This window comes from Neopsephotus bourkii, unplaced genomic scaffold (assembly GCF_033783945.1).
Source record: "Neopsephotus bourkii isolate Nb327-2 ecotype Australia unplaced genomic scaffold, CSIRO-AGI_Nbou_v1 NB_1637, whole genome shotgun sequence".
In the NCBI taxonomy this organism is placed as follows: Eukaryota; Metazoa; Chordata; class Aves; order Psittaciformes; family Psittacidae; genus Neopsephotus; species Neopsephotus bourkii.
In genome coordinates, this window is record NW_026902112.1 from 5,981 (window position 1) to 1,015,942 (window position 1,009,962).

The following is a 1,009,962-nucleotide window of genomic DNA, read 5'->3' on the forward strand; positions in this document are numbered from 1 at the left end:
GATAAGAATGTTCACAGCAGATGCCCTGACCCACCATGGGCATCACTGCTTAGGGCTCTGCGGCTGGTTGACTTAACTTTGTGTCAGTGACCTCTGTAGAAGGCATTTAATCTGTGTCTGTGTAGCTGCCTAGAGGGGTGCCCGATGGCTGGTCCATTTCCTGTCTGGGGTTGCAGCTGAAATGGCAGAAGGAAGGACAAGAAATGGAATCAGCCACCCTTGATGACATGGGCAAGCTATGCAAATGGCTCTGCAGGCTGGCTGACTTTACTTTCTGTCAATGTACTTTCTAGCTAGGCGTTTAAACTGCCTCTCTGTAGCTGAATAGAGGGGTGCCCGATGGTTGGTCCATTTCCTGTCTGGGTTTGCAGCTGAAATAGCAGAAGGAAGGACAAGAAATGGCATCAGCCACCCTTGATGACATGGGCAAGACCTGCCCGAGGCTCTGCAGGCTGGCTGACTTAACTTTGTGTCAGTGTCCTTTGCAGAAGGCAATTAACTCTGTCGGTGTAGGTGTGTAGAAGGGTGCTTGATGGTTGGTCCATATCCTGTCTGTGGTTGCAGCTGAAATGGCAGAAGGAAGAACAAGAAGGGACATCAGCCACCCTTGTTCTCATGAGGAACATCTTCCCAGAGCTCTGCCAGGCTCAGTGCCTTAACTTTGTGTCAGGGTCCTCTCTAGAAGGAAGTGACTGGTTGACTGAGTTGAGGAGGACAGGAGTGCACCATTTTCTAGGAAATTCCCTGTCAGAGTGTCCCCTGTTAAAGAGATGGTAAGTATATACACAACAGACACCCTGACTCAGCATGGGCATCATTGCTTATGGCTCTGCGGCTGGATGACTTAACTTTGTGTCAGTGACCTTTGTAGAAGCCATTTAATCTGTGTCTGTGTAGCTGCATAAAGGGGTGCACGATTGTTGGTCCTTTCCGTGTCTGAACTTGCATCTGAAATGGCAGAAGGAAGGACGAGAAATGGCATCAGCTGCCCTTGTTCACACAGGCAACCCCTGCCCAGTGCTTTGCATGCTCTATGAGTTAAGTTTATGTCAGTGTTCATTGTAGAATGAATCAAATATCTTTCTATGTAGCTGCATAGGGGATTGCCCCATGCTGTTTCATTATCATTGTCTGGGCCTGCATCTGCAAAAGACAGAATAAGAAACTATGCCATACGCATCAGATGTCCCCATGAAGAAGCCCTGCCCAGTTCTGTTTATGTGTTTAGAGGTTTGCTCTGTGTTTCGTCTATTCTATTTCAGGACTTGCAGCTGAAATGGCAGATGGGCAAGGGAAAGCATCAGCCACCCTTGTTCACATGGGGAACCCCAGCCCAGGGCTCTGCCAGGCTCGATGACTTAACTTTGTGTCAGTTTCCTTATGGAACGTAGCAAATCTCTCTGCATGAGTGGCTGAGGACCTGAGCACACCAAGATCTGATCCTGTCCCGTTTTGTGCCTGTGACTGCAAAACTCAAGGTAAGTGCAGAGCAGCCACCACTGCTCACCGCACGCAACCCTTGTGCAGCACCCTGCCAGGCCCAAAGACTTAACTCTGTGTCCTTGCAGCAGGAGGCGAGTGTCTGGTTGTGTGGCCAGGGTCAGGAGTTTGCCTTGTTCCGATTCTGTCCTTGTGTGAGCTTCTGGCTCTGGAAGTGAAAGGAGGAGCAGCCACCATCTGCTGTGCATGGGGCAGCCGCTGCCTCCCTTCCCCTGGCCCAGCAGCCCGGTCCTCCTCTCCCTGCCTTCCTCCTGCCCTCTCAGCTCAGCCCTGGCTCAAGTGACTGCTCACCTCCAGGCTGGTGTGGCCCTTGTCACCACACAGCCATTTACATACCAGTTCTGGAACCTGGGCTACTAACCCCTGTGGAATGGGATGGCCACACCAACATTCCATTCATTGTGACACAGTCACCACCAACATTCTATCAGCTATCATGGCCACACCTTCACTGGGGCCCTCTCCTGCCAGGGGTAAAAGACTATCACTGTGGCCTTGTTATACTCAGTGGGATGGACAAACCCCACAATTCAGGCCCATAAAGAAAACAGCCAACAGAGAGCCGACTGTCACTCCTCTCTGTGCTGGAACACAGCCTGTTGATCTGGGCTCTCACTGTCCTGTTCCACCTCAGTTCCCCTTGGCCTCCCCCTTGCTGTCAGGGCTGGGGCAGAGCAAAATGGAGCTCAGCATGAGAGTGCAGACAAATTAATATGATGTCTAAACGCCAAGAAGCAATTCAAGTGTTTGCCATACTGACCTAGTGCTGCCTGGGCTGTCTTACAGCCCAGTATTCTTTGGATATGAAGGATGGTTGCAAAGAGGATGAATGACCTGGAAAAATACACTAAATGCTTATTTTAATTACAGTAGTAAAACGTAGAATTCTGCTGTCTCCATGCATGAACAGTTTGCTCACACCTGGCTGCACAGAGCGTGGTTCTGGGGTCTGGATTTTGTCACTGCAGGTGCTGCGAGGAGACTCACATGGGCTGTAGCTACTACACCAGGACAGGTCAGGGCTGGTGGAAACACAGCACTGCACTGGTCTGCTCTGCTCGGGGTCTCAGGCACAGTGGAGACCTCCTAGTGACAGTGAGGATTTATCTGTTTGTTAGGAACACTACAGATTAGAATCATAGAATAGCTAGGGTTGGAAAGGACCTTAAGATCATCAAGTTCCAACCCCTCTGCCATGGGCAGGGACACCTCGCTCTAAACCATACCACCCAAGGCCTTGTCCAACCTGGCCTTAAACACTGCCAGGGATGGAGCATTCACAACCTCCTTGGGCAACCCATTCCAGTGCCTCACCACCCTAACAGGAAAGAATTTCCTCCTTATATCCAATCTAATTTCCCCTGTTTAAGTTTTAACCCGTTACCCCTTGTCCTACCACTACAGTCTCTAATGAAGAGTCCATCCCCAGCATCCCTATATGCCCCCTTCAGATACTGGAAGGCTGCTATGAGGTCTCCACGCAGCCTTCTCTTCTCCAGGCTGAATGGCCCCAACTTTCTCAGCGGATATTCATACGGGAGGTGCTCCAGTCCCCTGATCATCCTCGTGGTCCTCCTCTGGACTTGTTCCAACAGATCCATGTCCTTTTTATGTTGAGGACACCAGAACTGCACACAATACTCCAAGTGAGGTCTCACGAGAGCAGAATAAAGGGACAGGATCACCTCCTTTGACCTGCTGGTCACGCTCCTTTTGATGCAGCCCAGGGTACAGTTGGCTTTCTGGGCTGCAAGCGCACACTGCTGGCTCATGTTCATTTTCTCATCGACTAGCACCCCCAAGTCCTTCTCCACAGGGCTGCTAATTAATTAATGTGCTCCAAGTTCGGTCTCCGGTGCACTTCAGATATCATGAGATGTCTGGCCTAATCGCAAGAGGCCACTTCAGAGACCTCTCATACACAGATCCTGTGTCAGACACATCAGCTCTATGGCTGGGAGGAAGCCAAGTGGATGAGGGAAGTTAAGTCTGGAAAAGGTGGTGAAGGGGTGGCTTTAGTTTTTGTCTTTTGTCTATTTAAACTGGAAATAAGTTTTCCCAAATGAAGCCTGTTTTGCCCATGACAGAAACTTGTAAGGGATCTCCCTCTATTTGTCTCTGTGGAGGAGCTTTTTCATCCTGTTTCTGTCCTGGAGGAGTAATTGAGTGGCTGGTGGATAAATCGCAGCCACCCAAGGTTAACCTGCCTCAGTAGGTTTTGTACTGTAGTAATGCAGTTTGGAGTGTGTGTACTGCAGATACAAGGGGTGAGTGGTGGTCATTTTAGCTTATGAAATCTTCCGGTTTATTGTTCTCAGATGGTTAGTGTTTCTAACCTTCTAGAAATTATAACATATATAATCCTGTTTGCTTCCATAGAATAGCTCATGTGTATAAAGCTGCTCAAGATGACTTTATAATCACTCACCTTTGTTTTTATCTTTGGCAATCATCCTTATCTACAGTCATCTAAAGATCTAACTCTCACCTTGCTTACTCATGAGACTAGGATAAGATATCAAAGAAAATACTGCTACAACTCTTCATGATCAAACTGTGGTAAGACTCAGAGATTAATTTTTCCAGGAAAACTTTTATCAGAAGGAGCAGACTGATGCACTTGATTAGACTTGGGACTAAGAACCAGAGCTGATGTTAGCTTTCTTGAACATAACTGAGCAGTCCTTCAGCCTAGTTTGTAAAAGGACACATGAACTATCTCTGTAAATATCACTCAATGTGCAGTTGTACTGTATGCTGAAGAAATGGCACCTAGGTGTGGGTTTTTTTGTTGGTTTTTTTTTTTTTTTGGTCCCTTTGTGTTTAATAAGTGATGCCATATTCTTAAAAGACAAATTAAGAAATTCCTGGTTGTAATCAGGTGAAATTCATGTGGTTGCCCACTTCAGACTGGAAATCCTCAAGCAGAACAACATCAAGCTCTCCTAAGCATTTGCTGCTGTTATTAATGTAGATATAGCTTGGAATTCCTGAATCAGGTAGCATACCAAACTTGGCAAGGACACCAAAGTTACTGAAAGGTGAACTTTTAACCCATGTCTACTTTTCAGTTGCCATCTTCTTAAAATCTCCAGTCCCTAAAAGCAATGATAGACAAGAATCCCCTGTTCTTCAGAAGAGTGATTAAATCCCATACTGATCATTAGATACATTTTCCCCAAGCACTTCAGATTTTAATCTTCACGTTATTCTCTCAGGGAGCATCTCTACTTTATAAACAATACAGGAAGTGTAAAGGGTAAAGAAGACATGGTGTTACTGAAGAATCAAAATTAAACAGCATTGGCAAATTGAAAATTGTGAAGCAGCAATGGTATTTACAGGAGAAATTTGAAGCCATTTATCCAAATGCTGAATATCAGCTCCATTCATTTACCACTGAACCAAATGTTTCGAATTATAAATTAAGATTATGGTCTCTTAAGTGTCGTCTTTGATACGAAAATGTCGAAAACAGTTAATCCGTAATTGCTACTTAAAATAACAGCTAATAAGTTGGTAAGATAGCAAAAGACAGGCCAAATTCTATTAAACCTTTTCTTGAAATTTAAGACTTTTATCCTGGGATGTTAGAAAAATCTGTATGATGAGTGGTGCTATGCACAAGCACATTTGTTTTTTTCATTTGCTCTAGGAAATGTATTAATTACTTAAATTTAGGGTGACTATTCATATTGCTGAGTTTCAGAGATTTCAGGCTGTGGGATCATCATTCAGTCCAATTCACTTCTCAGTCCTGTCTCCATGACTGACTAGTCTCCAATATCTGCAACCTCACACTATGACTGTGCGTGCCTCGCAGCCTGGCTTCACCTCCATTATCTGTGTTAGGGAAAGAGAAATGAGGTCTGCATCTCAGAGCCTCCTCCCACCAGGAAACAGCAACATTAGCAAAGTGTGCACTGGCTTCTGGGAAGTGTTCTCAAGTCCCAAAATTTCAATGTAGTTTTAAGCTCCGTGCATAGGAAAAAGAATAGAGTGGCGCCTTCAGTGCTGTTCTATATTGATTTTGGAAGACTCCAGGACTTTCCATTACCTTTGACAGGGGCAGAAGAAGCCAGGAGGGAGCAGAGACAGAGCACGTGACCTGAATGAGCCATCCTATTACTAGTTAATTACTAATTGCTAGTATTAACTACTATTTCATACTACAGCATGCTGTGCTCAGTATATAAAACGGTAGGTTAAGAAGAAGGAACAAATCAGGTCAGGCTAGGTATGGTAAGAAGGTGGGAGCAATTGACTTGTGCATCACTTGTGCTTACTGTTTTTTTTTTCCTTTTCCTCTTTGGTTTTATATCTCTCTCCTTGTTATTCATCTTATTATTAGAAGTATTGTATTGTACTGTAGTTATTAAACTGTCCATATCTCAAACTGCAGGGTTTGCATTCTTTTGATTCTCCTCCCCACCCTGCCCTGGAGGGGGGAAAAGGAGAATGAGTGAAGGGCTACATGGTGCTAAGTTACCAACTGAGTTTAAAGCATAACAAGGAGTCATAGAACACTTCAGATTTTCAGTTTCAAGTCTGTCACTGCAGTTTAAATGAAGGTGGTATCATTAGGTGATCTGTTATGTTTTCTTGCATATCACATACAATACCCCATTGCATCTTTGATCTTTGTCCTTGTGGAAGGCATTTAATCTCTGGCAGTGTGGTGAAGGAGAAGAGTGCGCCATTGTCTGGTCCTGTCCTGGTCTGGGCCTGCAATTGTAAAAGGCAGGACAACAACCTAAGCAGCAGCAACAGTTGCTCACATGGGTAACCCCTGCTCACGGCTCTGCAGGTCTCAGTGACTTAACTTTGTTTCAGCGAACTCCATAGAAGGAAGTGACCACTGGCTGTGTGGATGAGGACAGGAGTGCACGATGGTCTGATCCATTCCCTGTAGGGGCTGCAGCTGTTAAAGAGAGGATAAAAATGTAGAGAGCAGACACCCTGGCTCACCATGGGCAGCACTGCCCAGGACTCTGCCAGCCTCAGTAACTTAACTTTGTGTCAGTGTCTTAGTAGAAGAGATTTAATATGTGTTGCACCGCTGAGGATAGGAGTGTGCCATGGTTGGTTTGTTCTATGTCAGGGTTTCACCTGAAATGTCAGAAGCAGAAGAAATGGCATCAGCCACCCTTGATGACATGGCAAGCCCTGGCCAGGGCTCTGCAGGCTGGCTGACTTAACTTTGTGTTAGTGTCCTTTGTAGAAGCCACTTAAACTCTGTTAGTGTAGCTGTGTAGAGGGGTGCACAATGGTTGGTCTATTCCCTGTCTGGACTTGCAGCTGAAATGGCAGAAGGAAGGACAAGAAATGTCCCATACAACATCTTTCTAATTCCTCATGGCACCTTCAGTGCTTCCTCACAGTATTCAATAGCTGCTTAAATTTTTGAAGGTAGTATGTATTTCAGATGGAGAGGTAGCACCTAGATCCTGCTGCAGCTCAGTACTGCATCTGCTCCTTCACTGTGTGAGCTAGTGGCTCAGGTGTATTCCACCATCATGGAACCCAACATTTTGCTTTCTTTTCCACTAGGAAATAAATGGCTTGAAAGTCCAGTATGGAAGAGAGTTTTCTTGTTGATGTTCTATGTTATTCTGCAGGCTCTTCAGTGGTGTTATAGTTAGTTCCTACACTTCTAACACACTTGAGATCTGCTTTTACATGCAGAATTTGAATTTCATTGAGTTTCTTATAGTAAGAGTTATGGCTGAACTTTGAACCATACCAGGATTAAAGATTCTCACAGCAGCACGTGGAGAAGACAGTCCCATAGCGCAGCTGTCATTTCCTGGTCTGCTTTGAAAGAAGCAGTGTGAATGAAAGATTTGTTCTAAATAGGAAAAGATTGTTTTTCAACAAACTGTTTGTATAAGTCCACACAGCCTCTCACTGAATTGCTAGAAAATCTCATTTCTATAGCCATACCCATTTTAATGAACTTCTCTGTTAATTATTCAATTATTCATTGTGCTGTTCAAAAAACCCCAGCATAACAATGATTTAACACAGCACTACAGCAATTAGCACTCACAAAACAACAAAGAAACACCTAAGTACTCAAAGAGAGATCAAAATAGGAAATCAAAAGTAACTCATTACAAAAGTAAATCATTGCAATAACACCGGTTCTTACAGTAGCGATCACAATGTTTTGGTGGTTTTGACTCCTTTCCTTTTATACCTAAAAAGAAGCTACAGAACACACTCCATTTTCAGAAATATAGCAGTTAAGAATTTTAAAGCCTTTTTGGTTTTCTGTTGACAAGTAGGAGCTGCTGCTGATTTACTGCAGCTCTTGTCTAGTCTAACTCTGCTCACTTCAGTAAGTCTGGAGTTGAAAAAGGAACCATACCTTGGCAGTTACACCTGTAGGTAGTTTAGTTGTCACTCTGAAAACTCAATCTAACTCACCTTACCTTCATATCGCCCAAGCAGCTGCAGATGGCTTGCTTTCCATCTGAATGGTTTTGCAATGTTTGTTTAGTTTTTCTCAGTACTTGCTGTTTGATTGTTTGTTTTTTTTCTTGGTGTTACATTACATTACTACCTGATAGCACAGGGGATTTTGACTACTTTTGAGGGTATTGGTGCCAGGGACATTCTTAAGCATGCTTATTAGACCTCAAAGAGTGCTAATTTTCTCGAACAAAGGGAGTGGTTGAACTTTCATTAGTTTATTTCCCAACTGCTTTAATTTTCTGATACCATTTAGTATAATTATGTTTGGTTTTAATACATAAGTGTGGAAAATAATGTACATGAGGAAACAAACAACACAAAAGCTGTCATAAAAGCATAAAAGAGCAGCTGATAAGGAAAACAGCAATGCATTATTGTTTTTAGCAGCAATGGAACACAAAAAGAGCTGACATATTGTGATGATAACAACTTTAATTAATGATGTATAGAAGGTCAAGTATAAATGAGAAAGTGAAGATCTGTTAATAGAAAACATGTGCTGGTGTACTAAAATTAGAAGTTTTGAAACGGGCAAGACAAAAGCAGAGAACTCTGATGAAATGTTTGATTGGAAATACATTCGGTGAGATTCTTTTCTCTCCCGAGTGGAAAATGAAGCATACTTGCTAAAGAGGACAAAAGGGAAATTTGGTGTATTGAGTCTAAATTACCAGTGTGAAATATGAGTCCACTTTATTTCTTCCTCATTCGTGTATGACAGTCATCTTTAGGGCAGAGTTCTAAACATGTTTGTTTAGCCTAACAGTTTGAATCAATAGCCATGTGGGAGTGTCTTTTCAGTGGGGATTTAGTGGTCATGAAAGCAAATGTTCTGTTTCACAGCCATTAATTCTACTACTTTTGCAGCTGTGCCTAATAAAGTCCAACTGGGAATGAAATTCCTTAGCAGATACAGTAGCGCAGTTCTTCAGGGCTGGAATTCCAAGTAATTTACCTGCAAAACATTTCCCCACAGCCTGAACTGGGATGTAGTGTTAGCTGATCAGCCCCGTCTCCAGTATGGCAAAGACACTTTTAAGAGCAGAGTAGAGGGGCAGGATCAACTCCTTCGACCTGCTGGTCACGCTCCTTTTGATGCAGCCCAGGATACGGTTGACTTTCTGGGCTGTGAGCGCACACTGAAGCTGGCTCATGTTCATTTTCTCATCTACCAACACCCCCAAGTCCTTCTCCACAGCCCTGCTCTGAATCTCTTCTCTGCCCAACCTGTAGCTGTGCCTGGGATTGCTCCGACCCAGGTGTAGGATCTTGCACTTGGCATGGTTAAACTTCATGAGGTTGGTGTCAGTCCACCTCACAAGTGTGTCAAGGTCCGTCTGGATGGCATTCCTTCCCTCCAGCGTATCAACCGAACCACACAGCTTGGTGTCATTGGCAAACTTGCTGAGGGTGCACTCAATCCCACTGTCCATGTCAGTGACAAAGATGTTGAACAAGACCGGTCCCAACACCAATCCCTGAGGGACACCACTCGTTACTGGTCTGCAGCTGGACATTGAGCCATTGACCACAACTCTTTGTGTGCGGCCATCCAGCCAGTTCTTTACCCACTGAATGGTCCATCTATCAAATTGATGTCTCTCCAATTTAGAGACAAGGATGTCTTGTGGGTCGAATGAATGAGCTAGATGGAAAAAGAGGTACCTCTAAGAAGGTGATTCATCCTTTACTCAAGTAAGTGTTTTGGTGAAATCAGTTACTCTAAGAAAGCAGAATTGCCTGACAGTGAGGTACTTCACTAGAAATGTTCCATTTGGCTGTGCTAGGATATGTCTTGTCTAATATTTAGCTATTTAAGCATTATCTAATGTAAGCTAATCATCTAGGCTTCTTGGACTGAGAAGCATATCCAGTGTACGTACTAAAGTTGATGCCTGTTAGAGGTAGCATGAATCACTATGCAGATACAGCTTGTTCTATGTGCTACCGAAGGAATCAACAGAGTTAGCTTCAGCTGGATTTTGGACTTTTTCAGCTAAAATACAACATAGATGCAACTTTTAGCCATGTAAAATCTGTGTGTCTGGTTTAAATGTGGACACTGTTTTCACTTAGTCTATCTTCACCACTTAGTTTAGGTAACTTCTGGTCACTTACTGTTGAAAGAAACACAGAAAAGTCTTTCTTCCTGTGTTTATCTGGGATAGAGTGGCAACATTAAAAAAATGAAGTCAAAATAGCTGCTTTTAAATTTCACATTACCTTTTGTGTTGAGGTATTCCAATAATGGTTCTGCCAGTATTTCCTACTGCGATCTCTTATATTTAGAAATATACAACTCCATCCACAATAAAAGAATAGAACTTGGCCCTCTAGAGGGTGACATTTTTTCCATGTGAGATAATTAAACAGATCCACATGGACAGTAAAATCCCTTCTGTTTGAGAACTGTTTCGAGAAGACATTTTATATCTCTTCCATTCAAAAAATGTTTTGTTTGTTTTACTGCATTGCAAATGGCTGTAATGACTGTAGTAGTTTAAGTTTCATTTTAATAAAAGACAGAAAAAATCCTTAAAAAACACAGAGAACTTAGCAACTCTGTTCAAAAGTGAAGGCAGACAGAATCACTGATATCGTACCTCCCTTAAAGCAGTATAATCACAGTCATTTACTGTCCCAGAGCCTGTTAAATATGGCAAGGACATTACAGAAGACAAAGCCATAATTGTGACTGCAAAATTACGAAGATTTCTAGCCATCAGTCTCTGGAAAAGAAGAAAATGCAAAAGTAGCTTTACATGGTATAAGGATTGTAATGTGCTGCCGTGCTTTAAACTGGAACAGTTTGATGGAACAGCTCCCAGACCTTTCCACTGGTTCCAGCATGCTCCTGAATTCTCTTCCAGTTTCAGCTGCAGTCTTTTATTCGTGCTTTCGGTTGTGAATCCTGCTTTTGCAATAAAACTTCTGTCATGCTTACAACTCTCGCTGAGTTCTGATCCCTTGTTTATGAGCCACTGCTTTCCTGGTAGTTTTCACCCAGTGTACTTTTTTGCACATACAGTAGGCTGTTCTGCTTTTCCTCTTTTATAATAATTACCACACTTATAAAGAAAGCAGCAAAAATGCATTAGAGCTGACAGATCTCACATAACATCACTGCCACTTGACACTGTAAGGAGGACAAATCACATCTTCTGGTCTGTGAAGAGTCTGCCAAGTCCAAGCTGCCTGTTCTGAGGCAAATTTGTTTAGCACAGTTGAGGAAAAATGATTGCCTGCACTGAAGTGATTGCTGTTTTCACTTTCTTTTTTTGTGATTCCAATATCTGTAGCTTTTTTGCCTTGGTCTACTTCTTTGCCTCGGTCTTCACTGGCAAAGGCTCTGACCGCACCACCCAAGAGTTGGAAGGTAGATGCAGGGACTGTGAGAATGAAGACCTTGGGCTCACTGTAGGAGAGGATCTGGCTCTAGATCATCTTAAAACCTAAACATTCACAAGTCCATGGGTCCTGATGAAATCCATCCACGGGTCCTGAAGGAGCTGGCGAATGAAGCTGCTAAGCCTCTGGGCATCATATTTGAAAAATCATGGCAGTCAGGAGAAGTTCCCGATGATTGGAAAAAGGGAAATATAACCCCCATTTTCAAGAAGGGGAAAATGGATGACCCAGGGAATTACAGACCAGTCAGTCTCACCTCTGTGCCTGGCAAAATCTTGGAGCAGATTCTCCTGGAAGGCATGCTAAGGCACATGAAAAACAGCAAGGTGCTTGGTGACAGCCAGCATGGCTTCACTAAGGGGAAATCCTGCCTGACCAATCTGGTGGCCTTCTATGATGGCGCTACAGAGATGATGGACAGGGTTAGAGCAGTTGATGTCATCTACCTGGACTTGTGCAAAGTGATAGACACTGTCCCACACAACATCCTTGTCTCTAAATTAGAGAGACACCAATTTGATAGGTAGAACACTCGGTGGATAAAGAACTCGCTGGCTGGCTGTCTGCACACAAAGAGTTGTGGTCAATGGCTCAATGTCCAGCTGGAGACCAGTAATGAGGGGTGTCACTCAGGGATTGGTGTTGGGACCGGTCCTGTTCAACATCTTTGTCGGTGACATGGACAGTGGGATTGAGTGTGCCCTCAGCAAGTTTGCCAATGACACCAAGCTGTGTGGTTCGGTTGGTATGCTGGAGGGAAGGAATGCCATCCAGAGGGACCTTGACATGCTTGTGAGGTAGGCTGATGCCAATCTCATGAAGTTTAACCATGCCAAGTGCAAGGTCCTATACCTGGGTCGGAGCAATCCCAGGCACAGCTACAGGTTGGGCAGAGAAGAGATTCAGAGCAGCCCTGCGGAGAAGGACTTGGGGGTGTTGGTCAGTGAGCCGGCTTCAGTGTGAGCTCACAGCCCAGAAAGTGAATCGTATCCTAGGCTGCATCAAAAGGAGTGTGACCAGCAGGTTGAAGGAGGTGATCCTGCCCCTCTACTCTGCTCTCATGAGACCTCATCTGCAGTATTTTGTGCAGTTCTGGTGTCCTGAACATAAAAAGGACATGGAACTGTTGGAACAAGTCCAGAGAAGGGCCACGAGGATGATCAGGGGACGCACCTCCTGTATGAAAATAGGCTGAGAAAGTTGGGTCTGTTCAGCCTGGAGAAGAGAAGGCTGCGTGGAGACCTCATAGCAGCCTTCCAGTATCTGAAGGGGGGCTTATAGGGATGCGGGGGATGGACTCTTCATTAGGGACTGTAGTGACAGGACAAGGGGTAATGGGTTCAAACTAAACTTCAGGGGAAGTTTAGATAGGATATAAGGAAGAAGTTCTTTCCTGTAAGGGTGGTGAGGCACTGGAGTGGGTTGCCCAGGGAGGTTGTGAATGCTCCATCACTGGTGGTGTTCAAGGCCAGGTTGGACAAAGCCTTGGGTGATATGGTTTAGAGCGAGGTGTCCCTGCCCATGGCAGGGGGGTTGGAACTCGATGATCTTAAGGTCCTTTCCAACCCTAACTATTCTATGATTCTATGACAAAGCACTACTAAGAGAGAAGGGCAGTGTCTATCAGAGGACAGCCCAGAATCAAAACAGACCAATTAGCACTGTCCCTATGTGCTGCCTAGGCTCATGCTTGCTCCCTGGCTGTTCCTGAAGCCAAGACTTGCACTGGAAGCTATGGTGTTTCTTCAGTGTTACACCTTATCTGGGGACCTTCCTATAGGAGCTGGAGAATGGAAGTATTGTCAGCGCCTTTCTTACAGGAGCTAGGCCTCTTCTTAAAACCAAATGATATTCAAGACATCACTATAGGCTAGTTTGGGTCCTTTTAAGACAAAAGGTTAGAGTTAGTGCCAAAAGAGAGCTCTTACAGTTTCGCACTAATACTGGGACAACAACTGCCCTGCCTGGTGGGAAGGAATCAGTGTGCTGAGTATCTTCTTCATCAGGTGAAACACACATATGACCATAGGGTTTTCAGCCTATGTTCTGTCATTTTACTTTCTAGAAGCCCTTCATTTTAAGGGCTGAATGAAAGGCTTTCCAGAGCAACTCCAGTGTTCTGAGTTCATTCCAGCACAAGTCCAAATGGAGTTGTATTGCTGAAATACAGCTGTGGCTGCTGCCAAAACTTGCACTCCTGAGGGCTATATAAAAATCTTAACTGGGGGTCTGGGAGTGGAGGTGGGAGTTTGCTGTGAGAGACACTGACTCTCATTGTACTTCTGATTCAGGCATGGGGAGATTTACATCTGTGTCAAGACACAGTTTCCATGAACTCTTTTACTTTTAGATTCTAAAAGCACTCCATGAGGCACAGATAAACATAATCTTCCTTGACAGGATGTGAAGCTGAAGCCCAAAAAGCTGTAACTTGCTGTGATGCAGGTCCCATTTGTAGCAACGCAAATCCTGATAACGTGCATTTCCATTACATCCCACTTACCTGTTTCTACCAGGTGAAGCCCATCATGACAAATATATTTTATGAAAAACTGAAGGAAAGTACCTTCCTATGGATTTGCATCTGGTGGGGCTGCCTGATGTCTAAGATGAACTTCTGCTTGTGCTTTTTTCTCTGTCACCCTGCTTTTTGTGAAGCATTTGACAAAATTGTATATTTTTGAGACTGTTTTCCCTTTGCCAGCTGCTGTGATTGCACTGGTCTCTTTTTCTTAGTAAATCAGACTAAAATAGCTCTACAGCTGATTTTGCCTTTTCAAGCAAATTATCCAGATACATTAAAAGCAACAGCAACAAAATATTCTGTAGCAGTTCCTTCACTCAGTGAGCACAGTTGGGCCTCAGAAGAGGTGCCAAGATTGCTTAACGTACCTAACAGTAGAACACAGCACACTTCATGAGGCATAACTCAGAGAGTCAAATCTTGCTCCCGGTGTAAACCACAGACAAATATTGAGCTTTGAGAATGAAACTGACCCATAACTTCTCTGTCTATCTGTATATTTCTTCTGTCAGGGCTCTTTACATTTACTTCTTTGTGTAATAGTGGAAACTGGAGTGGGTGGAAGCGAAAAAACAGCAGGATTGGCTATTCTTTTTCTAACAGAAAATTAATTGGGAGGGACTGGAGAATCTCTGCTCTTCTCTCTGAGGAATTTCATCACTGATTTGTCCTATGGGACAGCTGCATCTGGTTCAGTTTAGCTGTATCTGTCTTCAGTATCGACCCTTCATCCAGTTTCACATGTCTGCTGGAGCTCTGCCTTTTCTCCCTTGCTTGCATCTTGCCATTTTTCTTTCTCCTACTATTCTTATTTCATTGTAAGCTTGTTTGCTTTACGGAAACCCCTGTGAATCATTCCGAGATCTGTTGTCAGGAAGTATGCTAGCTACAGTCATGCTGGCTTGATTTCTGTGGTGGTTTAATGCTACTTGCAGTAGCTATACAGTACAATCTAACCCTGACACTGATCAAAAGCAAAAGAGAGCCAGTAGATGGCACCATTTATTATGTTATAGAAGATTCATAACCAAAGCATGGAGGGTTTCCCCCCCTTAAACCTGGCTTTCTGTGAAACATAAATCAACTCTCCATTTTTAGGGATGTTACTTACAAGCTTAGTAGAGACCTCACTTTATATCCTCTCCCAGAGCTTCCTGGGAAGGTTTCAGTGGCAATGCCTTAAATGGAAGAACATTTTAGAAACAATAATGGAACTAGAGGTCAATAGGATACAGCCCAAGGGAGCTTTCTTCTGTTTTGCTCTTAAAACATACCCCGTTGCTGCTTTACTTTCTTGATTCTATTAAACAACAGATTTGCTTTGAGGCACATCTCCAAACCCAATAACTTCAGAAAAGATTCAGGCAGTGGTCAATTACAAACATGGTTTAGCTCTTCTGTAATAATGAATAGTAGTATTTTCTTACAACATATACCAGCTGTTATCTAGGGCTCTCCGAGGGCTTCAGAACACTAATGAAGTGTATCTCACAACACCTCTGCCAGATAAGGAATATTAATTCCCTAGGACTTCCATTGACCCCAGTGGGTGCTTTTGTGGTTCTGTGTGTCTGAGAAAGAGATACTTGTGTGAGTAAAGAATAGAGAACCAGGAGTAAACAGTGTAATGTATTTAATGCCATTACAAGCCTTTATGTTTTCCTGAAAGAAAGTAGTTTTGCCTTTCAGGAGTTGGCAAAAGCAACTGCAACATTTTTGGTAGGGGATCAGATTGCTTTGTAGGTAGCTACAAGTTTCCAAGTGGTAGTGCCTGCACAGTATGTGCTTCTAAGACAGATTTACTGACTTCAGCATCATTTACTATTAAAGGTTAAAAGCAGTTGCTCTTTCTAATCTCCTGCAGCACAGCCAATGTAATTTTAATACTGTGTGCTATAAGAGAGGAAAGAAAAGCAATGCTGAAACATTTAACAGGATATATTTTTCCATTTTTATTTTAAGTTATGAAAACTGGCTGCAAAAAGCTAGTAAGTGTTTCCAGTCAATGATAGTTTCCTGGCATCAAAAGGTTTAGTAATTGAAACAAAATATCCAGGAAAAAAAAAAAATAAAAAAAATCAACCCAAAGCCCACAACAAACCTCCACTCCCCCACCCCCCCCCGCAAAAAAACCCACAACAAAAAAACCCAACCAAAAACAACACCCAAAACCAAACAAAAAACCACAAAACCAACCTCCAAGAGGAGAGGACAAATTAAAAGAGAACAACTTGGAGTTTCTATATTTATCTGTGTGTCGTGTGTAACTGCTTCACTGGGCTGTCAATTTTAATTGGACTGCAACCCACTATAGCTGGGTTCACACTGGTTCAATTAAAAAATCCTGTTGCTACTTTTTCTCCCCATTGCCCATAAATAGGAGTATCGTAGGAGTAATAACGTTAACCTCAGTGTTCTGGCAGAATGCCAGCCCAGGTAATTATATTCTGCCTATGGAAATTTCAGTTGCCATTTCAGCTGAATGCATTAGCCTTCATTTTCCACTCCTGATCATCGTACTATATAGCACTGCTGCATGTTGCTAAAGAGCTACCCCCAGATATGGCTGCATTTTAGTGATCACTGAACTAAGGAAAAGAATCAGGATCTCCCCTCCTAGTAAAATTCTAGACTATTTGCGAAGTGCAATGGTGGGGGTGAGAGTTGCTTGAATTAGGGTTTACTTGGTGAAAATATGCATGGAAAGTATGGATGGACTGTATAGATACGTAATGGCTTGTAGCACCTTTGCACAGTAATGTGGTTATGACAAAGAACAGCGGCAGGATTTTGTAGTCTCACTCAGCAAGATCTTCACAAGCAAGGTAGATCAGGTGGAGTCTTTGATTTATAAAGTAAAATAACTTGGGAAAAATAGTCCTTTAACAGCCTATCTGATAGGTTGAACAAGGACTACTCATCATCTAAGGCAAAAAGAAGAGGGACACTGCTGAAAAAGTGGTGATAGTGCCCTTAGGAAAGAGTGGCTGGAAATGGTGACTTAGTATACCATTTTCTGCATAGCTGTCATTAGGAATGGTTTAAAATAAAGATACACACCCCTCTCCCCCAAAAAACACTCCCTACCCCCCAAAAAAAATACACCTAGTCTTCTGGAATAGGTTCTTCCAGCATGTTTACTTTTGTCTGTTTTGAAAACTGACTATGGTGTTGTTGGAAAATGAGACATTTGTCTACAAAAGAATCAGTAGCAGCTTAATGCAGCATTTATTGACATTGACATGAGAAAGGTTGAGCAACCCTGTGCTTTCAGTGCTCCCCCCCTGGCCTCCAGAATGGGCCAATAATATATGGATAGCCCATGTCACAGTTAAGAACAGGGATAATACTTGCTTTGTGTGACTTCTAAATAAAAATGAAACATGTTACAAAATGAACAGAATAATGATAAAGTACAATGGGCATTCAGGAAATCAGCAGCAAAACGACCATCTAATGGTCAAACCACCAACCTTCTCTTTCAAAAGCTCTGTGAAGCCAGGGAGGTATGTGTTGACTCAAATGGCAGAGAGATAGATACCTACTTCTCACAGGCTTTTGATGATGATTTGGCACCTACCTGTCAGTTATGCCTTGGGGACATCTCAGCTTACAAATATTACTGGCTTTTGCTTCGTTAAGGTGGAAGCAGAAACTGCATTCTAGAATTTATCATCCTGCTATTTAGCTTTTATTATCCACACTACTTCTATCTGGTTTTCTGAGCATATGTAGTGTTGCCTCGTAAACTGTCTTCAGGTTTTCTCTTTCGGGAATACAAAGACCTCATGCAGCAGACTCTTCCTGATCTAAGTACGAGTGATTATTTTGATGACCCTACTTGCGTTAACTGGAGTTTCAGTGCAACCGGCACGCCACATGGCACAGAATCACCTGTGTGACCAAGGATGAGAGGTTTGCACCAAGTCTTCCACTTCCGGAATGTGATGGTTTAAAATTCACCCAGATTTTATTTTTCAGATAAAAACACAATTGTTTTAATTTTCTGATGGTAATTGGAAGATGAAAAAACAGTTTCAGGCCTGGTGACAGTTCTCAGGACTGACAGCATTAGCTTATGTATCCAATCATACAGTAATGATGCAGTCCGTTGGCATACACGGGGAGCTGTCAGGTCTGTAGCAATCCAATTAAGTTACATGGTTCCTAAAGCTAGGTGATTTGAGGAAGCTTAAAACAGAGTTAACACTGTGCTGGCTCAATGGCTGTGTCAATTATCTGGTTGGATGTGCTTGTATCTCTGACTGCTGAAGCATGTAGGCTTCTTTTTTTTTCCTTTTTTCCCTAGAGCAAGACTATGGAGAACCCATTTAATAGTTAATTATTACCTAGCTTTATTATTATTTATGAAATGAGAATCTTTGTATATATTTGAAGGAGATGGTCATGCCACTTGGGGAAACAAAACAAAACAAAACAAAACACAAGAATTAATTGGTTGCATAATGTGTTTTTTAGGCTTTTTGCTGAAACTGAAATATTAAAATTCATTTATAGTAGCTGAAGTGGTATTAATTTGTGTGGAGGTCGCTGTTTGACCTTTGCTGTGGGAAGACTATGGTTCTTGTCAAAATCTTTTCATTCTAACCTTTAGTTTTGGGTATCTGACGGTGTTTCTGTTTGTGCTCTTCCTATAATCTTTGTCTCTGAAACACACAAGACAGAAAAGGAAAGCAGCTCTGTGGCATAGCTATCTTTTTTCACAACTTCTCCCTACGTGGCAAGTTAATCAAAAGCCCTGTGTGAAGTCCCCTCTGAACACAGCCTTCCAGCTTTTCAAGGTGTCCAAGGGCTTTCAGGTAACCCTCTCATGGTCTTAATGCAGGTTCCTCACAGGTGCACATACTTCACTCTGTTTAGTAATTTGTACAAGGAGCTTTGTGGAAGATACCTTGCTTCTCAGAACTCTGCTTCTTTTTAACCAGAGGGGCTGTCCATCAACCTAAGGTAATCTAGCTCCCCCTTAACAAAAAGCACCTGGCCACCTTCATCTTATCTGGCAATTAGAGTCAATGTCCAGTCCTCCATCAATAGCCTGCTGCCAGTAGTGAGAAGGAGAATCACAGCTATGATAAAAGGATCAATGATAAAATTCAAACTGATTTCACTGGGGACACAATTTCAGCCCAGATACCTAGATCTAAGAAATAACCAGCTTGATCTCACGTGCCTCTTCAGTGAAGGAAGCAGGAGAACTGGCTGCTTCTGTAGAGGGTTAAAGATGGTGCAGCTTGTCAAGTGTTTTGTTTCAGGAAAGGCGAATTGCAGGAATGAAGGAAAATTTATGAAATAAAGCCAAAGAGGGAGGAACAGTGCAGCTTCACATCCACATTGGAGATCCTTGAGCCCAACCCAGCTCTGCAAAGGTTCCTCAGAATTTAGCACTACCAGAACTGATAAAACTATTTAATTCTTATACTGTGTAATGAAGAACACATCCTGCTAAGTGCAGTGGTAGCTGAGTCTGGCCATCTGTGAAGAGTTTGTCAATATTGGTGGTTGTTTTTTGCAATGACTTTTAAAAAGTTGAGCCATAGATAGGTGCTTGCTCAGTTGCTCCATCCACCTTTTTGATATCAAGGTATTTGTGGAAACATATTGATATATGTCTTCCTAGCATTCTGTTTGCAGGCCAGCAAAGCTGACCCATGAAGACAGATGTGCACATGTCTTCCAGCATCAAAATGATATTCTCAGTACGAATTCAAGTCTTGGGCTGCGAACTTGAGCACACCATTGTATGTAGAAGGCAAGGGTTGAAAACAAAATCAACAAAACTGGCCCATCTGCAGTCACTGGCAAAACTCCCAAGAGAAAGCCAGGAGGAAAAAGGGAATCAGGAGAATTTTCAAATGCAGTTTCCCCTTTTATTATGTTTCTAATCCCATTTTCTTGGCTTCTTTTTTCTTCCTTCATTGCTGTCCCCAGCATGTACATTCTCGAGGCTTTATAATGCTTCATCTTAAGGGGGAACCTGAAGAGTGTATTTTGCCTGCTAACAAACAACCTGAATATTTTTAATCACCAAAGCCAATCAGAGGCAGGGGATTACAGTCGATGGAGGACTGAAATTTGCATATTAACAGCACAGTTATTGAAGCTGCCTCGTACTTAGTGCAAACCATGCCCTCCGATTTGCTGGTGCCGGCTGCCAGCCAATGCACATGAGGGATTCAAAGGTCAGATATATTCTTTCATTATTTTTTTTAAAGACAGAACCATACATTGCTAATATAAACCACATGGTGAAGCCCGTGTGCAGGAAGGCAAGAAAGCACAGAGACCCTGCTTGGTGCCGGCTCTCTAGCAGCATGGCCACTGTGCCCCCTCATTGGCTCCGATGGGTCTACCCCTGCATAATGTATCATATTGTGTATATTAATATTTCAGCTTTACAGTTCTGTTTCCATTAGGGGAAGACTGCCTGTGAGCCTCTTAGTGGATAAATAGGAATTTACAGCTTTCAAAAATTCTCTTAAAGCTTGCAGGATCCACAGAAGAAGGAATTACACATGACTATTTCTGAAGCTTTAAAAGGTCCGGAGGGCCTAATTGTGCTCTCAGATGTGTCTGTGCAGCTCTTACTGAAGTCTTGGGGTATAATGCATAGTTATGTGACAGCTAAAATGAGTGCTTTTTAAAATTAAACAAAATAATCCTTCAGTTATTAAAAAATCAGACTATAAAGTCTTCAGGGTCAAGCCAGCAACTTCCCAAGAGCTATTCAGAATGTGACAATGTGAGGCCTTGGCTGGAACCAGGCACTGTACCAACCTAGGAATAGCAGATGAATCCTGAAAGTGTTAGGGAAAATCACACAAAGAGGGCAACATCTTCTACTACAGATCTGTGCATGTGTGTGTATGTGCACGCACTGCTTCAGGCAGTGGGAGGTAAAGAGGGAGCAATCCAAAACTGTCATAATGAAATAGCCTTATCAAGTGTTCTCATGCCTCTGTTAGTTACATTAAACAAGGCTGACACTGGCAGAGACATTTTCTTTTACCTCTGTTTTATACTGAGCAAGGCTTATGCAACAGTCAAGAGAAGCGTGTGGTGGTGTATGTGTGTGTCAGTGTTTCCGAGCACAATTGCATTCAGTGTCAGGAGAAAGATAAAGATGTAAATTTAATACAAATAAGGGAAATATATTCAGATACTGGAGTTTGTGTGATTTTTTTTAAGCAGTCCTTGATTTCACAAGCTGGTTTACACTACATATGAAGGATGAGTTGTGCATGAATTTCCTTGCAAGTTTTCTCTGTGCTTTCCAAAAAGGTGTACACTTAAGAATGAACAGGCTTAAGGCCTGTGCTTGAGAAGACTGAACAGATGTGTTTTACTGTCAAAAATATAGAAAAGGATGCCCAAGTTATAATCATGTCTTACTTTCATCAGGTCTGCCTCAACAGAAACACTACAGCAACTTTTCCTTTATTCAGCTATCTGTATGACCATTAAAAAGAGAAGGGATGACCAGTCAGGGAATCAGCAATCCACATGTGCATAGCTGGGCCAAGAGCAGCTTCTGCTCCTCAGCAAAGGTAGTTAACACTTACCTAAGCCATCCTGTCTTTCATCTTCCACGCGTGTGTTTGTGTTACTCAGTGAAATTTGTGTCAGTTTTATTTGTTGTCACTTCTCAAACTGAAGCTGTGACACTAACCCTGCCAGCCAAGGGAGAAAAGCTACATACAGGCAACACAAGCCAGTATTGTTTAAATCAGATGAGCCCAGCGGTGTGGAAATTGCTTTTGTTGCATAAGTGTGCTTGCTGGTAAACCCAAACAAAGGTGCTGGTTGAGCATATGTAATTAGCCCAGTACCTGTGGATGTAATTCAGTACTGCTTTGGCAAAAAAGTACTGTGAAAAAAGAGAAGCAGGAGATTTTTCTATCAGATTTTCTTCCTACCACTAGAAATCATAGCTGCCGTGTGCAATATTCAGTATCTGATGTTAGTTTCCACCTTTCAGCCTCAGCCACTTTTCACTTACCAACTAATCGTCACCTAGAAGTGCGCTGAAACGTATTATAAATGGGCATATAAAGGCTCTCTCCAGCACTAAATCACAACCATCTCTCCAGAGGAAAGGGACTGCTTACAGCAGCTCTGCATGGTAATTCAGGCCAGGAGAAGAACAGGCTTTTCCCTTTCAAATAGCAGGAAGAGTTCAGATTAGCAAGCACCTTCTGCAGAAGGGAGCAGAGATGCAGCCACAAAAGCCTTTGCTAACTCCCTGCTCTGACAAGGTGTTCGACCGCATCTATAGCAGTAGCACGTGGCTTTGGGGAAGCACTTGTTGCCACCAGGCCCCTGGGCCCAGCACTTTATTCTGGAAAGGGCTGTCCTTGGCCACCTGCCCCATAGCTTTGAGGACAAAAGGTGAAGTCCCCTGCTCTTGCCACACTTGAGAGGTATCTCCTGCCTAGGAAATGAATAGAGAAAGAAATGAGACCTGCAACAGCAAGATCTTGCCCTGAAGGGTGATGATTTTAAGACAGGGCTAACTGGGGCGTGGGAGCTTTTGCAGATAAGACACGCAACTACTTCTCAAGGGAGAGTTTCCAGAGGAAGCACCAATCCCATCGGATGCGGTGTAGCTCCCAAAGCTACGCTGGGCGCTGAGAACAGCGGTCGGGTGTATTTGAGGGGCGGCCTCCGGCAAGAGTCGCGTCAGGATGCTCTGCCGGGAGTCCCGCCTGGCGCACTCCCGGCTCCAGGGTGTCCCGACCCCCCTCCCCGTCCTCCACCGTCCCCGCGTGGCTCTGCGGGACCGCTCCTGGCTGCTCACCACCGACTCTCCCACCCCACAAGCGGAGCAGGGCGCACTGCCCCTGGCACCCAGCGGGGCTTCACCCCGCTTCTTGCGGCCCCACGGCCGCCCCAGAGGCGGCACTCGGGACCCCCTCGGCGGGGCCGCTGTCCCCGGGATGCCGTGAGGCCCCCCGCCTGCTCCTGCCGCCGGGCTGAGCGCCGTACGCTCCCCGCCCTCCTCACCGCCCCTCTCCCCCTTCCTCCTCCCTCCTCCTCCTCCGGGAGCAGTGCCTCCCCTGCACACCTGCCTTGCCATTTGTCGGCGGCTTTGCTAGGAGGGGAGAATTTTCCCTCGGTCCCTAGCAGCATCCCTCCCCGGCACACTCACTCACACACACACCGATCGAGGCACCGCGCTGCCTGTGCATCGGCGGCCGCCGCCACCCCGGCCCCCCGCACCCCGGCTCCGCGCTGTCCCCGCCGCCGCGGGGCGTCCTCCGCCTGCTGCAGCGCCGCCGGACCCGGCAGCAGCCGGAGGGGGGCGGCGGCGGCGGCTGCTCCCGCTGGTCGGCGGCCCCGCACCGGCAGCCGGTAGGTACGGCGGTCCCGCGGCGGCTGCCCGCCGCGGGCGGCTCCCGGCCGGGAAAGGCCGGGCTGGCACTGCGGAGGGAGAGAGGCGCGGAGGGAGGGAGGGAGGGAAGAAGGAAGGGGAGGGAGGCTGGAGCCAGCCGAGACGCACTGCCCCAGCCCCGCCGGCGGCGCCCGCCTCGCCCGGCTTCGGCTGTGCTCTCCGGCCGCCGCGGGGCCGAGCCCAGTCCCGGCCGCCACCAGGGCACCGGCTGTCCCCGGTGAGTCAGAAAGTTTGCTCTCCTGGGCGGCCGGGTTGTGTTGTTGTTTGGGGTCCGCCTGTTTAGGGTGGGTTTTATTCTCCCATTCCCGCTAGCGGGCTATTTATTTATTTCTTTAGACCGCCCCCCCGCCCCCTTTTTATGGTTATTGTTTTAATTGCTGTTGTTGCTGCAGCTGGCGGACGGGGCTTTGCGCCCGCCGCTGCCCCGCCGCATCGGGCAGCCCCCCCTAGGGCACCCGCGCAGCGCACCCCAGGCAGCCGGGGGCTTCCTCCCACTTGCGAACCCAGTTCCCCACCGAGAGTTCGGTGGGTCCCTGGCAGCGCCGCTGCAGTTTGCCCAACAGTTTCTGATGGCAGCTCGGGAGGCGGCTGTCCCATCCCTCTCCTCCTCTTCCTCCCCGCTCCCTGAGCGAGGGCTTTAAACCAGGGTTCAGCGGAGCTGGAGGTGGTAGGACCTCGGTGTGCCGCGGTGAGGAACAGTGGAACCGCTGGGCACCGGTTGGTAGCTGGAAGTGGTGGTGTTGTGGGTTACCTGCTGTGGAATAGCCGTGTCCTGCCTTGGCGAGGGCTGGGATTGCTTGTGGGTCGTGTCCATCTCTCCGTGCTTTGATCTAGAATCGCTAGGAGTAGCTTGCTGTTGTCTGGGGTGGAAGAAGCTCTCTCGCCTTTTACTCTTTTGTTCTTCAATTCTAAGTGTGGTTTTGGTGAGGGCTCCTGGTTTCTGAGAGGAAGGATAGAGGCTGAATGAATCCATCCCTGGGCAAGAGAGACAAGAAGCTTTCAGGTCCTTCCCAGGAATTGTGTATTTTCTGTTGTGTGTTATTAGTTCCTTTTTTTAATCACTGGAAGTTCTGCTCTAATGTGTCAAAAGCTTTGATGTCCTTTGCAATGTACCTCTTCTTTTCTTTCCCCTCACATTTAAAATGGAGTGATAAAATGCATAGACATTAACAAATAAGTTGAAAAGACTTTGAAATAGTGCATGTTGTGCATGGTGTGAAATTGTAGATATACATAAAAGAGTAGCAAATATTCTGCAGGTTTTATTTAAAAAGCTTTTTCTCTATGGCTTTGTTCTGAACTCTCTTCATCTCTCTCTCAGCTTTTTAGTATGATGGTGTTTTTGTTGTTGAGGTCTCGTGTTGTGTTGTGAGGATGCTTTGACAGGTATCCACATTAGCCTGGTTTTAATGATCTTTTAATCTTTTGCTTTACAAAGACTTGCCACTGTAAAAATACATGAAATTTACTATTGTGGCTTTTAAAGATCTCTTTTCCTGATGCTTTTATTTGTTTATCTATTTATTTATTTATGTTACAACTGAAGGAGGGGGGAAGAGGAGGGGAGTAGGGAATTGTCTCCAACTCTTCTCTCTGTCCAAATGTGTAGAACATATATGAATGCATAAAGAAATTAAGGCACTGAAACAACCCTGATCTGAATTCCAAGAACAAAAATGATTCCAGTGTGTGTGCTTTCCCGCACCAAGCACTCTGCAGCATGTGGTATTTGCAGAACTTGCGGTGCACAGTAGCTCTCAAGCAGTAGGAGGACGTTTTGTATCCTCAGGAGCAAAAGAGTCTTTGACAAGTTGGCAAAACTATAGACACAGTTGAGGAACGTTGATACACGTGTGAATGTATGTGTATATAAATATCACCAGCCTGCTTAAGTTCCCTTTTCCTCATTATAGTTTGTCTTCCTTAACCTGGAATATATCCATCCTTTCCCCTGAATTTTGAGATGTTTTTTTTTGCCATTCCTCTCTGTATGCATGTGCTTTGATGCTAGTTTTAATCTCTCTGTAAAACAGAAAATAATCCAGTAATAGATTTAGAAGACTCTATTGCCAGGCAAACCAGGTGATAGATCATGAAATCAGACAATAGTATTTTGTTTCCTAGCAACCCCCTACTGCAAACAGAAAACAAAACGATGGTGGATGCTTCCACATCATGATAGCTATGTGTCAAACCTCCACACTAATTGTGCAGTGAAATTTGCTTCTATTTGTTTCAGCTGCTATAGTAGTAGTCTCCTTTTGTGAGAAAGGGATTTGCTGGGGTAAATGCAGTTAAACGGTTAACATTTCATTCTGCTCTCTTAGCTTTCTACCGGTGTCTGTTAGAATGAAGTGGGCACGATATTTAAGTAGTAACTGTAGATTTTTTTTTCCCAGTGAGAGTGATTTGAAATACCCTGTTCTTATTGCTGGACTATTTCTAAATCTGTGCTATTACAGACCCTTGAAAACCAGATTTCTCATCTCCAGTACCCAGAATGCAGTATCTGTTTGGACTTTCATCCTCTAGTTTTGTGTTTAAACTACATTAGTTAGAATGTATTGAAAGAAACATCTTTTGCCTCTCACAGGAACAGGAAATAAATCCTATGGGCTGCTTTGCTGTGTTTACGTTCTTGGCACCCAGTTCACCCCTTCAAAGGGCTAGAGCTATCACAGTGCAGCAGGATTGGCTCCTAAGGCATGATCTTTCTAAAAAGTGCTTTTGATAATGCAGTAATTCCCTTAGTTAAAGTGTCTGAGCATTGAAATGGCATCTCAACCCTGGACCAATCTCAGATGCACTTTGTGCACTGCCATCTATCTGGAAAACAAAATCGGTGCACACAGTGCAAGCTGTGGATCTAACCTGGTATCGGTGCTTACTGCCCAGCAGGTTTCATCCTTCCTGCCGGTGTTAGTGCTTAGAGTCTGCTGGGGATGCTGAACAGCAGTGGGGAAAGGAGGTGTGTAGGCACAGATGAGTAGCTGTATCTACAGTGCAGCAAAGGAGTTTCTATACTTTTGTCTCTTTGCCACCTTTCCTCCCTCTATAGGAGAAAGTGGCAAAAAGTTGTTCACCGAGTTTTACCTACAATTCTTTGCTATCCAGTTACCATCTGCACCAGCCATCACACTGCAAATAAAACCAGTGATAATTTTCCTGTTAGTTACACTGGTGAATCAGTAAAAATTAAGGTATTATTTCCACCTGGGAAACTATAATATCACAAGAAAAATTTTTGGGGGGGATGGCAGCAAACATATATGCATTATTAAAGAACAGCGTTTGTGCTAGGTGTGGGAACAGCATTCTCTGAGCAACCTTGGGGTTCATAGCATTATTTAACAGAACCAATACACAGTCGCATACAATTCATTTATATTGCCTATAGGTATTTTTCTGGTTCATCTCAAGTACTGAGGTACAAAAGTATTCCAAGAAATGCCACTTCAATAAGAAAGGTGGAAGTGGAATAGTTGGAGTATTATAATTCTGAGAAATATCAGTGGGCAGCTACGTTTTGTCTGTGTTTGAAATCACACATTTTAGGGCCATAGCATGTGTGGTTGGTTTAGTTCAGAACATGTTAATTGAATTTTGGAAGCCTTTATGGATGGAGAGGAAGTAATCATTTTCCAATTTTTCTTCTCCATTTCTTTCTCAGATGGCACTCCTTCCAAACCTTGAATCTCACAGTTAGGTAGCCCGCAGATTAAGCTTGGTATGGCTGCCTAATTGCAGGCCCCATTTAGCCTCTGTTGTGTTTACCAGGCAGCAGAATGAGGGAAGGCAAAGAAGACAAAAAGTAGAAACAAGGGGGAGAAAAAGATTGTGTAGTATTCTGCATGTAAACAATGGAGCACATTTGGAAATGATTTTAAATACTCTCCATGAAATTCCCATTATGCCAACTGCATTTGAGGCTGGCGGTGAATGTAAAATCTTACATCTGCTGCCATGTGGGTTGGCTGCTGATGGAAATAGTCAACCCATGACTAAAACAAAAGGCTGGTACCCTCTTCCCCCTAAAAACCCATCTTTCGTGGAACAGTGTGTGAAGCCCATTGCATTTAAAGGCATTTGGTTGATAGGAAATGGGCAGCTTTGTTCTCACCATTTAATGATGGTTGTGGCTAATGAGCTACCTGGGAATGTGCTCAGTATCTTGCTGGGATACATACGCTTTTTCAGATTTTGCTTTTAAAATATGTTTTTGAAGGAGGGTACTGCAATAACAAGAAAATGGAGTTACTTAGTGCATGTTTCAATTCTATAGTCTTAACGATTACCGTACAGTTGCATATTTACTTAGATATTTATTTCCTTTTCTTATTTCAAGAAAGGAACAAAAGCATGATGTCAGCTTTGGACTGTCTTGAAGCTTCATTTTTAAATCCTGCAACATAAAAGCACTGAGCTGTCAATTCTTGCCAAATATGGAAAATAAACCATCCAAGTGATTACAGAAACTGAGGATTTGCTTCAGCAAAACACTGACTTGCATGCCTAACTTCTTGGGGGTTTTTGTTTGTTTTTGTATATATGCTTAGTCTCATCTCTGCTTGCTGAGATCAACTGGATTTAAGCATGTGGTTAAAGTTAGGCATGTAATCAAATGCTCTGTTGAATAGGGGGCTTAAACAAAACCTATAACCTTTGAAACTAATGTCTTGGCTTTGGAGTAAACAACTTCAGGAGACTTCATACAAGATAGTAGAGAGAAGGGAACAAATCTGAAGAAAAAGCAAGTTCACAGGGCAAGGGCTCTTAAATTGGGAACTTACTGACAGGTAATAGCAGTGCTGGAAGGGATCTAGAATTAAGACCCATCAGGAAGTAATATATGAGTCTGCAGTATGAATTGATTACAGAACAGCACAGTTTGTGCTTGAGCTGCCGAGAAAAAGGTACCATGTCTGTGAACAGAGAGGTGGGTTTCTTGCTTTATACACACGAGCACATCTGAAGACTGAACGTTGTAGCAGGAAGGTATTGGCAATTTGAGTGAAGCTCAAAAAAGAGTAACAAAATAACTTGGTGTTTGGAGGAACTAGCTTGAGGGGAAATATTAAAAAATAGACATATTTCTAGTCTGGCACTGAATATGTGGAGATAGGTAAACTATATGTAGATATTTGAAATGTATGTTAGTCAAAGGAATCTAGGTGTTTCTTGGTGCATTACGTGAGAGAATAATAAGTGAATAATTTAGCTAGAACTAAATGGTGAAATCGAGGAAATGAAAGCTTAAGATGAATTCTGGGCAGAAAGTTGTATTGGTGTCTGTGTTAGTCCAGGTGTAGTGAGAGCCCCCTATGCCTCTTCAGATCTTTAAAATAAGAGTATGCAAGTCACTAGCAAATGACTGGAGGAGGCAATTCTGTGTTTTCAAGGGGAGAGTACAAGATCCATCAGCCTTTTTTTTGTGTCTATGTTTTGGTTAGTTTCAGCTGAAGGTTGTAAGAGAAACTAGGTCGGATACTCGGCCAACTATACTTGACTTGATTTTTATTAAATTGCAATGTTCATACTTTGGCCAAGTGGTTTCCAGTGCCAAGACAGTTGGGTTTCACACTTTTATAAACGCATGACTAGGAACAGGGTCATCGTGTGGGCTCAGGTTATGTCGATGCTGGGATGTTGGATGTGAAAGCATCTGCTACAGTAGAGTTTTTTAGTAAACAGCTCTGGTTTATTAATTTGTTTTCCCTTTTGAAAACAATGAGCATGGCTGATGGTGTAAAGGGGACAGAGGTGACAGCTTCTTGTTTGTTGACAGTTTCCGCAACATTTTGTTTGATTGTCTAAGGAAGCTGACTGCCATCAGGTAGCAATGCTGGATAGCAGGTACAACTGCTTCCTTCCCGTGCCCCCATCATGATGCCCTGATATCACACCAGCTGTCCTCTGTGATTTGGCTAGTTTGTGTGCAGTGGAAGTCCAGATGACAACTGCCATCAGTGATGTGTTTTCTGGGAGAGGCTTAGAGAGGAGGAGAGACATATGAGCGATCTTTCTTAGGGTTCTTTGCTTTAAATGTTTTTGTCATCCATGTAGACTGAGAGAAGACTTAGCCAGGAGGGGTGTAGGTTTAAGGTGTAGTAGTTTTATTGATGAACCCCTGCCTTGAATGGTATTATTACACTGGTTTCTGGCAATTCATTTTATGTGAAGCAGTTATTCAGAAAAAAAAAAATTGTTGTGCAGACTGATATCATCAGGGAATGTTTTCCAAGAGCCATGCCAATTGTAGAGGAGGAGGTGGATTTTCCTTTGCCATGATTTGTGGATACCTGAGAGACAATTGTTTAAACAAGGCCTATTTTGGTAATCATAAGGTAAAAACAGGTGACTCAGAGTAACCCTTCCTTGTGTGATAATGATTAAAACAGTGCTCTTGCAGGAGTATGACATACAAGGGAAATCTGATCTGGGGTAGAGCTGGCTGGTAAGATCAACTTTTGGTTTAAGTACTTGATGGCGCAAGAAAGCGGTGTTTTGAAAGTTGTGGAAGCCAGGTTTAGGTCTTCTGTGCACAGAATAAGGCAGAAAAAGTTGGTCTGTCTATTGAAAAGCAGTACACACCCAATACACCCCAGGTGACTGCTTAAAAACAAATCCTCTGACAAGTAAGCCAGGTTCAGCCCTTGTGTTTGTCTCCATGGGGTGGTTGACAGTATTGGTGATGGAGGTCTGAGAAGGAGACTGAATGAAGCTGGAAGAAGGTTTGGTGTTTTTTTTCTTAGGGAGAACATCAGGATTAAGATGAAAGTTCCTGCTAATGCATTGCTGATGTTTGAGGGACTTGTTTTTGATGGGTGGATAATTTGTTGATGGATGGATAAGGTAGGTAACAGGAACCTTTACAATTGGGTGGCTCAAGTGTGGTAGTTGCTGGTAATAAAATGGGGTAGATTGGTTTAATTAGGTTTTCTTGTGTATGTTAATAACACTCTTCTGTGTAAGTATGTCTAAGATCAGTCTTTTTGGATGTAATGTTTGTCGCTGACATGGACAGTGGGATTGAGTGCGCCCTCAGCAAGTTTGCCAATGACACCAAGCTGTGTGGTTCGGTTGATACGCTGGAGGGAAGGAATGCCATCCAGAGGGACCCTGACACGCTTGCGAGGTGGGCTGATGCCAACCTCATGAAGTTTAACCATGCCAAGTGCAAGATCCTACACCTGGGTCGGAGCAATCCCAGGCACAGCTACAGGTTGGGCAGAGAAGAGATTCAGAGCAGGGTTGTGGAGAAGGACTTGGGGGTGTTGGTCGATGAGAAAATGAACATGAGCCTGCTTCAGTGTGCATTCACAGCCCAGAAAGCCAACCGTATCCTAGGCTGCATCAAAAGGAGCGTGACTAGCAGGTCGAAGGAGGTGATCCTGCCCCTCTACTCTGCTCTCATGAGACCTCATCTGCAGTATTTTGTGCAGTTCTGGTGTCCTCAACATAAAAAGGACATGGATCTGTTGGAACAAGTCCAGAGAAGGGCCACGAGGATGATCAGGGGACTGGAGCACCTCCCATATGAAGATAGGCTGAGAAAGTTGGGTCTGTTCGGCCTGGAGAAGAGAAGGCTGTGTGGAGACCTCATATCAGCCTTCCAGTATCTGAAGAGGGCCTATAGGGATGGTGGGAAGGGACTCTTCATTAGGGACTGTAATGATAGGACAAGGGGTAATGGGTTAAAACTTAAACAGGGGAAATTTAGATTGGATATAAGGAGGAAATTCTTTCCTGTTAGGGTGGTGAGGCACTGGAATAGGTTGCCCAGGGAGGTTGTGAATGCTCCATCCCTGGCAGTGTTCAAGGCCAGGCTGGATGAGGCCTTGGGTAATAAGGTTTAGAGCAAGGTGTCCTTGCCCATGGCAGGGTGGTTGGAACTTGATGATCTTAAGGTCCTTTCCAACCCTAACTATTCTAAGATTCTGTGAATCTATAATGTGTAAATTTAAGATTGTTATTCTGATGCCTTTGCAGGGAGAAGCCAGGTCAACAACAATCTTAATTACAACTTGTTTCTGTTAATAGATCTTTATTTTTAGAATTAAGTTAAATGAGGCTTAAAAGCATTTTTATACAGGTACTTTTAACATAGTGTTAGCATTTAGAATGTAGGGTTTTATAGACTAGATCTCATTAATCCATGATGAGGAACAGTTCCTTCATGGACAGAATGGATAACATACAACTAGTTTGGTATGATGGGTTGGCTTTATGTATAATTTTAGAGGGGCCTGTGTCCTACACACAGTGTAAAAATGCTTCAGGACATAACAGCTGTGCCTGGGGTAGAATGCAGTGAAGGTTTAACAGTATTTTTTACAACTCTGTTTAGACTCACCCATTCTTGTTAGGAAGCACTCTTTCAGGGAAGCAAGAAAGAAATGAAATAGAAGTAGCTGATAAAGGTGTGGGGTGGATTTAGGGAGGTGGAATGCTATGACCAGAATGAAAGCATGCTCTTAGAATGGGTACTGGTACTTTGCCCTTATAAGAAGTATTTCAGCAATGACAGATAAGTTTGCTTCATCTGAAAGAAGCAGATTGCTTCCTAATATTTTGCTGGTCAGACATTCTGTGAAATTGTGTTATATCCTAATTCAGTGGCTTCTCTGCATATAGAATAAGAGCTTGCTATTTTCTACCAAGAGAAGCAATTCCCCCTCATTCGGCAGTGGTAGAGGCCTGTGGTTTGGTGGCAAAGATCCATGGATTAATCTTTTCTGATCACTTATGATGGATGCTGGCATTACTTCAACACTGTCTCAGAAGAAAGAGTTTCAGAAAAGCACTTTCTGAACAAGTGATCCACTTAGTTTATTGAGAGTTTTCCTTGAAGGTGTGACCTTTGCTTAGCAGTGAAATCTGTGGGGATCACAGCCCAGGGTAATGCAGTTATAGATGCATCAAAAAATTGTGTTAATGGTCCTCTGCTGGCAAATAGGGATGTTGGGCACCTGGATGAGATGAGCACAAGTACATTGTGCAGAATTACTAGCTATAAATGGGTGGTCTATTCATGCATGTTAACGCCTCTTCTGAACGTGCACATCTGGCTTCCACCATCTGTAAACAGAGGTGTTGGTGGCAGGCTGTTACGTGTGAAAGCTGAAGAATTAAAGGTCCTGGGAAGTGCGTTTGATTTAGAATCTTCTTTATGTTGGCTTTCCCTTAGCTAACCTAAAATGACAATCTCTTAAGTTAATCTCATTGTAGAAATGAAGGCACCCTTGGCCATTTGTTTTGGTTCAAGGTTATTCATATCTTAACAGTAAGAGAAAATATTTATGTCATTTATTTAAGTCATTTATGGTGATGACTCTCTTTCTGCAGTGTCACCTCCCATTTTGTATGAACCAGATAGCCATTACCATTTTATTTTGTTGTCAGCCTGTGAGAGAGCATGCATTTTCAGTTCCTAGAGAGAGCTGGGCTGAACTTGAGCTGATACACTTGAGGTGAAAGCCTTGGTGTACTGTTGCCAATCTACTTAGCTATCCAGTTTCTTGCCAATTGTGTAAGGCTAATACTATTACAGAAAAAACATGTGAAACCAGGTGCGGTGCGTATGTCATTAGTTGGGTCTTGCAGTTTTATTTTTCATGATGTGGTTGTTTAACTTCTGTATCATCTTGCAGAAGGTATGTAATGTGTAGTTTATATTGTTTCCTTTGCAAAATAGAAGGCAGCTGTAACTTCAGCCCAGGAAGGTAACTGTTGACATTTTTTAAGTAAAAGAGAAAAGCTGAAAAATGGGCATTTCTATTCAAGTTTATTGGAAAATATTAAGGGAGATTATGTAACTGCATAAAGTGTCTAGGGAAAAGGAAAGAGAAGGCTCAATAATGAAAGAACAGAGTAGCTGCTTAATGTAATCCTCTCTCCATGGATAGCAATGAGAAGGAAGAGCGTGGAGAACTGCAGGCTTTATTTGTTCAAATCTGGAAGTAGGCAGCACATCTGGCAGGACAGCTTCGTACAAGGCCAGTTTCACAACTAGGTTTACCTTTTCTGTAATAACAAAGTTGATTCTGTTTGGTACCACACACTACAAATAAAATAGAAATGATAAAAGTAATAATTTTCAGGCTCATCTCACCCATGAATAAAGGGAGTAGTGTGACGTGAATCAGTCAACCCACTGGGATCAAACTGTTCTTCTGTACCTAGACTATAAATGTTGCACGAGTAGCTAGACAGAAAAGACTAGTGGTCATCTTGAAATCATGCAGAAAAAATCTGTTTCTCTTGGTTCTTCCATGTCAGGCAGGCTGCCAGGTGAAACTCAATGTTGAATTCAAAGCAGAAGATTGAATTTGATAATCCTGAAGATGAGATGCTTTGACAACCCTGTCATCATTAAACTATAGCTGTGATGATCACTGAAGTCACTGTTCTAAGTTGCTTCAGTGGCTTCAGCATTATTTTGTGCTAGAGAAATCAGTTTGTCTTTGTTATCAGGGAGGACACAGAGTATTAGCCGCTCCTGTCTTAAACACTAGGAAAATGATGGCTACAGACTTGGTAAGAAACTTCTTTTCATGTTGGCATTGCTGTCAGCATAACACAAAGTGAACAATATAGAATGAGATGTGTAAGCCTGAGGTAAGCTTGTGTGTACTGCCCTTTTAAAGACATTTAAATTTACTAGTTTGCTGTTAAATGGGTAAAGGAAAAGGGAAATGCAGAACTAAAACCACTTCTATTAAAGCAAGGTGGTTCAGTGAATATGTAAAGTGTTCAGGGAGTGGCTCTAAGCATCCATTCAAGGACAAATACAGATTTTTGTAACACTCTCAGCTGTGTCTCTAAGGGATGCCATGGGATGATTGTACAATGAGGAGGTATTCTGTAAGTGCCTGAGGAGCAAGTGTAGTAGAGGCAGGAGAAAACTGAAATGAGAACTTCTGAAGTAGGTTTGTACTGGTGTAATTAGGAGTTGGCTGGAAGAAAGAGTATTTATGCTTCCTTCTTTCGGTTACTCTTGGACATCCTGTGAGTAAGATACTTCTCTATTTTTTGCCTCTACTCTGTGATCCTCAATAATGCCAGTTTACCTAAACTGAAGTTGAATGTGTATTTTGTAAAAAAAATTTGTATAGGAAGATACTCCCCAGAGAATCAGTAATCTTAGGAAGGCAACTGATGATGGCTTCAGAAGGATTTTGGCCAGCTACAGCCTGATGACTGGAAAATTTCCATGATCACATGGAAATTTTCTTCCTCTAACTTGCAAATAAATAACACCAAATATTTGAAAAAAATATTGAAGGAGGCCTCAGCAGCTGTAGAAACTGAATGGCAAGATTAATGCTTTGGATGGAGATGAAGACCAGGAAGAACTCTGACATGGGTGAAAAAAAATCTGCAGTGTCCTCAGTGAGTAGAATAAAAGTAATAGGCTGAATATGTTGCAAGAAAAAACAAGTTTAGGAAAAGTTTTCTAATGGTAGGGATTCAGAGGGGTCCTAGAATGGAATGAATGAACACTGTGGGCCTTTGCCAGTTGAAGTCTTCAAGAGCGTGGTAGAGTTAACTGTGTTGTCTTTAAAGGATGCAGCTGATGCTGTTGCATAGCTGTTTCCAGCTGTATTTGCCTGTGATTCTCACAAAGCCTTACAGTGAGTGGGATGAAAGGAAGTGGGACAGTCAGAAGAAGCATGGTTTCATAACTTAAGCTGAAATACGGATGATCGGTCTGTTTGTGTCAGAACAGTGGAATATCTAGCAGACAGATTACAGGAGACACTGGCAGTTAAACATGAATGTTTCAGACTTAAAAATATTTTCTTCCCTGCCCAGCTCAATATGGAGCATTTTGCCATGTTGAAATGTTAGTTAGGCTTGAAACATTTTGATAAATTCACTTTTTCATGCCTGAATCCTTGCTAACACAACTTGAGGTTCAGCCTTGGATAGTGCAAAAGCATCATAAAGGTAGAGAGAAAATGTCTTCAGAAAGCTTATGTAGACATGTCCCAGGTTGTTAAAAGCACAACTGAAAATGCGCTAAAAGAATGGTAGACAAGGCAGTTTGGAGACTTGTGATTCAGCTATGACATTTGTTTTTTGGTGTATTTTATTTAGAGTTGCATGCTTGCAGTTTTGGACCATGTTGGAGGAATACTCCTGTTACAAAATTAATTCACTAGTCTGTGGTTTGTTTTAGCTAGCAAAAGCTTTATAGACTCTTGCAGTATTTCCAGTGTCTCTTTGGTCAGTGGAAGAAAGCTGCCTGCATTTTGGCAAGTGTGTGGGGAAAAGACGGAGGGTCCATTAGACCCCAGGTTCTGCTTTTCTGCAGATGTTCACTCCCTAGCTAGTAGCCAAAGTAGCATGTAGACCAATAAAAATAACATAATATGTTAAGAGTACCAGAATGTGAGCTCTTTTGGCAGAGAATTTTGAACTCTCCTAGAAAACTAATTGGTTCCTCTGTATTATGTGTTGATAGTGGTTGCATCCTTTTTACATGAGTAATGAGTCAAATATTCTGTCAAGATGGATGGGGCCATATTCTGATCTCCAGTTATTTAAATTTTAAGTAATTCAAGAGATACTTATGATTTACATTACAATAACAAATTAAAATCTGGTTCTTATTTGTGGGATTTAAATATGGTTATAAAAGGGATATTCATCTTTGTTTTCTACATGTGTATCAACTTACCTAATTAATCCAATACTGTCTTCATTCTGGAGGAGGCTGTTTAACTTGGATTTTGTTGTCGAATACCATACAGACAAGCTTGTATGGTGGTAATATTAAATAATGATAGAGTTACCCAAATAAACAGTTCTATCATTAACTTGAATTACAGTGTAACTCCAGTTGTTTTCAGTAGAGAAAGACCACATTGCTGAAAGGAAGAAAGCACACTATTTTTGCAGTCACTATGCAATTAACTCATATAACCTCTATACTTGTCATGCTTTGTATAAGATCCAGGGTGACCAATTGTAGGTCACTTCTGTAAGAACAAAGATCCTGGGGACTGAGAGAGTTTATTAAGATAATACTGTGGTGTGATGATCAACTGTCACAGCAGCTGCCAATGAAGGCATGTCTGTGTTTACTGTATACTGCAGTAAATAAGAGTTGCCTGAGTTGGGGTGTTTTGAATACTGGAAGAAAAAATACTCTAAAGAATGAGTAGAATAACCAGATAAATGGTGGTGATTGTGTGAGCTTGGAGCCAGCATGTTCTCTGCAGGTTCTGCTTTGGTGGTGATTGCTCTGTGGATCTTCTGATGCAAAGTTGAGTACCTACCATTCAAACCATGGAGCATTTCATTTTTCTCTATTATTCAGCCACTTATTTTCATGAAAATGAAGGGACTCTGCTCTCTGTCAGTTTTGGATGCTCTTGACCAATGTCACCCAAAGTTATTGAAAAGAAGGAAAGAGAAACAAATGAAGATACAGACAGAGCATTGTTTAAGCTTCGTTCTCAGAAAATAGGGCTAAAACACATTTTGTGCAGACGTTTCTCTTTCAGATAGAAAAACAAAAGAAGCTGAATTGAATTTTTTCATCCATGTCAAGGAGTACAAAGTGTGTTGTCACTTGCTTGTGCCTCAGTGTATTTGTCATTGGGAAGCCCACAGCAATGTGCTTTCTAATGGTCTATGAAAAATGGACATAAAATCTGTTTAAAACAAAATAAACTTGTTGCTTTTATCTGTTAAAGCAAAATGAAGCTGCTATGGTTTGTAAACTGCTTGTTGCCCTTAGAGTGTGTATAATGGGAAGTCCGGTGCATCGCAACTGACCACAGTAAGAGAAGCAAGTTCTTCCTCACAATGCCTCTTTAAACATTTTCTGTCTAAGTTTTTCTTCTAAAAAAAATCTTTGATAATATACAGTTAAGTTTGAAAGAGTGCTATTTCAGCTTTACAAGAGCATCACATCTTTCTTTCTGAAGCACAAAGAAAACTCCAGGCTTAAGATTCAGTTTTGCAAACCCTTCCCCCCTTCTTCAAACATTCATATGGAAATACACCATTAACTGAAATTCCCTAGCAACCTTAGCAGCCTAGAAGGGATCCAAACCCCAGCAATACTTCATTCTCAAGAGAATTTGTTCTGTCTATTGTTTATATTTATTATATTCTAATAAGCAATTTGAGAAATTCTTTTCAGGGTCTTTCTCTCAGCTGCAATGGTTGGTTTGTTGTAATGGTGCAATATTCAGTGGTGGAAAGGAGAACCCAAAGCTTCTTTCTTACCGTGTATCTCTGGAAATCCTTCAGAAAATCCACTCTATTTCATGGTGATTCTTTTGCTAATTGCTTTAACAGCCCTTCTTTTTTTTTTTTTTTTAATTTTGATTAATTAGTCATTGGCAGCTGATAGAAGAATAATTAGTACTTTATAACAAGATAAATGGTTTGATAACTCTTCTTAATGGGAGAACTCATAATTTCAGCTACATGGTGGCAATAGTATGTGCTACTATGTGTAGTACCATGGTGTTTTTTATGCCTTTTAATTCTTTTACATAGTAAAGACTAGTCATCCTAAAAAATCCAGAGCCGCTGCCATGGTATGCAATGTCGCAGGTGTTTAAGTGCAGAAAATCATTCGGGTGCTGCTTTAGCTCAGCCTTAATCCCATGGGAGCTTAGAAGTTCTGGAAAATAGTCCCACTGCTTGACAGAGATAGGACTGAGCCCTGAGCCATCAGCGTTGAATGAAACTTTGTTAGCCAGTGAGGTGAATTTCACTTGCTTTCCTTCCAGCTCGGGTTTCTAAAATAATTTCTGGGGAGGAATGTGGAGTTGTGGTAGTTTGTAGGGTTGCATTTTATTTATCTATCCATCTATTTGTCTACCTACATGTGTACCGACATACCTATGTACCTATTTATCATTTTAAACAGCTTCTCTTCTTTCATTTTGATAACCCTCTTATCTCTTTCTCTTTGTATCTGTCTGTCCCATGACTTTTTACTGTGATCTCCATTTCTTTTGTATTTTGAACTTCCTGTTTTCTGTTTAATGCAGTGTTCTCTTTATTACTTTCCTTTTCTTTGCTCCCTTCATCCTTTCTATTTACTTTTCCCACGTTTTTCTATTATGAGACTCTGTCATAAGGAACCTAATTAATTTATTTCTACAGGGATTAGAATGTAGACCTTATTTTTTTGTTACTATTTTTCTTTAATTTTATATTTGAGATTTAACACAGGTACTCTCTCTCTGGAATACCTTTTCATCTCCTCTAACTTCTTTTTTTTGTGTGCAAGTGACAGAAATATGCCTGTGTCATGCAAAGTAAAGATGGGGAGTGGATGTAGCCCATCAATGCTGTATGGTCACACTCAATTTCTTCTTGTTCTAAGGCTTAGAAACTTAAGCTTCTCTCTCAGGATCAGGACTGGGGTAGGCTGTCCTGTCACTTGAGTTTCTTGATCTCGAAAACATTTTCTCATATATACATATATCTTCATTTTGCTCCTCAAATTATAGAAGATCAGTAGTATAGGAGGCTGCCTGCGCCCATGTAATGGTTATGTACAGCTGTCAGAGTTTTCATGCTCTTCCTTTACGAAAGGTGCTTGCTTTTATGTAGGGATCCTTACTCTGAGGCAGTTGTTCCACAGGAAAGAATATTTGTACCATACGGGACTTTTAATCATCTTTTTATGTGGTTAAGTCAATTTGAGAAATGTGGTTATGTATCGTTAAGGTCCATAATCTTAAATGTTCGAAAACCACACTTAAATGTCTTCAGTATCAAAATTTGAGTGCGAAAGAGATAGTACTATTGAAAAGCTAAATGAGTGGTGAGTCAAAGTAATTAAGGGAAAGTAAATAATCTCTAAGGTTCTCATTCCCCATGAAACTAATTTCATATCTTACCCTTCATGTATTTAAAAATAGTTCCCTGCTAATTCAAGATGCTTGTGTACTATGTGTGTGAAGAGCACTTCAGTCCTATTGAAAGGATGGCAGATTAAGGAGCTATTTTCAAAGGGGTAATTTTTACTTTTTTTTTTTTAATTTTAAGAGACACATTCATTTGTGCAATCTAAGTGAACAAATCTTGCTGGAAAAACAGCTTGAGGTGCATGCAAGGCAGCAGGTGATCAGCCAATAATTTTATGATGGCTTATGACTAGAAAGCCTTTGTTTTGGTCTTTAAAGGCATACGAACAGCAGTACTTTCTCAACAAAAGTGGGCTTTTTTCCAGTCTAGTAAGGCCTTAAATGTTCTGCTATACGTGCTTTCCTGTTTTATCTCCAAAAGATCTGTGTTGTCTTTGTAATTCTATTATTTGGAATACAGATTATTTTATTTTTCTTCTTAAACTAATAAATTTTTTTGGAAGGTGGATGGAATGTATTAGAAGAACTAGACTGATCTGGAGCTGAAGATCTGCTGTGCATGAGTCTGATGGTGGTCTGATGGGAGAGTGACAAGATTGCACTGTCAACTCCATCAGGATCTTGAGTAGTTATCTTAAGACGGATAATATATGTTCATGACATGTCTCCAGGTTTCTGTGCCGAAGAAATGTCAGTTCTTCTTATGTGTACATCTTGCCCTTTAACTCCTGAGATTTTCTATTGCCCAAAGAGGTGTATTGCATACATAGGTTTGTTTTTCTTACTCTTGGAGATGCAGGTAATGAAATGAGGTGTCAAGGCTGAAATAGCAAACGAACACTGGTTCATATGCATGGCTTGCATGAAGAGTGATAGCGTGCTAAAATGTGCGTGGGGACTGCACAGGCTTGCTCCTGTGCCTGCATTAGGAGCTTTCACAATATATGAAGTGCAGCCCCTTGGGCTCCGAATTGCCTGCTTCAGGTGTCTGAGTTATCTGCTGAGAGTACAGAAACCCTAGAATTACAAGGTTAAGTCACAGTGAAGTTACATGTCTAAAGTAGACAGTCTGGATGTATCCCCTCTGCATCAGATAATGATGCTGTATATTACTTATTAAATAAGGATGCTAACCTGTTTGATAGTGAATTCAGAAGAGCTGAAGATGGTATTTTTTTCCAGATCTGCAGCCTTTCAAGACAAGCTGTTTTTCTAATGCAAGTTAACAGAGGCTTTCCGGTTTATTAATTACAGATCCTCATGCAAGTTTAGAAGGACTGGAACTTAGTGCTTATGTCCTGCTGTCATCTTCATGCTGCCTGAGATCAATGAGGAGTTCAATGCAGAAGAAGTCAATGCTTGGGCAGAGCCATGCAGATATGGTGAAAGAAAATAAAACCATTAGTATTCTCAATAGTGTAAACGTAAGAGAGAATTCTATGACCTGTTATCTGTAGCAGGAAAGCTGCTTTTTATTAATCAATCAAGAAAATGTTAAAAATAATTGGGAAAATGACTTGAGGGAGGGAAAAACAGAGTTAAGGAATATTAGTAGGAAGCTGATACTGTTTGTGAAATAAGACTATTCTTAAAGCTTTCATATGCTTTATGTAGTGTATAGAAAAATGTAATTCCTTTTTTCCTCCTGAGAGAAGCCATGATTTTATCTCAGTAATTGAAAAGTTGCTTCTTAACTAAACTTACATGAACCTCTTTTAAATCAGTTGTTATCTTTCAGTGAATTTCTCAATAAATGTTGCTGCCTGCGCTTAGATGGCATGATTCTATATAGAAAATAAGGCTGAACACATCCTATTTATGATTCAAAGCACAGCATTTCTAGCCTAATTATGGTGGCATTTGGCAGTGATGCTTTAGTTAAAGGTGCTTGTTGGTGTTTATATTATAAATTGTGTCTGCTTGAATGGCTTAATTCATACCGGGCAGAAGTCTGGCTAGCTATCTCCTTAGTAATTTCTTTTCCTTTTATTAAGAATCCTTAAGTGAAGGAAACAGTTTTGAGGTCAGAACTTCTTTGATCACATCTGTTTGTCTATCATTTATTTATATATATATATATAAAGTTATCCTTTTCCTTCATTTCAAAACTTTCTTTTGTTGTGAAACATGAGTGATTGCTGTTCAGTGACTTGCATCACTCTCAGCACTTTGGGTTGCTCAGAGAAAGCCATGACAGTGAAAAGAGGGAAAGAAAACACAAGAACATATGAAATTGTCTACATTGAGCAATCTGTGTGCGATGCTACCTATGAGCAGAGATGATTTCAGTCACCTCAGTTACCACAACTGGGCAATATTAATTTAGGGACTTCTTCCTTACTATGGATGTTGCCAAGTGAATTCCTCACAGTTCTACAAACACTGAGCAGTCCCTCTAGACATCAGGCAGTAGTGGTATCTGTCACACTTGCATTAATACACTAAACTATTCTGTTATTTCCCACTGCATAATGACCAGTGCTAGATCCAGTTTTATCTATTCGACATTTTTGGAAGACATGGAAAAGGAAAAAAATGGATCCAACTGGACTCAACTAGCAAGTAGGCAGTTCCCTCAAAAAAAAAACAAAAAAACCACAAAAATCCAAACCAGTGAGTTTTATAGAAATACTGATAAAGGTGGGATTTTCTAAACCATGTCCTTTTAGGAGTTCTCTCTTTTTTTTGTTTAGGCAAAGGGCCCCATCTGAAGTCTGTTGAACTTAATGAGAGTTTTCTGAGTCACCTTCTAATGTCTGTTTAAGGTTGTAGAGGCTCCCAAAGTGGTAATGCTGAGAGGTGTAATTGGCCCTATAAATCTTAGTGGATCATTAATTCTAAATCTCAATAATGTTAAGACCAGGATGCATGTAGCTGAAGCAGAGTGATGAGCATAGTTGCAAGATTTATGCAAGCATTTTCTTGCTTTGGTTTGCTCAGTAGTAGAAATTATTTGTAGTTTTGGCTTGGAAGCTTGCTTTTTATCTTAACATAAGTTTGCACGTATCACCTGTGTGTTTCTGGAAATATATAAAAGCATCTTTTTGAGGAAGATGGATGGGTTTTTTTTAATTTTTTTTGCCTATCAAGAGGTAATAGAACGTGTCTTGGCATCATTTAACTATAAAAACAGCTTTCAAAACTTTACTGCGCCTAACACATTTGCTCCTAATAATCATAGAATGGTTCGGGTTGGAAGGGACCTTAAAGATCATCCAGTTCCAAACCCCCTGCCATGGGCAGGGGCACCTTCTGCTTGACCAGGTTAGTCAAAGTCCCATCCAACCTGGCCTTGAACACTGCCAACGACAGCGTAGCCACGACTTCTCTGGGCAACCTGTGCCAGTGCCTCACCACTCTCATAGTGAAGAAGATGACAGCTCAAATTTTAAAGCACATATGTAAGTTTTTATTTGGCCCATGACAATGGGATCCTGAAGTTTGTAGTGTCTGTAGCTGTCATGCAGGTATACCTCAAAAAGGAATAACCATATTAGGGTGCATTATGAATCCATCATCATGTCTGCATGTACTCTGTGAGATTTGCCAGCTAATGAAATCCTTGCCATTATTTACCATTATCCTCATTATTTTACTTTTCACTGTGTTCCTTTGGGGAGGGAGGTAGGAAAAAGGCATGACTTGCCTCAGTGAGAACTTTTGTGTTGCTTCCCTCAGTTGGAAATTATCATCCCTCTTTCGTGGTATGAGGTGGGAGTGTTTGTTGCTATACAAGTGTATAAGCAAGGAGTCAAAAAAGAAAGTTAACCAATGGAGTGGCATTGGTTTATGACTTTTGCATTATGTCAGTTAACTGTCAGCCATGTGTTCAATCCATCTTAAAGTCTCCTTTGATCTTTCCCATTGAACAAATTTTACCCTGCTGTGCTTCAGTACCCTGCGAGGGATTGTTCAAGGAGATGACCTTTGCATCATACCTCCAGGGCTCCCAAATAACCGCAGTGTATCCCAGCATAAACAGAACACTGTGAGGAAACAGTTAAGATGAAAGAATACACAACCACACAAAGAGTGATCAAATTCAGAACAGCTGTGAAGCTGCTTGAAGACAAACCTGTGCTCCTGTAAGAGGACAGGTCTGGCCTGGTTGCAGAAGTTGTTGGTCAAGGAGCCCTCAGCCGATCTGAGGGTCACATCAAATATTCCCAAATAAAAGGTTCTAAAATGTTCACCATACATACCGAAGCAGAACAGATCTGCAGTTTTCAAGATGGGTAGTGTTTAATTTCATGTGATAGAGTTCCTTCTGCCATTTTTTGATGTAAATCAGAGTACAGCCCCAGGTTCTTGATTATATAGCGTTTTCCTGGCAAAGAAACTTGCCTGTGGATAGTAGAGCTCTCTTTATTTAGCTTTACTGTTTAGTTTATGAAGCCTTCTTGGTGGTTTTTTCTTTTGTTATGCCACATAAATTATTTTTTTTTTAAAGTTAAAAATATGGTAGTGTTTGAGTTAGTGTTGGAAAGTGTCCTTCCTTTTTCTACTTTCATTTCAGAAATAACAGGATCAAGATAAGAACATTCGCAGGATCAACACACTCCTCTGGGTTGTCATTACAGTGACAGAAAAGAGATGTATAGTGAAACTTCACTTCTGTGTGCTGTATGTGGTGTCATTCCCTTAAATGATATGAACAGGAGAATTATCCCAGTGGATGTCTGTTATGATCCTTCTCTCTGGAAAGGTTGTTGATAACTGCTGTTTATCGTTTTGGAGAGGATTTGTTCAAATATATCTTGAGTATTCATTTTCCATAGATTTGTGTCTAGGGGACACAAAAGTGACAACAAGAAGCGTGCATGGTAGAAAATAAGTTTGCACAGAAGCAGTTTTCAGTAGAACTGAAAGAAAGAAAGAAGGAGAAAAGTCCTTTCTAATTATTTTTTTTACAACTTCAGCTCTTTATTTCCTGTCTCAAACCCTCCATTTTCGCCTCTCTGCCATCCCCCCCCCCTTCCTGGTTATGGACAAAAGTTGCTTTCACTTAGTGAAAGCTGAGAAAAGCTCAGGAGCATTCATAAGAGCTCTGAAGTCCAAATATTTTCCTCTGTGTGTAGCAAAGTACTAATTTTTTTTTTCTATTTAATTTTTTTGTTGTCAAATTTCAGCTGTTTTGACTACATCTTCAATGTTCTTTGCATCAAAAATGTTGGTCTTCCATTTTGCAAGCTCTTAGGAAAACACATCTGAGGGGAGAAAAAAATGTACAGTTTATATCTTCAGACTGCTGCTTTATTGAGATAAGAATATAATTCTGAGTAAGGTTTGATTTCCGATCTTATTTGCTTGGCTGCACAAACTTGTATGTCATATACATATCACAGAGGATATTATTGTGCTTTGGTGCATTTTCTTCCCAGAAAGAAGTGTAGATCTTACTGTGGCATCTGACAGGAATTTTAGACCAGTTTAGAGCAAGAGGTAAAAAAAATACCTCATGAAGAACAGCATACTTGCCTTAATTTTATATGTTATCGTATTTCTGTGTAATGCCATTGGCACTGTAGACAAGAAATTTGAAAATGGAATTTGGTTTCTTAATTTGGGGGATTTAGTAAGGACTGAAGGAAAGGCAGGCTTTGGTTGTGTTTTATTTCAAGGTTAGATCAAAACTACAGAATTCTGAGTGAGATGGAATCTTTTTCCATACAGAGAAGGAGGAAATCTGGTGATCTAATTACTGGATCACCCCTGCTGATAAGTGCCTAGGTTCTGCATTAGTTTAGCCATTTACTCAATACAACTTCATCTGGGGTAGAAAAACCCAAGAATGAATCTTCTGTTACAAGAAAGCAAGTTTTGTTGATGCTAACTCACTGTCCTGTTCATACAATTACATGCCATGAACACAAGCCTTTTTCATTTTGGAGTTGCTAATTTCTGAGTTCACCAATGGACTTGCTTGATTTTTCAAAAACACCTTGAGCAAGGGGTGAGAGTTGGCTTGGAAACTGTTGTATTTATGGAATCTCAGCATTCAGTTTATGAATTCTGGTTCAGTTGCTTTATCATGCAATGCCTCAGGCAATATGCTGTTGGGGCCCAGAGCAGGAGTGATAGATGACCATTAGCCTTGATGATGTCCACTGAAGTGGCAACAACTAGTGCTGGAGTCTTAGGAAAAGAGGCTTTGGCCAAATTACACTGCAGGGAAAGCAGTGGGAACATTCAGTATATTTTCCAGAAGCAGAACAAAGAAAGTTTATAAACAAGACCCTGGGGAACTTGCAGAATTTCAGGAAGCTAGGCTGACTTCTGCAGGAAAGAAGTTTGCTTTGCTTGACTGCCTAGCCTTAGGAGGAAGGAAATGCCCTGTGTGAGTGATAGGGCAAAGTGATGAGATTCACATACATGAAGAAAAAATAATCCCATATTCCTTTTAGGTTCCAGTGTAAACATGCTTTAGGAAAGGGAAGCAGAGAAATATAAGTACGTAAGGTAAATCTGTGTTAGCTCTGAACGATAAAGCCTGAGTGGTTGTAGGAACGCATTCGTGGGAAAGACTTATGATTTAACTAGTATGGGATTCTTTAGTATCTTTGCATGCCCAGATAACATTTCTTTGAAAAGACAAAGGATGGGAGGACTGTCCAAAAAGCATGTGTCACACGGCTCAGGTAAAGAGCAAACACTTCCTGCTAAAGGCTGCCTGGGGACACGCTGGCTGAATCTGTTGGGACTTGAATAAATTCAATTTACTGAATGTCTAACTGGGTAATCCTTCCTGAGCTTTATGAAAATGTGTGAAAATATGCTGTCCAATTCAGATTAATTTCCACAGAAAAAGCTAGGGCATTTTACTGCAAATCGTGTCTTGAATGATACAAATTGAATACCAGGTTGGAAGGGACCTCAAGGATTATCTGGTTCAACCTGTCTTGGCAAAAGCAGTCTAGACAAGATGTCCCAGCACCCTGTCCAGCTGAATCTAGAAAGTGTCCAACACTGGGGAATCTACCACTTCTCAGAGGAGATTATGCTGACGGCTGATCGTTCTCATTGTGAAAAATCTTCTTGAATTTCCCTGGAAGTAACTTGTGCCCATTACGCCATATCTTTTCCATGTGACTCCTTGTAAAAAGGGAGTCTCCATCTTCTTTGTAGCCACCGTTTAAATACAGAAACATGGTGATAAGGTCTCCCTTGAGCCTTCTTTTTTTAAGGCTGAGCAAATTCAGTTCTCTCAGCCTCTCCACATTATGGCAGGCTTCCCAGTTCTTGGATCACTTCAGGACCCTCTCCAGCCTGTCCACATCTTTTTTTGTATAGTAGGGACCAAACCACCAAATATTCCAGGTGTGGCCTGACAAACACTGAGTGGGACAGTAGCTTCTTTATCTCTATTGGTAGTACCCTTGTTGATGTAACCCAGCATCCTGTTGGCTTTCTTTGCTGCAGCTGCATGCTATTCACTCATATTGAGCCCCCAGGCCCCTTTCCCCAGAGCTGCTCCCCTGCTCTGTTGATCACGGCTTGTGCTGCACTCCTGTATTGTTTACCCTGGTGCAAGACTTTACACTTGTCCTGTTGAAATTCAAAAGGTTCTTGTTAGACTAGTCTTTCAATCTATCCAGATCTTCCTGCAGGGTAGCTCTTCCTTCTGAAGTGTTCGCTTCCTAACTCAGTTTGGTATTGTTGGCAAAGTTTCTCAGGGTGCACTTGATACTGTCTTCCAGATTATTTATCATGATAGTGTTTGACCCAGTATTGATCCCTGTGGATGCAACTAGTGATGGGTCACTAGCTGGAAAATGAGCAATTCATCACCACCACCCCGTGGGTGTAGCTATTCAGCCAGTTACCTACCCACTGCACAGACCACTTGTCTAGACCATAACACATCCATTTCTCTAGGAGGAGGCTGTAGGAAACCACACTGAAGGCCTTGGAGAAATCCAGGTGGATAATGTCCAAAGCTATTCTTCAAATCAAGAACTAGATAGAAGGATAGTTGTGTTTGTCATACACTAAATGTAGATCTGGAACAAATGGTCTGCAGACCCTTTTAGTTCCTGCCCTGACTCAGAGATCTGAAATCCTTTCTCAAGTATGCGTTTGCCAACAAGTAGGGCTTCCATTGTGTAAAACCCGTCAATCATGTGCTTGTGTATCTGCATCTAGACTGCCATTCTGTGGAATCAGAGGAGGTAACAAAAGAGGCAGTGTATTTACTGAGAGTGTCCGTGTGTGGGGATGTCATGATAGACTTCATATTTTGCTTGTTTGTTTTTTTTTTATTGTTTTTTTCTGTCATATGTGTCAGTCTCTTAGATGTCTACTATACTGCATGACCAAAATGGTTGTGTCCTAGATACTCTTAATGCCTCTGATGTTGCTGAGAAAATGAGGAAGTAGATTGTATCTTGGGAAAAAGTAGCCTGAATTCATCCTCAGTAACTTCTAAAGTGTTTAACAAGGCCGTCTATTCTAGAAACATGTCACCCAACTTTCCTTTCAATGAAGAGTGGCAGATACCTTTATAGGTCTATATCTGTAGGTGCAGATTTTGGTCTTTCCTTTCAATGAAGAGTGGCAGATACCTTTATAGGTCTATATCTGTAGGTGCAGATTTTGGTCTTAGTGTGGCTGACATCTTCTAAAGATAGCTACTTCTCTGCATCGACTAGACAAAGAGTGTAGGAAGATTGCGTACTCAGTTCAGGTCCTTCATCTGGGAACAACATTTAGTTACAATCTGTCTTTGATAGCGTGCGATTTGTGAACAGCACCTTCTGTCCTGCCTTTCTTCACCAACTCTATACTGTTGTGCAGTAACTTAAAATAGATGGGCTACCTATATAACTGAGATAGCTAATGATCAATCTTCAGCTGTGTTGACAAAAGGAATAGGTTGGGGTCTAGAATAAATGCTGACCAGCCAGCACATATTGCAAGTAGCATGAAAGCAAAGGGAGAGCTCTAATGAATTCATACTTTCTGACAATCTTTGAAGGTACAGAGCAGAGAAGACGGCTGAGACCTGAGCAGTGAAGTGACTACTTCACTGTGAGGTTGATAGGCAACTTTGGAGAATGATTTTAAGGGCTGAAGAAAGATATGCTCATGTTCAGGTGTTTTAGTGGAAGAGATGACAACTCCATTTTGAGAAAGAGTAGAGAAAGACATTGTCAGTGATTTGTTTCAGTCCAAAGAGGTAACTTACTTTTTGAATGCATTCAGAGATGCACTTTAATAAATGGAATACATGGAAAAAAAAGTGGTACCTTTGCTGGATGTTTAGGTAAGAATTTGTGTATAACTCTACAGAGAGATCAGTACTGTTCATATGTTTCATACTGTGGCAAATTGGAATTTTTTAAAAGATCTCATTAGCAACTTTATTATAAGTTAAGCAAATTACACTTTTGATCATTTAACTACTAATATTTTATTAAAGAACATTATTCACCAACTATAAATGCACTGGGCAGTACTCATATGTGATTAACAATTAATTCATGTAATCACTGCGTAAAACACAGAATAAGCATTACTTTAATGCCTCTAGTTCCCTGAGCATAATGCCATTGGTTTGTGATCACATGAGCACATGCCTTCCATGCTTCTTGCCTACCTTTCTGCTCCTCCTGAGTAATATCAGGTATGGGAACTGGAAACTGGTTAACTAGAAGTTAGTAGTATTCATAGGGCCCAGTGTCTCTGGGCAACTTCCATGAGAGAGACTTAAGTAGCTTATGTCCACAGGTTCAGATTCTCTGGTAGTCATTCCTCTAAAGTGTCTGCCCTCCTTTGTCTTTGCTAGCAGGTGTTAGTTCAACTCGATTATTTCTGAGTAATTTAAGAGTTCATTGGAGAAAACCACAAGGAAAAATAAATGGGTCAGAAACCAAACACTGCCGGTCCAGAACTCTGATAAATGTTAGGCAGCTAGGAGGTAAGTATTGGTTTAACTATTTTAATTTAAGGAGCAGAAAATTGCCTCTGGGATACATGGAGTCATGTAACAGTTCTGGTTGGAAGGGACCTTCGAAGGTCATCTAGTCCAACCACCCTTCAATGAGAAGGGATATCTTCAACTAGATCAGGTTGCCCAGAACCACATCCAGTCCGGCCTTGAATGTCTCCAGGGATGGTGCATCCACCACCTCTCTGGGCAACCTGTGCCAGTATTTTACTACCCTCACTGTAAAAACTTTCTTCCTCACATCCTGCCTGAATCTCCCCTATTTTAGCTTAGTACATCTTACACTAATATTTAGGAATGACTTTGAAGGCTACTCTTGCACAACTGGAGATGAGCAAGCACTTCTACTATGTACAGTTTCTGCTGTTCTAGTTGCAGGCAGAACAGGACCTTTCTGGAAATTGGACTTATCTTTTCACTGGCCTGGGGGAAGTGTAGATGTGTAAAGGCCAGGTTGGACAGAGCCTTGGATGACATGGTTCAGTGTGAGGTGTCCCTGCCCATGGCAGGTGGGTTGGAACTTGACAATCTTAAGGTCCTTTCCAATGCTAACTATTCTATGACTCTAAAGAGGCATTATGCTGCTGATGCTGTCAGCCTGCTCCATGCTCAGGGGCAGCTCACTGGGGTGTGAGTTGCAGGACTCGGGAGGACAGGGGTGCCCTGAGGTCAGAGAGCTGCCATGATCAGACTCGGACTGTGCCTGAGCATGTAACATCTATAAAGAGTTTACTCTTAACTTCAAGCAGATTATTCTCTAACTGCTTCATCTGCATATTTTTCTTTGTTTGATTTGTGGCAGAGACATATTATTGGTGTAGTCCTGCATAGCAATTCTGGTGCGTTGTTAAGTTGCAGAATTGGAAAAATCCATAAGAATCAATATTAAAAAATGAAATATTAAACTCTGTTCCAAACGAAAATGAATTTGAGAGAGCTTTTTCCTGTTTTCTGCTCTTGTAAATCTCTTTGTATAGAAGCCACTATTTTTCAACAGCTGGGGTTTGTAATATTTTGATCATTTGTAGATGGCAGGATGCTGCCTGGCTGTGATGAGTATCCCAGGATGCTGACACACCTCATTTCTGTGTCTCTTCAGCAACAGAGAGTTGAGTGGTTTCAAGGGGGGGCTTTGTTTCATTGGGGGCCTTTTCTACAACTAGAATTATATGAGTGAAAACTAGCATCATGCATTCTTAATACCATCGTGGCAGTAGAAAGGTTATGCATTATTGGTATTCTAGCTAGCTCACTGTATTTTTGAGTGCTTTTATTAGGTCTGAAAACTTTAACGTGCTTGTTTCAGTCTGTGTTCTGAGCATCCCACATCCATTATATACCATGGAGGAAGGCTATTAAGCTTAGCTTAGCTCCCAGTATCATTTCCATATTACAATAACTAACTTTTGGGCTGAGGGCACTTCTGAGAACTAATCTGGGATGTGTTTACTTTGGCTGCAGGAACTGAAATGCTTTAAAGGGGAAAAAAATAATTAAAAGCTCCCCAAATGTTCCTGCAGCTTTGCTTTCTTCTCTTATTATGCTAATCTGATTGTTTTTAATGTGAGGGCTTCTTTTGCCCTGGGCCCTATGTGCTTTGCAGTGTCATAAAAGGTATGCAACTCTACAGCTAAGTAATGCTGACTGCCTTGTAACTTTGAAAATACGAGGTTCTCAGTTGAAATACTGCACTGTGTATGAATGCATCCTTTTTTTTCTCTTACCTTCCTGAAATGAAGGAAATCACCACATTTAATGTCTATGAGGTCTTACTGAGATGTCTAACAAAGGCTAAGTGAGCAGCAGCTTAGAAAGCACTAAGATCTACTTTCATGTTCAGTTTTTTTTCATTTTTTGAAAGAGAATTTCTTACATGTCTTGTTGGTTATTGCCATCACTTAGTTAACAGGTAGACTGATGTACCATTCAAATTAATTGTGCTGTCTCTACTTTCTGATACAAAGAGATGAAGTTTCTTGCTTCTATGTTAATTAAGTTCACACCTGTGTGCAGTGCAACCACAGAGGCTGTTCTTGCCTATTTTCTGGACTTCTCTTGGAAAAGACCATGCTGATATTCATGCCGATTCAAGGAGTAATGCAGATCTCTCCTTCAGTGTGCTTGTACAATTCTTGTAAGGGTACCTAGAATTACAGTTAAGAATCTCTCTTTCTGCTCCTCAGTTCCTTCAGAGAATGCCAGTGGGTAATAACTGACCTTCAGGCTTCGTAGTGAGTGGTTCAGGCAAGTAGGTTTCTTTTCACAACCATGTACATTTAATGTATGGACAAATGTGAAGGAGAGTGCAGCCTGGGGATTCATTGATGCTGTGATGCTGATGATATGCAGGCCTGCAGCCTTCGTGCTGGACCCAGCTGGTAATATCCTAATGCTTGGCTGGGGCCTGGGCTTGGATGAAAGGGAGCTGGCTGTAGCTCGGGCCAGATAATTTGGAGATGCTAATGGCTCATTTGTTAAAACAAGTAGAAGGCTTGGCAAAGAGAGAGGGAGTTTCTTTCTCTCTTGTCTCATCCATCCTCTCCACAGTTCACACAGAGGGTATTCATTTTGTATGTGCTTTTTGGAGTCCTCATGAACACTGGTCACAAATGCCCATTTCCATTGTTTTTTGTGATTGCAAATGTTTTTTCTTGAAGATGGATCTTACTGTCGTTGTACGTATTTCCATTTGGTGCAGTCTGGCTTGTTGCAGTGGCTTGCCCATGACTGTATCTTTGCAAACCACTTAAGAAGAGAGAAAGAAATGTCAGCTGTTGTAGACTATTGACTGCCAGTTACTGATTTGGGCTGGCTGGCATGAGCACATGTGTGTCTGTGGTTTAAAGTGAGCTCTAGATTTCTTTTCTCTGCTGGCTTAGATTCAAGGGGCTTAACATAGAATATTGTAGCTTTACTTGTGTTTTATGGCTGGAGTTCAGACTGCAGCTTCCTCACGTTCATTCATAACAGATGAGGTTTGTCTATACATATATCTTCAGCATGTTAGTCTAGACGGTGTGTACACAAGGCTATCCTTTAGGACCATGCTTTCTGTTCCCTATACTGAGACCATCATGCATGGATCATGTTTCCCCACCAAGAGGTAAGTTACAGAAGGAGGTGAACTTTCAAATTATGAGATTGTGGCTTCTGTTACGGCAAAGAAGGTTATCTCATGTTGCTTCTTAAAGGGGGGAATCCTGTACTCTGATATTCTGTCTGTCTTCCATAGAAGTGCCCCAGCTCAACAGCTTGAGGTTGGGTACTTTAAGCTGCTTTATCAGGGTCATCAACACTACTGCTGTGTGAAGACAATTTCTTGTATGGTAATCAGATCCTAATTCTCTACTAGCTACAGACGAATTTTACAGCATGCAATACAAAGGTGATTTTTTAATATATATATGAAAAGTATAATGCATATGTTTTTACTTGCCCCATATCCTCTATCTCCAATATGGAGACATACGGCTGCATGTTTTACAAGCTGTATCTTCCATTGTCAGCCATAAATAGAAAACATTGTGGAAGTGATAGTGGGATGGATCAGTGTGGTTAGGTCTGCATTTGGGTGGTGCAGGTGAAATACTGCCAGGTAATGAAGAAAGGGTATTTGTAGCCACTATCTACAAGTGAGGTGTCCAAGTGTAGAGTTATGAATTTGAACACCCACCAAGAGGCACGGGATCTCATTAAAAGAGCCACAAACTTATCCAGATCTGTTAATGGGCATATTTTAACTATCTTGGATTCAGCCCAGAATGAACACTTCTGAATACAAGAAAATAAGTAGGAAACGGACCTTGAAGTGGGCTTTCAGGCTTGTGTACACGGTATACTTCCATTAGTATTTATTGTTTTAGTAGAAGACTATTTGATACTTACTTTATATTTCAACAGATCTGTAGTCAACTGCAATTAGAATATTGGGATTTTAATGAAGTTTTTCTTTTAAATTAACAGAAACTGCTGTGTTGTGTGTGGTTTTAGTCACTCAGTAGGGATGGTAAAATCCCTTTGATATAACTTCAGATTAGATACTAAGAAGAAATTCTTTACTATGAGGGTGGTGAGGCGCTGGCACAGGTTGCCCAGAGAAGCTGTGGCTGTGCCATCCCTGGAAGTGTTCAAGGCCAGGTTGGATGGGGCTTGGAGCAATCTCGTCTAATTTACTTGACTAGGAAGGTGTTGCTACCCATGGCACTGGGGGGTGGAACTAGATGATTTTTTTAATGTCCCTTCCAAACCAAACCACTCTATGATTCTATGATTTAGGTGTTTGCTATTTCATATGTCCTTAAGTGATCTGTTTTATTTTAATTATTTATATAATTTCATAGTGGTGAATTTGTCCTTGTTCCAGTTCTGGGTTTGTCATTCCACCTAGCACTTTTCCTGGGAAGTCAGAACATTAAATAAGTGTAGAAAGGATTTTCTGTACATCAGTTTTGATTATGCTGAAAGCAGTGCAGAGTTTAGATCTATGAACACATAGACAGATATTTTAAACATGGAGCCAACTCTGCTAAACCTGATGAGTCTGTTTTCAGAGTTAGAGGAATGAATAGGAGTTTCTAATAGTGCAGTAAGTGCACTATTAGTTCGGTTTAGGTTTGCCTCACATGTCTATGAAATTCATTATTTCCAGACTGTGGTTTACTAAAGCAGAGGTGTATATTCTTTTAAGTGAACTAATAGAAAAAAAGTTAGAGGGAAGCAAGGTCTTCCAGCTGGACAAAACTGGCTGTTTGAAAGGTGCAGTCCATTTCACAGCTGATGCCCCTTCTATCCACAGTTGACAGCAACAGAAGAACAACAAAATCTAGCTGCTTAAATCTGATGGTTCATCTGTAATGATCAGCTTTTTTTGGTTAGTAAATCACACTACCTATTGAGAGGTTTTAGTACATGATACTATATTTTAATAGCTATCTGATGTAACTCTTATAATATTGTCCATTAAACTTTCTTACTAATTACTGAAGATTTTCTTCTGAGAAGGTGATTCCCCACCCCATCTCCTTTTGTCCATAGGGAAGCTTTATTAATTTCAATAGAGAATTACTGGTGATGTTGCTTCCTTTTTACAAAGGCATCAGAGCTCCTTTTAGTAGGATCTGTGGGGGGGGGGGTGTGGGAAAGACCACACTTGAAGCAGGAAGAGAAAGAAAATAACAAAGCCAACTGCTGTGCATTGCCCAGGACATACAAACAGTCCCCAGTAATATCTGCAAAAGCAACATTTTCTACATATTGTCATGAAATTTGGGCATTTTTATTGGTTTCACTGTTTTTTCACACAACTGAAAAACAGCTTATCAAGGATTTTTTTTCTTTTGCACTGTAATTCTGTATTCATGCAGGTAAGAAATCTATTTCTTGTGAGAAATCTCTCTTACTGGAGAAGTGAAAATGGTGCATCTGGAATTGCATACTTACGTTAGCATCATATTAGCCACACTGAGCAGAGCAGAGGCTTTGTACTCACTGCTAAAACTTTAAGAACTTTTCTTGTCCGGGGAACTGCCAAGAATTTAAAGTATTTTCTAAGGCAGCACTGGTAAAGATCAGTATGTTGTTAGCACTGTGAAAGCACTAAAGATGCAATGGTCCCTAAGCACCATTAAACAGAGGACAAGATATTTGTGTCACCAAAAAGCCTATGGTTCCTCTGGCTCCACTTTAGAGAGCAGAGAGACCCTGATACCCCAGCGGGAACACAGTACAGCAGCATGGTAAAAGGCACTTCTGCAAGTAAAGCTCTCGGACATGAAGATGCAGCAGGAGTGTATGGAGAGATCTACAAAATCTGTTTTAAATACCCAGTGGCAGCTGACTTTTTGCATAGAAAGAAACAAGAGTTTTTCATTGTTGTTGTTTTTCTGGGGCTCTCTACTTTTCTCAGCCTCTATGTTCTCCAAATGACATTTGTCTGTACCAGGCAATTTCGTCACAGTGACAACCATTCCCTTGCAAAGTTTAGATCCTCTCCATGAAAGACCCATCACAACTTCCTCTTTTAATCTCATTATGCATCCCAACCCTCTCTCTGCTGAGAAAACTGTCCCTCCTATTTCACAAGGTCAGACTAATGGTACCACAGTTGCCTACTTTTTCCTTGAAAGAAGTATGATAATGTTCAAAATTATATTTAAAACTATAATTTTGAATCATTAAGTAAAGGGAAAAAGCAAATTCAATTATCTGACAATATTTTGTGGAGGACATTTTCTAGAATTAGATGTTTTTTAAAAGATACACTGAGATAATAAAGTGTATTGTTAAGCAGTAATCATACTTCTGGCATAAATCCAGCATGAATGTTGCAAGGCGCAGAATCCTTCTCCAAGCAACTTGTATAGACCATCGATATTTTCATAATCTCTGAGAAAATAAATCAGCAGATACATATCTGGTCTGTTTGGTAAATTCTTTGAACAAGTTCCTTGTTCTTGGTATCATGTACTGCCTAATGACTGCCATAAGGATGGGGCTTATAAGGATGCTGGGGATGGACTCTTCATTAGGGAGTGTAATGATAGGACAAGGGATAATGGATTAAAACTTAAACACGGGAAGTTTAGATTGGATACAAGGAAGAAGTTCTTTACTGTGAGGGTGGTGAGGTACTGGAATGGGTCGCCAGGGAAGTTGTGAATGCTCCATCCCTGGCAGTGCTCAAGGCCAGGTTGGATGAGGACTTGGGTGACATGGTTTAATGTGAGGTGTCCCTGCCCATGGCAGGGGGATTGGAACTAGATGATCTTAAGGTCCTTTCCAACCCTAACTATTCTATGATTCTATAAAATAAAACCATGCAACTTATCAGCCTACTGGTCTGTCACTAACAATTTAGGATTAAAACAGACTGTAAAGAAAGGTGAAGTAGGGTATGTTTTAGGATGATCTCCAAGTGTATGCAACACTGAGAACAAAGTGATGATTCTTCCACTGTTTAGAAAAGCAGTGCTTTATCAGTGCTACCACAATATTGGCAGCAGTACAGCAGCTGTTTGCCCTTTTCCACAGCCTTTACACTTAACATCCAGAGCACACAGGGGAGGGAACATTATCAACTGTAAAATGTGTGACATATCGCTGGGACAAGTGGAGAAGTTCCAACAATTAAATCTTTAGTGGCCTCTTGGTGGTATTACAGGAGGAGCCTTCCTGGATCTAAATTCATCTGTAAAGACAGAGAAAGGGAAAGTTGCAGTGCCCAAACGCTAACCCAGCTGCTCTCACTGCCCCTACTCAGCAGGACAGGGTGAGAAAATAAGATGGAAAACCTCACGGGTTGAGGTAAAGGCAGTTTAATGAAGAAAAGCAAAAGCTGCATGCAGAAGCAAAGCAGAAAGATGTGTTCCCAACTTCTCATCAGCAGGCAATGTCCATCCACTTGGGGGGGAAGCAGAACACATAACGGCTGCTTCAGAAGACATGCCTTAATAATAAGTGCTCCTGCTCCTCCTCCTTTCTCTTAGTTTTATTGCTGAGCAAATTGCATGGTATGGGGTATCCCCTACATCAGCTGGGGTCAGCAGTCCTGGCTGTGTCCGCTCCCCAGCCTGCTAGCCTTTGGTAGGTGTTGGAGAGAGAGTTCTTGTACTGTGTGCGTGTTGCTGAGCAGCAGGCAACACATGGGTGGGCTATCAACACAAGTGCAAAGCACAGCACTGTCAGGGCTGCCATGAGTAGAGTTAATTCCACCTCAATACGGAAAAGAAAGAAAACATTCCATGAAGTGGCAAAAGGACAGAGGAACTGTCTTTGCAGAGACAGAGAAGAGCAGGGAGAGTACAAATAGGCGTCCGCGTACAGAAGCAGCTCTTGCAGTTGTGCAGAGAAGGACAGAACTGATGGTGTGCATGTGAGTGTGATCCAGCACTGGTATAGCCGTGTCCTGCAGTCTCTACAAAGCAATTATCATAAGAAGTCAATGACTGTTCAAGGTTTACAGCAGATGTGTAATACTTTCAACATTTGATGCTCAGATCTAGTAATGGTTGACTTCTGACAGTACTGTTCACTACCCTAAGGAAAAAATATCAGTCAAAAATCCTATACTTACAGATGCTCGTGATCAAAGAGCAGTCACGAACAGCATTTTAAAGTGTGACACCCTATATATGTGTGATAAAGTTTGAACTATCCTGTGATGTGGTTAGTTAGTACAGGAGAAATCTGCACATACTTACTTGTGCAATAAGTGGTTTTATTACTCATGCTGTTTCTTCAGGGAGTTATTTTGTACTAAAGTGCCACAGTTTTACAAAATGACCCATCAACTTATAATAAAATGCCCTTTTAGTAAGTTACTACTGAAGAGATGTACACAGAAAGGAGTGAAAATCTACCAGGCTTCATAACACAAGTTTTCATTTCCGTTCTTTCAGTCTGTTGCAAAGTTTCTAGACAGGGCATCCATAACAGGGCCTTGATAATTTGCTTAGGAAGCTGCCTTTGCTGTATTTAACATTTTGTGTGTGTGCGCGGTATCTTATTTTTCTATATCCTACTTCATTAATGAGGTTGAAAAATGCTGCTATAGTGAATTAGTTATGGGTCAGCAGCTGCTAATTTTACAAGGCTGCACCATTTCCTTCTCAGCTTTTCAGACAAGCTCATATCTCATTCTGTGGCTGCTCAGGGTAGATGTGAATGTCAAGTAGAATCCAGAACGGTTGTTTTTTTCCTTGTATCCAAAAAAGCCTAGCCAATGGTTCCACTAAAATTTGGAGAAATAATTAATTTTTCTAAAAGTGAAGGGCTGTATGTATAGCTGTACTGATAAAAGGGTAACAGTTGTGAGGGATTGTGGGGGTTTTTGGGTGGGTTTTTTTGTTTGCTTGTTTTTATTTGTGGGGTTTTTTCTTTGTTGTTTCTTTTTGGGGGGTTGGTGGTTGTTGGTTTTTGGTTTGTTCATTTTTTTTTTGTTTTGTTTTGGCTTTGGTTTGGTTTTGTTTAGTTTTTTGAGAAAAAAAAAAATATATCTTAGAGCTCGTGAATGTGTCCAGCCTATGTGAGTATGAGAGAACATGGTGTGGTTCTCAACTTGAGAAACTTCTCTTTATGAGTAGTAATAATGGTGTTGGTCACAAGAAGCATCTCATGGCACACCAGTGACCTCAGGAGTTGCACCCCCCCGTCCTCTCCGCACCAATTCTGTAGTCACCTAAAACTTTTGGCATTCTGTGGCTGGTGACAGTGATGTTTTCTTTACTGCAAATCATCTCTTCAGGAGAACAGTTCCAGCACCAGGATGTGTAGCTTCTGACCAGGCCTGACTCTTAGAGGTGAGAGTAGAAAGCTTTTAGAGGAATAATTTGTCCCTACTGAAAAAGTTTTTCTTCCCTCCCACCCCAGTTTTGAGGTAAATCTGCACAGGTACCTAGAAACAGTTATTTTTAGTGTGTCGCTCATCTCCATTGTTTAACACCAGCCTTCCAAATTAATGTTGGCCTCAATATACAGCTGCCGAGGTACAAGTGAAATGGAACCTGTTTCTCAATGGTCAGGTTAAGTTTTCTCCACCTGGAAGCAACAGTTTCCTGGAAGAAACTGTGCCAGGAAAAGTTCATCTCGTCCTCTTCATGTATTTGTTTGTCTAGAGGAGGTAGGAAACCTTGTGGCTTCTGCCACAGCTGTGTGACTTGTTGCAAATGTAATGTGTTAGTGACTGGAAGGGGAGGTGAACGTAGTATTTCCTCCACATTGGTTTGCGTAAGTTTGAAAATGCTGCAATGACCCACAAAGAAAAAGCTGTCCGTGAAATGTTAGGAAAGAATCTGGGGAATTACCTGGTTAACCAATGTGGTTCATAGCTGCGAGTTCAGTGGAAAGTTGGTGCAAGCCAGATGTGTGGATCCACCTATTCAAAAACGTTTCTTTTACCTCAGCTAGAGCAAGAGTAGTGATGAGGGGAGAGCAAGCCCAGCAGACATTGGCTGTAGAGAAACCCATGAAGCTGGCCAGGTTCTCGCTTCTGGCCTCTAGAACCTGAGATTTCTGGGACTTGTCTACATACTACCTTACAAAAGATACAAAGGCTAGGGCCTTTGTAATGAAGAGTCAGGAGGAAATGTGTCTATGTAAGCAGAGGATTGGGATTTTTAAATGGGTTTGGTTAGTTTTCATTGAAGACCAAAGCTTAGACATGCTTTTCTGGGGAGTCAAAGGATTGATAAGGTCATGTTTCTGCTTTTATTCATGGGTTTGTTATGACTTGGAGTTCAGTTCAGAAAACATGCAGGTGAATTGCTAGTTCTGGACACTCTCAGTGATATACCTCAGGTTGCAAATGAACTGAACTATATTCAATAAGGTCCTATTAGACATTTTAGTAATTTTTTTTAAAACATTCAATCTTTTGGCTTCAATGAACTTCACATGAAGTGGCACTTTTGAAAGCTTTTCAGGCAGCATCAGACTATTTTCATGATGCCTCAAGAGATGTGGGTTTATCAAAGAGCTTGGATAGAGCAACCTGATGCTTCTGTGGTTCATTGAGCTGGCAGGAGTGTGAGCAAGAGCATAGGCACAGGGAATTCCAGTCTGCCACAAAAATTTCCTCCTGCTTAGGGGGGTGATTTCCTCATTCCTCAGTGGTAGCCTTTCTGTCCCTTTTTATAGGAAGAGGTACTTTGTACTGAAACAGTCCTGTGCTGGAGAATCTGGAGTCATGAGGGTTCCAAATCCAAATTGTTAGGTCCCTAATTTCTACTGAGTAGATGTGCATGTCTTCCAGAAATCTGCTCCAAAATACATCCAACTTTTCATGTTCTCTTGTCTGTACATCTATCTGTTGTGAATATGCTCAATATTAATTAAAAGTCCCTAAATCCACAGTTGAATCCAACCAAACACTTTAGGTGGTTTGGTTTGGTTTGTTTCAATTGTACTATGGGGTTTTTCTCTTGTTTACTTTTATTCTGTTCTCCAAAAACTATAGCCAGAAAAAGTAGTTACAGCCGGCGTTGCAGCTTTGGCTAAACTCAGAAAAGCAAAGCAGGAGTTCAGGCTGAAAGCTGGATCTTATAATTAACTATTCACCTCACTTTGTTGTTGATTACATTAGTGTCCAAGAAAATGTGCGATCTTATATATTACGCATGCTATAGTCCTTAGGCATAACAGGGTTAGTCGAGGACAGAGTGTCAGATGCAGTATTTGTCATTGCCCTTCCCTTGCCTAGTTGCAGACTTGTGTTGAACTATTAATAGTTGAATGTAGGTTTTTCTCTTAGTGATTTTTATTTTTATTTTTTAATTTCGTGGCATGCTTTTTTTTCCCCTGCCATCTTCAGTAGCAGAAATGTTTCCTGCTAAATGCAGTTTGTCTCCAGTTTTGATTCTTCTTTAAAGAAAACAGCATGTTAAAGTGAATGGTACAGATGCAACTATTTGCTTCTCTTTTGTGAATGCTGGTAATGTGTGTTATTAATTACGCTGGGATTGTATGGTAAAAATCTCTTTTTTATTTTCTGTTCAGTAACTCTACCTTCTGTTGTGTAACTGTTCCATAAAGGTCATCTTTTTACCAGACAATAATCTTAAATGTCATGCTTTCCAATATGTTTAACCACTTCATATCTAGATATATACTTGGTGGAGCAGAGCACTTTGCTAAATGAGTTTTGGAGACTGGAAAAGTAATTTAATTCAGAGGAAACTGAATTTCAGTATTTTTCCTATGTCTGTAGCTTGCTACTTTGATATCATCAGCCAATTTTGAGAATACATATAGTTGATCTCTGTTTTCTGTTTATAAATGTGACTGATGTACTTTGTACCAAAAAACAGCCCTTAACCCAGTGGCAATGATTTAACAAAAAGAAACACTATGTCTGAAAGCCGTTTGCCTTCTGGCATTCTCTTGGGATTCCAATAAAACGGAGGGAAGTGAAACAACTACCTGCATGTTTGAGTAGGTCTGTAAATGCTCAGGATGCATGTGTCTGACCAGAGGCACTTATATGTGGTGGTTGTGTATTTTTGGAACAGTGTTTTGAATATTTCATAGTAGTTGATTTGGGCATACATGTGTTAGGTGTAGACATGCTGTGCACACTATGGCAGAGAGTGACCTGTAACCTCTAAAACATTAAAGGCTTTTAGTCCAGGATTTAGCTTAGTATTTCAAATACTGTTGCTCTGTGCTGTGTGTTCTTGAGGGAGAACACAAACCTGACAGCCTTTTGTTCCTATTCTCATTCTTTTCCATTATTATTCCAATTTCTTTGTTTTTTTCCTTAGATGCTTGGCATTTTGTTTTCTCCTTCCCCCTTCTCATATATGGAATAGCTGTTTAGAAGGGACTAAAAAGGGGAGACAGGAAGGCTTCTTAGTACCTCAGAGGAGGAGTTTACTTCATGAAGCGAAGAGTTAACCTGTCTTACACAGCCAATTAAGTGTATTCTTCCTTTTATTATGCATGTATGTCCTTGTGCAGTTAAATGTAATTTATGTCGGTAGCGTAAATCAGTCATGCTTAGTGACCTGGGCTCAGACTGTGACATGTTCAGTGCAGCCTGAAAATGAGAAAAAAACGACCTACATCTATACACAGGTGTAAGACAGAATTGTTAAAGCTGAGGCTGTAAGGTGAAGTTAAAGATCATATTGTCTGCTTGCCATTTCCAAGGGGATAAAAGTCAGCTCTGGTAACTCTTACAAGGTCCTTGACCAGTCATTAGACTGCTTGCCTTAAGAAAGACCTTCCAAGTGGGCAATTAATGAGATTTAGTCTGGTTAAGAATGTTTTAAAATTAGTCGTGTATGAAATAATGATATAAATTTCTTTTGCCTCCCTGCAGTTTCCACTGGTTCATAAGTGGTGAATCACTGATGGTCTATGTTTGAGCTGGGACTGAGCTTATCTGACATGATACTAAATACAGAGATAATTTTGCACTTTCTGAGGTTTGAAAGTGTGTTGCCATCTTTAAAAGATACATGCTCAAGTGTAAAGTAAGAGTACGCTTTAAATCTATTAGGATATTTTTTGGAGATTACATATATATGTAGCCGCAAAAATGTATCTAGATATGTAGGTATATGTGTAAAGTATATGTATTTTATAAAATACTGCAGTCTGGGTAGTACATACTTTCCTTGCTCTGGCCTGAGTTTCAGTTTTGTGTCTTTTCATGTCACCAAGAAAAATATTTGGTTGACTTTGAGAAGAGCAGCCACAAAAACATTCTCTTCTTTTGACACTATTATCATCTGGTTGCTTCTCGGTGTCTTAAACATACTAATCCTCATTTCCTTATTCATACGTATGAAATCTCATAGACTACCAATAGTCATGATGCTAATGCCAGTAAAGTCTCAAGATGTGAATCGTGAATGAAGGACCTTTCTTTGTGTGGACACAAAACTGCAATGTATGTAAGCCATTTAGGAAAGCAACCAGAGTGTGAGGTAAGAAGTAACAGATGGCTATGGACAGATTGGAGGAGTACAAGGGAATGATGAGACAATATTGACCAGCATGATAAACAGTAGTTTTCACAGTTACCACAGCGAGAAAAAAAGTATTTTGGAGGCATCTTGACAAAGCATATTTTAGTGGAGTCTGCTTGGACTTGGACACTGTTTAGTTAGTAGGCAGTGGAAGCTGGCATTGTTGGAAGAGCTGAGATCATCATAAAAAGTGAGAAAACATATCAGGTGTGAGATGATCAGTAAAGAACCTTAAAAGTGAGAACAAATTATATTGGATGTGCCAAAGGCAAAGATGAGCAACATGGTTAAAGTGAATTACAAAAGAAAACAACCTTTGCAAACAGGCGTGTGTCAACTATAGAGAGGAGGATGCCTGTAATGATGGATCTGATGAGAGCTTTGGCCAGGAACACAGGCTGTGTGAATGGATAGGAGAAGCTATATAATAGAGAGGTTATGTAGAACAAATCCGCTGAACTGACACATAATTGGGATTTGAAAGTCTATCTGAATTGAAAATATCATCCATGTTATGGTTTGCATGACAGGCAGGACAGTGATGTTGTCCAGAGTGATTAGAAAAGGATGTGGAGAGCTGAGACAGGGGAAGAAATTGCCTGCTTTTTTTTACTCATTCTGATCTGAATCAGGGGAGGAAGAGGGAGAAGGACTGCAAGGGGGATGTTAGCAATAGAGGAAGACGGTTAATGGGGACAGAAGAAAGCAAGCCAAGAGCAGAAGTGGCAGATTTATGGTTTATCCACTGGGAACCTCTGTTTGCTGATGTTGTGCAGAGATAAAGCATGGATGGAAGGAGTTTAAGGACAGAGTTGCTTTAGGTTCCTCACAGGAATCTGGTGGAAAAGGATGAGGTGACTTGAAATTTGGCATTTGTTGATTGAGAGGATTTTCAGGATAAAATACCCATGAAGCTTTCATTGATATTTTATCATGTATCTACAACACAAGACCATAGGATATAGTATATTTGGGATAATTTTCAAAGACAGCTGACTTTATTGCCAAAACCATTTGGATTGGGGCAACTTTTAAAAGACTGCTGAAAACTGATTTGGAGTATCATGGGCTGTAGGGAGCAATGATGACTCTGTCAGGAGATTACAAACTTGTTGGGTGCTGCATTTTAGGTAAGAATAGGCTCTTTCTGAAGACAACCATAGGAACCAAATAAAATGATATTCATCCTGTAATGCAGTTAACCATAAATCAGAATTTTTGAGTAGATCATGCTGGTAGCTGAGTAAATATGTTTTTTAGAGGTGTTGAATAATTGTTCTTTCCTCTCTTGAATGCCGATTTCTACAATACAGACTTTGAAAACAAGGGCAAGGACCACAACCTCCCCTGGGATTTCAGCCATATTCAGGAAGGCAAGGAGTAAATTAGAATTTTTGGATTTCACTGATCTCTAGGATCTAGATTGTCAGTTTGTGTAAATTGGCACAAAGCTGTTGAAACGAGGAGTGCAGAAGAACTGACAATGTACATTAAAAAGCGTGTTTGGAGCAGAATGCATGTTAAAAACCAAACCAAGTATTGTTTCAAGTTGCTCAGAGAATTTCTTTTGTTGTCTGAGACTTAAATATAAGAATTGTGTGTGTGTGTGCATAAAGTCCCAAGTGACTTCTGAAAACAAGTAAGTAGAATAATAACTTAAGGCTCAATATTAGCCATTTGTTGTAGTCCCAGACTTGAGTATGGCTAGACTAAGGATGTAAATTCTGTTCAGTACTCTAATTCATAAAATGGCACCTCAGTCTGTTGAGAAAATCTCAAGTAATGTCTTCAGTGATGCTTTTAAAGAATTTTTGTCAATAAATAAGAACAAAAGCATAAAACTTCTGAAAAAAACCCACCAAACCCTGAATCCCAAATAGAATTTATGCCAAATCTTAGTCATTGGTGGAAGATAAAATTACTATTTTGAGTTATTGAGTTGAAAAAAACCCACATCTTTTGATAAAGAATATGAGTCCATATTCTTTATGCATCTATTTTTTTTTTTTTTTTTATAACTTCCGCTTTAATGGTACACTGGTGAATGTAGTATAATTTTTAATTAAAAAGGTTGAATAACTGAAGTCTTTGAGTCAGAAGGGTTATGCAGAGACTTTTATTTTGTTCCATGTATTTGTTTTATCTCATTTTCTTTGTACACGGGATTTTGAATTATTAGTGATTGCTGTGAAGGATCAGACCCTGCTCAGTACTGCAGAGAAGTACCAAAGGGCTCTTTGAGTATGGTCTGAAGGAGAGCTCTTATAGTCTGCAGGGGACCATCAGTGGGCTAAAGCTGGCACTTCAGGCTTTCTGCCAGACACCTCCCTCAGCCTGACTAACCTGACAAGGAGGTATCTCCAGGTGGCTTAACACCCTGTTTTACCTTCTCTCTGCTCCATTGACTGAACTCACCTGCAGTGCAGCCAAAATGATTCAATCCTATATTCAGAGATTAGGCAATATATAAAAAAAAGGAAACAAAGAGAAAAAAGTAATTAAAAAAAAAAAAAAACAACCACAAAATGGAAAGAAAGGAGAGCTTAAAATCCACGGACATTGCTGGCAAAGACTGAGTTTCCCCATAGCTTCCTAGTTAGTGCTAATCGTCAGGGACCTCTGGAGGCTTGTAGTCAAATTTCCTGCTAAAAGCAGGACAATTACTGACACTGCTTTAGGTCAGCCAGGCTTTCACTGATGTACATTGATAAGATGGTTTCATACACTGGAGCATCGTGCAGTCAAGGAACTTTTTCACAGGAAACACAGCTCCCCTTTCTGTCTTTCCTTCTCAAACAGCCTGCATTCATGAAAATGCTTTGGTCATGTGCATTACCCCAGATCTGTGATTTTGATCATGCCATAGCTCTGCTATCACACACAGACTTCCACTTCTGCCTGGTTTTTGCTCAAGCTCTGTGCAGTGGTGTACAGCTGTTTGAGAAGTCTGAATGCCTTCTGTTTCCTGACCTCCTCCAGCATGTATTTCTCCTTTACCTGCAATTCTTCCTTATTTACTTCTGTATTCAGATACCATCCTCTCATGAACCTAGCTTAAAGCTTTCTCCACTTGGTAGCAAGCCTGTTTGTGAAGATATTCTTCCTGTATCATGTGAAGTCTGTCTCCTTCTCTTTGTTCTCAGGACTTTTTAGCATTTACCAGGATCTTCACCTGAGATGATCTAGTAACTCCTGTTTGAAAACATAGGACTGGAAAAGGCGGAAGGAACTACGCTGAGCAGTTGGTTGAGATTGAGATGTTACTTTATGTTTTCACTACCAGACATTACCCTTATGATAAGGCAGTGAAATTCACCTGAGCACAGTCACCTCCTGCTGTGTTCTTAGTGCATGAGTTTCATCAAATTGCAAGGACTTAGGCAGAGGTGTTCAGAAGTTAATGAGCTGAATTAATTCTAAGAAAACTGAAAATAAAGTCTCAACTATATATAGATAGAGAGATACGTATGGAAACGTATATAGCTGTCAGAGAGACCATTCCTGGGGAGGAAAAAGAGTTAATGAGGCATTTCAGTGTCTTTATATGGAGCTGTAGAAATTTCAGCCATTTAACTTCAGCAGGAATATCCTGGAGCGTTTGAAGTGCAGTGAATAATTTAAAATAAATAAGGTCAATGAAGAAGGCCCTGTTTGCCATTCTGAAATGTAAATACTGAAGAGCCTTTACAGTTTTTGCTCATACAGAAAAAAAAAAGAGAGTACATGATTAGGTCCTGCATTTTATGAACAGTTGGGGTGAGGACAAGTGAAGTTATCTCTACACTCTGTTTGATCTACATCTTTCAGCATGTGGTCATCTGTCTTTGTTATGTGGAAATTTAACTGATTATTTTTTTCAAGCATTCTTGAATTGCATCCAAGAGGGTTTATGAAGACCACATGAGATTTGTTAGGATGCTTTCCTCAGAAGCAGTCTGTGTAAAATATGGCATCTTTTAAAAACATTATTAAAGCTGTTCTTTCCTGTTCCAGCATTACCCTTGGCTTTAAGAATAGGTAAAATTTTTATGGTGACATTTGCATTCTCTAGTATTAAATAGATGAGTTTGTTGCTAAATAAAAAGTTACAGTTTTACTTCAGCGCAGGTATTTGGCAAAATCAGCAACTCTGGCTAGTTGGATTGAATTCCTTTCCAAAATTTTTATTTCCCATGAAAGCACAGTGTGGACATCTGCAGTAAAATTTAAAGTACATGTAGTGGATATCACAGAAAAGATAATTTGCCAGTATTTTCTTTTTGTAAGTCTATTAGTAATCATGAAAAAGCTCAGACATACTTTGTCTTTTGACAGATTTTGTTGATCAATGAGGGTGAGACAGAGGGACCACAGGAGTATGGTTTTGGCCAGTCCTCATTTCATTTGTCCTCTACCTTGCAGGAAGTCATAAGGGAGCTTGGTGGAGCTCTACCTATCTCCTTTGTTGTTACTGATGGTTCTGGAGGTCTCTGTTTGGACACCAAGAAGACATCCTGTGTGGAAATGTGGTGGTCACTGTGTGTCTGCCACGAGTTCTAGCCCTTATGAGTCGATCTGACACCTCCCATATGAAGATCGGCTGAGAAAGTTGGGGCTGTTAAGCCTGGAGAGGAGAAGGCTGCGTGGAGACCTCATAGCAGCCTTCAAGTACCTGAAGGGGGCCTATAGGGATGCTGGGGATGGACTCTTCATTAAGGACTGTAGTGATAGGACAAGGGGTAATGGGTTAAAACTTAAGCAGGGGAAGTTTAGATTGGATATAAGGAGGAAATTCTTTCCTGTGAGGGTGGTGAGGCAGTGCAATAGGTTGTCCAGGGAGGTTGTGAATGCTCCATCCCTGGCAGTGTTCAAGGCCAGGTTGGATGAGGCCTTGGGTGATATGGTTTAGAGCGAGGTGTCCCTGCCCATGGCAGGGGGGTTGGAGCTTGATGGTCTTGAGGTCCTTTCCAACCCTAACTATTCTATGATTCTATGATTCTATGTTCCTCTGTTAACTGGCCCTGGAAATCATGCAACATCATTGGCACACATGATTGTGCGCCTGACCCAGGGATCAGTAATTGAATTCGGCCATCTCCTGGGTTATCCTGATATCCCAAGCCAGGATCAGTTATGTTGTGGCAGATCTTGGGTTTGTTCTTGAAAACCTTCTACTCCTTGCCCTGTTCTTACTGAAAGTAAAAATCTTCCTTGCTGCAATTTGAATGCATCACATATTACCCTGTCTTTCATGGATGCCTCCTCCTATTTTTAGCAGCCAGTTTGGTATATAGCAACTTACAGAGCTCCTTCTTGGTGTCCCTTTTCATGCACTAAACAATCCTCATTCTGTCCATGTTTCCTCAGAGGTTATGTTTTCTAGCAGTCTGTCTCTGCAGTGGTTCTGCATCTTTCTTGGAGTGTGATGCCCCAAACTGAACAGAAGACAGCTCTGTTTAGAGAGGATTATTTCACATGTTTCTCTGTCTATATGCCATAATTTGTTACGGTGTTTTATATTTATGCAACAGTAAGATACATATTCTCTACTTGAGATCCTACCCTGCAGAAATGCAACTGAAGAAGTGGTTCCTCCTGCATTTATAAAGTTCATCATTTATATAGTTCATCATACAATTAATTAATCAAGATACACAAATATCTTGCATGTGTTCCTACTGACTGACTCCTATACTGCTCTCAAACTGTAGATCAGATCCAGTTTCAGGTTATAACCATTTGAATGGAGGTGCCTAAATGTGCACTGTTTGTTAGCTGGGTCACTAAATTGCCAATCTAGTCAATGGAGCCTTGCCAATTGGACCTGTCTTACTGAGGGTCAATTGAAGAGTCTCATTGAAGTCCGCAAACACCAGTGACTCTATTGACTTGTCCTCCATTAACTGTAAAAATAATTTGTATACAACCTGGACCTGAATCTCATTCCACCTCTCCAATTTACCCATATAATTTTGAATTCTAATCCAGCCTTCAAAGACGCTTGCAGACTCTTAGAGCTCTGTATTGTCTGTGAACTTCATAAACATACATTCTATTCCACTGTTGAAGCCGTTGATATAAATATTGAATGACATTGGGCCTCAAACACAACCCTGCGGAACCCTATGGAACATGCTGCTCATTTGTGGTTGCGATTGTTTTCTGAGTGTTTCTTCAACTAGACAGCACCCATGTTAGTACTTTAATAATTTATTTAAGCCTGCTGTTGGAAAATGCTTTGCTGTTTTGTGGTTTTGCATCCTCAGGATTATGAACTCTGTTACTTTTCAATGACATTAGAACAGCCGTCCTGTTCCCCTCCTCCCTTTACTAGCTGCTCTCTATAACTTCTATATCAAAAGCTGACTTAAGTTTATTCTGAATTTTTGCTGAACAAAATGTCCTGATGTATTTCTTTCTCAACTACTCCCAGATGTGGGAGTAGTTAAAATACATGTTATTCCAGTCCTGTACTCTGGATGATTCTACCAGTTGTTTCAAAAACTCTTTTTGCCCTAATTTTCCCTGGCTTGGTGGTTCGCTAGATCCCCACCATGGGAGTATCCCTGCTTTTTTCATTTCTAACTTTGTAATCATTGCATGGAAGTTTCCCTAAGATATTAATTTCCTTATGGCTTGGAACTACATCAATTGTATATATTCTTGATGCACAATGCAGTATCCTTTTCATACTGCCAGTTATTTTGAAAGAGCAGTACCTCTTTATATTCATATTTTAGACACATGGGTTATCCAAGTTTTTGTTACTCCAATTAAATAGTGTTTTCTTTAGATAGTTGGCATCTTCGGTTTGCTTCCAATACTATACTGCAGGCACATAGAACTTCAGTAGATTCATTTACCATTCTTTCTTTATGTTCTTCTTGATTAGTTTATTTCAAGTAGCTTTTAGACCCTTCTTTAGATCATTTCTCTTAATACAGCCACACAGGCTTTTGTTATTTCTCTCTGGCCCACACCAATCCTGACTTAAAGTGTTTTTCAGTTAACGTAATAGAGAATATGTAAAGATGCTTTTCTCTTTTTCACAAGAGAAGCTCCACTCCCATCCGTTTGCTTACACAGCACTTGCTAAGGAAGCCAAAATTCCTCAGCATCTTCTAAAATAGAAAAATGTCTCATCAGAAACAGCAAGAGAGAAAAGCCTTTTTGTTTATAGACCTAGCAAGTTCTTTCACTGCTGCTGCACTGGTGGTGCTGACAGTGGTAGCTGTAACAGCAAGCTGGCATCATCCACTGTGTTTCTGCTCCTTAGTGCTCCTAACCTTGAGCCTGTTTGTGCTGGACATGAGACTTTCCCAGCCACTTTGTGTATTGCACAGGAGTGGAATGCTGTCTTTCAGATTTTGCTGTAAAAACTTACTTCTTTGATCTTTCAGTTCCATTTCAGCACATACAATTTCTGTCAGCACTTGTAAGAGCACAAATAACAGCCCTGAAACTCTTAACCCAGGCTCCTTGTGCTCAAACTGGTTTCCTCATCAGGGGTGTAGAAATTAGCTATGCTTTGATGTGGCAGACTGAGAATTGCGTCTCATTTTAGAATTTGATGATACCAGGGCTTCATAAATATAAGATGTGATGTTACAGCTAGGATACTTGATCTCCAAGTATTTATTTTCCATTCAAATAAATTCATTTTACTTTGTTCTGATGAGGTCACAGTGCCAGACTTTAGGTTTGCTTGATCTTATGAGAAGTGGGTGTTGTGCTAAAGAAATTCCACTGCATTGGGAGGGTTTGAACCTTGTGGTTTTGGCAGCTGTGACTTTTGGCTTGCCAGCAGACGTGTGGGAAATACCAGGGTATCTATTGTGAGCAGCAGTGAAATAGTTAACAATGCTGACACTTAGAACAGCTGGAGTTACTTCTCTGATGTTACTGTCTAAAGAGAGGAGCAGGGTCTTGAGCATGGACCTCCCTGATGGCAAGGTGGGACCACAGCCAAGACACATAGCATTCAGGCCCTTTGTATACAGTCAAGTTACTTTAGATGGAGGATATTTCTTGAAAGCCAGGTAAATCAGAAGTGAAATTGTAAACTATGGGCAAATATCTATTTCATGTGTTTTTCTAGACATGATGCCCAAGCAGTTTTAAACTGCTTTAATCTTCTTTCTTATATATATATAAAGTCCTGCCCTTTAGGTAATTTATAACACTACAAGTTTTAGCTCCAAAAGCTCCATCTCAGTCTTGGGTGTTACCCATTTTTTGGGTGTCTCAAGTTGTGAAATTGTATCATTTTTCCCTTTGAATTGCTTAGCTCAGCAGTGGTAGGGAGAGATGTGCAAAGTGGGGGCCTTTCCCACTCCATGGCTCAAAGGGCCTGTGTGTGCTTATGACACATCTAATCAAATCGAATTAGTGGGAGGATGCACACTGTAGTTTTGATTCCTATTAATAAGAGCCTGAAGAATGACTTTCCTGCATGATCTCTGGTGTTCACTATGTTATTTAAAGACCTAGTGTCATGTATGTATGCCATAGAGGTGCATTTCTATTGTATTAAGTGCAGAAAGATATTAGCAGCAGTAAACTGTTGTATTTATACATTTTTTTTCTTTTTTTTTCTTCAGTGATAAAAAAGAGATACCTCCAAAGATCGGGCTCTTTGAACGATTTTTTTTTTCCTATAAGTTTATTTTTTTCTGCTCACAGAACCATAGCATCAGAACTCTTCTAGGCTGGAGTGGATCTCTGGAGGTCATCTGGTCCAACCACTGCTCAAAGCAGGACAAACTAGGTCAAGCTGCTCAAAGCATTGTCCAGTTGGATTTTGAGCATCTCCAAGGATCAGATCCCAACTTCTGTTGCTACACATTCCACTCTGACTGTCCTCATGGCATATTTCCCCCTGTTGGGTTCAGAGAACGTCCCTTATTGTACCTTGTATTTGTTGCCTTTTATGTTATCACTGTTCACCTTTGGAAGGAGTTTGGCTTGCTTCTCTATACTCTCCAGTTAAGTAGTTACAGACAGTAGTAAAATCTCTCCTTAGCGCTCTCTTCTTAAATATGTAAAAAAAAAAAAAAAAAGAAAAAGAATTCCTCAGCCTCATCTTGTATGCCATTCTCTAGAAATTCATTTGTTTATGGGACAAATGTATGCTCTAATGCAACTTAAGAATTATATTTTATTTTGAAAAGTGCAAAAGAAATCCTCCAATGTATACTTTGGGAGATAGTCCTTTGTGAGATAGTTTGGTTGGGAACTGTTGTGCGCACTTTTTTGTTTGTGCATAGCATATATGTTATTGTATGGTTTTGAAGTTTGTCTGGATTACTGTACGTGGAGCTTCATAATTAATTCTACAGGAATTTTCAATCTTTTTTTTTTTTTTTAGAAAAAAACCCCATAAAAATACTATCAGATGGAAACCTACAGTAATATGTTATATCCACCTATATATCTTCAACAGCATGACGTAAGAGAAGGAAAATAGCACTGTCCTTGAAGTTTTCTCTCACTAAAAGTATGTCATCACCTGTTGATTTCTGTTCAGCCTGGAAGACACGATCCTTAACCAGATTCCTCTGAGAGCTAATCAGAGTCAGCCTTACTGTTGGGAATAGCAGTGAGAAATTGTTGTGCTCCTTGGCAACTCTTGCCCAGCTCTGGATCATTTGTTGTCAACAGAAAGACTGAATTCTGCCTCCACCAAACCTGACTGATAGTGGGCAGGAGACCATGCCACATAGCATCACAGGTTAGGAGGCTACTGGCTAAGGTGCATAGTCAAGGAATATGGAGAATCTGCTGTCCAAACTTAGCCCCTTTGGCACTCAGGTGTGCATATTTAAATTAGAGAGACTTTAAATTTCACTTTGGACATGGATGCTATTGTTTTCTATGTGCAGGTACCAGAACCTTTAGGCTGTCTTCTGGTAAGGCCTTGTAAACTAATGGCTTGTCAGAGAAGACAGTAATTGTGCTGTCCTTGAAGCCCTTGGTTTTGGCACAGAGTTTATTACTTATATATGAAAAAGCCAGGAGTTAACACACAAACTCGCAGTTCCCTGATCTTAGCAGATGGCCTACTCCAGAGACCTTTTTCTCCTGTTCTTTCTGAGTTCCTGGAAAAGGATATTCCTCTTAATTCTACCCTGGTCTTTGACTGGTCTGTTTTTCCTCTTGAGCCCCAGACCAAGCCAGGTACAGAATACACATGCTTCTCGGGAGATACTAAGTGGTAGGTTGTATCCAAACTGTGGGCTGGATACAATCTACCACTGGATCACAGTGGATCACAGCTGTTTCAGAGATGCAGTAACAGAGAGACTAGTAACGGAGAGACTAGTAACGGAGAGACTAGTAACGGAGTTCTCCGCTTTCTTAACTAGGAGATATCTTGGTATCACATTTGCTGATTTCTTCAGGAAGAACTGCTTATTCACAAATTATGTTGAACGTTTTTCTTCTTCTCCTACTTGGAAGGAAATTTGTGTGTACTAGCTACTCTTTTAGCTCTCCCTAAAAAGGATATTTCTAATACAGAATTTCTAATTTCTACTAAAAAGTATTTCTAATCCTCTCCTGAGTTCTTAAACTTTGCTGGAGACTATACCCTGCCTTGGTATCCAGTGTAAATCCTTTCAATGTGAAAATTTTGGATCCTTTTACATCAAAATTTAAATATGTCTTTGGTAAGATGCCTGTTTCCTACATATCAGGTCAAACAAACATTTGCGGATTTACAGCAAATGTTATCTTTTTAGTGATATGTAATGAGATTTTAACTATAGCTATCATTTTCAGAGTCCTGATACGCAACCATATGGGAATATATTAAAACCTGTGTATATGACCCCTCTTTCTGAGCTCATTCTTTCCCACTTGCTTGCTGTAGCCCACAGTTTTATGTTTCTATCACTGAATGCTGCAAAACTCATGCTTTCTAAGAACTGTATAAATACCCATCTCCCAGAGCCTTTGTCTATCTTTGCTGTTTTCCTTTCCCTTGACAATGAACCATCTTTCTGAACATCATCTTTACAAATTGCCACTTTTATAATCCTGCCTTGTTTTACCTAGTTTTACATTCTCCTTCACTTCGATGGCAGTCGCAGCAAAGGATCTCAGCAGCATGCTTCGTGAGGCCCCCTCTTCAGGATGTGCCATGAAGGACAGGCACATTGGCAATTGGGCATGGGGAGTACAGCAGATTCGAGCTGTTGGAAGACAGGAACTTCTGAAGTGGCCTCTTTGCTTACTGAAGAGCCCTGTCATGGTGCCCTGCCTGAGAGCAGACGAGGAGTACTGCTGAAACTACAGACTGAAACTGCCATAGCTTATCTCCAAACTCTTCTCAGTTGCTCTGTTTTTCATGCCTCCAGCCCAGCTGTAAAGCAATAATTAACCTGAGCCTTTTAATTTTTCCCCAGTTGGCTTTGAATTAGCTCTGTTGTCATGTTGTGTGGAGTAATCCTTCAGGCATCTGTGGGGTACACTACCATTTAAATTGTGCATGGGCGCATGGGTATTTACTGTTTGGTCAGTATTTATTTTACTATTATAGTATTCATTATTTTGGGGATTTCATGTTTGTGGAGGAGCCATAATAGGGGGCCTTATTGTCTTAGATACTGCACACACAGCAGATAAAAAGCAAAATCCCTGCTCTGTCTGTGCTGCAGGGAAGTCCAAAGCTCTTTAACAGCACTCGTGGCTAAACCTCCTAATGTGAAACAGAATGTCAAATTAGTTTGAGGAATTTTCAGATCAAAATCCTGTTGATTACAGAGCTTTGTTTTTTGAATAGACTGTTGCTTGTTTAGGTATATTGGAATGGTATTGTTTGCAGCTGGTTCAAGTATAGACAGCTCTTTTCAAGGCAAGAAAATGTGGGATTTCTTGTAAATGGCATTCTTAAAATAGTTGGTTATAGGAAAGAGTCAAAGAGAAGACAGGATCTTTATTTCAGCTGATTAAATCTTTCTCACTGGCTCTCGTAAATCTCATATTAGTATCAAAACAGTGGCACATGTGGGGTTTTTGGTTTTTTTTAAATCACAGGTGTCTTTGTGCTCTGTTTAATAGAGTCTAAAACTGATGTTTTATTAGTGTTGTGCAGTAATATGGTCCATAACTATAGAGCCTATTAAACACTTCATAAATTCTTCAGGGAAACTTCATTCAGATGTTGCACTGTGTTTTTATAAGTTATAACCCTCTGGAAATTGGCTTATTATCAGTTTTCCATCAAAGTAAAGTGTTCCAGGAAAGTGGAGGATGACCTAATGTGATCTAGATCGAAAGCATCAGTGAAACTTGATGATTATCCATGTTTTCATACTGTATGCGTTACCAGTGGATTCTTGTCAAAACGCATTTAGGTTGATGAAAGGCAAGCCAGAAAGACGTACCTAGAAATTAAGGTTCCTGCTTGCATCACTGTAATAATAAAAATTTTAAAAGTGAAGCTGTAACCCTCATATTTATTTGTGAATTGAGTGGCAGAAACCCCAGCACAGGACAGGATAATATGGATATGGTAAACTTTAAATATTCAGAACATGAACTTGCGTCTTTGCATTTGTAAAATGATGGTATGAAAATCTAGTAGAGTACAAAAACTAATCTAGCAGTGTGCCAAAGTAATTAAAGCAAAGTAAATAATCTCCTGTGTTCTTATTCCCCACAGAAATTGTTTAGTATTTTATCTTTCCAAACTAGTTTTCTGCTAATTCATGATGTCTTTGTAAGACTCTCCTTATACAGCCAGTGCTGTTGTTTTCCATGGTGTGGGAATATCTCTCCTCCTGTCTTGGGGGGGGGAACACATACGTACTGCCCACATTCCAAAAAAAAAAAAAAGATGTTTTTTCTATAGAGTGGAAATGCTTATTTACTTAGTGGAAGGACTTTGATTGCCTCAAGTGTATATGGTATATGACACTTTCTAATGTTTTGGTGCTGTGGTGTGTTCTGTTGCTGGAAACCAGGGACCTGTGCTGATCTTGTTTTGGTACAAGTTAGACCTAGCTCTGTTGAAGTAAGGAAGGCATAAGGCTGTTGTGAAGCAGATCAGATTATCTGTCTTTGAGATGTCCCTAAATATTAGACCCCAATGACCTTTGGCTCTTACAGTTCCCTATTACTGCAGCCAAGAAACACGAGAGGTGGAGTAAGACATAAATTATGTTAAAATCATCCAGTATTCTTACATAGGAGAGCATATTTCCTTACGTATATCCTGAAGCACAGTTTTAACTGGGGAAAATAAGTAAAGTACAGGTTGGTGATGTGGTGCAGTGGTGTGACCTGGAACTTTTCCTTTTTGGTGCTGATTAAAAGAATGTACTGTTGTGTGTAGACAATGTAAATGACATAAGACTGCAAAAGCAGATGCTGGGCAACTGTCAATCTTTTTTGGCCAACGCACCCCCCCTCACCCCCCCACCGCCCCGCCATCATTTGTCTGTTTCTAAACAAAAGATCTTTCTGAGACTGCCATGACAATATTTCTGTCTGGGTTTTCTGTCTGTGTCACAGCTACTGTGAGAGGATCATGACCACGGCAGTTTGCAGGGAATGGCCAGTTCTATTGCACCACTTTATTTCCAAATAAAGGTTAGTTTGTCCGTAGAATCATAGAATAGTTAGGGCAGGAAAGGACCTTAAGATCATCAAGTTCCAACCCCCCTGCCATGGGCAGGGACACCTCGCTCTAAACCATATCACCCAAGGCCTCGTCCAACCTGGCCTTGAATCACACCTTTCTTGGAAACTTCTATATGTAATGGGGAGGCTGAATCCAGCATCCCAGTCAAGATGAGACTGCAGCAGCTCCCATGTCCTGGTGTCCAAACAACAGCAATGGTGGGGGCTGTATTCCTACAGTGATGTGCCAATAGGCACACATGGAGACACATGCAGCTTATATATGACAAGGCACACAGATCAACAGGTGCACTTAGTACTCATGCAAACATGAGCACCAGCAATGACCATATAGAATGGTTTGGATTGGAAGGGACCTTAAAGATCATCCAGTTCTACCCCGCCTGCCATAGGCAGGGACACCTTCCACCAGACCAGGTTGCTGAAAGCCCCATTGCACATGCTTCTCTTCTTGCTGGCTGCTCAGGATTAAGACCTATTAGTGGGGATATATAAGATATATGTGTGTGCAATATGGATCTCTCCAGCAGCTGGGCTTAAACTGTTCCTCTACCCAGCATCCGGCCCTAGATATCCAGTTGCTGATGGTTCTGGCACCTGGACATAGGAGACACCAAAGGCAGTTACTCAGAGCCCCCAGCCCCTGCACACTGGAAAGGGCCCCTTGTCCTGTGGGAAAGTGGTGTTTAATGAGGAGACAGGACAGACTGTGCTGATCAAGGCAGGGCATGGCCAGACAAGTACGATGACAAGCCTGTTCACATGCAACCTGCCTCTTTTATCCCCTTATCCCTCTGCTTTCTCACGGTTGTTCTCCATATCACCTTGATCTCTCCTTCTCCCTACTTTTAATTCCTCCTTAGACATTGAGGTCTTACACAATCCCCAAATGCCCTTCCCCTGCATCTCACAGTGTGCCCCATGCTCCCAGACTGTGACCACTGACAAGCTGTGGGGTGATCCAGATACCTTCTCCAATGTCCTGACCTGGTTCCCAAGGCTAAGGCTCCCTTGGGGGGTCTGGCTTGTGTCTTCCAGGGGTTACTCGGGCTCCCCAAGCTTCTACGGTGCCTCTGGGCTCCCTATGTGCTGCAGATGCATTGACTCCAATGATGGGCTCCAATGGGGGGAGAAGGAGAGGAGACAAATTTGGGTCCCCACCACCAAATTCCCCATGCTTCTTCAGGTGCGTGCAGGGTGGTTTTTTATCATAGAACCAGGTAGCTAGACAGAGAAAGTTCAATGGAGCAGCTTTTTTTTAATGTTTCTTGACATTAACAGCTCCATTTCTCAATTAGAATGGAAAACAGATTATGTGTGTCCACAGAGTGACACTGTGCTTTTGCCCAGTAACTGTAAAGTAGATTGGAAAGGTTACAATAAATAGTATTTCAGTTTAATTATTCCTAGAAGACCATAGTGACTCATTGCAGGGATTTTTGTTGTTATTGTTCCTACAGCTAGTGAGCAACGTTTAGAAGACTTTATATATTTATAGAGGGACAGATTTGGATTACATGGCTCTGTTTTTCTCAATTACACTTTCTGTAAACATACAAAAAAATGCTGTTCATGTTTCTTTAGTAGCATTTGCATGTACTTGTTTTGGTTTCAGTAAGTACTGCAAGCTTAAGCCTGCCTATAAAACAGCTTCCATCTTCACATGCTATCTCTGACAGAAACTGCATTCTGAGATGAGATCTACAGATGATGATATTTGTAGAAAATAGTGAATTTGCTTAGATAATGTTGATGCTTTCATAGGGTCAGTAATAAAGATCTGGCAGAGCTAACAGAAGCAGTTCAGGAGGTAAAAAGCAGAAGTGTTTAGTGTTAACTTTAGTTTTATTTTTGCTAGTTAGGCCATACTCGTTTCCTCCAAGGAAAACAGGGCTGATTATTTTTGCTAATTAGAAATACATCACTGGTCTGAATCACATCTGTAATTAGTAGAAAGATTTTAAGTAGATGTTGGATATTTTTTTGGCACATGATTTGCATTCTTAATTTACTCTATATGCACACGTATGTGTATTTACAGATTTAATGAACAAAAGGAACAGCCAGTTGTCAGTCAAAGCGATCAGTTAAAGGTGCTTCATAGGCTGGCATTGCTGTTCCTTCTGCTTGGGGCTAAATTTGCTGCTTCTGGACAGCTTGAGTTTGTTACTGTAAAGTAAATGGGGTGGGGAAACCAGAAAATAAGCCCGCACTTTGCTCCTGTCATCCACTCAGTCTGGTAATTCACTCCATGAAGTGCTGGTGAAAATAAAACTCCTTAAGTTTGCTCAGTTGGTTTCTGAGACAAATAAAAAAATGCTGAAGGTAGGGAATGATTTTGAGGGAAGGTTTGCAGCAAAGCAGGCCTGGAAGATGGAAGAGCTGGGCTGGAATCCGCTTGTGCTCCCCTGCTGTGTCCAAACCAAACGACTGAATAGGTACAAATGTAGATGGCAGGATAAAAATGGAAACTATTCAAACCAAAAGCAATTAACTTGTATACAGATGGCTTTCTGGCATTCACAGCTGTATAGATTTTGGTAGTTTACTTTTTTAGATGTGCCATGGAAGGTTAAAGCCTCTATATGTCTATCTCCAGCTGTTCTTGCACGTAAAATAGATAAGGAAATGAAGCCAAGTGAGCATTGTGTATAGCGCCAGACTTGCTTGCGGAGATAGGCATCTCAAATATTAGTGCAACATCCTGTCCTGTCAAATGGCCCTTGTATTGGCCTTTTATGAGAAGAAATTACATATTTTGCATCAAAGGAGTCACTGCAATTTCATAAAAATGAAATAAGGGGAACTGCTATTTATATGTCATATCTGTAGGGTAAAGCCTGGGGCTGAGAATCCTGAGCAGAAGTGGAGGATTGCTGAAAGTACGAAACACATGAGCTCCTTAAGCAGCATCCATATATGCTGGAAACTGTATCTCTGGAAACCCTAGGATTTAAACTGCTTCACATAGAAAAAAGTGTGTTGTTCATGTGCCATGATCCTTTACACTGCAAAGCAACTTCTCAAAACACTCGTTTTTCCATGCTTTAAATTACCAAAACCATTTTCTGTTAACATGAATTGATTTGCATTTTCATATAGAACATAATAAATACTGGGTTGGGTTAGTGGAAACCTGCATTCTTATCTTGAATTTTGTCAGCCTTTTAAAAATCAATTAAAAAAAAAGTGCTTTAAATATCTTGTTGAAATGGTCAAACTGTTCAGAGCAGGCTTCCCAAAACTGGGGTTGTAGGTGTGTTTCTGAATATTGCAGGCTGGTACAAGGCCACCATTGCAATAACCAGCCTTGTGCATGTGTATTGGCCATGAGTTGTCACCACTAATAGAGAAACTGCTCAAGAGAAACAGTTACAGCCCTGGTGTTTATCTGTCTGAATTCTGTTTCTCAGTTTCTTTCTGATGACACTGTTAACTGGAATGATTTGTGTGTAGTATCAGGATTTTCTGTTTGGTTCCTAGTTGGCTTGTAGACCACTGGAGTGCCTCTCAGAGGTCCTCAGTCTTTCCTTATCACGTTGTGTTAGTGGTATGGGTCTGTGTATGGATTGCTTTTAGTTTCTGCCTGCTCCTGCTGTGTTTCTACAGTGGTGTCTGCAGTTGTAGGAGCCATGTGCTTTATCTTCCTGCTTACTTCTTACAGAGTTCCCTTTTAGCAAGTAGATACCTGGGAAGCGGTGTCAAGAGCCCAGCCTGTGTTCTGCTGTGAAAGGTGGGACCTAGTCTTTCAGAGAGGAATTTTCTATGGGAAATGAAGGATTCCATCCCACCATTTCTAGGTCAATATTGCACCTGTTTACTTATCACTAATAAGACTTCTCTATTTAATGTTCTCTGGGTTGTGTTTCTCCCTTGATCCACTTGAAGTGCTTTCTCATGGTTAATGATCTGAATTTGCCAAGCACACTGACTCATTTCGGTGCTGTTTTTCATTATGTAAGCTATTAATGGGTCACTGCTCAGATGCTGGAAAATCTGTTTCAGGCTAATAACGAGGTGCACAAGTGCCTCTCCATGGTATATTTGCTACTTGTGCACACGTGCTCTGGCTTGGTAGTTGGTAGAAAATCCCATGGCAATATGGGATGCAGCATCTATGCCATTAGCAGTCAATTCCTAATCAGCCTTTCATTTACACATACAACACTTCACTTTTTCTAGGATTTTTGCACTATATGACTGAAGGAGGGTGAGAGGAAACACGCTGATGTGCAGAGGAAGGTGTTGATAAGTAAGGAAGTAAATTCTTTCCAAGAGAATCAGCATTCTTGCAGTAGAGGAGGTAATAAAGCACAATAAAGAACTGTCTTGGAGCTGCATATGAAAATCTGGCTCTCTGACATAGAATATTTTCCCTGAAAGTCAGTAAAAAGGCTGTTCAGGATTGTGAATTTATGAAGATAATTCAGAAGAGAAGCAGTTGGACACAGAAAAGCCTTGAAGAAGACATGAAGGAAGTTATTTTATGTCCCAAGTTTTGACACCTCAAAATTACACCGTTACAGCAGACAGTAATTACTAGAGAAGCAGGTCCTCCTGTTGCCTTTCTTTGTTAGATAATGTCCTTTTGCTTACAGATGGTTGCCTTCACATGCACACAGAAAATTTTAGTGTTTTCTTCAGTGTACAGACAAATTGTTTGAGAATGGATGATTGAAAATTAGAAATGGGTCCAAGCTTGGATTTTATTTCTGAACTTCACCCATTTTCAAGGAGGAGAAAAGAGGATCATATTTCCTGTATGTGGCAGAACATCTAGAAGAAAATAGTTCACGGTTTCCTCTTTTTATACACTGTTTCAAACAAAAAACCCTGAAAAACCCCACCATTCACACCTTATTCATTTTAGAGGGAGGTCTAAATTACGTTTCTCCTAATAAGGAGAATCCTAGGAGGAGCTTTCATCTGTTCAGAGATTCACAACCCAACTTTTAGAGTTTAGGATCTTCAATGTCAATAGCTTTCCTTATAAGGGAGAAAATTAAAAAGACAATCTTTGGATGTGCTTGCACAGGAAAGAAGTATTACAGTTAATGCAAGGTTGGATGTCTGAAAAATCTTTTTAAGCATAAAGCAGTGCAGAGACAGTTTCCCTGAAAGAAAAAAGGGACACTGGAGGATTTCACAGAACTATAGAATGGTTTGGGTTGGAAGGGACCTTCAAGATCATCTAGTTCCAACCCTTCTGCAAAGTGTACGAGCACCTTCCACTAGACAAGGTTGGTCTAAGCACCATCCAACCTGGCCTTGAACATTGCCAGGGGTGGGGCAGTCACAGCTTCTCTGGGCAACCCATGCCAGTGTCTAAACACCCTCATAGTGAAGAATTTCTTCCCAATGTCCAGTGTAAATCTACCCTCTTTCAGTTTAAATCCATTCCACCTTTTCCTATCCCTAAATGCCCTTGTAAAAAGTCCCTCTCCAGGTTTCTTGTAGGCTCTCTTTAGGTACTACAAGAAGCTGCTCTAAGATCTCTGTGGAGCCTTCTGTTCTCCAGGCTGAACAAGCCCAACTCTCTCAGCCTGTCTTCATAAGAGATTGTGTTGTTGTGTTTGTTATGTAAGAGATAATTGCATGGTAGAGACAGAAAGCAGGTTTCGTTCAGGATCGAGAGGACAGGATGAATGATGTTAGTGAAAAGCTGACTGATGGAAGCAGGAGTTTTTCTATGACACCACTCACATATTCTCAACCCCAGGAATCATTGTATGGGCCTCTGAGTTACTTGATGGGTAGATCAATACTTTTTCATGCTGAATTTGTATGGAGAGTCTGCTGTGCCACTGTGGAGGAGGCATGAATCCAGATCTGATCCTGCAGATTTCACTTTGGTGCCTGCTCTCCTCATGCAGCGAAGAGGACAGCTTCAGAGAATGTTTTAGCCCAGCTATGTTTTTCATTGCTTTTAAGCGTTACCTATCTCTCCCCACACTGTATGGAACTGAGATACAGCAAGATCTTGGATTTACTCCATGCACCCCTAGGTCTTTAACTGGCCATCTCAGTCAGGAATCCAGTTGTCAGAAGCTCCTTGTTTTTCTCCAATGAATATAGGGGCAACCTAGGCAAGGGGTGGATGGCAGTGCAGATACCTCTCTCTTTTTCTTGATATACAGGAAACCTTGTGATTAATCGGTGATACTATGACAGCTGGGATTGTTCTGTTTATTTTAGTTCTTGTTCTAAGAATAAAACTGCTTGAATGGCTGTGTTAATAAATAGGATCCCAAGTAGAGGCATGTGTTTTGCAGAATATTTTGTTATCTGCTGTGGCTTCTCCACATCCTCCTTTTATGACTAAGTCAAACCCACAGTCTGCTAAATGTCTGTCAGTATAAAAACCCACCTGCCAGACTCAGTGCCATTAATCATTTCCCTATTTTGTTTATTTCAGTTAACATCCCTAAGCATCATCTAGCAGGTCCTGACAAGATCTTGTCGGGTAGATTCTGGGTCCTGATTTCTCTGTGATAACTACTAGTGTTGTGTTGGTGTCCATAGGTAGTATGGCAGCATCCCAAGAAGTTTTCTATGGCATTGACAGAGCTTGAGATTGCTTTGAGCCCCTTTTGTAGCAGATGCAGACTTCTTACAAGGATTTAACTCTGCAGGGATCTGGGGCTTGTAAGTCATGCATTCATAATGACACCTTGAACTCAGGTACTGCGCAAAGCCAAAGAAGACGTGCCCTCACTTGAAGCCTAGCAATCAAGACAACAGCGTAGACATTGCCTCGTGATATCATATTATCAATTAACCACCTGTCAGGGATTTTCTCTGACTCGGAGATGCAGTGGTTGGCTGGCTGCTGCTTTCTGGGTAGTCCCTCATAATATGGTCCTATGTCCTCCATCTTAGGTAAAATCTAATCCTTGACATTGCAAACAATTTGTGTTCATTCTCATTATGTGATGCATGTCTGTGAGATGAGTCAGCCACACAACTCATCATGACCAAAACAGCTGAAATTATACAGAAGATACTGATTTAGTCACTGTTACTGTTTTTTCTAATATATGGGAAGTCAACCATATGTTAATTATTTTTCTTAAGGACAGCTCCATTAACATTTAAACTGGTGTTACTAGTGGCAAGAAAAAATCTCTTCCAGTCATGTGAAAATACTATGTATACAGCAGACCTCATGATCCTATGCTTGGGATGTAAATCCTTCAAAAGCTGGTGTACCAGAATGTGCCTTGCTTTCTTAAGTAAAAGATGGGGCTCTTTAGTCTTTGTATTTACAGTTAGTCATGATTAGTTACATGTATTTTGAATTTCACAGTTTGTGGACAACTGGTTTCCCTTTAGCCAAACCCATAGAGAAATCTAATGCAGGAGGACCCTAACGTGACTGTGGTGAGGATGGTGGTTAAAGAACATAGGCCTTCAATTTGGATGAAGTTGTGGGATATGTGCCTCTATACCCACGTTTTCTGAATTATGAAACCTGTACAATGCTTTCAGCATTTACTCCTTTGTGCTTTAGGGTTGTTTAAGATGAAAAATCCAACCCACCTGAGATCTAAAGGAAAACTGGAAAGATTTTTTTTCTTCAAATGTTGAATGGGTTCATGTGCAGAAAGGGAGTATTATCTGATTGGGATAATTTTAAAATATTATATGCCTGCACTGCATGAATAAATGTGACACTTTGAGGCTTAATTGGGTAATGCAATTGCACTCACAGACACTTCAACATTGTGGCAACAATTAATGCACGTAAACTTGCTAGATTTTTGTGTGTAGTTACAGTACACTTAAGAATCTCATTTGTAATGAATTAGTCTCCTTTTCATCTAATTCAGAATGCAAATTTTTATATCTTTTTGTAAGTGTTTCTCATTTTGAAAAGCCCTGTAATTGTTACATTTGCTCAGCATGATGTTACACAGTGGAGGGGGAGCCCAGGAGCAGTTTGGCTTTGCAAGAATCTGAGTGTGTCACCTGCTAGACACAAAATGCCTTAATCCCTAAAAACTCTTGGGACATACTGAAAAGATGTATGAATTCTTTCTAAAGATTATTATTCCCTTGTACTCTGTTTTGCCCCCCTGATCCCCAGAACTCAAAAACCATCCAAACAAATCCTTGCAAGAGTCTTTACTATGCGCCTGAAAGCAAAACAAGAGGGATACCATTGATAGCCGCCTAAGCTTAAAAGTCAGGCCCTCAAATTAAAACATTGTAAAAATAAGGGAAGTTTTTTTTTCTTCCACTCTTCATGCATTTTAATTTCCCTCAACTTCTCTCACTTGTGAATGTGAGGGTGTGGGAAATAATTTGATGATGAAAAGTGAACATTTTATTCAGAATCTTCTCTGCTTTCTTCAGCTGAAGATTTCCTTTTGCTTACCCTAAAACAAGGCAGTTGTGGTTTCCTAAAAGTGAGCACATTGCATCAATCACCCCAAAACCTTCAGGTACCTAATGCTGAGTGTTATAGTGCATAATACCAAACTAGAGCAAAATTATTCTTAATAGAGAAAACTGTGACCTGCAGTGAAAGACAGCCTGAAATGAAGGGACTGAAAAGAGGTCTGACCCCCTGTAGACGATCTCCATGGGATAGTCTTTTCCTTTAGTCATTCTTTATAGCCTGCAGCTCTCAAATTTAACCACAGATGCTATGAAATTCTCACTGGAAGATCTCCATGAGCAAAGCCCTTTTCTTTCTGCCACCTCTGGAGCCTTGCTGTGGGTTTGCTCCCCACTTCCTGCTGCAGGAATGGCTGTCTCTCTCTCCCTTTCCTACCCACACTTGGGAAACTCCCCATATCTGAACATTCTCCATCATTAAATCATCCCTCTTTCCAGATATTTCCTGCAGTACCAAATTATGTGGTCTTCATGGCTGCTGCCCAGCCACACATCTTCTAACAGAGCAAAGCAAAATTGGACAAAGAAATCAAGTAGTTACTCTGCTGTAAAGCTGTGAAGGTATTTTCATGGCATAGCACCTTTTCTATGTTGACAGTCCTGCTGACTACTGGAAAAAGCCATCCTTCAAGCTGAGCTTTATGTAGTCTTTACGTGAGATTAGTTTTCAATGATTGATTCTCACCCATTTAGTTAGAACAGAAATAGAATATTTATTCTCCTTTTTTTTTTTTTTCCTTAATACTTTCAACATTGTAAGTAATTGAAAAATTACAGCAAGGTTAGCTTTTGGTCACAGTATCCTCATTAGAAATAGCTGAGTTAAGTATAATACAACCAATTTCCTAGTGATAATTTCCTAAATCTTATTAAAAAATATAAAAAATATTCCTTCTACTTCTTTCATGATCTGCCCTTCTGTGTGGGACTTGGAAAATGCTTTATTCAACTTTTCCATTCCTCTATCTCATCATACCCTGGACTTGGTATTTGTGTTTTGTTTTTCCTTTGCTTAGACAACAAGCCGAAAAGAAGCCCAAGGGAAGCAGCAGAGATTTTGTGGCTGAGTTTGCATACAGAGCTCTGCCCAGGTTGCCCAGAAAGCTGCAGGGTACAAGGAACTCCTCACATATTTAGGGTTTTCTGGTAGGCAGTGTCTTCTGCCTCATGGTCATTCTGGAGATGATAAAATGCTGCTTCATATGGGCCCCTTCCCCATCTGCTCCGTTTCCCCTCCTGTTGTGTACCTCCAACTCTGCGGTATGTAGACCTTCCTGTTGGACCCCAGTGCCTTCCTGCTGATTATCTGCTATCTTTTATGGCATCTCAAGCTACTCTTTGAACACTGTCCCACAGCAGTGTCCAATCCCTGTGAACTGTAATGCGGCAGCCAGTTTTTCTCTCCACACGTGTTCAGACCAATTAAAAGCAGTGGGTTGCTTCCGCTAATGCAACCTCAGTTTCAGGTGCAGGTAGACTGCAGGGGCACAGCTGCCATTTTATTGCCTTACTGATATCACCAGGAGTGGGAATTAGCAGCTGTATCGGTTAAAGGGTAACTCATATTTTATGTCTCGTCTTAAGAAAGCAGGAAAAATCTCAAATGTATAAGCATTTTAGAAGGATTGTGTGTGGTAAAATTCTAATACTTGCCTTTTCTTAGTTCCTTTGACAAAGGGAAAAAAGGTAGAAAAATAGTAATTTGGGTTCTGATTTGAAAAGTTCTTTGGAAAAGGGGAAGAAATCAAGGTGAAATTGTGTGAATAATTCAGAATCAGTGGTGTAAGGTGTGAGCTGTTGATCACTGTTCTGTTATGCAGATGCAGGTTTCCATTAATATTTCTTTTTTTGAAAAACACAAATCCTGTCTCTGTTGTTGTATGCTTAATTGAGCACTTGAGGCAGAAAAACCCCAACAAACTGCAACAAAACCCAAACCCCCTAAGGCAAACCACCCCAAAACCCCTATGGCATGCAGATCTATTCTTCAGATGATGATAATGTTCTTCTAAAATATTTTTTAGAGAAGCTGTCCCTGCTATATTTCCCAAATACATTCCTTGAAATATCAGACCTGTCCGTGATGTGGATACAAGAGGTTTGGTCAGCATTACAGAGTGCAACCGCTATGGGAAAAGCAGAGTTGCGGTGGGTTGTAGAAAGCTAATGTTACACTTGAAAGCACTTTCTCCAGAAAATATTTTTGTATTTATATACATATATGTAGTGTTAAGACCATTTTGTATTCTCTGGAGAAGGGAAACCAAATCCACAGTTAAATCAAATAGTCTTTCTTTAAGAAGACTTCTGTTAACTTGTGGCTTAAGCATAACAGAAAACAGACAGTATGTTAACACAGACTCTCAACAAGATATTTTAGCTATAAAATGTCAAAGCCTCTTCAAAACTGAAGAGTAAACTATTGCAAAGCTTTAAACATGTGTATCATAGCTTTAGAAAAACATTGTTACTGTATTCCTTGTAGATCACCAGGTGGCAAGATTATTTCCGTGTGCCTACAGGCTATTCATTTTTTGTGTTTTGTTTAACACCAGTTGGCATTTGAGATCAAGAAAGCTTAAACCAATTATGAGTAGCTGGTGCAGCAAAAATCATGATTGATACATTCACAACACAGGGTCAATTCTTCTGGTAATGTTATTTTATTAAGGAGTGGAGCAAGAGGGAGAAGAGGACATCAGGCATATGACTTTGTAGTACCAAATTAACCCAGTACTCTGACACATACAGATGTTTCCTCCCTCGGTGCAATCAGTACAAGGCACACTGATTGCAGCATGCAGACCTCGAAGAAGAGACAGCTGTGCTGTTGTTGCTAAGCCTATTTCCCTCTTCCCTTTGGGTTATTGGCTTATTTTATGCAGTGGAATGATAGGAATTTAAAAATGAAAAAGTGCTGTTGAGTCATCTAGTCCATCTTGCAGCTAATGCAGGATTGTTCTCTGCAGATCTTTGCCCAGTTGGCTTTAGATGTGATTGGACTTCAGCCAGTTTCCTCTGGAAGGTTATTCTATAATAGAATACACTTCATTATTAGGATTTTTTCCCTGTCAGCCTTAATTTTACCTTGCTCAGTATAATCACATTACTCTTAGCTATAGTTTCCTGAAAATCCCTATTAAAAAAAAATCCTTAGTGTGTGTATCCTTCCAGAGCTTTTAGATAATTATCAGATTTAGTTTTCAATAATGGCTTTAGTCAAGCTATGCATATTTAGTTATTTTAATATTTTCTCATAAATTCGTGTTCCTGATGACTTTTATTGCTGCTATTATTGAGCCAAATCTCAAATTCTTCTATTTAAAATTCAACAAGAAAATGCTGGACTGGAAAAAGACTTAAAGACTAGAACATGGTGCCATTGAAAACCCATCCTTTGAACTCCTGTTTGTGACTTCAGATCTGTCTAAATGTTAGCTCTCCTGAGGCAGACTTCAGCAGTAAGATTTGTCTCAGCTACCCTGAGTTACCTACTGCATAATTGCCTGCATCAAAGCTATTCTTCCTAGATTCCTTTTACAGTCATTGGACCCTGTAGTTGGGTGCAGTTTGTCTAAGATGTTTTAGATATCCACATTAGGATAGGAAGAGTTGAGCCCTAGGGGCAAATACTTGTCCATCTCAGGTCTTTGTTGTGGGCCTCAGACTTCCTTGGGTATTTAATTATAGGGTCTGTGGATGTTCAGACATCATGATTCAAGAAGTGAGAAATCTCACTGCTGTCCATGGCGTTACAACCACAGCTTGGAGACAGCACCATGGTGTTCTGGCACTCAGAGATGCTTGATGCATTGTGTGTCCTGACACCATTCCAAACATATTTGAATGGCAATGAATTCAATACAGAACTGTGATGGTGTCATGGTTTTGACTGGGGTAGAGTTAATGATGGCTCTTACATGACAGAAGCCTACTGCTAACTTCTGCTCTATCAGGTATTTGTTCTCCACTCACAACTTAGTGCTCACAGTCCCCACTGCAGCCCTAGGCAGATGCTGCTCAGATGCAGTTCTTGCCTCTTTGCTAGCTATAGGTTATAGTTTGCTCTCCATGCAGGTATTTTCTGATTTATTCCTGATTTATACTGGAGTAACTAGGAAAAGATATCAGCATCTGCCTTTTCATCATTAGTAAAAAATAAGTAAGTTTTCCCAGTGGATGGTTATCTTCTGTCAGACTTTGTGACAAAATATGCTGAACCTCCATTCCCTATAATTTGTGTATAATATCCAGGAAAACACTTTGTTCTAAATACCTTTGAAGGGCAAACATCAGGGAGGGAGGAGAGCTGTTGAAATTGAAGGATAATACCAGCACAAGATAATATGTTTATTAATTAGTCCTGAATGAATTTAGACTGAAAATTAAAAGAATTTTTTCAAACATCCCAAGAGGTCAAGTTCTGGAATAAACTCCAAGTGCATTACTTGAGCAGAAAACCAAAATATCTGGAACACAGAATTTGGTAATTTTAGGGAAGTTTTTGTGAGAATGCATAAAAGCATTTACGGAGGTTAATTAAAAATAATTAAACATGCAATATGAAGTCATAGTGTTCCCAAAGGGGCTAGAAAGACAAATGTCCACTGCTCATGTGTTTGCTAACAGATGCCAGAAAATCCCAATCTGGGGTTAGTGTAAGAAACACCTTGCTCCTTCCAGACCCTTGGGTTTGAGGATGTCAGCTGCCTTCACCAAAACCACTGGGACATGGGTCTGGGTCCTTTACTGGTGCTGTTAGGAAGTGGCGTGCATGTGTCTGTGTAACAGATAGCATGTGGTTGGTCCTCCTGAAGAAAGCAAGATCAGAAAACTAGACAAGACCCAGTTTGTCCTTCTGAGTAGTATATTCTTGCAATAATACAGCACAAGCACTGTACCCAGGCTTTTCCCAGCTGAAGCCTGTGCTGAAACCTTGCCAGACAGCAAGGTTCCACTCCTAATACACAGTAACTGAAACAAAATGCAGCTATCCTCATCATTCATACAGACACACAATCCCTGGAGACTACAGGCCTACCACAGCCTACCATGCTTCATCTTGACTCTAGCACACAGAGTACAGAGTTGTCTGTTGGACAGTTAACTTTGAAACATCACCATAGTGAAAACAAGAAGGACTTAGAGGAGTGTGACTTGTGCAGGTATTTTTAGCTCCCTTTCCTTAAAATTGCTCGGCTTTCTTAATCCTGTTTTATCATCACTGTGGTGAATTCATTCTGCCACTAGCCTGTCTGCTAATAATCCTTATCTTGATAAGATTTTCCTCATTATATCTGGCTCTTCAGGGAATGGCATCTTGGTGCTTGTCCTCCACTTTTAGCAGGAGATATGACTGACTGATTAAAAAGACTTCCTAGACTCCTCTCAAGCTGTTTGATCCTGCTTCTCTTCACAGCTCCAGCTTCCATATTTGCTTCTGAGACAAGAGGGAACATTTGCCTTACTTTCAGTTAATGCTAAAAATAATGTGAGCAAACACCTGTGGATTGCAGCTAGCCCCCACTACAAAGAGTGATCATTTCAAGGAGGACATGATGGACCTCTTGTTTCTTCTGTGGATCTTTTTGAGTCACCTGTTATTTCTGAGACTGGATGTTACTGATGGCTAGTTCTAAATGATTCCTCCTTTTATGTAGGAATGAGGAAAAATGATCGTTCGATATTGCAGTGATACATGTTATTTAAGGGACTTCCAGGACAACTAAATATCATGGCCATGCTGAACTGAACTTACCCATGTTGTCCTCATAGATCTTACTTGTAAAAAAACCTGATCTGTATTCAACTTACTGGAACCCCTTTTTATATTCTTTGTGATTATTTGAACAGGGTTTTCCCAACAGTTGTCACTGTACTTAAAGAGAAGGATTAGAGATTTATTGCATCTATTGCATTCAGTTGCTTACTCATTTACTGGGATTAAATAGTGCAGCTTAGTGCTTCTTCCTTACTTTTAAAAGAAAAGGAAAAAAAATAATCTATTTCCTTATGGAATTTCTATTCTAACCTCTAGACTTCAATGATGACAACACATTTCTGTGTATCCCAGACCTCTGTAGAGATGCAGCAAGATAGTGTAGGCTGCGCGTTGTGAAACTCTTCACCTTCAGAAGTGCTTGTCGCATTGAAGTTGCTCAATACCTTGTACTTTCACGGAAATATTTCAAGTTGGGAGTCTTTGCACTTTGGACATTACTTTTGAGACAGACTTAAAAGCATTAAGTCCCTTCTGTCATATTCCCACACCTCAGGGGAAGAGGGCATTTTCAGCTCTCATTTGGTAGGAAAAGGTCTGTATTTGTACAGACCTCCCCATTTTTCTTTGTTTAACAGGGAACATGGGTTTGTACTAGCTTGCCAAAAAGCTAATAAAAGGTAGAATTTCACTTTCTGGTCTATTTCACTCTCAGTTCAGGGTAGTCCCAGAGCTGTTTGCTGTTATTGATTATGCTGCTGTCCAGTATAGGTTACTTTGTCCTTAACAGAGGTAGGTGAATACCCTCTCTGTAATGGGTGGCAATAATTTGTCAGAGCAGGGACTAGGGACTAGTAAGCTTGGGGAAGAGTGGCTGGAAAGCTGTTCAGTAGAAAAGGACCTGGGGGTGCTGACTGATGCAGCTGAATGTGAGCCAGCTTGTGTCTAAGCACCCAACAGGGACAAGGGCATCCTGGCTTGTATCCGCAATAGTGTGGTCAGCAGGACCAGGGCAGTGATTATGCCCCCGTACTTGGCACTGGTGAGGCTGCAGCTTGAATCCTGTGTTCAGTTCTGGGCCTCTCACTACAAGAGGGGCATTGAGGTGCTGGAGCTGGTCCAGAGGTCAACAAAGCTGGTGAAGGGTCTGCAGCACAAGTGTGATGAGGAATGGCTGAGGGACCTGGGGTGTTTGGTCTGGAGAAGAGAAGGCTCAGGAAGGACCTTATTGCTCTCTACAACTACCTGAAAGGAGGTTGTAGTGAGATGGGGGTTGCCCTCTTTTCCCGAGTAACAAGTGATAGGATAAGAGGTAGCAGCCTCAAGTTGCACCAGGGGAGGTTTAGATTGGGTATTAGGAACAATTTCTTCACAGAGAGGTTAATCAGGCATTGGAACAGACTGACCAGAGCAGTGGTGAAGTCACCGTCAGTGGAAGGCTCTTAGTAACATGGTTTAGTGGTGGTCTTGGCAGTCCTGGGGTTGGACTTTATGATCTTAAGTGTTTTCCAACCTAGCTGATTCTGTGATTCTGTGTGGGACTGGGGAAACCGTCTCTGCTTCCTGCCTATTTTATTAAAGCAATGCTCCCTGACTTTAAACACTTATGACCCTAATAGAAAAAAAACCAAAGTAACAAGTTAAAAAAATGTTTTATTACATTATTGTGTAGCACACTCCATTTCACACAGTGTGACTGTAATTTTGTTGATGCTGTTGTGCAGGTTAATGTACTTTCTGAAGCTGTTTTGTTAGACTAACAGAATTCATAGAATCATAGAATGGTTTGCGTTGGAAAAGACCTTAAGATCATCTGGTTCGAACTGCCTGCCATGGTCAGGGATGCCTTCCACTAAACCATGTCACCCAAGGCTCTGTCCAGCCTGGCCTTGAACGCTGCCAGGGATGGAGCATTTACAGCTTCTTTGGGCAATCTGTTTCAGTGTCTCACCACCCTCACAGTAATGAACTTCCTCCTTATATCCAACCTGACCATTCCCTGTTGAAGTTTAAACCCTTTACCCCAAGCCTCTTTTTAACCCTGAAATCTATTAGATGTTGCATCTTAAAGCATCTGTAAGAAGATTGACTCCCAAGAATAATTTCCTCCCTATTTCAGAGAACAGTTAGAATGTTTAATTTTACTTAGGATAATTAGTATAATTTCATATGGGCTTAGGAGATAAAAGAGAAGGTGTGTAATGGAGCTTCCGCAATTTGCCTTATTAGCTATATCGACTGTGAATCTGTTGGCCTGGATGTACAGTCAAAAATGGAGATATTTTTCTGTACTTGTAGATTTATGTTAAAAAGAACTGGTTTAAAATAGGCATGATAACGATGGAACCTGAATTACTTTGAGAAATAAGGTATAATAAAGAAAGGCTTATTGTGTTCATTTATTCCCAGATTTCAGTCTTTGACTGAATGCAAAGCTGAAGAACCCACCATCTTGCAAATTTGAAAAAATGAGAATAGCCTGCTTTGTTAAATATTGTTAACTAGCATCTAAAAGTGATACAGCATGCTAAAGATATGACACCTTAATTTTCAGAGACACAAACCCAGTTCCAGGAAAATACTATGCACACTCGCTCTAATGTATATTCATTTGCAGATATTCGGTGTAACAGAACTTACATAGAGATTTTACAAGTTAATGCCTTTAAAGTAAGGAAGATCACAATACATTTCTGACATAGTGTTTCAACCTGAACTCTTATTTAACAGTTTAGTTAATTCTTCATGAGAAACTGCAGTCCCATGATGCAGAGATTTGAGAATCCTGCAGCAAGTACTGCCCAACTTTGTCATTTTGCCTAAGGCACTGAGCAAAACTTGTGTTTAGCTTTGACAATAACAGCAATTACTTCTGTAGTAACGTGGAATATGCAATGGGTGATATAAAATAGGAGCTGAAACTGTTTATCTATTAGACTACTACACTGGGGATTCTTCTTCTAGCATAATGTAACCAAGATCCACCCAAGAAAGTGTTACTTAGGAAGTGTTTGTTTTCCTTTTACAGTCCCAGCATGAGAGTTCTTTTGATTTCCTATGAAAACTTGAATTCTGTAGCATAGGACGGACACCCTCTAGCTGGAGAGTTGTAGGCCTAATAAATGGCATGTAAAAGAAGTGACAAACTGCACCTCAGACCTTGTCCACCACAGACTCCAGAGAAATATGACTGAAGGGAAGATGAAGTCAGTTTGTTTCTATATCCATAGTCTATGGATGACTGACAGGCCGAAGGTGTAAGGTGGTCAAAAATTATCAAGGATCAGTTTTATATTAGTACATATGATGGTGTAACAATTTTTTTAAAGGGTGAGTGACACCTCTACTGAAAAACAGAGTTCAGAAACAGTGATATAATCCCTCTGAGTCCTGAGGCATCACTAGCTGTACCTAGGCTCCTCTGAGAAGGAGAAAACAAGTTTTTAAAAGGGAATAATCATGCTATTTCACAGTCCTCTTTCTCTTTCCCATCTGCCGAGCCCAAATAGTAAAGCCAAGATCCAGAAACTCTGCATCTTCTAGTTTCTGATGTGCTTACTATGCCATGTTCTTTTCTATGTGTTTTTTTTTCTGAGTAAAAAATTAGAGAAGTTTTATTTATTTTCCCATAAATTCATAAAGGGTGATTGTGGGATTTAGGTTCTTTGACAAAACACTGAAAATACATTTTTTTTTTATTTAAGTAATTTGGTAGAAAGAAAGTTCAGTTGTCAGGGGAAAAATGCTATAGAAAATGTTGGGGTTTTTTAATCAAAAGTCATTTTAGCTCATAAGCTATTCTGTCCTTATCTTGATGAAAAGCAGATGGTCAGATCTCTAGATCAATAATGTTGAAAACAGCAATAGCAGCGATCATCCTGGCTGCATGTTGTTTTGTGATGTGCTTTCATATCTAAGCAGTTCCTTATTCTGTAAGTATCAGTCTGACTTGCACTCAGCCTTCAACACCACATCGAGCAATAACGAAAAAAATAAGGGCTGTTTAAATGCAGCAAGGCTTGGAAATCACAATTTTTTAAAATTGCCAGCATGTCAAAACATTGAAGGAAAATATTGAAGTGTACCACTGTGCTTCCAGTTTGTCTGTTGCTGAATGCTTTTTCTATTGAATAATCACATCTTCTAGGGTCTAAAGTGGTGGTTCATTGTACATAATGCATTGCTGTCATGCCACAAGGCATTTAAAAAAAAAAAAAAAAAGAGTTTGAAATTATCTGGAGGAAACCAAATCACTTTATTTCAAAGACAAATTAGATTGATCTATCTTACCATTCTCTGTAGATTTCATAAGCATATTACTTGTTGAAGTGGTATCAGGCATTTTATATATTATAGCAATTTGCATGCGTTCATTAAGCTGTGCTTTATAAAGCTTTCTGACAGGGGCATTTGATGAATCCTTTCGTGGATTACGTTCTTTCTTTACGCAGAGCAATCTGTTAAATCATGCCTTTGTCCTTGAGTTTGTCAGAATCAGTAAATGAAGCAGATGTTAATAACTGTGGGAGGGTTTGGGGTTTTTTTGGTGTTTGCAGAATATGGGATAACTGTGAAGGGCATGATTTGTAAAGCGACAGCTGGTGTTATTAAAGATAGAAAGTGTGCTACAAGTAAAAACTTTCCCTGGCATCTTTTAGCAATTCCTTAAGGGTTTTTGGAACAGTCAGATGGGTGGCCATTTCTAAAATAAACACATCTAATGCGATGCGCAGCAAATCATGTGCTTATACTTACATACGATTGTTCTTATCTTTGGGTGCAAACGTTCTGTCACAGAGCTATCTCAGCCATGCAGTAATTCATAATGTTTCTCTATAAATATGTCATAAGCAATTCTCAGGTCAACAGTCCCTTGAGACTTGTCTTTGAGCAACATCATTTCATGCGTTACCGCATTAGTAGATTTTTACACCCGGTTGATATTTTGGAGGTTACCTTTATGACACAAGTTTTGCTGGACTTCAGTTCAGTCCCTGGAATCTGCTACCTGTTGTGAAGGTCGCTTGGCTGATGTTACAGGTGGGGAACATCGTACATTTAGGTGGTAAACGTGCCTCAAGAGATGGGTGGTAACTCCGCTCAAGGTGTGGTAACAGTCAACTTCAAGGAGGGCCTGTAGGATCCTTGCAGGTGAAGATAAAACAGGCAGCCAGAGATGGGGAGGATAAGAGGGGCGAGCATAGTCTAGAGAATGCCTCAAGAGGGGCAGTGGAGGTGGAGGTGCTGATCTCCACTCTGGTGACTGGCAACAGGACAACAAGGAAATTGAGTGCACCAGGGGAAGTTCTGATTGGACATTAGGAAAAAGTTCTTCACTGGGATGGTGATTGGTCACTGGAGCAAGCTTCCCTTAAACGGTTTAGTTTTAGGTAGTCCTGCAAGGAGAGGGAATTGGACTTTATAATCCTTATGGCTCCCTTCCAACTTGAGATATTCTGTGATTCTATGTGGAAAAGGTGTTACAAGGCTAACTGATGAAGAAAGATGTACAGAAAAAAATGGAGGACATTACTGTAGAAAATAAAGGGTAAACTTTGGCCAACCTCTGATCTTGCAGATTTTTATGGATATTACCTCGTAAATAGCTTCCACTCCTTTTACAGGTAATATTTGACTAATTTTCACATTAACTTCAGTTTCATTGCCTTTGTGATTTCTCTATGCCTTATTGGGAAAATCTCTTGGGGAATTGAGTAGGAGGTGCAAAGGGCAGAGATGTAGCGGTGTTATTCATACCTCTTATGGAATCTGAACTTTGAGCCTGCTTGTCTGTAGTTGTCCTCAATAGCAGAAATGGCAACAACTGGCAGCACCGACGTAAATCCGTAGGGGCTGTTGTACGGTGGCATTATACTGCTACCTGAGTGAAGAGCCTGTTTGTGAAGGTACCTCACATAGATGAGAGTTTACCCAAGACTCAGGTCACTGAAGAACATCAAAACAACCAACAGGTGAATCAGGCTGCTAACATTGAAGTGGCTTAGGTGGATCTGGATTGACAACATAAGGGTGAATTATTTATAGCTCGGGTGGCTGTATGGAGCCTCTTATGACAAGCCATAAACATTGCTGAACGTGGCAAGATGGACATCATCAGATCCCAGTGGATGTGGTGAACAAAGCAAGGAATACGTGTCCACTAACTACTGAAAAGGCAACACAAGCTTTCTTAGGCATTGGTGGTGTAGTGGTGAGCATAGCTGCCTTTCAAGCAGTTGATGGGGTGGGGTGATTGCATCTTGGGGACAGGCTGGACCTCAGTCAGTGGGTGGTGAGCAACTGTATTGTGTGTCACTTGTCCATCTGGGGGTTTATCTCTCTCTCTCTTTTTGTTGTCTTCCTTCTCATTATTATTATTATTACTATTTTTATTATTGATATTATTATTGAATTTAATTTCAGTTATTAAACTGTTCTTATCTCCTGCTCAAATAGGAGATAAGAAACTTATCAAACTGTTCAAAACCCCATGGGTTTTGCCTTTTTTTCTGATTCTCCTCCCCATCCACGGGGCGGTGGTGGGGTGAGCGTGAGCAGGCAGCTGCGAGATACTTAGTTGCCTGCTGAGGTTAAACAATGACAGTCCAGGATAAATAATCCTAGAGGTTGTCATGTTTATAGGGATTGTCGGAAAATATATAGAGAAGACCAGTGAGGGATTTCTGTAGTTGTTGTTCTTGCACATGAAAGTAGGCAGCAGCTACAAATCAACGAACTGGTGCTTTTGTGAGAATTGGCAGAATCTTTCATGCAGTTGCTGCATAAACATTTCTACTGCTTCTGTTTCTCAGAGCGAGCCTTATCTTTCTGTCTGATTATCTTGCCAAAAATGAGCAATGAAATAATTATCCATGCAGATATTTACATTTTGTCTCTGTTTGAAAATTACCAGCTCACAGAAGGGAACAGAGGGAGTGTAGGACTCCTTTGGTGGGCCAAGACTTTGGAGAAGAACATGCTTGCTCTTCAGCTGGAGTACATGCGTGCTTCCAGCCAGGTGACCATTGATGCAAAGTGGATATAGGCTGTTCTGTAAGTGATTTGTCTTAATTATCCTGGGGTGATTCACTTTGCCTACACTGGAAATCATGTGGTGGGCACCAATAATGCAGCTGCAGGCAAAAGCTCAGGCAAAGCTCTGGAGAAAGGAAAAAGCCAATTATTTTTTTTAGAGTTGTGGCTGTATGGAAGCACTGTGTGAAACAGTTTTTACTGCTGCAGAGTTCAGAAATGCTAATGATGCTACTGGACTTCTCAACAGAGCATGTACTCATGATGGTGAAGCTAATGTGGTCGCCTAAGAAATCATTGTCCAAAACAAAGATCGGTCCAAGTGCATTTAGATTCATGAACTATTTTTTTCATCTCTTTCTTCCCCTTTATGTCTTTCTTTGGTCCACAGAGCCAGTTTCTTTCTCCTGATGCATCCTCTCCCTCCTTTTTGCTTTCTTAAGCAGGTTAGACTTATCAAGTGCATAGCACTTAGGGTCACTGTAAGGGAATCACCATGAAAATTTACAGAGACTCTGAGACTAATGATGATTAGATGTTATACATGTGCTTACAAAAATGTACACCTAGAATATCACACCTGTAGCAGAACTGGCATTTTGAGCATTTTTAGACAATAAAGAGGTAATGTGCATAAAAATATCCATGATTTTTCATGTAGTTTCTGTATTCATACAGTGGTCTTGCTGAAAACTAAAGGCAGAATATTGCTTAAATATACATAGGGATGCTTGTGGTTTCCTAAGTCATTCATATTTTCTGTTATGCCGCTGGAAGTTTGCATATTTAATATGTTGGGTTTGTTCTTTCATTAGAAATAGTTGTAGCAAAATTGCTGATTGAAAATTTGGTGTGTTTTCAGAGTTTTCTGCTATTGAACTTGCATGTAGAAGCTGACTAAGAATCTATGCAATACAATATATCTTAAATTTAATACCCTATAAATTATCCTGCCATTATTGCTATTACCCACAACATTTCCGAGGTGATGCAAACCTTCAGAAGGACTATCTCATAAACTCATTTTAAAATAGCAGTTTTTCACTGGAGATTTTTTCTTTTATATGCTTGCGCCATATACTTTTAGTGACTTTTACAAATATATATTATCTCCTTTTCAGATCTTGGACTCTGAACTTGGCGTAATTCTTGGTTATATGTTTCTTGAAACTTGGAGAGTATCTGCAACAAATAGGTATGTGTAATGGATACATTCATGCTTTATATTGGATGATTTAGAGTGTGTGTGAGTTTTGTTGACAGTTTAATGCTGAACTTCTTAAAGCTCTTGATAAATCGCATCTGCCATGAATGGGACAGTATGATAGATCTTTGCAGGCTGAATTTTCAGTAGAACATGTGGTATTTGTATGGCAGAAGCTGGGGAAGTGTATGATGCTCATAGTTACTCAGAGAGAAATGTGTGGTCAAACTTAAAAATTAAGGTTCAGACTGAACAAAAAAAGTGAGTCTCCATGAACAAGTAAGAAGTGTTGAAGGTAAAATCAGTGAGTCAGAAAAAATAGATGTACTCTTGATCCCCTCAGTACTTCACTTCAGGCTGTGTTGTAACTGACTTTTCATCTGTTTTCCTTGGTTTTCTTTGCATCTGTTAAAGGTAGTGAAAGTATGAATGTGACTAAATACTGGGAGAATATGGCCATAAAAGTCAAAATCTTGGTTACGCTGAAGTTCCTGGAAATTTTCTCAAGTATTTCAGTGAAGCTAATATCTCACTTGGAACATTTACAGAAAATATTCAGGCAATTTCATAAAAACATTCTTGCATATAACAAAGCAATTTCTATGTGATTTCTTTTTTAAAAGTCAGGTCACACTTTATGATGCTTGAAACTCTGCTGAGCTCCTAGCAGTTAAGAAAGAACAAGGAGGTGTTATTTCGGAAGAGTTTATAGACCTAGTCATTTTTTTCAGTCTCAGCACTAAAGAGGAAGAGGTTTCTTTGAATATTTGTATGTAACAGTTGAACTTACCTTGATCTGTATGAAATATTTTTAATGTGGGATAGGTTGAATTCTTCTTATGAATAATATCCAGGACCAGTTTTTTGTGTATGACATGGTTTAAGTCCAGCCAGCAACCCAGAGCCACGCAGCTGCTCGCTCACTCCCTACTCCTTCCTCCCCCTGCTCCCAGAGTGATGGGGATGAGAATCGGAAGAATGTAACTCCCACGGGTTGAGATAAGAACAGTTCAGTAACTAAGGTATAACACAAACCACTTCTGCTGCCACCAATAATAATAATGATAAGGGAAATAACAGGGGAAGAGAATACAACCGCTCACCACCCACTGACGGAAACCCAGCCTGACCCGAGCAGAGGTCTAGGCCTTCTGGATAACTGCCCCCAGTTTATATAGAGGGCACAATGTGCTGTAGTATGGAATACCTCTTTGGTCAGTTTCGGTCAGGTGTCCTGTCTCTGCTTCCTCCCGCTTCCCCTCCTCCCTGGCAGAGCATAAGACTCAGAAAGTCCTTGGTCAGAGTAAACATTACTGAGCAGCAACTAAAGACATCGGTGTTATCAGCACTGTTCCCAGGGTGAAAGTCAAAAACACAGCACTGCACCAGCTACTAAGAAGGAGAAAAATGACTGCTACTGCTGAACCCAGGCCAGTGTAGAGGACCCCTCCACAAAAATGGGTTTTCACAGTAAGTTGCTGGTTCTGTAAGAATCAGAATGTAAAATGTTCTCATAGTGTGCTTTTCCCATAGGTCCCAAGACCTACAAGTCTGTTTGGCAGACCTGTTTGGCAAAATAAGAGCCAATTGTCTCCGTTTTATGTAGGCGTCAGGTACCTGTCTGAAGCACTTAATGTGTAATTGTCCTACTTCTGGATCTCCTGGATGTTCAGACCCATGTTCTAGCCTGTCAAAGGATCCTATGTCTAATGGTGTGTTCAGAGTGTGTACAAAAGATCTCAACATTGTTTCTGATGAATAAATTTCCTTAATATTTCTCGTATCTATTGATGTCCCTTCTCTCATTTTCATCCATTCCCTTTTGTGGAGAATTTGTTCAGTCTCGTTTGTTCTGCTTTATTTTCTGCTTTGTTCCTTTGTTTTGATTTCCTGTATTTTTTGCCTTTTCCTCTTCTTTTTAATTCATTTGCGGTCTCTGGAGATTGGCAGCAGTGGGATCTTACACAAGGAGGAGCTTCAGGAAAAAAAAACATAGCAGAATGAGCTTCCCTTTTACTGCCTCTCTAGAGAGCATGCTGTAAAAGGCAACTTGCTGTCATTCCTGTAAATTTTCTTTTGCAGCCAGCTCTGCTGGGTGTCCCCTTTGTGCCCTGTAACATCTGTGTTGCAGCTTATGTCTGAACCCAATTGGAGAAAAAATGTGTGAAGCTGCTTCTTATTTTGAGCAGGAAGCTGCTGCTATTAGTAGGGCACGTGGCCTTGCTTCACCTGTGTGACTTCTAATCCCCATCTGGGAGCAAACCAGCCTCTCCCTTCCCACCACCTGTGCCCTTGTCCGTGGGGTAGCAGGTTTCCCTGCTTTCCTCAAGACACTGCCCATGCCTGTCAGTTGTCAGCATTCATTTTCTCCCTGATTTTTTCCCAAGATGTCATGCATAAAGGAAGAAAGGAGTAAGCACTGTACTACTTTGATGGCATATCTTACTCCATTGCTCATGGAAACTTCTCCCTGCATGCATACAGTCATTCAGGCACCACCCAGTAGCACCACCCTTCTGCATACGGAAGAAATCTTCAAGCCCTGAAATACTGAGGCTCAAGGAATGCTGGAGCAGAAAAGGAAGCCCCATTCCCCAGGCTGAGCACAGGGTTCCAGGAAAAGGTGACAGTATTTCTGTGCTGGTTTTGGACACAGTACAAGACAGCTCATTGAGCATGAATTGTGAACTTAACCTCAGACTTGCTTTAACCAACTTATTACTTTGAAAGAAAAAAAAGAAGGGGATGAAGAAAAACAAGAGGCAGCACTGCCCTGATTGCAGAAGTGCCATCCCACATGAGTGTGCTCAGCACCATTTGATAAGCGTAGGTGATGAGCTGCAGTCTTTGAGGCATATGGGTGCCTCCAAGAGAAGACCCAAATCTGTTGTGTCAGGTTGGCTTCGGCTTATGCTCCAAGGGTTGTTGTGATGAGCCTGGAAGATGTGGAAACTTTTGTGGAAGATCAGGCATAATAGCAGAGAATGACTGTAACTCTGGGGGGAGCGAGCTGGAGGATTTGAGGTCAGAGTAAATAGGCAGCCATCAGCTGGGAAAGGAGCACAGCTGATTTAGCAAAAGCATGCACCAAATTCAACATGGGTTGAAGGACTCAGAAATAACAGATCTTCCCAGCTTACAGCTGAAATGGCTACTGGGTAACCTTGTTTTCCTTCCCTTCCAGTAAATGAGATCCCTTCTGGCAGAAAGGTGCATGATGTTCAGAGCTTTCCATGCCAGGCTAGAAAGCATTATCCCATTTCTTTCCAAAACTAGCCATCAAGCCAGTCCCAATGCACCCTAGATGCCTCTGCATGCATAAAATTCTGTACAGGCCGTGGTCTGCCTTTGTGTATGCACTTGTTATGGAGAGAAGGGTTGGTCTGGCTGATTGTACGATTGCAAGTACTAAACAGCTAAAATTTCTAAAGAAGTAATCTGGTCCTCTTTAAGTGTTGGCGGCCAGATATCTGTCTTCCATCTGTGGCAGCCTATGCCAAACAGCAGAACTGCAATGTTTGTGTTCTGAAACATCAGGGAAATAAGTGGCACGATCCAAATTTGTGTTGTTTTTTTTTTTTTTTTAATACATGCAAATCTGAAACATCAAACATAGAAAATAAAGTTGAATTGTGACAAACAGGCAGAAGCTGGGGAGTTCAGCTTTAAGGATTGCATCTCCTCCATCCACAGGGCAAAGCTTCTGCACAGGACCCTTCAGCAGTGCTGTATGGGCATCACTGTTAACAGTGGGCAGTGGACATGTGAGGGGGGGTGGGTGACAGTACCCTGGCTGTCCCATGTAGCTGAGTCACTCAAAGTGTTGCATGGCCTGACATAGTGGGGAGGAGGGTGGTTGGTAGTCTTGCAGGTGTGTATGGCTCACAAGACCCCTCCAGAAATGCTGGCTGTTTTCCTCCTCTTACAACCAGAAAGGTTGTATACCATGGGAGACTGTGCCAGGTTTGAATGGCTGTTTCCTCAAACAGCTCCTTGCTGGAGTACTTGAGCAAAGGAGCTCTGTTCGGAGGAGAGGCGAATGTGGGCTCTAACCACTGTTTGCTCCTCAGGGCCATGGCCTGCAGGGAAGAGAGTCAGAACAGCCTTGAATCTGCTCCAGCAAATAAACTGGGATTGTAACACCCCTCAGCCAGCCCTGAGCCAGCAGTTACATGCAGATGTTTTGTCTATTCTTGTTCTTAATTGAGGCTTCATCCAAAAGGGACTGTGTTGCTTTTGGTGAGCTTTGGATCAGTCCCATGGAGCATCTGGGAAATAAAGCAGGACTGTGCTTCAGCCAGTAGTGACTGGGCAGTAGCAATTTGGTTTGGTTAGAGAAAGTGTCAGCTTTTAGCAGCTCCCTGTTCATTTTTAATTTGCTTCTTCATCTACACACTGTGTTGTATTTAGTAATGTGCGTCTCTGCTGTGCCATCCCTGCTGTTTATCAAGGTTATGCAAAGAAGTTACACATTAAAACTATTTCCCTTTTCTGAATTGGCTTGGTGTTGTCACTGTTTGTCTCCCTTTCAAGTGCTAGAAAATGCATGTTTACAATAGGTGATTACAAGGATGCCACTTTGGTACCTGTGAGCAGTGTCTTCTTATTCACTGGAATGGTCGTAGCTGAGTCACGCTGCTACACATGCTGTATGTTCCTGAGCAACACACGGTGTTATTAACTGAGGATGTCAACAATGTGTTACTCGACTGTCAGACTCAAAACACTAATAAGGAGCTTCGGAATAGTCTTGTTTAAGAACGGTTGCTGTTTATGATGATAATTCTGAACACAAATTTAATTACAAATGCAGACAGTCTTTCTGCTTGAACGGATTAATGACTTCTGAGTATTTAAAAAAGTGGTAGTCCCCTTATAATGTGTTTTATTCACCTTAAGGTATTCACCTAGCAGGCTGTCACCTGCAAGATTAATTCCTGTAGACCTCCTGAACCTCCACTGCAGAGTTGCTGCCTGTCACTATATACCATGCATGGAAGGTGGTAAATGTCTGAGTGGGTTTTTTAATATGAACGCTCAAGAAACTAGTGCCAACAGTGGAGAAGTGGGTATGATCTGCTGTTGATTCTGCTATGCTTTTTCACTGTGTTTGCTTGAGGAAAATATTTCTGGAGAGGCAGGTGCACACTCGTGTGGTGCATTCTGTATAGGCACTAATCAGCCTTCTGCTTCCTGTCCGCATGCATCCTGGTGATGCTATTCACTGCACAGCGATTAGGTCTCTAATCTTACCCATATATAAAGTGTGTGGTAGCCAAATGTAGCAACATGGGAACGAAGTATCATTATTTTGTCAAGACAAGATGCCCAACATAGAGTATCATAAATTGATCCCAGGAGGACAGACCTAGAATATAAACTGTAGTGGTTTGAATATATGCATGCTATAATTGTATTAAACGCTTTGCAGCAATTTGTATTGTATTACAGCTGACAAAGTGTTTTACCTCCTAGTAACGAAATAATGTAAATAGTGTTGCTATTTTTCTTTTCCATATTTATAATTACATTAATTGCTTTGCATATTATTAACAAACAGTTAAGTGTCAGAGCCCAAGCTGTGGCTGCCAGTAATCCACAAGAAACTTGTTTGTATATTCAAAGTATGAAACTGAAGAGTAATGCCCTTTTTTGCAAGCTCATAGATTCACATCTTACATTTTACATAGAAAAGCTCCTTGTCTTACCTAAATATTGTCATGTTCAATATCAAAACTTGTGCTAAAAGAACATCTTTTGGAAATGAAGAGAAACTTTGTTCAAAGAGATCAGAAGACATCCGACGAAAAATAAATGAATAGCTCACATTAGCTAGGAGTTGTGACTTCTTTCCAAATAATGCTAAGCTTTGAAAAAGACGTTTCCTGCCTTTGAAAATAGCATTTTTCAGAAGCCAAAGCTGGAAGATCCACGTGCAGTACAGTTTTTTCGTTTCGTAATGTAATTTAACTGGGACAACAGAATGTCACAAGGAAGTATTCTAGGATTGTCTAAATTTTTCAAGCAGGAGCTGTTTTTCTGGAAAGCTTCCAGAGAAATAATCTGTCTGCATTGGTGTCTTGCAGACTTGAGCATTTTTCTTCTTAGGGACAAAGCAAGTTGAGATTTCAGCATAAATGTGGCTAAAACTTCGGTTAAAGAAAGCCTCCTCTTCAGCTTTCTTGTTTGTTTTTGCTATTAATTTTTGTTTTCTTTGTCATTCTGATGCTTTATTTGTGTGGACCTCCTTGCTGGAGGCCAGCATTTAATCCACCTGATGCTTTTGAAAGTTTGCAAAATGCTGGTATTTGTCAGGGCTGCAGAGTGAAGAATCAGTTCCAACTTAATATTGCAGATGTACACTGAACTATCTGGGGAAGAGCAAAGGTTGATTAAATTCACAGAATAAGGTGATTCAGAGTTTTCTAAATATGTCACTCAACCTAAAATTAACTCAATTATTTACCAGTCACACACATGCTAATGAAACCTGACAATCTCAATCGACCTGCTGTGATGAACCTCACTGTCACCTAATATTATTTCTTCTGTATTTTCCCCAGAAAAGAATAGTCATAGTAGCATTTATCACATGCAAAGCAAAAGAGTTTGGAGATTTTATTCTTTTATGATACCTGAAATTCCAGGTCTCTAGTAAATTAATTACATTTAATCAGCAAGGCTGTAAAAGAGGCACTTGTTTTTTGTTAATAGTCTCCTAAGTTTAATCCCCCAGAAATTTCACATGTGATAGTGATGAAAGTGGCTGCATCTAAGTTAGCATCTATGATTCTATTTAAGAAATAAAGTTGAGGTTCTCTTTTAAACCAAATGTGACAAAATTATAATGCTTTAAGACATTAAGGTAATATATGAAATATGATTTATTATTATTTCTAAATAAATAAAGTTAGAATCTCCTTGGAATGGTATTTTTAGCTGTGTTTTACAAGTAAGTATAAGATATATGTAAGAAATTTGTAAGTTAGCAAAAATCCTACTTTCCTGATCTTTATCTACTTTCCTGATCTACTTTCCTGATAAATACAGAAATATATCTACTTTCCTGATAAATACAGAAATATATTATTTTTATGAAAGCGTGGTTATCCTGCATTTTTACTTGAGTTACAGGTAAATCTTCAAAAGGCTGCCTCTGGATTATGAAATGGTATCACTCTTTCCATTTCCAAGGTTTTTCCTCCAAAGCTTTTTAGAATCCTGGATGAAAATCAGCATTGATCCATAAAATGGACACAACTGTAGCATTGATATCGGTAGGGCAGAACAGCTGAAAAGATTTCTGGCCTAGAGTTATTTTCTGTCCAGAAAATTGAGGTAGATATTATATATATATGTATATATAACATAATTGAAGCTGCTGGGCAATGACAGGCTATTTGTGGACAGCTGTGTGTCCAGCCTTTTTGGCTGGCATGGTTAAGTGGCTAATTAAATGGACAAGTCAGGTCTCAGCATGCCCTTAGGGAGAAGACTGCCGTGCCTCAGCTTCTCATGAAAGTTTTGGCAGAGATGGGTTTGAAGCTGTAGCAATCTCATTGTGAGGTGTGGTGCTGGGTACAGGATGGGCTTGCTAGAACCCATTTTACTGGATTTTGGTGACAGCCAGCATGGCTTCACTAAGGGGAAATCCTGCCTGACAAATTTGGTGGCCTTTTATGATGGGGCTACAGAACTGATGGACAGCGGTAGAGCAGTTGATGTCATCTACCTGGACTTGTGTAAAGCGTTCCACACTGTCCCACATGACATTCTTGTCTCTAAATTGGAGAGACGTCAATTTGATGAATGGACCACTCGGTGGATAAACAACTGGCTGGATGGCCGCACACAAAGAGTTGTGGTCAATGGCTCAATGTCCAGCTGGAGACCAGTAAGGAGTGGTGTCCCTCAGGGATCGGTGTTGGGACCGGTCTTGTTTAACATCTTCGTCGCTGACATGGACAGTGGGATTGAGTGCACCCTCAGCAAGTCTGCCGATGACACCAAGCTGTGTGGTTCGGTTGATACGCTGGAGGGAAGGAATGCCATCCAGAGGGACCTTGACACGCTTGTGAGGTGGGCTGATGCCAACCTCATGAAGTTTAACCATGCCAAGTGCAAGGTCCTACAGCTGGGTCGGAGCAATCCCAGGCACAGCTACAGGCTGGGCAAAGAAGATATTCAGAGCAGCCATGCAGAGAAGGACTTGTGGGTGTTAGTTGATGAGAAAATGAGCATGAGCCGTCAGTATGTGCTTGCAGCCCAGAAAGTCAACCGTATCCTAGGCTGCATCAAAAGGAGTGTGACCAGCAGGTCAAAGGAGGTGATCCTGCCCCTTTATTCTGCTCTTGTGAGACCTCACTTGGAGTACTGTGTGCAGTTCTGGTGTCCTCAGCATAAAAAGGACATGGATCTGTTGGAACAAGTCCAGAGGAGGGCCACGAGAATGATCAGGGGGCTGGAGCACCTCCCATATGAAGATAGGCTGAGAAAGTTGGGGCAGTTCAGCCTGGAGAAGAGAAGGCTGCGTGGAGACCTCATAGTATCTGAAGGGGGCCTATAGGGATGCTGGGATGGACTCTTCATTAGGGACTGTAGTGATGGGACAAGGGGTAATGGGTTAAAACTTGAACAGAGGAAGTTTAGATTGGATATAAGGAGGAAATTCTTTCCTGTTAGGGTGGTGAGGCACTGGAGTGGGTTGTCCAGGGAGGTTGTGAATGCTCCATCCCTGGCAGTGTTCAAGGCCAGGTTGGATGAGGCCTTGGGTGATATGTTTTAGAGCGAGGTGTCCCTGCCCATGGCAGGGTGGTTGGAACTTGATGATCTTAAGGTCCTTTCCAACCCTAACTATTCTATGATTCTATGATTTTACTTAGTGTCTTCCACCCAGAGTAACATAAAAAGTTTAAAAACCTCTGCAGTTTTGAAAACTGGAATGAAGTCATCACATTCAATTGAGTTTCTTTCCAGGTTGTTCAGAATTGTTACTGAATTTGTTTAGAGAGTTGGCTGGCTGATTTTAATTTCCATGATTTTCTTATGTGAGTCATTCAGTGATATCAGTTATGGTGATCGAACAGTTGTTTCTGTAGTGACAAAATGCATTGGTACAAGCATCCTTGTATGAATCAGGTAAGGGAATAAAAAGTTTGTTTCCAAAAGTAAACCAGAAATATTGGGTAAAGTTTTTAAGGAGAATGGCTTGTAAATGTTAAAAAAAATTTTAATATAGCTGAGTCTTCAATACATCCAAAGATGGCAGCATGGCTATTTTCACAGTGAAGCCCAAAGGGATCTGTCCACATCTTGTAAGAGCAGCCATCAGGAGAACACTTAAAATAAGAGAAGTAACTCCATAGTAAGAGTGAATGAATTAAACTGCAGTTAGAAAAATAAAGCTTCTTGCTCATCTTCTAAACTATGTCAACCAGCATCACAGATCACTGTGATTAATGTCTATCTCCTTAATAAGTTACACCTTAAAAGGATATTGAATACTTCTGTTATGTGACAGATACAGTTCTGATTGTATAATAGCACGAGTCTTTATCTCGACCACTGAAGATGATGGAGCTGCATCAGGCTTATGTAAATGCAGGTGAAATCTGACTTGCATTCAGTATATGTAGCAAGGAACATACATCCAAAGTAAGGAGGCCCCAAATGATATCGTTGTATAGTATACTGTATCATCATGGATTTAAATACTATTTGGGGTACATGCTAATAATGCCAAAAAGACCCTTGGTGTGTACAGTGACAGGAAGAATTAATTCCACTCCCGTCATGACAACTCTCAGTGGGAATATTGTGCCTTGCCTGGGCTCAGACATTATTTCCAATAAGTATGGAAATAATGGCTCACAGTGCTGCAAAGTGTTAGGAGATCTCAAGGGAAATCTCATCAGATTATGTGATAGGTTTGAAATTAATCCATGTCCCCACTGTATTTACACAATATACAGTTGTCTCTCTGATGGCTTATAAGGAAAGGTAAATGCTGCCATCCTAAATCAGCAAGGGGACTTGCTGCAGTATGTTCTCTTGGAGGCTAGATTTCTTTCTGAATCGATACAGGCAACTCAGAAAATGGTTATATAACTTTCTTACACTGCAGACTTATTGTTGTCTGGTCTGTAATCTCATTATGCCACATCATCATCTTTCTTGCAGTTCTGGCCTCTGGTCCAGCAGACATTAATTTTTACATTATCCATTTGAAAAATCTGAAAGGGTAAAAATTGTTGAGGACTTCTTGCTTCTAGTGTGGATATGACCCAGCTATAGATCCATCCATCTGTCATTCCTAGATTGCTCTTTGGTGCAGGTTTGTCTACAGCACTGTTCCCACCTCTTTGCAGGCTGGTTTGGGATTGTGCCATGCTTTGCCTGGTTAGGTGTGCAGAGCTGGTCGTGTTAGGCCAAAACCTGTCTTCTCACCATCTTTCCCCAAGGAGCAAGGGATTATCACCCATGGAAGAATGTGAACTTCTGCAGAGTTGTAAAGCAGTGAATATCTCAAGAAGCATATGAAAAACTTGCCAGCCCACGGGTTTGGTTTCTCGAATCCTGTGTGTTCTGGAGGGCATAAGCTAAAAGCTCAATTATGAATCCTGTAAGATTTTAAGCATGCAGGAAAGATGTTCTCTGGTCAAGAAGTCTTAAAAGGACTGGAAAAGGAATGGTTTTCTTTAGTTATCTGCTTTTAGCCTTAAGTTTGAATACCAACACCAAGTAGTTTTAGAGACCCAGGGCAAAAGGGAAGTTAGGACCATCTGAGGTGCAAGGGCTGCTAGCCTGGACTAGACCTTTACTTCTTTAAAGGAAAGTGTCTTTCTGTTTTGCTTTCTTGGACATGGAAATAAAACAGAGGTGACACCATGCATATCTGCAGCTTCTCCTCTCACTGATCTAGCTTCATTTGTATCTGGCTTCCATGTTTAGCTCCCAGTCTTCCCTGGGGCTTCCTTCCCATTGTTAAGGCTATCCTTTCTCCAAAAGGCATTGTCCTTAGAATCATAGAATAGTTAGGGTTGGAAAGTGCCTTAAGATCATCTAGCTTCATTCCCCCCACCATGGGCAGGGACAAATTGTCTTTGTTCTTTTGTAAATTCTTTCTCTTCCTTGAAGATGCAGCAATGCAGTGAAGAACCTCTAGGATTCTTTCTGTTGACTTTTCTTCTTCCATGGTAGGTTGCCTAAAGAGAGTCTTCCAGTTTTTTTTTTTTTTTCCTTATTGTCTGTGCTTGATTTTACACTTAAGAGAACCCGTCTTTCCTTTTCCTTCTAGTAGCCACTAGCTGTGGCAGGCAACGGGTTAATCATTCCAACTGCTTTCTATCTTTCTGCAGATTTGTTGGGGTCAGGGAAACATTTGGTTCATTGGCTTTGATTTGCTATAAGCTCTAGTTCTACTTAGACCTTCTTTTTTCCTCCTCCATTTTGATAGACTGTTGAGCAAGTGTATCAGCAGTCACATCTGACACAAGTGTCAAAACATATTAGATTCCTGGCTCCCTTTAATTAATCACACAGAAGAGAAAACAAGAGAAAACCCACGTATTAATTTATTTCCTTTAATATTAATGCTTCCAGATTCCAATCGTCTTTATCAGCTTTTAAAAACCATCTGACCATGTATTAGAATCTTGTACATTTTATCTGATGGGTACAAATACAACCAGCTTTTTTTTTCTGCATCTTGTTATTCATGGTAGCTGAATTTTATATCTCACTTGTAATTACATTTTTCCCTTATATGCATTAAGGGAGGAGAAAGGACTATATAGCTCTTTATTCTTCTTTACCTTGCTAAGCCAAAGCAGTTAGAATGGGGCATGCACCATCCAAAGAGCCGTGCACTAAATTCTGATCGACCAGTCACCAAGATGACCAAAAAGGAGGCATAGATTGGGGATATGACTGCTGCTGACAGCACAAATACAAGACAGTGAGGTTGCAGCAGGAATATCTGAGGAATCATTATAACTAGTAATGATGTATGAGATGGAAAGAAAACAGGTTGTTTCAGAAGCAACACTGGCTTTGTACGTGGAAGTCTAGACAAAACCAGTTATTTATCAACTGAACTGGTTTTCAGTAGAATTGTTTGGGCTTTTTTAACTTTATATAGTGTCAAATTAATAATTTAAGTACATCTCTTCATGCTTTCTGAAGCACTGAAAAGTATGAACCTGAATAGTGTATGGTACATGAAATTGCATTTAGCATAAAGGTATTTATCTATTTATCATATGGAAGGAAAATTAATAGTCTTCTTTGTGCACCAGAACTTTTATACAGAATGTTTTCTGAAATTTCATTATGTAGAAGTCCTGTGGAAGCTATGCTGTTAAGAACATTTTTGTTTTCATGTACTGTAATGTGTATTTGTTCAAAGAAAGAAATGCTTATCTGTTGAAAAGATAGCAGTGATAAATTACTTCAGCTTTCATGCTTACCTACTGTTTTCCATTTGGTATTAAATTCCTGGTTGAATCCCAGAGGTAGATAGATTGGAATTCAGAAAGTTACTTTGATGCCTTTTTTAGCCAACCCCCATGACCTGACGATAAAAAGAAAATTTAGTCATCTAAAGCACCATCCTTCTTGTATAGTTTAAATCCCACTAGATACTGAAAGGGTTGCAATTTTTACCATTTTCTGTGAACTGTATTAATTTTCAGAGGATGTACAAGACCTCTACCTTTACTGTCAAAACAACCGCACTTTAGATATCAACAGTTTAACTATCTGTTGAATCTAAATAGCATGCAAATTGAGCTTCCCATACTCATCCTGCCTCATTATGGGTAATGTTGCATATGCTCTGTTAATCCTTTTGAAAAATTATTGACTCCTGAATAACTTTCTTTTAGAACTATGAATCATATCTTTATGGTTTGATGTTTGGGTTTGTTTTTTTTTTTTTTGTGTCATTGACTTTTGAGTTCAAAGGTCTGGTTTATTTCTTATCAGAAAACAAATTTCTTTCTATGCTTAACATGAAGTATTCTGGGCTTGTGTGTTCCATTTTAATGGCGATTTATCACTCTCCTCCTCACTGAATACGTGATTCTTATGCAATGTACAATGGAAGCATACAAAAAACAGAAGAGAAACAAAACAGTTAAAACAGCTAAAAGGCAACATGCTGTAAATTAGCTGTATTAGCATATTTGAATGTGTAAGAAAAAGTAATTGGGGACTCTTCCCTCATATGCTAATCTTTACCCTGCATCAGTTGACAGAATAATTGTTATTTACAAAATAGCAGCATTGGCCTTCAAATAGGAGATGCTGTATATCCCAGCTGACTCTTGAGGTCTTCATCTACATTTAGCTGGTCTATATTGGCTGCCTGCTGAAGACTGTAGACGTCTGCTTGTGGGGAGGTGTAGTTTCACAAACTGCTTTAAGAGGAGAATTCCTGACTTGGGACAAAAGAACATGTGGACTTGACCAAGCACTTAACATCAACATGTGCCAGTTTCTGTCTAATTATAATGAAAGGAACCTGAGCAGACTCGGTTTGGTCTGGACAGTAATACTTTATCTGATAAGGCCAACCCAGTGTGTCCAGAGATTCCTGCCTGCTAATTGTCCTTTTGATAGGCCAAGATTTCTCCAGAGCACTTTTGCACCGTTAGTTCTGTTGCTGCTCTTCCTTTTGTACTGCCTTCTCATATGACAGAGGCCCTCTTCCCTCACTGCTGCTCAAAACATTTGGAGTCTTGTGTTTTGGTATGGAAGCACACTGGCCTATTAACTAAAACCCAGAGTTCAAGTGTTTGGACATTCGTTCCTCACTCTACCACCAAAACATCCTCTGACTTTGCACTGGGTGATGATGATACTGGCCTGCATTCTGGTTTCCTTGTCTCTTAAATAGGAGCACTGATGACGGTTGCTCATGTACTAGAATAGAATAGTTCAGTTGTAAGGCACCTACAGTGGTCTTCTAATCCAACTGCTCGACCACTTCAGGGTTGAAATGTAGTTGCTGTGCTATGTGGGCTGAGATACAAGACATCTTTTGTAAGGTAGAATTCTGAAAAGCTTAATAAACTACTCATTATTAAAAATATTTTTAGCATCATTAATATTATCAGCTCTGGATTCCAACTTGGTCTTCTGCATTCCTAAAGGGATTGGTTTTAGTGTAAAATCCTACCAGGAAAGGTACACTTTTAAATAATGAAAGTCAAGGACATTTAATATCTTGCAGAGCTGGCTCTACAGGAAAGGGAATATTACTGTTACTTCAGGGCCATCAGAATTCAAGCCCTTCCTGCATGGAAGAGCTGCCTGACAAAATGATATTGAAAATGCTACTTCACATTAGAAGTAGCAGGAAAAAAATCAATCCCAGAACGGTATTATCTGTGTGTAGCCAGTAGTTTAACAGGGAGCTCTTCCAGATATAGTCCTACTCCTTTGGATAAAAAAATCCTTTTTCTGGAGTACATTAACCTGCAGAGTGGGAGAAACAGGGAAGCCATTAATATGATTACCCATTTAAACTCAAATGCTTTCTCCTAAAACTAACAAAGAATAGAAGTAGTTCTCCTTTAGCAAACAAATGCCTGTTAAGGGCACTTTGCTGGATGCATTTGTGCTGTTCTGTAATCTTGGTGGTCTGCACAAATGGGCACAATCCCCAGAAAAATTACAGTAGGCATAAGTTAATTAAACAAGGAACTACACTGGTGTGTTGGTGGGAGACCACGCAGCTCACCTCCTACTGATTATGTGCTTGACTTTGTGAATTATTTCCCAATCCTGCAGTCCTTCCCTTTGGTAAGGGCAGGGTTTTGGTGGTGGGAGTTAGAATTAGTGGGATTTTGCCAGGAAATACCCTCTTAGTTAACAGAGCCAGGCTACTGCAGTTCTTTCTTCCCAAAGGAAATATATGTGTTTGTGTATATATATTTGATTTTATTGATAATGTTTAGACTGTGTAATCTGAAATGTGAGCAGAGAGGACAAACTATTTTGTGGAATCTGAGGGCATCCTTTTTCTGGAAAATACTTTTGAAATTATCTCTTGTATAATTTGAGTAGAATTTGATCCATTCTGTAGATAAAAGGGGTTGCTGTTTACAGATATTTTGATGAAACATAGACACTGTCATGTCTAGGTAGTATGATAGATTTCTTTATAATCAAAGCCTGTTAGAGGAAAGTAAATAGCCTCAAATCTTTTCCTTCCTTGTTTCCTTGCTTCTTCCTTCCTTACTTCCTCCCTCCCTCTCTCTCCCTCCCTTCCTTTCTCCCTCTCTCCTTTCTTCTCTCTCCCTCTCCTTTTTTTTCCTCTGTAGTGCCTCAGTTTTGACAATGAGTTCTTGCAGGAATCTTTGGTGACCCTTCACACGTAACACTGCTCAGTGTGAAATTTTATTACAATAAAATCATCAGTGGAAAACAAGAAATCAATCTGGCCAGATAGTTATTACCATGTTTCAAAAAGGTAAAAACCAATGGAGACTAGAGTTTCAGTGGACTGATAATGTGTCACAGCAGAGCAGTCTCTTCCCCTTGCAAATCCTTGTCTGAGATGGTCACAAGGAAACAAAATACTCTGCCATCAGGCTCTTGCCCTCCTCCTATCCCACCCCTGAAGCAGCATGTTTACTGTTAGTAGCCACCTGCTTCCCTTCAAATCCTTTTCATGCAAAACATGGTTGTTTCAGAGTAGTCATTGTATATTTGGAAGTGGCAAAGCAATTCTCCAAGTCCCACTGATTATATTGAAAGCAACCCTCCTGTATGCCATTTCTGCTGCTTGGAAAGCTGGTGGCTGCTTGGCAAGCTAAAGAAGAAGCTTCTTTCCAATAATAGTGTTTTTCTTTTATCCTGGAGTGTAGTATTATTTTTCTAGTAGTGTGATTAGAAAAGAAAATATATACAAAGCTAAAGAAATATTCCACTATATTTATAATATAATATTATGATGGGCATTAAATAAAGTCATTAAAGTGCTTGAGTTAGTTCAAGTATTTTGGGGGCTTTTAAAAGGAAATAATTATTGCACAGAAAGTCTCGCCTGAATAGCAATTATTTGATTAAAAGAATACTGGCCCAGGTCTTGTGCTTGGCTTTCTAAAGCCTTAACCATGCAATCATTTTTTTATTGCCATTGTTGAACATGGATGGATTTAAATAAGGTTTCTCCCACGTAGGTTCTTTAGTGATACATTTAAGGAAGAGAGCACAAGCGAATTGAAATGAAATCCCGAACCCTCAGCTCGGCAAGAGGGTGGGACGGGGTGTGAAAAGAACCCTGGAGCTGTCAGAAATGGCAGGAGTAACATTACACAGCAAGGAGACCAGAGAGCTGGAGTCTTTCTGAGGATGGAAAAATAACATTCTTTCTCTCAAGAGCCCTTTGCTTTGACTGGATGTGGTCCCCATTCTCTTTGAATCTATTGCTGCCTATAACAATACTTCCAAATGCAATTGGCACCCATTCTATCTGCCCACAGGCAGTTATAGAAAGCAAGCTGGGTATCTAGGGTTTCTTAGACCCACCCTACCTCAGAAATACAATTTCTTAAATGTGCATAAGGAGAACAGAAAAATCAAATGGAAAAATCATGCAAAAATCTTTGTGAAACTTGAAACAACTTGTACTCTGCCCATTGTGATCTGAAGTAATGAGCTGGAAAGACATATTGCATTGCTTCAGATCTCGAGAAGGAGTAGATAAGTGCCAGAGGTTGACCCCGTAAGACGCTGGGCAAAGTTTCATGCTGCTGGAAACATTCTGGTTTTGGAAAGTGAATAGTATCGGATTGTTTAAAACATGGTCCCTGCTGATATGGTGGGAGGTTAGAAAATGGCTAAAACTCTCAAATGAAATATAGCTGAAAGTAAGTTTTAAATAAGAAGAATCCTGTCTGCAGAAGCCTGTGTGCTGTACAACTCCATCTGCCAAGAATGGAACAAGCAGGAACTCAACAGATAAATAGCAACAAACTCAGCTTTTCTAGAGGTGACGGAAATGTGCTCAGAGCCCTTGGTGAGTCTGGGTGTGTTAGCCACGTCTTTCTCTTCCAAAGAAGTCCAGAAATACTTGATGTGTCCTTAATAGTCTGGAGTGACTCGGCAAGAGCTGTCACTGAGTATTTATTTGAAATGTAGTTCCAGGGAAGTATGAAGCAGATGCTCATATAATCTCAACACTACAGAAAGATTAAAAAAATAATAAATAATAAAAAGCAAACAGAGGTGCAATTATTTACCTCAAGGCGTCTGTTTTTAGCAGGTTCAAAGAAAACAGATGTGTTTCTTGTCTAGTGCTGTTGGAAACTTTGCAGGGTTTATATAGGAAGTATTCTATTTGTCAACGAATAAATATCTTTAAATGGTTCTAAATGCCAGTGGGCTTTTTAACAGAATTCTGGAGAAACACCACAATGGTCTATTCCTGTTAACGTAACTGATACTGTCTGACAAGCTGCCGCTGTAGCTCTCTGTTATTAGTGTTTTGGCATATATTTGTATCCATTCACTTCTGTATTTTGCATGTCCTAAAAGGATGTTGCAAGGTTTTTTGTCTGGAACAGAAATATGTGAAATTACTTTTTCTGTTTTAAGGGTTTTTTTGTTTTGTTTTGTTTTGTTGTTTTGTTTGTTTTGTTTTTTTCCAGTAGCATTATGGAAATGAAGCAGGTTGTGTGGATGGGAGGAAGAAAGTGTTGGTTTGAGTTTCTTTCTGGTTGTCAGGATGGAGACGTTTGAATAGACATGAGAAAACTCAGTTCTATAGGAGCATGCCTGAATACATCAGAGAAAGGCATGTTGTACTTTTAGTTCCACATCTACTCTCAAAAACAGCCAAATAAAATTAGTTACATTTGTTTGGATTTTGTTGGGGTTTTTTTGTTTGTTTGTTCGGGTTTTGTTGTTGTTGTTGGTGGTGGTGGTTTTTTTTTTTTTTTTTATAATAAATATATATTTCAGAAAAAAAAGTAAAGTAAAAATTTAAAGGACTGTGCCTGCCCATCGTCAGTGGATAGCTCCATAAACAGGAAAAGATACAAAAGCAAAAATAACATTGAGTATTGTAAATTCTGTAGGAATTTCGCCACCACATAAGAAAAGGTCTGCATAAAATCAATACACTTATGCAATTTAGCTTTAGCTGTTAGGAATTTTACTGAGTGCACTCACTTTGTAGATCTTATAGGTTAGTATAAACTATTTCTGTTGCACACTTTGAACGAGGCCAGGAGCTTTGACATGACTTGAGATGATGTCGAACAAAAACAGGGTTTCCAGCAGAGAATTCCCATTGCTCGGTTGCCTTGGACATCAGGCAAAAAGGTCTTGCTGGTTGTTATTAGATTACCCCTACACTGAGTTATTTTTCATCCAGACACTGACTTAGTGGGAAATGGGTATGCCTGTTTGAGGATAAGATTTCACCTAAGTTTGCTTCTTGGTCAGATTTGCATACTGACATCTTATTTGGGAACTCTGAACTATCTCTGTCTGAAAAAAATGCTGAGCAATCCGTGTTAGTAATTTCTGTTTCAAACCCCCACCTTTCTTTGCTGATCTGTTCTGTTTGTGTACGGCTGTCAGTGGGCTCTCTAGTCAACTCCAGTGTCTCAGGAGAAGGAAGCTGGTGTGGCAGGGAGGGTATGGGACTGTGCTTTAGCCTTTTCAATAGCATGAAGGAGGGAATGAGTTAGTAAATGATGTTCAGATGCAGCAGTTGTTTCCTAGTCATCACCATTATGCTGTAAATGAAGAGCAGGAAGAAAGAGAGAGAAAAAGGTCACTCAGGGAAAAAGAAACCAAAGGGATAGGTAGAAAAGCATAGTATGGAGCAAGGCAGGGGAAGCAGGTGGAACGAGTTTGCCGAGAGCTGGAGAAAAAGACCAGAGGAACTGTGGTAAAGCACCTGCCAGGCACTGTGTGTAAACAAGCTTTGCACTTAAAGGCAGCTTTCTCCAGGCTAGAAATTACATTTGCCTGGTCTGGGGATCTCCAGGTAGCAACAAAGATGCAAGGCAAAGGCTTCAGCTTAGCTGTTGAGGGATCCTAAAAAAGTATTTTGGATGCTGTCATGCTGATATTTGTTTACTTTAACAGCTGTGATCAGCCAGGAAAGACAGATTAAGGTAACGCAGTAATGTCTCTATGCTGCAGATGCACCTTTGTTCACTCCTTCTTTCCTCCCCATTGTCCAAAGGCTTTTCTCCTCCGCTGCTCCTATCAGATAAGGGTCCCTGACTAAATGTGTAGCAAGCAAGGCTCGTTGAAGGAGATTCTTGACCAGACTTTAATCCAGCTTCAGATTTGTGCATGAAAATGTAATAGTTTGTCACCTTTATTCAGGTAAACAGATAAAATTGTGGGCAGCTAACAACCTTCATTTGTATGCTGAAAGTCAGAGGGAAGTTAGGCAGCTAAGTAACTGCACATTTCCTTGTCTGAGGCAGGTTACTTAGAAGGACGTAATCATCATGCATACGGTTTTCCACTGGCAACTTTACCTGATACTGGCAGGTAAATCATGGAGCAGGGTATGGTGCTGTCCTCTAGCTTTGATACTTGTAACTGTAGCACTTCTTCAGCAATCATCCAGTCTAACCCATGCAGGACTTTCATTGTAGCTTTTAAAAGTAACTAAGGGGTTTGAAATAACCGTGGTGTATATAAGAGCAAGCAATAAAGCGCATGTGGAGGAGGCTTCATTAAGATTGCTTGACCTATGAGCAAAATAAAAAGGAGGACAGGACACGCTTTCCTAGTGATTTATTTCCTATGCCCATGAATCATGGTTTTTTTCCTCTGTTATTGTGATTACATTTTTTTCCTCAGCACTGCTCACCCTACCATTATGGGTAGAAAATGTAAAGGGATTGTGATATTTTCTCAGCAGTGATGAAAGGAACAGGACACTTCAAGGACGTGCTATAAAAGTTGTTAGGACTGTAAGATGCTGTAACTTCTTCTGTAACTACAGAAATTACTGTGTATGGTCTGTGTTGGCTTAATGTGAGACATGCTAAAGGATGCCAGCTATACCATAAGCGATATTGATCTTGCATATTTACCTTTTAACTTATCAATTATATTAACTTCCTTTTTTCCGCAGCATTTGTGGGTGAGTACACTTTTGGGGCTGTAAACCCCATGGGAAGGAGCCAGGCAGTTCACAACACAGAGGGTTGTTTAAAAAATAACTATGCATTTCAGTGTATTGTGCCCAACGGGCTAATTGGAAGAGAAAAAAAATCAAGACACAAAACTTTGTGATTTTTAAAGTGCTTTCAAAATGTTAAGGAGCATTTGCAAAGTAGAGTAAGTTAAATATAGTTTAACACGGATTGATGTGGGTTGGCTTTTTCCCTATTTTTGGTAGAGAGGAAGGGAAGGGAAAGCAGGAGGCATTGGGTGCTCTGCAGTCAGCGAGAAGCCCTAGGATTGGAAACCACAAAATGAAAAACAGCAGATGTGAAACAGTGGCTTCTCTGACTTCCTTCATATCAGCACAAATGTAAAACTTAATAACATCATTTAAAACTCCTCTTTTGGGGCCATTGAAGAACATGGAAGAAATTAGTACTAGTCTGAAAAACCCCACAAGAACACATTTGTCCTTGGTATGATGTTTCTCCATATTGCTTTATGGATTCTATTTATCCAGACAAATTATTCCCCAGACCTAAAGCAACACTTCTGGCTTCATACAAGGTTACTATTACTATGCAAGATCATAATGTGGATGTGCCTTTGTCACAAAAGACAAATGTTCCTTGGGCAATAGAGCTGTCTGGTGACTGAAGGGAAGCATGGAAACTCACACAATACACCAAACTTCAAGTTGTAGTTCCCTTCAAAAATAATAATTTTAATCCAATTATGCTAGCAGGTCAGAGAATCAGTGGGGTTTCCTCCTGATGGTATTGTGTGAAATGGTATTTGAGCTATGCAGCTGAATAACTAGCGAGGATTTAATTATGACAGTTACTGGTGTTTTTCAGAACATCAAAGACCTGACCAGCAGATTATGCAGCAAATACATTACATGAAGTAGAAGTTGATCACAATTTTCTGGATATTTGGGGGTTTTGTGCCAAATGAGAGTGTAATCATTGAATAACTTCTACAGGTGTAGAAGTGTGTTACAGGTGTTGTTTTGGTTTGTTCCCTTCTCCCCCATGTAATTACCTTTATCTGCTAGAATATGAATTTTCCCTTAATAGAAGCTGTGGAGAAGGACCATGAACTTGTAATAGCTCAGTACACTTAACATCATACTGCCAAGCGTGTGGTTTGGCACACAGAATGGCTAAAGGTAGATTGGTTTGTCTTAAAATTGATGTTCTTTAACTCATGCAACATGAGAAGTATTTTTCTTCAAAAGGAGTTTAGGCAGTAAAAGTGGCACAAATCTTCTCAAGCTGTGGAAGAATGGCAGAAAACACAGGCTATCAACAGAGGTTATCGACAGAGCAAATGCTTGTGATTCACAGGTGGGCTGAAGGTTATTCTTTTCCATTTTGTTAAATTATCCTATTTTTTTGTAGTGGTGTTTTATTAATTGTAAGAACCTTATGAAATTTTTACATATGAGCTGCATTGTGAGGTCTCAGCTCTCCTGAAGACAGCAACTACAGTGGATCTAGTTTGTGAGAAGTCAAGGTAGACAGTGTAGAACACTTATCACATGTACCAGCGTTCTGCTTTTCCATGATATGATAACACTATAAACACCAACCACCTCCAAAACTGGTCAAATTCCTATGCTAAAGCTGGGGGGTGGGCATAACAGACCAGGGAAATTATGGCAGTGGAGTTGTTTGGTGTCTCTCTACTGCACAGCAGCTTTTCAGCCGTGAAGGGGTGAAACATCATTGATATCAATGGAATTGTTCCCCTTTATAGCAGCAGCAGTGTTAGTTATGTGGCATGAATGTGCCACGGGACTTGAGACCTGTGGCAGATTTCTGAGAGAGTGTTTAACCAAGAGTAGTTTTGTTTAGGTCTTCCATGAAAACAAAACACAAAACCAAGAGGGATCACTGGGGAGAACAAGCTTGCGATGTTTAGAGCAGTGTATTTCCTAATAACAGTGCTGACTATGGTAATAGATATTCCTCTGTTTTCTGCCACATGTAGTTCAGATTGAAAGCAGTACGCAAGAGTGAAAGCATCCCTTTTTACAGTAGCAGTGTTTGAAGAATTTCTTCTGGGAAGAGCACTGAACTGATAGATAACTGCTGAGGTCCTTTTGACCCAACAGTCTTTTCCAGTTCCATAAAGCTGACACCAGTTTAGGGGCCTTTGCTGGGATGCTACATCAGTTGTATGAGAAAAGGAAGTGGGTCATTCCAGACATGAAATTTCATGGAAACATGTTTTGTCAGCATTAAGACATTTGAAGACCCATCTGCTGAGGGTGTGTCTGCTTCTTCTGCCATGACATCTGTTTGGAGGGAGGTGTAAAATTCCCCTTGTGATTCATGCCAGTGCTACAGAGCTGGGAAACTCCTGCTCCTTCTCTTATGTTTGGTGTCTCACCCTTAAGTGGAAGAACTGTGGTTTGCTAAGGGTTCTAGTAGAAAAGAGACTTAAACAAAAATGAGGGGAATCAAATGATAATTTATCATATTGTAGATGGTGTGAAATTTGGCTCTTAATTGTGGCACTATTAAAATGTCTAAAAAAGGTTTATTTCTTATGACACCATAGAAAAGATTGTTGTGATGCATCTTTTCCAAAATGGTATAATGATTAAGAAAGTGGAAGGCAAAACGAAGGAGTTTGCTTCAGAATCGTGGATACTGTGCATAGATATTATAGATTAGAATGCTTCAAACTGATCTGTTTGTATTCTAAAAAGATGAATAGGCAGATGTTGATCATGGCTGCCAGATAGGAAGGAAGATTTTCAAACATTAAATGTAATATTGAACTTGCTGCATTAAATGGGTTATATTTTGGCTAAGTAATTTATCTGTTAGTTGTGATCTCTAAGCTTAGTTACTTTTTTTTTTTTCTTTAAATACTCCAAAAAAATGAAATCCTACATTTGTAATCCTAGTGGGCAGAGGAGCAGGTCTTATGGTGGTGTCCTAACACTTCAAAATGCTTCCACATCTGTGCATTTTGAGGTGAATGCTGCTGTAAAATCCAGGTCACTTCAGTTGCACTGAAGCTGAAACACAGTCTCAGAGGGTTTTTTTTTGTAATACTGAGTAATGTGTTTGGCTCTGGGGCCCCCAGTATAAGAAGGATGTGGACCTGTTTGAGCAAGTCCACAAAGATGATCAGAGGGCTGGAGCACATTTCCTGTGAAGATAGGCTAAGAGAGCTGGACCTTGAGAAGAGAAGGCTCCAGGGATACCTTATAGCAGTCTTCTAGTACCTAAAGGGGGCCTACAAGAAATCTGGAGAGGGATTATTTTTTGTAAGGGAAAGTAGTCATATAACAAGGGGGAATGGCTTTAAACTGAAAGAGGTACTTTTAGATTAGACATTAAGAAGAAGTTTATTACTGTGAGAGTGGTGGGACACTGTCACAGGCTGCCCAGAGAAGCTGTGATTTGTGGCTGTCTCATCCCTGTCAGCGTTCAAGGCCAGGTTGGATGGGGCTTAGAGCAACCTGGTGTAGTGGAAGGTTTCCCTGCCATGGCAGAGGGTTTGAAACTGGATGAACTTTAAGATTCCTTCCAATCCAAACCATTCTATCATACTGTGATGAATCTGTGATCTATGCCCACTAAGTTACAAAACTTGTTTTCCTCAAGACAGGTTTGTTTAGCATGGATGCAGTCTTACAGTAAAATGTCAAAATGGTGTTTTTCGTAGTGTGGATCTGCCTTCGTCTTAAATTTTGCAGGTTAGATAATGGGCAGATGAGGCTCAGGACAACCGCTGAGCAGATAAACATATCCTTAAAAGCGATCTATTTTGTGCAATTAGAGAAAACAGAGTCTGTTTGGAATAATCTAACTAAACTACCAAATATTCAACTTCCATTTATTTTCAGTTGTCTGTAAAGGTAAGGAGATTAGTGTTTCCTACAGAGGAATCACAGTGCTGTCTGCCTTTTAAATTGTTGCAGGATATACAGTTGGCTAGGCACATCTCTGTGGCTGAAATGAGGGAACTGTCTCTCGTTTGTTTTCTCCAGTCAAGCATAAGTCTCTAATTTTAAGGACATTCTACCCTTGGCTTAGATTTGTTTATTTTGTGCTTATAGGCCCAATTTTATATCCATTTTAATGAGCTATTTATGCAATTGCAGTGTTTTTAATATATGTTTAGGTTCTATGCAACTCTAAGGCAATGATGCATGAAGGGTGTGTGAATTAATTATAGAATCACAGAATCACAGAATGGTTTGGGTTGGAAGGGACCTTAAAGACCATCTAGTTCCAAACCCCCTGCTATAAGTGAGGACACCAACCACTAGACGACGTTGCTCCAAGCCCATCTAGCCTGGCCTCAAACACTGCCAGGGATGGGGCAGCCACAGCTTTTCTGGGCAACCTTTCCAGTGCTTCACGACCCTCACAGTAACAGATTTCTTCCTAAAACCTACCTCTTTCAGTTTAAAGCCATTCCCCCTTGTCATATGACTACTTTCCCTTGTAAAAAGTCCCTCTCCAAATTTCTTGTAGGCCCCTTTAGGTACTGGAAAGCTACTAAAGGGTGTCCTCTTTACCAACAGTTCAAGCTACTGTTTCTTTCCTCGGGGCTGACTGATTTTACTGGCCCTGATGCATCCTGCACCAGCCTGGTGCATGAATGGTCTTAATTATGCTGTGGTTGTGAGCGTGGGATGAAGTTCAGGGATGGAGGAATGGCAGGAACCAGCATTTCATCCTGTATGCCATCTGCAGGATAATTGTTCTGTACTTAGCTCACTCCATATGGGTAAAGTGAAGTAGAATGGTACTAAGACTCAAGCCAGCATCTCTAATCAGCTCAATAGTCAGATTCTTCCATGGCCATAACTGGCCAGCCTGAGAAACTTTGCAAGTATTTGAAAAGTGTTGCAAACAAACACAGATCCCAGAAACCGAGAAGCATCTCTTGTAGGGAGCATGATCCATGGATGTTAGCTGGGCAGAAGACTTTTCAGATGCTTTTTTTTTCCTGTAGCTTTTCTAATCCTGTCATGGATTAGAAAAGATTTGCATGGGACAGTTTGGTGACCTGAGCCTTGCCACAACACAAGGTATGACAAGGCCTTTTGATGTTCTTTATGTGTGCCTATGTCCTGGACACTCGTAAGGAGCTTCATAATTCATCTCTAGACATATCTTGACTATAATAAGAGGAATAATTAAAATTAAATAGCAATTTGATTTTCTGACCATCTGGGATCCAGGCTGAGAGATGAGATACAGTACAGACCCTAAAGCTCTTAGTGAGGTAAGCTTTCTTACTCTTTTTTTTGTAATTAATTTATATGGTTCTTAAATTATTTTTAAATGAGTTCATGCTCAAAACAGCTTTGAAAATCTGTGTCTTGCTGGTGGGATGTGACTGCTGTTTCTAATGCTGTGTCTCAGTCTGATTCCCAGCTGTAAAAACTGAACCTCTGTATCAGTTGGGTGCAACCTCAGCACAGCGGCAAAATGGAAATAGTTGGAAGCTTTTCTAAACACCTGTCATGGTTTAACTGCAGTCAGTAACTCAGATCCATGCAGCCTGCTTGCTCACTCCCCCCTCTTCCTCCCCCCCTGCTCCCAGAGGGACATGGAGGAGAATCGAAAGAATGCAACTCCCAGGGGTTGAGATAAGAACAGTCCAGTAACTAAGGTACAACACAAACCACTGCTGCTGCCACCCATAATAATAACGATAAGGGAAATAACAAAGGAAGAGAATACAATACCACTCCTCAATACCCAACCCGACCGAGCAGTGAACCAGCCCTTCCCTCTGGGTAACTCTCGGTTACATCCTGGGCATGACATACTGTGGTATGGAATACCTCTTTGGTTAGCCTGGGTCAGGTGTCCTGCCTCTGCTCCCTCCCGGCTTCCCCTCCTCCCTGGCAGAGCATGAGACTCAGAAAGTCCTTGGTCAGACTAAATATTTGAGCAGCAACTACAAACATCGGTGTTATCACCACTGTTCCCAGGGTGAAAGTCAAAACCACAGCACTGCACCTGCTACTAAGAAGGAGAAAAATGACTGCTACTGCTGAACCCAGGACAACACCATTAAGAGAAAGCCTTTTCTAATATATGGATTCTTGAAAGAAAAGAAATCAGGGGGGGAAAGGATATCACATGTGCTTTATTAGCATAAATGTGAGATCACTGTGTTACTTGCTGGAGAAGAGGATGCTGAGAAGCACTGAGTGTATGAAGTTAAAGCTGATGAAAGTGTAACACACAGTAGTGCTTTATGCACTTAAAAACCCTTTTTAACAGGGTTTTCTTTCCCCTGTTAGAATAGCCTGGAAAGATTGAATTGGGTTTTATTCCATTACGGCGACAGACTACATACTGAGATATAAAGGAGGAACTGGAGGAGTGGCAGAGCCAGAGCAGTTAGTTCTGGGCTTACCTTTGTGCTTGTACATCCCAAGTGCAGCAGCAAAGGAAAGAGGACTCACAACTGCACTGATCTTTCCCAACCTGAAGCAGTGTCTCCATGGCAGGGTGCTGCCATTCCCAGGCTCATTAGACTTGTTAAGAGACAGAGCTAATGCTGTGAAGTGTAGTGGTACACCAATGCAAATGAGTGGGGCCCAAGTTAAGCCAGTATGGCACTGTTCCCTCGCCGCTCGTTTGGAGTTGGGAGAGGTTATGCTAAAGCTGTGTATCAACACCAAGGTGGTTGATTAATCTCATGTCTACTTAGCTGCAGAAAGGCTCTGGTATGGTGGAGTTAGACTTCCAAAAGCCTGTATAGGACTGTCAAGAATGGATTCCGGTTAGCAGGAAGGAGGAGGGGGAACCCATCCAGATGCCAGATGCTGGGTTCAGCAGAAAAGGAAAGGGAAAAAGGATGACTGTTTCCCCAAAGGAATTATAATCCTTTTAAGTTAGCAGTGAATCTGGGGCAAGTGAGAAACTGTCTTATCTAAGGATGGACATAGGTTTTTGGCCAGGTGAGTAGTTTAATACTGACTATGCCATTTTTATTTCATTAAAATCCTTTGTCTTTAATGCATGAGGAGTAGAAGAAAGACATCCTGAGATTTTTCTTTTTGTAGCTGGCATCACAAAGCACAAAATCAGCTCTGGGCAGCCCAGCTATTAGCAGTGTTGTCCCATGCTTTGCTCCAGCAGTGAAATTTGAAGAGCTGATGCTGCCCCAGGTTGCCAGCCAATCTCTGATTTTGGCTTCTGGCTAACCCTTTTAGAGGGCAGCCAGCTGATGTCTGCACAATGCTGTCAGCTTCAGGGCCTGTTGGTCAGATGGCTTATACCTTTTAGTATCAAAAAGCCTGTGTCGCTAGCAAGATTTAGGACTAAAGCAGCCAAAAGGCACTTTTTTCAGGACCACCAAAAGGTGCATTTTTCTACCAGGGGCTCCCATTATTTATTTTTCCTTTTTGCTATTGCTCTATGCCTGACAGACACTTTCAGTCCTCACTTGAAGATTCACAGTGTGGAGGGCAGCCTGGGGTTAACCTGAGCAATTCTGCCACATGTCCTTCAGACCTGGGTTTACCAGCCTGACCTCAGCTGTTAGCATTTGCTGCTGAGAATTATCAGGCCCAAGAATAAGTATCATCACTAAAAGTCAGTTCAGAGGCTTGCATTTCAGTCCCTCTTTAGCAATTGTCTCTTAAATTGGCTGTGGATCTTGTAGGAACCATCTGAGGTACCCTGGGAAGCTTTATCAGATGAGGGATACCAAGATGCCAGTGGGAATTGCCACCAAGGGTTTCCGTACCAGCTTCTCAGCCCTTTTCAGCTCATTCCCAGGCCGTGAACCAGGAAAGTTCCTGCTCAGTTCAAGCATGCCAGGGTGTGATTCCCAGATATGTTAGCTGTGTCCAGGGGATGCCTCATGGTAAGAGAACAACTGTACAGCTAAGTACAGCTGAGAAGAGTGCTGGGAGAGTGGGAGGATAGGGACCAGCAGGACTAGACGGTTTAACTGTGAGTCACTGAAGCCTTTCCCTTCTCCCTCACCTGGGCAGTCAGACAGTCCCTTCCACTTGTATCTAAGGACCTTCTCTTCAGCACTTAATTTGCACCTCTTTGGAGTCCCACCAGACCCAGGAGAAATAAATAAATACATACATCCATACATGAATAAAAAAATCCTAGTAAATGAAACAAACCAAAATCACCAGCAAAAAAACAGAATCAGTGGTAAGAAGGAGGAGTGCTTGGTTGTAAGTGGGTCACATATAGCAGAAGCTGCAAATTTTTGCTCCATAACTAATCATTTCCACCCCTTGGTGCTGTTCACAATAGAGGAGCTCCACTGATTTGGTGCTCAAACAAGAGAACAGATGACATCCTGAAACAGTTTTCTACCACCTTGTGAAGGACTGGGACAATCTCTTAGCTGAGAGTTTCAGAATAACTGGTTTTGTTGCATAGGACCTTTAACGCCTTGAAGAGCTAAGAACAAGACTGCTTCAGTCCAAATTGCCTTGCAGCTGTATAAGGAGGACAGCACATTTGTACATTGCCTACGTGAACAGAATGGAAATGTCGAAAGTGCACCTCCAGAAGGCACCTACATACATGGGGGCACTGTTCCTTCTTTGCTCCAAGTTGGAAGTCTTTTGGGACAGTTAGGGACTGACTGAGGATATCACCTTGCGATAAGAGGAAGGGGGGAATTAGCATCCCAAGAATACCAATTTATTGTAGCAGTGGTGTATGGATGCTGCCCTCGAGCCGTTGGAGTAGAGCATGACAGAGACAAATTCTGCCAAGGGGGAAGTCTGCCTACTCCTCAGCCCTCCTGTGTGACCACTCACTCCCGTACTATTCTCCTTGCAAACCTTCATTTCTAATGGCTTTTCTTTCATGCTCTGCCTCACTCTGTTGGTTACTTAGTCTGAACTTCACTTTCAGCAGCATTAAAACACTTAAACCACTGCCCTCCTTCCCATCTCTTTGGTCCTACTTTACTTAATCTAGTGTTACTCCTCACCTTTCCCATATGTTCCCAGGGGAGCACGAATTGCTGCAAAATGCCATCACAATATACATAAGTCGTATCAGACTGGATGTGAGGAAGATGTTTTTTTACAGTGAGGATGATAAAATGCTGGCACAGGTTGACCAGAGAGGTGGTGGATGCATCATCCCTGGAAACATTCAAGGCCGGACTGTATGTGGTTCTGGGCAACCTGATCTAGTTGAAGATGTTCGTACTCATCGCAGGGGGGTTGGAACTAGGTGACCTTTGAAGGTTCCTTCCAACCCAAACTATTCTGTGATTCTATAATTCTATGTGGATGTAGTGGCTTTAATTAACTGTCTAATCTTGTGACTATTGTCCTCTCTTCCCTTTCTTTCTCCCTTAGGCTTTGCTGTTTACTCTCACTCTTTAACTTACGCATAGGATTAAATCCCTTGTGACAGAGGATTGTCTTTTGCTTGTTTCATGTGCCTATCTGTTTTAAGCATTACCTTACTGGTAATTCTGAAAGTACAAAGCACAGAGTAGTTTCTGTACCCAAACTGTCCAGTACTGAGATCCTATAGCAGGTTATTGGAAAAGTTTATCTTATTCCTGTGAGTGAAACAACAGATCTTAACAGGAAATGAAATGACTAATAGCAACTGGCTTGTGCTGCTTCTGTGACAGGCCAGCTTGTTGAGAGTGGTTTGTTGACTGATAAGATAAGGGAATGGAAAAGAGATGTTGAGAGGCCGTTTCATTGAAAGTTAAACAAATCTCTTGCGCTGTAGAATGGTTGATGTCCTGCCCTAATACTTCAATTTTATTATTAACCAGAAAACCAAAATAAAATCAAAGTTCCCAAGACACAACAAAACAAAGCGAAAGTTCCCAAGGCACAACAAACCAAAACAGGCTAAATAAAAATATGCTCAAAGACATGCATAATGTATTAACTGCATTTTGCTTAATTTGTAAAGAGCAAAAGAGAACAAATAACCAGTGTTTTGGCCCCTTATGGGTCTTTCTCAGGGACACACTGAGCTGTTCAGTGGGGAAAAAAAAATTTAAATACATTTTTTTCATAAGAGTTTTTCAGGCTGTCCTACATATTAACTGTTACGTGGTCTTGGGTTTATTTGAAGCAGGACATTTCCATCTCTCTGACTAATTGGAGGAAATTAATGCCACAAATAAAGTAACCAATTTAAACTTGCAAGCCTGTTGCTAGCCACATTTCCTTGTTTATGAAAGTGGGTGCTACTGAGCTGTACAGAAGAATTAACATGCATGTAGGCTGCTGGGATTTGACTGTTAAACATAGTTTCTGTGATGTGCTCCTCAAAATTGCAAGTAATGATTTAGAAGCTTTTTTTTTTCATCCTATCTTAGTCATAAATCCTGTTACAATGCAAGTCTGAGTAAAGTAGATTTAAAGTTTGTATTTTAAAATCAAGTGGGGTTTTTTTGATTGTTCTTTGTTCCTTTCTTTTTCTTTTCTTTGAGGGGGAGTATTCTGCAGATGCTTTAGAAATTAGAGCCTTATTTCCAGTGCAGAAACAACCATTCTGGCCCAAGTCTCCTTAGCCTGACTCCTATCCACATTGCTGTGTGGTCCACACCCAGCTGTCTGCTGCTTTGTGCCAGAGCTTGCTAATGCAGCCATCACTTGGAAACTTGTAGGAAATATCATCAAAAGATGTCCTAAACAGAATAGCATGCATTTTCTAAAGGGATTTCATATCCTCTTCTGTGCTTAAAGCACTATATATATGCTGTGGTGCTATTGGTGGACAGAAACTGGTGGTTTTAGCAGCTGATTTTAAAGGTGGCAGATACCAGGCAAACAAAACAATCCAGATTTCTTTCCTATTCTAATTCTCACTGGATGTACACCTGAATATCTAAAGAAACAGTATGTATTTCAAACCTGTACCTGAAATGACCTTTGCAGAAATCCAGATGCATGTTTTTGCAGACTTCTAATCAGTCAGCTATGTGTAGGGATTTCTTTTGTTGAGCTAATTCTCAAAATAGGCTCAGGCTTTCTCTGTGATCTGGAAATCCCTTTCTACTTTTTTTAACAGGTTCTATATTCAAAAGCTTAAAAACCTGAATTCAAGTATTTCACTCTAACTGGAAATCATGTACATGTATTTGAGAGAAAAGTCCCACTTTTAGGCACAGGAGCTATATGTTTATGTTCAAAGCATGGCCTTAATTCACACGGCCATAGTTGCCTGAGTGCAGACACTTTATAATTTTAGTGTTTGTGCAAGCATAAGTGCTTTAAGACTCTGTTTCAATGCAGTATTATTGCTGCTCTTTAGTGTTCAGTGGGTACAGGCTGGTTTTGCAAAAATTCCCCATATGTAAGGCTGTCGAGATGCAAGAAGATGCCATTAAGATTCTCCGTAGGAAGACACCTCCTGATATATGATTACTGGCTTGTTTATTTTTATTTCATTCAGTTTTTTCTTTGCTGAAAGGTTTTTGCCAGTAGTTGCAGGCTTCAAAATCAGTGGTAACATGGCAAAGGCAGATCCCAAATCGTACCAGATCCTAATTCTACTTTTGTTGCTTAAAATCTCTGTCAGGCTGATTTCTGCCTGAAGAGCAGCTTGCTAAACTGGAAGCAAGCAGGCTGGTGGTGCGGTAGGGAAGCTGTTTGGAAAAATGATGGCCCTTCCATCAAGGGCATCTGCCTGCTTGTTACTGCAGTGGTATGGAGTTGCAGAATCCCTCAGGTGTCCTCACTGATTCTTGCTGATAGATAGCCAGAAAACCTCCTCTCATTGCCAGCAGAACCTGTTGTATGCCAACAGTGGCATGGTGAGACACTCACGTATCCCCTCCAGGCTTAATTATGTGACATGAGACTGGGAGTGAAAGCGGAGGTCAGCAAGAAGCTCCAGCAAATCTCCATCCCAACAATTTATCTAGGAAAAAAATAGCCTTTGGGAACCCCACAAGCACTGCTCATTCCTCTACTCTGTAGTACCAAAAAAAAAAGAAAAAAAAAAAAAGAATGTATTTCCAAGTCATGGCTTTGCTTTTCTCTGAATATCCTAAGACAGTGTTTTTCAGCCTTAGTTGTGCTGTTAACCTCTTCCAACCACAAAAATTACTTTGTGGCCCCAGTCCCATCAGGTTGCTTTAAATAAATACAAACATGTCAAGTGCTTCTACACCTGCTAGAAGCAGTTTGCAACTGTTTTTAAAGTCGTCGACCTTGATTTTAGAGAAGGCAGTTAGAATCATAGAATCATGGAATAGTTAGGGTTGGAAAGGACCTTAGGATCATCAAGTTCCAACCCCCCTGCCATGGGCAGTGACACCTTGCTCTAAACCGTATCACCCAAGGCCTCGTCCAACCTGGCTTTGAACATTGCCAGGGATGGAGCATTCACAACCTCCTTGGGCAACCTATTCCAGTGCCTCACCACCCTAACAGGAAAGAATCTCCTCCTTATATCCAATCTTAACTTCCCCTGTTTAAGTTTTAACCCGTTACCCCTTGTCCTATCACTACAGTCCCTAATGAAGAGTCCCTCCCCAGCATCCTTAAAAGGCCCCCTTCAGATACTGGAAGGCTGCTATGAGGTCTCCACGCAGCCTTCTCTTCTCCAGGCTGAACAGCCCCAACTTTCTCAGTTCAGTCCAAATGATGGTCTGACACCATCAGTGCATAAATTTTGATGGGTCAAGGACAAGAATTTATCATAAGTACACCTTTATAAGAAACCAGTATCAAAAGAAATCAGAATAAGCCTTTTGCAAGAGATGGCAAAGGTAAAGCAAAGTACAAAAAAAAAAAACAAAGAGTAAGTTTGTATAACTCATTAATGTCTGACATTTTAATGCCTTCCTTCCAGGAAAAGGGAAGAAGTGGGCGATGTTTCTGATCTAAAGGGACTTGTTGAAAGTCTTGTCCACAGAGTAAATCCATGTTGGCAGAAAAGTATCCATGACAGAGGTTTACTCATCTGAATAATATTTTAAATATTAACTAGAATTTGTATTTCATGTGCAGATTTCTCAAATCATTGCACTGATCTTGAACTTTTGCCAGCTGATCCAGTACTTTGAGCACTATTCCTGAGATAAAAGCCTCCTTCATTCTCGTTCTTTTCCTCTGTTAAAAAATAGGAAGAAACCCAAGTTTTGCTTTCCATTGCTTCTTATGATAAACTCTGGGTATGAACTCAAATTATGCTGCTGTTTCCACCATACAAGACTTACGTTAATGCAAAGTTGCATTTCTGTTAGTTGAGCCAGCATTTGCAGGCTTGATAAAAGCATTCTCTTCGAGGCTGTTGTTTTCTCTAGACTTACTGCAGACTTCATGGTGTTATTTCTAAAATGCTGAGGCAGCTACTCACAGAGGTGGTAGACGCATCACAATTTTTCCTCCCACATGCATGTGACACTTCCTTTCTGGTATCACTTGGACATTTTTCCCTCCTGTTGTCAGTGGTCTCATATGTAGGTATATGGAGTATTGTGTACTGGAGATGAAGCTTTGCAGGAGAATGAATGTTTTATTTGCAGAATACCATTGGTCTGGATAGAAGATACAGATATGTAATTTCTTGACAAAGACTGAATGGATTCCAGTCTTATTCTTCCCCTCTCCTCCCCTGCAGTCAATTGGTTTATACCACTTTTGGCCCATCTTATGGTCATCTCATGTTGGTGTTATACACCATTTAATCACACTACACTGATATTAGGAAAATCTGTGTTTTCATGATACAGTTCCTTATTATACTATAATGGGCACATTACTGCTGGTTTTATTCATTAGGATCAGAAGTAATTTAAGCTCAGTTGTAGCTGCTTCATACTAATATTCAAGTAGCTATGTGCTCTGAAATATTATGGTGTTCTCTAACTTTCTCCCCTCATTTCTGTGCCATCTCACTCAACTGACTGGTCTGTCTTCACTGTGTGCCTGCTACTGCTCTGGGCTCAGATGGCCAACTCTCACCTCCTTATTTCAGTGCTAGTCCACACATAGCAAAAAATCTGTCTATTTTGCTCACAATTGGGCACACGTTTCTAGGGCATTTTGTTCTAGCACTGTGCTCTGCAGTCTCCTGGATGCTTTCAGCTGGACCTAGCTTGGCTAGAGAAGTGATTATTGCCCTCCATTCAGCACACATGGGACCACATCTGAAGTACTGTGTCTGGTTTTGGGGTCCCCAGTTCAAGAAAGGCATGGGCATACTTGTGCAATTACCCTGGAGGGCCACCAAGATGCACAGAAAGCTGGAACAGAGGATGTACAAAAAGAAGTGGAGAGATCTGGGATTGTTAAGATGGAAAGAAGGTCATTGGAGGATTTTACTGCTGTCTATGACTACCTAATGGGTCAGACTCTTATTAAAGGTGCATGGTGACAGGAGAAGGAGCAACAGACACCATTTGGAACATAGGAAATTCTGCTTATGTATATTTGGGGGAAAAGAATTCATCATGGGTATGATCAAACGCTGGTACAAATTGTCCAGAGAGGATGTAAGATCGCCATCCTCACAGATAATGAAAACTTGACTGGAGAAGACCCTGAGCAACCTGCTTTGAGCATCAGGTTGGACCAGATGACCCCCAAGGGTCCCGTCCAATGTAAATTATTCTATAACAGCCTTATCCTCAGAGGGAAAGACTAGATTATATGGATGGGAAGTTCTGGGAATCAGTCTCCAGAGAAATAGAACTTGGGGTGAATAGAATCATAGAGCAGCCAAGGTAGAAAGAGACCTTGAAAGACTATCTACTTAAGTTTTCATGAAAGGGAGCCTGGATGAGGCTATCTAGCACCTTGTCCAATTGCATCTTGAAAACCTTCAGTGATGGAGACTTTTACCACCTCCCTGGGGTGCTGCTGTTCCAGTGGCTGATTGTTCTAACTGTAAAAAAATTGTTTCTTATGAAATTGCTACTGGTGCAACTTGTACCTGTTGCCCTTTGTCTTTTCCATGTGGCTCCTCATGAAGCAAGAACCTCCATCCTCTTTTATCCACCCTTTAAGTACTGCAATACAGTGATGAGGGCCCCCTGAGCCTTCATTTCTCCAGGGTGAAGATTCACAATGGCTAAATAAAATTCCCCTCCAGATTTTCATAAACACTGTCACTGAAAGGGAGGAGAGCAAGATGGCTTTCAGGAAGGTGAAGGACAAGAACCAAGCCAGTTCTTCTAGTTTTGGAGGACTTGGAGAGGAATTGGGCACAGGATACCACTGTTCACCTGTGGTTTGTCCAGGACGCAGGTAATAAACAAATGAGTTGGAGCACTGGCTCAGTCCCCTACGTGGGGCAGTAAGCAGGATCTTGAACAAGGCACTCACACCTAGGCAGGGCTCCTGGACTTCCTTTGCTCCATGCCCACCTGCCTGTCTGCCTTCAGTCTCGGGGAACACCCAGGCTGCTGGCAGCACAGCAAGGAGGCTGGTTGGTATCATTGCATTAGCCTTTAGTAAAGGCTGTTAGCATTGTGTGCTGTGACATGTACCTGGTATTTATTGCTTTTTCCCTGGGTTGCATGTTACCATCTTAGATGGATGTGAGCCAGTTTCCAAATCCTGCCCTTCTTCTTTCCCTTCTGCTTGTTCAAAATACAGCTGTATTCAGCAACTATAAAAGTGCTGACCTACAGAGCCCATGACAGCCAGCTGCAGTCCCTTGCCCCCTACTTTCTGGTTTCCCTTGCTCATTTTTCAGTTGAAGCAGTTCCACTCTTTCTGATGCTCAAAATGGGAACTGTGCTTCTCAGTGCAGAAACTTGCTGCCCCTGCCATCAGTCATGCAGGGAGTTCACATGCCAGCTGCACCAGGTTAGGTAAAGAATGACTTGCACAATAGAAGAGTGTAGTGAGAGCCAGCTAGTCCATAATTCAGTTTTCAAGTCTGTAACAGGTTTTGCTCAAGCAAATAATTAATTCAATTCACCATTTCGCATTTGTTATGAGCAGTAATCTCAGTAAGCCGCTGTTCAGCAGCATAAATCCTAGGAAGTCCTTATTTCTAAGTATAAATCTGACTGTGGCATCTTCTGATCAGTAGAACAGGTCTTTTGCTGTCTGCTCAGATGTCCTTCATGTCACAGCTGCCTGGGGAAGAATAAACAAAGCGTTAGACTGCCCATGTGGATATTAACCGTCACCTCCTTTCCTCATGCAGCAAACTGTCCCTAAATTGCTGTTCATTGATATCTTCACCCCATGGCCTCCTTCCCGCAACAGGTCCCTGGGTAGAGGAGTCACAGAGCAGTCAAACATGCAGAGGAATACCAATCCAGATTGCCCTCTGCAGTAAACGTAAGGCTGACTTCTACCGTCGAGGTGCTGGAGGAGCTGGAGAGGAGATACTAACTCCCAGATTCTGTGCTCTGAAAGTCAGTAGGAGAAGTAGAGGAAAAGAGACCCATGATGTGCAGAAATGGAAACAGGCTCTGTATCTGGCACTGTAGAATTGAGGATGAAAAAGACATATTTTTTGCAGTGAAAAACTGAACAATAAACAGCATCTGTATTTTCTTTGCCTTTTGGCTATCACACATGAAAGGTCCAGACCCATCAGGACACCACCATATGTGAATGCTGGCATGGCTTAATTACGTGACACAGAATTACTGGGAGTGAAAGTCTTAATTTTGAGAGCTTTTAATTTCCCCCTTTACATATTGTAAGGCATCATCTGCTGCTTTTAAAATGTACTGTAAGCTTGTATAACAAAAGCTACATTAAGTTAATCAGCCTCTTCAGATCAGTAGGTTATGGCAGTGAATCTGCCTGTTCATGAAAGCACAACTTCCTCAGCTTTAGAAACTCATGAAAGCACCAAATCACTCAAAACAAACCCACACAGAAATCACCTTCCCTTCCCACTTTTGCCCTGCTGTGGGAAAAACCTTTCACTATCCCCAATTTCTCCCTAGAGTGAAATCACATCCACCATCCAATGCAAAATTAGTACAGGTATATAGAGCATGTTGAGCAAACACTGACGCATCCCCAGCGGTGAATTTACATTCCCTCCCCCCCCCATTCTGTTTAAAATTAATAAAGGAAGACAGAGCACACAAAACTGACACAGGAGAGTATAAGGCCCCACACGTAAAGCCCACCAAGGCTGGGCACTGTGAAGGAGCTGCTGTGCTGGAATAAGCAGCTCTAAGCATTAGGCAAAGCACATGTTGGAAATGATGGTTACCTTTCTTGGCCAGCCTCAGGAGGGCTCCCTGGCACAAATCCACCTGGCAGCGTGCCTGGTGGATTTGTCACTTGGGAGTGAGCATTGCTTGCATTATTTGTTGTGTTCTTTTGCCATTCCCTCCTCCTGCAGGTGATATGCAGGATAAAAGATGCCGTTACTATCAGAGGCTTGCTCAGCTGCTCTCGCCTTCCGCTTGCCTTATGCCCTTCCTCTCCCAAAGGCACACTCAGCTGTCATTGGCATGCAGTTATGGGACTGTAGAAATGTTCTGTGATCTGAATAGCCAGCCAAAGGCTTCATTGGCTGTGGTGGTGGACCAGGGACTGCTGGAGCAAGGGAATGCAGGTGCTATGAGTGTCCATGGCATTAGTCCACTTCTGCAAACTGCTGTGGTTTAGTATAGAAAATAGATGACAGTGACCAAATATTGCCTTAGCTAAATCTACATGAACAGTTACGTTCTGTCAGGTACACCTTTACGAAATGGGAGGTCTGGCATGGAGGTCAAGTACCAGGAAGATGGGCTCTAGCAGTTGTCCTACTGCAATTAAACTTAATCCTTTATACTCAAAGTGATCAGTAACCTGTTCTTGACCGGTACACGCTGCATCTGTATCCTTCAGGGCCATCCAGACCTCCTCCACAAGTGCAAGCCATTGATCTGGCTGCAGGAACTTCACACAACCGATTGGGAGCAGTTGGAAACTGTCAGTTTTCAAAATTATTATGGCTGCACATTTCTGGAGAGATCAGAGTTGTCTTGTATTGTGTGCTGGCTTCAGGTTAAGCTGTTTGCTATCTCTCTGATGTTGTGCAGACACCGCTGGTTACCCCCAGGTTTGCAGTACTAGCTTCTCCCACCAGTTAATGTGTATTTTATGAGCCCAGAGATGATGCTGCGGAGAGTGGAGCTGTGCCAAGAAGAGTTGTTCCTGCTTGTCTTCGTCCTTATATTTGTTTGTTTGTTTTTTTTTGTGCTTGCAGTAGCTGAAGCAGGGCGAATGCTGTGGTTGTGGCAAGAAAAAGCAGCCCAAACTGCTGTGTATCATGATGGCTGGTGTGCAAATTTACAACTGCCTGGGAGCAATGTGTCAACCACGTGCCTTAGGCTCCTCGTATACCAACTTGCTTCTGAGAGAAAAAGCAGTTCTCTGTGATGTTCTGTTAGAGGTCTCAAAGGGTATTGGCTGCCCTGAAAGTGGCATCTATTTAGAGATTGGCTTGCAAAGAATCCAGAGATTTTTCATATTTGATCCCCCAAGTGGGATCAAATCCATCATCCTTGTATCCTGTGAGACAGATCCACAGCATCCTCCACCTGGCAGCACCTCAGTGGGTGCTAAACCACAAATTTCAGAGCCATATTTTGTAAGCAATGCCTTATACCTAGCTTACAGGTGAACTTTTCATTCAGATGAGGTGTTTGTGTGTTAGGTGGGATGAAGCTGTACCAACAAAACATCTTCCTTCTAAGAAAATCCCTTCCTGTAGGCAAGTCTTTAGTCATCTTTGTAACCTTTGTCATCCTCGCCTCCCTGGGGAATCTTCTCTGTGACCTTTGCTATTCTACCAAGCGTCTCATAAATTATTATTCTTTTAAATGGCACTTAGCCTGTCGTAGTGGCTGCTAGCCTTGAAGATTTGCAGTCCACCCTGTAATTTTGAGAGGAAAAAAAAATGGTTGTGACAGAAGAAATATTGTACTTCACGATAAAACTACTTTTGTGTTTCATTTTCCACTCAAGTCATTCATATCCCTGTCACTAACCTCATTCAGGTCAAGGGCTTGAGGCAGAGAACGGGCATAATATTTTTGGTCAGACTGATACATCTGAATATTACAAACAACTGTAATTTTGAAATTGAAATGAGTGTTGTGTTAAATCCTCAGGCAAATAATATTAAGCCATAATATATTACTGAAGTTTGCATTTCTTTTGGCAATTCAGACCAAGGCGCTTTTGGCTGGTTATTCCAGACGTTAATGAATCTGCTCACACAAAGGGAGCTGCTCCTTACGGCTGCAGATTGGATCCCAGATTCTGAGAACTTCATAGGAAATTCTGTGGGCCAAGTAGTTGAAATAATAAAGAAAAAAATAATCAGGCACACATTAAATGTAAAGCATGGAAGAAAGCATCTGCAGCACTCAGTGGACGTCTGGGTAACATACTTGCAGTGCTGTTTTGCCAGCTTACATCTGGAGTGGTTGATCAAAAGAGAACAGATGCTAGTGTGAAATAGGGCGTCATAGCAGCAGGGCATCAGAACAGAGGCATTTTCCTTTTTTCTTTTTTTCTTGTAGTAATACCTATTCCTTTTTATACACACCAATTATGAAAATGGTAGCCAAGTCTGAAATGTGAATGCATGCATTACAACAAGCCAATACTCTTAAAGGGCATCAAGGCAAAAACTAGCCTGACTAGGAAGCTTCAGAGAAGCAGTCCTTTTGCAGTACATGCTGACTATCCTGTAACAGACATAGTGACTATTTTTTAAGATTATGATTTTCTTTCCCTTGCTTTGTTTTTGTATTTTAGTAGAGATGTTACTGAATGCCTTCTTGGTGGCAAATGCCCAGAAGCGGAGATGCTAATTCAGGGGAGTTTCATCAGTCATTTCAAAGCAGAGGTCACATAGATAAGAAAAATGAACAGTACACAGTATGTGAAGCAGTGACATTCAACGAGTCCTTGTCACTAGCAGCCATTAGCATGCAAGCCTACTGTTATATTTCAGTGCTTTATGTGCTTTTCTTGACCAGGCAGGGAGCCTTTGGAGCACTGTAGCAGTTAATACCATACAAGTTATTGTTTCTTTCTTGAATGCCTTATATTTTTAGTACCATTTAGATGCTTCTCTGCCCCCTTGTGCTTCTAAAATTTTAAAGAGAACCAAAGAATGCATAATTTATATGCATCCCAGAGGTAATGGAGTGACTCAATGATATCTGTGAAGGGGATGATTTTAAATTTCATGTCTTATGCAAGAGGTGATTTTTATATGAAAATTGCAAAATTGGCCTCGGGGATAGCCAGATAATTATCCTTACAACAACGGGTGTGGATTCCAAGGGGATTATAGCAGAAAGCTTTATTTTCTTGTGTATCATCATCCCTTGTGTATCATGGTTGTCATAGTCGAAAACATAGCAACTGATAGATCTCGGGGAATATAACTCCTATTTTGACTTAGAATAGCACATGCAGGAGGTGTGAAAAGACAGGTTTGCTCTGACTCTGTTGAAGAATTCTTGCAAGACGTGAGGCATTTGTTTACTGCTGAAATTCCTTCCTTCAGTTAAAGGAGAAAACAACTGTTTACCACTGTTGGGCAGAACCCATCAGTACATGCTTTGTCACACAGCACAGTTCCACTAGACTGTTTCTGCTTTCATTTACCAAAAGCCTAGAAGTGCCATGGCTAGAAATAAATGTCTGCTTCTTTGATATGCTATATGTTTGAAAATGCACTTTAAGGTCTGTATTAGAGACAGTTCAAAGGGAATATAAATTGGTGCAGTATTCTCTCTTTCTTCTTTTCTTTTTAAACCAGTCCCACATATTCATTGCATTTTTATCATGACTGTTTTCAATAACATGTCTTTAAAAACAACTTACCATTTTGTATTTTACGGAACTTGGATTTTATTATACTTAAGTAATTGTTATGATCTTGTTGCTTCAGTAGTTTAAAATGTTTAACATCCTCTAAAGCAGTTCTATGCTGACTTTTAGCATTGTGTATCCAAGGAGACAGCTGATCTTATTTTCTTGTCTGTTGGAAATTCTTTAGTTTTAATTATTCTGTTCACTTCTTGCAGGACTGGCCATGAGAATTTGCAACATTCCTTTGGAAATACCATGATGGGGCTGCTGAGAAGTCAGCTTCCTTCGTACAGGTCTGTAAACTCTATTGCATTCTGACTATTTCCTGTCTCCACTTGTTATCTTTCTTATCTCGAATGCTTGCAAGCCAAATTAAAATCTAATTCTATTCTGGAGCAAGAGTTGTGGAAAATTATTTTTGTTTCTTACAAAATGTTTAGGACATAACTCCATTCTGTTATATAAATGTAGAGTAACCCATTTGTCTTTCCTTTGAAGTGAATTATTGCAGTTTATAGAGTTGAACTGCAGAAAGGAATTGGGCCTGTAAGTCATTTTCACCTCACCACTATGTCTTTCAGTGTGTCTTGAAATTGCATTACCCTAAAAGGTCCAGCAATCAATTGCGCCCACCCAGGTTGCTAACATGTGAGCGGCTATCCCACAGCTATAGCTGTGGATGTCTCAAGAAGCGCGCTTAGCAAAGGGTCAACAGAATTAACTGGGGCTTCTGGGTCAGGAGGAGCTCAGGTTCATGGAAAGTTTAAGAAAATGAAATAAAAAAAAAGGTTGGTATTTAAGAGACTGTAAAAAGACCAGAATAATAATGGCTTGACTTCTGTAGTGTCAGCACGGCAAGGAGTGGTGAGGAGCCTGTAGCTAATGCTGTGCCCTTGTCAACCAGAACGATAGTGTTACAAGCACTGTGGCCCACAATAACAATGATTTAAAGGGTAGAAAACACTCCCCTGCATTTCAATATGTTTTTCTATGCAGCTGTGTAATAGAGAAAAATTTGATTTCTCATTGCTTTCAAAGGTAGGACTGAACAGCATTTTTATAGAAATCTCAGAAAAAACAGTGGGAATCAACTTTTCCATCTAGGTGGTCATACCCTCCTCTCAGAGCACACTCAGGGTCTGTGGGAGTTGTATATGGCCCTAAATAATAATTCTCAAGAACATTCATGTTTGGAATATATTTCATTCGCTTGGTTTACCTGAGAGCACTTTTGGTATTATTGCTTTCGGTTTTGCCTCTGTAGTCACTTACTATTCCATTAGTCTGTAGGAATTCTGTAGGTATTCTGCAGGAAAAGCTTCTTGTAAATCTTAAACAAAAAGAAAATCAGGTGGATTTAGGGGATGAGAGGTAGCCAAAACAGCTTTTAATCTGTCCTTGGAAATTATGATTTGGTAATACTTTTTAAAGGTAACCCAGATCCAGAATGCTTTAGAAGAAACTTGAACCTAGATGTAAACTTCACAAAGGCTACAGCTCCCTTAATGAGCAAAAGTCCTAGATCAGACTGCAATACTGTAGATACAGATCTGATTGATGCCTTGGGCCTGTGTGGAGTGAAAGCTCTGTGTTCAAAAATAAGTAGCTTTTCAGAGTAATTGCACAACTGTTGAGTGATCTGTGTCATGCTAAAGCTTTGACTGCACTCTTTCTTTCTTTAATGATGATATTCCTGAGGGCAAAATTTGTGGTTTTCTTTGGCAGGGGGGAGAAAGAAGTGCAAACACTGAAAGACATTTAGTATAAGGGAGAAAACTTGTTGCATGTTGGCATTTGGGTTGTAAATCCTTTACTAGCAGCAGCAGCTTCATAAAATCTTGTTTTCCAGAACTGTCTTTGAGTGTTGTTTGAATCATGGCTTACCAAAGACTTCCAAGAGATGCTGCAGATTTGCTGAAGCAAAGTATGGTTGGGCCTGTGTGCTAATGAATTCGATACAAATACAATCAACAGTTCCTCAAAAAAAAGCTTAGGCAAGTCATTTGTCTAAAACATGTTTTACAAGTTGCCTTGTTCACAAGTCTGATTACTGAAGAATAATGGCTTTGTGATACACATACAAACTTGTATTGTGTTGTTTAAAATGACGATAAATATGAAATTAATTTGATATATGTACATGTTAGATATATGTATACTAAGTGGCATAAAGTAGTTTGGGTACGCCTCTGCTGTGCCTTCGTTATAATGCAGAAGCAAAGGAAAGCCAATTAAATTAAAAGGCAAGACATTTCTACTGAAAAGGAGATAGAAGGTGTAATTTCCCTCTGGGAAATATTGCCCCAAGATATTATCAAAAGCTATTGCATTGAACCTTTGCAAGAAATAGATATTTACATCAATAAGAATGCCATCACAGTTATATTTTTCATATTACACAGTTATAAAGCAATTACACAGCTTACACTGAAGGCTGAACTCACTGGTTGAGTGAAGCTTCTTCTGCATCCATGTAGGTATCCCTTGTACCACTTCTATGTAGCATCTGGTGGTGACATTGAAGGAAACAGGATACTGATCTAGCCAAATAATTAGTTTAATCCAGGTCAGGTTTTTTCCCTTTATCCCATGTTTTTCACTGCAAATTTCATGCATTTTTTCTCCTCCTCTTGCACAGTTCTTGTTTTTGTAGTCTCTCTTTTATGTCCTGCCTACAATCCCTCACACATTCACCAGAGAAGCCTCCTTTCCTCTGACATCTCTGTTACTTGTTCTTGCTTTATTCATTTATTGGTGGTTTTTCTTGAATTTTTCTTTTGGGGTCACTAAATGATGTATCCTTCCAAACACCTCTTGGGGTCTCCTCAAACCTGTGCTCTTGGCACCCCTATGATGAAACACCTGCCTTTGTTTTAGGGGTAGCAGAGAAAATCAAAATCAGTTAAAACAGCTCATGGCTTCAGCTTTGGATGGGAGTCCCCCATCTGCAGGGGCTTCGCTGTGTGCCCTGTCCTCCTTTTACAGCCTCCTGGGCACATGGTCAGCCCAGGTCTCAGTCCTAGGTGGGTTTTGGTGCAGGAAGTGCTACTCCAGTGTCTTGCTGCTTCTTCAGTAGTGAAAACCCAACTGTCAAAATACCAGTCTGTCAAAAGTCATGGTGGGGGAGGGAGAAAGGAGAGGAAGAGCCTAGGGAGAGCACTTTTCCATGAGAGCATGTAAGCATGGCAACAATACCTTTGATCTCTACCAGAGCTGCATATGGACCTGGAGAGCCCTGCTGCTGCTGTATTAGATACACATGCCTGCCTTAATGCCACACTGCCAGAGAGGCCAAGCCCTGAATGCCACCGGGCTTTGCTGAGCCCACCAGAGGCTGTGAAGGCAATGAAGTAGCTGCTTGCACGCAATGCATGGAGTTTGTCGAAGAGGAAGTGGGGAGAGCTGATGTGTAAACCAGAACCACGAGGAAGCATCTTATCTTTGTGCACCCTATATGCAAACTACCTGACTATGAAAAAGCTGAAAAAAAAGGGGATGCTACTACCTGGAAATGTGCCATGTGTGTATTTGATGCATATATTTGAGTTATTGAACAGGTGGAAACCAAATAGCCTGGTAGTGGAGAAAATCTATAAGCTAGATGCTCAAAGGATATGTGGCAGAATAAAAAGGGAGGGTGGGGGAAGTAAATCTCACAGATCTTCGGAAGGACAGTTGAATTTTATTACAATGGAAATTAAAACAAAACTGAGTTTGTAAAGACTGTTGTGTCCAAATAATGGCTGTTCAAACTAATATAAACACATACATGTATTTCTTATTTTCAAATGATGGTTCAGAGGGTCTGTGACTGTAGAACTCTGTATTTTATTGCCCACAGCAACACAAGGAGCAAGTGATTGTTAGAAAAAATAAAATTACAATTTGCTCACCTGAGTAAGAGCTGTGGCCAGAGCAGTTCTGCAAGTGACTGAAATTAATACGAACACTGGGAAAATGAACCAACCAACCTAGCCAGCACTCATACTTCCATCTGGCTTTTAAGTTTTGAGTAGTTTACAAGGAATTCTTGTAGTTTACAAGGAATCTTTGTTGCTGACACGGACAGTAGGATTGAGTGCGCCCTCAGCAACTTTGCCAATGACACCAAGCTGTGTGGTTCGGTTGATATGCTGGAGGGAAGGAATGCCATCCAGAGGGACCTTGACACACTTGTGAGGTGGGCTGATGCCAACCTCATGAAGTTTAACCATGGCAAGTGCAAGGTCCTACACCTGGGTCGAAGCAATCCCAGGCACAGCTACAGGCTGGGCAGAGAAGGGATTCAGAGCAGCCCTGTGGAGAAGGACTTGGGGGTGTTGGTCGATGAGAAAATGAACATGAGCTGGCTTCAGTGTGTGCTTGCAGCCTAGAAAGCCAACCATATCCTGGGCTGCATCAAAAGGAGCGTGACCAGCAGGTCAAAGGAGGTGATCCTAGCTCTCTGTTCTGCTCTCGTGAGACCTCACTTGGAGTATTGTGTACAGTTCTAGTGTCCTCAACACAAAAAGGACATGGAACTGTTGGAACAAGTCCAGAGGAGGGCCACGAGGCTGATCAGAGGACTGGAGCACCTCCTGTATGAAGATAGGCTGAGAAAGTTGGGGCTGTTCAGCCTGGAGAAGAGAAGGCTGCGTGGAGAACCCATAGCAGCTTTCCAGTATCTGAAGGGGGCCTTTTAGGGATGCTGGGGAGGGACTCTTCATTAGGGACTGTAGTGATAGGACAAGGGGTAATGGGTTAAAACTTAAACACGGGAAGTTTAGATAGGATATAAGGAAGAAGTTCTTCACTATAAGGGTGGTGAGGCACTGGAATGGGTTGCCCAGGGAAGCTATGTATGATCCATCCCTGGCAGTGTTCAAGGCCAGGTTGAACAGAGCCTTGGGTGACATGGTTTAGTGTGAGGTGTCCCTGCCCATGGCAGGGGGCTTGGAACTTGATGATCTTAAGGTCCTTTCTAACCCTGACTATTCTATGATTCTGCAATTCCTAGAAATGGTGGTAAGTTCTTCCTTTGCTGGAGGAACACCCCAGAAGCATCCTTAAATACCTGCCTGCTGTTTAATCATAGCTATTTCCCAGAAATATCATAGAATCATAGAATGGTTCAAGAGTAAGGCTCATCAGTGCCCATCATCTTCTGGTCCAAAGTGGCAGTTAGATGATGATCTTTGCTGATCTCAACTTGTGGAGCATTATGTAAAAAAAAAAAAAAGAAAAAGAAAAAAGTGCAGATCTTTATTGTCCATAGGCAAGAGCACCTTAGGGACACCAGAGATAATTTGGGTCATTTGACTGTGTTACCTACAAAAGAGTAAAGATGTCTCGGTAATCTGTGAGAGATATTTATCTAATCTTACAGTGAGGAAGATTTCAGTGTTCACCACATGTAGTCTCTTCTAGAGCTCCACAGCTTTATTTACTCCATAGGAAACCATTTGGTGTCTTATTTATAGTGAAGATAGAGAATAGTTGAACATAAGTTCCTTTCTGATGATCTGTCAAATATTAGAAATTCCAATGACTTTACACTGTAGTTGTTTTCATTTGTTTATCTATTTTTCAGAATAAACATTTGCAGATCCTATAGGTCACATTCCAAAACTGTTTTTTCTGTCATCTTCCCATGTACCTGCATCCCTCATGTATTGTTGATTCAAGTGCCAGCATTAAGAAGCTGAATATGGTCAATAAGACTTTCAGATGGATACAAAATATATAAAATAACCCCAGAATTTAGAAGCTCAGTAATGAATTATGAAGATCTATCCTTAATTAAAATTACTCTGATCCATATTTTACCTCAGCTTTGTCTAAGTGGAATCACTGCTCGTGTCTTCTCTCTCTTCAATCTTTTAAACTCTTCTCAGTGTGATAGTAGGTAATGAATGACATTGGAGAGACAGTAAGTATGCAACTTATTGTCCAGCATATGGATAATGACACATCTTGCACCTTTTTATTGCCCACATTCTGGCTACACAGAGATATCTGAAGTATAGATGAGGTGAAATGGTGACTGTATCACATTTCAGAAACAATAATTGTCCATTCAGGTCCCTTTAAAAGAAGGACATTAAAGAACTGCTAAGTTTTCTACCGCTAAGGTCCTCAGAAGAGTCAGTCACAGATCATGAATAATAATAATAGAAGAGGGAGGACAGCTGCTTGACTGAACATCATCAGTATTGACACCTTCCAGGAGGAGTAATCAGTAATCCCCTTGACCAAAACAGGTGTGTCAACAAGATAAAAGTAATAAGCTATAGCTGCAGCAAGAGTCTGCTTGCAATAGACAGAAAGATATGAATTGATTTCAGTTCTGAAAGGCAGTTAAAACACATTCTCCAGTGAGAGAAAGAGAAATCCACTGTCACTGCTACTGTCCAAGTCTCCAGAAACAGCAGTGAAAATTACAGAGCTTGTTACTTAAAAAACCCAAGGAGTGTTCAGATGGCAAAGTGCCAGCCAAAATGAACAGTTATAAAAAAAAATTCCTTTATTTTTTCTACCACAATGCAGCGCAATGTTGGCAAGTTTACGTCCTTTCTCCCATGCTTTTTAGCTAAAGTATGCAGAAAGGGTACCGGTTCAAATAGTAATCATAATGGACTGGTTTTTGATTTGTGTACCTGAGAGAGAATCATAGAACTGTAGAATCGTTTAGGTTGGAAAGGACCTTTAAGATCATCAAGTCCAACTGTTAACACTGCCAAGTCCACCACTAAACCATGTCCCTAAGCATCACATCTACATGTCTTTTAAGTATCTCCAGCGATGGTCACTCTAACCACTTCTCAGGGCAACCTGTTCCAATGCTTGACAGCCCTTTCAGTGAAGAAATCTTTCCTAATATCCAGCCTAAACCTCCCCTGACTCTGCTTGAGGCCATCAGTTCTTGTTCTATCACTTGTTACTCGGGAAAAGAGACCAAGCCCCACCTCACTTCCTTATAGGTAGTTGTAGAGAGCAGTAAGATCTCCCCTGGGCCTCCTTTTCTCCAGGCTAAACACCCCCAGTTCCCTCAGCCTTCCTCATAACGCTTGTGCTCCAGACCCTTTACTAGATTTGTTGCCCATCTCTAGACTCACTCTAGCACCTCAATATCTCTCTTGTGGTGAGGGGTCCAAAACTAAACATAACATTTGAGATGCAGCCTCGTCAGCGCAGTACAAGGGGATGATCACTGCCCTGGCCCTGCTCGCCACATTGTTTCTGAATGCTGGTGAGTTTGATCTTGCAACAAATATATTCACAATGCTATCTATCACCTTCAGAAGCTGCCGGTAAAAAGTCTTTGACACCAGTTTCATTTGGGAGCAACCTTTATTCACCATCAGAACTCAAACCTGAGCAAATTTCAATCAATTGCATAAGTAATAGTAAGGGAAAGACTTCATTTTGATAATATTTCAGCCTTCTTTCTATTCTGAAGTGTAGCACCCTTAGACGTTGAGAGTCCTAAGATATACTGCTCCAGAATGATTTGGATTTCTAGGGTCAATTATCGTTTCAGAAAAAGGATAATATAGAGAAATTTATTATTAGATGCCACAAGTGAAAAAAGAAAACAACACCAAAAGCAAAACTGAAATGAAACCACATCAACATTAATATGAGTTGGTTGACTCTATAGAAAAAATGTTCCAAGAATGGCTGTAGTCAGCCATTGAGGAAATAGTGTGTTCCTACTTAATGTCATCAATCCCACATCTGGGCAAAAAAAGCCCACAACAACTCCCCAAAAACCCCCAATGAATATTGTGTTCAAGAGCCTTTATAAGAATCAGAGGAAATCTTGACCGAGCAGTTTGCTCAAATAGCAAAAATGAAAGTAGAAAGATGAAAGAATATTTTGGGTCAAGCCACTCTTTAATTTCGAGCTTTCAGAATACTATTAAAAATTAAGCAGGGAAAAGGTAATACATACTATTGCCCCAAATATCCTGGAACTCAAAAAATTATTCTCCAGCTAACTTGCCAGGTTTTCTTTTTCCCTAGAATCATAGAAGATTAGCAAATAGCTTGAAGGCCTTGCAGCTGCATCAGCTGTACTGACACTCTTCCCATCAGAGCTGTGGCTGACCCGTTTCTAAGGGCCTCCACTGGTGGAGATTCTCTGAGCAATTCATTCCAAGGCCAAATTTTCCTTATTGCCTTTTTTCTTTTCTTAACGTGAAAGTTACTTCTGCCCTGTTCTGTTCTCTTACTTCTGTCCTACCCACAGTGAACAAGAATAAGTTATTCCCTTTTTCCTTGCAACAATCTCTAATATTCTCAGGGTCTTTGTCATGTTTCTTCAAATCTTGTCTTCTTTAAATTAAACAACAATTTATTCCATCACTTTTTGTTGTATTTTGTAGAGTACTCATTTTCAGTAAGTCACATCCTCCTTACAATGTGGCATCCAACACTACATCTAAGGTTATGGTTGAATTCTTCCCACTGTGAAGCAATAAACAAGAATTCTGTCATGTGTCTCGTAGGTAGCATTGTCCTTTAGATTTCCAATTTCACATTCATACATATGTGACAGTGAGTCTGTTGGAGTTTGTGATCCACTGGGTAACCTCAGATCTTTCTTAGCAAGACTAAACCTACTTGGCTATTTCCTACTGAGTGTTTTCTGACTTGACTGTTTCTGACCTGACCTCTCAAAGAGATAACTGCCATGAGCACTAAGATTCCCTCAGTCAGTTATCTACATATTTTAGGGTGAAATTCATAATTTCAATTTGAAAAATTTTAACTTATCTCAGTTTTCTCTGATCTACTTTTTCTTATTATGACCAGAATTTCTGGTCATTTGTCTTCAGTGTTAGCTATCCTGGCTTTTTGATCACAGCTGATCCTTCAAACAGCTTCCCTCCCACTGAGTAGCACAACTCTTCTTACTATTGCTAATAGTGGTATTCTTAATGTTACACTTAGTTGTTTTCTTTGGAATGTGTTCTACTTTTACATCCCCTTACTAAAAGTACGTTGCAATGTTACACAGACTAGAGGAAGGGCTTTGAAAGACCACTTACAATTTTTATAATATGGGACTCCGCAGAGGCACTAGATTTACAAGAGCAATTGAAGACAGTTATAGCAGTACTTGACAGGTAGCACACAGATGTCCCTATACTTATAATCTCAGTGGAAACCTGACTCGATCTAATTAATAACAAGGAAGCAGCACCAAAGAGAATAAAGAAAAACGTAGAAAAGGATCTTCAAAGTAAAGGTCATATGTTAAATTCGGGAGAAAGCTCAGTCTGAAAGACTTATCTTGTTAATAAAATTGACTGACATTATGTGTTTTGCTTAGAGAAGACTTAATTTCTTCATTATGCTGTTCTTTGAAAAACACCAATTCACTTATGCATTTAATCACAATGCTCTGTTTTAATTTAACTCAATGAAAACATACCAAGTGTTCTTATATTCGATTCTTCTGTCTTCAAACAGCCTTTTTACTATTTTAAGGTGACAAATAAACAAGAGAAGAGAAAGGAGGTGATTACAGAATAATAAGTTAAAGACATAGCATCTTCTGCATTGAGCTCTAATGCTATTGTCAAATATTCCTTTGTTTTGTTGGAGTTGTTTTGGTGTGTGTGAGCTATTCAGGAACATCTCTGAGATCCTGGCTAATGTTCTACAGACCAGTTGCTGACAGGTTCTCATGGCTTTCACACGAGTGAGATCTATCAAACGCACTATCTGGTTGCAATGAAGTGTAGATACACGAGAGCTGGTTGTCCTCTTGTTCTGGGGCATGGAGCATTTTGAACCTCCGATCTTTCTGTAGTCCCTCCAGGAGTATTCCCTTCTAATGCTAGAGACCTTTGCCTCCAGACTGTATAATGGTCAGTCCCGCAATCCTTCCTCCATTAATGCATCTTTGATTTTTCCATCTCTGTAGGTTTAAGTGAGTGAAGATTCCTGTTGGGAAGATTGTCTCTGTCAAGAGCCATACACCCAGTAGGCAGCTTGCAGTGCCATAGGACAGGCTTTCAGAAAAAAAGTCAGTGTTTGATAGCCAAATGCAACATGCTGTTTTAAGGTTTTAAGTTATAATAAGAACCCCACAAGTCTGCATGTGTGTCCTTAATGACAGCATTTTGTTTGCTTCTTTGAAGACATTTCACTGCACATGCTGAGCATTTACTGGACTGCTGCCAGTCTCACCACTGAATGTATGATGTGCTTAAAACTATGAAGCCTAAATCAAATCTGGACTGTGCTCTGCAATCCCAGCCTTCCCCCAGTGTATGGTCAGGCTACAGACTTTTTGGCTGGCACTCCCAATCGGGAGCTGTAGCTCAGGAGCCTATGGCTTTTGGTCAAGGGTCAGTTTCTCACTCCCTTAGCTCCCCTTCCATACTCCCTCCTGCAAAATTTCCCCAGAAGTTTGAAGTGCTCAGTTTATGCTTATTGACCAGGATTCAGGTGCTCAGTGAGAGTCCATAGACCTACAGATAACAGCTTACTTCAACACAGTTCGGGTAGGAGTCGCCTCTGCAGATTTTCCAAGCCAACCAGAAGCTTTGTAGCACAGTTAGCGTGATGCTGAGTACAAACTCATAAATTACCATGACTGACAGTGTTTATTAGCTGTGACTCAGTGCAGTTAGCTTGGCCTCAGCACTGCTAGTAACTTTGTGCCTTCCAGTTGTCTCCTCCCCTGAGCAGAACAATCCTGGTTTTGGTCAGCATGGGTTGACCAGGCAGGTGTCAACACCCAGACTGTGCAGGCGCATATTGTGGTAGGCTTTGCCAAGCACTTAAAACACAATAGATCACTGGAAAAATTTGCACTGTGAGTAGTGGAGAAGCCTCTCTTCATGTATTAGTCCCCTAGTTCCCTATCCTCTAAAACTCCCATCTCAGTTTTCTGGCTCCCCCTCATGTCCCTGCAGGCAACGGCAGCCCGTGCTGCAGAGGCACATCCATGCCAGCCGGAAGATCTGCCCACACCTTCCCAATGGCCTTTCCCAGGTAGAGGTCAAGCTGGCTGCTCTGCCTTGCCTTCCTCTCCGTAGGCAGCAATTTGTGTGCTGCTTCACTGTCTGGCTGCTGGTTTTCATTAAACTTCTAGTAATGGAATGACATCTTGTGATTTCTCTCCAACTTTTAGTCTGGCTTGAAAGAGGGTTCAAATTTGCTACTGCCCCAGCTCTGCCAGTGAAGGTGTAATAGATGAACAGGCAGAGGTTCAGTTAAAAATAACCAGAGATAATGAAAATTGTACCTTCTCTTTGCTCTTGGGCTGCATTTTTATATTATTTTGATACTATATTATACAGATCTGATCTTGGAGCATACTGCCTTCAAGCTCTCATTTCCACACTCATCATGAGAGGTTACACTCTCTTCGGCTAGGCTGAGTGGCTCAGCAACTTCTTTCTAAATTGGATCTGAGAAATGATTCATGTTAAAAGAGCCTTTTTAATTCTTTTTTTTTTTTTTTTAATGTGTGGTTTTGGGCAAGGCCAGGCAAATGCTTGAAATGAGACAACTGAAGGGATGTGGTGGAAGAGGGAATGGGGTCAGGAGCAAGGCCCTGGTGTACTCACCAACATCTAGGGCTTTGTATCCCTCACTGCAGTGCTGTTATGAAAGAGGTAAATTTCTGCTCCCTAGTCCCTTACATGTTTTATCTCCACAGTTTGGTAGCTTATTGGACCTTGTCCCAGGAGAAAAACTGCCCTATCAGCCCCAAATTAAACAATAAAAAAGTGAATGTGTAAACCATTGGAAACATTTTAACTAAAAAATTGGGAATTTCTCATGTCCTTTATGTCACTCTGTATTTCTGGCAGTGCAGCTTTCTTGGTTGCATCATTGGTGTTCATATTCCTTGGGCATTATGGGAAATGGCCAAAAAACTTGCCCTTTCAAGAGGTGAGAGAAAGAACAAAACAATTTGATCTCAATAAAGTTTAACTGTGCCATGGCCTGTAGCTGAGCCAGCTACTTTAGGTATCAAAAATATAAGAAAATAATTGGGGAATTTGAGTTTGGATGTAGGAAATCACTAGTATAATGAAGAACATAAGTCCCATTGCCCTCATATTTATTTTGTTTTCCTTGGTGGAAAGAGTTGACTGATGTGACTAGAGCATTTTGTACCTGGGATTATTACCAGCTTTTTAATGAAGGAAGTCTGAGTACTTTGGCTAAATTGCCATGCTCTAAGTCATCCCTGCTCCCCACTCCAACTGAGACAGATTATAGATAGGACAGGGTTTGAAATGACTCTCATTTTCAAAGCATGGTTTTGTGAAGGAGCAAAGAGCAGTTACTGCTTTAAGAGAATCTGTCACCTTGTCCTCTAGAAGAAAGGCAACAACAATCTTTTCCAATAATGGACCTGTTATCTCCCTCCTGGAATTTATCAGGCAAGGAACATATTGATCCAATTTGCAGGTTGCAGCCTGTAGTTCTCTAAACATGCCCAAACCCCTAGCACATGATGATGGCCAGGACTTACTTTGCATTTAGTTTGCAGAAGTGTATCTCCCCCTTCTTTCTCCCTTGTGGGCTGCTGTTCTCTTTACAATCCAAGCATCCTAAAGTGGAAAAAAAATTCCTCACTTTCAACTAATTCATTTTAACTCTGTTCTTTATGAAATTTTCTTACGATATTTTTCCTCTGTGGTCTCTCACCAGCTGTGAATTTGGAGCAAAAAATAGTGCATGCAAGTATTTATATCCAAGAAAAACATGCTTAACTGGAGTTAAAAAAAAATCTAGAAACTTTATTCATTATTTATAAATTGTTGTCATTTTTTAATATTCCTTTTGGAGCCAGTATTTTTGTTTGCATGGAGGTGGCACTTCCCTTTTAATCTCTGGATCTGCTTTTTAAGATTGCTTTTCAAGATAACTGACACCTTATCCTTCTCAGAAGATCACGTTGTAATGATTCACTTGCTTTACCTGTCATTATGAAATAAAAATGAATGTTAAAACATTCGTTTTCTGATCGATTCAGAGTGAGAAAGAGAAATCTTCCTTGTTTGTTAGAAATCATTTATAGAGGCTACTATAGCAACAAAATTAGTGACAAATAAGGAGGTTGTTAATTAATTGTTCAGGCTGACTAGAATAAGAAAATCCTGAGTCTTTGCTGAATCCATTTACTGCCATCCCAATAGCACTTGGTTATTTGTTTGAAGAGTTTGTGCATCTTTTTACTGTACTGGAACAAAAAAAAAATAAAAAAAGAGAGTTTTTATGATAGTAGAATTAAAAGGGTGCACGGGCTCCATTAGCATTACCCCTGTGATCCCATTGGGCATGATCACTGAAGTTTGGGTTGTGCTCTCAATGATCCCCTCTGCTGCTGATAATTTGATGAATAGAGCGGTTAATGCCTTTAGGGTGTTAAGGACATAAACAAAGAGGAATAGACCCCGCCTCCAGTGGCTTATACTCTACAAAGCTGATACATGCCAAGCAAAAAGTAAAGGGTGTTTCCAATTGCTTTTCAAAATAGTCATGGGTTGCTAGCAGAGATATTATGTTGATATGTGTTAGTGGGCATGCGATGAGGGGAAGAATACATATTCTCCCTGGGAAGAGACGAAGAACCCTTGGGAGGTCTATAGGCAGTTAAGTATATAAACTATAGCAGTTTCCTTCCTACTAAAGTTGGCGTATTATGCTCTGTAAAGCAGGATTGATATGTTTTCTGCAACAGAAGTACCAGCCAACAAATCGATTCAAGGTGTAACTTATGGAGAGACTGATCCACTTTACTTTTTAGAATAAATTACAGTTTGAGAAAATACATCTAGAGAGAGAGTTCAGAGCATGAAACACTGGGGCATTGTTCAATTTTATGTATGCATTAAAGTCAAAGATGCAGACATATGGTGGAAACCTATATGACCGACATGTGATAAGGTCAATTACTGCATGGCCAAAACTCTTGCCTTTACAGAGAAAATTTTGACAGGTGGGTAAGATCTCTGGCAGCCCAGAGTGGAGAGAGGAGCTATCACATAGCAACAGGATGCTCCTTCTCCTTTCCTCTTCAGGCATTGCTTGCTTTCTTGAGATGTCAGCTTTCCAGCCATATGACAGTTGACCTTCTAAAGTATCAGCTACATGGAATTAAAAGTGTATGAGAACCAAAGAACCACTTTGGCTTCCACACTGAAATTCCTTCAACAATTGACTTTTCTTTACAAAGTCAGCTGTTGCTTCATCTGATTAAATTAGGAACAAGTTTCCAAGGCTGTGACAGGTATCAAAAGTAGTGATTAAACAACTGAGAAACATTTGCTTTTTTGTAATAACTCTTCAGTAAAGAGTTAAATCCAGACTATTCAAACAAAAGAATTAGAGTACTGGCTACAACAGTACAACAGTATATTACATTTTTCCTCTGGTGGGAATTCATGCAGTTATTGCTCTAGTGGCTCTTTCCCCAATACATTTAATCATTTCTCTATTGGGTTGAAAGTTAACACTATAAACCAAAAGTGTCCTGTGCATTGGTATTTCCAAGAAAGTTAGTGGTGGCTGCTCACAAGCTGTACACTAGTGTGCTCCATAGCAACATGTAGGTTTGCAACACCATATGAAATGGCTTGGCATGCCTTATCTTCTTCTCACAGTTATATATGTACATCAGGAGGGTTACCTACTGGGCAGGACAAGTTCATGATCATGGTCCCTCAATCCTTACTTGGACAGAACTCCAATTAACTCTACTAAGAGCTACCTTCTTGGTCATGTGGCTGTCCTGGGTTCAGCATTAGCGATCATTTTTCTCCTTCTTGGTAGCTGGTGCAGTGCTGTGTTTTGACTTTCGGCCTGGGAACAGAGCTGATAACAATGATGTTTTGATCTGGCCAAGGACTTTGTGAGGCTCATGCTCTGCCAGGGAGGAGGGGAAGCCGGGAGGAAGCAGAGACAGGACACCTGACCCAGGCTAACCAAAGAGGTATTCCATACCACAGCACGTCATGCCCAGGATGTAACTGAGAGTTACCCAGAAGGGCTGGTAGACTGTGGGGTTGGAGTAGGTATCAGTTGGTGCTTGGTCGGGCTAAGGGGGGCAAGTTATTGGTGAGCTGGTGGTGAGATGTTGTATTCTTTTCACTTGTTATTTGCCTTATCATTATTATCATTGGTGGTAGCAGTAGTGATTTGTGTTATACCTTAGTTACTGGACTGTTCTTATCTCAACCCGTGGGAGTTTCATTCTTTTCGATTCTCCTCTCTGTCCCTCCGGGAGTAGGGGGAGGGCAAGAAGTGGGGGGAGTGAGTGAACAAGCTGTCTGGCTGGGTTTAAACCATGACAGTGGCCAAGAAAGCTATATGGCTACTTATAATGATAGCTGTGTTGGGCAAACAGTGATATGCAGTGTCTGCTGAGAGGAGTTTCCTTGCTTGAAAGCAGCCATTAGAATATTTCTTCCCTTCCCGTACTCCAATGTTTACAAATTTCACTTTTTCTTAGCTAGCAGAGGTGAAGAGTACGAAAAATCCTCAGTGTAAATAACAGCAAGGGGATTCTTTTCACTGCAGTAGTAAAGATACCACAGGCCATCCTGGTTTTCAGGTGCTCTTCTGTTTCTGCCTCCTATGATATCTACACCAAACATAGTGTCATCAGTCAGCTATGTCGCGGTGGGTTCATACATATTTACCAATTTGCAAATTACGCATGTGGAGCTCTTAGCATAGCTGTTTCTTTGTCTTTCTGCTTTTCTTCCTTCACTGATGATTTAAAATGCTTACATGCCTAGCATCAGAGGGCTGTATTCTATGCTTGCTGCTTGCCTTTGTACACCAATTAGGTCTTTGTAATTTAAATTATGTTTTATTTGCTGATTTGGAAGCATCCTTGTTGGTAGAATGAGGTTTTCTTCATCCTGCAACTGTTCTTTGATATAATGATTTATTAAGGTACTAGGAGAAATATTGATCCTGCTAATAGCTTCTGCCTTGCCACAGAATGCCTTACATTTTACTTACTGAAAGGGCCATATTCCTTTTCTCATCATCTGATTGACCATAAATGCTTTGGCCTTTCCCCAGCAATTACCACACTTACCAAAACAGTGGGTAAAAGTCAAGTATTTATAGACTAATTAGAGAAGTCAGAATGTCCAAATGTGTACTTTACATAGTACAAAAAGCTATTGGACAGGGACTTTGAAAATAGGGAGTGGTTTCATACTGTTCAAAAACAAATTAACAAATTCAGAGGAGTTATGTATATATTATCGATTAAGAATGTCTTTCTGGGAATTACTATGTGGAGTTATGTGCTGGGCCTGTGATTTATTAATGACATTTATGCTTACATTTCATTGGTATTTTCCACTCTGCTCTTCCTTGTCTATCCTAACCTCCACTTCCTTGAGAAAGCTGTCTAATATCTATACCTGAAAGGTAGTGGTGAAGGCATTAATTTTGTAACCCATTTGGAGTTGATTCCTTTTGCAGTTTTTGTTATCAACCTTGGCAAGTGAATTATTCCTAAGGTAGCAACAAATGAGGAAAGGGAATAAGGGACAGTTGCAGCATGGAAAATGCAGGACACAGTCTTGTTCACCAAAATGAAGCCTGGACATTGGAGATGGACATGACCTGATCACCTGGAGACCAGGTCACTGCTGTTTCCAATGAGCTGTTTCAGATTGTGGACACAGCATCACAGAAAACAGTTTCCTCTACTTTATCCTGTCTTCATTTCCCTGCCTGTAATTCTGGCACAAATACTCTGATTGAGGAATGGCAAACCTGAGTCATTTACTTAAGGCTAATTTAAAGGAAATTCTTCTTTCTAAGATTTGGGGACTCATTGTTTCAAAGTATTGTTTGATCAATATTTTGACTGCCTGGATTCAGATAAGGTTGGGACATCCATAGATTTATGTGCCAGAGTTATAACAGTTAGTGAAGACACGTTAGTAGAGGTATGTTAATTTTTATGCTTCACAGTTGCAGCTAATTTCTGGCTATTTAGGGGTCAGAAAGACTTTGCCTGTGTATGAAAAATTATAAAAAGTTGTTTGGGGTTTGGTTTTTTTTGTAGTCCTTTGAGAGTTTTCCTCCAGCAAAGACTGTTGAAGACAGAACATGGAGCAAATTTTGCTGCTGTTCACAAATGTCCCTTGTTTCTGTGGAATCACAAAGCCCCTGAACTCTGGCCTGAAAGCATGGAGTATCAAAGTATTGATGTTGTATTGCATTGAGATCTGTATCTCTAAATATGCAAGTGTGTTCAAAATTTGGTTTTAGTTAACATTTAGTAGTTTGGGTTTTTTTTATTTTGTTCAGTGTAAGCACTGTTACTAAGGAAGCTGTCACATAGGTGAGATAACTTTTGTCACCTGCATGTGGGCTAGTCACCCTCCATAGTCAATGAAGACAAGCAGGCATTTCTAGGACGGGAATCATCTCAGCTTTAAATAGACATGTGGAATAAATCAGTTTTATTGCACCCTAAAAGTGTTTTCATCTGTAAACAGTGAAAGGAGATGGGAATGACTACCTCAGAGGGAGGTATCCACAGTTCAGTGACATGAACCTGTGGTGACGTGATACATAGGAAGAATTTCCCTAAGTCACCAAAGGAGAAAACTTATTGCTGAGAAAGCCTAGATAGCATGTTCAGATTCAATCCCAGTGGTTTAGATTGTCTAAGTTAGCTGAGGTCTACCCTATATGTCCGATGTGCTGCATTACTCCAGATCTGGAACTGGTTTGAGTGTAGGAGATGGGGCTCTTATGGATGTAAATCTGTACAGCCCTATTAATGCCAGTGAGCTCTCCAAACTACATCAGTGCAAGATCTGGTCCTCAGAAAGGTAATTCTGTATCTGAATTACAGTAGCAGTAAACAGTTAAACAATATGAAGCACCGGTTTGCTTTGTTCCAGCTACAGTAACTTGTAACTGTGATGGGAGGACCAAGGGGAAGGAGGAATCCCCTTTGCAGTACCTGCAAATGGATACCTTGTACCTAGGGCATGGCGGCTCCTCTTGTGTTTAAATCGTGATGGCCCATATGCAGGGAACAAGAAGGACTCTGTTCAGCTTCAGAAGAGAAGGCTCCACAGAGACATTAGAGCAGCCTTCCAATACCTAAAAGTGGCCTACAAGTGTGGAGAGCATGTAGTTCCAGGACAAGGCAGAATGGCTTTAAGCTAAAAGAGGATAGATTTATATTAGACATTAGGAAGAAGTTCTTCACTGTGAGGGTGGCGAGGCACTGGAACAGATTGTCTGGAGAAGCTCTGGATGCCCCATTCCTGGATGTGTTCAAGGCTAGGCTGGATGGGGCTTTAGGTAACCTGGTCTGGTGGAAGGTGTCCTTGCCCATGGAAGGGGGCTTGAAACTAGATAATCTCTTTAAGGTCCATTCCGACCCAAATCATTCTATGATTCTGTGATTCTATGACCCCATTCCATGGCCAGCATTGTCAATAGATACCCTTAAGTAATTTCTCTACAGCAACATAGCTTCGTCTCCAAATGTTAATTAATAATTGATTTTGTTATGTATGTAGAGGACTCTCTATAATTCAATTCTCCATATTTATGTCTCATAAATGACTCTGCCTTGTCAGATTTTATGGTGAAATAGTAGACCTAAAATTAACATAATGTAACAACCAAATCACATATATAGCCTTGATCTACAAACACTTTTGCCCATGAATAATTTTAGTTATTACAACTGAACTCGCAGGGATTCACATATGCTTTTGCGGGATGAGAGCCACAATGTTTATTGGATTAATTTTTTCATACACTACATGTGTTCAAATGAAACCAATTTATCTGTCACATATCTAGGCGATTCTCAGCATATATCATATAATTAATTTTTTTAAAGTTTGTTTCTAGTGAATCAGAGTCCTGGCTAATATTTCCAGTAGATATTTAGATAAAAACTAATCCAAGTTCATGTTATGAGATAGAATCTTAGTCTATATGTGTCTATGTGTGAATGTGTATTACCTTATTTAGCACATACTGTTATATATGTAAGCAATTAAAGATATCTACACATAGATGGGCATATACACATAGATATGCATTCATATATACGTAAGTGCAAGTAAAACTCTCTCCATATATACATGTTGCATTTATAGATATACACATTTTATGCACTTGAAAATACAGACAATTGTTTTATTACTAAATAAACTGAGATATACCCACACTAGTGTAACTCAAACCCATCTATCTTCACATTCCAATAAACAATCTGATTCTATTTATGGAGTTTAAAATAGATCATTCCCCTTATGGGGCCCAGTGTGCTGTGTAACCCTGTAAAGAAGGAAACTCATAAGATTCAGTTTAATGCTCATCCTGTCTCAGTGTGGACAAATGTCATCTGCCTTGTGTCTGCGTATTGTGAGACTGAAAAAATGTTGCAGTTTGTAATGACATTGTGCTTATATATTACTTCACTGAGAAGAGGGAATGAAGGGAAGGTAGGAACCTTGCTGATAGCCTTTCTATTTAAAAATAGAAAATAAAAAGTTATCTATATTTTTGTATTTAAATGGAACAATAAGGAAATATACTGAGCTTGCTCTAAGGATTTTGCTTAATGATATACAAATAATCACTCCAATTGCAGTGTTTGAAATGAGTGTGGTTTATGATCTGATGTCTAAAGATCATTAACCAACATCTGCTATTTTCTGGAAACAGTGATGAAAAAAGCCCCAGATATAAACTCCTTCAGTTTAAATTGCCCTTTTTATATGCTGTAAGTAATGGGGAGAGAACATTAGGGAAGTCTGGAGGTGCTGCTCGCATTTGGATAAAATGAGATTGTTCTCTGTCATTCAGAATTGACCTGGAGAGATTACTTGGTTTCCCTTGTAAAGGAAAAAGTGGTTGTTATGCTTACTTCTTTTATTTTAGATGGACTCAGGCAGCCGTGAAGGCTTTTAGTCAGGACTTAGTACATTTGGCCTGCGGGGCTCGCAGCACTGGCTTTAATGCATTGCTTACTAACCCTAATCCCTGGTAGCATGGGCCTTAGGGTGCTCAGCATTCCCACATGGAGCTGATTTCTGATAGCCAAGCTTGAGTGATGGTGTACCTCAGTTCACCAGATGCCCTGTTCACATTGGAGCACAGTACTGCTAGATGTAAATAAAGCTATCCAGGCGTGGCCCCTGCAGGAGAAATTTTGGGCTTGAGAGGTGCTGGTGTGTGGTCGTGTTATTTGTCTAGTATTAGTGTAGGAGTTAGGATAAATTGGATGTGTACTGTTGTGCTTATAGACCAAGCTCATAATGTATAAACACCCAGTCTTCCAACCTCTGCTTGTAAGGTATCTTTATATTCACAGGCTTTTCCAATAAGCTTGTCATGCTGCTTGTAAAAGGAAGGCTTTTAAGATGGATCCCTTAGAAAAGACGACTGTAGATAGAAGTGCCTCAGTGCACTTTTCATTAGGGATAAAATTTTCAAAGCAAGAGCATCCTGTTGATCTCTGTTTTGCCATTGTTGGCTTACATGTTCCTTCTTTTGTGTGAACCACATGCAAACATCTCTGCCAGAGGCCTTAGATTTCAGGGTTGTTCTGAATTCAAGGTCAACCACTTAAAAATGAGATTAAGCAAAGGTGATGACATTATACTGAGTGACCTGTTTCAATAAAATTTACGGTTTTAAAAACAAACATACAAGGTGGCACTTAAATTGTTGTAGTGGCAAAGAGCTACCATTCCTGTCTGCAGGGCAAAATATGATCTCTGCACAACATCACCCCCCAGTAAATGAAAGCAGTTTGTGGTAGTTGGTTCCTCAGTGAAACAGCCAAAGGCTTTTTATTACTGTGGGGCAAGAGCATAATTCGAGCTGGTACAACAGCAGCAGATACACAGCTGATTCTCACCCTAAGGTTTCTCTAATGAGGTTTATTTATGTCATTTCTCTCTGCATGATCACCAGTCATTTAATACTGTCATTCAGGAGTATATATGTGTTTAGGGTTTTTGCAGAGATGCTGATAACATGTAAACGGGTTAGTGGAGCTCAGCAGCATTTGGTTGCATTTTTCAGTTCATTGTTTTGACATGCATTCCCTTGCAAGTGGTTTAACCCTTGGTGTACTCCAGTTCTGTAAAATGAGACAAAAAAAAAAATCACTATCCACCAAACAGAACTTAACCCAGGCATGAATTTATAAGTGTTAGGGAGCTCAGGAATCATGGGTGATGTCACTAAAGATACTGAAAACAGTCTAAATGATACTAATATTCATTTAAAAAAAGCCCACAACCCTTTCCAAACTTTTATTTTAAGAAGTGTAGTATAGGTAAAAGCAATCTTTTAGTTTTATTAAGCTAGACTTGTAATTTGTCAGCCCTCAGAGTAATATACTTCCTTTTGGATATAATAGAAAATGTCCCTGCTTACATCAGACTGGCCTCAATTGTCATTTTCTTATAGGCAATTGAGAAATCTGCCTTCTTTTTCCTGTGATTCAACATCCTGCAATCCAAGGAGAAAAAGTGTTTTCAGAAAGGGAGATGACAGTTCCTTTAAGTTTATGTTAACATTATCACACCAACTGAAAAGGTCAGGAAATTCAAGATTGTCTGTAATGTTACAGGCTGTAATGCTGGCTTAGGTGAGTTATCCAGCCTATGAAAGGTGACGGGCTTGTGCTGTCTTAGCACGTACAGCTTTTGAGCTATATATTTAACCATTTTTGGTTAATGAGTATGCTAAAAATTCATTTTTGCACATCTTGGGAAATGTCAACTTGAACATAGAGGAAGATGAAGACGGGAGTTTTCCTGGTGAGCTTCTCTGCTCCCGAACTAGCTGGACAGACAGGGCCAAATAGACATGTCCAGATCACAGTCCTGGACCAACCTTTGTGAATCTGTTGTCTTTCCCAAAGAGTTGGCTCTTTAATTGGCCATTGTTCTTCTGGCGTAGCAGGACTAGATTAATTTCTCAATTAAAGGACTACAGAGCTATGAGTTGTAATACTGCTCAGGAAGAAAAAAAAAAAAAAAACCCAGAAGGAATAAATTAACGATGCTTCTAACCTGACATACATAACCTCGGTCACTGCACCATGTCATGCATGAAAGTTGTGTTTTGCTAACAAACTGGGAAAGCAGCTTTGAGTTTGTAGATGACATTGGAAACCATTCTTGTGTGGTTTGTTGGTTTGTTTTGGTTTTTATTTTGTTTTCTTCTTTCTGAGGTTCTTATTTTGGATCCACTTATAAGTCACCAATACCATAAGCAAGATATTTTGTTATTACATTGAAGGAAGAGAAGTGCCCTTGGCCTGTGGTCACATTGGCCAAGATTTTATTGGGGAATTTTAAATCCCCTAACCATGGAGGTTCGTAAATTGAAATGTAGACGCAACCTTGAAATGTACAGTATCAGCACTCTTGGCTGTGATAAGTATGAGCCATAAAATAAACCTGTGCTCTGAACCAGATTGAATCAAGCATCATTGCTGAAGCTCCTTTGCTATTTTTCTGTGTTTCTCTTCTCAGCATCTGGTTCTACAGATCACTTTTCTCCATTTCAAGGTTGTATTTTTTTCTGAGGCTGGGGTTAAGGAATTGTCACATCCCAAGGGGAATCTTTGTTTTATTTTTTAATCTGTCTTGCTGTAGCTTTATTTCTACAGCAAGTGGTTTCAGTAATCCATACTGATGAGCTGTCTGCTTTCCAGGTAGGGTTGACAGGTAGATTTATGAACCAGGAGAAGATAATCTGCTTCCACAAGGGGTCACTGGTACCAGTGCACATAGCAACTCGTTTCTGCCATGCTTCTGTAAAGGGCAGGTTTAGACAAGCCTCTCATCAAAAGGAGTAAAAAAAGAAAAAGGTGTTCTTACTCTTCAGAAGCTACCTACAAAGAAAAGGGGCAAAACAGATAAATGAGAAATTTTTAAGAACTTCTTTCCTTTCATTAGTCAGATAGCCAGATGTCAGAAGTTGGTTGTGACAACCCTGTGTGAGTTGGGACTTCATCGCTCTTTGCTGATGTGGGATGCTTGTCTAACATCGCTTCAGAGTCTGTGTTTTAATGGCCATGAGGATTGCCAGACCTACAGACAGCATAACCGTAAATTGTTAATTCATCCGTATGGTTGAATCCACATGAGTATTTAACATAATTTTTCCTGAGGTCCACAAGCCTGCCTGCCCATTGTGAAAAGAAGTTACCACAGGGTGTAATTTTAGGACACTTCTCTCCTGGTTTCTTTGTGAGCAGGAGGCAAAGTTTCCCGTTGTCAAGGGGCATATCTCCCTTTTAATTTTTCAGTCTGCCTGAAAATCACCTTTGGAGAGAGGCAACTACATTAACATTAACAGGAATTAATGGAGCCCTTTCTGTAGGCATGGTTCTGCCCAGAGTTCTGGTGTTATAATCGTGACATTTCACAGGCTTATTATTTCTGTGTTCCTAGAGCTGTATTTTGAAGCTGGTTGTCTCAGAGTGCATGTAGCTCCCCAACACACTCAAAAATACCAGAAGTTTTTTTGTCTTGCTTTGGCATCCTGTCTGTGCACAGCTCCCAGTCCCCCAAGGATAAACAGAGGAAAGCTTTTCTCTGCTATCTGGTGATAATTTTCTAAAGGTCAGTGTTGTCATATCTTTTACAGGAAATCCTACCTGTCAACGGCTGCCTAAAATGGCTAGAAGATATTTCTTTGCATTTCACTTGCAGTGGGGCTTTCCATGTGCTGCACCACCCAAGCCTTTTTTGCATTCAGATATGCTTTATGCTATTTTATTTAATTTTTTAAGCAATGTTCTGCCTCTACAAAAAATCATCATGTCTCTTGTTCCTTCCTGCCATTCATGACAGGTCCAGGATCCCTGGAATGTATGGCATAGATTCCCAACATAATGCTGTAAGTGCTGATGGGCTCCCCCCCGCTCTTTTCTTTTTTCTGGAAGAAGAACAAATTTTAAGATTCATGCGAGGTGAGGAGACTGTAACTCCCTATGGTGTTGTTTTATCTCTTAACATTTAAAGGTGACTTTTAGAACAGGGCAGTGTGAGAAATGAGTTACTCATCAGAAAATTCTCATTGCTGTCAGTTTGACATGTATTTACCAGGTTCCAAAAGGACTTTGTCTCCTCCTGTATCCTCATTCTGCACTGTTCAGAGGTGGGGACAGTCTTGTACTGCCTGACATAATCACAGCTGCCCAGTCCTCTTGGCCAGATGGGAGCCTCATTCACCTCTCAATTTTCTAGAAACAGATGTTTTCCTCAGAGGAAAGAAAAAAGAGATGGAAAAACATAGCAGCTGTCATCAAATTTCCATTGTGGAAAGATCTGTCTAATCCAGGGTGGAATTTCTGGTCACTGCCCATGAGTAAATGCGTGTCCTGGGAGCTCTGGCTAATTCATACTTAGGTACATGGTACTCACCTGAGTAGGTTGCAATTTCAACCTGTCAGGTTGCAGATTTCAATGAAAACTTCTCTACAAAAATCTTCAACAACTGAAACTGGTATTTTCACCCCACTGCAGATTCCTTTTGTTCTCTTCTAGTTAGCAGGCTTTTGTAGGCTGTGAGTAAGTCTTGCCCAGCTGTAATCATGTGCCAGCGTTTGGGCTAAAAGAAGAAAGAAAATTAAAAAAAAAAAAAAGAAAGATTTTATTTTTTTAATTTGGATTAAATAAACATTTATCTCCTTGAGCTGGTCAGAGAGAAATTAAGTTTTATTCTTCTGATCTACTAATTGCATGTACAGGCAAGACCATTTAAGATTTTCCTGCATGCTTTATCATTAAAGAATGGATTATGTCTGAATTAAATTACTGTATTTCCATCAAAGGTCTCAGTGGGTCATGGTAGTTGGCAAGATTTATAGGCTAAAGAGAAGAAGGTCAGTGGTTAAGAAATATATTTTTCTGCTGGGGGAGTTGCCCTTCTCTGAGAATCTGAATTGCTCTTTTTCTCATTCTTAGCATCTCTTTGCACTCTTGCACTGCATGGACATTAATTCTAAACTCCTGTAGTTTCTTGTCAGTTCTTACCCTTTCAACCACCAAGAAACAGTGTCAAGTGCCTGCTTTCTAAGTCCCTGCCTTAGAAAAGGGAAGGGAGTGTAAGAGATCATGATGGCAATGCTTAATTTTCCAGGATGAGATCTATTCTTAGTCCTTTTCTGTCTACAGAGGAGGGGCTTTGTGTTTGCTGGCGGTGACTACAGACACAATTGCTTTCTTGCTGCTATAACTACAATAACTGTCTTCTTCCTCTTTTTCTGGCTATGTAAAAAAGGAGATGAGATTGGAAAAGTGAGAAAAAACTTGACAAAAAAATTGTTCTTGAACATGAGATTCACAGGGAGAAGAGACAGTAGATGTCACCTTCAGGTCAGCAGCACGGAACAGTGATTTAAGAATGAGGGAATAACTCTATTATTGTTTTTAGAAGTGACAGACAACTTTGGCTATCCGGTTGTTTTTTTCTACCCTATCATAAGAGGTCTTTTCCTAAATTTTTATCTCATTATTAGAAAATATGTGTAATTACAACACAATCCAAAATGCTTCATTAAACCCAGAAAATTATAGGTGTCAGATTACCTTATCCCTTTCTCCAGGTAGAGAAAAAGAGTGCAAAAGAGAAAAAAATGCAGACACATGAAATGCAACTGGCCACTTAACAAAAATTAAATACATAAATACCTAAATTTCTGCTGATTTCTAATCAACTATCTGTTTAGGCAGCACAACAAAGGAAAAGCAGGAAATCATAAGCACCGTTTGAGACTTGCTTCTCTAAGCCATATTAGTTTTGTTATTACCGTAATTAACACATTCTCTAATAGAACTGAATACACCAGAGATAGCTTCAGGTTCTGGGCTTTGGGACAAATGACTTCTCTGTTTGAAAGCAAGCAAAAAGGCAGAGGTTTCTCCTGCAGTCTCAGGGGCATCAGCATTCCCAGTGACTGGGCGAGGAGCTTTTGCAGGTCTGGAGCAGAGCCAAGGTTTTACGAGAGGAGCTGCACATCCCTCCCTCAGTGCAGTCCTGACCTATTCTACTGCACAGCAGTCCAGGAGATACAGAGTGGGTTTATATGTCAGCAACACAGATGCAGTAGTCACCTAAGGGGACATAATAATAATGAAATCACATGCACCAAGTGAACAGACAAACCTTACTTTACCAGGACTCAGCAGACCTTTAGGAGGTCCTACCAGCCTCTCCCCACCTGCGTGCAATTTGCCCTTGAGGCTCATCGATTTTCCAGCCTGGCAGTTTCTGTGTGTGCAGAAAAATCCCAGTGAGACTTCGGTGACTTGCACAGTTCCATCAGATTTTACTGAATAGTTATTTACAGAGAGAGTGAATGGCTGCCAAACAATTTGTAATGTGTGTTGCTGTAAAGCAGAAGATAAGACGGCATTTCCTATCATAATCTATTAACTCAGGCATGTGCAATCTTGCTGTGATTTTTCCTAGTGCATGAAGAAATTTGTGGGAGAGGATGGGGAGATGGCTGAGAACACTGTTCTGGCCTTGAATTTGCAGCTATATATTTATTGAAATTAGGTTCTTCCTTGAATGCTGTTTTTCCATGTGAGCAGTTACTGTGACAGGGAACAGGCAAGGCAGAAAGCTGCATGACTGTGAGTGGGCCATGAAAGGTTCTCTGTTGTTACCCTGTCCACATCTTTGGGAATCCTGTTGGTGGGAAGTCTCTGGATCCCAGATATCTGCCTGCCCAGGCTGAACCTTACGGAACTATCTGGAGAGGGGAAAGGGAAGGTATTTTTGTAGAATCACAGGAACTGACACATAATTTAGGTGCTCTTGAATTCTGTATTGGCTGTAAAAATAGCTGAGAAAAAAAAGGTGAAGCAAGTCAGAAAGGAACTAAGAAATTTCCTGCTGGATTTCATCAGAAACCCTGGAGGAATGAGGTTTTATGTATTTCTGTTTCAAAATTCATCAATTTTGTTTCAAAATTTCACAGTCTTATTCTTTAATATATACAGAGTCACAAAATCACAGGAGGGTGGAGACTGGAACCATCAAGGAGATCATCTAGTCCAGCCCCATTACTCAAAGCACAGCCACAAGCAGTTAGGTTTAGAATACCTCCAAGGATGGAGACTCTGTAAACCTCTCTGGGTAAACTATGCCAGTATTCAGCCACCTGTACAGTAATAAGGTTGGTTTTAGGTTTTTTCCTGTATTTTAGTCTGTGCTCTTTGCCTCTTGTACTCTTCCTGGGTGCCACTGAGAGGAGTCTGGCTCCATTTTCTTTACCTGCCTCAGATATATATACAGATGGATAGGATCCCTCGACACTATTTTTCTCCAGGCTGAAAAGTCCAGCTCTCTGAGGCTTTCCTCACAAGCTAGATGCTCCAGTCCCTTCATCATTTTTATGGCCCTTCTCTGGACCCAGTCCAGTAAGTTCATGTCTCTTTTGCCCCAGGGATTAGACATGGTCAGATACACTAAATATACAACAGTTGGACACTTCAGACTTACCTGTCCCAGGACTTTCTTAATCTTTTCATCCTAGTTCTGAATGGTGGAGGTTTACATTGACCTGTGCAAAGTGGTATAGAGAGCTCAGACTTGTAATAATTGACATGGGAAGGCACTTGAGGCCCAGTCCAATGCCTCAGTCAAAGCAGGGCCAGCCTCTTAAGTTAGTACAGGTCCTTCAGGCTGATATCCCATTGCATTCCGAAACACTCCCAGGATGGTGATTCCACAGCCTTTTCAGGCCCTTGTGCCAATGCTGCATTACTCTTATCAGAGAGGAAATTTTCTATGTGTCCAGCTGGTATTTCCCTTGGTACAAGTCATGATTGCTGGCTTTTGCTCTTTCACTGTGGACCCCAAGAAGGGTCTAGCTTCACTCTTGCTCTAACCCAGCTCCTGCAACCTCTCATTGTGAGCCATGCACTCCACCCTGTACTCTCATAGTTACTTTCCACTGGATTACTCCAATTTGCCAATAACTTTCTCTTACTGGGAGGCTTAAAGCTGGACACGTCAACCATGATATGGCCTTACAAGGGCCAAATGGAGGTCAATGACCACTTCCCTTGGTCTGAGAGCTGACCCACTTAATGCTGAGCCACACAATTTGTGCTGGAGTACACTGTATCATCCAGTATGTATTGCTTGGAATTCACTAGCGTTAATGTTTATTGTTTTATTATGATACCTTAGTTTAGGTCTCTCTAAGTTTCTCACAAATCTCCCAGATGATAAATGTAAGTTATCCACAACTTTCATTGTCTTGCAGTCCTCACCACACACATGCTTTCCTGTTCCATTGTATATTTATGGAATATCATAAGACAAGAGGAAATCTCAAAAGAACTGTTTTGTTTTGTTTTTCAAGATGGAAGCTAGCAATTAAACACTATTCTTTTTATTCTGTCTCCTGCCTATTTTTAATCTATGACATTATGCTTCAGTCATCCATGGCTGGTTAGTTTCTCCATTGTATTACAACTCATAAGAAATCTGTCGGAGGTTGTCGGCTGCCTTATTGTAAGATATCAGAGGGAAGGAAAAGATGCTGGAGATCCTGCAGAAACAGAGAATGAAAAGTTGGTAACCACCTCAAAGACCTCAAAAAGAGATCTGTGTTGAGACTAAATGTGAGTCACCATATCTCAGCCTGTGCCTGGTTGCTTTGGGAAGAGACTTCATGTGGTATTTCTGGAAGTGTCTGATGTCATGGCATCTCCTTTCGTGCAACAGTAGCCTTAACAAAGCATATCATAGCCACTTGAGCCCACCTGCAGCATAACTGCTGGCAAGTCATCTTTTGGCAAGAAGGTACTTCTGAAGAGAGGTTCAGGGACTGCAACAAAATAGTATTACAGTTCTACAGATACTTTCTCACAAATGTGCAGAGTCGCAAGAGACACTGCAAAGACACCTAATTGCAAAGCTGTCAAGTGATGAATGAAAGCAGGGACTATGGACTGTTCAGGTTTACAAGCTGACGTTTTGATGACGAATAAAATGGGCAATAAGGTGGAGAAGTCCTTGAAAGTGAAGGCCAGTTGATTGATACGACAGAGAAAAGGAGCTAGGAAGATGAGCAAAAAGAAAGTGTGAGGCTACAGAATGATCTCTGCAGCAGCACTGTGGATCGATACACCATGAGGGCAGGGCTGAGTTTGTCAGTGACCAGGAAAAAGGATGTTGCAGTAATTGAGACACGAGGTGATAAGAGCCTAGATAAGTATATAATAGCATGGCTTGCAGTGAAAGGTGCATCTGAGAGATGTTAATTGGAAGGAATATGCAAAATGCTAGGTACGTCTGTGGAGCAGGCAGGTTTCCTATGGATCAGCCTGCAGAAGGTTCACTCTGGACTGCTCAGCAAACTGAAGCAGTGAAGTTGTGGTGACATGGGCTTTGATGTGGGCTACCTGTACTCAAAAGGGCTGTCATGACTTCAGATGTTGACACTACTGGATTTCACTACTCCCTTTGCTTGTGCTCCACATCTCGGGGTGGGAGGGGTGTGGGGGAAGGGGGGTGGAGGAAATTTCTAAAACTCTTAAGAAATTGTTCCTATCTTTAGTTGGTTTTTTTTTTTTTTTCTCTTTGGGCTCTTTGGCCCATGTGCACATGATTAGATGGAGTTTCCAGTTCACAGGGTTTGGCAGATTCTCAGATCTCGTTGATTCCTGTACATTCCCTTTCTTTGTTTTGAACTGTAGTCCCTAGCACTGGTAAATATTGAAGAAAACTGAAAACTTAGGGATGTTTTCAAGCTCTGGAAGAAGACAGAATTTGGCCAGTTGAAGAACTGTGTGCAGGAAATTAAAAAGCAAAATCCAAACAACTTCATCTCCCCAAGGCAAATAGTAAAATCAACCAAATATACTTCCAATGGTGGAAAAACTGATCACAGTTCTGTAGGATGTTAGAGCAGGAGGCAGAGGGGAAGGAGCACAGTATAATGTAGTCACCGTTTCCCAGTAGCTGTAATTTAGCTCCAAGTCTTTCCAAGTCGCTTATCTCATTAAAATCTGTCACATGCCCTTTCCTGGGGCCAATTTGTTGCATTTTCATATGAGTGGCGTGGTGCTTTGTGGGGAGGCAAAAGCCTACCTGCATTGGAAGCATGAGCGCTGCAAACGACTTTAAGTCATTTGGCTTCAAGGTGTGCAGGGCTGAGCTTTACTCACCACGCCAGCTGAAATCCTGGTGGATCTCTCCTCTGACAGGGAAAAGCTGCATCTGTAAAGGAACAAGTGCTGCCTTAGAACAACAGAACATAAATACGGCCCTGGGGTTAATATTTGTTTTTGTTTATAGTGGCACAGGAGTGATTTTATATTCTTTGGCACATACACGACACACCTGCTAAAGATGAGGATTTTTACAAAGGTAGAAACTTCAGACGTCTGAATCAAGCAGTGGATTACTCATAGGGAAAAATCACCGTTCAGAAATTCTTTATAACATCTGCTGTGGATTATTTTTCAAAGAAGTCTGGAAACTTTGAATTAACCTTGGTACTTTAAGTACAGTTTCTAGGGAGCCATAATAAAGCTTGTGCTCTAATACCTTTCAAAGTGAGCAAGTAGGAAAAGAATCAGTGGGAGCAGAGGGATGCAGTAGCATGAGAAATGTCACTTGTGACATTTAAATTCAAATTAATCTGCTGTGACACTGTAATATTTGTTGGTGACTTAGGGAGAGGATGTTTGCAGTGGTGGGTGGGATCACAGATGTCATCTGGTTTTAAGGCTAGTGCCTTGGATGAGCCATTTTCCCTTTTCATGATGCTGACATAGAGCTTTTTACTGAAGCAGAGAAATCCTTGTAATAGATACTTTGTCAGGCTCTTTGCTTTAGTCCAGTGTGGGTAATGCAGTGCATACTTTGCATTAACGTTCAGCAACATGTTAAAATCTTATGCAGGGAAGTTCCCTCTAATGTGAGATGATAACCAGATCCCCCGTCTGTTCAGTTCTTTAACCACGATTTCTTTCCCTGGTACAAGCACATATCAGTGGAAACGAGGTGGAGGACACCAAATAATTTTTCTCATAAATGCTTACCAGAGTGTCTATCCTATAAGAAACATACAATTAAAGCAATTTCTAATCCCTGAGCCATGGAATTTCATGAATATGATGAAATTGCATCAACCACCAGGGTCATGCAATTTCAGCTGATAACATAGATAGATTACAGTGAAATTCATATGCAGCCAATGCAGAGCTTTCTGCTTTAAAAGCAGAGACCCCAACTCTTTTTGGGGGTAGTGTTTTAGGGAGAAGGTTTTTGGTGTTTCTGTTTCAGGATATTGTTTCTACATTTCTTTTTTACATTTCTCTTTTGCCCTACAGTTCTGAAACTTTGGCAATAGATGCAGACTTCACTCTCAACCTTGACATTTTAATTTTTTATAGGTAAGACTCAGCAGCATTTGATTTTGCCCTAAGTCTTAAAGAAAAAAAAAAAAAAAAAGAAAAAAAGGAAATCCAAACCAAATACAGGATGAAGTCTGATAAATTCTTTGCAATGTATCATTCCAAATGTAAGAGTCAGATGTCACCAAGTGGGATTATTTGTCTTAAACTCTGGCAGCTTTACATGTCAGGGAAAAAATTAAATTTCATTCTGCTAGACTTGTCCTATGCCATTTCATTTAGCAAGCTAGCAAAAACAAGTATATATGGTTGGTCTACACATGCACATGTTTTGATGACTAGATTATGTCATTTATTTGCTATGCTACTCTTGGTAAAATGTGTATTTGTTTTACAGCTTTTGATATTTTGGTTGGGTTTGATATTTTGTTAGCAAGAAAGAATGGAAAGAGTGGGTAAAGCTCTTAGGTAAAGCACATCATCCGCAGTCCACTTGGGAACTGATGTGCTGTCTGCTTGGAGTTGCTCTGGGGAATTAATTGCTGTCTGCTGGAACTGAGCCCAAAAGTGTCTTTTAAATTACACCAGTGTATTGCCTGTCCTCTGTTAGCTGGATTCCCAACAGGGCATGGCGTGCTGGGTCCATCCCACTGTACCTCAGACACCAGCATTTTGGAAATCTCCCCAGTGCCTCAGTGCAGGGCAGTCTTTCCTAAAGGTATCTGATCCCTATTGCATTATATTTGTGCCTGTAGTTAGTGTAAAGAAGCCAGAAATGGAGTAAGAATCTGGTATAGGTCTCTTCTGAGAAAAACAAATAGTTTTTCACACGTCTTCCCCTTTGCCCACGTGGGGGATCTTTGGGGGATCTTCTGTAAGGATAGAAAGCTAACTTCTCAGAGGAATTGAACTCACTTAAAAATAGTGAACTCGGTGCCAATACTCTGAATAAAGGTGACAGCATGTCTCTAGCTAAGGGAAGCATTTTCCAAGCTGAAGGAAACAAGTATAAACATTGAAAGCCAAGCATGACTTAAAACAAAACTAAACAAAGAACACCTGCAAAAGCCAGAAGACTGCCAGATTGCAGAGTCCTTATCTTTTGAGTCCATGCTTATGACCCAGAAAAATATGATAAATTATACTGAAGAATATAAAGCCCAGAAACTTCTTATTAATAATAACCATGGGCTTTTATCTATTGGAATAGGTAGCAGCATCATAGATTTCCTAAATACCCAGGTCTTGAACTGGTTTAATACCTTGGTAAACAAAGTCTGAAGCCTGTACTCCATACTTTCAAAACAGAGTTGAAAATAATGGGTAAAATGGTAAGTGTGTTAACAAGGGCCCTAAACTCTGTTAACAAGGGCCATTTAGTCCCAGATAGGCATATTAAAACCCTGCAGGGCAAGAAAATAGGGCTGGCAGAGTGGGAACCCTTCCTGTTGTTTGGAAATCTGTTATATTTCGATGCAATATTTTTGAATTGATGAAAAGGTGAAGGGCAATTGCTGCAGGAAAAGCCAGTTATCATCATGTCTGGGCAATACAGGGGGTACCCTAAATGTCCAGGCTTGCAGAATTGCAGCTTCTACATGCCAGACCCATTTGGAGCCAGGACCATGCTGTTATGCTCTGATTCTTGTCGTGGCTTTCAAAAATTACATTCAGCAAGTTCTGCTCCCCACTGCCATCTCCTCTTCCAGACAAAATCCTGTCGGTGTGGGTACATAGGATATATCAATCAGTGGGACTTTCAAAGAAGGAATTGGCCATTATGCAGCTCATTGCATAGTGCCTGAATGCGAATGCAGACAGGGATCCTGCTGACAAGCTTGAATAACACAACGTAGGACTTAGAAAGGTCTGGATCTTTTTAGTTTTACTAACTGGTTTTCCCCAAAATGCTGAGAGCAGGAGTGTGACTGAAGGTACACAGCTTATTGTAGTGAGTACAAAGGCCGTGTTCTCCAGAAATGATTCATGGCCAGGGAGGAAAACCAAGAGAGCTATATTTACCTCCTTGCTGACATGACAGAGCATGGATGGGAGAGTTGAATGTGAAACGATTGTAAGGATCAAAGTGCCATCCCTGCCTGAAATCACCCCAGGCAGTGTGAACAGTTGCAGTTGCATCTCCAGCATATTCCAGAGCAGAGGCATCATTCTTGCTGGTGCCAGGCAGGGATTGAGCTAATCCTAATGTCTCTTGTGCCTCTGCTCTCTGTCTTCAGTCAGGTTTCATCTGTGTTGCCCCTGCTGAGGTGCTGCCCACAAACCCACAGCTCTGCTTGTGGTCTTACCTCCTCTAGGACTCCAACCACAATCCCAAATGTCCCTGAGGCATTGTTCTGGATGAAGAAGTTGATACAGTTTTGTCCCCTTTTCAGGCAGTTTGTATTTTTGGTAAGATTCCTTTTCTTTTAGCTTCTTTTTATTTATTTTTTTTTTTTGCATTTATTTTCACCCTCTTTTGTGTCCCTCATTCATGCCTAAGCTGAAGAAGCCACATTATATCTGAGTTCTACTCTGCAAAGCATGGATTTGAAATTAGCAGCATGAGTTAGTCCATTCCCAGTTTATTAAAAACTGTTTTTCTGGGACTGATAAGGAAACCAATTAAAAACTATGAAGTCTATTTTCATAATAATGCTAAATGGGGCACTTCATAAATTGAAGATTCACCATGCACAAAAAGTGATTTATTGGAGTTTATTAAAATGAGTCCAGTATTCTTTAAAGAGTGAATTAGTTACTTTTTTCCTCTTGTTTTGAAATTTGTCCTGAATTCCTACTCCTCATTCAAACAAACTTCCTGCAAACAGCCAGGAGGCAGTTCAACAGCTGTTCCGTGGACAGAAAGCGATGTGATATTTGCTTGAGGACACAGCAGAAGAGGGTGAATTATATGCAGTGAACAAATAATTTATTAGGTTGACCCTATTTCTGCTTTGTCATTTATCTGTGAACAGATCCCAATTTCATCAGTGCTGTTTGTTTTTCAAAATTGGACACATGAAAACATAAATAAAAAATGCAACTGGTGAATTTCTCATGAACTTTGATCACTTATACTACCACTTACACAACATATTCAAAGCTTACTGGTCTTGCTCTTTTAATTTGGTATGTGATACTGGTTTCAGTATCCTAGCTGAATAAGATTTAGTGACTTCTGGAATGATGTGCCAAAATCAAAATGTATTTTCTATAAGACTTCTGCAGAGTCATTTTTAGAATTCCAGCCACAGAATTAATTTTTAAAGATGTGGGGAATGGACTGGAAAGAAATTAATAAAACAGTAAAAATAAGTTTATTTACTTGCTTTCAGACAAATGTGTGGAGGAACTTGGTTAATCTGACAATTTCTATGAGGGATTTACTCATCTTAGTCAGCAGATATGATCACAAGTGTAATGATTGTGCTTTATAGCAGTTTTAAAGTTAAAAACAAGAGACTTTTATTGATACTGTCTGTAAACAGTGTTCTACTTTTCACTCATGTCTAAATGCCATGTACATATTAAGTGCCTATTCTCCTAGCAATAAACATAGTTTAGTAAAATTTATATTTTAATGTGCATGGAAGTAAATCAGCAGAAGATTGGGTGAACTGAAATGTGCAAACTTTGCTAACCGAAGGAACCAAATTACCGAAATGCACAACGGTTACCTGCTTCATTAGGAAGCATAAGTACAGAGGATTTTTGTGGAAAAAAGTGATGGGAAGCAATTGGCTAGAGAATGATTGCAAGAGATAGTCTCTGTACTAATTGGATTGTTCAGGATGTACACAAAATCTGATTTACCAATTATTTGTAGTTTTTGTAAATGATAATATTATGGCAATTAAAGGATGAATCATTTTTACATGATGTTGCTATATTAACTTAAAGTAATCAGCTGGGTTTAATTCAGGTCTAAGAAGAAACATTTACGTAAAAAAGCTACCTTTCAGGTCTCATTTCTTTGCCTGTGCTCCAAGCGCCTATCCTTTTGTCTGCTAGATATTGTGGGTTCTCATGCTCAGACTGCAAATCCTGAGGGTGTTCATATAAACAGATGTTCCTCATATCCTGTCTGGCTTATTTTTTTCCCCGTTCTTTATAGAAGTCGTAATTCTACTGTATGTAGTGCTGTAGACATTTTCATGGTAGAAAGCCACAGTGTCTTTCATAAATGCCATTTCCCATGATGGACCAAAGAGCGTGCGGATCCCACAGAGACAGATGTTCATTGAGACTATCTGAGCAGCAGGAGAAGGAAATAAGTATGTGAGATGCTGAGGCAGAGCTTCATGTGGGGAGGATGTAGTTAACCTTAGGGAGAAGCAGACTAAAATGTAAAAACAAACTTATTAAGAGATTCTACCCAGTAGGTTGGAGAGAAAAGTGAAATTCTCTTCTGTAAAGGTCTTTTTCTTGTTTTACCCTGTGCTTCATCTATTTCACTTTCAGTTTGCTAAGATTTCCTCTGCACACAGAGCAATTATTTCTCTCATGTCTACATGACTGATTGGGGTGGGGGGTTAGCTGAATCAGAGTCTTCTCCTTGGCTTCAAACCCCTGAGGGTCTGTCATTCAGGCTAGCACTGAAGTGCTATGTTTGTTAGCTGGGGGAGAAAGGGTCTAAGGCTCCAAATCAAAAGATCTCTTATACTGAACAGGAATTACAGAACTCTGTCCTTGGAAATGGGCTGAGGATTGATGGCTTTTTGGAGGTTTTTCTTCTTTACTCTTGCAGCAGGTGGAGGAATGATGGATTTTGTTTTAATCCAGCCCTGTAGGATGAGAGAAAATGAACCTATGTTGAACTGGATGCAGGGAAAAAAAATATTAAAAAAGCCCCTGAGTTTGCTACAAATAGATAAAATGTTTCTCACAGTTTGCAAAAATTACAGTGAAAAATGAACTGAGACATGGAGACAGCATGGTTTTTGTTTATAAATATTTGCATTTCATGCCGAGAATTCCTTCAGCTGTATACATTCATTTAAAAATATCTGAAGATTAGAAAATCCGACTCTGACAAAGTAAATTCGATGGATTAAATGTTACCAGAATTTAATTCTTGACACAGGACAGAGTGGAAGTGCCCACTGGGCAGCTGTTCATGCGGGTGTCCATGCTGTTCTTGAGCCCAATGCCCTCTAAAACTGTGCTCACGAGCTGATACTGCGTTTTGCAAACCACTCATTAACACCTTCATCACCCTGGATAGATAAGCCATTCAGGGGTCTAAACTGGCTGCAGGTTGTTTTTACAAGTCATTTTATTGTAGCAATTCAAAGTTCTGAAATAGAGCAGGGAAAAAAGAAGGGTGGGGTGTGTTAAAATAAAAGCATTAGCACTTTTTAACTTTTCTGAACTATTGACTAAAACCCATGTTCTGATCTTCAGTCATGTGTCTTCACCCACTTTTCATACATTCTCTCTTTCCTTCATCCTTCTCTTCTTTCCCTACCAAGCCCCACGAGGCTTGGAGGTTCTCCTTCCTTCTGCCTTCTCCTCCCAGCTTATATCTATTTTGCACCTTGTCCTTCTAATGTTCTTCTCCTAAACATTAGATATCTGCTCAAGTGTTGTTAATAGGACACTACAGATACTATGCAGTATAGCTTATAATATATCCAGTGCTTTACATTGTATCTCAAAAATGCTTGCAGGTAGCTGTTAAAATCCTTCAATTATCTGCTGAAACTAAGCTCTTTGGAACATTAATTTTTTCTTCCATCCCAAACACTTGTTGGTTTCCATATCTTACCTCCACTGAAATAGATGTCAATGCTGCCACTTGGTTTCAATGAAGAGATATCTGATTACCTGCCTGTTTTCCAATATGCCCAGAGGTCACAGCAGAAGGCATTTTTCAGAAAGGTTCATATTCCAGCCCGCATCCCAAGCATGCACCTGGGGGTTTCAAAAGGATGTAGCAAAGAAGGTTAAGCTATCCAGAAATCCTCGCTATAAATATTGATGAGGGAGCTGTGGGGAACTCTGCTGTGTTGAAAGATGTTACTTACATGTTGAAAATGCAATGAGGAAGGAACTAAGCTCTTTTGAAAACACATGTTTGTGGGTGATGAGCACCTGAGAACATGATACTGAGTAGTGAAATGCTTTATCAGTATTGTGATGGGCATGAAGCCTCCATGGACAGGAATAAGTACAGAGTGGAGGTACCTTTGTTCCTCCGTGGTTTATTTTGGAGGGTTTCCAGTCATTTTAACAAGCTCACCATCTCCCACATCTCTTGGTCTGCACTGAAAAATCTCTGTGCTTCAGCAAGATCAAGCCATTAGGGCCACAGCTGTTCAGTAGCATAGGGAACCTGCTGAGAATCCTTTGCTGCTGTCTCAAGGAGCATTATCTACAGTTGAATATTAAAATTCTTGTGTTGTGTGAGAGTTTGTCTTAACACTGTTGAATTACATCTTCAGCCTGAACTACAAACATGTACTGCACTCAGTATAACGCCCTTGACTGTGTTGAGCAGCTTATCTTTATTTTTTCTCTTGAAAATGTTTTGTTAGCAGAGTTGCTTACTTCTCAGAGTTCAGCAACACCAGGCAAGCAAGCCAGTATGCACATTTCTGGAGGAATAGTCATCCTCATTTATACTTCTTAGACCTAAAGGGTTTGGTGGCCACTGACGTAGTTCTGCAACAGCCATCTGGAACGGGCAGGTACTGTTATCCCAGTTTCTTGAGTAAGGAACTAGAAAAATAGTGAAATTCAAGTGACTTTCCAAGGCATAGACTTTCCAGGGCACTGTTTTGTCTGCCCGGTAATGTCTGTCTCGCAGACAATTTTCGTTTAAAATTACAGTACAAATTTTGGGGTTTGATGTATCTTGAATTTTGCTATGACTTTGTGTATATAATGGATTTTAAGCTATCTCTCTTTTAAAATTTGCTACTCCTGACATGTAGAGCTTCGCTGCATAGGTGGTGGAGATGGAAAACGCAGTGCCAATGAGCTCTTTCCCCACTAAGCATCACACCTGTAGGCCATCCTCTCTATCCTTATCCTGCCTGGGAGCAGATGATGCCAGTAAAAAGAATGGACCTGTCCAGGGAAAGGACACAAGTCCAGCATGGCTCTGGTGAGGAAGAGGAGGACATGGACATATTCCCAAAGGTTTTAGTAAGGCAAAAAAGTGATCATGATCTTCTCCACTTCTGGCTACTCTGTTGTTTCACAGTAGCCACACACGCTTGTGCAGCAGTTTCATCCAAAATGTATCATAGAATCATAGAATGGTTTGGATTGGAAGAGACCTTAAAGACATCTAGTTCCAACCCCCTGCTATGGGCAGAGACACCTTCCACTAGACCAGGTTGCTCAAAGCCCTGTCCAACATGGCCTTGAATGGTTACAGTGGACATTTAAGGAGATACTGGCTTTTCTCCCATTTTTTTGGCACCTCCAAAGTGAAACCAACTATTTTCTCCATTTTAGACAAAATTTCAGAAAATACCCTACACAGATAAATATCAAAGATTAGACTCTTTTGAATAATTTTCAGTAATCTGCAGATTTGTGTCACACAGTGGCTGTTAAAGTCTGCATTTAAAACATTTCTTCAGAGAATGCTTTCAGGCTGCAATACAGTTAAATGCTAACTAAAAATCAAGAACATTTCAAATATCTACTTCAGAAACTTAATTATATCATGGTTCAAAATTCATAGGCTTCGGTATCTATAAGAATGCTACTTAATTTCCCGCAAATGCTGTTGGACTTCAGTTCCAATCAGCTGGAATATTTTTATGCATAATCATGTGGTGCTCAGTGCCCATAATTAACAATTGTGTGTCAATTTGTCAAGCACCATAAAAGACAAATGGGAATGCAAACTGTATTTTAATTTTTCTGTGGGTCAGCAAATATTTTTCATTTTAAATCCCATTTTCCAGAGGACTTCCTGAGATTACTTTGGCATTATAGTAATTTGAAAACAAACAGTAGCCAGTTTGCAATTACATTCATTCCTGACTTGAAACTATTCTGGATACTGTAATGCTGTTTAACTTACGCAAATAAGATTTCTAAATAAAGAGCAAGTCCAGAGGAGGGCCATGAGGATAATAAGGGGGCCGGAGCACCTCCCATATGAGACAGCCTGAGAAAATTTGGCTGTTCAGCCTGGAGAGGAGAGGCTGTGTGGAGACCTCATATCAGCCTTCCAGTATCTGAAGGGAGACTACAAGCAGGCCAGAGAGGGATTCTTCATCAGGGACTGTAGTAATAGGACAAGGGGTAATGGGTTCGAACTTCAACAGGGGAGATTCAGGTTAGATATAAGCAAGAAATTCTTTACTGTATGAGTAAACACTGTCACAGGTTGCCCAGAGAACCTGTGGATGCCCCATCCCTGGCATGTGGTCAAGGCCAGGTTGAACAGGGCCTTGAGCATCCTGGTGTAGTGGAAGGTGTCCCTGCCCATGGAAGGGGTGTTGGAACTGGATGGTCTTTAAGAGCCTTTCCAACTCAAGCCATTCTATGATTCTATAGGCTGTCAGAAATATTTGGCAGATGGCTAAATCATCCTTTTTGGTTTGGGGTAGGTGCTAATCTGGTGAGCCGCCTCTGCTCCCAGTTTGCCGTGTGGGGCATTGTGAGGTGCTCAGCTCCTTGGAAGGTCATGACCTGCTCTGTTTATCTCATTGCAGCAGGTCTTTCTTTTTCTCTCTTCTCTTTTGTTTCTCAATTCATTCCCAGTGCTGATAACTATATATGTGAATGCACAATGAGATCATTGCATTAATTTCTGTGTACCTTGACATTAAATCACAATCAGGCATCCAAAGAAGGATAATTAAAAAAAAAAACAAACAAAATTAATCGATGGTTCTAGCAATCAGTTACGTATTCCCTGCTAGTGTAGTAAAGCTCTTGTCATCACCTCAGTTTTCTTCACAAGGTGAAAAATCCTGCCTTACCCTGTTCTGTATAGCAAGAATCAGACTTCAATAGGGGTAAGTATTGAATGGGTTAAGTCTAATACACTTCAGTCATATGTACATGTGATTGATAGAATATATGAAGGCTCTACAGGCCACTGGATTTCTATCTGTTGGATCTGTCCATCTCAATACATATCTGTGGTTTCTGTGAGGAACAGCAGAAATTAGAAATGTGCTGCATTCATTTTGTACACCCCTCATCTTTTACAGTCAGAAATCCCAGTACAGAAATGCTGGTTTAGAAGAGGGTAGTTTTTCCTTATTTATAATGAATAATATTCCTATAGGACCTATGCACAGAACAAATGCAAACCAAAAAAACCCAACCAAAACCAAAACCAAAACCAAGCAAACCCTGAAAATGACGAAACCGTGATAGTTCATGCATTTTCTGCTAATGGGGTTTCACTGGTTGTTCCATAAAGCTTCCAGTTACCTCTGTTGAAATTGCTGAACACAAGGCACAATACCAGGAGATAGAGGCTGACGATTCTGATTCCACAGATGGGACTAGTATCTCGCTAATCCCGGCTGGTGACCCTGTATAACTACTTTTGTATGACTGTAGAGCAAAGAAAGTATGGAAGAACATATTTTAGTGGAAAAAAATATGGAAATTCTTTTGGCTATTCAACTGCCTTGAAAGTGGGCTGTCTGAACTGAATTTAAGTCATAACAACTGGAGAGCAAGGGATCAGTGTGGCTAACTTGGGAAGCTGGGATTTGTTTGTGGAGTTCCTGTGGTACATTTAAATTTTATGTATGATTTGTAATGTATATATTTTTGCATAAATATTGAATGTCACCTCTGTATTATAAATACCAGTTGTGTGTTCATGACAGAGCACTGACCACAATAGCTTTCAAGAGGCAAGGTAGTCAGTGTAGTACTACATTTGAGATTTAAACAATTTTTTCTTGAAAACTTTGTTTGGAGCATCCCCCACTGCCCCTGTAACCACATATTTTATGCTTCTGGTGACAGATCCATGGATTTGAGGCAGGTCTTAGGACAACTGTGCAGCTGCAGAGATTGAAAATAAGCTTGAGAGTCTACTAGTTCAAAGTCAGGCCAGGGTGGTAGCAGTGAAGTGCCATGAACATCTGACAGGAGGTCAGATGACCAGATACAGGTCTAATTCCAGCTCATACCAAAAGTGACTTCATCGTATAAAACACAAATAGCAGTTATCAACAATCCTGTGCGACTGTATGTTTTTCTTCCTGTGTTTAGAAAAGAAAATTCTCTGACTTTGTCCTTGGCCAAGATTTAGGGAAGGACATTAAAAACTAGGGCTTAGCATCTTCGCTTAGCAGGAAGACAAAAAAAGAACAGATTTGGGATACAAGACTTGAACCATGCCTTGGTGCGCGGAGTTCAGGGACATATATTTTCTTCATACAGGCATCATTTTACAAGTGTTCAAGGCCTTTTCATTCTACTTTTCCCATTGGAAGGCTGAATCCAAACCCAATTAATGGCTAGGAATTCTATTTGCATTCCTAGCCTAAATATATTCATGAACAACCTTTATCCATTTGTTTTGTGACACTATTACCTTTTATCTTGAATAGTTCTTTATTAATAATTGAGTATTAATAAATATTTAATAGAGAGCAAATATATCCTCCATTACCTTTCCCCTTAGCTGTTCCTCTTCATTTTACTAGACTAAACAATCTAAGCTCCTCTAATTTCCCTTTAAAAATAATGAAAAAAAGCTCTCTCCAAACTGATTTTTGCAGCCTTTTTCTACACCTGGTCCATTTTCATTTAGTGATAACTATGGCCAAACTCCTGCTTGCAAAATGCATATGTCTCATAAGCTCTTGCAATGTGTCTCTTTTGCTGATTATTCAGTGTTAGTGCTGCTGCCCAAAACGCAAGTGAAGTGTCTTGCCGGCACGACAAGGGAAGAAAATTGAATAAATAGGCACAGGATCAATGTATAATGTTCTGTGTAGTGCTCCTAGTATGAAACAGCAGTTTCCAGCTCTGGTGTGCATTCCATTGTGCCTGCAGAATCTCCTGACCAAGGATGCAGGAACAAGGTAGGACATGGTATTTCAGCAGAGAGATGTAAAATGGAAGGGAAGGAGGGAGACTGATGAGGTTGAAGCAATAGTTTTAGAGAGGATGTAGAGTGCAAAATGTGAAGGTGAGAGAGATGCATCCTTTAGGCTCTGAATGTTTTGCAGTGGGCTCATAGACCACTGATTAGATGAAATACTGATGCACATAGTCTGGAGGCCAGCTGTCCTGCTAGCTTTAGCACCCTATGATGTGCCTATGTGGCAGACTGCAGTAACACCTGAGCTGTGTGAACACACTAACCGTGGTGCTGAGAGGTTGTTTTAATGTGATATTCCACCTGGGTGGATTAGCCCTTCTCACATAGCCAGCCTGCTTCCAGTACCAGGGCTGGCTGCTATGGTCAGCCTGACCTTGGATATCACAGGCAAGCATTAGAGGCTTAGATGATGGGTGTATAAACAACAGAATAATCTCCCAGAGTCTTGAATGTTTGTCAGGTACGTAAATATATCAGATTACTTTACTTAAATTATCCTTATGGGGATCATTTATGCAGCAGTTTTATAACTAGTTTCTGCATAAAATATAGTCGTGGTACTCAGGTTATCTTTTATATAGTCAAACATTTTCTTGTTTGCATGCTAATCTAAACTCTTCATCACTGAATAACTTCAGCAGCTGTAGTGTGGTTTTCTTATGGTGATTTGCTTTGGAAAAGAAAATTAATGTGTCTGCTCTTCTCAATCATAAATTCAGTCTCCTGCTTCTTTGTTATAATTCTTTTGATGTGAACAAAACTCCAAATCCGTTTTTTGTGAAATTTAAATACCAAGTATATTTAAGAAATTCATGTGCTAACAATGAATCCTCTGCAACTGGATGCTTAGGAAAAGCTGGGGCGATGTATATATTTAAAGACTTTTTTGATTTTTCACACTTTACTTTTGATTGTGCCTGAGATATCATTTGCAGCTTCAAAATAAGTACAAGATTTGCTGTTCCAAAGTGGTAAAGTGATAAATTTAGACTTGTAGTTTACTTTTTTCAGGGGCCTCTTTTCAATGTCTCATAGAAAATTATAGCCCTAGTAGAGTTCTTGGGTGACACAGGAGCCTGGTTGACACAGCATTTCTAGTATGGTGGAATATGTTCAGGATGCTTAAACTTTTTATGCCATGATGACTGCCCTCACAGTCTGCTTCTGGGCAGTGTAATACTTATTTATAGACTGACTACAGAAGTGTTACTATGCTTCAGCTCTCACTTTGGGGTACAAAGCAATTAGATCACTGACATGTCACTGCAAGCATTTGTTTGGGCCCAAACCATTTATTTGCGTCTAGTCGATGGTAGGAGGGATGTTGAAGGTAAAATAATGATAATTTCCTTATCCAGGCTACAGCAAGCAGGCCAGGTGCCTTCCCTTGCAGAGGTTGAGCCCTGGCCATAAGGAAGTGACTTACTGTGGCACGAGACATCTTTGGGGCCCAAAGCTGCTGCTGCAGCAGCATTTATGGTCTAGTAGAAGTCCAAGAACCAAGCCAGGACAGAGTATCAACTGAGTGTGGGATTGGAGTATCCCACAGGTAAATATAAAACTTGTATTTAGGAATTAACAAGTCTGAGTCTAATGCTGGCCATGACTTGATCTTTTCTCATGGTTGATCAAGGTCTAAGCTCTAGTTGTTAATGTCACTTGTGTGATGATACATGTAATCTTCGACAGCTGACAAAGCTACTGAGGCACATTATTGTGTTGCACCCATCACGCCACTTCAGAGCTACTTTCTATAATCTAACTGCACCTCTGATTTGTTTTCTTTTTCTATCTTTTCCTCTTCTTTTTCTTTTTTCTTTTTTTTTCTTCCTGTAAAGCTTTGCATTCCAGAGAAAAAAAATTGAAAGTCTCTGCTGTAGCGATGCCTGGAATGATAATTAGATCAAATGAATAATGCACATTTATACTCATAGTCTGAAGTGTCCTACTTTATGTGATGGATTAATCACCTTTTCCTTGTGAGTTATGTCATCACTTCCAAAATAATAGCTTAGTTTACATAGAGCAGCTGAAGCCATAGACAGCTGCCTTATTAACTGCTTGTTCATAGCAACATTACGGAACTAGAATTTTAGTTAGTGCTAATGATTAAAGAAGGTAGGGGAAAAAAAACACACGAGGTCCCAGTTTACTTCAAATAACTACTTTCATCAAGATGCGGTCATCATTTTTTGATTATGTTTTGCTGGTTTCTGTATGGGTCTTGTTGAATAAAGTAATCATGTTCACGGTTAATCAGGATGTATATGATTCCCCCTCAAAAGTAGGGAAGCCAAATAGTGGCAGATGCAGATCTGATTTCAGCTGTGTCCTGTATTTAAAGAAAAAACAGCTGGGAGCAATAGTTATTATCATTAGTGACATCCAGCCAACATATGCAGTCTTTTGGACTCCATTATAAATATGACAAAATCACAGTTCACAAAACACAGGGACCAAATGTTTTTAACAGTAACTCATCCCTGGCACCAAATATCAATGTTTTATTTGAAGCTGTAAATAAAAACATTACAAAACTGGGTAATTTTAGATTAGTCTGATTAAAATGTGGATTTTAAGGGGTGAAGGAAAAACGTGACTCTTCCAAACTGTTCCCAAATTCACCTTTGATAGAAGAAAGGAAAAGGGAAAGACCCAAAACAGGGAAACATTCGTAAAGAATATATATAAAAAAAAAAGGGGGGGGGGGGAAGGGTAACTACTATAAATGATTTTTTTTTTTTTAAGGATTTGGTTTTGTTCTCTGAGGCATGATAAATATTGTCCAAAACGCAAAATGTGCAATTCTGTGAGACAGACTCAAAACACTACAATCAAATCCTCCAGCCTGCTGAGAATGTTCAGCCTACCATAATTTAGTTTGTCGTTAATAACTAACATGCTTTACTGACATATTTTTTTCTGCCATGTATATGAAATTTTAATCGAATTGATCTTAGCATACTAAAAGCATGATCATTTGCTAGGAAATTTCATTTGGAAAGAATGAATGCATTGAAAAATTACAATTCTGAATGCTGAAAGACAATTTACTCTTGCAGAAATGTATTTTCTGTGACTTTCACTGTTTTCCATCATCTGCATGTAGGGCTGTGATGTGTAAATTCTTTTCACAGCACAGAATTTAAGTTCTAAATCTAAGTCTCCAATATCATGTTCCAGAGTAAACAAAACAAAAACAAAAAATCAAATTTCTGTTGAGCCAACCTGTTTTTCTCTTTTTTTTTTTTTTTTTTTTTTCTGGTTAGGGTTAACTTTTGACTTTTTGTTTAGTGGACTAGTCCCATTGACTAGTGACTCAAAGGCTAATAGAAACACAGGAGCAGCCACACTGGGCCAGATCAAAAGTCAGTCTAACTCAATACCCTGTCTTCAGCTCTGCAATTAATGCCTGGGAAAGACTACAAGAAGCAGGCAGGCAGGTATGGTTATTTCCAAAAAAATACTCTGTATTTCCACACTTCATTGCTCAAAGGCTAGATGAGCCAGACCTGATTGTCTCTGGCAGGTTATCATTCCTGTGACTTAGTCCAGTCAGTTTTTCAGTCCATGTAAACTTCAAGCAGTCACAGCTTCCCATGGCAAAAACTTCCATGGAACTTATCAATGTGTTGTATAAAGAACCACATTTTTTTGCTAGCTCTGAATCCACTACATACTCGTTTCATGCAATATACCCCAGTTCTCTGTATCTTCAGAGTGAACAGTTAGTTGTTTCTTTCCACCCTCTGCATTTCTCTAATGATTCTGTGAATGTCTGTCACATTCTATCCTCAGCCATGACTTTCCCACGCTGAAAATCTCTCTGCCTAGTTATTTTCACCTGGGGACTGTACCATGCCTTTGAATGTGCTTGCCTATTGGTCTATTCAATTTGACCATGTCTTTTTAGGGTGGAGAAAGCAGAAGATAAGACAATAAGATTGAAAATTTTACAATGAGAGAATGATATTTCTGTTTGTTTTATTTTCCTTTCCTAATAATTTGATTTACTTTCATGAGCACTGAGCTGAGCTGTTCTTAGGGCTGACTATTATGACTGAGATCTCTTTTGTGCCTAATAATAGTCTACCCAGAATTCATCACCCCATCTACAAAATCATGATTGTTTGCTTTTTCTATACATCCAACACTCTAAATTTATCTGTCTTCATTTCTACTTGTTATTTTATTGCTTGTTCCCTGAGCCTCATAGAGTGCACCTGTATTGGTGGTGCAGGAGCCGGAGCATGCTTTTGAAGCAAACCTCCAGGTTATCTGCACTTACTGTCCATTTGTACACATTGAAGATGATCTGAGAGCCCATAGCCCATAGACTTGATTCTGTCAGATGTAATAAAACTGAAAGATAAGCTCCAGAATTTCAACTTCACTGCCCTGTCCCCAGACATTCAATTGATGGAAGCAGACTGGAATGAGTCCAAATTTAAAAAAATAAATAAATAAGTCCTGAAATGTGGATCATGTGTGGTCTTCAGCAGCAACTGCTTCACTGTACAGATCTGCTCCTATTGAGCCTTCCTTCTTTCTAGTTTTGACATGACTTTAACTCCTATTGGAGTACTTAACCAGTTGCCCTCGTCTTTACTCTCCAGAGCAAATTAGTGTCATCTGCAAGCTTTGCAACCATGCTGGTTACTGCCTTTCAACTTCATTAAATAAATATGTTCTGTATCTGGGGTTGCCACATTGCTCCCCTCCTAACGTCATTGGTGACCTCTCCTCATCGTGAAAACTGGTATGTACCTTCTGTCTCCTTTCTTTAAGTCAAACTTGAAGCATTTTGAGGACTTAAATCTTTGCCTGTAGGTGTTTGGATTTTTTGAAATCCTTTGCCCAAGACGCTTTGCTGAATACCTGACTATATTAGCTGAATTTGCCATGTCCATAGGCACAATAGCTCCTTCAAGGACTGCCAGTGCAACAGTGAGGTATGACTTCATCTTTACAAAAACTGTGTTGACTCTTAATTTTTGTCCATATGCCAACTAAATGAATTCTCTTTTGTAGTCTTTATCATCTTGTCATTTTGGATAGATAGTTCCCAAGATCCCTTGTCAAATCCTTTGGAAAAATGGCCTTATATTTTGCACAGTTCAGTCCTTTGGTACCGGAGTGGTCTTTAGCACAGACTTATGTGCTGCTATTAATAGTTTAATTATCTTTCATTGCCTTTTGAACTCATGGTTGAATACCAGATTCCAGCTGCTGATTTTTCTGTTTGCTCCATAATATCTTTTACTAGCATGTTGTCTGGGGACAGATCCTTTGTGTTGTTTGAAAATTTCCACCATAGGAGCTTCCTGATATTTCTCCACAGTGAATGGAGGTGAATAAGATGTGCATTAGTTTTTCTGCTCTTCTGAATGTTCCTTTTGCACCCTATTTGTCTGTTGCCCTGTCATCTGAGAATTATTTTCTGTTCATGTGTTTCCACTTCTCTGGCAACTAGAACATGCAATTTTTCTTCAGTTATCAAAGCAAATGGCAGAAGACATTCAGTTGTTAATTTCTGGGAGATGTCTTCAGCACGTTGGACGTGATCCTCAGCTTCAGCCATCAAGCACAGTGCAGCAGAGAATATCTGGTAGAAAAGTGGGATTTTTCATTCCCCATGTCCCATTGTGTGGCAGCATTCATCTTCTGGCTCACATTAGAGCAGCAGGAAGGTTGTAATGAGGTAGGTATTGGTCTGTTCTCCCAAGTAACAAGTGATAGAACAAGAGGTAACAGCCTCAAGCTGCACCAGGGGAGGTTTAGATTGGATATTAGGAAAAATTTCTTCACCAAAAAGGTGCTCAGGCATTGGAACAGGCTGCACAGAGAAGTGGTGGAGTCACTGTCCCTGGAAGAGTTCAAAAACTGTAGGTCAGGCCCTTAGTGACATTGTTTACTGGTAGACTTGGCGGTCCTGGGGTAATGGTTGGATTTGATGATCTTAAAGGTCTTTTCCAACCTAGTTGATTCTGTCATTCTATAATTCTATGAAGCTGGTGTAGTTAATATAGATTGTATCACTAACCTTATGATGACAGCAGTGATTATGATATAAAACCTTTTCAGCTTGCAGGATTATCACATTTCTCAGTACTCTGTTTTTCCATTTCAATAGGCAAAATTTCACTTATTGGAGTATTTGATCGGGGATCTGAAGAAACCAATTTTCTGCTCTTTTTGAGATGGAAACTAATCTTGCTGGACTTCTATTTAAGAACTCTTGACAATGCTTATATTTTATTTTAGGAAATTGTTTTCATTACTTCAGTCTGCTCAACCAAAAACCTCCAGGCACTTTATTTGACTTTAGGTACACAGAGTAGGATAAACACATAAACGGATGGTGTGTAATGATTTACAATTAATTTAATCTTTTGCAGTTTCATGTCTAGTTTTTGCCATCTATCAGAGCTCGGATAGAACCCTTGGATAGAAGTAGCCATGGTGGAGGAGTAAAAAAAAGGAAAGTGCTCTAGTCATCCCTCTATGAAACAGGGGTCTGAGAACTCCTTTTCCCAAGAAACTTATGATTACTGCAAAACTGTAACTGGCCTCACATAACAGGACCTGTGATGCAGTGCTCCTTGGTGTCCAGTCTGTTAAAGTCTTTTAACTAGTGATGTGACATCCACCTTGAGATTAGAGACAATCTGATGTCTTTCAGGGAGATACTTTTTGAATGCTTAACAGAAAATAAACCTCGTATTGTTATTATATTGAGTAATAGCCTCTCTTTTGTTAAATGATGAACGTGCTTCACAACCGCAATCTTCTTTGCAGTTGTTCTGCCAAAACTCCTAATAAATTAAATCCTTATTGTTAGGCATATTTATGACACATTTTGCTTCATCCCTGAGCTTCATGCCTTTTTTTCAGAACAGTTATGGAACTAACATAATTCTGTTACATATTTATAAATCTTAAATATTATTAACTTTGAATCACAGAATTAAGTGCTAACCCTAATTATTCTTTTATGGTGAGAATGGAATAAGCATTTGTGCATTTAATTTACAAGATAATATCTGATGCGGAGGGTAACAAACAGCCAGCTATTCTCAAATTGAGTGCCAGAAGATGACTTTTAAACCAGAGCCTGTGCTGCAAACACAATGCTGCAATGCTTGGACAGAATTCAGAGGACGTGTGCTTCAAGGGGATCACAGACATGCTGTCAGTGGGCAGGAGGCATGCTACCCCTGCATCTCTCTCACTGTACAAACAGGGTTTGGCACCTGCTATTCTCTGTGATCTTCTTGTAGATATTAATAGAGTGGCTGAGACAGGACTCCACTGAGCCACTGACCGTTTCGAGTAGCTACCACACATAGGGTGTCGATGAGAGAGACCTTGTCTGCTTACTCCCTGCTTGCATTAGCGGTAGCTCTAGTTCAGTATAGATTGTGGAAACTGAGTGTGCCTGCTTTTCTCCCCTCTCAATTCCCAGCAGGGTGCTCAAGCACAGCCTCTGGGGCACACCTGTCCTATCTGCTGTTAGCATGGGACAGGTGTTAGCACAGGATTTGTCCATTGATTTAGCAGTTCCTGGCACAGATGCCCAGGAACATTCTAGAGACAACTGCATATCAAAATCCATTTGCAGACTGGTGGTTACTTCTCACCATTAGCATTCAGAAGCCCACAGTGCTCCTGAGCTGGCAGTTGTTAAACACAGTACTATTAACTGGATGCTCTACCAAGATTAAATATCTGTGTGTCGTGGTTTAAACCCAGCCGGTAATTCAGTACCACACAGCCGTTCACTCACTCCCTCCCCTTCTTCCCCTGGCTCCTGGAGGGATGGGGAGGGGAATCAAAGAATGTAACTCCCATGGATTGAGATAAGAACATTCCAGCAACTAAGGTTATAACACAAACCACTACTGCTACCACCAATAATAATAATGATAAGGGAAATAACAAGGGAAGAGAATACAACCACTCAGCACTTGCCAACCGATACCCAGCCCAACTCGAGCAGTGATCTAACCCTTCCGGGTAACTGCCCCCAGTTTATATAGTGGGCATGACATGCTGTGGTATGGAATACCTCTTGGGCTAGTTTGGGTCAGGTGTCCTGTCTCTGCTTCCTCCCGGCTTCCCCTCCTCCCTGGCAGAGCATGAGACTCAGAAAGTTCTTGGTCAGAATAAACATTACTGAGCAGCAACTAAAAACATCGGTGTTATCAGCGTTATTCCCAGGCTGAAAGTCAAAAACACAGCACTGCACCAGCTACTAAGAAGGAGAAAAAATGACTGCTATTGCTGAACCCAGGACACTGTAGTTTTCCTGTTCTTTTAAGAAGGCAAGTCTGTGGCAGTGTCACTCAACCTGAAAGCAGCTGATGCTGGTTTTCTGCAGAAATGAGCCTGGAATATGACTCTTGGTCTGGCACTGCCAGAATTAGAGCAGAGAAAGACTAAGAACCAGCAAATCAGTAAAACATCAGATGTGAAATCAAGATTGTGGAGATACAAAAGTCTCTAAATGAGACAACAATTTAGATATGACTGTGGGGTTTAGATATTAGCAACTTCGTTTCCTTTCACAGGAGGCTTTATCTTCAGCCCTGGATTCCCTTGGCACACTGGTTGATGTTTTTTGCAATCAGACTGAAGCTGAAGTTTCTCTTTCTAGGAACTTGAAGGGATCTGTGTCCTATATGAACACTGCTACTGCCATAGAGCAGCATACATCATGTAAACATATTTATGTTGCTATTTTAAAAGACCTTACATGGTCAAATAACAAATTCATGTGATCTGCTGATGAGTAGTTTGCATATAGTTGTGAGTCTATCATGTACTGAAAAGCATATAAAAGGTGAAAGCAACAGTAAATCAAAGAACATTTGTATTCCATTAGACAAGGGGACAGTTCAAAACCTACAAAAACTGAAACAATGTAATCTCAGACCCTCCAGATGCAGACCTACTTAGCCGCATGATGGCTAAGTATAAATTTTATACTAAATATTAGTATAAAATTTACTTCTTTTTTTTTCAAATTTTTTGCAATAATTTTTTCCTTCCCCAAATTTTCCCCTCTCTTCTGCTCTGTTATTTCTCTTTTCTTGCCTAATTAAGCCATTCAGAAAAAAAAAAAAAACAAAACAAAAAACAAACAAAAACAAACCCATGGCTTTTTTTTTTTCTTTTAAGTATTTGGAGCAGAATTCTTGAGTTCATACTGCTCATTCTTCAGTCACTCTATTCTGACTCAGAGAGGATTAGTGTGATTCATGTTAACACAGTGCTCGAAAATATTACTGGGAAGGGAAAGAGAAGTTTCAGTTGTATTAGAGCATTATAATATTGCCTTCACACTGCACCTTTGGAAAAATAATATATTTCTAACAACATTGCATGGAAACTCAGCTGGAGTTGATTGTATAGCAGTATGTATGTCATGTTAGATCTAAATTTAATCTGACTGTAGTCAAAGAAAAGCAGGTGCAGCATTAACCATAGAAGTTGGATATAAACAATTAAGGTAGCCACTTCACTGGGACAATCTTTAACAAAATACTTATTTCCTATTATTTTCAGATTGTTACGTTGTCCTAAGGGGCTGATGGCAAATGTTCAGGCCATTTTGATGAGGGTTTCTGAGTGATATCAGTTTTCATTAGAGGCATTAATATTGAAGGAAAGGGTCATGGATTGGTCATGGTTCATTCGATGTGCCTGTCTCACTCAGCAACAACCAGAAAACGTCCAGTAATTTTCTGGTTTTATGCTCCTTTTAACGTTTTAATATTTCAGATGGGTAAAGTGCAAGTTAATCATGTTTATGCATTAATAAAAGGTACATAAAGCGTTTCAGTTATTCAGTTGAATGAAATGATTTCAGAGATGCGGTAATAACCTTAAGTGATGTTTTGAATACACTTCATACAAATTAGGTCCATTAAACGGGACGAAAGTGATGTTTTGTAGGCAACCGCTACTAATTGGCATGTTGGCTAATTCCTGCAGCTACTTGGAGCACATGCTGGTAGCACACCTTGATTTTCCAAATTTTTCCATACCGTGTGCCTTGTGTTATGCATAGCAGATCTCCTCCAATTTTCCCCTCCCAGATAAAGCCTCCATAGATTAGAAAAAAAATATATTTTCAAAACCCCAAGGATCGTTCAGCCTCTTTCTGAGTAGGGGGGTTTTCTTGCCTAAATGGATTTCCAGCCAGATTCCATCAGATGTCCAGAGATGAGAGATATCTCCACCCATTGCAGTTCCTATTCATCTCTATGCAGAGCAGTTTTCAAACTTACAGGTGATGGGTGTGTGTGTGTGTGTGTGTGTGTGTGTGTGTGTGTGTGAATCTGACCACAGTGATTCTTTCTGCCCTTTTATCATGCCTCTGCTCATTCAACAGAGGAAAGAATATATTAACCTGTCTTTTGTCATTTGGATCAGAATGACACACATTGAACAATCAACTACTCACTCAGGCATTGCATCCAGAAATAAAACAGGCAGAAAAATAATAAAATGGAAAAGGCTAGTTCAGAGGAAGAGCTCTTTAATTCTATGTTGCATTTTGAAATGTGCCTTTGTGGAAAATTAAAGGCATAAACTGTTCAAATAATGTAAACTGATCTAGGTCTGACATAGCAGTCTTCTTCCCACGAATTAGTGCTAAACCCCATTGTCGTGGTTTAAACCCAGCCAGACAGCTCGTTCACTCACTCCCCCCCTTTCCTCCCTCTTTCTTCACCACCACCACCACCACCACCCCCACCCCCCCCCCACACACACACTCCTGGAGGGATGGGGAGGAGAATCAAAAAAATGTAACTCCCACCAGTTGACATAAGAACAGTCCAGTAACTAAGCTATAACACAAACCACTGCTGCTGCCACAGATTATAATAATGATAAGGGAAAATAACAAGGCAAGAGAATATGATACCACCCACTGAAACGAGCCAAAACCCAAAAAACCCCGTGTCCTTCTGGGTAACCCCCAGTTACCTCCCCGGGCATGACGTGCTGTGGTATGGAATACCTCTTTGGCTAGCCTGGGTCAGGTGTCCTGTCTCTGCTTCCTCCCGGCTTGCCCTCCTCCCTGGCAGAGCATGAGGCTCACAAAGTCCTTGGTCAGAGTAAACATTACTGATCAGCAAGTAAAAACATCAGTGTTATCAGCACTGTTCCCAGGTTGAAAGTCAAAATGCAGCACTGCGCCAGCTACAAAGAAGGAGGAAAATTGAATGCTACTGCTAAACCCAAGACACCCATCTATAGTAAATAATACTGCAGTCTGTAGTAAATATTTGAACTCTTCTTCTTCATCTTATTTTTACTCAATAAATGATGATTGCATTAAGTAAATATTTGCAGCTATCTGAAGGGGGCCTATAGGGATGCTGGGGAGGGACTCTTCATTAGGGACTGTAGTGAGAGGACAAGGGGTAATGGGTTAAAACTTAAACAGGGGAAGTTTAGATTAAATATAAGGAGGAAATTCTTTCCTGTTAGGGTGGTGAGGCACTGGAATAGGTTGCCCAGGGAGGTTGTGAATGCTCCATCCCTGGTAGCGTTCAAGGCCAGGCTGGATGAGATCTTGGGTGATATGGTTCAGAGCAAGGTGTCCCTACCCATGGCAGAGGGGTTGGAACTTGATGATCTTAAGGTCCTTTCCAACCCTACCTATTCTATGATTCTATGATCCTATGATACCTGTTTTGGCTTCTTTCCCCCACTTGTGGCTTTGAGCACACTACAAAAAGACTCAAAGCTGCGTTTGTCTCTCCCATGTTTTCCACTTTCTTCTATGTAAATATGCAGTTGAAATTTCCTGTTGTATATTTCTGAGTTTTGCAGTAAAAAGGCCATTTAAAATCCAGTCTGTGCAGCTTAGCAGAGGATAAAGGAAATGAACAAGAGCAGTCTATAGCATTGGTATAGATGTGGTTGCACATCAGAACAGGATATTGTACTTTGCAGGTCAGATTTTCTGCATTTCTCTCATAAGCAGATCTTAGGGTAAAGAAAAATAAAAAAATCTAGTGACAAGAGATCTTAATATGCTGGAATCTTAGATAGTCATTAAAGGGTCAGTTGTCAAACAGTGTTTTGAGAGGTGAGAAGTGCTTTGGCTCTCATTAAGTTTCGATGCAGAACACATTGCAGAATTGAACACACAAATAACATTCTGTTTGGCATGTACATCTTTAGTGTGTCCCTATTGTAGGTAGAAAAAAACCCACCTTCCTTCATTTTATAAGCTTCAGGCATAGGGGGAATAAATATGTACTTGAAAGCTCAGTACAAAAGATCAGAAACTTTCTTTTAAATGTAAAAATGATGTTCCTTTTTGTCAGTGGAAGGTAACAAAGCTTACATACATAGTCACTGTTTTCTCTAATTCTAGACTAGCAGCAGCACCATACTATTTTAGCCTGCACCCTCAACAATATTTCTTGTTCTCTAAAAGGTATTTTCAATCTCTAGTGAGAACTCTTTTTGTTCCTAAACAAAGCCCTGAAAAGGTCACATTGGAAATTTGAGTTCCAGGTAATTCAAACGTAAACCTAAGTTAAAAAATGATGTGTCTGCAGCTTGCCAAGTGCTATTAGAATCTACAGTGTTAGTTTAGATTCAAGTCGAATAGAACGGTATCCACTGGGAAATTATGCTTTCCTGAGGAGCATGTATGGATTTTTTCTTCCTGTATACCTTTCCTATAAATATTATGATAGCAAGATTCTGTTTCCCATGAATTCTTTATTTAGGTTAAGTATTATGTGTGAACTCTGATTTCATGGTTTAATCCTGATCAAAGTAGTTGATTTTTTAGTGTATCTGGTAGAGAATTGTATTAAAACATACAGGAGACACATGAAGGTCCTCATAAACATAGTTTGCAATACCACAAGTCAAGTTATATAGTAAGGAAAAAAAAAGAAAATATTTGAAACTTCAGCAGAGGGAGAATTTTGTTTTTACCTTTCCATGGTATAAATCCATGGTGTTCTCTGCCACTATGTGTGTAGACTAGCCCTGAACAGAAAAAGGCTTTCTTCTACTTCTCTGCTTCCTTTCCATTATACATCTAATATCTGATACAAATATAAATATTCAGTACCTATGTTTAAATCAGAATAGTTGTAGGTCAGAATAGGGTGGGATGAGAATTTTGACTGCTCATGCCCCATAGAAAAGCTCTAGAATAAGAAGCAATGGCTCACTCCTTGCTATTTACTTACTAATGGCCCAAATCCATTTTAGTCTAAGCCTACTTTGTGAGGGTACAGAACTCTCTCTATTTCTAGGTAGAAGTGCATTAGCTAGATGTGATTATCTTTTTGAAAGATTAAGCCTCGTGTTCTTTCTTGTGTTTGTGAAGTCCAGTAAGTACAAATTCAGTTGTAAGAGACTTTGATCAGCGCTGCTTTCTCTACTTTTGTGGAACACGTGGGTGTGTAACACTTCATAGGCTGTGCTTCATCCTAGTCTTTGGAAGTTTGTTGCCCATCCTGCAGTCTGACAGCCCTTTGTTTCTGAACAAAGTGGAAGCTAACTAATAACACTGAAAAGTATGTCCATGACTGACATTAGTTGTGGGTTTGGGAGGCTTTGAGTTTTGGTCCAGGTGGAAGGGCTTCATGTGCCTACTACTATGCATCTGAAAATGCAGGCATTCATAGTATGAATGAAATCCTTCTCCTGTATATTTTGCACTTCAAGCGAAAGGTGAACATGGAAAGAGTTAAAACTAATAGAAAAGAACGGAGGATGCATGTTTCTAAGCACCACTTAAAAGACCATTCTTCTCTGAAAAGTGTTGGTAAATACAACACTGTTTGACTCAGGAAATCTAATCCCATAGTATATTTAGTACGCCATCTTCAAATGCTAACAATAAAAAATAAAGGGGTTTTCTCCCTTGTATTTTATTTGTGTTAGCATAGCAGAGTCAACATTGCTAAACGTGAGCTCTCTATTCCTTTTCAACTGTCAACAGAGTAGTTCTGCGCATTCTGTTTACAAAGCCAAAATCATCCTCCAGTGGAAAGGACACGAGGTGGCAAATTGGACTTAACACAATTACTGTTTACTTCAGAACTAGCCAGAAGTTTTTCAACCAATCTAGAAAATGCCAGTTTGGTGAACTGGAAATATTTCATCTGGAACACATAGGGTTTGATAATCTTTAGGAGCAGTCCAGCTGAGGACTGTTCTGTCCTGGTTTGTGGCTATAGTGCCATGATCTATAGCAGGATTTCCACATTTGCTGGCCAAGAAGTGCAGAATCAAGGAGCTCAGAAATGTGTCATAATTTCTGACCCCATTACAGAGATATGGAGGCCAAGCAAACCCTACTGTGTTCCAAAGGATTTGAACACACGTGTGATTATGTTAAGAGTGTGTTTAAAGGAGAATGATACAATGAGTATGTCTGAGAGCAACACATGGGACTCATCCAGTAAATTAAACATTTTTCTAGAAATCTTACTAGTTCTGTTGCCATGGACTTATCTGAGAGTTAAACAACAAAGATGCAGAACTTGGCATACCGAGTATGAAGCACCCTATCCCTGAGAAACAAGAAAGAGAGGAAGATTTTTGTGTAATTTCCTAAGCTGCTGAATTGACATGTTCAGTTAAAGTCCACACAAGGTAATCCTATTGATACTATTTAAAGAATGGTTTTTTGCTATCAAATAAGGAAGCAAAACAAAAGTGTCAGAGTATGCAGAAATGCAATGAAGAGAGCCAAGGCCCATTTGGAACTGTGTTTGCCAAGGATGTCAAGGACAACAAGAAGGGGTTCTTCAAACAGATCAATAATAGGAGGAAAAGCAGGGAAAACATGGGTTCGCTACTGAATAGAGCAGGGACTCTGGTGACAGAGGACGCAGGGAAGGTGGAGATACTAAATGCCTGATACTGAATGTGATTCTTTGTCCACAGGAGTTCATACTTCTTCTTCCTCTCCTGATAATGCTAAATTTCATCCATAGCAGGCACCTGAAGATTTCTAGGGGCAAGCAATGAGAGAGGAGTCCATTTTCAAGACACAGCTACACAAATTCGTGGATTGTCCTGGGATGTTGTCCTAACAAAAACATTGCACATGCAACCATTAGTACCAAAAGCATAAAATTGGTTTTTAACCCAGCCTGTGTTAATGGAGGTGAATAAAGGCATTATTCAAGAGGAAATAAGATCAATAAAAAAAGAGACATTGGAAATGGAGCCCATTGGCAGGAAAAACATTTCCCTGGAATCTGCAGATAAAGATATTGAACCACCATTAATGGTAAAATATGATTTTATTAATTGGCATACCCTGTCAAAACCCATTGAAAACTTTCCGGAGCACGGAGAGAAGAGTTCATGTCCCCTGTTGCAAAGATTTGTAGCTAGAACATCCTTGTGGGCATCCTGGAATGAAGCAGCACAGTCCTAGGCTTGAGCAACATGCATTGCCATGCACAGATCATTTTGACTTTACTCCTCTGAAACCCCTAAAGAAGTACAACTGGCAATTTCTGGCCTTCCAAATTGTCCAGTGCTAAGCAACTTATGCATCTTAGTGCAGCCATCAGGTTTCTGGGGGTGTATATACACCCTCTCTCTTTCAGAAACAGTATACACCAGAATCTCATCAAGAGCAAAAGTCATTTTTACAGGGCAGCAGACCTCGTGTTGTCATCTGTTCCCTGTGGCTTCAACGCATCAGATTTGACAGCTCATCTAAATGCAAAGATGAGTTATGCCATTTTATATTTGTCTCTTTCCCAACCTGTATTGACCTTTTACTCTGAATGTCAAGTCTTTCATGAGAATACATGTGTCATCATGTGTTGGTGTTTCTTGTTCTTAGGCTTTCCAGGCACCTGGATATTTCGCAACAAGTCTCAAACCTGTCTTAATACACAGGTAAATATTGCAACTGAAAAACATAACACAAAGTGGCTTTCTTCATGAGTCAAAACACTGTGAGCTGGAGCATCAAGGAGAAAATTTGATAAGGTTTCAGGCTGCTTAAGAGTTTCTTCCAGAAATATGCCTCTTGGTAACAAATTGATTGAAGTAGTCGAGTTGTAGTCGAGTTGTTCCATTTATCTATTACTGTGCTACTGCATGAAAGAGAGAAGTGAAGTGGGGCCCAACTGCAGTGCCGACACAATTTAAATAGTGTTTTTAGCAAGGATTTACTGCTGGGGAAATCCAAGCTCTAGTGTGTATATATGTATATGCACGTGTGTGCATCCACAGACATGCAGAAGACTGCCTTTTTTTGCAGAGCTGGCACAGTTTTTTCACCATGTGGGACACCCGTGTCTGTGGCCTCAGCCTAATCCTGCACTGTGCTGGAGCTGAATGATACTAGGATATTTTAATGGATGGCTTGATTAGTCCAGCCTTGTGCACCACCAGTTTAAAAACACAGGAGCATGAAGGACACCACTGCTGTGGCCTGAGACCTCCAGCACAGCAACCAAGGAATTACTCACACAATATTTCTTTAGGAACTGCAGCCTCTGCACAAGGAATTAACTACCTTTTACTGTCAGCTGTGTTATGGAAATTAATTTTCTCACATTTTACATCTTGCCTCCATGCTTTTCCATTACTGTTGTGAAGAACTGCAGTCCTCCTCAACTGTAGCCTAAGAGTGTATTAGCAAAAGAGCAAATACAGAACACAATGCTGGGATGAATTTTATATTTCAGCTGTTTTTCAGAAGGAACCTGTAAACCAGATAAATTTAGTCTGCAAACAAAGAAACTATAAAGCAGTCACAGATGTTTCTTTTTAAGCACAGTGTAAATAAGACTACTCATAAAACTTTTATGGACTGCGTCTGTACCTTTTTCCTGCAATGTTATAGAGAAAAAATAATAACTCCGATCATCAAATAAAACAAATAATTTTGCCCTACTTTCATGGTGAAGGAGATAAATTCTGAGTGTAACTCTTATGTTCCCTATATTTGCATTAGTATACAACTTCTGGTAACCTGTAAAAATAAATGTTGACTTTTACATCACCAGTGAATAGTTAGACTAGTCTCATAGAACAGACGAAACTCTTGACCGTACAGTCACCATCACACATGTAGTGATTGTAGTCACGTTTTCAGGGATAACAGAACATCCACTTCTTTCTCTTATAAGCATCGTTTATGTAGGTGCATCATATCTACCTTGCCATAACTTTGCACAATGAAACCTTATGGTACTCAGATTTATATTTCACCTGAGGGGCTAACATTTTTAAGGTTTTGAAGGATTACAGCCTTTATAATGAAAGATTTTACAGATTCTCATTGAACCTTTTGTAGTTAAGGCACTGACAGTGGTTAGATTAGGAATTTAACATCTGGAAATTTGTAAGAATAATTTATATAAATGTAACAGAGTATCAATTACTTGAAGTTACTGCTTCAAATGCTGCAATGTCTTGCACAGAAGTGGTTTCTAAGTGAATACAAGTTGCATACTTACATGAAAATTAAAAATAATAACAAATTGGAAAAAGCTGTTTTCTACAATTTGGTGGGGGTGTCTTTAGAAAATAAAGACAAAAGCTTTAGTTGGTAATGTAGTTGTGTTTAGTACCTGATTCATCTTCTCCAGCTGAGCAGCAGATTTGCTGTGGACTAAAATGAAAGATATTTTATCAGAAAATTTAGACCAGCTCCAGTTTGCTAGACCTCTTTCACTTCTTGCCTGGACAAGGACTTCTGCCATAAAGAGAATTTAAGAAAGCACAATAAGTATATGAAATAAAGTCACATTAGTTATGCTAGCACCCACTAGATGTATTCATGTAAGTCATACACATTTTTCAGACTATCCTTCATGGCAGCTAATTTGCAGAGGTCATGCAACAGGAGAAGCCTTGAGGATGCTCTTCATCAGAAACAAAGGAGCATCTCTTTTCAGTTTTGCATTGTACAGTGTTCTCTGTTTGAAATGATAAGGCTCAGTAAAAGTACAGTGCACTAAGTGGTATGTGGAAAGCTGCTTTGTAAGTTTGGCCTTAATTGGCCCACCTGTAAGCTCTCTCAGCAGATAACAGTGACTGAAGAAAGAAGCAAGAGACCTTCTTTATTTAGAGGGTAAAGTGAAATAATGAGAATATGTAGAGTTTGCATGTCCTTGGAAGTTTAATAAAATTGAGATAATGCAAAGTCAGAACAGCTTGGTCCTTCAAAAAGGAGAAACTAATATTTATCTGCAAAGCTCTATCTCACTTTTGAGCTTTCTTTTGATAATATGCAGTCCTGGTTTGTTTCTTTTTGTTGAGTGGGATTTTTGTTTTTGCATGTGTAGACAATTTACATCTCAGGATCCCCAATCTTTACTAATACAGAAGTTGTGATGACAATTCAATCACTCAGGAAGGTATTGAAAAAATAAAGTATTTATCAACATTTCATTCCCTAGGTTACACAAACCTCTTCATGGTATACAGAAAATAATAGAATGTTCAAAGGATTAGGTTTAAGAAAAAAAAAAAGCTAAAAAATAAATTATAGTAGAAAAAGAAATTATTATTATGGAAATTATAGGTGTGTATTAATAATAATTACACTGGAAATTTCCTGGGCATACTCCCATGCTTAATTTCTTATTTTTGGCATTGAGTTAATTGGGGGTTTACATTTATATCCCCTTTCTTTTTTCTTGGCTTCCTGTCTTTCTTTTCTACCCCCTTGAGAAGCAGAAAAAGCTATTAATGCTCTAATGATGCTTTTGTGGTACTAAACCACATTCAAAGCACCTTTAAAGCTGTTCGTAAATACCCCAACCTTGCAGAATCACTTTAACAGTTTGTTCTTATCTGTGTATCTGTCAAAGTAGGTGGTCATGGAGGCTTATCTGTGCATGTTCAATATCCTAAATCTGTCTAAGATAAGGACAAGAAGGAAAAACTACTAGAAAATTGTAAGGTGTATGAAAACGTTAAAACCCTGAGACAAATGTACTTCTGTGTAAACCCATTTAATTTCAGTGATTTTGGCCTCTGTATTTGAAAGGGTAAGTGACAGGTGGGTTTCATTTTGCCTGCATTTGGACCCCTCCAATGCAGAGGTCTACAACAGCAGTACTTGCCTGATGTTCTTGGCATAGCTAGAGGAGTGAAATGGGCATGTCTAAAATAGATCACATGAACTGCCAAAACCCTCTCTTGTGCCTATACGAAGTGCAGATGAGTACCTGTAATGTAAATATCTGTTTTTCCAATGTCCAGTGCTCAGCAAGGTGAACCACAGTCTGTCCTACAGATAGTGATTAGCAAAGCACATTAAGCAATAGGAGAGGTGTTAAGTGCTGCTCAGATACAAAATTCCTGCTTTAAAAAAAACACCACTGTCAGATCAGACACAGCAGAAAAGAGTGGAAAAAAGGCAAGGTTTTATCCCTCTTTCACAGAAATAGATACATGGTTAAGAGAGGTTAAACCAGTTTCAGTCATCTGGAAATTAACCATCCCTGAGGTTAATGGGAGGGCTGGAACGCTGAAATTCCCAGCACGTCTGTCCCAGTTGAGCTTTACCAAATACATTGACCTATTTTTGGTGTCCAGGCTGGGATATTGATTTTTCAGGGCATTTTTGATATTTTAGAGTACAGGACATTTTCATAGCATTCTATATGTTCCAGATACAATGGATGATGGTTTCAATCTGCAGCTGTGCACCTGCCAGGTCACCCTAAACTCAAAATGAAATTGTTTGGTTTGCATAGCTCATCCAGTACCCCAGAGATAATTTATAATCTGCAAAATACAGAAACTGGCTCTACCTACTGAAATCCCACTGCTTCTACATATGGTCTTTTTGTTGTAGTTCCCCAAATACCTTTGGTCTTCTGCAGCTAACTAGCTGTCCTAACTAGAGTCCTGGAGGAAATAATGTTCTCACTTTGAAGCCTAAACCTAGTCAATAAAAATAGCCTATAGTAAACTGCTGAGTGCAGCAGACATTAACATATAATCCTGTGCATGTTCTGTATCATAATTATAGATGTTCTAATAAAACATGCCTACATTGGGGTATTGCTTAACTCCTGGGAGCCTGAGTTAAGGCTCTTTTAGTGTATCATCTTTTAAAATGCAAACTACAAAAAGCTGTTTTACATGTTACTGCTCACAGGCTAACCTTAGGTTGAAATGTTTGGATTCCTAGTTTGTACCTCTTGCACTTGAGTTAGTGGAGCAACTGAGTTAGTGGAGCAGCTGATGGTAATAATAAGCTGTCTGCCCTCTATGGAGACCAGACATTAAAGGAGGGCTGATAGTGATTTTCCTTGTGGATTTCAGACTTATTTTGTAAAAACAGAAAAAATATTGGAGGTCAAGCTCTCTAGGATCAATTCCAGGCTTTGAAGAGAGATATGTAACCGTTACTTACAGTCTCATTTATCTTTTATACCTTCCAAGCTGATGGTTATTCTGCCACTCAAACATTTTCACCCCAACCTCTATCCTTTTTTCCATCTTTTCTTTTCTTTTCTTTTCTTTTCTTTTCTTTTCTTTTCTTTTCTTTTCTTTTCTTTTCTTTTCTTTTCTTTTCTTTTCTTTTCTTTTCTTTCTTTTCTTTTCTTTTCTTTTCTTTTCTTTTCTTTCCTTTCCTTTCCTTTCCTTTCCTTTCCTTTCCTTTCCTTTCCTTTCCTTTCCTTTCCTTTCCTTTCCTTTCCTTTCCTTTCCTTTCCTTTCCTTTCCTTTCCTTTCCTTTCCTTTCCTTTCCTTTCCTTTCCTTTCCTTTCCTTTCCTTTCCTTTCCTTTCCTTTCCTTTCCTTTCCTTTCCTTTCCTTTCCTTTCCTTTCCTTTCCTTTCCTTTCCTTTCCTTTTTTTTACTTTTTTTTTAAATTATTTCTCCTTTCTGTGCCTGTCCTCTTCTTACATCTTTTATTAGCTTTGGCCCCTCTTCCATCCACTATTTACTTCTCTGCAATCAGAATGAGTAGGTTTAGTCTACCCTGTTTGGGTCATCTGAAACTTAGACATTGAATTTGAGCTAGTTTCTTAGAGCTTCCTCTATATTCTCTGGAGAGTAGGAAGCCTTTCTGGAGGCAGCTCATGCCATCATCAGATACACAGCTAAGATCAGTCAGATCTGAAATATGCATCTAAGATCAGATAGCCTTCAAGTGCCTCTTGTTTCTACTGACTGTAAAGAGTCAATTCAGATTTAAATGTCTCCTTTTTTATGAAGCAAAAGCTAGGATATGTGAATCCTCTCTAGAGCTTCCTTTTCTCCTACGGCAACGGGACATCAGTGCAGGGAAAAGACTGAGCACATACATATAGATCCTTCGTAGTGTTGGAGGCGGTGCCCATGATCAGCAGGAGCAGTCCTGGGCTAAGGTGAGTTTAATATGTGAAGATACAGTTGGAGGACTGGAGCTTTATGGGCTAGGGCACACTCAAGTGCAGACCTCATCTATGGAGACTTTGGTGCTATTGAAAGTCTGTGCGTGTGAATTCTCTGCCAAGGACATGCAAAGAACATTTCTCAGATGCTGCTCTTTGCAGACAGATTTGAATATACTCTAACAAACATAGCAAATGCAGTCTTGCTTAACCCTGCTCAATATTCATGTTTTTCTGGAGACAGTGGAACATTTTACCAAAAGAATATGCAGAAAAAAATAAATCTCTGTCAGTGCTGTTTTCAGAAACAACTCGATTGTTTAGATGAACTTGCACAAGTTGATCTTAATTCTTGATCTGCTGAGAGCAGGGTGATGGGAGAGGATAGGAAAGGGAGAACAGTTTGAGGCAGATACTTTACATGGAAAACTTCAGCCTTCATGGCATGTGAAGTTCTAAACTACAATTACAGTTCTACAACATTATTAAATCTTAATGCATGTCACTAGAGTGATTAAGTTGAATGTTTAATTATAGGTTTCTTTCATTGCAATTCAAGGTGTAAGAATGCAATCTCTATTTTCAAATGGGGATGTTTTTATCTGTATAACCAGCCCACTGTCATAATTTACTTTCTGCGTGTTCTTCATATCTTGATGTATTGGAAGTTTTTTCTGAACAGAAGCAAGCAGAAATATCAGGCTTTTCAACCTGCTTCCATTTTCAATCCAGCCTGCTTTGCTCTTACAGTACCAAATCTTCTGGGAGTCTACATGCCATGGACTATAAAAGGTATCAATAGCAACAGGAGTGGAAGGGTACTGTAATGCAATTGCTTAGGATCTGGAGATTCATTATGGAGACAACGGATGTTCTGAAGTCTTGCTCTTTTGGATATATTTTGTCTCTCCCTAACAAATCACCACTTCCAGAGTGAATTTTCTTTTTATTTATTTGCTTATTTATTTACTTTAAAAAGTAACTGAGCAAAAAGTACTGCACCTCCACAAGTGGTAGAATATCAGAAGTGGCAAAAAAAAAAAGGCTGCTGACAAATAATTTAAGAAATAATAATAGAAGATTAAATGTTTTACATACATTCTCATTTTAGTCTCTGATTTAAAGCTTGATGACCACACACTTGGACTGCATTCCCAACAAGTATCAAGGAGGCATATTTCTCCTTGTGTACATGAAATAAGGCGTGTTTGTATAGCTGTAAATCCTGGATTTGCAGAGTACTTTGGTTCTCATAATAGAGAAATAAATATTAGTTTTATGCTAGATAATTTTAACAGCATTTGAAAAATAGGACATAATAAAACATAAACATAATATTTAAAAATATAGGCATGTATTTTCTTTACTTGCAGGTATATATTTCACCTCTGTGCACAGTGAGAGCTTGCTAAGGAAAAGCACATTTGCAACATAACTTGCCTGCAATCATTAATTTCTTTCTACTTTTTAAACTATTCCTTTTAAATGACTGTAAAGTAATCTTACCAGAAAAATGTTTGTGTCTCATTGTTTTTGGCACTGTGTCGTATTAAGATGTTTTTCGTTGTCTATTCTCATTTTTCAATTCATATGGATATATGAGCACCATAACTAATTGCCCAAAGCACTATTCCCTGCCTTCTGCAGGTGTTTAACTTGCAGATTTCCACACTGAAGTTTATGAGAGTTGCAAGTAATAGGCACCCCTTGAAGATCATACTACTAAGTTTTTATTTTAGAAATTTAGATCAGTTATTTCCAGTAACTAATGCATCTGTGAATATGCACCAGATCACACGTTAATGGTATAAGCACTGTTAGTATGAATTGATCACACCAGATCACACATTAATGGTATAAGCACTGTTAGTATGAGCTGACAAAAAAATCCTGAACAACAAAACAGAGTTACTGTAGAAATAATTTGAGTCTCAGAAGGCTGTAAAGAGTCCTTGTATGACCGTTCAGATGTAGACCTTTGTAATTCCATGCATTACATGCAATTCCTCGTGTGCTTGTACCACTTGTCATAACAAAATAACACATTTCAAAATCAGCCCTTCTGTTACAATAGAAGTATCAAATAAAGCTCAATACAGCTTAGAGAAAAAGTGTAACAGTTAAATGCTGTTATTTTGCATACACTCAGAAAGGTCTATTCTCAGAGCTTTTTCTCCTAATGCTTGGAAAAATTGTTACTGAAGTAATTTTTGTGATAACCTGAGCCCCAGAAGCACGTTGGAGATCCTGAATATCTGAGCATTTTTATTCATTTCGGTATAGCTGTGCTCCAATTTATTCCAACCTTGGCATGGGTTGCAAAAACACTCCTGCCAACCCTGACCAAACCACCTAATCCAGTCCAACCTAGCCAGAAAGATTAATCCTCCATGTGACACTGAAAAACAAGTCAACAGTAGCCATCTTCTTAGATGCCTGGCTTTTTCAAAAGGCATGGCCACCAGCTCTTTCAAAGTACTCCACATGTATGAAGATAGGCTGAGAAAGTTGGGGCTGTTCAGCCTGGAGAAGAGAAGGCTGCGTGGAGACCTCATAGCCTTCCAGTATCTGAAGGGGGCATATAGGAATGCTGGGGAGGGACTCTTCATTAGGGACTGTAGTGAAAGGACAAGGAGTAATGGGTTAAAACTTAAACAGGGGAAGTTTAGATTGGATACAAGGAGGAAATTATTTCCTGTTAGGGTGGTGAGGCACTGGAATAGGTTGCCCAGGGAGGTTGTGAATGCTCCATCCCTGGCAGTGTTCAAGGCCAGGTTGGACGAGGCCTTGGGTGATATGGTTTAGAGCGAGGTGTCCCTGCCCATGGCAGGGGGGTTGGAACTTGATGATCTTAAGGTCCTTTCCAACCCTAACTATTCTGTGATTCTATGATTTCTGTACCGAGAGACAATTCTTACTCTTAAGGTCATCAACTAAATATTTCACTACGAACCACCAGAGAATCCACTTAGAGATGCAAACATCTTTTGTGCAAGGTGTTTTCCTTTAACCACATGTGTCTGTCCTTTTAGCCATCAGACCTGTCCCAGAATCTCACAGAACTTCGTATGTGCTTCCTTCCTTCCTTCCTTCCTTCCTTCCTTCCTTCCTTCCTTCCTTCCTTCCTTCCTTCCTTCCTCCCTCCCTCCCTCCCTCCCTCCCTCCCTCCCTTCCTTCCCCTGCACTATAGAATCAAACAGATAGGCAGATTTTAATGACCACAGGTGTCTGGTGGTCGTTGTAGGTCCTCAATGCTTCTAGAACCCTCTCTAGTATCATATTTTCATCCTGATGACATCCAGTTTGGCACATACCCATCCATCTACTTAAATGCAAACACAGCTGCACTTGGGTACTTTTTCCACAGCTGCAGCCAGAATTAATATACTTTCTTAAAAGCCATCCTTACAAAAGGCTCCAGATTTCAGGCCTTGTAGGCAGATGAGCTCTGGTAGGTCTAATTTGCAGCACTTTAAGACCTTGCAATGTTGAATTTTTGTTTGGTAATACAATAATAATTCTCTGAGGTCACTGCCCTTTAAGTGAAGAGTAGCAGAAGAGGGATATGCTTATACCTGTGAAGTCTCAACACAGAGGTTGGCATTTTAGCTTGTACCAACAGAAGATGTGGTTGTGTGATATTATGGGTAGAATGGGTATTGAGTAAATGGAATATAGGCACATGTTCCCTTCTGCTACTTCTACTACAGAGCCAGGCAGGAAGAAAGGACAGTTAACAGCAGTAATATATGGAATCACCCTACCTTTTGCATAAAAGAGGTGTAGGTATGAATATCTATCTGTGTTTCAAATGCCAACCAGTAAAATAACATATCTTATGAGAGGGCCTTTCCCTGTTTCTCTAGAGTCACATCTAATCCACTTCAGTCTCTACAGTAAATTCGAGGTTTTTATTCTTACAGAGTGCCCATGAGGAGAGGAGAAACAAGAGAGGAGACCGGATTGTCTTTCTTTTCCTATAATAGCAACAAAGCCATTTATTACATTTAAATCATTATCACTTATGCAGAAGTCTGCACAGCTGTCAAAGAGACTAGAGGTTTTGAAATCAGCAGGGTAGCAGAAGTATAAATAGTGGCCTGATTTTGTTTGCCAGTCCTTTAATGCTACTAAAGATGCAGATAGATAAATGTCCATCTCCTTTTCAGATCCCACTGTGATTACACAGAGCCGGGAATTAATCCTTTTGCTCCATTTCTTTTTTTTTTTTTTTTTTTTTTTGCATTTAGCATGACACAGTTTATGTCAAGCCACTGGTAGACAGCAGGAGTGAGCCTAAATATAGATGTTAAAGTGTTCCTTTTTAGTACTAAGAATGGGTTGAAACTGGGTTTGTCAGTGCAGATTAGCAAACCAATGGCTGAAATGCTGAGTCTTTTTTCTCCAGTGTCATCACTCTGATGCACCTTTACAATCTTTGCATTGTTGAAGGACTGTATGTTTAAAAGTGTGCTAAAAGATGCTTTCAATCTCTTTTGGAGAACAGGGATAACTTTGGAAAGCTTCCCATACAAAAAGAACTGTAAATATTGCTTTAAAAACCAAGAAGGTTTCCTAAGTCGAACTCTTTATTTTTAACTGAGTTTGCCTTCAGAATACCCCAGGTGATTTGACCGTGCAGTTCTATGGATTTATCACTTGCCAAGTTTCATATTTTTAAATATCAAAGCCCTTTTTTTGAAGACCACTAACAAGCATAAAAAATGTCCTTTACACTGTTAACCAAAGAAAAATGACCCAGATTTAATTTGTTTCAAGAATTTATTTGTGGTGAGAATATATTCCCAGACTGAACTGTTCTTTGGCAAATGTAGCTTACAGTGAGAGTCTGCAGGCCAAATTCTGAAACCACTGGAAAAGAGGGCTTGTTAGAGGAAAACCTGGCATTACCTTTGCCTGCCTACATGTCTGTGGGCATTGTAATGATGTTCACTAGTTCACTGCATTCAAAATCAATGTATTTGCTTAGTAGATCCATCATTTTATGAAAGGCTTAAAAATTCTTCATTAAACTCACTTTATGCCTTCCCAAATCTATATTTTTTATTGATAGTGAAAATAAGATAGAGTCATTGGAGGCAGGCAATAAAACCTATATGCATAGGGCAGTTTACTTACTGTTTATGCTAAAAGAATGCACAATTGCTACAGTTTTGATGAACTACCCAGGCCCTATTTATATAGTGGATTTTTTATCCTGCGGTATTCGTACAGTATTTCACTGAATGCTTCTTATCTGAACCCTGGGGTACTCTATAATTCTTGAATCCAAGAGTAGAGGCTTGTCAGACATAAAATAGGAAATGTAGAACGTGAGGTTTTGAGGAGGATTTCAGGTTATTTTGAAAAATATATCATAGCTAATAACAAGAAATGCTGCTCTAGGGTAAAGAAAAAATTTAAGGAGTGAGAAGTGAAGATATTCTTTAAAAGAGGTTTTAGCTAGGGTAGGAGAAAAAGAACATGTGCAAAATGAAGTCAGCAATATGCTTGTGAATAATGAGGGAGTTGCATTTGGGGAATGGATGTTAAGAAATGTATATTTCAGTGAGGATGGATGAAGAGAGGCAACAGGAATCAAACTGAATAATGGAAATCAGACGATCGGGTTTGCAATATCTGTGTGGGAGTGCAGTACTCAATATCTGAGTGTCTTCCTGTAAGTCTTATCCTATGACTAAGGATAGGAAAAGAGTAGAGGGAGTGCAGCAAAATGTTGGAAAAGAAGGATATCAAGTGCATATTCAGAGCTTTTTAACCTAGTACTTATTCAACTCTGAGTAGGACATTTGAACTGTAGTGATGATGGGGTGTGAGCTTCAGGATGAATTTTGAGGGATGAGGATTTCTTTTTCTATGGTTAGATTTTTTATTCATGTGCAACTTGATGGAAACCATGTGGCTGTTATGGCTCAGAGATTGTGTCTGTGTACTTGTGAAAGTGCCCTCTTTTACAGAGCTTTGAAAAGAAATGACAAATAGACTACATATATCATGACTGTGAATCTGATGTATTTGACGGACCTTGTGAAATTGCACCTCAGAATACCTGTTTGTTATGTGAATGCTCTAGAAAAGAGTGTGATAAAAGCCCCGCTTCATCCCTCCCTGGGTGGGATAAGGAGAAGAATCAAAATAATCTAAAATGCCTGGGTTGAAATAGGAACAGTTTAATAACTAAAATAAAGTGCAATATAATATTAATACGGAGAATAGCAAGGAGAGAGATATAAAACTAAAGGGTGAAAGAAAAAAAACCTATAAGCAACAGTTTTGCTCACCGCTCGCTGATCAATACCCAGCCCAGCCCAAGCACTGATCAGTCCCTCCTGGGTGACTCCCCCAGTTTGTATACTGGGCACGATGTGCTGTGGTATGGAATACCCCTTTGGCTAGTTTGGGTCAGGTGTCCTATCTCCCTCCCAGCTTCTTGTGCCCCTTCTCACTGGCAGAGATGAGAGACTGAAAAGTCCTTGATCAGGGTAAGCACTACTTAGCAACAACTAGAACATTAGTGTGTTATCAGCATAATTCTCAGACTAAAGCCAAAACACAGCACTGTACAGCTGCTAGGAAGAAAATTAACTCTATCTCAGTCAAACTCGGGACGCTGGCTCACAGTCAACCAGTCCCACAGGTCCCACAGGTTCTTTTCTGCAAAGCCACTTCCCAGCTACTCGTGGCATCAGCATGCAATGGGGATTGGCGTTATTCCTCCCCAGGGGCAGGACTTGACATCTTCCTTAGTGGAAATGCATGGGGTACCTGCCAGTCCATTTCTCCAGCCTGTTCAGGTCTTTCTAGATGAAAGACCAACCATCTGGTGTACTAGCCCTCTGTATCCTCTGCAAACTTGCTAAAAGTGTGCCATCATCCAGATCATTCATGAAGATGCTGAACAGTATTGGCCCCAGTACCAACCCCTGCAGTTCACCACAAGTGACCAGCCTCCAGCTGGACTTTGTGCCACTGATCACAGCCCTCTAGGCCCAGCCATTCAGGTAATTTTCAGGCCACAAAATCTGTCTAACCTGTGTTCTCAGCATCCTTAGAAATCCTATGCAAAGTTTCTCACAGTGGCTCAAGCTTTCCCTGCGCATGTGATGGTATGCAAAATCATGAGGAAGTTTGTCTGGTTTACCTCAAGAGATTGTCCAAGGTCACGCAAGAAATTCTTGATGAGCTACAGGATAAAACCGGTTTTCATATATTTTAGATGTTAAATTAAATACCCTGTGTTTCCTACCTTTACTGGCCAACATTATAATGTTGACCTGTATCTGCACAGACTTTTGTCACAGTCCCTTTTTTCCCACTGTATTTTAATTATATGTATGATTTTTAATAACCCTTTGTATTTTTCCATTCTGGGTACTGGAAAGGACAGAAAATGTAACCCGTGAGAACATCCTTCTGACAGCTGCATCATCACAAGTGTGTTTTCATTGAAAACACCACTTCTAAAGGAAATAGAAATAAACAGACTTGAGGAAATTCTGCTTGTCTGCTGCAAACATTCTTACTACTTCTGTTAAAAGCCTCGCCTGATGAGGAGTTGTCTGAAACAGATTGAGCACAACCTTGCTAAGAAAAGGTGGTGTATGGGGAGGGAGTGTAGAAGTGGGCACAGCTCCATAGGTAGTACAAATGCACATGTTCATGCACAATAGAGGCACAGCATTTGGTTGCATTTTTTGGCTTCTGAAAGCATGTGTAATTGCATAGCCATAACATACTCTGAATACAGGACTGATCATTTGTATTTTAGATTACCTTCAAAGTGGTGAAACCTTTCTTCTCTAAACCTGACGGATGCTTACTGCCTGTAGTGCTAGTTTTTTTTCCAGTGTGACTCCCAAGCATGTAACATGCTTTGTCCTAAGAGATATTGTGAGCACCCTGCTTGCCTTGGGAGTCATGACTCTCACAATAAGATTCAGTAAGTTCCCTTTAAAAATAGATACTCTTCAATCTTTCCTGCTTGGGACTCAATTCTGATGTCCCAGAGGACACAAAGAATTTATTTATTTATTTATTTTATCAGTACTTTAAAGGGGAGCGCAGCAACCCTGAAAAATTCACATTGTTTTATATATATATATGTGTGTGTGTGTGTGTATCTCTACCGTTTATTTTTTTAGAGTTTAGTCCCTTTAGAAACTTTAGAAAGTTTTCATCTTTCTTGGGCCCCTCTTCCCTCCAGGGCTTTATTGTATGGTACTCTACCAAGCAGAAACCTGAAGAGACCAAAGTCTCCTTTCCTGTTGTCCAGGGTAGTGAGCTTTCTGTGTACCCTTCTCACTGCCCTAAGGATTTTGAGCTCCACCATTTTATGGTTGCTGCAGCCAGCACTGTGCTTGAGCTTCACATTTGCCAGCCCCTCCCTGTTGATTAAAACAAAGTCCAGCATAGTATCTCTCCCCTTTTTTTCCTCTATCACTTGGAGAAGGAATTTATCATGAACACATTCTAGGAACCTCCTAGATTGCTTATGCCCTGCTGTGTTGTCCCTCCAACAGATACTGGGATGGTTGAAATCCCGCATGAGGACCAGGGCTTGTGAATACAAGGCAGCTCCTATCTGTCTATACAGGGCCTCAGCCACTTGGTCTTCCTGGTCAGGTGGCCTATAGCAGACCCCCCACTATAATGCCACCTGTCCCTGCCCTCTGTTTAATCCTGACCCATAAGCTCTCAGTTGGCTCCTCATCCATACCCAGGTGCAGCTCCATGCACTCCAGCTGGTCATTGATGTAGACAGCGACACCCCCTCCTGTCTCCTCTGCCTGTCCTTCCTAAAGAGCCTGTATACTTCCATTCCAGTGCTCCAGTCATAGGAGCCATCACACCACATCTCAGTGATGCCATTAATATAATAAGTCCTGCAGGCACGTACATGTCTCTAACTCCTCTTGTTTATTTCCCGTGCTACATGTGTTTGCAAAAAGGCAATTAAGCTGGGCTCCCCTGAAAGCAGACTTACTGGCTGGAGTGGCTGGAATTACTTCCTACTGTTGTTCAAGTGCTCAGACCAAAGAGGTCTGTTGAGCACTACCATCACATATTAGTTGAGTCATTTTACTTTTACAGCTCACCTTAACATTTTCAGGTAGAGGGCCTGATGTTGGTGCTTCTGTCATGACTCATGTCCTCCATACTGCAGCTGCTGAAGACAATCCTTACAGATAGGCAGCCAAGTACCTCTGTTTTCCACATCTCCGAGTTAACGGAGCTTCCAGTTAAAACTGTTTTTCACCAGTGAGTGCTTGGAGGTTTCCTAACAGGAGATTCTTAGAAGGGGAGAGCTTTAGACAAAATAAATGAGAACTATAGTGTTATTCTTTTAGTGTGCAGTTGTCTGAAGTGATTGTCAATAGAAATAGTTGTATACATTTGTCTTCATTAATCATTTCAAGGTGTTGCTTTTTGATGCAGCCAGCCCTAGCAGTTCACAGGCATTTTAATTTTCCAATTATTGTACCTGTGGCTCAGAACAGATACTGATTAGTTTCACATTTTGCTCTGTGGGCAGCTTAATGTTCTTGTCACCTTACATTGAGTTTTAAATGTGGAGAGTGTAAAAGAATGTCAGATGTGCTCCCAAGTCTTCTGGGTCAGGCTCCACAAATTATGATGTGTACAGGTGCTGTACTGATAGGTTTCTGAAAGATGGATGAAAGAACAAGTATAATTTTAGGATCCTATCACGAAAGTAACAATTCCTTTTCTAAAGGAAGTGTGAGTGATTTTGTGTTGTCTTCTTTTTCACACAAATTTTTAGCTGGAGATTAAGGTGGTGCTGCTGGCTGCTGTAACAGCAGTACAAAAGGAAGTTATGATAGCAGCAAGGCAAGAGCAATGCTTTTCAATATTTGCACACAATTACCTGACCTTTTCAAGCTGTAGTAGTGAAAGCGAAGGAGAAAATATGTTTTGAAAGCCCTAAACACAAAGATTAATTTTTTAACAAATAGAAATGTTGCCTGTCTCCTCTTTATCAATTGTGTACCAGCTATGACTCATCCGTGCATGCTTTTTTTTCTTCCATGGAAGAAATCCCCTCCAAAACACAAAACCACGATGAACATCTGCTGTCTAGGTATTCATTAGTTCTGTCTGCTCTGCTTTTGGCTAATTGCCTGGGAGTGAAGTTGAATCGTTTATGGGGACTTAACCTAGTGCCAGTTATAGCAGTAAAGATTGTGTAACGTTCTGATAAAACCCAGGAAATGTCAAACATGTAGCCTCCCAAACATAAAGTTTGTTTACTGGTTTCTCCTGCACTTTGTTTGCTACAATATTGCCTGCACAACTGATAACAGAAAATGTATTTAATAACTACTCAGTGCTAATGTGCTGTAGTATGCATGACTGACTAATTTAATTTATCTCTGATTAAGCCTATTATGTTTGAGATCACTTTACAGAAGAGACTTTTTTTGCCAGCTGTAAGCTTATTTGAATTGTAATATAAGTTAATAATGTGTGAAATAACTACTGGTGCCTGCTTCTAAATGTTAATTTTACCAAATGACTTCCTGAGTTAGTGCGTACACAGCTCGTCCATTGCAATGTAGTTAGGATGGTGTTTGGACATAGGATTGTGTAGGTAAAAAGACAAGTGCATGCTAAAGGGTTAAATGGCTGTTATTTCTGCTGAGAAAAAGCGAAGGAATAGAGTCATAGGTCAGTCAGGGGTGGCACACAGTCTATATGTTGACAGCATTAGCTAAGAAGCCCTCATGATGTTTTCCATCTTGAACTGTTTGTTTCCTACATGGTGTAAAAAGGAATAGGGACTACTTGGGAAAACATAGAGAGGAATGCATGAAACAAAAAAATCTGACAAAGGCAAACCTGAGTACATTTAAATAGGAAAATAGCCATTTGGGTGGAATTCTAGATTTTTTCAGACTGAGATTAGAGCTGGAAAGAAGTGGGAAGAAAAATGAAACAAAACAAACCCCAAACAATGAAAACCTGAGAGATGTTGTGGAGGGAGGGAGGGGAGTTAACTCTGTCAAGGAAAACTAAACTTTTTTCCCTATGGAAAAGGATGTCTGTGTCCTGTTTCCCCTTCACTCTCTTCAGTGGTCTAACTGTTAAAGTAGGCATGTGTCTAATGGAGAGGTAAGCCAAGGTTTTTGTGTGTATAAGCCATATCCCAGGGCTATTGATCACTGGCAAACAAGACTTTGCAATGTCTGTGCTTTAGCCATTTATTTCTCTGAGAGGCTGCAGAGTGCTAGCAATTGTTGGTTTGAGTAAGCTCTGTGTTCATCAATTGTGTTTTTTTTATGAAAAAAACCCCTTAATTGTACATATTCTTGCTTTAATAAGTGTGGATTTTAAATCTGCTGAGAAAATTTGGGTGGAGGGAATGAAGTCTTTCACCTTGTTTAAAGAAGCAAGTGTGATAGTCTGCTCTAGTCTATGAGATTATATATAATCAGACACATAAATTATGTGTACTTTGCATTTAAATGTACACAACTCCAACTGAAATAAAAGGAAGTCAGTACTTTTCTCCGTCAGATTAACGTATCCATTCAAATTAGAAAATACATAGGATACTGTACTTACTGTGTCAGACTGAGCTGTCAAAACAATGTCACTTGCCTGGCATGGAAAGAAGAGTAGGCTCCACATAATTTCTCTTTATGTCATTCTGCTCCACCCTCCAAACATTCTGGCATATGATAACATGTGGGATGTCAAGCATTATTGTTCACATTTTGTCATGCTATCTCCTGTAGATCAGTTATCAGCAAGCTGAGCAGCACAGCAGATCTGACTTTCAGGTCTATCTTCACAGCGTGTCAAATGCTCGCTGGCGGGACAAGAGTTTGGTAGGTCCACCACCGACTGTCAGGTTGCATGCACATTTGCAGCTGAATGAAGGATGATTGTATTATGCAGAATAAACTTCCAGTGGTATGTGATTTAAAAAAATGCTGAATGTGATACACAGAGATCTGAAAAAGTGGTGCTGTATCTAATTTAGAGATAGCCGCTCCTTCCCTGCATGCTAGCACGGGCTCTGGAACAGCCAGTTGTGCTCTTGCCAGCTGGTCCTGGATCGGTACAGCTCACGCCTGGAGATGGGATGTTACTAGGGAGGACTTTCTGCTTTGAGTCTCACTGGCCTGAGACAGCTCAGGATTGCTCCAGGTGTGAAGGCTTCTTCTAGATACTCTACCTTTTGCCCGAGTAGCTATGGGTAGGGAGGTTATTTAGTTTGTTTCCTTCTATAAAGAGCAGGATTCTTTTAGAAATGATAAGCTAACACTTTTTCCTTTTTTTTTTTTCAATATCTTGGTGAGAGTAGCAGTCTAAGCTTCCTGACAGAGAGGCCAACTGTAATTCAATTTATTGACCAGTCAGTGCAGAAATTTTTTCCTATTTCTACGAATCATACAGACTTAGTGACAGGTAAGTTGAATTTGATGCTTTGTATTTCCTTTCTGTAAGAGAGAAATTGTGAAGAATAATTAAAGACTGTAAAATATATGATTATAACTAATCTAATTTCAGTGACTTCTACAGCTGTGGGGTAGTCTCCTAGGTGCTTTGAAGTCTATGAATTATAAATGTATTGTGCTATTATCCACAAGAATGATTTTTCTGCAAAGTAAATGGTTAATCTCTCTCTATTCAAGTACTTTATGTGCAAGGCTCTTGAAATTTTCTGCAGCCCAGTTCAATACAGAAATCGTCAGTGGGTCAGGAAATTGCAGTGCTTTACAGAGAATCAGGTGAAGACTAGGGCTGCCTTCTCTCTGTCCTCTTTCATCTGTGTTTTCCCCCTAATAGCTAAATGGAGATTGATCATTTAGCAGAAAAAAAAACACCACTAGGAGCAATGAAGCGTAACTTAGTACAGTACCAAAAGCTGCTTAGGTGTCGTATCAGACTCAGCTTACTCTTAAGCAAAGGTTAGTAAGGATAACTTATGTACAAGGTTGTAAATCTGCTTAGTGGTCTGTGACTCTTATGAACAAATAATGCTTCCTAAATACAGCGTTTGGACATGGTGAGAGTCACCTTTTTTGAATGACTGATAAATAGGAGCCAGATGATTTCAGCTGGGAAAGAAAATAATGTTCAGCATCCTAAAATATAGGATGCCAAAAGATAACTCATCTTACATGTTTGTTAGCTGAGTTGTAGTCTATCTAAATGTAGATATATGTTGCAAAAGCTCATTATAACCATGAGCAACACCCCGTAAAGTATTTGTTGCTATGAAACTTACTTTCTCCCAACAATGAGTTTCACCTTTTCCTAAGAAAAACTTCAGCAAACAAATGATGGCATTATACACCCAAATATTCCCTCCAAAAATACTTTTTTGAAAGTTTACCTTTTTTTTTGTCTTTATTACTTTGATATTGTTATAGCTCCTTAGTTTACTATGGAATATGTACAACAAATACATAAAAGCAGTCTGAGAGGAAATATGCAAAATCTCCTTTTACTCTGCTACGTCTAAAAGCTCTGAACTTCATGAAGATCTAAGGTTTAATAAAAACCAGCTTGTTTTCTTCCATGCATTATTTACACTTTACTTGTTGATCCTAAAAACGGAAACCCAAAGGTGTCCAAGGGATTCAGCACATATAAAAACTTTTTAGAAATAAAAAGTGTCTAGAAGACACCGTACTACATCAAATGGGATTTCTTTTTTTTTTTTTTTTAGCTTTGTAATTAATCACTTAAACTTCTTTATTGTTTTAATCTACTTACAGCTAAATGAAAAGGGTACTGTAATGTTGAGGCTGGAACACAAAACAATTGGTAAGGATAAGACTACATGGGGGTTTCTTTACTTCTTTTTCAAAGTCTGATGGTTGTTTTCTCCCTTTTTGAAATTGGTTTAAGTTCCAGGATGGTTTTTGCTTTGACCAAATCCATTTGGATATTTCTGTGGTCTTGTTCAGGAAATCCCTGTCATCAGTGAAGCTTGTTTAGGCAAGATTAACAATAGCTTTATGGCATGAAACCTGATAGCAAGCACTCTGTTTTTTTCTTTGGGATTGATGAAGGGCTCATAGGGCTGTGCAGAACACAGCCATCCTATTTACCTTTTACAAAAACTGACATCGTTTTAGCTTTCTTCCACTGTTCTAGAATTTCTCTAGTAGGCTGTGATTAATTGAAAATCAGTGTTGGTGGTTCAAAACCTCCTAAGCCAGCTTTTTATGCAAAAGTGCTGATACAGCTTCTGTTTAATACACTTCTAAGCTACCAACAAAGAAAGTATTTGTCGTAACTGAGCATGAATTAAAACATCAAAGATCTTAGGTAAACTGCACCCGTGTATCATGGCAGGGGTATCACTGCAGGTATCCTGGGTGAAGGACAGCAATGGAGGGATTTCAGGCATCTCCTAAGAATGACACCTATATGACTTCTCTGTAGAGTTATTTCAGGTTCACTTATCACAGAGAAGGAAAGCTCAACCTAAGGAAACACTGTATAGGGCAATAATAAATGTTGACCATCAAAACAACACTTGAAAATCCAAATGGTCCAGCACAAAAGTAGAATAAAGAAGTGCATTGGCAGAGAGATACATTTGGTGTGGAAGGGTAAACTCCAGAGAAGCTTCTTCTCACCCCCAAAGACAGAACTGATCTATTTATTGAGCATGTTGGGCTTTCCTACATTATTATTGTCATTTCTGTCACTTTTGTCCAGAAAGGGACCTGTGTCATTGCTGAGATTCCTATTCTGCTTTCCGTGCTTAGAAAGTTGTTATTGTCCTTTAGTTTGCATAATATTGATTTTTTTTCTTTTTCTCTTTCTTCTATCATTTTTTTTTCTTAATCACCTAATGTATGTTAATTGCAATCCATTTTCCTTTGGTCCCCGGTGTAGATTATTTTTATAGCTCTTTTTACTTCAGTAAGCCAGTGTGAAAATTCAAGCAAATACTCCTTTTTTTCTCATTCTTAATGGGTTTTTTTAGACTCCAGTAAAATGTTTTTAAATAGGTCCCAGCTTTCATCTTTTTCCCAAATAAACTATTTCTCCCAGCTGAATTTGCTCATAATTGTTCTCAGGATTGCAAAATGGATCCTTTTAAGGCACAGGTATATTTGTTTTCGTGTTATACTGTTTGTGAATAAGAAACATAATGAGCAAATGGTGTCATTCATAAAGAAGCAACTGCTAATTTTTAGTTCTCTAGTGAATTTTATGTTACCTTTCAAGATTAAGTATAATACAAAATTCCTGCAAGCAAAAAAAAACCCAATTCTGGCTGAGTTCAAAAAACATCCTTACGTAGAATTTTTGGTTTTATTTTTCTTATTTATTTCAAGGCAGCACAAAGCCTCCAAGCATATGCTATTGAAATTGAAGTTCTCCATGGTAATTCGGATTTCTCTGCTACACAGGATAAACAGATGCTTAATCCCTCATCAGCATTTTCTTCAGTGTATTTGTGGTGGTGTGGGACAGATATCACCCTTTTTATCTTGCACAGCCTTACTTCCAAAATGACCCAGGCTCCTTCCACCTCACCAGGACAGGCTGTGGGAAGACTTGGCTGTTTCTGTCCATCAAACATCTCTCCATGCTGAGGGCTGTGTCTGCAGCCTGGCTTTATTGCTCAGTCAGCCTGGGGAAATCAAAGATTTCACTGGATTGTGTAAAACCACTTAATTCAAGAGGTAGATACATTTGGTATTTTTCAGTCCAGCCTTCCAGAAAGTGTTAGGCTGATAAAGTGCTGGCCTTACCGAGGGGAAGAAAGAGATGAGTAAAAAGTCTTTCTTTTACAGTTATATGGGATAATATGGGAAATACGGGATATCTCCACTCCTTCCTGTTACAAGGCTGCTCTGCAGGGCCAGGGAACCAACGGGTGGCAAAACAGATGCTGAGCTGTTGAGGAGAGAAGCATGGATCAAGCAGGACTGAAATGACTGCTGATCATTCCTGAGGGATTATTGCTTCTCATTATATCAGTAACATAAAAGTAAGGCTCCAGGTTACCAAGGCAGTGCTTGCTGATATGAAACATGGCATCAACTTTTTCTGCACATAGTGGGCCTAAAAAGACTATAATCTGAATTTAGTATGCTTTTCACTTGGATTTTGCACTAGGTCCAAATGAAAATTGTGTAAGAATGTCTTTTAATGTCATTTCCAAGATGATAAAAGACCCTTAGTACAGCCGTCCAGATCCCGAAGTACAGAAAGCTATTAGGTATGTTATTATTTTAAATTTAATCTGCTCAGATGTTCCTGAAACGCTCTGTCTGTAATGCCTTTGTATTAATCATAATAAATATTTCATCCTTTTTGGAGAGGGCATGCTGACGTAATGTCTAAGTGAAAGAGGCAACTTGCCTCAGCTATGTTATGATGCTTGCTAGACTTAAAATGAATATCAAGAAGTTCTAACAGAGATGTTGTGCAGATAATAAAGGCAGAAAAAATTGATAAAGGTACAAAATAATAACAATATGCAGCTATTTGCTTGCTTGCTCTTTTTTAGTTTACAGAAAACAGAGCTCACTTGTAGTGCAGCCTTACAAATTCAGTAGGTGCAGCAGTCCCTGTTACAAAAGCCATGGAGCAGGGGGAAGGAAGAGCCAAGAGCCAAAAAGTGTGGTAAAGGTTTCAAAAGCAGATACTTGTGTGATTCTGTGATATTTGTTGACCTCTTGTATTTTTGTTTTCTATGCTGCTCTGTATAGAATGGTCAAAGTTAACAGGACTAAGTCAGTAGCTCCATGCCTGTGCCTGGCCTCTGAAGAAAAGGGAAGTCCATGTGCTATGGAAATTGAAGCACTGGCCTGAGGGATGTGAACATCTCCTGTATAGCCACTGCTCATATGATGGCAAGTATGAGCTTGGGTGTGCAGCTCATTTCTAGTTTCCATGTGCAACCAACAGGGTCTATCTTAGGTTTTGTCAACGTGCTCACATTGCAGTGAGAAGAACTACCTTGGTTAAAACTGTACTATGATGAGGCATCTTCACAATGGTAGGTGTCATGTAGGGCCGTGCACATCATTTAGCTATTGCCCTCCAAAATACCCAGATCAAACTTCCCCACTATAGCACAGATAGGCCTGTGTTCAAAGCTTGACAAAGACTTTGGTTCAGCCTTCAGTATTGATGTTTAAGGCTCTAGCATGCATCACCCTTCTGTAAAATTACTGAGCAGTTCCCAAAATACGTGTCCTGGCTCCCTTTTTAGAGCCAGGCAGACTGCGACTGGCATGCACACCTAAATAATTAATGGCTGTTTATCCAGGTACTAACAATACTGTGTGGTTTGTTTTTTAATTGCAGCCTGCAAAGTGTGTTTCCTGCCTTGCTTCTTGGCTGAGAGTAGAGTGTGGTCAGAACAAGACAGCCAGAGAAATGCATATCTTAGAGTGCCAAATAGATTAAAACAGAGTGGGGCTCTTTCTCCTGGCAGCTGAAAGCCACTCACATTGTGCTCACATGGGCACACACACATTGTGTCCATGTCCAGAAACTATGAGCATGCTCACTTCTCATTATTAGCTGTCATTTGAAGGAGAAAATGAGCAAGATTGCTCAATATCTGGTGAAAGATTGCTGAATGCAAGACAGACAAACCCTACCAGAGTTATAGGGTAAGAAGGTGCAAATTTAATGTGTAGTGTTGGTTGTGAGAGCATTTTGTACATCTGGTTCCGTTCATGGGCTGGCTCCATATGTGAAGGGAAGCGTTGGCTATTGTTGTTTGGTCTCTGTCTTATTTTAGCTTCACATTACTCAATGTCTGATTATGTTGGACAATATTCACCATTGCTCTTGAGAACATTTTGGACAGCAGTGAAAAAATGCCAAGGTTTATGTCCATATCATTCTATCAGTGCTTAGGAAACCTGTGAGAGTGAGCCAAGGCAGGCACTGGATTCTTTGCAGAAGGAGGGGTGCCAGCTTATAATAAATAAATTGAGAGATAAATCAATTTGTCTGCCCTCCTCTCTCCCACCTTGACTACCTATGTAACAAGCAGATGGACTGGAAGTCCTCAAACCCCTTAAGTGATGGCCCTGAGTCTGAAAAATTAGAAGAGGGAAAAAGAAACCTACTTTGTTGCCATAGTCAGTGGGATGCCATGGAGGAATCACATTTGCAGACAGATTAATTAATAAATGTGGAGAAGATAGCTCCTGCTAGCAGGGTTTGGGTGCAACTTCCTGACAAGAACTCCTCTGGTGGCAGGATGAGAATTTGCAGATCCTATGAATTTTGGCACGTGTTAGAGCTGAGAGCATTACTGGGCATGCTGTTCAGCAAAGCAGGATTTCTGTCCATGTTTTCTTTTCAAGTTTATCCAGCCTGTTTTGCAGCTGTAATAACTTGTGGCACAATACAGGCCAAAAGTTGGTGTGGCAATATACATGTATATATATATATATATATATACACACATAGATGTATGTCATGCTTACTATCTGAAATACTGAGGTGTTGCTTTGAGAAGAATGGGTACTTGAATTCTGTCTGGATTGTTACTTTGAACCAAAAAAAAACCAGACAGAATATTTGGCACATAAGGAATTCTTATACTTCATTTCATTGTAATGTTTTCAATGGAGCCAAAATTCTGTAACTATCCCAAATCCATACGGTGTCTTCAATGCTGCACACAGTCTTTTAATCTCAGGCTTATCTGGAAGAAGTAGCTCCATTAACCAAACTGGAGGTGATTCAGGAATACTGATTTTTTCACTGAGGTTAATATTACCTTATAATAAAACCTATTCTTTATGGATTCACTTACTTAGGGCAATACTGCTCGCATGTATTAGATGATACTAAAATCTTCACAAATGTTTTTGTAAGTAACTAAAATTACTGTGACATTTATGGTATTCCCTTTCCTTAGATTAGGGAATAAAGCAGTTACTTAAATTACCTTCACAGCAAAACTATAAAGGATTTACCTTGAAAAAAAGTTTTTCAAGGATTTACCTTGAAAAAACCCATGAAAACACAAACTGCCATTTCGGGTAGTGTGACTGTATTCTGATATCTTCCATAACCTGTGCATGTCACACTGCAAAGACTTGCAAATTGAATGTGGAGCAGAGGAGCTTTGCAGAGGCAGTGGGGCTGGGGAGTAAGTGCAAGAGGCCATAGCAGGCTGTTAGTGGGTGCCTGAGGCTTTTCCTTTCCTCCCCTCCCCCCCCCCCCCTCCCCCAACCCTAAAATCCCTCTTCCTCTGCATCCTCCTGTCTTTAGGATATCAGTCTCTGAACTCACATCCCCTGGAGCTTGCAGACCTATTTTGTCGCCGTCCAGCATTTTATTTTTACTACAGGTCATGAAAGACAGCCTGTCCTCTCCATTCTTCTCCAAAGATGCTGCCTTACCTTCTTGGTCATCCCAATGAGGAAGAGGGGAAAAGATTTATAAAAAGGAAATCTAGAGAGACCTGCTAGAGGGGAAGCTGCAGTTGTTGACAGAATTGTGCGTGAAGGTGGCAGCTACTGAAATACAAAGTGATGCCCATCCTTTTCTACCACCTTTGCTGTGCTCAGAGGTAGGGTGAGACTACTTAGCTTACAGTGGCCCATCCTCACTTTTTCAGGCACTGAAAATGCTTTTTGGGCATTGATAAAGTAGGCAAGGGGCATCCCTGGAACTCTGCCTTAAGAACACTGTCTGAATCTCAGGAAATAATTTGGTTCATGGTAGACGCATTGACTCTATCCTGGTTCTTCCAATCTTTTCTTCTACTGTCCTTATGGATTGATGAGGAGTTTAACAAAAAAAATGAAAGAAAGAAAACTTACCTCTGGTACCTAACTCAGTAGCTGAACAAAATAGTGCAAAAGTACTGGAATAGGAGTTGAGTAAAAATGTCCATGTGGTAACTATTCTGAGTATAGCTGCTCTTCCGTGACAACTCCTTTGAATTATTTCCATGTGGAACAGAGCAGCTCTGACAGCAGCTTTTTTGTTTTTAGAGGAAGGCAATTTCCCTCACATATGACTTGTCATCTGCTAACTGTGGGTGTGTAAATATAGCTGAAATTTGGAAATAGTGCTGATCTGGCAGAGGTTTAGGCAGTTATTATTTGTGGCTGAATGGATGAGGTTTACCCAGCTCAGTTTGATGGTAAACATTGCAGGGCAGGTGCATTACCCAAGCTTGTGTTTGTGCAGCGCCATGGTACTATTATATCGATTTCAATAACGCAGTTGTTCTTGAAACAGCTCTGAAAGTGGTGAATAAAGCACGTAATTTATATAATAGCTGTAACAATAGTCAGAAGCACCTCACTTTAATTTTACTTCAGTCTCATTGACCCTTTCTCCTCCCTTTGTTTTTACAGTTGTGTCCTCCCTCTCTCATCATTCTTACATCTCATTTGGGATTTCTCCTCCTCACACTCCATCTTTCAGCTGAACTCCCACAGGACATGGGATCCTCCCTCCATACCTCTGGTATGGGTGACCTCGTTTGTTTGGAAAGCCTCTGCTCTAATCTCTGCACTTTTAACTCACAAATTTATTTCTTATTGCTTATTTTGTCTCATGTAATTTATTGCAATGGTTCTGGTTTGCATCCTCTCTCTGGTAAGTAACTTTTCTGAGCATACTCCTTGCTCTAACTTACCTTGGCATGCTCTAGGTATGTCACTTTGTAATTTCTCTTTACACAAAGGGCAGGGGGTCTGTTACAGGCCAGTTACTAGGTCAGCTTTCCCATAAAGCTAGTTGTTTCAAAGAAAATGTAAGTCCATGAAGCCTTAACTAAGAAAGGTCTTAAGAGCTTTTAAAGGGCTAAGGATATGTCTTTCACTGGAAGCTTACCAAAGATGCAAGTACCATAATTGTATTTCTCTTCATTCTGACAGCTTCCTCTTTCAGTGGAAGCCCTCTTCCTGAGAAATCATATTAAAATTTTTCTTCCTTACTTTCAAGGTCTTATCTACCTTTGGATCTGGATTTGTATGAGATCTCATCCACAAAATCCAGAAAAGAGTGCTAGAGAGCACAATGTGCCTTTTCCATTGCAATTTCCGTGTTTCAAGTGCCAGACCCTCTGGCTCCTAAAATTCAAATAAATCTCCTTTTTATTCCTTCCTTGTATCTAAATGTATCAAAATTACAGAAGAACTGCCTTGTTTTTACAGGAGACCTTCAAATCTTTTTATTAGTCAGATTTTTACTCCAACAGAGTGTTGCAGAATATACAATACAGGGGTAAAGGTTGGACTTGATGATCTTAAAAATCTTTTCCAACCTAGTTGATTCTATGATTCCAATGTGCAGCAAACTCAAGGAATAATTAGTAAAAGAAATGGAGAAATCAGCAGAAGATAACTTCCTGCTTCAATAGTAGCTTTAGTTTGTGTCTAATATAATCTATACAACAGAGGATTGCCTTTATTTGTGCCATGTCTTTGCTGCATACAGGAGCAGGCTTGTATTGAAACTTCAAGTTAGCAATTTAGCTTGAGTACTCTGAAAGCTGGAAATTTTGTATGTGTTCGCATTTCTTGCAGATGTCTGTCACACAGCAAATGTTGCTGGATGGCTGCCCTCAAAACACTAGGAATAAAAAAAAAGATCCTTAAAAAAGTGAACCACTAATGACTTAGAGCCACTTCATATCTAATAGCTAGTGAGTGCACTTCTTGCTTCAAGGGAATGGGAACAATGAAACACTGCTTGGTGACGGAAGGTTTTGTGTTGTCTTTGAAGAAATACTTGCAAATACCCTATTTAGTGGCTGACTTTTTAAAAAAGCAGTCAAATCACTATGTGATGATGACAGAAGTGATCACATTATTCTGAGTTTGACTCAAAACATGTATTGCATTGGTCATAAAATAAGTTATTCAGAAAATATGTTCTAATACGCTCTGCTGGGTTTCACTGTCTCCAGGGAGCTTCATTCTGTGGCTTTATCAGCTTTCCTTAAATCCACAGAATATATGATTCTCAATTTCACTGTCCTATTAGTTCATGCTTCTGTTAGGTAAGTGAATCAATTTCTGGATCCGATGGGTGTATAAACATCTTTTTCCTTACAGTCACAAGGGAAATCATTAAATGTCCAAAGAATGAAGGTACAAAGTGGTATAGATGAATTCCAGTGCTGAAAGATGGAAGTTAAGACATATTTAAACATTAAAACTTTGATAGAAATTCAGTGATCAGTGTTTTGCCAGAAGTGTGACAATGTGCTCTTTCCCACTTACCAGGTACTTGCACACAGTGTACTTTTGTCACTGAGTGCAGTAAACAGGAAAGAAGAAAAGACTTAAAAAATTAAATCTAAAGATATCCACTCCTCCTGTAGAACAGATAGGTATAATGTACCATTTCGTTTTAACCCAAATAATGTGTCAGGACATTCAGATACTTATTTCTGAAGCCATACATGTATAACCTCTGATATAATAAGAACTGAGAAACTTAAATTCCAGTTATGAATTTTGATGAAAAAAATCTTGAAACAGAAAACAGAGATACTTAAACTAAACAACTCTGCAATATAATTAGTATTTCCCCTCCTCCTGCCTTTCTTATTGTTTGTTCAAGTACACATGTAGAATAAGGACGTGATGAAAAGCCCTTTGAAAGAGATGATAATCTGTCAGCTAGCTTGGATAGTGTTTGGATATCACCTGTATGTTTTGTCTTTATAATGACCACTTCAGAGATTTCTAGAGTGTTGATGGAGCACATGAAATAGAGGACAAAACTAAGACAACTGAATCTGTTTGACCTTAGGAAAAGAATTTTGAGGAAAGGTATCAATGTTGTCTTCAGGATCGAAATGTTATCTTCAGCTGTCTAATGGGGATATAAGGAAGATGACACCAGACATTTCTTGTAAGGGGGAAATGATAGGGTAATAGACGCAAGTTGCAACTTTGGAAATCCCAGCTGGATATTAGGAAAATAAAAAAAATCACAGCAATGTAAGCAAGCGTTGGAGCAGAAAGTCTGAACTCTCCATTCTTGGAGGTATTAAAACCTGACAGTCTTGAGCAATCAGATCTAAGTTGGCCATGCTTAGAGCAAGGGTTTGCACCAAATGACAGGGAAAGGTGCCCTCCAGCCTGTGTTATTCTGTGGTTCTTTGCTTCTGTAAATTCTGTTCTTTTTATATAGTTTGCTGGTTTCATCTACCTCTTAAATAAATCTCAGACGTCCTCTGTGTTTTCAGAAACTACCGGATTTGCTCTCATTTGCTTACACAGATGAAAAATGGAAAGGTTGTTAAAGAAAGGATTCAGTGAACTGCAAAATCATGTACTTTTCTCTGGAGCCATGCATTTTATACATTTGGTTTACAATACCAGGTAGAAAATATGTGTTGAGAGCTTACTGCTTTTACAAGCTATCTATATCCATAGATAATATATATCATAGAATCACAGGGTGGTTTGGATTGGAAGAAAAGATCATCCAGTTCCAACTCCCTTGCCATGGGCAGGGACACCTTCCCCTAGACCAGGTTGCTCAAAGCCCTGTCCAGTCTGGCCGTGAACACTTCCAGGGATGGGGCATCCACAGCTTCTCTGGGGAACCTGTGCCAGCGCCTCAACATCCTCACAGTACCGAATTTATTCCTCATATCTAATCTAAATCTATGCTGTTTCAGTTTAAAGCCGTTCCCCCTTGTTCTATCCCTAAATGCCCTTGCAAAAAGTCCCTCTCCAGATTTCTTGTAGGTGCCCTTTAGGTACTGCAAGATAATCTAAGGTCTCCCCTGAGCCTTCTTTTCTCCAGGCTGAACAAGCCCAACTTTCTCAGCCTGTCTTCGTAGGAGAGTGCTCCTATGTGTTATATGTATATGTTTTCTTCTCTCTCTTTAGTTTGGTTTTTGTTTGGTTTTCTTTTGTTTTCCTGTAAATGAGCAAAGCATATAAAAGCAGTCTACTTTTTTTGTAATACCAAAACATGCTTGCATTCACTCCGAAAATAAGTCTAATAAATGTTATTATTGCCACAGACAGATCTGCTTTTCCATATAAATATAAGCATCTCTTTTTGCTTGTTCTATTAATCTGCATTTTAGTGGAAGTATGTCTTTCGCACAGTGCACTTTTGCAATACCTTTGCCACAGAAGATTTTCTTTGGTATTTAGTAGAGGCAAGACTTTTAAAAACTCATTTGTCAAAACCTGACAACTAAAACTGATAACTGTTTGATATATAACAATGTTTTAAATAATTTTCCATTTGAATATCCCAGATCTGCTTTTGCAAATTAAGAAGTTATATATTTCTATTTGAAATATTTTTTGAACATTAAGCTAAAGAATTTCGAAACTTTTAAAACAAATTCAAAATGAAATATCTTATGAACTGAAATTCTCTTTGCCGTTCAACAAAACATTTTAATATTATGGTCAATAAATTTGGCCCAGTTTAGGCTGGTTAAGCAAACCTTGCATGTCAGAATTACTTGTAGCATGGGGTAATGATCAGGTAAAGCAAAAGCCACACACACAAGCAAAGCAAACCAGGAAATTCATTCACCACTTCCCATGGTCAGGCAGGTGTTCAGCCATCTCCAGGAAAGCAGGGCTTCATCATGTGTAACAGGTACTTGGGAAGACAAACACCATCACCCCGAATGTCCCCCCTTCCTTCTTCTTCCCCAAGTTTTTATATTGAACATGATGCCATACGGTGTGGAACACCCCTTTGGTCAGTTAGGGTCAGCTGTTCCCAGTTGTCTCCTCTCCCAAATCCTTGTGCACCCCACAGCCTACTCGCTGGTGGGGTGGCATCAGGAGCAGAAAAGGCCTTAGCTCTGTGTGAGCACTGCTCAGCAACAACAGAAACATCACTGTGTTATCAAAACTTTTCAGCACGAATCCGAAACATAACCCCAAACTAGTTACTGTGCAGAAAATAAACTGTATCCCAGCCAAAACCAGCACAATGCTCTTCAATAGATATGTTCTATAGTAAAAGTCCAGAAACAGGACAAACATGTCTGATGAAGATTAAAAAGAAAAAGCTGAAACGTCTTTAATTCTGTAGATTTGACTGGATTGCGATTATGAGAGACACTCCAGTAATACTGCTTTTTGATGTCAAACAAACTGGGAAGTCAGTGATGATCAAAAGCATTAAACTGTGAAGGAAGTCTACATTTTTTTCTAAGGCTAGTTGCATTTGAATAAATGTTTGTGTGCTTCTCTGAAAGCAGAGTAGAAACTAGCACAGAGCTAGAACAGTTTAACATAAGTAGTGTACATTATTATTTCTGCCTACTACTCCATCCTGTGATTATTGTTGAAATATCTGTTTTTATAACTAGTAAATTTTTTTATTATTTATGTTAATTTTTTTATTATTATTATTTAGGACAGGCCTTGCACAGTTCCACTTTCCTGGGGAGAAGGAAAAAAAAATAATCTTGTGAAAACTGAAGTTTCTTGCAAGAAATGTGCACAGTAAAGGCCAGATGGACTTCTCAGTATTATTGTCTTAGCCAGCAAGGGCTATTTATCAGTACCATATACACATAATTCTAAACTTATAAAAGACAATGAAATAATTGTAAACAGACTAGTTCAGTTTCATGCTTTCCTTTTGAACGTTGGCTTTCTTGGCTACTGAATAAGGCTTTTAAGAAATAAAGCTTTGGCTTCACAAAACAAAATGTTTTGCTTAGTTTAACTGTAAGCAGCCAAGAGTGTAATTTTGGAGAGACTGTAGCAATTTGTCTTCTTCCATTAAGCCTTTCTGAAGCCTTTTCATGACAAAATCGTTGATGTTTCGCACACAGAGTTTACTCTTGGAAAAGGAGTGCTTTAGATTGTATTTTATTTTCAATATCTTTTCCTCTGCCTGCTTGTTGAGCAAAACCAGGTAACATTAATCATTTTGTTTAAAAATGTCTAATACACTAAGTATCTATATGCTTTCATCAATAATTAGCCATTGCTTAAATTGCATTGTTCTCAAGATCTTGCAGGTTATGTCAGGTGACAATTTGCACTCATTCATCATTAAGGATATAAGGGATTTCCAAAAGAAGTCTATTTAGGTCCCCTTTGAAATATTTTTCCCTCGTATTATTGAATATCAAACTTCAGAAGGGATGCACATAGAAGCATATGCTATGTTTGTTTAAATAATGTTCATATATAGGTATGCTTTCTGAAGAGGCTGGGATTATCCAAAAGTCAGTGGAGAACACCTTTACATGTGAAGCGCAGACACAAAATAGTACCTAGGAAAAAAAGTCTAATTTAACACACATAGCTGGGAAATTACTACTGCCCAGAGTGTTGAGTTATCTCATAATGCAGAGCTAAGCCTTATAGAAATGTCTGAAGAGCACTCAGACGCACAATCAAGATAAATATCTCACTTCTATCCATGGCTTCCTTGTCAGGCTGTCCTCCTTTCCCTTTTCTTTCTGCTATTTTAGAAGAAACATCTGCTTTCTAGAGAAGGGGGGAGGTTCAGCAACAGTGAGTGTGGGATTTCCCCCCTTTTTTTGTATTTACAAACTCTGGATCTGGTAATCATCTCTATATTGTCTGGTTATTGCTTTTCTGTATAGCCAGATTGTTTCCACTGCTTGTTTGCTAGCTGCATTGAAGGATGGCAGCACGTCCTCAGCACACACCTCCTTAGCACACTCATGCTTTAGGATTACCCTCCCAAGACCACATGTATATAATATATTAACATGATTTCTATCACATGCCATGGGTTTCCTTCTGGTATGATGATCTGGATGACTTCCAGCACCGTGGCTTTCAGGAGTAAGACAGTTACTGCTTTGTCATTCTGAGGCCACAGTTTCCCTGGGTTGAGTGGCCACTGTACCATTAGGAGCACTTAGCACACCTTGACTTGTTAGAGATGAATGCTTTGCAATGAGAAATTATGCTGCCAGACAGCAAATTAGTAATTGATGTAAGATGGAGTGTTATAGATTGTAATTGTGCTAGCAAGATATGAGATGATGCTTAAAGCATAATTTTAACAGGATTTAATTAAGTGGAACAATAGATTAACCACCACTATCCTAACTAAACACATATGGAAGAATTGCAAAATATAAATACTTATTACTGCTAAGTTGCCTCTGCTGTCAGCAGCTGACTTGGAGATGGAATGATTGACTTGGAGCTGACTTAAAATTGTTTAACTTACAAACTGAATTTTGAATCTTTTAAAGTTGTTCTACCTTAATGCAGGCAGGGAAAGGCAACTCGTCTGCTCAGTGCTGCATGGTTCACTGGGTGGAGAGAAGATGACATATTTTATCCGGTCACTGAGATATCATTGTGACATTTCACCCTGTGTGTAGCAATTAAAGCAAAGTGAATCATTTACTCAACAAATTCAGCCTCTTGTTCTTCTAGTGGAAGTATTATTATCTCTAGTTTATATTTGTTTGAATTGCCTGATGGCAAATTTCTCTCATCACCTCAGTTGCTGACAAAATGCAATTAGGTATCCTTGTGTATGATGCTAGCTAAAGAAGTGCAGGGAGACAGTTCCTTCACTGGTTTGTTTAATTACCTTTGCGTGCTGGCTCCAAACGATTTTGGAAGCCCAGCCTCCCTTACTTTGTCAAGCTGTGCAAATCTCGTATCAATTACACCTCCTATTCTGGAAGCAGATCATGTAGCATATAAGCTTTGAATTTGTTTTGCATGACTATTTGTAGGAAGCAAACATAAAAGGAGCTTGTGTTCAGCCACAATACATTCATTGTTAATTTGAAATAAATGTTTATAACTTTTTTTTTTCTATTTGCCTGACACTACTAGCAATTAATTGGGTATTTGGCTAATTCTGCCCAGTATATGCCTGGTCAGAATTTTTCTGTCCTTCCATTTCCAATAGATTTCTTACATGCTATTTTATCCTTAATGCCTTTATAGCTTGTTTATTGGAAACAGGGTTTTAATTATTTTTCAACACTATTGGAGACCTGATTTAATGAGCAATTGTTAGATATGGTAGGGAGACACATTCACCTGATTAATGTGATAGCTAACTGAGCAACAAAATTGCCTCATGAAGCAGCAGCTGTACACAGAGTTGAAGCAGTTACGAAAGTTTGAGGGAATGTGAGAGGAATATTTGAAGAAAGATAATCTTAAATAGGGTACCAAAGCAAGATGAAGGCTAAGTATAAATATACAGTGTTAGCTTGCTGGTTAATTGGTTGGTTGGTCTGTTAGTTGCAAGTAAATGCACATGCTTGTACTTATTAGGAGACAGTTTATGTAGTCTTGACTGAAAGATACTGTGTTGGACTGATGTGATATTCAAGAACTGCACATAAAAGAGAATGGGTCCTTCAGGTGTGTGTTGGAGATGAAACTGTGCTGCAGCCAGTGTGTTAGTTGTGTGCAGGGTTGGTGTCGAGAATCAGTGCTAATGTGTACTCTTGGAAACAGATCCATCCTTTCCTTCCTCAGAGAGAAGAAGGAAAGAGAGAAAGATTTTGTCACTCTTTAGTTGGCATAGCTCACACTGGGGTATTTCTTGTGTTACTGACTTGCTCCTACCAGTAGCACTTATATTCTCAGTTTGCAGTCAGCTTAAAGGGTCAGACTAGGATGATCACCACAGGATTTTAGTACAAGATACTTCCACTCATGCATTTGGATGGCATCTTCCCTCCTCTTTGCAAGAGGCATTTGCAAAGGGAGGTGTGCAGTGGGGGCCCAGTAGAAACTCATGACTAGATCACCAGGTTTCATTCCTGAAGAGGGCTGTGGCATATGTGGAGTGAAGAACTACGAGATTAGTGAAGACATGGTGCAATGATGCCAGAAAGTGGCACAGCAGCAGAAACAACTAGAAGAGAGGAGCTGAAGAGTGAATGCTAGAGGAAACACAGCTCACCTGGTTTCTCTCATGTAGCTTCCAATGTTGCTGATATCTTCTCACAAGACTGAAAATACAGAATATTTCAAGGTCATGGCATGGTGTAAACCATCCCACTCACAAAATTACTGGACCACTTATGGCCCAACACAACTTCTCTGTTTTCAGCTCAGTAGCTTTGTGTTCCTGCTGTCACGTGCATCAGTGAGGGCAGGAGCTTTTCTCTCCAAAAGGGAAAGGTGAGCTGGCTTTTTGTATGGGATGTTGTATTTTTGTTCACATGCTTTTAACCAGATGAGAGCTGTACAGAGCACACAGAACTTGGGCTGGGAAATGAATTGGCTTTCTGTGCCATATGAACACTTTGGGAGCACTGAGCAGGGAGATGACTGACAAGATACTTTGCCAAGATAAAGCTAAGTGAAGCTGGGCAGCACACATTACTGGAATTTATGAGATCTTGAAGAAATTGGAGAAAAATAAGTAAGCAATTAATTTACACCTGTTTGGAAAATGAAATGCTCTTTTGAGTGATGAGCACCCTGCACCACCTTCACTGGTTCGACTCGTCTCCGTTGTGACAAGTAACTTGGGCAGTTCTCTGCAAAGTGTTTTTAATTCCTTGCTTCAGTTACATGATGGACATATAAATTACTTTTAATTATTCTTTGAATGCTTATTTCAAAGCCATGAGCGATGCTGATCTAATGGTTGGAGAATCAGAGCAGAATTCAGCAGATCTGGATTTGTCTCAAATTACTGTCATACCTTTGCTTTAGCAAATCTTTAACAGGTAACTTTTTTTTTTTGTCTGCATCGCATTTTCTTGCCTGCAAAAACAAAATAATGATCTCTATGTTCCAGCCATGCTGTCCTGCCTTACCAATTTAGCTGTAGGATTTCTGTGGCTGTATGTGTTCGTTCCTTGGGTCAGCGGTGCTTCAGTCCTTATGGCCCCTATCAGCCCTCTGTTTAAAAAGCTTTTGTCCTGTCTGGCTTTGAAGGAAAGTCCCCAGTGATATTGGGATTTGGGCTGTACTAGCTTTTGTTATCTTTCATATAGCGCCTTCCTCAGACCTATTTTGTAGAGGACCCGCAGTACTTGGTGGCTGTGCAGGACAGTTCAGAACATTGCAGATCACTTAGTGGAAGCCTAAGACCTGCCCAGTGCAACAGACCAACTGAGCACATGCTTAATCTCTGCCTCTTCAACAAATGCTTTAAACATAAACATGCTCCTGAGTGTTTTACTATAGATGGGTGAGCTCCAAAATGTGTTGCTATGCTTTGCTAGATAAGGATCAGTATTTCTCTCTGAAAGAAATCATTACAGGACAGACACATTAGCACTGCCTGCATTTTTAGGTAAGAGACTTTGCTATCTGTGTGGCAGCCAAGGTAGACAAAGCCAGAAAATATTTTTTAAAATTGCTTCCTGATGTGTAAATATAGATTATTTAGTGTGCTCATTTGCACCTGTATTATAGACTAATGCTATCAAGCTATCAAGGCAACCACTGATGGTAACATCGTGTCCTTTATTGTTCAAAACCACTGAAACTCATCTGTTGAAGGATATACTGAATTGTTGAATTCAAGGTGGTTTTTTTTTATTTTCCTTATGTAAAATTTAAAAAGCACATCAAGATAAGAGATTTGAAGTGCTATAGGTTATGCGTTCCAATGCAGAGTTCTCCTGTTTTTTAAGAAGAGCCTCAAATACTTTAAGAAATTGCTGACTTTAAAAAAAGTACATTAGAAAACTAATATATTACTTTGTTGCCTTTAAATTCTTGGGGAGTTTGATGTAATTTAGCAGCTGGCCACTTATGTATGATTGCAACTTGTCATAAAGCTAATGCTGTGCAGCTGATAAACAGCAACAGAAAAAAATGGGTGATGCAAGTATATGCAGTCAAGGCATTCCAGCCTTCATGTATCAACTCTTGTATAAGTCACATATGGAAAACTACCAAGCTTGGACTTTGAAAATGCCCAAGACAGTATAGCCTATGAACCAAATGCAGCAGCCAAAGTTTGTAAAAGCAACTGTCTAATACACATACACATACATACCTATCTACATATATGCATAATACATATATGTATTTATACATTGTACACTGTGTATTGAGACCTGATACAGAAGTATGAAAGGCAAAAGTGTTGTACACTTGCCTTCTGGAAAACTGTCTGCATCAACCGCTGAGCCCTCTTCCCTCACCACTGTCCTCAAAATTACCAGTTATGTTTGCAAAGCTCATCCCTTCACCAGCATCTTTCTGAAGCAAATATTTGTCATGATTTCCTTCTTTGTAACCAGACCCATTTTCCTAATTTACTTGACACAGAGTCAGTCCTCTGCAGTTCCTGAAAGGGATTCAAATCCCTCCCTACCATCTTTGTCCTTTGTAATTTTTCCAGGTGCACACTTTGCAACTTTTTCAACAAAGTGATTTTTTTTATTTTCTTCCCAGGACCTAGGTATGAACAATCCTGGTAGGAGACAAAAGAAATGTGTTTCCCAAATGCTGCTTCCTCTTTCCTTGGATATGGGAAAGCATTTGGTTGAAATGGGAGAACCAACTGAATAGGGTCCACCAGTCCCACACGCCTCCTGTCTGGGGACGTGGGCTGTGTTACTGGCTCAGGGGCATGGGTTTAGAGGAGCCTTTTGTTGAAATATTGGCAGCACATCACTGGACTCGCTGTTGTTGCAGATGGAATGCTTAGCCGAACAGATGGATTCTTAGCTTTCTAAAAGAAAGGGAAGGTACTTGATGTACCACGATGGGAAAGGAGGGGGTTATTCCAGGCATACGAAAAGGCAGGAAAGAAGGCACGCTCTGTGCTTTTTGGTGCACTTGGAGCCTAGTAATCTCTCTCTGGCAAACTTGGGGAAGCACAAGCACAGTGCTCTGTGAGAGGGCCAAGGGACTGTAGTAGACGTGGAGGAAGTAATTTGCACAGAAGCAGTAAAAATGAAGGCAGAGTCTAGAAAAAGCCTGCTCTCCTCTGCATGTAGCTAAGTATTACATGCTAAGGATGGGGAGGTGCTCCTGCTCGGGATCAGAGGTGCACCCTACTAAGGCATAGGAGAGCACAGGACTATCTATAGTTCCAGCATAGTTGGAACAGGGAACCAGTTAATATTTTAAGGTCTGTTGTGTTGTGAAAGAGGCTAGAGAGGAATGTTAACTGCTACTGTGAATGGAATCCCCATTTTCCAGCAGTGTATTCATCAGTTTCGAACCATGGTGGAGCAGCTTGTACAATGGCATCATTCGGATACCATATCGCTTCTTGCCTTGCTCCTTCTTTTACTTTCTTCCTCCCCTCCTTGCCTCCCCATCTGGTTCATACCTCAATTCCATCTCAACTGTTAGGGTAGGATCCATTCTGTGCAGCGCCCAAGAGTCTAACTCAAAATGATGTTATCTGAATCCAGTATTTACTGCTAAAATCTTCAGGCAGTTGCCAAGTGGATAATGATAGGGAGGCATGAACTGAAAGGAGCGATCATATTTTGGTGTGGTGTGTTCACTTACTCCAACTTTTTAGTCACTTTACATACAGATACAGACTTAGCAGAAATATTATACTTTACTGTGGTACAATTAGGATATGATGACAATGGACTTTAGTCTTTACCTCTTAGCTTGATCAGGCAATTTCAACACCTATTGATTGCAGATGTTAAAACTGTTTAGCAACAGTAAGGATGCCAAAGGCCTTGGAAGTCCAGATTTTCTGAGGAAAAAATGAATGTGATAAAGGACAAAAATGTCAAGGTTCTTTCAAAGTGTGATTCACTCTGAAAACAGCTATGCAAAAATGCCAGTTTCTTAAATAATGGCTCGGGCTTTTATTCATACTCAAAGTTGTGTCTGCAGAAACAGAAAGTCTTTTCCCTGAAAAATAAAGTGAACTGGATTATGGGCCCACTTGTGCATCAGCTGTGCTCCATTTTGCAGGACTGAATTCTCAGTGAGTTTCTGAGATAAAATAAACAAGGAATCCCATCATTGAACTTTAGTATGAACATTTTTCAGAGCGTTGTGTCTGGATCTCTGCCAAGTTTCAGCTCAATAATAAATTAATTCCAACCCACACAAAAGAGAAAGGTGAAAAAAATCCACACCACCAACTTCTACAAGACAAAAACACTGGGTATTTTTTATGGGGATACAAGTGGTCAAGAATAATTTATTGGAAAAAATAGTTATCTAAAGAGAGTGGGTTCTTCTCTCTAATTGGAAACAAAAACATTTTGCAGCTTTACTAAGCACAACATAGGAGGAGCATCAGCATTTTGCATCAGCATCACCAACCAGGTTAAATCAAATATGAAGTTAAGATGTTGCTTTGCTCTTGTTTAATTTCTCCTTATACCAGTAGTGCAACCCAGCCCACTTTCCTCTCTCTGTAGCAAAATCTAATCTGGCTGCCACAGGACCTGTGAAATTTCATGGAGGTGATGAGCCAGGGTCTGCTTTCTGCATTGTATGTCTGGCTTTATTTAATCTCTAGTAACCCTCAGATAATAAATATTTCATATGTTGGACAGGTGAAAGGTTTCATTCAACTGCAGATCTGCTTCCAAGGCAACCGATTCCTGTCATTTGAACAGTTTAAACACGTCAAAAACAAAGCTTTCTGTCTGGTTTTCTCCTCTATGATTTTGCAGTAAAGCATTATCCATCCCTCTTCTGTCCCTCCTACAAGCAGATACAGAAAAGCTGATAGCATTAACAAGTAATTCTAAACAATTTATAACCTAAATGTATTTTCTTTTCCAGTCTAGATGGAATGAAAAATGCCTTTTCATTTTACAAGCACAGAGTAAATACCTAGAGATATGAAACTGCCCAGGTTAGCATCTATAAATACTCTGTATGCAAAAAATGTATGCAACCACAGTACTACATTATGCTTTACAATATGTTTCTCCATTATGATGAGTGTTTCCTCAGTACCATTGTCCAGTAATTCTATTACAGAGTTGTTGGGCTTTTTTTTTTTTGAGGGGGGCCAGTACCCCAATTCTTTCTCTGAGAAAAGTTCAGAGAGGATTGTTAACAAAACACCAGCCTTACCTGATTTCTGCCAATGTCAGTGCTTGTGACAGATCTGGAAAATGTCTGCTGTATCCTTTACCACTTGCAGCTGATGAAGCTCTTCTAAAGTATAGCTTTGCTCGTTCTTGCTCTGCGCATTTCCAAGCATAATGGGCAGCTGCTCTGCCTCATCCTCTCAAGCCCTGCCTGTGTTTAGACTTTCTGACTTGTGCTGTGCGTCGTGACCCAGCTCCAGACCAATGTCTGCATTCACTGCTGAAGTCTTCAACAAGCACTTCTCTTTCCTGCCTGATATGTCAAATGTGAATAAAGGGGAAATTATTAGAAAGGTGGTGTAATTTTGGTAGACGGGCCCCCAGTCCCCAAGCAAAGTGATTTTCTGCAATCTCAGACCAAGCTCAGAGACATTTTTGCTTGCATCTGACCTGCATGGAGATTCTCTTAATGCAATTGTGGCAGAATGGTGGCATTTCTCCAGGAGGCAAACAGCTTTCTTGGGAAACAAGATGGAGAATAGATCTTGGGGTGTGATTGAGGAATTGTAGATATTGTGATGGAGATCCATGCATCTCTCTGTCCTCTCTTTCTTCTTACTGTACAGATGCTTTCCAGTGGTGCTGTTTCTGAGGACTAGGAGAACGTTCTAGATCCTTTCAGAAAGACTGGCATGACAAGCACAACCGCTCTTTTGGGTTTAGGGGCACGATGAAAAGTGGGTACAGTTAGTGACAGGTATCTTTGTGCCTGATAGCTCTGTGGCTGATCCCCCTCTTAGAAATTTTCAACTTTTTTTGACCATGCAGCCCTCTTCCTTCTATTTCCAGATGTATAGATTTTAGCCAGCAGGTCTCTGGTTAACCCCTCCTCTCTGTTGTTTTGTTCCTGCCACTCTGCAGACACACCACTGAGCGTTAAGTGTGTGAACTCAAAGACGCTCCCTCTCTCCCCTACAGTCTTAATAGCAGACAGTCACAAGGCAGGTTTCTCCAGGCAGGTTTATTTCTACCTAAGAAATACAGGCTTCAGGAGTATGCCCTTTCTCTCACCCTGTTCAGATTACATTAAAAGCATCCACTTCAAGAAACTACAACTGTGTTTATTTGAGCTTTGAATTTAGAAATAGTGGAGGGATCCCTGCCACGGCACGCTTGAACCGTGAAACCCAGGTCAGTTCCATTTTTTGGTTTTCTTGTACTGGCACAGCGCTGCAGCAGTTTGAGCTTCCAGGTCTCTGTGGAAGCAATACTTCTTTTAACATGCAGAAAACATAATGTTTGATTTTATAACCTTACCTTTTGGGTGTTGTTTGGGTGTTTTTTTTGTACTACTAAACCAAAATGTCAGGGTGTCATGTCAGTAAAACACAATGCGTTCACACAGGATCATGCTGACAGGCTCGAAAACTATATGCTGTCTTTTAAACATACAGGAACAGCTCAGATTTTTCTTCCTGCCCACCAGGCTGTCCCTCGACTTGAGGGGACAGCTGTGCTCAATCTGCCTTTTGCTCTGTCACTGTGACTGCCAGCTATCACACTATATAACGTGCTCTTGGGCTATGGGAGAATAACAAGATTCAATCACTGTTCACTGAGGCTGACTTTGTGACTCAAAGGCCACTGACTTAATAGCCCCTTAGTTTTGTCAGTGAATCAATGCCTTCTCTCTCTTCCAGCCTTCTATGGTATTAGGGATTTTGTGGGTTTCTCATATTGCTTATAGAGAAAGGTGCTGGGTGGCTAATGCACTGTCTGGAGCTAAGGGGTGTTACTGTTGTTGCTTGGGGTACTTCTTGAGAACGCTGTTTTTGTTAATAAGTCTATTTGTTAATAAGTCTACTTATTAATATGTCTCAGGCTCCAAATTTCACCCAAACTGAGTCTGCATTTCCGAAATTCCATGTGTGTAGTCTTCTACTGTAAGATAGATTTGGACAGGGACAATCAAGCTAGAAAGATTTGGCTAGAAAGATGTTTGTTCCTTCCAAGGTATGTTGGACGACTCTATCCTGCCTAACCAATTTGGTGGCCTTCTATGATGGGGCTACAGAACTGATGGACAGGGGCAGAGCAGTTGTCATCTACCTGGATTTGTGTAAAGCATTTGACACTGTGCCACACGACATCCTTGTCTCTAAATTGGAGAGACATTAATTTGATGGATGGACCACTCAGTGGATAAAGAAGTGGCTGGATGGCTGCACACAAAGAGTTGTGGTCAATGGCTCAATGTCCAGCTGGAGACCAGTAGCGAGTGGTGTCCCTCAGGGATAGGTGTTGGGACCGGTGTTGTTTAACATCTTCATTGCTGACATGGACAGTGGGATTGAGTGCGCCCTCAGCAAGTTTGCCGATGACACCAAGCTGTGTGGTTCGGTTGGTACGTGGGAGGGAAGGAATGCCATCCAGAGGGACCTTGACACGCTTGTGAGGTGGGCTGATGCCAACCTCATGAAGTTTAACCATGCCAAGTGCAAGGTCCTACACCTGGGTCAGAGCAATCCCAGGCACAGCTACAGGCTGGACAGAGGAGAGATTCAGAGCAGCCCTGCGGAGAAGGACTTGGGCATGCTGGTCAATGAGAAAATGAACATGAGTCTGCTTCAGTGTGCGCTCACAGCCCAGAAAGCCAACCGTATCCTGGGCTGCATCAAAAGGAGTGTGACCAGCAGGTCAAAGGAGGTGATCCTGCCCCTTTATTCTGCTCTCCTGAGACCTCACTTGGAGTATTGTGTGCAGTTCTGGTGTCCTCAGCATAAAAAGGACATGGAACTGTTGGAACAAGTCCAGAGAAGGGGCACGAGGCTGATCAGGGGACTGGAGCACCTCCCATATGAAGATAGGCTGAGAAAGTTGGGGCTGTTCAGCCTGGAGAAGAGAAGGCTACGTGGAGACCTCATAGCAGCCTTCCAGTATCTAAAGGGGGCCTATAGGGAGGCTGGGGAGGGACTCTTCATTAGGGACTGTAGTGATAGGAGAAGGGGTAATGGGTGAAAACTTAAACAGGGGAAGTTTAGATTGGATATAAGGAGGAAATTCTTTCCTGTGAGGGTGGTGAGGCACTGGAATAGGTTGCCCAGGGAGGTTGTGAATGCTCCATCCCTGGCAGTGTTCAAGGCCAGGCTGGACGAGGTCTTGGGTGATATGGTTTAGAGCGAAGTGTCCCTGCCCATGGCAGGGGGGTTGGAACTTGACGATCTGAAGGTCCTTTCCAACCCTAACTATTCTATGATTCTATGATTCTATTTGAAGGCACAAGACTGTCTGCTTATTGGGAAAACATCTGGAGACAGCAATGCTTTGTGCAAGGAAATATGTTGACGTTTGGTGTGGATCTGGCTTCCGTTTAATTTTTGTCTCCTTATCCCCAGTGGTTGAATGCTGTGATGTTGCTACAGTGCTGTTGAAACATTCCTCTCAGTGAAAGTTAAGCTGTTGTCATTTTATTATCTTTCATACAATGGGTGAAGAATAATGTGGAATGTACCCAAACATGGGCTTTTCATCACCAGGAAACCTGCCGTTAGAGCCATTGTCCCCTTCAGTCACCAAATAAAGAGTCTGGAAAGCAAATACTGTGTTCAGCCCCAAGTCTTCTTCAGTTTCTCTGCTGTACATTGAGTTACTCTGTTCCCCTTCTTTTCAACTGTTCTTCGTGCATTTGATCCATGTCTAACTATTTTAGGCTGAGTCTGCAACAGCTGAACAGGATACATGTAACACTCTGTGATCTTCCTGGGGCATGAGAATTTTTATGAAGAGATAAATATCTTTTTTAAGTATTATGTTTATTGAAGACAATGGGGAGATAAGGTTTGAGTGACTGAAAATTTTGTAACTGCACCATTAATGTTTAATTACTATTGGCAGCCAAGAAGTGCCTTTCTGGATTAACCAGACACTGCTCCAGGGATATGCATAGGTGGCAGAAAGTGATAAAGCTGGTGAAACCACACCTCTGGGAACATGTAATGGGATCTTTCCTGTGATATGCAAATTACACTGCCAAGTTGCTGTATAAACAATTCATGGGAAAAGTAGTAAGAGGTAGTTAAATAGCTGGATCACATATCAAAGATAAAATCCATCACTGGAGATGGAAAAAATGCATTAAAAAAAGGTGGGTTTGCTTTTAAAAATAAATAAATAATAATAAAAAATCTTTGCCCAAAGCATGTAGTTGCACTGAAGAGTAAATAGCAAATGATTTATCACAGTTGTTGCAGTTCAGAGTAAATGAGCACTTAGGAAAACACTGTGCAGAGTTTGTGAAAAACAAGGCTTTTTCTAGTACAAGCAATCTAGCCAATAATGCTTTTTTTTTAAATCCACCTTTTCCTAACTGAGAAAAAAGATTACTTCACAAATGGTAATTTGGTTACTTTTTGGGCAGAAGACATGCACTGCTTTCTTCTCAGTGATAAAACCAGTCCTGCCATTTCTATTCCAAGCATGAGCAATGATCTCAGGCAGCCCAGCAAAACATGTCTCAGGGTCATGTACAGCCACAGATCAATGAGTGTGAGCAAACTGTATTTACACCAGCAGAAGCTGAGCTCATGGCTTTGGTCTGGGTTTCCACTTTTTATATTTTATACTGTATGAGGAAAGGATTCCAGCTAATAGCACTCCTCCAGTAAATCACAGATTACTCTTTCACAAATGGTATCGAAGCCCTCATTGACACTGTGTCTAACTGCACAGAGGTCAATCCCTGTTGCACTTGTTTTCCCTAAGCCTTTTCCTCTATTTCTGCTCATTTAGGATCTGATGTGGCTTAGCTGAAGCCAAGTGAGAAGCCTCTGATTAACTTCAGTGGGAGCTGTATCATGCTCTAAAGTCCTAAGGGGCCAGCAGCAGAAAATTAAGGAAGACAGCAGGGAATATTGAAGCATCACAAGGCAAGGCAAATATTTTTGCTCTGTGACTTTCTTTTGTTTTGTTATGTAATAGGAATGATGCTCTACACTGAGTTGTACAGTCATAATAAATAGATCCTGCATTCAACAAACGCATCAGATTCTGTTCTATGTTTAATCACCCACAAAAACTGTGTCAGATGCTCTTCCACCAGGAACAATATTTCCTAATTAACTGTAATTAAGGTATATTATAACAACAGGATGTGAAACTAGCTGGATCTGTCTCTTGACATTTCAAATTTGGGTATTTTTTTTCTGCCAAGTCTCTTAATATGCTTCAATTAATGATAACAGAGGCCAAGCCATTCTCAGTGATGGATCTGCATACATGAATCTTAGTCCCACTGAGATGGAGCATGACTTTTCCCACCATTAAAGTCCCCTCAGAAAGATGGACCCCAATTAAGCTGAATTTGCTGTCCTAGATGTTGATTACTAGGAAGCTAAGGTTCTTCAGAGGACCTGTAATGATTTGTGACAGGTATAGTATTTCTTTCCATTCACTGAGAAACCACATGAAACTTTTATTCATGCACTATTCAAACAAACAAATGCTTGAGTACCCAAAGAAAGGTTTTGATTATCATCTAGAAAATTAGTGCTTCTCCTCTGAGTTGCGGCAGATATCAAGTCTTCACCAACTGATAAGCATTTGGAGAGCTAATCAGTAGTAAAGCTTAGGTATAGTCTTTGTATAGATAGCTTAATAATTAAAATTTTTTAAACTATTCCTGAATAAAAGGAAATTGCCAACTTAAAAGAGAGAATTTCCTAGCTCAGGCATTTCTGCCTGTGTAATTAAACTGAATACACTGCTTCTTTGCCCCAAGCCACAGTTGTCCTAAAGAAGATATCAGCATTGAATTTCTACCAAGGCTGGAATCTTGTTTGTACCCTGAAATATGGACTATCACAACAGAGTGCTGCAACTCCATCTGGCAATTCCTTCCAAAGTTGGTGATGCTTCACTGTGTGCTGGTGATGCTTCACTGTGTGTCAGTGATGCACTTTGCAGTGTCACCAACTCATGGGACTTGGGGAGGAGTTTACTGTTTCACATATGAGCACAGATGAAACTGGGTTTCTGCAGTGTTTAGTATGGCATAGGTATCTGCTTGAGGTGATCTATTAGATGTCCTAAAGCATATGCAATCAGAAGGTCTTGTGTAAAACACTGTGGAAGAAAAGATGAAAAGCATCTCTCCCATGCTATTCCACTGAGCAGCTCTATTATGGTCAGGACTTACGTGATCTATATCTGTGTCTATATATGTCTATACTATATCTGTGTCTGCACAGTAGAATCGTGCTCCTGGGATTTTATTTTTTCCCCCCATTTATTTTTAGCTATCTCAGTTCCCTGTAACTTCCTAAAGAAAATATTTCATCGATTTATTTGAATTGTGTTCCCAAGCACAATTGTGTTCCCAAGTAAATCACTTACCTGGCTTGATTACAAACTTTTAGTTTTCTTTTAAGATACCAGTAAACAATTTTTTTAAAGTCTCATATTTTATTTGCATCTTAAGTGCCCATACTCGTTTGATCACATGCAGGAAATATTTTTGTACACTGCTGCTATGCATGACTAAGAAAGGGGCTGTAGATAGAACAAGATGAGCTACAGGCTGTAATTTACACCTGACAGAGTGTGAATTCCATTGCAAGTCCTTTTAAAGGAAACTTGCTATTTTCTCCACACTCAGATAGACAGTGGTTCCATAAGAAATTGTAATCATTTTCCTTTTTTGTTTGTTTTACTCTGCTTTGGTTTTGATTTTTGCTAGGAAAAAGAATATTCCTCAACGTAATGCAATGCTGTGTTATCTCTAGGCCCAGGTCATGGTCCTGTGATGCTGGACATACCCCATAAGCAGGGAACAGCCTGACTAGGCAAGATTAATAAAGTGTGGGATAAAGAAAGGATTACACCATTTCATGGGTGGGGGATCAAGGCACAGACAGTTTAACCTAGTTGCCTGATGTCTATTGCAAAACTGTATGAGAATCAGGAATCTCCTGGATCCCTGGCCATCTGCTTTTGCATTTCCAGAGAACTGAAGACTCCTTATTTGTTTTGGCTGGACTGTGATTTTGGATAGTTTGGAAGACAGTTGGAGATGGAAAGGGTCTATTAGTCTTCCCTACTGAAAGAAATATTAGAAGGCAATTAAAAGAATAATAAATGGGACCAATTCAAACTGCTCCACTTGCTGCTGCTCTGAGCTTCAGGCAAGAAGGTACATAGAGGTCATTTAACCTGACCACTAGTGTCACCCAGGCACTCCTAAATTAAACCATATATTTTAGACAGAAATGCACCGGTCTCACAAAGCATTTTCTATTCAGACTGTAAATTCAAGGGACAGGGCTTTGTTCTCTACATGTGTCTGCATTGCACCTCCTGTAGTATCACCTGGATGAACAAGGGCAGTTCATCTTCCTGTCAGCTTAATCCCTTGCATCATCACAATTATTTTGATTAATTTGATACCTTGGAGCTTAAGAAACAAAGAAACCATTAACAACAAGAGCAGAGATGGGACCAAAGAGGTATGGACACTGACCCTGAAAGCCTGTTCTTCCTCCTGTGTGCCAGAAGAGCTCTGTGCTGCTGTAGGGAGGGTACTGAGTGGTGGCCATCAGGCTACCCTGGGGGAGGCTTGGAGAACCTGCTGCGCCCAAGTGCCCTTTACATGGGCTATGTCCTCTGCACATTCAAAGGTTGAAGTCAAGATTTAGCCCCAGGAGAGCATGGTACAGAAGTTTGCTGGATGAAAATATAAACAAGTCAAAAGCCATCAGTTACCATATTCATAGCTACAGGCCAAATGCTTTATTCATAATGTTACAGTGAGAAAGTATTAACATTGCATTTGTTTAAAAAGTAACTAGAAGGCCATTTGTGACCCTTATAATACACATGTGAAGCAGTACTCTGCTGGTTTACACTGGTTGCATTCTGCTTTATATTTTCCAGAGGGCCAATTTGCAAGGATTTTTATTGCAGTAACAATTGCTGTTTATGGACATAAGTAACTAATTTACCAATGTTTCACATAGTGTCCTCATGCCTTCTGGTTCACAGTTAAAGATTCTGCAAATTTTTTGGTCTTGTTGTTGACTTTGGGTTGTTTCTGATTGTATCTTGAAGCCTGGAAATACTATATTACAGTAAAGTAAATACATTATTCTTGTTATTGCCCTTGTTATTAGAAAATTCTTATATAGTACTGTAAATTGACATTGTACTTTACCAACATAGATAAAGGCAAATTCTCTGCCCTCAAGAGCTTGTAATTCAAATAAGTCAAGACAAATAAACATGCAACACTTCGTAAAATGGTGGGTGAAATGACTATTAACTATGCGAAAGGGGGGAGGGCCTGCATGAGTAGAGGGGCATGCTGTCTTCATCACTGTTCTGAGTTTTACATCACAGTAGCATCTTAAGAGTCTCAAAAGGGACAAAAGCCTGGCTACACAAGGTGCTATGCAGAAGCCTGGTGGGAGGGTGGCCTTGCCCCTGGACCCCAACAACATCTCTCTCTCGCTGACATTCCTGGCCTGGGGGCTCCTGGCTAAAGCCAGCATCAGTCCAATTACAGCACAGAGAGTGCCAGGTCTCTAGTACGTTTTAGCCCTGCCTGGGGGAAAATCTACATGATTTCCTGCCCTGAAGAAGTGCAGTTTAAATTGAAGAAGGCAAATGCAGATACAAAAGGCATTTCAGGGAAAAGGGAAGGGGAGGCTTGTTGTCCTGGTAAAGGTACAGCAGGCCCATCTGGAGAGATTAAGGGCTTATTATCCTCACCCTTATCTGCACTTCAAGCCTCCTCTGCCCTGACTCCCTGGCAGATAGTTATGAGGAAGAAACCTCAAAATCATTTTTGTTACCTGCACAGCATACAGCTGATGCACAGTAACTGGTATTCTCCTTATCTGACCTTGTGTTAAATATGGCTTGCTTCTCCCTCAATGGAAAAGCAGGTGTCCAAGTGTCCTGTGAAGGAGATCACACCCACAGAATATGTGATGTTCCTAAGTTTGCAGTCCTGCAGTAACTTAGCTATCCCATACACAACAGTTCCTAAGTTTGCAGTCCTGCAGTAACTTAGCTATCCCATACACAACTGTTCAGAAAACATACAAAATTCCTGGCTCTGCTTAGCAATTTAGTTCAACCTCTGCTGAAAGCTGATGGGTATGACGGAGCAGAGAGAATACAGAAACTCTGCTCCATCATGTGGGTTGTGGGAAAACATCTTTGCTCCCCTTATTTACCCACAGCAAGCAACCTGGGAAAAGGGAAAGGACAGAGGGAAATTTCCTATAGCTGTCTTCACTTAATCAAAATAAGATGCTGCCCCCAAACATGGCGTAAAAGGATAAAGAGAGGCAGTAGCATCTTGGACTAGGCTGATGAGCAGAAATAGGGGACTGTGGTAGCTGAGAGGGGTGTGTGATCTACGCTGATCTTTAAAGTGGAAGCTACAAGGAGCAAGGGAGTTAAGTGTCTGGTAAAGAGAAGGAACTGAGGAGATGGGATTTATTTGGAAGTAGGAAGAAAAGGTCCAGGATGAATTACCTCTTTAGAGACCAGAAAGATGTAGGGCATCACAGTTGTAGGAAATGTGTTTGAGTGGGAGCTCCCGTTGTCAAACACTAATAGTCATATGTTGATATATTCACTGAGGACAGGCAGGGAAAAAAAGAACCAGAAGGCAAATTATCTCTCCAAATATCCGTATGTATCTATATTTGGGGACATTCTTATGAGCTATTGCAAGCTGACTCATGATTTCTGTTCTCCTGAGGTTCGCTGTGCTGAAGTTATCAGGCAGGCAAAGGACAGGAGTGGGAGCTGAGTCCCTCTGACTGAGTGTCTCATTGGGATTCATACGGCATGCAGGTTGCTGAGTGGTGGTTGCATTCCCAAGGCACAATTTACTCAGCCCAGTTCATGTCATCCCATGCGTGTCTAACAAAACAGATGCCCATATCCAGAACTGCTGTGTAGAATTCTAGTCAGAGAAGTGAGATGTGTACTTCCAAGGTGTGTTTCATTGCCTAGTAGATGTAGGTGTCTGAAACAGGCTGTCAAAGTATCTGGTCCTCTCCATTTGCAATGAGGGCAGCAGGAAAACTCAGGCATAAATATCTGCATTGGCTGAAGTTAGGTGAAATGAATCCCTTCCTCCCCTAAGAAAACAGCACAAACGATACTGTCTTGGCTGTGATGAGATATTTGGATGAGGAAATGGCCCATGGCAGATTAAGGCAAGAATTGTGCCTCCATTGTAAAGGGAAGTGTGGAGTCAATGGATGGAAATTAAAAAAACCCAAAAGCAAGCAAACAAAGAAAAGCAAGGAAAAGTATTGGGAGGTAAACGGAGAAGAATAGGAGATATACTAAGAGGAATACAAGTAATACAAGATAAATGAGAGCAGGAAGGACACTACTAATTTAGAGCTTGTAGCTGGAGAAAAGATCCTGAGTGTGATGTGCTAAGAGGGGATGGCAGTTTTTGGAGTAAGGATAGATGTAAGTTGATAGAAGAGATAGCGAGTTTTTCTCTTAAGCAGAATTCATCACCAGAAACCTGGAATTAAAACAAACAGAACACGCCTAAACCTCTTTTTCTAGAATTTCACTTAGCACTTGTCACTGGGAGAATACTTGATGGTCTTGCATAAAATTTTGATCAATATGATTTCAGATCGCTTCAGTACTCTGCAAAAAAAGGGCTCTGCAGATTACCCAAGCACTTAACCAAGGACACTTAAATGTCACCTCTTGTCACAATTTGGTCGAATGATAAAAGCATGTTTAAAAAATATGAAAATAGTTTGATCGACAAGGATTCTTTTTCCCCCATGAATCTCTGCCGAAAAAGACAGGCTGCATTAACTCCAGGAGTTCAATTATACAGGCTTTGAAGGAGAAGAAAAATGATAATGAATACATTTTAGAAACTTCTAAAAAAATTCTTAAAATAGATTTTCCATACATAATGCTACCACGTGATACTTAACTGTCTCCTGGTCTTCTGGGGCTAGAAGAGAGCAGCCTTTGTTCATTTGGAAATCCAATAACAAGGCTCACCTGCTTCTGATGGACTGTATGATACTGTCCCCAGGGCTCTGCCACAGACAAGGCTTTCCCATCACTCCATTCTTACAGGAGATGGCATGGGAGTGATTTCACTTTGGGTTAGCCAAGAAACTAAAATGCTCTTTCTGGAAGTGTGTCCCAGCTTGCTTTGGTCTCTATTTTTTTTTTTTCCCCTTGAAAAGAACCCCAACCAACCAACCAACCAACCCTTTATATTGTATCTGCTTGAAATAACTGTAGTAAACATGAGGTAAGGACACTGTATGGTAGAGTGGGAGAAGGTATTTGTTAAGTGTGGTGCATTTTTATATTTTTTTCTCAGGTCCAACTGAATAAGCAATAGCATAGATAGACAACTTAAAATGACTGGTATGTTATGGCACTAAGAAAGCATTCCAGCACATCTCACTTAAGTATTCAGCCTTTAAGTGAAGTTGTTGAAGTGTGTTTGCTCAAGACTTGCTTTGGGTGCTTTCTCTGTTGTCTGAAATACATTGGTGTGGGAGGATGTCCTGTATCTAAAGTGGTTGGTGGCCTTTAGCAGAAAACAGTGTGTTAAAAGGCCTATCATAAAAATGCTGCTGTAAGCAATGAAAAGATTTCAGAAGCAATTTTTTGTTGTTGAATATAAATTCTTGGAATGCAGAAACTTAAAGGATTGGACTAATTCAGTCAGTAAACCACTGTCCTCTTAAATGGAAAGCAAGTGATTCACAATTACAAGCCATCTTGGCAGAGTGAATAACAGAGATGAAATCATCAATTCACAACAACATTTTGTGTTCAAGGAATAATCAGACCTGTTTTTATCAAGACTGTGCTGCCTTGCTAGCCTGAAAAGTTGGTTTTTCATTTTTTTTTCCTCTTCCAGATGATTTTGGAACTGCATATGCTTTTTCAGTAACTAAGCTGAACTTCTATAATGCTTTCCTTAATGTGCCTCCAGATTCTGTTATTTATAGACTTCAGCATATTCAGGCTGCAGCTGCTAAAGTACACACAAAAGAAAAAGCGCATTTGTAACCTGTTAAGTGTTTGCTCTGAGATGCCAGTAAAGTTTGGGATTTAGCATGAAATATGAGTAGGTGACCTTTCAAGGAGCATCGTAAGAGAACACCCCTTTATCTTGAAGACCTTTGTTTTATTTTTTCTCATTGTTGAAATCTTCCAGTGTTCTGCTTTCCAAGGGAAATCTGGCCTTTGTGTGTACTGTGTGTTATCTTCAAGAAGTGCTGGGGCAGAGGATTTAAGTAATGCAGCATCTCAAATGAGCAGTTCTTCCAGGAAATGTGTTTTGTGTAAATCGGTTTTGTTAAATTTAGGGGAGAACTGTAAATATATTGTGATCCTTTTCAAAGTTTTCTTAGTCCTGTCAGTATGGCCATGATTTATGCATCAACTGTTTTTCAGTGAAAATTGGTGGAATGGGTACTGTGCAACTATGCAAAAACCTACATATTCAGTGTACACAGTGAAAAGTGAAATCTCTTAATGCTGCAGCATATGTTTTATGAGTTTATAAGAAAACAGTTTTTTAATGGCATAATCTTGAGTGAGACAAGGTGTTATAATTCATTCATAAGACCAAAAAATCAGAAGATCATGTAAATGTACACATACCCAGAGGCTCAAAGAGTAGGACCCTGCTTATTTTCACTAGCTTCTGCCTAATATAGGTGTTTTCTTAAGGACTGTGCCAGTTGCTGCAGAGTCAATATTTGCTTTAAAAGACCTCTTGTAAAAGGAACATGTGACAGACAAAACCAGGTAAACAGGGTGACTCCTTGGAGGCCCTGGAAAGCAACTGGCCTCTATTTAGTAGAGCTGTAGAGGGCTGAAGCATGCATTAGGTACCTAAGTTAGGATCCCATCACAGAAAATAAGTAACTCTAAAAATAATGGTCTGGTGCCTCATAATTTTTTTTTAATTTAATTAGTAAATGTCATTTTGCAGATGTTGTGAGAAATGTCTGTTTTCCTTCAATGTCTTTTGAATTTCAGAATTTAGGTGAGTTTTTCTAGGTGTTAACATACATGGTCATGCAAAAATATGAGACAACGCCTCTTCGTGAAATTAAGATATACTGCACATGCAATATAATTGATAAAAGCCATCTTCAGAGTCACATTGTAGATGTTCTATTTTTCTCATGTGTTCCAGGTAGAATGGCTACGGCACAAAAGTATCTTGTTCGTTGTAGCTACTCCCAGTCCTCTTCTTTATCATAAGATGGTCAGAAGTGGATAGTGACTGACAGCAAGTCCTTATCTATCCTTTCTTTTTTTACTTCTTTACTGGGAATCCTGTCTGTAGGACACTGGGAGGAACCAGTACAAAATGCTTGATACACTTTAGGAGACAGCTGGAGCTACCCTGGTAAATGACCTGTACTTTGGCAGGTCAGTTGGAGTGTGACCAACCTAATGACCGGTGCCCTATGAATCACAGGGCACAGTGACACTTTGCACATGCCGTTCTTTTAAGAGCTGGAAAACTCACCTAGATGTTACAGTTCAAAAGATACCACATCGCTCCTTCCCGTCTGCGTTGTCTCAAGAACAGTCGACATTTAACGTCTTTGCAACTTGTAGTCTCAGGTTTTATAAGATTGGTGGCATCAGTCTTTTCCTTGAAGGATTTAGTGGTCACTAAAGTTAGACAAAGAGGTGAAATGACTGAAGGTCACCCAGCAGGTCAGTGTCAAAGTTGGGTGGAGATCCTCCTCTTTGCATTGTGGGGCTGGCTGCTGAAAGAGGCCCTCCACAGAGACTCGTTACACTGGTTTGTTTAATCAGCTTCGCTCCATGTCATAATTCATTGTCTGTGGTGTTATGGATATCTAAAGGGTAGGATTTTAACTTAGCAATCTGCTATGTTATTGAATTAGTTTTATGTTGTGTTAATTTCTTTGTCTCATGGCATTCATTGCCTGTGATAATTGATGCACAATATATAACCAACTTCTGAAGTCGTTTGGGTAACTGCATTTAATTGCCTGGTATAAAATATGTGTACTAAGTACAATCTGCTGTGACTGCTGACTGAGAAGTGCTCATTGGTATGGACTTGAGAGTGCTTTATCTTCCTGACAACCTGTCTGAGGAAAGTCTAAATGTCTCCCACAATCTGCCATTCGAGGGCTGGTACTTGCATTATGTCTGAAAAAGAGAGACCACTAAAAGCGTTACATGGAATCGTTTTACAGAGTGTTTGGCATTGAAATTTTGTTAATCAGAAGCTCTCAAGTAAGGAAGTTTGTATTAACATCCCTGCTTCTCCCAAACTTCAAGGAATTGGAGTACCCAGAAGACTTTACACATTTTCTCCTGTAAGTCAGGCTTATGGCTTTATTTGCTTCGGAAGTTACTCCCCTGGAGTAAAGCTACTACCATGCACAAATGTTTATAAACACGGATTTCTTTTACATATATCTTCAGGTCTTTAATGCCTGGAGGAGTACCTAATAAATCAGGAATGCTTTCTAAAGGTGTGATGTCAGTGAAATGGTGTTGATTAATGTCTGCTCAGGACACACAAGATCTCTGCATAAACTTACACTTTCTTGCCTGTTTAACCAGTATCACAGTAATTTGTTTTATTTTTAAGAAAAAGAATCTTTGCTAGTAGATGTATTTCTCATCAAACAGAGCACTTTGCTTTTTATACAACCTAGCGAGTGAGTTTATTTGTTTCGCTGGCTTGTTTTGTTTCCAATGTCATGAAGGCTATAATAGTGCTATACAGAGAATTGCTGAAATTTGCTCGAAGCTGATTTTACCTTAAGCATTAATGAAACCTTCACCATCTGAATGTTCAAAAGTTTTTAAACAAAAGCTAATGTTTGTGTCTAAATCAGGTGTGAAATGCCTGTGAGATTACTTTAACTGTATTATGTTGCTCTGTGTTAATGTAACCAGCAAGTTGTCAGTAGAAGGGATGTTCGCAATTAGTATTTTTCTTTTTAAGAGAACTAGTTTTCTACAGGCTGTACCATTAGTTCTTCTTCCTACAGCTTACTGCAAATTATTCAGTGTTCATAGGTGCATTTATGCTTGCTATTCAGCTCTCTTCCACTGACAAGCTGGCCTGAGGCAGTTCTAGGTTAGATACAACTAATTCCACTTTAGGCTCCTCACATGCCCCTGGTCCAGCCTGCACTGCATCCAGGTCCTGCTGGTAAAACCGTAGACTTGATGGCCAGAGAGAAGGCAAAGTGCACAAAGCCAGCATGGGCTGTGAGAGTATGTTTCAAGCAAAGACTTTCATGGCATGTTAGGCAGAGCTGGTGGCAGAGTACAACAGGAGTTTCACCAATTAACCCTCTGATTCTTCTTTATTTCATACTCACAGTGTTATGTTCTTCCTCCCCTACAAGGACTTTGATATACTTCAATGAATTATCCACAGGTATTCATTAAAGTGTGAAATATGTGGATGACCTGGTAAAAGGCAAACACAAAAAAAGCCACCTGTTAATTCCCAGTAGGCTGAGGTGCATTTGTCTAACTCAGTGTCTGATTCTTTATGGACCAGTTTCCATTTCTGGCAGAGCTCATGCAACTGCACGGTGGGTTTGGAGGAAAAATAGTGTAGAGTTTGGCAGCAGACCTTGTCACCTAGGGCACACTTCACAAGGAAGTAAAACAAGGGGACAGAGGGAGTGGCAGAGAGAGTCTGATACCCATTTCTAGACATTATTCTAATGATCCAGGTCTGTCTGAGATGCCTTTACCCCAAAACCATAGGTCAGCACCTCCGTCCTCCCCAGTAGTCAGGGTGATGCATTATGCAGACAAGCAAGTAGCACACAGAAAGGTATGAAGAGGCATTTCATCACTCTTGGCTTTCAGACACACCTTCTTACATCAAGGCCTCCAGGCTGTTGGTCACAGGAAGAAGTGAACCACTCTCATCTGGGCTATTCAGCATATATGTGTAAATCAAGATTGGTTTGGGAATGGCTCATAAAAAGCAAGGGGGGCTGTACTGTGTTAGAAATAACTTACTGACAAGGAGTAATTCAGCCAGCTCTAACCTTGAAATAGATGTTTGTGGTCAGAAGTTTATAGCCTGAGTGGAAAGAGCTAAGTGCAAGTTTAAGGAGATGAACAGGAGACACACAGTTTTTAAAAACTTGACATAAATCTTGTATGGCTTGCCTTATGTTAGTCACATTCCCTGCAGAGGATTTTAATTCAGTGGTTTTTTTGGTGTTTATAGAAGTTATTTAAAAGCTAATTTTATGATAAAATTATTTTATGTTATTTTTAATGAATAGTGGAGATCAAATAAGAATTGGAATTTCAAATTCAGTATTAAGAGTTGATAAATACTGACTTTTAAATAAGCCCACTGTAGATTTGAACAAAATGCTTTTTAACCTAGCATACTGGTTATTTGAAAATTGCAGCGTACTAAAAAATGAGCAGCAGTGTCTGATCGTGACTCTTCCCTCATTTTCACAGCTATTGATGTGGTCATGTTCCTATGAAGTGATCTGTACAGTATCAGGAAATTATAATATAAAACTTTCTGGCTTGTACTTTATGCACATCACGTGAAAAAAAAAGAAGAGTGTAGGAGGCACTAAGCTAAAATATAGCATAATCATGTTAATTGTGTCTTTTCTAAAGACAAATTCTTAGGGCTTGCATGTTGGCAACCTCTTCAGGTCTTTCAAGTACTTTATTAAAGACATCACAAATATCTTAGGGCTGAACCAGTAACTGAGGTGCGCCTGCACAGCATTAATGACCTCCCCGGTACTTGTAAGCATATGGTCTGTTGTTGACCACTAGTACCAAACAGACCCCTGGACCAGCCAAAAAATAACGCAGCCCACCTTCACCCGCAGTCACATATAACTAATGCACAAAGAATAACATGGGCATGTATTTGTGGTCATCAAAACCCCAGTGTTTTCTCCCTCTGCTATGAGTTCTGGGAGCTCACAGCCTTTGCTCATGCCCCTTGCCCATTCAGTCATTCAGCCTCCTTTCTGACCAGTGATGTGCTGATGTTGTTAGCTTCACAAACAACAGTAACAGCAAGAAGTTATCATTATGTAAAATTCATGGTATGACAGATACCTGATCAAAGCAGTGTGCTTTTCCTAGAAGCAAATATTCCACCTTTGCTTTGAGCTAACTAACCTTTGTGAGCCAAAGTTATAGTGTTACTTAAGGAGCAGGCATCTTCCTGAGCTTTGTTAGGTTTTCTTACTTTTCCATGTCTCTTCAGGCTCCATTCTGTAAGCCATTGCAGTGTATTTTTTTTTCCCTATTCATCTCAGAACAGGAGACTATTTCCTTGAAACTTGCAACATCAGTTAATTGTGAACAGTGAAAAAAACCCACCATATTCATCCCTTAATATGTTCTTTCAGCTGAGGCCTTCAAGCCAAGGAGGCTGTGTGGCTACTGATAAGACCTGATTTGTGAAGGGCTTTTCAGCAGTCTGACAGGTTCATACATGACACTCTTTGTTCAGCAGGCAAAGTAGAGCACTCTCTGAAACACCTTTACGGCAGTCACTAAATGCATACAAGGAGGCTGGGGCAGGTGATCCAGAGGGAGTGGGCAGAAGCAGTGTTGCTTGACATGAAAAGCACATGGTCCCGAAAGCTAAACATAGCCTGGGCTGCATCCAAGGGAGTGTGACCAGCAGGTCAAGGGAGAGATTCTCCCCCTTTGCTCTCATGAGACCCCACCTGCAGTGCTGCATTCAGCTCTGATTCACCCTCAACATAAGAAGGATGTGGACCTGTTGGTATGAGTCCAGAGAAGGCCACAAAGATGATCAGAGGGCTGGAGCATCTCTTCTGTGGAAAGAAGCTGAGTTGGGCTTGTTCAGCCTGGTGAAGAGAAGGCTCTGGGAAGACCTTAGAGCAGCTTCCAGTGCCTAAAAAGGACCTACAAGAAATCTGGTGAGGGACTTTTTACAAGAGCATTTAGTAGTGACAGGACAAGGGATACTTTAAGTGGACAGATGGGAGTTTCGTATGATACATGGAACTAGGTGATCCTTAAGATTTCTTCCAACTCAAACCCTTCTATGATTTTATGATTCTGAAAGTGGTCTGTTTTTTTGCAACTATGTTCTGACTGAAGCACTTGATAGTTGATTTCATCTTTTCTCTTTCAGAGCCGAATGAGCTGTGTGTGGGCCCTGAGTTTAGTGGTATCGCAAGCCAAGATGCTGCTAATACAGTAGTTAATTATTCCTAGCTGAAGAAGTCAAACAGGAGCAAAAGGAACTGGGGAAAAACAATGGCTGCAGGTAAATATCTCAGGTCTTCAAAGGTCATAAGAAAATAGCTGGAAAGAGCTGATTTCAGCTGTGAGTGGGGAGGGGTGAAACAAAAATGTGTGATCACACCTTGAGTTTGGGGATTCAGTATTGGAAAAATACCATTTCTTAGCTATCCAACCCACTCTTCCTTGCACAACCCAGGGAAATCCATGCCATATTCATAATTCTCTTTTGGTTTTAGACAAAACACCTTGATATTTCTCAAAGTGAATAGATTTGTTTTGACCTCTTTTTAGTTAAGGGCTAATGTATTCTTAAATATTTTACAAAACAACACGCCTTTAGGAAAATCGTGTAACCAGGGGAAACTCTTTTCTTGGATTCTCCTGACAGTTTTCTGGCAAGTTGTCACAGATTATATACAACTAAATCATATCGGAGGGTTTCAGGGCAATTCATTCCAGTTGGGAGGGGCATCAGAAACTCTCCAGTCCAACCTCCTGCTCAAAGCAAGGCCAGCCATAGAGCCAACCCAGTTGCTTACAGCTTTATCAAGTTGAGTCTAGGAAGCTGCCAGAGGTGGCAGCTCCACAGCCTGTTCCACTACTTGGCTGCCTTCATGGTGAAAAGTTTTCCATATAACCAGCCCAAATCACTCGTTTCATTTTATGTCTTTTGAATGTTTCCAATGTCTTTATGTTTTGCTATACAATAGCAAGCACTATTATTAGTGGCCTAAAAGGTGAATCATAATTAAGAAAAAACCCCAAAATAAGCAGTGGTTTTGATAGCTCATTTTCAGTTAAAGTTTTGGTTAAAGATCCTGACGTGTTGACCTTTCTACTTACAGTGTGCTTCTTTTCTTGCAGCAGCTGATGGTTTAGGAAGTATAGCTATAGATACTACACAACTTAACATGTCAGTCACTGATCCGACAGCTTGGGCTACAGCTATGAATAACCTAGGGATGGTTCCAGTAGGACTAGCTGGACAGCAGCTTGTGACAGGTAAGATTTTTCTTTTTTAAAGAGATTTCTCGTGCCATCTATGAATTCTTTGAGTCCTTTTATAAATATATGGAATGATTTCTGAGGTTATTATATTTTTATATTCTGAAAACATCACCTGTGATTAATATTGCATACCATGTATTAGTCTCTTATTATAGTAGGTATATAATCCGTATTATATTTTAACCTTGTGGAAAAGCCAAAACTCCTCGGGGAAATTAAACAAGTAAACCATTGATCCTTATGCTGGGTCAAGATCAGAAGGCAGGTCACGTAAGGGAAGCATTTGTTTCTGTTTCTCTGTTCAAGCAGGATGTCTTGAGGTTCTGCCAAGGAATACCCTGGGCTGGGAGCTCTTGACTGGAGAAAGATTTTGAATTTATGTTAATTGGGCAGAAAAACACAAAGCCTGTTCAATCCGTATGCTCGGTTGATACTAGTGAGGTGAAGCTTTCCTATCAGGTGTGTGTTTATTTACTTTCTGCCTGACTCCATGAATTGAATTCAAAGAGGTTGTTTTTGTTTGATTTTGTTATTTCACTTCCCAAACATAGTTGGGGAAAGTGTTACAGGGGATTGGTTATTCTAACGACAATAAAAACAACATTTTGAAACAAGCAGTGTTTCACAGACAAGCCTGGACATATCAGATGTCGTTGTCAACAGCAGAGGCCCAGTTAATTGGGATTAATAAACCTTCATTCCTCCTGTGAGGTAAAGAAAAAATACTTCTATATGGGTGGGTGGCCTGCAGACACAAGCCACGTGCCAAGCCTATGACAGATCTCCTCTGGAAGCTGCATTGCCACTTCAGTTTAAGAAGAGCTGTGCAACACATGGATCAGAGCAGCATCCTGTCACGTCTGTGCCTGTCCATGTAGTCATGGATGCAGCGAGGCAGGTCACGATGTAAATCACCCTGCCTGCCTCACCAGGGATGTGTGACACTTAATTTTGGCCAAATATGTCCTCATCTGACACTGGGAACTGAGTGGAGCTGTGCCAGATCACAGCTGATGGTCTGGCTCTGAATTACCTGTTTTACAGGCGGGTAAACTAAGCTGCAAGAAAGCTCATTTATAATGAATCAGTCTCAAACGGAGTTTAGCTGGTGGAGGCTGTGAACTGATTCTTAGTCTCTGGCTTTAACCCCACACTCCTGATTAAAAGAAACAAGCAAAGCCACACACTCCTCAGGAGCCAGTTCTGTTCAGTGTTATCAATTACCTGGATGCAGGAGTTGAGTCCACACTAAGTTTGTTGATGATACTAAATTAGGAGGACCAGTTGATTACCTTGAGGGTAGAGGTCTATTGTAGAGATCTGGATAGAATAGATCCGTGGGCAGTCACCGACCATATAGTGTTTAACTAGGACAAATGCCAAATTCTGGTGTATTCCTGGATGTATGTGTAGACTGGGGGTAAAAGAGGCTGGAGTGCAGCCCAACAGAAAGGTGTCAGGTGTTTTTGGTTTACGGGAAGCTCAAAAAGAGACAGCAATGGTGATGAAAGGACTAGAGAACAAGGATTAAGAAGTCAAGCTGAGAAAAGGAGGCTGAGAGGAGACATTGCTGTCTACAACTTCCTCATGAGAGTGTGTGGAAAGAGCAGTGCTGATCTGTTCTCTTTGGTGTTCAATGATACAATGTGAAGGAATAGCTTAATCCTTTGACAGAGGATGTTCAGATTGGTTATTAAGAAAAAGTTCTTCAATATGAGGGTGGCCAGGAATTGGAACACACTCCTTCGGTCATTGTATGTTGGTGTTCAAGAAGCTTTTGGACAGCGCTCTTTGATATATGGTTTAACTTTTAGGTTGTCCTGTGTGGGTCAGATTTGGACTTCGTGATTGTTGTGGGTCCTTTCCAGCTCAGGACGTTTTATGGTTCTAAGTGCTGGTGGTGAAAAAGCTTTTTCCCTTTTTCTGGTGGGCCTTTGCCTGCAGGTGTTTCACTCAACCTGAATGTGATTACCTCCAAACCTGAAAATAGCCCCATCAGTCAAAATCAGCTACTGCTGCTTTCATTTAAAAGCATCTCGATTGCATATCCTCTGGAGGTTTACCCAGCTTTTTGGCTTTCTCTCTTCCTCTGTCTCTCCAGTTTCCATGTAAATCGTGTCCTCAGGTGTGCTATGCAATCCCTACATGGCACCCTCATTTCATGTGCAGTGCTTTTCTCCAGCTCCCTACTGTAATTTCCATAAGTATGTGTATCACGTATTGTAGGAGTGTTGTACAAGTCAGTTTGTATTTGTTCAGCATTTTCTATGTATGAAAGGTGCCATAAGTAATAAATATTAATTACTGAAGTGCTGTCTGATTTCTCTATGGGTGCAGAACTTCTTTTCTTTCCTTTTGCTTTCCTTTGTTTGAGACTCTTGTATTTTCAAAGTAAATAGGTGCTTTGACACATCATTATGTTTCCTCATGATTCATAGGTTTTTGACACGTTTTCTTCATGGTAAATCCATAGTGGCAAAACCACAACTTACCATGAAAAACATTTGCTATAATATATTTACTGTATCTGCATTCAGTGAGTGTTTGCATCACTATGTCTGACCGAATACCTAGCCCTTAGCCCTTTCTGACTTTCATTTTTTTGCTATTAATCTTAGTAATGAACTCATCTTTGTCAGCAGTCACGTATTACTTTTGCTACTGTCATCTGTGACATTTCTCAGAGATGAAAATGACACATCTACATCCCAATGCTAACTTCATGTCTGTCTTTAAAAACTTACTTTATTCTTTCTTTCCTGCCTTGATGGCAGGTAGGAAAGCAGTAAGTAGTTTAGATTAATCTTGGAGAGTGTGATCTTTCCTGGATATTTTTACGTAACCTGCCATAGTCTGAAATTTGGTGTATGGTATTCATCTATATCCTGACATATCTCTTAGTTCTCTGACCTTACAGTTTCCAAAGGATTTATCCATTCACAGCTTTTCCTTCACAAAACTAACCAGTTCCTTTTTCCTAAACTGTGTTTTCATTCTTGTAGGTATAGAGACCGTACAATCTGTTAAGTCTTTTTAAAGGTTTTTGGTGGTGTTTTTTTTTTTTTTTTTGCCAACTGTTGTTAACTTTGCTGCTGTGTAACGTGCTGGGATGCCTGCCTTGTAACAGTTATGCTCCCCACTTTGCAATCTGTGAAGGTCTTGCCTAGCCTGAGAGTTTGTTAAAATGACAGTTAAAGCTTCTGCAACATCTGGCCAACGCTCTTCTCACAGCCTGGGATGTAGGCTGACTGGTCTTGGTAACTAATCAATTTTAAGCACTGCTAACCTTTTAATACCAGTTTAGATGATATCTGCACTCAATTTAATTCCTTATCTCCCAGTGTTGTAGAACTGGATTTTTGATCTGGGCAAATGTCAGAGCCTTTAATTTGTAAAGATGTATTCTTGTAAATAGTTGTATATTATCTCTTCTGTTTCTACATATATTTACTTACATTTACTCTTATTTATAAAGCTTACCTTTTTCCATAATATTTGGCTACTGCATAACATATACACTAGTATATTCATTTATACATTATATATACATAATTCATACAATAAACTGTACTTTAATAATGCAATAGTTAAAGTGTTAAAGATTGATGTGAAATAGTTATGGCTGAAAAGCATTTTCATTCTAAACCTCACCTTTCAACAGATTGTAATATTTATAATTTTTTCCCCAAAATTGCCCTTTGAGCTGAATTTTCTCATGGTTGGTCTCAGTTCAAAGTTAAAAATAATGCTGGAAAGGTTGGAGTATATCTGTTTTGTTATGTTTTAGGACTAGCAGAAAAACTCGGTGACCTCAGGCCGACTAAGAATGTTTTATTTTGCTTTTGCATTGGTACTTTTTAAATGCAATTTTGGCATTTCTGAATTTAGTGTTCTTACTTCATTTGTTTCAGCAAATGGCAGGTCACCTGCCTTCTAAAGGAAGAAATCCTGCCAGGAAAGTTATTTATGTCCCTGGTTCAGTTTAGTTCTTATTTCACTAATGAACCATTGCCCTAAAAAACATGAAGCAATCTTGAGATAGTTTCCTCCATGAATTAGATGAACTAAACGTTTGTTAGTCAAAAATGGTATATGTCAAAAGTTCCCCAGTACAAATGAACACGAAGAGTGGTAAGTGGTAATTCTTTCAGACTTAGTTAATCTCGTACCCAATGCTGCATACTTGTGCTCTTAAAGGGAAAAATAACAAACCACAAGGGCAGACAACCATTAAAGTTATAGATCTGCCTAGATGTCAAGGATACGCCTGAAAACTCATGCCTTCGGCTTATTTACAGGACTGTTTTCAAGGCATACTTTTCCATGGGAGTCTGGCCAACAGGCCTCAACCTCAGGACATTAAAATTTTCAGTGGTCCCTTGTCTTGTTTCTGCTGAAGTTAGACTTCGACCAGTTGTACAAAATCCTAGTGAAATCAGAGACTAGGAAGGTTTGAAGCCTAGCATCTTGCTTACCAAAATGTATAAAAAAAGGTAACACCATTTTTATGACCTCAAATATGTATTTCTTAGACACTGGAGGCTGTGAAATATTAGACACTTACATCAAACTTTCTGTTTTTCCATTTGTCTTTGCTTTCCCCACACACGTGTCTTTTGACCTGGTTTCAGTGGAACATAGGAGCTGTCAGTTCCAAGCAAGTCACCTCACTCAGGACTGTGCTTTTGGCAGTGTTGAGTATTAGATACTTCACAGGGAGAGATGTACAAGGCAAATCAGTGCTGAAATGCTTCCCCCTCTGATGGGCTTTCCTCTTGATCATTAATATATAGAATAGGGTTCCCCAGACTAGAGCTTGTATTTCCTAACCAAGTCATAACTCAGCAAAACTTCACTTCAGGAAGCAGCCCCTGCAACAGTAAGTGTTGCAATTCTGAATCCCCACACTTACTGAGAACAGAAAAAAAAGGGAAAATTTCCATCCAGTGATTCGGAGAAAACTCCAGGAACAAACTTGCCAACAAAGTTTTCAAGCTGACAAGGAGGTATTCTTTATTGCTGCGCCGGGAGACACAGGGGATAGCTCTTCCTAATGTGTGTCCCCGTATTGCTATACAAGCCATCCTTACATAGTCCCTGGGCATACGTACATATTCATGAGGCTACACAGAATCATAGAATCATAGAATAGTTAGGGTTGGAAAGGACCTTAAGATCATCAAGTTCCAATCCCCCTGCCATGGGCAGGGACACCTCACACTAAACCATGTCACCCAAGGCCTCGTCCAACCTGGTCTTGAACACTGCCAGGGATGGAGCGTTCACAACCTCCTTGGGCAACCCATTCCAGTGCCTCACCACCCTAACAGGAAAGAATTTCCTCCTTATATCCAATCTAAACTTCCCGTGTTTAAGTTTTAACCCATTACCCCTTGTCCTATCACTACATATGGATTACATCGTTTTCCAGAGAGTTCCCCGCATGTGTACAGAATTGTGGTGGTGGTCTCTGAGGGTTGTTTACTTCTTCCAACAGTCTTCATCACTTCTGGCAGCCTTTGAAGGACTCTCAGTAGATGCTCATACCAGTTTAATTGTTTCGTTAGCACCAGAGACATAATAATCCGCCTGTCCTCCTATTTATCAGTTAGCTTAACTGTAGCCTATCCTGGACACCTGCCGTTCCCAGATACTCCTTGTCCCTGTGTCCTGTTCTTCTAGACTGTTTTTCTTAAAACTATGCCAACTATAATGATTTATCTTGTGAGAATTCTCAGTATGTTCTCTAGCTGTACTCTATTTTTTTCTCTATGTATCATGCACCTCAATAATTTTCCGTTGCTACTGTTACAAAGCCATCAAACTTAATATTACTTAAAACTGATTCTAAAGGTTTTTATATATTCTGTTTTGTGATTTTGTGCCCCCTTGCCTCACTAGAGACTCCTAAATCCCAAGGCACAAGGTTAAATATCCCTTCCAGAAGTTTATTAGCTCAAGACCTCCACATATTTGAAGACATAATATTCAAACTCTTTCTTTCTTCAGAATGAATACAGTAACTAAAAGCTATTATTAGATTCAGATTTCAGTTAGTCTCAGGCATTTTTTCCATGTGATGGGCATATCAGTGGGAAAACTCTTACTCCAGTATCTCAAGATGTCACCGATTCCTACACAGAGGAGAAGACCTAGGAACTGTTTAAGAAGAATCAAGGGTGTGCTGAAACTTAAGAATTCTCTCACCATTCAGCCTTGGCTATGGAGAAGTCCTTTAATCTTCAGTGGTTTTTTACTATAAAATAGATGACGCATGCTTTATGAATTATTATTCACTGCAGACAATCATATGCTGACTAAATTGCAAACATATCCCTCATTGTTCTTGTTGTGTACTATTTTTGTAACGTTAATGAAGAAAAATCAAATAAACCAGGAAATCAAGGTATATTTGATTACATTCAGCAGTCACACACACACACCCCCAGCAGAAAAAGTCTGTGCAATAAGCAGTGCTGAAGTCTTTAAGTCAGCTGGCTAGAACACTCTGAGAACTCTCGTGTGTACACTTCTGTGCCCTCTCCATTACTGGAGGCTTGGAGCCACTGGTAGCCATCTGGCAGTCTCATTTCATTTTACCCATGCTATCCCATTACCTGTTAAAGCTTCCTTTTTCTACACTTCATTGCTTAGCCACTGAACCAATGTGCCAATGTGCACATAACTTGAATTGTCCAAGACATGCCTAACAAAACACAGCTTCCTTTTCTGTAATTAATACTGACCTCCTGCTAATTGATTGCAGGGTCTTTCCACTGAAAAGTTTTAAAGTGAGACACTTGTATTATGACCAGTAGTCAGTTTTTAAAGGAAAAAATTCTTCAGCATCCATAATTCGTGACTAAAATTTGGAACATTCCAGATGTAAGCTTTGAAATGCATAGGCAGCTGGTGAACACACGCCACGCACTCTTGTTCCTCTCTCCCTGTAAGGTGCAGACCACAAGTAGCTGTTGGCAGAGTTCATCAGGCCAGTGCCACAGTAGCATACAGAATGTTTACTCTTGTTCTGAATGAAAAGTCTTAATAAAATCTGCAGCTTTCTATAGGTTTTGCAAACCCCTTGAGGTTACAAGGTACCTTCAAAAAGGCATCTTCTCAGCTGTTACAGCTTCCCAACCTGTTTTCACAGTATGTTGGAGATTGGAAGGGACCTCAAAAGATCATCTAGTCCAATCCCCCTGCCGGAGCAGGAACACCTAGATAAGGTTACACAGGAACGTGTCCAGGTGGGCTTTGAATGTCTCCAAAGAAGGAGATTCCACAACCTCCCTGGGCAGCCTGTTCCAGTGTTCCGTCACCCTCACTGAGAAGAAGTTTCTTCTCAGGTTTAAGTGGAACCTCTTGTGTTCCAATTTATACCCATTTCCCCTTGTCCTTTCATTGTTTGCCACTGAGAAGAGCTTGGCTCCATCCTCGTGACACTCCCCCTTTATATATTTATATACACTAATAAGGTCACCCCTCAATCTCCTCTTCTCCAAACTATAGAGACCCAGCTCCCTCAGCCTCTCCTCATAAGGGAGATGCTCCACTCCCTTAATCATCTTAGTTGCCCTGCGCTGGACTCTCTCCAGCAGGTCCCTGTCCTTCTTAAACTGAGGGGCCCAGAACTGGACACAATATTCCAGATGAGGTCTCACCAGGGCTGAGTAGAGGGGAAGGAGAACCTCTCTCGACCTACTAACCACCCCCCTAATGTTTTACACATTGTGTTTTGTTGAGAAGCCAGCCTGTGGAGCTAGAGAAATGTAATAAGGCATATTCGAAAGAAAATGATATAATTTTCCTAATTTTATTCTAGTTCCTTCCTCCTTTATTTTTATAGTCTCCACTACAGAAACAACTGCATTTTAGTCAAGAGGAAAAGCTTTACCATTTAAATTACCTGAATGAGCAATCAAAATAATTAAAGACATGGGAAACATACTCTAAAGGATGAGTGTCAAGCCTGTACCCAGGTAAAATGATGTATTTTTGTTATTGAGACACAAGAAAGCAGCAAAAGTGGAAGAGAATAGGTTCTGTGGGAATCCCAGTATGTAGAGCCACTGGGAACATCTCTGAAGTATTATATATTAGTGTAACAACTAGGTTTTTTCATTGACCTGAAAAGCGCCTGCAGAGTTAATCACACTTTCTATCATGTGAGTGTTACTCAAGGAGACTTCACACCAGGGAACATTAAAGTGCTAGGAACAAATACAGCTTATAACAGAAAAAGGAGATAGATTTGACGGCCAGAGGAAATGTGTCAGAAACTCTAAGTGCCTTTGACACATTATAGGGTTAAGTGTGCCTCTTAGGTCATTCAAGTACCTCCTCTATATTAGACCTTAATTGAGGCCAAGGATGAAGATAATGACTAAAATCTGCTTAGAGCTTAAAGATAAATAGTACTTTTAACATGGTATGAGGGGCTGAATGTGCCAAAAAAGCAAGACTCAGAGGTGAACGGGGGTGCATAAAGGGAATTACTAAGTGCAAAGCTTGTGTTGTATTGTGCAAAGCTTGCATTGTATGTGAAGTGGAGGCTTTTTTGGAAATATGGCATCTCTTTCTCTCTGATGTTATATTTTTGTCCAGGACAGTTAGCAGTTTAGGAAAACAGACTGATTACTATTTGTGTAACTCTTCTCAATATTCTGAATATGCTGGAATAAATTTCTGATGGAATCTATATTGTTTGGATGATTTGGGAATTTTGCTTTGTTATTTAATCACTGGATGTTGTTAATTATACAACCAATAATCTGTTTAGCATGTTGTTATTTAAAGTTAAAGTAACATAAGGAAGTATTTTATTTTTGCAAAACCTTTTCCATCTTTCATCTCATTTTGGAAAGCCTTGATTCCCACTATTTTTCATGCATTTTTTTGTTCTAGACAAGAAAGTTTGTGAGTAATTATGAGCATCCCACTGCATAAAGTAAGCCAAGAGGCTGCTGGGAGCCATTTGATACTAACTGTTCACTTTTGCTGGAGCACAGTTTATCTGCAGTGCTTTCCCTTCACACATCAATCCCCATCCAAAGATCTCAGGTTCTTTGGCTGACACAGGAAATCCAGAGTAATCGCTATGTGATATACAGTTTGCTGATGGGAAAATTGAGTTACTATGGATAGAAATCAACAGAAAGAGAAAATTGACCATTTTAACTAATCAAAGACAAGTTATAAATACCAGGTTATACATTTTTATGGGGAAAAAAAAGGTTTGCTAATGGCAGATATTTGAAAGCTGAGCATAGTCATGGTGTCTAGGTGGCAAGGTGAAGGTGGTGTTACCTGAAGCCCTTAAGGCAAAGCTGTTTACAGGTTGTGTAGATGGTCTGCAGGAGATAGGCACAGCAGTCCCAAGAGGACTCTTAACTCGGTCCACGTGCAGAGTGTGCTCAGGATAGCGCAGTGATCAAGCATCGCCAGAGGGACTCTTAGAGCAAGACTTCCCTGGGAGGGGAAGACTTGAATATAAATTTATCCCTAGGCAGCCGTCCCAAATCAAGGGCTATAAAACTTTTGTTCTTCCCTAGTCAGCCTCTCTATTTGCTTGCATGGGCTAAATTGATGCATAGAGCTTGGCCCTTAGAGAGCAAAAGAAGCTTGGTTTCTACATTTTACCTTGGGATGAAGGGTATAAGCATGGTTTTCTTTCTGCCACCTGTCCTTCAAATGCCCTTTGCTTGTTGCGTGAGAATTAGGTCTCACAAAGTGCATAAAGATGCACATCCAGATAGATCACTGCAGGAGTCTGGGAAATATCAGCTGAGGCAATCAGTGTGGAAAAATGCCTTTTGATGGTCATCATTGAAGAAGAAAGTTGGGCTTCAGCAAGCCTAATCCCTGGGCATGTGAGGGAGCTTGTAACATAATACTTAGCTAATGTTGACTTCGGTAAGATAAACAGTAGATTTACTGCACCTTCCCATGCTCTGCTGGTGACAAGTGACATCACCAGCTCTGAGTAATGTCTCTGTAACAGAAAGCAGCTGGTCACTGGAGTAGTTCTATCTGTGGACATGGAGGTGAAAAATGGTTAAACTTAATACATACAAAATGCTCTAATACTCTGCAGTATGTATTTTGATTGTGTTCTGCCCAAATATTAAAAACACCCTTTTACTGTGGCTTCAGAATTTTAGTAGGTCTATTCATGTAACAAGGGCAACTTTATCTGCCTTTCCTATGTGTGCATGTTTCTTATTTGGATATTTTTTCTTTAAGAAATGGTTCTCTTCACCATAGATGATTTTCCTTTATAAGTTATCTCCTTCTCCTGACCACAATGCCTACATTATTTCATAATTATTTGTTATTTCTATTCAGGAAAGACTTAGAGAGCTCTGGTAAATTTAACACTGCCTGAACACAATGCCAGTCCAAATTGCACATGCTATGTTTTATTTCACTTAGACAAACCAGGTAGGTAAGGGACTGGATGGAAACAATGGGATAATACTGATTGGCATGAAAAGCAACAGTGATTATGGAACTGCCTATCTATTGTGTAGCTGTTTTTATAGGTAGGTTGGCACACAAGTAATATAGTGGTAAGTGGAAAAGCGGTTTAACTCTTTTTATCTGGTATTCTGAGTCAGATAGGCAAACTTCATTGTGGACATTAGGAACAGGCAGACAATTCCTACCTGCTCATCCCCTTTGACTATGTTGCTGTGTTTTTTAGAGAAGGATTGGGAAAACGGATCGGAAAGAGCTTTGCTAGCATTTAGAGCAGACAGCACCATGGGGGAAGGCAGAGATGTGCCTATTGTATGCTTTACGTTTTTTGTAAAGATCTGGCAGCACAAGATGTGTTTCAGAAGAGACTCAGACCAGACTGTCCAGACTGCAGCGGATGGGGAGGACAAGTTGTGTGCTTCTCCAGCAATTTTTCTTCTTTATGATACAATTGTATTTCAAACAGTTCATTTCACTAGAGGTAAATGTGGAATATTATGCCCAATTGCAGTGTTAAGTTTTATGCTATTTTGAGCTACATCTCTCAAATCTATTTAACTCTCCTGTTGGAAGCCTCCTGTTTCAGGACTTGATCTATACTTGGACTTTCATGACTAAACCCTTTTCAGAATAACCATTGAAACCTTCTTTTCTGGGGCCTTTTGATAAACAATTTTGGCACTTCAAGCATACTTTGTAGAAGTATTTTTGAGACACTGTATAATGTCTACAACTTTAACTGCTAGACTAGCCTGTACCATAAAATAATTAGATATTCCTTAAAAATAACAATAAGCTCACAAGTTTTAAGAGGACAGGAAAGAGAAAAGTGACCAAATTTTATTTTCTTCTAGTTCCATGATATTTACGGTTCCATGATATTTGGCTTATGCGCAAACACTGCTGTCCTTTAATGTAATAAATGCTGTAGCATCCTATTCTTTTTCACTGTGCTTCTAATACTTTTGTAATCCCCTAGAGACTTAAAAAAGTGTCATGGGTTTTGAAAGGAGAGAGCTCAGATGCTGCACCTGGATTTCAGGATTATATGCTGGTAGCAGGGAGTGGGAATCTGCAGCAGAGAAGCTCCAAGAGTAGCTGATTTAATAAATAACTTACTATAAATATTGTGGGGCTCCTTTATGTTGTTAGCTAGAATTCGGTATATGAAAAATATTCAAATGCAAGTTCATTCTTGCTATTCACCAGCCTCTGTAAAGTAAAATATCTCTTCCAGTTCTTCCTACATATGTTGCCATTTAACTTTGTGTCCTTTTGTTCTCATCTGTCTAATTACCTCGAGTAGATAATCAAGCTTGATTTTATAGAAAACCATAGCTGGTTCAGGCTTGTCATGACTGATTTATTGACTCCCAAGACTGAGGACTTTCAGCCTCAAGACTAAGATCATTTCTGGCTGCCATTCAAGGTGTTAATTCTGAGCTTTCTGGAGCGTATTTCCTATGTTTTCCTTTCAAAAAGAGCAAACAGCCCTCATTTCTTTTAGCTTTTGGTGGTGACTGAGTGGAATTTAAGATGGAATTAAAATAAAACAAACCCAAACCATCCAATGCAGAAAGTCTTGCATGTAATCATTGTGAGAAAGTTTATGCTCTCGAGGGCAAGTAGACTATTTTAAACAAATGGAAGTGTCTAGCAGTGGGCCTCAAAAGGGAACATACATCTCCATGAAGGATCGCAAGCTATACTCCCTTGTAACAAACTGTTTCAGCACCACCTGATGGGGTGGCATATGCGTCTGCAAGTGTGCATATCTTAGAAATGTAAAGGTGCAGTGCTAAGAAAACAAAATTATGATAGCTAATAACTCATATACACCATTTGGTGTCCCTTAGGGACTGCCTCTCTCAGTGTTTTACCTAAGCATTTGACCTCCTCGGGGACATGAGAGCTAAGCATCTTTTCAACTATTCATGCAGGGATTTCTCGGTGAAGGGCTTTTTAACTGCAGTTTCCTTAACAGGCAGTTGTGTTCCTACCTCCCTGTCTCCTCTTTCCCCTGATTTCTAGTTTTCCATCAACAGAGTCAGCATAGATGCAAGTGCAATCTCTGTAATGGAAAAAATATCTACTAACGGGCATCTCCTAGCTACCTCAAGTAGTAACAGAGGAATCCCATTATTTTAGGGATCATGTAACAGAAACATTATCGCATGTCTTCATATTCTAGCCAGTGTTAGTGTATATTGTAATTCGCTTTTCTGATTGCTAGCAGGAATCAGGTTATTTGTCTTATCCCAACTCAATTATTTCCCATTTTCTGATGCAGAATGGCATCAGACCTCTCTGGGCCACGTTGCATAGGAGCCACATCTCACTAGACTTGATTACATGAACTGTTATTTGTTGCACTTCCAAGATTTGTTTCATCTGTAGCCTTAAGATACTGTATTTAATGCCCCATTCACATATGTATATAGTAATCATGAACTAAAGAAGTCCTCCAGAGGACTTCTTTTTATTGCTTACCATGCTTTTATGATCGAAATATGACAATGTGTGTGTCATAGTTTTCTTTTACGGTTGTGTTATAGATTGGAAATACCAAGAAAGTCCATGTTGCTTGATGGCTGCATATAAATAGAGTTTACAGGTTTGCAAGTACTGCCTGCTCTGCAAACTCATTTGGGGATTTAAAGGGTAACAAACATGTTTTAGCCCTTGCATCAATAAAATATGGTAGTGAAATGTTACTGGCCTAATATTGTGGTTGGAGCCTTGATTGTCCCCCCTGGAGCTCCAGAGATGAACACAGAGTAGAGAGTGATCCTGGGGTTAGGCAGGAAGAGCCCCTCTATCAATAATACAGACCGGAATAGGACCCAGTTTCCCTCTTCCACTTGTATGAGCCTGCAAAGCCAGCAGGAATAAGAGGTTGTAAATTTTTTTTTCCTTGTGTTAGTAAAATAAAGAAAAATGAACCTGAGCATAAAATACCAGGCTTCATCTGTCTTTTAGATTAGAAAGCACAGAAAACAAACAAACAGAAAAAGTCTTTTCCATCACATGTAATTACCCTCCTCATTTAATTCCCAGGCCCACTCACAGCATGTGCTGCCCTGACATCAGAGTCTGTGTGTGAATAACAAATAAAGCTTTGCGTGTGCAAAGGGGAGAAGAGGCAGGATCACAGTGGGCTCCTCAATATACGTTTGCTCACAGAGCAAGCAAACGAGTGCTGTGCGTTTCTAAGAGCAGGCTGTACACTTGCATGCCTTCTGCAAGAGGTAGATTTGTGGGTAAAAGTTATATTGCTTTTTGGAGCAACTCATGTAGCTGGAAAAATACCCTCTGATGGTCTGAGGCAACCACGGTACTAAAACTTTAATTATAGCACACAGTAGAAAAGGCAAATTCAAAGGAAGGAGTACTTTTGCAGCACATTATAATTTTCTTCCCCTTATTAATCTTTTCATCTGCCACACGCTTACCTATCTATTCCTTTACAGAATAACCAGCATGTCACTGCTTCCCTATTAATATTCCCTTCTCTTTTTAAAGGTGCCAACCATCTTTTTTTGTCTACCTGACTTAACATATGTAATTAGACTCAAAGGATGTGCTCTTTGCTTGTGTTTAGCTTGGAAATTCACTGCTTCTTTCCTGACTATACTGCTCCATAAACCTTGTCTTGCTTATGACTTTAGACTTACAGCAATACTATTACAAATGTGTGACATTATTCTTAAAGTAGCCCTCCAAATCCAGACCCACGGGATAATAGTCGATTTATGGCTGTAAGGAAAAGATCTCTTGTGTTAGAGGGGTACTCTTCGTCTAAGGGCAAAACAACAATTTGAGTGAACTTTTATACATAGAAGATTTTTTTATTTCTTTATTCTTGTTCTGTACCTCTTAGCCATTAATCTCTTCTACGGAAACTTGTCAAATACTTTTGGAAACTGAAAAAAATATGCTGCTTCTATACTTACTTCTTGTTTATAACAGCAATGTCTTAAAAAAGCATCAGTGTTTCTTCCTGTGCTCTCTATCTCCTAAATCCCTTTTGCCTCCTTCCAAATGGACTATCATTCCATTCCGGTCTGACACATTTTTCATCTTGTCCCTTTTGCACCAGTTTTCTAGTCAATGGCTTTTGTGAAGTTTTATGTGATGAAACTCTTCAATGTTTTAAGCATGTCTCAACATCCTATCCTTGTCAGGAAATGTGGCTGTTGCTTGTATGCATAGCCACTGAAAAATGTAACAGTTTTTTTCTAATGTGACTTAAGCAAAACAAGACTGTTTTAAGTCACTTCTCTGGTTCAGAGTAAATTTTCCATCAAACCTGAGTTCAATAAGTAATTCCTTTTAGTTGTTCTTGAGGTACTGCATTAATTTACCAGTAGCTTCTTTATAGCAAGGAAGTATGTGCAAGGTTCTGCCTCCCTGTTACTAGATGTGCAACAAGAGAGCCAAAGAAAGGAGTGTGTGTCAGTAGTTTTCTGTCATACCTTCTGGAAAGAGATAGGAATCTCCTATGAGGGATGCAGAGATTATTGTGGGTGGGCTTAATCACTCTGTCCAACTTTTCCATGGGCCATATGAGGAGGTGAAAAGGCAACCGTCTGAAGTGGTTAGATGTTCTGGTGTGGGTGATGTGAGTATCTCTGAATCTCCAGTGAGGTTCTGGGTTGGCATTATCTTAATTTCAGCTGAAGGTGGATTTCTACAATAAAGCTGGTATTTTTTTTTCCTCAGTGAACAAAGAAATTCCTCACAAAAAACCCTCATCATTCCCTGATATTAGATTAGACCAGGGATGAAAGTAGACTTGCTTCAGAATTAGAATTGAATTACAGAAAGGTTTCCTGGATTGTGTCATCTCAGAATTGTCACGTTGTTGCAAAAGAGTGAGGGGGAAAAAAAAAAGAAAAAAGATAAAAAATTGATTTTCCTGGGATTTGCCTTGCTTTGTAGATTTTAGATGATATCAGCTTTTGAATAGGAATGTTGCCGTGGCATTTAGGCCCTTGAAAGCTGTTGTGTTCAGGGGAAACTGCTGAAACTGTGCAAAGAAACAGATGGAGGTGGGTAGAGGACGGGTGAGGTTCCTCTCTCCCAGGAGCTCCTGCAGGACCTGTGTGATGAAGCTATAGGGAACAGGTATGGGGGTGTGGGAGAAAGCTGGGCTACCAAATCCATTCCAGGGTGGCTGCTGAGAAGTTGTCAAGAAGGTTTACTTTGAAAGGCTGTCATGAGAGTGAGCCTCATGCTTTCTCGTGCAGCTTGTGGGAGAAGCAACTTTTGGGTTCCAGATCTGATATTTTGTGTATTTTGTTAATTAAGCAGTTAGAAATGATTACACATTACATGTTAGCAGTGCTGTAAAATGAATGTTTTATGTGCAGGGATGAGCTGAACGTGATTTTAGACATACGCTCTGATGCCATTTCTCCACTAATTACATTTACAGTTTAGAGCTATCTGTAGGTAGAAGAGCTTACTATGCTGATATTTACTGACAGAAAAACTTTTCAAATCACCTTCCCAGCCAGATGTTCATAAGCAAGGGCATGACAGTTGGTCCATAAATCAAGTCAAGCATTTAATCATTGTTCTCTTAGGTGACTCTTGTGTTTAAGCCTGTTTAGCTAAACACGTACATTTACTTAAGATGAACTGTAAAAATAACATCTGGAAATCTTTTTCTCTGAAAGAAAATGCCAAAGGGTCTTACACAAGGATCAAGCACATTTTATAAACTATGGCTGGGTTTTTGGAATTCAAGCTGAATAAATGTGCTGTCAGCTTTTGAGGGGATCAAGGGCCAGTATTATTTAAATGTCCTTTTTACTTGCATGGCGCTCTGCAGGGAATGTGCTCTCACCAGTGTGTTCTTACATTTCTCATTCTATAATGAGTCTCTGTTTTCATCCTTGCCACCTGGGACCCTGGCACCGTCCTGCTAGTAGCACTAGAGTCACACTGGTGGAACTGGATGCAAAGTGCAGTCCAAAATATTTATTTTAGAATATTCTACTCTGCAGTAGACTGCCTTCAAAGGGGAATGTCAAAGAAGGAGTTGCAGGGTGGTTTACATTTTTATCTTTGCTTATAACAGTCATCTCTCTTTTATCCCTCTTTTTCCTTTTGAAGGTATGTAAGATTATGAGATTCTTTCTCCACTGAAGAGTCCACTCACCCACCCCCATTTTCTTAGAAAACCATGCTAATAAGCTGTGGTTTGCTCACCTTCTGAATCACTATTACAATGCATTTTAGCTTTACTGAGTATCAGTTTGGTCACTTTGCTTTTTCATATTCAGTTCACAACATGAAGGAGAATTCTGATGAAATTTAACAAGCCCTAGGGAAAAAGATTCAGACAAGTGCAGTCAGATTTATAAAGTGGCAGATAAAGTGGGAAAGGCTTTGCATTATTTCTGCCACATTGGGTGTTTTTTGATGGATGGGCTATATCTCATCTGTGACTTGGTATGATGTCTTTTCATGTTTTGAGGGGTACCAAGACCATGGCTGTTCATGATAACACAAAACCTATAAGCTGAAAATGCTGGAAAAGGTGAGTGCAAAATTAATACACATGAATTTCTGGTCTAGGACCATAGTTCTTTTGTGATTTAGTTCTCAAGAACACAACCTGTTTCATAATGTGAGACTGGAATTTAATCTGTGAAACCTGACTGTTTTGAGAATTCTACAAGGCAGCATGGAGCTGTTTTAATGCTTAACTGACAACAAAACATAAAGATGCTGGCCATAATTCCACCTGAAGTGGTATACTTTCCCGTGAAGCTTGGATACATACGTTCTTGATTTAAATACCTGGACCTACAGTAAGTTGTGTGAAACATAAATCTTCACAATGCTTGAACCCACAGACTAAAGGAGCCAGTTGGAAACTTCCAAACAGCAAATTTATCGGTTGGGGTTTAAGTATGTGTGCTAGACTTAGAAAGAACCTTTCCTAACCTGGTCCTTCTGTCACATTTTAGCAGTGCAAAGAAGCTATAAAGCTGCCTAAAAGTGAAAGGCTGAAAATTCACTGGCATGGCAAAGGTGGTTGAGAGCCAGTATTCCATCCCTGAAGACATTCACGGCCAGGGTGGATGTCGTTCTGGGCAACCTGACTTAGTTGAAGATGTCCCTGCTCATTGCAAAGGGGTTGGATTAGATGATCCTTTCCAACCCAAACTATTCTGTGATTGCGCACAGCAGGGCAGCAGAGCATGTGGCCCATTCACAGCCTTTGTTAAGTACACTAGTCCCACAAAACTCAAAACTCTCGTGAGGCCAGTTCAGCACAAATCAAAGGACAAAGCAGTCACTGGCAGTCCCTGATGCTAAAGGCCTTTTCTCTAAGATCCCCTGCATACAGCTGTAGAACATTTGAGAACATTGCCCTCACAGCTAAACAAGTTCAGATGGTGTTACAAAAGAAATTCACAAAAAAGACCCAAATCTGCTGGCTCCCGTGAATTTATCACCCCAAGCTGCGTGGGCCACATCAACATTTTAAGCTATCTGCCTCATGCCAACCAAGCTGATGGCACCATCAGTCACCATCCCATCTCTCCCACCAACAGCCCCTCAAATGCTCTTTCCTGTGCTTACTGTAGAGCAATATGGTTTGCTGACTGCTCCTGATGGAGAGATGGGCAAGGGAGGGTAGATGATGTGATCAGCTCTGCCCTGTTCTCTCTTTGGTGTTGGGGTACCTGCATAAAGCTGCCTGAACCTGCCTTCACCCACCTGGTCCTCACTTACTGCTTGAAAAGCTTGTTTTCTGCCCCCCTGATGAAACTGATTTTGGGTGGTGAGCTAGCAGCTGGTTCAGAGTGCACTAGATGCATCATGGTAATGATGTATCCTATTGCAGATTAAAGTCTGAAAAGTTTGATTCCCTTCAAAACTCTTGTGGAGTAGAGATGTTTCAAATGAAATATCCAGCAAATGAAAAATGCTGAAATGTCAGAACTTTGCAAACCTCTCCTAGGATCAGCATAAAAGATGCCTTTCCCCATAAATGAGGAGAGAGACAGTAATAGCAAAACTTGGGAAAAATCTGCTTGCTGGCTCTGTTGCTCTCTGTGTTCAGTTGCTGGAAAAAATCACAGGCAGAACATGTGTGGTAAGACCCAATTAGCTGCTCCAGACCTGACAAGTTTTAGGAGAATCAAGCTGCTCAGACAATGTTCTGATTTAACCACTCTGATACTCTGATCTCTGCAAGTGTCACAAGGTTAGATTCGTCCTTGCTGGTGAAGCTGGAAACTTTGCAGACTGAAGGCAAAAAGAGGACAGAAGTAGAAGGTAACTTTGAATTTCAAGTTATAAAAAACTGGAACAAATCGTTTCAAATATTGACAATAGCTGGAATCTTTCTGCTTTAACTCTTTCCTGGTTGCCAAGCGGAGGCGCAAACATAATCCAACGCGTTCATGGAAGATGTAATCCTTTGTGATTTCAGCTATTAAGCCAAAAATAGATCTATTTTTCAGAGTGTTAGTGAATATTCTTTTATTGAAAGGCATAATTTGCCTGAATTGTCAGGTAGAATTTAAAGAAAATGGGAAATATCACTGCTACAATGTGAAGGCTTTTCACCTCTGAAACCTTACATCCTCCCTCCAAAGTCTGGAGGGACTAAACTGCCAAGACAGAACATGAATTTTGTACCATAGAAAGAACACATATTTTTCTCTGGCTGAGTATGTCCAGCAGTTGAATTGCTAGGACTAAAATTTTCCAGAGTATTCCAGCCTCAGGCAGATATTCGACATGTAAAATTTCAGTCCAAACTGTTCATGATTGGCAAAGCTAAAAGCAACTGACAACAGCATGTTGTAATGGAAAGTGTCAGATGATTTTAATAATAGATGACCTTAGCATCCCTGCCTCCTGTTTTATCATTTTGAACAATTTTGTTGCCTAAGTCTGTGGTGTATTTGTGTGCGTGGTACTGTCTGCATTTCTTTATTTATATTTATACTGATAAGGTCTTCCTTCAGTTAAGTTTTACATAACATGGAGTTTCATGGGAGTAATTGCTTGTTGCAATTAAGAAGAGTTTCCACATACCTGTTCTTCATTTGCAATCTCCTTATTTATTTCACTAAATGCTTTCCAGTTTTGTACCATGGAGCAGAGTCCACAGAACCTCTCCACCTACCCCCTCCGTAAAATTCATGAGCTTTATAATGCTCCTACATAACTTCCTCTCCTCCCCAGTGAGCAGTCTGATGCTTTTTCAGCAGTGATTCCTATGTGCTACTTTATAATGTTTCTGGTGATACTCATTGTCCTATTTTTGCTGTGCTCTTATATTCCTTGGGGAGGATGGGGTGACTAATTCAGAACATGGTATACCAGGTGAGAGTCTGGCTTTTCTAAGAGGCTTACAGTATTTTTTCCCATGCTTTTTCCTCTTGTCTCTTACTTAGGCTAACCTTTAATTGGCTTCCCTGGCCCCTTCAGTGCATTGCCATCTGCCAGATCTTTACTGCATGAGCCATTCAACCGATCTTCTGAAAAGAGCCTCAACTGGGATTTGTTCTAGCCCATAAACTTTACAAAGAAACACATTTTCCCTAAAAAATGTATACAGAGTCAATATAATTTGAAACAAAATCTGTCTGACACAGCTTTAATTTGAAAAAAAAACAACCCAACCTTTCTTGAAATAATGTCTCTTCTGTTCATAGTGTTTATAAACCTGCATCTTGCTTAAAGAATTGTCAGAGTCACAGGTAGAGTGTTCTGATAATAAGTTGTAAATACCAAAAAGGCTAATTTCTTTTCTGAATGATGGAGCTGGTTCCGTGTGTGAGTGTGTGTGAAATTGCTATGCCTGTAGTTCACTGCTCTGAAATATTAGCAGGTGAACCTTTGATGAAGGCTGCCAGAAATTACAGATTAAATTTTCAAGCTGCAAGAATTTTAAGTTACAAGTTTTGCACACAACCACTAATATGATCTAAATTAAAATACAAAGATACAAAGCCTGGATTCTTCCTTAATTGGGATACAAGGTGAACTAATTCTGTGTGCACAGTGTCACATTCTGCTTCCTGAAGTATGCTGCTCATTTATAAAGACTCCTGATTTCTTTTCAAACAAAATCTTTTCCCTGTTAAACTGGATAATGAAATATGACATTGTCAGGGTGTCATCAAGATTGCTGTTTTTTAAGGAAAAATATAACCCTTATTTTTTTCCCCATGTTGACAGACAGCCAAGAGCAATGCCTATATTTTAAACTATTTTAGAGGTACAGATATACAGGTGTTCTTGGAGAGATTCCTTCTTCCTCCTGAACGTATTTATCATCTTTTAGTCCCTTTTTTTGGTAAAGGACATGATAAGAGGTTTGTGTTTGTTAGGAAATAAAAGCTATGTCATAATGACCCCCTTGACAAGACTCAAGAGCTTTATATGAATGTTCTAAGATTATTTTCTTTTCTGTTTGATTTGGAAGTTTTTTTTTTTACCCATCTTATTTTCACTTCTTTTCTTGAAGACTTTAGGCAGTGCTGTGATTGGGCCAGCTAATGGCTGTCCAGAGAGCCCCAGCTGTTTGATATTTGGCACAGTGTTCTCCACATGCTCTGTGTTGGTTTATTATTAGTTGAGACATGCATTTCCCCTTGCTATAAGAGACAGGGGAGATGTAAGGAGTCACTGGGGGCCACAAGCATTAACCTAGTTCTGTGCACAGGTCCCAGAGTAACTTAAAAGAACCTCAGGAATATTTAACCCATGCCAGCTGGCTGCCCCTGGGCTATTTGCCAAATCAAGGTTTATTAGTCCGCACCGTTCCATTGATAATGGCTCCAGCACTGAGGCCCCGGGGAGGGAGGCCTGCGAAGCAGCTGGCTACTCTGGCATCTCTAGATGCTGCTGACCTTCCTTGTACTAGAAATAAGCCCAGATGGCAGAGAGAAGGGTTTTCTGCTCTGTGGGAGATGCAAAAGAAATGGAAATGAACTGAAAAAGCTAGTCATAATGTTATAATTATTGTACTTATACTGGAAACTTTATGTTTGTGACCCAGATGTCAAAGGATGCACAAGTGTCTGTTGAAAGTCTGAAATAACAGCTTTCAGACATATGGACTACTGTTACTTACCTTTCTGTGATACACACTCTCCTAACACTTTGTTAATGTCAATCCTTTTCTAAACTGGTCAATGGAATAATTACTGTTCTTATATAGTGTGTTGAAGAAGGGGAATTGTTTTATTACGAAGTTAGGGGTATCCCATTTGGGATTTATCTACCAGCCATGAAGAGCACTCCAGTTAGTACCATTGCTAGCCATTTGCCCATTATGTACGGCTGCCTAAAACAGGCACTTCAGAGAGCTGGGAGGGCCCTTGTGCTTATATCATCAGGATTTGAAAACAATCAACCAGATTTGTAGATGCAAGAGGAAGTTGAAACATTATCTTGAATTGCAGCCAACGCATCAGGAAATTTTCAAACCCTGTGAAATTTGAGAAGGGGGTGACATGGTTTAGTGTGAGGTGTCCCTGCCCATGGTGGGGGGGGGAACTAGATGATCTTAAGGTCCTTTCCAACCCTAACTATTCTATGATTCTATGGTCAAAGGAAGCCTTAACCTAATGAAGAGATGTTTCAGAAGCTATCATTATAGATGCTTTTACCTCAAGCACAATATTATATTCATGAACTTGCCAGCTGCAGATGAAGACAATGCTAACACATGGAAGCTTATAGCTTATATTTATTGATTATTTTCTATTGATTTGTTTGTATTGGAGAGTATGGATCAAACCCCCAGGTATAACAATGGAAAGAGAAATGGTTGCCTCAGTACTTTGGCTCAATTCCATGGTCATTTTTGCCATTGTTCCTCTTATGAATGTAGGGAGAATCGTGCTTTGGATGGTACTTTCCATTCTCTTGGTTTATCTGACTTTCATCCCATACTACTTTAGGTAAAATGGTTATTTTGTAAGCCACTTGCTGTGTCTGATTTTACATCTTTTGTCATCTATGGCCGTGCACAAGCTCTCTCATTACCACAGCGCATTCTTCTTCTGCATATGATTACCCAAACTTCAGGCCGTATCTGGCTGAGACTCCTGTGAACTCACAAACCTTTCTGGTTTGAATGGAGAGATGCTGCTCATGTCCTGAGCCTGCCATTAGCTAAGATACCTGCTTTTGTAAAGCAGCTTAGTGGTTTCTCATGAACCTGAAGAGCTCTAGTAACTAACTCGTTGTATTTGCAGTGAGAGCTAAGCACACAGGAATGCTTTAGGTTTGCTGAGGTGCTGGGTGGCTTTTAAAGACAAAATCTAACAAAACAGCTTTATCATAGTGCATTGGAGTTTAATTAAGACAGCTATTTTTATGGACACTCAGGAGCATTACTTGCTGCTATTAACTCTGGTTCCTTTTCAGATCATGTTTGATGTAGCATAGTATTTCTCAAGATAGGATTTTTAGTTAATTCTTAACCAATAAACAGTTTATTAATTCACCAAGTACCGCTTTATTACTTACTCAGCAGTTAGTTCATCAAATTCAAATCCAACAGGTGTTCTGTCCATGCACAGAGCATTCAAATAGTGTCCTACAAGTTACTGCCATAAACTGAGTGGAGGTCACACAGTTCTAGTAGACAATAATGCAAAATAGCAAGTTTTCTTACTACATTAATTTACAGGCAGCAAATCTTTACTACATCTAGTATACTTATCCTGCTTCCAATACTCTGTGAAGTAAATATAAAATAGTTTTAAGAATTTGGACTGTGCTACTTAAATGGTTTTACATGAAAGAATCTAGGAAAATAATACAAGGAGCTATTATTTAACATTATAGTTTAGGTCTGTCTTATGCCTGTTTGCTCAGGCTTTTAAAAGGGAATCATGCACATAGAGCAACTCGGTTAAGAGTTTGAAATATCATCACTCAGGATTATCCAGCTGATTTCACAGGACAACTTTCTGTCATCTCCAGTAATGACACCAAGAGAAATACATCGCATGCAATAAAGCTCATTGGTTTTTGCATCCAAAAATAAACCTAAAGGAGGCAGAGAACTCCCCCTGGCTTAGGAAGCCCCTGAGCTGCAGAGTTTTTGAGACTGGGAGATCATTATATAGTGATTTCACTTCAGGATTGTCCTGTTCTGGTACTGAACAAAATTTGCAGTTAGAGGCAGATTTCTGGGCTAGAGGGCTGGAAGGATCTTTCAGTATAGCAAAGCCCAGTTTTTCTTATGTTTCTGCAAGAACTTGCCCATGCAGGTGATACGACTTTCTGGACTGTACAGCTTCTTTCCAGTTTTGGCAAGGCCGTTATTACGCCTGTGACCTTGGCAAGGCAAGGAGAGTGTTTGTATGCATTCCACAGATTGAAGGATCCACAGGGTAACTCCAGTTTAATAGCCACAACCTCTTTCACAATGCATGAGAAAAATTGGTCCCTTTTGTTTTCATTTGGGAAATGTTTGAGGGAATGTCTGAATTTTATTCCCTTCTCCCCCCATTTTCTCTGAGGTCACATTAATATCAAGAAGATGGTATTTTACCATCTTTTACACATTGAGGCTTTTTATGTTTCATCTACGACAAGGGTTGTATTTCAGTATTAGCCTAGCTTGCAAAATGATTTTTTTCCTATTTCTCCAGCTTCTTTCCAGTATTCATTTACATCTTAAGAGCTTATATCCTCCAATAACCTTTTTTTTTTTATTATTTTTCTGTCTGTTCAAATGCCTCTCAAATTTCTGGAAAACAGCACTTCTGCAGATAGCAAGCACATAAAAATTTATTAACAGTTCCTAGGACATATGACCAAGTTTTATTTATTTCTTTTCTCATCTTCTAGAGCTTTAAGGTGAAAGATGATCTTGTTTCTAAGGAACATAGCAAAGGCTTACTTTAGGAAGAGGTTCATTAAGCAACACTGAACAGCTTCCAATGGAGGGAGCTTAGAGAGACTACTTCATTTGGCTCACCAATGATGAGTCCAAAACTAGAGGAATCAAATGAAGAAGTACAAAACTGGAGAGGGTTGTCCCAGTCAGTGTGTCGTGTGTGTACAAAAACTTTTGAAAGTCAGGAAATAACAGCTGTGCACATTTTACATTGTATAAGCAATGTATTATGTTGCATTTTGCATGTGGTTCAGTCCTGTATTTTTAAAAACCAGCTTTTCAGCTATTAACTGAGGATCAGGTGGCAGTGTGCAGAATATGCAGTCTTGTTATTCTCTTCACAATGAACTTGTGAGTGACCCCATATGAAGAAGTGATTTATTCATGAGGAGATGGAAGAAGCCCATTATTCCTGTTGCAGGGCATGGTTCTTAAGTAACAGGGACTTTGGGAAGGTCAGGACTCTGGACATCATTAGGTGCTATAAATTCATGAAACCTTCAAAATCCAGGCACTGGTCAAAACAGCCTGTGGACAAAGCATGGACCTGTGACACAGAAGTTCCAAGCAATAATGTCTGTTCAGCTTTCCCTCTCCTTCCTCTCCTGTACATTTCTCTTGATTTTGCTCTTTAACTTTTTCCTTCTTTCCCGTTTTTCTGCTTTTTTCCCCTGTCAGTTTTCACCTCCGTCAGTTTTCGCCGCAATGGCAATGGGGTTTTACACATGGAAGAGCAGCTGATTGTGGATGGAGACTAAGATTAGTCAATTTTTTCTAACTTAGCTTCTTACACATGCAGCTGTCAGATGTGAAAAACTGATAAGCTGTCATCGGACTCTCTCAACATCAAGTCCTGAGTTGTCAGGCTTGCCTGACAGGCACTTCTTTGCAGAGCTGTTCTAAGGGGAAACTAAATAGATTTACCATGGGCAGGTAGTGTCTGAGAGCCCTTTGAGGTCAAAATGGCACTGATGGCTATCCCTAAGCAGAAAGAGTAATAGAAATAACATTACAGTGATATTGTAGATTCTTTACACAACAACATTGAAGCTACATCTTGGAAGGAGAGTGGCATCTACTGTGGTAACAGTTTGTATTATTATTATTTGCTATTCTCTCCTATTATTTGCATTGCATTAGAAGCTCTAAACAAGATTGAGGTCCTGTTGTGCCGAGCAGTGCAGCTATAAAGAATGAACCAAGAGTGATTCACCCCATGATTTGCTTGTAAAAAGGTGTTTTCCTTTAATTTAGTCTTTGTCATGTATATCGCTCTAAATAAAGTGTTTGTTGTGTGATCTTGTGAGCAAGGATCAAGAGGAGGACAGATCTGCTTTTAGCTCTTTCAGCTACAGCATAGCCAGCTCTGAGGAACAGCATCTAAGGTTTTGGGATTGTGTGCTGTGAACTATGTGCACACACAGATCTTTCTTTAAAAAGGCAAAAGTACAGTAATACAGCCCTAAAGCTTTGTTAGTGATACAGGTCTCAAAGAGGTAATTTTCAAGTGGCAAGTGTTTTGATTATGCTACAAGAACCTTGTTTATGAAGTGGGTCTGGCAGACACTGTAGTGTTCATATAAATTATTACTCAGTTTATTATTAATTTAAACATTCATTGAGATTCCCCCTCACCTCCTGTTTTTGTCAAAATTTCCTTAGAGACTTGTTTTTGCTACAGTCCAGGCTCTATTTCACAGAATATAGCTCTCGCTGAATGGTATTAAGAGGGATCCCTGGCCAACTGAGAAAGCTGGTGATGAAGGAGATGATTTCCTGCCCCTCCTTCATTCACTCCCTTCCACTCCTCCAAATATAAAAACATATGCAGGAACACAGACACACACACACACACACACACATGCATGTTGATGCTACGTGCCTTACTCCTGTTGTGCAGCAGTCCTGTGCCCACACGGAACTTCATCAGTTGGGTTCGCACAGTGCTTATTTAAAGGCATCTGCCCATGTCTTTAACATTTAGTTCTTAAAAAATTCAGGGCTGGATAAGCACCTTACAAAGACATCTCTGCCCTTGCAGTTACCTTCTCAGGATTTTAAAAGGGGCCTCAGTCAGAGGTTCTATAACCATATTCCTTTGTAGCAGCTCTGCAGAGACAAAGATCACATGACAAACAGATGGTGAAATAAAAAAGCAGAAATAAAATCTGTAGTTGTGTGGATAAGGTGAATAAGGAACAGCTTTCACGATTTCTCAGGATGAAGGAACTAGAAGATATGCTTGGAACTGCCAAATACCTTGTTTTGCCAAAGCAAAGGAAGCATGTTTTCCCACTCTGTTACTACCCAGATACCAGCACACTGTGAAAGCCAGAGATATAAACAGGTTCCAACAGGTTCAAAATATAAATAGGTGCAGAGTAGGTTTTAGTGAAAAAGTATGAATCAAGTCATGTGGAATAGGTGACTCCTAGAAAGGATCGTTCATCTGTGATCTCTGCCACAGGCAATATGTAATCACGCAATGTATACAAGCTAAAAATAGTTTGGTCTTTACCTGCCTATTTTTTAATCTGATGCCCTGGGAATCACTGGCCACTATCACATGGTCCTTGCTCCGGGGCAGGATGATAGTGGTTATGCTGATCAAATGGAAGAGCTGTCAGACTTCCTCCCTGTCTTTTTTTTTTTAATTGGAATGTGTCTGGAGATTTACCATATAATCCAGCATCTATTTTGGAAACAGAGAAGTCTAGAAGTTTAATGACTTCTGAATGTCCATCTCAAACTGGACAAGGAGATGTACTGGAAGATGCTGGTGGCTGACACACTACTCTGTTCCAAGGTCTGGCTCTTTGAGGTTGTTAACAGTGCTCCACAACAGGGCCCCTGCTCTGGATCAACACCAAATTAAATTGGCGCATCTCCTTGGAACATCAGTGATTTGGTGCCCTACTGCCGCTCCCACTTCTGTCTTTTATTTTTTTTCCAGTGAGGAAGGCTTGTTACATTGAGAGAAGCCCTTTAATACTGACCAAATGAGTCATTTTCACCAAAAGCTTCCTGAAGCCCAAAAGTTGGTAAGATTTGAATGACCAGGGAAACCAGTGATCCCGCTTTGATCTGTAGCTTCCAGCTGAATATTTGTTCTTCACTGCTGATACGGAAAAAAGGAGACCAACATGCGCATAAACACGCTGGCAGACAATACAGTTTTGAGAGAGAATTTCAGATAAAAATGCAATGTGCTTTTACAATAAAGCCCTTTTTCATATTCTAATAAGGAACTTCCTTAATTTCTGAGAAAAAAAAACACACAACACTAACTACCCTTTCTCTGCTACTGCCAAGTAATACTTATAAATATATGTATGTATTTCTGTATATATATGTATTTGTTTTAAGGGAGTCAGTGCATTAGATTCGCCTTTTTTCAGGAAAGCTTGAGGCTCAACCTTTAGAAATCAACTCTATCTTAAGTCTCAAAATACTCAGCGACAGTATCTCAGAAGTACGTGATCAAATCTCTAGTCTCAAGAAGTTTTTCTTTTTTCCTCCACAGAAAACAAAGTTTAAGGAACATCTTACTACAATTGCTACTGTCTCTGTCCTAATCCTTGCAGTTCATGTTGGTAGGCAACTCTGTTCCTGGAACCAGATCTTGTTTTATCTTATAACTTTAGCAAAAAGTAGACATTTTTTTTTTTTTTTAGGTGTAAAATTATGACTCAGCAAATTCTGACTCAGCAGAGAGATTGGACTAGGTGACCTTTGAAGGTCGCTTCCAACCCAAACTAGTCCGTGATTCTGTGGCAAACCTTTCCTTTTTTCTTTTTTCTTTTTTTTTTTTTTGATTTTTTTGTTTTGTTTTGTTTTGGGGGTTTGATTTTTTTGTTTGTTTGTCTGGGGGGTTTTGGGGGTTTGTTGTTGTTGTTGTTGTTTTGTTAGCTGTTTTGCTCTCAGACCATTGTTTTGAGCACTCACAATCTCTCTTTGTGTTCAGCCAGCAGGTCTGAGCCACATGGCTAACAATGTTCATGGTGGAAATCATCCATGTGTGTGAGTAGGGGCACACAAACAAATCTGTGTTTGCACACATGGGTGTTCTTATGCATTCAACAGAAACACAATTTGGCAGCTGTCATAAAACACCACAGGACCAATTGGCAGTTACCGGCAAAACAAATTACATATCCAAAGTCTGAGACTTATAGAAGGGATTATACCCTTAAAAAATAATATTGAGCAGATATATGAGCTGTGGTAAGGGCTGGTGGAAATGCGGCGTTAACTTAATATTGGTGGTGGAGTGCAATCCCCCAAAGCAGTGTTGGCAGAAGTATGCATCCACTTTATTTGGGCAGAGCAATAACATGACAAAACCGAAAGGTGATTCAAACAGCAGCTGTTCCCAAAGAAGGAAAGAAGGATGCTTCTCAAAAATTGTGTGGCTCTTTTTATGGATGACAAAGTTGTTCCTGCACCCCCAAAACAGAAACTAATAAAAACAACTCTTTTATACTACATATTGTGTTCGAATATAGTTATCCTTAAAAGGATTTTATTGTTCTATTTTTCCACACTCAAAGATTTAACGTGAAATGTATTGTTCTTCTTATATTCTACTTGAAAGAAAAAGGAGCTTTAAAAACTACTCCAAGCATTTAAGAAGATTTTTCTTCTTGCCTCTCTGACTGCCAATTCCAGATATTTGTTCTTCAGTGGTTTTCATTGTTCTCCACCGTGCCAATTTCTACTTATATGAAAGAAGAATTAACTAGTTTTGCCAAATTTATGCAGAACATGGACTTGAAATGTTGATGTTCAGTGCTTTTGCTTTCTTGTATAAATGTATGAATTTTTAAGGCTTATGTGTATCCACAGGGACTTTAACTTGAACGACATGTGCTTTTCAGTTCTTAAAGTTCTTTATCATCTCTGATTACTTTCTATTTTAATGATTTCATTTAGTAATTATTTATTAAAATTTTTCAAATGTAAACTTTCTCTCTTCTGCCAAGTTGGTTTTTATAATTCCAAGAGATCATAAACCCTTACCTAGCTGCATAAATGTATGACTAGATCCCTTCAAAAATAATGCTGTGATCACTGAAAGTATAAAATATTACTGTTTAACTCAGCAGATATGTACTATATGAATTTAATATATCTATGTGTTTAGTATAGCGTTTTCATGTTTACTATATATTAATAATCTATATACAAATGGATCTGTTAAAAAGAATGTGCGGGATGGGTTGATTCCAATTTTTTGTAATCCTGCATAACTCAGTCAGTGTCTTTGATTCTGAAGACAAACAAATTTACCAGTAAGTTCAACAGAAGTTGTCTCCAGCTCTAACTCTGGTGTCCTGGTCCTGCTCCAAATAGGCATTATGCCAGGACGTGGAGCAGACTGCAGTGGTGGTACTGATGGATGATTGTCCCCTGTCCCCAGACAACAGTTATATATCTAACTTCTATTATTGCACCACTGGGTAGCTTTAATATAGTTAAACTTGGGACTTTTCTGGATCCTATCACAGATGTGGCAAATTTATTGACTTTGCATTACAGTGACTTTATCAGCTCCCTTTTCTCTGCACCTCAGAGTCCAGAACAGTATTTCCTTTGGACACTGTATCTGTAGGCTCTCTTCTTGGTTTGTCAGCAACATGCAGGTGGCATGCATCAGCTTCTCTGTAGATGCAAGCACCACCAATCTCTTCAGGGATCTGAACAAGATCTTCACTGTTCAGAAATCCAGCTGAATTTTTTATCATTGCAATGCATAGTAATGGTTTCTAGTACTCAGAGAATAATTTTCATTTCCACGATGCTCTACAAATGGTACCTGTGAATTCTCTCAGTGCTCACGTGATGCAAGAAAGCATTTCATTCTCAGATTAACACACTGGGAAACTGAAGCAACTTAATCAAGAGAATGGAGAAAGTAAACCTGTCCTGTTTAAAAGTTGTTTATACCTTCAGTAGTCTTATTACTGACAATAGCAGGTCAATTAGCAGGGTTTGGATTAGTGCCTGCAAGATATGGAATTAATCCAGGAATTATTGACTGAATCCTCTTCAAGATACCTAAACAGAGTCATCTTTTGGAGGCATGGAGTCCTGGCACACCTAGAAGGACATTGCATGAGTGTTGACCCTCAGCACTCTACTCGTGCTCTTGTGGATTGATTCCAGTTGTAAAACAAAATAATGGCAAGGTCATGTTCTTAACACAAGCAGTCACTTATAAAGTCACGTTTCTTTGGATGTGCCAGCAATAAGTGGCAAATAATTTTCTTCCCCTTAAACCACAAACCTGCTTTGATTGGCATACAACCTTGTATTGGTTCCACCTCCTAGCTTCTTTCAAGGCCATGTTCTTGGTGTTTGTGGACATGATTTCATTGTTGTCACCCTTAGTTTTGTTGTTCTCTCCATCTACACCACTGCCAAATGAATATTCAGGAAACTATAGCTTATTTGAACCTTCTATCTTTGTTTTGGGTGAGAGCCTGTGTCTGTGATTTAGGCAGAGTTTAATGTTTCAGTTCACTGCTCCTGTAGAGATATTAAAATTATCTAGTAGTTGTTTTAAAAAGAACAGCAATGGTTAAATACAACTTGCAGCAGTCACCAGATGACTATGTTCATCCTTGACTGTCACATGGGCCTGAAAGAGATTTGGCCTTCTGTCCATTTTTTTGTAGATTTCCACTTGTTCCATCCTTGCCCCAGGACGTTTTCTGCCTATTATGGATATTGGATTTAATAGGAAATTTCATATCTGGCTAGGACTGTAGCTGATCCTACATTTGTCCAAAGGGAGGAGTGAGATGCCTCCCTTGGCATCTCTCTAGTGCCAGTTTTCCCTGATCCCTGGGGAGGACTGGGATGACACAGTGAGTTGAGTTCTATTGTGGTGATGCAGGGCTCTGCAGGCTGTGTTAGCAGCTAGTAGTAATAATGGACTTCCACCCACAGCAGGAGAGTGCTGCACAGAATGGCCCACTGTGTCTGTCAGAAGTCTGACTTTTAAAAATGAGATCAAGCAAATAAGCATAGCCTAAAGACTTTTTAGAATTGTATGTTGCCCTTTCACCTCTGACTTTATCTTTCAGCCTTTGCTAACCATGAATATTTAATATGGCCACCACTGCATCTTGTGGAATAAATGACAGGCTCTGAGTTTCAAAGATTAATCTGAAAAGCAATGCATATACATCAATACTGGAAAAAAATCATCACACCCAGAGCAAATCCTTTTTCATAAGCCCACTTATTAAAAAAAGTAATGTAATATCATGAGTTTTCATTAATACTAGTCTTCAATAAGCCTAAAGCAAATCCTTGCTTGCTGTGCGCTTGCTACGCTTGTTGTACAGAACTGCCTGAAAGTGATGAAGGCTCAGTCGGTGTGTGGAGAGCAGGGAGCGTGCGGCAGAGATAGATACAAGCTCTATTTGAGTAGAGGTTCTCAATCCTCAGTTGTCTTTCCTGAAAAAGATGATTATGGATGTTTTACAGGAATAATAATGCTAATTTTCAGCCCTCACAGAGTGCTTTGCACCTGCAAAATCCTATAAAAATGTGAGCTGGTCCTTGCCAGTAACTGACTATTATTGCACCTGTTTTGCGAATGCAGAAGGGAGGAAAGGTCAGTGGACCCAGGGTCACATAGGTTTTATGCAGCGGATTTAGAACAAAGGAACAGGCCTCTCTGGTCACATTGATCATGCTGCCATGCAGCAAATGTAGCTCAAATTTAATAATATATATATATATTTATTCCTAGAAAAGAAGTCTTTTCCTCTTTGCTTCTTCAAAATAAACATGCTCCCAAGCTACCAAACCCCACGTTTACATGTATCATTAAATGCTTTCCAGTTGCTAGCCAGAAAACTCAGCAGAAAACCTGTAGAACACCAAAGTAACTCTTCTTTTAAATAATTGATGATGCCAAATAGCAGCAGTGTTATGCCAACAAAGAAATCGGTCTCTCAAAATATTTTATTTATTATGCCTCAAGAAACCCAAAGTCTTGTTTTTAACGAAAGCGATTTTCAGAAGTTGGCTCTCAGTTAATCTGGAACATCTGCTTATTACAATTCTTGGTGTTAGAGCACTGGTGCTCCCTAGTAAATTTTTCAGCTTTAAATAATACCTATGGAAGTCTTGGCAGAGAGATGAGGAAGGAGAGAGTAGCATTTGCCAAATGTGCATTTTACTTTATAGGGCTGTAGCACTATATTTTAATAATACATGTGTGGAAGAGAATCTACTAATCCGATTAAATAAGAGGACAAGGAGGAATTAATTCCAAGGTTCAAAAAGTCCCCATTCTATTCAGCTGAAATTTTATATTGCAGGGTAAAATGGTTAGAAGTCTTGGCTAACTACACTGCTATAAAACAGCCAGAAACAGATCTTTCTCTGCACTGTTCATAAATCAAGGTCACTTATGTGAGAAGGCTATGTTGTGATAAATTTGCCTGACAATTAGATGAGGAGGGCATATCAATGTTAAATTATATTCTTTATACACTCTGATCAGAAGGTGATGATGTAAACACCATGGTAGCATTATGAAACAGAAAATTACATTCCAGATAATAACAGATATTCATGGTGCATGGTTTTGCACTTTAATGTGCTGTGTTTTACTTAGTCATATTAGTATTTCAATTTTGTAGCATTCTCTTCTTTGCATGTAGTTGGGTATTTTTCACTAAAAATGCACCTGCCTCTCCTTTTCTCCTCCCTGTTTCTCTGACTTTTCTTTTTTCAATTTTTCCTTTTCCTTTTTTTTTCTTTTTTTTTGATGCTGGGTAAAAAAAAGCCTAAAGCAAAACAGTTCAAGAAAATGTTAACAAGTAGTTTTAAGATTTATAAGCCAGGATTTTATGTTATATATTTACAGATTCGATCTGCGTACCAGGCTTTGATCCAAGCCTTAGCATGATGACTGGAATCACTCCGATTAACCCAATGATACCAGGCATGGGGTTAGTGCCGCCGCCACCACCAACAGATGTGCCTGTAGTCAAAGAAATAATTCACTGCAAAAGCTGCACTCTCTTCCCTCCAAACCCAAGTAAGTAGGTATGATGAAAGAATGACATTTTCTTAAATGCATTGCATGAAATATTTTATAAATAAGAAAAAATACACATATTTAATAGAATGCAGGCAAGTATGGTGTTTCCTTTTAAGGTCTACTCTGTGTGCAAAGCGTGGTATGGTATTACCATATTTACTCATCTCTGTGAGGTCATGTTAAAAAAACCTACGCACTTTGTACAACAAAGAAAAATAAGTACATAAGCAAAGCTAACAGAGCCTGAAGATCTAGCTTCTCATAGTAAAAATCAGTCTTTCCTGTAGATCAGAATATCACAAAAATATAACAGTTATATAACACTTATCATCTCCTATCTCACTGTGAGCTCCCCTTCACATGCCCGCAGTGAGATGGAACCAGTCTGGGCTCGTGTTCCTGTACATAGTACCTTGCACCCAAATGCTGGCTAGCTGTGGTCACTCCCTGGGAGAGGTGGAGAGAAAGAGGGTCTATGGCTACTTTTTTGCCATTTTTGGGAGCACCTTAGCAGGTAAGTTTCTTCTCCTCTCTAAAAGCAGAGACCAGACTTCCTTTTGCACCTTCTGGGACTCTTCCCACTGAGCCACCTGCTAAAGCACAAAGCCTAATTTTGTGCATGTTAGTCCCAGGAGTTTAGTTTCAGGGACATCAGACCAGCGCTTTCACTATCACCACGAAGACAAAAGAGAAAATTAAGCAAATAGTCTGCTACTCTGGATTTGCAGTGTACCCAGATCATGCTTTAATTAAACTGTGTGTGAGATTATGTATATATACATATATGTATGTTTTAAAGTTTTAAACTCCATTTACTGTGTTAAAGGGCCAAAAACAACGTCATATCAATCATATTCCTTCTTAGAAAGTTACTTTTAGAGGAATACTCAAGTCATCTACATATAAACAAGTGTTATGACAGAATATATATTTTATACAGCCTTCAAAATTTAATAGTTTTCTGATTTAAGTTTGTATTTATTTTCTCTACATACACACATAAAAATAACATTTCTTGCCACTCCACCTCATGAGTACTTGTAAACAGTGAGGTTATCCTTCCTGTGTGCTGGCATCCACTCTATTATCTGGCAACAAGACAAAACAGATAACCAGCAGAGCATTTTCATCATGCTGTCACTTCATCGTGTTTCCCACTTTGTTTTTCTGTTTGCTGTGCTCCTGCACTCTGAGACAGAAATGAAATTATGCTAAGAAAAGAGAAAGGTGTCCAGCCCAAGTGCCTGGAATTTGCCCATCATGAGCTTGCTTGCAGAGGGTCCACACAAGTGATGGGTGGAAGCCAAGGACAGAATCATAGAATCATAGAATGGTTTGGATTGCAAGGGACCATAAAGATCACCCAGTTCAAACCCGCCTATCATGGACAGAGACACCTTTCCCTAGACCAGGTTACTCAAAGCCCCGTCCAACCTGGCCTTGAACACTGCCAGGGATGGAGCGTCCACAACTTCTCTAAGTTAAGTTCAGGCTTTGAATGTACTACATCAGTGCTTGAGATCTGTGCTCAGAGTCAAATCAGAAGCTCCCCTGCTTTGAAACTGAATATTTTATATGTTTTGTGTGGCAGTGCAGGGAAAGGAAGGATCCTTTTAGACCTTGCTGTGGAGAACAGCCCACAGTGGCAGGAATTGATCTGCAAAATGCCACCTAAAATTTGAAAAGGTTTAGATTCAAGTAATCAATTCTGGACAATCTCTGCAATAGTCAATAATTTTGCTTCTTCCCCTCTCCCACCTACATGCTATGTCAAATAAATGTTGCGGCCCAGAACTGATTAGGGGAATTAATAGAACCAATGGATCAAAAGAGAAATTTTGTATTCCGATATGATTTCTGTTTTGACTTAGATCTTCCACCACCTTCAACAAGAGAGAGACCTCCTGGGTGTAAAACAGTGTTTGTTGGAGGATTACCAGAAAACGCGACGGAGGAAATTATTCAGGAAGTCTTTGAGCAGTGTGGAGACATAACAGCAATTCGGAAAAGCAAGAAGAATTTTTGTCACATTCGTTTTGCAGAGGAGTTCATGGTTGATAAAGCCATTTACCTTTCTGGTACTTCACATTCTTTAATGGATTTTCCTTGCTTCTCATTTGTATTTTGTGGTGCTAATGTTTGCTTATTTTCCTAGCTTTTATCTCAGCAAGTCTTTCTTCAGCTCAGTGGCTGTAGCTTGGAGTGGCAAGGGGCAATTCTGTATTTTGATATGTCTGCCAAGACTTGTGTGTGATTTTGTATGTTGCTTACCCGGGAGCAATATCCTGCCGTCCCACAACATTGCAGCAGATCCTGACATTCACTATAGAACAATCTTCTTTTCGATTTACACAGGCTTATATAGTTTTGCTCACAGGTTGTGGAAAGAGGAGGGCAGTAGGCCAGGAACACTGCTGTTTTCCAGTGCCAATTTCTGTGATAGACTGGCAATTTCATTGGCGTATTTTTATAGATTTGCAGTGCAATCTGCATGCATGTATTCCACTGCTGCATGGGTTAGATTCTGAGCCCCATGTTTAGGCTATGTCTGTTTCCTCCTAGGACAATGATGCCATAGAAATTCAGTAGTAAAATTTCAGAATCTATTTTCCAACAAAGGAACAGACAAAAATGAAAAAAAACCCAAAACAAAACAAACAAACAAACAAAACACCACAAAAAAACCCCCAACCTCTAACTCACAAGGAAAAAAAGAAAGAAGAAGAAAAACGAAAAAGTAATTCTGCTTTCACTTATCAGGCTTGTGAGACTGTCAGTGTCCTCTTACAGGTTACAGGTTCCCTCCTGTGAGGACTGGCTTCCTAACTGAGCCCTTCTTCACCTTTCTGAAGACATGTTTGTCTTCACAGGCTAGTTCATCTTTCTGGATCCTGAGAAGACCCACAAATGTTGCTTTGCCCCACAAGTGAAAGGTATTCTTACATAAACAAGGGCCAGGAACTGCTCCTTGGCCAAGACAAAGACTGGCTTACAGGCACCCACCCTGTGTAGAGTGACCTTGAAGGGACTCATTGGAACCATCCAAAATGGAGCTTGGGAGGCAACTGATGCTTAGAAAACCCTTGTTTGAGCTTCCACCCTGACCATCTTCTGTCTAGCTGTAAGGGCATAACCTCAGTGTCCTCTAGGTGTACATAGGAAGCTTAAGCAGCTAGGAACAAGTGGCCTCTCAAATCACCATCAATTACATTCTAAAATGAAGGGAAGGAAGAAAAGGAAACATCTGAACTTTTGAAATATGTGGTCAGGAGAAACCTAATTCCTTTGTTTCACAAAGGTTTTGGGGTTTGGGTTTGTGGGACTTTTTTTCCCTAACTTGGCTGCTTGCTTTAAATGTCTCTTTGAAGAGCTACAGAAAATTGTGAGGTTTATGAGATCTATATAAAAAGTTCTTTAAAATATTGCTGTATTTTCAGGTTTCTCCTAGATCTTCATTCTACCCTGTTTCTTCCTTTTTTTTTTTTCAATTTTCACTTCATTTCTTCTTCAATCCTCCTTCTCTCTTCCCAGTTCCCATCCTTCCTGGTCATTTGTTTATTCACATTACATCCATAACACTATAGTTCACTGGGACAGATTACAGGAATTGCAGTAGTAAGAAGCAGCAGCATGTTTCCCAGCTTCCAACTTCTGTTTAAGGGGCCCCATCTCCAGATGAGATGAAGAGGGACACAGCAGACTAAGTAGGAGCTGGTATTACTGTAATGATAAAACAGTGTCAAAAAAGAGAGCAAGGAAAAGCTCGGAAACCTACAGGCTGCTACCAGGAGCCAGAGCCAGTGTCCTTCTAGATCAGATTCCTGCTTCTTGGCAGCTGACTTTGCTTCACTCCAAGTCAAGTTTCATCTTACTTTTATATGCCTTAAATCCTGGAGGACCAGATTTGATGATTAGAGATAGGAAATTCCCTGTGCTGCCATCTGTCCTCATTCATAGCACACTAGAGTGTGCTTTCAGAATAAGGGAAATGAGCAGAAATGGAGGTGGCAGATTCCCTTTCTCATCCTTCCTCATCCTGAATTTTCTGCAGTTAATTTTCAAGTTCTTGATCCATCCTTCCCTCTTCCGTTTCCTTTCATCACAGTTGCACTTCTCTCTACGCTTCCTCTTACCATCTGCTCTGCAGCTTCCCTCCCCGTCTGCCTTTTCCTCCACACTTTCTTCTGGAGTGTTGTACTTAGTATCTCTGACCAGCGGAAATGATGGGACAAAGAAAAGCAGGGACATGGCTGCAGCCAAGTTTCACATCTTTTTGCCACCAGCACTGAACTCTGCAGATGAAACTGACTGTCCTGCACCCCTGCAGAGCAGGGAGATCTGACACTAGGCAGGGGCATGTTTTATTTGTACTGAAATACTGCGTGTCTTTAATCAATCTTTGTTCCATTCTCAGCCGTAATGTATTCTGAAGTGATGGGGATAAAGCATATTGTTAAAGCTTTCTCTTTTCTATGTAAAAGACAAGAGATGTACAAACAGAATGTGGTTAATACAGTATGCATGTTATATTAGGGCAAAGTCCTGCCTTTGATATCTGTAATATAATGATAATTTTGTCTACCTAATCAGTTTTATCTGTCTACCCCATCTAATCTCATCAAACCTTGCATTTATCCTGTGCTTATCATCAGAATAGTGCCAGTGATTACAAAATTCACCAAGTGGTTTAATCACTGATTTTTTCAATGCCCAAGTCAATTTGTGTGAAAAGCATACTGGCACATAGGTAGAAGACTATGATAAAAGAATTTACTTAAGGAAGGGCAGATTTCATTTAGCCCTGAAAGTTAAATTTTGATCTCCTGAAAAAAAGGCTTTCTAAAATTGACGTACCAGCCTCTGAGAAAGTTCTTTGTCCAAACTATATGTACTTTACTCTTGTGGCTGAAAATTCAGTATCTCCTGGTAATATTGATGGCCCTGGACCTGAAAATAGGGGACAAAGAGGTGGCTTGAGACAGACTCATTTATATCCCAAAAGCCTGTGTACGCGTTTTTCCTGTGCTGGTATCTTCCCCTATGCGTTTCCATTTAGTACCATGTACTTGTTTTATTTTGTTCTCGCTGATCATCATCAACACTCTGATCTAGATCCCCAGTTAGAGAGCAACTATTGACCGATCCCCAGTCTAGCAACACTCAAAGGTAAGTCAAGCCACAGAGTTTTGACTAGACCTGTGGTATGGAAATACTGTATTTGATTTTTTTCCTGTTGCAGCTGCTTTAAAGTGAGGATCTTGGCAAGTTCCCAGGGTCTTTTCCTCTGCCATTGTGTGCAAAACTGAAATTAAAAATGACAAGCCAGGCACACAGTTCATGCTAGCTGCAATCCTGAGCAAAGAGATGTGGAAAACGTGAGGGCAGTTCATTGCCTATGCATGAAGGGGAGGCAATGGCAGGTGGCTCTCTCATACATTTCCATACCCTCAAACATAAATAAGGAGACATGGTATTGGAAAAGAGCAAACCTCCCAGCTGCCCCACAGCTCAAAGTTGCCAACCCAGATGAATGCCTGAGGATCCCATATAGCAAATGTGACCTGCCAGTTGTGCACTCCTTGCTACCTGGCATACTCCTGTATAACAACCTGTTGAGGAGTCTGCTCTTCACTAGCCAGGCCATTGTCCCTATGCTTTTGTTAAGGGAAAGATGCCAAGCCCTGAGCAACCTGACATTACTTTGGAATTGACCCTGCTCTGAGGGGGGAGACTGAACTACGTGATGACCAAGGTCCCTTCTGACCTAAGTTATTCTAAGTTTATTTGCGGGTGGAAACTACCTGGTTGGCTGATGACCTTCAGCTTTAAAAGTTAAGCAAGCAGTAAGATTTTTTCAGTATCTTTCATGAGCAGTTTCAAGAATCTGTTAATTTGGAGTCACTTAAACTGGTTAGCTAAAGGGAACCATTTGTCAAGTGCTACACAGGGTATTGGGTTTTGAACTGCAGTTTGCAGCTTCTTCCCATTATTGCCATTTACTTCAAAGATGAGGGCCACTTTGATAAAACTGAGCTTTGCTGGTGCACACACAGCCTGTAGATGCACGGTCCATTTCATTAGTTCTTTATTCAGATGAAGTGTATCTTTGTGGTCCACAAGAGTCTTGCATCCTCCAATGTTCCTTGCTGTGTCCATGCCAGCATGCTCCTGCCCACAGAGGCAAAAGTGCTGGGGAGAGGAAGAGAGATTGTGTCTTCCTGGAAAGTACAGCCCAGCTGGGAGATCTAATTTTAGGTTCATGAGACCTGGCACCTTGGCAGTGTCCTTTTACTTTGCTGATAATGCTGTTTTGGCACAGAGCAATCACTATTTGAGGAATGCAGCTGGCGAGTCAGACTGGCAGGGAGGGGAGTAACATTTGTCACCCTTTAACATCTGTTATCAGGGTAGCTGTACTACTGACCCCTTTTGGATGACCCCTTCATGCTTACACCTCAGTGGATAAAACATAATTACTCCTCATTAGTTTAAGGCCCAGCTTTGAAAGGTCACCCACACTCTTCTGTCTCACTATAGTGTATCTGTAGCTCTTCCTTTCAACACCTTGTGACTAGAGCTAAGTATATGACCACAAACAGCATTCTGAGGGGGGAAGAGTAGTGTTTACTCCTCCAAGCAAAAGAAAGCAGAGTAAATAAGGGGGCTTTAAAATAGCAGACTATATTTGCCCCTATTGCAATATTCAGTCTACTTCATCCCAAGCTCATGAACCTTGGAGACCAGATTTCGTAGGTTCCATGGAAGTTTTTTATGCCTTCAGGCTTTGAAGGATCTCTTAAATCCTTAGGTCGAGTTTTTCATATGGGTTTGGGCTCATTGCTGTAAAATGAAAGTCATACCTCTTCCTCACTAACAGGCTACATAGATGAAATCCACAAGACGTTTGAAAGGAAAATGTCAAATCAGAAGGCACTCACATTATGTTTTTTTTGGAGGATCACTACATACATAAATATTCAATGTCTGGAGTTATTTTCTCATATGCGCTGAAGTACAGACAGTCCCTTGCATTCACACAGTCGATGTTTTCCAGCAGTAAAATAAACAGAGTATGCCTAGATATGCATGTTTTACAAAGATACTCCTAATCTACTACACAAGCCTTAGTTTTGCTGTCCCTGGAGAGAGTTCAGAACTGAGTTTTAACTGTGGTAGTTAGGTGCTGAAGCTCTTCAAACCACAGGGAAGCCAAAAGACTGAAAGATTTGTTCTCTCGGATTGCTGTTCAAAAGAAGGTAACACTATTTTTCCTGCCATTTTGAGCAGGAGTTTCCTGTCCCTGGAGTTAGTACGCAGTGATTGTAGTAGTGTGTGTTTCTGAAGAGCCTCTTACATGCCAGCTCATCACAGAATTCATCTCTGCAGCATCCCATGCCTTGAGAAGTCTCTGCTGTGCTGCTCTGCTTCTGAGCCTACTGCAGTGGGCTGGCTTTGAGAAATTAGAGCTAGCCCTGTGCAGCGATTAATTTTACACATATCTGAAGGGTCTCTTTGGAGTTTTCTATGTAGTGTTTTCTCAGGCTTTCTCTGAATTGGCATTTTTAAAGTTAGAGAAAATGAGAGTATATTTCACCCTTAGGAATAAAACTTGAGAAAAGATAGCTGTCCAGCCTATGTTCTTCTACAGTATGGTCACAAAAAGCTCCTTCTATAGCTTTGGCATGATTTGTTTGTCCTCTGTGAAAAGTCAGAAGTTTTAGTTCAGAGCAGGGCCCTGTTGTACTGCTGTGTAGCCCCTTAAAGCCTTCACAGTCTGCTAGCTTTGGTATATTATACATTGACCAAATTATTGATATGTAGAACATGGCTAAAGATAAGGCACAGCAGGTTTCATTATTCATTCTGAAAGGAGCCTTGCAAATATCTCCTAAATTCATCAGTACTTTAAAAATAACTTTAAAGAATGCTAAACTCAGTTCATTTGTAGATAATTTATATTTGCTACCAGATTATTTCCCTCTTTGTGGTACAGGAATTTATGTAGCACAATTTCCTCATTCATCTGTAGTCATGATTTTTATAAAAGTCAGCCTTTCCTCTTAATTCCAATCCCTTTGGTAGGCTGGAGGAAAGTCCTAAACTGTATCTGATCTCAATAAGATCAGGGGAAGAAGGACTCTACATTCAGACGAAACTAAATCCTTGTTTAGTAGTTGGTTTTTGTTTACCAGGCCTTTGCACTTGTAAAGGTTGGGAGTATCAAGTAGAAAAATATACTTCTAAAGTATAGATTCTGTAACTTTGGGTTGACTTTTCAGCTTATCCTCTGTGTTGATAGGCAATGCAGAGAATTGCGAGGGAAAAGCAGTGGATGAATGTTCATCTTTCTGTGAAAACAGTTATCAATAGATCCTGTGTAGATATGTGAGACTCTGTTAATGTATATTTTTACTTAGCTGCACTTGAGGGGGACAAGAAAAAGCAAAGAAGTCCTGCAACAGTCAGTTCTGCTTGTTGATTTCAGGTTACCGCATGAGATTAGGATCTAGCACAGACAAAAAGGATTCAGGTCGCCTTCATGTTGATTTTGCTCAGGCAAGAGATGACTTTTATGAATGGGAATGCAAACAAAGAATGCTGGCCAGAGAAGAGCGACACAGACGCAAAATGGAAGAAGACAGACTGCGCCCTCCTTCACCTCCGGCAATAATGCATTATTCTGAACACGAAGCTGCTTTGCTGGCTGAAAAATTGAAAGGTAAGCAGCATTTGATACTTTTCAGTGTATTATTCCTTAAGAGCAGAAGCCACACAGAAGTCAGAGCAGGAGAGATGATTTCTCCCTGATGTATTTCATTACTTGCCCTGTTAGCTTTCCCCCATTCTTCTGCCATTTTTATGCCAACAGCAATGATACTCACCCACCTGCTAGAAATGTATAATGTTTGTCTATCTACCTGTGCTTTAACAACTATAACACAATGTTCAGAATACTACAAGAGGGTTGTTTTTTTCTGTTCATTTGCTTTCATCATATACCTTGGGCACACTCTCATAATAAGACAACCTGTTACAAACATCCTTCATATTAAAGACCTCATTCTTAAAATGTCTTCGTTCCTTGACTGATATGTTGCTACATCACATGCACATGACCGTGCCAATTTCTGGCATTTAAATTGCCCTCATGAGCTGCATTTTGATGTGCCCCTTAGAGGCAGCAGTTGCAACTTATCTCTGACACACACCATCCATTCTTTCATTCCCTCTTTAGGGCTGGAATTTCTTGTGCAAGATAGTGTCTCGTTTTGGTATGTGTTTGTTGCTTGTTTGTTTTTTTTCTAGGTACACTTAGCAAGTTAATATTTTTATGGGTGCAGCTTGAGGATTCCTGACATTAATAGTTAACACAGAAAGTAAGAAGAAAAAAATAACATTATTCACGGTAAAGAAATTAAAGAGCAAGGAAACAACTCCTTATATCCTGTAGAGTTTTGTTTTCATTAAGTGTTTAACAACTGTGTTTGGCATTTTTTATCTATGTGCTGGCCAAGCACGTTACTTTACTGTGTGCCAGGTCACAAGAAACTGTGATTCTTGCCACTGTTTCAGAATTATCCAGATTAGAGTTATGCTATCTAGCTGTCAACACACTGGCCTCTATTCTAACTATGAAACATGTTTGGGAAGCTGAAGATGGGCAGCGTGAAATGTTGTTTCCTTGGAGCATGGAACAAAGATGCACCCTACTGTCTATGAGTACTGCGCTGGTCGGTGTTAATTGCCACTGTTACCTCAGACTATTATTAGCTTGTATAACAGATATTGTCACCACATACACTGTTAAATAATTCATGAAATAACTGGGATATTGGTAAAATAACTGAGATAGATTGATAGAGCAGAAGAAAAAGAGGGAAGAGGCTTCAATATAAGAATTTTTAATTCTCACCCAGCTTCCAGTCCAGCTCCTCTAGACATTATACAATACGAGAGTATTATAGAATCATAGAATCATAGAATAGTTAGGGTTGGAAAGTGCCTTAAGATCATCTAGCTCCAACCCCCCTGCCATGGGCAAGGACACCTCACACTAAACCTGTCCTTGAACACCGCCAGGGATGGAGCATTCACAGCCTCCCTGGGCAACCTATTCCAGTGCCTTACCACCCTAACAGGAAAGAATTTCCTCCTTATATCCAGTCTAAACTTCCCCTGTTTAAGTTTTAACCCATTACCCCTTCTCCTATCACTACAGTTCCTAGCGAAGACTCCCTCTCCAGCATCCTCACAGGCCCCCTTCAGATACTGGGAGGCTGCTATGAGGTCTCCATGCAGCCTTCTCTTCTCCAGGCTGAACAGCCCCAACTTTCTCAGCCTGTCTTCATAGGGGAGGTGCTCCAGTCCCCTGATCGGCCTTGTGGCCCTCCTCTGGACTTGTTCCAACAGATCCATGTCCTTTTTATGTTGAGCACACCAGAACTCCACATGAGGTCTCATAAGAGCAGAATAAAGGGGCAGGATCACCTCCTTTGACCTGCTGGTCACACTCCTTTTGATGCAGCCCAGGATACGGTTGGCTTTCTGGGCTGCAAGCACACACTGAAGCAGACTCATGTTCATTTTCTCATTGACCAACACCCCCAAGTCCTTCTCCGCAGGGCTGCTCTGAATCTCTTCTTTGCCCAACCTGTAGCTGTGTCTGGGATTGCTCCCACCCAGGTGTAGAACCTTGCACTTGGCATGGTTAAACTTCATGAGGTTGGCATCAGCCCACCTCACAAGCGTGTCAAGGTCCCTCTGGGTGGCATTCCTTCCCTCTAGCATATCAACCGAACCACACAGCTTGGTGTCATTGGCAAACTTGCTGAGGGCGCACTCAATCCCACTGTCCCTGTCCGTGATGAAGATATTAAACATGACCGGTCCCAACACCAATCCCTGAGGGACACCACACATTACTGGTCTCCAGCTGGATATTGAGCCACTGACCACAACTCTTTGTGTGCATCCATCCAGCCACTTCTTTATCCACTGAGTGGTCCATCGATCAAATTCATGTTTCTCCAATTTAGAGACAAGGATGTCATGTGGGACAGTGTCGAACGCTTTACACAAATTTCATGTAGATGACATCAACTGCTCTACCCCTGTCCATCAGTTCGGTAGCCCCATCATAGAAGGCTACCAAATTGGTCAGGCAGGATTTCCCCTTAGTGAAGCCATGCTGGCTGTCACCAAGCACCTTGTTGATTTTCATGTGCGTTAGAATGCCTTCCAGGAGAATCTGCTCCAAGATTTGCCCAGGCACAGAGGTGAGACTGACTGGTGTGCAATTCCCCAGGTCATCCATTTTCTCCTTCTTGAAAATGGGGGTTATATTTCCCTTTTTCCAGTCATTGGGAACTTCACCTGACTGCCATGATTTTTCAAATATGGTGGCTGGCGGCTTAGCAACTTCATTTGCCAGCTCCTTCAGGACCCACGCATGGATTTCATCAGGACCCATGGACTTGTGCACGTTCAGATTTTTAAGGTGGTCTGGAACTAGTTCCTCTCCTCCAGTGGGCCGAAGGTCTTCATTCTCAGTCCCTGCGTCTGCCTTCCAAGACTTGGGTGGTGTGGTCAGAGCCTTTGCCAGTGAAGACCAAAGATAAAGAAGTCATTCAGAACCTCAGCCTTCTCCAAATCCTGTGTAGCTAGTTCACCCGAGAGCTTCCTGAGGGGGCCTACGTTCTCCCTAATCTGTTTTTTATTTGCTATGTACCTGTAGAATCCCTTCTTGTTACCCTTAATATCTCCAGCCAAGTTTAATTCTAATTGGCCTTTAGCTTTCCTAACCTGGTCCCTAGCTTCCCGGACAACATCCCTGTACTCTTCTCAGGCCACCTGTCCTTGCTTCCACTTTCTATAAGACTCTTTTTTCATTTGAATTTTCCTCAGCAGCTCCTTATCCATCCAAGGAGGTCTCCTGGCCCTACTGCTGCACTTCCTTCTAGTTGGGATGCAGCACTCCTGAGCTTGTAGCAGGTGATCCTTGAATATCAACCAACAGTCTTGGGCCCCCCTGCCCTCTAGTGCTATATCCCATGGAACCTTGCTAAGCAGGTTCCTGAATAGGTCAAAGTCTGCTCTCTTGAAGTCCAGGGCAGTGAGCTTGCTGCGCGCTCTTCTCACTGTCCTGAGGATCTCAAATTCAACCATCTCGTGGTCACTGCCTCCAAGGCTGCCCTGGAGCATCACATTTCCAACAAGCCCTTCCCTGTTGGTGAGCACAAGGTCAAGCATGGCACCTCTCCTTGTCGGTTCCTCTATTACTTGCAGAGGAAGTTGTCTTCCACACAATCGAGGAACCTCCTGGATTGCTTGTGCCGGGCAGTATCGTCCCTCCAACAGATGTCCGGGCGGTTGAAGTCCCCCATGAGAATGAGGGCCTGTGAGCGTGAGGCTTTTCCTATCTGTCTTCATCTGCACTTCATCCACAGATTCCTCTTGATCAGACGGTCTGTAACAGATCCCCACACTAATGTCTCCCATCGCTGTTTTCCCTTTAACCCTGACCCACAAACTCTCTGTTGACTGCTCACCTGTCCCCAGACAGAGTTCCATACTCTCCAGCCTATCCCTAACATAAACAGCAACTCCCCCTCTGCGCCTGCCAGGCCTGTCTTTTCTAAAGAATCTGTAACCTTCCATTCCAACAATCCTGTCATAGGAGCCGTTCCACCATGATTCTGCGATGCCTATTATATCATACTCCCGTAGACGAACACACATCTCTAATTCCTCTTGTTTGTTCCCCATGCTAGGGGCATTTGTATACAGGCATCTGAGCTGAGCTCCAAATGAAGCCGGCTCATTGGCTGGAGCAGCCAGAATATCTCTGCATTACTCCAAGCATTTATTATAGGTGCTGGCAACTGACTGGGTGTGTTGGGATGGAATGATGCCCCCCTCCCACAACACATCTAGTTTAAAGCATCCTTGACCAGTCTGTCAAGCCTCCTACCAAAACTGCTCAGACCAGCTCCACCAGCCCCCACTAGACCTGGCCTGCAAACTTGGACCCCATGTTCAAGACACCCAAACCCCTGCCTATGACACCAGATCAATCTGTTTTAAGTTGAATATTTTAGGAGTTAATCTTCTATAGAGAAGTTTCCCCTTATGTAGTAAGGCCTAGAGGTTTCCTGAACTAAGCCAGAAAGTGCAAGATGTATGGACAGTTTCTTCCATATGGCTAGCCATTGCCTGGCAACTGAATGTGGGGGTTTGCAAGATATTTAAGATGTCTGTATTTAGAAAGTTTATTCTTTTCATTCTGGGAAGTTTCTATACTTAATTAAAACTTATTCCAAGCATTTAGATCTTTGGTTCTCTTGAGGAATATTTGACAAGAGCTTGGTGTGTAGGCACAAGTTTAATATAGAAATATTTTTTTGCATGGTATAGACCAACACCATGTACATGACTGTTTCTCTGGAAATAAAGATAAACTTTCAGAAGCATACAGAATTAAATATAAGAAATTAAGAAAATAAAATGGTAAGTTTATTTTAATTGGTAAAAAAATAATTAAAGTCCAGCAAAAAATGATACTGCAATCTTAAAAACTTCACTAATTAGCAATTGCCTTGTATCAAGATTAATGGCACCACCTCTGGATCTGTACAGGCTGTTGGGCATGGAGAATGCACAGAAGCCCCCTCTCTTCTCACCAGTCATGAATTGTCTCCTGTACTAAGTAAGGTAGAGAGCAGAGGAGGGGTTCAGTCATTATACTGGTCTGCTTTACTTCTCCTATGGCATTATGGCCAGTATTTATAAGGCAGTGAGGCAGAACATTATGGCCTCCCTTGGGCAACATGAATTCACCACATAAGCCCTTTGTGACATCCTAAAAACAGAAGTAAAAAAACTTTAACTCTGGCAAAGCACAGTTCATGTCATCATATACTCTCAATTCAAACGTGGACTTCAGTGAAGCTCACAGAAGATATGTATTTGTACACATACAGACACACATATGTATAAAATTTGTGGTCAAAATCTCAGGTCTCTGGATATCACCAGATTTGCATTGCTGCAAAAGCCTGGTAGACTGATCCTAAAGATGAGAGGGGTCAAAATATATCTGCTTTTGGCAGGATTTACCTTGAAAGACTAGCTTTTGAGCTTTGCAGTTGTTTTCTTAAGGAAAGTTATAACCTCTCCATGGTACCCACTTCAAAAGGCTCCTGAGCTCTGGTGCCAACTCATGAGACAGAGCTGCAGGTGCCAGTGTGCAGGTTTCAGCTCCTGCAGAGCCTCCAGAAGTTCACTGAGGAACACTAGCTGAAAAACAAGACAAAATAGCCAAACATCTGTCATCCCAAGATACTGCTTTGCAATCACAGATGTAGACAACTTGGTCTGAATTCAAGCAACTTTTGTTGTCAAAATAACCTTGGAAATTCCTGACAGCAAGGAAATCTGGTGGTGAGCAGAGATGAACTAGGCTCATCAGCCAGTCCCCTGTTGTGGTCTAGGTATTTATTGAGCCTGTAGCAGAGGTGACAATATCTTTTTTTCACCTTCTGCAAACTGCAGCATAAGACTAAAAGAAATTGAGTCTATGTACCAGACTTGGCTGGAAACTCTCACCCCTGTGTTGTCAGCATATTCCTATTCCTGTCATGTGCTGAATTCACCTGCTGCAGCAGTAACGGCCATAGAGGAGAGGGAGTGGGAGAGTATAGAGGATCTTTTATGCCAGTTGGAAACAAAATATCATTATAAAATTTCAGCCAGGTAGTCTCTACCGGTGTGGTGTTCCATATTAAAAGAGAACTGGTTTCTCAGAAGGCACTGTCCAGTGACTGGGGCTGGGAATTCGCTGAATATGAGGCCTTGCATACCTAAAAAAGCATGAAGGTTTATGATTTGCTCTTGGTTCTCTGCTCTCCGTGGACTATCCCAAATCTCTTCATATCTACAGAGAATTTGGTTTGAATACCTGATTTATGAAGGAATAAGGGAAACCCATCAAACTGCATAGAAGTGCAATTTTTCATCACTTTCCATTTTAGGCAGTGCTGGTTTGTGGGTATTTTCATTTTCCTTTACTGTTCGCTTTCCCTTTGCCTCCTTTGCCTTTGCCTGGTTTTCTCAGCTAAGGTCCATCAAATGAAATCCTTCATAACTTTTCCTTGTTGGCAGTGTGGATATTTTTTCCTGCACCTTTCATGTTGTTAGCCAAGAGTGTATTCACTTTTCTCTAAGTGCCTGTGCTGTTTTTTCTCTCCTTAACCACCCATTGTGTTTTGTTACTGCCACCTTTCACTGTGTGGCAGTGGCATATTGCCACTTTCATGGATTTGAGCCCATAGCTCTAAAAATACAGGCCTACGCTATTAGCTCGCATTGATTAAACATGTTTTGAGCTGCTCAGCATTGATAATTTACCAGTGATGTTCCCTGCTGGTTCCAGACAGAGCCAAGAGGAGAAGCCGAGAAGGTGATAGTTTGTAAAAGGAAATTTCCTGCAATGAAAAGAGGACTTGTCACAAAATACTTTATTTAAATGTGTTTCATGCACTGCCATGACATAGTTCTATTCTTCATGAGTCAAGCACAAAGAAGGCAGAAGGGAGCTGAGCCTGGGTTGTTAGATTTAAATGAACTCCAGCATTCAAACTAGATAGGTACCATGTGGTACAACATGAGCTCCTTCTCATACCAGGGCTATACAGGTCAGTTTTCAGTCTGTACCACACATTTTATTTTGCAGGCTTGTTGGGAAAGCAAAACTATTATTTAATTTTGCACAAGTTATTTTTGTTTGGATTTTTTTTTTTTACTTTCCAAAGCACAAAAGCAGATTTGAAATGAAAAAGCAAAATAAAAAATGGGCCCCATTTATTTAAAGTGGTAAAATTTCATATTTTCAAAAGGTACTCTTTAAATCTACATTTTGATCCAAATATTCCATAATGTGTTATTCCATTGCAAATAGTTTCATCAAACCATTGTCTGATTGCCATGGAGTAAGATAACAGCTAAGTGTAACTCAAGCTAGTGAAACTTATGGCCTCCTTTCTGACAATTCCTACCTTAGGTAAAAAATCTGTATTTCTTGGAGGAAATATCTCAATAAATTCATAGATGTGAATTTTGGGAAACCAAGGTCTTTTACAGTGAAGTGTAAATGTGAACTGCTTCCTTAAATAACCTTTGAGAATAGACCCTAAATTCTTGTTCTGACAAAACCACCAGAATATTGTGTCTTCTGTTATTACATTACAAAGACGTGACCTTCTTGTCTTCTGGTTCATTGCAGCATTTTGCTTGGTGTGTGTCTTTGAGATTTTAATTCTGCAGTATTAAATCAGATGTGTTATTACTGCACAGTGAGATGTGTCAGTAGGTATTTAGGATCAAATTTGCATACTCTGACATCTGTTTTCCTGGGTGCTTTATAAATGGTTGAGTAATGTGGTTCCCAGAACATCACACAACTGGAGATAGTCTAAACCTTTTATCATTAAGTGGAACACTGCTCTATCAGGCGCATTGAAACAAAACATTTTAATCTGCTTGTTTATGACATTTGTGTTTCAAAGCAGAATTTTGAACATTATGATTTTCTTAATTCAAGCATATCTGTACCTAATGGTATCATCTTCAGAAATCATTTATTCCAAATATGCTCATTTAAAATGCTACATCTGTCTTATTTGCTGCAGGTAGCTAAATAGTTTCACCATCTAACAAAGACATCTCATTATATTTGAATATCTGTTTTTTAAATATTTTGAGCAAAGGAGACAAATATCTGCAAGTTATGTACAATATTCTGGAATTTACCTCCTTTTGAAATACAGTGTTTCTGTATGAGCACAGGGAAGTTATTCATGTGGCTTTCCATTTAAAAAAATGTAATTTGAAAAATTGAGAGGCTGCTTCTTTGCCAGGCACTGTATTATCCCCTGAAGAGAGAACAGATTGGAAATTTAAATAAATAGATGGCAGTTACAGTGGAATGAACTAACCAGGGATGCATCTTGTGCAAGAGTCAGGTAGCATCAAGCCTGACAATCTCAACCCTTGCACATCATTTGATATATAAACAACATTTAATTGCTTGGGAAATGGGATATTTCAATGAGAGGAAAGCCACGCTGCTTTCATTATCACTCAAAACTTGTGACCCAGTCTTGTGGAGTGCTGCAGAAGCTTTGCACTTATCCAGAGAGGCAAGTCTTACACAGCAAGGATAGAATTCAGAGCAGGGCTACGTCAGAAGGGGATGCAAAGATGAGATTCTGTGAACAAATCCAATGAATGCCAGGTTTAATTGCTGCTGAAAGACTCCAGACCCTTTTTTTAGCACAGTCTTTTTTTATTAGTAGTATATGAGGACAGAGCCTTACAACAGGCATTTTGCGACACTTTAGTGTCAAATCTGTTCACTCACCCTTCCTGTTTTTAGATCATTTTCTCCTTCCTTCTTCCATATGCTGCTGACATCTGCTGTGACACAATACATCTGGCTCCAAAAGCCTTGCACAGGGGCTGGGAGCAGGCACAGTGCAAGGGCACTGCAGGAGAGTGTAAGGTGGGTTCAGCTATCAGCAGACTGGTAACCCAATTCCCTGGGCATCACTCTCCCAAAGCCTTCAAGAAGTGCATTCACTGGTAAATGTATTACTAAGTGTCCTCCCTCACCTACTCTGAATTGTATCAATGCAAATTTTAGGATTTTAATATAAACCCACCTGATTAAATGTACCATCCTGCAAAATGACTCCAGTTAATTAGTATGAACTGGGAAATTGCAGCTCACTGATCTGAAAGTTTGTGGTGCGATTTTGAGAAATAGGGAGGAAACTCAATACGCTCATAATTACTTTTTATTGGAAATAATGGCATCAGCAGGATAAGATAATGGATTTCTATGTCTCACATGAAACACCCACCTCTGTAAGGTGGGTGGTTCACGTGATTTAATTTGGAAGAAAGAGTTTGATGATACAAGGGGAAGAAAGCACCTTTCAAGATATCTTTTAGTAAAGGCATATACATATTTTTCTCAAATCTAGTTTCAGCTAGTAATTTATTACATAACTGGAAAAGTTTCTTGGTTATAGTGTACAGTTAAGGCTATTTAAGAAATAGTAAGGTGGATATTAATCACTCTTTAAAAGAACCCTGTGGCAGTAAGAATTTATATTCCTTGATTCTCACTTATTCTGCAGTGTCGTTGGGTTAAAAATGTTATTAATCCCAAAAGTACCAGACTAATATGTGTGTAGCATAGCACAATTATATAAGTATTTGAGCAGGGAAAAAAGAAGGTGAGGGTAGTAGGCTGAAGAGTTGTGTTTCTAGGTCAGTGGCGAGCACTCTGTACAGAAGAAGCTCTTAAGCCAAGAGAAAAAATAGGTTGTCGTTGTGGCAGTGAAAGTGGTGTGTGCTGGGAAGCAAATTGTTCCTGATGCACAGGGGAGCTGCACTGAGCCTGCTGATGAGAGAGGTTAGTAAACTTTTTCCCTGACCTGATTCACCCTCAGCAGTCATGTGCTGTGGGTTGTTATTTTTTTTGTGTTAAATTCAGCCTTTGCAGTTCAGAAATCTTAGTTATAAACTGGTAAATTATCAAATCAGAGGTCAGCTTAACAGTAACCTTGGCCATATATTTGGTTGCAGTTCTGTGGTGTTTGCATCTCGAACTGGCCTCTACCACTTTCCTGCAATAGCTGAACTGGACTTAGTTTGACAAACTGGAACTGGAGTGTGATCAGCTGAGCAGCTCGAGGCAGCCCTGAGGCCAGTGTAGACACGAGCAAAGGGGTAGTGCTGAGTAGCTGGAGATGAGGCAGGGGACACAGCATCTTCCTATGGGACAGCTTCAGCTGACAGAAGACAAGCTGTCAATCAGAGGCAAATAGATGAGACATATCCCATGACTTATCCCCTGTTGCACACCCTGCAGCACAGACATTCTCAGTCCTCACAAGAATATCTTTGAGGGGTGTTTGTTGACTGGATTTCTATTGATCAGATCAGAGCTTAGCATGAAGACACACCAGAGCCTTCCCATCTTCTAGAAGGGACAGAGAAAAATGAGATCATTAGTGCAACCCAAAACATATGCAGCCAGCATAGTAGCTTTCTAGGTGTAGCCATTAGAATAAAGAACAATAGCCCTCTTTTCAGCATCCCCTTGGAAGCCTAGGAGATTGCGTTGGGGGAGCAAGATTAGGGGCAAGAGATAGTATGTGCTGAGTCTGGACAACACCATGGCCCATAGGACAACGTAGAAGGATTGCTGTGATTTGTTGATTCAAACAGCACTTGAAGTCTCAAGTATGAATCATCTCAGATACTTTTCAAACATTTGAGAAAGCCCAGGGTTGGGAAGATACTAACAAGGCTAAAAGCAACTGTAGCCCAGTGTTTGATCTTGTCCTCTCTAGAGGTCCAGTATACAATGTCGCTCTCAAAATACAGAAATACAAAGTTAGTTATTTTTCAGTATATCTATAAATGTAAAAATTATAGTAATGAGTGTTTCAGTGCCTGGCTTCACAATGATGGATTAGTCTATCTCTTGTCTAATGGCTAAGGCCTTAGACACCATTACGCAAGCTGTGAAAGCACCTTATGGAGATGCTTAACACTGAGAGATATATAATCACAACATTTCAGATTACTCTGAGCTGAATTCTGCCCTGTGTTACAGCAAGGAAACTCAATAAACTAAAAGTAAAATCTCTGTTTTCAACACTTTCTCCCAGTACACCGTTTTGTAGCATTTCTTGTCATAGCTTCTTCTTCTAAAAAGTTCATTCCACTTGGATTTGCTTAAATTAGAAGCAGAAAACTGCAAAACATTTATCAAAAATTATTCCTTTTTTTTTTTTCTTAATATAGAAATATTCCTGTTGACAATTTCCCAGGCAGCTTAGGGATGCATTTTCTTTCCTTTATGTTTCATTTCATCAAAGTTGGGAGCTAGGATTTAAGCACCAAATAGCTTCAGTTGATATCAGAGAAATTTGAAATATCTTATCTCTAGACAGCTGTGACTGAGTCTAGCATCACCTGGAAATCTATCCACAGACACCCAGTGAGCCATCCTCAATAGATGGGTAAATATTAAAACAACATAGTATGCATCACAGCTTGCAGTAAAACTGAAAACCTAACACAGGTACACGAATGCCAAGTAGGTGGCTGTATCTGGTGTACTTGTGTAACAATTGGGATTACTCTGACTAAATGTAGATGTCTGTGGCAGAAATGTCTATATATGAACAGGTCACCCCAGGCTCACATTACAGCTGGTTGAAGCAGGCACTTCTGGGGCACAGTTCACCTCACCCTCAAATACACAGCTAAAACAGGACTGGTGAAGCCTGTCCAACAAGTGTCCATCTCTCGCAATTGAGTGTACCAGGATCCTGGGGTTACTAAATCAGATGTTTACATAAAGGAGATGAATCCTGCCTTATTTGCTTAAAACATGCTGTAACCTGAAGGAGAAAAAAGCTTTAGGTGTGAGAAATAATTTGTAGTGTGCTCATTTTAAAAGAACAATTACATATGGGAGCATGTTTTATATAAGCAAATTTATTTTAAGGGTATGTTTTTAAACACTGTGTGTTTATGTGAATCCTACTGCAAGGAAATAATTTTGAACAGAATTAGGAGTTTTGTTTTATGTTTTTAAGGAATGGCTGCAATCATGAGGCAGTTCATGCTCTGCTTAAATTAGATTCTATTGCTGCATTTCTTCTACTATTTATCTACTAAATAAAAAATAAATGAACAATCTGGTATAAGAATCTGATTTTCTAAATGAACCTCTGATTGCTCAGAAAGAGTCGCTGCATTCTGGATGAAGAAAATTAATTCACAGTGAGTTACCTTATGCCAGTCACTGAGTAGGCAACTCGAACGTAAAACTTAAAAATGAAGGTGAAATAAGGAAATTTTAAAACTGTAGAGAAAAGATTTTATTAACTAATGTGCTCCTGTTGTGCATGTATTACCCTCTAGCATTTTTTAATGCATCTTCTAATTATGTAATCAATGAAGATGCTGATGTTTACCAATGAAGGGATTTTTTTTGCTATTACAGAGCCATGAATTAACTGTAAGAGGTCCACAGACCTTTGCAGCTCCCTGGAAGTATAGTATATTGAAAACATGGGCATGGGTTGAATCAATGTGGCAGAAGGATAGCATATTTATGAATCTGCTTTACATACACCAACTTTGCTCAATGAAAACTGAAGGAGGGGCATTTTAATGCAGCAAAACAACATAAAGATGTATACTGGAGAGAGATTAAAGAAAAAAAAAAGAGAGAATGTTTCTGTGCAACTGATTTTCCTCAGGTACCTCCATGAAACATTTCTGCTCAGTGCTGCATAGTTTCTGCACAGGTCACAGTGTACCTCTTCAGAGGTGCTTCTAAATGCGCGTTTCTCCCAACTTTGCTCTTCATGTCTTGACATAGATTGAATGGAATAATTGAGTCTAAATGGTACTTCTGTGCTGGGTAATAAATTATATGTGATGATCCACAATGATGTCTACAAGGAAAAAAGAGGAACATTCATCTGTAGTTACTCACTACTCACAATCAGGCACATTACTGATGCCATCCACAGAGTGACCTGACTGTACAGTATGCTGGAAATTGCATGATAACATGGCCAGAAGCCATTGCAGGTTATTCTTATTGACTACTGTAATTATAATAAACATCATGTTCCAGGGATGAGTTCTTGGCTGTACTGGATCTGTGGCATTCAGCTCCCATGCTTGCTTTTAGCAAACTGAACGTTTTGCCCAAGCCTTTTGAAGATTTTTATCCTAGTGTTTTCTTACAATGAAGAGGTTTTGCATGAGTCTTGTTTACATTTGGCTCTTCTGAGGCCCATATTCTGCCAACCTCACTCGTCAGAGCTACTTAATACATACCTGCTGCATACGTATACAGCAAAGCTTGGAAGTGGAGTCTAATCCAAGGGAGCAATATGCAAAGAAAAGATGTCTGTCTGACTCTTTCTCCCCAGAGACAATTATTTAATGAATTATGATGATGAATCATATGTTAATGCAATGTTACAACAGCTACATCGTCATACAAGGAAGGATGATACGATATTCTTATTTTGCAATTCTTTTCAGGGATCTTGGACAAGCATGCCTCTCCAGCTGTGTAGAGCAAAGCCTATTGCTGTAGCTGAAAGCATGTTTCACTTAATAAGATGCTAAAGATCAGGCAATGTAAAATGTATGCTTCACAGGCTGTGGGCACAGAGCGTGTCACTAGTTCTCTCTGTATCTTAGGCTGCTTGCCTTTTAGGGAAGTGATTACTGATTCAGAACAGAAGCCCAAATCATTGCTTAAGAATTAGTATTTCATTGTTCTTTGTACGTGGAAAGCAGAGTCTTATAAATTATGTCCCACGTTTCTTCATCCTGTAACACCGTTGGTTGGGTTTAGTGTTTCCCAGTTTTCATTTTAAGTGTCTTCTGGTTATAACTATACTACTTTGCCCCACCATAACTGTTAGCTTCTCCTATAGAAAGGCATACCTACTACCTAAAATATATATATAAAGAAATCGAATCAGGAAGGACTAGATGAGATGCTATAAATGATTTGTTGGGAAATTGATGTTTTATAGAATAAGATTCTGGGGTAAAAATAAGACTAAATTACACAAAAATGGTTCCACAGAAAGACACTCTGTTGTAATAATATTTTCTTGCAGTTCAGTCTGAATGAGGCTTAAAAAGAAATGTGTCCTTTTAATCCTTATGAAGGCAGAAGTGTAATGGATGCTGCACTAAGAGTCTTCCGAGGAAGCTGAGAGCGCTGTCAGAGGAAAGAAGATTACCTGTGGAAGGAGTGCACAAAATCTAGCCACCAGTTTTGGCAATCTTTCCGCAGAGAAATATAACTTCAGTTACTTGTAACCATAAAGCTGTAAGCCAGGTGTTTGCCTGGGTTCGGCTAGAATCCTTTTTAAAAAAATATGTAAGCCAAAATACAGACAGATCATACAAAACAAATACAGACACATCATCTGTTCAAAGCAGCTCCTTGTAATTAATCAGTGCTTTGAGGAGGAATTGTTCAGCCTTGTCATTGTTCATTAATTAAGAATGTGATGTTAGTGAAATCCATTGACAAAAGTACAGCTGAGCTCAAGCTCCAAGGCTGAGCTTTTGGATGAGCAGATTAATGCAGACACATTTAATTTCTTCAATGGGGTCCAGTAACATAGGGGTCTCCTCACTCCCACTGTAAGGTCGTTCCATATCACTGAATGGCTTAAGGGAGACATTGTGAAAGTAAAAAGTCAGGCCACAGGAAAGGGGGGAGGGGGTTCTTTTTGTTGTGCAAAAGCTATTAAAATAAGCAGGATACAAGTCTTGAAGGAAGATTTATGTAGCTTCATGTGCAATATTGGCTTCTTACATCTGATAGAACAAAGGACCCAAAAGTTGCCCAAAATGATATACTGCAAGCAGGATTTATGGTGATTTTAATGTGACACAGAGCAGAAAATGTGTTCTCGGCAGGATATTTATGCCTGCAATTTAAAACCTGTGCTTTGATTGTTCTAGATGATGGCAAGTTTTCAGAGGCCATCACAGTGCTGCTTACCTGGATTGAGCGAGGTGAGGTGAATCGCCGCTCTGCAAACCAGTTTTATTCGATGGTGCAGTCAGCCAACAGCCACGTCCGCCGGCTCATGAATGAAAAGGCTGCTCATGAGCAAGAAATGGAGCAAGCCAAGGAGAGTTTCAAAAATGCCTTAACAGGGATCCTCACTCAATGTAAGTAACTCCTTTTTGTCCATTGTTGTTGTAGTGATAGTGGTGGTGGTGGTAGTAGTTTTTTAATTGTTTGGGGGTAAGTAGTTGCAATGCAGTCATATTCTACTTCATATCCTATTCCATACTCTGGCAATTTGGAGCAACAAGGACCATTCCTAAGAGCTTATTTCTCAAGGTGAGCAAAGTTTCAGTAGTTTTTTTATTAATAGATGAAGACTTGCTCTATGCATAATGTCTACTGTTGCGTAGACATAACGCTTCAGGAACAGACCAGACTCAAGCCTTCCTGCTCTGAGCAAAGATCATGCTTATGTGGAGAGAAGCGATATGTAGCCTGTGTGTTGCAGCTAGTTAACTAGGCCACTTACAGAATAGAGGGCAATTAGGTTATATTTTTAGTCTGGGTTTAGGTGAAAGGAAGGAGGATTCAGCAACTTTTAGGCACATATTCAAAGTGTACAGGCCACCCCCAAAGTAGAAGAAAATGCTGTACTGCTGCTGGCTTTGGGTCTGCTTGGCTGATATAATACCAGTATTAATTTGGCAGATAAACTGCCTTAAATATTTAGTGCTGGCAGCTATTTTCTTAGTATAGAAATATAATCAATGAAGTTACCTTAATGAGGTTCTCTCATAAAACAATAATCGGGATACTTAGTGTTCTTCAAATGGAAAGAAAGAGAAGAGAGGAGAGAAGGGGAGAAGAGAGGAGAAGAGAAGAGAGGAAAAAGGAGAGAGGAGAAAAAAGAAAATATGAGAAGACGGGAGAAAAAACAAAAGACACAAAGGAGAAAGAAAACTAATTTTATTGTTGCTGGATTTTAATATGTCTACTCATGGCTGGTCAAGCAAGAGACTTTATGATACTCAGAAGGGTGGAGCCGGAAGCGAGCTCTCACATGCAAGTTAAAAACAAAAACCAAGACAATTTTCCAGATGGAGGGCAACGCACTTGTTTGTTACACTGTCATTTCTGAATCATACTCCTAATCTTTACATTAAAAAAGAAGCCCTAAATGCTTTAATGCAATATTTTTCTGGTCCCTCAGTGGTCATCCTTCAGAAGTTAGAGCTGAAAGCATAAATTTGAATGGGCTTGCCTTGGTTAAGAGAGCAGCCCCTGAAAGCTTCCTGCATATCTGATGGAGAGTTCAGCATCCCAGAACACCAGTTCACCCCAGGGCACTAATTAAATGTCCTTCTATTTGAGAGCTTAGATACATGAATTTATGAAGAAAGATTCTGGGCCAAAGGCATTTGATTTCTGAGGACATATGTTCAGTGAGTAAATTGTAAAGACCAGCTAATTCCCTTTGTGATTTGCTAGGCGATGCCGGCTTCCATGTCAGCATCTAAAAGGCAGTGTGAGGAACAGAGACTCAGGCACCACGCATGGCCATGCTGTTCAGTTCACACCAGGGCCTCTGTGGTTTTGTGTGCAGCAGCCAGCCCTAGTGCTCAGAAATGCCTTCTTCAGCTGCATTAAAAAAAAAAAATCCCCCATTGTCAGCAGGCAGAACTTTAGTTAAATCAGTCTAAATTAGCCCATTTGTCACCAACTGTTGTAGAACATCTGTCACTTGTAAATAGAGATCCCTGTAGTTTCAGGTGGAAACTTGCAGTTTTGGTTCTCTGGTTTGCTCCAATAATGTGCTGAATGACAAACTTATGAAAACAGAAATGGGTCTAGCTTCAGTACATGAGTTTTGCAGTGCCACAGTCACAGCTATGCCTGGAAGAGGAGAATATTTGACCTTGTCCTAGGAGGACAAGGTCAGCAAAAAAACAGGCTCAGGGAAGGGTGTTGCACTCTGTGGATTTTATAAGAACAAATTTTACAAGCTTTCCAGGTGTTCCACGTTGGTTATTTTATAAACATCATAAACATTGGCCATTATTAGCATTAGTGTGTCTTATTGAAATGCTCTGCAAACTTGCTACAAACAGATGGATAATGTTTTTGCTTTGTGTATATGCCTAAGATTGCTAAACATGAGACTGTGAAATGAGCTTCCCTTTCTCAAGAATTTTCCTGTACTTGAATTCATCTGAGGTTTTCATGCATCCTTTTCCATTGTTTACCCACAGCCTTGTCTAATCTATTATATGTCACTTGCTTTATGAAGAAGAGTTTGAAAATACTAGATGTCCAAAATAGGTGTGTGTGATCTATTAAATTCTGCAGAGTGACAAAAATAACACTTCTGCTGTTCTGCAATAAGGATCCAAAAGTCTAGTGTAATGCTGCAGCTATGTGGCCATTTGACATAAATATTACAGTACTTCTAAAATACCATGTGGCATTTGTCTTTCATGAACTAGGTCAGGTGTCCAACTCTGAGCTGACCATCCTGAGCTTTCTTTGCAGTCAGCAGAGAAAAATAAGCATCTCCAGGGGATGAGTCATCCGACCAACCTCATGGTGCTCTTCCAGTGAGATGAATCATCCCTTGGAGATGCCATTATTTCTCTGCTGCCCATAGAGGATTCTCAGGGGACCTAGCTCAGAACTGGATGTCCAACTTTTTGCATGTCTTATGCAGGGCAGATTAAACGCACTTACTGTATGTAGTCTTGATATAGAAGGACGTAGTGTAAGAGAAAAACCTGGGGTTAGATAAAAAGGCCAGCATTGTAGCAGTGAATGTTAAGGGGAGTAAAGAAGAAATACATTAAGAAAACAGACTTCAAGTGCACTCACCTGGAACACACGCACGTCAGTGTAGGTCTTAGTATAAAATGGTTTCTTATTAATGAGGATTAGTGTGGCCAGAACATTTCATCTTATGGCCCAGCTACTAAAGAAGTACAGGTATTGAAATCCCTGCTACACATTTCTTCTTGGAGGTATTTAGAAGATTACAGAGAGGATTACCCCTAAAAATTTGGGTCAAGTGTTCAGCATGTGAATTAATTACCTGACCAGGATACTTGTGCCAGGATAATCTATGAAATAAAGTGTATTACTGCTGTCAGACCACCAATTTACAGCCCCTGATGTAAGTTCTGCAGGGAGTCTTAGAGTTGTTACGGTGCTTCTTCAGTTATTTAAGGGATAAAGAGAGAAAAATGTCACTTCCTTATTTTTTATTAAATCACTTAGTTTTTCAAGATTTGAATCAGTGCTTAAAATATGATTGTTTTCTGGGAGTTCTGATGTTTCTGTCTTTGTGGTTTGATTTCCAAGTTCTTCCAGTTTGCTTCCATGTCACAGTTACTTGTGACAGTGCTCCCTGACTTTCCATGCATCTCTGTTTCATTTCCTCTCAAACCACCTTTTCAGCCTAAGACTTATAGATGTTGATCCTCATGTTTAAGAAAAATGGAAGCCCCAGAGAAATCTGCATTGGGCTGCTTTTTTAGGCTACACCAAAGTTGCAGTTCTGTCATCTGACTTTCTCCTCCATGCACTGTAAACTTCATCTACCTTTTGTTGAGGTTTCAGACTATTTAGTGTAGTCTCCACGACAACAGTTTTGAAAGTACCTATAAGTGAGTGGAGATGCCAAATCACATATTCGAAAGTTAATTTGTTATCTTGAGAGTCAGATCTACAAGGGGGTGGAAGTGTCCCAGTGTGCAAGTAGATAGATACACAGTATAATGAACAGAAGTGCCCCATGGCTGGGTACTAAACAGCTTATGACACCCACTTATTCGGTCATTTTTTTCCATTTTAAATTGCCTCTTTAAGGGACTTTAGGCACAAGGTCCACATCAGGGTCTATGAACCAGCCTCTCATGCTTGTGGTGGAAAATAGGAGGGTGTGTTTTTATCATGGAGCCCCCCAGTTGGATTATGTTCTTGTTGCATGGTGGCCTTTGATTCATTCTCTCTTTGAACTTCTGGGAAGTTCAGTGCATAGTAATGAGGATGATCTTTTGGAAAAATCATAGAATCATAGAATACTTAGGGTTGGAAAGGACCTTAAGGTCATCAAGTTCCAGCCCCCCTGCTGTAAGCAGGGGGACCTCACACTAAACCATGTCACCCAATGCTCTGTCCAGCCTGGCCTTGAACACCACCAGGGATGGAGCATTCACAACTTCCTTGGGCAACCCATTCCAGTGCCTCACCACCCTAACAAGAAAGAATTTCCTCCTTATATCCTATCTAAACTTCCCCTGTTTAAGTTTTGACCCATTACCCCCTTGTCCTATCACTACAGTTCCTAGGGAAGACTCCCTCTCCAGCATCCTTGTAGGCCCCCTTCAGATACTGGAAGGTTGCTATGAGGTCTCCATGCAGCCTTCTCCAGGCTGAACAGCCCCAACTTTCTCACTCTATCTTCGTACGGGAGTTGCTTCAGTCCCCTGATCATCCTTGTAGCCCTCCTCTGGACTTGTTCCAACAGTTCCATGTCCTTTTTATGTTGAGGACCCAGAACTGCACACAGTACTCCAGGTGAGGTCTCACAAGAGCAGAGTAGAAGGGCAGGATGACCTCCTTTGACCTGCTGGTCACGCTCCTCTTGATGCAGCCCAGGATATGGCTGGCTTTCTGAGCTGCAAGCACACACTGAAGCCAGCTCATGTTCATTTTCTCATCAGCTAACACCCCCAAGTCCTCCTCTGCACAGGGCTGCTCTGAATCTCTTCTCTGCCCAGCCTGTAGCTGTGTCTGAGATTGCTCTGACCCAGGTGTAGGACCTTGCACTTGGCATGGTTAAACTTCATGAGGTTGGCATCAGCCCACCTCACAAGCGTGTCAAGGTCCCTCTGGATGGCATTCCTTCCCTCCAGTGTATCAACCGAACCACACAGCTTGGTGTCATCAGCAAACTTGCTGAGGGTGCACTCAATCCCACTGTCCATGTCAGTGACAAAGATGTTGAACAAGACCGGTCACAGCACCAATCCGTGAAGGACACCACTCGTTACTGGTCTCCAGCTGGACACTGAGCCATTGACTACAACTCTTTGTGTGTTTATATGTTTATAAACATATAAAATATGTTTAAATATCCTGAATACCAGTGAAGGAGCTAAATTTAAGCCTCCTTTCTTTCAAGAGTGCTCTAAATGGTGAGGTCCACTGTTATGAAATGTGGTATTGAACTTTCTTTGGGTGTTTGACAGCTTTTAGTCACCTGATTCAGAATGAATGCCAGCGAGAGGGAGATGTCTCTCCAGGAGATTAGGGTTTTTTTTTTTTGTCTCCCTGTCTCCTGTAACACCACACTGGACAGAGAGAACAGCTGTATCTATGGCATATCCCCATGTAGGGAATGTGCCTAGCAGCTAGTAAGGCAGTGGCAATCCAGTGTAGCAATCCCCAGCACTCAGTATTCAGAGCCAGTATATACCAGTACCCCATCCTGATATTCCCAGAGGACCTTGTGGACAAGCTATATACGGTCAACTTCTCTTCATTTCAGCTACTAAATGTCATGCCATCATAATAAACAACAAAAACAGAACTTTTATGAAGTTTAACACAATTAATGACAGGATGCAATCTTCATTAGTACTGCTGGAGTATTTGTAATTTGTAAAATAGACTTTTTCACTAACTAAAAAGAAAGTGTTGGGATCTTTTTCTTGGTGCAGTTCTAATTGTGGTCAGGGACCCAAACTTTGTAGTTTTTTAGGACAATAGGCTGATTTCTGAGATGGTCAGAAAAAGCACTGCAATTTTCATAGTGTCACTGATGGACATTTGCCACAAAAGCCATAGTGGCGGGAGAGGAAAAGCCATCTGTATGTGAGTGGTGTCCCAGCTTTGCCAGGATCTGTAATCGGGGTGATATGCTTTCCTCTAAATCTAACAGCTCCCACATAGGCACACTATGGTACTATGCTGATATGGGTGAGGGAGAAAGTGGGGAGTAACTCCACGGCAACTGGAGTATAAGGCACTGTCTAAAGCAAGTGCACAGCACCACCAGCAAGAATTTTATGACAACTCTACCTGCCATTGCCTGCTTTGATTTTTTGAAAAAGCTCTCAAGATCTGAACGGCATAGTCCAGTTCCAGTCATTGTGTAGGTATTCTTCTCCTCTTGCCATCTATCGATAAAAAATAATTTTTACTCCGCAGCTCAGTATAAAGGGTGCCTGACACTTTTTTTCTGCTGCCAATAAGCTATTTTTTTTCCTTGTGCTCTTGTATTGCATGTAAATGTGTAGATGGAAGTAGAAACAAAGAAATCTTTCAAGTCCTGAAGCCAGAGAGACATGGAATTATGAGATTATGCAGTTTACCTGATTAGCTTGCTGCTAAGCATCCTTAGCCCTTTTATTCATGACACAGGATATGAGACTAGATGCACCTTTGAGCTGATTCAGTAAGCCTGTTCATTAAGAAGAATCAAAGGTTTGGGAGCAGACCGTTGTGTGCTATGACACACAATGTGTGTCATGTCTCCCTCCTTGGGAAGGTCAGGATTTTCCCCTTCAGTTTTCCCACCCTTCCTACTGAAGGACTTCAGTCATGTATTAAAGTACACTGACTTTTTATCAAATAGCTAATAGGTTTTTGCTATAAATGCCCCCCCCCAAAAAAAAAAAAAAGAAAAAGAAAAAGAGAGTTAAATAAATGTGAAGGGAAATGCATTCTCAACCAACTGAATACAATTGTCTCTTCAGGTTTGTTCATTTTCATTCTCTGATCTCTATATATGACTAGATGTGTCTTACCATTATCAGTGCCTTCACAGATAGGATCTGATTTTTTTATATAAAATGGTAGGAAAAAAATATAAAATCCTTTTTGGGTTTCTCTCAATAAAGGATTGAGATCCGTTCTGTTTTTCATATTACAGGCTCACTTCAAAAGTTGCTCTCTAACTTTAGAAAAAGTAGAATTTACATTGCTATGATGGTGATTACTAAAATCACCATCTTATCTGATTTGCTTTACAATCCTTACTGAAGTCCTTTCTCCCAGTAATCCTTCCACTTTTTAGTATATTCTCTTAGTACTAAAAATGGAGCCAGTTTCATTACAGATACTGAAAGCATGCTGGTTAAAATTCTCTTAGAAGTCAGGCTTGTTATATGCATTTATGCTTTCCGAGAATTCTTTCAATTGCTCTGCATTAATATAAACTTTTAAAAGGATTTTCCTGCTCTTTAATTGTCCAGGCTTACACTCTTTCTTTCGTTTGCCAGTGACTAATTCAAAAATATGAGCTTACTTAGTGTGCAATTTTTAGGTCATCATTAAGCTCTTTGTGAAAGAGATTGAGTCATATAATGTGTTTTTACAGTGCAGCCCAGATCTCAGTTGGTGTCATAGAATGCCATTATAATACAAATAAAAACATTAATCATTCATGTCATTAGTTGCCACTGTTACTTTCTACCTTGATGTATTTCTAAAAAAAAATTAAATACAAAATAGCCTCCACAATCCATCCAGTCCCTTTTGATTAGATCATTTAGTCAGGGTGCTCTTTGCTTGCTTCTGTACCAATAATTTGTCCAGTAAAGCTCAGCTGGGTATCTCTGTCCCTTTTTTACTTGTCCTCCCATTTTCTGTCTCATGTACACATGTCCTCAAAAGCATTTCTACCCAGGATGCTCCGGCAGTAGCAGAGAATAGAGATGAAAGACTCCATTTCTATTTCACCTTGCATTCTTACAATTCCTTTCCACTTTCTGGTAGCATAAGTCTTTGTGGTTGCAACCTGTAGTTTTTCAGATAGCTTACTCCTTTGTGTTTCATTTTCTTTGAATTTCTTTGTTCCTTTCATTGTCTGTAGCCTTCACTCCACCTAAAGTCAATAGGAATCTTGGCATCGATTTAGACATGGCCAGAATTTCAACAAAAGCTCTTCTCCTGTTATTTTTAAGACTTTTTATTATTATTATTTTTATTTTTTACTTAGGCCATTAAATATGCATGCTGGTTTTTAGCAAAACCAAAGCACTGACTCCAATGAGGTTTCAGTCTAAGGCCCCATTTTGGCAGGTCACACCACTTGCATGGATCCTGAAGATTTCCTAGATGATGAAGCAAAGTTGAAAGCAAGTAAGCATGTGCTTGAATCACATGGAAATCTCTGCTTGATTTTGAGCAGCTTTGTTGAGTAGAGATGGAGGTAAGGGCCCGATGCTTCACAGAACTGAATTGTAAATTTTGTATGGAAATGAACAGTAAGGGGTGGGAGTAAGACATTAGAGCAAGGAGGGAAAGTTGGAGGGTTCACCCAAAAGGTTTTCTGAATTGGTTGTGCGTATCATGCAGCCTGCATATCTGAAACTCTTTATGCTGGTTATAAGTGAATGAAAAAAACTTATGAGTATGAATATGAATAGCCCTATGCAACTATTACTGATTGAAATACTTCCTTCAGTAGGCACTAGTCTTGCTGCATGTCAAGTCACTGGATTTGTGCCAAGTGATGTAGTTCGTGATGATAACTAAGAGATGTTATGAGGGCCCAAAAAGAGTTTTTGAAAGGGGTAGGCTATGTGGGAGGGAAAGATGGACACACACAGAATGAGGGAACAAACATACAGGAGGAAGATAAGACTGGAGGCAGTAAACAAAGAGATGAAAACAAGTCATGGCAGGCAAGGAAACATAAGGTATGACAGCAAATGAAGAAGTAAACGTTCCTGCAAAAGATGTGCGAGACAATTTTTTTGTTTTGATTGCCAGAAGAGCCTATGGCTGTTGAAGCCTCCTCATCCACCTCCCTCTTCTTTTTCTTTAGCAAAAGCAACCATATTATAACTGAAACAAACAGCCTCCCTGATGTCCTAGAAGCATTCTAATCTGCAAGATCCCTGGACTATTATTAGAGACAATCCACTCACTAATGAGACCTGGCAGAATTCAGTCACATTTGTGATGCTCCTTCATCTCAGAGTTCCTTTGGGGACCATTTTTTAGACAGACTTACCAAAAATAATTGTTCCTACATCTGCTATTTTTAGATCTCAGAACTGAAGAAAAGGCCCTCCTAACCATAAGTACAATGAGAACAGCTAATTAAATACAGTGAGTTCAGGATGGCTTACAGTCTTGTCAAGATGATGAAGCAAATAGCATTCATTTAATTTTCCTTTGGACTGGGGGCTGTGGGTTCTGTGACACTTGTTTTTTTTTTTTTGTGGTTTGTTTTTTTTTTTTTATGGTTGTAAATAAGGTTTGAGAAGTCTGTTCTGTAATATAAGGTACTGTACGTTTGTACCTGCCCTACTGTGTTGTGCTAGCCTAATGTCAGGTTACTGTTTGTTGAGAAACGACATGGAGGTGAAGTGGTCTTGTTGAGTCCAACTGATTTGCCACATGGCACGGCGCCAGTATTTGCTGTTACACCAAGCTGTCAGTTTCTTTGTTGTAAATTAAACCATGTTTCATAACCTAAAAGATTTTCAAAGCTTATTTTGTAGACACATTTTCTAGCAGGTTCTGCCCTTGCAGGGCAAACTGGGCTATCTTTAATCAGAGTGTATTTTTTTTATTTCAAAATTTAACAAGGATTATTCTTCCATTTCTAGAGCTAATAATTCTTGATCTAAATACCTCAGACAAGTTACTGTGCAGTTTTCAGTATAAATCCTGAAAATGCAGCGTTTTCAGTATCCCCATAATGGTGCTTCTTTTACTCTTCTTCACTGGGTTTCTTAGCTCAAAGAAGAGGAAAGGAAAACAACAGCTGCTGACACTGAAGTTTGATGGCTTTAGAAGACAAGGGATTACGATACGTGCTGCAGTATTTTTTGTGTTGTCCTTCATCTATGTTTTCCACATAGATGAAGGACAATCTGCTTATTGTATTATGACAAAATACTTCTATCTGCATCACTCAGGTGTAGACCACTGACATTCACTCAGCTTCTTAATAACTCACACAAACATGTTGACTAGGACCGGTCTAAGTCAGACGGAAGAGGAGGTCACCAGATCAACACCTCCTGCTGGTCTCAAACACTGTAGGCGTAGTCCAAGGGAAATGTAGAAATAATACAGTGTAATTTAGGGGAGGACACTTAGACTTGTTTCCTCATTCTTTCTAGTATTCAGGTAGGTGAGACATGGCAGACAAAAAACATCTTTCTTCGTTTGGTAAACCTTGTAATGCCTCTGCAACATCGAGACCTCTGCATCAGGATGAGAGCAGAAGAGGTGACACTGCTAGTAGATGACTTTCTCTAGAGGAATAAATTAAGCTGAGCTAGAGCAGGCTTGTCCATACTATTCAACTGTAAGAAAGATGGTGCTCTGAGCCAACTAGGATTTCTCTGCAAAGTGTGGGTACAATTTAGAGTTTGGTGCAGGCCAAGTAGTTCCCCTGAGAACGATCTTTTTGGGGAGAGAGAAGGGTTGCTGATGCATGGACACTCAGCATATTGTGCCAGTTGGTTTCTGGGAATGAGAATAATCCCTGCCTAGTTTTGATTGCTAGTACAGATGTCACTGTTGGCTTTAGGGCAAGTTGAAGAATGGTAGTCTTGAAAGCTGACTTCCTACACAGCAAAACAATCTGGGAGATAAATCACTGGAGGTACTGTTCTCTTGGTCTGTCCAAAAAGGTAGAATTTGGGGATATAATTGAAAAGTCTTGTAGTTTTCTCCTTTGCCATGCTATGTCTTAAGATTTCGTCTTAAGGAACCTACAGCCACCTAGACAGCAAGTAGACCAAACAGCCTCCTTTTCTCTGATGAAGTTGCAGTCACAATTCACCTTCTTTTTAATACCCATGGATTTAATTCTGTGTTGCTTTTTTGTTTTGATTAAAACAAACAAAGGAACAAAAAATCCAAACACAGAACTCCTACAAAACCAAACCAATCAAGGATGCCATTTATTTGTGGCAGATGAGCCATTCTGTGTAGCTGTCAAAATCTGTCTTCACTGAACAAATCTATAACGGTGTTTGCTTACGTACACAGCTGATGACCAAAGAAGTATGCTTTACTTTAGGACCCATCCCTTGCAATATCTGCAGCCTTGTCCAGGGTGACATTTCCAACTTTTTTGTTTTCCTACTCTTGCCAGTCAATGGCAATCACGTCTGTTTCTCCCTCTGTGTCATGTGAGTTGGGTAACAGGAAGGGGCTGCAGGTTTTCAGCTGTTAATGTGTGAAAGGCAAATTCTTTTCTGAAAATAAACAGTATCATAACCGAAACACTGAGGGTTTGTCCCAGGTTAATAAAAAAAACCCCATATTTTTCTTTCATTACTGTGCAATCTGTCGACTGTTTTTCTTATTGATGTCACATGTCATTTGCGTATGTGCAATTTTAGCCTTGGACTTAATGCTAGGTTCTGTTCAGTATGTCACCAAATGCCTTCCAGGACTGTTGCCAGAAATATTCTTTTTCCTACCCAAAACTGACCTGGAGACTCTAATTCATTCACTTACAGCATCTAGCCTTGACTACTGTAATTCCTTGGTTTGCTGGGCTTGGAGCCAAATCAATTGGCAGACTCCAGCTTAGTCAGAATTCAGCAGCAAGGCTTCTGACCCAAACCACGCCAACTCTATATCCTATCTGTGCTGTGAATCTATATTTGAAAAACATGCTATACATTTACTGTAACAGTTTCCTTTACACTGTAATTTTATGGGTGGAATTTTTCTTTTACCCTGCATGTCAACTGTCGCACTCTCACAGAATTTTTCTGAGCTAAATTGCCATATATTCTACTCTTGCACTTACAGTAATATAGTGCAAAACCCTTTTCATTCCATATGCCTAATTGATGAAATTTGGAGTGAAATTCTACATGAAATCTTGTTATTTTACCTTCCAATGAAGACTTTTGTTTTTATTTTAATACATTGTGTTTCAGTTTCTATTTAGTGTCTTTTGTATTGTGAGGCATTATAAAATATTTGGTTGCTGGTGTTATCATTACAAGAAATTAAAAATAATCATGTATGGATAGCAGCTGATAATGTAATAAGCAAAGGAAAAATTGAGTATATCTTGTCTCCTGAACCCAAGGAGAAATTTCAGCCTTCACTCAATCATGTATTTAAAATAGCCTACTTGATAAATGTAATGGAGGGTAAAAGTGTTCTCTCTACCTATTTATCTACAGATGAGGCTATAATTTGGTTTTCATTTATTTCTGTTCTTCCCTGGTATTATCATTTTCAAATATCCTGTATCAAATATTCTCTTGCCCTGGAGATATTCTAGTTTCCCCTTTAATCCAATCTTGTATGCAACTTCTGCAAGCATCATTTAAGGGATTTTTGTTGTTGTTGTTGTTGTTCTTCCTAGTTTTTCTGGTTGGTTTTACATTTATACTTAATAACAATACCCTACTCTGGTAACATGTTTTATAGCAGCAGAAACGGAGGTTTAAACTTTCCTTTAATATGCTTTACTATGAGTGGCACCCCTAAAAAAGTGTATTGTAGTTATACCGCATTTGTTAAATGTTTTGCAAGTCACCCTTGGCTTAGTTGTTTGGGTCTTTTTATTTATTTATAACTCAGTAAAAAAAAATTAGATAGTAATCCTTTCTCTGAAACATGACACATAAATTACCAGCTGCAGAATAAGTCATTAGGAGAGTTGTAGTTATTTACATCCTGTAAGTTATATTGATAGGAAAAGCAATGACATGGTACAGACTCTTCCAGAACACTGAAGGTTTTTGAGCTCTAATTTAGTAAGGAAGCAGCTTTGCATGTGGTCAATGAAAATTTGATATAGCATAGAACTTGCCAACAGATGTTTGACAATGAATATTTCATATTCCTTAATAATTCTACTTACCAGTCACAGTTGATAGTGCAGTGCATTCTAGGGTTCAAGGTGCCATAGTGAGATAGGTATAATCTGTTATATGTCATTTTAGAAATGTCTTTCTGGAGGTCAGGAAATAGCCTGAAAGTCACAGTCAGCAGTGAGACCAGGAACAACCGTTTCACTCAGATTCTGCAGATATCAGCCCAAAATCTGGAGCCTCTCTTTGGACAAATCTTAATTAGATATGGAGTTAAAAATTAGTTAACTGGAGAGTTTCTGAGCTAATATAAACTCCTATATATAAAGCTTCCCCTTAGGGATAAGTCTGCCATTCTTATGGGCTGTGTGCTGCTGGATCACATACCCACACAAATTTGATCCTGATCAGAGGTGGGTACTTATGTCATTTCTCCCAATTACACAGAGCACAGCTTTAGGCTTCCAAGGTGTCTGTGGGAGAAAAATGACTCAATGAAACATGACTTAGCCTGTGAACAAATGTGAACTGGCAGAACAGGTTTATATTGGAGAGACATCAATTTGATAGGTGGACCACTCAGTGGATAAAGAACTGGCTGAATGGCCATACACAAAGAGCTGTGGTCAATGGCTCAATGTCCAGCTGGAGACCAGTAACGAGTGGTGTCCCTCAGGGATCGGTGTTGGGACCGGTCTTGTTCAACATCTTTGTCACTGACATGGACAGTGGGATTGAGTGCGCCCTCAGCAAGTTTGCTGCTCATACCAAGCTGTGTGGTTCGTTTGATACAGTGGAGGGAAGGAATGCCATCCAGAGGGACCTTGACACGCTTGTGAGGTGGGCTGATGCCAACCTCATGAAGTTTAACCATGCCAAGTGCAAGGTCCTACACGTGGGTCGGAGCAATCCCAGGCACAGCTACAGGCTGGGCAGAGAAGAGATTCAGAGCAGCCCTGTGGAGTAGGACTTGGGGGTGCTGGTCGATGAGAAACTGAACATGATCTGGCAGTGTGCGCTTGCAGCCCAGAAAGCCAATTGTTTCCTGGGCTGCATCAAGAGGAGCGTGACCAGCAGGTCAAAGGAGGTGATCCTGCCCCTCTACTCTGCTCTCATGAGACCTCATCTGCAGTATTGTGTGCAGTTCTGGTGTGCTCAACATAAAAAGGACATGGATCTGTTGGAACAAGTCCAGAGGAGGGCCACGAGAATGATCAGGGGGCTGGAGCACCTCCCGTATGAAGATAGAGTGAGAAAATTGGGGCTGTTCAGCCTGGAGAAGACCTCATAGCAGCCTTCCAGTATCTGGAGGGGGCCTTTCAAGGATGCTGGGGAGGGACTCACTTTCCTGTACTGTCAAGCCCTGGAATTGGTTGCTTTTTTGCTCTACTGTAAAGCTTGGAGACCTTTTATGTTGGGTGTTACCTCTGGATATTTGCAACACTTCATAACCTAGATTGCTGTGAAATTTCTGTATGTACATTGACAGTTTCTCTGAAAAGAGTAGTGGGATGTTGGTCTTTGCTATGAACTGAATTAAGGTCTTTGCTATGAACTGAATTAATCTCATCTGCATTTCCCTTTTCCTTTTATTCCTAGCTGCTTTCATAAGGTTTATTTAAATGTCTTGACTTTTATCATCTAGTACTCACAGTATCCTACCTCCTTTAGGTTTTTTTCATTTCTGAAAGTTAAGTAAGTGAAGGAGATCTTTTTGCTACTCACTTTGTCTACTGCAATTATGCAATAAAACTCTTTGGCATCTTCATAGCTTGTGTTTCCATTGAGAAGAGTTTCTGAAATGATCAGATAATGACTTTTGGTAAATCTTAGCACCTGCTCACAGAATGTAAATTAAACACTTGAAAGTTCAAATGTTTTTAAAAATTCAGACGATCTTATTAATACCTATTAGTGAAAAATGGCAAACCAGCCCTTCCTCATATCCTTATGAATCTTTTCTATTTGAACTTCCACTTGCAAACAAAAAACTGATTATTAATTAAGCAAGATTTTCTGAGTACCTGGGTCACCAACACGATGATAGTAATTAAATTCTAGCCTCAGTTTCTATACATATAATAATAGAGTGCTTTAACATTTTGATTATTTTTTAATTAATTGAATAAATATACACAACATAACTTCCTTGATACAACTACCCTTCACTCCAAGCAAGTTCTGATATATTTCTGATATGACTTAAATTATCGTATCTGCTATTAAAATATGAACAGACAAATGGATCTGATGACCTCAGCAGTTTTGAGGAACCTTTAATATAAACTATATAGAAGTATTAATTTTAAAGGATTACATTTATTTTCTATGGCTTTAGAAGTTAATTGACCAGCCCTGATGATTGCACTGAAAAGCTTCCATACATGTCTCAAAATGTTGTAATCTTCCTGAATTTGAAAGCAACCTGAAAAGGGGTAAAAAGCAGAACAGGATTGTGCTCCTATTCAAGTAAGTGAGGTAAACTTTCAGGACTAGAGATAAAAGATACGTAACTGACTTTCTAAGTGAGCTCACCATTTTTTGAAAGCTAGATAGTTTGTTATGTATGTAAGATCCTCTACATCTATGAGTTGAGGGGAAACAGCTGTCGATCAACTTGATGATGAGAGACTAGATCAGGGAGCGTTACGGCACTCCTGATGCCATTTCTCAATGGGAGGAGGGAGGTGCTGCAAGCTGCAGCTTTACAAAACAGTGGACATCGTTTCAGCCCAACAATCTAAAGAGATAAATGTCCAAGAATCTTGTCAAAGGGTTGAAGCATTTTTCGGTTTGACAGCACGGTTTTTTTACTCAGGAGGACAGCCCAAGTCATTTGTAGAAAATCTGGTTTTCTTGGTGATCCTTCAGTTAATTGTGCTGGGACCAAGGCAACTTGCATCTTGGTCAAATCATTTTGAGGCAGGCCACTCCTGTAGAAGCTCAACATTTCTTGTAGCTGATGCAAAGAGAAAGAAAAGAGTGTTGAGATAAAGGCTTCTGAACTACAATGAATGAGTAGCTAAAAACTTAAGGATCTGAATTGTCCTAGATAATTGACCTAAATATTGATTTCTGGCTTCAGAACAAATTCATTAGAGCTGAATGAAGGAAGCTCATTTCACATCTCTTCTTCATCTTATATGCAAAAATTGAGACTGTTCATGTACATAAAAATACATAGGCCATGGACACAGGACAGAATGATCTACCACAGGTGAGCCCATTTATATTACATAAAAGAGAAGCAGCAGATGCAGTTATAGGATGCAGCATTAATGTGTGGTTTAGCCCTTCCCATCTGCTGACAAATTCCCACTATCAGCTAGTCATCCATCAAAGCAGATCCTGCTTGTCTTTCACGCTTTGGTTTGTATAGCCTGCACATCTGTACACAGCTGCCTCAGGGGAACATGTGTCAGGTTTATGCCTCGAGTGTCATATCTGTAGTCACACACCTATAGGCACACACGCAAAAGCATGTGGCTGCACAGAGAGCTGTAGCCGACATCACGGGGGAGCAGCTGCATGTGCGATTTGTGGTACATAGTTAGAAGTTGTATAGACTAAAGTTATGGAGACAGACTTGAAGGGAGACATCTCCAACATTGATAAAATGTAAGTACAAAAGACACATCATTGGATGGATATTGATGATGTTGTTTCAGTAATGACATCATCCATAGACTCCTAGTGTCTTTGCTTTGCTTCTCTATAGTGATCACAACATAAATTGCTTGTCTTGTTTGACTTCCTTGTTCACCAAAGTTGAGCAGATTGTCGCCGTTTTCAACGCTTCTACCAGACAAAAAGCTTGGGACCATTTCTCGAAAGCCCAGCGAAAGAACATAGACATTTGGCGAAAGCATTCTGAGGTTGGTGATTTTATTATTACTTTCTACCCATCATCTCACAGCTGGATTGACACAGAACGAGTGTGATTGTAGCTGGATATAGTTTATTCAGCAATATTTATGGCTACCGTTTTAGCTGTTAATCAACTGGCCGTTAGACAATATCATCTACAGTATGAATTTCTCCCATTGCTCTCATTATGGTAATAGTCATTAAATAGCACTAAGACAGAGAGCAATGTGCTTTTATTTTTCATGCAAAATTCGGTAAATCATTGGAGGATTATGTTTACTACCTCAAATAATGAACTGCTGTACTGAAATTAGGAACAATATTTTCAACCAAGGATAGAATTAAGAATTATTTCTGAAAAGTATCATTTTAGGAGTCATCATGATCTGTTTTTAAAAGAAATATTCTGTAGTACTGATTTTTTTTTCACATTGTGCCATTATATGGTCATTATAAGATGACTTTGCCTGAAAATAAAATAGATAATTTCTTTCCTAAGTAATGACTTAAGCATATTAAGTCCAGAAGAATGACATACTCCTTTCAATTTGTTTTATGCTGAACTTCTAAAAAGTAGATACATCACTTGTATTGATTATAAGTATTATTATGCTTGCAAAGAAACAATATCAATGTAATGACACACAGAGTTAGCAGTGTGGGACCATGCATGTGTGACTGTCATAAGCATGAGCAGAGGAAATGGGATTCTAACTCCCCTTGCTGTGAGTGGCAGCAAAGGAAGCGCTAGACTCATCCTGTGTTTTGGTCATCCAGCTTTCGTTTTTAATTCAGTATATACGCTATGAGCCTGTATTTTACAAAGTAAGTACCGCTGTCTTTGCTTTCTTTCTTTCTTCTTCCTTTATTTTGTTTCTTTTTAATATGAGCAACTTACATACACTTGGTTTATTTTCATGTAATACAGTATGTTAATTATTAGTATCACAGTCCTCTAAATGATTTTCTCTGTCTCAGAGTAAAAACTTTAGAAGGTAAGGTGCACTTATTTAATTATTTTGTAGTACACTTGTAAAAGAAGTGTTGTACGCTTAGTTTGAGAAACACTAAAGTGCTGCGATATAAATCATTTGGGTAACATTTTAAGTGCCCATTAACTAATGCTAAATTACAGTTGAATACCAATGGTACTAACTGTAACACCCACATGAATACCAAATGAATTCTTTATTATCAGTGTTATTATGGTGAATACCAAATGAGTTCACAATAATGGGACACTTAAAATAAAATGTTAGCATAATTTATTGGTACAAACTGTATTTTGCATTTTGCTCACAAATATTTCATGTAAGTAGTGGATAAAGCCTTTGTTCAATTGAAAGTTGGGAAGATGGGGATTGATGTTTGTCTTATCTTCTAGAGAAGCATGAAAATATTATCTGCTAGTAGATTATTTCAATTCTGTTAAGACCATCCCTTCTTAAACTAACTTTTTGTAAAGGGATGTGGTGTGTCATTCATTTTCTGGCTTTTAAATCTTTAGTAAACTGAAATGTGCAAGAGTTGAGTTTTCCAGAAATATTAATTCACTATTCATTTTTTTTCAAATGTTATTGCCTTTGGTTTTTCTAAGAAGAGGGCAACTAAAACAATTCAAAAACATGTGGAGACTCTCACTAAACCAATACATTTTAGAATATATTTAGAAATGCCTGGTTTTCAGATTGAAGTAAGATAGAAATGTACCAAACAGCATCTTTGATTTAAATCCTGTTTTCTAACTGTGACATTGTCTGCTAATTTGTTTAATTAACTGATCACCATCTCCTTTTTTTTTCTGAATTGAAGAAACTCAAACCCAAATCAACATTCACACATACAGCCATTCTCTGTGGAAGATTATTGACTTTGCTGTTAATGTAGACATTGATGCATCAAGGACATTTATCCCCTAAAGAGGGAGTAAATGTAAGCGGATGTCTGCTCATGTATGCAGTATACTTCCCAGGAAAAAGTGCAGGTGGCCTTTTCCAATGAAGAATTAAGAAGTGCTGTACTAATTTCTTCCAGAGGTGCCTCTGATTGCATGAGACACTGGTTGATGATTTACCTTTTTAATCACTTCTTTTTTAATTTGAAATTATTCTCATGTAAAACACCCACTAATTAGCTGCCTTGCCTTTGCTGGGATTAATGGACACATATACATTTATCAGAATATTTGAGATCTGCCGATGAAGCAAGGGTACAGCGGAAGGGAAACGCCTTTGCTTTTTTTATGCAGTCCCTCTCTGACAGCTTATTGTTAATTGCAGGGAACAGCGGTTGGACTCCTCAATGCTGTCTCCTCCTTCCACACAAATCTGCCTTGTTTCAGAGATTTCAAACCACCTCTTTGGGAATTAAGCTCTTTGTTGGCAGAAAAATTAGCTGTCTGCAGACGGACAAGGCCTACACTAATCACAGTGCAGCATCCCCATGTTACACCTGACAGGATTATTAGGACAAAATAGAGTCCTCTCAATCTTCTCAGCGCTGCCATTAAAAAGCCAGCCACTACACCCGTGCCGGCTTTTTTACCCAGAACAAAGACCGTCTAGACTCCAACAAAGCTGACGTGCCTGCTGATCATTTACCTAGTGACATGTGCAGGGTGTCCCAGCCTGCCTGCCTGCCCTTGACGCTGTCACCTGGAGACCAGGCTGTCAGCACTGGCACACATTTTGGATCAAGATGCAGAGATTTTCAGCACAGCATTATGGGGCTTTGTCTTTTAAATCCAAGGAGATCTGGGCATAGGAACATAGGGTGTGATACATTTGGCTAGCATTAAGCACTTGCAATACAGAGTGCTCTGCACTGGATGCTTTCAGCTACTTTTACCATCAGCAGAGAGAACCAGGCACTTTTAGGGTGTAGTTAATACGACTTTGTTTAATGGAGACACCTATACTTGACTAGGTGAGTCCTACCCCAAGTGGCAGAGAGAAGCAAGAATTATCCATGCCTTAAGCAAGCTGACAATCTCTTTTATCAGTCTGTTTTATATACAGTTTTAAGCACCATCCCTGCTATTAAAGCATTCTCCAATGTTTAGCTGAACTAAAGATCACTCAACATGGAGACTCACTTTCTCTTTTGTTTTCCCTGAGCATTGCCTTTGATAAACTCTGTTCTTTCACAGGAAGAATTCCCTGTTCTACTGTTGTTATAAATATTCATATACAAATAAATATGATTACAATGATAAATGATGTATAATTAAAATCAGAGCAGCGTTAAAACCAGATACTAAATAATGCATAATGACTTTAAGGAAGTTAATACTAACAGAAGGTCATTTTGGGTTTTAGGAGCTCCGAAATGCTCACAGTGAACAGCTCATGGGAATCCGCCGGGAAGAGGAGATGGAAATGTCCGATGATGACAGTGGTGACAATCCTAGTAAAAAGCTGAGAGTAGATGATTCAGGTAAAGTCAAGTCCCATTATAATGTCAATTATATGTGACTATTGTTTTTTTAAAGGAAAAAACCTCTTACATATGAGAAATGACACATTAATAGCTGATTATATAACACAGTATCTTATTTTAAACCCTCATAAATTAGTTATTTGAATGATGCAGGCTGTCACTAGGAGGTGTCTGTCACCTGCTATGATCTGTAATGATGAAAATCCTCCGATTCTGCCCTTGGCTAGAAGCATTGTGTTTCTTTAGTGCACTCTGCAATCTTCCATGGCAGTATTTCCTTCTATGCTTGTAACAATGTGTTATTATGAGGCCAAGTGAAGTTATGTTTTGGTAGTATTCTCTAAGCCTTACCTTTCTTTTCAACAAACAAATAAATAATACTGTATTAACTCTCTCCCAAATACACCATACCATATTAACTGTGTGTTTAGTGGAATTATCTTTTAAGGGTGCATGGTTCACAATATGGTACTGCATGCTGTAATAATTTAACACTTGTTAGGTGGCTATCATGAAAAAAAGGACAAGGGGGCATGCAATATGAGTAAAGAAAAGCAATTTTTTCAGCCATCTACAAATAGTCTTCTATCCAGAGTGGACAGAAAGAGGTGACTCAGAAGCTGCCTAAATTACTGACTGATAACATGATCTGGACAAATGCTTTGCTTGAATTCTCGTCATTGTCTAATAAAGTTGTGAGCAGCTAGCAAGAGTTTACATGTTTAGTCACTCATCTTTGGAAACAAAATTTGCAAAAGCTGTAGCCAAAGCATGACTGGAGACTGCTGGCCAGCAGTGAGCTTTATAGAGGTAAAGAAGAAGGGAATTAATGTGGAAAGAAACTGAGCCTGGTGAGAAGGATAATTATTTACTCCTTTGCATACAGGCACCATATTAAGAAAGGAAAGAATTTCATGCATTTGATAGTTTAAAGTCCTTGTATGTTGGCACAAATGTGTGGATTCAAGCTTACCTACAGAAGAGCTCTTTGGCTCCTCCTGAGACAAAATGCTGTGTGAGATCAAATGGTTTCAGCAGTAAAGACCAAAGGAAGGAGTGTCATTCTAGTAAAGAAATTTTTACTATGACATCTTTCTTGAGGGGAGATTTAATACTTTCACTGGAAGAAAAATGCCACAATAAAACCTGTAGAAGGCAGCCTTAATTTTGTTTGGCTAATTGTGTAGATTTGAATGGGAAAATTAGACACCATTAGCAGAATGTTTGGAGCTAAGACAGTGGGTTGCTGCAAACAAAGCACTGCTAGCAGTCAGAGATTTTTATGAATATGTAATCATTTTGCCTTGACTGTGTCCACTGTTATGGAGGGAAGTCATTAGAATTAACAACAGGAAGGTAGAGCCCAAAACACCCAGATCCTCCACATCAGAAGATGAACAATGATGTTTTGAACTGTCATATTTATCAGCTCAGCTAGGTTTAACATACACATGCTTAGGGCACAGCTATGCCAGTCTTTTTCTAACATCACAAATAGGAAAGCATGTTTGGTTTTCTTTCACAAAAAGGGACATTTCTATCAAAAATTTTGATACCTGAAATTTCTACAGCATTCCTTCCTGAACAATTTCAGTTTATTTGTAGTGTTATAATGAGTCCCAGACCAAGTACTGTATTCCATACTGAATCAAAATGTAGCAATAAGAATCCATATGGTCCGTTGTACCATTCATTGTCATTTTGATCTTAGTGTAGTTCATTCGGCCTGCTGCATACATAGAGTCATCCAGTTCTAAAATTAATTTTATAGCTTTCTTTTTCCAACATTACATTCTGAACTAAAGCAAGTGCATTTGTTTCTTCTTCCATTGACAACAGAGGAAACTCGAAGTTAAACTAGAAAAGTTATTGAGTATAAACCCTTGGTAAATGAGAAGGAAGTAAGAGAAGGGTGTTTTTTTTTTCATTTTTATGTGTCGAGAAGTAATTTTTCCTTCCTTCTCTTATCATTAAAAAAAAAAAAGCAACCAAAACAAAACACAAGAAACAAACCCCAAACTATTTGTGTCAGCTGCCTTCTTTTATTCTTTTTTCTTTTTTTTTTTTTTTTTTGTTTTTTGAGTATGTCATCCCAGAACCACCATTTTATCTCACTGGAGTACCTATTTGTATTCACAGTAACCTCTGTTCCACAAAGAATGTCTTTTAAAGGATCTATTCTCACTAAGAAACTATTCTGCACAGTAGGAAAACATTGGCACTTTCTCTATTTTTAACCCCTTTTCTTAAAGCATTTGCTCAACCATGGCAAGGGCAAGGCTTGTATAACACAAAGAAGATATTGTGCCACTTCAATTCAAGGACAGTGCGCACACATGAAGGCTTGAAAGTCTAAATCTGAATGTAGCTGAAGCAATGAGACATGATGAATCAATTTGGATCGTTCCAGAATTCTGGACTGCCTGTCCTGCCATCCTAGTGGCTTTCTTGAGGATATTATTTTTCAGCCTGTCCTGCTCAACAGAGGGAACAAGACTCCTGGGAAGTTACCATCCCCAAAGCTACAGTAGGGAACAGCAGGCTTCAATAGGTGTGTCAGGTCATTTTTCACTAGTTCACTTAGTTACATTATTGCTAATACAAGAAAATGAGCATCTGGATAGCATGGTGCTGTGTCACATTTCCTCACAGCTAGACTAGCTAGAATGAAAACTCTCCCCTAGGATATCTGAATAGAAACCTGTTCATCATCCTGAAAAAAAGAGAAGGTGGAATCTAGCTCCAGCATTTGAAAACATGGTACAACAGGTTGCTGTGGAAAAGGACTTCAGTGCCTGAACGCCGGTCTAGAAGTGCTGGTTTGCAGATTTCAGAGGAACATTACAGTTACCTGAGGTCCTCGTAGGCAGAAAGTTCTGGGGATTTAGGTGGGTGATGAAAAAGCTGTTGCTAAGAATAGTTTGCATTTTTTCTTCAACTTGTGCAAGATACTAAGTCATGCAAGAGATCAAGTTGAAGTATTAGAAATCTACTAGTAGCCATTTTTTTGGCAAGATTCGGGCTTGCTGCTTATAACAATACAGAACAGCTCCAGAGGGACTTGTTGCAAAGTGCATCACTCCATTCTAGACTCAAATCATATTTCTTCTGACAATCGCTCTTCTCCTGGTTGTTTATGAGCTTGATTTGCTAATATCAGCAACTCGGTGGCACAGCAGGAATAAGAATTGGGACTTCCAGTTTTCTGAACCTGTCTTCCACACCCTAGTCTGTGTTACATGGCTGGGGTATTGCCTCCTGCATGAAGACCTTCTGCTCCTCCAGGTGTTTTACAGGTCATTCTCCCCAGGCACAGTTAGTACCTTACTCTATCATGTGCAAGCTGAATCTGCAAGGAGAAGGAAGTCATCATTACCTGCTTGTTCTTATGGAAAACATCTCCAACCACTGAAAGGACCCTCCAAGGATCCCCCCAGGGAATCCAGTAAGTTGGCTGAACTATCATACATGCCTGCTTTATAGGAAATCCTCCTGGTTTCACAGACTAAAGGTGATTTGAATTATTGGAGAACCTGGCAAAAGGCTGACCTGAGACTGAGTGAATCAAACCTGTGGGATCAGCTATTCTTTTAGATTCTTATTTTTTTTTTTTTCTCCAAAAATATTCAGCCTTTAAACAGTGATTTTTCTGCAATATGGGCTTTGGAGTTTGAAAGGGACAAGAGGATCACTGAAAGCTGGGAGATTGCCGAGAAAATAATAATGATGATTGGCAACTCAGTTAATACATTTAAAAGTCAAGGTGCAGCTATTGAAGCATTAGCTCAATGGGGAAAAAAAGAGATTCAGTGCTGGAGTCTAAAGGATATACAAAAATCTTCAGAATGATCAGGATTTATGGATGCTTTGTTTCCCACCTGCTGGCACTGGGAGTAAGGATCCACAAGTAAAAGCCTCCAAAGCAATTTTAAGAATTAGTGAAGTGAAGCTGTGCATTGTAGAAAAGAGCTGAAGTTTGGTTTATGCCTAGAAGGCACCTGTAATTTTATTTTAAAGAGAGATGGGTTAATCTCTTCCTTTTGCAGTTCTCAGCGCTGTGCTATTAACTCTAGCAGCTCCAGCTTCAATGGGAGACTGAGGCTGGCACCGTGGAAAAGAAGGAAATGCACAGTGCTTGCAGAAGAACACAGGAAGAAGGATAGTCGTATGTTTAAGGCTTTTGACTGGGATCCCAGAGCTCTGGGCCAAATCCGATCTCTTCTGTGTATCCCCTGCCTGGACTAATCTGTTAATTTGTGTTATCTCAGTTCCCTACTATCAAATGGAGACAAGGATGCTTCCTTTCATTCAGCCACTGCCTCTTCTGTCCATGTGGAACATAAGCACCTTTGTATAGAGCTCTCTCCAGCTCAACAGATTGCAGTACCCTACTCACTGGGCCTCTGGAGGATTTTACCACCACAGTATTACCTGTGATGAAGCAACATAACATCTTAGGAACTGCATTCAAATAATACACCGCAAGTTATGTAGTGAAAGCCCAGTTTGAACATGTAAGATAGGTATACTTTCCAAGTCAGGAAAGATACCCTCTATGGCAGGATTTTCAAACATAACTAAAGTAGGTGCCAAATTTGAATAATGAAGCTTTTTCTGTCTTGAACAGTACCCTGGATCTTCAATGCTCTTCTGAACTGATCTGTCCTGCCTGCAGCATCAGCTTGCCGTAGGAGATAGGCTGAATAGCAGGCAGTCCCTCTCACTGAAGACTTTAAGTCCTTGTAAAAATGCATCCTGGTGCACACAGCATAAAACAGCCTTTGTGATATTGTTCACAAGTCTATCTTGAAAGTTGCAAGCCAGCAAGTCTTCAAGAAAAGCCTGAAACAACACCAAAGTCATCTGTGTGATGCTTATTCATCTTTTCTCTGAAATTCAGTCATCTTTTTTCTTTCTCCAAGGCTTGTGTGAATGCAGAGATGCACACATGGAATGGAAATTGTGTTTTGTAGCTGGATTGTACTGGTAGGAAAGCTTTATATAGCTTGTTACAACTTTGAATAGAAATTGCTGAGTCCCAGCTGTGGGGAGCTGAGCTCTGCTCTTCCTTTTCTTCCAATGGACAGATCTCATGTCAGATCTTCTTCTTCCTCCTGAACCCAGGGATCAGATATTTCTCCCTTCCTTTCTTGTAAGTCTAATCTTTTGGCATTTTGGAAGATTCTGTTTTAAACACAAGTCTGATTTATTTTTCTGTCATTACCTTTCCATCTCATAGCTTTTCAGCATCAGATTTTGTGAAAATGATGCTGATATTTAATAAGTCCATAATTAAAAAAAATTGTTTACTTTAGAAATTAATGGGCTAACATGATCTTTTCCTAAATAAATCAATTCCATTTCAAAGCCATCAGCAGCTGGTATCGTAATCAACCCTGCAGTAATAAACATATAAAGGCATATGTAGAGGAAAATAAACCCTGTTAACAGAAGCTATTAGCCAGGTTTTATAAGCAATCTCGAAGAAAAGAACATTTTTAAAATCTGGAGCTCTGAATTGCCACTGTACTGACACAGTTCCCTGTCTGGCCTGAGAAGACAGCTGAACAATCCCTTTGAGCTATTTGAGTGAAGTAACTTCTCTTCGAATGGAAATGCTCCGGACACAGAAGACAATCAGCTTTTCTCCCTAGGACCATCAGGGGTGATCACTAGAAAGCAGCACAAGATGATTATTCTCTCTCCACCAGGAAAACTCCGCTCTAGTGTCTTTCACAGCATGCCAGTTCCCAGCTGCTATCATCAGGCAGACTCCAATTTTGTGCCTTAAAATGCATTCCATTTTTCCCACAGCTTTTACAAAAATAGGCTGAAATTCAGGATGCATATAGGCAGGGACCTAATTTTATGGCCCCGGTTTTAAGTCTGTTTGGCTCTAATAATGCTTCTTGTGCAGCTGGATTTAGCAGAAATGCCTTGATGAATCAGGGCTGAAGGTAGATGCCAAGCCTGTCTTCCCTGGGGAATAAAAGCAGCCTTGTTCTCTCTCAGGTACTAGGCCAGTTCCTCTGGGTCACGCACAACACATCGGCTTTGGGGTGGAGGTCTGTGCTGGTGCTGTAGACACAGCAGTGAAGAGGTTAACCTAACTTTTAATTTTTAGAGGAAGCAGACACTTCAAAGGCATTTTTCTAGTATGGGTTTTAGGAGGATGTCCTGTTTACTGCAAAACAAGTCTGTTGCGCTTTGATGCTTTTCAACTGCCGGAAATACTATTACCTAGATTACATTTTATCACATTTTCTGGGTATTTCATACTGATAAGGTTTTATGCAGGATCATTACATATGAGAATAGATTTAATCCTGGTTTTAGTAAGCTTTAAGGACACTGAGGGATTATTTATGTAATAAGATGCAAAGTCGCTATGGAAAATGCTATAGCAACCTAACATCTTCACAAAACCAAGAAGCCACTTGTGACAGCAATCTAAATTTACATTTATTTTAGTGTCATTTTATTGACATTCTCAGTATCTCATTTTGACAGCATGTTAAAATATGTTTTGCATTCATGCTAGAACAAAATTAACAGCATGTTGTTGGAATATTCCTTATAATTTTTTGAGATAATTTTTGCATATTTCATTTTGTGTAAATAACATTAAAATAGTAGTGAAGAGAAGTTTGGGTGCATCCCCTCTATTTGTAACAGAGCAAACAATGCACATTGAAAGCAGTATTTTGCAATTCAGTGAAAGGTAAACTGTTTTTATTTACTTCATATCTGAATGAAAATATTTTTAAGCAAGAAATGATTTTATTATTAGAATTTATGTCAAATCCTATGTATTTTATTGTAACTTTCCCAGTTCAGAATACAGGCTATAATTTTTCATTAGGATTCATAAAGCAAGGCATCATTTCTGAATGTGTAGACTTGCAGTTTGGTAGGCAATTGCTCTATTTAAATGGGGCTTTTCTAAAACAGAGGATAACAGTACGCATTGCCCCTTAGGAGGTTAAATAAAAATGGAAAGAAAAGATAAACACAAAGTGACAAAATAGGCTGAACTCTGTCCTGTGCTCATTGCAGTTAATAATGAAACTTGCATTGACTTCAACAGGAGCAGAAGCAAGCTCTGTATATTGATTTTCTCCATCCCCCTCCATTAAGGATCCTGAAGTGCGGCTGTAACATTGTTGAAGTGGGATGTTGGCAGCAAAATCAATAAAAGACAATATTAGAACATATGCTGTTTTCGGCTTCCTCACAATCTGATATAGCTGGTACTAGCATTCTTCTCCAAATTACACTTCATACTTTCTATAAAGTGACCTTCCTTATAGTGCCCTCTCCAACATAAAGCTTTTGAGCTCTTACTCTCATATTTAGACTTCAAGAGGATGAACCCTATTTATAACAGTGAAGACAGTTGATTCTCAACAGAGGATAAAGAACATATTCCTTCAAGAGTGGTTTCAGCCTAAACCCTATTTCTGACCTCCAATGAAAGACCATTTCTATTATCATTTAAACTAAGCTTTTGAGTTTAGGTTTTTTTTAATTATGCTGCCCTTCATGCCCTGTTGTTTTTAGAAACCCTTTTCACACCAGCACATTAGAGGAACTTAGAGATATTGTTTAAGGTGGAGATATAGGTACCTTCTTATCCACTGTTAAATCCAAGAAACATCAGCCATTGCTAAAGTGTCAGAGGAGATAATGATCAGAAAGCAGATCCTTTTCCAACATCAGTACAAGCTTCTAAACTTATTATTGCTGGTTTGGGAAGCATCCTTATGTCATGAGCAGTGCAAGGCTGGCTGAAGTTTTCAAAGCATTACAAGCTATCTTTTCAAAGTATGCAGCTTCTCATTGTGTGTCCACCTGACTGCCACTCTGTCATGTGATGGCATGCCAGGATTTAAAAACACACCCAGCATGGCTCATTCTCGAAGCTGCATGGCCATAGAAGTTCCCAAAACTATGAGTTAGTGATGCTGGTTTACTTTGGAGAATTAATCTTATATTCAGAGGCATTTCATGATGTCCTGCTCTTTGGTTTTGGCTTAAAAGCTATCTCAAGAAAATAAGCTTCCTACTAATGACACATATCCATAGATAGCATTTTTGTGACCAACATATTAAAGGATTCAGTCCATAAAGTTGAAAACCAAATGAATTCAAAGTTGCTTGGAGGTGCGTAATCTCCTTTTAGTCTTATTTGGGTTTAGATTCATGGCAGAGAGAAAACAAAGAGCAATACTCTAGGATATGAACTGACAGACTCAAGAACTAGGTACCATACCAAAATCATAACTTTTTATTCAATTTCTCTACTAACTCTACCATGTGTCTCCTTCAACACCAGCATACAGAACTCTAAAGAAGGAAAATTTGGTTTTTTTCTGTGTTAAAAGGGGGTTGTTTTTGTTTTAATTGCAAGTTCTAATTGTTTTGTTTGGTCGGCTTGGGATTTTTGCCTTTCAATGGGCAAAATAGTTGCAACATTTTTGTTTATTCAGCCCTCCACATATTTTTCATTGCAAGTTTCATTGCAACCATGCCAAGCATGCCTTTACAGCACTTGTATCCAGCGATTGCTCAGCTGCTTCTACAACTGCCAACTGACCACCTCACATGTCAACCAGAGATCTTTCTGAAGAGATTTGAGTGGTTGCTAAAACACAACACCAGTTTCTTCATTGCATCTTTCTCATGCGTTAGGTATAAACTGTTTTCCCTCTTGAATATCCAAGCTCTGGAGGCAACGAAGCACTTTTAATAGTTGAGGAAAGACATGATAAAAAGCAATAGCTCTCCCTATGTCTATTATCAGGTAGTCATCTGTCTCATCATGTTTTGTTGATAGGTTTTGAGATGACTGTGCTGTTAGACCTTGATCCCACAAGCTACTGCCTGCTGCTTGGAGTGTTTGCACTCACCTTCTGCTCAACACCCACAGATACAAAGTCCTAAAAGCAGTGGCTTAACTAGAAAGTCTGTTACAAGGCATTTTTTACAGTTATCTCTTCAAAGTTACACACGTTTTGCAAATTGCAATAAATTGTCTGTCTCTGAAGAGTCTGGAAGCACCACTAAGGTCTGTAGAACCCTGTCATCTGCAAGTTTGCAACACACTATCTTTTTTGCTAGCTGAAAAAGTACCTACAGAACATGTTAAATTGTGGAGAAGCACAGTGATCTATCTGTGCAGATGCTGAATATGCTGGAGACAGGATGCAGGGGAGAAAAGAATGTTTTTGCTTGCACATACAGCTCTTCTGGACACCTTTCCATTCACATAACGGATAAATGGATCAAGATATGCTGTCTCTGAATTTGAGAGTCAAGAAATAGGAGCTTCATGTGATCATAGATTCACAGAATCACAGAATGGTTTGTGTGAGAAAGGACCTTAAGATCATCTGGTTCCAACCTCCCTGCCATAGGCATGGACAACTTCTAATAGACCAGGTTGCTCAAAGCCTCATTCAGCCTGGCCTTAAACACTGCCAGGGATGGAGCATTCACAGCTTCCTTGGGCAGCCAGTTCCAGTGCATCACCACCCTCGCAGTAGTGAGAGTGGTGCTTATGCCTTTGAAAGGAGTAAAAGCATGTTCCCCTATTTAAGAACTATTCTTATATAAGGCCAAAGTAACTGAGCAAGTATTTCAGTATTATGCACAATTTTAAAAGAAAAATTAGCTCATCCATCCAATTCAGTACAAAGTCAAAGAGATAGGTGGAATAATGCTCTCCTGCAATTTAAGGTGCAATAGAATTGTGTACAAAAGTGATTTATCCTCACATTTATAGAAAGCAGTTTGTCTACAAACAATATTTGCCTATTATAATCAAAATAATTCAAGCCACCATAGTCACTTAAAACACTCAGATTAGCCCTTTCTTCCCTAATGAAAGTGACGAATTGAAGGATTCATGTGCAGACTGTCAGGTTTGTTTCCAAGTAGCAATGACAGTTTCTTCATATTTATAAGCCCTACAGATTCTTCTTTTTCAAGTTGATGCAGTGATGCTGGGCGTGAATGCAGTTTGAATGCCAACAGCAGCAATGCAGCCATGCATTTTGTAAATGCCAGTGTTTATTCTTTGTCTGAATAAAAATATAGCAATTACTTTGACTCCTAAGAAATAACCATCAGTAACCTACCTACACAGATGTCTATACAGTAAAGTTTGAATATCCTTAGTAATTTAGGTATCATGTATACACACATACATACAATCCGTTTATGCAATATACATAAGAATAATGTAACATATATGAAACACTGAACATTCATCATCATCTCTTGTGCTATGCAGAGTTCAAATGTCTGTACCCTCAATTGCAAAGTACCATTAATACAAGTAGCATTATTCCACTACTGATGTGGCAGAGGGTCATCAATGCCACTTGGCATCTCACCAGTAACCAGCACTTTTCTTACTTGAGTAAACATATTCCTTCTCCCTCAAGACTAAAATCTCCTCTGTTCCCTTTTAGTGTTAAAGGAATAAAGTCATTTTTTTTAATGTCATTGACTAAAGGAAAAGGTAACTTCTTTGCTGGCATCTCTAAAGTGCAGTCTCTGTAAGTAACAGTTCTATTTATCAATTAGGTAAGAAAGCAGAAGCTTTTAAAGAGATTCAGTACTTGATTAATTATATTTAACTGAGGCAGCAGTTATTGGTAAACATAAAGTATCCAAAAAATTCTCTTCATCACAAACCAAATAGTTTTGAAAAGTGAACAGGTGTGATTTTTACTGAATTTTGAAAATACCTGAGAACTGCTATTTTGGGTCAGTTATACCCCTATATTTTCTTATGATAGTTTGATTCCTATGTCCCTAGTTCAAGAGGAGAGCCAAGCAGTAAAGGCAAGTGCCACAACCAACGTAACTGTTGTCTGTGCAGAGCCAACTTTTCCCTCTCCTGTCTCACCCTATGCACATGCCAAGTTGGGTGGTGGTGTCATGGGTGGTGGTAAAAGAAATGCAGCCCAAAAAGGAGAGAGGAAAAGGGCCCTTTGCTTTAAAGAGGTGACCTGGAGAAACTGTTCTCAATGGGACAGATTAACTAGCAACTGTCAAAATACCATTTACAAACTATGTAGATTCCTGTTCTCCAAAGAGATGCTGTCAAGTAAAATAGAACTAAAATGTGACAGGCTTTGATATTATTGTAACTAAGTGATCTCTTCCAAATTCTAAATATGCATTTCAGTAATTTGATGTGACATCTTTGTAGAAAAAGGCCAAAACACTTAATGCTGAAATTTATCTGGGACAGAACTGGGTAAGAGGGGACTGGAGAACATGCTGCAAAATAAGTATGAGTGACAAAAGTGAGAAACATCTGGAAATGTCAGGCAAGTGAGAATTACAAATGAACAAAGAGATGGACTTACGTGTTTGGAGCTCAAGGAGGAAGTAAACTGAACATAAACAGTACAAAGGTAAAAGACAGGAAAATATGAAAAGAAGGCTAGAAAGATTGGCTTTACATGGAAAATTAGCCTTCTTGGTTTTGAGCCCTTTAGAGAAAGTGTTTTTGCTGTTTGAGTGGTTTTATGCAGCCATGAGGTCTAGCTCAGTGATCCCAAACTGAGCTTCTGAGTCAATGATCATTTATAAGACTGTAGTAAGTAATCTGCATCTTATTCCTAGGACTGGCTGAAACGCTGAGGTTAAATTGCCTTGTTAGTGTTTTTAATTAAACGTTGGAGTTTGTGAGACCATGACAAAACATGGAAAGCTGGTACTGATCCACTGTCTAGAAAGTTTGGAAGCTACTTGTCCAGAAACTTAAAGGAAGTTTTTAGTTAATTATTGCTCTAGGCCTTTAAATAAAATGTCAGATATCATGAGACTCATCATAACACCACAGGAGTTGGAAGTGCTGCTCTCTGGGGCATTCTTAGTCCACTGCAGAGCCAGCGTTTGCATGCTACTTTTGTTACCAGGCCCAGCTGGGCTGTCATCTGCCCTCCCTTTCCCTCCACCTTCTTTGCTATTTGCAAAGAGATATGCTTCATTACACAACAAATAATAAGCCTTCATAAATTACTGCTAAGCCGCGTGTGTAGTAAACCTAGGAAAGAACAGTGCTATTGTTGGTCTGCTAGGCAGGAGGAAGGTTTGAAAACTAAGAAAATCCCTGTTCAGAGAGATGCTTTGGTTTCTCAAATGTTACATCCATCTGTACTGGATGGAATTGATAAAATTACAGTTAAATGATTGTGCAACTTCTTTTTCTTTTTGTTTTTTTCTTCCTCTTCTTTTTTTATTTTTATTTTTTTAGCATACTGCCACTTACTAATTGTTTGCCAGCAAGTTTTATGTGAATAGGAAGCCTGAAAATAATTCTCATGAGTATTCAATTTGAACATCTGGTATCATCATGAACGTAACTGGTATAATGAGTTTCTCTGCATCAAACATAGGCTGCATGGTGAGGAAAGGACTTTGAAGTGACTGCACCTGAATAAAGCAGATTTTGTAAAAGAGTGTGTCTGTCTCCCAGCGTGTGGGCCCAACTCCCACTAACATCAATGACAATAACCCCTCTACGTATAGGATAATTAGTGCCCTTAGAGTTTAAATTTGCAGGTACTGAGACATTGAAATGAAGTGTACCTAACATAAAAGAAAATGTTGAAATTGCTTCATTGTTTGGTTACATTATGTCTGAAGGGGAAAGAAGAAACTGTTCATGGCTTGGTTAGCTTCTAATTGCTCCAAATTATTTATTTTTGTATCATTCTAATTCTGTTTCCAGAGTTTAATCAGGCTAGTCAGATAGCTGCTTTTAAGCTTCAACCAAAGGATTTCTTTTTTATAAAGATCCATGTGACATAGTCTATTTTTGCAGAAACATGGGAAAACAATGAAAAAAGCATTTATTAAAGAATGCATTATAGGAATAATGTTGCTTTTATCTGCTAATATCAGACATATTTCTGTGCATCCACATTGACATCCGAGCAGCATTTATAGTGGTGATCAGGTATTTAGCAATTGTCCATAAAGAAAAGAAAGTTCCTCTAGGAACTTGAGGCAATGGATCAAAACCACTTTAGATTTTGGGGGACTCATGAACATGACGCTGTTATAAAGTGGTTTGAGAAGATGCCTCAAGGTGTTCAAGGTTTACCTTAGCCTTACTCTTTCAGTAAGCTTCCTGGGGATATTGTTAAAGAGTTGTTTTCCCAAATGCCTTTGAACTGTGCACAGAGCATCTATAGCTAAAACTTGTTCTCAGAGCTCAGTTTTTGTGGTAGGGTTTACAAAAGTCAGGTGTGAGACAAATGGATCTATACCTGAGCAGTTACACATACAACATAGGTTAACAATTTTTCAGTTGTTCATTGTGTCCTGCAACCTCAGGAGCCATCCAGCAATTTCTGTCTGCAATGAGGGTCATACTTTCCTTTCCATCACCTTGCAAACCTTACCTTCCCACTCACCTCAAGGTGTGGGTCCCTCACTGGCATCACCTCACACACCCCTGCCATGAATGACCATCATGGGATCCTCAGACTGTAGCACAAAATCTAATTTCCTGCGGGTTCAAGCACTAAATAGAGCTTTATAGGGTAAAATGAATGAGGGTGTGGTGGTCCCACCTAGTGTATGAAACTTTTTTCCTTCAAGGCAACCACAGCCTCAGCATCACCCTTTCCTCACACATGCCAGCACTTACACACCAGTGTATCCTCTCACAGTTTCTCATTCAGTATGACACTGGGCCCGTGACTCACTTTTGAACTCTTCCTCCTAACCCAGTAACTGTTAAAAATGCCACTGCCTTTCATGTGCCACCATCAGGAGTCTTTCCGTGCTTCCTTTTTTCTCCCTTTATGTATTGAACACAGGTCCAAAATTTTCTGTTGTTCCACCTAGCTCTGCCCCCTTCAAAATTCATATCCAAACCTTGTGACCTCCTGTTTGACTTCTAGGAGTTCCTTTTCTTTGTCTCTCTCTTTGAGCCCTTTCTCAAGATAACACACAATGTATCTTCTAACACTGTCCATGCTATACTTCCGCTAAGACAATCTTCCTTATGGGTGAAAAGTGCCATTATTGTATAACTTACCCTGTTTTCTACAGCATCAAGAAATAACTCACGCCATTCCAGACCTTCCAGAAACATTTTTCCTAGCTGATTTTCCCTTGGTTGGACTGACTCACAGTTCACCTATTTGAAAAACAAGCAAGGTAGCTAGAAGCCAGGGATAACTTTCAATGTTTGTATTTATAGTTGTGGACTTTGTGTCCTCTCACATTTGTTCAGTCCCTCAAGCTGAAAATTCTTTGAAGAAGTAGCTGTGTCTTGCAAGATAGCTTTTTTCTTTTTATTTTTTTTTTTTTGACATTGTAAATGCTTTGCAATGGAAATGATGCCAAAAATTACCATTGTAACAGCTGTTATTTTAGCAGTTTTTGATGCTTTTCTCGTTGCTGTTATCAAAAAGAGCATTATATAATTTAAAATCTTATTTTCAAGTCAGCAAATTAGGATAATGGCATTAGTAGAACTCAGATGGCAGGAAGGTTTGGGAATATGTTCTTCATCTTGTTTCATCAGCCTCACTATAGATGATTGGCTAAATTTCCAAAGTTCTAAGAAATTCTGCTAAAGTCTTTAGACCAAAAATCTGCAAAAAGACAAATAAGCACAGAAGTTTGCAACTTTATGGTCCATTTCTATGAAAGTATAGAAAAATCTATAAAAGAAAGAATCTATGGAAAAGTTCTGCTAGGAGGACCTAAGGGAAGTTTGTGCTCTAGAATTTACAAGCAAATTTTCTGTTACTGTTTTTAGTGTTTGCTCATTTGTTTTTCAGATACTATTTCCAGATTACTTCAGACTCTTGAGATAACCTGTTTATGCATTTTATCTCAGAATGTCCCTATTTTGTGAATTAGTAGTCTGCCATTAATGGTAATTCTAATGTTCTTAAGGCATCATCTAGTGATCATCTAATGAGAAATATATAGCACAGGTGTGCTTTAATAGAACTGGTAGAAAATTTTTAATTCCCCCTGATAACCTCAATGTTCACATCATTTCCTGGACACTATGACATGATGTGAGTCATAAAATACTTCAGTTACCCTGTATCACCTGTGTTACTCTACATTGTCTCCAATGGGCATTATTATACATTAAGTTAAATGTAGTCAACAGAGCAACAGCTAAAATAAAAGGTACAGATCAGTACTACTCATAAAGAAAGCATGCTCCTAACTATCCGACACAGATGCCCTAGAAAAATAAAGTTGTTTGTTTTTCTCTGAGTCATCAGTCAATGAGTTTGTCTTTAGACTTCAGACAGTCACTTCTTGTAAAAAGAGTGTCCTTTCAATTTGGGTCTAGCCTGAGTCCACTGCGTTGAATCTATCTTGACACTGAGGCTGTTGCCAAACTGAATATAGCACTTCTGCCTCAGCACAAAGAAATCACACTAACCTTTTAGATGTCCTCAAAATATCAATGTGAAGGCTTCTTCCACTTATATATGTATAATCTTCCTCCAACTGCTCTGAGACTGGCAGGTATCATTTTGCATCCCTCAATAAAAAGTGCTGTAAAGTGTATATTGAGTTGGTTTCCAGCTGTGTTTGTTTAGGTAGGAATATTTTCTTCTGCTTGCACCACAGGCAGCTATTCAGGATTCTTGACAGAGTTTTCTTTTGATATAGCTTTCTTGTATATAGTTCTTCTGTAAATGCTTTCAGCATTTATTGTCTTTTTATACTAAGATACTTCGTATCATGTCTCAGAGAGGAATTTTGTAGATGAGTAACTGAACTACCAAACTTAAAATAGCTTGAGAAGTAGCATGGAGATAAGCTGAGTAAGTGTTTTGGTGGTTTTTTCCAACTAAAACTACATTCATCAGCTTTTTTCAATCAGAGCAAAAATTTCTGTAAAAATTTGAAAAATATTTACCTTTTAAAAATGCAGATTCCTTTCCCCCACAAATTCTCCTCTAATTTTAATTTACTGTTCAATTGAGCATCTTTCTTTATACAAAATTAATTACATATTAATACATATAATTATTATAATGAAAATAATTTCAAAATATAATTAGTTTTAGATATAATATATTTTTTGTTTGGAATCAAAGGGGACATTGGTCTGAATTCGGAATTATTTTAATTTTAATGCACTAAAATGTAAATATCTTAAATTTATAATTATGTTAGGTCAACACAAAGAACATTTCTGATTTTGTTTGAAACAGTTACCCAGTGTTGAATGAGCTGTAGCCCTTGGGGTCCACTCAATATCTGTCTCTGACTTATTTTCCTTTTCTGCTAACCACTCTGCATGTTAAGAACCAACTATTTGGGGCTTTAAATTAAACAGCAAAGGAACTACGTACATTTAATGTTGTATCATTTTGGACTCTTATCTGTAATTAATTCACTTAAAAGCCTGTGACAATCTAATATGCTGTTGCACTGCTGCTACGCATGGTGTATTGCATCCTCCTTATTTAAGGACATATTTCTACCTTGGACTCTAGCTTTAATTGATTACTATGAGTGCCCAGGAAGATCACAAGAGTGTATAAGAATGTTGATAAGAAATTGTACACCTCTGGCAATCCTGACTAGTATCACAAACTTGTCTGTGCTGTGTTCTTACTCTCTCGCTTTAGGTTGTTTGAGATATTTCCATTTTGTCCTAAGAGTGTAACCTCTTCCAAACACAGCATTTGTCTTCTGGAGTAGAGTAAGAGGGCACCTGTCATTAGATGGGACTTCTTGGTTGTAATGTAATGTAAATTACTGTCATATAGGTTTTAAGATGGCATACTAAATATAGTTCTAAAATAATGAAAATATTTAATATTTAAAATAATGGCATTCAGAGGTGCAACTCTGATTTTCTTTTTTAGCAGTAAAAATCTGTATTGTGTTTCTGCAGAAAAAAATGTGCAGTTACCTTCATTAGTCATACATGCTGTGACCTGTTCTATTTGAATGTGTTATTTTTTGAAACACAAACAGGTTTATCACATACTGGTTACTTACTTGTGCATTATGTTGTAGCCCTTTCCATCCTTCCTAATTTGCTGTCCTTGTAGCAAACTTCTCATGCTGTTCCTAGCCCTGCACAATAGCGTGAACTCACCTAGGAGGACAAAAGGAGTTCTCTAACTGAATTGTAATGTGACCCAGGAAATACACAACAGTGGCTGTGTAGGTAGGGCAGCCTGAATTTCAAGTGAATATCGGTTCTAACCCACATTTTAGTGAGGACGGTGATTAACACATACACAAGCCTTACACTCAGGAGTTTATTAAGAGCTGGATTAGGTAAGGACAGCAGATGAATTACTGATCCTGATCTAGTGAAAGAGGTCCCTGTCCATGTCAAGAGGCTTGGACTAGATGATATTTAAAGGTGCCTTCCAACCCAAATTATTTTATTTGACTTGAGTTTTTGTGTTTATTTCTTTGACCTCTTTTTTTCTCTTTTTTTTTTTTTTAATCTGCTTTCTTTTATTATAGCTTGTAGACTTTTACCAAGAAAAAAAAAATGGTAAAAAGGATTTCATCCTCTTATTTGACTGTTGGACTAATCATTTTGGTTTCTTGAGGGTAACTTTTGTCATGGAAGGATGATTACATGCTTTTCGGAACAACTTAATTTGATGCAACAATACCATAGCTGTTGCTAAATCTTCCAGAGAGATTATGTAAAATATTTATCCAAATTAAGAGCAAAAAAACAATCCATGTCTGTATTTTAATAGGAGATAACTATACTTTGGTTTAGATAATGCATTTGTACTATTTTAAAATGAAAAAAAAATTACCTTACAAAAAGGTAGATTTGTCCTACCAAAGATGAAACGTTTTTGTTGGTAACGAAATATTGTGACATTCTATCTAAGTGATGATATAATTTCACAAACGTTTTGAATGATGTTATCGTAGGGAACAGAGGACTCTCTTATCTATGGAAGTCTAGTCAGGAGAGGCCTAACATTAAATGGAGTTAACATACAATTTCCTATAATTTAGAGTTTAACCATATTGCTATTGTAGGTGGGCAAGAAAGAATTCTGTGGTACAAAGCCTGAAATCGTTTAATCAGGAATGTAAATCAGTTATGTGTTTCAGTTACCAAATGTTGGTAGAATTGGCTATGGTAGATTGTTGCTTTTTAATTACAGCTGCTCTATAATGCTGTTGTGTTACCAGGTTCCAAGAAGGAAAATAGTATAGTATGTCACTTTGCTGTGCCAAATGACCACTACTTCTGCCAAGTGTAAATATTACCAGAAATGGGTTCTTCTATAGGATGATAACCACACCCCTAAAGTAATGAATGCCATGCTTCCCTATATGTATTTATGTTTGGATAATTTATTTAAATAATGTTCCTAGTGCATGCTTTATAGCCTTCTGCCTTTTGCTACACAAATTTCAGCCTATATTGCAGACTGTGCAAGTCATTTGGCAAATGTAATTTCCATCCCTGCATACTAATCGATTTCTTCACAAACACCTGCTATCAGTTATGATAATAAAAATGCCATTCTAAATTGAAAAGGGGCCAAATGGAGCTTCCTAAGGAAATGACTTAAGTATCTTTCAATGCCTTTAATGTAGTAATGTTCTTGTAGTGCCAACACTTTTTTTGAGCATTTGCATTTTATATAATTTTACTCTATTACATAATTTTTCTGTCTAAATGGCTCCTCATAACCATTGCTACGAAGTAGTTCATAGTAAGATTGGAGAGGAATTTCTGTGTTTCCTCTCTCATGGGACTAAATCCAGCAACTTTATGTAGTCAAAATTCCTTAGCACAGATCTGATTGGAACATCTGGCTGCTACACTAATATAAATACTAAACGGCTGTATCAGTTCCTGTAACATCACTGGGAAAATGCTGTAAAGTTGGTGGAAGCTTTGCCCTTGGACTGCATGCCAGTTTCTTCCTAAAATATATGCCTCAATTTAGCAGCCAGATTGCAAGTAGCGTTCGAATTATCCAGGGTCGCTTTATGGGTCCTTTCATCCCACGGAATAACTTCCCAGCAACAGTCTTTGCCAGAACCCAATAATTTTCAGCTCTGCTGGGTCTTGTCTCAGCTCTGAAATGTCTCACTGGCTTTCAGCTATATTGTCATCTCCCCTGACAATGTCCTCTGCCTTATTTGTAAGGAAACAATCCATTTTACTGATTCCTTCACATTTTCATTTTCTCTTAGCTCTAGCTGCCCAAGCATATGCGCTGAAGGAAGAGAATGATAGTCTTCGATGGCAGCTGGATGCTTATAGGAATGAAGTGGAACTCCTGAAACAGGAGAAAGGACAGCTGTTTCGGACAGAAGAAAGCCTTACAAAGGACCAGCAGCTGCAGTTCCTACAGCAGACAATGCAAGGCATGCAGCAGGTATTACTAAGGAATAAAAGAACTGGTCTTCTTTAGGAAAGTAGTACCATGGGGCTGCGCTATACTTAAGACTATTAGTCAGGAAGGTTCTGGTTTCTTTTCAAAGTCAAAATCTGATGGATTTTAGCTGGAGGAGAGGGGAGGAGGAATTGGGAACATATTTAGAGATAGTTATAAACTGTAAACTGTTCTTTCAAGACAACTCTTATGCATGTTCTAGTTAGGAGCAAATTACTTCAGTACATCTTCTATTGCTCTCCTCACTTAATTCAATTGGCCCTGATTCTGCAGAAAGTTTCGAGAAAGTTTGTCCGTTATAGCATAGACAATATTCTGTGGTATCTTCGTTTGCATTCATCTGCATCTTTAAATGCATCTCTGCTTCTCAGTTTTGCCTTTTTCTCTGCTCTTGTTTGAGGGTGACCGAGGCATCTCCAGCTTGTCCAGACTAGCCTTCTGCTAACTTACAAGTGGATAGCAACACCAGTCTTATCTCCTGAGCTTTTACCATTTATGCTGTCCAATGGCTGTAACCTTTTCATTCACCCATTTTTTAAAGTGGGTTTGTGCAGCAACAAAGCGTTTTCTCTGATACCAGTCAGTGAGAAACTGCAGTGTGTCCCTCCAGGGGGAGGCATTTATCGTAAGCATTCTCCCTTGTTTGTTATTTGCTGCTGACATTGTGCTGGGCATATCTTGGCAAGCACATCCAAACTGTTTCCAGTGCTTTGTCTGACACATCCACTAACACATAAGCACCCCTCATTCAGCATGCATGTATGTAATGCCTTTCCTTCCCAGCCTTTTGTAGTCAGCTGATACATGACAGAATGCCAGGGCAGTGGCTCAACACGACACTGGATTGGGTTCCAAGCTAGAATAGAACTTCTCAAGATGTCACTGCAGAGATTCCTTCCTCTGGGTTCTGAAGCATGTGCTACTTTATCACTCCTGGTTATTAGATTTCAGAACGGGACAAGTTATACCCACTTCCAGATTGCACTAAGCTGCTCTATTATGATAAAAACCAGGAGACATTCACTTACGTATGAGCTGCCTCATTGGGTTAGGAATTGCATGGCTACCACAGTACCCATCAGATCCGACAAGTCTGTAAATTCTGCCTAACACCAAATAACAGAGCACAAGACAAAACTACTCACGTGTTCATATGAAGATAAGCACCTTTAAGCATGCAGAGGTTTATAAAATTTGGATGATTTATGGCATAGTGTAATAATTCTGAACAAAATATTTGAAAAATAGAAAATAAGTCATTGATAATTCAGGAATGAAATCATTCCTGAACTTAGCAATGAAGTAATTAATCAGAAATACTTCAGGTTTCAGTATACCTTAGATATTCTTGAGGTCTATGCACGATCTTATCCTTATGTAAATGGATACTTAAATATCACTGGCTTCATTAAATTTAACTGCATATATAAATATTGTGCTAAATTTCAGCCTGGTGCTAATTCTCCATTAAAATCAGTGAAAAGTGGGCACAGAATACTACTAAATCAAAACACTAGAGCTCTAACCCTCATTTTGTGTTATTATAATTTCCTACCTGGGGGCTGGATGAAGGATAATCAAGTCTGTGGAATACAAACAGATTTCTATTGAACTTCAAGCAAAGGTTAATAATGCAAGTCAATAACAGAGCTAGCAGTGGACACTCTGGTCCCTATTCCTCTGAGAGTTACTATGTTCGTGACAATTCTGCTGTGAGGTTCTGAATTTTTCAAGTTTGCCGTCTCAGGGTCAGACCTACTAACTCCCAATGGGATATAATTAGAGATGGCCCGGGGAGCTGGAGAAGACATTGCAGATAATCCAGTCTGACAATATGCTGAGGAGGGCAGCAACACAGAAGCACAGGAGGTGGAGTTCAGAATATTTGGTGGGAAATTATCAGTCAGTTAAGCAGCTGGATGATGGCTTTGGATTTCAATTATTAGCCATAATCATGACATCCCATAACCTTTGTGCTTTTCATGCAGTTGATGCATGAATATTTAGAAAAACCTCTTTGATTTAGGTAGACTCTTTTATTCCAGCTTCATTTTGTAAGTATTGAGATGACAACCTTAGCTGAAATCCATCACTATAGCAGGTGCTCAGCATCTACAGAATTCAGTCTTTCTATGAAATATTAAACATATATCAGGACTTGAGTAGTAATAATTTAACAAGAAGACCTATATTCTCTTTTATCCTTTTGTATATATTAAAATTAATTTCAAAGAAAGTAAACTGAATGTCATTGAATCCCTGAACCCTGCATATATGTCAGGTTTAAAATATGTATTCTTCCTCCTTCTTTCCTCTTCATTCTCCCCCACTTTTTTATACACCTCTTCTTGTTCTGACTTTGAAATCTAGAGAAAAAGTAGATGCATTTTCAAAAACAATAAATTTTTTTGTAAATGTATTTGGTGCCACACAGTAGCAAATAACACAACATCAGTGTGGTTTTAATGTACTTCTACCATCTGGATATTCTTTCACACATTTGCAGGACTGATTAAATGAATGTTTGTTTTCTTTTCCATCACTCCTACCAATCCAAAGTAGCATCAGCAAAATCACACAGATTTTTCTTATGGAGTATGCTCTATGGGCAGTAATAGCAACCTGCTTATTTATTGTGTCTAAAAAAGAAAATTCTTTGGACTAATGACATTGAACTTATGGGGGTTTTAGTCAACTTCCTCTATAAAGCTGTGTCACAGTTTAATTTCATACCCACTGTGAGATCTCAAACAAATGGAAATAATGTCTTGTAACCATGGTAACAAATGAGATACACTTTACCTGATTTTGAGATGGAAATTGAATTAACTTGTCACTGCTGCATAGGTGGTATTGCCTCCAATTTATTTCTGTATGAGAACACACATACCAAGCAGATCACTTTTTGAATGGCTATGTCTTTCCAGCAGTGTTCAGTATCCCCTAACAATGTCTGCAGTCACAAGGAAGGATGTTTTAGTTGTAACTATTTTTACAATACTTCACAGCACAGCTATAAGGAATCTTTAAATCTTGCCTTTCTTTCTGGAATGTTTTACCAGGTACATGACTATAGGTAATGCAGAAAATACCACCTCATAGTGCTTAACACTTGCCATTCTAAGACTCAGTTTTCAGTGTGTATGTAATTTCTCCAAATTTTAACCATTTGGGTTAGCGTATTCCACATGGAATAGCAAGCGGAACTCTTTTGAAAAAAGTCTCATCAAAATGTTTCAGGCATTCCAAGAACAAAGCATGAAAACTATGCTTTTCTTCTTTGCTGTTTACCAAGGAAAATTCCTGAGGAAATGCACTTGCCACCTTCATGCTTTGAAACAAAACAACAGAGTTTGACAGTGAGTCTCTATTGGATTAATGATATGGTTTCCATATAAAATCTGTCTGAAATCTATAATGTTAACAAGCCTTTGAAAAATGCTAGTTTGCCACATAGGAGATAGCACCATTAGCATATGTCCAAGTTTTAGCTTTTTACTGGTCATCTGGGTTTGTCCACAGCACAGCCATTCATGCTATGTCTTAAACCTCAGGTTCATCCTAAGTCTACAGCACACACCTCCTTTACCATGGCTCTCTAACTGAACAAGTTAGTTCTACCTTTTCATCAGGCTTGATTGACCAAAGTATGGGGCCATGCTGGCATAGCTGTACTGATTCCCAAACTGGTTCACTTGCAAATAGACTGGTAATTCTTCATGGTGCTTCACTACATCATGTAAATGTATGATGATATTTCCCCTTGCAGCTTCCTGAACAGGGTGAGCTAAATTTAAGCTCCTGCAGGCAAGGGTGTCATTCAGAAATCTCCATTTAAATTATGTTTCCATGTATGTTTTCTCCAGAAAATGTACAAAAGTGCCTACCATTCTGCTGTTCCACATGCTGGGGTATATCTGGGGCTTTCAAGAGACACCTCATTATCTCCATCCCCTAAGGGGCCTGATTCATTAGCTGAGCTCAGGTTCATATGCTTAACACACAGGGACAGCAGAAGCTCCTGTTCATTGGTGGTGATGCATTAAAGACTATCCATAGGGTTATTGCATGAGCAGGGGATGTGCAGGGGTGCCTCTCCTAAAATTAGTGCTCAGGTTGGAAAGCCAGAACAATAGTAACAGTTATGGGTGATAGGTGTAGGGCTGACATAAAGGTTGATACACTGTTGTGGGTGCTACTGACTGTTAGCTTGGGATGTCTCAGCAGGCAACTGAACATATTCTGGCCCTGTTGATGACCCACACGGGTGTCACTCTGGTGCAGCATGATGAAAGTTCTCTTTTGTCTTTTGTCTTCCTTTTTTCCCCAAATGATATCTATTTCACTCTAATAGAAATGCAGATTGTGAACCTGAGCACTCAGAAGCCAGAAACTGCCTGAACTACTGCCTGAGTATTTTGCTTTGAATACCTCAGAGACCCTTCCCCATTCAGTGCTGCAGGCAGAGAGTACACAGTTAATCGTCACCTGCTCAATACCCTCCTGTCTTTGATGTTCAATATGCAATTCAAGGTCTTAATGCAAAGGCCACACTGCTCCTGACATTTCCTGCTTACTGAGGACTAGCTTTTATGGTTTACTAATCATTTAGCATGTAAAATAAATAGCCTGTGCATCTGAGACACATACATGTTTTGTAAAAGGGCTCTGATAAATGCCAGATGTCTAGCAATCATTTCAGGCTTTCAGTGGACCCTTTGGTCTAAGTGAGATTGCACAAGAGTCATCTCTCAGCTTTTAAAGCAAGATCATATACCTCTAATGTACAGTAACCATTCTGAGTAGAAAAGCCAGAGGTAGCTAGTGTTGGCCTCACTGTGCTGCCTTTGAAATGAAGTGTATTTCTACCATTTCCAGCCGCTGAAGCAGAGCTAGGCCATATTGAGAAGTCCTCACTGAGTTAGCAGAATTTTTTTTCTACAAGGTGTCATTGCTCAGGCCTTCCCACTCCTGTCCTGTGTGAGAAGTAGGTTTCTTTCATACAAGTAGTGGAAGAACTGACTATTCCCATGATCCACTCTCTTTCAGTGGAAGCAGGGAAGTAAAGCAGGTTTCTGTCCAGGAGGCTTCAACAGCTAGTAGGGCCATTGTGTGACTTTTTTCCACATCATTCTTCTAACCAATCATCCACCAATTCCAGTAAGCCTCAGCTAGCATTTTGCTCTGCAGCTCTCAGATCCTTTACAGATGTTGGTAAATGTCGCAGCCATTCCTTTCTCTCACATACAAATGTCCTGTAATGTCAGAAGTCACAGAAACATGCCTTTGGCTGAAAATTGCCAAACCTGGCCCAATGTGAATGTTGTGACCATTATAACAATGACTTACATTTGAATATACAGGTTCTAGTAGCAATTTAGCACTAAAATTTGCATCATTGTCGAATAGATGGAGCATGTTATGGCTATATTTATTAATATAGCCTAAATGCAGAGGAGATTTCTAGTCTATTTTATCCCCCTATCTTTTGCTTACCGAACATCTATTCAGCACATAATCCACTCAGTGTGGTTATGCACAACTATGAACTGATTTGTCCCAAAATATAGTATTAAAGTCAAGAGTAAATAAAAGAGATAAAAAACATTATCCCTTGTATTTGTGTTTCACCTGCTGAATAAACAGAACAGAATAATTAAGATGGAAATGTTTTTTATTACTACTCCTGCTGTATGTATTCCAGTTAGATCTTTCTGTTTTCCTATAAAAATGACACTGGAGTAATAAGTTCAATATTTATCAGCAGTCACAAATTTCTAGGGAACGGAGACAAGTGTGAGGGACTGGACCCAAAGTCCAGATGTTCACTTCTAGGCTTGTCTCTTCTCTCACCTCATGGTTGATATTTGGACACTGGTTAAGAAATAGGTTTGCTCCAAGGACAGAGAAAAATGTTCCCATAAGTGTTATATTTGTTCCTTCGTGCTTTCCAGGGCTTTGTACAGTACTTTCCACATTTAAACTTCCAGAAAATGCTCACTCCTTCTGATTATATTAAAAAAAAATATAAAGAGCATCTGGCTGTTAAATGCTAGTTATTTACCAGGTCCCAGACAAGCCAGATGGGTTCCCTCTGTGTTTAACAACCTTTCCTTATTGAAAGTATTGTCTAGTTTCCCACTTCTGCCATCATCACTTCAGCAATATTAGGGGAAATGTAAGTAAGGGTCCACAGATGCTTTAAGCACCATAATCTTGACTGATAGGTGTTCTAGTGGTAAAATGGTGGAGGGTAGTGTCTTTTTGCCTAATATCACTGGTAAAGCTAAACTGAGATTGGCAGCAAGAACAAACACTTTGGAAAGAAATAATCAGGTAAACACATTATTTAAAATACAAAGTAAATCAGCTACTATCTTCATTAACATGCTTGTGTAGCCTAGTGGTAGTAAAGGACAAATCTGCTAAGTTTTACAGCTTAGTTATCTTATATGAGTTTTAAAAGATCCTAAATAGCAGTGGCTTGCTGATTACATAGTTTCCAAATGTGTCTGATGCTACCATTACTAGGAACTCTGCTTCCACAACTAGGAATTGCGTTTAAGTGGAATTACACTGGGCAAATTGATTCTCTTCCCTAATATCATTCTTCTAATTTGAATGTGTCAGGTCTTTTAATTCTCCTTCAAAATAAATAAAATATTTCTTCTTTAATATTAAATCAAAATATGAAAAATGTAATTTGCTCAGTTGCTGTATCATGCTCATTTGCAGTCCATGAGAGAAGAGATGGGATCATACAGTTCAAATGCAATTGCATGGTAAGGAAGTATCCACAATGGACAGGTGCAGGAAGAGGAAAGGAAGGAAGACATGAAGTTGTTATGAATGGATGATCAGGTCTTATTTTGACTTTGCATCCAGCCTCGTAGTACAGATATGAGGGCAGAGGGAATATAACACTCATCTGAGATCAGCCTTCTTCCTTTGGTCAGGATCGGAGTAAACTGTAAGCCCACCTGTCCAGTCACCAATTGCCAGTAAAGTCAAGGACTATGTAATATGCCAATCACCTAATTTAACAAAGGTAGGAGGGAGTTTTTTTAATGAGGAGCAATGGGCTTTGGTTAGACTTCTCCCCTTCATAGGTCATCATGAAAATCAAAGACTCTGTAATGTGCTGTAAAAGTCAGATACCAGAGAGGGATCCCTGATGCTAGCATTAACTATCTATTAGTAAACTGCAAGAACTTCATTTCTGAGAGGACAGATGGATTCTCTAAGGTTCTTAGGGACTTGTGTCTTTTCCTCATTTGCTGCAGAAGCCCAAAGCTGGACAAAGAGAACGTCCAGGAGGAAGAGATGTAGTTAAAATTATTTGGCAAAGGAAAGCTGTAGACTGGCTCTAAAGTCATTGCTTCATCCATGTTCTCCTTTCAATTACTGTCCTGCTCCTAATGCTGCCTCTTGTAGCTGCTGTGGCTGGATTACTGTTCCTTATAGAAACAAAATAAAAAATAACTTGGGAGCTAGTTTTCTGATATCAGTTAGATATTCTTTAGAATCACAGAACACAGATCAGAAGGTATGTCTGGAGGTCACATACACCATCCCTCTCCTCAAAACAGGGGCTGTTCTGGAGTCTCACTTTTTCTCAGGACCTTGGCCAGCTATGTTCTCAGTACCTCTGAGGATAGAAACTCCACAGATTCTCTGACCCCTTGTTAAAGTGTTGGCCACCCTCACTGTGGAATGTTTTCCTTTTATCTAATAGAACTATTCCTTGTTGAATAAGTACCTATTCTCCCACAGCTCTTACCTAAGAAAAGTCTGAGTTCATCTTCTCTGTAACCTCCCTTTAGGTAGTTTCAGTGTCCATCTATTTGTTTTTTCTTTTGGCATATTTCTTGAGTTCAGTCTTGCCTGCTCCTACTCTGATTGCTGTAAAGCTGTGGGATCTTTGCAGTCAGTCTACTAGCAGGAGGTGGGGAGCACAGTAAACATCTCCCTTAGGAAGCAGCTTGTCCTGGGTTGAGCAGTAGCAGTCATTTTTCTCCTCCTTAGTAGCTGGTACAGTGCTGTGGTTTTGATTTTCAGCCTGGGAACAGCACTGATAACACTGATCTTTTCAGTTGTTGATAAGTAATAGTTACTCCAACCAAGGGTTTTCTCAGTCTCATGCTTTGCCAGGGAGAAGGGGAAGTCAGGAGAAAGCAGAGACAGGACACCTGACCCAAACTAACCAAACAGGTATTCTATACCGCAGCACATCATGCCCAGTATATAAAACTAGGGGCAGTTACCTAAAAGGGCTAGATTACTGCTTGGGTCGGGCTGGGTATCGGTTGGTGGGTGGTGAGCGGTTGTATTCTCTTCCCATGTTATTTCCCTTATCATTATTACTGGTGGTAGCAGCAGTGGTTTGTATTATACCTTAGTTACTGGGCTGTTCTTATCTCAGCCCATGGCTGTTACATTCTTTCAGTTCTCCTCCCCATCCCTCCAGGAGCGGGGGGGAGGAAGGGGAGGATTGATGCCTAGTTCTGACAGGCTGGGCTTAAACCACGACACAGCTGCACAGTGTTCTTCAGTAGTGCCCCCAAATGCACTCAGCCATCAGGTGTGTTTCCAGCCCCTTGGCTCCCTCTGGGGTGGTTAATCTGTGGAGCTAATATGTTCAGCATGGTCTTTGCCTCCAGCCAGAGAGCCAGGGAAACTCACTTTGTAGGTGGATGTCCAACAGGCAGGAGCTGGGCTCTTGACCCATGTGCGGCACACGTCCACTGACTGGGGCAAGGGGGTCAGAGCCAGGAGTCTTTAGTCATTGAAACTCCACAATCCGTCCAAGTAATACCATCTGTGTAGTTCCAGTGAGACAGGCAGACCCTAAGGTGGGAGCAGTGAGAAGCATTGGGATGTTACAGTTTCTTTTCAGTTTTTTGAAAAAAATCCATAATCATACTCTTTATTTTAATAATTTCTTGTCATACATTAGGATGGGTGAATGTTGCGCTGATGCTGCAACATGGCTAACTTCCTTTAGGGCTCATTTCTAAAGCTTCTTTGACTTGCCTTTCACATTCTCCTGTTTCCTTGGTGATTTGTCTGGCCTCATCAGCGTCTTGTTACTAATGCATATTTGCTCAGCTGGGAAGTCACTTTCTCATTATTTCTCAAGCTCGCCATGTGCTGGCCATTTGTGATATGAAAACTTGTGTGTGTTGCAAAAAGAAAAAGACACTCTTCCAGACAGTCTGTGGAAGTACTGGGAGAGGGATTTTTATTCTTATTTTGCAATTAGTTGTGTACCTGAGATTTTATTTTGATTCGTTGTTTCTTTTCCTCCTACCTAAGGAAGATTCCAAAAAGAAATGTTTACCATCCTTCTCCTCTGTATTTATGAACAGCTCCTAAGAATTTTGAAATACTTCTTTTCCTTGATGATTTTTGTCCTTTTCCGTTGGGCAAATTCTACCTTCTTTTTCTTTATATAAAGTAAAGTGAAAGACACACAGCAAAGTTTTGCTTCAAGGAAAAGAAGAGACTAAAACCTCAGAAACTGCTAGCATAAGTGAGTGTTTGAATTTTCCAGTGAACTCTGTAGTCCTTTAAACACTTGTGATTTCATACTTTTTAGATCTCTGATTCTAGTGTAGTTTAAGGGACAGGGCTACACTTTTGCGCAAGTGAGAAATGCTTCCCAGGATTACTGTTTGGTGTGCAAGCCTTAGTTTAATTTGGACTGAAAATGGTGGCCTTATTTGGAATACAGCCTGCTTATTTGAGGCACATTCTGCCTTCATTTTAGGCACCTAGTGAATCACATCTTCCGATTTTTCCTGTATAGGGATATATTTCCTATAGGTAGTAAGTAGTAATATGCTGCCCCAAAACATTATACGCATAGTAAGATTCAGTTTGCCTGAGTTCACTAGGTGTCTAAGACGGCCATTAACTGAGTTGGCTCAGTTAGGCTGTGCAAGACCATCCCTCTGTGACTGAAACACACAGTTCAGAAAGGTTTGCCCCAGATCTTTTCTGGATACTCTGCAGATACTCCAGAAATGGGAGAGGGAGTCTGTGCCTGCTTCTCAGGGCTGAACAGGCTGGGTTTGCTGAAACTGCCTGCACAACCTGTGACAAATATCAATACTCCCATCTCAGAGGTGTTCTTTTGTCTCTCTTCTTTACTTCCCTTTCCTTAGGTCTTTGTAACCTTTTCATACTTCATTTTAAGCAGCTGTAGAGAAAACCATAGCCAAAATAGCAAGGGCAGAACCAGCCTGCAGTATAATGGCTAAACTTGTGGCAAATGCTGGTTTTCCTTTTTCATTATTCTGTCAGCTTTACAGTATCTTAAGTACAGCCCCAGGCCCCATGGTCTCTTCTGATCTGCCTCCCTTTTCCTAGCATGATAAGTTGATGGTTTCATGCTGGAAACCACACTTTCCTTCTGAGACCCTTCTCTGTCCTGCTAGGCTCAGTGGGAGACCACATTTCTAGATATGTCCATAATTTATGTTTAAATGTATACATGTAACACTGCCTTTTGGGGAGCGATGAAGAACTGTGAGCAGGGAGGAGGAGAGGAAGGAGAAGGAATATTTCATGGCTGCACAGTGGTATACAACAGCAAGCTATTACTTTCCCTTTAGGGCTTCTCATATATTTTGAGCACTGCGTGTTGTTCGGTTGTTAGCATTCTTGGCCACACTGGCACCGCATTGTACAGTCTGAGTAATTCAGCTGGCTTCAATAATGCCATCTATATTTAATGTTTCAGAAGCTGCGAAGATTGGTTTAACATGGTAATTTTCTGTCTGCACTTCTGAGATCTACGCAATATGGGCGGTACTGAACTGTCTCTGACAGAGATTCAGCATTGGAGGTGGGAATGTGTAAAAAACCCAACAAAATAAAACACACACACACACTTCCCCCATATAAAGAAATTAGGTACCCATTTATGTACAGGGAGGATTTCATCCTCATGAATGGAGGAAGCTTAACACTGGAGAGCGATATTTACTATTTCTATTCAGAGCTGCTCCAGAGCTGCCATGGGAAAGACAATCTGTCTTGCTTTTTTTTTTTTGTCTTAAATACATTGATTGCTCTCTGGAGAGACAACATGTAGGGGGTTTTATGTCCTTTTCTCTCTCCACTCTGGAAATTACTGTAAAAGGATATCAGTGACGTCTGACCTGGACTTACTTCCTGGCTTCACCTCTTAGGGTAAACCATGGTGACAAACATTTTTGGCCGCATGAAGATCAGCTGAACTTCCAGACTGGTGCTGGTGAAGATCTAGACTGTGCAGGTGTACTCTGTCAAGGATTCTCAGAGCTGCAGTGAGCACCATAAGATGCTTTTCTGCTTCCTGAAACTGGGATTTTCATTCAGGGAAAAGGCCATTGTATAATTTACAGGAGATCCTTGGAGACCCAAAGAACTGCACACTGAGGACCCCTGGAAGAGACAGAAGAATGAGCCAGGCACTTCCTGGCTGTGTAACTGAGAAGTTCCTTTGGGGGAAGTGGGGAACTGCTGTCTGAATGCCATGGCTGTGCCACGAAGCTAGGGACATCAGGGCTTAAAGGAAATGACCAGAAAAATGAGACAAAATTGAAGTAAGGGACACTTTGATAGCTGTGTTGGCACTAGCTGTGAGACAAGCCAGAAGGACATAAGAGGTGGGAAGTGGGGTAGCATATGCTTCATGAGTAGTTGGGCAAGGAGGTAAGCTCTGGTAGAAGGACTGGATGAGATGGCAAAGTAGGTGGAACAGTATCAGACAGAACAAACATTAAAACCAGGAACAACAACAATTTTGTTTTAATTGATCATGGTGTATACTTGCAAGCAACCTGAAGGGCAGAAGAAGTATCTAAAGGATGAATTTTTAATAAGCACGTTTATGTGCAAAACAAAATAATTCTGAATAATTAAATATAATCATCTTGGCATCATTTCTCACAATCTTTATGAAGAGGCTGTCTGTTTATAAGTGGGCATGACAGCAATCCCTGTTTACAAAACTTGCTTCGTTCCTACCAGTATAACATCCTCTTCCCATTTGCTTCTAACTTTGCCAAACATCACGTGTTTGTGCTGAAATTTTTCAGGCTGTTTGTCTGTCTTAGGCTGATATTTTTTTTCATCAAATCTATTTCTTCGTTTTCCAAACTGAGAACTAGAAGAGAAAAATAAGCTGTTTGGCAAGTGTAATTCCTCATTACAACTTCTTGGTGGCGGCATCAAGAAAAAGAAATGTCAGCAGCCAACCCATGCAAAATTAGCAGGTGTCTGCAGCTTTTAGAGGTATATACAAGGTAGAAAAAAAAAAAAAAGTTTAAACCCCCAGGGGATGGATACAACATTTATACAATTCTGATGTCTTTAGGAGTTAGGTGGGAGGATCCCAGTTCTGTGACTATAAAAACTTATACATTACTGGGAATATAGTACTTTAGTCACAGGTGCTCTGTTTTCCTCTCCCATGAAAATAGGACCCATTTGTTGCTTTTGAAAATAGGACCCTATACGCACACAATAAACCTGCAGTAGTTGACAGTTTAACCATTAAGGCTGCTAGAAGGTTTTGTATCAGGTGCTTTGCAGCTCACACTGCAACCAAAATGCACACTCTTACCCTGGGGAAACAAAACATGTTAGGTAGAGATTCCTGCTGCTGGCTGGTACAGAGCCAAGTACAAAGAGCAGGGAACATATCTCTCTCTCATGCTTTCAGAACAGAGAATTATCTTCTACACCACTTTCTCCAATGCTCGGGCACTCTTGGAAAAATTACCTCAAAGACAAAACAGAAAAAGTCAGGATCAAAGGAAGGGAAGTAAAATTAGACTAAATCACAGTGGGAGAGCGCAGTGGGAGATGTGAAAATAAAACAGTGGAAGATGGCGAGCTGATCTGCAGTATGTAAAGTTTGGCCATGATAAAAACATGGGGAGGGGATGGGTAGGATAGGGAAGGAGATTTCAGTTCTGGTGGAACAGGTTCAACCCACAAGTGAAACTTGGTTTCCCATTTGTAACAGTCATTCAGTAGTGAGAAGTTTTTCCAGGGACAGAGATGGACTGAAAACTCACTTGGGATCTTCCAGATGGGAATTTGTATTGTTCAGAGCGGTGGACTCTAGTTTCTCCCAGAAACTGGAGTAAAATCTCTGAAACAGGATGAAGTTTGGCTGGTTGTGGTTTTCTTCTTGGATATGCATAGCTCTTTGCTTCCTTCGGAGGCTGTGGAGCAAGCAAAATCTCTAGTGATGATTTCCTCAGACTCCCTAGTACTTGTAGCACCTCAGTGGGACAATGATGATGATCAAATCACATTGACTAGAGGCAAACAGAAGCGTTTCCCTCCCCCAGTAGATAATTGGCTAGATGCATTGCTGGCTTTGTGTGAGGATCATTTTGTCCATTTTCACTGCTATATTTGAATCCTCAGAGGCTGGCCACACAGGTGGAGACATAACTGCTCAGAGAAGACTGTGAGATGGGGGGAAAAGATGCCTTTCTCTTAACAATCTTAGCCATGGTCAGGTGTGTAAGGTCCAACAAATTGCAACTCGGAAAGATAGGATATTTCACCAGCCCATATTAGGTGACATATCTGCTTGCCAAACCTCAGGTGTCTAGTGGCTCCTGAAAGGGCGTAAGCTCTCTTTCTGGTGTCTTGTATGCTCTGCTTCTCTTCTGAGGATTGAAATCCCTTCTTTCTAAATTGCAGAGATCAGCTAGAGCTATCATGGATAAAGCTTAATGGTCTGTAATGACAAGAGGTTACATGAGGTGACCAAATGGTCCCTTCTAGGCTAAAAAGTTATGAAACGTCTGGAAAGCTATAACTATGCTAAGGAACTGCATGGGTACCAGTGTGTGACATATGACAGTATAAACAAATTCCATGATTCTTCTGAAAACACTGGGAGTAGTACCCAACAGGCAAGATGAACACAAGCCTGAGGTGGCGATCCATCCCTGGTCATGGAATGCCAAGGTACAGCTTCCCCACAAAAATGGTTGGGTGAGAGCATCAGTGGAACAGACCTTGTTATTTCATGGAAAATCTTGAGTTCTGAAATTCTCTGGTACTGCAGTAGAGTCACTACACATACCTGAATGTCTCTTAAATGCTTCCAGGGAGCATTCCGGGCAGCAAGACCCATCAAAAAGCTCACGTAGATGGACTATAGAGTGTGTGAGATATAATCAGACATATAACCACGTTCATTTCTACTTCAGTGACTGAATTAATCCATCCTAGTGGTGTTCAATACAACAAACATACACTATCAATAACTCCATCAGTCCCTGAAATGTCGTCTGTTCCCAAGCAGCTCTGAAAACAATACTGGTGACAAATCATTTGATTCCTGGGATTTCCGGTGCAGTGGAACAAGGGCAGGGACTATTTCTGGTTTTGCTGTCTGTAACTTACCAAGATGCTGAAGATCTGAAACATTGGTTTGAGTCAGAATTACCAGTCCTAAGCACAAGCATAAACTGAGCTTTAGATGCTTAGATACATAGTTACATAGAATCATAGGTTCACAGAATGGTTGGGGTTGGAAAGGACCTTAAGATCATCTAGTTCCAAACCCCTGCCATGGGCAGGGACACCTTCCACTAGACCAGGTTGCCCAGTCCAACTGGACCTTGAAATTCCTCGTTCAAGTTGTCCTTAGAAAGGAGTGTGCTTACAACCAATATGTGAGCCCAGCAAATCACAGTTTCCTTTCTTGATCACTAAGCAAAAGCACCATAAACTCCTTTTTAATCTCATCTTTGTCTCCTTCTTGCTCTTCAGCAGTGTCTAACATTCATCTCATCAATACAAAAATACATAATTATTTTGGAATTAATTGAATCTACTGATCTGCTCTTGACAGTCACAATAAATCTGTGCTGAACCTAGAGCTAGACAAGACCAGGGGACCTGAGCTTTTATAGATGTCCCTACATTCCAGAATTATCTTCATAAAAATAGGTTTTGGTCACAGCTTTTTGTTTTGACAGTTCAGATCAGCAGTCTTCCTGGCTGATATATTGATTGTAGGGCGTCAGTCTTCCTGATCTAATAAAATATCACTGCACAAGGGATAAAAAGGAAAGCTTTTGTCTTCTTGGCAACTCAGTGTGAAAGCTTTCCAGAATATTGCTTTGCATAGAATGAAAATGGCTGTGGGCCAATGACTAATTATATTAAAGGGCTGTGCTTTTAAATTATTTATGTGCCATAGTGTTTACCCTAGTATTATTAAAACCAGCACATATACTTCTACAAATAAGATTTTGGTTCAGATGAATGTGACAGTCGCTCTGTGGGTGATATACTGTACCAGGAGTTTCTACTTTAATGTAACAAATAGCTCAACACACATTAACAGATGTATTATTCGTGGAGCACTGCTGCAGAAGGAGATGCAGATGAAAATCATTTACCTCTGGTCCACTTAGACACAGCAGATTATGCAACAACAGTAAATGTAGGAGCAGACTGCAAAGCATTGTTTGAAGTGAGGATTTATCAAAATGAGGATTTAAAACCGCTTTGGGTCCAGACAATGCTAACCAGAAATTTCTTTTGTTTGTGCAGCAATTGCTAAGCATACAGGAAGAATTAAATAATAAAAAATCCGAACTGGAGCAAGCCAAGGAAGAGCAAACACATACACAAGCGATGCTTAAAGTCCTGCAGGAACAGGTGAGTATTTGTGGTGGGATTAAAATGCTGGCTAAGGGGATGGGGGACTCATGGCTTCACCTCCAAAATCTGTAGAAGTCTGACCACAGAATATCCTATGAGCAAGACAGAACCTTATGTGGCTTGTGTGTCTGCTCTGATTAGCATTTGTGAACACAGCTGAGGCTAATACAGAGTTTAAGAAAACAGTGAAAAGGGATCCTTATTTTATACTATCCAGTATTTACAATCATGTCTTTAGTAACATTTCCTCTTATCCTTCCACATAGATATCAGTGGTATGTGTTTTCTCTCTCTGAATTAACACAGGGAGTTAAATATACCTGAAACAAAAAAGCTGTTCTTTTAAGACCAATATTGAAAAAAAAAAAAAAAACAAAACCAAAAGAGGTTGGCATGTTGTGTGTTGTTCATGCAGGCATGAATATACAAAACTCTTTATCATAATGGTATTAAAAAAGCAGTTATCAATGCACTTATTTAAGCAGTGAGAAACAAACCTGTGTAAATCTGATTATCATGCCTTCTTTGATACTAAAGTGTCTTATGACACTGAGTATATCTGATAGTTGTAGAAGCAAAAAGAAAATCTGGTGTTCAATCTGTAAAACTGTAGGTGGAACATTGCACTGTGTGAAAGCACAGTGTGCTCAAATATGTATTGCTTATAGACCATGTGGCTGGGACACACTGGGATCACAAATCCCCACCTTTGCTGCACAGGCACAGTTTTGTGACCTTATTTTAATCCTTTCTATATAAACTTTGAGCTAAAATATTTGGTGACTTAGTTAAATGTTTGCAATTTAAAGGCTCTGGGATCTGAATTGATTAGATGGCAGAGATTCAAAATGCTGATGATTCTTATGTTTGAGGTTTCTCAGCATGTATGTCTGAATATGGCTGCAGAGATATTTATACATTTAATGTATATATTGGGAAAACTAACTATTTTTATTTCAGATTTTTTAATACTATGCAAGCTGCATATTGTTCGGCATTTAATGTTTTTCTTTGAACATATCTAGTGACAAATACATTATAGAAACTAATAATTTAGATTTGGGGGGAAAAAGTAAGCTTTTATGTTCTGATACATGTACTTAGATGTTCTGGTTACAGAGATAACCTTCCAAATGGGAGCTGATACAAGACTGTAAGTCACAAATGCCATGAGGAAAAATGGATTTGGTAATGACAGAATCTTTATAAACACAAAAATCCATGAGATCTCTTGAGTTAATTGCATCTCATTTCCATTTTTACATGGCATGCAAGGTTAGTGTTATGAAATACTTAAATAACAATGAAATTTTATTAATTTACTTTGCAACTTGGTAGCAATTAAATGCTGCCAAACCATATAGGAAGATCTTGTAGTGCTGGGTCCCAGCAGGGACCACCAAGGCAGCCTTCTGAATCTCTTCAAACTCCTACTAATTGTGAATCAAATGTGCGCTCATGCTAGGCAGACAGACGGAACAGTAGCTGGAAGAAAGGCAGGGTGGATCTACATTTCTCTTGCGAATTAGTTCTGAAACATACCCAAAGCCAAGACTGTAAGTAGCCAGAATTCCTAAGGAGTACTACACAGCCAGTGTGCTTCTCCAACAACCCTGAACCAGTTCCAAAACTTCCCCAAACAGGAGAAGCCCTAGGAGTAATGACCCCACTTGCCAAGGCTCACAGCTTTCCTTTACAAGCACCAGAGCTCATCTGTGTGTTTTATCCACAATGAGTATTGAAAACCACCCAGTGGACTCAAGTAAATATGAACATTTAATTCAAATATAAATAGCACCAGGCTCCTGCCTCGATTGCACGGCTTAGTTTTGTGATACATTTGCTAAAATCTTCCTTTTCATCTCAAGCTGGCAGGGGGATCCTGCCTTGCCTCACCATGGGCATGTGCAGAGGGATGCAGCTGTGTCTGAACATGTCTGCTGGCTCAGCACATCTCACACTGATCCAGTTGCACCAACCCATCTGTGTCCAGGCTGGGATGTCCTGCTGGGAGAGTTCCCATTGGCTTGTGCGCTATATTGCATTTCTTTATCCAAAAGGCGTCTGAATCAGATCTGTCCCGTGGCCACCAGCTCTGGTTTGTCAGATGGATTCATGCCCACTGGTTTGAGTCAGACTTATATCTAATGACTGACTCCTCAGTCCTTCTCCTTTCCTTCCAAGTGGTGCCTTGGTTGTTACGGGCACTAGTTCAGTGTGTTGCCTCAGCTGCTCTCTGCTGATAACATCACACTCCCCACTGACCTGCAATGGAACTGTCCTAGGGGGTAAGGCAAGTCCTGTTTTTTCCAATATTGTATGTTTTTCTGAGGTTCTTATTCCAACATTTCATTATTTAGGATGTGAGAGAAGAAAATACTTTAATTTAGAAAAACAAAACAATATTGGAAAAAAAAGGGACTTTACCCCATTAGCCTGTAGGAATGCAGCTGAACATTTTCTACTCATACATTTTCCACCATTGCCTTCATTGGCTCACCTCACCTCCTACTGCAGTGCTCCCAATGTATATGTGGATGCTAGCACCTTCTTGCCTGAGCTCTGGCATCCTTTCAGAGTATGGCATGCAATAAAAGAGATGGAAAGTCTCAAGCATCCTGTCTGCATTAGATTAACCAGTGGAGCAGTGACAGGGCAATGATGGTGGGAAACCATGGTGAGGTGAAAGACTGCCAGATCAATGTAAACTAGAGGCTGAGCTCACTTTCCCATCAAATGCACATGTAACTGACTGGGGGTGGTATGTCACCAGCAGAATGCATACAAAGTGTTGCCCAATGAGCCAGTATTCACCAAGGGCTGATGGCACTTTATCAAATTGGAAAAGGAAAGGTAAAAGGTAAGTACAGCACTCATCAAACACGCAGGACATGGCATTAGCATGCATAACAGTTTTACACGCCTGAGCACGCTCTCCTGGAGTCATATTCAGATGAGTAATTCAGCTTAACTCAACAGGACTGTTCACATGAGGTGAATTTCTATAATGAAGAGTTGGCAGAATCAGGAAATGGCCTTTCAGTCACACCATGATGCAGAAATACCTAATTCTGGTGTTTGGCTGGAAGTAGCTATCTCAGCTCATTCCTACCAGACATCCTCAAAGTGAGGTGGTTTCACAGGATCTTTATTTTTTTCAGTGTAGGGAAAACATGTAGCATTCATTGAAAATGCATCAGCCTGCTGTCAGTATAAATTGCAGACTTTTTGAGGGTATTGAAAGGTAAGCATCAGTGAATTGAACCAGGAGACTTGATGAGTTTACAGTCCCCAACTATCCTCTGTACTACTTTATCAGGAATTGTTACCCCCTTCCCTCTCTGTCAGGATGGGTTTAGTGGCATGTGTTCAAGGCCAGGTTGGACGAGGCCTTGGGTGACATGGTTTAGTGTGAGGTGTCCCTGCCCATGGCAGAGGGGTTGGAACTTGATGATCTTAAGGTCCTTTCCAACCCTAACTATTCTATGATTCTATGAGTAGCAGTTCCTGAACTGGTGCAGTTAACAGCCCTACAAAATAAATCTCTCTACAATTACCTGAAAAGAGGATGGAGTGAGGAGGTAGCTGGTCTCTTCTCCCCAATAACCAGTGATAGGACAAGAGGTAATGGCCTCAAGCTGTGCCAGGGAAAGTTTAGACTTCATGTTAGGAAAAATTTCTTCAGCAAAAGGCTGATCAGGCATTGGAACAGGCTGCCCAGGGCAGTGGTGGAATCACCATCCCTGGAAGTGTTTAAAAACCATGTAGCTGAGGCCCTCAGGCACATGGTTTGGTGGTGGACTTGGCAGTCCTGGGGTAACAATTGGACTTGATCTTAAAGATCTTTTTCAACCTAGGTGATTCTCTGAGTCTATAATGAGGTACACAGAGACTATGGCCTTCTTACCTTAATTGTCAGATTGGAAACTCTGAGAAGCTGGGAAATGAATCATATGCAGTTTAGTTGTTGATGTCACACAACAGAAAGATGATGGAGGTAATGTAGGCACACTAGGGTGATAGTCCACCAGTGCTACAGATTCACACACCTAATAAAACAAACTGGTGTTCCATTTCATCTGGGGTTTAGGACTGTTGTCATTCAGGATCACAGCTGTATCATCAATGGTTACATCAACCCCAGTTTCTTTGGCAAAACACAAGGACTGCAGAGGAAAGTTTCTTTTATTGCTCCCTATCTCCCACTGTCACAGATACCTACTCTGAATTAAGTTAGACTAAAAGCATGACTCTTCGGAGATTTACCAAAAGAGCAAAAGGTTCCAAGTCCTTCATTTAAGTGTACAAACCTCCATGGCTTAGTGGCTCAGGAGAGCTGCAGTGTATCCTTTCTGTGTTTGCTTAGTCATAGGGTAGACAACTGCATCTTTCACTGTGGCTTTGAGGTACAAGCTAGAGCATCCCTTAAATATCCTAGGAGTGGTTTTTACAATGCCCATTGTAATCCTGGATTTTCCCCAGAAAGCCAACTCAGGAGGAAAAATAAAGTTTTGGTTCAGATCAAATATATGGAATTGTCAGTGTGTCCTCAGTTCTTCCTGCCACTGGTTGTATAAAAGAACTGTTCTTCACTTCTTTTTCCATCATACCTAGGAGTCATGTCATTTATTTGGATGCTTCCTCAGGAAGGAAACATAGTCACACTTTGGCATCTTAAACAGTGCAAAAGTAGTCATTAGCAAAATACTATTTAGCTAGTGGCAACTTGCAAATACTGTAAAGTTTAAATTAATAGCAACAAGAATGGGAAATGAAATTGTTTAGTATTCTTGAGACCCAATTCTGTGCACTTTTTATATCTTGAAACTGCTTTCTAATCTTATTATTTAAAAAATAATGACCCAGTCTTATTATTTCCCTTTTTTTTTTTCCAACCTATCAAGCCTTAAGTATGTTGGTTTCAAAATGGCTTGAGCAAAAACTCATTCGAATCATATGCTCCATCTGTTTTTCTCATTGGAAGCTTTATAAAATGCTCCTTCAAATAAATCAAAGACAACTGTGTGAAATAATAAAGTAATGTGCTTGTGTTTTTCTGTCTTTTGTTCACTCTTTGCAGTTAAAAAGCGCCAAGGAATTAGCAGAAATCAATGGGCATGATGAATCTCAAGCAAATGTAGGTACAGTTATCAATGTATAGATTATGATATACACACCTATATATATACATGCATGCATATAGTCTCAAATTTACTGTTTATGTCTTAAAGCTGATAGAAGGCTGAATTATTTGCACATCAGGTTAGAAGTGCCTGTTGTTTTTTTTTCTTGAAGCCACAGGTTCACATCCCAGCAAACTTCATTTTAAGGTAGATAAATTGGGTTCCATGCAATTTACTTTGTAGGATTTATTTGGCTGAGACTTTAACAACCGATGTCCTACTAGCTGTATGTGGGTGTTAAAGATACCATGGAAACGACTGCAAGAGAAATGCTTTACTTTAGTGTCCTGTCCAGGACTACTGAAGCTACAAAGTTATATTGTTTGTCTTTTTGGCTGCCACCTTGCAGCTGAGCAAGTCTGGCCATATTTCAGTTCTGAGTGAAGTGATTCATACACATGTAGAATTTGGAAACAGTTAATTTGCACAAGAAGACTGAATTAATTCAGTGAGTCATTATTTTGTCCAAAATTGTTAAAATACTTGTTAAGGTCATGCTTTTTCAAACCTGCCACCAAAAAAACCCAAAATTGCTTCTGTTATTCCATTTGTGATTGCAGTCAAAACAGCAATTTGGATAAGGGTAGAGAGAAAAAAAGGAAAGCTTGCCTGCTATGTTTGTCATCCAAACCATGCAGCTTTGTGCTTTGTCATAAACATATGAAAATTAAAACTGATTATATATCTTCCTCCTAACCAAGAGAGCTAGCAACAGTCTGAAAACCAATATATTTAATATCTGTTTTAGTCAATGTGTTGTCTAATGGCAGAGCCAGGAAAGCAGTTTTATTTTAAACCTGAAGGGAAGGCTCAAATTTTGTGGACTGCTTTGTGATAAGGAAATGTTGTCTCCTCTTTTTTAATCCTTTCCTGAATCTCATTCATTGTGGTCTGTTTCCGCAGTGAAGTCAATAGAGCCTCATAGCTCTCAGCATTTGGACAGGAGACATTCAATATTGTCTGATAGCTCCAACAAATCCGCAATTGCAGTCTGTCTGCTTGGCGTCTCATTGTCCCTTTGAAAGATTCTGTTTGCAAACCAAAATAAAGACATTAATCCACTGATGATCTTCAAATGCTCACATTTGCTCCTAAAAATTTGTCATTGTACATCAGTTAGCTGCAGGTTTCCTAAAGGAATTTACAGATGTAAGACTTAGAAACTTTCTAAAGGAACTTGCTTCCTCTCCAAAAATGTGGATGAAACAATGTTTTGCAGGATTGAAATATTTTAAAGGAAAATTACCCAAATGCTTCAACTTGTATCATTCTGGCTCATATGTAACTGGATAAAAGAGAAAAGCCTGCAAGTTTTATTTTTATATAATATGAAGGTTAAAATAGCATTAAAATGAAACATTTCAATTGTGTAAAGTTAGTGTTTCAGTACATCATTCCCAGTCTAAACCAAAATATTTCAGAATCTTCGTTTAATGGTAAATTTCCAAAATATAGTATTTTGTTCCAGTTTGTACTAGTAGTAATTGTTCAAATGCCTGAATTTTCCATAGGATAGAAACTATTTTCTACCTCTCTTCCATGAGCTTTTCCTGTGATTATCTCATAGCAATATTAGACTACTAAGAAAAGAAGTGAATACCTAAATTTATGATGAAGAGGGAGATCAGACAGCTGCAATTATTGAGTCACAGTTGCAGCCGTGTATTCAACAATTATGCCACCACAAAATCAGAGAAAGCACAGCAGCACAATGGAAGTAGAGAAATAGAGGGAAAGAACTGATGTTAAAGCATTTGCTAAAGCAATGAACTTTGTAAAATGGAAGTTGAGGTACTCTTCAAACAATTGTCATGTATATCAAATATGTAGTGCTCAGGTATTGTGCCTTGCAGGTTGTCTCTCCACATCTGTTCTCAGCAGACTTCATGGTTCTTGCCCTTGGCCAGTGTGAAAATCTGGGGTGATCAAAGAGAAAAAGGCTTCGTGGCTCCTACATGGTTGTTAGTGAACTGTGGTACATATAATGGGATTAGGACATATTTGTTACAGTTGACAGGTTGAATTCAGAAAATGAAATACCTCTGCATGCTGAGCAATAGTAGGAGGTGTTGGTAAGGAAAAATGGCAACGTATGTCTATATCTAATCTTCACACTGTGGCATATTTAGATTACTTACTCTGCAGAAAATCAGACTCCTAGAAAGTACAGTGGAAGCTTCAGACACAGTGCATACACATCAAGAAAGCCCATATTGTAGTCTTGAAAAGATTGTTTTCTGCAGTCCTCAGATTTTCTGCTAATGGCACTGGTCTGCATCATATAAGGTTAGGGTTACATTAGAAAATATTAATTCTTAAAATAAAACCTGGAAATATTTTTTGTTGTAAAAGCAGATACAGATGAAAATATATACTTAGACGTATCCTGGTATGTTTTCTACATTTCCATTATGTGAGAGCATCCTGAAAGGGAAATAAGAATCTGGACACCTTTGAAAAAAAGAAGAACATCACCCCTGAAATGTGCCCAAACTATAAGTAGACCAGACTTTTTTTTTTTTTTCTCTAGTTTTGGTGGGAGAATCGAGCACTGTTAACCAAGAGGCTGAAGCAATTGCAATGTCACCCTCCCTGCCCTGGCAGTTCACATACAAATCTGAGTGGGGGGGAAACGAAATTTTAGTGTATTGCCAGTATATCTACTTTTTCCAGAAAGAAAACCATCTTACAAGCCTTTGTAAACAGTTATAAGGATGTTTCATGAATGACTTGCCAGGTACATGCACTAATATTTGTTATGGCTGTTGACATTTCCCGGCTATACTCTGTGTCAGGAAAGGCCAAATGTCAGGCTGAAGTGGTACATGGAGCCCGAGATCCTAGCCTGGTGTTAACAGAGGCTTCAACATCCAAAGCTGTCATGCTGTCACTGAGTGTTCATTTCCTTCAGCCGCATGGTTAGGAAAAGATTGCTTCTTGCTCCTAATCTGCCCCCCTTTTAATTTCCTCTTCATTGCTGCATATAATGATACTTAATTCACATCTCTGTCTTAGCTGAAGAGAAAATAATGGCCAACAGACAATTATAATTTCAGATATAATCCTCTTCCAGGATGTTCCCAGAGTCTTGGAAGCTGATTAGTCCCAACATGAAAAAACACCTTGCTTGGGAATACACAAGTAAAGAACATTTTGCAAACTGAAAATGCTAATCATATGCTTTGTGGCTAACTCCATAAAGACTATTTATTCCTTCACTTTTTCTGCAAGGTCAGTGGCTTTCTGTGGAGCCTTTTGTATACACGTTAATTCTGTGTTTTGATCAAAGTTCTCCTCTTGCTGACTGCTGAATTCAATATACATGGGGCACTGCATGCAAGTAAGTTATATAGCCTTGATGAATATATCCCTGTTTTAGGGGTGGAAAGGTTGATATTCATGGTATCCCTCTATTGTTAGTGGAGAAAGGAGATTTCTTTTTTACCAGGCCTTATTTCAGAAGTACTCAGTGATCTTTTTCCAGGAATTTGGCACTGTCCATTGTCAGTTACCTGCCTTCATTAGATAGCTCTGGTGAATAACTCCTATGTAGATATGCCATAAAATGGTAGTCAAGAGTATCAGTCCTCCAAGTTCAGACTGAAGCAAGAGGTGGGTCATGATCACAGAAATATTTTGAATGCTCAGACTGTGGTTGCTTGGTGAAGTCCTGACTCTGTTGAAGTCAATAATTAAATTCTCATCAGCGTATAAAAGTCTGATATATTTCAGAGAGTAAAACTGATTTCAACACAAGGGTTTTTTACCAGCTTTTTGTTCTGTTTGAGTTTCATTGTTTGAACAAAGTGATGACTTTGACCTCATTCGTCTGTCTGCTTCCAGCACCTTGGACACAATATTCTGTGGGCACGAAATCAATAATACTAAGTAGGGATGCATTTTTCCATTTAAATCCTTGAAGTTGTTATCAGAGCATTCCTCCAGTTCAACCAAGTAGCTTAGATTTGATGTGTATTCTTCCCTTAATTGAAATACTAATTTAAGTGACATATTTCAACAGTTTTACTAAACTGCTCACTTTATGCTACATTGAAAGTGATATTATTCCTAACTACACCCTAGTCTTCTGTTTTCATGTAGTAGGATAATCACTGATGATCTCTACTAAAGAGAAGACGACTCATATGAGGCTCATTTTTCCAACAAGACAGGCAAAGGTTTAAAAACCTAACCCACTTCAATTTTTGGAGAAGCCTGTAATTCCATCAGACTCATCAGAGTTCAGCTCTTGTACTTTACTGTCCTTTTACAGGAAAGTACAATTTCAGTTCTTGTACTTTAAGGGAAGAAAACAAGTGTGCGTGCTCTGAATGTCCTGTGTCAGTGTATGTGTTAGTACACATCTGCCATAGGATGGGGTACCTCCATGTGGTATGACTGCCTCACATACATGAGCCACGTAACAGGAAAAGGGTCCTTGAACAAAGGAAGAGGAGAGGAGCTGGAAGAGTGCAGTGCCTGCTCAGATCATCCCAGTGGTTTGGGACTATGAGAGAAAAGCTGGTCACCTTTAATGATGAAGACCCCAGTGACTGCAGATGCTTTTGCTTCACTTTGAAGACCCCAGTGACTGCAGATGCTTTTGCTTCACTTCATTATGAGTACAACAGCCATTTCCTGACTAGCCCACTCTTCAAAAGGCTTTCTCCTCCCACAACAACATAGTCTCATGATAAAAAATATGCTTAACATGCTATTATAAGAGCAATTTGGGCCTAAAGTTGCAGGCTAGAAAAGTCAGTATAAGGCTTGCACACATCAGGAAATGTGTGTTTCTTTTCTATCCCAGTTTCCCAGGTTTGTATGCTGTGAACCTCAACCTGAGTCTGCTGGCATGAGTCACTGAGTAACTTCCTTGACATCACTTGGGGTCCTTGCAGCAGGCTGTTCTAGAGCACACAGGAGTGAGTGGGCACTGCAAAAAGTGAGGTGCTGACAACTGGGTACGTTTGAGGGTAGGGAGATAGTGCTGGCAGCCTTTCTGTATCCAAGAGCTGAGGGGTAATGTACCCTCCTACAGAGAATTTGGCATCTTTCCTCCACCCGAGAAGGTTCCAAATGGCATTTTCAGAAAAGACCATGGGCTATGTGCTCTCTTCAGCCCCTCTGTTCTAACTGCTCCCCTTTGCAAGACTGTGTTCAGTCAACTAATCAATTCATGTAACAAGTGCAGTTAATTTTCTAAAAAGGACAAACAGGAGTAATGGTGCAGCACAGGGATGAGGATAGCTCCTTGAGGAGAGAGAGATGTGGGGTTTGGTTTCTTGTCATGGCTGGTTTTGTTATTAGAAGAAAGTGCAAGGACCCTCTACCCTGATTTGAGTGGGGTGTAAAGCCCCCAGAGATTACAGAGACCCATTCACTCTATGTATTCAGGTTATTCATGTCCTGGTGGGGCCAGCACAAGGGGTGAGGTGTGTCTGCGCCTCTTTCTAATCCCTGCCTTTTTCATGTCAGGCATTTATTTATAGCCCTTCCATCACTCATTTCTTCTACTTTCCTTAAGTTCAAGGCATGTGGAGTGTGAAAAATTCAAGCAGCTATGACCATTGGCAGATCAGAGCTTTCCTACTTGCCACAGCAGGCACAAGGAATGGCCAACTCATGAATTCAATACTGTGAGGCCTGAAAAATAACAGGAGTTTAACTGGCTGTTTAGGACTATGTTATCAAAGAACTTGTTCAGCCTTCAGAAGTTCTTGAATACTGATAGATCAAGTTTCCCTGAGTCCTCCCTTGGCTGTCCCAGCCCCAGTTCAGCACGTTAGAGGGCAGCAGTATAGATTCCTTAGCACAGTGTAAACTCTGCCTGCTGAATCACAATCTCTGTGGTTTCAGCTACAGTCTAGGCCTATGGGAGTGTCATGGGTTCAGCTGGAAGGCAAATGGCTACAGCAGATCTAGGTATATTCTGACACAAACTGTGCTATCTGAAGCAGATCTGGGCTGTACCAATAAACCCTTTGTTAATGTGCAGAAAGAAATCGCACCACTTCCCATGTCCCTAATTAAAAGTGTTAGAGTAGCATCATAACTTGGCTTTTGATTGGAGTGAATTCCTGTCATCTGAGGGAGGAGAAGAGAGAACTCTGAGACAAAACGATAAAACCCAATCAGCCACCCACTCAGCAAATCACAAAAGTTTTTGACTTTAAATCTCATATAAGCTCCAGGGAAGACAGTTCTTCAATGCCCAGAGCTACTTGACATTTTAATAATATCTGATCACTATGAGCAGCCTTTCATCCCAAAGCATTTTCACAGAGTATTTATACTGCACAAGTATACAGGAGTCAACTCATCATTTCTAGTAAGAAATAACATTCAGCTTTATGCATATGTAGCTGTGTGCTTAACCCACACAGTGTACAAGGCAGATTGGCTGCCAGAGCACTCAGGCTCCCCCGCAGCCACCTGAAGGATGATGGGCTACCTCTGCTTTAGCCACAAGCCTAGTGCTGCATTCCTGGGCATTGTACACCAAATTCATGTTCCCTTCAATTTGCTAAAGTCCTTCAAGGAATAGGACAGCAAAAAGTGACGGAAGCAAGAAAGGAACTTCAGTATTGCAAGGAGACACTCTTCTTAGAATCATAGAGTGGTTTGGGTTGGAAGGGACCTTAAAGATAATCTAGTTCCAATCCCCCTGCCACGGGCAGAAGCACCTTCCACTAGACCAGGTTGCTCAAAGCTTCATCCAACCTGGCCTTGAACTCTTCCAGGATGGGACACCCACACTTCTCTAGACAACCTCTTCTAGTGCCTCATCACCCTCATAGTAAAGAATTTCTTCCCAATATCTAATCTAAATCAACCCTCTTTCAGTTTAGAACCATTTCCCCTTGTCCTGTTCCCACATGCCCTTGTGAAAAGTCCATCTCCAGATTTCTTGCAGGCCCCCTTTATGTACTGGAGGGCTGCTCTAAGGTCTCTCTACCAAGGTTCTTTTCACCAGGCTGAACAAGCCCAGTTCTCTCAGCTTGTCTTCATAGGAAAGGTGCTCCAGCCCTCTGAGCATCCCCGTGGCCTCCTCTGGACTCACTCCAAGAGGTCCATGTCCTTAGGTTGGGGCCCCAGTCCTGAACTCAATACTCTAGGTGGGATCTCACAAGAGCAGAGAAAAGGGGGACAATCTGCTACCTTGACCTACCTTGACCTGACTCATTTTGCTTCAGCCCAGGATATGGTTGGCTTTCTGGACTGTGAGCGCACGCTGCTGAGTCATGTTGAGCTTTTTGTCAACCAGCACTCCCACGTCCTTCTCCTTAGGAAGAATTCATGGTCCTAATCATGATCCAATCTAAAGGAATGAAAGCTCCAAAATGTTTGTTTCAAGTATTTTCTATATATTCAGATGTGGAGATTCTTGTGAATAAAAGGGTCACCCTGTTGTTTGATATGCCTTAAATTAATAATTTTCAAATACAAATCTTTTCTGAAAACTGTTTAGTCTCATAAAATATTTAAAGTTGATTTTTTTTTTCCTCCAAAGTAGTTCCTTTTATTTCAACAAAGACATTTTCAAAACGATTCTACACATCCCAGGAGGGAAACATATTACCTTTTTTTCCTCTCCTTAACTTTTTCTTAGAAGTGCATCGTTCTTGAGGAGATTGCTGGAGCAATATTTGTGTTAAAGACTGTTTGAAAGGGCTTTCATAAGTTCTCAGTCTCAAGTAAACATAAACTGTCCCCTCCTACTACAACTTCAGCAGAGCTGGTAGGCAGGTGATGCTTTCATTCAGCTAACCATGGGCTTGCTGCGATTTCCTAGCATAAGGTGTGCAAAATGACAATTACCTTTTCCCTTGCAAAACAACCACCTTCGCATCACATAAAACATCTGTGTTAACTCATCACGAACCTACACATAAATCCAGCTTTAGAAAATGAAGCAACCTGCTCATACTTTTAAAAATAAGCATGAAGTAACTTTCATATTAGTCATCTGTATTTTGTATATGTACATTACCGTAAAATAGATGTGCACAAATACAATGAGAGCAATATAAAGAGGTAGTTTCAATGAGAAAGGCATTTTCAGATTATTGCTAGTTGCCTAAACTCAGCAGGTGAAAGTTATAATAGTGAAAGCTTTGTAATGAAAAAGTTAAAAGCATCTCTCTGGCAAATGGATCGGAAAAGTAGGATGTCAAGAGCACCATAATACAATTAATCTTCACTCCTGAAAACAATTCTATCATGTAGGATAAATCAGAAAAACAAATATTAGACCCATAGAGGTGTGTTTGAAGTTCTTTCTTTGCAAGGTCTTATGTTTGCTCTTCTAATTTTTCTTCATTGTTGTTTCTAGAATTTTAATGCCAGATAGTTTTTCAAACCAGTTTTCAACCCTTTATTTGTTTATATCAGCACACTCTTAACTTTACTCTTGAATTGGTAAATTCTATATTAGTGTACTTCAAAAGTAAATTTTTATATTAATGTACTTTGAAAGCAATTACATTGTGCTGTGGCTGACAAAACCAGTAGTGGTTTCTTGCATAGCACAAAGTTCTCAAGTTTAGGCTTGATGTGAATGGAAAGGTGTATCATTTCTAATGATAGACCAGTCACATTCACCAGCAGTGTAGCATATGGTAAATATGTTCTTCTGCATCACTGGGTAAGTAACAGAGGGAGAAGGATCCTCTGAGACCCTGAAATAAAAATACCAGAAAGTAAGGGTTTCTTTTTACTGAATGTTGACCTGGTGCTACCTCTAAAAGTAGCACAGGCTGCTTGTGAGAACTCTGGCTTTGACTAGATGGTTGGATGCCTTACTCCTTGCCTTATTCTTTTCTATATGTAATGCAACACTGTAATTTTTACTGTAAGCCTAGTTACTCCAGCACACATAGAAGAGGCCAGAAAACCTCTCTACACAGAGGCAGTGTCAGCAAGACCACCTAACTTAATGTCAACCACTTTACAGAAATCAACTCTTAGGCTGTGAAGAACCAGGACTGTGTAAAATATAATGTTTCTAGGAAGTAGTTAATTTGCCAGCAGAAGATCAATTCATTTACAGCAACAATAGAATTATATTAATTAAAGATTATGAGCAGTTTTCTAGTCATTAGAGTATTTTTAGAGGACTAGTCAGCAGATAATCAGAAACAGTCACTGCAAGAGGACATGCCGGAAGGACAGCTGAATAATACAGAGTGTTCCTGGAGAATTTTGAGTTAGTTTGAGTGTTCAAACACTCAACCAAATTTCCATGCCACATTACAGCACAGTGCTGTAGCATCCCATGAAGGAGAACAAACTCAGTTAAAGGAAGAATTAGAGCCATTTGGCCCAAACCAAGCATTGCTGCTGTCAGGAGTTACTGAATCTTGCAACCCAGCAGAGGCAAGGTAGTTGTAGCTGCATGCAACCAACCTGCAGCAATGCTGAGCATGTATTCCCCACAGGCATGTGCATAAACTCATGTATACAACAGATGCATGACATGCATACATATGTACATGGCCTTCCACACAGATCAACACAGACTCAGCATTCATAAACAGAAACAATACTGTTGGCCTCACCGTGCTACTCTTTCTGGCTGATCAGGAGAAAGTTCTATTAGTGGGAAATAGCACATGCAGACTTAAACATATATACAATGTGGATCCCTCCAGTAACTGTCCTTTGACTCTTATTCTATTCTGTAACTGTCCCCTGCCTCACATGTACACACACAGAAACTGGATCTTTTAGTGATTCCCCAGATCCCACAGTGTCCCCAGTTGCTGGCTTGCACTCCCTGGTCGCTCCACTAAGTCACATGAGGTCTCTGCATAGTCTCTCCCATCTCTTCTAGTTCCATCCCAGATCTATGACTACTTCAATACATGGCTCACAAGCTTATTATCTTCCCTATTAAGGACCCTCAACTAAGTCTTGTACAATCTTAAGATGTCCTTCCCCTACATCCCATAGCAACTCCCATATCCATATAGGCAGAACCTCCTCAGTCTGTAAGATGGTGCAGAGAACATTTCCATTGCCTGCTCTTGATAGGTGTCATACTTGACCCCTGAGGCTTGATGCTTTCCTGTAACAGCCCTGGGAAAAGCTGGGTCACAGGATGACTGTTTAGGTTCCTGGGCTTTCCCAATCTGTGATAGTGCCTCTGTCCTTCTTTGCACTCATGGAGATAGAACTTTAATCACAAGTATCAGGAGGAAACAGCACTTGATACTGGCTGGGAAATCCCTTCTGCAGGGGATAGAGGCACCCGTCTATTGATGACGCACCCCACATGTGGTTTGCTGAGGGCGCAAACCTGGAATGTTGCAGAGAAACTGCTGAGGTTTATCCAGACATTGGACTATTGCCCCTTGTTGCACATTCATGTGCTCTGCCCCAGCAGCTGATCCTGCTTGGAGCAGGAAGTTGATCTAGAGACCTCCCAAGGTGACCTGCCTGATTTTGTGATTCTGTGATCATTTGAATCACCATCACCATCTGTGAGTGTACTCATACATCGCCACATTTGCAAGGAAATTTGTTTTAAGTTAAATTTAAATAAGCTCTTTCATTGTAATTTAGCTCAACCTGGATTGGATAATTTTGCATTTACCATGGATAAGAACATAGACAAGGACAGTAGCCTGTTCTCAACTGACAACCATGTTAAGGTATCAGAAGTTGTCCTATACCTCAACCTTGTATGTCCCCAGAAATTTGAGATGCCTGACTTGATGAGCATTGAAACTATTGCAAGGCTTCCAGTCACTTGATTGGAAATTGAATTAGGTTCCATTCAGGCTAAAACAGCAAGATTAAATTTTCAGATGTGGGTCTGAAGTACATTTAAATTAAAAACAGCAAAGGAAACACAACTACATCAGACTTTAAGAGGTCCCCAGGTAAACAAAAATAAATTAAAAATGTGCAGTCTTTGTGTCACATGGCAGTTTCTACTCATGTTTGCAGTAGAATCAGCAAACCTGCCTGGCTGTCAATAAACGATTTGGGCAAGCATGTCTGAAGTCAGAGACCAGTTCTGTGGGCTCAGAGCAGGTATACATGTGCTTTTCAAGATCTTAAGGACTGCAGGTTTGGTATCACATGCAAATGTGTTTTTCTTCTATCAAAATCATAAGATTACCTTTTCTTTTCAAGCTTACAGCATCTCTCTGGCCTGATGTTAATAGCCTGCTAGATTTTTGCTTAAGATTCAGATATATAGTTTTTCTCCTACTGCTTGTTTTCTCTCATAAATCCCCTGGCTGATAAGAAAGTATATCACTTACATCTGACAACATTCAGTAGCTGCTCTGTCATGTGCCTGCTGTGTCCAACATCTAGTCTTTTCTTCTTCTGCTACTGTTTTAATGCCTCAGACAGTTGGCTTTGTACATATAAGGGAAACACCAACATATACTGCAAACTCTTCCAGAGTCTGGTAGGATTCATTTTTTCACTGGTCTTTCAGCAGGCACAATATTATTTTTACCACCTCACCACACAATTCTTCAGAATCCAATATACTACAACAAAGGGAATGAGGTCTTTGAAGACAAAATGCAAGCAGTCGTCATTCCCCCTAGATTTAACGGTAATTATCAAATATTTGAATTACCCAGATAGCAGAGGGAGTGTTTCAGCTCTTTGGATATTTGTCATTTACATCCTGCTCACATGCCAGTTGTCTTCAGTGTCACATTCATTAAATCCTGTCTCCAGATTCCTGAGCTGCACTGTGGCAGGAATAGTTTCCAGGTAGGGCAGCTACTGTTGAATCCCTGCTCAGCTCTTGGTTAGCATTTATGGAGAACAAGTCCTCACTCCTCCCATTTTTAGGTGATCACAGCACTTTTTAGATTAAAGAGAACCATTTTTGCTAAAGATAGAAGCCTGAGAGCAACCATTTTATATTCTGTCTGCCTTTTTTGTACTGGTGCAAGACTGACCTGTAGAGGATTAGTGATGTCTGGATTGAGAACTTTTTATTTAATATTTTCCCATAGGAGGAAGAAAGAAACCAATGAAGGACTGAAAGACCTAAGTCATCCAGCCTAAATATCTGGGGCTTTCTGGTCTGCTAGTCCCCTAGAGTGCAAAGCTAGCCTTTTGTTCTTAAAGTACCCGTGACTGTCCTCTGTAGAAAGTCACTGCATCTCTTCTACCCTTCAGGACTTCTCTGTGTGTCTTTGGCAAGTGCAGCTGGCAGGAGTCATGCTCTTATTTGCTGTCTACAGTGTTGGACCCACATGCTCTGTGGTGGGCCACAGTGGACAGTGAGACCAAACACCTTTTGGAGCAATCTGCTTGCCCATGCCCCTGCACTTGCTTCCAAAAGAAGCCATGGTACATGAAAGGCTTACACAAAACTAACTTCTGTCCCACCTTGCAGCCAGAACATGGCTAAGATATACATCCATGTGCTAAAACTGACATAAATGACTCTCCAGAGCCATCAGCTCTGCATCAGTTGTAGTATCAGAGGTTTGCCCATGGAAGTGAATAGTCTGTGTGAGAAAACTGTTATGACCTGTCCTTTGAGCCTCAGTTCTCCTGAAAGTTTTCCAGAAAGACCCTCTCTCTGTCTTTCCCTTCCTGGCTCAAAAACAGGAAGCCCTGAATTAAAATGCTGGTTCCAAGGGGTGTCTGCAGAATCATAGAGTTCATCAAGGGAAATTCATGTCTTTTCATCATCTGCTGATGGATGAAAGCGTCATTTGCAGGGAAAAGCTCCAAGCTGGCAATGGTGAGAGCATCACAAAGAACGGTTGCATTCATGCTGAGCAGCTCTGGAGCTGTCATCAAATCAGGCCTCCATGTTCTCAGATGCCTGACATAATTTGTGAATACTGAATAGGTTTCTAATGATCTCCAGGTGTGATTTAACCTGGATTAAGGCTTTCATATGTTGTATTTGGTTATTGCAAGGTCATTTTGCTCCTGGTTTGCATGTGCTCAGCTGTGTTCTTGTCCTTTAGTGTAGTAGCTGACAGATGGTAACAAAATATTCCTTTTATAATGCAAGAAGACTAAAGAATACTGCTTCGGACCTCAAAAAATATAATTTGCCAAATAAAGGATGGTCTCGGGAAAGAAAGGGAATACTGTAATGTAGTATGTATTAAATAATTTTTCTCAGGCATCTGGTGATCAGTAGCTCTTTTCTCATGTCAGAGACATGACCTAACTGTTTCTTTCCAATTAGTTATTACCTCATTCACCTTTGTGCTCTTGAAAGTCTTGTTTCTGTGGGTTGGCATAAGTAGTGCCTCTACAAATGTGCGAATTAACTGTGTGAGGATTTGTTGTAGAGCCTTCATAGGTACTGGATTTTATCTGCAGTGTGTAGTCAGATACTTAAGGTTTTCACTTGCATTATAATTAGCCGGGTTTCTGGGTGAATTTCACACTTGTTTTTTAGAGACAATTATGCCCATTTCTCTTAAATCACTATTAATTCCTGAATCCTTTATGTGACCATGCACACCCTGTATTTTCTCATGGCCTTTGCAAGCTTATTTTGGCAGCTGAATACTTCAGAGTTGTCTATCATGTTCTGTGAGATGGGTGGTTTTGAATGGCAGAACTCTCTCCTCTTCAGACCTCCAAAATCCTTCTTAAGCTAGTCTTTTGCCACTCTTGGTTGCCTCATGCTCCCCATAACCAATATTTTACTCTTTTATCCCCTGTACCAGCACACAGTTAAGAAACACTTGATGTGACTTCCTTTAGCATCCATTTACACTGTCCTATAAATCATACAAAATGTTCTGCACAGGCTCAGATCTAGGCATTAAATGAGAATCCATCTGTTCATTGCTCCCAATGGGAATATAGTTTCTTTCTCTGCATCACTGCTTGACAAAACTTCTAATCCCATCTGAAACTGCTAGTGTGTTGTGTTTGGTGCCTGTTTTATCAAATACGCGTCTCTCTGCTCTCTCCTTCCCCTCTCATGAATTGTTATTTTTAAACTGCTTCTCTGTCTCTGATGGAGTCATAAGTTACATCTGAACCTGTACAAGCTCTAGTGGCATATGCTGCTTTGCTCCTCTGGTGCAGTATCATGAAATCTGTCACCCAACTCTGTTCTCCTGATCTGTAACCCCCTTGTCATTGCTGCCCTTATGGAGAAATTAATGCAAACACTTCTCTTATTTCTGTTTCTTATCTGGGTTTTCTTCCAGTGTTCTTGGATGTCATGGCCAGTAGTAGATCAGTATTTGCATTAACCTTTGGCTTATCAGGAGGGGAATCAGCATTACTGGACAACTCAGAGCATACTCCTGCTGCTATAATGTGCCCTGTGCATTACAACGCTACAGGAGTGTTAGTGTCAAGGTGATGTATCTGCCAAAGCACTGAGGCACACCATTATTTTAAGAGGGAATCGCAGCAACTCTTGAACTGCAGGCTTCTTCCTACTTGCAGGTGTCTAAATCTGTGCTGTAAGTTTCCCTTTGTAGCCAATAAGGAATACAAAATAGGCACCCCAAAGGTCCAATTTATTTCAACCAGTAAATAAAACAAGTAAATAAAATATATGATTAAAAAATTATGTTATTTCTACTGACTAAAAAGGCAGCAAAGGCTGACTAGCTTGCATGTACACATCTACACACAGATATCTGACCAGGAGACATGCCTTGGTTGGCTACTGCCACTGCAGCCACTACACACAGGTGACTCAATGGATGTCACTCCTCCTTCATTGTGCGCTAAGGTCTGCCAGAGCCCCTTGTTAATGGGGCCTAAGGATACACATATGCGTGTGTGTGACTCAAATGCACATGCAGTTTCTTAGCTGATACATGGCAGCTTGCTCGTTTTCATAATGCAAGGGAACATTTGAACCCATCATGCAATCTGAGGCATTGGGGCTGTATCGGGCAGCTGTTCCTTGAAGCCAGCCTATAAAGAGCACAAAGTAGGGGGGGGGGGGGGGGGATGTGGTTTTGGTTTGTTTGTCTTGTTGTGGGTGTTTTGCATAGTTTTTTAATTGGAAATGAGGAAGGGCCTACTCTTTTTACCAGTCGCACAGGCTATGAAGCCATTAGTCACCTATAAAGAGGTACATTTGACATATTTTGAGGTTTGGCCTTTTCTTAGCATGGATTATTCACACCTTCAGAAATGCCCTAGGGCAACCCAAGCCCACTGTTTCTCTTTCCTTGTAAAAAATGCTTGCCAAGAATTTTGGAGCAAGGCACCACCCCAAGTGCATGTTCTAGATGGGGCACATCATTACACTGAAGAGTGCAAGTTTACTCCCATTTAAGGCTGCCCAGTCCCATGCAGCCTCCAGCTGATTACCTTACCTTCCCCAACCAGAACATAAAGAGCACCATTCCTGCACAGCCCCATCTCATACCACCAGATCTCCAGCCCCATGCGCTTTGCCTCCAAGGTTCTTTGGAATTGCTGAGCATTTCACAGAGCAGATGCAGCAGAATGAGTCACTGCCAAAACAAGGAACGAGTTACTGCATATCAGTTGCTCCATGGAAACAGCCCATATATATGCTTGAATTTTGTGCGCTGCACTTTGAGGCCACTTACATGACTCTGAAATTGAGATAATTTGTTTACTTCACATACACCCAGGAGAAGAGCAGTCTGTGTCACACAACTGCCTGGGTACTTCTGGTAGAGCACCTAGCATGCTAGCTTGGCTGAGACTTGGGTGCCTCATTCCACCTGATTGCATAAAAAAGGAGCTCAAAGCAGGATCCTTCACTTCTTTGCCCTTAAGGCTTTCTCTCAGTCCTCAAAACAAGATAGCCTTATGCAAACTACCTGTTGGGAATGGTCCCTGAAATGTGCTGACCCCCAAAATGTTCCTGCGAATTGTCTGGGACAAGGGCCAACAGCATGCCAGGTACTGGTTGAAGAGTATAACAGGGTAGATGGTTGCGCTCTAGTAGCTAGAAGCATTACTAGTGACTGGTGAATTTACTCTTACAGCTGTAGCTGAATGTTTCTATCCATGTTCCCTAGAGGCAGTCTTTGTTTACAGCTTTAATAGAAAGAAAATGTGTTTTCTGACCATCCTCACACTTTATGGCACATCTTTGAAGCTGTTATAATGAAGAAGCACTAACAACAAAGTTATTACTTAGTCCACAAGCAAAATTCTCTTCTTGGCAGCTCTTGTCATAAAGGTATTTCAAAAACTGCCTTAATATTCTGCAAACAAATCAATTATTTATAATTGTCTTGTCTTTAGATGTGAATTAAAGTAGTGGTCTTTTTTACAGTGTTGAAAGGAAGCAGAAAGGTTTAATTGAAGTAAATGAAATCTACATGACCACCTGTTTTGTTTGGGTTTTTTTTAACTTTATAGGAAATCAATGTATTGACAGTAGCATTGGTCAACCAAGACAGAGAAAAGAATTCAGAGAAACGAAGCCCGGGTTTAAAATCAGAGAAAGAGGCACTATTAATAGGTAAGATAACCTCAAAAAAGAATTTTGAGAACAAAATGCCTTTTAATAAGCTTCTCATTTGCATGTGTGTTTACACGCACCTTTATGCTAATAAAAGTAAAAAAAAAAAAAAAAGATATTTTTTAATTTTCATCTGTATTCATAATGGCTTTTAGTATGAGAAATCCTAAAATACAAGTGAACTGTTCAGTTCTGAAAAATTCCGTAGTTTAAATAAAGGATTTCAGGTAGGAAGAAAAATACAGGATCTGCATTTAGGTTTGCAGCATGAATGTATGAAGACTTTATTTACATCAAGACTAGTAGGCTAGACTTGTATAACATATTATCTGATTATTAGACAAAATGGTGAAGAAGAAGGGAATAGAAATAATATTAATAAACTACCAAGCAAAAAATATGTATACCGAATGTATTAAGCAAGCCAGATTTATGCTTTTGACATGAGGAGTGCATAAAAGCTGAAGCTTATAGGCAGTGGACCAGCCCACTGCTACCTGGCATTTAGCCACACAGGAATGCTGGCTGTACCCATGCTATCCTTGGAGGGAACATGCCCCGTTGATATCCATGCATATCTTGTGTCTGGTTTCAGTGGTTTTTAGTGGACTTGGTTTCAGTTTGGCTTTCATAGAGCCTTAAAGTCCCACGGTCCAAAGTGCTCCCTGTGGCATGGTTGCAGTTCACAGGAATGCTGACCTGAAAGACCAGGTTTCATTTCTTTGGTTTGGTCTTTTCACAAAATCAGCAGTATCCTGGTAGGTGATAGTTTCAGAACTACCTCAATTTGTTTAGATGCAACTCATTTGCATCTGCTAAGCACCAGGAAAGTAGCTGGCTTATTACTGGGTCAGGGATTCAGACAGTTCAGACCAAAAAGGTCATTTCAAAGTGAAGAATGTATTTAAAGGTTTGAAAGTACACAAACTTCTGTGACTGGTGAGATGTGGAACAATGGGACATACAGAAATGTATGAATTGATTTTATTTTGCTTGTTATAATAAAATGTGGAACTTTGAACTGCAGTGTTCGATATTTTCAAAGATAACTTCTGTGAGAAGGGTAGGAAGGGTGGGATTTTAAGAATAGAATAACAAACTTTTTTTCTAGATCACTCATTATTTCACTGTGACAAGTGGTGGCAGTGTCCCAAAGTGGGTTCCATCCACCAGCTGTTCAGTGGCACACTCTGATAAACAGTCTAATCTCAGTCGAGGTATTACTGGTCATAATACCCCCACAACTGACTTACTGTTATAGTTGAAAGGCAAAAGATTTCTCAAGATGGATTTCATGTTATCTTTTCCTCTGAGGCATGTTCAGGTGTGGCAAGGAAAAAAATGAGCTTTGCCTCCATCCATTTGCTAAGTTTGTCTATGTTTGACAAAATCTGATATTGCGTTAGAGGAAAAGATCTCAAAAGGAAAACAGTTGTTAATAAAAAGTTATCATGGAATTCCAGTCAAAAAATACAAAATATTTTCAAATTACTTTTTATTTGCATTATATGAAAGAGCTAGCTTTGAACATCCTGAATTGAAAAGCCTTGGGAATACACATAACACAATGCCACTGGTAAAATGTGATTTGAATACAAATTGGATTTCCAGTCAACTCATCCAAGTGTGATGGTCTTGGCTTTTGCTTCAAGAGCTCTTGTGTGCATGCTTATATCACAGCACAAAGCAACTGCTGCTAGGACTTGCCATAGTATAAAATTAAAAACATGCCACTCCCTTTGCAGGATCAGAAGTTTGTACATGCTATTAGAAAAATGAAGGAGAAAAAAGGTGCTCTTTGCAAAGACAGTCTAAAATGAGTTAAATTTTCCTAATCATTTTCACCTATGGACAGTATTTGAGGGAAAATGAAATCCAAGATTATCCTAATTCATTCAGCATCAAGAAAGCAGTATGGCCTGCAGTACACAAGATACAGTGACCCATTTTTGTCATTTGTAAGCATTTTTAATCCTGGTGTTTATGCTTTAAATATAAGGAACTTCCCCTAGGGTGGTTTAGCTAAGAAACCCATCCAAACAGAGTTGAAAATATTTGCTCTGATCTTACAGTTTAACTCTCCCCAAACAGTAAGTAACACACATGCCATTTTGTATTTTCATTCTTTGTTTAGAAGAAAAAAAAAATTGATAGTGCTTTTAATAGCAATTATGATGCCCCAAATCTTGTTTTCTCTGGTCATCATTCATATACTGTCACTTTATTTTCACTGCAGAAAAAATCCCTGGACTTAGATCCTCACTTCTTTTAAGCCACTTTTGTTCCTGTGCCTTTTACAACAACACTGTAAATAACAGTGAAGATAGACATAACTGGCTGTCTTTTAAGAGAAAATAAATACGTAAATATGTCATAAAGGATTTGTGTTTTCTTCAGCAGCAGTTAGGGTAATAACGGATTAAACACTTTTCATAACCAGCATCAGCGTAATTATTAGAAAAAATTGAGGGAGTGAGGTTTCTGACACAATTATATGAAACGTTTTCACAACAGAACATCCAGTGAAGGGGAAAAAAGCAATAATTTTACCGTTACAATATCCACAATTTTATATTGGTAAATCAAGCATAAAATTGGTAGTTGAAATGTTTCCAGCAAGTCTTTGTTTAGAAATTCCTTTATTCATCAGTATATTATCTTGGTCACTTACTTGCTAACTGTTGTCATTCCTGAAGATGAGCTATTGTGTTTACTGTGTTATTATGACTGCATTAAAAATGTGCCATTTTGTCATGATTATTGGGGTGTATAAGAAGAATAAGAATCATAACTCATGCTGAAAAACCTGCAAGAACAGGCTATTCAGAATTATTTTGCTTATTTTAATGGTATCTTTTCTGAGGCAGTTTCAGTAACTTGTGTGCATTTGTTTTTCATACAGGTATCATATCCACATTTCTCCACGTCCACCCTTTTGGAGCCAATATAGAATATCTTTGGTCTTATATGCAGCAGTTGGACTCTAGGGTAAAAAAATTTAATCAAAATCTGCTTTCTCTATAGAAATATTGCATTATTCTTTACTGCAGGTTAAACTCTTAGTACACTTCCATTAGAAAGATAATGGGATATGGGGCTTGGGGGTTTGCGGTCTTTATTCATTCGCAAATTACAGTGCACGTGTTTGTGCTGAGGTCTTTGCTTCACGTTGCTGAGCTATTCTTTATGGCAAAGAAGAGGAGAGCTTTAAATGGCAAAGACTAGCAGCTGATTTTATGATACATGATCCTGAAATACAGCTGAGGAGAAAGAAAACAGAACAAGAGGCAGGTATAGCCACAGCTGTCAAACTGTGCAGTTTTGGGAGACAATTCCTTATTCTCTGAAAAGTTGTTAGGCATGGGTCATACTGAAGATGAACTTTCGTGGACATGTGAATGGTCAATGAAGCATACCCTTTGTCTCCACATGGAAGTGGAGAGAGCCTTATAAAGGAACTGACTGACCCTATTGCTAGACTCAGAAAAGGTATAGCCACTGCATCAGCTCATGCAGTCCATAATCAAAACATAGCTGTAGGATAAAATTCATTGGCTTACTTTTAAATATCTACTGTAGAATGAGACTAAATTAACACCAAAAGGGCCTCTTCCTCTCCACTGAATTTAAGCATTTCAAGTGTGAGAAGCTCAGCTGTGAAATAGCCACCTTTGATTAGGTGAATGTTATTCTAATTGCTAAACAGCTCTATGGGATGATAGATTGCATGAGATACTTAGCAGATTAGCTGCAGTTAACCACAGCACTGATCCGTATCGACCAATACTTCCTATGGACCTGGAGATGACAGTGTTTGCCCAGATCTTCTTGCAACAAAGAGTCAGAATGTATCTATGGTCTCAGAATGTGAGTTGCACTCCTTGTGTAGTGGTCATTAGACCACTAGTACAACTGTAAACCTATCACTGCCAAGTCCATCAGTAAATCATGTCCCCACATCTACATGTCTTATAAATTCCTCTAGGGATGGTGGTTCCACCATTTCCCTGGACAGCCTGTTCAAATACTTGACAACTCTTCTGGGGAATAAATTTTTCTTATATCCAATCTAAACCTCCCCTGGCACATCTTGAGGCAATTTCCTGTTGTTTTATTGCTTGTTATCTGAGAGAAGAGACCAACATCCACCTTGCTACAACCTCCTTCGAAGTAGCTGTGGAAAGTGATAAGGTCTCCCCTGAACTTCTTTTCTTCAGGCTAAACAACCCCAGTTCCTTCAGCCACTCCTCACACGACTTGTGTTCTAAACCCTTCAACACCTTCATTGCCCTCCTTGTGTATGTCTGTGGGCTTTGTCCTTGAATTTCTGCTCATGTGAGTAATGTGCTGTCTTCTGTGCCTTTTGTGTCTTCTGTGGCTTCCAGAATGAAACCCTTAACTTACAAACACAGCTTTCCTGGAAGGCGCGTTGTCTCCATCTCACCATGGTGCCAGCATACCAGTCCCTGTAGCTACCACTGGACCTAGCTTTTGCATAATATACACAAGCCGCAAAATTTGACCTCACTGGGTTATTTTGGAAGTAACTGCTTATAACAACAAATTGCTTTTCAACAGTTCAATCCATAGATGCAATAGCAGAGATGAATTTCAATTTCTTTCCATGGTTAGCCTGTCACTCGTCACCTGAGAAGGAATGATAAGGTCAGCAAACCCTTGTGGGCTGAGGGCTCAGTATAGAGCTCAGATACATTACCCAAAGGTAACTTGCTCTCCATTAGAATCATAGAATAGTTAGGGTTGGAAAGGACCTTAAGATCACCAAGTTCCAACCCTCCTGCCATAGGCAGGGACATGTCACACTAAACCATCTCACCCAAGGCTTCGTCCAACCTGGCGTTGAGCACTGCCAGGGATGGAGCATTCACAAGTTCCCTGGACAACCTATTCCAGTGCCTCACCACCCTCACAGGAAAGAATTTCCTCCTTATATCCAATCTAAACTTCCCCTGTTTAAGTTTGAACCCATTACCCCTTGTCCTATCACTACAGTCCCTAGTGAAGACTCCCTCTCCAGCATCCTTGTAGGCCCCCTTCAGATACTGGAAGGCTGCTAAGGGGTCTCCATGCAGCCTTCTCTTCTCCAGGCTGAACAGCCCCAACTTTCTCAGCCTGTCTTCATACAGAAGGTGCTCCAGTCCCCTGATTATCCTCGTGGCCCTCCTCTGGACTTGTTCCAACAGTTCCATGTCCTTTTTATGTTGAGGACACCAGAACTGCACACAATACTCCAAGTGAGGTCTCACGAGAGCAGAGTAGAGGGGCAGGATCAGATCCTTCAACCTGCTGGTCACGCTCCTTTTGATGCAGCCCAGGATACAGTTGGCTTTCTGGGCTGCAAGCGCACACTGAAGCCAGCTCATATTCATTTTCTCACCGACCACCACCCCCAGGTCCTTCTCTGGAGGGCTGCTCTGAATCTCTTCTCTGTCCAACCCGTAGCTGTGCCTGGGATTGCTGCAACCCAGGTGTAGGACCTTGCACTTGGCATGGTTAAACTTCATGAGGCTGACATCAGCCCACCTCACAAGCGTGTCAAGGTCCCTCTGGATGGCATTCCTTTCCTCCAGCGTATCAACCGAACCACACAGCTTGGTGTCATCAGCAAACTTGCTGAGGGTGCATTCAATCCCACTGTCCATGTCAGCGACAAACTCGTTACTGTCATGAGAATATGTACAAGATGGATCTGATTACTCTGGGGCTTTAGAATTTCTCCAAGACTAATTTTCAGCACCTACTAATATGAATAAGCAGAATTATCATTGACAGAGAAGCCTATCAAGGCATGAAGATACCTATGGGTAACAGGCAGCACCCATAAATTTCTTTACTGATTTTTTCATGCCATTACTTTAGAAGAAGTAGCAGTAAGATAAAATCTTTCATTTTCATAGAATCATAGAATGGTTTGGGTTAGAAAGGACCTTGAAGACCTTAAATGGGCATGGTCACCTTCCACTAGAGAAGGTTGCACAAAGCCATGCCCAACCTGGCCTTGAACACTGCCAGAGATGGGGCAGCCACAGCTTCTCTGGACAACGTCTTCCAGTACCTCACCACCCTCACAGTAAAGAAGTTCTTCTTTATATCTAATCTAAATCAACCCTCTTTCTGTTGAAAGTTATTCCACCTTGTCTTACCCTTACATGTCCAGGGCCAAAGTCCCTCTCCAGATTCCTTGTAGCCCCCCTTTAGGCACTGGAAGGCTGCTGAAAGGTCTCCCCAGAGCCTTCTCCAGGCTGAACAATCCTCATCTCAGCCTTTCTCCATAGGAGAGGTACTCCAGCCCTATCATCATGATTTTACGTGACTGTTCATTTCTTTACTTACTACTGATTATACCAGAAAAGTTGCCTTTGTGAAAGTGTTTTCTGCAATGAGAACATCCTTCCCATTAGGAAGGTGACCAGTGATTAAGGTTTTGATACCATAAAAACATCCTGAGTAATGCCAAGTCAAGTACTTTATGGCTTAGTTATCTAGAGCTGCTGGATTTTTCAAACTGGGACAACATATGATTCTATAATATGGCTCCATGGATAGTCAGCCCTAAGTAACAAAAGTGAGCTGACTAAAAAATAAAGTCTGTGTGACATCTTTTTTGCAAGAGAAGAACTGATGGAGCAGGAGGAGGATTCAAGAGCTCCTGGGATGAGAAAGAATAAGGTCCCATTTGCTTCCTCCTTCTCACAAGTATATCCACAACTGTAGTTCTTAGATGGACTTCATATCACATGGTGGGGCTGCAGCCCCAACATAGCAGTTGTCATTCTTTTACAGTGGGAAGCCACTTACAAAAGCGGAAGCATTCCTGCAAGGAATCTGCACTTGCTTTGGAGTCTGGAAATTCCTGTCAGGCTAAGGTTAAAAAAAAATATAAATGGTTGGTTGTTTTCATCTGGCCTGTATTCCCCCCCTTTGCCCCTTTATTTCTGTTCTCCCTATTTCCCCTTTCCAATCTATAGGACAGTTTTCTCACTCTAATTTTACTTTCACTTCTTTCTTAGATCTCTGCAAATGAGATAGAAATGCTTTTGATGAGACTGCCACGCATGTTTAAACAAGAATTCACTGGTGTAGGAGCAACACTGGAAAAGAGGTGGAAGTTTTGTGCCTTTGAAGGAATTAAAACTGTCTGACTGTGACTAGTAATGAAGCTATGCAGAAGAGAAATTCCTAGAGCATGGCAGGGTTATAAAGTATTAAAGTAAGAAATTTGGGTTTGGGCACATAGTAGTATGTTTTCAAAGTTATCCAAGCCTGATTTTAGTTACATTTGTGACGTTCTCTTGTGAGTGGAAATGTAGTTGTGCACCAGTTCCTAAAATAAAATAAAATTAAAAAAAAAAACAAAGTTTCAAAATGTGACAGATCTGTTTCCTATGAAAACTGAAGAAAGATACCACAGTCATAATGATTTCAAAATACTACATGTCCTACATCTAAGAAAAGCTCATTGAGCAAACAGTTAAGGAGAAAGACTGCCCGGTTATGGTCGCTAAGCTACAGCGATGTATATGTAATATGTAGTAGAACTCATTAAGCTTTGTTATTGAAAGTTCTTTCTGTTTAGTAAGAGAATGGAGTAATTTTGCAGTGAGGAAAAGCATACCAAAAGAAAACTTGAAGATGTGTTTGAAGTTATTGTATTTTGTAAATTAAGTTATATGCTGTACCAGGGATTTTTGCCTTATTGAAAGAGGCCTGAAAATGTGATTGGAGTCCTCAAGAATGCTTTATCAAGAATATTATTTTTCTAATGTAACTATTCTCCATTACAAGTTCTTTTAACATGGATTGCATATCAATTTTCATAAACATGTAAATAAGGAGGAAACCAGTGTTACTGTATTGTATTTGGTATGTAACATTCAGGTTTATGCATCAACATAAATATTCAGTTGCATTACTGTTACAAATTTTATAGCAGATATATTAATTTTTATCAATAAATATGACTTCTACCATATTGTTTGTACAAGTTTTTCTTCTGATGTTTTTGAGTTTCTGTCAATCCAGCAAGAGTCTTCTGGCACTTACTTTTCTCCTACCTAAGCTATTAATTGCAGATAATTTGGTTAAATTAATTAGGAGTCAAAAAAGAGGTTGCCATATTAGATGAGATTAAAATAATTAAAAATATTGGCAGAGGAAGTACCAGTATGGATCTTTGTTTACCTGAACAGATTTCATTTGTTTTTTTCAGACAAGCAGCCAAGTTAAAAATGAACACCTTCAGATTTCTCATTTTCACTGTTGTGCTGGGTAGTTGCAATGAATCCAATTAGTTGCTCCTTCTAACTCCCAGCTAATTATTCTGGCCTTTGGCCAGCCAAGGAAAGGAATAACTCACTTTTGATGGTGTCCCTTAATGACATCAGTGTAAATTATCATTTAGGATTTACTGTCACACAGTACTCCAGCATTACTGTAAAAGCCAGCAAAAGCTGAAGAAGTTTGTGTATCAACCAAGCTGGGAGAGTATGGAAGCAATCACTCCTCCCAGAGCCCTGCTTTAAAGGACTGAATCAGTACAGCATTTAGCATGGTGCTGGATAAGAAACAGCAGCCTCCTCTGAGTCACACCTCTATGTAAGCAGCGGAGCCATCCACAAGAGAGCTGGCCCTATCAAGTGGGGCACCAATAGCAGGAAATACGGCAAATTGCAACAGATGCAGGCAGTATCCAGATACTTGTCAGAGTGATGTTTCACTCAGGTTCTTCAATAAACAGCAATTAGTGTCAAATGCAATTAGTCATGAAGGAACTCTCTTACATGACTGCTAGTGATTACTGCTTTAGGAACAATTTCTCTTCTGGCATCTACCTGGAATATAGAAATATTAAATGAATAAATTGTGTGCAAAAGGCAAACAGAAAGAGTCTTGGTAGGTCTATTTTAGGAGAAAATTAAGCTTTAAGTCAGGACACACAGAACTTTTTTTAAAGAACATATATGTTTATTATGGTTGCTGCAGAACCTGTGCTAAGGTAAGTTACTTGGATGAAACTAGTAATTATATGCCAGTTATGTTAATTAAAATTAGTTTAATCCAAATAACTCCTTCTTCTCTTGTGATCATACAGATTTATGAATAATTCAGGCAAAAATGTGTTAGGCCTGACAGCTCTTATTTAAGTAGTGCAACATAAATGTGTATGGATGGCACTTAAGCTGGGGAAAAGAGATGTGAGAAAACTTTCACCTCAGCTTTCTTCATGCCATACTTATTCATGATATTCTGTCCTCCCTTTTCTCATGTCCTCCTTTATCTTTTCTTTAGCTCATGTCCTCTTCCACAGAACAACTCCAATCACAGATGGCCACGAAACATCTTAAAACTGACAGGACCTTGTCACCTTATCACCATATATTTCTGTGCATGTGTTTTCTTTTCCTCTTTTACTTCTTGAGTTCTTCATGTCTATCTAGATCACAAGTGCTTTAGGAAAGTGACATTTTAGTCCTTGTGTAGTGCAAGCTAAAAGGGAATCTCCTTCACTGGCCGTTAGAGACCACCAGGGAAGATCTAAACAGCATGCAGGCATCCTGCAATATTGTAATGTTTCACGAAACCTTGAAACCCTGGGGGATCCTTATTAGTTTCAGATTGGGCCCCAGAACTGGGTTTAGCATTATGTTCTCAATTGCTTTGGGGGAAACTGAATTAAAATGCTCGGTTCTATCACCTAGCTGCTGAAGTGTACTTGATCCCTTGGGGATCCTGAAGTGATAAAATGGGATGAATATCAAGGAAGCCACCTTTGAAAGACATCTAGATTGGACGTGAGGAAGCATTTCTTTATTGAGAAGGTGGTCAGACACTGGAACAGGCTTCCTAGAGAGGTGATCGATACCCCAAGCCTGTCTGTGTTTAAAAGGCATTTGGACAGTACCCCATTTGGACAATGCCCTTAATAGGATGCTCTAATTTTGTCAACCCTTAAGTGGTTAGGCATTTGGACTAAATGATCATTGTAGGTAGCTTCTAACTAACATAGTTTGTAGCCAATTCTATCTCCTCCAGATATGTTACTGATATATGGAGAAGACAGTGACGTTCTGAAAGCCAACGCTAAATTCTGGCAAAGCATCCTTTAGCCAGCTCCTCTGAGCAGTTGTCCTGGGTTTAGCAGTAGCAGTCAATTTTTTCTCCTTAGTAGCTGGTGCAGCACTGTGTTTTGACTTTCAGCCTGGGAATAGAGCTGATAACACCAATGTTTTTAGTTGTTGCTAAGTCATGTTTACTCTGACAAAGGACTCTGTGAGTTTCATGCTCTGCCAGGGAGGAGGGGAGGCCAGGAGGAAGCAGAGACAGGACACCTGACCCAGGCTAGCCAAAGAGGTATTCCATACCACAGCATATCATGCCCGGGGAGGTAACTGCGAGTTACCCAGAAGGGCACGGGGTCTCTTTTGGGGGGTTGGGGTTGGACTTGTTTCGGCAGGTGGTATCATATTCTCTTCCCTTATTATTTTCTTTTATCATTATTATTACTGGTGGCAGCAGCAGTGATTTGTGTTATACCTTAGTTACTGGACTGTTCTTATGTCAGCCAGTGGCAGTTACATTCTTTTGATTCTCCTCCCCATCCCTCCAGGAGCCGGGGGGGGGGGGGTGGGGTGGAGGCAAGAAGGGGGGGAAGGAAAGAAAGAGAAGAGGGAGGAAGTGGGGGGGAGTGAACAAGCTGCCTGACTGGTTTTAAACCACGACAGCAGTGCTGTCAGCCAATCTGATGCCCTCATAGCCCAGAAAGATGTACTCCGTATGAAGTGTGCCACTGCAGGATGGCTGTAGAACCGTGGAGCCATGGCTACGGGTGAGGGCTGTTGGGCATTGCAGCAAAGCAACTTGTGAAAATGCCATGAGGTGATGCCACTTAACTGTGATAAAAGAAGTCACTATAATGGAAAAGAAGACTAGTCCTTTTCTACATCACTTTATCCTGATGACTGGAACAGAGGCTTGGTCATTTGCATCAGAAGTCAGTATGCTGTCCCCCAGAAAAAGGAAGATATTGAGGTGACTAAGTGTACTTAGTGAAATGAGCAGTGCAAAACCTGAAGCAAATTTCTTCAGCTGAGTCAGGTTGAAGGAGTATACTCATTTGGCAGAAGCTCAAAACTAGTTTACAGTTGGCAGGATCCCCACAATGGTAGTGGGAAAGAAAACAAGGGAAGGAAAGGTCAAAGGGGCACTACATCATCAGGCTAACCATGACCTCAAGAACTGAGACTGTGCATAGCCTGGTATGCAACTGCAAGTTGTGGCAGAAAGTCATATCTGTGACACCTCTTCTCAAACAGGGACTACTGGAACAGGAGAAGATTTGGTTTCTAACTGCCCAAACATGCTCAGGGTAATTTGCAGGGAGTTGTAAGCTCAGTTGGCCTGAACTCCTGTTCTCTCAGGAGAGCTTTTGAACTCATCGTCAGCATTGAATTGTCTTGGAGCCGTGGTAGGGTTGACTTTTATCAGTTTAGAGGGCAAGCCTCTTACTGCACTGTATTTGATTACCACTTGAAGGCCTAAGAGATACAATGTGCAAAACCTCTTGGACAAATGCGAATTACACCCTGCACATTTGAGAGAGATGAGTGTAACCTTTCTGTTAAATTGCATTTTATGCCCACAAGAGACAGCAATGTTTGATGAAGACTGCATTATCCCCGTTACTAAAAAGGAAATTTCTAATATTTCCCCATCCTATTGCACACAGTGGAGTCTTAATTGTTTATTGAAGTGTGCATATTTCTGGCAAAACTTGCACGTTCACAACTGCCAGAGCATCACATTCATTTAAGGAATCGCTATACTGAGATTTAGAGGAAACCCTGTATCAAGCTATGCTACATTTAGCTACACATCATATACAGTAAATGCTATGGAATCTGAAGCTAAGAAATTTGCTGTGAAAGCATTATGGGTGGCTTGTTTAAGTTAAAATTTTGGTCTTGCAAGCACTATTACTTAAAATCAGAATGGCTTTGACTGTCAGTGTTAGTATGATAAAAACGTTCTGCACTGATGTGAGCTGATTTGGGGAACAAGGCTTGGGGAGATGAAGAAGGAAAAGAAGTGGAGAGTATGTTCTTTTTGTGCCTGTAGTACCAGGCTGGTACCTAATACAGGACTGATGTCCACTTTGTCCACTCAACAAAAGCATCTCAGAGTTCAGCATCTCCTGTGAAAGGGTACAAGTTGTGCCTTGACTTGTCACTCTGGTTAACACTGGACAAGTCTGCAGCTGTTTTACCCTAACTTTTCTGTAAAAAGAAAGTAGAAACAGCAGCAGATTCCTTCTGGATCTGTTCTGTAGTCAATATCCTTTGGAAGCAACTGCTGAGCTGCTCAGGAAAATAGAAATCTTCCTACATTTATCAGCATTAAGTGCCCATAAAGCAGGATGCAACACTGAAGACATCCACTCTTTCTTCAGAATCTGAGAGCACAGTCATTGACACTACTTGGACTGCAAAGGGTGAATATTTGCTAACTTATTTAAAACTGTTTCAAAACCAAGTCAATAGAAAAAGCAGCCAAATCAGGAAATTATGCTTACAAGATGCAGAACTCCAGTCTACATAAACTCATTACATTGAATACTTGGAAATCCTAATTCATAAACAAAATCAAATGGATACGCTCAGGAGTACCTCTGATTAAGTGTTTTGCCTCACACTGAGTAATAAACATTTTGTCTATTCAGACTTAATGGTCTGACTCCAATGTCATACTCCCTCTCAATGGGGACATTTGGGGGGCAGCAAGAGGAAAAAAATATGTACTCCTTCAAACCCATCAGAGAGTATTCCTGCAATCCTACCACAGCCATATTATAACTATTTGCTCAGATTTCTGGCTGGTAAATACTTCTTGACAAATTTCGTACTTTTATATACATACATTGAAGCCTAAAAAAACCCATCCACTTGGACTGCTCATATCTTAGCCATGTCACAGTTAGTTCTGTAGTGATCCCAATAGCATATGGTGGTTTAAAATACATCTCCCATAAAAGCATCCAGCCGTAATCAAGGTTATCAAGTGATGGAAATGATTTTTTCACTTTGGATTTTTTTTTCCTCAGTAGTTTGTTAGAAGAGCTTATTACTGTCAAAATTCTGTCCTTACTTCCTAACTTCTTTTCTTTTTCTGTTTTTTTTTTTGGCTGCTTCTAACCAGTTTTGCTTTTCTCTGCAAGATTAAATAATCCTTTAGAACTGCATATTTTCTCCCCATGAAGATATTTATATTTTGTAGTCTATTTACTTCTCAGTATTCTTCCTCATAAACTAAACAGATTGAGCTTTTAAGTGTTTTGCTATAAAGCATTTCTCTTCTCTTTCTCAAATCATTGCATCCTGTTTTTTAATATCCTTTCCAATATTTCAACACCTGTTTCAAAATGTGCAGAGAAAAGCTGTTACATGAATTAGTCTGATCAATGCTGTATACAGATATGAAGTCTCATCTCTGCCCTTGATTCCTTACAGACTATTAGCTAACCACACATGTCAAAGCAGTAGCCCAAGTTAATCACTGTTAGGTCATTATCTTCACCCTTCTGGTGTAACAGATTCTTCTGCATAGAATTGTTTCTGTATGCTAAAGCCTGGCTTTTGCAACCCCGCTGATAGTCTTGTTTGTGCAAGGGCAAAGGTCTCACCCCATAAGGGAATTCAGGAGCTTGGATCCCATGCACAGCCTTCAGAGTTTGTTCTTTACTACCAGGAAAGTCTGGATAATTCTCCAATGTTTATAGCCTTGCATGATTAAAATGGGGTAATCATATCTGCTGTCAGGATGTTAGCTGATCGCATCAAGCATTCAGAGGGCAATCGCACAGGCTTTGTCTAGACTAGGGTTTAAATACGTGTCATTAGCACATATTAGCTGATACATTTTAAAAGTCTGATGCAGACAAAGCATAATGCTTTTAATGGGAAAATCTGGCTGAGTTAGGCCCTTGGGCATTGACGCTGACACTGGTTTGTCTATTTTAGAGTTTTAGAGTAAGTTAGCCAAGGGCTTGTCTGAAAAGTCTCTAAAACCAGAATAGATTAATTCTCAAGTAGTTGCTCTGAAGTAGCTCTACATAATAGTTTCACACAGTTAACTAGGTAAGTTTTCTCTCTTTTACATTCTTCTTTTGGGGTTCTTTGCTTTGGTTTTTACTTTCCTCTCTCACCGTATGAGATGTATTATATTTAAGAATTAACCCTCTGGTGCATTTCTCTCTCCATCACTGCTCCTTGCTGAGTACAGCTGATTAGCCTGCTCATGTCTTGGGAGGAGGCTGGAAAACTTGTGTACTCCACAGATCTGGTTGCTGACATTAAAAATTGACTTGCATTTCACAGAGGGGAGACATGGTACTCTTGTGAGAGGAATGGGAGTGGAGCAACAGAAAACCATGAAATAGGATTAAAAAGAGACTGGAGGGATTTTGTTAGAACCTGGCATTCCATCAAAAAGTCACTCAAATCCCAAGACATCCCAGAAGCCTGTTATAAACTAAGAGGGGGAAAAGGGAAGAAAAGAGATAAGATTTCAGAGTAAAAGTAATTATAAAGTATGGTGGTATTGAGTGCATGAAAGTTTGTGAGTTTTCTTAGCTGGTTCTATGCATGGAGTCATCTCGAGCAGGTGTTGTGTCTGAGTCTCTGTAAAGGGGAACCTTCCAAAATCAATCTGCAGTTGGCTCTATCCCAGAAATGATACTCAAATAATACAAACTACTCAAATAATACAAACTTCCAAAGGCAGAGGAGCCTCCCTGTAAGAAAAATCTGCATCTCTACCTCTACAGTTCACTGGTTGATAAAGAATGGTTAGCAAATGTTAGCAAAATGATTTTTCTTCTCCTTGAAGGCTAGCGAGGACATACATCATTCATAGAAAGCAAGTATTTGCCGGGTAGTCAAAAGTCATTTCAGTATGTCATTTCCACCCCTCTGCTCTGACTGGCTGTCACCTCGTTAGAACTTCTCACTTGGTTAGATGGAGAAAAAAAAACTGAAGACTCATCAGAGTGGAATCTACACTTTGTCTTCAGAAGATGAACAGCCATAGATAAACACCATGCCACCAGTCCAAGGCAGATTTATCTAATAAAGAATTGCAAGTCAGGAACTGTTTTTCAGGATGATACCGGAAGGTCATTGTGTACAATAAAACATATCAATAAAGAAGGAAGCCAGAGGGTGGTTCAACAGCACAAGTTTTCTAACACATTTCCTACCCTGAGTGCTTCTTGATTGACAGCTCTGGAAACAGGAGCTTTATTTGTGCACAGGGCAGGACAGGGAAGGCATTTAAAATTGATCTGGCAGAGGTTTACAGAAATCACCTGCCATACCTTTTCCATCCCTATGAAGTCCTTGACTCATCTGTGCAAACTGCAGAGGAAGGAGACATCTCCAGAGGGCACAGAACTTCTGCTACTTTAAAGATTCATTTCAGGGCTGGATTTTAATCTTTCATTTATAAAATGAATTCCCACTGTCCTAGTAGAAAATTATTCAGTGACTGAGGATGGAAGGCACACACTGGTGACCCCATTCTTCCCCCTCAACCTTCATGATGAGAGAGAAGATTTGGAAGTACATAGCTGGCAAAGAGGTTCATCCTATTAGAAACAGAGAAAGGGAGCTCATATTATGTTCACACAGAATGTTTTGAGATGATTTTTAACTCTAAAGAAAACCCTCTGTAGTTTATAGCTGTGAGATGCTCTAAAACAGAGGTTACTATGGGGAAATGGAGCAGCAATGAAAAAAAAAGTGTTATGTTTTATGAGCACTTCTCTACTTTTCCTCTTCGAAGATACTTCAGTGTGGAGGCTGAAATCCCTACTGTTTCAAAGGTTTACAGTCAAGAGCAGGACTAACATTGGATTTACAACCTCTCTTTGATTTTTGTGGTCCATGCAGTTCAAACGTCTGAAGAAAAACAAGGAGGTGCATGCCCAGGTGAAATGGAACTGGGCAGTCATTCATGCAACAGCTCTGCAGTGCAGAGCTTTTTATTTACAGCAATAAAATATGGGCAGATGGTCAAAAGTTCAATGACGTATATTGGTCATGCAACCAGCAAGAAATCTGTACATGTTCAGACTTCGGACTTCAAATTTTTGTTTGTCTTTCAAGAACAATGAGATTTCTGTTATAACACAGCCTTGTCAAAGATAATGGAGGGTAAACTGGATGGATCTGGGCAAAGAGTGATAATCAAAGGCTAACTAGTGATGTGACTGTTGCACAGTACTGTGCAGGGATATTGACACTAAGTGTGAATAGGCTAGTTTGGCCACAAGAGACATCATAGCTGTGTTTGTACAGTCTCCATCCAACTCAATACACACTAGTTACTGCTGTCAGGTTAAGTGATTTGGTACCATCTGGGCTGTCTTTTTCAGAATTTATTTCTACGTGGTTTCTTCTTCTGAAAAGTTTATTTTGGATAGTTCAAGCCTTGTTTCAGGCAGCTAACAAGCTCCGTTGTCAACAGGAAAATATGAATTATCTGCAGCAAAAGTAGGTGGGTCCTAATTGAAAAAAGAACCTGGACACCTTCTTTCTGAATTTCCGACAAGCCTTGAAATTACTTTATTTGACAATTTCCAAAGGAGATGGAGCAGCAAAATCATTTCCAGAAACAACCAGAAAAAGGTTTCTGCTCCCAGACCCATTTGGCTTGTACCTGTCCCAGGTTCTCCACCCCGAGCATGCAAAAATATTTGGAGGACAGCAAAAGCTGGTCAGAGTTTAAGTCACGTAAGTAATTTAAAGCTTTGGGAGAGTTAAAAAAAGGTCTCTTGCTGGCAATCGCAGGATCAGTGCTACTGTTCTTCTCTGTAACTAACCTAAAGTGAGGTTTTCATTAACTCTATTTGATGCATTGTGAAACAAACTGAATGAGAATGTTTAGGCTGAGAAAAAAAAAGAAGGCAACAAAAAGTCCCGCAAGAGCCCAGCTAAACAACATACATCAAGAGCTGAGTAACAAAGAAAATAACTCTAGATACACAAAGTCTCAGTTTTGCAGCTATGCAGGAGATGGACAAGTTCAAAGCTATACAAGGGATAAAGACTCTTCTCCCAGCAGAGGTGTTGTGAACCTGCCACTTTGTGCCATGTTATAGAAGTATAACTCACTACTAAAATGTCCTTCTTAATAACATGTATTACATGATAATACAAAGACTTGCACTAAGCCACAGACCCTTGGCTTTCTGAACTATGGAGATTAGTCTGAGAGCCATCACAAGATAAATACACAAGCAAGGGAATCTGTGACCAAAACTTGTATTAAAGCTACTTAGCAATGCTCCAAAACCCAGCCAGACAGTACATGTTTCTTACCAAGAATTTGCTTTTAAATGACATCAATACCAGGATTTTCACTAGAATGTGGACATAGAGCTAAATATGTGAGAGATGTTAGCCACTTGACAAACTTCCCAGAACATTTTGTGATTGCAGTCATTTACCACTTCATGCTGTAGAGCAGAAAGCAGAGCCTAATTTTGAGTTGTCCAGGTAAACACCTCACCTGCTCAACTGCTGGATAAGCAAGATGCCGCACTGCCCCAGTTTCCATCACTTTGTGCAAGGTTTTATCCATCCAGCATGTTCTGAGGGTATCTGAGATACTGACCCCCTATTTGCGGCTGTAGGTACACACCCAATTGCTCAGTCCTTAAGGCTACTACTGGGTTTTCAGAGAGTCTTCAAATATTTTTGTGGCATACATTTGTGCTGCTATGATTGATAACCATGGTCCTCTGAATTCAAAGTCTGAGAGTCACCCACTTGCATTCTGCACAACATAGGGAAACACAAGTCCTTGAAGTATAGTACATGGATGGGTAGGACATCCTTCCTGGTCTTCTAAGGAGGCCTCTCTTCTGGTCTTCTCAATCCATCCTTTATCTCCTCTCATCCTATCTGCAGATGGGTGTGGATTTGTGTATGTCTGTGTGAAGTCTCAAGACTATTCAAGTGGACTAAGACTTTTTTACCTCCTCAGTACATCACACCTTTTAATTTGTTCATTTCATAATATCCATTTATTTTATTGGAAGTCATATGGGTAAAGGGGCATTACAAAAAGAATCTACATGTAAATGGCAACCTGTCTAATTTACAAAGAAATGAGGAACATGCAGTTGCAATTGAGAGCATATAAAGATTTATATAAATGCTTAGTATGAATTAATGAATAAAATATGCATGAAATAGTATGCATAGTATGAAATAATATGAATGAGATATGAAAGGTTACCTGCTCAGAGTCATAATGTCCTTATGGACCAAAAGCTACCAGTTACTTAAATTTTTGTTCAAATACAGGAAACAAGAAACATGAACTATAGTGTCTGTCTGAGACTATGGATTACTAGTACCTAGTTTCAGGCACTGACACTACTACAGCACTGAAATTCAAGAGAGCAAGTGTGACTCAAGGTTTCTGCCATATGAGAGGGGAAGCAGTGACAGAACATAGCATACGGCATGTAGGGGCAGAATCCAGCCTTTGCTCAATAGGTCCTATGTAAGCAGGGGTAGACCTTACCTTCACAGTATGGTCATGCTGAAGAAGGAGAATTAGCTTTCACCTTTCACTCAGAACATTCTGTTCAGGAACCATGACAGGGTGCATGATACTGTAGTTAGCTGAGGAGGAACAAGCACAGGGAAAGTGTATTTGGTCTTCACCACAGGTATCTGCTAGAAAATCAAGGGTTGCGATATCCAGGCAATGATGACTCACTCAAGAGTCTGACAGAGCCAGAGCTTGCCAGCAGCAGTTACTTTATCTCATCCCAGTTTAAGCTCTCAAGCAGACAGATTCAGTGCAGTCCAGGGTTCTGCATTAAGTACCTCATTAAAGAGGTGCTGAGTTTGGTGGATTCATCTTCAGCTTTGCTCAATGGAAAAGCTAGACCACAGCTTGTCAGCCTCCATAGAGCCTTCTGATTTTACTGAAACAAGGGAGCAGCTCGCAAATGTTGCCACTTGAAGCAGGGGTTTCAGTGGTAGGGACCGCGATTGCCCCTAAATCTGCAGAGCACCACCTTGCTTCTGCTGACCCCTGAAAGCAACGTCGCTCCATTAAGGAAGCAGTCAGCAGAGAACACGGCCACTCCTGACACAGTGATTTATTCACAACACTTCCAAAGGGGCAAGTCACGCAAAGGTCGTGGTGCTGCAGACAAAGTAAATAGTTTGCTATAATGTATGTGGGGAATAATAATGCCAGACATCCTAGAATAGCGAAGGGGAAAACATAAATTTCCCCTTGCTTATAATTTATTTAATGATCAGAATCAGTGGAAAATGAAGCTGAGATGATGTGGTTAGGAGAGGACTTCCTTGCTTAATCTTTTTTCTCCTTCCCTATCTGAGCCTTATGTACAAAATGCAACATATGTAGTAGATGTATAAATGAGTAAAACCTGTAGTGCATACCAACTCCCCAATCCAGTAATTTGTATTTGAATGTTTTAGCAAAAACTATGGCTACAAACACTTCATAGGCTAATTTTCAGATTCATGAGTTTTTGCTTGGTTTACCTGCATGTTCTCCAAGCACTGTGCCAAAATGACATTTTCTTTCTTGCACTGAAACATAACACAGACACGTGTCCAACTACTTTTGTATGGGCTAAAGCATACTTCCTCTTTCTGCTTTTTGTGGATTCATACATATTAGACACACATCTTTGGGTTTTAATTATAAAATTGATGTAGACAGCAACCAGAAATAAAATTGACAAATCTAATTTCCTAAGTAACTCAATATCACCTCAGGATCTCTGAGGAGGAAAAGAAAAAAAACATATGTCCAAGGAGTTACAAGAATGTTTCTAAAGGGATGAATTAAAAGACTAAACAAAGAAAAAAGTTGATCAGATTAATAGAGGAGCATTTCCCCATGTCAAACTCCATATTTATTGCAGAGGATATATGGGTATATATGCCAGGGGAATGTGGTAGTATTTTAAACATGAAAGTGACTTTCCATGCTGATTCTAATCTCAGACGCTAAGAGGCAAACAACTACATAGATATACATTGTAAATGCATCTTAAAAATAAAAGTTTCTAAAAATAGTTGTGTAATGATCCTATACTGTGCTGTGCCAGCTCAAATCATGTAAACTCCATCTCAATCCTTAGATTTAATCTAATTCATTATCAAAGTGATTGACCTGTCCCAAGTATTGACAGAAAAAGAGGATTGCTGTAAGGTAAGCAGAGAAAGCTGTCAAGTGACCAATCACAGCCATGATGAGACCTGCGCTGTTATGGAAGGGGCATAGGTAGCTTTCATGTCCCACAACAAAATGTCACAGATAGATACACAAAGATAATCCTGGACATACAAAAGATAAATAAACTTAAACATGAAAATACAATGCCAGTCAGCAGCTGTGTTTTGTTTCCAGGAGCAGGTCAGGAAATAGAAAGAAACCCTGAGAGAACAATGTAGTTAGCTAAACAAGAATTTGGACACAAACTTAGATTTAGTGAGGCATTTATTTAAATCCCTTGTTGCAATTTTCTGCTCCTGTGTTACCCCAGAAAAGAGTATAGCACTAGGATACACACACATCCACAAATCTAAATCTCAGGCTGCAACTGTGATACATCAGCAGGCATGGAGTAATTCTAACTCTGGCATCTGCTTTGCCTGTGCCCTGCAGAGATGGGTTTGTGTTGCTGGAGCCAGGAACACCCTGCTTTTCACTGTTCCCTTGTGTCTGTTTTCTCTCCATTGGAAACTGGGAAAAGTGTATCTTTAAACCTTAAAAGGCAAAAAAGCTGTGTTTATGGACAATATTGCTTTCACAGTGAGAAACAGGGTGAATTATAAACACAGACACAGTGGATTAGACTAAGTCTTAACCATCCCAGCACCCATACCAAGTAGTGGCTTCCAGAGCAGATGCCATGTATTTATTATCCCTTTATGAATTTTTATTCCATTAATTTATTTTATTTCATAAAATCATAGAATGATAAAATTGTTTGGATTGGAAGGGACCTTAAAGCTCATCCAGTTCCAACCCCCCTGCCACAAGCAGGGACACCTTCCCCTAGAGCAGGCTGCTCAAAGCCCTGTCCAACCTGACCTTGAACATTGCCAGGGATGGGGCAGCCACAGCTTCTATGTGCACCCTGTGCCAGTGTTTCACCACCCTTATAGTGAACAGTTTTCTTCCTTAGCTTTCCTAAGCTAACCCCTGGCTGCTTGGGCAATTTCTCTATATTCCTCCCAGGCTACCTGCCCTTGCTTTTACCCTTTGTAGGCTTTATTTTTGTGTTTGAGCTTGTTTATGTTTAGTTCTTTTGGGAACTAATGGAAAATTTTGGCATCTGATGTGTTATACAGCAAGGAGTTACACAACTAGTCTGTTCACTTTGAAGAAGTCTGGTTTAAAACCAGGCAGATTAATTTGATATTTTCTAATTTTACTGTACGAGGAAAAGACTTCAAAATTAGTTGATCTACCCAAATCTGCTATAATGACTGGTCACTGAACTGCTGTCAAAATTCATGCTTCAAGTCAGCCTTACAACTTGATAGAGTACAGCTCTTCTTGGCAAAAGCAGAGGTCCTAAGAGCCACCTTGTCCTCATCAGGGGAAGATCTCTTAGAGCAGTCATATTTTTGCACCCATTGAAGGAAGACTTGGTGATGATGTGCTGCTGGAAGGAGCAGGTGGTGATCAAACCTTCATTAGGCAGTCTGAGGATTCATAGAATAGATTAATAGGTCTGGAGGTGAACCTTAGCACTTCTGTATCAGCTGCAGACAGGCTTCAGTCATTTTCAGCAACTTCTGCTTCAGTCAGTCATCATGGCAAAAGGTTGTTATACTTTTTTTTTGAAATGACTCAATCTTGTGAAGGTAAGAAGGTCTTCCACCCAACATCAGCGATGTCATCCCATGTAACTATAGTCTAATCAATGAATGTGATTCTGCATGCAACTAGACATGGTAGATCAATATAAAAACCATGTTACAGCACTGGTGTCAAGTTACTGCCTCCTAAATAAACTGATCACAACCTAACCATTACCAATACGCTTGTTTGAACTAGTCCCAACATGCAGGATAGACTGTTTCCTTCCGCAAAATAACAATATACAATAAACTGTAAAACAGTTCTGTAAGGAGTCAGTATATCTGCGTACAGAGGTCAGACCTTAATCTCCAGAGAAGTTGGTATCCTTCTCCACTTCCCTCAATAGAGAAGCAAGTATCTCAGTTCAGAGAGGAAAACTGAAAGATTAGGCTCAGAGAATTGTGGAAGAAACTCACAAAGGTCTTGCCAGGGCCACAGAGCAACTGAGGAATATCTTTATGACACAGTACTTTTTGAAGTCCTCAGCTCTCTTCTGAAAGACTGAGCTGAAACTGGTCTATGGACTGTACTGTAGTCCAGATCACTAATGTGCACAGAACAGCTTATTTTACCTAAACCAAACTGGAAAATAAACATAGAGTGGCTCAGCAGCCTTGAGACAAAGCTTAGAAGTTTGCAGGTCTGCTTCTTCCCTTCTCCTTGGAAAAGGATTTTGGGATCTGAACCTTACTGCCCAGTGCTCCTTTGTGCATGGTCAGGCCATGGAACAGCAACCAGTTTCTCTCACTCAGCAGTGTCTTTCAGGTAATCTTCAAACCCATCTATGTGTACAAGGAGCAAGTCAGAGAGACACAAGAGAAGCATTTGCTAACCTAGCTCAAAGACATGCAGGTTTTGCAAAGGCTGAGGCCACAGCTTACACTCCCAGAAGTACAGGTTGGTGTGTGAGCAGAGTGCCTATTTTCTCACTACAGCCACTAACCTAGGCTGAAAGAATCTGCAGGGCTATTAAGCTACCCAGATGTAGATGCCTACTTTAGGGAGAGGTACACACTCCTGTATCCAGCCAGCTGAGTAGCTCCCCAGACTCCCCTCACCAGGAGTATGACAGCAGCTTAGTCATCCTCATTGCAGATGCCTACCGGTTCATATGCATAAGATTTAGCTTAGGCTAATGCGGACAGTTTCTACTTGCCAAAGCCAAGGCGGAAAGTAAGAACCAGAATTCGTACTTTATTCTCCAGTCTGTAAAAACATTAATATAATCCATAGCCAAAAAGTGCTTTCAGTTTTTTGCCTAGGAGTCTTGATGACTTTCCAATCACTCCTTTATTGCATACACCATCACTCTGAGTTGTGCATGAATGTACTTGGGCTCTAACATGCAAAACTTTTCAGAATCTTGTAACAGCTTTCATTTAGAAGTGGAATTTATGCGAGTGTGTGTTAATGATTTGGCATCTTAAAGGAGTTATTTTGAGTGCTATCTTTAACTTCATTACCATTAAATTATTCTAAAGAGATGCTGGAAGCTTGTGGCCTAATGCTTTGAACCAATTTAAAAATTCATATGTAGAGTTTGTGGTAATCCACAGTCAAGAGGACATTTCAACAATGGGAACCAATTAAGCAGCTTTTGGGAAATCAAGAGGTGTTTACCTCAGTTATACAATGTTGATCTTTTATTACATATTTTCTGCATAGAGTGGGTTGGCAATCGGGTGGAAATTCATTGCAAATATCTAAATCATTTGGTAAAACACAATCCACACAGCCTTTATTTTGCAAGTAATTACCGTCACATGCACGTAGTAAAGCTGGAAAGCTTCTAGAAATCAAGTTCCATTTGAACAGTCAATCCCAGATGGCTTCCACTCCTAAAGAAGACCATAATAAAAAAACGGCATCTTGAGAGAAACATTCATCTCCAGAAATTTGTCTGTCCCTCTAAGGTCAGCATGCAGCCAGCCCAAATCTCAGGATTGTGTTCCATTTCCCTTATATAAGTGACACAAAAGAAAAAAAACACCAGGGAATGATCATCTTAATCTTTTATGTGATCCAAACACTGGCTGTAGGGGCCACTGGTGCTAGGAGTTTCTAACTGGAAAATTTGGGCAATATAGTTATTCCACAAAAGCTGCCCTAATAAATGTTGTTCATCCTTATTCAGTGTTGCACTAAATCACTGTAAGGGAAAAGGGAATATAGACAACATAATGTACAGTCAGATTCACCCATAGGTTAATGCAGTCAGAGTAGTCTTTTAGCTACTGACCAAGAGATCAATGACTTTTCCTGATCAATACCACTGAGAATCTTTGATTCTTTCAGAAATGGAGGATAAAGGAAACATCTTTAAAGATGAAATCCTTGCTTTCTGAGGTGTTTTGTTAGAAGAAACTTTGGCTTTCTAAACATGATTTTTGGGGGTTAAGGGAAATAAAAAGGGCAATTTTGATACTTACATGAACATGTTATTTTCCTGTCATACATTCCAACACCTCCTGAGGTTCTGCTAAGCACTTTAAAGTTATTGTGGGATAGGGGATAATTGGCATTACCACTATAAAATCTTCCCCTCAGTTCTCTACAGCATGAATCAGAAGCATAAACTGCTGTGCCTAACTGGGAGAAGTAAGAAATAGACTGTTCCCACTGGAAAGATAAGTGACTGGAAATGAGCCCAAAAAATTTGTGGTTAGGAGTCTCAAAGCTGGAATACTGCTACAGTGGATTACCAGGGAAACCAGCAATGAGTAGGAACCAGACCCTAAACATCTGACTCTCTTTGCCTGGCATATATTTTGGAAAGATGCACAGTACATAAGGACCTCGGATTTACTTCATCACACATCTCAATAAAGAGATATTTTCTACTAAACTGCCATAGAATATAATTTCTCAGTGGTTCAACTTTTGATTTCTTAGAAGTAGTGTGCTCCTGTGTACATCCAATGACCCTGAGTTACAGCAAACATCATCTTTTTGCCTACCTGAACACACTGGTGCGGTGAAAGAGGGAAGAAGGAGGAATAAGTGCCAGTTTAACTCCTACTCCTTATTTAGAGTGACACAGGCCCCTCTACATGTCTTCCTCTGGCCAGTGATGGAGGTAGGATGCCGAACTGTCCTATATTTCCTCTTTTGAAAAATACTGCCTGTGAACCAGCCTCTTTCCATCAAACAATTATAGCAACAGCCCCCCCCCCCCCCGCCTTGCCATCTCCCCCTCTTCATCTTTCCACTTTCTGAAAAAAGAATCCTGCTACTTTTATATATCTATATTTTCTAAATCTCTGCCACAGCTTCTGGGTTTTGCATCTTCAGCTGGCCTTCAATCACATCTTCAAGGAGTTTTTTTCCTTACACTTACAAGAACTGGAAATATATTCCAGAGAAGTGCCTTAAAAACCACCATGGACCCTGAGATGACAAGCCCAAATGTGTCCTATGTACACATAGGCATACATGCAACTTCTCTGCAAGGTCTACTATAAATGCAGAATCTGCCCTAATTCTGTGAAAGTAGCTTTTAACCCTCCTCCACACTGACACATGCTCTAATGCACTCCCTCTTGTACGAATTCACCCCCTCCCACGCTGACATATATATTCTCTCTCCTTCACCACCCTCTTTGCCTTTGAGCTACATTACCCTACTGTGGAAATTGCCATCAGCAATTTTCACCCTTTTCTGCTCTTTCAAGGAGTTTATGCACTGGTGCAGTCATGATGTTCAATTAGCTACTTGATATTTTTTGAGCTTTTTTGCAACTACTTGCACCCATGTTACAGGGCAGCTGTGTTTCTCACGACACCTCCATGGACTTAGGGCATGGACTGAACTGGATGAGGTTGAGCTTTCTTGTTGATTACTTACTCAGGCTCAAACATGTTTTGGGGATGACGTAGCTCCCATTATCAGCTCTCTGTTAACTGATGTGTGGTGCATGCTTGCATTTTATGGGAAGAAGGTTAGTTCAGAGGCTGAAGCAGTGTCCTAGGAATCAGAGGTACACTCAGATCTTGGTACTGAGGCAATAGATGTCCTTCTGAGTTTTTGCTAAAGCATGTAGCACCATCCAACTGCTTACTCCCATTCTCACAGCTCATGGAAAAGAGTGTGATGAATGGGGTGAACACTCTGAGGCTGTTTCAGTGTATAGTCAGATCCAGACATAACCCATGAGGACACTGCATGATTCCCTGGTCAGAGATGTGAGAGTGGCTGTGATCCATTTTCCCCACATATAGGCTTGAATAGAAGTGAGAAGGTCCTAGCTGAACTAATGGCTTGAGCTCTCGACCTTTTATGACTTTTGCAGGTGGCCATGAGAAAAGTCTTCTAACTTTCCTGCACTTCGGTTTCTCAGTTATAACAAAACAGCACTTTCTACCACATGGGGAAATTTTGAGGATAAACACATGAAAGACTGTGGGCACTATCACACTAGAGTAACAAAGGATACGAGTCGCAGAGCTCTGAGATGCTGTAGAACCAGTTGGTGATAGAATTACACCATTATCTACACAGTTTGATGAGCTGAACAAGCCCTAGGAGATGTTCTTTTCTTTTTCTTGTTTTTTTTTTTTTTTACTTTAAGGCCAGCCCTTTAGATTTATTATTTGTGAATCACAAAATATAAACAAATGCATGTATATGAGCAGGCTTAATGGAGAAAAAGTGCTGTGGCTAGACAAAGTACATGAATCTTTATTTCACGTTAAAATGGTGAGTCCTTCATATTGATTATTCCCAGGCAATAACCTTGGCGGTTATATCTAAGTAGCTGAGCCTCAGCACTCAGTTGCTGAAGGAAGAATAGTAGGGAAAAACATTTCTCACCCAAGGGCATGTCAAGGCAGTAGGAATTTAGGGAAACTACAGCTTCTTGGAAATTTAGATTAATATCTAGTAATCTCCTTGGAAAAAGTTTCCACTGACATTACCTGTTCATCCCTATCCCCATGAAAATCTTGTGCTGCCATGAACAGCTTTTTGTTCTTGAGAAATGTTGATTTTGTGGGAAGTGAAGGGAACCTTTACTCAGCTGTTCTGATCTTTTAAGTAAATATTTATTTATTTTCTGTATGAAGTTATAAAGTTTCTTGGGAATACAGATAATGTAGCAGGAGGGAAAGTAATTACTGTAATTTTGCCTGTGCTTTTGGAAAATAATCCATCTGATAAGCACTCCATTTACATTTATGAATTGCACAGCTCAGCATATGAGCATCTTTACTAGATGCATGCAGTCCCTATTTATCAAATACTATTATTCTCATGCTAACAGAAGTACTTGTCTTGGCCTTTTTGCTTTTCAAAGACCATGTGATTAAGATGCTGTTTACATTAAGCATGCCTTGCATTCATTTCTTGAGGAACAGGCATGGCTGACGCTCAGAGGTGCTCCCTGAGGCTTAGCAATGGTTTGAAATAGGGAAGAAGAACTGCAGCCCATCATGGCAGTCAGACACAAAACAGCTGCCCCTATTTTCAGCACAGCTTAGAGAGACCTAAAGCAGGTCCAAACCCCTCTCCCCTCTGGGAAATGGATGGTACAAGCATCCAACCAGTTCTTTTCCTTCATGTTCCTACAGGTTTATTTTCTAGCAGAGGGAAATATCAGTACCTCTGATTTTCTGGGGATAAATAGGAAGACGCTGAAGGAAAACCTCATTAACTCCCTGTGCTACAGAAGACATCAAGACATTCTTTAGGACATGAAGTGACAGAGTGCAGGGGAGAGGGAAATGAGAAATGACCTAGCAACCATGCCTGCCAGTTAGCCTGAGGTCAGTTCCCATCAACATGAATGAGGACCGAAGGCACTCAGCACCTTGCATGCTTAAGACCAAAATGAAAGCAGCCTCTCTCATCAAAATTGCACTGCCTTCCTCCTTCCCACAAGGCATGTTAATTTGATAAGGAGTTGCTGTCCTTGGCAGTTGTTTCCTACTGAGCTCTCTTGACCTCCCTTTCTATCATTTGATGGCAGAGTGAGACACGTGCACACCAGCTTCCGGGCACTGCGAAAGCAGCCAAAGGCTACTGCCATTGCCAACACCACCTTTTTTCCTGAGGAAATTGCTATTTGGGTAGGTATGGTACAGTGAAAGATGGACACTTTGTCACAGCAGGAGGCAATGTAGGGAGTGGGCCTCCTTCCCCACCCCAGGGGTGGCAACGGCAGCAGCTCCATCAGGGAGACCATGCAGTGAGTGGATGGAACGCAAAAGTATCATTCCACTTTGGCTCAGCAACAGCTGTGTCTGCTTTTTCCAGACAAAGCCTGGGGAAAGGCCAAGCAGGAGCACCTCCATCACAGCTTGCGGCTTCATTTAAGCATGGATTCCAGGGTTTGCAGGGACACCTGTGTCACACACTGTCTGAGCATGGGAATGAGAAAGGCAGAATGCCATCTGCTTGGAAAGGTCTGAGGGCTCCTCTGTCTCTCCCCCACTCCTCCTGGTTCCTTACCTTCGAAGTCTCAACTGTCATGGCAGCTGAGCTGTGGCTTTTCATGTAGGTTGCTAGCAGGAGAGTTGTTTATTGTGTTTTATTATGCTTCATGCAGGAATCTGTAACTCTCGAACAGCGTTCATGTGACATACAGCAATACATTTGCTGAATACTTTCCCCTGTGTTTTTACACTTCCTATGCTCTGCAGAGGAACATACGAAATATTTATAAGGTATCAGGTTTGCTACACAGATTTTTCATCACTGCCTATATGCCAAAGCATTTCACAGTGGTAAAAATTATGAGGCTGCATTCAGTGAAATGCAGGGAAAGCTGCTGCAGAACAACACTGCACAGCATGAGTGGGAGAGGGAAGGGGGAGTCAGTCATGAGACCAACAACTGAAGGAGAAATAAATTAAGAGTCATAAAACAAACTGCCATTCAAAACTCCCTTTCCGCAGCAAGGCCATTACTGCAGTTTCTGACAGCTTCATAAAAAGAGGATAATTTGGGAATGGTCCTGAGGATACATTTCTGCTCCTGTCCTGTGTGCCACAGGACATGTCAGACCTCTTCCATAGCCATGCTCTGAAATCCAGCAGAGCACTGGAAGAGGGAATTCATAAAGATAATGAGAATAGCTGTAAACAGAGCAAATGGATATAATAAAAAAAAAAAAAAAAAAGAAAAAAAAGAAAAAGGAAAGGCATATAAAGTCTGGCTTCCAAAGCATCCCTTTGCTTATTGGGATGCCATTGAAAGCTCCAGTGCTTGATGCCTCCTTGCCTGGCATGTAGTCATGGGACACATGTGTACTGTTAGTGGACACTGGGTAGGCAGGACCCCTAGCTCAGCTTGGTAGAACACCGGCCCTCTCAGCTCTCTGTGTTTGCACATTCAGGAGTCCCTAAGTGGATGTGCAAGTTTCCAAGGTGTCCCACCTACCCCAGACAGGGTGTAAAAGATAAAGTTAGAGCTGGCAGTACAATACCATGGAGCATCTTTGTATATTAATACAGGGTGGTGTGCCCTAAAGAAGAAACACAGACTGGCCAGTAAAACTGCTAACATGTGGTGGGAAACAAATATAACCCTAACAGCCTATGCTGTTTATTGCCTACTTGCAGATACAGAGGAAAACAACTGGCTCAGCGACACCACCTTTTAACAACATCTATCTGCTTCAGAGTGCATGAAGAAAATAGTGGTCAGAAAATGGAAACATTTTAATACCAGCTGGTGCTTTCCTCCCACTTGCTACTGCCAGCATTGCAGCACAATATACCTCTGTAAAAACATTTGTTGTGATTTTGGTTTTTTGTCTTTATTGCACTTGCACGTAAAGAAACACACACCAAAGTACTGATTACTTTGTATGAGAAAGTGTCAGTGGAAAATACAGAATAGAAGAAACTGTCAGTGTAAAATACAACATATATATGTGCTATTGAGAGTTTTCAAAACAAAAGGAACCTGCATTTGTTTAATGACATCTAACTTGTGTCTCAGAACAGCTCTTGAGACACTAAGCAAACAAAATATTATATGTATCTCTCATCAAAGCTTGCTGCTTCTCTTAAATTTCATGATGAATCTTACCATACCGTGCTCAGCATATATAAAAACACCAAAAAGAAAGTTCTTGTAACAAAGGTTAGATAATCTTCCACCTCTTGAGAAAAAGTGTCTTCAGAAAAGGGTTTTTCTCTCTCTTGCGTCACACTGGTTACTTTTTACACCCCCTCCTCTGCTTCCCACACACCCTCTCTGCCTGCTGTTGGTTTTGTGGACTAGCCGTCTTGTCTTATAAAAAGTTACATGCTCTTGTCCAAAAATGCTGTGGATACCAGCAGTGCTGTGAATAAATTACACTGCTTAATGCCTCGCCAGTAAAATACACTGTTCAATGCCCCACCAGTTTAATGCCAGGTATAAATAGAGTTCAAAGATTAAATGGATTCTGGAGGTGAATATACAAACTACAGTGGTACCCAGGAAAAAAAATGTGACTTTTACAGAGCTCTGCTTGGGATGAGTGGATGCAATGGGTGTGCTTCCCTATGTAGACAATGTACATGTCTTTCCATGGATATGATGTGTTTTGAATATTTTTTCTGTCCCTCACTGTGCCACATAGGGGAAATGTTTTGGGAATATCTTTACCTCCCTGTATGCCCATAACTCTAAGATATTCTGGAGCAATCAAGATCATTAGGCTCCTGCTGGCTCAGTTTCCAGATTTTTACCCATTTCTCTGATGCATTAAAATATAAAATCACTTGGATCTTGAAGCAGATAACACAAGCTTTGATGCTGCTGCTGAAGCTGTCAGCAAGATGGTAATTTACTTGCTTTAAAGTGTGCAAAATATTAGAAGTTGTTTGTGCTTGCATTGGTGTCAAAGCAGATGGAACCTCTTGCTTCCTATGAACTGTATTTAGTCTGCCTCACTGCATGCACATCAACCACTCCAGTGCTTATTGGTAGGGTTTGCTATTGCTGCTTAACCAAAACTCATTTCACAATGTTCTTTGTGCAATGCTACAATGAAGCACTTTGCAGATGCACACTACATGTAGCAGAACTGCAGCATACATGGAGAACCTCCATCACATATGATGGGTCAAACAATACTTCCCAGTACGTCCACGCAAAGGAGAGAGACGCCAGTGATGTGCAGGTCTGCCTTTCCCCCACAGGGTACAGAGCAGAGAGGAGGCTCAGATCACTTGCAGAAGGGCAGCATGACAGAAGGGGAAGATGCAAAGTCATTCAAGATGGAAAGGTTAGAAGTTATCTACTGCTTTTTCCACTGACCGGCTGCTGCTGGCCCGAGCAGCTCTGCCAGTGTGCAGGTGATTCTAGTTGTGCCTCAACACAGTGTCCCCAGCACTGGAGACCTTTGGTGCTAGAAACTCACAGCACGCACACCTCCTGCTTGTTGCAGAGCAGTAGTGGAGGATTCTAGGATCCAAGCCTGGATTGTCTTAATGTTGTTCAATGTGTCTATATTGTAGATACAGTCATTGCTCACATTTAAACCAGTAGTAGCTTCATTGGATTTTCAATGTGTTACGTGGACAATAAAGTCCTTCCTATTCATCTGTCTTATCTGCTAGGGAACAGTTCTCCTTCTGAGTGTGATATAACCTGATCTTTCCCAACAGCTATTGATTACATTTGTGTCTTCCTTCAAATGTTCACGTGTCAGCTGATGCGTGTGCTCTTTCAATTAAGTAATGACAGGCTTTTTTGCTAGTTTGGTGACCTGAGAATACTGAAATACTTACTGGCAAAAGGTAAGTTGCTGTATTTTGCAACCAAGAGTTTTGTGATATCTATTTCCAGAGAGTAACTAGGTCTCCCACAGTCCTTATCAATATCTATTCTTTATGTGCTTAAGGCTGTCTTAACACGTACGCACAAGCCCACTATCTTTGCAAGATAGTGTATCTAGAAGCCACACGAGGTAATTAGAAGTTTACAATCAGATTTTCAGCTTGTTTCTAATCAGACACTGTCTATAGCACTTAAGTCTCTGAACATAAAACATCCTTATTCACCTGTCTTTATCTTGCCAAGTACAGTGAGTGAATTCAGAAAGCCACTTCCCTTCCTTCTCATGCTCTGCTTCTCTGGATTCCTAAATCTCACAAATGAAAAGCTACAGTTTTCTTCTTCATCTGAACAGCTCTGTAGGAAAGGATAGAAGGTTAAAATTCACAAAATAACCATTTCATACCTGAAGCCTTAAAAAAACTGCAGCATAGGGTTTGGGGAGGGGGGGAGAGAAGTCTCTGGAGAATGATATTTCCGAAAGATTCATCTTAGCAGTTGCAATTAACTTCCTTAATACCCTTTTGGATAAAAGTTATCAGGTAAGAGATCAAGAGAGTGAACATGATTTAGCTCTAGCAAGTCTCGATTTACAACCTGTCTTCCCTGATCTGAGTTCATTTTGTGCAACTCCTGTGTCATGCTCCTCTCTTGCAGAGATGGAAGAAGGAGTTTAAGTCAAAGCAGGTAAGTGTAGAGCCTCCGGAAGCCAAAATGAAATGTCTCTTAATGGCCTTTTTATGGCAGTCCCAGGATATTACCATATCCTACAGGGCTATTATGAAGGGGATTTCATCTGCTTTACTCGAAAAAGCTTGGTGACATTCTGAAAAAATGCATAATGCAGCAATTTAAAACAGCTAAAATATTTGGTTCGAGTTTCCTTGCCTGAGGAAAGAGTGTGTGGGGAGGGAGATGCAAAAGGGAAAGGAGAGAACTAGAAATAATCCCCTCTGCCTTTCTCCTTTTGCTCTCTTTTCCCACAACTTTTCAACATTCAAAATCAACCCAAGGATTGAGGGGGAGGATGCTGCTGTTGAAGAACACTCTCCAACAGGCTTCTCTGTGGAAGTCTGATTTTCATAAGCATGAACAGGAGACCTCTTCCTCATCAAGTTTTCAGGCCTGGATTATTAACAGTTGCATTTGCAACGCTTTAGTTGCTTCCTTTTCTGATTATGTCTTTTTCAGCCTTGCTATAGCTAATACACGCTCTGTACATACTCAGTAATGAAAATGCACAATCGAGGCACACATGCCTTGCAACTGCTGTTTATATTCAAGGACTTAAAACTAGTAAGAAGGGAGGTTAATGTTATTCTTAGGAAATAACACTCGTTGCTATGGTGAAGACGTCTTCTGTCACTCACTATTGGGAAGATGGCGCCTGTGCTATGAATGCTTGATGGTAGTTTTTTGCTTTTGAGATTAGCAATAGCAATTATCCCAATGCAGATACCAGTCCGCCTGTTTCTGTGCAGATTCTCAAATAGATGCTTTGTAGCTAAACAAGCTCCTTTCTGCCTTCTTGGTGGGGTCAACCTACTGGTATCAATAGGATTTTTTCAGCGCCTGAAGAAACAATGGAAAACAGCAAGAGCTTGTGTCTGAAGACAGCAGTAGTCTTACAAAAAACAAACAAACAAAAAAGGGATATCAGCCAATTTAATTTTTGTGTTGTTTAATGCATGTTGTCATTTGCATCATATTTTGGAGGTCCTTCAGCTTTTAAAATATACAAAATTTCATTCTGCCTGATCTGCTGCTCACAACTTCATGATTTGCACTTCCTGCTAAAATTTATTCAGGCAATAATCCACAAGAAATTGGTTGTTTTCAGCAGTTTATGACTTGTTATTTAACATTTAACAGAATGGCAGTTTATTTTGGTAACAACCAATACTGAGAGGTTTATTGCCATTGTAAACCATAATCAACTGTTTGCATCATTACTAGTTTTTCAAGACACAAAAATGGCCAGCTGCATTGGAAAACTGTTTAGCAGCTATAAAAATCTAATCTGCATTCAAGATTATGCATGGGGTCATTTCACCTTAAAGGTCAAAAGTATTTAGAGAAACCACGCACTTCAGTGTAAATTATTCAGCAGACTGGTAAAACCCAATCCTGAAAAGACAATACAGAAGCAATTCCCAGTCATTTTTTCAATTATGGCCATGAAAAAGGAATTTGCAAGAGATGGACAATATAGAAGACTGCATTTTCTTTATCACAGCATCAGGTCAGACACCAAGGCTTGCTGCCTTTATAGATGTTACACCTGTTTTGCTGAATAATTTATTGTACTGTACACACAAATAGCTTAATCATCAAGGTTTCCCTTTTCCCAGCATCAGGCAACAGGCCACAGATTTCATAATTGACATGTTTAGAAGAATTCAAAATACTTCCATTTTGACTGGAATATGTTTCAAAGAAAGCACACATTTTAGAATATCAGTTCCTCTTTATCCGCTATGGTGGGCCAAATCTAAGTGAGTAATTCACAGTGAATAATTTGAATGTACAAATTAGTTTCTATATTTGCTGTCGAAAGTGTATTTGCAGACATGCTGCTATTTCCTTTTTTTCTACTTATTTCATTAATATCTCTTTCTACTCCATAGTTGCACAAGTAGTTATGCAGAATATGTGAGCTGAGTTTAATCACAATAGCTCTTCTATTGCCACTGTCTCCGTGGATATATACGTTTACACAGTTCATGCAAATGTTCATTTATGAATAAAAAAATTGTTTCCTCTTAATACTTGTGCCTGGCTGTAAAGTTCATTTTTCTAAACCGTGCTAGTAAAACTTTCACGAAGCAAAGCCACTGCACACAGAGGAAAGATGGATTAAAAACATCCATTTAAACCTTTGAGCGGGCAGGAGGAGTTTTCTTTTTTAAATTTATGTTTAGTAGCATTCATTCACCTCTTCAATGCTGATTGGAATTTCTGGCAGAAAGCTTTAACTCATTTTTTCCTCCAGTCTTCAAACACTATGAAGCAAATTAATCCCTACTATAACTCCAGTGAATTCGAGGACATTATAGCAGTGATTACTTTGGCACTGTTATTTCTTGTTTAAAGTGCTTACCTGCTCACGCACACTTTTCATAGAGTCAAGAGCGATGGTTGCTGGATTTCATTATTCACATTCAAATGATGTGAAATATGGGAGACACCATGGCTTTAATTTTTGTGGGTTCCACCTTTTATAACTTGGAGTGAGTTATTAGAATTGCCAGATACATGCAGCTGCTGCCACACTGCTTAACTGGAAACAGAAGTTTTCTGAACCTCCACAAAAGTGCCTAGCAGGCAGACAAAGAAAAGAAAACTGAAGAGACATCTCCCCTGGGAACACTGTCCACCATGTCAATCCATTTTGAGGGGAGAAGAGAATTTCCCTTTTTATATTAAAAAAAAATTAATCAAAAGAACAACAAACACTTATTTTGCCTCCCTCGCAAGCCGAAAAATAATACAGGACATGAAAGAAAACCAACCAACGTATCCAAGAAAGGAAAAAAACAAATCCCAAATCTACCCAGCCACATTTCATGCTGTTAAAAATTCTCTTCAGCCCTTGGCAGAACTGCAGCAGTGAGGCAATCCTGCCTGCCAGTCAGAAGCATCAGCAATTTGCTGGTTGCAGAAAACCTAAAAATAAAAGAGGAGCATTTCATAAAGCAATGAAAGGCAGCCTGCTTTCTACTGGGCTGCATCGCTATAGCTACAGGCTACCAGGTATCAGAGACGAAGGGCACCTAGCCCTGTTCGGTGCTTTCTTCACAAGTGCAAGCAGGGGATATAAAAGCAGGCACAAAGGTTGGTGGAAAAAAAACCTCTAGTCTTCAGTTTACTTTTACTGACTAAACTAACATTAGATACTCACAATCAGAACATTACCAGCCTCTGCTGACTTGGTACAGTAGAGGAAAATGTGAATCAAAGGGTGGCTTTTTCAGGCATGGATGATTTATTTAATTAAAAAGGTACCTTTGTCTTTTGTGAAATCATTTTCCCCTCTATGTTTTATAAACTTTATAAAACACTGAGTCATTAAAAAATAAAAATAAAAGCATTTATGTTTACACTTGTTGCTGAATTTTGGGAAATATTGCAAACTGATGGTTTTGCCTTCCCACCCTGCTGTCCTTTCGCAAGTGCTAGCTTATTAAGGCTCCTTTCTTCTTAGGTGCACAGTCCCGCAGGCTAGCCATTGGCATCATTAATGGCTTTCAAGTTGTTGTGTTTTCAACTTTTAAACTGGGCTTTAAAAGATTATGCTTGTATATTTATTAAGGGCTATTGGCAACATCAGCTTGTATCATTAGACTCATTTTCAGGGCTGTAAAGCCATTTGCTTAAGAGTTCAGAACCCTCACCCAAGCCATGAGCTCAGCAGGCAGCAAGAACACCTCAGCACTCTGCTTTTTCTGTTTCCTTGTCACCCATGGACAGGCTTTTGAAATAAGACTTGAACAATGCAGAATGAAATTATGTGCCCTCCCCACCTCCTCTCTTAATCCAACAAAACTTGGGTGGCTTTTCAGCTAAGCTTCACATTGACTTGAGGAAACAGGTCACCTTTCCTGAGCACTGGCTGCTCAGCAGCTGATGTTGAAGTAGCATAAACTAACTTATATTCTGTAGGGTCACTTAAACTCTTGAGTGTTAAGCTAAAGTGTCAGCCAGGTCCTAATGGGGCAAGTCACTGCAGCTCTTGGAACACTTTTTCTTACGAGGAGAGTTTTGTCCCTCATTAGAATTTGTTTCATATTATGGATTCCTTCCTTCCTTCCTCCCAGAAGTGGAAGGACTAATTAGGAATAGTTATCACTGCTGACATTCAAAGCATTATTAGAATTGCAGCCCACTGAAACAAAAAGGGGATTTATATCTATTGTTAGAGTTCCTGAAAACTCAGGCCTTGTTAGACTCCAGTAGGGTCACCTTTAAAGCTTTGCTCAGCTTCAGCTGCAGCAACCTGGCTTTCACTATAAACCAGAGTACAACAGATGCTGTCTGGATCTCTGGGTTGGTTGGTTGGGGTATTTTTGCAGGGCTGGGAAATTACTATAAGAAGTCCAGGCAAGCTTCTGTGTTTCAGAGCCTAACCCCTCATGCTGTTCTCACTTCTACTGCCACATTAACCTCTGCAGGTACTTCATTTGCTTTGGTTTTATGGCTTTTGTAGGGTACTACCTATAGTTTTGTCACTTCAAAATGTCAGCTGAGCATAAATAGGGAAGCATCCACTGCTGAAAGATTATGCACTATCCAAACCTGAAGCATACGGAGTATGCTGGTTTGTGATTGGCATAAGCAGATCAAGGATGTGCCACTGCCAAAGGCTGCTCCTCTCCAGCACCTGCATATGCCCCTATGCATTCACATCAGCACAAGCCAGACCGTATGGTTACACTGTGCACTGAAATACAACCCCATCATAAGCGCTAATCCAACGGGGAACCATGTGCAAGCCAAGGGGGCTTTCAGCAGCTACATGCTATTAAGGTGGTATAAATAGGTCATGCTGCTGCAGCCAGTGCCCACAGAAAATCTGACAGAGACTCACAGTCATTTAGGAAGAGGTCTAACGTTTTCATTCTGCCTTTAGATTGACAGAGCCTAAAAAGTCTACCATCACACCTTCTAAGCCATACCTCTTTGGGGGAAGGGAGAGTGCTGAGGGGAAGAAGAAAACCCTTTCCTATTTAATTCTCAGCAGCTGGTAATCTAATCAATTTTCTAGCCAGCTTTACATATGCAGCGTCAACACTCAGCAGTACATAGAGTACATAGATTAAGTGCATGGAAGGGCAAACAAACCTCCTCAACAACCTAAAATAAATCATATTTAGAGATTTCAGTATCAAAATGGAGACAGGGATAAAAGTGTCCAGAAACTTAGGAGAAAAAAAGTGTTGTAAAGTCTATAGAAGTCTTCATTATAGTGTAATACTTCCTTCCATCCCCCCCGACGTTTTTATCTTCCCTGCTCATGATTACCTTTATATTGTCATTGACATTGTGTTGCATTAAGTCGGTCTCTAATATTAGATGCAATTATGATACATGACATTGAAAGCATGCCTAAAGTAAGATTCCATTTGAAGGAGTCACCTTAGATCTATGCCTTTATAAGGCTGTTTATTGCTTTTGTGATTGTGCTATCAAGCATTCTTTGTATACAAGTACCAAGGTGCCAACAAGCAGATCCAAAATAGATAAAAGGACCCAAACATTTGAGTAACTTGAATTCTGATCTCTACAGTCAAATTCATGCTCTACAAACTCTTCCACAGCTGCTTCTTCATCTCCATTTTGGAAAGTGCTACAGCTATGTTTTTGCTTGAATTAACCTCTATTTCCCCAAAATTATATTTTGGCTCTGGACATTGGTAACATTAGTCTAACTACTAGTGCTAACTGCCTCTATGCCCAGCAGGCGTCAAGAAAGTAGGAAATTAGATGAGCTATGGATGCTGATCAAGCTGAAGTGATTCTGGACCCACCGCTAGAGATGCTGGCACCTATGCTGTCAAATCAACCAAAAAATAAGAGTTTAAGACATTTTGTGGACTTATCTCAGTATTCTCAATTAACATCTTTTTCCCAGACTTACAAAACTGGGCCAAAGCCTGATCTTTTCATCTCAACATCACACTCAAAAAGGTTTCTGAGGTCACACTGTGCCATGGGTGACACTGACTTGTGTCTTCTGCCTTGAATGAATGCCTGTAACACTGCCTCATCAGTAGCAACACGACTGTAACTCACTGGCAATTAACTCCACCAGGACTAGGATCTGGCTACTTCATGGTTAAAATCATGACAGCAACACAGTTAACAGCAAACCCCCCCAAATTTAGCGTGAGAAGAAAAAGGTAAAATCAACAAAAATAAGATGTGACAAGTGCTTATTTACATAGTCATTTTTCAGGAGCTGAGCTGTACTTTAATACATAAATGCATTGTACCTCTAGTGAAACCTTCCTCCTGAATAGCTAATACGTTATGTTTAAGTGCTTTCACCAATGAACTGACTTTCGTTAGTTACTGTGAAATCACTTTTATTATCCTTCTGTCCAAAAACGTTGCAGGTTGCTAAAATCATGTTGGGGCACCTCCTGCAAGCTTATGAATTATTGAACACTGGAGGTAGAGTGACTACACTGAGAAAAAAAGCATTTTCACCATTACTGAGAAGATGGCTTGAAGGGAAGGCAGGAGCCCTGGAAACATCTGCACGATTGTATTCTTAATGATGGTGGTGGGAAAGACTGAAGCAGACTCACCAAATATTGAAATATTCAGTTGTGTAATATCAGCATATGAAGACGCTAACCAAGCACGTAAGCAAGCTGCAGATGTTGCTATGTGGCACAGCACCTGGCTTCTAGCTCACTCTCCCAGGTATTTAAAGGGCCCTGTTGAAATGGTATCAGGAATATCAGAAGAAATGTACCAAGAGCTTGCTAAGGACTTTTTCCTCAAAGGGGAATCCCACTGCTTCTTCCCAAGCTACAAGAAAATCTAACTGGGAATCTTGTAGCCCTCTACTTAATTCAGGAAACCTGAATTGCTGTCAGTAACCTCCACACTCAGATCTTTAAGCCTCTCTCAGCTGATCAATTTGTCCCCTACAGCAATTCCTACCGCAGTAATTCCCACTGACGCCAGCGAGGGAAGCACTGAACAATTACAGGCTGGCTAGCTGCTGAACCCGCTAACTAGGTGCTCATGATTTGAGGAGGTATTTCTGCCTGCTTAGGCCACTGGCAGTTTTACAAGGCAAAACGTCCTTGCTCTCAGCCCAGTGGAGACTAGGCAGCTTCCCACCACCTGGTATTAAGAACAAAGGACTGACTTGATCAGTGACACCAGGGCTCAACTTAGATTCCTCCAGGACACCACCATGGAGCAGTATTAGAATACCACTGTTTCGTGTTGTGCAGCTCTCCAAACATTCAAGACTATATAACTATACTTCTAAATTCAGCTGTACTTTAGATGTTGTAAGAGGCAAGCAAATAAAAAACACTTAAAGAAACTATTACAGGATACTTCCCTCATATGACTATTCTGCTATTATACCTCTGCCATCTGTCCTCCCCACTGGATCTTGTAGCACTTATCAGGGCCACACACAATGTTTAAACCATACAACTATTTTGAAAAGAAAACAACTTGGAGAACTTTGCCACTATTTAAAACTAGTTTATTAGATGCATTATCTGCTATATTAAAAAAAAACATAAACTGATTAACCTATCCTTGTATAAGTTAGTGTTTAAATAAGGAAACTGTAATAGCACAGTAGGGGTGTTTTAATGTCACATAAAGCTGTACAGTAATTATTCTGTGTACCATGACTAACTCTTGGAAAATATTCAGAATATTAATAGCATGATGCTACAGTTGTCAAAATGGTATTTCTCATTCCAAATATAGTTGTATTATTTCCTAATGTTACAGGAAGTAGGTGTATTGTTATCTAGGCTGACAATTCAACTTACTCACATGGGGAGTTTCTCACCCCATGCTTCGTGGATCACCAAGTCAGTCAGACATCAAATAATGACTTAAAATCCCCTCCTTCCTACTCAACCCCCTCAGCAAGTGCAGAAACTTACAAAACAAGAGAAAGTAAAGTATAAAAGCATATTTTAAATGTAGCTGAAATTTTAATCATTTGCACATGAAAAAATTGGGCAATATCCCCAAAGGTTCACAGTATCACAGTATGTTAGAGATTGGAAGGGACCTCAAAAGATCATCTAGTCCAATCCCCCTGCTGGAGCAGGAACACCTAGATAAGGTTACAGAGGAATGTGTCCAGGCGGGTTTTGAATGTCTCCAGAGAAGGAGACTCCACAACCTCCCTGGGCAGCCTGTTCCAGTGTTCTGTCACCCTCACTGAGAAGAAGTTTCTTCTCAAGTTTAAGTGGAACCTCTTGTGTTCCAGTTTGTACCCATTACCCCTTGTCCTATCATTGTTTGCCACTGAGTAGAGCCTGGCTCCATCCTCATGACACTCCCCCTTTATATATTTATATACACTAATAAGGTCACCCCTCAGTCTCCTCTTCTCCAAACTATAGAGACCCAGCTCCCTCAGTCTTTCCTCATAAGGGAGATGCTCCACTCCCTTAATCATCTTAGTTGCTCTGCGCTGGACTCTCTCCAGCAGGTCCCTGTCCTTCTTAAACTGAGGGGCCCAGAACTGGACACAATATTCCAGATGCGGTCTCACGAGGGCAGAGTTGTTAATTTCTGGGAGATGTCTTCAGCATGTTGGATGTGATCCTCAGCTTCAGCCATCAAGCACAGTGCAGCAGAGAATATCTGGTAGAAAAGTGGGATTTTCATTCCCCATGTCCCATTGTGTGGCAGCATTCATCTTCTGGCTCGCATTAGAGCAGCACGAAGGTTGTAATGAGGTAGGTGTCGGTCTGTTCTCCCAAGTAACAAGTGATAGAACAAGAGGTAACAGCCTCAAGCTGCACCAGGGGAGGTTTAGATTGGATATTAGGAAAAATTTCTTCACCAAAAAGGTGCTCAGGCATTGGAACAGGCTGCACAGAGAAGTGGAGTCACTGTCCCTGGAAGTCTCAAAAAATGTAGGTCAGGCCCTTAGTGACATTGTTTACTGGTAGACTTGGCAGTCCTGGGGTAATGGTTGGACTTGATGATCTTAAAGGTCTTTTCCAACCTAGTTGTTTCTGTGATTCTGTGATTCTCTCGACCTACTAACCACCCCCCTTCTAATACACCCCAGGATGCCATTGGCATTCTTGGCCACAAGGGCACAGTGTCGGCACATGGTCATCCTGTCGTCCACTAGGACCCCCAGGTCCCTCTCCCCTACACTGCTCTCTAACAGGTTGTTCCCCAGCCTATACTGGAACCTGGGGTTGTTCTTGCCCAGATGCAGGACTCTACACTTTCCCTTGTTTTCATCAAGGTTTTCATCAAGCTATTCCCCACCCAGCTCTCCAGCCTGTCCAGGTCTCGCTGGATGGCAGCACAGCCTTCTGGCGTGTCAGCCGCTCCTCCCAGTTTAGTGCCATCAGCAAACTTGCTGATAGTACACTCAATTCCCTCATCTAAATCATTGATGACTATATTAAATAATACTGGTCCCAGAACCGACCCTTGAGGCACTCCACTAGATACAGGCCTCCAGCTAGACTGCCCCATAGACTACAACTCTCTGGCTTCTCTCCTTCAGCCATTTCACAGTCCACCTCACTACCTGATCATCCAGACACTTCCTCAATTTAGCTGTGAGGATGCTGTGGGGGACTGTGTCAAATGCTTTGCTGAAGTCAAGGTAGACCACATCCACCGCTCTGCGTTCTAACATTTTTTGTTGTTGCTGTTTCACAGAAAGTTTTATAGTGTCATCTAAAAAAAGCTGGGAATACTGATCTGTAAAAAAAGAATAATTAACTTGTTCAAACACAGTATGATGGTGGCAGAAGTGCAGTGCCACTATTTCTTTAAAAGACAGATAACTATGCTGTATGTATCCATTCCAGAGCAAAAATGGATATAAAGAAACCCAATAAAGGGCCTAAATCAGAGATGTTTGGGTGGTGTGTGCTTGGTTTGGCTTTGGTTTTACTGGCTTCCTATTTATGCAACCATCATTAAATTAAGACCTATAATTTACTTTGGAATTATTATTTCTGTCTTTTAGAGAATGAGAGGTGTGTCAAAAATTGCATATACACAGGAAGAGGGAAGCTTTTCTCACTCTCAAACTGTAATTATCTGATTTGGAAAACTTAAGTAAAAAAAAAAAATTCAAGAAAAATGTTATTTTAACTGTGGGCCCCAGTACAGCCGCAAAATTGGATCCTGAAAAGCAGAATGCATGTGTATACGAACACACACGTGATTATACATACTTATGCACACACACATACTCTGTTGCTTGAGAGCAATCACTGAAACGACAAAGCTCAAAAGTCCCAAGATTGTGCTGGTATCACCGATGATGCCAATTCAAAAATATGTCTTCACAACTTACATGTCAAAAACTATTGTTTATGACCCAAGGAAAACATTCATTTTATCAGCATTCCACGAAAACGTTCTGGAAGCTGTAGCTGGCAATTCAGTGCCTGTCTACTGCTTTTCAAGGACAGACTGACAGAAGCTCATAGAAAAGTATGAATTAAAGATCCTGACATGTGGAAAGTGAGGCTGCTAAGGAGGTTAGCAGTAACTCTGCTGCTGAACTTCTTTAGGCTGTTTTGACACCATTCAAAAGTTTTAAGCTGACTGGAGCTTAGTACTCTGGTCATGGGATCTTGCAGGCTTTATGAACTTTCCATTCTGCAGCAAGGCACAACTTCACCAAGAAGCAGACAAGAGCCATCAACTCCTTAGCTCAGCTTAACCACCAGCCTCATCCAAGTTCGGGGTCAGGTGCTGGGATTTTCACACCAAGGCGGATGAGGCACCCTATAGCCACAGCTACAGGATCAGGCTTTGCAGACGCTAGACACCTAATCTACTGATTTTAGGAACTAAAAAAAAAAAAAAGAAAAAAAAAAAAGTGTTAAACTGAGCAAATTCCTGGCAAGAAGGAAGTAGTTTTACACCTATGCAGAAGCAGAAATCTAAGCACACAGAAGGGAGTTTTTGCCTCTAAAATTACCTAAAAGATCAGACAAAGGTTTTGTGAATTGTAGCCTTGTAATTATGTCTCAATTCTACCCAAGTCCCATTCTAGGCCAGCAAAGGTTTTGCAAATGGCACTTGTATCACTCTCGGTGCAGACAGATAACCAGATTAACACTGAGTCTCTTTGTGGACCTATGCTTAAGTCTGCTGTGGCATGGTAAAGAATTAAATTTGAGCAAAAACTTCCACAGACTAAATGCCAAAACCAGGCAGATGAGCAAGCTGTGCTTCATTAAATAAAATGGGAATCACCCACAGCAATGCCAAATGAATGCATGCAGTCATGCCCAGCTTCTGAAGTAACAGTGGGTACCTGGGCCTGGCTATCATGCAAGCAGAAAACTACCTGGGAAGTCCAAAGCTAACAAGTTACAGATGAACACTTTCTGAACATTAAAGCACACACAAAAAAATGAGTTTGCTTGCTCCTGGTGTTATGGATTGCCAGAAATCACACCAGAATAGATCAATTTCTATGCGGTTTTCATACACAGAAGACTTCTGTATCTGACAAGCAAAGAAAAGACTCAAAAGGGTAAATATTTATAAGGTTAAATTAGCAGGCTATGATTTTTTATTTTTTTTTAAAGTAGTATCCTATTCTTTCTAGTCCAGTTGAGAACCAAACAAGGTGCTGTTCTGCCAGGCAGCCTCCAAAGACATTCCTTAGCCTGCAGTGCTATCAGCGACAACAAATTGAACAGCATTTACATGATTTGCTTGACTACCTCTGTTCCTTGCACTGTCCTATCTTCATCCTTCCAAACATCATTTAGTAGGTAAAAGCAAGCTTTGCCAGCAAACAAACAGGGACAATTAGTTGTTTCCACGGATACATACTTACGCTATTGTATATGTGATGTTGTGGCACTGGACACACAATAATGATGCTTTCGCAACTGCTGTTCATTAGCTTCACTCATCCTACAGCATTTTCCAAAGACACAACTGGCCAGTTAATTTGCTGAATTTTGCTATTTGCTAATTTGACAAATTTGCTAATTCATCAGTTGTCTGCTCTGAAAAGGGAGAAAGCAGAACTAGAACTTGGCTTTAGTGCATTTTATTGAGGACAAGCTTTCTTATAACTGAAGACCAGAAAAAAGTGTGTTTTCACCAAAACAATCAGATAAAAATAATTAGATCAGGAAGAAACTAATCAGCAACATGATCTCACAAACATAAAACAAAGACATGGGAAGTTAAGTTTCAGGAACAGGACAAGTGTAGCCATTTTTAATGCAGTTGTTTTAGTTGGTATTTTAGAGTAGCTCTTTTACACTTCATTTTCCTCAGGGAAAAAAATAATAAAAGTTGCTTACCATATGTAAACAACAACTAGTCATTTCAAAATCATTAGAGAACGGTTTTGCTACCTACCATACACATCAATTTTGCTTTTGAACACTGACTCTGATCACTTACAGACTCCACTGAAAATTAGGAACAACCCCACCACTTTACTTCTCTCCTCCCAAAATAAAAACCTTCATGATTTTTTTCTTCATGCTAATACTTACTGATACACCAGTGAAAGGAATAACTCATCTTGAATGTGCATTAATTACTGGCTATTCCTTTAACAAAAAACAATTAAGGCTACTGCATGGGAATAAAGCCCACTATCTTTAAATGAAAGGTTTTTTGTATTAGAGCATTAGTTTAATGGCGCAAGTATGATACTCATACAGTGTTTGCCTATTTCGAGGCAGGTTTTTGCTTGTAGCCTTTTTTGCTTTATCCAGTCACATTGTGTCATAGGTCTTGTCACTCTGGTTGTGGAGAAATCTATAAATTACCTAAAGCTAGTATTTTCTTCCAGGGTCAACTTACACTATTTTCATTCTTCTTTAATGAAAATAAGAAAGCTGTTGACAACATGGGAGGAACCTGATAAAAAACGAAAAAAAAAATCCGATCTTTTCTTCAAGGAAAAAACTGTATGATATGGACATAGAATCACAGAATCATAGAATAGTTAGGGCTGGAAAGGACCTTAAGATCATCAAGTTCCAACCCCCCCTGGCCATGGGCAGGGACAGCTCACTCTAAACCATATTACCCAAGGCCTCGTCCAACCTGGCCTTGAACACTGCCAGGGATGGAGCATTCACAACCTCCCTGGACAACCTATTCCAGTGCCTCACCACCCTAACAGGAAAGAATTTCCTCCTTATATCCAATCTAAACTTCCCCTGTTTAAGTTTTAACCCATTACCCCTTGTCCTACCACTACAGTCCCTAATGAAGAGTCCACCATGGATGAACAGATAAAGGCATGTTCTGATGTGTAATGTGAGGTTGAATGCTTGAATTATTTAACTGCTCTTAGCCACTTTCCTCTGGCTAAATAACCTAGGAAATGGGATATCTAAATTTTATATTTGTAGCACTTTAGCGAGTTTGTTGTACCTCAAATGATGAGAGTTTGAATGGATACTAGCAAACTTTTCAGTCTTGACCGATCCAACTATACTGTCTCAACTCATCATCATACTCTCAAGTGAGTTAACTCCTTTGCAGCCACCTTACTGGTAGGAATTTGCAGCAGCCAAGTGCCCCAAATAGCACCTAGTCTCAGCTGTCAATTAAACTTTCTCTTTAAAGGCAGAGACCCATTACTGCAATATTCCCTGAAGCCTGCCCTAGGTTGCTAGAATGCTACATAAGGAGGTATGTACGATACTTCAGATAATGAAGTATAATACCGAGATGTAAGAATTAATGGAGAACTAACCCAGTTAGAGGCACAGGCAAAGCAACACTGCTGTCGTGCTTGTTCCCTGCTATACCAGTCCTACATCAGGCTGATATGGGTGGACTGAGACAACCACAGCCTATAAAACCATACAATCATAGAGTAGTTTGGGTTGGAAGGGACTTTAAAGACCACCTACTTCCAGCCCCGCTGCCATAGGCAGGGCCACCTTCCACTACACCAGGTTGCTCAAAACCCTGTCCAGCCTGGACCCGAACACTGCCCAGGATGGGGCAGCCACAGCTTCTTTGGGCAACCTGTTCCAGTCTCTCACCACCTTCATAGTGAAGAATTTCTTCCTAATGTCTAATCTAACTCTACTGTCTATCTGTCTAAAGCCATTTCCCCTTGTCCTGTCACTACATGCATTTGTGAAAAGTCCCTCTCCAGATTTCCTGCAGGTCCCCATTAGGTACTGAAAGATTGTCCTAAGGTTTCTCCAGAGCCTTCTCTTCTCTAGGCTGAATAAGTTCAACTCTCTCAGCCTGTCTCCATAGGAGAGGTGCTCCAGTCCTCTGAGCATCTTCATGGCCTCCTCTGGACTCACTTGAGCAGGTACAGCTCCCCCTCTGTTGGGGCCCCCAGAAATGAACACAGAGGCCACCTGCAGATGGGACCTCATGAGAGAGAGTACAGGGGGAGAACCACCTGCAAGCAGTTGGCTCCATCTGAACTCCATGCTACATGGACCTACCTTCTTCAGTTCCACCATCATGAAACCCCCTGCACCACCCCAGCTGCTACAGAGTAAATGTGTTCTGTGACCCAAAGTAAAAGCATGTCCAAATAAGTCTTTGTCAATTTCAGAGATCTTACAGTATGCAAAACGCTAACCAAAACCAAGATTCTTCCTTCGTATCTTCAAACCCCATACATACAGCCAATGGAAAATGACATCTGTAGTATTGCTAGTAATTTTGTTCAAAGTTGTACCTCTCAAACTGCACTCATAAATAAACCCTGCTATTTGATCAGTGAACGAGATTCAAGTGTAAGGTGACGCTGAAAACTTGCCATCAAGTCTGCCATCCTTACTGTGACTCAAAAGTCACAGAATTTCTGGCAATAGTCAAGTGTTCCTCAATGAAGAAAATCCCTGTATTTAAGACTATTTCTTAGATTTTTAAAGAATTCCAAAAGTTTAATGAAAGAAGCTACTACTTCTGAAGAAAAACACTGACAGCAAGAGAATATTTTCAGAGCTTGTACTGGATCATTATTCAGTAAAAATGCAGTAAAATTGAGACATAGAATCACAGAATATCTTGGGTTGGAAGGGACTCATAAGGATCATCAAATCCAACTGCCTGCTCCTCGCAGGAGCGTAACTGTATATAACTTTACACAACTGCAAAATATGTCAGTTTTCTTTTAAATAATCTTAAATTTTAATTATGAAAATAAATAGGAAAAATCAATGCAGCATTAAGAAACTGTGCCGAGCAAGCAGAAATGAAGCTGTTGCACAATGCATCTGCTGAATCTCCTACGACCCAAGGCTCTGGATTTCAGTTTTTGGCACTGGATTCCAACAAGTCTTTCGCTTCATTTATTTTTGTTGCTAAGTAAGGTGATCCACCTGAGAAGAAAAAGGGGACAGGAATACCATTTACACATCAGTATTAAGTACCAAACTCTTCACTTGCAACACCTCTTTATTACTCACTTTTATTAGCTCTTCCTTCCTAAATTGACCCTTTTCATACAACTGCTTAAAAAATGACATTGATATGAAGCAAACTAATCGATAAATATGAGAAATTTAACCAAAACTGAAGCCACTAAAGAGTAACACTGAACAGCTTATTTCAGAGAGAAGACTGAGATCTGAAGTCACTTTACATCACTGTGATTTAGACTCGCAGTGCAATGCTGCTGCAAATGTATGCAAGGTCAGCTGTCTTGAACATTTAGCTAGAGCTAACAGCTATTGTTTCCACTCACCCCAAAAAGCTAAGAGGTAAAATTTTATAAGTAATTTTGACAAAGAATCATTACATGTGTGCACTTGCGTACATCTCCCAAGCCTCTTGTCTGCTAGATGCCCAAAATAACCAGCCAGAAACCATCACATTAAAGCTATTTAAACATGGTATGCCTTCTAACTTCAAGTCCCGAACACTGTCATTGCTTTATGCTCCATCTAACAATCTGATTACAGTTCAGTGGTCTTTTTGTGTTTGGGATTTTTTTCACTCTCCCATTGAGTGCCAACCATCTGCCTACAGTCACCAAAGCCAAACTGACAAGGTCTGTCTCAATAACTTACCATTTATTATAAGACACATGTATATTTACATGAAAATGCGATTCTAACAAAATTGTGCACTGAATAGCATTTTCCAAGGCATCTATTCAATCATATTTTTTCATTCACCATTTCATTCATTCTATTAATCAGAAAAGATAATGATATAAGAAATACACAGAACTAGTTGTAGACACACAAAAAAAAAAAACAAACCAAAATGTAAGGCGGGCTTAAAGACTTCTTTAGGACATTCCTGCAGGAATCCAAATCATTAGAGTCATTTCATGGTGTAATAAAACAACTGGAAAAGGTAATAGAGTTCTCTTGTTCATGTTTTGGTTTTGTTTGAATGTACTGCTAATGGAAGACAGCAAGGCAGGGCAGGGGAAGGATAGAAAACTGGTTACTGGAAAATTTATTTCTTATTATTTAAAAAAAAAAAAAAAAACAACTGAACTTTTATACAGGAATAGGATTTACTACATCAGGTATTGCTTTATCCAAAGAGTAGCCAGGATGATCAAACAGTAAAGACTAAAAACTGCAATAAACAATGTATCCCAAGTAATTTCTAAATGTGCGCTGATTTTCTACATGTCTAGAGTGCAGGATCTTAAAGTAAATTCAAATCTGCTGGAAGTGTTTTCACTACATTTACATCCTTAAGTGCCATATTAATTTTGTAGCCCTCCAATGAGAGAAAATTCAATCTCATGATTGCCTAAGTGTTTGTTTATAATTAGGGCAAGTCCAAAAGGCTTCTCTCTCACTCTTTTTCTGTGAGCAAATACTCTTTCACAAAATTACTAACTGACAAATTAACATACAATTTATCAATTAAAACTCTTTAAAACTGAACTGTAAAGGTTAATAAGTAACCATTTTAGTAGTGCTCACTGGGGAAAGTTTTAATGCAAACTTCTATACATTTCTTATTTATTTCTAGTAACTCTCCAACATTTTTGATCTCATAACATATGTAACTTCTAAAATCGGTAATTATTGCCCTTTCTGCTGTCAACTCCAGCTGGCAAAACAGTAATTTAAAATAACTTTCTAATGTCAAATATTACTTTTAAAAGCACATCTGTGTTACCCACAGCCAGAAGAAATCAAGATACACATAAGCAAAGATGTGATGCCAAATGTTCAAGATGACTTCAGGCCCTCTCTCTGCAGCTGAAGACATTACACAAGCTTTTTTTTCTATGACCATGCCAGAAGAGCTGCAGGGCCAGTAAAGAGGCACAAATCCCTTCAACTGGTGTTCCTACTGAGAAAACGCTCCAACTTAATAGCACACAGGAGGGCTCACTGCATCCATCCAAACCTACACAGTGCCCAACTGCAGGTGCATTACAGCTGTAAGACCAGGTCATTAAAATGTATGATCTCAGTAACAGGAACTGCTTCTTTAGGTCTGCTCAACATTCCACACAGAGATTCTCAGTGCTGGCTCACATCTCTTAGCACTGCTACAATAAGCTTAGAAGTTCATTATTTTGTTTGGTTGTGGTTGGGTTTGTTTTTTGTGGGGTTTCTTTTTATGTCTGTGCAGTTTATGCATCATAAAAAGTGTAAAAAAATGAAAGCACTGAATTGAATAAGCAAGACTACTTTAGAATTAAAGTGAGGGGTGAAGGCATAAAAGAAAAGCAACACCTAAAACCTTTCCATGGCCAGTTATTTTTTTCATTTTCTTAAAACAGGGTGCTGGCAAGGAGCCCTGTAATTCTGTCAAGAAGATATAAAAACCCTCCAATTTCCCCTTTTGACTTCTGAAATACAGTGCAATTCTTCACCATCTGTTATTTTAAAGTAGGAACAGCAATGAACATATGGGCTTTCTTTCTCAACCAGCTGTAGTGTAGTTAAAGTTATAATAATAGTCTTTCTGTAAGATAAATTTACATTAAAAAACTGGCCACTAAGGCAACATTGCCCAGCCTTACATTTCTTCCAAGTGAATTCCAGGAAGTCTGAAATTCATCAGTGATGTACTTAGTTACTGCAGAACATTTGCTCCCAGAAAGTTACTTTCTTATGTGTGACTGGTCCCTCTCAGTTCAAAATAGGAATGTCAGTTTAATACAAAAATGTTATAACTATTTTTTTCATATTTTTAATTATTTTTTTTTAAGTGTGGAAGACTGGTCCATGAGCTCATAGTTTTAACTGAAGTACAGAAAACAACATTAAAGAAAAATGGGCAAAACTGTGGTTCATAAAGCCTAGTTTATCTGCAAGTAGACACACAGAAGCTCAAGTCTATAAATAAACAAGATACATTTGCACTCTGTGGTTATTTACACACTCAATAAACTTAAAGGATCTCGTTTAAGCTTCTTCATTTCAAACCCTGGTTAAGAAAAGTAATCATTATTTACCTTTATCAGGATGATTCAAAATCATGATTCTTCTATGGGCTGTTCTGATTTTGGCCTTGTCAGCAGAAGGACTGCAAAAATAAATTGAAGCGCTTACCATAAATGTCACTGAGCTCAGGCTATAAATTAACAGTTTATACCAGCTGAAAAATAATTAAAACTTGAGATTTTCACCATCTTGTGGACAAAACGTAAAACTGCACCTCTAAAGAAGTAAACAAAGGCATGTAAGACACACCAAGAAGGACATTTTTCAAAAGCCTGTGTACTTGACACAGAAGTATCTTTCAGGTTTTTTAAGAAAGTCATTTAAAATAAATGATTCTAAAAAAGGGAAAAATCCAGCAGCTCTAGGGTGTATCTAGCTTATTATTCTCATCATTAAACACAGAAAACACATTTCTTTTCCTTGTAGAAAAGAAGTATTTTTACGACCAGAGACAAACCAACAAATATTTAGTATTAGCACATTTTGTTCTACTGTAAATATTTTATAGCCACTAGAAATAATTCTTCTTTCTGCAGGAGCCTGGAAAAAACAAACAAACAAACAAACAAAACCAAACCAAAACCAAAGCTGTATGTTATTTTTGCGAAGCTGTTCAGTGTGTTATGTTCAGAGACATGCTGATTTACAAGTGCTACAGGATGTTGTTTTCTTCAGTAAGAGATACATAAAATACGCACTTGGCTTAAATGAAATATGTACCTTACCAGACAAATAATCACTTATGGATGCAGTAGACCAACACAGTATGGCTATCATATGTAAAAAGACAGTTTGAATGGTTTAGTTTTTCATAATTTGTTAGCATGAAGAAATAAAGCTGTGTTTTCCACTTGAGGTAACTTCTTAATCAGTGATGAATCAATTAATCTTTTTGTAGGTACAGTCTGAATGTGAGGTATCAGTCTAACTAAATTCCTGAGGTAAGCAACCTTTAATTATTATTCCATCACAGGGAAATTAGGGTATGTTGCAAAAATAGTTCACAGAACTGCATAAGAAAAGAGTGCTTCAATGGAACAGGAACTAACCCAAAAAGTAAGATTTAAACAGAGGGTGGAAGACCTTGAACTATATAAATACAAGAATGAAACGTTTTGTTATTGGACAGCTAAAAATAACAATCATCTATATTTTGATTTGTAAAGCTGTTGTTTAGTAATAAAAAGTCAATATACCACATTTAGAAACTCAGATGGCCAAAGAGTAACTGTGGAAATGTTGCAGTTGCATACCATGGAAAAACATACAGCTCTGCTTCAACTACAAAATTAGGTAGTTTACATCGAATTTGTTTAGTTTTTGGGATATTGTTTATCCCAGTCAGACTGGTTTCTAAAGATTCTTCATCACTATCAAAAACCCCTTTAACGTGAAAATCACATTTTTGTTGAACTAGTACAGCCTGACAACCTGAGTCTCACCAACCAGCCAAATCATGGCACCTCCTAACATCACTAACTGGCTGAGAAGTCCATCACCTTGGTGGGAATAATCAACACACTGGGGAGCATAGCTGACATTCAGGAAGACCTGGACAGGCTGCCAGAATGGGGTGACAGGAACCCTTCAACAAGGACAGATGCAGAGCCCAGTGTCTGGGAAGGAAGAGCCCTTTGCAGTGCTACAGGCTGGGGAGTAGCTCTGCTGGAAAGGGCCCAAACACAGCAAAACAAAAAGCCTCAGCAGCTTACCCTGGCTGCAAAGAAGGACAATGGCCTCCTCAGCTGTGTGAACGGGCACATGGTCACTGGGTCAACAGCAGCAGCAGCTGTTCTCTATTCAGCCAGACACATCTAGCTGCTGCCTCCAGGTCTGGGGACCTCTGTGCAGGGAAACCATTGGCCAACCACAGCAGGTCCAAGCAAAAGCCACCACAATGGCTGGGGGAGGAGCACTCACCCTTCAAGGAGAGGTCGAGGGAGCAGGCTTTGTTCAGCCTGGACAAGAGAGGGTTGCTGGGGGACCTTACAACAGCCTCCTCAGCATCTACAGGAAGGAATGCGTAATGGGCCAGTATGCTGAAAATCTGAAAGCTACCATCAAATACTTACCTTTATCATGGCTTGTATTTAGTATTTATACTACCCATGCATACTCAGCACTTGAAATATTGAAGAAAGTCTTTACCTCAAAATTTAGTATGATTTGGAAGTGGTGACACAGAGGACAAGTGTTAAAGATCAGGGCCTGAACAGATCCAGTTTGTGCACACCCTGGCATTTTCCATAACACTTTTAAAACTCACTTGCCTTTTTCTGTGTTTAAACAATGTCAACATTTCCTATTAAAATGTTAGCTGTGCTTCTACACATTTCACGGCTTAAACCTTTAAATAAGAACTTTCCTCAAATCTGATTAAGTCTTAACACACGCAAGACTCAGTCTAAACACAACAAGCAGTGTCAGTGCTCCTGGTGAAGACTCAAGCTATTAAAATTAAAAATTAAAAGGGGACTGATTTCAGTTGTGATGAAACTTCAGACATATCCATGAGCAGTGTTCAGGCTATGCATTGCCAGTGTAAACACACTTTAATAAGCTGCCATGTGCTACTGTGGAGTATCATTGAATGTGCCCTTACAAAGTGGAAGTGTTAATACGTTATCGAACTTAAAGGCCAAATGAAATATTTCTGAAGAGCATTCCCATAAATCTTCAGTGTACAAGCATGAAATATTTCAAATAGATGCAATTTATTTTCTAAAGTGAATGCTAAATGTGTATAATTTCCATTATGCTAGAAGTAAACACAAATAACACACTGAACAGGATTTTAAGTCCCAGTTTTCTCCATCTGAAATAATTTCTTCTGGGGATAATTAAAACCATCCATTTTTTTTTATTTTTTTTTTTTTTAAATTCAGAACTCACTGATCTAGACCACAAATGAGAAATCTACTACCTAAAGTTAGATCTGCTCCCTCATCTGGAAAGTCCTCAAACCCACCACACTGCCTGCTTTACAGAAAACACCAAGACATGTGCTATCATTTGCCACCCAAATGCTTTTAAAAATCCACTGAAAAATTCACTGAATACTCAGAAATTATTTCCACATAAAATGGAAATTATTTACCGTACCTACTTTAAACGACAAGTCTCTCCAATTTCAGGTTTTTGGTTTTTGTTGGGTTGTTTATTTGTTGTTGTTTTTTTTTGTTTGGAATATGCCTCAACCTTTTAAACCCAAACAAATCAGAGTGGAGAAAGAAAAAAATAATGGTACTGACTTATGAAAAAAGCAAGCAAAATTGATTTATTCTCATTTATTAATATAATCTTCAATATTCCTTGTCTCACAGGTTTTTTTGGAGACCAGGCCACATGATCACACTAATTAGCACAGTATGTGCTATTCTGATTATTTCTAGAGCACCAATTCTCCACTGCAATACGTTACCATGCCTTCAAGCCAAACAAAAGTTGCATGTTTTATTAGCATTTTATTGTTTGCTTTCTAGCTTAAGCAGAATATTAGAATGCTTTATAAGCCACTAGATGTCTTTTTTAAAAAGCTGAGATTTTGGCAAGAGCATTGCACATTCTCACAACATGCATTTTTTTCATTCAGCACATACCAGACAAAAACATCTTAATGCAACACACCTACCTTACACCTAAAATAAGACTAGCTTCTCGCCTACTCATTTTCTGTTCAAATCCCCCTTTATAGTATGATGAAAGACTCTAAAAAGAAGAAAGGGAAAACAAGCAATAATTAGCTTCATATACAAGGTGCCAGGACCTAAATCATATTTATATAACCTCATTCAGAAAACTGCATTAATCTATAATTTATTTTGAAGGCATGGAATTACTACAAACCAGGTAATATGAAAGGACTTCTCCAGACTGTTAACACATACGAAAAACTGACTTAAAAATAACTATCTGTATTTTTACAATCTCCTACTGCTAATAAGAGATATTAATAGATACAACCATTAAAAATCCTGCCTCTCAGCAAGAGTCCAGAATCAAAGTACAAACTGGCGCAGAGTGGTACAGTGTATGTCTTGGTGAGGGCAAGAAAGGGAAAGGGGGAAACTTATTTGGAACAGCTTTGATACCACTGCAGTGGAAAATTAAAAAAGTCAAAATACTCTGGCATCCAAGGAATTATGGAAAAAATCACTCTGAAGTCCAGATATTTCTACAAAGTAGGTAAAAATCAATAAAAGGATAAGAACAGATAACTTTTCATGGGAAAGAATGTTACCTCAAAAAAATATCTACCGTTGAGTTCTTTGAAGGAACCCTGAAAAATATATAAAAAACAAAAAGAAAAAGAAAAAAAAAATGAAAAAGAAAAAAAGCTTACCATAAAGTTACAACATCTATTTTAGGAAAGCTGGAGAACATTGGGAAGTATCAGAATACATGGAGAAATCCTAACCAAGTTTTGCCTTTACATCCTTTCCTGGACACCGCTGACTGATGACAGTTAGATATAGGATCTGGAGAGAGGGTTTTTTTTCTAAACTCATTGGCATGTGATACTTTAGCCACTGTTTTAAGAAGGGGACAGAAAAGACAGAAGTGGGAAAGGAATATTAAGAAGGAGGAGACGGAGATAAGAGTAAATTACAGTATGTAAATGTTAGAGGGAATATTTTTATTTTTTTTATTTAAAATGTAAGTTACTGAACCACACTGATAGTTAGATGTGATGTCTTCAATGTAAAGGTTTCTGTAAGTAGAATTAAGAACTAGCCCATTGCTACACAAACAATAGTCTACACTGCACAAATCCCAGAGGCAGCAGATGTAGCTCCAAGCCAGCCTGCCTTTCGGAACTGGCACACAGAAATCACTCAACAGACTGGAGGTTTTTCCTCAGTGCAAAACCTATCAGCTGGGGAAAAATAAGCTTCTTTTGTTGCTATTAAATGGAAGTCTGGCCCAAGAGCTGAGATTATTTTTAAGTGTTCCTTTTACCCACAAAATATGTCTGGTCCTTAATAAACACCTTTCTCACCCAATATAGTCATTCATGTTCAGTGAGAATTTTGCCTTACGTTTACTAAAACTTTTTTACATAATTTCAAAAGCATTAAAACATTTAAAGGGCTTTGTCTACAATATGCAAGCAAAGCCTTTCATTAAGCTTGAAGCAACATTCACCAGAAGCATGGTCCAGAAATACTTCACCTGTTGCCACCATGAAGTCATCCAGAGCAGTCACAAAAACAGATTTTCTGTTGTGCTGGTATGATTTGAAAAAAATTTTATCTTCTTCCCACCCCAAACCTTACATGAAATAAGCACTACCATAACACTACAGGTATCAAAGCTGAATCAACAGTGGATGTGTCACGCCTACAACAAAAATCTGTTGAGAAACCACTTCTATAGCTACAGTGTAACACAAAGGAGGTCTGCAATAGTTAGTGCACATTGACTTTACAGGTTAGAGTATGTAACACTAAAGGAATACACAGGGCTTCTCCAGTCCTCCAAGAGGAAATGATGCTAATAATTTAATGGTCACCAGATAACACCCTTGAGGGGGCTGAACTGCACAGAAATTTGCAGTGATGCTGAACAGTTACTACAGCCAGGAGAGAAAAACACACTTTAATGGCCTCTTAAAGATTTTCCAGGACTTCTCCCAGAGCAGCTTAGGTGCAGATGGATTTCTGGAAAGGTTAATTCTTCTTTGCCCGTCACCTCTGGCATACAACTCTTATACACGATGATACTGGTTCAGTATCCATGTAAAGCCAGTACTTGAATTATCTCTAACAAAGCTCATCTCTGCTCTTGGTAGATTTCATCTAAAACACTATTCAAAATAAGAAAATAGGGAGAGGTGGCTATAGGCTTACCTTCAGAAATACTTCATGCTTTTAAACCCTACCTCCTTGACACTGTTCTAACCATGGGGAGCCTTGATGTGGCTCACATCCAAGAGGAATGAAAAGAAAAAAAAAAAAAAAGGGAAAAAGGAAATTCTGCTGTCTGTGTCCTTTGGCACATCAGCAAAACCAGTTCATTGAATTGGTCATCATGAAAAAGCATTTTCTTTTCAGAAGTAAAGCATGTAACAAGAATAATCAATTCTTTAATTAAGATCTTGCTCCTAAACAGAATTTGAAGCAAAAGGAAATTAGATACAAAAGCCATTTTTTCCATTGCTTAGAATAAAGGGAAGAGATCTAGTCTTCATTTTAGGAAACATCTCAGCGAATTTCTAGTTCCCCAATGAAACAACTTTTGCATGAAACTGAAATTAAAGCTCTTCTCCCCTGATCTTCCGATTGTAAATTCTGAGTAATGGCTGCAATGAAATGAAACAATACTCAAGATATTTTTCTGTTACGAGAACTCCTCAATGAGCAGGCAGCTCTAGACACTTTATTATTTATTAACCCCAGCTATTGCAAACAAATTCTGTACTGGAAAAATCATTGAAATAAGCTCTATTTCTTCATACTATTTGAGGTCGGAGCTATAATTTAATTTATTTCACTTCTTTGCATGTTGTTACTGTTCAGATACTTATATAAAGCAAGTTCTGCTTTGTAAGCAAATGCTGTTGGTAGGGGGGACATGGACATGGCAAAACATGACACAAAACAGCTGGACTTGTTCTGCAAATAACTATTCACTCTTGTAAATTTTCACAAAAGCAGTCAGCTAAGAATCCATTTGGACTTTGACATCTTCAAGACACTTTTCCTGGCATAGCGCAGGGAAAGCATAATCACTGTTTCCATGCCAAGCAAGAGATGCAAAATTCCATAATTCAGATCATCCATCACAGTCCATGAAGTGGTAAATTTTTCTAAACCCTCTGTTTTGTTACACTACCAATACAGTCCTCTACTGGAAAAGTAACAAACATTGGGGAAAAACAACAACAACAACAAAAAACAACAACAACAAAAAAAAAAAACAACCAAAACCCATCAAACTACAATAACACAAAAACTATAAGCTGCATTAAAATATAATCTACAATTTCCCAAGATCAACTTTAACGTCCTTAACTTCAGTTAGAAAATAAAATATATGAAACAAACTGCAATTGCATTATTCTGTCAGAACTTTATTTTCAGTGAAGGACAAGGGAGATGGCTGTTACCTTTACCGCTCAATTCAGAATTCTACGAGTTTGAGCAGAATTGGATCCAACAAGGGAAACAGTGCAAAAAAATCTCTAACGTACTATAGAAGATACCCTTTTCTTCTGGAACAGAATATTCAGGACTGTGGGGTTTGTGTATTTTTGCCTAGAACTGCTGTTTCTACCTTCAGTATCTTCTATCTCTCAACTACAACATCACTGATTCAACAAAGAAATGTAATGAATGCTTCTGAAATACTTTTTTAATTTCATATTTTAAGGAAATACTAACATTCTAATTAACAGTGTTAATGTCTGAGGAAGAAAAGCTAAATGACTGCTTATTGCTACACACCTTCTATTAGCAACAGACTCTTGTCACTACACACAGAAACAGAACAATGTCACTGGTATTTGTGACACCAGTAACAAAACTAGGCTAAAACTAGAAAGAAAAAAAAAAAAGTATTTCTCTGGAAACAAGCATTATGATTTGTCATAGAGGGGAACTGACAAAATGTTTCCTCTTATATCTTCCTCCACTGAAAAGAAGTAGAAAAATTAGAGACTAAATGACAGTAGCATTTAGATTTCATATTTAGAATATATACTTAACTGCCATAAATTAGAGGTAGAAATTCAGAACAAAACATAACACTTTTAGTTGCTTTTACTTACTATTTCTGAATAAAAGATCAGTGTAGTTGCTGAATGTACACATTATTTATTTAGGTAAGTAAATACAAAGTGTAAAATACTCAAAATACAATAAGCAGGCATTTTAAATGATGGCTTCATAATTGCTCAACTTGACCTTACCCAAGTAATTTCTTACTGAGCAAGAAGAAAGGACAAACAGCATTTGGATTACCTTGCATGGTGACTGCAACCAACATGAACTGTGATTTCTATTGCAAATGGAAGATGAGAATGGGGCGAGGAGGAGTGGTGGCTTACTGAGAGAACAACCTAGCTTTTAAATAGGCAGCTGCTTCACAGCCTCTCGAAAGAAAGTGGTAATGAAGGACAGTGTTTGATTCTAGAAAGCTAGAGTAGCAACTGAAAATTATGACTAAGTTAGGCACTTCCAAACACCATAGAAAACCAGCAAAGTAACACTAAGCCTAGACACTAAATGTCACATGAGACGCTTTATCCAGTAAGCATAGGTAGATGCTTGATTTCCTTTGTCAGTAGAGCTTAGAGGGCAATATGCTGTAAAGAAACGTGATGAAAGTGCTAATCCACAGATTATATTCAGCAGATTCAAATTCCCCAAACAAAAACAAGTAAGGCAGTTAACATAAGAAGTTTTCACAGTAACCACTTACACAGGATCTTTCTACCTAATGTTTTTACTGTTTTAGAGAAAAAGTTATAAATAGGAAATAACTGATTGTTAAGGGGAGGAAAAAAGGTAGGAAAAAAATCCAAAAAAGTAGTAGCTGTAGAGTAGTAAAGAACAAATAACCTTGGCTAAGAATTATACAAGGATCTTAACTCTGCACTATGACTGTAGAAGAAAATACTATTACCCTCACAAATGTAAAACCGACAAATACATACAGTTAATGGCAAACAGGAAGAGAGAGCTTTTACTTTATTCAGCCGATCTCATCTTGCACTGAAAACTTGTATTGTCAAGTTCAGAAAAGAATAGCAGACAAGAGATACTCTGCTGGAAATCGACGCACAATTCTGGGCTGTAAGGCAGGATGTGAAGGCAGACAGAGGATGCAGCTCCAGGGACTAGGAATACTATGAATGCAAAAGCACCTGGCTTGCTCTTTATGGTTGTTCATGAATTCTGCAAGACTCTGAAAGTCACTGCGGTAAAAATGAGATAGGCCTGTAATGAGCTTCACTCAGCCAGTATACCAGTACTGAGGGGTACAGTTTCCTAGGAACAGACAACTCTCTGTTCAGTAGCATGTCATATTTCAATGTGTTAAAGAGTCACTGCCAGCTTTCTTATAGGAAGATGTCTGAATTTAGATTCTTTAGCCTGTATCTACAAATGTATAGAAGAAATGCTGGAGTAAAAATGTTGGGGTGGGAGGGTGAAGATTGAAGCACTCCCTACTTTGAAACCACATGTCCTTACTGTGAGCTACCTCTAGCAAGCCTGCAAGTCAGACTGTATCCATATCATGTGAAAGCAATTTAATTCACAGTATCTCAAATCCCCTCTGCTGTTTTGGCAGGCAACTTGGGAATCTCTCAAAAAACTACTTTGAAAAGGAAAAAAAAATAACAACAGTTGGCCTCACAACAGCAATGCAACAGAGGGACAGAGAGCAAAAACTGACGGAGGAGCACCATTTCTGGCTGATACACACTGCAATTAAGAACAAGAGGGGATCAGCCCCCAGAGGACAGCCCATGTTTATTCTTTTCCCTCCCCAGGAAGCTTGCATTGATCAAGCCTGGACCTTCAGCACATGAACACAGATGGCAAATGTATTTGGACTCTAGCATCTGTCTATATAATGTAGACAGACTATGTTGCAACTGGCCTCGCATTAATAGGTACAATGCAAATGATTACTTTAAAAACAAACAAACTAACTACCTACCTATCTACCTTTAATTTTTCAGGAAATAATAATCTATAACTAGTAATACAAATCTACTCCCTCAGCACCCTCGGAGAGAGGAATTGTATTCCTTCCACTGTGGAAAAGTGCTCACAGAGTATGAACTCTGAAGAAATACACTTCTACAATCAAATATCTACCTCACTAGGAATTACTTTAATCAAACAGAAATTGGAACGCATTTATTTATTTACCAGAGGACAGTATAGTATAGCCACTGAAGCAAAAAGTAAATGCTCTTGAATATTCCCTGCATATGCTCCTCTCACAACACCCCATCTCCTAATTTTTTTTACCTCATTATTACATTTTTAAATATATAGGGCAAAACAAAGAGCAAAAAATTGATTAAAAGTTCAAATCAGACGGGGAATTAAAAAAGACAACTTATATGTGAACAAGAAAACAGTACCTCTATGCCCATCTCTATGGCAACCTTTCTTAGAAGTTTATCAATTTGCCTTTTTGATTTTAACACTGTATGGGGGGGGGGGGGGAAGGAAAAAAAGACTAACTTCTTACATTTTTAGCTTCTTGAAATGAAACTGCATGTCATCACTTTGTAATCTCTAGGAATTAGCTATTTTCTCACAGCAGCCTTTAACCATTTATCACACACTTATTAGCAAACAGTTCTGAAACATGAAGCACCACCAGGAAATTCTGTTTATCAAGCTCACAAACATCTTTTCATGTAGCTTCATCCACATGAATTTAAAAATATACCAGATAATATGCCAGAACATGCACAGTAAGGAGCACCCGTTTCCTGGAAAACAGGATAATCAAAGTGGCACTTGCTGTATGTAACATAAAATGTCTCCTCTCTAAATACTTGAAACAAAATCATTAATTCAGCATAAAGTAACCTCTAAACTTACAGAAGTTGAAATCCTCTTTGCTGTCTCTGTAATTGCCTGCTCCAACGGCTTCCAAAGCTGGAAAGCATAACGACCTGAAAAAGGTTGAAGTTAAATGAAATTATAACCAACATTCACTAAAAGGAGAAAAAAGTCTCCAACTTATGTTCATCAGCATAAAGCAGAAAGAATTTTGGTTTCTAAAAAAAAAAATAAATAAATTTAAAAAAATAATCAACCCCCTTCCTTTTTAATCTTTTTGTCTCATTTATTTGTTGTACAGTACCACTGCACTTTACTGCTTTTCAAGATGTTCCCTCAACAGCCATTTCTGGATCCTGCCCAGAAGTCATCCCACAGAAAACTTGCTATGGTTTACATTTTTCAATCTTTGTACTCTTTGGGGAGGGAAGGCAAGAAGCTCAGTATACTTCATCTAAAAAAAACTAGTCAGGGATTGCAAAGATCCATTGTGTTTGCTCACAAAACAGATAGATTTAAATGCATTTCAATACAATAAATGAAGAGATATGCCTTGTGAACTTCAAGAAAAAGGGTAGTATGAAACATTCTCTTTGGATGTACATTATTTATTAAATACTGTTCAAAGATTATGTCTTCAAGAAAAGAAATCTATGTACTACATGTTTCTTGCTGTGATGTTGCATGCTTAATCACACATTTTGTAAGTACTGCATTTTTTATTTTGCTACAAAGAGAGGATCTTCTGGGATTCAGAGCCATTCAACTCCCCACTGGTAGTGAGTATCTACAGCTAGGAAAGGCTAGAGTAAACTGTATTAGACTGTTTTCTCAGAAGTACAAACCAGGTCTACCAATTTCAGAATCAAGATTTGTGCCATGCTACTTGAGAATTTTCTCTCTACACTCCCTCTTCCCAGTTATTGTTTTGATTAACTGTTCATTAACAATGTAACTTACTGTTATACACAGTGGAAAAACTGTTTCTAAAATGTGGCTGTTTCATTCAGATAGCACCTTGCTTTCTTAAAATACCATAAATTTTTAAGAATAAATTCTTAAAATAACCATAGGTTATTTTAGCTATCTAAACCCATGCTTATGTTAACACAGAAGCTAAAGCCACTATTAGAGCATCACTGCTGAAATGTTGCGATCTATTTGTGATCTACTTGTGATCTCACCTTCTTCATGCTTTCTGCTACCACTTTTTCTGCTAGCTGCCATTAATTTTTCAGCTCAAGTAGCAGAAATTCTAAAAAGCATTTCTCTTTTGCTTCTACACAAACACATATATAAACCAACTGCTTAAAAGCATACATTACCAAAGATCTTGGCTTTCATTCCCCTAATCATTGTGCCCAGCAAATAGCCACTGAACTTTGGTGCAACTTGTTCATCTTTTGAGTAAGTTCTTGGTGTATGCGTTTGCATACAGCTGACCTTGGCTACTTTTATATACTGAAAATTATGGAAATCAATTTGTGTATTTGAAAACCAAAATACAGCACAGTCATCCAGTCTAAGTAACCCAAAGTACTATTCATGTTAAGCTCATCCCCTGTGTACAGACTAGAACCTATTTTTCAGAAGAACATACAGTCCAGATGCAAAGAGTTCAGGTAACAAACAATGTACTATGGGAACAGTTTAATGTGATAAATCACTGCAGCCACCTAAACCTTCTATTTTTCTCTTTTGAATTTGTTAGGTGTTACCTTTACATCACAAGATTCTGCTGCACTCTACTACTACAGAGCATCCACCTTGCAATATGTTACTAAATAAACAGAGTAAACTTTTCACATTACATCTTGCAGGCAAAAAGCAGATTGAACCTTTTAGCTGTTGTCCATAAAACTAGTTTCAAAGTGTGACTTTCCAAAAAGAATTTTGGAAAGCATGTCCAGGATTTTGAAGGGATGGGAACTACACCTTGACACAGCTCTCCATAGCACTCTCAAACAATCTTTCTATTTTTCCAATGTTTATATTTATAAAAGCTTCATTAACCTTTTGGAAATAGCAGCTCACAAGTGACAGTTCCACGCTCAGCTGGTAATTTAGCTTACCTGCAAATGCAACAGTTGCAACACCAAGTCCAACAGCTATCATTGCTCTGGCCTAAAGCAGAGAAACAGGAATCAGAAAACACGCAAATTCTAATTTGAAATACATGCACCTTTTATTTTATCAGCAAGTATTTCTGATGTCTGACATTTACAAGAAAGATACAAGTAAGTTCTGTATTCCACAGACTACATTAGATTTTTAGAGTTCAGCCTTATTAAACCCTGCCAGCACATCACGTTTAACCAGGAACTACCCATTAGCAAATGTGTAAAACACTGAGAAATCAGCTCACAGTATGTATTGATAAAAACAAAAGGCAAACAACTATTCAGGATCACCTGAAATTTGTCATGGCAAATGATTCAACACAAGAAAGTATCAGTTTGTTACACAAATATGAAGAGCTTAAAAATATATATTGTTTTGCAAAGTCCTTCACTGGGAATCTCATCATGATATTGCTTGAAAATGATACTGGAATATTAACTTCTATGTCCACAAACATATATTAGGACCTTCCATTGTTCATGCTTTGACTTGTGGAAGCCCCAGTAATGAAATGAAGCCCAGGAACCTCTTTTCATTACTTCACATCAATCACTGGACTCTACCTTATAGAATCACTTTTAGTCTAACTGGGGTTTTGGAACCAAACCCACAAAAAAAAAAAAAAAAATAAAAAAAATAGAGAGAACAAAAAAAAAGGAAAGGAGAGGGGAAAATAAAATAAAATAAGGACTTGGAACATCTGATGCAAACAACAGTCACCTACACAGTGCTTGAAGAAAGTCAGGCACCTCAAGGACAATAACTATCATCTCCATGTCAAACAAGAAGCTGCTGAAAGCTATGTAGTAAACCTTGAAGAATGTACTGCAACTTTTCACACACCCGCAGAAATCAAGAAGGATGATGAGCACTGCAAGTGTTGGGGGCATCTCTCCATTTCCAAAAAGGCAAGATGTAATCTCCAAAACAGATTAAATAGTCATCTGTAGCACTACCTGTCCTATCACATAATAGCTCAATAATGCCTTGAACTTTCCCCCAGGAAACATAAGGAATCAAATTCTGCCTGTTTAGCTTGAATTCAAAATATAACAATGAAAATGCTTTTATCACCAGACTGTCTCTTCTAAATGTGACTTACTTCTGTATTTATCCAATAACTGGTTTACACTTTTTCTACTAAAAAGCCTGACAGCAGGACTTAAAAGCCCAAATTTCAACACAAGTCCCCTAATAACTGGATTTGGAGCCAAGTTGCCTTTGCTACTAAGCCTCCTGGGGCTAACATTCTGCCTTTGATAGTACCCAATCTCAATTCTAGACTGTAAAGAAATAAAGGAAATTAGTCACTTAGTGTAACTTACTCAGCATTAGTAGCTAGATGTGCTGATGCCTCAGGCCACAAGCTGTGAATTTTCTCACAGATATGCTAAGCTTTTTACCTACTTAAGTAAAAGGAAGCCCCAGAGCCAGTGTATGATAAGGAGGCAAGGACAGACACTACCCATCAGCAAAACCTGCAAACTTAGGAGAAACAGCCTGCCTAGAGGCAACGAAGGGACCTAACTGAAAACAAGACCATCCCAGACCCGAATATTATTATCATACCAAACTGTTGCATGAGGGGTGGGAAACTTAAATTGTAAGGGTACAACTGCTTGGGGATTTCTTTGTTTGAGGGCTCTCTCTGGAGGTAACCGGCTTGAGCTGCTTTTACCACTGCACCACTCAAATACATGATTGTATTTAGAGCCTAAGATCCTTCTACAGGATACCTAGGGTAGAGAGGGAGTAGGGGAAAGAGTTTGGAAATATCATTTTTAAAGCCTCCTAGAGCTGTCTTAACTATGGTCTAGAACACAGGTCAACAAGTTTCCCAGCAAAAGGGCAGCTATACAAGATGTAAGCACTGCCATCATGCTGAGTAGCTCCTACAGCTTTGGCTGTGAAGGCAAGTGGTTGTTATTGCTGCTTGTAGTATTGAGCTCAGAACAGAGAAAGTGATAGTCAGCTCTGAGCTCATCTTGAAGAGGATGTATTCCTCTATATCTAGCTTCTGGAGCCTATGTGTTTTAACTAAGTACTTACCTCCTGCTTACCCAGTTGGGGCTATTCTAGCTATTCACATAACAATGCTGCAATTGCCTAGAGGTTTCTCATAGAAGAGACTTACTAAACATACTGAAAGTGAAGCTCCAAAGTTAAGACTGGGGTAGTTTTGGCCTTAAAAATCTACTCATTTCAGTAATCTATCTCCTCCATTTCAGTGTAGTCATCAGTCTCAATACTAGCACTCTTTTCTGAATGCAAAAATAACACAGTAGTTTTATGTCTGTTGTTCGAGTTCCACAAAATTTCCCCTTGTCCTTAGACCATGAAAAAATATGTTACCTTTAATGGCAGAAGATAAAAAATATCGAAGCATGCCATTCATCTCAACACTAAACTAAAACTCTTGTCATTTCTTCTCACAAATCGGTTTTTCCCAGGCTCTCAATATTCAAACCTTCTAAAAGTCTCTAATTCCTGTTTAGAAACCAATCAGTATCAGCCACAACATTCCTGAAAATACCATAACCCTACAGAAATTCTATATTATTCTGCTCTGTGGCTTGTGACTGTGGATTTATATTCAAGAGACTCCTTGACTTGTTCAGAGTGACAGTGAGAATCTATGTTGTTATAGTCAATTAAGAGCTCAATGTGTTAAATAGATCACACTGGCAAAAAAAAAATTAATTCATACTAGCTTGCACTTGTCTAACTTAAGTTATACTCGCTTTGCCACCAAACAGGTGGGTTAAGTTAGCAGTATACAACAAGGTATGCTGGTTGCAACTGGGCATTAGCAGCAGACACTTTATCACAGGTAAGGCCAAGCACTGAGACCAGGCTAATAAATAATCCCTGGACTCTGTCAGTTCAGTGCAGAAACGGCTTAAGCATTTTTGCACAGTAGTCTGGGAACACTATATCAAAAGCCCTCAGGGGTCTCTACAGAGTCAGCCATATCTACTGGAACGCATTATTTCAATCTCAGTGGAAAGTACTAGCAGTTAGTGGAAAGCTAGGGCTGCCTGAAAAACAGTAGGCAAAAAAAGCATAGCAACAGCTCTAGAATAGGACCAGGATGTAGGATCACAGGCATATGACAACAAGCCAGAAAACTAGGTAAAAGTGACGGAAAGTTAAAACCAGAGAGGCATGAATGACTGTCCATATTTTGAAGAGGCACAACCACCAAGAAAGTTAAGAAATACTGGTTGACAGTAACTCACCTCGCTTGCATTATGAGCAGGTTAGAGAAGAGTTACCTGCCACAAAGTAGCAAAGAAGTGATAACTTGTCATACCAAAGCACCCTCAATGTTATAGTGTGAACATATTCAAACTATATACATGACATAAAAACTGAATTTCAATCAAGGTAAGAAAGATTGCAGTTTGTCTCTTATTGACCCAGCCACTCTCTTAAAATTAGTGGCAACTTTACTAACCAGGAAGTCCTTTAAGTCCAGTTTGACTCATTTCCCATGCTCACTTAACTCAGTTATTTAGAAGAGTAAGTCAAGAAAAACGGTGCTTTGAAACGTAGACTATAAAGTGCAAAACTTTAATTATATGCACTCTGTTCACATCAATATTAAATAAAAGTAACTATCACTGTGGAAGGGATCAGTTCATTTATGGCATAATACAACTACTACAAGAACTATTTTTGGGTCCCATTGTTTAAAAATGCCTCTTATTTCAGACTCATAAAAACTAAATATATATATATATACATAAATAATAAATAAATATACTTACTGGCTTTCAATTATGACAGAGTTGACTTCCCCCCACTGTAAAAAATGCCATTACAAAATTTCTCAGATACAAGTTTTAAATGCAAGTATTCTGTTAAGACCCAAGAGGGAAAAATAAAGAAAGAAAAGATTAAAAAGTAACATCTGTACCTTTCTTTATTCAATGAATCAGTTCCCAAAGGTTAGTCATCAACCCTATGTTATTCTGCTGATCTCAGTATTTTAATTTTACAACACAGCTCATTTTTCAGTAACAAACCCTCTTAGTTACAGAAAACAAATCAGCTTTTGCCAAATCTGCAAAACCTGATTTTTAAAAAAATCCTTTTCAGAAACGTGTAAGAAAACACAAACATTAGAAAGGCAGTTGCAAGAGCTGACTTACCAAAGCATTTGGTAAACAAAAGAGGATAAAGCATATCGATTAACACATATTTCATATCCTGTTAGCATACAGACATCTGTGGTCTAATCCTTTAATATCTGATTTTCCAGTAGCCTTAATTTTTTTAGAAGAAAAAGGCAAAAGTAAGATATTCTTTTTGCGCATTCTTAAACCACACCACTCTGTTAACTTAACCATACTCAAAAATAAGACTTCTGTAATTCTTAGCACTGCAGCTTCTCCTTCTACAAAGCAGAAAGGAAGTTAAACTTATAAACAAAAGGAGAATTGCAAATGCATAATTTTAAAATTTCAGCACAACACTTTTACATCTGACTAAGGAAAAGAACAACCTTTAGAAATTTTAAAACATACCTGCTTGCACAGGATTTGGATTTTACACACCAGCTCTTCTACCACAACCAGTGAAAACACCCTTCTTGGCCAAATGATAAATAATTTGCTCTTCTCACACCTAGCTTTTAGACACACAGCAAGAGCTCTACAGTCTTTTGCCTCTGAACCTACAGTGCAATAGAATAAAAAGCACAGTGAAAATAACAACTTCTTCTGATGGACTGGATGGCATTTTGTAATTAGTCCATGCTTAGTCATGGATCAACAAACTAGGAAGTATGTACTTACATTCAAATAAGTACACAAGTGTAAATTGCTTAACCAAAACCTTCATTTTAAGAAGGTTTGCCTGGGCTTATTGATTCCCTACCCCCCCCCCCCCCCCCCAAGTGCTATATTCCACTAAGCACCAGGATACACAATTTTAGCAACCAAGTGTAAAACATATTTCTGAAACTACATTTTCCCTATGTAAAAATTCTTGATTTGAAATCCATGATTGTTCGGTACAGAAGCTAGAATAAGGTTCCTATTCCTCGTAAGAGTAGCTACAGCTTATTGGAAGACTACTTCAGAGCAAATCACCTAGTTAACTCTATGTGGAGTCAGATATGTTCTGAAGTGGGTCTATATTATAAACTATCTGCAACAGATTTGATTGCATAATTTCATGTTTTCCTTCTAGTCTTACCTTCCTCTGAAACTTAATTTGTTTTGCAACAGTGAACTAAAAGTAATTTCAGTTAGATGATGTTCTCCATATTCATCCGATTCTCATGTCAATTTGTGCCATTTATTTTAACAGCAACTTTTTTGGTTTGTATATAAAGCTATGCCTACAGTTTCTGACAGGTTTTCATAGGAAATGGTACCAAAGCAACAGGTTCACTAATGAAACCATTACCATACAGCATTCAAACCAGACTTTTTGAGTATGTATTAACAATTACCTGTCTTTGTGTTCCTACTGTTCTTTTCCATCACTCGAAATGCTTTTGTAAAACAACTACAAAGGTAGAAGTGATTAAGTGTCTTCAGCTAACATCCTGGACAACCCACAACCATGATTCAGGGCATGGTATTGAACAGAGCTCTTTTACTTCCAAGAGATGAATGCTGCTGTTATCTCCTACTACTCTTCCCTTCTACTGTGGCAAGGCAGCCTTCTTAACCCTGCAGAACACCAGAGGAACAGATGCATAGCACTACAGTTGATCTTACTATTTCTCTCTGGCTAAATTTTAGAATTTTATTATACACAACTTGATCTTCTTCTGGATTTCTTAGATGAGAAAGCACTAAGTACAAATACTGTCCTTTCTTCCACTATTTATCTAATGCTATGCAAAGAGCTTCTACTACCAGCTGTATGCTAACAGTTTACAATGTATATACGCCTGAAATATGCTGCATTCTCCACTGAAACGTCTGGCCAAACAATATATTTCAATAGAAAACTGCAGCAATCCAGATTCTAGTAGTCTCTAAAGACCAACCTGAGACCCTGGACCTTAGTAAGAACCTGACAAAAAATTCACACCAACAAAGCCACATTAAATCCCAGATGCAATTTTTATCCCAGACAGGTAAGAAGGCCCAAAGACTCCACAAAATTCACCAGGAACTTCCCCTCTAGCATTCCACAGAGAGGGAGTACATGGATGTGACAATAATGAGTTTGGGAGTCAGCTTCTTCAGATTACATAGGTTGCTGTTAAATACATGGAAAGACTGACCTGGAGGAAAAGAAGTCCTAGACTGTAGTAACAATGGATTAACAACTTAGAGACAACTATGATTTTAAAAATTGTGTTAAAAATTATTCCAGAGACAACAACAGGCACACAATGAAGGCAAATTATTTTTTAAAGCCATTTTAAAAATGTGAAGACTTCACCATCCAGTATGTTAAGCGTATTTTACAAATACCCAATTCTCTTCCAAAGAGAATTCACTGTTGCATGGACTACTTGAAAGAAGACCAGACTGAAGCAGTGGGATAAAGCTCCAGCGCCCTTCCCTCTACAGCACACTACCGCATGGGAAACCTTGAAAGCATTTTTCCCTTTCACTCCAGACCCAGCCACCCTCTCCCATGCTACAAAACATCAGATAGGGATTATTTTTCTGAAGCAGAGCTCTACAAACCCATTAACACTTGAACCAGCCATAATAAAACTTGCACAGTATGTGAAAACACCACAGGTATCATTCCTTTGCGGCAAGGGAACACAACTTTAGGCCTTGTGTGCTCACGCCCGAGGCAAGGGGTCACCTCCCCCCGACCTTGCTGCCCACCCCGGGGGGCTCGGAACGGTTGCCCGCCACAGCCCCGGTGCTCACACACTTTGGGTGTGAAAGCCCTGGGCTAAGAAGCACTGCTGGGGAAAGTGAAAGTGTCCAACCGCCTCCTGGGTCTGAGGGGAGTCGAAGGGAGGAGCGACCTCCGCCCCGGCTCTGCCGGCAGCGGGGGTGGGGCATGACGAGAAGGAAGAGGCATGGCAGAACTCTTGCATTCCCCTCTCCTCAGCCGCTACTCGCGGGATGGTTTGCCCCTCTCTCAACCCCCCACCGCACTCACCAGCCCTCGGTCCAGCTCGGCTTGTCCCTTACCGGAGCCCGTAGGGACTCTGGTGTATTCAGCATAACGCAGACCCTCAGAGGAGGCCGCAGTTCCCTCCATGATGGAGAGGAAACACGAGAACGCACTACAGGTCGGCTGGAGGGACAAACCAGTTAGAAGGACGGGCTGCGAAGCTCCCGCTCCTCTTCGCCAATCTTCCGTGCGAGGGGCGGGGCCAGCGCTGTCCCGTCAGACAGGCCCCGCCCCGCCGCCCGGGTACGGGGGTGGTGTGCGCGGGTGTCCGGGTTGGAGCGGTGGGATAGAGCTTGGCTCTTCAGGGAGGTTTTTCTCACCAGCGGCTTAACGCAGCGTGAGGGACCGGTGTCTCCTTCATTTGCCCTCCTGAGCGGTTTGAAAGATGGGGACCGAGTTTTTAGCGGGGCCTGTTGTAATAGGACGAGAGGAAATGGTTTTAAACTGAAAGAGATTCAGGCTGGATGTAAGTAAGAATATTCTTTACAACGAGGATGGTAAAACACTGGCTCAGGTTTACCAGAGAGGTGGTATGCACCATCCCTGGAGACATTCAAGGCCAGGCTGGACGTGGTTCTGGGCAACCTGAAGATTTCCCTGCTCCTTAAGAGGGGTTGGAACTAGATGACCTTTGAAGGTCCCTTCCAACCCAAACAATTCTATATGATTTCCTGCAAATGCTGACGCTTAGGATCATAATTCACCCTTTGGAAGATCTTCAAGCAATAACTCATAAGCAGATGCTGTCAATCACCATTAGTCCTGTATCACAAAATGTAAAATGCTGAACCTCATTTCTGTATAGCAGTGTAGCAGCTCATCTCTTGCCCTTATGCTGATTTTCCTTCTGTCCTATCTGGTAGTGCTGGCAATGAACTGAATTATCTGCAGATTGCTAAGTGGTGGGACTCAACAAAGAGAATTACTCTCCTCATCTCCTATTTCAAACATTAATTGCTCTGCTGAGGCATCTTTCCGAGCACATATCATCGTATCATATATCTGATTGATACTCATCAGTCCTACAACACCAAAAGGCAACTGCTTTAGCTTATAAGTATCTTTTTAAAGTACAGCTGCTATTAACCATAAAGGTGAGTTGACCATATAGAGCGTTTCATCCATCTTAAACATATGCATAAATTTAACTTTCTATAGCACAGAAGTCATTGGAAGTTGTATAATTATTCACTTGGGAAGAAATGCATTCCTTTTTACTCTCTCATTCAACATATACATCACATATGATTAATTTTTTAAACCTTCAGAAAAATTGAATTTCTTGTAATCTTGAAACCTATTTTAAAATCAATAAAAATGTCCCTGAGTAATCATTTTTGTTCATTGATTTGCATAGAAGTAATGTATGTCAACTTACCACTTTTTAGATTAGCAAACTCAGTTTGAAAAATAATAAATTGCAAGTATTAGAATTTATTTTTTCCCTTAATTTTCCTATTCTGCATTTTATTGCAAGTTGTTTGAAAAAATCCAGGCCTCTCCTGATGATATAGTGCTCCATGTTAAAAGATAATCAGCTATAAGAAAAGTACCTATACATAGAAGTAGCACCTTTGAGACCGATGGGACAGCAAAGTGAATGAGAGTTATTCTTTTTAGCCACCAGTGTTTGGCCAGGCAATTAGGAAATACACGTGGGTGGTTCTAAACAAGAAGAGCTGCATTGCTTTGAAAAACTTAAAAGACAGTGGACAAAACTCAGCAGAACATCAACAGCAATGAATTTTAACAATGCTTTGCAATTCTGGGCAACCAAAACCCAAAGTAGTCCAGAAGAGTTTCTCTAATATCCACGTGTACAACCATAATTTACAAAATCTGCCTAAGTGGTACCAAATAAAATCTATGTGAAATACAGGAGCGTGAGGAATCCCAAATATTTTGCTGTCTTACTGTCAGCTTGCCCACCAGGAATTATTCGCTTCACCGCCTTCATTCTCCTTGTACACTCAGGCACTGGGTACTTGCCCCAGCTCACACCTCTTGTACTATTCTGGAGAGCTTAGTGAAGAGCAGCTTGTTCATCCACACAAGCTTCCCACCACTCTTGTTTGATTTCCTATTGTCAGGATGGACTGTTCTTAAGCTTAAAGGTAGGGAACCTTGAAAATAAAAACAACCCTCCTGGACTTCTCTTCAGTACCGTATCTTGTGGGATCCTTCCAAGCTGATTCCCAAGACCCTTGGAAAGGTCAAAGTCTGCTCTCATTAAGTCTGGGGCTGTGATTTTGTTATTTTGCCCTTATTCTACTGTTTCATGGTCACTGTAGCCAAGTTCTTCCCCATCTGTAAATATCGTATCCAGAAGAGCACTTCCCCTTGTCAGCTCCTTGAGAACCTTTGCAAGGAAGTTATCATCAATGCGCTTGACAAACACCTTATGTCATCGTAAGGATAGCAAAATTTGGGCTTTAAAAACACTGGGTCAAACTATAGTTGATCCAAATACACCTAGGCAAGCTGTAAAATAGAAAAGAGTGCCTTCCTTTTATCACCAGCTATGCTACTACAACTGTATTTCTGGAAAGTAAGACTCAGGAAGCATACAGATTAAGCAGAGCAAACCAGATAATCAACACAAGGAAAATACATCTTTTGCTAGGAGATTGTAGGTTGTTTCCCCTGGAAACAAGGAGACGGGGGATGAAAGCAGCTGGGTCTTTGGTTATGGTTCCCTCCCAAAATTCTCAGCATGGCACAGCTGTGTGCTACACTATGCACAGGATGGTGCTGGTAGAGACAATCTGTCCATACCATTTCAATTTAATCCTAAACACTGGTATGTTCCAGCATATTGTCACTATTAATGTGTAGCAATGTTGTCCAGATTTGTTATGCCATTTAAGTTAATTGTCTGCATACTTTTCCTGTAAATTACTTTCCTAAACAGTCTGGTGCTACAGTATTCCATGATGCAGTTGGAATCAATGCCGGCAAGAATCTCTCAGGAATGAAGGAGAATCTAGAAACAGAAACCAGATTAAAGCTTGTTAAATTGATAAGAAAGAGGGGAGGCCTTTGGGGTTTACTCTTTACCACTGAGAATTTCCAAAGTACCTGTAAGTGTGGCACATGCCGTGACATTAAAATGGTAGGGACTAAAGTTTCATGCTGAAGATTAAAGTTTCTGAGGTCAGGCAGAGAAGAGAGCATAATTGAGAGTTATCAAGAAATCATAAGGCGTATCATATAAAACTGGTAAAGTCAGTACTTGAGCCTTGCTGAATTGTCGTGTGCATACAAATGAATAAAGAATAAATCTTCCCAGACACTGCACCATGATTAGAGGTTGGAAGAGTTCATTGCACCTAAAAGCATTTGTACAGTTCTTTCATTACTGCATGATACTATAAAAGCAAAAAGAAGCATGAGCTGTGGACGTCTACTAATTTCTTTAAGTAACATATCCTGAAACATTTAACAATAAAAAATATAATGTTCTTTATAGATACTGTAATAATTGTCTGTATGACACCTTTGGCTGACTAGGTACCACAGGGTAGTATATTATGCAAAATCTTAAAATGGAACTAATCATGGCCTTCAGGAATTACAAGAGTACAATTATTTCTTGAAGAAGCTGGTATATACAGCAAAAGGCTCAGGTATCATTTGTGAATAAGAGTGTTAAAATAATTTATGCACCAGTGATCTCTGCTTTAAAAACTGTTAAGAAAGATGTATTCAGGAATTTTACAAATCCTATTTTAATATTGTCAGACTTCTCAAGGACTTTTTCCTTCTGATCAGAATGCTGCAGCTATAGCTGTAAGAGTTTTTTGGTTCTGACAGTATTTGTGTAGTTTACCAGTTAATTTTGCCTTTTCCAATAGGTTTGTGGCAGGCATTTTTAATGGCATGAAATATTCATTTGTAGCCCTGATTGGTTTTATAACATCAGACCTTTAAAATAGCCCTGCTCTATTACTTATTATTATTTATGTAGGAATGTAGATATGCATAGCGCTCTCAAGGCATAAGAATACTCCTAAAATATAGCAATAATTTTCAGACACTACTTCAGGACCTCAATATAGCAAGTTCTGGACATCAGGTCAATTATATTTTCAATTACACTTCCTTTTACTGAAGTAGTATTAGGTAAAGGAGGGGTGGACCTCCTCTAATGCTGAAGGGTACTGCAGAGAAACCAAGGGTCAATTTTCTTTTAGAGACTGGGAGATGATAGTTTTTGACAGGGACCATCAATTTCAGCTTTTTGCAACAAAATGGGAAGTGTGTGCAGCATTTTACATCTCCTAAATAGATTACCCAACACAGACACACACATGCACTTGTCAGAGCTAATGGAATTCTTTCTGCTGAGCCTGACAAATTCCAGTCCTAAATCTAAACAAGAATAAATCTTGGCTGAACGCTGACACTTCACCCTCCTTCTGGGACTACCACTCCAGGGAGCAGAGAAATTTCTCCAGCATCCTGAGTTGGAACAATTAGTGCTGTAGGCCCTCCAGAGTACACTGTCCTCACAAAAAGAGGACTTGCTCCTAACACAACATTTTCTGTGAAGTGCACAAAACCAAAAGTGATACTATAGCTTTCATTCATACTCATGTTTTGTGGTTTTTGTCTACAGTGAGCTCGGATATTTTGCTTACCATAAGTATGTCTTTTCAAAGTCGAGCTGAGCAATACTTGTTGTCCAGTTAAGGTTTTCTGTTCACAACTAATTGTGCAGCAAGCTATGGTTTTAAGCCAGTAAAACTTTGGTAAAATTAAAGGCATCTTTAAAAACTGAATTTTTATTTTGCCATCATGATATAAAAACACTATATGCAGTGCTAGTTACAGATATGCTTCTAGGTATATGTGCTATCCCTTGTCATTGCCCTAAAATACAGGGAGATGTTCCCAATGATAAATTGCACATGTGTGCTCTGTAGTGTATTTAGCTGGGTATCTTGCATACTTAGCCAAAATATCCAGGGAAAAAACTACCTTGAGCATCATACTCAGCTGCAAGACTACGTATTTTAGCTGACAGCAAAGGAAAAAGCAATTTTCTAGCAGTCAAAGCCTTCTGATACCATTTACTGGCTCCTGGGAAAAAGGGAGTGGCTGTAGGAAAGCTAGCCTGTCTTGGCTCTCTTTCTCAAAAGTCTCCTGCAGTTCTACACTTTTCTTCAGGCTGTGGTCTTCTGGTCTCCTTGGATTAAATGAACATCTTAGCTTTTAATGAATCATGTCAGTGGTTGTGGAAAAAAACCTTAAAAATGCAAAACCTTAAAATCTGTAAACCAACAGGGAAATAATGAAGAATTAATAGGTATTTTCAGGGAAGGAAAGGTAGGGGGCATTGCACTGTTTTAAATACTTATTTTTTTCTTTCTTTCTTTTTTTTAGTACTATTTCTTTCCTAGAAGAGAGTTTTATGCTATCTGACATTTCCAAAGAAAGGTTAAGGTGTCTGGCTGGGATTCTCAGTATCCTTTCTAGTGAGAAAGGATTTCTGACATCTCTCATTTTCTGTATAGTTCATGGTGCTGCTGAGTTGGAAATAAAGATCCAATACAGAATATTCCTCTACAGAAGTTATTTTGTTTTCATATTGTAATCTCATGAAAAACACATGTGAGGGAGGGAATGTGGTGATTCTTAATATTTCATATGTCCACTGAGGGATTTTCTCAAAGCAAAAGAAAGACCATTTTCTATCTTTTGATCTCACATAATATATGTATATATGTGTGAAAAAAATTGTAATAGCTGGAGGCAACAGAGCTTTACAGACAAAGAAGCTTTATTTTGGCAGATTATTTTCTCACTCCTCTGCCTGTTTTCTCTCCTGTCCCACTGGCAGGAAGGGATGGAAGGAGCAAGCCGCCAGCTGTGTGGGTGCTTGCCTGTTAGCAAGGGCCAATGTACCACAGCACCAGACCCAGTTAGGGATGTAAGAATACTATAAACGTAAACCATCAGATAGAATACGCAGCAAATATTTGGTGGATCTAGAAAAAAGTAAGTACCAGTATAATTCTTACAGAGGATTTGAGAAGGGTTGAGATTTGGGGGGCTTGCATGTTTCAGGAGTCTGAATACATTGGCATTCTGATACTTAGGAAGCACAGACGCTTTAGCATCTATTTAGCACCTAAATAAATTAGGGACGGAGAGTAATCCTTTGTCCTAAAACCAGCTAGCACAGGCTTGTTCATATACATGCTGCCTAAGGCTATACTCCACTAGGCTAGGAGGAGCCTAAGAGGCTAGGAGGAGCCTAGTGGAGGCAATGTGCATGTCCTAACTGCACAGCACTTAAGTAAGCTTCAAGTGTCTTGAGAGGCCTAGGTGGTACTGCTGTGACCCTAAAACTTCATTATTATTTTGGGGCATATTTCAGCTCAATGTGTCTGAAGCAATATGAGGGACAGGTTGCAGCTCATTGAACATTGTGGTTTAGTGTGAAACTGGGCTGCTGAATGACATGGTGGAACACCACACAGAGGTACATTAGATGAATTTGAGATGCAGAGGTTGCTGGGACATTGTTGGAGAGGTATTTTTGGGGGGAGGAAGATAAATCTGATGTAGTCATATTCATATTGATTTTTCTGGGGGTCATGTCTGCCATGAACCATCCTTAGAGCCAGGACTGGACATTGTCCCAGAGAGAATTAGTTTGGCTTGTCCACAACAAAGCTGAGAAATAAAAGCATTGAAGTTATGTGATTGAGCTTCTAGTGCTTGGGTTCATTCTACATCCTTCTTTTCTGATCAACATAGATGTAAACTCTTTAGATTCTACAGTTACTGTTTGCAGCCAAAACTTTCTACATCTCAACAAGAAACAGATGTTAGATCTGAATTTTACATAACAATGTGGGATTGAAGATTCAGCAGCAGTGGCCACATTAATTATAAACAATTTGTGTCATTAAATTTTGGTTATTAAGATATCAATCTGCATCACTTAAAAAGAAACCAGATGTCAAAGATGGATTTTTTACCAAATAGGGTGTAGCTGTAGACACAGCTGTTATCCCAAATCTTTGCAGTCTTCAGACATGACTTTGCTATAATTTTGTACTGCTTCTAGTCTCTCTACAGTCAAGTATTTACCCCACACTCCTGCATAAGGGACTAACCTTTGTGCTTACTTTCATTTGCCAGCACCTTGCACATAATGTATATGTATATGTATATGAAAAGGAGGGGGAACCTGTGTGAAGAGATCATCCCCAGGGCCTGCCTTTATCTTTGCCAGGCAGCTCATGAAGAAAGACAGCAAGCCTTGAGCCTTCTGACCTACCTGAACACCTCAGGCAACTTTGGCTCAGATTGTGAAGTGCCATGCAAAGTGCCATGCATTTGATTTCTGTTAATAGCCCTGTCACTATGCAGGACAAAATGCCTGTGTTTGCCACAAAGAGGTAAAGAATAACTCCACACATCTAGTCCAAGACTGTAATGCCTTTTTTCTTTTAGCAGTTCCTGAAGACATCTGGCAGAGGAGACACTTACCCAGACCAACCTGAAACACCCTTAAACAAGAAACCTGCCTATGTTGGCTGTTGGCATTATCTAGAATTGCCTTGGAGCTATGACCCAATGTCTTACAGATAAGACATACTCCTTTGCCCACAGCATACAGCTTTAAATGATACAAGACAAAGAAGGTTGTTACAGTCCATGTTTATTTTTTGCTCTGGTCTCACGGGCAGTTTCCAAACCAAAACAGAGGCTGTGTGAGCAGGCAATCTGGTGCTGCACTGGGATTAGAGAGATCAGGGCTTGGTAGAAAACAGGCAGAGGGCCTTCGGGTGATTTCTGCTATCTGTCTCCAGGAAGTGAGTATACTGGACTCTCCCACAGTGTTTCTGTGTGTTCATAGACCAGGCTAGATCAGTCACGGCCCAAAAGTGAGACAGTTCCGGAAGAGGTGTGAAACACTAGGCACCAGTTAATCCCTTTGCAACACACTGCCATTGCATGCAGAGTCTCTGCAGTGATTTGTGTACAAATGAGGATCATCCCTGCTGCAGAGTGTGTTAGGAGGAATGGTGGGAGGGAAAGACTACTGATGCTGTCATCATTGGGCAGCCCTAGGACATATGTCCTGCTGGATGTGGCACCTCTTGGAGGTGTGCTGCTGGTGATGGAGTCTCGTATGGCACCCCAAGGAGCAGCATGAACACCAAGCAGCCTGTGGCTCTCCATGTGGCATTTTATTTTGCTTCTTTTCCAGCATGTGTAATGTGTGCTGTAAGACCTACACAGTCTGGACAGTCAGGACACCTGGCCACAAAACAATCCCTTTAGCAATGTGGGGTTTGTGCAGCTTGAGCGGCTGAGGACCAAAAGCGACAAGATCTGCATGTGTAGAGCTGGATTTCCCTAGCTCTGCTGCATAAAGCTTGCGTAGCATTACTAGCTCTTTTTATCTTTGGTTAGGAACTGCCAAACATCTTTATTTTACTATATATATTGAGCAGGTTGCTGGTTTTCCCCAGCCCTGCAGACCCCGTAGGTAACAGTAACAGTGGTTAAATGCGTTCACTGAAGTCATCTGTGTTTTTGCTTAAGAGGATCATGTGTTTGTCCTGTATTCATGAAGTAGAATTAGGAAAGTCAAAGTAAAAGGATTTCTGGTTGAGCAGAATTGAAATGCAGAATCAGAGCTGTGCAGGACCATTATCTTAGGATTTATCTGAAGGCTAATTTTGAGTTTCACTTTCATTTTCTTTTTTTTGTACAGTCCTGCAAAATAGAAACCAGCAAATCCTTTAGAGTTATTCCCCTTTGTCACAGGGAAATTTGAAATGCTAGGGTAAATAATTGTCAGAAATATGGCTTTCAGCCAGACCTCACTGTGCTTATCATAGAATCATAGAATCATTTAGGTTGGAAGAGACCTTTAAGATCAAGTCCAAACATTAATCTAGGACTGCCAAGTCCACTACTAAGCACATCTTCGGATGAAGCAATCTATTCCAAGACAGCACAAACTGCTGTTGACTCTTCTATTAGCTTTGCTGTCACCCCACGACTCCAGTCTGCCTGGGTGCTGTTGTAAAGATGATGAATCTGAGCTTCAGCTAGGGAGTGACTCAGAATCTAGTGCATGTGTTTGCATGTGTTACAGATGAGAGTCCAGGCAGGGGCGGGTCTTAAAAGGAGTTGAAACTAACTTCTGAGAAGTCAGAAGTTTTGAGTCTTTCTCTAGCCTTAGCAGTGATACTGCTTTCTGACAAGCCAAGGTACTCCTGAAGCAATGTCTGGAATTCAAGGATGGAGGGATGGCAGCAGGTACAGGATGGCTGCTACCTCTGGTACCCCAGGATCCTCTCAGGATTACCTCTGGGATAGCAACAACAAAAGAGAGGAGGCTGAAAACCCCCAGAAGCCAACAACATCTAAAGAGGAGCAAGGTGGCCAAGCATCAGGCTACCAACAACAGCAAGAGCAGTAGTAAGTAATAAGGAGCCTAAGATGGTGTTTCGTGTATCTGGTGCCTGTTCTCCACTTCACTTGAAGTGTGCACCTTCAAAGGTGAAAATACTTTATAGAGATCCTGTAAATAGGACTGGGCACAGGAGCAGAAAGTCTTCATCCTTCTGCAGCCACCTGCTTCCTACATGGGACCTGAGTTGTTCTGGCAGGCTTCCTGATAGCATGGCTTACACCTCGTGTGATAGTAGTGACCAGTTCTGTAGATCTGAATAGTGGTGTATGTGGTGTCTGTTTCTTGGCATCCTTTTTCAAAGTGAAATTTCAAATGTGATTCTAGCTCCCTGTTTTCTGTCTCCTAATATGTCATCCTGCAAAGCCTAAAAATACATCCTTTGGCTTAACAGATAAATGATAAAGGCTATGTTCCAGCACTGATCTGAATGCAATCCAGGACACGGAACAGCTTCATACAACTTATACTGACAAGAGTAAAACCAAAGCTTCAGCCCTCAATTTCATTTTAGGCTTTATTGGCATCTATGCTCAGCCCATCTCTGATTGTCTAGTGACAGTTCTTGGATGGCTTGTATAAGCTCTAGCTTGCACATATAATACAGAATAGAAACTGAAAGTAGCGTGTGTGTGTGTGTGTATTTTATGTGTGTGTGCTTACTACAAATATGCTTAGCTGACCCAATCTAATTCTTTACAGTCTTTTTCCCCAAATGTGCTTTTTCTGAGCTATTAGAGCATGTTACACTGCATGCTATTATATGTGCTGACTTTGCTTAGTTTTCTCTCCTCCCCCCACTTTCAAAGTGCAGCTGATGGAAACTGAAGACTGTTTCGGTTCTCTTTCATTTCTTTTGGACGAAGAATGTGAAACCACACTGTGAAAGAGGTGGCAGGCTGCAGACTGCAAGCGGCGATCAGCAGCTTTCCATTATAACCCACAAATGCTTGCCTACTGGGCAGCAATACAGGGACTGGGTAGCTTTGAAATCTCTCAGCGCTTTAATGGCTGACTTTCAGGAGAGCAAACAGCCATTCCTGAGTTACAATCTTTGTTTATTTCCTGCCACTTCAAAACATGAAAGACGCTCATTCTTGTCTGCCCTAACATTGGCATATATTCACAGTAGAGTACAGGCAGCCCTAAGTTTGCTTGTGTATTTGTGCTATGTATAATTTTTTGTTGTGTTTTGGAGGGGCACAGAGGCCAGGGAGTGGATAGTGAGAGTTTTCCCATTGGTATAACTGTCTTTGTCCAGATTTGGTCTGGGATACAAACCTCCTGGTACAGGTTACATGAATGCTTAACCAATTGGTTAGCCTGAGATCCCCAATAGAATTGAAGGCTAGAGCAAATGTGTTCACCCAGATTCTGACCAGATGATCACAGAATCATAGAATGGCTAGGGTTGGAAAGGACCTTAAGAGCATCTAGTTCCAACCCCTATGATGGAATCCTCCTTAAAGCTAAATAAGCCTTGGGGGAAGAATAATTTAAAACCTTGTTCCATTTTTCATCTTTGTATGATGCTTACAGAAAGCAGTTGTGCATCCACTGCAGGGACTGCTGACAGTTTTTCTGCTATGTGATAGAGAGATTCTGTGTTTTCATAAAGTTGCAACAAAGAATTAATTCTTAAACATGGAGCCTACAAATTAAAGTCGGCGTTACTATGTAGCCAGTGAGGAGAGGTGAGGGAAAGGCAGATTCAAACAGAAACTGTGTAGCATGAGTGGGAAACATACTCAAAAAAACAAACAAGACTGGTGTTTACTTCCTTCTCTTGAGGAGGGGGATGCTAGCAGTCAGTCTGGATGGGATGAAACTGCTGAAACTATGATTTCCTTTAACTAACTCAGGTTGAAATGGTAGATAGGGTCTGAAATGCTGAAGGAGGCAAGGGCTGCTCTTTATAAAATTGCTATTTCATTCATTGTTATCTTTAGCTCTCTCAAGTTATATTTCAAGCAAGATCTCAGATTAAAATGTAATTTTAACAGTGATAAAGCTGACTCAGCATTTAGCCAACACACCTTTTGAACATGATCTTTAAAACTAAAATGCTAAGACACCCTCAATGTAGTCCAGGTTTTCAGACCCTGTATAACCAGGGGTTGAACAGAGCAGTTGGACAGCTGAAGTCATAAGGTATCAGTAGAAGAAAAGATGCACAGACTAACATTAACCTAGAAGATTTTTTGGAATATGCATAGCAGGGAGAGCATGAGGGGCCCAAGCTGGACACCTCTGTGCCAGTGGGTGCCTCTATTCCAGCTTGTCTGCTGCTTCCTGTTTTTTGAAAACAAGCAGGATGTGGTTTTGCTGCCAGCAAAACAGAAGTTGGAGTCTCTTTTGAAGTCTCTGTGTGAATTGTTTCCATGCAAACCCTCAGTCTGAAGCTGTGCTTCAGAGCAATTGGGAGTGGGGAAACACCTTTGCAGAATGTCAGTGGTATCTGGTGACATTTCATGTAGACTGGACACATGAAATACATAGGGGATGTGACATGTTGTGGTCTTATACACTAGTCAATATTCAAACTTGACTGTTAAAAAGTACAAGGTGAGCAACTGATATTAGAGGGTAATTTTTCTCTTGCTTTGGAAAAGCCCTTATATATGTCAAGGCTGAGAAGTTATAGTAAAATGGTCCTAATTAAGTTAAGAAAAATACTTTTTCAAATGTAAAATTCCAATCAAACTTTGCACATCCCCTTATAGTTATATATAGTATATGATTTCAGGCCATGGAGAAAAAATCACCAGGATGACAAGTGCTTGAAACTGCAGATAATAATAAGCTTGAATGTAAGTTACTTCACTTTGTCTGCTAAGTACCATGAAATTAACTTGTAGAAAGTGAATTCACAAATTGCCCCTGTTCATGTCTATTCAGAAACAAAAGCCTATATGAAGAAAAAGTGGAGGAAATTGGGGAAATTAGAGGCTGAACTATAGCTACTGCCTGAAAAAAGAAAATGCTGCTCTCATTCAGCATTCTGCCCTTGGCACCTTTAAAGCTGGCAAGAATAATATTGGTTCTGGTAAAATCCATTAAAAAAAATCAAATTCAGATAATAAAATCTGAAGATACGTTGTCACACAGCTGGTAACAATCCCTCATCATTTTGTGTGAAATGAGAGCAGAGAATGCTTGACTCATAAAATTGTATTCTTTGACTGCTGGAGCTAAATCCGTCAGGGTTTTTCTTTTCTTCCTTTTCCATTCTTCATCCTAAATTAAAAAGAAAAATAGTCATAGTATTGTCAGAATTCTCAATCTTTTTCTGACAGAGTATATTTAGAAGTTCTTCTGAAAATTTTATTTTGTTTCACAGTCTGAAATTTGTTTTTAAAAGCACCAAATTATTCTATGAAATGGCAGGCAGATGCTTAGCAAAATGCTTCTTTTAACCCCTGCCCTGTCAGTGGTGGGAGTGCTAGAAGGGTAATTTGAATTATGGACAATCTGTTTACAGCTGAGTTCTGCTGCACAGGAGAAATCTCCCAACTCTTTATCTTTCAGGCTGATGTACTAATCTTTACAGCCCAGAGATGCTTGCCTTCACAGTTGTCAGTAGCCAGCCTTGTCTGCAGCCAAGTGGCTGGTGGCAGGTCGGCATAAAAGGATAACTGCAGTAAGATTTCTGTTAGTCTGGATTCTGGTGGCTGCTGTGTTCTTTATAGAGGTGGGGAGTAAGCCCTCCTAATTCCTGTATTAGAAGATTTTCTCAGAAGAGCTGGATGTGCACAAGACCTGGCATGTTCCCTTGGTGCATAGCCTGATGAGGAGCTGTGGTAAGATGGTGGAGAAGGAACATATGGGAGGATACTGTGTTTGGGCAGGGGAAATGAACAGACAACAGATACTGCGAGGCAGATGTGGATGAAATATATTGTTGAAAAGAAAGTAGGGGAAGCAGAGGTGAACACGCCACTAGTGTATGTCTTAATGGGATACTGCATCTGACATGCTCAGCTCTCCAGGCATGCTGGCAAGCCTGACTCACAACACATGGATACCTCTGCAGGAGGTAGCTCTGCTCAGCACTGGTATTGCCAAGCCCATTGCCCAGCCAGCCTGTGTATGGATACTTTGTGCTTCTCACAGCTAGTGACTACCATGTGCTCCAGCTGGCTCTGGCACATCCACCGCATCCCTGGCACTGTGCTGTGCTGAGGTAGCTGAGCTGCTTTGGGACATGGGGACAGCATAAACACAGCTGTATTTGATTTCATCAGACTTTGTTGGTTCTGATATTAGCCTGTCACACTGGCACAGCGAACTCACTCTGGTGCTCGAGAGTATATGCTGACTTAATGACATGTTAGCATTTCCAGAGAAGAGAGAAAGCTTTTCTGTGAGCCATGTTTGAGCTGAGGGGTACCCCTTGGCTCACTGGTTTAGTCCATCACTGTGACAATTTCCTTAGAGCTTTAGAAGGTGGTTGAGATTGTCCAAAATGGGATGCTGGCTGAAGCACCTGCTCTTCTTTCTACTGTGCTGTCACATGCTGAGCCCTGACCAAGCTGCTGAATCTGAGCCCCATCTTAACTCTGGAAATTCAGTTCTGAGATTTACTCTTTGGACCAAATTGTAACTTCAGGAATTTCTCTACAAGCTTGTGGGTAACAGGACTGAGATTTGATTGCCAACAGCAGAACCACAGTTCTGTTGCTTTCCTGCTTGTTTCTGACTCCTACCTTCTCCAGGGCCTCTCTCTGCTGCTGCTTTCCTCCTGCTTTTTCCCCCACGTAAGTTCACTTCTACAGGATTTAACTCACTATGGCAAAAACATTGTCTGTTTTAATGAAAGCTTTAGCTAACCAGAGGGACCAGATAGAGAAGTGAGTTGCCCTGGCTTAATAAGCTTCGAGGCATCAGATGAACTGTAGTAATTAAGTTCACACTTAGCCTGTGGCAAAAAGAGGACAAAATCCATGAATGTAGACTTTTGATGATAAACATTTTCTGCTAATGCACTTTATTTTTTGCCTCTCATGTAAAGAGTACACATGCAGCTAGGATGAATCAGACAGTGTATAGTGTTTAGGCCCAGTAATTCACTTTTGTCTCTGAGCTGCAAACTGGTAAGATGCTGCTTCTGATAAAGATAGAAAGGGAGAGACTCAAGCCTGCTTGCAAGGTTTGTATACCCTCCTGGAGCTCTGCTTATGGCAGTGCCATGGCATAGAGCGTATTGAGCTGTGGCTGTCAGTTATTAATTGCATCTGGTCTGGTGGGCGTTGCAACATAGAAATACCTACAGGACAGTTGCCTACTCACTGGGATTTGGCTTCTTGTAGCTCTCTGACTTGACAGCTTCCATGGTGCTTAGCAGCATATGGCTGTTTCATCAGGCATGGGAGCATTGGTGAACACAATACTTTGTGGTGTCATGGATGTTTTTAAAACAATTCCTGATAATTGACTACAATGTTTAGCTTGATGCATCTTTGAATGAGATTTAACAGTTGTGTTTGGCACTTTGGTCCCTTTTAAATTCAGTCTTAATAGTGTTTAATGCAGTATTTCACCTATATCTTCACTTCTGTCCTTTCTCCAAACTGAACCTGCTCAGATCTTCTTCCCAGACTTTAATCATCTGTGTTGCTCTCCAACTACACTCAGATTCGGTCTCTTACATAGAGCCCATTGCCCAGCAGAGCAAAATATTTAGCTTGTAGCTTTGCGGCATTCATGTACAGGTGCACCTCAGCATAAAACACAGTAGAACTGGAAATATTTCACAATAGCCATTACTTTCGTAACTCTTTAAATTACTTCACACGTCATTTAGAAAGCTCTCCAGTGGTGGGTGACTGGAGTAGGCTTGAGAAAAAGCTCAAGGACACAGCTCTACAGAAAACATTATTGGTAAATGGCAGTTCTCATGTTTTTTCAATGTTAGAAATAAGCTATTTTATACAAATCTGAAAGTAGAACAAAGCTTTCTGTGGTATACCCTTAAAACATTGAAAAGGTGCTCTTGAGTAGTGCTAGTTAGATGAATAGACTTATACACAAGATGCAGAATTTAAGGTGGCAAACACGGTGTTCTCTGTGTTGCTGGTCACTCAAACTAGAAACTGTCTTTGGCAATTTTCTGTGACTCTGTTGCATGTTTATCCAGACCGAAAAGTTTCTCTCTATATTTCTATTTATATATATATTGTTGTCTAGGTACTTATCTTCCCACTACTGTGGTATTTGACATCTATCTGAAAAATCATATGAGGTTGCATTTTGGTTTCATTTCAATACAGATACATTCTCTTATTGGGTTATAACTTTCTTATTAATATCTGTTCAGTCTCTCTAATTAGTCAATACATTCCCATGTTCTGTGGACAAAGTAAACAAAAAAAAGTCTTATCAAGCTTTATATGATCTATAAAGGTAGAAGACAATTTGCTTCTCCTTTTTTGAAGAGTTATAAAGTGGGTAAGATGTTCTCCCCACCTCCTCCAGTGACTTCTATATTTTTATTTATAAAACAACCCTACTTCAAAGATAGTCTCAAGTCATGTAACAGTAAGAATCATTGGTAAGGAACCTGTAAAGTTAAATTCTTTATCATCTTATTTGGTTGTGAATTTTGAAGCACTTCATATATTGGCATAAAGTATAAAAAGTCTGTACTCCACCGATAGCTTCAGATTTTCACATTTCCTTAATTGCTACCCAGGTAAGTAGGATCATATGCTCCAGACTTACGGCTACTGTGACAACTCAGAAACTGACTGGAATATTAAATTGACAGACTGTAGCGGGTTTTATGGGCTTTACTGGAACAAAGGTTTTGTCTGAACAAAGAAATAACATGCAATATCCTGCAAATTGGCAAAAAAAAACCCAGGTGAAAGCTGGTGGTGGGGTTTTTTGCATTAACCTGCTTTCCTTCAAAATAATCTCAAGAAAACAAGGGACACTAGGTATAGATTTTAATTTAAAACTGGTAGGGCAGGTGAAGTCTCTAAAGCAACAGCCCATCTGTCTCCCCTCCTGCTATAGGCTTGTAGGCTTCCACCCACTCCACAAGAAGTTTACCATGTGCATGCTCTTTCTTTCCCCTGATCCCAGTACCCATACCGTACATATCTATCTCTCTGGAGACAAAGGTGAACAGTATAAAATTAGATAAACTTACTAATGCTTTTTCTTCTATTTTATGTACTCTTAACTTGGAGTAAAATAAAACATGTAGTATAAGCACCAGGTAATAGACAACCAAAAGATGGTATCCTCTTCTTCCTTACCCTCTCCAACTGGTGACATGACATCCTAATTTTATTTTTTTGCCTTTATTTCAATAACATGGAAACCAAACTGGCCTTTAATTAAACACTCTTTTAATCACAATGACTTTACACCTCTCTTTGGTAGACAGAGCATAGCTTTCCCTGGCAATAAGCGTATTGTCACCTCTAAGCCTTTTATAAACTAATTGACCTTTGCTGTGTTGCATGTGCTGTCCTTCTGAGCTCAGAGATAATGAGCATGATCACATATCAGAAGAGTGGCCCCCACTTGGCCTCCCAGACTCCTAGCCTTCCAGCAAAAAAGCAGAAGCAGATAAAGGAAATGATTCATGGCATAAGGACTAGAACTGATACCGTGATTGCTCATGCATGTGCAGGCAGACATTTTCTTTTGAAAACGATTCCTAATGTTTAAAACAGCAACCAATCAAACACTGTTGGAAGTCATCAAAGTGCATCTGATGATGTAAAAACTCTTTTGTCCTCTAGTGCTGTGAAGCAGTGCGATGTCTGAGGTGCACTGATGGCTTTTTTGGGGGGTAGAAATATGTAGCCTTGCAACCCAGCCATTTTTTTTCATTGACAAAGAGAGGGGGCTGTGAGATCCTTATTTTTTATGCATGAACTTGAGAGAAATATGGTCTTAATATCTGAAACAGCCAAAAAAAAAAAAAAACTACTAAAAAATTTGTGGCACTGATAACTGCACAGCAGCTTGTCAAGGCAATCTGGGATAAGGCAAATGCTACTACTCGGCCAAATAAAGAAAACTCTGAAGAAACATCACTGATGGGGAATGTTATGCCATAAGCAAGATGGTTGTCAAAACTTCTTTTAAGTCACTGTTGTACTTGTGAAGCGAATGCCAGAGGGGTGTTGCTGCTGTCTTAGCTCCTGCCTTTGAGGGCCTGGGATTTGGTGGAGAGGTGAGGAGAAGAGCAGTCTCATGGGCACCAGGCTATGCTGGCAGGAAGGGAAAGGATCATAATAAATGGCACCATTAAAGTTCACAGCTCTATCTTTACTAGTTTAATCTCATAAATTAATCCACAGCCTCCTGGAATAAGTCTTCAAAGAGAAAGAGGTAATTGGATATAAATACTTTCCTTCCCAAACCCTGAATTACAGCGATACAGCAGCAGGCAGCTTTTTGCACTTTGATCTCTTTGCATGATTTTTATTCCCTTTTCAGCTTTAGTCTCAGGACTCATTCTCTCATTACTTTTCCACAGCCAACAGTGGTCTCTCCACTTTCTATTTTGTCCTCTAGCCAACCTCTGTGGCCCTTTCTTCTTTTAAGAGGCTCAGCCTTCACCCCTCATTATTCTTTGTTGTCTGCTCTTCTCCTTGGGCCTTCTTCATAATGAAGTCAGATGAAATACGTGTGACCATGCATTCAGGTAAAACCTTGCTGAATGCTGCTGAGAGACTGAGCTTACTCTGATACATGGAGCCAACTGCTCTTAGTGCTTTTCTGGTAAACCTGCACCCCTGTGGCTCAGCCTCTGAAGAGTGGGAGCAGTATAAATTCCTACCTGCACAATACACTGTCTGATAAACCCCTTTGTTTTCTCCAAGTGGAACTGACATGTTTTCATCACTCTTTTGATCACCTGGAGTCTCTAATACACTCTGAACCCTGTCCTGCCTCTTTGCTGTCACATTAGATTGATAGCTCCCCGAGACAGCAACTGCATTTTGAATTGAGTCTAGCAAACAGGGCCTTTGTCCTGATTCAGTGAGTCGTACCTTAGGTATGACAGCAAGATAAATACACCCAAGGAATTCCTCCTGCCTGACAAACACAAGGCTGACAAAGAAGCTAAGGTTTGGGAAGAGAGCAAGTCATCTGGGTCCATCACAGTGTGATTTTCATGTTCCTTGGACTATTTTGGGGCAGACTGCCTAAACCCACAAGGTGGTGCCCGTGAGGTGCCCTTGATGTATGGGGTGGGACTGGAGCACCAGGGCTCTTCCTGGTAGACTTCTTTGTGCCTGAGCGAGCTGTGGAAGTAGTTGTCTACTGCATGGAACATTCTGATTCAAGGAAGTAATTTGATTTGAAATGCGTGATTTTTGAGGTCAGCAATCTGGCATGAGGCTTGAATAAGAAAAGTGAAGGCTATGCTAAAATGTTATCCTTAGTATTTGCAGCCAACTCCAACAATAACAAGTATACCTAGAGTATTTACAAAAAATTCTTGAAGAGCTGAATCAAATTAAATAGCAGGTTTGATACAAAGTTAGTTGTTACAACAGCAGAAAGCTGATGAAGCAGCCCCCATCTAGTCCTTGTTTTCTGCAGACAAGAAACTGTTTTCTTTCTTTTTAGTGTCGGCCCTTATGTCTTGATAACTCCAAACAAAACCAGAAGAAACCAGCTGCAGCAAAGTAAGTTGGGTTGTCTAGTATGGTAATACCTTGTTTCTGTTTGAATAAATGTATGGCTTTGTGCACTTTCTTGCTTTTGCAACTTTCATCCTCATTTTCACAATGTTTTTCTGTGTGCAGTGGTAAAAGTGAAGTCAGTGCTATGAGCATTCTTCATCATAATGTAGGCTTTTTGTAGGATTAACTTCTCATCTGGCTAAACTTCATGAGGAATAAGCCTTGTTCAGGAAAAGGTTTTTGGTAATTCCAGTGCTGGAGCTGTTTAAATTGGATTCTACAAGACGCATCTGGAATTAGCTCTGTCCCACTTTTACAGGATTGAGGTCAGATGGCAGAACACAACTTTGAACACTCTCTGGGTTAGGGGGGGAAGAAGGAAAAATAAGAAATGTTGAGACTAAAGCAACTAGAACCACTGTTGGTTCTTGAATCTCCATGTAAGGATTGCAGGTGGCTCTTTTAATGAAGCTTGTAAAGATCATTTTAGATGGAAAATATCTGTGGATATAAGTTCACTTTTGCTTGGCTTTAAGTCTTGCCTTTGAAAGTAGCCAAGCAGGATAACTTCTACCAGAAAGATTTGGTGAAGTTACAACAAGAGCTGGTTGTAAAAGAAATTCTGTATGGAGAGGTGACCAAGCACTGCAACCCTACATTCCTGACTGTTTATTTGTGCAAGTTATGAAAGTCTGAAGGAATGTCACTCACATTTTGAGCTCTCAAGAAAGCAGTGTAATTAAATCATTTTTTCTCAAACATAATGAGTTCAGCTCAAATGCTTCACCATCAGATTGGTATAGGGTTGGGTTTCCTTTGGCTGCAAGAAACAAAATGGATTTTTCCTGAATCAAACTATAATCTTCTGGAAGGAGAAATAAAAACATGATCTTAGAGCTGGCTCTGATGTCAACAACAAAGTTGCTTCTGCTTTAATAAAGATCTGTTTTCACTCTGTGCCACCTGTGTTCAAGTTTGAAACATGCTAGGTGTTTCTGCCTTGGATGCTGTCAGAAATATGCCCTCAACAAGTCGAGTTTCCACATAAGTGCTTGTTTTAAAGGTGAAATAACAAGCTGGTTTCTATCTTCAGCCTCTTTAGGGACTTGCCCAGGAACTAGCTTTGTCTTAGAGGAGAGCTGATGTTATCATCTGATAGCCATAGACTGCCACTAGAAAATATGATTCATATTAGTTTCAGTAAGAGTGAAATTAGTGCCTACAGGAATTATGCACTTCTGTAAAATGCAGCTCCTCTTTCCACAGGCTTTGTCAGCCTTGCTAATTTTCCCTTTGTCTGTCAATTTGAAAGCACAGTTTAACCAACCAGCCATCCTTGAGCATGAGGCTGGTGCCTCTGGCTATATTGACTAGACTTCACCTGGCCACACGGGGAACTTGCCACCCACCACACATGGATGAGATGTTGAATTGTCTTACTCTGAAACTGAATTATGCATTCCTGCTGTTGTTATGTAGGGAGCATGTAGTTGGGAGGGAAGATCACTTTTTTAATTTCCCTGCTGGGGAGAGTTACACTACAAGCATTTCCCTTCATGCAGCAATAACATCTTAAATGTAACAACTTCTACTTTATCTAGAAGAGTAAACATAGTGGCATTTACCTGCAGGTTCCTAGAGGTTAAAAAGCAGTTTATTATCTATCCCTTTGCTCTTTGTTTTGTTTTGGTTTTGGGGTTTGATTCGTAGAAAACTCCAGGAACAAACTCGCCAACGAAGTTTTCAAGCTGACAAGCAGGTATTCTCTATTGTGGCCCCGGGAGACACAGGGAATAGCTCCTCCTAACGTGTGTCTCCGTATTGCTGCATTAGCCGTCCTTACATAGCCCCTGGGCATACATACATATTCGTAAGGTTACGTATGGATTACATCATTTTCCAGAGAGTTGCCCGCATGCGTAAGGAATTGTGGTGGCGGTCTCTGAGGGTCGTTTACTTCTTCCAACAATCTTCATCACTTCTGGCAGCCTTTGAAGCACGGGCAGTAGATGCTCATACCAGTTTAATTGGTTCGTTAGCACCAGAGACATAATAATCCTCCTATCCTCCTATTTATCAGTTAGTTTAACTGTAGCCTATCCTGGACACCTGCCATTTCCAGATACTCCTTGTCCCTGTGTCCTGTTCTTGTAGACTGTTTTTCTTAAAACTATGTCAACTATAACAATTTATCTTGTACAAGAATTCTCAGTATGCTCTCCATCTATACTCCACTTTTTTCTATGTATCATGCACCTCAGTAATTTTCCATTGCTATTGTTAAAAAGCCATGAAACTTAACATTACTTAGAACTGATTCTAAAGGTTTATATATTCCATTTTGTAATTTTGTGCCCCCACCCCTTGTCTCAGGTTAAGCCCTAGGGTTTTTTCACCATACAGTCTGAAGTTAGGCAAAATGTTTGTTTTGTTAGCTGATCATTGCTGTGACTATGCAACCTCCTGGGGGGTGTCTGCACCCCTTGAAAACAAGTTTGTCTGTTCTTGGATGGTCTTCAGGGTTACATAAAATTAGCAACAATGCCTCCTTTTTAGTGTTGCCTCTAACTTTCATATATTTGTTTCATTTTGTACCTGCTCAGTTGCTAAGAAAGAGCTGTATGACCTGCAGCGGTGGAAGGAAGAGCACAGGCAAAGGCCTATTAACTTGGCTCCACAGAGACTGGGTAAGACATGCAAATCATCTATTATGAGTTACAAAAATATATTTTCCAGGTCATGAGGCATTTTTCACATTTTCTCACATGCTACTTATTAAAGAGATTCAATGTCCATCAGGGTTGACATGAGCCTACTGCGTGTACTTTTTTGATGGTCATGACAACAAAGATGTTTCTGAAACAAAACAGCATAGACTGTCACCCAAGAAATCTGTCAAGATCAGTGTAGAAAATCTATACTAATATTTGGGAAAAGCAGGTGGATTATCCCTCCTGCTGGTGACATTGTCTGTGGTTGGTGTCTCTGTTGGGGTGCACACTTGGCATTAGTGTGCAGATGGACAGCATGTGTCAGAGACCCTCCAGCTACCTACAAGAAAACTCCTCTGTGTTAGGGGTCAGTACGTGTGCTTTCCTGACTGCTGGCTCTTTAAAACGCAAAAGTGATCCCTTCAGCTTCAGCCATTTATAGGCTAGTGTGAGGCTCTGTATTACCAATTTTACAAAAATAACAACAGACACAGGTAAATGGAAAACAGGATAAAAAGCTGCAGGAACTTAAGTCACTCTGAACTGATGTGTTTGATTAGGTAGCCAATTTTTTTTCTAGATAGGAGATCTCTTCAATTGTAAGCACTATAAATAATTTAATTTAGTGCTATTTGGGTGTTAGCTAAAAAAAAAAATAAAAAAGATGAAAAGTTAAAAAACTAATGAGCCTACCTCCAATCTTGTGGGGAAATTAAGACTGCAGATTGTGATGAAGCAAGAGGAAAGCTATTAGAAGTGCTTTTGAAGTACCAGTCTTCAGACCTATCTTGTTTTACTATCTTCCTTTAATGTCTTTGGCATAAAAGGTAGGAAAGAGCTGATGAAACTTGCTAGCCAGACAAAACTTTAAAGCATCATCCATATAGAACATGATGAGGATACTGCACAGCAAAAATGGGATGACCTTCAGGAACTGCACTAATAGAAATGGGCAAAATTAATTCTGACAAAGTGGAGGATTAAAATGATTCCTCTATTAATTTTGTAGATCTGGAACTGCTCTTCCTTTGCTTTGCTGTCATAGGAGAATTTGTGGTAAACGGTGCAGGTTATCAACTGCTTTGACCTGGGAACTAAGTTCTTTCTTTGCCATGCTGCACAATGTAAGTTTGGTGTGGTACACTGTGTATAAAAATTTGTACCAGGTGGGAGATGGAGGAATTCAAACTGACTCCAATGAAGATTTGTGTTTGTGGTGATTCGGAGAAAAGATGACACTGGTCCCACACATTTCTTTTGCCCAGCAGCCTGAGTCCCAGTTGTTTGCAGTGGTGAGACTAACCTTGAAATTTGGTGTAAAGCCCTGTATTCCCAACCATTCATCTGCAGTCATGTAGCCAGACATACTCTTTGTGAATTCAAACTGCTCCTTCTTGCCTGTGAGCAGTTCCTAGTAGACATGCTTCTGTTCCAAGAGGAACGCAAAGAGAAATCTAAACCCAGAAGTTTTGTGTGTGTTGTCTATGCAGAATGTGTACAGGCTGGCTGTGTGACTGGGGGTGTGGTGGCAAACCTGCAGTGACTGGGTGTGGGAAGTCTTCTTCTGGTCCCACTGCGTTTTTTAGAAAGAAGCATATTAAGAGGGGGAAAGAAAGCTGAAAGAACTCAAGGAGTTTATACAAGCTCTTCAGTCAGTGTCTAGCTGCCACTTCAAAAGACCCCTAGAGACACATGCACTATGTTCAGTGCCTCTGAAAAGAGGTAAGGTGCAAAGATTATTAGATCTTATCATTCCCACAGGAACAAATTTGGAACAGAAGAGAGCTCAAGGAAGGAGAAAAAAATACAAGTGGTATCTCTAATTTCACAAATGTAGGTACTCATTAAGCTAAAAGAATATCGTATATTATTTCCTCAGAGTGATTTTAAGAGACTACACATCTAGTCCAAGTCACCAGAGAATTCTTGAAGTTTCTAACGCTCATGCGTTCCATAGGGAAATAGATATTCTGGATTTCAACTCTCTAATATTTGACTGGCAAATTTTCAGGTACCATGGAGGGTTGAGAGCAATAAAGATGCATGTTCCACTGTTCTCCATGACCAATAAGTGGAGCAAAAAAATCATGCTTGATAAATGCCATAGTCTCTTTTTTTGATCATACTATATAAAATCAGTCACAACATACTCTGACTTCAGTGGAACATTGGACACATCACATGCAAGCCAAAATGAATGAATTAAACCTGGCTGAAAGGCTATAGGCAGTGGCTAATAATGGTGGAAAAACTGTTGAGAGCTTAGGTCCAGCAAAACATGCAGAAAAATGCAGTGAACACAAGAGTTCTAAATGTTGCCAATAAAAGACTATAAAGAAAGACCACACATCCAAAAAGATTTAAAACTTGGTCAGTAGCGATCCTATTTTCTAGACTTGGGGGAGAGACACTCTACAATGCAAGTTGTGTGCTTATTGCTACTGTAAGCTTGTTGCTTGTATACTGTATGGCCAGTCTTATCTTGAGAGTTTAATCTTAACAGTTATTTGTGTGCATAGAAAAGTTGCCACACTTAGGGAATTGATCTCTTATCCACTGAACCTCACAAAAATACCTAAAAATTAGTAACCTTTCATTACTAATTGGAAAAAGCTACTTTAATGAAGATTGATCTCTCCTGAAAGATCTAGTATAGTTGTCTTACATTTCATAGAACCATAGAGTGGTTTTAGTTGGAAAGGGGCTTAAAGATCATCTAGCTCCAACCCCTCTGCCACGGGACACCTTCCACTAGACCAAGTTGCTCAAAGCCCCCTCCAACCTGTCCTTGAACACTGCCAGTGATGAGGCACCCACAACTTCGCTGGACAACCCCTTCCAGTGTCTCACCACACTCACAGTAAAGAATTTCTTACCAAAATCTAATCTAAATCTACCCTCTTTCAGCTTAAGCCATTCTTCCTTGTCCTGTCACGACATGACCTTGTAAAAAATCCCTTTCCAGATTTTTTGCAGGCCCTCTTTAGGCACTGGAAACTGCTCCAGGGTCTCCCAGGGCTTTATCTTCTCCAGGCTGAACAAGTCCAACCCCCTCAGGCTGTCTTCACAGGAGAGGTGCTCCAGCACTCTGAGAATCTTCACGGCCTCCTCTGGACTTGCTCCAACAGATCCATGTTCTTATGTTGGGTGCCCCAGAGCAGAATACAGCACTGCAGGTGGAGTCTCACTAGAGCAGAGTAGAGGGGGAGAATCACCTCCTTCTACCTACTCACACTCCATTTGATGCAGCCCAGGATGCCAGGCACCCCACAAGGCACCATTTTTTGATTTTCCTAAAGCAAGAAAATACTTTGGAAAAAAGTAGACAAAATAATAGAATCAAACCCACTCTCTCCATCCCTTTAGACTTATTATCACTTTCTCTGTGTGGTTGGTTTTTCATTTGGGTTTGTTCGTGGTGGGATTTTTGTTGTTGTTGTTATTTAAATGAAGGTGAACATTATGGACAAAGGTTTAGATGTTTTCAAAAGAGAGCTTATGCCTTTGGAAAGGACACCTTCTGCTACCTGAATATGAATAAGAGGTCTGTGGGAAAAGGTTTTGATTTCCATTTCAGAAAGGTGATTCTTCCTAAATCTCCAAGATATTACTTAGAAGATATTCAAATGATAGCATCCTACCAGCTGGCGGACTCCAAGCTCCTAAACTTGATAAAAAAGAAACTTTTTGATAATAAAATTTCTGTATCTATATGTGTATGTGTGACAAACTGAGCAAAGGTGGAGAGAGATAGATCTGAAAATGAAGGCTCACCTGCAAAGTGTAACTGATTTTCTGAGAATGGAATAGTTCCTCAGTAAACTGATCATCTTAACGTAGAACTTATTTGCTGGTAGAATGGCTGATACAGTGGATGATCTGTAAATAACAAGCTAGTGCTTTTGATGGATGGATAAAATGATCAAAAAGGTCTCCTATCTGTTCTCTTTAATGTCAGGCAGCTATTGTAATTATGAAAAATTTCTTGTATATGCATACATCCAATCTGTTATATTGCTCTGTTCTGCAATGGCTGGTATTTGAACTTAAAATGCTCATGCAAAATGCAATTTATCCTTTTTCTTTTTTTTTTTTTTTTCCCTTTCAGGTGGAAAGCAATCAGAAGCTCAAGTAAGGCAAAACCAGCAAATGACGCTCATGCAATCCAAATACCAGCAAAAGGTCAGGAAGAATAAATTTGTTTATTATAAGAACTCAAAACCCCTTGCTTTTCATGAAGTGTTTCATATGGCTATAAAATGAACTCACAGCTGCTTTACAAAAGAAAGACATGAAACCTGAAAGAAACAGTAGAAAACTAGAAACAAATCTTCTACACCAAAGAAAATGAGAAATCTGGCTATAAATATGTAGCAAGCAGTATCACAGATCATATGCAAAGTGATAACCCATACGGTTGTAAAGCTACTTATATGCCTCCCTGTATCATCTGGCACGCTGCCTACACTTCAACTAATTGATCAATATACCACCCCATCCAGTGCTTATATAGAGATGTTGTTCCTATTATAAAAGGTTTAAATGCTATTAAGTTATCTATCAACTGTGTGATTCCTTGCATAAATACCCATTTATCACTCCTAGATTTCTCAGCCATCTTAAAGCTGATATCGGAGTAGCTGATGCACGGCCTCCTTTATTCAGTGTCTCACCATAAGAAAAAAATCTGTAAACTTTCCTCAAATACAATTTAGATTTGAAAGACATGCATTGCAGGAGTGAAGTCAAGTCACCTTATGTGTTCTTTGTATTCATATGTATGTAAAATTATTTTCTATGTTTATGTCAATACAGCACAAGAGAAAAGAATATATAAAAGCAAAAAAGGAAGCCGAAGAAACTGAAATCCTGAAAAAGAAAGCACTGCAGAGAGAAAAGGTAAGTATAATTGCTGCAGAGTTGGAGCTATAAAACAAAGGACATGTCTTGATACCTGATTTAACTGAACTACATGGAACAGACAAATTAAATGGTAGCCCTGGATTGCATCAAGGAGTTAGGAAATCCAGTTCTCCTTTGACTAAAGGATGCCTTACTTGGTGATCTTTGGGGCTTGAGCATTACTCTGGCTCTTCAGAAACTCCAGTATCTCAATTGCACCCATCCTAAAGAGTTAGCAGAAAGGGATTACACTAGGGTCAGAGGAACACAGGTCACACACTGTTGTGTATACAGATTATATAGTTCACTTTGGCATGAGCTTTCTCTGTAAAATCAGATTGTGGCAGATTGAACAAAGACCTTGCAGAAATTCGTAGTTGCCTGCTGTATACATGGGAAGAATACAAGAAAATACAGCCTGTATTGGTGGAAAAGGAATCCAAATCATGAACAGGTCAGTGTAGTCTATCTGCATTGTGCTGAGCTCACCCTGAAATTCAAATGCCACTCCAGCCCCTCTGGGGCTTGCACACCCAGGTGTATTGCTTATATGTAAGGTCACTTTTCCTTCTAATATTCACCATACATTGACACCAATGGTAGCTAGCTTTCAAGTACTATGTTTGATTTTATGTTTCTTTGGGTTTTTTTCCTAGTTATTCTCACAAAGGATCTTATACTGTGTATTGCATAAACCTTTGCAAAAGTTAACTCATGTCTCCTTGGTGGCAACCAAGTAACAATCTCTTGAGATTGTAATGCGGAACTTAAAAAAATAAAAGAGGAGGAGCATGATACTGATGTACACAGTAATGATAACAGAAAGGGAGATTTCAGGTTTGCAGGATTTGTATTCACAACAGCAAAAATGATCTGTGCAGAAGCTGAATGCTGAGAGTTAATTTAAAAAATCATAACTGCTGGACAGCTTACGATGGCACCCACAAACAAAAATAGCCTTAATTGCCTCTAGGTAAGGGTTAGTCTGTTCCCAGTCTTTCAGCAGTTAGCATTGCTCTTTGGGCAATAAATATTTGCCCATACCCAATAGCTCACAGGGGCAATAAATGCTGTCATGTGAAAATGTCATTAACAGTTACCAGCTCATGTATAGCTCCAGAAGCAGTGATGATAGCAGTTGTAGAAAGAGGATTAATTATACTTTATTTATGTATTAAAAATATTGTTTCCCCATGGGGTTTTGACACGAAAGATGTTGCAAGACTGCTATAATTTGAAGTTACACCTAACAAATATATTGAGGTATCAGTTTTCTTTTCATGCTCTTTAATTTCTTTCCCTTCACTCCCACAGAATATAAAATCTTTATAGGTGTTGTAGATAGTAAAACTGTAACTATCAGTTTCTTATAAAGCAGAATGCTACATCATGGCAAAACATCTTTGCCAAACAGACGGTTTAATTTGAATAAGCAAACATATACAGACAAAGCAAACAAACAAAACAGAGCAGCATGAAAGGGAACTCTTAATTTGAACTCCTTTATTTGGTCTGTCTTCCACAACAGTGATTGAGCTGATGATGATTTCTGTTTGGAAGATATTTTTATATAAAAAATTTAGCTCTGTGTGTAAGGAAAGCATCCTGAAAAGCTTCTTTTTAGAGTCAATTTGGCTGCCTCACCCTGCCTGCAGATGAAAGGCTCCCAAGAGCAGAGTATGACAGGAAAGGGATCCTAAAGAACTGGTACTGTACAAGCAACATTAGGCCCTGGTTAGTGCAGGAGAACTTTCTGAAGTGATAGATCTGTAGACAATTGCACCTGCAGGAACTCAGTGGAGAGCATGCCTTTCTACAAATGCACAAGCTTTCTTTTCTTGCTGGCAAGTCCTTTTGCTGAAGGTTATTATCCATGGTCTAGTGTGAGGCTTCCCTGCCTGTGCTAGGGGTTTGGAACTAGATGACTGTCATGGTTTGAACCCAGCCAGACAGCTTGTCCACTCACTCCCTTCTTGCCCTCCCCTATTCTTGGAGGGACGGAAAGGAGAATCAAAAAGAATGCAACTCCCACGGGTTGAGATAAGAACAGTTTAGTAACTAAGGTATAACACAAATCACTACTGCTACCACCAATAATAGTAATGATAAAGGAAATAACAAGGAAAGAGAATACAACACCTCAGCACCAGGCGACCAATAATTCGCCCCCCCAGCCCGACCAAGCACCGACCCATACCTCCTCCAACCCTGCAGTCCACTTAGCCCTTCCGGGTAACTCCCAGTTACCTCCTGGGCATGACGTGCTGTGGTATGGAATACCTCTTTGGTCAGTTTGGGTCAGGTGTCCTGTCTCTGCTTCCTCCCGGCTTCCCTCCTCCCTGGCAGAGCATGAGGCTCACAAAGTCCTTGGCCAAACCAAAACATCATTTTTATCAGCTCTGTCCCAGCCCGAAAGTCAAAACACAGCACTGCACCAGCTACCGAGAAAGAGAAAAATGACTGCTACTGCTAAAACCAGGACAACGATCTTGAGGTCCTTTCCAGCCCTAACCATTCTATGATCCTATGATTCTATGATTCAATAAAACCCAAATTGTCAGACAGTCTGATAGGAGATAATGGCTAGTCCGCTTTATCAGCAGGGCCTCTGAAACTTTCACAACAAATATGAATGGTGAAGCCCTGTGGACTAATGTGCAATGACTGGAATGGGTGCTGGTACCCAGCTCAGTTCTTCCTTGATTGTAAAGATGATGTACTGTAAGCCAGTGCTGCTTATAAACACAGGATCTGTTTATGTTACTGCTTTAATGATGGTTTTGCAGAGAAAAGCTGTATCCACTCTCCCATTACCTTTGTGACCAAGAGAAAACTGGGTGCCTGCCAAAGCAGTACCCAAATGTGGAAGGTCTGCCTTACCATCTGTGCGAGTCCACCTGCTTGTCTATGTCATATTTTCATTAACCATGAGGTTTGGTGCTGGACTGCCAATGGTCTTGGCATCTGCCTTGTCCTTCTCCAGCTCCCATAGAGTAGGGTGAATCCTTCTCCCTCATTCTGTGAGGTCCCCCCACAGGCCCAGTTTGTATGAATTGGCACTCAAATGTCTGTGTGGAGCAGTAAATGGGATTTGGGATCCCCTGCACTCCCCATCAGGGAACTTGTCCTGGGACTGCTTTGATTTGTTCATGGGATAACTCTGGGCTGCATGAGTTTGTATATTATTCTAAGGTAGTGATCTTTCAGTGCTCACTGAAGTAATTTTGGAAAGACTTTGTAGCACTAGCAGGGAAGTCTGTACTTCTGTATTTGTCCCTAATGCTGAGATGTGTGTCTGTTCTGCAGAAAGTGTGGGAGTACATGGAAAGTAGCACTGTTATTAGTTACCCATTAGTACCTTAGATACCTTTTGTGTAGCCCTTCATATCACAGATTTTGATCAGACTCAATCACACTTTCTTTGTGTCTTTAGACTGGAAGTTAGGAAAAATTTCTTCACCAAAAGGGTGCTCAAGCATTGGAACAGGCTGCCCAGGGAAGTGATGGAGTCATCGTCCCTGGAAGTGTTCAAAAACCATGTAGATGAGTCCCCCAGTGACATGGTTTAGTGGTGGACTTGGCAGTCCGGGGGTAGTAGTTGGACTTGATGGTCTTAAAGCTCTTTTCCAACATAGTTGATTCTGTGATTCTATGATTTTGGGTGGAAGGATTGTCAAAGTTCCCAGAAAAATAAACAAGTGGGTGATATTTGGCTTTTTGGTTTTTAAGCTTTCTGAATTTGTGCTTTACAGAAAATAGCATAACTTAGTGCACTGGATATTTGTTTCCTGCCATTCAGTCTCTGTTCCTATTACCCTACTTTTCTTGTATAGTCTAAATCTTGATGAAATATTTAAAGATTCAAAAGATGTTAAAAGGCTTAGTGTAATTCTACTGTGTGCAAATTTCTTTTGCCCTTACATTACATAGTAACAGCCCTGCCATCTTTAGATGGAAACTGTCCTATTTAGAATAAGCTGTAATTTCATTTTATTCTTTATCAGATCATGTGCTCTTTAATTTGACTGTGTTAATCAGCATAAAAGGCCTTTTTCGGGAATTTGTTAAAACCAGGCACTTTACAGACCTTCTGCTAATGCTTTTCAACATGGTTACCTTCAATATCACAGCTGTTCTGCTCTTGGCTTTGTTTGTGAAGCCTGTGCCAAATGTGGAGTACTTTGGCAACGTCTATTGATAGATTATCATCAGTTAGAGAATGTCCCAATCCCATTGTCTGTCCTAAGCATGGGTCCCAGAGTAAACCTCCAGAGGAGAAAACAATCACACCAGCCACAAGTAAACAATTTCAATATGCTGGAGTATTCTTCAGGCACCATTCTAAATAGCTGTAGGGTATTTCCTTTGTTTTTATCTACTGTGAGATGGAGGTGATATTGAAGAACTGTTCAAAGTTAACATCACTGTGGTGCTCTAGCTAGGAGCTAGACCACAGCATCTCTGGTGAGCTTTGGGTTTGAACTTTCAGAAGGCTTACAATATGATGGTGGATCCCACATCAAGTGTTGTTTTCAGAGGTGAAGGTATCAGCTTGCTATGTTGAGCCATGTTGGGGAAAAGCCTGGGAGCTGTTACTGATGTCTGAGGGTAGCAACATCAATTTTGACAATAATAGATGCTGTCAGATTTCCTTTCTTGCTCTGTCCTTTTTTTCCTTGTAAATTGTTAAGTTGCACAGATGGGTAGGAGCCTTTTGCCTACAAAATCATCTGTCTTTGAGTAGGAGCAAACAAGATGTTCATTGAACACTGTCAAAATTTACCTATATTGTGGGGTGAAATACCTTACTTTAGTTTGATTTTTTTTTTTTAATTGCATCAGTACTACCACTGTCTCAGCATGACAAATGACTGAGCAATGGGACATCTTATTGAAATTCATCTTCCTCCTTTTGTTTAGTTTCCCATTGCTTTTTTTTAAATAACAAGTCCTTTGCCTTCCAACAGTTTATATTGTTGCACAGCACAGTGGCTCTTTTCCCATCAGCAGACATCTGACAGGATTTTTTTGTCTTAATTCAATACATGCCAAGGAGGAATTTGCACTTGTTTTGCAAATCTCTTCCAGACAGTCATTCTTTATCCAATTAAAAAATGCTCACCCTGAAATTACTGAAGGCAAAGTAATTGAGTAACTGCCAGTAGAACTGTAATTTTACTGAAATGTTATTGATTGCAGAACAAGAGGAAAATGATGGGGGTGGGGGTTATAGCCCAGTTTCTAACACCACTTTCCCCTTTTCACAAGCACACACCCCATTTTACATGGCCCTGCACAAAACCTCCACCCAGGTACAGTGTCCTGTCCCTGATATGGGGCTCCGAGCAAACAGGTCATTCCCACTTACACCTCCCTTCTCTGCAAGTCATTGTCTGAAATTTCCAGGGCACTTTCTTTAGAGCAATGACTGGTTGCTGGGTTACCCAACAATTACTGGTTTTCATTGTCAGGGTGGGTGATGAGCAGTAACAGTCCAAGGTTGCAGTTTGCTCAATGTGCTACTTGTGAGCCTTGGGTAGGAGATCCTGTTGGAGCATCACCCCCACCAACTGCAGTGGGGGAGGTTCTGCTCAAAATACAGCAGGGCTGAAATCCCAGTTTGGCACTTCTGATTTGTGCTTTTAATACACTGAGGTGCCTTTTGAGTGCTGTTCCCGCTGGACCTTGTGCTTTTGTATTTCAGACTAGTCTCTTGACTAAGAGCTGTTTGGTCATACCTGAATACTTTTAAATTTGAGATTGGGTCACTTCTGTACCCAACTGCTGCTATAGCTGTTTGAAAAAAAAACAAACAACCAACCAAAAACATAATATTGAAATTCTTAAATTGAAATAATCAGTGTTTGTTTCTGACTTACTAAAATCTCAGTTATGTTTTCCTTGTTTTAATGCTATAGGCAGAGAGACTTGAAATTAAGAAAAGGCAGCAAGAAATGCAAAGAAGAGAGATGTTCTCTGAAGATCAATATTAGTAAGTAAAATATGAAATTTATTACCTAAAATTCTTCATCTGCTTGTCCTTCTGGTTTGGGTGGGGTTTGTATTTTATTTTATTTATTATTTGTTTGTTTTTGTCCAGTTTGGGGTTCAGGGAGGGTTTGGCTTCTGTTGCTGTTTTTTCACCTTTTGACTTGAAACTTTTGACTTTAGGGAAAGATGCAATCGGCACAAGCAGAACCACAGGAGGTTCCTCCTGAGCATCAGGAAACACTTTTTTATCATGAGGATGACTAAGCATGGGAAAAGGTTGACCAGGGAGGTTGTAGACTCTCTGTCCCTAAGAATATTCAAAAGTTCTGGACAACTGGTTCTAGGTGGCCCTGCTTGAGCAGGAGGTTAGATAAGATGACTTCCAGAGGTCCCTTCCAACCTCAATCATTGATTCTGTGAAATATTCCAAGCCTTGTCCGTAACTTACTCTGAGAAATTTGGTTCAGTAGATTTCTCTTAGCTTCTCAAAGCATACACTTTGAAATGAAAACTGTGAATTATAGAATGACTTTGTGCTTTCTTTCTCTAACTGAATCAATATATGATCATTCGATTCAAGACTAATTATTGAAATGGGGTCTAAATTACCCATTTATTTTAGTGACTAGTAAAGAAATCCAACCCACATGAAAATAATGAAGACTTCCTATATTTAGCATGGTCCTACAGCTTAAATATAAAGATCTGCTGTGAAGACCTACTTCCTAAGAATACCTCCTTAATGTCAGATTTAGATACAGTTTAACTTCTGGCATAATTAATTCAATTGGCAGTGAAATTCCTTCCCTGCCAGTTCACTCTACCCTATTTATTTAGTTTTAACTGATCCAGACCAATTCTATCGCATAATTAACACACAACGCTGTTTAGTCACCTTTACCTTTTTTTATCTTTGGCTCCTGAAATTGCTCAATTGTGTTCTTAGCATGATTGATTGCTCTTTCCTCCTCTGTGACCTTTAAAGGAGTCAATTTTGTCCCATGCTAGTAGCTCCAGTTCTTTCCTCATTTGCCCAGACTGTCCTCTGATGTATAGACATTTTAGTGCTTTCTCACTGATCTCTGCCTTTCTTGACTTTTTCCTTTTATTTCTTCCCATTTGGCTTTAGGTACAGCTCTTTCTTTAAATACATTGCCAAAGTTTGCCTGTAGATACTGGTATTTTGCCTGTTGTTTGTCCTATGTTTGTCCCAGTGTGGATTTCCCCCACACCTGGATTCCTCAGGATTTTTTAAGACCCTGCACAGCTTTAGATCTCTGCCTGTTACACCAGATACGTTCATGCTCTTTGAGCTTACCTCAATAGCAAGCTCATCAGATCTTTTCATCGCAGGATCCTCAGTTATGGCACTTGCTTTTTCCTGAAGGGATTGTCAGTTTCCCATTTAAACTGATTTTTGTTTTAAAACTTATTCAGTAATACACAGAGACATATCTCTTGCTGTCCCTCACCTTCACTTGGTACATTTTATTGCTTAGGGTGAAATGAATTCTGCTGATCAGCACTTTTTCAATTAAAAGTAAGCTTGGTTCTGGCAAAAGCAGGCCCAAACCATTTGAAACAACTTCTTGTGGGCAGTCAGTTGGTCCCCAGGTGGTGCAGAAGCTACCTGGACACTGAGGAGGCTGCTTGACAGCCGTTCTGTCCCCTGATTTACGAATTAGTGAGCATTCACTTAGTGTCATCTTAGGAAATCAAACTGACTGATGCAAATGAAGGTAAAGATGTATTGTTGAGCTCCTTCGCTCAAGATTATGTTCAACTATCAGAAGATTATTGAAGTGCTGACAGATATTCACCATGTTCACATAGAAGTGCTTGCTATTTGAACTTGGCTAGGGATGTTAAGGACAGCAGGAAGGGATTCTAGAGGTACGTAGAGAATAAAAGACAGACTAGGGACAACATAGGCCCCCTCCAGAAGCTATCAGGAGAGCTGGCTACACAGGATTTGGAGGAGACTGAGGTTGTTAATGACTTCTTTGCCTCAGTCTTCACTGGAAAAGGCTCTGACCACACCACCTAAGTCTTGGAAGCTAGATGCCAGGTCTATGAGAATGAAGACCTTGGGCCCACTGTAGGAGAGGAACTTGTTAGAGACCATCTTAAAAACCTGAACGTGCACAAGTCCATGGGACCTGATGAAATCCATGTGCGGGTCCTGAAGGAGCTGGCAAATGAAGTTGCTAAGCCACTGTCTATCATACTTGAAAAATCATGGCAGTCAGGTGAAGTTCCCAATGACTGGGAAAAGGGAAATATAACCCCCATTTTCAAGAAGGGGAAAATGGATGACCCAGGGAATTACAGACCAGTCAGTCTCGCCTCTGTGCCTGGACAAATCTTGGAGCAGGTTCTCCTGGAAGGCATGCTAAGGCACATGAAAAACAACAAGGTGCTTGGTGACAGCCAGCATGGCTTCACTAAGGGGAAATCCTGCCTGACTTATTTGGTGGCCTTCTATAATGGGGCTACAGAACTGATGGACAGAGGCAGAGCAATTATGTCATCTACCTGGACTTGTTCAAAGCATTTGACACTGTCCCACACAACATCCTTGTCTCTAAATTGGAGAGACATCAATTTGACAGGTGGACTACTTGGTGGATAAAGAATTGGCTGAGTGGCTGCACGCAAAGACTTGTGGTCAATGGCTCAATATCCAGCTGGAGACCAGTAAGGAGTGGTGTCCCTCAGGGATCTGTGTTGAGATTGGTCTTGTTTAACACCTTTTTTCGCTGACATGGACAGTGGGATTGAGTGCGCCCTCAGCAAGTTTGCCGATGACACCAAGCTGTGTGGTTCAGTTGATACACTGGAGGGAAGGAATGCCATCAAGGGGGACCTTGACACGCTTGTGAGGTGGGCTGACGCCAACCTCATGAAGTTTAACCATGCCAAGTACAAGGTCCTACATCTGGGTTGGAGCAATCCCAGGCACAGCTACAGGTTGGGCAGACCTGCAGAGAAGGACTTAGAGGTGCTGGTCAATGAGAAAATAAACAAGAGCCGGCCACAGTGTGCTCTTGCAGCCCAGAAAGCCAACAGTATCCTGGGCTGCATCAAAAGGAGCGCGACCAGCAGGTTGAAGGAGGTGATCCTGCCCCTCTGCTCTGCTCTTGTGGGACCTCACCTGGAGTATTGTGTGCAGTTCTGGTGTCCTCAAAATAAAAAGGCCATGGAACTGTTGGAACAAGTCCAGAGGAGGGCCACGAGGATGATCAGGGGACTGGAGCACCTCCCGTATGAAGACAGGCTGAGAAAGTTGGGGCTGTTCAGCCTGGAGAAGAGAAGGCTGTGTGGAGACCTCATAGCAGCCTTCCAGTATCTGAAGGGGGCCTATGAGGATCCTGGGGAGGGACTCTTCATTAGGGACTGTAGTGATAGGAGAAGGGGTAATGGGTTCAAACTTAAACAGGGGAAGTTTAGATTGGATATAAGGAGGAAATTCTTTCTTGTGAGGGTGGTGAGGCACTGGAATGGGCTGCCCAGGAAGGTTGTGAATGCTCCATCCCTGGCAGTGTTCAAGGCCAGGTTGGATGAAGCCTTGGGTGATATGGTTTAGTGTGAGGTGTCCTTGCCCATGGCAGGGGCGCTGGAACTAGATGATCCTAAGGTACTTTCCGACCCTAACTATTCTATGATTCTATTTAAAGATGTGATTTTGCCTACTATGCAAAAATGAGTAACTCATTACTTCCATCATTTAGAAGCCTATGTCTAGAGGCAAAGAGAACAAATATGAGATTATGCCCCTTTCCTTGCTGTCTCTGCTAGAGTATTTTGATCTCCTCCCATGCTTGCTGGGAGATAGGTAAAGGAAGTTCAGGCACTGCATATAAATCAGTGACCTCTGCAAAGTCATATCCTGTGGAGCCCTTTCAAAAGATAAGCTGCCTTGTTAGCTTGTCCTCAGTAAGGCTCTGCAGCTGCAATATCACAATTTTCCTGAGGAGATCAATGCCTACCAGCAGTCTCATTAGCTGGGAAACCTTCTAAAATTGATCACCTCCTCTAGCTGTATCAGTCTCCACAGGGTACAGCCCAATCAGTACCTCTCCTTTATGAAATGCCACTTCTATTTGATAAGGAAAGGCAATTAAGATTCTCATGTCATTAACATACTCTGGCAATAAAGTATGATGCTGCCCAGGAGTTTGTTGTTCTGATTAAATTCCTGTCACTATTAAAACCAAGAACATCTCACTGAAATCACCTTTCAAAGGGTGTAACATGAAGTAAGTAAATGCAAAAATGAAAAATTGTCTCCAATGTTGTCCACTGTCTTCAGAATACAGTCACTTCCTACCTTTTGGGAGCTCTGTTAGCTTCTTTGTGTACAACTAGCCCTTGGAAGTCAACTGTATCTGTTGTCACGGTTGCTTGGGTATGTGTTTATGTCTCAGGAGAGAATGAGGTCTAGGCATGCATACAGAATGCTGTGGAAAAGTCTGCAAGCCCCTCTCTTTTGGGATCAGCAGCTCCTCTAGCTCCTCTGACCCAGGTGGAATCAGACTCTCTTAGGTGACAAAAATGGACAAAACTTACAATGTACATCTTAAAGCAGCTGTTTGTAAACAGCCTGAAGAGCACACAGGAACAGACTTTGGGCTGGGGGAATTGCTGCATGACTGCTTTCTACTAACAGAGGAGAAGCACTTGAGAGATTCGTGTTATTATTGCTGTAGTTCTGCCTTTGCAGATGCCAGATCTAGAAAACGAGTATTTGTCCCTTGTCTACTGGAAACTGCTTACACATGAAATGGAGCCCTTGCTTCTGAGTAATGGTGTCTTACATGTATTTTACATTGATGGCCTGTGACAGAGACTGCATTTCTGTCAGAATGCATTAAAAGGTGATAAATCACTGTGTAATCTTTACTTTGCAATTGCTAATCCTGCTTAGGAAAGGACTCTTTCCAAGTGGGAAAGGTCCATCTTTCCAAGTGGGAAAAAAGGTTATACGGCTGCCCCAGGGCGTTTCAGGACATCCCTCTTTAGATGGGACACAAAAATTGTCATTTAAACAGTAATGAGAGACAGCTAATTCACGCCTTACTTTTCTCTGTGGCTTGCTGTGCAGGCTGTGTGAATCTGTGCCTGAATTGCAGCATGTCTCACCATGTGGTTTGAGCCCAGCTCTTTAGTAAGGTGCTTTTATTTAATTTGGATTTGACTTCCCAGTAACTGTAGTGTTGGAAGGGGTTCGCTGCTTTCCTAATAGCCATCTACCTATTTACATAATGAGAAAACCAGTCTAGAACACAGGGTTACTTTTTAATAGTACACCATGGCTGTTATATCGCTTCATCCTTCCCTTTGTTACATGTTCATGCCTCTGTTTTTGTGAAGGTTGTACGCCTGTAAAAATTCCTGGCACTGCTGCACTCAGGTACATGTGTGCACTCAATATGTTCTGCTCAGAATCTGGAGCTGGAAACAGAACTTGCCAGAGTGCCTCTAAGTGCGTATTCTGAGCACAATGCAGAAGATTCACCAAACCAAGCTGATATACAATTGCCTGCCAAAGCAGTTTTCTCAAAAGTCATAAAACGCAAGAAAATAGAACCTGAATCAGACCAGAATTTTATTTTTTTTTAAATCTATTTTCAGAGGATAAATACTAGTGTCCTTGCCAGTTTTCAGTCCCCTGTGATGTGTGGCTCAAACAACAGGCTGGTAACAAATTTTCCCCACAGAAGTGCAAGTGGAAACCTGACCAGATTTTAATATAGATTGCTAGAGAGAATGAAAGACGGCTTGCACAAAAAGGGTTTGCAGCCTTGAGAATCTTTTGTTTCCTTCTTTTCACCACAATGGTCTTCATTTTGTTCATTTGCTCCTTATTATTTTAAGCATTGTCAATTATTTAGCTAACAGGCAGAAAACTAGGCTTTTATAGACATCCAAAGGGACTCTCTTGAGTGTAATAATGAAGGCAGTTTATTGAATGCCTGTGAGGTTGCTTTCTAATTGTATGCATTATTCTGCCCATGCAAGCTGGCTGAAAATATAGAAGCAGATTGCACATGCAGATGGAGCACACAGAATGGAAGATCTATGCAACAGACTTGCACAAAACTGCATTTTCCGTAAAACTGAATTTATGCTTATTACTTCAGGTAATAAATTAAACTTACGTCTAAAATAACATTGAAGAATACTGGATCAGTTGGTGGGAGGAAAGAACAGCCTGGCTGTATTATTTCATTCAGCCAGAGGAAGAAAAAGAAAAAAGCAAGTGAGTTGACAGGAAAGGTTAGTTTTGGGTGTGGGTAAGAAGTGACAAAAATAATTCTGCTGAGAATTTTTTTTTTAACCTATTTTTATACTTTCTTGAAGCTTTATTCCTAAAAGGAACTAGTGCCATATTTTTTTGTTCTTATCCCCAAGGACAGGAACACATGCTCAAGAACTCGCAGACAAGAAAGCCTACCAGATAAAGACAGCACAGTTTTGTTTTCTATAATTAGATATGTCCAAGTCCTCCTGACTATGCCTGTGCTTTACTCCCACTGAAGTCCATGAATGCTGCATTCAACTTGGTATGTGGCTATTGGAAGGGTTTGTATTGGAAAGCAAGTGAACTAAATAGCCAGAGGATGGCCTTTCTTCCCAGTCAAGGGCATTGTAGAAAAGCCATCAACATCATACAGGAATTTAATGGATTAATTATGTCATATTGTAATTTTGCACCTTATAGCTTCCAGCAAAAGGTGAATCCCCCACTCACATGCACGCAAAGAATGGACATTAGTTCACACTGGCAACTTTGCACATGGCTGATGTCTCTTTTTTAATTCTTATCGAAAACTGGACTCTGTCCTGCAGGCATGGATTCAAGTTAAGGTACAAGTAAACCAGAATCCATGTAGAGTTGAAGACCTGTTTCTTGCTGAAAGATGGAGATGTCTTTACAACCTTGCCCCTTGTCATGGCCCAGCTATGGGAAACATGGCAGTTGCTTGTAGCCTTCTAACTTACATAAAACTTGCCAACTTCTTGCTGTGATAAATCTCAGCAAAGATGGGATATGATAGGAGGAATGTATAACTGTATGCCATCAAAAAGCATTGGTGTCCCCACTCAGGCTACTTGCAACTTGCTTAATGGCTTAATTTTGAAATACGTACCTTTTGTGGGATTATTTTTACAAATAGTATTATGGACTCCCAGCTTCATTTCCCACTTTAACAAATGATTTCCATTAGTGAAAATCCCAAGTATACCTCCCTCTGAAATATCTTTCTCCATCTCCCAAATCAGAATCTATGGGAAAACTGCATAAATGGATCACAACCTCGTTAATCTTTACATTGACTTCAGGAATTTCTTGTATTTTAACATTTGATTTTGTTAGGCAGAGGAGCACCGATGGCTCTAGTACTAGCCAGGCTGGCTGTAGTACATAGCAAATGACTGATCAGGATGTGTATGGCAATTCATGAGGCAGAACCCTTGCTGAGGAAGAAACAAGGGCATCAGTAAGAACACAGTCATCATGGACCTTACTGAAATGAAGGGTAGCTTTTCTTTTGTGTATGCTTTAGTAGTGTTAAGCAGCTGAACTAAATTCCTGCAAAACTTGAGGAAGTTGTTATGTTTGGCCAATTAAATATGTTGAAGTGTGGAGAAGTGTAGATGTGTTTACTGGTGCTGCAAAAAGATGCGTCTTGAATGAAATTCAGTTTGGGGTTTTTTTCTTTTGTTTTTATTTTGGGGGGAGGGTTGAGAGGTCTGCTATTGTTTCAAAGCCATCATGAAACTTCTGGGCAGATATGTGAAACTAACATTATGTATGCATTATGTGTGGTTCTTAGTTTTTCAGCTGAATTGGAAGAAAATTATGAAATATCACTTTAGTATTGCTTACTGACAATGAATTTGGAAGCTGATGTGTTTGTGTTATTCAGCACTAGATACTACTTCTATTGTTTTAGCAGCTACTCATGTTGTCTTCTCTCTGAAACGGCTATAATGATTTACCTGGCTTGGGATTCTTTATTTCTACTTTTTATTATTGTTTCTGAATAGCTCTTACCATGCTTGCGGACATTCATTAGAGTAAAACTGCTGGAGATCCTGCAGCTTGAGAAAACAAGGAGCTGTCTTGTGTTCAGTAGTAATAAGTGTGGCCATTATCTTTAAAAAATTGTCAAGAGAAATAAATAGATTTATGATATATACAACAGTAGTGTGCTGCTTTTATTTTCAGAAGCACTGGCATAAAAGCCAGTATATTTTTCTCTACCCTGGCATTTCAATATCCATCAATTTAAGCAAAAGAATTAACTGCCACTGGTGTCATTGGGAAGGAATAATGAAGATTACAAAAAGCCATTTTAATTGATGCATTTTTAATGTTAGCATGTAAAACAGCCTTAAACCCAAGAACTTTATGTGTAGGCAAAAAAAAATTATATTCTTTACATCTTTGTACTGAGAGGAATAAAATCTCAAACTGTATGCACTGCTTAGCAGGCAGTGTTGTGCAACTCTTTGGTGGAAGAAGATGCTGGAGCCTGAGCCCATGTCCTTATTCATGTCCCTAAGGATGAATCCACCCCTAAATTGGGGCAGTTGCATCCAAAGTGCCTGTTGGGAATTAATTGTGGTTGATCCTCATTCCTGAACAGCAGCCAGGAGTTATTTGGGAAAGTGCTGTTTGAAATAGCTCAAAACTATTCCAGGAACTGTTACCACAATATAGATGGCTGAGTTCCCATGCTAAAAGCATTGCTGGGTGCTATTAAATGTATTAGTATGGGAGTAGCCTATTTTAATTAGCAGAGCAAAAGGTTTGTTCCCAATGGTGTGAGGGGAAACGGGGCTACCAAGAAGACAAAAGACCATAAGATTGCTCCAGCTTAACCAATGTTTCTGAATGGCTCTCTTCCTTTCAGCCTGGTACTTAAGTGTAATCAGAGCTCAGGTCAGCAGCCTGTTAGGATGCTGCCGTCCTTTGTCTAAATTCTGGGGCTCCTTTTGCCTAGCTAGTTTTGAAGGGTATCAGGATTGTGCTGTTTTCACATTAATTTCCCCAGCTCATGCTCTTCTTTCCTTAATATTAATTAGTTTAGAAGAACATATTTAATTAGCATCTTTGATCAGCCCTTGAAGTTTTAGCAAGAGAGCAAGATGTTGCTCCAACTCTCTGAAAATGCAGAACACCTATGAACACTTTGATATGCTGATTTCCTTCTGGAGATAATGCTTTCCTCTCTGCAATATTAATTGGACTGTCATCTCTGACTTCCCCCTTTTCCCGCAGCATGGCTTATGCTATGCTCTGCATTGTTATGATTATGGGTTTAATATTATGAAAAACACCATTCAGACAATATTTTGATAGTCTGACAACTCCAGATGCATTGCTAGGTTTCTATAGAGATGCTACACAAGGAATTAACATGTATGACTGACTTGAATGAGTTTGCCTTTAGTCAGGTTTAGAAACCTGAGTCCTTTTCTTGTGACAGGGACACTTTACTAATATATTACTTAACTGGCGTAGTAGGGTGTTTTCTGTATTCAAAGGCAGTGCACAGACATGCAGAGAAATTTTATTTGCTCCCACTCTTGTAATCATCTCTTCTAATACTGAAACTGAGTTAGTTTTTCATCTATCCATGTGCTGATCTGGAAAATGCAGTGTCTTAAGCTTCCACCTCTTTTTACACAAATAATGAGAACTCCCACATACCCCATGTCATTCTTTTTGCCATCCATAAGGAATTATAACATCCAGGTATACCTCAAAGTTGCCAGATATTTCTTTGCAGAGCTTCAACCTTCTCAAATATATTCCAGACTTTCTGTAGGAGTTCTGACTCTTTCTGGTATAGAAATAAATTATTTTAGCATAGGTAGAGCAACACAAAATCTGCAATGTAAAACCTCAAGTTCCCAGAATTGTTCTGTGCAATCTCAGTACTTAACCACTCATCTTTCATGTAAAAAACATATGAACTTTATGCTTGGTTAAGAAGACTATTAATTTATTTAGCTTTGATATGCTTTGTGTATAAGGGAATCTTATGCTTCACTTGATTCTTTCTGTATTGTGAGTTGGCTGAGGTCCAGGTAATGGGAAAAAGGGAGTGAACTGGGAATACTGAAACTTTAGAAGCATGAGTTGCTACAGCCTGATCAAGTACTGTACCTGAAGTGGTAACATGGTTTTGTGTTGTGTAGAGTAGCGGAGAACTTGTGGGTTCCTGTTGTTTTTCCCAACTTCTCAAGTGAAAAGTCACCCACTGACAAGCAGGACATTTTCCAAAAATGTATCTACTCACCATTTGAGATCAGAGAGTGCAAGAAAAAAAACACACTTGGTAGTCTGTTTCAACAGTTAGTCAGCATCACTTATAGGCCAAGTCTTTTCTCCAAGGTTAAGTAGCTCTTTGGTAGAAACATCTTCTCCCCCTGCCAGAGCTAGCTGATTGTGCTGCTAGAAGGATAAATCTTTGTGTTTAATGCTTTTTGAAGCACTCTTTCTGCTCTCACTTCAGTACCTTCATGCTTTCCAAAGCTGTATATAGAAATAAAATTTCCTCTTTCCTCTAATTCTATTGCTTTGAGTGAGCGAAGACTTGAATAGATATGCCTGGGACTGCAGTTTTGCAAACTGGTTCCTGATCATGGCACTGAAACTCCTGTTCTTGACATTTGGTTTCGTTTCTGCTAGTGACTTTATTTAACTGTACTTGATTAAAACTCTGAACAAAGCAATGCCACTTTGAAAATCCTGTTTAGTTGTGCAAATTCTGCTTCAACTAAAGGCAAGCTTTTTTTTTTCAGTGTTACAAAAAGTCTTTCTGCTTAATTAAGAAATCCACTGTAAGTCTGCATTGTATTAAGCATCAAGGAAACATCCTTAAAATAATCTTTTAAATAACTTATCTGAGATTTACAGATCTGGTATAAGGATTTGCAACAATTCAGTGAAGCAGTTGCATCCTGGTGAAGTCCAACAGTATGTGAGTCTGTGTTTTAGATGCATTACAATGACGAAAGAAAGCATAGCCACTGTAAACCATAAATATGCAAATAACAAGACTTATTTGCTTAAAACGTCCTCCCAACAAATGTCTTATCCATAATATAGACTCTGATCCTCTGTCCCATTTCATTCTGTCTGTCTCCGTAACCTTCGGTTCTACCTGTGGTGTTTTTAAGCTGGCACATGATAAAATGTCTAGGCTAGATTCCAAGGGTGGAATAAAAAACTGTATTTTTATGGAAACACTAACGGTTCTATTTGGATTGGATTTCTTCATAGCAAAACCAATGAATTATTGAACAGATTGGACGTGGGTTTGCCAAAGAGTGATTCCTGTCAGACTGCTAATCATGGCGCAAAATCTACAGCATGGGTAAGAAAAATCATGGCATGTGCTATATTTTCTATCAGCTTTCCAGGTGCTGTCAATAGTGTAATATTAGAAGATTCTAATTGAGCTTAATTGCCTAGACAGAACTCAACAAGTGCCAAGGACTCTTTCTGGGTGAATGAGTTTGTCTACATTGTTTCTTACACATTGACAGTATCCTACATAGTAGGTGACTGCCTTTATTATTCACAGACCTCTCTTTGGTAAATGAGAACCAGACTTATATTCTAAGGTCAGATCAGAATCTTAGATGTGCTCTGTACCCATCCATTGGTGGCAAGCTTTTATGAAATCTCAACTAGTTCATGTCAGCAGATGCTTAACTTCTAGTCAGAAGAGAATCTTATTCCTCACTGCATCCTAAAGGTGATTCCATAGGCTGCTTGGGGACTTTGTCCCAGTTTGAATGAATCTGTTAAGTATCAATGTAGCTAGGAAATAGATAAAGTACTGCTTAATTTTCATTATTCTAATTGTCTCAGAGAGGCTTTTCCACATATGATTAGTCTCTTCATGTCTAAACCACTTTCCTAATGTAAAAACTTCCAGTGATGGATATTAAGCCTGAGACAGAAGCATTTCTCCTTTAGGGAGGTTCATAACTGGGGGAAAGACAAAGAGCAGGCAGCCAAGTGAACAGAAATTGTTGTTACAAGCCATAGTCCTTAGCAGAAACTTGAAATTATCCAATCTGAGTAGCCCTCGGTTGCATACAACCTTCAACAGGTTTGAACAGAACCAACAGCAGAGTAAAGAGAAAGAAAGCTTTACCTCCACATTTTGTGAGAAGCTTTGGAAATGCGCAAGATCCTCTGGGTACAGAGATGGCTGCAGGCAGTATATATGACAGCTCTGTCTTGCCTCTAGTATTGCTTCCTGCTTTTCATTGCATGAAAAGGGAAGGTGGTAGAAAAATTATTCTTTTGCACTTTGATTTCTCAGGTCATTTTGTGCCTCTAAGAACCCTAAAGAAGTTTTATCATGTGTGGGCAGATATACAGTTTGAAGGAGCCAATCTCTGACTAGCATTGTTTGGCAGAATGTCAATTGCAAAGAGACTGGCTTTCAGACTGCCTTGTACTCCTGGGTGTACAAGTAAGATGAAGGATTACGGGAAGAGAGAAAATATGTCTTGAAACCACTTCTACTTACCTCTTGAAGCATCCAGTATTGAACAGTGGGGAGCTTGTTCTTTGGTAGGGAAGACCCAGATCTGCAGCCTTTCATATGGTGTGAACATTGAACTGCAAAGACAATCAAGCTCATGTCCACAGGACTGACTTGGATTTCAGTATTCTGGTGTCTTCATATCTATACAGAAGGGGGTGAATGCCTGAGAGAACATTGAATTCTTTCAGGTGTACAGGTCCTACTTGCAGTCTTTGCCTTCTACTTCACTTACTTATATGTGCCTTTCTCATTATCAGTTTTTGAAAGGTTTCTTAATAAATTATGCCAAATTACATACCATAATTCATCTTTGGATTTACTAGTATCAAAGCAAATAATATGCATCTTTTATCTGTAATGTTCTTTAATACTATCTGATATTATACATGTCTTTTTAATGGCAGCATTTCTATAGCTCTGTGGATCAATACGTCACTTGCTTGTAATGCAGCAACACAGTTAGCAAAACGTCTTCCCAACCAGCTTGGATGAGGTACAGTCTGTAGGCTTACAGGCAGCCTCTGTGCTCTGCGTGAGGAACCTGAAGCACATAACCAATGAGTTGTTATCTAAATAGACTTGGTGTACTACCAAAATGCTAAACTGGTGGAAAACCTGAACTCTGATTTTAATGTTATCATGGACCTGTCCTTTGTCTAGAGTAATTAAAAGATTCAGGAGCAACGTATTTGAAATAGTGAAATGTGGTAAGCTTAGGAAGTGCCTGACATGCATACTAAAAGGGTGGTTTTGGATAAAAATACGATTTTTTAAATTTAAAATTTATGTTAGAAAAAAGTTTGGGGCAACGTAAAGTTGATTGATTTTTTTTTTACTCACATAATTTCTTTGGTAGCTGTACTCATTTAGCACACTTAATTCAAATACTAGTGTTAAATATTACTTGATGTACATGAACAAATTTAACTTCTTTGGAGTGACTCTGTCATTGGTGACTTCTCTGGCCTGCTTATTTAATCAGGCCCATAATTAATTTTAATCCTGTCTTTCAAAGTGTTACGAATCCTGTGTAGATTTTTACTGTCTTCCAACTTGATTAATACACACTTCACACAATTCTCCAAGCCATTACAGAGAGTAATGAATAATATTGGAGCTAGAATGAGTCTCTCTGGACACATGTAACAACATCTCCCAGCTCAAAATTGAGCTATTAATAATTGCTTTCTCTTTTCAGCCTTTATAGCAAATTATGTGCCTGTTGTTTTAATGGTGGCAGTCTGCATGCATATATCAAATTTCGAAAACACTGTGTGGACCTGCAACACATTCCTCACCAAAGTCAAACCTGCACACTTCTTGTATTAAATTATACTGGCTCATTATTTAGTGTGCTACACCATGTCATAGAGTCATAGAATCATAGAATAGTTAGGGTTGGAAAGGACCTTAAGATCATCAAGTTCCAACCACCCTGCCATGGGCAGGGACACCTCCCTCTAAACCTTATTACCCAAGGCTTCGTCCAGCCTGGCCTTGAACACTGCCAGGGATGGAGCGTTCAAAACCTCCCTGGGCAACACATTCCAGTGCTTCACCACCCTCACAGGAAAGAATTTCCTCCTTATATCCAATCTAAACTTCCCCTGTTTAAGTTTGAACCCATTACCTCTTGTCCTGTCACTACAGTGCCTAATGAACAGTCCCTCCCCAGCATCCCTATAGGCCCCTTTCAGATACTGGAAGGCTGCTATGAGGTCTCCACACAGCCTTCTCTTCTCCAGGCTGAACAGTCCCAACTTTCTCAGCCTATCTTCATATGGGAGGTGCTCCAGTCCCCTGATCACCCTCGTGGCCCTCCTCTGGACTTGTTCCAACAGTTCCATGTCCTTTTTATGTTGAGGTCACCAGAACTGCACACAATACTCCAAGTGAGGTCTCATGAGAACAGAGTAGAGGGGTAGGATCACCTCCTTCAACCTGCTGGTCACACTCCTTTTGATGCAGCCCAGGATACGGTTGGCTTTCTGGGCTGCAAGCACACACTGCCGGCTCATGTTCATTTTTTCATTGACCAGCACCCCCCAAGTCCTTCTCTGCAGGGCTGCTCTGAATCTCTTCTCTGCCCAGCCTGTAGCTGTGCCTGGGATTGCTCTGACCCAGGTGTAGGACCTTGCACTTGGTATGGTTAAACTTCATGAGGTTGGCATCAGCCCACCTCACAAGCGTGTCAAGGTACCTCTGGATGGCATTCCTTCCCTCCCGCATACCAACTGAACCACACAGCTTGGTGTCATCGGCAAACTTGCTGAGGGCGCACTCAATCCCACTGTCCATGTCACTGACAAAGATGTTAAACAAGACTGGTCCTAACACTGATCCCTGATCAAAGACTAAGATAAGATCCTATGCAAAAGGTCCTAAGGATCCTATAAGATCTTAATGGTAGGCTGGCTCTTTGCTAACTACAACTTGTGAAAGACCAGGGTTATTATACTGAAAACCTACTACACAGTTGAATGCATTATTCGCGATGTGTGGTTCAGATTTTCAGCTCTCTTGACTCTCCCACAAATAGCACAGCAGTTTTGATTTCTCAGTTTCTGTTGCCCTACGTCCACAAATGCCTTTCCACAAATAATCCACAAATAACAAACCACAAATAATTCCTTTCTGTTACCAGGCCTCCATTCTGCTTTGTTAGCTTGGTAATATTTTCTTTCTTCCCAGAATATCCCATCTCACTATTAAATTTCCTGATTGTGCTTTTTGACTGCTCAGGGCATGTTTATGGCTGCCACTGGGACACCAAGTAGTATGTGCTCTGGCTACCTGGTTGTGATGTGGAAGTGGACATTGAGCCAAACCAAATGACCAAGAGACATTAGACCACTTCTTATTTAAATTCTAGTCTTGAGACTAATCTATTTTTTACGTAACTGTAATCATTCAACCGGTTCTTTTTTCTTAAATACCTGTATAACAATTTGGGAATAAGATTTGGAAATTTGTCCCCCTTCTCCCCACACTAATATGTTTATATTCTTTGCTGAACAATAGGTGAGAAGCCATATGTATAAGCAAGCTCTTAGAGAGGATGAAATCAGAAAATTAGATGAAATGAAGCAAGAACAACGGAAGAAGGTAATTATACATTAACAGTTTGCATATTGTATCATTTTTCCATGCTGTGAAACCAATTAAATACATTGATTACTTGTAGCCTACGCACAGAGCTTCTCTTTAGCAAAAGTGATTCAGTCACTGTTTTCAAATATTGTGAGAGAGATGAGGCAAGCTGTAAAATTTGGATGGGGACAGGACAGTTACCTTCTGGGTTCAAGGCTATCTACATCTGGATGACTGGCTTTGTTCACCTTTCCATCTGAACAATTGTGAAGAGAAGTTTTTTGACCATGGCACCTGATTTCATAGGCTAAAGAAACCAATTTCCTCTCTTTCAGGCAGAAGTAATCTTGTGAGATTTTGAATATCATTCATGATATTCATGATGATCTCAGACTCTGAATAATTTTTTTTTTTTCTAGAGAATTGAGGCCCACGTGCTCTGCCTTCCCAAAAGGGGATGTGGAAGCTCTCAGTTTTGCTTTTAAGTCTATGTTCTTCTCTGCTCCCTTGCTAACCACCTAAGTGAAGAGTTTTGAGTTGCCAAAAAAGCAGGCATGCTGTAACTGCAAGTCTGAACTCCACCTTCTGCATATGTAGCACATATTGCCTGAAATGAGTCTGCACCACTGTAGTCCCTCTGGCATAGATTTGAGTACCATATCCACATAAAGCTCACTAGAGAAAGCGGTGGCACTGTGCTGCTACCTGCCTTGCTCTAGGTGTGACTGTGCAAGTACAGGGAAGGAAGCATTTGAAAATCATATCAGCAAATAATTTGAAAATATATTAGCAAATACCGAGCCTCTTGCTGTGCCTCTGCTGTTACTACCATCCAAATTAATGTTAAACTGCTTCCCCAGTAGCAGCAAACAAACACAGCAAATTCCACACAGTGAGCTTCTTCTAGAGCTGAACAAATGCCTCTCATGGGTGTATCTTTCTTTAAATGTTTGGGACAAGTGTCATTTCATAATATTCTAGGAACCAGGACTGTGGAAACAAAAGGTGGGGGGAAAATGAGGCTTTTCCATCAGATGTATCCTTACCATCAGGACCTGTACAGAGGAAATATTTTTGAAAGCTAGTCTTGATGGGTGTAAGGCTGGTAGCTGTTGTATTCTTTACATTGATTCTTCCATAGAGAAAAAAACTACAGATGTGAATTAGCATGCCCCTTCTTTATGAAGGTTTGGTTTAAAGGACTTACAGAGCTTTAGAGTCTTTACCAATTTGACATATTGCTAAGAAGGTGTTGGCTGTTTCTAAGACTGCTCTTGCTTGGCACACGGTCCCAAGTGCTCCTTGCCTTCATAGTTGCTGCTGCCTATTGCACTGAGTAATGCACTACTTACAAACCTACTGTAAATAATATGTATTTTAACAGCTCCAATAATTGTCCCTCAGGTATATGTTGGCTCATTTCTGCTTCAAACTAATATTTATTAAAGTAATTGTGAATTCTGTCTTGTGTGTACCTCCTAGCACAGTATAGCTATAAAACGTGTAGGTATTGTAAGTTCTCTCCCTGCCTTTTTTTCTCAGAGCAGATTTTAGTATGTATTGCTTGATTTAGAAATTTTCAGTACGCTTTGAACACTGCATCATATACACACCATATATTTCAGAACATTACTTCAAGAGAGGACTCAGCATATTGGAAAGTCAGATACTGGGTTTTAATTTTCAGGTTGAATAGTTATTTAAAACAGTGAAAATTAAGGTTGGCTTTTTTATTTCTTAATCCTGTTTCTCCTTTTAGGGGGCTAGACAAACACTGATACACAACACATTCACAGATATTGATTTTCTTCATACATCTATTGCATAGTTTTTATTTAATGGAACTTGAATTGATTTTTATTTTTTTTTTTTAACTTTTGTGGTTCCATTCAGTTATTGAAGCTTTTCTCTAACCGCATAATTTTATTTTAGTTTCTATTCCTACTGCTGCTCAGTTGCTATGGAAAATATGAAAGATGGATCTGTTGCTATCCCTTCCCTCTCACCCTGCAAGCCAAATTTTCTTCACAGAAAAATCTGCACTTTCAGTTCTTGGGTGCACTGCAGAGAGGAAGAGCCAGACAAACAAGCACACATGCAAAGCAGAATCATATAAGCTGTACGACCTTACTTTGCAGTTCTGACTAAAATTGCATAAGGAAACTCCTCTGAAAAGAATTATCTTTGACGTTTTTTGTATACCTTAATATTAGGTAATGTAAGAATGCCAGGCTGCTGCAATGCTGGGAGTTTGCACGCTGTTTCACCAACCCAACAGAATCGTAGAATCATAGAATCAGCTAGTTTGGAAATGAGCTTAAAGACCATCAAGTCCAACCATTGCGCCAGAACTGCCAAGTCCACCACTAAACCATGTCTACACAGGTTTTGAACACTTCCAGGGACAGTGACTCCACCACTTCCCTGGCAGACTGTTCCAATGTCTGAGCGCCCTCTCAGTGAAGAAATTTTTACTAATTTCAATCTGAACCTCCCATGGCGCAGCTTGAGGCTGTTAACTCTTGTCCTATCACCTGTTACTCGGGAGACCAACCCCCCCTCACTCCATCCTACTTTCAGGTAGTTGCAGAGAGCAATAAGGTCCCCCTGAACCTCCTTTTCTCCAGACTAAACAACCCCAGTTCCCTCAACCATTCCTCATCACACTTGTTCTCCAGACCCTTCACCAGCTCCATTGCCCTTTTCTGGACCAGCTCCAGCACCTCAATGCCTCTCTTGTGGTGAGGGGCCCAGAGCTGAGCACAGGATTAGAGGTGCAGCCTCACCAGTGCCAGTACAGGGGGATGATCACTGCCCTGGCCCAGCTGGCCACACTGTTGCTGATACAAGTCAGGATGCTGTTGCCCTTTTTAGCTGCCTGGGCACAAACTGGCTCATGTTCAGCATGGCTCATGGTCAGCATCCCCACGTCCTTTTCCACTGGGCAGCTTTCCAGCCATTCTTCCCCAAACCTGTAGTGTTGCATGGGGGTGTTGTGGCCCAAGAGCAGGACACGGCACTGAGCCTTGTTGAGCCTCATACCATTGTCACAGCTCAGGTACTATTTGCCATTTCCTCACTCTTTGGAGATCCCCAGAGAGCTGGAGTTGACGCACTCCTATTCCCATCTTCTCCTTGTGTTCCATGGAGGCAGGAGGTGAAGGGTATGTCTCCTTCATACCCTACAGGCATGACAGCTGTGTCTGCTCCTGCTAGATGATGTTGGCTGTCTTCCCCCTTGGACCCACAGGGAAATGCAAATATGTGGGCTGGGGCAAGGGAAGCAGGCTTGTGTCTATCTTACCCCTTTAAATGTAGTACTGTAAATGTCTGAATCCTGTTAATTCCCAGTTTTTAACACACAAACAAAACTCATGCTGTGCAATGCAGAACAGAAAAGTTAGCTAGGTTTTTAACATAGTGCTGTCACTTAAATAAAATGCTGTTGAGAAAAGTTCTGGGAATGACAAGTGGCTCTAGCTGAAGTTAGCACCATGTCGAATTAATTGGGTTTGCAACATAGGTATGTTAATTAAGAGTAAGTTTGTTGTTTGTTTGTTTCACTTTTATCATTCCCAGGCTGAATTAATGGAATTTAAACAAAAGCAGGAAGAGGAAGACAGGATGAGAGCACGTCAAGATGAACAAAGGAGGTATGATGCAAAAATGCAGAGCACACTTTAATTGAATTCCTATCTGGAAAGTGTCTCAAGATTGCAAGCATTCGTGTGTTAGAAGACAATTACAATAAGGATCCCAGACCTCAGCTCTGGCTTAACTTTGCCTTCAAATGAGCCAATAATATCTATCATTAAAACTGCTCACTGTAATGCAGTATGAGCCTTAGTGCCATTTTGACTTTATTTATCCTATCAGTGTCTAATATTGCATAGAGTAGAAACTGTCAATAGTTTCATGGGTAACTACTAGTACAGTGGCTTCAGCTGGGGAAGTATTTATTTATCTATGTGTTTGTTTATTTATTTTTACCTTGGTTTAAAATGGGCCGCTTTCTCCATGCCACATTTTGTGGCTGACTGCCACCAAGAGTAACAGGCAGAGCTAAGTGTGGGATTTGATGTTGATACAGATGGAAGCTGCAGTGCCTCAAGGCCTTCTGCAACTGTACTGCTTTGTGCCCCCGGCTATGCCCCACTGCCATGCCCTCTCTGTGCTCAGTGGTTCTAATCTTGCACGTCTGTCACTTACCTGACTTTCCATTATCTTGAAGCACAGATGTATTCTCAGCTTTGTTTTTGGCTGGCAGAAAGAAACAATGCCCAGGCTCAAAAATAAAATCACCATTTGTTTCCTTTTTTATATCATTAGGGAAACCTAAAAAAAAAATATTACTTTTGTAGGCAACCACTCTTCATGCCATTTTAATTTCTTTTTTTTCTTTTTTCTCTGGCAAGGATATCGAGATAATTACCGTAGAAGTTAATGAAGGATTTTCGATTCAGTCCATCTCATGTCCCTAGATAGAAATAATCCAGTATCTTGCATTTTCCATCATCCTTACAACAGCATTGTAAAACATTGAAACAACAGTCATGTCTAAGCATGTGTGTCAATCCTAAGCATTAATAGAGGAGGAAAAAAGGCATAGTTTTCAGAAGGTTTGAAAATATTCAAAACAGATTGAGGAAAAGTGTATTTGCATTGGTGCATGCTTTCTGGGTTGATAGAGCGGTACAAGAAAATGCTAGAGTGGATTTCAGACCTGGATGGTAGGAAAAGTTGTCAGCTACACGAATTGTGTTTGTTAGAACAAGCTGAAGTGGGTTTTTTCATTTGCATTAGGAAAGCAGTATTTCTAGAAACTCTTCTGTACTGAACACTGAAAGTCTACCTAGGGTGAATTGTCGAAAGAGCTAATCTTCCTCATGAGGTGGGTGGTGGTATGCAAGTTGTCTTTCTATGGAGAATTTTGGTGCATTTCTCACAGCAGCCAAGTCATGCCTTTTAATGACAAAGGACTGATCACAGGATAAGGAAGCATCCAGTGAACTGAAAATGAAATCCACCCTATCTCATGCCTGTCCATGGTTTTGCAGCACAGGCTTGAAAAACATAGGAAGGTAGATATTGAACTGAGAATAAGCAAAACCACTGAATTCCAAGTTTCTGAACTCCTCAGATGCTTTCAATCATTATTCATTTTTTGTTGTATTTTAAGGGTAAATAATGCTTTCCTGGATCGACTCCAGAACAAAACACAACCTACTAACATCCACCAGCCTGAACATTCTGGGAGCCTGGACTAATGCAGTAACAGTGGATGGGTAAGATTTTGGGTGCAGAACATGAAAGCAATGAAATTGTTTAAAAGTTGATTTTTTCCTCAGATACTATTACGTGTCTGTGTGATTTTATCCTGTCTGACAGAACTCACCATCATGGCTGTCAGTCTACAATAGCTTTTAAGAAGAAATTCTTTCTTAAATACAAGCTGTTCAAATAGAAGGAGGGAGGTTCTCTTGCAGCAGAGCTCACTTTAACATGTTTTGCATGCAAGGTACTTACTGCAAGGAACTGCATCTAAGGTACTTCCTTAAGTTCAGAACAAGGGTGCTGAAATGGTAAGGGATTTTTGAAAAGTTTTAAAATGAAACATATTTGGAAATGCTGTAAATATTTTACTGTGATATTGAAATTGAAGGGGAAAATGTCACATGAAAGGTAAAGCTGTTCATTTTTTATCTGTATAAAACTGTGACATAGAAGACCCAACTGCATCAATTTAAAGTACATAGTATTTGTAAAGATTCTTTGAAGAAAAGTTATCTTGACTGTAGCCTATTAAACAATCCGCTATTTTTTCAGCTGTCCTAATGAGGCATTATTGTGACTGTTATTTAGAATTGCACTTTTCAGTGTTAAAAACAAAACTATGTAGTATTTGCATTATGGAAATTTCCATTAGATTGAAATTCAATTGCGGGGAGGATCCTAGTGCAGAAATGAAAGATTTACAAAGACTGAGCAGCAAAAGGATGAGAATCTAAGAAAATCTATTTCCAGTGTGAAGATGTTTAGCTGATAAACCAGAAAAGTTTGAATTGGATTAGTAGGACTGTATATTGGTAGATGAATGCCAGGAATACTTGGGTTCAAGAACATATGAAGTCAAGGCATGATTAAGAAGCAAATATTCTTGCTGCTGGAGTTTTCCATATAGTAGAAGTGGAAAAGGAGTGTCTTCATCACTACAAGCTTTGGGGAAGTCCTGGGCCATTCCAGAGTGCTCAGGCATCTTGGACAGGTTCTCTTGTCCTTGCTAAGAGGAGGCAGAATCTGCCAGCTCAACCTCCTATAAGGTCTGCTGGCATCTGCTTGGAGAACCAGTTGGGTCAGAGGCTTTACTGGTAAAGCCTGTATCACATGCCAGGCAATCCAGGAGCTGTTGGAAGCCAGACTACAAATATCCAGGCTAGTAAAAGAATGTAAGAGATCACTCTGTATAGCAGGCCTGAATCATCTTCTGAAGGATAGCACATGTGTGGATAGCAGAATTAGACTTCAGGGTAGGAAGGAGCTAAGTGATGCCTTGTAAGCAGCAAAAGGTAAAGTCTGATGAAGGGTTAACAAAGGCAGCAAGGGCAGAAATTAGTGTTTTTATTTCATGTTGTGTCCTTTGTCCCAATTTGTAAACTGTTTCCTGATAAACTCAAAAGAAAACGTGTGTCACAGCTGGGATTCCCAATATGTAAACTCTAGCATCTCCATCAGAATGCCTGCTCTCACAACTAAAAACCATTGCCATTGTCTGCAGAAAGGGAGGAGGTTTACCTTTAGCCAGGTGCCATATGTCATCTTCCACAGAGTGGGTGTTAGTACCACCAAACATGTGCAGTCAGCCCAGCGCAGTTTTAACAAGACAACTCTGTGGCATATGCAGCCGATTTATGCATTTTGTTTTGTTTTGTTTTGTTTTTTAAATATACATTGTCAAGGACTGCATCAACATAAATGCAATAAAACCCAGTGTGTAGAAATGATAAATGTTCTACTCTGATGTTTACTTAATGGCTCCCAAGGAGCCTACCTTCTGTTGGGTAATGCTTGATTATCCATTTTTCCTTTATGCTGTGATGTGAGATTTGAAGACTAAGCAAAGCAGGGAAAGAATAAGCCATGAAAGAATATGTCATCATGGAAAGGAATTAAAAAGGGGTATTTGTAACAAAAGCAAGAAAGAAAAGTAACTCTCAAAAGATAGGCTAGAGGCTGCAACCTCACTGTCTTTGATTATACGAAGATTCTTCTCCCTTCCCTTGGGATTTTAAGCAAAAATACCTGAACTCCAGGTCGGGCTTGCAAGTCCTGTAGTCTGCAGAGTGGCATTTACATTACAAGAAAGCTAACTGTAGCAGGTCAGGCTATAAACAAAGATTAAAAGAAATTAAAAATATTTCCAAAGTTAAGACCTGCAGGTAATTTTTGAGCCTGCTCTGTCTGTGCAGTGGCACTGAAAAAGAAATATTTGTTTTCTTTCCCGCTTCTCTTTTTTTTTCCTGTTTGAACTCTTTGCAGTCACAACAGCTTCACACAGAACAGAAACATGGCACCATGTCGTCAATATACCTGCTGTATTTTTCACTATTATATGTATTAGACTGATTTCCTCAGTAAATTAAGCTTGTATGATCATGCTGTCTGTCTGCATGTAATAAGGTTTTCAACCTGCTGGCCAACCTTAGCCAAATTTGAAAGGGAGTATAAGTCTCAAAAGTGATTATGTTTCAGTGCTGGCAGCGGAGAAGCTCCAAATCAGTGCCCTACTCTGAGGGGTGATGGAAGGACCTGGGCGCTCTGTGCATTGTTCAGCTGCAGCCCTCTGGTCGATTGGCATGGGCACAGCTCCAAAGCAGCTGCAGCTCTGTTCTGTTTTCCTGGGGGCTAGGGGACACAGAATGGGACATGGAGAGGAGGGGGGAAGGAAAATATATTGTGTGTGTCTGGGTGGGGTGGAGGAGAGGAATTGCATTGCCTAATTTTCCCCTGATCGATAGGAAATTCAGTAATTCATCTGCCCTCCAGACATCTTGTGTTTTATTAGGAATATTTGTAAGCTGTCATTTCCAGAAGGATCTTTGTGAAAATAATCTTTTCTCCCTTTTTGATTATAAATGCCAGGGCACCGTCTGGGTGGTTTGTGTGGTTTCCTTTTTTAATGGGAAGACAAATTAATAAATCTCCACTTCTGTCTGTAAGATATTGCACCCTTGAGGGAACATTAAGTCTTGTATGCTATCAAGAAAGTTTTGATGTCTTTTGCAGTGCCGTGGTCTCTAACATAAGGATAAACCTTTTAGGATATGAGGGGATATGAGGGTAATAAAGTAACAGTTGTCATTTTGACACCAAAGTTTAATCAGTAAGATTTAACCCTTGCTCAACTGGGACCTGTGACTGGAATAGTATCTGTTCACCTTAGTAGCACAAATTATCAGTTTCATTTAAATGTTAAAACACTTCAATTTTTACAAAATAATAACTTTAAAACAGTTGCACATTTTTATATTAATTCCCTCAAGAGATTTGCCCATGTTCAGGAATGCAGGGACTTGTAAAGACCCAGTGCTGATGCATGGCAAGCCTATAACAGAGCCCTTGCTTATTTTTTGTGTGAAAATGGAGCACTGTCAGGGAACCTTTTGCTTATTATATTAATGAGAAGAGGTCACATGGTGAACATATCAAATTTATTTTCCTACTCTAATGAAATACTAGTTGTCTTGTTGAAACTCTGAGTTATTGTAAACCCAGAATCTAGTAGGCAAGATGACATATTACATGTTCTCCTTTCATGTCTCCATTACACCTGGTGTGATGCATAAGAATGAGAAATGTTCTTTTGAATGCTGATTCTTTCAGTGGATGCATAATTCTAGATACCTGTTGAGTGAAGCAACTGTGCCCTGAATACACAGGTGCAGTGTGAGAGAAAACCCTGTTCTTTTCCTTTCTCATGTGCAGAATAGGAACTCAATGGATGCTGGGTAAATCTGTTTTGAGGAAACATGATTTATGGATAAAACTATTTAAAATAAACATGGTTTGTGGGTTACACTTGGTTTAGTTCTTGTAGCATGATCCATGAGAATGTTTCCTTGGAGCCTCAGCCAGCACTTGATTTATGCTGTTTGCTACCGTTTTGAGAGGGAGCATGTCATGAAGTCAGCTACTGCACAGCAAAGAGCCATAGCTCAAAGATCCCTGAAATTACAAGGACAGGATGCGCACAACAATTTTCCATACACAACCAATCTTTAATGCAGACATTAATGAAGTTTTAGATGGATAAAGTGGCACTGAAAATGCTGGTTTCCCAACACAAATCTTTTACTTTACATGGGCATATTGGGAATAGAATATTTATATGAAAAAGTTTCAAAGTGTAATCTGCAACGGTCATGTTTGTTTTAATAAAGAATGTGGTTTGCTAACTTAGCTTTAACCTGGTTAGTCTGTGTACAATCTGAGTTGAAAAGGTTATTATTTTTTTTCCTAGAACTTGTTGGTTTGGGGTTTTCAACTGAGAGTAATGTGCTTGTCTTTCCTGGCAGAAGGATAGCAGTAAATACACTACTCACAGAAGTATCAGCATCAATATAGGGACCTCAGAGGAGTAGGTGCAAGCATGCCATAGCTAAGTTTAATGAGTTCCCTCTGACAAAGCACTCAAACAGCATATGCAGATATGTACTGCCTGGCTTGACTTTGAGTTCAATCACTCTTTCTTTTGAAAATCCTATCCTAAAAGAGATTGGTAGAATCCAGAGAAGAATGGTGGAAACTTTTCACTCTTTCAAATTTTGTGAGAACAAGAAAGGATTGAGGCATCTGAAGATATTTAGAACATTTCTAGATTGATTTTTTTACCAGCAAAACCAAGATAAGTTTATCTCCTGAATCGATACATCATGCTATTCATATTGAGCTCAAATCAAAGAAATATTTATTACTAGAACCAGAATCTTGCAGAAGGGCTTACTTGTTATTTTAAGTGGAGTTTCAAAAGACAGGAAAGGGTGCCAAATAATCATAGAATCATAGAATAGTTAGGGTTGGAAAGGACCAACCCCCCTGCCACGGCAGGGACACCTCGCTCTAAACCATATTACCCAAGGCCTTGTCCAACCTGGCCTTGAATACTGCCAGGGATGGAGCATTCACAGCCTCCCTGGGAAACCTATTCCAGTGCCTCACCACCCTAACAGGAAAGAATTTCCTCCTTATATCTAATCTAAACTTCCCCTGTTTAAGTTTTAACCCATTACCCCTTGTCCTACCAAGAAAGCGCCACACCACTGGATAACCATAGTTCCTTGCATAAATACCTGATTGTACTGTACATTGTACTGTATTAATGCATTTGTTTTTCTTTATCCAGGAGCCCAAACTACTTGGAATAAAGGAGGAGAAAAGTAAGAGTGTTCATTGTCTTAGTGTTCATAGGTTTTAGTACTGATGCTGGTGCTAATTTAGCTTCATATTTGGCATTTTATTATGACAGCTTACCCAGTTTAATTTTCAAGTAACAAGAGAAGGGATCTTAAAATAAATGCTTTCCACCTCTGTGTTTGGGGCCATGCAATGGCACATACCTATTTTGAAAGACCTTCTTTCATACAGAACTGCAGAACATGTATTTCAAGTCAGAGGAAGTGCTCGTGGCATGGAAAGCATGTTAGGGATGCTTTGATATTTAGGCTAAAACTGCAATACAGCCATGTTCTCTGTATTGTGGACTGTGAGTGGATAAACCTGGGCAGCTGAGGAATGTGGCTGGAAAAGCAGGAGGCAATTCTGCAAGCTTTCAGTGGACTTTCTTAAGTGAAAGTTTGACTCTCTTGTGTGCCGCATTCTTCATGCTATTTCCTATTGGCAAAAAGGCTATTCGTATCAGTGAATGCTGATGGTAGAAAATCACTATTCAACCAGAGAAATCAGGACCTCTGTTTTCAAATTACCTTTTCTTAAGTTTTGCTGCACCTTTGTTATTTTCTGAAAGGGATTCCTTACCCTGATTCTCAGTTCTGGTATAAAGATTTTTGCAGAGCCCTTGCTTCTAGGCTTGGAGACTTTGAAAGCAAGTTCAGGCACTGACACATATTATTCTTGCCTTAGGAGATGGCTTTGACATAACTTTTTTTTTTTTTTTTTGAGAGCTAGGATTTTATAAAGAGGAATTTAAAAAAAATCAAACCTAAGAAAGGCCTTTGTTTTCAACCCTTCTCCCACAGATTAAGGTATTCTGTGACTTTCTTCCTGATTTTCTGCTTCAACAGTTATTTTAGTATTTTTGCAGCAGGTTTGTATTCTGAAGATGGTATCTAAATAATATTATTGGCTTCTCATGAGTTGTCTTTTCAGTTTTATCAGGAGTAAAATTGTTCTTAAAAATTAATGAAAATTTATTAAAGATATGACAACGAACAGATAGAGGCAGTTCTCCATGGGGGAAGAAATGGCCGTCTTTTTCAGCCCACAATACTATTAGGTTTTGTGAACTGTGGGCAGCTGGAGGAATTCAAATCAGGCATTCTTAGGGTTTTTTTCACAATATATACGATACCAATAATGTATTTGCATATGAACTGTACGAGAATTATGGATGTGTGTACTTTTTTAAGTGTTGTATAACTGTTGTTTCAAAAATACATTTCAGCTTGCTACAAATATGTTTTTCAAAGTTATTAGTATGTCTGCAGACAATTAAGACATTTTGTGAATTAAATTTACAAAAAAGTAGAAATCCCTTCATGAAGGCTTTACATAATTAAAAGCTAAAACCTGTTGGATGAAAAAGGAGACTTTATTTTCCAGTGGACTTCATCCTAGAGAAGCTGACTTTAATTTTTGGTTTTGCTGCAAAAGATAATTTTTAATTCTATTTTCTCCCTCTTGTTACAGGGTATTGGGAAATGCACACTTTTCTCTGGCCTGGACCAAATGACCTTGTAAAAGCTCCAAGAAAGTGCTCTTTTATCACTGTGATTTTTTTTCTTACCCTGACTTCATCTTCACACCCACTTCATGAGCAATCTGCATAGACTGCTTTCTAGCTGTCATTCTTCGCGCATATTTGACGCGGCTGATTACGGGAGTCCTGTTTAATTTTTAATAAGAGAATGTGTGTGTGGGGATTTATATAAATTGTTTTGCCTCTTTCAGAATGTAATTATCCCAGCCTTTGGGATCTCAGAAAAAGCAAACATTAGTGGCTGCAGAAGCTGCAGTAATATCTGTGTTTACTTACTGCTCTATATCCAGCCAAAACTGTCTCAGAGACTCAAACTAAAGAAGCAGGTAGAAGGTTTTCTTTTGGGATAGGAGAAGAAGTGGGTTTTTTGTTTTGTGTTTTTGGAGATTTTGTGATATTGTTTTACCATTGTATTCAACAGCAGATACTCAAGAGTAAATGTGTGTATTGTAGACAGGATCTTTTAAATGTGCTCTTAAACACAACTCATGAAAGAAATAAAACTTGAAATAACACTGAAATTTATTTGATTTCTCTCACATCTGCTGTGATACGATATACCAGTTTTTCACTTTGCCTGTTTTACCTTTGTAACTTCTGTTAGATGAGGGGAGAAAGCTACTCCAAGGTTAGCTTTAGTTTCTTACTTTTCTTTGTCCCTCTAATCTAATGGAATTTAATTTATATCTCCGTTTCTGCAGGAGACAACATTTTAATGATTTCCAAAAGTCAGATGCATGACCAAGATATTTCTAATGGAAATGAAGGATCCACACAACATGTTACAACCACGCAGATGAGATTAGTTGCAGCATTTACAAGTATATCTTAGGCAAAGTTAAAGGTTTCCTGAGCAGATTTTTTCAGTGTGAAGGCATGACACAATATTTTTCCATAACATTTGCAATATGGAAACTTTATGATTGATCACAGGAAAATTTCTTTTGAACCATGATTGTTGCTATGTTTCCTTTTGCCTCTGGGACTTTCTGCAGTTGCCCTGAGCTCTTTTTCCCTCAAAGAACTGCTCAAATAATTTATTCTACTAGCTAACTGATGTTAATAGGAAATACTGGATATCTTTGTAATGCTCTGTGGTTTACCCATTTTTAGAGTATCTGACACTAGGAAAAATCTATGGGAAGACATTTACGTACCTACGCAATGGCACTGTATTGCAGGTGGTACTTGGCTGTGCTAGCAGATTGCTGCTTTGAAAATGAAATTCACATCTCCCTCCAAGGACTCCCTCACCCAGCCTCCTTCAGCAGTTATCAGGGCTGGGCTAAACATCTGCAGAGTGGGATATATGTACATGCACGCACATATATTTTAAAGGAAATTTCTTTGCTTTAATCAGATCCTTGTGTTGTATTCTAATGAGACTAAGACTTGCAGGTGGCCTTTTTGAAGTAGAGAACCTGCAGCTTGTCCGCACTTGATGTACGATAACCCTAGACCCTGCTGACAAAGGCTGAGCGGGGGGGGAAGTCACAATGGTCACCGACAAGTTAAAATTGAGTGTGATCATGTTGCTGTTTCTATATAAAAAACAAAATAAAACAAACAAACAAACAATAAAAAAAACCACAACACCCCACGTAATAACCAGAAAACAGCAACTTGTTAATCTGCTGCTTCCACATTCAGGAACAGTAATGGCAAGTCACCCTGAATAACTTCTTCCATTAAGCTTGTCTACTTTCATCTAGTTGTCTTCAAAGATGAAGCTTGATCATAATCTTCAAAGTGCTTCCACTTATCCAGCATTTCAATCTGTTATTTGAAATGCTCTCTCCAAACTATTTTAGACATTAACTATTCCAGCCCTTTTTAATGGCAAAGCATCTGAATTTTTCCTTTCCTATCTTTCTGAACAGAACAAACAAATCTATATGAACAGTGGCCCAGGAAGTGTGTTTGAGAGCCAAGGCCTGCAACAGAGATGATAAGAAGTTATAGCATCTACAAATTGATGTTAGCAGGATGTCTGGGAAATGCTGTCCTTACCCTGTTGAAAAGCTTCCAGTATCTCAGAATTACCACTTCCCCACACACACATCCTGCAAAAATTTAAGCTTGAAGGCTTGACATCTCTTTAAAGGGGCTATAATGAAATGAATTGGTGATAGACTGGGAAAATGGTTTCATGGCTATCAAGACTTAGGAAACAATATTTCAGTATGTTTGCTATCTACCTGTTAGAGTAAAACTCTGAGAAAGATTTTCAAATAAAATGGGTTCCTCTAGTTATAATTTACACCAACCAAAATAATTACCTAGTATGCAGTGGCATAAAAGCAGATGTTCTTACTATATAACAGTAAATGGAGGGGGTTTTTATTGTTTTGAAAATTGTTGTTTTCTCAATATAATCTGCACTGATGATCTCCTTGCCATTTCAAAAACAAATCTTCCAACAGAGAGTGGTATGGGGCTGGAAGTTATGAAAGAAAACCCCTTTGCTTTTTCATTGCTGAGATAAAATTGTTTTAACAAACTGACTAAAGCATTATAATCAGCTATTCCGAATTCCAATATAACTTGACATCAAGATTCCTACGTTTAGATTGTATAGTCTGCCTAAATCAGAAACTACCTTCCAATGAAGAAACGCAATATTAATGTAGGGACTTACTTACAAGATTGTATACTCTATTATGTATCTAAAAGTTCCAATGGCTTAACTATCCCTGCTTTTAAAAATGTCTGCCTGACTCCTAGTTCAAACTTGACAATTTTCAGGTAGCTTTTACTGAATTTTCTTAACCACTTACCTGGTAAATTAAAAAGTTTTATGTACTTGGATCTCTTTATTTTGTTTCAATATTTGTATATTTGGACAACTTTATTCAATTTGCATTGGTGTCAGCTTTTATTCTTAAAAATACATCAGATTTACAGAAAGCCTTAGATACGGTAATATTCTGTGTAAGTGTATCTTCTTTTTGGTATGTGCTGCACTACTCAGACACTGAGGCAGAATATTACTAGCTAGAAAGTCTAGAAAGGGACCCAAATACATAACTTATATTTTAAGGTACTCACCTAAGTTCACTGCACACCTCTGGTTCAAGAAATCCAAATCCCAGTCTCCTGTGTTAGAGAATATCTTAGCTACTGGGCTCTTTAGGTTAGCTCTCATCATCTAGGCTGTTAAGGCCTTCTGTTTTATGCAAAAGAATAGAAACTCATGTGAAGTGAGAAGGCATGTGGTTTTATCTAGCCCAAGAGCTGAATGTTTCTATTGTGGCCCATGCCATGACTCTTATTCCCTTTGTAGTCTTTCCTAACACCTTCCTCATATACTGCACTCACTCCCTTACACTTCCATGTATTTGTTTTCTCTAGTCCTGCTCCTGGCAGAAATAACTTTGGTTCCCTCTGTTAAGCATTCCTCCTCCTTTCCCCTCAGTCATGCTCCCTGTCCTGTTAAATTGCTCTACTTCACCAGCTGAATTGAATTGGGTGACTGTAATCCATGGATTTTTCCTTGGCACTCTTTCCTCCTTCATCAACAAACTGCTTATCTTATCGCAGAAAGAATAGAAAAAATACTATTGCTATTTGTTGCTTCACCTTAACTTTCTTCTTTTGCAGTCATTTCTCTCTCCTGAGAGGTAGATGTGTTTTCCTGACTCATTTTTATGTCCCCTACTCCCCTGCTTGTCCCATCCTTTCCTATCTTGGTATGGGTGGCACTGGGAAGAGCATTGCCAATGGTGAGGAGAGAGGTGATCCTTCCCCTCTACTTAGCACTGGTGAAACATATCTGAATTGCTGGATCCAGTGCTGGGTTCCCCAGTACGAGATGCGAACATGTTGGAGAGAGTTCAGAAACAGGGCAAGAAGATGAAGGGACTAGATCATCTTTGGTAGGAGGACAGACTGAGAGAGCTGTGCCTGTTGAGCCTGGAGAATATGACTCAGAAGAATCTTATCCATGTGGGTAAATACTGGAAGAGGGGGAGTAAAGGAGACGGAGCCAGTCTCTTCTTGGTGCCCACTGAGAGGACAAGAAGCAATGGACAGAAGTTACAATGCAGAAAATTCTGCCTAAACACACAACCCCTTTTTTTTTTTGTACTGTGAGGGTTATGAGGCACTGGCACAGGCTGCACAGAGAGGCTGGCTGAGTCCCATCCTTGAAGATATTCAAAACTAAACTGGACAGTAGTGAGCAACCTGCTATAGGTGACCCTGCTCTGAGCAGGGAGATTGAACTATATGACCTCCAGAGATGCTTGTGAACCTCACCTGTCCTGCCATGGTCTCCCAATGTCCATAGTTATTTTCATTTTCTTCTATCTCCAGCCTGCATTTTCCACTCTCAGCTCACAGCCAAAGAGTTGTTGCTTCATCCTGCAGACATAAACCAAAATTTTTGTGCTCCAATTAACTTTAATTGCTTTCCATCCTCTTTTTTTTTCTTAATTTTGCAGCTTGTTTACAATATTTCTACACTTTTCAATATTTTTTTAAGAAATTATTTATACCTCAGATTATTTCTTTTTGACTAAATTTTAGAGTTGATCCTTTGTCTTCACTCTTCTTTCTTGTTAGCAACAGCCAGTCTTGGCCCTCTTGAGCTCTGCTGATGATTGCCCTCCTCTCTGCTTGCTCCCCTATGCAACTATAGATAGCTCTGCAGGACCCTTAATGCTATCTTAAGTGCATCTGAAGTCTGAACTGCTCATTTTACTCCCTCAGTTGTGGAGGAGGAACCTGTAAGTGTCTCATGTTACCTGGAATAAATGCCTTCTCTTGTCCTGGCCTTAAAGGAGTCATCTCAGTCCCTGTGACCATGGGCAGGCACTCAGCAGATACTGATACTGTTAGTAGAGGGGGAGCATTTGTTGTAACTGGGTAGAAATGCAAACTTGAAGATGAGAGAAAATTCACTTGGCCTTCTCCAATCTCTCATTAAAGTCTTTCTAAATTTCAAACTATTCTAGGGATCCCATCTGAACTCTTTCCAGTCTGCTCTCATTAAAAAAGGGTGGTTTTTTTTTCTTACCAACATTAAATCAGTTTTTATTTCACTTACAGGCTACATTCCCTGTTCCTAGCTGTTTGATCTTTGCACCTAGTTCTTTAATTAAAAGAAGGAAAGCCCAGATTTTCCTGCTGCTTGAGCCTCTCTCTAGAAGCTATCTTTATCTCTCATTCAGTCAATGCCAACCACAAGCTTGCCTTCCCTCCCCATCCATGAACTCCCCTGAACTACATTTGGATGAGAAAAGCCTACCCAAAATATTATTTTTGAAAGATCATTTCCATTTATTTTTTTTAATACCTCTACTAATTTTTTTATTTGCTTATCTTGAATTTGAAGTTTGAATAGGGTTTTTTTTTTTGGTGGTTTTTTTTTTACGAGAAAGATATATGGCCTCATTTAACTTTGCTATTTTAACAAAAGCACATTTTGTCAGGCTAGTAATCCCACCAAAATGCAACTGATTTGTCTTTAAAGTTTTGTCTTTCAGTAGACCAAGAGGTCTGGTATTAATTAGGCTGTTCATCCTTAATTCTTTATTGAGCACATCCTATTTTGGCTTCCTGAGATTTTGCCCTGGGTAAGCATTAAATTGACAGAGCTATAGTTACATTTTCAGCACATTATCCCTCGTAAATATTGAAAAATTTGTTTACTGTCTTCTCTGTTCAATCTTTTGGACATTCACCATATCTCAAAGGACTTACCCAGAATCCTACATTGAAAACATCAGTTTAACAACCTCATTCGTCAATAGTCTAGAGCCAATGGTCCAAGTTTTCTGCTTTGTCAACGTTTAGTACCCCACTGCATTACTTAAAGAATAAAAAAATGTATGTTTTCCTATTCTAATATGGTAAGAGTAACCACTCTGTTTCTCAGATGAATAAGAATCAATTTCATTGCCAGAACCATTTTGCACTTTTGCTTCCTCTTTGGCACAGTGCTTGTTATTGACCTTATCTCTGGGGGTGGCAGGTTTTTTGCTGGTGCTCCTTGTCTTGGATACTTTAGTATCTGCCTGGAGTGGGGTGTTTCCCTGGAGGCACACACGTAGCAGCAGTAGTCCCCAAAATCATAGAATCACAGAAAAGTTTGGGTTGGAAGGGACCTTCAAAGGTCATTCTGTCCAACCCCCCTGCAAAGGGCAGGAGCATAGAATTATAGAATAGTTAGGCTTGGAAAGGACCTTAAGATCATCTAGCTCCACCCCCCCCTGCCATGGGCAAGGACACTTCACACTAAACCATGTCACTCAAGGCTTCGTCCAACCTGGCCTTGAACACTGCCAGGGTTGGAGCATTCAAAACCTCCTTGAGCTACCCATTTCAGTGCCTCACCATCCTTACAGTAAAGAACTTCTTCCTTATATCCAATCTAAACTTCCCCTGTTTAAGTTTGAACCCATTACCCCTTGTCCTATCATTACAGTCACACAGTATCACAGTAGGTTAGAGATTGGAAGGGACCTCAAAAGATCATCTAGTCCAATCCCCCTGCCGGAGCAGGAACACCTATAAGGTTACACAGGAACGTGTCCAGGCGGGTTTGAATGTCTCCAAGAAGGAGATTCCACAACCTCCCTGGGGAGCCTGTTCCGTGTCACCCACTGAGAAGAAGTTTCTTCTCAGGTTTAAGTGGAACCTCTTGTGCTCCAATTTGTACCCATTACCCCTTGTCCTTTCATTGTTTGTCCCTAGCAAAGACTCCCTCTTCAGCATCCTTTTATGCCCCCTTCAGATACTGGAAGGCTGCTATGAGGTCTCCATGCAGCCTTCTCTTCTCCGGGCTGAACAGACCCAACTTTCTCAGCCTGTCTTCATACAGGAGGTGCTCCAGTCCCCTGATCAGCCTTGTGGCCCTGCTCTGGACTTGTTCCAACAGTTCCATGTCCTTTTTGTGTTGAGGACACCACAACTGCACACAATACTCCAAGTGAGGTCTCACGAGAGCAGAATAAAGGGGCAGGATCACCTCCTTCAACCTTCTGGTCACACTCCTTTTGATGCAGCCCAGGATACGGTTGGCTTGCTGGTCTGCGAGCTCACACTGCCGGCTCATGTTCATTTTCTCATCGACCAGCACCCCCAAGTCCTTCTCTGCAGGGCTGCTCTGAATCTCTTCTCTGCCCAGCCTGTAGCTGTGCCTGGGATTGCTCCGACCCAGGTGTAGGACCTTGCACTTGGCATGGTTAAACTTCATGAGGTTGGCATCAGCCCACCTCACAAGCGTGTCAAGGTCCCTCTGGGTGGCATTCCTTCCCTCCAGCGTATCAACTGAACCACACAGCTTGGTGTCATCGGCAAACTTGCTGAGGGCGCACTCAATCCCACTGTCCATGTCACATCATATGCATCTTCAACAAGATCTGGTTGCCCAGAACCAAATCCAGCCTGGCCTTGAATGTCTCCAGGGATGACACATCCACCACCCCTCTGAGCAACCTGTGCTAGTATTTTACCCCCCTCATTGTGAAGATTTTTTTTCTCACACCCAGCCTCAATCTCCCCTCTTTTAGTTTAAAACATCACTCTTCGTCCTATCACAATAGGCCCTGCTAAAGAGTCTCTCCCTCTCTTTCTCATAGACCCCTTTAAAGAAGTGAAAAGCAGCAATAATGTCTCTCCAGATCCTTCTCTTCTCCTGGGTGAACAACCCCAGGTCTCTCAGTCTTTTCTCATAGGAAGGCATTCCATTCCTCTGACCATTTTTGTGGTCCTCCCCTGGAGCCCCTCAATAGCTTCATGTCTTCCCTCTGCTGACAGCCAGTGATTACCCAACTAATCTTAGGTTACAACTGTTCACAGAGGCTCTGTTTTCACAAGCCATGAATAGTGACCGCAGGACTAGCAAAGTATCTCATTTTTGTAAAATCTGGTCTTCACAGCGTATCAGACTTTAGTAACCACCCTCCATATTTACTGCACCAAAGAGAGGTAAAGTCTTGGATTTCAAAAGTGAAAACAAAGTTATAAACCCAGGAAAATAACAAATATAATCTTGGTGTATTCCTGACAGCAAAGCTATCATCTGTCACTTCAATACTTTGAAGTATTTGAAGTGTTTGGCCCAGCAGCCAAGAGGAAAACAGCCAGGTCTACTCTTCAGTACCATCCTCAGTTGCAGCCAAAAGTGTTCTGGTTTGTTCAATTGCATTTGTTCAATACAAAACCAGAAAAAAAAGTATTTCTCACCTTGAGAATTTACAATTTCCTCCTTAATGCAGAGTACCCTATGCTATTTTAGTTTTGCTTTCTTTTTGTGGAGACTTTGTTATTATTGATTTTCTCTCTTTTTTTTTTTTGTTAATTTATTTTTCTAAAGGATACAAAAAGCTTGTTGGAAAGCTCATGTCTTAATTTGTAATTGTTTTGTTGTTCTACACAACTGAATTAGTTCCTTCTTCTTCATGAAGAGTGCGGGAAACAGATGTTGTGCTGTTGTAGGACATCTTGAAGGTCATCAATTGCCAGCACAGCAAAGCAGAGACTAAGGCATTCTATCATAGAAACTGGACTGATTCTCCTTATTCACGTATCTGATCCAACCCCATTTAAAAAATCAAAAAGATTTAAACAAATAAGGACCGTTTACTGGAGGTTAAGGTAAGTGAACTGCAACTACAGAGCTGTAATAACTGAGGAAGTTTCTTATGTAAATTTAATCTTTTTTGCCGAATTTCTTTTTAACCTGAATAAAATAGCAAACAAACAAAAAAGTCACAAAAACAAACAAAAAAAAATTGAACCCCTTTTTTGTCTTTTTCACTTTCTCCTTCATTTGCCCCCCCAAAAAGGAGACATTATTAAATTTGATAGGCTGGAATTTTGGGGGGCTTAGTTTTTATTTTGCAAGACTTCTCAAAAGTTTTGCAGTTCGTTGTCACACTGGATCAATTCTGGTGAATTTTCTGTTCTCTTGAGCTTTTATGTTTCCATATGTGAGATCAAAACTTGAAGATCCAATTGCTTTACTCTTTAAATCAACGTCTTTCTTGTCTCTCCTTCAAAAAAAAAAACAACCAAAAAAGACTGAATAAAGCAGTGATTCATTGTGCTTTCTCTGTTTAATCTGTGAAAATGCATTGCTTGCTCTTTGTACCCTGCCAATTGTCTCCAGCACAAAGAAATTGAAGATACTGGAACTGAAATATGTTAAACTGATAAGAAACCCAACCATAAAGATAAAATAATTTAATAAACAGATTCAATGTAATTATTGCCTTAGAAGATACAGCTCCTTTTGATTCAAGTGGGATAAGCCAGCGCTTGGGTTTCTTGCAGCTTAACTCTCTGGTATCACAAAATGGATATACAAAATGGGCAGCTTGTATGGACTCGGGTATATGGGCTCATGAACAAGTACTGAAAACAACTCCTACCATATTCGCATTTTGCAAAGTCTATGATTCATAGATGATATCTTTCTTACTGTGTCTATTTTTATTTAATATAGGCAATGGTAATATTCATAGCAGCCTTTTAATGTGAGACAGGATAAACTGAAAAGGTAGGTGAAATCCAAATATCGCAGTAGTACAAATGGACCTCACATTAGGTTTGTAGTTTTCATGCGAAGAGGAGAAATGAGCACAATTTGGTCCTGCAGGAGCAGGTTATTTTCTGTTTTAAGGAGTGTGTTTACTGAGGGAAGAATTCAGCTTTCTGAACTATCTGGAGAGCATATCTATGGAGCCATCTGGCAGGGAATCTTTGACACCGAAGATGAATCAATCTCTGAGGATCTCTCTTTTTGCTGTCTATGAGAAGAACACAAATGATCACCACAGACTATGTTCCTAATTTTGGGGTGATGTGAATCCCAGCTATAACAGCCTAACCACCTAGAAAAGTGATTTACTTGCAGCATACTCCCATAGCTTCAACTCTATATGTAGTCCTAGGAGCTTCTTAGAAAATTGCTTTCACAAATAAACACAAAGATTTTCTACGAGGTTACAGTATTCCACTCTTCAATCTGTCAGTTATCAGAAATCAGCCCTTTAAGCAAATATAGGGATCACAGATTAAAGTGGAAGCCTTGGTACTCATTGATATATATTAGCTGAAATTATATGCTGATTTTTGTGACAGTCTAAGCTTAAGGGTTGTTGAAGGGTCAACTGAGAGTAGAAGCCCATTGTGTGAGCACACAGTGCTGTGTGCTGCTGCTCACTGAGAGTACCTGACACAAAAAGCCTTTGTGTAAACAGACAAGGCAGAGGGAAGGGGAAAGAGGAATATAATACGTGAACAGAGCAACGGCTGGCAAACAACAAATAAATTCTCAGACATTTTTTAATTATTTAATTCCTTGGGAGTTTGTTAGAGAGGATTAACTAAACAAAGGAAATAAAGGAAGGTGAAGAGACACCTGGGGTATAAGAAACATGATTATTGTGGGACAGAAGAGAGCAGAGGAGCCTGTACCTGAAGTGAAAGGACTTTGGAGACAGTATGTGACCAACCAGCTTTTTGGCTGGTTTTGTGGTCCAGGAAGGTGGCATCTCCCTAGAACTGCTTTCCATCGAGTCCACATTGCTTAAGGGACAGAAAGAAATTACTCTGAGCACAAAATACGTTGAGAGAAATGGCTTAGTGAATCCTGATTGTGTTAGAGTTGGAGAGGCACTACTTGGCAACTCTGGACTGTGATTACTAGGAGGGAGCTCTGACTATGGCTAACTGTCATCTTTCTCTTTTTTCCCTTTCTATGGCCTGCAGAGATGCCTTTGCTGCTGACTGGCTTTCATTCACATCCCAACTAGAAAGTATCTAGGCAGGGTCAGGACTTGAGAAGATGTTGCATTATGACTTTATGGTTCCTATTGTTTAGATTGGATATAAGGAAGAAGTTCTCTACTGTAAGGGTGGTGAGACACTGGAACGGGCTGCCCAAGGAAGTTGTGAATGCTCCATCCCTGGCAGTGTTCAAGGCCAGGTTGGACAAAGCCTTGGGTGACATGGTTTAGTGTGAGGTGTCTCTGCCCATGGCAGGGGGGTTGGAACTTGATGATCTTAAGGTGCTTTCCAACCCTAACTATTCTATGATTCTAAAAACCACTCTTCATCCCTGAGCCACCTTGCTTCACTCTGCTGCAGTTTGTCAGGCATCTGTTTGAAGAGGACAACACCATGCATAAATAGCAGTACTGAGCGTTTTGTCACTTGATACACTATCTCATTCTGAAGGCAATATGGGCCACACAGACATCTAAGGTAGCTTGAATCTGACAGCATTTTAAAGAAATACTTATGGTCATATCAGAAAGAGGGATAAATCAGCATAGCCTCCATGAAACTGGGTCCTTTAAATTGCACATGAATTACGTATCTCAGTACAAGCAACCCTGGGCAGCTGAGTCTCATGCATTGTGAAGGAGCTGCATAGCTGGCTCTGGGTGGGCTGGGATGGAATTGCAGACACCCCCTATGGCAGATTGCACTTATAATCCTTTCAGCAAGCTGCAGCCTATTGCTACCATACCTCCTTGCACCCAACTCCTAAGAACACCAGCTGTGCATCTGCCATGGGTGCCAAAGCAGTGCAGCCATGCACATCACTAAAGGAGACAGATAGCAGAGATAACCAGTGGGGTGAGAGATGTGCCAAGCCATTGCCCGATCTTCATTACAGCTAAAGCCCACAGATGAAGGCAGAACCAGCCTGTGTTTAATTGCAAAAGCACATTAACCGCAGAGCTGTGAAGCCGAAGACTTGGCTGTTATGTTCAACCCTTCCACATGTCAGGGAAAAAGGCCAGTAGTGTTGTGTGCTGATAGCTCCCAGTAGTGACAAGTTAGTCTTTTCTTTGCTAATGGATCTATGAAGTGTTTTCCTACTTCAATAAGGTACAGTGAACCTGTCAAAGATGGTCCTCTGTACCAAAGCCTATTCAAAGAGGTTCCACAAATATTTTGTCCAACTATTTCTCTAAGATCCCAGCAAACAGTTAATCATTCATTCACCAAATGTTGCATTCCTCAAATGTTAAGGGGACAGTAGAAGTCTACCACAAGTTTCATAACCAGCTTCTGTACTGAGTATCCAGCAGTCTCACTTTCTTTGTTACCTGTCCTTGCATGTGTATGGACCAGACCCAGCCTGTTCTGGGGTACTTCTGTCTGTTGCCAGGAATAGATCATGATGGAATTTATTAATCCACTTTGCTCAGCTCTGCCAGCCTGGTCAGCACTGCAGCATTAGTTCTGTTCTCTCAGTATTTCTACTCTTACGTGATGATTACATCTGAGCAGCAGGGACTGGTGAGTCATGAAAGAGTATAAATTCCAGGCTCTGTTTAAATGTTAAAAAGGTGGTAAATGCACGATATATGAACTGTTAAAATCTTCTACAGTTGGGAAAGCAGTATGCTATAAACAGGATTTATTTTCAATATATTAAAAATTTCTTGAGTATTTTGCTGATAAATATCACAAGAGGCTGTATACTTATTGTGCTGTAATTAAAATGAATGTTTCAAAAATGCCTGCCCCAGGCTGACAATAATGATAGTGGAAACAGGTGAGGAAAATAAAAGTTAATGAAACTGGGCCAGAGTTAAGAGATGTCACAAAACTGACTTTGTTCCATATGTGCACAAGTTTCATTTGGAAATATTTAATAGTAAGCGTATAACTATTATTACACTCATAAATTAATCTCTGCTGACAGTTCATTATTGGCTACTCAGAGTCAGAGTTTAACACCAAGCACACAGCTTGCCAAAACCTTTCAGCTAAGAGGCAACAATCTTCAAAAGATGACAATGACAAATATGCCACACACTTAATCCAAAAGGTGTTTGGATGCAGCTCTGTGATCTTTGAAGGAGCACCTCAAGACAGCTTTTCGGTAGAAGCACAGGCCTGGATGCCCTACAGGGCTTCCCCCATAGTGCAGGAGAGGCTGTGCATTCAAGTGTGCCTATGGCACTGGTGTGAAATCTGTTGCCAGCCCTTTCTGCCATCAGGGTGGCTGGAAGGCATCCATATGTCTGGGAACTGAGCAAGTCAGGGAGCACCGTATGTTCCTGCTAGCTCTTAAAAAAACAACATACAAACAAAAAAAAAAACCAAAACAAACAAAAAACCCAAACAAAAACCCAAACAAAACCCAAGAATAAAACCAGCAACAACAGCAAAAAGTGCTGATCCAGTCTTTGGGCAGGGATTAGCTTCAAGTATTAATTCCTAATTTGATCACCAGCACAAAAAAAGGCTTAGCTGTCTTTTTTGCAGGGTTGTGCAAAAATGCAAAAGCACAGCAGAATATAGAATTCTGTCTTAAAACTGTGAAAGAGAGGCACTGGATGTATGACCAAGGAAACCTGCCTGAAAACGTCTTTGTCTTGGGGTAAAACAGCCAGCCAGGAAAACCAGAAGACACATAATGAATAATTAAAGAATACCCAACCAACCAAACCAAAACACAAAACCGAAACAAAACAAACCCCCAAAGAGAAAACAAACCCCCAAAACCTACAAAAAAAACAACCCCAAAACAAACAAAAAAAAACCACCAAAAAAGCCCCAAACAAACAGAAAAAAAAAACCCAAACCCCCAAACATTTGATTCATTTGATTAGTTACAATAATTAGGGTGTAAAACCTCCTGAAATAATGAAATAAGAAGATTCATGTCCTGTATGGTCTAAATAAAATTCTTAGAAGAAACAAATGCACTTTCAACCTAATAATAGCATGAGAAGGAGATCACGAAGAAGTTTACTCTGTTTATGAAGGAAATCCTGAAAGTAAGCAAAGAATGGAAAGTCATAAGAAAGAGAAAGGAGACAACATGTACAGCTAGACAGAGATGGAAATTAAGTGCTAGTCAAGCCCTTAATAGCACGATCTATGAGCAGGACTGAGGTGTGATATACAGCTCAGAGCTATTGCAAGTCTTTCTTCCATGTCCCTGGAAGATAAAACTTCATTCCAAGGCGCATCTTTGGAAGAAGTCTTGTAAAAATGATTGTGCTAAAAAGAAGTTGGTCAAAAAGCCTATACACTTTCAGAAGGCATTTATCCATCTTGTTTTACTGACCCAGAGCATCAACTAGCAAAAGTGTAGTCATTTACCAAGTGCTGTGATACAGCTTTAAAATGCTGCAGAAAGCTTTACAAAATCTACTGATTTCTATATGACTTACAGGAGGACAAAAGCCCAAAAAATAAAGGAAGAAGGAAATACCTGGAAGAGATAGAGCCAGCACTTATATTGGTAGAAAAGGACTGGGTGTCCTGGGTTCAGAGGTAGCAGTCATTTTTCTCCTTCTTGGTAGCTAGTGCAGTGCTGTGTTTTGACTTTTGGCCTGGGAACAGAGATAATAACAATGATGTTTTGGTTTGGCCAAGGACTTTGTGAATCTCATGCTCTGCCAGGGAGGAGGGGAAGCTGGGAGGAAGCAGAGACAGGATACCTGACCCAAAGACTGTCCTGGGTTTAGCAGTAGCAGTCATTTTTCTCCTTCTTGGTAGCTGGTGCAGTGCTCTGTTTTGACTTTCGGGCTGGGAACAGAGCTGATAAAAATGATGTTTTGGTTTGGCCAAGGACTTTGTGGGCCTCATGCTCTGCCAGAGAGGAGGGGAGGCCGGGAGGAAGCAGAGACAGGAAACCTGACCCTAACTGACCAAAGAGATATTCCATACCACAGCACGTCATGCCCAGGAGGTAACTGGGGAGGGACCCAGGAGGGCAGTGGACTGCAGGGTTGGAGGAGGTATTGGTTGGTTCTTGGTCAGGCTGGGGGGGCGAGTTATCGGTCACCTGGTGATGGGGTGTTGTATTCTCTTCCCCTGTTATTTCCTTTATCATTACTATTATTGGTGGTAGCAGTAGTGATTTGTGTTATACCTTAGTTACTAAACTGTTCTTATCTCAACCTGTGGGAGTTGCATTTCTTTTTTTTATTCTCCTCTCCGTCCCTCCGAGAGTAGAGGGAAGGCAAGAAGGGGGGGGAGTGAGTTAACAAGCTGGTTGGTTGGGTTAAACCACGACAGTTCTTTTTGGTGCCCAACGTGGGGCACGAGGGGTTGAGATAATGACAGATCTGACCGTCACAATGCTGATTTATTGGCTCTCAGAGTTGTTCCTCTTGATCTCACACCGTCAGAATGTTGTAACTTACTTAGAGCCGGTATTTGCTGTGTTAGTGTTTATCAAGTGTGGGGCTTGGGCTAAGGTTTCTGTCTCACTGTACTTTATGGCAATCACTTGTAATACGGGTGGGCTCCAGTAGCAGGGCGGGACGGACGTGGCCGTGGACTGGTACCTGGCCGTCTGGCTGCTCCTCACCGTCCTGGCCCTCGCCCTCGCCTCCGTCTGTCTGAGGCTCTGCAAAGCTGAAGGGGAGCGGCCACGGGGACCTAGCGGGAGTGGGACCGGAGGCCTGCAGGGAGCAGCTGCCGGTGGAGGAGGTCGGGGTGGTCGAGGAGTGGAAGGAGGCGGCTGCCGAGCAGCGGGAGAAGGCGGCGGAGGAGCCGAGCCCCGCGGTCGAGCTCAGCCCAGCGACGGCCGAGAGCATTCCCCGGCAGCTGCCCGCCGAGCCCCAGGAGGATGCAGGAGACCCCGCAGCATTTCCCAGCAAGGCAGAGGAGGAAGAGCTGGACTCAGGAAAAGGGAAGCTGGTGGTGGGAGAGCCGGCAAGCACAGCAGCTACACCAGCCCCAGTGACAAGTACAGCAGCATCGCTTGAGAGTTCTGGTTTTGGATGGCCTTTGGGTATCCTTGGGACCTGCCTGCTGATTGTAATGGGGATCAGCATGTTGGCACACACACAGAGTGTGTTTTACCCACCACCATTTAGTCTGATCTCAAAAGTTAAACAGAGTCAGGTCTGGGTTTTGTCTGGGGTTAGACAACGATATGGGAGGACCAAGAGGTTTCCCCCAAGGCTGGACAGTCATGAGTGTCAGGGCATGTGGGACAGTATGGGCAAGTATCTAGTCCACTGGGCCCCTCCAGTGCTTTGGAAGCATTGGAGATGGAAGGACAGTGAATTATTTTGGCCTGGTGGGCCCATGACCCTTAAGGCCAAGAGAGCAGAGATGCAACATCGAGATGGACTCATGATCGAGGGGTGGACTTAGCAATGACACTATTGCCCAGGTTATTCACAAGTCTGAACACTGCACACAGCCTCTCCTGATCTGAAAGACTGTTACAAGAGATGGCGCCTGACATTATGGACCGGATGGACTCAGCAGCTTTATAGGGACTGGTCCATGGACTACGATGAGAGTGCACTTAGATAAGAGCAATGGTATATTGAAAATGTGGGATCTGAGCATGACGTGAATGGTATGGAATAAGGGGTGGATAATGTCCTGGGTTTAGCTGTGGCAGTCATTTTTCTCTTTCTTGGTAGCTGGTGCAGTGCTGTGTTTTGACTTTCAGCAGGGAACAGAGCTGAAAAACAATGATGTTTTGGTTTGGCCAAGGACTTTGTGGGCCTCATGCTCTGCCAGGGAGGAGGGGAGCCGGGAGGAAGCAGAGACAGGACACCTGACCCAAACTGACCAAAGAGGTATTCCATACCACAGCACGTCATGCCCAGGAGGTAACTGGGAGTTAGCCGGAAGGACTGGGTGGACTGCAGGGTTGGAGGAGGAATCGGTCGGTGCTGGGTCAGGCTGGGGGGGGCGAGTTATCGGTCGGCTGGTGATGATGTGTTGTATTCTCTTCCCTTGTTATTTCCTTTATCATTACTATTATTGGTGGTAGCAGTAGTGATTTGTGTTATACCTTAGTTACTAAACTGTTCTTATCTCAACCCGTGGGAGTTGCATTCTTTCTGATTCTCCTCTCCGTCCCTCCAGGAGTAGGGGGAGGGCAAGAAAGGGGGGGGAGTGGGTAACAAGCTGTCTGGCTGTGGGTTAAACCACGACACCTGACCAAAAAGGTATTCCATACCACAGCACGTCATGCCCAGGAGGTAACTGAGTTACCCGGAAAGGCTAGGGACTGCAGGTTTGGAGGAGGTATCAGTGCTTGGTCAGGCTAGGGGGGCGAGTCATTGGTCGGTGGGTGGTGAGGTGTTGTTTTCTTTTCACTTGTTATTTCCCTTTTCATTATTATCATTGGTGGTAGCAGTAGTGATTTGTGTTATACCTTAGTTACTAAACTGTTCTTATCTCAACCCATGGGAGTTGTATTCTTTTCAATTCTCCCCTCCGTCCCTCCGGGAGTAGGGGGAGGGCAAGAAGTGGGGGGAGTGAGTGAACGAGCTGTCTGGCTGGGTTTAAACCACAACAGACTGATACCAAAGTACAGTATGGAAAGTATATCGCTAAGATGGGACAATGAAACAGAGGGATTTTTCTCTAAGAAGAAAAAGCTTTAACATCCTCGTCTGCTTTTACTAGTGTGTCACTCCACATACCAACTGTATTGTAGAACAATAAAGAACAAGCTACAGGACTTACTAGTTCTAGTGAATTGTGATGACATCCAGAAATCCTAGTTTGATGACATGAATTCTCTTCATTTCTTCACTCCATAACAGACATACATACATACAAAGGGGATGGAGTTGCTTTGATACCGGCAAGTAAAGCAGTAGCAAAAACAAGAGTGAGAACTGTAAAGCATGAAATAGATAATATACTGGTAGGAAAACAAGTAATAAATGCCTTATCTTTACCATGAAAGAGAAAAAGGTAAATGAAAGGAATTTACTGATTTGACATGACTCCAATAATGTGAAGCTCATCTTAAGGTAATGATACTGAGCAACACCCCTAGATACGCTTTTTTTAACTTTAAATAATGTTTGGAAGCCCATCTCTCTTCGTTGGCTGCAGAAGGAGCCTCCTGGAATTAGCTCAGCTTTAGTTGTCCAGTGCTGGATGGTGAAAACAGGCTGTTTTGGATCCTTGAAAATTGAGGGGGCTGTGTCAATCATGGTTTGTGGGTCAATGGAGCATGATGAAATTTTATCATAAATCAGTAGGTAGCATCCAGAAGTCCAGATGTTCCTTGTCCTGTCAAGTCCTCTGCTTTGTTCATAATGTTTCAAAGATCTTTAAATTGAGATCTTCAAAGCTGAGATCAGACTGCAGGGAACCTGCCTTTGTGAAACCAGGAATCCTTCAAAACTGTTGTTACTGAGGAACCCAGGCCCACGTTATCCTTAGACTCAGTGGTTTCACTGTGGACTAACTAGAGATTGAAGGCCCATTACTGACTGGAGCATACTGGAGGCACCATAGGAGTCCTTCTTATACTCTAACTTCATCGGGAAAGAACATGATCCAAGACTATTCTGAAATGTGAGCCTAAGTGTAGTGACTGCTAAACCAAAATTTGCTTCAATTATACACTGGTGACCTCAATTAAAATACTGATATAGACTCACCCAAAATTTCAGTTCCCTTGGAAATCTCAAGACCTTGAAGAAGATGTTCATGCAGAGGTCAGAATGAAGAGCCAAAACATTTCCTTTCATTTCCCCTTTCTACAGTATTTTATTTCAGAAACTCTGGGAACAAATTTTTTTTCTTATAATGATGAATGAGCTCCCTGGACCTATGGGAGCAGAAAAGCAAGGCTTCTCTACCTACAGTGCACAGAGGACTCCTTGGTTTGGGAACTCCTAAGGCAGCTTGCCTGAAAATATGTTCAAAACATTAGACAAGTCTCAGCTACAAATTTTGTCACATGCAATATATGCGTCCCTCACCATGTCCTTTTGAGTTTATTGAATCAGCATTTTTTTTTACATGCAGTGAAAATTCTTTAATTATTTATTTAAATGCAATGAAATATAAAGCCATCCCTCTAGAAATAAAGAACAGAGACCAAACAGTCCAGGTGATTGTCTTACAAACCAATAACTTTGAGAAGACCTTGAATATCTTGTTAAATATCCTTATTGTATAAGTAACTAACCATTACCTCCTAGCAGTTTACTCTTAACTCCTGGGGGTATGGCTGCTTGTAGGGATGCTAATACATTTCTTACATATAAGTGTAGGAAGGTGGTTCTTACCCGTTCTCTAGCAATGGAAAAAATGTCATTTATGTCTGATTCCGTTCTCAGTGCTTTTGAGAAAATGACATTTAAAAAAAAGTTAGAGTTCAGAGAGAAAACACAATAGACACAAAGTCTGAAAACTGCATTTCAGCATGACAGGCTGAGCCATATTCATTGTCTGCTGAGAAGCTTAGGTGATGACTTGTTCAAATGCAACAAGCTGTATTGTAAAGAGAAAGTATAGAAGAGTGCTCTAGTAAAGTGTAGAAAAGAATCAAGGATGGAATGTTAAGAAAACTGGATAAAATAACATGGAAGACTGTCAGGGCCAAGAAAGGGATATCCAAGTGAAAAAAAAAAAATAATGAGAAAGAGACACCAAAGATTGCAAGTCAAGAATTTTTACCCCATTTCCAAAATTATACCTTCAAGGGTCAATGTGTTCTCAGCAAAGTCATTTCTTAGTGTACTTTTGCTCCAAGCTGCTAGCAGGCTTTAGGCTTTTTGCCTTTAAATCGCCGTGTCAGAGTGATGCCTATTGGAGTAATGCTGAAGAAGCAAGTGACCAGACAAAACAGAAACTTCTCCATCATAACAAGTTATTAAGCAAAGCCAGATGACTTTCTAAAAATATGTGTTTCTTATTCCCTGAGGGAAGCCGATTTGATCTTAACAGTTACAACAAGAGTGTCAGGATTAACATTAACAAATTCCAGCATTAGAGCACTTATACGTGGCAGTGCCAGCTGGGAGAATTTAGGCTATGGCTAATAAAATCCCAGTTCTCATTGTTATAATCTACTTGAATTTATGACCCTACAGGTTGGAAAATGTAGTCCTAGTTCAACTACAAGTGTGCAGTATTGATGGGAGAGCACTATTTCAATGTAATTGTATGGTCTCTGCTGATACATAACACACATATTCTGGTGTCCCTTAAAATTAGGAATTATTCCAGGAAAATGCATGGAGATCTGAGCCATATTTGCCATGTTTCTGATTCAGTGTTAATGTGGAAAAGACAGTCATATGAATTGTGAAAGAGCTATGCTCCTCGCTCTCCAAATCAGTGCCTTCCTCTAACATAACCATAGAAGGGAAATGGTGAGGTGATCCCAAATTCAGGTATTTTAATGTATTTCCTGGTATTGGTTTATGAACTAGGAATACACCTCCTTCTCTGCTGAGGTTAGCAGAGGCCGATGAACCATAAACAGCAATAGAAATAATAAACAACATTAATAAACTCTACAATTAGATATTCTGGTGTTTTGAGCCTTTGTAAACTACATGCACTTCTGCACTGGTGCTGTAAAAGTAAAGGAATAACAATGTGTGCAATCTGTATCTGAAAAATCATTAGGCTTTGAGTCCGAACTACCACTTTTTCACATCCCAGTACAAGGCTGAAAGATTTGGTAAGACAATCTTATTTATCTTTTTTTCATTAATTCCTTTCTCTTACTTGTGTTGTGTGTGCAGACCCCTCCCAACTGCTTTCCTTCTGACAGTAAACCTATTGACACAAGGAGACCACTTTTGATAGAACATTGCCAGCTCTGGGAGTCCTGGCACAAAGCAAAGCAAATTTGATGTAATTTCAATAATTTTATGACATTACAGCTGCCTTACGCCGTACTGGTTTTGGGTCTCCACAACCTTTTCCCTTCCTCGATTATTCATGGTGGAGAGCTGACTGCCATCTAGTGATCCCTTAACCACCTTGGTCCCTATTGTCACTTTACAATATGCCTGTCTTACAGCTCCAATCTTTTAGTTTATAGCATGCCCTCTTTCTCTTTTTCCCTGGTGTTATGAGCAATATCAATTATAAAGCTTTGAAACACAGCCTACCAATCCCAGCAAAGGACAAACTAAATGTGATATTAAGTCATAATTTTAGTCCACATAATTTTTTTCTCCATCTGTATTTTATAGAAGGGAGATTGGATTTCTGTGTTTCACTATAACCTTGCTGTCAAATAAAATCCTTCAGCAAGGGATAAGGTTGTTTAACCCACCAGCAATGGACCATTGATTATGGCTGAATGTATTTAGCACGTTAATATGCCCATCTACCCTGGTACATGCTGTCCGTGCTTTTTGGCTGTTTCTCTAAGTGGCTTGGTGCAGCTGCCTGTGCGTTGAGGGAGCAGACAGAGCTTAAATGTTTCTAGCATCATGCCAAGAAAACCTGCTCAGAGCAAACCCTAGTGACTCCGTGCTGCAAAAAGAAACATCCTCACTGCACAAGCCCTTAATTGTCAGCCATTCCCCAGCAGGTACTTTCTCCAACAGTGACAAAATGAGACACTGTATATAGGAACATGGTCTTTTTCCTGAGTTGTTTAGTCACCTAGTCCAAATTGGATGCAAACTGTCCTTAATTCATTAACATCTGAGGAAGGCTCAGAGGAGGTAGAGCACTCTCTTAACTGCTGAGAATCATGATAATTAATTTCCGAGTCCAATCCAATTAAAAAAGAACTTCAAAGGGACTTTAAGCAGGGAAATCCAAGATGCAAGTTATTTGAAACGTAAGACATCAAACTCTCTTCCCATACAGTCCTAGATATTCCCACTTAAGCAAGTGAAGGTCCTTCTGTCTTTCTGCGTTCCCATTCAGAAATAGCTGGAGGAGGAGAATGAGGTTGACAAAGTAAGTAATTTACAGTGGCAGGCAAGCAGCATACTCTTTAGATTGATAGGTAAACAGTCTGCATTAAAAAAAAACCTCAAACAATAACTGTGAGACTAATCTTGAGCTAGCAAATTTTTCCATGCATCAGAATAGCAATCACATTAAAAAGGTAGGTGCTCAAAAACACTAGAGAAATCAGTGTGATTTGTTCAATGCATTCTCCCAGACATTTGTTGATTCTGGGAGAAGAGCTAAAAGCTTGATTTCTCAGTGAGCAGAGAAAGAAGGGACAATTTTGTCTGAAGACCATGATGACTAGAAAATGCGAATAGTATCAAGGCATTATGAATACATCTGGTACAGGCACAAGCATCACGCACATCCTAGTATAAACCAACCAAAGCTGTAATGCAATATACCTGGTGTAGCCACAATGAGCATCCAGATCAGCTTCATAGGTCTAGGACTGATGTAAACAACATAACTAGCTTTGAAAATTAGTTAGGTGAGATCCATCATTTCTTTTCTCTTAGAGCAAATGACTTCCCAGGGGAACTGAAGAAGCAAGCATGAGCAGATAGTAGAAAATAGTGCACCTAGGAGGGATTTTGCAAATGACCCGGATTAATTTTCAGCCTCGGCCATTGATCTCTTGATGATCAAAAGTAATTGCTACTGTCTCCATGCCTCAGTCTTCCCATCTGGTAACGGGGTTAATTGTGGCAGTCTTTGTCAAGCATCTCAAGACCTATCAAGGTAAAACACTATTTCATAAAGAGTTACTTGCAACAAAGCAAACTGCCTTCAAAACTCCTTCCTACAATCCAGGCAAATGGGGTGAGATGTGCACCTCCTACTTTGCTAGCAGCACCTCAGCTGCTAGCTTGAGGGCAGTTTGTCTACAAAATCTGAAGTCATGGGATTATGCCCACTGACTGGAAAAGGGGAAATATAACCCTCATTTTTAAAAAGGAAAAAAAAGGAAAACACATGGAACTACAGATTGGTCAGTCTCACCTCTGTGCCTGGCAAGATTATGTAACGGATCTTCCTGGAAACTATGCTGAGACACATGGACATTAAGGAGGTGACTGGCAACAGCCAACATGTCTTCATGAAGGGCCAATTGTGCCCGAACAAATTTGGTAATCTTCTACAACAGGCTTACAGCACTGGTGGACAGGGAAAGAGTGACGGACACCATCTACCTGGACTTGTGCAAAGCATTTAGCACTGTCCCAAACAACACCGTTGTTTCTAAACTGGAGAGATACAAATTTTATAGATGGACCACTTGTTCAGTTGGCCAAACTGGATGGTCGCATTCAAAGAGTTGCAGCTCAATGTCCAATTGGGACAAGTGAGGAGTAGCATTCCTCAGGGGTCAGTTTTGGGACTGCTGCTTTTTAACATCTTTGTAACATGGACAGTGGAATGGACTGCACCCTCAGCAGGTTTGACAGTGACACTGTGTGGTGTGGTCAACATGCTGAAGGGAAGGGTTGCCATCCAGAGGGACCTGACACCTTGAGAGGTGGGCCAGTGAGAACCTCATGAAATTCAGCAAGGCCAAGTGTAAGGTCCTGCAACTGGGTTGGTGCAATCCCAAGTACAAATACATGATGGAGGATGAAGGGATCAAGAACAGCCCTGAGGAGAAAGACTTGGGGCTGTTGGTTAATAAGAAACTCAACATGAGCAAGGTTGCAGCCCAGAAAGACAACCATATGCTGGTCTGCATCAAAAGAAGTGTGACCAGCAGGTTAAGGAAGTGATTTTCCCTCTCTACTCCACTCTCATTAGACCCCATCTGCATGGAGTACTGTATTCAGCTCCGGGGCCCCCAACATAAGAAGGAAATGGAACTATTGGAGCAAGCCCAGAGAAGGGCCACAAAGATGATCAGAGGGCTGGAGCACCTCTGCTATGAAGAAAGACTGAGAGGGAGGTTGCTCAGCCTGGATAAGAGAAGGCTCCAGGGAGACCTTTAGTAGCTTTCTAGTACCTAAAACAGCTTACAAGGAATCTGGGGGGATGTTTTACAGGGGCAAGTAGTGACAGAAAAAGGGGGAATGGCTTTAAACTGAAAAAAGGTAGACTTAGATATTAGGAAGAAATTCATCACTATGAGGGTGGTGAGACATTGCAGCAGGTTGCCATAGATGTTCTGGATGCCCCACCCCTGGAAGTGTTGAAGATTGGGTTGGGTGGGGCTTAGAGCAACCTGGTCTAGTGGAAGGTGTCCCTACCCATGGCAGGCGGGTTGGAACTAAATGATCTTTAAGGTACCTTCCAACCCAAACTGTTCTGTGGTTCTATGATTATGTTATGAAGAAGGCACCCCTGTGTGCCAGGCATTTGCATTGCTGACAGAAAACCTTCACACCTAGCAATTTTTCTGCTAAACATAGCAGTGAGCAGAGGAGATGTTTCAATCTGGCTGTAGCAGCAGGCGGCTTAGTATTAATTAGTCACATTCTCTCTCTTCACAGAAATCAATTCATTTCCACATTATGTCTCTGTGTCTGTCTTACTGGTTAGAGATACAGCGAACAACCCAGGGAAGCCATTCCTGGTCACATGAAACATTCAGTTATCATGCAGGAAAATATGCTGTGAAAACTGACTACCCAAGCAAGGTTCCCAAGCAAAACTAGAAAGCAGAGTTCCCAGGAGACAGCATGTCATGTCTGTGACCCTGTCCACATATAAGAAACCACAGTCAAACTGCAAACCTAAGTGCTGCAGGGATCTGCCCAAGAAAACCATTCACAGGGAAGCATGAGCCCCAGAAACCTGAAAGGTTATGTTCCCAGAAGCTGGAATCTCTTGGTTGTGAGGCTCAGGGTTCACGCTGGTCAGAGCTAAAGCAAGACCTTTTTCCAAGGCAACCGGAGAGGTTGGTGCCAGTGCTTTTCTGAAGGAAAAAAAAAAACACAAAAAAACAACAAAACCCAAAACAAATCGACCAAACCAAGCTGTCCATAGAGGTGAAACCTGGTTCAGAGGATGTCATCAGTAGCAGTGACTTCAGCAGCAGTAATACTTCACACAACAGCAGACAATGTCATGGAGGACCATCCAACTTGCAGATAGGACTAATTAAAGGACTGCTACTCTGCCAGCTGGACAATCAATGTCTTTTGTACTATTACAGAAACAAATCGTTTTCTGGCTACCTTTATAAAGTAGAATAGCTCTCAAGGCCATTAGATTAAAAAAAGAACAAATTAACCCTTTAATGGATGCAGAGAACATTTCCTGTTTTCCTGTGTTCATATAGCATCAGATTTCAAGAAGTCCTGAAAATGTTGCTCTTCACATGAAGGAATGAATTGAAGGAAGGAATTCATTCCTTCCAACTGATAGCCAGTATTCCACAGGACTGCTGAGAAAGCACCAGGAATTGAATTGTAACATCAGTTGTTTCATGTTGCTTTCAGTGATGATGAAGCACTTTTCCCCCATTATATAAGTGAACATTTTGTAGCTCACTTGTCTTATTTGGGCTGTAAGAGGTTTGCCGTGAGATGTTTATTATTTACTCAATACTTAATTGCCACGCTAGAGTGCATTCACAGAAAAGAGCATACCAATTCTTATTATCAATTGGGTTGCTCTGTTTTTCTTTAAGAAGTAAACAAAATATTTCCTGTTGTGTTCCAGTTACCCATCGATCCTTAGGCAAAGACAGAGCAAAAAATCAGAATAAAATGTCTGTGATACAATATGCATACAGTTTTATTGCAGAATTGCTTTTGTCCGTTTATGTTTCTGATTGGCTGCTGGGCAGATGGAAATTAAGACATAAAGAATAAGTTGCTATATATGATGTTTCATTTCTGGAGGAATGGCAATAGAAATGTGTGGGCTGGGTGTTCCTACACATTCATCTCTCTTGGTATCCAGAAATGAAATGAAACGTCACATAGAGCTGCCCTAGCCCTCCACAGCTTATTTCACTCTAGCATTTCAGTAAAACACAATATTAAAAGGAAACGCAAAACCTCAAACGATGTTCCTCTGAACAGCTTCTGTGTGACTCTATTTTTTAGTACACAGATGATTTTATCTCTCTAACCTTTTTAAGTCTGCCCAGCTACGGTAGCATTTCACCCAGTACCAAATGAGCAGCAGTGTGTCTTACTGCTTAGAGCATAGAATGGTTTGGGCTGGAAGGGACCTTAAAGCTCATCCAGTTCCAACTCCCTGCCATGGGCAGGGACACCTTCCACTAGACCAGGTTGCTCCAAGCCCTGTCCAGCCTGGCCTTGAGCACTGCCAGGGATGGGGCAGCCACAACCTCTGAGCAACCTGTGTCAGTGCATCACTACCTTCACAGTAAAGAACTTCTTGCTTATATCTAATCTAAATCTACCCTCTTTCAGTTTAAAGCCATTGCCCCTTGTCCTGTCACTACTTGCCCTACAGAAACTGGTTTGGAAGATCCCCCTATGCTCCTGCATAGTCCTTGCATGTCTTTGAGCAGGTGCCTAACCACAGCATGACTGTGCTGTGAGAAATCAAAACTGTTCTCTGATCAGCACTTCTGCTTTCTTTTACTTAATTTTCCTTTTCCTTTTTCTTCTTCTTTCTTATTTTTTTATATAAGAGCAACCAATTTTCAAGAAAGAGTAGAAAGAAAATAAGTCACTTAGGAAGCCCAATAACATTAAAAAGTACAGATTTAAAATGAAGTTTGATAAGTAGCTCCTTCACTCTTTTTCAGATACCTTTGCCTTTTTCTGTAGTGAAAGGGAATATTTTCTTTAAATGGCCACTGGAGTGCCAGCAGGGGGTTGACTTCACTGAAAGCTACATTTAGCCATAAAGTTGGATGTGACGCCAAACTGCCATGATTAAGGAATTACATTACACTGGGTCTTGAAAGGTGAACAGAAATACTATTAAGAAAAAATGGCATTGCGCTACATAGTCAGGCAAAACGACCTCATATGTATTGTTAGCAGACACTTCAGTAATTTTTTCCTAAGTATTAATTTTCCTCCCTTAATGGGTTGATTGCACTGCTGGTACATTGCTAGTCTCCTGCATGGGTCCAGCCCAAAGACTCCTGCAGTCGCCAGGACTCCATCTCTGCTCATCAGCAGTTACTGGGCAGCACTGGCCACGACCTGTTCTGATAGCTCCTGCCTGATGGGATCAGCAGAATTCCTGATGACTGCTGAAGAGCAAAACCTGCTGATAGGAACAGGGGAGTACTTTTTTTTCCCCCCCGAATTTCAAAAAAAAAATCTAAAGCACTATTAATCTGAAAAAATAGCTTCTCTTTTTTTTTTTTTCCAGGAAAGCATATATACATATATAAATATATACAATACTTACATTAAACAAATCAGGTAATTTCCTTTTACAGGTTGGCAGTGGGTGTGCTGAAGTGAAGGAGAGAAGGAGTCAGTATCACCAGTGCTGGCCCAGCACCCATGAGGAGTAGGAAGGGTGTTAATAACAGCCATGTAGAGCAAATGTAGGAAACATTGCCTGTGGGTTGTGGCATAGCCACCATCCATGAAGATGGAGGCCAGTACACCTCACCAGGGTCTATTGCAGGGCATTGCTGCCCCCTTGGCATGACTACAAAACTGAAGGAAAAAAGGCAGAGCAGAGCACTGGGGACTGGACAGAGAGGACTTTCTAATCCACACTGCACACCATGGGGATGTCTGAAGTAAAGACTGAATCAGTGCTTTGAATAGTATGCTCCAGCAGCTACTTGCTTCTGTGGGTGCTAACCCAGAAGCTTATGTAGGCTAAGCCTTGCCATGGCTACCAAAGCTTCCTATTAGAGGTCCCAGTGAGTATGGAACATATTCTGTTGGTGAAATGAACTGCATTTCTTGCCTGTAAATGTCAGACTCCTGAACTACTCATGCAGTGAAGCAGGTATTCACAGCTCTTCAAGGAACAAAGGAAAAGGGAAAAAGAACATGCTGAGATGATATTTTCTGTTGCCTTGGGGTAGGAACTTACACTGTGTTCAAGGCAGGGTCTCGTTGCAGCTGCCCACCAGAGTAGAATGCAATGAATTGGGCTCTTCAGGGCTTTAGCTATCAGTGGGTTTTTTTTAGTTTTACTTTTGAAAATGCTCCTTTCTAATCATAGGTCTTATCTGAGTATGCTCAAAAGAACAGAAAACAGCTGTCTGCCGTGTCCTGTAAAAGTAAACAAGGCTTTCTAATTTTTCGTGTAGGTGAAGGCAATATACTCACTGCAATTGACTTCTGACTTTCCTGTCTGTTCTCTGTATAACCATTGTGCTATCTACTGCACTCTTGCAACCAGTAATTCTTGCCATATTCTTCTGTATTGTCTCAATACCTGTCTATCTCATGGCAGCAGGAATAACTGCTTGGGTGTACTAAAAAACATCCTTGCTTGCACATACCCAGCCTATCTTTTACATAAGAATAGTTTCTTCTGCCATTGCATCTTTGAAAACTAGCCAGTCCTGAATAAAGGTGGTTTCTCTGCCTTTACCCTGCTTCATGTTCCATTTGACTGTGTGGGTCCCACCCTCTGAATACAAAAAGGTGACATTTGCCAGGAACATGCACTTTGAGATACTCGTCCCATTTATGGGAAAAGTCCAGGGAAGTCTTCAGCCCATGACATGTTAAAGACTCTGTTCTCAGGAACACCTGGCAATGGCTCTTCATCAGTGCTCCTGATCACTGGCGCATCCATCTTATGCCTGGAAGTATCATACTGGCATCATTCTATTTCAAGGAGCAGAGCCAACAATTACTTTTTTGGGGGTTTTGGTTTTGTTTTTTTTCTGAGCTAATCATTTCCTTGTGCCCCCTGGGCTTCTTTTGGCAAATGTCTGAGTCAATGGCTTTGTATAACTGATATTCGCCACTGGAGTCTCAGACTTCATCTGTAGCTGGTCCACAGAACTGTAACACTGCAGAAATGGTGTTTACTTGGAACTGCTTTTAATCTTACAGAAGCTGCTCCTCTGGTCTTCCCCAGTCATTATGTAGTGACTGTATTAATAGCTCTTGGCCTTCTGACACGATGTGCTCATCCATGGATGGCAAACCTTTTGGATATTGGCAGCAAATTTAGCTTAAAAAGCACCCCAACTCTCTCATTACCGATGGTGCCAAGACTAATCTCTGTCAGTGTCAGATTTGGTAACAGGGCCAAGGATTTATCATTGCTTCCCTAATTTGAAATTTAAATCTATTCTCTTCCTTTCAATCCAATCTTGTCTATTTAGTCCTTTTCCCTTGGTACTTAACCATATGTTGAAGAATCCAATTCTTTTTGTGGTTGTAAACCTAGACAGGAAGACTTATTATCTCTTTAAATTCCAGCCTTAGGTTGGTTAAATTTCTTCTTTTTAAGCTGAGCCTGATGATGTAGACTTCTCTGCTCTCTATTCCCTGCTGAGAGGAAACAGAGTGTGCAGTAGTTTATGCGCTGTCAGGATGCATGGCTCCTGCTACTGTGGAGTAGGTCCACACACATGTGCAAGGAACTAGACAGACTTCCAGGAGAATAAGCTTATGGGCAACACATGCTCGCAAGCTCCCTTTACTGTAGATAAGTGAATCTCTTCACTCTAACTGCAGATTTTTCCACTGTTATTTCCTGCCTACCTTGCAATAACTGTGTGAAAATTAATTGGTAAATGTTTACAAAATGCTCCAGACATAAAACTGCTAGATAAGTACTAAGTATTATTTTAATTAGAATTAATAAGAATAATAGAACTAGATTGAGAGACTTTCCATAACCATAACACTCGTTTTCAGAGAGAGACCTTAAATGACCTGAATATTTAGCACTTACAGCTACATAGTGTAAATAATTAAAAATAAATTACTATCAGGGTTCTAAAAGTAATTGAAAATGATGCCAATAAATTTAGAAGGGAAAATAAAAAGAGCCCAGTACAGAAAACAAAACAGCTCAGCTAGCCATCCCAGGGGTTTCTGAACAAGTGCAAAGGATTGATGCCTACAGAATATAGAACAAACCTGTAAATCTCTGAGCACCACTGGCAATTCTTACTGCTTGCCTAAAGACCTGACCTCTTAAGAAATGGAGCAGAATCAAAAGTGGCCAGGTGTGTCTAGCAGGAAGCAAGATGTAACCACCCCTTGAGACAAAATAGAGAGCAAAATATGATGACAGCAGTTTGCAGATAGATCAGGTCATGCTCTGTTTGGATTAAGTGCTGTTGGAAGGTGAAAAGGGTCTTTACTGTCTTCTTTACCACAGAATCAAAAGCACTCAGGTGGTTGATTGTAACAACTCTCCTGTGCTATATGCACAGCCAATGGCTTAAATTGCCCTATCTCCAGCTCAAGCCAGGACCCTCCATATGGAAATTCCAGGTTTTACTACTTGAGCTTAAAATAAATGTTGCTGACAAAAGTGGACAGTGAGGTGGTTGGGAAACTGTCTGGGTTGGAAGGCTCAGAGGGCTGTGGTAGCACAAAATCCTGCCAGAGACCAGTCAGTAGTAGTGTGTCCAAGGGGTTAATACAGGGGCCAGTACTGTTCAAGATCTTCATTAATGACCAGGATGATGGGTGAGAAGGCACCCTCAGCAAACTCACAGATTATACAAAACTGGGTCAAGTGGCTGATATACCAGAGATTCATGCTTCCATCCAGAGGATCTTGACAGGCTGGAGAAATAGGCTGGCAGGAATCTCACTGAGCTCAACAAGGTGGAACACCAAGGGAGGAATAACCCAAGGCACCAGTACACACTGGTGACCAACTGACTGGAAACGTATTCTTCAGAGAAGGACTTCAGTGTCTTTGTGGACAGTAAACTAACTATAAGCCAGCAATGTGCTGTCACAGCAAAGAAGGCCAACAGGTCCTTGCATGAGGAAATTCATTGCCAGCAGGTCAAGGAAAGTCATCTTTGCTCTGTAATCAGCACCTGGAGTGCTGTGTCCAGTCCTGGGCTCTTCAGTACAAGAGAGACATGAACGTGCTAGAGAGTCTAGTGAAAGGCCACAAAGACGGTTAAGCAACCGCAGCATCTTTGACATAAGAAGCTGAGAGAGATGGGACTGTTCACACTGCAGAGAAGAAAAGGCTGACAAGGATATTATCCATGTGGATAAACATGGGATGGGTGGAATAAAGAAGATGGAGCAGGGGTTTTTTTTTGAGCAATGGGCACAGAGGTTGTCATATTGCAGCCTCTATCCTAAGGTCTGCTGTACACACATTGTTAGGTGAAAGAGTAGAGCAGAAGTGCTGTCTCTGAAGAGCTCAGATTCAGGCTACAATTTGCAAGTAAGAGGACAGCAAATTTTCAGGATTAGCATGACATAGGATTTTGTAATTCAAAAACCTGTTGATGCTACCAAACTGCCCTTAGGGAAATCTCTCAAAGTCAGCAGGAACCCTACCAATCAGGTTCAATAAGAAGGAACACAGAAGAATACAAATTCTGTGTGCTGGCTTTGGGTATTCAGTGGCTTACTTGGGCCAAACAAATTTTCCTGTTCACAAAGTCGAATAGGAAGTAGGAAAGACTGAGCAATAACTCCATTAACAGCCTAGACATTGCTTGCCTTGTAGAAACAGGTGATTGCTACATGGTCACCGGATTAAGACCCTAAGTCTCCAGATTTTGTTGAAAGAGAAGCTTGCAGAAAGAGACAATCCTGTACAGAAATAAAAGGCTGGGTGCCATACCCAAGAGAAGGATGGGGTCAAGAAGAAGATAAAAAGGAGACAGAACTTGGACACCCTCCTCCCCCCCAAAAAAGCCCCAAACAAACACACAAGTGTGTCAAAAAGAAAAAGAGGCCAACACAGTAGGAAAGAAGAGTTGTTGCTTTGAACTAGGTGCTAAAGGAGAAAATTAAAGCATCGCTCTCTGAAAAAGGCAGAGCTGCCCATACTTCTGTAGATGTGCATCTGCTACTACAGGGATGGGAAAGATTGAGCCTCAAGGGTAAGGGGTGAAAGGAGGATTGATACTCAGGGGATCAGTTCCTCACTAACAAGGAATTTGTGCCAGGCATACACTTGTGCAGTTGTATTGTCACCAGTACTGCTAAAGATTTCTTTCACCTCTGGTTTTAGTATCTGTGGAAATGACCTCAGCAGTGCATGAATTATTATTAATAACAGTGGTACGATTGCTCTTCATCTACATAGACTGTTATCCAACTCTTTTCTAATTCCTGCTAGGTTGCTCACTCCCTAAGCTTGGCAGCCAAGAGCTGCTGCACTAAACGTGAGTGAAATGAGTCTTGACTGTTCATGGCTTAATCAATAATAGATTTCAGAGACGAAGTCGCCCGTGCTCTTCATTTCTGAATCTCAAGCCCCATCTGCTGCTCACTCACTGATTTGGTCTCTCTCCTGTGAATGCCTCTCTGATGATCCTGTTGTTTACTGCAAGCAAAATACTTGCTACTCAGGAGTTCAGTCAAGTGCATACTTTTGTGGTCTTACCAATAATAGAAAACATCAGTATTGCCAAAATACACTCTCTTTTGCACCATAAATGCGGCCTGATAACACATGAATGTTTATTTTTTATCATTTTTTACCTAAAAAAAAGAAAGCTATAGAGACACTGCAAAGTCAGAAAGAGATCTGCATGAGGAAATCCTGCCTCCATCCAGTATTTAACTTTCTGCTGATGAGTAAGGTATAAACTAATCTGTACTTCTAGAAAGTACATTTGCATAAGAAAGTTACTGACACAGTCCACTGCACACAATGGCTACAGAATTGGGCCAGAAATGAGGCCAGAAGTGAGGGCTGACTTTTGCTACTCCAGTGCCGCAGCTGGATGTATTGAGCAGGCATGAATGTGTTGCAACTCTCATGGCTTTTCTTAGGAACAGTTGGCAGTAGACCATTAATATAGATGTTCTAGGAAGAGGGAAGGACACACATCAGTTGCATTAAGCAGCCCATCAGCACAGCATCTAACTGCTGCTTTTTTCTGCAGTGGCTAAAACTGGTCCAGCTGCAATGGTTGCTCTCTCCTGTCTTCTGCATCAGGACTGATCGAAGTGTAAACAGGCCTCAAATCTTCTGCATGCAGAGTATTTTCAAACAGACAACTATAACATAGGAATGGTACAACTAAAAGTATGGGCACTCTGTTCTTAGGCACCACTTTCTGGTGTCCACTGAACCGTGGTTTCTGCTCAACTGGTGTGACCCCTGCTTCATCCAGGCAGATCCTAGCAACAACATAAACTGCTATGGGAAAGGCAAAAATGCTTGAGGAGCTTGGTCCCTAGAGTTTTAGAACAACCTTTCAATAATGTTTCAGGGTGTTATTATCTCCAGAACATAGCAAACACAATCTGCAAGATCTATTGTGTTGCTGAATCAACAAACTCCTCCCACCCAAAAAAACCCACAACTGAAAAACCCAGACCAGTAAACAAAGAAAATCTCCTACTAGATTTGAATTCACAAAACAGCTTTGATTCAGCCATAATATAAATGGGTGAAAATCCCTTAAGGTGGATGAAATCCCACCCTTCTACAACAAGAATAAGCATTTCTCAGAACAATCAACGCTTGCTTACAGCAAGGCCACTCAGTGCTTTCACATAGAACATAGAGTTCATACTGAAATACTGAAAATCTTCATGGAAAAAGGAGGTGGGGCATCTGTCTATGGACTTTGCACGCACTGTCATTTCATTTCATGCCAGCTCTGAGGGCATCATTTGTTTTTTATGGCATCCATGTGAGATTACAGGAAGATGCATGTTGATTTGTGGCTCAGCAGCAATGAGAGAAGAGTACAGTAACACCAACATCTGAGGAAGACCCAAGCACATTTCCGTGTGTAACTGTAGAGGTTGTATTTACAGAGTAACTACAGAGCGGTATTTTAAATACAATTATACTGATTCAGCTTCTAGTACAGAGGAAAATCTATTACCTCAAAAACTGCTCACTGCAGATGTGTTCATCCTGGGAAGCTTTGTGTGGCTTGAGCAATATCGGTCCTGTTAAGGGACAACTTCTGTGTGTGGACTTGAAAATTGAAATTAGTGTCCTAAGTGAAATTGATGCACACACTCGAAGACTATATTGCTGCAGTTGTGCAGAAAAGCTTTTCTAGCTGTCTGTAGCTTTTCCTTCCTCACATACTGTGTACTGCTCTTTAGTCATCTCTTTAATTGTAGCATATTGGCATGAATATTGGATGATGATTTACAGATGCTTAGCACCTCAGGAAAAATTATTGCAGCTTGACCTCAGGTTTAAACCATCACCTTATTCTTATGCATGGCAGCTACTTTACACTGTATTTTTAATAAGGCTAACACTTTATTTCCTTCATCTCATTTATTGGAAACTGCTATGTGAATGAGATTTGGGCATTTTTTTTCCTGAACCCAGTAGGTTGCTGGTCCACCTTTTTAATGTGCATGCCCTCCTTTTACAGCATTTTAGATTCTACCAAACTCAATTATCTGGGGAAAGTGAAAGGAAGCCTTGCCTGTTAACAGGTTTAGTTGCCTATGACAAGACAGACAATGGCTTAACTCTCCCTTCTACTGCATCTGAATTTTATGGTGCCTGTGTAAAGCTGGTGTAAGAAAATAGCTGGAGTCAGGCCCTCCACTCAACATTCCCCACTCATCCTTTTTCTCCTTGCAGAATCACAGACACGGCAGCTGCTCTGTGTGTGCAGAATTACACACTATTGCATTTTTTCTGGTTTAAATGTCGTGTCATATTGTATAGCATCCACACAACATGGCATGTATCTAAAAAAAACCAGCCAACAGAACTGCAATAAAGCTGAGTACAGCAGTGGCACAATAACAGGCAAGTAGAGAACATGGAAAACATGAACAGTTAACTGCCAATTGCTAGCACGTGCCCCCACTGCACACAGGTGAAGTAGAGGTATCTGTACTAAATTTAAGTATAATATAAACTTCTAATAGCATTTTCTGTGAGAGGTCTGCTTTGTTTCTTTGTGTTCTCAGATCCATTGCTAATTGAAAGCAAACACTTTTTTTTTTATTTAATGCATTCCTGAATTGAGAGTTGCGATGAGGGTCAGACAAATTTTTCCATATGTATCATTTATTCACTAAAAAAAAATGCTTTGGACTGCCAATATTTTAATTCACTGCAAAATGCACAAATATTTACAGATTAAATCAAAATGATCTTTTTTCGGGGGCGGAGGGATTCAAGTCTAATAATTCCTTTTTTAATACTGGAACAATCAAAATATTTTCAAATTTTTGAATATATATATTTATATTTATCACAGGTAATATTAATCTAGTGGTATTTCAAGACTACCCAGCTAAATTTTATTTTTTAAAGTATGAGAAAAATGCACAAATCTAAAAATAAAAATATCTCATTTGGGATTGAATGGAAAGGATTTCTGTTGAAATGCAATTTTCTTTATTATACATTTGTTTTAACAGCCAAACTAAAATAACAAATGAGGTAGTGCTATCAGCAAGGCCATAGATTGAATAACATTAAATCCACAGCATTACTGGAATGTGCTAGGAGATGGAGAAACGGTTTTATAATACCCTATGTCAAAGACAAGTGAAACACTGGGGAGAGGACAGCTGCTTTAGGACATGTATGCTGCTTGGAACAAGAACTTTGTGTCCCTGTTGAAAGCACCTCTTCCCTACTAGGAAGCAATATGTGCATGCTTTTTAGTTCACCCTTCTGAAGAAACTGATCAATGGCTGCAAGCAGCCGAGTTAGTGACAAGAAAAGAGAGCAGGCACTGTGCTAATAAAAATCCCTGTGCTGGAACACAGGGCAGAGAGATGAAATACCTCATGTGTCCCAGGACCACCAAGATACATACCAGTAATTTCATACGAAATAAGAAGGATCCCCAGATCCCTGAACAATAGCTCTGGTCCCTGGGAGACAAGATGGAGGCTGCAAGAGGTGGCAGCAGTGACAAAATAAAGAAGTCTCAAGAGATGCTGCTGAAATTTTGTCCCCTTGATGGGGTAACAGCTCTAAGCAGTAGCAGAGGCCCATAGCAGAATATTGTCCTGCTTCAGACTGCAAGTCCTTATTATAGCATTTCTAGGAAAGCGCTGGGGTACCCTAATGATAGATCTACAGATAGATATTATTTCTTGGCAGAATAACAGGTTATCTGAGCAAGGTTTGCCATTGCTGCTGCTGCTGTTACAATACAGGGAGAAGAAATGGAGGAAATCGTCTGTGATCTGTTTGTCAGATTTGGCCTTGGTACAAACCAGAGATTTTACACTGCAGAAAGATGTAGACCCTAGTCTTTTCACGATACTTACAGTGTTGGACACTTTATTTGTATGATATTCTTTTAGTGTTTTCAAGGAAATAGTTAATCTGTGGAGATCACCTACAGTGTGTACAGCACAGCAGGAGAATACTACTGAGCGGATATGTGATTTCTAAACTAATCAGTTCATCTCTCTGGTAAGCTTCCTTCTTGCTTGCTGATGCCTTGGCCAGTCAAAGTAATACATAGACTTTACAGTTAACTGAAGATGAGTGATATATCATTTAAAGTATCCCTCTGCTAGACAAGAACTACATACAGTTTCTGTGCTGTCAGCCTTTAAATCTTCAAGACCACAGAGGTGGTCCCCTTGGATCTAGATGATGGCATACATATTTGTTTGAATGTTCCTCTCTAAATCATGAAGATCATGCACTGTAGATTTGTAGTCACTGGAGAAATCAGTACCGCTTATCTAAATTCCAGCAGGCAAGGCCCAGCACTGTGCGTTAACACCCATACTTCAGTTCTATATAATCATGTCACATTTTTTCTCTTCTTTCTTTTTTGCTTTCAGTTTGTTTTTTTTACAGTTGTAGACCTCACTGACCTTAAAAAGCTTTTCAAATAAATTAGGAAATAAAGCCATAAATTTGCTAAGGAAAAAGCAGACAGCCATCATGAGTACTGCTCCCAATTATCTTCCCCATTTGCTACTGATCATTTCTCGGAAAACCAATTCTGGCCAGGGCCTGAATGTCACCTGCTATTTCTTTCTCCTTCTTTTAACTTCATGCCTGACCTAACGTGACATCTGTTTGTCCAAAAGGTGGCACTGCATCTTTGAGCATTTCATGGGCTGAAATTGCTCTGGTGCAGAAGAGGTCTTCTGTCTAAGTAAGTAGAGCTGCTTTGCAGATCTGCTAAACGTTCCCACAAGCTTTCCAGCCATGGACCATTTCTAAATAAATCCTTAAAGTTTTTAAAAATTTAAAGCTCTGATAAAAACTAAAGCTTGACCTTGAGTTTTCTGACATCTAATTTTAATGTTGTGACTAAGAGCAATCTCTCCAACCAAGCACATCCAGGTAAGAGACAGCTCCTCTTTATGAATGTCTTACAGGAGAGTTGCAACGCTGAACTTTCAGGAAAGCCCAATGTCTTCCACTACGACAGCGAAATTGTTGCTCCTTCTGATTGCTTGTCCTCTCAAGTTTACTGGCTGTTTCATGCAAAGAAATAGATTATAGTTTAATATAAAAGGTTAAAATTCTCACTTAAGACAGCCCTTTCTCCTCAAGCCACCAGGCACAAGCTGCAGCCACAGTTTTTTAGGCCCACGGTAGTCTTAGGAGTATACAGTTCGGTTTAAGAAATACAGAACTGTCCTTTCCACAGCACTCCCCACAAAGCAATTGGACTCTAGGCATCAAACCACAATGGCATATCCCAAATTGGCTCCTTTGCTGAACACCAGTCTCTTTCTTGCAGTTTTCTGGTACCACATGGGTGGTAGGACTGCCGCTAACCCTTCTCTGCCTTTTGTCAGCTTTCCCATGAAGGTTTTTTTTACACCTTCTTCCTTGCTTGCTTCTTGCATTTCTAGGTCTTGCTGTGACCTGGATCAAGGCACCTGTCATCTGACTCCCAGAGGCCCTGCAGAGGTGTCAGACTCACATTCTTGTTGCCTTCTCCTGTCAGGTCAATCCCTATTCTCCTTCTATCTTTCTTCTCTTTAGAAATCCAGCTACTTTTTTCTATTTGCTATCACGTTCAGCTTCCTTCCTTTTTCCTGATTTTTTTTTTTCTCCATTTCAAGTCCTCTCTTCCTTAGGAGACCAGACTTCAGTTTTCATGTTGACAGTGAGCCTGGCTCCAGTCTTTCGCTCCTTGAAATTAAATTCTTGGATTGCTGTCAGCTTTCAACTCTTCTATTGATTGCAGGAGTTCTTCTCTCCAGTTTTCATTCAGTCTTTACACTCCCTTCAGTCGCTTTTTGCTTTTCTTCCTTACATTCATTCCTCCCTGCGTCTTATGAGCCCTCTAACGAATTTCATTCTTCGCTTTAGCCTGCCTTTTCGTCTCCCAAATAACATTCCACACTGATTCTCCTGCTTCCTTTCCTGTGGTGCTTTTCATTGCTTTACATCTGACTCCAACCAAAGTATACCCTTCAAATTTTACTTTTTCTTTTCTCTTTTCTGCCTTGCTGCTGTCATCCTGTTGCCTTGATTTACACTTAGGACTCACAGAGTGAGAAACCCCACACAGGGACAGTTCAATTGCAGGAAGCTCTGCTCTGCAATTGGGAAGGAAATTGAACTCCTTCAAAGCTTGAAGAAGCTCTCTTTTGGTGTCTGAGATTGATCAATGCCCGAAATTAGAACTCCCTGCCAAACTCTTACCTAGCTTTTAAAAACTGCAGGCCATTATATAGTGCTGTATGTAGCATGTGTTTCAATAATACTTATGAGCTATAGGGCAGAAGATGTAGCTATGCATGGCTTTGTGAATGTTTTATAATGATCTTATGTTCCTGACAGAGTGGCCAACTGAATAATGTAAAGTGCCAATGATGATGAGAACTGCCCAACTACTTACACAGACATGGGAACTGTGTAGTGGGCATTACCAATAAAAGGTTTATTCTCGAGAGCCTATTGTAGCCAGAAAGTATCTTTTTCTAGATTTTTTACTTTGTGGGTTTGTTGGGGTATTTTTTCCCCATTAATCCAATCACCCTTGTGTTTAATTCGCTTTTTCTCTAAAAAGTATTGCATAAAAGTAACAGTATTGCATAAAAATGTGTTTTCCAGTAAAATGTTTCTTTAACAGTTTGGACATGATACAAGTCCAGATTCCCACCAGAAAGGATTTTTATCTCCAACCACATTGCAGCCAGTTTCCTTCCTAATTAGCACTATATCCACCTCCAAATTCCAGTTCAGTTCCCAAATGAAAACTGATGAGGCAGTCAAACACAAATAAGCACAATATACCATTGATAATTCAATCAACACAGTTTCCAGCATATTGTGCAACTAAAGCACAATCAGCATTTATATTTTCATGTCCTTTGGACATGCCCTGCTTGTAGAATGTTACTATGAGAACTTCAAGTTATACTTAAGGGGTTTACCATGAAGACTGGTTAAAAATTCAGCTATGTATGTGTCAAAATGAAACAGGATAGGTAAAATCCTTCTAAAGAAAGAGAGAAGGGCCTGAGTGATGGCATGCTTGAATGGGAGAGCACAGAGCTTGGAGCAAAGAGAGTTGCATAGATCACATATGCTCTTCACTGATGTACTGGATAGTTTGCAGTACCATTCCCATGGCATGATATACAACTGCAAGACAACCCAACTGTAAATAGCCCTGCAAAAGAGGACTTGAAATGGCTTTTCCCATTACCAGGCTGAACGGTATTTTGTCCCTGATCAGATGCGATCTGGACTTGTCTCACATCAGTGCTACCAGCCAGTATAATCAATGCTGATTGTGGTGCCAGTATTTGCAATTTATTCACCTAACTTTGAAAATGAAACTGTGACTGGTCCTTGTTGGTAAGCTTTTAAGACTCTTCTTGGGAGCTGACATCAGGAATTAAGTGATAATTAGCATATATAAATATGCTGGCTACTATCTTCCAAACTATTGACAAAACTTAAGTGTCTACAATGCAATCGTTCTCTTCCCTGAGCAGAACCTATGTGAAACTACTTACTGCCTTTCAGGGAAGAAAATGTGTTTACTGAAAGAACCCAGACAACCAAAATCTTTGTGTTTTGAATAAAAGCACGCTCTACATTGATTGTCAGACCCACATTCATACAAACTAAAAAGCTTCTGTTTAGAGTACCCCTATATTTGTTCACCTTGCCTGCATACAGAAAATCACAGAGGAAATTTTGAAGGGTATGTTTTGCAGTGCAGAGGATATTTAGAAACTAAATGACTTTACTTTAAAGTTGCAAAACACTTGAAAGAAAGTGGCAAAGCTAGATATTGGCAACAGTCCTTTAAAGTAGCTGTAACAGCTATGGACAGGTTTTCCTCTGTTGGGGCTTATCCATGAAGCACAGCTGTTAGTTGGTAAAATAGAAGAATCCTTTCATGTAGATGAAAATGCTCTGACTTAAATGTTTCTTAATCTGTTTGCCTAGGTCTAGAAAAGATTATTTTAAAGGGCAGTTCCTTCTTTAGGAATTTCTCAGTAATTAATGTATTATGCATATCGTGGTGGAGGTATTCTCAAAGCTGGCTGCAAAAGCTGACGTAATGTCCCAGAAATTGGAGGGATCCCAGCCAGGAGAAGCACACCACAAGAAAACTGCCTTCACATTAACCGTAGCTTTAGTCAAAGAGATTAATGAAATAACCAAACAGGTTAATAAGCACAGTAATAGGGAGAACTAGTGTTGTGAGGATAGTAGATCCTGCACTCCCTACAGACTTCCTTCTTCTAATACTAAATGATAACAACTCCCTTGAGAAAGGCCAGTCAGCTAATGCCTCCACATGTATGATTATAACTGTTACTATTACTACTGTTACTATTACTACTACTAATACTACTACTACTCCTACTTCAACTACAACTACTACTGCTATTACTACTACCTCACAAATAAATGTGGTGCTTGTAATGGGGTTGTGCTCCAAGCATAGCAGTATTGCAGGTTTGTCCTCCTCAGTGGTCTTAGTCCTGACCTAGAGGAAAGAGACAACCAGTACCTTCCAGACCTTTGCAGACCTTTGGGCTCTCCACAGAACAGAGGACAAATTCCATTAGTGATCTTTCTCATTACTAATGCCATCTATCAGAGTTCACTGCTCAGGTACACCAGCCAAGCTAAGGTAATAATGTGTTATACAAGCACATAGTACTGGATATATTATCAACCTGAAGGAACTAAAACCCTAGAAATAATAACTAACTTGTTTTTGTGGGAGGCTGGGAAGTGAGCCTGAATGCCTTGCTCTAATGCAAGCCTTGAGTCACATTCTTCCAGAATCTTCCTTAAAATATACCTGAAAGTGGAATCTAGCTAACTATCTACAGCAGGTGGCCACTATAGACAGAAAAAAAAACCCATCGCTGACTTCAGCAAGAGCTGGATCCAACCCATGGATGGTGAAATAGCAACCTTATTTCATTACATTTCCTCTTCATTTTCATCCAAATGGAAAACAGCTTTCATAAAGAAAGTTTGCAAAGCTCCTCAGGCTATCTACCCTTCATGTAATGATGGCTAGTCCTTCAGTGTTTCTACTCACGGACTGTTGATCTTTTAGCTATCAAGTTTGCAATTAAGAAGAATTTACCCTATGGACTCTGTTTACACATGTGTTAAGCTTCCTTAATTAAAAAATTATGGTCAATTTAATAGGCGTATCACCCATTACATAAAAATGTATTACCTTTCAGTCAATTACATTTGCAGTTCCCCAGTTTTCTAGAAATCAGCATTCCTTCTTCTCCCTGCATTTCCACTTTTATTCATGCTGGTTTAGAGAAACAAAACTTTGCCTAATGGAGTACCACCATGGCTGCCTTACAGATACGTAAGGGACATGGTCTGTTCTCATAAAATGGAGGAATTCGCTGCTCCTCATACATCGTATGTAGAAGAATCATGCTACAGATACAGGCCCTTTATATATTTTCCCTGGAGAGTAAATGAACTGCAGACCACAACAGTTTCTAGAGATAACTTCCTGTGGTGACAAGTCTGATCTTGACTTCAGCAGGAGCTGATCTCAGTCAGGTTTCAATGCATAGATGACATAGTCATCCTCCAAAGTCCTGGAGACCAGAAGACACATTCTCTCCACTTGTGTAGTTCATTGTATTCAGGCCTCACTGGCTAATCACAGAATCACAGAAAGGTTTGAGTTGGATGGTACCTTAAATATTGTATAGGTTCAACCCCCTGCCATGGTCAGGGGTATCTTCCACTAGACCAGGTTGCTCCAAGGCCCATCCAGCCTGGCCTTGAACACTTTCAGGGATGAAAAAGCCACAGCTCTTCTGGGCAACCTGTGCCAATGCCTCATCACGCTCACAGGGAAATTTTTTCTAATATCTACTCTAAATCTACCATCTTTTACCTTAAAGCCATTTCTTCTAATGATTACACATTTGCAATTTATTCTGCTGTATATAAAAAATTAATATCACTGACAAAATAAAACTTGGCTGCATGCTTTCCTTGCTTATGGAACATTTAGCTGCTAAAAATAATATGTTATAGCTTGGGAAAGCCAAATTCTTCATGTTATTGCAGCCAGACTGTCTAGACTGCCTAATAAGGTGCAGGCTGTTCTGGGATGGCCTCATACTCTTTTTAACATTGACTGTTTGTTTCAGTGATTGCTTTGTTGGTAGATATTGCCTATATGTCACACTCATTTCAGATTCAGTGGCTTTTTGTGAGGGATGAAAAAGAGTGTAGGTTTCCCTCCTAGGATAATTGCTCTATAAATATTAGTCTTCTCAGTTCAGTTAAGCCAAGAGTATGAAAACGTTTTGAACACTTTCCGCCTAAACAAAATAGGATGCCAGTTCTAAGCAGTGACATCAGGAATGACAAGTGATTATTTAATATTCAAGGCTCGACCTGGCTAGTCCTGCATATACACAAGTCAGTGTGAATTCCATGCATGGAGGCTTTAAAGGATCAGGTATGTGGTTTGTAGAGCACTAAGAAACCAGTGCTCATTTTTAAAATGTCACTGCACATTTGGTCATCAACACAGCAATTCAGCAGTGCTAGGGCATTGTGTTTCCCTTGACTTGGTGCTAAATGTCATGTTGTTCCTGAAGAGCAACTGCCTCTGATGTGTGAAGGATGGCCTTCATCCTGGCAAGAAGCAAAGTGCTCTGAGCTTCTGAGCATCTGCTCAGCCCCACATCCTGTTACAGTGGACTTTGTGCTCCTTCAGAAAAGGCATCCTTTCAGTGCCTTTTCTACCATACAAGAGAGAAAGGTAAAATCATGCAGACTAATGGTGAGCCACTTTTCCCCCTTGAAGTTTGCATATACACTAGGTTTGTACATACGATTATGTGATTAACAGCAACTTACTACTAACTGAGTCTACATAATACCCTGTTCTGCCTATAGATCACAGAGGTCAGGTGCTTGTTTTATTTGCTCTGCTGATATACCACTGTAACTTGTAATTTCAGTTACCTCTCCTATTTTTAGTCTCTGGTGACCTTATGTTCTTCTTTTGAAGCCACCTGACAGTAAGGGCAATATATACCGGCTGTGGTCAGTCTTCACCACAATCTTCTCAATGCTTCCTCAAATAAAAAGGCAATACATTTTATACGTCACCTAAAACTCTATTTCTGCACGTGATCTACACCGCCATGATCTCTCCGAGCTATACATAACCACATTTATATGAAACCATGGTCTGAAGAGGAGGAAGACACTTTTTCCCTTCAGTAGTTCAGTGGCAAGAGGAGTGGGACCTCCATAGGAGTCAGATATGCAAGGTGGGTTCCTAGGACCTTCCTACCTTAGCAGCTTCAGACCTAGGAAAACATCCTAGGCTGTTCTGTGACAAAAAACATTCTGCTCTCCACTGTTTGAAACAAGGACCTTTGAAAAAAAATTATATAGTCCCACTGAGTTGGGAGGAGTGAGCACAGAGTCATGAAGAAACTGGATTAGAAGGGACCTTCAGAATCTGTCTGTCTAGTCCATCCATCTAGCTTAATGAAGAATCATTAATATCATCTGTTTGTCTAACTGGTACTGATCCTCATGAATAAAGACTGCTATATATTCCTAGGAAATCTATGCCAGTGCTTCTCTATGCATAGATTCAGGAGACTTTTCCTATGTTCTTGTTTGTGCTATCCATTATGGGAAAAGGAAACAGATTATTCTTTTCTCTCTAAAAGTGTTCGTGGTCTGTCATCATCTCCCTAATCAGTCTTTAAGTTAAACAATCCCAAGTCCTTTAATCTTTCCCAATAGATCATATTTTTTACAGACTGACTCTGGCTTGACTTTATGGTATTAGAAACTAAACAGAGCACTGCAGCTAAGTTCTTACAAAAAGTGGAACAAAACAGTATGTCTCGCAACCTGTTCTGCATGTAAAACCTGACCTGATGTCTGCCCTTTTTGCAATGGAAAACTTATGCTGATTTCATCTTATGATACCTGATGGTATGCTTGTACATTAACATTTCAGTTGTTACAGGAGTATTTTTAAGTGGTTTACTCTATTCCCATGTAACATCTGATTTTGCATTAAAGAACAGTCTTGACGTGCATGACCTGCTTTCCTTTGGGATGAAACTAAACCAAAAGCTGCTCCTCAAGAGTGCACTTACTGATGATTTTCTGCTAATGAACAGTCAGTCCACAAGACCAGACTAGAGCTAGACTGAAGTAAACCCTCTAAAAGTGAATCCAAGAGAGCAGGGTCTTCAGATCTTTCCCTTTCACTTCCATTTCACAGCCCTGCTTACATACCTTTGCAGCACAGAGAAGTACCCCACAACCTTCAGAATCTATCTTGAAGAAGAATGCCTTACTGGTTGTACTGTATACCACATATGTATCATTGCTCATTTTTGCCTTAGTGTCATGTCTTGTACTTGTCTACTTTGAACTTTACTCAACATTTCATTTCTCAGGCTCTCCTTACATTCTAGATCTGTCCTCCAATATATTTGCTGTCTTCAGGCCATCTGTAAATTTAATATTTAATATTTTCTCTTCCATCATCCAAGTCATTAATAAAAATACCAAATAGAGTGACATCCAAGTAAGATCCCTCAGGCTCACCACTCAGTAACTCCTTCTATCTTAACAGTGAACTAAAGAATATGTTCCTAGCATAGGACTATCTGGTCAGTTTTGTCCCACACTGTAGAAGTTCCACCAAGGCTATAAACATGTGGATTTTTAATAAGAATGTCATATGAGACAGTGTTGAGATCAAAATATATGAAATTAACTGCCCTATCTCTAAAATCTTGTCATAGACAGAAGTTAGACGTGTTTAATGCAGTCTGGGTTTGATAAATTCCAGTGGGCTATTATTTATCTTCTTGTTATCCTTCAGATACTTACATATAATTTAGTCAATTATTTGTTCTAGATTTTTTCTAGGAACTGATGTCAACTGATCATTTCCGTATTTAAGACTATTAACTATGCTAGCCATTTTTCCTGTCTTCTGGTACCTTATTTGACCTCCATGATTCTCAAAGGCTTCATTATGCACTACCAAATAAAACAGACTGAGGATCACACTCTGGCCCTGAAGCCAAGTGGCACATCACAATTCATCTCATCTCCACACGCCAAGCCTTCCCCTCACTCATCAGAAAAGAGTGTGCACATTCAAACTGTCCCTCACCCAGGTTATTCCCCATTTATGTCCAGAAACTCTCTGGGAAAATAGTAGAACAAAAAGATAAAAATATGCCAGAGAGCTTTTAGCAATAAACACTTTGGGTGATCTCAGGACAGCGTGTTAGCCTATTACTTGTCTCTGTTCTAATTATGACTGGAGCCATAGCCAAAAAAAAAATGATCACTAAACCATCTGAGATGCTTAAATCAGTTTAGTGGTGATGATGATGACACAGTGATGCTCAGCCCAGTGCTTAGGATGCAAGATACATTTCATCCCCTTAAGAACTGCATTAACAGTATAGGCAGTGGGAAAAGAAGCTTCTTCACAGATGCAGAGATAGAAAACTGTGTGCATGTCCCAATTTAGTTTAGGAATGTAATTTATTCTTTGGTGACCCACCATAATGAATATTTCCTTTCTGTTCATCATATCTACTTTTATTTCCTTGGGTTACTTACTTACTTGGCCTCATTTTCAAATGTCCTTGTTATTGTGATTCTGTAATATTCTCTGCTACCCATTTCATCCCACACCTTCTTTTTAGTTATCATATTGTTACATTATGCAAGAAACGTTATTTGGTCCTGTCTTAAAGACAGAACCTCTAGCTGCTACATAATGCATGTACAGATTCAATGCATTTCTAATGCTGAAAATTTCTCTTCTTTCCCATTGTTCATAAAACCAGAAATATCCTGTGGAAAAACTAAAAATAAATCTTCATCTAGTAGAATATTGTTTGTAATGTCTCTTGATATGGGCATTATCTCAGATTTGGCTCAACTCACTTTGTATGGGAGACAGAGAGAGATTCTGCTCTAATTTAATATCTCTGAGATTGATCTGAGGTGTTTGCAGTTTCAGTCACATGTCATAAGGTGAAGGTACAGTGTCTGACTGGCTGAGCATTTATGCTGTGCTTATCATAGTAAAATACCCTGGCTGCTTTAACCCCCACCCCCCCCCCCCAAAATAAACCACAAACCTCTGAAAAGCCAGAAAAAAAATAATAATGACCTTCCAATATTATTAACCTAACCTGATTCTTTTGTGCTTGGCACCATTAGTTTTCATTACTTTGTATTGTGCTTCCCCATTCTGCAAACCTGAAAACTGCTGGAGTAAGTTATTTTCCAAGGTTGAATGGAAAGCTGTGCCAGATGCCTTTCTGACAGAGAGCCATGTTGGACTGTGACCCTGATAGAGGCTGGAGCATGGACCGGGGCTAATGCTCATATGGCTACACCACATATTCCAGGGTTTTGGGACTGGAAGGGAAAACACCACAGGAGGCACTGCTAACAGAAGTAGGAAGGAGAGATGTATGAGTACCTAGAGTTGCAGTGTTAAATCTCTCCTTTGTGAGTTCTTATCAAAGATAATTCAAAATGGAGTAACTTGAAATACCTAGGCTACACAATTCAGCTTAATGCTGTAGTCCCTGAATTAGCTCCAGAAGCAGTATAATTGCATTGCCCTGACATTCTGCCCAAGCTCCTTAGTTTTCTTGAGGGGGGACCTAATTACTCTGGGCACAGCACCGGCCTAATGCAGCCACAGCTCTTCTGGGACCAAGCTGAGGTGCATGCTGATGCTGTGCTGGACTGGATAGTCAGACCAAAGCCTGCTCAGTGACAGCTGCAAACTGTCCTCCCAATACTTTGTGGTGCATTGCAGGTGTGTCTTATAGCCAGTCTGCCAAAGTAGACCACAAACACAGATGAACTGGGTGGCAGGATTCTGGAAGAAAATACATGGGGGGGTGCAGTTTCCATTTGATCTTCCTGCTGCAGAATAAAAAGCAACTGTGAGCTGTTGGCCACAGACAGTCCTGAGACAGTTTCCAAGGAAAGAACAGAGCCCTGAGAGACTACAGAAGAATTGCCAGCAGTATTAACAGTTGTATCCTGAGCTAGCTTTTATTTAAATACTGCTTTTGCATGATTCAAAACAGCATGAGACAAACACTGTAAGTGCTGCAAACAGGATGCCAGCTCCATTTTTAAGGTGTTTGTCACCCAGAAGAATAATTCTCTGTATTAAGACAAGGACTTTTTTTTCCTGGAGTTATTTTGAAATTCAAGCATATTGCTTCTGCTTCGTGTCACTGTAACTTTATTGGTTACTGTCTGGATTCCCAGGTTCAGAGTATAAAGCTTTTATTTCTGATGAAGAAGGCCACTGGGCCTGTCAGTGCAGTCATTATAATCTGATATAATGCTAGTGCTACCTCATTTAAGCAAGGTACTGTGGATCACTTTCAGTGTTATCAGACTCAGCAGTGTTTACAAAGACAGTGAAAACAGAAGGCATTTTATTGTGACTTCAAGCATCCCCTGGACCAGGCTGTTAAGTGACAGAGTTGCCTAACTGGGTGATTGTGACTTTTTTTCCATCAGTGATATAAGAAGTCCCTTCCAACCCAAACTATTCTATGAAGCTGGACCCTGGCAGCTGTGGACTGGAGTTAATCTGAGCTGCTTACCCTACTTCTGTTGTCTCATACAGCATGAGACTGAATAAACATTAATTAAATTTTTCACTATACCATGACTGTATCAACACCACTCTGTTGGAGAGATGCCTGTTCAGCCAGAGCAGCCTGGATGCCCTGCTGTTGCCTGGCTCAGTGGTACTAGTAATATCACTGGGTGTATTGGTGCCTACCTTTCAGCAGCATGACTTGGCTCCATTTCACCTTTATTTCACCAGGAACCTCAAAGAAATCAAGAGGGTCAAGAGTGAACAAAAGTGTTCTAGCATGAAAGCTTAAGAATCTAATCTATCCTGAACTAGAAGCTCACTATTCTACATTAAATATCTCATCCCCTCCTCAGAGTCCACTCAGACACATGTTTAAAGAATAGGAAAACTCTAAAGATAGCCTTATAATGTCTCCAGGACAAGGACTGTTTATTCATTTCTATTTGTACAATTTTTGACACAGCAGGACTCTGACTCTGAGACTTTGGGGCACCCAGAAGTGCAGAAGACTGATAGCAGTTAAGGGGTGGCCTATTAGAAGCTGGGGGATATTCAGCCACTGGAGCAGTTCCATAGTTCTTCATTCTCCATCAAATTTGGTAAACTGTGCTGAACTCCTCTTGGGGAATCTTGACTCATCTGCGTGCCTGTGGTGCTCTCCATCAAGCCCTGACATGTTCATGGCTAAACGGACTTCACTGCAGTAGTGGTCTGCTGCTGTATTTTCCATTCCATAAAATAAATTGTGCAATTTACTGTTCTCTCTTCTCCTTTCCAATTTTTGTAATCTAGAAGAACAATAAGCACATATATTGCTTTTATGAGGGAAAGTTCTGAGAACCTGGCGACTTGCCTGGTCTCCTCATTTGTTTGTGTTGGGGAACAGGCAGTATATTTTGCCGCAGCAAAAGAGTGAATAGAGTTCTGTCCGTCTGAAATCAATTGCTGAGGAGTATAGGACAGAGCCAGCATGTATTGAGGTATTCAGGAGGGACAGGGGATAATAAATCATCTCATTACTTCTTGTTTCTCATTACAGCCAGTATCAGGTGGAATGTGTCTAATCTCCTTACTGTGTGGTACTGCTTCAACATGGGTGTGGAAAGGGTAAACAAGGTTTAGAGTCCATTCTGTCAGCTTTACTCTGAATATCCTCCACCTGGATCAGTTTCTGACACCTTCATGGCACTGAAGAGAGAGTGTGGATTGATCCTGGATGGATTTCAAAGGGACAAAGAATAGAAATTGAGCCTCAGGAGTATGGGTGATAGACGGGGAGGTGGCAGGAGATGGCAGACATAATGAAACCCAACATGTGCCTCCTGATCTGGGAGCCAGACACTGTATGAGTGACAAAAGCCACCCTGGGGCTGCCTGACTAAGCACAGAATAATTTTGCATATCTGCTGGAGCCCTGCCTCTTATAGCCTTGCCTCCAATACCAGCTCATCTATTCTCCCCCTGGTGTTGACACACCACCAGACTCTGTGATTAGACTTCAGCAAAGTGGATGATTTTTTTGTTTCTATTATTTCTATGTGCCTCTTCTCCCATACCTCTGACAGAAAAGCCTTCCTGCTTCTAGTGCCCCTTTCTTTCAGTATGGTTCCTGCAGTTACTGTAAAGAGATAAGAACAGGCTGATGGACCTTCCTTTGGTGCTTAATGTTATCACTGATATCCATACAGCATCACTCAATGGACATGGGCTTAAATTATGGTTCCCAGGAACAACACCTTATACTCCATTGATTCCAGTGGGATTATGTGTAGACTAACATCCTGCCTGCTCTAAGGAGGCCTGGATGAATCCAAATGTTCATGGGTAGAGAGGGCTGAAATGTCTTGGTGAAAGTCGTCTGATTACCTGTTTGGTTTCAGTATGCAGCTGAATTAGGAATTTCCTTCTCACACAGGTGAACTATCTTTTGAGTAGTCCCACTGGAATTGTTTGTATCAACATTTTTATTCTGTTATAAGAAAGAAGTTCACCATCTGCCACTGTATTGGGTATGGTCGAGACTGAGTTGTTTTTCCTCATAGCAGACCTTGTAGTGCTGTGCTTTCCATTGACAGCTAGAAAGTTGTTGATAATCAGTGTTTTGGCTACAGCTGAGCATGGCTCGCACAGTATCAAGGCTATCTCTCGACCACTTCCCCCTCACCAGCAGGCCAGGAGTGGTAAGATCTTGAGAGGGCACATAGCCAGTACAGCTGATGGCAAACTTTCCAAAGGGATGTTCCATACCATATGATATCCCTCAGCAACAAAAAGCTAAGCGAAAAGGTGAGGAAGGGGGGACATCTATTATTTATGATGTTTGTTTTCTGGAGCAACCACTACACTTACTGAAGCTCTGCTTCCCGGAAAATGGCTGGACATCACCTGCTGATGGGAAGTAGAGAATAAAATATTTTCTTCTACACATGATCTTTGCTTTTGCTTTATTAAACTGCCTTTATCTGAACCCATGAGCCTTTTGTGATATTTTTCTCTCCCCTGGCCAGTTGAGGAAGGTGAATGATAAAACCAGACGTCCAACCAGTGTCAACCCATCACAGCTTCTCATTTGAGGACTGGTGTATCTGTCTGTGTTAGACATCCAGGACAGGACTGGGACAAGGTCTATCTGGCTGTCTCCAAAGGACAGCCTGTGCAATTGCTACTTTCAAGTCTGACAGCATCAAGGCCTACATCCTCACATGAATTCTCCCGTCCTCCAAATCAGGTAGAAGTGGAAATGGTTTGAGAAGGCAACGTACCTTTTTTGTCGATTCACAGCTGAAACTACAGGAGGATTTTCCTGTTCTCCAAAGCTAGGAAACAGACCACTCACATGTTGGATGAGCATTCATCAGGTGAAAAGTGCTGATGGATCTATCACATTTCCCTACATACGGATATACCCACAGTGACCTGGTAAAGGCTTATCTGCACTGAAGCTGTTGTAAAAGCCTGAACAAGCTTCAGGTGAAGTAATCCAAGTGCCAGTAATAGCTTAGCTGTGACACCATGGATCTCTCTACCTTACCCCTCCTTTTTTAATAACTCTGATAACTAAAAAAAGGAAAAAAGCATTTGCAGCTTCACTCACTCAAGGAACAGATGTTGCCACCGATGGGCTTAACAAAATTGCAGCAACTAAAACCTGTGAGTCATGTGGTTCATCCCCTTTAGCACAGAATTAGTTTCAAGAATCCATTCATTAGCTCTTTCACAGTACAGCAAGCTTATCCTCCTGTAAAAGGAAGCAGCTGGGATAAAAAAGGCATTGGTCTTTTAGTGAAAAAAGGTCTACAAGGCAAGGACATGATTTTCTGTAGTGCTTGAGAGATGTCTGGCACAATATAAGTGCTACTGAAAATATCTTCATAGTATGAGGATTGCTATCTCAATATTTACGGAAGTGCTAATAAATACTGTAAGCTATATTCTAAAATACTGTTCTAGAATGGAGACTGTTTTTCTTCCCCATTTTTATACTGGGAATGTTACATCAGCCTGTGGGCTTTGTTGCATAACTGATTAGACTCTATAGCTCTGTGTTATCAGGGAACAAGATCAAGCAGTGTATCTTTGATCATTTGAATGTCTTATTTGCTGGCTTATCTTGCCCAGCTCTCTCTAAGACAAGTCTGCTTTAGAGGACCTTGTGTACACTGCGAACTTTGTTCATCCTACCTAGCCTGAGGTTCAGAATATGTGTCCGTGCCCCCTTTCTGTTTTAGCAAGATAGACATAGACCCTATTCAGACCATATACCATGGTACCTAAGCTAGACTGAGATGATGCCTGTTAAGATACCCTTAAGATATCCTTCATTGTCAGAAGAGCAATGAACAACTCATAGGGTAGTGGACAAGGCTGCCAGACCCTTTGCAACCAGCAGAGGTAAGAACTCAGTGGATGCGAGTAAGGATGTCGCAATCTAGACATAATGCCCAAAGGCAGCATCTGTCATAAGCAGTCTGAATGTGGGCTCTACTCCATTGACTACACAGATAAACAGTTACTGGTTACTAAATAAGACTCAGTCACTCTTAACTTTAAGGCCTGAATGGCTTTTAACACCCATATCCTGCATGTCTGTCATTACAGCATGGCCAGTACCAGGCCTTCATGCTGTGCAGTCTCAGACCTGTGATCAACAAAGATGATGTGCAGACATGTGATCTACCAGACAGGAGGTAGATCACTGATGTTAACACCTTCTGTAGAACAGGCTGAGCATGTGATATGAGGTCTGCATTGAGACTTGCTTGTAAAACCTGATGTTGAAACTACAGGTTATCCTGGAAACCACAGCACTACCTCTGCTTTTAAAGAGATGCCCACATCAAACATCCGAATCCCTGATGTATCCATTTGTTCTGAAGATTTCAAAATTGCCTCTTCTCATTTTTGCTAAATTCATGAAACTACACATAAATTTTCTGCTATATTAATGTGCTACCCAGCAGCAAGTAGAATAATAATTTATTGAATATATGTAGCTTTTGTCCCTTCTTTTTATTCTACTGTATTTTCTTATTCTTTTAAATTATCCCTTTTATAATCCGATCCTCTAGCTTTGATAACTTACAGGAGGCCAAGTTTATAGGTTATGTATCTTAAATCATCCATTTTCTCATTTTCTGAGTGCTGACTAAAGAGCTCCCTTCACATTTACTCGAACTGTTACGAGTTTTTAAAATGTTCTTAAAAAAATTTCTAAAATAAAATTAAATTTTTTCCTCCTGCTTCTGCTGGATGGAAACAGTTGTTTTGTTCAAACATTTGGTTCTATTTAATTGCTTAGTTCCAATGTACATTATTGGTTTTCTTATGAATACAATGGATCTGGTTTATTACTATAATACTGGTGCCAGAGGGGTGTAAATTACTGTGACAGAGGAGGGAGTAAGGTCTTATGAATCAAATCAACAGGCTTACCTTTGCCATCAGCTCTGAGAAGACATTTTATCCATGAGATATTTACTGAATTGTTCTGGAAACTAGCAGCATGGATTCGTGAGAGGTGTTTGTGAAGTGCTCTGCCATGCTATGGAGAGCTGAAAGCTTGTTCTAGTTTTGTATGTGGGCTCAGGTGTTATATTTGAGTTTCTTCAAACAGCGTCTTCCCTAATGATCACTTTGCATCTCATCCTTATGACCTGAGGGCTACACTCGAGACTTTAAACTTGAGACCAAGGGACTATGAAGAAAATTAAAGGGATGCTCCTGAGTGTCTAGGGAACTTCTCTTTTACACAGCTGGGAAGCCCTGTACTATCTAATCTCATCAGATACATGATGTTTTCTATTTTATGGCTGATGTATCAGAAGGGACTAAGCCATGTTTCTACCTATCCTGGCTTTGGCTGGGATAGAGTTAATTTTCTTCCTATCAGCTGGTGCAGTGCTGTGTTTTGGGGGCTTTCGACTGAGAATAATGCTGATAACACACCAATGTTTTCGTTGTTGCTCAGTAATGCTTACTCTGATCAAGGACTTCAGCCTCTCATGCTTTGCCAGTGAGGAGGGGCACAAGAAGTTGGGAGGCAGCAGAGACAAGACACCTGACCCAACCTAGCCAAAGGGGTATTCCATATCATACAACATCACACTCAGTAGCTAAAAGGGGGGGAGTTGGCCAGAAGCCATCTATCACTGCTCAGGGACAGGCTGGGCATTGGTGAACAGTTGTATTGTGCACCACCTGTGATTCTTGGGGTTTGTTTCCCTTTTTGTTTTCTGCCTTTTTGTTACAATAGTTGGGGTTTATGATAATTAATGATTATTATTGTTTTATTTAAATTATTAAACTCTTCTTCTCTCAACCCACAGTTTTTACTGATCCTTGTTCCCATCCCGCCAGGAGGCAGGGGTGAGCGAGTGCCTGCATGACACTTAACTGTCCGCTGGGGTTAAAACACAACACCACCCTACAGCACCAAGTCCTACACAGTTTGGCTGAGAGAAGCTTTCTTGGGCCACACTACTACAGGTAAGCATACACATTAGCATACTGTGGCCACTTTACTGAAATCTATAGCACAATGCCACTCAACTGCTACATTAATGAGTTCTATATATCTAATAGTTACAGTTATGGTTAACTGGACTCTACCAAAAACCACGTTGTAATGAAGTAATAAAACTAAATTGCAAAAGCGTTATGCCATGCTTGAAAAAATTTCAACTTGAGATTCTATTAATGTTTCTGGTTTATATTCACTTTTATATATGCCTATTATAGTCAGCAAGAGAGAATGTTTGTCGAAATTTGTCTATTCTGTGCAACACATTATACTTTGGGCAACAGAATAAAATCTAGGGAAAAAGAAAGAAAGATTTTTATTTTCTTTTAATATTATCTTCTTACCAGTCTTTACCTAATAGCTAAGACTGCACTCTCTTTAAAAGCTGGCCTCAGAGGGTATCTGGGTGGAGGTTGGGATTAGGTTGCTGCCTTGTTCAGAACAGACTTCTGCACGACATGCTGCTTATTCCTAAGAATTTCCCATCCCTAGACAAATGTTTCTTCCTCTCTGTAATCATTCCCTCAGGGACCAAGAAATGCATGTGAAGTATATCTGATATTAGTATTTCATGAGGTCACATGGTGGTTGAAAAATATTTTCATGTCTTCAAAGCAGCCTTGGAGACTGTGTATAGACTCACAGAATCCTGCCCAATGAACTGAATCTCACTGAGAAGCAATTTCAAAGAGAGATGTTTACACCCAAACTATTTACAAGATAGTAAAGGGATTAAAATACAAAATATAATCTGGTCATATCCAGATGTCTCCTCCCACACACACCTGGTTCCTACTGTAGCTCTAGGCAAACAACATATTACCTTTTGACTTACTTGTGTGAAACTTGGTGTAAACCTATCCTGCAATATATCATATAAACTTCTTTGCTGTATCACTGACGACAGAATCTGAGTACTGTTATTCAGTTGCCATGGCTGCCAAGGGATGGCTAGATTGCAATGGTAAATGGATTTTATTTACATCCACCCACACAGCGTGTTGTTCGGTGTCCTGGCCCAATACATATTTGCAGAAGATGAATTTTCTGAGCTGTGATTTTGTGGGTGTATTTGGCAGTGGGGGAGAGAGATCATACTCACCTCTGCGTAAGCATTTGGTCCTGAATTAGAAGGAACCTCAGACCTTCCAAGATACAAAATCCTTTTTCTCTCCATGTGGTGATTTGGGACCCGAAGTTGGAAGAAATAGAGTGAGTCGGTGGCAAGCACAGTTTGGCAGGGAGCTGGGCATCAGATGTGACCATAAATCTGGTCTGGTGCTACACACAGGAGGGACAGTGAAATAAGGAAGATGCCTTTTAAGACAGTTTTGGGCCAGCAGCAAGTGGAGTGCAGCTCTGGAGTGCAAATTCCCATTGTGGGAGGACAGACAGACAGCATCAAGCCAGATCTCAAAGCCAACCCCAGCCTGGTGACACCTCTGTCCCAAGGACAGTCAGTGGCAGGTCTGGCTGCATGGTCCCTATAAGATCAGCCATCCTGTCAGGTTTTGTGAAAAGGGAAAATCGTAGCTTGCAGAGATGTGATTACAGTAAACCATTTACAGGATGGAGTTTTTGAGGAAACTAGAAGGTGTGTTGCTGGGAGACAGGAGGGTGAAAGGAGCTCTTCTGCTGCTGTGATTTATTAGATGGCTGGGTTAATGTGGGTGCTGCGCCTCACTGGATGGTCATTCTAAATTTTAATTAATAGTTAAGGCATCTAAATATTTGGAGATGGGTGTATTTTTTAAATTTGAATAAATGAATAAACACAGCTTTGAAGCTTAAGCCCAACATGGTATTTCCAAATGCAATTCAGAGCTGGCAGGATAACTTCCATTTTTGATTAGTGATAAATCTAATTGCAAAGGAATGGCTGACTTTCAGAGCTGGGACTGTATTACAAGCCATCTGAGAGAAGGAATCAGGCTAAATGAGCCTGATATAATGATTTATTTACAGCAGCTCTGATACTTTAAGTAATCCATTATAATTGTGTAGACAGACTTCATTATCCCTTCATGTATCTGTGATCCTTTCAAAGGATTGGGGAGTTGCAGAGCAAGCCTGAGGAGAGGGGAGCATTCAGAATACTTTATCCTGCAAGGTGCTGAGCAGGCTGCACCCCTCACCAGGCAGAACAGGATATTCAGCTCCTCACACAATTTCCCCCTGTGAGTTAATCAAGTTGGTAGAATACAACTGAATTCACTTTATTTAGCATCTAATAGGGAAAGGTATTTAATTTCTACTGGATAATTAGAATAAATCTCTAATCTAATCGAAGACAACACAAGTAAATATTTTTATTACATTGCCAGCACACTGTCTGAATGTGCTCTTAGACATGTTCATAGCTATCTTAGTCTGGGGGAGGGACATGTTTTTAGCTACTAAAAAAATAATAATGGTATGAATTTCTTTATTTTTTGGAATGTATTTTTCAATTTAAAATAGATGGGCCTCTTTTTTTTGACTCAATTTTATGCATTTTTTGAGAAAAATGGGGACTGTATCATAACAGCAGACCACAACCTATTCTGCCTTCTAAACTAAGATTATACTTCCAACGTCAAAAGTTTACCTTGGGAAAATTGAGCTTTTTCTCAGTTAAAACCCCATTTTTCCTCTGAAAAACAACCTAGATGGAAACTTTATGACTAACTGTAGTTGGGCCAGTTCAGTTTGCAGGAAAAGTGCAGCTAGTGCAACCCTTAAGTATGTCACTGTCATAGTTCAACAGCAGCAAAAAGCATCAGCAGTGCAAGCTTTGTGCTGCTTGAGCCCAACACACTTTTGCGAGTAACACCTGTATCCCATCCTCTGTTTTATCTTCTCCTCTGGGAGATAGCCCATTGAGGGCACCTACTAAGCCTGAAAATAGGTTTGAAACCTCGCCAAAGGGTAGGGTTCTTTTACTTCATCCCAATCCTTGCCACTTTTCAAGAGCATTAGGTAGTTTGATGTTGTTTAAAGGGTCCAAGCACAGGGTAAGGTCACTGGTGCCCTGTCTAAGTCTGGAGAAATGGAATGAAGAGTCTTAATTGTTCCTTGCTTGGTTCAGGTAGAAACTCATTTTTGAAGTTGTTGTTGAAGTAATACATTTTCCCCAGGAAAGGGAGGAGCAAACAGCCAGTTAGCACATCTATCTATCTGTCAATCCTAAGTAGACATATTGACACACACTGAAGACTCTGAAATGAGAGGAAGCACACTGAAATACTAATTCTGCAGCTACAGCTGATTGGGAGAGCAGAGCAAAAACAGTGGTCCCATTCAAGTCATTTTTCTTCAAAATAAAAGTAAAGCCAATCAGCAAAAACCCCAGGAAGTTCTCAGGGTGGTGTATTTCATGTGGGCTATGCAGTGATGCTCTTCATCCCACATTAAAGTCTGAGAATCTGGCAAAGCATTCTGGCCTTGGACACATCACTACAACAGGTGCCTTTAAAAATCCCAGCCTGAATCACTGCCATGGACAGATGGGAACAGTTTTATGCTGTCTTTTGTAAGCCATTTCTGGACTGTTCCTATCACAGATCCAGTTTTTCCCCTATCACTCACATCATCCCACAGTTCAGAAAAAGAAACCTGGATTCTTTTTTTTTTTTTCTTTTTAATGCTTTAGCATGGGTGTAGAGGATAAGAATACAACATGTGCACTTGTGCACTTGGTAGAACATAAACTACATGAATTCCTGGATGTGGATAAGACAAAGGGATAAGATTAATACCAGTTTAGTATTGTATCCACCAGAGTCCGAGTAAGACTCCAATAAAGATATGGTCAGAGATAAGCCAGCAGTTTTCCTCTCCTGGGACCTTTATATCTGTACAATCCACTTGATTCACATTCAGCTGAACCTTTTCAGCTGAGATGCATTTTCTAGCTGAGACTGTCCTGGGGGATCTCTCACAAGTATGGTCCAGGAAGGAGAGGTAAAAACCTGACTTCTTGGGTAATATGACCTGGGTGAATGGTGAGGGAGATGGAAACAAATCTATTGTGAGTTGAATAAACGCGCAGTCAGTTGTTGCTGCCTCAGTGGGTTGCGAGGCTACATACCCCCCAAAAACACTGAAGAGCTTGTGCAGGAGAAGCCTCCTGCAGCACATAAAAGCTAGCTTAACCATAGACACAGTGACACTGGTCAAAGCAGCAGAAGGTTGTAAAACTGGTTGGCCTTTGCCAAGTGTGAATGATGGAGTCTGAAGATACCATTCACAATTAAACTCTGGAGCTGCTGAGCCTTCTGTTATCAGTCAGCTTCTCCTGGTGATGAGGCACTGCTCCTGATGAAAACAGTGAGAGCAGCAGCAGCCCTGCCTGATATATCAAGGTTACAGGCTCAGCCAGGAGAAGGAAATTGACTGCATTCAGCATCTCTTGCTTTCTTTCAGTGCTTTGTAGATCAAAATCTCATGCTAGAAATCCAAATGGTGCAACTGATGCTAGTTTTGTTCTAAAATAATCTTCAGCCCTGGCTGATACTAAAACCTTGGTTTTCACTAAACTCATGCTATGCTTGGGAATGTCATTGCATATCTCTAGGAGGTTCTGGTTGTGCTCTTTCAGGAAGTGGCCGACACTGTCCCTTATTGGTACTACAAAGCCAAGGATTTCAGATTTCAAGGAGCTGTAGAGTTTAGAGGCAAAAGACATAATACCTCACTAAAGGCCATGGCCACGAAGGAAGTTGTTGGATGGGACCAATATGCCCATTGGTACACTTACTCTCTGTCTGCCTGCAGAAAGGGACAGATGTTTCCTCAGTGAAAAAATCCACATGAAAACCAGGAAGCATATTGTCTGTACCTGTATACTTCATCCCTGAAAGTGCTCAAGGCCAGGTTGGATGGGGCTTTGAGCAACCTGGTCTAATGGAAGGTGTCTCTGCCCATGGCAGGGAGTTGGAACCAGATGAGCTTTAAGGTCCCTTCCAACCCAAACCATTCTGTGATTCTGCCTGTTGATGAGATCACAAAAGCTGCTGAGAAGGGCACAGTTCAGTAGTCGTAAGCTTCCTGAGGTCCTTCTCACTTCTGTGTATGTGTATGTGCATGGTGACTCCACAGCATGTAAGCCTCTCCTCATAACCACCTCCAACCCCAGCTTTATCCTCCAGGCTTTAATTGCTTTAGGTTACTGACATGCATAACAATGCCAGCAGGCACTTATCCAGTGAGCTCTGACAGAGGAATTTAAGCTCGTATTGGTGGTACAGTGCTTCCTTCATAGATTCGCTGTCATAAACTTCATGGTGCTGTAGAGATAGAATTTGTGTTCTATCCAGTCAGAGCAAGGCTGCATGTAGCAACTTGTGAACAATAGGACTGAATTAGGATCTGATTCAAAAGTAATTTCACATGGCTTTGAAAGGGTTTGTTCTTCCACTGTTCTCTTGCAGGGGTTTTTTATTAAACAAAGCAGGGAATAAAAACAAAGAAGACCAGAAGGTGAGGGTTACATTGGAACATTTCAACCATTTAAAACCATAAAGAACATACCTCCATGATGCAACACTTGTTAAAGATCCCCTTTGTCACCTGTGAAAGAACTGGTACTTTTGGGAGGCAGATGACAACAGCCTGAAAAATGGGAGCTCAAAGTTGCAACATGTATAGTCATGCCAGTGCAGCTCTTCACCTGATGGGGACTAAAAGCCCAAGGATGAGGTCAGGAAGAAAGACGCAGTAAAACATTTTTTTTTTTCCAATTTTCATTAATGTTAGTAAAGCTGAGGGTGCCTTAAATTCAGTTGTTGACTCCTACGGGCAAGCACAGTAATGACTGAGGGTTTGCTGGCTGACACTAGCTGCGACTAGAATCTTGGGAAGTGTACACCAGATTTATAGATATTCTGTTAGTCTTGAACACTAAGCATAAATGGGAAAGATGCAAGAGGAGAAGGATATTGAATTACACCAATAAAACCCTCCAGCTGGAAAAGCCCAAGGAATGTGTAAAGATTGTTTGCAGTCAGAAATGAGCTCATTAAAAGATGCACCAGAAGTAATGAGATAAGGTAGCGAAGGGTTGAGTTGTCTCCTTAGAAAAAAACTAGATAGGGAAGGGAAGGAGGACTTGTAGAAAAGGCAGGGGCCAACCAACATCTGATACACTTCAGTAACAAAGCCCGTCCGGACCTGAAGTATCACAGTAGCTCCATGAGATCTCCAGTGACTGAAGCCCTTCCCAGTCACATCCACTGTATGGGCAAGGACAGAGAGATGTGCAGTCATCTTGCCTCCTCTTCCCTCAAAGCTCCTCTTCCATCACTTGCATTTCTCTCCATCTTGCTCAGCTTTTCAGTCATCTTGAGACTGACTGTACTGCATCCAATGGGCTCTTACGAGCCATTCAGAGCTGCCCAGACTGGGAAAGGTCTGTAAAACAAAAGACAGAGCTGACCAGGCCACACAGTTAACTGCAGAAGGGAGCCAGCAACCAAAGTGATAGCTGTTGTGGCTGACCTGCCAGCCCAAAGCATCCATCTGTGACTGACCATCTGCCCTGGATCCTGCAAACATCAACAAAACACCGTATTTTTCCCCTGCTCTGCTATCCTTTCTCTCCTCCTTCTTCTCCTATCTGTCCATGCTTAGCCACAAACAGGAAAAACATCATCTCAGAGCAGAACAGTAGTAACTGGCCTCTCGCTTGCTGGGGTTATTTGACCAGGCAGTGATATCCATTCACCAGCACACAGAGCTGTGCAGGGTTACTTCAGAGGCAACATCCTTCCCCACAGGGAATGAAAGTGTAGTAGTATTAGCTACCTATAATAGCATCTGCTGGGATGTATTATCAGGGCATGAGAGGAAATAGGACCAATATGATGAGACTTGACAGAAAGGTCACTGAAAGGAGTTCTTGCTTAAAAAAACCAAACAAACTGGACAAAGTTTCTCATCTTGAGCTTTGTATCATCAAATGCTGACATTTTAAATTGCATTATATTATTTTGTTTGGAAATAAGGGCAGCATGATCATAGTAGCCCCTGCTGAGGAGATCAGAACAGCTTCATTTGGGGGAGGCATATAAATAAAGGGGAAGATGAAGAAGGCTGGAAGCACAGAGGAAAAGCAGGATCCATTTAAAGCAAGGTGATCCTACCTGATTTCAGCTCAATGTGTATTCAAAGTTTCTTGTGGCACTTATCAAATACTGCCCACTGAGAAAGACTCTGATGAGCATTTCTCCCCTATTTCTTTGTTAGTGAAACTGCTCCTAATGGCTACAGCAGTGCACATTGCTGCTTAATGCAGAAAGCCTGCTGTGTTTGCCTACACAGCCACCTCACTTGGTAGCATTAAATTCACAGCACTGTGCTTTGAGTTACCTTGCAGAATGAAAGACTTCATATATAAAACAGACTCTATTCAGCTCTGACTCACTCTCGCTTTTCCACAGGAGGTAGTATTAATATTAAATTCTATTTCTCCCTGGGAACAGTATCATTTCCATTCTGTTGACAAATACCCTAACAACTCAGCAGTAGAAGAAGGAGAGACAGAAAGTGTGACAGAGAGCTCTGGGAACTGCTCTAAATGTTCTGCACAATCTCAGCCATTCCACTGCTGTTTCTTTCAGATGACCACATCTTTGTTATTTCACAATTCATCTGACTGCTCTGAATCTCCCTGTGAATCCACTGCCTAGCCTTCAGAAAACATGGATGCATAGGGCTGCTGAAAGCTGGAGCACAGATGAGTAGCATCATGCATACTAACACCATGCAGAGGTTTTGGGAAACAGGACATGCCCATGATATGAGGACCAGACAGCAAACAGACGTCTTCATGAAGGCAGAAAGAACAGACCCAGCAAAACATGCTGAAAATGTTTTGTGATTCAAACAAGCCAGCTTCAGCTGTGATAATGAGGCAGAGGTGGAACATTTCATTTAAATCCTAATGAAATGGAGTTACAGTGTCCCACTGACTTTCATCGGGGCTTGTGGGCTGTGAAGTTGGTTGAAAATCTTAAAAACCTGAAAACCTTGAAAACCCTAAACCTATGTAACTTTCTATACCAATTTACCCCAAACGTATTAGCAAATGAGTGAGACTGTAATTTTACAATAAGTGTTGCAAAATATTCATAGAAATCAAATTTTTAATTCACAATTTGGTACCCAACTGCTGAGAATTAATTCCATCGAGTCAGGACAAAGATGCATACAACATGGCTTATGCATGTGCACGAATATTTGGAATACAGCTGATCACAAAGAGCCAACAAGCCAAGGATTATTTGTCAACAGCGTGCAGTAAATAGTGCCAAGTCATGGAAGCCTTTAGGATGATCACGATTAACTCAGAGATGATTCAAGAACAGAACAGAAAGCAGTGGTGAAATGCATCAGCACCTGATGCAGTGGCGCAATTGCTGTTTTGCAAGTGGCAAGCACTAGGAAATGAGGTCTTTTACAAAAATCTTGTGGTGAGACTAAAGAGTGGGTAGCAAAATCTGGTCACTTATTTTCCCTTGTTCTGCAGAATTAGCACAATAATTCTCATCTACTGCTGCTCATCGCAAAAGACAGAATGCATCTTTTATTGCATTAATCAGAAGATAAAGCAGCTTTCTGGTCAAGTGCAGTTTTGCAGGCAGTACATCAAGAACCTCATCAAAAAGGAGTTTCCTGGTGTGATTTTAGATATCAGCCTCCTGTGCTGGCTATGAGAGTCATCTGCCATGCCTGGGATGTGCCCAGAGGAGACTTCCAAGAGAGTGATCCAAAAAGCTTCTGGACACTTAGACCTCAATGATCACTGAGCAAGCTTTTGAAAACCACCCACACTGCCCACCTAAGGGAAAACCTGGATTCCAGTCTGTGACATCTGTAAAAAGTGTGTCCACTACGAAACACATCCCACCCCAATTAATAGTCAAGAGGGATTTTAAGGAAAATATTTCTCTGGGCCTAGTGGTGTGTTTGTAGCCTCTGTTTGTATAGAGGAAGAACAGAAGTAACTTCAGCCCCTTTACTAAATATTTGGATTTTAAATAAGTGTATCTCTGCAAATGTGCACTATGTGTCAGTGGTTTTTTAAGGGACAAATGAAGTTATTTGTTGTACACAAGGATGTTTGAACACTATTTTTAAAATAGGTGGGAGCCTATGTATATTTAGTAGAGCTTGAAAAGCTTCTCAACTCTGTCCTGTAACATTGTTTTACTCGTACATTGTTTAACTAGTAACTAGTCCTGGTTACTCAGTACTGGCATTATATGAAAATCCTCTCCCAAAGGGACAGTTTATGCAGAGTGTTAGGTGTTGCCCTCCAGCTACCATAGGGGTGAGCGCTCACCTATCCACACCACAGCACACACACAAGATTCCATATATGACATCTCCACATTCACAACCCTCCAGCCTTAGAAAAGAATTTTACAGTGCTGGGGGAAATACTGAAGTGACGGTTGTATCCCATACTGCTTCCCATTCTGAGACAGGAATTTGCCCTCCAGACCCGTATGGTTTTCTCAATGAATTGTTCAGATTAAGAGCCTGATACATAGAGACACTTAAAGCAGCGCACACAAAGGTACTGGGGAGACCAGATCCCACCCACTTCTGTTTGAGACAAAGCACTTGTACAACAAAAGCTTTCAGATATAATACTGGAAGTGGTTTCATTTTACAGAACAAAGAATAAGAGAGGGAAGAAGAGCACATGTCCATAAAACCGGTACCTATTTCTTTTTTACCATATCTTTTCTTGTATTTCTCTCAGTTTATTAATAAAGTGGTGGATTTTAGTATACTTTGCCTATTTTTAATAATCCTTCATAGCTATTATGCAGAGGTGCATGTGAGTGTATACACACATAAGTGCATGTTATATCTAGAAACACATTTATACATACCTGCAACTTTCTGTAATACAGAGGTATCACTTTTGTTTGTATCTCTCCTGATGCCTTCTCTACCTCTTTACTAGTACGGATGTAAATTTTCCACACAACAGCTATGATTTCAACATCGTTTACTCTAGTGTCAATCCACAGCTACATCAATGATTTCACTCTGGGGGTTTCATGTGGCACAATGAAGATCAAAATATGGGCAAACTGGGACTGGTTTTGCCTCCATTGCCAGAGCAGACCCTCTTTGCAATTACTAAGGCAGAAGATGTGAGTTCTGTTATTTGCTGGTGGTTTGTTTGTTTTCTTTTTTTTTTTTAATGTAAAATAAATTTAATGTTATCTTGACCTTTTCAGAAAGTACTGAGGCGAAAGCAGAGGCTAGAGACACTCAGCATGTGACCTTGTGGTAGCACAAGCTTCCCTGTTGCAGAGCTCTGCAATCTGTCATTAGGTCCTATGATTTATCTGTCCAAGCTAGATCCTGTGGTTTACCTCAGCCTATCTCTCAAACCCAGAAGCCAAGCTATTTCAATGACAAGGACTCCCTGCATGAGCATGAGTTCCTTTAAGGGTCACAGGGGATGCCAACAGAAGGTGGAGACTTCCCCTGGGTGTTGTTGAATTTGTATATGAGGAGAAACACATGCCAGGCAGCCAAGGCAGAGCCAATTGTGCAATCAGCTTAGCTTGACTAGCATTTGGTGTCATGACACTGTACCAGGGTACAGAAACCATGACCTCTGTATTGTGCCCTGTCCTATCTTAAAGAAGAAAGGCTATGTGACATGCTGGGCATTTCTGTTGCAGAACCATGTGAGGCCCCATAGCTGATCCTACCGCTTGGAATGGTCTGAGAACCCAAAGCACTCAGAGAGAGTGGAATTTGTAATGCTGTGAATCTAATTTCAGGAAACAGGGAATGGGAGAAGGAGAATATTTATCATACCTTCCTCCTCCTTTTTTTTGTCTGGACTGGTGCCAAGCACATCTGGCCAAAAAGAGGGGAAATGTGGTTTCCACAAGATGAAACTTTGAATGGATACAAGCAGTTTCTAAGGAGACCTGCTCTATAATTGTAGAGGAAATTACAAGTTGAATCATCTGTGGTTTGAGGAGAGAAATCAATGATATTTTGTAAGTTGAACCCAACTGTGCTGACTCTTACCAAGAAGGCAACTGGAAAGAAATCAATTCCAAGAACTTTGAACAAAAATCCATCTTAATTCAGGTCTGACAGAACTGTTTTGTTCTCCTTCTCTAAAGCAACATGATGCATCAGCCTGAAATTGCCATTACTATTGCAGAGACAGGCCTTCTCCAAGGACGGACTAATAAACTGCACTCCAGGTCTGCCAAACCAGTTGCTGCCGAGTCTTGGGAATGCACAAAGGCCCTTACACCTTTTAGGGCTCAGCTGCCGAACCTGCTGGTGTCCCTCCAGAAGGCAGATCCAAAGCGGAATGTACAAACTGTGATGCATTGCACTACACATTGAAATGGATTGCTGAAGCACAGCTGCACCCACTGAACCCTGTAATGACAGCAGCAAACTAATTCTACTTATAACCTAAATGGCATCTGACTCCTAAATTAGTGTTCTTCATATGCTGATGCTTTACACATTTTAACTTTTTGTTTGTCTGGGTTTTGGAAGACAAGGGGAAAAAACCAAGACCTTGAATATCTATGAGCACTTACCCTTCATTTTGTAATTTTACCTTACTGAATGTTCCTGTGAAACGCTGAATTCAGTCTAGTCAAATCAGAAGGCTTCAAGACACAGGTGAAAGAGATTCCCTACCAAATGTAAAGTCAAACTTTAAAGGAGCCATTCTGTTTGGAGAGACTCAAGAGTGGAGAACTGTCCCTGTTTATTCCATACCCAAACTATTTGAGAGCAGGCTACCTAACTAGCATTGCCAGATCATAGAACCATATAATCATAGAATGGTTGGAAAGGATCTTAGACTGAATTCCTTTGTAAACTTGCTCAGGGACAGAAGAAAACCCAGTTCTGGATGGAGGAAACTTATCAAAAGGCAAGCGTTCCATGACTAGAAATGAAAACAAACATCAATAGAAAGAACTTTAAGTCTCAATTGATAAAAAAAAAAAAAATCTACTATAGCTTTTGCTTTCAAGTGAATAGCTCCCCTTTGTAGTCATGGAAATTCTTTTCAGTCTCAGCAAAACAGGTGTTTTCAAAAACCTATGGGTTTTACCTTTCAGTGGTTTTGTGGGGTGGGAATGAGGGAACATGGAAGTTCTAGGAAAAAAAGGTTGACGTGATAAACTCTGACCAATATGGTATTACATTTCTATCATCTAAAGGAAGAAAGTCAAAGTACAAATTTCAAAAGAGAAGCTGGATGGTGGATAATAAACTCCCTATTTAATCTCTGTTTTGCAGAATGTCAGGTCACTAGAGTAGACCTAGCATTATAAAAAGCTTGCATAAATATTTTCTTTCAGATTCTTATAATGAATTCATTCAGCATGTCTTCCTGCTTCCAAGTATTCCAGCCAATGAATCTACTGGAGCTATTGCTGATATGGTGAATTTAGAATTAGCATTATAGAATAGTAAAAGCAAGTGAATTTCAGATTTGTAAATGCGTGTTGGAAGCAGAAGCTTGATTCTGTAAGTTTTGCCCATGTAACATGGCACAACGATGACCTGTGCATCCATCCTGAGTTTCTTGAATTTTTAATGTCTGCAATACCTGCAGTAAATTTCTCATGAATGATATAGTCTATTCTGAATAACAAATATATTCAAGAAAATTACAATTTATTTGAGAAGAAGTCATGAAGAGAGGATGAGATGAAATTAAACTAATATGGAATTAAAAATGAATTATTCACTCAGCTTTACAGGACAGTGACATCCCCACAAGCAATAACTGTATTGACATCCATATGGAAGAGAACCTCCTTTCAGTCCTTCTTCCATCACAGGAAATACAAGTATACCAAACTGCTTTCAGAATTTAATAGAACCTGTGGTTTCTGTTGGGTTTTCTTGCCTGAAGGGGTCTTTTTTGAAATGAAGTGCTGGATCTCTGACAACCTCCATCTAGAGGCCACTTATCCATTTTCAGAGCTGTTGGAGGACTGGTTAAGAGCCAGTTTACCATAAAAATTTGCCTGACCCTGAATAGTAGAGTTAAGAAAAACTTGGGATGATTTATGATTCGCATAGTTTACCTTGCTCTTGAACCTCTGCTATCCCTGTGGGATGCATGTTTTCAGGATTAGTTAGAGAAAACATCATCTGATTAAATGTTGTCCAAAGCTGCAATGTACATACTACAGAAACACAAATGGAAAAACAACTGGTTTTCCAGAGACTGAGCTGATATTGAATGAGTTCATTTCAGAAGTGAAATATTTCCCCTTCCACATTTTCCTTCTTTCCTTTGTGGTGTCTCTTTTGTCTTTTTTTCCAGGCAGGGGTGAAGGGGACCATCTCCCCGCAGCAAGTGGCTACCATCCATCTGCATTTACAAAACAAAACTGATGCACTGAACTGTCACTGAATCACTGATGAAATCTGACTGGCTGCTATGGAACTTGGAATAGAGTTCAGCTGCTATCCATTAGTGCAGAAAAACCTTTTGCATGGAAAAATTAGAATCTCATACTAAAAAAGCAGAACTGTTATAGCCTGACACTTTTCTGTTCTGTTCACATTACTGTGGCAATGTTCTTGTAGACTATGTTTAAAATGATGTTATAAAAATAAATTCTGATTAGATTTGAATGCTTGATGAAATCAGCATACAATTTAGATTTTCCACACAGTGTTCAAGAATATTCATAAGAGCTCTTTAATTATTAAATAATTACAAATCACCCATTAAAACATTATTCATTTCACCATTTAATCATGCTAAGTCATACATTTTTAAACCCTAGAATTTTTCCTTTCTTAGTGCCAGATACATCCAAGGGAAGTTAATTGAATGTTTTTAATATTTAAGTAGTTAAATGGCTAGTTCAATAAACTGCAATAGAGCCATAGGATAACGCCCAAATCACAGGGAGAACTCATGAGTGGATCATTGGGCCCAGAGGGTACTGCACCACTTTGTGAACTGCACAGGATGACACTTTGTTAAATTAAAAAACCTCTTCCTATCTTGGTTAGTTTTGTCTAAGTTCTCAATATGATCCATGACTGTGTTCCTCAAAGGCGAACATTTTCACTTTGTTTTCCTTAGTATTAAGTACCCTTATTGCTTTTGACTCCATCCATTACTTGCAAGCTCCTATTCCAAGGTACTTTCCATGACTATCTAAAAAATTAAACAGAAAAACTTGGGTCAGGGGTGTTTTCTTGACTTGTCCACATGATGACAAAACACCTCATCAGTTAAGAAAGATGAGGACACTAGCAAAAAATTTAGTTAGCGTTTCAGTCATCCCATTACCCAGTACAACGTCAGAGAATGGTTACACTGATGTAAACAGCAGCTACTTCATTAACCTAAGTGTTGGCTATAAAACATGTGTTGGATTTGTCCCTTCATGAGTAAACTAAGAGTATGAGCAAGCTAAGAGTAAGAGTGGGTCAAGGTCTTCTTGGAGATAGGACTTCTCTGCTGTTAGGAGAACAAACATCTAGCATGGCAGCACGTCCCTTTTCATATCCCTAGGTAATCTGAAGTGTTTGCTTGCTCAGTGGTAGTCCTGCCCAGCAGGGCTGCCAAGGAGCAAAGGGCACTAGACCCAAAGCCACTCCAAGCTCATCTTCCTGAGTGCTGGGACAGCTGTCTTCCCTCAAAATCAATGACTTTTCGCGTAATTATCTCAAGGAACACCAGCCATACCAAGACATAATTATGTTTTATACAAAACATATTTTTTTCTTGGCTGACTGTTATTCCAACAAGTTAATAACGTCTGCAGTGGTTTGCTCAGGGTCACAAGGAAAGATGGTAGCAGAATTGGGCTCAAAGTTGAGGAAGATCTCATTCTTTAAACCTTCTATCCACCAATGAATGCCATTTCCCAAATCAAAGTGAGAGGATAAGTTCAAAGGGTAAGCAACAAACTGATCAGTTAATCCAAGCACCATTTATACAAATAATACTACATCCTATTGCTAGATATGTGACCCACTCCTTGACCTTATGGTTTGGCAGAATTGCTTTCCCTATAAAGAGCAAAGAATTCTCTGTCCTTGAAGCAGAGCTATGAAAAGCCCTAATAATCATTGAATACAGTTCCGTTTTTCCCCAGCAGGCTATTACAGATTCAGTATCTTCAGAAATAGCCATGAAAAGGGTGACAAAATGTCCATCTGCTTTACAAGGTCATCACACAACGTGGCCACCAGTGTTCAGACGGTAAGAGAGTAAGTCCAGCTGTGTCACAAAAAGACAGGTCAGAAAGGTGGATAACATTGCAAATATGCAGGTGTTGCAAAGCAAAGGTCTGTGACACGTAGAAATTATAAACTTATTAATCATAATATAATTAATATTAATGTGCCTTCAACTCAAAAATGTACAACGATGGTGTAACTAACAACAAAATATAAGTATTTTGTAACACTTAAGGCACAGCAAGATGCAATGTATAAGCATTCTGCATAGGTAAGTGAGGAACATGACTACCAAAGGTGTGTAGTTGAAAGTACGTGGCATCCAACTAGCAAAAATTGCCAGGCAGAGGAGAGGATAATTGCAAGGGACTGAAAAGGGCCAGGACAATCTGCTAAATACATGAGAAGGATGTCTGGCAAAGCAAAAAACCAAGGTAAGTGATACCAGGAGTAGATGAGTTCCTCGTTTCTGAGAGTACAAGATAGCAGAAAAAAATCAGGCATAAGCAAGCAAAATCAGAGGAAAAAGAATACAAGGCCAATTCAGTTCTAGCTTCTCTTATCAATGAGCTCTCAAGCCTGATAATCTAACCTCAGCAACTAGAAACCATCAAAGACTGCAAGCATCAGTGCCAGCTGTTAGGCACCATCCCACAGCTGACTTACAATATGGCTGTTAAAGATCAACAGTGATGATGTTGAGCTATGTGTGTGAATTAGCCATGAGCACAAAGGGTGTTCTTAATGAATGGATTTAGTATAGTTCAAAGTTCAAAATTTCCATGATCTGTCAGCATTCTAAACAGTTCCATGATGGCAGTCCCTGAATCTCCAGCTAGTTCCCGATGACTGGAAAAAGGCAAATATAACCCCCATTTTCAAGAAGGGGAAAATGGATGACCTGGGGAATTACAGACCAGTCAGTCTCACCTGTGTGCCTGGCAAAATCTTGGAGCAGATTCTCCTGGAAGGCATGCTAAGGCACATGAAAAACAACAAGGTGCTTGGTGACAGCCAGCATGGCTTCACCAAGGGGGAATCCTGCCTCACCAATTTGGTGGCTTTTTATGATGGGGCTACAGAACTGATGGACAGGGGTAGAGCAGTTGATGTCATCTACCTGGATTTGTGTAAGGCGTTCAACACTGTCCCACACGACATCCTTGTCTCTAAATTGGAGAGACATCAATTTGATGAATGGGCCACTAGGTGGATAAAGAACTGGCTGGATGGCCGAACACAAAGAGTTGTGGTCAATGGCTCAATGTCCGGCTGGAGACCAGTAACGAGTGGTGTCCCTCAGGGATTGGTGTTGGGACCGGTCTTATTCAACATCTTCATCGCTGACATGCACAGTGGGATTGAGTACGCCCTCAGCAAGTTTGACGATGACACCAAGCTGTGTGGTTCAGTTGATACTCTGGAGGGAAGGAATGCCATGCAGAGGTACCTTGACACGCTTGTGAGGTGGGCTGATGCCAACCTCATGAAGTTTAACCATGCCTTGTGCAAGGTCCTACACCTGGGTCGGAGCAATCCAAGGCACAGCTACAGGCTGGGCAGAGAAGAGATTCAGAGCAGCCCTGTGGAGAAGGACTTGGGGTGTTGGTTGATGAGAAATTGAACATGAGCCGGCTTCAGTGTGCACTTGCAGCCCAGAAAGCCAACCGTATCCTGGGCTGCATCAAAAGGAGTGTGACCAGCAGGTCGAAGGCGGTGATCCTGCCCCTCTACTCTGCTCTCGTGAGACCTCACTTGGAGTATTGTGTGCAGTTCTGGTGTCCTCAACATAAAAAGGACATGGAACTGTTGGAATAAGTCCAGAGGAGGGCCACGAGAATGATGAGGGGACTGGAGCACCTCCCGTATGAAGATAGGCTGAGAAAGTTGGGGCTGTTCAGCCTGGAGAAGAGAAGGCTGCGTGGAGACCTCATAGCAGCCTTCCAGTATCTGTAGGGGGCATATAAGGGTGCTGAAGAGGGAGTCTTTGCTAGGGACTGTAATGATAGGACAAGGGGTAATGGGTTAAAACTTTAACAGGGGAAGTTTAGATTGGATATAAGGAAGAAGTTCTTTACTGTAAGGATGATGAGGCACTGAAATGGCTAGCTCAAGGAGGTTGTGAATGCTCCATCCCTGGCAGTGTTCAAGACCAGGTTGGAGGAGGCCTTGTGTGATATGGTTTAGTGTGAGGTGTCCTTGCCCATGGCAGGGGGGTTGTGACTTGACGATCTTAAGGTCCCTTCCACCCCTAACTATTCTATGATTCTATGTAACACACATTCAGTTTGCATGGCTACAACACTAGTTTTCTGCAACAGTATGAATTTCTATGCATGAAGTCCTAGATGATCCTCAGGAGTGCACACATACTAAGAACTATAATCAGTATTTTTCAAAATGGAAAGACTTTCCACAAAAAAGAGAGTAGAAGGAGGAAATTGGGGGTATTGCAGTGTCAACTATTTCAGCAGCAATGTGAACCCTACTACAGGATCTATAGCCTCATCTGCATTCATTGGATCACTGTTAAGCTATTTAAACTGAAGCAATTGCTTCAGTTAAGTTCCTAATGAATATTTGTTCACACCAGAGAAGCCTTATCACAGTTAGCAGTAACTCACGATTTAGTATATCTGCGGGCAAGGTCAGCAGAAATAGCAAGACCTTGGACAACACACTTAAGTCTTGCCCCAGTATGAAAACAGTCCCATTTTACAATTCACTGATCCTAAAGCACTTTCTGCAAGTGACCAAAACTGCACCTTGTTTACAAATGGGTAGAAATTAGGTATGTGAGGGGGTGAGATAAATTCATAGCTTATTTTAACACTGCAGGACAGTGTCAGTGGCTGGAGAGAGAAATTGCAACTCTCAGCTTCCAGCTCTGCAGCCTAGCCTTTCAGGCAGGCTGCCTCTTTCCAGAGTATAACAGCACCAGTTGTCCCATACTTCAGGTGCCAAAAGATAGGGAAAACCTCCCCTTTTTCCTTCCAGCATCTTTAGGCATCCAAATGCTTTTGGAAATGTGACCCACAAGACACCCAAGCAGGCTAGCTTTGAAAACTTTCTCACATCTGATTAATGAGCAAAGGAGTTCCTTTATGAGACAATAAACGGAGCATCCTCCTTGAGCCTTATATGTTTAGGAATACTGTTTGTCATTTCCTTTTTAAAAAGTAATTAAAGTGCTCCTAACTTGCAAGAATAAATCTGTCTATAAACTGTTACCATGAACTAGAATTACTATATTAATGATTTATATTATGGTGATGCCTAGAGGCCATAAGCAGGAAGAAGGCTTCATTATCCTAGGTGCTATACAGGTTGCCAGGAAGACATACTTTCTTGCTCTGCAAGTTTATAACTTAATTTATAAAAAAGAGCATTAGGCTGATGAAGGAGAAAGGCTCTTAAGAAGCTATGACCTCATTTGCTCCTCTGGTTTCCCATGCTCTCTTGCAATGACAGTGATAACCCGTTTTGAAATGTCTGGGCTATTCTTGTGTGGTAAAACACAACATTAAGGCATGGAGAGGGGAGCACCACTCTCTGCAGAAGACACATTTGACCAGGCTTTCGTTAAAATGTCTACTTGCAGGCAATTGGAGAGAAATGTTAGACAATTCAGCTGAGAGGACCTCGCCAAACCATCTGAACTTTGTGGTAGCCCCATATGAGGGTTTTATTGCCATCAGTCAATCAACCAGCATGTTTGGCCTAACTTGTGGCTCTCTTCTTTCAGGCGGTCAATGACATTAGACTGGTGTCATGTTAACATAGCTCTCCGAGCTATGCAAGCAGAAGTTTAGTCCTGATTTGTGTAAGTGGCTACCGCAGCATGAAAGCAAAAGTGGTAGATGTGAGTAATTAGGCATAGGGTCGGTTTCTTTCTTGTGATGGAATGGTCCAGAATGGCACACCAAAGCATATTTTGGAAAGAAAAGAAAATTGCAAATACTCTTAGTATTCGACTGATAAAAATGCTGCTGAATTTGCATTCTGAGCCATCCTTTCGCACAAAACTAAACATGACTGGATCTGTAACTTCACATTATGCCAAGACGTAATAGTAGGACTAGGGACATCAAATCACAGTGATAGGAAGTAAATTCAAAATAAACAAAGAGAAGTAGTTCTTTGCAAGCAGAATTCCATCACGAAGGATGTTGTAGATCCAGAAAGTATATATAGGTTGCAAGGAAGGCTGAAAAGATTGGGGAAATCTGCTGAAGGTCAAAGAGCCCTGGTCAGGCTCAGAAAATTCCCAACTTTAAAGAAAGTGAAGGCTGAAAAAGTATTAGGGGAAAGCATTACAATTACTTGTCCTTTTTTACACTCTTCCCTAAGCCTTCTCTTCTCCTAAGCATTGGGATCAATCTCCCGATTTCTGTACAGTTCTGGTGTTCTCAACACAAAAAGGACATGGAACTGTTGGAGCAAGTCCAGAGAAGGGCCACGAGGCTGATGAGGGGACTGGAGCACCTCCCGTATGAAGATAGGCTGAGAAAGTTGGGGCTGTTCAGCCTGGAGAAGAGAAGGCTGTGTGGAGACCTCATAGCAGCCTTCCAGTATCTGTAGGGGGCCTGTAAGGATGCTGGGGGGGATAAGACTATTCATTAGGGACTGTAGGGACAGGACAAGGGATAACAGGTTAAAACTTAAACAGGGGAAGTTTAGATTGGATATAAGGAGGAAGTTCTTTACTGTGAGGCTGGTGAGGCACTGGAATGGGTTGCCCAGGGAAGTTGTGAATGCTCCATCCCTGGCAGTGTTCAAGGCCAGGTTGGACAAAGCCTTGGGTGACATGGTTTAGTGCAAGGTGTCCCTGCCCATGGCAGATGGGTTGGAACTAGATGATCTTAAGGTCCTTTCCAACCCTAACTGTTCTATAATTCTGTGATCAGTGTACAGGACCAGAAGAAAATTTGATCTGACCTGCCACGTTTGTGTTATATTTCATGTTCTTAACAAACATACCTAGGTTGATTTGCTTGGGCTTTGGATTTTTTTTGTTTTCTCTTTCCTAATCAGGAGGCAAAAACATAACTCTTCATGTGAACATGTAGGTGTCAGGTTTTGCACACTTGCTCATATGCAAGCTAGACATCTATTTGCAGGTACATGGGTGAGACTAAAGATCATCCTTGGATCATAGAAAAAAAAAAAATCATCTTTTTCTGCCAGGTCAGAACTCTGCCTTTTTCGCTATGAAGTGCGTATCAGTGTTAGGGTAAACGCCATAAAATTTGAATAAAAAGCTCACAAGAGTCCACAAATTACACAGATCAAATGCACCTAATCCTGTATCACCATGCCCAAAGGATGAAAAATTACAGCTCTCTTCACTTTGATCTGGTAGGAAATACATAAACTCCCGCTTCTCTTTTTCTACAGCAAGAAATCCATTTCTATAGCCATGGTTGGTTGTGCTAAAGGGGAAAAAAAAAAAAAAAAAGATTGCAGGTTAATTCAGCTTCCAAACCACTACACTATACCACAAAGTCCTCTGCTGCTTTACACACAGCCTTCACCTCGAGAGACTCTAACTATTTTCTTCCTGTTTCTAGGTAATGATTAATACTCAGGCTCCAAATTCACATAAAAGCAGTAAAAGACCCTATGCCATGCACACATGTTGAGCTGAATTCATCATTCCTTGAAGATGTTGGAGGTGCTGCCAGCAGCTCTTCCTGGGAAACAGTACCTCCTGGAAGGTAATGTTCTGCTCATGAAGGGGACACGTTATTGAAGAAGAAAACCTAGAAGGAAATACGTTTCAACAATTTCCTCAGATGTTTAGTAGCGCAGAAATAAAATACTTGCACAAAGAAGGTGCTCAGTCTCACTGGACAGGACCTGTGTTATTAGAGAAATGCCTCCAGAAAGATGGCCCAGTGGAAAAGCAGATAGTAAAAAGAGGAACAAGGAGACTCCTGCTCATAACTGCACACAAGACAGACCTGACCTCATTCATCTGGGAACTAAACTATCCGGAAACTTCACACCTCTGTTCTTTTACTGCAAGGAAGCAGATGAATTGCACTAGTGTACAAGAGTGTGAAGATAAGTGAGTCTTTTTTGAGCCACCTCTCTAGGGCATTGTTACACTAAGTTATCAGGGAAGCATTTTCCACTCTTGCTAAAGCTTCTCTTCTTTACTAAGCAACCACCATGCTGGGAACCTAAGTAGCCAGAGATTGAGCCCATCTTCACCTCCTAGTGAAGAACTGTCTATGGTCACAGGCAATTAGTGCTAGTCCATGCAGATCACTGTCAGCATTAAGCATTAGAGGCCAATCCCCTCACCACCTCACTAGCTAAGCCAGCTCTAAGAGCATCCCAAATGTTGGCAAGACTGAGGGTTTTTTTAAAGTGAAAAATTGGTCACTCAGGCAAAGGCATATCTCATGAATTCAGGTTTATAGAAGACCTCCTTTTCTCTGTATCTGCTTCTCCTAGCATCATTTTCAGAGTTGATGAGGTACAGGATGGTAGCCCTTGGGAGCCCAAGCAGGCAAATCACAACTCTGCTGTACCAAATTCTGTACAAATGAAAGGATGTCTGGGTTTCACTTATTTAACCTTGGACATCTGCCAGTGTAGTCATCTAGTGAAAGACAACCTACTCTCCTGCCCTAGGCATTGGAAAGTAACTGGCCTGTTTAGGGAGAAATGTCCCTAACCACAGGCAGCTGCTTATGCTAAGGTGAAGTGAATACCACCTAGAAGGCTCGATTTCTCTGAAAGACAATGAAGAGTGGTGGGCAGACAGCTCATATATGGATAGATAGCTACATGCAGGCAAATAACACCATCACCTTTGTTCTTAAGTGCTTTTATCCACAAGGAAAACAATTTACTGCCACAAATTAAGTGCTTTAGCCATGCCTTCAAGCCTTGGGAGAGGAATGCAGTGACTATGAGAATGAAGAAGTTAGGCCCACTGTAGGAGAGGATCAGGTTCTAGATCATCTTAGGAACCTGAATGTGAACAATTCCATGGGGCATGATGAAATCCATCCGCGGGTCCTGAAGGAGCTGGCAAATGAAGTTGCTAAGCCACTGGCCATCATATTTGAAAAATCGTGGAAGTCCGGTGAAGTTCTCAATGACTGGAAAAAGGGAAATATAAAACCCATTTTCAAGAAGGGGAAAATGGATGACCCGGGGAATTACAGACCAGTCAGTCTCACCTCTGTGCCTGGCAAACATCTTGGAGCAGATTCTCCTGGAAGGCATGCTAAGGCACATGAAAATCAACAAGGTGCTTGGTGACAGCCAGCATGGCTTCACTAAGGGGAAATCCTGCCTGACCAATTTGGTGGCCTTCTATAATGGAGCTATAGAAATGATGGATAGGGGCAGAGCAGCTGACGTCATATACCTGGGCTTGTGCAAATCATTTGACACTGTCCATCAAGACATCCTCATTTGTAAATTAGAGAAACATAAATTTGATAGATGGATAAAGAACTGGCTGTATACTCAAGGTGATATATATTACTACCTAAATGTGCAAATGGTAAGCTTGGAGGAAAATAGCTATTGAAGGAAGTACATGGGCTGTGATTCAAGCTGAGATGTGGTGTTGGATGATAGGTATTCTCTGTGATATTTGGAATGAAAATGCAAAACATTTTGTCCCTGCAGAAATCTCAGGTTCATTAGGATACTTAGGAGAGACCAGAAAACTGCCTTTGTTCACCAGGAAGAGCCTTGTGGCTTTACCGGAGTCAGTTTGGGGTCTTCTAAGGCAGTGATTTGTAAGGGCACATTGTCTCCTGCCTCATGTGTAAGGCTTCTGCCTTTTTGGTGGTGCTCTGGGCGCAGCTATTGAGCAAAGGAAGGTGATCAGCAAGATCAACCTTTGAGTGAAAAGAAGACGTTTTCATTATTTCAGACCTATATCCCTGTAATCAGCAGCTCACACCTCAGCTGAGGGAAGGCAGCACCAAGACTGCCAGCAGAAACGCTTAGGTTGAGACTATGTCCTAATATATTCAGGCAAAATGTGCTTGTTAGTGTCTAATTAGTCAGCTCAGTATGCACACTGATAGCACCTGAATGATGTGTTTCAGGAGCCTTCACCACAGGAAACAATATTTTATTATAATGCAGATTTCTGGATTATTTGCAAAAACCCTTAATGCAGGACAGATCTTTTCATCACTCTCTGCCATATCTAAGAGAGGGTAGAATGAACTTCAAGAATGAATATTTTAATAGATGAACCAAGGAATTATTAATTCTCTGCTTCTCATGCAGAATAGAAAGTATATCTAATTTCCAAGAGAAGGTGATTGATGGTGCAGCTTAGTGCGAAACTTTCTTCACTAGATTGAAGCAGACATACAAAGTAAGTGAGGCCACAATGGCAACACACTGAGCAGGCCAACACAATTTGCTCTCCAGAAAATGTGTGGGGAGAGAAGGGACAAAGGGAGGCTCAGGCAGTATTTGTCTTCTCTCATATGGATTTCAAGTCAGAGACTTCTGAGCAAGCAGAGCACTCAGCATGCAAGCCTCCTTTATTCTGTCCAAAGTAAGCTTAATAAGCTCTTCACCTGTCAAGAGCTATTATTTTTTTTATTCCTCACATGGGAAAACATATCTGCATCCTACCACTACTTAACAAGTCTTTCTCTATTCCACTCTTTGGATTCAATGGTTTTTACTATGTATACAATAAAGGAAGCTAGTGATTAAGAATTATACAAGTCTGAGAGGAGATGTGGGAAAGGCATATCTTGACCTGTGTTTGGCTATATAGAAAGCAGCTGGTCCTGTTAGTGCCATCTTGCAGGGGGATACCTTTTTGTTCCAGTTCATTTCTGGTTTTATTGAGAGAGGAGCTCTTGATTGCTTGTTTAATTTGTTTGTTTTGGTGTGTTCTGGTTTCTGTTTTGTTTTGTTTTTTACACATTACTGGTTTTTCAAGGCTGAAGACATCATGTAAGATAGGTTCCAAGACTTGAAGGTAAACTAACACAAAGCGACAACCAAGAAAGCCTCTTTTCAAGTCTTCTGAATTAAAATGGGATGCTATCAACATAACATGAAATGGGGAGAGCTTATTTCAATGCAGCCTTTCTGTAGATTCTTTGCATCTGAAAGCATAAGCCAGATACAGATTAAATATAAATTAATACATCCCAAAATACATAATGGAAACAAACAGTTGGGATTCTGCAGACTCATGCAAATACAATTGTTTGCTGTTTATAAAAGTCCTCTTACTGACACAAATAGGGCTCTTTGTACAAAAGTTGAGCCTCGCTGGGTGAACCCAGCTGTTTCAGGACAAGGAATGGGAATCAGATGTATACCCTAAAATAGTACTTGCAGATGAGGCGAGGCAGGAATGGAAGCGGCAGCAAGAGAAGCCTGCTGTGTGCACATACTGTATCAGCTCATCACAATTTGTCCTTCAAGTTTTGGAGGAAGACTGAAAAGTGAAACCACAAATGGAAAAGCAGATCTCTGGAGTTTTTCTAAAAGGCTGTGTTAGGGCTTTCACTGTGTAATCTTGTTTTGTGTTACAGACAAAACATTGAGTCATCTTTAAAAGCTGCTAATTGATCAGGTTGGGATCATGTGACCCATCAGCATCATGTTTCCTTTTAATGTATTTTATACTGAGCAAGCAAACAGAGAAAAGATGTAGTTGCAATAGAGGTAAGGGCAGTCCTCTTTATGTATTTATTTAGACAAGAAAAGGACACCGCATTTAAGCAGTCAGCCTAAAATGTCCTCTTCTTTAATGTTTCGTTTTTGTACTACACATTCAGAGTTCGGTATTCTCTTAAAAAAACTTGTTCACTACAGAAGATGAGGCTAGTCTAGACAGATAAATTGAATATAAGCAGCACAAGCACAAAGCAGATGAAGCACAGTTCAGCATAATCTGCCACAGGGTTTAGCTGCCCTTTGCAAATTTTTTTTCATTTAGACTAAAATTTCCCATTCTGCATGGAAAATATATATGGAAAAAGATACAGATATATAAAGATATATGAAAAAGATATAGATATAGATACATATAAACACAGACAATTTCATCACAAAAAAAAATCACGTTTCTGTGAATGAGGCTAGCAAAACACGCTGATTTCTCTGCATGGTTCCCCAAGAAGCCTTTTGTGCCACTACACTGTAGATGTTCAGATTTGACATTGAAGCTTCCTTTTGCTCAAGGACTTGCCCAGTGCTCTTAAGAAAACACAAAACTATTCCTATATGTATCTAGGTTATGAATGTTTGATAAACTATTGCACGTGCAGGCTTAGTAGAGGCTTGCTAGGCTTTACCTGACTCAGATGTATCCCAGACTTTTCCTACCATTTCAGTCACAGCCAGAAGCTGAACTGAAATTAGATGGATGCTTTCTCCAGTGGCTTTCATATCTGCGATGCCCAGGTACTTGAGAGGAGAAAGCCAGCAGGACTCTGGGCCCAGCCTGGAGGGAGAGAGCCTGAAAAGTAACCTGCAAAAAGAAAAACAAAATAGAGGAAAAGGATAACAGAGTTGTATCAATTCATCTCAAAATAGATTACAAAATGAAAGGGAACAGTGAATACTAACAGAAAAAAAAGCTTCTGGAAAGCAAAAACAAGAAAATTTTAACAGACCCATTCCTTTTTCTTTTTCTTCCCTCTCCTCAAAAAATATTCACTTTATTTTTTTGAGATACAGATAAACTGAAACTTAACATGTCCTTTTTTGCCAAATCATGAATTCTCATAGAATGACATGTGGTGCTCTAGGCAGCTCTTTTTGCAACATTTAGTGCTCACGCAGCTTTGCTGCTGTTCAGGAGTCCTTCACAAACCCAGATGATGAGGAAATAATTTTCCATCTTTATTAAAGACCAAGAAATAGGATAAAGAGGGGACTGAGAAAAAATATGCATTATTCTGGGGGATTCTCCTTTGTAATGTCCTGAAATCTGTCACTTTCTACCTTCAAAGTGCTGTGGCTGGTGTTTACTTGCAGCTGCGAATGTTCAGCTCTTCTGTAAATCAGATCCAAGCCTCAAGCCAGGCTCTCAGAACACAGCGAAGCAGCACTTCAGTGCCCTGCCTGGGTTTGCTAAGAAGCTGCAGCCCTGCTGATGCACAGAGAGCTGAAGATAGACATTCTGGTTTGGGTGGTGTCACTCTCATTACTGATTGAAGACACAGTATTTATGGTCTCACAAGGGGTTCTTGTTATGGTATTTCATGGTTGGTTGGCAATAAACACAGTTGGCCCTGTGATTAATTTCTCCTGCACGCTTATATGACAGCTGGATTGGGAGCTGGCTTCTTGCTCCCTATTTACGTGCCCAGTGCTAAAGTGGTTTGAATGCACTGTGACCTAGAGGTGCTTCCAGAGGCAAGGCTGATCTACTTATATATAAAGATAGATCTCTCTGAGATTCTGGGTGACACTTCGAGGCAGATAAATTCATTAAATTACACTGCCTTGCAAAACCAACTCATCCACTAAGCCAAAGAACAAATTCTGAATTATCAAATCAAGTGTGACAGCTCTGCTAACACAAGAATACATTGTTATCTCAGGTGAATAAACTGAAATCCTAATGTATCATCTGGGGAAAAAAGGCTTCCTGTCTCATGATATAATCCATCAGAAATCCTAATTACATTAACTGCAAAATTTGGGTGAGCGAAAGATAGAAACAAAGAACAGGATGCAAGGGACACTTTAATCTGTAAGGGTGGAAGAATTTCAATAAATAAAGTTAATTCCATTGCTCGGTTAAAAAGTATTTTATTTGCTGTAAGGGAAAGGTATTGATTCAAACACTGTTATAGCCTAACTTCTTTTCTGCAATACATTAGAAGTTCAGTGCCATATGTTAAGCTAAGACATAAAACTAGAGCAGAGTTAGGCTCTGAATATTTACTTAGGGTTTTACCTTTAGCGTTATTTTAACAGAAGAGAAAAGGATGTTTTGCTTCTATAGCCCTTTATCTCATTGAAAATACTGAGTTAGGTCCTAAGAAAATTGGGGTTTGGGTAAATCATAATATGCTCAAAATGTTTTTCAAAGTATCTTGAAAAACTAAGGAAAGATTAGAAGCCCTTCACCAAATAGCCAGAGAATACAGACCAGTCAGTCTCACCTCTGTGCCTGGCAAAATCTTGGAGCAGATTCTCCTGGAAGGCATGCTAAGGCACATGAAAAACAACAAGGTGCTTGGTGACAGCCAGCATGGCTTCACTAAGGGGAAATCCTGCCTGACCAATTTGGTGGCCTTCTATAATGGGGCTACAGAACCGATGGACAGGGGCAGAGCAATTATGTCATCTACCTGGACTTATGCAAAGCATTTCACACTGTTCCACATGACATCCTTGTCTCTAAATTGGAGACATCAATTTGATAGATAGACCACTGGCTGGATGGCCGCACACAAAGAGTTGTGGTCAATGGCTCAATGTCCAGCTGGAGAACAGTAACAAGTGGTGTCCCTCAGGGATCAGTGTTGAGACCGGTCTTATTCAACATCTTTGTCGCTGACATGACAAATGTCAATGACAGGGATTTAGTGAGCCCTCAGCAAGTTTGCTGATGACACCAAGCTGTGTGGTTCAGTTGATACGCTGGAGGGAAGGAATGCCATCCAGAGGGACCTTGACACGCTTGTGAGGTGGGCTGATGCCAACCTCATGAAGTTTAACCATGCCAAGTGCAAGGTCCTACACCTGGGTTGGAGCAATCCCAGGCACAGGTACAGGTTGGCCAGAGAAGAGATTCAGAGCAGCCCTGCGGAGAAGGACTTGGGGGTGTTGGTCGATGAGAAAATGAACATAAGCTGGCTGCAATGTGTTCTCGCAGCCCAGAAAGCCAACTGTATCCTGGGCTGCATCAAAAGGAGCGTGACCAGCAGGTCGAAGGAGGTGATCCTGCCCCTCTACTCTGCTCTTGTGAGACATCACTTGGAGTACTGTGTGCAGTTCTGGTGTCCTCAACATAAAAAGGACATGGAACTGTTGGAATAAGCCCAGAGAAGGGCCACAAGGATGATCAGGGGACTGGAGCACCTCCCATATGAAGATAGGCTGAGAAAGCTGGGGCAGTTCAGCCTGGAGAAGAGAAGGCTGCGTGGAGACCTCATAGCAGCCTTCCAGTATCTGAAGGGGGCCTATAGGGATGTTGGAGAGGGACTCTTCGCTAGGGACTTTAGTGAAAGGACAAAGGGTAATGGGTTAAAACTTAAACAGGGGAAGTTTAGATTGGATATAAGGAGGAAATTCTTTCCTGGTAGGGTGGTGAGGCACTGGAATGGGTTGCCCAGGGAGGTTGTGAATGCTCCATCCCTCGCAGTGTTCAAGGCCAGGTTGGACAAAGCCTTGGGTGGCATGGTTGAGTGTGAAGTGTCCCTGCCCACGGCAGGGGGGTTGGAACTAGATGATCCTAAGGTACTTTCCAACCCTAACTATCCTATGATTCTATGAATAGAGATGCTTAAAAGAAGAAGTCACCAGGCCAAAGCTCCATACCTAACCTGAAGGAGGGCCAAGAGGTACCTAGAAAAAAAGCTTTAGAGCATTTGTTGGTAAATACAGCTGTACTTCTGCAATGAAGTCCAAAACCAAGCAGGTAACTCAGCAGAATTCTGATTTTCTTACAGCCACCATATTTGGTCAACACACTCCAAAACATCCACTCAGGTTCAGAGCTGTCTCACAACTTTGGGTTGTGGCTTGAATAAACCAGGGCTAAGTTTCAGTTGAACAGTCCTATTTATAGTTTCTGGCAGACACCAAGACAAAGTCAGTGGGTTTGCATGGTTTCCATCTGAAAGCCGGCAAAAATTGGCCATTTCAGCTGATTTTTTTGGGGTTTTGGAGAGGAGGAGAGGAAAGAGGGACAGTTCATTCAAAAATTGAAGCAATGAGCAAAAATAAGAGTCTACGAACCTCACTAGCCAAAACTACGAAAGGTTGACATAGAGCCCTGGGAACAGAAACCACTGCTATTTTCCTGTCTCCCATGGTAAGCAGAGACTATGTGGTGAGTGGTAGTGCTGTAGGAAAATGTCTCAGAACAGCTCCACAAACAAGAGGTGAGTTGAATGAACAAGAAGCAACTGATTGCAGCTGACTGGATTGTGTCCTACATTAAGAACTTCTGCTGTAAAATCACCAGCTCACGCATCAGCAGCAAAAGCTTTACAGCCTTCACCTCTCAGCTGTGAAACCCCAATGTACGCCAGGAGGATGCCATGTGGTCTTCTCAGTGGTTGGAATAAAAATATGGGAAACCTGGAGGTACAGACTCACTGACTCAGAGTGCAACTGTCAGGAAGTCACTCCACCTTCTTGTGCTTCAGTCATACTAGTCCAAATTAGCTTAAAATGTAGGAATCACTAAAAAAAGCATCCACTCTGACTAACCTATTTGTTGAGTCACCATGCATGTGATGTATCTGGAAGCTTTCTTGGCGCATGAAGCACCTTCCCAAAAAGATAACCACCCTAGATAGTTCAGGTTCACGATACTGGAAAAGGGTCTCCTTTAAAAAGAAGCTAGAAAATGCCATCAGTCTAGATGCCATTTTCTAAAGGAACGTTTGGAGTCACTGTTATTTTACTGTTCTCCATTTTCACTGGATTATTTTCTATTTCATCATCATTTCAAAATGGATGGAACAAAACAGACCAGAATGAGAAGTAACTGAAATGTATTCACTAAAATAGAAGACATCAGAAGATACCTTTTTCCTTTTCTCCAACTGGATGCAAAGTCAATGAAGCTGAATTATATTATCATGCATTTATCTGACATTTTTGTACTGAAAAGTACACAGAAATTTGGCAGGCATTTGAAAGACTTCAGTAAAACTGAAGTGAAAAGGATTAAATAAAATAGTATTCACACAGTATAATGGCATGAACAGAAAGTACATTAAAAGTGTCAAACCCATTCTGTTCTTCTGATCCCAGCAGTATTTCCCCAAAGCCTTGACTCCGTCTCCAGGTAATGCACAAAAAGCTATACCCATAACAGAAAATGAAATGCAGGCTAAGAGCTGAATTAAGAATCCCAAGCACCATGACCTTTTGCACTGGCTTTAGCTTAAGAGGAGCTCAAACACAAACTATGCCTCTAGTAGGCTAAGAAACAGCCAAACTACGGCTATCTGCTATAGCAAGACCTTTCTGATCTATCCAGATATTACAAACAAAAGCATTTGACTATGCCAAGGTGCCAAACCTGTCCAGTATTAGACTAACCAGAGAGTGTGAACACATGCAGAAACATATGCCCTCTCCTGCTTTCTTCCTTTGACCATAAATTTGATGCAGTACTGAAGAAAATACTCAAGCTCATGAGTACAGGATGTTATTTACTTTCAAGTAGATGGTTTTTAGCGTTAATCAATGGATATAATGGTACTGTGTGATTGTCAACTAGGAAGATTATTCAGGGAAAAGAGCAAAAATAAATCCTAACTTATTTCTGTAAGGATGGAGGTTTCTAAAATGTGTTAGACCACATGCACTACTAGAACTATGCATTCTAGCTGAACAGAGTGTGGTGCCAATGATTCAAGCAATTCACCCCATGTCCAAGTAGAGTTCAACTGATGCAGGTGGAAGTTGCAAAAGGCTGATTTTGGTGGAAAAGGACCTCTGGATCTCATATAGCAACAAACAAACACGAAGAAAGCAGGACTAGGGATGAAGTTAGGTCAGGCTATCCACAGCTGAGTTTTGGATATCTCCAAGGATGGAGATTGCACAGCTTCTCTGGACTACCTCTTCCATCTCTTAAAAGACCTTGTGAAATCCTTTTTACTTATACTGACCTATTTCCCTTTCTGCAGCTTGGGTTTGTTGCTCCTTGTCTTCTTTCTGTGCATCTATGAAAAATGGTCCAGCACCACTTTCTTTACATCCCACTTTCTTACATCCCATCTCCCCACAAAAACATCTCTTCTCAGGCTGAACATGCTAAACTCCCTCAGCCTCTTGTTGTACATCGTATGCCCTGCTCCCCAGACATCCATGTAGCCCCTCAGGCTCTCTCTACTTTTTCTACAACCCTACAGCCCTGCTGTGAGCAGCGTCCCAGGCCATAGTCGACACCAAACCATGGGAAGATTTACACTGGAAGGGATCTTTGGCAAATGGTGCTGGTGTGCCTCTCCTCAACAGCAGCAGCATTCACTGATGTAGCTGCTCCTGCTGCTGCTTTTGATGGTATCAAGCCAACAAAGTTTAAGAGGCCTTATTCTAGGGTGGAAACTTTTAAAATATGCCCAGATCCCACAGCTTCCTGCATCTGCTCAAAACCTCCCTGCCTTCATATGCATGCTTGAATACAAGATGCAGGATCTTCATAGTTAAAGGTTTTAGTAGCATGTGTATTACACTGTGGGAGTCTATTTATAGCTCACCGATGCTCCCAGCACTGGCCTCTTTGTACTGCCCACTGGTCGTATAACTTGGCTCTTGCCGAGGACGGTGTTACTGGAAGACAGCGGGTATCCTGGCTGTGATTTCAGAAGTGGCCAAAAGGCAGCTGAGCACAGTAAAGAACGTAACACGGACCTTTGCCCTTCCCAAACTGTAGGGCTGGCTGGGCAGTGGTCTGGTCCCCGGAGTATTTCTGCTTCCATTTACCTCAGCTCAGAGGCAGAGCACCTGGGACTAAGCTGGACCTCTCTTCTGAAACTAACAAAACACCTAAACTAGAACTAGATGTGCAGGTTTGGGAAACTAACTCCCACCCCTGGCAGGGCCTTAGGGGCTTGGAGGACAACAGTATCCCACCCTCCCAGGGAAATGTCATGGGACTGGCCTCCCCCTCAGAACCATGCTGCAGGCTTGAACACCGTCTCAGGCAGACTCACCATTTCATTTCTCCAAGGGTCACATTTTCATCTCACCTTTCACCCCTTCCCCCATCTGCAAGAAACAAAAACCTTTTTCCCTCTCTCTTGAGCACCTACACCTGTGGACTCAGCTTCTTCTCCCACTCTATTCTGAGGAACAGCTAACCAGGCTGATGTTTACATGGTGAGAGCCAGGTAAGGCATATTCCTCAATAGTGCTTGTACCTCATTGCGTCCCAGAAAATCTGAAAGAGATTCCAACCTCCCTTTTTTCCAGGCAAGGACTCCTGCGGTTACTTATGCTGGCTACTAATGCAACTTTTAGCTGCCCAAGAAGCACTAAGTGCATGTACGCAGTGGAGAATCAAGTCCCATGTATTTATTTAGTAGACTAAAGATCTTGCATTAGTTTAAAAGACACAAATGTGAAGGGGGAAAAGGACTGCATAGCAAAACTCTCAGAAATAGTCACATTCCAATTACTGTAATTATATCTTTCAAAGGTAACGTATGAAAATTACCACTTAAATGAGAGAACAAGGAAAGCAGGGAGAGCTACCTTATTTCTCATCTTATCTTTGTCTTGATGTCATTGTACTGAATTGCCATGATTAGATTTAGTTAAAATCTTTTCATTTTTCTCTCTGCCCTCTTGGAGATGCAGGGCTAGGTGAACAAAGCAGAGTTACCAACTCATATTGAATTTCACAAACTTCTAAATGGAAATATTTATGAAAAAACAGACTTCAGAAAGATCAGATTCAGGTCTAACTTTCCTTTATGTGTTTGGTGTGAACAACAGCAGATGTTTCAATGCTGGGGTTCTTCTTGGTTGGGAGAGTGGGGGTGTAGCAAAAGTATGGGCGTAAAAATGCCCCTTGCAGGGGTTTTGTATGGCAAAACATGCCTTTTTCTTCAGGTTTTTCTCATTTCTGGCTTCCTGAAACATCTCTGTGACTTCTCAGTCCTTCTCCTCTTGAGCAGCTAGAGGTGGCTTCAGCTCTCATTGAGCCGTTGCTGCAGTTACTTCTCACAGGAAATGTGTTCATGCACTGGCTGCTACTGAGCTCCCCACCCGCTCCTGCTTTCCTTGCATCTAGACAGTGAGTTACACATTTATATAACCTCCTCCCATTAGATGGTGCCTCTACCAGTGACAGCAACACTTTTCTCTTTGTCCCTTTTTTGAATATTGATGGCACCAAAGTAACTCAAGGTTGTTTTTTTTCCAGTAAACTCAGGTCTTCAGCTCAATAGAAGGCCTTCATCCATTTCAACAGCTTAGGAGCCTTCTGCAGACTTAACCCCACAAAGTGTAGGGCACTGAGTACATTTCATGTCCATTGGGAGTGAAGCAGCAGGAGTCAGGCACAACCTGACAATACCTTCCCTGTGGCAGAGCCATCCAGAAAGACATTTTACATAAGCCTCTGCCACTCTAAAGAAAATCACAGGCAGACTTGTCATTTTCTCTTTTGGTGTCAGAACAGAAGCCTCTTGGGAGAGCAGGAAGCTAACAGAAAAAAGAGACATGAGGAGAAATAATGATGGAGAGCAGAGAGGAAAGGCGTGTGACAGTTAAGGTCTCAGACACGAGTGGGAATGTAACAGGAGGCCACCAAGCAGAGCATCTCTGTCAACATTTGTCGTGCACAGAAGGCATCTGGCTGGTGGGCACTGTCTGACAGTGCCCCACTTGGATATGAAAATGGACATGAAGGAAGCTAGCTGCACAGGCCTGGCTATATACTCACTAGGAAACAAGTTTTCCTGGCATCACAGTCAGAGAGCTTGATGCAGGTGAGGAGGTGACAGATGACAATGTCCTGTGACTGTGGAGGTTTTGGGTAGGGAGGGCACAGATGAAGAGGTGGCAAGAGGTGGTGGGGCAGCTGGGAGAAGGACTGTAATGCCATGTGCTTGAGGCAAGCATGTGCCCAGTCCCTGCTTAGACTGGAGGCACCTGAGTCAGGAAGGTCTGGAGATCTAATGTGTCCAACCTCCCTGCTCCACAGAGGATTTCCATCCATTCAGTGTCCCCCACAGGCAGCACCAGGCCAGGTCAGTGAGGATCCTTGGATCCTTCTCCCCACTTGTGTCTGACCAAGACCTGAGCGTGAGGGAAAACAGAGAGCAAGGGCAAGCATGCAGGGGTCTGCATGGGGGAAGGGAGTCCTCTGCCGCTGTACATTGTTCAGTACACAAAGCACCATCAGCAATGCCATTAGTAGAAATACGTTTCATTTGAATGCTCCTAAGCTCTCCAGACGACTTCTGGGGAATTCAGGATGTGGAAATAGGACTGAACTTAAAACAAACATACCAAGAAAACTGGTTGTAATAAACCCTCTCTACTATACTATTCATCTTTTTCTGCCTCTAGTGAAAGCAGTGGCATGAGAAGTCTTGGTGAGCTGAGATAGCTATGGGGATCCAGCTTCCTAATGCAAATAATTTGTAGAACTAGCAATGACCAAGACAGAAGCAGGATTATTAACATTGCTTTGGACTTTGATGGAACAATTTGATGACCGATTTTCAGCCTGGTTTTGGAGTAGAAATTTGGAGTCATGAAACCTGCATTTCAAGGTAATCCTGCTTAAATTAAGCCAGACAGTCCTGAATTCTCCTTGGAACTTGTTAAATTAATGGCAAAAGACATCAGCAAACCCTTTTTTCCTCCCTTCTGAAGTGTGTTAAGTGTGAAATAAGTGCTTTTAAAACTAAAATGCAATTCAAAAATTCAAAGTGATGAAACTAGTACAGATCACTTAACTTCTCCAGTAATGCCAGACAACTCCTATACACAGCAGGTCAGAAATTAAACAGTGCAGATAAAAGCTCAGTTATAATCTGTAGACATAATGGGTAAAACAAGTAAAAGTATAAATATAACGGCTAGAATTCTAAGCAGATAAGAACCAGATCAGAAATCAAACGTGAATTCCTAACAACCATTTGAACATGGATGCAGTATATTCTTGTTTGAAGTCTTGAAGTAAAGGATGCCTGTCTTCTGAAAAGCTATGTTTTGGCTAAGGAAGGAATGATGACCATAACATGGAAATTTTTAAGTAAAATGTTCTGCTTTTTGCTTGCTGGGGCTCAGACTTAAAGATAATATACCTAATTTGCAGCCTTAATAACCTTCAAATCTTCACATCTAGTTCTATATATGTAGAGTGTACCTAAAGCTCTCCATCTAGTGGCAGATGCGAAGAGCTGTGTCATTTGGTCGAGGCTCAGTAAGATGGGTTACTGTGCACTGCACACATATTGCGTGTGCACATATAGATATGAAGAAGCACTGCCAACGCAAAGCCAATTTCAGTCCACTCTCCAACGCTTTGACTTCTCCTAGCTGGGATAGAAGCAGCCACAGCCTTTCCCGCTGCCAGTAATTATTATATGGGGAAAAAGCCTAAAGATTCATCAGCTTCCTCACAGCATTCTTGCCATACTGGTGCATTTGCTTTGAGATAAGCAAGTTCTCTGATGTCCAAACATGTTCAATGGATGTCCAGACCCTGGAGTTAGTGCAGGTGAGATGATGAGACACACAGTAGAGATGAGAGGACCACCAAAGATCTTAGCCGGCTCTCTGTATCTGTGTCCTTAAAAAACACCTTTACAAAGAGCAAAGAGAGCATGTGAAGGGAGAGGAAAAAGGAGGCACGGCTACAGGGAAAGAAATAAACATTTCTTATCCAAACCTTTTGTGTGTTCATCTATGAGCCAAACAAAACCTCTCTGCAATTCCATCATGGTCACTGAGTTGGTAAATGCTAGGTCTAGGGACATATCAGAGACTGTAGGATTAACATTGTTCCTTCATCTGTGTTTCCAAAGTGGATTTTTACATAGCTTTGAACCAGTGACCAAAGTTAAGAATAGCTCCCACGTGTTCCCTGTGTGTAGCTGACAAACGTGGGCACAAGTGGTACTCCTCATTCTTCCCCTCCAAAAGAGCTCTTGGTGGATACAGTGGGAAGCAGCCCCAGATAAGGGGCAGAGGCCCTTGCAAAACCGTCTGCAGTGTCCCAGGCTTTTAGCTAATTTTTAAGCAGCTGATTGTTGGCTGGATTACAGATTTTCCAGCTGTTTGATTGGATTATTTCTCCCCTGGTTTTCATCTGATGGAGTTACATACTGTACAGATGTTCCCAAGCTGGAACTGGTTCTCTTGCCTCCCTCTGCTTCATCATTCTGCTGTTTCTCTAGAAGTCTAGCTGCAGTCTGCCAGTCTCTCTTTTCTAAACAATGTTGCCTTATGCTTTTTCACACAAAGATAATCTCATTCCACATTTGCATGTCCCATAACTAGCTTGATGTGTTAATGGCTGAGAAACAGCAAGAGCAATGAAAACACTTGTATGTGTCAAGGAGCACAATAGCACCACATCTCTGAGTCCATTCAGAGTGAGTAGTAATTTGACAACCCTACCAGAGGAGAACCACCTCCTTTTCCAATGCTACAGCTGTGATCCACATACCTGATAGGATCTAAAAACATGGTGTCAAAATCTGACATTGTTAGTGGAGAGAGAAGTAAGCACTCTGGAAGGCAGCTCTGCTGGTGTGTCTCAACTGGCCAACCTGTGAGCGGAGGAACACTCCTCAGGGGGTTCTCCCTTTGCATATTTGTTTCTCTACATCAACCCTAAAGGAAGAAGAGATTCCTTGGTGCCTACCTTTGAGCAGAGGAATGCCATCCTAGACTGCTGGACCTTGATCTAAATGTTCAGAAAAGTTGGCTGGCTGGCAAACAGGCAGACATCTCAGCACAGCTTCTTTCAGTGAGCCCTGCACTGTAAAATGAAAAATTCTATTCAACATATCGAGTCTTTCAGAATTTTGTTCTGGATCTATATAGAAAGTATTTTTCCCTTTGCATAAAATTAATAATTTGATACAAACACACAAGTTACACAAACCCAGATGATTTAAGCATGATAAAGAAGCAGTAGAAATCCAAGTATTATTTTTAAATGGAAGAAACGTAACATTGAATGCATTGTCAATTCAATGTTGTTTGTTTTTTTTCTTACCACAACACAACCAGTGAGTAAGGAACCAGATTATAAACACAACAAGAAAAGAAATCCATGCAGGCCATTTCAACATTAAACAGCTTGCCCCTTCTGCCCTCTATTTCCCTCGAGGAAAATAGCTGCTCCTGAGGCAATAACATTTGGATATCCAGAAAAAGCATTACGAGTTGCCCTTTACAGAACTGTGCAGACGTGCATAAATTGGGCACAAATCAGGAGATGGAGGCAACTTTTCTTGTTTTGCTATCAGTCTCTCTTTTCTTAAATGTTGGAGCTTTAAGATGATTATGTGTCTTGACATTTCCCCTCTGATGACAGATAAAAGAAGATACGCCTCTGAGAGCTATGGCTTCCTTGGGGCAGTTGTCCCACCCTTCCCTCTGTACACATGATACTTCCCTTCGAGCTACGAACACATGTACAAGCTGTGGATAGCTGCTGGGACTCTTACACAAAAAAGCATCTTGGCTGCTTTTTGACCTTTTTTTCTCCCTTTAAACTCAACTAAAAAATTCCCCTTAATTCTATATGAGCGGGAACTAACTTGCTGACCTCCTCCATGTGTGTCTTCTGGGTGGCCTTTCTTCTTTGTTGATGCCAAGGGGTTTCCCTGGTCATCTTCAGCACTGAGACCTGTGGCAGCATCTTTCAGTTTTGATCTTCCAGTTTACAAGGGGTCACACTACAGATTCTTTCACAATAAATAAATTTAAAATGAAACATTGGGAATAAAAAAATAACCAAACAACACGGAAGGGAAGGACATAGATGGTCTTTCAGTTAGTGTCTATTGTTCAGTTTTTCTCCATTTATCCACTGCACTGTGTATTAGTACAAAAAAACTCACTTCGTGAATCTGACTCAACCTGACAAAAGATAAAGTATTTCTGTAGAAAGCAAGCAATTGAAAATTATAATTGTACATGAAAACAGCTCATGCTTCTAAAAGTAAAAGATAAACATTTACTAAGTGGCCTCTTGAAGCAGATAAAGAGAACATTACTGAGTCAGAGGATGTTATAGCTGAAAACTGTTTGATTTTTTACTGGCATCAAATAATAGGTCCAAGTGTCCATCTATGAAATACTTGTATGGTGCTTCTAATATTGCTTGTATGTACAGAAGACCTGTGTTCACCTGGAAAATTGCAATGTCCCATTAGGGATGGTACCATAAAAGATTATATGAGAGAAAGAACTGCGTATAAGACATTCTGGACATTTTTCATACTGAGAATCTCACCTCCATGAAACACAAAAAGGGCAATTAAAAATATTTATGGAAGCACCTCCCTCTGGATATTGAAACATGAAAGGCTCATTATGCAATGCTGTAATTGCAGCACAAGAGGACAATTTAAAGTAGCTAAAAAAATTCCTTTTGACACAAATGCAAGATTGTTCCCTGACTAGATAATAGTTATGTGCATGAGAGGAAAAAAAAAAAAAACACCACCTTTTCTAACTGCAATTGAATCTTCATTTAGAAGGTAAAAGAAAATAGGATAACAGACAGAACTTGCACGCAGAGCCACCCAAGAATGCAGTGGACAGTTCGGCAGAGCTCTTGGTTCAGAAAAGAAAAACTGAGAAAGAGAAGAGAATTTGTGTTAAGCGTTTTGCCATATGAATTTCAGCAGATTACAGAAAACACCATTAGGGGTAAAAAAAAAGGAGCAGGCACCTTCCTCTCAGCATGTTTCTCAAGTCATTGAGACCCTGAACTTGCCCTTACCTCATGTTTTTTTGACCATGACAGTGATGCCCAAGTGTTCCCACAGCTTCCCAGGCCCTACCTTGATCTTGGGAATCAAACATGACAGGGACTTTGTGCTGAGACCATGGAAAACTTTAGTCTCTGAGTGTAAGCTTCAGCACAAGTTTCTTCAAGAGATGCCAAAGTCACTGTTCATTCAAATGATGAGAAGACTGGGTCACATCCTAGAGGAAATCTGGCTTCTTGTAGCTTGTGGGAGTGCAACCAACCACCAGAAAATACAGATTATTTTTTTTTCTTGAGGAAATAGGAGCAACAAAATGTGTTTGGGGTTGGTTGTTTTTTTTTTTGCATCCTCCGCAGAGTAAATATGTCTTTTTTGTTAAATCAGTAAAGGTGCATCTGGATGGTTAAATACAGTATTTCAAAGTACAGATTTTAAAAACAACACCTAGGCATGAAGATGGATTCCGTTTCCTAAACACAGATGTCCAGTGATACTCTAGACTCCCTACAGCACCTAACACATCTATACATTTGTCACAAAAATTAGGGGGCTTCTGTACTTTTTGGACTCACAGCTGGAGGACAAGCACAATGCCCTACCATGACATCCAGTGTCTATGTTTAGACAGCTACTCGCACAGCAGCTCTCTGTGTGGGCACCTGTGGATAACTTCAGTCAGTTCTTTATAATGGCCTAGAGGAGCTGGTGAAACCAGCTGTTGCTAAAAACCTGGCTACATCTAAAATATTATGAAATGAAAGCAAGTTTTATAATTCAGTACTGCAGCATCTCAACTTTCATGTTCTTTTATTTTCCCCAGGCTTGCCATTTTAATGGCCGAAGAAGAAATGTACTTTACTTGCAAAAGATGTTCATTGATTTCACCCCCAGTATGGCTGTGTGCATTCTGTGCTTCACATCATTTTTTAGATACATAGGCAGTAAAGAAACAGGGTGTATTTTGCCTAGGAAGGGTGGAAAGGGAATGCAAAAACCATACCAGCTTTAGCTGTTTGAGGTGAAGATTCCCTGATCAACAGGTTTGAGTTCTCCACCCATGGGTACTTAAAATGCATGCAAATGCTCCATTCACACTGAGAGCCTGATGTTGTCAGACTTTCCTCATACTGTCTGCTTTGCCTTTGTGCATTACCCTTTTGGCTTTCTGAAAAGCATTTGAATAGAATGAAACAACCTTGTTCCCTGAATGATCACAGTTCTCCAGATGAACACACCATTTGATCTGGTGGTAAACTTCTGACATCTTTAAAAGACAAAGAAAAAAAAAACAAAAACAAACAAACAAAAAAACCAAAACAACAACAACAGAAAGAGAACAATGGCTTAAAACATGGGAATAAGAAATTTTACTGTTTCACTCTCTGCCATGATTCAGCAAATGACTTCATTGCTTTTACTCTAAACTCTCCTGTATCCTAGTCAATGTTAGATGACAATTAAGAGTGGAACAACACATCCAGTGGTTCATCCAGGATTTGGATACTCAAAAAAAAATATTTATAGAAAAATTGTTAAATATTTGCAATCTGTATTTCGGTCTGTGTCGTTGAAAGTATTTTCAAAAATCACTTCCTTAAAATACATATTCAGCTGCAGTTTTATTGACTGGGAAGGAGTGGGCTTTGTTTTCTGAACGTTTCTTTTCCAGCTACTCATAGTTTCTCTGTCTTATCTCAGTCATTTCCAAGGATCTGAATCTTTTCCCATGCAAACCTTCCTCTGGATGGTGACAGCAGGCTCTGAGTGGAATGATGGAAAGCAAAGGAACATAATGAATTATCCTTGAAATGCTTACAAGCGTCGACCCGGCAAGTAATTTCCCAGGTGACTTCAGCAAATTATATGTTATAAACAATTGCTTTTATTACAGTAACATACAAAGGCACTAAGCAGGGTTGAGAGCCTGATGGCGCAAAATACTGGTAAAAATAACAGAGCAAAATCTTTTTTTGACCCCAAGAGCTATGGTTTTGCTGGGAAAAGGAGTGAGCTCTCTAATTCAAGGAAACAGTTGGCTTTTAACCATTCTGTATAAAGTGTGGGAATTGTTTTCCAGAGGAAAAAAACTAAAATGGGTTATGGTCCAAATCCTGGAGTAAGAAGAACACAACAGCAACTTTTAAAGGGAAGACTTATCCAAATCATACTATATTATCATAAATTCATAAATTAAACAAATGCCTTACACTCACTCTTACCAAGGCTTGTCTTACTCTCAGTCACACTCACTCTTACCAAGGCATGTCTTCCTCTCAGTCTGTTAATCTCTATGCCACTAGTATTACCGTATCTCAGCTGTCCATATTCAGGACAGCACTTCTCATATTTTCTCTTCTAAATAACAACCTTGTGTTTGATGCTGTTGATTATATTATACTGTAATGCTCTGTTTGGGCCTTTGATTGTAAAATCACATCTGTGTCTTCTTATCGCTTTTAGAATGGAGAAAAGCAGTTGTAAAAGAAAGTGCAGGAATGGAACCATGCAGTTCAATGAACAAACAAATTAATGAAAGCACCTTCATGAGAAAAAAAAGAATATTTTGTTAGTCCCCACAAATAGGTATCAGGTGTCATTAGGAACATTAATACAAAAATTTATGCAACCTGAAAATATGTGTAAATTTGGGATGGATCAAAACTATGGATAAGTAGAACATTCCAATCCACTGAGATACAAACCTCTTCCTCTCCCATTTACTATGAATTCATTTAGTATGCAAAACTGGATTTGGATTGCTTTTTTGCTCAAAGAGGCCAGAGCCCTTGCATCTTGCTAAGTGAATGCCCTGCTGTCTTGTATTCCACAATGAACTACTTCCTACTTTCTCCTGTGAAAATTGCTGAGTCTTGGCTCAAGTACTTATTCACCAGGTTGGAGGGGGAAAGGAAAAAAAGAAAAAAAAACTATTCTACATGCATGAATGAACTTATAACCTGCTGTGCAAACCACCAAAGAAATAAATAAGGCTTCAAGCCTGGTTACCAAGAAAGCGCTCTTGCTTATACAAACAGTACCTGTCTCTGTGTCTGCCAAGTAATGTTTAAGGCACTGCTCTTGGATATGGGATGCTCACATTTAAAACTATGAGACAACAAAAGTATTTATATTCAGACACCCCGCAGACAGGTGAGCTCCCTCACCACTGACCAAGGAGGGTGGTGATAGCTACCTCTGTGCTGCTTTTGCACGTCAGGCTTTGAATCACTTTGTCTTCATTAAAAATGAAATTAAATTATTCTGTCTGTACCAAACAAAGCTTTATTTTTCCCTTTTGTCCGTTTTGTTTTGTTTTTTTCATTCCGTTTAACAATAAAGCCTGACTATTTTCTTTTCAGCATTATCTAAATCAGTTAGCTCTCTTGATTTTGGTTCTGAAACAAAACCCAATTACTCACTCAAACATTATTCATTCTGTATCAAACCTTCATCCTGTAACGAGCTGGTGCACAATGCCACCCCTGCAGAAAAGGGATGTGCTGGAGGAATTCTGGAGTAGAGGCAGACTTTCTTCTGCCATCCTACCCATCTACTTAGATATTCAGTCATTATTTGCTATTTATAACTAAGCACTTTTCCATTGCATGATAAAGACCTGAGTGAAAAACACTTCACAGTCCTAATGGAAAACTATTTGAAGCAGGAGCCATGTGGGTTCTCAACATTAGAACAAAGGAGGATTTGAAGTCTTTGTAATCCTTGTGGACCTTTTTATAGGGCAAATTCCGTTCATTGAACAAAATGAAACAAATGAAGCCTGTTAATATATGTTCAATTCTCATTTTGCAGTGCAGTTTGAAGAAATCTTGCCATTCTGCCCAATAGACATGAAATTCTTCAAAAAACTGGACAGGAAAAGCTGACCTCACTACAGTAAGCAGAATAAACCAGTTATACTTAGTCTTGTTGGTGTTTATAAGAGGTTTTAGCTGGCTTCCTTCCTGACTGGCTATAATTGCCACAAACAATTTCCTTCTTTGAGAGCAGCTGTCACTGTTGTAGTTTCTCTTAGGGCCAGAAATGGAATAAAGCTTTTCTTCTCTAGAAACATCTTCCTTCATGTGGAAGCCTATAAACAAAGGGTAATGATAATCAGACAGTTGTCAAATTGTGGGAAGGTGATTAGTGGGCTGCCACAAGAATTAGTGTTAAGCCTAGGTATAATAAACATCTGTAGTCTCTTCCACAATCTAATAAAATTGAGTTGCTGGAAAAGCTTTTTTTAATATTCAAGCAGTTTTCTCATTTCCTTGACTTACTTGCATAATGTCAATGTAAAGATTGTTAGACCAGCTTCAGCACTTCTTTGTTTTTCACTGTGGATTTTTCCACTGCTTGTAAATGACTGTTTTCATAGACACATCTGTTCATACTAGAGAGCAAAGCAAAGTAGAAGTAACATGACAGTGACAGATTTTGCTATTTAGCAAAATTCATAATCTCTAAGTCCAAAGGGACTACTGTGTGTAAACCTGATTTTTATATTTATATGAAGGGATTTTTCTGAATTAGGAATCAAGGACATAGAACAGGTGAGACACATTGAGCTGATGAGTCTATTTTGGTTTTGTTGACAATTGGACCAAATATCTTCATTTAAAACTTTGTCTTTCCTTACCATTTCTTATGGAAATCTGTTCCAGCACCACATAGCTCTGCTGTTAACAAAGTATCCAACTCAAATTTCTTCATGTCCTATCTATGACCATACATTTTGAGACTGACTCTAAGTTTCCGAATTAGGAAAGATAGCTTATTGTGAGAGCTTCCTCAGAGGTCAGGCTCTACTTACAGTTCGGACTCTCAGAAGCTTGGGGCCAAGCCACAAAAACTTACATTGCATTTTTCACAGGTCTGATTTTGCTAACTTTGCTATCTTCCCATATTCCCATAGCTGAAGTGGGAAAAGCTATTTATCTCCCTCATTAAAGTATTCCAAAATTTTGTATAGGTAACCTTAAAATATGTGTTTGGTCAAGGAGAACAGCATAGCATTAGTTTGTGCAATTTCATACAGAACTAAGCCTGCAATTAAAATTTTGTATTAGGAGGTAAACAGTTTAGGCTATCTAAATGAAAGAGTGAACAAAAGGAAGGGTGTAACTTGTGCGGATGAAAAATCAACATTTCATAGTTTGATTATGTATTAAATAGTCCATCACCTTAATGAAATATGAAATATAATATCAGGGTAATAAGTTAGTAAAGATAACAATTAACCAAATATATATATATGCACATAATAAAAAGAGTGATAATTAAATACATACCATTATAACAAAAACATTTTGAAGAACTTTTGGGGTTTTGGGAACTGTTACACCCCATCCCAACAACGACTGTTGTTGTTTGAACTAAGAAGCCCTACATGCGTCATTCAGAATGCCTTTACCAAAGTTTGGCCCAAGTACAGGTATTTTTCTGTAACTAGTTTATTTCGTGGTCTTGCTAAAAACAGAACCTACATAAAATGTGTACAAGTGCAGTGCCACCTCTAATGTATCATGAAGATGTAAACATCTGAACTCTAACATGCGATTTGGAAGGCTTAACATAGTCCTAAAATGTTTGTAGATATGGACATAGTTTACAGCTGAGGAACAGTATTTACCAATGGTTAAGGGCAAGGCAATGACTAGAGAAACAAATGGGAAGAATTTTGGTTAATTATCCAGAATGAAGGAGAAGAACAGCCAAAAAGAACATTCCAGTGCAGAGCAAAACCAGTGTAGGAATAATCAGGAAGCTGTGGTTATTAGCTGTAAAAAATACGAAAGTGCCTGATTGGAAGAACGCAATAGCCACCATATTTTACTTTATTTATTTTTGGAGGGGTTTTTTGTCACAGAAGGCGACATTTAGTTTTTGCTACTCATATAAAGGATTATAAAAAAAAAAAAATTAAAACATCCCTGAAATGTATTAATTCATTATACTGGAATGAGTTTAGATGCTGAGGAAGCTGGCTGATAGTAAGTTTCTATTAAGATATTTACAAGGTTGGAAATAATAGCACAAAGGGATTTTTTTAAGATACCAATAAGTTCACTATCCACTAACTATGCTGAAAACATGGAAATTATGTTTGATGAATAGTAGATTATATGCAAACATATTCCAATAAGTATGTAGTGAATAATAACTGTATCAGTTGGGGCATTAAGGCACCTATCGTAAATACTTTATAGTCTTTCTTGGGACAATACCTTTGAAATCTGATTATTTCCTTCTTTTGCCAGGACAAGAAACCTGTAGCAAATTACAACCAAGATTTTGATTTGTAAGGGTGTCTTTGTCTATATTAGCGTTAAAGAATTTTAACTTTTAATCTCTGCTTGCATAAGCTGAGTTTGCAATGATTTTGAAGCCTGAGCAGAATGGACTATAGCAAAAAAAATTGAGTGGTAATTAAGTTTTATCTAATCTCAAACAAATCTGATGCTTAAATCATCTTTTGTCATCACCGTTCCCTTGATTTTCATCATGGTTTTAACTCCTGAAGTATTTTGAGAGAGAAACTATATTCCTCATTTCATTCATAGATTCACAGAATTGTACAAATTAGAGAATAATTCAAGCTGGAAGGGACCTTGGGAGATTGTTTGTCCAACCTTCTGTCCAAAGTAGAGTCTACTTTGTACTATTCAAGCTATTAGAGCAGTCCAGGCTGTCCAGGGCTGTATTCAGTCAGATTTTCTTCATTTCTAACCAATGAGCTCCATTTTAAACAAAAAAATCTTATTAATAGTACTGAAGCAGTGATCTTCACTTTAATAAAAACCCATTCCATTTCTCTTTCTCCATTTCTATCTCCTTGCATTCATTCTGGAAGGCACCTCAGTTGTTCCCTCTGTTATGTGTGGTCAGCTTCAATTTTTATGTGGACAAAAATGTGATTTTTAAAGTAAAAATATTATTTTCATTAAAAATAAAAAAAACAGTGATGAATTCACCACTAGCCTTGTTATGCTGCTTCTTACTAAAATTTGCCAAGTTTGAATTTCCAACCTTGTATCTTACCATTTCTTCAACTGATGGACAGAGCAGTATTCAGGAAGCAACTTCCCATTTCCTTTTGTAAAAGATATGTGAATATAATATATTACATCATTGTGCTTTGCAAACAGAAATTCAGTTCCCTATTGCAGTAGCACTCACTGGGAAGCAAATTCATGAGGTATAAGTAGAGGGCAGGGCATGTCCATTTGGCTACAGCTGAAGAGTGGTAACTCAGCAAGGCAATTCTGGAACTCTCATTCACACTTAATGAACTTCTCTAGCAAAAACAAATCCCTGGAACAGAGATGTCACCACTGTGTATATCACTGCCAAAAATGGTGTTGCATATTCACTGCAGGAGGTTCACTCTATGGCAGACATTGCAAGGCATACACTTCAAGGAAATGCTATGTCGGTCCCCTCACTTTGAAGATTTTGCCTTTGAAATGATTCTTCCATGACAAGGAAAATCTTGTCTTTGCAATAAACTGTGATCAACCACACAGCAGGGCTTATCGACCCAGTCACTAATCTGAATTTTGACACTTCAGATAAATATGAGAAGGTGCTTTGCCTTCCATCTGAAGCATCTCTTTTCTCATCTAATAAAAAATTTGCTGCCAAACTTTTAACTAGCCCTCTATCAGAAAATGTGTTCCTTTGTCGGCAAATCATGCAACTTCTGCCTGATACTATATTTTCTTTTACTTCTTGATCCAGATCAATAAGTGATTTTTTTTAAAATCATCCATTTCTTGCCTAGTCAGAAAAAAAATGCAACCCTTCTTCAGTCTTGTATTGTCTGACTCCCAGATGCATCAATCCGTCCACTGTCATCCCCCTCTTGTATATTGATGTGAGTAGAGCTGCCCTGAGAGGTGAGTGGCCTGGAAGACTTTCCTTGCTTAGAAGAACAAAGACAGTTAAAGACAAGCTCTGGTTTCTGCACGGAGCTGGCAAGCCTGGCAGGTAAGCCAGCCCCATACAGCACAGGGAGAGCAAAGAGAGCAACACTGTTGCTGCATCAAGGGAGCCCACCATTCCCAGTGGATGGGAGCCCATCCAACTGCACTGCTCTCCCATGTGACCCCAAGAGCTAGACATCTACCCATTTGTATGATCAGTATGGGTCACATCATGGGGAAAGAAGATGCCAAAACCACAGTTGCCCTCTTGTATGCGCCTGAAGCATCCGGAATAGCAGGGGGATTCAGAGATTCTGCAATAGTCTAATTTTCTCTCCCTAAAAACATGCTGTTGAGAACATAACTATGGAAATTCCCGCACATTATTTCTTGTTGGTATGTATAGTGAACACAGTGTATCCACAGATGGATTTATACACATTAAGAAGACTTGTAGCAGCTTCTAAAAATGTAATCCTTTCTTGTCTGTGACTGTGAGACTGCAGAAAGGAACAGACTGTCTAGGCTATCAGGCCACACTGTTGTAAGAGGCAGCTATGCACGAAACTGGATAACAATTCATGTGAGGGAGAAGTCTTATCCAGCGGATTCACCAGGAACCTTATATCCTATGCTCTGGTGATTTATCTTGCATGAGAAGTGTGGGTGTCTGGAGGAATCCTTTGGTCCCTTCTTGTCTTTGCCTGCAGAAACAGAGCACAGCTATGCATCCATCTTAATTACAGCATTTGCCTTGCAGTGGTTTCGTTTCCAAAGCTATCTTCCCAAGACAACACTCTTTATTTTCTTCTAATCAAGAACTGAGTCACTGTATTACAAAGCCCATAGGCCAGATATGTTACTAATGCAGTTTCCCAAGTCCCTACAGATTCACTGAAACAGTGAAGATCTAATTCTAAGAAATAACTACTTAAAATATCTTTTGAAACACTTAAAAGACAGCACTGAAACAAGCTAAACTGTTTTCTTTCTTCTTTGCTTTATGTTGCTTTAATCACAGTATGCTGTGATATGTCCAGTATTACCTCCCTGTGACTTTGTTGATTTTATATTGATCCTAGGAATTGGGCTGCTGGAGACATAGACAGTTTCCTTATACTTGCTTACTTTAGATACTGCAGCTTCTTTTCTCCCCTTGAGATAGTCCTTGAAAACAAGCAGACATTGCTCCCTTGTTTCAGATGCCACAACATCTGTGATGAATAATTTATATGTGCAGATAAGTAGGCCTGGTCAAGATCCTCAGAAATAGGCAGGTGGATAGGAAGAATTATATTCCTATGTACCCTTAAAAACTGAACTTCCATCCCTGAAAAGTGGTACTTACAAGTGAATTCAACATTGCAGAAGTGTTACCATTAAGTCAATGGCAGTCAGTAAAAGCAAAAGCATTGACTTCAGTCAACGACTGAAGTAAAGAAAGATTGGCAGAGCCCATTTGAAAACTGAACCTCAAACACACAAACAGTTATTCTTAGCTTGCCCAGAGAATCCTGCCTTCTAACTCTGCCTAGAAAATAGCCTGAGATAGAGAGTAATATCTGAATTCCTTTTTATTGCATCAATAATTTTCATTTGGGTATTTCTTTTCCCTAGCATCAATCCCAAACACTACTTGAAAGCAACCTACTCCTTGTCCTGATTTCAGAAAAAGCTGGTTTATTACTGTTTATATAGCACTGAAATCAAGTTTATGTCCCAATGCTATCAGTGTTTCTTTTATATCACACTTGTACATAGAACAAACTTCTTGGTGAACTGCCTTTTCTAAGAGGTTCATTATTGAAATTTTAGTCTCAAGTATTACTTTTCCTCACAATCACCAAGTCCATTCCACTTGGGTAGCATCAATCCGCTACATAGATGGAGGCAAGATGTTTCCATTATTCACTAAGAAAACCAGTTCCTCACTTTCTGCTGACAAGTTTTTTTCCAGCAACTCCAACCCAAAAAGTTGGCAAGAGTTTATTAGGAGCATAAATACACTACCCTCAGGATTAGTCACTGCATGTATGCAAAATGTTAAGTCTTTTTATTTCTGTTCTTCTAGACCTGGAAATATGGTAGACAGTGAAACTGCAGCTTCTATTTTATACTAGATATAACAAAGCAGTAAGGTCTTAATTTGTGTAGGCAGTTTTCTCCTGCAGGTTGCATGTTCACAAACTGACAAGCCCAGCCACGTTTTTGCTAAAGGGATACGTGCTTTGTACCAAATTTTCAGGCAGTTTTAAGACGGGATCTATAATTAGTGGTCTAATTTTGTCATTCACAAGTGACTTTACCCACCCAAGTAGGAACACAAAACTCATATTTGTGAACTCAAATTTGTCCTCAAACAAATGTACTGTGAGTCTGCTGCATACATAATATTAAGCATGGCAGTCTCTGAAACTACAGACAACAAACTAACATGAAACACTCTAAAATTAGTTCTGGTGCAAAACAGGTGAGGCTAGAAAACAGGCCAAAATGGAAACTCAGACTTTCCCAAACTGGCTCCTATCCAGATCTGCCAAATGTGAACAAATTCTCCCAAGAGATTTGTGAGCACTCAGAAAATTTTGCAGTGTCAATGTGCTGTCCTATGAGGGTGATAACATATGGTACCATGATTTCATCATTGCTTCAGCCTACAGGATCTATAGCTCTATTGCTGGACCTTGCTCGTCAGGATCACCTTGAGGCCATGCATGAAGGAGGTCTGTAAACCCCTGTGAACCAGGGACTCTATAAAACACCAGACAGAATAGACCACTGATAATTCCATTCACAATCCCGAAATACACTGGTACCACACATGTTCTGCACTGGTATTTATAGTCTTGGTTTTCATACCATGCCTGTTACTGTTTTACAAGCTGCTTACAGTACAGCTCACAGCTTTTAGCCTGATCATTCCTTAACAATTGTCCATTCCTGTTTCAAAACTTCTCTCTTATGTTAAATTAACCAAATACAACTAAAAGAATGAACAGTGGCAAAAGCACTAATTAGTGCAGACAGCAGTCCAAATCTTATGGAAAAACTGTGAGAAATCATTCTGGCAAATCACGTGTGAATACCACCATGGCTTGATCCCCCATGTTTCTTGCACTATCTCTTAGGGAAACATATTGCAGTAGGAGCAATCAATCTTATTCACCTACTAAATGCAGGGAGGAGGGTGTGTTATACACCTTTCTGAGTAGATAGCTTGATTTTATTCTTGTCCGCAAGAATAGTGCTATCTCCAGTTTCTAAACAGAATTTTTAATAATAGAAATGATAATTATTTTAATAACACATTTTTAAAATTGAGGCTATCTTGAGTTACGCAACACAAAAAGCTTGAAACAGGTGGAATGGTCTTCTTTAAAAATCACAAAACACAAACCAAATTAATTTTTGTAGTTCTCTTTTGAGCTAAAAGCATAGTCAAGCTTCACCTTAGAGCAAATTTCTATGGATGAGTTATAAATCTCTAAATAATGAGGGTTTTAATGAAAACAAGGCTAACTCAGTGTGAACTGTAGCAGAGCAAATTGTGTCACTATAACTGTAACTTAATGGAAATCTACAGAATATTGAAATTGTTTTCTCATTATTGTTTAATTTATCAAAATCATATCATTTACAGCATACTTTAAATGAGGCAACAGTATATTCAAGGATGGTACAGAGATAATCATAAAAAGTACCAAGCAGCCAAGTGATGAGTAGGTAGAAAAGTCACAAGAGGAGAAGGTATTATTAGTGTCAGTGTAAATCTGGGACTTCAATGGATATATCAGCTGAAAGTAAGAGACATGGTAGGAAGAACTGAGGACAATCAGGTGGCTAGAGGGAGGGAGGGATAGAGAATGTTAGTGGAAATAGGGTTGTGACCGGTGAGTTAGTAACATCATCTGTAATATTTTCTTCCTGGGGTATGGTATAACTGCTGTATATGTAGGCATTTTTAACTGGAAACTTGAGATGCAATTAAGCAAATGAACAGCTAAAACCAAGGGTCCCACAATAAAGGAAAGGTTACCAAATTAGCTCTGAGGTAAATAGCATTCATCATTTGTGCAGCATTTTACATTCTCAAGGCATTGTACAAACATTGACTAATGAAGGGCCTTTTCTGTTTTGCTCTCCCTGGAGTTCACAGGAATTAAGGCATCCACAAATGAGTAAGGCATCTACAAATGAGCAGGAACAGGCTGAAACTGAAGTAGCGCATCAACCAAAGTTAAAAGAGGAGGGGATGCCAAGCATAGGGGGAAACTGGGGGATACTAGCTGACTGCTAGGTAGATACATGGCAGATACAAACCTAAAGCAGCCATTAATGGTGCAGTATGGACCTACGCCAGAGCTAGCTGCTCTGTTACCTGGTGCATTAACACTGTGCAACCATGGGGACTTCACCAGAGTGGAGAAGTTCTCCCTCTCAGCCAGGCACAGTATTGTGCTGGGACCAGCTATTGATCCATCAGCCTCTGTGCCTCTGCTCCTCTGTGCCACTCTGCTGCACTTCATTGCACATTGAAGATGTGCCTGAAGCATCACATAGTGCACCAAGAGTATTACAGACCAAGGAATTGCATCCAGCAGGAGCTCACACTGACTGCAGGGAGAGGCCATAACCATCACACTGAGAGCAATGCTCTCTCCTTTCTTCAAAAGCAACTACCATCCAGGCAGGAATGGGAGATTCATGGAATGAAAAACACTCTGAAGCCTAATGCTTATGCAGTTTGCTTGATAAGGGAACAGCTAGGTTCCTGGGCATTAATTTTACGTTAGAATAAAAATATATAAACTATTTTGGGAAAAGGGAAACACCACTTGTCAGTGAATGTCCTTATCAGAAGACAATTTTGCAAGGGGTCCCTCCAGTCTCACAAATCTTTCAGTTTCAGCTGTACAACGATCCAGTTTTCATCTTCCTCCTGTTTCCCTCCCAACCAGAAACCTCCCATAGTACCCTAGATTGTGAGAGAAGAAAGCACAACCCCTTTTCAGCTAAGAACACCATAAGCTTGGTTTTACCGCCTGAGCCAATTATCCAGACACCAACTATTTTACAGAAGATGGGTGTCTCCTCTTTCTTTTCAAAGAAAACATCTTTGATGCCTCATCATCCTGTGAGCTCAGTAAATGAAAACGTAGCAGTGGTCTCTCTGTTTCCAACTGTGACCAACCTCCAGCGTGCACTAGGTGTGCTAAGAGCAAACTACCAGTCCTCACTGCTCAGGGTTTTAGGCCTAGGCATGCTTTGTGGATCCCACAGCGGGTTCAGGCTAAACCCACACTCAGCTGAGAAAGTAGCAGCTCTGAAAATGGACAGTAGCAGGACTGTCATGGCCAGATGAAAGTGCAGGCACTTGAATATTCACTTCTGCTCAGGGGTTAGGCACATTACTTGTGCCTCAGTTCCACCTACATAGCATCTGAAGTACCTGAGTGTTTTTTTTGGATCTGAGCATGAGTGTTAGAGATGACATTAAAAGCATGCAAACAGAAGACCTACACCTCCTGGACTGACAAATGCTGAGTCCTTAGGAGCAAATATCATCTGAGACATAAATGCTTGATCACAGAAAGAGATGCCGAGAGGGTACAAGTCATTTTAAGACTGTGCAGTGGCTGCTGGTGCAAAGCATATATTTTCAAGAGTTTCCAGGACTACAGAAGCCTTGCAGCTGGTTCTGAGTCATTCTGAGCATCAGAAAAGGTGATGAACGTTATAGGAAATGATCCCCAGTTACTTCAAAATATTATTCTGGAATGGAAACTTCTGTGAGCTATTTGAGTCAGGAAGTATTTTGTGGTTATTAGGCTCATTTCTGCTCTGGTTTTACAGAAATGGACTGCCTACTCCTGCCCACGACTTTGCAATGACAGACACAGCTGCATCCCATGAAGACTATCCAAAGCATCATTTAAAGAAAGCCAGTAAACAAACCAACAAATTATAGTTCCCTCAGAAGATGCTGAAGATAATATTTTATGCTGGCACACAGTGGGGTTCTTACTCCTCACACCACTAGAGTGAGTATTATCCAAAGCTTTCACAAATCAGAGACTGCATCACCTAAGAGGACCGGCATCAATTATTAAAAACTGAGCCAGCAGCACCACCGGTACTCTGCTGGCTGCTGTTTCCTCTCTGCTTCCATGCTTCCAGGACAACGGTCTGTTCCTTCCTGGAGTATTTGTTCACTGCCCAGCCAAGGGATGATGCAAATGGAACACATGAGGTGTCACTGGTGATGGGGATTGTTCTCAGGTTTAGGAGCTGATGCATACAGGCCAAGAACTGGGACTACCTTCTAATAGTAAATGCAGTGAAGATACAAACACCAATCTTGCAAATATTCATAGAAAATTTTCCTGGCACTGGCTTCTATTCTACTGTGATCTAATATCTCAAAGGAAATGGCAAAAGCTTCCTAGTTAAAGTCATTTAAGCCTCAACTGCTGAATAAAACTTAACAAAATATACTGCAGTGAGTAGCTTTTCTTTTGCAAGAAGTCAGCCTCATCATAAGGGCTTGCCCTTTCATGCATCTAAGATATCCGACAGATTACAGTTACCCAAGTAATTAAAGAAAGTAGCTTAAATGGGAACCTAAAACTAAAAAAAAAGGGAGAATGATTATAAACAGTGCCTCTTTTTTTCTACTTTTTTTTTTTTATTATTCCCCTTTTTCTTTGTAATCCATATTTAGCAGCAATTTTCCAGTGTCTGATGCCCTGGTGTGTGAAAATTGGATGCATTTTCACAACATTGATTTCCTCAACAGGAATGGGGTCAGGTGAGGGAGTTTTGTAACTTCTTATTGCCAGACAGCCTCTAGGATTTTGGAGGAGGTCTTGACACAGGTCTTACACTTTGCTCTTCCCTTCGCTGAGAGGGCATGCTTTCAGGAGGGAAGAGTTGTGCTATCTGGATTGAACTGAGCAGCCCTGTGAGTACTGCCGTTTACTTGGAAGGGGTAGATATGGCATGAAATAATCCTTTTAGTGTCTGGTATCAACAGAGAAAGATAGTCTAGAAAGAAAGCAGCAGAAAAGACTTGTCTGAAAGCGAAGCATAGATTTAACAGAGGGCACCTTACATGCCCCTATGGTGTGGTAACCTAAATAAAAGGTGTGTTTCATTTGAAAGCAGTCTATAACCACAGCTGATTTACAAGGTGAGTCACTGAAGCACATATTCTAAAAGGTGGCAGTGCCCAGTAAAAACTGACTACATGTGGCAAACCGCACACCAGTCCTGCCTCAATTCATCCATGCTGGCCATGCTACTGGGTCCAGCCTATGTACCAAACCTACCTCACTTCCCTCAGGCATCTCGATGCCTTTGACAAGACTTTAGCTTATACTCAGTTAATATATATCAAGCTATTTACACTCTGTGTGTTTGTCAGTTGAGTGAGGAAAAGAGACCAGCTGAGAATCTGTGTTTAAATGTAATTTTGCCTTTCAAGCAAGAGCGCTCCTCAGTTGGGGGTGTTTAGACAGGAACTGAGGCACTTGTCATGAAACAGCAAGGTCAAAGACACACCCCCCCCACCACCACCACCGCTGCTACTCCAGCTCTAGGCCCTGGGGTGACAACAGAGGACTCTCAGAGAGGAGAAGGCAGCAGCTGGGAGAGCTAAAGAGGCCCTGCTGCTAGGGTAGGAGCAGGTAGGTGAGGTGCCATCTCCTGGGGCTTGTACTTCTTGAAGCCAAAATCCTGCCCTGTTTTTCCTCTGCTGCTACCCACCACCAGTGAGCCAGTCTGCTCGTGCATGTACATAAATACAGAATCAGCCGCCTCCAGAGGTTTTTCCCATACTGAGCTTCCAGTTCTGAAGGCCACCACCAGGCAAGAGGACTACTTAACTCCTTTCAGGCACAGGGATGAGAGGAGTGCCAGAACACCCATCACATTTGCACATCCTGCTCTGTACACAACCAGCTCCCAGCAACCCAGCTACAGGAACCCTTAAAAGAATCATTCTAAGGAAAACACCTTAAATAGTGGTGATTTGGGTGATACTGAAATGCCACTGCAGTGCTGCACAGATCTGCTCTCTGTGGCTGAAGTTTTCATTACTGTCATATATTTCCTGTTAGTACTGAATCTTGTGGCTCCAGCTCTGTGCACCGCTTTGAAAATTTGCCTGTATGTATCTTCCAAGATCTATCAGCTCAGTTTACTGACACAATCAAATGCTAACTGCTTTCGGTGCTGCAGAGCCAATATAGCTGAACAGCAAGCTATACATACATCTTGCAGCATCATCAAAATACCCAGCTAAGTTTTGATTTCTGATGCCTTACTATTGCAATTGAGATGTATGGAGCAAATCATTTCATTTCCAGATATCCATCTGATTCCTGAAACTTATTGAAATAAAAAATACCCACCTCCATCACCTCACAAAAAGGAACATGTTTTCCTGAACAGTAAATGAGCATCTAAACAGCAATAAATTAGATAAGGAAGAACTAATAGGTCATTTTTTTTACTTTAACTCCACGCAGAACTAAGTTTTCGAGAACAACTGTCCATACTGTGAGCAGAAATTTTGGCACCCATGATTGTTGGAACTGAACATCTTGATGTAACCCATACTTCATCTCTTTAGGCATCCTCTATGTATTTAATTGAAAGTGCAAATAAACATGGCCACACCTGTCTTTTACTAAAGCCAGGCACCCCCACAATGGGTATAAGCTATGTGGGACAGCATTGTTAATATCTGATTAAAAAGACCTGGCTAAAAGGAACAAAAAAAACCAAGCCAAAACAAAACAGGTTTTCAAAGACAAATCCATGCAATACAATGACCCCAGGAACTAGAGCCTGAAGCAGCTGACTTGTATGTCCTGGTTCCTGATGCGGCATCTAAAACCCAGAGTTTGGTGATTTGGGACTCATTGAGCTACAAGCTGCTAAAGAGAGTTCACAGTTCACTGGACATGAGAACTTAAAAGCCTGAGACTTGAGTGTTCTTTTGTTAGAGGCTTTTCAGGAGGGTGGCTGTCTCTACCCCCTTGCCTACTGGTTAGGACTCTTCCTGGGGAAGGATCAGCTCAAGCTTCATCCCAGAAGCAAGTCTCCTTCAGGCAGTCAAACTGAATCCCCATTTCCATTGTCTCAGAGCTACTAACCAGTATCCTAGACAGAAGGAAGGTGGGGCTTAAGAGTCACCTGTACCTGTTGCCTGCCTGGCTGGCTGGCTTCCCTGTCCAACTTCCCTTCGTATACAGCCTCATGGGCACCTCCCATTGAAAAGCAAGGCCCACCCCAACGAAGCAACCATCAGAGAACAATGCCAGCACTGTTCACACGCTGCTTCAGAGGCGACTGGTTCTAAGGAGCAGAGTGTCTTAGTCCTACATATTTGAACCCACCACTATTATTTCAGATCCACATCCAGGCAGTGCTGAGCAAGAGTGGGGTCAAGAAGGAAAGCAAGTAGGAAATATTAACAGGAGGAGGGCAGAAGAGGATGCAGATGAAAGAGAAATATTTAGGGCAGGGAGGTTGCTAATAGCAATTAAACTGCATAGAGGTCTTACATGGGGTTTCATTGACACAGAAAGATGTCTGGGCAATTGTAGTTATTATCCACTTAAACCTGTCAAGTCTCAAGTTGTATGTCTGAAGGGCATTTGTTCAACTGCTTCCTGGACTAGTGCCGTGTAGCTGGAAGAGCAACTGCAACACAGATTTTCTCTGTCTACACCTTCATTGACCAGCTATATCCAGTGCAGGAGGTACTAGGCCCACAGGAGGCTCTGGCAAGTGGTAGAAGCAACAGAGGTTGTCTTCCCAATGGACCCTTCCTTGGTAGCCTCTGGTTCCATGTGGTGACCTCAAGTAATCTAATGTGGAACTGGATGGAGAAAATGTGGAATAAAAATCCACCATAGCCACCTGTAAGGTATTTTGATACCCAAAGTTTGTTACCTCAGAAACAGCTGGGTGCCAGTGCTAGAAGAAGTGATTCCTATGTTGAGATTGTGGAGAGCTTTGATTTAATAAAATAAAGGATTGTCATTGTTGTTGTTGTTATTATTACTATGATTATTATTTGTTTAGCACACCTTCTAGTTTAAAAGGCCTGGAGAAACCTGAGAGCTGATATGGGGGTTAACACTGTCATTTGCTGTGGTTACCAGCAAACCTTTCATTAACTTCATTGCTGCAAAGTAAGCTGTATTTCCACATTTCTTGTTCTATGGCCACAGCAAACTGTTAAGGTAGGACCCAAGATTTGGCTGTTCAAACAGAAATGTGGGCAACTGATTCATTGCAATTTGACTGTCATGCTATTCGGTGTTCATTGTTTTTTTTTCAGCACATACAGATAACGATTAGTGCCTAGACAGAGGTGCTTTTGCTAACTTTAAGGGACCCTCAAGGCAGAACTCCAGTTCTGATCCATCTCTTGTCAATAATTCTTTCTCCTTTTGAATAACTGAAGCACATTCTTCAATCACCAGGCATTAAATGAAATGTGTGAGATTGAAACATCTACAGTGAAAATATTAGATGGAAATGAAAGGGGGACTGCTTTGTAGTTATAGTATTAAGCAGCATCAATATGCCCGTTTCCATTAAAATATATCATATTAAAGATTACAGGAAAAGCCAGGCTGCAGCAACAGTTTCATTTGCACCACTTTTCTCTATAGCTTATGTAAGTCTTGTCTTAATTCTGTCAATGATACACCAGCCAAAAAGAGAGTATGCAATTAAGAATGAAAAAAACACAAATAAACAGTGCCATCTTTTGGGCACAACTTAAACTCCACATTTTTTAAATTCAAGATACATTGAAGTATGACTGCTATACAGTAATGCACATACTTATCTGTGTGGCAGGTGATTAGGGTATTAGCTTTAGGGTATTAGTTTTATTGTCTCTTGAGAGGTAGTGATAGGGACCCAAAGCCTGAAAGTCCCATCCAGGTCTCTGCAGCTGACCACTTTCTGCTGCAGCATCCCAGGCTTCTGCAGTGTGGGGTGCAGAGCAATGCCTGATTCTGGGGCAGCCTATGGCATCACACTGGTGGATATAAGTCCTCTCAAGAAGCACATGGATGATTCAGTATCCCTTGAGAATTTTTGTGTTTCAAAACACAAGGAATAGGAAAGTAAGGTGGAAATCCACTGTTTTCATTTCTGTATGGGTGAACACGCATAATGTAGAAGCTTCATGATTTACTATCATGAAGTTCAAATGTATGACATACAAATCAAATAGGGATCCTCTGGGAACCTCTGGGATAGGTTTGCCAGCTGAAGCTGTATGGGTAACCGTCCCTCTGACTGATACAGGGTTTCCCACTGTGACCCACACTTTACCACTGTTGGGATTGACCGAAACAACACACTGCAATGTGCATGTGCAGGTGGACCTTGAATGAGCTCCAGCCCCATCAAAACAAGTATCCCAAACCATAAATTCCACAATCCCTGTCCCCCAGGCACTTCCTTAACACTTTCTGAATGCCACAACAAACTCCACTACTTAGGAACAGATTGTACAAATAATGCTAAAGGTAAACACAGATTTTCAGGTTTATTTATATATCCAGTGCTTGTTTAAAATAGGAGCTAGGTTCTAAAATTCCTCTGAGAATCTAATCCTACCTTGAAAGGAGACTGGATGTTCAGCCACACTTTACTGAAAAGGTACCCATAAGAAAGTTATACAAGGTTAAGGGCTAATTATAGGATGCTAGAAAAGTGTTGCTCTTACCAGTGATATGCGCATTACAGCAGTCATCCCATTATGGCGGACAGGATCATGGCTGGTTGTAGGCAAGCAATCAATTCCCTGGACCATAACAAGGGATGAAGCTGCTCCTGAAACATCGAGGAGCATTTTGGTCAAGAAAAGACTGTATAAGGAGAGAGAACACTGGTCAACCTGCTCCTGGGTAAATGCAGAATACTAATTTTTACCTGACTCAGGTAGTATATACATCTTTGATCAAGGTTGTGTTTAGTACTGAATAACATAACCTCTCAAAGGCTTAATATTCAGTGATTATGCATGAATTGAGTACACTATGAAGACCAGAAGGTAAAACCCCCGTAGCTCTTTCCCTGACCTCACTCCCTGGAGACACAGCACTAAGTCCCACAGTGTCCTGCAGGCATTGGGGTTCACTGGAGTCCTGCACCTGGCTCCACCAGAGTAACTATAGAAAATAAGGAACAATATTCAGAGGCAGAAGAACTCTTGACACTTGAAACCGTAAATGTTGTAGTTAGGAACTGCCAATATGCAGACAGGCAGACAAAGCCTGAGCTCAAGATCTAGGGGGAAACAAAATAACTTCTTTTGTGACACAGATTTTTAAAGATGCATAGGCTCCTAAATCTTGAGGAATCAGTGGGAGTTGGCTGCCTCTGAGCCTGCACACCACGTAGATTTCTTTTACAGACATGTTCCTATTCATCTCCTGTCTCTGAGCTCCCTCTCCTTTCTTCCTCCTGCACAGATCTGTGAAGGAAAGGCAGTTTTACTGTTACATTTTTAGCTAAAGGTGCTATTCCTTAACATCTGTCTTGGGAAGACCTAAACAGAAGTTGATATTTGGGGTAAGGAGAATTAGGCTTAACACCATGACCTGGACAGTGGTCCAAAACTAACCCATTGAATTTTGACATTTCCAGATTCCCACTGCAGTTCTTTACCTGAGCTGTGATCTGGGTGATGCTGCTCTGTTCAGATTAGCTTCCTCCACTTAACACTGTTCTGCTCTGCATTTTTCTTTTTACTATCCCCAGAGACTGGATTTGTTAATATTTCCCCAAGAATACAGAGGAGTTTGAAGTCTGATGTGCTCTCTTTATTTCTGTAAATTGGTACGCTCCGTTCATTTACTCAGAGGAGTTTGGCAGCAGTAGCCACAGCTCAGTTGTGCATGGCACACATTGCAGATTGCAGAGAGATCAGCATACAGATATGCCTACTCTGCTTACCAAGCATATCGTCTGCTGCTTTGCAAACAGTGAACGGCTTGATTAAATTTGGGTTTTGTGTGTTTGCCAACCTGGCTTGAGGTCATAGCTGGTGGAATCAAAATCTCATTAGAACTGAAGTGTACACTCAAGAATAAATCATTATCTTTTTCATATGCAGCTCTTCACTGTCTTACATGCACTGCTTCTGTGCACGGTTTTGTTCAGAATGGTCCTCAATAATAATTGCTGTATCCAGCGACTTCCTGGTGACAAGAACACATTGTTTGACGCTGTATGGCTTGGATACGTTTTCAGGTTGTTCTCGTCTGCATTATTTTTCTGCTGAAGGCACAGGATCAGCAAGAAATTTGTCACAATAGGCATCTGCTACAGATTGCCTGGTCAAGAAGCGAGAGTAGGTGACACCTTCTTTAAACAACCGGATGGTGTCTCACAACTTCAGGCCCTGGTTCTCAAGGTGGGGGTTTACATACTCCAGCGTGTGTGGCTCAGGCAAGCCAGGAGATTTCTGGCATGTGCTGAGAGCAATTTTTTACACAGGTACTGGACAGGACAACTTGGGAGCGGCTTGGTCAATTCACCTGCTCACAGATGATGAAAGACAATCAATGTGATAGCTGATAGCAGCCCTGGCTGAGGGGACCATGAGATGGTGGAGCCTCAGCTCCTGAGGGAACTGAGGAAGGCAACTAGTGCAGAAATCATTACGAATTTCAGGAGGGTGGAATTCATTTTTTCAGGGCAGTAGTAGGCAGGATCCCATTGGAGGCTGTTCAAAAAGCCTGGGAGAGCTGCCTGAGCAACCTCCTCATTGCGCAAGAATAGCCCACCCCAACGTATTGGTGGTATACATTGATACAGCAGGAAGCCAGCCTGGTTGAATAGGGAAATGCCAGGTGAACTCGAATGCCAAAAGCATATGTTAGGGAAGAGGGGAGCAGAGACAGCCTACCAGGAAAGAACATCAAGACACTGCCAGAGCATGCCAGAGGGATGAAGAGTATGGTTGAAACTGGTGTGAAAGGCAAAAAGGAGCAAACCAGCTTGGACAGTCATGACTCTCTGAACTTCCACATCCTTGAGAGACTGACTCCACACAGAGTCATTATTTCAAAGTTTGTTATGTTAGCCTTGCACCAATAATGAAGAAATAGCTGGAATTATTTTAGTGGGAAGACAACACTTCCTTCACAAAAAGGCGATTATCCATGAGAAAATTTTCAATTTTGCTCAAAACAGTTTTAATTTTCTGTCAAGCAAATTGAGCAGACAGCAGCCCAGCTGCTGAACTTGGAAAGCTCTTTAAACTGTGTTCCATGGTGGCAGAAAGTCAAATCAACCAAAGCCTGCCAAGGGGAAGATAAAGGCCATGCTCATCCTCTTTGATTTACAGCCTTCTCATCTCCTTCGTCTATGAGTGCCCAGCAGAAAAGCTGAGGTTCTGAGCTCTCTGCCTCACTGGCTTCTGCTCAGCACATCTCCAACCATTAAGGCAGGCAGGGAAGGGAGGCAGCCCGTGCTGTGGCTGCTGAAGCTGCAGGGACCAAGTCTTTCCTCCTCCTACACTCAAGCCCTGTGGAAACCACCAGCTGATTTCACCTGGCACCCACTACCAACAGCCTTCAAGTGAGCAGCCAGAAACCCTCCCCCTGAGGTTGCTTTGGTTCTTGACATACCTTCTTCAATTTTCACTTCTACTTGGCAAGTCTGAGCCCAAGCTCTCAGGTGGGCTCCCAGCCACCCTGCAGAGAGTTCCATGTCCTGTTTGATGAGAGGTGGTATCTGCAGCAGCAAACATCAGAGCCACAGCTATGCAGCACACAAGGGAGCCTCTGCTCCAGCTTGCTTCCTGCTCCTCTTCTATTTATTTAGCAGTACAGCCATACTCTTGCACAGACCAGTATCTTGCTGCAGACCATTCCAACATACATGCTATTCCACAGCTAGGGGGAACTTACAGCATCTTTTGAGCCCTCTTTATACTATTTGCTGCTGGAAGAGGTAATCTCTCTCTCCAGTCTCTCATATTCTGGACAGCTCAACAGCAGCCCATTTTCCTCTACCCTCAGCCACTTTTCCTCCTGCTCAAAGAAACATTTGGCTGTGCTGGAAGACTTCTATGGGGTGGTTCCAGAAATTTGGGTTTGCCACTGAAACCAAAAGCTGTACTCCATGCAAACAAACAAGTCAATCTGGACAGCTCTGGTGGGGTAAAGAAGTCTCCTGGAAGTGTCTAAAACTTCTCTATATGGAGCCTCCATGAGCCAGTGAGATGGACACCTTCGTGAGGAGTATCCTCCCACCTCTTCTACCTTCTCTGTTACAGCAGATTTCACCTCATCTAGGGCACCTGCTGTCTCCACTGACTGTCTGAAGAGCCTGGATACAGACCTCACTTAGATGGCTGAAACTGAGATGATTTCAACACTAAGTTGGCATCACATAATACTCTTTACTCTGATTTTTGTTTAAATTCACCTCCTTTTAGAGGGACAGGCCAAGGCCTATTTACCCCTTCAAATACCGCAACTCTTCTTATATCTTGTGGTCTCGTTTGTGCCTTTATATGGGATTTAAAAAATGTCTCAGAGACCTAATCCTCAAATGACTGGAACTTGAAAGGCCAAGGACCATTGTGCACTACTGGTGGCACAATTTTATCTAGTCAGTTAATGGCAGTGTTTCTCTGACATCTATAATGTTTAAACATTTATTAAGAGATACATTTTACCAGAGGGCAGAAACCCTTTGGACCCATTCATGCTGCTGTGGTTGCAGGAAAACAAATTTCAGTTAGCTCCGAATTGAAAGTTCTCGTTTGTGAGTGTATATCTAGAAAATATGTAAGAATACGCATGTATATATATGTATTTCATAATAACCCTATTGCCTAATTTGCATTGACACTTGTGAGTTTCAGCTCCTAGACAAAAGCTGGAAGTTTCATTTTGGAGAAACAACCCAGATAATAGAGCAGAGTGTGTGTGTCTACATGTCTGATTAGTAACAGCTCATCACAATTGAACTGATTTCAAGGACTGGAAGGCAGGTGATGAATTCTAGCATGTGCTGGGGTTATGCCAGATAACAACATCATTTGAAATTTCACCAGATAAGCCATTTCCTGCTTCAGATTTTTATTTTGTATTTCAAGTGAAGAGGAAATTCTAGGTAGTGTAGCTGCCTTGCTGGGTTACTCAGCTCCAGTCTGCCAGTGGCTGGTTGCTGATGTAGCTCTAGCACTGTGGATGCTGGCTCGGAGTACAATGAGCAGCATAGGTCTTGGTTAATGCAGATACTTCCTTTCGTTCTGCAACAGAGGCCTAATCAGATACTGCACATATCTCAGTATCTTGCATGCTATGAAGCAGCTGCCATTGCACTACACAAAAGAAGGTCGCTAAATCTGGGCCCTTTATGGTACATCGCATCTGAGAACTATGTGTGTTTTAAGGTGAGGAGGATATTGGTAGGAAATAGGAAACTCTTTGCGTCTGGGTATTCAGATTTTGGACACAAAACAACAGAAGGAGGCAGGGTCTTCCCAGGACAGTCACTGGAAGAGTGGGGCTAACATCTCCCTAACCAGAGGAAATAGAGGGGCCCTGGGAGGACACATGTTCTTAGTCACCTAAGCCAAAGCACTTATAGTGGGGCAAAAGAGGGGAGGACAAATACACCCTCACTTCCCCTGGAGGGATGTGTGCTGTCCTGTCTGTGCTGTGAAGAGGGAAAGCTTTCTAGTGCATAGGTATAGAAGTAAAAAAAAATGCACTTGCCTCATTTGTTGACCAACTGGGGAAAATATCTTCAACTCCATGTAAAACTCAATGTAAAACATAGCCTTAATCACAATTATTGCAGTGGTGGACCCCCAAACCAGGGGCTGCACAGACACAAAGAAGTAGTCTCTGTCCTTAACACCTGCACACACAATGGGCATTGCTGGGGTCAGCTAGGACTCACAGCAGGTGAAAAACAAGTCAACGGGGCAAAGACTGTATCAGTGCCAAATGGATGCAGGGCTTCTGCAGGATGGAAAAGGAGTTACTGTGGGACAGGTGAGCTAAGAAAGAGTGAGGGAGAGGGTATGGGAGAGAGGAGAACCTGAGCTGAGCAGAGATGAAGTGACAAGGTGACTGAGGTGCTGCAAGGAACAGGATGTGAGCAAGCTGACTGTCAGCACAGGGAGAGAAAACGAAGGTGGCAAAAGTCCCTGGCGTGCTTTCTCGAGCCTCCTGGCCACAGGATTTCCCCAGGGCCCTAAGCAGAGGCAAAACATGTTGCCATGTAAGTCAGAGAGGATTTAGTGTCAAGAGGGGTCTCCCCCTACCAGCCTGGGGCCAGAGGAAAGATACCACTTTGGGAAAACATGGCCCAGTTTTTTCTCCCCAGCAGCCATCCCAGCAGTGATTATCCTCCCTTACAGACATTATTCTGGACACTTCTATTCCCACACAGCGGACAGGAAGATTCATAGGAGAATAGCTTAGCCTGGGTTTTTCTCAGCCAGTAAGGAATTTCAGTGCTCAGCTCTCAGCAAAATTAGTAGCTATACCCCTGAGTTTAGCTACAAAAATAATCCAGATCAGTCCCTACTGTTGCTTTTCTGTATTCAGATACTTTTGGCCAGGTTTATTATTTATAACCTTAAACAATATCCCAGTTACAGTTTGCTATGACATCAAGTTACGACACAGTTGGAATGTTATAAGAACCTACAGATACCATTTCTTGCAGAGAAACCAATGCTTGAAGGAATCAGCAGAGAGATGTCAAATTGTCATAAGAGTTAGCTTTGGTCAGTTGATTCCGCAGATGTGGTGGGCATCTGAGGCTGATTTTCCCATCAGGAAGTCTAAAGAACCTATTGAGTATTCTAGGTTTTGATATGTAATTTCCAGGAGTTACCTACATTTCATAGTATTGTGAGGACAATTAATGTTAAAATGATTTATTGATTAATTTAGAAAGTGAAGGTCTAAATTTCTTCTCTGACCCCTGCAAATGCAAGTTTGGCAGAGCAAACCTCCTCTTGATGTATGCAACTTACAGGAATGGACCCAGAAAAACCTGTGTCAAATGTTCCTGCTCACAAAACTTTAAATGACTCAGTAGCAGCTTAAACCATGGGCAGCATTAATGTTTGCACGACCAATTATTCTGAAAGGGAAATACATTTCCATTTTCATGAAACGGAGGAAGATAAAGTAATCTTTTCTGAACTTCCTCTTATGTGTCATAGAATCATAGAATAGTTAGGGTTGGAAAGATCATCTAGTTCCAACCCCCTTGCCGTGGGCAGGGACACCTCACGCTAAACCATGTCACCCAAGGCTTCATCCAACTTGGCCTTGAACGCCACCAGGGATGGAGCATTCACAACTTCCCTGGGCAACCCATTCCAGTGCCTCACCACCCTCACAGTAAAGAGCTTCCTCCTTATATCCAATCGAAAATTCCCATGTTTAAGTTTGAACCCATTACCCCTTGTCCTGTCACTACTCTCCCTAATGAATAGTCTCATCCCCCCCAGCATCCTTACAGGCCCCCTTCAGATACTGGAAGGCTGCTATGAGGTCTCCACGCAACCTTCTCTTCTCCAGGCTGAGCAGCCCCAGCTTTCTCATCCTATCTTCATATGGGAGGCGCTCCAGTCCCCTGATCATCCTTGTAGCCCTGGACTTTTTCCAACAGTTCCATGTCCTTTTTATGTTGAAGACAACAGAACTGCACACAATACTCCAAGTGATGCCTCACAAGAACAGAGTAGAGGGGCAGGATCACCTCCTTTGACCTGCTGTCATGCTCCTTTTGATGCAGCCCAGGATACAGTTGGCTTTCTGGGCTGCGAGCACACACTGAAGCCAGCTCATATTAATTTTCTCATCAACCAGCACCCCCAAGTCCTTCTCTGCAGGGCTGCTCTGAATCTCTTCTCTGCCCAACCTGTAGCTGTGCTTGGGATTGCTCCGACCCAGGTGTAGGACCTTGCACTTGGCATGGTGTCAAGCTGGCTTGGTTGATTTTTTGGATAGCACTTAATCATGTTGGGTCTTTTCCAGGAAATGATAATTTACAAGCTTTTGAAACTCATACTCCCCCTCTTCACTAGTCAGAAAGTATGACCTAGTTTAAGTTACAGCTTGAAGACGTGACCTAGTTTTACAGGTAGCCTACACCCATTCTGCTCAACTCAGTACTGTAAAATTTGGAAATCTCATGAAATGCCACCTTCAATCACTGCTCATTTTTTTGTCTGCCCCCTGAAAAGTTAAGAATATTGCCTAATTTATAAAAGTCAGGACAAAAATATTTTGCAAGTACTTGATCTCCTAGATTTGGATCCTAAGAAATACTTTGCTGCCCAGCCCCAGTGATCAAAAAGTCCTGGGGGCTCTTCCATAAATCCCTGCAAAGGATGGTCACCTGAAGTTCACAGTTTAAGACTACTTCATCACTGAAGACATGGCTGGGATGCCCAGTGGTTGGGAAGCACAGGCACAGTGAATGTCTGACACTGATGACATAAGAACCACCTCAGGGAAACGTGGAAAGATACAAGGTGAGAACAGCTGTGAGTTTTTTTCCTTTTCACATGAAACAGTATGTAATTATGGAGGAAAACACTCCTTGCTTTTCTGATCTCCCATACTTCAGGGTTGAATTGCATCTCTAAATATGCAGCAAATACACTATTTTTTTTAAGAGCCTGGACTTATTCATGACTTCAATGTTATTTTAGTACAGAGGCTGGCTTATTTCCTCTGGAGTAGAGAGCACCAGTGCACTTTCTCTACACCTCTACCTGGATTATGCAGGAGTTGCTCTGATGAAGTGGTTATGACCATGTGCAAATCAGAAAAAAATGTAGCCTTGATGGTGATGGTAGGTCTTTCTATACAGAAATGGCCTGGCAGGCTTTCTGGAAGCAGTTTTCCTTTTAAATGCTTTGATTAGCCACAGTTCTAGCAAAGGCATCAAAACCTTCATGAGTATATCCTAACTACTAACTACTGTTTGTAGGGATCTCTGTGTGGTCTCCTACTACTTTTTGAAACTTTTCACTGCATGAAATAAGGTTCTGGAAATAACTGCGAGCACTGCTTGTTGCCATATCCAAACAGGTGGACAAGAATTGGAATAATATTAGAGAGAAAAGTTTGTGGTGATTAACAGGGAAGCACTGCTGCAAATAAAATGGAGGGTCCTCCATGTGGAAAGCTACACATGATCACACCCATCACATCAGTGACTTGGGAGCAACAAACACCTCACTTCAACAGCAGAAAAAACACCTAACTGTGTGGCACTGGAATTTAGGAGAGACGCAGAACCTGAGCCTTCAGAGGCAAGTCTTGAGTTAATATTTCTCTTCATAAAAAATAATTGCCCAAAAAACATGAGTATGGAGGAGCCATGGTGATGATTATATGTCACCTCCTTTGCATATAAATAGGAATGGGTTAGGGGAACATGGTATTGCAAGGGTTATTTGCACCACCCAAATCTAGGTCACATCAAGAAATTCAAAGAAAAACTCCAGAGTTTACCAACACATTTTTAGCAAGTACCACATTTCCGAGTACGCAGGAGTTGATAATATGAGAAATACCAGTATTTCGTTTACCCTGGCCTTTTCTCACTTTAAAATTAGTGCTATGGTGAACTTCTGGGTAAGGGTTATATAATGTGAAACAAACCCGTAGGAAGGGCTTTGGTCTAGTCCAAACTCATCTGTCTGTTTTCATGGCTGAAGCAGCACCATGCTCACTATCACCTTCAGTCCTATTTTACTGTCCATAAGAAGCCAACTGGCGTGTTTTGGTCTTGATGTTCAACCCAAACTACTGACTCCAAAAAAAAAAAGACCATGATGAAAGATAGTTCATCAGTAACCATTGGGCAACATCAGCTATAATTACTTCAGGAGGAGGAGCTGGTATTAAACCCATGGTACATTCTTGGTGTTGGTCTTTATTTTAGTGGCTCTTACAGTCTGTTATTTTTTCCTCCCTCTAATGGCCAAGAGGGAGAGGAGATCCTGCCCTGGCAGTGGGAATTTGCTCCAGCAGACTCTTTGGTAACTGGCCCATTCCCATTGTTGATTCAGACTGTCTCGTATTGAGAGCAAACCCACTTCATATACTTTTTCCTTCTTTTTCTCTGTAAGAACTGAAATTGCTTTTCATTGAATGTGTCTCCAGCCCATAATGGTCATAAAGGCCATCTGTGATCCCAGGCATTTGGTTTACAAGCAGAGGACAGCACATGCTGACTGGAGCCTCCTCTGTTGTCCACCTTTCAGTTTCATGAGTGTCATCAATACCTAGGCAAACCCAACAAAAATAAAAACAAAAATAGCCTCCCCTACTACTAAGGCAAAATTTCCTCTTGGGTCACATTTTGCACACATTGCACAAGCTCATTTGATAAGGCAATATGAAAGTCAAGTGTATCATTGCTCTTCTCCATCACTAGATTATGGCCTCTAGTCAAGATCAAGAAAATATGAGCCCTTGTTCCTGTTCCTGGATGGGATGCTGACAAGAGATGGGTACTTTTGGGCATTTGGTGATCAAAGACACCATTTGCATCACCTATTCATTAAGTATTGATACTGCCAATGTCATTTGGTATCATTTTTTTAAGTCAGGCACAGAAATGCCAAAACAAGTTATAATCTTCCTTTGTGGCAGATCTCAAAAGAGATACAAAGAGATGTCACCAAAGAACAAATATTATTCCCAGGGCTATATTATTCTCAGTTACATGTAAACTATACGCACTGTATGTGTAATAGATACAACTAATGTGTCTTCCATAGAAGGAACATTACTTGCATTGTTGCTGAGTTTTAAAGCACTTTATACTGCAGAGTGACAAATACCAGCATACATTAATATAGCCACCTCCTAAAAAGGGCTTAAAAAGAAACTGTCTCATATAAAACCATTTATAATACTAATCTTATTGATGTCAGCAGGAAAATGTCCACTGATTTCAAAGTGAGAAGCTAAGCTCTTTCTTACCAGTACAATATTAACCAAGATTAATAAAACTGAGTGTATTGTAACAAGGCATTTATGCATCTGGGGGGAATTTTTCCCATTCAGCAGGTCTCAGAGCACAGCTGGGCCAATAGTGTTCTCAATTATCTGTTTTTAATGTGAGCTGCTCTGTTTCACAATCTCACACATCAGCGAAATTCTGCAAGTGTACAGATGGCACATACCAGAGACCAGAAGCAAACTTGAGGAAATGTGTTTAGCTATTTTCAAATAAATCATGGGAGCATTTCTATTTGGCTTGTATATTTGAAAGTAAAAAAAAAAAAAAAATTTTTTAAAATGTATTTTTCAGACAAATTGAGAACAGGAAGACTATCCAGATGACAAAGTAGAAAAATAATAAAGTGGCATTAATCCACAGGCAGTAGTCCAACACACTTAATACTAATTTACATTATTACTTTTTACATTTATAAAAAGGCTAATGAGGTTCAAATAAAATTATCTCATCTTGTTTGGGACTGTTAGAGAGAAAATACAGATGCACGTAAGTAGAATTTCAACTATACCTTTACAGCTGACAGAAGATGGTGAAATCAACAGCTGCTTTCAGGAAATACTAAAAAATTAAAAATGCTTTGTGCTGCCACTTTATTCTCTAATTTATTAATCTTTATCAACAATGATAGATCAAATTAAAAGGCAGAAGCTCAGGCCTTCACCTTTGGTGCTCACATGGGTTTATTTTAGCTCTCTTGCTGGCTCTGTTTTGACCTGCTTGCAGGAGCCCTCTCTGTCAAGCCCCAGGGCATGCAGCACATACGCTAAGTTTCGTGTGATAGAAACACAGCTTAGTGGGTTGAAACTTCGTAGGATCTTCTGCTTAAAGGGAGGTTGGCTTAAGCTGCAAGTGCCTTGTAACTCCAGCCCTCTTCCAGTTAGCAGGACAGAAATAACCTAACTATCAATTTCCAGAACTGCAGCTGTTTTTCCAGAGCAAAGATCAGGAGCCATGATGAGTGATAAAACACTAAACCAGATGGATCTTGCTTTGTTTAAGCTGTATTACTGCATGTGACATTGTACTGCAGAAAAAAATATTTAGTGATGCTAACATTGCAAATGCCACAGGTGGCCAGGGAGCTGGTCAAGCTTCTATGTAACAAAGGAAACATAGTATTTGGGAGATTTTAGATAAAAAGAAAAAAAAAAAAAAGGCAGACAATTTGCAAATTGGTGACTATGCCAGTGTCATTACTTACTAGTTCCCAGAAGGAAAAAGAAGCATGCGCAGGTTATTCCATTTGTCACACATCAACTCCCCAGGATGTCAGGAGGGTTCAATACTCACATGAACATGTGCTGGGCCAGGACTAGCCATGAGGGTTAGCTCCACTGTATGCATTCATATCCAGTGTCTGCAGTGAACTGACTTTATCTCTGTCCATGCAAAAGTGCAATTGGCATCTAGTGGGGGTTTTTTTGTGAGACAGTAAGGAAATAATCATAGAATAGTTAGGGTTGGAAAGGACCTTAAGATCATCTAGTTCCAACCCCACTGCCATGGGCAGGGACACCTCACACTAAACCATCTCATTCCAAGCTTTTCACTCAGGACAATTAATAACGAAGAGTAGGTTAAAATCCTTCAGACTGGAGGGACAGCAGGCGAAAACATTGTGTACGAGAGAGTATTTGAACTTCCCAAACAGTCATGTTTCAGTGCTCCAAAATCCATGACCTGCTGGGAAGAGGACAAGGGGAATCCTTCCCTTACGAAGTTGGGGTCCCCAAAACCACCCACCAGGCAGACTTACACCTGGTAGTAGGCTTAGAGACTGAGAGAGTTTGAGACCTACAGGATGAGGCAGCAGCTACATCATGGTTACAAAGACACATGACAGCACCTAAAATGTGAGCTTGGCAGCCAAAGAAAGATTCTGCCACCCTCCACTAAAAGAGCAACCAGGGACCTCTCACGCAGTGAATAAATCAAGAGCCAGAAGGCTGGAAAAATGAATCTATCATTTTGTGACTTGCAGCATGTAAGGAGCTGAAAGCAATTGAGTTCCTGCTTGTCTTCTGCCACAGCCAAGCATAAATTGATTAGAGTTGGGTGATGTGTGGTTTCGGGAAAAGCAATGTCTCACACAAGAGGGCAGGTGGTAGGGAGCACATGGCTCAAATGGTGAACAAATGGCATGAAATAGGCCCTCCCTAAACTTCATCAAATGGATTGTGAACAGAGCATTAAATCAGAGATACTCATCCCCTCACCACCACCCCAGCACAAATATTTTTGGGAAAGCCCACTAAAAACCCAAACACATTCAAACTTAAGGCTAAAAAAAAAAGCAGAAAGAAAAGGAAACATCTGAAGTTGCCTAGAAAATTGTGAAATCCGATTTAAACAACCCCAAGCTGACAGTTTTCTCAGCTTTTTATGACCAAGCTTTGCTTTGTTTGTAGTCACAAAGGTATGGAATCTACATGTCAGACCCCAGGGTGTTACACACAAAAAAACCCAACAGTTGGCAAAGCCCACAGGTTCGGATCCCAAATACCAGCAACCAGGAAACACTAGACAAGACACTAGTACAGAGGGAGATAGGGCAAGAAAATGCCAATGTATACATATAAGATGCATATTTCTGGTTTAGGTTAATGCTTCTCAAATCATTCAAGCAAACTGCTGCATACAGTCATGTTTGTGACGTTTTGCTAGCAACTGATTTTGTAACAGCTAAAGTAGAAGCATGTGACAATTGTTTGAAGCCCTCTGAAGCTGGTACCTCAAACTAAAGGGTAGTACTAACTGCTTTGTGTGTCCAATCTGTTGGTTCCTTATTCCACAACTATTTTTCTTTGTTCCTATGTAGCTCAGCCCGTGCTTCAATGTTTCAAAAATCTTTTGAAAGCACAATTCTTATAGTTTTCCACCCAAAGATACAGCAAAGCCTCCTGAAAGTGATCTGAATAAAAGGAAGTATGCCTAGATCTGCCCCAAGGCTGCTGCTACCACCAGGAAAAACAGCTGTAAGTTAGTGAGAGTGGGGTGGTTAGGAGACACAGGCAGCTGGAAGGAGTCATAGAAAAGGAAGTGGGATAGACAGAAAAAGAAACACTCACTGGCTGGAAAGAGCTTGGGAAGGCAGGGTGGAGGAGGAGCACTCAGGTGCCAAAATATGCAATCGTAACCCCATGTATGAAAAGTTACTTTTTTAGCATGAACACAGGATGAATATACAGATGTTTACATGCCTGCAAATACACTGAATTCCAAATAAACTATTTCTAAGTCAGATCTTTTTGAACTTCAAACTTCAGCAAATAATCATCCTCTATCCACAGACCAAACCTCAAAATTATCTTCTGAAGATTAAAAACCAGGAATCACACATACCTTTCTCAGCCAGAAGTGCATTATCTTCTTCTCAAGGTAACACTCTTCATTAATTGATTAGTCTACTCTTTTTCATTAATTGTGTCCCAAAGAAGCAACCAAATAAATGAAGCAGACAGAATAGATTACTTGGTTTAAGGAAGGTGGGTTCTAGAACAGGTGATTCTAAGTGCCCAGACTCCCTCCAGTGACAACAGCAAAATCAAAGTGTGCTAACAGCTCTTCACAGAGCTTCCTGCTTCCTTTCAAATGCTTGTGAGAGTAAGAAGGAGCAAGGGCCAGAGTGAGGCAGGCAGGACAGAACGAACCCATCTGCTTCCTAATTTGTAGAGAGGATACCCAGAGCTTTGCTTCTCATTATGTTCCCCATGGCAGCTTAGTTCATCACATCACTGGTCAATTTGCACACAGAGGGAAAAAAAAAACCCCACAAAAAAAAAATCAACAACCAAAACCCCTCAACCCCTCTGGTGGCTTCAGACGCTCAGATAACCAACAGGTGTCTTCCCAGGGGCTCAGCATAAACTACAGGCACTGTAACTCCCCTCCCACAGCCATGAAGACATTTAGTGCTGGTGGTTCCCCTTCTTCACAGAACATGACACTTAGAGCATTTGCTAAGGTCAGCTACTAAGTGCAGAGTCTAACTTGACTTTCAAATCATTCGAACCCCCATCTCTGCCACCCCCAAAGGTGACTTAACTCCCAGAACAGACAGCTACTGGACATCTCTACAGTGGAAAAAACTCAATTGAATGTGACCTGTAGCTCTTGAAATTTCAAAGGCCCCAGATTCTTCAGTCCTTTATGGTTTGAATGACAGCTGTTTGGTGTAAAACATTAAATAGGAAGTCCTTCAGCTAAATTTCTGACCCCTGATGATTTAAACCCTACTTGAAAGTGGTGGATGCATATTTGGAGTCAAATTAAAATTCACTGCCATTGTCTCAAGTCAAGCAATTGGTGCCTCAGTTTTCTTGAGGAAATTATACCATTCCCAGCCTGCATGTTCTGAAATCTGAACAAAATGATGGAACCTGCACAAGAAATACAGGGACACGGGAAAATTTAAAAAAAAAAAAATCACAAAGATTGGGTTTTTTTTTCTTAGAAATATATTTTGTAAGAAAACATTAATATTAAAAAGAAATGTTTATTATACAGTATAAAATAATTGCTTGAATTCAACTCAGTTCCTTACAGCAACAAAATAAACAAAAGCCTGAGGATTTGTATGAAGCCTCAATTCCTACAGATTTGAGTCTTTTGCCTTCTCTGATTCCTACCACATTAAAGAGCACGTTATCCTCACACCATTCTTAGAGCACACAAACGCTCCTAAAACCTCATCCATTCCTTTCTCATTAAGTTAATGATCCCTACCCAGATGTGCTCTAAACATCACCTGTAGTATTTGCGGCTCTTTGCTGTGGTCCCTACACCCACCCTCAGATTCCATCCACCTACCTCTTGGCCAAGCAACTACACAAGCGACACCACACATTGCAGCTAGCTAGGAGTCTCCTTCTATTAATTTGTTGGCTAATATGAACAGTGGCCAGCCACTGACAAATACTGTGTAACGGCTGAGTTGTTCTCAGCTGTCTGTTCTCATAAAACCTGTAAGAATACCTCTTCACACCGCTGTTCACCTGCCAAACCTGGCAAAGGCGTGCAGAGTTTTAAAAGCTAGAAGGGGAGACAAGGACAGGCAAAGCAATGACATAAGGTTCACTTTTTCAGGAAACGAAGCTAAAAATGTCATTACTCAATTGCAGAATTTACAACTTGCAAATTTTCTTGTAGGAAAATACGCCTGTTCACTAACTATAAATACCCCTAATGCATTTATGTGGCTTAATATGTATTAATTTCTTCTTTTTCGTAGGCAATGCCAGCTTTGTTGTCAATTACCCTCCAGGCTTGAAAGGCACCCAGTGACCAGCATTCTGGTGTAATTATTCATTACATTGGTGTGATTCTCCCCCTCCCAGTAATACTGACAAGTTTAACAGAAATCTATTAAGTTAAAAGAACAAAGGTATATATTACATTTGCTAATTGCAAACAACCTCTTTTAGCTGCAATTTTTCCCATTGGGATTAAAAAGTGCACCAGTTTAACATGTCTGTACATTAAAAACAGTTTAAAACATTAAATATACAAACAGCAAGAGATTTTAAATATTTTGTATCAAATACTATAGGACAATATAATTTACAATTATTTTTTTTTACACAAAACATTACACCTGAAATATAACTTTAGATATTACAGAATATAAAAATACATACTTTTAGTTTAAAAAATGTCTTTGCAGATTCTGGCACAATGCAATACTTTAAAGGCACACTGTATTTTGGCAATCTATATTTGCAATTAATTGTGCATCAGTAATAAAAATGACCTGTAATTAACCTTTTAGAACTTGTAATCAGGTAAAGACTTAGGCTGAACTGTTTAGGTGTTCTGCAACTCATTTCTGCCACAGCCTGAGCCCTCCAACCCTAATCCAGCTTAGCAAGAACAGGCTTAACTAAGCATGTGAAAAGCCACATCAAATGCAATGGGATTAGTCACACTTTCATAATCTTTGCCATTCCAGGGTCAGAACGCTCAACCACAATGCAAGTTGGGAGCCACGTTCTGTCCTCTCCTATGTTTGTGCCAAAATGAGTAAGAGTAGCACAGGTTAAAGAGTTAGGGCAGAACTTGGAAGCAGAAGTTCAATAATAATTGCTCTGATTTCAACTACACGAATGCAAAAGTCATAATGACTCTACTGAAGCCAGTGGAGACATATGAAGTAAAACCACTGTAAGACCAAATCAGGAGAACTATGAGATTTTGTTCTTCCATGCATCTGTGGGACTCCTGCTGGAGTCAGCATAGGGCAAAACGTGTCTTTAGAGATATATGGCTTATAGAGATGCAATTGGGTTGCAAAAGATTTTCAGTTCTGTCTTCAAGTTGTTTCTGGATGACTAAAAACTCAATTTTCAGCACAGTGAAAAAAGATTTAGTCTAAATCCCTAACTTTAAATGCCCCAAAATAAGTTGCTTCTTGTGATGAATCCAGTAGCAATGGATTCGATACCTGGATACTTATCATTTCACCAGATTTTAATTTAAAAAACCCTCCTATATTTACAGAATAAAAATGAAATTCTGAATTCCCTGACCAGTATTTGGTGCTTCCTCCCTTCATCAAAACATCAGAGCGCCTTATTTTAAGGTTTGTCTTCGTCATATATACCATCAGCTGGAGCCCTCTTTTAGTCAGGTTTCCTGAAGTTTCATGATGTCTAAAACAAATGTTGGCATAAAGGTAGTAAAAGCCATCTTGATTTACAGTCAGCTTTCCATCTTTGAATGTCATATTTGATAAGTTTGCCTGGCCTTTGTCATGATGCCAGGATGTGAGGTTCACTTTGCGAGTTCCTAAAGAGGGGAGAAAAAAAAAAGTTATTTATAAACATTTAACAAACCTCAACATCTCAGCAAGCAACCTCTGGGGTTTTAGAATCAATAGCAACTACAGTTACATAGACTAAAGTTAATATTAGACAATTATAATAATTCATAAATTTCCTTTTTTCATCATGTACTACCATATTTGGTTTGCTATTTATAACTGTCTGTCCTCCCACCAGAACGCTTGCCAGACCATCATACAAAGCACTTGTCTGGCCAATAGTCCAATGATGCTAAGCAATCATGCAACAAGCTCTGCATAGGAATTGCATTCCACCTAAAACTTTATTCATTTAACAAATACTTGAGAGGAATCTGAAAAGAAAAATTACTCATGATAAAACAGCAAATCTTATTATTAGTCTTTAACCTGTAAGTGTTTGCAAGGAGTAACTAAAGAAAACCTGAAACCATGTTGAACTGATAATTACTTTCATAAACTCATGAAATCTTCCTATACGCTATGTTCTTGTGACTGTAGTGGCACAAAGGTAAATGTAATTTCATTTGAGAACACTACAAACAATGGGGAAAGAAATCAGCACAATTGTGCATCTTTAGTACACACAGTAAGTTACCTAGACTTCAGATAATACTTCAAGAATTTATGACATAACAAACCTTTTTATGCAAAGCCAATATTTAGACTTAACCTAGTGCTTGCATATATCAGAAAAAAGCTCCACAATTAGCATAATCTTAATTCTTTGATAATTGTACAAATACAGTAGTAGTTGGTCAATTATACCTATTTCAGGGGTAAACTCAGATTCTTTGCCTAGCATGTAGTAGAAGGTCTTAGAAAAAGAGCTATAGGAAGACACGTGTGACTCTGGATGCATTGCACTTTTTTTCCTTTTCTTATTTTTATTTGTTCTGAAGTATCTTAAGTTTCAAACTATAAACAAAGAGCTGATGTTCCAGGCTTGGAAGCGAACAGTCAGGTTCCAGTTGACTTAAGCTGAAGATCCACAGATTAGGAAAGAAAATTATGATGTTCTTTGTCTCACCGTAGAACATCATGCATGTGGGAATCAAAATACATGTGCAAGTGTCACCAAATCCAACAACCAAAAAAGTCAGATTAATAGAATTAATATACGCAAGCAAGCATTATTGAATTCTTCTAACAGGTTGTCCTGGGTTCAGCAGTAGCAGTCATTTTTCTCCTTCTTAGTAGCTGGTGCAGTGCTGTGGTTTTGACTTCCAGCCCCGGAACAGCACTGATAACACCGATGTTTTTAGTTGCTGCTCAGTAATATTTACTCTGACCAAGGACTTTGAGTCTCATGTTGTGCCAGGGAGGAGGGGAAGCCGTGAGGAAGCAGAGACAGGACACCTGACCCAAACTAGCCAAAGAGGTATTCCATACCACAGCACGTCATGCCCAGTATATAAACTGGGGGCAGTTACCCGGAAGGGTTATATCACTGCTCAGGTCAGGCTGGGTATCAGTTGGCGGGTGGTGAGCAGTTGTATTCTCTTCCCTTGTTATTTCCCTTATCATTATTATTATTGGTGGCAGCAGTAGTGATTTGTGTTATACCTTAGTTACTGGACTGTTCTTATCTCAACCTGTGGGAGTTACATTATTTCAATGTTCCTCCCCATCCCTTCGGGAACGGGGGAGGAAAGAGGGGAAAGTGAGCAAGCGGCTGTGTGGTTCTGGTTGCTGTCTGGGCTTAAGCCACCACACAGGTACATATAAGCCTTTTTAGCTCTGCCTGCATGATGGTGGCCTGGTAAACAGGAAGCTGTTCCTTATCTGTTAAGGTGATTGAATGCTTTGTGAAGAGAACAAAAAGGAGCTGAGAGACAGGAGATGTTTTGATTAGTTTGTAAGCTTATCACTGTATCTGAAAGCTAACTTCACACAGACGGGTACAAATGTCCACCACAACTCTGGCCTAAAAGGCACTTCCTGGATACTGTCACCAAATAGTCACATTAGTATCACCATTTGGAGATTTGAGGCTGGTCAAGTCTCAGATGCCATTTCAAAGAGATCCTGTGCAGTTCTGGTGTCTTCAACATAAAAAGGACATGGGACTGCTGGAGCAAGTCCAGAGAAGGGCCACGAGGATGATCAGGGGATGAGGGGGTAATGGAGAGGGACTATTCATCAGGGACTGTAGTAGTAGGGCAAGGGGTAATGGCTTCAAACTTAAACAAAGGAAGTTTAGATTGGATATAAGGGGAAGTTCTTTACTGTAAGGGTAGTGAGGCACTGGAATGGGTTGCCCAGGGAAGCTGTGAATGCTCCATCCCTGGTGGTGTTCAAGGATAGACAGACAGAGCCTAGGGTGGGCATGGTTTAGTGTGAGGTGTCCCTGCCCATGGCAGGGGGATTGGAACTATATGATCTTAAGGACCTTTCCAACCCTAACTATTCTATGATTCTACTATTGAGACTGTGCTAAAAAACAGTCTAGCAGCAAGTCAGATAGGCACTGGAAGAGAGCATGAGTCTTCCTCCCAAACCTAGTCACATTTGACACTTCAGGTTGGTTTTGGTGGCACAGTTATGCGAAAGCCTGCAACACGAGCCCAGATAGCATTACTACTACAACACATGCATTATGCAGAAGTTCATCACAGTATTTTCTGTTGAGGAGCATGCCCTGCAGCACAAATCCCACAGTCCCTTCCACCTACCCAGCAGAATAAGCAACGGTGGGATAAGAAGATCCAGGCAAGGCCCAAGGGCAAGCTCATGCAGAGGAAACACCACTGTCCTGAGAAAGCCAAGCAGGCCCTAACCCTTCCTGATATATACAAGCCACTGACACTACTATTTCTTTGGTGTAATACACTCTGTGTAACACAACAGATGAGAGTTGGCAAACTTGTCCTCCTATAAAATAGCGATTTTCAGTACAGAAGACTAACTCCATTTGCTCCTTCCCACAAAAATTTGTACACACAGGCACAGGAGGACCTTACACCTTTGACTCTCAGTGCATCTAAAAGCCTGCTTGGAATATTCAATACTTTACTCTCCCAATATTAAACCAAAACTATCTATTCCTTCCAAACCTTCCATGGCACATGTCAGGGAGCAGTGCTCTCTCCTTCAAGTATCTATCAAGGCATACTCCAGAACCACCAGTGTTCACAAGCATGCTGGGGAAATGCCCCAGATACGTTTGATTAGTTAAAAAGATGCCTCTTGGATTTATCTGTGCAGAAATGAGCGAGGGGAATTAGAGACAGGGGAATTTCAGAGCTATGAGTCTTCCCTAACCACCAAGGGGAAGCAAGTTTTGCATGTGAGAGGAATACTTCAATAGTTCAGAACAAGAAGCTGCTGGCATTCTTACACAAAGACTTACACAAAGACTTGAGCAAAGCACGAGCTGTCAAAAGCAAATGATAAATAGTTACTCTTCCATGGCTCTGGTGCAGCCAGGTAGAAATAATACAAGCCTTCTTCCATGCAGTGCCTCAAAAAAAGCCTCTGAAAACCATCAATTAATTGGAAGTGACACTAAGAACTTAAAACCCTTAGCCCAGAATTATTCACTTGCAAGAGATGCTGAGCTAGGGCTCCCAGAGTACACCTCTGAAGCACTGGGGACACCTCAGGAACTTATAGAACTTCTTGTGCGGTGTTAAGTCTGCCAGAAATACTGCCCCAAGGAGGCTGGGCTACCTTCAAGATGAGGAGGACAGGCAAGAAACCACTACCTGGATCAGAGGAAGGGCACATCAGAGAAATGGGACAGGGATGTGTATATATATATATATACATATATATGATGGAACAGAAAGGAATGCTGATAAGTTATGACTGACTGGTGGCACACCTAGTAGTTGCTTGGCAGATTTTATTTAAACTTTTAAGTTGCCAGTATTAATCAAGTAGCAATTTTGAAGAAATCCTTAGTGGGAATGCACAATTTTCTGTTGAAGAAGGGGGAAAAGAGAAAATAGGTACCACAGTCACTTGTAATTGAGATTCTGAGAGGGACTCTGGGGGAAGTTTGTTCACACTTCTTTGGTATTAAGGGGAATATGCATCATTCGCTGTGGCTAGGTGCTAGGGACAGGTCAAGAGATGATGGAATATGATGCTGTTCTGACCCTATTTGGTTTCAGCCTAGGTACCTTCTGGAAGTCCCAACATAAATTACAGTGCTATGTTTGTATTAACTGAGGCAGATGGTCATTTTGCCACAATTCAGAGCTTCAGAAGAGGCATACCACAGCCAGTAGCACAGCACAAAGATGTACTGATGGGAGTTATGCCATGCAACCTTCAATGGAAGGAGCCAGTAGGCTCTCAATAGTTCTGGTGCTAATACACCTAAATTTAGAGGCACCAAAGCAATTAGTACCCCAGAACACAGGCAGAGGAGAAAACTGCAGCATACAACTGTCAAGTCAGTTGTCCATGTACCAGAATTTCTGAAACACAACCCAAGCCTTGGGACAGTCACAAATGATGCAGTACAGAATCTTCTGTGATAAAATTTACTATGGAGCCATGAAAAAAAACCATAAGGTAAGTCACATTAACAGGGAAGGAAGAGGTCAGGCAGATAATGAGTAAAATAACCTTCTAAGTATGGTAAAAAGCATTATAAAAAAAAAAGATGGGATAATACACAGGCTTTCTGGTAACAAGACAAATCAAAACAATGTCTTGTATACTTGTGAGCATGAACTAAGAGTAATACAAATGAGCATCTATAAAATTCATTCCTAAGAAGGAAAATGATAGTAGGGGAACAGAGGAGAAAGTAGCCCTGTACTGACAATTTCTTTGCATCCCAGCAGCTTTCAGGTATAAATAAGACCTGACGGAAGGACGAAAGCACTATTTGGTCTGAAAAACTGCTTTGGAGGCAAAGGGCAGTTAAGCTGAACCTGCAGCTGTAAATAGCTTAGAATACTACAGTGTTTCTTTAGACAGCTAAAAGTATCAATTCACAACCCCAAGATATATTTAACATTTACTTCTGTTTGTGATTTTCTCCTTTAAACTGTGACTAATTTCTGTAATCAATTTATAAACCAAAATTCAGTGTTTTCATTTAAAACCTAGGTAGCATTTATAGTGAGCTCTGGTAAAATCCAACCAGCAAACATACAGCTTTAACCTAAGACAGCAAACCTAAAAAATACACAAAGCAAGCCAAACCACTATGGCTTCTGCAGCCAAATGATGGGTGGGGACATCAAGATCTGGGAAGGGTTATTTTGCCCCTCCCTTGCACTCCCCCCCGCCCCAGCTGCAATAGTCTATTTGGGGCTTGATGTTATTATGAACCAGGTAAAAGGAACATGTTCTCTCACAGACACTGCTCAGTGCCCTCTCAAGAAGGGAATTCAGTGGCAAAGTCTTAAAATAAAAACCTGTTTGACAGTGATGAAGACCGATTACTTTTTTTGTCCTGACATTGCTTAGTAGAGAACCTTAAAATACTAAGAACAGATCTGTCTAGACTCACGGATGGCCTAAAACAATTGAGAAAGATTTCAGACATGTAGGTTAAGGAATCAGGGGAAGAACACAGAAACTACAGTCAGAGGAAACAGGATGAAAGAGAAAAATGCTCAGTGACGCTCAGGCAAATTCTTCATCCTTTATGCCTGTCATTAACCCCTATGCCACACACCCAAGTGGGTACTGCCTCATGCTAGTGAGCATGACACTAATGTGCCTCATGACCAGTAGGTTCAGGGGTCCAGCTATCCATAAGAATCCAGCCCCTCACTGCTGCAGTGCCCACAAGGACCACAGAAGCTGTGCTCATGTAACATCCTGGGCTCTTTCAAAAGAGGCAGAAGCCATTATGTGCCACATCAGTGGGAAGTATGTCCAACTCATCACATTGGTAAGGAGTTTATCTGCTCCAAGGAGAAACAAAGCAGCTTGTTGTCATAGGCACTGTATTTCTGTGCTATCAAAAAACAGTAAATGAAGAAAGAAAAAGCAACGCCTCTCTTGTGATTACCCCCAGATGTGCTACATCACTTCCTTGAAGGTTAATGCAATGATGTACAACAGTAAAAATTATCAGCTGCTATCCCTGATAAAAATACAATTTACAGCAACATCCAGGTAGACAGCAAATAAATTCCCCACAGGAATAGGTGCATTTCATGAAGTGTGACACTGATACACTCCACTTCTGTAAATGTAAGTGATGTGTCTCTACGATTAGCAAATTAATTGAATCCTTCCAAAGACAAAATGCTAAGATAAGTTCACTGATGCTGCATCTTCTATTATTGATTTATGACAAAAACCAAAATCTGACTCAAATAGAAGCTGGTCTGAAGGCATTTGAGCTGATAAGAAAGCTTGTAGAAGTTGTGACTGCCATCTTACAAGCTGCTCAAGCTCTCTGCTTATAAACCTGTGGATCTTGGCAATGACAATACACTCAAAGGGAGAAAGGATCATACCCCTATAGGCAAGAAACTGTGAAGAAGTGGTTTGTCTTTAAACAGTGCAAGAGCAAGGTATTACTGTGCACACTGCTGAAATCTCGGATTTCAAGCCTCAACACAGCATTCCCCTTCAGTTACAGAAAACAGAAAAGCAAAGCACAGAGCTTAATTAGCAAGGAGTTCTGCAGAATGTATACAGCTTCAGAGGAAGACAGTGGTGATCAATGTCCCCTCGTATCTTGAGACCTTCTGTCTGATAGCTTCAGAAAAATATACTGGCTCACTTCTACCACACCAGTGATGACTGTTGTGTTGAGATACAGAGAGAAAAAATCTCTACTGACAGAGCCTGAGGGCAAAAGAGGAAACTGTACTAAAATATCTTAAAATTGTAGGATTGAATCTTTTCCTCTGGAGACTGTTCTAAGGCAAACTCATGTCCCATTCCCTCATATTGTACTAGCAAAGATATTCCCAAAGCCATCCAAAGATACCTATGGGTAGAGAATACAAGCTCTGGCAAGATAAAAGAATGACATTCTCTTACTATAGGGGCAGATAAAAGCCACACCTACTCAATAGCTCAGAAACATACTGCATCCAAGTCCACACACTGACAAGAAACCCTGTTGCTCAGAGTACAATGTTAGGACCTTTGATCTTCTTGCTACTAGGCTAGGTGGATGCAGACAGACCCTTGAGAAGCTTTGGCATGTCTGAACATCAGGAAAGCCCTTGGAGTCTTTATGGGAAAAAGCCTATAGCAGCCCTGTGACAATGAATGGAATATAACAAACCTTTTCAATATACCATTAACACGGACTGCAAATTCAGCCATATGCTGAGAGTCTAGTGTACACACAGAGGGCAGGGAACTTGCAGGAAAGTTACTATAATGACATTGGGACTGCAGTTTTAGGTTTTTAACACCTCAAAATAAAAGATGTGCTTCCTTTATGGCAAGTTTTTCCAGTGATAGACAGCTGACATGCTTATGTTTTGTACATTCAGACAAGATTCTGAGCCTCCAGGTCTACCCTAAAGACGAATGTTGTATCACAGACCTGATTACACTTCAGCACACAAAAGGAGGGTTGATATGAAGGACTGAATAGGTGGACATAAGACATTCTTGAATTTTACAACATAAGGCAAAACATTTCTTTATCTGACAACAGGACTAAAAAAAATCTTAAGGCTCAGTGGAAGGGAAACATCTTCCAGCCTGCAAGACCTGGATTCTGGCCGATCTTTGTGCTGTGTATGTATGCATACATACGTGTGTATGTATACCTATAGCTGATGTAGAGTGTGAGTGAAGAACTCCAGATGGTCCCTACTAACCAAAGAAAATAAGAAGTATCAGAAAAAAACATTCAGTGCATACTTTTATTCTTCACCTGAAGACAGCACAAAGAGGCAGGCCTAGCCCTCAGGGTTTGATCATGAAAACTGGTCATTTGAAATAGAGGCCATTCAGCACATAAGAGACTGATGTAAGAGACCCAAGGCAAACGGGAGCTATCCTACTGTTAGCATTACCCTTGCTACCTCCAAAACTCTAGCACATCCAATTTATTCTCATTAGCAAAAATAATTTCTGAAATTCCAGTTGCTGCAGGTATTGCTGAATTGTTTTCATATTACTTCACTGTTCAATACATTTATGGTAGCATTGGAAGCATATTCACTTAAAGCATATTCATGCTTTTCATTAAAGCATACAGTAGCATTGAAGCATATTCACTTAAAACTGAACTCACCAGAGGGAATATTCTTATCATCAATAATGAGATGGGCAAATGGCTGCTTCTCAGGTTTGTTTCTCTTGTACAGATCCATTCCTAATGCCTCCATTGCAGCTACAGATAAAAATAATTTCATTACTTCAGAAAGACAAGTTAAGTAGAAGTAAAATATTTCTTATTCATAAACCAGCACATACCTTTTTCTGGTCTTAGTGATGCTCTTCCCCTGACACGCAGGACTTCCTAAAATGAGAAAGAACCATTGCTTTGATATTGTCTTGGTTTTGTAATACTGCATATTGCAGATAGCTTTGCACAACTGCAGCACTCTCTGTGTATCTTCTACTAACAGTATTCAGATGCCAGGGGTACAAATTCTCATCTTTACATGATGTATAATATAAGCACACAGATTAGCTGCCACAATCAAATTACTTGTTCTGTTCCATACTTCTGATAATGCTGGATAGGAATGATGGTGTGTATAATCACTGCAGTATTTATTGAAGTAGTGCTGACAGGACATTGACAACCTTTCTTACTTACTGCACTTAGGATATTTCTCTGCTGGAACAATGACTGGTAAGAATGCATCACATAAAACTGGACTTTACGAACTGATTTAAATGCTTGGGATCAAAAAGGTCATGAAAGAGGCATTTCTGCATAGGGACTGGTGTGTAATCACACAACTAAGGAAAGCTAAGCTCTGAATTTCATTTGTGATGAGATAAATGAAAACCTCCAACTCTCACACTTGACCACTAGCAAGGACAGTTAAAAGACTACAAGGCTTTATAGTCATGGCTCACTTCTAAAAAGGTATGCAGGAACTGAAGGATTAAGCATCTAGAACTGAAGGATTAAGCCTCTTCTGTATCTGTTAATGGGACAAATAGGGTGCCAGAGTGCATTTTTCAAAACTGCAGATGAATTTTAACATGAATGAAACAAATGCTACCCAAAACCAGGAACAGCACAAGTAACAAGACATCAGGCACCAAAAAAAGCCTTGCTTTTAGTAATCCAAAACTGTTTCCTCCTGAGAAAACAAACAGCACTTCCCAAAAATCTAAGCATACTGTTGTTACAAGCATAGACGGAGTCTTGGTAATATTAAGTTCAACCTTTAATTATCCTGTTTCTTCATGATTCTCTTCATCTCTGTTTTCTAAATAACAGTGCTAATATTATACTTACTATGCAGAATACCTCATACCATGGAGCCATCAAGTTTGGTAAAAGGAAACATTTTGCTGAAGATAGCAAATCATATTATTGAAACCTAAAAATGGTCCTTTGTTTTTGTCTTTATGTCAAACATATTGCTGTTTGTCTGATTCATATATATGCAATACGCCTAAGATTTTGACAGATCAGCAATGTTCCACTGCGCTCTCAATCACTGCTGTGTTTTAGAGTTTGAAATCCTGCTCTGAAAACACCTAAAGTCTTGCTTTTATGCAATTTTGCAGCCACAGTGAAACCTATAATGCCTTCACCAGAGCATTTATTACTCTCACTTTCCCCTTTCAGTAGGTGTTTAAATGTTAAACCAAAATGAAAAGCCACAGCAGTATGGAAGTTGTACTATGACTATCAAAGCATAATATTTCAGCAGAGAGTGCTGATTTTGTAGATAAGAATCATTAATATGCTTTCTGCTGTAGAGATGAGAAGAAAAGAAGAATCTCAACTTCAAAAGAAGCAAAACTCACATCCACCTCCCCCATTTACATTCACTTTCCCTCTCTGATCTTCCTACTGCAAGGTCAGTTCTAGGAGTATGAAAATGAAGCTCAGTTCTCGGAGCTGCACACCAGCATCAGCCTCTAGCCACACTAGAGCTCTTTCACTTCATCAGATGTAGGAAGACAACAAAAAATTGCAAACATACGTACTGCAAAAAGTGGCAAAAGCCTCTGACGAGAACAGGAAAAAGCAAAAGAGATGGGGAGATGAACCACACTCTCAGAGATTACTGCACCACCCCTACTCCCAGTCCTTTCCCTAAAAAGGGAAGACTCCTTTTTTTCTTACTTAATGGACACATCTCAAGATGTGGAGTCTGCTTTTGTATCCTTTACTTCTGGGGGATGTGATAATGTCCTTGCTTGGAGAGCCTACTAGGCAGATGCAAAAAGAGCTATGTACATTTAAATCTCTCCTACCTAAACTGGTAGCAAAAAAAAAATAAAAATCTCTTAGTTGGTAACTGCACAGCCCTTGAAGTCCCTGAACTGGCCAATGACTAACTTCCTCCTAACCTATATTTTTATTCGGAGTATAGAGTTCTACTTCTGCACATTTCCAAAGATGCTTTTAGCTTGAGCAGCTTTGTACCTCACCTGAGATCTAGCAGTGTGATTCAGCTTATCTTTCACATGGAAAGGCTGTGGTCCTCATGAAATGCAGTCTGAGCTGCTTTCTTTCTCACTGCTGATGGTGCTGTTCATCTACAACATCACTTGGTAAGCAGAACAGCTACCAGGGAAAACTTGGGTCCACAACTCTCCTTTATCCTGATGGTCTTGAGCCTACTTTCCTGTCTCCTGAGAGCATCTTCCTCTGCCAGGAACACTCTCCTGTAGTAGTTATGCTACTGTGCAATTAGGAATGCAAGAAGCATCATTACAACAAAAGACAGATTATAAGCATAACCCCAGCGCTAACACAGAGAAGAGCTGGAGGCTGGCTCATGTTCATAGACTCTTGCGTATGCTTGCCATTGGATTAGAAGTGGCCAGCCTGTGACCAGAAAACAGAATCCTCCATCAGTTCTCCACACACTGTACTACTGTCAAGTTCTTTACTTTATTCTCACTAGCCCCACAAAATTTTCATATTCATTTCTGTTCTGTTGCCCAGGCTTCCAGAAGGAAGATGAAATACATGGACTAGTCCCTAGATAACAGAAATGGAGTTGTGGGTTTCCTCCTTCTCTTGATATTTTATTTAATGTTTCTACAGTTCCAAATAGCTTACATACAACCTACCTTAGCAAAGCATTTCAGCATGTATTTGCTTTTGACCCTGAAGAACGCTTAATCACAATGCACACTACCATTAAGAAAGTAGAAACAGCTCAATAAAACCTGTCATTAAGACACTGCTATAATGGAATGAGAACTGCTGACAAAACAGGCAGTGACTTCTCTTAAGACTGCCACCCACAGAATCATGTGTGCTACCAAGCTGTTGAATTATTTTTAGCAAAACTTTACACAAAAAAAATCACACCACTCTGTTAGTCTTATGATAAGCTGCACTTGCACACCTTTGCATCACTTGCTTACTGTCCACCAAGTCACCTCTGCTGGGCTGTTTCCCACATTCCAACCTCCTTCATACAGTCACTGTTTAAACACCAGACAAGCAGCCAGTCACAGAAATGAAAATCCTTCAACCAAAATTTTTAAGAAGCCATTGGGAAGCTGCAAAACTTTCACATTTTAAAAACTAGAATCATACATTAAGCGCGTGGAATGTTCGGAATTGCTGTTTCTTCATCCACAACAGGGTGCAGGTTTTAACCCTCAGCATCTCACAGCATCTTCAAACCAAAAACATCTCTTGCTCTTGAAGTTATGTCCAGTGTGGAAGATGCAGAGACAAGGCTACATTTGAACGTGACATTTGTGAATGTTTTTTCCTCTCTTTTGCTTTTAGAATATCTCAGTATCTACTCTGAGCAGCTACAGTATCCTTTTGAGAGCAATCAGAAGAGAACCTCTCTGGAAATTCATGTACTACTTCAGCTGCAATCTCAAAGCTCCTTTATGCAGTTGTTTCTTCTACTACCGGGCTGCTTTAAGTTGAGCTAATACCAGGAAGAAGTATCTGATTAACTTGCCGGAAATTCAGCAATATGAAGAATGCTAATCAGGAAGGAAGTGAAATAGAAAGGACATGAACCAGTATTCATGAGAAGATAGTTTAGAGATCAGCACTACAACCTCTATTCAAATGAGGAGTCTATTTCCTGATGAGGGGGAAAAAAAAAAAAAAGAAAAAAAGAAGACATGTAAGGTTGTAGGATAGAAACTGTGAAATTTTAACAACTTGGAGCAATCACACATGAAACTTTGACTTTGTCCATAACTACAAGCACTTTAAATGCCTGCTAAATATATAGATCTCTTTCGAAGTGCTGCCCTGGAGGTCTAGCAAAGTACTCTGCTGCTATGTGGGAGACTAATTTACGCCTGAACTCCCCAAGCTGCTAGAAGCTGGGAGCACTGCCAAGGAAAGTTACTTATGAATTGACCCAAGATATGTTTGTAGCCCTTTCTAATTCAGGCTCATAACAGGCTTCGTAAGACCTGTGGTTAGTGTATCTGGACTGCTAAAAGGTTTTTAGGGTTACATGCAAAACAAATTAAGCAAACAGACAGACTAGAGCAGTTTATTATTTGTCTGTTTGAAAGCTTATATGCAATATTGAAAATGTGCTTTCTACTGAGTCAGCTGCCCCCTAAGCAATATTTTTACCCTGGAATATGTTAAGGAGTTCACCATTAGATGTTTACTGAGAGAAAAAAATCTTTAATTATTATTTTTCAGGAGACAAACATTTCTAGACAGGGCCTTGCAGCCATACTACACTGGTTTTCATAAGAGCACTTTCATGTTCAACAACAACTAGGTCTACAGGTATGGAAAGAAAAGAGATGAGAACCACTGTAGTAAGCTTAAAGCTGTAACCAGACCATAAACCTGAGCAAAAGCAAGTTGTCTGTTTTCATTTCCTGAACAGCTTGAATTGCAAAAGACAAAATATTGAAAAATCACAAAACATAGCACATAAAATGTTCTATTTCAGTCACTTCACAAGCTGCCAATTCAAATAAGGATACTGGTTCTTAAAACACACCCAGGTTAGATTGCCTTCAGGAACGTGAAGAAAGAACAGAAGATAGGGAACCTCTTTCAAGTCACATTAGCCACATTCCCACACACAAAGGACTACCACAACTGGAAGATTTGGCAGTTTCTCTGCCATTCATTGTAGCAGAGCTAACAGAACGTTATAAAGTATAGCTTTGCATTTTGCTTTCACACCGTTTCTTTCAGTTCCTTTATGTACCAAAAAGATGCAAATGTAGTCCAGGCAAGCATCTTCCTATCTTAGTTTTCTTCTGTGTCATCAATATCTGATGACAAAGCATCCAGAACACTGATGCAACTGCTTAATACATTCTGTTGCATTCAAAGGGAATTTGGAGTCTGATTACTTTGGCAAGGGAAATTTTACTGTTCTCAAAATAATGGTCATCAGCCAAAAAAAGTTATCCCTACTCACTACTTATCTTGGCCACTGACATTGCAGCATTTAACCTCCATCCAGAACAGCAGGATATGCAGCCTCAGCTAAAGCAAATGGGCTTCACATCTACTCACTGTAACAAGCTCCTTAACTCTATCATGGGAGCCTCAAGAACAAGCAGCATTCAGAGCAGAATTAGGTATATTGTGAGAGTCTCCATAAAATGTGGGGGAAAGAACTAATCCTACACAGTTGGGCCCCCCCCCCCCCCGCCCTTAAGTTTCCAAGGAGGTGGCTAGCAAAAGGGACCAGACATGGACTCCTAGGTTTCTTTTCATTCACAAAAGGATTTGTCACCCAGGGTACTCTGTTAAAAGTAAACACTGCATTAACACAATTAAATTACTATATAATTAACTTGTGTACAATTCACTCTGCAAAGTGTGTGTGAGTTCAGCTCAAGGTAATGGCCTCAAGTTGTGCCGGGGAGGTTTAGATTAGATATTGGGAATAATTTCTTCACTGAGAGGATGATAAGGCATTGGAATAGGCTGCCAAGGGAAGTGGTGGAGTCACCGTCCCCGGAAGTGTTGAAAAACCATGTAGATGCCCTTAGTGACATGGGTTAGTGATGGACTTGACAGTCTTGCACTAATGGTTGGATTTCAAGATCTTGAAGGTCTTTTCCAACCTGGTTGATTCTATGATTCTATCATCCTGTATGAAAATCTGACAGTTCTATGAAGATGTGTCACTGAATGCAGATGTGAAGAAGTTGTAATGGGCCTGGTAAGCCAGGAAGACAAAATACCATAGCAGACGCTTAGCTGCTAAAGAGCCCATAATTAGCATCAAACCCTATTAGGAACATGCAAAGAGATCAAAGGCAACAACTGCAATAAGAGATGATTGTGACATACATACAGCTTGCCTAGGAAGGCTTCGTCGTATTGTCTGACTTCTTTAGCTGTCTGCTTTTGTTATTTGTTTGGGAACAAGCTGTTATTTTCAACTGCTGGGCAAAGACGGCCCAGTTATTGTGCTTTGGCAAAGTAGCTCTTCTGCCAGTGTGGGAATGATCTGCACAGAACAGAGAACTGGCAAACTGAGCAAAAAAAAGAAAAAGGAGATATTATCCCTCATTCTGAGCTGCAGAAAAAGTAACAAGAGCAAATGAGAGCACATGTTATGTCCTCTGCTTTTCAGGCAATACTTTGCTTGTCAATGATCTTGACTTGGGAGAATCATGTCAGAAAGTCAGGAAGATTGCTTTAAAAAAAAAATGTGGCACTGCCCTTTTTTATGAACATGTAAAGTATTGGCAAATACATAGAAATATTAGGATAAATGATTACCATTCAGGCTCATCCGAATGTCAGAATGGCCAAACAACTAACTGCAACCACAGTTTTCTCAGTGCAACTTCCAAGTCCTCCTTTCTTAAAACAAAAAACAAACAAACAAACAACCCAACAAAACAAAACAAAAAAAGGCAAAATCTTAGATGCGGCTTCAGGTATAATTCAAATACCAGAAAATGCTTTACAGAACTTACACCCAGAGATGCTGGAAAAACTGTTTTAAGTTCAACAAGAGTGGGAAATAAAGGAACACACAGTCTGTCTGCTACTTACCTTCTGCACAACTCTTTGGAGAGCTTGTTCCATGCTTCTACATGATTCTGGTATTAACTTTGCTTCTTGATTTTCAAAGGATGTATCATGCAAATCTGTATTTTCTAGATGACCAAAAAGTGTTCTAACACAGTGTGCATGTTCTTTGGAAATTCTAGTAGGGTCCATCTGAAACAAAAATATAAGTACAACCATAGTTTTAAGTGTCTGTCCAAGAGACATCAAGGGCATTTAAGTCAGAGAACTTTCAACTATCTAAAAGTTTGAAACCTATTTAAGTTTATTATCTAAATTTTCATTGCGAACACTGAAGAGAGAAAAAGTTCCCCACATGAAGGTTCATTCCATCCAACAAGCATGTGAGATACAAGAATGAATTATCTTCTGGAGCTGCCTAGTTCGTTACCTTAGACTACTAGATACGTGACTTCCAAAAGTCAAAAATAAATCCCAGTCTTACAGTAAAATCAATAAGCTTGAATTCCATTTTTCAACCACTCAGGGCCATATCACATTTTAGCAGGCAAAGTGCACAACCACCCTATCTGTCAAAACTATAGTTTGCAAGATGACACACAAATGCCAAGTAGAGCAACTTGGGGAACGTATGTACAACATCTAGAACATCATCTTCAAGAGGGGAAACAGAAGAATGGAAGTCAATTATCACTGAAACTATGTTGTGGGTGTGCTAGTTTTGGCTGCTGTAGAGTTAATTTTCCTCACAGTAGCTGGTATGGGGCTGCATTTTGGATTTGTGCTGAAAACAGTGTTGATAACACAGGGATGTTTTTGTTATTGCTGAGCAGTGCTTACACAGAGCCAAGGCCTTTTCTGCTCCTCACAACACCCCGCCAGTGACTTGGCTGGAGGTGCACAAGGAGTTGGAGAGGACACAGCCAGGACAATGGACCCCAGCTGACCAGAGGGATACCCCACACCATATGGCACCACACTCAGCATGTAAAGCTGGGGGAAGAAGGAAAGCAGGGATGTCAAGAATGATGGTGTTTGTCTTCCCAAGTAACTGCTATGCGTGATGGAGCCCTGCTTTCCTGGGGATGGCTGAACACCTGCCTGACCATGGGAAGTGGTGAATGACCTCCTTGTTTTGCTTTGCTTGTGTGCATGACTTCTGCTTTACCTGTTAAACTGTCTTTATCTCAACCCACAATTTTTCTCACTTTTACAGTTCTCTCCCCTGTCCCACTGGGAGGTGGTGCTTAGTGAGTGACTGGCTGAGCGGTGCTTAGTTGCTGGCTGGGGTTAAACCATGCCAATGCACAAGAGAGATTGCTGTGTGAAACAGTCATCAAATAAGACAGCACAAATTCAGAAAGACTGAAAGATGGTAAAACTGTACCACAAAACACCTGTTTCACGGGACAAAGACTGGTAAATATAGAATATCTGTGAGATATTTTTAGCTATCAGTCTTTGCAATTGAATCAAGTATACTTTTAAACTGTAAGTTTAGAATACTCCTGAACTCTATCAGTTCGATAAACTGGAAGGGTATTCCAAAGATTAGGATTGTGCTTTGGCAGAGTTTAATTGCATAAATATTGTTCAAACCATTTCACTCTCTCTTCCCACACTCCATGTGCTTTACACTCAAGATTAACCACTGCCTTTCAGAGATGGCCTAAGACTCTCAGCAATTGTTCTCAACTTGTATTTATTCCACTTTTACTTCAGGTTTGGAGAAGGGTTTGTGCACTCAAAACCTTGTCTAAATTCTCTATCAGCTGGTCTAATCAAGAGCATTTACTTCTATCTTTCTGCATAAGGTGGACCAATGAAGGAATGCCAAGACATTATGGATACTGCCTCTCCAGTGTCCAGTTTCCTTTAACATAGCACTGTACAAAACAGAACATCAAAAGGAAGTTCTGCAGAATATAGAAGAGCCAGAATGAATCAAACATGTTACATCATTTGTTCACATGAACACCAATTCAACTCCCTAACCCAAAAAAGAACTGAACTTGAAAGCATAAAGTTGGGATTACAGAGGTGAATTTAAACCTACAACAGCCAGGCAGCCATCCAACCTGCACACCCTGCAGAGAAACATTTGTTGCACAGATGGCAACACCAAATGCTGCCTCCTCCATCACCACCCTTCTAAAGTCTCCAGATCTTCTAAAGTTTCCAGATCAGAAGTGTTTGCCTGATTCATTCAGATCAACGTCAGCCTCTGTGACCTGATTTAGCTGCCTCAGTTAATCTGCAGATTTGGAATGAAATGGGTCAGAAATGGTTCACCTGAAGATCTCACAGCTTCGAGTGGATGAGTTGAGTTACAGAATGGCTCAGAGGCAGTAACATCTTCCTGGGATGACACAGCTGAACACAAAAGGAAATCTGTATATAGCTAATACACCTCTGTGAATTAAATACTAAAAACTACATTAATGATTTCTGAAGCCAGCTAGTACAATACAGCCCCATTACCTGTTTAAAATTACCTAAATCAGCACCTCTGGGCTTTCACCTTCTTCACCACAAAACTTCATTCCTGATTCTCAATCTTCCCTTCTAAATAAATAATCTGGGAGGAATTTTTGATGATCTAATTTCCTGACAGTTTTGCACCATGAAAACAACTCCAGGTATCAGACAAGCATCACAGCTACCAGTTACAGGGACAAGCATAGGAATGAATGAATGAATGAATGAGCAAGATGACAGCACTAGCTTTAACAACTGTAAGACTGCACCCTAAAAGCATCTCTCCGACTATGTTACACTGCACCCAGAATTTAAAATTACTGTAAAATGAAAGAAAAAAGTTAAGCACAAAACGTTTACCAACAGCTGCTAAAAGGCAGCTAATGCAGAATGCCCTGTGTCAGAAGTTATCTCTGGAGGTCTCTAGTCCAGCCCTATGCCTGAAGCAGGGAAAACTTGTTAGTTAGGTCAGGTTGGTCAAGTGCTTATCTCGACAAGCTTTGTGAAATCTTCATTGATGGAGACTTTCAACCTTTTTGGCAAACTGTCCTACAATTTAAGCACTTCTACTGTGTAAAAACACTGAGTTTGACATCCAGCTACAATTCTCCTTACTGCAATTTATGATTGTGTCTCTCAGGTTTGCTGCACTCTTCTGAAGAGCCTGGCTTTATCCTCAAGTAGCCAAAACCACTGATTAGCTTCCCTGACCTTAGTCTGTTCTTTGTTAGGTTCAAAAAATCCAGTTCTCCATTTGCAATACACTACGGGCCCTACCTATCAGTCTTCTGCTGAGCTCTCTCTAGTTTGTTGGTATGCCTCTTGTCCTGAGGAACTCAAAATAAGATCCATTATTTCAGATGCAGCCTCTTATGTTGGTGATATTGTTAGAGACAACAGACCACAGCAAATAACTGCCAGTAGATACTCATTTTTTATCGGTAATTCTACAAGAGAGAGACTATAATCCCAGAGAAGTAGACAAAAGTAGGTTTTACAATACAAAGATCAAGAAATTTGTAAAGGCCTGAGTATCCAGCATGACAAATCATATGTACCATAGACTTACAGCTATCACCCATCAGCAATCAGTCAAAGGTGTCATACAACACATTGCCAGAACAGTAACAGCAGATTGTGCAGAAGCACTTACTTGGATTATATCTTATCTGCTGAAGACAGAACACTAGCATCTCTGCACCAACAGTTAAAAGATTGAAGGCTTAATGGAAACACTGTAACTGATAGATAGCTTCAGCAACTTGAAGCTGTGCAGCCCATCATGACAAACTGCAAGTCTCTAGAGATCTAGTGTTTGATAAGGTGAAGCTCTGATCTTGGGACTAGCTAACCTACCAGATTGCTCTTACCATTTTCAGAGAATACCTGCTCTTCACCACACTTAACCATGGAAATTAGCTTACTTGTCTGAAAAGGGATTCTCAGAAATCCTGTACCTTTTATCTTTACAAAGAACATGCACTGAACTGCCATGGCTGCAAACGGACACCACCAAGCACCAAGACCAAAAACCTGGGCAAGAAGTGATGCACAGAAAAAAATTTCAAGGGCATGATTTGAGAAAAACTTCCAAAGAGCCAGATGAAATACCAGAATGGTCTATGAGCAGCAGCTTGCTACCTTGCAAGGCACAGACCTTCAGCAGGAAGTCCTAAAGATTTAATACCTGAAGAAACATCAAAATGCAATCAAAAGTACTGAAGAAAGCTTTCTAATGCATTAAGTAAACAAAATACCCTAGAGGCACTAACCTGTTTAAAGAGAGGACTGCCTAGCTTATTTTTCCTATGTTACTACTGTGCATGCATCCATTGTGTCTGACCTTGGAATCAAATCAAATCTTTCTGTGCCCCTTGATACTCAGCATCTCTCATCACTCTGACTGCATCTCCGGACCCTTTTTGCCTAACTCAAACAGCCATGAACAGCCAATGAATTCCAGCATTGTGGGTGAGACCAAATGAATTTACAGAGGAACCTATCTTCCAATGTTAAAAAGATTCAGTTTGGTTTTAAAAGACACAATACATTCCAGCCAACTTTACCTAAATGTTACCTCAGTTATGCAGTGTTACAGTATCACATTCTGTACTTTTTAAAATAAATGTTTAACTTTTAGACTTGCACTTATTTTCCAATTGAAACCAATTTCCGTATTATCGAATACAACTTTGCACTCCATAATCCTTCTTAACCACCAAGGAGTCCTCCAAAAGTGCTACTGGTCCCCAGCAAGCAGTTTTCTGCTAGACAGTGCTCTACAAAGCTCACAAAACTTTAGATGGAGTCTTAAAGGTGGTTGTTTAAAAACAAACTCTAATGAAAGTCAGAGTTCCACAGATGCATGAAAAGACACTAAATATCTGACTTTCAGATCCCCACCTATCCAAGTGTGACTTCTTCAGTATGGTAGAATATTTAAGATTTGTTATGGAAGTTAGAGATACAGCCCCCCCCATTTGGATTTGAGCACTTGCAGCTTGTACCACTGCCATCCAGTTCAGTCAGTGCTCAATCAAATTCCCACTCCTTTATAATCTAAGTACATTAAAGAAATGGGCCAGAAAGTTTAAAAGCAAAGCTTTTGGAGACTATGTGTCAGCATTTACCATTGACAGTTAAAAAAATACTTTGCTCTCTCACCTTATGCTGTGCATGAGCATCTGTTACATGATGATCTCCAGCTACTGCAACCACCTATCTAAATTTTCATGGCATTTTCACTGGTCATGAGCAAATATTCCTCATGAAGTACAAGCAAAATAAACACTTAAGTCCATTACATTTTGGAATTGTTCAATTTTCCTGGATTCAGCACACTGCACAAGATGGTCCAAAAAGAAAAGCTAGAGAGAGCATTTTAATGTTTTTACATTTCAGCACACTATTATGAGAATATTGGTAAAATCCAGTTCTTAGTTTTTTCTTTCTTTTTTAGTTATACCAGCTCATTGTCTCATCTGCATTGCACTGCATTATTTCTTGGCCACAAACATGTGTTTAACCGTGAAAATCTAGTGTCAGTCTTAGTTATGTGTCTTGTGAAATTTCAAATGCTCAAGCCACAAAATAAACAGAACTAAGGAAAAACCAAAACCTCAACCATTGTCTCAGCTCATATTGTGTCATGATCCAGCTCAAATGATTTTATGCAAATACACATAAAATGTGTATGGTAAAAGTGAGTCAGAGTTTACTTAGCCTCTTAAAGAGCTTATAAAATGTATAATTTCTTAATATTAGCCTATACAGTCAAATCTTGCTAATACACATTTGGTTAATTCACCAGCCAAGCATTTGAAACCTTCTGATGCACAACTTCTACTACTGACTTCCCATTATTTGAACAAAATGCATCACGATACTAAGTTCTGTTATTAAAGTACAAATTTAGATACCTGAAATTTGTACAGAAAATTACAAATTGAGATAGCTTAACATAACTAAATCTGAAAACAATCTTTCCGAAAGGTTGGATTATTGTCCCATATAAATAAAACAATCTTCAAGACAGCTGAATAAGATTTAACTTCTGCAGGACCTACTATATTTTTCCATCTTATTTCACAATAAGAAATTGGTGAATAAATACAGATTACCATATGTTATTATTGTGAATTATGTACTTACTTCAAAAGTATACTTATTGTTATATTTTTCAGGGATGGCAAAGAAGATATTTTCTATATTAGAAATTTTCCAGGCAATGACTTCAGGCAAGTCTACATCTAGATACATCATCTCTTTTTGAGTTTTGAAAGCTCAAGTTTACAAAGGACTCCATCCAACAGCATTACTCCAAATCTACATGAACAAGAAACTTGCAAGAGTATTAAGCTGCCAAATGCAGAATTATGCCAAGGCTATGTAATTTTTTTAAATCAAGGAAGCAGAAGAAGAATATTCATGACAGTGAGAAAGCTCTTTTTCGCTTATGTTAGGCATGTGTGAAACACACAAACCTATCAGAAAGAGTCCTTAGTAAGGGAGGGGAAAGGTAAAGAGGATGGAAAATAGGGTTTTCAAAAAGTATACTTTGATTCATTGTTTTGATTGCAATGGCTCTCTAACCTACTAATTAATGTATAGCTGTGCATTTCCATGAGCTATGTTTTGACAAAGATGTCTTCAAGTTCATGCAGACCTGAAGCAAAAAAACATTTCTCTGCCACGAGCTGAAGCAGGCATTAATTTACTTCACTGTCAAGCAAACAAGTAGCTTTAAGCTCCTTTACAATGAGTCCCAGAAATTAAATGTCACTTTTCTGAAGCATACAGGATATGATTAACTAAGCACTAAGTATTGTCGTTCCATTTTATTTTTCTAAAAATGGCAAACACAAAGACTTTGTCGGTAAGAAAATATGAATTGGTCTACATAACAAACAATCTGCAGTGCTACTGTATATTTGATAGTCATTCATCTGTTTAAGTGGGTATACTTTTGTGCAGGTATAGTCTGTTTTCAGAGTGTACTTTGTCAAGAAATCCAGTCTGGTACATCAAGATCAACTGCATCTACCTAGAAAGTAAACCGAAAGAAACAGATTTCCACTCCCCACTGACTTCAGATGAAAAGTACACACAGCAGAGGTACCATTTCCATGAAGGCAGTGAGACCCGTCTTAACAGAAATACTTAGCACCCAACGAAAAAGCTGAGCAGAAAGCTAACAACTAACTCTAAGAAGCAAACCAGTCAGCAGCCCCCCACTTCCTCTGAGAGGGCTCAGCCGTGCGGGATAGGAGATGCAGCAGTGACAGAGTGAATCCAGCCAGCCTACCGAGCCATTTCCAAGAAGCGGGCTCCTCTTCTCTTCGAAAGCCTAACCACTCGTCACCTCATCTACCCCCGCAGAGATGCCTCTGCGCTCCTTTCCACAGACACAGCTGCCTCTTCTGAAGCATCCCTTGGCAGGCCTGGGGCCTGGCAAGGGGGCAGCTCTCCCTCAGGAATGAGCCCCCAGCCAATGCCCGCTCACACAGAAACCCTGCTCCACTGTGCTGTTGCACAGTCTGAAGGACAAACAATTCCGAGTGATGTTGTGTGGTGGCTTTTTTTTCCTTAAAGGCATTCTCCCACTGGTGAAACACCTATGGCAGTCAAAGACCTCAGCCATGTCAACCCGCTGTCAGGTAAATGACTGAAAGTTGATCATTAAAAAACACAGCTCTGCAAGACCATGACGCTACTTCCCGAGTTTGTGACTTCTCATGGCCGACTACGCCAATAGACCAGCAGGCAGGAGCACTACCTAGAATAAACATCTCAAGCTGAGTAGTTCCAGTGACCAGGGGATAAGAGCACATGGTGGGCTGGGTACCGGGAGCCCTCCAGCCCGATCCCCTCCCAAAGCTGGGCCAACTTTTTAGCCACTTAAAGGTGCTATCTGACTTTCTTTTGTACTAATTCCCTCAGTTCTATCAACGCGAGGACCTTCCCCCTTCTGCAAGGTGTGAAGCCGACCCCCCGACCCCCACCAGGCTGCCAGTAGAGGCGCCGCTTACCTGCGCTCGGAAGTAGAGGAAGAGGGCGACGCTGCAGACCACCTGCCCCAGCCCCAGGAGGACAAGGGCGGCAAGGAGGGAGCGGGAGGCCGTCGGCGGGTGCGGGTGTGCCGGCGGCAGCGGCGCTGGAGGCGGCGGCGGGGCGCTCTCGTGTGCAGCGCCGCTGCCCAGCTCCTCGGAGCCTCGCAAGTACTTGGTATAGTCTCGGCTGGCGCGCCGCATCGCGCCACGGGCAGCTCCGCACCGCTCCGCTCGGTCGGCTCCACAGGCGGCCAGCGGCTCGGCGGAGCTCCCCAGCCTCGGCAAACAACCCCGCCGTCCCTGCCGGGCACCTTTTATAAACTGAGCAGCCAATCAGCCCCGGGCGTCGTGCCTCTGCCTGCCCTCCCCGCCGCCGCCACACACATCACCACCGCCCCTCCTCGCCTGCCCTCCCCTCCCCAGGAACAGACCGGCCCGCGGCGGGAGGGTCGGGTCGGGTCGGGCCTGGTCGGGCCCGCCCCTGCACCCGAAGCCCCGGCCTCCACCGCCCGGCAGGTCGCCCGGCGATCGCGATCGGCGCTGCTCCCCCTCGCGGAGCGAAGCTCTTCGCCTCCCCTCTACCATGAGATGGTGAAATACAGCTGCTCCCCCTCGGCCGGCTTCTGCCCTGCTCGGTCCCCTCGGCCCCTTGTCACCTGGTCCCCGCACAGGTGTGCAATGCACCCGGGCCGCCCTTGACAGCCAAGGCAGCTTCGAGCTCGGGGTTACGTCTGGAAGGTCCTTTTCCCCAGACCCCTGAACGCAGCGGTACCCTGGGTGGACCCTCTCGGTCGTCCCCTCGCCCCTTTGGTGGTCCAGGTCCTCAGAGGACTGTAAACCCCTCCATGATTTAACTCGCTGTTCAGTCAGGCCAGCCTAAAATGAGCACAAACAGCGTTGACTTGCGCTGTCCGAAACAGGCAGCGCAGTTCAGAGTCTGGGGTGAAGCAATGTTAGAAAGTTGTGTGGACTCCTGGCTGCCACAGTGACCAGATCAAAGCTTCCACATCTGCCCTTGCACAGCTGCTCTGCTACAGAGCCATTTTCAAACACTCAGTTAGGAATATTTTCCTGCGCTTCCATATCTCAGCTTGTATTCACTACTGAAACCTCTTCTTCGTAAAACCCTGCTATGGTTTGTAGGCACCTCTTTCATATACTTACTCATTTATTTAGCACCTTTCCTGCCTCCAAGAAGCCTTCCCTCCCTCTGGACTTTCGCTCATCAGTTTGTCTACACTGTTGGAGATGTGACTATCTCCTTGGAAGATCCATTTTGTGTGCCTGACTAGCCCACGTTGCAGAAAACTTTCTCTTAAATCCTACAAAAGTGCTTGTTACGAAGGCAGCACAGGCCTGCAAGCCTGTAAAATTCAGCGGGGTAATGGTGCAGACATAAAGGCAAGTGATTTTAAGTCTGGCCAAGGCTTTGAACGGTACGGGATAATAACACAGGTCCATTTTTGGATAGTCATTTGACTGTAGAAGATCAGTCTAGTTTTTGACTCTTGAAATGCAAAAGAATATCCCATTTAGGTCTGCCTAAGCTAAGAAACTGAGAAACCCTACCTCCCAAAGAGGCTGACCAAACCAGACATGATTACATGCTCCAACAAATTAAAGGAAACTGTCAAATACATCAAACCACCACACAAGTTACTATCAAAATAAGCTGATACCATTTAACACTGGACCCAAATGGTGCAATAACAATTACTTCACCCAACAATGAGACACATCTGAGAAATGATGGTGAGAGCACCTGTTTCCCAACATAACCCCCCAGGAAGTCATGAAGCAATAACCCAAACTTGAATGGCTACCTCTACCTCTTCTTTCCAACTGCTTACTTTTATACTCAAAAATATTGCAAGCATTGTGGTTCGTAACGAATTGCAGGAATTGTTTCTCTAAGCGTGTCTCAACTTTTCTGAAAACAAAATGAAGCTAAACTAGCCACCATGCCCTGTAAAATAACCATGAAAATAATCTCATATTATACTGAGCTGGGCTCCTCAAATGAGTTTTGAATTGGTCTCCAATAACAACTTTTTTTGGGAGAGGAATAACAGTGAAATAATTTTTTGCAGTGGTACAACTGGGTTTTTTTTAGGGTCTACATAGTTTTTAGAATTCAGTCACCAGTTAGTTATGAAACAGTTGCTAAAGGAGAAGTTAAGTTAGAATAACATCAGCAATGCTAGGAGATGATTTTTGATGCTTTCGTATGAGAACTCAAGACAGAACTCTTCTCATCTTGGAGCTCAAAACTCTTCCTAATGTAAAAAATATTGCGTAAACTCTTCAATGTTCTTTTCTACATTCTTGCAGAAGAGAGCACAAGGAGACTTCCACTGAAGAGTTATGAGGCTCTGCAGACAACATCTTTAAATACTTTTTTATGCAAGAAAGCAATTTTCTTGCATAAACAAAAATGTGCTTCCCCCAGGGTCACTGCTTCATAATCTTCTTACTGTCACCATCTTTCTTACTATCATCACTATGGCACAACAGGGAAGGATTACACCTGATCTGCATGTGGATATCAGGCTCTTGAGGATTCACCTCAAGAAAAAGACTTTAACCTTCTCACCAAACCAGCATGGGATCCTGCGATGCAGTAGGATATAGGATACACTAGTATACATAAATAACATCTGTACTGAAAACTTGCATTCCCTCATTGATTTCTACGACAAATTCAGCAACCAGAACTGTCCATCAGACTATCTCTGGAAAACTTACATCATCATCAACTTTCTAGACACCAAGGTCAACATAAAAAATAGCAACCTTCAAACTACCATATGCAGAAAATCCACAGACCAACACATCTCCTTCCACAAACCATCAGCTACCCAAAACACACTAGAAAAACTGATATACAACCAGCCCACAGACATCACCTCATTTGCTCTGAGGAGAACATGCATGACACGCCCTCACAAAGCTACAGATGATGACACTCCTCTAGGATCGCATATTTGAAGAAGCCACCTAAACATTGTACAAACTTACTACAACACAGAGAGAAAATCCCCTACTGGGTATCATGTATCATCACAGTATGCAGTAAATGTATACTAGAAAATACTAACAAGTTACGACTTACATTGGAAGAAAATCATACCTTGAAATGATTTTTCCCAGAAACACCTCTTCTTCCCTTCAAAAAACATCATTAGCTCTATCACTGAAAACAAGTTTCTGTCAGACCAGCATAGCTCAAGAAATGAGATCAAAATCTTGCCACAACCCTCATGATAAACACCTGCAATACCAGAAGCACCAGAATCCACACGCATCCTGGAGTGTCGTAGGCATCACATGATGCATTCCCTGCTCTTAGGGAACTCTAGGGGTGAAACCAATGAACCACCATATGCTACCTAGTTAGGAAAGAACAGTGACATCCAGTTACTGTCAGGAAAGCTATGTTCCCAAAACAGCTACTCCATCTCTAACCTTGTAGTCCTGACACTGCAAGACCATAGATGGGCCAGAGAAGTAAAATGTATAACTCTATCAGATACAAACAGCAGGATTTGAGACAGGCCTCAGTGTTTCCCCATATCTCAAATTGTGCTCATCTTTGGTGGGAATTACTGTTTCCTCTGATCATTTAACTTCCATCACCTCTTATAGTCTCAGCAGGGTCAGGATCACCCTCTGCTCCCAAAATAGCAAACACTTGTCTCTCAAATGTCTGACTGATTAAACAGTTAAGTGCAATTCAGAATAATTAACTACTATTGCTTTCATATTCTCCCTATGTTTTGGACCCAAAGAGTAGTTCATCTACCTGAAAATGCGTCTGCTTTATCTAATACCTGCATTACCCAACTGTTGACCTAATGAAAGATATTCTTCTCCTAAAACATGTGGCTTTCTTTGGATTATGCGAGGACTAATGACCTATCTAACAGTTCCTATGAATAAAGCTCTGTAATGCATTTTTGGCCCGTGGGCACAATACAGCTCTGCTATTCTCTGCAAAATCCTTTTGTTGCTGGAGACGACCATGAACGTACTACCTGTTAAGATAAGACTGCATAAGTGCTAGGATTTTTTCATCATTTTGCTTTGAAGCAAAACAGGAAACATAGTGTTTTCATAAAAGGCTGTGTTGAAAGTAGGTTCTGATTGCAAAGTTGAAAGTCTTGAAAATCTGAAAATGTCAAAGAGCAGCAAGTGTGCAGGTCAAAGTAAAACATGAGAAAAAAAGTCCTTTTGTTTTACTTTAGTTTGTTCTCCTTCAGAATGGGGAGAATCACTAAAAGTTCTTCTCCCAACCTTCACTTCAAATGAGGCAGCATTTGCTAACTCAAAGGGGATTATGCAGCTGAAATATTCCATTTCAGTAAAGCAGTAAGAGCATTCAACCAACTGCATCAGTTTGGGTTTTTTTTTAACAAGCATTGGTGTTATATTCTTACACTAGCAAGATTTTATTCTGTGGAGAGATATTTGTAACTAGCTTCTTTGCTATTACTACTGGCTGGGATATTGTTGGCAAAATTATTTCATGAACAAAAGTTTGGATTGGACCTGGCACAGATGTTTAGTTGAGATGTAGCAGTTCTGAGCATGTTTTGGACAGTAAGTTTTCCAAAGCACAGAACAGACTGTTTAGGGGGTGTAAAGAGTAGTAGTGAAACTCCATGTGTGTTAGGAGGAAATGAACTTCAATCTCCCAAACTGTCATGAAATTAACTTAACCATACTTTTCCCTTCTCTACATGCTATATATATTAATCACTGGATTAATATAAATAAATGTGTAAATGTAAAACAAAAGGTAGCAAAATACAGCAAATAACACAGAATGTCTCACTGAAAACATATGCTTTTATTTCAGACAGTATTCTAGAAAAGTCTGGGAAATAGGAATTGATATACCAAGAAATAATTGCTATATTTGAAAACAGTGGAATAATGCATTAAAATGTCAGTTAAATTCCCCAGTGAATTGCCATTCCAGTTCTTTCCAGTCTAGCGGGTTTACAAAGGTCAAAGCAATAAAGCTGATTTTGAAATCTTAACAGAAATAATTAGTATATGAAAGTCTTTTATGATTATGTAAAACCTCTTACATTAAAGTAGTAGAAATAGCATTTTCACCTTTCAGGAAAAAAAAAAAAAAAAGAAAAAGCAAAAGAAAAAGAAAAAGAAAGTACTAGGAATTGTAGGAATGCTCTTGCATTGTATTAGAACTGAAGTCAGCAACCGGGTGTTGGGGAAAACACCAGGCAATTAGAGTTCATGGCTGTCAACACTTGGTAAAACAAAAAAAAACCCCACACTGCTTGTCAGTAGTTAAAGTCCTCAGAGCCTGTTAAAAAGCTCAGAGAAATTGGTGAAAATATTATTCAGACATTAATAGGTTCTGGAGCCATTTTCTCCAGTCAGGAGGCTTGAAGTAACCTTATATAAATTTACACAATGTATTTCTGCACTGTACAAGCTTCACACACTGGCATTACATCACCTTAAGGCCTCTTTTGCAGGAGAGGGACTTTCTGGGTGGTGGTGTTGTTTTTTTTTTTGGCAGGTATTCTGAAATGTTTATGTATAGAAAACATTCCTTTAGCATCACTTGACTGTCATAGCACATCTTTTTATAGTGCCAAAGTTTCAGGTATCCTTAGCTAGACAAGGTCCATGACTGGGTTACAGGTGACAAGCAGAGCTGGGAGACTCCTGCCATGCCTATGAGAAGGGAATCTATCCCAACAATGACAGTCCATCCAGGAGCATAGGCAATGAAGGGTTTAATACTGATTAGTCTGGTCAAACTATAAGTCCAGAGTGTCTCGATTTTATTTTTCCAAATAAAACAAGCCAAAACAAAACAGCATATGATACAATAAATTGATTAAATCAAGGCATTGCAGAAATAATATTTATCATTAAATGGCATGTTCAGAATTAATTGAACATTTTATGTCTAGTTTCACTGAGCAGCCTTTTCTTCTCCATGACTTTATGATGAAATCCATGTAGCTCTAAGTTTTTATTAAGACCATCTGCCTGACTTAAGATTACAGTTTACAATGCAGTTAGGAGCTGTATAACTTTACATCCTTGTGGCCATCTTCCAAGTCACTACTACACATCTACCGCTTTCAGCATTGCCTAGAAATGGTGGAATTGCCCTGATGCCGAGGAAGAACCTGTTGATGCTATTACTTAGCACATTTTGAAAATTGAAAACAAATAATTTCTTGACAGCATTTATGCCGAAGGACAGTTTTCTCACACAGGAGCATAAGAACAGTGCTAAGGCAGACGAAGATCCATCAAGCCCACATTCATTCGCCTGTGTGGGTGGCAGCTGGTGCAGAATAAGAGTTGCCATGTCCAGCTGTGGAAAGCAGTGTGGCTAGCCCAAGCCCTGCTCTTTGGAAACCAGACTGCAGTTCCCTGAGTCCTGTCCTTCACAAGGATGGCTTTGTTAATGGAGCCTGGAGCACCAGCCACCATGCTGGAATTTCTGGATCTCAGACTCCTGAACTGTCTGGAAAAGTGGTTCAGGCCAAAACAAAAATCCCCAAATCAGGATCATGCCTTAGCACCTGCAGTTCACCATCCAGTGACAGGGAGCAGAATAGTTGCATGCTGATTCAATATCCAGGCTCTCTTGCTGCCCAAGAAACCAATAGCCACAAAATCAATAGTGAGTAAACCCAGCTAAGACAAGAGAATAATGTTCTGATTTCAGAAGCAGCAGTGTCCTGTTGTTTATGCCTAGGAAATTAAGAGGGCAAGCGTGTAGACTTCCCAGTACACTCAAGCAGCTTGTGACTCAGAGCTGTCCTAAGCTAGCAGTGGTATTTTTTTGTGTTTAAGACTGTGCCTGAATATGCCTGAGGATTCTGATGGTGTGTGTGCATGTGATGGAGCCTCGGTGGGAGCTGGGTCTTGAATGGGGCATGCAGAAATAGATGTGACACAAAAAGAAAAGACATAACACAGAAGCAATTACAACTGAGAGTATGAGTCAGAAGCTGTCAGACATACCCAGCAGTGCTTGTGGCTCACAGGAGGGGACACACAATACCAGATGATGTAGCAAAGATCCTTTCAAGACAGTACTGAACAGGGAAGACCTGCAAACATTAAGTACTGGATGAAGACCTGTGGGAGCAAAGCAAGACTGAAATGCTGGAGATCAACGCAATAGAGAAGCTTCTTCTTAAAAGAAGCTATGTATGACTATCATTGTTACTACTGAGTACAAAGTGATATCTGAAAGGGAGTTGATTGAGATAAATTAACTGCTGCTTGATGTTGACAAATCTTTAACTTACGAAAGGGATATGGCATTCCCAGGGCATATAGGAGGAGGAAAGAAGATCTCCTTTTGGAAGAGAAAAGGCAGTTCCTCTGTTCTTCCCATTTAAGTTTTGACAGCGCTTTCATCTAATCCCATCAGATTTCAAAAACTACTTTTTTCCATTCATCTCACTGGTGCCAGTCATGTCGGTAAGTGCTCTCAGAGCACTGGACTGGACTTGACACAGAACAGCCCTTGGGGAGGAGGTGCTGGGCTCTCCCACAGGCACACTGTTTCAGCTACTAAGTCATGGATCAGAGCACTCCACAGGATGTGGGAGACTTGCCTTCACATTCCTCTTTCTCCAGTGGGATTCAAGCCCACACATATTCCAGGATCCCCAAGAAGAAATCCTAACCACATATCTGTGTTCTGGCTGAAGGATGGGCTCTCCCAATTTGCATGGCAGTTGTAGGGATTTAGAGGAGGGAGAAAACAGGAAGAAGGGGAATATATGTGTGTGTGTATGAGTGGTGTGTTCCCATAAAAAGCAAAATCTGCCTTAGAGATAATATCTATCTGGAACATCTGCCTTCATCTCTCACTCCACACATTTCAGTGGTTAAAGTATGGGTCAAGAGCATCTGGATTCAATTCTGCCTCCATGAAAGAAGGCACAGCAGCATGTCCCACTTCCCTGGAAAGTAGTACAATCATCTGCTCTTCTGACGTGGGAGCAAAGGCATTTACGTAAGCCCACCTGTCAGAGGCGTTCCACATTGCTCGGAATAATTAGAAGGAGAGCAAATTGGGGTTTTCCAATTTAGTAGGATGCTCAGTGCAAAAAGGAGAAAGCATGATTTGGAGAAGAGTTTAATGTAAATTATGATGTGATGCTGAATGTTTATCCTAAAGCAGGGATGCAGGGCTGAGGTGACTCTCTTTGCAGACGTCTGCCCTAATTATCAAGCTCACTCTCTCTTTCTGCTCTTTCCCTGCAACACAAGGGAAATCACTGCTCAACACCAGTCCCTGAGAGTTTCCTTCCAAGTATTATGGAGAATATAAACTATAGACCTATTTCTGGACAGTGTCCGCCAGTGCCTTGGCAAGGATCACATGAAGTTTGGTGTCACAGTGCTCAACATGGCAGCCTCAGTGCACTGCAGACTATCAAAGTCTACACCAAAATAACCGGCTGAAACACACGTTCACTGTTTTTTCTTCCTTTATCACTTCATTTGATCCTGCAGCCAGTGACACTTAATAGTTCAAATAAAGACTGTGGTAAAAGCTGCCCAGGAGTGTTACAAAGCAGAGGCAGGGTTTACAGAACAAGGCTACCTAACCCTGTAGCATAGTCAATAGCAAAGAAATGCACTTTACTTGCTGCCTTTTGTTTGGTTTACCTTTATTTTATTTGTAATGATCAGTTATCAGTAGGTCAGAATTGGTAAAACTTGTCTAACCTCTTCAACAAGTGCACCAAGAGCGCACAAAGTCAGCAATAGAAACCAGCTCCCTCAGCATCATTTAGCTTGGGGCCTGAAGAAATAGGATAGTTTCTTCAGTAACTGCTTGCAGATGATTGCACCCTATTCTGCTTCATCATACAAAATCACAATAAAAGAATGAACTGAAACAGGGGACACTGCTGTTTATTCTGCCACTCTTCTGAAGATCTGGATCTTAATTATATTTCATAAAATGCTCTGACACCTCATATAAAAGCAAAGTGTGAAAATAATACTTTGCTAGTTTAGAACTTCCTACTCATTATAGTTTGAAATGTTAGCATTTACTCAAAGGAAATTACCACTAAGATGATGAAGCAGGATGAGACTTCAAATACAGTGCTCTTTTTCCAGTTCTGTTTCCACAGGGGCAGAGTTAAGGCCCCAGTGAGATTTTAAAATCTGTCCCAATCTGGTACCCACATTCAAGAAATACAATTTCAAACTGGAAGCAGAACAGAGAAATGAGACCAGAATATCAGAGGAGCGGAGAGCTTTCAAAGTCAAGGCTGAAGGGGTATAATTGCTAGCCATAAATACATTAGGGATATGAGAGAGGAAAAAAGCGTTCATTTAAATTAAAGGTTCATAGACAAATGAATAAAAACCAGCAAGGAATATATTTAAGCAGGAAATCAGAAGAAGGCTTGCATTGAATCAGAGTCACTTAGGTTGGAAAGGACCCTTAAGATCAAATCCAGCCATAAACTGCCAAGTCCACCACTAAACCATGTCCCTAAGCACCACACCTTTCAAGTACCTTCAGGGATGGTGACTCCACCACATCCCTGGGAAGCCTGTTCCAACGCTTGAGAGCCCTTTCAGCAAATAAATTTTTCCTAATATCCGGTCTAAACCTCCCCTGATGCAACTTGAGGCCATTTCTTCTTGTCCTGTCTCTTGTTACTTGGGAAAAGAGCCACTTCTCTACAAACCTCTTTTCAGGTAGTTATAGAAGGTGATAAAGTCTTCTTCCAGGCTCCTAGACTCTTCACCAGCTTTGTTGGTCCTCCTTTACCCTTTTAAGGAGTCATGTTCTGGAATAAACTACCAGTGAAAGCTGAACCTCTCTAGAAATCTCACTACATAGACTTTATCTATGAAAGGAATTACTTAAGTATCTTGCAAGTCTTGCAATAGCAAGGGTCTATCTCAGAAGGTCTTTTCCAGCTCTTCTTTTGTTTTGATTTCTGCTTCTCAATGTCATATGCTTTCTAATACTAAGGGGAAGATGTAGCTTTGCTTGTGCAAGGGGCATGTACCTTGAAGCACAGTGGAATTACGCAGTTTCTTGCTAAGGGGAGCAGAGTACATGGTTCTATAACGTAAGTCTATGTTTCATAGAATCATAGAATGGTTTGGGTTAGAAGGGACCTTAAAGCTCATCTAGTTCCAACCTCAGATCATCTTCCACTAGAAGCTTCCACTAGACCCTAGACCAGGCTGCTCAAAGCCCTGTTTTCTGGGCAACCTGTGCCAGCGCCTCACCGACCTCACAGTGAAGGATATCTTCCTAATATCTAATCTAAATCTATCCTCTTTCAGTTTAAAGCCATTTCATGCAATTTTCAAAAGTATAATAGGAAAGCGTTTGTATTGGGCAAAGGCTAAACATCCAAGCATTGTCATCAACATGAATGGCGAGGTTTAGAGGCTGAAACTGTCATGCAAGTTTGCAACTTTAGTGCATACGCAGCTTTCTTCCCTCAGAGACCGATTTCTATTCTGCTTGCAACTGGCACAGAACTGAATCCCACAAAGAAAAGGAGAAGCTTCAAACTTGCAATAAACCAGGCACCACTGGTGGAAAGACCTGCAGGTTAATCATTTTACAAATTGAGAAGTGAATCTGGAAGGGAATATTCTGCTCTATGCTGATTCTCTGGCAGTGCAAGCTCTTGAATGGTAAATGCTGGTGATGTTTTAATCTCCCTTTTTGACAAAGCAATGACTTCCCTGGCAAAAAGTCAACAGCTCAGCCTGTTTAGCACTTTCACTTTTTTTGTTCTTCAGACATCTTTTAGTGAAACAAAAAAAGCCACCACTTGGCTCAAGGTTCGTTTCTAGTTACAAGACTCACCATTAATTAAATGGCAGTTTTTCAGTCCCATCACCACATTTATGAACAGCAGAGTTCAAGAAGTTCATGAACTGGTTCCCCACAGTTATCTTGAACATGAACTCACTGTTTAGTCAATGGCTTAGAAAAACAAGGCTGGACAGCTGGTCTCTGTGCTACTTACCACAGTCTCAGGGCAGGGACAGAGGAAATTTGGAGAATATTTCCAAATACAGCCTGCCAGATTATTCAAATCTACAATACAGCCGCATAGATGTTTGGTATTATTTGCTCTAGAATTTAATGTACACTGTAATATGCTCCTGTTTTATGAAGTGTGAAGGCTGACATCTGAAATTAGTGCTATTTCATAGCCCAGTATCCAGTTGCTACATCTGGCTGTGTCATGTAGTCTGGGGAAGTGCCCTACCACAAGGACTCAAGCCACAGAGGATGGTGAGACAGATGAAGCTAGATAATCTTTTTTATGTCCATGAGGGTCAGTCTTTCAACACCAAGAACAACTAAAACAAATAAACAGAAATGGGACACACTGTAATTAATGGCTCCAGAACATGATAAATCTGAACAGCTTTTTACTTTCAAACTGTGTCTCACTTTGGTCTAATATGAAAGTTTAGAGGGAAAAAAAGATAACCTAGTCATTTCTTTTCTCTTAACAGTTGAATTGGATCTTTCTGACAGAACCGATTTCAAACTAAATATGCACACAAACAGAACACTACTTACACCTAAGGTTTCATTCTGTATGTATGCATGTCTGTGCCAGTATGTCATTTGAGAGGCTTCTTCCTCTCCCAGAGTTTCCTCATCCTAAGAAAACATCATGTCCTCACACTATAACTGTGTAAGAGCATTTCAAAAATGTTGCCACGTGGACTTAGATATCCGGTACAATTTGATCCTGCTCAGTTTTTTGTATTCTCTGGCAATCCAAACCGATTTGCATTTTAAAGTCTCTAAATATCAGCCTTAACGAGGAGATGGAACAAATGGTTGCAAAGTATTTCAGCATAGATTACCAGGTTCACACACATGTCACTGCAGCTCTGTAATATGACAAGATTTGCCTTACGAGAAACTAAAGATTAATTGAATGGGTTGATAAACATGGCAGATTACTATTACCCTCAGCCCCCAACACGTGTATGTGTGCACACACATGCACACATATGAAAACTGTAGTCTGGACTGAGCAATTACTTTTATCTTTGTAATTGTATGATTCTGAATCTTACTTATTGCATACTGGTCACTTTTAAGTTTGTTGAGTACGACTGGCCTGATTCAAAACACACTGAAGTCAATGAAGTATTTCCATTTAGAGTCAGAGACTGCCTCCTTCTCTTTTACACCCCACCTCTGGCACCCCAAAGCATCATCTCGCCTCCTCCTCTGGCTTTGGCACTGGAGAAAGAAAGGAGGAAAAGCAAGGAAAGGGGAGGAGAGACAAAATGAAATTCCCTGGGAAGGCTGTCAATTGTGCAAGCTTCATGTTCTGATGTCTGTTCAGATCAATCCTATGATTCTGCACACTGTCTGCCAAATACAAATTGCATTATTTGAAGAAAAGCTTCTGGCTAAACATCACTCCTTGAGGCTGGCTCTTTGATAGCAAGTTCTTAACAACTGATTTTGAAGCAGTTTATCTCGTTTTATTCTGAAAGTTCAGGAGTACCTCTCTATGAGATGTGCTAATCCACCCCCACCGTTGGTTTGGGGGTTTTTATTTATTTATTTTGAAGTGCTCCACTCATGTGGATTGTCAGTGTGCCAGCCCTTGTTGCAAATAGCACGCTGTCCTTCTGTGCCCTGGGCCTCCTGGTTGGTCTGGGAAATGCAGTGTGCTAGGAGTTTCTGGCCTCCTTTGGGGTTAGGTATGATGGTCTCCGTTGTGCGTAAGCAAGTGGTTTCAATCCTTAATTGCAATGGGGAAGTGGTCAGACAACATACAGTCCTGGCAGGATAATGGCAAAACGTCTTGGAGGAAAACCAGAAAATAACAAATGCATTACATATGAAGTGAACATGAATTTCTAATGTAACTTGGAAAACGTATAACATATAGGAAAGTAAAATACAGATTTATTTTTATTATTATTATGCTTATTTGAAGCAGGAACTTTATCTCATACTATTCCCTTATTCCTCTTTACTGAAATTGAAGAAGTGGTCTACACATTTTCTTCTTACATCACTAGTACACAAATCCAAGCATTTACTATGAAGAAATGGATGGGATGTGGGTTTGGACTATAATTATGAATTGAAAGTGAGCTGCCAGTCATCAGTAATGAAGCACCAAGTTACAGGATTTTGTCTTGTTTTATCTAGGAAAAAGAATTGCTTCATAACAGAACACTAATACCTTGCATTAGCCAGATCACCTCTTTTGAAGAGACAGGAAATCTTTCACAATATCATTTTGGTAACTCACTACATCCTTTTGAGATATATTTTATTTTACTCAGTTTACAGAGGATTAAACAGAGACAAGGAAAACTTAGCAGCTCTAAGTCTCTCTGTAATTCAACATGACAGCTGGGAATTGCTTCCAGGAATTGTGTTTCCAATGCTTTCTTACAACCACTTCAGTGATTCTCTTGAAAACGTGTTGGCTGGGATAAAATCCAGCTAACACTCCCAGTCTTGTTAATGAAGCTGATTATCTAAATAAACACTGGTCATCATGCAAATCCCTAAAGGAAAAAGAAAAAAACAAACAAAAACAAACAGCAACAACAAAAAAAAAAAAGCCCAAAGAGCAAACAAGCAGCAACCTCTCACCTAAGATTTTCAAAGTGGGATACCTGGCCTCACAGCTCTCACCACTACTTTCAGGCAAAGATGCACATCACTTACATTTGGGCACTTCTGTGCTTGAACTGTTTTTTACAGGTGTGGATGCATTCTCCCTCCTGCTGACCTTCCTTTGTGTCCGTGATCACTTTATAGTACAGATATTAAGGTGCCAGGGCATTGTGTATATAAGGTAATTCAGGTAATAGCAACATCACAGATGTTGGTGCCCATTTCACAGCTGACACTCCTCTCTCCCCCATGTATCTCCAAGTGCGTTTCTAAACATATCAGTAACAGTGTACTCATCTAACAGACAGGGAAATTGAGGTACAGTCACTTGAAGGCAGTCTGGACACCAATTCGACTCTGTCAAGAAGATAAATAGGAAATGAAAAGGCTTTTCCACTGCCAAATCCCATAGACATCCCATTTGGCAGTGCTGTATGCTCTCAGCCCATGAAATTTTTTGAGAGCCAAGCCAATGCTACATTGGCACAATGCATCAAGAATATGTATACAAATACTAATAGAGCATCAAGGCACTAATTCACCTTCTGAAGTGATACATAGAAGCTCTGTCCTCATGCCACTCCTCTCATACCTGCTTTTCTGCCCTTTCCAGAGTGTAACTCATAAGCACATGTGAAAAACTGTACGACTATAAGCAGTACTGCTGGTTTTAGATCACAGGTTTTCCTAGCTATGTAATAAATCCTCTGGCTTGTTCAGTAAAGATCCAAGCCTATCTCTGATTTTATGTAAGAAATGCACAAATAACAGTAACTCCTAATTGGTCCCAGTCCAAAAAAAAATCATCACTTGGAAGGTAATAATTTAAAACTCTTTTTGACAGTAGAAATTATTCCCTTATTGTCTTAGAATATACACACAGAAAAAGGCACAAGAGTGGTAGTTTAATTCAGTAAGAAATTTGTTACTTGCATCACCTGAGAAGTAACGGCAATAATTCTTACAGAGCAGGTCGAGGTCTCATCCTAAATCATTTCTGTCTTCAGAAATAAGGGAGTTGGCATCTGATGCCAGTGGGACTGTGGGGTCATCTTGCTCTACCAGAAGAGGTGCACATATGCCTCCATCTTCTCCAGGAAGTGTTTTACTCTAAATCCATCTTGATTCTAGGGGACATGTGCAGATTTTCATAGCTTGAGAAATATTTATAACATCTCGTGTCACTACCTGTTGCCTGTTTAAGTGTGACAACACGAACAGCCCATCCTGATATATCCAGCGTTGCTCCAGCTCCTCCAGGAGATGCCAAAATCTGACAAGAAGCTTTCCTTAGTGAGTCTGGTGCTGGGTGAAAAATTCTTCCACACTTCCCACAAGGCAACACCCCTAAGACATTATCAAACCTGGCATATCTGGAAAATTCTACACCAGGGCTGGTTTGGATCTATCTCCGGTTTTTATAAGCATCTAAAGTTTATAATTCACCTGAAGTGCACTAGCTCATTTGCAGCTCAGTCACCACGATGTGGGGAGAGAGATTTCCATTTAAAAGTCATTAGACTCTTTACCTGCCAGTCCTAATGGCCTTTGCTGATATTAAAGTGCTTGGGCTTGGAGGTTCTGCTCAGCCTGACCAGAGAATGACCTTTAAGTGGATAACCAGCTGCTGCTTTGTCTACATTTTATAAGGAAAAAGAGAGTAGGAGAGGAGATGTTATATTACATCAGGGCTATATTTCTAAATTAAAAATGCATAATTTTTATGAAGATTCTTGTATTAAAAAAACCCTATATACTGAGGGGGAAATTGTCTACTGAGGACACAGTTTCAGTTGTTTATAATCAGAGACCTTTTTTCTCTTCTCACTTAGGATTGCCCAGGTACTGCACATAAAAATATCTTGGGAAAATGTCACTGCCATTTTTCAATATATTAGAATGGTTTCAGATGGATAGAGAAAACTGTTAAGACATTTTCTACCCAAGATGATATTCAGAGCTCTGAAGCATAAGTGAAAACAACAAATTGGTTTGTGCAATTTCCATTTGCTCTTTTCACTTGCTTGCAATACACCATTTTCAGTATTAGACCTCAATACCTGGGGAGTTAGTTATCACAAAACAAGTGTAGCTTTCCATTCTGGTAAGAGTTTCCCAAAGGTCGAGTGTTGTTCACTATAAAACTGTGTTAAAATCTAAGTTTCACGCACAGTTTTTAGAGGTTGCATTAAATGGTCTGTATGGGTGTCACTGTTGAATTTTTGGGGGAAGAGGTGCATTAAGCCTAAAAATGAACCTGAAAGTAGTTCTGCAAGGTACAGTCAACATATAAAAATAACAAACAAGAGAGACTGGGCAATTTGTATTCTCTTAGACACTTTTGATCACGAGGGTGTAGATGATTGGTAGTCCCCAAAAAGGAAACTACCTTTGTTGCAGGTTTGTTGAAGGGTTTGCCTTCTGGTAACATAATATTTTATTGTATAGACAATTTATAGTGTCAAATGAATGTGTGCCTTCCATCCTTTTGTTAAGACTTGAAGATAATACTAATATACTTAAAGGTCCAATTCAGTTCCAGCAAAAAAAAAAATAAAAAATGAATCCAGCCAGGAATACGTAGGGTTAGATGCTAAATACCTGCTTTTCAAAAATCTTTATTTTTCCAGGTCAAAAGTAGTGTCATTTATCAGAAAAAATAACAAAATCATTTCTGCTATTATAGAATATTCATCTGCCAGTATGAGGAAATGCTACTTTCTCAAATGCCAAGTGGTAACCAAATCAAAAATGCTGAAAAAAACCCTGAAGGAACCACTTAAAACAAAGACATTAGAATCATATTTTAATTCTTTGTAAATCAATTTCCTGTTCTGTAATCAATTGCTTAAGCTTTTACTGGATTAACCTTATTTTCACCATTAACCTTCTCCAGTAAAAGTGAAAGCAATGTGGCAGATGCAGGTTAGTCTGTTCCCACAGTAACAGGTAATCTGCTTACAGGGTAAATTTACATAGTATTGATGAGCTTACAACCCAGCATGTCTCAGAATACAGCTGCAGGAGTCAGTTTAAAGATAACTGACTGGAGGGAAGATTTGTGTGGAGGAAAGCTCCCATTTTCCAAGCACAAAGCCAGAGGGCAAAGAGAGGGTGTTGGGAAGACAGCTGATTACCTAAAATGCCCTTATCTAGCTTTTCTTCTAGATCGCATGTTGAATTTGCTTGAATATGAAGTCATAGTTTGGGTTTCTTTATATAGCAGGTACCCTAAATCATATCTCATCTGTTGAACTCATTATCTGCAGCAGTTGCAACAGCAAAGTAAAGCAGCTATGTCAAAAAATACGATCTGGCATCACCAGCACCAGCTTTGGAATCCAGTTTTAGATATGTTGCAGTGAATATCAGTTCAAGAGAACAGAAGTGTGAAAGGTCAATAGAGAAAAAAATAAACGAACTTTTTGAGATTTTGGTCAAAGCAGCATCCTTCTGACAGAATCCTGAATTTAGAAGTGTATTTGGGGTTTTTTTTTCACCTAAGTAGATGCTGAAGGTGATTCTAATATGTCTAGTCTTGCTTAACACTTTTTGCTGTAATATTCTGATTTAGCTTCTTATCAGTCAGGTCTTTCTACTTTTCTCCAGGTTGAAATTGTTGGTGTTGGAAGCCCCAACTTAAGGTTAGATTAAAAAATTCTAGTCAAAACCATTTATTTTGGACATGCTTGGTGAGATGTTAGCAGCTTGCAGACAAGAAGACTTTTTGGCTACAGATGTTTCAGTCTCTGCCTTTAAAGGGATTTTCCCTGCAATTATGTTAAATTATCCACAAACTTAGTTTCTCTCTTAGTTCAAATGGCAGAAGCCCATGTACTGGATCAAAATGTTCTAGTTCCCCAGATTCATGTTGCACAATGCTGTTGAGCGCTGGAGCTTCTATGCTTTCAGTTTCCTTTTTTAAAACTCGAGGAAGGAGATGCACGAATCTGCTAAGAACATAAAAAAGACTGCTAACGAAGTTAGGAAACGTGCAATGTGTATATACATCAGAGTACCTTCTGTACATATCAGAATCACATACAGTTTTCATTGTTAGAGTATTTTTTAACTGTTGACTTGTTGGCAAGCCTTAAAAGGAGACATAAATGCTTTGTGGCAGGCATCAGAAGACAGAGTGTTGTGCAGAACTAGCCAAACTCTCTCTCTAAAGCCTCAAGCAACTCAAGACCGGCTCCTACAATGAAAGTATGTTGTGTGACTCCATGGGAGTGTGCAGAAATGCACCTCAACAATTTTTTTAGATCCAAAACAGTGGGATCCTCCTGGACTCAGCTCTGCACCCAGCCTGTTTCATAGTGAGATGGGAGATTCCCGAGTATCACTTGGCTGTGAACTCCTTGAGGTCCTGTACTATCTATCGCTCCAAGGTCTGTGGCAAACCTCCTGTGGTTATCGGCCTGATGAAGATTTTGCTGTGTGGCTCTGCATTGGGTCAGGAGTGTTAGGAATTCCTGCCATAGCCCTTGTGTGGCTAAAGCCATGGAACTGCTTTTCATTATCAGTGGCTTACTTCTTGATTTAAATAGCCGTGAGTCTCTCATTCCTTTTATTCCTCAAAATCAAACAGAAAGATAGGTTACAGTTGAGGCAATTTTCATAAAGTATGATTATTTTCTCAGTATATATTGTCCCCAAATGTTATAAGATCCCAGGAAAGGAGTGATTAATGGCAAAGGAGAATATGTATTCCTGTGGCCAGAGGGATAGGGATAAAAGATGGAGGAGGGGAAGGAAGGCAAGGTTGTAGACTCAGAGAGAATGATGACATTTGTTTTCTCAGATGGAAAGCTATTGTCCTTTGAGAATACTTAACATATTTATCTTTTAAGGGACGAAAAAGAATTCCCACTACATAGACTGAAAATTCGACAAAGGTCTGAGAAATAGGATCTTCTCAGGCTTAGTCTGTAGGTGGGTAAAGTCATAATAGCTGTGTTTTTCTTGGTTTTCTTTACATGAGAAAAACTGAGTAAGAATGCCTTACTATGCATAATTGTAAGGATATTCATTTTTTTGAGTCTTTTTACACTGCATCTCAGTCGACTGAAAGGTCAATTTAGTTATTTTTCCCTCCCTCACATTCTGTACCAAGGGGGGAAAAAAACCCAACACCAAAACATGTAGACAGGTCTTCCAAATTTGAATGAAAATAACAGATGTTACACATCAAATCAGCTTCCACCCAGAGCAAGGATGACACAGCCACAGACTGACTGAGATTTTCCTTCCAACAGACAGAGCTTTATCTCAGACAAAGCCAGGCAGTACTTTGCTTAGCTGAAACAACTGTCATGTTCTCACTGCAGAACATCTTCTGTTCTGGGACTGAAACCTTTGCTCTAACTGCACCTACCAAGTTATCATGTAGATGATGGAGCATATTAACTATAAAAATTGCTAGGCTCAGCGTTTGTTTGTTTGGTATGGCACATGCAGAAACTTTGGTTGCATACTGTTTTGGTCAGACGTAGGTTTTGCATTTCCCTCATATTGTCTGATCAGTGTGCTGGGAACATCACCAATCTTTTGGGTGGGCTCTAGAACAGACTCTTATTTCCCAGTTTATTTAAATTCAGGGCATGAAATCATTGAGACAAAACCACAAAAGCCGTGAAGTTTACAGACAAACTAAAGCCTCTTCTCCAGTGGCTTAGATGCAGTTTCGGCATAGTATAATACTAAGCAAGAAAATATGATTAAACAGGGACTTAATTTCTCTGCTAAAGCCATGGAATAGTTAGGCAGATTGTCATTTCACAGGCACCTAACTACAGGTCAAACATGGATGCAGTGCAATAGTGATCTCAGTTTCATTATATGTTCAAACTGACTGAAATTAAGCTCCTGCTCAAACAGCTTCACAGCATGACACAGAAAATTTGTGCTCTCTCTTCTTCTATGTTCACAGCAGATAGGATAAGCTAGAAAGTGTCATGGGCTTCCATACTGACCTTACCAGTCCATCATATTGTCCAATCATAAAACAATGTGGGGCAGAGAAGCTGGCTATAGGCTGGGCTGTGAGATAGATGGCACCCCTGAGCTCAGCCAGGTCATGCATGGAACCTAGGGTATTTTTGACAGCTCCTGCATCCCCTTACACCAAACCATGCTGGAAAATCTATTTGATAAGAACCCTTCGGGTAGAGGTTGTGAAGGACATATACTGTGTTTCCCAGTAGACAAATTCCAACCATCTGTAGATTGTAAGAGAGCAATAAATTGCACATGAGCCACAAGAGAGATTCAGTTTTATTAACTAAATGGAAGTAGAGCTCTCTATAAAAAAATATAACCCTATTGGAGGTGCACAGCATGCTTGAAATTGGGTTCGAGATTATCAATACCAAAGAGTTGCTAGTTCAAACAGTTGTGACAATAAAAAACCCAAGGCCAGTCATGAGAAAGGTCGTGTGTGTTAAAAGGCACTGGCGTCATAATCATTAAAGTTTTTCTCCAGCTGATGGCTTTCTGACAGTTTTTACTTCAGCCTTCAGCAGGCTCCTTGCCTTGCTATGCATCTTTGGATCCTGGAGGGTATCACAGTGCTGTTACTTCTGGTCCCAGGCAGGACATCTCCCAGCAGAACTAACATTTCAGTTCCTAAATAGCTTTTACTTATTGAGCTCTGCACATAAGTGTTTGGTTTTAAGGGATAATGTTGTGGCTTTTTACATCGTCTGCAAGTATGCAGAGCTGCTGTGCCTTACCAGTGCTTCTCAAGAGGCCTGTTAACTGCTTTTTAATATTTCAGCCTCTGACCTGCATGTTAATGTTTTGTTATAATTGGAAAAGTCACTCTCCCTGACTCAGCAGTTTTACTCCATGTGTGTGTTCCAAGTCTTACTTGCTGACTTTATTGACACACATAATAACTTTATTGCTTCTCCTCTTGCTGGATACTGTTATTGCAAAGTCTCAGGCATACAATCTTCAGTCTGGATTGGAACGCAGAAACTAGAAAAGAACAAAGTCTGACTTTTTTGTATCCCAGTCTGAGATTGCAAAGTTGTCAGGTAATAAAGGGAGGGGGAATGCATCTTTTCAACAGAAAAAATGTTGATCCAGTCCAGCTCTCCTGTGAATACAGGTCAGCAGAGTGCTCTCAAATGGCCATGGGGACCATTTGTTCCCTGTCAATGCAATACCTGGCCATCCACTTGTTTTTAAAACTGGATTTGAGTGTCTGTTTTTTTCTAGTTTCCAACTTCATTCACAAAACCCTGAACCAGAGCTCACAGAAGTATAGAATCATACAATACTTCAAGTTGGAAGGGGTGTATAAGGATCACTGTATCCAGCTCCCTGCTCCTTGCAGGACTACCTGAAACTAAGCTGTGTGACTAAAAGCATCATCCAGATGTTTGAATTCTGACAGTCTTGGTGCCTGGGGAGCCTGTTCCAGTGACCAACCACCCCCTCATTGAAGAGTTATTCCTTGTCCTACAATTAGGCCGTATTAATTCCTGCTGAAGCATGGCCAAAAGTAGCAAATTGGTTTAGAACATTTGATTTTAGGTTTAGGTTGAGCAGTGTTGTCTTAAATAAAATGGCATTAAGAAAACAAAGAGTAGAGGAGTGGCTGTTCAAAGTTAGGATCAACAGGAAAAGTGGAGTTTTCCTGCCACCATGCAGAGAACAGTAACTTGAAAAGGATGGGTTCAGTAAAAAGAAAATATTTGATATTATCAATTAGCATATCCCTAGACAAGCAACTTACTACTGCCTCACATGTCCTTGCATTCATTAAGATAATTTTTATTTTCTTCTTTTTATGCTCCTTTGTAGGATCAGTCTTTCAGCAGAGTAGGGGAAATTGAATTTCAGCAGTTGGGAGATAATAGTAAAGCTAAAACTGTGCTGGAAACAGTTGAAAACACAACAGGAATAAATCAGTATATTCCAACTGTCCTTACTGAATGCATTCATGGACAATTGCCTCTCATCTTGTTTTGGGGGTCCATTCTGAGGCTGACTCCCCACCAGCTGTGTCCCAGCCTGTGACCTTTGTGATCACAGTGTGTTGGTTCATGAAACGCATCCAGCTGAGACAAATAAATTTGGTGGGGTTTTTTGACAAGTTAGGTTTTAGCTATATCAGCTTTCTGGTTTGCCACATCTTCATGCTCAGTAGTACCAGCACTGGAAATGGATGGGAGACGATATTTAAGGGCGGGAGAAGAACTGGACCACATCATCTTCAGCTTATGTGGGCTTCAGCTATTGAAAAACCACAGTGTAAGAGCTGTGGCTATGGGAGAGGGCTCAGCGCAGGGCACACACCTGCAACACCATCTCCAAGTACATTATCTGGCCATGAATCTAGTCTGATAAATGTCATGCCTGAGCAGCAACTATTAGAGCAAGGTGCAATTTTTAAGCAATTAATTTCATGCAACACTTAGCTACAGCGGTAAGAACCACAAATAACTCTGAGTTTCATTTCCTCCATGTGGTCATGGATTTTCCAGACAAGCTCAGCACCTTTGTCTGCAGCCCATTCAAGCAATCCTAAAATCCCACAACAGTGATTGACATTGTGAGTGCTCTCAAATTCAGCTTCTATTTGTACCAACATTGATTTGATGTGTTGTTTGTAAACAGTAGCTGAGTACTGCTGCTCTCTTTGTCCATGCAAAAATGAGCTGCATAATCCCACAATATGAATAGACATGTACAGCAAGACTGAGTCATCTTAGTATGGTTTCTTTTGTTAAACCATTGCCAGCGTAGCTGAGCAGTCTGTGGGAGACAGCCATGTTACCTTCTGACTGTACAGTTTTGACAAGGATAAAAGAAAATATTCTTATGGCCTGTGGGAAGGTGGATGTCTTGGTCTCAGATGTGAAGGAGTGAAGTGTTAATCAGTCATTGCATTCCCTTAATGAGGAACTGCATTAACTGTCATTTGCTTTATTGCTTGAAGGGTTGAGAAACTGTGTTAAATTCATTCAGCTCAGATCCTTAGCACAGTGTATGCACCTGGCGATTTTCGTTGCAAGTGCATACCTTACCATAAGGAATAGGTCTGTTGGAAAAATGCTGTGGTTGAATACAAGTTGTGTTGTTAACTAGAGACATTCCCAAATGGCAACATCTACTTCAACACACCATGAGACATGGAAGCACCAGCAAACACAGTAATACCAAACTCAAAGCAGCAGGTGCTGCTTTGAACAGTTGTCTTTTCATTTTTAGAACATATTCCTACTTTGCCAGTGTTCTATAGGTACGAGACATAACTCAATTCTGTTTTCTTTTTTATTTTTTTTTATTTTGGGGGTGACATAATGTGAAATTATAAAATACTTCTGGTGAATAGAGCAAGAAATATCCAAATTTAATGAGAGGAAAATGTATTTAATAAAAGTTGAGAGCAAACTAAAGGTCTGTTAGGTTTTTTAAACAATATAGTTTTCTTACAGAAGCTTTTTTTATTTTAACCATTTTTCTTAGCACAGCAGAAAGTATAAACAAATATTTTCCTGTTATTCTAGATGTACCATTTTTCCTGTTCCAGCATTAAAAAAGGATTATTTTAATCACCAAAAGATCAGGGGTTTGGATCTTAATCCAGCTCGCAGGGTATCAGGTGGGTGACTGTCTACTCCTGGTTCCAAACTGCTGTGCAGCAGAGAGGAACAGCACACATCAGGCCTCTTTCTGCACCTGTAGAAAGCTGGGATTTGCTGCAAAGCCAGGTAGCACAGAAGTTAAACCATTTGGAGAGATCCTCTGCCAGGATGCTGGCTCAACATGTGCCCCAGCTCTGCTCTGGGATAGTCACAGGGGGCATTTCCACCCTGTGGGGATGTGACTGAGGGCAGCAGGCTCTGCCTACGGAGTCTGCTACCATGTACCCCTGAAGATTGAAAGCACTGACTTGCTGCTAGGAGGAAAAGGCTGGAAAAAGCTGATGATTTTGGGGGCAGCAGCTCATTGCTGGGTGAAAAGCACCACTAAAATGTCCTGCTGGCTGCAGCCCACTGCTGGGGACTGCTGTGAGGGAAAGCACAATACCTGAGAAGGGCATTTTCCTACTTCCCAGTACTGTGTTTCCAGGTAAGGGAAGTTGTTGTTAAGTAGATAAATGTTTCATGTCTTCAGAAGTATTCTGAGCACCCAGGAATGAGTTGCTCTCTCCCCTTCTAGAAGGTGAGAGTGACCACACACACTTCATCATGGTCACTCAGGGAAATCAGATCCCTTTTTGTCACATATTTTTGCCACCTTTCTAACCCTACACCAGGCAGAAATCTCTGAGTACTTGTAAGCGTTATACATTTTCATAGAACCATAGAATGGCTTGGGCTGGAAAGGACCTTAAGATGGGCAGGGACACCTCCCACTAAACCATGTCACCCAGGGCTCTGTCCAGCCTGGCCTTGAACAGCGCTAGGGATGGAGCATTTACCACTTCTTTGGGCAACCCATTCCAGTGCTTCACCACCCTCACAGGAAAGAACTTCCTCCTTATACCTAACCTGAACTTCCCCTGTTTAAGTTTGAACCCATTACCCCTTCTCCTATCACTACAGTCCCTAATGAATAGTGTCCCCCCTCCAGCATCCTTACAGGCCCCCTTCAGACACTGGAAGGCTGCTATGAGGTCTCCACGCAGCCTTTTCTTCTCCAGGCTGAACAGCCCCAACTTTCTCAGCCGATCTTCATACAGGAGGTGCTCCAGTCCCCTGGTCATCCTCAAGGCCCTCCTCTGCACTTGTTCCAACAGTTCCATGTCCTTTTTATGTTGATCTTCAAGAGCTGAGGTCTGAGTGCCTACGTGTGTTGGGTTTTGGTTTTTCAGCAGTTAACTACATCTATAAAATTCTGCTCTGAATGATGAGGAGTCATACTATGTAGTTCTAGATATTTAACTTGGCATGCTCCAGACTGCTCCCAAGCTAAATAGTGAAGGTGTCCTAATAAAAATGTTGTGCACTCAAAGGAAAAGTTCATTAAGGAAAAAATAGTCTTTTTAAAAATACCATAATACAGTGCTGCACTGCAAGGTTGCAGGAAATCCTTACATTTAATGTATTACCAAAAAAGCAGAAAGAGAAGAATAGAAGAGGTTAAACCCATCTGTTTGCTATCTTACATATTGTCTGGGAAAAGAAAAAAAAAGTTACAATTTGGGTATGTATAAGCACAGAAGATCTTGGCCTCAAACACAGACAATAAATACATATAGAAATTGCAAACTGGGACAAATTCAGGTGTCATTTTCACTTTCTTTCACTGGTCTGAAGATAGCTGGCTAAGCAAAACTCTTCTGTATCTCTGGGTAGCAAAACAGAATTTGGCTGCTTTTCAGGGCTGTGGGTGTTCACTGTGGGGTTTACTGACATATTCTTGTACACTTTAGGAGGAAACTGTCTTGGTGTGGGCTGTTCAGAAAGGGTTAAGAACCCACTGCTGTTGATTGTGATAAAATCTTTTCTCTGTTTCATTTTCACTGTGGACTAATTCTGCTTTAGCTTTTAACGAACTGAGCACTGCCATCTTGTGTTTTCTCTATCAAGTGCAATTATTCTTTAATATACCTTCTTTAAAGATTTTTAAATTATTCTTTAAAACATTATTTAAAATTACTCTTTAAAAAAGGGCAAGAATAAAAGGTATCTACGAAGATCTTGCTGGTGGATTACTCGTTACCTCCATTGCGATGCCTCAGTTTACATCGGTGACCTTGGGGTGTATGAACCTAAACATCCAATGAATAAAGTTAAATCAAAAGTGTAATATTTTTGACAACTGACTTGTGTAGCTTTGATATACACTCAGATTTGAACCTTCCTTCCTACATTTTTTGGGGTGGACGTTTAACAGTATCACGTGAACTTCGCAATCTGGGGCCTCTACATTTCTCTGCGCAATTCTGAGACCACTTCCATAGACATGAGCTGAAAATCTAGTAATTATTTTTGAAGTTTGTTGGCTCATGTTGACTCCTTGCCTCATGGGAGGAGTGATTCTGTGAAGATATCCTGAACCCAAACCTAACAACGCTTTAAGACAGGTATTAATGGAAGAGCTGTTCTTTGAACAATGTTCTGGGCAACAGCTAGGAGACAGCATCATTTGAAACACTCCAAGGTGAAACCAGGACACCAAGATACTTCACCATCAGGACTGCTTAGCATGGTTCTCCAGTAAAGGGAGTGATGCTAATACAGCCTCACTTTATGAAAATCATTTCAGTAAAATGTAAACTTCAAAAAAAAAAAAAAAAGACAAAGAAATAAAACTGTCTGGCTTGCAGACTTCTGTTTTCTAATGAATTTAGAGAAACACTTAAGGAGAATTGTCAGTGTAAGACAATCAAGGCATAACTACACATCAGTGCTATTAGAGAGATCAAAGTGCATTACGGAGCTTCAGGAAAACCAACCATACACAGGCACTGGAGTTTCTTTCCTCCAAGAGATATTGACAATGCAAGTATGCCTACAGCTATGTAGACAAAAGTATGGCAAGAAAGAGTATTGGTAAGAACTGACTTCAACATATCATAATTAAAGAAAAGCTGGATAACTCAGTATCATACCACAGAAATGCCCTTTAAACTGAAAAAACCCCACATGCAACAACTGGGAACTTAAGCTGCCCTAAATGGCTTCGGTTTGGCATCATTAGCAGTGCCATGTTTAGCAAAACCATCAAGGACAAATTTTTTATCTGCTACTTTTATTTTTTTGGCTTTGCAGTGTATAAAGGGGCACCATGCAAGTAAGCCAGCTGGAATACCATGGAAGGAAGTTCAAGAGATCCCCTAGCTCACTGCACCCACTGCTTGAGGCTGCCTGGATGAGCCCCAGGTTATGAGTGACAAGAAGCAGGGTGCAACCCAGCACCTTGCAGCCCTCATCCACTCCTCTCCAGTGCCTCAAGGGACAGCTTCACCCCCAGATCACTGGAAGCCAAGAAGCTGCCACAAAGCCCTCACTTCCATAGCGGTGAGACATGGGCTGAGAGCTATTCAAAATGGGGAGACAGAACCATCCCTGACTGGTGTTTCAGGTGATGTCTAGACCATCAGAAGACATCAAGGCCATTGGCTCAAGAACCTGCTGTTTGCTCGTAGCCTGGAATAGCAATGGTATTGTCCAAGACAAAAACATTTCTTGCTTCTTGCTAGAAATAAAGTGTGTGTCACTTGATGACAAGGGACTTTTCTCTGACTCAATGCCTGAGGTAAAAACTCCAGTGACCATAGTCCCCCACATACAATCCCTCAGTTCAAGAACGGTGCCTTCACACCTGCCCTCCACCATTGTTAAGGCTGTGCTCAAGTTTGCGGTGAGTGCCACAGATCCTGAACCAGAATTATGGACAATTTTCAAGGAGAATAAACTCAGCCTTTAGCCAAAAAGTAGGAAGACAGAGGGAGCTCCCCATGTCCATTGAGCAATCCTGCTCCCAAAGTCTCCAGAGAAGGAGAAGATGGCTTCATGGTTCATTATGGTCAAACAACCTGGTCTAGTAGGAGGTGTCTCTGCCCATGGCAGGGCAGTTTGAACTGGATGATCTTTAAGTTACTTTCCAGCCCAAACCATTCTGTGATATGGTTGTTGTTTTTTTAATATATGGATACCAAGCAAATCAGCCCTAAAGAAATTGCTACAGGGGTTTACCAGTATCACAGGGCCTACAACTTAAATGTCCAATGTTTGTGGGCTTTTGCTGCAATGGATTGTGTGCAACTGCACACCACTACGTGGACATACACAGTCTGGGGTATGCTCATTGAAGCAGTTCTTGGAAGCAACCTAAAAAAGCACAATGACATGACCACAGGATAGCTGCTTCTCCTCCTTTGGCCCTTCAGTTCTTCCCACGGCCCCAGAAATCCTTCATGACTGGTGAGAACAATTTGCATGATGCATATGCTGACATATAGGTATCAGGACATATAGAGGGAGGTGGTATTTAATATGGTAACAGATTGGTTATATGGCCATTAGTTAGTCTTGGTGCTCTTTAAAGCCTCATTTCTCTATATGGGAGGTGTAAAATGGGCTTAATAATAACATGAGGGTGATATTTTTTTCAAAGAATATTGAAAGGCACAGCTTAAAATACTGCATGTAACAGCTAAAAACTATTAAGTCTCTTCATGGCTATGGTCAACAAAGTAGAAATAGCTTGCTTAGCTAGAAAGGGTTACAAATAGTTTTATTAACGTTTGCAAAGCACTTTGAGGCCCTAACATGGACAGTGGAAACAAATATTGTATAAACATGCTATTATTAAGTGACCACTCTACTCTGGGAAATGGCATGGGAGTGGTTTTTCCATATTCATTGTGACTCAGTGATTCCAGGTAAAACACATCCATTTCACAAGTTAAAAAAAGAGAGTAGTACTGTTAGCTGTCAGCTCTGTCAACACTTCTGAGGAGTCAAAAGCCAAGTCATGTTTTGCCTGGCTTGCTGTTTAACACAAGCAGCAGCGATGTTACAGGCCAAACGCTCCTTGCCATTGCTTTCTGTCCTATTTCACGTGAGGGTGTGAGTACTCTGCATGCAGATGAGTGGCTGAGACACCGTCCGCCGTTGCTTATTTAACAGTGCTATTAATGACCACTGATTCCAAAAGCCTCCAGCTCTCCATCCCCATTCAGTGCTGTTTCAGCAGTTTCTACATGCTAAAACTGTTAAACATTTCATTTGATGAATAAAGGCAGCAATGACTAAATTTGCACTGAGGATTAGGTAGGCTAGGTAAGAGCTGCCATCTTCACATAGTCACTCTACAGAACACAGTTTGAGGCATTTAATTACACAATTAATATTTGTCCAAATATAAAAAATTATTCATCTTCTCCCTGCCCTAACAACCCATCAAAACATCACTTTTTTTTCAGCGTGGCTTCTAACCAGCAATATTTAGCACAGATAGTTATGCCTCTTCAAATGTAAAGTATTTAAGTTTCGTAAAGCGTGATGCATGAAGCAGTTTTACCAGCTATTTTCCCAAGTCTGAATCTCTGAACTAGACTGATATATTGTGATCCTGATGCATGACTTCTGGTGGTTTCGTGAAAAGCATCGGGAGGGGAAAACATTGTTGTATTGTATTTCTACTGTGTTTGGATTATGGCCCATGTGGGCTCCAACACCCCCAGAAGCAAGCTGAAGCTGGCCTTGTGGCCATCAACACTGCTCTGAATATGGCTTAGGGAAAAGTTCCATTTAGTTTTACACTTGCAATAACATTATGCTTTGCATGTTATTTTTTGTTAGCTGAAAAGCATATGTTTTGACTTTTCCCATCAACGTAGGAGCGATGGCTTGTATTTTAAGTCATGAGACAGAAAAGAAACAACAAAGTCAAGGCTTTCTTTCCAAACTGCACCTACGCAACATTTTTATAAGCATTTTTTCTAATTTGCATAATTGCTTTTTGCCATTTTTTTAATTAATTTTGCTAATGATCATCACTCAATTTTCACACAGACTTAATGATTTTCAAGGGCATTCTCAAAACATAGAAGCAAATTTTCTCTACCAGGGTATTTAATGCTGCAACTTTAGCCAAAAAGTGCTGACAGATATGAAATGCATCAAACATATTACCTCCTTCACTGGTCCGTAGAAAAACTAATAAAATCAAGTGGCACAGAAAACTTTTCTGCAAGGTGGTCTGACATCAGAAGCCTGGATTTCATTGCTCATAGGGATTGATTACAGCTAGCTGATTACCTATGAATTGATTACAGCTAACTCATGTCAGGTCTTACATTAGTGGCCAACAGCCATCACTCTTCAGACCTTGCCATAGCAGACAGAAATTTACTCTGACAAGGTCATCTGTGCAGTCAAAACCTACTCAAGCTAGTGAAGGTATAAAACCTGGTGATGGCCATATGTGTTACCTTGTTATTTGCTGGAATTCAGATACTGTACATTCAATAGGTATTAAAAAATATAAAAAAAAAATACTGCTTTTCTAATACCAGTATTGCGTTGTTTTTTTTTTTTTAATGGTCATTCTAAAATTGAGTAGATGTAGATTTTTCTAGCAGACCTGTCAGCAGCTCATCTCTCATTACACCAATTTCTGTTATGGTTACAAAAGCAAGCTCCTCCGTAAGGCTGAAACATAAATAAATCATGGCAAAATGGTAAGAGAACACACATGATTTCTAATGCAATGAATTCTGAAAGCATAATTATTTGAAAGGCAAGTAAAATCTGTTAATGTGAAGGGAATGATTGCAAGCACGAACTGACTGGAATGATTCAGTTTTACTTAGTTAATGAGAACTGCAATTAAAAAAAAAAAATCCCCTAAACTAATGCTTATGTACTGATACATAAGTAGTGTAGGACCCCGCCTGCCTTTCTGAGACTATGTTGGGTTACAACTTAATCTTCTGAATGTCTCCAGAAGCATTTTCCTCTCCCCAGTGACTACAGAGATTGTAAAAACCTTGTTATGGAGGAACACTTCATCAAACATGTCAAATTGAGGTGCCTGCTAAGCTGGGCAGGATGCATCCCACTGTAAATATACAAAAGAGCCATAAAAAAAGCTCTCTGAATGCTGTGCTGAGGAGTAGGCATGCCCACATGAAAGTGGCCTTGTTGGACCTTATAGCTTGTGTGAGACCCCCAGTATTTCTTATGGAGCAAATTCCCTGCCAGATGACACCCCTGAACCTGGGCACTGGCCCCATCTTAAAGCTTGCAGCTTCATAACACCCACTTTCATAAAGTGGATCTACATGTGACAAGAACATGGTTACATGTCAGAATGAGAATACTGCATTCATAAACTCTGCCTTTTATTTTGTGGGATGGGGATTTCTCCCATGCTGGTTATTGCAGGCAGGGCAAGAATTAAATTAAAGATTTTTAATAAAGAATTTAAAAGCCATAAGGACAATTCAGCTCACAGGAGGGAAAACTAACAGCTATAGCTGGCCACTGCTGAGAGCATAAGAGCATGTGCAGGTGTAACCATCCATGTCCCTTGGACTGAGCTGACATCAGGTCAGTCTTGCAGGTGGACTTGGTGACATACAGGCAAGTTAGTTTGGGAATCATTAATTGGTCTTCTCTTAAATTAATATTAAAAATATTGAAGGTATTGAAGATGCTGTCACATTCAACAGAAAGGACACTGAAATACTGGTATTGAAAAAGGCAGAATGCTATTTTTACCTGGCATCAAGAAACTTTTCTTGGAGAAATCACCCATTTGCAGGACAATGTGCACTCAAAGTTGTACTCCCCAGTTAGTATCCTTGATTTTTGTTCACAGGCTGCATGCAGATAATATCTCTGTCTTAGTAACACACCATACTACACACAGAAGAGTCAGACACAGCGGTGATTATCTTGTGGACAATCCCTAGTTTCTCTTGGAAACATTTCAGGGATGAAGTAACAGTAACCACACTGAAAAAAAAGTCAAATAAACAGTACGGTATTATGGCAACTGATTACATCTTGTTCAAAAAACATTAAGGGTTCTGCTCTCTCTTCTTTTTTTTCTTAACTTACACATATATATTTCCCCAGTTCTATCCCTCCTCCATCCCCAGTCTTCCAACAGGGATTTGTGTACAAAGCAAAATAGCTAAATTAACTGCCCAGTACTGCTCCCAGAGGAAATCCAAACTATAGAAAGCATACTGGCTTAAAGACTGCTAGTCAAGTAGTGCATTTGACTGTGAAATTAAATATGGCCCTGGGGATACCTTTTGTGGTCACACAGAAGAGTAAGGTAAATCTCAATATACTATGTGTAGCATTCACAGCAGGATAATCACAGAGTTGGTAGTTTATGAAAATTAATGGTCACCCAAGTAAAAGAAGATTGCCATAATTGTGAATTATCACTTATCACTCCTGTAACTGCAGATTTTTCTTTATAGTGACAATACAAAAGGGGGAAACCAAGCATTTAGGGAACACCAAATATTAAATTGCACCAACAATGAAATCGTGCTTGGAAATAGCCAAGCAAATATTAAGATCAGCGCTAGCTATCACATATTATCTGGCCTCAAGTACACATGTGCTTCCAAAATCCTGGAATGCATACACAGATGTATAAATAATCATTTACCCTAAAACTATTTGGAATGGGAAAGAAAAAGCTCTGGTTTTGAATGCATCATGAAGGATGCACTTCTGGAAGCTACATTTCTTTAAAGTCAGGACAGTCCTGGTTAAATGCATCCACTGATTGCAAGGTCATGTGGCATGAAGCAAAAGTCCATTATTTAACCAGGTAAATCAAACCAGAAAGCAAATAAAGCAAAATTGTATAAGAAATCATAAGAATGACTGTGGAACACCAGTGTCACAAGCTTGCACTGAATCACACCACTTGTTGACTGCTAGCTTCAGTTTCTGGAAGGGATGAAAGTATGGTTTTATGGCAGGAGAGCTGCCTAAAGTCCAGCTGATGTGTGCATAGCTCATGGTATCTAAGTCTAGACTCAGAAGCAGACACAGCCTCCTACCCACACTGACTGAAAAAAAGTCATCTGAATCACTGCCACAGGGGTGACCAATCACCACCAGCTTCCACCCAGCTGATAGTGCTTGGGCATCAACAGATCAAGCCAGATTTTGTGTCCTCACTCCTATCATGAAGAGTAATGAAAGGGAAAGGGAAAGGAAAGAAGGAGAAAAAAGGAAGGGACTAGGGGGAAAGGGGAGAAAGAAAAGACAAGACGAGAAAGAAAAGAAAAAAATTAAAAATAGCTACATGTTTGCTTAATCACTTTTGGATGTCACCAACCTGAAAAAAAATAAATTACATGAATGCTTTCTGTCAACTATGTTTAAATCAAATTTCACTTAGAGCAGCAGATTTCTGTATTACTAATATTTTGATACAGGGCTGGCCACTAAACCAAGGGCTGCTCTCCAGTAGACCCCTCACTCTGCCACAAATTGCACAATAACATAAGCAAACATAAATAATGCATCTGGAAATACATGGCATATTTAAAACCTGCAATCAAAGACAGCACAATAGGGAGTCAAGAACACTGCTACAGGCTCTACGGCATTTATATAGCATGGACCCTTTGCCCTCGAATACAATCTGCTTGGTACATGCTGGAAAACCTCACTGGGCCGGCACTTCGTTCCTGATTGTCCTCGGCAGGAATCCAGGTTTAACCATGCTGGCTTCAGCCAGAGGGATGACTGAGGGAATGAGGGAAGATGGATAAATTCATCCATCGGTCTGAAGGCCAAAAACATCTGCTGGAGTCATGGAGTTGCTGGTTGGCTGGGTTCACACAAAGGAAGCCCCACTGGGAGCTGGTACCCAGCTCTTTCGAGCTTTGAGGGTTGTCCTTTGAGACCACAGCGTTTTGCTACCTAGGGGCAGCAGAATGTCAAACCTACCAAGAAATCCTGCAGCCCATTAGTGCAGCATGACACAGTCAAAACACTCTTTGTGAATATCAAATAGGTATTAAAATATGGATTTTATTTTTAAGAAATCCTTGAGGCTGCACACAGCCCAAAAGCTGAGCTCATTCCACTAAATTAAAGGTTTCAGATGTGCAAAGATTTGTAGTACATCCTTCTGGGGAGATATGAATGTGGATGTGCAGTAGTGCAAGTGTTGAAGGCGGATAAAATTTATCTGCTTTTCTTCTTGAATAACAGGACCCAAACAGATTGAAAGTCAAAATTACAGAGGAGGATAGTTCCTGTGTTAGGGAATTGTAGGAGGTGGTTTCTTATCCCTGATGATTGATAAGTATTTGATGTGGTAATATTTGGTAACAGTAGGATGCCAGATTCATTCATGTGATGCATTTCATTAACTTTTGGAAACAATGGGTGTTACTAAAATAAGGTGCTGGTCCACAAAATTCTGGATTAACTAAATCTGAGAAATGAAAGAAACCTTAAACACCTTAATTTTTGACTCCTCGATAAACTTAATCCTAAAAATCAACAAGTTAAACAAGTAAATTAATAATCTAAAAGCTGCAGACTCTGACCCTGTATCAAACTTTACAACTGACTTTAGCCTCTCTCTCTCGCTGATGACTAAGGAGTTGCAATAAGTGTTGTCCTTGTGGTATAAGTACAATTTCCTAGCAGTCTGCTGTATCTGAGTCATCACAAACACCAGGCAATAGAGGAATAAAAACTCTCTCTCTTAATTTTGTGCTGCTTAAATTTGACAGGAGGCACAGAACATTTTAGAGACCATTCCCTGGTTCAAAGCCCATTTAAATTAGCAGTCTTTCTGTTGAATTACCTAGTTTTGGACCAGACCCACCCCTCTTTAGTACATTAAACAGTGACATTCAGAAGTTGCCTCTTGTTACTAGTCACACAGTTTAGAGGTGTTTTCTTACTGTTATCTTTATAATTGGAGGTTGGGAATCACATTAACCTGGTCAGTATGGGAAATACATATGTGGAAAGAGCCTGATCCTCTAAAAATCTGTCACATGTTCAACTGAGAGTTGTATCTTTGGCTCACGTGCAGATGTTATGGCCTTTAAACACAGGCTGGAGTTAATGTGCGTTTTAGGTGTGCACCCTAGAATCTATCAAAGAGTAACAACACACTCTAGCATGCCTAATTAGATGCCATAGCACATCTAATGGAGCTATATCCTTTATTAGTGGGTTTATTAGTTAAGGATTTCAAGTCACAGAAATGTCAAAACTATTGAAGTTTTCCTGGGCTCTGCATGTGACTAGCTATGAAGCACTTGGAAATCTTCAACGTATCTTCTAATTCAAATGTGAGCCTCTAAAGGAAGAGGCTGAAATGCAGGAGTTCAGGGTTAGAGACTCACCAAACGCACCCTGGTCCTTGTGCCTGAATTTCCACTTCCGTAGAAGTGGAATCACTTCTTAGTATGACGGAAATAAGTTCCTTAAATGTTCTGTGAGATTTTTCAAATGTTTTTACAGAAAATCTTTAATGATTAAAAGATATGCTGTTTTTCTTCTTAAAGTTCACAAGTGATTGGAAGATGACTTTTGACACAGTCATGTATTCTCTTGAAAACAACTTTCATGTTATGACAGTGGTGTACTTATTCGCTCAGAGTTTTAAAAGACTGGTTATGGATTCTTGTTTCACGTGTATTTAATGAGGGAGGGAGAAGATAGGAGATATGAGCTGCCTCTTGTAAATTTACTATCTGATTAACAAATATGGAGAGAAAGAATCCTACTGTAGTAAGTTGCTAGCTAAATATTTATATAGTGAGATATTAATTCAGCAGCAATTTTGAAGTTACTAACCATCTTATTTCTGTAAAATGTCTCAAAAGAATTACAGTACTGAATCCTGAAATATTTATTGAAGCAACACTGTTTTGCCTGGGTAAAAACTCAGTAATGACTTCAGCATATAATTCATATTATTTAAGTCATATGCAGTATCCATATTTTAAGCAGTAAGTCAGCCCCTTCAAATTGTATCAACACTGTGTTGTATAACCTTGTGGCAGGAATAGAAGCAGCTTTTGTTTGAAGCTACTATTTAATTTTCACCAAAGAAAGGGAAAGTAGTAATTTATCCATGGAAATAGATGTTTTTGAATATTACAAAATAACTATTATTTATAGTTAACTGCATCCAGAACCTTTTCTAAACTTGATGTGAACTTCTATACTCCTTCCAAAGAATGTTTTTAGCCAATCTTGTATGACATCCATAGCCATAATCTGTGGAAAGTAGAGTAACTGTATACCAGTATTTAGTAGCAGTAGGATGTACTCCGTCTCTTACTATTTATCAGTTATGCTTTATAATGCCCAAGTAACCAATGAGTACAATAAATACACTGATTGCATTCTTGAGAAATGAGCCTTTTAAATTGTAATGCTGAACTGCGGAGGTTACAGGCAGCCACATAAAGAGTCGAAGGAAGATTAAAGAAGAGCTTTGTTATATTGCAATGTGCAATATGTCATAAGAAACCCATGCACATCAAAAAACATGAAATAGTTGTTATCAACATATTTTTTCACATGTTGAAGAAAATAAACTGCATCTTTGTTCAGTCAAAAGCAACATATAAATCTTACTTAGTTCAGGATAACAATTTGAACACAAATGAACTGGTTCTTCAGTCTATAAAGGTCTCTGAATGCACTACTCATGACATTCCCCTGCATTAATGGGAACAGACATATATTTTGACTGTGTGCATGTGTGTCATTTTCCTGGGCCTAGATTGAAAAAATAAATAAATCCCGATGCTTGTGAGAGTTAAGTCAAAGATACAAGCAAAGATAATGTTCCTGACGAAAACAAACCAGGGGGTTACATCAGGCTTTCATTTTTAACATGACCATGATTTCATCACTCTGTGGTTGGCTAGACAGATCGCTAACATTTTTGGTAATTAACACTGTTTTTGTCACTTTGTGAAATTGTTTGCAAATCTATATTTACATAATTGCTTCTCCAAACTGCAACAGAATCTGGTACAGGCATGCGTCATGGGACAAGCTGTTTTTAGACCCACTCGTTGTCTAACCTCACTGATTGTAGAGACACGACGTTTTACCTTCATCATCTTAATTAGCTGTCCTATGTTGTATTGGGTCTTTTTACAATCTTGAAAACAATTAGCTTCTGTTTCCTGTAACTAATCTTTAACTTAAGAACTGACATACACATTGCAGAAGAAATTTCATCCAAGCCACAAAATAATATTCATCTGGATGCTTATTACTTATGTACTTTCAATGGACCAAGCCAATACCTCCAATCCTAGCCCTACTGCAATCTGCCCGTAGAGCATTACATCAACGATCAAGGCATTAACTTGGGTGCTCGGCTTTACTCTTGAACAATTACTCCATTTTTATTCAAAGATACCCTCAGCAGCAAGGCGCCACGTATTTATGGCATTGAGCTTTTCTCCGTCATGGCCTGGAGACAAGTGCTCTAAAGCCCTGGGTCCCATGGTGACACCGCCAACACAGAAAATACAGCCTTTGAAAAATCAATTATCTTGGGTAGGAAATTGCCTGTAGATTCTCCTATTATGGATGTGTGTTTTCATGTTTCCATTTTAAAAGCTATTGTGAATGTTGAAATCACGTTTTTCCTTCAGCCCTAATACTTTCTTTAAAGCAGCTATAGAAAAGAAATCTGAGTCTCTGCTTACTGCTTTCTATGTAAACAGAATATTAAAACGTGAGAGAATAGTGCCACCACAAAAAGAAAATACATTATAAGAAGGAAGAAAAAAAGCATGCTTTCAGTCTTTCGATTAGTAACAGTCATACAGCACCCAACTTAACCCACCCACATGAGCTGTCAATGATGGGTCTATCATGTTTCTAGTCACATCTCAGTCTCTTACAAAGCCCTGGCACTCTTTCCACCGCCACTAACAGAAGATACATGAAGGCCTGTACAGATTATTGTTATTAGTTTCTGCTTCTTTCACTGCAGCTTGCCACAGATATACCCTTACCTAAGACAGTTTTTAAGGCATGGAAAGAAAAGCTCAAATTTTTCAGAGCAAAGACAGGCATTTACAGGTGTTCCTGTGTCTTAAGAGCTCATTGTTCTTTCCCCATGGCCCTTACACATCTTTTTTCCAGCATTCCCAGCATTTCTGAAGTGACTACAAATTATCAGACCCAGTTTGCTCTGCTCTTCCTGCTGTGCAGAAAATGATATAGGAGCGAACTGGGGCGTACAGCAGAGCAGGAAGCATATGAGTAGTTGTCGTATTGCTCTTAAAAAGTTTCTCCATCCCCAGCTGCAGGGACCCCAGATGAAAGGCCAGTGAGGGGAAAACTCCATACTTGTTTATTTGTTCAATGTGTTCACTTATGTCAGATGTTCAGAGGGCTTTCTTCAACAGCTTAAGCCTGCTTCCCAAAACTAGTCCTGTCGCTGGTACTGATGCAGACATGTACCAGAAAATTGTTTTAAAACAGCAGAGTAAATAATTATGGTTCGGTAGATATTACAGAGTAACTTCTCTTTGAAGCTTTAGCATTTCTCTGCTTTTTCTCTCTGGATTTATATAGGAGGGAAAGGTATGAGTAAGCAGAAAGACCAAGGGAAGGGTCTTCTATTTTGAGGGATATGAATCAGCCATTCATTGAGCCTCTAATAAACATGCATCAGGTGAAAACAAAAGGTTTTATCTTCCTTTCTGTAGTTGGTCACACTACATTCCTGACTGTACTGATGGACACATAGCCACTTCACATGGAAAACAGGAAAATAAATTAAAAAAAAAAAAAAAAAGAAAAGAAAAGAAGAAGCCAACACAAGACTAAATAGAAGAAACACAGTTAGAAGGCATCTGTAAATGTGAATTATCACTAAAGGCTCAAATCTGTTGCCCACACATAGATATTTAGAGGCACTTGAGGTTCCCTGCGAAGTCCTGCCAAGAGTCCTTCTCCTGGCCTGCAGCTCTGCTCTAGGCCTTGTACTGTACCCCTCAGCCTCCCTGGGTGTCTCAGACACCACAAGGCATCTATGTTTAGGCAGTCGAATCCCTAAGCCACAAGTGTTTGATATTCGGGTCCAGACTGTAGACACCTAAATATACTGTCTAAATGTGAGTGTGTTCATGTGATCCATGAGATCAGCCGTCTGAGCTTCCATTATAGCTGGTGGAGACTAGTCAATACAGGTAGAGGAGGCTGGAGAGCTATTCTGCTCTCCCAAAAACAGACACCTGCATCTGGCCAGCTGAGCAGCCCCCCGACAGTGTGCATGGGACTATCTAGCTCACTTTCATCCTACCAGCCATTTGGCTCACGGCTGGGAGGTCAATGCTTAGACCTTGGATGTAACTATCTGCAGCCAAGAACTGAATCCCACCCTCAAAACCCAATCAGCTGTTGCGAGTAGCTGTTAATGAGATGGAAAGTTTCAGGATGAAACCTTTATTCCACACTGTCAGACTTTCTGAAGTTCAGCTACATTGCTTTTGATGAGTTGTGCCATACAAGTGTCTGCAGCTATTGGCTCACAGCTGTATATTTGGGTGGCTTCACAATATGTCATAGAAATAGAGGCAAAGGGAATCTGATGGCATGAGGTGCCCGTAAATACACTTTCTACTGAAAGACCCTCATGTTAAACACAGCTAGGCCAGCAGAGGGGAAGCAACACGGTGGTACGTACAACAGCTCCAGAGGTCTTTTCTTCAGCCACCATTAGAGTATTAGAGACCCAGCAGTAGATATTAGAAGTATTCTTTTAATCCATACATATAGAAAAACTGTTGAAATATGTTTTCCACTCAGTGAGTCCATTTTCTGAGGTTTTCCAAAGGCATTGGTGCTGTTTTCTGGCACTCTGGCAACCTAGTGCAATACTTCTTTTCTGCAGGCACCAAAATCCCTGGGGGAGATTTAGAGAGTTATGAAAGCAAACTGCTCCTGCATGTTTGCACCCAGTACCCTTTCCAGAGGGCCAGATAACCTCTCTTCACTAGCCTGTTACTTCTGTGTGCTAAGAAGCTAATTTTATAATGTGAGATACATTAAAAAATACAGAAGTTGAAGTACTAGGCCATAAACCAAAGTAGAAAGTGTTTAGCACTAACTGAAAGTAAGTTCAAAACCATTTTCCATGCTCCAATTTGCAGGACAAGTTCTCCAAGGAGCAGCAAGTGGTATTGGCCGCAATTGAACAGGATGAAAACGGGGGGAGAAGAAGAAAACATTCCACCTGTCCCTGTGCTGCCATACGGTGTGAAGGTTTGCAGTATTGGGTGCTAAAGGATGGTCAGTGCCTACCATTAAATGTGCAAAGAGAAGAAACATGGTGAGTAGCCTGGGGGAATGTTTTTCCCTTATTTGACTTACTAATTTATATGGTTTAGTTGTCAGTGTAGCTACTTGAAACTATTGTGAATATTAACCTGCATATGGACAGTAGAATACATCGAAGAATTGCAGAAAAGCTTTTTAAAATCCTCTGACATTCCATTACTCCACCAACCCAAGCAAAATCCACATCAATATCCAGGAAAAAAAGCAACAAAAAAGTGGGGGTGGGGGTGGGAGTGGTGCATTTTCTCCAGGTATAGATATTTAAGGATTTCTTAGGGACTCTGTTTTTCTTTTGGTTTTATCTTTACTGTGACAGACATCTGCCTTGTGAATCCCTTCCTCTCTTCTGGTAAATTTAATACACTTTTCACCTACTTTTACAGTATGCCCAATTCCTATTTACTTAATCTGGTTTTATTTTCTCTCTCTTTTTTTTTAATTTAGGCAACTTTAAATGGAATGTTTGCAAACATTGTTTTATAATAGGGAAAGGGAATTTTGGGATTTTCTGCTGCATTTGAGAACACACCTTTAACTTCACATTCAAAAATTACAACACCCACAAGGAGAACACAGCTAAAAATGAAAGCTTTAAGAAGACAGTAGAAACTATTGTGTAGATTTGAATAGGGCTGCTGTGGCGGTCTGATAGGCTCCAAATGTGTTTACAAACAGCTGCTGTGATTAGCACTTCTACTATGAAACCTTCTCTAATGAACTCAAAAAATGTGAATACAAGGGGACAGACGCCCCCAAAATCAAGTTCAGACTACGATTAAACCAGATTTTGGGGGACACATTTGTTCAATGTGCATTCACCTTTCTTCAAAACTAAGCCAGCATACAGAGAGTCCCATGACCACTGAATAGGTCATTTTGACTTTTATTTCTTATAATGAGTGATCTCAACTATTAGAGTTTTTTTAACTGTGGATTATTTTAAGGATTATTTTCAACTATGCCTGCATTAAGGTGACCTTTTTTCTATAAGCAGGGTATTGCCAATAGAGGTGACTGGGGCACAGGAGGAGGACTAGCCTGTATGATGCCAGTGCAGTGCTGGGGTGCCTCAATATTGGGTAGCACACAAGTATAATGGAGGTTAAGTCACAGCAGAAAGGCTGTGGTAAATCTTATTTATACCCTAATATCAAGTAGAAGATGTAGGAGTATCTATGCTGTGACAGTGCTTTGAATTCCGATTTATCAGGCTGGAATCACAGACAGGACACCAACTTATACCACTGTTCACTGAGAGTACAAAACTAAATTCTGAATTAGATTTTAGTAGCAAATCCCATTTTTTATCTCCAAAAGTACAGTTCAGGTCTTGCTCAGAGCCCAGGGGAGCAGCTCATACGCTTTAAGAGAATTCATATTTTGGGTTTGGTCAGTACTGAAGTACCCAGCGATTTTTGGAATGAAGCCCCCACTAAGAAGAGACATATGATTGTATATGACATTGAATACCTAGGTAATTAACAGTTATTTTGATCCTACCTTTCCTTTAGTGTAGCATTTTTAGAACTGTCCTTCGCAGTATTTGTTCTGAATACCAGATGCATCTTTCAGCCAGGCAGACACTGATGCATTAATATTAAACTGAAAAGATGAATGTCCACTCCATGTACTTAATTTCTTCTGTTTCACCTCTTTGCACATGCATCCTGAATGTACACTATAGTTTGCTGACATTTCTTTCCAAAATCTCAAAAGACAACTAGATGTGATTATGCCATGGGATAATGGCTTCTTTCATATCAGTAGTTCTTCCTAGGAAATATGGATAACTACCTCAATTAAACAATTCTTCTAGTCATGCTTAATGCTATCAGAGGAACCAGATGGTGAGCAGAAAAAGCTTTCTAAAGAAAGAGGATTTGAGAAGTCTCAGCAAAGTTTTACACATTGTTTAAAAACAAGTCTTCTTGCATTTAAAAAAGAATCATTCAAAGATCCTCCACTAATAGTTTGCTGCCTGGTTTGAGGCAGTTTAACCTTAAGGTGTGGCAAGCTCTGGAAACTTACTGTGACTCACTGAGTAATAACCAGCTACAACATAAAACATCAGCCTACACACAATTTTCCAACCTCATTCTGTAAATCTTTCACTTGAAAAGAAAAATAAAAGAATTATTTAGTCTGTTTTTAATTTTTATGACAAATAGTAATACACTTAAGGAATATTATTAGTAAAAAAAGCAGGAATGAGACATACAGATTTCTGAAACGATTATTAAAAAAAATCAAAACTCACAAAAAATATATATATTCTTTATTCTTCCAGACAGGATAAGGGTTATATTAACAGTTTCTCCCCTTGCCATGTGAATAATTTTTTCACAGAAATATCCTAAATTAATTCAGACACAGGACCAAATGAAGAACACAGTGAGTCCTCAAATGCCTCACATCCTGAAGTGTCCTTTTCCCAAAACAAAACCAAAATATATGAGGAGTAAGAAGGTGAAGACACAGGAAAGGCAGATTCTCACCCCAGAATGACGTCAGGATGTGGCTGGATGCACATCTGGATCTGGGAACTGTTCAAGATGTAGTGTCTACGTATGTAGACACATAAATCCATACATTCCCTGGTGAGTATGGCTACTAAGGCCACCCAAAGCTACAAGTATTTTCCATTCACCAGAATGCAACCAGATAGCAACAACCTTTAGTATATGACCTTCTCTTCTATGCCTGCTCCAAGTGCCTTTGCCAATAAATATCATGTTGTTCAAAGGTAAGGGAAGATGGGTCTGCTGGGGAACATCTCGATAGTTGATGGTCTGTGGTGGGTTGACCCTGGCTGGACATCAGGAGCCCACCAAAGCCATTCTATCACTGCCCTCCTCAGCTGGACAGGAAATATAATAAAAATCTCATGGGTAGAGATTAGGATGGGGAGAGCTCACTCACAGATTACCATCATGGGCAAAACAGGCTCCATTTCGGGAAATCAGTTTAATTTATTAATAATCAAATCAGAGTAGGGTAATGAAAAAATAAAACCAGATCCTAAAACACTTGAACACCTTCCTCCCACCCCCTCCTTCTTCCCGGGCATAATTTCGCTCCCGAATTCTTTACCTTTCTCCCCCCATGTGAGCTTCCCACAGGGTCACAGCCTCCTTCGGGCATCCACATGCTCCGGTGTGGGATTGTCCATGGGCTGCAGGTGGAAGTCTGCTCCACCATGGACCTCCATAGGCTTCAGGAGCACAGCTGCTTCACCATGGTCAGCACCATGGGCTGAATGTGAATCTCTGCTCCAGCACCTGGAGCACCTCCTCTCCTTCTTCACTGATCTTGGTGTTTGTCAAATATTCTCACTCCTCTCTCCAGCTGCAGATGCACAGGGTTTGTTTTTTTTTTTTCCTCTTCTTAAATATGTTATAAAATCATAGACTCATAGAATGGTTTGGGTTGGAAAGGGTTCTTAAGATCATCTAGTTCCAATCCCCCTGCCATGGGCAGGGACACCACCTCACGCTAGACCATGTTGCACAAGGCTCTGTCCAACATAGCCTTGAACACTGCTATATTTATCCCGTAAAGGCTCTACCATTCTCACTGATGGGCTTGGCCTTGATCGGCAGCAGGTCCTTCTTGGAGCTGGCTGGCATTGACTCTATAGGACATAGAAGCTTCTAGCAGCTTCTCAGAGAAGCCACCCCTGGTAGCAACACCTTGCTGTGGGCACATGAACTGCAAAAGGACTAAAGAAATGATGAATGACATCTTCAAAACAGGAAGCTTTATGTCAGTACTGAAGCAACTCATCATGCTGAGAGCTAAACTCATATAAATGACTGTGAAGCTTCAGTTTTGCTTTTCTCTATGACCTTGGCTACCATAAAGTATGCTTATTTTGAAAGTCTTCAGGATACAATCTACTGTAATATTTTGTATTCCTTTTCCGAAGGCCCGAATGAATGCAACCTTTTCCAATTCTCACCATTTAATCCCTCCTCTTCCATCATCCTATTCCAGGATTTGGATGAACAGGCTTGAGGAAGCCTTTTAGGTAGGAGCCTTCTCTTTCCCTCCCTTCTTGGATAGCTTCCTTTGCCAGATTATACAAAGTGCAGAGCTCTCCAAAAAGTTTAAGTTGTTTTAAAAAATAGGATATTTTCAAGTCCAACATCAACTGCCTAATTTTGGTAGGAAGCATGAGGTTACTCCGAAGACAGGGGGCAGGGGAACATGTATTTGTGGTATTCAGATTGGTGATATAATCATGTAACTCCAGAACAGGAATAATTCACCCTGTCAAAAGCTACAGAATTCTGTGTGATCCAGGCAATGGACAGGGGTTGCAGACACAGTGTGATGATTGTTTCTAGTGATTGCTCCATTATATGCCGAGTGTACAGGTAGGGTACTATTGGAGCCCAGCACTTCTTTATACAGAAGTATAAAGAGAAAAGTTTGCCAGTGCACAGAAGGGTGAGTATTAATTACACTGAATTTCCATACTGATCCTTTTAGACTCAATGCTTTTCCGAAAACCACCTGGGCTTCTCCACCTGTATGTTAAAATCCCAAGTGAAATTGCATGGCTTAATTTAACAAAATTGCCTTTGCATGTGTGAACCAGGTGACTGCATGTGCAGAACCCTAAACTAGCTGAGAGGCCACAAAGGCAGTCAGCCCATGCCTGTGATTACTTTAACAACACAGACACGCTCTGTGCAAGCTGTATTTTGTCCTTTGGTATTTACTATGTGAATGCTAAAGGACAAAATAAATGAGAAAAAGAAAGCAGAAAACAGTAGTTTTCAAAGTTTGGGAACGATTCACATACAGGTTTGGGGATTGGCCCTGAAAGGCAGGAAACAGCGCTCTTTTCTTGCGTTTAAATTATAAAAAACAAAGAAAGCAATTCTAAATTTATAGATGGCACAGGGTTTTTCACTCTGCAGCCTCTCACACAAATTTTGCTTGTGGCCACCTTGAATGCCTGCAGCTCCAGAGACACTGTAATTACCCCAACCCATGTGATGCAGCATGCTCTTTCCTCTGCCAAATGATAGATGTCTTTTCCATACAGCAGTTTCCTAGCAGTATACTCCACATGCAGTAAAGCTTATTCTGGATGTAGTAGGAATATGATTGGACAATGCAATAGGAAAGCAATTAATCTGATTATTGTGCATGCTTTGAATTTCCTGGACATATTTAATGTGAAGCTTACACAAAAAAAACGTAAGAAAGAAAGCTAAGCTGTTTCTCCATCCATATATAAAATTGCTTATTTAAGTTTTCTAGGTGCAAGAACACCACATGAAACACACTTCAGTTAGAAAAGTATTAATTATTAATGCAAGCATTCAAGTAAACATAAGTAAGTATTAATGTTTTTAAGTATTAATGTTTTAAAAAGTAATTAAAAAATAGCTACCCAAGACTAAGGGTAAATGCTTAAGAGAATCAAATCTGTAATCAAAATGAAAATTGCTTCAATAGAACATGATAAGCTCCAAGGACTTGATGGCAATGATCACAAGGAAGGAAAACAGTCCCTCTTTCCTGAGCCAAAATAAATACAGACAAAAGCAACAAGCTACATCTACAACAAGAAATGAAAGAAGCCTATAAAAACACTGCTGAGCTTGAAAGAAAGCCACTGGACATGACTATCAAACATGAAAAAGTCTGCCCCCCAAATCCAATCAATCTGAATTCCCCAACTAAGCAAGCAAGATTTCCAGTCCAAACGTTTTAATGTTTTTAAGTGCAGTTAAGATGCAAATAATAATATGTTTATTTTGATAAATGTCACTTTGGTTTTCAAAATGAATAAATGCTTGGCTGAAAAGAAAAAAAAAAAAAGCCCATCATGATTAAATTGGGAAGCATGAAACAGGTTCATTGTTATATAATACCTGGAATTAGACATGCAATCTAAATGGGTCTGTGTTACCTACACGGATGAATTCCATTCAGCCACTTCTGACTACACTTTGTCCAAATTTTAGCTTAATGAAAAATGAAGAAGACTTAAACAAGGCAGTGAGCAACTTTATAGGTACATCTCTGTATTACTAGCAGCAGACAATGGGAGCAAATTTTTATCCTGGATATTAAATACACCCACACAATCTCAGTCACTGAACAGTGAGGTTATTTTTTTGCAAATTTCTGAGGCTCAAGCTGTAAAACGTCAAATTTTATCAAAACAACTGAACAGACACAGTAGCAAAAGAAAAAAAGTGACTAAAGAATGTTTGCAGAAATGCTAAAAATATTTATATCCCTTTCATAAGTGCACATCAAAATATGTAAGCGCAGGGAAAATGTTCCATTTAGGCACATGCGCATTTACAGATCTGCCCATATCTGAGAATCTGCTTTCTTCATATATGCAGTTGAGGAGGAGTCAAATCTCTTTATTTGTTTAAGCTGCAGATGAAAAAGTAGTGCCCTCTGGGAAAAGTGACAAAGAACTGACAGAAACTCTAAACATCATATTGCAATTTTATTTTCTTGCTAATGGCTTCTTCCTTTCAAAAGCTAAATAGAACTATCTGGGGGTTTCAAGTGATGGGAAAGGGTGCATAGAGTATGAAACATTAACATCGTAGTGTATGAAACATTTAAATTGATGCCTAATTATTCATTTATTCAAATGTTTGTATTTTGACCAGTCAGCAAAAAGAAAAGAAACAACCAAAGGCATCTTTGCCCCAGCTTCCTTCAGATGAATGTTCATGTTTCAACTGCTTGTTTTGAAAAGCTGTCCATAAATTTGGTCCAAGTGGCATTGTGGCTCCAGGGTTCCTAGAAGTAAGAGATAACAAAACACTCCTAGATCACCCAGTTCATCTCCCTGCTAATGTCAGACAAAATAACAACAAAATAACAGTTCTTCCTGCCAGGAAGTTTCTCTTACCAGCTACCAATGGCATTTTCTTTCACTATTTCACTCCCTTGTGTATGCCTCTTGCATGAGCTTGGGTTGCTCTCTTCCGATATCCCACCCACCCAGCAACACGTGCAAAGCTACACTCCACTGGGCACCCCATTGGTGAAATAACGATGCTGCTAACCTCAGGCATCCAAGGATCATTAAGCAGAGCCCCAAAATAAAGTTAGCCTTAAAAAAAAAAAAAAAAAAAACAAAAAAACCCACAACTTTTTTTAAAAGAAGTTAAGCATTTGAGTTCTCCTTATTCAATCTTTCAGGCTTTGGGGGTTCATAGTTTAAAACAGTTTCTTATGCAGCTGTAAGGGGTTAGACTTTTCTATGTGTTTTCACAGAATCGTAGAATCACAGAATGATTTGGGTTGGAAGGGACCTTAAAACTCATCCAGTTCCAATTCCCCTGCTGTGGGCAGGATACCTTCCACTAGATCAGGTTGCTTAAAGCCCCATCCAACCTGGCCTTGAACACTGCTAGGAATGGGCAGCCACAGCTTTTCTGGGCAATCTGTGCCCATGCTTTGATTTTGTGCATTTACTCAATCAAACAATTAGAGATATAAAGGTAAAAATACATGCATTTTTAAGATTTGCACAAAATTTGGCACTATCCCTTTCATGTATTTTCCCCACTATTTCTGGATTCATCAAGATCTAGTGCCATGCCCTTCTGGCAGATAAAAGGAGTTTATGATTGCTGCCACCTTGACCTGCATTTCCAAGACTCACGTTTACTGCAGAACCGATTTCCTGGAAGTTTCTTGAATCCAGGGAGTGAGAGGGGAGGTGTCTGTTGACCTGTTGTGGAAGGCACAGTCTAGTTCCTTCTCTGTGCAGTTCTGATTTTACTAAAACAGAGTTGTCACTTGAGCTTATGTCCACCTTATTCCAAGCTGTCCATCAGCTGCCAACAACTCCCATTCTTATTGAGGACTTTCATTTTCCTGCGAGTTCAGAATGGAAACAACAATTGAAACCTCAGAAGTTGCCACACAGCGAATTTTTCTGGCAGCTCTGTTCACATGGAAATTTTCAAAGAGCCTTTAATAGTCTCGAATCCAAAAATATTCCCATGAATCTTTGACTTCCATCCGCAATGGTCAATGATTTCCATGAATTGCAGTTTAGGGGTAAGTCTGCAAGAAAAGAGCACTGCCTGCCTTCCCAAACCTTTGAAGGAATAACTGAAAGAGCCACCTCTGAAGAGGGCTGCTGTCTCTGCTTGTTTCCAGTGAGAAGAAATCCTATCCTGCTGTCTCAGTGAGGATGAAACTTCCTCCTTTTCTATGTGCGTTCCTGACAAAGAGGAAAAACTCAGCAGAAAACCTCAGTTGAATGCCAGGTTGATCCACAAGTGTCGATTGAGTGGCAAGAAAGAGGAACCAGGACGGGACAGGGAAATAGCTGGGCAACAGAGAGCAGGGTTTAGGGACATGGGGATGTGTGAAGCAAGGAAACAGACTGTGCAGGGGAAAGCGGCTGGAGCTCCGGCAAGAAGTGAGTAGAATGATTTGGTAGGGGCAGGACCAAGTAGCCGCAACGGCTGAACAGTGACAGCGGAGTGAAAGAGTAATGCAAGAAGAAATGACAGATTTACAGTCTTAATTACTAGCCGTGAATAAGATCTTCTTTCCCAGAGAGCTGGTGAGACGGCTGGAACTGCGCGGATGTGTTTCCGAAGCAATCCCAGGCAGGCAGAACAACAGCAGGGTGCATTTGTTCCTGTACTTCCAATATCCTGTATTTTCAGGCTATCTCTGAATATCTGAAAGAGGTAACAGAGTAATGACAAGGCTGAGGGTGCCTAAATGACAATTTTAGTTTATTTAAAATACCTGTATGCCAGCTACTGTTCAGACACCTCCTCGAGTGTTCCAGCTGGAAGTGTTTCTGAACCAGGAAAGACAGAGGTGCTTGGGAAAAAAGGCATTTCCCTTAATGGGGAAAAAACATGTTTCAAATATTGAGAACCATGAGCTGGCACTTAGGGAGGGACACTATGGGATCCTGGGGTCTATAAAAGGCAAACTGGGGATAATCTGATACAATCAAGTGACAAGAGTCATATTTTGTTGAATAAAAAAAAACCTCCCTTCAAACCGAAATTAGGTTTTGATAAAATATCCATGTGTACAGGAAAAATCTGCATTCCACCTGGGAATTCCCTTAAGTCAGGAGAGCTTCCACTGAGGCTCGTGTAATGACTTTTTACTATTCTCCACCTTTTTTTTTGGAAGAGATTAACATCAAGCTAGGAAATTACACTTACTTGCATCAGAAAACCTCATTCACATACCACGATGTCAGAGCGCAGAATACCCTGAATTGCTCAAAGCCACAAGTAGCCTACTGTGTATTGTATTTTTACGATGTTGAATTAATACATAGTGGTTTTCTCTGTTTGTGTCCTGTTCAGTATTGTCTTTAAAAAAACATTCACCTGTTTGCTTAAATTGCTGGAGAGACTGGTCTTGATTCCACTCCCAAAAGAATATGAAGAACAATAATAGCATAGAGCACAAAGTCAAGCAGTAACATGCTTCTCAAGCATCTTTACTTCTATTTGGCTGCACTTAAAATGAGGAGGTCCTCAATGTGAGCAAAAACATTGGAGCTTGCCCCACCATTTCTACTATATCAAATTTCAACCCTCTGTTGCATTTGAAACCTTCTGAGGATCCAGTTTAGCATCAGTTGGTACAGGGAGATGACTGGAGATACTTTCAGCAAAGGTGGCTAGCTGGGGTTAACTGCTGGTGTCCTTCAAAGCTTTAAGAAACAGTGAAATGTGACTCATCACTATGTGGTTTGAGAGTTCTCTCTCAGTATATCAGCGTTTGGTTTTATATAGCAATTTGATTTATGCTCCTTTATTTCTAACAGTAGGCATTATTACCTAAGCAATGCGGGGGTATTCAAAGGAAGATGCAATCTGCAGCAGTGTTTTGTATTAGAACACAGTTACAGTAAGATGGGATGGTAAACTGTGCTCAGAAGAGGATTTCTGCTCTTAAATATCTGTCAAGATGACTTTGTGAGAGCACATGTTCGCCCTTCTCCATATGACATATAAAACTGCTTCTGAATGAGTGCATATGACATTGAGTCTGGAAGATGCTTTTAACAAGGGACTGCACGTTACTGGTTTTATCACATCAATTTGTCAAAGCTGAAGCACAATTTAAGCTCAATGACTTCACATTGATTTGGGAATTCTGATTCCCTTGATTGCTTTGGGGGGAGGTGGGGGTGTTGGGTTTGTTTTGTTTTTTTAGTGGGTTTTTTTTTTTTCAGAATAGTAAAAATATATATATATGATAGGAGGAGGAAAAGAAAAGCATTCCCGTTATACTACTGTGAGCAGTGCATTTTCATCTTCACATGCCAAAAAGAAAATACTCTTAGCACCTAAATGTAGCCTGATCTCCTCTCCCAGCCCATAGACTGTCTGGTCATGGGGTCACATTTCTGACAAATGTGGAAGAATTGTGATGGGTCCCAGCTGAGTGACAGATATCCTGCCTTAGTGTCACAAGTGTAGGTTTGGACTTGTGAAAGCAGCGTTGAGCCCCACAACTCTTGACTTACCATCTGATCAACAAGGATGCTTATGGAAACCCAACACAAAGATGCCATGGCAATCCTAAATCCATTTCAACAAACTGCTGTGCCTGTAAGTCCTGGAAGTGCAAAGGTCCACCTCAAGATAATCCTTCATATATGCAGAAAACCAAAGTGCATGAGACAAAGTTTTAAAAGGGTGGTGGAGCTTTCTGCTAGCCACAGCCAACTGTTAGGACACACATTGTGTTCTTCAACCATATGTCTGCTCTGGTACCACCAGACCACTCAGCTGCTGGCAAGCTCATAAGCAGCTGGCAAACTATCTTGCACATGCAGTCAGCATTCATAATAATACTTTCCTTGCTATTATTTCTATTATGTTTAATCCACTACTATTTGGGTCATCCCCTTATTGCATGTTACTTTTAGTAAAGTTTATAGGCTGAGAGTTGCTTTTGCTTCTCACGTGTACAATACACACAGGAAAATTAGGTCCTGTTTTGATAGCAGCTACTGAATGTTACAAATAATAGCAAAAATATAACTGCTGCTACTATTTGACATGACCTATTTCCAGATAGGAAATGGTCTATCATAGCGTAATTGAGAAGATAACCCATTATTAACTCCTGTCTCCAAAACTTCCAAGAAGACTGATTATATGGTTCACCCTGAAACACTGCAATTTCACTAACATATTTGTTGGAGGCAATTATAATCTATACAGTACTTCATAGACCTTGGGATACAATAACTTTAAGTGGAGAAAATGGCTTGCATGCCCTGATCGTAAATGAAATGTGACTCTGTTGTATCTTCAGAGTTACCAGCAAATCTCTTTCTCCCAGGTAAACAAAGAAAATCATGATGAGGAGAGAAAAAGAAAATATTTCGCAAAGTTGTGAGCTCAGTTGCTCTCTGCCAACAGCTCTGCAGACGCTGGGGCTGACTCGCTGCCAGAGTCAGTACTCCAGCTAAAAGTCTCACAGACAGATGGAAAAGGAGAATGTTTCTCTTCTCACTGCCTTCAGCAGATGACCCCAGCCTACAAGGGAGCCAACCCAAGTGTTTCCAACAGCAATTTGTCAGCTTTTTGCTCATTAAAGACTTTGCCAGAGCTTTACTCCGTGACCTGAATGACTGGTTGGCTGAATTGCTGTTCTCAAACTGAGAAGTGTGAGCCACAGAGGCAATACTCTCTGTTAGCCTTGTGTCTTAAAAGGGGAAAATGAGGGGTTTCCACCTCTAAGCCAGATAAAGCTACAACAGAGAACTGCTGACCTGCTTTCAGGCACAAGGGCCTCCTTAGGCAGGGCAGGAGGAGCAAGCAGTTGGAGTAGTTGCCCTTGGAGGTAGGCAGTGATGGCCCTGGTATGCTGCATTCAGAGGACATTTAAGACAAAGTAATGGCTTAGGAAGCTATAGAGCTATATTCCAGTCCTCTTTACCCTTTATCTCTTCCCCCAACCTTCAGGGACTTCGCTGTCCAATAGTGTTGACCAGGAGAGCTAAGAGAGCAACAATGCTGGCAGGCTCATGGGTTTGACATGGCAAAGAACAAGTCTGAAAAAAAGGCCCATGTCCTGACTTGTCAGTCCTACCTCTAGAGGAAAGAACCTGCCCAGCATGGCTTCCAGAAGAATGGCTGGCCTTTAGGAGAGGATTTAAAGCTCTGGACTCCAAGCAGGTGGAGCGGTCAATGCAGACATTTGTTACACACTTGTTAGGGTGATCAAGGTTCATAGAACCACAGCATTACAGAATGACTTGGGTCAGGAAGGACCTCTGTAGCTCATCTAGTTCCAAACCTCCTGCCTTAGACAGGACATCTTTCACTAGACCAGGTTGCTCAAAGCCCCAGCCAGCCTGGCCTTGATCACTTGGCTGGAGAGCAGCCCAGCAGACAGGGACTTGGGGGTTGACAGTGGGCTCAGTATGAGTCAGCAGTGTGCCCTGACATCCAAGAGAGCAAACCATATCCTGGGATTCATCAAACACAGTGCAACAACCAGTCAGAGGACGTGATTATCCACTGTATTCAGGGTTGGTGCTGCCTCACCTGGAGCACTGTGTGCAGCTGTGGGCCCCACGGTTAATAAGGTTAGGAAGGTCCTTGAATGTGTCTAGAGGAGGCCAACAAAGCTGGTGAAAGGACTGGAAGGAATGTCCTTCCTATGAGGAACAGCTAAGGACTCTGGGCTTGTCTAGTTTGGTGAAAGGAAAGCCGATGGGCAACCTCATTGCTCTTTACACACCTCTTGGGGAAGGGGAGGATTAGGTGCTGATCTTGTGTCCCTGGTATCCAGTGAAAACATTCATCAGGATGGTTCAAAGCTGTGCTAAGGCAGGTTTAGACTGGACATTAGAAATCATTTCTTGTCTGACAGGGTGGTCAAACACTGGGATAGGCTTCCTAGAGCTGCGGTCAATGCCCCAAGCCTGTCAGCGTTTAAGAGGCATTTGGACAATGCCCTTAATGATATGCTTTAATTTTTGGTCAGCCCTGAATCGGTCAGGCAGTTGAACTAAATGATCATTGTAGGTCCCTTCCAGCCGGCTATGCTATGCTATTCTACTTTAATTGTATTTGAACACTTCCAGTGATAGGCATCCACCACTTCCAAGAATGGAGCATCCGCAGCTTCTCTGGGAAACCTGTTTCAGTGTCTCACCATCCTCATCAAAAGAATTATACCTTATATCCAATCTAATTCTACCATCCATCCCACTACCTTCTGTGTTATGGCAAATAATACATGTTTAGAACAAAGTAAAATAAAATTACTATGAACAGGGAGTCTAAGACACCCCTGAATCCTCAGCCCTTCCTCCTGACTAGGTGGAAGTGGCTCCCCAGCAGTGTGTTTGTTTCTGGATCCCAGGTGGAGTCCTCCTGGGATCTTATAACTTCATAACACAGGATGTCCAGGATGACCACCTCAGCGTCTGGGCTCCATTCCTGAGAACCAAAATTTTAGAGGCATCTACATCCGTTTCCACCATGGCTGTTAATGTCTTTCTAGTGAGACCACCTTTTTCACAAGGCTTAATCCCCATATGAGGGTAAGTGAAAGGTTTCTGCTGGTGAATTGTGGTGGGGGAGCACAGGGAATCTAAAGCAGTGATGTCTGCTTCCCCCTTGGTGAAACAGATAAGAAAGGATGAGGTTCTTCTTTCTCCATGAAGTATAATTTTGTAGCTTGTTTCCCAAATGCATCAAGCAGAAGCCAAAAATGAAATTTGTTGTGCCTGTTCCTGCCTGTCCACAGGAAAGCGAGATGTCTGTGCACCATGGGGCAGAACCTGCCGAGAGGAAATGTAAGGAGGATGTGATGTACCACAAAGAGGCCAGGGAGTTTTTGGTGGTTAAGATACATACCTCTGTCATCAGTTCTCAGCAGAAAATGACAGCAAAAGACCAAAGTACCTATGAGGTAATTTAGTGAAACTAAAAGGTCCTCAAAATAACAGAGGTTTTGTCTCTGTAATCGTATCGAACTGAGGAAATCCATTATCTTATTTATGGTTTGTTTTCTCAGGGTCAGAGCGGACACGGTACTATATATTGTGAAATACAAGTTGTAATGTTGTAACAGGTTGGGTCACTACTGTGGATTTGTCATACAGTCCTGTCTAGTTTATTTTAACTGGGGTATACACACCAAGTATAAGAAATCAGTTGGTACTTTAATGAAAGCCAGGCCAATGTCGGCTGGCTTGCAGTGTTTTACTTCCATAACAGAGTCCAAAGGAGTCTTTGCAAAGCTGTTCTAAGAAACAAGAACTCAACTTTTAAAGAACAGCAGCTAAAAATATGAGGGCACTTAGTGTGTTTCATCTGGCCAGGTGAAGAGCTAACTGTATCGAAAACATCTGCAAGGGATGGGTAGTATCTGCAGGACTATTGAAACAAGGCTCTCAAATGGTGTGAACAGCTATCAACCAGATACTGCTGTTCACATGCAAATGGCATTTTGTAAGCACATCATATCTGCACAAGAGGGATAAACCCAAGAAACACATCAGTGTTTATATACCACACAATGTATCCTCTGCTTTCTCAGTTGCTCTCAGAAATGGAAATACCAACACTGACTGCCCTGTATCTCACCTAGCTTTAGATCAGTTCCATGTAGTAGTCAGTACTTGAATTAGACTCCTACTACAGTCACCCACCCTATAGTTGACCTACTTTATATGTCACTGAGATTAGTATCTTAGCAGAACTGCTTCTTCATTGACTGTAAAGGAATAAGTGGTGATGAAGATGACTGAGATCTACTAATAAAGTCTGTGCACAGAGATGAAGACTCAACTGTTCAAAAGTTTGACGGCATCAGCTCTTGGCTACCAAAATTGAGGAAGGTAAAACCAGAGAAAGTTCAGATTTGCCAATTCCCTGACTCCCAATGGCTTTTAACAGCAGCTTCTGAGGAGTCATTTGGACATGTGGTCCTAAATGAAGTGATCACATCTTGATTCCTTTCATAAATACATAGTTACATGCCCAGGCCAGGATCATACCACACATCAGAGGACACAGCACTGTACATGTAATAGTACAGGCAAACTGGGAATAGAAATGAGCATGCAGCAGTATGCTGCAGTTGGAGTGAAAGTCCACCAGGTTAGAACAGCAAGCGCAAATTCATTAAGCCCTTGGCAGCCCTTCAGTGCTTTTCACCAAATAGCCACTCTTTTTTCCTGATAAATGTGGTTTTCTGAAATTAGAACGCTTTTTTTGTTGTAATTGGCCCTGCCTTGCTTTAAACATCTCTACTGAGAAAAATCCAACTACAAGAACATGCTGCAAACAAGCAAAAGGAAACAGTATCAAACTGAAACTTCATGTGCAGAGTCTTGGTGACTATTAATGAGTGAAGGTAGTTTTAAAGACTGTCTTAGGGGAAATGTGGATAACTACATTTGTTTGCATGGCCAGGGAGAGGGGAAAGGTCAAGGTAGAAAATTTTCAATGGCTTAAAATTTTGGAGATAAACACCAGTGTACTCCAAATAAGCTCATGGGAGGCAAGGTTTAGGCTTGAACTCTTCCCTATCTATAAGTACCAGTCCCTGGGCAATTACACTTCCAGTGGAGCACTCCATAGCCAACTTCAGTGACCTTCTTACAGAAGCAATCACCACTTTATGTCATAGAATCCTAGAATGGTTTGGTTGGAAGGGACCTCAAAGATCATCCAGTTCCTTCCTTGTTATTCCACAACAGAGGTAGGTGGGGTCTAAACACACTTTTCCGTTCCCTTCTGCATTATTTTTCCACACACTTGCTCTGGCTGACTGGTTACCAGTAAGAGGCTTGGACATTTGCCCAGGGAGATGGAAAGGCCTGACAACAAGGTATTGTTTCTGCATGGCTTTTACAGCCAAGATGAGAGATGGATGCTATTCTTTATAATATGCACTCTCTTGGTTTCACCCCTTCCTCAGCTTTTGGGCTGGAAGACTGAAATGGAGAGGAAACATCCTCCCTGTGTTTTCTCTGCCTTCTCTCAAGTAGCAGCATTGCACTGCCCTGGCATTTTTCCCATCCCTGGCAGGTCTCATAGGTTTAGCAACTCCCTTCACAAGTGTGCTTCCCATCTACCAGCATGATTTGCCATCACCGAGTTTGCCCTCTCTCAGCCAGTGCATCTGGCCGGAGTGGGTTTGTAACAGAGCCATATGAGTTTATTGGATCATTTCTCAAGAACAAGCCAGAATGACTATTTCCCAGCGTTTTCACTGAGAATATACCAGAGCCCTGGGGGGGTCATGCTGACCTGAGTTATTTGCAGAATGACAGGGCTTGCCATTATGTGCAGCACTGATCATGAACATTTCCTTTTAATGTGCTTGTCCACATCCCACAGGTGCTGTTTGACAGCCTTTTCCTCTGGAGTTTGAAAGGCCAGGCTTTCATCAGCCACTGAGATGTCTCAAGCTTACAAATGGTGGCTTTCTTCCAAACAACTAAATAGACTAAGTCAATGTATGCAAGGCACATGAGACCAGGTAGTTTGGGTATTTTTTTTGTGTGAGCTAGGTGGTCACAAATCATAGAATCATAGAATAGTCTGGGTTAGAAAGGATCTTATGATCATTTGTTCCAATTCCCCTGCCACGGGCAGGGACACCTCACACTAGACCATGTCACCCAAGACTCTGTCCAACCTGGGCTATATTACTGGCAGCTCAGTATAAATCTGCATCTGCCTGAATTGTTTCAGTCCCATGAAGAAGCTGCAACCTGAGTTCCTTACTTTTTCCTACCTCTCACTCTATCTTTTCTCAATGGATGGCCACTCTACCTGGATGACAGATGGCTTTTTTACAAGGGCATGTAGTGACAGGACAAGCGAGAATGGTTTTAAACTGAAAGAGGGTAGATTTCAAATTAGACATTAGGAAGAAATTCTTTACTGTGAGGGTGGTGAAGCACTGACACAAATTGCCCAGAGAAGCTGTGGCTGCTGCATCCCTGGCAGTGTTCAAGGCCAGGTTGGATGGGGTATGATGCCACTGGAATGATCAGTGATGTTCCTTAAGGTTGCGTATTGATTTGATCAAAGGTCTTGCCTTCTGAATGCGGTACTGCTGAATAATAACAGTAACTATATGGCTACTGACTTCTTAAAGCACACACAGCAGGCATTTCCCATTTACTCATGAGATAACTGAGGCAGAGTAAACTCAGCAATTCCAATACACTTGCCTAGTAGAAGCTTCAAAGCTGGGTGCACATGGGCAATCTGCATTAAAGAGAGGCAGAGAGATTGTGCTCAAAAATTAAATTAATCAAACCAAAATACAACCCATGTTGTGTCCAAACAGAAACTTAAATTACTGACAGTGACAGAACCTGAAGAAAGTGCCTTGCTGAGCACCTAGCCAAGAGGTATCTGACATCGCTCTCTGACAACTTGGACACAACTAAAAAACATCCTAAATGATCCTTGTAGTACTGCCAGTGTTTGTGGTTTAATGGCTGGGCCTAAGCCTATTTGATTTGTTTTCTTAAAGCCCCAGTGCCTAGAACCAGGTTATTACCTGAGAATTACACCTACTTTTATTTGAAAGCCCTTACAATTGCAATTGGAGCAAAACTATGAGCAAATGGAAGGAGGGGAAAGCACGTGAGTATAAAGGAAGAAAATAAAAGTAGCCCAGAAGGAATTACTTTGGAATTCTTGTTCTTTTCAATCGAATGCATTGATTTGCTGGAGGCTGACTTAGGTTTTGAGCACATGGGGTGGTTGCTTGTCACTAATAACTTGACTGGTTCTTCCAGTCCTGAGGATATTGTGGCCCCAGACCTCTGCCAGGCCTCCAAAGATGAAGGTGTGCACCTAAGAAACATGATCTTCCATATCAGCCAAATTTTCCCAAAAATTAATATCCAGAGACCATCTATAAGGGGTCATTTCTTTGCTAGGAGTATACCTCATGCACTGAGTAAACTGCCACACCAATGGAAAGTTTCCAGATTTCCTGCCACAAGGGAGCATGCACCACACTGCCTCGGTGCTGCGGGTGCATGGCATTTGCCAAATTTCCACCCTCCCCCTCTGCTTGCTTTCAGTTTGAATAGGTTTGACTGACACTGTGACTAGGCTGTTTCCAAGCAAAGAGAGAGTGGGATGGGGCAGGCTGCTGGGTAGGAATTGAGATACCTAGAAATCTAGTGTGCGATGCCGGCGTTCCCTCGTGTCACAGAAACCTTATGCATCCCACATTCTGGATACAGTATTGTGATCCCCTGAACCTCTAGTGCTGCTCTGGCACAGAGGTATCCTGGCGTGGGGAGGATGTATCAGAACACGAGGAGAGTGACAGTGTGTTTAATGGCTACCTAAGCAATCTATCCTTCCATCTGGTTTACCAATAGCTGCCTCCAGGTGCATTGAAAAGTGCTGACTGAAGATACAGAACTATAAATCCCCAGTTTGCAATTCAAAACCTCAAGGCAAATAATAACCTAGAAGCCTGTCCTGCAGACTTTGTCCGTTTATGTTACAAATGGCCATCAATGTTGCATCAATGGGCTATTCATCTTGAGAAGTAGGATTTATTGGCAGCTCCCTCTGATACACAAGGACTAAGTGCGCATGCCTGGCCTTAAGAACACCTACTTGAAAGTTTTCTGGAAAAAGTTTGTAAGTCTGCCTGCCTGGTGGCTTGGTTTCTTGCTCCACTACCAGTAACTTGTATTTGTTACTGGAAGCCTGTATTGCTCAGTCAAAAGGTGCTATTTCTCTTTAGAAACTTCCTTTCCTCCCCCCCAGCAATCAACAGCCTCCCACCTTCATGAGAGCAGACCCCAGCCCACCACTAAGTGCTGCATATCTTGTTCAAACCAGCCTGCAAGCATGCTCTGCCGTGGCAAATGCTGACTGGAGCAGCCACAGGGCAGCAAGAATCAAGGCCAATGTAAGTAATGGTGCTGGGTCTGGCAGGGAGGGTGGCAGCATGGCAAAGCAAACACTGACTGTGAAACCCCACCTTTACAGCTTCCCTGGGTTAAACCAGCACATCCCATCTGTATGCACCAGCTGTACAAGTCTCTGTGGCTCTCAGTCACCTGTTCACATTCACTCTACCAGAGCCAGCAATGCTGCTGGTTTTGCCAAGGCTTGTGAGACTATTTGCTCCCTGCAGAAGACACGACAGAACAAAGGCCTTCCCATCCATTTGCTTCTCTCAGGGTTCCCACACCACATTATAATCATCTCTGCTGTCCTCACAGCTCACATTGCCTTTGCACTGAGTCATACAATTGTCTCTTATTCCTTCTGCATCTGTTGTCTTTGATGCCAAGTGCCCTCATAGACACATGAAATAAATCCTTGGGGCTGGGAATATCTTTCACTCTTTTCCTTCCTTTCCCGTACCTCGGTCTGCTTTTCACTCCAGCTGCTGCCTGGGAAGTGCTCTTACGTGCTCTGGACAGGGGGAACCTCAATCCCCTCCTCCCACCCCAGTTATTGTCCTGGCAGCGCAGCCTTTTTCTGTACTTTATGTCCTTCAGATCAGCCATCAGGCCATGCCCACTGTGTCTACAGGTGTCTATAGGTAAGCGGATGGTGTTTTCTGCATCTCCTGTGGACTACGCATTGGGAAAGATCCCAGTTTTAGAAAACAATCATTCCTATGCATGATTCATTTTGCCTGTGTCAGATTTAATTCTTCTATCTTTGCAGACGGGTAAATGTGCATTTGCTGTTAAATCTGTCACTGCACGCTCATCCTTTCCCACAATATTTATCAGCAAGTGAACAGGATGGCTGTCTAAGATCAGGAACAGCAAAGTTAATGACAGGAAAGCGTGAGGATGAGGGCTTTCAAGGATAGACCAAGTTTAACTGTTGTTACAGAAACACAATGATTAAAGTGAGGCATATAAACATATGATTCCCCCATAATTCCACATGTATAATCTGCAGGTCGGAATTATGTCACTTCTTCTCTAAACATCATCCTTAAAACAGGTCTGTCTAATGTCATAGAATGGTTAGGGTTGGAAAGGACCTTAAAGATCATACAGTTCCAACCCCCCTGCCATGGGCAGAGACACCTTCTGCTAGACAAGGTTGCTCAAAGCCCTGTCCAACCTAGCCTTGAGCATTGTCCCAGAATAATTTCTCTCTTACAGGCAAGAGTATTTCCAGCATAGTAGCTGACAAAAGTACTCTCTCACATGATCTGAGGAAGGCAACATTAAATTAGATATTCCATCAAAATCCAAATGTTGTGTAAGGGCTGTGTTAGAAAACATCCGCTGCCTATGATATTAAAGAAATCTTTCCTCCTGACTATTTCCGTATGCTCAGATACATCTATGCTAGTTCTGCCAGCCCAAAGACAAGAGGCACAGCACATTTAATCTCTGCACATACTAACTCTTCCATCCCACAACAGCACCACTTCTTTCATACTGCCTGCTAGGAACAGTCCCTTGGCCATACTGTCCTCCACAGTGCCTGGACAGTGTGTGCTAACTGGTACAGGTGGTGCTAGTACAGAGAGCCCAAATCCTCTGACTTCTCAATTGCCAGTATCTAGCGATGCGAACAAAGCCCAAGAACAAGGATAAAGCTCCACAGAAAAGAAATGGATATTTCCAGTTGGGTTTTGTTTATTTAATCCCAGCGACCAACTGCACGTGGGAATCACAGACAATACACTTTTTTATATATCATTTTCTATTCCCAAGCATGCACTGAGGCCAAGCTCAGTGCACAAACTCAGTCATGGGCAGGTTGAAGCTGAGGTTGAAGCAATGTCTTCAACTCCTGCTCAGGGAGGAAGGAGGCTGGGACAGCTTCCTGATAGCATGCAGTGTACTCAGCTGCATAAAGGCTCTAGCTATCCATGCTAGCACGATGAGAGATGAGACAGGGCAATACATGCTGCAACATCTGCTTCTAGGAGGGAAAGGTTGGGACCTGCTTGCTAGGGATCAGACAGTGGATCTGAAATCATTTAACTTCAGTAATAAGATGCACGTTTATGAATATTCCCTTGGATTCCCTAAGTGAAAAATAAAATAAGTAAATAAATAAATAAATAAATATTTAAAAGCGTCAATACAATTTTCAGCTGCTGCTGCATTTTCTACAGAGGATGCCAGTGCAAGGCCTAGAGCTGAATTGCAGACCATAGTAAAAACATTGTTATTTGGCTACTGTAATTATTTGCAGCAGTTAAAATCTATCTATGCAATATTTTGTGGACCCAGTAACACTCTGGATAAGTTTCTATAAAATGAATCTTGAACGAAACTGAATATCATTAAAACATAGGAAATTAATGGAAAAGCAGGACAGCAAGAAATAAAGAGAAAACAGTTTTGAACTGCTGTAACCCAAGTGTCTCTCCCACATCCACAAACACTGCTGTAGCTGTGCTGCAAAGGAAAACAGAATCTATCCCTCAGCTTTCCTCAGAGCAAGCAAAAGCAGTGTCCAGCTTGACTGTTAACTGTGTGGAAGAGCAAGACATTGTGCTTCCTTTGAAGGGACAAAGAAAGAAAAACATCAGCTGCAGTTCTCCAGTTTTAATTCCGCTCACCAGGCTGAGATCAATGGGTCCACCTTTTCCTGTATATACAAAGTCTAAAACACCTCATATCAATGAAACTATGGGAACACATCTGCACCAAGACTTCCATGGTCCACAGATTCCATTTAACAGGCTGAGTAACTTCTTAATCATCTCCCCATTTAGAGTTTTAAAAACCATGCTATATTTAGCCCTGTAATTAGCGAATGCCTCGTTGCATCAGAGATTTAATTTGTTGGAGTCAAAACGCACTAATAAATAACTGACATTAATTCCTCATGCCTCAAGGTAGCAGGGTTTGTTTGTATTAATGGAGCATCCTTAAGCAGCTTGCCTGAGCAGAGAGGAGATGAGCTGCCAGCGACTGCCTGTCCTCCTGACAGACTGGCAGGACCAACTGTGCATTGCGGGGCGGAAAATGGAACAGGAGACATGGGGAGGATGTTATGTACCGCAGACAGGGCACAGGGTTTTTAGTGGTTAAGATGACAACAGATGCGCACCTCTGTCATCAATCCCTAGTAGAAAGCCATATCCATCAAGAAATTTAGAGAAACCAAAAAGGTCCTCAAAAACAACTGAGGTTTTGTTTTTTGAATAATGATAATATACTGAGGGAAGCCATTATCCTATTTATGGTTTGTTGTTCGGACTCCCAGCCAATAGTGCATCATACTCTGTGAATATATATATTCTAATGATATGACAGGGCAGGACACAGATGTTATGGGTTTGTCAAACAGTCCTGCATGGTCTGGCTTAACCAGCATGTAATCACCAAGCATAAGTATATGTAACTCTTAATGACTGCCAGGTCAACATCTGCTAATTGCTGCAAGATGATTGCACATGACAGCAAGAGAGAGGGAGGAATAAGAAGGAAGAGATGGAGGGAAGAGTTTGGGGGACCAGACCAGTCCAAGGAACAGAAAAACTGAATACAAAACAATTGAAGTTGAAACCACATACAATTTTATTTTGTTATGTTAAAGCAGAACTGTGACTAATTTGATTTGACTAAACGATAAAAGAAGAGTCTGATCTGAAATACTGTTGAAGACCAACCACTGCTCCTCTTTAGGAGTGGCCAGTCAACAGGAAACCTTAAAGATTAGGATTATGTATCGCTTTGCATCTTCCCAACAGAACTGCTGAGGTGCAGATGGGTTTCTGAATCACCATTCTCACTCTCCTTTGCTTGTTTGCTTTTGTAGCCAAAGCTTTCCAAGATTTCAAAAACTGGGGCATTTTAAATGTAGGTGCTGTACCCCTCATGCCCACCTGACATGTGACATCCTGAGCAATGTTTTTTAAAGGTGAAAACTATTTGCAGTTTCCCTTTACTTTGATCACAGATTTCTTTAAATTCTTGGTTCCTAGCTAGTCCTCCAAGTATTGTAGGCCCTGCAAATGAGAGGACTCTGTTGTCAGTTGAGTTTTTCATGAATAACCCAGGACTACACAAACTGACAGACAAGTACTCAGAAGAGTTTGATTTGAAGTAAATGGTGAATTGTTGATAGAGCAAAGTAGGAATTTGCTTGTATCTGGGCAAGATTTCCAGAGAGCATTGAGTTTTGCACCTACCGATATTAGATTCTCACCACTTCCATACAATTTTGTGTCTTAAGGGATAAATGAAGGAAGGCCAGGTGCCCAAACTGGGATCTGAGATCCAGACGGCCTTTGTCCTCACTGCACAAATCTAAGCAGGTTTGCCCTGGGGACAGCCTCTGAGGGATGCTTGAAACAGCACTGGAGAGCAAGGCAGCTCTTCAGTGATGTGGAAGGCTGGGGCTCAGTGCTCAAGCTCACTTCCCAGCTCTTTTTATTTGGCAATGTAGACATATCCTTAGAATCCTCCCACTGTCTCTGGAAATGGGCAAGCACATACAGAAGCCAATTCAAACCTTGGGAAAGTTGCCTTGTCTTCTTTTGGAAATGCCTCTGTCCCTCCATTGGGTATACTGGGAGCTGAGACAATTTAGTGACTAAATTGTCTTCTAAATCTAGTCATTTACAAAAGAAATGAACAAACAAAGGAACAAACTGAGATTCCTGTGGGATTATTTTTTTTAACAAATATTTGAAGAGCTCTTACATATTTATGAAGACGTTAAAAAGTCAATAACATTTCAAGCACTTCAGAACATATTAGGTTATCCAAAAATTCATTCAGAAATACTTTATTTGTTTTCAGTATTATCTGGCTCTAAGTGTTCTTAATCATAAAAAGAAATATTTGGGTGACTTTGATGACCAGGCACATATTGTGAGTAGGCAGAATGAACAGCTTTTTAAAAATCTATAAGCAGAAATGTCTTTATGCAAACAGCTTCTTTAGTACTTAGGAACACAGCTGACCAAAATCAGGATTTCTTTCTAGTGAGAAAACTGGATATGTCTAAATCTCTTCACATTTCCAAACAGGAAGAAGCATGAAAACTGCATTTTAGGGAAGTTACAGCTCAGGCACCCACCTAGGCTATCAGGTCAAATCATATCTTCATGCTGTGTGAGCTACAGATGTCTATGATGCGTCTCATAGGGAAGACAAATTGTAGTATGTCATGAGCCTTGAATGTCAACTGGAAAGCTCTGCCCTCTGAAAACAACGGAGCTCTAGCACTCAGAAAGGAACACGTTTAGCATTTCAGAATACATGGATTAACACTAATACTAAATTCATCATCACTTTTTTTCATTTGGGTTCCATCAGGCAACTTACCAAGCACCCTGGGTATTCCCAACTTGAGGCAACAAATGTTATGTGTTGATGGAAACATTTCAGGAAAAAAAAAAATAGGAAATTAAACCATTTTGCTGTGGTAAATTTTTATTTTTATGAGAACCACATTTTCCATTTCAAACAGAGAATTTCCAAGCAACTCTTAACCGTGGCTAACAAACATATCCATTGCCACCAAGAATCTCTGGTTAGCAAATGGAAAGGACTCTCAGGTTCAAAACAAACAATGGTGGGTTTGCAACCTTTTGCAGTTTCATCATAGGTACCATGATAACTCGCCTTTCCCCTCCCCCTAACACTCAACAATATGAATTCACTCACTGTCTCAAAATCTTAAAAGAAAACAAAAATGTGAGTGAGCCCTGCATGCTCAACCACCAGCAAGCAAATGAAAACAACACAGAACACATTCTTTGCACGTCTGAGTTTTGACTGGTTGGCGTCCTGACTCATGAGTGTCGAAAGACTGGGGTTGCCAAAACTGCTTTTGTTTGTCACTAATAATCACTCATCCCAAGGAATATGTGGTTTACTGCCTCCTGCCAGGCCTCCGATGCTAGGGGCTGAGGTTCCTTGGTGAGACAGCCTCTCCCAGCTCCAGGACATGTTCTTCCGCATTATCAGAATATTATTTTTTTTAAATATATATATATACATCAAATGTAAAATAAATAGGTCTTTCCTTTCATAGACATTATGATTTTTTGTTTGGTTGGTTGCATTTTTTAGGATTAACTTTGTTAACCATGGAATATTTGCAATATTTCTAGACCACTGATAACTGAGCAGGATGGAAAAGAACACAAGCACATCCATTCTGCTGTTTGTTTGGATTTAATTACTTTCTCTACTATGGCTAGGGACTCCTGGAATTGTCCTCTTGGTGGAAATGAAGTTAAGTGGTCGGGCTTTTCTATCAAAATACTTAGTTCAGTCATAAGGACTGGGGAAAAAGTAACGCAGGATGAGCTGACAGTTGTATTGAGTCGTCTGGTAACCAAAGGTAGATTCTTCAGAAATGCCCAAGTAAGCTGCATTTTCTAACGTGATTTAATTCTTTACACTCTCCCTGCTAGAACAGTCCAAAACTAGTCATTTAGTTTTCTATATTGTCTCTTGCAGGCAAATTCAGGTTGTCTATAAACACCACCTGCTCCAGAGAAGACAATGCAGTGTCCTTTTACGGCAGCCATCCTAGGAATCAGGTCCCACAGTAAAAAACTCCAGTCCATTTTCTGCTCGACAGCATCTCTGCATTAACAAGCAAGTCCACTTCAAGCACTGATCACAATCAATGTCCATTCCCTCCTCTTAGTTTCTTCCAGTAATACAGGCATCTCAGACCTGGCCCAAAAAATAGTCCCACAAGCAGGTCCTGTAGACAGAAATTTAGTGCAAATATCCTGTGGGACTGAACAGCTGAGCCAAAGGGACAGATGCCCAGAGCAAGGTTCATCTCTACTCACATCAATTACCATATAATCATCCCACTATAAGGAAGAAATTTTTTACAGTGAGTACAGTCATTCACTGGAACAACCTCCACAGGGACATGGTGGAGTTCCCATCAATGGCGGTTTTCAAGATGCGACTGGACAGGGTGCCAGATAACCTCATTGCGGCTCCACTTCCCACAAAAGGTTGGACCAGATGATCTTTCAAGATCACGTCCAACCTGGGCTGTTCTGTGATACATATCAACATATTAGCTAGTAATACAGATTCCTTTATGGTTAAAAGAAATAGAACCCAATTCATTTGATCTGTTTTCAAATGTCTACATGAAAATGAGATGAATCATGCCCCAGAAGGAGACTTTTCTGGTTTTGTTTTCACTGACTACTACAGGGAACTTACAGCAACTGATTCCAACATATGCTGCAATCCTCCAAGCAAGGTGGTTCTTCCCCTACGTGCCTGCATTTCTCACAAACAACATTTCAGCTCAGGTAGGAGTTTGCTTTTGAAGTACAACCCTTTTGTTATATTTCAGGTTTTATGGTCAGCTGGTCTCAGCTATACCCCAAATCTCTGCCGCAATTACAAACTGGAGAGGGAAAGGCTCTACAACCTTACTAAATTCACTAGGGAGGCCAGATCCAGTCTTCTCAAGCAATGCCTGAAGGACCCAGCCACATACAGACCCTTTCAGAAGACAACTAAGATGCCCCTTGCTTTTCACTTACCTGCTTCTTCAAAAGAACATTGTTCCCAGAACGTATATGCCTATTACTAGGCCTGTCTCATCTGCGGCGGGTTTAAACCACCAAGGTCTTGCAGTCCAAAAGGTGGTCCTCCCTGCTAGACTATCCAGCAAAATTCGTCTTTAGGGTGTTAAACAATCCTCATCTACTCACTGCAGAATATCCTATGGGATATCAGTGGAATTAGCAATATAAATAAGAGCAGCAACCAGACTATAACCCCGTAAGTGGGCATCTTCCCAGTTCTCCTTTATGCCTGCTTATGCAGTTTAAACTTTCTGTTTAAGCTGCTTTAGAGAAAATGCATAAACAGTTGCAGCAGAGCTGCCAAGAGGCGGTCTCTGTCCCATTTCTGAAATTAAGATTTAAATGCTTTGGAAAGTGTCTTTCCATGTCCCTCTTTGAAAAAATATCTTGGCTTGACTGTTCATCTGGCTGGAGGTTTGTTCCTGTCAGCCATGCCAAAAGGAATGAAAGAGATATTGTAAGAAAATAAAAATACGCAGCAGCAGAACAGGTATTTCAGCCCTTCCAAAGTTCACTGCAGAAGTTTTCAGTGGGGACAGCTTTCTGAGCTGGAGTCATCACTGAACAGATCCTCAGCCTGACCACCAACAGTGCCTTCAAACCTGAGGAAAAACAAACCAACAAAGGTAGTCAATGGTGTGTCTTGGGCTGGAATATGTCTGTTTTCCTCTATTGGGCTGACAATTCCATCTTCAGCATGAAGCAGTGCGGGCTACTGTATTGTCAAATACTGGTATTCATGCACAGGCTAAAGACATTGTCCTGCAGGTTTCTGAAAAGTCAAAGTGACGTGCTGTAAAATTAACTTCTAGCTGAAGAAACAGATTTTGCCTACGTAAACACACTGCTTTTACATTCTGCCAGTGACTTTTCAGTTTCATAAAATACATCTGATGACGTTTCTGTGTGCTTATTTCTGACTCTGAAACTAAGAAAGAAAAAAAAGCCAATACCCAGCGAGGAGTCCTAGCAATTTATTTTCCTCTGGATTCTTACCCATTAGTGTACCAATGTGGCCATTTTCCAAACAGGCATTCATTTTGACAAATGCATTTTATTGACCCCTTTTACAGAGGCCAGGCTTTGGAGGATATGTGGAAATTTCTGTAGAAAATTGTCTCTGTTAAGCAGTAAGGACACTGGATGTCTCCCTCGCAGCCATCCGTAAGTCATCTTGATTTGTGAGATGCATTGGTTTTTATTAAAGCTCAAGACAAGAATAGTCACTGGAATAAGAAGCCTTATAAGCTTCATTCTGATATGTTCTTAGCAACAGTCAGTAACTAAGGCTTAAAAGATTTTCCAGTAACTAAGAATGAATTCACAGCTTAAATAACTATCTAATTGGAAATCAGTACTAAAATCTTTAGCATTCAGTTTTGGCTTTGAAATACGTAGACTGTGACCATCTCTGATGTCTATACAAACGCATCTCTCCAAGTAATCCAAAAGCTTTGTGCAACTGTGAATCTCCCTTCTGTCTGTTTATCTCCCTTCCTTCTCCACCATTGTTGAGCACTCACCTTACAGCAAAATTGTCTGGGTTTGGTTTTGCATTACAACTCTGATATATGTTACTTTGACAGCCTATTTTTTGCTGTCACTTAGATTTCCCCAGCTCCAACACCTTTTTGTTGTTCCAGTAATCTACGCCTTTTCACTGACCCATATTGCGGCAAGGCAGCAATCGAGCCATCCTGAGTGCACCAGTGGTGCCTGTGGGTAACCTCATCCACCTCTCAGCCAACTGCTCTTCTCATTCTCTTGCAACACTAATCAAATGGGAAAATCCCCTTTGCAGAAACCCACCACTGTCATCTTCACAGCTGGGTAAATATGTGCTTTCTTTTATATCTAGCACTGAAATCACAGCCTTAATTGTGACATTTGTAATAATCTGGAATTGCTGCTCTTACCCATGGTGAGGAGAAAGGTGACAGGGTCTTAAAGCAAAGCAGAATTCTAAAAGTAAACTCAGTTGTGAGCCCGGTTTTACTGTAATTTCTAGAGCAAAGTGATTAAAAGTAGATGCAAAGCATAAAAATAAAAATTAATCCATATTTCGAGGCTATATGGCCCCTGAGCATTACTTATGGGAGGATGCTAATGTGGAGACTCTCTGATTTTGCTTTGGTACAAAGTATTTTCTTCAAGGGCAAGTGAGGTTGGGAAGCAGGTGGAACATGAGGAAGCTCACTTAGGACTACTGAAAACAATGATGCATCTATCTCACAGGCAAGGATTTGATAGAAAAGGTTTGCTTCTTAAGATGTCAAAAAGCACAACTTTACCTTGGATATCCAGGGCTGTCTGTTCACCCTTAATGTAAGAGACATGTACATTTGAAACCTTCTACCTACCAAGAGGTTATAACTCCAAAACAACCAATCTGAGTAGAGGCAGTCTTCCACATTTTAAAGTCTTAGTTTTGTGTCATATTTCTCCTTAAAAGTCTGTTGGATTACCAGTGATTAGTGCAAAGATTAAATTTGAGCAGAATTAGCCTAAAACCATGTACAAACTAGAGAGGTACAAAAAAACAGAGTAATATAAAACAACAAGAACCGGACCGGACGTACTCACTCATCACTAGACATGTTACATGATTAATCACTTGTCCTCATTGTAAAAACGAAGCCAGGAAATCCACAAAACCTCAGTATGTATGTAACAGTGCATTTCTAGCTAACAAATTACAGCTATCAAGCTACAGAAAGAAGCATGCACTACATTTACTATAATCTAACATACTGGCCTTCACTGAAAACCTGGCAAAGTTCACCACCATGTAAGCCCATAGCATCAAAAGTATATATTTCAATGAGGGCAAAAATATGAGGGTTTAACATTTACATGAGGTCCAGACAGAAAGATTAAGATGGCTCAGGGCAATTTGTATACAGTAGCGCATCATAAAGGTGCTTATGATGGTCCAGCTCAGCCAACACATGCAGTGCTAAGCATTAAAAAAGAACAAATGTTATAAACAGGTTGTGGTGGGGTTACCTGGAGCCAAAGCACAAGCTTGGCTGCACTCCATGTCAAACCACTGACCAGCCCAACTGCCATTTGGAAAGTATGGCTGACATCCGATTGTGGGCCGCCTCGTGAGGTTCACCAAACCACCAGCAGGAGAGTGGTTATGCTGCTTTCTTCAAAACATTTTTGTGGCTTTCTTGAGAACACAGTATTTGCCAGGTGAGTAGCACAGCCAGGATGGTTTTATCTCCTTGTTGCCAGTATCCGTGCTTCAGTACCATCCCAAAGGCCTCCCTTCTGCTCACAAGTGTATGAAGAACCATTCTCTCAAGGAGCTTTAGGCATTAGAACACATTTTAAGACTAACAGGAAGCATTTTCAATCTGAACTCCCATACACCAAGCAGGAAATAGCACCCATTTATTTATATAACTATAGTTACAGTATTATTTTTTCTTTCAAACATAAAGAACATTTTTACCTTTGAAACTACAATTTTGTGGCATTCTATAACCAGTACATTCTCAGTGGGAGAGGACTGCAATTCTGAAATGGTTACTTTAGGTCTTCTCAAGAGATGGTTAATTAGCTGTTGAATTAGCTATGTGCACCTCAATTAATCCATGACCAGCTCCTAACATGCCTGTTAACATCTATTTTTCACACATCTCCCTCTGCTCATGTCCTGTTTCCCTGGAGCCTCATCAATCAAATTCGGCTTGGCAGGGGACTCCTCCTTCATATGGAGAGGGAAACAATTCCTACTAGCTCCCTGTGCAAAGGGCAGAAAGTCTCAGTCAGCTTCACAAAATGAGAAACAAAGAGGCATAAGACAGGACACATACCCAAAAAACTGCCAGGAGTCCCATATCAGAGCTGTGTGGAGTATTCCCTTATTCCAGCCAAGCGTAACACTATAGACATCAATCACCTTAGTGCGCTCTTCACTGCTCTGGCTTTTATGCCAATGTTTATCTTGGGAAAACAATACTGAGGATACCATCATATGCAACTTTAAATCCTTGCATTTCTCATGTTACCTTTGGGAACTCTGAGACCTTCTGGCCAAATAGCCACGGGTTTGCTACTACCTTGAACGTAAGTCATCATCTAGAACAGGAAGAGACATTTCATCCTTACTACTCACCACAGAAAGGTTTCCAAAACAGACACGGGTATTTCTCTTACAACGTGTTCATCTTCCAGCTTATGAGGGCTTTACTACCTGCAAACCAGTTTGGGGCAGTATCTGAATGATTTTTGGATTTGCCTGAAGAGGCACACCATTTTCAAACTATATTAAAGAATAAGAAATTGTAAAATACTTAATTTATTATATTTGGAAGGATGAGAAAAATGCTAACTATTGGGGAATTTGGCAAATACAAGGAGTGTTCGTCATTTTCAGTCCAATACTGCAAATATAAAAACAGATATTGAATCTATGACACAAGTATGTGTTTAAATACTGGACCTACAAACAGAAGGCAGTTGGCAGGCAATTAATTTATATTCAAATTAAGTGACCTAACAGGGTGACAAATATGTATGATCTGTTGCTACAGAAATATTAGCTAAACATCTCACAGCCCTGCAACAGTTAGCTTGGAACCTCTTTTATGCCCAGTGCCTTTCAACTCCAATAGATTTAGCTGTGAACTCTTAACTCCTCTCTGATACATACTGCATAACATACTGCAAAGAGTTGCATTCTACAGGACAGCTGCATATTGCCATTTGTTGACACAATTTCTCTACACAACAACTTTCCGGTAACCTTTAACAGGCTGGCTTCCAGAGAGTCATATCTTAGTTTCCTAGGGATACATTATTCGTCTCTTCTAAATCTGCAACTTCCAGCACAAGAATTTGGCTCTTTGTTGTGTTTTTGTCCATACCATGTTAGCATGTTTGTAGCAGCATGAATAGTACGCCTCATTTTGTGTGGTTGATCTAATCAGCTTCAGCATCTTCTCAGAGTACAGTATTATGGGGCAATAATTATGAAAACAAGTTATTCTCAGAAACAGAGACTGTCCATCCGTAAAAGTTACTATCCATCTAAACTGAGACCTGATGTGTGACAGACAACTTGGATTTTGCCGGCTTTCAAAAGGAATGGGTTTTGCCCTGCCTGTGTCTGGAAGCTGCTGTTATGCAGCACACTGAATACACATCTGCACGAATAACACTGCTAGAGTCACATTATACTTCAGTATCAGCTAAAAAGCTGCTTTCAGATCAGCATAAAATCTAAGGGTTTTGCAAGCAGCAAGCTGTGTTCCAAACCAAAGCAACCACAGATTACTTTCCTACAGGAGTGAAAAACTCAGCCAAAAGCAAGTTTAGCTCTTCTTCACTGCTTGATGATTTCTGGTAGGCAAGCATTATTCCATAGTCTCCCAGCTCAGAAGACTCCCCTTGCTGGTTTTCAACCACTTCCACCAGCCAAGAATAAGGCCAGAAGTCACATCAGGACAGCAGAGTAGGGTCAAGAAAGAAGCAGAAGAGAAGAGCCATGCTGCAAGAGTGGACAAGGGTCAGAAAAAAGCAGAAACTACCAACAGCCACACAAAAAGCGTAGGAGGAGACTTGGAAGTCACACTAGGTGGAGGCTGTACAAAGTAAGAGATTGGCAATAAGTGGGCTACAACGGCAAATGGCAGAAAAACAAAATACCACATTATCACACAATTTCTTTTCTTGATATTGATCTTATTCCTGGCCTAAGCACTAGAGCTTCAGGAAACCAAGTGAAGTGAGTCGTACAAACGTTCTCTTTTCCCATTCTTCATTAAAAACAAACCAAAACAAACTCACTCATATACACACACAAAGCTCCTTCACAGTCCTAGAAACAGTAGCAACTTTTGGAGGAACGAAGGCAAGACAGCCTATGGATTTGGACTACATAAAGGGCCCAATTTCAGTCTGCAATTCCCGTGGAAAGGTGTTGTGTGGTCATGGACTAGATAGCCTGTACCTTGACCACAGGCATAGTCTCATGCTTGTCATGGTTAGTTCCCTTGCCCCAAGCAGTCACAAGCTTTGTGGTTTGCCTTAACAGCAGGGGAAGAGACAGCATTTGATTAATATGGTGCTCAATAACCAGTAAGGTTAGTGCTCTGGGTGCATTTCCTCAGCCTTGGCATGACTCACTTTCTGTAGCCAGCTTCCAATCAGAGGCTCAGAGCAGTAACCAGCACAGAATTTAGTCACACCAGAAGCTCAGGCTATGGAGTGAGACATAGGTCTGAGCAACAGCAGCAGGAGCAGCACACATGTTGGGCGAAGACTACAGAATAGCTGGAGACTTAACTCTCAATTTAATACACCAAGGTTAAACAAAGTGCATGGATACTGTTCTGTGGTTGAATAAAGCCAGCCAGAACCAGACTGCTGAAAGAAAGAAAAATAAAGTCCAGGCAGGAAGAAAAAAGCTCAGACTAATCTTCCACATGAATATCCTCTCCCCCTTCACAAAGATCTCCTTTTTTGTTCCCAAACTTGCCACCCATCATTTTTTGGCTATACAATATTTTAAGAGTAAATGTTTACTTGATTCAGTTAACATGTATTTTCTACCTGATTGAATGTGAGACAAAAGAAAATCCCTGAAACAGGGTAATGTAACAAAAGAACACTCCTTTTGGAAGTAAAACTACAGAAAACTCCTTTAAACCACTGCAAAAAAAGAATTGTGCATGCTTGCTGGATTAAAAGTAGCTTCAGCAAAAATTTCTTAATTCCTGAAATGAAACCCAGCTGAGATTAGTAGATTCATACCATATTCATCAAAAAACATTCAGACTATTTGCTATTTGCAGTAGCAGCTCTTCTAAATCTTAGAAACCGTATCTGTGCGCAATATCTCTGCTCAGCATTACTATTTTGGGGTACCAGACAATATGTTGTTTGATAGATTCCACAAGATACCAAAACATTTGAGGATTCTAAATGAGCGTATGAAACTTCATGATTCATACAAAATTTTTATTAGCAGTGTATGCTTGCATTTGTCCAGAACACTCAAGCTGGTTTTTATGCTGGTTCCCCAAATACTGATCAATGTGCCAAAGACCAACTTCAGTCCACATGGAAATATCAATCCAACTTCCCTAACCTAGTTTCTAGGCAAGTTCAGATTGAGGTAAACCACTTATTTCACCCTACTTGTGTTGAAGTATTAGGGTGGATTTCTCACCCAATCTCTCCTCACAGGACCCAAACAATGCCTTACTTCATGTAAATGGAACTATGGCTTTACCTTTCAACCCAAAATTGGTACAACAATGTTCTCACATTCCTCCTGTACACCAAGTTAATTCTGTAAGAAGTATGCCATCTACTGATGCACTATTTACTATACCATTCTTCAAGCAACCACTGACCAAGACCAATGTTAGCTGAAAAGAAAAATAGTATTCCATGAATTTAAAAGAAATAACAGTGCTCCTGAAGCCAGTGAAATGTGTTTTATTTTAAGCCACTGCTAAAACAAGCACAAATTTAGTGCAACCTGGAGTTCATAATCTGAAAACTGAATATAGTTAAATTACTAAAATGGCAAAACTCGTCACCATTATACAGTACAAGACCTTCATATTCATTGAGTACAGTTACATAAACATTTATAGTTATTCAAACTGCTTTTGGTATACAATTGCATCACTAACTGGGCTGTGAATTACTGTAACACTGCACAAACAAGCAGCAGTTCCAGCAAATTATAATAAATTTTAGTATTAAATACTATTCAGACATTACAACAGAACAAAGGCCTTCTAAAACTACAACTCCAGCTATACAACAGGAATGTACAAAGATGGTACAAAATAAAGTGACTACAGTGGCTGGGCTCTGTACTTGCCTCTTCAGAGCTCAAGCACAGCAAATGCTCGACAGTAGTGGCTCTTGCTGAAAAGCCAAAATTCTTACATTGAAATCATTCCTGAATCTTGTAAATCAATTGTGTAAAACTAGGGGGGGTTGCGCTGGTGACAGTGTTTACTACTTATTGTGTTCCCATCTCCAACCATAAGTGTCTCTTTATAGAAAAGGTCCCAGACAAAGATAGATTAGAAAATGAAACACTTAAAATTGATACCATTTTTGAGAGACCTCATTAGTCTCGGAATGTGGGTTGCTGAGATTTTGGTTTTTGGTTGTTTTAAAAAAACCTTACACAATCTTTTAAAACTTAAGAACAAAGATACTACACAAATGGCATTTAAGTACATTGCCTTAGCTACTTCTTCACATTCTTATTTTAAAACAGCAAATCCTCTTTAATTTTAGCATCTAGGTCTGAGTTTTGTTTGGGTTTTATTTTAAGGCTTTATGCATACTTCTGTATTATTTATGTACATATAATTTATGTATTATTTACGTTCTGAACGCTTAAACCTGTTTTAAATATGGCCACTTTCAACTGTTAATTTCTAGAGGGACTAACTTCAAAGTGCTTTTCCTACAGAATCTCTCAACTCATCTGAACACTTCCATTTTTCAGAACACCGAGTGTATTTATGAAGTGCTAGCAACAGAGTCTTCTGGAACCAGAACACCATTGTATACATTTCCCTCAACTTAAAAGTTGAATTACCAGGTCAGGTTTCCCATCAGAAAAAACGCAAGATGAAATGAACTCTACCTTCCTACATTTGTTTACAAAGCACAGTTGTCTGGTTTAAATGGACCAAAATGTGGTCCTTCATATTTCTACACTTTTCATTTACATTTCTGTGTTTGTGGCCAGGAGTTTTAAATTAACTCAGTAATAGCATAATTTAAGACTTGCATTAGCAAAAAAAAAAACCAGCTTCCACACTAATATGGCAGACAGCACCAGTTAGATACAGCCAGAATAAGGTTTCCCAAAAACTATTAAAATTACAAAATCATAACAATTTTGCCAGGCTAGTTTAACACTATCCCAATTTTGACACCCAAGGAGAAAAATCAAGCCACCCAGAATAAGCTTTAAACAATTTTTAGAGAAAACTGGTTTGGTTTAAGTAAAAATAAAAGTATTTTCTAACACATTTTTCCCATGTAAATTTGGAAACTATGCCACTTTCCTCAGAGGCTAATAAATCAATTTCTTCCTTAATATAACACCAACTGATGTGATATATTTGATCCAGTCTGAAAACAAGATTCCATTTATAAAAATAAGTTTTAATGCAATTATTGCCTACTTCACTTTTTGAATAGTTCTAAGTTCAGGGGATCACACAATCTGCTGCTTTTCTCCAGAGAATTAAAAAGAAAAACCACGTCACCAAGTTTATAAAATCCAACACATTGTATGAATCAGTTAAAAAATGGCTGCTCCTGTGGTGTTGTTCTTTTGGTGTGTTTTTTTCTAATGTACGGCTCTGTACACCTGCAGTGCCTTCAGGACCTTTCTCTGGTTTTGGACATATACAAAACACTGTACTGGTACTACTGTATCCTCATGTCCTGAAATTCCACTTGGTGAGAATGGAAGGGTCCAAAACCCAGAGCAAAATTTAGTCCTGAGGCACTGCTTTGAGTATTTATTTTCCTGATATTTCAATTTTATGGTAAATTTGTACAAGTACAGTATTTCTGCGTTAAAGGGTAGAAGTTACAGCCAGAGTCTGGTTCCCAAATTTTGACTGAAACAACACTGAAAGTCAACCTTAAAAAACAAGGAATGCAGAGGGGGGTAGATCCTAACAACTTTGTACACCTTTTCAAAAATATGTGTTATTAGCCCCATCTTCCAAATACGAGAATTAAGACGGCTTCTTCCCCCCAAACTACTTTGGGCTATAGAGAGAAACAATTCCTGACACCTGGCATTATATTAGCTATAACAAGACAAAAGACCTTGCAATGGTTTTTGGTCTTTTTTGTCAGATGGCATACATAGAGCTTTCAATCCATGAAATGATATATGAAGTGAGGTAATACACAATGAACATAACAGAATTTTAAATTAGTGGTAAAAATTTATATTATAAGTTCATTTTGGTGATATCTCATATACATACACATACATACACGTATAAGCACATGTGTATGTGCATAAGCAAAACCATTAAAAAATCTTCAACTTTGTGAGAAAGATGAACTTTGTGAGATCCAAGGCAGAAATCCACATGACAAATGAGGCCTAAAACCAGGCAAGCGTCCGTAAAAAGACCAGTGGAATGCCTTCCTGAAACACAAAGATATTGCAAGGAGAGTGCTCCTGAGTTTACCATTGTGACACCTCATAGTGATCTGGCAGATGGGAAATTAGAACTGTACATATGCATTAAATCTCATTAGTAGATTCAGAGACATTATCTCTCCTTGCTTCAGATCACAAGGTTGTGCACCATCAACATCATATTTTTCTACAAAAATGCTATTAAGATGCTTCTATTCATCCAAAATAAGTAAGACTCCATGAATTTCTTTCAAGTGATACCAGTTTTGACGTGGAAACCTTGTAATTACCAGCAAGTGCCTTCTTCTCTCAAAGGATGTGTTGAAAAAAAAAACACAAAAGCAAAACCCAAAAAACATTTGCAAACCACAGGATATGTAAAGATCCAGATTTCCCTTCAGAGAGAAAGGCAAGTCAGCAGCGCTGCTGAGAAAACCAGATTAGACTGCTAAAAAGACTTGATTAAAAGCACCTTTAAAAAAATTCAGTGAAGGTAGTTGAGAAAAATTAAAAAGCCATTTGCAAGAAATTTCCCCTTTATGTTTTAATCAGCTTTCTTTGCTAAACACCTAAGTGTTCACTGAGTAACAGAATTCTCTTTATTACTGCAAAGAAAATTCCTATATGGAGGCTAAGAAATAAAGAATTAGACTAGTCAAAAAAGATGGCTAAAATCCTCAGAAGTTTCTGCTACTTTTAACACATCTACGTGAGAGGCCAATACACAAATTCTTCAACACAGAATCAATGGCATGAAAGTTCTTGCAGACAAAAAGCTGCAGTAAGAAATTTAGCAATTTAAACTTGACTGGCAAGCTTCAGGAACCTTGCTGAAGAGTTATGTATGAAACTATGCTCAGCAACCCACTCTGCCCTTCTACCAGAAGTTACAAGCTTTATAGTAGTCAACAACAGGGAACACGTATTTGCACCTCAACAGTTTCAGAGCAGACTCACACATCTTCACATAAAATTAAACTTTATAAGAAGCCAGGCTGTACTAACAGGCTATTTGGGTAGGTCACGATTCTATTCCTGGCAATAGTGTCCTTGGGCACATAACACCTGGCCAATGTTGGTGATTTTTTTCCACTGTCTGCAGCAAGGTATTCCAGAACAGATTCTTGCAGAACACCAGTGCTCCTAGTCCCACTGTGAATATAGCACACATACATGTGGGAAAAAGAGCTATCCTGGCACATCAGGAATGCTGAATATCATGTCTCAAAGACTGTCTCCTCTGAACTGCTATCATAGACAAGGGATTCTTTCCATAAATATTTCAATGTTCTGAACACAGGAGTAAATACAAGTTATGCATGGGTAGACAATACCGATTATGGACTGAATAAACATACCATGTACACAGTATTACAAAGCACAGCACAGCTATTTTGACTTTCACCTCAACGTCTTTTGAATGCTGACAATTACTTGAACATGTATTAGCTGAATTATACTTTACATCTCTGTGTTCTTCCTGTCTCCTTTAAAAAGAGGAATGAAGTGAAGACTGCTACATCTTTGGAGTTTTCAGATGTTTTCCAGAAGCCATCCAACCAAAGACTTATTTGGAGCTTGCTCTCCATCAGACGCCTTCTCTATCATTTCACAATATTTCAGCACAGCTTGCAAGAGATCTCCAACTTTCCAATCTCTTTCTCGCAGTCTTCTGGAAAGCTAAAGGGGAAACAGGGGAACACAAAGCAAAATATTTTGACCGGCACATCCTGATTAGCAGTTACAGAAGTTATTCTTGAAATGTTAGCTCAGAAGAGATCAGTTGTAATGAGTTAATCGTTATTCCCACATCTACGAAAACAAAACCTTCCGCAAGAATCTTTCTTTAGGGCAATTTTCACAAAACTTTCTTTTGGAGGGAGCAACATTTTCAAATGATGTGGTGCCACAGGTATGAGGTCTGTGGTTCATCAAGACTGCAGAAAACAGGAAATTCTAAACACAAGATTAAGACATTTGCCACCCCTCCCATGCCAATAGTGCACATATAAAAAGACAAAACTCAGTCTTAATAAAAGGATGTGGATTTTCCTTTCACAACATATAGTGTGGTTTGGGTGACACAGATGCTACCCTCAAGGAAAACAGTGTCTCCAGGGTTGGGAAATTATAACATCTTGGGGAAGAGGAAAAGGTGAGGATTAAGTTAAACTACCACTTGGGAGCAGAGATCAGTGTAGCTGAAAACATTTTTTTCTCCCAGGATCCAAGCAAAAAAAAATAAAATCTTCCTTTGCTTATTTGTCAAGTTCAGCTTTATATGGAAGAAAGTCTATCATAAGACAAGGATGAATCTGCAAATTTCTCTAGGAGTAAAAAACCCCTTTTAGTTAAAAAACATATATAAATAAACAACACCAACAAAATCAAAACTCCAACAGCATCCACCCAAATGAACTTTATTCTCTGTACCTTTCCGGACAAATGCCAGTGTTCCATTTAACAAACAAAATTTAGACATCCTACTTATCCTTTGGAACTGTAGAATTTTATTGCCCTTTATAGCCCCTACCATGACATTCTATGCATTAAGTTTAAAAACTGCCATAAACAACCTTCAGTGAAGTGGTGTTGGTCGATGAGAAAATGAACACAAGCTGGCATCAGTGTGTGCTCACAGGCCAGAAGGCCAATTATATCCTGGGCTGCATCAAAAGGAGCATGACCAGCAGGTTGAAGGACGTGATCTTGCCCCTCTACTCTGCTCTCGTGAGACCTCACTTGAAGTATTGTGTGCAGTTCTGTTGTACTCAACAGAAAAAGGACATGGAACTGTTGGAACAAGTCCAGAGGAGGCCCACGAGGATGATCAGGGGACTGGAGCACCTCCTGTATGAAGACAGGCTGAAAAACTTGTGTCTGTTCAGCCTGGAGAAGAGAAGGCTGCGTGGAGACCTCATAGCAGCCTTCCAGTACCTGAAGGGGGCTATAGAGATGCTGGTGAGGGACCCTTTACTAGGGACTGTAGTGATAGGGCAAGGGGTAATGAGTTTAAACTTAAACAGGGGAAGTTCAGGTTAGATGTAAGTAAGAAGTTTTTCACTGTGAGGCTGGTGAGGCACTGGAATGGGTAGTCCAAGGAACTGGTAAATGCTTCATCCCTGGCAGTGTTCAAGGCCAGGTTGGAAAGGGCCTTGGGTGACATGGTGTAGGTTGAGGCATCCCTGCCCATGGCAGGGGGGGTTGGAACTAGATAATCTTAAGATCCTTTTCAACCCTAACCGTCCTATGATTCTAGGAGATCTATTAAGTGGCAATATGAAATTCCATTAAAAAAATGAAGACAATCTCTGTCTGCTTTTTCACTTAGGCGACGTTGCAGCTGCAACAAGGCGGCTGACAAAAATGTGACATGAAAATATGCATAAAACAACTAATATTTTGAGCAAACAATTTATTTGCACGAACGAAGAAGATTCTCTCTAATCCTGAGTACAATGTATCCTTGAACACTTTTCTTGAGTGACAAAAATACATGTTTTCTATGTAAAAGGAGACTCAAATCTGTAGTTATTTTTGTGAATTTCAGAAGAGAGCACAAAAGGTATGTTTTAAAGAACACAGCAGGCAATTTTGTCAATGGTTGGTTATAGAAGAATAGCCATTTTTCTTATGCCAGAGGCAAGTCTGGCTAACATCCAAAGACCTTCAGCAAATACAGTATAAAAATTCTGTCCAAAGAAGAAGATACCATGATGGTCAGATGACAGAGCTGGCATCTGGCTTTACTAATCCTTATATTTTAATTTGGAGTTCAAAGTTCATTCCCACTATTTCTTTAGCTGACCAATCTGTTTCTTACTGACAGACAAATGAAATATTGGGGTTTACTCAAAACAGACATCAGTAATCCTAAAACATCTAGATGAGGTCTGATTAAAAACTGCATATGTATGTTTTTTTAATCTGGGCACTTAAATATCCACCCTGTCAGGCTTCTCAAAGAAGTTTCTAATTTACTGGTTCCTTGTTCTAGCTTTTTTTTGTTTCATACATAGGTAGGTAAGTTCTTCCTTCTGCCTTCCTGAGAATAACATGTATCCTTAAGTAAGAGTTCATACCCACTTGCAGCAAGCAGTACTTTGCCCAGTACATGCTAGGGGTATTTTTGTCTTTTACACAACCACATCAGTGGCTCATTACCCTGCTGCAATCAGCCAACACAAGCCTTTCCTCCCTTCCAGAACCCACTAACTGCTTACAGTGAAAATTACTGTTTTCAATGTGATCTAAAGCCCAGGTCTGCTCCCCACGTAACTGAGGTACTTACTAAAGTACCTATGAGATAATCAAAACCCCATTGCTGGAGAGAAACCAGTAAACTGAGGTCAGTTCAGTTTTCTGCTGGGCTGCAGTGCCCTCTGGAGGTGCTTGTCTAGCTTCACAAGTGACAGAACTGACAATGACCATTCCTAATACAAAATCCCCAGTTTGGGTCAGAGATGATTCTAATTATGAAATGGGATGGAATAAAATCCAGGTAATCTTTCCCTGCCACCCGGAGGGGCAGGGAACAACAGGATTCGAATTCATTTTAACATAATGCATTTGGAGAACTAAAAATTAATCCATAAACCTAAGTGAATCAATTAACTATTGTAACATTCTCAGGATAGCATGATTACTACATGCTTGAAGGTCTTCTGTTTTATCTTTACGTGTCAGCTCAGTGTCTATTTATGACAGAAGTCTCAAGTACAAAAATACTATAATTTTTAGGAGTGCATAGATAATAGACACTGCTATTTTCTACAATGCTCATCTCCGTATATGAGAGCAGATATAGTGGCGTTCAGCCACACAGTCAGCTAATAACATCTTTCCTGCGTATCTTCAGGCACTGGGTCAAACAGTAGCATCATAGTTTTGAAATCTACTAAGACACAGCTGGCAGAAGAACGAGAGACTCAGGAAAAAAAAATAAATAAAGAAAAAGAGGCACCTGCCATCTGTTTTTTGTCCTACGTTATGTTGCAGTATAAGATACAGGTCAGTCTCTCATACACACACACACAAAGGAGATTACTACTAACACTTGTGGGTCCCACCACTATTTTGCCTGAGTATTTGCAATGCTGCAATTCACATATGACAAGCATGATATAGATTAATCGATCTCCAAAAGACTGCAAAATGAACTCATGAGGTCAGAATGAGTGTAGCCACTAAACCAAACTCATTTACATCAAAAGAACTTCAGAGAATGCTGAGCAGGCACGTGATAACAAAAAGTGAAGTATTTTCTTCTTTATGTTAAGGCATTTACAAAATGCAACAGGAAAGGAACGTATGAATATAAGGACGAAACCAGAAGTTTCAAATAAAAACAGAAATGGAGAAAAGTATTCTCAAAATTAAAATTCAAGTTTATGAAAGCATGAACTTCACTCCGCTAGAACTTATTTACAACAAAACATATTTCTGAAATAATTCTAAAACATACCAGCCTCCAGAAAAGGAGCACAGGGGATGTATTTCGACTTGCCCAAAACACATTTCCCAATTTTCTGAGTTATTTTAAGTAAGAATGCAAGACTTCCTACTCTTGAGATCAAATACGTATAGCACACAGTTACACAGGCAAAAGAAAAACAAAGCCAGCGTAGCCAGTATAGCCAGCATTCTTCTTCTGGGTGAGAAAGGGAAAAGCCACTCCTAGGAAAGTTCAGCCCAGGTATGATCTGGACTGACCTCTAGGCACCCTTCACACTCTTTAACACAAGTCTATAGTGACTAAGCACCACAGGTGCACACACTGATCTAAGTTTGGGAGTCTATTTTGTCATACTGACCTCTACTTCCCAATCACTTCCCTTTTCTCCAGAAATGATGATCTGATCTTTGGAAAGCACCAAGTTGAAGACTCAATGCTAAATTTCAAAACCAAGAACAAACTTTACCTTCCTTATGACAGAATCAGAATAGTTAGGGTTGGAAAGGACCTTAAGATCATCTAGTTCCAACCCCCCTGCCATGGGCAGGGACACCTCACACTAAACCATGACACTCAAGGCTCTGTCCAACCTGGCCTTGAACACTGCCAGGGATGGAGCATTCACAACTTTCCTGGGCAATCTATTCCAGTGCCTCACCAGCCTCATAGTGAAAAAATTCTTACTTACATCTAACCTGAACTTCCCCTGTTTAAGTTTAAACACATTACCCCTTGCCCTATCACTACAGTCCCTAATAAAGGGTCTCTCCCCAGCATCCCTATAGCCCCCCTTCAGATGCTGGAAGGCTGCTATGAGGTCTCCACACAGCCTTCTCCAGGCTGAACAGCCCCAACTTTCTCAGCCTATCTTCATATGGGAGGTGTTCCAGTCTCCTGATCATCCTCGTGGGCCTCCTCTGGACTTGCTCCAACAGTTCCATGTCCTTTTTATGCTGAGGACACCAGAACTGTACCCAATACTCCAAGTGAGATCTCATGAGAGCAGAGTAGAGGGGCAGGATCACGTCCTTCAACCTCCTGGTCATGCTCCTTTTGATGCAGCCCAGGATACGGTTGGCTTTCTGGCCTGCGAGCACACACTGAAGCCAGCTCATGTCAAGTTTCTCACTGACCAACACCCCCAAGTCCTTCTCCACAGGGCTGCTCTGAATCTCTTCTCTGCCCCACCTGCAGCTGTGCCTGGGATTGCTCCGAGCCAGGTGTAGGACCTTGCACTCAGCATGGTTAAACTTCATAAGGCTGGCATCTGCCCGTAATAAACTAATACGCATGTGAAGTTGGTTTTGCCAAGTTCTTATTTACTAAAAACATACTAATGGCATTACATTAACATTTCTTCACATTACCAGGCCACAAAATAAGAATCTTTTGATAACTTATCAGTTCTATTGACCTCATCATTTGAGGCAATGCCTGTATATCTTTTCAGTTAGCCTTTCAGTATCCAGGTAATGTTAAAATAACTCCATAGTAGAAGATTAAAAAAAAAAAATAGGTCAAATGCAATAAATGCCACATTGTCATGTCATGTGCAGTTTGGTGTGGAGCCACAGAGGAATAATCTTTATGATTTATTGGAATGTTTCTCCTCTATGTTTGTGATGGAAATACTCAGGTTAGTACACGTACCAAAATACTGACCCTCCCCGAATTGCTAAAGCCTAATTCTTTAAACTTCTGCTTTCTCTTTGGTCACATATTTAATTCCATCTATAAAGCCAAATAAAGGCACCTAAAAATTAAATTGAACCTTCTTCTGTAATAGCTTTGGTTGTAGTTGCTTCCGGAATAAAAGCATATGTAATATTTAATTAGAACCTAATTTTAATAAGAAAACATGCATTTGCTAGTAAAAAAACCTGAGGCAGAACATATTAATTTAGAAATTCATTTGCATGACGAAGTTCTCAGATTCATTAAATACTAAGTTAAAAAAATGTTTGGGGGGGGAAAGATATATTTTTCACGAAACAAAAATGCTGTAATTGTATCCCATTTGGAGTAAAACAAGGAAAATAACTTATTTCACAAGTTAACTCATCTTTGATTAATGCTGGTTTATGAATGGTATATGCTAAACTGGCTGTTCCACTTTGACCTCTCATGGTTTAAATACTGATTTACCTCAACAGTGGTATCTCACTATTACTGAGTGGCAAATAAAGTAGGAGCAGCTGCTGTACCACAGCAAACAGAAATGAAGCTAATTCTTCCCCACAACCCATCAAACCCAAGTACTTACAAAGGCAAATTCCCTCGTAGCAGTGTCACGAAAGTGAAGATTGGACACCTCTGTTTCAGAAGCTGCCAGCCACTGAAGTGCTGCTCTGAGCTGGGGGTCTACTAGATTTGGTTCCAGATCAATATTCGCTATTGCTAAAGTCTTCCGTATTTGCTCCAAACCTAGTATTAAAAATAAAATCATCAAATCTATAGCTTCAAGTTTTTTCAAAAGTCTCTGTTAGTGTTTAGACTGTGTTATCTTAAAAATCTCGATTTAGTACACACAGATAATATGAAAGAAAAACATCATGCTGGTTTGAAGTGTTTCTGTACTTTCATATACTGTTTATCATGCAGGTACATGCAAACACACCTGAGGATTAAAAGACATCTAAACTTTCCAAAGTACAAGGAATCTAAAACAGCCCTTCATAAACTGAACAGCAATGTCTCTCTCTCACATTGTCCATCACTCGTTTCCATCTCCAACCACTATTTTTTCCTATGCCTTCATCTACTAATTTTTTGTTAAAGTGTGCATTTCAGAATTCCTTCCTGTACAGCAGACTGATCAGACTGCCTCTGGGTTATATAGTGCTTGTTTTTACTGAGGCCTATCCAATTTTTTCCATGCTTCCTTTACAGCTTAATTCCAAAACCTAACACAGTATTGAAAGAACAGTTGCATTAGTAACACAGAGAAAACTGTCATCTTCCATTCCCACACTGAATTTTGGTATCCAGCTACCCCAGTAATCCTTTATCACGCTCTCAGAATCAACTAAGCATATACGCAGTGCTCTCCAAGTTGTTTTAGAAGTCTCTTCTTCTGGACTTAACTCTCTAGAACAAAGGAATTATATGTTCACGATAAAAACATATGTTCATGTGCAGTTTATCTTAGTCTCACTACTCTTCCAATAAAGCTTATGAAAACTGACGTATACAAGGTATTCAGTCCTAACTGGCAAAGTTAAGCAAGATGAAAGATTCCCCCAGGAGGTAAAAAATAAAATGATCTAGTGGAATGGTCAACATAAGTGTGCTTTCGGATGATAACACTATTTTTCTAGGACCCCCAAAATCTTAGATCTTTATAGGCGAAAGAACCAAGTATCAAAAATTTAATGACACTTAGTGGATGGAAAGCATTGTGGCAATGTATGACTGGGAAATTTTTACGTGCTTATAAAACAGATGTACATTTGGCAATAACAAGGCTTTGTTTCAAATTCTTTGGTGAACAACGTGCTTAGAACGTTCTAATGTCTTAGAAAAAGACAGACATTTCCAGGTATTATATGAACAGAGCTTCCAAATGTGCAAGACCAGGTATGCAGGTTTTCTACCTATAATATTCTTTAAACGGTCCAACAATGAAAGTAACAGAAACAGTCTTTTCAAAACAGTAGTGAAACGGTGAAGAAATTAAACTGGAAAAAATTCACTAAAAATTCCTTAATATAAACTATAGTATAAAACAGTCTGCTGCACTCCAGGAGACACCTAAACTGTGTAAAGAAATAAAATCAAGCGCTATTTTAATCACGCAACTTGAGCACTTGAGATTCTACAGGTTTTTTGAGACCAAAAGAAAGCAATAGTATATTGATAACCTGAATGAAACCTACAAAGCCAAAAAAAAAAAAAAATTAATTATTTGGAGGAAATTACTCAAAAAATTAGTTTTCATTCTAACCTTATAGTCAGATCTGAATTTAAGAAGAATAAAATTAAGACATGTGATTCACTTCCATATATTTACTCAGGAGCTTGAAAAAAAGAAGAAAAAAAAAGAGAAAAAAAACCCTGAAAAACAAAAGAACCCTGAAAAACTAAAGAAAGAACCACTTTCTGCTTACAGCAAGACTAAAGATGCACAACATGACTGAATACCTTCTGTACAGAGGATAGCAGAGGTTTCTTGAAATACTCCTTTTTAAAATATACCCAACACAACGAAAAGCTCAGTCACAACTTGCTCTAACATCTGCTCATCTTTAAATCAGCCTCACAGACTCAGGCTGTTCCCATCTGAATCAACAACCTTTGGCACATCAGTCAGACCAGAACCAGTGCAGACATCTTCTACGAACCAGAAAGCTGTAACAAGATTCTGGACAGGCCCATATATATACTAAAACAGAAGAGATTATAGAAAATGTATCAAATCCAAGGTTTTTATCGTTTCTCATGACTCCTCTCCCAAGGCTAATACAGTCAGTTTGAATCACTTCTTCAGTATCTCAAACATAACCATGCAGATGCATTGCCATGGCTCCTTAACAGATATTTTACAAAGAAGTTATTCTATGCATACAAATTTACACTTTCAACAAGCTGATGAGAGTTTATTAAGCAAAGTGTGAGCATCAGAGACTGGCATTTCCCAAAGGCTGTAAATTTCAGTGCATTAAAAGCTGTATGTAGGGTATCAATGTAAGAATATACAGGAATATATACAAGAATATACTTGCCTGACATGCATTATGATAAATACAGATAATAGGATTGTCACCTGGATTTGCAGACTATAGATGCAAAGAACTAATAAAATAATTCATGTAGAGTGCACAGGTCAAGAACAGCATGATATGCTGGAACTGACATTACCTTCTACAGCATCCTTGGAGTCTTCATCTTTATCTTCTGTTCCATCACTATTTTAAAAATAGAACATAAACATGAATGCAATCAAATATATGCACAATAAAGGCAGCCAATCCTAAGACTGTAATGAAAGTTTAAGGACAAGAAGATCATGGAAGAATTAAGAAGTGATCATGAAAAGAAGCCTTGCTTCTCACACCATTTCATGTTGGAATTAGATTTATCATCAACTTCATAAGATTTGCTCTTAGGGAAAAAAAGGGAGAAGAGAGAAGGTATTAAAAAGGACTGCAATATAAAGGCATTTTAAAATAAGAAGAAAACGTACTTTTATTAAGGAGGATAGTTTAGTTTTGCTTCATATGTGAAAAGGCTGAGCCATCTTATGTCACAGGTCTAGGTTATTCAAAGCTGAAAGTGTTCTACCAAAATCAATTACCAAGCAACTTTGAAAATTTCCACAAGATAAAGGAAAAATCAGAAATCCTGTAGGAAGCAAGCTCTAGTTGGCATGGAAAAGTAAATCTAAAGACTTGTAAAACTGCAAGCAAGAACATGCACAAAAGGGACCTTTCATTTTGCAAGCAGAACACATTAATCAGTTTAGCAGAGCAAAATTTAACCATTCAGTATGGATTAATTAATGAAAAAATCATATTGTGAGTACGTGAGAAGAGTCTGAATAATTTATCAGCATAAAAATATGCATATTTTCATTTTTCAAAATGATGATTTCATGCATTAATTATGAGGAACCCATCTGGTTTATATTTCTCAACTCAACCAACCTGTCTGATGTTGGAAAGGATAAATTCTCCTCATACATATCCCCTTCTAAACCAAGACTGCTCCAGCTACTGCTGTTACCATTACTGCCAGGAGAAGAAGAGAACACAGCTGAACTAGAAAAGAACAATAGCTCAAACTACAACCTTCATTTTCCTTAGAGCTGTTTTGTCAAGACACTTAATGAAAAAGCACTGAAACTTCCCGAACAGGTTTGCTGAACAGAGTACAAACATGACTGTCAGTGCTATTCAAGGCAGCAATATGCACAATAATGCAAAACTGGTAAGTTTCAGTACACAGGTGGAAGCATTCATTTGCACTCATTAATTTTCCAGATCAGTGCTAGCAGTAATTCTGTCGTCAGGTCTAAACACATTACTCGCTCGTATAATACAAGCCCAACAATTTCAATATGATTACTCACAGGAATATGCATTGCAACTATAATATTTGCTTAAGGACTAAGAGTTCATAGAATTATACACTGTGAAGACAACTGCACAAGTAACAGCCCCCCATTATCATTCCAAAAATCCAGCAGTGATCTCCAACAGCCTGATGAGAAGAAATTCTTACAACAAATTTTTTTAATTGTGAAATTGTTCTACAAGCTTGATCTTTTAAAAATAGGGGGGATTTACACATCAGGAAAAACAATACTGAAAAGATATATATACTGTATATATGAAAACTGTAACTCAGATAATCTGCTTTGAGATTCTGCATTATGCACATACAGTCAAAGGCAAGAAGCCTCTGCTCTGAATTACAACCTAACCTGGATGCTCTGATTCACCCAACAGAAAAGCCTATGTCTGTGCCTATACTTACACATTAACTGCAGAGAAACCGTAAGACCATGTTACTTCTAACTAACATTAGGCATTCCCCTGCAGAACCAACTTTACCAAGAGAACTTTCTTTCCTATTTCCATTCAAATGGAACTGCAGAGATCATGCTTTGATAATTCTTTCCAAGCTGTCTTGGTCTCTTGTTTACACACAATTTAATACTCTGTGAAGCACTGAAGTACAATTTTTACATCGATCTCAGGTGCAGAGGGCATGTACTGTTTCAACAGAGCTACTACAAAAAAACTGTCTTTTTTCCCCCTTGACATAAAGCAAAGCAAGGTAAATTGTACTGGATCATTGAAGCTTGTATTGTCGTGTTGTTTTCTCCAGATTATGATCCCGCGTTCCAAAACAATTTCAGCTATCACTAATAGAATCTCTAGGTTTGTTATTATGAAGGTAATTTCAAAATGTCAGCTAAACGAGTCGCAAATACCAATATGCACTGAATACTGCAAACAGCCTGGAAAGTACTGGGGGAAGGGAAAACAAAACTTGCTTAATGTCTACTACACCACTTAATTATATTGTACCAGCACTAAAAACAAATTAGTCTGCTGATACCTAGTACCTCAAGGATGGTACAAGCAAGACTGCTGACAGATTCTTAGACAGAAGGAAGCCACTTGCATTAAGAAATAGGTGCCAGAGGAACAATGCTACCTGGTAATACATTTAAATGTTTCAAATTGACATGGTTTACATATAATCAACGCAGTATTTTTCTAAACAGATGGTCCTAACCATAAGAGGGAGGAGGAGGGAAGGAGGGGAGGGAACAAAACCACCAACAAACCCCCAAATGTTCAACATACTGAACACCCCCTCTATGACTGAATGGCATTTTCCTATTTAATAGAAGAGTCTATAGTAAAAAGAGGAAATGAAGTAAATCTTCATCACAGCCATGCAATTTTTTGTTTTCTTTGATGATAACAGTTTTCCATAAATGGTTGTGCTGGTTTTGGCTGCTGTAGAGTTAAGTTTCTTCACAGTAGCTGATATGGGGCTGTTTTGGATTTGTGCTGAAAACAGCGTTGACACAGGGATGCTTTCGTTATTGCTGAGCAGTGCCTACATGGAGTCAAGGCCCCTTCTGCTCCTCACACCCTCTCACTAGCAAGTAGGCTGGGGGTGCACAAGCAGTTGGAGAGGCCACAGCCAGGAGCAGCTGACCCCAACTGACCCAAGTGATATTCCATATCATGTGACGTCATGCTCAGCATATAATGCTAAGAAAAAGGGAAAAAACAAGGGAAGGCAGGACATTTGGAGTGATGGTATTTGTCTTCCCAAGTATCCACTAAACATGATGGAGCCCTGCTTTCCTGAAGATGACTGAACATCTGCCTGACCATGGGAAGTGGTGAATGAATTCCTTGCTTTTGTTTGTATGTGCAGCTTTTACTCTATCCTATTACACTCTTTTTTTCTCAGCCCCCGAGTTTTCTCACTTCTACTCTTCCGATTCCCTCATCCCATGGTGGAGTGAGCCAGCAGCTGCACTGGGGCTCAGTTGCCAGCTGAGATTAAAACCACACAATGGTGTTATTACTGAATCTTGTTTTGTTACAGATCTCCCCTCACCCCATATCTTTTTACTCAGGGCAGTAATCCCAGCTCTGCTAAACCTCAGCAACACGAACACATGTGCTGCTACCGATTCACAGCTAATTTTGTACAACTACCTGGCTAATTGGTGCATGCCAGTTTCTTCTGTCAACACCATGCTATCTGAATTATGCCTCCCCTTCTCTAAGTAAAATGCTAACTAATGTCATTCCTCTCCTAATGAGACATAGATTTTTTTGCACAGTAATCACCTTATTTTCATTTAAATATGTTTTGGGGATGATAAGCAAACAACAAATGGGCATTAAACCAATTTTTTTATACTTTTTCTTTTCCCCAGCATCACCTAACCTTTATGTTTTACAGTATTTCTAACTGCCAATATGTTGAATATTCTTCCCGACAGCCTAAATTTCCTCATGCACAGCTAACTTATTTTCAGTCCTTCAACAGATATGTTTTATTAAAATAACTTTAAGGCAATGTATTTTCTTACAAAATTATTCAGTTATGTAAGTGATAAATTACAGTAGTGGTTTGATTAAAATATTTAGTTAAGCAAAATTAAAAATACTGTAGACATTTAAGCAAGCAGTTTCACTTTGGTGCCAAATAACCTATCCGTACATTACATAACGAAGCATATGTCCCATATTTTCTTTAATTTCAGTGATGCTGGAAGTACTAACTAAAAAGAAAAAAAGCTCTCCTCCATTTCTGCTATTCTTCAACAGAAATGCTGAACTTTTTACAGTAACATAAGTGGTATAACATAAGTGGTATATCAATTAAATAGTCTTAAATTCACTCATTCCTTATATATTCCTTACACAGAAATTCAGACCACAACTCTCCATGCAATTTTCCCTGGCGACAGGGAGAGACACTGGAGCTCTTTACAATTCCCATTCTAATCTTTGTTAGTTTTCCATCAGCCAGGGGAAATGTAGTGAGAAGCTCTGTGGAAAAATTTACTACCCTTAACATGTAAGTTCCAGTATTACACACCTGTAAGCTCATGGTTAGTACAGAAATACTCCCCTAGCATCAGTTAGAACAGGTTACAAATTCAAGAAAGAAAAACCTGTGTTCAAGCTCCTTGTGCAAATTAAGCTCTTATTACTTGCTTTCAAGAACAGATGAATTTACATAAAACATTCTCAATGATTAAGTTTTAGTATTTCCAAGCCCAATTTACGAAAAGTACATTTAAGTTGTATTTAACACATGATGGCTGTGTTTAAAATGCCTGCATCTTTTGCTAACACCTAAATTATATATGAGCAGTTTTACTTGATGTTGACTCCTTGACATCAATGACAATGTACACTCCACATATTTTAGAGCGTATAGTATGAACATTCATGGGTAACAACATTTTGTAAGAAAACACAAACATAGTATTAGAGACATTTTTAATAAAAAACTCTGTGTTGAAGACAAAATAATCTCTTCTCCTCCAAGCCCCATGAGAAAACCAGCTGATGTCAAGTTATTTGATGTCAAGATAACTGTTTAACTACACTAACTCACCTGTCACTGAGATGAAGAAAACTGCTGCTCTCATCAGGATGTTCATCTTCAAAACTTAGATTGGACCAACTCCCAGTGCTATCATCACCAATACTAAGACTCATCTGCTGGCTAACAATAGATTCAACAGAGTGAAATCCTTCTCTTCCAGCAGAGCTAAACAAAAATTTAAGACAAAAACATCACTGCATTTCATGCCAATCTGTGCTAGTTCATTTAGAGCAATTTAACACCATTTCAAATATCAAACTCCAAGGAAAAAAAAGGGTGTATTTGTGATTAATTTGTACCCCATTCTCAACACAAGAAATGGAGCAAACAACTGTATCTGCAATTTCAACAAACTTAGGTCAGGGATTGCTGCTTGGAATTCCTTCACCAGAAGACAAAAGGAGTGGAAAAATAATTCCCTCATTTGGAAGATTTTTTGCTATAAAGCATAGAAGGCATTGTAGGCTTACAGACTGTATACCGAGGAACACTTTTCAAACAGAAAATATACCATTTTGGAACTTGCTCACCATAGGACAGTTTGGCTATTTGCTGCTGCCTGCTTTTGGTACAACCAGCTAGGTGGCCCACTACCGTAGGCAAACTGCCACAGTTTGTGCTGGTGTTTGAAATGTTGGAATTCCATTTCTTATAAAGGTCTTCCTGCAGATAAAGATTTGTCTTCCTGCTTCAAGAAAGCATAGCTACGCATGGCTTGTACAGGACTTTCCCCTCAGGAAATAAATTTCATTTTTTTTCCCCTAAAACAATCAAGCAAGTACGCTCAATGAACGGCAGTCGTTAGAAGACACTTCAAATGATCCAGTTTGATCATTTTAAAGAAGCCTGAGATCCTTATAAAACAAGTTTCAACATGAGAACATGCAGTTATGAACTGACTTTTAGGGGCAAGCTGGGATTATCTATATACAGGTGAAGTGGTAGAAAGTTCAAGAAAAATATCATCTTACTACCACCATAGAAAGCAGCCACTCTAACATTCACTATTTAAAAAGTCAACCTTAACCACATCACTGGTAACATATTGCTGCAGTGAACACAAATTTGTGCAGACAAATATGCAGCTTGACTTTGAACCCATCTGGGTAATAAAAAGGTGACTGCTATCCTTCCTCCCTCTCTCCCTCTCTTTCCCCCACCCTTTATTTACATTATACCAGCACTAGCAGCAGTTCTTTTCACCACACAAGGCAGCTTCTCAGGAAACACCTGCATTGCATACCATACATTAGATGACAATGTAAGAAACATTTATAACAGTATCGACTTGAACCCTGCATTTTATTGCTGTCATATTCTAACTGGAATATTTAAATAGTATTTTTAAGTGATTCAGAAACAAAGTGTCATCTTTGATACTGTAGAATGTGAAAAAAATACATTACTTTCTTTTTTGTCACACACTAAGTAAAGTCTCAACCCTGTTGTGCTGAGAGCCACGATACACATCTAATGAGCGCTTGCATGCAGTTAGTATGCATGTGTTCCGTATCAAACCTAGAAATATTTAGTTCAGTCCCACTGTGGCCTTTAGCCACTGAATATATAAAAAAAATCAACTTTAGCATTCAACATGATGCTCCTCTGGAAGCTAGGAAAAGAAACCTGCAGATATGGTGAGGAATTCCCATTCATAAAAAAGGTAGCAAAATAAATATTACTAGAAATTGGAAAAAAAACCACATGATAAAGATTGCTTTTGGACATTAAGAGGAGGAGATTTCTGGTCACTCTGATCAATGCACACTTTTAAGAAACAGTTGCTGTTTGCCACAGAGTTATTGTGGCACGTGTTTCCTATTTATAAGTCTCTTAAAGGAAACACAGTATTAGACTTTGCTAAATACACGGGGATTTGAAAGTCAGTTCCTTGCCTACTTTATTATTACTTTATAAGCTAAAGTGTATTTTAGTGAGTTTTTTCTTAAACTAAGGGTATGTGGGTTTTTTTCCCTAATAATGACACCATCACAACACAGCCATAATCAAAATAAAGCCTTCATTCTATAAAGCCATGGCTAGTTTGGCTAGTACCAAATGTTGGCCCTACTGACAGAAGCAAAAATAAGTTTTTGTTTTTTTTTTTTTAGCACAAAAGAGGAAATACAGGTAGGAAACAAACTTGGATTCTGTCATGGCTCATGGATCAACAAACCCGTAAGTTCTACTGTTTTCTACTACAGGTAAAAATAACTGTATTTCACAGAATCACAGAATGGTTTGGGTTGTTGTCTTGCTGCAACCCTCTGCCATGGGCAGGGACACCTTCCACTAGAGCAGGTTTCTCCAAGCCCCTGTGTCCAACCTGGCCTTGAGCACTGCCAGGGATGGGGTAGCCACCTCTGGGCAACCTGTGCCAGTGTCTAAAGATTATTTTAAGCTGCTATAGTAAGTTCCACTTACTAGTCACATACTGGAACATGTGCAGGCTGATATACTGAGAAATCTTGGTCTCAAGCTCCCACAGGTAGAAAAAAGTAATCTTTTTCTGGTTCTAAGTAATTTAAGTATCACCAGTTCTAAATCATTTAAATAAATAAAAATAAAACATCCAAAACAAAGTGTGTTTTTAAAAAACATTAAAAAATTCCTTCTGAGCACATATTTGTATTAACAATCCCTCTTTTTCTGGTACAGAATGCCGCAAATGAAAGAAAATTAATATTACCTTATGTTAACTGCCTGACCAATATTAGTCATAGCTGATGTCATTATTTCAGTAGTAAGGCTTTCAGCAAAACTGACTCCATCTTGTCCAATACCGCTGTCAGCTGTCAGACTTGTGTAACTCAGCTCTCCTTCTGCCTTCTCTACGGCTGCAGTAGCCCCCTTGTCAGAAAACACAGTCTTCTGTTCTACATCAACATGTATTTTAGGAATATCAAGTGGAAACAGTCTTGATTTTTGACAGGCACCACCTACTCCAGGATGAGCAAAATGTCGCACTGGAATGGAGGACTCTTGCACAGCTAGATGATGAGGTGTACTTTCAGTACAGTACCGATGTTCCTTCATACTGCAACATCTATAGACAGTTCCAGAAAAAGGAGACAGTCTCTCAGCATACGAGAGTCTATCTCCATTCTTTCTGTTTTCAGCCACATGAAGAACAGCTGACTCTAAACCCATTTCCACAGTATCATCAGCTACTTTCCTAGCATATTGTTCTACAGCTTGAATTATGCCTTCACTGTAGCAGTTTTCATTTAAACTGCCTGTACTATGATACAGTTTATGATCAGGGGAGAAAGGAAGAAATGTCCTAGAAAATCTTGTTTTAATGAGATCCCCTGTGACTTCATCGAATTCAGTCCTTTTATACAGACAGGAATCTGTTAGAGACTTTGGCAAACATGTTCCTGATATTTTCAATTTCTTCCTGACATCCCAAGTGATACTGCGAGCAAGGGATTCTGAAAACTGTAACAACTCTGTACATTCTGTTCTCTGAGTGCTGATACCCCTTTCACATGTTTGGTCTTCACGATGAAAGATGCTTTTCATTTGATGTACTGCATCTTTATTCACCACTTTGATCAGCTCCAGCTTACCATTTACCTGTGTATTTGGCCCAGGAAATGTCTTTCTGTTGTATCTCAACTTGTTTTTTCTAGCAGCTTGCTGTAAGCCTGATTTGATAGACCTGTAAACAAGCCTGCTGGCATACTGATCCATTAACAGTTCAACATTACCACCTTCTCTTTTCAAAACTCGAATAATATGATCTGCATATTCATCAGTCACACTTTCACAGCTTGGGTACTTGGAAGTCAAACCCGCCATTCCTGAACCGTGTGGTAAAGGAAGTACAGATGAATCGCTCTCCCCCAGCCACTGGTCCTGCACTGGACTGCGCTGTTCTCTTACTCCACAGTCTTTATCACCGTTTCTCAGATAAAGGCAATCCACCTGACAGTTAACTCGCTTCAACCTCCAGAGTTTACAATGCCTTGATTTCACTATTTCCTTGGCCTCATTGATAACTTTTCCTGCCATATCACCTGCATAATTCCATAAAGAACTGCACGTCTCTTCTGGGAGATTTGTAAAACCAGTAAAACCACGTCTTTTGTTCTGCACACCTACCTGAACCTTCCTGCCAGTTTCTCTTCCGTTTGTTTTACCATCTAAATGGGATGCAGCCATTTCAGTGGCTATTGAAATTATATGGCTAGCTAAGCAATCTGCATACTGAATTGTTTTTTCTGAACACTCTTCTTTCTCAACGGGCACTTCAGAATGATCTTCATCTTCACTGCTTTCCACTTTTTCAGAAAGCGACCGCATGAGCTTCAGCATAAATTCCTCATTTTCCAGAGAGTCATGTTCAGTTTCAGAAAAACCAGCAATGAATGGATTGTACGGTGTAGAAGGTGGTGTTGCAGGTGCAAATTCCTTTGCTAATTCTCCCTTGAGTTTCTTAGACAGTTTTCTTAGGTTTCTTTCAGAACTACCTTGACATGGTACTAAAGGAGTTGGTGGGGGTGTATCCGGCATTACACTGGTATTTCCATCTTTGAGACTTGATTTATCTTCCAGCTGCAAAGCATCTTCACTGCCAAGCATCACTGAAGAAAAGCTACTTGCATGCAGAAAACAATCAGCCTGCCTGTAAGTCGAAGATCCTGATGATGGCTTTTGAGTATCATGGGGTTTTGAGGGCTTGTTTAAGCACGTTACTGAGCAGCTTCCTGTATCAGTAAAGTTCTCTAGAACATGCCTAGAGAAAGTCACAGCAGAACAAGATGGTGGTGATTTTGAAGAAAACCTGTGTCCCTTCTGTTCCTGCTGAGAATCTTTAGATTCTGAAAAACACTGGACAGAATCTGCTGGAGTAACAAGAAATTTACATGGATTATATAAAGGCATCTGTTGCTGTTCCACAATTAGAGAAACATTACTTTTTTTCTCAGCCTCTTGCTTCTTTATCACACACTGTTCTTTTCTACTGATATCTGCATTAGTCTGTGAGCTCACATTACATGCTAAATTCCCACTAGTGTTGCATAACACAGTTTTACTTTCACCCACAGACTGTTTGATTACATACTTGGCCAAGTGATCTGCAAACATATTCTTGGGGAGATCTTCACCAACACACTGCACATAAGGTTTTTTATCTATTTTTCTTGTAAAAAAATCTTTATACTCTTCTACTGCTTTTGTTACTCTAGATGAGGTTATGGCTTCATAAGCTTCATTTACTATCATATCTACCATAGTTCCAGAGAAAGTGTTAATACCTTTTGAACCACTTGTTAATTCTGAATTACTGTTCATTCCAGATCTGTTATTTGTTTGTTTGATATCATTTTGGTTATATAAGAGTGGTGCAGTACTTTCAGTACTTTGGCTGTGATCTGAAGTCAGGTAAATATTTCTGAAAGAAGTGACTTCATCTTCTCTCTTTCTGCTTGTGAAAAATGGATGAGTGGAGTCTTTGCATATTTTCATACTGTCATCAAAATTCAGTCCAGTGGATACTTTAGCTTTATAAGCATCAGAGGAAACCTGATTTTGACAAAGAGCTCTTCCAGCTAAGGGCACAGGTATTGAACTTACAACACCAGAGGTGCAAAACAGAGCTTGTTGTACTGTATATTCCTTCTTGGAATCTTGGATTGGCTTCAGTGCTACCTGATCATTAAAATTAGGCAAAACTGTGGAAGTCCGTGTTGATTCTAACATACTTTCTGCGCTCACATATTTAATATTATCCATGGAAACACTAATGGCTGCTTGTGTTGTGAAGGTCACATCAACCTGAGATAATTCAATAAAAGCCTCTTGAATGACAGATTCAGACAAATCTTTGGCATAGGATCTTACCACTTTGTCTTCATAGTCAAATGATGAAGACTGTGCAGCCGTAGGTGTCGATGGATATGAAAACTGGCATACTTCCATGATTCCCTCAAAAACAAGTTCTTCGGCAAGGTCTGCTGCAAACTGCGCAACTGTGTTGGTAAATATTTGTTTCTTTACGTGCCGCAGTTCTTTCAAAGCACTGGTTATAGCTTCGCTCACCAAAAAGTTTGCTATGCCATTAATGGCACGCTCCTTCAGGGCGATTGCCCTACGCCTTCCAATCTCATAAAAAGCCATCTGAAAGACTGAAGAAGTCAACCTAGCAGCCAAATGACAAAGTGCATTGGTGCATGAAGAAACGCCTTTTTGCAGGTCTTTAAATGCACTGCCAAAACTTTTTTCAACTAATTCAGCTGCAAATTTTTGAATGCTATCTCTAATCATTAATGACTTCTGTTTAGATTTTGTTTGTTTATCTGACTCCTTACTAGTTTTCATTTGGAGATCAGCAGCTTGGCCTTTTTTCTCTTTCAAAGCAATCCCTTTGTGTTTCGAATCATTTCCTGCACATACTTGCTGTGATGAGGACTCCGAATGAAAAACAGAACCCAGTATTTCACATGAAACAGTATCAGCATATGCTGAATAACTGTTATAAACTGCATCATGGTCATTTCGATCTGTCCCATCTCCACCAAGATTAATTCGACATAAACATTCTGAAGACCCACAGCTCCCTAATGGACTGAAAGCCGATGATCTAATAGGGCTGAACAAGCCTCCATTCTCTTCTCCTGATGTTTTAACTGGGCGAGGGGAATCTGGGACATCAAATACACTGCTATAGGGTGATTCTGGTTTACGAGGAGTTGGTTTCTTTACATTAGCTGGGAGAGTGGGACGATCGAACTTGAATTTCTGAGGATTCATTGAAATGCTTGCAGAAGACAATTGCTCATGTGCAGTCCTTCTTTTCTGGGAGGGATTCCCTAGGATGGGATCCCTAATCACTTTACAGGAGTTTTCCAAGGCTTGTTCCAGCTCATCAAACTGATCAAAACTATCAAAAAATTCACTTACTTCTGAGTCTGAATCCTCTATACCATCTTTCACTACTGGAATTTTTGGCAGTTGGAGTTTTGCCTTCAAGCTTTTTTGATACCCTTCTTCATCTAAGAAGATGATGGGGCTTGGGCTGGAGCAATCTGACTCAGAGGATTCAGCTGGAGAGGAAGAAAACAATGTTTTACAGAAAAAATTAACTCCTTGATCTGAAGGATTATATGGCTTATAGAAACTTCTTTGTATCCAAGGATCAGAAATTGAGGTTGTAACTGAATTTTTTACTGAGGACCGTTCCTTAAGTCCCAAAATATCAATCAAAGCAGATGATCTGGCAGATGACTTTCGACGTGCAGAGCTCACAAGGATCTTTGAGTCAACAGCTTCTAAACATTGAGCAGGGATGGTCTGTGAAGCAGCATCTCGATGGTTTTGAGAAGTAAAGCGGCATGTACCTGAATAGTAAAAAAAAAAAAAAAAAAAGGGAAAAAAAAAAAAAAGATTGCTTTAAGCCCAAGAATTTCCACAGAACTCCAGAGAACTGGGGACAGATTTTCATGGTATTTGCTGGGCTTGTTATTAGCATAAAATGTGAGCTGATCTTTCATGATTAAACCAAACTTTTTTTTTTATCCTATTACAATAATCTAATTACTGACAAAGTCATGTACTTTTTTAGCTCACAAAGTAGAATGAGATTCTATTTCATCTGATCTGACAGTGTATTAGAATCTTTGGCTTATAAGTTGATAAACCCTTGTGAAAATTAAATTTTCAATTGCACAATACCCTTTACAGAGCACGATTAATGTAAAAAAAATTTGTGTTTATATTTACTTTCTCATGAAATAGCAACAGCCTGAATTTTAACTAACAATTTCTGTACGTCAACAGCATGAAAAAACTTACCAGCACTTTGTGTCTTTGAAGGCTCATCTTCATCTAAGTGTTCAAAAGCAGTGACAAAATCATCCTCAATTGAAGAAACTGACTGATTAGTGTCATCCTCTTCTCCATGGCATGTCTCTGTTTGCTGGTTTTGTGACGAGTTTATTTCCACTGCATATCTTATGCCTGTGGTATACTTGCTCAGCAAGGTAAATATATAATCAACTTTGATCCTTGGGAATGAAGGAGACAGTCTCATCATACAGAACACTTCAGGAAGCTGATTCTTGGAAAAGAAAGCAACATAAAACATACATATCCATCTTAGAATGATTTCAACTGTCAGGAGTAGGAGAGGATTCCTTCCATGCATTTTTATGAATAGTAAACTATTTCCACATATTTTAAAGGTAAGAAAATGAATTGAATAGTTTATGTCAAGTAATAGTCAAAAATCACTCACTGTTTGTAACTTATGCATTCTGAACAAATTATTGTAATAAAATAAACAAAAAAGGGTTGTGAATACAACCCTGATAGTATGTACTCAATATACTAAAGAATGAATGTTAAAAAACTGTAGAGGAAGACAGTATTTCAAAGCATGTTTACACTGAACAGTACTTAAGTTTATAGGATACTTGTTTCTTCTTGGTATATTATAACTTATAGACAAAATAATTAAATTTAACATGCATAATTAGTAAATATGGCTTTAAGAAGTTTGCTTTAACAAGATTTAAAATTGGGAATAATTAACATAATAATAATGGAAATAATATTGAAAATAATGGAAATTATATAATTAAGAGTATTTGTAGTTGTAAATAGTTTTCACTATGGAAAGAGCCCACTGAGTTTACAAACACCTGACATATTTTTTGGCACCTCTGTTTCAAGACGTCTGAGAGGATGAGAACTGTATCTGAAAAGAGCAGAGATGTGTAACTTGACAAATTTCATCTTGGCAGTGAAAGGGACTATAACCGAGCAGAAGCACGGGATAAGTAACCTAATTAAATATTTGTTACACTTGAAAACACAGAGTTTGAGATTTTCTAACACTCATTCTAAAGAAACCACAGAAACATAAAAACATTAATACCACTGTGGCCAAGACGGCCCAAAAACAGAAGCAAGACACGGTGTGATATGACAAAGCTCTTTATGAAACCAAATACGCTGCTTCTGTAATTAAAACACACAATAAAAGTTTTACCTGATGCTTCATGACATAAGGTTTTGCCAATGTCTTCTTTACGTCTTTTAGAAATATAACCTCATTTTCTTTTAATTTGCACAACTGGAGCGACTTCAGAACATCTGGAAGCTCTACAGAAACAGCTGCTAATCCCTGATTTAAATATACAAACACATTGAGAATACAAAGTGAAAAAATTAACACATAAATGATGATAGTTTTGATCTCATCTCCTCCCCAGATAGTAACAGCTGCTTATTTTGGTCAAGCTTCTCTTTTCTCCCCTATTTCTTACCCCATCGGCCACTTATTCTCTTGAACTGAAGCATAAAGCTCACACAAACAAGCTATAAACTCATCTCCAGCTCACTCTTCTACCAAAAGAAATTCCATTGTTTCTCACGGGCCAGAGGGGGCTAAGAAGTCACACAGAAGAATCTTGCAAGAACTGAAAAGCAGCTGTACATCCTACAAGATACACAACTAAAAAAGAAAACACTGAATTCAGCTAATAATGGTTTTCAAGAGACCTCTACATGCTCTTACAGGGAAAAAACCCAGAATTTATTTAAGCATGATTTTGGGGAACACTTAAGATTTACTCAATATAGAAAAGGCCTATAAAAGATTTATGGCTTTTTAAACAATCTAAACACTACTGATCCATACAGTACAAAGCAAGTTTCCACAAACCTATTCAAACCAATTTTCTCTAAATTCCATCTAACTCTAGACAATACACAGTTCTTGCCCATACTTGAGAAAGTGTCTAGCACTATTAACATTTGAATTATTAGCAACATTAATACAGCTTTGAACACAAATGGATTCAGAGTTTCTAGTTTTCATTTTTAAACAGTGGCAAACTATTACAGCAATCTCTATCTACTAAGATCTAAACAGCATTTAACTGCAGTGTAAATATTTTATGGATTATACTGATATGTAAAATGCAGAGGAATATTAAATTCTTAACATCTTACAATGGCACAGCACAACTCCACTAGTTTCCTACACTTCCCCTTTTAAAATAGTATTTCTTCATCTAACTCAGATGCAAAATAGTACCTTAAGGCATAACCATAAATACTGACTCTTGGTCTCCCACAAGGAATTCACAGCTAGTGGTCAATTCAATAAAGTGGTAAGCTGTTCTAGCCCATTCTAATACAAAGACTGATCCATGTAATATTTTAAATACATATAATCATATTAAAATAATTATTTTAAACCTTTCAATGATATTTAAAATTTAGGGTTTAAAATGCTGAAGATGCATGTATTTAATTTCTTGAACACCAAAATTCCTTCATCTAGAAAACTAGGTACTACTTAGAAGATTATTTTGCAATATAGATATATACTGTACCTGCAAATGAGCAGTACCCATCTCTTCAGCAAAGTCTATAAATGTAAGCTGTAAAATAAAAACGTGAACATATTGAAGTACAGAAAAGAACTTCTTTGTTTTCTGCAGATACTGAAAAGTTAAAAATTCAGTAGGCTTTACCATAAAGCTTCCTTCCAGTGCCACAAAAACCACACTTTAAGGTAGCATAGCATGCTCAAACAGCTGCACACAGGCTTATGTTACAGATAGTTAATGTTATACTATTTGACTTGTGAAAGGTCAGACCAGACTAAAGAGCATATACAACATTTAAAACCTGCTACGTAGAAATTTTTTTAGTGGCCTATTGGCTGGTACATGCTCAGGAACACATAAAAGCCTCATTATAATAAATAAACACAATTTTGCAAAGATCAGTGCTCATCCGTCCTTGCTTCAGCATGGACATATGTAAAACAGTTCCAGCCTGAAGTCCGTCCATGCTAACAGACTGTGATACACTTGGATATACTGAAGAAAGCATAAAGCCAACACATTATACAATTTACCACATAAACTGATTAGCCTAAAGCCAAAACAGAACAGATTACTTAAGTCACAATTTTGTATGTAATACCCAAGTAGACAAACCCCAAAAGTAAAAGAATTAAAATATTCAACCTCCAAAAAAAAAAAAAAAGCCTTGTCAGGCTCAGGAACCTGTAATACATCAGCAATGTCAGCTTTATCTCAGGTTTTTGTGCTTGTGAACCAGAGAGATATTTTACCACGTATTGTCCCTCTCTTCTGTCTACAGGTGTCTTGTATTGCTCAACATGAACAGACCAAAGAGTCAGTCACTACTCAAACTTTGTTTCATGTCAGATTTCCCCACTTCTCACTTAGTATTTTCCTAATGACAAATCAGTAGGGTAAATCCATGGCCCACAAAAATCCCAAGGCATTTATTTTCAAAACAAGATTGCCAGAAAATAAATATTTTGCTTCAGTTTTGTAGATATGGAATAAGGCACGAAGCTTAAATACTTCCACTGATGTTTGGACTTTGATATGGCGATTCAACTATTCAGAGTACTCTCCAAAGACCGAGTTTTATGAATTCAAGCCACAGCTCATGCTAAATTTGTAGCAGCAACTCCAAGGTAGTCAGCTTGTTCTCAGATTTAAAAACAGCAAAGAACATCACTGTGTTTATAATCCCTTATTAACTGCTTCACTTGCTTGCTTATGCATACACGGAATCTCTGATAGGCATAGAGCTAGACAAAGAAATGGCTGAAGAACAATTCTTTTTCAACCTGTATTTGAATTTTGATTTCATATTACTTCAATGTGTGACTGAAAAAAACCCAAACCAAAAACAACAATAAAAACCCAAACAAACAAACAAAAAATTTTGTTTTAAACTGAAACTATTAACATTTGTTAAAATATGAAAAAGTCTGACTTGTTTATTTCAAGGGGTCTTATGCTGGGAAGCTGCAGTGCCTCAGAAAAGATGTTCTTGTTTACATCCACTTATCCTTATTCCCATTATGACATCACAGATGAAACATAAATGAAACAATACTTTACAGTAACATTCCAAATAGCTCCAGACAAATTGAGGGTCACCGGCACCATATTCACTCTGTTAACTATGAAATGATCCTGTCTGAGCAATGTGCCCTTTAACTCCTACACCTTATATCTGCAAGACATCTTTCAGTTTCTGTCTTTTTATCTGTACAGCGCCTACAATATGAACTCTTCCAAAGAAGATGCAAAATACTAAGCATAATACTAAAAATCCTTTAAGGGACTTTAAAGGACTTTTTTGAAGGACTTAGAAAAAAATAGTTCTCTTAAGAACATTTTGTTGCTGTTGGGGTTTTTTTAAGGGTGTCTGTTCTTGTCTTTTTACACGCCATTTCCTCCTCCTCAGGAAAATGATCCCAACCCTTTCCTTCTCCCATGGGATAACTCACTGTGCAAGATAGAGCAGTATGCAGGAGTCACAGCTTCACACAAGTGAAGGCCAACCAGTCCATATGTACACTGATGGGCCAGCAGGTTGCTGTCAAAGAGACTATACCACTGCAGAGTCTGACATTTTTGTCTCCGAGTTAGATTTCTTTATGGTGCCTGAACTCCAGTTTTCACCAAAAAAAAAATTATCTTTTAATACCTCAAACATGTCTGAAGTTAGTACAGCAGTTCAAAAGTTGTTGGAGAGTAGGCCAGGAAGACAAGAAGGTGAATAGTCTGTAGAGCAAGTCTTTAAACTAAAAACACTGTATGAGACATTATACTTGAAGGTTATCCTAACCCACAGGTACAGAGGAAATGAATCAAACTGGTACAAGAAAACCTAAATTCTGTTTTTTGTAAGTCTAAGTAATTATCTTTGCAGTCCTAATAATGTTAACGTTATTCTGCATATAGGTGTCTTTCCCTGTATTTTCATTAAGACAGAAATACCTGTTCTGCAGCAGGATATTGACCATCTTATATTTCAACCAGAGGGCTCTTAATTGCTTGAGGTAATAAGCTAACTAAATATAGTCAGCTATCTTTCTCCATAGGGACCATCATTACAGGCATATAAAACTTATGCCAGATACCTGTAAGGTATTTGCTACAATTAAAAAAAAAAAAAAAAAAAAAGGAAGGGGACAATGTTTGAAGGGTTTCATAGATCCTAGAGCATGATCTGTCTGAACAGACAAGGTTTTGCCCACTCCTCCACTGCTTAGCTCTTCTTCCTTACCTCTAATCTGTCACAGCTCTTCATCCTTCACAAACTCAGCTTCTTGCCAGCCCCCCAAACTTCACAACCTCATCAGCCAGCCAGTCCCAAAAATCCTGATGTTACCCAGTAAATCCTTACTCATCTCTGCGGGTCACACAATCTGCCTTTTCCCTTCCTCCTGCTACTCATTTTCCAGCTAGCAGTCTTCCCTAACCACCTCCTCCGTCTTTTTTTGCTTAATTTCTCCTCATCTCAGCCCCTCCACCTCTCCAGTTCAGGTCATCCTCTCCTTCTCTAAGCTCCTCATTAAGCCTGTCAACTACTACTCAGTAGTCTTCTGAGACACTTAATACGAGATACATGGTACACATTGCTTCTTACTTTCTTCTTCTCCCTTTGGAGAAGCTGCTGTTTGTCTTGTATCTCCAGCAGGTCTAGTCATTCCTCCTTACATCTTGGTATTTACCTAGAAAGTCCTGCATTCTGTCTAGGTCTACTTCTCTCCAGAACTTGTCCAGCTTTTGGCCCATCTGTATTAATGTAAAGAAAGTCTACATCTGCAATATTGAGACTTTACCTTTTAGTGCTGAGCACTGGGCAAACAAGAGCAATTGCGAACTTTTACCTTCAGACCTGGATGAAACATTCTGCTACTTTGTTAGGATAAAACCTCCATCATAGGAGTGCTCACAAATGCAGTACACCCAGTTGTACAACTCTTACAAAATCATTTACATTTTGGTTTTAGTTTCACAAGTCCTACAAAGCAGAGAAATGTCATCTTGAAGTCTCACAACTCTTTTCAAGACTACAGTGACAGAATTCATGATGGAATTCAAGAGGGGATACAGATTTTACAGCCAGTAACTTGCAGCATTGTCCACATTGATTATCCTGCAACTTCCCATACTGCTTCAAGCTAAATTGTAGTCACATCATAGCCACAAAATATATACAAATGGTCAGTTTATGCCAAACCTCAATTAAATTTTCTTGTTCTTCCCGATTTAGACATTCTTCTAATGACACATTGCATAACGCTTTTCTGCTGTGCAGCAGTGACTTCATAGAATGTAGTACAGCTTCACCAAAATTCTGAAAAACAATGAAAAAATGCAAGAAAAAAAAATGCATTTTCAGTTTTGGATACAGGGTACATCCATCTATGCCCTGCCCCCCACAGGCTTCGCTGCTTCATACTATTTCAAATTACTCTGTATATAAATCACCAGGTTTAAAGTTTGTATTTATTTCAGACATGGAACTGAAACAGCTGTTTTCTTCAAGCAATATTTATATTCCAAAAGTTAACAATTTAGTAGTAATTGGGAAAAAAAAAAAAAAAAGGTGAGAACATGCAGACTTGGAAAAAGAAACAGATGAATCCAAGAAGAAATCCAAGCCCCACCTATTCCTTTCATCAAAGCCTGCACATGTAACTTTTCCACCAGCTTTTCCTTAAAAAGAATGAAAAGCAAATTTACCCAAGAAAAGCAAAGGAGGTGGGTTTAAAAGAGGGGATGAAAACAAACAAACAAACTTCATAAGAAAATCCATACACATTCTCCTTTCCCATTCCTTGAAGAATACGAAACAACTGTAACTTAATCCCATGTAAATATATGCAAACACCCACACATAGCTAAAAAAAGCTTAAGAATCTAAGACTTCCTACCAATGTAACAAAAGTGCAGCTGAACAAAAGAATTATCAGCACTGGTATCTGATCATCTGAACAGCACAAGATGACAGAAAAACAACAAAAACTGGTTCACTCAGCTTAAAAAAAAAAAAAAAAGACATCCTCTCACTTGCTTTAGGAAGTTAGAAACCTACTGGTTTTTATTCTAAATTTATTATATTCTGTAGTAAGTGGTAAGGCTAAGAAGGAAATAAGATTATGATATGGTTAGAAACTGTTCATCCAGTTATTTATTCTCTACACGACTACCCTGTTAAAATAAAGTGAGAAACAGTGTCCAACTTTCCATAGCTTCTTAAAACAACAGCAGAAGTGCTAGATAACCAAATTTAGTCAGCGCTTTGCATTTCTGATACTCCCACAGCAAAAACAATCCCTTTATGATAAAGTGATCCTATGTATCATGTAAACCTCAAGAAAGATATTTTATTTTCCCCCCTTGAAAAAAAAAAAAAAAGGTGTCAAGTACCACCACATGGGAAGCCAACTTATTGTAGCATGGCCAGTGTCACCATGCTTACGACAATAAGAAAAAATCAGGGAAGCATTTCTAGAAGGAACAGACAGAAGCAAAATAGAAGCTTCACTTCAGGTTCTGTGAAAGGACCAAAATATTTTTCAGAATGGTAGCAAACAAGGCTCAGATTACCCCCCTGACAGCCAAGGCCAAGTGGCATTAAAGAAGTCAACACACTCATTTTTATAGAAAAGTTACAGCTGAACTATTTCAAAATGCCTTTTAGGCCGTTACTGGGTCATTTGAAATCAATTAAGTGTTCATCTAATTTCCATTTTAATCTATTTCGTTGTCCCAACTTTTAGTTGTAATTTATCTCCACGCTTCAGTAACATAATCTTGTGCTTTCCAAAGTATGCTGACAGTGTCCTTCCCTCCTTCCCTTTGACTCTGCATCTTCCAAATCTATAGGTGGCTGCAACACCAATACTGCTCAAAGACTCCACCAGTAATTCCTCTTTCCCATACAAAAGTGATTCACAAAGCCAAACCAGCACGTTGAAATGCCTCATTTTCAGCTTCTACAATAATTTTATTAGCACTCAGAGAGAAAAAATACTCCTACAATGTGACCTGATAATCCTTTGCAGGCCAACAATGATCCAGATTGAGAAGGGCTCATCATTATTCTCTAGTAGTTAGGTTTTCTAAGGCTACAAACTACTATTATAGACTTTACCTGTAAGCAAGTACTCTTCTCTAGTTTTTAACACCCTGAGGGGCAAGACAGGTAACTAGAACAGGAGTATCACATCAGGGACTACTGAGGTGAAGGAAAATTCAAGATTCTGGAGATCGCTAAGTGGAAGTGGGAGAAAAAGAAAGATGCAACAGTTGGATAAATCTCCCTCAGGTCTGGAAGAACCAGCATGCAAGACTGTATGTAGGTCTGGTAGCACTCTGATGGTGGCACAACATAACCGAAGAGATAAAATATACATTTTAAAAGAGAAGGAGAAAGAAGTGATGCATGGTTTTAAGATTATGTTAATGAATATTAAGAAGTTTGGAACATGAAGAGAATAAAGATGTGGAAATTAACAGGCATAATACATACATAGAGAAAATATCTTATCTATCTGGACTTACATAGATTATTTACACTTAAATAACAAAATAAATGACGAGCTAACAAAACCAGAAAAAGACGATTTTACTGAATAAGCTGTTTCATTTGCTTAAATGGAGATTGCAAAGGGGTTTTTCTGAGGGTAGATTTAGGTCACTAACCCAGTAACCAGCCTTTTCAAAATTTATCTTGAGACTGAAGTCAAGCATCATCACTGTTAATAAATTTTAAAAGTAAAAAAAAAAAAAAGAGTAAAAAAAAAGAAAAAAGAAATATGCACATAAAATCTGATGATAATTGAAGTAAGCAGGTGTTACCAGTTGACAGGAAGAATAGCAAATCATACAAGAACAACTTGCATTTTAAAATACTCTCACATTGGGAAATTGTAGGAAGTACAAAGTTTGTTCTTAAAAACAAAAAATAACCTTTAAAATATAATTGTGAATTCCCAACCTGGGAAATAAAAGATCCAAGTTGACTTCTTGATCGTGATATAGCAATGAATGGTTAATGTGATACAGCACTGAAAACAGAAAACATGACCCCAGTACACGTTTTAGTGAAAGAACTGACATCAGAGTCACTGAGAAGGACATCCTGTGTAATTGCACATACAGTATCATCCACATGTAAAAAGAAGATTAACTCACAACAAGCACAGAAAGTAGGACTATGAAGGATAATCACTGGAATGCAGAGGCTTTCATATAAAAGCAGACTAAAACCTTAGTTTACACAGTTTCCAAACACCAAGGCTAACAGAGGACAGATCACCAACTGTAAAAACATCACAAGGGTGAACATCAGCGACAGACAAAAAATATTCAGGCTGATGAACAGTGACTTCCATAAAGAAATAGGTTTGAATTTGCCCTGAATATCTTCAGCCTGGTATTCATATTACAGCAGTATGGTTCAAAAAGAAACCACAGTAAATGTTGAGGTTTTTTTAATCTCTCCTCATTAATTGTGAGACTGTATTTAATGACTTCTTCAAATTGTTACCAAAATAGTGCTTGTGATAGCAAAGGACTGGCCTCAATTTCAGAAAAATCCTCCTACCCTACACACAACAATGAAAGTAAGTGCTCTCAAAGCTCCAGTCTAGGAGACATGCCATTAAAAACTGAAAATCAGCAAGTTCCCAAGAATATAGTATCTCAGTTTAGGTAAAGACAAGAGATCATCTTCAACAAAAGAATGCCATTTGTTTGTATGAACTGTACAACTTCTTCCAATATACGTTAACATACAGTGAAAAAAAAAAAAAACCAACAAAACAACAAACCACCAAGCGATCTATAAAGCTCTGCTTCCTAGGCCTATGTATTTCTTCCTCACAAAATTCTAAAGTAACATGTCTTGCAAGAAATCCTATTTCTATCCTAGCACAGATTTCAAACTTACATGTGTTTGAATGAGACAGACTTGAAGAATGAAAACCTCTAGCTCAAATGAGCAGTTCAAAGTTTTGCATTGTTTCCTTTGTGGCCAGCAAATCAAGAACTCATTATGGATCCTTCACAGTATACTGAAGGAAGCTCAATACTAATGAATTGTTTTAAAACCACTGCTCTCTAACATTTCAAACATCCCACAAACCTGTAAGGTGCCATGATCTGCAGAGAAATCAAGTCCAGTGTTGGAGAGTGGTATTTAATATTTACTCTGCTCTTGCATAACGAAGAAGCTATTCCTGATTTCATGTGCTGTAAGATTTACATTAACTAAATATCTTGAAATCATTTTGCAGAAATGGAAACTTAGGCTTTAAATGTGCATACACAGCCATGTACTGATTTTTAAGAGCTACTACTTCAACAACTCTGCAAAGACAACATGAATCAGACTGCAAGCTGTGATTCAACAGAAGATGCAACAGTGTGATTCTGACAACCCTACTGTCTGGGTCTGTGAGAGAGAATCGAAGTTCCACACTATAATCTAAACAGCCGCACCTCAGGGAAACATCAAGAGACCAAAACACTGAAGTCTGGCTGGATGAAAATGAAGAATTCTGCAATACAACCAGTAAGGGTCAAATTCATGCTCATAGAGCTACAGAGTCCAGAATGCTCATTGGCAATTAATGGAGCAGTTCGCAGAGCTAGCATTTTAGGCAACCATTAGAATGAGTGACGAATCACTGGCCACTGACACTACTAGAAAGATGTTTTGCAACCCAAAGATCTAAAAACCTAGGGGGAGTTTGTTGGTTTGTTTCTTAAACTGAAGAGGAAAAACAAATAAAGGGCAGACTGAAAAAGTCCTCTAAAATCCTCTTTATATTCAGATTAAAAATGCAAAATTACTGTGGTTACAGAACTCTCTTTGAGCTAAAGATTTCTCATAAACCAGTAAAATAAAAGTTTTCATAGCATCTGTCTTACAGTGAGAGAACATCACCCACTATTACAAATTGCTTAATGTACGGCAGTTATTCCGTATCAAGACCTGAAACAACCATTTACCTGCCAGGCAGTCTCATAATGCTTACCTTTGCATTCAAGCACTTTCTACAGGATATATATCACAGACACAGCTTCCTTAACCCAACGAAAATCTACTTATGGAATAAAAGATTGCAATTTTCATGTGATAAGAAACTTCTTTGCTCAGTTTCTCCTCTTAAACATTGCACATAGTTGCAAGTAAAGAATCCGTTAGTAACCCGGAAAGACCTAGAAAAATACTCATCTGTATTCAACCACTTCAAGAAGTATGATTGAATAAATATGTTCTTTCAGGGTAAACTGCAACTTTCATCTGAGTAAGCGCTTACGGAAGTTGCAAGAAAATTTGAGGACTATTTATGTTCTCTAAGCTAAAATGACAAATTTTAACAATACATACATAAATACTGTTTAAAAATAAAACAACACTAACAGCTTTCATAAATGCTAAACACATTTTCGCCAAAGTACTGCCCAGAAGTTCATGTAAACACAAAAAACCAAGATCTGAGGATAAAGATATTACAATAAGTCTTAATATAGACTTTATGTAAGTTTTTAATTAACACTATATATTTAAATTTTATTACATAACTTGAAAAATCAAAATAAAAAGCTATACTCTAATAAATAAGGCAAATTTTAGCAAATAAATCATTTTATCATATCACTTTAAAACTAAAGGCAAAGCCAAAAGCATGCACCCTTTCCTTACATTATTCTCTCTCCCAGTTCAACTACGCTAAAAATGTTATAGCATAAAGCAAAGGCAGCTCTTTTGCCTCCTTGTTAGACAACCAAAATTAAAACGTATAAAGAAAATAAAAAACACCCAAAAACCCCAAGAAACCCAGCTAAACCTATCAGTTCACTTTGTTCATTACTAGACTGCTGCAATGAAAATCAAAAAGCTCTAACTTTTTTATTACACAGAGATAGTTACCTTCTTCACAGATATTCTTGGTTTCATCCGGTTGCCCTGAGCCCTGGCACAGAGATCCATGTCTACCAATCTTCGTACTTGATGAAAGAAGTCAGCTCAAAAACACCTATGAAAAACATACATACTTGATTTTATGTTTCCTCACTTAGTTTGGATACATTTTGCAAAGGCAAGTAGCTAGAACAAACACCAAAGAAAGCATTTTAAAACTGAGACAGATTAAGCAGTACACCGTCCATGCTGATTGCTGCCTTTAAGCTGCCTTAATGATTTTCAAAATGATGCATGAAATGCAAAATACAGACCTTACAGTTAGTTCCAACTTATTTTTTTAGCTACATTTCAAGGCTGCATGGGGCAGGGAGGGATGGGGCGGGCAAACGGGGACATGGGACAGACATTAAATATTGTTTCACTAATCGCTGATACTCCGGTGACATTTATCAGCCGATTCCTGTAACGTACAATGCACTGGAACTACCCTTCAACAATCTTGAGAGGGAAACATACTACTTATCCACTCCATTAACTGGCCTATTTATTCCTATCAACTCTACTACAGAAAAACACATGTGACTCCTGTTCAGGCTAACGTGTATCAACAATCTTGTTCTCTGGCACTGCTCTGAACAGACTTGTCTGCTGGCAAAACATAGGTGACCAAAGACTTATTTAGCAGCACTCTTTAACTTCACCAAAGTAGGTTAGAAGTTTCTGCTTGAGACAGCTACCCTTCTTGATCTGAAGCTTAACAACAAGAAAAAAAAATAGCCATGAAATAAAAAGTTTTTCAAGTTTTCCTTTTTAATCACAGGCAATGAAAAGAAACAAAATAATCTAGTTAGGTTTATTAATCTCTACATCCCCTAAAACAGGCAACAAATTAATAATGACAGAAAGCATGTGTGGGGTTTTTGAGTACTATATGTTTTAATACTTCAACTTTTCCCACGGTCACACAATTTAGCCAGGAAAAAAGAACTCCTAGACTGTCCAAAATAAACCAGATACAAAGCAAATGCATGTAAAAATGACTGCAAAATAAAAAATAAATACCAAGACATCAGAGTATAGGTCTCCTTTCCACAACTGACTGGCTTAGAATCATAGAATCATAGAATAGTTAGGGTTGGAAAGGACCTCAAGATCATCAAGCTCCAACACCCTTGCCATGGGCAGGGACACCTCGCTCTAAACCATATTACCCAAGGCTTCGTCCAACCTGGCCTTGAACACTGCCAGGGATGGAGCATTCACAACCTGCCTGGACAACCTATTCCAGTGCCTCACCACCCTAACAGGAAAGAATTTCCTCCTTATATCCAATCTAAACTTCCCCTGTTCAAGTTTTAACTTGTTACCCCTTGTCCTGTCACTACAGTCCCTAATGAAGAGTCCCTCCCCAGCATCCCTATAGGGCCCCTTCAGATACTGGAAGGCTGCTATGAGGTCTCCACGCAGCCTTCTCTTCTCCAGGCTGAACAGCTCCAACTTTCTCAGCCGATCTTCATATGGGAGGTGCTCCAGTCCCCTGATCATTCTCGTGGGCCTCCTCTGGACTTGTTCCAACAGTTCCATGTCCTTTTTATGTTGAGGACACCAGAACTGCACACAATACTCCAGGTGAGGTCTCACGAGAGCAGAATAAAGGGGCAGGATCACCGTCTTTGACCTGCTGGTCACGCTCCTTTTGATGCAGCCCAGGATATGGTTGGCTTTCTGGCCTGCGAGCACACATTGCTGGCTCATGTTCATTTTCTCATCGACCAACACCCCCAAGTCCTTCTCCACAGGGCTGCTCTGAATCTCTTCTCTGCCCAGCCTGTAGCTGTGCCTGGGATTGCTCCGAGCCAGGTGCAGGACCTTGCACTTGGCATGGATAAACTTTATGAGGTTGGCATTACCCCACCTCACAAGTGTGTCAAGGTCCCTCTGGATGGCATTCCTTCCCTCCAGCGTATCAACTGAACCACACAGCTTGGTGTCATCGGCAAGCTTGCTGAGGGTGCACTCAATCCCACTGTCCATGTCAGCGACGAAGATGTTAAACAAGACCGGTCCCAACACTGATCCCTGAGGGACACCACTCGTAACTGGTCTCCAGCCGGACATTGAGCCATTGACCACAACTCTTTGTGTGCGGCCTTCCAGCCAGTTCTTTATCCACCGAGTGGTCCATTCATCAAATTGATGTCTCTTGGTTTGCTTGATCCCATCTCAAGCCCATGCTTAACCTTTATATGGGAAAGAAATCTTTATATGGGCTTGTTCTTGAGTATATATCATTTAAATAAGAAGATGAGTAGTGGCATCAAGTAACGTGTGTATGCTATTCACATTCCACTCTGATTTCTGCTCTCCTCCCTAAAGGTGAGCTTGCTAGAATCTTAGAAAAAAAGTTATACTTGTATAAATGAACTGCAACATTTTCTCTTTGGAGCACAGTGTCTCTCTTAACTGGTGTATTACGACATACATAAACTTATGACAACGACATGAAGCAGCTTGGTACATATTAAACAGATTATATATATTGGATATAAACGTAATAAATATAAATAAAAAACTCAAGTCATAGTAAAATTCTCTGGACAGAAGATTATAAAAACCACAATGATGCTTCTGTTACAACTCCTGTATTTAAAAAAAAATAAATAAAAAATCCATTAAACAGCATCAAGCAATTAGAAAAAACACCACCTCACTTGTCCCTACCACTGTACCTTAAATGGCTAATCCACCCCGTTAATCTAATCATATCAGGGAAATACTCTTAGCCACATCCTTGTCCTAAGACAACCCCTCTGTGGGAAAACCTGGTTCTCCCACATGACCAAGTCAATTACTTGAACTCTACATTTCTGGACTGATCACTCCTTGAAGTAACTTTACCAAAGCCCAGCACAGCAAAATCATGAAGATACCTTTATAACCATGTTGGGTTCCACAGTATTTATTCAGGTACAGTTACACTGCCTTCAGGCAATAGGCTTGTTCCTGTGGCATCAGCTAGTAAACTCTTAAGACCCAAGCATCATCACAGAGCCTCCTGCAGCCTCACCTACCTCATGAAACCAGAAGACTTGTACATCACAGTACAAAGACTCTGAAAAATGCTGTATAGAAACTGTACTAGCTTACCAGCATTAAACCATTTTGCCTTGTCTGCATCCTGTCCTTTGGTAGTTGAATTATACACAGGTTTCCCCCACCACCTTTAGCACCTCAGCTCTCCATCATCAATTTCAGAGATATCTGACGCATTCCACTTGTCCAACAAGACAACCCAAAAGTATTCTTTTTAATATATAAAATCATTATCCATTTTCAAAAGAACAATGGTTCAATACCCAAACTGTGAAACTAACTGCAAAGGAAGTGAAAGCACTATCAAACAAAACAGCCTGGAAATAGCTCATTTCTTGTGTAAATAAAACCTACCATATAAAATTATTTTCACTTCTGCACATTGTGTTCGACTATTACATTTAATTTCCTCCTACTGTAAACTCAAAAAAAGGGGGAATAAAAGGGAGAAGTATCAGCTGTAAGAGGAACAGGACTTTCCTGTTACTAAATACCAGTAGGCACCTAAAAAAAAAAAAATAAATTGATCATGAGAGTAATTAATAAATACCCACACTGAGTTTAACCATCTCTACCTTTCTATCAGGTCAGATCACAGCATGGGGGCAACAAACAGGAAGCCCTGGTAGCCTCCATGCTGCTAGAAAGCTATAACCTAGTTGCCATTACTCAGACTTGGTGGTACCAACCAAGATAGGTGGGACCTTAGGAGATTCATCTCAGAGTCCTGAAGGAACTGACTGACGTAACTGCCAAGCCACACTCCATGACATTTGAAAAGTCATGGCAGTCAGGCAAATCCCCTTGTTACTGGAAAGAGGGCAGTATCACACCATTTTAGAAACAGTAGAAAGTAGGATCCTGTGAATTAGCAACCTGCCAGTGTCACGTCTGTGCCTGGGAAGACCACAGCACAGATCCTCCTAGGAGCCATGCTAAGGCACATGGAGGACAGGGAGGTAACTCAAGCAAGGAGCACAGCTTCACCAAGGGCAAGTCCTGCTGATCAACCCAGTGGCCTTTTATGACAGAGTGACTAGATCAGTGAACAAACAAAAAGCTAGTCATCTATCTGGACTCCTATAAAGCCTTTGACACAACCCCTCATATCGTTCTCCCTGAATTGGAGATACAGATTTAATGGATGAGCTATTTCGTGGATAAGGAAGCAGTTGGATGGTCACACGCAGTGTTATGGTCAAGGGCTCAGTGTTAAATGGAGATCGGTGACAAGTGGTGTCCTTCAAGGATCTGCATCGGGTCTAGTATTCTTCAGTATCTTATCAACGCAGAGACAGTGGGATTGAGCGCACCCTCAGCAAGTCTGCAGATGACACCAAGCTGAGGTGTGTGGTTGATACACCTGAGGGGTGGGACGCCATCCAGAAGGACGGGATGCCATCCAGAGGGACTTGGACAAGCTGGAGAAGTGGGTGCATGCAAACCTCATGAGGTTAAACAAGGCCAAGTGCAAGGTCCTGCACCTGGGTCAGAGCAACCACCAATATCAACACAGGCTGCGGGATGAAGGGATTGGGAGCAGCCCTGTACAGAAGGACTTGGCTGGTACTGGTGTATAAAAAGCTGGGGATGAGTCGACAATGTGTTCTTGCAACTCAGAAAGCCAACTGTATCCTGAGATGCACCAAAAAGGAGCACGGCCAGCAGGCTGACAGAGGTGACTCTCCTCCTCTACTTCACTCTGGTGAGACCCCACCTACAGTACTGTGCTCAGCTCTGGAGTCCTCACCACAGGAAAAACATGGACCTGTTGGAGCAGGTCCAGAGAAAGGCCACCAAAATGATGAGAGGGATGGAGCACCTGTCCTAAGAAGACAGGGCTGAGAGAGTTGGGCTTGTTCAGCCTGGAGAGGTCTTCCCAGGGAGACCTTATTGCGGCCTTTCGATATTTAAAGTGGGCTTGTAAGAAAGATGGAAACAAACTTTTTAGCAGAGCCTGCAGTGATAGGACAAGGGGTAACAGCTTTAAGGAAGAAATTTTTTACAATGAGGGTGGTGAAACACTAGAACTGTTTGCCCAGAGATGGTAGATGCCCCATCCCTGGAGACATACAAGGTCAGGCTGGACAGGCTCTGAGCAACCTGATCCAGTGGATGGTGTCCCTGCTCACTGCAGGGGGGTTGAAGTAGATGACCTTTAAATGTCCCTTCCAATTAAACCATTGTACAAATTCATTTTTTCCAGTGATTTGCGGAGAAAACCCCTCTTTATCAGACCATGAAGTAAGCATTTAGTTGGCCTTTCCAATCTTGTTTGAATATATGTATGAAGCAAAATTAAATAATCAGCTTAATGGAATCCAACAGGAATTTTGTCACAGATTCCATCTCTTTGTATAAATTTATTCTATGCCTAAATTGATTAACTCAGTGTGCACTGACAATCATCTGGCAAAAAGGGAAAAAATTGTTCCTTTTTCTGTAAAATGTAAATGTGCTAAGTATACCCCTTAAATAGCTACAGGGGCGTATGTGTACATGCGCACATCAATGTTAAAGGCATACAAGGACATGAGGAATTTGAAATGTTTAGGCAATAAATTTGAACTAAATGTAATATGGTCTTATTAAATTTCCAAAGATGCAACAGAATGACAACAGTGTCATTGAATGAATCTATGGTTATGTTTCAAACAAGTATTTTTTGTGGTAGTACTATTAAAGAAAAAACAAGAAATCTTTCTTTTACAAAAAAAAGTACCTTTTCTTTTTCTTTTATTCTTTGAAGAACCCAAATTGTGCTGATGATTGGCAAAAGCAAAGTTTAATCAGTTACTGAGTTTTGAAATATTGATTCCAAGTATAAGATTCAAAAATACCTTAAAAGCAACAGTTTGTACTCATTTGTAACTTTAGCAAAACAATTGCACTGAAAACCAAACTAAACAAGCCTACACTGAGAAGCAGAAGAACAGTCTAATGGATCCTTCTCTATTTCTCACTTCTAATGATTTATCACTTTCACTAATTGGGCTGGCAGTCTTGAAAAAGTCCATTTATAAAGTGACAAGTTGTCTTGACCACAGATGCATCCACACGAAGAAAAGCTGGGGGAAGGGGTAAGGGGGGGGGGGGGGTGTAATACATCACTGTTGGTCAGCATTAGCAACAGTTATCAAAGGCTGGCTGTTTCTTGTTTGGTTCTAATTGTTTTACATTGTATTTCTGTCACATAGAAGCATGACATGAATACTAAGCTTTATCAATTTCAAAAGAATGCTTCATTTTCTCTGCCTAGATCATCATTAAATATCATACCCCAGTCCTGGTGTGTTTGAGAATTCAGATATTCTGGGAAGAAGATATCACTGGATGCACCAGAAATATCCACAGTTTAGATTTTGTGATGTCTGCAATTTAAGTTCCTGTACTTTTATTCTGTTGTGGTTTTCACACATAACACAATTAAACCAGTTAAGATGGGAGGGTATTATTTTGCAAGCAGTAGCATTTTCTCAAACGATCTGATTTCCCCTTAGAGAAAACTTCACCAGAGAATACCATGTTCAGGAGGTACTTTATAGGTTTGTTTTAGGAGGATTTTTAGTGATGGGATTTGTTGTTGCTGTTATTGTCAGTTTGGGGTTATTTTTTATATTGTATCATAAAAAATGATTAACAGAAAAAGGGAATAATCTGATCTGGCTTATTATTTTTCCACACTAAGACTGTCCACCACTATACCCTTCAACTACCAACAGATTTTATTGAACCCCTGAAGAATATGAAACTCCAGGGTATCACCAAGATGGCATAATTGAATTACAATGCCTCAAAACCCTTGTCTGCAGACCAAGAAATACCCTAGGACAAACGGGACCACAGTTACTTAAAAGCACTTAAATCTCTCAAGAATTAATTAAATATTGACAATAGCAAATAGCAAAGGCTAACTTTACAATTCTGAAATAATTTTGCAGATACAAAGCAACGTAAAACCCCTCCCAAAGGTAACACGGATAAATCAAGCGGATTTTGTTACCACTGAGTTCAGCATCAGTGATCTTTTCCAGATAGACTATAGCTTTCTTTTCCCCCTCCCCATCTCACTCTGGCAATGTATCAGGGCTTCAATAAGGAGGCTATAACACAGGACCTACAGCTCATAGCCTTCTCTCCTTCTTCAAGAAGAGACGGTAATTCAGTCGTAATAAAGAAAGCCCCTCGAAGGAGCCAAGAAAGCAACTGAGCAATGCTTGCTGTTCCTTCTCCCTTGAGAAAGAAAAGGAACTGGGAGGAGGTCGCGAGGAGATGGAGGGAGGGGGAAGGAGACACTTTTAAAACACGAAATACTGAGAAGGGGGTGAACTTAACTCGCGTGCATCAACCGCAAGCCAACCAAGGCATAAGGTTAACGCGAACTTAGCCTCCCAGCACCAACCACAACACACGTACAGCAAGGGCCGCAGACAGCCCCAGCCAAGGGGATCATCGGCCCCTACCCGGACGCTCCCCGGCAGGCCTCCGCCGCAGTCCGCCGCGCCTACCGAGGGGGTCCTCGGGAAGGAAGGACAGACCGAGGGATGCTACGAGCATTACCTCCCCCGCCTCCTTCCCCCTAGGCCGAAGAGCTGCGTTACTAACTTGTGCCCCCCCCCCGTCCCGTGCTGCTGTACAAGGGCGGCCGGGCCGGCCCCCGCCCCCCTCAGCGCCCTACCTTCCTCCCTCCCCTCAGGTGTGTGCACACCTCACCCGCGGACGCAGAGAGCCGGCCGGGCCCGCGCGGAGGAGGTGCGCTGCCCCGGGCCACAGCGAGCCCCCTGGGCTGGCGCCACCAGCACGGCGGATACGGGCGGTGGGGGATGCTCTGCCCTGCTCCCCCCAGCACACCGCGGAGCGGACCACCTGTGGGAGCGAGCCCCGCCCTCAGCGCTGCCCCCCGCCCTGAGCTTGCACGGCAGCGGCGGGGCCCTCGCCCCCCCAGCACGGCACCGGAGCACGGCTGCTGAAGGGTGCGGGGAGCGGGCGCCCCGTACCTGACCGGCTCCTCAGCACCCGGCAACCGCGGCCATTCCACAGCCAACAGCAACAGAGGCAAGGAGCGAACCCCAAATCCGCTCCCAAGTCTCCGCCGCAGAGCAGCGACCCACACCCTCCTCCCCCCCCGCCCGCCCGCCCTGCCCCCGGCGAGCCCCGCCCCCCCCGAGCGCGCGCCTCCGCTCTCGCGACGCTTTGCGACTGACCCCGCCTCCCCCTGACCGAGGCCACCAGCAGAGGGGGCCGGGGGAGTCACGTGGCAGCTGCCGCCGCGTCCCCATTGGCGGGAATTAGAGGCCCCCCGGGAGGGCGGGACTTGGCTATTGCGCGCGCCCGGTGTCCCCGCTCGCGCCCGGTGTCCCCGCTCGCGCCCGCTGCGAGGGACGTGCGCGCCGAGCGGGGCCGTGCGATGGCTATTGGGAGCTCAGGGTGTCGGCCCGCGCTCGGCCTGCCTTCGCAGGCCCGTGGTTCTACCCCCCCGCTGCATGCTCCGACTCCCTCCCCGCCTCAGGAAGCCCACCCGGCCCCGTGCGTAGCAGCACTGTGGGTCGGCACTGTTCACGGAGGGGATCTGCGGCCCAGCAGATGTGTGGAGTGGCGGAGAGCCTGTTGCTCCTCTCCGTGCCAGGCACGGTAGTCGGGAGTCATCGCAAAGCCTTCGGGAGGCTCTGTGCGTGCGGAGTGTGACCCCCCTGCCTGGTCAGCCTGGGCTGGAGGCCTGCCGGCTGGTTGCTCTGGAGCGTCTCATGCCAGGCTTGCTTTCTGCTGGTTGGCACAGTGGGGGAGATGGGGTAGAGGCTAGTATGGGGTTAGTCAGGCGAGACACAGGCAAGATGGTTAAAACCTGCCTGAAACTCCCGTGCTCTTCTTCCGTGCTCCTTTTTAAGCTCAGTTCTGTCTGGTATCTCTGTATGTACTTACCGCAGCAAATAATACAATTGATTTTCAAATCTTTCATGAGTTGTGGTGGAGATGTGTGCTTAAGCTTATGTGCTGTTGGGATTTCTTTCTGTAATACCATGTAGCTTCCCAACATTACTGCATTTCAGCAGGAGCTCCTTCAGACACTAACCTGACAGCTGGGACAAAAATGAGAAAGTGTGTTGAACAATACACAATGGGCAGTTTAATGCTGCTGGCTGACAACTCTGCTCCTCTCCAAAGCAGAGACTCCTGGAATCCGCACACAGGTCTTTCTGAGACTCAGCATATGAGAGTGAAGCTCAGAAGGAGGAGCAACAGGACCAGACTTCACTGTGAAACCCCAAAATCCTGTAAGAAGATGCTGGCTGCCTAGCTTTTTCAGTACTGTGGGATTTCAGATGCTAACCTGGCCCACTTTAGAGACTGACAGAGGGAGACTGACCTCCTTAGAAGCTGCGTTTTTCTTGTGGGTACCACCTGAGCCCTATGGAAAGGATATGAGTAATCTTGCTCCTGGATCTCCATTACTTTTCTGTATAATTCCTGCTTCTGCTTAGCTTCTGGTTTTATTTAAGCTGTGACTTATTTCTGTTCAGTCCTTGATAATAGGCTATTTCTGGGTTGTGTAATCATTTTGGACACTTTAGAAGCCAGAGGATGCGTATTCACTTACTCATTTTGCCAACAGGTAGATAAACTACATTTTCATTTACCCTAAAAACTAATAAACTGTACAACAAAGCCCAGAAACCATGCACAAGCTAGACAGATAAAAGAAACAAAAGTGTTTGCAAAGTGGGAATGAAGAAAAGGCTTCTCATATTCCCAGAGACTGGAGGTCCTCTAGGATGGGAAGAAAGTAAGTGAATAATAGAATCAAATTTGACTCAAGTTAGTCACCATTCCAATGCCCATTGAGACCAGCCTAGGAAATACACTTTGATTTGAGTAAACAGATTTAAACAGTTCGCACATCTCCAGTTAACCAAGAAAATACATCTTTTTGGCCAACTCCTTCATTCAAAACACTTATCAGTTTTCATGTAAGCTAGAAAATCTGAAAGAGGGTTTTGTTGTTTTTCATGTATCAAGAATTACAGTAAGTAAAATATTTCCAAACCAAAATAGGTCTGGAAGCAATGTAAACATGAGAAGGCATGCTTTAAAAATAAATTCAAGCCTTTTATTCTCTTTGTTTTATAATTCCCCCTAGACTATTCAAAATAATGAGTTCCTATGGCTGCCTGCCAAAACCTTGAAAAAGACAGAGATTTCCCCATAGGAAACTATGAAACATAACCCACAGCATGCAATTGTTTGTCAGAAAAATTGGGGGTTTATACAATAATAAAAATGGGGATAGCTTTGAAATAGTGATTTCTTTTGTTATTATTTTTACAATCAATTTCAGTACTGACTATGTAAAAGCACAGAAAACTTGGCTGGTCAGCCAACACTTGTTAAAATTTATATTCATTGGGATGAAATAAGAATATCAGTCTCTGCGCCCTGGTGTTTTGTGTCCTGTTCCAGGGCAAGGACTGCCCAGTCAGAGCCCGCCCCACCGCCTCCAGCAGGAAGCAGGGCAACCCAGGGAACAGCCCCAGTCTGGGACATTGGGACCCATGGGGTTAGGGATAGGTCAAGGCCAGGCCTGGACATCGATTGTGTGTCTGGGTCAGGATCAAGCCTGATGAGAAGAACCAACATCAGGCAACACTGGCTGGACAGGGCCGTGCCCCTGTAGTGTTTTATGCCTGCTTTTTTGGTATGAAAAACGGGCATCTGTAGAATCTTTTTGTCAGAACTACAATCATGTCCCTGGTGCTGTCCTGAGTCCCTGCCTGCACCTGTCTTTTAAGCTTGGTATTTTCAGGATTATGAGCTTGGAACAACTTGCTGAAAGATTATCTCAGACTGACTCGTATGTCATTTCTCTTACACATTGAATGCTAGTTCTATAAAAGGTGTTGAAGAACTAGTCTGTGACTCTGTGGCCATTTTCCAGCCATTTTCATACTAGTCTTTTTTTTTTTCCTCTGTACATGAAAACTACACAGTTGCTTGGTTGTGTCACTGTTTGGTTTTTTCTGTTTTGTTTTGTTTTGTTTATACTATATCTGAAAAAATGTCCCTCTGTAACTAAAGCTTTATTAAGTTCAGGAAAGAGTTTAAATTGTATCCTATGAATTACGCTTATAGTAATAAGGATTGCCTCCTCAAAGGCAGATAGGTAATTTATAGTCTTTGTATTCCTACCTTTAACAGGAGGCATAGCATATGCTTGCTCTCTCAAAACCTGGGTAAGCCTTTCCCTTGCAGGAAGCTAGGAAGAATCTGCTGTGCTTGATACTGTTCCTCCTCCCCTTTAAATCCAAAGCTCCTAATTTAATAATTTAATGGATGACTTACAGTGGCTTATCTGTTTGTAACATACCCTTCTGCTCCCTAGCCCAGCTACCTGCTTCTACGTCTGCACTGCTGCTGGGCTGTGGCAGCATGAACATTTGTGAAATCAGGCAGTAAATGAGACTGAACTGAGAAGACTAGAAAACAACCTGTTTTCCTTCCTTTTTGCTGATCCAGTTCACCAGCATTATAAATGTGTCAGCGTGGCACTGGGGGTAGCACAGAGACAGCCAAGAAAGGAAACAGCTTAAATGGCCTTGTTCTGCCACGGAGCGCATACCCATGTGTTGACTTGCTTTGCCATTTAGACCCTGCTCAGCGTCTCCTTGAAAACACTCTTGACACACCTACCAACTCTAAAACTGGAACTCTTCATCTGAGTGCATAATTTCATTAATCATTTTGTCATGAATCTTTGGCCTAGGCTGGGCAATGATGTTTGTCTCTGACAAGGGCTCAGTTTTTGGCTTTATGGTATAATGTGATGGCCTTTTCTGGTTTCTTCTCACTGGATGTTTCATGAATCTGTTGTTTCCAGTTACATGTTTCTGAGAAGTCTTTTTTTTTTTTTTTTTTTTTTTTTTGGTGTGTTCTTGGATATTTTAACAACCCTTTTCAGCACTGAAAATGTAATAACCTTTATGTATGTAACTGTGTTGTGAATATTACTGGGTTTTCTTTCCCTGGTGTTCAATCTGTAACTATGTAAGTCATCTTCTGAAACAATATGAATAAAGGCACAATCCACAGACTATATACTGAATTAATCCACAGTTAGCCAGTTGTGCCCTGCTGACAAATCAGTTTTCAAAGCCAACTTATCAGGCCTTTTAATGTAAAATGGAAAACATCACAAACTAACCTTATCAAAAGATGCATTGTACTGCATAGTGACGGTTTCAGATGCCATGAGATTCTTATCCAAAGCCTTGGAAGGCTTTCTGGATTCACCTCCTTTGTGTGCATTGTGTTTACTTAGAGGATGCGATAACGCCATCACTGTGTTACACAACAGCATACAATAATAACTGGAGCTGGCTGGGAAGCAAGATTTTTATTCTACAGGAAATTCCAGCTTGTCAATATTTTGTTTCATCAAGCGCTGGAACAAAACGCCTTGGCTCCACAGCCTTTCTGGCAAAAATGGAACAATCTATTTCTTTGCCAGCTGACAAGCCTGTGGAGCCAAGAAACCCAACTGAGCAGTTGGCACAATTCCAGGGAGCTAGATAGCCAGTCAGCTGAGCATCAGTAAGCAGCCAGCTTGGTTGGATTTCTGGCCAGCAGCCACAGCCAGATCATGGTTTAAGCTTCTGTAGAAGGTTTTGATGGAACCAGGATGAGCCAGCATTTCCAATGCCAAACTGTTCAATTAGAAAGTGGTCAAACACCCTCTCAATAACTGACTACTGCTGGAAAACAATGTAACTCTGCTGCACTTCATGTTCCTTATTTCTTCAGCTTTTGCATTGTGAGTTATGCATATGTTTATTGTTAGAATGAGCTGATTAAATGAATGAATTTTTCCTTAAGGATCAATGATGAAACCCAAGGGAGTTTTCAAGGTGTCCTTAATTGCTAGTTCTGTGATTATTGTTATTCAAATAACGTTGTATGCCAGTAATGCCTAATAGAATGCCTGCTAACCAGAAGGTATAGTTACTGTGATATGCTGTGAGACTGAAATAAACTCTTATGTCTGCTATCGGATAACACACTGCCTCATTGTCTGCAGCCCATATTTGAGGATGAATTTAAGTTGTGATGAACTTGCTTAAAATGCAGTAATGAGGCAAATACATCTGCCAAGCTAGGTAAAAGATACTCATCTTTACTGGGTAATTTCTAATGTCGAGGTCAACACCACCACAGAGAGCCCCCTTCATTGTCATAATTAGCTGTGCTCAAGTGCCACTTGCTAAATGTCACCTTAAACATTGTTTCAGGACACTTGAAAAGTTCCAGATATTTTTCCCTTTTGGTATATTTTGGGAAAAGGTATCACATGAGTTTTTAAAAAAATTGCATCTTTGTAATGTAAACTTCCTGCAGTTTACAGTTATGGTAACACCATAAAAAGGATCAGCTGCTTTTTTCAAATGTTTAGGTAATTTCTGTGTGGGATAAATCTCATAATTTCTCAAATCTGCATATTCTCTACATTTCTGTCATTTATTTCCAACCAATTGCTGCATAACTTCCTTTTTAAAGCCCAGAGATATCATGTACTGTCATTACTTCAACTGTGGTAACTCCAGGGAACAATGAATTTACTTATAAATGTTTAGTGGTAATTAAATTTTCTGCAACTTCATCTATTTAAGTAGTTTCTAATACTCCTGCTGTGGAATCAGAGGAACAACAGATGCTTTACTGAGCTACATTTCAAGTCTTGTTACTTCCACATGTAAATAAACATGACTTTTATTTTCTTTCTTAAATCCAACTACTGTGGAGATGCTACAGCAGTCTTATGAATGCCATTCTCTCCCCATCTGGATTCCAAATGAATTTTATGTCAGTTGCTTTGCTTCTCATTGACCTTTATATTTTCTCTGCATGACCAGTTTATTGCTGTTTTCACAGAATTTTTTTCTTGAACTGGAAATTGTTTGCATTGTGAATCTTTTCCCACAATGAAAACAGTTTTCTATTCTGTTCATGGTGTGCTTTCTTTTTCATTTCTGGTGGATTGCTATGCAGTTTGTGGTGTGCTGCTGCAATGTATCTTGAAATGTGCTCTTCACCTCAGATGCAACAACTTGAGCATATGTTTAAGGTTAAAGTCGGTGTCAGTGTGTCCGTTTGGATTACCTGGTTTTAAATTAAATTAATGCTGTCATATGTCATTTAGCTCTCTCTGGTTAATTTCCTCAGTGTTGCCACATACTCAGAGATTATTTAATTTCCTCCCTGATTTAGTATATAAAAGAAATGCTGTTTAAACATAAGCACATTTTAATGAAAGTGTTATTGTCTTTTCCATCAAAATATTGACGGGAAACTACCAAATCTTTGTACTGCTTGGTCGCACCTTTTCAGCAATAATAGGAGTATTAATAGCTTTTCCCAAACTTCATTTTCAGGTCTCAAAAAAAAAAAAAGAAAAAAAAAGAAAAAAAAATAATTAGGAATGACAAGGCAACGAATCAGCCACCTAAGACAAGCTAGGAGTGCCTCACTACTCCATCTACATGGGTATATAAAACCTCACTGTAATACAAAGAATCCCAAAAACCCTTATGTCAGAGAGAGGGGATTATTTTCCCCGGGGGCTGCCAGTGTGAGAAATGGCCACTGTAACACTCCTTACCAAGGGCCTCTTCGCAAATCACGGAAGACAGAAAATCTTGGCTATAATGAGACAAAGAATGGAAATGCCTGAAAAAATTACTGTGAGTTCTTCCCTACCACTGTGAGTTTTCTGAGTAGCTGTTTCTGACCCACCTTCACTGAAGGCTATTTCATTTTCCCAATTAAACTTTTCCAGGAACGTTTCTCAGCTCAGAAATGTTACATTTACAGAACCAAGTAAGTTTGATTTTTCAACTGTCACTGAAGGCGATCAGAGCAGAAATCTAAACAGTGCCTGAAATGTATTTCCAGAATACATCTAGTATAGCTGGAGTATTGGGAGTGGTGATTCCTCCATGTGCTCCTGATATATGGAGTACAGCACCTGGAGTCTGTTTCAGTGATGGAATGGGCAGGATAATGATAAACTATGGAGATATGTGGATAATGATCACAATGTCTATAATACTCTGTCATTAAGATAAGGTGCAGCTAGACAAAAAGGAAGCCTGGCACTTCCTGAAAGAAGCAGCTCTATGACTTTGCTTTGACGAGTAAGACAGCACTTGAATGGAAGAGAAGGTACCTTCTAAGAACAAGTCTTCCTATTTCTTTGTTGCAAAAATGTGACATATGAAAATACAGTATCTGTGTGTAACATTTTTGCAACAGGAATGTTCCACCCTGTTGTTAATAGTTACAGCTCTCTTGATTGTGGCAGTAAATTGAGTTTTTAGAGTTAAACGTAGCTTAGAATAATACAGTGTGGTAAGACCATGTATTACTGGTACTCTAGGCCATGAAACAATAATGTATTAGGTATTCTTTTAATTAAGAAGAATAATTTTTTTAGTTTATGGAAAAGAAGTTATCTTCTCTGTGGTCACCAATGCTTTAAAACTATGGAAATACATACATAAACCGAAATGTTTTTCATTAGTTGAACAGAATCCATTGTCTGCTTCTTCAGTTTCAAGAAACTGCATCATTAGTACTATTTTAACACATAAAAAGTATATTAATAAAAATTGCTTGAACTTTAACAGCGTGTCATCATTTACATCTGATAAAATACTGTTCTATCTATAAATGAATGGAAAACGAGAGTGAACATTTGCTTTCAGATAACTGCCGTGGTCACATGCTGCATAATAAAGCAGATGTGCTATAGATAAGTCAGAATTTGTTCCTGAAAGCTCTGTTGCAAAAGTATTAACTTATTTTTTTCCTTGTTTGCCAAAAAGTTTCCAGAATTCCAACAGCTTTTAATTTCATAATCTTTGAATACATGGAAATGTTGAGGGCCATCCCTGCAAGATGGTTATCTTGAGAGACTGCAATCAGAATGTTTAAGTGTTTTTCTGCTGCTAAAAGATCAGGCTCAACCAACTGTGATTTTCAGTTCTTTAGGGGCACTGAAGGTGGGGTACAGGAAAGAAACTAGTGACTAAAGCCAGTATCAGACTCATATTTCCTTATGCTAGAAAGTGTATGTTAGTCATTCAGTGTAGAACCGTCTCATCCTTTAAGAGCTGAAGTTAGTAGTATAATAAAGTCACTGATGGGTAAGTTACAGTAACGTAATGATGATGGATTCTTTAGTAATATACCTTCTAAAACACATCATACCAAAGAGAAAAAATGGAAATTGTTTCCTTTGACCTACAAGCCAAAATTTAGCATTTTTATCTCAGAAAATGAAGTTATATTAATCTGATTTGGATTATTCATTGCCAAAATGATGTTGATTTTTCAGGGCATCAGAAGCGTTTTTTCATGGGTGCAAGCTGATTGATATGAATGGTTTATGTGAGGAAGAACTTCAGGGTTTCAGAAAATCTCTGAGGAATCTGTGTGTGTCTTTTGTAAGGAAATAATCTAATGTTCTGTCTTCCCATCCTGGTTCTCTCAGGCAAGGCAGGTTTGCCTTAAGGCACACTTTCTCTGCTTGCCTCCTTCATCATCCAGGGAGGGGAAATACTTTGAAGCTTTTCAGCTATGAATGGCTAATTTTCCTTATGGCAAAATATAGTTTTGGGGGCTTTTTTTGTAAGGCATAGCATTAGAAAACACAAGTCCATTCCTGACAGCTGGTATGAAATGGGGAAAGAGCCTAAACCTGAGAAATGGGAAATGTGCCAGCATCCAGAGTACAGATTATAGCCTCTTTCATTGTTTGTTTGGTTTTTGTTTTTAATTCAGTGCATTTATTTTGTACCCTTCTATCTCAGCTGTGCCAAGGAAAGATAATTTTCTATGTAAATGCACTTGGAGACACTGCAGAAACCTGATATATATTGATGTTAAGGATGAGTTTCTAAGTAAACTTTATTTCACTTTTATAGATGACAAGCTTTAAGGTATGATTTTAAATATGTAAAATAATATTTATAATCAATTTAAATAATAAATTGCAAATTTGTGTGTTGTATTCAAGGGTGCTATGCGTATGAGACAAGAATACACACTAGAGAAAGTACCTTATATTCATTCAAACAGTGCCCCACTGAGGTCTTCGGAAGTATCTGGGAGAAGGCAGGAAGTGAATTTAAAGCTACCGTACACTGCATCTCCCTTCCTTTGTGATCTAATGTGCTTCATAAATTTTCCCCACACAGTAATCTCTAGAGCAGTGGTGTTGTACTGCTGTTTGTAAAGTATGTCTTAATTCATCAGACCCCTAACCCCTAGTATAAAAACACTAATGTGCTGTGTCTACCTAAAAGACTGATGGGGTTTGGATTATATTTATTACAAATAAATAAATAAAAAGCCCCAGAACTTCTCTGGCATGTATCTGGAGTGTGATCATTCACACCTCTCTTTTAATTCAACATACTTACACAATGGATGATACAGAACTAATGTGAGATGATCTAAGTCAAAAGTAGAGTTCTACCAACAGGACACAGAGCACTGTGGAGCACAATTAAAGACTGTATTTCTTTGTCCATTTAGACATGTGCTATTTTTAAAAGTAACAAAGTATTGTCAGTGTGACGTAACAGGTCTCCTTTAAAATACCTGCATAAAGCACATATGCAGTTTGGCACATTGCTCTTGAAGAATGCAAAGCTTTTTTGATGTTCTGGGCCTTTCTGTAATTTGATAAAGTTTATGACCAAAAGAAGCTTATTTAGACCTCTTCTATGAAATATCCTACCACCACAGAAATGGCAGCATTTCCATCCGAGATCCAACAGACCAGGCCACATTCCATCTCAATAGTTAACAGAAGGTGTGTTACATGAAGATGCCCATTATTCAGTGAGGAAGACCAAATACAGAAAATATTTATAACTTCTGACAGTTAATAATTTTCTTAAGTTTTACAGTTTCTACAAATGTTCTTGTTAGTGACACAGACTTTATCCTCTAGCTAGTGTTAAATCCCCCCCCTTCTTTTTATAAAAATAAAAGCTCTGCACTGCTTTAAAAGCAGATGAGAATGAGAAATTCCTGATTTTTCCCTTTACTGAAAGACTAAACCCTTACAAAAAAAGGAAGATGTTGTCAACTACATTGGCAGCTGTGCAGAGCTGAATTTAGCTATGCTATACCACATAAAGGGCTGAATAGCTCAGTACTTACAGTTCTTACGTATGCACAAATGGTCCAAACTCACCTCTCACTTGAAATCACCAAGCGATTTATCCAGTTAATCCAGTGCAAAATTTGGACAGCCTTGATCATCACCAGAATTTAGACACACTGTGTGTGTCATAGGATCATCAGTGATGGCGGGTGGTTGGGTTTTCTCTTTTTGTCTCACTAATAGGAGGAAGGAAAGCTCCAGCAAAATGCTGGGATAAAGTGTCTTCCCAGGACATGGTAACATGTCTAATCAGACAGCTGCAGAAAGCGACATCATTCCAAGCTACGCTTTTCAGCTTTCTTCGGAGATATCACGTTCCAGTATGGAAACTGCTTAGCTCATGATTTTTTAATAGCCCCTGTAGAGGACTGGACCTTTTTCCTTCCTCTAGTAGTGCCTTGGTGTCATTCTGGGGAAGGAGAAGTTGTCAGTGTTTCTACCTTAGTTGTATTCTTCTCTGGTGAACCTGAGGATGCAGTTTCTGCCAGTTACTGGTGCATAAAAGGGAAGATCATTCTCTTACTCCCATTTGTACTACCTCCTCCTTGGGCCAGTCCTGGTGCTAGATCATTCTATCACTTGATTTAGTTCATTAACCCATCAGATCCTTACCGTGTTGGGGTCATTAACTCTTGACCACGTTAGGGAATTACATCGGTTGACAGGTCCAACAGAAAGAAAACAGTACTGGAGCTAAGTAAGTAGGAGAGAGCAAGACAGGGAATAGGCATGTAAAATCACAACCTAACTTTCCTATTCATTTAAGTTGCACAGTAGCATAGTATGTCTTGAAAGGCAGGCGTGCAGCTCCACGGTTTAAAGGAGTGCAAATGAGGGAGCAAATCAAACTGTTTGCAGTAGGTTTTCTTAGTGTGATGAAGCTCTGCAAGCGCTAGATGGCCTGCTTTTAAAGGAAATGAGGAATCCCATGCAGGATTAAAAGTATGATTCACACAAGGTATGCATGTATTTTATAAATCATGCTATTCTGTAATGAATTCAGGGAATATCAGTTTTTTATTTATGGTGGAGCAGTGAAACCACAGAATATGGTACTCAATAAACAGTAAATGTGATTTATCAGATTATTTCAAGGCCGGATTGGATGAGGCATTGAGCTACCTGTCTAAAGGAAGATGTCCCTACCTGTGACAGAGGGTTTGGAACTAGATGATCTTTAAATCAAGATGATTTTCCAACCCAAACCATTCTCTGATTCCATGATTATTTAGACACAGGAACAAGTCAGTAAATGAAAACAACCTGTATGCAGGCTCTTGCTGTACCTTAATATAAGCTTCTTTTATAGCAATGTAGTTGAATTACTTCATACTTGCTGTGACAGATGCAATTACCACAGCTTAGCTGACATGGTATCCTATGACATTCCTGGATTCAGCAGTAACAGTCATTTTTCTTCTTCTTGGTAGCTGGTGCAGTGCTCTGTTTTGACTTTCAGGCTGGGAACAACGCTGATAAAAATGATGGTTTGGTTTGGCCAAGGACTTTGTGAGCCTCATGCTCTGCCAGGGAGGAGGGAAGCCGGGAGGAAGCAGAGACAGGACACCTGACCCAAACTGACCAAAGAGGTATTCCATACCACAGCACGTCATGCCCTCGAGGTAAACTGGGAGTTAGCCGGAAGGGCTGGTAGACTGTGGGGTTGAAGGAGGTATGAGGCAGTGCTTGGTAGGGCTGGGGGGGCGAGTTATTTGTCGCCAGGTGCTGAGGTGTTGTATTCTCTTCCCTTGTTATTTCCTTTATCATTACTATTATTGGTGGTAGCAGTAGTGATTTGTGTTATACCTTAGTTACTAAACTGTTCTTATCTCAGCCGGTGGGAGTTGCATTCTTTTGATTCTCCTCCCCATCCCTCTGGGAGACGGGAAGGGGGGAGTCCCCAGGGGAGGGATGTGGGTCTCAACTGCTTCCAGCCCAGCACCACTCACTGGAAGTGAGTGCACAAGCTATTCAGAGCAAAGCCATGTTAAATTCAGTTATTGTTGTTCATATTATCTTGTGCTTTTTTGTGCAGGTAATTACTTTTTAATATAATGTCCTGGGTTCAGCAGTAGCAGTCATTTTTCTCCTTCTTGGTAGCTGGTGCAGTGCTGTGTTTTTGACTTCCGGCCTGGGAACAGAGCTGGTAACAATGACGTTTTGGTCTGACCAAGGACTTTGTGAGCCTCATGCTCTGCCAGGGAGGAGGGGAAGCCGGGAGGAAGCAGAGACAGGACACCTGACCCAAACTGACCAAAGAGGTATTCCATACCACAGCACGGCATGCCCAGGAGGTAACTGGGAGTTACCCAGAAGGGCTGGTAGACTGTGGGGTTGGAGTAGGTATGGGGCAGTGCTTGGTCAGGCTGGGGGGGCGAGTTATCGGTCGCCTGGTGCTGAGGTGGTGTATTCTCTTCCCTTGTTATTTCCCTTATCATTATTATTATTGGTGGTAGCAGTAGTGATTTGTGTTATACCTTAGTTACTAAACTGTTCTTATCTCAACCTGTGGGAGTTGCATTCTTTTTGATTCTCCTCTCCATCCCTCTGGGAGTAGGGGGAGGCTAAGAAGAGGGGGAGTGGGTGAAAAAAAGCTGTCTGGCTGGGTTTAACCATGACACATGATCATGAGTATCAGCCATTGGAGACTGTATTTTCAAGTCGAAGGCATGACAGCCATTAAGGATTAAATCTGTATACTGAAATGATACCATCTGTGTTTTCAGAAATGTGTTTCCCCTTCCTCATACTTCATCTAGTGAAAAAAAAACCCCTCAATACCTCTGCAAAACGATAATAATGTGCTTGCAGGGAGGCTACCAGTGCTGGTGTTGGAGGCCCTCAAAGACACTGAGGGCCAAAGGAGAAAGGAAGGCAAGAGATGCAGCTGCCCTGCCAAAGTATGGTGTTATCAACAGGCTTTTTGATCCAGTTTTATTTTTGGCTATCAAAAGGAGAGGACAGGAGAAAAAAAAACAGGATTCAGAAAGAGAAACTGCATTTTAGCAGAGGTATTGAATATCTTCTGGGAAAGTCCTCATAGCAATTGTAATTTGTGTAACTCTAAAAGAGAATGACTTATATTTTAGGTCAGTAAAAAGAGTCAATGCAAAAAATGCTTCAACTTTATTATAAAGGTCTTGTAACACTAAATAAGAACAACACCCCCCTCCAAAACAAACAAACAAACAACAAAACAAAAGCCAGTTAATCTTTAAAGCAAACCAAGATTTGATGAAATAGTAAGGGACTCTAACAAGAAATTGTAACAGCATCATTATACTCAATATACACCTTATACTCAGTGATGCTTTAGGCACCAGAATCGCCCAGAACTAAGGTGTAGCAGGATTCTAGTGTGGCAGGGACCCTAAAATGATCATTTTCCTCTGTTTAATATGGGAGGTGAGAACCTGATAGCAGCAACAAGCAAGTCTGGCAGCTAGAAAGGGAACATTAACAGGTTCGTAAAATGTCATGTAAGGTCTTTCCAGCACTGTGATTCCTTGCAGGCAAATCCTTTCTACCATCTCAAAGCTAGCCTGATGGTCAAGCTCCCACAGCTTTGTTTCCACTTCCACAGGGATTAGTCTGGATATCAGAAACATTCAAACTGGCTATTTGATTAACAGATGTGAAAGAACCACAGGGGTTTATGTTCCAGGCTTTTCTCTATTTAATCTAGCAGGGTAAAAGCCCTTAATAAAATCCCAGATTGACCAACCATCTAAGAAAACATATGACATTGAATCTTGCTTTCAAAATATATACATTTTGAGAGGGGATTTATATTTCAAAAATAAGCCATGATCTATTGTTGATGCTGCTAGCAAACAATAGGGGTTAGTAATTTAACCTCTATTTAAAAACTAGCACTTCATCAAACCTTAACTGAGCTTAGTCAACCATTAGCTATGGTTCTTATTGACTGCAAAATAAATGGCGATTGATTGTCCTGACATAATTAATTGTTATTGTATTTTTCAGGAATTCAGGCTCATTTGCCCAGCTTACTTTTTCCACAATGTTCAAAGATTTAATTAATTCTCCTATCAATATTTTAACTAGGCTCAAGATTCTGGAAATTACATAGTAATCATTTTTATAGCTGAGTGGCCGCAGGGAGATGAAATGCTATTGAAAAATTTAATACTGAGGCCATCTGATGTGTAAAACACTGTACACCTTCCCCAGACAACTCTGGGAATTTTACACTGAAACTGTAAAATTCAGGTTGTTCATTTCTTGATGTTGTGGTGGAGCAGGGCTGGCACAGGTATTGTATATTCCATCTCTCCCCACAGAACTGCCTAATTAATTCATAGCCTCTTTAAGGAATAGATCTGATTTTTATTTGTATATAAACTCATTTGATTATTTTCCTCTGATGAGATAAATAAGATAACAAATGGCAGATGTGCCTTTAACTGGCACCAGAAAAAATAACGTCAGATTTCAGCTGGATTTTATGAAGCAGCAAATGATGTCTGATGCTCTTCCACCTCTTGATCTCGATTGTCCCACCCGTACCAACACTTCTTTGGGTTTATGGTGTGCAGATTACCTGAGAGAAGAAGCTGAAAACATAATGTGGAAGGTGGAGTACCAGAAGAGAGGAAGCAAGAGAGACCAAATGACAGAGCAGAATCACATAAAGCTCACCTCCTTAGAAAGTCAGTGCTTGAAAAAAAGGAACAACTCGCTGTGTAACATATTGTGGGTTTTAATTTTAGGAAAGGGTTGCCTACACAACCTCAGGTAAAGGCACACTCCTTCAGACTATCACTCTGGCTCTCGTGGGAAGTTGGCCACAGAACCTACCTTCTCCTCAGCCTAATACAGTGTTCATAGAAGCTGGCAAAGGAGAAAGGCTGGCCTGAAACCATTACTGGCCAAGCTTTTTGTGCAGGTATTCTGAAGGAACTTGTGAATCTACCATGCTTAAAAGCCCAACTTCCCCTTTTTCCAAAGAAACCATGTTTTGGAAGCAGCTCAGTGACATTTTCAACGACTCTTGATTTTTTTTCATTTTAATTCATCTGAAAATAGCCCCCTAATGCTTCTGATTGACCAAATTCATGCTTTTAGGCAAAGTTAGCTGTAAAACAAGTTATCAAGTGTAAATCAGAAGCATATACTCTTATATCGCTTGCAGGCTCCTGAGTGAACACTTGCTGACTTGACCTTCAGAGAGCTGGTATGTCAAAGAAGCTGTGCCCAGGAAGTCTCAGCAAAGCAGTGTTCCCTCAGGGTGAGGAAAGCCACATCATTCGTTGAATAGTTATGCCATTAGCAGATTATGATTATGGTTATTACCAGGGACAGTGCATAAGGGATTCAGAGGTATTACATGTCTGATTTTTCCTTAATGAACTGATTTACTCAGGGGATAGTGTGACTGCGAGGGGAACACACATCTGCTGTTACAGTGATGTCGCTAGGCAGCAGACAGAATTTTTGGAATGAAACTGAAGAAGGAAATTGCACTTGGCAAAGTGTAATTGGGAAGTGACAGTAGGCACCTGAGAAGGGCTGAAAGCTTTGAGACATGGGAGAAGGCAAATAACTGCTAAAGGGCAAGAGTAGAGGAATGAGTTCAGAGGGGCAAGTGCAGGCACAGCTGTGCGCTGCTGTCAGGGAAAGGAAATGGAAACTAAAGCCCAAAGACAAATCCTGCTGCCTCAACGAGGCATCTGCCACATCCCAGGATGTCCCATTTCATCACCATGACACCTATCCATCTCTCCTTCTATAAAAAGAACGATGCATTTACATGTAGATCCCCTTGGTACTCAGCTAAAAGAGGAGGACTCAGGCCAGCTGCTGCTCTCACTCATCCGTTATGCATTGGGCCAGAACGGAAGCTATTATGATCACCTTGCGCTTTGTCATGCTTGTGGTACAAATTCAATCCATGGCATCTTTCTGCCATTAAATGGCCAGGTACAATCAAGGCAGTGGTTCTGACATCGGTTGTTTTATTTCTGAAAAGTATACTTATAAATATGATCAGAACCACATTTATGTAATTACAGAATAGCCTGCAGTAACTCCAAAGGAAACAGTACAAACAACTAGTTAAATATACAACCAACTCCATAATGCCAGATTCCACAGTTGCTTCCAGGGTGGGCAGGTATGAATCTAAACACAAACTTTCAGTGGCCCGAATGGCATAAATTTAAAATCATTTTCTTTCCCATTTTTTATCTTGCTCCCTGTTCTAATATTCTAATATTAACATGAAGGAGCTTATAGTGCCACTGCTTTAATTTTTGCCCTTGTAGTTTGTCACTCTATCCCAACTAGACTTCTGTAAATAATTCACTACTAGGATTTTGTGGTTTAGATGTATATATGGCCCTTTTGAATAAACTGTCCAGGCAATGACTCTACTAGATTTGCTTCTAGGGTTTTGCTTTGGGACTTCTAATTTAAATTCTTTCATTTCTGTCATCTTTTCTTTAGATTTTAATTAATTTAGTCATGGGAGTTAAAAGTTAGCACAATTTCAGTCTTTACTGTCAGCTGTTCAGTGTCACTGGCATGAATGGACTGATGGTACACCGCATGTACCAAAATATATACTGTGGTATGAAGTTCACCCATGTATCAAACTCTTCTTAAAATTATTAAAACCTTCCCTTGGTGCATCTCCCAAGTTAAGGCTTATAATGCAGCCACCTTTTTCACATTCTTTGACTTCCTATTCATACGAATCCAACATATGGGCAAGATGAACTACCGGAAGCCAATTTCATTGTTAAGTCTAACTGCTAGAAGCAACTCTGCAGTGTTCATGGTGTCAATGCACTATCATACCCACTCTTCTCATGTACTGCACTGCCATCCCCAGTGGTGTCCCCTACTTTATTTGCCTCAGCTGTATCTCCTAATGCAGTCTCTTTTATGGTACAGCTTTTAAGGATTACAACCAACCGTTGTGGTTTAAAGAAGCTGAATGCACATGAAATACATCCAACGTACAGGTTTCAATCCTGAGGTTTGTAAGCACCTGGAATTCATTGTGTGTTAAAACCACCAGTGCTGACCATTAAGCATTCTTGGTTATCTATAAAAATGCCTCTTCCATGTATGATCACTTCAGGGCAATAGGATCCCAGCAACAAGCCTTCATCAGTCACAGGATGATTGCCTTCATCAACAGCCTTAGGTTCTTATACACTATTTTTCCTTCTGTATATCCCATTTATTGTAGTTACTTTCACATCATGTCTTATATACCAGCCTGACAGCTTACTGATCTACAACACAGTAGTTGATGATTGCCTGCAGAATTGCCTTCTGTCTTCAGGTCCTGGCATGGAATCAACTTAAATGAGTGTTTATCTGGGTTGGTGTTAGAAAGGTTCAGTATATACTACTAAGGAAAAATGTGTTTGTTTTACTGCCACTTACTGTGGAAAACCAGGCACTACTGTATATTGTGTTTTTAACAACTCTTGTTACTATGGATGCAAATATAAATCTATTTTTACATTTAATACGTCGTATGCCAGCAAGACCTAGCGGAAGATCCCTGCAACTGTAAACACCTACACGCACAGTGACCTACTTACAGCGTATACGTGAGCTTGCACGTAGCCATATAAAGTATGCTTTAAAGCTGTATCCAAAGCCTGTAATTTAAAACAATTTTCAGGCAGTGTGTGGCAGACTGAATAGAAATGATGCGTGATAGTCATTGATCCAAATTTTATTTAGCTTTAACATACAGAGTTTTCTTTTAAATTACAAAGGCTTACATGGTGCCAAGGACTTGCCATTGTATTGATTTCAATGGGATGTTTTGGTTTGGATTTGAAGACAGTGGTAGCAGCCCACACTTTGAGTGGATAACATCTAAAATTCAGTGTCATGGTGTTCAGGGATTTCCACTGATTTCCAGACACAGAAAAAATTCAAGGACTTACATACATTGAATGCATTCTGTTTATTTGAGAAGGAAGATCTCATACGAGTGCCCATTATGGAAGGCATCTCTTATCATGTACAATAAAATCAACCATTGCTTCCAGCAGAATACAAAAATACACATCTCAGTGACTTCCATACAATAATAAATATGCAATCATGCATCCAACAATAAAAAGGCACGGAAAACTGGTCACTTAGTAGTCATAAAAATTACTAACTGTATTAACAAAGCCACCCAAATTATCTGTACAAGGAAATGTAACAATATATTCCAAAGGTGAAAACACATAAAACATCTTTAAAATAGTATATGCAATAAATACCTCAATTGATTTTTATATATTAAAAATAAAACTGTGCCATTGTAAACAGTATGTAAACAAACAAAATTCACTGTTCCTTACCATTATTACAAGTAAATAAAGCCAAAACTTACACCCCTGCTCTGTTAGATATACTTCATTGGCAAGTTTTATCAGGCAGTTTAACTCTTTTCTGCAGCAAACAGAGCCCGCTATGTGTGTAATTGTAAGTACTAGAGCGATTGCTAAGCTTCAAAACTGACTACCCAGAATGTAGTGGGTCATCAAATAGTCAGAACTGAAACTAGGAAAAGCAATTTTTGCAGTGTTACCGACAAAAGTCATTTATTTATACTACAGATAATAGTGTCAGTAAAACGTAGCTTCTTATATACCACTGCTCTCCTACAGGTCTTGAGGGGTCTGTACAAAGGTGGTAAAGCATCCCTATTCCATGAGTGAAGAAAGTGAGGCACACAAAGGTTAACTGAATTGACCCCCAGTCTTGCACCAGCTCTGTGGCAGGAAACTGAAGGCAGAATCCAGACCTCCAACCACTTCCTCCTAATTTCCTTACATGTCCTATACTCATTACTAATTTCCCCACACATCCTCTATTCAGACAAATAATGGTGTGTCCTGAACTCCAGTCCTGATTAGAATTACAGAAAGATAACCAGCAAGCAAAAGGAAAGTTGTCTCCTCACTTGGGCACCCACCTGCTCTCAGTAAGAACCATAGAGGCTTGCCACTCATGCAGTGGGAGCACAACAGGAGCTTTTTCCCCCACCAGATCTGTAATCGGATCCACATTAGGAGACTAGGGAGCCCTGGCAGAGCCCTGTGTGCTCTCCACTAACGGCCTCAACTATTTCCTCTTTTGAGGCCTGTTCCTATAGCTAATAACCTCCTGGGAGGTTCAACCAAGGTGCATACTTCCTTCCTTATTAGCAAGGCAAAGAGTAGGAATTGGAATATGATCCTTTCTTAAGCAAAACTATAGGAAAGATTCCTGGGAGTGGTGGGCATTTGCACAAATGTCTTCAGAGAAAGCCTCATGGGGGAACATGGCTGGTTTGCTATTTCTTCAGCTTTTGGTAACATTGGCATAATGACCCCATTTTACAAATCCTACTGTATCCCTGGGATGACTGTATATGATGAATACAACCTTAACTCTTCCAGACACATATATTTCAAAGTGCATGATAGCTCTTGCTTGAAAATGGTACTTATAGCCTTAGGATGAAGAAATTAAGATGCATCTGTTTAGCTGTTCCACAGCCTTCTGTCTTTTTACAGGAAGAACATACTTAGAGCCTACACAATTAAAAGCTACCCTGGGAAGAGATTTAGGAAGCACTGCATTATGGTATTTTTCCTCCCTGGTGCTACTGAAGAACTAATCTTTCTGTCTCTAAACAAGTGATTTCTCTAATGTCAAGCAGTTGTCTGATTTGCCTTAGCACTTAATATTCTCATAAATTTATTCATTGTGAAATATTGAAAGGCTCATTCTACAGACTGGTTCTCAAGATACCTCCATGTCTCGATGAGGATTTAAAAGCCATATACTATATAACATTTCTTTTTTTCTTGATAAGGGATTTCAAGTGTCTCATTCCAGATCTGCAGAGCCAGGTGAGCTGTATGAAATCAGTACATATATTACAGTACTACTTTTTATTCATCAATAAATAATTCTTCACCCTCACCTGCCACACTGCACGTCCCCTTTGTGGAGAGGTATGAAAGGCGATCTGTTTTTAGAAGATTCTGTATTAAATCTTACCAAAGTTGTTTTAGAAGGTATTTTCTTAGGTGCATGCAAGGACCAGATCAATGAAAAGTTCTGTACATTCTCTGAGGCATATATTCCCACCTGTGTTGTAGTTTGCAGGTTCTGTAGAAAAATCCAAATAGGAACTACAGATTTCACATTGGGAAAAAAATAAATACATTTCACTCATTTAAAAAAATGATCACAGTAGGAAAATAGCCAGTAAACAATAGATTCAGAGGGGTTTAGTCTTGGCCCCAGTGAGATCTATGGGAGTTTTGCCAAGGATTTCAACAAAACCAAAATCTCACCCAGAATCGTATACAGTTTTTTAGCTGACAACAATCATAAACATCCTGCCACTCCATTGTATAAGTTAAATATTAATAAGCATCTGTAAACATCCTGCAATTCATCTGATATAAAAATAATATAATAATAAACAATGCAGCATCTCAAGCATTGTATAGTATTAAGGTTTTTTTGGTTTTACACACAAGCTGGCGTCATACTGGGCAGAAACTGGGTATGTATATACATATGTACATACAGGTGTGCATGCACACACTCTACAAACTAGATACTACATAATTATACACATGCACACACAAATACTGGCAAGAGAACGTTCATAAGTATGGCATTTAAAAGTCTTACTGATGATCAGTCTGATGGTAACTTTTATGTGAGGAGCAATTCCTACCTACCCAAATTCTCTGTAGGCTTACACATAAATGCTAAAACTGAAGTACATGAAGCAATCTCCAAGGGAGGCTGAAGTGCTGTTTAAAGCTAAGCACATGCCTAAGCCCCAGCAGATCTACATTTGCAAAGATGATGAATTTTCCCATGAACAGGACCAAGTTCTGTTATTAAGAACTGTGAATTAAGACAGGAAACTGCTAGGATTAGATGTCATCAAATGATTTGTGTGGGATGACTGCAGAGATCTCAGGTGCAGAGATTAGGCCCTCTTCACCTCTCAGAAGCTACTCAATGGCTTGTACTCTTGATTTTCAAATCCCATCTGTTGCACATTTCATCTTCTGCTATGAATATTGTCCTGCCCTTTGATATCTATCCCCTCAACATAGAACCTTCAGTAAACTAAATGACTAGGTAACTAAGCTCCAGGAGGCCCCATGATTCAGCTCTTTAAGGATTTAGAGATGTAAGAGAGTGGCTAACGAAACAAAATATTTCAGGACAGCTTCACAAGCTCTGCTTCCTGAGGGGAAAAATGGTAATTTTTGTCATATATGGATGACTGCATTTGTCAAACCGCACATTATAAGGAGACAGAAATCCAGGACAGAAAGCACAGACACAAGTGACAGATGCCTGGAGAAAATCCTCTGAAATCTGGCTAAGTGCTACAGTCCAAATGCCTCTTTTAATACATAGAGATGGCACCTTGTGAGAGGACAGTGCCACTAGAAACCTTCACAGCAAGCATGTGTGCTCGCTGTAAACCAACACAAACTGTCCGAGTAGAAAATCTTATATACTTAAAATTCTCATTAAGGACACCCAGGCCCAATTTGTCAGCGTATGTGTGCTTTCCCTCGGTGAAAAGCAAGAACAAGCAGCTTGGAATGGCTTCCCTCAGCCTCCCTATTCACAGAATAATTGATTGTAACTGCAAAGAGAATCATTCCCAGTTTACTTCAACAAAGGCAGGGAGAAACCCATACTAATATCTGTGTATTGTATGTGTATCGTATCTATGTATTGTATATACAATATGATAGTAATAGCTCTTTCCCTGTTAATGACATGTTAACTTGAGGTTATTAATTAAACTAAAAAGTTTTCTATCCAATTAACACTTTAGTGTAATAAAAGTAGGACTTAAAATGCTAATTCACTTTAAATGTTCATAGTGGTGATTTGGTGCACTGTGGGGATTTTATTTTTGGCTTTTCACATGGTTTCCATTATGAAAACAAACTAGCAAATTTTGCTTCCTGCTGGTTCATTTCTTCCTGGTTTCATCTTCCAGTTCACACACTCTAGTATAACATAGCTATACCTGGATCAAACCCAGCTTCCTTAAAGAACTGTTTCCAATGAATTTGGAAAAAAAAAAAAAAATCAAATTACTTTAAGCTTTATCTTCAGTTTCTTTTCAATTCTAACACTAATCTTTCAATCATACTACAAACAGATTTTCCCAAAGTGTTTGTTCCATAGAATAAAATAAATGTAAGTCACTTGCATATTTGTCCTACTAATAGCTACCATAATTTATAGCATTTTCAGAAGCTTTACACACCTGGTTTAGTTAGCCAAAACACTTCCAAAGGGCATTCCAGGAGCTGGTGTTAACTGTTAGTGGTATGGCAAGCTAAATACAGTTTTCAGCGGGTAATGCAAGAGTGTAACTTAAAGGATTTTAGTCCACCATGGCTAAGCTTGACTTTGGAGCCCAAAGCCCTGGTCAATCTAGATCTCCTGGAGCATCCTACAGCTTTTCCTAGCCTGCTCGTCCAGTTATTCTGAACAGAAATGGGGGAAACATGCGAGGTTCCCATCCCTTGCCAAACACCTGGGAAGACATCCAGACACAGGAGCTGGGAAGCAGCATGAGAACATTAGTGGAGACATGACCTGTGTTAAACATAAATTATGCACCAGCTTCTTCTGCCCTCAGTAATATAAGCATTAGGTTATATGAACTCAAAATGCCATTAAAGAGCTTATATAGAAAGTGTTTCTGTTGACTGGGAGACAAGGTCTTAAATTATTTAAACCAGATGTTTATAATTCTGCCATGTACATATATGAATTTTCTGTTGACTGCTCTCAAGGTGGTAGGTCTTTAACCACTACAGCTAAATGTGTTATAATTTGTCCAGGAATACTCTCAGGTCTGTAATTGCCAGCACTTTGCTAGTTCGCCAAACTGTTAACAGCACTAATATTTTATTATATACAGATGATAAGGGGATGATGTTTATGTTTAACTCTACAGACTGAGAAAAAAACCCATATTTTCAAAACCTTTTTTTTTTTTCCAGATAAAATATTGAGGGCAATCACTATCTAGCCTACAGAAGTTGCTATGAATTGCGGTATTAGCTCCAATACAGGAATAGTCTCCTGAAAGTCTCCAGATGGCCTCCAAATGGAACATAATTTCTGAGAAACAGACTGGGCTTCTGTATGGCAGAAACGAGCATTTCAAGTACATAAGCAACCCCTTAACAGAGCTATTAAACCTAATGCAACAGTAGTAGAAAAGAACTAGAAAATGTTTTTGTTGGTAAAAAAGATCAAGTTCCACACTATATTCTACATATAAATACAGGAATTTATACAACCAGTAAAGATCTATTGATAATTACCAAATGATGCTTTATCAATCCTGCTGACACTACCATTCATCTCTGAAGAAGCAGCAGAGATACTTGAAGTCCTTTCCAAACTCCTCGGCTTCCTCAAGTCATTAAAACTCCTCCTCTTACTTAAGACAACAATACAGTCATGTGTAGTTCCTGCAAACATTAAATCTTTGCAGCTAGAACAAGCAGCATCAAACCTTGATGATAGGAAAATCATACCACAAAACATACAATCTATGAAAACAGAAACAAAGAAACAGGAGGGCGCATGCTATAAATGTAATGCTCAGGACGCTGTAGTTAAGAGGTACTTTTACATTATTTGGGTGAAAAAATAAACTTGTATTTACTCATATAATTTTCTGCGTCTCTCACTTACATGAGTGACAAGACAATTTCCTAGTTGTAAACTAAATATATTGTTCCAGCTCAGTTATCCTAAGCCATATACATCACTTGTGACTTTATCTTTCACAAAGGCTTTTTGCACTGCTAATTATTAGTTACCAGAGCTGTCAAACTTATATGCAAGAACTTAATACTTAGGGACACAGAGATATAAATAGAAAAACAGTAGTAAACATTAGTAATGCAATCATTAATAGGCAGCATCAAGCAAAATGGAATCACTGTGGTGGACTTTGTCTTACACGTCCATTGTGGAATTATCTATGTATAATACACAGTTTTACAGCTGTTTTTAAAGTAGGACTGTGGAACATCCTCTCATATTTCTTTATATATTAATTTTCCATTACATGTGAAAACCATTTCCTGACAGTCTTCCCAAAAGGAAGACTAGATGCATTGAAAACACTGATAAGTTTACCGTTGTAGTAAGATCTGTTCATTATCAAGACATTATGAAATTTTCATTAAGTGAATTAGCATTGCTCAGCTCAATTAAAAGGTCAAAATTGACAGGTTATCTATTTCTCTGTAAAAAGCACAGGAAAATATGAAATGTGACATTATTAAAAAAAATCAATACCTTGTGTTTGAATGACAGTTATAGTAGATTGCAGTATGAATTTCTTTGCACAGGGATGGAGAGAAAAAGATGGTTTCTATTTATTATTTATAGGACTAAGCATGTTTACTTCAGTCCCAAATTAAGAAATACTGGATTGAAACAGTCTGGGAGGGTTTTTGATCACACACATTACATTTTACTGTTCTTCCAATTTTAAAATATTTTTCTTTGAAAGAAAGAGATGTTCAGGAGGAAAAATAGTGGTTAAGGGGAAATGCATAAAAATGGGTCATAAAGAAAATTTGCAAATGCCATCATATAAAAAATTATTTTTTTGAACAAGCTTTTTTTTTTAATATTGAAAAAAACCCAACACCTACCACCATGAATTTGCCTGATTCCGTTGCATTTCTAAGAAGAAGGCATTCAGCGTTATAAAGTCAATTCTTGCATGACCCAAATCAGAAGTTGCTACAAACTGAATGCAATGAAAAGGAAAAATCCTATTTGAAAATGACAAAACAGAAACTTGCACTTAGCAATCTGTTGCCATTTTAAAACACTTTTTTCTCTTTTTCCTCTTTCTGAGGTGTGAGGCATTTCAGCTATCTGAACACCAGTTACTTTAAAAAAAAAAGTAAGTCAATTGCTGTGTATTCCTTTTAGATTTTAAGGTATGCTGCGTGACCACGGAAATTAAGTGTATTTGACTAGGGGGAAAAAATTAATCCAGTACATTTTTTGCCTTGATGAATCTAGCATGTTGAATTTGGCTCCACAAGACCTAGTGGGATAACTTGTTTTCTAAAATAACCTAGTTAATTTCAGGGTATTTTTGTTGGTAATACTGGGATATACTTTGGAGCACTTTAAAAATCAGGATTAAATTATAAAGAATTCAGTTCATTAAAAAGTTAGCTATGTATCTCCTTAGTTCTAGGAGCTTGGTCTTTTACAGCAGTAAGGAAAAAAAACAATACTTGGAAATCACAATAATCATGAGATAGTACCACTGCGTTCACAAGTCTTTCTTTAGAAAAGTCGTATCACTAAACACAGTTACAACCCATGACCTCAGCAAAGAAACCCCATAAAATATTTTGAGCCCCTTTGTCAGATGCATTTTGATTTCATAGCCAACACTAGTCTAAGGCATAGAGTTGCATAAAATTTGCTCTCCTGGGCATCTAATAAATACAGCATAAATGATGTTTGCATTTTTTTTTCCTACTTACACATTTTAAAAAAACCTTCTGCTTAGGACAATCGAAGCTAAATTCTTTGGTGGTCATTTAAAAAAACACCAATGAACTATACATAGACAATTGATCAGTTGTCCTATACTGAGGTAATCTGAGGAGTGCCATGAGAAAGTCAAGTTACAAGCAACATTTCCCCATTTTCCCTGCCTAAAAGCAGCTTCCATGTTTTAATATACTCAGCACAGACCTCTGCAGCGACCTGAAGAGATCCTGTTCCATAGCCCGTCTTAACGCATTGCATATAGCAAGGCTGAAAGTTGAAGAGTGTATCCTACAATCAGGAATGCAAAGAAAGTTCTTCTGTATATCATGTCCTTGATTCAACCAGGAAGATTAACTGTGTAGTCTACTGCAACATCATTGTATTAGAATGCTGTCACACATTAAAATCTAGGGTAGCTTATGGAGAAACAAAGAGAAAAGGAAATACAATTTGAGAATACTTGACAGATGCCATCTGAACATCATTAAAGGGGTGAATGTCAAGTACATAAAAAAACCACCAAATCTTTCCATTGTTTGCATATGCTTTTCATACAACAGCATGAAAATCATGTCACTTGGCAAAGGGATTTTGTTTGTTGATTTTTTTTTTAATGGAAAACCTAATGGAACACAGCCTTTTGCTTTTGGTTACCAGAATAATCAATTATGTCCACAGAGCTCCCAGAGTGGTGCCTGCTGAACCTACAGCAGCAAGAATACAAAGTACTATAATGACATAAATGAAGCCTGTTTTGCTCCTTTTTATTTTTTTTTCTTTTTCAGTAAAAGAATGAGTGGAATAAGTTTTACATTTCAAGGGATGACTCCCTTCATACTCATAAGAAGGGGAGGGCAAAACCAGGATTTAGTACTTGACGTTAGCCCCTTTAAACAGGAAAAATAAGCTTTGAAAAACACAAATGAAACCTTACTCTGCTGCCTACGTGGAAAACACCAATAGATATTCAGATACTCTTTAACTTGCCAGAAACGTCAAAGCTACTCAATTAAGTAAAAGTCAAGTGTTCCTTGTGCCTCAACGGCATGACGTTAAGAACATACAGAGACATAAATTCCGCTCAAGTTTTCTGGCAGGTGGTGCCATCTCATCCCAGCTCAAACATTTAAGTAGGGGTCTTTTTTCTGTAGATATATGCAAATGTTTTTTCTAGAGTCTACTACACATTTTTGTGAGAAATGAACCAGGAAATTCAATTGCAAAGCTATATTTCTTTTAAGTAAACTGTAAATAACCTTATAAACTCGGGTCTAATGTAATTTCTAAACAAAGATGGTTTTCATTTTTTAGCCTGTTTACACTCATGGATTACTGTATTGCATGATTCCTCTTTGCAGGCATAGTGTAAAACCTTAGAACCTGGGTTTTAAATTTTCACGATCTACCAATGTAGGAGTGCTGCCTTTGTAAAGAAATGTATACAGAGACGTTTTTAAAGTACTAGTTAATTAGTAATGAGTAAAAGCTTACCCCACAAAAAACAAATCAGCTGCTACATTTTAAAACTCTTCTTATGTAGGATAAATAAAGTGAATTTTCCTGTAAAAATTTTTCATTAATCTTTCAACCTGCTTTTTGAACAATAGAATAAATAAAACCATTAGTGCCTCAAAGTTCAAATGTGCTACAGATGGTTAGAGTAATTGAATAACTACATTAAAACGCACCATGAGAAAATTCTTTATCATTTTCCATGCAGGAAGCCAATTGATAATTTTGTGAGGTACCGGTCTTTCAAAAATACTCGTAAGTTAGTTACCTGATGCACCTTCTGTACATGGTATATTTAAAAATCTAACTGTACAGTGTTTCAATCATATATAATGCATATAATTTGCTGAATATGGCACAAATGCTAAGTCTCCACACCCACACATCCTTTGCTGTAGAACGCGCTTTAGGCATAACACAACACTGAAGAACAGAAAAGTGCCTGAAACTGAAAGAAAAAAACAACAAAACACTCAAGTAGTAATAAATTAATTCTCATTCAAACCAATATAAAAGTTGTTCAAGTGTTTAAAGTATCAGATGTGTCATGCAACAGAACAACAGACAATTCAGGCAGGCACACCATGCATTATAGTTTGCATTCATGGTATCACAAGGTATCTTGTCCCTCCTTCTGCATGGCCAGTGAGTGCTGGGTACCTGCGGCACTGCTAGGCTCACATGTTGAACCTCCAAACCCTCTTGGTCTCCTGCTCAGGAGGTTTTATCGAGCTATACCTTGGAAGGATAACCAGACAACCTCATGCTGTACAGTGGTATCTTGCTGCAGCAGAAAGAGAGGCGTACTGAGCTGCATGTAAGCAAAGCAATCATTTCTTGATTATATTTTCCAGTCAGTGCAGTTCACCATAAACCTATCAATTTACCAAAATGTGCTTTTCCAAACTGGCCAAGTTTGCACACCAAGAAAACGTCTTCACAGAACATATCACCTTTTCCCTTTTTTTCTTTTTTTTTTTTGGCACAAATCCTTTTGTACTCTTGCAGCAAGCTCTTCACCATACGAGAATTCAGAGATACTAGCTTGTACAAACACCGGTGCTTATTCTTCCATAGAGTAAACGACAAAGACAGCTAAGTGCCTGCAACAGCTTTGCTTCTCCAGCAACTTTCCCTTCTCTCTCTAGGGAGAGCACCAGCATAATTACACTTCAGACAAAGGGGTGTTCTTGCCGAGCTCCTTAATTCCCTGGAGAATTCGCTTCATATGACCCACTTTCGTTATCCCCAGGTCCTACAGAAATTCAGACAAAAAAAAAGAGAAAAAGAAAAAGAAGTTTATTTACAAAAAGGAAGGAAAAACCCCCAACACTGATTATGTTCTAGCCATGCAACAGTGTCTAGAAATGTGCTCACTGCAATCAGCATTAACCAGAAAACATTCTATGGCACTAGCAAGTGTTGCCTAACAAAAAAAATTGCTTAGAGCATACAATGAATCCCTTTCTGTCTTGAAGACAGAAACAAACTTACCTGCAATAATGACAATCCAAGGCATTGTAGTATCTGTCAAAACCATTTCACTTCTAAATACAAAAACCTTTCACAGTTTCTGGCATAAAAGAGAACAATCTCCCCCTCCTCTCTAATACAGCAATCAAATGCTTATTAGGATGTGATGGATTAGAGCTTCTGTCCAGCAGTGTCACTTGACCTGAGGCCCTATGTTGTCTGTTTAAATCAGCAAACACACATATCCCCAGTTTCTCGAGGGAAAGTGGATGTAAAGGCTACAGGCATGTAGGACAACTTCCCTTTAGAGAGCAATAGAAAAGGTAAGCATCTGTTTTTTATTCCAAGAAGGTTACGTCTCCTAACACGGACCTTCCTGATTAGACAGCTGGAAGAAAAATTCTCAGAGACATCACAGTCACATCCCAAAGGAAAATGTAAAAAGCACAAGCATAAATCTCCTTGTAGCCACCACTGAAGCAATAACATCAACTGAAAAGTTTCCAGTAGTGGTTACTGGGACCCATCTTCATATGGGTGACAACAGACAACAACTTCTTGCAGCAAACCTCTTCCAGTATTAATAACAGGTTTAGAAGACTCCTTTTTCAATTCTGAGTGGTCCAATGGTCAGAAGAGTAAAAAGGGATGCCCAGTTGTGCTAATGATCTCCAACTGTGCTAATGAATTTTCAGCTAAGTTTGTTGGATATCTTCCCTTATCCATAAAACTTGGCTTTGAAAACCCCTTTAAAATCCTTCTATTAGTCATGTTGAGCAAGTGGCAGTCAAACACCAGTTATCTGTAGAATAAACCTTATGTACAAAGATTGTAATTAAAGAAAAAAGCTTTAGGAAACTTTCACTATCTGTTTTTCTGAAATAGAAACCCTTTCATTTTCATAGGAAGATTTTCCATTACAAAGACATTAAAAAGAGTGCAATTAAGTAGCTTGAAATAATTATTTGCATACAGAGTGAAAAATGAAAGCATATATAATATTCTGTACATACTTTGCCCAAAGACTGTATCTGCCTCTCTACAGCCACAGAAACCTCAGAAAATCTGTACTTTGTAGTTTTATTTGTAAGTGTTAGCATGCGATTATTTTTTTCATTTCTCCAAAGGAAGAAAGGGATGGTAAGATGGGCATCAATTATGTTATTGTAAAGGTAGCACAGCACAAATTAAACCAGTGGATTAATTTTCAGAGAGGCAAGATGGAATTCCGGTTATGTTAAAAAAAAATGCTAAACTTCATTTTCCAATGAATCCAAAGAAAAACTGTTGGAACTACTGAAATAGTCTAGTTATTATGTGGAGGAAATATTACATAAGTGAAAACCAATAAGGATTCTTTCCAAGCCATGAGAAGCCACAAGTTAAAGGTTAAGAACGCGCAAATTCTGCAGAACGTATTTCAGAACTAAAACTTCTATTGGATAAGCAACATAGCGAGATGCTGCCAGACTTCGAAGATCAGAGGAAAGAATCATGTTATGAAATTCCCAGAGAACTCAGCCACTTTTACCATGTATCGTCAATAACACTTCTGTTTTAGAGGCAAAAGATCTTGGTTTTATTTCCATTCCAGTAAAAAGTTGCTGTAATGTGTATCAGAACAGCAAGTCTCAAGAGTCTTATCAAATTTTGGGGACCTTTTTGATAAATTCTGCCATGCTTTCAAGAGAAAAAAAACCAAACAAACAAAAACCAACCAACATGATAAACTGACTTTTGATGCCTGTGTAATAGTTCGGGTTTCATACAATCCTGACACTAGATGCCATCTAGTACTCTCAGTTTACTACTACTGCAGGAAAGTTTGCAGAAATTCTCTCATCTCAGACTAAAAAGATCTGCTACAGCAGCATAGCATGCATCATTCAAAAAGCAAGATGCCCAAAGATACGCATTTTTGTGCATGTTTCCTCATGATTTGTGCATATTTAATTGATACCTAATTAACAAAAATTTAGTTGGACTAAAATATGGTTTTGAAGACAAAACTCTAGCCAGAGTCTGAGGAAGAAAATAGCCTTTCTTTTTCCTCAGCTCTGGCCTTAAAACTACAGGATGACCTCTTCTTCCCTAAGCACTTTACCATCTCTTCAGCAGGTAAGGCTCAAAAAATACTAGGAAAAAAAACCCAAACCAAACCAAAAACGCTGGGCCAGAAAAAGCTGATGAAAATTCCTGCAACAGCTCTTACGAGTTCTTCCTCTGCACTGTATTATGGTGATTAGCTTGCTATTACGGTGATTATGTCTGCTTAGCCAAGAACCCATTTATTCCAGCTTTGCCCCACAGATTTTGGCTGAACATACCATCAATGTAATACTACCAAACAATTTATATTAACACTCCTCAGTATTAACATCTTCCAGATGACAAACCTCCCCTATTTGCATTCCCAGTGTCAAAAGCCATGCAGCATGTCTGAAGTCGGACAAATGTTAGAAAGCATTTCCCCATAAGAACTTTTTCAGAACATGCCACTGCAAAACACCAAGATGAAATGCTGCAGTCCTGGGCACAGACTTCAGCTCAGCTGGCACTGCTTATCAGGCTGACATGAGGTATGGAAACCCTTTCACCAAAGAAACCTAACACTGCTATGGAGCTCTAAGGAAGCATCATCATAGTCCTAACAAATGTCTTGCAGTTATTAGTTACTACTAAGTAATCAGAACACCTTGTATAGGAACATGGTTGTGAACACTAACAAAGCTGCATTTATTTCAGAAAAAATCAGAGTCTAGCTTTAAATGAGTTTGCTTGTAAAAAGCAAAGTCACAACAAGCTTGCTTTCTACAGTTTCTACAGCAGAGTTTGCAATTCACTGCCCAGCCTTTCCCAAGCAAAAGAAAATCACATGGGTGTAAAAGTTCCTAAAAATGTTCCTCATTCCCCTAAAAGAATCAGGTATAGGAGGCTGAAGAAAGGGTGTTACTGCAGGACTGGTTGGAGAGAGGTATTTGCTTCCTCTTGGAGGTGTTCTCCATTTGCCAGTTTCAACAGAGCCGAAATCAGGATTGACAAGCTACACAGAAATACATAGGTGTCCAATTCTTCAGTCAACATATTGATCTATTTCAGTGACGTGTGCAAAGGAAGAGAGTTTCATCAAATCCTTTTCTGTATTGCTTTTTATCTCTACTTTTGACCAGAGAAAGGTGGATCCAGAGGATTCAATTAGAACAGGTAACAATTTTTCCTGTTGTAGACATGATAAATAATAGAGGTAAATCTATTGCACATGACTTGAGAGCTTGTGTATTAATGATGAGCCCATTTAGCTTGGCAGGAAGGACAAGCCCTGCACTGGAGGAGAGGCTGCAGACAGTGCTTACAATAGCACTGATGACTCATCTACACACCTTGATTGCCAAAGGAAAAAGGTACCACATTACACATCTTGACACCAGTTCAGGTCACTGGCCAGAAAACCACAGGCTCCCTGAGCCATCTTTGATTGGCTCCCTGCAGAGATCATGCCCTGTATGTAACGAACCAGACAAGAGCTAAACTGGTATTTAAATTCAGCATCACTACACAGAGCACAAGCCACGCTTGGCCAAAAGCCTGGCCTACCTTATAAACAGCACTGCTTTGGAAGCTCTCAGCATCTGCTAACAAGCAGATGGGCCGATTCTAGAACAAGACTTCTTCTAGCACAGGATATATGCTTGCCAACTTGCATAGAGCAACTCTTCCCTCACCCAGATGTCCTGAGCAATTTTAAACATACGTGCTTCAGGCAGCAATAGATAAAGGGCACAGTGAAAGTCTGCCTCTCTAGGGTCTAAGACAGGCTTTTTAGATATTTCAGGGCATAGGACTTTGTGATGGGGGTTTACTTATGCTGAATCAGTCTTAGCAACAGGGTGTCAGGTTGATGATTATCCTGCTGCAGATATTTACTTGGCTGAAGTGCCAGTCTTCTGGGCATGCAGTCAAATTGGAGCCGATCAGAAACGAGGCATAGCCAGAAGCCATGCACAGTTTAACACTGATCTTACCCATTGTCATATATTCAAACAAATCAGACATCTTGATTATTTGTAAGATTTCTTCACAGTTTAGCAAACCTATGCATTGTGTGATGCTGAGTTTCCCAGTTATGTTTTACATTTGTTCAGTGCTCATTCAGAACAGGGACTTGCAGCCTCCATCACTGGAGCATTGTGATTGATAATTTTCTGTCACTAAATTTCTTCAGGGAGATACTGCCCTGAAACTGTCCCTCCATGTCAGGAACTACCCTGAACAAAAGGAATTTAACTTCCAGGGAAAGAAATTTAGGAAATCTAATACCAAAATAACACACAACAGCCAAATACCTCAAACACAGGTATCTTTAGCAGCTGCCTTCTACCGCAACAGTCACACAATGCAAGCACATTGGGATTTCATAAGATATAAGAAACTTTACAAAAAATCGCCCATTTCTATGAAAGTATTGCCTCTATCTGGAGACTACTGCACTGTGGCTAGAGCAATGACTTGCACTCTAAATGTAAATGTCTGCAATTCATACAATAACCTATTTCTTCTCTTATGTGCTAAAAGCAGTTGCAAAACATATTATGAAGAACTCATTAATTACAAAGAACTCATTACTACTGAGTTCCTGGAAAAAGTAATGTAACGAATCCCCAAAGATAGAGCTGCTATTATGTATAATGGATGCACTTAAGGCATTCTCGAAAAAGACCAGGAAGCTCAAATAACAGCCTCAGACTGTTAGCTAGGTAACGTTTCTCCCTGCAAAACTTACCAGTCTGACCTCTGAGAAAGAAAGAAAGTTTGGCAATTTTAGAGTCAAAAGAAAGTGTTCTTTTTTAAATCTCTGGAGCTAAAATCAGCTGAGGTTGGTTGGTCATGGATGAGAAAACCTATTGCAAAGGTCTGTTATGACATACGAACGCCAAGTCCAATGCTGAAATTTATTAAGCTGTTTATCTCTCTCACACCCACTATATCAAATATATATACAATAAATCATCTGAAGCAGGTCAGCTGCTTCTAGCTGCTGACCTTGCAGTAGATAGATTAAAACTTATCACCACTTTCAACTGATCCATGCTGTTTAATGGAAACAGCGAACTGCAGATAACATTATATTACACTCATGTCAGTCACATATCAAACGTGCTTTTTCTATGCCTTCTGACATAAACTATAATGCCATCATTCTACATAAAGTGCAAAAAAAGGAAAATTCAGATAACACAGATATGCGTGGCTGCAAGTACAAGTCAGCACTTAAGAAACTCAGGCCAAAGGACAGCGCATATTAGTTTATTGCATATTTGCACAGTGTAAGCCAAGCTACAAGCACATAACAAGTGCAGGGAAAGAAGAAAAGTTGGTTGTTGTTTTGTCAAAGAAAATGGTCAATAGCAGAAAAGTAGCACAAAGGAAATACCTTAAGATCTCGCCTTTCCAGGTGTAAAAGCTCAGAGCCTCGGATGTCATGGCTGATGAAGATTTCTTTGTACTCTCCCAAACTGAGCAGATCCAGCCAAGCAGCAACTTCATCTGTGCCCCATTTTTGAACTACCAAAGTTAAGAGCAAAACCCCCTTAATTTCTACATGCTCAAATGCATCACAAGCAAAGGTTAGGCCAAAGAGAGTGGAAAACAGAGTAGAATTGCCGTGCTAGCAAAGGGAAAGGTTAGAGGTGTCATTTCCACAAAAACTGACAATTTCTTTTTTACATGCAGGTTACAGATTAGCAGTTAACATGAGAAAGTATCTAAACAAAGTTGGGGTTCTTTGCTTTGCAGCCATGCTCTCAGCTTTACTCCCGTTTCTTCAGTAAAGCCTTTAAAACCTGATGCCCCAACAAATTCATATTAAACCATTTTAGGATCAGTGACGCAGTCTAACGCTGTTCTGCTTTATACCATTAATTTATTAGTAGTCATCCAGGGAGACGAGAAGCCTCCAAAACTAATTAACATGTAAAATCAAAATATCAACCATACCTCAAATATAGCAATGGCAGCAAGCAAGTCCAGCTTTAATGAACAGGTTCCAGTATTCTTAATTAATGCAACAAGTATTCTTTAATCTACTGTGTTACATAAGCCATTAAGAAGCTCTCTGTAAAACATTGTTCTCTAAGGTTAGTTGCCCACATTAGTCCTAATAATACCACAATTATTAAAAAAAAATTAGTTATGCTGCTTATTGCTATAATTTTGCAACTTTGTTCAATGCTGATCAGTTTTACAGTGAAATGAAATCCAACGTCTAATCTGATATCTAAAGTCTGATCGATAACTGCAAGATTTTGCAGATTATGACCAACTGTCCATTAAAAAGACAAAGATGTAGGAACAGTTTTAGGACCATCTGATCACTAATTAACTCCTGGACATAATTTTAAAGAAATAAGTTCATGGATAAGAGTGGGAAGAGAGGAGAGTGGAGTTTGTTCAACTTCTTCTAATTAAAAAATCAGTATTGAGTATCATGGGCTTTTGCTTGATTTGTCTCACTTGCTGAACTTAAAATCCACCTGAAATTTAAGAATAACTGGTTAATTAAACCAGCATGATAAAAGCTATTGCTCACCTTCTGAAACTAACCTGAGAAAACTGAATTGGAGCTTACCTATGGCATGTATTGCTATGCGTTAAACAAATGTAACCAACCAGCAAAGACACAGGTCCTGTTGCATGATAAAACTATCTAAATATTTTCACAGTAGTTCTATGGTTCACTTGGAATACTGGGGTCCTGCTGAGTGCTTTCTAAATGCATTGAAAGAAATACTCATCCTAATGAAGATGCCAGTTAGCTCCACAGCTTTTCAAATTGACTTTTCTCTTAGGTAGGGTGCCTCATGTCCCTTCTTACATTAAAAAAAACCCACATAAAATCACATTTTCCCCAGATATGATATTTTTTTTTTGTAATTTCAAAACACATACCAGGCTGAGGGCTGGTCTTATGCTTCTGAATTTTTTCTTTTTTAAACTTAGGCACTATGCGAAACACTGTACTTCTGTTGTTTCTTTTAGCATAATCCAGAGGGGGATCCTGCATGCAAGAAAAGACCTTTAATTAACAGAATTTACCTTTAATTAACAGAAAACAACAGTTAAAATGCATGTTGGAGAGGGTAATTCATAGTTAATATCAAAAACTAAGACAAAATTTAACTTCTGCAAGGAATAATGTCAGGATTTAACTCTATACATGTTTCATTGAATAACCATTCAAACCCTTCACATTCAGTAGAGAGAACAAAACACGCAAATAGCCCTAAGCTTAGAAGTTTGTTCACAGCAGACAGAAATGATCCAGCATCACTACTGAAATTGCCCCTTCAGATCATGAGGATTCTAATGTACTCTACCCTACTGAAAGAAAATTAAGTTCACTTAGAAACAGGAAGTATAAAACAAACTCACCTCATCATCATTTGGTTGGAAAACATAATAAAGCCAAGGAATCTCAGCAAGTTTTCTTAACTCTATTTCCACACTGTGCAAAGCATCAGATAAGAGTTCTTCATGGGGAGCTTCTAACTGCTGTTTATAAACAGGCAGAAAAATACTAGTTTTAGTTTTATTAAGATACAATATTTAAACCTAGACATATTATTACCATACACAAACAGACGACTACTTCATGGTGGGTATAAACAACTGACGAAAACAAACAATCTTCCAAAATCACATTTTCCTTCAAAGAGGCATCCAACACTACATTTAGTATGGTCCCAACCATAAAGTGGTCACTGACACAGCTGAGACCTTTGGTGCCGATCAGCTGGACCTAGCTGTTAATCACTGACATCGCTCCTGAGTCTACATAGAGGAAAAGTTATCTGATAACACAAATATTATAATACACTAGAAATGGAAACTACCAGCACAAGGGTGGCAAAACCCAACCAGAAGAGCAAGAGCCTGGACAATCTCTGCATAAAAAGCGGTGTGAAAAATTTGAATAGGTGGTAGTATGCCTGAGTTACTATTTGCAAATATCTTCATATGTTAGATCACCTCATGGTCAAGTAAGAGGAAATGGATTTTACTAAAGATGCTCCATTCCCAAAGGTCTTCCAGTGGTGATACATTACCTGAACTACCCCTTCTAACTATGTGCAACATGGAGCTATAGCCACTGCTGTTGGTTGAGGGTGGGAAGAATAGTGACCGGACTTGGAAGGGGGGCACTACTGCAGTCCCCAGACAAGTGTCAAAAAGTCAAACATATCAGAGAATGCCAAAAAAGGAAGAGAAAGTGGTAGCAGTTAAATAAATTAGTTGGAATTACTGATAAAGCAGTCTGAACATCTGTTTCTCTTTGAAGTAAACATAGTCCCACAGCAGTGCAGCATATCCTTTTGAAAGGATCTAATTAAGTTATATCCTAGTGAATGTATCTTTAAAAGGGAGTTGTAGGAGAATCTTTGATCTCTAGTGCTGGAAAAAAGATTTTGACGTCGTTGGTGTTTGGTGATAAATTATAAGCCCCGTTAATTTATCCCTACCTAACAATAAATTCTTTGCTTCAATAGTTTGCATATGTTACCACCTTTCAAAGGGGAGACCATCCTTACTAAGATATTGCTGTTTAATGTACTAATATTAGAAATATAAGCTCCCTCCTGCTATCATGCCATTTCCTCTTCTAAAGCTCACAGAATTCAGTGCCCATAAGCAGACTCTGATCTTTCTTTTCCCTTGTTTTTTTTTCAATGTGAGTAGTTCCACACATCTTTGAAAATTTTCAATGTTTGTTGTATCTTCATTTTGAAGAAATTATCAGCTATTGTACATAAACGAATGAAACAAGAGCTCTTTCTCAACAAGCATTTATCTAATTGCTTGATTCTTAAACGAACACATTTTGCTTGAAGACAAAAACGAATCTCATAAGGTTAACCAGGGTGCCCTGTTAATGTGGCTGTGAAATACTACTCTGAACAATTGTGATGTCAAATGACAATGGACATCTCTGGAAGATTATCTCTGGAACTTCTAAACAGCCTTTTTTTAGTAAAATACGGGTTTGATGTAGGCTCATGAAGACATGTACGCAGACCATAATAAGAAGCAGAATTACAACATGTAAAAATCAGAAACAGACAAATGAATCAAATTAAGCTTTGAGGCCTGAACAAGGCAGCAGTTTGACAATACAATGAGATCAAAACTGGCTATAGAAAAGGTAATGTTTCAATGGGAAGGTTTCCATAATAACATTATTTTCAGACTGCCCTGATAAATGACTATAGCCTTAGTAGTACACCTTTTCTTCTAATTACTCTTTTTAAACAAATTTTGACTCCCCATTCAATCTGAAATATGAGGGATTAGTAATAATAATTTGAAAAAATAGCAGATATTCTCCCTTTTCTTGGACAAAAACATCTAATGAATACCCTTGTCTTCTAAAACCTCATAAAATAGATCACATGAACCTAATCTTCTGAATATTTCTAGATTTTAAATGATTATTAGCCTATAGACCATATTACCTTTGGTTATTGTAGAACAGACTAATGCCATTTATCACTAGTGCAAAAAGGTATGTGAACCTGCACTAGTAAGTTTCATACTCTAACCCAGCTAAGTGAAAACATTCCTGTTGCTGTCCCTTTTTAATTATAGCATTTAAATAAGTAGTAAGTTAGTAATCTGCTTTTGAATCCAAAGAAAATGTAACTATTCCTACTGAGTATCTTCTTAATGTAAAACTGGACCAGCATAGAAAACCTGACATTCTTCTTCTCTTCACAGTGCCTCATATAGAAAGTTTCTAATTACACATCCAGGTACAACAGTGTTTGAGCAGTCTACATCATTTTAGGCACAGAAACTCTAGCCAAAGAAGATGCAAAGTCTGCAAGTACCATCAGAGGTCTACTGAACACTTAGCAGTTAAAGGTTATAAAATAATTCCTGCAAGGTGTTAGAACAAGCGCGAGATTTACTTGCCCAGATTAGATCTGTAGAAGTTGAATGCTTGAGTCTGAACAGCTCTCACCCCAAGTCCTCTTTAAGCTCTGAAGACAGTCACATAATAGAACTCCAGGAGTTCTCTTAAATTCTACATCTCCAGAAAATGATTAATTTTTGTAAGATAGGCCTCCAAAACACTTGAGCGTCAATCAACCTCAACAGGGATATTTAGTTTTCTCCACTGATTATTAATAAGAAGAGCCCAGCAATGACCTTTTAGATATCTGAAGTCAGTCAGAATGGATGCCAACCCAGGACAAGAATTCATAACTCACTCTCATCCACACCATAAATGCAGTGTAATATCCTTCAGTCAATCTTACGGAGCTTCTTGTAGGATGTCATAAATCCTGAGCTGATTAAAAAAATCAGCAAAGAACAAATCACAGATAATCTGAGTGAGGGAATAAAACATGTATTTTGTGACCTTACCAAAGGAACTCTTCCTACTAGCAGAGATTCAGTTTCATTATGTAGAGCCTTCACATTGACAGCTATCTCCATGGCAGTGTTTCTGGTAAGGCTCTAGGGAATAAGAAGCATAAGTTATTTAAAGTGATCCGAGTCAGACTGAGAATAAGTACTTTGGTGTTACAGCACAGATTTGGGGTGTCTTCTCCTAGAAGAAATACATCAACTTAGCTCTACATTGACAAGCTCTTCAGCCCTGAGAATAGAAAACAAAAATGTTGAATCTATTTCCTGTCTTTTCCCCAAGTTCATTTAATATGATTTTATACAATCCTGAAGATCATCAAATGACCAGCCACCTATAAGATGATTCCACAGTCTAATACCAGGAGAGGACTCTCCTCTTCATTACTCTTGCTGCAAAAAAGCAGTTCCCCTAACTCCCATTCCTGGCATTATTAATACATTTCAGAATCATTGAGCATAATCTCTATCAAATTCATCAGCTATGGGGTGTTTCCCTGTGCATGGGAAGGGCTGAAGCACCTGCTGCTAAAGAGGGCAGCACCTTCAGAACCAAAAGTAACTTTCCCTTTTCTTTCACCTTAGAAAAAGTGAAAAAAGAGGGAGAAGATACAGCATCCATTCATCTGTTAAGTAATTTCATTTAAATTTTAGCATGCGTATGCATATTTAGAAGTCTTGCTTATCAAAAACTTCAAGAATTATCATCCAGCTTGTTATAATATGGGGACAGGGAGTACAATACAGCTCCCACGTCACAAGCTTAAGCACACGGATATTATAGCTTATTTACTTATACATAAATCTCTGTTCTCCCTTTACCTCAGGAAACCTTGGGTTGGCTTTATTTAATGCATGTGAACATGCATTAACAGCGTGAGCAAGCTCCTGCTCCAAGAGGCCATGTATTTTTGCCGCTTCACAGATCCTACAAAAACACAAAAAGGATAAAAATATTTCTTACTCCCTTTAAAGAATAATTCTGAAGAGTACACAACTTTATCAGATGAGAAAATATACAAAGACATGTTTCACAAAACACTTAAAAATATAGTCTCTTACAACAAAAGCTGAAATACAAGTATCTCTTCAAGCAATGCAGCACCTCATATAAATAACATCCATAACACAGATTATTTATTCTGCTAGGAAATACTGTGACAAATTTATGTCTTAGAACATAAAAGCTATGCAAAAATTGTACAAAAAAATGTTCAGGCTGTTAATCCAAATAAGCTTGATAGGAAAATCCCCAGGGACGCTGGGGAGGGACTCTTCATAAGGGACTGTAGTGAAAGGACAGGGGGTCATGGGTTAAAACTTAAACAGGGGAAGTTTAGATTGGATATAAGGAGGAAATTCTTTCCTGTAAGGGTGGTGAGGCACTGGAATAGGTTGCCCAGGGAGGTTGTGAATGCTCCATCCATGGCAGTGTTCAAGGCCAGGCTGGACGAGGCCTTGGGTGATATGGTTTAGTAAGGGTGTCCTTGCCCATGGCAGGGGGGTTGGAACTTGATGATCTTAAGGTCCTTTCCAACCCTAACTATTCTATGATGCTACGATTCTAAAACCCTAGCACATTAAAATAACTTACTTGAAGTTATCTAAAAAAACATTACATCTATTTCACAAGGCATATCCTTCAGATGTGACATTAAAATTGGCTTCAGTCATTTGAGATTATGGGAGGACCAGCTGTAATGACAAGCTCAGGCCACCTCTAGAACAGTAAAGATTTTAAGCTCTCTTGGCTAAACTTCAAGTAATTTATAACCTGAATTATTCTTCTATGCCTACTTAAGTCATCAGTACAGTACAAAAAGAATATGTAGTTCTTCAATTCCATTCTTATATCACCTGTGCAACTCAACACATACACCAAGAATTTCTTTTTATGCTTAAGAGAATTTGTTAGCATGATGAACTGAATAGCAGCTTTGTAAAATGTTCTGATTTAAAAACAAAAATGCTTTTCTTAAAATAATCTCCTTTTTTTTGGTGAAAACTGAAGTGTCTTTATTAATTTGCTTACATCTTAGGAAGAAAGTAGTTCTTGAGAATAAGCAAGACTGTGGGATCAGTTTTATATCATCAGCTCACCACCATCTCAACCCATACAAATTACTGAGGTGTGCAACATCACAGAGATGAGGGTTTTGAGCAGTAAGAATGAAATAGAAAGTTGTATTAACAATGACTGAGTGGATGAATAAAAAAAAGTATGACAACTCTGTGGCAATTTGGGCTCCTTGAGTGTTGCTGTGTTAACTGTTTGCTCATAAAATATTGTAAGAAAGCTTTCAGGTTTGTTGAAAAGTGCTCAACTTTTAGAAATTGTGAGTAAGAAGGCTTTCAGAAGAAGAAAGGTCAGAGATTCAGGTCAGGTGGATAAATCTACATTGTTGACTTCTAAAGCAGACTTCCATGTTTGTTTTTAATACATTCTTGCTTTTGCATAAAATGTGAAGTTTCAATCAAAAGCCTCTCTGTAAAGAAGCTTTCCAGTTTTGTTTCCACTGCTCCTTCAGAAAGTCATTTTTTGCAAGGAAAAAAATTCATAAACACAGAAAAAAAGAATTACAGAATTAAATAAGAAAGTTGAGCCTTAGAAATAAAATAAAACTGAAAAAAATAAGCTGAAACGATTGAGTGGCAAATAAACAAGTCAAAACCAGGGAAAACATTCACTTTTTAAGTCTATGTATGCATTTACTTTCAGTCTTGGTGACCAGGTTGCCAATCTAAACTTCTTGATTTTACTGTACCTTGTAATCAGTTCTTCTGCAGCTTGTGAGCACAGCTGGATGTGTGTAACTTCTTCTTCTGTAGCCAGCTCAACAGCCTGCTGAGGGTACAAGGGAGATCGAATGACGGGTTTACAGGAATCATACTTCTGTTTATCTTCCCAAGACTTCAGGGTGTTTTCAAAGGCCTAATCAAAATGAATTACATATTCAGTTCATAGCACTTAGAGTATTCTTACTTACTAAAAAAATTATATTTTATATAAAATTTTAGTTTAAATTAACAAGATTTTAAATTATTTTAATTTTATATAAATAATGCAATCTGTATAAATAATAAAATTACATTTCATTTTTTTAAAACTTATTCTGGAGAATGAGTCACTTCTGATAGCTCTTTCCCTCTCTCTTCCTCCTCCCCATTATCCTCAAAATGTCTTCCAAAAGAATAAGCACATTTTGTGCAAAGAGCAAGATCAAATCTGAAATTAATAGAGGATTCAAACCTAAAAAATGGTGGGAAAATATAACAAATTTCCTAAAATAGAGTTCAAATGCCATTAACTCCACCTTAAATTCAGCAGTTAGTTAGTGGACAGAGAACTGAAGGGCAGTTATGCCTTTCACACAGTAATCCTAGTGACTTTGTGACTAGGTTTTGCTTGAATTTACGCAACTGTGCTAAAACTTCCAATATGCAATTGTGTGTAGCACACATAAGGAAAAGGAAAAGGGAAGGGGAAAGGGGAAAAGGGAAAGAAGAGAGTGAGAAGGAGAGGAACAGGAGGTATACCAAAAATTTCTACTATTCTTACTATGTATTAATAACAATACAGGAATAGTACTAATAAAAGTCATAAAAGCCAGTAAAGCTTTGTCACTTATACAAAACAACCATTCTCTAGCTGGCTTAATATAGAATCACAGAATGGTTTGGGTTGGAAGGGACCTTAAAGATCATATAGCTCCACCCCACCCCCCCAAATATGGAAATTATATAACTGCAAGAATTCTGTAAGTTATACAAATTGCTATAAATCATTTTTGTAAGCACTGTTTTGTTCATGCTACAACTGAATCAGATTATTACAGAAACCAGTGTTAGTAATACAATCTCATAACACACTTTCTGTAACATACTCTGTCTCGTGTTAGCATCTGAGCTCTGTTTTTATGTATGATCTTAATAACTCCTGGGGGCTGGATCCATGCCTCTCCATCAACTTGCACTGGAACCCCTTCATCACCAAGTATGGTAATCTTTACTGACCGACACTGGAAAAGAACAAACACATTATTTTATAGAGCAATAAGTACTAAAGAAACTGAGAGGCCACCTGAAATATGTTGATTACTAGGAGCTTTGGCTTCCCTCCAGGTTTGTCTCAAGGATGAAGCATTTTTATACTTCATTCATCACTGAAGACAATTTGTTACCCATTAAAATTAAAACAATGTCAGCACTTTATTAATGTATAGGGTGGTGGCCATATTTGCCAGTATCCCAAACTGCTACCAATCATGTTGCGTGCTTTCAAGTGAGAAACAAACCTGAGCTATTCTGTGGTGCTGCAGTTTGATGACTCTTGAAACTGCCATCTGCATGCTGCCAAACACTGCAACAACTTCTAAGATCTTGTCATCGAATGATGGAGCCCCAAATATCTGAAAGGAAAATATTCCATTTTGATTATAAATGTAGTGCATGTTCAGTGAAACACAGATTCATTTACAGATTAGTTTTAGCATTTAAATTCTCTAACTTATTTACTGTAGAATAACTACACTGTCTCTCAAGTCATGGGAGAGAGACACTATAGACAGGAGGCAAATACTATTTTCAAACAGCAATGCTAATAGCATTTCAAATTCTTAATGATGAGGCATATCTTTATATAGGAAGGATGGCATGTTCCAGCATGCAGGTTAAGAAATGTTTTTCAAGACAAGATGAAAGCTGAGTTCAAATCTCTGCTTGGTTAATGTACTTAACATCTAAGAGATTCTTGAAGTTAAGAGGAGTAATGGTGCCTTTTTTCTCAGAAGTGCTTATCTTCTTATGTTCTGAATTCTCTGAAAACCCACATCTGCGTCCAGACTTGGCTTTGTTAAACACAGCTTTCATGCTGAAGAGGATCTTGTTTCCACTCTATACAATTATCCACTGTAAATATGAAAACTGCTTCTATATGGAACAAACATCCTGAATCCAGCCAAGACACTGAATTTCCATGAGCTTATGCAAAGTGCAGCATCTCCCATGTGTGCCATTGCCTCATGGTGTCCTACAAGCAACTTCAGCCATGCTACAGAACAAGTCTTGGGCTGGACTTCAACTGGGTCTGGCAGGAGATGCCATACTAAGGTTACTTGAAGCTTGACATTGCATCCTAATATACAATAAGGAACAACGAGGGAGAAAAATCATCAGGAGAAAACAGTCCAGGAGTTTAACGGTTAGAGAGATCACTTCTCTGAATGGTACACGGACTACCTCAGTTGGCATCTTGGGCAGAAAAAGATGCATCAGAGACACCTGAGACCAGACTGGAGAAAACCTCTGAAACGAGCCAAAAAGCCACAACTAGCTGGGTCCTGTCCCTGACAGAAGGATTCCAGGAGATGAAGAAGAACCCAAACAATTCTATTATTTGATTCTGTAAGAGGGTTCCAGGACTATGTAATCCACATAGTGTCAGCAGCAATGGCTCAGGGAAGAAAAGGATGGGAAAGAGGGCAAGGGCTTTGGTCCCTGATGCCCACTGTGCCAGTGGGAGCCTTCACCCAGGGCAGTGAGTGGTGGCTTCAGCCAGGAGGCTGAGGAAGGCTTCCAGGGAAAGGGCTGCACAGCACAGCTGCCATAGTTTAGTGCCACATCCAGGTGACAATGCCCTTCAGAGTATCCCAGGATTCCACACACAGGTCTTGAGCAGGCAAGTGTCAAATGCAACTTTACTGGGCATAGTATGTTTTGAACCACAGAGTTTCTCCACCTGAATTTTTCCAGTCTCCATGGAAATTTTTCTGTTTTTCACATGGGGATGTGAATGTCTTGAAAAGATTTAAGATGGGGATTCTGTAATTCAAGGGAAAAAATATGGAGAGTCCTTGATCTAGCTTTAACAAGTATAACTGACATCTACAGGGCTAGTTCTTCATGGGTTAAGAAAAAGTAGTTGTAAAGTTTCATTAATTTTGTGCTTCCAATTTATCAAAAGGATGGATAAACCACAACTCAGTCTGCTGTGTTTCTCCACCAGTGAAACATATCTGTACTAAAACCAAACCAGTTTATTTTTTTTTAAAGGCAACCAAATCTCTATGGATAATTGTTCAAGAAACAACCCCCTCCTCTCTGGCTGCAGGTCATGTTTTAAGCCATCTTCTGGACAACAAAAAAGCATCCCTAAACCAGCCTCGCTCAAGTCAGTCAGTGTGCAGATGCCTTCCTTAGCTCACCAATAGTGCTTCAGTGCTTTGTCTCTCCCTATCTTTCTTTTGTCCAGATAAGCAGAACCATCAGCACCCTAGACCACCACCACCACCTCTGATGACCAGTCACTCAAGACTACACTGAAGCAGTGCATTACGCTCCTAATTCTTCAAACCATGTCACTTTGCTGGCACATCTGATTAATTACTAAAGACTGAATACCAGTAAAACTGACCCAAGACACACACATTTGCTATACACCAGTATGACAGCTAGGGCAGATCTTCATTTCAGTAAGGCAGTCCAGAAATTAAAATTAACTCTTGAGCAGGAGCTGAGCAGACATTAGAGATGCCTTAAAGTTATGAATATGAACACAGAGTATATAAAAACTTTAGATATCCATAGTGAAATGTAAACGCAACTGCCATCCTCTGACATATACCAAAAATAAAAACACTGAAACATGTTTAAATATATTTTGTGACTATTATATGTATGTTTATATATACTTATATATATAAAAAAGCAAAGGATAATAACTCACAAGAAACTAAAGCATTTTTGCAAAAAATTCCTGGATTGTTTACATTAAAATCACTAGCTAATTTGCAATTACAGTTTTAGGTGATTCAGACCTCACAAATACTAAATCAGGACATGCAAAATTAGGATAACCTGCTGGTAATTACAGTTGTTACACTGTGTGTGAAGTGGATGGCAGCAGTAAGATGGCTTCAAGTTGTAAGACATTTAGGTATCTATGTAGTGTAACATTTCTTAGGAGATGTGAGAAAGAAGGGAAAAAATATTAACCTTAAAATATTTTGGAATCTTATTGAAAATAGTGTTTTAAAACCACTCCAATATTAGTCCCTAAGTGCATCAGTCCTCATTCTCTGAATCACCATGCCTTAGTCCAAAACTATATGAAGAACACGAGGAAAATTCAGATATAACCTGGTAGTGATTATCCTTGTCCACCTTGCTTATTGCTACAATATAGGTAACAGAGGAATTTATGCTTTCAGAAACCTTATTTACAGGAGTTTATAAAACAATATTGACAGAAGATACGTGTAAGAGTAGTTCATGGTATTTATTGCTGGTTTCACCCAGGTTACTTCTCTTTAATGTTACTCACATCATCTTCCTTGGTTCCACCCCAGAAATTAGTCCCACCAGCATAGCTGGGAATGTTTAGCACAGCTATGCCCTGCAGACTGGGAAGGGGGATGTACTGTCCGTCACACTGCAATGGATAAAAGCTCATTCAGTATACAAATAACATGATAAAAGTCAAAAGTCCAGTCCTGCAGCAGTGCCCCAGGTATGGATTTGAAGCAAGTCAGAAACATAAGGTCACAAATGCTGGATGCAGGTGTCACTTCAAGGATTATAAATTTATGGGTGAGGTTGTCTTTTAAGAAGATTACCAGTCCCACAGAAGGATCTTAAAACAATACAAATGAAACGGAAATCCTCAGAAAATAAGGACGAAATCTGTACCAATTTTATCAGGAGGAGAAAGAGATGCAAAATTATTTCCAGAACGTGTTTAGTGCTCTTTTTATAATTTAATCTCAGCAACAAGGCAGAATTTAACATTTTAATCACAATGTGACAGAATCCAAACTAAGCTGTGATATTAATAGATGCTGCACAGTCATTTGTATTGTAGTAGAGGTCTGCCTCCAAATTCCTGAAACTGGTATTTTTAATTTTCCAACGCTGTGTGCCTCATCATACTTTTAGCATAAGGCTAATATTATGCAAGGCAATACTAAATGTGAAATTTCTACTTGCTGGTTTGCTTCTAGAAATAGTAAGAAATAATTATGGAAAGGTCAGATTTCAATGCCTTATTGAATCTTATTCGAACCTTATTGAAAAGATCCTTAAATTAGAATTCTATCTGCAGCATACATAACGTTCTTTCCTGTCATTATATTTGCTAACTACTGCATAACTCCTTGATAATTACTCAATCCTTAGCTAACAGCAATCTGCTGCTACCAATCAAAATAATTCTAAGTCTCAGGGGAGTTAGGAAGAGTTCCAGTAACTTAAAATTATTCTTTCAACTTAAGAACTTATCTTCATATAAGTAACCTGACCTTCCATATGAAATATTTAGCAGGAAATAAAAAGAGAAACTATGTATGCTCTCTGTCAAAATCCAACCTAGTTATTCTTCAGATGAAAATAACGGTAACCACGTCACAGTTTTTTCTGCATTTGGTAATCATTTGTATCTCCTTTAAGTTCCCAGTATCATGAAGAAGACTTAGATTTGGTGTTAGAACTTAAAACACAAAAAATAACTACACTTAGATAATTTACACTGCATTTGTTGTTGCTGTTATATATCTTGTTTCTTTTGTGTCACTCTCTCAAGCACCTATTAGAGTATTTGACTAAGATGATCTCTGTGGTCTCCCTATATGTGTAATCAAGCTTTCAGATAGTTTGGAATGAACCTGAAGGATTAAGGCACCTTATTCTTTCTGTGTGTTCATTTCTGTTATTGTTCTTAAAACTAGGTCTCCCCCTTTCATACAGTGAACATTAAGAAACATATCTAACTATGCAATAGATTATTTAATACCACCCTCCTCCCCGCCCAGAAAAACATTAACTACCAGAAACATTTTACTGGAGATTTTGAGATATTTAAGTACTGACATTTTACTCCAAAAAAGCACATGGGGAGCCACCTCCTACACATCACAGTTTTACAGAGTGCATCTGAGGTCAGCTTGTGTTGACACAAGAACTCTAAAAAGGTTTCAAGGGGAAGCCCAGATTCTTCACTACACGTTGTGCAAGCAAAAATACTCATTTTCCCCATAAATAAAATTTACCTCAAGCTGAACTTTCTGTTCTAAGTTCTTGTAAGTTCTCTGCAGCAGCTCTTTTGTGCCAAGAACTCCATACCACATCATGTTTTTTGTCCTACTTCTGAAAGCACATTAAAAAAAAAGGTTGCATTTTGATATACACACATTATTATGTCTTGTATTTGTAGGATAAGAAAATGTTAAGAAATTAAAATAAAGCAAAAAGAATGTACTGAAAATGCCTTGGCTCTGCTACTGACAGTGATATTACCTGCACTTTTCAGGATGCTCCTCTCGCTTGTTATTAAATTCTAGTGAAATTTTTGCATCTAACCCAATTCCAAAGTAGTTGTTCATGACACATTTTTCTGAATATCCCTCCCTGTTAGAAGAAAAGAGATAATTAGGTGTATGTTTGTACAGTACCTGCACACACAGAACTTTGATTGTGGTTGATCTCAGAACAGATACCAAGAGAAGTCAAGAGATGTTTTCCCTGAATCTCCCTGAGGAAACCCAACGGCACTTGAAGAGAAAGACTGACTGCTAGCTCCTTTGCAAGGGCAAGTTATTCCCTGTAGGGCAAAGAAGAAACTGTGCCACACCCCCATCCACCACTGTCTCTACCATACCTAAAGTAAGAGTGGGATACAATGAAAGAGCTGCTTCAGGCATGTCTCTGAGAAAGCAGCACTGCACCAGGCCAAGCACCCAGGCTGTGTTTAGGCATGCTGGTGCTAGATGTTTGGCTGATGCTGCTGGCTCAGCAGTACTTCGTTGTAGGGGGGCTGTGGCCCACAGTGCAGATACCATCCATAACTCTATGCCAATGCTACACCCAGTTCTGGGAAGCAGAGACAGCTTAGGACATTAAATTTCCATCTCACTGATCCAGCCCTTATGGGAACACTTCTTCCCCCACTACAAAGTGCCCAGACCTGCTTTAACATCTTGCTCATGGTTGAGCTTGAGTTCAGGCCAGCAGTTTTGGCAGGAAAACACAGCTCTGAAGGACTGCTATTGTCCTCCTCCCACAGTGAGTGAGCAAGAGGTAAGTAAGCAAATGCCTCCTATTATTTCTGCTGCTGCAAGACAGTTTTGCACTATTCATAACTAAAATGGCACAATACAACCTGTTTTCAGACCTTAAGGTCTACTGACAAATGATAGCAAACAAGAAACAATAAGAAAAAAAAACTGAAAAAAGGTTCAAATAAAAGAAAAAAAAAAGTTTAAGAAAATCAAACTAAAGCAAACCAGCATATTTGAAAAAAAGTATTTCTTACAGGGAATCTGGATCCGGGTCAATGAAGGGCGTAGCACCAAATGGATCAATGTTTGCTAACAACATTTTGCTAATAATTGAACTTCCTGCAATAGAAGCAGCTAGACCAGCCCTCAAACCTGATTAAAAGAAACAAACAAACAAAATTGTATTTTGATAAACAGAGAAACATATATTTTCATAATATAAGCCAGATAGAAACAAAATTCATTAAATCAGTGACTGCATTTCAATTTCAATTTATACCTATTTTGGTTATCTTTTCAGGTCTCTGGCTCTCTTGAGCAGAAAAGCAGCTATGCTGCAGTGCAGTGGCTGACTTCAGGTGCCACCATTGAGAAAGAAAAAACCCAAAGAAATTCATGAATTCAGGCTGATTTCAGGAGAAGAGAAGGCTCCAGGGAGACCTTATTGTGACCTTTCAAAATATAGAGGGCTCTTGTAAGAAGCACTGAGAGACTTTTCAACTGGGCCTGTAGTCACAAGATGAGGGGTAATGGTTTTAAACTAAAAGAGGATGGATCTAGTTTAGATATTATGAAGAAATTCTTCCTTGTGAGGGTGGTGAGGCACTGGCACAGGCTGCCCAGAGAAGCTGTGGCTGCCCCATCCCTGGCAGTGTTTGAGGCCAGGTCAGATGGGGCTTGAAGCAATCTGGTGTAGTGGAAGCTGTCGTGCTCATGGCAGGGGGCTGGACAAGGTGATTCTCAGAGGACCCTTCCAATCCAAAGCACTCTGTGATTCTATCATTTTAAGGTCCTGAATTTCATTTTTCATCCTCCAGAATCAGACACAACACTTCTGCTGCATCCAGTGTTGTGCCAAGTGATCAGGAATCTTCTACATTATTTTGCATTTCCTATTATATGATACAGCACAAAAGCGTGCATGTTGGTTCAAGCAAATTCAGGGCATGAAGTAAAAATCCTTATTTGCCAGCAAGCAGGGGAACAGAAGGCAATATTAAAGGAGTGTTAGAAACAGCAGATTTCAAAATTATAACTACCTGGGCAGATAATCCTAGTGTTAAGCACTGGGAGATTTTCCTTGCTTGCAGCCAAAGCTGGAGCGGAGAAAGAGCCTGTCTGAGAATGGATACCTCGGCTTGTACGTCGATCTGGAGATCTTGGTGCAGTTTTAACTGTGCAGAAGAAGTAAAAGGCCTATTATGACATTACCAAATACATAGTAGTTACAGCCCTGAAAATATTTCAAAATCATTAATCTAATCTGTTACCATTCGGTGACAAATATCCTTCCCTCACACCACAGTTTTTCTTCTAAGTATAGGCAAAATTCAGAAAAGGATCAAGCACAAGCACAAATTTAAAGGAACAAGTGTGCATGGCATTCAGCATGACGAGTCTCCAAGTTATGCTTCAAACTACTAGCAAAACCACAATTATATCCACCTGAAAATGCAATAGTATTTAATGTTGTTGTAAGCTTCTGATAAGCATGTTATTGCGGTAATACAGATTTAAACTTCAGTTCAATCTCCATTTACTTATATATACCTAAATTATGCAGTACATTATTAATTATGACAATTTTAATATAGGTAGCTATTCTAACCCACAGGCCATGGAAATACATGATCAAGAGCCATACTATTTGCTTCAAGCAGCTAAAATGGGCCCCTGCCTGCATCAGGTTTCTGAAAACATCAGACAAACTTCTGACATCTTTATCTACAGCCAAACTGAAAACTGCAAGTGAAGGGGAAAAGCCATGTTAAGACATACTTGTCTTTTGCAGGTACAGAGATGATGGGGGACATCAAATTCCTGTTATTTATTTTTCTCACATAAAAACCCAAACAACCAAACAAAACCCAAACCTCAGCAGCTCCCAACATAATTCAAATAACTTCTTTGTTAAAATTCTCCAGGAGATGCATCAATATAACCTTGTGACAGATAGCAAGGTTTGGCAGCTGATGTAACCGCTGGTGACAAAGGCTCAGGAAAAAGGAAGGGGAAAGAGAAGATGTTCACAAAGAGTAACTGGTAGCTTGCTGAGGCCAGTTATCCCTGGGCCTGCCTCTGGAGGTGATGAAGGATGATAGGCTTTTCAGAGAGCTGACTTCAGGTGCTGTTAATTCACCTCCCTGCAAGGACTTGTTTCATGCTGACTGAGAATATGCTTGTGCCTGCTGTAGCCTGCGGAAGTTGATCTTTGTGAAATTCAGCCCCATCAGATGTAGCCAGAAACTGGTGCCCCAGGGAAGAAAATGTGGGGATTACCAAATGTTTTGCTACAGCATTTCCATGTGCATGTAGAAAGCCTTTGCACACCAGATGATCATAGACAGACATTTCTTGGCTATCTCTGCTCCATGTTATTTCACATGTTAAAACTACTTCAGCTTAGGACAACTTCAACCTTGAGCATCTGAAGAAGCTCAGAACAAAGAATGAAATTATTTCAAAGTGATTTGATATATTCCTCTCAAAACCTGAAAACCAATTCAGCAAAAATAGAGCAATTGGGACTAGCACCAAGAGAACAGAAGAAAAACACCAGCAGGACTGTGGTGGTAAGGATAAAGTATGCCCTTTTTTTGTGGCAGAAGGGGGACGGATCACATCAATCATGAAAGTAATGTGGGTATACTGGATGAAGACACTAATGGGAAGAAAATGCAGAGTGGGAAAATCTACACAAAACTAGTAACAAGAACCAGGGTTTAGAAATTGTGCTCAAATCAACTCAGGCCAGGATTCAGGCATTTATGTTTTTTTGAACTGATGACAATCTAGCACAGAACAGTCAATGAAATGGCAAATTCTTCACGCTCCTGTATCGTAGGAGTAAAATTACACACCTTTCTGGATGACTTACTACAGTCAAACGGAAATTATTAGACACAGGACAGGGACAAGAGGGTGACCTTTTTTTGGACCATTTTATTTGAAAAGTCTGACCAAGTGGACTAACAGCTCCTCCTGAATTAAACATAACAGCTGTAGCAGTTATCAAAAAATGCTATAGTACTGCACAATAACAACACAACACAAGGATTTGTACCTGTGCACAACACTGAAATGATGTTAAAAAATGAAAGTGATTAAAAACTGCAAGTGATATCTAACAAGAGTTATTAAATATTTAGGTGAAGGTAATTAACATATGGAAAAATATTATCTTCATCGAATGACCAGGAAGATCCTCGGAGGATATAATATAATATTCAGAATAAAATTAACATTCATTTTTCATAATGCTACTGAAAAATTCACAGCGTGGTTCACACAGTCTGTTCTCCCTGTATTTGGGAACAAGTCAGTTACATTAAATAGGAAAATCAACAGAACAGCTGCTCTTTATTTGACAGATGAGACTCATGGGGATAACTGCAATAATGACAAACTTTTGCTGTTCATGCTCTGATAAAAACAAGAGCCCTAATGCATAAAACTGGTGTTTCATTGCAGATAATTGAATTCATGTTTCATGCTTTGTCCCTAAAGACCTATCTTCCACTGACAGCACTAACATGCACTCTATTTCGCACATATCAGATATATGTCTCCCCGATAAATGCAGAAATTGTATCACCAAGAAACAAGGGGTTTATATACATTTCTACATATGGATATACATATGTGTGCATTTTGTCTTATTATACATTTATGGCAATAGGATGAGATCATCTGTAGGGCCAGAAACCTTTAGGATCTACTGTTCAAAATGGACAATCAACAAGCATTAATTCCTATAAGCAAGGGAAAAGGAGAGGGGCTAGTGAAGAGACAATCACTGGAGAAAGTTTGACATCCATTCCTGGAAAACAGGAAATGTGAATTTTTGAATCCAGAGAAGCCCCAAGAAGCTAATGCTTTATTTCTAAGTTAGGAGCTATCAACACAGGCACCAGCTTCAGAGTAGAGCCTCATGAGGACACCACCTTTTTAGGATGTTGGTGTGGGTTAGGGTAACAGGAGGAGATAAAAATCCCAAACATTTTACCTCCATTTGCCACAGGAAGTTGCTCACCAAATATCTAGAGAACGGGTTTTGCTATCCACCAGCTACCATTGTATCTCCATGACTTACAGATCATCTCAAGATCTCTCTGTCCACTTTGATAATAGGACAAAGACTGAAATTTCCACCTATAGTAAGAAGCAGCTTTCCAAAAATTATGATGCAGTTGAGACTACTGAATCTGGCACACCAACTACCAGTCAACACAAGATGCAGTATTGACATTTGTGATGGATAATGTCCAAACATGACCTCTGGCTGGATTGACTTGGTGCCAAGAAACCAAGAAATAGAAGAGGTAAGTGAGGGTCCCATATACAAAATCATCCTTCCTTTTTCTACTTCAGCCACTCACTGACAGACTTCATAAGGGACATATGAAGGACAGATTTTATCCTGTCATTTGAATGTGGGAATCAGTACTATGCTATTTCAGGAGATGACTATTCTCTAAATGTCATTTTACACACAGTAACAAACACTGAATAGCCAAAAGGAAAGTTTAATGATGAAATGGGCTATGACTTTATGAAAATGCTACCTTCCAAGCGATTTGTTTTAAACACAGATCACTCAGTATTCTGATTGCTTTGTAGAATACAACAAATAATACAACGTGGATGCACCATCCCTGGAGATATTAAGGCCAGGCTGAATGTTCTTCTGGGCAACCTGATCTAGTTGAAGATGTTCCTGCTCATCACATGGGGGTTGGACCAGATGCCTTTTGGAGGTCCCTTCCAACCCAAACTAACCTATAATTCTGTGATTCTAAAAACCAGCACAGGCTACCCATGCCCTCTTCCTTTTTTTTTTTTTGAAGACTAACCTGCAGAGACCCGCAGTGAGGACAGAATGAAGCTCCTGCAGAAAAGCAGGAGCAGTTACACAGCAGCAGGTGATAGTCCATCCAACCAAGGAAAGAGCAGCTAGGAGGCTTTACACCTTGAAAAGCAATAGTAACTTGGTATAGTGGTTTGCTATATGTCTTGCTATACAGCATCCAGTAGCCATGGGTAACTAGCTGGACTAATGACCTGTATTTGCAACAATAATGTGAGGATTTTTTCATAGGAAGGAACTTTGGTTCCAATTTCTGTTCTGGATTAGCCAAATACCAGGGGTGACCTTAGCACTGCTGTTTCTCAGGAGACTTCCATGCTCCAGTTTCTGTTACATTCTTTCCTGCTTTAGACTGTTCCACTTCATATAGAAGACTTAAGCATTCATTCTCTCTGTTCCAGTAACTGTCTCAAGGAAAGTTCCCAGCTGAGACACCAGGGTTTTGTTGTCCATGCAATGAATAAATATGTCTGTTTCACATAATTTGAAACACCTCAACAGAAATGACTAACATGAATTCCTATAATATGCCCTCAAAATGCCTATAACTGAGACATGTCACCATTACCTAGGATCTAGTCCCTGATCACATCCATGTAGAAAGGTGGATTAAATGCAGACACTTCTCTCTCCAATAAATACCTTCTCAGTTTTGTAAATACACTCCAAAAGACTGCTCATCTCATCTCCTGCTTTTTTTCCCTTAACTTTTATTTATCCAAATCTATCAAAATCTGTGACTAGTTTGCAGTGAAATAAGATGCTAGTATTTTTAATTACGGAGCCAACTGTGCTCCATAATGCAACATTCCAGGTCCCCAAGGTGCTTCCTTCCCTATAAAAAAAACTTTACGGGGGTATGATATAATAGGCATCACAGAAACATGGTGGGATGGTTCCTATGACTGGAGTGTTGGAGTGGAAGGTTACAGACTCTTTAGAAAAGACAGGCCCGGCAGGCAGGGAGGGGGAGTTCCTATTTATGTTAGGGATAGGCTGGAGAGTATGGAACTCTGTCTGGGGACAGGTGAGCAGTCAACAGAGAGTTTGTGGGTCAGGGTTAAAGGGAGAACAACGATGGGAGGCATTACTGTGGGGATCTGTTACAGACTGCATGATCAAGAGGACTCTGTGGATGAAGTGCTCTATAGGCAGATAGAAAAAGCCTCACGCTCACAGGCCCTTGTTCTCATGGGGGACTTCAACCACCCTGATATCTGTTGGAGCGACAGTACGGCCCGGCACAAGCAATCCAGGAGGTTCCTCGACTGTGTGGAAGACAACTTCCTCTGCAAGTAATAGAGGAACCGACAAGGAGAGGTGCCATGCTCGACCTTTTGCTCACCAACAGGGAAATGCTGGTTGGAAATGTGATGCTCCAGGGCAGCCTTGGTTGTAGCGATCATGAGGTGGTCAAATTTGAGATCCTCAGGACAGTGAGAAGAGCATGCAGCAAGCTCACTGCCCTGGGCTTCAAGACAGCAGACTTTGGCCTCTTCAGGAACCTGCTTAGTAAGGTTCCATGGGATATAGCCCTAGAGGGCAGAGGGGCCCAAGACTGTTGGTTGATATTCAAGGATCACCTGCTACAAGCTCAGGAGTGTTGCATCCCAACTAGAAGGAAGTGCAGCAGGAGGGCCAGGAGACCTCCTTGGATGGATCAGGAGCTGCTGAGGAAAACTGGAAGGAAAAAAGAGGCTTATAAAAGGTGGAAGCAAGGACAGGCAGCCTGGGAAGAATACGGGGATGTTGTCTGGGAAGCTAGGGACCAGGTTAGGAAAGCTAAGGCCCAGTTAGAATTAAACTTGGCTAGGGATATTGAAGACAACAGGAAGGGATTCTGTAGGTATGTAGTGAATAAAACACAGACTAGGGCAACATAGGCCCCATCCGGAAGCTATTGGAAGAACTGGCTACACAGGATTTGGAGAAGGCTGAGGTTCTGAATGACTTCTTTGCCTCAGTCTTCACTGGCAAAGGCTCTGACCACACCACCCAAGCCTTGGAAGGCAGACACAGGGACTGTGAGAATGAAGACCTTGGGCCCACTGGAGGAGAGGATCTGGTTCCAGACCATCTTAACAACCTGAACATGTACAAGTCCATGGGTCCTGATGAAATCCATGCGTGGGTCTTGAAGGAGCTGACAAATGAAGTTGCTAAGCCACTGGCCATCATAGTTGAAAGATCATGGCAGTCAGGTGAAGTTCCCAACGACTGGAAAAAGGGAAATATAACCCCCATTTTCAAGAAGGGGAAAATGGAAGACCCAGGGAACAGTCAGTCTCACCTCTGTGCCTCACAAAATCTTGGAGCAGATTCTCCTGGAAGGCATGCTAAGGCACATGATAAACAACAGGGTTCTTGGTGACAGCCAGCATGGCTTCACTAAGGGGAAATCCTGCCTGACCAATTTGGTGGCTTTCTATGATGGGGCTACAGAACTGACAGACAGGGGCAAAGCAGTTGATGTCATCTACCTGGACTTGTGTAAAGCATTCCACACTGTCCCACACAACATCCTTGTCTCTAAATTGGAGAGACATCAATTTGATTGGTGGACCACTTCACACCATGAAGAACTGGCTGGATGGACGCACACAAAGACTTGTGATCAATGGCTCAATATCCAGCTGGAGACCAGTAACAAGTGGTGTCCCTCAGGGATCGGTGTTGGGACCGGTCTTGTTCAACATCTTCATCGCTGACATGGACAGTGGGATTGAGTGCGCCCTCAGCAAGTTTGCCGATGACACCAAGCTGTGTGGTTCGGTTGATACGCTGGAGGGAAGGAATGCCATCCAGAGGGACCTTGACACGCTTGTGAGGTGGGCTGATGCCAACCTCATGAAGTTTAACCATGCCAAGTGCAAGGTCCTACACCTGGGTCAGAGCAATCCCAGGCACAGCTACAGGCTGGGCAGAGAAGAGATTCAGAGAAGCCCTGCGGAGAAGGACTGGGGGTACTGGTCGATGAGAAAATGAACATGAGCCGGCTTCAGTGTGCGCTTGCAGCCCAGAAAGCCAACCGTATCCTGGGCTGCATCAAAAGGAGCGTGACCTCCAAAAGGAGGGTCGAAGGAGGTGATCCTGCCCCTCTACTCTGCTCTCGTGAGATCTCACTTGGAGTATTGTGTGCAGTTCTGGTGTCCTCAACATAAAAAGGACATGGAACTGTTGGAACAAGTCCAGAGGAGGGCCACGAGGATGATCAGGGGATGGAGCACCTCTCGTATGAAGATAGGCTGAGAAAGTTGGGGCTGTTCAGCCTGGAGAAAAGAAGGCTCTGTGGAGACCTCATAGCAGCCTTCCAGTATCTGAAGGGGCCCTATAGGGATGCTGGGGAGGGACTCTTCATTAGGAACTGTAGTGACAGGACAAGGGGTAACAAGTTAAAACTTAAACAGGGGAAGTTTAGATTGGATATAAGGAAGAAGTTCTTTCCTGTTAGAGTGGTGAGGCACTGGAACGGGTTGCCCAGGGAGGTTGTGAATGCTCCATCCCTGGTAGTGTTCAAGGCCAGGTTGGATGAAGCTTTGGGTGACATGGTTTAGTGTGGGGTATCCCTGCCCATGGCAGGGGGGTTGGAACTAGATGATCGTAAGATCCTTTCCAACCCTAACTATTCTATGATTCTATGATAAAAAGACTGCCTAATTTTAAATCATTTTAATCCTCATTTACTCACCTGATAGGGACTCAAGTTCCTTTGTATCTTCCTCCTTTTCCTCTTCTTTGGATTCATCCAATTCTTTGCTATATTCTACCGGTGACTGGTTCACTTGTTCTTCACTATGAGCATTCTGCTCATCCACAACTGCTTATTAAAAAAACAAAGACAGAAAGTTTCAAGATTTTAAAAGAAAAATTGCATGCACAGAAAATCAGCTTCTTTTTTTTCTGTAGCTTCAAGTTTAAAAAGACTAAGAAAAGATTTGTATTGCCAGTTCAATGAAAAAGAGTTTAGCAATCCTTTGCCCATTGATAAAGATTTGCTGCCAGAAATTTTCGTTTTGTGGAGGATAATAGTTACAAAAGAAGCACACTTTTATATGTGCACACATGTGCATACATATGTATTCATATATGCAGTCATCAACATCCAGACAAGCTGCATTTCTTTTCCTTGCAGCTTGAAATATGCACATAATTTCAGCTATGGAACAATGTAGAAATCAAACTTTAATAATGAAAACTTATGCTATTAAAAAAAAACCCAAACAAAACAACATTATTCTATCAGTAAGGATTAGATGTCATTGATGTGCACCTTTTTCTGCTTGTTCAATGATCTGCCTCACAGCCTTCTTCAAGCTGTTTGCCCTCAACATTAACTGTTCCCTTGGTTTGAAGAGTTTCTGGGTGGAAGACTTTGAGACACACTCTGCTAATTGCTCTTTACTTTCAGACAAGGATTCTTCACTTGAAAATTCCTCTGCTTCTTCTTCCACAATGGGGGGAGTGATGCCTGGGAGAAGGGGAGCAGCCTGAGCTTCTGTGTGAAGAGCCTGGAGCAACAGGTCTAGCTTCTCATTTAACTCGGAGCACTAAGTGCAAAAGAATACACATAGAGAAAAAAACAGTGAACGTGAACATTTTCAGGAGATAAAGAAGCGATTATATTTAAAGCTGTAGGTGTCTTAAGTGTCTATGTAATTGTTTATGTAAAATCCAAATTTAGGTTCAACACATTGCAATATCAGAGTATGAGTGGTCTGCTTGTTTTTTTTGCCAGACATACCCTGTGGCACCCAACCAGATTAGAGCAATTACAGCCAAAAACCCCTACACTCAGATTAAAATAACACACCATGCTGAACTCAGCCTGACACATAACTAGAGTACGGATTAGATCTTACTCCTCTCCCAGTGGTCTGCAGCACAGAGAATCGTCACAGATCTGCCTACACTATGTATTATAAGAAATTATGGGTGCCCAGTACCCCAATTTGGAGAGATAATCTGTGGGTACATGCCCAGCTGTTAGATTGAGACACATGAGGTTGTTTTTGCAACACAGCTGTACATTTAAGCAAGTAAGTTGACACAGAGCAAAGTGTCTCAAGCCAGAACCAAACAGCAAACACCTCAAACACCCATCACTAGCAGTTGCTCTTTCCAGGTACACTGGAGAAGAGGTGATTTTTCATATTTAAGGGAAAGGAAACCAACAGTGTCTGGCCTTGGAACAGTAAAAAAGAAAAGCTCGGTTTCTAAAATGTGCACTGAATAGAAATTTTACCCACAAATTGCCATTTAGCAAGTACGTTTCCTGACTCTCAGATTGGTAGTGATTTTGTTTTCTTCTCATCCTTTTCAGCTCATGTAAATTTTGTGCCTCATACCAAATACTTTTGTTGTTCTGAGGTTTTCTTTCCAATGCTTTCACAACACAATCTTTACAATTTGAAGCTTAAACCATTATTTTTAACACCGTTGCCTCTCTTCCCTACATTCTCTCAGCATACTGTCTTCGTTATCCCATTGTTTTCTCCTAATGCAAAATATTTCCTTTTGTTTCTATGTACATTGCCATGAACTTCATCCTTTATGAAGGAAAAAGTACAAACAGCATTTATAGAGATCTCAGAGTTTAAAGCTGGCTTAGAAATAACTGTTCTATGCAAGAAGAAAAGACGATCTTCAAGTCATTGGTTGAAGTGAAAGCCAGGCTGGGCATCCTGGAGCAATTTGAACACCTAAGAGCTATAAACATCGAAACCCCACAACTTTAAACCAGAATACAGTCACAGTCTTACTTTAATGGCCATGGCATCAGCTTCCTCTGCATTTTCCACTGGTTTTTCATAAGTCTTCCCTATTTTGGCAACAAAGTCCTTTACAGTTTCACATAATATTCTTCAGGTAAAAAAAGGAGAGGAGAGAAATCAAATGAAATAAAATAGGTATGTTTTGAATATTACATTCTTTTGGCAATTTATTTGTATGCACATTGCTGTAAATTATTCTTGTTGGAAACTGAACTCTGTGATCATACTTGCAAAGCTGATGATATTCGTTTCCATGGCTTTCAAAATTCAAGTGATAAGCTTTAAACCAAAAACTCTTCCTACCTTTTACTTAAGGCTTTGCATACATTGTACCTCAGTCTCTTATTTTTAAGAACTGAAAGCAACATGACTAATTCTACCCATTCCCTTGCTTGCACACCTTCCATAACAGAGGAATTAGCAAACTTGCATTCACTGTGATAACTTCAAACAGAGTCTTGCAAACTCCCATACAAAGTTAAAGTCTGGAAACCATGGAGAAAACCTGCTGTCTTCAATGGAGCTCTTCTTACACAAATCCCACTGCACTGCTTGTGCTTTTGAGCCACAGCTGACACTGAGGCATATCCATGCAAACTACAGCGCCTGCAATGAGTCTTCATTGTGTAAATCAGAGAAAGACTTGGTTATTATTACCTATACTGCAGATAGACAGCAAACTTACCAACATGGCACGGATAACTGCTTAGTACTGTTCATTTTGTTGAAATTTATTTGACAGAAATTAAATAAGTTTAACCAGATACAGACCTAATTTAGAATCTGGAGTTATAATAGTATCCTGCAGTTTCATTTTCAACATGTGCTACGTATACTTTAGAAACAAAATTTTATTAACTTGCTTTTAGCAAAAAAGGAAGTGATCTAATGACATTCAGATGTATTTTTTAAGATTCTATCACTGTTCTTTAGCATATTGCAAAATGCAAGATTATTTCTTTTTCTGCACAGTGAAGGTATACACAGAATACTTCTGATCTCAGATGATATCCATAATGTGCCAAGTAATTATTTTCATTTTTAAGTGTTTAAATTTGGAGAAAAGAACCCTTTTGTCTGAGATCACTATTTATTAAATTGACATAGCTATGACAAAGCTATCTAGCCTGAAGTTCTACTTCACGTTGAAGCTGTTTGTCCTCTTAAAGATATAGATAAAGCTATGCATAAAGCAAAACACAAGACATGTAATGTTAAGCGATCAAATGTAAGTTTCATATATAAGCTGCATGCGATGTGGAGTGATTTAAAATCACTTTGCATTATGTGATTTTTTAAATGTGGATGTGTTTAGTATAAAGCTATCCATTACAATTGTGCCATATGAAAATTTCGCAGAAAAAGAACATCCACTCTAAAAGGTATAAATCAAGATAGATTAAGGCAAGCCAGTTGGGCCAGACATAAGAAAATCAGGCTTAGACAGAAGGTTATTATAGTGATGATGTTACACAGGGGATTTATTCCACACATGGTACATAAAATGGATCAACTCACTTGGCAGATGATATAACAACAGAGTGCTGATCAGAATTGAGAATTTTTGCAAGATGAGCAGCAACTGAGTCCTCATAAGCTGATATCTGAAAACAGAGAGAAAAAAGACTTCAATTTCCCCACGTTTCCACAGTTTAACACAAAACAGTAAGCTTAAACATCTCCAAACCCAGCAGGATTTCCATTTCAGATCTATTACAAGGACATGCAGCTGGCAATGCAGATTTTATCGGCATACTATATTTTACGTACCATTTTTTTTTTTAATATTCAAAACAAGAAAGAAAAGTAAAAGTCCACCTGGCACTCCTCTGACTCTTCTGCAGTCACTGGAAGTATAGAAGGCTTTGCTGGTAATTTCAGTTCATATGACATTATACTCCACCTGAAAGAAATAACAGCTTTTAAGTGTCCAAATTGTTAGTTTTATGTTTTCTCCATCATAACAAAAAGAAAATTCATTGTCACACCACAGAATACCTGTTAAAAAAAAAAAAAAGGCAGCTTAATTTTTAATTGTAAGCTAATTGTATATGGATAAAATAATTGAGATTAATGATAACAGTTTTATTGCTCACATTATTTGTTAGTGATTTGATGATGAGCCTTATTTGTGAGCAAATCAGTGGATGTTCAATGCAAGCAATAAATCTTGCGATAAAACATTCATAATATAAAAGAATTTGTGGAAATTACTGAAGTCAAAGGAAAACACACATTTCTAAAGAAAAAGTTCTGAGGTTACATTAGCTTTTCATCTCAACTAGGGGAGGCAGACATGAGAACAAAGCAAATGGTGCACTATCTCCATTGAAACATATATATATTTTCCCCTAGTAAAGGACAGTACTTTACAGCATAGATAGTATGAAACTGCTAATGGCAACATCCATCAAAGCCTGCTGAAAAGAACAAGTTATCACTGAAGATGGCCTTGGGAGCAAGTCCACCGAAATTTGAGCAAAAAAGGAAACTGAGTTTTTTTTTCAGTATAGACAAAGGCAAACATGATTTAATTTATTAGTCTTTCAGAATGCCCAGGACAACAGTTATTTCTAAGGATCAGTAACAAGCAATTCTCTACATACTTTGCTGTAAGACCATCAAACAATCTGCAAAAAAGGATTTGTTTCTCTATTTCATATTAAAAACTCTAAAATGAAATTGCCTTTAATGACATTCATGTGTTTGTTATTAGAGCAAGCACAGAAACACTCAGAAGAGAAAGGAATAGAGTAAGAAATACTCTTCTCATAAACAGTGTTAAACATTCATTGGAGCAACATGACCATCATCCTCTCTGACTTTTCTTAAATGGGGATTGCTCTTTTGCTGAATGGATGGAAACCACACAAAAAGAATGGAAAGATCTCTTGGTTTTGACTAAAAACCCAGAAATATTAGTAGTAGGTCAAGCCAAAGATGCAGGTAGCATCTTGCCCACAGCTGATGCCTCAGAAAATTATATGAAGGGTGAAAGCACAAGGTCTGACTTCCCCCCATATCCAAGGAAAGATTGCTCAGTGGTCTCCCTCCTAAATAAAGATGTGACTTTTAATGGCACTTAATAACATGCATGGAGTCCATAAAACTGCCCCAAACGGTTTTGAATCAATACAATTTCTTAATGCTTACAACTTCTTGTAACAGGCAGCTATGCAGCTTCACCAGTTATGTAATAAACTGTCACCTTTTGTTCATCTTTGGACAGCACACTTCCTGCTTTCACCCACCACTCCTCCCTCTGACTCTTCAGTTTGAAAATGACATTGAAGAGCTGTCCCCACTACTATTTCGGCTTCCCTAATGATTATGATCTGCACCCTAAAAACCCAAACCACTGAAGACTAAGTCTCTAAGATAGATTTAGGCCATCAGACACCCAAACAAATACAATTTGAATCCCATGGTAAATCAGGTATATGCACATTCAAGTTTACCTGTCTAACATTTTTGTGCTGGCTCGTTCTAGTTTTTCCAAAATCTGAGGAAGTTGTGTGTCATCATCACAGGATCCTCCCCAACCAAGGACACGAGCAAGGTCATTTCCAGTACCAAGGGGTAGCACTCCTAACTGACACTGAAACACAACACAGGAGCAAATCTACTAGTGAAAACTAGAGAGAAAAAATACAAACTCTCACAAATACTTGTTACTCCAAGCAACAAATGTTAACTACATAGCTGATGTCTAAAGCTCGTAAATTCAATTGTACAATCCCAACACAACTTGCCCAGTTTACACCAGTGAATATTTTCCTTTTAACAGTAACAACTGGGTTTGGACCATATACAGATATGACAAAGAACCAAGTAAAGGAAAAGTAACCATACAAAATTAAGGCTGGTCAGTACAGTCAAGGAAAGTAATCATGCACACTTGCCTGTTTATGCAAGCTGAGTTTATCAATCTCTGACAAGACCCAACCCACGCTTCCGTCGCCACCACACACAAGAATCCTGAAGTTGTCAAACTTCTGAAATAACCGCAAACTGCAAAGAAAATACAGCTTCTTAGAGCCAGTAACATCCATTACTGAGAGAGCAGTCATACTCATTAGCAACTGTTACATGAAAATGTGGTCCCTTCACTGCTCTGGGGTATGTGGATACAACCATCTACTTAAATAAACCTATTTGCATCCCAACTATTGCTGTATATTCCACTTATACTGACATTTCTGATAAATAACATGCCAAGTTTTACTTAAAAACATTTCCTTGATATTGTTTTCAGGATTTTATTAATGTTATATTCTTAATTTTATTAATGTTCTTTAAAAAAATCTAAGCTGAGAAATTGCAACTTCTCTGTGCTTCTCACTTCAGCCAGAAGCACAAGGCACCAATGGGGAATTTTCAGAAGGGGTAAAGACACAATGACAGGAAGTGCTCCACAATACAGGTGGGCTTTGTCAACACGTGACTAATTAAATGCAAGGACTGTTGGAGGCAATTGCTCCACATAAGGTGATCACAACAACATAAAACAAATAAGACAAGTATTTAATATTAGATCCTTAAAGCCACATCCTGCTTTCACTTCCTCCTGTTCTCTCACTCGCAGCACCTCCAGGATGCAACACTTGGGCAGTATAGAAAAGGACAAGAGAGACAGAACAAGAGGAAAGGTGAGACACAGAGGAAAGGGGAATGAGATGTGAAGAAACAGCCAATAAGTAAAAACAACGATATAAACTTAAGGAAATACCAACAAAAAAAAAAGAATCATAAAGTATAAACTCTTAAAATAATAAAACCAAAGACGTTTACTCTTAACGCATGTTATTTTCCAGAATATGTATAATGTCTCAACTATTTCTATAAAGCAACATTATTAAGATCACAAATATTTGAAGCATTTATATTTTTTCTAAGAAAATAAGTGTCACTTCTATATGATAGGGAGATACCTATTCAGAACAAAAGATGCAGATATTCAAGGAAAAAAATGTTGATACCAAAACAATTTCTCCTACCCTGAGAAAAGGGAGAAAATACTTAGATATACACTGGCTCAAACAATGCAACTCTGCCTTTTAGATCATCTAGGAAAAAAGAATACATCAGCACAACCTGATAGAAAAACTGCTAAGTATCTCTCTTTGGAAACTGTTTGGGAAAATACTTAAAAGCAACCAAGCTGACCTATAATCATAGGTTAAAAAAACAAAGTGAGCATCCTGAACCATGCTGCTGCTCTTAGGTACAACTATATGAAGCAAGAGAACTTGCAAACAGACATATTTTTCAGAATGTCCTCTCTCATAAATTGTCTCACCAATTTAGATGAACTTTTTACTGTCAGTTTAATTACATGTACAAAATGTTAGCTAAAAGGGATTCAGATTAAATTCAGATTATCAGTTGTAACTCTTTCATTACAATTTAAAGAGTTAATATAACCTGTCCATAACACAATATTGAGTACAAAACTCCACAACTGTGTTCCGTTATATTTGTATTATTTGCCCACTGTGGAGCTGAATTTTTGTGCATGTTTCATCTACACTTTTAGCATGCAAGCACAATTCTGCATCTTTAAGAGTACAAAAGTTAGTGTTTCTAATTCCTGTAACTGATATTATTAGGCCATTCAATCACAATGCTACATCTGAGTGGAATTAAGTTAGGTAGCAGAAAAATGTACATGAATTTAATCTTTATGAATGTGCAAAGATGCTTGGGTTGTGGCCACCACTATGCAAATTTCACCCCTATCTCCCCAACAATCAACCCTTACGCTCTTTGGAATGCCTGATGGTTTTAATTGTGTTCTTGCTCCAAATTCTGTGAGATGCATATTTTCCTGAACCATTTGCATATGTTGCCTAAACTATATTTTGACTGTGGTTTTCAGATGACAGAAGATTTACTGTACCTGTCCATCACCCACTGAGGACCCCCCACTGGCATTTGTGTTCAGAATTTCAAAAAAATACAGAGTACATTTAGACAACAGTTTTATTCAACATCTATTCACAACAAATTCACAGGAATATCTGAATTATGCATATGATATGTAAAAAAAAAGCAGCTGGGCAACTGTACGTAAAGGCCCTGAATCAGGAATTCAGATTCAGGAAGCATCTCAACATTTGTAATGGTTTTGAGTCTTACCAGTTAACAGGAGTCAAAGCCAGCCAAAAAGCCACTAAACATTTGGGCTGATAAGGTTTGATTTTTAATTTTAGCAATGCAGGGACAACACAACACTATACTTTGCACTAAATTCCCTTGCAGAAAGGATAGCTCCAGATTCCCAAGGTCATTACCCTAAGTGAGGTCCTCCATTCATTAAATCGAACACCTGAGCTGGATTTAACGACTGTTTGAATCGCCGAAGAAACTTTACTCCCTGATTGTCTCCACTCTTTGAGTTAACAAAAACTAAAAGAGGACTGGCACAGGATGGCGGGCATGTGGCTTTCCAGAAACCTGTGAACATAGTTAGAAAGAATGATATAAATAAAGCTTTCTAATATGAGCAACATAAAAAGAAATCATGGGAAAAAGGAAGAAAGGGATGAAGGACAAAAGGAGTACATTTTATCATGCATAATGTAAACTCTAAACTGAATATTAGCCCTACAAGGGAAATGTAATTGTTAAAGATTTATGAAAAAGATTTTTTTCTTTCCGGTATTTTCAGTGCCTAAATTTAGTAAAATCCTGAAGACAATAGCTTTATTGTTTTTCCACAGTGAAAAAGTTTATTAACCTTTTAGAATACTTCCCAAATCTCACCTTCACAGATTATCCCATAATTAAATACATATTTCAGTCATAAGTGTTTGGTTTTGAATCTGATTTTTCTTTAACCTTACTGGGTTGACCTGGATCATCCACATCTGTATGAGCGTTCTAAAAGTACTCACAGATTTTAAGTTAACTCTACTCAGTTGCTCCAGGTAAGACTTTGCCTGAGAACTTTTTATTCCAGGCTAAAGTTACATTATTAATTATAATGGAATCATTGAACTACAGGTTTTCAGCTGTGATTCAAAGCTTAGTAATGTCAATGCAGGTCTTAACTAATTACTGCAGGATTTCTATAAGGTCCTTAATAAGTTGTACTAATGGACACTATTGCCCAGTACATGGCAGTCCATGGAAGCAGTGGTTTCTCAGCAACACTTCAAAAGCAGACATTGCAGATACAGGCTTTGACATTTGATTCAGGCAAAGTTAAAGTAACAATATTGTTTTCAATTACTAAAAAAATAACTAAAGCTACAAATAAAAAGAATGGCATTAAAGGATGCTAATTTAAATCCATATTACCATAATGTGCAATTCAAAGTAAGGTTTGATTAATTTATTTAAATGCCAATAAAAATAATTTCACATACGGAACAACCTTCCTAAAATGAATAATAAATAGGAACATGATGTTCTGGTCTAAGACACCACATAGCAAGTAAATGGAGTGAATATATACAGCATAAACAATCACTTTTGCTAACTTTATACAGTAAAATTCATTAAAATTTGATAAATTTTTTGGTCTACACTTGCCATCAACACAATCATAAAATTAAAGCTGTTAAGATTTCATGATACTCCTTATGAAATCCACTCCCTGCCTTTAATTGCAGTCTCCGCAAGTCCAGACCTACCGCTCAACACACAGCAATACTACGTACCATCAGAGTCTATACTGTTTAGCGCTGTTGGTGGTATGATCGATACCTTACATTGACCAAGTGGACATTTACGAGGATACAGATCTTTACATGCAGTGTGAACCTACAAAAGAAACAAAAGATTACTTTTCTACAGTGGAATTACAGGTGAAAGTATAAATTCTATCATATCTATGTAAAAAAATGGGCTAATATGTAACATTTAGGTGTAGAGGGAAGAGGAGAAAACTGGGAAAAAAGGTCATGACAGTGTTCAACCACAAAAGCTTGTTACTTGTTCCATGAAATGTAAGTTTGGAGTACATCACCGTCAGCTACTCCTATAGTAGACATGAATCATTCTTTCAAGGGAGTTATTTACCTTCATCCATGAGCAAGGGAGGGCCAAGCTCCCAGCAGCCAGCATCTGTGCTGGGGGCAGCAGGCACACTGCACACATGCAAAGCAGTTGCTCTGTATGTGCCTGGTCCACCTGGCTCTTCTGGAAGACCTATCTTCAATAAAGCTAGCAAACCCACCAAGCCGGACCAACCCCGTCAAAGTTCAGTCCCATAAATTGTGCATTATAGAACTCTCTTCCACAGTTATTGGAAAGATAGGCTGAACTTCACCTAAATTTCAAATTGCCTCTGGAAATGCCAATCGTTTCCAACTGCCTACATGCAAAGCCTCAGACAAATATATGCCAAGAGCTTCAACAATAAAAAAGCTGCTAATTTTCTCCTTCTGTACCCTAGCATATGAAACCCATCTTTATAGACAACTTAAAGAAACTAAGAGAAAACTGTGGTGTGGGGAAACAGCAATAGCATGTTACAGAATTTCACTCAGCAACCTACAGAATGTCCTGAAGAAGAGAACTTCGAGATTATGCAGTAATAAAATATTACTACTTTAATATCAATAAATATTAACTGTATTACTAAAATACTATTACAGCAATATCTACAGTAAGAGACAAGAAAGTAACATAAGATTAGCAGGCATATAGAACAGCACCTGAACCTTCAGTTATCAGTTAGGAGAAGGCAGAGAAAACACACTGGATACCAACACCTATTAAAGCAAAGCTGCATCTGTGCAACTGAGAAAAGTAGGACAGTCACAAAAAATTGGGAACATTAGAAAGACCTGAGTTTGCACAAGCTTCCTGCTCCTAGTTAATCCAAAAGCAGGTTATGAAATGAGAAAATAAAAATAAAGCAATAAAGCTGGCAAAGTCTTAAGCACTTGGACGTGGTTCATTGCACCTACCATAGCTTTACACCAAAGGCACTTCCAATCTTGCAGGCGTAAAACACTGCCACAAGTCTTATCGCAAACTGCGCATTTGGCACTGACGGGCAGATTACCCTCTAACCACTGGTGAGGCATAGCTATCTGTGAAGAAGTAGTCATACAAGTTAAATACTCAGAAGTTAGAAGCTTTTGTCTCTTAAATGTAGGTGTATTTATTTCAAGTATTTCCCACAGCTCATCATTATCGAAGATGCAGGTATAGCTGACCAGGGTAAGTGACACTGATGCTCACAAGACAGCAGCTATAAATGTGGCCTATGCTGGTGTTTCACATGCTAAGGCAGAAAATATGACAGCTGAAAAAGGGAGACACATCTCATTCAACTGCTCATGGTACTATGGCAGCAACTAACCGCAAAATAAAGGGGCAGTTAAGTCCAGAGACTCTGTAATATAAATAAGGACTTATGTTGACTACATGACAAAAAAAAACAATTAAAATAACTAGAATTCAGAACAGGCAGGACAACAGAACACCTCTCTGGCTTTACTCCTTCACCATGGATGGTAAGTCACAGCTCTACAAAGCCTAGTACACTCTCCTGTCCCATTAATACCATGGGCAACTCAGTACACTCATAGGTGTGCAACTTTATACTAACCTTCTAGGAAGAAGTTTCACATCAGTGGCACATACGTAGCTGTTTGTAAAAATAACCCATCAAAAAAATCTCTGAAAAGCTTTTGGCATTTCTCCTGCTAATCTTAAAATTCCTGCTTTCACCAGTAAAAAAAAACCCACATGACAGTGAATTTCAAAGAGGCCTCCAGGGAACAGCCATCAGTAAGGAGGCCACAAAAGAGATGGCCAAAACAGCATGGCAATAGTATAAAATACCACCTTCGCTTAAGAGCAGTAGGAACTTCTGGGAGCAGTTCTCCAGCTTCTGAGTTTCTCTGCATGTGGCCTTTAAAATCTTATAACACGGCTGCTATCTAGTGCCCACAGATACTATACTTGTCTTGTGAGATAGGAATATAACTTTTGTCTAAATACCATGTAAATCTTTGCAAAGTGTTCAGGAATATAGCCACCTACCATTAACTTCACTGTTTCACATGGCAATATGTCTATGCTTAGCCTCTCTCTTTATCTTTCCCATCAAGAAGAAAGAGCTTTGGAAAATACTGCACATATGAATAGTACTTACACCGTCTTCATCTTCAATGATATCTTTTCCAATTGAGGCTAATGTAGTCCATTTGCAGTTATTCGTTGCTCGGACAGCACATCTTTTATGTGCTTTAAACTTACACACTGGAAGGCACACATAAGCACATATACTATGTTATTTGATGTATTTCAGTGATACATATCTTAAAAAAAAACCCAACACAGATAGTCCATAAAATAGCCAAATACATGTCACTTTGTGTTGCACACATAACACAACCCAACTAAAAGAAAACTCAGGTCATAATCACTCCAGCTTTAACTCTCTAAACTGGATTTAACTGCTTATAGTTGTAGCCCATGTGTGTCCTCAAATCCACACTGGTCCCCATTTTTTCAGGTGTAGTGCAAGCCACAAAGGTACAAATACATCTTTAACTGGCTTTTTGCCTTTTCTATTCCCCCAGTGACACAACTGAGATACATGGTTCAAATTTGCAAGAAGTGATGGGGTATGTTTTCACAGAAGCGTTTTACTTCAGGAGCTCTGTTTCTTTGCTTAATGGATCCCGTTTGGGCACTGTGCTATACCTGTTTTCCCAGAAGCCAAGGAATTGAAGGATTAGATGGTGCTATCTTTACTCAGGATACTGGTAGTTACAACATTTTCCAAGAGGTTACATTAACTGAGGAAGAGCCTGACTCCTTAATGGATTATTTATTAAAAATCTACTAATTGGAATACTCAGCACAAGTGTGTAGTATAGGCAGACATTTTGACAACCTAGTAACTATATGTATTTTGTTCAACTCAATTAATATGACCAGTTAATGATACCATATTAGATCAAATAGATTGACACACCCAACTGTGGGTATTTCTCTTAATGGAACTGCATGACATCATTCTATTTAGAGTGCATTATAGAAATTATTTTGGCAAGGGCCATTAAATGTTTATGAGAACTATCCAGCAGACCAGAAGTAGTAGTCTCAAACAAATACTTGACAGGAAACTGTCAAAAGCTTTGGCCCATCACTTGTCCACCATTAAAAAACATTAAGCCAAGGTACAAAAGGTCTTATGAATCATAAATTTCTCATTCCACTGATCCATTGCCATATAAATTTAAAAAGTGAGTTGAGACTAGGTAAGCAGCAATCTGAGTCTGAGAACAGTCCTCACTGTTCTGGGAGATGTGTGAAAGTATGTGCTCAGCTCAAAGAAAAAGGAGGCAACAGGTTTTCTGCTTTTACAATAACTCCCCTGCTCATTTAAAAAAGCAGCAGCATTCATAGACCCAAGGTGTGCAAATATCCCATACACCTCAACTAGTGGGGTAGGCTCACATTTTCAAAACAGCTCAGCAGCATATTGTGCATTTGCCAGCCTACTGCATCCCAGTCATGTATCAGTCTGGTATCTGAAATCTTTTGGAAACATGCAGTCAAACTGCCAGACATCAATTGCCATTACTTCACCAGTAAAAAGTTAAAGGATGAGAAAATTAAAAATGGAGCCAAACCAAATCTAGATTATTAGGACATTATTTTAATTTTTCATTTCCTGTGTAACTGTTTCTAGCTGGAATATGAAACAGATCTCTCAGAAAGCCAACAGAAGAACCACTTCATTAGCAAACTCTTGTCACAGTGATACCAACATATGCTGTCAAACACAGTCATTAAATCTAGAGCTATTATTATCTACAATGAAGAAAAGTCAACATTACTGAACCTTATCATAGGATCTATTGCACTGAAAATACATATATATGTTGCTTTTCTTATAGAACACTTCTCTCTCAAAGACCTTTCATTCTAACCACCCATCAGTTAATAAGACTACACTGGCAGGACACTAGGGTTTTTTTCCCCAAAACTACTTTTATGATGAGTTTTCTGTGTTCTTCAAAGAAGAACTGGCTGAGACTGTTCTTTTCCAGATTCAAAGGCCAAAGCCAAAGGTTTTGAAACTGATCCAAAGATCCTTGAGCTGGTAGCTATAGTTACGTTGTCAAAATGGAAGGATTTTTCTTCAGGTATTCCAAGAAACTTGGTGTTTTGTTTCCAAGAATACTATCGCATTCTATGATGGACAAGTCACAGTGAAAACAGAGTGACCCATGTGAAAACAGCAACCTAACAGCAAACTAACTAAGGATAAAATTTAGCAGTGTCTTGGCAGTTTTTACTATTTTCACCCAAATAAATAACTCTATAAGTTAATTAGATATTAGAGTGGTAAAAGAATACTCATATTACAAAGTACTACAAAATCATTACTTATGCAACGCAACTTTGCAGTATAGCTTTGCAATATGGTTTCCGTACGCAAGTCTTCAGTTATATGATTATACACTTTTTGAGAATAAGACCCTCATTCACTGCATGCACTGAGTGGTTCTTGACAAGGATGCAGCTGTGCCGTACTCTGGTTCATTATAATTTTCAACAGGTATTTGCCTTAGTTACCAAAAGCTAATGAAATACTGCGTTTTACACATCATATTGATTTCTTCCTGGCCTTTTAAAATCACTATTATTTTATGCAAAGCTTTTCTGTCATACAGGTCCCAGATTATAAGCAACATGCAACCACTGATTTGATCAGAAATCTTACTTAAGTGATTTCTCCAGGATTACAGAGGGGCACGGTGTGATACAAAGTCACAGATCAGTGTTTTCTGTTATTCCTCAATTCTTTAACAACCAACATCCCTTCTCTTCCTGACCACTTCATTCACTTTACACTCTCCTGCCTGTGCAGAAAATGTGGCAAATATCCTGGAAACAATGACAACCCAAGTAGTGGATACACAGTTAAGTACACTGTGCAGTGGGTAAGAAGAACAGGGTTTTGTGGGCAAAAACCCCCAATCATGATGAAAAAAGACCAAGTACATGAAGTGCATTTACAGAGTCAAGTTAATCCCAGTATTTTCTTACTGCTTGCCTTCATGATCCTAAAGTGTTTGTTTCAATGTTGGTCGGTTGTGCAATCCATTGCAGGAAAAAGCGTCCCATTTAAACTGCAAGCTCCAGCTTATTAGGTATATTTGATATTGAACAATCAAGGTTCAGTCATAATACTGAAAACACTGCATGAAGGAATACATCTTTGAGAATAATCATAAAAGCAGTGTTCCACTGGCAATGACTTGGATAGAAATGTGGTATTAACACAGAGTAATTGAGGCTAGAGAGCTTTTAAAGAGTTTCGGTAGATAATGAACTTTAGGTTCTTTAGGTTTCTTTGCCTAAACATTCCATATATCCCTGTGTTTACTTGATAACTAATTTCTCTGTCCTAATAAAGACCGTGAATGAATGTTGCGGAAATCAGTCCTTTAGAGCTATCTAGAGCAACACAACACAGATGACATTCAAGACGTAGATTGTATTTCGAGAAGGCACGAAAGAAGTAACTAGTGGGAGGAATAGCACTGGATCTCAAAGGACTGTATGATTAAATGTTTTAAAAGTCAATTGTTTTTTGAGAAGCAGAAAGAATGAAGCCTGGTTTGATACAAATTTACATCTTTAGTTTGATATATATATTGATTCTTTGACTTCTAAAAAGAAGGAAGTTCACACTACAGCCTTTTCCCTACCAAGGGTATTAACATACTCTCTTTTTCTACACTGGCTTCCCCAAAACTTACAGGAGTGTGTTCAGGGTGGCCTGCAATTAATTTAGTCAAACTCTGTGAAAAGCTACTGAGAGGGAAGGTGCCCTGAAAAAAATAAGGCACCAATCTTATCTCCAAAATAAATGAAGCTTGTTGTGTAGTTCAGCTGAAAATCACAGTTGTGTAGCGCTGCTGGCGACCAGCAGGTCTGAGAGAATAAAATACCACAGGACTGATTTTTTAAAGTAGCATGAGCTGCAAAATATCAGAAATGGGATTGATTTTTATTTTTGTCTACAGTTAACAGTCAAGAATTAGACCACAAAGAGTACAAAGTCTCTGAACTACTTTCAGGATGACTTGGTGTGCCAGTAACCCAAACCACTGAGAGAAAGAAGAGCTCCAATATCTCTTGAGAAGAAGCCTCTCATGCTTCTCAAATACAAGACATAATAGAGTAGCCTGGGATCAATGACCCCACAAATAATTGAATTTAGTATAGGTATAAATGGATTCCCAGTGTAAAGCAGTGCTGGAGGCTTCAGATGCCAGGCATGAATATTTAAACAGGTTTTTTAAAGCTTGCAATGAGAAAAAGTAGCACAGAACATGTCTGGGGGATCTTAAGACTCCATATTTCCTACATTTGTCTCCTCAAACAGTGTATATTGCTAACACAGGGTAAGTAAAAAAAATAGATAGTGAAATGTATTAGAAGTGCAAACAGCAGGAGCAAATAAACATGAACTCAGTCCCATAAGAATTTCAGAGAAAGAAGTAGTATCAAACCAAAACACACTTCTTAGATGAAGAAATTAAGGATGGTTAACATGAGTTTTTACAGGTATACAAAATCAGGGACAAAATATGAGTATTTCAGTCGACTGTCAAATGATTTAGATTAGATGCATAATTAAGGTTTTCCTTTTGTTTCAGAAAACAATTGGGAAAAAAAAGAAAAAGTAGATAGAAATCATAGCTAAGAAGGAAAAGGAGGTAAACCGATCAAAAGGGGAAAAAAAATCATAGTATCTACATATAAACCAATCCAGGTCATACACTTCCATGAAACTGTGGATCAGTGAAAGCAAATCCAAACTCCTTTCATGAGCCATTTGGAAAAACTGCTTAAAGATCAACTGGCTTCAGAAATGTGGATAAATATAGCACTAGTTTGCAATAAGTTATGCAGAAACGTGACAAACTCCCAAGCTAGATAACCCAGAAAATTATGAACCACGACCATTAACAATGATAATCTTATAAGAATAATTCTTGTTAAACAGCCTTTTTAAATAGCTATAATACTAACTTATGGAAAGATAAATTCCTTATGAAAGGAAAGAACTCTTTCCTTTCATTTGCCTGAGCAAATATAACTATATTTGTACACAGAGGCAATACAACTGCATTTTAGTTAAGCACATGATACTTCCATCTGCCAATATCAGACACTGAAAATACCATAATTGCCTTAAAACCGTCCAAACGACTCACACACAGTGGAAAATACACACCAGAGTAGCTGGAAGTAACTATGCTACTTCTAATTTCTACGAAATGGGTTTGTCCCGTTCCTTGGCAACTGCACCATTAGTGACATTAAAAGCATGGACAATTCAGGATAGTGGGTTAATGTTTCCTTTGTAAGATTTCCTTAATACACATTATTATGCTCAGACCTCAAGTATTGTAACAGGATCAACAACAGAAATGCAGTTCAGTAACATGCATCCAAAAAATCAAGTTTTGAATGGTGTAATTCTTTTCTGGACAGTTAGTTATTTTGGAAATTTAAAACCTCTACATTGTATATATATTTCATGGTCATGGTCATACGTGCTTTATTTACAGATGGATTTCAACACAAGACTTGTTACTACTTTTTTCACAGAACCTGCAGCAGAAAATAAAAAGGCCTTTTCAGGTTTATTATAAATATTTGTTTGTGAAATATCATTTATCCAGATAAGCTTCATGTTGAAGCCTTACCCATAGCTCCTTCTTCTTCGTACTGGATTTCATCTGTTGAACCATCAAAACGCAAAGACATCTATCTACATCTCTACCCCCTCACTTCATGAGACACTTTTTAAAGCAATAAATCTGTCCTCATCTGTCCTGCCTGCACTGCAGAATCAGGCATCAGCAACAGAGCAAACAACAACTGGAGGGGAAGAGGTCATAGCATTTAACAAAGTGTTAACATTTTTGATGAGCAAATGAAACAAATCCTTTTTTTTCTTGCAAACCATCCACCCAGCACGTTCCAAACTAGTCACTGCAGCAGAAGGAAGTGCTTTATTGACATGAGTTAGAAAGAGGCATCTGGAGCACGAAGAAGGTGAGCCAGACCATTAGTAGTCCCTCTGCCCAAAAGGAAGTCACTCTAGTGAATAAATGTCTCCCTTCAGGCTATTTTCTTACTCATTATTTTCAGAATCATTCCTCATCAGCCATCTGTCTACATGCACAGCATTATAAACAGGGGAAAGAAAGTGTTTCTTTTACCTTCACAAGACAGGCCATGAGAAGTGACTCCAGAGAGGCTCTCTCTACACACGTTACAGAACGTAGGTCGGGCATGGGAGCAGGCGTACCAGTTATGCATCCCTGAGAAATGTTCCACATTAAACTGTGCGGTCTAGTAAAGGAGAAGTTAAGACAAATTTGCAAGTACAGAACACAGCTACAGTGACTGAAATTACCTATGGTTCCATATTACATGGGAATGACAATGCAATGTTCACCAAAAAGTATTTTCCAAAGGGTATTTAGCCTGTTCTCCCTCCAAACTTCTAAGCAGAAGTGTGATAATAGGCTGTCATGTCACAGGTAAAGTCTTAAGATGCAGCTGCTCTCTGACATTAGCCACACTTTTCACACTAAGGAGGTTGAATTCTCCAGTTCTGTGTCCTGTAGCTTTATCTGTTTAGCTAATACAGGTCTCACCAAGAGGGATGTCAACTTACCTCATAGTGTTCCCTGGACTGAACGGACTTCAGAGAGCTTATCCAGTCCTCCATTTCTTTTCTGTTCTCAGCACACAATATTAGCCTCCTAAATGGAGTGATTATCTGAAAAAGAGAACACATTCTGAATAATCCAGATAGTGCAAATCATGATAGGCTATAATATTTCAGGTACAGTTCCCTGTGAGATGATGCAAAAGGAAGAAACACAAGATACCAAATGCTTAAAAATATTCTCTTTAATACACCACCAACCATGAAGGAGTTTGCTTTCCTTTTTTCATCTCCCAAGATTCAAATCAGACTTCAGCATAGGTCTTTACAATCTATATTGATCATTCCTCCTTCTCAGCTCTTTGTCTATGCACTGAGATTTAAATACTCAAATGGCAGGCACTTAAACTGCTAAAACAACTGTTCTGGAAATTACTAATTGACTAAAATTGCAATCCTATTTCTTAACAGCATTACAGCAATTGCAAGGTCCATTACAATTGCTACAAACAAAAACACAGCAAAATCAAAAGCCTAGAAGTCTTGAACAACAACAAAAGCTTTCATAATTTCTCTATCTTGTATATTGATATTAAATTTATACAAATTTAAACACGCATAAATTCAAACAGAACTTTCTATATAAAAGTCAGCAAAAGAACACATACAAATGTTTATAAAAAGACACAGAGAACTAAAGCAAACAGCTGAAATCATATCCTACTTGAATGGTTGAATGAATTCCTGGAACAAGTTGATGCTGGGGAGTTTTCAGTGGTCTGCAGCTGGATTCTAGAAATGTGAAAATGCTGTATCTCGGAGGTTCAGAGTATAAGCTGGTTTCCCCTCTACCTCACCAACAGAAGAATAATTAAAAGAACAGGAAGGCACCAGAAACTATCAGCTAACTCCCACTGAAATTATTTTGAGCACTGTACTAAAATAGACAAAGCAGTTACTTACATTGCAAAGAATCTAAAACAAAGTAGGTATGTGAAATTGAAGGAAAGCTATTTGTTTTGTTGTAGGATGTCTGAAAAATAAGATTAAATCCTTTCTCAGTCTTATACATAAACCTATTGCATAGCATGTACCTACTAAACTTGCAAACTACTTCAGTGAAACAAAGCAAGGACCACAAAAAAATATAGCTCTGAGTACTGTTTTAAATGCTACAAGCTAGATATTGTAACATTTGCACAATATTAGTAAACACTTATCTACAGCTGCATTTACTTACCCAGTCTCTGCCGTAAAGTCTCTAGCCTTGATATGTCCTATCCACTTCTTCATTCAGCTGAGCTGCACTTTAACATATCTCAAAGGCAACGTAACTGAAGTGCAGCAAGCTGCAAGTCACATGGAGGGGAGGCAAAAACCCTGTGGGCTTGCATTTGGTTATTTCCTTTTTTTTTCTATGTACTCGTTTCACATGGAATGGAATAGTTTCTCTGTTTTCTATTTCCTTCAATATTGCTTAATCTTTTTAATAAGGTTTATTAGTAGCTCTCCACAGCTCTTCCTAAAGAACAGTTAATGCAAAGAGCAATGCTTCTCTCATTACTTTGGAGCCAAACAGACGCTTTATTACTTCAAAATGTTTTTTCTAAGCCAGGTCATCAAATGAAGCCCAGAAAAGCCATTAAATCATAATATAACCCTGGCTCCAACAACAGTCACCATTCTGCTGGAATTTCCAGCTTTCCATGGACTGAGAAATCTTATTTGGGCAAATACACCCACCAGATTATTTGCTATTATATAGCATGACTTTATAATACAGATTAAGGACAAGTCCGCCCAAAATTCTGCATTTTGCATCTCTCCTTTTCCCATGCTCATTACTGACGCTAACCTGCAACCAGATGTTGTGAAATGCCGCTAAGCAACAACAGCTGCATTTATTGCTGAAAACTCCTGACAGTCTTGATCTTTCCAAATAATATTTATTTGTATCACTCATGTCTCTACTACTGCTGATCAGAGAAACCCCTTGTGTGCCTCCACTTTCCCCTCCCAGAATCAAGGCCTTAGTTCAGTTGTTCACACATAGTTATCTAGTGCCAATGGGGACGCCCTTTGGTATCCAAAGCATCAGGATGGGGCAGGTAAGTATGACACAGGATCATAGCACCCAGTGCAGCAGCTGTCCATGTGGGACACCAAAGGCCATCTCAAAAGGTGCTACACACCCATGTAATCAAATCATGTCACCAAAATTGCTAACCAATGCATGTAAACATACAGAAATTCCTATATCCCAAATTCTTACTAAATTCAGAGCATAATAAACTTAATAAAGTTTAACAGCATTTCAAGTAAAGAGCATTTCAAAAGTCTAAAATTTATATACTAATGAACAAATGAATTCAGGATTAATTATTACTAGTGCTATAAAGTGAGAAGTTGGAAGACACATATTTGTAAACACAGCATCTATAATGTGATGTTTAAACTACATATTCACTTTCATTTATGTATTTTTAACAACAAACTTCAAGAAAATACAGTAACAGAAAAAAGACAACAAGCACTATGTGCAAAAAATATCCTCAGTGCTTTCCACTTAATCTTAAAAAAAAAAAAAGAAAAAGAAGACATGGAAACTAAGCAGTCCATTTAGATTCTCATCTATTTCATTCTGCTAAATCAGGATGAAGATGTACTCTCATTAATTAGGTATTTCACATTGCATAAGATCTCAGGGAAGCAAGGAAACAATTAGAAAACAAGTGGTTTTTTCCTAAATGTACTGCATTATTTAGACTTGAACAGTATTCCAAAAGGGTGTTGAGGACACCAGAAGTATAAATGTCTAAAAAGGTATCTGACAAATTCATCACAAATAGATGCATCATATACTATAAAATGCAATATCCAAAACCTTCAACTCCGGAAGTCCTCAAAATCCAACGAGTGAATATTGGGAAGTTATACAACAGGAAGAATCACTGTACGTGCTCTGCTGCTTACACTTCTTTCTTGAGTACCTGTTACTGTTATCACAGTACTTTGACTCATTATGGTTTTATAAGCTTTACACTAACTCAGTATAGGTGTTCTTGGTTGTCCTAAACTAAGAATGGCTTCCTATAGCTTCTTGTTTGCATTTATTGACAAGGCATGCTTTCCAAAGAATGCTCATGGGAAGTTATGATTAACTGAGTTTTAGAGTGCATTCACTAAAGACAGTTTAACCTATATGCAGACATAAAAAAACCTCTTGTTTCCAGGTATGTAAATTTGAATTTTACTAGTAAACTTAACTCATTGCACACATTCATATTCAAAGTTCTGTATCTTTTCTTCTACCAACCAAAGTTGGTGTCTTTTCTTCTATTACAAACTATTTTTTTTTTTTTTTTTGTTAAATTACTGTTTGCTGCCCCAGGTATTCATAGAATCATAGAATAGTCTGGGTTGGAAAGGACCTTAAGATCATCAAGTTCCAACCCCCCTGCCATGGGCAGGGACACCTCATACTAAACCATGTCACCCAAGGCTTCATTCTACCTGGTCTTGAACACTATCAGGGATGGAGCATTTGCAACCTCCCTGGGCAACCTATTCCAGTGCCTCACCACCCTAACGGGAAATAACTTCTTCCTTATATCCAACCTAAACTCCCCTGTTCAAGTTTTAAGCCATTACCCCTTGTCCTGTCACTCAGTTCCTAATGAAGAGTCCCTTCCCAGCATCCCTGTAGGCCCCCTTCAGATACTGGAAGGCTGCTATGGGGTCTCCACGCAGCCTTCTCTTCTCCAGGCTGAACAGCCCCAACTTTCTCAGCCTATCTTCATACGGGAGGTGCTCCAGTCCCCTGATCATCCTTGTGGCCCTCCCCTGGACTTGCTCCAACAGTTCCATGTCCTTTTTATGTTGAGGACACCAGAACTGCACACAATACTCCAAGTGAGGTCTCACGAGAGCAGAGTAGAGGGGCAGGACCACCTCCTTTGACCTGCTGGTCACACTCCTTTGGATGCAGCCCAGGATACGGTTGGCTTTCTGGCCTGCAAGCGCACACTGCAGCCAGCTCATGTTCATTTTCTCATCGACCAGCACCCCCAAGTCCTTCTCCGCAGGGCTGCTCTGAATCTCTTCTCTGCCCAGTCTGTAGCTGTGCCTGGCATTGCTTTGACCTTGCACTTGGCATGGTTAAACTTCATGAGGTTGGCATCAGCCCATCTCACAAGTGTGTCAAGGTCCCTCTGGATGGCATTCCTTCCCTCCAGCGTATCAACGGAACCACACAGCTTGGTGTCATCGGCAAACTTGCTGAGGGCGCACTCAATCCCACTGTCCATGTCAGCGACAGAGATGTTGAACAAGACCGGTCCCAACACCGATTCCTAAGGGACACCACTCGTTACTGGCCTCCAGATGGACATTGAGCCATTGACCACAACTCTTTATGTGCAGCCACCCAGCCAGTATATATACAGTATATATCTGGCCATATTTATATTTATATATTTATTATTTATCCATCATTCTGAATATGCTAAACTCTCAATAGACAAGAAGAAATTGTATAATACAGTGGCAAAGGAAGCGTCACAAGAACCACTGGAAGACCACTGAGGTAAAAGACTTTTATTTTACTTCAGAGAATAAGAAAACTCTTAAATCTTGGAGGAACTCAGGTGCTAATGGTTCGCACGCTGACAAAGCAGGATACAAATCAAGAAGGATGAAGACAGTAAAAAAGGCCTAAAAAATAAATAAATAAAGCAGATTTAATTTAGAAGATTAAGTTACTTTGAAAATTTTCACTGTTGTTAGTTGCCAAGAAGGAGTCATTGCTGATTTTGGAAAAGAAAGTTGTCAAAGCCAGATACTGCAGCATATTGGAAAGTAATGAAACTGAGGTAGTGGGAATAAAAACCTCTTTTAATGCAGCAGGCATATATAGTTTTGAAAGTTGAAGACAAACAACACAAGTCCTAAAACATCATAGGAAATAAAGAATGTCTGGATAAAAAGAAAAATAACCCATTATTGTGATAACATTCTGTTCTGTTTGGAAAAATTGGAGGTTTTCAAGTGGGGAATGAAGGAGAGAAGAAGAAGACATTGTTCTGCCTGCCAACACACAGGCCTTCCCATAAATTGGGATTTTCACATGTGTTGGCACTAGGATAATTTGGCTTCTAAAAATACACACATACTTGTATATATGTACATACATATCTGGAAATTGCTTTGATGAAAATTACACAGTCAAATTTGGGCCACTACTGCAACTCTTCTTTCAGGCAGCACCTATTAGGAACATGCTTAATATTTGGAAATGAAATAAAATTGCCATTAAATTTAGTGTAGATTTGAAAACACCTTTTGCTTTCAAAGGGGCTAACTTCACTTATCCTATTTATCTTCAACCCAATGGGTTTAGACTTACAATCTGTAAAAAAAAATCATGGAGAGTTAATTTAAAGCCTATTGCCCAACTTCCAACATATTTTATCATAGCAGCAATATATAAGAAAATACAATTCCCAAAGCTTGGTGGCTACATTTCTATTTTCCTTTGTTTATTCAAAGAAAAATGCAGGCACCAAATTCACTAATCAAGAAACAATGGTCTACATCTAAGCAGCAACACAGCAACTATTGCAAAGCACCCTGCTTTCTGCAACATGATATTTGCATTAAGGCACCTTCTGCTGCTCTAAACTATTATCAGGCATTACACTAATAGCACTTTGTATGGCCAATCTTGAATTGACTTTAGTAATGTAGAAACATCACTTACAATCTGAAACGGGTGGGGAAATGGTCTTCCTGTTCTTTGAACAGATATTTTTAAAATATCTTTCTGGAGCTAATGAAGAGAGGGTGATACAGAAGGAGAGAGCACCTCCATCTCTCCTCTGAGGGACAGCACCCGATGCCTTGGGGAATGCACATGACAGATTTAATGCTTTGTAACTTCTCAGTGCTTCTAGACACTAGCGAGTGAATTCTGGCTAATACTAGGATAACATGTCAGGCCTCCCTTACTTTCTGTCTGCCCCTCCATTTCCCTGTCTTCATGGAGGTGAGTCCATATGAATACGGTGGATGAATGCACCTCCATCACAGTGGTGGAAATAGACTGCTGGGGTCACTGATGCTTCTGTACCTACCAGAACTTGTCTGCACAATCACAGTTCTTACAGTTGGACAGCTTTGACAGTACTTTTAATGTCTTGGATTCAGGAGACACTAAATAAATTGTAACAGTACTGTCACTGTCAAAGGTGCAGTTGATGCTTTATACTCAAATGTCACAATTCTGTTTCAGGATGAGCCGAGCCAGGCAAAAGGATAAATTACAAAGGGAGAGAATGATTTAAAAGCAAGGCAAGTAATAAATGGCTATTATATTTGCCTGAGTACAATACAGAATTTATAATCAGAACAATTAGCTCTGTCTACCCCACTAAAACGTTGCTTCCCTCTTTGCTGACCTTCTCCAATTTCACTCTTGCCAAGCTCACAAGTAATGAAGTAATGTGTGGTTTTGGCCCCCACAATAAAAACTCTTAGGAGGGGAAAAAAAGGGTTAGATCCACAGAGCATCTCCTGCACCAGTACACCAGGACAAGTGGGCTTAACTAAAAGGAAGGACAAAAGCAGTTACTTCACAGAAACAGGTTTGAGGTCTACTCTGCCTTCACTCTGCAGTAGAATCCACGCAGGTAATTTATGTGGACTTTCTTTATGCCACATCTAGCATGAATGAAGGAACATCTCCCACAGTATATCCAAGTACAAGTGGTTGGAAGTAATCAGCATGGATTCATCAACAAGCGCCTTACTTATCTACGTAAACACCTGAAGTGAGGGTGCAAAGAGGATGGACCTAGGCTCCTTCCAGTGGTGCCCAGAGACAAGCTAAGTGGCAATGTGCACAAACTAAAACACAGAAGGCTCTGTGGGAACGTCAGGAAACACTTTTTTACTGTCAGGATGACTGAGCACCTGTACAGGTTGCTCAACGCAGTGGTGGACTCTCCATCCTTGGAGATACTCAAAAGCTGTCTGGACATAGTCCTGGGCAGCCTGCTCTAGGTGGCCCTACTTCAACAGGAGACTTGGACCAGATGACCTTCAGAGGTCCCATTCCAAGCCCCAAACCACTCTGTGATTCTGTGAAAACAGCGCTCAGGTAAATCAAGTAAGTCAGTTACAACGTGCAGCCTTAAGCCGTGAAACAGTTCCAGCAAAGGTCACTTTGTCAGAAATATACAATTCCCCATTTAACCTCATGTGGCCAACATCTTCAGAAGTATAACTTTATAATGAGACAGTTACAAGAAGCAGGGTAGGAAAGTTACATGAATTTGCACTGAAGAACAAGGTATTTATCTTAAAACATCATTTAAATATAACAGAAACAATAAACCATTCTTGTAAATGTAAACTAGCAAACGCTATATATAGTTCCAATGATTGAACATTTCTTCAGCGTTCTTACATAAAAATTTGTTAGGCACATTACTTCGCACTGCTGTGCCCTTAGCTCCAGCTTCACCAGCTCATTACATGTCTATCAGATGGGATGGCTCCTGTGCTTACAGGAAAACATCTAGATATATACCTGATGGCATTAGGTGCAAAGTTAAACAAAAGAGCAACTGAGTATTTTTTTTATCTACAATAACAGATGCCTGTTTAAACACGATCCAGCTGCTTGAAGCCAGGCGTCCCTGTTCACTAGAAGCAGGAAATTTATTCAAAGTTTACACCCGTGGCTTTGTTTATAAAATCGTTTGGTATACAGGAACTGCACTGAGGGATACTTCTTAAGGTTTCTCCAGGTATTTTAACCACTTTTAAAGCAAGAGAAAGAAATGTCAGAGTATAGGTAAGTGTAAAACTTCAGGAAGAACAAAATCTGGCAATCCAGTATCGTGTTCTTAACAAATCTCAATGTAAGAACGTTAAAGCTTTTGAAATTGTCATGTTCGCTTGCTCTCCAAACATTCCAACTGCTTCACTGGTGCTATACCATCAGTTCAGAAAAGGAAAGATATTTTTTATGCGTTTACTTCTATGCAAGTCATCTTACTGCATTTAACAAGTTAAAGAAACTCTTAGAAAACAAAAGGAATTTAAAAGAGACATTTTCTGAGAGCAAGTTTAAAAAACTTTTGTTTAAGTTCAAAATCTGTTGAAAACAAGATCCATGCAAGTGTAACCAGAAGCAAAATGTACATTAGTCCAGAATGGTCACATTTCTAAGCATTCCCTTGTTTTCCTATTCTGAAAAGTATTCAGCTTTCTTGTAATAGCTCAATCCCCCAAGTGATTTATCTATGGATTTTAGCCTTACAGCTGAAATGTTTTATTGCTTTTTCATAATGAAACTGGAAGCTTTAATGTCTCCAGACACTCTAGGGAGAGGGAGACAGTGCATCAAGTCAGGGCTAAGGAGCTTAAAACTTGAAAGTCACACCCAAAACTTACCAAAGAGCTCTCAGCTTCATTACATTTTTTTCTGTCACTGTCAGAGGGCGGGGGAAAATGAACAAATGTTAAATGGAGGGAAAAAAACCCTAAGTGCATCACAAGTGCACAGTAATTGCTTTTGCCTATTTTTTCCCCCCTCAGCATATTAATTTGCTATTTCAGTTTTTGTTTTGTTTCTAAGCTGCCTGAATACAGAAAAAAAAGAAAAAGAAAACTGAGTTGAAAATTGAACAAAATGGAATACAAAGCACTTCCCCTGTCTTTCTGTGGTTTGAGTATTGCTCGGGCTGGGAGCATCAAAAAGCCTTCGTCATTTAGAAGCTGGTCAGTATCTGCATGAAACAGCAGATAGTTCATAACTAGGGAAAAACTAAATCCATCCAAAGAGTTAGCTACCTATGCAAAGCTGAGTCACACTGGTGAGGCCAGCACATGAGCTTGAGCTGGTTTCAGACATATCCTACGTCCCAGAGATAACAAAAAGCACTGAGATCTTCACAGATGTCATTCCAGGACTCCTACCAGCCCTACGTTTAGACTGTAAACAGAGAACAGGGAATGTCTGGATATGCCATTCCCTCACCTTGAAATGGTGACATGCACTGACCCTTCTGATAACACTCCAGGCAAAATTTACAATGCAGTGCTTCTGAGAGTAGGATTTGGCTCTCTGAGAGTAGGATTTGGCTCACAGAGGAAGGTACTATAAGTAAAGACATCTGCAAATGTGTCTGAACTCCCACCATCATCAGTATACACTGCTAGGAGTGTTAACGCTAACTGGAATGAAAAGGAAATTTCAGTGTACCCAAGGAAATTATTGCATATCTAAAGGATAAATATGATGTAAAGTATACTGAGAGGAATCCCAAGGATGGCATCACACACAGTATGCAGTACTTCACTGATACTTGTTTTCCTTCACACAAATAATTTTCAAAGCTAACATAAGCTCATTATCCATACCTGGATCACTAGCAGTAATAGTATGCAATTGAGTTAAGATACACCTACAGCACAGGTTCATGCAAACTGAAGTGTTCACACAAGACTCTGTTCAGCTAAGTAAACTTCATGTAAACTGTGTGAAATTTGGCTTATGTAAATTCATCAAGAAACAGAAAGGTGGGTACAAACACAAATACATTCCTTTCATGTCCCTGTGGTTGATTAAAGCAAGTCAAGCAAGAGGGTCTCCCTTCAAGGGAACATGTGCAGAGACTATATGTAGAAATTTACTAAGAAAAGCTTTCTCACAAAGAAAACTAAATTGCATACAGCTATGCTCCAGAGTATTCCTACAGAGCAAACCAGGAAGTTTAGTCATCCAGACTACGGACAAGGCAGTGAAAAAAGTTTTCTTAGCAATAGCTGAAATCAGGGGAAACCCTAAGTCTGGAACAGGTCAAAGCCTTGAAGATATCTGCTGAACCCGTGATACACATAGTGTCCCAACACTGGAGTAGCAGGATGATTTCACCAAACTACAGAAATAAGAAAGATGGTGAAAGAGAAGCAGCAAAAAGTCTGCAAAAGGTCAGTGCAACCTTTAAGTGAGTAGCTCTCCACAAAAAAACAGACTGAGGTAGAATAATGTCTGAAAAAGACTTGAGGCTATGAGTAAAGAAACCACTGTCATGTCCACTGAGATAGAACTGCAGTATACTGGATTTTGTAAACAAGCAGGACAGCATCACAGAAATACCTCCTGGCATCCATAAGCTTTTCTGCATTTAAATGAACCTCAAGACCCTGAACTTTGGGCAAATCAGGAATTGGTAATAAAACTGTACTGATGCTGGATTATTTAAATAGGAAAAAACCAAACAGTATTAAGATTAACTATTCCCAAATCTGGGACTATTTCTCTTTGATATTCGAAAAGACAGAAGACTGGAGTGCCCAAACCCAAAGATGAAAGGTTTTAAACTTGTTTGGGAAAAGGCTCTTCTCGTTTCCTCTTGATGCATCTTGGGGAAGGTTAAGCACTTCTCACATTCCCTGAAGTTTTCGTAGGCCCTGAAGAAAAGTCTCAATAAAAGCTCTGAAAAAATCTGGGTGAAAAGAAAGGAAGCGAAGTACGTCCAAGTCTGAGATATTAACACTATCAACTCTCCAACATACTGCAAACATCTGGCAACAGATTCTGTTTTCCAAGCCCACTGTGGATATTAAAAGCTGACTTTCGAAAATCAATTAGGAGTAGCTAATCTCAATGAGAGCCGACTGATGTCAGAAGCAGCAGGGCTGAAATAAACTGCTGAAAAGCAATATGACTTTAGGCCTGGTTGAAATATTCAACTTGAAATTCTGATGAATCACAAGAATTGAGTTTCCAATACAACTGGGCAACCTCCCATTAAAAACAGCAGCAGTAGGATTCAGAGATGAAAAGAATTGGTTTATGTTTTAAGCTGATTCCACATAAATTATAAACCCGTAAACTTTACATCCCCCACCAAGATGTAGGATACACCACATTCAGAAATATGGATGGAAAATACGGTAATCAGAGTTCTGGAAGAAAACAATATAAATTTTAACCACAGTTGAAGCACAGTTGCTCCAATTGAGCATTTGATCTTACTGACCTATAAAAAATACATAACCAGCTCAAAATAATAGGTCAAAGGAAAATCAACAAATGTTTAGTTTTCAGAAGCTATCCAAATTTGCAAAATATCGAGGATTCACAGACAACTGGGTAATGACTTTGTTTAAAAACAGCTTAAACAGAACCCTCTGCTTTCAGGACAAAGTGAACTATTAAGTCTGATTAAAAAAGTGGAAATCAGAGAAAAAAGACAACTTTTTGTAACAAAATTACATTCAGGGGCTACCTTTAATGAAATGCCATGCATGTTTTGTTTTTTTTCTTTATATAATATGAAAAAAAGCTTTAAACCAAAATTTAACCACTTTAATTTGAACTAAATTAAGTACTTCTGATCAAAAAAGATAAAATATCAGGTTGACCCACAATTATTTTTGCTTTAGCCCTTGAACTGAAAAGATCAATTATTTTATGTCCCGATTATGCAATAAGATGAAAAGCCAAGGGAACTAAAAACTGTGAGAAGAAATAATAAGAATTTTTAAAATGTGAAAACTTTAATAGATGGTAAGCATTATTCTCTCACAAAATTTTGTGGAGCAATTCTTAAACTGGAAGAAAATTGTAAAGTAAAGGCAGATACAGGAACATTTACAGACACCATAAAAATTTTACTACTTAGTTTACCCCTTTGATCAACAAGGCACTTCACAGAGAGCTAAGCAAGGTATTAGACAGTACAGAGACTTGAAAAAGTTCAGTGCTGGTAAAAACAAAGAAATACACACCGGAGAAAAAACAAAGAAGCATAGAAGAAGTATTTATGAATCACAGACAGCTCCAAATTAACAGGAGAAAGGATCTTAATATCATTATAGAGGATAAAAAATACATAATATGTTGCTGTTGCAGAAAACAGACAAAACGTGGGACCCATAAGGAATGTAAATGAGCATTAATTTGGAAAAATAGTCCCAAATATCCATTATTTGTGCTCCCTGAGTGCCAAACTGGTCACTTTGCTTAAATGTGATGCTGCAGAATAGTTGTCAGAAGAACAACAAGAATAGGTAAGAGTATAAAAAAAACTAAAATAGTTAAATCAAAAGGAGGCAATAAAAAATATAAAACACAGAACAGTTTATAGGTTTCTATTGCTTTTGCCTCTTAACATTAGGTGAGAATACTTAATTAAAGCTCAGCCTATTAAGAGTTCCCCAAGGAAGTATTTTTCCACAAGGAAGTATTTTTCCACAGAATAAATAATTAGACTGTACAGTCTATATGGTCTATAGCATCACTAAAAACAAAAAATATGCAACAATTTATGATATTAGACATTTTTGCAAGCATACCCAGAATCCTAGTAATCAGTGTTATTGGCTGGAATAGAAACTGCCATTTCCAGCCAACTTCTAATTACTAAGAATTGCAGTAGGCTTTCCAGGACAGCAGATCTGCCTACGGCAGCTTCCTCCCTCTCAAGATGTCCACTTTCAGAAGATGCATATTCAACAAAAAATACTTGATTCAGCACCTGATTCAGAAAGCTGTAAGCAGAGTTCTGTAGTTTAGGTGCCCTGGATGACAAAGCTCCTGTCGTAGCTAAAGGAGTTAATTAATAATCCTCAGAGTCTATACTGAACTGAGCAATTACAGTAATCTACCTGAAAGAGCTATTTTATCATAGATACATAATTTAGGGGTCTATAAACCCATGGTTGCATCCCACCCTTAAGTTAGGGCAAGCTGAATCCCCATCCTGAGTATCATCTAGCATGTTAATTTTCGTATTCCTAGAAAGTACATTCCAGAAGCGTGAAATTATTTCTTTGGTACCCTCAGATTCAATTTGATAACAGCATTAATATAGCCAGAATTTTCACTTTTCTGAAAATAAATATAGTAAGAAATTGATTGTCCATGGCTCTGTGTGATTTTTAGACGCACTAGAAGTTGGTCTAACCCGCATAAAATGCCTAAAACCAGCTATACGAATTAATGCTTCAAAGCTAGTATTTCTACCCTAAAATTGTTTACATTATTTATATCACATTTACCACTAAGAAAACCCCCAGAAATTAATTAAATGTTTCAAACATCAGTTTGGAAGGATTAAATACAGGTGCCACACAAAGCCTGAGCATTTGACATGATACTCTAAGATAGATTTATAATAACCCAGGGCATTATACATCCATGTGGCTTAACTTTAACACCTGCAAGGCAGCATGGTTAACACCACAGATTTATTGTGTGCATCCATTCTTTGTTATCAAAAGCAACGTAGCGGTAGAAACCTAAACCAAAAGTTAACCTGTTAAAATCTCCTTTTAAATTGCAATTCATAATCACCTTTTTTTGCCCCAAGGACCTTCAGTTATCAAATATGCCTGTTCAAGAATAATTTTTAAATCATATTTTAAAATCCTCTCTCTTATACCTAGTAGAACAAAAGCACACCGCCAATCCTTCAGATGCCCATGCTTGCACACTAAAGATCACTATTCAGCTTCATTCAAACTCAAGTCTTGTTTTGAGAACAATAAAGAGATTATTTCTAATTGCACTTGAGATTTCAGCATGCCATCTTCCATCTCTACAAACCAAGGAATATAAGGAACTACAGCTCTCAGTAGAATTGGTCACTGCCCCATATGCTTGCGTGCAGTAAGGATAGGAGACTGATTCATCCCCAAAGTGTCCCCTAAGAGGTAACATGCTGTGCAACAACATTCCTTTGGTTGTGCCAAGACAACAAAAACCAACCCTCTGAGGCAGAAGAAAAGTGCTGTGGAAAAAACATTCAGCAGAGTGCCCAACACCATTATGAGGATCAGTGCCCCCCCCATGCTGCTGAACTGCAGTGATTGGGTGAGTAAAGCCCGTGCGGCTCCTGACGTGGCTGGTGGAGAGGGTGGTGCATATCTTCTATGGCTGAATTGGCTTCTTGAACTTCTCTCTCTTCATGCAGACTTAGGAGACTGGTACCTAACATGTAAGTAGGAAGAATCTGGCCTCGACGGTCTTATATAAGGACTCTGAAGTCAAGGGAGACCTTTTCCTCTGTTATTTTTATCTTTGCCTCTAGATAAGAATGCTCAGAACTGCAAAATTCCTATAATCTATTACAAGGCACCCTAGTGAAAGCTTGTGCACTAGGAACTACCTGCTAGAAATGAGTTGGTTGTTCACTGAAAAGTAATATCATTAGCAGTAAAGGAAAAAACTGAAACAGATGAGCTGGTTTAAGTTTAGCAGCTTCTCATTTTAATTAGCAGATATTTATTTATCTCAACTTTTCCCTTTACCTCAATTTGCTTGTAGCAAGAAAGGAAAAATAACTCTGGTGAATAAACAGTCATATTGAGTTACATAAAATATTCTGCAAGTACACTACAAACAAACTCAACCTTAAATCTGTGTGCTGTGACTAATTTTAGGACTTGAATTTTAGCCAAAAAAAGAGCATGGAAAATCTTGACATGCACACCTCTGTCTCCAAAGAGACAAATGAGAAAGGGCAAAAAAAGGCAAACAGTAGCTTCTACAAGCTGGAGGTGGAAGATCGAGGGAAGGGGAAGGATTTAGCTGAAATGGCAAAAAGATATGGAAAAATAATTATTTTAATGTACATATTTAAAGGTGTGTTTTCATGGCAAAAGTGGACAGTTGGTGTATAATCAATCTACATAAGTTTGTGTAAAAATATTCCCTAGAGGGACAAGGAAACGAGAGGAGTACATTAACTGGAGAAAGATAAAGGTAAGGGTTTAATTCTTGCCTTTTTAACAAAGGAAATGATAACAATCACTTAGAACATAAAGAAAAAAAAATTAAGAAAGGCTGGATTATCTTTTTTTAAGGTGGAAGGGAAAAAAAAGGGCAAAAAAATGTTTCTTTTTATTTATAAGGAGTATTACTGGAAAGCCAACCAGTCAGCCCACCCCCAATCCCTCACTCCAAACCAGTGCAGGCAAGGCCAGAGATGTCTTATTTCACTGGGCTGTGTTGCCGGGAGACTGGATTAGGCAAACACAAAGAAAAAAGCTAAAAGATTAAGAGAGATGACGAGTATTGCCATATTTCACAGTCAGATCAGGTGACACTTCAATCCAGGAGAACTATAAATCACTCAAAATGAATTTGAAAACTCCTGAGAGAAAACACTGTTTGCCTTAATTTACCCAGGATATGAAAATAAATAGTGCCTCCAAAGCTGTTAAAGCTGTAGCCCCTGAGATTTCTTTTTTCACTACTGTCTTCCCCAGAAGTCTTAATATAAGATACAAAAAATGATTCTGGTGAAGAATGAGATACTGAGTGGCCCTAAAGGATTATAAAGGATACCCACACACCAAACATTGTCAAGAAAAAGAAGAAAAAAAAAAAAAGTAAAGAAAATACCAAAACCAAACATGCCATTTTTCTTTCCCTACACCCCAAGATCATAAAATCATGGAGCATCTCAAGTTGGAAGGGATCCATCCATAAGGATCCTCAAGTTCCCCTCTCATTGCAGGACTACTTCAAACTAAATCATATGACTGGGAACATTGTCCATATACAACTTGAACTCTGACAGGCTTGGTACCATGACCACTTCCCTGGGAAGCCTGTTCCAGTGACTAACTACCCTCCCAGTGAAGAACTTCTCCCTAGCTTCCAACGTGAACTTTCCCTGGCACAGCTTCAATCCATTCCCTCATATTCTATAGCCAGTCAGCAGAGGAAGATCAGCACCTTCACCTACGTTGCCCTCCTTGAGGAAGTTGTAGACTGCCAAGAGGTCTCCCCTCAGCGTTCTCTTCTCCAAGCCAGGTAACCTCAGCTGCTCTTCACAAATCTTGCCCCTGAGATTCACCATCTTGGTCATTCTCCTCATAGATTAATGTTCCTATATTGAGGTGCCCAGAACTACACACATTTCTTGAGGTAGGGCTACATCAGTGGTGTAGAGTAGGACAACTGCCTCCATCTACCAGCTTGCTGTGCTGTGCTTGATGCACCCCAGGACATGGCTAGCCCTTCTGGCTGCAAGGGCATGCTGTTGACTCACATTTAACTTGCTATCAACCCAACTCTCCAGGTCTGTTTCCACAGGGCTGCTCTCCAGCCTCTCATCCCCCAGTTTGTATGTATAACCAGGGTTAATCTCTCCCAGGTGGAGAATCCAGCATTTAGGAAATCAACATTTTAATAGAGAGTAATGGATCTGCAGGTTAAGAAAAATTCTGGCATTGCAGACTGCAGGAGAACTTAAGACCTCCAGATGGACAACTTTGCCCACAGTCTTCCTCATAGCTAATTCTTGTTCACAAAATTTACTTTTCCAGAAGTTAAGAAGGACACAGCAGAGGAACTGTGTCAGATGTTATCACTTAGTTCCAACAAAGCAGTTCAACAATAAATGGCAAGACCTGTGTGAAAAACACACATGTGAACTTAGAAAAACAGGAATTTATGAACACTTTTTGTTTCTTATACCAGTATCAGAATCAAGGTACAGCTGTGAAGATAGCATTTCTGTGTGAATTGGAAATAAAAAGGGATATGACCAGCAATAAAAAAATACAAATACAAATACACTTGAACATGACAGAAAACCAGAAAGCGTAAGAAATTAAAACAATAACACAAATGCATCTGGATCAATTCAGCATGCCTCCCTCTAAAAGAAACCACAGCCTAAAATCAAGCTTTACTAATAAGTACTAATAAAGTACTAGTACTGAATCTTGCTGTATTTTTAATGCCTTATATAATCATCATCTTCTGAGGCAACTGTTATCTAACATGCTAATTTCTGCTAAAAAATAAAATCAGAGAAACAAATTTATCAATAGCTGATGTTACGTTATAGCATTTCTAAATAAAGGACATTTTGTTTCCAAAGAGAGGAAGATAAGAAGCAATTCAGAGGATTCTTGTTTTTCTCAATAACAGCCTATCCACAGCTTTCAAGACCAGTATTAAAATGGATCCATACCGTGAAGCTGTTGTTGACATTTTTTGTGCTTGATTCAGCTACGCTGGCATCTGACAGGTCAACTTCATCAAATATTAGAGACTGTGAATGGAAAAGAACATAAAAACATTAAATATAGTCTGAGCCCACTTTCAGGTATGCTTACAGTCTGTGCTTTCATTTCCTTGTTTCCATTCCAATTGGAAAATAAAAACAGAAAGAAAAAAGTGGTGAAACAAATGTTGAAGTTGTTAGTGTCAGTCTAAGCAATGAACTGAAATTTCTGGTAATTGAATTGTGCATTTAATGGACAGTACAAATATAGTCTTAGAAGAAAAAATGCAGTTATATACTGGGGAAAATATCATTAAAATATCGTCCTTTATTTCACAGATGCTTATCTCCTGTTTCTGTGTAAGAAACATGATAATCAAGAAAAGCAGATATGCTACCATCTTTTAAAGTTTCATCCTGGAAATAAGGCTGGAATATTCCATGAGGAAATCTTTTCCTACTCTTCTGTTTCTATAAGAAATGCTCTGCCTAAGACCTTCAGTAACATGGTTTAATGGTGAACTTGGCAGTCCTGGGGTAACAAGTTAGGCATGATGGTCTTAATGGTCTTTTCCAACCTAAAACAGTTCTATGATTCTATACATAAGAAGAAAACATAGAAAACACTGACGATGTGGCACTATCTTAGCCATCCCAACAAGCTAAAATGCTCTCAGTCCCCCTGAGGAGGAGGGAGGAAATGTCTTTAGGAAAGAAGTATTCCCCTCTGCCCACCCCCAATTTTCACACCAAAAATTCAATTAATGGGAAACAGCTTTTTCCCTTGTATATCAGTTTTGGCAGCAAATCTTCCTGTCTTGATTTCACATAACGATTTCCACCTCTCTGATGGCAATATGGGCACTGGATTAGAAGAGTTTTAATGGAATTCAGCTTGAAGGATAACTTCTGAGCATTACCCAATTTTTATGTTTAGGTTTTTTTAACATTAGATTTGACTGCCTGAGAACCACCCCTAATAAAAAACCCACAACTCCTTAAGATGAATTTACTATTTGTCTGAATATTCATAAAGGTTAAAATATTCAAGTAACTGATAAACTTCACTAAAAATAAGAAATCAAGAGAAATCATCAGTCTTCTTTAGACAAATACACTACATCGTATATACAGCAGTTTTTAAATAAAACTCACTAAAATCATTACATTATTATTATTGCATTTATAAATCTAAACAAAATTGGAATTACAGGTATATAGCATTATACATTAATACTAGAGAATTACCTTTGAATCCTTGGCATAGTAAAGGGTACGCCCTCGAAGTTTGAAGTAACGCTTTTTCCACCTCTGAAAAGAACTGGTTTGCTTCAGTAGTAATCCTTCTTTTATACTTGTCTGAAAAACATTAAAATACAGAAGACCAGGTAAATAAATATCTAAGTAGCCACACATACAGATGGAAAGTCACACCTTTTAAAATTTATGTTACACTTTATATAACTGTGAATTTAAACTTGTCTCTATTCACATAAAACTGAGACTAATTTTCTGTCAATCAGACTTGGCATTGCTATTTTTCAAACAATGAAAATATTGGCAAAATGCTAATTTTACATGTAAACTGAAAAGGGAGTCAAGAGACATAATTATTCTGAAGATGAACACAAAATCATTCCATTGTCTGGATAGCTACAAACCCAGAAATATTAAAATGAGCAATAGCTGATGGCGGTACAATTCAGATGAAAAAAATGCTAAAAACCATCTACATAAGGTAATCTCCAGGTCTAAATTTGATTATGTTGACGAGAAAAACAATTTCCACATAAGCACTAATTCAACAAGGTACTTAAATGTGTGTCTGATTCAAGCACATCAATTATGCTTTTAAAATAATCATCCACTATGATGCAAACCATGCATGACTTCAAGTGTGTTGGTGAACTGAAGCCTGCAGCATGAAACCAGCTGCACATTAGGAATAATTATTATATGGAAAGTGTGAGAACAGTAACAGCTAGGGATATTTTTACCAGGCAAATATTTTTAGTCGAAAAATGTTTTGTTGATTCAAACCTTTCCACTGCAGACTTAACCCTGCCTACATAATCCCCATTTTTTGAAATCAGTGCGACGCAAATTAGTGTATTTTAAACATGTATGCTGCTTTTGCCAGCGTGTGTGTGGGATTCATCCAACCTATTACAGAAATTCTCCACTTAATCAGATGAAATGACATGATGCAGCATACTAATTGCACGAGTCTTGAAATTAACTTCCTTCAGTTTTGAAGCACACAAAGGGTACAGGAAAAAGCAAGTATATTTGAATGTTAGAAGGAGTAGGTAGCTGGTCTCTTCTCCCAAGTAACAAGTGACAGGACAAGAGGCAATGGCCTCAAGCTACACCAGGAGAGGTTTAGAGTGGATATGAGAAAAAATTTCTTCACTGAGAGGGTGGTCAGGCATTAGAACATGCTGCCCAGGCAAGCAATGGAGTCACTATCCTTGAAAGGGTTCAAAAAACATGTAAAAGATCTTGGTGACATGGTTTAGTGGTGGACTTGGCAGTTCCGGGGTAATGGTTGGACTTGATGATCATAAAGGTCTTTTCCAACCCAAGTGATTCTATGATTAAATTCCAAAATGGCCTCTAGTATTCCCAGAATATTTCCAATTTGTAGTGTAGTAACACGATGTGACTCAACGCAGTTTGTAGGCAATGCGATATAAACATCAGTTGAAGTTATTCTAGAGCTTTTAGAGAACTAAGCAAGACCTGACCTAAAGTTCATGAACATCTTCTGTTATCAGATGTCAAATTCTCCTTAACTTTAACACAAGTAATAAAAATACAGAAAAAGTAGAAAGTACTCTAACGATCCTACCATTTCCCTGAAATGAGAAACAGTGTTGTTATGTACATACATTGCAGCCTTTGTTTATAGACATTCCTGACGTCACAAACTAAGAATATGGTACAACAATCACAAGGCAATTGAATTAATGCTCTCAAAAAAAGCAGCTGAAAGTTTGGATTTATCTGATTTCAGACACTAACAACCTATGATCAACATACTGGGTCAGTCCCCGGCTCTAGCTAAGGGGCAGCAGTTCCCAGCTGAAAGGGTCTGCTTACCACACACCATTTTAGGATTGCTTGCAATTTCCTGACTAGACCCTAAGATAAGTTTTTTGTCTATGATATAAATAGCTTTAATAAGTTACCGAATACAAACACTTATTCAAAGCTGTCTGTTGTACCTGTTCAGCATTTCTGTTTCATATCTCCCTCTGAGGTTTACAAAGCTCATCACACAGGATGGGAGCAGATACCTTGTGTGTTTATCAACGGCCAGAAAATGTAGGACCAGAGAAATTCAGCTGCAAAGGAACAGTACCCCAAATACACAGCAAGCCCTGACTTAATGGAAAAATTTCCAAGCTGGAAGGAAATCCACGTTCCCTAAAGCACACTGTGCATGCTAGAAAACAAGAGCATACATCGTACTGGATATTTTCAGGAATTTTTAAATCTGTTCAAAGAACATAAATCTCCCTAAACCTTGAGCACTGACTCACTAAAGAATTAACTCTTTCATGTCATTTTTATGTCCGCATAAGCCATTTCCCCCTATTTCTACTAACCCCTTAAAATACCAGTCCTAAAATAAAACAAGTAATATCAAAATTAAATCTATTTTGAAAATCAGCCATTTAAAATTAACTCCCTAAAGCTGGCAGTAAAAAGCTATGTAGGCTTTATAGAATGCGATGTTTACATTTTACCACGAACACTGGGCTGAGGGTTGAACAGACAATTCCATGGCTGCAGGCATCAAAACTGAGCATAAAGTATTGGCCCAATACCCTTAATTAACTTCATTTAGCCTTTAAAATGGGCAAAAAAACTTCCAGCTGCCAACTGAGTAATCTGCTAATAATGCTTTCCTGAATCTATACACAAGTCACAAGCCAGAGCACTTACAGTAAGTTGAGATTGGAAGGGGCCTCTCAGGTTGTTGAATTTGGGTCCACATTATTACCTACCAGCAGGTCATGTGAAGTTTTCCAAAAGCGTATTTTCAGGCTATAGGTACACCTTAAGAAAGGCCTTTTCCTCTCCCAACAGCAAGTAAGACAGTGCTCCAAGATCTAGATGTTCTGAGAAACCTCCTTCTAATTAATCTCAGCTGGGCATTAAATTTGAAGCATAAGCAATAATCACTGCCAGTTATATTAACTATTTTCCTACTGTAATGTAGGAGAATCAAGGAGTGCACATCCCGTGATCCCATGTTATACTTCTCACTCTCACATAACCACCTCTTACCTGCTTACTAAACCCTCTGACTTCCCCATACAGCATCTTGTATCATGTAGTAATACAACATTCCTCCAGAAGTATGGGACTATAATAGTGATAGGGGAGGGCAGGCTAGGGTAGAGTAGAGGAGAGCAGAATACAGTACAGTACAATATGGTACAGTACAGCTGAACAGAAGAATTAAGAGAGAATCTCTAACAATCTTTACTACATTAGCCATTAAAAATTGGGAAAATGATCCACAATATTACAGTCACAACATCACAGTGCTCCACATTGGTATGTTTGCCTGAAGAAATCTAATTATAAAAATCATCACCACATTCCATAAAATTAAGGTGTACATGTATGACCAATTATCCAACAATGCTGAAGGCAACTCTACATTGCCATAATGTAAATGACAAAAATAAATGGGATTTGTGCGGGTTTTTATCACTTAAAATTAGAGGCATTCTATATCATAGATTCTTCTATATCATCAGATTTTTAAATGTTCAGTGTACAGCAGTTCAAAATTAGAAGCTAACATTTTTCATTTCAGAGACCACCAACTCCAATGCCTTCACTCAGTTGTAAAGTCTCACATTTGCACAAAATTCAATTTTTTAGTTGCTTCTGCTTCTAGGAAGACTCAAATAAAGAAGAAAACATTCTGAACTTAGAAAACACTAAACTGACTATGGGTGCATTACTGGCAACTGCAAGCTAAAACACTGAATGATTACAGATAGAACTCTCCTCCCTACTCCTTTTCAGATATGTAAGTGGACATGCTGCTTAAAATGTATCAAGGAAGTGAACAAAAGAACATCAGAAAAATTCTGAAAGTGAGGAGAATGACAATGAGAACAGGAAAGGCCGTAAAACAGGGAAGGTCAAACTTAAACAGGAAATTAAGAGGGTGAAGAAGAATTTAAGATCACTCTGCAACAGATGCTCATGCTGAGACTAAAATGGTCCTTAAATACTTTGAAAGATAAAAGACAGCTAGGGGGTTGGTAGGTTCATTTTTCAACAGAGGTATGAAAAGGATATTCAAGGATGAGAAGCTCACAGTGAAGAAGATCATCATATTCTTGGCATCAATCTTTACCAATGAAGCTAATGATACGGTATCTCACACACCATGTCAGAATCATAGAATAATAGAATAGTTAGGATTGGAAAAGACCTTAAGATCAAATAGTTCCAACCCCTCTGCCATGGGCAGGGACACCTCACACTAAACCATGCCACCCAAGGCCTCATTCAACCTGGCCTTGAACACCACCAGAGATGGAGCCTTCACAACTTCCCTGGGCAACCCATTCCAGTGCCTCACCACCCTCACAGGAAAGAATTTCCTCCTTATATCCAACCTAAACTTCCCCTGTTTAAGTTTTAACCCGTTACCCCTTCTGCTGTCACTATAGTCCCTAGTGGAGTCCCTTCCCAGCATCCCTATAGTCCCCCTTCAGATCCTGGAAGGCTGCTATGAGGTCTCCATGCAGCCTTCTCTTCTCCAGGCTGAACAGCCCCAACTTTCTCAGCCTGTCTTCATACGGGAGGTGCTCCAGTCCCCTGATCATCCTCGTGGCCCTCCTCTGGACTTGTTCCAACAGTTCCATGTCCTTTTTATGTTGAGGACACCAGAACTGCACACAATAATCCAAGTGAGGTCTCACGAGAGCAGAGTAGAGGGGCAGGATCACCTCCTTCGACCTGCTGGTCACACTCCAACGCTGGTTGGCTTTCTGGCTTGCAAGCACACACTGCCAGCTCATGTTCATTTTCTCATCAACCAAACTCCCAAGTCCTTCTCCACAGGGCTGCTCTGAATCTCTTCTCTGATGTTCTTTGTAACATCTTCATCAACATGGAGCATTAGAATAGTCAAATCCCTAAATCATGTGGACCAGATGGCAGTGACCTGAGAGCCTTGAAAGGACCCCTCCCAATCCTGCTAAGACAGTAAAGTCCATACAAAAAGATAATATTGCTGAGCACATACACATCCAATGGGAAAAAGACAACAGAACTTTAGTAAAGCAAAATACTGCCTTGCTACCTGCAGTGATTTCAGGGGGTGGAGGGAAAAGCATTTGGATAAATGAAAATCCAGTGGACTCAGTTTTTTAGCAAGCCTTTGACAAGGCTTACCACAAATGATTACTTAAGAAATTAAATTAGAATGGAACTGGAAAAAGGCACTTCTTGTGGACTTAGAGTTGTTCGAGGGATAGGAATCACAAGTAGACGTTAACAGTCACTCTCTCTTCTGGATTCCCAAAGAATTAGCTTTATTCAAATTTAATGACCCAAAGATGGATTATACAAGGGGAGCCTTCAGACTTGAAGAAGATTCTAAGCTCTTCTGAGTAGTCAAAGTCCATGCCAATAGTAAGGAGCTTAAAGGAGGTTAGAAACCTAAGCAGGAGGGCAAAGAGGCAGAAGATGAGCTTTAGCCCAGGTAAACATAAGATGCCCTGTTTAAGGGAAAAATTTAAACCTCACTAGCATTCTCACATCAACTTTGAGTGGGTAAGAGATCCGGGAGTCACAGTCCTCTGTGCTCAAGCCCAGTCAGAAAAGCCATAAAACTTTGGCTGTCACCAAGAAAAGTAGCAAAACCAAGACAGAGGGTATCATTTAGCTGCTATATAAAATACTGGTGTACCAGACAATTCTGGTCTCTCCAACTCAAAAACCAGGGTTAAGAAAAGGGACAAAGAAGGGCAACTCAAATGATTCAGAGGATGGAGAAGTTGCCTTGTATGTGTAAGAGACAAAAAAAACCCTGGAACTCTTCAGTTGAGGAGCAGAAGTCTGAGTGGGTAATATAGTCAAAGTTTATAAAAGCATTAAAGCAGAGTACAGTGTATGCAGAACTATTGCTCAACAAATCCCACAGTCATAGAGTCACAGAATCAAATAATGGTTTGGGTGGGAAGGGACCTTGGAGATCCTAGTTCCATCCCCTCTGCCATGGACAGGGGCACTTTTCACTAGACCAGGTTGCTCAAAGCCCCATCCAGCCTGGCCTTGAATATTTTAACAAGGAAGAATGTGATGAATCTATATTCAGATCAGCTTAACAAAAATAAAAACCAGCACATCTTTACATAGCATGTAGTGATTTTATGAAGCTTGCTGTCACAAGAAATTGCCAGAAAGCATCAGCAAGTACAATAACAGGATTAGACAAACTCAAAACCACCACCTCTGTATGTGGTCCCTTTAATCTGCCATGGGGAAGTACCATGGGAACAGACTGCAGTCAAACTCACATGCTGCTCCTGAACAGCCTTTCCTATTACACTACTGAAAACAGATTATTGTCTGACCCAGGAAGTAATTTTACAGCTTGGATTTTTCCCACTGTGTTGACAGTATCTCTTTCGCTTTAAAGTGTGACGTTTGTAAGTGGACCTAGGCCCCCATTTACCAAAATAATTCATATTTGAGCTCTTGACAGATCAGGTCATTAAACTAAAAAAATAAATAAAAATAAAATAATAACATTCAATATTGTTTAAAGTCGTCTGTGACACTTCCTATTCATATGACTTTGCTAAGTTGATTGTTGAAAAAAAACCAACTCTCTTCTTTTTAGGTATTGTGGAGGCTTCAGTACACTTTCACCATCTGCACAGGTATGGCTTTAGGCAGACTGAGTCTTCATTACACTACAAAGTAAAGTATCACAGCTAATATTAACTCAGAGATGCTTAAAATATTCCATGTGCTCAGCAGATCAAAAATTACTTTTATTATTAAAAAATGTGACAATCAAACTCTCAATTTTGATTAAAATTATGACCCAGGAATTCCAAGCTTGTGATTTTCTTGACAACGCCTGAACAACAGCTTCCATTACTGTCACTATGCTGACAGATCTTCCATTAGTTATGTCAAAATAAAAATAGATTTTTATCAGCCAAGAATAAAAACTTCATCAGCTGCTCAGTGCAAGGTTACATTTGTATTGAAAATTCCTGATCATAGTGAGGGGAGCCTGACACCTGAAAATTAAAACCAAACCAAGAACTATGTCATACCTATGAATCTGTACAGCTAAAAATGGTCCAAAAAATTGAAAATCACTACGGTTATGTTGACTATATAACATTGCCTTTATTTCAATAACTGATCACACAGTGGAACATGTGGAGCTATATCACGGGGTACCTAATTTGCCTCAACAGAGATGCCCCAGGCTGGAGATGCTGACACATCCTCCAGGTTACATTAGGGACAGAGAAATAAGGCATATGATTGCATATGCTCAGTCTGTCATTGTTGATGACAGTTATCCCTGCCCCACTGAAGAATGAAAGAGTCTGGCTAGCTTTGAGCAAACTCCTTCCAAAATCTCAGTGAAAGCCAGCTACACTACCCCCACCTCCTCACCACAACACTAACCTGTGATTAAGCATCCCCATTTTTTGTGTAGTAATAAAACAGTAAGTTCTTCCAAAGTTATTCTTATATTCTGTATTTCTGGAATCATTTATGTGGATGAATTCTAGCCTAAGTGAAACTGTAGTAGGAATAAATGCAAATATACAGCTCATGCCATGCACTTTTTCCTCAATCTTGTTCCACCTACATGTCCCCTTCCAGCCTATGGAGACAAAATGTATTTTGCATTACTGTTGTTAGAAAATAATATTAAAAAAAGAATAGTTTTCAGCTTCCTTTACTTGGAATATATGGTAGTGTAATAAACCATGAAGTAAATATGAAATTGCAGTGAAACTGCCATAAATAAAAACATCTTAGTAGCAAGGTGAAGTTCCATTAGCAGATTGATTTAAAAACAGAGGTTATAGGACACATCAAAAATGAATGAGATACTGCCATATTAGGATGAATCATTGCGCTAGAATTAAAAAACAAAGAAAACCCCCTATTTTAGATATGAACTTGTACTAGATTGAGAATTGGAGAAGAAACTTTATCTGCAGTTCAAGTATTTAAACTCCTAAATTCCACCCATGTACATGTTGATCTCACTCTGTCTTCTCATTAACCAGGGCATGAAACAGCTGTAACACTCCGAAAAAGGATAAAACACTTCACACGACTGTGATTTAGTGACAAAGATTTAAGGGTCTCGATGTCACTACACAACTCAGCTAAAGTATTCTTAAGAGTAGTATTTTAAAGCTACCGTTTGGAGCTTCAATAGTTGTTGCTTTTAAATTACACAGAGATTTAAACCAACCAAGTCTAACTGATTTTGAGACAGAACAACATCAATGGTGTGCATTTCAGGAAGAAAAAACTTTGAGAAAAACCTGAACTCAAACCCCATAATAAACAGTCAAAGCACACAGCTGGCAAGATTTTTTTCCTTTACCAGTTATTTAGGTCTTGGTCTCCACTAAATAGGAGGAGCACTCAACACACTTGCCAGTGTGTAAAGCAGATGAAGTATAGGTCCAAAATAAACCTCACACGGGAAAATGAAAAAAAAAAAAAATACCCCATTACATTTCCACAGAAAAGATCAAACTCTTCCTCTAGCTCTATCCGGTGTTAATACGCAAAGAACATCTGATCAGTTAGGAAATCACAAAATCATATAAGAAAAAAATATTAAACACCACTACAAACTTTCAAGCAATCCTTTCTTGAAAGCAAATCCTAAGTTAAGCTTGTCATAACAAACCTTCTGTGTTTTACTTCTTGCAGTTTTAGGTTTTGCCCCTCTGAGAATGTTTAAACAAATTCCAGTGATGCTGTCAGATTCCCTAGGAGCTATGCTGGGTCGAAAGGAGCCTACGCAAAGCCACTTAAGAGGCTGTGCCTCTCCAGGGAAAGCCAGGGAACAACTCCTTTCCTTCTTGCAGTCTTTTTCCATACCTCTATCTGAATTCCACTGCTCAAATTATGAAAGAAAAAGCTTTTAGCAATTGAATTCACACAAGGCCAGGAAGAGCTGTAGGATAAAATAGAAGAGTTCGGTTGGAACAGACCTACAACCATCATCTAGTCCAAAACATACACATTGAACATACAATGTCAGGAAATCTCAGTATCACATAAATGTGTTTAAAGAGAATAAGTTCTTAGAATATTTGTATTTATTCACTTATTTGAAGAGATGAAAACTGTAAAAATTAAATGCCATCCATTCACTCCTTAACCTTTTCTAAATTACTAATTGTTTTTAGAAAGTGATTGGTCATTGCAGCTGATACCATACACAAAACTCAGGTCTATATTGACAAATGGACACCAATTTCACAGGCAGTCCTGTGAGCTGCAGATTCCCGATACGTTTAGAATTACAGAGAAGTTTATTAACCGAATACCCCAAGCATTCCTGAATTCTTATAGTGTTTCCAATGGCTGCAGATACAGAGACTAAATGCTTTAATCTAATTCAGTGGCGGCACTCCACTGCAAGTTTATATTGGCCCCAATTTTGTTTTACTGGATGGCATATAAAATCCTGGATACACATTAATCATGTCTTGAATTACATTCTCTAGTATTTTTCCACTAACAGTCCTAGCTTCATACTCTACTTCTCAAATAGTTAAATCAAGAAAACCTTTAATTCCACTATAACTCAAAAGCAAGACCCTCTTGCTTACCTATACAACTTTTGAGGCATAAGGAGACATATATATAATAATAAGGAGACATATATAAAATAATAATATATTTCTCACTATTGAGAAAATCAGCTTTAAGCGAGAAGGCAGCTAAAATTATACTAGTGAAATACACAACAAAGAAAAATAGAAAATCGGTGTACGGCAAGAAGCACTTAGAAGAGCTGTATTAGAGCACTATTAGTATTACAGACAGAGAAAAATCATTTTGCATTATCATCAGAGTTATTTACAGAAGGCAGAAATACAGAATAGATATGCCATAGATTGGAAATCTATTCCCAGTTTGACCACAGGTTTTATGTGTGACCTGGGAAAAATCGGTTACTGTGTGTTTTTTTTCACTCCACTTGTGGAGTTTTTGGTCTCCACGTTCTTCTCCACAAGAGTCTGGTTGTGATTTCTAACCATTTTATTGTACATCTCACTAAAAGTGGCATTTAATTTTAATCAATTTTTTTCTTTCATTTCGTTTTGGATGATGGGGACTTCGGAAGTATTTAAAGTAGAACTAAAGAATTCACAATCCCTATCCTTTATTATCAGAATGATAGAAAAAAATGTGGAAAAGCACAGAACTGTAAACAAAGCTGCAGGATAAAAAGTTGCATTTTGAGACAAGGAATAACACAGAACTTTTTACACCTGGTACTCTGCAACTAATACTGGTACTGTAGGTTTAGGTTACATATATATTCACAATTAAGGAGCATAGTTGTTGCAGAATCACAGAATGGTTCAAGTTGGAAGGGGCCTCTGGAGACCCATCTAGTGCAGCCCCTTCCACAAAGCGCCATCTAGAGCAGCTCACTCAAGACTACATCCAGCTGAGTTTTGAGTATCGCCAAGGACGGAGACCCCACAACCTCCCTGGACAACCTGTGCCAGTGCTCAATCATCCTCAAAAGGTCCAGTGGACTTGTGTACATTCAGTTTAAATATTTCCAGACTTGATCCTCCACCTATGGTCTTGCTTGCTTCTGGCTTTCCTATCAGTCTCAGGGACCCGAGATCAAAGAAGACTGGTCTTACCAATAAAGTCTAAGGTGAAGGAGGTGTGTGAGTATTTTGGCATGCTCCATATCCTTTATCACTGGGTCCCCTCCCTCATTTAGCAGAAGGCAAAAGTTTGCCCTAGTTTTCCTTTTTTTCTGCTGAGGTACCTGTAGAAGACCTTCCTGTTGGCCTTTGAACCCCTTGCTAGATTCAATTCAGGTGGGCTTTGGCTTTCCTAAGCCCATCCCTGCATGACTGTTCCTCTAAATTCCTTCTGGGTGACTTGTCACTGCTTTCATCTTTTTATGTCAGCTTTTGTAGAAGCACCTTGTTCACCCATGCTGTAGACTACTCTTAAGACTATAGCACTATCACTAACAGCCAGGTTCTGATTTTGTCTTTCACTCTACCTTCTGTTAGTTCTAAAAGTGAAATTCCTTCTAGCAAAACCATACCTTTTTTTCTACATTTGCTTTTCCTATAATTCCTTACAAATATTACTGAGGTACCCCCTTGCCCAATTTCTCCCAATCAGGATTTTCTTATACAAAAATCTAGCACTTGTAGACAATGCCTGGAGCCCAAACTGGCACAAAAAAATGGAGTTCTGGTTACTACATTTTAATTAATTTGGAGTTATTAAATTTAGTAGGTAAACATTATATAGCTTAGTCTATTTTGGAGGAAAATATAAATAAAACTAGTTTGTGATACAGTACTGAATAAGTGCCAATCAGATCTGAACGTCACTTTCCAGGCCACTGACAGTCCCCTGTAACCTCTGATAGGTGGCTTATGCATTGTACCTCAATTCTAAACAGGTAGAAAAGAAATAACACTTCCTCACCTCAAAGAGATGTTATGCTGATACATTCAGGAACTACATATAAACATACATGTATATCTACTGAACCCCTATAAAGTTAGGAAATGTATTATTATCACAGTAGTGCTGACATGTTCACCCAAAGAGCAAGGCACTTTTAGTAAAGGACAGGGTCTCAGTTGTTTCTAGCAATTCTCACGGTAAAATCCTATTTTTCTTCCCAATCTTTAGCAGCAACCCTGGTGGAAGCAGAATTCTCATATTACAATGAGAGGGGGAAATTATCTTTTGAGACGATCAGAGTGGAGAGCAGAAGTATAATATACATTGGACCCTCCTTTCCCCTGTTTACTGACAGGAAATAAGAGCCTGTAATTACTTTTGAATTCACATTCCCTTTGTGACCAGGCTCATTCATGTACATGCTATTTTCTCTCATTCAGAAAACACAGTAAAGCTTCTTCTCCCAAAACACACATTTCTGACCAGAGCAGGGCAGACCAGTAATCCTCAGAGTTTTACACAGCAAGGCTCATGCTTGTCTATCCATCTAGGCGCCTCTTTTCTGACTCTAAATAGGCTCTGGCTCTTACCCCATGCCCAAAACCTTGAATTGTGGAATATAACGCAATGCACCACTTCAGTCCATGGGAAAATTAGGGGGTGGATCCTCTTGAATCATTTTTCTGGGCATGTGAAGGAGAAGGAGGTAACTGGACACAGTTAGCATGATCCTACCAAAGGTAAAGCATGCCTGAACATCAGGAAATCTTTTCTACTAGTACTGCATCAGACAATAGCATAGTACCTCCCATTCCACTTGCTGTTCCACCGTTCTTATTGCTAAAATAGATCAAATGTTGTAGTCACTCACTTCTTTCAGTGAGCGAGCAGTTAAGTATGGATTTCTTTTCAGGTTTAAATAGGTTGATGGTATTTTTTTCTATTTAAACAATTTAAATTGCTATTAACAAAACAGCCCTAGTATAAGACCAAGTAAAACTAGGAACATGGACATAAATGTGATAGAATAAAACTTGACAGTAGTTGTAATTGGTTTTTCTTTAATTGAAGAAAGTACTTTCCATATTAATAAATTCTCCGTTTTATAAAACCTGTCGCTTTACATATCCATTGTGTTAGAAGATTTGGCACCTTGAAGGTAAGAGCATTTACGTGGTTTACAGGTATGCTTGCTTTCAGATTGTGATGCAAAAGCTACTTCCAGGGGAACTAAAAAAGACAAATTCTATTTCAGCTTCAATAAAAACTCAAAAATATTCTGAAATCTTCATTTAACAATGTATCCTCCATATCAACTAACAAAATCAGAGACTCATAGAGGGCCTAGAAGAGGCATAAAAGGACCTTTTAGTCCACATGCTCCTCCAGTGCATCACTGACTCCATACAGATTTGCAGAAACGGGTTACCCATTATCTTATTCAGATGTCCCATGAAATATTTTCTGGCCATTTGCTGGCAATAAGGTTGCTACCCTTCAGCATATGCATCAAAAGACAGTGCAGAATCTAGCTGAAGGCCTGCCTGTATCTAGTGGTGTTTCCCAGGGATCAGTAGTGGGTGCGGTCTTGTTCAACTCGCTCATCACTGACCTGGATAAAGGGCTAGAATACACCCTCAGCAGGTTCACTGATGATACAAAACTGGAAGGAGTGGCTGATACACCTGAAGGCTGTGCTGCCTTTCAGCAAGACCTGGACAGGCTAGAGAGCTGGGCCGAGAGGAACAAAGACAAGTCCTGCACCTAGGCAGGAGCAACCCCATGCGTCAGTACAGGCTGGGGACTGACCTACTGGAAAGCAGCTCTGCAGAGAAGGACCTGGGAGTGCTGGTGGACAACAAATTAACCATGAGCCAGTAATGCACCCTTGTGGCCAAGAAGTCCAATGGTAATCTGGGGTGCATTAGGAAAAGTTCATCTACCATGTCAAGGGAGGTGATCCTCCCCCCTGTACTCAGCCCTGGCACATCTGGAGTCCTGTCTCCAGTTCTGGGCTCCCCACTTTAGAAAAGACAAGGAATTACTGGACAGGGGCCAGTGGAGGGCTATGAAGATGATTATGGGGCTGAAGTATCTCTCTTATGAGGAAAAACTTAGAGAGCAGGGGCTGCTTAGCCTGGAGAAGAGATGACCGAGAGAGGATCTTATCAGTGCATACAAATATCTTAGGTAAAGGTGTTAAGAGGATGAGGCCAGTTTCTTTTCAGTGGGGCCCAGCAACAGGATTAGGGGCAACAGGTACAAACTGAAACACAGGAAGTTACATCTGACAGAGAGGCAGAACTGGCAGAACTTCCTTCATTTGAGGGTGTCAGAACACTGGAACAGGCTGCCTAGAGAAGCTGTGGAGTCTCCTCTGGAGATATTCAAAACCTGCCTGGATGTGGTCTTGTGCAACTTGCTCTGGGTGAAATTGCTTTGCCTGGGGGATTGGACTAGATGGTCTCCAGGGGTCCCTTCAAATCTCAACCATTCTGTGAATCTTTCAACAGGAATGAGGTCTGCATCTGCCTTTGTCAGCCATTCTTGCACTATTCCTATAAGACATTTGCCTAAGATGTTCTTAAAGTCCCCAGTTACAGAAATCTTCTACCACTAAAATGTTATTCCTTGTATAAACCTCTCTTGTTGCACTTTAAACCCATAACATGCTGTTGTAAGACAATGACACAGATGTAAAACATCAATAAATGAACTCAAAACTCAAGGGCTGTTCCTAATTCACAGTACTTTGTAAGGAGAAAAACAGGGAGAACAGCAGTTACTTGATAGGACAATTGTCATTGCTTTTTACATGGCACATCCCAAATTTCTTTGGTTAAACACACCAAGTTTTCATCAGGAGTAAATATTAAGAACACACAGTTATTAAATGAGTCATAAGGTGGTTCTGCTTTTTGACCAAATTAATAAATTTGCATCTAGGAATATTTTTAAACAGAACAAAGATGGAGAATTGCAAATATTTTTCCACAGAGAATATAGGTTATGAAAGTCTTGTATCCTGCTACATACTAAGATTAAGCTTAGCATACAGCACATAAAGTAGATATGATTATGCTGTGTGAAACCTCTCCATGAAGTAGCCTTGTCAAGAGCATTTATGAGCAAGAAGCTTTACTCTCCTCTGGGATGTGGATTGAGTGTCCTATTTATTTCACTGGCATTTCACATAAAAGTGGAAAGCATGGAAAATATTTTTTAAAAATAGATGTGGCTAATCAGATTTCTTCTTACATTTCCTGATCGTGCTCCTTTGGTATCCACTTTCTTCTGTTTAAAATATTTTTATTCTCATAATTGCTTACTTGTGTTCAATACGGATACTATAGATTTTTGAGATTCATCCAAGTACTTAAGGAACGTCTGCAGTCCCTGTCTTTTCCCTATGATAAGAGCTGGAGGACTTTGCCAGATAAACCCTAGAAGATCTTGCCCATGATGTCTCCTATGTTCTGACAGTCGCTGAAGGGAAGAAGCAGCCACTGTGCAACCTTTCAGATTAAGCAGCTAGCAATAGTAAGTCTGAGTTGAGACAACACAACTGGGAACTTCAGTGTTTGAGGCACAGACGTGCATGTTTTGGGACCAGTAATTTGGAACAGACATGAAGTGCAGGTGCTCCTTAGCTCTAAACCCACCAAAACTTCTGTGCCAGAGCATCTCATTTTCTCTGCACACTTGTGCTGGAAACTGAGTTACTTTCAAACTTTCTCCACACACAGGGGAAGTTATCAAAAACAACCTAAATATAATTTAAAATATATTCATCAGATCTAAGCTGATTGATGAAAATTTTAGATCTACAGGATGATCTTTCATCTTCTTTCAAATTAGCAAGCCTTCAAAGAAAATTCCAAGAAGAATAATTCTAGTTAATTGTTATAATGCTTTTCTTGATAAGAAATGAAAAGCCTTTTAGTTGGAATAATTTAAGAAAGAAATATTAGTCAAAAATCTCATTTGCACCAAGATACTGTGAGCTTATTAACTGGTTCCAGACAGTAGTTAGAGGAGCTGATCACAAGACCCAGATGAGAGAAAGGTGACAACAAAGTCAAAGCACCCACACCAAGAGTAATTTCTCAGTCATCTGAATTTATCACTCTCACTTCTTCCAACCAGATTCCTGATTGGGCTTTATACTAGCAAGGAGTCTGGGGATAAATGTGATTAATACTCCTCTTATTTTTTTCCCTTCCCTTCCCTTTTTATTTTTAACACCAAGGTGAGGCTTCTCAGTTAAACCATCTGTGTGCTTCATACATTGCTATGCTCGCTCCACTTATTTATCAGGGGAAACAGAAAAAAAACTACATTTGCCTATTTATAGGTATGATATGCTGGCTTCAGTTGGGCTATCATCGCTAGCATTTCTTGAAACACATTAGTTAATACCAAAAAAAAAAAAAAAAAAAGTATGTTTCCTACAATCCAAGACAAGTTTCAAATCAGCAGTGCTAATTTTAAAGCCACTCCATTGATTTATCTCGCCAGCTACAGAGACTGCAAGTGTTTTCCTGTAACACCATAGGTACTAGCTGATTTCCAGGTTCCCAGTTGAAAGGTGATCAATTAGTGAAACTGGTTAACAGCAGCCAGAGATTTCAAGAGGGCATTTGATTAAGCTTTAATGAGCAGCATCTCTAAGGGTGCTCATTTGTTCTACAGTTACCCAAACTGATAATCATTCATCGAATGACGTAGTTGCTGCTTTCAAACCATTGTTCAAGATGCTGAATAGGTTTTCCATACACAATATGAGCATACAGCAAAACCATAAGGTATTTACATTACAAAAGAGAAAATACTTCACACCAGACTTTTCTCTCTAAACTACAAATCAGAACTCATTTAACAGTTCTGGTTTGTAGTTTCAAAATGTAGCTCCATACTCTCAGAAGGAGCTGAATATATTAAGGTCTAGGAATACATTCCCTTCCATTAACTGGTGTGGTAAATGGCCTGTCAACTCAGTACCATGGGTGCTATTGCCAGCAACAGCCTTAAACCTCTTTATTCTCCACTGGAAGTCACGATTTAATTTATATACCTTTTAGTTAATGAAGGTTTTAAACTCACAAGAGAAGCCCACGGGGGAAGACGCACAGACAGGCACTGACAAGCTAATAGATGATGAGTACAGCAGGAAGCCTCGAGGTAGGTTGGTTAGGGAAGGCTAATGGGCTCCTCCATCTTCCCTGTGCCCATCCCATCTACCTAGAATGCAGCACCAAGCCACAGAAGCCCATTTAATTGATGGGTCCTGCTAGGCACCAGGTCTTTTGCTTTTTATCTGCATTAGAAAGAAAACTGGTTGGGTTATAATTCTGAATGAGAAGGCTGAAGGCTTCCTCATGCGTTTATACCTTCAGGTTGACAGAATGAAAATACTGATTTTTCTATATGTGTCCAAGTTTGAGACAAAAATCAGCAGTGCTTTAATTTTTAAACTTCCAATATAGAAATTCTTTTTAATTAGTGTTTATAACTCTTTATCTATTTTAAGACTTGATTGCAATGGGGTGGGAGGTTAATGAAAAACATAACTACAAGTAAATATTCTGACACTAAAGCAGAGTACTGGAAGGGGGAAGCCGTTTTCTTTGCAGGTTAGTGTGTTTTTCCTGAAAAGTCTAACAGTAGTTTTACTTTCTGCTGCCTTAATCACCAAAGATGAATGCAGAGTCTGCTGTGCCCTGGAGCATCCTTTTGGTGCCATTATATTTGGACAAAAAATGGGCTGAACCTGGTCCAGGGCACAAAAGAAGGAGTTACCACCCCAAAGACACTGCAGTTTTAACAATCAAGATACAAAAGGATGCACTAAGACACCCTGACGAAGAAACATGTCAGGTTTTAACTAAGGAGCAACAAAATTTATATGACTGTTTGAATACCAAAAGGAAATTCAGGTATTTAAATGGAGAGAGAAAAGTGGTGTGATATGTGTGAAATGAGAAAGAGGATCCTTAAAGCAGCACTGGCACAAAAAAAATGACAAGGAAGCAAAAAGACAGAATAATTAAGTCTAGCACCATTGCCAGTGATGGGAAAAGCCACAACCAAATCAGCAAGGGTCTCCTGCAGTGTGAGCTTACATCCTCTGATTTACACTAACCATTCACATATGCTACGAACAATCAAGAATTATTCCCCTGAATAATCATATTCATTACGAATAATTAACAACTGAGAAAAACTGTACTTTGGAGTCTCTGCTTAAATTTGTTAACAACTTTTTTTTATCATTTGATACGTACTGTCAGTGAAACCATACAGTTGTATTTGCCTATTTAATTCACCTACCTACAAATCTTTTCAATGAGCAAATAGGATCAATACTGAAATACAGAGAGAATGTGCACTGACATTGCTATTAAGAGGAGGGACAGCTTTCTGGATAAACAAGCCCCAGCAACATTAAACAGGAGAGTGATATAAACTACATCTCCTCACCTACTGGTAAGCAAAGTAGATACTCTACAACAAGATACTCTTCTTGTTCTAAGAGTATCTGGAAATCAGTTTTAACCAGTCTGAGGAAGATCCACAAATAAAAAGTATAAATACTAACATTTCTCTTGTATGAAAGAGAAATAATCTATGAGCAGAGTCCAACTAGAGTATACTTGGATATGTCAACAGTAAAAACTGGGGAAAACAATTAAAAAGTGGAAACCACTGTTTATTTCAGAATAGATGTTGGATAATATTAATACAGAGAAAAAATATTTTCTGATTTAGGTATTGTTATGTACAAGTTTGGATTTAAATAACAAACGATGACCATCTTTCTGGATTTAGTAAAGACCAAGACAGGTTCTTGAAACCAACTGAAGAAAGAGCCGTCTCAACCATGAACTGCCCTACCACACCACGATGCTAAACTTTACATACAAGATGCAACAGAATTACTCCAAGTCTTGATAGTTGGCAAAACCTGTAATTAATCCTAGACATTACTTGCTGTAATTGTGCCTACAGTGAAAATGAAGATAAAATGGAAGTTGTCTATAAGAAGCAACCATATATTATACCTTCTCATGGGACCCACACATAGATGAGCATGTTCAATCCAAATAGCCAAATGAGTTGTTAGCTTACAATGCAAGACACAAGACACAAAGTTCCACTACCAATGTACTATTAATTGTAAGGAATTATGATAGAATTTAGAAATGACTGTGATAATTTATATTTAAAGGTATATTATTAGCATGCACAAAAATAATTTAATCCTTTGTAAATTCTAAAAGATATCATTATGAAGCAATAAATCATTCTGAAGCAAGTTTCCTGCAATGTTTCAACAAATACACTGCAATTATTTCTAAAATGTATTACATATTGCAGTAACAATAAATTATTAAAGCATTTCACACTGTAGAATTAATACTTGCCTATATACTTCCTGAAAAGAGACAATAAACTGCTTCATAATTAGTAATTCTGCTTTCTACAATAAATGGACAAGTCATACGCAGAGTATTTCCACAGCTTCCTAGAAGTTGTTCATTGCTTTGAATCAAGCATTTCTTTCATTAATGTCTCTTGTGCATCATTCTGAAACCTCTTCTTCTTTACACTGCTCTTTTACATAGCAGGATGTCAAAGACACTTCAAATGTATAAACTGCTTCTGGACATACAAACTACTTTGAAAGTAAGTACTGGAACTACTATTTTAATACAAAATATCTGATGCCAATGAAATCTCAAATAAATCTATATATACATTCCCTTTTAAATTTTATAGGTTATTAAAATACTTGTAGATTCTATACCTGAAATTTCTAGCTGTTGAATCTCTGATCAAGCCACAACAGCTGTTGGAAAAGCTAGTTCTTAAAGCAACTTCCTAAGTAACACTGTCACCACAATATTACTTGAAAAGAAGAACACATGCTGATTTTTACAATCTAATGTCTTGAATGACTATTTAGAACACAAACACAACGTCCTAGAAATGGTAATTTCCTTACAAATGAAAAATATCCACAAAAGCTTTTACTGCTTTTTATAAAAAATGGATTATAGCTAATGACCACGTGGGGGTAGTAGTGTGATGGTAATGCCCGGGTACAGGGTCTTGTGCTCAGCAGCGCACGCAAATGCAAGCTTGGTGGTTGTGTGAAATAAGTGTATTTCTGCAGGGAGAAGTTGACTCTTTATAGCATGTATATTTTAACTATAGGACATACATATATGTGGCCAGTTACAGCATCAAAATCTGAAATTTGGGAGACTCAGGGAAGAAGTGCTGTAAGTTATCCCTTCATTCAACAGAGGATTGCCCCAAGTTGTGGCTGCTCCACCCCTGGCAGTGTTCAAGGTCAGGTTAGATGGGGCTTTGGGCAACCTGGTCTAGTGGACTGTGTCCCTGCCAATGGGAGCGGGGTTGGAACTCGATGAGCTTTAAGGTTCCTTCCAACTCAGACCATTCTATGATTCTGATTTGTTGTGGAAAAACAGGACAGTCACTAATTAACATTTAGTGATAAAATATACAAAAATCTTTTGGCAGTCATTTGCTGAGAGCTGACATATTCAGACCCTAAATTACAGAAGAGTAAACATGTTTGCTAAGGCAAGTTGGTAAGTTATCAGTGGTTAGTCACTTCTCGCATTAAATACAGATTTGAAATTTCTATATATAAAAGAGGATGCTCAGGCTTTACTCTTATAAAAAGAAAGGTTAATTCCTATTCTCTTTTCAGTGTAAAATAGGGTCAATCTTTTTTTCTCTTAGTTACATCAGCCAAGTATCATAAATAACTCACAAGAGTTGGTCTTGTGAAAGTCACTTGCCTTTTTAAAGATAAGTATATAAATATTTATAGATTTGTAATGCACACAAACACAATAGAGGAGAAAAAAGGCGAAAGTGCTTACTTGCTATATAAATAGCTATAAGTACATACAAAATCATGGAGTGCAGCTAAGCCTTATAACTGCTTGTGCTCTGTGATTTGTTCCTATTCAACTATGTTGATTCACAGACTTATTATTTTACTCACATATATTCTATTTTGATAAATAACACATATTACAAATACATATTATTTTTATATAGACAGGAATCCCAAATGCATTTGATAGCATTGTTATACATGGTCAGGGACTGCCAAAATAATAGAAGCAGGAAAGGAAAGAAGTCTCGAAGCTGGAAAGCCAATCTGAGCCACAGACCACCAACTCATTTCTCTCCAGCTTTTTCTCCCCAATGCTTTTGCAAGTAATATGTTGCAAAGTCAATAAACTCCAGCCTTCCGACAGTCTGCGTACATGCAGCATTTGTACTAAAGTCCAAAGAAGTATTGTTAAGAGCTTGCCCAGACTTGAAAGTTGATGCAGATTATGGGAGTGTTTGACACTGAAGCATAATAGCTGGTCCATGTGCAGTCACTTTTACCCCCAAGGAAAAGCATCACATTCCTGTTTTGCTTAATCCTCAGCTAAAGAACTTCAATGCTATCAGAACGATTCATAAAATCAACAGCTACATCTGAAATAAGTCTTCAGCAGAGCAAATTCAGCTCTGACAACGCAAGAAAAACACAGGAAATACAAGAAAAAAAAAGAATGAGAGGTCTCTCATGGTAAAAACAAGATAGGTGGACAAGCTAGGGCAGCAGCATCTTCAGCGGTTACTGCTAGGGATGACAAAATTCAAGAGCATGAAACTCCCCACACCATCTCTCTCAAGAGAAAAAAAGGCTGCTTTTAAGCAGGAATTTCAACAGCCTGGTTAAATACAATGCTATCTCACTTTATCTGAATAAAAATGTTACCATTTTATAACAGGATAAGATTTATTAATTAATAGAATATTACCACTGTAATACCTAAGAGCTTCATTTGTTAGTTAATACCCTTTTCCCTAAGCCAGAAGTGACTGAGCAGCTTCTACTGGCACAATTATCTTGCCAAGTAAAATGACTGTGTTAAACAGGCTTAAAATGACCATAATCAAAGGGGATTAGAAAAGCTATTCTTGTTTTTACTTTGTGTTGTGTGTTTGCTAGATCTTACAAAACAGTTACTTTAATTATAAAATCCAGTAAGAGTCAATTCTTCCCCTTTGTAAAGCTCTCCACAGTGCAGCAAAGAAAGACAATGCAAAACTGTAATAAAGGAGGAAAATGCAACTTAAAAAACCCACACAGAGTGTTTCAAGAACATGACAAGTGTTGAACATTTCCTAAAATGCCCTTTCATTTGCAACAGTCAAAGCTTGCAGGCAGTAAAAGAAGGTAAGAGGAATAATGTATTCTTAGGCTGAGCTGCTGATACGCAGAAAACATAAGTGACTTGCATAAGGTCACGATGAGTCAACACCAACAGAACAGTGAATCGAAATCCTAATCCCATTCTCAAACTACTGGATTGACTCATTTCCCACATCCAGTTACTCCGTATTTTATGCAATACCCCACTCAAACCATGGAGCTGCTCTGTAAATGGAGTTTTTGGTGTTACAGCCCATTCCTGTAAATCGATCCAGGAAACATTTCATTTCTTTTTAATGAACTTCTGTGATCTCACTTCCCGTGTCATATTGTATATCCTTGCTTAATGCTAGATAAATGAGTCAAGTTGGACATTCCAGATGACTGATATAAAATAGTTTTAATGCATCTTCATAGGAATATGTTTCTACAAAAAACCCTGATGACAAAGTAAATAAGCTAAAACCTAGATATCATTGTATCTGTAAATCAATGCACAATGTTCTTCATTCTCTGGCTTAAGAATAACATACCATCAGACTTTTTTCAGACAAAATGGTTTGACCATTTTAAAATGCCAAAAGGTACTAATAAACGATGCCAAGGATCCTAAGAAAGGCTGGTCTCTCAATCTCATGAAAGGTCCCCTACAGAAAAAAAAGCACTTAAGTCTGACAGAAAACCAGCTTAGCCTGGATCTGATCAGTGAAAGTTCCAGCATTACCTGCCGAAAAGTAGACAGTGTCTGACTCTGGCTGTTATGGAAACCACAGATCAAGTGTCTACGCAAATACCAAACTCCTTCTACAGTTCATCTAGATCTGTAGATCTTCATGTTTCAGACTTCACTGAGAGGAGTAAGAGCTGCTTCACTTGTCAATGAGCTTTGAGGAAGTCAAGAACAGCGTCACAAATGCATAAAATCCATCCCTGTACAACAAAAGCCCTACAGTTCTCAGGGCTGGGTGATGACAATTCCATGTCATTGGTAGGTAGCCAAGGGACGTGCCCAGCCAAGTTAAGGAAGAACCTAAAACTTGACTCTGAAGGGCACTGGGGTCTCAGGCAGCCTTCTCTGGCTTTACCTCAAATGCTGGCATTTGCCAGCCACACTCCAGTTACAAAATTCTCTTTTATCTCTTCATTCACAAATGAATCAAAAGAAAGAGACAAAAATCTTGGTTGTTTATATATTAACTGTTGCATATAGGAAATAGTTGAATTTCTTATCTTTCTGTTGCAATTTCCTCATACTTCCCAAGGCTGCAGCACCACAGATTATCAGTCAATCATGGGAAGTAGGAAAGACTTGAAATTCTGCCTGGAGACAGTCACCACACAAAGATCTCTCAAACTGTATGTTACATTTCTAGAGCAGAAATCAGACGCATGGTACACACCTGGTTGTGTTAAGCACTCTGGAAGCTATGAAAAGGTTAGCTCACTATTTAAAGAATATCCTTGTGAATGTGAGGCCATCTAAAGTACCTGAAAGACTATAAAAACATAATTAATATGTTGCATTTATTTGTGGTTTTATATCTTAAAATATTTAAAGCAAATCTCATATATGAGAAAATTCAAATATATGAAACCAAAGAAAAGTAGAGAACAGAAAATTTGGAATAATGCAGAGCAGACAGTGGTCTTGGGACCACTGGACTTCCTTCCTACACATCACTTCCTTACCCCCCTAAAGCTACTGATGAGAAACTTTCTGTTACCAGTTGCTCAAGAGCTGGCAAATTAGCTGCTGCCTGGGAGCACATGCGGTGTTATGGGTTACTCCTTGGAAGAAGCTGTGAACCCCTAGGTACTACAGCAAAAACCATTCAAAGCCCAGAAGAAAGAAGTAAAACCGAAGAAAAGTGTACTGACAGGTTCCACCAGGATTTTTTAAACAGCAATCTCAGAAACACTCCATTTGAGTTGCATTAGAAAGTGGTAGAACTGCAATGACACGTGTCTGTATGACAACAGACATTCACAGATGCTGTGAAAGTCAGACAAATGTATTAGCAAACTGAATTTTTGCCAGCAGACGTTATATCAGTTGTCTGAAGAACTGCAAGCTTCACTAGGGAAGAATTTTAACAAACTGTACTAGAAAGCTGTTAGTGGCTATAGTTTAGATTCCCGATGAAAAAATAATCATACTTCTACCCCACACTCATAATCACTCAAGTTTCTCTTGGGTTTCACTGATCCCAAACCTCTATGCAGACGCACAAACACTGTCTGAACCCATCCAGCAAGAGCACTTGTCTATCCCTGACTCTGAAGGAATCAAGTCCAAAGAGGTTTTCTGAACTGTCAAATTTGACAAAATAACGTCAAATCTATGCTAAAGACATTAGCAGACTGGATACTCCACTCACTTCATAACTATAAAGCTGGACAGAATGAAGGGCTAGTATCCAAATTAAAGACCTTTACATTCCATTTCCAGGAGAGCAACTCCAATATCAGCTGTCCACAGATCTTTAAGAAAAGTAATGTACCTTATGTGAGAACACAGAAATAACAAACTCAATAAAATGCTAGGCCAGACTGCACTTTTCCATGCTGCCTTCTGACACACAGACAGAAAATACTTCTGAATTAAAGACTACATTATTTAATATAGCAGTAAAAGCACTCCTCTTTATAAAATAAAGCACTCCTGCATTATAAAATAAAGTGGGTCAGAGCCAAAATACCCTAGACCAGTAAACTGAGTATTGATGTGACTACATTTTTCATTCATTGGACAGGTGAATTTTGAAACAAGCCCAACGAAATTATATATTTCCAATTACTTATCCTGGAGTAAAGAAATGATGGGTTGTTTGGTGTTTCATTTCAGAAAACCAAGAATGGGATCAAAATTTCCAGATTCAAAACCCGTCCTCCCTTAGTCACTAAGTAACCTTGAAAAGCCTTTAACATCTCCCAGTGCACGAGTATCACATGATATGAAGTATGGACAACACATTCACCATCAGAAAAGGTGAAGAAGTCATTATCTAGCCTTTGTACACAGCTTGATCTCCATGCATTTTACAGTGTGCCAGGTTATTTTCAATACTTCCTTGTCATGGAGATAAAACAAATGATCATAACTGACAGAGAATGCACTACACTTTGCTTATCAGAAGACCCAGCTTTTCAGTCATGACCTTCAGAAGCAGAAGTATTAGCCTTATACCTTCTCCTTCTATGTTATTCTAACAAGAACACCACTGTATATTTAAAAAGGAATGTTAAGATCCACAGTTTACCAAAATACATGCATTAGCCATTGCTGGTTCAAAGTATTTTTGATCAAATGTTCTAAAAATGGGTCTATTGATATCACAAGACTGGCCTGTTTCACAAAGTCTAATGGAAGATCAGTTCTCTAAGTAGAAAAGAATCTGACAACATTATAAGTGTGGGTGGGTTTTTTTAACTGAAACAAAATAATTTTAGGAGGAAGTAAAGGTGTAATACAGTCATCACTGTGCAATTTTAATATCTCACTTCTGCAAAATCTTCATTATTCTGGGACATCCAATTTGTGCCAGGGGAGGTTTAAACTGGATAGTAGGAAAAATTTCTTCATTGAAAGGGCTGCCAAGCATTGGAACAGGCTGCACAGGGAAGTGATGGAGGCACCATCCCTGGAAGTGTTTAAAAAAATGTGTAGATGTGGTGCTCAGGGACATGGTTTAGTGCTGGACTTGGCAGTGCTAAGTTAACAGTTGGACTCAATGATCTTAAAGGTCTTTTCCAACCCAAACAGTTCTATGACTCTAAGTAAACAGGGGTTTGCTCTTGTTTCTCAGTTACCCCAATAAAGTAGATCCCTGGACTAGGTAAGGCTAGTTAATAAAAGCCTTCAGGCATGTAGAGAACAGGGTTTTTTCCACTGATGTGTCATGTCTCTAACTGTGGAACACACAAATCAGTACATTCTATTTTCTGCCATCAGAAATTTGCATCTCCATCTACACAACAAAATCAGATGTGCAACAGCTTCTTTGCTAAATTGCTTCCTCCCGCTCTGCCTGATCCAGAATAGAGCTAGATCTACCTTTCGCTGCTGAAAGAATATATTCTCAGGTTATATATCCTCCCTCCCTGCAAGTAAAAGGACTGTTGATTGTAATGGAAGGGCAGAGGAGAACTCCAGGTAAATCGCTTCTTCTGGAGGACTTTGAAGTTTGCTGAAAGTGTTTTTCAGCAAAGACAACAATAAATTACATTTGAAATAATATCATTTTCTCAAATTGCTATGTTACTCGTAACAATAATGTAAAACAACAGATCCCGAACACTGCTTTTGAGAATCTCATAAAACTATGTGCCTATGGCACTTCAGGAAGCTAAAGACAGATACTATAGTTGCCTATAAATTAAAGTCCTATTGCAGTACAAAAGACACTCAATAACCAGATTCACTGAGCCCTCTCTCAACAGAGAAAAACAGATGCAAGTAGTTCCTCTCCCCATGCAAAAACTAACACAGAACCACTCCCTGCTTTACAAACATTTTTTTTCTGATTAGTTCAGCCAGAGCACACCCAAACTGCAGCCACGCTCTCCCCGGCAGCGCGACCTCTCACAACCTTCCTGGTAGGCTTATGCAACCGGGAAACCAAAAAGCAATTCTGTGTAACTTGGCTAATTTCAACCCATCAGGCCATTTTAAATTAAAAACAAGTAACTGTCCCAAATTTAGAATCAGCAGGAAAAAGTGATTTAGAAAATCAGTATAAAAAGCACACTGAAGGTTCTGACATTTCTGCCTGTTTTTCAATCAAATTCTCAAGTGTTTTACATCAGTTAATTGTTCCTTTCCAGTTGTGAAATACAGAATATTAGCATTTAGTAACCTGTTAAAAATACAAAAGTCTGGATGCTAAGTGTGCATTTCTGTCATAATTTCAAATGAAACTTTAACCCCACACTTGCGTTAATCAGGTGATTTCTGCCAAATTATTACTTCAATAAATCATTAGAAATTGAATTTTATTGAGTCTACTTCAGCTTAAAAATATCCTTCATCAGAAGACCATTTAAAAACTAACGTTACAACAGTCTCCTAAGGAAATCTAATCTTTTTGAACATTTAAACCCAGACTAAAAGGCTTAAGCAAAAGTGGCACATATACATGAGGTGAACATAGAGAACAGTTTCCAGTGTCCCTGAACTATGGAAGAAGAAGAGGTTTTCATATGGATATGTGAGCGTGAGCTCATCAGCACCAGTGATACACATAATGCTTACAGAAATAACCTCTCCTGCAAGTGTTAATCTGCATTCAGAGACGCTACATCTCCATCTCCTCCTCTGTAGGTGACATCAGGAGACTAGATTTTTTTCTGTCAAGACAAAAGAACATCTTCTCTTTGTGGCACCTGTCCTTGCCTGGGATCAGCAGGTTCAAACCACTTAACAAAAAACCTTAAGAGGGAATTGGGACTAAAACCGCCACCTGCATACGACTTTATGGGAAGTTTGAGGAACTGCACACCACATACATGCCACTGATACACAACACAGACAAATTATGTTTTTAGAGAAGGGATGAAGTGAAAAATCAGAGCCAGAACAATCCTCATTATATCCCACACACTGATGCCTTCCAAAAAGGCAAATGAACAGGAGGAGCCAGTGCATTTCCTGCACAGCTTAAGAGGAAGAGCATGAAAAGAAAAGGGCCGTCAGCTCATTGATTCTAAGTGATCTTACCACAGCATGACATAAGATCTCTAGCAAACAGCTATATTTTGCTCTATTTTGCTAAAAATAGAAGCTCATCTGAAGCACTGGATAGCCAAAAAATTAAAATGTATAGGGTTTTTTAAGTGGAGGTGAATCCAGACACAAAGAACTTGGCTTCACCACAGTCTGGCTTACTTTTTGTCTCCATCTGCTGGTACGTCACATTGCCATGTTAGGTAGTTCAATATTTTAAAACTCGGTTAAAATGCCTTTAAAATATAATAAAGTGGTGCAGTTTCCATTAGCATCAGCAGAATTACAGCTGGAAGTTTACGGGAAAAAAGTCCATTAAAAGTTTTACCTCTACAACCACATTCAACATCACTTCAAATAGAACAGTCAATGAGGGATGTCTGGAGCTGAAACAAATACACCTTCTCCAAAGGATTCATTTTTATCACATTTAGGTAATGATTTACTTAAAAAAGAGTAATGAGCATGATTTCCTTTGGCCTTTTAAGAAAAGCTTTCACTTTTGCCATCATTTCTAGTCTCCTGTTATTTTATTGCATACCTAAAAATGATTTAGGAAAATCCTCAAGTTTACACACTGAATTATCAGATAATAACAAAACTGAAACTGTTATACACATGTACAAAGTAACTGGTTGAAGAGTGACTATAAAACACCACTGCTCACTGCTTTACTGTTACTTCAGTACTCAAAGACAGATAGAAATCCCTGGCTGGTCCCAAGATTGGTCTGTACTCCCACTTCAGCCTTGCAAGATAAAACGTACATCAGAAACCTGTTCAGAAGCAAGTTCCTGATGATGTTAAACTGACTTCATTCATTGCACCCAAATTTATCGAGTACTTATTTTTGTCATAACCACATTTATAATAATCATACCAGGTTAGGGGAAGACAATACAGCAGGGGAAAAAAAAGAAAAAGAAATCAATACACTCAATAGATACATATTAATATACCCAAGGTAGCCCCTGGAAGAGATGCCAGCTTGCCATAAGCTTTAGTTAAAGCTGCAACTCAAAAGTCACTAAAAATAATGTTTTCCTTTGGAAAAATTGATTTTCATTTACAAGCCAGTCAATGTAGTTTTGCATCAATCCAATTATTTCACTTCAAATTACTGAAAGACAATCTAGATTGATAATTATTTGGAAACAGAAAGCTGGGCAATTTGTGTTTAACACTGTGAAATAACTGTGAATTAACAACATAATTTATCCAAATTTGACTATATATATATTCTACTTCTTGTCAGAATGTAAAGCTTGGTTCAACAATCTTCATACTAATACAGAACTCTAGAGAGGAGTTTTTAGAAGACTCCATCCTTGAAATATAAGAAAAAATCTGGTTAAGATAATTACACATACTACTTTCTAACCACACTGAGTGACAAAAAACCAAAACCAAATACTGATTCTGTGATCCTGACAGACTATCCCAACTATCTGACAACTGGCTAGTGAAGCCTTTGGAAAGGCTGAAGATAGTTGAACATACTCTTCTCAAAGCACAGCCCAGGGCCAGAGAGGGAAAAACCATGTTTCTTCTATCACTCAGTGGCATTTTTCAAGAAACTGAGGCAAGAGGCAGTTTTATTTTCAGATCTGGATCAATTGCTCAGTTCGTGAGCTAAGATCTCCCAAACCATGTGTCTGCTCATGTGACTTGACTACCCTCTTTGCCGTCCAGACCCTGCTCACTCAAGCGCTGATGCACCTTTCTTTGATCATGAGAAAGTGTTTATGTCTAGACAGAAAAATACTTCTTAGTTTCCCCTATCCGCTCCCCAACACCGTTGCAAGTGTGTACACCAAGGCAGGGATGCTGTTGGTGGCCACCTCTGATGAACATGCCAGTTTCTGATACAAGTTTCAGAGGGAAAGAGGCTTCTGAAAAATAAATACCATCCTTATAAAAGAGGGATTAGAATCAAGTTAGGCAAAACCACTTCTTTCATCAAGCAGAAGCCATTTTACTGCATTTCTGCAATGCAAATTTCTTACTTCTATCCCATGTATCCAGGAAAAACACCTACCTGTAAGGAAACCTTGCTGTATTACACTGATACAACTTTCAGTAGTTAAATCAGACAAGTAGATGGCAGCCCTCCACATTCTCACATTGTGATGGGAAACTCTAAAACTGCCTGTTGCTACCCATGTCTAAATTTGGAGGGGTTTGCTTAGCGCTAGCTTTCTGCTGCAAAGTGTAATTTTAATGATGCCTACTCAACTAAAATGTGCACCCTTTGATAAGGCTACATTAAAAACGTGTTACTCCAAAACCCTCACAATAGCTATGAGGGGCCAGGTTCTTCAAACATTACTTTCCCTTTTTCAGACACACCAGAGAGCATATCTCATGCACATTTTTTCATTTACATTTGCAATATTACAGATACAAAGAAAAACATCAGGTGTACTCTCTGTGTTCAAGTATCAGATTTTTGGTGGCTTGAAGGAGAAATGCAAAAATTTCCAGTATCTAAAGAGACTCCCACAAGTAATAAATGACCATTAAGGCAAATAAACCCTTATTCACAAGTATGCGTAATGACTTGGTAAAATTAATTACTTTCCTTTTTAACCCATTAATCATCTGGTTTCCATTCTGGAGGAAGCCCAGAGTTTCATCTTCCTTCATACTGCAACACTAAACCAAGAAAATTGCCAGTGGCAAAATAAACATCATAATGCTTCATGTAAGGTCTCCAACATTCTGGTGGGAGATCTGTACAGAAGTATTTCTGTACCCTGGGTTACAACATTCTGTTATTTAAATATTAATAAAACAGTGATGTAAACCACGTTAGAAAAGAAAACAAATCTTTTCAATTAAGTTTATTTTTAGAACAAGTCCTAGGATTCCGAATACAGCAGCATTTTCTGAACACAGTGTTTTTCCCTTAAGATTTCTCACTGGCAAGATTCCATAGTCTTGGTCTGGTGGTGGGAGGTGAACTTTTGTAGAGAGAACTGAGGCAGTTTAAAGGGAACCTCAGAACACTTCTAAATCATCAGCCAGCACACTCAATACCTGCTACAAATGCTTAACACAACAAAAATTGCAATTAGAAGTAAAATCTAGATTTTTGTCATAGCATGAAACTCCAAGTTAAAAGTTTTTTTCAAAAGCATTTATCATACTAAACTCTGAGGGGTACACAAACCATGTTAGCTCACAGCATAAGACAAATGCAGATAAGCAGTGCTATAACAAACTTAATTTATTCACCAGACTGATGCAATCTGGCCTCAACCAGATTGTATTGTCACATCTCTACATGGGGAAAAAAAAAAAACAAAACAACAAAAATAAAAATCAAAAACTGTTATTTTTAGGGCAAAAAATGTTTCTTTAACTTTTCTGGATAATAGCCAGCAGCACAGGGCAATGTCAAGATGATGGAATAACCCAACCTTACATCTCCAAGCATCACGGTCACAGGAAACAGAGGCCAAGGCTAAAATGTGACCCATTGTGGGAGGATTTAGTTAATCTCAGGCTTTAAGTGGAGCAATTTCTTTCTCAAAAAAAAAAAAAAAAAAGAAAAGAAAAAAAGGCATTGATAGTTAAGTACAAAGGTCATACTATATTTGTTTAGTAACCATAAAATATCCACTCGCACTCTCCATGCCACACTTCCACCAGGGGGATGATGTGCTTCTCTCATGTGTACGTTCCCTCGTCAAAACAGTGAGAAATGAGACATAGATTTGAACTTCACTACTCAAGAGCAAACACCACCAAGAGAACACCACTCCATTCATGAACAATTGGCAAAGGCCCTACTGTAGTTTTCTTGGAAACAAGAGTCCAGAGGAGGGCCACAAAGATGCTCAGAGGACTGTAGCACCTCCACTATGGATGCAGGCTAAGAGAGTTGGGCTGTTCACACTGGAGAAGGCTCAGGGGAGACCTTCTAACAGTCTTTCAATACCTTAGGGAGCCTGTAAGAAGCCTTCATAGGGACCTTTTACAAGGGCATGCAGTGACAGGACAAAAGGAAATGGCTAAACTGAAAGAGGGGGAGATTTAGATTAGACATTAGGAAGAAGTTCTTCACTGTGAGGGTGGTGAGGCACTGGCACAGGTTGCCCAGAGGAGCTGTGGCTGCCCCATCCCTGGCAGTGTTCAAGAACAGGTTGGACGGGGCTTTGAGCAACCTGGTCTAGTGGAAGGTGTCCTTGCCCATGGCAGGAGGGCTGGAACAAGATGATCTTTAAGGTCCCTTCCAACTCAAACCATACTGTGATTTTTTCATTCCCATGAAAACACCTGCTGCTGATAGACAATTGGCATTGTAACAGAAGTATTAGTAATGCTTAAAGCTTAATACTAAGCTTTTCAGCAGAGGACCTGAATGTGTTTGCTTATGCTCTTTTACACATTCATTTAGCACAGGATGCAGGGGAGCAGGAACCCCACTGCACAGCTAGTAGAAACAGCAGAGTTTGTGCCTAGCGTAGGGTTAAAGAGGAAGGCTGGCAGGCAGGAACAGAAGGCAGCTGCCAAAACCTCCACTTCTCCACTTTACGAAAACCATTCCTCCCTTGCAGCTGTGTGGCTCCCAGCACCCTGTTAACTTAAGGTGCACATGCAGACAAGCATGAACAGAATGTGGCTCCATAAAGGGAATCATAAATACTGTGCTCCACAAGAATGTGCAGCATGTATAAATAGTCCAAAATAAAAACAATCTGTCACTAGCAATATAGACAGGTTTCCTAGCGGGCAAAATTCTGACACTGTTACGGGTCAAGCAAGCAAAATGACAGGGAAAAAAAGGCAAAATAAATAACAAGTCTTCCCCCAAATCCTTAAGCACCTCTTAAGTCAATGTGATGCTCATGGCTCACATACTCACACTTCCTGTTACACTGAGGTGCCAAGGTTTCCTTTATCAGGTGACAAACTGGACAAGTTATTTGTCCCAGTTACTAGGTACTGGGAAAGCCAAGCATGAAAAAAAGGTTTATCAGGACCTATTGGAAGAATTTGGTGTTTAATATGGAGCTTTTCTTTTTGTGGGTATACCAACAAAAAAAGAGGGGTGAAAAAAGAGCTAATTTTCAACAGAAATTACTTCAATAAAGAAATATGCAGAAAAACCTCATAGTTAACAACAAAGAGCTTAATATTCAGGTATATCACTGAGGACGCTTCTTCCAGGAATTCTAGTTGTTCCAGACAGACATCTCTGGAAACATTACAACAGAAAACCGCCACAGTATTTAACAAGAATCACACTCACATTTAGCAAAGATCAAAGACAGGGATAAATGTCAAAAGTAATCATGATAAAAGTTGTCTTCTCTTCATAAGTATTATATAGTAGCAGTGTTCAGGCTACATTCAGGCTACATCACAGAGAGCCATCCATGCAAGAGGAAGGAAAACAGCAACAGATGTGATATGGGACTTCGTCACAGGTCTGGAAATAAGTGAATGACTAACAAATGTGGGGAACATACAAGAAAGAAGGAGAATTAATACCGTCTCAAAAAAAATGCCCAAAGTCAAGAGAAAAGTTTGCATAATCACACTGCAAACAGTCCAAGCCTGACCTCATGTACACACGCTTCCTAAATATGAAAACCTAAGTAAAAACATTGGCTCTCAGCCATGAACATAATTTCAAGACATCCTTGCAATAATTTTCCATGTAGTAACACCAGAGAAAACATAACCTAGAGGACCTGAATCTTACACAAGACTTCAGCCTACAGATGAGAATTAGCCTGAACAAATACATTTTTTGAAAGAAAGTGAGAAAAAAGAAATAGCAAAAAAAGATGTGAGTGCACCGCACAGGTCTGCAGGATAGCCTTTTACAGTCATCGAAAATGTACCTAACAAACACATCTATAAATACCACAACTGATGCAGGTAGTGCTTTATGCTTTTGAAAGTACAGCACCTGCTTGCAGTTCATCCTATCAGTCAGCACTGAAGAGGCACATTTCTACAGATTTTAAATCCTCTTACCCTAAGTACTACACATTTCTAAAACCTGTGTTCTTTAAAACACATTGTCCAACACATGTGTTAATAGGTCCTTCCCTCTGCTCTCATCTCCACCAAGCATGGAGAGGGACATACAGAAGCAAACCTTTCTCAACAGAAACTGTGCTGTTAGGCAAGAAGTACCCAAAAATGGAAAGCTCTTCTCCCAAAAAACAAAAACCAATCCAGATCATGACTCTGATAGCTGATAAATACCCTCCATAGACGTTGAAGGTGATGGACTAAGAAGCTGATTTCTCTGGTTTGGGACAAAGCAGATAAATTTATATGTATTATTTCTATGAAGTATTTAAGCTCCAAAACATAACTGTGAAAAAACACCCACCTGGTTCTTCAGGCTCCTCAGTTTCCAAATAGTAAAGTACTGTACAGGGGGCTAAAGCTCTGTTACAAATGCTCAGATTGGACCCTGCTTTGGCAGCAGTGAAGAGTCCAGGTGCTCCCTCACATCAAAACATGCTTGGGATTCTCATAATATCCCAGAAATGTCTGATCTGGCAGGTACTGTCAACACAAATGGGCGCATAAGCTCTACCACACCACCAGGAAAAAAGTTTCCAGAAAAGAGCCATCATGAGTTAAGAAGAGCCATCCAATGAGGAACATACAAGAGGGTTGACAGTCAGTAGCTCACAATTTAAGGTGCTGGCCCATGATGCAAGAAACTGATGATCACACTCCATTTGTCAGCTGGAGGGCCCCAAAGCCATATGTCCCTTTCAAATACAGTAACTTCACTAGAAGCTGTTTAGCCATGAAACAATTGCCTTCAGCAAGGCTGAGGGTGCACTGAATCACTTGGCAAAAACTGCTTAGCAACATTCAGAGGGCTTTCGAAAAATAAGCATGACTCCACGCAGCAACAGGAACTTCCCCAGAAAGCATCAGACCTAGATTCTGACCTCTGCTCTGTTGACCATTTATCCAGTGTATATTATACAGTCACTGCATAAGCACAGCTATGTACTTGTTTGCATTGGATGAATTGGTTTTTGGATTGAATACTATGATTTTCAGGCCATAACATCATAATTATATCTTTTGCTACAAAACTCCCAAGGGAAGCAAGCTAGATGTCTAAAACATAACCAGAGCAAACTTTTAAACCAAACTATGCATCTCTGACGTTATAATAAAGCCAGTAATTTCTGCTGGCTTTCTCTTTGTTTTCCTTCTATTTCTGCAGCAATATGACCTCAGACTGTATTGCCTCTCCAGAATTGGTGGGCAAGTGCTGTAGTACCTCCAGAAATGCTACTTGACCTCTACTGAATCCAAAACTTTGACAGAGTCTAAAAAAAAAAAAAAAAAAAAGGCCATTTTATTTCCAGAATGAAATAATAAAAATCTGGTTTTATAGATGTATTTAGACCACAAAATCTTGTAAATTAGCATTTCAGTTTTACATAGGTACCTTTTTGATTTCCCTGTCATTACTGTTCTTACACTGTCAACAATCCAATTACCTTAAAATAACCACCAGTACCCAAAAATAACTACTTTTGAATGTGCAATGCTATATTTGACACTCGTTTGTCAATTAATAAGCTGGTTTTAGCACGTCAGTTTACAACTTTTCAAGTCTATTTTAATCTCCACAAGTACTTCGGTTGATGAAATTTTGATATATTTAAAATGAACTACCAGGTTAACACTCTAATGTCTAGGCTGAAGATAATCCCAAATAGATGCTTCCATGAGTTATTGAGTCATTTAACACCAATGATTCCATTTGTTTAAGACACAACAAAAGCACATGACATCCTGTGCTATACATCCGGATACTACTGTCATGAACAGGGAAGCAATTCTGAGTACACCTGTCAAATTACACTGTTTTCCAGCACAAGCTCCCAAGAGGAAATACAGCTTCTTCCTTTTCTGCACTGATACAGCAGTTCCAAAGGCAGATGCAGCAACCTGTTATGCCTAGATCTGATTCATTGTCCTCTACACATTCCTTTGCTTTCAGTGGGAGGAGGATTAGGTTCTCAGAGAACCTGCAGTTCAGCTTCCCTTTGAAGCACCTTTTCACCTGAGGTCCCACACAACGTTTCACAGCATCCTATCTAATGGTCCCCCTCCCTATTCTCAGTTCAACTGTAGAAACAGAAAAATCTCCATGCGCTTGTAATCAAATTGGGTGCATACTCCATTTAGATGCAAATTTGGGAGCACTCCAGAAGTTAATGCTAACTCAGACACACATGATGAATTAACCGTCTGTGTTACTCCATCTGTTGCCTACTATACTTTAGAACAGCCCAGAACAGTTTGGCACATCCCATTTTCTTGCCACCTAAAGTCAGAATGATTTTTTGTTGCAAAAAACAATGCAAGAGACTAAAATAGCAAAATAGTACACTTTTCTATGCTTTGGGATGGCTGTTTCAGATACTGTTACAAACATATTTTCTTTGGCAACTTACTGGTTTGCAAATTGTATTTTTTAAATTAACTTGTAGTCTGCAAGAACTGAATAAAAATTAAATTTTATGCATTAAACCAATGAAGAAATGTAAAAACAATTGTATTTTAAAAGAACTTTTTCACTGTTTAAATGAATGGTGACAATAGACCTACCACACTGCATATTTAACAGTGGTTCACATATATTAAGTATTATGAATCAAAGTAGTATCTATCTCCTGAAACACATTTTCCCAAACTTCCTTCTAAACAGTAAACAACCAAGGCCGAAATGTCAATCATAACTAATTAGCAAACACAATTACCCATTATGTTGTTATTTCATTAATATTTCTGTCAGAAAGAAGAAAAAAAAACAGCACCAAAATAAAGCGATGCCATTTAAAACTGTGGCATCTTGGCTTTCACTCACACTGTAGCTAATAAAATGCTGATATATTTATGGAAACTTTATCCTCAGTAGAACCAGATCTGATCAAAGAACCCATGAGAATGTCAAATATTGTTATTCTATGACATTTGGTCTTAAAGAACTAAAATTTCAAAACCAGCCTTTGCAATCTAGATTATAATGTTTCAAATTTTGCATCAAAAAATGACTGAAAATGCAAATAAGGTTTCTATATTTCACAGCTATTTTTCTTAGCTTCTCTTTATCTCAATATTTCTAAAAACAACACCTCTTATAAATGTTCACATGGGCAACTGCCTTAAGAGTCAGTCTAGAGGCTTTGGTGACTCTTCACAAACGTCACCTCACAAAAGAGGAACCTGCTAATCTTATGTCAAAACTGAAAGTAGATTAGTGAGTACAGATTTCTTACAGACAGTGCTGACAAAAATATTAATTTTACAAAACACTATGAAGAAGCCCAGGAAAAACAGTGTGGCAAAGGCATGACTTGTTAATCAGGGATAGGGACTCAATCCCTACCTGCCACAGTCTTCCTGATGATTGCACAAGGTGGCTTTTTTTTTTAATCAAAAATATTTTTTTTTATTAATAGAAGAGGAAAAAGATAAATCTAGTTATTTTGATGATTAACTCAAATACGACAGCAATGGGAGTCACTCTAATATCCAGAATAAGTTAGATAGACACTATTGGCAGAAGTCCCAAATAATCCTTACGCAAATCAAATTATACTGCAGTCTATGGAACAATCATAAGAGAACCATCTATTCTTTTAAAGAGCACTCAAGTAAGATTTCCAGAGATGTGAAAAGACTCTATGGCATGATTGATTTAACACAGTGTTAAATAGTATATTGTCCTATTATATGTTTTTAATATACACCTTCCTAAATAATTCAAGAAAGTAGATTTATACCTATATTTCTGGAAGCATCTACAGTCAGTTCAATGCCTGCACAGATGATAAGAGCTTCTTAATTTACTTCACTAGCCTGCCACTGTGGGAGCATTGCTCACCTTTATGCAGGGGACAGTATAACTCTAATGAGTGACTTTCTAGGGTAAAACACACTGTTTATTTCTAAATATAAAACCTTTCTCTTTGTATGTTTAAAGAACTTTACACAAAGCAGACAATTTTTACCTGAACTGTTTAGATAAAGAGCATGAGTTTAGCTGTGGGAAACCTAGAAAGAATGTTTTGAGACTGTTCAGATTGATACCTGCTAAGTTGTTCAAGTCTAATCACAAATTGGAATTCATAACAGCCAGCTATGCTAACCTAGATAACAGATGGAAGAAGCAAAGATAGACAAAATCTCAGAATAGAGTTTTAATCCAAAGCAAAGTACCAAGATCAAATACCTAACTTAGGGATGTTCCCTACTTACTGCTTAAATTTAAAGGGTTATCTACACTTCAGAATTACAATCACTCAAATTAATCAGCAACACAATCATTTAAATTTATAATATTTTCTTTTACTATAAAACACCTGACTTTTTACAGGTCATTGTATCGATTTTGAAAGTGTATTTTGACACTGAAGTACCTTTGCCAACAACATCAACAAAGAAAATATATCTGTCTACCTGTCCTAAAGTTATGGTTGGTTTATTTGTCAAGACCTCCAACTACTGGTCCTCATCCTTTTCTGGCTACATGTCATCATCATGGCTTGACTTCGCGAACGAAGATTTGGGAAGGGCATTTACCCACGCTTACTACAAGCGCGCTGGTGACTAAGAAGGCCAATGTGGGATAGGCAAATCCGGCTACAAAAAACACAGCAGAAGGTCTCCTTGGGTGGAACAGGTGGGACACGATTCTTCCTGCGTTGTCTTTTCTCCTCGAGACTAGTTCTTCGTGAGCTCTCAAAGGAGTCAGCGGCATTATGTATGGTGTGCCTCCAAGTCTCCCGATTGGAGGCCAAGGTGGACCACTGATGGTAGTCAATATGGCCAAGGCTAAGGTATTGTTTCAGGGAGTCCTTGTATCTCTTCTTTGGGGCACCTCTCTTGCGGCTACCAGTGGCAAGTTCACCGTAAAACACGATCTTGGGGAGGCGGTGATCCTTCGTTCTAGAGACGTGCCCTGCCCAGCGCAGCTGCAGTTTCAGCAATGTGGCCTCGATGCTGGTGACCCCTGCCTGTTCGAGGACAGTGACATTAGACACATAGTCAGTCCATCGGATGTTTAGAATTGTACGGAGGCAGCGCTGATGAAAGCGTTCCAGGAGTCGCAGGTGATGACGGTAGATGACCCATGATTCAGACCCATATAAAAGAGTAGACAATACAATGGCTCTGTAGACACTGATCTTTGTACTTTTCCTCAGGTGTTTATTACACCAGACTCTTTTATGGAGTTTTCCAAAGGCTCTATATGCCTTTGCTATTCTGTTGTCTATCTCTTTGTCGATCGTGGCATCCGAGGAAATGATGCTTCCCAGATAGCTGAACTGCTGAACTGTCTTAAGCTCTGACTCGCCGATGGTAATATGGGGATGGCGATAATCTCCTTGGGGTGCAGGTTGGTAGAGGACTACTGTCTTCTTCAAGCTGACTTCCAGCCCAAAAACCTCCAGCTTTTTATCTGAGTCTCATAAAAGCTAGAAAATTTATGCATTGTATAGACCATCCTGGGCTCAACATTAGCTTGCAATTTATGTGCAAGCACACAGATGGTGACTATTTACGGTGCAGAATCCATATGCAGTGTTATATCTTTTATCACTTAAGTATCAACATTGCCTCTTGACCAGTACGCCATGGGGAAGAAGTGTTTGAAAGTGCATCTATACTTTGTCCTGCTCTGTTGGTAAACCTCTAGATCACTGTGCAGGACCAGAGCACTCAAATGCAGTTCCATGTCAGTGATCTTCTACTTCTTTTACTTGAAAGCCCCCAAAACAGAGGTGCAGACCTCTGAAGAGCAGTTTTACATTCCCTTACAATAGGCCTGCCCAACATGATGACTTTTTGGAAGCTTGTGTCCTTAGACACAAACTATAAAATGCTTTTTTTTTGAGAAATGCACTCCAACAAGCTAGAAGATAACATTCCAGTATCCAATATAGCTCTTGGGGCTCCAGTGTCTATGAGACTATTCACTGCAAAAACATATCACTGCTCAAACAGTTCATTTTCTAGGAAATTCCCCATCAGTGACAATAAAAACAATAAAATTCTTGAATCTTATCATCAAGAAAAACAAGATATAAATCCAGGAAGACCATGAATCAGAATGCAAATCCTGGATGATACATCACAAGAGATGAGACTGTGACGCAGACCATTCATAAAGTTCACACATCTGGCCAAGCATACGTCTTAAAGGTCACCAGACTAATGTAGTGGGATTCAGATTTCATTTTTTCATGAAATCAACTTCGGGTCATGGTATTAGCAACTCTCCTGAAAGCCAGCATTTCTGCAGCCCATGGAGATCCACGGTGGAGCAGTCTGTTTCTGAAGGACTGCACCCACGGAAGGGTCCAGCATTGGAGCAGTTTGTGAAGAACTGTGTAAACCCCACATAAACTGTTGCAACATTGCACGATGCACACACCGGCATGGGCAGTGCTGTCAGTAAGGTTTTTCACACAGGCAAAGAAGGTTGTTTCCTGGCATGTGATCCTCAGAAGAGTCTCTGCAGCTGCTCAATACACTCACTACAGAACTCATTATACTACCCATCTTTCCCAGTATCCACACTCTTGGATCCCTGGCTCTCAGAAAAAAAAACAAACAAAAGTCATGCAGAGAAAGGCAGGTATTTCCCCTCTCCTTAGAGTGTGGCCAACAGATAACTCAGTTCGCCTCTCAGTTTTGCAAATGCACATTCAGTTCTAACTCCATGAATAAGCTGCAGCACCTTTCTTCCAACCATGTGTCCTCCCAAGAATGCTGCAGAAGCAAAATCTTATCATTACAAAAGAAGTCGAAACCACTCAAAAACTTCAGGTTCCTTTCCAGGAAAAGACATATGCCAGTGGTGGTGCAATAGAATTAGAAAGCTCAGCCCTAATATCCTACCAGTGAAACACTCCACACAGTACTTCGGCTTGTGACCACGAAATAAGTGTCCTTTGATAACACTGCAGACTTTCTCAACACAGTAGCTCCGAATTTCCACCTACCAACATCAACCTGGCCAACTATTCATCAGAAGCACATGGGAAATAAACTAGATATGTCAAGGTGACAAGTTTTATACACTCCTTGCCTACCTCAGAGCTCAGAAAGAGAGCCTATTTCTGTATTTCAAAGACAAATTTCCCAGATTTCTAGGAAAGTGTTTCTTGTATGAGTGAAAGTCATCTCATATTCTCAGGTCTAACCACTCACTACTCCAAAGCAGCATCTACTGAAGAACTGCATGCATTCTGTCAGTCCCCTACTGCTCTGGTTCTCATTGCACAAGTTCAATTAGGATTCACAGCAGCCTGGTTAAAATCAGCACCAAGGAGATTAATGTCTGGCCAGATGTTTTTTTACCACTCAAGGTTCTTTCTCTGCCAGCCAGCTTATGATACATTGATGTCTTGAGCACATACTGGAACTTTTTAAAGGTGGAGTTTCATTTAAAGTGCATGGTAAACTCTAATTTGAACCTAACTGAGGATGTGTGCTGGTTTAAAACACCCATTCTGTTCACACACCTGTACTTTTTACTAGGATAAATATACTGAAATGAATCAAATTTAAACTTATTTGAGCGCTGCCATACCAGATTGGCTCAAGTTGAATTAAATTGTTTTTAAATGCTGTTGTGCATTAATCTGTACAACTTGTTTGCAAGTCCAGACACTGGGACTTCAAACTCTGTGATTTCTTATTCTTTATTTTAGCATTTGGTTTTAATGAAGTTGTATTGGAAAAATGATGGTTTTAAACTAAAAGAGGGTACATTTAGATCAGACATTAGGAAGAAATTCTTTACAATGAGATTGGTGAGAAGCTGGCACAGGTTGCCCAGGGAAGTTGTGGCTGCCCCATCCTTGGCAGTGTTCAAGGCCAGGCTGGATGGGGCTTGGAGCAACCTGATCCAATGAAAGATGTTCCTGCCCATGGCAGGGAGGGTCAGACTACATGAAAGGTCCCTTCCAACCCAGACCACTGTGTGACTCTAGTTCTCCTAAAAATGGTTCGAGACCTGCCCAACTCCACCATAACACACTGCCATGAGTAGTGCAGTTCTGTTATTTACATACATGGAGATGAAGAGAAGGTTTGGAGCTAGAAAGGAAAAGGTAATATCAGGCCAAGGAGTCTTTCAGAGCTGATAAATTGTTCTAAAAATCTCTGGGCAAATTTTCTGTAAGATGTTGTTGGATTCACTGGTCACTTCAAGGGCTGAGGAAAACAGGGATGAACCCTAAATTGATGTTTTATCTTAAAAGCCTAGACATTTCTTTTAACAAAATGCAGTAGAAAGTTAAGCTATTTTTCAACAAAGTACATCAATCCTACAGGATGAAGCATTAGCACAAGTAACAAGCCTGTTTACAGCTAGCTGACTAAGCTGTAAAGAGTCATATAAAAAGAATCAACTCAAGAAGGAGTGACAGAACTTCTTCCCATACTACATTTTTATCAAAACACAAGGCTTATTTGCATTTCGACTGTGAAGTGATGGACTGCACATCAACACCTCTCATGTACTCCAGACTGTCACATGAAATGTTTCAAGAATTGGGGACCCATCACATTAGCGCTGAACACAAAATGGGATGGGGCTGTGTGTCGAAGCTTTCATGTTGCAGACCAGGCGCAACACTTCTGGGTCCAAGAAATAGGCATAGCCCTCCAGAACTATTCATGTGTTGTAAGGCACCTTCTGACCACCACTCTGACTATGGGAACGGCTTTACATTTTTTCAGGGATTCTCTCCTATTGCATGAATACTTTGATACAAAGGCACTAGCACAAGATTGGCAAAAAACTTCAAAGGATTCTGGATGACCAAAGTGATCATAAAAGTGACTGATATCTGAGGAACTCAAGTCCCTGTGAAGTGCAGCAAATTGAGTGATGCCCTGCGAAAGGAAAAGATTACAAACAGGAAACAAGCATTACTGGTTAATCATAGAGTCTAGTCTGAAGCAATATGTGAAACTAGCTGGGGCCTTTTCGTATTTGTAATTTGTCACAATGTTAAAATCACAGAAGTTTGTTAGCATCCACCACCTGCCCTGATACCCAAAACTTTCCTCCCCAAACCTGCACCCAGTAAGACAGCTGTGACAATATGTCTGAGGCTTATGCTTATTATCAACAGCCCCCACTTGCAACTCTAGAACAGGCAACTGAAAAGGTCTTTTGAGAGTCTACACACTGACTCAATCAAGAAACTCAGGTTAAAGTGTGATAATTTCAGTGTTCAGCACTATCAAGCTGAAATCAATTAAAAGACAGACTTCAGGCTTGAAGTCATTTGTTTCAAATTCAATTAAGCTACTCGTATCTCCATTTGCAAATACTTGTCTGTTATTACCCCTTTATTCATATAATTCTGAGGAAAATCTGTTTTAGTTGATATCTGTCCTGGCTAAAAATAAGTGAGCACTTCTCAGCTGTTTCAACCTCTAATTAAAGCCAGTTCTACAGCCAGAGACAGACACTACGCTATGAAGAAACAGCCTGAAGTAACATCATTTTCATTGTTAAAGAAAGTGGTTCATAAGCAATTATATCTTGTCAGCTCTAACAGTTAATCTAACCTCTTCAACGACACCCAGTTATTTTCACACTCAACATCCTGCCATAAACTAGTAATTATGGCCCGTACTTGCTTTCTCCACTGACACATTTCCAGACTACAGAGACATAGGCAAATGAGCTTATAACCTTAAGATAACCAAAGGACACTGAAGAGGTTATTTTTTGCTACATGACATTTATTCCTGAAATTGTTTGACCATTAAACAAGAATCATTTGATCATTTAATCTGATTTTGACACTCTGCTTCAAAAGGAAAGCTTTTCCACTGCATATTTTTTTTCTATTTGCAGCAAGTCATTAAAACAAAATTAATACATAATGAAAAAACTGCAATGAAGGGAAAAAAAAAAGAAACAAACCCTGCAGATCTTATTTTGCTTCAGGGGGATTATGATTTCTCTTGCTGGTAAAGGGAGAGGTGGGAAAATTAAAGCTGTCACGCAGCGGTTGCATAAGTACAGACTTTATACTCCTTCACCCACCTTCCCAAAAATGACTGCAAAAGACATCAGTTCTCAGCATTTCATTGCAGTCTTAGAGAATTCATGCCAGAACATCAGAAATAACCTTTGAGAGGGCAGGGAGTCAGGGAAGAACACGTCAGGAAGACCAAAGAGAAAAACATCATCCTTGTCTTTAAAAAGCAATTAGAGGAAGAGCCAAAGAATAATGGTCGGTGTATTTTTCCTAGGAAAATACTGAAAAGTACAATAGGGTAACAAACCTGTGGGTACAGCAAAAGCAACATGTCCTATAAATTCTGACAATCCCTCACAACATTCTCATCGCTAGATACAAAGTTAGTCTTGCATGGTTGTAAAAGCGGCTGGGAAACTTTACTTGGGGAAAATATAAATGGAAACACGACATTTAAAAAAGAATATGGGTTATTTACAAAGTTTATGAATTTCAAGGTCATAATTGAAATATGTGCTCTCACAATAGCAAGTATCAGTGGGTATTTGAACAGTTCTGTCAACTAAATACTGCAACGTCAATAGTAAGTATAAGCAAAACATGTTATAGGGTGTATCGTTCTACAGATTTACCCTAGAACACAAGATATAAGCTGTGCCTGCAGAGACTGCAAAGGAATTTAAGGATGTTAAGCCCTAAAAGAAGGAAGTGAAAAGCTGGCATGATCCTATTTACCTGATACGTACAGTTGATTGTTAAGAGACAGAGATTTATTGCATTGCATCAACAAAATGTGGTGCATCATCTCTGATTTAAATTGTTTTCTTTGCTGTCCTCTCCTATTTACAGCTGATAACCCCAGCCACAATCCAGCTGATTTTAAAACAAATTATACTTTTAGTAGTTACTCAAGTGGGAGGTTGTTAGAACTGGGGCTACTTTGAATGTAATATCTGGTCCAACAGTTTTGCCAGAGTAGAACAGATCTTTGAAAAGTTTTGCTTTAAGTTACTGGCCAGAAGTTTCATGTATGTATGTCATATATATATCAAATTTAACATGTAACTATTACGAACAGAAGTCTGAAGCCTGTACACTGGAACAACATAAGCATCACAAGAATTCTGTGTTCTCATGAAGCAGATCTTGCAGACCTCTTCAGTCACAAACCCAAGTAATTTTCTTCTAAAGAGCTGAGAAATTAGAATAAAGTCCACCCAACAGGTTACAGTTACTTAAATTTTCCTGATGCGGCCTTCTGTACAAGGGGGTCAAGTGCTAAAGGAAAGAAGGAAAATGTAGATTACTAAATAAAATTGCTTTGGGACATGAACTTAGTTAAAAACGTAATTCATTAACACACTTCTCTTTTTATTCTGTGGCTCAGTGATGCTATCAAAAGTTCAGTTCCAAAGGACCAGCTCTCTTGGTTACCAAAGAGAAAGATTTAAAACTCTTCTATTCCATTTTTTGTTTTCCTTTTCTTTTCCCACATCCACACTCTGCAGCTTGCCAACTGCCCTTAAGTGCCCAAATTTCCATTGAAAGAAAGTTCTAACTGAGCCAAGAAAACTGAAAGAATTTGGAGGCTGCACAGATGGGAAATCATTACATGAAAACTTTGAAAGAGAAAGACATTAATTGCTCTCTCGCTTCCTCTTAAAATGAGGAATTCTTCCAATGTTCCGTTAAGGTGCCACAGACACAGACATATGTAAAGAATTCAATTATATTTAAAATCAGATTAAAAGTTATTTATCCTCTCAATAAAATGTAAACAGGAAAAAATCAGCAAGGAAATCAAGAGACATAAAAACAATATTCTCTCCCTCTGCATCTTCAACCTATTGGATCATTCTTATTATATAATAAGAAATCAAACTCCAAGATTTATAAACAAATTTAGTCTAACCAAACAATAAGCAGTGGTTCAGCAGCCAAACAGGTTGGATATTCATGTGTAAATTGGAGAGCTGCCTAGGAGAACAATTATTCACAATCCAGTGTCCCCCACACAGAGGTTTCACTGTTAAGAGCAGAAGGAGCATGATTTCAAGTATTTAGCATGTTTTCCCTTCCACAGGAATCTTCTTTTCTTTGCTAAGCAAAAGACTTTTTTTTCTAAAAACAGTGTAAATATAGAGAAAAGTAAGATCAGTCCTACAATGAAGAGCACACTCTGGAAAATCCTGAACACAGTCACATTCTTCAGAAAACTGAGAGTAAGGAGGTCATGAGTTTACAGCTGGAAGCTGCTCATTCCTACTAGCAGCAGATAGTGTTTTTCCTGTTAAGTACGCACCTCAAAAAAGGTAATGTCTTTTTCTCAGAATAAACAGAAGATAAAAAGCCTGTTTAAACATTCACCATATGTAGTAAATTAAGCAGCTTGTATAAGGAAGACTTAGGTAGATGTACTTTCCTTTCTTCCTAAAGCTCTCTAGGAACGTAACAAAAAACACGGGAGTACAGAGAGCTGAGCTATAAATAGAAATTTTTCCTACTAGAAATTATTACTAGAATTTCTTGGTAAACAACTTCAGCTGAAAGAAGCCTGAGAGAAAGTTTGATATGATTCTCTTGCAACCCACAAAACATCCACTTCTAGCCATACTTCATACAAAACCAAACAGACAAGCTATTGCCTCGAATAAGACAGGCCAGCAGAGACATCTAATTATACTCTGTAACACTTTGCTATTTACACAAAACAACAACAAACAAAATAAAAACCCACTCCCATTTTTCATACAGGAAATTAAAAGTCCTAATTACACAATCAGCGTTAGCAACACAAATGTTACTATTTGGAGCATGAGAAGCATTTTACAATCACAAGGCAAAAAAAGAGGAACAAAGAAACAAGTACTTATACTGGCTCTATCTTTATTTCAAAAATGAGATCACATTACATACATTGAACACTTCTCAAAGTGACAAAATGAAGCACTCAAAAACTAAAACCATAAAATGGTTTGGCTGAGAGATCATAATTTAGCTCTGTAAATCATATATATTTTTAAAGACCTGTAATTACAAACTAATACACTATTTCTTCTCATGGAGCCTCACTCCAGGCAGGTAAGGCAGTAAGCAGGACATAAGATGTTCAAAGAGCAAGAAGATTGTTTATTATTTTCATCCTGGTCATCTGGGGATGCCGTACCACCCAGTCTTTATGTTGGCTTCAGAACTGTAATTTCCTTTTAATGAGACACTTTTCACCATCATGTCACTCAAGCATCAGTGCATGTTATCTTCTTATCGGCACTGACAAATATGAACATGCTACCTTTCTCCTTTTGTAAGGACAGTGAATCACTTATGGAGCCGAGGGCAGAACTTCAGAACTTGTCTTCAGTCACAGCTGTGCAGATTGCTCATTCTGTAAATCACAGATGGACTTAGCGTTCAATGTTCTCGCGAACCTTGGAAGTGATGAGTCCAATTCTGCCACAAAACAGCACCCAAAAAGGTGATGACTTGCAATTCTAGTGGCCATCCATCCTAGAATTGCTTTACATAATCCTTTAAAGAGGAAGCAAGGTTTATATACAACCTCCTCTGTATATCATTCATCTAATTCGTAAGAACAGCCTACCTGTCCTTGTAATCTCTGGCTTCACTTCCTACATACATGGTGATCTATCAAGTGAGGCATGACACTTTCGAACTGCAGCAACAGTGTCTTGCCCTCACCAAAATTCTTGAGCCCTGCCCTTCTATTAACCATGTATTACTGAACAAAAACCTGCCCTTCTTGCAGTTTCTTCTTCCCAGTGCTACTATTATTCCCTCCCTCCTTCCCAGTGAAGCACGGTGTGCTGCTAACAGCAGTGTGGGACCAGATTTTGATAAGACTATTTGTGCTCAGGCAGTGTTTTGACAAGCTGCCAGAATTCTGCAGACAACAAAAGCAACAAGAGAAAAAGAGTATCTATTTTCAATCTTTTGTAACTGAGCTAAAAAAACACTCTAGTATTTCAAGCAACAAAGAAAAAGCACTTTTTTTGGCTTTGCAGTTATCTCTGCTGAATTCCAAGGACCTGCAGTAAATAACAGACTTAATAGAATGTCCTTTAAAAAAATAGCAGAGGTACAAAAATCTTCTATAACGAAAAGTGTTAGGCAACCTAGCCCAGAATAAAAGATATCAACTGCAGACTCTTGGTGTCCTTAAAAAATAATTAAAAGTGTAGTTCATAAGACAGCAGCAGTAGCCAAGGGCCAGATAATGTGCAAATCCCAAAGTCACCTCAGTGAAATGATACTTCCACATCTGTGCAATGTTGACCTAATTTCTTCCTTTCCCATCCTACACTCTTCCTGGTCTACCAACTATGTGCAAATCTAAGTTGCCTGAGGCTGTATCACTTCTTTCATAGCATGGGTTTTTATTTTTCCAACGATAAGATAGGGAAACAAGAGGGAACCAGCCAGAAACTCAAATTCAGAAGAGAAGAGAGACACAGTTTCTAAATCAGTTATCTACCAAAAGCACAGCCCATGCCACAGAAAATCATCACAATTTTGATCCTAAGTGATGAACTATAAACTAAACTGCACAGAGAAATCTCCATGGAGTTTTCTACAGAAAATATTCTACAATGCAGCTTCAAACAGCTGGGGGGCACCAATCAAAGGCCCTAAACTCTGTGTAATGTACAACACTGAAATCTCCTTGGTGCCCAAAATCCTAAACCCAATGAAAAAGCAACCCCCTTCAGCAGAACTACATCAAGGCATGTATTTAAAGTCTAAAAATGTAGACTATACAGAATGATAACTAACTGTTCCAAAGCTGTGTGAATGACTTGATTTTCAGTGATCCTGTCTAATTATCCTCTCGGCATTCACAAAGCATCCACACAGAGGCATCATTCTTCAAAGCCTTCATTATTTAAATGTAATCAACAGGTTGATTTGGCTCTGAATTGTAGGAGACTCATTGCTCTGAAACATCAATATACCATTAGATTGCCCTAAAACAGCCAGCACCGTGCTGCTAATGACCGAACAGGAAAATTACATCTGCAGTCCCCTGCACATTTAGTTTTCTCTAGGAATGAGGACAAAATGCCCATCCTTAGCCTAGAAACTCCTTCTTGAAATTCAAGCACTCTTCCCCCATGTCCGATTAACTACTAGAATGAAATTTATTTTGCTAAGTGTAGGCAGAAGGCAGTCTCTGATACAGCTATGACTTGGTCTATTAACGTCTCTGAGAACTGCAGTCAAGTTCTCAACTGTCCATAAAAACCAACTGGAGATGTAATAGGAATTGCAGAGCACAGAAGGGGCACAGCTGGACACAGACACAATGTGGACATGGAGTACTGCTACTCAGCTATTCCCCCTCTGGTGATCAGTGGTCCATGTGCTAATGGTGGCAAAAAAAAAAAAAAGGGGACTAGTATGTTTATTGTCCCCCTAGTAAATCTTCCCCAGCAATGGTACGGGAAAGAAAAGCCACTCAACACTATGCAAAAGGAAACCACCTCTCATCCTCCAAATCAAGCACAGTGAATTATTTAGGCGCAAAAAAAAAAAGGCACAGGCTCTTTCTTTAGTCTAATACACTTAAGAAAATAACTGGCTAATGTTTAATGTGCTTCCAGCATGGACCTGGTAAACACACTGAAGAGTACAGCTGGATCCCTCTTGGAAGGATGGGATGAACTCTACTAACAAGATGAAGTTGGAAAATGTTATTTCACTCTCTGTCATCGCTTCATTAGGTTTCTCTCTGTTGTTGGAAGCTGTAAGACTTTTTCCTCTAACGATTTTCATTTTGTGAGTCATCAGGCTGCTTCCTTTGTAATTCAGAATCCTACCTGTGATTATATCACAAGCTTGATTTTAAGCAACACAGTAAAAATCTTTGAGCAAAGCATCTGTTTTGAAACCCTTCTGTTATCCTTGCAAAAGCTGATGCAAGTACCATGCAGTACTGTGGGATCCATCCCAGCCAATCCCCCTAGCCCGCCCGGGCAGACAGTGGGGAAGAGGTTTCTACCATTTGATGTGCTTTATCCTGAAACAGGCATCTAAACCAGGCCAGATATCAACCTAAACGTGTCCATTTCTCCACACTGATCATAAAGTGGAAGTGACCAGCTCAACATTAGGTAAGACTAATATTACCTCTGACTGTCATTCTTTCTGCTCTAGACTAATTTCTCTTTGCTGTTTTGGGGTTTTTCCCGTAACTGAAAAGCATAACCTCTACACTTCTCATTTCTGTTTGCTCTTCTTTGCCAATTCTCTCTTTGAGTTACAAACTCCAATATCTATTTTCCATCAGGAGATTTGTTCTTAACAAATGTCAGTGGAATTCTCCACATGAAAAATATTGTGTCTTAATTTAAAAAAACACACAAACCAACCAACCAAACAAAACAAGGAAAACACAAACCACCACCACCACAACACAACTAATGAACACAAAAAGCTAATTATAAATATAACATTCGGATACAAGGTTTTGGCTACAGGTGAACTTCAGGATTTACTTTGATCAAAGCAGATGAAAGCCAATCCTGACAGCAAAAAATCTAAGCAGATGACTTGCTTTTGCAGAACCCTGCCTGCATGCAAATGCTGAAGAGCTTCATAATGCACCCAATGCAGGGATTAGAGTCACTGCAAAAAGGGTGATAAATAGATAAAGACCTAGACTTTATTTAATATTACCCACTGTACATTTTTATCATTACTTTTTCATACTTCTAGGATTACTGCATATACATTATACATGTATATCACGATCATTCCTCTTTCGTTTCTAGCTTTCCTAGTTACTTCCTCCCTTTGGAGAGGAATAAGGAAAGCACTCAATAAGGAAGATCATGCTCAAAACACTTATTTCTCACATTCTGCTTCTTTAATAAAGTATATTAAGATTAGGACTCAAGCAGCTGAAGTAGTTTTTATATGTATGGCTGCAGTTATGCCTTAGCAGATTGCTAACAACTATAAGTTGCTAGTTTATTGATGCATTTACTTTTTCAGAAGGAAGAGACTAAATCAACTCACACATTTGATGGTTAATGATAAAGACAGAACAAGAAGAGGAAACTATGCTGGTCACCCACAAAAACACATACACAGAATTAACAGGACTAAAGTAGACTGTTCTAAAGAAATTGGTATTTTATGCTGTTCTATACATGCTGCAGTGCTTAATCTAATATATGTGAATTGCTTTTAAGAAAAAAAAATTATCATCCATGAAAATCTTAACATCAATAATTCTGAAGATCTGGAAATCTCAGATTAACCTGGTCACTAATACTAAAAAACATATTCTCAGATATACTGCACTTCTTCTTCATTAGAAATACTACACGGGCCAAGCAAATGATCTGATGGACTGACTATTTAAAACAACGTGATTTTAAACTCTTCACAAAATGTACAGTCATATGTCTAATGAGGTCATGAATCTCAAATACTACTTCTGGAGACACTCAGCCTTAATCTCATGCTTCAGATCACTGCAGGTAAGTTTAGGAAATCTGACAGCCTTCACATACCCTTAAAAGCTGGAAATACAGTTGCATGCTCCAAAGAAAAGGTATCTGGACATTCAGCATACGAGAGCAATGAGGAGACACATGTAAAAGTCTCAGTCCAGTTCATTTGGTAAAAGTTACGTCTAGCAGGATGTTTAAAAATGAAGTGTTTGTTCCTCAAAGTAAATCACTGGAACATTAAAGCAGAGTTTTAAACATAATTGTTTCTATCGTTTGAGGATTTACATTTTTATGTCAGTCTGTATTTACAAGCAGTTTCCGTACCCAAACATCACTTTGGCATTAAAACCTCACACATATCAAAGGAATGATAAGCAGAATAATCATTCAGTATCAGTGAGAAGAGATTAATTTAAAAATTAAGCCCGTTTGAATACATTATTCTAGCAATTTAAACCAATACTACTTCTTAGAAAAAAGTAACATTAATATCACATGAATTACTTTCCTCCAGATGCAACCAGTTGTTAGATAAAGTACCTGTTGCTGTACATACACAAACATGACTGAGAAGACACAAAACTAAAATAGAAGATAACTAAGAAACAAATATTCCATTAAACTGTTGTAACCAAAGACAACTTCATGGAGTTCTAATGCAGCCTACTGACCAATTGAAAATTCACATATGAAGAGATTTATGGCTCACATTTTTCTGTCTAATTCACTTGTGTAATTTCACTTTAAACACAGATGTTAACTATCTATATATACTAGAAATTAAAAACTGAGATAGTGGGTTCCAGCACTTCTAGAGAAAATGGGAGATATTTTAAAATGTATTTATTATTGAAAATGTTAACCTGAGCTTTCTCTATGTAACAAATAGCTGTACCACTCACTAACTCGTTTCAGTCACAAAGCCTAAAGTTAACTGGCAATACCGCCCTCCATTTAAAAACATCTCTGAACCTAGAGACTGCGCAGGAGGGAGATCAACTTACTTTCACTTTAAGATGCGCTATCTACTGAAGGGAGGAAATTTAAAAGCATTTTTTAATCACTGAAAATTTGCAACTAGATTTCAGCAACACATTTCAATTTGAATAAACTGCAAAACAATCTGAGAATACTTAATTCCAAAATGTATGGTTAATAAAGGTACACCTCTTTTTTACTTAAGACAAGCATGCCTTAATTGCAGTCTCAGTGCATAAAAACTCCCTAGCAAGTTAAACAGAGAATTATAAAACTCCATTAGTTTTTCAGCAGGCATTTACATTAAATATGGAAATTCAAATGCAAAATTGTGAAAACAAGGTGAACCATTTCCAACTAATGCTAAAAGCATATATATTGCCTTACAATTCTTACATCAAAAGCAAACAAAAGCAGGCACAGGCAAAACCAAGTTTCTAAAGCTTTTTTCTCTAAAAAGTATCAAGGTAGATTATAAGCAAAATAAATGAGAAAATCAAGGTAGTTTGTGATCAAAGTAAAATTGAAATAATCAAAAATATACCACAAAAATTATCTTCTCATACCATTCAGAATATATTGCATAGTAAGTTTAAATCTGAGCTAGAAATTGGACCAAGGTTTGCGTATCTTTTAACTTAGCACACAACCAGTTTTGGAAAGGACGGTGGGCTGGAGGTAAGCGCATTGTAGATGGAAAGCAGGCACAATGCAAAACTATGAAGAATATTTAAGTTGGATGGACTATGGTGCAACATTGCACAAACAACCTGACAAAAATACTACATGAAAGGCTTACATTTTCCAAAATCTTACGTTTTAAAATTACTTGAGATACCTAATCAAGTAGATACATGAAAAGGAAATTTCCTTTTATTAATCTGATTACCCAACTTCACTGACTCCTTTGCTGAATCTTCTACAGGTATTCATCAGCAGTTTGTTTAAGAAAAAGCATTTGCTCTCAGACACTCCTTAACAGTTTTAGTATTTCCTTACAATGGAATGACAGCATCCCATTTAATACAGCAAGACTATTTAAAGCCATGATTCTGTTTACTCTTTCCCTACTAGACTTAAAAGGAAAGGTTAGCCCTCAGTTCTTATCTTAATACATGAAATTAGCTATGCAACCCCCCCCCAAAAGATGGAAAATGTGCTATTACTGAGTAGTATCTAAGCAGATCGTTACGTACAAAATATATGCATCTACAAGCAAAACTAAGAAAGCTGGGGGCCAGTTACAGTGCTAAAAACTCAGTCCTAACCACACTAAAAAAAAAAAAAAAAAGGAGAAAAAAAAAAGACAAATTAAATTAAAAGAGAAGACACTGGAAATGGATAATTAGAAAACAACCATGATCCAGAAGATCCTGACAGCTTGCAGCTGTAGTGACTAACAGAATATTGACAGAAAGCAGCCAACCCTATGCACCAATTACACATCTGTTTAAAAACTGTAATGAAGACATGGCCTTTCAAACCAACATTAATGTCTAAACAATTTTCTCCTCTTTGAGATAAAGCAGGGATGCCACTACATCAGGACAGGGTGCTGGGACATATAGCCTAGATCATGCTTTGCCAAGAAAGGTTGGAGAGGGTGATCTTTGAGGTCCCTTCCAACCTGATATTCTATGATTCTGTGATGAAGACACATGTTAATTCACCTGGACGGCTTTTGAGGTGAAAAAGAAGAGTGGGGAAAACATGAAACAAAGCAAAACTAGTCACTGCAAAAAGCAGCCACTTATAAGCACAAAATTCTAATATACAGGAAGGCAAGCATGCCCCATGGCAAGCACAGGAGCCTGACAATTGATAACTAAACAGCAACAGCAACTATAAATTTGATTTAACACGTTCCAATCCATCATTATCTCAAATCCTTCAAACCCCACATGGGGCACCAAGAAGGACTGTTGTGGTTTAGCCCCAGCCAGCAACTAAGTCCCAACAGCCACTCGCTCAGTCATCCACAGTGGGATGGGGAAAGATCAGAAAAGTAAGAAAACCTGTGGGCTGAGATAAAGGCAGTTTAACAGGTAAAGCAAACACCACACATACACAAGCAAAGCAAAATGAGGAACTCATTCACCATTGCCCATGGTAAGGCAGGTGTTCAGCCATCCCAAAGAAAGCAGGGCTCCATCACCTGTAACAGTTACTTGGGAAGACAAACACCATCATTGTGAACATCCTCCCCTTCCTTCTTCTTCCCACAGGTTTATATTCTCAGCATGACACCATATAGTATGGAGCATCCCTCTGGTCACTTGGGGTCAGCAGACCTGGCTGCGACTGCTGTGACTTGCTCCAACATCTTGTGCACCCCCAGCCTACTCACTGGTAGGGTGTTGTGAGGAGCAGAAAAGGCCTTGGCTCTGTGTAAGCATTGCTCAGCAATAACAAAAACATCCCTGTGTTATCAACACTGTTTTCAGCACAAATCCAAAATGCAGCCCCCTACTAAGCTACTACGAAGAAAATTACCTCAGCCAAACCAGCGCAACTACATATATTTTTCTATATATTTCTGCACCTATTGATATGCATGCATGTATGTTTATATATGTGCATACACACACAAAATCTCAGCCTCACTTCTGTCTCAAAATCTGCAATGCAAGAATAAGTTTAGCTGAATAGAACCACATAATAAATAATATATTATTTATTAATATATAATTAATATAATTTGGACTGCTGCCTGTTTCCACAGCAGAGAGCATTAACTGCTCCTATTTCCAGTCCTCTTTTTCGCACTGCTGCTCAATACTGACAAGCCTGGAAACCAGGAGAGCTACTATTCTTCCTGTCTCCAAAGCCCCAAAAGGCACTTACTAATTCATAGGCCATAGCTCAGAAATTTATGAAAGTGAGCATCTGAAACTTAATTGAAGCAAAGGGAAAACTCTTCATTTTTTCACTTGCATGGATTACTCACTGGCCTCTCTACATTTATAACTCAATTGCTATATGTTATTATTTGATTCAACTGTTAAATATATTTAAAGCTATCGAAACATGAGAAAAATATCAAAACTGGAAGTGCTTTCTAAACAAGGAACATCAGCTTTAAGTATTACTTCCACCCAAGGAAAAATATGATTCCACCCTTACATCACACTCCCCACCCCATCCTTTAAACCACTCAATTCTTGAAAACACAGGATCTTTACTCCATGTCAGGTGTTGACCCCCTACTTTTTATCACGAACAGGCCGTAGGTGAAGTAGATGAGCAAAAGAAGAGCATAAATAAATGATTTTTTAAAATGCAAATAAGCAATGAATTTGGGGAAAGGGTGCAGTACTGGGTTACCTCCTACTCACTAGACTATACCATGTGATGCACTTCAGAAGCGCTGCCATCCTGCGAGGAGATGAAAGGCATATCACCATCATTTCACAGGTGCAGCATTTCATTCAGCTGTGTAATGCACTAAGGGAAGTTGAGCAGAGTCTGGGGGCTTCATTTGAATCCTGCCCCAGGGTTTCCACTAACTGCACTGGGACTTTATTTACTGAAATTGAACAAAAAATTCACAACAGAAATGGGAAAACATAATGGATTCGTTCTCATCAACTTAACATCTGGTTTCTGAATTAACATGGAAGGAGTTATAATTATTAAACCAGAGTAATCACAACAAATAGCAAGAGCTCCCTGTCTCCACAGTGACTGACTCTACTTCCTACAAGTTACTGTTTTATGCTTGCATCCATTTACCACTTTTTTTCTTTTTTACAAGTTGTAAACACTCTCAATTCTATCTCAAGTGATCCATGTTTCTTGTATTTATTGATCAGCACAGTCAACTGGCTCAGTTCTGTGCGTCAGAACTTCATATACTGTAAAATGCTCCAGCAGAATGCAAATTTTAGGTATGGTTACCATGCATACGGTCCCATGCATACAGGTATTCTCTTTCTGGATGAATATGAAAACACTCCCAGGACAAGTTATAAATCAAAAATAAAAAATATAAAATGAAAAAGCATGAGAAATAAAATATTCCAGTCCTCAAGCATTGGCTGTGCAACGTTCAACAGTCATCTAATCTGCAATGTTTTCTCAATTAGGGAGTAACTTTCCTGCCGATTTATGTCATGTATGTCATGTACAAGCAGAAACTGCTCCCCTGAACAGTAGGTGAGCATCCTATAAAAATGGGTAACTGAAACCTTCCTCTTTCTGAAAGAATCAGAGATACTAAAACTGTTAGTAAAAATTCTCCCTTTTTTCCTTGTATCTAAAAAACTGAATCTAGTGGTGAAGACTGGCCCCAAAATAAGGAGGTACACTTATTAAACCATGAATTAATTTAATAACAGAATTCAAGACACTGGAATCTACTCCATTGCCAAAATACTACACTGCTTTGATGGAAATGATCAAGCAGGATGGCGGTTAAACCAAGCCTTTGTACAAATTTCAGGGCTTGGGTTAAATGAAGTGGAAAAGATTGGACTTTATTCCTCTTCCCACACAATTTAAGCTCTACAAATAATTGGTTTTCACTTCCTGGTGCACTGCAGATCTGTCCCAACTTGCTCGGTTATAACAACCAACACCAGAAGGGTATATTGTGCCTCTCCCTCTTACTCATTCCAGCTAGTCTTCTGCCTTTCAACAAAATACATGTACTTTTTAATAATCACTTTTTCCCCAATCTCATTTCAAAGCAGATTGTTTCTTCTCTATCTGACCTTTTAATTGGTCTTAATAATCCAAGAAAATACTTCTTGGCACAAGTGGGCAGAAAAATGCTGTATCTAGATGAAAACATTGGGGGGGGGAGGGGGAATATTTAAAAAAAGGGTGTGGAGAAAGAATAAAACATGACAGTACTTGCTCTGACATTGCAGTTGCACAGGCATCATGAAATCTCCAATTTATTTCCCAAATTCCAATCACTCAACTGGAGATACTCTGTTTAAGTTCACTGCTGAGCTGAGATGGCATGAAAACGATAGATATATGCACACAGCCAAGAATCCCTAAGCAAACATCCCATCTTTTCCCTCACTTAGTTCTGCTTCCCAATTTTTTCCCAATTATTTCTGAGCCAGATCAAGTTCACCACATGGGCTGCACAAACCTCCCTCTTCCTTTCCCTATTTCCTTTCTAGTTTTAAACTAACAGTCTGACGTAGCTCTCCTCCTCTGTTAAAAGGCTGTGTTTATCCCCAGTTTAACATAATACTTTTTTTTCTTTTCTTTTCCCCTTAAAATTAATCTCCAGCACACTCAACGGAAGTTTTCCACATGTTCTACTTGGATGAGCGTGTATTAGTGGCTCCTATTTTTAGCTGTTTTCCCTTACTTTACAGCTTATTTCCTTAAATAGCAATCTGGATATCGACATAAAGCTACGCAGATGAAAAATAAAACATATTCCCTGTTCCACATGCATTTACAGCCATGGAATTTTAAGTTTATAAATAGGAATATCAGAACTGAGGAGTGAAACTTAGCATCATAAGGTTAAACTAAAAATTTGATTATGACTTGGCAACTTACATATTTTTTTCAACGGAAATTGATCCACTTAATTTTAATTTTTACTTTTTTTTTTTTAATGGTGGATTTGGAGTAGCTGCTACAGAATTTACTGGTGATTATACTATCAGCTCTATTGTGAACCACCTTTGAAGTAGAGGAGCCTCAACTGAGGAGGACAGGATCTCCCTCTGGAGGCCTTCAGAGGCATCTTCCTTCTCTCCCCTGCCAAGGTAGGAAACTTCACTTGGCTGCACAGCAGGTTAGCTCCTGCATGCAAATTCATCCTGAAGATGACTATTTGTTCCACCCTATTCTCCATCACCCATATACTCACCTGTATTTCACCCCATCAACTACACTGCTGCAACCTGGATCAATGAAATGACTGAGGTTTAAAAAAAGATTATTTTGTTTAGAAGTTATTTTCAGCCCAGATCATGCCAAAGCTTGTTTTCAGTGCAAAGCATAGAACTGCACCAGCATAACTCAGAGGAGCAAACGACAAGACTGGGAAAAAAAAAAACCCACAGCCACAGAAAGAGACCACCATTGCAGGCATACGTTTTTTTAATAGGGTTTCATCTCTGCATGGTGATACCAATGGTGCAGAATCAGCATGGCTTCACCATCCCAGTATTTTGAGTGTGAACACTGCAACGAAGGCACAAAAGAAAAAGAACTTGCAAAACCTAAAGTGCAACTCCCAGTGGTTTTGCAAAGCTCTGCCCAAAGCAGGGAAAAAGGGTAAGCTTTCAGATTAAAGTACCCTGTTCAGTGAAGCTGAAAAGAGGGAATAAATCAGATCACATTTTCAAACATCATGTAACCACACTAGTTAACCACACTGGAGTAACTTCTTTTGCAAGGCAGACGTATCAAAGAAAAGGACCAGTAGGAGCTCCATCATCTTAACGGAGCTTGCTGGTTTTCATGGCTTTGATACAAGTTTGAATTAACTGAAATCCCCTTCTGTATACAAGGCAACATATTGACCTATGCGTTTTTTGATGCGTTTCTTTCGGGTTTTCCCCTTCTTTCATTATCTGCTTTTTCACTCTACACCTTTAGCAAGCTAACCTTGAATAACAACCTAAGCATCCCAGTGACAACCCTCGCACTGAATCTACCTCAATTTCTGAGAAATAGGTCATATCATCTATACAATTACATGTAACAATATATGATAATGTCCTCCTCCTTTGGGGATACTTCTGGGCTGCCAATAACTTCCTCAACATACTCACTGACTCCAAACAGGCTTCCCATTCTTATAGTACTTTCTATAATACTGAAATGGGAAACTTACTTAGTCAGGTCTCAGATTGGATTTTTTTTTTCTTTGACTTAATTTTATATTTAATACTTTACAGCTTTTTACTAGAACTATTTAATGAAATGAACAATTTAAAGAAGGTATTTTTGATGATGGTGATATCCAGAGCACACTTCTGCTTCATAGCAATGCAGACAGTACAATAGATTATAATAGTAGTATCAATAAATCAAACCTACTGAATTAATACTATAATGCTAAAAGTTGTCATTTAATAGTCACATTTAAAAGTAACTTCAGTAAAAGAAACAAGCAGCTGTGTGTTCAATGGGCAACTGTTATCTTGCTTCTTTATGCTTTGAAAATAGGTATTTTAAACTATCAATTTATCTACTACTGCATATCAGTAAGTATTCAACAACATGGTATAATGCTCTCCTTGACAGGTTCTAAATAACTGTTCCTGTAATGTCAAGTACATAGTTATTTTAGTAAAGTAAGAGTCCCAAGTATCTGTCTTCGGAGTAAAAAGCTTCAAGAGGAAGTTGATGATCTAGCTGTTGCCAAAATGTATCTTTGAAAATTGACATTATAATTAAGAAAATTAGTATGAAGGCAGCGACAAACCACAGAGCATTTCTCTTGTAATAACTCATTATGCAATGTTTTACATGAAGGGTTCATAACTAATCATTTTCATCTTCATAGAAATGGGGATCAAAATAAAACTAGGATAATATTTTTGTACCTTCAGCAGCAACACAAAATTCTGATTCCTGCATAGTAATATTCTGAATCTCTGCTATTGTGAACATGAAAAGTTTTAAAAGAAAACATTACGAGGAAGGGGAAAAGATTGTTTCAGGTAAGTGTCAGTTATATACATCAAATTAAATAAAATTTAAGACAGGTGCTGCATGAAGGACTAGGTATCCACTGCATATTAATAAAATAAACCAGTCACAGATAACAGCATATATTACAATGAGAGAGACAGCTGTAGGTTAACTAAAAAAATCTATAGTAAAAATTGAAATCTAAAACCTAAAGCATAAATAGACAGAAAGACCACTGCACAAGTTTACTGAACTTAAATGCTACTGCTGAAATTAGCTCAGTTAAAATCCGTCATTCTCAGACACATCTGCCTTTACATAGAAATTTGGTTTTATGGATATAAACTCATAGTTCGCAGGCTTAATTTTCTTACAATACTTACTGTTTCACTGATTCTCTAGAACTATGTCTTCAACCAAACCAAAAGTCTAGTCTAACTCTTATTTCCCAGGAGTTTCCTCACAAATCTGCTAAATACAAGATTTTGAGTATGTACTGTGGCTATTCTGCCTCTCAAGGTTTTTATACGCCACTGCCCTCAGCCAGATTTATTACGCCCCACATAATCTAATATAGAAAGAATTCACCCGATTGGCTAAACTGCACAGCAAAATGTTTCTATATAAAGCAATACTTTGAGCTTCCAGTTTGGGATGTTCCATGAGCATGACACTTTGAAGGAAAAGAAAATTTCCATCTACGAGTAAATAGAAAGCTATACTCCAAATCTTTTCAGCTATTTGAGATATTTTTAAACATCTGCATTTCTTATCAGTGTTGGTGCGGTTCAAACTGGAAAGAAACGTGAGACTGAACCAGCCAGGAGCTCAAAGGAGGGAGTAGCTTCTCCTCCTGCTCCTCCTCACTGCCTGCCCAGGGTCAGGTAGGAGAAAGGGGCTATTAAGAAAGAAAATGAAACACACACAAAAAAAGCACTCCTCCTCACCTCCCAGCACTTTTCATGTTCACACAAAAGCCTTCTTGCAAAGGATTACCTCTACCCCATGGGTAATTTAGGCACTGAAATATGAAAGGGACAAGTTATACAGGTGGGAACCCAAAATACAGAAAGGCAGGAGGGCAGTGTGACACAACACAGAAAGAAGAAAGGGAGTTGGATGCATGTGTATGGGTAATTAAGGTCCAAAAGCACTGGAGTGAAGGACAGGGAAGAAAAAGCATGGAGGAACTGTGAAGAAGTGGAAATACTGGAACCTTTACAGAAAAAAAGTCCTCTGCCTCCCATAGTCACCTCAACCACTTGACACCTGACATCTTGATTCATCTACACACCCCAAAAACTTCTACTATTACCTTTAACTAACACATATTTAAACAAATGATTTTTCCTTGTCTAAAACAGCAGTTGATTAAAGCAATCTTTTAGTAAAGAAAAATAAGTTACTTATATTCCAGCATCAAAGAGCTGCACTTGCCTTTGTTCTCATTAAATGTGCCTCATCTACACATATTATCTATTTACTTACCTACAAGGAAGCGCGACGGCTTAGGTGTTTATTAAGAGATGCATTTTCCCTGTTTTGTGAGCATAATTTTTTGACACCTATCGTACAGTGTGAGTGCTCCTCCAAAAGTCAACTGAGCTCCAAATTCGTGTAAATTCAATCCACCAATGTACTTAGTGAATGAAAATGCTATTCTCTTTCCCATGCGATTTTGATTCATACTTTCCATGAAGATATTAACAAAATCAATCACAAAACACTTGACACTTTGTACTTCAACAGAGCAGTCTTAAACTGGTAGAACTGCCCTACCAAAAGTCATTTTCATGTAGTGGAAAAGGGCATGGGAAAGATTAGATCTGAGATTTGCCCTGAGCAGCGGGTGAAACCATGACCATGAGCATTTGGAAAGTTATTTGTGAGTGAATTGGTTTTGCTACCCAAATACACAGCTACCTTGCTCAGGTTCTTATTTAAGCTGCTCTTCTAAGGTAATTAGTACAGCATTTCACCAGGTGACCTAAATGTGAGGTGGGACTCAGTAACTCCCTTTTTACCAACACAGTCACCTTTTTGGAAGCAGAGCACATCATCTCCAACTATCTGGAGAAATTATGTATTTTACAGCAGGGCAGAAATAATGCATCCAAAACTAAATTACTCAGAAGAGGGAAGAGAAGGGAAGCAGTAATATCCTACAGAAACCTCTGGCGTTCTTCAGGCTCCATGTTAGCAACTCCCATTGCTAACTCATTGTCATACAGATAAAAGTAAAATCTGACCAGATAATAGCAAGTGATAAAAAAAGGAACATCCAAAAAATGGGAAAGAGGGGTGGGGAAGATGAAAATACTGCTTTAGAGAGGCACCTTTTTATTTCCCCTGGCTATAGTGGGAGTTTGGCTGACAAGGTAGATGACCTCTACCTTCAGTGAAATGAAGTGTTACGGATCCCATCTTACCCACTCCTTTCAGAGGTTATAAAAAAAGCTATTAGATTCACAATACAAAGGCTAAATTTCCCTCTGTTATCCTGTTAGCTGTATGTATTGCATGATTTTCATGTAAAATAATCTGGTTCAAAGTAGGTTTTTAATTATTTTTTCATTCAGCTTTTCTGACATCTATTTTCACCTCAAAAAACACTATGGTTTTATATTCAGACTGATGGTTAAAAGCATTTCAGATGATGGATATCATCTATTTGCATCATAAAGCAGTTTCTTGAAGGCAAAGCATGATAAAAGAGTATGAACTCTCTAATCAGAGAGGTATTAATATTTTTATTTATGAAATTCTAAGTACTTAAAAGTAATTATTCAAAGATGGCTTGAGCAATGCTGCATGGACATGATACATGGATGATGTGAACCTAAGTGACAAAAAGATATAGCTAGAAAATTATATCAATACAAAAAAACAAAGATCCCTTTCCTTCAAAATAGTTTAGACTCTTTTTTCCATGTTGTCTTTAACAAAACAGATAAAGATCAGCCCATTATTACCAGACACTTCTACAGATACATCTGCTGTACCTCAGCTCTGAAGTTTATTAGTTCACGACTTTATTAGAGAAGCCTAGGAGTAACCAGGTAAATGGAACTTAGTTCATTAGCAGCTCTGAACAGAATACATGGTGTTGCAACATGCAAAGTGAATGGAATTAGGGAAAGCAATTTTAGATAATGAAATTTTAAATACTTTATATTCTATTATGTTGCTTCCAGACTCCATTGGACAAAAGGCAGACAGACAAAATGAGCTACAGAGTTAATTATCCCTCTTTTAGATCTTTCTAGAGAAATAGCCTGTTTTATTGATAAACTGATTCATCAAACTAATACTGATGTTACAAACAAGGGAGTTCACTAATATTTTTAAAACTTACAGAAGCTTTCCAGTATCTGAAGGGGTCCTGCAATGATGCTGGAAGGGGACTCTTCATCAGGGACAAGGGGTAATGGGTTTAAACTTAAACAGGGGAAGTTTAGGTTAGTAAAAGGAAGATATTCTTTACTGTGTGAGTGGTGAGGCACTGCAACAGGTTGCCCAGTGAAGCTGTGAATTTTCCATCCCTGGCAGAGTTCAAGACCAGGTTGGATGGGGCTTCGAGCAGCATGGTCTAGTGGAATGTGTCCCTACCCATGGCAGGGGTGTCAGAACTAGATCTTAAGGTCACTTCCAACTCAAACCATGTTATTATTCTATGATTCTATTACAACTGCTGAATTATGGCCACATTCAGTTAAAAATATACATCTTATTTCAAGATCATCCATGAGTTTTTATTGCCATCCAGTCCCTGCAACCATTGACACGTTCACTGGGAAAAAATGCTGGGTGCTGCCAAGGTATATTGTTTATTGGCATAGAGACCAAGCACTCAAATGAGTAGTTCCATCAGGTATGCATTCAGCATAAACCAAACATCACTCACAAGGAAATGATGTAACAAATGTAAAAAAAGAAAAGCAAAAGAAGCTGTGAAAGAAAAGCAAGCACAGTGCTCCCAATAATGCTGGAAGAGGAGGACGTTTCTAGGGCACTAACTCAGGGCGCAACAATAAAATACCTACTGCAGAGTCCATCACTGTCTCTTGCATCTTTTTTTTCTTGACACTGTCAAAGGCTGGCTGGCACACAGTCCCGAGGGGTGCAGGAATGCCATGGCCAATGCCAGTCCAGCCTTGCTGACTCCCTGCAGCAGGTGCTGCCTGTCAATCCCCACCCCAAGAATGGAAAATGACCCTTCCTTCCATACCACCCATAGATGAGAAACAGAGAGAAATCTTGCGTGTCCAGCAGACACCCAGCCAACACGCTGCACCCAAAGGTCGTTCACTGAAGGTCACCTTGAAAATTCACCAACAGTTGCTGTGCATCCTTTTCTTCTCATTAAATACAAGGAATAAGAAAGGTATCTGCGTATGCATGAACAGCTGTGAAATGTGGACATTTCACAAACCCCGAAGTAAAGAACTACTTCAGCAACTGAGACTTGAACTGAGTACAGTTCTGGTGTCCCCAACATAAAAGGACATGGAGCTGCTGAAGCAAGTCCAGAGGAGGGCCACAAGGATGATAAGGTGACTGGAGCACCTCCCATATGAAGACAGGGAGTGAAAACTAAGGCTGTTCAGCCTTGGGAAGAGAAGGCTGCATAAAAACTCATAGCAGGCTTCCAATATCTGAAGAGAGCCTACAAGGATGCTGGGAAGGGACTCTTCATTAGGGACTGTAGTGATAGGACAAGGGGTAACGGGTTAAAACTTAAACTGGGGTTAGATATAAGGAAGAAATTCTTTGCTGTGAGAGTGGTAAGGCTCTGGCACAGGCTGCCCAGAGAAGCTGTAAATAGCATCTCTGAATGAACTCCATCCCTGGCAGTGCTTAAGGCCAGGCCGGACGCAGCTTTGAGCAACCTGATCTAGTGGAAGATGTCCCTGCCCATGGCAGACGGTTGGAACTGGATGATCTTGAGGTCCTTTCCAACCCTAACCTTTCTATGGTTTTAATTATATTTTTATGATTTTCCTTATACCAAGGTAAGAACTGTACTAAGTAATTCTACTGCCTTTGTAAAATCAAAGTTTTCTTAGCGGCAACTATGCTCATGTAACAGAAGCGGGTTTGTTTTTCACTGGTTTTCCAATTAACTGGTTTCCAAGGCTTTCCTCATTTCCTGCAAGGAGAAAAGGGACATATTCTCTATCATACCCAAGATTTTGCTCAGAATAAGAACTTCCATTTACTTCATTCACTAAACTCACAAGAAGCTGTTCCTGAGAAAGGATTAAAGCTTCAGGCATTGAATCACCGGACAGATCTACTGCAGTCTTTTGCTGGGAGTCTGGGAGCTCAAAACAAAACAGAAATCATCCCAACGCCCTTCCCAGCAAGAAGTCTTTTGATCTTCCTCCTGTGGAGCAGTTCAGAAGCTCTGCAATGAGGCAGAGAAGACCTCTCTTTATTCCACTTCAAAACCCACATACATTTGGCTATTTCTCCCCCTTTTAAGAGCTTCTGTCACAAATCATCAGATAAGCCAGGCTTGTTCTTGCCCTGATGGGAAAACAGATACTTCTTCCACTTAAGGACTTTGTAACAGCCTCTACAGACATTCTGTCCCATCTTTCAGGGAATGGTTTCTCTCTAGAAGGGGGTCCAGGTGGTCCTCAGGGAGTCCTGAGTTTGTCATAGCTTCTTCCTCTTGCCTGGGAATGGAAAAGCTTTTGATCTTAGCCTAAACTGTCATAAACTGAGGTTTGGTGGTATGTAGAGCCATTAGCCAGCTGGCCTCTTTCTTTCCCATAGGTGGGCATAGCAAAGGGCACCAAGTAACTCTGAACCCTGGAAGTGACAGTTTATTATTAAATACAATATACCTACAAATAGTGAAAATTTAGAACTGCCAAGTGAAACATTTAAAAGCTTTGCACACAAACCTCTCCCTAATTCTTTACAGCCTTAGAGGCCAAGTTTTCTGCTTTGTACACCAGCAGTTCTGAGTTCACTCCTCAACAGAGCATGACCTTCAGAAGCCCCCCAACTGGGCTTCTGTCTCTCCTTCCATCACCTCTATGGCTCCCCTGGTCTCCTGCAAATTCCCAAGAGCTGAAGGTACCAACTCCCCCTCCCTCTCTTCTCCTTGACAGAGAGCAAGAGGCAGAAAATGGTAAGTAAGGTGTCTTCTACCCCATTTCTCACACTCCTGTTGATCTGAAGAAAAAAATAGACATTTTTACAGGTAACTATGAATAAATCAATTTAAATACTTCTACCATCTGTCATAGTGCTTCTTTTTTTCCTAAAGCAACAAATGATCTGAAAACCTGGTATGAGGTATAGCTGGCTCTTCTTGGAGGAGAGAAACTAGTCAAGAGAACAGAGTAGAGCACACACAGTAGAGCTATTAAGACAGACATTTAGTCTCTCAAAGCAGTAAGGCTTGTAACTTCATTTTCATAGCAATCAAAATCTCAGCTCCTAAGAAATCACTGCTTTTGGCAGCCTATATATTAGTAGGATGTGTATATTGGCCTCATCCTTGAATCTTCTGTTTAAGAGAAAATAAAGTTACTCAGACTCTTTGTTTTATTTTCCAACTTCTGCTCTGGTCATGATAAGAGACTGCTTTAAACACCACCAGATTTTCAGGAGCATTCAGCATCAACAACTTCTATTTAGGCATGTAAATAAGTCACTGTGGATTTGCTGGATGCTAAGCGTTCTTGAAAAGCTGCCCCATCTACTACTTCTGTACCACTTCACATACCACTCACTGGATTTAAAGACATCGATAGACAGTGTCAGGAATAACTCTGATTGTTAGGCACACAGGGGGATGGATCGGTCATGGCATAAAAATGTATTTTTTAATTATACGCTCTTCCTCACATCTCTGAACTTGTGTTTAAATTACACACATTGTATAGAGGTCAACACTGAAAATAAAATTAACTTCCCAAAAACCCTAGTTTTTCAAACACTTGCACAATTCACCCTAGGTTGGAGCGGGTGATTATGAAACAGACTTGCTCTTCTCTCAGTGCATATGGATACATGTGTTTTAACTTTGCTCTTTTGATACTTTCTTGATATTAAAACACTTGGAAGAGGTCATTACTGAATGGCTAAAGGGTATATGCCATGATTAAAACTGCATAGCTTTCTCTTCTAGGCCTTTCATTAGGAAGGTAAGAATTCATATTCTTCTGAAAACTAAAGAGGAGGCACGGACATTCCCCGTTGTTGTCATGGATACAGCTGCTGAGAAAAATGTCATTGTACCCCTGCAGATAAATACATGTGCCAACTGCTTGAATACACGGTGGTAAAACCACCACAGATGTTAAACATTCTCACACGGCCATCGGGTTTTCTTGAAATGTATGCTAAATACCAAACAAAAAAATAAAAAAGGAAAAAGAAGACACGTTATTTTTAAACATAAAGGTTATGGCATGAAGGAAGAAAAGGCCAGGCAGTTAAAAAAAATGTTGGCACTTTCATAGTTCATGATGTCATGGAGGAAAAAATATTATGGAACAATAGCATGAGTAAAGGATCAAGTGTCAGCCCAACTTCGAGTTATCTGGATTTTGTCAGTGTGTGTTATAACAGTATTGTTAACTACAATAACTGTATTTCTTAGGTCAGTGAATGATTTAGAAACCCAAACAAGTTAAAAAAAAAAAAAAAAGGCAACACACAGGCACTGGAAAATTTTGAAACAGGGGAGCTCTGACCTTGATTAGACCATCTCATAGTGTCGGCATTTTTACTTGGAGCAGGGCACTTCCAGTCTCTTTCCACTTCAGCTTTACATTGACTATTTACTGGGGACAGATCACAAAAAAAACCCTAAGGGGTTGAAAATATGAGACGGTTCTTCTTCATACTGTTTTCCATATCCACTTCTTTTGGTCCTTGAATGAAGTAAGGGAATTGCCAGGATGCTTCTGGAGTTTTGCCGCACACCACTTGGTGGTATTTCACTGCACCATGCAGGTGGGAAAAAGAAAATACAGAGAGCAGGCAAGGTTCTGGATTCTTCTCTCCTGGTAAAGTGGAAGCACACAACTCCCTCGCCCTTCTCACGTAATCCTTTAGGTATCATGCTCCTAAATAAGCACAGAGAAAAGCAAAGGCAGGCTGCTCCTACAGCAACTGTTACCTTGAGTGAGGAGCAAAGCACAAAGGGCTAGTTAAGATGTGGAAAGGTGAGTCTGGTGGTGAGGCACACAAACAAGAAAAGACGTGCAAAAAGAGGCTTTCAGCAGCACAGCGGAAAAAGAAACATCCCAAAATGAGGAGCTAATTCACCACTGTGCAAAGACCAAAGAAATAAGGAAACAGAACTGAGCACTCTGTTATAAATCTCTCCACATAAGTATTTTGGGAGAGGCCTAAACAATACAATACCATGTTTTGCAGAGATATGTGAGCTATCGCTAAATGAAGCACATTGGAACTGGAAGCAAGATAACCACTTTAGCACGATATAACACCCCAGCTAATTAGCTCCGTTGTTAGGAACAAAGCCTCAGAAAGCTGCACTGGATCCAGAAAGCAAGCAAGTTCATCTAGGGCTAGCTGGGGTACCTTACTACAGCACTACTGTCCTCCTGATAGACACCTCCTTGGTGCATCAGCTGCAGCTGTAAAGCATGATACAATAAAAATCATAATCATTATCACTATCATCATCAGCACCACAGGCAAAGGCACAGTTTTACTGCAAAAGTACTTGTGAAGTACATGCAGTAAAAATAAAGGTGAGAACTTCCAATTATGCCCCAAAATATCAGTTGTTTTATCAAAGCTGGAAAGGAGCTCCTCCGTTTGAGAAGCAGGCAGAATGCAGATCCTGCCTTAGCACAGATTCCTGCACTGCTGCTTTCACAACAGGTCATGATGTTTATCCCAGCCAAGAACATAGCTGCTGATCGGCGTTCTGCCATATCTGATCATCACTATGGGCCAGCACCCTACACTGGTGTTCACTGCAACACAAAAGTCCTTTGAAGCTATCCAGTTGTTTTAGAAAAGAAAAGCCACAAGAACAGAAAATAACTTCAAACAGCTCGCTCATGGCAGCTATCCCTCCTTCCCACCACTGTAACCAACAGACCTCACAGGTGTTTGACATAATGGCTAGGTGGTACATAATTCAAGTAAAGAAAACATTAAACAGCATTTTAAACGAGTGTTCAGTAGATTCTATAGTACCCACCTCAGTTTAGGAGTTGTAACTTGTGCGGGAAATAAAATATTTTCTGGAGAATCCCCAAGCTCATTGGAGAAGGCAAACAAGAATAAAAAGAAAAAAAAAAAAAAATAATCTGGCCTTTCTAATTTGACAGATAGGCTTTAAAGTGTAAGTATAAACAGTTATAACATGAGAATACACTTCAGAACACCCATGCCTTGCAAAATGAGAATTTCTTGGTAGTTACAGAAGGGCTTCCAGTACTTGCATCCGCATCACAGTCCTTTGATCCCATTAACATGCTATGCCTTCCAAGTTTCTGTAGCAGACGATTAGGGAAATAAATGTTTTTAAATTAAAGTAAGTTCGTGTCCTTGGAATACATACAAGGCTTAAAACATCATCATTTCACTCCTGAAAAACGGAAAAAGGTTTAGCTGGATTTTTAAGAAGATGGGCAGTTGTATTTTACTATTTGTACTCTGATAGCATCAATCAGAAATATACTCCTAACTCAAACAACTTCATGAATTCATGGATAGGGACCTACCTAAGGAGAAGTAATGAAAACAAAAACTGGAGTGCTTCAGGAGCTACAGACTGCAGAAAAACAATGAAAAAGTCCATAGGCTGAATGCTGCCCTCCAGGCAACATCCTCCCTTTTAAGATCCATCCACAGAGCTAAGCATGTCCCATAAGCACCATTAGCTTCCAGTAGAAAAGCTGTTACGAAGCCATTACAACAGACAACACCTGAGACAGGGCTAGAGCTGGAACATCCACAGATCACCCTCCTGACCAAGCCCCCTCACGATATTTCTTAGGTGCACACACATGCAGCAGCCACCACTTTAAATCCTGCTTCTTGTTTGCTATAAATTTCCTCAGTGTGATTTCCTTACTTATGAATGCAGAAGGTTACATGCGTACTAAGCACGCTGCACAAAGCACTAAGTCATACACACTCTCCCTTCTACTCTAGAGATACTCCTCATTTCTCTGTGCCTGGCTCTCTGTCCAGAGAAGGAGTTTACACAGAAGTGGATCAAGTACTCCATCCTTCCTTACTGATTCACTGAACATCCTCTCCTCCACTGAGCTTTCATTTATGCCTCTGTTGGCTGTGATGGCACACAAAGACACCCTTAGAAACTACAGCAGTCCTATTCATTGGCAACATTATGCCCATGTCCAGGCCAAAACAAAAGACTTGGAGGTCACTAAAAGAGACAGGTAAGTTAAGCATTTACTAGGATGTGTAGTTCCAGGTCTCCAAGACATTGCCCAGAAAGCTGTCCCAAGTTACTTTGCTGTTGGCAAACAACCCTCTACCTCTGCTTTGATCTATCTTCAGAAGGAAGCTGTCCCACATATGACATTCCATTTAAACTGCACTGATGAAATGCACTGGCTGACCTCTCCATCCTTCACTCTCTTGCACGGAAGCTTTTAGGAACACTAAGCATCCACATTGTCCAAATCCCAGGATACTGGCATTTCAAATCATACTCTCCTCTACACAACTCATGAAAATAACAAGGAAGATGAAAACCTCCCACCAATGCTTAGGCAGCTGCTTGCCTATATGCAATAAACCTGGTACAGGTTGCCAAGAAACGGCAATGATGGGAGCATTTACTCCTGAATACTCTCAAATGAGCTTTCTCTACATATTAACTCAAAGCAATAAAACATCAAGACCACATTCTTGTTTCAGTTTAGAACTAGCTTTCAGAGCCAGTATATAAGAGGAGATAGCTGCAATAGACGTGCTATGATGTTCTTAACTGGTTAAGGAAAAAAAATAAAAAGCTGAGAACAAGCAATTTTCAAATAGCATGTATAGAAATTCCTCCTGTAAGCTCTAATCCCTAGGGTAAAAATTAAGTGCAGATTCAGTCAAATCTAGGAGGCTCTAAAGAACAGAAAAACTCAACCTATTATATCACTTAACAAGATACTTCTACTGATTTTCAACCCTTCCATCTAAAAATAAAGTAATTTTGAAATTAAAACAAATGCCACCCATTAAACCTTAGCTGTCAGAACATTTTCCCCTATTCATACCTATCAAGATGAATAACCATTCTATTCACTGTGTAGCTACCTAGAGAACAAAACTTCTACTACATGTGTTTCTAATACAGACTTGCACATCATTCTTAGGTTTTAATCACTGATCAAATTTTTTCAAGCAAAATTCAGCACTACCAACTATTATTTTTCTTCCTGTGGATACTGCAAATTATGTCTGTCATACAGCTTAGTATAAATTTCTTTTTAAGTTACATTACATATCTCTCCAATGAAAGAGAAAACACAGAAGTTCTCTGCGTTACACAACAAAATTCTGCACACACCAAGTATCAGAGGCTTAATACCACGTAAGACCCTGTGGAGAAGAGCTGGAAGTGGTATTTCTACAAAGCCAAATGCTGTGGTAAAACTGATTAGTGGTATTAGCAACAATCGACAAAGTTTAAGTGGTCTAAGGTCAAGTAAAATCACAGACCAAGCTTGGGCTCAAACAGACATACAGCCTTGCAGTCAAACTGCACAGTTTGAGAAGTTTTATAATCACTTCCATGACACACACTTTAAAGGAGGGAAAGCATTAAAAGTATACCAAGGACCAAGAAGTCTACATTTTATCAATTCCCTGTGCCAAGCATTTCCTTGCTGCATGTAGATGGGTATTTTTTTGTACAGTACTCATGACCTCTGAGTCATCTGTCACCACCTGCAAGAGCTGCAGATTCACCTCCACTGGCTATATCCTGTGATGTGGGAAGAATGGTGAAGATGGTGCGGCACTCTGCACCGCAACTTGATCAACTGCATCTCGGTCAAACTCTAGGTCGTCAAATATGATGCAGAATGACATAGAAACAAAAGAAAATGTGGAAATAATTTAAGCTCTTGCATTTCCTTTCATAGGAAATTTTAGTTTAGTTTAGTTCCCAGTTCCCCTGAGTGCCTCTTACAATTCTAGCTTTCAAATTTTATCTAAAGCAGCACACAAATGCTCTTACACCAATTAAATCATGTCTATAGTAGGGAGACTATCTGAAAATAGCAATCAGTCCAGGGAGCTTTATTTAGAGAGAAGAAAGACTTCAGACCTTGATAAGGCATGACATGATTCCATGCCATTGATCTGCAATCACATAGGTTTGTCTGTAATGCAAACAAAACGTTATTTAGAGTACTCCTAATTAGGTATAATAACTGTACACTGGCACATTACTGAATCTATAAATAGACAGCAACCACACCATTTCACTCCTGCCTTACGTTATAAGGTATGAGGGGGGAAAGGAGGGGAGAAAGACACTTTCCTTTTATTAAGACCTTTCTTAAAGTTGTAACATTGAACAGATTTTTTGTTTTTTCTTCTGAAGGCATTTAACCAGGCCTATAAATACTGACAGATCTTCCTCATCAGATATAGGTTATCCTCAACACTTGTGTAGAAGGAAGAGATAGACCAGAATACTTCCATTTGAAATAAATCAGGAGCCATATTCTAGCAATCTCTAAGACATTCAGGGAGACCCAGCCCTGGGCAACCCAATGTTGTTTCCCAGCATGTCTTCCAACCCAAATTTCTATTCTGATTCTGTAACAACTCCCATAAATATTTTTTTTCCTAGAAAAGTCCCTCTCTATAACCTCTCACACCTACACACAGCAATTTCAACTGTGGACTAGCTATAAATAACCCAGGTGTATATTTCAAAGAAAAGGTATAATCAACCTTAACATAAAATTCAGCAGAAGCTCATTTACACCTTGCCCTGGCTGTGACTTATTTATTATTGTTTTTTAAACTCAAATAGAAAAATATAAGATTCCCCAGTCGCTGCCGACTTCTCACTGTGAGACAACCTCCCAGGGACACAGGTTTATCATGGATTCAAATGGTAACTTGAAACAGGAGCCCCTTATAAAACTGTTGGCAGCAGATCCCTGGATGATGAGAATGGGAAAGCAGCAGAACCTGTGATGTTGACTCCTTTTATCTTGTCCTTAATGGTGCATGCAGTGACCGAGGGAAAACCTGATTTTTTTAATTACTTTTTTTACCATAAATAGTGTAAGCAAAACAAAACAAGAAAATCACTATTGGCTCATATATACATACATACACAGAACCACTGGTCTCTTTATATAAGAAGGAAGATCATCTGAAGTGTACATATAATCAGACCTATAGAAAAAGGCAAAGCTTAAAGAAACTGGGATAAAGATTAGGAATTCTTAAAAAAAAAGAAAAAAAAAAAAGAAAAAGCTATTCACTGCAGTTATATTTACCTGGCAACACCAGGTAACATGAGATAATACACAGAAGCACTGATGGGATTTTAAGCATACAGCTTGACATTGCCAGCACATTTAATAGCTTGCTTTTGACAAGAGCTTGTCAGAAGTTCTGTACTTCTTTTCCTTTGAAATGCTGAAGAAGCAGCAGAACTGAGTTTTGTGATGCAGCATCAGGGGCATAGATAGAAACATGACAACCCTCTGAAGCCCAGAGGATTTTTTTTAATTCATTTTATCAAATTACCAAGTAAGGCAAGGGAAAACGCTTGTCATCTGGCAGACAGGATACAAACACAGACCCTAACTTGTGTAACTGCCTTTCAATTTTTGAAAGCTTATTTGCAGTGGACTGGGGAAGGCTGGAGACAACCGGCCTACGTAGGAAGGTGTCTCAGGTACAAATTTTATTTTGTGTGCACATAGTTTTGAGGCACAACCATCAACATGTTCTCTGTACAAGATGTTAACCAATGAACTCAGCAAAAATTAAAGTCTTTCCGTTGCTTCCTTAAGCAGCAAACGTGTATTAATCCAACATTCATTCATATAAAGAAAAAACCAAAACAAAACAAAAATCCAAGACACAGTCACCTGAGACCATGAAGGAGTTTACTAACATTCTGGTTCCCCCCCTACAAATCATTATAATGCAGATTTCTAGGTTATATGCAAAGCCTGCTTAAACAAGTTCATTCACTCATGGGACAGAAAATCAAGTTTAACAACATCAGATAGATGGCTTTGAAGGTTATTCTTGTTTACTTTGTGTGATAACGAGAAGCTGAGTAAATGATAAAAGTATTTTTTATTTCCTCAAAGCTCAAGTTTAATCAAAAACATCGGCTCTTCATCTCACACCCAAGTAGCTTACTCCCACCAGCTCCCCGCTGTAGACCTGCATCCTCTCAGCATTCTTCCCAGGCAAAATCCACATACTATAAATGTATCAAGTTAATATAAAATAGAAATAATTACTGTTTACACTATGAACACCACCATATTCTTTCACTGATCAGATCCTTGACTCACAAACCCCCTTTTACCCTTTCTGATCTCTCTTTTTTCAGTTTAACAGACCTCTGAGACTGAGGCCAGCCACTGTCTGCAGAGTAACTCATGTGAAGCTCCCTGAGATATCAGGAAAAAAACAACAAGCTGAAATTCAGAAAAAAAAGGTGCATTAGTTTTCAAGTCAATAGCTCCCCTGTAAACCATCTGCTCCCAAGACTGATCAGAACCACTGAAGGAGGAGGCCATGCAGAGTGAAACCATTCAGAGGAGCAACCTCATGTATCTGCACCCTCTTTATGACTCCAACCCCAACAAACTTTTTGGTCTAGGGCAGTTCCTCTCTTTATGGGGATTACTGGGAGAAACCTTGCAGAGGCACAGGGTGAAAAGAGATGTCACCCTTTCTGTGTTCAAATTCTTGAAGAAACCGTGACAGCAGCAGGCAGGACAGGAGGACAAGAACAAGAAGCAAGATGTCTCTATGGGAGCATTAAAACAAACACAGGAGTATGTGCCTGTCCTCACGATCAACAAAGTGTGCATAGAGAGGGAAGAAGTCCCTGCCCAACAAGCAGCTGGGACTGCTGGTTAGCCACGCTGACCCTTTCTGATATCCTTAGCTGAACCAGAAAAAACCACGCTTACCACCAAGAGCTGGGAAGACATCAACCTCCCTTTCTCTCCAGAGCATCACAGCAGCAGTAAGGACAACCAGCTGTCAAACTGAAGCCAGTCAAACTCAGTTGCTAAATTTAAGCAGCCACACAACAGGACATAACTGACCAGAGCAGCATGACAGCCCTTTAGATCCACTTAAATCTCTGCAGGCATGAAAAACCTCGGCAGATCTTCCCAGCACAGAACTATGCCAGAAGTGCAAAATGACACCAAGGGCACAGCTAGCCCTCCTCAGCAAGCACATCTAGAAAGACCTTGGTGTTGGCTGGACATGCATCCTCTCAGAGACTGCCCACAGAGGGGCTCGTGTTGCTTCCCACCCCGCAAATACGTAGGGAGACTCACCACCCACACACTACTACTCAGCTTCAAAACCCTATTAAGGTTGCTAAGTGACAATAAAGTAGCACGATCTCACACCATTTGCAAACCCCAAACGTTTAAAGGCAAGGAAATTAATGGTTCAGATAATCATAAATCTCCCACCACCCATCTATAAACAAATAAATTCTCATCAAGTGTAAAACCTTGTCGAATTCATTATAATAATGTTAACACTCCCTGGAGTACAGCTCAGGTTTTTTGTTATCCTGCTTTTAGTATCTAAGTGGTGAAATACCACTTGTTTCTAAGCAGGAACATTAGTCAAATGAAAAACTTAGCTGGAAAAAAAAGATTATCTGCCCTTTCTTCATAATTATGCAATATATCAGGATAATTCCTACACAGTAAAAGTTTTATAAGTCAGCTACATTCTGACTTCATGTACAAAATTTGTATGGCCCACATCCAACAAGCACTTAAGCATCGGCTTAATTTTAAGAAGTAATTAATCATGTAAAAGTGTACAGGACCACTAAACTGTTTCGGTATGTGCTTAAATGTTTTAATAGAATAAATCTCATATTTCATTTTAAGTAGCATTTATTGCAGTGGTCTTATTTTTAGCATATCAATGAAATAATATTTATTTTGGGTCAGCATTAAGCTTGTTTGCTGTGATAAATACAATGCTTACATTAAGAAAGAACAAGTTTTCTTATTACTGTGATGTGAAGGATGTAAGTTATGGTTGCCCTAAAGCTAGGCTTTGGTTTTTTTCACCATTGCTAGGAAATTGAGAGTTGTGGCTTGAATTTGGTATAGCAGAGCTGTGGTTAACACACTGTTATTCAGTAGCCTGTTCTTAGGTTTTTTAAAGAAGATTTTGGAGAACACAACTTATTTTTTTGGAGGCAGGAAGGAAAAGGATAAAACAGTAAGAAAGAGGCAAATACAAAGGTGAAAGGAAGAGTTATCTCTCTTCAGAAAAGGCACAGTCCAGACACCAAAGTATCAAATTGAAATAAATGAACAAAGCTAGCCATACTGTCGAAAACTTTCTAACATTACATTCACCTACGTTACAAAAAACTATAAAGAATTTCAAAAACATAATGGCCAAGCAAACAAATTACTGGTCTTGTGGTTCCTCTGCAAGTGAGCTACTGACCTGCCTTCACGACTCCAAACTGTATCTTAATTATCCATATTAGAGTAAAATACCCAAAACATCAGAATGACTAAATGAGCATTCATTTATACTCAAAACTCCACATTCCGAGCTTCAATGAATTCACATAAAACACCACATTACCTTCTGGCTGCACTTAGATTTGGAGGTCTCCAGACTGTATATATTGTTCTACAGATCACTTAGCAGAAGCATGGTTGGTCAGAGTTCAAAGGAAATGAGAGTAATGTTGTTTGGCGTTTGGGGATTTTTGTTTTGGTTTGGTTTTTTTTGTTTGTTTGTTTGTGTTTTTGTTGGGTTGGTGGGTTTTTTGTATGGTTGCTTGGTTGGTTTTAGTTTGGTTTGTTTTTTTCTAGTAGCCTACAGTGTGTTTCCAGAGCAGAAACACTGGTCTAAACTGCCTTTTATTGTCTTCAGCTAGTCAAGAGGATGTCCCCACCCATTAAAGTGTTTAAGACCAGGCTGGATGGGGCTTTGAGCAACCTGGCCTAGTGAAAGGTGTCCCTGCCCATGTCAGCGGGGTTGGAACTAGATGATCTTTAAGTTCCCTTCCAACCCAAACCATTTTATGATTTTATGAATACTTCCCTTCAGATAATGGCGTTGTGACAGCCAGGCAGACTATGCTTTTGATCACTACTTCAATTACAAAATCATTGTAATTCTACATATTCTGCTACAGATATCCAAACTAACTTGGTTAGCCCAGCTAGTCATACAGCAGTCATACAGCACTCATACATCTTACATACTCATACATCTTGCAGCTTGGATTCTGATGTAACCACTGGAAACAACTCAAAATGTCCACAGATTATCTATATAGCCTTACATGGACGAAGACCCAGCTATAGAATAGTCCTCCCTTAAGCTCTGGCATGCCATTATGTCTTCAGGGCCGCATGCACGAAGTTCACAAGATAAGAAATCTCAGAAAGGGATTCTGAGTTGTCATTTATTCTTGAATTAGTTTCTTCCTGTGCTTCTTAAAAAAAAAAAAAAAAAAAACAAAAAAAAAAAAAACAGAAATCCCTAAACTGCACAATAAGATCAATGTGTTTCACCTGATCTTTTCTGGCAGAAAAAGCATTCCCCAGCTTCTTGGAACAAAATACAAAACAATCAAAATCTCTTATATTAAGTATGAGAGTGTGATTACCATCTCTTTTTTTCCACATTCACAGCTCACCAGCTGCCTGGACGTTAAAAAAAATAAAATGATTAATTAAAAAAAAATCATGTTATCTTCACTACAAAATAGCATTAACCCTTCAAAGATTCTAGGGGGAAAAAAGAAAAGTACTAAAACCAACACTACCTCTGAAGACGTGCTTGTGTATATCTACTGAAAAAAGTTACAAGCTCCTCCTCTCTGGTACTTAGCTAGCAATTTAAGCTTTGCCAATACGTGCATCACTAAAATGCCTTAGCAGATTTCATTTCAGTTTTATACAAACATGTGTCAGCATGTGGAGCAGTAATGACCACTGTGCCTTAAATAGCGTAACTCTTTCCATTCTAACCCTGCTTGATTCTATGTATTGCGTTCAGTCCAGTCGTTTTTAACTTCCCCAAACTACCATGTCTTTGGCTGAAATTTTCCATTAATTGACCCTTTTTTGAAAGCTCATATTGAGAAACAGCAAGTATGAGAAGGAACAAATATTGCACACCATTTCACACTAAAAACTCGTTTGCTTTGTCACGGCATCCTCTAGAACTCAATAATATATATATATAGATGAAACATTAAATATATTGTTCTGTGCATAAGTATGTGTGTCTGCATGTATCAGGAACATAGACTGATGAACTGATTCTGGCTAGTTCACTTAAAAAAAAAGGTTAAAGTCCCCAGGATGTGGAGAGGGAATCAAATTTGCCAGATTTTACAACAGTTGGGGGAAAAAGAAAAGTTGGTGAAAAATTTTACTAAGGATGTATATACGGTACAACTAATTTAATTACAGACCAAAAATGATAGAAAATATGAATACTGAAAACAGATACGCAGCAGCACCCTTCAACCTCTTCTGTGGGCACTGCCAGGTGCCAAGATCTTGAGGGCAATTGCTATGCCCTTGGGCACTTTAGTTCTGCCCCATGCTGTACAAACATAACAATAAAGCTTACTGACACTACACATGTTGCTGCAGTTGCAGAATAAATCACAAGATTACAATACATTTTGAAGCTGCGCAGGTTCAGACAATCCTCATGCATGTAAAGGCTCCCTTTCAGGGTTAACTGCTACTGCAGCATTTTCCCAAGAATTTCTGGTGCATGAAAATCATGTCTCCTTAAGCAGAAAGGAATCAACCGTTATTTAGCTCAGTAAATCGGGAACGATCAAAAGCAGTAAAAGCATATTACATTGCAGAGAATGATGTTCTTTAAGTCTACTGCTAGTATCAACCACAGCACTTTACATGTAGGTAAATTAACAAGCTATAGTAATCGGATAGAAATGTATACCAGAAACAAACAGGAAGTGACTACTGGGACTTGGCACTGTCAAATGTCACCATATGGAAGAGGTTAGAAACTTTTTTGAAGGCTCAGTTCCTAAGTGGCTGCTGCTATCCACTAAGGCCAATAAAAACACAGTGGGGAATTTAATTGATTTACTTTTATTACTCTATAATGATTTAGGATCGCTTAAAAAATATATTAAGGCCTCAGATAATTCCAGTAACAACTCTTGCCATTTAACTAAATAACACTGTATCATCTCCACTAATTTTAACATACTTATATTTCTGAACATCTTCCATGTTACAGTAATTTTATTAACAAAAAACACTGGGGTGAAAGAGAGAAAGAAAGCATCCTCCCAGATACATTGTAAGTGTATTTATCTTGCTCAGTACACCATATTTTCTTGCATTTCCTGATTTACACTTTCTCCTCCAGAATGTCTGCTTCATCCAAAAATAAACACAGGACAAATTGCAGATTTGAGAGCAAAACACGTATCCAGCAGAGCTTTCCCATTAACTGCACATGGACCCATTAAAGTAGGAAGCCAGGTCAGTGATGAAAGTTCTATTCTTCGCATGTACTTTTTAGCAGACACTACTCAAGACAAGAGTAAAAACTGTAACTGTGCTCATCTGACAACTCTACTTCCAAGTATCCAGGGACCATTTCATATTTAATCTTGTGCTCATCCCCAAGATGAGCAGAATTTAAAGAGAGAAAGTGTCTGCTCTAATTTGAGCCTTCCCTTCTCAACAGGTTCCAGATACAAAGAACTGAAGCAAGACCATCTTTTTAAGGAATGTACTTTGCACTAAAGTGATTAACTTTAAAGAAACTAGAAGCCAGTTGATGACAGGCAGAGTTTTTGAGCTGTAGCCCCAAGAACTGAAGCCATCTGTTTCATTTAAGACAGCACCAGCCCTGCCCGTCTTAACCAGTGTCTTTAAAAGTTAAGAAGCCAAGTTTAACAGAGACACACAGAGAACTTTCACATCTTCAGTCCACAGTACAACACTCTACACCATCATATATACTGCATCAAAACTGTCCAAGTACAGTTTTCCAAAGTCCTCATAAAAACAAAATACATATTACAAAAATGGTTTTTATCAAGACACTTTTTATATATTAAAGACTCAGGTCTCCCACAGTGGGGGGAAATGGTGCATAAGTATCACCCAGTCAAGAATCATTTCAATGCTCTCAATTGGGGGATTTTGTCTCAAAACTGCTCAAACTTCACAGGGTACCTGCCACCTGTCTATTCCCTTGCATTTCCTCCAGAGAACACTCACAAACTCCATCGATGCAATAGCTTCCAGCATGAGGTTTAAAGATGCTGGCTTTAATCTCACAAAAGTGCTAATTAATGTTGGTCCTGACTCCCCTAAAGACATCTGGTACAGTGTTGCTCTGTAACCATGTACAGGGCTCGAGCAAACAGGTAGCTAGGTAAAACAAGGTGCTGGCCCAAACATAGTTTAGTCCTCTGCACTAAGATTTGTTCTCTCCTTCTCAGGTTTACAGACACCAAAACATGTTGATCTTCAAGTTTTTTATTCAGGGAAATTAGCAATGGCCATGTTTTGACACAGACATGCCTTTAAAGTACTCTAAAAATGCGAGGAATACATATGCATGAACTGAAAATACACCCATAATAGAAGCTACCTAAATGTCTGGCCCTGTCATTCATCCATTTCTCATAGTGATTTACTGTAGAAGTAGTTCCACTTAAGTCAAGCGAGCAGTTTGTGGAGGAAGTTACTATTCAGCGTGGGCAAGCTATGGTAAAACTGACTTCTAAGTAGAACTGTGAGCATATGATTAGCATGTCACAAACAAGCGATGAACTTCAGTGTAATTACATCTCCCAATATAGTATTCTTTCATTTTCCCGTTCTGTTTTTCACCGCCTACCCTTGGCCAAATAATTAATTGGTTTTATGCAGGAAGAAGAGGGCAAAGCTTAAACACTCGCTTTGAACACTACAGGTATTAGAAATCCTTAGACTTATGTTTGTGCTAGCGAAAGCGGTTTGCTCTTATACATACATTTGCTAAATCTTATTATACACACGTTAAAAAAAATCCACTCCTGAATGATTCTATCTGCAAAGTACAACCATATGGTAGCTTTCACAAATGATCAACTGTACCAAAACATCTAAAAATAACTTCTTCCTTAAGTAAAATAAAAACAATTACCAGCAGAGACTTTTGGGCATAGTTCTGAGCTAAGGAATCAATACCACGTTGCTGACATGCTTCAAGTAAGTATATAAGCAACCTCCAGAGAAAAATAGCACAGTGTTAAACGGCCCACAAGCATCAATGATAAATGTAACATACACCTTTTGGGTTCTTTCAAAAGTCTATTCTTAGCTGTAAGACAAACCCAATCCATTTAATTAAAACCTTAGCTTAAAAACACATTCACCGAGTAAGCGAAGCTTAACAAATCTAATTTGAATGAAAGGGACTAGCTGGGTAAAAGAGCAGCTCCCTGATGTTCCTTGCTCTAGTGGTTTCATGTAACCACTGATCACCAACTACTACAACAGCAAACACACAACACCCTTAAACTAAATGGGAGTTGTCTGTCTAAATATAGCCACTTTTAAATAATGCATCGTGAGTTATAAAATAAAGTGCTCCTGAATTATTTAACATGGGTCTCATCTTTAACAAAGACATATCACTTTTAATTAAATTGAAAGAAAGATGTTTATATCTGGAGTTGCATATTAGTGTAAATTGCAACCAGCAAAGCAGCATTTTATGACTCAAATTATGTCAGCACACATTTTTTCCTATATATACCTGATTTACAGAAATAGAACTGAGACGCAAACGAAGATAAGCAAAAGCATGACGTGCAGACCTGTCTTAGAACTTCAGGCTTTGCATTCATTCCCAGCCCTCCGACAGAGAATATCCCGCCAACCTGTAACAGTTGGTAGGAGCTGGCTGGCATCTCATGCTCACAAACCTGTTTCAGTAACATGCATAATCGGCGTGTATCAACCTTCGATACACAAGTATCAACCTTTGTGAGAGCTGAACCTCAAATACACTCACCACCATCACAGATAGTAAAGCATCATGTTCTGTCACGTTTAAAACATTCTGAAGACCACAACACAGAAGTGGTGTTAAAGCTGAAAGTTTGTGCAGGACAAAGTTTTCAACACGACGCAGTAGTATAGTAAATAATATATTGTTTACTATAGTAACCTTTAGCCAGGCCTTCATTCGCAAAAGCAAACTTAACATTTAGCAACAAAATGGGATGACATGTTGTGTTTAGGTTTGAGGAAAAAATTGTTTTCCACCTCACATAATAGGACAATGCTCCTGTTTGACAACTGATGTTTTATGTTTCAAAGTGGCTGCCTTTTGGATGTAGTGTGTGAAGCAAAAGCTCAAGGGAAGGACAGCATCAATCTGACCGGACTCCACAAGCACATACTTACTAACTTTAATGGGTGCTCTGTAAAGGAAACAACACCACATGACCTATTGTCTAGAAATCAAAGTGTGTGATCTGCCTGGGCCTGCATGGAGTCACTTTGCCCCTCACAACCAGACACTTAGCAGCAAAACCCTTCATCCTGATACCGCTGCACCCATAAGCACTGCCCTATGCAGCTTTGTGCAGACCCCACCTCTGAATATGGACCACGCTCTGTAGAAAGTCACAGGATTCTTCCCACAGAAAGTAAGTCAGGTCTAGATATTTGTATACTTCTAAAAGCAGGCTTTCTTAAGTTCATTTTCCCAGAAAAAAAACCCGTGATGTAAATACACCATCCATCAAAAAGTCAATTCCATCAGGATGACCCCGGCAGCCAAAACCTGCAATAACCTGAAATTTTGACAGCTGCTTTATGCATCCAGCCCCACGGGCGAGCTGGAACAGAAGTTTCACTCCCGTCCCGCGAGGTGCCTTTCGGACTGGAAACCGCGTTTCCCTCCTTGGCGCCACTCCCGCTCCCAAACGGGAGTCCGATGTGCCACCACGGGCTGGCTGCCGAAGCACACGGCGGCGGCCCCCTGGGACCGGAGAGGGGAGGGGAGAAGTCGGGGATGTGGGGAAGGAAAGTTGGTGATCACGGGCTCGCTGAAACGCCGTGGGAAGGGAGGGCGGGATCCCTGCGGCAGCGGTGCCCGCAGCCGAGGAAGAGGAGCCGGAGGGAGGCAGCCCGCTGCTTCCCCCACACCCAGGACGCCGGGCAGGGCAGGGCGGCTGCCGGGGCAGGCGGCTTCCCCTCCGGCCCCGCGGAGCCCCGCCGCCCCGGGGGGCTCTTCCTGCCAGCCGGGGACAGATGTGGACGCAACAGCTGGACGGGGAGGAGGGGAGAGGGAAGAGAGGGAAGGAAGGAAGAGGCACGGCTGCCTCACCCCCCGGCCCCCCCGCCCGCCGCCGCTCCCGGGGATGCGGGCGGGATGCAACGGCTGGCCCCGGCTCCAGCCTGGCCTCGCCGTAGGACAGGGATGGAGAAAGTTGCCCCGGAGGCAGCGGGGCTCGCCGGGTCCTGCCGCCCTTACCTTGCTGCGGATCTGGCCCGAGGTGGACACTTTCCGGATGAGTTTCTGGGGGCCCTCATGCTCCCCTTCGCTGTCCGACGACTCGTCCGCGGGCCCTGCCGCCGCCGGGGCCTGGGGCTGGGGCTGCTGCGGGATCCCGGCACCGCTCATCCCTGATTCGGCCCCGGCCATCTTCCCGGACTCCTGCCGAGAGAGAGCACACGAGCCCGGCTCAGCCAGGGCAGCCGCTGCCGCTCCCCTCCCCGGGGAGGAGGACGAGGAGGAGGAGGCGGTGCGGGAGGGTGGGGAAAGAGGCGGTGCGGAGGGGAGGGGACGGAGGCGGCGGTGGAGAGGACGGAGCCGGGCGCTGGCGGAGACGAGCGGACCTCCCGGCCGCCATCTTCCGCCGCCCCCTTTGGCGGGGAAGGGCCGCGCGTCTGCCCCGCACCGGCCACGGCTGCTGCCGCCGCTCGCTCGCGGGGGCTGGGACTCGCTCGGCCCCCTGGGGCTCTGCCGACGGGCGGCCGCCGGGGGCCGTGGCCGTGGCTGTGGCTTGTCTCGGGGTGAAGGTGGGCGCGCCGCAGGTGAGCGGCGGGGCGAGGCCGAGGGGCGAAGCGGGCGAGGGTCCCCCCGCACCTGCCCGGGCGTCCGCACGCAGCCGAGTCCCGCCTGGCTCAGAGGGGGAAGCCGAGTCCTAAACGTTCCAGGGCAGCACAGCACAGCACACCCGCCAGCTCTGAGGGCGGCAGGGCTGCCCACCCGCTGTCCGGCGGCGGACCGTGCTGCTCTCCCGTGGGACCACAGCACATCTTTGGGGGACTGGGTGGACGGCATCTAACGCGATGGGCTCCTCCTCATCTGTGCCTCCGACCGGTCCATCCCGTGGCATCCTTCAGCGTCAAAGCACTGGGCAGTTCTGTCAGATGCACGCATTGCTTTCCAGTTATTTTCTCCTATTTTAATTTTGTTCTTACTCCTTTTTTTTTTTTTTTTTTTTTTTTTGTCTTTGTAAAAGAGGAGCCTTTTCTTTGGGGGAAAGAAAGGGTCAGTTTTCCCTTTTAATCTCAGATCTGGCAGCACACACGATCTTGAAATGTCACCACATGTTCTGAATTGTGGGACTTCGAAATGATTGTGGTTTGTATGTAGTCAAGTGTTCAAAATAAGCATTTAAATCACAGCAATACTAAATAAAACACACAGCTCCTAGCTGCATGGACCGGATTAAACATAAGAAAGCAATCAATACTTGTGGCTTCCATATCCCCACAATTCTATTTATATTTCTAGAAAGGGAACTGACATCTCTTAATATGCTAATAGAATGCTGCAGTACCTAAATACAAGGCAGTTAATGAGAAACAAAAACCCCTAGTGTACAATCTCTCCTACACGGCAGACACCTGAATTTCATACAAACCAGAGTATTCCATCCCTTCTATTGAGACTTTTATTCACAATAATAAAAATTAAATATTTCCATGAAGCCATGCAGGTCTTGTGGCTTAGTACTGTATTACTGAACCAGGTACTTCAAATGTGATTCTGCTTCGCATAGGATCACTTAATTACTAAGTTGTATTTTAAAACATGGCAAAAAAAAAATGATTAAAAAAATAAAATATGCATTAAATTATATTTTAAATGCATTCTGACCATATTACCTGAAATCCCTATTAGAATAACAATAGGGCCTAAATCCTACCATCGGTACCACATGTCGAAACAGATAAAGTTTTCATATCGTCCCTTCTCCTTACAGGTTAATTGTGAAACTAAGGGATGATTCTTGTCTTGTCTCACTCTTCACCTGAGGGAGAGTTCCCATTTTTCAAAAACATGGGATCAAACTTGGGCAAGCACAAGTGTGTACTGCTTTCAGTGAATTAATCTAGGGCACAGCTGGGAAGAAAGATAGGTTAAAAGCAACGTTTACAGATACTTGTTCTTTCCACCCTCCCTTCCTTCTCTTCTGCACCTTAATTTCAGGAACAGCACATTACGCCAGAAAACATCTCACTGCAATTCCTTGAGTCTTCTGGAGGTAAATGACAATTGAGCATTGCAAAAGGACAAAAAGACAGGTTTTCTAATTCATACTAACATGTATTACATGTAACCATGACTATGATTTGAGGAACACTTAATGCTAACAGAATATCAGCAAGACCGAGTAACTCCATTTAATTCAACTGCATTAAACAGCACTAGCTGAACAACACTAGTTGTGGCGCTGTGCATGCGACTGCTATATGTTTGTGTCACAGGACTAGGATCCTGGGTGAAGTTACGTGCAAAACTTTGTTACATGGTTACAAGTGATCATTTCACCCATGAAGAATACCTTCCTAAATTCAGTTGAAAACACGTGATGAGAGAGTACGAGGGAAAGGCACACACAGCCAGTGAATTACTGAGGTGCATTATTTGGGAGCAGGATGTTTGAATTCAGGGGGATCATGAAGTTGACTCCATTGATGACCCAAAACTTGTATGTTTAAGGCTTTGGGTTTGAGTTGTGGGGATTTTTAATAAAATAACATCTGATTGCTTGTTCTCTATATATTTAGACCTTGATCCTAAAAACAGTAGGTGATTAAAGTGTATTTCCAAAATACAGCCTTCCACTGAAGTTTTGGAATCATAAATGCACAGCACCAGTATTTTCCAGAAGAAGACACTAATCTGGTTTGTTTTCAAACTGCTTTCATAAGTGGTTACGCCAATTTAAAAACTTGTCTTTAATTCCAGAAAACATTGGACCACTTAGGAATGGATGTAAATGCATTGTTTCATCATTATTAGGTGGAAAAGTAAAATCATAGAATGGTTTGAGTTGGAAGGGACCTTAAAAATCATCTAGTTCTAATCTGCCTGCCAGAGGCAGGGACACCTTCCACTAGACCAGGTTGCTCAAAGCCCCATCCAACCTGGCCTTGAACAAAGTTACTAATTTGTTTTCTATATATAACACCTCCTGTGACATCCAGTGGCTATTACAATGCCAGCAGAGGAGCTGGAGACCTCCTGGGTATCTGTAGAGCCAGCTCAAACTTTCTTCACTAGATTTCATCTCAAATACATAAAAGCTGGCAAAAGAATATCTATATGTGAAATGGGCAATAAATACAGTTCTTCAACTTCTGTTCCCTTTCAGAGCTCAGCTAACAGCCCTGGCTTCTGCACAGTCTCTGCACCTCACAGAGGGCATCATGGATTCTCACATGGGCTACCCTATTGTGATCTTCCTCTCTCCTGACTGACCAAACACAAAACTTGGATTACGAGGAGAGAATGCACCAGCCTTTCACTTCCAAGAAAGTCACTTTCATCATATCTCAATAAACTTCAGAATGCAATGAAAAAAAGAAGTACTAGGAATGTCCTTTCAGGCCACCTAATGTGAAGATTTCAGTAGTAATAACCTAAATCTGAGTAGTAACAACCTAAATCTGCAAATGATAAGAGATGTCCTGCAAGTACAGTTCAATGAGAATATGTTTTCTGTGAAGTACATAGTGGAATCTGTGTAATTACAGGCTCTAAAATCCACAGTCATCTAACGTTTACAGAGTTGTTCAAGATGGAGGAACCAGGCGTTAAGTGTTCTTGAAAGTAGCTGAGTTATTCATTCACCTTAGCATAGGAAGTTGTTTCTACAAACATACATGTTGGTGTGCACAAAGATGGTTTTAAAGATCTCACTGTTTCCACTTCTTTTTCTTTTTAGAAGTATTAGTAGTTAGATAATCAGGGTCCAGTTCCAGCCTTTACCCAGATAAAACTGCCTAAGATAGCCATGGTAACTTCACCTTAGCAAGGACTGCCAACTTGACTTCCATCCCTTCATCTCACAGATGAAATTCTCCTAGGTGATCTCTGTCACACTCAATATGAGAAATATTGAATAGTACATTTCAGCTCAGTGAATATTCAGCTATGATTATTGTAGTGCAAATGGTACCATTAGACTTTTGTGAGACAGGCTTTTGAAGAATACGGGGCTATATATGCAACCGTTAAAAACACATAAAATGTTTTTAGCATGTGCTATGTCTTTCTTTTAATATATTCAGTTCCATGCTTCTTAGTAATTACCTTTAGTTTCGTAACTGAAGCAAGGGAACCTGGTGAAAAGCATAAAGAAATGTTGGCATTTAAAGGGAGATGGCAACTGATACAAAGCAGCTCCACTAACATCATTTGTGCTATGCCACTTGGTATCAGCTAATGATCTACCCTTTAAATACAAAGAATCCAGAAGCGCTGGGTATATATATATGCACTGTGAGAATGTTTTAACTCAACCACATCCAGTTCCAGTAATAGAATATGTGTCGCTAAAATGCATATGCAATCTAGAAAAGAATCCAAATACACATGCACTCTAGCTGCACTGGAGATTATAATGCAGACTAACCCATAATTTGATTCCAGGAACATAAATTATTCCAGCTCTACTATTGTTTCCCTTTGCAACAAGCGTATTTACCTCTTTTTCTCTAGGTCATTTTGGAATCAGTAAACTGAAGGGCAATATTTTTTTCCCCTCTACCTCAAAAAGTGGATTAATAGTGGTATCTGTGTCAGGTTAACAGTGTTCATGATGTTTAAGCTTTTATTCGATCTTTTCCAATTTCAGTGTTAGTGATAACTGTACTTTTTAGCTGGGCTCCCCACACTGAGCAAATTAGTTTCAGATCTGCCTGTCTGAACTCCCTCTGTAGATCAAGTTAGCCATGTTATTCTTTCTTGGCTTCCTTACCAAAGGGGGTGCCAAAATTCAGCAAAATGTATGCATACAAATGTTAAAGAGAGTAACTACATAGGTGATGGCTGTTTCAGGAGTAGCCGAGGCAATCCCATCATCTGTAGATTACAAAAACATTGTATGCTTCAGAGTGAAAAGGTGTAAACCAGTGGAGGTTGTCAAAATAAGGCACCATTTTGCAAATGTGTTAGGACCCATCTATGCATTTCAAGGGAAAGTTAAACTCAAGACTCAGGTCTCATATGAATGTCAGGTGTAGACCTTTGTAAAACATATATTACATATATTTTGAGTACAAAGCCACTTAATCTCTCATAGAAGAATGCAGGATGAGCCTTACATTTTTGTTACTTTTATTGAACTCCATCATGGAGGATCTAATGGCAACTCAGTGGAGTCAGGAAGAGTTTTCCGTTCAAAGTGAGCTGTGAGTTAAAGAAAGGATTTTATAGAAATCTGAAACTGCACACAGACAAGCCCAGCCCTGACAGGCAAAGGAGAAGTCGTGGCTCCATTTGATGTCCATCATGTATTACTCAGAACAGCTACAGGAAGAGCACCTCCCAACGACTTCTGACAATTTGCATAGGTAACGAGCTTGCAGAGACTCAAAAGCTGCAATAGATAGTTGCTTCTGTCGTGTTACTCTTTTTCTGTGTTTTGAGAGTGAGGGAGAGTTCCGGGCACTTTTGTTTTTCCTTTCATCATGCAGTTCTTCACCCCCCTTGCCCCCATTATAATAAAAAGCCTGCTCACGAGTGGATACAAAGAATGATGTGGCTTTTGCCACAAAGACTGTGTATTTTACCAGCAGGTTACCAGGTATAGGATTGAGTGGTTTAGCTGAAATTAGAGTCTTGTAAAAGAAATGAGTACAGTGGTTAGCACTAAAACTGCATTCATGGATGTACTCTAACAAACGCAGCAATGAAATGATAAACATGACCCAAATCCCAGTGCTTACTGGGGGAGGGGAAAATGAAGAAAAAGATGTGCTCCTTGTTTATCTGAGCCCTGTGCACAGAAGGAAATGGGTTTGGATGCTTCAGCCAGGATACCACATTTCCAAGCGGAGGGGCTGCAATCCATCAGCCTCCCAAGTTTCAGCTGACTTTCAGATGACGGCAGCCAATTTAAATGTCACTGTTTAATAGGATAACGTATTCGCGGGAATCAGCTTTGACGCCTTCCTCCCACGATGTCTTCATCTCTCCAGGCAAAAATCTCGGGTTTCCCTTGCCTGATGCGTTCGGTGTCAGCTCCATGTTACCGGAACACGCATACAGCTGTTTTCCCTATCACAGCTGCATCTCCAGCAGCAGCTTTGGGGCTGGAGGACTGCAGAGGGCAATGAAGGGGGATGTTCAACTTCACAACAAAAATGAGGCTAGTAAAAATGTACTTGGGAGGGCTACAAATCCTCACAGGGAAGGGGGTGAACCTAGTTTACCCTGGGTATTTCCAGGGCTGGGCTGTTGCTTTCCCGGGGGCGAACACACTGAGCCAGACAAAGTACGGCTTTCACGCAGTTGCTCTTTAAATCTGGGGTTACAAGTAAAACCAGGGCCCCTGGATCAGCACGTTAGCAAAACATGGCACAGCCATCTAAAGGGGAGACTGGCAGTGGCACGGGTCCATGCTTCACGTCACCTCACCAAGTTCAGGGCCAGAGACAGCCTAGCCTTGACCTTTCAGATAGCCTGAAATCTCCCAAGCAGCTACACAGAGCCTATTTTTAGCTGTCCCTGCCTGATGTGTGTGTGTGTGTTTGCACAATGGAGAAAAGCCCAAGAGCAGGACCAGACAGCCCTGAAAAGGGAAACCTGATTTTATCGCTGGCTGAGGATACTGGTGACATGATTTCCTTCAGCTGGAAGGAGGGTCTCCGACTTGCTTAAACAAACCACAAAGCCGCTGCACCGCAGCTTTCCTCCTGGCCGGTTCGGGCGCTCCCCTCCCTTCCCGCATCCCAAAAATAAGGGTGGCAGTGGGGGACCCCAGCCCTGGTCTGCTTTGCTGCTGTGACATGAGTGATCCCCAACCTGGCTACAGAAGAAGAAGGGGAAAAGAAGTGTCTCGTTCTGGAAACTGTCTCCCGACGCTGGACTTTGCTTTTGCTACGCTAAGAGAAGGCGTTTAATGTTAGCAACATCCAACCTCCCCGCCCCCGGCAAAGTTAAGAGGCAAGGCTCTCGGTGCTAACCCAAGGCTTTCCACCCTGGCAGTGGAACTCAGAAAGGGCGATGAACACCCCGTCCCCCTGAGGGACGAGCCCGCCAACAAATAGCCGGACACGGTGGGGGGGAAAGGCTCCGAACCCCCGTCCCGGCGGGGAAGGGACGGAACCCAGCGGCCGGCCGCTGCCGCGCAGCGCGGTAGGAAGAAGCGAAGGGACGGGGGGTGGCGGGGGGAGTACCGATAAGGATGACAGCCCGACCCCCCGGCTGAAGAATGCAGGCAGGAAAAAGGGTAGGAAATGCCTGTGCAACTGCGAGGCACGCATGTACCTACCAGTTCCTCCCAGGCGGGGCTGCGGGTGCTATAGGAAGGGTACCCATGCTGCTCCATCCCCCCGCAGCAGGTCCCCGACCTCCGCGCGGAGAGCGCCGGCGGGCAGCGGCGCAGGTTACGCGGGGCTGCGCTTCCCTCCTGCCGCTGCCGCTCCTCGGTCCGGCAGCGCGTCCCCAGCGCCGCTCTCCTCCCCCCCTCCCCGCTCCTCCCTTTTTCTCCCCCGGCCCCGTCCAGGCCCCCTCCTCCCTCTCTCCCTCCCTCCCTCCCTCCCCTCCCGGCTCTTCTCCCTCCCACGGCCCCCGGGCTCAGCCCCGCTCCCGGGGGAGCCGGCCCGCAGCTGCCGCGCCGCTCACATCGTCACCGCGTCCTCCGGTGCGCGGCCCGAGCCCTCCCCGCCGAGCCACGGGGGCTCCCCAGCTCCTCGACCCGCCCCGGGAAGCCCGACCGATTAAGAGCAAATCGCCTTGGGCATAAGCCGGTTTACAGCCGCTTCGGCTGTCTGCGCGGCGGGGCCGGCGGGCGAGGATGGGGAGAAGCCCCCTCCGTACGCTGGGGCCGCTGACACCCCGCGGGGTTATGCATCCTTCCCTCTTCCCCGGCCCTCGGGCGCGATGCGGGGCGGAGAGCGGGGTCCCTTTGCGCATCACTCTGCTTCCGAGCTGAGTTCTCTCTGGGGCCAGGAGGCGTCAAGGTCAGGACCTGGCGCTGAGGCAGCCCTCAGTGCCCCGCAGGAGGGCTCTGAGAGCGGGGTTCCACACATGTTAACGCTCCTCGGGCAGCAGCTTTCCTGCAGAGAGGTGCCGGGTGGTCCCACAGGTACCTCAAGAAGCATTTCAGACTTGGGAATGTTGAATGGTAAATGCAGAGAAGACAGCGTGGATGTGTAGGCCGTGTCCAACATGGGGGGGCTTTCATTTCCAGGGCCATCACACCTGCCTTACGGAGTAGCAGGATTTCTCTGCCCTCCATCTTGCCTTTAATTAATTAATAATTAATACATTAATAAAAATAATTTAAAATAATGTATACAGTGCGTATACTTCAGTCTTCTCTTTTTACTAGTTACCAGGATAACCTTGAACACCAGCCAGTGCATTACAGCACTTCACGTGGAGCTTGTATCTCCAACAAACTCAACACTTCCACTCATTCATTTCTCCCTGTTGTTGCAGAGTAGCAGGGTATGTGAAAGAGCAGTACTGGAAGAGAGAGTGAGAAAATGGATCTCAGTCACCATCCGAAATAATGGTGTCTTCACTCCAGTTTTTCTGTATTCCTTTTCATTCCAGCCGGCCCTTTTGGATTTGCAGCTATTGTGGTTGATTACAAAGAGTAATCTCTGGGTCATCTATGTGGTAAGTGCAAATGCCAGAAAATGAGCTTAATTTCACAAGAGCAAAGAAAGTTTGTATTTATAGGAGTTTTATTTGAGGATATGTTAATTTTCTTCATGTTTTACAGCTTTTTTCATGCAAAAAGAAAAAAGATGGCACACTGCTACTTGAGCTCTCTCTCTTGCAAAATACACTGACAATTTACAAGAAGTAGTTCCACTGCTGAATGACGGTGAAGTCTTATCTATGCATTTAAATAAGCCTACAGTAAAATCCCATGACATTAAGATGGTGTACCCCTAGGCTGGGCCCGAACAAGTGCCACAGCATATAGCTCATTTGAGGAACCGAAATTGCTGCATTTCTCCCAGCAGTAGAAAAAGGAACTATTTTTGTTGATAATAATTTTATCAGTGGTCTGTTGATGAACTGCTTTGATGGTAAGAGGGTAACCTCAGAGGGAAGGAAACAAGATGACCCAGAGCATTTTGCTTTTTGGAAGGCAGCTTTCTAAAGCTGGCAGTGAGCAACAAACAGTTGTCCAAGGATGTCTGGTCTCCTTCCCCTTGTCCCCTGTGTGTGATACTGCTGAGGAATGTCATACTACAAAGGGCTTTACATATAAGGGCAAGTGTCAGAGTAAGATTAGTCAGCTCCCCTTTTTTCCTCATGATGCACCAGAGGATCTCACATGATGGTTGTTTACACCTCTTGACATCTGGCCTCTTCAGTGTTCCCCATGCTGGGGCTTCGTGGCGAAAGTGGCCTGCCATGAAATGTATGTCATGCTGTCACCTCGTGTTTCCTTGCTTGCTGAACCACAAAAACTGAAAACTCATATACAGGAACCTTAAGCAATTTGAAGTTACTCCTTCAGCTCCAGCACTGTATGTACCCTTTTGCCCTGAAATTCAGGTTCTTGCTGTGCCTTGAGCCCTATTTTCTGTTTCATGTGCCCTGAATGATGTGATGAGATACACAATTACATTCACCTCATTTCATCCCCTGGAGTTCAAAGCTTGGTTTCCATAAGTGGAAAGCTAGTCTAGGCCCCAGAAGATTGCAACAACCTACTTCGGTTGAAGGTACATTTCAAGGTCTAGTTGGATAAGGAGGGCAGATATCAGCTGCTTCACAGATCCTGCTAGGTCTAAATGAAGCCTATGCAATGCAACTTCAGCTCATCCCTGCTGCCCTTTCAGGCTCCTAAATGGCACATTTGATTTTTCCCTTCTGTCTGTGAAGGCAACAGATTTTGGCCTTCACTGAGGAGCCCTGTCCCGTGTGATTTCCCTGCACATGAGCTCTGCTCCCCAGGTCACCAAGCACAGTTTCTGCTGACACTAAGGTCTGTGTGCTTCTTGGCTGAACTGGCTGAAAACCATGGACAAAGTACTTCTTTGCTGAAAAACGTAATTCTGTCAAAGCCAAGGTGGAATTTGAGGACAGATGTCAGAATCAAAGGGTTATTTTTGTGGTTGTTCAGGGTCATGCTGCCACACATACAGAAGGGTGAGGGAACTAAGTCAGGCCCGAGGCAAGGATAAGCTTTGTTAGCGAGGGGTAAAGAAGACGCCTGCTGAAACAAGGGGTGACCAACCTTGAGAAGATGGGAACACTGGACTGGGAGAAGAGCTCACTGAAGGCAGGTCTTCACAACCAGCTTGGGAATAGACAGTGATTCTCCTAGCTGGTCTACCAAACTGCATCAAAACCTCCAGCACAGCCTGAGGGTTGGTTTCATTTAATTCTAATTTTCTGATTTTGCTCCAAGTCGTGTTGTTTGTTTGGATTTTTTGGGGGGTTTTATTCTTTTCAAGTTTGCCCACTTAGTCTAGACATGTGGGGTTGAATTTCTTGGTAGTCTGCTCCATCTACTGTGTTCAGTGATGCCTCATCTCCCTCTGTCTCTTCTGTTCCCTGCCCTTAATGATTTAGTGAAAACTGGATCAACAAAGGGAATGTTTCATTATTGACATTTTTTTACATGAAGCACATTACTAATAGTAACACATGCCTGCCTTTTCTAAGCAAAATATTCTGGATATATTGGACACACAGAAACATACAGCTTTTGATGCCAGTGCTGTGCTTAGACATTCACAAGAAAGTCCCCACCTCTTTAAGTATTTCCACTCCCTGGTGGGGAAAAAATGAACTTTCTGGGTTTGTTTTTTTTTTCTAATATGAAGTAGAAAAACATTACAAGAATGAGCTTTTTACTTTTTTTTTCTTATTTTTCCACCAGCATTGCCTTTACAGTGTATCACATAAAGAGTATACCCTGATTTTCATCAATTCATGTCAATGTGAATCTTCGTTCTTTTCTTGGCACATAGTATGTAAGCCTAATTTGAGTGAATTCCTCAAGGAAATGTTGTTCTACATTCTCTTCACTGTAAATATGCTGGGTTTTTTTACTGTTAAATAATTTTGCATAACATTTGAAGGTAGGATTTCAGCAGCAAGGTAGTTGGGTAGTTCCTGCCAACAGACAGGTAGTGACAACCTGCAGTGGGTCACTAAAATGATAAATGTGTTAAAAGCAGAGGAAAACACACATGCTCCTCAGTTTGGTAACCTTTCCTTGAACCAACAGAATGAGTTCAGAAAAACATTTAAAATATTAAGGTATACTCTTTCAGTAACAATTATACACAAAGTCTTGATCGCTGCCTTGAAACCCACTACTTTCTGTTCATCCAAACTATTGTAGAAATTCTGTATTTCTCCCATTTTACCATGCCTGATGCTTGGAACCTTTAGCAAGGCACCTAAAAATGTTTTTAGCCTACAGTTTTCATTCACAGATGTTCTCCACCACGTACATTCTCTTTGCATTTTTATTATTCCTCTTGTTACTCTAATAGCCACTTCTGCATGTACCTGTAAGAGGCAGGATGCTTTTAAATAATTCCCTGGAGTTCGGGCCTTACAAGAGGGAAATTATTTATGTAGCTGGCAGAAATTTGTCTGTTTTCTAAATGAAGAGCTTTCGGAAGAAAGAAATCACAGTGAGAAGAAAACCTTGGGAAAAAGTGTTTTACTGGAGCAGCAGCAGAGCTGTGGAAGAGCAATCCACAAGCCACTTCATTGCCCTCCCACCACTTTTATTTCCCCTTCTCAGTTCTCCCTTCCCAGTATCAGCATCTCCTGCTTGTCATGCTGGTGCGGACAAGCAACTCAGTGCCTCCTTCCAAGAGGCAGGACCATGGTCTAATGGACTGAAGTGTCTTTTCCCTTATGGACTTCATTCAGAGACATCTGTAAGGGGTGTGTTTGTCATCCCACCCTTTTGAACACCCTGACTTGCTGCTGAAGTTTCAAGAGGTACCCTGAAAGTCAGCAGAAAAATACCATGAAAGCACAGATGGCTGTGGCCTCTGCCAGTGCCCCCTGGCTGAGGGCACGTACCAACACATGTACTTAAGGATGTGGCTGAATCAAATTTGAGCCATTCTAGCTTGCCATGGATGGTCTCATAAAAGTAGCTTTGGGAAGAGTCATTTATTCCAATCGCTTGGTCTGAGACAGCACCAACTGTGTCAAAATCATCCTCAAATGGCACTGCCAGTCCAAACCCTGATGACCAAGGTTATGTATCTTCCCTAGAGAATGTAGATAGTGAATGACATAAATCTGCTGTGCTGCAGTTTTTATCTCATCCCCCATGTACATGGAGGACCCATTCCTTGTTGCTTCATACCTTTTCATGCATTTGGAGGCTGTTGTCACACATTTCTACCCTAAGCCAACCAATTTCATTCTCATCATTGATCTCTCAGCTCACACTTCCAAAGGCATTGCCAGTGTCTCACTTAACATGCAGCGCCTATCAGGCACCATGCTCCAGCTGAGGCTTCACCTTAAAAAAACATCAGCCTGGGTTTGTCGAGGTGTGATGAACATGCTCTTTGGATGAGCACCCTGACCATTAATGAGGACTGAAGCATCCTTCCAGCCTGTGTGTGAAGCAGGGCTTCCTCCTGTGGATGGTGTGTTGCTGGATCTGTAAGCTCCAGGGGACATTTCACCTGAAAGATGGCTTCCTAGGAAAATACCACATTAGTGTCAAAAGCTTTAGTAAATCGATATACATAGCATCTACCCCATCCACAGCCCTGTTTTGTTTGACATTATTTGTCCTTGAAAAACCTGTATTTGTTACAACCCTCCCTGTTATCTTCTAACTACTTACAAAGGCCATGGCAGGGAAGTTGGAACTAGATGATATTTAAGGTCCCTTCCAACCCAAACCAGTCTATGATTCTATGACAAAACAGTATATATAAACTATAGTTATTTTGTGAAGAACTGGAGTTCCTGTGATGGATCAGTAATTCCTAGTTACTCCTTTTTCTCCTTTTTGAATATTTCACTTCATAATACGAGAACAGAACCAATTAAACACAGGACGTACCTTCATCTCATTTTTACATATGAGCAAAATACCTCTGGTGGAGTTTTTAATTTGTGATTAAAGACTTTGGGCAGCCTGGCACAAACTTATGTATTTGCTTCTTTGAATTCATTCAGACATTGCAGATGCAACTTTTAACAAACAGTTATTCTAAAATAGAAACAAGCAATTAATCATGAGGGCTTCCAATGTAATAGTTTAAAATCATGTACAAATCAATAAACATATTACTTCAAAAATGGTCAGAACAAAAGTAAGTATTTTATTTAAATCATCTCTAAATCACTAGAGGTTTATAATGGCAAAATGGGGAGGGGGGAAGGAGGAAGAACCTTGCCTCCCTCCTAATGGCTAGAAAAGGAGAAAACAGGTGGCAAAATTATTTTTAGGGAAAAGAGAAAGAATTTAGCCCACCCAACAATGTGGCACCGAGATAGAGCCCATTACTTTCATCTCTTTATGTGTTGTATTAAGCACAATATTAGGGAGATTTCCAATTACAGCAAATCAGTATGTAAAATTCGTGTGTAAATTTCCTATTTTCTTCTTGCAGTCTATGAGGGTACACTTCAACTAAAAATTAAAACAAGTCTTTAAAAAAACAAACAAACAACAAAACCACAAAAAACAACTCCTGCTTAATAGAGGAAAGAGAAAGAGACAGACATCCCAGTGGAGTTTTTATTGCTGGCACAAGTGAAAGGAAGAAGCAACATATTGAAGTGGTGGGAGAGAATAAATGCAGCCATGTGGTCATCCCAAGTAAGTAAGATGGACTCATGGCCATGGTCCTGATCTTTTTTGATGATGAGATAAAGAATACTGACCCAGATATTGTTGTCATAGTAAAAGAAACCCAGCAGAAATTAGTTTTCACAAGAGCTGTTGTGTGTAGTGCTGAAAACCACAGAGCATTTTTGTGGCCAGGCCAGTGAGATATGTGCTTACTTTTAAGCACGCAGTTTCTCCCATTTATTTCACTTTCAGCACATGCTGAAAGCATATACTGTTAGTAGGGAGCCCTGCAAACTGACAGAAAAGATTGAGAAAAGAAATATTTCATCCATAGAGAAAGCATGAAAGGAAGGAAGAGAGACGGCTGTGAGAAACAGAGTAGAGAATGAAGGATGTGTCTGTTTACTTTTCTTAAATGATACATTTTTCTGACAGTAGCAAATAAAATACTCAGTAACTCCACAAATGCCAATATTAAGTCAAAATGATGTTTTCAGTAATTGCGCCAAGTATAACAAGATTAAATTAATTCTTACTTTAATTCCTGTGATTTAAATTCAGTTATCTCAGGGACAAATTGCTCTGCAAAGTTTTTCACAGAGTCTATTAACATACTTAATGTGGAGTTCAAAATCTGGCATTGCTCTAACAGCGTTCCCACTTCACTTTCAAGGGATCCCATCATATGGTTTGTATAACTATTTTACTTTTTAATAAAGAGAGGATGACACATGACTTAGAAGAAAAGCAAATACAGTTTTGCTACTTTAACCTTATCTAAGTTGTACTTCTAAGTTAGAGTCTTAATTCATGAAACAGTCATAGTGTATGGTACAGCTCCAAATTAACATTGGCTAGACATAACCAAGCCTAGTTTAGATATATGAAAAAGTAAATAGAAGGGTTATTTCTGTGTATTTTACATCAATAAAGCTGAAATGTACAGGAGTATCATAAACACTTTTATTGAAGACTCATGTTAAAAGTAGTATGTTCTGAGGTTTACTGTCATCTTGTCATTTGCCACATGTGAATGATGTGTAGCTTTGTTTTTAGGGAAAAAGAATATTTGATCATCTTTCTGAACATTTGCACAGTTAAAGTTTTGTATATTATTAGTACTAGAAGGAGGTGTAAGGAGCAAGCATGTATTGCTACTAGGGCTTAAAGGTGTAGGTCATTTATTAAAGGAATTTACCAATTCACATTACTGTTGCCAAATGAAAGCATATCCAGGCATGTATACTTCTCTCTTCTCCTTGGTATTTTAAGGTGAACCAAATTACAGGGAATTTTAGGACCAGTTTTAGAACCAGCTAAATTCTAGGTAATACCCAATTCTAGGGAATTTGATTGGTCTTTAAAATGTTACTTCAAAGGAAGGTGAAGTAAAACCTATGAAATTTTTCCTACAATGATGGAATGGAAAACTCTTGTCCCTGGGTGGAAAAAGGATGCCCACTGGTGGGTCCTGCAGCCCTGTGCCCAGAGAGGATGGGCTGATGGGAAGGTGTGCTTGGCCTCCTTGTGTGCCCCCCTAGGGGGTATAGCAGGGATGCTGCTCAGAGTGAAAGGTAAGTCTGTTTGCTTGTGGCACCATGAATGGATCCTCAGGGCTGCAAAATACCTGAGGAGCTAATTCTTCTCTCGCCAGGAAGGGTGGAGCAAGGCAGTGGTGATTAGCAAATGCATTTTTGACCTGATGAATAGCAAAAAGGTAAATCAAGGACAAAGTTTGGAGATGCTTTTCTCTTTATGCTTTTCTTCATACACTATAGGAACAAGGATACGATTTTCAACTTTTTTCCTGCGTGAGGGGTTTGTGAGCTGTGGGTGAAGCTATGCCAAGAGGAAAGGTCTGTGGTTTGAACAGAAAAGTACCAACCTGATGAACCCAAAAGGGACTGAGCAGTTCCTGGTCAAACGTATTTATTAGGCACCAGTTTCTAAGATGAAAGCATCTGAATCCCATGGAAACAAGTACAGACGGAATCAGAGATGGGCAGCCTTTAGGTGATAATAATTGCAGATGTCATGAAGGCCTAGGGGATGGTAAATCATGAAAAGGACAAATCATTGAAATAAATCATTTGGATTCGCTGGTGAGATGAACAACAAGCAAACATATTTCGAAAGAGCCAAATACAAAGCTGTGGAAAAACACAAAGTGTGTAAGAAACACTTATCTTTATGAGGGATTCTTTAGGGGATGCCTTGATTTTGAAAAGGTCTTAGGGGTCATGGTGATTTATCAGCTGTGTAAGTTCTACAGCCAGAATCAAATGGTAAATTTGATTTATGAGTAGAATTGGGTCTATGAACAGAAGAATTTCTGGCACTTGTGAGTGATGTTGCCTCTGTGCTTGGTACTGAGGTAAATACAGCTGCAGTATGGCATCTGGTGCTATTGCCTGCAGTCCAAGACAGATTGTTATTGTTTAGGAAAGGTAAAAGGAAGAGCCTGCAAAGCACCTGAAAGACCATAAAACAATCTTTATAGTTGAAGTAGATCAGGGCATCCTAATCAACAACAGAAGTTGAGAGATGGCTTAATCAAAGCCTGGAGGTGTCAAAACAGGAAAGAGGTCAAGGGGGTTCTTCACTTTACATGTAAGCTATTGGAAACTCCACCTACTATAAGGTTAAAATTAGGGCTAGAAAGAAAGACAGATTTTAAAGCAAGGCTAAATTAATAACTGGAATAACATACCAAGGTTTGTGGTTCAAAATTTCTAACCAAAACACTGGGTGTTGTTTAAAACAAAGTTCTCTTCCAAACTCACGTGCATCTTATGACTTACTCTATAGAGAACTAAATAATCAACCAGCCACCAGTATTTTAGGAATGTAAGACCTCTATAGTATATACAGCGTACAATCTCTACTGACCTGATAATCACCAGAGAGTCTTCTGAGTTTATAATAATAGAAATATGATATATCTTCTGTAGGTTAGAAAAAAATAATCTGTTCTATTGGAGCAAATGAGGGCATAGAAATATCCTCATCCTGCCTCAGAAGAAATATATTTTGTCATTAGAGGAAGTCTGGGTCACTATAAAAAGCAGAGCATTAAGAATTCTACAGCTAAGGCATGTTTTCTGCATCTTCCATCTTATGCTCCCAATGATATCCTAGATGATAATGATTGAAGATGTCTATTTATTAGATATGACAGCTTCTACTGATGAGGGTGTTTGTAATTCTAAGCAAAGAGCAGATGCTAAGATGAAATGTCTTTAATTTTCTAACCACAGAGTTGTTGCTTTAGTAGACTACTGAGACGGCGGTTCTGTGATCATTTAATGCCAGCTCTATGCAGTTGTACCTCATGCAGCAGTACAAATTCAATCAAAATCAGGCAAGAGCATATGATTCCATTTCGGTTGGTTTAGCCAGAGCACACAGCACAGTGTTTACATTCACTTTATAATTTATGCTGGCTGCAGGAAGACAGCAAGAAGTTAGAGTTGCTTAGACAGAGGCTCTACATTAAATCTGCCAGGACAAAGTTATCTCTTCAATATGTTGTTAACAAATCTGAATCAGTGGAGTGACTCTGTACCAGTATATTGCATTCTTATGATTACAGTGTCTTTGAGATCTCACACTAAGTGCCTCAAAAAACAGATTCACTGTTGTATCACCAAACCACAGTTTGAGAGCCAAGCTGAACTGAGAGTTAAAACAGAGACACTGAAAAGGAGTCTCATCATGCCTGCTCTCCAGCCACAAACAGTTGTACTGCCAACACCTGGGATACCTTTGAATTTGCCACTCATTCCTGAGGGAAAAAAAAAAGAAAAAAGCAAACAAAAATCTCCAGCCAAAACAGGAACACTGTCAGGAAAATAGCCGGAGGTAAGGATGGTTTACTTTGAACTTCCTGTTTCAAAGTCAAGTCGTCTCTCTTTAGACGTAGACCATTATTTGGAACTTTAAATCCCTTCACATTTGACCCACATCAAGTTTGGGGCTTGGGAGTGTGCTATATGAACTAGGCATGCCAATTAATATTAATGATGGTAGTAATCATAGTATATGAATGATCTGCAAGAATGAACTAACTTCTTTGTCAACTGCCTGAATAATTTTAGAAACCATAAAGATGAGTTGGTCGGAGGTTGGGCCACAATGATTATTTTTCAAAGCTGGAAGGAGGCACAGTGACAAAGATGAACTCTGATACTGGCTTAGAGGGGAATACTCCATAAAACCAAGCCATAAAGGCATCAGCATGGTCAGTACAGGAAGGAATTCTGGTGGCCTGATTTTAAAGCATAAATGCCTTGGACAGTCTGGAATTACAGTATCAGAATTTACAATGTAGGTACCATGAGAAACAAGAACTTCAAGAAGTCTGGACATGTAGTGAGTGCAGGTTTTGTGGTGGAAATCTGGAATGATCCCACTGATCTTCATGGCAGTAGCTGAACTTGTCCCTGTGAAAGCCAGATCAGGTTCTACTCTACATTTCGAAAATGAATTTTAAAAACACATTTCAGGGCACAGAACAGTCCCAGACAGGGGAGTGTCACCTTCTGATCTGCTAAATTTCACACTGATTTTATTGTGTGAATCCACAAAAGCTCAAGTCTCTATGAAGAGGTATTAACCTCTATATAGCCAGAACAGTTGTGTGCCAAGTCCTCAAAGCACAAAATTCTGGGTAGTTTTTGGAGTACCATTTTGAAGACCTCTGAAAGCACCACTTAATAAAAATATGCAATAAATCAGATGGCCTTTTTCTTCTTTTACTAAAAGGCGCAGAGGCTCCCATTCTCATGTAGTTTCAGAATGCAGTCTTTCAGACAGTCACACAGTACACAGGATACATCTTGCCTATATATTTTTGTGTTTTTGTTTTTTTTTTCTTAATTTTCATCCCACATTGAGAAAATACATAGCTAAAAATACTTCAGGATGCTTTCCAGGGAATACCACCCATGTGTCCCTCAAGAGACTCTTCTTTAACATTCCTTAACCCACATGGTATTCAGTGTTTCCAGTGACAGACTGTGCCTCCATAAATAAGCTGCCTAAGTTTCTAATATGAGCTGTGCATTGCATACAGTGGAATAATTGCCTTAAAAGAATGCTGAGGCTACAAAAGGAAACAGTCACAGAGGTAAGAAATGCCAAAATTAAGGCAGTCTGTGCAAACTCCTGTTGTGCAAATGCGCAGTCTGAGCCAGTCTCTCATTAAGGCCTTTTTTTTCCTCCTGATTCATCCCAACTACAGGTGCTTGCTACTCATTAGATGGGAAGCTACTTGATACATCTTTATATTCTTCGTTTGTAGTAACCCTTCTTCGTGGCTTAACACATTACCTTTTACTTCCCACCCATACAGACTATAAATAGTGAAGTCAGTAAGTGTGAACATGACTTACTTGAGGAACCATGTTGACTGGTCCTCTCTGTATACCTTCCCTCTCTGGTGTGGCGAAGCTGTGTTCAGATTTCATGGGACATGCAAAATAATTAATTTGTATTTAAAGGAATTTCCCTACTGTATTTCCAAACATCTTTCAAACAACAGCACCCTGGTATCCCTAGCAGTGGAAAGCATTATGCCAGCCAAGCCCAGGCATGCTACCAGGTCTTTTTCCACCTCACATAGCATCACTCTCACAACTGCCATAGGAAGGAAAACTTGATCCATACATCAGCAGTGTCTGTTTATGAGCCATATACCTTTGAACTACTGGGTGAAGTCATTTTCCTGGGGAAAGTGGAAAATCCTGCTTCCCAATGCACCAAAGCTCTTCAGTGAGTATCCCTCCTTCCATCATCCTTCTTAGTTTCAGAGAACTGAATCCTATAGTGTGGGTCCCTAGGAGAAGCATTCATTCATCCAAATGCCAGATCTACATTTCTTCCATAAGCAGACACCTATCAGTACCAGACTGCAGAAAAACACCCCACCACCCAAACCCTTTGAAGAAGAAATACATTCTGTTTGAGAAATCACTGGAAAACCAGATGTCTAAAGGGCTGCAAAGCATTGCTGCTGCTACTAACGATGCAATAATTAATCAATTATTCTAGGTATTTGGGATACAGTTAACCCCTTTCATCAACTCACCTGTAACAGATTCAGGGCAAATATGACACTGACATGCAGAACTTTGCAGAACCTCCCTTACCATTAAAACAGGAAAACAAAACCAAACCAAACCCTGCTAGGCTAATGGAGAAAATAAACACCACTATAGCTCCTAGCAGCCCTCAGGCACTCTGCTCCCTCCAGTTGTGGAAATCTTTCTGTTTGGCCTCTGGAAGGGTGAAGGAGTCCCTACTCACATCTGCCAGGGGGAGTGAAGACAAGCCCTCTAAAGCTTAAGTCCAGTGCCTTTGAGAGAGGGAAGGCTTCCTGGAGCAGGGAAGGAGAGCTGCCAGCTTTGCTTTGAGCCAGTGTTTCCTACCAAATGTTACTGAAACAGGGCTGTGTAGAAGCTGTAGGATGACTTTTTTTCATGGGTTGTGTTTTTGGTTTTTTTTACTGTTTTCATAAGCTGGTTGTTTGCTGTGAGATAAAACACGTTGCTCACTTGCATCTCTCAGATACAACTCCTTTGAAGTAGACCTGTCTAAAAAGGTTATCCACATGTGTCTGTAGCCTCCAATTTCTTGGTGAGCCTTGGTAATCCACAGTTACAGGGATAAGATAGGCTCCCTCTGAGATCAGAGGGTAAAAGCATGAAGAGCCTGCCTAGTGCTGATATCAATTTTACACACCGAATCGAAGCCCAGGAAGCTGCAGCTGCCAGAAAATGGGAACATTTTTAAATGAAGGCACCACATGGATCCATGAAAATTCTTGCTTAGCAAATGAAATGAGGACAAACGGCAAAAGAAAGGTGCTTCATTACTGATTTTATCAGCTGACTTTCTCACTTTGTTTTGGTTTGTTTTTTTCAATCAACTCTCCTGCTGAATGTAGAAGGGAGGGGAAGTGGAAGACCTCAGTCATCCATTCAAAGCTAGTTCATGCCACAGGTCTGCCAGGAAAGATCAGTCCCATCACACCAACTCTGATTTGCCATTAAGAAGTCAGACTTTATCACTCTTCACCATTGGTCTTTATCACTCTTCACCTTCTGTACTTGGGCAGGATGGCATCTTCTTTCATGTTTTCTCCTGATTCCACATAGCCAGTGGTTTTGAATTATCCAGGGCAAAGTCTGTGTGTGAGCTGCTGAGGGTTACAACAGCGGACTGGTGGTAGAATGTAAAAGAGGCCAGTGCATGTAGTTATTCATCCCTGATGGGAAGTGGAAATAATGAGGAGTGAAGTACATGGTGGAACCGAGCAGCAGGAATGAGATGACATTTCAAATGAGGGAAAACACAAATAGGAATCTATTGAAGGCTAGTTATAGGGAAGGGAAGATGGGAGCTGAGCAGAGTATCCAACAGCAATTGTGCTGTCTATACATATGTTACAGTTGGTGTTCTCTACATGCCTTTCCATCATCAAAGATGTGAAAAGAGTATATAGGTTCCTTTTTCACATACAGCATTCTAATTCACTCAACCATACCGATTCCTTTCCACCCCAAGTAAGCAAGTGAATACAAGAAGACATAAATAAATGAAAATGTAAGAAAGACACTCTGTTTCACACTCTTAAAACCATCAAACTAAATGTATAATTTCTGCAGCTCCATGGAAGGCAATGAAGTTGAAATTAGCTCTTCATGCATGGATTACAGTATTGCATAGTGAATTTTAGGCATCCATAAAATGCAGTATAGTTTATGCTCAGTTCTAAGGGTGAGGTGTTTCATTTGTATACTTTTGCTAGATTATGATTATTAAAAGAGCTTCAGAGTGATATAATGAAAGTTTAAAAGTACCTTCATTTGGTGGAAAATAGTTTAGAAAAAAATATTAGAGGTGCGTAAGCCTAGAAACTACAGGAAAAACAAGCAAAGCTATTATACCTATTTTTGTTTGTTCAAGGCAGGAGAAAATTAGAGAGACATGAAAGGCAGCAGAGGCATCATGCCAGACAACTTTCTGATGGATAATGGTCAATGCAATCTTGTTATTTTGTGTTCTTTCTTTGCCTATGCTCAGTGTCCATCGATTAGGTTTTGCTGTACATAACATCCACATCCTGAACACAATGTCAAACAGACTTGATTCTTAGATTTTCTTCCTGAAAGAATAAAAAGTTCATTGAAGTGGAGGAGAATTGGAATTCAGTAACCTTTAATACAGAACAGATTCCAAATTCAGGTCATTTCATCAAAAATAATCAAAACAAAATGCAAAAAAATGCAAAAAATCGGATTAAAGGGATAGAAACGTAAACATTGAGCCCAGTGATAACTGATTTAAATTAAATGCAAGTCCATAAAGAGGCTAAACCTTTCAGTCACAATCTGTTTCATTAGTGCACAGCTACAGACTAGTGAATTCTGTTGTTTATGGTTCTTAAGGAATAAATGTCACTTTGTGTCCCCTGACTACATCTGAAGTCAATAAATCCATCTGCTGCCTTTCATGCATACAGAATGCATTTTCATTCCCTCCAAGCCATGTTCATTGGCCAGCTTGATATAATTAAATGGCCTGCATGACACATTCAGATCCTCAAATTTAAGCCATTCATTTAAGTATGCATATTGCAGTCTCCCCCAGGTATAGGAAGAAAGGGGAGTACACATAGCAATAGTCCTACGGTGCCTTGCCGTTACAGCTTGTCAAATGTGATGTTAATATATTTCACAAATACTAAATGAAGGTAGCAGCTAAAGATAGATTCAACAAGTGCAGTCTATTTTAATTCTTTTTCGTAGAACCCTCTCTTAGTGTTCTTGGTAGTGCCTCTGTAGACTGAGGAGAGTGTGAGAATAATATATATAACACCTTTATTCAATGGCAATATGTTAACTTGTCAAAGCTCATCATCTTTGTGCTACACAATAAAACATTCCTTAATGCAACAGAGTACTGTGTTGCAAACCTAGCTCACCTAGAAGAAAAATTCCACATAAACTATTCTGTACCATCTGTTGCTTTGCCTAAGCTATTTTCCCTTTAGAAAATAACCTCTGTGAGATGTTAATTAATGTCTTGTTTGGAAAAAGTCTGAATAAACCTCTTGCACTGAATCAGACTTAGCATACTCAATTATTTTTTTATTCTTCCCCATCTACATATTTCTTTTGACCCAAAGTTTATTTTCTCCTTTTTTTTTCAGAGAAGCTTGAATTTTGTTCCAATCTGGGGAGAAATGCATGCCAACCAGCTGGCAATAAAGGTTGTCCCATGTCATAAAAGACTAAACATCAACAGAAGTAGCAGTCTTTGATTCCTGGATGTGTTCAAGGCTAGGTTGGATGGGGCTTTGAACAACCTGATCTAGTGGAAGGTGTCCCTGCCTGTGGCAAGGGGTTGTAACTGGATGGTTCCTTAAGGTCCCTTCCAACCCAAACCATTCTATGACTCTATGATATTGCTCCCACAAATATTATGGTTGCTTTTTATCAGCTCATGTGGACATAATTTCTTTTTTAGAATAACGCTATTCCTAAGGTACCCACACAACTCTACCCCTGACTTGTTGAATCCATAACTCATGCTTTATATCAGGTTGTTTGGCATAGGAGTAGAATGAAAACCCTTTGAAAGAGAGAATGTTTTTAAGAGAAAAAATGCTCTTCTCAATCAGAAGAATAAAGGTAATCTACATACATTTGTGCTGCATAACTGAAGTTTTGTCTCTTCATTCACGTTTTTGGTTAGAGCTGACATATCCCCCACAAGAAACTCTGGATCTCAAGGGAGAGAAGAAGGGAAGAGACTGCAACCTATTATTATTCACCTGGATGTTACAAAGATCTCTTTCATGTGTCAAGTGGTACCATGTGGGTGGCATAATCTGGCATTATTGTGCATTGCTATTCTCTATCACCACACTTTTCTAAAACTATCCCTGTCACTGGTATGGTGTCTGCACATAAAGTGACTGCACTTTTTTACTGTGCTCCATAAAAACCCAGACTTCAAATCACTAGATTCAGAATAGGACTGACTAATCATCACTAAAATGTATATACCTATAGATAAATACACATATAAAGTGTGATTTCCAAGTTTTTATTTTATAGACATTTATAGAAAGAGAGGTTTGTATTCCATGGTTTATTTTACTAACCAAAAGAATGCAAATCTTGCAACAGTGATTTAAAGCAAGCCCATGCAGTAATATGGACCTGAATTCTGAAGTTTAAATTAGATTATTAGCAAAATTGGCCATTTTACAATCCAGTTAGGAAAGTACTAATCAAAAAGCTTTCATGGTACCTCATCTTTCCGTGACTGCTGTAGCAATATCAGCTCTGGTTACTTGGGCAACTGATCAACAACTTCACCTCGGCTGTAAATGCAGCACTGGGAAGAGATTAAGGAAACGAAACATGAAGGAGGAAGCTAATTTGAATAGAGAAAGAATAATGTCTGGGATCATGGGCAGGCAGTAGTTTTAGTAGTTCATACGTACAAGAAAAGATACCTAATTCTTACACATGACAGTATATTTGGTTGCATTTAAAGAAGAGGTGCTGAGAGAAGCTCAGAGTCCTCACCCATCAAGTCTTACCAAAAATACTATATTCTAGTTACATAGAGGATAATGAATGAAGGGAATATTCTGTACAAAAGTAGTATATTCTAGTTACATAGAGGATAAAGAATGAAGGGAATATTTTGTACAAAATAAAACATGCAGATATTATCCTCTTCTAGCAGTAGGGAAACCTTGAACTTGAGAAAGTCTGTGTTGCTTGTCTGGGGCACACCTTACTATTGTGAAAACGCATAGCATTTATTCTAAACCTACTTGATAGCACTGGACTAAACCCTGTTTTTCCCACCTTATAATAGCAACTGCATGACTCAAAGAGACTGGATACACATACATTATGTGTTTAACTTGAATATTATCAAAATTACATAGATTAGGGATACAATTCTGTTTCCATTTCTCATTCTATTTTGTCTTCAGTCCCTAAAGTCTGGATTTTATTTTTTTTTAACTGTTTTTCAGCAGCAGAGTCCATAGGAACCTGCTTTTTGCCTTACACCACCGAGAACCTTTCACCAAGAGGGCATGGAGATGTGATTCTAAGGCAAACCAGGTCAGCATGAATCCAAGTTTCCAACACTCTCACGCACTTCTGGGGACACTACAGTAGGAAACAAGACAATGTCTAGAAGTGTGGGATGCAGTCTTTAAGCCAAAAGTTCACAGAGTAAGCATGGATACATGAGCAAAAATGTAAATAATAGTTCAGCATGGAGAAGAGAAGGCTCCAAGGAGACTTTAGAGCAGCTTCCAGCACCTACAGGGGGCCTACAAAAAACCTGGAGAGGGACATTTTACAAGGGCATGTAGTGACAGGACAAGGGGGAATGGCTTTAAAATGGAAAAGGGTAGATTTAGATTAGGAAGAAAATCTTTACTATGAGGGCGGTGAAGCACAGGAACAGGCTGCCCAAGGACGTTGTAAATGCTCTATCGCTGGAAGTGTCCAAGGCCAGGTTGGATGGGGCTTTGAGCAACCTGGTCTAGTGGAAGGGGTCTCTGCCATGGCAGAGGAGTTGGAACTAGATGATCTTTAGGGTTCCTTCCAACCCAAACCATTCTACTATTCTATGATATTCTATAAGACATCTGATCTGGTACCTCTTGGCAAGGTAACTGAATGTTTAGAGCAATCAAAAATTAAGATAATAATCAGCAGTCTAAAACTCCAGTAATTGAAAGGTGTCTTATTATTATTAAAGGGTTGCTTTATTAGGTCCTAAACGCATTTGCCTTTATTCTACAGTATAATATCATCAGTAATTCCAAATGGTTACTATATCATAGCTGTTTCCAGATGTTACATGATTTGCAGGCATAGCAAATAATGCAGAATACAAGTGACTGAGCCCTCTCAATCCTTTGATAAGCTAACTCTGAAAGTTTTAGGACAGCCATGTGCAAAAATAATACTTTGAAGAATGAAGCAAAGCTTTTGAGGTCATGGAAGCTAGAGACTGAACATATGCTCTCAGTCTGATCCTCTTAGTAAGAGTGCACACAATCTTTACTGTATAATAGGAAACTGTATTATCTCTGACAACATTGAAACTGTCACTGTAATACAGCAGCCAGCCTTAACACTGGCCTGGACACTCTAAGAGTTCAGTGAAGAGTCACAAAAGAAAAAAGGACTGAAAGGTTATAAAGCTTACAAAACAATCTGAATAAATTGTTACACCATCTAAGTTAATTTCCTAAGTCAGGAATTTCTTGCACCCTTCTCTGTTGGAAGAAAGACTTGTCTGTAACTAAATCACTGTTCCACGAAACAGGAATTAGAAACTGTGATCAAGCTAAATCAAACATTTGCTTAACCAAGCTTAGAAGATTGAACCCACTCTTTTATTTTACTGCAATGCTTGTTTTTCAGTCTCTTGATCACTGTAGGCCCCTGCTGTATGCTCTTAGCTTTTGTGGGTAGTAAAATGGTTGAGGGGCTCTTTTCTGATATGTGTTTTGGCTACAGTTAATACAAAAGGATCTCTTTGTGTCTCTACCGAGGAGGAAAACTGTGATAAAAACGTGGAGTCCATTACTGAAAATACTGCTTATGTGCTTCTTCCCACTGTTGTTAATCCCATTATTTTAATAGAGTGTGCTCTCAGATACGGTCAGACATCTGACCTCAGACTAAGGATTATTCTGTGAAGGTTTATGCATAAATTTGACTTCATGCACTGGAAGTTCAGAGACAAGATATTCCTGCAGAGTAGCACCAAGTGAACATTAATGTTCTTTGAGCCCAAACTTCCCATTATCTCTCTGCAGAAACTAGAATGCAATTGCAAATACTGGTATTAACTTTAAAAAGCTTGCAATATCTCAGAGTGAGCTTTGTCCCTTCTGTGGAGACTTTCTTGGGCTTTATGTTTTTTTTGGTTTTGTTTTGGTTCAAACTAAGCACTGAGGGCAACATTCACTCCTTTGCGCAACCCAAAGCATGGAGATACTTCTGCTGATTGCCTGCTCTGAAGCTGAGGAAACTTTGGTTCATGGACACAAAGCATTGTCCGTTGAGAGCTCATCTGCAGAATCCCCTGTTGCTTTTTTTTTAAACTCTGCTTAATTCTGTAGCTGAATTAAGGACAACAGGGCCTATTTTTGGCCTTAAATGTAATTTATTACGCAATTGTTGCCCGGTAAATGAGTTTACGTGGGTTACAATAATACAGAATTTCAACCTTACTTTAAGATCTGTCTTACAAATAAGTGTCATGTTGCTATTGGTTTAAAATCAGTGCTGTCAAATATTAACAAAATACAGGAAATATGTCCTTCTTTTTCAGGAAATGGTTGTATCATTAAGTCAGTAAAAGTGCTTCATTTTAAGAGAATCAGATTTAAATACTACTTACAGACATGCCTAACATCTTGTAACAGCAATCAATATTGCTGGTATATCAAGTGTTTGCTTAAATTCAGAAACTATCAGATGAAGTAACTCTGTGTTAGTTTTTCTCTTCCTGGATGCAACATAACAGCTTGATGAAACATTTACTATTAAAACATTTCTGAAAATATTTTCAGGAAATGTACTTTCTGTGCAATATAGCAATTCTGAGTTTTGTGTAATATTGCACATACTATGTGTATCTTTATATATTACAGGTTTGTATTCACTGATAGCTGAATTGAGGAAAACAGAGAAAAGTATGCTTCTTTTTTAATGGGGATAAACAATGCTTTCATTTTCACCAACAAAATTGATGTTATTTGGTTTGAAACCTAAACCACTTTAAATTTATTTAAATTTAAGTGAAAATATATGTGGTATCACTAAACTGATGAAACTTCTGATCATAATCCTGTATCTCAATTTTCGTCTCTTCTGCTGTCTTGTAACTGGAGACAGGTTAGAAGATACAGTCTGGATTCCACATTACAATTCAGCTTTGCTGAAGGGAAGAGATTAATGGGAATGTCACACTTCCAGCTCCCGTCATTAAAGCCCACAATTTTGTCACTCTTAACTGCTCTTCTACTTTGCTCTTCTTGCCATGGTCTAAAGGATGATTCTGGTACCACTTCCCACTGCCAGCATTCAACCCATTTATGATTAGAAAACTATGAGGAAAAAGAAATAAAAACCAATGATGCTGGATGTACAACAGCTAAGGAGCTTTGTGCTCCAGACACATTTTAGTGATCAGTGCAATCACCTTTATTGTCCCAGCAAGTCTTTTGCAGAGCTAATACATAACATTTCATGTCCTAATCATTCTTTGTAGAACATCAACAGTAAATTTCCAAACATTATTTCCTGCTTGCATCTGTCTGTCATTTTGCCTCTCTCTCTTCCAGTTTATTTCACATATTTTGACATGATCCAAGAAAACAACAGATGGCAACTTCATCCAAGTGGGTGTTATCCACGAGGGACTGCAAAACAAGAGCTTGTTTTCTAATAACTTCCTGCCTTTCAGGTTAAAAATTTCAGAATCCACAGCAATTCTCTAATGTGACTCTCAAGAGTGAGTTAGGATAGAATGGCTGGCTTAGGCAAGGCAAGACCTGCTGTTGACTTCCATAAGCTGAGATTGATACCTGCCTGTAAACGGAATTTTGAACCTAACATCTGCTGACTAGGTTTGAATGTGGGATTTCTCATGTGCAATGCATAAGTAGCAATAATAATACAGTACAGCAGGAGAAACAGAGATAGTATAACGAAAAGGAGGCAAATAAGAAGTTGGAGGGTTATGTGGGAAACACTTGTTATAAAACGGTAGATTAAAAGGCTTGGGAAAGAAGGAAAAGACAAAAGGAAGAATGAAGGAATGAAGCAGGAAAGGGGAACAGGACGAGGAGGGAAGAAGGAAAGGCAGAAGGAAGTAAGGAGAGGAGAACAGTTATAAAATGTGTAGTCACACAGTGGTTTTGTTGAATGTCTTCTCCTGAGCAGTTCCAGTTCTTGAAAAATTCAGGGCTTCCCACTGTGCCAAGAAACCCAGTGAAAATAAATGCTGTAGAAGAGTTACAAACTGTGAGACAGATTTTTATTAGATTTCCTTGGGCAGAAGGAATATCTGTATCTTGTCCAGACAAGAAAAAAAAAATTTTTCCTTCCACTCCTCAACAAAAAATATCCTTTTGATTACCAATGACAGAAGAGTGCATATACTTTGGGCTACATATGGTGATTAGCTACGAAATGGGAAAGTAAGCATATGAAGCATGAGAAATTTAGCTCAGGTCACAGGATTTAGCTTTTTCTTCTTTTACTGTGCCTGCTCAGACTACAGCTTAGTAGTAGCAGGATACAAGTAATTAGTTGTAGGCAGGCTACAACTAATATAGCAGGCAACTAATGTATCAGGCTACAACTAATATAATTAATATCCATTACTCAAGAAAGGGGTACATATTATTAAAAATAGTACCAGAACATAGAAATAATACTGAGAATAAAAAAGCAAAAGTATGGGATAATCTTTAAGTCTGTGGTAAAGGAGGACACAACCGAATTAGATTACAGGACATGTCTATCAACACCACTGAAGAGGTTTCAAAAGACATACAAAAAGGAGATAAAGACCTCAAATAGTTGGCTTTGTCTCACCTGCCTGGGTGCCTGAAGTAACCCATCTAAACCTGAGCTACTGAGGCAAAGTTCCCATTAGAAGAAAATATTTTCTTCAAGAGAACAATTCATCTAAATGCAGATACCTGCCTCAGGTATTGAGCTGCCCTTTCAGGCTGTCCATCCTTTTTCTCTGACTGGAAGGTAGACTTTCTGCTGACTGCTCAAAATTTCTTTGATTAGGTTAGAACAATCCAAGGCAGCCCAGGATATAAAATGTCACCAACTAAAGCATGAAAAGATTTGTTAAGATGAGGAAGACTTTTGTGCTGGGTCTCAAAGGACTGTGGTGGGTTGACCCGAGCCAACAGCCAAACACACACAGAGCTGCTCACTTATTCCCCTCTTGCATGAGACAGGGAACAGGCAAGCATCTGTGTTGGTACTTCATGTGCGGTCAGTTTTGTGATAAAATTCTTTATTCTATTTTTCAGGAAGACTTTGTATGTTGGTCAATCTCGTTGTTTTATGTGGACTTGTTAATAATGAGGAATCCTTCCAGTCAAGAAATAGGGTTTGTGAAATATAGATGCCATATTTTTAGTGGCAACATTTTGCCTGAGCTCACACACTTAGCAAGAAATTAAAATCTAGATTTTCAGATACTGACAAGGAAGTAAGAGAAGTAAGAATGATGAGTAAATTACACTTTAAAAAGAAAAAAAAAGTGGGAGTGGGGTGTGTGTGCAGAAATTGCTGTGTTTAGTTCTACATATTCTTCCTATTTCTTCCGCTTCATTTTTCTAGTGATTTCAGTGCAATAGTTTCTCCAGTTGGTCTCCCTTAGTGGATTACTCCTTCTGTGTGTCATCAGAGTCTTTAATCTTGAATTTTTCTTTTTCTCTTAAATTGTGTGAAGTGTATCGCTACATGTTATTATTATAATTGAATATTCTATACACAGCGATGCCTCTATTCCATCCCTCATGACTGCATCTTTCAAGCTTATTTTTGTTCCTATTGCCCCAGGTACCAGATGTCTGGGCTACAATTCATGCAAAGTATTCTCACTCCTCTTCTCACTTTAAAGAAATATAATTATACCGTATTGCTTTTTGGTCATTCTTCTGTTTCCCAGATCAGTTCAGGGGCTGGCTCTGAATAGAGGTCTGTGTAAAGCAGCCTTTTCAGTGGCCTAAATTAGGACCTGATGGAACAAAGTAAAGCTAGGCACAGTTAAATCATGTCACAAATATGAAATGTCTTTTCTAAGCCTCCAGCAAGAATAATCTTTCAGCGACACAGATATATGCTAGTGCTTGACGGATAAAAGACAACATTGCTTACTCTGTTTTTCAAAGGATCCCTCTGTAATTTGGGAGAAAAATATTTAATTATAACAAACATAAAATCTGTCTTGTGCTTATTTGCATTATGTGTTTTATGTTCTCAAGCATTTTTGTGGTGGATCAGAGCCCTTCCGATTCTGTTTAACACCTATAAACCAGGACAAAAAAGGCTACTTCCTGCTCAAAGACCTTACACTACAAAAGTCAGGACAGCCAAAGAAGTGGACTAGCAAGCAGAAGGGGGAATAGGAGGTAATAAGAACTGTAAGTGGTTGCTGATTCTGTATTATTAGTACTAGCATGGGCTGCCAAATGTCTTTGTGATTGCATTATTTTATAGGAAGAAGAAAGACTACATGTGCATGTGTGGAACTGAAGAAGGAAAAGCTCATGGCCACTGGCACTGCTATGTCCGAAGGGGCACACCTCTTCCAGAGCACTTTTTTTTTTGTTTTCCTGTAAATACATTCAAAGTGTACTGTTGATTTTCTTGCTGTTCATGCTCATTCCAGACAGCAATGCTGTTCTAGTAGGACATTAAATAGATTCTGTTTTAATTAAGCAATTAGCTGCACAATTAAATCTGAAGTCAGATAAATGCTGTGAGCTGCTCTCAGTAACTGCTTGTGAAGTAACACCCAGGCTGTTTGTTCCCTGTTCTCTGGATTCACAGTGTCTATTCTTCAAATCCCTTCTGGTACTAATGGGAATAATAATTAAGAATTATAACAATAAAACTCACTGTAAAGTTCCTGCCTAATGACTTACTGAGCCAGCACACTTTTACTTGGATGCATTGTATCACATGGCAGTGAGCTGATTTATCTTCTAGAATCACAGAATCACAGAACACTTTGGGTTGGATTGGACCCTAAAGATTATCTAGTTCTAACCCCCCTGCCACAGGCAGGGACACCTCCCACTAGACCATGTTGCCCATGGCTCTGTCCAACCTGGCCTTGAACACTGCCAGGGATGGACTGTGGGGAGTGAAGGTGGTAAGATACACATGAAAAAGAGTTTGGGAATGAGCTCTGAGGCCTTGGGGCTTGACAAGCCCTGGGGCAACAAGTTGGGGCATTGAAGGACAGAGAAGGTCGAAGAGCAAGCCTTGGGAGGATGGCCAGAATATAGCTGTGGCAGGAATCTCAGTTGGAGGCCAGAGGATATGGGGGTTGTGAGAAGGTCTGCAGCATTGTGATTGGACTATTTACCTGGAGGTTTTTACAGGGGCCAATGAGATTGAACGTGGCATGTTTGCGCAGGTTGGGAAAGTACCAAACAAGGGGGAAAAAAGGGCTTGATTGGAATAAAGTTGGATTTGAGTCTCCTCATCAACTTGAGTCCGTGTCGTGATATGCCACAATGGACCATTCACAACTTCTCTAGGCAACCTGTTCCAGTGCCTCACCATACTCACAGTAAAGAAGTTCTCCCTTCTATGTAATCTAAACTTCCCTTGTTTTAAGTTTGAACACATTACCTTTTGTCCTATTGTTACAGTGTCTGATGAAGAGCCCCTTTCCAGCATCATTGCAGGACCCCTTCAGACACTGGAAGGCTGCTATAAGGTCTCCATGTAGCCTTATCTTCTCCAGGCTAATAGCCTCAATTCAACTTCCTCAGCCTGTCTTCATACAGGAGATGCTCCAGCCCCCTGATCATCCTTGTGGCCCTCCTCTGGACTTGCTCCAATAGCTCCATGTCCTTCTTATGCTGGGGACACCAGAACTGCACACAGTGCTCCAAGTGGGGTCTCATGAGAGCACAGTAGCACCAGCTCAGAGTGGAGAGAGGAGCTCATACCTATCCCCACTCCCCTTCGTATGTCTGCCTAGGGAGGAATTTCAGCTGTTGATTTAGCATGACAAGTACTGTAAGAGGGCATTAGTACCTTCCCTTCATTACCTACTGTACTGCCTTCTTCCCTACGACACAACATAATGGTAGTTGGGCTGTCAGCTGCTCTTTGTGAAATGCAAATCACAGCCAAGCACACTCAAGTCTTGCAAAAAAAAAAAAAGTCCTTGCTCTCTCCTTATTTATTGTTCTGCGTGGACCAATTCTGCAAACGCCTACCCACTTGAATAACTGCACTCATTCTTTGAAATCAACGTGTGACTGACTAGTTGCATGCAAACTGGGTTAAGCCCTTACATTCTGAGCTTTTGAAGACAAAAGTGCATCTGACATGCTTTGCAGTGCTTTTGAACTACTTCAGCATACTATGAAATATGAAAAGGAAAGGAAAAATGGGGACAAGGCTTTTAAGATGTCTTTAAATTGACCTTCAGACAAAACCAATGCTGAGTACTGAGAAAAGAATTGTGAATGAAGAACAGTGTCCCAAGTGTAAACGAAAGCTCCACAATCCCATTTAAGCATTCTTAGAACATTAATCCATTTAAGATACTAGGACAGCAAAGGACCATTTTTCAGGACAGCAAGTGAAAGTTGAGATGGGCTGGATTATTCCTTCCAACACCAAGAGATACCATATTTTAATTCTGAAAATGTATTCAGAGGAATCTGAGATCCTTTATTATTATTTAGAGAGGCTCTACTGGGAGCTTTTAAAGTGCAAAAAACCTACAGCCACTCATGAAAGAAAAGAAAAAATCCACCTCCTAATGTATAAACTAAACATGTACTGCATTAATCTCCACATTTATTTCACTTGTCATAAAACTGAATCTTCCCAGACAGATTGTCTGATAAAATTATATAGTTAGCTACGGTACATCAAAGAGAGCACATGAAAATAAGTTGCATATTCACACACACTGAAATTCTAGTTGACCTAAAAGGAGAGGTTTTTTTATATTTTGCCTCTTCTTTTGGAATCTATCCTCACTTAATACAGTTAATGCTTCTAATTATCCATTTGAAGTGTTTCATCTGAACATAATGGAGAAGCAAAACAAGTAGCTGAAACAACAATCAGATTGTGTAAGGTTTGTCTTTGCCTAGTTTGTAAAAGAGAATGCTGCTCTACTGAAAATGCTAGAACTCTTATTCAAGTCAGAGTTTCCCTGGAGGACCAGCGTTAAGTAGTCCTGTCCTGAGAAAGTAAAGATTGTACTTCACTTCAGATACGGAGTTCATGAGAGATGAGTATCAAACATTTTCAAGGTCTTCTCTTTTAGAAAGAAAAGCTCACCATGGCCTCATGACAGCTGGTTTAATATTTTTTATTTCTTAAAGACTTTTTTAGGTCATTTCTTAAATACGGATTTAATTTTCAGTTTAAAATTCCTGGGAAAAAATAATCTCATTTATTCTTGTTTATATTAAAACCAAGAGATTATATCAACGCAACTCTGCATGGGATTTCAAATCTCAGACCAGGTCATTTAGAGCTATTTTAAATCTGTGCTTTCATGCATGCATAGCCTATGAAAGTTTGCATTTGGTCTTCCTGCATTGCTAATGCAGCTGTGATGTGCAGGCCATAATGCCTTGTCCCTCAGATGACAGCACAGAAGGCACAATTTTGTGTATTTTATTTACATTGACAAGATCAAGGGGTCAGGCTGCTGATTATGAACTGTCCTGCTAGAAAGACCCAGAACATATGTCAGCAGGGGATTCACTGGCAGCTCCCTTAAGCAAGGATTTAGGATATCAGTGTCTAAATGGAACAGTTGGGTGCTCACCTCAGCCTTGTTTCTGGGCTAAATCTTTCACTGTGCATCATCCACAGCTCTACTCCATAGTCAGCCAGGCAGGTTGATGATTTTTCATGAAAGTAATGCCTGGAGAGTTAAAGGTTCAGGAATGAGGCAATAAGTATTTTCATCTTTCAGGATTGTGTAAGCCTCACAAGTGGCCTCAGGCTCTTCTGAACTAATGTTGCAAGTTCCGCAGCTAGAGTAAAGTTAAATTTTGTTTGTTAACAGCAAACATGAGCTTGTGAGATTGCTTCACAATTCATTGCAATTTAAATAACTTTTGTGATAAATGGAATTAGCCTGTGCTTAAGAGGGATGACAATAAATTATAAGGGAGTAAGATTAATCCTGTCTTCAGGAACTTTAACATTTTATTTATGATGTTGTGTCACCAGCACATGCTGCCAGTGACCCTTGAGAGATTATTCTGAAGATAGCAAAATGCAATCCATCAAGACAAAGCATTAGGAAAAGCCAAGGTGTTTATAACTTAAGAAAAAAGGAAACCTGTCATTACAACATGAAAACAGATACAGATTTCAGGCAATCTTTGATCAGATATTTTGCTTTCCTTTTAATGTAACAGCTCTACTGACATTTTGTGGCTGCTTTTGAGTTGTGGGCTGAGTCTAGAAAAGCTTTAGGGTATGGGCACATGGGACTGGGATGGAACTACCACATTTTACCTAGATACAACTCATCCACTACTAAACAGCTTTGTGCACAGTTATAGCCCACTCCAGTTATAAAGTAAAACACTAAAGATGAACCAGTGAAGTTTATTTAGAAGATATCTTTTAAATTAAAAAAAAAATTAAAAAAAAATTGGGGTCATCAAAAGGCATCTTTCTGGAAACAGAATGACTCTCTTAGCAGTATTCTAGCCCAGGTTCTAAAGCTCAGGCACAGTGAAGTTCCTAGTTTACGAACTGTTTTCATGTATGTAAAACCAGACACAGATTTATCAGGCAGGACAGAATTTATAACTTCCTTAGTCTCCCCTCAGCAATCTAATAGCACCAGGGAAGGTAGTAAGCATTTCTCTCATATAATGCAGCTGCTCATGTAGCCTGATGTGTAGCCATCCTAGTCACATAGGGGTTATAGCTGCTCCTCAGTATAAGACTCCTTTTTTTTCTTTTCTGAAAAGTGGTTCAGCTATTTTTGTTCAAGTTTTCAAAAGAAGTCTTCAGCCTGAGGCAGAAATTCAGCATGAGAAATTTCTCTCCAAATTATTAAAGAATGGTGGAGTTACAAACTACTGAAAACAGATGGAGTTTGGCATAAGAAATTACAGATGCCATCACTTATAGTCTTTATATTCTCTGAGCATTTATATTATAAGACATATGAATGTGAATATGCAGTACCACTCAGCAGAGCACTTGTTTATTTTACCTTTCATGTTCCTTTAAAAGAAAAAATTACACAGCTTTACAGCTGTGGTAACAATCATCAAGAAATTTACCTCTATGTAGCTAGAGACTTTCAGGTCAACCTTCCAGTGGGCAATCAGAAAGCAACCTCCTTACTTCAATGTCATTATTTCTTACAAAAATCAATGACTTTACCCTTACTTGCTGTTTTAGTTCAGCATAACAGCCCAAACTGCAAAGAATAACAGAGACAAAGGGGTTGAACAGATATTAAAAAAGCCAATGGACTGATGTTGAAAGATTGAAAGAAGTTGTCATACAACCAGAGAACAAAAACCTCCCAACCCTTCACTAAAAAGGCAGTAAGAATACATTATTCTGGGGTCAAAAATCTATTATAAACACCATTTGTAGAACAAAATTGAGCTTTGACTCTTGCCTGTTTTATAATAGTGCAGAAGGAAGAGATGGATATTCTAAAAATTGGTAGACACACAGAAAGCAATTATGCATGAAAGCTGCTTTAGCAAGAACCAGAAGGTAACAGTTTACATCAGAACCTTAGTACCTTATTGGTGGATCCATTTTTCAAATGAACTTGGACTGAAATAGGCGACAAATTTAGGGTTCAAGTCAACAAAGGAACAGCTGTGCATTTTCAATTTTATTTGATTTATACTGTTCCCAATCGATTGCAAGAGAAGCACCTTCTGGTATTACAAAAGCTGATTATAGTGAATTAGAGTGGCTCCATGGCAATCACTACTTAACATTTGTTCAAAACCAACACACAGTAGAAGAAAACAAGCCAGATTCTCTCTCCTTGTAATATCTAAAGCAAGCCATCACAGATAATTTGGGAAAACAATTATAAATGTTAAACCAAGGTAACCAATTTTGCCTAACTGAAAAAAAGGTACAAAAGTAATCTCTTGATCTCAAGAATGAAAATTATTGGTAAGCAAGGCCTGCCTTTATGGCTTGACTTTCTCTGTTAGTATCGCCAGATGGAACCCACACCACTAGGGAAATGTATGAATTTTAACAGACTTCCTTTTTTTGCCTCTTCATATTTTCTGGACAGTTTCAAAGGAGTTTAGTGATAGACCTACCCTCTAGACACAAATTTAACGGTAAATGAAGACTGATTTACTTCTATTACTGTAGTTTAACCAGAACATTTGGGTGTAATTCAGACCTCACTGCATTCAATGGGAGATTTCCTACTAACTTCAGAGGAAGCCAGGATTTCATCTCGGCTGTCTCCTCTGTTCTTGCCTTGGAGAGCTGACTGCAACTAGGCAGAGATGATGCATTGTTCTTCACAGTCTGCACCTGTGCCTAATTTAGTCTTGCAGCTAGAGCTACACAGCAAAGTAGTTGACAGATACTAGAGAGAACAGTCTGGAAACTGTCAACTCACAGAGATGCTTTTTGAGATCTCACTCTTTGGAATAAGTTCTTTTCTGTTTAATCAAAGGGGAAGTATTTTTGTTACGAAACTTCACGTTCCAAATAAGAATGCTGTTACGCCAGGGAATGAAAATACAAAATATCTGTTTGTTACCAGTGCTGTAAATAATCTGTGAAAACCTTCACAAACACACCAGATGCAGACTGTTAAATCCTTCATGACAGCACTGAACCACTGACAGAATCGTGCTTTTCAGAGAGGAGTGAGCAAGTACGGGATATGTAAAGCATATATATATATATCAGTTATGATTAGCAAGCACAGCAGATGCCATATTCAAGCACTAATGTAATATTGTATAGCCAGATAGAACTTTACATGTGGGTATACACATGTATATACAAGAAAAATGAGGTTCTATACATTCACATTATTAAATTATGCTAAAGTTTGAGTGGTGTCATGATTGACAGCATAGCATAAAATCACACAGCATTCAAGTCGTGCATCAAATTGTTTATGCATGTGTGTATACATGTATATATTCAACAAAATTTTCCTCCCCATAATTATGCACAGAGATAACAATGTTTCCGTTATAACTTTCCCAGCAATGGTTTGAAAATCAGTAAACATAGTTTTCTGTTGCTGCAAATGGAATTTTGGAGGCTGAACTCAAGGCTCAATTTAAAGTTTCAAAAAAGTTGACTAATTCAGAATTTTAAGATAATGCTTTAAAAAGCAAAAGACTTCATAGTCGTGACTCAAAAACAGCTGAAATTTAAAGCATTTAGCTTGACAGGTGTATATATATATATATATAAACACACGCAGAGGTAAAAAGAGGCTTTGAACATTCACAGAGTGAAATTTTATTGTGAATATGTACAAAATTTTGAAATGTCTCATTATTTCCAGCACAACATCAAATCTATTCAGTATTCAGGTTATGCATTTAAACTGCTTGCCTATCTGTTGCAATTTATTGGTATATTATTCTTTCTATAGATATGACAAGAGGATCAAAGTAATCTTTAATATCTCAGATTGGTAAGATATATTTAGAAACAACTCCATTGTTATTTTGCTTCATTGGCATTCTACTCTGTTCTGCCAGACCTTCCTCTTACTTAGACTCCCTTTAGCCTCCAGCATTTGCAATCTTCAGCTTACAAGAAATTAGGGCAATATCCATAAAAGGATGCTTCAATTTAGTTTATTCAGCCTTAGGCCCAGGAAGCAGGTTCATAGACCTATATTAGGTACTAAGAATAGAATTTATACCCAACCAACACTCTAGCCAACAGGAAACACTGAAGATCATGAAATGTCACCTCTTTCAAGCAATCAACTAATACCGAGCTGCAGAAATGCATCTAGAACTAGATCAGCATTAGCTGGGTTGGTCAGTGAGAAGCTCAACATGACCCAGCAGTGTGCACTTGCAGTCAACTGTATCTTAAACTCCATCAAAAAGATGTGTACCAGCAGGTCAAGGGAGGTGATTCTCCTCCTCTACTCCACTCTCATGAGACCCCACCTGCAGTGCTTCTGTTCTGCTCTGGGGCCACCAAAACAAGAGGGGCAT

At 40.0% G+C, this 1,009,962-nt stretch overlaps 6 protein-coding genes across 18 annotated transcripts; 2 read left to right on the forward strand and 4 right to left on the reverse strand.

The window, feature by feature from the left end:
- The first annotated feature begins 22,898 nt into the window (after positions 1 to 22,898).
- Positions 22,899 to 398,392, forward strand: ENOX1 (ecto-NOX disulfide-thiol exchanger 1). Of its 6 annotated transcripts, none has more exons than XM_061374278.1 (17): positions 22,909 to 23,278; positions 98,468 to 98,541; positions 139,681 to 139,758; positions 255,367 to 255,501; positions 256,347 to 256,481; positions 289,751 to 289,924; positions 291,799 to 292,005; positions 298,413 to 298,646; positions 313,520 to 313,732; positions 330,143 to 330,249; positions 333,559 to 333,676; positions 352,895 to 353,079; positions 368,677 to 368,784; positions 373,868 to 373,924; positions 390,297 to 390,399; positions 393,302 to 393,387; positions 397,431 to 398,392. In XM_061374278.1, exons 4-17 carry the CDS (start codon positions 255,492 to 255,494, stop codon positions 397,560 to 397,562), a joined length of 1,869 nt encoding a protein of 622 aa, XP_061230262.1. In that variant the 5' UTR covers positions 22,909 to 23,278; positions 98,468 to 98,541; positions 139,681 to 139,758; positions 255,367 to 255,491; the 3' UTR covers positions 397,563 to 398,392. The 6 variants fall into 6 exon arrangements, with proteins under 6 accessions (XP_061230263.1, XP_061230262.1, XP_061230258.1 ...); XM_061374274.1 differs by having other exon boundaries at positions 22,911 to 23,278; positions 256,344 to 256,481; XM_061374275.1 differs by lacking the exon at positions 22,909 to 23,278 and adding an exon at positions 23,407 to 23,535 and having other exon boundaries at positions 256,344 to 256,481.
- Positions 362,451 to 792,949, reverse strand: AKAP11 (A-kinase anchoring protein 11). Of its 4 annotated transcripts, none has more exons than XR_009728594.1 (13): positions 792,838 to 792,949; positions 784,754 to 784,859; positions 779,045 to 779,161; positions 775,354 to 775,401; positions 774,003 to 774,137; positions 772,805 to 773,069; positions 767,694 to 772,350; positions 765,014 to 765,169; positions 761,053 to 761,136; positions 760,268 to 760,314; positions 757,674 to 757,834; positions 748,332 to 751,635; positions 362,451 to 362,468 (listed from the first exon to the last, which is right to left on the reverse strand). XR_009728594.1 is itself a non-coding variant. In XM_061374262.1 (13 exons), exons 2-13 carry the CDS (start codon positions 784,811 to 784,813, stop codon positions 751,489 to 751,491), a joined length of 5,463 nt encoding a protein of 1,820 aa, XP_061230246.1. In that variant the 5' UTR covers positions 784,814 to 784,859; positions 792,838 to 792,949; the 3' UTR covers positions 747,233 to 751,488. The 4 variants fall into 4 exon arrangements, 3 of the variants coding, with proteins under 3 accessions (XP_061230246.1, XP_061230244.1, XP_061230245.1); XM_061374262.1 differs by lacking the exon at positions 362,451 to 362,468 and having other exon boundaries at positions 747,233 to 751,635; positions 767,694 to 769,854; positions 770,269 to 772,350; XM_061374260.1 differs by lacking the exon at positions 362,451 to 362,468 and having other exon boundaries at positions 747,233 to 751,635.
- DNAJC15 (DnaJ heat shock protein family (Hsp40) member C15) lies at positions 437,769 to 461,121 on the reverse strand. 2 transcript variants are annotated; one of them, XM_061374295.1, is made up of 7 exons: positions 460,947 to 461,084; positions 458,384 to 458,532; positions 453,806 to 453,857; positions 451,773 to 451,846; positions 444,836 to 444,912; positions 441,216 to 441,286; positions 437,769 to 438,156 (listed from the first exon to the last, which is right to left on the reverse strand). In XM_061374295.1, the coding sequence occupies exons 3-7, from the start codon at positions 453,846 to 453,848 to the stop codon at positions 438,086 to 438,088; spliced, it is 336 nt and encodes a 111-aa protein (XP_061230279.1). In that variant the 5' UTR covers positions 453,849 to 453,857; positions 458,384 to 458,532; positions 460,947 to 461,084; the 3' UTR covers positions 437,769 to 438,085. The 2 variants fall into 2 exon arrangements, with proteins under 2 accessions (XP_061230279.1, XP_061230278.1); XM_061374294.1 differs by lacking the exon at positions 458,384 to 458,532 and having other exon boundaries at positions 460,947 to 461,121.
- On the forward strand, positions 470,107 to 530,054 carry EPSTI1 (epithelial stromal interaction 1). 3 transcript variants are annotated; one of them, XM_061374120.1, is made up of 12 exons: positions 470,107 to 470,411; positions 480,001 to 480,059; positions 482,660 to 482,743; positions 486,876 to 486,949; positions 487,583 to 487,666; positions 493,588 to 493,661; positions 504,963 to 505,056; positions 509,266 to 509,349; positions 512,914 to 512,987; positions 514,514 to 514,619; positions 519,734 to 519,767; positions 529,647 to 530,054. In XM_061374120.1, the coding sequence occupies exons 1-10, from the start codon at positions 470,215 to 470,217 to the stop codon at positions 514,599 to 514,601; spliced, it is 912 nt and encodes a 303-aa protein (XP_061230104.1). In that variant the 5' UTR covers positions 470,107 to 470,214; the 3' UTR covers positions 514,602 to 514,619; positions 519,734 to 519,767; positions 529,647 to 530,054. The 3 variants fall into 3 exon arrangements, with proteins under 3 accessions (XP_061230104.1, XP_061230103.1, XP_061230105.1); XM_061374119.1 differs by lacking the exon at positions 529,647 to 530,054 and adding an exon at positions 522,028 to 522,898; XM_061374121.1 differs by lacking the exons at positions 480,001 to 480,059; positions 529,647 to 530,054 and adding an exon at positions 522,028 to 522,898 and having other exon boundaries at positions 470,113 to 470,411.
- TNFSF11 (TNF superfamily member 11) lies at positions 648,350 to 674,271 on the reverse strand. The gene is made up of 5 exons (XM_061374118.1): positions 673,761 to 674,271; positions 665,779 to 665,946; positions 659,076 to 659,121; positions 658,894 to 658,992; positions 648,350 to 650,698 (listed from the first exon to the last, which is right to left on the reverse strand). The coding sequence occupies exons 1-5, from the start codon at positions 673,980 to 673,982 to the stop codon at positions 650,277 to 650,279; spliced, it is 957 nt and encodes a 318-aa protein (XP_061230102.1). The 5' UTR covers positions 673,983 to 674,271; the 3' UTR covers positions 648,350 to 650,276.
- A 27,116-nt stretch (positions 792,950 to 820,065) lies between the features above and the next one.
- On the reverse strand, positions 820,066 to 978,806 carry DGKH (diacylglycerol kinase eta). 2 transcript variants are annotated; one of them, XM_061374288.1, is made up of 31 exons: positions 978,453 to 978,806; positions 971,192 to 971,374; positions 887,918 to 888,028; positions 886,637 to 886,717; positions 869,640 to 869,744; positions 869,179 to 869,311; positions 863,073 to 863,179; positions 861,877 to 862,002; positions 860,623 to 860,725; positions 859,252 to 859,414; positions 856,861 to 856,969; positions 856,417 to 856,556; positions 854,777 to 854,861; positions 854,477 to 854,562; positions 852,947 to 853,046; positions 851,458 to 851,734; positions 850,876 to 851,004; positions 843,361 to 843,495; positions 842,356 to 842,473; positions 841,341 to 841,451; positions 841,094 to 841,190; positions 839,374 to 839,481; positions 836,348 to 836,461; positions 835,937 to 836,071; positions 834,818 to 834,984; positions 832,875 to 832,980; positions 832,050 to 832,142; positions 829,056 to 829,175; positions 828,573 to 828,681; positions 827,059 to 827,189; positions 820,066 to 821,409 (listed from the first exon to the last, which is right to left on the reverse strand). In XM_061374288.1, the coding sequence occupies exons 1-31, from the start codon at positions 978,507 to 978,509 to the stop codon at positions 821,320 to 821,322; spliced, it is 3,729 nt and encodes a 1,242-aa protein (XP_061230272.1). In that variant the 5' UTR covers positions 978,510 to 978,806; the 3' UTR covers positions 820,066 to 821,319. The 2 variants fall into 2 exon arrangements, with proteins under 2 accessions (XP_061230272.1, XP_061230273.1); XM_061374289.1 differs by lacking the exons at positions 827,059 to 827,189; positions 861,877 to 862,002; positions 863,073 to 863,179; ... (3 more) ...; positions 971,192 to 971,374; positions 978,453 to 978,806 and having other exon boundaries at positions 821,340 to 821,409; positions 869,179 to 869,298.
- Positions 978,807 to 1,009,962: the final 31,156 nt, after the last annotated feature.

What these genes read in the sequence shown, in the direction of transcription:
- DNAJC15 (XM_061374294.1), bottom strand. Translation starts at nt 461,048, where the DNA reads ATGGAGGGAACTGCGGCCTCCTCTGAGGGTCTGCGTTATGCTGAATAC. An exon ending in CAAAGAGGATTTCAACTTCT is followed by an intron (nt 444,913 to 451,772) that starts GTAAGTTTAGAG and finishes TCTTCTTTTTAG; the next exon opens with AGTCTTTCATCATACTATAA. An exon ending in TTTGAATCATCCTGATAAAG is followed by an intron (nt 438,157 to 441,215) that starts GTAAATAATGAT and finishes TTTTCTTCTCAG; the next exon opens with GTGGATCACCTTACTTAGCA.
- AKAP11 (XM_061374260.1), bottom strand. Translation starts at nt 784,813, where the DNA reads ATGGATCTCTGTGCCAGGGCTCAGGGCAACCGGATGAAACCAAGAATA. An exon ending in GGTCAGGCAGTTAACATAAG is followed by an intron (nt 765,170 to 767,693) that starts GTAATATTAATT and finishes ATTTTTGTTTAG; the next exon opens with CTCTGCTGGAAGAGAAGGAT. An exon ending in TCCTTTCCAACATCAGACAG is followed by an intron (nt 760,315 to 761,052) that starts GTTGGTTGAGTT and finishes TTTTTAAAATAG; the next exon opens with TGATGGAACAGAAGATAAAG.
- ENOX1 (XM_061374274.1), top strand. An exon ending in TAAAGCCATTTACCTTTCTG is followed by an intron (nt 292,006 to 298,412) that starts GTACTTCACATT and finishes TGTTGATTTCAG; the next exon opens with GTTACCGCATGAGATTAGGA. An exon ending in TTAAAGTCCTGCAGGAACAG is followed by an intron (nt 368,785 to 373,867) that starts GTGAGTATTTGT and finishes CACTCTTTGCAG; the next exon opens with TTAAAAAGCGCCAAGGAATT.
- EPSTI1 (XM_061374120.1), top strand. Translation starts at nt 470,215, where the DNA reads ATGTCTGGAATTCAAGGATGGAGGGATGGCAGCAGGTACAGGATGGCT. An exon ending in AAGAAACCAGCTGCAGCAAA is followed by an intron (nt 480,060 to 482,659) that starts GTAAGTTGGGTT and finishes GTACCTGCTCAG; the next exon opens with TTGCTAAGAAAGAGCTGTAT. An exon ending in AATCCAAATACCAGCAAAAG is followed by an intron (nt 486,950 to 487,582) that starts GTCAGGAAGAAT and finishes ATGTCAATACAG; the next exon opens with CACAAGAGAAAAGAATATAT.
- TNFSF11 (XM_061374118.1), bottom strand. Translation starts at nt 673,982, where the DNA reads ATGCGGCGCGCCAGCCGAGACTATACCAAGTACTTGCGAGGCTCCGAG. An exon ending in TCCTCTACTTCCGAGCGCAG is followed by an intron (nt 665,947 to 673,760) that starts GTAAGCGGCGCC and finishes TTTTTGTTTCAG; the next exon opens with ATGGACCCTACTAGAATTTC. An exon ending in ATCACTAAGACCAGAAAAAG is followed by an intron (nt 658,993 to 659,075) that starts GTATGTGCTGGT and finishes TTTTATCTGTAG; the next exon opens with CTGCAATGGAGGCATTAGGA.
- DGKH (XM_061374288.1), bottom strand. Translation starts at nt 978,509, where the DNA reads ATGGAGCAGCATGGGTACCCTTCCTATAGCACCCGCAGCCCCGCCTGG. An exon ending in ATGTCAACAACAGCTTCACG is followed by an intron (nt 869,745 to 886,636) that starts GTATGGATCCAT and finishes TCTCTTTTTCAG; the next exon opens with ATAATCACTCCATTTAGGAG. An exon ending in CACTAGGATTATCTGCCCAG is followed by an intron (nt 842,474 to 843,360) that starts GTAGTTATAATT and finishes TCTTTTAATCAG; the next exon opens with GTTTGAGGGCTGGTCTAGCT.